This window comes from Homo sapiens, chromosome 11 (genome assembly GCF_000001405.40).
Source record: "Homo sapiens chromosome 11, GRCh38.p14 Primary Assembly".
NCBI lineage: Eukaryota > Metazoa > Chordata > Mammalia > Primates > Hominidae > Homo > Homo sapiens.
The window spans coordinates 22,380,036-23,533,468 of record NC_000011.10 but is presented as its reverse complement, the minus strand read 5'-3'; the positions used below and the strand labels follow the sequence as shown (position 1 = coordinate 23,533,468).

General features: G+C 36.3%; 4 protein-coding genes, 4 long non-coding RNA genes, 1 other non-coding gene and 5 pseudogenes across 38 annotated transcripts, besides 25 other annotated features; 6 read left to right on the top strand and 8 right to left on the bottom strand.

The window, feature by feature from the left end:
• RPS2P38 (ribosomal protein S2 pseudogene 38) lies at positions 12,227–13,174 on the bottom strand (annotated as a pseudogene).
• On the bottom strand, positions 52,739–55,096 carry THAP12P4 (THAP domain containing 12 pseudogene 4; annotated as a pseudogene).
• On the top strand, positions 114,279–114,364 carry MIR8054 (microRNA 8054). Its single transcript, NR_107021.1, has one exon. It is a non-coding gene; the product is annotated as a microRNA 8054 (primary transcript).
• Positions 114,365–127,071: 12,707 nt separating this feature from the next.
• Positions 127,072–129,401, bottom strand: WIZP1 (WIZ pseudogene 1; annotated as a pseudogene).
• Positions 155,768–163,353, top strand: LOC100131557 (programmed cell death 2 like pseudogene; annotated as a pseudogene).
• Positions 172,967–174,166: an enhancer, noted in NCBI's record as "MED14-independent group 3 enhancer chr11:23380849-23382048 (GRCh37/hg19 assembly coordinates)". NCBI's record gives its function as "activates an origin of replication core promoter dependent on BRD2, BRD4, P300/CBP and CDK7 cofactors, and independent of MED14, by STARR-seq in HCT116 cells {active_cell/tissue: HCT116}" and the evidence as "EXISTENCE:reporter gene assay evidence [ECO:0000049][PMID:35650434]".
• Positions 174,618–174,787: an enhancer, noted in NCBI's record as "experimental_20960 CRE fragment used in MPRA reporter constructs". NCBI's record gives its function as "activates a minimal promoter by MPRAs in K562 erythroleukemia cells, with activity observed for the non-introgressed 11:23380313 variant allele {active_cell/tissue: K562}" and the evidence as "EXISTENCE:reporter gene assay evidence [ECO:0000049][PMID:34662402]".
• Positions 228,484–229,683: an enhancer, noted in NCBI's record as "CDK7 strongly-dependent group 2 enhancer chr11:23325332-23326531 (GRCh37/hg19 assembly coordinates)". NCBI's record gives its function as "activates an origin of replication core promoter dependent on BRD2, BRD4, P300/CBP, MED14 and CDK7 cofactors, with strong dependence on CDK7, by STARR-seq in HCT116 cells {active_cell/tissue: HCT116}" and the evidence as "EXISTENCE:reporter gene assay evidence [ECO:0000049][PMID:35650434]".
• Positions 228,917–229,513: an enhancer, noted in NCBI's record as "H3K27ac-H3K4me1 hESC enhancer chr11:23325502-23326098 (GRCh37/hg19 assembly coordinates)". NCBI's record gives its function as "activates a minimal SCP1, AML or CMV promoter by ChIP-STARR-seq in naive H9 embryonic stem cells {active_cell/tissue: H9 hESC(naive)}" and the evidence as "EXISTENCE:reporter gene assay evidence [ECO:0000049][PMID:30033119]".
• On the bottom strand, positions 327,672–704,055 carry LINC02718 (long intergenic non-protein coding RNA 2718). 6 transcript variants are annotated; one of them, NR_187208.1, is made up of 15 exons: positions 703,858–704,055; positions 698,405–698,562; positions 695,105–695,240; positions 612,820–612,951; positions 378,676–378,879; positions 378,066–378,258; positions 373,586–373,811; positions 369,867–369,973; positions 368,136–368,279; positions 366,856–366,976; positions 366,677–366,733; positions 349,995–350,069; positions 341,385–341,456; positions 341,066–341,123; positions 327,672–328,953 (listed from the first exon to the last, which is right to left on the bottom strand). It is a non-coding gene; the product is annotated as a long intergenic non-protein coding RNA 2718 (long non-coding RNA). The 6 variants fall into 6 exon arrangements; NR_187205.1 differs by lacking the exon at positions 373,586–373,811 and having other exon boundaries at positions 327,672–330,471; NR_187209.1 differs by lacking the exons at positions 349,995–350,069; positions 373,586–373,811 and having other exon boundaries at positions 327,672–330,471; positions 341,071–341,123.
• Positions 343,621–344,157: an enhancer, noted in NCBI's record as "OCT4-NANOG hESC enhancer chr11:23210858-23211394 (GRCh37/hg19 assembly coordinates)". NCBI's record gives its function as "activates a minimal SCP1, AML or CMV promoter by ChIP-STARR-seq in naive and primed H9 embryonic stem cells {active_cell/tissue: H9 hESC(naive and primed)}" and the evidence as "EXISTENCE:reporter gene assay evidence [ECO:0000049][PMID:30033119]".
• LOC124902646 (uncharacterized) lies at positions 425,272–612,632 on the bottom strand. The gene is made up of 2 exons (XR_007062623.1): positions 612,216–612,632; positions 425,272–430,114 (listed from the first exon to the last, which is right to left on the bottom strand). It is a non-coding gene; the product is annotated as an uncharacterized LOC124902646 (long non-coding RNA).
• Positions 499,192–499,692: an enhancer, noted in NCBI's record as "H3K4me1 hESC enhancer chr11:23055323-23055823 (GRCh37/hg19 assembly coordinates)". NCBI's record gives its function as "activates a minimal SCP1, AML or CMV promoter by ChIP-STARR-seq in primed H9 embryonic stem cells {active_cell/tissue: H9 hESC(primed)}" and the evidence as "EXISTENCE:reporter gene assay evidence [ECO:0000049][PMID:30033119]".
• Positions 499,693–500,193: an enhancer, noted in NCBI's record as "H3K4me1 hESC enhancer chr11:23054822-23055322 (GRCh37/hg19 assembly coordinates)". NCBI's record gives its function as "activates a minimal SCP1, AML or CMV promoter by ChIP-STARR-seq in primed H9 embryonic stem cells {active_cell/tissue: H9 hESC(primed)}" and the evidence as "EXISTENCE:reporter gene assay evidence [ECO:0000049][PMID:30033119]".
• Positions 610,306–610,817: an enhancer, noted in NCBI's record as "NANOG hESC enhancer chr11:22944198-22944709 (GRCh37/hg19 assembly coordinates)". NCBI's record gives its function as "activates a minimal SCP1, AML or CMV promoter by ChIP-STARR-seq in primed H9 embryonic stem cells {active_cell/tissue: H9 hESC(primed)}" and the evidence as "EXISTENCE:reporter gene assay evidence [ECO:0000049][PMID:30033119]".
• Positions 653,572–653,866: a silencer, noted in NCBI's record as "tiled region #14851; HepG2 Repressive non-DNase unmatched - State 24:Quies, and K562 Repressive non-DNase unmatched - State 24:Quies". NCBI's record gives its function as "represses a minimal TATA promoter and a strong SV40 promoter by Sharpr-MPRA in HepG2 cells, with weak repression in K562 cells {active_cell/tissue: HepG2 | K562}" and the evidence as "EXISTENCE:reporter gene assay evidence [ECO:0000049][PMID:27701403]".
• CCDC179 (coiled-coil domain containing 179) lies at positions 672,995–686,547 on the top strand. 3 transcript variants are annotated; one of them, XM_011519802.3, is made up of 5 exons: positions 672,995–673,092; positions 673,973–674,017; positions 675,443–675,547; positions 683,992–684,092; positions 685,948–686,547. In XM_011519802.3, exons 1-5 carry the CDS (start codon positions 673,048–673,050, stop codon positions 686,015–686,017), a joined length of 366 nt encoding a protein of 121 aa, XP_011518104.1. In that variant the 5' UTR covers positions 672,995–673,047; the 3' UTR covers positions 686,018–686,547. The 3 variants fall into 3 exon arrangements, with proteins under 3 accessions (XP_011518104.1, NP_001182566.1, XP_011518105.1); NM_001195637.2 differs by lacking the exon at positions 683,992–684,092; XM_011519803.3 differs by lacking the exons at positions 683,992–684,092; positions 685,948–686,547 and adding an exon at positions 676,817–676,854.
• Positions 703,544–703,613: a silencer, noted in NCBI's record as "silent region_3207". NCBI's record gives its function as "represses an Ori minimal core promoter by ATAC-STARR-seq in GM12878 lymphoblastoid cells {active_cell/tissue: GM12878}" and the evidence as "EXISTENCE:reporter gene assay evidence [ECO:0000049][PMID:35858748]".
• SVIP (small VCP interacting protein) lies at positions 703,668–714,542 on the top strand. Of its 5 annotated transcripts, none has more exons than NM_148893.3 (4): positions 703,668–703,774; positions 705,595–705,645; positions 706,149–706,262; positions 710,336–714,542. In NM_148893.3, exons 1-4 carry the CDS (start codon positions 703,721–703,723, stop codon positions 710,348–710,350), a joined length of 234 nt encoding a protein of 77 aa, NP_683691.1. In that variant the 5' UTR covers positions 703,668–703,720; the 3' UTR covers positions 710,351–714,542. The 5 variants fall into 5 exon arrangements, 4 of the variants coding, with proteins under 4 accessions (NP_683691.1, NP_001307270.1, NP_001307271.1 ...); NM_001320341.3 differs by having other exon boundaries at positions 713,133–713,171; NM_001320342.3 differs by having other exon boundaries at positions 710,343–713,171.
• Positions 703,764–704,073: an enhancer, noted in NCBI's record as "active region_4539". NCBI's record gives its function as "activates an Ori minimal core promoter by ATAC-STARR-seq in GM12878 lymphoblastoid cells {active_cell/tissue: GM12878}" and the evidence as "EXISTENCE:reporter gene assay evidence [ECO:0000049][PMID:35858748]".
• A 5,871-nt stretch (positions 714,543–720,413) lies between the features above and the next one.
• GAS2 (growth arrest specific 2) lies at positions 720,414–907,467 on the bottom strand. 19 transcript variants are annotated; one of them, NR_147085.2, is made up of 11 exons: positions 866,275–866,858; positions 858,455–858,619; positions 847,680–847,801; positions 807,036–807,177; positions 795,701–795,764; positions 784,208–784,349; positions 777,516–777,623; positions 771,655–771,702; positions 771,041–771,072; positions 767,001–767,028; positions 720,414–721,671 (listed from the first exon to the last, which is right to left on the bottom strand). NR_147085.2 is itself a non-coding variant. In XM_047426745.1 (10 exons), the coding sequence occupies exons 3-10, from the start codon at positions 858,597–858,599 to the stop codon at positions 721,453–721,455; spliced, it is 996 nt and encodes a 331-aa protein (XP_047282701.1). In that variant the 5' UTR covers positions 858,600–858,619; positions 866,862–872,892; positions 905,076–907,467; the 3' UTR covers positions 720,414–721,452. The 19 variants fall into 19 exon arrangements, 18 of the variants coding, with proteins under 18 accessions (XP_047282701.1, XP_011518274.1, XP_047282700.1 ...); XM_047426745.1 differs by lacking the exons at positions 767,001–767,028; positions 771,041–771,072; positions 771,655–771,702; positions 866,275–866,858 and adding exons at positions 762,487–762,540; positions 866,862–872,892; positions 905,076–907,467; XM_011519972.4 differs by lacking the exons at positions 767,001–767,028; positions 771,041–771,072; positions 771,655–771,702; positions 866,275–866,858 and adding exons at positions 762,487–762,540; positions 905,076–907,467.
• Positions 740,175–741,374: an enhancer, noted in NCBI's record as "CDK7 strongly-dependent group 2 enhancer chr11:22813641-22814840 (GRCh37/hg19 assembly coordinates)". NCBI's record gives its function as "activates an origin of replication core promoter dependent on BRD2, BRD4, P300/CBP, MED14 and CDK7 cofactors, with strong dependence on CDK7, by STARR-seq in HCT116 cells {active_cell/tissue: HCT116}" and the evidence as "EXISTENCE:reporter gene assay evidence [ECO:0000049][PMID:35650434]".
• Positions 745,572–745,866: a silencer, noted in NCBI's record as "tiled region #5411; HepG2 Repressive non-DNase unmatched - State 13:Ctcf". NCBI's record gives its function as "represses a minimal TATA promoter and a strong SV40 promoter by Sharpr-MPRA in HepG2 cells {active_cell/tissue: HepG2}" and the evidence as "EXISTENCE:reporter gene assay evidence [ECO:0000049][PMID:27701403]".
• Positions 752,118–752,167: an enhancer, noted in NCBI's record as "active region_4538". NCBI's record gives its function as "activates an Ori minimal core promoter by ATAC-STARR-seq in GM12878 lymphoblastoid cells {active_cell/tissue: GM12878}" and the evidence as "EXISTENCE:reporter gene assay evidence [ECO:0000049][PMID:35858748]".
• Positions 752,198–752,247: an enhancer, noted in NCBI's record as "active region_4537". NCBI's record gives its function as "activates an Ori minimal core promoter by ATAC-STARR-seq in GM12878 lymphoblastoid cells {active_cell/tissue: GM12878}" and the evidence as "EXISTENCE:reporter gene assay evidence [ECO:0000049][PMID:35858748]".
• RNA5SP338 (RNA, 5S ribosomal pseudogene 338) lies at positions 845,034–845,118 on the bottom strand (annotated as a pseudogene).
• Positions 866,619–866,778: a silencer, noted in NCBI's record as "silent region_3206". NCBI's record gives its function as "represses an Ori minimal core promoter by ATAC-STARR-seq in GM12878 lymphoblastoid cells {active_cell/tissue: GM12878}" and the evidence as "EXISTENCE:reporter gene assay evidence [ECO:0000049][PMID:35858748]".
• Positions 897,681–898,445: an enhancer, noted in NCBI's record as "NANOG-H3K27ac hESC enhancer chr11:22656570-22657334 (GRCh37/hg19 assembly coordinates)". NCBI's record gives its function as "activates a minimal SCP1, AML or CMV promoter by ChIP-STARR-seq in naive H9 embryonic stem cells {active_cell/tissue: H9 hESC(naive)}" and the evidence as "EXISTENCE:reporter gene assay evidence [ECO:0000049][PMID:30033119]".
• Positions 907,183–908,082: an enhancer, noted in NCBI's record as "NANOG-H3K27ac hESC enhancer chr11:22646933-22647832 (GRCh37/hg19 assembly coordinates)". NCBI's record gives its function as "activates a minimal SCP1, AML or CMV promoter by ChIP-STARR-seq in primed H9 embryonic stem cells {active_cell/tissue: H9 hESC(primed)}" and the evidence as "EXISTENCE:reporter gene assay evidence [ECO:0000049][PMID:30033119]".
• Positions 907,183–908,156: a biological region, named in NCBI's record as "NANOG-H3K27ac hESC enhancer GRCh37_chr11:22646933-22647832".
• On the top strand, positions 907,646–910,936 carry FANCF (FA complementation group F). Its single transcript, NM_022725.4, has one exon. It carries the CDS (start codon positions 907,659–907,661, stop codon positions 908,781–908,783), a length of 1,125 nt encoding a protein of 374 aa, NP_073562.1. The 5' UTR covers positions 907,646–907,658; the 3' UTR covers positions 908,784–910,936.
• Positions 907,667–907,856: an enhancer, noted in NCBI's record as "active region_4536". NCBI's record gives its function as "activates an Ori minimal core promoter by ATAC-STARR-seq in GM12878 lymphoblastoid cells {active_cell/tissue: GM12878}" and the evidence as "EXISTENCE:reporter gene assay evidence [ECO:0000049][PMID:35858748]".
• Positions 907,947–908,156: an enhancer, noted in NCBI's record as "active region_4535". NCBI's record gives its function as "activates an Ori minimal core promoter by ATAC-STARR-seq in GM12878 lymphoblastoid cells {active_cell/tissue: GM12878}" and the evidence as "EXISTENCE:reporter gene assay evidence [ECO:0000049][PMID:35858748]".
• Positions 908,537–908,586: an enhancer, noted in NCBI's record as "active region_4534". NCBI's record gives its function as "activates an Ori minimal core promoter by ATAC-STARR-seq in GM12878 lymphoblastoid cells {active_cell/tissue: GM12878}" and the evidence as "EXISTENCE:reporter gene assay evidence [ECO:0000049][PMID:35858748]".
• Positions 908,597–908,756: an enhancer, noted in NCBI's record as "active region_4533". NCBI's record gives its function as "activates an Ori minimal core promoter by ATAC-STARR-seq in GM12878 lymphoblastoid cells {active_cell/tissue: GM12878}" and the evidence as "EXISTENCE:reporter gene assay evidence [ECO:0000049][PMID:35858748]".
• Positions 1,023,069–1,041,382, bottom strand: LOC105376588 (uncharacterized). Its single transcript, XR_931118.3, has 3 exons — positions 1,041,265–1,041,382; positions 1,024,587–1,024,633; positions 1,023,069–1,023,353 (listed from the first exon to the last, which is right to left on the bottom strand). It is a non-coding gene; the product is annotated as an uncharacterized LOC105376588 (long non-coding RNA).
• Positions 1,041,383–1,041,449: 67 nt separating this feature from the next.
• On the top strand, positions 1,041,450–1,087,797 carry LINC01495 (long intergenic non-protein coding RNA 1495). The gene is made up of 4 exons (NR_120583.1): positions 1,041,450–1,041,554; positions 1,053,260–1,053,396; positions 1,065,524–1,065,622; positions 1,087,702–1,087,797. It is a non-coding gene; the product is annotated as a long intergenic non-protein coding RNA 1495 (long non-coding RNA).
• Positions 1,129,880–1,130,049: an enhancer, noted in NCBI's record as "experimental_20847 CRE fragment used in MPRA reporter constructs". NCBI's record gives its function as "activates a minimal promoter by MPRAs in K562 erythroleukemia cells, with activity observed for both the introgressed and non-introgressed 11:22425051 variant alleles {active_cell/tissue: K562}" and the evidence as "EXISTENCE:reporter gene assay evidence [ECO:0000049][PMID:34662402]".
• Positions 1,142,507–1,142,676: an enhancer, noted in NCBI's record as "experimental_20815 CRE fragment used in MPRA reporter constructs". NCBI's record gives its function as "activates a minimal promoter by MPRAs in K562 erythroleukemia cells, with activity observed for both the introgressed and non-introgressed 11:22412424 variant alleles {active_cell/tissue: K562}" and the evidence as "EXISTENCE:reporter gene assay evidence [ECO:0000049][PMID:34662402]".

Genomic DNA, 1,153,433 nt, shown 5'->3' with positions numbered 1-1,153,433 from the left:
TGCAATATTTCACACCGTCTTTTTAATTACTCTGCTGCTTCTAACAACAACAACAGAAAAACATTGTTCACTTTATTTGTTTTCTCATTATAATAGCCTATAAACTCAGATGTGAAAATGGAATTGCACTGATAGCACATCCATATTTCCACATTTATGGCTACTAACTTGAATTCAAGACACAGACTAGTCCCAGCCTTGATCCTGGGACTGAGACCTAAAGAAATGGAGTCTCTCATATAGGAAGTCAGATGGGCACTGTACAACTGGAGACCTTGCTTTTTATTGCAATGCCTCTGAAAGGATTAATGTATTTTGTAGAAATAAGAATTGCAAATAAATATTGAAAACAGTGTTAATTTCTTATAGATATATTACATGCTTTTACTAGCATTTATATGTAATTATGGAATATACATTTACTAGTTTTTTTTAAGAAAAAGTCTGATATTTTATGGCTTGATGAAAACTAACGAACTTTCCACTGAGCTAGTGAAACAAATAAATTGCATAATACAACATGCTAATAGGGAGTAATAGGGAGTTGATCTAGGAAAAGTCAATGCTATAAAGTGGAGTAGCAATAATCCCATTTTATAATTTTTCAAAATGATTTTTTTAAAAAACTGGTATTTGTTTCTAATTTCTAAAACTATATATATTTTCTATATATTTATAAAAATATATATAGGAAACATAACAGTATATACCAAAGGACTTCTAATTTTTTTAAGAAATTACTTGACTTTGGCTGGCGATTTATCACTGCCTACAGGGAAAAACATAGTACAATATAGTACGTTTCTATAGTATAATATAGAATTCTATATTATATTCTATAGTATAATATAGAATTCTATATTATATTCTATAGTATAATATAGAATTCTATATTATATTCTATAGTATAATACAGAAGAGGACAATAAAGAATGGCTGAGAAAATGAGGAAAAATTCTGGGAACATAATAGTATGAGGACAAAAGAGATAAAGTAGTCTACCTAAGAACTTAAATTTGTGGCATCAAAAATAATAACAGGATGTCATAGAGTGCTGATGGTACCTAGTATACTCTAGGTACCTGGAGACCAGTGGGATGAGGGACTGTGGATTGGGTTAGCAATCACCATAGCCCCATCCTCTGGCTCAGCGCAGAGTTAGCAGATTAAAAAAAAATAAAAATCTATGAATGAATGCTAAAAAGCAATTTGAAAGAAAATGAAAGACAAAACTCACTGATAAAAGTAAATATATAGCCAAATACAGAACAATGTAACACGGTAACAGCGATGGATAAATCACTTTTATTTCTAGGACAAAAGTGAAAAGAAAAAAATATTTAAAAAGCTGTAAATTTAAAATATGTCAATGGTTACACAAGATAGAAAATATAAATTGTGACAACAATTACAAAGTATGTAGTCAGACAAGTAAAAGTGTAACATCTTGGAATGCAATTGAAGTTATCAGCTTAAAATAGAATATTATAATTGTAAGATATTTTATGTAAGCTCCACGGTAACCACAAAGAAAATACCTATAGGAAACATACAAAAGAAGAAGAAAGTAATTAAAACATAGCAATATGAAAAAAATTAATCATACATAAAGGAAGACAGAGAGGAAAAATGGACAAAAATAACCACAAAACAAATAGGAAACAATTAACAAAATGGCAATAGTATGTTATTCAGTATCAATAATTACTTTAAGAGAAAGTAGATTAAACTCCCTAACCAAACTATAGAGATAAATGAATAAATAAAAAACAAGACATAATACACTGTCTACAAGCCATTCACATTAGATTTAAGGATTCAAGTAAGTTGAAAGTGAAAGGATGGGAAAAGGTATTTCATCCAAATGATAAACAGAGGAGAACAAGAGTCATTATACTTATATCAGACAAAATAGACTTTAAGTCAAAAACTGTTATAAGAGTGCATTTATAAAAATAAATGGACAATCTACCAGAAAATATAATAATTATAAATATAACAAATATAAATACAAGATATCACCTTAAGATCGGGTACAAAACAGGGATGACCATTCTTGCCAATTCTATTCAACACAGAACTGGAAGTCCTAGCCAGAGTAATTAGGCAAGAAAGAAAACCTACATGCTTACCTCATGTAAGCTGCTATGGAAAACATGGAGGTTCTTTTAAAAATTAAAAATAGAACTACCGTATGATCTAGCAATCACACTTCTGGGTATATACGCAAAAGAATTGAAAATAGAATTTCAAAAAGATGTCTATACTTTTATGTTGATTGTGGCATTGTTCATAATAGTCAAGATATGGAAACAACCTTAAATGTCCATGGGCAAATTAATAAAGAAAAAGTGGTATATACATGCAAGACAATATTATTCATCCTTAAAAAAACAGGAAAATTTGCAATATTTGACAATATGGCTGACATTTGAGGACATTATGCTAAGTGAAAGGAGCAATTCAGGAGACAAACACTGCATTATTCCACTTGCATGAGGTAGCTAAAATAGTCAAATAATGGAAATAAAAAATAAAATTGTCATTGCCAAGGACAGGGGAGAGGGGAAAATGGGAGTTTTTAGTCAACTGGTATGAAATTTCTATTTTACAAGGATAAGTTCCAGAGATCTGTTATACAACATCGTGCCTATAGATAACAATAGTCTATTGTATGCTTAAAAATCTGTTAAAAAGATAGAACCCATGTTAAGTGTTTCATAACAATGAAAAAAGGAAAAGAATATGGTGATTTACATTTGAAGAAACATGTCTTAAATGTTCTTACAATAAAAAAAAATCAGGATGCATTACAAGGATATGGGGAAATAAATTACATTTAATACCTGCTTTTTAACTACCTGGAGAAGTAGTTTATAATGATGTAGATTTATATTCCTAAACTTCAGTCTTCTCTTAAGGAAAGTGGTATCTGTAATTCTAAAATAAGTCAGTATTCTGCTGTCATTTTGCTATTCTTGACCCAAAATCACAAAATATAGTTTGAGGTTCAGGTTATTTGATAAAGAAATAATATATTTGTGTGTGTGCATATATATGTGTGTATGTGTATACATATATAAAAATTTATGAATTTGTAATATATATAAAAAAATATTTTTCTTTTAGAATGGAACAAATTTAATGTCCCCAATAATGGTATAGATCTAGAATGGAAGAGCATGTTTATGGCTCACTCATTTAATCAGATTTTTTTTTAATTTGTACTCCAGTTGAACCAGTGATTGAATATAGGAAGCATAAACTGGATGTTGATGGGTAACTGCTATGAACTAAATTCTGTCCCCCTCCCATTCATATGTTTTTGTTTTTGTTTTTGAGATGCAGTTTTGTTCTTGTTGCCCAGGCTGGAGTGCAATGGCGCCATCTCAGCTCACTGTAACCTCCACCTAACAGGTTCAAGTGATTCTCCTGTCTCAGCCTCCTGAGTAGCTGGGTTTACAGGCACTGGCCACCATGTCTGGCTAATTTTTATATTTTTAGTAGAGACAGGGTTTCACCATGGTGGCCAGACTGGTCTTGAACTCCTGACCTCATGATCCGCCTGCCTAGGCCTCCCAAAGTGCTGGATTACAGGCATAAGCCACAGTTCCAGGTCCCATTCATATGTTTATGTTTTAAGCCCCAATGTGACTGTATTTGGAGATAGGACCTATAAAGAAGTAATGATGTTAAGTGAGGTCATAAAGGCAAGGCCTTAATCCGATTGGATTAGTGTTCCTATAAGAAGAGGAAGAGAGACCAAAATACTCTTTACCAACTGAGGACACAGAAGGCAGCTGTTTGTAAGCCAGGAAGAGACCCCTAACCAGAATCTGAACCTTGACAGAACTTTGCCCAGCTCTATAAGGCTCATTTATGGCTTTGCTCCTAAATAAGAGCAAGTATGTGCTTGACTAGCCTCCATCCATCATTTTATTGTAATTCCAAACAACCACTCCGAACTTTGGGCAGTAGTTTGCAGGCTGGCAACAGTCTTAAGGCAAAAATGACTTCAGCTGATGTGGGTCAGAATGATTGTCAGGAAGGTGAGCTCCTGCTTATCTTTAATTTCTAATCACAACAAAAGGAGAATTTGAGAACTTTGTCATAAGCATATTTGAAAAGATGAGTTGATTACCTAGCCTTGAAGAGCACAGAGTCAAAGAGAAGTCAAAAACAAGATACAGAGTTAAATAAAGTCAACCGATCAACAGTAAACACACTTATCTTTATTCCATGCAAACTCTGGGGTGGCAAATCAGATGGTATTTTAAGTTGCTTTTGTAAACTAGAATAACATTTTAAGCTGATGAGGTAATTATATAATACGTACAGCATATTAGTTAGAATGTTTTCAGTTGCAAGTAACCTGAAGACCAAGTTCAAATTCGCTTAAACAATAAAGTAAATTTGCTGGTTCATGTAGCTGGAAATTACAGAGTTAAGGTAAGCTTAATTGTCATTTTGATCCAATTATGTCATGCCAATTTTTTTATTTTCCTCTGTTCTACTTTATTAGTGGCATCATATTTTGGGGCTTGCTCTTCATTTGGTTCCACATGGATGCTATCAGTTTTGCTGTCCTAATATAGAGAGCAAGCTTCTGTTTTCCACTTTACAAACTTCAACTGCATGTTTTTTCCTACTCTTTATTGTCTATTATTGTTTGCCCATTTCCTATTTTTTATTTATCCATTGGAGTGAATTGAAAGGACATACTTATTTTAAATCCATTTAAAAGACCCCAAAGTATTAGTGAAAATTTAGTAAAATAAAATTTAACATCAGTAAAATAAAGCATAATGTCTAAATCAGTTTCAGAAGGACGCCTTCTTCCCACATATTGTGTATATCACAACTTCAAGAAAATATATCTTACTGGTAAAAGTAACACTTTTCAACTTGGTTAAATATGGGTAATTCTAGAGAAAAAAATAAAATTATATGGGTAGTTGCTTTAGAAAAAATATATAATAGTCTTTGTATGTTGCTCCAATTATTTTGATTCCTGTATTTTTTCAAGTTTCCATTAGCTCTCTTAGCTTTGTAGATTGACTAGATTGACTTTTCTTTAACTTATTGATTTCTGGATTCTTTAAAATAAAAAAATAAGAAAAATTAAAAACAATATTCTGGAATAAAAAAGTCTCAGAGGATAGGAGGATAACCCAATTATAATTATCTTTGGCAATTTTTATGAAAAACTATTTTAAATAAATTTTAAGCTCAAAGTTAGTACCAAAAGTGCTAGAGGAGAGAAGCAGGAAGACTGAATTCTACATATATATTTATCTTTTGTTAACAAATATTAAATGTGCATTACTTTGAAGTAAATATGCAGTTTAATTTTAGGAAATAACTAGTTCTTTTCCTAACCCTTTTACAAATATGCTCTCATTATCTGCATTTTTAGAATTTCAATTTTTATTGCATGTGAATCATTTCATCTCATAACAAACAGATCAATTTTCCTGGAGCAATGAATTATAACCTGTATTGAGTAAATATGGTTAAAAGCATGCTCACTTTTTTTTTATTATTGTATTTCTGACTTCAAATTTTATAGTAGCTATGATTATATACGTCTTTGGAAATGAACTTAGTGAGAACAGGCCATTCTAAAGAGAAAAATACTTTCAGAAATTTTGGAGAACTTGGAAGAGTTCTTACCTTTTGTCTGAAGTGTTTCACATTCATATGGAGAAATTCTATTATGTTCTCAAATGCCTGCAGTGAAATGGCAAATGCTCTCCAGCTCACAATTTGGGGAGCTAATAATATGCCTCATTAGAACTAAAAGTGCTGCAAAAGAGCTAACTTAGATAAGAAAGGATAATAATATTTCATAGATCCCAGATTCTTTTTGGCATGCTGATTAGGTATAGAGTATCCAAATCATAAGGAAAATATTTGAATCCTAGCAGACAGAATCCTAGTTATCTTTTATTAGCCATGAGAAACTGGTAATTTACTCAGCATACCAAATAAAGATGGCATTATTTACCTCATAAAGTTGTGATTAGGTTTAAGCACATTTAATCTCTCTATCTAAATATGTCTTCCCTGTTATATTTTAAGGGTGCCTCAAATGAAATAAAAGATAGTTATTGTTTATTTTGCTTTGTGTGACAAAAAATATAAGCATTAGAAAAGCATTCTCTAAGACATAGGAAATAAGACAACGTGACCATACCATGAGGAGTACCTACATTCCAGTTAACTAATTTCCATGGCACCTGAAAAATCAACTCAGTTTTATATGATTGAGCTCTAATTATTCAATGGGCATAGGTGAAGCTATGAGATATTTGAAAATGTTAAGAAAATCTTCTTTCTCTTAAGGAGCCAAGATTATGTTCTAGAAGCTCTATGTATGTCTACATAAATACTCAAATACCATGCTATAATAAATGCAAAGTGTTGGAAAAATTCAGCAATCTCAGCCCTACAGCTACAGGATATAAGGGTCTTTTTTAGGGTATACACAGAAGCTATCAGATCATTTATAGAGCGATTGAGCTGGTTATTAGAATTGCTGAACTCATTCTTTTCTGTCACCACTTTGACCAGCAACATTAGGACCAACCAACCAACTTCATTATATTCATTAGATTTCCAAAATTGTTCTTAAATATCATATACATGGTTACTCAGCTCTTTGCTTCCTATAAGTGGTTTATTAGGAGAATCCAATAGAACTATTTGTGTTTATCTATTTTTGAGTCACGCCATAGACTATTATTGTTCCTTTTACTACTGGAAATAGAGTCATTAGGGTCTTTAAGTCTAATCAGATTAGAAAGACAATCCCAGAACCAATTTAGAAAACACATTCTTAAAATTTTGTTCCTTTAGAATCAATCTTGGTACTGAAATCTATGTTAGTTAGTTTCTCCAGAGAAAAAGAAGCAATAGGAAATATATATATTAAGGAATTGACTCGCATATTATGGAGGCTGAGAAATCCAGACTCAGGAGGGTCAAAAATATATTTCCAGTCCAAGTTCAAAGACCTAAGAAGCAGGAGAGCCAATAGTGGAATTTGGATCCAAGTCTGAATCTGAAGACAGAAGAAGACTAATGTTGCAGCTTGAAGATCATCATGCAGAGAACGATACAATTCTTTTTTATTCAGCTTTATTCTCTTGGGACTTTCAAACTATTGAATGTGGCCTGCCTGTATTAGGGAGGGCCTAATTCAAATACTAATCTCATTCAAAAAAAAAAAAACACACACTGCAGACACACCCAGAAATAATGTCTAATAAATATCTGATTATCCTGTGGTCCAGTAACATTGACACATAAAATTAATCACCACAAGAAAGATAAATTCTGACTGAATGATTTTTTACTAAAAATTTTTAACAACACAAATAAGCAATTAATATATTTCTTTCCTTGAAACACGTAAGCATTAAAGATGTTTTGGTTTAATTTACAAGAGTATCAATATAGAAATGTCAGTGTGTACCTTGTTTTTGTGTTTGTTTGTTTTTTTAATCTTGTTCCTAGGGTGGAGTGTACCTTTTTGATAGCTGTAAAAGCTTCAATGTAACTTATTCTTTCAGGAGGGTTTTTTATGCTCTGTTTGATTGCATTGCTTTTCAAAAAACAAAAAGGAAGATATTTTAAACAGATTTTAAATTGAGCTATTTTTATTTGTGCATTTTTGAATATGTAATTATTCCCAAATACAAATTTTTAAAGCCAAGTCCCCATGTTGAAAGCAACCAATAGGAAGATAAAAGGAAATTAAAAATGTATTTTTAAGGACTCATCTAGACAACTTATTTAAAAGGCTTTTTTTTCAAAACACAAAGGACAGACGTGTTTCAGAGGATCCTCAATTTTTGTTTCATTAATATTATAACAAATTATTAGCTAAATTGTGTTTTGAAGATATTTCAGGCTAAAGTTGAAGCTCTCAGCCTAACACGAATGAAAAACTAATGCTTTATATTCAGAGAAGTTAAAACACTTCATTTTCCCTCAGAAATTCTAAGCAAGCTTCTCTTTGGAAACCAAAGTTGATCATTTTACATTTGTCTGTAACTTTAGTCTTCTTTTTTTTTTTTTTTTTTTTTTTTTTGAGATGGAGTCTCACTCTGTCGCCCAGGCTGGAGTGCAGTGGCGTGATCTCGGCTCACTGCCTCCTGGGTTCACGCCATTCTCCTGCCTCAGCCTCCCAAGTAACTGGGACTACAGGCGCCCGCCACCATGCCTGGCTAATTTTTTGTATTTTTAGTAGAGACGGGGTTTCACCGTGTTAGCCAGGATGGTCTTGATCTCCTGACCTCGTGATCCGCCCGCCTCGGCCCCCCAAAGTGCTGGGATTACAGGTGTGAGCCACCACGCCTGGCCTTTTTTTTTAACTTTAGTTACAGACATCAAAAATCTAATCAATAAAGGTGCCATTTTGCAACAAAATGTATACTCTTTCTATCTCTACATAGAAGTTCTAAAAAGTTAATTTTGAAGTTTTTTGCAAGATTAATAATTCATAAAGCTTGGAGTCATTTATGCAACAATAACAGAGAAAAAAACATCTTTCCCTTTCTTTAAGCTTCATCAAGATTACTCCTTACTTCAAGACCACCCCAACAAAGTAAGAATGCACCAAATGTGATCTAACTTGTGATATGAATAACTATACTTCATAAGAATAATTCTAGTGTGACATTATATTTGCAGAAATGTAATCATTTAATTAATATTTAATGTGTCATGATTTTTATTTCATTTTAATGCTGAAATTATTTTTTGAAAGAATATGTATTCAGTAAGAGATAAAAAGCAAACACTGCCATTCCTTTTGAATTTGAATAGACTTGATTTGCAGTTAGATGTTGAATTAGTAATGCGGCAACACCAGACAACATTAACAAATGCCTTTCCAGTAAGCAAGTATAAGAAAGTAAGTAACATTAATGCCAATGAAACTCACATAGCTGAATTAATTTTCTATTCTGATGGTTAAAATATTGGGCAGCCAAAAGTTGCCTTTGTGAAGATGTTCTATCTGCCTTGTTTTGCCATGACCAATTACAAGTGTTGTTTGCAGCTTCAATTTAAGGAACAGGTACCTATGGGAATTAATACACAAATTGGTTAATCCAACCCATGTTTATCAAATTGCAATAAAATTATGGTGGCATACACAACAGAATACTCCTAATGCAAATATGGCCTTCTCTATTTCTCCACAGAAATGACATAATTATTATATCAGTAAGTGAAAACTAGCATAATAATTTTATCTCAATTTTTTGTAGATCGAATATTTTATTCTGCAGTTTCAAACAGGAAATTACATATTGTGCTCCAACTCCAACACCAAAGAATACCACTTCAAACAATAAAATATGCAATACCATAATGATAGAGAAGTGCTTGGACTATTCAGATCCACCAAGCCATGAAGCCAGTTGAGACTACTTTGCTATTAAATGACAGAATATCTTTTGTTGTTGTCTTTCTCCATGAGATAAGAGATTTGCCTTCCCTCAGTTCTAGGCTCTCATCCTTAAAGTCTCATGATCAGAAAATAAAGAGGGTTTTCTTTTTTTTTTTTTCAACTCAACAAAAAATAATCCTAGGGAAGAATTCCGATTGGAATGAGTTGGAAGAGGTTTTGCTATTTCTTTGTGTAGAACTGCTCTCAGAGAAAAACAATAGCCAACTTAAAAGTTCTTCATACAATGCATGCTATATATTAAGTCAGTAAGTGCTTAACGCATGTCGGAAAATGTAATTACTGATTCTCAGTTAAGGACAGGAGGAGTATAACCATATGTAGACCTGGCAATCTGACATTTTAGGTTTTAATTCCAATTATTTTGGAGATATGAACTTGGGTAAATTGCTTTGCAATTCAGAGCCTCAAATTTTGGTGGTAAAATCACCTTGATAGAGAACTCCTAACTCACTGTTTTGCTTTTCATTTGTTTGTCTTTTCAATGAGACAAAAATTGCCTTTTGTGCATAGTATGAGGCCTGTCCATACTAGTCAGTAAATGCCTGTTCAATCCCCTTTTCCAATTATGAGTTTTGGGATATTAACAGAATCCTTACCTTAGGAAAACATCAAAACTCTCTGTCTCACTTTCTTCACCATTGATATCCCTTCCTGACTGGACTGTGATTTAGATAAAATGAAATTGTGCATGTAATGGAACTTCAAGTAGTTAAAGGCCTTTTTCAGTTGCAAAGGCTTATTATAGTAGATATGGTTCCAATTTTACTTTGTCACTGCAGACCTTTTAAAAAGCTAACAATAAGTCAATCAGCAATTGAGAACCAGAAACTAAAAAAAAGCATTCCAGTATCATATAACTTGACACTATCCTAGTGCTTTCTGAGATTAATAGCAGATTTCAATGTCATTATATAAATTATGAATGTTGTATAAGTAGGTGGTTAATGTGATTGAGCCTATTTGTTATGGAATAAAAATGACTAGAAATAAGTATGATCATAGCAGAAGACTGCAGATGCTACTTCTGCTGGAGTCTGAGAAAGCTTTCTCCAAAAATGAAGTATGTTAAAAGGTTTTCAAGTGCAGCTGAGCTCTTTACCGATTTCATAGTTCTATTCACATGATAAATTCTTAATATCTTTTTTCATTTTATATATATGTAAAACCAGGAGGAACTATTCTTCACAAATAATACTAATAAAGCCCTCTCCTCCTCGATTTTTTTAAAGGGCCTAGCTAGTATAAGGAAGATTCTAGAAATGAGTTATTTAACTAGGACCATGGGAGCACATAAGAATTTTATTAGCAGTAGGATTTAATTATAACCACAAGGACTTATGTCTTTAAGGCCTTCAAGAAAGAAACAAGACTGCAATTAACGTAAAATAGTCAAAGCCATGCATTGGAATAAACTGTTTTTGAGCAAATCTATCTTTCGTTCAAAGAATTCTCTATAAGAGGAAAAAAGGAAGTACAGTGATTGAAAACAGTAAATAATTTATTACATAAATGGAGATATTATAGAGGAAAAGTGATACTTGGCAGTGGAATTTTATGGACAGCCTAGTAAGTCATGGAAGAAAAACAAGCTGGCTTCTCTTTTTTGGAGTGATTAAAGTTTTGTAAAACATTTTTTTTTTCAGGTTTGTATCTCTGTCACTGATTTGCTACCCAGATTTCACATATCATGGACTGCCCTTCTTTTATGTATTTGTTAATTTGGCTATTTTATTTTATTTTATTATTATTTATACTTTAAGTTCTGAGAAACATGTGCAGAATGTGCAGGTTTGTTACAAAGGTATACATGTACCGTGGTGGTTTGCTGCACCCATCAACCCGTCATCTACATTAGGTGTTTCTCCTAATGCTATTCCTCCCCTTGCTCCCCACCCCACAACAGGCCCCAGTGTGTGACGTTCCCCTCCCTGTGCCCATATGTTCTCTTTGTTCAACTCCCACTTATGAGGGAGAACATGCGGTGTTTGGTTTTCTATTCTTGTGTTAGTTTGCTGAGAATGATGGTTTCCAGCTTCATCCATGTCCCCGCAAAAGACATGAACTCATTAAAAAGTCAGGAAACAACAAATGCTGGAGAGGATGTGGAGAAATAGGAACACTTTTACACTGTTGGTGGGAGCGTAAGTTAGTTCAACCATTGTGGAAGACAGTGTGGTGATTCCTCAAGGATCCAAAGCTAGAAATACCATTTGACCCAGCAATCCCATTACTGGGTATATACCCAAAGGATTATAAATCATTCTACTATAAAGACACTTGCACACGTGTGTTTATTGCAGCACTATTCATAATAGCAAAGACTTGGAACCAACCCAAATTCCCATCAATGATAGACTGGATAAAGAAAATGTGGTACATATAGGCCGGGCATTGTGGCTCACAGCTGTAATCCCAGCACTTTGGGAGGCCAAGGTGGGTGGATCACGAGGTCAGGAGATCAAGACCATCCTGGCTAACATGGTGAAACCCCATCTCTACTAAAAATACAAAAAATTAGCCAGGCATGGCGGCGTGCGCCTGTAGTCGCAGCTACTCAGGAGGCTGAGGCAGGAAAATGGTGTGAACCCGGGAGGCTGAGCTTTCAGTGAGCCAAGATTGCACCACTGCGCTCCAGCCTGGGAGACAGAGCAAGACCCAGTCTCAAAAAAAAAAAAAAAGAAAGAAAGAAAGAAAATGTGGCACATATATACCATGGAATACTATGCAGAGATTTTATTATTTTTTTAACATGCTTAATTCACTTTATTTTTCTTGTAAAAAAATCCTATGTTGTAGCCACAGCTGGAGCCTGAGTCCTCTCCACAGAGACTCTGGCATAGGTCTTGACAAGATGGTCAATGAATTCCTGATAGGGAGACTTGATGAATACATTCTCCTTCCAGAGGCCAGGGTCAGGTAGCTGTAAGTCTTGGAGATGGAATAAAAGGTGAAATTGGTGAAGTTGCCAAGGGTGGCAGTGCAACCCCTGGCTGAGCTGTGTCAGTCATCAATACTGGCCATCAGCAGCAGCTTCTTGGGCAAAGTGGCTGAGACAATGCCAGTGCTGCTGGGTGCAGGGATGAGGCACACCAGCACAGAGCTGCAGTGGCCTGTCACCTTGCAAATGAGAGTGTGGGTTTTGCCAATCCTGTTCCTCCAGTAGCCTGTGTGCATGGGGACGGTGGAGAGCTTGGCCAGGATGTTGGCCCATCGGATGGCAGTGGCAACCTCCTTGGGGCATTTAACATCCAGACGGACATGGCCAGTGTAGTCCCTGATGGCAGTAAACACCTTCAACCTGGTGCACCGGCCAGCGCAGGTCTGCTTCTGCACCAGCATAATCTTCAAAACTTCATCTTTGAGAGAGGCCCCCAGGAAAAGGTCAATGATCTCAGACTCCTTGATGGGCAGAGAGAAGAGGCAGATCTCCTCCAGGGATCTGATCTGCATGTCTTTGACCAGGTGGCCCAGCTTGACGACCAGCATCAACTCCTTATCCTCAGCCTGGCCTCCTTGAACTCCGCAGTTTTAGCCCCCGCCTCAGCCCCGACCACTGAGGCGACCCCAGCCCCAGATGCCACTGACAAAGCCTCAGGAGAAGCCACCACACTTCCCCATCCCAGGGCCCCTGGGGCCTCCAGGCTCTCCCATTGCACCAGTGTCATCCCGGCATTTGGTGTTTTCTCAGAGAAGCAATTTGGTTATTTTAAATGTCATATATTATACTTCAGCTTTTCTTTTTTGAAATTGACCTATACTTAACATTTGTTTGAGAGTCTTTAGCCTTTATGCCAAATCTGGTACTTTAAAAGTTATTTAAAATTATAGTTCTTTTTTTTGTTTGTTTGTTTGTTTTGAGATGGAGTCTTGCTCTGTCACCCAGGCTGGAGTGCAATGATGAGATCTCAGCTCACTGCAAGCTCTGCCTCCCAGGTTCACACCATTCTCCTGCCTCAGCCTCCTGAATAGCTGGGACTACAGGCACCCACAACCACGCCCGGCTAATTTTTTGTATTTTTAGTAGAGATGGGGTTTCACCGTGTTAGCCAGGATGGTCTCAATCTCCTGACCTCGTGATCTGCCCACCTTGGCCTCCTAAAGTGCTGGGATTACAGGCGTGAGCCACTGCGCCCGGCCTACAGTTACAGTATTTATATGATCTAAGATCATATATACAATGTATATAATCTAATAGGTATATATCTCTATATATCTACATATAATCTATATGTATATAATCTCTGGCTTTTTTGAGAGCTGAGATGGCATTTTATAACTTGTGGTTACATTACAGCATCTATCTTAATGACTATAGTGGAGATACTACTGGTAATGAAATGGCCTTGTTGTCTGGGGTGCCACCCAAAGTTCTTTGTCTCACTGCCAAAGAAATCAAGGACACAGACAAATCAAGGGTAAGATTAGAGCAGAAATTTAAGAAGTGAAAGGAAGACAGAAAGCTCTCTGCTGCAGAGAGGCATCCCAAAAAAGGGTTGTCATTTTACAGTGAAGGACAAGGGTTTTTACAAAGGAGTTAGTAGGGAGTGGTGCTCCATTTACATAGGGTATGAAAAACCGGTCAGGACTAGGTGTGTCATTTGCATAAGGTGCAAATCCCTTGCAGTCCCTACCATATCCATCTAGTGAGCATGCGGGCCCTTAGCCTAAGTTACTCCATGTTGCTTATCTCTTCCTGCTGTGCATGAGTTATGGGTGAATCCCTTCAAAGTGGACATGCCTGGCCCAGGGTATCTCTTCTTATCAGTGCTGCTGCAGGCAGCCCCCTGTGCAAGCTTTCTTATCTGAGTATATCTAAAAAATGAGAAGGAATATGCTCACTAAGCCCCTCCCCAACCCTGCCATCCATATGTGAAACTTTATTGATTACTTGTGATGTGTTTTGTGTCAGACCTGGCTTCCTTTTCCGTGTTTGCAGCTTGATCCTCTCAGGCTGCTCTTTTGTTAGAAGAGGAATTCTGCTGAGGACTCAGCGCTAACTATCTACGTAGATAGTTTCTTCCTTTCTCCTTCTCTCTCAGCAGGTCTTTCTTCCTTGTATTTCATCTTCTGTCAATCTCCAGCGTGAGACCATGGACTTAGATCCATGAGGAGAATTTAGCCAATGTATGCTTCTGAGCTGTAGGATATATTTTCCTCCTTGTAGATTTAGAAGGAGAGATATGTGACCCAATTCCCAAAGAGAAATGGGGCAAAATAAATCAAGAAAAGGTGCTGCTTGGTCGACCTTCTACATTCTAGACACCTATTCCAGGTTCTTCCTGAATCCAGAGATTTACATGCCCTTTGGTCTCATAAAGTTTACTCCATTTTCCATACATCATAGTTAAATTTGATGTCTTTTATTTGTAATTAAAGATTCCTAACTAATATAATGGTTTGTATATTTAACTAAGCACTTATTAGAACTGTATGGTACCTCATTCCACATCTTCTCTTTTTTTCATCTTGATTTTCTTTCATTTCTGTTTTTCTTGCATCTGTGTCTGCATGTTGTTTTGGGGGGAAATAGGAGAGTATCTGAGTTGTTTGGAACAAAAGAAGGAGGTACTTTTGGATTATTTTCCCCATCTTTCTAATCTGAAGTATTTTTAGTATGTATAAATTAAGAGAATCCATTACATAAAAGCAGGTACAAATTAACATCTAATCACCATAAAATAAATTTTTGACAAGAGACTTTAGGTTACAAAAGAATGAAAAGGTTGGTAAATCCTTTTCATAAAAAAAAATAGTAAACTTGGCAAAGTTATCAAAACAATGATTCTAGGACTTTGGGAAATGTACAGAGAAAAGCAATAAATTGAAAAATGTTAATTTATGAGAGTCCCTGGGACCTGTGGCTGATCCTACCTTCCTCCTCCTCTGCTGGGGTAGTTCTACCAGGGTGTTCCTGGCTCTGTAAACCACCAGGTAGCCCAGGTAGCTCACCTAATTTGGAGAAGAGGGCAGAAAACTCAAGGTCACATACATTATTAATAAAATAGCAAATTCTGTAGGAAACACACCAGGAAAACCTGCAGCTCTTCCAGCTTGAGATAGCTATTCCCGTAGGGGAAAGCAACTGATAGATGGACTAGCTAGAAATTTAAAAGTGGGATTCTGGATATGAAAGACAATTAGGTGAGGAGTGAAGTAGGGTTTGATAAGTTTATCACTTCACCCTGACTAATTGGGAGGTTGCGGGCTCATGCAGGAGAGACCAGAGGGGACCTGATAGAAAGTAAAAACTGGGATAGTTCCAAAACCTGCCTGAATTTTGAAGTGCACCCCAACATACATATGGCTGCACTGGTAGAGAATAGAATTCTTGCTGGGTTATGGTGTTTGAGTGCATTTTCTAATCAGTCATTGGCTTACAATGACACAATAGAGATAATGGATTAACCCCTTAAAAAAAGAACAAAAAAACAGAAAACCCAGTGACAGCATGATGCAGGGAGCCAGATTTCATATGTTAAGTCCAGGCCAGATGGGTTACTAATAAAGAACAAAAAGAAAAAAGAAAAGAAACAAAACAATTGCAATGTAATGAACAAAAAGCAAACAAAAAATCTACATTTGTTACAATATGTAAAATGATAACTTTTCAACAAAACCTATGTGACATGCAAAAAAAGAGGAAAGTGTGATCCATAATGAGGGGAAGGGTGGATAGCAGTCAAAATAGTCACTGTGTCCACATATTTCATTAACTGACAAAAATTTACAGTCACTCACAAATATGCTCAAACAATATAACAGAGCAATTATGAAAAAGACTCAACAAATAGAGAACATCAATATAAAAGCTATTAAAAAGAAACAAAGGAGATTCTAGAATTGAAAAGTAAAATAGCTGAAGTAACAAAATTCATTCAATAGGAACAACAGTAGATTTAAGAGGGCAGAAGAAAGAATCAATAAACTTGAAGATAGATAAATAGAAGTATGAGAAACAAAGAGAAAATGGTTGAAGAGAAATAACAAAGCCTTAGAGATGTGAGTATATGGAACTATATTGGAGCATAGTTCTTGTATTTTATATGAATTGTCAACATTAATCTGGAGTAAATTATGGTAAGTTAAGATGCAAATTTTGATCACTAAAGCAACCATTTGAAAAATAACTAAAAATACATTTTAAAAATTCATCAGAGGAACTGAAATGATAGACTAAAGTATATTTGTTTCACAGAAGAAGCAGGATGGAAGACACAGTAACAAAAAATGTGAGATATATAGAAAACAAATTACAAATGACAAACTTAAGTCTAATCACAACATCTAAAAGTAGATATTAATTGTATTAAATTAATATCATTAAATTCCACATGAATGGCTCAAACACTCCTATCAAAAGAGAGAAATAAACAAACTGGATTTTAAAAGTTTCCAGATGTATGCTTTCTATAAAAAACATAATTTAGATTCATAAACACAAATAGATTGAAAGTAACAGGATAGAAGAAGTTGTCATAATAAGAACTGGCATGACTAAATTAATGTCTAATAAAATAGACTCTACAATAAGAAATAATTCTAGAGACAAAGAAGAAACTTTATAATCATGAAAGTGTCAATCAGAAAAATATAATAATTATAAAAGTATGTGCAACTACCAACACTGCTCCAGAAACATAATGCAAAAACTGACACTATTGAAAGAAGAAATAGACAATTTAATACCAATTTTTGAGGATTTTGGTATCTCATTGTAAATATTTGACAGGATTACTACAGAGAAATTTAGCAAGAATAGACCTGGCGTAGTGGCTCACGCCTATAATCCCAGCACTTCAGGAGGCTGAGGCGGGTGAATCATCTGAAGTTAGAAGTTCCAGACTAGCCTGGCCAACATAGTGAAACCCTGTCTCTACCAAAAATACAAAAATTAGCCAGGCATGGTGGCAGGCACCTGTAATCCCAGCTACTCAGGAGGCGAGGCAGGAGAATCGCTTGAACCCAAGAGGCACAGGTTGCAGTGAGCCGAGATTACACCATTGCACTCCAGCCTGGGCAACAAGAGCAAAACTCCACCTCAAAAAAAAAAAAAAAAAAAGAAATTCAGCAAGAATATAGAACACTTGAGTGACACCCTCAACTAAGTTGACCTAACTGCTATCTACAGAACACACTACCCAACAAGAGTAAAATACGTATTATTTTAGCCACAACAGGAATATTTTCCAGGAGATACCATACACTTGGCAATAAAGCAAACCTGAATACATTTAAAAGTATTGAAATCGTCCAAAGCATATTCTTCAATCCCAATGGAAATGAATTAGAAATTAAAAATAATCTGGAGAATTATCTAAGTATGTGGGTATTAAAGAACATAATGCTAAATAACATGTCAAAGGAGAAATAAAGATATAAATTAAAAACTATTCTGAACTGAATGGAAATTGCATGACAACATATCAATTTATGAAACGCAGCTGAAACAATGCTTAGAAAAAATCTTATAGCTTTAAACCCCAACATAGAAAAAAAAGTCTTAAATAAAAAAGTCTACTTTAAGAAACTTGTAACTTCTACTTTAAGAAACTTGTAAAGGAATTGCAAATTAAACCTAAAGAAAGAAGAAGGAAGGAAATAATAAAGATAAGATTGGAAACTAAGGAAACAGAAAACAGAAAAACAATAGAAAGCAATGAAAACAAAAATAGTAAGAAAGACTAGAATACTAGAATCTGACAGAAATCAACACCATTCATGATCCAAGGCTGTGCTTGAAGCCAGGTTGTCTTATGGTGCCTGCCTGCACTCACAGGAGTTTGCTGGTGTATTATACCTCTCTATAGTAACATGATACAGCCACTCTGTCACTACATGCCTTAGTGCATAATTTTATTCATGATCCAACTGTTAACTAATGATCCTCTCTCCATACCGATAGTTTGAAGTATGTAAAAAAAGAAATCTGGATGACCCCATTTGGCCTTCATCATCTCATAGGCCACTACTCAGAAATAAACTGGGATCATTTCTGGCCATGAGCAAGAAACAACACAAAATACTGGTCTAAACAAAATAGAAGTTTACTTTTCCCACATTAGAGTTTACTAGAACTGGTTTCCACGATCTAATTGTGTACATCTCTTCCCAGCTCTACATTCAGTGATATATGCCATATGATAGGAATATTTACTCCTCATAAATCAAAAAGCACTATAAATAAGGTCATTATACCTAAGGAACTGGTGGTTAAGCATTTACCAGCACACTGTTGTGGGTAGAGTTCCAGATCTACTGTGTCGGTTGCACATAAAAGAGCCAGTATTGTTATTTTCTTGTTGCTCTTCCAAGGTCACATCATGGTGCCAGATGGTTCATAAGGTTGCATCACTATATTTTTGTTCCACAAAGCAATAAAAAGGAAAAACATAAGTTGAAGGATATCTCTTTTAATCAAACCCAACAACAACTCCACACAACACTGATCCTTCTATCACATTGTCCAAAAACCAGGCGATAGACACAGGAAGATATAAAGAGGCCTGCAACTTGTAGCAATGTTCACCCCTAAAAATGATGGCTTTTTGGTTAAATCAGAATGTAGATAATAGATATTTGAAGACTATTAGAACTGCTTGAACCAATCATCATTTAAATTGATCGTCTTGCTGTCACATGTTCACTCTACACCAAGCAGCTGCAGTGAAGAGATCATGGCCAGCAAGAGAAGCACATGGACTGCTCCCTTTGCAGAGGATGTGATTAGGCAATTTATCTCAGAAGCAGGTTATGGGTAGAGCTGCCACTATGACTGGCCTGCCCAAAACAGAGATGTTGGCAAAATAAATTGGAAGTGAGGTAGGGAGTGACAGAAAGCTGATGATATACCTTTTGCCCTTATTAAGTTTGCACAGATGATACAGCACAAAAATCTGGTTCTTCAGGACAAATACAATTATTACAACCCAAGCTACAGTAGACATTTAAGTAGTGTGGCAGGCAGAATAATGGCCTCACAAAGAAGCCCATCTTGTAATTCCCTGGTAATATGATATGTTCCATAACAAAGGAGAATTAAAGGTGCAGATAGAATTAAAGTTGCTAATCAACTGATTTTAAAATAGGAAAATGATATGGTTTGGCTGTGACCCCACTCAAATCTCATTTTGAATTACCACATGTTGTGGGAGGGACCTAGTTGGAGGTAACTGAATCGTGGGGGCAGGTCTTTCCAGTGCTGTTTTTATGCTAGTGAATAAGTGTCACGAGATATGATGTTTTTAAAAAGGGGAGTTTCGCTGCATAAGCTCTCTTTTTGCCTGCTGCCATCCTCGTAAGATGTGACTTACTCCTTCTTGCCTTCCACCATAATTATGAGGCCTCTCCAGTCATGTGGAACTATAAGCCCATTAAACCTTTTGTAAATTGCCCAGTCTCGGGTATTTTATCAGCAGTGTGAAAATGGACTAATACAGAAGATTAGTCTGGATTGTACAGGTGGATCCAATATAATCACAAAGATTCAGATCATAGTAATGTGACAGGAAAAGAACTCTGTTTGCTCCGCATCCTCACCCAATGCATCTCTTCATTTTTCTTTGATTTTATGGTTGTCCTGATTTGTATCCTTGATAAGAAAATATAATCATTAATTATAGCACTTTCTGAAGTTCTTTGGGTCATTACAGAAAACTATCAAACCTGGAGGGTATTATGGGAACCTCTGAATTTGTAGGCAGTCTGTCACTAGTGCAGGTGGCCTGTGGACCCAACTTGCAGCTGGGATTTGAAGTGAGGGTGGTCCTGCAGAGGAAAGAGTCCTTGTGAAGTCTGTGCTAAGTCTGGATGGTCAGTGTACAAGTTGGATTTCAGTACACACTGGCATTTGAAACAGGACACTATCAAATAAAATTTGAAAAGGGTAGTATTAAGATAAAAATATCATTTTATAAACATCCATGTAACATTTTTACAAGCTGTATTAGTTAGAAATGGAAAATGAAAACCAAGGCCTAAAACAGGAAAAAATACTTCAAACATGAATATGAAATGATAAAGGCTTGCATCTCATACTTCTAAGATACCAATTTAGATCCTGTAGGATACATTTTTCTTTAAGGCTGTTAGCTGTTAGTATTCCTATGGACCCCTGGGAACTGATGCTGAATATTATGTAACATTGAAAGCTGGTTGTTAAATCACTAGTAGCTTGAATATGGCTTTTGTAGAAGTTCCACCACATAATCAAGGTAATTGCAACCAAAGCCATAATTCAGTGTGCTTTTTTCCTTTCTTTCCTCTTATTCCTTTTCTTTCCTTCTCTTTCTCTCTTCTTACTCTTTTTTCTCTTTCTCCCTCCTTTCCCTCATCCCTTCCTTTCTTCACTCCTTTCTTTTTTCTCCTTTGCTTTGGCAAGCCTGTTCAGCAGCCCACCATTTCTCCTACCTCTCACCTCATGTCTTGCTCCTTTGCCCCCATGCTGCTGAGAAACACAAAAATCTGTGGTCCAGCTCTGTGGATGAACAATTTGAAAAAACAGAAATAAACATTTCACCAATGCGAAACAAAATCAAGTGGTGCATTATTTTATTTACTTGGATAGACTGTCTTGAGATGCAGTCCACATATCTCCTGCTTAAAAAACATAATTTGATCCTGAAAACAAATGCAGTAAGTACAAATCTTTCAAACAGAAACTTGTTTTATTAATTGTAACTGAAAAACTACTGATGTATTTCAGCTCAACCCAAGTTACCATTATTTTCTCTGCATTGTTCACTTTACCAAATTCTAAACATATTGAAGCTCCCAGTCTGCACTCAAACTGCACCTAATAAATAAACCTACTACAGACCACTACTTTTAGGGCAAAATAAAGATGATTATATGTGTAAATAGTGAAAGTATATGACATAACGAACAGATCTAGAAGAGGCTACCTCTTTATTTGATTTGATTGGCATTTGTATATGAAGAAAAATATTTCAAGCTTACTTAAACACAAAACAAAATTTACATTTGTCTTATAATGGCATTCTCAGACTAGAAACTGCAATATCAAGTACATTTGTGAGTACATTACTGCCTGAAACCATAATGTCAAAATCTTAATTTGCTTGGGGGTTTTACGTTAAAGATTATTAAATTTGAAAAATAAAACACATACAAATAGTAGTATACTTGTCAAGAGCTGTCATGGAGAACATTAGTTGAACATTAACTGAACAGTTTTTGTACAAGGTAAGTGTGTAGTTCGTTGGGATTCTCTAAAGCCAGTCCTATGTAGTTTAGCCATTACTGGTATTTGAGCCAAGTAGTATCTGGGCTCCCTAGAGTTTTCTCTCCCTCACTTCTTGCCTCAGTTTTCTTTTCCCTCATTTCTGCATTCTTGAAATTATACTCTCCAGTAATGTATTAGCATGTAAACTTTGTTCCTGATCAGTTTTCTGAGAACCCAGCAAGATGTCTTGACCAAATAAAATTGAGACATTATTTTTTAATGTTTTATTTGAAGCCAGATAGCTAAATAAATTATTCTTTCATGGTCAATTTTGAAATAAATGTTTAAAGATTTTTTTAAGAAAAATAAGAAAAGCTGACTCTTTCACACTATTAAAAGCAAGTGGGCTATATCTATTTCTGTATCTATATATCTGTATGTTACTGCCTGAAATTAGAATGTATGTGTGTGTCTATCTATCTGTATATACACACACATGTAGGTACATGCATATGCATAGACACACACACATTATATAGACATATATAGATGCATATATATATACACACACACACACACAACACGTGTGTGTGTGTGTGAAAGAGAGAGAGACAACATATACAAAAGTAGCTTACTTTTAGACCTAAGCAAGAATGGTTAAAACTGGAAGGCAATCAAAAACTGAGCAAGAAAAAAAAAGGCATTTTCCGATAGCTTTCTCTGGGAGCTGGTTTGACACTCAAGCTAGATCATGGTGTTCTCCTATAGAACAAAAACAACCTCAGAGATCAATAACATACAAAAATGCCACTCTGTGATCATGATAGAAAAAATACATACAAGCTCACTTTCTCAACGACACCCACTTCATGTCAGAGTGTAAACAAACTGACAAAGCTCACAGATGTATTATTCACATATTTCTGCTTTATGAATAGTAAGTGCCTAGTAAAATGCCACTTTTATTCCTGTACTTTTTTTTTTTTTTTTGGTGAGATGGAGTTTCGCTCTTGTCACCCAGGCTGGAGTGGGGTGGCGCAACCTCAGCTCACCGCAACCTCTGCCTCCCAGGTTCAAGCAGTCCTCCTGCCTCAGCCTCCCAAGTAGCTGGGATTACAGGCATGTGCCACCACGCCCAGTTAATTTTGTATTTTTAGTAGAGATGGGGTTTCTCCATGTTGGTCAGTTTGGTCTTGAACTCCCGACCTCATGTGATCTGCCTGCCTCAGCCTCCCAAAGTGCTGGGATTACAGGTGTGAGCCACCACGCCCGGCCTATTCCTGTACCTTTAAAAACTGTGAACATCACTCATCACTTGCCAAAAATTTCCGTGATCCTTGATGGTGGCTCCTAGCAGAGCAGCAACTGGAATAAAGCTGTCCTAGTTTTCAGCTGAGTCTCCAGGTTTTGAGGCTTGTGCATGTGTGTGTACCCATTTGAAAATGATCAAAGTTGAAATACTTAACTCCCCAGGTACAATTTAGCTCCAGGAAACAGCATTTACCAAATGTATACTTTTTCAGAAATGAAGCTAGAACAATTAAAAAAGTAAGTCAGCACTGAACTCAAATACAAAACGAGGACTATTATTGTAACCTATTAGATAAATTTCTACCAGATTTGTGAAGTCCTGTAGCAGCTTGCTCAGGCCTTCTTTGTCTCTGACTTTAGCTAAGTAAAGGGAGAGAAAAGGAAATATAATGAGATTTTTTCTTCTTCATTTTCTGTGATAAAAGTTTAATCCTCTTAACACATAAATACTCATCAGCTGTGCTGGATTAACATGTTTTTCTAAATGTATGTGGATGGAAGAGAAAAAAGCTGACTTACCCAGAGTCATGCAAAGTGTCAAAAATAAAATTAATAGCTCTTCTCTAAGAGAAATAAAGCGTTACTTTGTAGGACTCTATTCACGTGTTCTGACCAGCACAAATGATCTCCTTCCTTAGAGGATACATTTTCACTATTGAGGAATTGAATTATTTCCTCTAAAACAATTCTAACAAGTGACAGTACATTGCAATCATACTAGGAGCTAAGATTATAGAGATGTTCTTAAGGACCTTCTCATTTAGCAGAGGAAGGGGAAGAAAAAAAATCAATGGTGGTTAGTTATAAAGTACAATATTCAAATGATCTGAATGGGGACAATACAAATAACTGGTAGTGTCATCAGTGAATGGGTGTGTTTGGAGGTGACAGGGTGGTGTGCCATAGGATCCAGTTAAGAGCTCAGATCCCAGATTTCAACTGTCTAACTTACAATCTTGGTCTCTCCTGGTGTTTGCGTAAACTTGGGCCAGCTACCTGCTTTTGTGGAGCTTATATTCTAACCAGAAATAGAAAAAAAGATAATAAGTAACAAGTAAGTAAATAATAAAGATTTTAAAAAGGAAGATCAGAATAAAGGTTGAGAATTTCAAGGTTGAGAGGCTGCTTACAACAATAAGAAGTATAGTCATTAGTCATGGAGAGGGTACTCATAGAGAAGTGAGTGTGAAAGTGATTAAGGTGGCAGAATCATGTAATGTGTTTAAGGAGCAAACCACAAGAAGTTTACTGTGACTAAACCTTAGTGAGTGAGTGGAGATTGGTAAGATTTGAAGTCAAGGAGACATGAGTCTTATATGACTGTTTCAGAAGTTGTAAGAACAGGAGCAGTCATTTCAGGACTTTGGCCAAGAAGTCCTGGCATTCTTTTAACAAATATAAGAGAAACATTCTTAAGTCATTGACCTATAGATAACCTAAAGAATTCTGATCATAGATCACTTTGTGATTTTCAGCATGTAATTTTAAAAGGGTTTGGAGCAATAAATGTTATTGCTATAAAAATACACCTTTTAACACCATCTAGGTCAACATATGAATATCATTTTATTACATGCATCTACAAAGATGTAAAATGTCTTATATTATCATTGAAATCTGTCTTCTTTGAAAAATAATCAAAAATGATCCACAGGCTAATTAATTACACAATTAATCAATAAAAATACCTGTGTCAACATCTTAGGGGATGCGTTTCCAATAACATTGTTCCCATGTTTAGTGAAATGATAACTAAATTCAGATCTTAAAGTCACAATAAAAAATGACACTTAAGTATATATATATATATTGTTGTTATGGAGGAATTACATAAGGTGATTAAAAATATTTTTTCAAGCATAAAAAATACATGTATATTACATTAACATAAGATTTGGTAGCAGAAACAGAATAGAAATATAATTCAAAGTTAAAAAATGGGAAATTTTGAACTATTATATAGATTTCAAATGGATGACAGCACATATCAAATTTCTATGGCATTTATATTTCAATGAATAAATTTTAAAGAATATTGTCAGTTTCATTTTATAACATAAGCGTTTGGAATAAAACAGAAAAAATATATTATTTACAACTATTTAAATTTATAATGAAAATTGTTTGTGTTAACAAACTGTTGTATATTAAAAAAAAGTTTTACAAACTTAATTAAGAGTGAAAGGGGAGAGTTCCAGACTAGGTGCAGTGGCTCATGCCTGTAATTCCAGCACTTTGGGAGGCCGAGGTGGATGGATCGCTTGAGGTAAGGAGTTCAAGACCTGCCTGGCCAACATGGTGAAAACTCATTTCTACTAAAATATAGAAGTTAGCCACTCAGGAGGCTGAGGCAGGAGAATCGCTTTAACCCGGGAGGTGGCGATTGCAGTGAGCAGAGATCGTGCCACTGCACTCCAGCCTGGGTGACAGAGCGAGACTCTGTCTCAAAAAAAAAAGAAAGAAAGAGGAGAGTTCCCTGATTCACCTCACAGGACATGTGACAGTGATGTGGCTCATCTGTTTGGTCACTGCCACTGTTCAAACCCCTTACGGGATGGGGAGCAGGCAGAGAGACAGGTGCAGGAGCTCAAGTGGGTGTGTGCTACAGTGCACTCTTTTAGCCTTGCTGTCCATGGACAGCTTAAGTGTTAACCAGCTCAGTGGAGCCTTTGCCTTTCTGCAAGGGCAGAGGGCCAGTGTGACAGCTTTCTGTCCCGAGCTCTTGCTCAGGGTCCTGGAAGAATTGGGTCACACACAGGCTTGAGGAATGGTGAATGCGAGGTTTTACTGGGTGGTGGAGTTGGCTGTCAGTGGGATGGATGAGGAGCTGGACAGGAGATGAAGTGGGAAGCTGATTATCCCCTGGAGTTTGGCTATCCAGGGACCAATTCTCCAACTATCCCCAGCCAAACTCTTGTCAACATTCAGATGCTCCTTCTCTTCTCTCTTTCTCTGCCATACTGTTCATCTGCTCATCTTGTCTCCTGCTTCTGGAGCCTGGGGATCAGGGTTTATATGTGTACAGGATAGGGGTGTGGCGGGCCAAAAAGTGACTTTTTGGGTGCAAAAACAGGAATGCCTGTTCTCACTTAGAGCCACAGGTATCTAGGCTTGAAGGAGAGGACTTTGCCAGGAAACCGCCCTCTTCTGCCAGTGTTTACTTGTCTCCTCTCTGTATCAGGGACACTCATATAAAGTGTTGAAGCCCCCCACGAATTAATAAATGGCAATAAGAATCACCACTGTCTTGTTTCTAGTCTTTAAAATTGCATTAACAATTTCTCTATTAAATATACTTGCTTTAGATTTTGAATATAATGTGTTAACTTTCATTTTTTAATCTTTACCTTGTTTAATTTTGTTCTTGTATATTGTCTGACCTTCCCACTAAGTTATTTGGATCTAAAAATTAACATTCATGTTCTATTCCTGAAACCTGAAATAGTCTGGAACATTTTACATCCTAAATAAAAATTCATTAAATAAAATAATAGAATTAATATTTAAATAAATATTTAAATGATTCTTTTAAATGTAATTATTGATTCACAAGTGTTTGTCTTCATAATTATTCATGAAAAAGTCTAGACTACCAGAATTTGTACTAATAACATTGATAAAAGAAGAGTAATAATGCTAATGTGAAATAAAATTGATTAATTAATTAATAAGAACAATAAGAAAAAAACAAAGTTATCATTTCATTTGTGTTCCACATTTACTGGCATTATAAGTTACAGGACAATTTTGGAGGCAACGATATGGGGAAAAATTAAACCAGAAAAAAAGCAATAATATGTTTGTGTTATACCTGTGGCTTTTGAGATAAATGTAACCTAAAATCATTTAGGTATGTGTTGAGCATTTGCACATATTGAATAGAGGCTAATCACAGAAAGAGTGCCCCATTGTCTTTCTAAAGTTCACATTACTTGGTGAATATAGTTCTTTGCCCACCAGCCTACATTCATGGGTACCTACAAACCTATTTGATTCAGACGTCAGGTAGATATTTGATATGAACAGATGTTTGAGACACAGAAATCAAAGACAACATTCCTTTACGCAAAGAGCTCAGAGTCCAGAGGAGTCAGACATGTAAACCAGCAATGACTACCTAGGCTAACGGAAGTAAAGAGGAAAATAAGAGATAGAGAAACAGAGAGAAAGAGAGTTGGTATTCAGAAATGATACAGTTGCTTCGGTGATGCCTCAGCTTGTTCTTAAAAGACATATAAAACATATTTAAAACTAAAGTGTAGAAATGGAGTTCTAGTTCTATGTTTGTGAAGCAAGCTTCAAGAGGGATCATGGAGTGTTGGAGTGTTTGGTGAACACCAAGAGGTCTGGTTGGTCTTTAGAATAGAGGTATACTTTACTTTATACTCCTTATTGTGTAGGCCATGTCCTATTGTGTAGGACAGACTAGATCTTGGAGAGTCTTGTATACCAGGCTAAATTTGTATTTTATTATTCATGCTAACAGACATGTACGATAGTAGCATAATCAAATCTGTAGTTTATAAAGATCATTCTTTCCTAAGGAGAATGGAGGACAGAATGAAAAAAAGTGGGAGTTAGTGACAAAAGCAACAAAGATTATTCAAAAACTAATGCCAGACTTCTTCTTCTGATAGAATATCAGAGACTGATATTACACCCTCAAATGACACAACTAAACAGGAAAAAAAAAAACGTAAGTATATGGAACAACAATTTTCATACATTCATTAACAGGCAGTGTAGAACAATGGTCCTTGGGAGAAGGGTAATAAACGGAAACCAGGAGTTGGACCAAAGAAGAATAATACTAACAGCAAATTTAGGAAAATAAAAAAATAATTATTTAAGAAAATAATCTGGATTTTAGGGTTTTTAACATAAGTCAAAGTACAATGTACGAAACAATATCATAAAACTTGGTAAAAGAGAAGTATATTGTTGTGAGGTTCTTAAACTACATGAAAAGTAGTTAATACTGCCTGAAAATACATTATAAAATACTTTAAATAAAAACCTTCTATTGCCTTATAAAATCTAAAATATTTTCTATAATTACCCTTTACAAGAAAAAAAAGTTGCTGAGTCCTGCTGTAAACCCTAAAGTGACTACCAAAATCTGGGAGAAGGGATAAGGCAATATATAAGATAAAATGAAGTCATAATATATATTCAATTAATTCAGATGAAGGTAGAAATAGAAAGAAAAGGGAATGACGAACAGATAAAATAAATTTGAAAGTACTTAAAATCTGAAAAAAATGTAACAACGATAAATTTTTTAAAATAGAAATCAAAAGAGAAAAAAAATCAATGAAGCCAGTGGCTTAAGGTTTGAGATGATCAATAAAACTGATAAACACCAGATAGATTAACTGGTTGAAAAAAATGCAAACTATATATACTAAGATTGAGGATATCACTTTAAATCCCCATGAAAATTAGGACAATAAAAAGAGAACATTATGAATATCATTGAGCCAATAATTTTGACAAAGACAAAATATTTGAAAGAGACAAATTAACAAGTCTCACTCAAAAAAAAAAATAGACCATTCTGTTTAATTTCTAGTAAAAAGTCTTCCACAAAACAAACTTCACCCTGAAAAGGAAATTTGGGTGGAGACAGAATGTAAAAACAGACCTAAAATTTAAAGCATATATAATTAAAGAAAAAAAATAAATGCAATGTGTATAACAGTCTAAAACATATATAATTAAAGAAAAAAAATAAATGAAATGTGCATAACAGTCAAGAATTTAATCTAGAATTTGGATAACCAAAACCAAGAACAGAGTTGAGAAAATGTAAAAGTTTAAAACCTAAAACTTGAACACTTAGTAAGAACCATTCACAAATCCCAAACAAGTTGTAGACATCATCCCCAAATACAAGAAATGACTAATTTCAGCTGGTTTATTTAAGCAAGTTCAATGAAAGATTTATTTTTGTAAGTTTGAATGGGAGTTAGAGAAAATAAGGCAATGATACTGGCTAGTCACAGTGATAAGCAGTTGATCTCATCCCAGGTCTCAAAAAGCAAGGGTAGAAGCAGTTACCCTAAAGAGAGCTGTATAAAAAGAATTCCCATGTATGCAGAAGGGTCAGTGAATAGATCCCAAGGTGAAATAAAAGTGTCTGTCAATCCAAGATACGCCTCTGCCTCTTCATCTAATTGTATTATTTAAATTTCAATCTCATGTTCCTTCTTTGACTACAGCTTTCAGAATTCACTTGACCAGCTTCCTGATGTCCTGTAGAGAGGCCAGGTTTTCTGTCCAGACATTGTGCCTGTGACTCTCCCACAGCACTGTGCATGTATTTCCTTCACATAGGGTGTTATTTGTAGCAAAGCCCTATTTAATCTCTATCAGACTTAAGATGCGGTAAGGTTACATTTCATGGCAATAATTACAGCCTACATTATGGGACCGGCAGTTTGTATTCCAAGCAAATTATATTACTCATTTTATTTTTCACAACAGTCCTATTATTATGTCCATGATTCAGAGGAGGAAACTCAGCTGTGGAAAGGAGGTTGAGCAGTAGCCCAGTACTGCAGTTAAAAAGTCATACCTATAGCCAAGATTTGTACTCAGGCAGTCAGGCTCCAGAGTTGCAGGATTAAAGTCAACATTATGCTTACTAACTCCATGGTTTTATGGGAATTTTCTTCAGGTTTTGAAATAAATACATTGATATTTTTCCATTGTTGATTGTTGTGAGAAACGATTTTTGCTCACTTTCTGTAACAAAATAACAGTGAGATAATAGATATTGCCCGTGAGCTACTTTTCACCTAAGACCTCAAATAGCTCTATAAATATTATTTTATTAGCTGTCTTATCATCTCTTTATCACAAAATCTGTCACTTAAGTAGGTATATAATTAGAACCAGATGAATTAAATGACTTCTCCAAGGTCAAGACGCAAATTTGGAAGACGATGGAGAAAAAAATAAAGTTCAATAAATGTCTACATCCTTGCCACTGTTACTAGATATCAGCCAAACTTATTTCTAAGATACTGTTCTTGTCATTAAGTTTCTGAATGGAGAGTTGGATCCTAGGACAGCATGTATTTCCTTCCTATTGCAATAATACAAACAGCCCTTTCATTTGTGTGATGCTTTATAATTTTGTGTCATACATTGCTTATATGTGATTTCACATCAGTATTTTGACTCTCACCTTACAAGCTGGGGGACTGTGGCTAATAATAATGAGAACTGCAATTTAGAGAACATTAACTATAGGCTCAATATTTTGTATATTTTATCTATTTGTATAACAAGCAGACGCCATGCCATCTATACTAGTATTATTTGCATTTTATAGTTAAGTAATTGTCACTCAAAGAAGTTAAGGAGCCTATCTAAGACAAGACTTCCAATAAGTGGCAAAGCTGGGATGTTTAACTCTGCCTGTCTAATGCCAAAACTATGCATAGAACAACACAGAATCAGGTCACATATCTAGTGAGTGGCAAAACCAAACACAAATCCAGGCATTGAGTGAGAGAGTGTGAATATAGCAAGTCTGGGTCTAGATATGATCTCCAATGCTACCACTGCCCCACTGTTGGCAACAGCACCATTATCAGTAGTACTTATTGAGAATGTGTTATGTGCTTGGCACTTTGATAAGAACTTTGCACACACCAACTCATTTAATCTTTACTACAATCCTGTGAGGTAAGTGCTCTTATGAGTTTTATTTTATTAATAATAAAGCTAGCTAAATCAAGGCAACATGGCTACTAAGTGATATCTCCTGCCCCAAATCACTTTTGTTGACTATACTCAAATCCCAAAACTGAAAAGCAGCTAATTTCTCTTTTAATTTTAATTCCTCTTTCAATTTTAAAAAATTAAAATATGTAAAATATTTAAATTAAATTAAATTTAAATATTTAATTTAAATATTAAAAGTATTTAAATTACCTGATTCTGTCTGAACGGTACCTTTTGAAAAGAAACAGCAGTCAATGATATCTAAAAGTTGTGCTAGCATTCAGAACAAGACAGGCTGTAGTATTGTACGTTTGAACACAGTCTCGCAAAACACCATCATCTGACAAGGTCACTCTGAGATGGTGATGAAGTAAGACAGAGACAAAATAAAACAAAGCAAAAAACAAGCCCACTTCATGATATTGTCTGAACACTGACAGAAAAGAAGGTCCCTGCAAACATGTCCTCCCCCAACCATTGTGGGTGATGAATACAAAATTACCAACCATAGTTTTAGCCTAACTCTATTCTTTCTTCCTGCTAGGTAAAATGCATAGAGATTCTCATTCATAGAACTGCTCTAAGCCAGAGCAAAGCACCACTTTCTTGAACTCTCGCCAGAACTACCTAATAGAAGCTCAGTCCTATAATAAATTTTCCTCATAATAAAACAATCTTATTGAGATGTCTCTTGATATCCCATGATGTGCATTTCTCCTAGATGCCAGAAGTAATAAACTCAAATTTGTTCAATTACAGGTATATTTCTGGAGGTCTTTCATTGAAGGGCATTGACTATGTGAACCAAATTTTTTAGCTACTTCCTCTTCTGTGTATAGTAAAACTTTCATAATCTGTTGGAAAAGAAGTATATCAAACTTAAGCTTCTGAAAATAAGTTGCAAAAAGCCCTGTGAACTTTTTAAAACAGAATTTGGAAACAAGGAGTAGCAAGAAGCCTAAATTATGTAGTTTTATTTTTAGGTTTTTATATTCTGCTCAGTCCATGCTCAAATAAAAATATGAAGAAATTCTGGGTCCTACAAGGGCATAAATGCTACATCTTATTAATCCTTATTTTCTCCCCATTAACTAATACATTTCCTATTATAAACCTGGTTCTTATATTTAACTTAAAAATTGATACTGAGAAATTATGGAATTACCATGTGCAGTAAATTGGAATTCCTTGTCTGTGTCAGAATTTCAGCTTCTGGATCATATTTCATGGTGGCTTTAGGGATGTCGCTTAGCCTCAGTGTGTTTCTTTTCCATCCATTATAACAGCTTTACTTCCTCTGCATACTTCAAAAGTATCAGAGTGCTAACCAAGTCAAGTTATGTTATTGGAACAAAAAAAAGTCTGTGTAATCAATTTCTTTCAAAGATGTATAACCTATTTTCATCTGATTGCTTTTTTGCTGAATAGCTGAGGTCTAACATAAACCCTAGTTATTGTTTAGTGAGTAAGATTATTGCTTTAGACAGCGTAGAAAGAGAGTATAATGAATTACAATTAAAAATAGAATATCAAATGGACAAAAAAGTGACAATAAATACTTCCTTATTTGGGAGTTGAAGTGCTGAAGTATCCCTGTGATAAATCCCACAAGGCAATAAATGGAAAGAATAGAAATCTCAATATTTGTAGTCTGGAATGCAGCTCAAAAGCACAGCAGCTAAAATTCAAGGCAACACAAACCATGGGAATGAAACTTTGGGACCTATTTCAAGTGAATGAAACTAAAGTCTGTCATGGAACAAACTCACACCTAGTTGCTACTAGTGGAGGGAAAATGAAATGATGACACCTTCCATTACTTTCAAATTTCATGAAAGCAACAGAAATAGAGTGAAGTAGAATTTCAAATGTGATCTGAAAAAACTTCAAATGGCATATTTGATGTAGTCTGCTTTATTATGGGTTAGCATGTATGATTTCTTTCAGTTCTCACAATAGCCCATCCCTGGACCTGGCTTTGGGTTAGGAAATAAAATCACTGACTGGTCAGAGTTGAAGCACATACCTACTACCCATGAAGCTTGGCAGTGGGTCCTACCCTACTTAAACCCCAAGAACTGGAAAAGAAGAATTTTTTTTCTTTCCCAAGAACAATCACGTTTATTTTCAAAAGGGGTATAATGAAGACAGGGTAGACAGATGAAAAACATTAAGCCTCCGCTACATATGATCAAGAATCTATGATTTTAAAAATTGACACATATATATATGTATATATGTATTTATATATCTTGATCACATATCTTTTTTTGGATATTTCTTTTATTTTAGATATATATATATATTACTTTTTTTAAAATTTTACTTTAGGTTCTGGGATACATGTGCAGAACGTGCAGGTTTGTTACATAGTATACGTGGATCACATATCATATTATCTATGTATAATTCTGAATTATATATAAAAATATATATTTTTATTAACATGTAGATATTTGGTCGTTATATGTTTTATGTTATATATACACATGTTATGTAAAAGCGTGTGTGTCTATAACATTAATTCATTTTTCTTACCAAAAAAATACTCATTCAGTATTTGATGGGTGATTATTGGCTTAGTTTTACTTTATTTCAGTATCACGTATAGATGCAAGTGTGGAAGATCTGATTTCAGGAAACATATGGCTTTGTCAATCGCATTATAACCTCTTAGTTTTTTTTGTCTGAGCCTTTGGAGTAAACGCACAATCAATAATTGCATGTATGCTTTTATTTCTGGGTTTCATGGAAGAATAACAGAAAACCCCGAGGCAAGTGCATGACTGCCCCCAACCAATGAAGAAATAAAATAGCCTGTGTCAATATTCTCTTCAGTGGAAGTACAACAATGTAGGTTTTTCTATAAGAAACTACATTTAAATAAAACCAAGATAGTACACTAAAAATAAAAGTGAAAAATAGGCAATATAACTACCAGGAAATTGGTAAAATAGTGCTTCAAAATTTTGTAATGCAAAAATTTAGATTTGAACCTTAGACAAGTTGGAGAGTGCCTTGATTGTATGGTCTGGTTACTCACAGCAGTTACAGCTCCAATACTTGGCACACATCACATTTGATAAATATTAGTCTAATTAAAAATTGTCAGGAGATTAGTTTTGATCTCTAAATGTTTACTTGGATTAGATAGGGCTGTATCTTAAATCATGTGTACAAAGTAAGATGTTAATTTATTGCTGGGGACAGTGTGATATACAGAAAAACAAAAGGAAGAAGAATTATAAGGGACTAGACAGGAAATCAAGACATGAAATGGAATATTCTCCTACCACTGTTGACCTTGAGCCAATTACTGGATCTCAATTTTCTCATTTTTAATGTTAATTTGAGTTCAAGTTGTCTCAGCTACTCACTAGCACATTTCCTTGGGCAACTTGTGTAACATTCAAGAGCCTTATTTGTTTTTACCTGTAAAACTGAGATAAATATTCCTACTCCACAAAAAGTAGTGGTGAAGACTAAATTAGACTTTATATGTGAAAAGCATTAGGTAACCAATAAAATAAAATATGGAAATCTGTTTTTCTTGTTAGATAATATAATCAAATGTTTCTTCTTCAGAGAGGTCTTCTCTGACTTTGAGGCTTTTTAAACTCTGTGCATTCCCACATTACCCTCTGCTTACTCCTGCTGAGGGAGATAGGAAGCACATATTTGGAATCCATTAGACTAGATCCTAAAGAACAATTACACAGGGCATAACATGCCTGAATAGTAAAAGCCCCATGTGTTACATATAATGACAGAATTCTGTTACAGTAACTCAAGTTCCATTTCTTCACCTTTACAATCAATTTATGTCTAGTTTTATGCTGAATATATGTTTTAAAAGCATAAATATCTATATGTGTAAGTATAACATGGAAGAGAATAATAGAAAGAGAGGAGACATTGTAAAGATAAGTAGGGCCCTCAGTCCAGGACTTTTAAACTAATAAGGAGAATTTTTGTTTACATAAATTACTGTGGGGCATGTATTTAATAAAAATCCACCATAGGGAAAGGAGTTCAGTTTATAGACAATGGTAATGAGTTATTATTCTAGGGTTCTGATAAGGATGGAGGTGGGACTGGGAGGTTGGATTAAATAAATATATATAAGGGAAAATCAACAGGTCTTGATGACATGAGAAAAGAGGAAGAAACAGTAATAAGGGACGAATGACTCTCAGGTTTAAAAATCAGATGTCTTAGGAGTTGGGGATTCCAGGAAATACAGAAAGATGATCAGAGAGAAATAGGAAATCGTTGATTTGAGTTCAAGCCCTATCTCGGCTACCTACTACTAGCTGTATGTCCTCAGGCAACTTACATAATATTCTTGAGCTTCAGTGCGATCCAGTTTGCCTTGTAGATACTCAAAAGAATGCTTGGAAAGGGACACATGTATGGGAGTTATCTTATAATGGTAGAGGTCAAGCCATAAAAATGATAATAAGCTCACTTTGGTTAAAAAAAAAAAAAAAAAGACTGAACCTCAGGGAACACAAGTTTAAAAGAGAAGAGAAGAAAGGAAATCCAGGAAGAAAACAAACCTGAACTGTGAGAGAGAGTGTAGTGAAATTGTTTGTTCTTATCAAAGACTACCGTGGTTTGGAGTCCGTGTGAATTGCCCTGTGCTAAGTGTGCCTACTATTTGCACTGCTGGATCTTTAAAAATTATATATTGACTCTCCAAAACCCAAGAAATCAACTTCTGGATTTGAATTTCACCGTGACAAAGAAGAGAGGATGTTTTGGGGAATTAAGGCCAATAATTCCCCAAGAAGAAAAGATGTCTGGGCCTGGCACTGTGGCTCATGCCTGTAATCCCAGCACTTTGTGAGGCCAAAGCAGGCGGATCACCTGAGGTCAGGAGTTCAAGGCCAGGCTGGCCAACATGGCGAAACCCCATCTCTATTAAAATTACAAAAATTAGCTGGGCATGGTTGTGCACACCTGCTATCCCAGCTACTTGCGAGGGTAAGGGACAAGAATCGCTTGAACCTGGGAGACAGAGGTTGCAGTGAGCAGAGATCCTGTCACTGCACTCCAACCTGGGCAACAGAGTGAGACTGTCTCAAAAAAAAAAAAAAGATTTTTGATAAGAGGATGAAACATAGCATCATTCAAGATGTAGTTCTTAAATGCTACATATGTCTCCAAAACTATAAGGTTTATTTCTCAAGATATAGTTTGCTAATACATCTATCCCTTCTAAGATAGATAACTTTTTTCCACTTAAAGACAATGAACAGGTAAATTAAACTTGAGATTATGTTTGTATATAAAATACAAATACATACACGGGACTGATTTCACTTGAATATGTCTAAACAAAGATTATTTTGACTGTTTTTCTAAATTGATAAGGATGAAGAAGATTTTTTTACTTTACACTGATATGTCTAGAAGACAGTAATGAAATTTGAATTAAGACAAAGATTTTCTCTTTCCGTGGTTTGAAAAGAGGAAGTTTTATCACAATGGGTTTTGGAGTGATGCAAACCAACTTTGAACACCCATCTCCATTTTATTAGTAACTAAGTGACTCAGCAAATTAACCTCTTTGTGACCATTTATTCCTCTGGAAAAAAAAAAAATAATGATAGAAATGCTTGGTGTTCTCAACTTCTGTGATGGGCACATGAGATCATGAATGTAAACATGTTGTGCCAACAAAAGGTATTTACAAATTAGAATGGCATATAATATGTATGTGTAAATATACCTATTAGAAAATAGTCATATGGCATTGTAGAGAATGCATCTTAAATGATTAATTTTTAACTGAGCTGAAAAGCTTTCATTAGAAAAGTCTAGCAAGAGCAAAATGAAATGCTATTTTGTAAAATGAAATGCTATTTTGTAAGTTGAGAGTCAGACTACTCTTTCATTCTTCATTTTCTCTTACCAAATTACATGCAGTTTATATGAGTTGACTATGCCTACTTAAATTTGTGTCACTTTTACCATCAACTAAGAGAGTGCTGTCCAGTTTGCAAATATTACTGCTTGGCTGGTTAGATGTCATGATGTTTAAAATACACCATTTCTATTATGTATACATATCGATTACTTCAACCCCATTAAAATCAGTAAATGAAGGATTAGCAGATATGTTTCCTCTTCATAATAAAGCTTTGCAAGAGGGTGGAGTTACATCTGTATATGTATGTGTATATGTATGTGCATGTATGTGTATGCATATGTGTATGCATATGCGTATGTGTATGTGTGGTCTGGACTCGCCTCGCTTCTCCATATATTTCCTGCTCCCAACCTTCAGTAGACATCCCTTAGTTAACTGGACACTGAGAAGTGAAAGGGCCAGGAAGAGGCTGGAGAGCCAGAGAGGGATGGAAGGAGGCCCCCGGCAGGCAACACATGAGATTCAGCCCAGCGTGCTACCTGCTGCCTCTCCTGCAGGCACTGGTGCCCAGCACCAGGTGAGTCCTGGAGGTCCAGTGACCTAAGCCAAGGACTGCTGCCCTGCGAGTTTGGTTGTACTGCAGGCCACCAATGGGGGCCAATACACTTCAGCTGCTTGCAGCTCTCACTTAAGTTAGAGGGTCCCTCTATGATTCAGAATTTGAAATAATTGTTGGAAAACATGGCACTTTTCTGATTATCCTAGCCCCTAGGAGAAAGTGTCCTGACAACTCCCAGTGCAGGGATCAATGACTTTTCTTTCCAAAGATGTTTCCCTCCAGATAACAGAGAGACTAAAAATAATGGAAGAGAATCCAGATATAAAAGGAGAAATTAGCACCAAGTAAAGTTCTTACACTGAGGCAGTCTCATTCTTAGTGGGCTTTACCCCTTGATAAGTTATTGATAGTAGGTGCAGGAAGCCAGAGAGAGTCTCTTCCAGTTGGTCATTGGAAATATGGAGGCAATTAGTAAAAGTTCTTGCCCCTCCTTTGCAAAATAACCTGTTTTAACAGGTTAGTTGATGAGGGAATGCTTTAACAGGTTAGTTGGTGAGGGAATGCATTAACAGATTAGTTGGTGAGGAAATGCATTAACAGGTTCGTTGGTAAGGGAATGTTTGAAGTTTCATTTGGGTAACCTGCAGATGTAGGATAATATATGTAATTAAAAGTTAGAAGCCTCCGTCTGAATGCTGGTGAAGAAACCTATAGTCATAATATATTGCGTTTTATTTCTCATTGGCTTATCTCCTTTTTCTCTCCCATGTTTTCTTCTTCCCTTTCTTTCTTATTTCCTTTCTTTCCTTCTTTATTTTCTTCCATCTTTCTTTATTTTACTTTTAACATTTTAAAATGACATTTCTTAACATCATTTCTGCCTTTACTCCCTTGTATTCCACATGCCATATTCTTAGGCTGCTTTCTTCTTCCTCCTCTCCTTCCCTCCACCTTCCTCCTTCTCTTCTTTCTTCTCCTCCAGCTCTCCTCCTTCATCTTCTTATTCTCAGTAGTTGACTGTGTTTCTAGGTATCTTATTTTTTCATTTGTTTATCCAAGTTGGGTTTTGCTGAGCTTGTTGGATCTGTAAGTTGCGTTTTATCAATTTTGGCAAGTATCTCAGCAAATATTTTCCTACCTCATGCTCTCTCTTGTCCTTCTGAGTCTCCAATTACACGGATGCTAAAACCTTTGTTATTTACCTAGAAATCACAAATGCTATTTTCACTCTATTTACCTTTGTATTTTAGTTTGTGTATGTTTTACTGACTCAGCTTTAAGTTACTAGATTATTTTCTCTGTTGTATATAAATACACTATTTTATTTCAAATATCACATTTAATTTTTTAAAATTTCAGCTTCCTTGGTTTCATTTATTTCCCTTCCACCTCTTTGATGATTCTTCCTATCTTGCGTGCATGCTGCATGTGTTCCTGAAGATTCTTTAAAAATTTGTAATAATTATATCTGATTATTCCAACATTTGGGATAACTTTGAGTTTGTTTCTATTGATTATTTTGCCTCTCAAACACTGCACATTATTTGCTTATTCTTTGTCTTGTAATGTTTGATTCTATGAAGGACCTTGGTACAAGAAAACAGTAGAGTTCTAACTAGAAATATATATCTTCTAAAAAATATGTGCCTCTTATTTTATAACAACACTGGAGTTGGGCACTAAATCAATCTGATTTGTAGTTGACCTGGATCTGGGCATTGTTACAGCTTTGAAAGTAGGGTAGGATCTTTTCTTCAGGAAGGTTTATAAGCCAAACCTTAAATTTCTTTCAAAATATACCATAAAACAGAAATAAGGACCGAGTCCCATGCGGGTTCTGGTTTAGGTTTAAGGTGCTCTGCATAGTGAAGAATGATATTCCTGTGTTGGTTCCAGGCATCAAAGGGTGATATAGAAAATTTTGAGGAAGTCACTCCAAAGCACTGGCTTTCTCAAAACTGGGCAAGTTTTCATAGGTCTAAGGGAAATACTTGTTATGGTAAACTACTTTTGGATGCATTATTTATAAAACATTCAGAATCAATTGGTGATCACTTTTGTATCATTAACTTATCACAAGTGTGACATGAATTTGTGACACAAAAAATATTTTTGCAATACACTATCACAAAGACATGTGGGATTAGAAAATAATAAAGTTGTGCTGAGTAGGTCAGAGAACAGTTTATGTTGTGCTGCTAAAAGAAAGGAGGAACTATGGCAATGTCTCAAATCTACATCAAAGAAAGAGAAGATATTTACTTAAAAACTTAAGAACATTTTGAAATGAATATATGAGAGATTGAGGAATTTAGAGTAAACAATTTTAGTCAAACAATAGCTGAAAGTCAACCAAGTGAATAGTATGTACACAGTGAATGCTTTTACTGATGTTGTGAGACATCATTATACCATTAGGTAATGATTATATTGCAATTTTTCTGACTTGTTTGCTGCTGCTTTTCAAATGTTTTAATATTTCAAGTGTGATGTTTAAAATTTGATATTGGAAAGCATGTGGATATAGTAGTATACAAACTGATTGCAAGCTGTTTTACATATAAACTTATTAATATATGTTTGTGTTAAATATTTTGTCTTGTATTTTAGAACTTTTAAAGGGTTAGGAGTGGAGATCTTCTCAATTCACTCATGTTCCATTAAAACAATTACCAGGGCATTTTTGAAAATAATAACCTTCTATAGGTGTTGGAGAAAATGAAACTACTCTAATTGCAACAGTAATATTGCTTGAATGGCATACATCCAGGAAAGCCAAACTCCCAAATCCAAGTATTAGAAGAGACAGGCTCAAGTTATTTAGGTAGAACCTAAGGGCAATGTGTGAAAATGACCTTGAGAAAGGTGTTCTAGGGAAAAGAGAGTAATAGTACTTTCATTTGTAATGCTCAAGGCCATGCTGAGCAATCACAACTATTAAAATTATCTGCTGATAAGAGTATCACTGGGACTTGAAAGTAAAATGTGCTAATGTGGGGCCATTTGTTCTTGGAACCCTAAAGGTTCACTAAGAATCACTGACATGAGGCAGATTGAGTAATAGGAGAAGAGGTATACAAATTTATTTAAGGTGCATACACAGGAGCTTTAGAACGAAGACCCAACTTCCCAATGAGTTACAGAAATGTATATACCATTTTTAGGTTATAGAAAGAATGGGGGCTTAGATGCTGGTAAAACAAGTTATTTGAAGCGAGAGAAAAGGATTGCTAGCAAAGGTGGCCTTGCTATGTAGATGAAAACTTCCTCAGAGAGAACATATGATAAATATTTCTTTTCAGACTTTTAAAGGTTTCAGACTCTCAATTTCTGCTGGATCTGGGAAAAGGAACAGAAAGGGAAGGGGGCATGGCTGGATTAATGGAGATTCTCTAGAGATGCAAATTTTCCCCACTTAAGACAGCTTTGTGAGGCCATTTCTACCTACTGGCCAAGAAGCAGCCATTTCAAAATATATCAAAGAAATATATTTGGGGGGTAAAATGTTTTAATTTCTTCACTAGGCTGTCCCTCATTGCCATTTCTCAGACTTTGAAAAGACTAGAGTCAAGGTTCTAATTAATACCTCTGAAATTTCTAAAAACTTCTGTTGCAGAACTTTATTATTCATCTGCTTCCCCCCAACCTCCCGGAGCAGATTCTAGAATTACTTTCTAGGCTCAATATGTGGGACTTTTTCTCTCCCTCACTACTGGAGGTCTTAGCCAGTGTCAATAGGCAAGGAAGTAAAAACAGCATCTAGAAACAAAAGGAAAAAAAAAAACCCTCTCTTTATTTAAAACAGCACATTGGCTTTATGCAAAACAACACAAGGCAAGTAGAAAATTTTACCATATCCAAAAAGCTTTGTCAATGAAAAAGAGTCAAAGTCTGTAAAACGTTCGAAGAGATTTATTCTGAGGCAAATGTGAAGACCATGACCTGTGACAGAGCCCAAGGAGGTCCTGAGAACATGTGCCTAAGGTGATTGCATTACAGCTTGATTTTATACATTTTAGGGAGACAGAAGTTTCAGGCAGATATCAATCAATATATACAAGGTATGTATTGTTTCTGTCTGGAAAGACAGGACAACTAGAAGGGCAGGGGCCACTTTTTGGTGGATTCAAAGATTTTGCAACTGCACAACAAGTTCTCCTTGCCCACTCTCCTGATAGAGCTGATTTATCAAGACAGCAAATTGCAATAAAGAAAGTTTAATTCACACAGAGCCGGCTGTACAAGAGACCAGAATTTTATTATTACTCAAATCAGTCACCATGAAAATTCAGGGATCAGGGTTGTATTCATGTGTTTTTGCATTGCTATAAAGAAATACCTGAGAATGGGTAATTTATTTTTTTAAAAAAGGTCTAATTGGATCATCGTTCTGTAGGCTGAACAGGAAGCGTGGCAGCGTCAGCTTTTGGGGAGGTCTCAAGGAACTTACAATCAAGGCAGAAGGCAAAGGGGGACTGAGGCATCTCACATGTTGGGAGCAACAGGAAGAGGGAGAGCGAGGAGGTGCCACACACTGTGAAATGACCAGATCTCAAAAGAACTCACTCATCATCAACAGAACAGCACCTATGGGGACATCTGTCCCTGTGATTCAATCACCTCCTGCCAGGCCACAGCTTCAGCATTGGGGATTACAATTTAACATGAGATTTGGGGGAGGACACAGATCCAAACCAAATCAGGGGTTTTTAGGGATAATTTGGCAGGTAGGAATCTGGGGAGTGGGGAGTGTTGATTGGTCAGGTTGGAGATAGAATCATAGGGAGTCAAAACAACAGTGATGTTATACCTAGGAGCAATTGGGGAGGTTTAGAATCTTGTAGTCTCCAGCTGCATGACTCCTAAACCATAATCTCTAACCTTGTGGCTAATTTGTTAGTCCTGCAAAGACAGTCTAATCCTCTGGCAAAAAGGGGGTTTGTTTTGAGAAAGGGCTGTTATCAGCTTTGTTTTAAGGTTAAACTATAAACTAAGTTTCTCCCAATGTTAGCTCAGCCTATGCCCAAGAATGAAGGACAGCTTGGAGGTTGAAGCAAGGTGGAGTCAGTTAGGTTATATCTCTTTCATTGTAATAATTTTCTCAGTTATATTTTTTGTAAAGGTGGTTTTAACTTTCTGATTGGCAATTGTTTGAAAGAGTTAAGTTATTATCCAAAGACCTGGAACCAATAGAAAGGAGTATCTGGGTTAAGATAAGGGATTGTGGAGACAAAGGTTCTTATTATGCAGATGAAGCTTCCACGTAGCAGGCTTCAGAGAGAATACATGGTAAATATCTCTGATCAGATCTAAAAAGGTGCCAGACCATTAGCTAATCTCTCCTGGATCAGGAAAACACTTGAAAAGTGAAGAGAATTCTCTACAGAGTGTATATTTTCTTCACAAGACAGCTTTGCAGGGCAATTTCAAAATGTGTCAATTTGTGGGTAAATACTTCAATTTCTTTCCAGACCTGCTATCTGTCTTGTGATGGCATATGAGAATTAGGCTGTAGTTTGGTGTCTTATTGCCACAAAGAGTCTTTCACTTGTAAGATCTCTATTTTGATGTTAATGATGGTCAGTTGTGCCTGAATTACAAAGAGAACAGATTATAACGTGGCATATCCTTCCCAAGATGGCCAGAACTAGTTTTTCAGGTTTACTTTGGAATGCCCTTCGCCAAGAGGAGGGATCCATTTAATTATTTGGGAGACTTACAATTTTATTTTTGGTTTACAGCAAGTGGCACAATGCTTTAATGATAGATGTTAAGACTTGTTCTATTACTTATGGGCTGCTATTTTTATACACACTATTGCTTCAATTAAGATAACTCACTTTCCTATATTCCAATAAAAATAAATAGCTTTAAATAGTAATATAATAGTTGATCTACAAATGACATTCATAAAGAGTATGTTGAAGATAATATAAGCAAATCAGAAAAAAATAGAATGTATATTCTTTAAATATATAAAGAAGGTTATAGATATGTTTATACTCAAATTCTACATTTTTTCTTTGGCATAATAATTAAATGCTTAAACAAAAATAAAAAGAAGTTGAACCAAATAAAAATGTTGATGAAATGTAGTACTACTAAAAATGCAGCAAGAGCATTGTATCAACGAAAAATTGTTTTTTTTTTTTAAATTATACTTTAAGTTCTGGGATACATGTTCAGAACATGAAGGTTTGTTACATAGGTATACCTGTGCCATCGTGGTTTGCTGCACCCATCAACCCATCATCTACATTAGGTATTTCTCCTAATGCTATTCCTCCCCTTGACCCCACCCCCCAACAGGCCCTGGTGTGTGATGTTCCCCTCCCTGTGCCTATATATTCTCATTGTTCAACTCCCACTTATGAGTGAGAACATGTAGTGTTTGGTTTTCTGTTCCTGTGTTAGTTTGCTGAGAATGATGGTTTCCAGCTTCATCCATGTCCCTGCAAAGGACATGAACTCATTCTGTTTTATGGCAGCAAAATATTATACCATGTTGTATACATGCTACTTCTTCTTAATCCAGTCCAATACTGATGGGCATTTGGGTTGGTTCCAAGTCTTTGCTATTGTGAATAGTGCTGCAACAAACATACCATGTGCATGTGTCTGTATAGTAGAATGATTTATATTCCTTTGGGTATATACCCAGTAATGGGATTGCTGGGTCAAATGGTATTTCTGCTTCTAAATCCTTGAGGAATCGCCACACTGTCTTCCACCATGGTTGAACTAATTTACACTTCCACCAACAGTGTAAAAGCATTTATATTTCTCCACATCCTCTCCAGCATCTGTTGTTTCCTGACATTTAATGATCGACATTCCAATTGGCATGAGATGGTATCTCATTATGGTTTTGATTTGCATTTCTCTAATGACCACTGATGATGACCATTTTTCATGTTTGTTGGCCACATAAATGTCTTCTTTTGAAAATTGTCTGTTCATATCCTTCGCCCACTTTTGATGGGGTTGTTTTTTTCTTGTAAATTGGTAAAGTTTCTTGTAGATTCTGGATATTAGCCCATTGTCAGATGGATAGATTGCAAAAATTTTCTCCTATTTTGTAGGTTGCCTGTTCACTCAGATGATAGTTTCTTTTGTTGTAGAGAAGATATTTAGTTGAATTAGATCCCATTTGTCAACTTTGGCTTTTGTTGCAATTTCTTTTGGTGTTTTAGTCATGAAGTCTTTGCCCATGCCTATTTCCTGAAGGGTATTGCCTAGGTTTTCTTCCAGGGTTTTCATGGTTTTATGTCTTGCATTTAAATCTTTAATCCATCCTGAGTTAATCTGTGTATAAGGTATAAGGAAGGGCTCCAGTTTCAGTTTTCTGCATATGGCTAGCCAGTTTTCCCAACACCATTTATTAAACAGGGAATCCTTTCCCCATTGCTTGTTTGTGTCAGGTTTGCTGAAAATCAAACAGTTGTAGAAGTGTGGTGTTATTTATGAGGCCTCTGTTCTGTTCCATTGGTCTATATATCTGTTTTGGTCCCAGTACCATGCTGTTTTGGTTAATGTAGTCTTGTAGTATACTTTGAAGTCAGGTAGTATGATGCCTCCATCTTTGTTCTTTTTGCTTAAGATTGTCTTGGCTATACGGGCTCTTTTTTGGTTCCATATGAAATTTAATGTAGTTTTTTTCTAATTCTATGAAGAAAGTAATGGTATCTTGACGGAAATAGCATTGACTATATAAATTACTTTGGCCAGTATGGTCATTTTCATGATATTGAATCTTCGTATCCATGAGCATGGAATGTTTTTCCATTTGTTTGTGTCCTCTCTTATTTCCTTGAGCAATGGTTTGTAGTTCTCCCTGAAGAGGTCTTTCACATCCCTTGTAAGTTGTATTCCTAGCTATTTTATTCTCTTTTTAGCAATTTTGAATGAAAGTTAGCTCATGATTTGGCTGTCTGGTTGTCTATTATTGGTGCATACTAATGCTTGTTGTTATTGCACATTGATTTTGTATCCTGAGATTTTGTTGAAATTTCTTATCAGCTTAAGGAGTTTTTGGGCTGAGACTATGGGGTTTTCTAAATATTAAATAATGTCATCTGCAAACATACATAATTTGACTTCCTCTTTTCCTATGTGAATACGCTTTATTTCTTTTTCTTGCCTGATTCCCCTAGCGAGAACTTCCAATATTATGTTGAATAGGAATGGTAAGAGACAGCATCCTTGTCTTGTGCCGGTTTTCAAATGGAATGCTTCTAGCTTTTGCCCATTCAGTATGATATTGGCTGTGGGTTTGTCATAAATAGCTCTTATGATTTTGAGATATGTTCCATCAATACTTAGTTTATTGAGTGTTTTTAGCATAAAGGGGTGTTGAATTTTATCAAAGGCCTTTTCTGCATCTATTGAGATAATCATGTGGTTTTTGTCATTGGTTCTGTTTATGTGATGGATTACATTTATTGATTTGCATATGTTGAACTAGCCTTGCATCCCAAGGATGAAGCTGACTTGATAGTGACAGATAAGCTTTTTAATGTCCTGCTGGATTCAGTTTGCCAGTATTTTACTGAAGATTTTCACATTGATGTTTATCAGGGATATTACAGTGAAATTTTCTTTTTTTGTTATGTCTCTGCCAGGTTTGGGTATCATGATGATGCTGGCCTCATAAAATGAGTTAGGGAAGATTCCCTGTTTTTCTATTGTTTGGAATAGTTTAGAAGGAATGGTACCAGCTCCTCTTTGTACCTCTGGTAGAATTCAGCTGTGAACCTGTCTGGTCCTAGGCGTTTTTTTGGTTGGTAGACTATTAATTACTGCCTCAATTTCAGAACTTGTTATTGGTCTATTCAGGGATTTGACTTCTTCCTGGTTTAGCCTTGGGAGGGTGTATGTGTCCAGGAATTTATCTATTTCTTCTAGATTTTCTAGTTTATTTGCATAGAGTTGTTTATAGTATTCTCTGATGGTAGTTTGTATTTCTGTGGGATCAGTGGTGATCTCCCCTTTATCATTTTTTATTGTGTCTATTTGATTCTTCTCTCTTTTCTTATTTATTAGTCTGGCTAGTGGTCTATCTATTTTGTTAATCTTTTAAAAACCAGCTCCAGCTTACATTAATTTTGTGAAGGGTTTTGCATGTCTCTCTCTCCTTCAGTTCTGCTCTGATCTTAGTTATTTTTTGTCGTCTGCCAGCTTTTGAATGTGTTTGCTCTTGCTTCTGTAGTTCTTTTAATTGTGATGTTAGGGAGTCGATTTTAGATCTTTCCTGCTTTCTCCTGTGGGCATTTAGTGCTATAAATTTCCCTCTAAATACTGCTTTAGCTATGTCCCAGAGATTCTGGTACATTGTGTCCTTGTTCTCATTGGTTTCAAATAACTTATTTCTGCGTTCATTTCGTTATTTACCCAGTAGTCATTCAGGAGCAGGTTGTTCAGTTTCCAAGTAGTGCAGCTTTGAATGAGTTACTTAATTCTGAGTAGTTCTAATTTGATTGCACTGTGGTCTGAGAGACTGTTTGCTATGATTTCCATTCTCTTGCATTTGCTAAGGAGTGTTTTACTTCCAATTATGTGGATAATTTTAGAATAAGTGCTATGTGGTGCTGAGAAGAATGTATATTCTGTTGATTTGGGGTGGGGAATTCTGTAGATGTCTATTAGGTCCACTTGGTCCAGAGCTGCGTTCATGTCCTGAATATCCTTGTTAATTTTCTGTCTCGTTGATCTGTCTAATATTGACAGTGGGTTGTTAAAGTCTCCCACTATTATTGTGTGGGAGTCTAAGTCTCTTTGTAGGTCTCTAAGAACTTGCTTTATGAATCTGGGTGCTCCTGTATTGGGTGCATATATATTTAGGATAGTTAGCTCTTCTTGGTGCATTGATCCCTTTATCATTATGTCATAACCTTCTTTGTCTTTTTTGATCTTTGTTGGTTTAAAGTCTGTTTTATCTGATACTAGGATTGCAACCACTGCTTTTTTTTTTTTTTTTTTTTTTTTTTTTTGCTTTCCATTTGCTTGGTACATCTTCCTCCATTCCTTTGAGTCTATGTATGTCTTTGCATGTGAAATGGGTCTCCTGAATACAGCACACCGAAGGGTCTTGACTCTTTATCCAATTTGCTTGTCTGTGCCTTTTAATTGGGGAATTTAGCCCATTTACATTTAAGGTTAATATTGTTATGTGTGAATTTGATCCTGTCATTATGATGATAGCTGGTTATTTTGCCCAATAGTTGATGCAGTTTCTTCATAGTGCTGATGGTCTTTAAATTTTGGTATGTTTTTGCAGTGACTGATACCAGTTTTTACTTTCCATATTTCATGCTTCCTTCAGGAGCTCTTGTAAGGCAGGCCTGGTGGTGACAAAAATCCCTCAGCATTTGCTTGTTTGGAAAGGATTTTATTTCTCCTTCACTCATGAATCTTAGGTTGGCTGGATATGAAATTCTGGGTTGAAAATTCTTTTCTTTAAGAATGTTGAATATTGGTCCCACTCTCTTCTTGTTTGTAGAGTTTCTGCAGAGAGATCTGCTATTAGTCTGATGGGCTTCCCTTTGTGGGTAACCAGACTTTCACTCTGGCTGCCCTTAATATTTTTTTCCTTCATTCCAACCTTGGTGAATCTGACAATTATGTCTCTTGGGGTTGCACTTCTCGAGGAGTATCTTTGTGGTGTTCTCTGTATTTCCTGAATTTGAATGTTGGTCTGTCTTGCTAGGTTGGGGAAGTTCTGGATAATATCCTGAAGTGTGTTTTCCAACTTGGTTCCATTCTCCCCATCACTTTTAGGTATACCAATCAAACATAGCTTTGGTCTTTTCACATAGTCCCATATTTCTTGGAGGCTTTGTTCCTTTTCATTCTTTTTTCTTTAATCTTATCTTCACACTTTATTAAGTTTTCAATCTCTGATACCCTTTCTTCTGCTTGATTGATTTGGCTATCAACACTTGTGTATGCTTCATGAAGTTCTCGTGATGTGTTTTTCAGCTCCATCAGGTCATTTATGATCTTCTCTATACTGGCTATTCTAGTTAGCAATTCCTCTAACCTTTTATCAAGGTTCTTAGCTGCTTTGCATTTGGTTAGAATATTCTCCTTTGGCTCAGTGGAGTTTGTCAATACCCACCTTCTGAAGACTACTACTGTCAATTTGTCAAACTCATTCTCTGTCCAGTTTTGTTCCCTTGCTGGTGAGTAGTTGTGATCCTTTGGAGAAGAGGCATTCTATTTTGTTTTGTTTTTTTTTGAATTTTCAGCCTTTTTGTGCTGTTTTTTCCTATCTTCGTGGATTTATCTACCTTTGGTCTTTGCCATTGGTGACCTTTGAGTGGAGTTTTTGTGTGGTCATCCTTTTTGTTGATGTTGATGCTATTGCTTTCTGTTTGTTAGTTTTCCTTCTAACAGTCAGGCCCCTCTTCTGCAGGTCTGCTGGAGTTTGCTGGGGCTCCACTCCAGACCATTTGCCTGGATATCACCAGTGGAGGCTGCAGAACAGCAAAGGTTGCTGCCTGCTCCTTCCTCTGGAAGCTTTGTCCCAGGGGGGCACCCGCCAGATGCCAGCTGGAGCTCTCATGTATGAAGTGTCTGTCGAACCCTGCTAGGAGATGTCTCCCTGTCAGAAGGCACAGGTGTCAGTGACCCACTTGAGGAGGAAGTCTGTCCCTTAAAAGAGGTCGAATGCTGTGCTGGGAGATCCACTGCTCTCTTCAGTGCCAACAGACAAGAACGTTTAAGTCTGCTGAAGCTGTGCCCACAGCCACCTCTTCCCCCTGGTCCTCTGTCCCAGGGAGATGGGAGTTTTACCTATAAGCCTCTGACTGGGGCTGCTGCCTTTCTTTCAGAGATGCCCTGCCCAGAGGGGAGAAATCTAGAGAGGCAGTCTGGCTACAGTGGCTTTGTGGCACTGCAGTGGGCTCTGCCCAGTCCAAACTTTCTGGCAGCTTTGTTTACACTGTGAGGGGAAAACCGCCTACTCAAGCCTCAGTAATGACGGATGCCCCTCCCCCCACCAAGCTCGAATGTCCTGGTCAACTTCAGAGTGCTGTGATGGCAGTGAGAATTTCAAGTCAGTGGATCTCAGCTTGCTGGGCTCCATGGGGGTGGGATCTGCTTAGCAAGACCACTTGGCTCCCTGGTTTCAGTCCCCTTTCCAGGGGAGTGAATGGTTCTGTCTCACTGGAATTCCAGGCACCACTGTGGTACAAAAAAAAAAAAAAAAAAACTCCTTTGGCTAGCTTGGTGTCTGCCTAAATGGCCACCCAGTTTTGTGCTTGAAACCCAGGGCCCTTGTGGTATAGGCACCCTAGGGAATTGCCTGGTCTGTGGGTTGCAAACACAGTGGGGAAAACGTAGTATCTGGGCCAGAGTGCACCGTTCCTCATGGCACAGTCCCTCAAGGCTTCCCTTGGCTAGGGAAGGGAGTTTCCCAACCCTTTGGGCTTTCCAGGTGAGGCAACACCCCACCCGTCTCCTGCTTGACCTCCGTGGGCTATACCCATTGTCTAGCCAGTCCCAATGAGATGAACCAGTACCTCCATTGGAAATGCAGAAATCACCTGCCTTCTGCGTTGGTCTTGCTGGGAGCTGCAGACTGGAACTGTTCCTATTTGCCCATCTTGCCCAGTTTTTTTGTTTTGTTTTTTTTTTTTTTTTTTTTTTTTTGTTGTTGTTTTTTGGCAGAGTCTCACTCTGTTTCCTAGGCTGGAGTGCAGTGGCATAATCTCGGCTCACTGAAACTTCCTGCCTGCCAGGTTCAAGCGATTCTCATGCCTTAGCCTCCATAGTAGCTGGGATTACAGGCACCCACCACCACACCCAGGGAATTTTTGTATTTTTATTAGAGATGAGGTTTCACCATGCTGGTCAGGCTGGTCTCAAACTCCTGACCTCAAGTGATCTGCCCACCTGGGCCTCCCAAAGTGCTGGGATTGCAGCATGAGCCACCGTGCCTGGCCCTAACTTGGATATTTTACCATTGATTGAGATTGAAGTTTATTAGTAAAAATAATGAAATAAGTTTCACTCTATCCCTTTAAAAGTTTCTTAAGACAAATCTTTTTCAGTGTTTTGAAAGTGTCACATAATTTTTATAGTGAAAATTTCTAAAGAATATTAAAATTATAATTGCCATTCCAATAGGTACAACTATATCCTTTGTAATGATAATGAGCAGAAGTAGGAGTGCTTTACATCCAAATAAATCATTTTTAAAATCATTTCTATATGTATAAGACATTATATTACGAAAACAAATCAAGGTGGTCACCCACTCTATACTTTGCTTACTGAAATATAGGCCAGAAAATCTGGATAGTCTCTATTTTGCATCAATTAAGGACAATGGAAGATAGAAAATCATGTGAACTGCTTCTTCTGTGCTGCTTGTTTTTAGAATTTTTCAGATATCTGAAAATAAAGAGTTTTATAAATAGGAAAGTGATGTTATATTTTTATTCATGATGATTTACATAGTCAAATCTTCAGTGTTTGTCTGAATTATGTTTGAGTAAACCATTTCTCATTGACTTATTTTTCTATTAAAAGGCAGCAAAGCAACCATTTTTGCATATCATAAATTCAATTTTGAAGTTGGCTATTTTTTAAATGGAGCATTTTAAGATAGATCCTTCAGTGTGACACATTGGGGTTTATCCAGAAAAGTGCCCCAGATGCTGAATAGAGTCAGGGTCACCTATAAAGACTGCCTAAGGAAAAGAAGCTAATTCACCTTAATAAAATATACAAATATTTTAAATTAGATGGAAATTTCATAATTCAATGCTTTGGTATTTTTTACTATTTCTATCATGAAGCCCTTGACGTCCCCTGAGGTACTGGAGGATTTCTATGAAGACTGAAAGGGAAGCCAAGTAGTTGGGCTCTCAGATTTTCATTCTGTCTCTAATCACAGCATATCCTTGGTCTGTAGTTTATTTATGAGGATATAATGCTGGTATTTTGTTTTATATAACTAATTCCACTGCAAAAAAATACCCTGCAAATAACTAAATATACAATCTATAATAAAACTTTCCATTTACAGATGAGTAAATAAATTGTTAAGTTGCAGACAGAGAAGAATTTGGGTTGAGTGAAACATAAAATAAGTAAGGAAACCAACCACTTGTGTTTAAATATCTGGTATCTGGATGGACTATGCCTAAGTTAGGAAGCCAAAGGGTTTTTTAAATATTCATTTTTATTTTTGTTTTATTTTTTGATACAGGGTTTCAGTCTCTCACCTAGGCTGGAGTACAGTTGTGGCATCATATCGCACTGCAGCCTGTACCTCCTGGGCTCAGGTAATCCTCCTGCCTCAGCCTCCCAAGTAGCTGACCCTACAGGTGCATGCCACCATGCCCAGCTAATTTTTTTTGATTTTTAGTAGAGATGAGGTCTGGCTATGCTTCCCAGGCTGGTTTCAAACCCTTGAGCTCAAGGGATCCTCCTGCCTCAACCTCTCAAAGTACTGAAATTAAAGCTGTGAGCCACTGTGCCCAGCTGTTTTTGTTTTAGTTTTAAATCATAATTTAAGTTGTCCCCAAATGAAAGTGGGCTGCTTTAGGAAGCTGCAACTTCCCAAGGTTGTGCAGATCCCAGTGCAGAACCTGAATATTCACTTCTAAGAGTGAGCGAGAGGAGACTTATGTACCAGGTTGAGGGCAGAGGAGGTGGCCTTCAGATCTGAGAATCTTTGATTTATCATATACAGCAAAGTGAACCCTGAGGCTACGGAAGATCTGATAAAAATACATTTGCATGTCTTGGTAAGTACTGCTATCTTTGTTCTCCTGTCATACAGTCATTTCAAATTTGTGTTTGGTGGATTCCTGTTTCCCCCACAGACCACTGTAAAATAATAAGCACATATTATAAATAATGTTTCCTTACGTTTCTTTTTGTCCAAATATTATGTTAATATAGTGCACAAGTGTCAACTCAAATGCCATCTCTAAATGTTTATTGCTGCCTGCCTAAAGAGTTGACTTTTTAAAAAATAAAATTCACATTTAATTTAGATTGAAATAACCTATGCAAATTGATTTTCTTCACCAAAAATAATAATAAAATTTTCCATATTATTTCTAGATAAACAACAAAGCACTTGTTTTTGTAAGTTTCCCAGGTTTTGCTTGTAAACAAAGACGAGACAGTAGATATAATCATGGAAAAATAGAGAAAAAAACAGACAAGTCAGTTGTCAGTACCCCAGCCTCTGGTTCTGCCTTAACCATGAAACAGAAGTCTTCAACATATACCTGCTACAAAGCTTAGGAAGATGTAAGCTCCACAAAAAAATGTAAACAGCAACAACCAGATGTTGAACAACAATGGCAGGCTCTTCCATTCTAATTTTAACTGTAATTCATTCCTTTAAGTTCATTTGAGAGAGACAAAATCTACAGTGAAATTCTCTTTTGGCAAGCTCACAAGCTTCTTTCTGGTAACTGTCCAGTGCAGATGTTTAACAACATACTAAAATCTCCTATTAGTCAAAGATCAATTGTGGGCTTCACTGTAACATTTTATAAAATGTACTCCTTTCTCCCACACCTCCTCAGAATATATTTCTTCAAACAATTGTCAACACCCAAGAACTAGAGATCCACTGTAATAATAAGTGTCATGTCTAAAATCACTTCACTAAAACAATTCCAGAGTGCCACTAGAAGAGATCACACAGAACTCAAACATGGCACTTTCAATGTTATTTTCTGGAAGAACAGATAGGTCTTCAAAGCATGAGAGTTTAAATAGGGATCATTTAAATAGGTAGATTATCAATGGCTAATATAGTCAATGGAGGCCTACAGGCAAAGATATTTCGTTATTAAGTGGCCTTCATACACCTTAAGGCTTTTCTTCCAAGTATCAAATGTGAGAAAGCCTATTTTTAAAAGTCCCCTAGGTATTTTCAATGGTTTTTGAATTATCTGTAGGAAGTTCTGACATAGTTGTATGGAGTTTAATATATGTGTCCACCATTACATTCAGATCATGTTTCATATCAAAATTTATGTTATGCAAAGCATGGTTACTCTTAAGTTTGGTTGGTCAAAGTGTTCCTCAAGTATGCTTTCATACCACTCATTCTCAACCTTCGTCACAGGAAGAATACACAGGTCATACAGCAATGCATACACACTAGGAAAAAACTTGATGTCAGGCAGATAGAGGACTTCATAAATGGTGAATGGAAGCTTTATATCTTCCCTTATGTGTTTCCACTTGATTCTCCAACAATGAAGCTCGGCTGAGAGCTTGCCAGGACTAAGTAAGTTACTTCTGTACATGTTGGCATGGTGTTCCTCTGATGTATGAAATTTGAGTTATCTCGTGACTGAGGATCCCAGAGCTAAGCATTTAAGGGCTCTGAGATGCTGTTCTGGGAATATATCGTTAAGTACCTGAATAATGTGCTCCACTGTTGGAACACTTAGGGTTTCTTTACAGTAACTCAGAGGTTAGTTGAGATTCCCAGTTACCTTGCTGAGCTCTGTGGAATTTCCCAGGGAGATTCATCTGCATATCAAGTTTGGCTACCAAATTCATGGCTTCCTCAAACCAAAACTCCTCATAAACTTTAATGTTTTCCTTCACTTCATTGAGTGAATGCAATACAGCAGTCAAACTACTGGCTGCAAAGAAGACATCAGAGGTTTGCCCCTGAAGATTGTTTTCCCAAGGCTCTTGTAAAAGTTAAGACATTTTAAATAACAGCAATAGTAACCATGAAATCAAAATCTGTTACTACACTGCAGAGTACAAATGCTTGGCCATCTATACTGTTATACCATCTAATATTTGTGTCACTACTTATACCATCTAAACATAAAACAAGTGCTTACAGGAGGTCCACTAAAATTTCAGAATCATCATCCCTGACTGTTCACTGAGAATGGCAAATTCCCTTCAGTTTGTTTACCCCTTTCTTCATTGTTCTGAAAAAGAATAGAAATTACATTGTAAAGTTCTACAAGCAGTTGTGGTGATCTATGGTAAAAAGAATAAACTTCCTCAATTGTTCCTAATGCAACAGATACTCAAATAACAGGCACTGATTTAGCCCAACACATATTTAAGGCACAATAAGGTCAGAGAGTGTAGATAGCTTGCGGAGTGTTGCTTCTAGCATTCTCTAAAACTCTACAAGTGACAACTTTCATTTTGGAAGAAAATCCACTGGAAACAATGTAAGCCAGGCTATGACAATACTCCATATTTAGTCCCTGCTTCTCAGTTGTCACAGTGTAAAATCTCACAGCCAAAATTTCTGCATCAGCTTCATAAGCCAGGAAGTCTACAAGTTCCTCTCAGTTTATGAGATTCATCAACCTCACCAACACAGGTTAGATGCTCTCTCCTGCTATGTCCACTACATTGTCAGTGATGATAGAAAAGAAGTGTGAGTCTCTCACTTCTCTGAGAGTTTCTCCCTGAATACAGCCCTCACAGATCTCTAGCATCTGTTTCTGCTGTGTTTTCGAACATAACAATGTGTTAACTGCTGTTGTCTCAAAGTGCTTTCTCAGGACCTCCGCACCAGAATTTATCAGGCACTCTAGCATTGCTTGAAAGTTATCTTGAGTAAAGAGACCTCCTGTGATTTCATTAGCCTCATGTCCATTCAGCGACACATTTTGCTATCCCATAACAATCAAGACTTCAAATAGAGATTTTAGGCATTCTTTGTTTTCCTTGTCCTCAAGGGTCACAGGTAAGATGTCCTCATCTTGCTCTTCATCCCCTTCTTCTGCAGTGGGGTTCTGAGCATTGCTGTTGTTAGTTTATGTTTTTGTTCCTGTTCAGAGTTTCATAAATTTTTCTCTGTTTCACTGTCTTGATTTCATCTTCATTCAATTCTTTTATTCATTTTGTGTGTCTATTATTTGAATTGTTTAAATGATTGGTAAGAACAAATATTGTTGGTATTGCATTGTATTGAAGAACAGTCCTATAAGGACTCTCCCAATTACTTCACAAATATCTGCTTCAATTAATTTTGAGAAATAAAATAACCCAATCATTCTGAATTTTTCTGATGTTTCTGCAAAATTTACATTTCTACCGATCACAGAGGTCTCAAAGTATTTGGCACATGATCAATAAGGTTTATTTAGTTGGTCAGGCATTTTATCTTCTAAGTCTGCTCTCCAACAATTCTTCACTCACTTCTGGGCTCTGGCCCGATACTGCAGGAACTTGAAGAAGGCCAGGTCCAACCACATGCTCCTCCGCTTGCAGTTGGGGGCTGCACAGAAGTTCAGCATCATGCCCTCCCCTCCCAGCCTCCTCAGGGCAGTTTCCCACCCATCAGGACCTGGGAGGACAGCCAGGGTGGCTTCGCAGGGTCAGTGGTCTAGCTGATTTTGAAAAGGATGCTGAAGTAGAGTTTTAGGTTGGAGAGGAAGTGGTAGCATTTAATCTAGGTGTATGCTATTCCTGGTATAGAACAATAAGCAATGAATGGGCAATTTGATATCAGTGTTATAAATAAAGCACCATATACAGATGACATAGAAAAAATGTAAAATTGTTTTTATCACACCTTTAACTATTTGGCTAAAGGTTTTGAAGTCCAAAAGTACCTATTTCAAATTTCTTAAGAAAGAGCAACTACAGAATGTCTATGTAAATTCCACTTAAATGATTTCACCAGATTATGAGAACCATTTCCATCAATGAGCCACAGAAATCCCCACGTTGTTATTGTTAGGATACTGCTTAACCCCAGGTTTTCTTTTCAGAATAATGGCTTTTGTGCCTCTGCTTCTGAAGTATTTCTTTTTTCTTTCTTTTTTTTTTTTTTTTTTTTGAGATCGAGTCTTGCTCTGTCGCCAGGCTGGCATGCAGTGGCACAATCTTGGCCCACTGCAACCTCTACCTCCTGGGTTCAAGAGATTCTCCTGCCTCAGCCTCCCGAGTAGCTGGGATTACAGGCATGTGCCACCATGCCCAGCTAAATTTTGTATTTTTAGTAGAGACGGGGTTTCACCATGTTGGCCAGGATGGTCTCAATCTCTTGACCTTGTGATCTGCCTGCCTCGGCTTCCCAAAGTGCTGGGATTACAGGCATGAGCCACCGCACCTGGCCTGAAGTATTTCTAAGAAGCCATTTTCAGAAGGACTATTTCCACTGAGGATGCCTGATACATAAGCCAAATCACCTATTTTGGGGAAAAGAACTAAACATTGAGTTGTGATACTCTTTCTAAACTGTCTTTTGTGAATTATTGTAACATGACCTTTTATTAGTAGGTTAAGTAGTAAATGGAACAACACATATGAATGTACACTGTTGTATAGTGGACATTATGTTCATCAGCAACATAAAATTGCCATGAGATGAAAGAGGATAACCATCATTAAGACTGATGGCACCTATGAGTAAAATGAGACATGAAAATTCGGTAGTATCATTTCATAATGATCTCTCTCTCTCTGCTTCCAGCAATTTTTTTCTACTCCAAAAATATATCATGTAATTACTTAAATATTGTTTTATTGTTAGAAAAGTAATATCTCAACATGCAGAGACTACTGAACCTGTCAAGGTTCAACCACAGAGAGCAGACGCAATTTCCTATATTGATGAGTTATTAAGCCAAAGAGAAACACTGCTTTATTATCTGGTTGACTTTCAACTGGCTTGTAACTAGAACACATTACCATGTCATAAAGGGTGGGCAAAAATGAAATAATAAATATATACAGTAAATCCATAATATTTTCAAATGTGTCATTTCAGCAGGAAATGTCTAAGAAATAAGCATGACTACTTTAAATGAATAAAAAAGATTACACCAGTTAACCTTGGAATCCCTGTTACTTATTGGAAATAACCATTCTTCTACATTCCTCAAGCCCATGACAGTCCCATATTTTTTGATTCTTACAGTACTGCAAATCCTAACTCATGCTAAAAAGGATGAATAAGAGCTAGGGGTTTGAAGTCATATCTGCTTGGGTTTAGAGCCCAGATTTCAAATTTACTAGTGTATGTTCTTTCCCAATTCTGATCATAAAAGATGCCAAATGGCAATAAAAATAGTGAAAATATGTAAGTTTCTCCAAGGAGTAAATTTTAATAAAATGTACATAAAGGGTCTACAACATTGTTTGGCAAGTGTGAATGCTTGATGAATGTCAACTATTCTTATTAACTGGAAGGTACATTTCATCATACTAAATAAGAACTCAATTTCTACCCTGAGTTACTATACTCTGTGACTCTATGTAGTGATCATGCAACTAGTTTGTTTGCTTAGGGTTAGTAAATTAAAGGTGATTAATATTTTTCATTAAATTATACAGCACAAAAGGAAAGATTCCTTGGTCCACTTTGCCACCTTTCAGGAGTAATAAGTGTAAAACATCTAGGAAAAATAGCTGTTTTGCTTATCATGGATAGATACTATAAAATTCCTCCAAGCCATGTCTTCCAATATTTTATTACACATGTAACAGACTCAAAATCACAACTCATTTTAAGAATCTTGATATTCTAACAAGAATCTCTATTCTTAAGATCTTATTTTTCTTTTCTGCTGTACTTCTTCTCTTTTTCTTTTTTTTTCATCTTTCTTTTACTGCCTTATTTTCGACTTGGAAAACAAACTCTCTGACCAAGATAACCTTAACAGTTCTCTCACCTGACTAAATTATAGACGAGCTCATTCTTGATTCTAGGTCCTGACCTCCCTTTTCTTAGAGCATTTTCTTTATATAACTTGCAATTGTAAATTCTTTCTCTGCTCACTTGAGATGCAAATTTTTGTTTGTTTGTTGTTTGTTGTTGTTGTTTGTTTTGAGACAGAGTCTCAATCTGTCACCAGGCTGGAGTACAGTGGCGTGATCTCGGCCCACTGCAACCTCCGCCTCCCAGGTTCAAGTGATTCTCCTGCTTCAGCCTCCCAAGTAGCTGGAATTACAGGTGCGCAGTGGCAAATCATTTTAAAAGCCTCTTGCCAGTTTTGCAACCCAGGAATCTCTTAAGGACCTGAGGGCCATTTCTTTGACGTGCAATCACTACAAAAGATAATGACCCTATCTTCCTAGGAGGTTAGGAGGTTATCTTCCATGGGCATCAGTTATGAAACACAGATGGTTTAATCACAGAGAGAAATATTTGCACTCAGGAATTGACTCAATATGCTTCACAAATCCCATTGATCACTAATGCCGTCCAGTATTTTTCCACTAGCTTACCATAGTGCTTAACTCTCCATCCCCTTGTAGGAGAAGAGAAAAACCAAAGCATTTTCTCTACTCACACTCAATACACCACCGCAACACAAAACACTTCACTTCTGGTCACCGAAATGTGTGTGAGTTCTTCCTCACACAACAGGCAATTCTCCAGTGGATACCAACTGGCTATCCTATCTTTGAATTTACTTCTGATGCCATCTACCTGGAATTAGACTCAGGTTCCACAGGTTAAGGGCTCAGTCCCAAAAGAGTGCACCCTACTTTAGATGCCAATTACAAGACCCAGGCTGTGAACTGTACTTCTGCCCAACCAACTATAAATTGGGGTTCTCATGACCCACTCTTCAGGTTCTATTCATTTGCTAGGGTGGTTCACAGAACCCACGGAAACAACTTGATTAAATTTATTGTTTCATTATATCAATAAAGGATATTACAAAGAATACAGATGTACAGTCATGTAGAAGGGATGCCTGGGGCAAAGTATGTGGGAAGTGGGATGAAGCGTCCATGCCCTCTCCGAGTGTGCCACCCTCCAGGGATCACCACATGTTCAGCAATCTGGAAGCTCTCTGAAGGCTGTCCTTTTGGGTTTTTATAGAGGCTTCATTACATAGGCATGATGACAACATCAGTTGAACATTGGTGACCAACTCAATGTTCAGCCTCTGTCCTCTGCTAAAGGTCAGGCTGTGGGACTGAAAGTGCCAACCCTCTAATCACATGGTTGATTTTACTCCCGACCTGTTTCCATCCAGGAGCCCACTATGAAGCATGTCTTTAGAACAAAAGATACTCAACTAACCCAGGAAATTTCAAGAGATTCAGGAGTTCTATGTCAATCCCTCCTATCATTCAGGATATTACAAATGTCTCAGGAGCTCTGTGTTGGTAACTATGGCCAAAAGCTCAAATGTTAAAACAAAACATTCCCCCAACACCCTTACCTACAAGGGTTTTAGGAACACTCTCAGAAACTGGGAAGAGAGAACAAATATATATTTCTTATTATTTCACATCACACCCCCCACCCCCAACTCACCCTTTATTTTAGCACAGAGTTCTGGCCTCTCATCTCTATTACAGTGGTTTTGCATAGTCTTTCTTTCCTGTCAAACTTTGGTGAAATATTTGCTTTGGCAACTCACTTGACTGTTGAGAAAAACACATAGCATTACTAATCATATCACTTCACAGTGTATTTGCCAAGTCAAAGAGCTTAAAATATTTGTTTTTTCCTCATATGGGTTTGATTCTATATCACATATTCTCAGACATTTCTCAGGGTTAGCTTATGCTTTAAAATTCAGGTAACTGAGGCAGGACCCAGGGTTCTTAAGAGGAATTGTTCAATGCACAATGAAAAGAAAGGCTGACTTACAAATTGCTAACTATTCAAATTTAACATTTTATTGTAATTATACTTAGCTTGCCTACTGTGGCCTACTTTATTCATTTATTATTTATTTTTCTTTTTAAAAATTTCTTTAGCCAGTTCTTTCTTATTCCGTATTTGTACTGTTTCTAACTCTGTTATTTGCCTCTGTAATATGGGGATTTTACATTGTGAACTCAATCCACTCCTTTGTCAGATAAGTTTGGCTTGATCTTGATTCCTTCATTCAAGTTATCAACAAGGATTTACAAAAAAATCTGCTTCAAGATTGACTACTCCTATGATATATTTTGCCAGATATACTAATTATCATTTTTGTTTCTTTTATGCCAGATACTTTATAGAGATTATCTCATTTAATTTTCATGAGGATGTTAAGAAGTGAATAGTATTATCCCCATTATTCGGAAGAGAAAAATGAGGCCAGAAACATGCTTAAGTATGAGAGCCAGTAGGCTTATTTTCTGCCACAGGCCATGCTTCTAATCAACCTGCGATTGAACACTCCTTTTCTTTACTCCTTTTCTTGATCCCCTTCTCTTTCTTCTCATTTCTCAGTCTGTTTCCTTTTTCTTTTTCTTACATGATGTTGGAGACTAGGGAAACAACAATGAATTGGGCAGAGATCCTCATTTCAAGTTATTCACATGCTTATCCTTTATTTAATTATGGTGCTATGTATGCATTTAACATTCATTAAATATTTTAACCAAAACAACAAATAAATTATGTAAACCTATATTTAACCTAAGGGGAGGATATATTTCCTCATCCCATTTTTCGAGTTACAATAAACACACCTTTGAATCTTTTTTATATAATACTTGCATTTTAGAGCTCTAACAACATCCCTCATTTAGGACTGCTTTATTGTTTCTTAATGTATTTATTATATATTATAAATATTATGACATATTTTATATTTTAAGCAATGAATTGCAGATTGCAGAATTTTTAGAGGGCTTTGATGAGGAGAATATGCATTTAAACAATTTATGCCTGGGGGACAATTTTAAAAATTACTTTTTGGAAATAATTGACAGCAGGAAAATGAGAACTGCAAAGTTTACACCTGATAACAAGTCAACTAAATAAACCAAGAAAAGTATTTCCTTTTCCAATGAATCATAGAGAACTTCTTGAGTGAATCTAAAAAAAAAATGGTATTGGTGAAAGAGAAAAAGAATGTGATAAATTGAGCTAATCAAGCAGTTAATTTAGTTATGTGCACAGAGGGATTTTTTTGTTTTGAAGTCTTCAGTATTAGCATTCTAATGAACTTTTCATTTTGAAGTTCCATGATATACTTGAAATATAAATGAAGTGAATATAATTATGTAAAATAAATTTAATTCTATTTTAAATCAGAAGAAATTAATATCTCTGTTGAGGAAAAATCTCCTAAAACAATAAATGAATAAATAATACATAATCTTAAAAAAGAACTAAAATTTCATCCCTTGTGTTTATATTTCCTTAGTCAGATGAATTTTGCTTAAAAGAGCCTTTTATAATTATAGCAGATTGGCCAGAGTAATTGCTTTTAAGTCATTGTTTATCTGAAACAATTCAGCTGTGTAAATTAGCATCACTTCTGCCTTTTTAGAGCTTTGTAAAAATTAACCAAACTAACTATATTCATTTATAAGTTACGCAATATCTGATTGTACCCTTTCTTAAAATTTTGACTTCGTTAAAGCTTTCATATATCCAAATTTAACAGAAATAAGAAATGTTTCTCTCTGTATTTTGATTGTTCCATGAGAGACTTTTCAAGGGCATATATTCAGAGTAATTTAACAAAACTATGTCTTATAATTTCTTTTTTTTTTTTTTTGAGATGGGGTCTCACTCTCTTGCCCAAGCTATAGTGCAGTGGTATGATCTCAGCTCACTGCAACCTCCACTTCCCGGGTTCAATCGATCTTCCTGCCTCAATCGATCTTCCTGCCTCAGCCTCCTGAATAGCTAGGATTACAGGCGCCCACCACCACACCCAGATAATTTTTGTATTTTTAGTAGAGGTGGGGTTTCACCATGTTAGTCAGGCTGGTCTCAAACTCCTGACCTCAGGTGATCCACCCACCTTGGCCTCCTAAAGTGCCAGGATTATAGGCATGAGTCACCGCGCCTGGCCATGTCTTATAATTTCTATATTGCAGATTAGTTGCACTTACAAAGAGACACTTATTTATCTCTATCTTAAAATAACATACTTAATTATTAAAAATTTTCCTCAAATATAACATAAAAATTAGAGAGCAGGAAGTCTTTTCTCTCAAATGGTACATAACTTCAATAATTACAGATTCTTTGTCAAGCATCATGTTGAACACTTTATACATATTTTCTATTTAATCGTTCCATTATTCTCATTAAGACAATTAATTTTATTACACTTATTTTATGAATGAATAAAAATAAATGTTCACAATGGGGTAGTATCTACTAATGGTGACATAATTAGCTTATCAGTAATTACATTTAACTGCAAATAACAAATCTGGAAACAGTGGCTAAGGTGAAATGAGTATTTTATTTTTCTCACACAGAATTTGGGAAGTAGGTAAACTAGGATACTAATTCCTTGATGCCATCAGAATTCTGAAATTTTATATTTTATATGTTCAGTAACCTTTAGCATGTGCTCTTTGGTTCATAATGGAAAGACACATGTTCCAATTCTAGCATCTAGTGTTCTTTGCAGTGAAGAAGGAAAACAACAAATGTAAAAATATTCTAACTAGTCTTTTCTCCCATTTTAAGAAGAGATTCCCAGGAGCCTCATCCAAAAATTCTCACCTCTCATTATTATAAGCATATGTCATATGCTCACCCTTATATGGAAAGGAGGCTGGGATGAGAAATGCAATTTACACAGTAAAATTGAGAACTTTGCTAACAACAAAGTAAGAATGCCGTAAGGAAGATATTAAAGGAACATCAGAGAGTAAGGAAAAAAGGGGAGTCAGGAAGAAAGGAAGGAGAAAAGGTTTTTGTTGTTGTTAATTTTGTGTGTGTGTTTGTGTGTGTGTGTGTGTGTGTGTGTGTGTGTGTGTTCAAACCAGAAATGTTAGCTCTAAATTCTGAAGGGACTGAGCTAGGTCTTGAAGCCAAGGTTTTCTAATTCTAAACCTAAGACTACTAGTTAGTAAATTAAAGAATGTCACATGGATTTCCTGAGATTTAGACACATTAGAGCTTAAATATAATATAAATAACAGTAAACACTGAATGTACAATTGTGTAAGTCTTACCAAAAAAACCATAGTGGATTATAAAGGATACATGGAGTTCCTTGTATATTTTTTTCTTAAAATTGTAATGATAACTATAAAGCATTATATGATAACTGTTAGAAATCATGTGGCAGTGAGTTTGCTATTTCTCAAAATACAACAGATAAATACAGAAAGAAGAAAAAACGTTGCATTTTTTGTTTGTTTGTTTGTTTGACAGAGTCTCACTCTGTCACCCAGGCTGGAGTGCAATGGTGCGATCTTGGCTCACTGCAACCTCTGCCCCCTGGGTTCAAGCGATTCTCCTGCCTCAGCCTCCCGAGTAGCTGGGATTACAGGCACCCGTCACCACATCTGGCTAATTTTTGTATTTTTCGTAGAGATGGGGTTTCACCATCTTGGCCAGGCTGGGCTTGACCTCTTGACCTTGTGACCCACCTGCCTCAGCCTCCCAAAGTGCTGAGATTACAGGCGTGAGCCACCAAGCCCGGCCAAATCACTGTTTTTTTTTTTTTTTTTTAGGAAAATGGCAATTTAGAAAATCCACGGTGGCATTATTATCAGATAAAAAAAGTATTATCAGATGAATGAATATTAATGAATATGATGCGTTCACAACCTATATATTTTTTTAAAATGTCAAATTAGTATCTTATTAATTTGTTAAATTAATAAAGGTTTTAATAGATTTGTAAATTCAAAATTAAGTTTATTTTGTTTTCTATTTAGTATGCAAGTATTTAGAAAGCTTATATTCTTGTCCATGGAAGAGTGTTGCATCCTAATAGACACAGATTCTAAGATCTGTTACATGTTCTTACTTGCTCTAACCACATATAAAATAATCAGATATTGCCTATAAAGTAGATGGCAAGTGACTTAATATAAGAGATATACCTCATTCCTCATAGCTATTTGCAGCATTTAATATAGTTGCTGGCATATAATATGAACTTAAGAAATAGATGAATAAATGCATTAATAATTTATAAATGAATGCTTTAGTAATGTATACATTTGAAAATAAATTGGTAACAAATTATTTAAATAGCCAGATTGTATTATATTTAACAGAAGCAAAGGATAGCCTAGTTGATATAATATTATTTCTATTTAGTACAATTTAAGCTTTACTGAGTTTACTACTACTTAATTATGTTTAAATATATGTATATTTATGTACTTATTTTGCTCATTCCTTCCCCTCTCCCCTTTTCTTTCATTTATGTGAGGCCCATCCACTTACTGAGAATAAATTTACTTTAGGTTTTATTATCTTCTGATTAACATTGTTTAAACCCCTCCCATTTGCTTCAAAATTTATAGATCAGGCAATTAAAATAAAAACATCTATCTCTCTGTTGTCTACAATCTTGGAATGATTCATTTTATTCTTCATTCCCTGCTCTATCAAATAAATAAACCGAGTGTTTATGATAAATGTTCTTTTTTCAAATGTGATAATGAAGTCCCTTCATGTGAGCACTGGCTATAATCTTAGCTAAAGCACTTTCTGCTAATTTAGGTAACAAAGGCTCCATATTAATAAAATTGCAATTCAGCTTCTCAAATCTCACAGTTGGGAAAGTGTAATCCTTTTGCAAAATTCAAACAGAAACAAAAAACAACAACAGTAATGTGGTAGGGTAAGTGTGATAAATAGCTGATGAATTATTCAACTCCTGGCATTGCTGGCAGATCTATAGCTTTTAATGAGTTCATCTAATTTGATTTTCATATCAAATTGTATTTTATCCTATGCTTTTATTGAAGAGTGATTGTCAGCAAAATGCTGCATTTTGAAAAATGTATACAACTGTAAAACTACTTATATAATGAAGATGTAGAACAGTTCTAATATTTTCCTTATCACTTAGGAATGAGTCCTCTGATAAAATAGTCAAATTGGGTAACTTCTCAATGCCAAGGGTGGAGAAAAGAATGCATAAGAGTAGGCTGGGTAGAATTATACTGGGATGGGGTCGGAAGGTAAGAACATCTGTGAAGGCTAACTATATGTGTGCATTCTTCAGATTTGACCTAGTGGAGAAAGGGAAAATAATAATTGGCATGAAGACTAACTATTTTCGTGAAACCTTCTACGGCTAACTCCCAGCCATTCTCCTTCCTTGATAACTGGGCTTCCTTTGTTTCTGACATAATAAGGTCAAACTATGAATTGAACTCATTAAGAGGAAACTATGCCTAGACTATCCATACCAGGACAGTCCCATTACTAACATATTTTAAAATTGAAACAAATAATCAAATAAAAAGTGATCTATTAGCCAATTGTCAAGAACAATCTTAATCCGTTTCTTCATTCTTCACTCTGCTCACAGACTTCATTCCTACAACGTTCAGAGTGCCTATTTTAAGAGAGGCAGAATATCAAGGTATTTACAAGAGAGGACACTTAAACAAGATTTCTCGGCACAAATCTTTGCTCTGATTTCTACCATGTTACATTAGCAAAGTTATTTAACCTATTAATGGCATTGTTTTCTCATCTCTCAAATAGGAATGGTGATAATAGGTACCTCTTATGGGAAATGATGTAAAACATACTGCATTTAAAATAGTACTTTATGCATAGAATTTCACATCAGTTCTTTGGTATTCTTGTTAAAACGTCTTTGTTAAAGGATGACTACTGATCACCCTTAAACATTATTCCTATTGCTGATGTATCATATCATGTTGTCTAATCTGTTAAGTAAACTAGGATCCATTTTTATCTCAATTAGACAAGTCTAGAAGGATCTGAACAATCATAAGAATAGAAAGTGAGTTTTTGGGTGGCAGGATGTTAGGCAATATGTTTTGCTCTACTCCATAACAGTCAGCTAACAATTGATTCAGAGAGATGCATGAAGCTAAAATTAAATACATACACATATATGTAAATGTGTGTGTGTGTGTGTGTGTGTGTGTGTGTGTGTGTGTATATATATATAAAATAACCTCTTCAGTTTCTAAGCATCATTAATATCAACTATTTGAATGGACAGCAGCAGGGTGTGGAGAGGTTATATGAGAAAGCAGCATTGCAAGAGACAATCACATTTTTGTCTTAAAATCTCATTTTACCCTTTAATATTCCAAGTAATCAAGAAAGTAGCTATTCAGCACCACATATTAAGCTTTTCTGAATCCTAAATTTTAGAAAAAAGAATTCTGCTGTATTTTTCAACTTCAGCCTTATTTAGAAAGAGCCTAACAGAGGCATTCTGACTCAATTACCTATGAATAAGGTACAAAGGAAAGCTGTCATTCATAAATTATTTTAGTCTTAAAAATGGAGGCCCTTAAGATACCAATAACAAAATCCACAAAAAAGTCAGTGTTTAATTTTATTAAAATAAAAGTTTGTTTTGTATGATACATTTTTAAGAGAATCAGAAGGCAAGTCACAAACAAGGATAAAATGTTTGCAAAACACATATCTAATAAATGACTTGTATCCAAAATTAAAACTAACTATTAAAACTCACCAGTAAGAAACCAGATATTTCAATTAAACTGCTTATAGACTCTTCACAAAGATGTATACATGAAAAATAAGTACATGAAAAGATACTCAAGATCATGTCTTAACGACTTGCGAATTAAAACTGAAAAACCAATGTATACCAATTGGAATGGCTAAGCTGAAAAACTAACAATACCAACTGTTGGTTAAGAATCCATAGCCACAGGAACTTGGCTGAGATTTGTTTTATAATCCTGTATATGGCCCATATTCATATACACTTTGTGGACATCGGAAAAATATGTGCATTTTGCAGATGTTGGGTGGTATGGCATGTACGTAAAAAAAAAAAAATCCTGCTGGTTGATTGCGTTGTTCAGATTTTCCATGTTATTGCTGAATTTCTGTCTAGTAGTTCTACCAGTTGCTGATAGGACAGTGCTGAATTCAATATGTATAATTATTTGTTTATTAATCCTTTCAGGCTTATCGATTTTTCTTTTCTGTATTTTAAAGTTGTTTGTTGCTACCCATTTGGAATTGTATCTTCCTGGTAGATTGATCTTTTTATCATTACATGCATCCTGTTTTGTAAGTAATTTTCTTTGCTCTGAAATCTACTTTATTATTTATTGATTGATTGGATTATTTATTTATTTACTTATTATTTTTGAGAGAGAGTCTTGCTCTGTCGCCCAGGCTAGAGTACAGTGGCACGATCTTGGTTCACTGCAAACTCTGCCTCCAGGTTAAAACCAAGATTCTTGTGCTTCAGCCCCCTGAGTAGCTGAGATTACAGTCTTGAGCCACCACACCTGGCTAATTTTTGTATTTTTTAGTAGAGATGGGTTTTCACCATGCTGGCCGGGCTGGTCTCAATCTCCTGGCCTCAAGTGATCTGCCCACCTCGACCCCGCACAGTGCTGGGATTACAGGTGTAAGCCATCATGCCTTGCCTACTGTATTTGCTATTCATATAGTTACTGCTGCTTTTACCCTCTTTTTGCATTTAACTTACCCATATTATTGAATTTGAAGTGAATTTGAGGCAAAGTTGTTTTTTTTTAATTTAATAGGCTTCATTTTTTAGAGCAAATTTGGATTCACAGCAAAATTCATTGGAAGGTTTCCATTATTCCCTAGCCTTACTATAGCCTTCCCATTACCTATCCATTACCAGAGAGAAACATTTATTAAAATTTGTGAAACTACACTGACACATGATTTTCACCAAAAAATCCATAAATTATATCAGAGTTCAGTCTTGGTGCCATTTGGACAAATTTGCAATGACATATATCCATTATAATCTCATGTGGAATAGTTTCACTCTTGTAAAATTCTTAAAATTTTCTATGCTGTGCCTGTTCATCATTCCTCCTAACCCCCTGAAACCACTGATCATCTTATTGTCTCCATAGTTTTGTCACTTTCAGAATGTCACATAGTTATAATAGTATATGGCCTTTTAAAATTGGCTCATTTCACTTAACAATATGCATGTAAGACCCTTCTACGTCTTTTCATGGCTTGATAGCTAATTTCCTTTTAGCAATGAATAAATATTCCGTTGTCTGGAAGTACCACTACTTATTTATCCACTCACCTACTGAAGAGCATCTTGATTGTTTTGGTTGTTTCCAACCTTTGACAATTATAAATGAAGCTTACATAAATATATGTGTGCAGATTTTAATTTTAACTCATTTGTATAAATAGCTAGGAATATGATTGCTGGATCTTTTGGTAAGACCATGTTTAGCTATGTAAGAAACTGCCAAACTATTTTCCAAAGTAGCTGTACAATGTGCATTTAAATCAGAACCAAATGAGAGTTTTTGTTGCTCCACATCCCTGCTAACATTTAGTGTTGTCAGTGTCCTGAATTTTAGCCATTCTAATAGGTGTGTAATGGTACCCATTGTTGCTTTAATTTCTGCTACCTGGATAATATATGATATTGAGCATTTTTTCATATGCTTGAGATGTGTATGTCTTTTTTGGTGAAGTGCCTGTTAAAAGTTTTAGTAATACTTTAATTATTTTTTTCTTATTGTTGAGTTTTACAAGTCCTTCATATACATTGGATAACTAATTTATCAGATTTTTAAATTTTTTTTCTAGTTTTTATTTTAATATGAGGTCTCATTCTGTCACCCAGGCTGGAGTACAATAGCACCATCATGGCTCACTGCAGCCTCGACCTCCCAGGCTCAAGAGATCTTTCCATCTCAGCCTCCAGAGTACCTGGGACTAAAGGCAAGCACCATCATGCCTGGCTAATGTTTTAAAAATTTTTTTGTAGAGAAAGAGTTTTGCTATTTTGCTTAGGCTGGTCTCGAACTCCTGGATTCAACCAATCCTGCCTCTGTCTCCCAAACTGCTAGACTACAAGGATGAGTTACTGTGCCCCATATATGCATCAAAACATCACTATATACAGCATAAATGTGTACAATTATTATGTGTCCATTTAAATATTTTATGAAAAATTTAAAAGTTTTAAATTTTGTATTATGTGTCGATTTATGCCACATAAAGTTATGGGGTAGTGTTGTTTTGATACATATAATTACAGCAATCAGATCAGGGTAATTTGCATATCTGTAATCTCAAATATTTATAATTTCTTTGTGTTAGGAACATTAAATAGTCTCCTTGTAATTATCAGAAACTGTATTTTAATAATTGAATTGTGTGTAAGTAATTGAACACTAGAACTAGTAATAGAACATTAGAACTTATTCTTTTATCTAGCTGTAATTTTTATTTTTTCTACCAGGCTGTGGCTCATCTTCTTTCTCTTGACATTGTTTTTCACAGAGCAAAAATTTTTAATTTTTAGTTTTAATGTAGTCCTGTTTATCAATTCTTTTTTTCATGGATCATATCTTTGGTGTTATGTCTAAAAAGCCATTGCCTAACTCGCAGTCAACTAGATGTTCTTTTGTATTATTCTCTAGAAGGGGTGTCTGGTTTTTGGTCTTCATTCACTCTGCCAATCTCCGCCTTTCAGTTGATCTACTTACAGCATTTGTAATTAAGGTAAATATTGATATGTTAGAGACTATGTCTGCCATTTTCTTCTCTGTTTTCTGTCTTTTCGTCTGTTTCTTCTCTATTTGTCTTCTGTTTTCTCGCCTTCTTGTGGGTTATGTGAACAATTTTAGGATTCCTTCTTGGTTTATTTACAGGGTTTGAGGGTGTACGACTTTGTTTATTTTCCTTAGTGACTGTTCTGGGCACTATCGTATACATATTTGACTTTTCAGAATCTGCTATCAGCAACACTTTATTACTTTGAGTGAAGGTTGAAACCTACTTTCATTAGGACACTTTATGGTCCCTGGTTTTAATCATCAGTGTTTTAAGTGTCAGATGGTGTTATAATTTTACAACTTCAGCCTTGTTTAGAAAGAGCCTAACAGAGGCATTCTGACTCAATTACCTATGAGCAAGGTACCAAGGAAAGCCATCATTCAGAAATTATTTTAGTGTTAAAAATGGAGGTCCTTAAAATACCAATAACACAACTTCTCCATATTATTCAGGCAACTCAGGAAGAGAAGAATATTCTATGGCATTTATCCATATTTCTTCTCTTGTTGTTCTTCCTTCCTAATGTTTCAAGACTTCTTCTTTTATTGTTTATTTTATATTTGAAGAAATGTCTTTAGCCTGCCAGTACAAATTTCCTTTTGTCTCTCTTTTCGTGAAAATTCTTTCCCCATCTTCATTCTTAAAGGATATTTTCTCAAGATATAGAATTTATGATTCAGATTTCCTCTCTGTTAACACTTGAAAAATATATTTGTGTATAGATATATATGTATATTTACATATAAAAAAATGAATTCACATGTAAATATGAATATAAATATATTTATATTTATAAAATATTTATAAATGTGTGTATACATATAATACACACACAAACACACGCACAAAAAATAGAATATTATTCAGCCATAGAAAAGAATGAAAACCTGCCATTTGCAACAACGTGAATAAGCCTGGAGTACGTTGTGTTAAGTGAAAAACGTCAGGCACAGAGAGACAAATAATATGTCTTACTCACATATGGAAACTAAAAATGTGAATTTAATAGAAGTGGGGAGTGGAATAGTGGTTACAAGAAGCTGGGAAGGGTAGCAGAAAGGGAGGATGAAGAGAGGTTGGTAAATGGGTACAAACATACAGTTAGATAGAATAAGTTCCAGTGTTCAATAGCAAAGTTAGGTGACTCTAGTTAATAACTTTTGCATATTTCAAATCAGGTAGAAGAGAAGATTTGGCATGTTCCCAGTATGATGAAATGATACATATTTGTAGTAATAGATAACTCAATTAACCTGACTGGACCATTACACATTGTATGCATGTATAAAAATGTCACACGTACCCCCCATAAATATAACAATTATTATTTATCAATAAAAAATGGATAAAGGATTGTAACAGAAACTTAGCAACAACAAAAGACATACAAATGGCCTATGAGTAAAAAGAGAAAGTGCTGAGCATGATTACTTTTAAGAAAGTGCAAATTTAAGCAACTATGAGATACTATCATATACACAAGAATGACTAAACTTAAAACAAAATGAAGCAAAACAGAAGACTGAAGACATCAAATGTTGGTGAAAATATGGAATAAGGGGTATTCATTAATATATTCCTGGTTTGAATGCTTCCTGTAAAACATAAACAGCTCTATGAGCAAATATTTTCATTTATAGATATTCTACTCAATAACAATTTAAATACATGTCAAAAAAAATCATGTACCTGTATGTTCACAGCAGCTGTATTTATAACAAACAAAAACTTCAAACATACTAAATGTCTACCAAAACGCTAATGGATAAACAAATTGATCATACTTATATAATGGGATATTACTCAGGAATAATAAGGGAAAAATCTACTGATTCATGTAATCACATGGATAGATCACAAGATATACTAAGTGGAAGAAACTAAAACAAACAAGTACATATTGTATTATTTCACTTATTTGGAATTATAGACAGCCAACACTAATTTATTGGAGGTTTACCATGAGTTTTCTGGTAAGAGGAGACAAAGAGCCTCCAAAAACACACTACATGTGGCAAGACCAGGAGTGCTATATATGTGTATATATATATGTGTGTGCGTGTGTGTGTGTGTATGTATACATATATATTCACACCATATATATGCACAAGTAAATATGTATAGATGTATACACATGTATATGAATACATGTATATATGTACATATATATACATTACACACATACATATATGTACATGCATGTGTACATGTAATACATATATGCATATACATATATATTTACACATGTATATGCATATGTACATACATATACACTCATATATACATATGTGTATAGATGCATATATACAATATATACATATATTTATATATGCACATATATAATATTCATATATACACATACACATATACATATATGTGTATATATATGTATATGTAATATACATATATACGGTTATACATATATACATATGTGTATATATGTGTGTGTGTATAGATATATACACCACAGATATTGTGTTATTGGGTGGTATCTTTGTTGTACATTGAGTGACTCACCTGCCGTGGATGTTTAGGTATCCTAGAATGTGGAGCATTAAAGTAGTTACACTAGAACACCCCATATGTTAATTAAATTAGCAACTTTACCCCAAGTAGTGGTAGACTTTTTATAAAATTGAAGTTATAAACGTTATGATGGATACTTGTGGTCTCATTTAAATACCCCTTTGAGACTAACAAAATAACTGTTTTTTTCTTTTTTAATTTGAAAACAGTTTGCAAAGCCATAATGGCTTATGAAAGGGAAAAAAATGACTTGGAAGGAAGGAATCTGTCTTTCCATTTTGTCTACAGTAACTTTAGATCACACACTGAAGCTATGAAGAATATATTTCAGCCCATTTCCCACCAGCTAACTCCATGTTCAGATGCTGTCATGTTGTTTATAGGCCTGACTCACTTGCAGAAATCTTCCAGACAAGAAGGGTATATTTTAAATGATAATCAGGGTGATAAAAATAAGAACTTATTATTTATCTCAGAGCTATTATTTTGTTCAAATAAGCATTAGAACATGAATTATCACATTAAGTTTTAATCTCCCTCAAGGCAGAACTCTGAGAATACTGAACAACAGAGATATAACTTTCTCCAAGTCCAAAGCCAAAAGAAAGAGGTAGAGCCTGCCCTCCTACACACGTTTGTCTTGCTTTCCACTTACTGGGCTTCTCCTAGAGCTACAGTAACAAACAGTTCCATCTTTTAGGGTTTTATTCTTACTGGTGGGAAAAATGCTCTGTTCTGCTTCCTCAATACCTGAGACTGACTTGGACAGAGTATTAGCTTAACCAGTAGCCGACCCATTCCATTCTACTCTCCATTCCTGAGTAGCTAAATACCAGCTCCTGAAATTTAGGAGCCCACAGTGACACAGCTATTGTACATCCTATCTTTAGTCTCCTTCTGGGATTGTCTTATAGGTTTTTGCTTATTCCTCTTCCCTATTCATCACTACAGATGTCCCTGAATTTTTCTGTGCCTGCCTTCAAGGACCCAGTATCCTTAACAGTCCCCCATATCTCTTGTTGCCACTAGTGACCAGTGAGAGATAGTATTTTTCCCTTCATTTGTAAAATTGCATTGCTACTATCTACACCCCTCCCTCACAAAGCTGCTATGAAAATGATTGAGATGATATAGGTGAAAATGCTTTGAAATTTTAACACCTTTAACTTCCTCATCTCTCAAGTAAAGAGGACTTGATAATCTCTAAGGTTCTCATTGCTCAGTAATTCTATTATCTATAATTTATGAGCTTGCTATTCAAATTTCTGATTTGGACTCCAAATGTCTTACTTTATGCCGAGGCAGACTTCAGTAAGCATTACATAAACAAATAAATGCTTAGAATAAACTCAAAGGAATTAAGAAAACTCTTTAATTTCCCAAGTTGTTGCTTAGTTTAAAGGTCTTCTGATTTTCTTCAAATTGGTCTAAGTAGATAACTGTAGCTTACTTTAAAATACATTGAACCCCTGAAAAATATTAAATAATATAAACTTTTTCTCTTTTTTGCTCAGTCTGAGGTGGACCTATTTTTTAAAAAATTCAGTTTGGATTAAAATTGGATATTATCAAAAGGTCTTTTCAGTTCGTCTGATTCCAAGCTGAAAATTTTAACTCAAAGACTAAATTTTGGGAATTAAATGATAGCCATAATATTCATGGCTCAACTAGTTAGTGTTAAATAAATTAAATATTGTCTCCTCTCCTAACATTTTGGAATTTAGGCCATGCTTTTAATCTGTATGATAAGGTTTGGCTCCATGTCCCTACCCAAATCTCATCATGTAGCTCCCATAATTCCCACATGCTGTGGGAGTGACCTGGTAGGAGATGATTGAATCATAGGGGTGGGTCTTTCCTGTGCTATTCTCTTGATAGTGAATGGGTCTCACGAGAGCTGATGGTTTTAAAAACAAGAGTTTCTCTGCACAAACTCTCTCCTCTCTTCGCCTGCCGCCTCCCACATCAGATGATACTTGCTCCTCATTGCCTTCTGCCATGATTGTGAGGCTTCCCAGCCATGTGGAACTGTAAGTCCAATTAAACCTCTTTCTTTTGTAAATTGCCTAATCACAGGTATGTCTTTATCAGCAGCGTGAAAATGGACTAAGACACTGTAGGATATTAAATTTTTATTTTTTTGCAAATGAAATTGTTCTGTGGCCTCCTTTCTCCAAGTATAAAAACTTACCTTCCAATTCAATATATATAAATCTCTTATGAAATATACAAATTTTTATAAATAATTTTTTCAGTTGAATCATCTTATCACTTTCAAATAAATCAGTTAAGGTGTGTAAAGCTAATAGGATATATGATCCCTGGATTTCAAAGGTCTTTATACACTGCCTCACATTCTTAACTAAGGGAAAAGTAATGACCTTCTTACAAATGTAGTTATTACAAATATATGTATATATAAATATATATCTCTTCACCAAATGTCAGTTTTGAGTTACTTATTTTCAACTAAGTAAAAGGTAATTATTATTAACATTTTTAATGGAACTTTGATTTCTAATGGCTGACTCTCTTATTTCTTTTACCTTGTGATAGATACAATTTAGTGACTGCTGATTGTTTTCAATTTAGAAAGATTCTCATTGGTTTTGGTTCTCATAATAAACTGCCATTGAAAAGATATTCAATTGAATATTTAAATCTTATAGGTATAATTTACTTCAGAATCTATATTTCATTAATATAAGATTGCAAAGACACAGGGAATTAGTTATAGAACACACATTAACAATACAGATATGTTCTGAAATCAATCACACGATATATATTTTCCCAAGAATATGTTAGATTCTCCATGATTTTGTTTCAACATAAATTGGAGATTTAAGAATTGTGACAGTCCTTCTTTGACCTGTGAATAGGTCTGAAATACATAAATAATAATAGTTAATATTTATTGAATACATGTATACTAAAAACTAAGATTATCTTTAATTATTGCATCAATTATTCGAAACAGGTGGACTTTTATCTATTCTCAGATGGAGAAAGTAAGTTGGATAAAATTGTTTGATCAATATTTTACACTTTGGAGTAGAGGCACACTTCAGATCCAGCCAGATCAGTCCAAATTCAAAACTCATGCTCATTTCATTTCTGGCCACTGCTGGTTAAGGATTATCAATTGATAATTTTGGACGCTGGATTCAAATAGAGGTTGAGTATTCCTTATCTGAAAATTTGAAATTCAAAATGGTCTAAAATTTAAAACATTTTCAGTACTGACATGGCACTCAGAGAAAATGCTCATTAAAGTATTTCAGATGTGGGCTTTTCTAATTAGGCATGCTGAACCAGTAAGTAAAATGCAAATATTACAAAAACTCCAAAAAATCCAAAAGTTGAAACACTTCTAGTCCCAAGAATTTTGGATAAGGGCTATTCAACCTGTATCTCTATTTTTCTAAAGATACAAAGTCCAGATGTCTAAGCAACAGTTACTGTTGTTATGCAGTCCCTCCGACAGATAAAGACAAATAAATATTGCATGTAATAAAAAATAAAATATCTTTATTTTTTTCATATTATTTCATTCCACTTATTTTTTTCCTGTAACTTTTTAATTTTAATTTAATTTATTTTATTATACCTTAAGTTCTGGAATACATGTGCAGAACATGCAGCTTTGTTACACAGGTATGCACGTGCCATGGTGGTTTGCTGCACCCATCAACCTGTCATCTACATTAGGTGTATCTCCTAATGCTATCCCTCCCCTAGCCAACTCCCAAGAGGCCAAGGTGTGTGATGTTCCTGTTCCTGTGTCCATGTGTTCTCACTGTTCAACCCCCACGTATGAGTGAGAACATGTGGTGTTTGGTTTTCTGATCCTGTGTCAGTTTGCTGAGAATGATGGTTTCCAACTTCATCCACGTCCCTGCAAAGGACACGAACGCATCCTTTTTTATGGCTGCATAGGATTCCATGGTGTATATGTGCCACATTTTCTTTATCCAGACTATCATTGATGGGCATTTGGGTTGGTTCCAAGTTTTTGCTATTGTGAATAGTGTTGTAATAAACATATGTGTGCATGTGTCTTAATAATAGAATGATTTATAATCCTTTGGGTATATACTCAGTAATGAGACAGCAATCCCATTACTGGGTAAAAACCTACCTTTAAAATGCAGTGGGAATAGTTTTAGGAGTAAGCTTGGTTAAAATACTGGCTGTGCCTTTTAATTTGCTTCAAGATCATGTGCAAGATTTGGAAGCTCAACGTCATAGTTTTTTCCATTACACAGACCTGGCAAATTAGCCTACAAAAATTGAGATTATGGTATATAATTAAAAACTATACCCCTCTCCTTCTGTAACTGCCTCATACAATCCTCTTCTTATTTAAATATATTGGTAACCTAATAGGTCCAAAACAGAACTGCAGCTTCAGTTCTGTTTTGTAATACCGAGGAAGTCACAAACTACCAGCATTTCTGTTTTGTCATCTGTAAAACCAGGATAGTAATAGTTGACAACTGTTTACCATGCAGTAACGACAAATGCAGTAACATCCACAAAGCAGGCTCTACTCAAGAGAAGATGGAAGCCACACGCAGTTAAAAAAAAATAGCACTTACAAAATTTACTTCCAATATGTTCACTAAAGAGAATTGGATATCTGTTGTCCAGGACACATTACCCTTCAATGAAAAACACCTGCCAATATTCATTAAAGTATAAGTATGCAAATTATGACTTTTGTTTGTTTGTTTTGTTTTTGTTTGTTTTTGAGACGGAGTCTCGCTCTATCACCCAGGCTGGAGTGCACTGGCATGATCTCGGCTCACTGCAAACTCCGCCTCCCAGGTTCAAGCCATTCTCCTGCCTCAGCCTCCCGAGTAGCTGGGACTACAAGCACCTGCCACCATGCCCAGCTTTTTTTTATTTTTAGTAGAGACAGGGTTTCACCTTGTTAACCAGGATGGTCTCGATCTCCCCACCTTCTGATCCACTTGCCTCGGCCTCCCGAAGTGCTGGGATTACAGGCGTGAGCCACCGCGCCCCGCCCGACTGTATTTTAATAAACCTATTGCATTCTTTGTAGATTAACAATGAGCCATTGGAAGAGTTAATTGTGTAGTAATAGGGTGGCCAGGAAGTGAAAGAAGCAAAACAAACAATAACAAAAACAACAACAATAAAAATACCAAGGCCCATTCTATGCAGTTACCTCTCAGCTGAAAGCAACTTTTTATTGTGAGTTTTATTGACTTAACCAAAAGTACACATTAATACCTTTAAAATTGGGTGACTATGTCAGGATCTTTAGATGTCACTCTCTCTGACAACATATGTTTCTAATGTACCAACCCATAAGTTCCTTTATGTTACATTTAATCATATCTACTGTACATAAAACTTGGTAATTAGAAATTATGCATCATTTTATACTTTATTTGAAATTTAGATTTTTCAACAGACTCCCAAAGCAATATTGTCAGGAGTGCAATGCTTTTAAATGAAATTGTTTATTTAAAATAGTGCATACAAAACAGTATAGGGATCAAGGACATTGGTTTTAAGATTTTTCTTTAGTTCCCAAAATGCATCCACTCTCTTTGCTCAGTGTGGCTATCTACATTATAAATGAGCATAAATATATCAAGAAGCTTTTCTCCTTGCCTTACAGGTTCTCTGGATGCAGATCTGTTCCAGGAAACACATTCGTAGCATTGCCTGTGTAATCCAACGGGAGCAACGGGAGTATGCTGGGAGAAGACCTTTGTGTGATTGTCACTTCCTAGATTGAAAGAAGGCATAATAGAAATGACCTTCTAACTAAGCTGCTCCTGAAAGGATTACCTAGTGTGAGGAGAGGTAGTAAAACAGTTTTTTTTTTTTTTTAAGTTGGAGCCACATAATAACAGATGTAGGAAAAAGAAACTAAAATTAGACAGAAAAAAAGAAGCTAGTCTTTCAGGAGAATGCTTTGTTCCTCTTAGAATAGGAGCTTTTACAAACACACATCAGTCATCCACTGAAGTCAAACAATGCCCATTTTTCAATGTCTTACAGCATCAATGGACTTTTATTATTTTTCTCCTGTAAGACTTGACATTGATTTCAAATATAATGATCTGTCTTTAGAGTCTGCCTTCTTTGTTTAAGCAAAAGTTAATGAAAAGTGAAAATGAGACAATAGGGTAACGGCAAAAGAGCTAGGATCCTTTTTAGGAGGCTTGGCATGTTCAGAGTTAAAACAGATATTTCATTCCCAATAAGGTTTGGGGGACAGTGAGGATACTTTCCCAGTGAGACTCTTGGCTTCTCTCATGCCTCCCACTTATCCTTCTGAGAACTGTGAGGATTATCTTCCTGAAACATGTTTGACTTCCAATTATTTTCCAAATAAGTATATATAAGGCCTTCCCTGATCCAACCCCAAAATATTTTATAGCCTCATCTCACCACTCACTGTAGCTTGCCTAATTTCCAGCCTAAATGACTAATTATTCCATGCAGTTGCTAAAGTCTATCCTATTTATTTTACTTTACATTGTATCTGTACTTCTTTGCCTTCTTTTCCCCACCTCCAGGTGTTTCTCCAAGTGTCTAAACTTTATCTTTTGTCCTACTTCCCCCACTTCTGCCCATTAAGTTATAATTAATTATATTCTGTTCAGAATTCTGATAGCGATGTCTTTAGATTCTTTATATATCATTCAATTACATGCTTTACTTCACATACTAATAATCTATGTAAATAATTCATATCCTCCAGTAGGTGTGATATTTTGTACCACAGATTATGTTTCCCCAAAGTTAGAATTTAATTTGTGTTGTATCCACTATGTATATACACTTTCCAGAGTACATTGCATTTAGTGGGTACCAGATAACTTTTGAATAAATGAAAAAGAAATGTCTTTATTCTGATTTCATTAATTCTTCTTTCATTGGTAAAAATTTTACATTTCATTTTGTTCATAAATTCTTCACGTGTTTGGCAGCAAATGGAAAAGTTGTATTGTGGCCTAGAAACAGAAGTCCAGGGAGAAAATGTCATATAGAAAGTTGAGGTTTTTTGTGGTGAGATGGTTGCTGAAACTGAAGGGGGACTATTGAAGTTCGGAAGTACAGTTTCTCTCACTAATTCAGCCTCTGTTAATTTTGGTGAGGGGGATGGTTGCTGTTTGAGTTGGCAATAAACATCATTAAGTTAGGTTTTTTTTAAGTTAGGTTTTCTCAGCTGTCAATTGGTAGAACTCTTTTCAAGTCACAACATTTTTCTGCATCACCAAAGCACTGAGTTTGCTCAGTCAATCTCTAGGTTTTGAGACAGACAGAGAACAAAAAGTCATTAAATACAGATTCCAAAGGAAAACGATCTTTGTAAAGTTTAAGCAGAAAGATGATTTACCACAGTTATAAATTCTCAGCTATGAAGGATCATCACTCCAACTCTCAGTTAATAAGTGAATACCCACCAAACTACTCCTGCCAGGTGGTAATCTTACCTCTCTTGACAGTTCATCCACCTCATATAAGGAACCTCATCTCATCTTTAGGCCAACTTAATTGTTAGGAAACCCTTCATTATTATTTGTGCAATTGTCATCTGTTGAACCTGTCTTTGATAGTACCACCCATTTCCTAGTCCTTATTTTGCCTTCCTACCCAGACAATTTGCAAAAACAGCTGGCACACCTCATTAGTCATCTCCAGTGCAGACTAAGTAGCAACCAGTTCTTCTGTTTATCATATGTCGTTTTATTTACGGGCTTTCCCTCTTCAGTTTGAATGTGCTTCTTCTATGTGCTTCTAAAATACAGAATATATGAAAGTCTTATTATAGCTTAAGATGTTATGGAATACTTGTGGAGAGTTTCCTTGGTCTTTTATTTGACATTATTATAATGAGGACATGAAAATTTCTTTTATTTGGATTGGTCTCATGTAGTTGAATCTCCCATTACTCCAAATTCTCTCCCACTCTGAAAATATTGGCCTCCATTTGCTGAAACAGAAAATAAATATTAATATAATCTTTCTTTTTTCTTGACACTTTTAGGGTTCACAAACTGGAAAGCATTTTCCAAAAGTTTGGAAATTAATAAAGTAGAACCCTAACACCCAGTCCTCAGAAAGCCCTACGTGTGTATATTAATTCTGAAGGTTGTAACTGTCCAATATTCAGCTGGTCCCTTTTCTAAATTTTCAGGCTTCTGTTAAGTGAAGATAGTATCCCACTTCTTGGAGTTGTAGAATTAAATGAGATCATGTATGTTAAATACACAGAATAGTTCCCTCACCCATAGGAGTTCTCTAAGAATGCTAGTAAAGAAACAGATATACATTAATAGACTCTCACAGGGCAAATTCAACAACAAAGTAGTTTTTTATACTTGAGAAATAAGGCCCTGAAATATAATATGAACTCTATTATGTATTATTCAACATTAGAGAGCCATTTTAAACAACAATAAAAGGAAATCTATGATTTGTTTTTATGGATTACTTCCTACACTATTAGCATCCATTCCAGATTAAATCCATGTTTGGCTTTTTTTTTTTTTTTTTTTTTTTTTTTAGAGACGAAGTCTTGCTGTGTCATCAAGCTGGAGTGCAGCGGAATGATCTTGACTCACCGCAACCTCTGCCTCCTGGGTTCAAGCGATTCTCCTGCCTCAGTCTCCCGAGTAGCTGGGACTACAGGTGCGTGCCACCGTGCCCAGCTAATTTTTGTATTTTTTGATAGAGACGAGGTTTCACCATGTTGGCCAGGATGGTCTCAATCTCTTGATCTAGTGATCTGCCTGCCTCGGTCTCCCAAAGTCCTGGGATTACAGGCGTGAGCCACTGCGCCCAACTGTTTTTTGTTTTGTTTTGTTTTGTTTTGTTTTGAATTTTTATTTTAAGTTCAGGGGTATATGTGCAGGTTTGTTATACAGGTAAACTCATGTCATGGGGGTTTTTTGTACAGACTATTTTGTCACCCACTTACTAATCCTAATATCTAATCATTATTTTTTTCTGCTCCTCTCCCTCCACCCTCAAGTATGCCCCAGTATTTGTTGTTCCCCTCTTTGTGTCCATGAGTTATCATCATTTAGTTCCCACTTACAAGTGAGAAAATGAGGTATTTGGTTTTCTGTTCCTGCATTAGTTTGCTAAGATAATGTCCTCCAGCTTTATCCGTGTTCCTGCAAAAGACATGATCTCATTCTTTTTTATGGCTGCATAGTATTTCATGGTGCATACGTACCACATTTTCTTTATCTAATCTGTCATTGATGGACATTTAGGTTAATTCCATGTCTTTGCTATTGTAAATAGTGTTGCAATGAACATACACATGCATGTATCTCTATGGTAGAATGATTTATATTCCTTAGAGAATATACCCAGTAATGGGATTGCTGGGTTAAATTGTAGTTCTGATTTTAGTTTTTTGAGGAATTGTCACACAATGCTTTCTACAATGGTTAAATTAATTTACACTCCCACCAACAGTGTATAAGTATTTGCTTTTCTCTGCAACCTCACCAGCATCTGGTATTTTTTTGACTTTTGAATAATAGCCATTCTGTCTGGTGTAAGATGGTATCTCATTGTGGTTTCGATTTGCTTTTCTCTAATGACAGCGATGTTGATCTTTTCTTCATATACTTGTTGACTGCATGTATGTCATATTTTGTAAAGTATCTGTTTATGTCCTTTGCCCACTTTATAATTGGGTTGTTTCTTCTTGTAAATTTATTTAAGTTTCTTATACATGCTGGATACTAGACTTTTTCAGATGCATAGTTTGCAAATATTTTCTCCCATTCTGTAGGTTGTCTGCTTATTCTGTTGATAGTTTCTTTTGTTGTACAGAAGCTCTTAAGTTTAATCATATCCCATTTTTCCATGTTTGCTTTTTTTTGCAATTGCCTTTGGTATCTTTGTCATGAAATCTTTGCTTGTTCCTGTGTCCAGAATGGTGTTGCCTAGGTTGTGTTTCTGGGTTTTTATAGTTTGGCATTTCACATTTAAATTTTTTTTTTTCTTTTTTTGACACAAGGTCTCGCTTTTTCACCCAGGCTGGAGTGCAGTGGTACAATCTCGGATCACTGCAGCCGTCTTTCGGGGTGTTTATAGTTTGGCATTTTACATTTAAATTTTTTTTCTTTTTTTTTTTTTTTGACACAGGGTTTTGTTTTTTCACCCAGGCTGGAGAGCAGTGGTACAGTCTCAGCTCACTGCAGCCTCAACCTCCCAGGTTCAAACGATCCTCCCACCACAGCTCCCCATGTAGCTGGGAATACAGGCACGTGCCACCACGTTAGGCTAATTTTTGTATTTTTCATAGAGACGTTTCACCATGTTGCCCAGATTGGTCTCCAACTCCTGAGCTCAAGCGATCCATCTGTCTCAGCCACCCAAAGAGCTAGGATTATAGGTGTGAGACACCACACCCGGTCTTACGTTTAAGTCTTTAATCCATGTGGAGTGGATGTTTGTATATGGTGTAAGAAAGGGGTCCAGTTTCAATCTTCTGCATATGGCTAGCTAGTTAACCCAGCACCATTTATTGAATAGGGAGTCCTTTCCCCATTGTTTGTTATTGTCAGTGTTGTCGAAGGTCAGATGGCTGTAGGTATGTGGCCTTATTTCTGGGCTCTATTCTGTTCCATTAGTCTATATGTCTGTTTTGTGTCAGTACCATGCTGTTTTGGTTAATGTAGCCCTGTAGTATAGTTTGAAGTCTAGTAACATGATGCCTCCAGCACTGTTCTTTTTATTTAAGGTTGCCTTGGCTATTCAGGCTCCTTTTTGGTTCCATATGAATTTTAAAATCATTTTTTCTAGTTCTATGAAGAATGTCATTAATTGTTTGATAGGAATAGCACTGAATCTGTGTATTGCTTTGGGCAGTATGGCCATTTTAACAATATCTATTCTTGCTATCCCTGAGCATGGAATGTTTTTTCATTGGTTTGTGTCATCTCTGATTTATTTGAGCAGTGTTTTGTAATTCTTATTGTAGAGATCTTTCACCTCCCTGGTTAGCTGTATTCCTAGGTATTTTATTTTATTTTATTTTTATTTTTGGCAATTGTGGATTGGGATTGTGTTCCTGATTGGGCTCTTGGATTGGCTGTTGTTGATGTATAGAAATGATAGTGATTTTTATACATTGATTTTGTATCATGAAACTTTGCTCAAATTGTTTATCAGCTGGATGAGGTTTTGGGTCGAGACTATGGGGCTTTCTAGATATAGAATCAAGTCATTTTTCCCTTTATTTCTCTTGACTGATTGCCCTGACCAGGACTTCCAATGCCATGTTGAATAAGAGCGGTGAGAGCAGGCATCCTTGTCTTGTGCCATGTTTGGCATGTTCTAAGCAGACATATTTCTTAGAAAATAAGTATTGAATATGAGGATAGATTCATTATCTTATATGTCTTCATTGATTTATGCCAAATTTCACCACTCAATAAAAATCTAAAATACCACTTTTTAAAACTATAGTATTTTAAAGCTTAGCACTGAGTTAAGATAGAGCTGTATACACTTCTAATAACTACCAAAAGTAAACATATAGTAACAGAAGTCTATAAATTAACTGCTCTGTGTCTTAGCCAAATATGTCAGTATTTAATCAGAACAATAATTCTATAATGTGCATCATATCATTCCTTTCTTTTCTGAAATTCTCCAAGGGCTTTTCATGACTTGTAATATAAAATTTAAATACCTTTTCAGTCCAACAAGACACTAATTGACATGACTATTGTCTATCAATTAGACTTCATCGCCCATCACTTTCTACCCATCTTGTTTCACTCCAATCACATGGCCCTTCTTTCTGAGTCGCAAACACTATGCTTTTTTTTTCTAGCCTAAGTCTCTGCACTGTCATATCTCTTAACTAAAAACACTCTTTCCTTAGAGTTTCATGTCACAAGTTCCATTTATTTCAAAGAGGCTTTTACTGACCACCATTCTAGTCTTCCTTCTCATAATGCTTCTCTCATTACTGATAGTCATATCATCACTCTGTTTAATTATTTTTCTTTTTTCAGATAGAAAATGAGTTTGCATTTGCCATATTTTTTCTTCACTATTTTATTCCTCAAATAGTGTATAAGCTCTGAGAGAGCAAGACCTTTTCTGAACTGGGTACACTTCCATCGTGAGGAAACAGAACAATGCACAGGGCATAATAATCCTCAATGATTAAATGAATGAATGAAATAATAAAAGAACCTGCCCTCTTCCAGCTTTAAGAGTCAAAATTACAACACCTCATTAAGAAAAGATCATTTAAAATAATCTTTGAGTCACAATTAATGTAAGCAATGACTTACTGAGATTACTTTGAATAAGGATGCAACCTTCCATTCTTCAAGGTGCCAACTCCTCTAATGAAACACATCCTGATCTCTCAGAAAAAAAAAATGTCTTTACTTCCCTGAAATTTCTTATTTTTGATTTCTTTAGTTAGCCTTTTTCCTGATTTTAATCACTTAGTAATTTGAAACAAAATTCTTTTATATGTATAGGCCACGTTTCCTTCCTGAGACTGCCAGCTCCTGAGAACATAAAGCACGACATGCATATTCTCAGGGCACCTCACTGAGCACCTTGCACATAATTTTTTTTCTAAATAAATGAGACATTTGTGCTTGCTCACAATTCATCATATTTTGTGAAATGTGGAATCCCTGTACTATAACAAGAATATTATAATTGGGTATAAAACAAATGAGTCTATCATATAAGTTGTAAGTAACAAAAACTGTGAGTAGATTATAAAGCAATTTAGGCTAAAAAGTAAACTTTAGTATTTCATTATTATTATTTTTTTTGTTTGGCAAACATGTCATTGCCTCCTCTCTGGCCAAAATACTTGGTAAATTTTAGTTTAACTAAATAGACACATTTCAATTAGTGAGTCCAAAATCAAATTTTAACCTTTCACAATCTCAAATAGCCTACTGAAATAAAGTATTTAGAATAAGAAGCTAGCTCCGTCATTTCAGTGTTTAGAAGATTTGTAAGGCGGTGATTTCTAGTATTCTTAATCCGTTTTATTCAATTTGTGAAAGGCCTAATAATAAAATTCTTTCTCTTGCATTTTTTTAATTTCAGGAATAACACATATTATATTCATGTTATCAAGGTATTAATACATTTTGTCACTAAGTTTCAGTTTCCTTATTTTCCAAATATAGATCACGGTTTTACCTGGCTGTTTGGCTCCTAGAGATATTGCAGGTAGTGCAAGTTGACTTTCAGAACATTTGTAAATGACTGATTCTCTGTTCCTTGTACCTCACTGTGTTGTTCTGAGTACTGATAATAGGAAAATGCTTTGAAACTGGAAACATTTTATACTAATGATATTATCTCTGAATTGTGAATCCCGTTAAATTGATGACAGAATTATCAAACTCTTAATCAGTTAATTTCATGAAATTAGATAACATGGTTTGTTTCAACATTTAACCCAATCGTTGATAGTGGGATAGTGGAGCCATAGGTGTTCTGGAGCACATGTGCTTTTGCACATCGCACACACACACACACACACACACACACACACGATGGAGGGAGATGTTAACCTACTACAAAATAAGTTCAAGGTAAAAATCAACTTAAATGGTGACAATTTTATTTACCCTAATCCAGGGCCAAGGTTCAGATGGTGCACATGGCATGAGGAGGTCAGTTATTAAATATGTTGTTTTCATTTGAATTGAAAATAGCCACTAGTCCAACTTACTCTCTACTCACTAACCCTAGGACTCCACTCCATTACCAACTCAGCTACTGCTCTGATTGTTTGGTGTCTTCACAAAACTTTTCAGTCATTATTTTTCCTAACTCTGTATGTAGAAAAAGGATGAAACCGTAAATGAGATGTGGACTGCTCCCCCTCCCTTTTTTTCTTGATCTTTACAAAGGAGAAATGGAAACAATACAAACTTTTTTTCTTTTCTCCCTAGACTCCACATTTCTAATTCTCCAGTTCTCATCTCTAGAGATAGGTTCTACTGGACTGTTGCAGTATGCCTTAACTCTAGGGAATTAGGCTGCAATACTTTTCTGACTTCTCACACAAATTACTATTATTCATCTTTGGCCTCTATGGTGAGACACTGCCTTTCCTAGATGCCTTTATTTGCACCCCAGGCAGTGCTGGGTGACTCTCCTGTGTGTTCTCATAGTACCATATTTTTATTCCATTAAAGCATTTATCACTGTGCAACGTAATGCACTGCTACATTACTTGTTTGCTATTCAAGACTGATTATTCCTTAGGACAGGGACTGTATTCCCCAGTACTCAGGATATGGATCACAAATGAATGAATAAATCAGCATAATATGTTGAGACTTAGTATATAATAGATCATGTGCTGAACACTTTTTAAATTTGATCATTAAATATAAGAACATTGAGATTCAGGGAGAGGCACTGATCTGCTTAAGATCATACAGAACAGCTGTCTGTATTTGACTGGAGTTTGTCCACCTCCAAAATCTTCATTCATGCAGTGACTTCAGACCGCATTTGTTGTAAAGAATAAGTCTGCCTCTTTCTATTGAGCCTGTGTAGCTCAAGAGCATTTGCAGTTTACTGAGCAGACTCATTATTCTCTGACTTGATTTTTCTCTCTTTTTTTTTTTTTTCCTTGAGACAGAGTTTCGCTCTTGTTGCCCAGGCCGGAGTGCAATGGTGTGATCTCGGCTCACCGCAACCTCCTCCTCCCAGGTTCAAGCGATTCTTCTGCCTCAGCCTCCCAATTAGCTGGGATTACACGCATGCACCACCATGCCCTGTTAATTTTGTATTTTTTTAAATATACTTTAAGTTCTAGGGTACATGTGCACAACGTGCATGTTTGTTATATATGTATATATGTGCCATGTTGGTGTGCTGCACCCATTAATTCCTCATTTACGTTAGGTATTTCTCCTAATGCTATCCCTCCCCCCTCCCTCCACCCCATGACAGGCCCCAGTGTATGATGTTCCCCACCCTGTGTCCAAGTGTTCTTATTGTTCAATTCCCACCTATGAGTGAGAACATGCGGTGTTTGGTTTTCTGTCCTTGCAATAGTTTGCTCAGAATGATGGTTTCCAGCTTCATCCATGTCCCTGCAAAGGACATGAACTCATCCTTTTTATGGCTGAATAGTATTCCATGGTGTATATGTGCCACATTTTCTTAATCCAGTCTATCACTGATGGAGATTTCGGTTGGTTCCAAGTCTTTGCTATTGTGAGTAGTGCCACGAGAAACATATGTGTGCATGTGTCCTTATAGTAGCATGATTTATAATCCTTTGGCTATATACCCAGGAATGGGATTGCTAGGTCAAATGGTATTTCTGGTTCTAGATCCTTGAGGAATTGCCACACTGTCTTCCACAATGATTGAACTAGTTTACAGTCCCACCAACAGTGTAAAAGTGTTCCTATTTCTCCACATCCTCTCCAGCACCTGTTGTTTCCTGACTTTTTAATGATTGCCATTCTAACTGGTGTGACATGGTATCTCATTGTGGTTTTGATTTGCATTTCTCTGATGGCCAGTGATGGTGAGCATTTTTTCAAGTGTCTGTTGGCTGCATAAATGTCTTCTTTTGAGAAGTGTCTGTTCATATCCTTCATCCACTTTTTGATGGGGTTGTTTGATTTTTTTCTTGTAAATTTTTTTAAGTTCTTTGTAGATTCTGGACATTAGCCCTTCTTCAGATGGGTAGATTGTAAAAATTTTCTCCTATTCTGTAGGTTGCCTGTTCACTCTGATGGTAGTTTCTTTTGCTGTGCAGAAGCTCTTTAGTTTAACTAGATCCCATTTGTCAATTTTGGCTTTTGTTGCCATTGCTTTTGGTGTTTTAGTCATGAAGTCCTTGCGCATGCTCATCTCCTGAATGGTATTGCCTAGGTTTTCTTCTAGGGTTTTGTGGTTTTAGGTCTAACATTTAAGTCTTTAATCCATCTTGAATTAATTTTTGTATAAGGTGTAAGGAAGGGATCCAGCTTCAGCTTTCTACATATGGCTAGCCAGTTTTCCCAGCACCATTTATTAAATAGGGAATCCTTTCCCCATTTCTTGTTTTTGTCAGGTTTGTCAAAGATCAGATGGTTGTAGATGGTACATGGTACTGGTACCAAAACAGAGATATAGACCAATGGAACAGAACAGAGCCCTCTGACTTGATTTTTCTACTGAGATTTGAGAAATTTTTTAACCATTTCTAAAGAAGTCTATCCCATATTAGTCCTTGTAACACAGATTTGGTTCTGTACACAGCCATTTCATTAAAAATCCACTGAAGTTTAGAATTTCAAGACCCATTTAAAATATTCTTATTCTTGAATACTTATGTACCGGTATTCTCTTTCTTTAGCTCTTTTCTAGGTCTATGACTTTTTAAAATGTTTTACTCTTTGAGAACATTTTGCAAATCCTATTATTTGCTCATGTATATTACATAATAGAGTGGTGTGGTATCTGTTTCCACAACACTTCTGCTTATCTGGTCTTAATCTTCCTCAAATTGTCATCTAGGAAGTTTTTTTTTAAAGTAACTTGAGCTTGCTGTGTCTTGTATTTTTTTTTCCTTAAATTGGTGTTTCTTCTGCTCTTTCTAAGTAGCTAAGCTTTTTTGTCAATGCCTAGGGAAAGCCACACAAGCCACACACACTTCAGGTGGAGGGTGTAGCTGCCCAGTGTGTGAGCAGCAGGAACTAGAACCAATGGCTGCTTTCTTCAGATCCCAGCCTACTGATTACTAGTAGCATATCTTGGGTAAGTTACTTAAATTTTTTGAGCATCAGTTTACTCACATGTTAAGAAGAAATAGAAATAATAATAACCACTTTTTTGGGTTTGTGATAGACGTAGATGTAACTTACCTGACCTAGTAATAAAGGAATTTTAACTTGTTTTCATATTTCTCAAACATATGTAAGTGTTCTAGAATAAATAGGTTTTAACTTAGAAATAAAAAATAGATATGTTACAAAAATATCTACTGTGTTAGTAAATCATATTTTTATTATTTTACATTTTATCACAGTGTATTGTGGTAAAGAATTCCCAGGCTCCTCACTATTAACATGTAAAAAAAAAAGAGGAAAGCAGCAAAGCTCCCCCTAGGTCCCACTACAGAATAAAATTATAGAAGCTAAGTGAAGAAAATGTTTGCAGTAATTCAAGAGGATTACTAAAGAGTAACTGAGTCAAGGTAGCCAATAAAATCAGGGCTTTAGGAATAAGGTAATACTGTTATTCTTAATAAATAAAATTTAGTTCAATTTCATTGTCTATATTTTTATCACATGGTGTAGAATGGCATAGCACAGATTCATAAAGAAACACAGGAAGATATTTGATAGTTTTTAATGAAAAGGAGCACAATAGGGTAATACTGTTGTGGGCAGAATAATGATGTTCCAAAGATTTCAATATTCTGATCCCTGAAATCTGTGAACATGTTGCCTTCCATAGAAAGGGGGAATTAAGTTTGTATATGGAATTAAGGTTGGATACCAATCAGCTGACTCCAAAATAGGTAAATTATCTTGGATTACCTAGGTGAGTCCAATATAATCACAAGTGTTTTTAAAAGTGAAAGAAGGAGACAAGAGAGTCAGTGTCAAAACCAGAGAACATCAGTGTGAGAAGGATTCAACCCAACTTTACTGTTTGGACGATGAAGGAAGAGGCCATGAGCCAAGGAATGCAAGTGGCTTATGGGAACTGGAAAGGCAAGGACACAGATTCCCCTCTAGAGTCTCCAAAAAGGAGGCTGTCAACACCCTAATTTTAACCAGTGAGGTATATTGAACTTTTGATCTAAAGAATGTGTAAGATAATCAAGTTTGGTTACATTAAGCATGGTAATTTGCCACAACACAAATGACTAATACACCTAACTTGTTCTCTCTCTCCCCTCCCTTTCTCACTCTGTGTGTGTGTACGTTCACGTGTGTGTACACATTTAGTTTTATTGTAACAAAGCAACTTGTTCACTTTTAATGTTTAAACTGAGCAGCATCTTTCAAGTGAAACAAAAGGAAAATTTTTAGATAAACAGGAACAAAATTATAATAGCAAATATCAATTCTAAATAAGAACCTGCAGGTTCTGCTGATTCTCCCATGGAGTGGCAGGGCTCAAGTTATCATTAGGAGAGAATTTATTTCATTTAACAGTGTCGTCATCTTAAACTACAAGGATGTTCATTCAACATCACAATTAAACCTGCCAAAGGAGAACCCATGTTACCAAAATGACTACTTAACTGACCCAAACGTCTCAAGCCCACCCTTTGCTGACCTTCGATAATCCCATTTTTAAAGTTCTTTTTTTCTTTTTTTAAACAAGAGAAAGTAGACAGATACATGTTGCCAAATGCAACTGTCTATATTTGCATAGAGACATAGTGTACTCTGAACCCAATACACAAAGAAAGGAGGAGAAAACCTAAAATGCTATGCATTACCACACAGGGATCCAGCACCCTCCAGCTTCCAGCAAAACAAAAAAAGCAGGTTTTTCTATTTTTTCCACAGAGCTCAGTGGTGTTGATTCCATATAATTTTTGTTGAGACAGGAAGGGATAAAAATGAATTCGGCACAGAAAGGGTTGAGACTCTTATACTATTGTGTTCTGCTCAAAGTATTTTCCCCCCAAATAAGCTGAGAACTATGGTGCAGAAAAAAGAGACCCCAAGAATAGAGCAACTGAGCACAAGAGCAAAAAAATAAAAACCAAAAAAGACTGCAACTTGCTCCCAGGGACTGTAGGTAGACCAAAAAGTATGCTTTATGTGAGCAAGGATTGATCTCGTGGTCGCTGCTATATCTTCATTACCAAGAGTAATGTTTGGTACATAATAATATATAAATACTCAATAAGTATTTGGTCAATTTAGTTAATTTGTCAGTGCCCCTACATAATGATTATCAAAAGAAAAATGTTCAAATAATAACTGCAACATTTTGTAATTCATAAAGCATTCTATATCCATTATTTGACTTTATCTTAGCATAAACTGTGAAGTACACAGGATGGATAGTAGTAATTTTAGTTTACAGGTAGGGAAACTGAAGATCAGTGATGGGCAATAAATGTCACTGCATCACACAGGTGGTAAAGGGGCAATCCTGCATTTCTAGTAGGATGCAATTCTGGTATTTGAATCTCAAATCCTTGTGAGATTTTAGTCTGTAATTCATCCATTTACATTCAATGATATTTGAGTATTCAAGAAGTGTACACAGTACTAGGGAACTAAAATAAAATAGATTAACGGATTCTACTCTCAATAATCAGAATCTAGTGTCAAATGGAGTGCAAAAAATAACTCAGTGTGATAAAACTCTTAGCTAATGAAGGCAGATTCAACACACTTTTAAATATCTCTCCAAATACTGTATTAATGTGATAGTATGGAAATAAAATATATATAAAATAGTAATTGCAAAGCAAATGTGAGAAGATTTATTGACATACAAGATTCTTCCAATTCATGTTTTCAGATAGAAAGTAGATGGGCCATTGTGACTTCTGTGTCTCAGGAGAGTCAGTCAAAACTCCAAGTGCTCACAAAGATGGAACCAGAAACTAGGAAACTGGGTTGACAAGCAAACCCCCAAAAAGCTCCCAAGATGGTGGCGGGCCACTTTCAAAATGGCAGCAGACCACTTCCAAGATGGTAGCAAGTCTCCTGTTCTCTGACTTGGGGTTCTTGGCCTCATGGATTCCAAGGAATGGAATCTTGGGCCATGCAGTGAGTGTTATAGCTCTATTAGAAGCCGTGGGTCATAGAAGAGAACCATGGAAGCCAGTGACTAGTGTTCAGCTCAATTAGGATGAACCTGGGCACTTAGCCATGCAGGAACAATGGCAAGCCTTTAGCCCGATCAGGAGGGGAAATGGGTGCCTCGCTGGATCAGAAGCACAGCAGACACCCTTGCGGATCTGGAGGGATGGAAGTCAGCAGCGGGTCTGTGACTGTGGCAAATAGTGGTGGATGGCAAACAAAAGCTCCTCTCAAGCCGTAACAAACACGGACCAGAAAAGAGTACGGTAGCAAGATTTAATAGAGTGAAAACAGAGCTCCCATACAAAGGGAGGGGACCCAACGAGGGTAGCCGTTGCCGACTCGAATGCCTGGGTTTATATCCCAATCATTGTCCCTCCTGCTGTGCTCTCAGGCAATAGATGGATGATTGGCTATTTCATTACCTCTTGTTTTTGCCTAATTAGCTTTTTCGTGAGCTCTCTTTACTACATGATTGGTGGGGTGTGAGCGAAGTTGCAAGCCCCGTGTTTAAAGGTGGATGTGGTCACCTTCCCAGCTAGGCTTAGGGATTTTCTTAGTCAGCCTAGGAAATCCAGCTAGTCCTATCTCTCAGTTGTATGTGATGCATGTAAAAGCTGAAGATATCATGATGAAAATAAAATAAATGGAAAGGCCAGGCAGGGTGGCTCACGCCTGTAATTCCAGCACCTTGGGAGGCTGAGGCGGGAGGATCACCTGAGGTCAGGAGTTCAAGGCCAGCTTGGAAAAAACATGGGGAAATCCCATCTCTAATAAAAATACCAAAATTAGTCGGGCATGGTGATGCATGCCTGTATTCCCAGATAATCAGGAGGCTGAGGCAGGAGACTGGCTGGAATCCGGGAGGCAGAGGTTGCAGTGAGCTGAGATCACACCACTGCACTCCAGCCTGGGTGACAGAGGGAAACTCTGTCTCAAACAAGAAAAAAAAAAAGCTGAAGACATATATAAAGAAAAAAATTTAAATGCAGTTTGTAGCTTACTTGAATATCCGTTAACTCATTGTAAAACCAGTGGCAATAAACCATGGAAAAGAAAATTTTGTTGTTAGACTGTATTTCAACTTCACAGTGGTATAATTAAGTTATTGATCTGTTTTGCAAAACAGGCCTTTCTGAGATGGTAAAACAAAGACAGGTCTTTATAAATATATGCAAGTAGTTAGAATTGTAACTATGCATGATTTCAGTTATTTTAAGTACTTGAACAAACTGAAAAGGGACTTGAGAAACAGCTTTTTTTGTTTTAGAGTTTTCTTAATAATTAGAGGTAAAGTAACTATTTTGGATTACGATCTGGGGAATAACTTTGGGGCATAGTGATTATAATTTCTTTAAATCAGGGTGTTTAAGACGCTATTATAAAAGCTCATGGCATAAAAATAGGTAAAGTAGAAGTTAAAATATTGCACTCTCAGAGACATCAATCATGAGAAAACTTATGCCAAATAAAGTGATACATTGCTGAATTTGTATGTCATATGAGGAATTTCAAGAGGAAACATTTGCATATTCTGAATTGCTGGAGTGTAGTTTCAGTGTTTAGGATATAGTGTTTAGTGCCTATTAACTGGAGTTGGCTGCATCTAAAAAATTATTTCACTTGTGACATTTTAAAGTGATTTTCATGTTTTTTTTCCTACAAATCTCTGAGGCATAGATAGGAAAATAGCATTTTTTAATGTCCCCTTTACCTTTGCACATGATATCAATTGTAATGTGTTAACTCTTGCTTTAGTTTGAATGGATTCTCATCTCATGAATGAGGAAACTGAAAACTCTGGAAAAGTAAATGATTTTACCTGCTGCACACACTTAATCATCAGTGCTGATATTTGAACTCAGTAGCAGAGCTGATATTTGAACAAAAGTTTGTTGAAAACTAAATCCATGCTCATGTTTTAAAGTGTGAAGCTATGTATCCAAGAAGTTGTTTTAATTTGTGTTATGGTTTTTTTCAGTCTCACATGGAAAAAAACTACAACTTGAACATAGTATTTTATAAATGTTTCTAGATTTTATAGGGCATTGACATTTAAACCTCTAATTAGATATATGCATATCTCAAAATATAGTCCACTACTGGCATCAAAAAAAATTAAAATAAAATAAAATCGAAGTCTTGGAATTATTGTTGCTTTGCTTTCTTCTTTAGTCATATTATAAGCAAGTACCCCCATTTTTCTAAGAGATAGTTTAATTTTTCTCTCTCTTCTTTTCTTGTTCCCCTAGTTTCCCACTTTCAACTTAGTGGTAGTTTAATTGTTTTTCTCTCTCTTTTTCTCAATCCCCCAATTCCTCACTTCCTACTTATCCCTTGAGAAATGAAAATATAGCCACTTACCTCTCCCTAACCAGACACTCCCTACAAGTTAAGTTCATCTAACTACGTACCTAGGAGCTTCAGAAAGGAATTCACCCACCATGAGGTTGCCTTGAGAGATTACAGCTGATTTCTAGGCATCTGTCTCCCATCAGATTCCCTCCCTGAAGAGTTTTCAGTGTAGTCCTGCCCATGACACTCCTAGCAGTCACCAGCTCAACTGCCCAGTAGAAAAGATACCACAGCTAGCATGGGGACCCTCCCTTGCTCACTTCCTCCCCTGCCATTTAAAAGTGCCTATTTTCTGCTCAAGCAGCACACTTCCGGATAGATGGCAGTGATTCTTCCACTAAGCTAGCTTTGGAATAAATCATTTTCTTTATACCAGACTTTTCTCTGTTAATTGGACTCCGCAAGTGGTGAGTGACTAACCTGCACTTCAGTTAAAATTTCTCCCTGGAGTCACAGCTCCAGACATGCTGAATTACTTCTAGTCACCTAAACATGCCTGGATCTCACCAACATATCTTTGCCCTAGACCTGAAACACTACCCTGTCTTCAATGTCAAGCATGTTCCTCTACCAACTGCTACTCACTCTTTATTTTACCTTTCTACACAAAACCTTCTGTGACATAAGTTGAGAGTAGTCTTCTTGTTTTTGAATCTATAACATTCTAGATTCACCTTTTTGTACCATTTAATACTCTGTATTTTAATTGTCCACTTTCCTTTTGGTCTTTCAGTCTTTCTCACTAGACTTCAAAGACATTGAAGGGTGGAATGCCTCTTAGTTCTGATTCCAGTCAACTTTGTTGAGGCCATACTATATAACAGAGATCACACACACAAACACACCCACACACACACACACCCATATTCACATTCACATATATGAATAATTCAAACATATTTACCTGTAAAAATAAAAATAAATAATTCTCTCTGTTAATAGTTGCATGTTAACATATAAAGGACTCCAAATTATCTGGCAGCAGACTTTTCAATGGAAACAATACAGACCAGAATAGAATGGCAGAGCATATTCAAAATGCTGGGAAGAAAAAAAAAACTGTGAATTGAGAATATTGTACCCCAAAATGCGATCCATATAACATATACAAGAAGAGATTATGCCGTAGACAAACAGTAGCTGAGGGAATTAAACACTACCAGACTAATCTTACAAAAAATGCTAGAGGGAATTCTTCAATCTGATGGAACAGTACACTGGCAGGGTACCGTGGCTCCTGTCTATAATCCCAGTGCTTTTGGAGGCCGAAACAGGAGGGTTGCTTGAGCCTAGGAGTTTGAGACCAGCCTGAGCAATATAGGGAGACCCCCTCTACAATATAGGGAGAACTCATCTACAAAAAAATTAAAATTAGAAATTAGCCAGACATAGTGAAGTACACCTGTAGTCCCAGCTACTTGAGAAGGTCACTAGAGTCCAGGAGATTGAGGCTGCAGTGAGCTATGATTGTGCCACTGCACTCCTTCCTGGGCAAAAGACAACTTATCTGTAAAAAACAACAAAAAAACACAAAAAACACACAAAAAACAGGACACTAACATTCAAAAAGAAAACATTAAAAGGTATAAAACCCAATAGCTAAAGTAAGTACACAAACTCATGATACTCTAATACTGTAATTGTCATGTTAAATCCATCCACTCAAATCACCAGTATGAAGTCTACAAGACTAATCTATTAAAAATAATAACTTCTATAACTTATTACCAGATTGGCAACATAAAAAGTCATTAATTGAGACAACCAAAAGTCAAAATGTGTGGGGCTGGGGAGTTAAATTGTATAGTTTTTAGTTTTTCTCTTTTTGTATGTTTCTATTACCTTCTTTGTGACCAAAGAATAGTTGTCAGCTCTTTAAAATAATTTGTCATACCTATAAGATGATTTTTGAAAGCCTCGTGATAACCAAAAGCAAAAACATACTACTATGTTTTATTTTTACTCACTAAAATTGGAAAGAAACAAACTAAAACATATTACAAAGAAATTAACCACAAACGAAGACAGTAAGAAGGGATAAAAGGAAGAAATAAGTTACAAAACAACTAGAGAACATGTATTAAGATGGCAGCAGTAAGTCCTTATCTATCAATAATAACAATGAATGTAAACAGATTAAGTTCTATGATTTAAAGACACAGATTTGCTGAATGGATTAAAAGCAACCACAAAGACTCAACTATATGCTGCTTACAAGAAACCAGCTTAACCTATAAAGACACACATAGACTGCAAGTGAAGGGATGAAAAAAAGTATATTCCATGCATCTGGAAACCAAAAGAGAGAAGAAATAGCTATGAAACATTCTCCAGAATAGTGCATATACTCATGTTAGGCCACTAAACAAGTCTCAGAAATTCAAAAATTTGGAGGAGGAGGAGAAAAAATCATATCAATATATTTTTTAATCAAAATGGAATAAAACCAGAATTCAATATCAAGAGAAATTATTTAAACACTACAAACACATGGAAATTAAGCAACATTCTCCTGATCAATGTGTCAATAAAAAATAAAGAAATTTTCAATAAATTATTGAAATAAGTAAAAATGGAAACACAACATATGAAAATCTATGGGATATAGCAAAAGCAGTTCTAAGAGGGAATTTTACAGTGACAAACACCTACATTGAAAAAGTAGACAGATATAAAAAAAAAAATAATTCACCTCAAGGAACTGGAAAAGGAATAACAAACCAAACCCAAAATTAGTAGAAAGAAAGAAATAATAAACATTAGAACAGAAATGGATGAAATTGAGACTAAAAAATACAAAAAATTAATAAAATGAAAAGTTGTTTTATTAAATAAATAATTAAAACAGATAAACTTGTAGCTAAACTAACTGGCAAAAAAATAACAGCTACAATAATTTTTAAGGAATATGCAAAATAAAAAGCTGTAAGTAGTAAAATAAAAAATTCAAAATCAGGGGATGAGTGGAGTAAAATGTAGAACTGTGTTTTTTTGAGAAGAAAAAATCAAAGTTAAGCTGTTATTAGCTTAAACTAACCTATTATTTTGATCAACCTCGTGTTAATCACGAAACAAAACTTTATAATAAATACACAAAAAATAAGAGGCAAATAATCACAACATGCCACTAGAGAAAAATCAGCCACAAAGGCAGCAAAAGAAGAAAAAAAAGAAAGAGTAGAGAACTGATAAAATAACTACAAAACAGTTTACAAAATTACAGTAGTAAATTATTATCTATCTATATTTACCTTGAATTCAAATGGATTAGATTTGTCCAATCCAAAGATGTACAGTGACTGAAAGGATAAAGGAAGACCCAACTACAAGTTGCCTACAAGAAACTCACTTCACCTGTAAGGATACACATAGCCTAGAAGTCAAAGGATAAACTAAGATATTGCATGGAAATGGAAACCAGAACAAAGAAACAGTAGCTAAACTTATATCAGCTAAAACAGACTTCAAGTCAAAAACTGTAAAATGAGACAAAGAAGGTCATTATATACAGGTAAAATAGGTCAATTTAGCAAGAAGATATAACAATTGCAAATATATATGCACCCAACATCAGGGCACCTAAATAGATAAAGCAAATAAAATAGATATGAAGAGAGAGATAGGCTGCATTACAATAGAAGTAGCAGGATTTCAACACCTCACTTTCAGCAATAAACAGATCATTTAGAGAGAAAATCAATAAAGAAACATTAGACTTAAACTACACACTAGACCAAATAGACGTAACAGACATATAAGCAACATCACATCCAACAGCTTTAGAATACACATTCTTCTCAGCGCCTCATGAAAGTTTCTCCAGCATAGGTACTAAGGCCACAAAAACAAGTCTTAAAAAATTTAAGATATACAATCATGTCATCTGCAAACAGGGACAATTTGACTTCCTCTTTTCCTAATCGAATACCCTTTATTTCCTTCTCCTGCCTAATTGATCTGGCCACAACTTCCAACACTATGTTGAATAGGAGTGGTGAGAGAGGGCATCCCTGTCTTGTGCCAGTTTTCAAAGGGAATGCTTCCAGTTTTTGCCCATTCAGTATGATATTGGCTGTGGGTTTGTCATAGATAGCTCTTATTATTTTGAGATACATCCCATCAATACCTAATTTATTGAGAGTTTTTAGCATGAAGCCTTGTTGAATTTTGTCAAAGGCCTTTTCTGCATCTATTGAGATAATCATGTGGTTTTTGTCTTTGGTTCTGTTTATATGCTGGATTACATTTATTGATTTGCATATATTGAACCAGCCTTGCATCCCAGGGATGAAGCCCACTTGATCATGGTGGATAAGCTTTTTGATGTGCTGCTGGATTCGGTTTGCCAGTATTTTATTGAGGATTTTTGCATCAATGTTCATCAAGGATATTGGTCTAAAATTCACTTTTTTGCTTGTGTCTCTGCCAGGCTTTGGTATCAGGATGATGCTGGCCTCATAAAATGAGTTAGGGAGGATTCCCTCTTTTTCTATTGATTGGAATAGTTTCAGAAGGAATGGTACCAATTCCTCCTTGTACCTCTGGTAGAATTCGGCTGTGAATCCATCTGGTCCTGGACTCTTTTTGGTTGGTAAGCTATTGATTATTGCCACAATTTCAGAGCCTGTTATTGGTCTATTCAGAGATTCAACTTCTTCCTGGTTTAGTCTTGGGTGGGTGTATGTGTCGAGGAATTTATCCATTTCTTCTAGATTTTCAAGTTTATTTGCGTAGAGGTGTTTGTAGTATTCTCTGATGCTAGTTTGTATTTCTGTGGGATCGGTGGTGACATCCCCTTTATCATTTTTTATTGCGTCTATTTGATTCTTTTCTCTTTTCTTCTTTATTATCTTGCTAGAGGTCTATCAATTTTGTTGATCCTTTCAAAAAACCAGCTCCTGGATTCATTAATTTTCTGAAGGGTTTTTTGTGTCTCTATTTCCTTCATTTCTGCTCTGATTATAGTTATTTCTTGCCTTCTGCTAGCTTTTGAATGTGTTTGCTCTTGCTTTTCTAGTTCTTTTAATTGTGATGTTAGGGTGTCAATTTTGGATCTTTCCTGCTTTCTCTTGTGGGCATTTAGTGCTATAAATTTCCCTCTACACACTGCTTTGAATGCGTCCCAGAGATTCTGGTATGTTGTGTCTTTGTTCTCGTTGGTTTCAAAGAACATCTTTATTTCTGCCTTCATTTTGTTATGTACCCAGTAGTCATTCAGGAGCAGGTTGTTCAGTTTCCATGTAGTTGAGCGGTTTTGAGTGAGTTTCTTAATCCTGAGTTCTAGTTTGATTTCACTGTGGTCTGAGAGATAGTTTGTTATAATTTCTGTTCTTTTACATTTGCTGAGGAGAGCTTTACTTCCAACTATGTGGTCAATTTTGGAATAGGTGTGGTGTGGTGCTGAAAAAAATGTATATTCTGTTGATTTGGGGTGGAGAGTTCTGTAGATGTCTATTAGGTCCGCTTGGTGCAGAGCTGAGTTCAATTCCTGGGTATCCTTGTTAACTGATTGTCTGATTGTATATCTAGAAAACCCCATTGTCTCAGCCCAAAATCTCCTTAAGCTGATAAGCAACTTCAGCAAAGTCTCAGGATACAAAATCAATGTACTAAAATCACAAGCATTCTTATACACCAACAACAGACAAACAGAGAGCCAAATCATGAGTGAACTCCCATTCACAATTGCTTCAAAGAGAATAAAATACCTAGGAATCCACCTTACAAGGGACATGAAGGGCCTCTTCAAGGAGAACTACAAACCACTGCTCAAGGAAATAAAAGAGGATACAAACAAATGGAAGAACATTCCATGCTCATGGGTAGGAAGAATCAATATCGTGAAAATGGCCATACTGCCCAAGGTAATTTATAGATTCAATGCCATCCCCATCAAGCTACCAATGACTTTCTTCACAGAATTGGAAAAAACTACTTTAAAGTTCATATGGAACCAAAAAAGGGCCCACATCGCCAAATCAATCCTAAGCCAAAAGAACAAAGCTGGAGGCATCACGCTACCTGACTTCAAACTATACTACAAGGCTACAGTAACCAAAACAGCATGATACTGGTACCACAACAGAGATATAGATCAATGGAACAGAACAGAGCCCTCAGAAATAAAGCCGCATATCTACAACTATCTGATCTTTGACAAACCTGAGAAAAACAAGCAATGGGGAAAGGATTCCCTATTTAATAAATGATGCTGGGAAAACTGGCTAGCCATATGTAGAAAGCTTAAACTGGATCCCTTCCTTACACCTTATACAAAATTAATTCAAGATGGGTTAAAGACTTAAACATTGGACCTATAACCATAAAAACCCTAGAAGAAAACCATTCAGGACATAGGCATGGGCAAGGACTTCATGTCTAAAACACCAAGAGCAATGGCAACAAAAGCCAAAATTGACAAATGGGATCTAATTAAACTAAAGAGCTTCTGCACAGCAAAAGAAACTACCATCAGAGTGAACAGGTAACCTACAAAATGGGAGAAAATTTTAGCAACCTACTCATCTGACAAAGGGCTAATATCCAGATTCTACAATGAACTCAAACAAATTTACAAGAAAAAAACAAACAACCCCATCAAAAAGTGGGCAAAGGACATGAACAGACACTTCTCAAAATAAGACATTTATGCAGCCAAAAAACACATGAAAAAATGCAGAGAAATGCAAATCAAAACCACAGTGAGATACCATCTCACACCAGTTAGAATGGCAATCATTAAAAAGTCAGGAAACAACAGGTGCTGGAGAGGATGTGGAGAAATAGGAACACTTTTACACTGTTGGTGGGACTGTAAACTAGTTCAACCATTGTGGAAGTCAGTGTGGCAATTCCTCAGGGATCTAGAACTAGAAATACCATTTGACCCGGCATCCCACCACTGGGTATATACCCAAAGGACTATAAATCATGCTGCTATAAAGACACATGCACACGTATGTTTATTGTGGCACTATTCACAATAGCAAAGACTTGGAACCAACCCAAATGTCCAACAATGATAGACTGGATTAAAAAAATGTGGCACAGATACACCATGGAATACTATGCAGCCATAAAAATGATGAGTTCATGTCCTTTGTAGGGACATGGATGAAATTGGAAATCATCATTCTCAGTAAACTATCTCAAGAACAAAAAACCAAACACCACATATTCTCACTCATAGGTGGGAATTGAACAATGAGAACACATGGACACAGGAAGGGGCACATCACACTCTGGGGACTGTTGTGGGGTGGGGGGAGGGGGGAGGGATAGCTTTAGGAGATATACCTAATGCTAAATGACGAGTTAATGGGTGTAGCACACCAGCATGGCACATGTATACATATGTAACTAACCTGCACATTGTACACATGTACTCTAAAACTTAAAGTATAATAATAATAAAATAAAATAAAATAAAATAAAATAAAAAAGAATGTTCATCTCTACATGAAAGAGGTACAGGGACATCATTTTTAAACCAGAATTTACCAGGATTACTTTCAGCAAATTTACTTTTCCCAAATGTAAACACAGCACCCGAATCTGCAAATATAAGATGGTCTTTATTAAAAAAAAAAAAATACTACAGGTATTTTGTAGATACTCTTGGTCAGGTTGAGGAAGTTTCCTTCTAGTCCTAATTTGCTGTGACTTTTTATCAAGAATAGATGTTAGAATTGTTCAGATGCTTTTCTGCATCTGTTGGGATGATAGTATGTTTTTTCTTTTTTGGTCTGTAAATATGGTAATTTCCACTGATTGGCTTTCAAATGTTAAACCAACCCTGCATTCCTGGGCTAAACTTCACTTGGTCATGATATATCCTTTTTATATCACACAATTTTCTAAACTTTGTTAAAAATTTTTGCATCTACATTCATGAGAAATACTGAGCTGTGTTTTATTTTCTTTTAGTGTCTCTGTCTAGTTTTGGTATTAAAGTAATGCTGAATTCATAGAATGAGTTGACAATTATTCCCTCTTGTTAGATTTTCTGGTTGAGATTGAGTAGAATTGGTTTTATTTCTTCATTAAATTTCTGTAGAATTCAACAGAAAAGCCACCTGGGCCTAGCAGTTTCTTTATGTAAAGTTTTTAAACTACAAATTTAATTTTTTTGATATAAACTGTTCAGGTTCTCAATTTTTCCTGAGTGAGCTTTGTGATTTTCAAGGAATTTGTCCATTTGATCTAGGTAATTGCATTTATAAGCATGAAGTTGTTAATATTTCTTTATTATCTTTGTAATATCTGTTGAATATGTAGTAATATAACCTCACTCATTTCTGATATCTTCTCCTCATGACTTCAGTCCCTCTAATTTATTGTGATGTGTTTTTATGGCCCATAATATGGTCTATCTCAATAAATGTTCTCTGTGCACCTGAAAATAATATGCGGTCTGCTATTGTTGGATGATGTGGTCTACAAATGCCAATCAGATTAAATTAATATTGTTCAACTCTAAAAAAAGAAATTTTAAAAGATTGAAATTTAATCAAGTATTTTTTCTGACAACAAAGGTATAAAACTAGAAATCAGTAACAGAAGGGACTTTGAAAAATTCACAAATACAGAAAAATTAAACAACATTTTCCGAACAACCAATGGGTTAATAAAAACATTTAAATGGAAATTTAGAAATTCCTTAGGACAAACAAAATTGGAAACACAGCATACTAACACTTATGGGATTCAGTAAAAGCAATAGTAAGATGGAAATTTATGGCAATCAACAGCTACAGCAGAAAAGAAGAAGTTATCAAATCAAGAACCTAATGTTGCACCTCAAGAAATCAGAAAAATAGGAACAAAGTCCCAAATTGGTAGAAGGATGGAAGTAATAAAGATCTGAGCAGAAGGAAATGGAGACCAGAAAGATAATATCAATGAAACTGAGCTGGTTTTTGAAAGATAGACAAAATTGACAAACCTTTAGCTAAACTGAGGAAAAAAGCCAGAAGGCCCAAGTAAATAAAATCGGAAACAACAACAACAAAAAATGAGACATTACAATTCATATCACAGAAACACAAGAGATTACAAGAGGCAATTATATGCCAATAAATTGGACAACCTAGAAGTGGATAAATTATTTGACACCTACAACCTATCAATACTGAATTATGAGGAAATAGAAAATTTAACAGACCAATGTGTGTAATGAGATTGAATAATAATAAAAAATCTTCAATTAAATAAAAAGCTTAGAACCTGATGACCTCACTGCTGAATTGTACCAAACATTTAAGGAAGAACTAGTACCAATTATTTTCAAACTTTTCCAAAAATTGAAAATTGGGGAATAATTCCAAGCTCATTTTGCAAGACCGGTATCACCCTGATTCCAAAGCCAGACAAGAACACTACAAAAAAAGAAAACTGCAGGCCAATCTCTCTGACAAACATAAATGCAAAAATCCTCAAAAAATATTAGCAAACCAAATTCAACAGCACATTAAAAGGATCATTCACCATGATCAAGGGGAATTCATCACAGAGATTCACAGATGTTTCAACATATGTAAATGAGTAAACAGGATATATTACATTAAAAGAATGAAAGATAATATGATAATTTTAATAGACGCAGAAAATACATTTGACAAAATTCAACATCGTTTATGATAAAAAACATTCAACAAATTAGGTACAGAAATAACTTAACACAACAAAGGCCATATATGACAAACCCACAGCTAAAATCGTTCAGAGTAGGGAAAAGTTGAAAACTTCTAGTTTAAAACTGCAGCAAGACAAAGATGTCTAGTCTGGTCATTTCTATTTTATATAGCACTGGAGATCCTGGCCAGAATGATTAGGAAAGAGAAAGAAATAAAAGGCATCCAAATTGAAAAGGAAGCAGTTAAACTCTCCTGGTTGGCAGACAACATTTTCTTATATATAAAAAACTGTAGAGGCTTCACCAAAAACTGTTAGAACTAATAAATAAATTCAGTAAAGTTGCAGGATTCAAAATCACCATAAAAAATCAGCAACACTTCTATAAACTAACAGCAAACTCTCTGAAAAAGCAAATGAGGAAAACAAATTTTATTTACAACAGCAACAAGTATTTAGTAATAAATTTAGCAAAGGAGGTGAAAGATCTCTATACTGAAAACTATAAAACATTGATGAAAAATATTGAAGACAAAAATAAATCAAAAGATAATCCATGCTAATGGATTGGATAATTAATATTGCTAAAATTTTCATTGTACCCAATGTGATCTACAGATTCAACACAATCTGTATCAAAATACCAATAGCATTCTTCACAGAAATAGAAAAAAAACTTAAAATTTGTACAGAACCATAAAAGACCCCAAATAGAGCAATCTTGAGCAAAAAGAACAAAGCTAGAGGCATTGTACTACCTGACTTTAACAAACCACAAAGCTATGGTAACGACAGCATGATACTGGCATAAAAACAGGCCATAGGCCAATGGAACAGAATAGAGAAGATTGAAATAAATCCATGCACTTACAAATGGCTTTCAACAAAAAAAATCCATGAGCACACAATTGAAAAAAAAAAAAAAAAGACAGTTCCTCAATAAATCATGTTGGGAAAATTGGATATCCTTATACAGAAGAATGAAATTAGACCGTTTTCTTATAACATATAAATACTCAACTCAAAATAGATTAAAAAGTTAAATGTAAGACCCAGAACTATGAAACTATTAGAAAAAAAATAAGGAAAACCTATATGACATTGGTTGGGGCAATTATATTTTGGATATGTTTCTAAAAACACAGGCAACAAAAGCAAAAATAGACAAATGGCATTATGTCAAATGTCAAAGCAAAGAAAACAACCAAGAGTGAAAACATTACCTACAGAATGGGAAAAAATATGTGTAAGCTATACATCTGATAAGAGATTAATATCCAAAATACCTCAGAAACTAAAAAAACTAAATAGCAAGTTAAAAAAAACCCAGTTTGAAAATGAACAAAGGACCTGAATAGTTGTTTCTCAAAAGAAGATATAGAAATGATCAAAATATAAGCAAGTTCAACATCAGTAATAATCATGCAAATGCAAATGAAAGACACAATGAGATATCAACCTCACAACTATTAGAATGGCTATGACAAAAAAGATGAAAAGTAAGTATTGGCAAGGATGTGAAGAAAAGGTAACTGCCACACACTGTTGGAATGTAAATTAGTACAAACGGTATGGAAACAATGTGGAGTTTCACCAAAAAAAATAAAAATAGAACCCTCGTATGATCCAGGAATGCCAATATTGGACAAAAATCTAAAGAAAATGAAATTAGTATGTCAAAGAAATAGCTACACTAGCATGTTTATTTCAGCATTACTCACAATAGCCACAATATGAAATCATCCTAAGTGTTCATCAACAAATTAATGGATAAAGAAAATATGGCACAACAAAATACTGTTCATCCATGACAAAGAAAGTCCTGGCCGGGCACAAGGGCTCACACCTGCAATACCAGGACATTGGGAGGCTGAGGTGGGAAGATCTTTTGAACCCATGAGTTCAAGGCCAGCCTGGGCAATATATGGAGATTTTATATCTACAAAACATTTAAAATCAGCCAAGCACAGTGTTGCATGCCTGTAATCCCAGCAACTTGGGAGGCTGATGTGAGAGGATTGCTTGAGCCCAGGAGGCTGAGGCTGCAGTGAGCCAAGATTACAACACTTCACTCTAGCCTGGGCAGCAGAGTGAGACCCTGTGTATTAGTCCGTTCTCATGCCGCTATTAAGAAATACCCAAGACTGGGCAATTTATAAAGAAAAGTGGTTTAATTTACTCACAGTTCCACATGGCTGGGGAGGCCTCAGGAGACTTACAATTATGGCAGAAGGCACCTCTTCACAGGGTGGCGGGAGAGAGAATGAGGGCCAAGCGAAGGGGGAAGCCTCTTATAAAACCATCAGATCTCATGAGAACTCACTCACTATCGGGAGAACAGCATGGCAGAAACCACCCCCATGATTCAATTACCTCCACCTGGTCCTGCCTTTCACATGTGGGGATTATTACAATTCAAGGTGAGATTTAGGTGGGGATACAAACACAGAGCCAAATCATATCACTCCGTCTCCAAAAAAAAAAAAAAAAAAAAAAACCAGAAGGAGGTGGAGGAGGAGGAGAAATTCCTGTCATGACAACATGGATGAACCTGGGAGGAAATCATGTTAAGTGAAATAAGCCAGGCACAGAATGACAAATACTGCATAATTTGACTCATGTGAAATCTATCATAGTTATCTTACGGAGGTAGAGGGTAGAATGGTGGTTACCAGGGACTGGGTTGGTTGAGAGCAGAGAAGGTGTTGGTCAAATGATACAAAATTTCAATGAGATAGGAGGAATAAGCTTAAGAGTTCTATTGTACAACCTTGTGACTATAGTTTCAAAATATTGTAATTTTGTAAAATGCTAAGATAGTGGAAATAAAGTTCTCACTAAAAAAAATCATAATTATGTGAGATAATGAATATTGCTACTAAGTAGATTTAGTCATTCCACAGTGTACATATACCTCAAAATAATAAGTTGTGCATGGTAAATATGTAAAATTTATGTCAATTTAAAAATATATAAAGATTCTAAAATTCTCAAACATTTCCAACAGGAAATATATTTCTGTCAAGAAACCAAGGGTGGAAGCTGGAGTCATCTCACTTACCATCATTTCTGGAGGCCCAGTGGGGGATTTTGTGCTTTTTGTCTCCACAACTCTTGACTCTGTCAGTTCAAAAATCCTGATCTCCAAAAGGAAACTACTTTCATCAATAATTACACGACTCAGCTACCATGTGGACACAAAAGACATCTTAGATGAAAAAAAGTCATCTATGTATAAGAAACAGAATCACTCCCTAGTTAGCAGTAATAAACCCCGATAGGAGGATGTAGAGATACTGTTACACATTTGGGTGCAGAAAGGAATGACAGTTCCACTGCCCAGTCTCTTTGGTCAATGATTCTTACTATTTTATTTTTCAGTAATGATAGGCTAGGTGTTTCTGATCATGACTTAGCTCATCTCTCTCAGCTTGATCCCTTGCCTAATGAAAAAAATAAAATCTTCTTGCTCTCCTTTTTCAGTTGCTTACTCTGTAATTCATCATAGGTTCCAAGTAAATAAAATGAACCCAGTTGTTACACTTGGGTATTTCTTGAAACACTCGTGGCCAATTATCACCATAAATACATAGCAATAACAACTATGTTCTGAGAACAGCTGAGTAACTAGGACTCAGACTTCTCTGTGAAAGGGTTTAGGTAATCTCACCATGCAAGTTACTAAGGCCAAAATGTTAGGTAGCTGAGGGTGTTTGAAATATAGATTGGACAGAGGAGGAAGGAGATAATTAGTATCATTTTTAGCCCTGAGACAAGCTGTAATTTGTCTAATTTTTATCTTGTATGTGTACTCCTAGAAAGAAGGTGACTCGATAGCTTGAATTAAGGTTCCATCTCTGACACTTAACTTGTCCTGTGTTTTTTAACGGAATAGTCTTTCTGGGCTGCTCCCTGAATTAATATGGAAAAGTGGATCCAAATGCTACAATTGTAGATTCACCATTCATATCTTTTTTCAAAAACACATTTGCTGCACAGCTGCAATTAATTTAGTCAACAGACAGTCTCCATCTGCCAGCTATTTAAGGATATGCAGAAAGCTGCCTTGCCTTGGGGAAGCCACATCCAGTGACTGAGGGAGTCTGGGGTATATATAAACTGAACATTTTCAGTTTTCTGGAGGACACACTGGTAAGCTACACTAACTGCAATGTACCCCATCAAACTGGTCATGTAATTGACTGTTCTACTGCCCAGTCTCTTTGGCCAATGGTTCTTACTATTTCATTTTTCAGCAATGATAGGCTAGGTGTTTTTGATCCTGACTTAACTCATCTCTATCAGCTTGATCCCTTGCCTAATGAAAAAAATAAAATCTTCTTGCTCTCCTTTTTCAGTTGCTTACTCTGTAATTAGTCATAGGTTCCCAGTAAATATAATAAATTCTAAGTGATTCTATTTAAGCTAAGTCTTTATCTGCTTTTTCACAGGCTGTCATAACTACATACCACCTAATTGGTATATTCTTATTTAAGTATATTAGATTTCCTGGCATTTCCCATTCATTATCACTCATCCATATTGAAGTGCTAAAATCATCAGTTTTATTGATTAGAAAAATATTATTCAAGATCAAATAAATCTATTCTAACATAGAGAATATATTACTTATAAGTGTAATTGATATTTATACACACACACAATATTGGGGTAAATCTGGCAAATATACATATAAGTTACTTGCGTCATGATATGAGGGAAGCTATGTATAGCATATATCCTACTTAATTTCACAGCATAATATCAAACCTCCATTATATTTTGTTCACCTATCACAAATCTTATTTTTATAAATGCACTTAGAATAAACAAAGGTATAAATCATTTGTTCTTTTTTACCTGCACAACTTCTATTTTTTCTCTATATTTATATAGAAGACTCATCTTTGACTTCATTTTTTTAAAGTCCTTAGGCAATGCTTAATATATCACATAGTTCTTAAGCTTTGTCTTTTTTATTTATCTTTCATGCCCCAAAATTGCCAAGTAACCTCGATGCTGAATGGGATATGCATAGAAAACCAGTCAATAAGGCACCCACTGTCCAGGAGTGCATGATTCAAATAAAAAGGGTTAACTTAGATCCTAGTTTGATTTGACTTTGACTCAGATTTTTATCCAAAAATGATCTTATTAAGAAATACTGAAAGTTGCTTTGAATAGGTGATTTATATTTTCACATTTTCATTTGTTTATCTTTCTTTTGTTTATTTTATCTAAAAAGAACTAACCAGTTAGTCTTTATTAGAAAGGAAGAAAAGATTCATGAATCACCATTTTAGTCTCCCCAAATTGGAGTCATAGCATTTAAGGACCTGTTAACTAATTGAAAATGGAATTTATATCTCAAAGACCTCTTTTCTCTGTGATCCAAGTTCCAAAGAGCAAAGAAGAAGTGAGCAGGTAGTTTAATATTGTCAGTGTGACTTTTCATGTCAATCTCTCTTTTTCAAGCAAATAAATAGAGTTTTTTTGTTTGTTTGTTTTTGAGACTGAGTCTTGCTCTGTAGCCCAGGCTGGAGTGCAGTGGTGGGATCTCAGCTCACTGCAACCTTCACCTCCCTGGTTCAAGCAATTCCCCTGCCTCAGCCTCTGGAGTAGCTGGATTACGGGGGCATGCCACCATGCCTGGCTAATTTTTGTGTAATTTTGGTAGAGACAGGATTTCACCATGTTGGCCATACTGGTCTCGAATTCCTGACCTCAGGCAATCTGCCCTCCTCGGCCTCCCAAAGTGCTGGGATTACAGGCATAAGCCACCATGCCCAGCCTAATAAGAGCTTTTCTTGGCTGCTGATGCCTTGAGTGCTTTGAAATGGAACCTGCTTATTCTTATATACCCAGTCTTTGTTTCCTTATCCTGCCTCATCTCTTGTACATAGAAAATTTTATTTAGCCATCAAAATCTATCACTCTGCTCCCTTGTCAAGGACATGAAGCTTCATATGAGGCTAATAGTATAATAAAGACAACTGCTACTGTCATAAAATTTATTTTACTTAATTTTGGTCTTGGGGTTTTTATGGGAAGTAGTGGTCCCCTGATAATTATGCTGATCAAATGTCAAGTTTTTTATTGGTTAGTAAATAAAAGTTCAAAAGCCTTACCAGACAGCCTGGCTCTGTTAGCCTTGCCAGATCCCCTTTATTATCCTACAGAGAGTAGGACAAGAAGGCATCATTAAATTTAGATCCAGCAGAAGGCAAATGATGCGGGTAGATGCTTGCATTCCAATTGACCTTCTCATATGGAGATAAAAATTCTGATCCAAACAGCTGCACATATTGAGTTTGTTTTTACAATAGTAATTGAATGTGCATAGAATTATTCTCTTATTTCAGTTGACTGTGTTACTGCCCAATAGTGTACGTGTTCAGAATGGCTGGAATTGAGCCCGTGAAAATGGAGTGAAGAGGAACAACCAGCTTTAATGAAATGCAAACCTCCAGGATCAGATCCTTTGTTCTCTACTCGCTTTAGCTAATTAGCCACAAATATTTTGAAATACATCATTTTGCAATGAAGCAGGCACTTTAGCAGTATAAAATGATTATAAACAACTTAGAACACCAAATTTACAACAATAAAGTATGTTATCCTATTGTTAGATTAATTTTGTTTAATTTCTTAATCTACAAACTAGAAATTTTATTCTTTGTTCTACCTTTCTGAGAAATCTTTCAAGAATCAAAAGGATGGAGATCCAAGCACCCTTTGACCTACAGAAATGTCTGATATCATATTATTAATAAGATGGGATAACAAAAAGTGTCTTTGATACAAATCTAGTGTTAGCTTAGAAGCAGTTTCATAATATCCCAGAATTTTAAAATTCAAATGAACTTTTTGAGAATATTTGTCATTGATAATTTTCTCAGTTTTTGTCATTGAAGATTTTGGGCAGTGTGAGGGTAACTATTGCTCAAATTCATGTACAAAATAAACCTAGAATTTAGTTCTTCAAACACCTAGCCCTGTTCTCTCTCGATTATTCCTATTTTGTTCACAAAAGCCTACACATATTGCATCTGGACCATTATCTTGTGACCACACACACACACGTGCGCACACACACACACATATCTTGGTGACAAAAACAAGCTTTTTACAAAAACAGTGATGCTATTTCCTACTAATTATCATTATCTTCTGCTACATAAAACTTGTCTCTAATCTGCAGAGTGATTTTTTAAAGTTTTCTTTTTTTCTCAATTATTGGTGTTTTGTTCTCTTATTATCTTGGGAAAAATTGGTATAAGATCAGCAATATTGTGTTTACTTTTATACTTATAAATATCACCAATTATTCACCAATTCTAGCTGACATATACAGCGTAAAAATAATATTGATATAAATAAAAATAACTAGAGTAATAAGTTATGACTATGGAGTCTTTACATCTTTTTTTCATGTATAACTCTCATTACAATTGTTTGTGGAAAAATGTATTGCTCACAGTGAATAATCAAAAAAGTAAAGCTTGGAGAATTTGTGACTTAGCACAGTTCTTAGACTTAGATAGCGGAAACAACCAGAAATCAATACTTGAGAAAGTAAAGTCTGATCACTTTCCACACCTCCCAATTGCTTTTTTTTTTTCAGGATCTTAGTATGTTTACACCCCTCTCCTCTGAAAATGCAGTTTTCTTATGTAATTTGGACTTAAATGCTTGAATTTAGCTAGTGAAAACATAGAAAAATGCAGAATACCAAACTGTATTGCGATAACATAATCAATTCTCTTCTCCAAATAATTTTAAAATTAAATACCCCATAATTTATATCCTGTTATTCCCAACATGATTTTGTTGCTATAGACAGCTTTGAAATATAGTGACTACAACCTTATTTTATTAACTGTGAACAGTTAATGATCCAAGCCCCTTACTTTACTGACATAATGGTCCTTCAGAAATCCATTTCCTTCCATCAACCCTGGCCTTGTCTTCAGACATTGAAACAAATTATTTTGTATTTTCTCTAATGTACCATAACTTTGGCTGTGACTACAAGTTTTAATTTTCAATACAGCCAGATTTCATTTGGGGTTCAGTCTAGTGAAGAAAGTTGATTAGCAAGCATGACCATAGTTTCTAAGAATAAGATATCTCTAGTAGATACTCTTAAGACCTTAGACAAACACCAAATTTGAGCTAAGTTACACTCTTGCAAGGTTAATTGCATTTGTCCTTTTAAATAACCTGACACAAATGTACTACTTTAGTGATGTTCTCTACCACTCAGAAACATTTTGTCTCTTTGTTTGATGTTATTAGACTACTACCCTCTAACATTTTGTAATTCACTTTTTCTTTTCATATATATATATTTTTTTTATTATACTTTAAGTTCTAGGGTACATGTGCACAACATGCAGGTTTGTTACACATGTATACATGTGCCATGTTGGTGTGCTGCACCCATTAACTCGTCATTTACATTAGGTATATCTCCTAATGCTGTCCCTCCCCCCTCCCCCCACCCCACAACAGGCCCCGGTGTGTGATGTTCCCCTTCCTGTGTCCATGTGTTCTCGTTGTTCAATTCCCACCTATGAGTGAGAACATGCGGTGTTTGGCTTTTTTTCCTTGCGATAGTTTTCTGAGAATGATGGTTTCCAGCTTCATCCATGTTCCTACAAAGGACATGAACTCATCATTTTTTATGGCTGCATAGTGTTCCATGGTGTATATGTGCCACATTTTCTTAATCCAGTCTATCATTGTTGGACATTTGGGTTGGTTCCAAGTCTTTGCTATTGTGAGTAGTGCTTCAATAAACATACGTGTGCATGTGTCTTTATAGTAGCATGATTTATATTCCTTTGGGTATACACCCAGTAATGGGATGTCTGGGTCAAATGGTATTTCTAGTTCTAGATCCCTGAAGAATCGCCACACTGTCTTCCACAATGGTTGAACTAGTTTACAGTCCCACCAACAGTGTAAAAGTGTTCCTATTTCTCCACATCCTGTCTAGCACCTGTTGTTTCCTGACTTTTTAATGATTGCCATTCTAACTGGTGTGAGATGATATCTCATTGTGATTTTGATTTGCATTTCTCTGATGGCCAATGATGATGAGCATTTTTTCATGTGTCTGTTGGCTGCATAAATGTCTTCTTTTGAGAAGTGTCTGTTATAAAATAGCACATATATTACTATTATAGGTTAATTTTGAAATAAGCAAAACTTTGTGGGGGGGTGTGTGTGTGTATGAGAGAAACAGAGAGAGAGACAGGGAGAGAGGGAGAGAGAGAGAGAGAGAAAGGAAAGAGTTGAAAAGAGAGATAGTGAAGGGAAACTCAGGTTAATCCTAACTAGCACGCTTGGCTTGGAATCAGGGCTTGATTAATTCTGATGGGTTAGATTTGCTTGTGTTAAAATTTAGCTTAACTTCTGTGAGTTACAAATGACTGAGGAACTATAGTTTTCTATAACTGCTTTTGCAATGGCCTGCTTTTCATTCATACCATACTTAAGTTGCTAACCTCAAATGCATCCTCCTCCCAGTAAGCCTGTTCCATACAGTGAAAATGTTCCTGTCTATTCTAGCTTATTTCAGTTCTGATCATCTAGTATCTTAATTATGCTTAGTTTCTAAATTACATGTTGCCAGCATAAAAAATAATCTTCTAAAATTCATTCCATAAAATCTACAAAAAGAACCTGAAATAGCTTAGGAACTCTGTTTACCAATTCCTCTTAAACATTTGCTAGTAAATCAGTAATGATAGTTTTGGTAAAATTTGAGAACATGCTATTGAATTGCACTTTTTCTCCATTTATTAATGTTAAGTGTTTTAATGCTATCCTTTGTGGAGACAAACCCTGTCTCTACCCGATATTAAGTCAAACACAATATAAAGAGGGTGTCTGAAAACAGAACAAATTTTCTAAAATTGAGTATCTTTGTTTTTAAGAAGATATTTTTCTTGGCACTGATAACCACTGAAACAGAAAGGTGCTTTAAAAATTTCTGAAAAATTGTGGGTTTTAGCTAGGTTCTATGTTTAAAGCCAGGGTTTCTTTAATTACTTTGAATAACTTGGCAGACAATTTAGACTAAGTGTGGTATAAGGAGTACTTTAACCTCCCATCCATATTAAAGGTGAGTATAAAAACAGAATGCATGAGGGAGAATGAATTTGGAGGCTTTGGATAGAATGAACATACCTTTCCTCTGAAAGTCATGCTAACAAGCTATGGGATCCTGGGTATATTCCTTCAGTTGGCTATTGGATGCCCAGTCCCTAAACTCCATTAGAAAATAAGACATAAAGTTTCCTAGAGTACAATCAATAATCTGTATTTCCAGTTTCAGCAGGTGACATCATATGCATTTTCCTGCAAGAATTATCCTAAGAATTGTAGTCAAGGGTGGTCAAAGTAGTAACAGCAATGCAGAAAGTACAGATCGGATGGGTTCAATAGATTGCTTTAGCTGAAGCAAGCCTTCCCATTGTACATATCTCATTGTCTTTCAGAAAAACATGTTTTCACAAATAGAAAGAAGCATCACCCACTGTGTATAAAGCTGTTTTCTCACCAGAGGCAATATGAATCTTTGCTATTATCTTCAGTCATCACCATCCTCCTCCTCCTCATCATCATCTTCAAGACTAACATTTACTAGATGGTGCTACATTCTGAGTAATGTACTTCTGAGTACATTACTTGCATTTATTCATTTGGTTGTCACAACATTTCTTTTAGGTACAAAATATTTTATATTCATATTACAGAAGGCAATGCTGAAACAAACTAACACGCAAACATTTTTACACTAATTACTGTATTCAAAATTCAAAAATATTCCATCTGACTCAAGGCTCTTCATAATGAAACTCTTTTCTCCCACTAGTAGTTTTCAAATTAGACAGAAATAGGCTAAAATAATAAAACTTCCATTCATTAATCTGGGGACTATAGTCAAGGAAGAGACATACTAAGTCTCAGTTTCCTCATTTATAAAATTAACTATATAATGTTACCTATGTATGTGATAAAGTTGTGACTTTTAAAGAAAAAGAGTACACAAAGATGCTTCATATAATGTCTGAGAGTGAGAATTAACCTTAAGATACCAAAGTAACGATATTTGTAATTAGTACGTGTGTGTGTGTGTGTGTGTGTGCATGTGAATGTGTCCTGGGCTTGTGTGTATGTGAATGGGCCAAGTAACAGCATTAATCGAATTTGATGTTTCCTTAGAGATTAATTTAAGCACTCTGAAAATCATGTTGATTGATCAGCAGTCAGGAGACTTTTAATTGAAGTGCTTAATTCATTTAGCTAATGTGATAAACAATGCCAGAAGAAACAAGAAATGAAGCTGTCAGGGGTCCAGATATTTCATGACCTTAATTTTGTTTCAGAAAACCACAACTATTTTTTCAACCTTTTTGGTCTTACTTCCCATTCTTATTTGTCCCCACCTCATTTTATTTCCTTTCATTATAAGGAAGAATTGTCAGGAATGAAATCTGAGAAGCAGTGAACAGATCAAGGCATTTCCTCTACCCCCTTTTAATATAAATACTTGATATCCTGAAAGTAAGAATCCCACGATCCCCACCCCTCCAGCCTCTCATTGCAGGTTTTCTCACAAGTGTTTGTTGGGATATGACTGTAAAGGAGTTTTGAGGCATCCTCCCACCTAATACAGCATACAGCACATACATCATTGACTCTGTATTACATTGTATTATTCTGCAATGTTTGCACACTATTAATTTGACAAAGATTACAAAGCCAATCACATCTGTGACATTATGTTAAAATCAAAAACTGCTGAATGGCTCTGTCTCGGGACAAGTTCAGGCAGAGGTTACTGAATACACTATATCAGCATGAATGAAGGAGTGGGTATATATTTTACTTTCTTATTTTGCATTAAACTCATCAGTGACTGGAAGTTTAGCATGTAGTTTGTTTTACTGATTGTATTCTCAAACAGCTGAAAATACCTTGATCCTGGTGTGAGACTGAACAATGACTAAAAAGATTGTCCTACTTTACTTTAAAAAGGCTTTGAAAATACTATGAATTACTCTAAGGGTCCAGGTAGGATGGTCCCAAAGTATAGGAGAAATAAGAAATAAATTGGTTTCTCGAAATAATTTTTTCATCAGAAAATTTCCATTTTTATCTTTGTTGTCCCTGAAATGCCTCCCTCTAAGTTATATCTACTTTTAGAGTAGAGCTGTTTGCCTCCAAAGACCTTCTATTCTGTGCTCCTGAAACCTCCTTGACATATAACTTATGGGTATCTTTTATTCGGAATTTCCAATTATTGTATGTTTGTGAATAATAATAGATGCTAGATATTGGTTTCTTATTATGATCCGGAAACTAAGTGTTATGGTCTAAATTATGTCTCCACAAAATTCATTGGTTGAAGCCTTAACCCTTAATGTGAATATACTTGGATATAGGACCTTTAATGAGGTAATTACAATTAAATGAGGTTATAAGATGGAGCCATTATCCAGTAGAATTGGTGTGCATATAAGAAGAAGCGACACCAAGAGTGCCTTCATGCAGAGGAAAAGTCATGAAGACACAGCAGTCAGAAAGTAGCTATTTGCAAGTCAGGAAGAAAGGTCTATCAGAATCCAATCTTGGGGGCACCTTGATCTTGGATATCCAGCCCCCAAAACTGTGATAAAACAAATTTCTTTCTTTAGGGGTTAAATACCACACAATGGCTTTTGTTTAGTTCCTCAATACTTACTATTTTGTTGTGGCATTCCTAGAAAGCTAATATGATATGCCAAAAACTTCTCATACATTATTTCTTTTGATCATTACAATCATACGAAAGAAAATGTAGATTAATATCAGTATTTTGCCAATGAGGCTTAGAGATGTTTAATGTCCTAGGGTCATACATTTAATAGGGGAACAAATCTGAACAACTCTTACACTACCTTTGACCACTTCATAAGGGAAAAGTAGGAAAGCATATCTTTGGATGTTCATTCCTAGGAATTGGCCAAGAGTGCCTTAACACTCCCCTCAATTTGACTAAACTTTAGACAGGTTTGTTCCTGACTATAGGCTCATGACCTCTCTTTTTCTTAGAGTATTTGCTTTAAGAAAAACTTGCAATTGTACGTTTTTTCACTACCCCTTTAAAATGTATATAAATTGTCTCCAAGTCTCTTGGCAATTTTACAACCAAATAAATGTCTTTTTCAATTACCTGGGAACTATCTCTTTGAAATGTAAACATTGAAAGAAATAGTGCCCTATGTCCCAGTCATTGTAAGAGGGTAGGAACCTAACCTGACTGGCACCAATTAGCAAACATGGATGGCCAGATCACAGAAAAAAAACAATTACAGACTCAGTAATAACCAAATGTGATCTCCACATCTCATTGACCAACCTCTCCTCTCCAGTAGTTTCACGCATTCACCTAAACATTCCACATTTTGTTTCAGCGGGATTGAATTCAGTCTTTCTTCCCAGTTGCAGTAGTCTGGAAAAAAGTTTTCCTTGCTTGTTTAATTTGCCCAGTAAAATTACTGTGACAGAATTTAAAGGACCCAGCACTTAAAGGACCCAGCACTTACAATGCCTAAGAGGGAATGTCAGCAAACTTTAACCTTTTACAAAATACAAACAGAATAGCAATACAATGGAAAGAGCTCAGGTTGCATAAACCTGGAAATTTGTATTCAGTGGCTTTCAGAAGTAATTGTTCAGATATTTGGGTCATTGAAAAGGACAGCAGGAAGCATTTGGTTTCCTATATATGTGTCTCAGTTTGCATTCTGCAGAGGTATGCCCAAGAGCAAGAATTCAAGTGCAAGTAGCTTGTTTGGGATATAAAAGAAACACCAGTGGTAGAGGAGTGAGACTAGAAGAAAGGCAGCCAAGATAAATTATCTTTTTAACCAACCTACCACTGTGGGTGCCGGAGGTTAATACCTCATGGAAAACTGTGGAAGCCAATGGAAAACACACCACACAAGCTGGGAGAGACCTAGGGTATTTGTGCACTATCTCATCTTAGATGCTGTTTGGAAGTTGAGAGTATTAATTCCCAGCACTTCTTTCTGCAAGGTAGGCAGATAAAGCCATCTTGAGGAAAGGCTTGGCAAAGGAACATGTAGGGGAGGTAAAGAAAATCCACAAGAAAAATGATTCAGATGCTGGCCCTTGGAGAAGCTGACAGTAAAACTGCAAGAGTGATAGGGTATGGGTCAGACACATACATGGTCAACTACACTGTGTTAATACATGTTACTTCTAGAAAAGAATACCATGGTCAAAACATTTTGGAGAAAATTTGGGTTAATCAAACATTAATTCGTTTATTTATTTTATGACTTCTCAGATATTTTAGGATATGAATTTGAATGTATCTTGCATAGCTTTAAGATAAGAATATCATGTTAAAATTTCTAAACTGTTTTGGTGGGTGCCTCTAGTTGGATTAGTGCATGTAGTACTCTTAACATACTTTGAGAATCACCAATCTAATTTATTTGCCAAATATTACTAATGAGGAAAATTAGATCCATATTAGTGACATTTAAACATGAAGCAGTGTTAACAGAGATTGGTATAACTGCCAAGGGTTAAGGTAATAGGAAGCCAGAATGTGTGATAGAAGATTCTAGTGATACATAATATTGTTGATACCTTCTTAATTCTCATTATATCTATCCTTCTAATTACATTACTATAGTGTCTGTATTTTCTGAAACCAGAATTTAAAGTATAGACATATAATTTCAGAGTTAATAATTCCTTGCAACTTTCTTTTTATTTAAAATGATTTTGCATGTTTAATTTTCAAAACAAGTGATGTGAAAATCCTACCTCACCTCAAAAGAAAACTTGTAACTATTTTTCATCCACTATCCCTATGGGGACATTAAGCATACATTACTCCTTAAATTTTACCAGGTGAGTGAACTGAAGCCTCACATGTTTGGCTTACTCTGAGTGATAGAAAGAGGCAGATTCACAACTCAGATTGTGTCAGGATTCATATTCTGAACTTTTGAGCCCGGGTCTGGCACTGATCCTTACAATCTTCTTGCCATCTCAAAATTTGTCAGGTAATGTTTTGGTCTATTTTGATTGGGGTTATGGCTATTGAGCCTCAAGAATGAGTTTCTTTTTTTTTTTTTTATTTTTAAGTGAACTTTTTTTTATTTTTTATTATTATTATACTTTAAGTTTTAGGGTACATGTGCACAACATGCAAGTTTGTTACATATGTATACATGTGCCATGTTGATGTGCTGCACCCATTAACTCGTCATTTAGCACTAGGTATATCTCCTAATGCTGTCCCTCCCCACTCCCCCTACCCGACAACAGTCCCCAGTGTGTGATGTTCCCCTTCCTGTGTCCATGTGTTCTCATTGTTCAGTTCCCACCTATGAGTGAGAACATGCGGTGTTTGGTTTTTTGTCCTTGCGACAGTTTGCTGAGAATGATGGTTTCCAGTTTCATCCATGTCCCTACAAAGGACATGAACTCATCATTTTTTATGGCTGCATAGTATTCCATGGTGTATATGTGCCACATTTTCTTAATCCAGTCTATCATTGTTGGACATTTGGGTTGGTTCCAAGTCTTTGCTATTGTGAGTAGTGCCTCTATAAACATACGTGTGCATGTGTCTTTATAGCAGCATGATTTATAATCCTTTGGGTATATACCCAGTAATGGGAAGAATGAGTTTCTTGGTTAGATGAAGTGGCTCACACCTGTAACCCCAGTACTTTGGGAGGCTGAGGCAGTCGGATCAACTGAGGTCAGGAGTTCGAGACCAGTGTGGTAAACATGGTGAAATCCTGTCTCTACTAAAAAATACAAAAATTACCTAAGCATGGTAGTGCATGCCTGCAATTCCATCTACTCAGGGGGCTGAGGCATGAGAATGGCTTCAACTGAGGAGGTGGAGGTTGCAGTGAGATGAGATCACGCCACTGCACTCCAGCCTGGGCAACAGAACACGACTCTGTCTCAAAGAAAAAAAAAAAAGAATAGCTTAACTAATGAAAATGTTGCAATGAAAATAAAAATAAAAAGCCTCAACATGCAATTTGTCAACATGATAAAATGTACTCCCTTCTGTAACTTTAAATTCATTTTTGGATTATGTTATTAGTACTGTTACGTGGTTAGAGAAGCTTGAGCTTAAGATTTTTCCAAGGCTGGAATTCAGTGCTCTTTAATTAAAAAAAAATACTACTGGAAAATTTCAATCAAAAAGATTCATGTGTGTGGAAGCTTCTGGAACAGAACTCATGCTAAAGTAAACAGGAACCTTTTCAGACAGGATTTACCTAGTTAAGAGCCTTAGTCATCTGTTCATAGGGGCCATTTTAGAATACCCTGTGGATTGTTTACTGGCAGTGACTCCCTGTAAATCTCTCTTTGGGATTATATATAACTTATACAGGGAATAAAAAAGGCTTGGCAAGAAAAACCACAAGAACAAAAATAGAAATACCCATTTTACCTGAGACCTAATTCAATATATGAGGAAACAAACAGTACTCTTTAATGGTCCTGAGAAGGAATTTAGGACAGAAAATGGATAAAGGTGGTTTGGACTTCTCATAATAGTGTTTCCTTTGGTTAGGAACTTTTGAAATATTCATTATATTAACACAGTGGTTACACTACAAAAACAAAACAAAACAAAACAAAAAAAGCCGAGGTTAGAAGAGAAATAAAATGACCATCATCAAATGACATCTAAATTGGACAGGGGTGGTGGCTCATACCTGTAATTCCAGCAATTTAAGAGGCTGAGATGGGCGGATCACTTGAGGCCAGGAGTTTGAGATCAGCCTGGCCAACATGGCAAACTCCCATCTCTACCAAAAATGCAAAAAGTAGCTGTGTGGTGGTACGCATCTGTAATCCCAGCTACTTGGGAGGCTGAGGGATGAGAATAGCTCGAACCCTGTAGGTGGAGGTTGCAGGGAGCCAAGGTCATGCCATTGCACTCCAGCCTGGGTAAAACAGTGAGACTCTGCCTCAAAAAAAAAAAAAAAAAAAAGACATCTAAATTATTCCAGAAATACTTCAGGAGGAGATTTTATGAAAAACTCAGTACCCAATTTTCACATTGGCCATGAAACACAAGTTATAATAATAACTGTAATGAAAATATTGATGCATATTTAGACAACTTGCAGTTTATATAATGGGTTATGTTCATCTTTAACTTCAAGTTAGTTAGGCTGCCTTTGGAGGGCAACTTATAATTACTTTGGTACTGTTGTCACATCTCTGAACCCAATTATCTCAAATTATTTTATTATTTTCAGATATAGAGGAAATGAATTTCAAGTAAAAGCTTATCTCATAACCACTTGCAAATCACTAAAATATTACCATATGTTATTATAATGCTTCTGATTGGATATTTAAGGTTCTTGATGTTGGCAAACCCAACATTCACAAAACATGACTGATATATGGTATTACCTCTTATTTTATAAAACTGAGGCAAAAATATTTAAGAGCTTTTTTGTTTGGTTTCATTTTTGTTTTTTCAAGAATAGCCACTATACAAAGGAAAGAATGAAAACTCCAACTCCCACCAGGCCAGTCTTGCAAGAGCTCCTGAGGAAGCACTAAATATGGAAAGGGAAAACTGGTACCAGCCACTGCAAAAACACACCAAAAATATAAAGATCAATGACACTATGAAGAAACTGCATCAACTAGTGTGCAAAACAACCAGCTAGCATCACGATGACAGGAACAAATTCACATATAACAATATTAACCTTAAATGTAAATGGGCAAAATTCCCCAGTGAAAAGACACAGACTGGCAAATTGGATAAAGAGTGAAGACCCATTGGTGTGCTGTATTCAGAAGACCCATCTCACATGCAAAGACACAAATGAAGGAATATTTATCAAGCAAATGGAAAGCAAAAAAAAAAAAAAAAGCAGAGGTGGCAATCCTAATCTCTGATAAACGGACTTTAAACCAACAAACATCAAAAAAGACAAAGAAGGGCATTACATAATGGTAAAGGGATCAATACAACAAGAAGAGCTAACTATCCTAAATATATATGCACCCAATACAGGAGCACCCAGATTCATAAAACAAGTTCTTAGAGACTTAACTCCCACACAATAATAGATTTGTCTAATGTCAATATTAAGACAGATTAAAGAGACAGAAAATTAACAAGGATATTCAAGACTTCAACTCAGCTCTGGATCAAGTGGACCTAATAGACATCTACAGAACTCTCCACCCCAAATCAACAGAATACACATTCTTCTTAGCAGCCCAAAGCACTTATTCTAAAAGCGACCACATAATTGGAAGTAAAACACTCCTCAGTAAATGCAAAAGAATGGAAATCAAAACAGTCTCTCAGACCACAGTGCAATCAAGTTAGAATTCAGGATTAAGAAACCCACTTAAAACCACACAACTACATGGAAATTGAACAACCTGCTCCTGAATGACTCCTGGGTAAATAACGAAATTAAGGCAGAAATCAAGAAGTTCTTTGAAACCAATGAGAACAAAGACACAACATACCAGAATCTCTGGGACACAGCCAAAGCAGTGTTTAGAGGGAAATTTATAGCACTAATTGTGCACATCAGAAAGCTGGAACAATCTCAAACACCCTAACATCACAATTAAAAGAACTAGAGAAGCAAGAGCAAACAAATCCAAAAGCTAGCAGAAGACAAGAAATAACTAAGATATGAGCAGAACTGAAGGACATAGAGACATGAAAAACCCTTCAAAAAATCAATGAACCCAGGAGGTGGCTTTTTGAAAAGATTAACAGCATAGACTACTAGGCAGACTAATAAAGAAGAAAAGACAGAAGAATCAAATAGATACAATAAAAAATGACAAAGGGGATATCACCACTGACCCCACAGAAATACAAACTACCATCAGAGAATACTATAAACACCTCTACACAAATAAACTAGAAAATCTAGAAGACATGGATAAATTCCTTGACACATACGCCCTCCAAAGACTAAACCTGGAAGAAGTCGAATCCCTGAATAGACTAATAACAAGTTCTGAAATTGGGGCAGTAATTAATACTTACCAACCAACCAAAGCCCAGGACCAGATGGATTCATAGCCAAATTCTACCAGAGGTACAAAGAGAAATTGGTACCATTCTCTCTGAAACTGTTGCAAACAATTGAAAAGGAGGGACTCCAACCTAACTCATTTTATGAAGCCAGCATCATCCTGATACCAAAATATGGCACACACACACACACACACACACACACACACACACACACATACCTTCAGGCCAGTATCCCCAAAGAACATTGATATGAAAATCCTCAATAAAATATTGGCAAACTGAATCCAGCAGCACATCAATAAGCTTATCCTCCACTCTCAAGTCAACTTCATCCCTGGGATGCAAGGTTGATTCAACATACGCAAATCAATAAACGTAATCCATCACATAAACAGAACCAATGACAAAAACCACATAATTATCTCAATAGATGCAGAAAAGGCCTTGAATAAAGTGCAACATCCCTTCATGTTAAAAACTCTCAATAAGCTAGGTGTTAATGGAAGCTATTTATGACAAACCCATAATAAAAGCTATTTATGACAAACCCATAGCCCATATCATACTGAATGGGAAAAAGCTGGAAGCATTCCTTTTGAAAAGCAGCACGAGACAAGGATGCTCTCTCTCACCACTCCTATTCAACATAGTATTGGAAGTTCTGGCCAGGGCAATCAGGCAAGAGAAAGAAATAAAATATACTCAAACAGGAAGAGAGGAAGTCAAGTTGTCTCTGTTTGCAGACGACATGAGTCTTCATTTAGAAAACCCCATCACCTCAGTCCAAAAGTTCCTTAAGCTGATAAACAACTTCAGCAAAGTCTCAGGATACAAAATCAATGTACAAAAATCACAAGCATTCCTATACACAAACAATAGACAAGCAGAGAGCCAAATCATGAATGAACTCCCATTCACAATTGCTACAAAGGGAATAAAATACCTAGGAATACAGCTAACAAGGGATGTGAAGGACCTATCCAAGGAGAACTACAAATCACTGCTCAACGAAATAAGAGAGGACAAACAAATGGAAAACCATTTCATCCTTATGGATAGGAAAAATCAATATCATTAAAATGGCCATATTGCCCCAAGCAATTTACAGATTCAATGCTATTCCCATCAAACTGCCATTGACATTCTTCACAGAATTAGAAACAACTATTTTACTTTTCATATGGAATCACAGAAGAGCCCATATAGCCAAGACAATCCTAAGCAAAGAGAACAAAGCTGGAGTCATCATGCTATCCAACTTCAAACTATACTACAAGGCTACAGTAATCAAAACAGCATGGTACTTGTACCAAAACAGACATGTAGACCAATGGAACAGAACAGAGACCTCAGAAATAACACCACACATCTACAACCATCTGATATTTGACAAACCTGACAAAAACAAGCAATGGGGAAAGGATTCCCTATTTAATAAATGGTGCTGAGAAAACCAGCTAGCCATATGCAGAAAACTGAAACTGGACCCCTACCTTACACCTTATACAAAAATTAACTCAAGATGGATTAAAGACTTAAATGTAAAACTCCAAACCATAAAAACCATAGAAGAAAACCTAGGCAATACAATTCAGGACATAGGCACAAGCAGAGATTTCACAACAAAAATGCCAAAAGCAACTGCAACAAAAATGAAAATTAAAAACTGTGATCTAATTAAATTAAAAAGCTTCTACACAGCAAAAGAAACTAACATCAGAGTGAACAGGCAACCTACAGAATGGGAGAAAATTTTTGCAATCTACCCATCTGATAGAGGTTTAATTTCCAGAATCTACAAAAAAATTACACAAATTTACAAGATAAAAACAAACAACCCCATCAAAAAATGGGCAAAGGATATAAACAGATGCTTCTCAAAATAAAACATTTATGCAGCCAACAAACACATGAAAAAAAGCTCAATATCACTGATCAGTAGAGAAATGCAAATCAAAGCCATAATGAGATATCATCTCACGCCAGTCAGAAGGGCTATTATTAAAAAGTCAAGAAACAATAGATGCAGGCGAGGTTATAGAGAAATAGGAACACTTTTACACTGTTGATAGGAATGTAAATTAGTTCAACCATTGTGGAAGACACTGTGGTGATTCCTCAAGGATCTAGAAGAAGAAATACCATTTGACCCAGCAATTGCATTACTGGTTATATACCCAAAGGAATATAAATCATTCTACTATAAAGACACATATGTTTACTCCAGCACTATTTATAGTAGCAAAGACATGGAACCAATCCAAATGCCCATCCATGATGGACTTGGTAAAGAAAATGTGGTACATATACATCATAGAATACTATGCAGCCATAAAAAGAATGACATCATGTCCTTTCCAGGGACATGGATGAAACTGGAAGCCATCATCCTCAGCAAACTAACACAGGAACAGAAAGCCAAATACTGCATGTTCTCACTCAAAAGTGGAAGTTGAACAGTGAGAATTCATGGACACAGGGAGGGGAACAACACACACCAGGGCCTGTAGGGGGATAGGGGGAAAAAGCAGGGAGAGCATTATGACAAATACCTAATGCATGTGGGGCTTAAAACCTAGATGACAGGTTGATAGGTGCATCAAACCACCATGGCACATGTATACCTATATAACAAAACTGCACGTTCTGCACATGTATCCCAGAACTTAAAGTAAAACAAATAAAAATTAAAAAAAAAAAAGAAAATTCAAACTCAAGTTCAGACTCCTAATTCTAATATTAAAATCTCCTTTGTGGGTGGTAAGACTAACAATGTAAAATATACACTATAGAAACCTTGGATAATATGGAGTTCTTCAACAGAATTACTGCCTAATGGACATTTCAGGAATTGTTCTGCTTGGTCCATGCATTGGTTTAACATGTAATGGTATTTAACACATGAGTTGGTTTCATGATTTTAAGCAGTCAGTAGAAAGTGAATTTCTTCACTGCTTTGTTGGGCATCCAGTCACACATCTATGTTGTCAACACTAAGTATCAATTTCACTTCTTTTGCTTACTATCTTAAAGATGTTAAAACTAACTTAAATCATTTTTGTCACGAGGGAAGATTTTATAAATATAACATATATATGTATGCACACATATGTATATATGTATTTATTCATGTAATATATACATAGGTGTATGTCCATATTTGTGTGTGTGTGTACACAAATATATAAACATATATAAAATATTCATTTTCTTGCATGAGCAACTTAGGTTATTTATCTGTAAAATGGGAATAAGATAATCTTATCCTACAAGAGTGTTGTTTTGGAAAAGAATTAATAAAATTTTGACCACATCCAAGTTGTCATTTCAGCTTCCCATTCCTGTCACAGCATTCCTGGCTCCCCAGATTCCTTGGCCATTTTTTCCTCCTTCCTATACCTCATTGATTACTTCAAGTGGGAGTCCTCTCTTCCTTCTTTTTTCTTCCCCCCGGGGCTTTTCCAGAAGAGAAATTTAATCTAATTTACATACTTCTAGGTACATCGATAATCAAAATGCGGCCACTGAAAAAAGCTAAAAGGTCAATCAGCTCCTGGCTTCTAGCTGGCCCAGGATTGCAAAATAAAAAGATCCACGTTCTTTATTTTATACACAAAACGCGTTTTTAAAAAAGTGAAAAATGTAGGGAGCCATACATAGAAAGCAACAGTGAAAAGGGGGAGGGGGAGGGGCAGGGGTGGGGGAGGAGAGTCCCACCCCGCTCTTTGGGAGTCTTGACATGGCAGGAGCCAGCTGTCAGCTCTAGGCTCTTCCCAGTTGGGAAGGCCCCTCTGGGGGGCAGCCAACAAGGATTTCCGTGGCATTGTGGGGTCAGTGGGGGGCTCCCAGGCTCCAGCGGGCCCCACAGAGGGAGCGTGGCTTCCCCTGAGCAAGCACTGTGGCATGATGTGGTCGTTCAACCCTGGAACTGGGGGTCCGGGGCAGATCCCAGGTCTCACGAGGTGCGTGTGTGTTCGCATGTAGACGCGTTTGAGAGGATATTCATGGGGGCGAGAGGAAACCAGAACAGGGGTCTTTGGGGTCTTTGCAAATGGCCACCGATGGCAGACATCGCCCTGCCTGGCTGCTAGACGGGGGAATGCTGTCCTCCCCTGTGACCAGATCGGCTGCCACCCGAGACCTGGCTGCTGCCCCTGCTGGACCAGGTGGGCATAGGCTGAAGGAAGACACCCTGTGGTCCCAGAGTCTTTGGGCTGGGGGAAGGGCGGCTAGCTGGCTCCCGGCGCCCTGGCTGTAGTGTGCCCAGCCCCCAAGGGGGCGCTGGTTTGAGGTTTTGGCTTACTCCTATGGAAATGGAAAGAAAGAGGAAGAGGGACGAGGACACAGAGGAAGAAGAGGAGACATAGGTGGCACGAGAGGGGATCTGGAATGCTTTTGTGTTAGGAAGCCTCTGCCGCCACTGTCTGTGCCTGCGGGACCTGGGACTCCTTAGGCTGGGGGTCCGCTTTGGAGAAGTTCATCTCCAGGATGTGCCGCTGTAAGTGCCGCACCTACTCTTCCTGGATAGAGAGGGGGCCCTGGAATTCCACCTCGCAGAACCTGCATTTGAGGACACGTGTAGATGTTGCCCACGAACTTGACAAGTGATGTCAAGGTCACCAGGGAGGGGACTGGCCGGACTCGGGTTGGAGGTTGCCTCACCTCCTCCAGCTTCTGCTGTAGGTCATTGGTCTCCTCACCTCCCCGGGCTGCGGAGGCATCTGCAGGGCGAGCTTGTCGGCGTTCGAATTTGTTGATGTTCTGCGGCTGGTGCTCCTCAGCCTTCACGGTGCCTGGCGGGCTGGCTGCCAGAGGCCTCTTACCACTGTCGACTGCCGCGCCAGCCTCAGGCCCTGCCCCCAGCGCTGCGTCCTACCATGGCCAGGCTCCCAGGTGCCAGCCCCAGGGACGGCCGCTTGTCACTGTCACGGCCATGGATGGCACTGGGGAACTTCTTGGTGAAGGGGCAGCCGCCCTGGATGTAGTTGTGGTAGGTGCCCACCTTCTGGGGCTGGTGCTTGATCTACTCGCTCAGTGTCTCGATGGGCGAACCACTGACGCACCACTCGGTCACGTCGAACTGCCTCAGGTGTTCCCGTGCGTGGCTGGCCAGAGCCTTGCGGTTTTCAAAGTAAAGCCCACACAACTCGCAGCAGGTCTCGGTGGAGGAATGGGAGGTCTTCTCGTGAAGGGTCTTTGCCTTGAAGGGCGGTTCAGTCTGGATGTAGGTCTTGGCCTTGACCTCTGCTGGGAGGAGGCAGTCCTCCTGCAGAGGCCACTTGGCTGCCACTGAGCCCAGGTAGCCAGTGGGTGAGGGCTTGGCCCCAGTGATGGGCTTCAGGCTGAGCTCGCGAGGAAACCTGGGCCGGCCCTGAGCCTGGTTTGCCTGGCCGGCCAGAAGATACCGGCAACGGGCCCAGGGACCACAGTGGGAGGCCCATCCTCAGCCAAGGCCGGGGCCAGGTCTGCAGCCAGTGGCTCCTCCTTGATGAGGCACAGCTTGGACTTCTTGAGGATCTCTCGCAGTGTCAATGGGCGAACCATGGACGGACCACCCGGTCACACCCATCTGCAGCAAGTGGGAGCGTGCGTGACTACACAGGCCCTTGCGGTTCTCAAAGAACCCGCTGCAGAACTCACAGGGGATATTGCGCACCGGCTCTGCCCGGGAAGACAGGTTCAGGGGTATCATGTCTTCCCGTGGTGCCTCCCAGGGACTCTCAGATGGGTGCAGCTCCCCACGAAGGGCCCCCGGCAGCATCTCCCGCTTGATCTCCACCCGTATTTGTTCAGGCTTCAGCTTCTTGGGCAGGGAGTGTGCAGCCAGACCTGGGAACATCTTCCGGGCACGGGAGGAGGAAAGGCAGTTGGTGAGTGGCCCAGGGGTCTGCCTGGTGGCGGCGGCAACTTCTTGGCCAAGGGTGAGATGTGAAGGTCAGAGGGGCTGCGGGTTTCCAGTGAGCTGCCAGGACCTGTGCCGTCCATCATCTTGGCCAGGGCTTTTGGACTTGGCCCTGGCGGGTTGGGAGGTCTGCCAGAGCGAAACTGGGTCCGTCTCTTCAGGATCTCCCACAGTCTGTCGATGGGCGAGCCATTGACGTACCCCCCGGTCACGCCTATTTGCTGCAGGTGGGAGCCCGTGTGGCTCGAGTGGCCCTTGCGGTTCTAGAAGAACTCACCAGAGAACTCACAGCAACAGATTTCTTGTGCTGGCTCTAGGCCTGAGGTGAGGTTCAAGGGCCTGACTGAGGCCACTGTGCCTTTTGGGAGGCCGGCCATGGGCTCGGGGATAGCTCGGGGCTCTTGTCCTCAGGATTCTTAGGAGTAGGGGAGCCCTCCAGGGCCAGTGGTGTCTTTTCAAGGAGCGGAGAGCTGGGAGTTGGCCCAGGCCCTTGGTCGAGAAGCCGAGAGGCAACTTGATGGTTTTGTTGACAGCAGGGGCATCCAAGGATTTGGCCAGGGTAAGCAAGCCGGGCCGGGGTCCCGGGCGACCACCTCCTTCAGCCAGCTGGACTTCTTAGCCAGGCCCGGGGGCAGCCCAAGGTGGGCGTCGGGCATGCTCTTCTGCTTCACAAGCTCCTAGAGGAGGTTGATGGGTACGCCGCTCGTCTCTGACTCTGCCACTCCCAGCTGCCGCAGGTGGGAGCGTGTGTGGATGGACAGGCCCTTTCCGGTCCCAAAGCAGGCGCCACAGACCTTGCAGGTGGCAGGCTCTGGGATCTGAGGTCCTGCAGCTCCTGTTTGCTGCCATGAGGAACCTCTGGAGCCACTTTGCTGCTCAGCCAACTGGCCACCTGCTCCAGGGCCCCAGGGACAGGCAGGCTTTTCTTAGGGAGTGAAGAGAGCCCAGGTCCATGGCCACCATTGCCTTTTCCTCAGAACCCAGGCCTGGCGCTGACTCGGGCTCGGGCCCCGGCTTCCGCCCGGCCTTGGGCCAGTCCCTGGGCCCGTCCCGCGGCGGCGGCGGCGGCGCGGGGGGTGCCGCAGGGCCCGGGCTCGGGAGCCTGGGCTGGGGTGGCCAGGCGGGCGCGCGCTCCCGTCGCGCCCAGCGCGCGGCCCCGCCGCCGCCTTGCTCTCCGCTTCTGTCACGAAACTGGGCGGTGGAGGCGGCCATCTTGGCTCCCTCTTCCTTTTCTTTGAGCATCCTTGAGAGTGTTTTTTGTTTGTTTCATTTTTGTTTTTGTAGAAATAGGTAATATGAGGCCAGCCAATTATTAAGGTAGAAGAAAAATAAATAATAGAGGGGAGTTGGGTGTTCTTCGTAGCTAATTAGAAGATTTTGTTTTAAAATGTCAAACTCGCTGCTAATTATTGTTTACACTAGAACAGAGACATTAATACAATCTATTTTTCTTCTTTTCTTTTTAATTTTTAATTTTTTTTGAAAAGAGACAAACTTTAGAGTTTTGTTCATTGTTAGCTTTGCTCAGGGGAAGGCCACTTTAAAAGGAATTACAATGATGAAAGGGGAAAACCGAGAACTTGACCCAGTATTTCAAAATCTTCAGCAGAGAGGTGCAATTGATCCCAAAGTAATTAATGTCTGGGTAATTGACAGTTTTTTTTTCTTTAATTAAAGTAACCAGTAACCATTTTCTTTTTAGATTTAAGAATTTGGAAATTATATCAGGAAGTCAAAGGAGAAAGGCAATCAGCATTGAGAACAAAAATAAGTTACCAATTTTCTTTTAAAAAATTGATAAACACAAGTATTACATATTGGAATTTTTATGAGGCTCTACCTAATAGATGAGATAGGCATAGATTTTTTTATAAGGCTATGCTATGACAGCAAACATTCTTCCATGATCGGGTTTCTTAAAATCTGATTAGTACATGTTGCAAAATTCTAAGTCCTTCTATTAAGGGTAAAATGTATAGCCCTTCATTAATTCAATAAATTATTATTTAGTAGTTACTATGTACCAAATCATTAACAAAACAGACAATATGCCTATTCTCATGGTACTTAAATTATAGTGTGCAATAAAATTTTTAAAAATACATGTTAATATCATAAGCAGTAATAAGAGCTAACGGGAAAAATAGAGCAGGGAAGAGGGGTGAGGTGCGTTGCAGTAAGACTTCTAAGTTTAAGCAGGTAATTGGGAAGGCCACAAGTAAGTAGTAAGGACCTGAAGGATGTGAGAGATGAAGTTATGTAAGCATCTGTAAGATATTATTCTCGGCAGATTGAACCCTTCAAGGCAAAGACCCCGAAGCAGGAGTTTGTCTGATGATGTATAAAGGATTCAAGTGTCAGCAGAAAGGAATGAGTTAAAGGGAATTGCAGGAGGAGAAAATTCAGAGGAATAGTAATGAAGCCAGATCAGTGAGTCTTGTAAATCATGTAATGATTTTAACTTGAACTTTAAAGGAGGAGGAAGGCACTGAAAGGTTTAAGTGAAGTGATAATATGCTGTCACATTTTAACAGAATGACTTGGCTACTATGTAGTGAATAGGTTTTGGAGGCAAAATTGAACCAGGAAACCCAGTTAGGAGGCTATTATAATTTCTAAGGCAAGAATCTTGGTGGTTTGATCTAATGAGGCATTGGAGATGGTGAAAGTGGTTGAAATACACATAGATTTTAAAGGTAGAGGTGGTAGAATTTAGTCAAAGACACAATTTTAGGTCTGTGTAAAAGAGAAGTATTAAGAATGACTCCAAGATTTTGACCTGAGCAACAGAAAGAACACAATTGCAATTAACTACATGAAGAAGTCATATAGTCATGTAGGAGAAGCAAAACTAGGATGGAAGAAATGTCAGTAACTGAGTTTTGAATATGCTAGTTTTGAGAGACCTAATAGTCATCCAAAAAGTGCATAAGCAGTTCTACATGTGGGTCTGGGATTCAGGAAAAAGAACTGATCTTGAGATATATATTCATCAGTAGATATTATATGAGATGACCTATAAACAAAATGACAAAAATATGAGACAAGGTAGGATACCAGATAATATATGATGCAAAAGCACTTTTACATGGTAAACATTTCTGCCAAACATATTATGGATATTTCTTTGATGTTGAACATCACCTTGAGATTATTTATAAAAAAAAGCACAAATCAGAAGAAAAGATTACAAAGAAATAAAAATAAACTGCATACATTGCCAGTCTCTTTAATTCTCCCTTTCATTTCTAAGCTCATTGTTTATGAGTAAACTAAGACTCTAATAAGTCAAGTTACATCAAGTATCAATAAACTTCAATTTGCACTCACCATGAAGCCATTTGGTGGTTGCTCTTACGTGCACCAAGCTGACTCCAGCAACTAAGCTTGTTTCCAGTTCTATAATCAGATACTTAACCCTTTTTTTGCCTTTTAAAAATAGAGATAATTTGTTTCTTGGCACATCTCATGGAGCTGGTGTTACTGTCTGCGAGATCATGACTAAAAAGCAATTTGAATGTGTCTCTCTCACACACAAAATGTGGTATGTTTTCAAAACAAGTTGCTAAATTTTATGGCCCAGAGTCTAAAGAGAAATCATGACAGTTGGAGAAAAGGGAAAATGTTTTCTTACCTAGAAAAGGGAGTCAAATAAACTATGGTTGCATAATGGTTGAACATTATGAACCATTTTACACACCAAATTGGATAACCTATTAGAAATTGATAGATTTCTAGACACATGCAACCTACCCAATTGAACTATGAAGAAATGAAAAACCTAAACAAACCAATAAACAAGCTTGAATCAGTAATAAAAATTCTGGTTGCACAAAGAGAGCTCTAGCCTTCTCTTAGAGAATTCTTTATGATAGGCAATGATTTCTTAAGTATTTACTAGGCACATGCATTTCTTAATAATGCAGACAAAATACTTAAGGACATAAAGGAACTGGTTCTGGGAAAGGAGCTCTCTCCTTTGTGCCCTAGTTCATGGTACTAATATATATCTAGTTGCTCAGTTTATAAACCTGGGAGTCATTCTAGTCTTCTTCACCACATCAGATACATCACCAAATCCTATTGTGTCCAGAATTGGTGGGTTCTTGGTCTCACTGACTTCAAGAATGAAGCCACCTACCCGGCGGGGCAGGGCGGGGGGCTGCGGGGGTGAGGGGAGGGGAGAGGCTCAGGCATGGCGGGCCGCAGGTCCGGAGCCCTGCCCCACAAGGGAGGCAGCTAAGGCTGGGTGAGAAATCGAGCGCCAGCACTCCTGGGGGACGCAGGCACCCTCCGCAGCTGCTGGCTGGGTACTAAGCCCCTCACCAGGGCCCGCCGAGCCCACATCCACCCGGAACTCGCGCTAGCCCGCAAGTGCCGTGCGCAGCCCGGGTTCCCTCCCGTACTTCTCCCTCCACACCTCCCTGCATGCTGAGGGAGCCGACTCCGGCCTCGGCCAGCCCAGAAAGGGGCTCCCACAATGCAGCGGTGGGCTGAAGGGCTCCTCAAGCGTGGCCAGAGTGGGCCCCGAGGCCGAGGAGGCGCTGAGAGCGAGCGAGGGCTGCCAGCATGCTGTCACCTCTCACTATCAACTCTTCTTTCTTACAATTTGTCTATCCAATTCTTGTCTCTTTCTTTACTGCTTCTCCTTTCTTCATTTCTTTCACCTTGACTATTGTGAACCTCTTACCTAATCTCTGTGCCTTCAGTTTTATAGTTCTCCATTCCTTACTCCATAATCAAAGCATACATGGTTCCACTTGGTCTGGCCTCTAATTCTCCATCCAACCCTGTACCTGTTCACTCTTTCAAGTACAGCCTTTGCTTCAAATATACGAATTATTTTTAGTGCTGAAAAAGTTTAATTCTATTTCACATGTTTGAATTCTGCAAATGTGACTTCTACCCAAAGGGCATTCCTTCTTTTTATATGAGAGGCAGCAATGGCTTTAGAAAAAGAAAAAAATGCTTGTGCTGCAATCCTAGCTCTACCCCTTCCTACGTGGCATGAGCCTCAGTTCTTCATTAGTAAAACAGAGATAACATTATCTATCTTATAGAATAGTTATAAGGACCAAATGAAATAATTAATGCACTTATCATATATTAAGGAATCAATAGTATTAGCCTGTATTATTATGTGTTAGCCAAAATATAACAAGCCTCAAACTGTTTATTTTCTTTTTGTGAAAACTTTCATACCATTCTCACTCTGCCACCACTGTAATTTATCACTCCTTCTTTATACTTCTACATTATGTAGATAATAGTTTAACTTTATACACATTTGAAATTATTGTTTATACATGTGTTTTGTGACAGAACTGTGAGAACTACTTCAGTGTAGTTCTAGGCCTTCAGTATTGCAGTATTCCTATTTCCATGACAAATTTGGCCAAAGAATAAGTACATAACAAATATGTATTGATAGAATATAAGCTTTTTTTCCTCACAACTGTGCATGTTTTCATTCTTCACACTCTAAAATTATTTTTCCATGGAGAACAGTCTTTTGTGTTTAAATTTTAATGTTGGAGCAACTCCTTTCGCACTTATAACAGACTTCTTTATTGACCCATGAAAATAATGTGATTTGTTTAGCTGAAAGTTTCAAAACCTCATGATAGTTACAGCTGAGCATGCTTGAGAGGAGCAACTTATATAAAAATAGGTTAGGAGATTGTGGTTTGCAAAATCTGCTTGGTAACTAAACTGTTTGAGAGCAACATTGATTATTATTTAGTTGTTCCCTGTACAGCTAATTTCATAACTTAAGAGTAAAAAACAATATTTTTTTATTTTAAAATGTGGGTATATATTTACATTAGAAATATACTGAAGTCTTCATACTTGGACCCAGCACATATTTGTCTAAAAAATTACGTTAGTGGATCTCTGTCATTATAATTTAATTACAAAACAATAACAGTATTGCATCTTTGGGTAAATGAACTGTTAAAAGCTCATCAATTTTTAGTTCTTATGGTCAATGCTTTCATTATTGTTTTTGAAATCAGCTTCTCTATAGACTTTTCTGCTAGTTGAAAGAAAAGCTAGTTTTAAATGCATCTTAGGGAGCAGTGATGTCACCAAGATAGTGGAGTAAAAAGTCCTTCCCTTCAGGGTGGCAAGATCCCCTGGTCCTGGGCAGGTCCAGAGATGCTGTCTGGGAGTCAGTGCCTGCAGTCTACCTTAGGAGTCTACCTGGTGCTCTATTCCACTACCGCTGAGCTGACAACTAAGTCACAACACAAAGTCCTTTCCTTTCTTTCCTCCTCTTTCCACAAGCAGAGGAGTAGCTCCCTGTAGCCAAAACAGCCCCAGGACTGTGACAAGTACTGCCTCAGCAAGTATTAGGTCAAGTACCTATGTTTATTCAAGGTCTAAGGGCTCTTCAGTCACCTTGTGGTGAATATTGATTCTTTCCACACACCATGAGCACACCATGAGGCCTTTGCGGGGATGAGGGTGGGGGGCTGAGGGGAAAAGGAGAGATGTGCCATTAGCAACTCATGACTGTCTTTTCTACTCTCTTCAGTGCCTGTTTCAGTGATCACACACCTGATTTTTGGTTCTTATGAAGGTGCTGTGGGGAGGATGATTGGTGAGGGCTTTAATTTGGCAATCGTGCTCTGCCTCCTCTAGTGCTCTCTTCTTTTTTATTTAGCATTTTTAGAAACATCTTTTATTTTTTAACAGCTTATTGAAATATAATGGATATATAAAGAATTTCACATATTTAATTTGATGAGTGTGGACATATGCAAACACCTGTGATACCATCACCACAATCAAGGTCATAGATATATCTAACACCTCCCAAAGTTTCCTCGTGTCCCATTGTTATTTGCTTTTTGTTTGTTTTGTGGTGAGAACACATAAGATGAGATCTACCCTCAAAAAATTCTGAAGTGCAAAATGTATTCTTGTAAACTGCAGGCACTATGTTGTATTCAAATCTCTAGAATTATTCATCTAGCGTTAACTGGAACTTTGTACTGGTTGAACAACTGTAATTCCTTCCCCAGCCCCTGGCAATGACTATTGTATTTCTGCTTTTGTGAGTTTGACTATTTTAGATCTCTCACATAAGTATAATCATGTAGTATTTGGTCTTCTGTGACTGGCTTATTTCACTTACTGTGGCATAATGTTCTTCAAGTTCCTGGTTTGCAGAGGGTTGTTTTCTGGTGGGGGGTGGCGGGGGGGGTGGAGAGAGAAAGAGAGAGAGAGGAAGAAAGAATATGTGTGTGCAAGTGCTGTTATGTTTGTTCTTATAAGGGTACTAATCTCATTCATGAGGGCTTTGCCCTTATTAACTAATTATCTCCTGAAGGCCCTCCTTTCTAATACTATCACACAGGGGATTAGGATTTCAACATATGAATTTGAGGAGTGGCACAGACCTTCATACCATAGCATTCATTCCTTGTTCCACAACCATGAGATATGCCAATGTAAAGTCCCAGGTTTTGGGCTATGCACTGTGTAAAAGTGCCCACTTATAGCTGTTGCACCTTGAGTTGTTCTTTGAAAAAGTTTCAGGAAGAAGCTCAGCCCTGGAGAAACAAAAATTTGTTGGATCCAGAGATACCTGAGTTGGAGATGAACTTTGGCAAACTCTCCTCATTTCTGTACTAAAATTCCCACTGAGGGAGGAACTTATTTACCATTTTCTGTACATGCAATGTATGTGGAAGCATGATTGGCAATGGTGGCTGCACTGCCTTTACTCCACCTCCACATACAATGTCTCAGCTAACCAGCCCAATAAAACCCCTGTTTCACCGATGCTTGGGACGCACTGATTTGGGGAATTATCCCCAGTGTCCTCCTTACTTGCTGCAAGTAATAAAAATGCCCTTTGTTAAAACCTTGCTGGTTGCGGTCATTGGACTGCCACTCACCAAGAGGTTGAACCCGCCTGTTATGTGGGTAATAGCATCCAAAATAGTCAAACTCAGGAAATGAGAGGATAGAATGGTAGTTGCCAGAAATTGGGAGAAAGGAAAAATAGAGAGTTGCTAATCAACAGGTACAAAATTTCAGTTATGGAAGAGAAATAAATTCTGCTGTATAGCATTGCACTTACAATTAACAACACTATATTATATACTTAAAACTTTGTTAAGAGGGTAGAGCTCATGTTTGGTGTTCTTAACACAATAAAACAAATAGGACAGGGAGGTTTAGAATGGTCTATAGTAATCCCCCTCCCCACCATCCCCAACCCTAGTCCTCAACACATTGAAAGAACAACTTTCAACTCATTTAGTTCCTTTTTCCTTGCTAGTTACTTCCATATTTCTAAATAATATGCATATTACCATTACTCATTTTTAAAATATAGACATTATGCATTCACTTCCTAGTGTGTTAAATGAATATTTACCTTTCTTATATACCCTTCCTCATGACCATCCTAAACCCCCTGAACATTTTTCTCTCTCTTTTCTGGTATACCAATTTCATAATTTTTTCATCATTATTTAATGTTTCCATTACTGTAGAGATGTATATGTTATTACATGTATATGCTATTACAGCTGAGCTACATAGAAAACTTTGATTATATTTCCTTTTCTGTTTAACTTTTGTATTACATGGAATTATTTATTGTTCTTCTTTTGATATTTAAAGTTTTCCTTAGTTTGTATGTACCTATGTCTAATGCTTTTTAAAATTTTTAAATTGTTTTTAAAATTTTATGTGGGTACATAGTAGGTGTATATACTTATGAGGTACATGAGATGTTTTGATACAGCCATACGGTGTGAAATAAGCACATCATGGAGAATAGTGTATCCATCCCTTCAAGCATTTATCCTTTGAGTTTGAACAACCCAATTATACTCTTCAAGTTATTTCAAAATAGACAAAATACATTCCAAAGTGTCTGAAACATAGTGTCTGCTTGTAACGAAATAAGATTTTTGAATCTCACTTTATCACCTGTAAAGAATTTTATGCATGTTATCACATTTGTGGTTCACAACAGAGACACAATTTGGTAGAGCCAATTTATTTTATAGATAAGGTAACTAAACTGTAGATGGATTAAGGCAAATTGTCCAAGGTCTGCAATGAGCAAGTGACAGAAGCAGTTCTGACACTAGACTTCCTGAGGACAATTTCTTTCTCATATCCACTGTAACAAAGCAGATTCTCAGCATGGTATTTTCCCTCTTCTGTAAGATTTTCTCATTAGCTACAAGTGTCTGCAGTGGTCTCTAAGGCATCTTATCATTTGCACTTAATACATTGGGGAATTCATGTTATGCATCAAATAATTTTCTGTGTATGATTCTGTGGGCAGCATAAGAGGATCAGTGAATAGCTCTACTTTGATGACTGAACATACACCTTACACCCTGGAAATTGCAATGGACAACTTGATTGGAATGGTGTTGAACTGTAATGAGTCTCACTAAATAAAATGTCTTCCCTGGGAATAAAAAGATTACTCATGAAGAGCAAGAGCTCTAGTGACTTTACACTGTTCCATGAAATACTCAGAGAGCCGAATACAATTGGAAATAGTGAATAAAAAGAATTAAAGAAGCTACTGATAACAAGTCTTTTTCTCCTTTAGAATTTGCATACCTTAGCTTAGTGGGGAGGGCAGAATTTTGCCTCTGTCAAAGAGAAAAACAGGTATGCTGGAATTAGCATGTTCAGCTCTGAATAGTCTTGCTGTCACCATGGCATGAATGTGTTCCCCAAATGAGCTTCTTCACATCTGTTTAAATCTAGTCTATCCATCAAGAACCAGTGCTTGTTCCCAATCCACTCTGTAGACTTAGTCAACCACAAACAATAAAGGCTATGAAACTTAATAGATTAAGCCATATTAAACTACTCATAGTCAATTTTCTTTAGCCTCAAACCCAGAAATTTCATATGTTTTAAATAAATATGTTTCTCTGAATTCAAAATCAATTATTCTTTCTAAACTTTTGGGATCTGGGAGATTGGAGAATATTTTGGAAATCAATTGAATAACCATCCTCTAATCTCTAAAGTATAACACATGCATAAAATGAACTACAAATATGTGTATGTATGCACACATACATATATGTTTGTCTATATAAACATACATTATAAATATGTATATATAGATATATATATGCATATACACATTCTCTGGAGTCTGTGAAATATTATAAATTAATGGGAATCATTGCACTTATTTACCAAGCCCCCTCTTAAGGGCTCCATATATTCTTTCATTTCAGCCCCACAGCCTTGAGAGTTAGGCATCATTGCATCTATTATAGAGAAAAAACAGAAGTTCAGAAAAGCCAAAAAAACTTGATCAAATGAATGTAAATAATACACAGTTTAGCTAGGTCTTAGCTCTTGGTTTATCTGTCTCCAAAAATTCCTGCTATATTTTTATTCCTGACCACTACTTAATTTACACTTCTTAAATTTGTTTTCACATATAAACTCAATAGTTATTCAGGACAGATAATTTATCACATACTATTTCACAGGACAGGTAATTTTTCATGCACTTATTTGCGTTTCTTACATGGAAAAGAATTTGTGTATATAGTTAGGTCAAAACAACACAGTTCCCCATACCTAGCATCAACATGAAACCTGTGAGATTAGCTATGCTATGCAAACTGTGAAACACAAGTCAGAGTTCTGTTTATTTTATGAATTTGTGAACCCCATAATATCTGGCGTAAATAAAACTGAAAACAAGATATAATTTTTATCTAATGTTAAGGTCCCCAATAATTATTCCAGATTATGTCATTCCAATGATAATGCCTCTGCCTATGATGTACAGGTGTCTGTGTCCATGTGGCTGGGGATGTTTATATTGCAAGGGAGTAACCTCATGGCTTTCCGCAGATAGGATCTTTCTGGCTGGCAGCTGTTCAAAGAAAATTTATAATTTTAATCTTTAGTCTTTTCTACATTTCAGAATTATTGCTCTAAATTTTTAATTCAAGTATGAAGAAATGTAGATTAAGTACTTTAGACCTGCAAGAAACCAGAGAAGCAACCACCTAGCCCATTATAGATGATGCTAAGTTGTAGTTCAGAGACTGGAGGCTTCTAGTAAATCCAGTAACTGCATCTTGGGGCTTCTTGATTATGCTAATCTTAATAGTTAGTGTTACTATAGCTGTGGAAGAGGGGATTTCAGAGTTACGAAGGGCTGTTGATGCTCCCAGGACCCTAATACTATATGCCCTGCTGCTCAAATTGAATTGGCTTGGTTGTAAACAGGGCTCTGACAACAATAATGAAAATAATAACTGCTACAATGTATTAAGTCCTCACTCTATAGTTTATGTGCAATATGTCTTTTCTTCTCAGCACAATAGTGAAATACAAAAGATATTATTGTTATCTCTAATTTTTAAATAAGGAAACTGAGACCTAGTGTACTTAAGTAACCTGCCTAAGATCACAATAAGTTACCAGTAACAGAGCCAGAGTTCATATCTGTATCTGTTGACGTCAGTGACTTGGCCATTAATCACTATATTATCTGACCTCTTAAAGTATTTGGAGAAATCAACAATTTGTAAGTATAAAATTTTAACATGATACTTTATTTAAATGTATGTACACAAAAACTTTAACATGTCATCAAAATTATGGAAAATGATGAGAAATAAAAAGAAGAAAATAAGAAATACTGTCAAATCCCACCCACCAAAAGACAACTACTTCTAATACCTTTATACATACCCCTTTAGGTTTTTTTTATATACCTGGAAGCACACCTGGGGAGACAAACAATTGGTCTACAAATGTTCATTATATTTCCCAAACTTTTTAGGGAAAATTAGTATCAGCAATGTAGCCTGTCTGGCTTAATTCATAGGAGGCCAACATCTAACTTTTCTCCTTTATTTTTATTTAATATCTTTTTTTGTTTCTTTCACCTTTAAAACTTAGCTCATGAATTACTAGTAGGGCTATAAGACTCAACTAATTAAATAGTATAGTATTATAATTGAAACAAAAATCATTTATTAATTAAACAACTTGCTGTAAGTATGCTAATATTCTACAATGAAACTATTTGAGACTAGAATGTTGTATTAAATATTTAAACTAGCCATAGGCTACATTCGATGCCTTGGTATAGCTGTGGTTAAACTTTAGGGATGAACTAAACAGAGAAATCTAGTCCAGACAAGATGATGTAGACTCATCTCTCCATATTACCCCCTCACAAAGCACAACTCTTAATGTGAGAAATCAAGTAAGAAATCAACAAAAGGCAATTCCAAGAAGAGAAGAAAAAAAAGTAACTCCGGGAGTAGAGAAACACTATAGCACTATGGCATCCTATAATGCCCCATCTAAAATAGAAAAGCAATCCAGACCCAGTAATTCCTGATGTTTACATTGACATTAAAAGGCCACCTAGGCAGGTTCTTTCTCCCCTGGGGTTGAACAAGAGTCCACCCGAAAACACTAGGTTGAATCAGCAAGAGAGATGGACATATATTAAATCTCAGCAATGAAATAAAATTATTAAAAAATGAACCAGTAACTTTCAGCTTCTGGTTCTGCATGTAAGAAGCTTAGAAGTTGCCACTTTATCTTAACAACAAGTATAAAGCTAAAGAAAATGAAAAATTAACAATTCCTCTTGGATCCCTAAGAGAGGTGAGGATATAGGGCAAACCATTGCACCCAGGACTGGAGAGAAAAAAATGGTGAATACAGGGAGTAACAGCTTATCACAGCAGAAAAGCAGAGACTAACAAGTAAAAACCAACCTGGGAACTAGTGCTTGAGTAGGAAAATCTGAATTCTAGTTGATGAATTGCCTGAGGCTCAGTGTGGACAGGATTGAAAGTTAAAAACTCCAGAAGTACTCAGCCATGGGTGGGGAGAAAATGTGAAATTTATCTCCAGGTTCTCATAGTAAATATCAGAGTAAAATCCCCTCCTCCTTCTGGCAGGGAGAGGGAAAAAGGAACCATTTTGAAATATGCCAGAGTAATCAGTTCATAACAAGGCCTGCCCTCAAGAAACTAGTTAACAAGAACTTAACCTTCTGGGATATTATCAGAACCTAACTGACTGGGAGAAGAAAAACACCTGACTCCAGCTAGCTCCAGCCTTCCATGTGCGAGAAAAGAAATGCCAAACTCTAGCCCACTCTAGTCTTCCAGTCAAACCTAAGGCGGGAGAAAGCTACTGAGAAACAATTGTGAACTTCACATCCCAGAGTATGTGTAGCCTCACTAAAAGACTGAGGCCTCACTGTAGGACTGGAGAATTCATCTCCTCCCCTAACACCTTACCACTATTACTAGAGTCCTATTGACAGCAGTTTGTTTTACCTGTGCATCATATCTGGCTATCGACAAATGAATTACAAGGCATATTCAAAGCCAAAACACACAATTTGAAAAGACAGAGCAAATATGAGAACCAGACATAGAAAGGATGTTGGAATTAAAAGACCAGAAAGTGCAAACAACTACAATTCATATGCTTTAAAAATCTCTTTAATGAAGTAGATAGCATGCGAAAACAGATGGGTAGTCAGATATAAATACCAAAAATAAATGCTAGAGATAAAAAACACTGTAATAGAAATACAGAGTGCCTTTGATGAGATTATTAGTAGAATACACAGAGCTGAGGAAAGAACCTCTGAGTTTGAGAACATATACATAAAAACTTCAAAAACTGAAAAGTGAAAAAAACAAAGACTGAAACAACAACTACAACAACAAACAGAACAGAATATCCAAGGACTGGAGAACTACAAAAGGTGGAATATAGACACACTGAGAATACCAGAGGGAATAAAATCTCTTCTCACCACATCTCAATATCATACTGGAAGTCCTAACTATTGCAATAAGACAATGAAGAAAAGAAAAGTCATTATAATGGGGAAGAAAGAAATAAAGCTGTGTTTGTTCACAGGTGACAAAATCTATCTATGTAGAATATCTGAAAGAATCAACAAATGTCTCCAGGAACTAATCAGAACTTATTGCAAGGTTACAGTATACAAAGCTAATATACAAAAGTAAATTGCTTTCCTATATATCAACAATGAACAAGTGAAATCTGAAATTTAAAAAAAGTACCATTTACATTAGCACCCCCTAAAATGAAATATTTAGGTATAAATCTAACAAAGTAAGTACGATATATATATGCAGAAACTCTGATGAAAAAACTCAAAGAAGAATGAAATAAATGAAAAAATATTCCTTGTTAATGGAAAGACTAAATATTATCAAGGTGTCGGTTTTCCAGTTGTTCTATAGATTCAATGTAACCCCAGTCAAATTTTTAGCAGATTACTTTGTGGATATCAATAAAACTGAATCAAAAGTTTAATATAAAGAGGCAAAATAACCAAAATACCCAAAAAATATTGAAGGAAAAGATCAAAGTTATAACACTGTCACCACCTGACTTCAAGACTTATTGCAAAGCTACAGCAATCAAGACAGTATGGCACTGGCTAAAGAATAGCCATATAGAAAAACTGAATAGAATAGACAACCCAGAAGTAAACCCAATAAATATAATCAACTGATATTTGAAAAAGGAGTAAAGATAGTGCAACTGAGCAAATATGAACTTTTCAACCAATGGTACTGGCACCATTGGACATCCACAGGCAAAATAATAATAATAATAATAATAATAATAATAATAATAATAATAATAATAATAAATCTAGACAAAGGCCTTAGACCCTTCAAAAATTAACTCAAAGTATATCAGAGATTGCAATGTAAAACACAAAACTATAAAACTCCTAGAAGCTAACATAGGAGAAAACCTAGATGACCTTTGGTGTGGCAATGACTTTTAGATACAATAGCAAAGGCATGATCTATAAAAAAAAAAATTGATTACATTGATTAGCTGGACTTCATTAAAATTAAAAACTTCTGCTTTGCAAAATGCAGTGTCAAGAGAAAGAGAAGACAAGCTGCAGACTGGGAAAACATTTTTAAAAACATATTTGATAAAAAGCTGTTACCCAATATTTGAAAAAAATAAAAAGCCCTTCAAAATCAACAATAAAACTAACAACCTGATTTTAAAATGGGCCAAAGAACTTAACAGACATTTCACAAAAGAAGATATATAGATGGCAAATAAGCATGAGAAAAGATGCTACACATATATCATCAGAAAAAATATAAATTAAAGCAATATGATCCAGTATGCACCTATTAGAATGGTCAAAATACAGAACACTGACAACACCAAATGCAGTGAAAATGTGGAGCAATAGGAACTCTCATCTTAGAAATGCACAGTGGTACAGCCACCACATTAGTTTTCTTACAAAACTAAATATATTCTTTTCACGTGATCAAGTATCATAGTCCTCGGTACTTACCAGAAGAAGCTGAAAACTTATGTCCACACAAAAACCTGCACAGAAATGTTTATAAAAGTTTTGTTCAAACTGCCAAAATTTGGAAGCAACCAAGATGTTCTTAAGTAGGTGAATAAATAAATAAATTGTATTATGCCCAGACAATAAAATAGCATTCAGTGCTTAAAAGGAATGAGCTACTGAACCAAGAAATTCATGAAGAAAACTTAAACGTATATTTCTAAGTGAAGTTAGTCATACATATATTCCTTCCTACAGTCTCTAGCCAATCTTTGAAAAGGCTACATACTCTGATTACAACTATATGACATTCTAGAAATGTACAATTATGGAAACACCAAAAAGATCACTGGCTGCCAGAATTTTGTGGAGAAGTAGGGTTGAATAGGTTGAAGCACAGAAAATATTTGTCTATAAATCTATAATCTATGATATTATAAAGGTGAATACATGTCATTATACCTTTATCCAAACCCATAGGATGTGCAACACCAAAAGTAAACCCTAATGTAAACTATTGACTTGAGTGATGATGATGTGTCAATTTGGTTCAGCAATTGTAACAAATGTACCACTCTTGTGGGAAATGTTGACAATGGGAGAAGCCATGCACGTTTGGAGGCAGGGTGTATATATAGAAGAACTTTGTATATTACTTTTAATTTTGCTATGAACATAAAACTGTTCCAAAAAGAATTTCAAATATAAATAAAATAAAATTCTAGGTCGGGCATGGTGGCTCATGCCTGTAATCCCAGCACTTTGGGAGCCCAAGGTGGGTGGGTCACTTGAGGTCAGGAGTTTGAGAACAACCTGGTTGCACCACATGGTGAAACCCCATTTCTACTAAAAATACAAAAATTAGCTGGGAGTGGTGGTGGGTGCCTATAATTGCAGCTACTAGGGAGGGTGAGGCAGGAGAATCCCTTAAGCCCAGGAGGCAGCCAAAATCGCACCACTGCACTCCATCCTGGGTGACAGAGTAAGACTCCGTCTCTAAGATAAGATAAGATAAGATAAGATAAGATAAGATAAGATAAGATAAAATAAAATAAAATAAAATAAAATAAAATAAAATAAAATAAAAAAAAAAAATGTTGTGTAGAAAGAAAATAGAAATAATCAAAGGCAAAAAAAAACCCCACACAAATAAGATTATAGAATGAAAAATACAATAGCAGAAATAAAAACCTTGACCTCAGTAGTAGAGTGAATATGACAGAATGTAGAATCAGTGAACGTGAGAGCAGAGCAATACAATTTACTCAATCTGACCAACAGAGAGAAAAGAGACTGAAAAACAAAATGAATTGAGCCTCAGGGACCTATAGGACATAAAAAAAAATCCAGTATGTGTGTATTTCCAGTCCCAGAAAAAAAGGAGCGTGTTGGAATGAAATTTAAAATAAATAATAGTTGAAAATTCCCAAATTTGATGAAAGACCTAAACCTACAAATTCAAAAGCTAAGTGAACTTAAGTAGGATAAACCTAAATAAATCCATATCAAATGCACTATAATTAAACTTCAAAGAATTAAGACAGAAAAAAGTGAAAGTATGTATTTTTCTATATTCTCTATTCCCCTTCATTAATGTGTCTTTCCCTACACAAATACCACAGCCTTGATTTCTGTAGCTATAAAATGCATCTCGAAATTATAGACTGATTTCTTTTTTTATATATATATTTAGGATTATTTTAGATATTCTAGGGTTGTGCCTTTCCATAGGAAATACACCCATAATATATAATTTGGCAAAAATGCAACAGCAATTCAATGGAAGAAGGATGCTCTTTTCAACAAATGTTGCAGAGCAGTTGGGCAACCTCAAGGGAGGGTAGAGAAGGGAAGATTAAACCTTGGCAACTTAAACCTCATATCATACACAATAATTTCTAAAAGCATTTATACTATATTCTTTTATATTTACATATATTCAATGTTTTATGCTCACATTAAGTTTTACAGCCATATTTAGAATAATTACTTGAAAGTATATTCTATTTCTTAAAAGCTTTGTTTTATATTCCAGAATGTTTTATACAATATTTTACTTTTATAGTCTTGATATTTTTATTTTGTTAAACCCTGTCTAATTGAAGTATATCTTGAGCAATTATTTCAAAAAGGTAAATTGTTTTCTAAAATACGTGTCAGAAAATGACTTATTAACTAAAAATAGATTACAAATTTAAATGCATAATGTAAAGTATAAATAGTTAGAAAAATTCATAGGAGTAGGTTTTCTGGATCTAGAATTAGGATAAAAGTTATTAAAATTGACACCAAAAGCACAACTCATGAAATAAACATTGATAAGTTTAAACTTATCTATTAAACTTTTGTTCAAATAAAACCCATGTGAGTAGTATGAAAAGACAAACTGTCAACTGGGAGAAAATATTTGCAAACCATGTTTTGGACAAAGAGTTTTTATCTAGAAAATATAAAGGACTCTCAGACTCATCAATAAGAAACAATCTAATTAAAAATGGATGAGAAAATATTTGAACAGATAATTCCTCAAAGAGGATATACAGAGGACAAATAAGCACACAAAAAAGTTGTTCAATATAATTAGTTATTTGACCATTAGGGAAATGCAAATTGAAACCACAAAAAGCTATTACTGCATACCTATAAGAAGGGCTAAAATATAAAATAATGACAATGCCAAATGCTAGAGAGAATATGGAAAACCAGATCATGCATATATTGTTAGTGAGAATGTAAAATCATCATCTCTCTGGAAAGCAGTTTGGCATTAAAAAAAATAACACTAAACATAAAACAACATACATCCCTGATATTGAACTCTCAGACATTTACTCAGGGAAATAAAACCATATCTTTTATTTCCACATGTTCACAATATGGGAATGTTCATATGAGAATGTTCATAGCAGCTTTATTTGTGATAGCCCCAAATAGAATCATCCCAGAGAAGGCGAATGGTTCAACAAGCTGGGATAGACCTTTACCATGGAATGCCATTAAGCAACTAAAAGAAACGAACTATTGATACATTCAACAACTTGCATGAATCTCCAAGAAATGTTGCTGAGCAAAAAAAGTCAATCCCAAAAGGTTATATACCATGTGATCTATTTTCGTAACATTCTTGTAATGACAAAATCATAGAAATGGAGAACAGATTAATGGTCATCAGGAATGGGAGATGGAAGTGGGCATGTTTATGAAAGAGGAAATTTATGGTGTTGGGAATGTTCCATATCCATATTGCTTGTACCAATGTCCATACACTGGTTCTGATAGAGTACTGTAGTTCTGCAAAGTGGGAAAACCTTGTAAAGGGTACAAGGAATCTATCTGCATTATGTCTTACAAATATGCATAAATGTACATTTCTCTCAACGATTTTATAAAACTAATTTAAGTTAAACATTTACATGTTCTGGTAACAGTGACACAAACACTCGGCAATTTAATATTGTTTTTATTTTAATGCAGTTTTAATATTGCTATTACCCATAACCTGGAGTGGTGTCTTAGAATGAGCTAACTGTAGAAATACTGCATTGTGATTCATTTGGCTTAAATGATAGGGAAAACTAATCGTATCACTTCAGAAGTTTCTAGAAAGGAGAATTCCAGGGTTGTTTAATCCAATGGCCCATAAATGTCATCAAGGACCCAGGGCTTTTTCATCTTTCTTTTCTCCCATCTTCACTTTGTTAGCTTGCTTCTCCTCTTGGTCACAAGATGTTTGTAATATACTAGACATCACAAGCATAGACAACTTCTCAGTAAAATAAATTTGCTTCTTTCATTGTTTCTCTTTAATTGGTGAGGACACAGCCCAAGAGTCTCTTCTAAAAACGTTTCTGCCACATCTCAGGAAAAAAGGATTACATATTTTTTGAACTAATCGGTATTTCCCTGCATCTCGTTAGACAGGAGAGATACAAACAATATACAGCAGTGTCTGCTACAGGTGAATAAAACTAACAGCAGGAGTTGTGAGTTCTGGTACAGGATCAATAACAAAATCTCTGCATGTCTTTGGCTATATCCTGTACCTACTCTGCCCTTCAGTCTTATCACAATTAAAATGAAGAAACTGGATGTATCACCTCTCCAGCTGTAATTTATTCTGTGCTAGTGCTGCAGTTTTGCACACCATACGGGACCCAGTTGGAATTCATCATGTAATGTTATGACCCCACTGACCAGTGCAAAGTTAACATCCTCTCAGTGCTGTCTTAAGCCTCTATTGTGCGACTTATCATACTGGAGTGTGAATTAAATAATGTACATTTTTGTCTTCCTGTAATAGGGAATTCTTATAAGAAAAGACCACATCTTATTCATTATTATACTCTCAGTGCCCAGACTTTTGGGTGGTAGAGATTAGGCAGCCAACCAAGCATGGTAATTTTGGTTATCTTCTAGTGCACTGTCATCAGACTACTTGCTCTGATCCTGTTAATAACATTACTACTAATAAATAGTTCTGAGATTTGAACATGAGTCATTAGGAAAATAATAAATGCTCCATAAAAATTAGATACTTTGTGAAATGTTTTCTCAAGGCATAGTGGTAAATATCATAGAATCTTAAATCTCCAAAACCAACTTTATTCTTTAGCTTTGGACCAACTGTTAATATAGGAAGATCTATCTACTAAACACAACTTTTGCACATATCTGGAAACCATATTACAGCTACTGAGAAATATGTCATATATTGAGCTGAATTAAATTTTGCTTATAAACAAAATTAAAAAGAAGGACAAGAGTGCATAAAAAATTTGCCATCTACATCAATTCCTACTTTAACATTATTGTATCAGTCCATTTTCACACTGCTATAAAGACATACCTGAGACTGGGTAATTTATAAAGAAAACAGGTTTAATTGACTCACAGTTCTGCACCGCAGGAGAGGCTTCGAGAAACAATCATGGCAGAAGAGGAAGAGGCACATCTTACATGGTGACAGATGAGAGAGAGTTAGCAAAAGCAGGGAAAACTGCCTTATAAAACCATCGGACATCATGAGAACTCATTCACTATCACGAGAACAGCATGGGGAAAAACGACCCTGTGATTCAATTACTTCCCACCTGGTGCCTCCCTCAACACGTGGGGATTATGGGGATTACAATTTGAGATGAGATTTGGGTAGGGACATAGAGCCAAACCATATCAATTTTCATTACTGACTGTCCAAGTGAATTGCTGCCCAATAAATCACCAAAAACACACTACCATTTTTTTCCCCTTTTGTAGCTAGTGTAAATGGGATTGCTGTCCTGATTTCTTTTTTAGCTAGTTCATTAATGGTGTATAAAAATGCTACTAAGTTTTGTATGTTGATTTTGCATCCTACAACTTTATCGAATATGTTTGTCAGTTCTAAGAGGTTTTTTTAAGGTGTCTTTATGTTTTTCTACATATAAGATCATGTCATCTGCAAAGAGGGATAATTTGACTTTCTCTTTTCCAATTTGGGTACCTATTATTTCTTTCTGTTGTCTGATTGGCTAGGACCTTCAGTACTATGTTGAAGAAGAGTGGTGAATATACGCATCCTTGTCTTGTTCCAGTTCTTAGGAAAGACCTTAGGTTTTCAAAATTTCATATGATATTAGCTGTGAGTTTGTCATATAGAGCCTTTATTATGTTGTGGTATATTCCCTCTATGCCTAATTTCTTGAGAGTTTTTATCATAAAGGGATGTTGAATTTTATCAAATGCTTGTTCTGTGTCTATTAAGATGATTATATGCTTTTGCCCATCATGCTGTTAATGTGATGTATCACATTTATTGATTTGCCTACGCTGAACCACCCTTGCATCTCTCAGGTAAATCCAACTTGATCATGGTGTATTATCTTTTTGATGTACTTTGGATTCAGTTTGTTGAGGATTTTTGCATCTGTGTTCATCAGGGATATTGGCATGTAAATTTATTTTTTTATTATTGTGTCCTTGTCTGGTTTGGGTACCAGGGTAATGCTGGCCTCATAGAATGAGGTAGGAAGAATTCAATCCAAAAAGAATTTTTTGAAACAGTTTGAAAAGAATTGTTAGTTCTATACAAATTGGTAGAATTAAGCAGCAAAGCCATCGAGTTTGGGCCTTTCTTTGTTGGGAGACATTTTATTACCGACTCAATCTCTCTATTTCTTATTGGCCTGTTCAGGTTTTCTATTTCTTCCTGGTTCGATCTTGGTATGTTGTGTGTGTCCAAGCATTTTCCTCTAGGTTTTCTAATTTGTTAGTATATACTTGTTCATCATAGTCTCTAATGATCCTTTGTATTTTTTTCTAATGTCTTTTTTGGAATTCTGATTTTATTTGAGTCTGTTTTTTCCCTTGGATAGTCTAGCTAATGGTTTATTGAGTTTATCTTTTTAAAAAATATTGTTTTGTTGTTCCCCTTTTTAAATATTTTTTTATTTTATTTGAAGTTCTGGAATACATGTGCAGGATGTGCCGGTTTGTTACATAGGTAAACATGTGCCATGGTGGTTTGCTGCAGCTGTCAATCCATCACTTAGGTATTAAGCCCAGCATGAATTAACTATTTTTCCTGATGATCTCCCTCCCCTTCCCCCACCCCTGACAGGCCGTGGTATATGTTGTACCCCTCCCTGTGTCCATGTGTTCTCATTGTTCAGCTCCCACTTATAAGTGAGAACATGCGGTATTTGGTTTTCTGTTCCTGTGTTGGTTTGCTGAGGATGATGGCTTTCAGCTCCATCCAAGTCCCTGCAAAGAATATGATCTCATTCCTTTTTATGGCTGCATAGTATTCCATGGTGTATATGTACCACATTTTCTTTGTTCAGTCTATCATTGATGGGCATTTGGGTTGATTTCATGTCTTTACTATTGTGAATAGTGCTGCAGTGAACATACACGTGCATGTATCTTTATAATAGAATGATTTATATTCCTTAGGTATATACCCAGTAATGGGATTGCTCAGTCAAATGGCATTTCTGGTTCTAGGTCTTTGAGGAATTGCCACACTGTCTTCCACAATGGTTGAACCAATTTACATTCCCACCAACAGTGTAAAAGCGTTCCTATTTCTCCACAGCCTTGCCAGCATCTGTTGATTCTTGACTTTTTAATAATCATCATTCGAACTAGTGTGAGATGGTATCTCATTGTGGTTCTGATTTGCATTTCTGCAATGACCAGTGATGTTGAGCATTTTTCATATGTTTGTTGGCTGCATAAATGTCTTCTCTTGAGAAATGTGTGTTCATGTACTTTGCCCACTTTTTAATGGGGTTGTTTGTTTTTCTCTTGTAAATTTGCTTCAGTTCCTTGTAGATCATGGGTATTAGACCTTTGTCAGATGGGTAGATTGCAAAATTTTTCTCCTATTCTGTAGGTTGTCTGTTCACTCTGATGATAGTTTCTTTTGCTGTGCAGAAGCTCTTTAGTTTAATTAGATTCCATTTGTCAATTTTTCCTTTTGTTGCAATTGTTTTTGGTGTTTTTGTCATGAAATCTTTGCCTGAGCATATGTCCTGAATGATATTGCTTAAATTTTCTTCTAGGGTTCTTATAGTTTGGAGTTTTACATTTAAGTCTTTAATCCATCTTGAGTTAACTTTTGTATGAGGACACTGCCAATTTTTAATGACTATTTCTAGATTTTATTGCTTACAACAAGGTGAACAATCACCAAAAAATGTAGTAAACATTAATTCTGAATCTATCTTTTTCCATATTTCTAAACTGAAGACTACTGTGTCTCAGCATTTAATCTCATGACATTTAATGTTATTATGTCTGTAAATCTAATAATTGCTTTTTTGAAAGCAATTTATTTGGAATGGAGTAACATGATAATTAAAGAAAAAATCCAAATAAAATGTGAACTGCATTTTTATATTTTGTGTTTGTCTTTGATGATAGTTTATTTTAATATAAAATAAAGTTACACAGTAGAAAACTACCATAGAATTATAGTATATATATATGATATATGTTTTAAAACAAGCTACCAGTTCTCTAATAAATCACACCTTATAATAAACATATCTTCTAACTTTGTTCACTTTATCAAGTGAATACATATATAAATATTCAATCTCAGAACCTGGCTTCCACTATCTTGAAATAGCATTTGTAATATTGCAGTAAATTATTACATTCAAGGAAAACTTATTTTGTTTAAGGAACTGTGCTGGTTTCTGGATTTTTATTAGTTAAAAGGAGGAAACTTTGAGATTCGGGTGGGGACACAGAGCCAAACAATATCAATTTTTATTACTAATTGTCCAAGTGAATTGGACAAGAACTGCTGCTTTTCACACATACACTCAGAAACATAACTTACATTTCAGTGGGAAATATTGTATATTAAATTAATTATTTAATCTAAATTAGAATAATCTGTAAAATTTAAAATATGTATACGCACATACAATATACCAGGTGCTATTCAAAGCACTTGGGATGCATCAGTGATCAAAACCCTGAAAGATTTCTGCTGTCATTAGATTACATTCTAGAGGAGAAAGACAAATTATAAGTACATCTGAAGGGAGAGGGAAATGAACAAAATAATTATTTTGGAGAGAGTAGCAAAATTAACTTAATGGGCTATCATGTAGGACTGTTGGGCAATATTGAGTATCTATTTTAGAGGAATGGTCATGAATGTAAAGTGAAGCCAGTCTGTAAGCTTGGAGGTTTGTCTAGAGAAAATCTCCAAAGAGAAACCTCTAAAGAAAAAACGCTGTTTATCTTCTCAGTGCAACATAGGCATAGTGGGGTGTGATGGTTAATACGGATTGTCAACTTGACTGTATTGAAGGATGCAAAGTATTGATTCTGGGTATGTCTGTGAGAGTGTTGCCAAAAGAGATTTAACATTTGAGTTAGTGGCCTGTGAAACACAGAACCACCCTTAATCTGGGTGGGAATCATCTATTCAGCTGCCAGTGTGGGTAGAATATAAAGCAGGCAGAAAAACATGAGAAGATTAGACTGGCTTAGCCTCCTTGCCTACATCTTTCTCCTGTGCTGGATGTTTCCTGCCCTTAAACAGCAGACTCCAAGTTCTTCAGTTTTGGGACTCGGACAGGCTCTCCTTGCTCCTCAGGTTGCAGACGGCCTACTGTGGGACCTTGTGATCATGTGAGTTAATACTTACTAAACTCCCCTTTATATACATAACTATTCTATTAGTTCTGTCCCTCTAGAGAACCATAATACATGGGGTAATTAGATTTTATTAATATGGCAGGTAGACTTATTCCAAACACGTTTTCATGCTCAAGTCAAAGAACTATAAATCCACACTTTTTAATAACCTCATTGTAGAAATAATTTGCTTATTCATCTTTTGAGACTTTGGGCTGGCCATGTGACTTTGTGCAATGGGATAGCATATATGATGTGATCAAAATTATATTGTGTTTTCATGATTACTCTTGCTCTTTTGTTCTTCTGCCTTTTCTCATAGAATGAATACAATTTGGTTAACTGCTGGTTCAAGGAGGGTTAGAGGTGCATAGAGCAAATGTGGGCAGAATCTATGATTGAAAATCAAATCTAAATTCACCTGGTCTATATCCATGAAATGACTATGGAGAGACAATTATAAAGGTAGACCAGGAAATTTACACTAAGAAAAAAATGTATGGATATTAGTTGGTATAAGTTAAGTCATTCAACAAATAATTTTTAATACTGCAATCCCAATGGACATTGACAATTATTTTTAGAAGCCTTATATTTAACACATTCTTCCTCTTCTCAAAGTGTTGTTAAAGAGAAATATATATATGTATGTATATACATATATGTGTATGTACATATATGTGTGTATATATGTATGTACTTATATGTGTGTATATATGTATATACATACATGTGTGTATATACATATATGTATGTATTAAAATATCCAAAAAAGTCTTTCTAGGTAAGTATCAAATGAAAAACAAAATATTATAAGCACAAAGAGAAAGATACCATTGAGATACAGAATGATTAGCAGTAGCTTTCCATAGGAAGGAGTCTTGATCTAGGCAGAATTCAGGAAGCACATGCTCTCTGTCCCCTTCCTGGTTTGTTCAGTGCACTAATCAACATTTCTGATGGCTGAAATCAAAGTCATTTCCTCTTCTTTGCCCTCATTTCAAAAAAGAGTAGTATTTGAACCTATTTTGAAGTCCTTGAGGGCATTGAGTGTCCTCAATTCCTAACACAGTTCTTAGCATGTAACTGCAATTTAGTATCTTTTATTAATCAATAATTAATAAATGAGAAAAAATAAAAGCTCTGCTACATTTATAATTCAATTGTATTTCTGAAAGCATGTTTTAGTTTAATTTAAAATAATTCAATTTTAAATAATGTATATGCCTTGATAATGATCACAGATGTATTGTGAAATAATTTTTTAAACCAAAAAATAGTTCAAAAAATAAAAACAGAGAAATAAATAGATTTCTCCTGCTGACATGCTGAAGTAAAAAGAAATTTTACTAAGGTACCTATACAAAATATTTTACTAAGGTACCTATACAAAATATTTTACTAAGGTACCTATACAAAATATTTAAATAGTCAGAAATTGTTTTTCTCTCTGCTTAATCATTCTATGTTATAAATATAATATTAACTAACTTCTGTGTTACCAGAATAATTTGCAAACTTAACAGCAATAAAATGTTGAAGAACTGCCAGCCATCCAGTTCTGTTTAAACCATAAAATAATCCATCAACTGTCAATGACATCCATCCTCCATGTGAAAAATTGGGACAAGGTCACAATAATTAGTTTCTCAAGTTGTGTCAGAATGTAGTATTAAAACTGGCTCTTTACAGCTTGATGAGAAAGAATGTTTCCAAGCTGACGAAAGCAGTTTCTTTTCAATGACAAAAAAGCTTAGGAGTTGTGGAAAATGAGACATAAAGAGAGACAGGGATAAGAAGCATTTAAAAACCACTTACTGAAAAAAAGTTCTAAAATTTGAAGTTGTACAGTTAATTAAGTAGATTATTTGGGGAGATATCATTTAGCTACTTTGATTTTCATTATCTTTACACTGTAAGAAACAGGGTTTGGAGAGATGATTCCCAATGTCCTTTGAAGTTCTAAGATTACACAATTCTCTGATCAATTTCCAGAATTGTAACTAAGTAAAGGCAGTGACAAGTTCCTGCTGTCAAGGTCAAGCTAGGCAAAGTAAATGGTTCTAATTTAAAGGCAGTTGTCTTTTAAAACATTAAAGAAGCCAGGGAATATCCAGAGAGTTTGATTTTTAATGAAGATCACATTGTGATTTATATATGAAAGAGCCATAGAAAGTCCTTATTGCAATGGTATCATTTGCACTAAAAAGAAACAAATCTTTTGGTGAAAGTCACCTTTGATCACAAAAGCAAAATGTTTATACTTTAAAAATGTCTCTTTAATAAAAATAATATAATTTAATGAAGACAGAAAAAGAAAAGAATATGTCTCTGTAACAGGGCATTCGAAGTCATTGTGCCTTATGATCTCCCCAAGCTTTGAATGAGGAAATTTGGCAGATTTCAGAGAGAAAAGAAGTGCAGGACATTCAGAAACAAATATTGCCATGAGTTGAGGACTGGCGCGAAGGTGCAGATAGGAAAAGTGACTGTGAGGAGGCACCTTCACCACAGCTTACTGTGGATTTTGCAAATAATTCCAACAGTGCCAAAGACATAGACAGGACCACCCAGCTCCAAGACCTCAGCCTGCAGGACACTGCCCTGGGTGCTGCTCATCCTACACCTCCAGGGCACAGTCCACTGTGGTGTTGCAGCTCCCACCCTGCTGCATCTGTGTTATAGATAAGGATGACTGCAGTAAATTTGTAAGTCTACATCATGCCCACAGCCTTAAGAGGAAGTGTCAACAGGAACAAGAGATTGGTTTGAAGCAGTTACTTTTTCGAAGTTTGTCTAGTGAAGGTGATACAAAATATGAGACCATAATTAAAAGTGAAGATAAGATGTTTTAAAAATTCACAAGAGAACTGCTGCTTTTCATGAGTAGATTTTGAGGTATTTCTGGAGTGTAGAGACACTCTTAACTTTTCAATTTTTGTAGATACATAGTAAGTTTACATGTTTATGGTATACATGAGATATTTTGGTACAGGCATGCAACATGTAATAGTCACGTTAGTGTAAATGGAGTATCATCACCTCAAGCATTTATCCTTTCTTTTTGTTACAAACAATCCAATTATACTCTTTCAGTTATTTTTAAATGTAAAATTAATTATTGACAATAGTCACCCTGTTTGCTCTCAAATACTTGATCTTATTCATTCCAACTATTTTTTTTACTTTTTTTTTTTTTTTTTTTTTTGAGACGGAGTCTTGCTCTGTCACCCAGGCTGGAGTGCAGTGGCATGATGTCGGCTCACTGCAACCTCCGCCTCCCAGGTTCAAGCGATTCTCCTGCCTCAGCCTCCTGAGCAGCTGGGACTACAGGCGCATGCCACTATGCCCAGCTAATTTTTTGTATTTATAGTAGAGATGGGGTTTCCCCATGTTAGCCAGGATGGTCTCGATCTCCTGACCTCCTGATCCGCCTGCCTTGGCCTCCCGAAGCGCTGGGATTACAGGCGTGAGCCACCGCACCTTGTCCTTTTTTACTTGTTAATCATCCTTATTTCCACCCTCCACACCCCACTACACTTCCCAGTCTCTACTAACCATGCTTCTACTCTCTATCTCCATGAGTTCAATTGCTTTAATTTTTAGCTACTACAAATAATGAGAACGTGTGAAATTTCACTTTATGTGTCTGACTTATTTCATTTAACATAAATGACTCTAGTTTTATCCATGTTGTTGCAAATTACAGGATCTCATTCTTTTTTATGTCTGAATAGTACTTTATTGTATGTGTGTGTGTGTGTGTGTGTGTGTGTGTGTGTATATATATATTATATATATAACATTTTCTTTATCCATTCATCTGTTGATGGACACTTAGGTTGCTTCCAAATCTTGGCTATTGTAGACAGTCTTTCAACAAAGATGTGAGTGCAGATACCTCTTCCATAGACTGGTTTTCTTCCTTTTGGGTATATACCTAGCAGTGAGATTGCTGGATCTTTTGGTTGCTCTATTTTTAGTTTTTTCAGGAACCTCCAAGCTGTTATCCATGGTGGCTGTACTAATTTACATTCCCACCAAGAGTGTTCAAGGGTTTCCTTTTCTCTGCATCTTCTCCAGCTTTTGTTATTGCCTGTCTTTTGGATAAAAGCCATTTTAACTAGGTTGAGATGATATCTCATTGTCATTTAGATTTGCATTTTTCTGATAATCAATAATATTGAGTGCCTTTTCACATACCTGTTTGCTATTTGTATGACTTCTTTTGCGAAATATCTATTCAGATATTTGGCCCATTTTTAATTGGATTATTTGATTTTTTTGGTAGAGTTATTTAAGCTCCTTGTATATTCTGGTCATTAATCCATTGTTAGATGGATAGTTTGCAAAAATTTTCTCCCATTTTGTGGGTTGTTTCTTAGTTGATTGTTTCCTTTGCTATGGAAAAGCTTTTTAACTTAATGTGATCCCATTTGTCCATTTTTGCTTTGGTTGCCTGTGGGGTATTACTCAGGAAATTTTTGCTTAGTTCAGTGTCCTGGAGAGTCTCCCCAGTGTTTAATTTTAGTAGTGTCATAGTTTAAGTTTTAGTTTTAAGTATCTAATTCATGTTGTATTTCATTTTTTTGTATATGGTGAGACATAAAGATCTAGTTTCATTCTTTTACATGTAGATATCCAGTTTTCCAAGCACCATTTATTGAAGATACTGTTCTTTCCCCAAAATATGTTCCTGGCATCTTTTTGAAAATGAGTTCACTGTAGATGTTTGAATTTGTCCCTGGGGTTTTATTCTGTTCCCTTGGTCTATGTGTCTGTTTTTATGCCAGTACCATGTTGTTTTGGTTACTATTGTGATTCCTCCAGTACTGTTCTTTTTGCTCAGGATAGCTTTAGCTATTCTGGGTCTTTTATGATTCCATATAAATTTTGGATTTTTTTTTTCTATTTCTGTGAGAAGGTCATTGGTAATTTGATAGGAACTGCATTGAATTTGTAGACTGCTTTGGGTAGTATGAACATTTTAACAATACTGATTCTTCCAACGAATGATCTTATTAATGTGTTGTTGAACTTATCTTTTTAATGTGTCTTTGCCTGGTTTTGGTATCAAGGTAATACTGGCCTTGCAGAATGAGTTTGGATGTATTCCTTCCTCCTTTATTTTTTGGAATAGTTTGAGTAGGATTGGTATTAGTTCTTCTTTAAATGTTTGGTAGAATTCAGCAGTGAAGCACCAGGTCCCAAGTTTTTCTTTGCTGGGAGACTTGATTATGGCTTTGATCTTGTTACTTATTATTTGTCTCTTCAGGTTTTGAATTTCTTCATGGTTCAATCTTGGTAGATTGTATGTGTCTAGGAATTTGTCCGTTTCTTCTAGATTTTTCAATTTATTTGCATATAGTTGCTCATAGTTGCCACTAATGATCCTTTGAATTTCTGTGGTATTCATTCTAATATCTCTTTTTTCATCTCTGATTTTATTTATTTGAGACTTCTTTCGTTTTTCAGTGAGTCTGGCTAAAGACTTGTGACTTTTGTTTGTATTTTCAAGAAACCAACTTTTTATTTTGTTGATCTTTACAATGTTTTCTTCATTTCATTTATTTATGTTTAATTTTTATTATTTCTTTTTTCCTATTGATTTTGAGTTTGGTTTACTCGTGGTATTCCAGTTCTTTAAGATACATCGTTAGACTAGTTATTTGAAATATTTCTTCTTTTTTGATGTAGGCACTTATAGCTGTAAATCTCCCTCTTAGCACTGGTTTCATTTTATCTCCTATGTTTCAGCATATTGTAATTCCATTACTATTTGTTTCAAGGACATTTATAATTTTCATCTTAATTTCTTCATTGATCCGTTGGTCATCAGGAGCATATTGTTCAATTTCCATGTGTTTGTATAGTTTCAAAAATTCCTCTTATTATTGATTTCTACTTTTATTCCATTGTGGACAGAGAAACTGCTTGATAAAATTTCAATTGTTTTGAATATTTTAAGACTTGTTTTGTGGCCTAATATATGGCCTATTCTTGAGAGTGATCCATGCACAGAGGAAACAAATGTGTATTTCACGCTCTTGGATAAAATGTTCTATAAACATCAATTGGGTCCATTTGGTCTATAGTGCAGATTAAGTCTCATGTTTCTTTGTTGATTTTCTCTTTGGATGATCTGTCTAATGCTGAAAGTGGGGTGTTGAAGTCTCCAGCTGTTATTGTCTGGGGGCTTTTCTCTTTTTTTTTTAGCTCTAATAATATTTGCTTTATATATCTGTGTGCGCCAGTGTTGGGTTTATATTTATTTAAAATTGTTGTATCTTCTTGCTGAATTGACTTATTTATCATTATATAGTGACCTTCTTTGCCTCTTCTTACATTTTTTTTATCCTGAAATCTATTTTGTCTGATTTAACTGTAGCTACCTCTGATCAATTTTAGTTTCCCTTGACATGGAATATTTTTTACCATCCCTTTATTGTCAGTCTATATGTGACCTTATAGGTGAAGTGTGTTTCTTTTGTTGTTGTTGTTGTTGTTCTTTTTCCTTCCTTCCTTCCCTTTTTTTTTTTTTTTTTTTTTTTTGTCTTGCTCTGTTGCCAGGCTGGAGTGCAGTGGTATGATATTTCAGCTCATTACAACTTCTGCCTCCCAGATTCAAGTTATTCTCCTGCCTCATCCTCCAAAGTATTTGAGACTACAGGTGTGCACCACCATGCCCAGCTAATTTTTTTGTATTTTTACTAGAGACAGGGTTTCACTATGTTGACTAGGATGGTCCTCAATCTCCTGACCTCGTGATCCACCTGCCTTGGCCTCCCAAAGTGCTGGGGTTATAGGCATGAGCCACTGCACCTGGCCAATTTTTCTTTCTTTCTTTAATTTTTAATTTTTATTTTTTTTTTTGAGACAGAGTCGTGCTCTATCACCCAGGATGGAGTGCAGTGGCACAATCTCAGCTCACTGCAACCTCTGCCTCCCAGATTCAAAGGAGTATTGTGCCTCAGCCTCCTGAGTAGCTGGGACTACAGGTGTGTGCCACCACGGCCGGCTATTTTTTTGTGTATTTTTAGTAGAAGCTGTGTTTCTCCATGTTGCCCAGGCTGGTCTCGAACTCCTGAGCTCAGACAATCCACCCGCATTGGCCTCCTAAAGTGCTGGGATTACAGGAATGACCCACCATCCCAGGCCCATTCTATGTCTTTCTATTGAAGAGTTTAGTCTGTTTATGTTCAATGTTATTATTGGTAAGTAAGAACTTACTCCTGCCATTTTGTTATTGGTTTTCTTGTTGTTTTTTCCCCTTCTCTTTCTTCTTCTCATTCTTCTTCTCTTCTATTTAATGAAGGTGATTTTCTTTGATGGTATAATTTAATTCATTGCTTTTTATTTTTTGTGTATCTGTTGTATATTTTTTTATTTGAGGTTACCATGATGTTTGCAAATGCTATCTTATAACCCATTATTTTAAACGAATGACAATTTAACATCTATTGACTAAACAAATAAACAAAAAAAACTAATAAAATCTCTACACTTTAACCTCATCCCCCTGCTTTTAAAATTTTTGTTGTTCCTATTTATATCTTATTGTACTGTCTATATCTTGAAAAGTTGTTGTAGTTATCATTTTTATTGGTTCATATTTTATTCTTTCTACTTGAGTAAACACCACAATTTCAGTGTTACAATGTTCTGTGTTTTTCTGTATACTTACTATTACCAGTGAGTTTTGTACCTTTACATGACTACTCATTGCTCATTAACATCCTTTTCTTCTGATTGAAGAGGTTTCTTTAGTATTGCTTATAGTACAGGTCTGGTGTTGATGAAATCCCTCAGGTTTTGTTGGTCTGGGAAATTCTTTATTCCTCCTTCATGTCTGAAGAATATTTCACTGTAAATTCTATTCTAGGGTGAAAGTTTTTTCTCCTTCAGCACTTTAAAAATGTCATGCTACTCTCTCCTAGCCTCTATGGTTTCCACTGAGAAGTCTGCTGCCAGATGTATTGGAGCTCAATTTTATGTTATTTGTTTCTTTACACTTGCTCCTTTTAGAATTTTTTCTTCAACCTTGACCTTTGGGAGTTTGATTATTAAAGGCCTTAAGGTAGTCTTCTTTGGGTTAAATCTGCTCGGTGTTCTATAACTATCTTATACTTGAATATTGATATTTTTCTATAGGTTTGGGAAGTTCTTTGTTATTATTCTTTGAAATAAACTTTCTACACTCACTTCTCTCTCTACCTCCTTCTTAAAGACAATAAATCTTAGATTTGCCTGTTTATGGATATGTTCTAGATCTTATAGGAGTGCTTCATTGTTTTTTGTTCTTTTTACTTTTGTCTCCTCTGACTGTGTATTTACAAATAGCCCATCTTCAAGTTCATTAATTCTTTCTTCTGCTTGATCAATTCTCTTATTAAGAGTCTCTGTTGTATTTTTCAGTATGTCAATTGCATTTTTCAGCTCCAAATTTTCTGCTTTATTCTTTTTAATTTTTTAAATCTCTTTGTTAAATTTATCTGATAGAATTATTAATTCCTTCTCTGCATTACCTTGAATTTTTTTGAGAGTTTCCTCAAAACAACTGTTTTGAATTCTCTTTCTGAAAAGTCACATATTTCTGTTTCTTAAGCATTCATTCCTGGTGCCTTATTTTGTTTATTGAGTGATGTTATGTTTTCCTGTATGGTCTTGATGATTGTGGCCGTTTGTCAGTATCTGTCAGTATAGAAGAGTTCATTATTTATTGTAGTCTTTGCAGTCTGGGCTTTTTTGTATCCGTCATTCTTGGGAAGGCCTTCTAGGTATTCTAAAACTTGTATTTTGTGATCTAAACTGTATCTGCATTAGAAGGCACTCCCAGACCCGTAATGCTGTGGTTCTTGCAGAATCATAGGTACTACCTTGGTGTTCTTAGGTAAGATCCAGAAGAATTCTCTGGATTATCAGGTAGAGACTCTTGTTCTCTTCCTTTACTTTCTCAGAAACAGTGTCTCTCTGTCTATCTCTGTGCTGAGTCACCTGGAACTAGTTGTGTGGTGATGCAAGCACCCCAGTGGTCACCACCACTGGGATTGCGCTGGGTCAGACATGAAGCCAGCACAGCATTGAGTCTTGCCCAAGGCTTGTGGAACCACCCCTTGATTACTACCTATGTTTACTCAAGGTCCTGAGGCTGTACAATAAGCAGGTATTGGAGCCAGTCAGGCTGTATTCTTCTCTTCAGTGTGGCAAGTTCCCCTATTCCCCAGATAGGTCCTGAGATGCCATCTGGAGTCAGACACTGGAGTCAAAAGCCTTAGAAATCTTCCTGGTGCTCTATTGTGCTATGGCTAAGCTGTTATTCAAATGAGGAGACAAAGTCCTCCTCACTCTTCCCTTCCCTTTCCACAGACAGATGAGCCTCCCTCCGTGGCCACTACAGCCCATGGGAAATACTTCCAGGCTGCTGCTGATGTTACCTTAAGTCCCAAGGGCTCTTCAGTTGGCTTGTGATGAATGCTGCCAGGCCTGAGACTCACCCCTCAGGAGAGTGGGCTCCCATCTGACCTAGGGCTAATCCAGAAATGCCATCCAAGAGCCATGGCATTGAACTGGGGACCCCAAAAGCCCTCTTACTGCTCTATCTCATTGTGGCTGAGCTGGTACCTGATTTTTGGTTCTTATGAAGGTGCTTTTTTGGTGTATATAGTTGTAAATTTGATGTTTCTGTTGGGAGGATGATCAGTTTAGGCTTCAATTCAGCCATCTTGCTCCATGCCAGCCATCAGAGACACTAGTTTTTCCTGCCCCTAATCAGAAGTCACTGAGCTTTCAACCTGCATCAGCTGCAGAGGCTGAAGAACATTTGTGTTTCAGTTTATGACAGCTCTGGTCAGCATGCTCACAAGTGCTGATTTAGATCTTTTTAAGGAATTTAAAAAATTCTGGTTCACACATGTGAGAAGAGATGCTGGCCTCAAAATCATCATTTAGTTACACAATAAGATCCAGATGAATTATTATTTAAGAAGAGCATTTTCTTTTATTTCTATAAATTCAAATAAATTTTAACATACAAAACATTTTTGCATGTTTTGATTTTATTTCCAATTTGATTTTAAAGTGATACCTCCTATGAATATTTAGTAGTATATTTCTACAGCAATATTTAGGAAAGACCAAACAAAAGGAAGAGAGTGTCTGTTAATTGAGTGCCACTATGTTGCAGGTGAACCTGGATCATTTAATTTTTACAAAAGCCTTCCCAACATGCTATTATTATTTTTATTTTACAAACAGAAATATGAAAGTCAGGGAAGTTAAATGACTTTTTCAAACTTATTTAGAAGTAAATTGAGAATACTGAACTCAAACCCTGGACTTTCTAATTCTCATTTAATGTGCATTATAGAGCATGATTTTTTCATTAAGGCTGAGACAAAAGGTGCAATATGTTCTTCATGACCTTGGCATAGATAAGCTATATGGAAAGGATTATAAAACATTTATTGAGAGCTTTATTGTCTTGGGTCCTTTACTAAAGCATTTTTAAATTATCTCAATTAATATTCACTGCAATCTTATAAGATTTGTGCTATCATCACGTCCATTTTGCACATGAGGAAACTGAGACTTAGAAAACTGAAGTGACTACCTCAAGATCATAGGAGAGTTCTTTTATGATTATATGTGATACTTAGTTTTGTATTTTATATATGTACACATACACATAAATTTATCGTATCAATGCACTCACTGTAGCTCTGCAAGAAAGAATCATTACATAGCCTGAAAGACGCTTGTACAAGTGAATATCAGAGTTCTGAAATATTATATTTGAAAGGGTTATGAAAGATGATCTATTTCAATTCTCTCCAATTGAGCACAAGAAAAAGGAGGCTGAGTGTGGAGATATGTCCAAAGTGAAACAGCCAGAAAAAAGTCAATTAAAAAACTGAATGTTCTCCTCCTAAGATCAAGAAAAAGGCAAGAATGTCCACTATCACCACTTGTGTGTAGCACTGTATTGACTGTCTTAGCCAGAACAATAAGACAAGAGAAATAACTAAAAGGGGTTACAGTTGGAAAGAAAGAAGACAAGTGTCCCGATTCACAAACAACTACATTGTGTATCTGAACAGTGACAAAAATTTCCAAGGAATCCACACAATAAATAATAAAATTAATAAAAGAATTCATCAAGCTATCAGGACATGTCACCATATACACACCAGTTGCATTTCTATTTATCAACAAAAACAAATTGAAATATATATATATTTGAAAAATACCACATATTTTAAAACATAAAATAACAGGGAAAATTACCTTTTTTTTTTTTTTTTTTTTGAGACAGACTCTCACTCCATCGCCCAGGCTGGAGTGCAGTGGTGCCATCTTGGCTCACTCCAAACTGTCTCCTGGGTTCAAGCCATTCTCCTGCCTCAGACTGCCGAATAGCAGGGATTACAGGAGCACACCACCACACCCAGCTAATTTTTGTATTTTTAGTAGAGATGGGGTCTCACCATGTTGGCCAGGCTGGACTGGAACTCCTGACCTCAAATGATCCACCCGCCTCAGCCTCCTAAAGTGCTGGGATTACAAGCTTGAGCCACTGCGCCTGGCAGATCTGTAAAGCTTTTATACTGAAAGATACAGAACACTGCAGACAGAATTTAAAGACTTATAGAAATGAGAGATATATTGTTCATGAATCAGAAGAATCAATATTATTAAGATATCATTCTCCAAGATTGATCTACGGATTACTGCCATACCACTCAAAATCTAGGAAGAGGTTTTGGAGAAACTGACAATTCTAAAGCTAATAGGAAAAGAAAAGGACCTGGTATACCCAAAGCAACATTGAAAAAGAAGAATAAAGTTGGAGGATTTACACTTCCTCATTATAAACTTATTATAAACCTATAATGATCTAGCTACTGTGGAACTGGCATAAAGAAAAACAAATAGATCAGTAGAACGGAATAAAAGAATTCAGAAAGAAATTCATGCAATGTATACTCAGTTGATTCTCTTTTCTTTTTTTTTTAATTTTTATTTTACTTTAAGTTCCAAGATACATGTGCAGAATGTGCAGGTTTGTTAACATAGGTATACATGTGCCATGGTGGTTTGCTGCACCGATCATCCCATCATCCAGGTTTTAAGCCCTGCATGCATTAGGTATTTGTCCTAATGTTCTCTCTCACCTTGCCCCCCACCCCTCAACAGGCCCCAGTGTGTGATGTTCCACTCCCTGTGTCCATATGTTCTCACTGTTCAACTCCCACTTATGAGTGAGAACATGCAGTGTTTGATTTTCTGTTCCTGTGTTAGTTTGCTGAGAATGATAGTTTCCAGCTTCATCCATGTCCTTGCAAACGACATGAACTCATTCTTTTTTATGGCTGCATAGTATTCCATGGTGTATCTGTGCCACATTTTCTTTATCCAGTCTATCATTGATGGGCATTTGGGTTAGTTTCACGTCTTTGCTATTGTAAATATTGCTGCAATAAACATACGTATGCATGTGTCTTCACAGTAGAATAATTTATAATCAGAGAGAATATTCCATGGAGGTTCAGTATTTCTTCTTTTCAGCATTTTCTGAAGTATCTCCAAAGCAGAAGTGTAGTCTTTTGCTGCATAAATAGTGGGGAATAAGATTGGCAACCTTCCTGAGACTAATTCATTGCCTCCGCATGATCTTTTTGTGGGTAGCCCTAAAATAATGTACTGTTTGTTTTTGTTTTTGAGACGGAATCTAGCTCTGTCGCCAGGCTGGAGGGCAGTGGAATCATCTCGGCTTACTGCAACGTCTGCCTCCCAGGTTCAAGCGATTCTTCTTTCTTCTGCCTCAGCTTCCCTAGTAGCTGGGACTACAGGCACACGCCACCATGATCATAGGAGAGTTTTGAAAAGAGGATTCAAACCCAGGCAGTCTCACTTGAGAGCAAAAGTTTTATTACTATGCTATACTGCATCCCTGATCTGAAAGAAGATAAACAAGGGAACTTATGGCTTTGTTGATAATTACAGGAAGTTATTTCATTATACACAGTTGTAATCCTTTGTTAAAAAAATAATGCTCTTCTAAAAAACATAAGCCAAGAATTTATCAGACAATTGCCTTTCTTATCTACTCAATTAATTCTATTAATATAATCAACACTCAGCTTGCTAAGTGAGAGATGTTAAAAGTGCTAGTTTAGAACATAAGGATTTTCTTTCTTTTTTATTCTTCTCTTATAGGAAAACCCTGATTACATCTTGCTTCACACATCATAAGGTCACTGCTGGGTAATGCTGTATTTAAAATTATGTAATTGCAAATCTTCCTACTATAATAAAGAATTTAGAGCAGGCAAATGCAATCAGTTATGTCAGATTTGAATCAAATTATTTAAGTATTATTTAATTAAGCACACAGATTCTCTAAAGCAGTGCTTCTCAAGCTTTTTGTAACTCTTCATTTTTCACTCAAAACATTTCTCTGAGCAAGGTATTCAGATTTTTCTTTCTTTATGTTTCTCATATATAAAAATATATTATAATCTCAAACGTGTTTTCAAATTCGTCCATATCTCCACTTCTGAATTCCTGTTAGTCTTCCATATATCATTTTTATCCCCTACTCCTCAATTTGATAATCCCTGCTATAACACCTGGGCAGTTTTTGTTTGTTTGTTTGTTTGTTTTTTTGAGACAAGGTCATACTCCCATCTCCCAGGTTGGAGTGCCATCACAGCTCACTGCAGCCTCCACTTATGGGGCTCAGGTTATCCTCCCACCTCAGTCTCTCGAGCAGCTGGAACTACAAGTATGAGCCATCATGCCAAGCTAATTTTTTGTATTTTTAGTAGAGACAGTGTTTCACCATGTTGCCCAGGCTTGTCTCAAAGTCCTGGGATCAAGTGACCACCCCACTTGGTCTCCCAAAGTGCTAGGATTATAGGCATGAGCCACTGTGCCTGGCCGCAATTCTTTCAATAGTCTTACTGCTCCCTGACTCCTCTCCATATCACCTTTATTCTTCTCTGCTGTCTCTCAGCTATGCCCACTATACCTCCTCATCAAGATATAAGGATATTTTAGAATCTGCCAGAATTTGAGCAAATATTGCCTCAATTTTATTCTGTCCTTTAACGGATGAAATAGTTAATATTTAGTATTTGTTAAAGGATAAATAAAGATACAAACAAGAACAGCAAAGCTCAAATATTAAAACCCCACAAACCCGATTTTCTTTGCTATTCTTTTGCAAAGGAAATTGGCAACATTCCTGCTGAGGCTTGTTAATTCTGAACAGACTCAAGTGCACCTCAACAGGTTGTAACAAAAAAAAAAAAAAGGAAAAACAATACTGTAAAAGAAACTCAATACCTTTGTACCTTTGTTTGCCTTTACAGAAAATAGACTCTTCAGTTTTTCATGCATTGTTTTTGTGCAAACAATAAATAAGCTTGTAGAATATCTTCTTATGGGTGCTGGGATAAACATTTGTAAAGCAGGCCAAAGGGTCCTAGGTGTAAATTTCATGGCTGAGATATATGAGAAAGACCCAGAATGTGATGAAGTCACATTCTCTTAGGAGATAGAAGAAAATAACAATAAGAAGGTAACCTGTGGAGTGGAGTGGGAAATTCTGCCACAGTGAAAAGGGCAAATGATCAGTATGAAGAGAAAAGGCCTCAGCAGAGGTCTGGAAGTGATAGCCCATCTGGGTGGGGAAATACTTTTTAGAATGAAAGGGTTGGAAATGGGGACCACTAGAGAAAGGAAATAAATCCTACTGCTTCTGCTAAGAAAATCTGTCTGCTCACACTGCCATGTGAATCCTGGGACTTCAGAATAAGCTGGAAGTTGGTCATATTATATGATTAAAAAGCAGTTTTTGCTTGGAGTTCAAGCACAACTCTGTTCACTTACTGGTTGTGTGTTTCAGTTTAGGTTGTTCTTTTATCCTCTCTAATTCAGGTTTATTTGTTTTTATCTGTTCTACCTAATTTACAGGATTGATATAAGGATTAAAATAAGTCATATGTAGATATTTCATAGCACTGAAACTAGTACATGGATATTGATCATTAAGTAATGCTCTTTAAATTATTAAACAAAAATTTTACCTAAAGAAGGTGACTACAACTGCTATTGTTTGAATGTGTGTCCCTCTAAAATTCATGGAACTAACCCCTATTGTGATGGTATTAAAAAGTGGGCATTTTTAGAGGTGATTAAGTCATGGGAACTCCATCTTCATGAATCAGATAAGTGCCCTTAAAATATAAGTTGAAGGGAGCTGTCTTGGCCCTTCTGCCAAGTAAGGACACAGAAGGAACCATCTATGAGGAATAGACCCCTCACCAGACATTGAATCTACTGGCACCTTGATCTTGAACTCCCAAGCCTACAGGAATGTGACCAATAAATTTCTGTTGTTTATAAATTACCCAGTCTATAATATTTTAATATGAGAGCACAAATGCTCTAAGTCATTAATATAACTGTCATGGCCATGACACCTAAAAGTCTAGAAAACAAAGAATCTGGGTATTAGACCTAAGAAAATGAAAAAAACTAATATTGAATATTTGACTTTGCTTGTATTCATCATATATTAAAGCACATACACTCATGAGATAAAACATTGACTTATAGTGGCAATTAATCACTGCTAACATTTTAGAGGTATATGCCATGTGACAGACACTGCTCTCAATAGTTTTAGGCTTAGACACATTTTACCATATTATATGGTTTGGCTCTGTATCCTGGCCCAAATCTCATCTTGAATTCTACTCTCATAATTTCCCTGTGTTGTGGGAAGGAACTGGTGAGAGATCCTGAATCATGGGGGCGGTTTCCTCCATACTGTTCTCATGACAGTGAATAAGTCTCACAAGAGCTGATGGTTTGATCAGAGGTTTCTGCTTCTGTGTCTTCTTCATTCTCTCTTTGCCTGCTGCCATCCACGAAAGGCGGGACTTACTCCTCCTTGCCTTCCATCATGATTGTGAGGCTTCCCCAGCCACATGAACTAAACCTCCTTCTTTCATAAATTGCTCAGTCTCGGGTATGTCTTTATCAGCAGCATGAAAACGGACTAATACAGTAAATTGGTACAGGTAGAGAGGACTGTTGCTGAAAAGGTATGACTTTTCAGTGGAACTGACTTTGGAACTGGGTAGCAAGCAAAGGTTGAAACAGTTTGGAGGGCTCAGAAGAAGACAGGAAAATGTGGGGAAGTTTGGAACTCCCTGGAGACTTGTTGAATGGCTTTGGCCAAAATGCTGATAGTGATATGGACAGTAAGGCTGAGGTGGTCTTGGATGGAGATGAGGAACTTGTTGGGAATTGGAGCAAAAGTGACTCCTGTTATGTTTTAGCAAAGAAACTGGTGGCATTTTGCCTGTGCCTTAGAGACGTGTGGAACTTTGAATTTGAGAAAAATGATTTAGGGTATCTGGTGGAAGAAATTTCTATGCAGCAAAGCATTCAAGAGGTGGCTTGGGTACTGTTAAAAACATTCATTTTAAAAGGGAAACAGAGCATAAAAGTTTGAAAAATTTGCAGCCTGACAATGTGAGGTAGAAAAGAAAATCCCATTTTCTGAGGAGAAATTCAAGCCTCCTGCAGAAATTTGCATAAATAATGAGGAGCCGAATGTTATCCCCAAGGCGATGGGGAAAATGTCTTCAGGGCATGTCAGAGGTTTTCAGGGCAGCCTCTCCCATCACAGGCCCAGAGGCCAGGAGGAAAAAGTGTTTTTGTGGGCCAGGCCCAGGGTCCTAGTGCTGTGTGCAGTCTAGGGACTTGGTTCCCTGTGTCCCAGCTGTTCCAACTGTGGCTTAAAGGGACCAATGTAGAGCTCCAGCTGTGGCGTCAGATGGTGTAAGCCCCAAGCCTTGGCAGCTTCCATGTGGTGTTGAGCCTGTGGGTACACTGAAGTCAATAATTGAGGTTTGGAAACCTCCGCCTAGATTTCAGAAGATGTAAGGAAATGCCTGGATGCACAGGCAGAAGTTTGCTACAGAGGTGGGGCTCTCAAGGAGAACCTCTGCTAGGGCAGTGTGGAAGGGAAATGTGGGGTCAGAGGCCCCACACAGAGTCCCTACTGGAGTACCACCTAGTGGAGCTGTGAGAAGGGGACCGCCATCCTCCAGATCCCAGAATGATAGATCCACTGAAAGCTTGCACTTAGTGCCTGAAAAAGCCACAGACACTCAATGCCAGCCCATGAAAGCAGCCAGGAAGGAGATTGTACCCTGAAAAGCCACAGGGGCAGAGCTGCCCAAAACCATGGGAACTCACCACTTGCCTCAGCATAACCTGGATGTGAGACATAGAGTCAAAGGAGATAATTTTGGAGCTATAAGATTTGATGGCCCTGCTGGATTTTGGACTTGCATAGGCCCTGTAGCCTTTTTGTTTTGGCCAATTTCTGCCATTTGAAACGGTTATATTTATCCAATGTCCATGGACCCCCATTGTATCTAGGAAACAACTAGCTTGGTTTTGATTTTACAGGCTCATAGGTGGAAAGGACTTGCCTTGTGTCAGGTGAGACTTTGGACTGTGGACTTTTGAGTTAATGCTGAAATGAGTTAAGACTTTTGGGGACTGTTGGGAAGGCATGACTGGTTTTGAAATGTGAGGACATTAGATTTGGCAGGAGCCAGGTGCGGAATGATATGGTTTGGCTCTGTGTCCCCACCCAAATCTCATCTTGAATTCTACTCTCATAATTCTCACATGTTGGGGGAGGGACCTGGTGGGAGATAACTGAATCATGGGGGTGGTTTCTCCCATACTGTTCTCATGGTAGTGAATAAGTCTCACAAAATCTGATGGTTTGATCAGGGGTTTCTGCTTTTGCATCTTCCTCATTCTCTCTTTGCCTGCTGCCATCCATGTAAGATGGGACTTGCTCCTCCTTGCCTTTCATCATGACTGTGAGGCTTCCCCAGCCACATGGAACTGTAAGTCCAATTAAACCTCTTTCTTATGTAAATTGCCCAGTCTTGGGTATGTCTTTATCAGCAACGTGAAAAAGAAGTAATATACCATAACATGAGAGGTAGATTCTATAACTATTTTGATTTTACAGAAGAAAAATCTAAGGTTTGAACTCTAATGTCCTAATTTACTAGCTGCATACCCATGGGTTATTCATGAAATATCTCTAATCCTCTGCTTTTTGTGTATATAAAGTGAAAATAATTCTATCATTTGGCCTTCTCACAGAAGAAATTAAAAGATGGCCAAACTAACTCATAGCCTTTTCTGGAGCCACTTAGAAGATACAGATGGAAATATAATTTGTTTATTCAATACGTATTATAGAGCTCCTATTATGTTCTAAACATGGTCTAGTTACTTGGATTACTTCAATGAATAAAATATTCCAAATTTTATGGATCGTATAGTCTAGTTGAAGTATAGATAATATAATACTTTTCAGAAAGTAAATTATATCCTATATTGGATGGCAAAGAATATAATGGCAAAGAAAAACAAAAAACATAGAAGAGGGTAAAGGATAGTGGAGTTGCTCCAAGGGAACACCTCTTATAATAATAAATATAGTAGTTATCATGAATAGCATTTGAATCAGATGAAGCAGGTAGCACAGATATTTGAAAGCAGGGGTGTTAGAAATAACTAGAGCAAAAGCCCTAAAGTGAAGTATTAATAACACGCAATTTTCAACCGTGATATTTTAGACTTAAGTGATGGTATTTGTCTTCAGATATTTTGTGAAAATAGGCTGAAAATTTTGTGGAACAAAAATTACCAGGATGTAGTCTATGGCAGACCTGCTAATAGGTTTATATATCTATATATATCTGTTATTTTCCAGCAATTAAGTACAATAATTTTCCTGTTTTTACAGTAGAGTTACTAAAGGTGAAAATAAAGATTTTTATTTTAATAGCTTCACAACAAATGGAAACACAGTTTCCCAAAGGCCTTTAAGACTACTATGAAAGTATAAATTGTCATTTGATCAGGTAGGAAATTGTTACCTGTCTTCACATAATTTAGAGCAAAGAACAATAAATATCACATATAAAGAACCCCTACCTGGGTTATGTAGTAGAAGAACATTTGTGCTAGATTTGCTCCTGCATGGAATTAATGTGGGGAATAGACTGACAAATACAAGTTGGGAGGAACCGTGTGGCCAGTGAGAAGTAGGATTACCAGGTTTCTCTGTCTAAAGTATCTTTATGTATCAATTACAACATGACAAAGTTGGATGGGACATTACTTTGATAACCAACTCTTCACCCAATTAGGGAGAAAGGAATTCCCATAGGGTAATGGAAGTTCCCTAGCTTGGACAGATGAAATTGATAGCACTTTTATTAGCCACACGTACTCATAGCTTAGAAGAGGAGGGCATCGCATAACATGCAGGGCCATAGCATGGTTGTTCTTGGAAGAAAATAAGAGTAATAAGCCGGGAATGTGGTAGGTAGCTTTGTGGCACCAAGAGAGTGAAGTGACACCTCATTCTCACATGAGGGTGAGACTGGCTTGTTTGAATAATTTTGCAGTTGGCTGAGACTGAAACCCATTACTCAGGAATAAGTATAAACTGCTCTTGGTTCCCTTGGTTAAGATAATTGTTTTGCTAAGGGACCTTATCTGTGGGAACAGAGTGTAGAGGGAAACTTGTAATGAGGCCATTCAAGGAACTCCCAGGTTTTGCAGATATCACGGCAGCACATAATATTGGGCCTTAACATTAGACCTTATAGGGTGGGCACGGTGGCTCACACCTGTAATCCCAGCACTTTGGGAGACCAAGGCAGGCGGATCACTTGAGGTCAGGAGTTCGAGACCAGCCTGGTCGAAACGGTGAAACCCCATCTCTACTAAAAACTCAGAAATTACCCAGGCATTGTGGCAGGCGCCTGTAATCTCAGCTACTCCAGAGGCTGAGGCAGGAGAATCACCTGAACCCAGGAGGTAGAGTCTGCAGTGAGCCGAGATCATGCATTGCACTCCAGCCTGGGCGACAGAGTGAGACTCCAGCTCAAAACAAACAAACAAACAAAAAATTAGACCTTATACCATGGAGCTGAGGAAGTTGGAGCCCAGGGAGATTGAATAATAAACTAATGTTACAAAGCAAGTAAGTGGCAAAGCTGTGTTATGAGGCATCTGATTTCCAGGCCTATCTGTGTATTCATTTGTAATATATATATTACTTGCTTTCTAAAAGGACTTATAGTGACATACCATAAAATGTGCATGGGAAATAAGAGGATCAAAACAGAAATTGAGTGCTGGCATTCAAGAAATTACATGGTATGGATTTTCTTCATACATTATTCATTGCTCAAGGTAATATTCTGCTTTCAGATTTCTCAGGCTTCTAGAGTGAAGCTTCAGAGCTTATCTTCCAAAATGTTGGATAGCTGAAATGTCTCTGTAAAATCACACACACACACACATATTTACTGTTTTGCTTTTGGTTAGACCAAGTTAAATTGAATTAAAAAAATAGTACAAATGAAAGATAGAATTGAAACCATGAAAGTCTGAGTCACTGCAAATTACATCAGGGAACTAGGGAGATTATGACCCAGGGACTTCTTTCATTTGTTTATGATACTCCTGTGAATATGAATTCAGCAAGCACTGTTCATATGAGTCATACTGCAGCTGTGCTCCACTCAGACCTTGGACCTCACTTGTCTCTTTGATCTGTAATACTTGTGTGATCTATATTTTATGCACATTCTTCTTTGACATTAGGAGAAATGTATCCTTTGCTCTGACTTCTCCTCATCCCATTTGCTTCTCTTAATAATTTAAATATAATAAAATATTGAATTTTTAGCTCTATAAGGATCTGAAGTGAATACATTGCATTTATTATCCAGTTGATCTCCTTTAAAGACAGACGACTGCTTTCAACCCATTCTAGCTCGCCTTTCATTAGTGTCGTTTGCTTTCCTTTCTGTCTTAACCTGCTCTAAATCACTTAGCTTACCTTTAACTACAATCCCTCTCTCTCCTCCCTATTTGACCTGTAGCCTTCTTTTATCATCTTGCAGATTCTCTCAAAGTAAAATATCACATGTACTTCAACCCAAGACTTAAAAGGTTCACAAGGTAAAAAGAAGAATAGCCACATTTTTCATTAACTACCAAATGCATCTTCTTCAAAATTACCATTGAGATCGTCCCAAGTAAGTGAATACTCTTCTATAAAAGAATGAACAAAAAGTCAGAATGAGCACCCAAGTTAATTTTTTAGGAGTCTAAGTGGAGACATTTATAATACGATGTGAAACATAAAGAATATGTGACCATTCCACCTGTAATTTCTCCTTATATATTAAATTACAGATGGAATGTTCACATATTCTTATGTTTCACAGGTGATTGTAATCATCAGGAGAAACGATAATAGACCTTAGTTCTTAGTTCAAACTTTAGCTTCAGCATTCATCTACTGAGATTTTGAGCAAGTTATTTAAATGCTCTATGCCTTAATATTTTTCACTGTAAAATGTGATAACATTACTTATTTAAGTTTGTTGGAAGCCTTAAAAATATACTTAAATAATTTCTAAGAGTATCAGGTGGCTGAGAAAGAAGAATGAAAGAAAAGTAACCTATTTTGATTGCTTTTAAGCAAGTTTTTCTTCTTTCTTATAATCTTAACTCTCCATTATTAGTCTTCTTAAAATAATTCATACCTCATTCTAAATTTATATTCTTAATCAGGCATTTTCTTCAGTAGGAAACTAAATTTTACTTCATCGTTTCTTCATAGGAGTAGTAGCAATGGTCAGAAATGCCAAAGAATATCTTTAGGACAACTTATGTTCTCTAAAATCATGTAGCTGCATATGCTATTTTAGAAAAGTGTAACTGTTGATGAATAGGTGAATTACTTGAATTTGATAACCAGGAACTCATTAAAATTAAAATAAAGATAGATATAGTTCATTCATGTATTCAGTCATGCCAAAGACTCTTTGGAAGGCCTATTCTAAACTACACTTAAAGTAGGCATCTAGGACAGCAACAAGCATAAATCCCTGATCTAATGAAGCTTATGCTCAAAGCCCAACCTGATTTCAAATATATGCTCCAGAAGTATAGGTCAGGAGGAGGTATTGCATACGGAAGCATTTTCATTATAAAACTAAGGGCTATAGTTTGAATGTTTGTCTCCTCCAACTTGTATTAACAATTCCCAGTGTGGCAGCATTGAGATTTGGGACCTTTATAAGGTGCCCTCATAAATGGATTAATCCATTTATGGATTCATGGATGAATGGGTTAATGGTTTAAAAGGTTATCATGGTAGTCATACTGGTTGCTTCTTCAGAAGAGGAAGAGAGACCTGAACTAGCACACTCAGCCCCCTCACCTAGATGATGCCCTCTTCCACCTCAGGACTTTGCAGAGTTCCCACCAGCAAGAAGGCCCTCACCAAATGCAGCCCTCATCCTTGGACTTCTCAGCCTCCATAACTGTAAGAAAAAAAATCATTTTTCTGTATAAATTACCCACTTGCAGGTATTCTATTATAAGCAACAGAAAATAAGCTAGGATAGTAATGAAGCAAAGTTCCAGAGACCCTCACTTACACAGAACTTTCCTAAGGTCCTAAAATGTGCTCTAAAGAAAATGTGCTCACATGGTCACATATTTTTTTTAAATTTGAAAAAAAAAACATTTTAACTAAAATTAGTTATGACTACTTTCTATTTCCACTCCAACTTCCCTTATGCCACCCGATTTGTAGTTACTGTGGGCAATTTTGAAACTCAGCCAAGGGAAGACTGAATCTGGAGATACATTTTCTTCAGATTTAGTAGGTATTCTGTACCTGTAGTCATATTCATGTATAATCATATTAGCTATCCCGGTATAAAAATGGCTCCTAGGACTCTTCTTACTGCTTACTGTGCCAATAAATCTTGCAAAGTACATCAAGGTGAAGAGTTTAAAGTTGCATTGCAATATGAATATGCTCCATAGTGTGTGACATGTGGAAACACAGTAGACGCAGGGTTTGAAATATGCAGAGCCAGAACTTCAAAAAAGGAAACAAACAAAAATACCTGTATCCATTTCTCAAAATCCTCATGTAATAATTATAGTTTGTCTGTATGTTACATACTCAGAAAATATTTTTTAACATTAAAATGCCAGGATATAAGATCAATTATATTATATGCAATTCCCTCTGAATCAGAGTTCTTCCATGACTCCAGATTGGCTACTAAATTAAGTGCAAACTTCTCACCTTAAAGGTGAAGCCTCTGAACCAGTCTGTCCCTGCTTTGCCTCTCATGCCTTATTTCTCACTCCTCCTTCTCATGCAAACTACACGTCAGCCAAATGTTTCTAAACAAATGTAAAGTGTCCCACATTTCTACATTTGTTTTTATTGGTTCCACTTTCTGGAATTACCTTCCATCTTTCCACAAGCCTTCTCTTAACACCAGTTTGTTCAGGTTAAATTCTATTCCATCCTTAAAAAAGTAACAAAACTATGTCTCTCCTGAAATTGTTCTTAACTGAACCCTTAATCTGCATATAAACACAACCTCCTTTATATTATATGGGTTTTATTCCATTTTTTATACATAAAACATATATTCATACTAATATGTACTTAAACTAGATATAATTATATTCAAAATATTTTTTAAAATTTGGAAAGTTTATCTGCTAGAGTGGGTTAAGTTATACTCCAGAAACGTCCTGTATGTCAGTAAGTGACTAATTAAAAAATATGTATTTATTTCTTATGTTACAAGAGAGAAAGAGAAATCATAGTAGTGAAAAGACTAAGGCATTTGAAGCTCAAACTCTGCCTGTGCTACTTAATAACTTGACTTTGCATTTGCATTATTGGGCCATTTTTGGACCCAGCTTTAGTGTCTATAAAATGCAGATTGTAAATCTTCATTTTATTGATTGCTGTGAGGGTTTAAACTAATCAGTAAAAAGAACCTAATACTTTTGCCAGGCATATCTGTTAAATGACTAGAAAATGGTATTATTGTTTTTAATCATTCTTACCAGTTTCTTCATCTTAATTTCTTCATGGAATCATTTCAAATGCACACAAGTTTTTAACATTTTAGATATGTCTTATAGGCATGTTTCTCATATATTTTGTAAAACAAATTTATATGATCAAAATAAATTCAACCTATATATCACTTTATAACACACAAAAAAGCTTCCATATATATTTGTAAAATTTATTAAGCCTTAAAACCAACATGTTCAAACATATTATTAAAATCTTTTCTAGAGAAAAAGAAAGTAGGGCATTGTGGTAGGCAGAATATTTGTCTCTCAAAGATGTCTGTGTTCTAATTTATGGAATCTGTGAATATGTCAGGTTACATGGCAAAGAAAAATAGAGATTGTACAATGAAGTAAGGTTGATAATAAGCTGGTCTTAAAGTAGATTGGAAAACTCTGCAGCTCATGCTTGTAATCCCAGCACTTTGGGATGCCGAGGCCGACAGATCGCTTGAGCCTAGGAGTTCGAGACCAGCTTGGCAAACATAGCAAAACCCTCTCTCTACAAAAAATACAAAATATTAGCTGGGTGTAGTGGCAAGCTCTAGTAGTCCTAGCTACTTGGGAGGCTGAGGTGGGAGAAATGTTTGCATCCAGGAGGTCGAGACTGCAGTAAATGGTGATCCAGTCATTTGTACTCCAGCCTGGATGACAGGGTGAGACCCTATATGAAGAGAGAAAGAGAGAGAGAGAGAGAGAGAGAGAGAGAGAGATTATCCTAGATTATTCAGGTGTGCCTGTTATAGTCTGAATGTTCATGTCCCACAAAATTAATACCTTGCATCCTAATCACCAAAATGATCACATTAGAAGGTAGAACCTTTGAGAGGTGATCACATTATGAGGGCTCCATCTTCATGAATGAGATTAGTGCCTTTATAAAAGAGGCCCCAGAGAGCTGCCTTACCGCTTCCACCATGTGAGGACACAATAATAAATATAAACAGAAGAGGGTCCTCATAGAACCTGACCATGCTGGCACCCTCATCCTGGACTTCCAAGCCTCTAGAACTATAAGAAATAAATTTCTGTTGCTTAAAAACTATGAAGTCTAAGGTATTTTGTTATTGCAAGTTGGGCCAACTAAGATAGTGCCCAAAGTCATTACAAGAATTCTTAAAAATGGGAGAAGTAGTCAAAAAATAGAACCAGAGATGGCAGGAGTCAGCCCAATATTTCTGGCTTTGAAGATGGAGGAAGGAGCCCAGGAGCCAAGGAAAGTGGGTGGAATCTAGAAGCTGGAAGAGGGAAGGCTCTTTTTAGAGCCTCCAAAAGCCCTATTTACAACTTGAGTTTAGTGTAATCCATGTGAGATTTCTGATCTTTGAAATTATAAAATAATAAATATATATGCTTTAAGTCATGAAGTGATAATATGTTATAGCAGAAATAGGAAAGTAATGTAGGTTTTGTTACCTGGAAGTGATGTGATTCTATCACAAATATCTAAAAATGCAGAAGTGGCTTTGTGTTTGAGCAGTGAACAGAGGCTGGAAGAACTTCAAAAACATCATAGAAAAATCCTAGGTTGCCTTTCATGTACTATTAGTAGGAACATGGATATACATAATTCTTCTATTGAGGGCTCAGGAGAAAATGAGGGGCATGGGAGAGAAAAATATATATAATCTTAGAGAATGACTTAATTGTCACTAAAAGAATGTCAGTAAAAATATGCACATTTGCTAGGCATGCTGGCTCATGCCTCTAATCTCAGCACATTTAGAGGCTGAGTTGGGAAGATCACTTGAGCCCAGGAGTTTGAGACCAAACTGGGCAAAATGTTGAGACCCTGTCTGTAAAATTTTTTTTTAAAAATTAGCCAGGTGTGGTGAGATACACCTGTAGTTCCAGCTACTTGGGAGGCTGAGGTTGGAGGATCACTTGAGCCTGAGAGGTCAAGGCTGCAATGAGTCATGATCATGCAATTGCACTCCAGCCTATGTGATAAAAAGAGACCCTGTCTCAAAAAAAAAAAATAAAAATTAAAATTAAAGGTATTGTTGGTAATTCCTTAGATGAAAAGAGAAATATGTTTTTGAAAACTGAAGGAAAGGAACTCTTATGCATAGCTGCAAAAAGCATAGATGAAATGTTTTCTATACTTATGTGAAAAGCAAAACATAAATGAAGAATTTTAATACTTAGCTGAGGAGATTTCCAAGCAATGTTTTAAATATGTAGCTTAATTTCTTCTTGCTGCTTACAGCAAAATGCAAGAGGAAAATAAACAATTGGGGAAAGAACTATTAAGCAATAAAGGAATCAGGATTTGATGACTTTGAAAATTCTCAGCTTACTTGGATTGCAAAAGATGCTAAAATTACAAATTTACTGTCAGAAAAGCCTTATTTAGAGAAAAAAAATACCCTGAAAGTATGGCTGGACAATCTTTTTTTCATATCTCAGAAATAGGACGTGGTTTCGTTCACTATCTCAGTAAAAGCTAAAAGTAAAGATGAGATTATCTAAGAAAAATCTGTTGAGGAGCCTCTTGTCTAATACACAAGATATTCTTAAGGTTCTTGAAAATGTTATATCAGCAGAAACATCACTAGATGGACTGAAGAGAGAAGAAAACTATGTTAAAGAAGATTGACAGACCCCCAAAATTCAACAAGCAAGAAATGTGCCAATCAAACTACTCAACTACAACCAGGTTCTACTGTTGATGAAGTTACGATTATTTAACAGTGGAGCCACACTCCCCAAAAATGGGGCCAAGTCTAAAAAGAACTTTTCCCAGGTTCTGAAAGACAATGAAGGGTTTGGGCTAGATTATTCAAGTAGGCCACGTGTAATAAAAATAATCATTAAAGTAGAAAGGGGAGGCAGAAAAAGGGGATCAAAGAAATGAATGTGAGAAAACGAAGACTGGCCAAAGAGATGCTATGTTACTGACTTAGAAAATAGAAGGTATCCATTAGTTAATAAAAGTTGGTGGCTTACAAAGCTGAAATAGGCAAGATTCTTTCTCAAGTATATTAGTTTTACTTATGCTGCCATAGCAAAATACCTTAGACTGAATAATTTTTAAAGAACAGAAATTTTTTTCTTACAATTCTGGAGGCTGGGAAGTTCAAGACCAAGGCACTGGCAAGTTTGTTTTCTGGTGAGACAGCTCTCTGTTTTCAAGATGGTGCCTCGTTGCTACATCTTCCAGAGGGGACAGATGCTGTATTCTCACAAAGCAGAAGGGATGAATGGGTAAATTCAATCCCTCAAGCACTACTCTATTCATGAGTACAAAGACCTCATGACCTAATCACCTTTAAAAGGCCCCATTGCTTAACACTATTGCACTGGGGATTAAGTTTCAATGTAACTTTTTGAGGAAACTCAAATATTCATGTTTTTCTTGCATTGAAGATATATTCATATTTTAATAAATATCCCCAAAGTTTTAAATTGCTCCAAAATCAACTCAAACGTTTAAAGTCCCGAATCTTATCTAAATATCATCTAAATCTGATGGTGACACTTAAGGTACAATTAATCCTATGGCAAATTTCTCTCTAGTTGTGAGCATGTGAGATCAAATAAGTTATGTGCTTCCAAAACACAAATGTAGGACAGACAAAAGACAGATATTTCCATTCCAAAAAGGAAGGAATAGGAAGAAAGAGGTAATAGGTCTCAAGTAAGTCTAAAACTCAACAAAGCAAACATTAAATTTTGAGGCTGAAAATAATTATCAAGGAATAATCCTTCCTTGACTCTATACCCTTCCTTCAGAACACACTGAGAAAAGGGTTTGGCCCCTAAGGCGCTAGGCTGCCCAACCCTCACAGCTTTGCTGAGCACAGCCCACACTGTTCCTTTAATGGATTTGTATCTTGTACCTGTGGCTTTCCCAGGCTGGCATTGCACACTGGTGTCTTTACAGATTTGGAGTACCCTAGAGGCCCTGATCCAATGGTTCCAATATGTTTTGTCATATTGGAGGCTTTCTTCCTGGCCCCATTCCACAGCTATGCTGGGCATTGCCCTAGTGGAGTTCTCTCCGACCCACCTGCCCCCATGGCTCCACTAAACATTGACCTAATGGGGACTCTCTGCAGTGGCTTCAACCCCATCGCTTCAGTAGGCATTGCCCTAGTGGGAATTTTCGGTGGTAGTCCTCCTCCTGTAGAGTTCTTTGCCTGGGCCCCAAAGCTCTCTAATGTACCATTTGAAATCTAGGTGTTGGTTTTGAAATCTAGGAGTTGATAGCTATGCCTCCACAAATCCTGCACTCTGTGCACCTTGAGAGTTGACACCATGTGCATTTTGCCAAAGTTTACAGCTTGTGACTCCAAGCAGCAGTTTGAGCCACAGCTAGGACTGCTTGAGCCACAGCTGGGTCAGCTAAGGAGAGCTGCACTGTGATTTTAGAGCAGAGATTTTAGGAAGCTCTGAGTAGCAAGCCCTAAGTTTCCTTAGGTACCCTTGTTTTCTTCTTTTAAATTGTCCTTTCCACAAGGCCCTGGCACTTTGGGCCTGTGATAGGAGTGGCAGGACCAATAATTTCTGAAATGCTTTAAGGGTCTTTCTTCTATTGTCTTGATGGATAGCATCTGACTTCCTTCTATTCATACTAATGTTCTTATCAAAACGTCACTTGGCTACACCCTTGGTATTCTTTCCCAAACACAGCTTTTGATTCTTTAAAATCTGGTCAGGCTGATAATTTTCCTAATCTTGAAGCTCTGCTTCTCTTTTAATTAAAAATTATGTCTTTAACTCACTCTCCATTCTCAACTTTTACTATAAGTTGCCAAGAGAAACCATGCAGCACTTTGAACACATTGCTTAGAGATGTCTTCTGCCAAATATACTAGTTTGTTGCTCTTAAATTCTGCTTTCCAAAAAGCAATAAAATATGGACATAATCTAGCCAAGTTATTTGCCACTTCATAAGAAATGTTGCCTTTTGTCTAGTTTCCAATAACATATTTCACATTTCCATCTAAGACTTCATCAGAATGGCCATGGCTGTCCATATTTCTAGCAGAATTCAGATTAAAATCACTTAAGTAATCTCTAAGAATATTTAGGCTCTCCCTACAACTCTCCTCTTCTGAGCTCTCACCAGGATAGTCCTTTACTGTCAGCTTTCTCTTTTTCCCAGTTGCAAAACTGTACGAACATTTTTAGGTATTAATTAGAGGAACACTCCATTTCTCCATACTAATATTTGTCTTAGTGTCATTTCATTGCTATAACAAAGTACCTTAGGCTGTGTAATTTATAAAGAGCAAAAATTTATTTTTGGAAGTCCAAGATCAAGGCATCAACAGGTTTGATGTTTGATGAGGGCTACTCTCTGCTTCCAAAATGGTGCCTTGTTGCTGAAAACTCTTCAAGGAGATTAATACTGTATCCTCACATGACAGGAGGAATGAAGGGGTAAACTTATTCCCCTCAAGTCACTTTATAAAGCATTAAGCCATCATGAACACAGAGCCCTCCTGGCCCAATTGGCTCCTAATGACCCCATTTCTCAATATTTTGCATTAGGAATTAGGTTTCAACATGAATTTTGGAGGGTCACAATATTTACACAATATAGAACCTCCAGACAAAAACAAAAAGCAAAAAACAAAAAAACGGTTTTTTCTAGCACCTTAATTCTATCCCTAATTTTAGCACCTTAATTTTAGTTTCATGTCAGACTTCCAGTCTTCAGAGCTGAAAGATAATAAGTTTGTATTATTTAAACATGTAAGTTTATTAATTTATTACAATAGCAAGAAAAATCAACAAGAAACAGTGACTAAGAAATGTACGCCGAAAGGCAGAACTAAATCTAAATCTAAGATTTTCCACATTAATCAAAGACGCCTTCCATTTTACCAGTATTAACACTTTATAAATGTATATTTGTATTGTTTTTACAATTGTCGTCTTTTAAACAAGATAGTGAGTTGAATTAAAACTTTTTCTATTGGAGTAATGGTATCCATTATGGTTGTTTTTAAGACAATGTAATAAACCCTAAAGTTTCTAAGGAACATTTGTGAGATCCATCAGGTTTGGTACTTGAAGTGGTCATAGATGAGAATAAATACAAGCTGTTATTTCTTTACCATCGCCATGTTTTATCTTCCAATTACCTTAATAGCCACTCTACATTTATGGATTTTATTTGCTTGAACTTCCAGGTTATGTTTCTTTTAAATATGAAGTTATTTATATAAAGATAAGAGTTAGGGCCGGGTGCGGTGGCTCCCACCTGTAATCCTGGCACTTTGGGAGGCCAAGGTGGGTGGTTCACCTGAGTTCAGGAGTTCGAGACCACCCAGGGCAACATGGTGAAACCCCATGTATTTTGTAAAAATACAAAAAATTAGCTGGGTGTGGTGGTGCGTGCCTGTAGTCCCAGCTACTTTAGAGGCTAAGGCAGGAGAATCGCTTGAGCCCCAGAGGTGGAGGTTGCAGTGAGCCAAGATCACACCACTGCACTCCAGCTTGGGCTACAGGGTGAGGCTCCAACTCAAAAAAAAAAAAGAGTTAGGAAAATATTGAATTATTGAACTAAGCTATTGTTCTGTCTCTTTTCAACATTGTTATAAATGGTCTGCTGTCTACTGGTAATTATTTGTTGTCAGATACCTGCCTCCACCAGATTTTTTCTAGTCATACTTTTCCTACCTTCGATTTTTGAGGTGGTATGGGCAAGGAAATGACATGACTACACACAATGCCTGTGAGTCAAAGTTCAACTGAGAGTCCACAGAAAGAAGAGATGCCAAAAAAATCTCTGAACATATTATTGAACTGAGCATATAAAAAAGAGGTATGCTCAGTTCAATGATATATTCAGAGATTTTTTTCATGCACACAGGTCAAAAAAATTCAATAATTATTTTTGTAATTATTTATTTAGTGCATCTGTACCATGGAAGTAGAGAAGGTATAGGCCTTATTTGGTATTGTAGATCCTTTGCCTGGCACAGACAGAATAAATAAACATTTTGTTGGCTTAGAGTTTTCAGAAGGTTGTTATAGCTAAAATAGCAATTGTGAAATTTATTCTTGATGTACTTGTATTAGCTTCTGTGTGTATCTATATATAATCCACATGAGTAATATAACCTTCAAAAGTGTTTTTCTTACTCTAATAATGCTGTTTTTGCTCACATTTTAGGACATTTCTTTTGGGTTTGCTTTTGAAGTTGAAGCATGTTCTTAAGATTTTCCCCAACTGTGACATATCTTTGTTTTCTGAGTATAGATGCAATATTAGGATTAAGTGATTAGGATGGCAGTGCATTAAAAATGAGCAAGAAATATGGTAAGAAAAAATATTTTTTTCTGGTTCTCTATAACTTTGTATTTGAACCATTCCTGTAGCAAGAAATAAGTGAAAAATAAGCATATGACCTTCCAATGTGGACTACTGGGTGTAGGCAGTATTTATGAAGATGTTAGTTACATAATCTTTGCTAATAAAATCTAATTTAGAGGTCTCCACGCATAATCTGAATTTGTGTGGCATCCATAGATTTGAAGTCCCTAGTTGCCAATGTTGAATATTTTAGACTACGTTTCTTCTAAATATGGAAAATTCTCCTTCAATAGTATATCAAGCATACAGTCAAAAGGGATTTGAAAATTTCTTTATTTTGACAAGATGATATATTTTAGGGAAGGCTGAATTACTTATACACATTAAAAAGATATTATCAATTCAGTGGCAGGAAGATAATGCATAGAGTGTAATAAGTTATACAACTTCGGCATTTCATTACGGTATTTATAAACATGGTAAAATTATCTTTTAATGTAAAACTTCTTTGGAGTGCTTTAGGTACACTTTGGATAAAATACTAGATAAAGCACTCTTTAGGCTCAACTTTTTTCTTCTCAAGGTCAAGGATTTGTTTTTCATAATCTACTAAATATATGTAGTCATGGTTAAAATGCAGAGTAAGCTCTCAAATACAAGGGAGAAAAAGATATCATGTGAGGAGGATGAGAAATGCCTACTCCTAATGTTAGTCTCTCTCATGTCATGGAATTTCCAATATTCGATGAAGTTGTTATTGATTCTAAAACCCTACAGTTAATATATTACTCAACACAAATATTTATACAGTGCCAACCCTGATATATATTCAAGATACATGTATCTCTTGAATGTTGCTCTCTCTCTCACCTGAGACAACTTTCTACCATTACCTTGGCTAGAGTTCTTTGCTCTTTAATTCATTACTCACATATAAAACAGTATTTACTGCCTGATTTCATAAGAAGCTCTAAAATAGGCAAGTCTAATCTATGATGACAGACATCCAAACAAATCTTACCTGAGAAGGTTGGTGAGGATTTACTGGGAGGGGACTCAGTGAAAGTTTCTGGAGTGAAGGAGATGTCCTATAACTATAGGAATGTAGGGTTGCATAGAAAAATATGTCTAGAGCTGTATGATAGAGGTTGGGAGAGTCATCTAACCTTCAGTCTCAATTTTCTCACCTGGATATTTAATAACAGTAATGCTACCAATGTTTATTAAATTAAACTAAACAAAGGGCATGGTGGCTTGAATGTACCTACCACAAGCACGAGATCCGTGTGTGTGTGTGTGTGTGTGTGTGTGTGTGTGTGTATGTGTATGTTTGAAGACTAAAGGATTTGGGGAGAATTTGGAGGTGAAAGTAGAATAGGCAGTAAACAAAGTAAACATTAATGAGAAACAAATACAATAAAATATTGTAAAATAAAAAGAAACAAATACAATAAAATATTGGTAAGTAAAATTTGGTATTTCATTGTGTTGCTATTCCTATTATTCCCAACAGTTATCCAAATGAAATCTTTATTTCTGGCCGAAATAGAATATAAGATCCAATTCTGGGGGTTTTTTTACTTAATAAAAAGGGAAGGGGTCATGTTAGGATCTTTCTGAAGTGCCAAATGAACATAACACATTTTCCTTCCTTTTATTTTCCAAATGGACAAGCAGATTATGCTAAACCTTGAGCACATGGACTCTAGAAGGGATCTCTGCTGACAATCTTCTCATAAAATAGTACCTTCATTGTGTTCAAATCTTTTACAAGAATCAGAAATTTATATTTTATTATTTCCTTTATTGTTTCTTGTATTATTAGAATCAAAAGTGTGTATTTTATTTCCTATATTTCCTATAGTCCTATAATATGTAGTAAACATATTATTTCCTATATATCTTTTTCCCTTTTAGTGCAATTTGTTGTCCCTATTCTCTAGAGGGAAGTCTAACTTTTTTGCATACTGAACACAAACTTTTGCCTAAGCATGCTTTTAATTAAATAATTTTCATGGTTAAAACACTGTACTGATTTTATATTAAATATAAATATTTTCCATTAATGGAACTCTGTGATAAAACTAATAAAAGTTATTTTTAAAAAGTTTGTTATGACCATATATATGATTGTTAGTCCATAGTTTAGTTTTGGTTCAGAATTAGCTACTCCTGCAATGAATCAATTACTTTATTCAAGATTTCTTACTGAATTTGTTCTTAAAAATTCAATTCCCACTTTTTATGTAGAACTAACAGAATGAACTAACATGTATGAATGCCTGCTAGAATACAGATATTATCACAGGCGCTTTAGCGAATCCATTTCATGTAGTTTTTATGTTCCTTTTGCTTTTTTCCTTTCCATAATACATGCCTGAGGACAGTAATTGTCACAAAAATCTTCTTTAAGAGTGAAAATACTAATTTTTTATTTGTTATTCACTTTTTAGGAATGCTTAAAAGCTACTTTTCCACATTATAAAGTTAATTTTATTATCATTAGTTTGGCTCAAATTTGTAGTATCTATCATGAGACTCTATGCTTATAAAGCAAACAACTCTAAAATCACAGAGGACTGACATAAAAAAAATTTACTTCTTAAAGACTATGTTGTCTAATATTAATGTGGACACTTCCATGTTATTTAGTGAATAATTTGCATGATGTATATTTTTCTTTTTTTTTTTCTTTTTTTGAGAAGGAGTTTTGCTCTTGTCTCCCAGGCTGGATTGCAATGGCACGATCTCTGTTCACTGCAACGTCTGCCTCTCCAGTTTAAATGATTCTCCTGCTGAGCTTTCCGAGTAGCTGGGATTACAGGCATCCACTGCCACGTCCAGCTAATTTTTGTATTTTTAGTAGAGACAGGTTTCTGCATGTTGGCCAGGCTAGTCTCGAGCTCCTGACCTCAAGTGATCCACCCGCCTCGGCCACCCAAAGTGCTGAGATTAATGGCGTGAGCCACCACACCCAGCTGATGTATATTTTTTATACTTGGTTTGTTTCTTTGTCTTTTAACAACTTTATTTATTTAGTTAGTTAGTTATTTTTATCGATCTATTTTTTTAGATGGAGTTTCCCTCTTGTTGCCCAGGCTGGAGTGCAATGGCACGATCTTGGCTCACTGCAACCTCCGCCTCCCGGGTTCAAGCGATTCTCCTGCCTCAGCCTCCCGAGTAGCTGGGATTACAGGCATGCGACCCCATGCCCAGCTAATTTTGTATTTGTAGTAGAGACGGGGTTTCTCCATGTTGGTCAGGCTGGTCTCAAACTCCCGACCTCAGGTGATCTACCTGCCTCAGCCTCCCAAAGTGCTGGGATTACAGGCATGAGCCACCGTGTCCACTCAACAACTTTATTTTTAAAGAGCGTGTTTAGGTTCACAGCAAATTGAGAAGAAATTATAAAGACATCCTTGTATCCAATGCTCTCAAACATACAAAACCGACTCCATTATTAACATCCCGTATCAGAATGGTGTGTTTATTACAATCAATGAACTTACACTGGCATACCATTATGACCCAAAGTTCATAGGTTACATTAGGGTTCACTCTTCATGTTGTCTGGATGAATGTATAATGACGTGTATTCATCATTGTAGTAGCATACAGAATAGTTTCACCGTCTTAACAATCCTCTGTACTATATCTATTCCTTTCTTTCTCACCCCTAACTCCTGGCAACCACTGATCATTGTACTGTTTCCCTAGTTTTGCCACTTCCAGGATGTCATACAGTTGAAATCATACAGTATGTATCTTTTTTTAGATTGTCTTCTTTTATTTAGTAATATGCATTTAAGTTTCTTCCCTGTCTTTGCATAGCTTGATAGCTCAATTCTTTTTAGCACTGAATAATATGCCTTTGGATATACCACAGTTGATTTATTCATTCACCAACTGAAGTCCATCTTGGCTGCTTCCAACTGTAGGGAATTATGAACAAAGCTGCTATACATATCTATGTGCAGATTTTTGTGTGGACATAAGTTTTCAACTTCTTTTAGTATACAGCAACGAGTGTGATTGCTGGGTTGTATGTAAGAGTATGCTTACTTTTATAGAAAACCAGGAGTTTGCAAAATGACTATAATGCTTTGATTCCCACCAATGATAAATGAGAATTCCACTTGTTCTACATCCATGTCAGCATTTGGTGTTGTCAGTGTTCTGGAATTTGGCCATTCTAGATGTCTGGTGGTATCTCCTTCTTTTACTCTGCATTTTCCTGATGCCATCTGATGTGGAGCATCTTTTCATGTGCTTATTTTATATTCATATGTATATCTTCTTTGGTGAGATATCTGTTCAGGTCATTTGCCCATTTATAATTCAGTTGTTCACTTTGTTATTGTTGAGTTTTAAGAACTCTTTGTACATTTCAAAAATTAGTCTTTTATCAGATATGTCCTTTGCAAATATTTTCCCCTAGTCTGTGGCTTGTCTTCTCATTCTTTTGATGATGTCTTTCACACACAATATCTTGACAATATGTCACAGACTAGACCAGAAGTTTCTAAGTTTAAGAAAGTTCAGCTATTATTTCTTTCATAAATCATGTTTTTTATTTTATATACGAAAAACTATCACTATACCCAAAGTCATCTAGGTTTTCACCTATGTTATCTACTAGAAGTTTTTATAGTTTTGCATTCTAAATTTAGGTCAATGATCTATTATGAGTTAATTTCAATTATGGTCTGTGCCTAGACTCATTATTTTGTATGTGAATGTCCAGTTGTTACAGAATCATTTGTTGAAAAGACTCTTTTTGCTCCAGGGTATTGGTTTTACTCCTTTGTCAAGGAACAGTTAAACATATTTATGTGGATCTATATATAGGTTCTCTATTCTTTCTGTTGTTCCATCTGCCTATTGTTTCAACAATACTGTCTTGCTTACTGTACAATAAGTCTTGAAATTAGATTTTGTCCATCTTCCTATTTTTTCTTCTTTAGTATTGTGTCGGCTATTCTGGACCTTTTCCCTTTTCTTTTAAACTTTAGAATCAGTTTGTCAATAGCCACAAAATAGCTTGCTGGAATTTTGATTGGTGTTGCATTTAATCTATAGATCAAATTGGAAAGAACTGACACCTTGGCACTATTGAGTCTTTCTATCCACTAATGTGCAATAGCTCTTAATTTGTTTCATTCTTCTTTGATTTTTTTAATGGTATTTTGGTTTTCTTCTCAGATATCTAATATATACTTTGTTAGATTTATAGCTAATTATTTTATATTTTGGTAAATGTGTTTTCAATTTCAATTTCCATATACAGCTAGTATATAGGAAAGTAATTGATTTTTGTATATTTAACCTTGTATCTTGCAACATTTTGCCTTTTTGTTTTTTGCTTTTTGTTAATTCTTTTTAGATTTTCTTTATAGGTTATCATGTCTTATGCAAAGACAATATTACTTGTTCTTTCCCAAAAGTATATCACCTATTGTCTTTTTTATTGCATTAGATAGAACTTCAAATGATATTCAAAAGGAATGATGAGAAAGAACATCTTTGCTTTCTTCCTAATTTTATCAGGAAAGCTTCTGATTTATGAGAAAGTTTTAGCTATTTTATTAATTGTAGGTGTTTTTGTTGATTTTTATCAAGTTGAGGAAATTTCTGTCTATTCCTAGTTTGGCGAATTTTTGTTTTTCAAAAAATCTGTATTGATATTCTCTCTTCATGAGACATAAATTTTATAATTACTTGTAATCTGTAGTCAGATTATCTTTAACTTTTAGCATGTTTATAACAGTAATTTAGAGCATTTTTCTAGTAATCCCAACACCTATGCTTTCTCAGTGACAGCTTCTATTGACTGCTTTTTACTCTGTGTATGGGTCATAGTTTTCTATTTTCTTTGCATATCTTGTATTTTTTTTGTCAAAAACTGAACATTTTTAGCCTAAGCAATATAGTGAGAGAGTGTTTCTACAAATTACTTTTTAATTAGCTGGGCATGCTGGCATATGCCTGTAGTCCCAGCTACTTAGGAGCCTGAGGTAGGAGGATCACCTGAACCGAGGAGCTTGAAACTGCAGTGAGCTATTATTGTGTCACTGCACTCCACCTGGGTGACAGAGTGAGACCTTGTCTCAAAAAAAAAAAAAAAAAAAAGAAAGAAAAAAGAAAAAAAGATTTTAGATAATAATGTGGCAACTATGCAATCGTGTCATTACTCCATGATTTGTTGTTTTTGTTTTCCTTACTGTGTTTTTAATAATTTTATATAACTAACTTTGTAGTATTTTCTGTAGGGTATGGCTGCTGAGGCCTCTCCTCACTTAGCTCAGTGGTCAGCTAATAACGTTTCGGCAATTTATTTAAATGCTTTAAACCACTAAGTATTCCACCCTTTGCTGAGGGCTTCTGAATGTCCATTGGTAAAGGCATTTAATACTCGAGCAGTTTTCCTACCTGACTTAATCTCTAGTTCCTCCTTGCAAAAGGCATCAAAGTCAACCATAAATGACAGATTAGAAAACTCTCAAGTATTCCTTGGCCTGTGGATAGCCCTGCATTTGAAGGTAGTCTTTTACATCTCATTAATATGTCAAAGCTTTCCAGAACACTCTATGGCCATATCATATTATAATTTTTAAAAGTTTGTCTGGGATTTTGTTTCCTCCAACTGGTATTTTAGCCTTACACAGCTATACTGCAAACAAAAGCAGCTGATTGGAGCCTTGGGGATAAATTTTTTTCTGGAGAAAGAGTTTTGAATCAGGTTCAATAATAATAATACTCTGTAAATAGGGTTTTTTGTGGGCACTGCATAACATGCCAAATAGTGACAATTCTTTGGGGATGAGACTTTTGAGGATTTTCATATGCAGTGTGCCCACTTGTAGTGACTGCAAAACTGTTGGTTTTATCAGCTGGTATGGCCCTGAATCTGCTGAATTTCAAGACTATGGTGAAGCTGGAGAGAGAGAGGAAAGGTTTTAAGCCAAGTTAAAACACCACACAAAATTGTTTTCACTGGGGTTCATTCATTTTTTTTTTTTTGGAATAATTGATCCTCAGCATGTTACAAGGCATTAGTAATTTTCAGAATTCTGAAATAGAATATTATATTTATCTTTTCAATATTGCCATTGCTTTTATGGGGAAATGGATGTAGGAATATCCTTATTCTACCATTTTGGAAGTCCTACCAAAATGTCATTTCTTGCTCATGCTACATAAGCACCAAGGATTGGCAGAACGTGGGCTGAGAGAAGTTCATCTCAATCTGCACTTCCAAAATCACCTAACAAGGGAAAAAATGTAGCAAGGACTCTTAAAGCTCCTGCCCTGAAAGTGACACACATCAATTATTCCAATATTTCCATATGTTATTGCCCTAGGAAAATAAAACAGCTTTGCTTAACTTCAAAGAAGGACAAGAAACACAAGCCTACCCATCCTCTGTAAGGTAAAAGTTAGAAAATACATGGTGAGTAGCAATATTAACTACCATATTTATTAGCTTATTTTATCAATAATTATAGCCTAAATTGTTTTCAGATTTCTAAATTTAGCTGCTTAAAATTGCATTAGTTTCCTCCAGCAGCTGTAACAAGTTACCACAAACTTAGTTGTATGAAACAATGCAAAATTATAATCTTACAGTTCTGGAGATTAGAAGTGTAAAATGATTTTTGTTGCACTAACATCAAGGTGTCAGCAGAACTGTGTTTCTTAAGGAGGTTCCATTCTTTGCCTTTTTTAGCCTGTAGTTTGCATTGAGTCCACACAGATAATTCAAAACAATTTCTCCATGTGAACATCCTTACCTTAATCCATCTGAAAAGTTTATTTTGTCATGTGAGGTAACATATTCAGAAGTTTTGTAAGTTAGGAAGTGGATATCTTTGGGGGGCTACTTTTCTAATGATCAAAACAATCATATCAAAGGTAACATTATCTCCTCAAATGATCCAAAACTTTGTATCTACATTTATTTTGTAAAGAATTATATGATAGATGAAGAACACCACCCCAAAAAATTAGATGTTGGACTGAAGTCTCAATATTTCCATTTTTTCATTATCCAAGTTCATATTATTAGACATGGATCAGATCCTATTAAAAATTTAATAACACTAACTTCTATTTCTCAATATGTGCTTATTATTGAATTTTATTGGTAATACTATTCTCTCAAGCCATAAATATTTCATCAAATGCTAAACCATTAAAATTAGTTTAATATTTACAAGTATGTCTGGAGTTGATGGTTGGAGGTAGAAAGAAACCTGAAATTGAATGAATAATGGGAAAATGTACTGAAGCATGAAAGCACAGCTATTTCCATGAAGTGGCTTGTGGTCAATAGTGTCCAGGGAATAGGGTACATGGGAGTTCAAAAACTAGAGTAACATTGACTCCTCTTTTGCTTTCCCTCTCTAAATTTGGAACTAACTTTTTGTTTTATTTTGTTCCTTTTCATTTTGTTTTCTTGTATCTTGAGGTTAAAGTTGTATGAACTGTTATTTGTAAGTTATAGTTTTTTATCTCACTAGGCTTGGAGACTTCTATTCCTCTTTGATACAAACTTTCTTTGATTTAAGTCACCTTGTTTAATGCACTCTTTAAACATGTAAAAGGCAAAGCAAGTGCCTAGCCATGGCTCTGTGGGAAACTGAGAAGCATGATGTTGCTTCCTGTTTACATGGTATTCTTCTTTATCTAAATATTCTTGGCTTTATATGACTTCAAAAGACATTGGACGTAAACAACTTCCTGTGAAGCCCAGAGAGAAAGTTGAAGAGTCAGATATCAAGACAGACTTTCACTATAGAGAGAACTCTGGTCACCCTGTTTCAAGAGAGAGAGGAAGGCAAAGATGATGAACTTAAAGTTTTTATTCTTGATTCATTTCCAATTTAGTTTGTATAATTGTCCTATGTATAAGTATTAATATTGTATCACAGCAAAGTTGTTGAAAAGTTTCAGGGTGTGGCAATGGAGGCTAAATTCTGAATTTAAAGAAACTAAAAAGAATTAAAGTGGAAAGAGGCAACTTTTGTGTTTTGAATAATGACAAGAATCATTGAGTGTTAGAAAACTTATGGGTCAGCTTCATGAACAGCAAGTCACGCTTATGATATCAATGTGATGATGACAAAAGTCTGGGTGTAAATAAAAACTAAGATTTCATTGTCGAAGTGGTTTGTTGATGTGGGTGATGACAAAAGATTTATAAATAAACAAGGCCAAGAGAGGTAGATAGTGGTAAAAGCAGAGGGCAAAAGGTTTCTATTTGTTTTTGTTTTGATTTTGCGTATTTTGAAAAATTAGTATACCACAATAGCCAGAAAGAAGTGAACAGCAACTGGATAATTATAGTTTATGCCTCTAGATTTTTAAATGTGTGCATTATGGGAGAGGAAACTGCTTTTACTTATGGAGGCACTTGAAGAGTGATGTCCCCAGAGACAATCCAGGTTGCAGTGGAAACAGGCAAATAGAGATTGCATTGTACTGAGAAATGAAAATGTAAAATGCTTTATTTAAAAAGTTAAAATGTACTGAGATTTTTCAGAGTATGTGGTGGGAAGTATTGAGTTAGAGATTGCAATAAAAGAAAAAAATAGATGATAGTGGGGATAAGATCACATAAGAATTGGCCAGAGGGGACTGCATTTGTTTGGTGACCAAGAATGTCGGAGATGATTCACTGGAATGGGACTCCCTTAAAGGTTATAGATTTGATTAAATACTGTAGATTTAGGGCCTAGGTAGAATCAGTTACCTGGGGAAGTTAGCAGACTGTGGCCTTTGCTTAATGGCCTAGGTGAATGCTGCTGCACTGTCCCAGCATCTCTTAAAATAACATCTTTTCATAAATTGTTAGCAGTGATTATTAGTTGACTTCTTGAATTCTCAACTCGTTATTGCGATTGTCTATGGAGTCCAGGAGGCCCAAGACTTCCTGTGGTGAAACTTGGAGGCCTCAAATATAATCCCCAAAGTCATGGGTTTTAGATCAGTCAAATCTGGCATTTTCAGGTCTATATTCAGAAAAGTTCATCCTTACTCATCTATCCAATAATTTAATGAGAATTTAATCAGTATCTTCTATGCTTGAATATTAAAGTAGTTTTTGGAGATTCAAAAGACACAATCTCTCCCAGCATGAGCTTGCAGTCAATTAATTGTTTTATTTATTAATTAATGTCACGATAAATGCTACCAAGGAAAATTTACAAATCGTATTGTAAATAATAGAAAAAGTTGCCCTATGCAGAGTAAAGGTAGTGATTATCTTGTTAAAGGGTGGAGAATGGCAGAAATAATTTTTATCATCTACAATAAAATAAAGGTTCAGATGAGAATTGAAGATGACTGTAGGAGAATAAGAGAGGGAAAGAGAATAAAGAAAGTGCTTTCTAGGTAAAGGAAATCATGTATAATAAAAGGCTCTTTGGTGAAGAACTGGTGGAAAGAGTGCCTAGAATGTAGTGAACTAGCATGACACTAATGTAACAAGTTTCTAAGGCAGTGCCCTTCTCTTTCCCAAAATGCAAATTCATGTGCTCTCTAAAGGGAAGTTCAAATTATCTTCTTAACAATTATATGTTCTATAAACTTTCTAATCTAACAATTTTCTGTCCTTTGAATTTTTCTCAGCATCATTCATTTTTCAACACTCATAAAAACAGACTTGTATTTTCACTAACCAGATGATCTTAACTATATCTCTTTTCCCACTTAGCCCCAGATATTTCAGATTATGTCTTACATTTTAATCAATTGATTTGATATCTGGCATGCACTGTGATTTGAAAACACTGAGTTTTCAACTAATACTGACCACATTTGCAGATTGTCATAAAGAAATGAGCACTGAGGATACAGATAATCCTTTCTTTCAATAAATATTTGTTGAGCACTCACTCTGTGTTAGGTACTATGCTAAGCACTGGGGACGCATTAATGAATTCTGTAGTCATCAAGCAAATATTCAGCACTATGATTACAAATGATCAATGAAAAGAATTATAAATATGTTTTCCTGACTGTAAAGGAAAAGCAGATAGAGGAGGAAGCAATGACAGACTACAAATGGCTGAGCTGGTTTTAAGTTGGACAAATGCATTCTCATTTCTCATGGACGCACACCTGATTTCAGTGATCAGTATGGGTAAGGCCTACACAGAGTAAGGAACCAGCAGGCAGAAGGAGCAAAGTAACAGTTGGGCTCACTGCTTTTTCCCTCATCTGTTAGAGGGGCTACAGCAACATAATTCTTTATCTTTCAGCATGTGCACATTTTGTGCCAGATACTATCTGAAGAAATGAGGATGAAATAGGAAACAAAAAAGATGAAAATTCCTCCCACAATGAGCTTCCACTATAGTGGTGGAGACAATTGTTAGTGTGCCAGTGTTATGTAGGTTTGTATCTTATTAATTATTGTGTCATTAAGGCTGTTGCTGGTGTCTAATAAATCCTGAGGAATGTATTGACTATCCCTAATGATTTTTCAAGAAGCAGGATTCAACACAGTGTGTCCTTCTCAACAACACAAAATACAGTCCTGTAGATCACATCCTCCCTCAGGAAAGCAGAGGATAGAAAGGAAGACATGACTTTAAATGTTCTCATGTATCAACCTCAAAATGTCACAGTGCCTAGACTGGAATGCAAACTCATCCTTTGAGGTTTCTCTTCGTGATCAGTCATGACTGCAGTTGTATGTCTCTCAAGAAAAGGTTTTCTGTCCTCTTAAAGAGGATTGTGATTTACAGACTTTTTACGATATTTCTAAACAGAAATTTCAAAAAGGTTATGGTGGCAAATTGCTAGTCTTTTGTTCTGTGAAAAAAGTATTTTCTTACATTTTGTTTCTTTCTTTAATGTTGACACAATTTTATTTGCAAAACATGACCTCCCTCCTCAGTGTAAAAAAAAAGTATTCCTCATTCTAAAAACTATATTCCAATTCATTCCAATCTGCGATAATTATAGAACCTTTTTAAGAAAACTGTGTTCTAGATATCAAAAACTAAACATGTGAAGAAAACTATACAAATAGAATCATAAACTCTGGTATATGTGCTGTATTCCTATTTGGTTTTATATTCTTTATCTGAATTTTGCTTTTGTCTTTCTTCAACACTGTTACCCTTACAAGTGTTCACATTATTACTTAGGACAACCCATAACACATTTTATAATTAATAAGAAAGCATTTTTTAAAATATTGTCATGATGAGCTTGCAACTTCTCAGTTCTTCAATTTTACCACTGAAGTATTACATTTTGGCTAACAGATGCCAAAGTAGGAAAAGGCATTTAAAAAATAATTGAGGAATATATGAAAATGTGGAATTATTTTTTAGTAAAACAAGATAGGAATCATAATGTTCCTACTTGTAATTATGGTCAAAATGCTTATTTTGAAACATATCTTAATATATTACTTTTAACATGAATATTGATTTGTTATTTACAAAAATCTTCATGTAGTTGGTATGTTTAGATATCATTTATTTTCTTTTACTAAGAATTTAAATATTCTATTTGTAATTCAACTGCTACACTTCTATATAGAAATACACATATGACTCACACAAAAAACAGCACATGCAGAGTATTGACCATTACTATTACTGGGGAGATACTGTCAGAGAAAGAGTAATATTTATTTATTTATTTATTTATTTATTTATTTATTTATTTATTTATTTTGAGATGGAGTTTCGCTCTTGTCACCCAGCCCAGAGTGCAATGGCGCAATCTCCGCTCACCACAATCTCTGCCTCCCGGGTTCAAGCAATTCTCCTGCCTCAGCCTCCTGAGTAGCTGGGATTACAGGCATGCGCCACCAAGCCTGGCTGATTTTATATTTTTAGTAGAGATGGGGTTTCACCATGTTGGTCAGGCTGGGCTCAAACTCCTGACCTCAGGTGATCCACCCGTCTCAGCCTCCCAAAGCGCTGGGATTACAGGCATGAGCCACCGTGCCCGGCCAGAAAGAGGAACTTAAGAAGATGTGGTTCTGTGGTTTGATCATACAGAACGTTTCACTATGTCTAAGACAATACAGAATTTCCTCTGTGAGGCATTTTAGGTGATATTCCTAAACAGTGGAACTTAATGGAACAGATTTGTCTGACATAAAGATAATACACTAAATTTAAAACATGCAGTGCCCAAATTAATCCAAATGTCTTTACCAAGGCTAGTTGTAGATTATCACACCTGCACTATGAAAAATACTCTAGTTTATATTCAGAGTGCTATATTAGTTAACTTATCAGTTTATGCCATTAATCAAGACGCTTGGTTAAATTTAACCAACTGGAATTTTCCATGATCTCAAAAGCAAATTTTGAATATCCAAAGTATTGTCTAATATAAATCTATGTGATTATGATGAAATCTGGAAATTATTCTAAGTTTTTTTTTCTCATCTAAAATAACTATCTCTACCTCATAGGTATTTTCTGAGGTTTAACAAAGTTAGTATATATGAAACACTCTGCTATATTTATAGAAGGTTATAAATAACGTGTTTTCTATTGTTATAGTTGACATATTTCAAAGGCATTCTACATTTTTAAATAAGCATCCTATTAGGTATGACTGACACCTATTCAAAATAAATCCTTCTTTCTCATATGTTTGGTTTCCCTTGTGTGTACTCAAACCAACTAAAATGCTGTAACTTTCTTACTTTTAATAATGTATCAATTTTCCCATTTTAGCAACTTCTGATATATTTGAGTTGTTAAATAATGCAAAGCTTTCCAACCACATTACTATAATTTTATTTTTTAATAAAAATTTATATCATTTTAATAATCTTTCAAAGTTTTACAACAGTTGAAGTAATATTTGAACACTGACAACCTCTGTAAACTTCAATTAATTAATACTTACATTGTATGTATTTAACAATATTTATTTATATAAAATGTTGGGCATATCACTAGCTGGTCAAAAGTGTCTGAAGAGGCTAGACATCATACCTCTCTCTCACCTTCCTCATGAATCATACAGGGTGTATGATTACCACAGCAGTAATCATCAAGATAGCTACAGGAAAGTGTTTTCCTTTGATTGAATCTGAAACATGATAATCTTTTTAAACTTTAAGTGTTATTTTTCTACTTTATTTATACTAGGGTAGAATATGTGTATGCTATTTACCTTTATCAATATTATTATATTATCGCTCATGGCTGACCTAAAAAAACTAGTACTGGCTGGGTGTGGTAGCTCATGCCTGTAATCACAACACTTTGGGAGGCTGAGGCTGGTGGATCACAAGGTCAGGAGTTCGAAACCAGCCTGGCCAATATGATGAAACCCCGTCTCTACTAAAAACACAAACATTAGCCAGGCATGGTGGCGCGTACCTATAGTCCCAGATACTTGGAAGGCTGAGGCAGAAGAATTGTTTGAACCTGGGAGGCGGAGGTTGCAGTGAGCCGAGATCATGCCACTGTACTCCAGCCTGGGCGACATAGCGAGACTCCGAAAAAAAAAAAAAGTAGTAATAGTAATGGTATTATTTGGTATTAGATGTTCTTTAATAGAATATAACTGAATATGCTATTACTTATTGATGTGATACATCTTTCAGGGTTTTTTAGTCAAATTATTATTTAGAGAGAAAATTTGTAAGGAATTATTTTTAATATGAAGCAATGATATTTCTAAAAATTAAAGGACAATTGAACATCAGCTAAGATAATCAACTTACAAAAGACTCTATAGGCATGAACCATTTAGAAAATTGCTTGTTCGAAATGTCTTTTTCTAAGCATAAAGAAAAGCAATTTTAACTAATTATAGTAATAAACAGAAATAACTCATCTTATAGAAAGTTTTTGGAGTTAATAAACTGATCTTTCCCACTTATTTTAGTTGATATAAGGATACAAATAATTTTAAAATAGTATTGACTATAAAATAAGCAAGTATTCCAAAATGTAGCTGTTTAGCTAGCTGCTATTTACATTGTCATTTCTTTAATAAATATTCAACACTTCTCTCTTAGTAATTGCTAGAATTATAAATACAATTATAACATTCTGATAAAGTCCCTTTTATAGCAATACTATTAGACATAATAATGAAACAAAAGCAGAAAGCAAATAAAATATTTTAGAAAATGATTCTTTTATTGAACTGTGAAAACTCAATTATATATATTTTTAATTGCTATTTTCTTATATGCTCTGCCTGATTTCAATTTCTTGCCCCTTAATTTAAGCTTGGATAAGATCTATATGTTACCAGTCCTAATAATTAAAACATTCAGTCTGATTTTTTTCCCCTTATTTACTCTAACTTTTTATTTTGAGGAATCTCAAACATACAAAAGTTTGAAAGAATATTACAAGGACCACTCTTATACTCTAAATTCATCAGTTCCTAAAATGTTTCTATATTTGCTTGTTTTCTTTTTCTCAAATGCAGGTAAATATCCTTCTCTTTGTCTCTGTCACTTTCTCTCTATCTCTCTGTATGTTTATGTGTGTGTGTGTATATATATGTATCTACATACACATGCATATAAATTTTTATATGACATACTTTTTCTAGAATCATTTAAAGGCTGCAGTAAAACTTATCATCCTTAATAGTTTATATCTTCTTAAAACGAGAACATCCTCCTATATAACATAATAAAATTTCACAACCAAGGAACCTACCGTTATCCATAATATAGTTTATAATATTATCCAAGTTATATTTTATTTTTAAATTTTCCAAATTCTTCCAAAGAAAATCTTTTATAGAGTTCTAAAAATATCTGGGACCCAGTTGACTAATTCAAGATGGCTGACTCATGGCATTTCATACTCACTTCCTCCCCTAGAAGAACCAAAATAGCAAGTAGATAATCGCATTTCAACTAAATCATTCAAGAAGGAATACTGGAATTCAACAGAGAGTGACAGGCAATACCTAAAGCAAGAAAGGAGTAGGAATTGAGCCAGATCATTTGGCCAGAATCGGCTTGGAGCTGAGACTACCCTCCCAATATGGGGAAAAGGTAAGTGAGAGACTCTCAGTGATTTACATACTCACCATAGAGTCCTGCAATTCTAGCTACAGGAGAGCCCCTGGATCATTGCAGGACCTGAAACTAACATAATGACCTTCCAGAAGGTTGTGTGATAGCACTGCCCCAGAGAAGCTCATGCTGGGTCCCATACATTTCCTGAGTCCTTAGTAGCTACAGGAAGGTGGCATTTTAGAACTCCCACAATAGACTGCCCACTGTCCAAGAGCCTAGCATTGCCGGGAATGAGGTGTAAAAGAAGCATGGACTGCTGCCCCAGGGCTTAGGCATGAACAACCATGGGCTACCACACCCAAGGCCAAGACACAATCCAGCAGTGGACTGCCACTTTTCAGACTGAGGCAAGAGAGAGGCACCATTCTAGAACCCGGCCCCCAACAGAGTGTGCACTATCCTGGAGCCCATCCATGCAAGAGAAGTTACAACTACTGACCCCAGAACTTAGGCATGAGAGACTGTGGGCTACAGGCCTAGGGCTGAGGAATGAGTGGCACATTTGCTTCTTACCTGCAGGCCTAGGATGCAGAGACTGAAAGTGGCACCCTCCTCCCCCAGGGGCAAGGTGGGCCACTGCTGCTCTCTATTCAAGCATTCCACCAGTGGCCTAGGGATTACCCAACATATGACTACCATGACTATTGCCTATACACATAATCAGGGGGCCTGAGGACTAGCCAGCCTGGCTTGGCTTTGTTTGTCTCCACCCCATGCCAGAGCACACCACCCACAGGTCAGCGAATTGCTCAACTTTGCCCATTATCATTCGCAGCACTCCTCCTAGGGACCTGAGATTGGGCCTACTCACCTGGCTACTACCACCATAGCTAGCACATACCTGTACATGCCAACTGTGGGCCTGGTGACTGGTCTGTCCAGCCCATTGCAGCTATTGCCAATGCCAGTAAACACTTCTTGGGACTCAGAGGATCATCCCACCACTGCCACTGCAAATGCCTATTCTACACTGGCTGGCCAGGGCTCTGAGAATCCACCTACCTGCCAGTCCCACTGGTGATACTACTGGATTACAAGTAAGCCATGTGGAGGCCCAAGAATCAGCCCTCCTGGATTGACTAACACTGGTGTAGTGTATGCCCACCCTGCCCCAAGAATAGGCATGCTTAGCTCATTGCTGCTACCACTTGGGACTGAGTACTGCCATACCTGGTGTCCCAGTCCCCAGCAAAACTGCACCACAGACTCCACTAATAACTACGCCCCAAGCTACTGAAGAAATCTCACATACCACTAACACTGTTTATGTCCATAGAAAACATAGAGACTACACTACTGCATGCACTCAGAATCAAAGCCAAAGTGCCATCCCTACCTAACATCATCGATTCGTCCTCAGGAAAAAAGTCCTCTCTACAAAAGCAAATTAAAAAAAAAAAAAAAAAGGAAGAAGCAACTGATACACTAGATACACAGATATCAACATAAGAACACAAGAAACAAAAAAAGCAAAGAGATAAAATACCTCCAAAGGAACACAATAATTCTCTGGAAAGAGATCCCAATCAAAAAGAAATCCATGAAATGCCAAAAATAAAATTCAAATTATTGATTTTAAAGAAGCTTGAAGAGATATAAGAGACTATTGAAAAACAATACAAAAAAAAGCAGTAAAACAATTCAGGGCATTAATGAAAAATGTACAAAAGAGATAGGTATTATAAAAAAGAACCAAACAGAAATTCTAGAACTGACGAACTCATTGATTAAAATACACAATATATTTGAAAGCTTCAATAATAGACCAGAACGAGCAAAAGAGAAAATTTCAGAAGTTGAAGACAGGTCTTTTGAAATAATCCAGTCAGATAAAAGGAAAAAAGTAAGGAAAAAAGAATTAAAGAATGTACAAAGCCTTTGTGATACATGTGACACCATAAAGTGACCAAATATATATGTTATCGATATCTTAGAAGGTGACAAGAGAATAAAAAGTTTCAAAAACCTATTTAATGAAATAATAGATGAAAACTTCTCACCTCTAGCAATACACATCCAGAGACAGGAAGCCCAGCAATCCCTAAAACAATACAATGCAAAGAGATCTTCTCCATGCTCCGTTATAGTCAAAATGTTCCAAGTGAAGGACAAAAAGAAAATTCTGAAAACAGCAAAATAAAATTATCTAGTCATCTGTAAAGAAAATTCCAACAGACTAACAGTGAATATTTCAGCAGAAACCTTATAGGCCAAAAGAGAATTGGATGATATATTCAAATTGCATAAAGAAAAAGAAAATATCAATGAAGGATACTATATACCACAAAACTATCCTTTATAAATGAAGGAGAAATAAAATCTTTCCTAGACAAGCAACAGCTGAAAGAATTTGTGACCGCTAGACCACATGACCTTTCACTTCCAGGTTTAGGACCCCCTTGAGCATTTCCCACAAGAAAATCCTCTGATTTTCATTTTTTTTTTTTTTTTGTCATTTACTTGAGACATTTAAGCTAAACCTGGAAGTGGAAGGATGCCAATTACCATAATTAAAACAATGAAAAAATACAAAACTCATTAGTAAATCCAATACTCAAATGAAGAAAAGGCTTAAATGGTACTACGAAAGAAAATCAGCAAGCTACAAGGAGGACACAATCCTGAAAGTCATATAGAACCAAGGAACCAGAATAGCCAAAAAAAATTCTTATCAAAAAGAACAAAACTGGAGGCATTACACTACATAATTTCCAAATATAAGTCTGTAGTAACCAAAACAGCATGATATTGCTATAAAATAGAAACATAGATACATGGAACAGAATAAAGAATTCATAAGTATATTCACTTATTTATAGTCGATGAATTTTCAGCAAAGTCTCCAAGAACATGTACTTGAAAATGGACACTTTCTTCAGTAAATACTGCTGGGGAAATCGGATATCCATATGCAGAAGAAATAAACTGAATCCCTATATCTCATCATACACAAAAATCAACTCAAGATGGATTACAGACTTAAACATAAGACCAAAAACTATAAAAATACTAGAGGAAAACATAGGGCAAACACTTTAGGACATTAGTCTAGGCAAATATTTTATGGCTAAGACCTTAAAAGCACAGACAGCTGAAACAAAAACAGACAAATGAAACTATAATAAAAGAAAAAAAAATCTGCTTCCAAAGGAAACAAGAGTGAAGAGACAAACTGTTGAATGGGAAGAAATATTTAAAAAACTATATATCTGACACAGGACTAGTATTCAGAATATATGAGGAACTCAACACAACAGTAAAGAGTAATTTCATTAAAAAGCAGGCAAAGGACATGACTACACAAAGAAGGCATGAAAATGGCCAACAGGTATATGAAAAAATGCTCAACGTCACTAATTATTAGTGAAATGCATATCAAAACAATGAGATGATACAGTATTCCAGTTAGGATGGCAAACATTATAAAAACAAAACATAGCCATTGCCAGAAAGGATGTGGAGAAACAGAAACTCTTATACACTGTGGGTGGGAATGTAAATTAGTACAACCGCTATGGAAAACAGAATGGTGATTTCTCAAAAAACTAAAAATAGAACTACAAGTGTTCCAGCAATCACACTCAATGTCTATCTAAAATATAGGAAATATGCCACAATGTTTATCACAGAACTATTCACATAAGAAAAATAAGGAAACTAAGGGTCTATCAACAGATGATTAAGTCCAGAAATCTTATATATACACAATGAAATACTATTTGCCCATTTAAAAAAATGAATTCATGTCATCTGCAGCAACATAAATGGAACTGGAAGTCATTGTGTTAAGTAAAGTAACCTAGGCACAGAAAGACAAATACTGCATGTTTCCACTCATATGTTGGAGCTAAAAAAAATTGATCTCATAAAGGTAGAGAGTAGAATGATGAGTAATAGAGGCTGGGAAGTGTAGGTGAGTGGGAGAAGAGGGATAAGTAGAGGAAGGTTAATGGGTAAAAACATACAGCACAACAAAAGGTGTACGTTTTATCATTTGACAGCAGAGTAGAGTGTCTATATTTAACAGCAACCTATTGTATATTTCAAAGCAGCTAAAAGATGGGCACAGCGGCTCACGCCTGTAATTCCAGCACTTTGGGAGGTTATTGTGGGCGAATTGCTTGAGCTCAGGAGTTCGAGACCAGCGTACAAAACAAGGTGAAACCCCGTCTCTACTAAAACAAAAAACAAACCAACAAACAAAAAGTAAATAAAAGAGAGGACTTGCATAATATCCAATATATAGAATCAAAAATTAATTCAAGTAATCTTCACCTCAAATATCCTGAGTTGATCATTAAATATTCTATGCATGTAACAGAATAACACACGTGCCCCATAAATATGTAAAATATTGTGTTTAATTTAAAAAATAAAAAATTCAGAATTCAAATAAATATATATGTTGATCAATATTTTAAAAATTAAAATAAAATAATTACTTATAACTCCAAGCTCTAATTTTTAAATAATGGGGATGGAATGTAACATGAGCAGATCCAAGTCTAGGATCTGTGGCTGTAACTCTGATGCTATGCATAATATATCTGAAATCCATGTCCTAATTAATTCATAAAGCTGTTAGTACATTTTATTTACAAGAATATGCAGAATCTCAAGCAGGTTTATCATGTTCCTAGGACAGAAAAAGAAGCTCTGTTTAAAAGGACATATAACCCTGTTTAATAAACATCAATCTGGAACCACAAATCAAGAAAGAATTCTTTATACGTAAATAAAAAAAGTTTATTAACGTTTCGGGTTTGGAAGAAAAACTATATATATACTAAATATAGATTGAAAGGTTTTTTGTTCGTTTGTTTTTTGGTTGGGTACAGCGGCTGATGCCTATAATCCACGTCTTTCAGGACGAGTCAGGAGGATTGCTTGAGGCCGAGAGTTTGAGACTAGTCAGGGCAACAGAATAAGACCTTGTCTCTACAACATAGTTTTTAAAATTAGCTGGATGTGGTAGTATTCACCTGTAGCCCTAGCTACTCAGGAGACTGAGACAGCAGGAAAGCTTCAGCCCAGGAATTCGAGGCTGCAGTGAGCTCTGAATGAGCCACCGCCCTCCACCCCGTCTGAGTGACAGAGTGAGACCTTGCCTCTAAAAAAACTAAGTTTTTAACATTTTTATTTTGAAATAATTATAGATTCACAGAAAGCTGTAGAAATAGTACAAAGAAATCCTGTGTACCTTTCACCCAAGTTGCTTCATTATTTATATCTTATGTAAATATAGTCCTACATCAAATCCAGGGAATTAACGTTGGTATAAACTATGTGTATGGTTCTGTGTCACTGTTCTCATATGTGGAGATTTATATAACCACAACTGTATTCAAGATAAACAACTATTCCATCACCACAAAGATCTCTCTTGTGCTACCTACTTCTTTACAGTGACTCCACCTCTTCCCCACCATTTTAAACTTTATTTTGCACTGTACACAAATATAAAATATATTTTATAATTTTTATTCTCTTTAATCATCTAACAATGAAAACTAGCAATTTCTATTTTCTTACAGCATGCTCAGTTAAAAAAATAAAGTTCAATATGAACTGCTTTAAAATAATCTTAGGACTGCAGATATATTCAAACGTTATATTGACTAATTGATTTTTTTATTATACTTTAAGTTCTAGGGTACATGTGCACAACGTGCCGGTTTGTTACATATGTATACATGGGACATGTTGGTGTGCTGCACCCACTAACTCATCATTTGCATTAGGTATATCTCCTAATGCTATCCTTCCCCCCTCCCTCTCCCCCCTCCACCCACCCCACGACAGTCCCGGTGTGTGATGTTCCCCATGTTGTGTCGAAGTGTTCTCATTGTTCAATTCCCAACTATGAGTGAGAACATGTTGTGTTTGGTTTTCTGTCCTTGCGATAGTTTGCTCAGAATGATGGTTTCCAACTTCATCCATGTCCCTACAAAGGACATGAACTCATCCTTTTTTATGGCTGCATAGTATTCCATGGTGTATATGTGCCACATTTTCGTAAATGTGTCTAACATTGATGGACATTTGGGTTGGTTCCAAGTCTTTGCTATTGCAAATAGTGCCACAATAAACATACATGTGCATGTGTCCTTATAGTAGCATGATTTATAATCCTTTGGGTATATACCCAGTAATGGGATGGCTGGGTCAAATTGTATTTCTAGTTCTAGACCCTTGAGGAATGGCCACACTGTCTTCCACAACGGTTGAACTAGTTTACACTCCCACCAACTGTGTAAAAGTGTTCTTATTTCTCCACATCCTCTCCAGCACCTGTTGTTTCCTAAGTTTTTAATGATCACCATTATAACTGGTGTGAGATGGTATCTCATTGTGGTTTTGATTTGCATTTCTCTGATGGCCAGTGATGATGAGCATTTTTTCATGTGTCTATTGGCTGCATAAATGTCTTCTTTTGAGAAGTGTCTATTCACATCCTTCACCCACTTTTTGATGGGATTGTTTGATTTTTTTCTTGTAAATTTGTTTAAGTTCTTTGTAGATTCGGGATATTAGCTCTTTGTTGGATGGGTAGATTGCAAAAATTTTCTCCCATTCTGTAGATTGCCTGTTCACTCTGATGGCAGTTTCTTTTGCTGTGCAGAAGCTCTTTAGTTTAATTAGACCCCATTTGTCAATTTTGGCTTTTGTTGCCATTGCTTTTGGTGTTTTAGTCATGAAGTCCTTGCCCATGCCTATGTCCTGAATGGTATAGCCTAGGCTTTCTTCTAGGGTTTTTATGGTTTTAGGTCTAACATTTAAGTCTTTAATCCATCTTGCATTAGTTTTTGTATAAGGTGTAAGGAAGGGGTCCAGTTTCAGCTTTCTACATATGACTAGTTGGTTTACCCAGCACCATTTATTAAATAGGGAATCCTTTTGCCATTTCTTATGTTCATCAGCTTTGTCAAAGATCAGATGGTTGTAGATATGTGGTGTTATTTCTGAGGGCTCTGTTCTGTTCCATTGGTCTATATCTCTGTTTTGGTACCAGTACCATGCTGTTTTGGTTACGGTAGCCTTGTAGTATATTTTGAAGTCAGGTAGCATGATGCCTCCAGCTTTGTTCTTTTGGCTTAGGATTGTCTTGGCAATGCGGGCTCTTTTTTGGTTCCATATGAACTTTAAAGTGGTTTTTTCCAATTCTGTGAAGAAAGTCATTGGTAGCTTGATGGGGATGGCATTGAATCTATACATTACATGGGGCAGTATGGCCATTTTGACAATATTGATTCTTCCTGTCCATCAGCATGGAATGTTCTTCCATTTGTTTGTGTCCTTTTTTATTTCACTGAGCAGTGGTTTGTAGTTCTCCTTGAAGAGGTCCTTCCCATCCCTTGTAGGTTGGATTCCTAGGTATTTTATTCTCTTTGAAGCAATTGTGAATGGGAGTTCACTCATGATTTGGCTGTTTGTCTGTTCTTGGTGTATAGGAATGCTTGTGATTTTTGCACACTGATTTTGTATCCTGAGACTTTGCTGAAGTTGCTTATCAGCTTAAGGAGATTTTGGGCTGAGACAATGGGGTTTTCTAAATATACAATCTTGTCATCTGCAAACAGGGACAATTGGACTTCCCCTTTTCCTAATTGAATACCCTTTATTTCTTTCTCTTGCCTGATTGCCCTGGCCAGAACTTCCAAGACTATGTTGAATAGGAGTGGTGAGAGAGGGCATCCCTGTCTTGTGCCAGCTTTCAAAGGGAAAGCTTCCAGTTTTTGCCCATTCAGTATGATATTGGCTGTGGGTTTGTCATAAATTCCTCTTATTATTTTGAGATACGTCCCATCAATACCTAGTTTATTGAGAGTTTTTAGCATGAAGCATTGTTGAATTTTGTCAAAGGCCTTTTCTGCATCTATTGAAATAATCATGTGGTTTTTGTCTTTGGTTCTGTTTATATGATGGATTATGTTTATTGATTTGCGTATATTGAACCAGCCTTGCATTCTAGGAATGAAGCCAACTTGATCATTGTGGATAAGCTTTTTGATGTGCTGCTGGATTCGGTTTGCCAGTATTTTATTGAGGATATTTGCATCAATGTTCATCAGGGATATTGGTCTAAAATTCTCTTTTTTTTGTTGTGTCACTGCCAGGTTTTGGTATCAGGATGATGCTGGCCTCATAAAATGAGTTAGGGAGGATTCTCTCTTTTTCTATTGATTGGAATAGTTTCAGAAGGAATGGTACCAGCTCCTCTTTGTATCTCTGTAGAATTCGGCTGTGAGTCCATCTCGTCCTGGACTTTCTTAGGTTGGTAGGTTATTAATTATTGCCTCAATTTCAGAGCCTGTTATTGGTCTATTCTGGGATTCAACTTCTTCCTGGTTTATTCTTGGGAGGGTGTATGTGTCCAGGAATTTATGCATTTCTTCTAGATTTTCTAGTTTATTTGCACAGAGGTGTTTATAGTATTCTCTGATGGTAGTTTGTATTTCTGTGGGATTGGTGGTGATATCCCCTTTATCATTTTTTATTGCATCTATTTGATTCTTCTCTCTTTTCTTCTTTATTAGTCTTGCTAGCAGTCTATCAATTTTGTTGATCTTTTCAAAAAACCAGCTCCTGGATTCATTGATTTTTTTTGAAGGGTTTTTTGTGTCTCTATTTCCTTCAGTTCTGCTCTGATCATAGTTATTTCTTGCCTTCTGCTAGCTTTTGGATGTGTTTGCTCTTGCTTTTCTAGTTCTTTTAATTGTGATGTTAGGGTGTCAATTTTAGATCTTTCCTGCTTTCTCTTATGGGCATTTAGTGCTATACATTTCCCTCTACACACTCCTATAAATGTGTCCCAGAGATTCTGGTATGTTGTGTGTTTGTTCTCATTGGTTTCAAAGAACATCTTTATTTCTGCCTTCATTTTGTTACGTACCTAGTAGTCATTCAGGAGCAGGTTGTTCAGTTTCCATGTAGTTGAGCAGTTTTGAGTGAGTTTCTTAATCCTGAGTTCTAGTTTGATGGCACTGTGGTCTGAGAGACAGTTTGTTATAATTTCTGTTCTTTTACATTTGCTGAGGAGTGCTTTACTTCCAACTATGTGGTCAATTTTGGGATAAGTGAGATGTGGTGCTGAGAATATCTATTCTGTTGATTTGGGGTGGAGAGTTCTGTAGATGTCTATTAGGTCCTCTTGGTGCAGAGCTGAGTTTAATTCCTGGATATCCTTGTTAACTTTCTGTCTCATTGATCTGTCTAATGTTGACAGTGCGGTGTTAAAGTCTCCCATTATTATTGTTTGGGAGTCTAAGTCTCTTTGTAGGTCTCTAAGGGCTTGCTTTATGAATCTGGGTGCTCCTGTATTGGGTGCATATATATTTAGGATAGTTAGTTATTCTTGTTGAATTGATCCCTTTACCATCATGTAATGGCCTTCTTTGTCTCTTTTGATCTTTGTTGGTTTAAAGTCTGTTTTATCAGAGACTGGGATTGCAATCCCTGCTTTTTTTTGTTTTCCATTTGCTTGGTAGATCTTCCTCCATCCCTTTATTTTGAGCCTATTTGTGTCTCTGCATGTGAGATGGGTCTCCTGAATACAGCACACTGATGGATCTTGACTCTTTATCCAACTCGCCAGTCTGTGTCTTTTAATTGGAGCATTTAGCCCATTTACATTTAAGGTTAATATTGTTATGTGTGAATTTGATCCTGTTATTATGATGTTAGCTGGTTATTTTTTTCTCATTAGTTGATGCAGTTTCTTCCTAGCATCGATGGTCTTTACAATTTGGCATGTTTTCGCAGTGGCTGGTATCTGTTGTTCCTTTCCATGTTTAGTGCTTCCTTCAGGAGCTCTTGTAAGGCAGGCCTGGTGGTGACAAAAATCTCTCAGCATTTGTTTGTCTGTAAAGGATTTTATTTCTCCTTTACTTATGAAACTTAGTTTGGCTGGATATGAAATTCTGGGTTGAAAATTCTTTTCTTTAAAAATGTTGAATATTGGCCCCCACTCTCTTCTGGCTTGTAGAGTTTCTGCTGAGAAATCTGCTGTTAGTCTGATGGGCTTCCCTTTGTGGGTAACCCGACCGTTCTCTCTGGCTGCCCTTAACATTTTTTCCTTCATTTCAACTTTGGTGAATCTGACAATTATGTGTCTTGGAGTTGCTCTTCTCGAGGAGTATCTTTGTGGCGTTCTCTGTATTTCCTGAATTTGAATGTTGGCCTGCCTTGCTAGGTTGGGGAAGCTTTCCTGGATAATATCCTGAAGAGTGTTTTCCACTTGCTTCCATTCTCCCCATCACTTTCAGGTACACCAATCAGACGTAGATTTGGTCTTTTCACATAGTCCCATGTTTCTTGGAGTCTTTATTCATTGCTTTTCACTCTTTTTTGTCTAAACTTCTCTTCTCACTTCATTTCATTCATTTGATCTTCAATAACTGACACCCTTTCTTCCACTTGATCAAATCGGCTACTGAAGCTTATGCATTTGTCACGTAGTTCTCATGCCATGGTTTTCAGCTCCATCAGGTCATTTAAGGTCTTCTCTACACTGTTTATTCTAGTTAGCCATTCATCTAATCTTTTCTCAAGGTTTTTAGCTTCTTTGTGATGGGTTCGAACATCCTCCTTTAGCTCGGAAAAGTTTGTTATTACTGATGGTCTGAACCCTTCTTCTCTCAACTCATCAAAATCATTCTCCATCCAGCTTTGTTCTGTTGCTGGCGAGGAGCTTCATTCCTTTGGAGGAGAAGAGGCACTCTGATTTTAGAATTTTCAGCTTTTCTGCTCTGTTTTTTCCCCATCTTTGTGGTTTTATCTACCTTTGGTCTTTGATGATGGTGACATACGGATGGGGTTTTGGTGTGGATGTCCTTTCTGTTTGTTAGTTTTCCTTCTAACAGTCAGGACCCTCAGCTGCAGGTTTGTTGGAGTTTGCTGGAGGTCCACTCTAGACCCTGTTTGCTTGGGTATCACCAGCGGAGGCTGCAGAACAGCAAATATTGCAGAACGGCAAATGTTGCTGCCAGGTCCTTCCTCTGGAAGCTTTGTATCAGAGGGGCACCTGGCTGTATGTGGTGTCGGTCATTCCCTACTGGGAGGTGCTCCCAGTTAGGCTACTTGAGGGTCAGGGACCCACTTGAGGAGATAGTCCGTCCGTTTTCAGATCTCAAACTCTGTGCTGGGAGAACTACTACTCTCCTCAAAGCTATCAGACAGAGATGTTTAAGTCTGCAGAAGTTTCTGCTGCCTTTTGCTCAGCTATGCCCTGCCCCAGAGGTGGAGTCTACAGAGGCAGGCAGGACTCCTTGAGCTGCGGTGGGCTCCACCCAGTTGTAGCTTCCCTGGCCACTTTGTTTACCTACTCAAGCCTCAGCAATGGTGGATGCCCCTCCCCCAGCCTCGCTGCCATCTTGCAGTTCAATCTCAGACTGCTGTGCTACCAGTGAGCCAGGCTCCGTGGGCATGGAACCTTCCAAGCCATGTGCGGGATATAATCTCCTGGTGTGCCATTTGCTAAGACCGTTGGAAAAGTGCTGTATTAGGGTGGGAGTGTCCTGATTTTCCAGGTACCATCTGTCACGTCTTCCCTTGGCTAGGAAAGGGAATTCCCCGACCCCTTGTGCTTCCTGGGTGAGGCGATGCCCTGCCCTGCTTCTGCTCACGCTCCATGGGTTGCACCCACTGTCTGCCAAGCCCCATTGAGATGAACCCAGTAACTCAGTTGGAAATGCAGAAATCACCCATCTTCTGCATCGCTCATGCTGGGAGCTGTAGACTGAAGCTGTTCCTATTCGGCCATCTTGGAACCCATAGACAAATTGATTTTATAAAGCCATAAAGGCCTAAATTCTCTTAAGCCATTTTCATGTAAATAGATGTTTTTCTACTACAGTGAATAACTTTCTAATTAAGGCAATAAAGTCATCAGGATTACAAGATGCAAGAGTTATAAAACAGTTTTGTACATCACTAATTGGGTAATATAAATAAGGTTTATATAAATTTTAATATATATGACTCAGCACTTCTCTTTCTTAGCTTCTCAGTCTTATTTACACGTAAATGCTATCAAATAAGCAATGATGCTATGGAAATCAAACCAGCACCTGCCCAAAAAGCATCTCTCTTTTACACACATACAAACACAGTTTAACTCATTTAAGGTCATGTAAGCATAGAATACAAAAACAAAATTATCCTATGAAACTGTTAGTGGCAGCAAATCCATTTGGGTCTTTAGCAACGTCAGTTCTTGCCTCCTCAGAAGAAAGAATTCTATGAGGGGCATAAGGCAGAAGGAGAGGTGAGGCAAGTTTTAGAGAAGACATGAAAGTTTATTAAAAAGCTTTAGAGCAGGTTGAAAGGAAGTAAAGTACACTTGGAAGAGGGTCAAGCAGTCAACTTGAGAGATGAAGAGCATGGTTTGACCTTTTTGACTTGGGGTTTTATATGTTGGCATGCTTCCAAGGTCCTGCAATCCTTCTCCCCTGAATCATCCCTTGGGGTGGACTGTCCACATATGCAGTGGCCTGCTAGCTCTTGGGAGTGGAGCCTATACAGTGTGTTTACTGGAGTTATATGCATGCTAATTTGAGGTGTTCTTCCTCTACCAATCAAATGTCCCTAGAAGGTCATATACCAGTTAAACTCCACCATTTTGCCTCGTAATGTGCATGCTTGAACCCACTGGCCCAACTCCTGAAATCTTATCAGGAGGCTGCTGATCATTTCAGATGTTTCTGTTTATTGGGAGACTGCCTTCCCTGGTGCTGGCTTTGACCAATTATTACTTTAGAGAGACAGTTAACAACCACCTGACCATCACCTGATGGTTACCTGACATTCTGGTGTGTGTTGGAGTGAGGGCATGGGGGTAGAATCCTCTACTGCTGTCCTCATGTCTGACTAGCTACCTACTGTAACAAAATCAGTTACAAAATTTGCAGTTGAAGCTCCAGAAGATATCTGCAAAATATTATAATTAACAGCAAAGACTCAAATGTGTCATACAATTGCAAAATTTTTCATTTCCACAATATCATACATAAAATATTTGTTTCACAGTAATGCAGCCCACAAAGAGAAAACTGTAAGCCACAAGAATTTAAACCCCTTCAGCTGACATAAAAATAACACAAATCCAGGTAACTATTAGATTTAAATTTGGGTTGCATATTAAGATATCTATACTAATTGAGTATTAGTTAAACTCCCTGAAAAGAAACACTTGAAATAATTTATGTCTTCTAAAAAACAAACCGCAAAACAACATAACAATTAGTAATAAAATATTCCAAGTGATAGGTGGCAAGAGATTAATTAGAAACAAGTAAAATATAATTGGAATCTTCATAAGTATGCAGTTTTTGTAATTAACAGCTAAACCCACAATGTGTATTGATAGAGTTCCTGAAATAACAAAAATGTGTCTTTTCATTTTCATTCTGAAATCCTGTAGCTTGTTTACAGATAGTTGTTCATATATAAAATTTGTCCTGTAAATGTGAACTATACATGAAATGATCGTAGTAGGCAGAATTTCAACGTGGCCTTCAATGAGGCACACTCATATAATCTCCTCCTCTTGACTGTGCATGAAACCTATAAAGATGAATGCCATGATAATTATTTCATGCTCTATGACAGAAGGGATTTTGCAGATGTAATTAGGTCCAAAGCAATTGATTTGTAGTATTATTTATTTATTTTTTAGATATGGGGTCTTACTATATTGCCCAGACTGGTCTCAGACTCCTGAGCTCAAGCCATTCTCCCTCATCAGCCTTCTGGGTAGCTGAGACTATAGTTGCATGCCACCACACCTGGCTCAGTTGACTTTAAAGTAAGATCAGCTGGTATGGGCCACACCTAATCACACAAATCCTTTAAATTTAAGTCTAGAGGTTAGAGACAGAGGAAGTGAGACATTCAAAATGCATTTATTTGCACTTGACAAGGATTTGGCATGTCATTGCTTGTTTGACAATGGAGAGGACCATGCAACACAGAATGGAGGATTCCTCTAGGAAATGAGTAGCCTCCAGCTGACAGTCAGCAAAGAAGCAGGGACCTCCGCCCTATAATCTGAAGAAACTAACTTCTGTCAGTAAGAATGATCCAAAGTGAATTTTTCTCTGGAGTTTCTGGAGTTTCTCTGGAGATTGTGAGTAATGCAAAACTGATGTCTACCTTGACAGTGTAGATAATGTGTCATTTTAAAGAAAGCTTTCAATGCCTTGTTTGTATTGGTATTTAAATTTTAAAACTAAAAGTAAAATTAAAGCTGAGTGTATTAGTCAAAGTATCTCTAGGTAAGAATCTTTGATGACTTAAGAGAAATCTTTGATAACTCCAGAGAAAAAATCAGCTTGGATGACACCTTGAATTCAGTCTTGTGATACTTGGAGGAGAGAACTCTCCTATACTATGCCAACAAACTTCCTTAATTTATTCTATTGAAATAAATTTCATTGCATTAACAGGAGGTATGCATGCAAAATATACACAAGCAAACTGGAACATTTCACAAACAACAGATTAAAGAGACAGACTGTACGTTGGAGCTTCACCTCTGGCAATTTTATTTTGAATTGTAAAGTAAAATGAACAATCACATATTTGTCAAAATTTTCTTCATGTTTATTATTCATGTTTTATATTTTTATATTCACTGAAGATAAAAAGTGGCACCCATGAAGAGATTCATACTTTACCTCCTCCTGACGCAGTCACTGGGTTGGCAATAATTTGAGTTAGTAACACTCTTCACATGATTTAAATGTGCTGCCAGTAAAATATTTCTTTCAATGGGAATTAAATCTGAGTTTAAAAATCAAGCCAAATGTGAAGTAACATGTGTGTTTAATAATCCTGAGCACACAATTTTCAAAACTCATATTTCACATAATTTGTATACTGTATTTCTTCCCAGCCCAACATCTACATGTAAAAATAACCCTAACAGAAACTAGACATAAACTAGAAGAAGTAGGGTACCATACAGAAAATGGTACGTAGCAAGAAATAAGAGTAGGTGGAAAAGGAAATCAATATAAGACATACATTAAAACAATTGGTAGGTGAAGATTATGAGTAATGCAAAACTGATGTCTACATTGACAGTGTAGATAATGTGTCATTTTAAAGAAAACTTTCAGTGCCTCAATTGTTTGTAGACCAATATCCTTGATGAATATTGATGCAAAAATCCTCAATAAAATACTGGCAAACTGAATCCAGCAGCACATCAAAAAGCTTATCCACCATGATCAAGTGGGCTTCATCCCTGGGATGCAAGGCTGGTTCAATATACGCAAATCAATAAATGTAATCCAGCATATAAACAGAGCCAAAGACAAAAACCACATGATTATCTCAATAGATGCAGAAAAAGCCTTTGACAAAATTCAACAACCCTTCATGCTAAAAACTCTCAATAAATTAGGTATTGATGGGACGTATTTCAAAATAATAAGAGCTATCTATGACAAACCCACAACCAATATCATACTGAATGGGCAAAAACTGGAAGCATTCCCTTTGAAAACTGGCACAAGACAGGGATGCCCTCTCTCACCCCTCCTATTCAACATAGTGTTGGAAGTTCTGGCCAGGGCAATTAGGCAGGAGAAGGAAATAAAGGGTATTCAATTAGGAAAGAGGAAGTCAAATTGTCCCTGTTTGCAGACGACATGATTGTTTATCTAGAAAACCCCATTGTCTCAGCCCAAAATCTCCTTAAGCTGATAAGCAACTTCAGCAAAGTCTCAGGATACAAAATCAATGTGCAAAAATCACAAGCATTCTTATACACCAACAACAGACAAACAGAGAGCCAAATCATGAGTGAACTCCCATTCACAATTGCTTCAAAGAGAATAAAATACCTAGGAATCCAACTTACAAGGGATGTGAAGGACCTCTTCAAGGAGAACTACAAACCACTGCTCAATGAAATAAAAGAGGATACAAACAAATGGAAGAACATTCCATGCTCATGGGTAGGAAGAATCAATATCGTGAAAATGGCCATACTGCCCAAGGTAATTTACAGATTCAATGCCATCCCCATCAAGCTACCAATGACTTTCTTCACAGAATTGGAAAAAACCACTTTAAAGTTCATATGGAACCAAAAAAGAGCCCGCATTGCCAAGACAATCCTAAGCCAAAAGAACAAAGCTGGAGGCATCACACTACCTGACTTCAAACTATACTACAAGGCTACAGTAACCAAAACAGCATGGTACTGGTACCAAAACAGAGATATAGATCAATGGAACAGAACAGAGCCCTCAGAAATAACGCCGCATACCTACAACTATCTGATCTTTGACAAACCTGAGAAAAACAAGCAATGGCGAAAGGATTCCCTATTTAATAAATGGTGCTGGGAAAACTGGCTAGCCATATGTAGAAAGCTGAAACTGGATCCCTTCCTTACACCTTATAGTATTTAAATTTTAAAAGTAAAAGTAAAATTAAAATTGAGTGTATTAGTCGAAGTATCTCTAGGTAAGAATCTTTGATAACTTAAGAGGAATTTATATGATTATTCAAACTATATTAAGAAATTAATTCTGATGTCTGTCTGCACAAAAATATTATTGCTTACACTTACCCACTGGTGACATCATTGTAAAATGGCTAAATGAATTTTTACCCATCTGAATTTGTTTAGGATGGCCTGGTTTAAAAGATAGCCTGGTGGAATACCAGGAAATTAACTGAGGTAAAACAGGGAGGGAGCTTTCTTGTGGCCACTTGAGAGGGATTTTCTGCAGCACTAACAAGTCTTTGCCGTAACTCTGGGACTTAGGAACATCTTAGGAACCTTTAAGATGTTCCAACATCAGTCTAAGTGACCACGAATAAGGTACAAAAAAGAAGAGATCCATGAGATCGCTGATTAGAGATGTGTCATTGAATTGATATGCCATGTGTAAATAACCATCCAAGTGGGAAAGGGGACAACCTGGGCCTCTGGCCTACGATGCACTCAAGTGTAACAATCGCTTTTGCTTAGAGTGCAGACTGAGTATTTAATCCATTCCATCCAGGCATTTGCATCTTGAGATCCTGGCTCAATTGCTAAAGTAAGCTTTAAGTCTTTTTACTTGTACAATGGACACTTTGGTTTTGTTATTGGATAAACAGTGGATCTCAATATACACGCAAGATGTTTTGTCACAAAGTAGATGCCTAGAATCACAGACATCCATTTGCAATCAAATGCTGAAGTGCGTGGTATAAAGGTGGTGAAAGAGCCTCCCCAGGAATTCCAAAATATCCACCCAGTTGGTCCAGAAAGCTCCATCAGAGAGTCAGCTGCTTCTCATTATGTGTGACGACATGACCTTTTCTGGAAACTCTAACAATAAAATATTCAGACTCTGGCAGACCCTGTTTTATGTTATAATTTATTTATTTTGCTTTCAAAATGTATTGTTCCTTGAAAAGTAAATAAAATATATTAATTTTATTTTTTTCTTTTTATGTTTTTAATGTGATTCCTAAAAAATTTTTAATTACATATATGGCTTGCATAGTATTTTTAATAGGTGGTACTGCTTTTCAACCAGCATAGTTTTATTTTTTCTTATTAGAAAGTCCAAAATTTTGCTCACATTTAAGGGCTTATTAAGTACTGTTCTATTAATAATTGTGCATAAGTATATGTATGAATTTGTGTGCTTTCATACTAGTTTATTAAAAAGTATTCTGTTTATCCAACTTTCCAAGTACAGATAGAATACAAGGCAATACTGCATCCAACATGATATTTTCACCTGTCTATTTACTGCCTTCTTAATTACATTTAAAACATAATAGTAGCCTTTGAAATTCTTTTTAGCTAGTGGAACAAATAATAATGCAATCTGTGTAAGAATTTATGCCCCTCATATTTATGATTTGTCTTCAGGGGTCCATGATGGGACATAAAGGATGGAAAGGAAGGGTGACAATAACCATTGTCAAATATTTCCCATCTGCCTTGGTTACGTAGACACATTTCCTGAATAGATCAGTCTGCCAAGGAAAATATATATTCAGACATACTCTGGCATGATTTAAATTGTCAATTTCTTTCTAAAGTCCTTCTAACCATTTAATTATAAACAAAGGGCTTGAATTTTTATGAAATTTATAAATGAAACAAAACTAATTCAGAAGAAAGTTTACCTGCAGATGGAAATCTATGAGAGCCCGATAAAATATGTACTCTAATATATTCAGTTATCTCTCACAAATGCCTCTGCAGAAATCTCTGAGACATGATTGTTTGTACTGTTTCTTATTTTTCTATTATTGTCATGTTTTCTTATTCATCGACTCTTCTGGTCTCAGGAAATGCAAACTAACCAACAGGATTGCTCCAACAATATTCTCGTGACCCTTGAAAACAGCCTACGTTTAATAGACCAATTCCTATTTCTGAACCAACTTTTCCCTCATGTGTTGAGATAACATCAGAGAAGTAGGAAATGAACAATGGCAAAAAAAAAAAAAAGTGCTCTTGTATTCCCTAGAGGAAATATTACTCTAATTTACAAGCTTGAAGTCAAGATTTGGCTGTTAATCTGGTATAAAAATTTACTACCTGCATCAACCAAAAGTAATGGAAAATTTTCAGCCTTCATTTCTTCCCTGGGCCTGGATCACAATCAAAATTAATCTAATAAGCATAGCCATAAAATTGAATCATCTAATACTAGATGCTCCCCATAATATTCTTCAATATTTATTACACATTCATTTCTCCAGAAATAATGCTCTGATAAGTATGATTTGATTTACAGAAAATAGCTCTAACTGTAATATTTTAAAATAAATCACATTTAGTGATTATTAAAATATGATTGTAAAATAATTGATAGTCAGTAGAACTTAGAAATGAATTAACTATTTGTGTTATTATCTCCGCCCAGAATTTGAGAGTGTAATAGAACACTGATTATATACTTAAAATACATCTGTCATAGGTAAAATTTTAAGGTGATCACCAATAATCTACACCATTAAATAAGCTCCTTTCCTTGAGTGTGGGTGAGACCTGTGAACACAATAAGGTTATTTTACGTTATATGACTAAAATGAAGGAATTTTTCAGATATAATTAAGGTCCCCAATCAGTTAAATTTAGTTCATCAAAGGGATGTTATAAGTTGGTTAATGGGTAAAAACTACAGTTAGAAGTCATAAGTTCTAGTGTTCTACAGCACAGTAGAGTGACTATGGTTAACAACAATGTATTGCATGTTTCAAAATAGCCAGAAAAGATTTGAAATGATCCCAACACAAAGAAATAATAAATGTTTGAAGTAGTGGATATTCTAATTAACCTAATTTGATCATCGCACATTGTAGGCATATATCAAAACATCACACGTACTTCATAAATATGTACAATTATGACATATCAATTAAAAAGGGAAGATTGCCTTGTATGAGCCTGACCTAATTGGGCTCTTTGAAAAAGGGCTTTGGACTTTTCTGAGCTCAGAGTTTGGAAGCAACAGAAACTCTCTCTTTTTCTCTTGCTAGCTTTAAAGAAATAAACCACGAAGAGGTCAGTTGCTGCAAGGAAATGAATTCTGCAAACAACCACAAGAACCTGGAAGAAGATCTTAGGCCTTAAATGAGACCACAACCCCAGCAGACACCTTGATTACAGCATTAGGAAACCCTGAGCAGAGACCCAGCAACACCATACCTAGACTTCTAATCTATAGAAACTGTGAGATAATACATTTATATTTTTAAACCATTAGTTTTGTCATGATTGTTATGTAGCAGTAGGAAACCAAAACAGGATCAAAAGACTTTTTCTTTTAAAGCAACCTCCTTAAACCTGGAAAAAAAACACAAATATTCCACCTAATTTTTTCCTGAAAATCCTTTCTAAATATGTTGTATGTTTGTTCCAAATCTCTGGATTTTCTGAGACTTAAAGACACAGGAGTTAGAAGTAGCTTTTTCCTTAGATTCTCCACAAGCAAGACTCTCAAAGGTAAAGATCTCAATAACCCGTCTGATACTAGTGAGGTTGCCTAGCAACCATCTCACTCCACCACCCTGGAGCTGCTGAGCGCATCAGTTTCAAGGGCAACTAAATCTCAGATCAATAATTAAGACAGAAAATGAAGATAAAAGGAGAAAATTTTAGTGGAGTACGCCATGGGTAAATAGGATTCAGATATTAAAAGACAAAATTACTGCATAGGGCCTCTTATTTATTTTCTTTACTGAAACACATGTATGCAAAAAAACTTCAAAGAAAAAAATTCATCATTACCAACCTCACAAATATTTTTGAGCTAACCATGAAAAATGGTCACCCAGGAGAAGCTATGTGTTGATACAGGACTGAAAATAGCTTAAAAAATCATCTAGCTCATTCCATGCCCATTTTTAATGTAGGAAAATAAGAAAAATAAATAAAGCAAAGGCAAGAAGCAAATAAAAAAGTTTAGAAAACATAAAACCAAAAATAGTAAATGACTTATTCAAGATGCAACAAGGGTTAGGAACTTAGTTGTTACTAGAACCCACAACTTCAGATGACAGCCTTATACTCAAGTATTATGCTATGGTTGAAAAACCACGGGATTGGGAGAGGATAAACTGAGTGGGCCTTCCAGCCCTACCACTTCCTGATGATATCATCTGGAAAAAATTTCCTGTTGATTTTAAAGTTTAATTTACTCATCAATAAAAATCTGGATAATCTCTTAAGCAATTATAGTTATCGTTAGCCAATTTGTACAAATAAAATGAACTCCTGAAACATGTTAAATACTTACTATTTTCGTCTTTTTTAACCTTGAGAATTGAGATGATGTTCTTTAGACAGTTTTTTGCTTTGTTTGCTTTTTTTTTTTTTTCAGCTGTCGAAGTCACTTGAGCAGAGTGAATTCTAGGTAAGTACTTCTTAGGGTTGTATAAATAGTCAGTGAAAGAATAATCATGTATCGAGTGCCATTTACCATTCAGGGAATTTTTGCTTAATCCATAAAAGAATTTGAGCATCTCAAAATAATATAATATAAAATGTTAAACTGAATGAGACCATGTAATTTTCCTCAGAAATAAAGTTTTAAAAATTTTATTAAAAATAGTATCACAGGGCCAAGTATGGTGGCTCATGCCTGTAATCTCAATACTTTGAGAGGCCAAGGCACAAGAGTCACTTGAACTCAAGAGTTCAAGACCAGCCTGAGCAACATGGTGAAACATCGTCTTTATCAAGAATACAAAAGATTAGCTGGGCATGGCGGCATGTGCCTGTGGCCCCAGCTACTTGGGAGGCTGAGGTTGGAAGATCGCTTGAGCCAAGGAGGCATAGGTGGCAGTGAGCCTGAGTTTGCACCACTGCCCTCCACCTGGGCAACATAGTGAGATCCCATCTCAAAAATAAAAAAATTAAAAAATTAAAAAATCACAGGCAGTTTGCAGTCACTCATGTCTGTTAGGTCCCAGCGCTTTGGGAGGCTGAGGCAGGCAGATCATTTGAGCCTAGGAGGCAGAGGTTTCAGTGAGCCAAAATTGCGCCATTACACTCCATCCTGGGCAACAGATTGCAAATCTGTCTTAAATAATAATAGTAATAATATCACCGACTTCATTTACTACTTAATTTAAATGCTCATCAAATATATTTAAATAATGTATTTTACCTAGCAATGACACATTAGAAAGAAATCTTTAGAGGCATAATTAGCAATACTATTTTAATGAGAAAACCATATAACATCTTACAAATTTATATTGTCAAGTAAACCAAAACCCTTCATTTGCATATGGGATGTAAACATACTTTGAATCTTAGCTCAAATTTGCATACTGTTTGCAAAAGAAACAATTTAGATAGATTGATAACCAACATCAATTTAAAACCCAACCATTCACATCTTCACTCTTTATGAGATGCAAACTCCTCCCAAAATAAGCACATCATATTTGCCAAGAATAAAAATTGAAATTAACATAAATAGCATTATGAATACCTCATTAAATTAATGAAATTAAAAGGACAACATTCATGTCATATAAAACAGAAGAGCTTTTCATATAAGGGCGTGGTAAAAATCAAAGTTTAATTAATTAATTTCTAGCTTGATCCATTAAATAAAATTACTTAAAAGTGTTTACTGTACAATTTGTTATAGTCTTACCTGATATCCTATTTTAATACTTTTTTATTGTTCTTTTTCTTTCACTGGATCTTTCCCTTCAATATTTCGAATACTTTTGTCTCCACCATATTAAATACCACAAACATGCACACACAACATTCCTCTCTCTTGACCCTATGTTCTTTGGCTGCAGCTTTATCTCTGCTCCATTGAAGAGCTAGAAAAAATTGTCTACAGTTACTCATTTTCACTTCCTAACCCCCTTATTGGTGCCTCAACATGTTTCAATCTGCTTTATGTCAGTCAATTCAGTGTATTTACCCCAATCATCTTTCATTACTGCATAGTATTATTGATACTATTGGAAGATTTTTTTGGGGAGGCCGAGGTGGGTGGATCATGAGGTCAGCAGATCGAGACCATCCTGGCTAACATGGTGAAACCCCGTCTCTACTAAAAATACAAAAAAAATTAGCCGGGCATGGTGGCGGGCGCCTGTAGTCCCAGCTACTCGGGAGGCTGAGGCAGGAGAATGGTGTGAACCCGGAAGGCGGAACTTGCAGTGCGCGGAGATCGGGCCACTGCACTCCAGCCTGGGCGACAGAGTGAGACTCCGTCTCAAAAAAAAAAAAAAAGAGAAGATTTTTTTTTGAAACACTTTCTTATTGTGGACCCTTTAGCTCAATACACTGTTGTGTTCTCTCTATTTTAGTTATGTTTTTCTTTTGCATCTTTGTCTTTCTCTGTTGTGAAAAGATGTTACCCAAAGATTATTCATAGACTTTCTTTTTTCTCCTTTTTATATTATCTCTTCCTAGGTAATCTCATTCTAGTTCATAACTTTGATTACCATGCATACACAGATTACACATACGTTTCTATTTTGAGGCCTAAAATCTGAGTTCTAGACTCAATCATTCAACATTCTATTTGATATCTCCACCTGGGTGCTGCAAAGTAGCATAGGTAAATTATGTATTAAACCAAATCCCTACCTGCCAAACCTGGGTCGTTCATTATTCCCTACTGCACCGATGGCACTGCACAAATCAGGAATATAGCAGTCAACTTTGAAACTTCCCATATCTAATCATTATCTAGTCTTACTGATTTTAACTCCTAATCTGAGCACACATCACTTATCTGCTAGAACTCTGTAATAGCCTAGTAACTTATATATTGAAACCTATTTGAATGTTTTTCACACTGCTGTCAGGGTGATCATTTATATCATTTTACTAAATAAATTATTAAATTATTTATTGAATAAACATGTCTAATTTTACTTTCATGCATAAATATGGTTTCATATATGTTTTTGCCTTGTACTAATTTGCTTTTCTTTTCCTTCTTTCCTAATCTCATCTGCATACATATCTCATTTGGTCTCTACCCCAAGTAACGCATGTATTTTTCTATGATCCATATATATATATATATATATATATATATGCATACTTATATACACACACATATGTAGAGGTAGTCATTGTTTTAAGGAAACATTATATTTTTTAAGTTTTTATGTCACTTTCTCCCTAAAAAAAAAAATTGTTAAGTATTCCTACAAATCTGTTTTTAAAACTTTGTTATTTTCAGTGGCTTCATAATATTGTTTGGTTTGGATGTACAATAATTTATTCAGTTTCTTCATTTATAGACAGATTTTTTTAAATTTACTTTTCCAATAGAGTGATCTTATCATGCCTTATCATGTCTACACACACATTACAGCACAAGAAAAACTTTAAAGTTCTTAAAGCCTTGTATTTTGTCCTTTACCTATGTCTAACCTCATTGACTACCATTCCCTTTTATTTTTTTTGAGTTCTAGCCACAGTCCTTCTTACAGTTTCTTGAAAGCACACTCTCCTTACCATTACAGGGTCTTGATACATGCTGTATTCAACGCCTAGAATGTTTCATGCATATGCACACACACACACACACACGTATTATATTACACACATGCACACTCATAGGCATACACATAGACAAACTCACAAATATACCCTTATACAAATATACATACAGAAACATACACATAAATAGACACACACACACACATACACACATGCACACACTCCTCTGTGTTTAGAATGGAGTTTGGTTATTTTTTTAAGTATTCCTTCCTTAACTTCTCTGAAGAGATATTCCCAGAGAAAGATGCATGTATCATTTGCATTTATTGTTATTGTAGTCAGAGATTTGCAGAACCATCCTCAAGCTCAATTATTTAATAAAAGTACTCACAGAACCCAGAAAAGCTGTTACACTCAAAGATACTGTTTATTTCAATGAAAGAACAGATATTAAAATCAGGAATGAGAAAAGGTTCATAAAGCAGAGCCTAAAATAGTTTAGTGACCAGCTTTTAGTTGTCTTTTGCCACTAGAGTCATACTGACAATGCTGTATTCTCCTAGCAATGATGTGTGACAACAAACACAAAATATTGCACAGAGTTTTAAAAGACTTCTTACTAGTCAATAAGGCTGAAAAACAAGACGCAAGGGACAATGTATTCTGAATAAGAATGAAAAGGTAGGGAAAAAACAAGATGTGGAGGGCATTAAATGACAGGCTGAAGATTTAAAGTTGACGTTTTTGCCCAGAGCCAGCCCTGGGCTTACATATTTAAACACAATTGAACAACATATCTAAAGAACTGGGAAGAAGTTACTTTTGACTCAGTCAGAGCTATCCAGTTCTTGTTAAATGACTGATCTGTTTTTGAACATATATTTTCATGGTCTTGCAATGTGATAACAAGAGTTTTGTACAAGCATGTTTGTGATACTGCCAAACTTAAATTCCTCCAGTGCCTTAGAAAAGTGTTATACAGAGAAAGGGTTTAAAATATTATAGAGAGAAGGAAAAAGTGTAATCTAATTCTGAAAAGAATTCTACTTTCAATTTTATAAAATGAAAATCTATCTAAACAAAATGAGGTGTGGGTGCAAACTATCTAACAAATATTTTTAGTAAAATGTATCAAACTAAATGATTCACAGTCCATTTCTTTACTGAAATGACCACAGGCTGCATCACTTTACCCTACCCCAACCCTATGAAGTCACAAACTCTCCCAAATAATGGCAGCTATGGGCATAGCACCAAATAATAATCCAGATAATAGCAGCTGTGGACATAGCAACAAACACAGAAATTTTGATAGAAACTGAGTAACCCAGTTCTATGTCTTTTTAATTGAAAAATGAAGTCAGTGATCCGAACTGAAAGCAAAGAAAGAAACCTGAAGCTTTTGACATACAACTTGTATTGTCTATCATTTATTTATGTAACAAATACATGTGTATTGCTTTTTCTATGTTGTGAACTATTCTAAATTAGATTTGTAAATATAGATAACCCCTTGAGGAAACTTATATTATTTTCCCTATTTACAAATAAGGAAATTGAAGAAAAGAAAGTTTGAGGAATGTGACCACAGTTAATGGCAAAACCAAGTTTCAACCCCTTAAGCCTGGTCTTCCATTTTCAAATTTCTAACTACTACCTTATATATTCTCCAGTGTTTCTCAGTTCTTTTTTTTTTTTTTTTTTTTTTGAGACAGAGTTTCGCTCTTGTCGCTCAGACTGGAATGCAGATCTCAGCTCACTGCAACCTCTGCCTCCCAGGTTCAAGCGATTCTCCTGCCTCAGCCTCCCAAGTAGCTGGGATTACAGGTGCCTGCCACCACGCCTGGCTAATTTTTGTATTTTCAGTAGAGATGGGGCTTCACCATGTTGGCCAGGCTGATCTCAAACTCCTGACCTCAGGTGATCTGCCCACCTTGGCCTCCCAAAGTGCTAGGATTACAGGCGTGAGTCACCACGCCCGGCCTCATCTCAGTTCTTTTTTAAAAGACATCAAATATACTTTCATTCAGTTATTCAACAAAGATTTGAATCTTTACTTTGTGTCAGTCACTGTTCCAAGTGGAGAAATATAGCCGCAAATTAAAGGCAGTAGAAAAAAATCACTGCCCTCATGGAACTCATGCTCTTGTTGGATTAAAAAAGGAATTAATAAATAAGTCAATTAATGAACCAGATCAATTTGCAGCAGCATGAGCTCCAGGAGAGACATAAAACAGGGTCAAGTATAATGGGGATGGATCTCTTCACAGCCCTTGAGCAGGAAGAGTCTCTCTAAGTAGTTGACAAATTTTGTTGAGACCAAAATAATGAGGAGAAGACCAACATTTGAAGAGTCAGTAGAAGGACCTTTAGACAGAAGGAACAGCAGATGCAAAGACATTTAGAGGGAATTAACTCGGTGCGTTCAAGTAAACTTAGAATATAGAGGTGGATGCAGATTGTAGTGAGATGAGTTTGGAGATAAAAGCAGACAACAGACCATGGTGAAGTCTGTAAGCAATGGCAAAGAGGATAGGCTCATACTGTAAAGTCACAGGCAAACCATTAGGAAGGTTTTAAGTAGGAAATCTTTCCCATGTAAATTAAGGACATTTGTTATTTTCTTGTCTATTGATGAGAGTTAAAAGTCAAGAAGTCAGCAAAGTTACTAGAATTAAAGGTATGGCATTCAAACCCCACCACTATTAACTTTTAAGATGTTATTTAAAGGATTTATAGTGTCATAATGACAGCTTAATGAAATATGGAGGAATAGTGACTACAGGAATATCTATATCAGTATCCAGTGGTGCAGTGCAAACTGTCTGATTTGTACAGTTGACAGAAATGCTGGTTCAACTTACTGAGTGCACTTCTCTGTTCAAGAGAAGTAGTATGTATGGTGAGTTGCATGTCTCTGCTTTGGGAGAGAAAAACTTAGTTCAAGCCTCAGCTCCACCATGTAGTATCTCTCTTTCCATGGGTAATTTACTTAACCTGTTTAAGCATCAGTTTCTTAATCATTTTAGAAGAATCATAGTAACACCTTTTCAGGATATTCTTATAAAGATGAAAACACATGCATGCTTAACACAATACCTGACATGTAAAAGGGCCAAATTGAAGATTATAATAAAAATGGCTTGACAACCTTCCCAGTTGTCGTAAGAAAGACAACATCTATTCAGGTCATTTTGGGAACGTTTGTAGTGATTGTGTTTCTATTTGTCTTCTATAAGACCACATTTCTGATTCTACTTTATGAATTCACTATTGAGCTATCTTGCCTTCTCAACGATACTGTTTTTGTTCATCAACTTTCTTCCACTGGATTTTCCCTTAATCTCTTCATTCTTAAAACTATTACTATAACTGTTAATTTGCAACAACAAAAATTCTGAAATCATAGTGTTATACTGGGTAGCTAGTCAGACACGAACAGGGCAGGAGAGGGTTCCCACACCCCACCAAAAAAGTCAGGCAACCATCAGATGATTGTCAGGCAGTTGTCACACTGCTTCTTAATAAAAGATCTCAACCAACTCCAGGGAAATGCAGTCTCCTTATAGATAGGCAGCAATTGAAACCGGTGATCAGCAGCTTCTGGGTAAGATTTCCGGAGCTGGGTGAGTAGACTCAAGCATGCACATCAAGAGGCCAAATGGCGGAGTTTAATGTGTGTGATCTTCCGGGGGCATTCCACTGGTAAAGGGAAGAATGCCTCAGGTGAGCATGCATACAACTCCAGTAAACATACCACACGTGCTCACATTCCAAGTGCCAGCAGGCCACCGCACATGCAGGCAGCTCACCGCAAGGTAAGAGTTAAGGGAAAAGGGACAGAAGACGCCAGAAGAATGCCAGCATATAAAACCCTAGGCCCAAGGTCAAATGGGGCACTTTAGCTCCAAGATGCCTGCTTGGCCCTCTTCCAAGTGTACTTTACTTTCTTTTTATTCCTTCTTTATAGCATTTTAATAAACTTTCACTCCTGCTCTAAATCTTGCCTTGCTCTCTTCCTCTGCCTTATGATGCTCAGTCAAATTGTTTCTTCTGAGGAGGCAAGAGTTGAGGTTGCTGCAGACTGGTAAGGATTTGCCATAGGTAACAACAGTATTTTAACAGTGTAGAGTTTTCTTTCTCATTTATGCATGGCATAATGTGGTCAGGTGGCCCTCCTCTGTCTTGCAGCAATACCATCTGGAAAATGTGGAGTCGGAAACTGCTGATACGGCAGGGAAAGAGAGATCTAGAGGTTTGTATGATGTATTGAAGGGCCAGGCCTGGAAATGGCCAGTACTTTTTTCTACATTTCCGTTTGTCAAAATCCTATCACATGGCCCATCTGCAAGCGATGGGGGAAATGAAAAGGAATACTAAGTCTCTGCAACAATCACAAACAAAAATCTGTCGGGTGTGTGTGCGTGTGTGTGTGTGTGTGTGTGTGTGTACACAGTCATGCATTGCTTAATAATTGGGATATATCCTGAGAAATCCATTATTAGGCTATTTTGTCATTGTACAAATGTCATAAATTATACTTACACAAACCTAGACGCGAAAGCCTACTGCACACTTAGGATCTATGGTCTGAGGTCAGGAGATCGGGAGGAGCCAAGATGGCCGAATAGGAACAGCTCCGGTCTACAGCTCCCAGCGTGAGCGACGCAGAAGACGGGTGATTTCTGCATTTCCATCTGAGGTACCAGGTTCATCTCACTAGGGAGTGCCAGACAGTGGGCGCAGGCCAGTGGGTGCGCGCACCGTGCGCGAGCCGAAGCAGGGCAAGGCATTGCCTCACCTGGGAAGGGCAAGGGGTCAGGGAGTTCCCTTTCCGAGTCAAAGAAAGGGGTGACGGACGCACTTGGAAAATCGGGTCACTCCCACCCGAATATTGCACTTTTCAGACCGGCTTAAAAAACGGCGCACCACGAGATTATATCCCACACCTGGCTCGGAGGGTCCTACGCCCACAGAATCTCGCTGATTGCTAGCACAGCAGTCTGAGATCAAACTGCAAGGCGGCAGCGAGGCTGGGGGAGGGGCGCCCGCCATTGCCCAGGCTTGCTTAGGTAAATAAAGCAGCCAGGAAGCTCGAACTGGGTGGAGCCCACCACAGCTCAAGGAGGCCTGCCTGCCTCTGTAGGCTCCACCTCTGGGGGCAGGGCACAGACAAACAAAAAGACAGCAGTAACCTCTGCAGACTTAAATGTCCCTGTCTGACAGCTTTGAAGAGAGCAGTGGTTTTCCCAGCATGCAGCTGGAGATCTGAGAACTGGCAGACTGCCTCCTCAAGTGGGTCCCTGACCCCTGACCCCCGAGCAGCCTAACTGGGAGGCACCCCCCAGCAGGGGCACACTGACACCTCACACGGCAGGGTATTCCAACAGACCTGAAGCTGAGGGTCCTGTCTGTTAGAAGGAAAAATAACAAACAGAAAGGACATCCACACCGAAAACCCATCTGTACATCACCATCATCAAAGACCAAAAGTAGATAAAACCACAAAGATGGGGAAAAAACAGAACAGAAAAACTGGAAACTCTAAAACGCAGAGCGCCTCTCCTCCTCCAAAGGAACGCAGTTCCTCACCAGCAACGGAACAAAGCTGGATGGAGAATGATTTTGACGAGCTGAGAGAAGAAGGCTTCAGATGATCAAATTACTCTGAGCTACGGGAGGACATTCAAACCAAAGGCAAAGAAGTTGAAAACTTTGAAAAAAATTTAGAAGAATGTATAACTAGAATAACCAATACAGAGAAGTGCTTAAAGGAGCTGATGGAGCTGAAAACCAAGGCTCGAGAACTACATGAAGAATGCAGAAGCCTCAGGAGCCGATGCGATCAACTGGAAGAAAGGGTATCAGCAATGGAAGATGAAATGAATGAAATGAAGCGAGAAGGGAAGTTTAGAGAAAAAAGAATAAAAAGAAATGAGCAAAGCCTCCAAGAAATATGGGACTATGTGAAAAGACCAAATTTACGTCTGATTGGTGTAGCTGAAAGTGATGCGGAGAATGGAACCAAGTTGGAAAACACTCTGCAGGATATTATCCAGGAGAACTTCCCCAACCTAGCAAGGCAGGCCAACGTTCAGATTCAGGAAATACAGAGAACACCACAAAGATACTCCTCGAGAAGAGCAACTCCAAGACACATAATTGTCAGATTCACCAAAGTTGAAATGAAGGAAAAAATGTTAAGGGCAGCCAGAGAGAAAGGTCGGGTTACCCTCAAAGGAAAGCCCATCAGACTAACAGCAGATCTCTCGGCAGAAACCCTACAAGCCAGAAGAGAGTGGGGGCCAATATTCAACATTCTTAAAGAAAAGAATTTTCAACCCAGAATTTCATATCCAGCCAAACTAAGCTTCATAAGTGAAGGAGAAATAAAATACTTTACAGACAAGCAAATGCTGAGAGATTTTGTCACCACCAGGCCTACCCTAAAAGAAATCCTGAAGGAAGCGCTAAACATGGAAAGGAACAACTGGTACCAGCCGCTGCAAAATCATGCCAAAATGTAAAGACAATCGAGACTAGAAAGAAACTGCATCAACTAACGAGCAAAATAACCAGCTAACATCATAATGACAGGATCAAATTCACACATAACAATATTAACTTTAAATGTAAATGGACTAAATTCTCCAATTAAAAGACACAGACTGGCAAGTTGGATAAAGAGTCAAGACCCATCAGTGTGCTGTATTCAGGAAACCCATCTCACGTGCAGAGACATACATAGGCTCAAAATAAAAGGATGGAGGAAGATCTACCAAGCAAATGGAAAACAAAAAAAGGCAGGGGTTGCAATCCTAGTCTCTGATAAAACAGACTTTAAACCAATAAAGATCAAAAGAGACAAAGAAGGCCATTACATAATGGTAAAGGGATCAATTCAACAAGAGGAGCTAACTATACTAAATATATATGCACCCAATACAGGAGCACCCAGATTCATAAAGCAAGTCCTGAGTGACCTACAAAGAGACTTAGACTCCCACACATTAATAATGGGAGACTTTAACACCCCACTGTCAACATTAGACAGATCAACGAGACAGAAAGTCAACAAGGATACCCAGGAATTGAACTCAGCTCTGCACCAAGCGGACCTAATAGACATCTACAGAACTCTCCACCCCAAATCAACAGAATATACATTTTTTTCAGCACCACACCACACCTATTCCAAAATTGACCACATAGTTGGAAGTAAAGCTCTCCTCAGCAAATGTAAAAGAACAGAAATTATAACAAACTATCTCTCAGACCACAGTGCAATCAAATTAGAACTCAGGATTAAGAATCTCACTCAAAGCTGCTCAACTACATGGAAACTGAACAACCTGCTCCTAAATGACTACTGGGTACATAACAAAATGAAGGCAGAAATAAAGATGTTCTTTGAAACCAACGAGAACAAAGACACAACATACCAGAATCTCTGGGACACATTCAAAGCAGTGTGTAGAGGGAAATTTATAGCACTAAATGCCCACAAGAGAAAGCAGGAAAGATCCAAAATTGACACCCTAACATCACAATTAAAAGAACTAGAAAAGCAAGAGCAAACACATTCAAAAGCTAGCAGAAGGCAAGAAATAACTAAAATCAGAGCAGAACTGAAGGAAATAGAGACACAAAAAACCCTTCAAAAAATCAATGAATCCAGGAGCTGGTTTTTGAAAGGATCAACAAAATTGATAGACCGCTAGCAAGACTAATAAAGAAAAAAAGAGAGAAGAATCAAATAGACACAATAAAAAATGATAAAGGGGATATCACCACCGATCCCACAGAAATACAAACTACCATCAGAGAATACTACAAACACCTCTACGCAAATAAACTAGAAAATCTAGAAGAAATGGATACATTCCTCGACACATATACTCTCCCAAAACTAAACCAGGAAGAAGTTGAATCTCTGAATAGACCAATAACAGGAGCTGAAATTGTGGCAATAATCAATAGTTTACCAACCAAAAAGAGTCCAGGACCAGATGGATTCACAGCCGAATTCTAACAGAGGTACAAGGAGGAACTGGTACCATTCCTTCTGAAACTATTCCAATCAATAGAAAAAGAGGGAATCCTCCCTAACTCATTTTATGAGGCCAGCATCATTCTGATACTAAAGCCAGGCAGAGACACAATAAAAAAAGAGAATTTTAGACCAATATCCTTGATGAACATTGATGCAAAAATCCTCCATAAAATACTGGCAAACCGAATCCAGCAGCACATCAAAAAGCTTATCCACCATGATCAAGTGGGCTTCATCCCTGGGATGCAAGGCTGGTTCAATATACACAAATCAATAAATGTAATCCAGCATATAAACAGAGCCAAAGACAAAAACCACATGATCATCTCAATAGATGCAGAAAAAGCCTTTGACAAAATTCAACAACCTTCATGCTAAAAACTCTCAATAAATTAGGTATTGATGGGACGTATTTCAAAATAATAAGAGCTATCTATGACAAACCCACAGCCAATATCATACTGAATGGGCAAAAACTGGAAGCATTCCCTTTGAAAACGGGCACAAGACAGGGATGCCCTCTCTCACCGCTCCTATTCAACATAGTGTTGGAAGTTCTGGCCAGGGCAATCAGGCAGGAGAAGGAAATAAAGGGTATTCAATTAGGAAAAGAGGAAGTCAAATTGTCCCTCTTTGCAGACGACATGATTGTTTATCTAGAAAACCCCATTGTCTCAGCCCAAAATCTCCTTAAGCTGATAAGCAACTTCAGCAAAGTCTCAGGATACAAAATCAATGTACAAAAATCACAAGCATTCTTATACACCAACAACAGACAAACAGAGAGCCAAATCATGAGTGAACTCCCATTCACAATTGCTTCAAAGAGAATAAAATACCTAGGAATCCGACTTACAAGGGATGTGAAGGACCTCTTCAAGGAGAACTACAAACCACTGCTCAAGGAAATAAAAGAGGATACAAACAAATGGAAGAACATTCCATGCTCATGGGTAGGAAGAATCAATATCGTGAAAATGGCCATACTGCCCAAGGTGATTTATAGATTCAATGCCATCCCCATCAAGCTACCAATGACTTTCTTCACAGAATTGGAAAAAACTACTTTAAAGTTCATATGGAACCAAAAAAGAGCCTGCATCACCAAGTCAATCCTAAGCCAAAAGAACAAAGCTGGAGGCATCACACTACCTGACTTCAAACTATACTACAAGGCTACAGTAACCAAAACAGCATGGTACTGGTACCAAAACAGAGATATAGATCAATGGAACAGAACAGAGCCCTCAGAAATAACGCCGCATACCTACTACTATCTGATCTTTGACAAACCTGAGAAAAACAAGCAATGGGGAAAGGATTCCCTATTTAATAAATGGTGCTGGGAAAACTGGCTAGCCATATGTAGAAAGCTGAAACTGGATCCCTTCCTTACACCTTATACAAAAATCAATTCAAGATGGATTAAAGATTTAAACGTTAGACCTAAAACCATAAAAACCCTAGAAGAAAACTTAGGCATTACCATTCAGGACATAGGCATGGGCAAGGACTTCATGTCCAAAACACCAAAAGCAATGGCAACAAAAGCCAAAATTGACAAATGGGATCTAATTAAACTCAAGAGCTTCTGTACAGCAAAAGAAACTACCATCAGAGTGAACAGGCAATCTACAACATGGGAGAAAATTTTCGCAACCTACTCATCTGACAAAGGGCTAATATCCAGAATCTACAATGAACTCAAACAAATTTACAAGAAAAAAACAAACAACCCCATCAAAAAGTGGGCAAAGGACATGAACAGACACTTCTCAAAAGAAGACATTTATGCAGCCAAAAAACACATGAAAAAATGCTCATCATCACTGGCCATCAGAGAAATGCAAATCAAAACCACTATGAGATATCATCTCACACCAGTTAGAATGGCAATCATTAAAAAGTCAGGAAACAACAGGTGCTGGAGAGGATGTGGAGAAATAGGAACACTTTTACACTGTTGGTGGGACTGTCAACTAGTTCAACCATTGTGGAAGTCAGTGTGGCGATTCCTCAGGGATCTAGAACTAGAAATACCATTTGACCCAGCCATCCCATTACTGGGTATATACCCAAAGGACTATAAATCATGCTGCTATAAAGACACATGCACACGTATGTTTATTGCGGCATTATTCACAATAGCAAAGACTTGGAACCAACCCAAATGTCCAACAATGATAGACTGGATTAAGAAAATGTGGCACATATATACCATGGAATACTATGCAGCCATAAAAAATGATGAGTTCATGTCCTTTGTAGGGACATGGATGAAATTGGAAACCATCATTCTCAGTAAACTATCACAAGAACAAAAAACCAAACACCGCATATTCTCACTCATAGGTGGGAATTGAACAATGAGATCACATGGACACAGGAAGGGGAATATCACACTCTGGGGACTGTGGTGGGGTGGGGGGAGGGGGGAGGGGGGAGGGATAGCATTGGGAGATATACCTAATGCTAGATGACGAGTTAGTGGGTGCAGCGCACCAGCATGGCACATGTATACATATGTAACTAACCTGCACAATGTGCACATGTACCCTAAAACTTAAAGTATAATAAAAAAAAAAAAAAAAAAAAAAAAAAAAGAAAAGGTCAGGAGATCAAGACCATCCTGGCTAACACAGTGAAAAAAAAAAAAAAAAAAGGATCTATGGTCTGACTTTCTGACTTATTGATCCAAGGCTACAAGCCTGTACAGCATGTTACTATATTGAATACTGTAGGCAACTGTAACACAATGGTAAGTATTTGAATATTTAAACGTATCTAAACATAAAAAGGTATTGTAAAAATATGACATGAAAGATAAAAAACGGTACACCTATGTGGGACACTTACCATGAATGGAGCTTGCAGGACTGGAAGTTGCTGTGGGTGAGTTAGTGAGTGAGTGGGGAGTAAATACGAAGGTCTGAGACATTACTGTACACTTCTGTAAACTTTATACACACTGTAAACTTAGGCAACACAAAATTTATTCATTTTTTTTCTTTCTTCAATATTAAATTAACCTTACCTTACTATAGTGTTTTTACTTTATCAACTTGTTATTAAATTTATAAAACTTTTTGGCTCTTTCATAATAAAATTTAGCATAAAACACAAATACACTATACAGCTGTACCAAAAATATTTCCTATCTTTATGTCCTTATTCTATGAGCTTTTTTCCATTTTTCATTTATTATTTTTTACCTTTAAAATATTTTTGTTAAAATCTAAGACAAAAACACATACATTAACCTAGCCCTACATAGGGTCAGAATCATCAGTATCAGTGTTTTTTCACCTCCACATCTTGTCCCACTGGAAGGTCTTCAGGGACAAAACACATTTGAAACTGCCATCTCTTATAAGAACAATGCCTTCTGACACGCCTACTGAAGGAACTGCCTAAGGCTTACAGTTAGGTTTCTTTTTTAATAAGTAGGTGAAGTGAACTTTAAAATAATGATAAAAAGTATATTATAATAAATACTTAAGTTGGTAACATATTCATTTATCATTATTAAGCATTACGTATTATATGTAATTGTATCATCCAATACTTTTATGTGCATGAAAATACAGTAAGTTTGTTTACACTGGCATCATCACAAATAGGGGAGTCATGTGCTGCACTATCAATAGCTACATCATCACTGAGAGGTGGACAATTTTTAGCTCCACTATAATCTTATAACTGTCATTGAACAAAATGTTGTTATATGGTATAAGACCATATAAATATGTCCTTACTGGCAAAGTCTTAATGACCATTTTGCTTTTATTGAATAGTTATCTACTATTCAAAAAATATGAGCAAGTCTCCTCAAAATTAAGGTGAGATGATGCTATATTGTGCTTTACTTTTTACTCAAAGTCCTTTTATTGCTTTTGAAATACAACACTGAAATTTCAATATTTTGTTAACTTTCAACTATGTTTTCTCATGTTTTTCTAGAGCAAATAGGCAACTTACAAGATATGCTAATGCAGAATAAAAAAACATTTGGAGGTTAGTTATACTTTATTCAAGAACAGAAATATCCTACAATTTACCAACTCTAAATATAAAACAAGTAACACATCCATTAACTAACCTAATCAAGAACATGCTAAAAATAGCATAATTCTAGATGCATGCAAGTGAAGTAATTAAAATGCAAAATAAAATGAAAAGGTAATTCTGAAATTATGTTAATGTTCATATGTTTATACATTGGTTTTTGAAATCTACATATAGTATTGCTTTCCCCCTCCCTACCCATGCATTTTCCAAACCACTTTCAAAATGTAATACTTGGTGAACATAAACATATATATATATATATACACATAACAAAAGAAACAGAGAGCATAATTTTCCTTTTCAGTAAAGACTTGGTTCCTCTGCACTTGGGAACTCTCTGTAATTATATTGTAATAATTTAAGAAAGACATGGTTGAGATTGAAATGGTGACTAAACATCTAAATAAAAGGGCCAGTGGGATGACCAATTCCTATTTGAAAGAAATTCCAGGTTTGGAGAGTAAAGGAGGTCATTGAGTCAAAGTCTTATTATGTCTAACAGAACAAAATAACAATTTTAGCTTTCTACTTCATCATATCTGTGTTTTAGGGTAGAATCTCTTTCTCACTTGCCTCTTAAAAATATTTTTGACAATAAAGCTATCTTATAACATTTAAAACACCCATAACTATTTGTATTTAAAAATAGCCTATAGAATACATGTAAAGTATGAAAATAAGTAGAAAAATAATAAGTGAAAAAGATAGGTGTTAGTGTTTTCAGTTATTTAGGCATCTGGCAAAGTATCCTTTGGTGTGTATTAATTTACATGCAGAAAAAAATGGATTAATTATAAAGATACCTCAGAATGTTTTATATCTCCCTATACAGCACAGAATTTAATAGTTTAAAATAGAAATTACAGAACAAACTCTCAGATGAAGAAGATTACATATTTTTAATCTCAAATGATATAATTGAAGAAATTTTTAATTTAGAAGACAAGTATTAAATTCAAATCCATGCCCCATTACTAACCATGTTATATTTCACAATTTAGAGTTACTTGAAAGCCTCCTTCCATTACTGAAACTCTCCACCTTCAGATTCTTGACATTTTACTTGCCTTTTTATCTGGCCACTTATGACCCCCAAACAGCTCCAGATTTACAGCCTCCAACCCTACACAGATTCTCTTAATGGGGTTACAGCAATTCTTCAGTCAGTGAGTGCTCTAGGTGAGGCCTCTTTCAACTTGACACTAGTTCAGCTCCTTTTTACTGGACTTGTAAAGACCAAGGTCCACGTTTGACTGACAAGAAATGAGCTAGTGATAATGCTTATTGCCTGATGAATCTGGAGGGATGGGTAGAGGGCAGAGAAGGCAATGTCTGCAAGCCATGTTAGAATATTTTGTTTACTTTCTATGAGTAAACGTATTGGAAGTAAAGAGAATTGGATGAATTTGAAAGATAGGAGGTACAATGATCAGGAGCTGGTGATAAGTTGGATATGAATGTTGAGAGATAATCAAATGTCAGGAACTTTATCATTAATGCGTTGCTATTTATACTATAATGCTGAATTTTAATGTCAATGTCATTATACAGTTTAACATAGAAATTATCTATATCTTAAAAGATTTTATCTGTAAAATTTTAGTAGGAGTTTTTGACAAATTTTTAAGTTTCTTCCATGATTTTAATCTAATTTAATTTTCTAAACCTCACTGAGTTTTCATAGAGATTTATAGATTTCACACAGATGTGCAAATTTGTTAGCATCAAGTATTATACTTTACTACCTGATTATAATTTTTAAAAATTACTTTGTATTTGTTTCCACTTCCTATTCTTCATTACATAAAATGTGAATTAGTGGTTTCCTTTCTGCTTTTTAAACTATGCTATCTATGTCTTTTTACTGGTCTTTTCAATAATGTCATATTTGAATCTTTGTAACTTTTTATATACATTTATGGGGTATTGTGTAATTTTGTTACATGGATATATTTGCACTGTGGAAAAGTCAAGGCTTTTGATGTATCTATAACCAGAATAATGTACATTGGACCAATTAATTAATTCTTTATCTTTCAAACCCCTCTGACTTCCCACCCTTTCATGTCTCCATTGCTTATCATTCTGCACCCTATGTCCATGTGTACACATTATCTAACTCCCACTTACAAGTGAGAACATACGGTGTTGGTCTTTGTGTGTCTGAGTTGTTTCACTTAAGATAATGTCCTCCAGTTCCATTCATGTTGCTGCAAAAGACATGATTCCTTTTTTTAATGGCTGAATGGTATTCTATTGTGTATATATGCCATTTTCTCTGGCCAGTCAGCTATTGATGGACATTTAAGTCAATTCCATATCTTCATTATTGTGAATAGTGCCATAATAAACTTTTGAGTGCATGTATCCTTTTGATGTTGATTTTTACTCTTGGGGTAGATATATAGTAGATGGATTGCTGGATCAAACAAATGGTAGTTCTATGTTTAGTTATTTGAGAAATCTCCATGCTGCTTTCCATAGAAGTTGTACAAATTTACATTCCCATCAATAGTGTGTAATTGTGAGTGACATTTTCTCTGCATCCTCCCCAACATCTGTTATTTTTTGTTTTTCTTTTTAGTAACAGCCATTCTGATTGGTGTTTGATAAGGTTTGGATCTGTGTCCCCATAAAATCTCACATTGAATTGTAATCCCCAGTGTTAGAGGTGGGGCGTAGTGGGAGGTGATTAGGTCCTGGGGCAGAGTTCACATGAACGGTTTAGCACCATCCCCACTTGGTACTGTATAGTGAGTGAGTTCTCCCGAGATGTGATTGTTTAGAAGTGTGTAGCACCTCCCCACTCTGTTTCTTGCTCCTGCTCTGGCCATGTGATATGTGCGCTCCTCCGTCACCTTTCGTCATGACTGTACATTTCCTGAAGCTTCCCCAGAGGCCAAGCAGATGCCAGGATCATGCTTCCTATAGCGCGTACAGAACTATTAGCCAATTAAACATCTTTTCTTTACAAATTACCCAGTCTGAGGTATTTCTTTATACCAATGAGGGAATGAACTAATACAATGTGCAATGCTATCTCATTAAGAATTTAATTAGTATTTCTATGATGATTAGTAATGATGAGCATTTTCTCATATGCTTCTTGGCCATTTGTATGCTGTTTTTAAAAAATGTCTGTTCATATCCTTTGCCTACTTTTTAATGGGATTATGTGTGTGTGTGTGTGTGTGTGTGTGTGTGTGTGTGTGTATTTTTTGTTGTTGTTGAATGTTTGATTTCCTTGTAAATTCTGGATATTAGTTTCTATCAGATGTACAGTTTGCAAATATTTTCTCCCATTCTGCAAGTTGTCTGTTTACGCAGCCGATAGTTTCTTTTGCTGTGCAGAAGCTTTTTAGTTTAATTAAGTCCCCTTTGTCTATTTTGTTTTTGTTCCCTGTGACTTTGAGGTCTTAGTCATGAATTATTTGCCTAGGCCAATTTCTGGAAGAATTTTTCTTAGGTTTTCTTCTGGTATTGTTATAATTTTGAGTCTTCCATTTAATTATTTAATCCGTCTTGAATTGGTATTTGTATATGGTGAGAGACACGAATTCAGTTTCATTCTTTTGCCCGTGACACTCCAATTTTCCCAGCACCATTTATTAAAAAGGTGTCTTTTCACTAGTGTGTGTTCTTGTTAACTTTATCAAAGATCAGTTGGTTGCAAGTATGTGGCTCTATTTCTGGGTTGTCTCTTCTGTTCTATTGATATATGTGTCTGTTTTTTATAACAGTACCATGCTGTTTTGATTATTATATCCTTATAGTACAATTTAAAGTCAAGTAACGTGATGCCTCCAGGTTTGTTCTTTTTGATTTTGATTGCTTTGGCTATTTGGACATTTTTTGGTTCATATTAATTTTAGGTTGCTCACTTTCACCACTCCTATTCAACATTGTACCAGAAGTCCTAGCCACAGCAATCAGGCAAGAGATGGAAATAAAAGCCATCCAAATTGGAAAAGAGGAGGTCAAATTTTCCCTTTTTGCTGATGGTATGATCTTATAGCTAGAAAATTCCAAAGATTCCTTCAAAAATCTCTTAAATTTGATAAATGAATTCAGTAAAGTTTCAAGATACAAAATCAATGTACAAAAATCAGTAGCCTTTCTATACAGCAATAACTATCTGGATGAGAGCCAAATCAAGAAGGTAATCCCATTTATAATAGCTGCAAAAAACAATGAAATATCTAAGAATGTACTTAACCAAGAAGATGATCTGTACAATGTGAACTATAAAACACAGATGTAAGTAATTATAAATGACACAAACAAATTGGAAACAACACCCCATGTTCATGGATCAGAAGAATTAATATCATTAAAATGGCCATAGTACCAAAAGCAATCTACAGATTCAGTGAAATCCTATCAAAATATAATTTTTATTTAAACATTTATATGTATTAATTTTTGTATTTATAATATATGTAAGTTTTTTTCTTCTTATGGACTTCATCATTGGTTCTGGTTTGACTTTGTTTTCATTGTTTCCTCATTTTATTTTATTGGATAGAATACAGGGTTCAATAATTTTTATTTCTCAATTGTTTAGAAAAATATATTTCTTAAGAAATAATTTTACTAATTTTATTTTTTGAGACATTGCTGCCTTCTTGAAATGTTTAGAAATTTGAAATGAGATTATCTCCAATTGTTATTTAAAGTGTGTTTATTTTCTACCCAGTATATTAAAGAATTTTCATTTGAATTTCTTCTTTGAACACACTGCTTTTACCTAGCATTAACAACCTTCACTGGTGTTCTAATGCTTGTTAAATAAAAGTTGTGCCTTCAGAACTGACAATCAACCTGTAACATCCTGGAAACTTATGGTCCCAAATAATATCTGGCCAGAATATTTGGTGTCTTCTATAGGCAGTAGTTCCACATCTAGCTAAGGCCCCTAAAGGATTATGCTTTTGTTAAGACTCTGAAACTCTAAAACTTTTGCTTCTCCTAAGGCCTAATATTTGCAGCCCTGCCTCTAAAGAAACAGCCACCTACATGTAAAGTAAGGTGGTTTAAACTGCAATCTTCTTTAAAGCACATCATGTAAATTAAGATCTAAAGTACTTTTCCATGCTGCAAGTATTGAAAACCAACTAATTGCATGTGTGAAAGCATAGTTACTTTGGAAATATAGGCTTCACATTACCAATAGAAAAATCTGTGCTTAGTTAAGAACCAAAAGATTAAATCTACCTGCGCACCTATTCCAGAATACTTAACTTTTATTAGTTTGTTCTTAAATTTTCACTTATTTCTTAATTTGTTAGGTTCTTTGACTTACACTCCTCAAACTCAAAGCTCCTTCACTGCCACCACCATCCCATAGGAGCAGAAAGTTATTTAAATTGAATGACTTGCAGGAGAGCAAACTCACACCCATACTCATTTCTGGAGTCAGTCCAAAGGAAAGATAGAGGGCTGTGTGCCTCCAGTTTCTTTTTCCAAACTCACAAATCAGGTAAGTCTTTTTTGACACAGATTGTAGAGGAAAGTGAGAGAAGTAAGGGTTATTATGCTAATGGATACTCTTTAAGTAAGGAAACGTGGGAAGAAATTTCCCTCCTGAGCAAATTAAAACAACTTTGTTTAAAGAAGCTTTATTGCATCTAAAGGATGAAATATCAAAAAGGCATTAATATAATAGTAACACTTTCTAACAGTATGTAAATGTTCAATATATTAAGTGTAAAAGCAGGATCTACTCAGTCATTCTCTAACATGTATTGTTTTATTTATTTGTGGCCCTTTTCCCTAACATAGTTTCTAATAGAATGTTATTTAAGGAGGATCCATGGGCAGTATAGTTTTGAGTATGTTACTCATTTGAGAATGTCTATTTGTTGCCTCCATATGTGGTCATAAACAGAGAAAAGAGAAAACCGATGAGAAACAAATATACAAGAATTATGTTCAAGGATAATGAAGAAAATTTACTAAACAGAAGAAACACATTTTTCAGATTAAAGGGACCAACAAAGGCTGAACAGATGAATGGAAAAATTCCTCAGCATCCAGGTACAGTCCCATGATACTTCAGAATGCCAAGACCAAGAGAGATTCTAAAAGGTTTTACAGAGACCAGAACCTAAATGGTTTTAGAGAGATTCAAACTAATAAAAACTAAATTGACAAGATTTTTTACCAGCAATACCACATGCTAGACAACGAGGAAGCAATGGTTTTCAGAATTTGGTGGAATATGACTGGAACCCAGACTCAATGTCCATATGCTAATGACAACCCATATTTATTCAATGCTCACAATGGGCCAGACCTTGTTCTAAGAACTCTACATGTACTTATTTACTTGATCCTGTGTGTTAGACACAACTAAAATCCAATCACTCAGATTAGGAATTAAAAGTAGAGAGAGGATAAGTAAATTTCCCAAGGTCATAGGTCAGTGGTGATATTGGAGAATAAGACATCTGACTTCAGAGTTATTACTTCTAATAATTTTCCCATGGACTTCATAGTATCTATATCAAATGTGAGGTAAGGAGATTGCTTCACTATATAAGAACTCAAAGTTTACTTTTTATATATTCATTTTGGAAAAAAGAAAGAACAGGCCAGGCGCGGTGGCTCACACCTGTAATCCCAGCACTTTGGGAGGCTGAGGTGGGTGGATCACAAGATCAGGAGTTCGAGACCAGCTTGGCCAATATGGTGAAACCCCGTCTCCTGTCTCTACTAAAAAATACAAAAAAAAAAAAAAAAAAATTAGCCTGGCGTGGTGGCACACTCCTGTAGTCCTAGCTCCTCAGGAGCTGAGGCAGAGAATTGTTTGAAACCCAGGAGGCGGAGGTTGCAGTGAGCCAAGATGTTGCCACTGTACCCTAGCCTGGGCAACAGAGTGAGATTCCGTCCTAAAAAAAAAAAAAAAAAAAAAAAAAGAATGACCAAATACTCCAACCAACCAAGCAACCAACCAAACACACAAACGCAAAGGCAAAAAGAAATACATTATTTTCCAGAAATAATGTTTTTAATTTATAAATGTATGAAGAAACATCTCATAATTTTAGTCATGGAAATGGCCTAAAGATCAATTGGGCTAGTTGAGCTTGAAGTCAGAGAGTCCTAGGAAAAATAATTTTGAAATAAAGGAATTCTAGTATAATAATACTACATATACGACAAATAAATCTTAGATTTATGACAAAGTCATTTGCATTTTAAAAAGAAGGACAAACAGAAAGATAAGAAACTCCAGGAGAAATAAAAAAAAATCTATGTAGAAAATCAAATATTAAAAAACTAAAACATGTTATAATTTAAAATAATAATGTTTAAAATTTACAGTAATTGTTCTTAGTCTTAGATGAACCGTAGTTGTAATAACAGGACAGTAAGTGCTACTTTTTGCTTTTTCAATTTTTAGAATCATTGCATAACAAAATAAGGAAAAATGTAATTATTGTTACAAAGCAATATGAATTATGTGTCAATAATATTAAAGCAATATTATAACTGACAGAAGTTTGGAAATAAGGTGGGTAAGAGATACAGTAAATTGTAAATACAAATTTCTTCATTTTGTATTGGTTATAATAAAAATATGCCATTATATTTGATAAAGAAAAAAACTATGGTTTTAATTTTTTTAAGTTTTAAATATAACTAATAGAAAAAAAAACTATCTTTTAGGACTTGAGATAAAAAGTGAGAAAGTATGTCAATACAGTTTGAATCTGATAAACCAAGAAGTGGAAACATAATAATATTACTTAGGGTAATGAAGTTAGTTATAAGGAAAACTTAAAACCGAAAAGGATTAATATTCCATGTAGGGCTTGGGGTTTGGATAAGAGTTGCAAAAAATGATCGTTTATATTGTTAAATTATTTTTTACCATGCATACCTGCTTAATAATAAGTAATTTAAAGTTTTTGACTGAATAAATTGATTTTATTATGTTGTAAAGTCATTTACTTTCCATAAAAGTTTTCCTCCTGTTACTGACAGGAAAGTGATGTAAGATTGATTAGATTATGAAAGCAATCTTCAACTTCCTTATGTTTTTAAGAAATGTAGGCCACAGTGCATACATATTAAGATTATATCTACCTTTAAAACCAACCAACCAACCAAACAAACAATAACTCAATACATACATTAGAAATAAAATCTTCTGTGTCATACCTGCCAAAATCATTTTCCTACCACAGCCATTTCATTGAAAACAATTTTATCCACTGACTAATCAACACAATGTGTTTAAGCTCTTCAGACATCAGAAAGCACCATTAATATTTGAAACATATGCTTATTTCTTTTGTTTATTTATTTAAATTTTTTCTTGCAGTAAAGAAAGAGTTTAATTCACACAAGGCCAGTCATGTGGAAGCAGTTATTACTCAAATCAACCTCCCTGAAGGCATGGAGATTAGAATTTTTCAAGGATAGTTTGGTGAGCAGGGAATTAGGAAATGGGGAATGTTGATTTATCGGGGATGAAATCACAGGGGTGTGGAGAACCATCCTCCTGAAGAGTCAGCCTCTGAGTAGAGGTCACAAAACTGGTTCAATTATGAATCATGGGTCCAGCTGGAGTCAGCTGATGATCTCAAAGTCTGAACAAAAACATCTCTAAAGACCAATGTTAGGTTCTACAATAGTGATGTTATCTATAGGAGCAATTGAGGAAGTTATAAATATTGTGACTTCTGGAACAATGGTTGGTTATTCTCTTTCTTTTTTTGGGGGGGCCTTTGAGATTTTTTTTTAAATTTTATTTTAAGTTCAGGGGCACATGTGCAGGTTTGTTACATAGGTAAACTTGCATCACAAAACCTTGTCATACAGATTATTTTGGCACCCAGGTATTAAACCCAGTACCCAATAATTATTTTTTTCTGCTCCTCTCCCTCTTCCCACCCTCCACCCTCAAGTAGGCCCCAGTGTCTGTTTTCCCTTCTTTGTGTTCACGAGTTCTCATCATTTACCTCCCACTCACAAGTGAGAACATATGGTTCTGTTCCTGTGTTAGTTTCCTAAGGATAATGGCCTCCAGCACCATCCATGTTCTCCCAAAAGACATTAGCTCACTCTTTTTTATGGCTGCAAGGTATGCCATGATGTATATGTCCCATATTTTCTTTATCTAATCTGTCATTGATGGGCATTTAGGTTGATTTCATGTCTTTGCTATTGTGAAAAGTGCTGCAGTGAACATTCACTTGTATGTGTCTCCATGGTAGAATGATTTCTGTTCCTCTGGGTATATACCTGGTAATGGGATTGATGAATCAAATGGTAGTTCTGGTTTTAGCTCTTTGAGGATTCACTACACTGCTTTCTATAATGGTTAAGCTAATTTACACTCCTACCAACAGTGTATAAGTGTTCCCATTTCTTCACAACCATGCCAGCATCTGTTATTTTTTGACTTTTTAATAACAGCCATTCTGACTGTTGTGAGATGGAATCTCACTGTGGTTTTGATTTGCATTTCTCTAATGATTAGTGTGATACTGAGCTTTTTTCATATGCTTATTGGCCATATATATGTCTTTTTTTGAAAAGTGTCTGTTCAGGTTCTTTGCCCACTTTTTAATGGGTTTTTTTTTCTTGTAAACTTATTTAAGTTCCTAATATAATAGATGCTGGATATTAGACCTTTTCAGATGCATAGTTTGCAAATATTTTCTCTCATTTTATAGGTTATTTGTTTATTGATACTTTCTTTTGTTGTGAAGAAGCTCTTAAGTTTAATTAGATTTTGTTTGCCAATTTTTGATTTTCTTGTGATTGCTTTTGGCATCTTCATCATGAAATCTTTGCTTGTTCCTATGTCCAGAATGGTATTGCCTAAATCATCTTTCAGGGTTTTTATAGTTTTGAGTTTTACATTTAAGTCTTCAATCCATCTTGAGTTAATTTTTGTATATGTTTATCTTTATACAAAAGCTGATATAGCTGTGGCTACATCTTGGCAGAATTCAGGTACATCTCATAATCCTGGTCTTGTTGGCTTTCATTAGTTTTACAAAGCCAGTTTAGTTTTGGGAAGGGCTGTTATTATCCTTGCTTTAAGGTTAAACTATAAACTAAATTCCTCCCAAAGTAAGGTTGGCTTACTTCTAGGAATGAGCAAAGACAGCCAATCTATGAGGCTAGAAGCAAAATGGAGTCAACTATGATAGATTTCTCTTGCTATCATAATTTTGCAAAGGCAGTTCCAATCCCATCCTGGGTTGTGTGAACCTACCAAGATAGGAAAAGGCCAATGACCACTCCACCTTCTTCCTACTGACAAGGGGCATGGTTCGAGTAGGGGTTGCCCCAAGGGTAAGAGAAGTGAAACTGTTTTGCAGTTGTCTGTATGTATTCACAAGTGGTGCCTGGTTGCAATCCCAGGGTCTACATGATAAAGACATTAGAACTCTTATCCACCGCTTTAGTACAGCACTTAAGTGAACAAGGGACTATAAGATAAATAATGAGCCCTAACATAAGAAATGAAAGTCATAGATTCAGGAGTCCCTGTAGAATTGTATGTCTTCTTTTTAGGCAATGGATATTATTTGGTCCACACACCCACTAGCATTTCCTCATCTCTAAATTTCTTATATATTTAGCATATGTTATTTTCATTTAATATGTCATCCTTCTTTCAATTCCTAAGTGATTCTTTTCTGAAAATGATTTCGTTGTGTAACTCACTGTTGACAAGATAGCGTAAGTTCTCCTGAAAACCTGAAGCTGGCATTTATCCCTCTCTGGAGTCCCAAGCTGACATGTTGATTAAAATTAGCCACATTTGATTTTGAAGTAGTTAATTACTGACAAGTCCAACTTGCTTTGTACTTTCCTAAACACTTTTTGAAATGTCAAATTATCTTTGAGGTCTTTGAAATATCCAATATGTATTTCTATTCACTATAGGTTCTTAAAAGAGAGTAAGTAGCCTATTGAAGCATTCCTACAAATAAAATTTACACATTGAAGTTTAAATATCTCTAAGAACTTTACTTTCACATTCTTTTATCAAAAAACCACATACCAAATAAGCAGCAGCTATAGATTTCACAGGTGTTGAGTGCAGATGCTGATAAATAGGTGCACTTCTGTAATGCACAGTTTGTCACCTATTATGCTGAGCTAAAATTAAGCAAAATATAAATGAACTCTACTGGTCACTGGATAGCAAAATAACATGAATTGACTATTTCAATGATGAATGGCCTCATTTAAGCATAAGGTATAAGAGTTCTAGCCACTTTTTAAATAGAAGAGATGATTTAGCAAGTGATGTGAAATTGCTACTAGGTCTCAAAGTGGAACAATGAATAGCTCCACCTAAGTGACAAATGTAAAATTAACTTAGCTTTGCAAAGAATTGTACAAAACTGTTAAGCCATTACATTTTTTTTCCAGCATGGACTTGGACTACATAGCCTTATAATTAATTTTATTGTTACTTTCTCCTCTTTCTTGTTACACTATCAATAATAACATGTACTTATAGCAAATACATGGAAAATTCATGAGAAAGCAAACAAAGGACAAAGGAAAAGAGATGCAAAGCAAGTTACATTTACTTTGCTTATTCCATTGTAATCTCATTTTGGTTACAAAACTAATTTGTTTCATATATGAAATTTAGGGAAAAAAGTTTAAGTGAACTATACTGACATCTGGGAACAACCTCCAAATAAACCATTGGTAAAGGTAGACTCACAAAATCCCCTATCAATTGCATAACAAAAATAGATTTGAAAACAACATGGTACAGTTAATCCTCAGAAATACTCAGGAAGTTGGAAACTCTGGTAATTGGATCTTTTTGGTAGGAACTTTAGCTGTAAAGCATTCTAAAATGACTTAATAGGAAAACTATGCAAATATACTTAAATCTCCCATCCAAGATTCAGAGTATTGCATTATTTGAGGCATTTTACCAAGTAGATTCCTAATCTGTTTGTCTTTTCAGATATTTACTTGCTTTGTGTCCTGAACACCATATAACTATACACATATATTTACTGAAATGATTTAACCCCATGTTTGTGTCTTCTCTAAGACTAGAAGGTTCTTCAACAATAGTAATAACGTCCTTATTACTAATAATCATAACATCTACCATTGAGTAGCTGGTAAACCTATTTGCACCATGTCATTTTACCTATGGCTTGTTTGTAAGCTCTCTCATGGACCTTTGTCTATATATATTCTCTAATATTTGTAATAACCCAGAGAAGGAGCTAATATACCATTCTTATTTTCTGGACAAGGTAACCAAGAATAAAGAAGTTTTACTATTTCCTATTTAGGGCCCTATGAAGCAGAGATTTTGAACAGTCTTTCCGACTGCAATGTTCTTGTGATTTATCTTAAAGGACAGCATTTGCATTACAAGTTGTCACAAATTTTGCAGTTTAAAACAAAACCCATTTATTTTTATGTAATTCAGAATTCTGAAACAGAATGGATAGGCTTCCTGATCAGGGTAATACAAAACTGAAATCAGTGTCTGCCAGACTGAGTTCTCATTTGGAGGCTTTGAAGAAAAATCCACTTCTGAGCTTTTTCTTGTTATTAGAATTCAGTTGTAGGACTGAAGTATCAATATCTTCACTGGCTGTCATTTATGGTCCTCTTTCAGTTCCTAGAGGCCACCAGAATTCCTTACCACATGTCTCTTCCAACTTCAAGCCAGCATTCATTTCTGCTTGAAATTTGTGAAATCCCTCTCTCTGACTTTTAAACCAAGATTTAAAAGGCTTATGTGATTAAGTCAGACTCACCAAGATAATCTTCTGACATTAAAGCCAACAGACTTGAACCATAATTACATCCACAAAATTCCTTCACAGAAACATGTATGTTAGAATTTTGATTGAATAACTGGGAGAAAGTGTGCAGGGCCAGACACCTCTGGGGCCATCTTAAAATTCCGCCTGCAAATTTCCCTGCTTTTGCATTCTTGGCACATTGTAGCACAATGCCTAATGTACTATGCATTCAAAAATTTTATATTACAAAAATCCTATGCTATGTATGTGTAGGATGACAATAACTATTATTATCCGAGACCTTCCAATAATCGTCATGGGAAAAGATAGAAATAATAAATTCAAAGCAGTTTATAGCTTATAGTATCATAGCAAGATTCTCTCCAAGGAAGAGCAATGTTAGATTCTAACATTTTCTCACAGGAGTGCCTTTTGGGCCAAATATTCCAGATAGCTTGATTACTAATAATCTGCTTAATGGGAGATTTAAGGTGTCTGGCCCTGCACACTTTCTCCCAGTTATTCAATCAAAATTCTAATTACTAATAATCAAGCTATCTAGAATATAAAGTTGAAGAGAGTGTTTAATTATGATTATCTCAGAATTCTGGGAGCTCAAACAAGAAATTAACTTTAGAAAAATCACAGACTTTCTTTTACTTTGTACTTGATTTATCATTATATTGTATAGTATAATGGAGAATGGGGGGACAGTCCTCTTTCATAGTACTGTTAAGAAGATTGAATTCTTTACCTAGGCAACTCATAACAGGGTAACTTGTAACAGGGCATCTCACATAATGTGTTATGTTTTAGCTGACTTTATATGCTTCGTGAAGATTTCTTCTTTTAAACTTAAATCATAACAGCCTCTTAAGTATTTTCTCCAGTAAAAAGCTCAGAGTTATCAAGAAATAGAACTCAAATGTGCTGATCTTAAGACATCAACTGGAAGAATATTTTATTTGCTTTTTTTCCTGATTAAAGTTTATTATTTCATACTTTCTTCTTTCTCCTACTTGTGGAGTTTTGCTCACTCTATCACTTCCATCTCATCAATACTAACAAATAATAACTTGTTAATATAGAGTTTGATTGGGTAGGATATGTTTAATGGCACCTTTAAGGGTATTTCATCTTTATTTTGTTTTTTCCTTTTTTTCTTACTATGGTTATTTTAATTAACATTTCTAACCTTTAAAATTCTGTAATTCTTTATTTTTTAAATAAACACCCTCTCCCTGGGGAAAGAAAATTGTTCAAATGTAATTTGCTTCTTAAAATATTATTTGATCTTGTGTTTTTTTTTTAACAAAAACAGTAAGCAGTCAATAGATGAATTAAGTTGCCTGATATATTTCTCAAGGGGATTTCTTCCACTTCTGTTGTCTGTTCATTTTAGTTAATAATTAAAAATGTTATTTCCTACATAATTGTTTGCACTTTTAAAACATTACTAGTTACATTATAGTAAATTATATCTTGCTTACTCTCAATTAGATAATCCCTGAATGCACACAGTCTGTTTATGTATTATCAAAAGTGCCTAGAACAGTGCTTAGAAGAAACATGAAGATGTTTCACTTTGATTTTAATGTTTCTCTACTATGTCCTCAACTCATTCATTTTAAAAGTCTAATCCAAGTAAAATCTCTACTTTTCAAGTGAAAATCACTAGGTTGTTTTAAAACAACTACGTGTTATTGACTTATTTTTTTTTTTCTTGGCAAGAACAAATGAAAAACAGTCAAGCAGTTGTCTTCAGCTCTTCCACATAGCTTGAGTACTTGTAGAGCTGTTCCCAGAGTAGGAATGCTGATTGGATGTTTAGTTATTAATGAAGTTCAAAAGTTTTCTTTTTTGGCCGGGGGAGATGTAATCTCCTACCTCACTGCTTATTTTAAGATAAACCACAACAGTCCACTTTTCTTTTAAATTGTATTTTGCATTGTAAATGTAACCTCTATTTCTCCTGTTTTTATTTTACTGTTTAAAGCAAGCAAATTAATCTATTTAACTCTAAATGGAGATAAATAGATTTACAAAGTTCAAATTATTGTAACAAGGCTTTAGTTTCACAAAAGGAACCATCCATTTTTTTTCTTTTTTCTTTTTTCTTTTTTTTTTTTTTTTTAGATGGAGTCTTGCTCTTTCACCCAGGCTAGAGTGCAGTGGCCCAATCTTGGCTCACTGCAACCTCTGCCTCCCAGGTTCAAGCAATTCTCCTGCCTCAGCCTCCTGAGTAGCTGGGATTACAGGTGCCTGCCACCACGCTCGGCTAATTTTTCATATTTTTAGTGGAGATGGGATTTCACCATGTTGGTCAGGCTGGTCTTGAACTCCTGACCTCAAGTAATCAGCCCGCCTCAGCCTCCCAAAGTGCTGGGATTACAGGTGGGAGCCATCGCGCCCGGCTGAAATCTTAAGTAATTTATGTAAAAATTATGATCATAAAAAATGAAAGAGAAATACTCAGATAATATATGATTTGGTTTTTATCTTAGAAAGAATTAGTAAGAAAAAACCCATTACATTTATAGCTGCCACTCATTTTATATTAGAATCCTGTTACTATTCAGGTGATCACCATTTGAACAAAGATGCAATTTATAAGGGAAAGGCCTAGCTGAAACATTGAAATATATATTTAAGTGAATACTTTTAGGGAATAAAAAGAAGTTAGAATTACATGAGTGTATGTAAGGTGATAGAGAATAAAAGCAGGGTTGGTCACCTTTGCCAAACCACAAAGTCAACAAAGGTGTTAACAAAAAAAGATATACATGCGCATGCCTATTGCCATTTTGTAAACATACTCTGTGGTGCTTCACCTGGACTTATGAATCCAATGATTAAGTATTTCATAAAATTCATTGACACCAGAAGAAATGATCCACTGGAATATAGCATGAACATTTGAGAGGCAACACGGATATTAAGGGTGGGCTGTGAATATTGATTTGATTCCAGTTCTGTATTAAGTAATAAGCATGTAGACCTGTAGTTGCTTTGTTACAAGGGCACCCAGGGGAAAAGTAAGTGTTACATACTAGAATTGTAAGTATTTCCACCAATAGTTATGAAAAGAACCATAATATCCATAGGTTAATATGACTTTTATTAGAGATTTCCCAGAATGAAATAGCAATATGTCATGGTAAACCACTGACTTTAGGTAAGAATTCAGAGTTGGAAGTAGCACCAGCTTCGCCAATGACATGAGATGAAACAGGATTCAAGCCCTGTATTTGTGGCCAGGATTGGTTCCTTAGGAACTGACCTTTTGACATAAAGCATTGCAAAAAGCCAATTTATTTTCTGTGAGGTCAGGCTTTATGGAATGAGACTTTTAAAAATTTGAATTTACATCTCAACTCATGAATACTTATTGCAATGACCTTAGTAGTTCAAACACCTTTCATATGAACTTAAAATTAGTGTTTCAATTAGTATAAAACAATTATTTGGCAATTTTAGTGCAGTGGTTGCCAGATGAAGGTTGTAAGAACCATTCCTAATGATGCCAAATGAGAAATGCATGCCTGAGAACAAGCAGAGTCTTTCCATATTTGCTCCATTATCTTTGCAGCAGGCCTTTTTTATGACTAATGCTACAACCACACTGGAGACCACATTCAGATTCTGCCCTCCATCACTTACAAAGTAGTGATAGCAAGATCTACCTCTTGAGATTACTCTGAAAATTACGTCATGTATACAATGACTTACAGATCTAGCACAGTGCTCGACAGTGCCCAAGTACATATTGAGAAAGTGTTATTGCTTTCTTTGTGTTTTTTCCTCAGAAATATACAATATAAACCTAGAGGATTAATACTTTTTCTGATGAACCTAGGAATACAGTCACTCTGAAAAATCCAAAAAATTACTGAGAATTTTCAGTTTAGACGTACCAAGAATGACTTCTTTTTCTAAGTAGAATGCAACAAGTAGCAGTGTATATAGAATGTTTCTATACTATTGGAGATTTGGTTAAAATATTTCATCTGTAGCCAATTCTTTTTTTTTTTTGAGACGGAGTCTTGCTCTGTCGCCCAGGCTGGAGTGCAGTGGTGCGATCTCGGCTCACTGCAAGCTCCGCCTCCCGGGTTCACGCCATTCTCCTGCCTCAGCCTCCCGAGTAGCTGGGACTACAGGCGCCCGCCACCACGCCCGGCTAATTTTTTGTATTTTTAGTAGAGACGGGGTTTCACCGTGTTAGCCAGGATGGTCTCAATCTCCTGACCTCGTGATCCGCCTACCTCGGCCTCCCAAAGTGCTGGGATTACAGGCGTGAGCCACCACGCCCGGCCAGCCAATTCTAAACATATCAAAATAGACATATCCAAGACTGAAATTCATCTTCACTATATGTAATATTTCATACAGTATAATGTAATGTTTCATATACAATTCTCTAAATTTGAATTCTTCATGGCCAGGGTATGAATGTGTGAATGAATGTATGCCACATTCATCTTTGTTCCCTGAGTACATCTTCTAGGAGGAATAAATCATAGCACATCAAGGTTTTCATTGGAAATGGAATCCATCAATGGAAAATTGATGATCCCTACCGAGTCTCTTCTACTTAAATTTTTGAGAACCATTTGTTAAAATAAATCATTTTTTCTTCTGCATAAATAATCCCATTTCCCTTAAACTTTAGTTTTATACCACCTGATCGGTTTTGAATTTCTGAGTTGTTTGTGCCACTAATAAGTTAAAGAGCACTTAAATAGTCAAGATATTCAAGAAGGATATAAGTTGAAATTTCCTGATCATTTTCTGATATATGCATGTTAATTAATTATTATTTAATTGGGATTCTGCCAATTATTCCTCTCTTTTCCTCTCTGAATCTTAAAAAATATTTTATAACAATTGTGAAAATAATATACATTCAATCAATAATTAAAAAATTCCAAACACTGAAGTACTCTAGTTGACAATCTTTTAAAGTTTGTTTTCCCTGATAGTACTTTAAAGTAGATGCACAGAACAGGTTAGAGACACAGCTTCTGCATTTGTTCCTGGGGCATTCGTTGTCCTGATGTCATTTTGCCAGGACAACACTCATTATTAACCTCCTATACCAAAGGCTTTCTTTGAGAAAAACATAGTTCTCCAACTGTGATGAAACCAATCAGATGAACAACTGCAGAAAACCTTTAATATGAATGACAACAGTAAGAAAATTAAGTCCAGCACAAGAAAACCGGATCAGTGGCAGAACAGGAGTTGTTCACTTGGAGCAGAGCAAACCTGAGACAGCAGCAAAGAAAGTGAGGATGGTAAGGGAGTCTCAACATCTAGCAAAGAGAAGTTTCCTTCTTTGTGCATGTAATTTGCTCATTTTACAGCTTCTTCTCATAACATTGTCTTTTGCTTCAAGATCGAGACTAGATTCAGTTTTAAGATAGCATTTATCGATCATAAATCACAGCATTCTATGATCTTAATATTCTGTCTCCATCCCATCTTTTCGCCAGAGCCTCAAGCACTCACCAGTATCCTGTTTACTACTGTTACATTACATGAACTGTCCTTGCCTGAACTTACTCACATCCCTGCCTTGGTTGACTCATTCAAATATCCTTCCACATGGAAGAATCTTCCTACTTTGATCTGTGCCTGTTCAAAGGCCTTCTGAAATACTTCCCATTTATAAATAGTTGCCCAATTCACAGAGCTAGAACTAAACTTCAGCTTCATATAAAAATTCAGATATGTAAATATAATTTTATTCTTTCATTTAAAAAGCATCGGATATTCAATTTCAAAAATACATAAATACAAACAGAAAAAAATATTTTTTAGGATACCTATAGAGCAAACTATCTAGAATATGGTCATGCACTCATTTATTCCACAAACATTTACTGAGCTCTGAATATGTATCTATGACTATGCCAAGCACTTTATATACATTATCTCACTTAACGTGATAATAATCACCTTCTGAAGTGATGACTTCAGAAGCCAGGTTCTATTATCATTCCTAGAGTGCCAAAATCAGTTATTAAGAGGAAGAAGCAGGATTTAAATCTACCTAAGAATTATTTCTGAAACTCTTCTTATCCATTATGTAAATCTGCAAATCTGCATATATATGTTTGTGTACACATATATTACAAATATACATACACATATAGATGTAGATTGAAATAGATGGACAGATTTATTGATAGACATATTTTAATTTACATCATGTTACTAATGCTATAGACTATTTTCCCTTACTTTTATCCATTATTTCTGTTCTTTCTCAGAGCTATTAATTATATATCAGCTGTGGCAATTGATACATTCTTCCTTCACCTTGGGGAGGACATGTTGTAGGAAAATTGAAAGTGCAACTCTGGAGTCAGATATTGTGGCTCTAGTGTACTTACTAGCACTGAAATCATGGATTACCTACTTAAATCTCAAATTCCTCATCTATAAAATGGTGCCAATGTGCTGTGTTTATAACATTAGCACACTGTAGCCTGAAAGATGGTGATAGGAGCAGCCTGACACATTGTAAGTACACAATGTAGATTAATTTATTGCTTGGTAGATACATTATTTACAATGCATAGAAAAGGTACAGAGCTTGAGGATGAATTTATGTCTCACTGAATTTCACTGACAGCATGTAGACCTTTGTGTTGTACATACCATATTTTCAATAGATGGATAAGAAATTGAAATTATTGTTGATTCAAAAAATAACTCCTATTCTGATGGCCAGATTATGCTACTAATAAAAGAATTCAGGAAAAAAAGACCATTGTGTTGGGGAAGAGGAAAGATTCAAAGCAGACCCAGAGTTGCCTACCAAGCAAGTTGAGAGCAGCTCAAAGAAAAACCAAGAATAAACATATATGAGGTGCTTATTGTGGAAGGGACTTTGTGGTTTTGGGCAGCATATTGTCTACTGAAGAAAAATAGTATGCAAAGAGATACAATACAGTATCATGTGCTAAGTGCTATAATTGGCATATGTTAAATTGAATTTTAAAAAGAGAGTATAAGAACATAATGAAAGAATGAAAATATTTGCCTAGAATCATAATAAAGGCAGAAGAGAGGATATAAGCCCAGGATACATTGGAAAGAGTCATTAAGTCAGTCTGTTTTGCAAATGAGAAACTCAGTTTCAAAGAGTTGAAATTTGTTACAGGTTACAGAGCCCAAAAGAGAATTTATAGTGCTTTCATTTGAAGTAATACATGTAAATGTTTAGGGTAATGTGAAGCTTGTTGAAAGCAATCAATAAATATCATTTATTACCATTTTCATTCTTCTTCTTTAGGGTTACAGAGTTGATTTGCAAATCCTTGCATCAATTTCCAAGCCATTACTTAAATCAGTCTTGTTATTCTGAAATGTACTTGCTTATAAGAATTCAATGTTTTAAATATTTGATTTATATAAATGCTAACAAAATTAATCCATTTATTAAAATGTATAATTTTCTTTAAAAAACAAATATCTGACTATAAATGCTAATTTCATCCTTTGGAAAACTACTGTTGTCTACATGTCAATAAATTCAATCTAAAAACTTATCTAGGCTATCAAAAGAAAAGTATAAAAAGTTTATAATTTTATTTCTCAATCTATATTTATAATTTTATGAATTATAAAGGAGTTGTTTTCTAGGGAATAATGAACATTTTTATGTTTTGACAATTATTTTTATTAAAATAGAGTGGAGCTTGGAAAATGTTAAATGTAAGCATGCTTACATTTTAAATTTTCAGCATTTTTCCATGTAATAAACAGCCTAAATTCTTTATTTATAGAACGATTATTTTCTATTTTATAGCATGATAATCTTTCTACTAATATTTATTAAATTTCACCTTTCAAATTTATGTTAATTAAAAAATTGGGATTCTGGTCTAAAGAAAGGTGACACAACATTTGTTAGAAAAGAAAATATGGCCAAATCTATCAACAGCGGGCTCTCTCTTAGATCCCCCCACCTTAGCTGATAGAGTAAAAACTAAATCATTCATTAATTTAAACTCAGAGTATAAACCTAGAATGGCTTAGAGAAGCTATGCTTCCTCCTCCTCAATCTCTCTGCTATTGACAACATAGCTACCTTTTACGGCCCAGTTCAGTTGTTTCAGTTGAATTGTTATTAAAAATGGAAAACAAAAATAAAACCCTCATATTTAGTTGACACCTGCTCTGACAGATAATGCAAAAAAATTCTAATGTGTTCTTATTTATTCTCATAAAACCCTTTGAAATGAAATAGTTATTATTCATGTGGGGAATAATGAAGCTATGGAATGTGAAGTGTTTTTGCATATTAATAAATAGTGGAACTGAAATTCAAACTCAGTGTAACAGGTTAAATTGGGTCCCCTGGCAAAAATTCCGGTTTCAGCCCTATCATCCTCTTTCTCAGAAAGTGGTCTTATTTGGAAATAGGGTGTTTATAAATGTAATCAGTTAAGAGAAGTCATGCTGGAGTAGGGTGGGCCCTTAGTCCATTACATTTGGTATCTGAACAAAGGGGAAGTTTAGACATAGAGACAGACTGACAGGTGGATGAAATATGGTGTGAAGAGACATAAGGAGAATGCCATGTGAACGTGATGATAGGCATTGGGGTGTTGTGCCTATAGGCCAAAGAATGACAAAGATTGCCTGCAAATCACCAGAAGCCAAGAGAGATGCAGAACAGATTATCCCTACAGTCCTCACAAGAAAATAATCACGTGGACAACTTGACCTCCAACTTCCAGACTCCAGACAGTAAGAAAATAAATTTCTTCAATTTAGGCCACTCAGTTTATGGGTTTTTTGTTTGTGTGTTTTTTTATGGTAGACCAAGCAAACTAATAAACTCTGGTCTTTAAAGTTCATGGTTTTCCTCATGTTTAATTATTTGCTCTCAAAATGCTCCCTTATTAAACCTGCTTTGTACCATAGATGAAATTTTATATAGAAGTCATCCAACAGTGTAATTGTGTCTTAAACATATCTAGCTCCACAGAGAGTCAATAATTATTTATTCTTGAATGATTCTTAGAAGAGAGAAGTTTGTAGCAAAAGTGCATAAAAGTTCTTGTTCTTAATACCAAAGAAGAGAGCTGTGTCAGACTTTTCCACATTCTGGATCATTCCTATCGCTTTATGGTAGTTCCCTGTATACCAGGGACTGGAAGCCTGGGAATTAGATTGTCTAGAATTTCCCTATGCAGAATTTTAGCTTAGAGTTTACCAACAAAAGAGACACACGCAAAATTTGGATTGCTAAAGGGAAAGCAGATTTCCTGATGTGGCAATGGTAGATAGCCATAGATTTTATCAAGCCCGCATCAGCTTTTTGCATTAGCTTCTGGGTCTTCTGCATGAATCTCACCTTTCTCAGTACTATAGGTCCTTCTAAACTAGACTTCCATAATCTGGTTGGGAATAGCAACATCCCGATTCTATCACAGAGACTGACAGTGGAGCGCCTTCCTGACCACTCCACTAGCCCTTCCAATGCAATGTTTTCTTGTTTGTTTGTTTGTTTGTTTTGTTTTTGTTTTTAGACAGACTCTTGCTCTTGTCACCCAGGTTGGAGTGCAATGGCGCAATCTCGGCTCACTGAAACCTCCACCTCCCAGGTTCAAGAGATTCTCCTGCCTCAGTCTCTCCAGTAGCTGCGATTACAGGCTCGCGCCACCAAGCCCGGCTAATTTTTGTATTTTTAGTAGAGATGGGTTTTCACCATGTTGGCCAGGCTGGTCTCAAACTCCTGACCTCAGGTGATCTGCCCGCCTCAGCCTCCCAAAGTGTTGGGATTACAGGCCTGAGCCACCGCTCCTGGCCTCTTTTTATTTGAACATTATACGTGGATTTTTCTTTTCCTGACTGAATCCTGACTGTTACACGAGACGAGGGCAGAATACAATGTTTGTTTGTTTGTTTGTTTTTCTGTTTAACTTCCACTTGGAAAATCTCATCACTCCACATCAAGAAACAGTAATGTCAAGTGATAGAAATATGTTCTTTATACTCTGTGCATTTTCATTGAGCAAGATTCCACTTTAGCATACAGAAAGAAGTGAGTGAATCTCAACCTCACCTCCTGCTTGAGAGAATAAAAAAAAAATCTGATCATAGTGACTTCATGATAGTATAATGAATCCAGGCAGTACATTCTAAACTCTATGCATAAGCGCCTTATGTGTAATTCATGGCTCCATCCTCCTAGCATGGCAAATGTATTTTGCTAAAACTCATGTTACCTCTCTATAGGATGTCTTGTAAATATATATACTCATTTTTAAATATCCTTGTCCCTTTTATTTTTCCCATGCCCAGTTCCCTGTTATCAATTAATTATTTATACTTGCCAGTCAATATAATAAAACTGTGTCCAAAGGAAAATCTAGAGATCCATTAAATAACCAGTAGAAAATATCAACTTAGTTAATGTCACATTAAAATAACCAAGCACTTAAATGATTCTAAAACACGGCTTTCGATAACTTTTTAAAAATGTTTGACACAATCATTGTTGTAAGGAGGAGACTTATTATTAACCTATTTAATTAACATAACTTACTTTTAAGCTCAAAACACTTTAGTATTATGATATACTTTATTTTGTGATTTATGAAACTCTTAGTGGACCATTTTCTATTAAGCATTCCATTTAAATTCTGATGTAAATCTTTGCTCCCCTTTTCCTTCACTGACTTGAAAAAAGGGCTTTTATTTTTAAAAAAGTAAATCTAATTATCTCTATATAGCTTGGGAAAAGAGTTAGTTTGCACCAAAGGATTTTGATAAGTTTTGCTTTCTGTCCAAATAGGCTTGTACGGTTGATGAAACTAACTTAAGAGTGAACTTGATAGGATGTCCAGAAAGTTTGTAATATTTGGGTCATGGAGGTAAAACTCTAAAACTAAACTAACTTCACTAATTGGTTCCCAATCTTTCAACAGATTAGAATTTTGTAGTTAGTTTTTAAAAATTCAGAGAACTTGGCTCAACCTTATATCCATTTAGTTCAAATGTGTAGGGAGTATGATCCAGGATTACAGATTGTTAAAAATTCCCCCATGTGATTCTGATCTATCTGGTGTGTAAGCAACATTTGAGAATGACTGTTCTGTATAGGTTTTTCTTAATTATAAAATGACGTGTTGTTAAAATCAATACAGAAAATAAGTTCATTTGTTCACAATTGACTTACTATTGATGAGTGAGTGATTTTGAATATTAGCCCTTAGGGAAAACAAACTATTTGAGTTCATGCTGCAATTGCATTCTTATTGATATAGCCAGTGAAAATTTATTGAGCACCTAGTATTTCCCAGGCACTTTTTCCCTTCAATTCTCTGGCATCCTAGATTAATTGATCTTCAAATTTTTTGCTATACTCTTAGAGTCCCTAAAGTTTTTGCGCACTCAGTACATGAAAAGTAGAATACTTAAATGATTCTTCCAATCACAAATTATATTTTCAGCCATGTAATAAATATGAGCAAGGAGGACAACCTACACAAAGCTAGAAGCATTGTTTTTCTGGGTACATATCTAAGCATGACCTGCAACCTGGGCCCCACCCAGATTATCACACACTTCCTGTACTTCTAGAACCACACAGCAGACAGCAACACAGAAACAGTAGACACTCTCAGCCCTGCCTCAGTACTACATTTACTTACTTCACCTTAATGAGCCTGTGAAGATCATTTCTGGATTTTTTGCAACTAAGGATGGTTATGAGGAAAATATTGAATAGTGCCAAGCACTGATGGTGTCAAGCACTCCAAAATGCTAAATGGAGTGAAGAACATTGGCAATGGTGGTGTAGCTTTTGAGAGGAAAACATTTCAGTCTCAGAGCATGAGGTTAAATGTAATGTAACAGATCACTCAGGAAATAGAGTAAGGAACTGCTCATTCAGTCATTTATGTCTCAACTTGCTTCGTATAAATCCCTCATTAACAAGGAAATTTGCTCCAGTTGCAAAGGGCTGATCTTACGAAGCTGGTATTTATGCTGCCTTGTCTGTCTAAGTCTCATCTATTATTTACTCAACTACAAGCAAATTGAAAAAAAGGAGAATCAATAGTAAAAATGTTTTGTTACCAAATTGTTTTCCTCAACAATTTTAGGAAGAAGCACTTCGCTTTCTGAGCAGACTTTTCTAAACACCTGCAATAAGAACATACCATCGTTGGCAAACAGACTTCAGCTCACATGCCAACACTGAATAACTGGTAGCAGCAGCTTGGAGGACAATGTTGTGAAGGACTATGAGGTCCTGCAGATGTATAAGGAACAGAACAAGTTTCCAGCATGGCCACCGATGTCTGATATAGGCCAGGGAAAGGGCTGGATTTATGTTAACCCTGACTGAAGATAACATTATCATATTACATTATAATTTTTCTTTATATGTCTGTCACTCCATTAGTATAAGCTATTTCAGGGGAGGCATTGTGTTTTGTTTTTGTATCATCAATAGCCAACACATAACCACGGTATATGGTTACCCACAACTGAAATTTAATAGCAATTTGCTGATGACTGGAAGAAAGGAACCAAGTGGTTATCTGGCCAGATTTCTGTTCCCTCCCAAGGTAAGATGTAATGTCTTTATATGTAACAACAAAACTACAACTCGCTCTTTCCACTCAGTTTAAGCTTTCTGTCCCAAAGGGAACAGGAGCAATTTTGATTCTTCAGTCAATCCTATTTTTTCCTAAATAACATTTTTTGAATTTCTAATTTAAGTATTTATTATATCTTAAGTATTATTTTAATACTTTTATATATAATAACTATTATATTTTATCATTTGTCACTTCTTGCTTACTATTATCTTATAAATACTTCCTTTTTTTAATTTCAAAAGCTGTTCAACCTTCAAAGTATCAATATTTTAATGACTATATTAATTGTTTTGAAGTAAAGACACACACACACAACACATATACTTTAAAAACATATATTTTAAAGAACAAAGAATCAAGGCATCTCAGTTTTTTTAAACTATTTCCTGTATACTTAATTATATAATTCAGAAAATCAGATAATTTGGAGGTGACTGTTCTTTTAGTAAATGAACCAAATTTTTTTTTATTCACCAAATAACTGTTCACAGCTTTTTTTTTACAAATGTCTTTTTTTTTTTTTTTGGATGGAGTCTCGCTCTGTTGCCCAAGCTGGAGTGCAATGGTGTGACCTTGGTTCACTGCAACATCTGCCTCCCGGGTTCAAGCAATTCTCCTCTCTCAGCCTCTCAAGTAGCTGGGACTACAGGCATATGCCACCATGTCTGGCTTATTTTTGTATTTTTAGTAGAGATGGGGCTTTACCGTATTGGTGTGGCTTCTTCTGACCTCAGGTGATCCACCTACCTCGGCCTCCCAAAGTGTTGGGATTACAGGCGTGAGCCACAGCACCCAGCCTGGTATAACTTATTCTTTAAACATTTGTAGAATTCAATAATGAACTCATCTGGGCCTGTTGTGTTTCGTTTTAGAAGGTTATTAATCTTCCATTTCCTTAATAGATACCATCTATTTAGATTATCTATTTCTTTTTGTGTTAGTTTTTGCAAATTGCATTTTTCAAAGAATTGATACATTTTATCTAGGTTATGAAATTTGTAAGAATAGTGTTGTTTGTAGTATTCCTTTATTATTTTCATGTCCATGAAATCTGTAGTTATGCCTCCTCTATCATTTCTTACATTAGTAATTTGTGGTCCTCTTTAGTATTTTTCTCAGTTAGCCTGGCTAGAGGCGCATTGATTTTATTCATACTTTCATGAACCAATTTTGGTTTTGATTTTCTATATTTGCTTTTCAGTTTCATTGATTTTTGCTCTAATCCTCATTATTTATTTTCTTCTGCTTACTCTGCTTATATATTGGTCAACTCTTTTTTAGTTTCCTAAATTGGAAGCTTAGATGATACTTTTAGATCTTTCTTCCTTTCTAATGTAAGCATTCAATGTTACAAGTTTCTAAGTACTGTTTTTGCTGCATCCCACAAATTTCGATGCTGTGCTTCATTTTTATTTAGTTCAAAATATTTTTAAAATTCTCTCAAGATTCCTTCTTTGATGCAGGTATTACTTAATAGTATGTGGTTTAATTTTATATTTTGGTATCTTCAAGTTATCTTTCTATGTTTGATTTCTAGCTTAATTCTATTATAGTCTAAGAACAGACGTTGTATAGCTTCTATTATTTTTAATTTGTTAAAGTGTGTTTTATGGTCCAGAATGTTGTCTATCTTAGAGACTCTTCCATGTGAGCTTGAGAAGGATGTATTATGCTCTTGTTTGATGAAGTCATCTATAGATGTTGATTATAGTCAGTTGATTGATGATGTTGTTGAGTTCAACTAAATTCTTTATTTTTCTGCCCGCTAAAATTGTCCTTTTTTAGTAGAGTGGTGTTGAAGTCTCCAATTCTCATAGTAAATTTGTATCTTTCTCCTTGTAGTTCTATTAGTTTCTGTCTCGTGTATCTTGATGTGCTCTTGTTAGATGCATATATATTAAGGATATGTTATTATTTTGCTGCATCAAACACATTTTGATAATCTGTGTTTCATTTTTATTCGGTTCAAAATATTTAAAAATTCTCAATATTTCTTCTTTGATCCGTGTGTTTATAAGTGTGGTGCTTAGTCTTCTTGCATTTTGGTATCTTCCAGTTATCTTTCTATTATTAATTTCTTTTTATATGTAATAACTTTCCTATAGCTTAATTTTTCTTTTTTAATTATTAATAACATTACCAGTGTGTCATTATTGTAGTTATAATTTAATTGCTTCAATTGTGATGTGATGAAATGAACATGAATAACATAATAAAAATTATTTATAAAAGATGCCTTTCTTTTGTTTATTAACAACTTCTGGTTATTGAAATGTCTGTTTAATTTTAGTAACAGCTTTTACTTGTTTAAATTTAACTTTTCCTGCTTACAGTGAGTTGTTGAAGTCCACAATTATGTCTAATGCATTTGTGTATTAGACATCTAAAGTACCTGAAACATGAAAGTTTCCTGCAAACAGTTTACTAGAGCATGAGGTTGTTCATTGTTCACTGAGTGGCACAAGACTGCCTAAATGTAAATCCTGCTGTGCCACTTACTGGCTGTTAAACATTTACTTTTAACATCTTGGTATCTTATTTTCTAAGAGGAAGGTATTATTATAATAATATGTGCCTTTTAGGGGTCTTGTGCCCAGAGCAGAGAAAGTACTTAATAAAACTTAAAGGCAACATGAAATAAATTTGCATCATAACCCTTATTGTGTGCCCATCTCCAGCACAAATCTGACATCTAATCTTCAGTACAATGTTTACTTATTGACAAAATGAATAAGTGGAATAGAAAGAGAAATTATGTGATTGAGTCAGGAAATAATTTGTGGCACCTGAAGCTTTTAAAAATTGTGGAGCCTTCTTAGACAAAGAATACAACCTGTAAATTAAAAAAAATAAGTACACGAATGAATACTTGAATAGATACATTTTATTAATAAATAAAAAGTATAAAAATGTTTATACTTATATTTTTAAAATTTTAAATATTTCTATTATAAAATTAAATATTAAATATAAAAACATTTTATATCATGTCAGATTTTAATATTTTTTCAGCTTTTACTGATAAATTAATGATAAATAATTACTATTTATTTAAAAATAATTAATAAGTTAATAAATGCTGAGAAAATATAAAAATCACAAAAGCTAATGTAAATATTATCAAAATATGCTGACACACTTCTATAATATGTTTTTCTTTTGTTTTTTGCTGTATACTTTTTGGTCACCTGATTGCAAAACAACAATTTTATATTTTTAAAGAGAAAATAGATAATTCATCCTCCAGCATATTTTGTTGAAATATATTTTTATTATAATAATTTAGAAAATCTATTTTAGTCTCCAAAACCTCATTGATAAACCACCTATGCAACTTTCTCTGGAGTTTCTTACTTAAGTAGTGCTTCTTGCTGGAGACAAGTCCAAGGGAAATGCCAACCATCTTATCTTATCTGATGTGGCCACATTCAGCTCATCCAGGTGCTATCTGTACCCTCTGTGCACTCCATGGTTTCTGAGATATGGGAAGTGCAGAGGAAATGATCATGAACCTGCTGTCTCTATGATTCCAAAACAAGGAGTAGAGCTTTATTTTTTCTAGCTTACTCCTTGGGTTCAAAGATAGAATCCAAAATTTGATAAGATTCACCCAGGATAGGAGGTCACTTGGAGTTGGAGGGAGGCTGAGGGCTTTCGAGGTACAGGCAGCCTTAAGTTTTACCCTTAGCCATAGGATCACCACTAGAGGTAAAAGTGACCCCAGACTCTAGCCTATAACTGAAGCTGTTGCTATTCTCATGTACCTAGAATAGAATATGTAAACCCTTGGAATTAGCCCTGGTTAAAAAAAAAGGGGCTTTACAGCTAAAGCTTTGCTAACTGTATTTCTACATTCTGTAGCTTTAATTATGGAGTGCTAGTTCACATGGCTAATGCAAAGAGTAGAGTACAATGTAATTTCTATCTTGGGAAGCCAATGTTTTCATTGGCAAAATCCAACTTGTACACTTGCCACTTGCATATATAATCGCGAAATTTGATTTTGCCTAGGAAACAATTCATAAATGCTAAATAAATGTCACAAACAATCAGTGTCATTTGGGGGGAAGGAACAATCAATTCAATTCACACTGGGTAGTGAGAGAGAACTTCATGGGGGAGATGAAGCTTTAATAAGGCATTGAACCACACACAGAATTTATGTAAATGTAGACAGGTAAAAAATTATTAGAACCATAAAGAACAATGTGAGCAGCAATGTAAAAGCAGGACTCCAAATTGCAAAGTAATGTTCTAAGTAGCATGGCAGCCATTAACAAAAATGGCTAAGTGGATGTTGTCAGTGTTTGTGAAAAAATAGTCTTTTATTTATGTATGTCATACATAAAATGGAGTTTGTTAAAATTTTATTTTCAGGCCAAGTAGACACAAAAAAAGAATGATTTTCTCTCCTCAATAGTAGATCAAACAGACACTGTGATTTATAGAAGCAGAAGAAAGAAGCACAAAATCAAGCATCCCTGTAATAAATACACCCAGATATGTTGGCTATAAAAGTTGTCAGCTTTTCTGGTGGGTGGGATTTGTAGTCTCAATACCCTACAACATCCTGCAAAAGAGAGAAAATCTACATATCTCTTATGGAACCTGAAAAATAATGAAGCAGGGGAAAAAATAGGTGTACTCCCTGGATACCTAGCTGGATCGCAAAATGAAATCTTGGTACTGCATTAACCATGTTATATTCATTTTCAAGTTGTTCACAAACAGTGAGCTGACTGATTTGGATTTGCACATTTAGTGCAATCATATTGAAACAGGAATAGTTAGCTACTTAGGTAGTGACAACTTTTCCTTAAACATAATTTTACAGTAGAGAACAAGAGAATGTAAGAAGGTTTTGGAAAAGAAATAGCAGAGTTAATTCTAATATAAGCTTTGATCTCCAAACAGTACAATATTCTAGCATTTAAATTCAATCACATTATGCGCAACTTCATTAACAAGATTGATTTTCTTTCTCCATGCATAAAATTTAAATCTGTGAAATCTTATGTAGAACATGTGATTTATCTCACATAAAAATAATATTGTGTTTATCTTATTAAGCACTGTAAAAATTTTCCTGGAGAACGACTAAAACATCCAGATGGAACTGTTTCTCAGGTCAATTTAAAACATCTATGTGAATTAAATATAATGGTTACTATTTTGATCTTTTACTTCACTCCATTCATTGCAACTAGCTCAGCCTCAAAGAAGAGGTCTGCACACGTTACTAAAATGCCCCATTAAACTTTGACTTTCAAGTACAAATGAAAACCTCAGTACTTAAAATTACATATTTACTTTTTTGATGGTCATTTTCTCTAAAATACACAGGTGTACCTCTTGTATAAGCTTTCTTCTTATAAAAATTATAGCTAACTGTTTTTGAGTGTTTGTCATGTCACATACATTGTTAAGTGTTTTACGTGGCTTATCCTGTTTAGCACTCATTACAATCTTACGAGCTAGATGTTATACCTATCTGCATTTTATAGGTAAACCGAGATGCAGAGTTTTAGGGAAACAAACCCAATGCAACTACAGAAACTATGTTCTTCACCACTAAGACTGCATTTCTTAATGTGTAGAGGAAGGGCATTCATGGAATAACAAGAAATCTTAATTAAATTGAAATACTAGGGTAGCTAAGAACTCCTTTACTCAAGGGAATCTATTATTAAATGGAAAATAAGAAAAAAATATATAATTATAACCATAGCCTCCTCTCCGCAATTCACTTCTCCAAGTGAGAGACGGGCTAGCTGGATTTCCTAGGCCGACTAAAAATCCCTAAGCCTAGCTGGGAAGGTGGCCACATCCACCTTTAAATACAGGGCTTGCAACTTAGCTCACAACCGACCAATCAGGTAGTAAAGAGACTAATTAGGCAAAAGCAGAAGGTAAAGAAATAGCCAATCATCTATTGCCTGAGAGCACAGGGGAAGGGACAATGATTGGGATATAAACCCAGGCATTGGAGCCGGCAACGGGGCAACCCCCTTTGGGTCCCCTCCCATTTTATGGGAGCTCTGTTTTCACTCTGTTAAATCTTGCAACTGCACACTCTTCTGGTCGGTATTTGTTACAGCTGGAGCTGAGCTTTTGCTTGCCATCCACCACTGCTGTTTGCCACCGTTGCAGACCCGCTGCTGACTTCCACCCCTCTGGATCCGTCGGTGTCTGCTGTGCTCCTGATCCAGCAAGGCCCCATTGCCACTCCCAATCGGGCTAAAGACTCGCCATTGTTCCTGCAGGGCTAAGTGCCCGGCTTCGTCCTAATCAAGCTGAACACTAGTCGCTGGGTTCCACGGTTCTCTTCTGTGACCCACGGCTTCTAATAGAGCTATAACGCTCACCATATGGCCCAAGATTCCATTCCTTGGAATCCATGAAGCCAAGAACCCCAGGTCAGAGAACAAAAGGCTTGCCACCATCTTGAAAGCGCCCGCCACCATCTTGGGAGCTCTAAGGACAAGGACCCACCGGTAACACAAGGAACATTGAGATTAATCTATATTTACTGAATGCAGTAAATAAATGCAGATCATCTGGTGTTGGGGAATCATGGATTCCATATTTCAAGAATAAAGAGGCCAGGGATACCTAAGAGATTTTATAAGTCCTGAGAAGGACAGGATCTCCCTGAAATTATTTGCAAAATGTTGAGTGTATGTTGGATACATGTGCTTTTCGAAGTCTAAACTTCAGAGCTTTCATCACATTTTTCAATGCTCAGTGAAAACCCAAAGAGTTAATCCCCACTGTCCTTGAAGACATAAACCAAAGATGTCTGCTTTTGGACCGGGACACCCTACATACATCAAAGAGCTCATTAAAACCCAGGGTTCACATGGCAGTCAATGATTCAAATTCTGTCTTGCTGAGAACTGTAAGTTTTCTCAGAGTTCACGTTATATAAACAAGAATACCAAAACCTGGGTCCAGCCATCTCTATGACTTTTCCCCAATTCACTCCAAAGAAGGTTAACTCTCATGAAGACCCAATTAACACTAAATCCAATTCCCAGGAATATGGAATGACAGAAAAACCAATGACATCAGACATTTGCAGTGATTAATTTTCTTTTATTTTAACCTTTCTGTCAGAAATTAGTTCAGGGTCAAATTATTCCTTTCTGGGTGGTCACTAGCCTACTATGTGTGTTCTTTAAAATTAAATTTATTTTTAACCCTTAGGGACAGAGCAAGATGTGTCTAAAATTTTTCTGTATTAAGTCAACATTATTTCTTCATTCATCATTGTTCTTATATTTATTTAGCATGTTGGTAACAGTATAGGTAAATAATTTTTCAGAGAAAAATTGCTTGGGAATTAGTACATAGTTTCAACTAGTATCCTTAGCATATTGATGGGGAACAAATGGATGGTACTGTTTTAAGTCGGGGTGCCTAGATTCTACTTCCTTCTCCTGTCTCTTTATGTCAAAGTGAACAGAGAGTTTCAGGAGTAGTAGTATGAAGTTTAGTACAGAAATATTCAAATTGCTTTAGAAGTAAATCTATTATTCTCATTGTTGTGGTTTCTCAGCAGGAGGATTAAATCCAAAGCTTGGAAGCATTATGTGGAATACTTAAAAGGCATAGAAAATTACACATGACAAATGGTCATGAACAGATTTTTGGTAGCTTGCCAATTCTAATTATATCTATCATGCAACACTTTAATAAATGAAGCCTTTTGAAGAGGTTTGACAATACACAATATTGCATTTCCTTGAAAGGAGAAGAATCCCTATCTTTGTCTTTCATAATTTATAGCTATGTGAAAAAGTAAAACTGTGTATAAAACAGCTACCATATAAAAGTCTTCAATAGTTCTTGTAAATTGGCAGGAAATTGTTCAAACTCATAACTAACATATAAGGCCCTAGTTCCCATGCTTTAGAAGGTTCTATAACAACTCTACTTTGACTATATCCTTACCCAGAATGAGGACACTGTATGGTATAGGGAAGGGGGCAACTTGGCACCCTTTAGATCATGCTCAGGATCCCTGAGTTCATCTAATACCTTGACTAAATGGCCCTGAACTTGCTTAGGACCTGTTTGTGAACTCTTCCCAAGATTTCTGCTCCTAAGAGAGAAACATGTCACCAATATATGTATCTTTAGTTCCAACAAAGGTACGAGGGGTTCCAATTCATAAAGACGTGGCACAGGTATAGTCTGTGATGTCCCTATGCAAGAGCAACAGCCCCCTTTCCGGGGCTTGTTGAAGGCAGATATGGAAAGAAAAGAGGGCCAGGCACGGTGTCTCACACCTGTAATCCCAGCACTTTGGGAGGCTGAGGTGGACAGATCACAAGGTTAGGAGACTGAGACCATCCTGGCTAACACGGTGAAATCCCATCTCTACTAAAAAAATACAAAAAATTAGCCAGGCGTGGTGGTGGGCACCTGTAGTCCCAGCTACTCGGGAGGCTGAGGCAGAAGAATGGTGTGAACCTGGGAGGTAGAGCTTGCAGTGAGCTGAGATCGCACCGATGCACTCTAGCCAGGGTGACAGAGTGAGACTCTGTCTGAAAAGGAAAATAAAAATAAAAATAAAAAAAAAGAAAGAAAAGAGGATTAAACTGTGGATCAGGTCTTCTCTTGTTGAGTCATTCCAATGGAGAAGTACATAAATCCAACATTTCTAGATTAGAACTTGGCCTTCCAGGGCATTATGAAGGTACATGTGTCATATAGAAAGATATGTGTTTAATGAAGCAATTATCTTGATTTAGAACTTGTAAAATTTCAGAAGCACAATATATGAGCCTCCATGTGTGCTCTTTCTCTGGCTCCCATTTAAGAGCAGGCCTACTACCTGATTCATCACTGGCTTTCCCCTCAGAACTATTTATTTTCAACATAGTCACCTCTATTGAAAAGTGAACTTGAAACGTATTTAACTGAAGATAATTTCTCCAATACAGCATTCTGTTTTCATGCTGTTCAACCTTTTCATTGCTCTTAGTGAGTGATATTTACTGGTTTTCCCATGTCTCAAGATTCCATTCCACTTTGTCTAATAGGTAAATACTTCTTTTATCAGGCAGCTCTCACTTATGTTTTTGATTAATGCTTTGTTAATGCTCTATACCTCCTGCTTACACTATTTAAGTTGTACTTAGGTACCTCTTCCTCTCCATTGACAACTGTTCAATAGTCTCATGTGTGTGGCACAACTGCAATTAATAGATTTTGAAAATAGCAGGTTTAGACATGAAGTCCTTACCTATGCCTATGTCCTGAATGGTATTGCCTAGGTTTTCTTCTAGGGTTTTTATGGTTTTAGGTCTAACATTGAAGTCTTTAATCCATCTTGAATTAATTTTTGTATAAGGTGCAAGGAAGGGATCCAGTTTCAGCTTTCTACATATGGCTAGCCAGTTTTCCCAGCACCATTTGTTAAATAGGGAATCCTTTCCCCATTTCTTGTTTTTGTCAGGTTTGTCAAAGATCAGATGGTTGTAGATATGCGGCATTATTTCTGAGGGCTCTGTTCTGTTCCATTGGTCTATATCTCTGTTTTGGTACCAGTACCATGCTGTTTTGGTTACTGTAGCCTTGTAGTATAGCTTGAAGTCAGGTAGCGTGATGCGTCCAGCTTTGTTCTTTTAGCTTAGGATTGACTTGGCAATGCGGGCTCTTTTTTGGTTCCATATGAATTTTAAAGTAGTTTTTTCCAATTCTGCAAAGAAAGTCATTGGTAGCTTGATGGGGCTGGCATTAAATCTATAAATTACCTTAGGCAGTATGGCCATTTTCACGATATTGATTCTTCCTATCCATGAGCATAGAATGTTCTTTCATTTGTTTGTATCCTCTTTTATTTCATTGAGCAGTGGTTTGTATTTCTCCTTGAAGAGGTCCTTCCCATCCCTTGTAAGTTGGATTCCTAGGTATTTTATTCTCTTTGAAGCAATTGTGAATGGGAGTTCACTCATAATTTGGCTCTCTGTTTGTCTGTTATTGGTGTATAAGAATGCTTGTGATTTTTTCACATTGATTTTGTATCCTGAGACTTTGCTGAAGTTGCTTATCAGCTTAAGGAGATTTTGGGCTGAGATGATGGGGTTTTCTAAATATACAATCATGTCATCTGCAAACAGGGACAATTTGACTCCCTCTTTTCCTAATTGAATACCCTTTATTTATTTCTCCTGCCTGATTGCCCTGGCCAGAACTTCCAACATTATGTTGAATAGGAGTGGTGAGAGAGGGCATCCCTGTCTTGTGCCAGTTTTCATGTCTAAAACACCAAAAGCAATGGCAACAAAAGCCAAAATTGACAAATGGGATCTAATTAAACTAAAGAGCTTCTGCACAGCAAAAGAAACTACCATCAGAGTGAACAGGAAACCTACAGAATGGGAGAAAATTTTTGCAATCTACTCATCTGACAAAGGGCTAATATCCAGAATCTACAAAGAACTTAAACAAATTTACAAGAAAAAAACAAACAACCCCATCAACAAGTGGGTGAAGGATATGAACAGACACTTCTCAAAAGAAGACATTTATGCAGCCAAAAGACACATGAAAAAATGCTCATCATCACTGGCCATCAGAGAAATGCAAATCAAAACCACAATGAGATACCATCTCACACCAGTTAGAATGGAGATCATTAAAAAGTCAGGGAACAACAGGTGCTGTAGAGGATGTGGAGAAATAGGAACACTTTTACACTGTTGGTGGGACTGTAAACTAGTTCAACCATGGTGGAAGACGGTGTGGCGATTCCTCAGGGATCTGGACCTAGAAATACCATTTGACCCAGCCATCCCATTACTGGGTATATACCCAAAGGATTATAAATCATGCTGCTCTAAAGACACATGCACACATATGTTTATTGCGGCACTATTCACAATAGCAAAGACCTGGAACCAACCCAAATGTCCAACAATGCTAGACTGGATTAAGAAAATGTGGCACATATACACCATAGAATACTATGCAGCCACAAAAAATGATGAGTTCATGTCCTTTGTAGGGACATGGATGAAGCTGGAAACCATCATTCTCAGCAAACTATCGCAAGGACAAAAAAAACAAACATCACATGTTCTCACTCATAGGTGGAAATTGAACCATGAGAACACTTTGACACAGGAAGAGGGGCATCACACCGGGGCTTGTTGTGGGGTGGGGGGAGGGGAGACGGATAGCATTAGGAGATATACCTAATGTAAATGACGAGTTAATGGGTGCAGCACACCAACATGGCACATGTATACATATGTAACAAACCTGCATGTTGTGCACATGTACCCTAGAACTTAAAGTATAATAATAAAAAATAAAAATAAAAAAAGAAAACAGCTGTTTTGTTTTATTCTTTTGTTTTTACCTTTTTTATTTTTAATTTTTATGTATACATGAGAGTTGTATATATTAATGGAATACATTGGATATTCTGATTCTTTCGTAAAATGTGTAATGTTCAAATGTGGGTAATTGGGATACCCATTGCCTCAAACATTTATCATTTTTTTGAGTTGAGAACATTTCAAATCTATATTTCCAGCTATTTTTTTTACATACAAGAAATTATTGTTAACTGTAGTTGCCCTATTATGCTATTGAACACTATTTTGTGGTATTCTCCTAATATCCAATCTGTCTAAAATAAATGTTTATTGAATGAATCTATAAAAGGACTCAAAAAAAAAAATAAGAGCCATCCAAGGCTGGACATCACTGGGAATGGGGAAGCTGGAGACTTTTTGGAGGTAATACTAGTAGCCTATCAGCCTAAACTTCAGACAGTATTTCATAAGGGAGACATAAGCAAAATAAACTCTATCATAAAATATGAAACATTTGGATTCTAAATGTAATTACTCTCTTCTTTTTACACTCCTAGTTTCATGGGCACATAGACCATATTTATCAAACGTAATTCATACTCGTTAGTAATCTTAATATGTCACAGAGAAATGTATTACTATACTCAGAGTAGGAAAAAAACATAATTGAATTAAGGGAAGAGGTACTTATAAATCTATATGTCAATGTCTATCTCTGTCTTATCTACCTATCTATCTGATATCATGTTATTTCTTCTTTTCTTCTATTTTTAAAACACATGTGGATTTTTTTAAGAAAAAAATCACAAATTTTAGAAGGCTTTATTGTTGAGACTTTCACTGTTACTCTTGAGAAAATCTTTGTTGAAATGTTAACATACTTGATGGCCTTATAATGTAGAAACATATCTGTTTTGCTGCCTTTCTTTACCTTCTATCAATTTACATTTTACAAATGAGAAAATAAAGGCTTGAAGAGATTAACTAACTAGTTCACAATCCAATACCTGAAATTGACAAGCCAAGATTTGAACCCTGGCCAGTTGTCTCCAGAATGTGCACTTTGAACATCCATCATCACATGACCTTCTTTCCTGTGTCTTCCCCTATCATGTGAATGCCGGCCACTGGATTTAGACCCCACTCTGAATCCAGGATAATTTCATCTAGAGATCTTTAAGTACATATGCAAGAACCCAGTACCCAAATAAGATCACATTACAGGATTCCAAATAAATGTGACTATTTGGAGACACTGTTTGACCCACTACAGCCCCAATTTCAACCAAAGTCTTTCGGTAGAGATCAAAGTGCAGAGTCAATAAGCATTAAGTTTCACTTGATCTCTTGGTTTCCTCATCTAATAAATGGGGATTATAATAGCATACCCTTTCAGGGTTATTGTGAGGAGAAAAGGGTTAATTCCTTTTTAGTACTTTTATAGTCTATAATGCAATAAATAATAAATTACTGAAATTATTTATTAAGTGTAGAGTCTGAATTGAGATTTTCATAGGTAGCATAACATCTGAAAAAATATCAGAAGCCCTGAGTATGTGTCCATATTCTGTTTCTACTGTCTACTTTTTAGTAAGTTAAAGATTTTCTGAGCTTTAGGTTTCTTACCTGAAAAGTGGGCATAATAAAGTTTGCCTTGTCCCCCTTTTAGAATTGATATAACAGAAAATGAAATGATATATGAAATACTTATAAATGCATAATATAAATCGAAGGTGAAATTATTTTATTTTAAAACCCCTAATTAACAATAAAAATTGTATATATTCAAGATCTATAATGTGATTATTTGGTTTACATATACAGTGTATAATGATTACCATAGTCAATTAAAACATCAAGACCCATGCTATACATTAAATCCCCAGAGCTTGTTCATCTTATAAAGTATGTGCTCGTTGACCAAGACCTTTTCATTTCCTTCATCCCCCAGTTCTTGACAACCACTATCCTACTATGTGCTTCTGAGTTCAATTTATTTAAATTCTACATATAAGTGAGATAAAAATTGTGAATATATATGCACTCAACATTGGAGCACCTAAATATGCAAACTAAATATTAACAAAACTAAAGAATAAAATAGAAGGCAATATAATAATAGCAGGGGACTGTAATACCTCACTTTCAACAATGCAAAGACCATTTAGACAGAAAATCAATAAGAGTTCAGTGGACTTAAATAACACTGTGGAGCAAATGAACCTACCAGACATATACAGAATATTCCATGCAACAACAGCAGGATAAACATTCTTCTCAAGTGCACATGGTACATTCTCAAGAGAGATCATATGTTGGGTCAAAAAACAAGTTTTAAAAATATCTAAGATTAAAATCAAATCAAGTATCTTCTCTTAACACAATGGTATAAAAGTTAAAAATTAATAACAGGAGAAATTTTGAAAAATTCACAAATACGTAGAAACAAAAAAAAAGTACTCCTGAAAAATCAATAAACCAAATAAGAAATCAAAGGGAATCAACAACTATATTGAGACAAACAAAAATGGAAACATGACATATCAAAACTTAGAGAATGCAGCAAAAGCAGTGTTAATAGGAAAGTATACAGTAAGAGATGCCAATATTTTAAAAAGAGAGATTTTAAGTAATTTAACTTGACAATTCAAAAAACTAGGGAAAAAAAGCAAAGTAAGCAAAAGGTGAGCAAAAGAAAAGAAATCATAATGATTGAGTGAAAATAAATACTTGAAAATAAAGACTTGAAAGACAATAGAAAAGGTTAAAAAAAAACCCTAAGAGTTTTTAGAAAAGAGGAACAAAATTGACAAACTATTGGTTAGAATAACCAAGAAAAATAAAGACAGGACTCAAATAAATAAAGTTATAAGTGAAAGAGGGGATGTTACAACTGATACCACTAAAATATAAAGGATCAAAGAAGACTATCATGAATAATTATACATCATTCAATTGTATAACTCAGAAGTAGATAAACTCCTAGAAACATTCAGCATAGCATAACTATACTATAAATAGAAATCTGATTTCAATAATGACAGGAAAGGAGATTGAATCAGTAATCAAAAACCTCCTAACACAGAAAAGCCCAAGATTTGATTAATTTATAGTTGAATTCTACCAAGCACTTAAAGAACAAAGAATACCAATCATTGTCAAACTCTTTCAAAACATTAAGGAGGAGGGTCAAAACTCATTTTATGAAGCCAGCATTATTACTTTCTTACCCAGGCCAACTAAGAATTCTACAAGAGATGAAAATTACAGGCCAATATCCTTGAATAATGTAGATGCAAAAATCCTGAACAAAATACTAGCAAACCAAATTTAACAGCAAACTTAAGAGATCATACACCATGATCAAGTGTTTTTATCCTTGGGGTGTAAGGATGGCTTAACATACACAAATCAATAAATGTGATATCCCACATTAATAGAATGAAGGATAAAGTAGAATTTTTTGGTAATAAATATTGCAAGTGAGTCTTATTTTCTGTAGCAATGCTTTTGATAAGCTTCTTACATTTATCCATTTTTTAAAGTTCTTCCTTCGAAATTGTCTTCCGAGTAAATTAAATAGCTGTGCTTAAGATTCATTCCCACTATTTTATTTCTTTTTAAAATTGTGTTTATTTATTTATTATATTAGTACATAGTTGTATGTAATTATGAGGTACATATGATATTCTGATACTTGCCTATAATGTATAATGATCAAATCATGTTAATTGGAGTATCAATCCCTTCAAGTATTTATCATTTATTTGTGTTAGCAGCATTCCAATTTCACTCTTTTAATTTTAAATATACAATAAAGTATTGTTAACTATAGTCAACCTATTGGGATACCGAATACTGTATCATATTCATCCTTTCTAACTATATTTTTGTACCCATTAACAATTCCTATGTTATCCCCTCCTTCCTCACTACCCTTCCCAGCCTGTGGTAACCATTATTCTACTTTCCATCTCTATGAGTTCTTTTTTTTTGTTTAGCTCTCACATATGAGTCAGAGCATGTAATATTTGTATTGCTGTGCCTGGCTTATTTCACTTAACATAATGTCTTTCAGTTTCATCCATGTTGTTACAAATGACAGGATTTCATTCTTTTTATGGTTGAATAATATTCCATTGTGTATATATACCACATTATATTTACCCATTCATGTAATAATGAACACTTAGGTTGATTCCCTAACTTGGCTATTACAAATAGTGCTGCAATAAACATGAGAGTACAGATATCTCTTCAATATACTGATTTCTTTTTTGGGATATATACCAGGCAGTTGGATTTTTGAATTGTATGGAAGTTATATTTTTTGTGTTTTGTGGGACTTTAGTACTGTTCTCCATAGTAGCTGTACTAATTGACATCTCTACCAACAGTGTAGAGGGTTCTCATTTCATCACATCCTCATCAACATTTTTTATTGTCTGTCTTTTGGATAAAAGCTGTTTTAATAGGGTGAGATAATATCTCACTGTAGTTTTGATTTGCATTTCTCTGATGATCAATAATGCTGAGCATTTTTTTTTTCATACACCTTCTGGCCATGCATGTGCTGTTTTTTGAGAAATGTCTATTCAAATCTTTTGCCCACTTTTAATTTTTTAATTTTTTCAAACCAACAAAGATCAAAAAAGACAAAGAAGGGCAATACATAATGGTAAAGGTTTCAAGTCAACAAGAAGACCTAACTACCCTATATATATATGCACCCAACACAATCCCATTTATTTCTACCTATCATAAATGAGATTACTTTCTTTGTGTCTTTTTCAGATTGTTTTCTGTTGGTATATAGCAATGCTGCTGATTTCTACATGTTGATTTTGTATTCTGAAACTACTACATTTGCTTCTCAATTCTAATAGTTTTTTGGCACAGTCCTTTGAGGTCAAAATCTATGCCCATTTGTTTTGGCAGTCAACAAAATACCCTTTACAGTGTCATTATACGTAGTAAGTGCTCAATAGATATTTTAAAAATGGGCGTATTTGGTTATAGATTAAAAATACAAATAGCAGTACTCATACTCAAGTTGGAAGTCTGAAAAAAAATGCCATTGCTGAAAAATAATGTATGTGCCAGCACATTAACATTGGTTGTTATACTCTTCAGATGTCAATAGTATTTTGAAAAGAGACATGTGAGTAAAGATATTCTGGAAATTTTAAACTAGTGAAAAAAGTATTTCCTCAAATATCTTGTCTATTTTTCTAATCAAATTCTATGTGTGCAGACTTCTCTGACACCATAAAGTGGATTTAACTTATTTTGCTGTTATATTCATGTTGGTTTTTGTTATTAGAAGTGGTTATGGAGCATCTGCTCTACTTTACCTAAACAGGTCACTGCATCTGAGAACATTGTATATTATTTTAGAAGCTAGCAACAATTTTAAAAATCTGTTAGTGTAATTTCTGTTCCCAGGCCATTAATCTGGGCTGCTTGGCCCACCAGTTCATAACAGTGAGCTGTTAATGACCACAGCAACTTTTGAACTATCTCCTTACTCCAATATTATGAAGAATGTGCTTTTGTTTTACGTGCTACATTCATGACCCTGGTTCTTGTCATTTTTAAAATTTAATAACAATAAATCTTAAAATATTTGTTATAAATTCATAACTAAAGAACAAACAAAAGACAAAGAAAAGGCTGTAAAAGAATCTATAGTAGGTGTGTTTTGTTTTGTTTTTACGTTACTTTTCTGCATTTACTTGGAGTCTGGAAAACTGAGATTTAGCAGACAAAAGCATGCCTATCTGAAAAATACAGGAACTTATGTTATGTCTATTTATAAGAAAGGCTCTTCAAGGGTTGTCACACATTTTAGTTTTTCATTTAAAAGCAGAGATGATTGTTTTTATACTTTCAAATATTTTTAAATTATTTATTTTCTTTTAACCTCCATAGCAGAATTTATTTTCTTCTTCAGAATCATATGCTATTTATTTTCTTTCCAATTTTGTTTCTTTTTAAAAGGCAAATCATGTTAAATATAAACTCATCATCCTGACATGCTCAGACTTTGTTGTAAAAATTTAAAAGTACACCTTACATGGTAAAGTACAAATTATTATTGAAGCTATGCATTTTAAAATCCTCCATGATGTTAATACACATGTAAAATATAAAAGAATGAAAGTGTTATGGAAAAACTCCAGCAAAACAGTATGTCTGTGGAAAATATCATCTAGGAAAGGTTATTCTTCTTCCTTTTTTCAGTACTGAGCTTGCAGAAGTGACCTACTCATTGCTGGATTAGTATTCCCTTCTTACTTGAAGATTACGTGGAGGACACTCTCCAACATGAAAGCTTAAGTCCCAGCTCCCTTATTGATCACTAAGCCAAAAACTTGGACTAAGTTACAACCCAGCCAGGGACATACTGGACCCAATAGAGGAGCAAAGAGACTACACTCTAAAGAAGCTGCAAGATTTATCCAGTAAACACCAGCTAGAGGAGGGAGAGTATACCGAGTGTTGTACTTTATTCTCAGAGTGCATGTTCAAGATGAGAGGAATATAAAGTGGGCCAAGCGAAGTCTATTAATTTGGGGTCATTCTTCCATGATACAGAGTTTATTACCCTGGCAAGGACCAGGAAGAGTTTGTTCACTTGCTGCCAAGATAACCCCTAGAAGGAAGAAGACCTGGTGGTCTGCAATAAGAGAGGTCAAAATGTAAGAGTAGTGATGGCAGACAGTGAAAGAAGAGATTAAAATCTCAGAGAAGTTGGTATGCTAGAGTGGATCTATGATATAATTCCTATTCCATCACTAGCTCAAATGTGATTTTGGGTAATTCCCATTGTGTTCCATTAACACACATGCAACCGCCAGCATTCCACACTATCACTCACCACAGCACACTTAGATTATTGGTTTGTTTTCAGTCTTACACACTAGGTAGGTACTTCTTGTGGCTAGGAGCTCTGATTTATGGCTTTCTATCTTGAACACAGAGCAATGTTTGACACATAATAAATAGCTAGGATGAGAATTAGAATAAGAAAGGCTAATAATATTAATAGAGCATTTACTATTTACCAGTCATTGGTCGAAATGGTAGAAAATCATATCTTATTTAGTCCTTAAAGTCCTCTCTATGAGGAAGATGTTATGTTTTCTCTAGTATACAGATGAGGAAATAGAGACTTAAAAGGGAAAATCAATCTGCCCATGGTTTTACTACTACTATATTTCAGGATAGACATTTAAACTAGGCAACCTGCCTTCAAAGAGAGGTGTGTTGCCTAGCTAATTGATATTTAGTCATTCCTCACTGAATGTAACAGCTGATATGAATCATTACATATTAAATATTAAAATCACATTCCTGTGGTCAAATGAGAATCACTTTGTTTAAAAAAGACAACCATTGCCAAGCAATATATGGACACACCACTGACTTTGTAAATGAATATACTTCAATTTAAACGTGGATGATTTTTTAAATTAGATATAATGGTTAAAAATAAATACTTTTTAAATTTTTAAAACTTATTTCTAATTGATGAATAACAATTTAATATATACAGGTTTTAATATGATCTTTGGCATATGTTTACATTGTAGAATTAGTAAATCAAGGTATCAACAAATCCATCACCTCTTTAGAAATCATAAAATAAAACAAATATTTCACCTATGGTTGGGAAAATTTTGGAATTAGAAAACTTAAAAATATGCCTCAAAAACTAACATGCAGTCCACATGTTTTTATCTGGGAGCATGTATGTGCTTAAAGTTTAAGAAAAAAGCAAAGTTTTACAAATTCTCGGAGACACATTTTATGTCTTTCTATTCTTTAGACTATAACTAATGAGGTTTTGTTTTTATATTACACATGCCTTCTCGCCTTAAAATAAATTAATAAAAATTGTGCTCATCTTCTCATTCTGAAGACTGTCTTACCCCTTTCCCCTCAACTGGATAAAGCAGAGTGAAGAAATTACAATTAAAACACTGAATTTTCAAGTTAACTTATATACCTAATTTCTAAATTTCTGAGTTTATTAAAAAATAATCCTTTCAATTAAATTTAAAGAGTACAAAATTCTTTTATCAATAAAACAGATTTTCCATATTAGAATAAGTAAAAGTGCTCAAAGTCTTTAGAGACTTTTAAATCTTTAGGGATTTATTTTTTTTTTATCTAAAAAGCATACTCTAGTTCCTACATAAACTTGGCCAACTCTTCTCTGACCTCAACAGGACAATAAATGATGATCAATTCTTTCTGTTTTTTGTTTTGTTGTTTTGTCTTGTTTTGAGACAGAGTCTTGCTCTGTCACCCAGGCTGGAGTGCAGTGGCACAATCTTGGCTCACTGCAACCTCAGTTTCCTGGGTTCAAGCGATTCTCCTGCATCAACCTCCAGGGAAGCTGGGACTACTGGCATGCACCACCACACTGGCTAATTTTTGTATTTTTAGTAGAGATGGGGTTTTGCCATGTTGGCCAGGCTGGTCTCAGACTCCTGACCTCAGGTGATCAGCCTGCTTCAGCCTCTCAAAGTACTGGGATTATAGGCATGAGCCACCACACCCAGCCCAAATTATGATCAATTGTTTTTGAGGCGGATAAGAGAGTAATCTGTTGTTTTGACTGAAGGCTGTATGTTTAAGTCTCACTTAGTTCCTTGGTGACAGCAGAAATAATTCACTAATATACATAAACAAACTGTTTCTATTTGAGAAAAGATTATGTCAAGCTTTCATTTTTTCCAACTAGATGTTGAACTTCAAACAGGCCATATAATAAAATAATTAAGATTCATATTTAAACATTCAGAAAAATTTAAAAAGAAATTAAAAATGGATTTTGGCCAGAAATTTAATATAAATTTTAGGCTAGAGAAATTAAATTTCCATTGGTCCTTGTTTTCCTTCTTTAAAAATCAAAATTATATCAAGCATCTTCTGAGACTATAATGGACTAAAGCTGGAAATCAATAACAAGAAGAACTTCAGAAGCTATACAAATGCATACAAAGTAAACAACATGCTCCCGAACAACCACTGGGTCAGTGAATAAGAGGGGAAAAAATTTAAGTAAATGAAAATTTGAAACACAGTGTACCAAAACCTATGACATACAACACAAACAATGCTAAGTGTAAAGTTTATAGCAATAAATGCCTACATCAAAAAAGTAGAAATATTTAAAATAAACAACCTAATGATACACCTCAAGGAAATAAAAAAGCGTGAACAAACCAAGCACAGCATTAGTAGGAGGAAAGAAATAATAAAAATCACAGCAAAGGCCGGGTGCAGTGGCTCACGCCTGTAATCCCAGCACTTTGGGAGGCTGAGGCGGGCCTCGAGGTCAGGAAATCGAGACCATCCTGGATAACACGGTGAAACCCCGTCTCTACTAAAAATACAAAAAATTAGCAGGGCATGGTGGCGGGCGCCTGTAGTCCCAGCTACTCGGGAGGCTGAGGCAGGAGAATGGCGAGAACCTGGGAGACGGAGCTTGCAGTGAGCCAAGATCGCGCCACTGCACTCCAGCCTGGGCAACAGAGCGAGACTCCATCTCAACAAAAAAAAAAAAAAAAAAAAAAAAAAAATCACAGCAAAAATAAATGAAATTGAGGCTAAAATAATACAAAATATTGACAAAATGGAAAGTCAGTTTTCTGAAAAGATAAACAAAATCAATAAACCTCTAGCAAGACTAACCAAGAAAAAAAGAGAAGACTGAAATAAATAACATCAGTAATGAAAAAGGAGACATCAAAATTGATACCACAGAGATACAAATGACTGTTAGAAACTATTATGAACAATTATTCTCTAACAAAATGGAAAACCTAGAGAAAATTGATAAATTACTGGACACGTGGAACCTGCCAAGATTATAATAGGAAGAAATAGAAAACCCAAACAGACCAATAACTAGTAATAAGATTGATTCAGTAACAACAAATTTCCCAGGAAACAAAATTGAGGGAGTGTATGGCTTTACTCCTGTATTCCACCAAACTTATAAAGAACAACTAACACCAATTCTTCTCAAAGTATTCCAAAAAACTGAAGAGGAGGGAACTCCTCCTGACTCACTCTCCTAGACCAGCATTACTCTAATACCAACTAGACAAAGACAGAAAAAAAAAACAAAACTACAGGCCAGGATTGCTGTGGAAAATAAATACAGAATTTATCAACAAAACAGTAGCAAACTGAATCCCACAACATGTCAAAAAAATAATACACTATGATCAAGTGGGATTTATCACAGGGATGCAAGCATGTTTCAATATATGCAAGTCAATAAGTGTGATACATCACATCAAGAGAATGAGGGACAAAAGTCATATCTATTGATATGATTATCTCAATAGACTCAGAAAAAGCTTTTGATAAAATTCTACATATCTTCATAATAAAAACTCAAAAAATTAATCATAGAAGGAATGTACATGAATATAATAAAGACTATATATTACAAACTCGCAAATAACATAACATGGAATAGGGAAAAACTGAAAGCTCTTCCTCTAAGAACTGGAACCAGACAATGATGCCCACATTCATCACTGTTGTTCAATAAAGTACTGGAAATCCTAGCCAGAGGTATCAGGTAAAAATAAATAAATAGATAAATAAACAAATAAACAGCATCCAAATTGAAAAAGAAGAAGTCAAATTGTCCCTTTTTGTAGATGATGTAATCTTATATACAGTAAAAGCTACAGACTGCAGCAGAAAATTCATAGAACTGATTTTAAAATTCAGTAAAAATGCAGGTACAAAATCAACATACAAACATCAATAGTGACTCTATACACCAATTACAAACTAGCTGAAAAATAAGAAAGCAATCTTGTTTATAATAGCTGCAAAAAAAGCATACCTAGGATTCCATTTTACCAATGAGGTGAAAGACCTCAACAACACAAACTGCAAAGCACTGATAAAAGAAATAAAGAGGACATAGATAGGAAGACCTCTTATGCTAATGAATCAAAAGAATTAATATCGCTAAAATGATCATACCACCCAAAGCAATTTACAGATTCAATAGAATTTCTATCAAAATATCAATGACATTCTTCACAGAAATAAAAAAGGCAATCCTAAAATTCGTATGGAACCACAAAAGAGTTCGAGTCACCAAAGCAATTCTGAGCAAAGAAAACAAAGCTGGAGACATCATAGCTTTTGCAGTATACAAAACTATAGTAACCCAAACCAATGGTACTGGTATAAAAACAGACACATAGTCGAGTGAAACAAAATAGAGAACCCAGAAATACATTCACGTATTTACAGCAAACTGACTGATTGATTGATTTGAGAGGGAGTCTTGCTCTGTACCCCAGGCTGGAGTGGAGTGGCACAATCACAGTTCACTGCAGCCTCAAATTCCTGGGCTCAAGTAATCTTCCTACCTCAACTTTCTGAGTAGCTGGGACACATACAGCCACACCAGGCTCAAACAGATTTTTGACAAAGCCAACAGTATGTGAATATGAAATCAACCTACTATTCAGCCAAAAAAAAAAATCCTATCTGCAGCAACATGAATGAAATTGGACATCATTATGCTAAGTGAAATAAGAAAGGTACAGAAAGAAAAATACAGCATACTCTCATTCATATGTCAGATGTTTAAAAGTTGATCTCATGGTGATTTGAGAGTAAAATGATAGTTACCAAAGACTTGGAAGGGTGGGGAGTGGAGAGATAAAGAACAATTGTTTAATGGGTGGGGAGATAATGAGCAATTGGTTAATGGGTACAAACATACAGTTAAACAGAAGGAATAAGTGTTAGTATTGGATAGCACAGTAGGGTGACTATCATTAACAGTAATTCATTATATATTTTTAAATAGCTAGCAAAGATAATTTAGAATGATCCCAACACAAAGAAATGTAAATGTCTGAGGTGATGGATGTCCCAATTAACCTGATGTGATCATTAAATATTGTAAGCTTGTATTAAAATATCATATATACTCCCTAAATATTTAAAATAATTATGTATCAACAAAAATAAGGAACCAAGGGATTTGAAAATACATGATGTTAACTGAATATTTTTTACACAAATATGAACTTATATCAAATTTTGTCTTTAAATTGTAAACAAAATACTTTTTAAAAAGTCATAGATTCTTAGATTTAAATAGGATTATAAAAATAATCAAGTCCATCTTCTCATTTCAGAAGTGAAGAAATCGAACTTCAAATTACCAAAACCTTTGTTTTTCCCTGATCTGGCTCTGTGTTACCCCATCCACCTCAATTTTTTACTCACTTCTAGGACTCCAGTAGCTCATAAGTATATCTGTGCAAATTAAAAAAGGAAAAATGTCTCCTCTGATTAGGTGCATTAGAAAACCCCTACCCACGTACACCCATGCAATCACTCAGGACCAGATTGTATTTTAAGAAAATACCTCCCTTTCTCCTCGTTGACCCAGGTTTGCCCCTGGCACATGGCTTGGTCAGTAGAACATAAGCAAGATTTCACTTGCCTCTTTGTGCAAAGTGCAAGATGCCCAGCCATCCAAGATGACTGTACTCCCATTGTTGACTACTATATATGTGTCTTTCTTTAATTTTGTTTTCATTAGAGTTCAATATAATTGATCCACTTGTCTGCTTGCATTTCTGAATAATGGTGACTTTGCCCTTAGAAGAATCTTTGTTCCCCTTGTATCCATTCTCATGGCACCTAGTGGCTCTGCTACTAAACATGCACCAATCGTTTATATCATAGTGGGTATCATCTGCTATCAATATAAAATTCAATTATAATGAAAAATAAAGTTGCTTCCCTATAGTGAAACTAAATTTAGCAATCAATCACATTTTTTGACCAAATCTTTGCTATCATCATTTTCATTCATCTTAATTTAATTAACTTTTAAGTTGTCACAATTGAATCATGCACTAATATAGCTTGGATATTTCCTTGTCCCCACCCAAATCTCATTCGAAATATAATCTCCAATGTCAGAGGTAGAGCCCTGTGGGAAGTGTTTTGATTATGGGGGCAGATCCCTTATAAATGTCTTGGGCCGTCCCCTTGGTGTTAAGTGAGCTCCCAATCTGAGTTCATACAGATCTGGTTGTTTAAAAGTGTGTGGCACCTCCCTCTCACCACTCTCTCACACTTGCTCCTGCTCTGGCCATGTAATGTGCCTGCTCCCCCTTTTGTCCCCCATGATTGTAAGTTTCTGAGGCCTCAGAAGCTGAGCAAATGCCAGATCATGCTTCCTGTAAAGACTGCAGAACTGTGAGCCAATTAAACCTCTTTTCTTTATAAATTACGCAGTCTCAGATATTTATGTATAGCAATGCGAGAACAGCCTAATACAGAAAATGGGATATAACTTTCATGGTCAATTATTATTCTATTCACTTGTTTGTACTCAGGAAACCTGTCAAGCCATTTTAGAATAGCTTGTAAACTAAAGAACTGATTGTATGTAATAGGAGTTTGTAACTTTAAAATCATCTTCTAATTTCCTGTAATGTGTCTGCTCTGCTATCCTTAGAAGTAAAGGATAATAATAATATCCATCTAAAATATAACTGCATTACAATTCTTAGCATTCCTTTTACTTCGCTGGGGCCATGACTGAGTTGTAGCAAATGGAATACAAGGAGAAAGAAGTGAGCCATTTTCAGACAAAGTATATAAAAATCTTCCTCATCATTCTTGATACCCTTTCTCTCGCACTGATACCATGCAAACTCAAACTATGAATTTGGAGGCTATTTAAAAAAGGTAGAAGGCAGAAACACAAGCTGGAAGAATCCTGATGCCCTGAACAGACTCCCATTGTATAAAATCAATTCTTTATTTTACAGTCCTGGGTCACAGAATCCCACACTAATAGCCAGAAACCACTAGCCTATCAGGAACTCCTGTTTGGAATTTTATGTGAAGAAGAAAGCAACTTTAACCATGTTTGATAAACTATTTATTTTGAACTTGGTTTATTAAAGAAGCTATCATTAACTTAAGTAACACAACTTTCACTTAAACGGAGAATAGAAAATAGGTATTTTACCAGAAAATAAACTGAAACTTACTAACTATACATACAGGATTCTGTATGTCTCAAGGAGGCTTCACCTGAGAACTTTTTTTGTCATAGATATCAAATTTTTATAATTCTATAATTTAAAATGTTTTGAGAGGGAGAAAAAAGAGAGAACAAAGAGAAAGAGAAACAGAGAGAGAGGCAGACAAGTCTTCAAATACTTTAAAAAAGTAGATGTAGATTATTGCAAACAAAATAGGCAGTTGTAGAGGGAGCGCGAGGACTTGGTATGAATATTTTACTGGGCACTGTAGTAGGTTTAGGGTCTTATTTGAAACTATTACATTTCATTTAAAAATATATATTTGAGAAAATGTTTTTACTCTAAATGTGTAAATGAGAGCAGTGATGCTTAGCATATTTCTATGCTAAATAAGAATGTGTTGCCACATTTTTTCCTTAATTTTATTCAAATCAGAAATGCCATGAAACACAAATCTGACATTTGAAAACTGTCTTAAAATTTGAAAAAGCTAAAATGTTTAAGCTAAAAAGTATACATTTATACTTTTAAAAAAATTAACCAAAAAGTTGACTTTTCATAGAGTACCCGATTAAGATTCAAGTCAATACTTGGTTGTAAGAAACAGACTGTGTCTCAAGTGTATCTTTACCACCTTTAGAGAACTTCATATCTCTAAATATGATGCATTCACCATTTGATTGATGACTTTCAAAAGAATTTGGAGTTTAGTAGGAAATCTATATATATTTTATAATTTTGGCATAACAGTTTTCCTGAAAGCCATTAAACTGAATAATCTAAGAATACTTTATGTTTAAAGGCAAGCTCAAATTTTATTAATGTGCAATAAATATTAATATTTTCTCAAAACCTTAGTAATAACCTAGTGTTGAATAATTTAAACATGTTATCAACCATCATACTTCTAAGTAATTCAATTCCAAAATTAAGCTTTTAAGCAAAAAAAAAAGTGTTTGCACTACATTGTATCTCTAATGAATTGTGACTGAATTTTACTTTTAAGATGTCAGCAACCTAAAAACGGTATTCCCAAGATTTCACACAGCTTTATAGCCCATTTCCTGAAGATGCCTATTCGTTTCAGTGTAAATAGATAATGATAGAAATTTAAGGAGACAGATTTTTATTTTCCATTAATTAAATTCAAGAATGGAGTCTGCTATTTCTTGACATTGAAGAACCTTAAAAGCTACCTTTATGTTTTTATTTTTAAGCAAAAAAAGAAAAAAACTGGAGAAAAGATCATTGTCAGCTTTTACGTTCATGCCTAAGGCAATTTCCAGAAAGAACACATTGAGTATGTACTTTCGTTTACCGTTTTCACCTTTTGTACACCATTTTTGTGAAAATAAATTTAATTCATCATTATCTGTCATTCTAGGTAAAAGATTGCTTCTGAGAGAAGCAAAGTGACTTCATGCAGTTGACTGATGATATCTTATTAGCCCCTGTGTTAGTTATGAAGTTAACTGCCCAGCACTTTTATACCATTAAACCATGTAACAAAAATAGATTCATTTACAATGGCAAATGTGAGACAGGAATTTCTCATTTCTCAAATTAATGGTCATTAAAAACAATAAAATGTATTAAAAGGGTAATAGTTATTTCTTTGAACTTGCAAAACCAAGACAAGCTTGCCTATAGCATTACTGTCAAAAAAATGTACTAAAGAGAAAAATATAAAAAATCTCTAATTTTTACTTGTATTATATGTATGTCTACAGTTACACTATGCTTACTTCTTGACACTCTATTATTATTTAATAATCTGATGTACTTTCTTTGTACCACACATTGGATAGCACTTTTTAGGCATTATTTTGTGCAACCCTTCATGATGAAAATGTTATGAAAATCCCAACTTTTGCAAACAAAGAAACTATCCTACTTCTTTAACAAGCACCTATCAAGTGTTTCCTATATGCCAAGCACTTTACTATGCACTTTGTAAATATCATTTAATGCTTACTTGCTGAATTTTCCAAGTAATCAAGTTAGGTTTATTATTATCCTCACTTACAGATAAGGAAACTGAGGGAAAGAGAAATTAAATAATATTCCCAAAGTCACACAGCTACTCAGTGGTGAAACTGGCATTTGAATCCAGGCACTCTGCCTTTACACTAAAGAAAACACAACTTTTTGTTGGGACAAAAAAGATTCAAACATAAGTCGTCTATCTCCAATACCACCCTGAAAACTAGGCAAGTGTGGCCCCTGGTCTGGAGCATTCACTTCAGAGAATCAACATTCTCCTGCCAGGCACTGCTGCATGGGGCAAAGGTCCATGGGGTCAATGGATGAACATACCTAGAAACTCATCTCAGCATCCCCTCAGTTATGCACACACTCCCAGTGTGGGCAACACTAAACATAAGAAGTGGTCAAAAGCAGCTGTGCAGGGATGTGAACTGAGCATGGACGTGCAGGCTGAAATAGCCACTCAGGCCTCTCCTGGTATAGGACAGAGAAGGGAATTTGGATTGCAGCCTGGGGGCCAAGATCAAGGAGTGAGAGGCCAAGTCTCTCTATAGTGCCATATTTTTATGCAGAACTCTACGATGATCTTTTTTTTTTTTTTTTTTGAGACAGAGTCTCGCTGTGTTGCCCAGGCTGGAGTACAGTGGCACAATCATGGCTCACCGCAGCTTCTACCTCCCGGGTTCAAGTAATTCACCTACCTCAGCCTCCTAAGTAGCTGGGATTACAGGCACGCTCCACCATGCCCGGCTAAATTTTTTTGTATTTTTACCAGTGTTTCACCATGTTGGTCAGGCTGGTCTCGAACTCATGATCTGATGATCTGCCAGCCTCAGCCTCCCAAAGTGCTGGGATTACAGGCATGAGCCACCGTTCCCAGCCAATGATCAAACATTTTAAATAAGAACCTGAGTTTCTTCATAGGTCACTATGAAGGTATATTTGTCAAAATAAAAGCAAAGTAAATATTTTATCTAATAATTCATGTCTCATAACAATTTTATAGCTTATCACTTTCAAATTATAGACATATTTTATTTGTACTTCAATTGGTTCCACTTACCAAGGACTTTACAAATTTAGGGGGTAGATCTGTTTATCTATTTTCCAAGAAACGCATATTACTAATACTTATGCTATGCTACTTGTGTTTTGGGGCAGTTGTTTGTTTGTTTGTTCGAAGATGGTAGAAAAAGTGTGGATTAAAATGGAAGAGCACATAATTCTAGTATTCTTGAGGTGAAAGGAAGAAATATCTTTCCTCAACTGCATTACATATTATTTTTAATTTGGCAAGTCTTTATAAATTAGAGTTACACAATAAATGCTTATAGAATTGATGAAATGCAGGGGAATCTTTGAGGTTAAGAATGGAGATCCAACAATTGTATATAAAGAAATATTCGGCACTCATGATATCAATTAACAGACAATACATCAAAAAAGTGATACCTTACCAGAATTGCTAACCTTTCTTCTGCTACCATCATTTTTAACACTTCATTAAAAATAAATAAACTTCTTAAAACATAATAGGCACAGAATTTGCAGCTACCTCACTGGTTTTGAAGTGCTGATGGGAAATTTTGACAGTTCAATTACCCTTTCCATACATTTTTCTTTTACTAGAATCAAATGTATTATAAACTTTCCTAGATATTTCAGCATATTAACAATTCATCTCATTCAACATCTCACAGTTAAAAATTAGCCTATCATTTGATCTGAAAAATGCTTGTACTTTTCAATAAAACATAACCTTAGAAAATAATCAATATTACATTAGTTTTGAGGTTAATAGAAACACATAAAGGATAGAAGAAATGCATGTCAAGAATAGCCAGGATGAATAAGAATGAAAAAATATTACAAGGTCATTTTTTAAAATTTTTTGCCAAAGTAAAACCCAAACTAGAAATAATTAATTATTCTTTTCATTAAATGTTAATGCATTTCTGTTTTGAAAAATGAACTTGAAAGCCCTAGTCACACATGATTAAAACTATTGAACTATCATAGGTAGCCAAACAAATAAATGAAAGCCATAATATTTGTGATAGAGTTGATATAGAAAAAGTTAAGAAACTTTTAATATCTCATGAAAATTTTTTCATCTGATCATTTTAATGGCCTTTCTTTTAGAAGATTATTGTTTTATGAAGTTGAAATGAAAATCTGATCAGATCTATCTTTCCTAAAAACATTCTCATTTCTATACAGGAAGAAGCCAAATGGAATGCTTAATCAGATTTTCTGCCCTTAAAATATATATTATCAGCATGCCAATATTACATGTACAGTTCAACGGTATAGAGACCTCCGCATGTATAGGAAGAACACGTGCCTTCTTAAATTTCAGCCTTTTGTCAATTATCCTTTTGACCTATGTCAGAAGATATTTGTTTAAGAATAATTAACAATGCATATGTATTGCATGTAACACCAAAATTTAAGGGGAGAAGAAAATCAACAAAGCTGCCTACAAAAAAGTAACAACAAAAATCATCTGTTTGGGGAACGAGAAAATACAATTCATCATTTGGATGGCTTTCCATGCTATCTTCATTCTACAGTCTGAATGTCCTCTAAAATTAATGTGTTGAAAACTTAATCTTCAATGCAACGGTGTTGAGAGTTGCCACCTTTTCGGAGATGTTTAGGTCATGAAGGCTCTCCCTCATGAATGGACTAATTCTACTATAAAAAGAGCTTATAGGAGTGGGTTCACTTTCTTTTGCACTTCTGCCATGTCAGTGTACAGTGTCTATTCCTTTTTCTGCCCTTCTGCCTTTTGCTACGTAAGAACTCAGAAACCAAGCCCTTACCAAATGCCAGCACCTTGATCTTGAACTTCCCAGACTCCAGATCTGTGAAAACAAAAATTTTCTTTTTAAAAAAAATCCATTCTGTAATATTCTGTTACAGCAGCACAAAGCAGACTAAGACACACATAATCTGGATATTTAGATAACTGGTTAGATAGAATGCATTTTCAAGTGGATATTATGTAAATATGGACCAAGGCTAAAAGAAAATCCAGGTGTGTTCCTCAGTGTGAATGAAGGATAATAGATTACTAATGAGTTCTCAATTAAATTGCATGTTGTGGTTAAGTTCATCTTGATAATATTCAAAATTTTCTCAAGAGATAAAACTAGTACTCTAGATGTTATTAAATACTATAATGTGGAAAAAGACCAGTAACATCAGGACTTTACTATATGACAGAATACGACCTCAGTTTAACTGACGGGTACGCATTTAGTTAGCCAGACTTCTATAAAAATGTCTTTCTGTAAAAGTTATTTACAGCAAAATTACTAACAGATGATAGTGAATATTCAGAATAGCATAATGTATCAGAAAAACACCTTGCTGAAAACATTTTTCTATGCTTGTGATTCTGTCTGCATATAAAACAAATAAAAACAATCATTTCTAAAAATTCTTCAGAAACCTCTAAAACTTGGCTGGGGATGGTGGCACATGTCTGTAATCCCAGCACTTTGGGAAGGCAAGGTGGATAGATCACATGAGGCCAGGAGTTCGAGACCAGCCTGGCCAACATCGCAAAACCAATCTCTACTAAAAACGTAAAAATTAGCTAGCCATGTTGGCAGGCACCTGTAATTCCAGCTACTTGGGAGGCTGAGGCAAGAGAATCACTTGAACCCAGGGGATGGAGATTGCAGTGAGCTGAGATTTTGCCACTGCACTCCAGCCTGGATGACAGAGAGAGACGATGTCTCAAAAAAAATCGTTTAAAACTTGATTTCTTAATTATTGTTTTAATAATAAAATTAAATATTAAAGTAAATAAAAATTAGATAGTTAATATTCTGATTCAAAGACAAATATTTTTGGGGTTTCCACATATACTGACAGTGGACACACTTCCACATTATATTTTCAAGCAATATTTTTTGTACACTGTTGACACCTCCAAAATCATACAATTTTTAAAATGACTTTTTAAAATTTATACAACCTTTTTAGAAAAAAAATTGCCAAAATACACAGAAAGAACAACATAAGAATTTGTAATTGTCAGTCTTCTAGCTCTCCTATTAGGAATTCATCATGGAGAAATAATTGAACAGAAACTACACACACAGAAACATACATGTACAAAGTCACATAATAAGATAACCTCTAATAGTTCAAAATATAAAGAGAAATATAGATAGTAGATAGCAGATGCTATGGTCTGAGTATGTCCATCAAATTCTTATGTTGAAACTTAATTACCAATGTGATAATACTAAGAGTTAGAAACTATAAGAGATAATCAAGTAGAGGGCTCCACCCTCATAAATGGAGTTAAGGGCCTATAAAACAGGCTTCACATAGTGTTTGCCCTTTTTGCCCTTCCATCTTCCACCATGTGAGGACACACCATTCATAGTGCCATCTTGGAAACAGAGATTAGGCCCTCACCAGTCACTGAACCTGCTGGTTCTTTGATCTTGGACTTCCAAGCTTCCATCACTGTGAGCAATCAATGTATGTTCTTTATTAATTACTCAGACTGAAATATTGTGTTATAGCAATAGGAATGGACTGAAAAAGCAGATCAATAAGAAACTATACAGATTTTAAGAGGAAATAACTTAGTAAATTATGGGATATCAACCAAGAATAAGATTGGCATTCAAATTATGAAGTCTCTCAAAAGAAGGAAAAATGTTTACAATATGATTTTAAAAGTAGAAAAGCCATGTGCATAAAGAATACAACTATGTAGAATATATTCGCATGTAAATAGCTAACAGAAGTATGTATGTGATAATAAAAGTAATTTTATTTGGATGGAAAAATTTTCTCATTTTTGCCTCTAAACATCTCTCATTTATTATATCTATTTTTAATAATAAAAGAAAATGTTCCATCAAACAAATGTTAAAAATTGATGTGTCAGTTAAAGGCGCACACACACACACACACACACACACACACAGAGAGAGAGAGAGAAAGAAAGAGAAAGAAAGAATGAGTACACTATTGACCAAGTAGTACACAAGAGATTATTTCTACATTGGTGAAATTATTATTATCTTGGTAACAATTTATATTTAAATAAATCAGCAAGAATGCTTTAATAGGAGCCCAACATGTAAAGCATAAGCTTATTAACAAAATAAATAGATTGGAATGAAGCTGGGTGTGGTGGCTAACACCTGTAATTCCTTTTGGGAGGCCGAGGCAGGTGAATCGCTTGAGCCCAGGAGTTCAAGACCAGCCTGGGCAACATGGTGAAACCTCGTCTCTACAAAAAAATACAAAAATTAGCTGAGTGTGGTGGTGTGCACCTATAGTGCCAGCTACTCGGGAGGCTAAGGCAGCAGGATCACTTGAACCTGGAAGGTCAAGGCTGCGGTGAACCGTGATTGTGCCACTGCACTCCAGCCTGGGCAACAGAGGGAGGCTCTGTCTCAAAAATATATATATATAGATTGGAACAACAGGATTTATAAAAATTTAACTTAACATACAATTTTCCTACAATAGCACAGAGCCAATAGAGTGACAGCAAAATAACATATGCCATAAAATTTTAGCTAGCTAAAGACATGAAAAGCAATCCTAGCTACTTTTATCCATATTCTGTTACATCATTCCACAAACTTAGAGGAATATTAAGTAACATTCTCTGAGAGAACTTCATGAAGCAGCTCCTATGTATGCAGGAGTGGAATATACTGTTTGGTAATTACTCAAGCTTTCTGAAATGAAAAAAGATTAAAATTCAGAGAAGGAGAAAAATGCAATTAAATACTTGTACAACTGCATAAAGAAAGCATCTGAGAACTCAATAAAAGCTCAAAATCCTCTCGAAACATCTAGTTATACTCAATTATTTTCTCCCTCCTTGCCATTTCTGCAGTTGCTGAAGAAACAGCTTATCCCCATGGTTCTAGCGACTGTGTCTTAATCATTTATATTCCCTGAGGTTGCACCAATCACACAAACAAGGCAATTCTGGAGTTTTGAAAGGAATTAGGTCACAAATGTAAACAGATCTATAATCTAAATCTACTAAGCTAAAGCCCCCTATTAAATGACAAAGCTGAAGACAAAGAAAGATAAATATTGTTCTCTACATTTTTTATTCATGTCAGAATTAACCCTGTCATAAAAGACAGAAGGGAAATTATTATTAAGCATTCACTAGAATCATGACTTTCTACCTCACTGTTTTTCCATTTCATAAGCAGAAAACAGAGCTCAAATATCTAACTTGCCACGGTTGCTTTTGGTAGAATTGTACACATCTTTCCTAGTTAGGTCACTCTCCCTCTCCCATCTTTTTAATCTGTCTTTGCCTTAAATGTGCATGGATAAGAACACATAAAATCAATTAATGCAATAAGACTATCAAATAAGTCTTCTATTATTATGAAGAATTTGTGAGAAGAAAGCCAATAAAAATAAATTTCCTACAAACCTGAGTTTTTAGTGGACAAGGCCAAAATGGTAGCATCTTTTTTAATACATTGACAGCCAACTGCATACAAAGGGCATGAGACATAGAATATGTGTTGCAACATGTTCCTCATGCAGTAATTGCATAGCTTAACTGTGGAATGTAGTTATGTGTGCGGGCAGAAAGCAAACTGAAAGATAAAATATTTTTAAAATTATAGAGTATCATTTTTCTCCTTTATGTCTCGTTATTCCTAGCAGATAAATATAGCCACTGAGTTCACAAGATACTCCATCTGTGTACATTCAATAAATTCTTGGCAAAGGTAGCATAATTATTCCTTTTTAAATCACTGATCATTTAACATTTGGAAAATATGGGTGTTTCTTATTATTGTAGAAATGGGAGAAATGACATAATTAATTATGAACATTCACATTTTATCAATTAGAGTCATGATACTGGAATGACACTCAGGTCAAATAGTTTGACTCCTTTGTAAACAGAAAAGCACAAGCTCACAACATTTTGGTCACCATCTGGTCAAAAATAATTAAATATCTACATTAACTATTCCTTGAGGTTGAGACATTGAAAAGAATTGTTATAATGAGAACATTTCCTAGGATGCATAATGTGTGTCTATTAATACCTTAGCATAAAATAATCAAATGAGCTACAGTCAGGCAGAAAAACTGTAAATGGAAGGAACATGAAATATAAGCATTCTGATGAGAAAAGCAAAGAAAACATGAATATCTGGAATATGTGTTATTGACAAGAGGGTTTTCCTGAGAAGGCTATCCTCATATATATTGCTTGCTATAGCGGAAAGACTTCCAAGCTCTTAAGGAACATCACTCAGATGAAAGAATGGATAGAATGGACAGTGAAGGTACGGTTTGCAATTGCTACATGGGGATAAGAAAAATTTTGGGAAAGACAATTTCCATTTTACCAGTGTGTCTTAGACTCTTGTAAACTCTATTCTTTTCTTTGATATTTGTATGTAAAACAAAGGCTTCTAAAGACTCAGCATAAGGCCGAACCCAAAAGACATTTCCAGTGCTATGCTTGTTTGTTTGTTTGTTTGTTTTTAGTAATGGCCATCACTGAGACTGGTGAGGAACCTTGAGTCACAATTCAGCTTATGACTTCTGATACTCAAAAGATTGTGTAGAATCTACTTCTCCCTGTGTGTCATCCCTAAGCACCACTAAAAATCCTGAAAACAATGTGAGACAGAAGCAAAGGAGAGCTCAGAAGGATGATAAGAAAAAGGCAAACTGGATGGAGCTCCAGGATTTAAGAACGCAGTGGAAGAGCATCTTATGTCCCCACCTCCACAACACAGAAGCATCTCAAAGTGGGTGTTTTTCACCACCCAAATCTGGTAACAGAAAGAAAAAAAAAACAACTTACGTTTTCTTTTCTTTCCCCACCAGAGCAAATGGGAATCTCCAATAATATGGAGCCAGGGAAAGCACTCTTCTTCTCTACTAGGCCTGAGAATCCCCATGCCCCCTCTTAGGGGTACAAAAGTGAGGAGTGGAACCAGTGAAAGAAAACAAGCCACAGCAAAGAAAAACTAAAGAATTTGTCACTGGTGGACCTACTCTTAATGACTGGCTAAATTAAGCTTTTTTGAGTATGAAATGATGTTATAATTGTGTTTCAATCAGGAAATAGAGTTAGTAAAACTCATAAGGAAAAAGCATAGTGATTACCTGTACCCCCCTTTTGGCTCTGTTGTTTCTTCTTCTTTCCTAATGCTGCAATCACTATGCTTTTTCCTTATGAGTTCTATTAACCCTATTTGATATTGAAAAAAGGACATTTTAAAAGTGGAGGAGATAAAATGACCTAAATGGATATGAGATTTTTATAATTGTGAAGAAACGTTGATATAAGTACACTGTTATAAGTCACAAATACATATTTTAATACTCAGAGCAACCACTATGAAAAGTATACAAGAGATACACTCAAAAACATAATAAGCAAATAAAGATGGAATCCAGAAAAAAACCTTTCAAGTGACCTACAGAAATACAAGAAAAGAGAAGCAGAGAAACAGCAGAATGAGAAACAGAAGAAACTAAAAGAAAACAAGTTATAAAATGGCATAGTTGAGCACTAACATATCAGTAATTAACTAATATGTGAATGATTTAACAGATCAACAAGAGACAGATTGGCAGAGCGGGTAAAACACATACACACACACACACACACATGCACACACACACATGCACACACACACACACAACCTAACTATATGTTACTCACAAGAAACTAACTTGAAATTTAACAACATAGATAAGTTGAAATAAAATGTTAGAAAAAATATACCGTGCCAACATGAATCAAAAATAAAAGCAAAATATTACAGCCCATGAAGGTCAAAAAATAAAATAAAAGCAAAAGGAGTCATATGAATATCAAATAAAGGGGACTTCAGAGCAAAGAAAATTACTAGGGACAAAGAAGGACATTATATAATGATAAAATAATCAATCCGTCAGAAAGACATATGGGTCCTAAATGTGTACACACCAATGGCTGAGCCTCAAAATACATGGAGCAAAATACATGGAGGCTGGTAGTAGAATAAATAACTACCCCCCCTCCAAAAAAAATGTACACATTCTAATCACAGAACCTATGAGTATGGTACCTTGTTTAGTGAAAGAGACTTTACAAATGTGACTAAAGATCTAAAATGGGGAAATCATTATGGAATTACCCATGCAAGCCCATTGTAATGACATGTGTCCTTATTAAGAGGGAAATGGAATGGTGAAAGGCTCAATAGTTTCTAACTAAGAAATGAACAGGAAAAAAATGTCTATTGTAATCACTATAGTTCAACATAGAACTGAAAGTACTAGGCACTGCAATAAATCAAAAGAAAGATATAAGACATACAGAAGTATCCATTGTTTCTCACTATAAAAGGAAGAAAATTTTTTTCTCTATTCGCAGATGACACAATTGTCTATGTAAAACATCTCAAGGAATGCTTTAAAATTTTCCTACAATGAATAAGTGAGTTTAGCAAAGTCACAAGTGTTTCACATTTCTACTAACAATGAACATATAAAAACCGAAATTAAAAACATAGTACCATTTAAAATCATGGCAAATAAAATTAAATATTTAGGAATATAATTATCAAATTATGTACAGAATCTGTATGCTAAAAATTACAAAATGTAGTGAAAGAAATTAAAGAAGATTAAAATAAATGAAGAGACATATCATGCTCATAGATTGAAAGCTTCAACATAATAAAGTTTTAATTCTCTCTAAATTGATGTCAAGATTTATTGAAATCCTATCAAAATCCATTCAAATATTGTAGATATTGACTGGAGTATTCTAAAATTTATATTGAAAGGCACAGATCCCAATGTAGCTTAAATATCTTTATAAATAAGAATAAAGTGAGAGAAATCACTGTACCAGATATTCCAGCTTATTATATAGCTTTGGTAATCAAAACGGCCTGGTACTGGCAGAGGAATAGTCACATTATAAATAGAACACACTTTAAAACCTAGAAATATATTCATACAAATATAGTCAACTGTTTTTTGGCAAATATGGAAAAGCACTTCAATAGAGGAAGGGTAGACCTTTTAAAAAATGGCACTAAAGCAATTGAACAACCATAGACAAAATATTGAACCTCGCCAGTGTTTCACACCTTATACAAAAAAACTAAAATTAATTATGGAATTAAATGTAAAACATACAATTATAAAACTTAAAAAGGGGGCAAAATAATTGCAATTCAGGAAGATCTAAAGAAAGAGTTCTTAGACTTGAAACCAAAAATATAATTCATGAAAGAAAAAAATGGTAAATTGAACTTTAGTAAAGTTTAAACTTTTGCCCTGTGGAAGATTATGTTAAAAATATGAAGAGACAAGCTTCAGACTAGTAGAATACATTTACAAGCCATATATCTGACAAAGAACTAAAATGTCAAATATATAAATAACTCTTGAAACTGAACGATTTTTTTAAAAATTAAGAAATACGCAAAGGATATGAACAGAACTTTTGCCAAAGATGATGCACAGATGACAAATAAGCACACAAAACATGTTCAATGTCATTAGCCACTAGATAAACGCAACTTAAAACCACAGTGAGATATCACTAATATCCCATCAGAATGGCTAAAACTAAAAAAAGATGGCAAATATTGGCAAGGATATGGAGAAACAAGATTACTCATACAATGCTGGTGGGACTGTAAAAATAAAAGAGTAACCCTGGAAAACCATTTGACAGCTTATTATGAAATAAACATGCAATTCCCATATAACTCAGCAATTATATTATTGGGCATTTATCCCAGATAAATAAATACATGTACTAGAGGCCAAAAGAAAACTTCCCCATCACCCTCTGAAGGGTCACTGAAAAATTAACTTACAAAAAGCAGATTAACAGAAGAAAGACCATACAAATGTATTAATGTGCATGGGAAACTTATCAAAATAGCAAACTGTAAAGAAAAAGAAGATAGCTGACACTTTTATACTGTAAGTTCTCAGAAAATAATGCCCCAGAATGAAAGCTTCAGGAGTAACTCTCTCTGAACTCATGCCCTTTTGTCTTCAGCTTTTTGCCTCCTTGAGACTAGCCATAAGAATTAGAATCATTCTTCTCCAAGGTGGATCACAGAAACCAGAAACCCTTTCACCACAAATCAGCCATAAAACCTAAAAATATTGCTCCAATTTCAACATCACAACAACCTTTCTGTGTATTAATTGGTGAAAAATAAGTTATCTGTCCTACCTTGTTTGATTGTAGGATATAAGGACCCCATTACAGAGAGGGTCTTCTCCATACCCAGAAGAAAGGAATGCTACACAGAGAGGCCAAGAAAAATCTGAACAGACAGGCCTTGCTGGATTTTCCCACTCAGTCTATCAGTATTAGATCATACCCATTTTTTTCTAGTCATAGCTCTATACGGCTGCCCATACTTCGTTAAACCTAGCACAAAAATGGACAGTTTATCCTGTATCTTTGGGTCTTCAATGTGAAAGCTCCTGTAAAATTATCATCAAATAAATTTGTGTGGTTTTCTGCTATTAACCTGTCTTTTGTCAATGATTTTTCAACAAACCTTCAAAGGGCAGAGGGGAAGTTTTTTCTCAGCCCCTACAATACCATCTTGAGGCTACAGAAAAAAATGTAAGTTTAGATTGTGACAAAACAGGTTATGGTCGCAAAACAGGTTATGGTAACAAAATGGGTTGTGGTGTCAAGACAAGTTATGGGAAAGAGAGAAGAAGAGGCTTGGCTTCCAAAGGTGGTCTTGCTATGTACATGAAACCTTACAGGTAGCAGCCCTCAGAGAGAATAGATGGTAAATCTTTCTTTCAGACCTTTAAAGGTGTCAGACTCAGTTCATCTTTCTTAGATCTTGACAACGGGGAATGTCAGAGAAAGCCTGACTACATCAACGCAAATTTTCTCTACAAATGCAAATACCCTCCACAAAAGACAGCTTTTCAGATGTTGCTGCTTTTCTAGCCTTTCTGAATAGCCATCTTAAAATATTTTAGGGTAAAATATTTTGGTTTAATGTTCATACAAAAATCTGGTGTTTATCAAGAAACCACTAGCTGTAACTAGAGTGCTTTAAAAGCACTAACTCATTTAATCTTCACAGCAATCCTATGAGATGGGTGATCCTTTCCCTCATTGTACAAATGAGAAAAATTTGAGAAAGACTGTCTTGAGGCTCAGAAACCAATGCCTCAAAATATGGCACTATAACATACTGAACTTAAGAAGCCTCAAGGTCTCCCTGACTTCCCCTCCTTTTTTCTATCTCTCAATCTTCTGTCTATCCCAAAGCACAGGAAGAAGTTGTTCTCTGAGGTTTCCTCATCTGCCTAAAGTCTAGACCTGCAAAAGAAGACAACATGTACCTCTGATCTCTTCCCAGAGTTTTCATTAACTGAGCTCATATTGCAGGAAAAAAAGATCCTTCCATAGGGTCTGCTCTTTGAAAAGTTTGCTATTTTTTAGTTAATTCCACAATGTCTTCCTTATAATTTCATTACTTCATTGAGGGCTTATATCAATAACTTTGGAATAAAGCTCAGCAAAGACTTGAACTTGTCTCATAAGTTTGGATTAGGGTTTGTTCAAGGGCACAACACTTCTACAAAACAAGTTATAAATTTCCATCTTATCTAATTCAAGCCCACTGAATTTCCCTAAAAATTATTTACTATCCCCCTAAACTTATGCAGACTTCCCCATATCCCTTTCCCCTAAGAAGAAGGGTATATACCATCTATGCTCCATTGCGTGGTGGGGAAATCCTCTGTGAGTTTCCCTCTATGCATGCTAATACATTTGTATGACTTTTCTGCTATAAATCTGCCCTTTGAGTATTGATTTTTTATCAAACCTTCAGAAGGCAAAGGGAAGTTTTCCCTTGGCCCTATAACTGCATAACTATTAAGCCAGGATTTGAAAGTAGGCAGACAAGGCTCAGAGCTCACACACGTTGGTAATGCTTTACATTGCCTTCTTTCAATTAGTCCAAATATTGTTTTCCTCTCCCTGATGTCGTTAGCAAGCAATTCCATCATTTACTTTAGCATGCTCTAGACACGTATATGTCCTGCAAGCAAAATAACTGACAAATGAATGTCCAGGAGCAAATGGTGAGAAATTCAAAGAGCTCACATGACTATAGAGCATTCCCATTTGTAAACACGAGCACAGGCTATGGAGCCAGACACATCTGAGTTCAAATCTTCACCATTCTCGGTGACTGTATAATCTGCATTAGTAAGGACTACTTATGTTGTGTTTAGAAAGTCAACTTTTTAAATAAAGGGTTTTATTAGAAACATACTGATGCTTCACAGGACCAGGAGGCAAAGATACTAGGCCGACTCCAGCATTTCAGGGACTAGAATAGGGGATTTGATATCATTAGGATGCTCTTTTCTCTCCATCTTTTCTTTCTTTTCCTCTTTCTCTTCAAACCATCATGGGGCATGGAAAAAGCACCTAGTTGTTCTGAGGCTTAGAATTAATGGAATTGAAAAAATGGGGGAAACTTTCTTCTTACCTCCAACAAACATAGCCAGTGAAATGATTTTGAATGCCCCTCCTTTTCCATCCAAACAGTCAATTCGTGTGAGCAAAGGAGTCTACTAGCATTTTTCAAAAGGGGAAATCTATCCTCTGAAGGATGGGAATAGTGGGAATTTGCCAAGGAGATAAACACAATAGCTACCAAGATGTCTATTGTTTTAAAAATTTAAAGTCATTTAATTCTAGCTATGTCATATATTAAATTATACGTAAAGCAACTGGCACACTAAAATGCTGAACAACTACTAGATTTTCATGTCCCTTCCCCATTTCTCAGAAGTTCAAGACAACATTCAACAAAGAAGAGGAAATCACTAGGTGAGAATGGTGTAAAGAGGTGGAACTACATGCTTTTTCCTGCTCTTCCAAGGCTTGAACTAAGTATCATGCACCAAGAAACGGACCAAGAAGCCACCATTCTGTGAAGCTTTTCTTTGAGCCTTTTGTCTGAGTTTATATGTGGACAATTGGAGTTCCATCATACTAGTTACAGTTATTGATTTGCATGTCTTTCTCCCTTGATAAAAAGTGAACTTCTGAAAGGCAGGAAGCATGATTTATTCATTCTTGCATCCTTCATAGCTGTGGCTGGCACATGAGAGGTGCTCCATAAAATAAGTAAATGAATGAGTTCAGGTACCATGAATTTATGACTGTGGTTCAGTGTTTATTGAACTGAATATAGACAAGTGATATTGAGACTTTATGATTTGTCAGGCATGGTCCTAAGTGTTTTGTATCTATCATCCCATTTGATCTTTATAATACTTTGAAATATTTTTCATTCTTCTCTTCCTCTTGCCTCTGTGCTTTATAGAATAAGAAATTGAGGATCAAGTGATAGTTTCCCAAAATGATCCAATTTAAGTGAGGATTCTGGTCTCTTGTTCAGTATGTTATTTGTCTCAATGGCACCCACTTCATAGACAGAAATATATAGTATATGTGTGTGGGTGTGTGGGTGTGGAGTGGGTGGATGTATGTGTATGGCAGCACACGCAGCCACAGACTTTGTTGTTGAACACCATGTATAGTTTATTGATCTGAGAGCAGCTGTCCAGATTAGGTAATATTTTCTCTCTTTGGCAGGGGGTTGTTAGCCATCTGGGGGTTTCCAGGTAGTTGTCATGCTATTGCTATTCCTCTCACTTGTTATCTTGTGATGTTTTACTGAAATGCATGTCTGTATTAAAGGTTATCTTCTTCGTAAGAGGCATATATAAACTTGTGCCAGGTAGGATGTCTTGTAGCATTTAGCTCAGGATCCTTGCCACCCAACAGTCAGTTACCTCAGCTGTGGAGAGGGAAATGCCAACCTGAAGAGCAGAATCTGCTGGTCGCTGTGAAATAAAGTTGGAAAGAGTCTCTTCTGCTCAAAAGCTGGGATGTTCTTGTTCCCTCAGAGACCTTCTATCTCTTGGTAACAGACTTTCACAAACTAATTGCAGAAGAAAGAGACAGATAAACCTAGACTCCACATGTGTATATTTGTAATGTGAAGTATGCCTTTTAAATAATGGGGATGTTTGAGTCCCTGATCCAAGACACTCCTTTCCAGATGCTAGACACCAGGATAGGCAAATTGTCCATGAGAAGATTACTTGGTAAGCCTAGACTCAGAATGGATTAAAGGTAATATTTCCCTAAAGTCAAAGAGCACCAGTCATCCCCTACTAAACTGTCAGAGAATGTCAGTCTAGAGAATGTTCATTAATTTACTTTGTTATTGTGTTTATTTCCCAGTGTATTCTCCCCTTTGTAGTACTGGATATACTGACTAAATTTCATCTTCGCACCCTATCTTTCTAAGAAGTTAACTTCCTTTCTTTTCACTTGTTTCTTCTCAAATCAGGCAATGGCATGCTATTCTAGAGTGGAAGTCACATTAGCTTTTAAATGACACCTATATATATATATATATATATATATATATATACACACACATATATACACACACACACACACATATATGATTATATACATAAATGACTATATATATACACATACACCTAATATAAATATATATAAATACACACACATACATATATATATATATACACATTTGAAACAGGGTCTCATTTTGTCACCCAGGCTGGAGTGCAGTGGCATGATCACAGCTCACTACAGCCTGTAACTCCTGGGCTCAAGAGATCCTCCCACCTCAGCCTCCTGAGGAGTTGGGACTACAGGCTGCACTACCATGCCTGGCTATTTTTTGTTTGTTTGTTTGTTTATGTTTTGTAGAGATGGAGTCCCTCTATGTTACCGAGGCTGGTCTTGAACTCCTGGGCTCAAGTGATCCTCCTGCCTCAGACTCCCAAAGTGCTGCAATTACAAACATGAGCCATGGGCAAAATTGGCAAATATATGCTTTTCACAATATTGCAAATTCATAATTGCTAGAATCTCTCTATTTCATTTATTTCTGTTTGCCAGCAAGCTAATGTTTTCCTGAGCTCATCACTTTCTTGTAATATGTTGACATACACAAAAAACACCACCCCCATTATCTGTCTTTCAATCTATTCACTGGAGCTCCAAGTTCATCAGGCATGGGATCTAACTTCTAAGTTTTACAAAATGTGAGACTCATTCTCATTACAGCTTTGGGTTAAAATAAAATTTTAACAATGCAATATTCATGGCATATATGCAGTTAAGTACTTTAACTGTAAAACCAACAGAGCCTTTAATACTTCTCCCCTAAAATTATATTGAAATCTGCCACATAACATAGGCAGAATGACTTTGAGCTTTAAAGTCAATTAGATCAACATTTAGATTCTAGATCTGCTAAATATTAATGGTGAAACTAGTTATTTAGACTTTCTGCCTTTCAGGTTTCTTAGGCAAAACTGATATCAATCAAAAATAATCAAAATGGTCAGAATCTAATTAAAAGAGAGTTTATTCTAGTGCAAAATATAACAGTGGACCACCTGAAAGTACCAACTCCAAAGGAATAGAGCGAGCATTCCAAAGTAGGGAATTTTAAGGTTTCATTTATGTGGGCAGACAGAGAGGAGTTTTTAGCAGGATTACAACATTTTTCACATGAGACTGGTGCATATTTGATTGGTTATAAGCAGTGTTTCTTTTGGGAAGTGTACATTTAGCATTTTTTACAGAGGGTGCAGTAGTCACGGATTTTCTGTCATCTGGTCTAAGAACAGCAGGACAACAAAGGGAAAATTAATTCATAACAAGGATACTTAATTAAGGAGGCAGAAGGTTTTTGTCCCTGACATCGTCTAATTTTATCTGGTCATTGTATAGAACAAGAAAACAATTTCTCCTTTATGAGAAACAGAAATTGCAACCACATGTGACTCAAATTACAGTCATATCACTCTCAAGGCTTAAAGAGTTTGAGGGGTTCCAACAGCTTTTAAATTATACTTTTCACTCTGGTTATAATGATTTTTACTTTTCAGTGCTATGGGGAGCTTGATTGAATTAATCTATTCTAAGTTTCAACACAGAGCCTGACCAAAGTAAGTACACAGAAAATAACAGTTGTTTACATTAGCACATTATCTATCTAATGGCATTTACACTCCAAGTCTTAGTTTACAAGGCTATTTGCAGTGTGGCCTACTTCACGTTATTCATCTGTATATACTACGGTATTTCACCATAGCTTTTTCATGCAGTATAATTTCTCCCACAGTGTTCTTGCCATCCCTACCTCATGTGTATTTTATCAGTTAGTCTTACCAAGTAGCAAAGCATTCTAAAAATGTGGCTTAGAACAATAGCCATTAATTATTATAATTCAAGAGTCTGTAGATTGCCTGAGAATTGGCTGGTCTACGGATTCACTCATGTATCTGTGGTCAACTGGGAGTTGTTCTGTTCTATATTTGTCACATGGTCACCCAGTGACCAGTGAGCTAGCCTAGACGTGTTCTTATGATAATAGCAAAGGCAAGAACATAAGCAGAAACATACGTGGATTCCTGAGGCTTGAGCTCTAAGTGGAAAATGCATAATTGGACCCTAAGTAAAGAAAGGTGTTGAAATATATATTCCATTGCTTTAGTGAAGGCAACAATAGTGTTACATTGCCACTGAGATGGCCTTTATGTTTTCCTCAACTTGACTAACTCCCTTTTCCTTGAGCATTTGCTTTAGAAAACTGGTCATTTTAAACCTTTCTCTGCCTATTTGAGATGTAAATCTTTTTATAAAGCTTCTACTTATATATGAGATGTAAATCTTTTTATAAACCTTCTACTGATATTACAAACCAGGAATGTCTTTTTCAAAAACTAGTAACCACCTCTTTGAAATGTAAGGGTCTTGAGCATCTTCAGATTTTGGTATTTATAGGTGGTCCTGGAACCAGTCCCTCACAGATACTGAGGGGCAACTATATTTCTTTATCTTTCCCTGTTTTGCCCTAAAACCTAAATTCAGATGGACCTTTGATTTACTTATCTATGTATCACTACTTAGATTTGACATCTTTTCATTGGCTTGATTCTTGAAAGTCTGTGGTAGCTTAATTTTTATAATTCCAATTCTTCCTGATATTTTCAATCTGATGTGATGAATCTTGATTTTGTGATTGGTGTATTTCTCACCCCTTATGCTCCCCTCTTTGCACTGGTGTTGATATATTTAGGAGACAGCACAAAGTCATACTCTGCCTTTACCTTGGCTTCCTTTAATCGGCATGTAAGGTGAATTATGACCTCAACTGTCTACTTGATCGTTTTGTCCAGACTGGCATGGCTATTTCATGGTTTTTCTTGTAAATAGGAGCAAGTATGCATTTGACCAGCCTCAATCAATCATTTTGTCATTTATTCAAACAACCGACCTGAGCTTTGAGTGGTAATTTTAAGCTGGCAACGATCTCAAGGAGCTTGTTTTCAGCTGAGCTTAGTGACAGTGATTGGCAGGAAGTTAAGGTCCTGCATATTTCTGTTCCTTAATTAGGGCATAACGAGCATTTGGGAATTTTGTCACCATCTTCAACACCTAATTTGAATGAAAAAAGGCTGCAAGTCTTGTACTACAAAGAATAAAAATAAAAATAAATAAAAGATACACTGTTAAAGTCGATTAAACTTCAATCACCTCATCCTCTCATAACATTTGCCATCTATTGTGTCTAAGGGTAGATACCTATAAGACTTGACCTACATAATGAGAATCTTGATCTCCACAATCCCTAATCTTAACCCACACATTCCTTTCTATGGACTCCAAGTCTTTAGATAATATTAACTCTTTCAACCAATTCCCACTCAGAAAATCTTTGACTCCACCTATGACCTGTAAGCTGACTATCCTCCTCCACTTTAACTTGCCCCACCTTTCTGAACCAAACTAGTGTACACATCACATTTATTGACTGACTTCTTATGTCTTCCTAAAACATATAAAGCCAAGCTATAACCCAACCACCTTGAGCACATGTTCTCAGGACCTCTTGAGACCCTGTTTACCCTCCTCCACCCCACACCAAAAAAGAAAATATATAATAGGCCCACTATCCATGGAGTTATTTATGGGAGCTTGATACTCCAGCAAAACAGAGTTGTTAAACACAGCTAAAACAGAGTTGCTAAGCCCAGTGTAAACACAGTCTAAAAGTCAGTCTATTGATTATTTTTCTTAGTTGAAAAACTGGAAGGTTGATTGTTACTTAATGCTGGTATATCTAATAGAAATAAAACAATTTGAGTCCCTTGGGTCATGGTCCCTCATAAAGGCTCAGAATAAACTTCTTTAAATATTTTACCAAGTTTGACTTTTTTCATCCACATTGCAAACATGTTTTCTATTTTATTATGTTCTAAGACTTTGTGCTTTGTTAAAATCCTATAAAGGATGTTGATATTTTTGTTTTATCAGGTGATCGACTTGCTTGTGTTCAGGCCACAAATTCCAACCAGCATTTTGTGGTTGCCGATACAAATAGTGCCATTGGAATTTGTCTTCCATGTGTGCCAGTCTTGAGCCTGAACTGTGGTATAACCCATGGTTCTGTTCTTTATGTTATATTTTAAAGGGTTAGACTCACAGATGCACAGCTTAGAGGTGAGCATATAAATCAAGAAATCAAAATTTTCTTAAGCCGTAATGATAGAGTTAGGAGTGGTCTGTTGGAATAAATTAGTACTAACGAGAAAATATTCAGTACTTGGTAATTAACTGGATGCAGGAGGAGTGGGTGTAAATAGGAATAATTGACAACTCTCAGGTTTATAACTTAAATGAGTTGACAGAAGTGCCAGTACTTGCAGAATAAAACCAAGAAAGAAGAAAGTGATATTGAGTTTGACTGGCGGTAGTCAAAACCATAGAAATCATAAGCTCACCTGGATGGAGAAAGAAAAATCTAGACTATTAAAAGGAGTAAGCCAATGATCAAATCTCAGGCTTCACCAGAGTTTAATAGATGTAGGAAGAAGAAAAATCTTGAAAGTAGACCAGAGCATTTCATTAAAAGAGAAACAAAAACACAGCGATTTTCACTCTGGTATAACTGGTTATCCAAGTCTGACCTTCCTATTGTAACCCTAGAGGCTCAAATGCGATTGATTTTTTTCTTTGAATCAACTCCCAGTACTTAACACAATGCTTGGTACATAGTAGAAGCTTAATAAGCAATTATTACATGATTAAAAAAAACTATTGGGTAGAAATTTGATATACTCAAAATAATAGGCTTTAGATAATATCAACTAAGTTCAACTTCAATTATAAGATGGATTCAACTATGACTGAAATCAAAGTTCACAGTGTAGGTTATTTTCAGTAAATGCATCCTTATTCTATTTAGCCTGTATTGCCCCGAATCTCAGATTTGATAATGGACGGGCTTAGAAGGGACTGCCTGGATTTTTCTGATATTCTTTAGGTTGGGGTGAGGATGCAGCAAACACTTCTCCCTCAACCTACAGGGGACTCAGAATAAGACAGTACTGTAGGATAAGTGAGGCTGCTGTCTGCACTGCTTGATCACTACAATTTATGTACCCATACTCTGAAGCCACAAAAATAATTCTGCATTTAATTTTTTTTGTGACCATAAAACAGAATGTCATAGGCAATGAAGACTTACAGTCCTGCAATTTCACACGAATAAAAAAAACTTTTGAGAGGTAGGTTGGTATGGTAATTCAGGATATAATACAATCCTGCAGCTATTCAATCTGCAGTTGTTTCCAAAACTTCTCTTAGGCTCACCTTCCAGGATGGGCGTCGCTGATGCACTCAACCCATGTTAAGTTAGACATATTTTTCTGCTTGCAGAAAATATATAACAGGGCCAGGCATGGTGGCTCATGCCTGTAATCCCAGCACTTTGGGAGGCCAAAGTTGGTGGATCACTTGATTAGGAGATCAAGGCCAGCCTGGGCAATATGGCAAAACCCAGTCTCCATAAAAAAAATACAAAAATTAGTTGGGCATAATGGCACTCACCTGTAGTCCCAGCTACTCAGGAGTCTGAGGTGGGAGGATCGCTTGAGCCTGGGAGACAGAGGCTGCAGTGAGTCAAGATTGCACCACTGCACTCCAGCCTGGGTGACAGAGTGAGACCCTGTTTACCCCTCCTCCACCCCACACCAAAAAAGAAAATATGTAACAGGCCCACTATCCATGGAGTTATTTATGGGAGCTTGATATTCCAGCAAAACAGAGTTGTTAAACACAGCTAAAACAGAGTTGTTAAGCACAGTGTAAACACAGTCTAAAAGTCAGTCTATTGATTATTTTTCTTAGTTGAAAAACTGGAAGGTTGGTTGTTACTTAATGCTGGTATATCTAATAGAAATAATACAATTTGAGTTGTGAAATATCTTTCCTTACTTAGGTATTTAAAAAAAGAATAATACATTATAAGAAAAGATCTTTCCCTGTACAGTGTTCCTCAAGAAAGCATAAGTTTTAGAGTGAGACTGATGCAGACCGAATGTGAATTCCATCTCCACTGTATTAGTTACAGAGTGATCTTTAGCAAGTTACGTGGCCTCCCTGAGCCTCCCCTCAACTTCTAAGTAAGAGAATAATAAAAATAACTAGCACACTTGGCTTCTCAATGGGGATATGAGATGATAAGTACTATCTTAACATGCAAAAAAGGTGTCCCAAAAATGTGAATGTCATTTCCTAGCAATTCTTTTTCTTATAACCAAGAATCCATATGTCCTTGTTGTACTTCCATCTTAAAACATCATCTTCCAAACTAAGCAGCGTTGTTAGAAAACCCCATTAAGAGCAAACCGAAAAATACTTCCCACTCCGCTTTGGGGTGAGAGCTCTGTTTTAGCAAAGCATGATATCGTTTCTTTTTCCTCCAAACGACACACACTTCCCAAGCATGTTGACTTTTACATGCCTAGTTTTATTTGCTGTCAGTTTTACTGTTGCTGAAGGGACTGGTATCTAGGTCACACAAGCTTCTATTAATCGAATTTTAATAACATGGAGTATTAAAGCAGTATTTTTTGTCCCATACAAATGTCTGACATTTCAATTTATTAAGAACAGAAACTTTAAGGATTGGTTTTAAAATGCATATCATTTTAATAATAAAGGTCACAAATATTTTTTTCTCCTACAAATAATATTTTTTAAAAAAATTTAGACTACAAGGGACACTGTTCTTAAAATTGCTTTATCAATATCTTGCCCCTAAGATGAAGAATATAAGCTGAACTCTACAGACAGGAATTTCCAGAGATCAGCTTGTTTTTGACCTTCATTTCTTCTGTTCATTCCAAGTTTCACTGAACTGCAATTTTGAACCAAGCCCTGGACTAGATGAAACATTTTCAGCAGAAGAGCTGATGATTCAGGACAGCCAGAAATCTGTTATTTTTTTTCCTCTGCTAATCAACCACAAATATTGATGAGGCTTGGTTTTCTCATGTCTACAACAGCTAATACTATTAATCCCTAATTCACTGGGCTGAGTATTATGAGGAACCAATGATATAATGTGTGAGGACCTGGTTTACAAACATGAATTTACCCTGAATATTTTGCCAGAATCCCCAAATAGACCGCATCTTACAATTTCTGGTTTGTACATTTCAGTAGGTGAAGGTGGTTCTAGTTTCCAGAATTATGTAAAACATTGTATGAAAAAAAATGCCATTTTATGTGTATATTTTTCAAATTACAGTTGGTGGAGTTCTTCATTCCCAAGAAAAATTTAGGAAAAAAAAAAAGACAAGTAAATTCCTCCTCCTTCCAATCCCACCACTCTGAGTTAATTACTGTTATCCTGTTGAGTAATTTTTATTTAGGTCTCCCGACTGAGTGTCACCCTGAGGAAAAGGACCCTTGTAGGTGGATAAACTCCACTCTCCAACTTCAAGCCCCTGGCAGAGGCTAGTGGGAGCACAGATTGAAGTCAGAGGAAGATCAAGAATCTTCAAAATGGCAGATGTTTGTATCATTTTTAAACTTTTTTTCTAGTCCACGTTTACCGGTCAAGAAGCTTGCAATGGCATTAGAGTCTCAAGGTTCATTTCTAGATGCTGCTTACTCCTGCTGTACTTCCACTGTCATATTACGGGGATCATTATGCATTTCTAATTAGAATACTATTTTATTTATTTATTTAGTTATACTTTAAGTTCAAGGATACATGTGCACAACGTGCAGGTTTGTTACATATGTATACATATGCCATGTTGGTGTGCTGCACCCGTTAACTTGTCATTTACATTAGGTATATCTCCTAATGCTAACCGTCCCCCTCCCCGACCCCACGACAGGCCCTGGTGTGTGATGTTCCCCACCCTGTGTCCAAGCAGTCTCATTGTTCAATTCCCACCTATGAGTGAGAACATGCAGTGTTTGTTTTTCTGTCCTTGCAATAGTTTGCTCAGAATGATGGTTTCTAGCTTCATCCATGTCTCTACAAAGGACATTAACTCATCCTTTTTTATGGCTGCATAGTATTCCATGGTGTATATGTGCCACATTTTCTTAATCCAGTCTGTCACTGATGGACATTTGGGTTGGTTCCAAGTCTGCGCTATTCTGAATAGTGCCGCAATAAACTTACATGTGCATGTGTCTTTATAGCAGCATGATTCATAATCCTTTGGGGATATGCCCAGTAATGGGACGGCTGGGTCAAATGGTATTTCTAGATCCTTGAGGAATCACCACACTGTCTTCCACAATGGTTGAACTAGTTTACAGTCCCACCAACAGTGTAAAAGCATTCCTATTTCTCCACATCCTCTCCATCACCTGTTGTTTCCTGACTTTTAAATGATTGCCATTCTAACTGGTGTGACATGGTATCTCATTGTGGTTTTGATTTGCATTTCTCTGATGGCCAGTGATGAGCATTTTTTCATGTGTCTGTTGGCTGCATAAATGTCTTCTTTTGGGAAGTGTCTGTTCATATCCTTTGCCCACTTTTTGATGGAGCTGTTTGATTTTTTTCTTGTAAATTTGTTTAAGTTTTTTGTAGCTTCTGAATATTAGCCCTTTGTCAGATGGGTAGATTGTAAAAATTTTCTCCCATTCTGTAGGTTGCCTGTTCACTCTGATTGTAGTTTCTTTTGCTGTGCAGAAGCTCTTTAGTTTAATTAGATCCCATTTGTCAATTTTGGCTTTTGTTGCCATTGCTTTTGGTGTTCTAGTCAAGAAGTTCTCACCCATGCCTATGTCCTGAATGGTATTGCCTAGGTTTTCTTCTAGGGTTTTTATGGTCTTAGGTCTAACATGTAAGTCTTTAATCCATCTTGAATTAATTTTTGTATAAGGTGTAAGGAAGGGATCCAGTTTCAGCTTTCTACATATGGCTAGCCAGTTTTCCCAGCACCATTTATTAAATAGGGAATACTTTCCCCATTTCTTGTTTTTGTTAGGTTTGTCAAAGATCAGATGGTTGTAGATGTGTGGTATTATCTCCGAGGGCTCTGTTCTGTTCCATTGGTCTATATCTCTGTTTTGGTACCAGTACCATGCTGTTTTGGTTACTGTAGCCTTGTAGTATAGTTTGAAGTCAGATAGCATGATGCCTCCAGCTTTGTTCTTTTGGCTTAGGATTGTCTTGGCAATGCAGGCTCTTTTTTGGTTCCATATAAATTTTAAAGTACTTTTTTCCAATTCTGTGAAGAAAGTCATTGGTAGCTTGATGGGGATGGCACTGATTCTATAAATTACCTTGGGCTGTATGGCCATTTTCACAATATTGATTCTTCCTATCCATGAGCATGGACTGTTCTTCCATTTGTTTGTGTCCTCTTTTATTTCATTGAGCAGTGGTTTGTAGTTCTCCTTGAAGAGGTCCTTCCCATCCCTTGTAAGCTCGATTCCTAGGTGTTTTATTCTCTTTGAAGTAGTTGTGAATGGGAATTCACTGATGATTTGGCTGTCTGTTTGTCTGTTATTGGTGTATAGGAATGCTGTGATTTTTGCACATTGATTTTGTATCCTGAGACTTTGCTGAAGTTGCTTATCAGCTTAAGGAGATTTTGGGCTGAGATGATGGGGTTTTCTAACTATACAATCATGTCATCTGCAAACAGGGACAATTTGACTTCCTCTTTTCCTAATTGAATACCCTTTATTTCTTTCTCTTGCCTGATTGCCCTGGCCAGAACTTCCAACACTATGTTGAATAGGAATGGTGAGAGAGGGCATCCCTGTCTTGTGCCAGTTTTCAAAGGGAATGCTTCCAGTTTTTGCCCATTCAGTATGATATTGGCTGTAGGTTTGTCATAGATAGCTCTTATTACTTTGAGATATGTTCCATCAATACCTCATTTATTCAGAGTTTTTAGCATGAAGGGCTGTCAAATTTTGTCAAAGGCCTTTTCTGCATCTATTGAGATAATCATGTGGTTTTTGTCTTTGGTTCTGTTTATATGCTGGATTATGTTTATTGATTTGTGTATGTTCAACCAGCCTTGCATCCCAGGGATGAAGCCAACTTGATCGTGGTGTATAAGCTTTTTGATGTGCTGCTGGATTCGGTTTGCCAATATTTTATTAAGGATTTTTGCATCGATGTTCATCAGGGATATTGGTCTAAAATTCTCTTCTTTTGTTGTGTCTCTGCCAGGCTTTGGTATCAGGATGATGCTGGCCTCATAAAATGAATTAGGGAGGATTCCCTCTTTTTCTGTTGATTGGAATAGTTTCAGAAGGAATGGTACCAGCTCCTCTTTGTACCTCTGGTAGAATTCGGCTGTGAGTCTGTCTGGTCCTGGACTTTTTTTGGTTGTAGGCTATTAATTATTGCCTCAATTTCAGAGCCTGTTATTGGCCTACTCAGGGATTCAACTTCTTCCTGGTTTAGTCTTGGGAGGGTGTATGTGTCCAGGAATTTATCCATTTCTTTGAGATTTTCTAGTTTATTTGCGTAGAGGTGCTTATAGTATTCTCTGATGGTAGTTTGTATTTCTGTGGGATAGGTGGTGATATCACCTTTATCATTTTTTATTGCATCTATTTGATTCTTCTCTTTTCTTCTTTATTAGTGTTGCTAGTTGTCTATCAATTTTGTTGATCTTTTCAAAAAACCAGCTCCTGGATTCATTGATTTTTTGAAGGGTTTTTTGTGCCTCTATTTCCTTCACTTCTGCTCTGATCTTAGTTATTTCTTGCCTTCTGCTAGCTTTTGAATGTGTTTGCTCTTGCTTCTCTAGTTCTTTTAATTGTGATGTTAAGGTGTCAATTTTAGATCTTTCCTGCTTTCTCTTGTGGGCATTTAGTGCTATAAATTTCCCTCTACACACCGCTTTAAATGTTTCCCAGAGATTCTGGTACATTGTGTCTTTGTTCTCATTGGTTTCAAAGAACAACTTTTATTTCTGCCTTCCTTTTGTTATGTACCTAGTAGTCATTCAGGAGCACGTTGTTCAGTTTCCATGTGGTTGAGCGGTTTTGAGTGAGTTTCTTAATCCTGAGTTCTAGTTTGATTGCACTGTGTTCTGCGAGTTGTAGTTTGATTGCACTGTGGCAGCGAGGGAAGGAGGGACCGGCAGGCAGTGGCATGAAAGTCAGCCCTGCTGCCTCTCCTGCCTGTGCTGTTCCTCAGCACCAGGTGAGTCCAGGAGCATGAGTGACCTGAGCCCAGGAGCGCTGCCGGGGTGAGGTTGGTCCTACCGTGGGCCACCAGTGGGGACCAAGGACTAGCATTTTAACTGCACGCGTCTCCTGAGACCTGGGCCTTGGGAAAACAAGGATGGTTTTTATTTGTCCCAGCTCCTTGTGGGAAATTTCAGAACTCCCCCAGTGAGAGACCAAAACCTTTTTATTTCAAAGGTGCTTTGCCCTCCAGCCTTAGTCATAGCGAGGAGATCACAGAGGTACAAAATAAAGAGGAAATAGACAAGGAGGGAATTGTCACCAAGCATTGTCCTCATAAAAAGGTGTGTCAATCACAGCAATGTTTCACCCTCAATGTCCTCTGTCTCAAGTGTAGGATTTTAGGATACTTGGAGCCAGAGAAAACCAGTTGGCCTGGGGATGCTGACAGCATAAAAACGTCCTTGGGCTCCAGTAATCACTACTTTAAGGTTTCCAGTTGGTGAGGGAAAGTAAGCATTTCCTTCTCAGTGTCTTCTGAGCTGGGGTCATTAAACAGCACACAAAGTGATTAGAAGTTTGAAGACAATTTCACAATGCTGATGTCAATGCCTGCAGTTAGAAACAATTAAAATATTGATTTTTTTTCTTATTGGATGAGAATTTACTGAGAATTTATGTACAATAAAATGTGTAAATTTTATGTGTACTGTTAGTTGAGATTTGACAAGTGAATACACCATGTAAACATCAACTCAGTCAAAATTGACAGCATTTTCATCTTCTCCAGAAAGTTCCCTAGTAGTTCTTTTTAGTTAACTCTCCTCTTCCAAAAGAAAAACAAAATAAGTGAAAAGTTTACTCTGCATCATAGATTTGCTTTGTCTGCTCTAGAACTTCCTGTAAATTGATTTATGGAATATGTAGTTTTTTTACATCTGACATCTTTCCACAACATGTTTTTAAATTTACTCAAAATGTTGAATAAATCAGTAGTTTGTTCCAATTTATAACAGAAAAAATACTCCAATGTATTAATATACCACAATTTATTTATTTATTCACCCACTGATGAATATTTGGTTGTTTATAATTATTGCCTATTATGAATAAAGTTACTATGAACTAATTTTTAAATTTTTTTTGAGGATTCAGGTATTTAATTCCTTTATGTAAATGTGTCAGAGTGTAATTCCTGGGTTATAGGATAGGTATTTGTGAAATTTTATTAGAAACTGTCAAACTATTTTTCAGTGGTTGTACCATTTTTTACTCCAGATCAAACTGCTCCACATCCTCTACAATGCTAGACCTTTCTCCTTTATCTTGTCCCTCAAGACTCAACAATTCTATTAAGTGCAAGGTGGAATCTTCTCATTGTGACTTTGCCCGCATGACAGATGATACTGAGCACTTATTATGTGTTTACAGATTTTGCTTATATCCACCTCTTAAATTGCATATTCAAGTCTTTTCCCAATTATGTTAAATTGTTTGTCTTTTAAAATTATTGAATGGTGAGAGTTCTTTATATATTGTAGATACAAGTCATTTATCAGGTGTATGATTTCTAAATATCTTCTACTGCTTCAGCATGACTTTTATAAAGCAGAAGTTTTTAATTATTAATAAATCCAAATCTCTTTTCATGGTTAAAGCTGTTTGTTCCTTTTTTACCTTTTAAAAAACAGAATCTACTGTAAGTCACAAAGATATACTTCTATGCTTTCCTGTGAAAAATTAAGACATTTAGCCTGTAATTTCAGGTATATGATCCAACTCAAATTAATTTCTGGGAGTGATTTCATTATGGGTCCATGTTTATTTTTTTTCCTATGTGTATATCAAGTTGTTTCATCACCATTTGCTGCAAAGACTAACATTACCCCATTGATTTAATTGTACTACTTAATTGAAAATTAATTAGCATAGTGTGTGGGCATATTTCTGGAATATGGATTCTGTTCTATTGATCTATTTGTCTATCATCATGGCAAGACCATAAATTGTCATGCTTAATGAAAATTTACAATAAGTCTTGGCTGGAGTGTAGTAGCATGATCTTGGCTCACTGCAACCTCCACCTCCTGGGCTGAAGCGATCCTCCCACCTTAGCCTCCCAAGTAGCTGGGACTACAGGCATGCATCACCATGCTTGGCTAATTTTTGTATATTTTTGGCAGAGACAGGGTTTCCCCATATTGCCCAGGCTGGTCTCAAACACCTGGGCTCCAGAAATCCACCTGCCTCTGCCTCCCAAAGTGCTGAGATTAGAGATGTGAGGAACCGTGCCTGGCCAGTAAGTCATGGGATCAGAAAATGTAAATCCTTCTGCTTTGTTCTTCCTCTTTAAGATTCTTTTGGCTGGCTAAGTCTTTGGATTTCCATGTAAATCTTAGAAGCAACTTCTTAATTGCTATAAAATATTATTCTTGGATTTTTATTTGAATGGTGTTGAATATATGCATAAACATGAGGGAACTGACAACCTAACAATTTTGAACCTTCCAATCAATAGTTACTCCAGTTTTTTGTGAAGGTGTCCTGGTGGCACAGTGCCTGGAAGGTGTTATGCACTTGATACTCTCCATTAAGAAGGGCTAGTTGAACATTACGCTTACTATTTGTTTTCTACTTTTTCATTAGTTGGTAACTACTACAAGATACTGAAAGTTTAGAAAAATTAAGAAAAGACTGAAATTGAGATTTAAAAAATTCACTATGGAACAAAGTTTAAGGATACTGGTATAATAGATATGGACTCTGTGAGTCTGGAAAAGACTTTAACCTTCATAATTACTGAGCCCTCTCCACGAAAGAGAATGGAGAGGTGTCAGCAATTACTGAGGTTAAAGTCTTTTAGTACCTAAATTTATAGTACCTAAAATTTCATGACTATGGAATATTTTTTCTGTAAGATTCTCCCTTTTAATATTCTAAAATTTGCTACCGAGCTTAGAAAGTTATCATCTTAGGGAAAAGATGACAGATGAAAGAAAGCAAGACCATATATGAAAAATAGAGTTTATAAGCATCTGGGAAAAGTGAAACTTAGGAGGTGCATTTCCAGAAGTGCACTAATCTGGGAAATAAGTAAGTGACAAAGTCACATGTCATCTTCATGATTTTCTTAAGTACCAGCTTTGCATTTATGTGTTTAACACAGATATATTATACATTTATATATGCATAACCATATATAAACGCATCTAGATATGCACATATAAACATGTTTTCCTGATTACATGGAGTTCAGAATAATATAGTAATTATAAACACATGTCCCTCAAAATTCAGTCCTACTGACATCATATTTAGTAATAATCTGATTCTCTATGAACATATTGTGAAGTAGATGCCATTTGTATTTAATAATTCAACTGTTTAATAAATCCTGAAATGAATGGATAAAAGTAAAATTTCCATGTAATTGAATATTTTGTTTTTGAATTTTTAGATTGTTTTAACGAATTACTTATAAATCTGTTACAGTAAAAAAATAGAAAATTGGAGTTGTTTGTTCTGTCATTTAAAACCTTTTTGTTCCTCCACCATTGGTCATTTTAGACTGTTAATAAAACATCAAAACTATATTCAGGAAAAATAAAGACCTTGAATGCTGGCACCAAGCATCTGTATATTCTATAAAATCAGAAAGAGAAAACCTGGAATGATGGCTTCCACCTGGAGTGACCTCAGAATCACCTAGGAATCATTAAAAGTAAATACACTTTCACAGATATCAACTGTGAATTACACAAAATTAACTCATAGAGCTTAGTAACATATACATTTTTTTTTTAAGACAGGAGTCTTGCTCTGTCACTCAGGAGGCTGGAGTGCAGTGGCGAGACCTCGGCCCGCTGCAAGCTCCACCTCCCGGGTTCACGCCATTCTCCTGCCTCAGCCTCCTGAGTAGTTGGGACTATAGGCGCCCGCCACCACACCCGGCTACTTTTGTGTAGTTTTAGTAGAGACGGGGTTTCACTGTGTTAGCAAGGATGATCTCAATCTCCTGACCTCGTGATCCGCCCGCCATTTCTTAAGATTATCCTCACCAAGTGACAATTATGCTAAGTCATTTTTTGGAAAGCAACATTTTAGACATTTTTTAAAATCTCAATTGATGTGCATACTTCTGTTTCATAAATTATTTACTTCTATGTATGGAGACACACTCAAATACACATCTGCTGCAATGACAAATGTCAGGTAATAAATTTAGGGCCCAGTGGGTCATAAAGCAGGGTATAACTGCTAAGAGGAAGAGGCACAGCACCCTGTTAAGTCTGCATCAAAAAGCAAACATGTTTACTGGACCATGAAGAATATTGCTTAATGAGTATATGAGGGAGTGGGATATGGAGAGCAAAGAATTCTACACAGACACAAGCTGAAGGTCAACCCAATGAACAGTGTATTCATTGTGAATATTTTCATAGACACTAGGAGATATCATTATACTCTAAGTACTGATTGCATTGTAATTATGTCTGACTTGTTCGATGTGCTTATGAGTGCTTTATCCTCAAATGTACAGCTTAAAAGTTTTATTGGGAAGCATATTGTGAATACAAGGTGTCATTCTAGTTTTATGGGTCAGAAAATAGAGGTCCAGACTGTGTGAGATTTATCCAAGGCCATAAAGGAAAACAGAACTAATTTTTCACAATGCTCTTTATGTTCTACCATGCGATCATTCTCTATAACATTACTCTTCTGTAATCAAAAATATGTATGTAGTTGGAAACTATAATATATTTAGAATTATTCTCATCACTGTGGCATACAGTGTAATTTAGAAACAAATTATCTGACTCTACAGAATACCTAGATAAAACAAAGCTAGGAGTTAACTTTCATTTGTTGCTTTCAATTTAGTTGGTCCATGAAACCTCAGCTGGCCTAAAAATCATTACAGGTCATTTTAGAAACCCAAACTAGAGAGGCACTCATAAATTCTCACCGTTACAGCTGTTTTATTTCCAGCAGTACAGTTATAATGACCCTTGCTAACTGTTTAGTTGGAGTGCAAAATGATATTTTTGGTACATTTAAGAGCTATTTACTAAAATTATTTCTTGTGACAGTTCACAGATTTTCGCTTATATTCCTGACCTGTAAAATCCATGTTGCCACTGTGTGAGATTGCTCAACAGGCAGCCTACTTTCTGGCAAAGATGATGGTAATAAACACGCTCATGTTCAGTTTTAATAGAAGGGTTTATTGAGTTTATTTGAGTTTACATGTTTGTGCTTACTCCTCTTTAGGCGGAGAGATACTGCTGTAAGAAAAGGGTGAGGTGAAAGGATTGGATCTCTCAGCAACTTGACAAGACTGGAGGACTAGCTTGTGGTGGCATCATGGACTTTTTGACATCTACTCCTCCTCTTATGATTTCTATTCATCTCCAGGGTTGTGCTTGTGAATGTGTTACAAGACAAAAGGAACTTTATAGATGGAATTAATTTTGGTAACTCTAAATTTTAAGAAAGAGATTTTCCTAGATTAGCCAAAAAAAATCCAAGTGCAAGCATAATTCAGAGAAATGAAAAAGAAGAGAAATGAAAGAAGAGATGCTTCAGGGAGGTAAGGCAGGAGTCAGATTTGAAGTGTGTGAGGGATTTGTCTTGGTGTTGCTAGACTTGAATGGTTCCATTCTCTTCTAGGATTTGGAGAGACTTCCTGCTGACAGCCAGCAAGGAAACAGGGACCTCAATCCTACAACTATATGGAACTGAATTCTGACAAGAACTTGAATTAAGCCTGGAAACAGATTCTTCTCTCGAGCCTTCATCAACCATGCTGATGCTGAGTTCAGCCCAGTGAAACCCAGAGCAGAGAATCTCAAGTGAGCTACATGGTGCCCAGACTTGTTACCTCCAGCACTGTGAGACGATACATTTTTGTTACATTAAGTCACTCAATTTGTGGTAATTTGTCACAGCTATAGTAGAAAATTATGTGGATCTTACGCATTTCTTTTTAGAATGTGAATATTTCAGATGTTGGAGAAACTATCTCCTGTAGTCAGAAAACTACAACCTACTGACCAAATCCAACCTACTGCCTGTTTCTGTACAGCCTGAAGCTCAGAATTATTTTACATTTTACAGTGGTTCTAAAAATCAAAAGAAACAATATTCGTGAAACATAGAAATTACATGAAATACAAATGTATGAATCCACAAAGTTTTATTGGAAAACAGTCACATCCATGTATCAAGAAGTCTACAACTGCTTTTCAGATACAAATGGATGGGCTAAGTAGGTGTGACTGGGATCATATGGCCCACAAAGGTTAAAATACCACCAGAGCAGCTTTACCATGGTTCTCCCTACTCTTCCGTAAAAGTGCTTGGACATTCACAGAGGAAAGTCTGCAACAGAGTGTAATTCATCTGTATCTGCAGCCCTGAAACGCTTTCATCTTACTTAGAACTTAGACATTTGCTTAAAAAATTTTAGGTGAATTCTTGTTATCACTCTTTATGTGGCATGACAGTGTTTATCTCAGGTAAGCAAATGCTCAGGTCATGTGTCTTCTTATAGGCTCTGCCACTTCCCAGATTTTGAGTTAGAGGGTAGCCCTCTGACTTCAGCTTTATGTTGGGTTCAAGAAAATCATTCATTTACAGTTTTTAAGTATGGAAGTGATTCTCTTTCCAGCTCTCTATATCTCTGAACTGACACTAGATCCATCTTCAAGGAATGTTTATAGTTGAACCAAACTTTAGTAAGCACAGATATGAGAAGCATTTATTATTAATGTTATTTATCGTTGACAAATCATAATCATATACATTAATGGAGCAAAATATGATGTTTTGATATATGTATTTACACAATGAAATACTATTCAGCCTCAAAAAGAGAAAATTCTGTCATTTGTGACAACAAGGATGAACCTAGAGGACATTGTTCTAAGTGAAATAAGCTAAACACAGGAAAACCATATAATCTCATTGATATTTATAGAAGTATTTTCTGTCTCTCTCTAAACTCTAAATAATGATGATACAAGAACATTAATCACAATATGTATTGGGCTCATAACTGATTTAGTAAGAAAATGAATAGCCCTGTAGCTTTAAAACAAAATCCTTAAATTCTAGAATTTCTAATTTGGGTGTGAGGATTTTGACATTTTTGTGTATATTATCAGAAAGTGAGCAACTGTGAAGTACACCTGTGAAGAGTTCCACCTTACATAACAGTAATCAATTTTTAAACTCTTTAGTGAAAGAAAATGTTTGGAAACAGTGCTGCTACCAACTAGAAGGAGAATAGAATTGAGAATGAATGAAAATAATACAACTATTATTATGGTTCCGAAGCAGTCCTTGCCAAAGCATTTGAGTGGGAATTCTGTTTTCCTGTTTAAGAGAAGCACACAAATATGAAGGTTTTGAAGGTATTGAACTTGCAGGAAGAATTTCCAAGTAATGATAAATTTTCATAAGCTCATGAATAATGTCACTAGGGATTAATCTTATTACAGAAAAAGGATGAGGGATATATGGTCTTGTCTTCACGTAAGCTTTCCTGTTTGTATTGCCAATCATCTCTTTTAGAGCGGACATAATAAAAAAATGTGTTTCATCAAGTAATAAGAGTAGTGTCCCACTGTGTTTGAGAAGTGAAAATAATTTGGAGAGAGATTTAATGGATCTATCAGTTAGGAAAGAGATACATCTGCTCAAAAGAGATAACTTAAGGCCACATTTTTTTTTCGTATGAATCACAGTTTGGTGTGGACCTCAAACTTTTAGGTCCCAGAAAGTTGATATTGGTTAGAGGGCCCTGAGGTACATAAGAGTGATCAGAGAGAACTCATGAGAACTCACAATATAAATTAGAAGTAAAAGAAGTGAAATTAATCATTGATAAGAAGAGGTGGAAATATGGTATGGACTGGTCAGTGTATTACCTCACAATAGGAAAATTTTCATTGTTATTTTAGTTAGAAGATCATCATCATTATTCCTTTGATTATGTCAAAACATATTAATATTTTGTGTCTAAAGGCTCTATTATGCTCTTCACAAGTGTTATTTTAACTGTATTCCCAGAAAACTCTCATGAGGTAGATTTCATGATTTTTATTTTACAGAAGTGGAAAACAATGCTTAGCAGATAACAATTTTCAGGATGTAACACAGCTGGTTAGTGCATAGTCAGCATCATGTGTATATAGCCTGAGATCTTTACTAACTCCAGAGAGAATGTTAAATTGAAGAGAGTGGGAAGAAATCTCAGGAATTTTTCCAACACATATTGATATTTAATGATCTGTTCTCTTAAATGGGGAACATCTATGTAGTTCTTGGACAATTTATTTCAGGGGTCTCCAACCCCTTTGCCATGGAATGGCACTTGTACATGGCCTATTCAGAACTAGGCCACAAAGCAGGAGATGAGCAGCAGGCAAGCAAGCGAAGCTTCATCTGTATTTACAGCCACTCCCCATTGCTCACATTATCACCTGAGCTCTGTCTCCTGTCAGATCTGCTGTGGTGTTAGATTCTCAAGGAATGGGAACTTTATTGTGAACTGCGCATGCAAGGAACGCAGGTTGTCCACACCTTATGAGAATCTAATGCCAGATGATCTGTCACTGTTCCCATTACCCCAAGATGGGACCATCTAGTTGCAGTAAACAGCTCAGGGCTCCCACTGATTCTATGTTATAGTGAGTTGTATAATTATTTCATTATATATTACAATGTAATAATAATAGAAATGAAGTGCACAAATAAAGGTAATGCGCTTGAACCATCCTTAAACCATTCCCCCTACCGCCTAGTACAAGGAAAAATTGTCTTCCGTGTAACTGCTCCCTGGTGCCAAAAAGGTTGAGGACTGCTGATTTATACCATATCCCTGCTGTGGTAGGGAGAAAGTACTGTTCAAAGAAGTTGCATTTAAACTGGGCATTTCAAATAAATTTTTCTGAAATGAATTAAAAATATAATTGAATATGTTATTCTTAAGAACTATGAGTTCTCTAGGCCTTTAAAATGAAGGAAGTTGATGTTATAGCTAACCTGTTGCAAATTTTTTTTAACAGTTTTTTTGACAAGGCCTCTGATAAAATTGGGAGGATGTGGGACAAGCCCAGCCTAACCCATGGTTGGTGAGATGGTAGAATTTCCAAAAATAGTAAATGTAAGTATTAATCCCCTACATATGCATCTAAGTACCTAGATATATTTAATTACTAACAGTACAATTACATATCACAACTATTTTCTACAATAATTTAAGAAGACAAACTGTTCTTCAAAAATATAATTCAACTTGACAAAACCAGATGAAATGAATAGATACATATATATGTGTGTGTATAAATATTTTATATCTAAGTATATATCTATATATATTTTTTAAGAGAAACAGGGGCAAACTAGAATCCACAAAGAAACCTGATTCAAATAGCTAATCATTAAGCAAAAACCAACCAAGATTTTTCTAACAGGTTGAAAATAGCAGAACTAACCAAGATTTTAAAAAATATGTGAATAGTGGAATGTTTATAAAATTTTACTGAAAGTAAAAACACGTAAGAAAATGCCATGGGGGAAAGCCATTGAACTATTTCTATAAGATTACTTAACAGGAAAATTATCTTCACTATACACATCCTTAAATTCATAACAAATTTTATTTAAGCTTATTTAACTTATGTCAAAAGTTAAAATTTTATCATGAATAGTCATATAACTTTATAAGCTTAATTCCAAAAGCCAGCTATTTATCAGGCTGTGGTTTCAGATTGCTGAATATTTTTATATTTTTCTAAAAGAAAGAAATTCTGATTTACTTATCTAATTATGTAACGTGAAGATACAAATAAAGCTCCGGGGCATATCACTTATATGGGCAAGTTCTCAAAAAGTGAACCAGATACAAGCTCCTCAGTTAGTTTTAAAGGTCTTTCATGGCAGGGTCAGGGTCTTAGGCTTCTAAATAGTCTGTGCAGTTCATTAATAGCCTGGCACTTTTGTTGATTAGACACATGATTGTAAAAATCTGCCTGACTGTTGGCATTCCAATATTACCTCTAATCTCAATACAACTTGTAAGATGGATTCTCTTTCTTTTATATTATGAACTGTGGGCAGTTCAAATAGCAATGAAGTAATGTGAAGTAGCAATGAAGTAATAATATGAGTTAAGCAGTATGGGAGCTATGTACATAGAGCTTCATAATCATCCTTTAGACAGTAAGAAGTTCTTTGGGTTTTTTCATTGTATTTACAGACCTGATGCCACTCAGAATAATTATAATAATTTAAACAGATTTATATAGCCAAACTGTCTTAGATTTGTGACTTGGAGGAAGGAATGAAGACATTCAAAATATGATCTATGCCCATTCCCAATTATTCAAAGAATAGAGTAATTCAGTCTTCAGGAGTTACTCAGAGAATGACTCAGAATGACAAACAGATAACCTAAAGATTCAATCTAAGGAAACCTTCCATTATTTAAATTCTCCCACTCTCTCTTTCTCTTTCTGTCTCTATCTTACACACACATACACACACTCACACACACCCACATGCACACTCTTGCTTTCTAGTTTTCTTCAATCATTCAGAAATATTATTCTGAAGGATCTTCCTGACAACCCCTTTAGTTCATACTCTATACTTCAATAGTAAGTTTATTTCATTGTTTCTAAGATTTTTTTGAAAGTTATTCCAGGTTAAATTTTCCTTGATCTAAATATCTATCAGAACCTTACAGACAGTGAGAATCTCTCAAGCATGCACTTGCTTATATTTAACCAGATAATCTCTTTTCAGCTGAAGAAATACAAAGTTTTCAATATTTTATTTTTTTGTACATAACCTTACAATGTCCCATTATTTGAAAGTCAGGATATTAAAAATAGTCTTTCTTTTTAAAGTAACATATTTTGTTTGCAGAATATTATATTTATATATAGTAAATTTAGAAAATATAAAAAAGATTTTAGAAAAGAGAGCCTTTTGCAATCTCACCACTCTAAAAGCCTATTAGAAATTATTTTAAGCTATTCTCCAAAATGGGATCACTTTTAGTAACTCTTAAAATGCTTTGTGAATAAATGAATGTATGTCAATTCACTTATATATTTGTAAAATTATCAAAATAAGTCAAGTTCTGAAGGTAGATTAAATAAAGGACCATTTGATTGTGAAATGTATAATTCACATTTAACAGGCTTCCACATTGCAGAGGGTGGTAATGAGACTCAGTCTATCAGGTTAGTACATTTGGATTGACAATTTAGTTCCAAATTAGAATCCTGATTGCCAGTAATCTCAGGCAAATGAACCTTAGAGAAAACAACATTATCTTATTTGAGGTTCTACCTAATCTCTCTGGGAAATTTTTCAATGAACTTAGTTTTCAGTATATGACTACTTCATAACTTTATAATATACTAACATTGACCTTATTAAAATATTTGTAATCATAGAGCTTTGAAACAGTAGGAGATAGAGCCTGAGATCTAAGAGAAAAGGTTAGTTATATGTGTTTTTATTTAAAACATTTCTTAATGTATTCCCATTATGTGAAACTTCCCCCAAAAAGTCATAGGTTACATGAGTCATACAGTAAAGAGCTGAATTTATGTTCCTTATCATTTATTTCATGAATCAGTCAGAAATTAATTTTACCAAAAACAAGAATGTTCAACAGATGCTACTGTGTGATAAGAGTCTACTTCTCAAATTAATTATCATGAACACTGAAAGTGCTTCAGGAATACAACTGCCTAGTTCTATAATTTCCTGGCTACTGATAAAAATTTTCAATGTATTTTATTAGGAAAAGTAATACATTAATATATTTTAAAGTAAAATATGGTTTTTACTGTCTTGCATATTGCAATTCAAGTCACAACTGCTGGTTTCTCATGCAAGTCAGTCACCCAAGGTAATATAATGTGATTGATGTAATCAGAATGGTTTGCTTATAAGGATGACATGTCCTCTTGAGAATTTAAGCTTTGGTGAAATATGTTGGCAGTAAGCACTTCCCTTACAGATAAAACTTTTTCTTTAAAAACATTCTAACTGTATAAATTTCTAGTTGAAAAATAGAAAAGTTGAAAAGTTTTTCTATTTAGAAAGTTTTTTTCTTTCTAATGCCAAGTTTAAATGTATTATCTAAAGTTTTTGCAATTGTAGCTCAAATAATAAACCATTCTTTAAATTTCACTGTAAACTAAAAATATGATACTTTCATTAAGGAAAGCAACCTATCCTCAAAAAGTATGCATTCTAAATCTATTCTTATAATTTACAATACTAAAATGCAATATCTGAATGATCTGAAGTTTATAATGCTTGTGAAATAAATTGTAAGTTATGGGACAGGGAAAATTAATGAGTCCTCAATAAAACTTCAGATTTTTCCAAAAGCATGCTCTGGAAAATCCTGTATTTGCTTTTGTGACATAATTTAGTGAAGTACCAATGAAGTAATGATATGAGTTAACTAGTATCTAATACACATGGCCAGACATATTTTATCCTACAAATTTGCTTTTGCAATATTCTATAAATACCTTTTTTCTTTCTACGCATTATTGTAATGAAGCACCAAAACCAAAATTACATGCACATTTCCAAATGCTAAGGGTGAAATACAATATACAACTTTACACAATTCGTTTTAATCAGAGGATGAACACAGTTCCATGGAAAAGATCTTTCACTGTTCACATGTTCATCTGTTTCTCCTTATGCTTCATAAAGCAATCATTCTGTGAAGCACTCTTCTTTCTGCATGGTTCTAAAGCTAATAAATTAGCACAATTAATCAGTTATACAGCTCTTGACACAAAGGAGGAAAAAATACACAAGTATATATTACCTGTCTTATACTAACAAAGCATTTTAAAATGAAACCTGAATAAATTGATTCACTGCCTAGAATTCTATGGTATTTGCACAATCAAACTGTTTATCTGGAAAAATTATTATATATGACAAAAGCAAAGGAGAGTTATCAACTTTATTTATTGGATATATTTTTATCATTTCAAAAGGAAAACATACAAAACTAAAAGCAAATTTAAGACATATCAACTACATCTTTTCTTTATTTTGATGTCTATGTTTCCTCTTTTAAATATGCCCCATTTGAGCTTAATAATGATTTCATGCTTAATGCATTTTTAGTCATTCTTTCAACATAGCTAGTAATTACCAACATCTCTAACGGTTAACAACAGTAATTTTATCATTTAGGAGCTCATAATTAATCCGCACTGCAGCCTTGAACTTGTGGCCTCAGCCTTCCAAAATGCTACTAGGATTACAAGAGCATGCCACCATGCCCTAATTTCACATTCATAACCTGCCAAAATTAAAGTTATTGGGATGTATTTTTATATTTTTAATTACATGGAGATGGAAATTTCAGATCATCAAGAGAGAGAGGGTCACAGGATCCTTAGAGTGTCGCTTCACCAACTGGAAACCTCTAGAGCTGGTGGCACCTCTGCTTGAGTTTTACTCACACTGGCTGGCTTGTTCAGCCCACTCAGCCCAGCAGGCTGCACTTGGTTCATGCTTCTGGCCCGGATCCCATGCCTGCTAAAGGGCAAGCCAGGCACGGAGGGGCAAAAGGTGTGTAAGCAAGCAAGCACAGGTCTGGCCACTGTGCTCAGCCAGGAATTCTCATTTCTGTAGCGGGGGGGCAGCTTCAGGCACCAGCACAGGTGCCAGCTCTGTGCAAGGCTGTGGCTGGACCACACGTACAATAAGCAGCTTCTGCTGCGGGCACCAGCATCTTGACAAAGAGAATGCAGTGACACTCAAAAGCTTGGAGACACCAGGAACCCCAGAGCCCCAAAGAGGGTGTTACAGCATGGCACATTCCTGGCTTGGGGAGCCCTGAGTTCTGGGATCCCAGCAGGGTGACAGCTCTTCCCTCCTCAACCCTTGCAGCATGGCAAGAGTTGGGGCATGTTTCAGCCCATTTGTCTAACAGCTTTTTCAGTCCCACCACCCCACTCTGGCCCACACCTCCTGGGCTGGCCTGGCCCCACTGTTGCTTCCCATTGTGTGGGCCAGTCGCCTGGTGCCAGCAAAGAGCAAGAGGGATACAGTTTTACAGCAGCTCTGCCTGGGAAATGCTAAGGTCTGGGCCGCCAGAAGGGTTGCCACTCTTCACTCCCACAGTCTGGGAGCATGTCACCATCTGCAGTTTAGCCAGCTGGCCAGGAACATGATACAGCTCCTTTTGCTCCCATCATTCAGCGGGTCCCAAGTTCTTGTCCCATGTCCAGGAAGAATGAGGTTACACAGACAACTGGAGGATAAGCAAGGTGGAGAAGAGCTTTATTGGATGGCCAAACAGCTATCAGAGGAGAGAAGACCCAAAGTGGATAGCTCCTATCTACAGGCAGTTAATCACAAGGAGCGTAGAGGAGACCTGAAGTACACAGCTCACATCCTCAGGCAGGTAGTCCCAATGAGTGCCTGAGTTGGCTGAGTCTGGGGTTTTTATGGGCTCAGAATAGAGGAAGTACATGCTGATTGGTCCATGGGCAAGAGACAGTGCATGCTGATTGGTCCATGGGTGGCCATGGGCAGGACTAAAATAAGCACCATTTAATCAGCCAAAAGTCTTAAGGAAGTTCTCACTCCAGATTGCTGACTCCACCCAGAACTGGCAGTTCAGCCCCCAGGCTTCAGAACATCTTTGGCTTTAAGGTGGGGGTTCACCAGGGACCCACCCCTTCCCCCCCAAGGGACCTGTCTGCCTCCTGCCTGCCATCAACATACTGTCTGTGGTGCCCATGCTGTCCACACTGAGAGGTGCCTGCAGGCCTATGCTGAGCCACTCTCAGCCCCCTGGCCTCCCTTTTGGGCTCACTGGAGCCCAAAGTTTGGAGGAGACCGACGTAGCAAGGGCTGGTGTGTCAGTGCTGCCTCAAGTGCATACACACCCAGCCAGGTCACACCAGCACCCAGGCTTGGCCACAGCTTTGCTCTGCACCAGGATGGGTGCCAGGAGAGGTCAGGGAGGAGTAGGCACTTCTGAGCTTGTGGGAGCAGGGAGCTTCCTGGGCTCCTGAGAGTGCAGGGATGCCCAGGTCCAGAGCTGTGTCTGGGCAGCTGCAGCTGCACCCAGGAGCAAGGGGCTCCCACCCCACCAACTCGGTAGGGTATGGGGCTCCTACTTGAATCACCTGTTCCCAGCCCAGTTCCCAGAGCATGCAGCCCTGGCCATGCCTCCCCTGCTACTGCTGGCATCCTCACAGCAGCTGCTCCAGATGGGCTGCTACCACCATCAAGAGGACAAACAATGAAAATATTCCCCTGTCTCTTTGTCCCTCCTTAAATCCAAGTCCAAGCAATATTCAGCTATTACCTTGGTAATCCCAGCCCCCACATGGTCAACAATTTAATTGACTGTGTTTTCCCTTCCCCAGTGAACATTAAGCTCCATGAAGGCAGAGACCCTATCTGTATATAGTGCCTCTTTATACCAAGGCTAATATTAGCTTATTCAGTATTAGGAATCAGTTGGCATAGGCTTATAAAATTATACCTAATTATATAAAAATTCCAAAGCTTATTTGCTGGGGATTTATTGCTCTTTCTCACTAAGGTAGCATAATTTTCCATCAAATGAAACAAAACAAGAATAATCTGTATGAAACTGGCCTAGAATAAAAGGTTAGGTGGTCACATTTTAATATATATAGTTTGTTAAAGATTATTTATTAGTAAATAAATCCCATGTACTATTTGGACAACTTTGAAATGTATTCTGTTATCAAAATATACAATGCTTTAGTCATATTATGAACAGGATCCTTTAGCAGAGTCCTAGCAACAATCTCTACTTTGTCTTCATAATTTTAACAATCTGTTAGATATTGCTGGAAAGAAATTAAGTTTTATTTTTATCTTTCTGAGTTTAAAATAAAACATTTTCTTTAACATTACATTTTTCTTTTGCGGCTGAAGTCTTTGTATAAATGGCTTAACTGTACCTGGAATTTTTACATACATAGTAAAAATAACTTTTCTCTCTCTTCTTTAACTGCAAATTATACATTTGCTAAGGGAAAACTGCAAAGGTATTCCAATTTAGTTTCAAATATTTCAAGAAATTTATAGTATGCTCTGAAATAGTGTAGATGATACTGAATAGACATGAGTTAAAATTACACAGATTAGAATTAGCAGAAGTGGAATTCAAACCTACCTCTCTGTAATTGTGCCCCTAACCATTATATTCATCTATTGGCAGAGCTTGGGATTTCAGAAAAGTCAGAGCAGACAGTGAAAAAGTCAACCAGAATATTGAAACAATTTATAAATATGCTTCATTGGAGGAGGGGAAGGGTTATCTTTCAATGATGGCAGACAAGATGGACTGTAATGATCTAACGTTAGAAAAGTCAATGAAAAATTATCTAATCACACATTTATAGAACACCTAAAATATGTGAGTACTGCTCACATATTCTGAGGAAACAACGGTGCAGAAAAAAGATCCTTTCCTCATGGATCTTGCATGTTAATGAACTTTAATAATCTGGAAAAATTCAGTGTAAATGCATATAGTTGGTTATCAATTCATACTTTTAATAATTATTTATGGTTCTAAACATTCCATTTTGACATCATGACTTTTTGACCTTATACATATTCATCAAAGTCTTTAAAATCTAATTTCAGTTTCAAAGAAAACTTTTTTTAATTGATGCAACTTGGAAGAATATGTAGAACAATAATGAAAAACTCAAAATAACTTTAAGAGATGGAGTTTCACTACGTTGTTCTGGCTGGAGGGTAGTAGTTATTCACAGCACAATTATTGCACACTACAGCCTGGAACTTCTGACTGAAGGGATCTCCTGCCTCAGCCTCCCAAATAACTGGGACTATAGAACATGCCACTGTGCCTGGCTCTCCAGAAGAACTTTTAAGAAAGACTGTGCATTCATTAAGTATATTATCTTAAAATATAAAACATGCAGAATAAATCCTCTATAATTTGTTAAGTTATAAGATGAATAAGTTCTGAAGATCTAATGTGAAGCATGGGGACTATAGTTAATAACACTCGATTACATAATTGAAACTCACTAAAAGAATATATCTTACATGTTCTCACCACTTAAAAGAAAATGAAAAGTTTTTTAAAAGGTTAAAAATATTTTAAAAAGAAAGAAAGTTTTCATAATGAATTTAGACTTGCTTTAAATGAACACAAATGTTCCAGGTCAAGAGTTATGACACGGAAATATTAACCTAACCAGTAATGTCAATATGTGTAAGTGTAAGAATAAGTGGAAAAGGGAAATTTTTCTAGGAATCTGATATTGTTTGGCTGTGTCACCACCCAAATTTCATCTTGATTTGTAACTCCCACAATTCCCACATGTCATGAGAGGAACCTAGTGGTGTGAAAACAGACTAATACTGTAAATTGGTACCAGTAGAGTGGGGCACTGCTGAAACAATACCCAAAAATGTGGAAGCAACTTTGGAACTGGGTAACAGCAGAGGTTGGGATAGTTTGGGGGGTTCAGAAGAAGACAGGAAAATGTGGGAAAGTTTGCAACTCCCAAGAGACTTGTTGAATGACTTTGGCCAAAATGCTGATAATGATATGGATAATGAAATCCATGCTTAGGTGTCTCAGATAGAGATGGGTAACTTGTTGGGAACTGGAGCAAAGGTGACTCTTATAATGTTTTAGCAAAGAGACTGGCAGCATTTTGCCCCTGCCATAGAGATTTGTGGAACTTTGAACTTCACAGACATGATTTAGGGTTTCTGGCAGAATAAATTTCTAAGCAGCAAAGCACTCAATATGTGACTTGGGTGCTGTTAAAGGCATTCAGTTTTATAAGGAAAACAGAGCATAAAAGTTCAGAAAATTTGCAGCCTGAAAATGTGATAGAAAAGAAAATACCATTTCTGAAGAAAAATTCCAGCCAGCTGCAGAAATTTGCATAAGTAATGAGGAGCCAAATGTTAATCCCCAAGACAATGAAAAAAATGTCTTCAGGGCATGTCAGAGGTCTTCATGGCAGCCCCTCCCATCACAGCCCCAGAGGCCTAGAAGGAAAAGACGGTTTCATGGGCCAGGCCCAGGGTCCCCATGCTGTGTGTACTGCATCCCAGCCACTCCAGCTATGGCTGAGAGGTGCCAACAGGGGCCAATGTAGAGCCTGGGTTGTGGCTTCAGTTGGTGCAAGCCCCAAGCCTTGGCAGCTTCCATGTGGTGTTGAGCCTGTGAGTGCACAGAAATCAATAACTGAGGTTTAGAAACCTCTACCTAGATTTCAGAAGATGTATGGAAACACCTGGATGCCCTGGCAGAAGTTTTGCTATAGGGGTGGGGCCCTCATGGAGAACCTCTGCTAGGGCAGTGCAGAAGGGAAATGTAGGGCTGGAGCCCCCACACAGAGTACCTACTGAGGCAGTGCCTAGTGGAGCTGTGAGAAGAGGGCCAACACCATCCTCCAGACCCCAGAATGGTAGATCCACTGACAGCTTGCACCATTCAGCTTAAGAAACCTCTGACACTCAAGGCCAGCCTGTGAAAGCAGCCAAGAGGGAAGCTGTACCCTGCAAAGCCACAGGTGTGAAGCTGACCAAGACCATGGGAATCCACCTCTTGCATCAGCATGACCTGTATGTGAGACATGGAGTCAAAGATCATTTTGGAGCATTAAGATTTGACTGTCCCACTGGATTCTGGACTTGCATAGGGCCTGTAGCCCCTTTGTTTTAGCCGATTATTTCTACTTGGAATGGGTGTTCTTTCCCAATACCTGTATCCTCATTGTATCTAGGAAGTAACTGACTTGCCCTTGATTTTACAGGCTTCTAGGTGGAAGGGACTTGCCTTGTCTCAGATGAGACTTTGGACTGTGGACTTTTGAGTTAATGTTGAAATGAGTTAAGAATTTTGGGGACTGGTGACAAGGCATGATTGGTTTTGAAATGTGAGGAAATGAGATTTGGGAGTGGCCAGGGGTGGAATGATATGGTTTGTCTGTGTCCCCACCCAAATCCCTTCTTGAATTGTAACTCCCACAATTCCCATGTGTTATGGAAGGAACCCAGTGGGAGGTAACTGAATCATGGGGGCAGGTCTATCCCATGCTGTTCTCATGATAGTGAATAAGTCTCATGAGATCTGATGGTTATAAAAATGGGAGTTTCCCTACACAAGCTCTGTCTCTTTGTCTGCTGCCATCCATGTAAGATGTGACTTGCTCCTCTTTGTCTTCCACCGTGATTGTGTTGCTTGCCCAGCCACATGTAATGGTAAATCCATTAAAACTCTTTCTTTTGTAAATTGCCCAGTCTTCAATGTATCTTTTTCAGTAGTGTGAAAACAGACTAATACAGAGTCTTTAAAAGGGCAGGTCAAATAACAAAAACTTATCAAAATATCTTTCATAGTATTTTGCTATTATAACTATGGGCATACTATATGCCCATCCACCCATTCATCCATCCATCCATTAGGCAGATATTTATTAAGCATCTTCTACATGCAAAGCACTATTTTAGGACCTGAGGATATATAGGTGAGATACATAGGTCACTTTCTTTCTATTGGATCTGAATATGTAAACAAATAAACATGTAATTACAGATTATGTTAAGTGACATGAGAGAGATAAATAAGGTGATGAGATAGAGAGTAACTGGAGGAATGTATATGCAAATATTTGTTAACTAAGGGCTAAAACTGTGGAAGTTGTAGATGTTAAACTTGTATGATTCAATTTCTTCTGTCTCGTAGCAAAGATAATCCTGAAGTTTATGTTTTATTTTCTGAAACACATTAACTTATTTTTTATCTAGAAATCTTAGTCCTGTTTAGAGAAAAACATCATGTAAACCCAATTTCTCAAAATGTTGTGGAGAATAGTTTTATCTTCTTATTGGTTTCCTCATTAATTAATGAGTTGAATAAAATCTTTGACACATTTTTAAATAATTACAAGTAATACACATGATAATGAATCAACCACATAAACCAAGAACTACAACTATTTCTCCTAATGAATCATGCAGCATTACTTTTTTGAATGAATTTGACCAAAAGATAGCACAGTACAAAGAGGAAAAAGACTTGTAAATACAGTTAATCAAGAAATCAATCATGTAATTTAGCTAATTGTACAGAACAATTATTTGAGTTGTTAAATATTAGCACTTTGTAATGAATTTTGGGACTTCTGTGGTTTCTTAGATAGATAAATGAAAGAAAATAATTACTTGAACTTTCATGTAACATCAGAAGGAAAAGATGGCTTTGGTTAAATAAAACTATCCTAAGAGCAATAAATTATTGTATCTGAGAATACATAAGATTTCATGCTTTTGATTTGTATTTCTTCAATTTCATAGACTATTTAAAATAACCTCTTAAAATCACTGATAAAATTACTGTGGTAATTAATTTTTAAGTCATTGTTTATTGGAGTAAATGCAATTGCTATTTAAATTGGCATCACTCCTGCAGTTACAGAACTTTGTTTAAAAGCAAAATATTATAACATTATTTATTAATAAGGTTAGAAGGCAGAGATTGTACTAATTAATTTATTTTTCATTTCCCCCACCATGAGTGCTTCAATACATCTATCTTTAAAACAAACATTTTTCTTTTGGCTGCATTTTGAGGTAGCCAGGTATATACACTTAAGGCCCTTCTCAATGCCATAAATTCAGAGAAAGTTTTGGGGAGAAAATGGAATCTCCTGAGATAATACACCATACATCCTTTGAAAACCTTCAGAAAAATAAACGTGCCTTATCCATTCTATAATATAGGTTTTGTTGTATTTTTTGTGTTAAAAACAACAAAAAAAGTTGTAGGGCTTCATCATTAAGCTATGTTAAAATTATATTATTATTGATGTGTTCTCTCAGAAGTAGTATACTAAGGGAAACAAATAAAACAAATATAGATAGTGTATTTTCTGACCCCAAAGCTCATATTATTTTCATTGTACATGGCAACATGCATCAACATTGTATTTCCCCCCTTACAATAAATTTTCTCATTACCTACCATCGTCAGACCTGTTATCTAAGGCTTGTCATCATTCACACTTAAGATATTGAATTAATGCAATACACCAAACAATTCTGTCTGTGATTCTGTTCTTGCTATACACAGCTAGATGATTAGCCCTATATCATGCTGGAGTATACTTTATACCTTGAAATTTATGGTAGAAAACTTGATTGAATGAGGCAATGGTCTTAATGATACTTCCTTAATGAACTGACCATTGAGCAAATACAAATATTATTTGTGAATAACAAGTGATCAGTGACTTTGCAATATTCTATTAAGTACCCAGAGACAGAGTGGATCAAAATGAATAAAAATAATGTAAGCAGCTCCTGAGAAGTATCTAGTGATTTTCTTTTTTGGAGTATGGACATATTGGCTTAGCAAAAATGGTTGACTATTCTTTCTGCCACTGGAAACACCAGGTGAGCAGTAATGGACTTCTTCCATCAGAATAGTCTTTCTGTGACCAGGGCAAGTTTGTTCCCTAGAAAGACTTCCCCACAATGAGTTTATCTAAATCTTGTTTATTATTTAAAAATCATTATATGTCCCTCCCCTAACTTTCTTTCTATCTGCAATTGCAATGTTATCTATTACTTGAACTCTATGAAATTGTTGAATATTAGACACTTTTACCTCAAAATAGCAATTTTCTATGGTTCAACCAAATATATTTCCAGTGAACTCACCAGCTGTAATCCATTACAGATAATGTTCAAGATGTCTGTTTGAGATTCATTCAAAAGATCTAAGATTATTTTGGAAAGCTATTAACCATACAACAACAAAATAAATTTCTAGTGTGTGTGTGTGTGTGTGTGTGTGTGGTGTCATTCTCACAGCATGTAAAATATTGTTAAAAGTAGGAAGAAGAAGACCACTACCATTTATAGAATATCTGTTAAGTGCCACACCCCAGGTTGGGACATTACCCAATTTCTTCTGTTTTAGCTTAATGACCAGATTTTCATATTATTGCACCTATTATAGAGGCAAAATATGCTTACAATTAGAATCACTAGATTAAGGCCACTCAGACTACAGACAGTATAGCCAGATTTCATTCTCTGGTCCATCTGTCTCCAAATCTTCTGTTATTTCTAACACACTCACTGTGTTTTGTGTCACAATTTTGATATTATTTTTATACATAAAATTTCCCAAGCTCAATTAAAAAGGGGCTTTTTTAGATACTTATTTTGCATATAGCACCAGACATGGCTGTAGCTTTGTTTAAGTGGCAACACAGCATTTTGCCTTTCCTATGCATATTATGAAATCAGTGAATCAGCTAGGGAAACTGTAAAACATGGATCATATTCCTGTATGTTTACTGTATAACCGTATAAAGTCCTGCAATATCTTTCAAAAAAGAAGCTACAACTATCTGATCTTTGACAAACCTGAGAAGAACAAGCAATGGGGAAAGGATTCCCTACTTAATAAATGGTGCTGGGAAAACTGGCTAGCCATATGTAAAAAGCTGAAACTGGATCCCTTCCTTATACCTTATACAAAAATTAATTCAAGATGGATTAAAGACTTCAACGTTAGACCTAAAACCATAAAAACCCTAGAAGAAAACCTAGGCATTACCATTCAGGACATAGGCATGGGCAAGGACTTCATGTCTAAAACACCAAAAGCAATGGCAACAAGAGCCAAAATCGACAAATAGGATCTAATTAAACTAAAGAGCTTCTGCACAGCAAAAGAAACTACCATCAGAGTGAACAGGCAACCCACAAAATGGGAGAAAATTTTCGCAACCTATTCATCTGACAAAGGGCTAATATCCAGAATCTACGATGAACTCAAACAAATTTCCAAGAAAAACACAAACAACCCCATCAAAAAGTGGGCAAAGGACATGAACAGACACTTCTCAAAAGACGACATTTATGCAGCCAAAAAACACATGAAAAAATGCTCATCATCACTGGCCATCAGAGAAATGCAAATCAAAACCACAATGAGATACCATCTCACACCAGTTAGAATGGCAATCATTAAAAAGTCAGGAAACAACAGGTGCTGGAGAGGATGTGGAGAAATAGGAACACTTTTACACTGTTGGTGGGACTGTAAACTAGTTCAACCATTGTGGAAGTCAGTGTGGCGATTCCTCAGGGATCTAGAACTAGAAATACCATTTGACCCAGCCATCCCATTACTGGGTATATACCCAAAGGACTATAAATCATGCTGCTATAAAGACACATGCACACGTATGTTTATTGCGGCACTATTCACAATAGCAAAGACTTGGAACCAAGCCAAATGTCCAACAATGATAGACTGGATTAAGAAAATGTGGCACATATACACCATGGAATACTCTGCAGCCATAAAAAATGATGAGTTCATGTCCTTTGTAGGGACATGGATGAAATTGGAAATCATCATTCTCAGTAAACTATCGCAAGAACAAAAAACCAAACACTGCATATTCTCACTCATAGGTGGGAACTGAACAATGAGAACACATGGACACAGGAAGGGGAACATCACACTCTGGGGACTGTTGTGGGGTGAGAGGAGTGGGGAGGGATAGCATTGGGAGATATACCTAATGCTAGATGACGAGTTAGTGGGTGCAGCGCACCAGCATGGCACATGTATACATATGTAACTAACCTGCACATTGTGCATATGTACCCTAAAACTTAAAGTATAATAATAAAAAAAAATAAAATAAAATATTTCTCTATAGCTAAAAAAAAAAAAAAAAAAAAAAAAAGAACCTAACGTTAAGTGTAGGTGTTATATGTGGGGAAATGTAAAGCACTTATGCTGGAATTTGCCACTTAAATCATAGTGCCTCTATGTAGAATATTTGTGTTTGATTATCCATCGTGGGCAGGGTGATGGCCGATTATACTAGTAAGGGAAAAGAAAGAATATTGTGGTGTGTATTCTTAAATCTCTTCATAGAGAGCTTTCCTGCTTGGTCACTGATGCCCAACCATTTATGCATTAATGAGTTCTCTTTAATCACTTTCTCCTTCAAGAGTTGTTGCTCTTCTTTTTTTATACAACTAGGAAAACACAGAAGCAAAGACTTCAGATTCTCAGGAGACCTAATAGAGCAATCAGCCGCTTATGACAGTTCACAAAGTACATCTCAGAACTTTTTTTGGTAGAGAGTAATGTACTTCCGAGCACATTAATGATAGGAATTAGAGTTATTACTGCCACGTGCCTAAATGCCCTCCTATTTAGTCTCCCTGTGTTTTAATCTAAACATGAGTATAATGAATAGAAGTGATACTGGTCATTCTCCTCCAACATCATTACAGGACATTAGCAACAACAAAATAACAAAATAGCAGTTACAATTTATTGAACTATTACTCTGTAGTTTATATGAATTATCTTAGTTACACTCATCACTTGTTTAGGAGAGGTATATCATTCTTACCTTCATTTTATAAATAAGAAACTGAAGAACCAGAGTGGCTAAGAAACTTGCATACGGTCACAGAGCTGATAAGTGGTAGAGCCAAGATTGACATCTGTTTATCTCCAATATCCAAGCTATTAATTACCAGATTATACTGACTACCCTGGTTATCTACTGCTGTGCAACTCAGTGAGAAAGGTTCCTCTCTGCAGCATCAAATGGGCAGCTCATCTAGGCTGAGGAATCCACTTTCAAAGTGGCTTATTCACTTGGCTGGTAAAATAGTGTGAGCGGTTTTCTTCTTCTCATTTGAGCTTCTGTGCAAGGCACATGGGATTTCTCATAACATGCTGGCTGAGTTCCAAGACTGACTTAAGAAATCCAAGAAGCTGCAATGCTTTTCGCGACTCAGTCTCATTAAACACTTACCTTACTTCTTCCATACTTCTTCTTCATCTTACTTCTTCCATACTTCTTCTTCATCTCCCTATGAAAGAATTGTCAAAGTCACTTGGTAAGAAGAGTATGTGAGTTGAGAGATCCTTATATCCATTTTTTTTGAAATAAAGTTTACCACATAGACTAATTTGCCTGTTTGAAGAATCAATAACCCACTAAGTATATGTGTACATCATAAACTTTTATTTAAATAAATTTTACTTTTGTATATTACAAAGCAATATACATTACAGAAAATACAGGTATATTAAGAAAAAGAAATTAAGAAGTAATTCCACATCTCACTCACCCAGAGACAATGAGTGTTACACATCTTTGGGCATATTCATTCAGTCCCTTCTCTGCATGCTAAGATACATGCCTAGAAGACACAGGGATATATCTATATGATACACACACATGCACACTCATACACACATACACACATGCACATGCACAGGTGTCCACGTGCACACATGAGTATCTATTTGAGTCAGGTTCATGATCTTTCATCATTCTTCCTATCTGCCATCACAGCCAAGCATATGGAATCTACTGGTGTCCAGCATATCCCCTACATTTCAGTTATAGCCATCACAATCCATAAAATTTGTAGGACTTAATTGATTGCAGAAAAAAAACTAACACTCTCCATTTACTTATTATTAATGTTCTTCTTATTTTCCTGCCTTTACTGTTAAATTTCTTAATTCACAATTAGCACACACGCTGATAGGAGAGCCTTTGGATAGTTATAACTAGCTAGTTGTTACGTATGTAATATACATATAAAACTGAAATAGGTTTAAGAGAGATTGCAGGGAGAACAACTGAACTAAAATCATAAAGACAAGTTTTTTAAAATGTGAAGAATTTTTTTAATGAGGTATTGTATTTGATTTCCAATGAGAATGACTCAATAGAGAGTGAAGAACTATGATATAGTAGTGAGATGGTAAAACTACCGGAGAAATGTTCTCAAGTAGGGAGAAAAATAGTAGAACACTACACATCTGGAGGGTTTGGCTTTGTGCAGGAGCATAAAAAGCAGAGTATGTTGATGTAGCTACCACTAAATGGCTATTCAGGCTATAGTTAGCCTACAACAGTTTTCTACTATGTGTTTGTATTTTATTAATGATAAGAAACAAGGTCAATATGCACCTATACATTTGTCATGACTTCAGGGTGACAGGTCACACCTTCTGACTCTTGAGACACAATATATGGCTATGTGAGATGCTTTGTCCAATGGCATATTAGCAGATTATAATGTGGTGAGCAGAGGTTTGAAATATGCTTGCATAGTTGGTCTTGTTCTTCTGCCTTTAATTATAAAAAGAACATACTTCAGTCAGTGTTGGCCTAAGAAGGAAGAAGTGATGTGCAGAGCAGATATAGACCTCATCTACAACTTGGAGCTGAGCACATGCAGAGCCCAGCTTCAATTAGCAGAACCAGCTGACCTACAGATGCTTTAGGAGGAATAAATTACTGAAGTTCTAAGCCACTGAGCTTTGGAGTTCCTGTGAAGAGCAAATAGTTTGCAAATATATCAGCAAGAAATGTTGAATATCTATTTTCCAACAAAATTTACATCAAAAGTAAAATTTTGCATCAACTGTCTAACAATGACAATTATTCTCAACATAAACAAATAGTAAAATACCTTTTTTTCTCTCCTAAAATTCTCCCCCATTTTTTTCAACCTTGTCCTCAACCTAAAATATCCAACTTAACACTTGATGCTTTAATTTTTTGTAGCTATCCCAGAGAGGTTTTGATACTAAGAAGAGGGGATGGCATAGTCTCAGCCCACAGTGTGTCTTGTTCTCATAATAACACATAGAGACATCTAATGTTTTGGTTATATTTACATCTCTATCTCAGTGCCTAATGCAATGTTTGGGACATGGCAGATAGTAAGTATTTGCTGAATCAATGAATAGATGAACAGATGAATATTTCATATAAACCAGGCTGTGATACATATCATAACAGTGATACAAAGAAGGAAAATAAAGATAAAGAATGGAAGAGATTCATTTCAATTCAGAATTGTGTATGTGAAAATGGAGAAATTGTTTAGGGGAAAAATAATTCTATGGCCCATAGGAAGATGATGAGTTTTTTACTTCATGTTAAAATCATCTAAGATCTTAATGAAACCCCATGAATTAGTCATCTCTAATGTACATTTTCACACCATTTTAGACTATAATTAACACCATATTTTACTTGCTTCATTTAACATAAAAACTCTAAGAATAAATCTAGCCTCGTAATAGGGTCAACTTTGAAATTCATTCCAAAAGATGATTTTAGTATTTTTAATTAAATATTTTCACCTGATAATTTGTTATCTGTCATGGTATTGGCAGTAAGCATTTCTTCTCCTATATGGATTTAATAAGAAATAATGAATTAAGCCTGGGCTTTAGTGTCAAGAGACTTTAGGTCATTTTTTCTGTTCACATTAATTCTATTACCAAAAGAATGTTATCTAATCATGCTAAATCTCCCTTTTCCCTTGTGTAAAATGAAGTTTTATTTATAATAGTTCCTGTTATTACTACCCAAGAGTTTTTTTTAAGGATTAAACTAAACTTTTAAAAAGTAACTTTTTAAGTTAAAAAAATAGAATAAATACTGTCAGGCCTCTGAGCCCAAGCCAAGACATCGCATCCCCTGTCACTTGCACGTATATATGCCCAGATGGCCTGAAGTAACTGAAGAATCACAAAAGAAGTGAATATGCCCTGCCCCACCTTAACTGATGACATTCCACCACAAAAGAAGTGTAAATGGCCAGTCCTTGCCTTAAGTGATGACATTACCTTGTGAAAGTCCTTTTCCTGGCTCATCCTGGCTCAAAAAGCACCCCCACTGAGCATCTTGCGACCCCCACTCCTGCCCGCCAGAGAACAAACCCCCTTTTGACTGTAATTTTCCTTTACCTACCCAAATCCTATAAAACGGCCCCACCCTTATCTCCCTTCGCTGACTCTTTTCGGACTCAGCCCACCTGCACCCAGGTGAAATAAACAGCCATGTTGCTCACACAAAGCCTGTTTGGTGGTCTCTTCACATGGATGCACATGAAATTTGGTGCCGTGACTCGGATTGGGGGACCTCCCTTGGGAGATCAATCCCCCATCCGCCTGCTCTTTGCTCCATGAGAAAGATCCACCTACGACCTCAGGTCCTCAGATCGACCAGCCGAAGAAACATCTCACCAATTTCAAATCTTGTAAGTGGCCTCTTTTTACTCTCTTCTTCAACCTCCCTCACTATCCCTCAACCTCTTTCTCCTTTCAATCTTGGTGCCACACTTCAATCTCTCCCTTCTCTTAATTTCAATTCCTTTCATTTTCTAGTAGAGGCAAAGGAGACACGTTTTATCTGTGGACCCAAAACTCCAGCGCCGGTCATGGACTGGGAAGGCAGCCTTCCCTTGGTGTTTAATCATTGCAGGGACACCTCTCTGATTATTCACCCACGTTTCAAGGGTGTCAGACCATGCAGGGACGCCTGCCTTGGTCCTTCACCCTTAGCGGCAAGTCCCGCTTTTCTGGGGAAGGGGCAAGTACCCCAACCCCTTCTCTCCTTGTCTCTACCCCTTCTCTGCTTTTCTGGGGAAGGGGCAAGTACCCCAACCCCTTCTCCCCTTGTCTCTACCCCTTCTCTGCTTTTCTGGGGCAGGAGCAAGTACCCCTCAACCCCTTCTCCCCTTGTCTCTACCCCTTCTCTGCTTTTCTGGGGCAGGAGCAAGTACCCCTCAACCCCTTCTCCTTCACCCTTAGCAGCAAGTCCCGCTTTCCTACAGGGCAAGAACCCCCCAATCGCTTATTTCCGCACCCCAACCTCTTATCTCTGTGCCCCAATCAATTACTTCCGTGCCTCAACCCCTTCTCTGCTTTTCTGGAGGGCAAGAACCCCCCACCCCTTCTCCGTGTCTCTACTCTTTTCTCTGGGCTTGCCTCCTTCACTATGGGTAAGCTTCCACCTTCCATTCCTCCTCCTTCTCCCTTAGCCTGTATTCTTCAGAACTTAAAACCTCTTCAACTCTCACCTGACCTAAAATCTAAACATCTTATTTTCTTCTGCAATGCCCCTTGACCCCAATACAAAGTCGACAGTAGTTTCAAATAGCCAGAAAATGGCACTTTCAATTTTTCCATCCTACAAGATCTAAATAATTCTTGTCATAAAATTGGCAAATGGTCTGAGGTGCCTGACATCCAGGCATCTTTTACACATCAGTCCCTTCCTAGTCTCTGTGCCCAATGCAACTCGTCAAAAATCTTCCTTCTTTCCCTCCCACCTGTCCCCTCGGTCCCAACCCCAAGTGTCACTGAGTCTTTCTAACCTTCCTTTTCTACAGACCCATCTGACCTCTCCCCTCCTCGCCAGGCCAAGCTAGGTCTCAATTCTTCCTCAGCCTCTGCTCCCCCACCCTATAATCTTTTTATCGCCTCCCCTGCTCACACCTGGTCCAGCTTACAGTTTCATTCTGTGACTAGCCCTCCCCCACCTGCCCAGCAATTTACTCTTAAAAAGGTGGCTGGAGCTAAAGGCATAGTCAAGGTTAATGCTCCTTTTTCTTTATCCCAAATCAGATAGCGTTTAGGCTCTTTTTCCTCAAATATAAAAATCCAGCCCAGTTCACGGCTCGTTTGGCAGCAACCCTGAGACGCTTTACAGCCCTAGACCCTAAAAGGTCAAAAGGCCGTCTTATTCTCAATATACATTTTATTACCCAATCTGCTCCCGACATTAAATAAAACTCCAAAAATTGGAATCTGGCCCTCAAACCCCACAACAGGACTTAATTAACCTCACCTTCAAGGTGTGCAATAACAGAAAAAAGTTGCAATTCCTTGCCTCCACTGTGAGACAAACCCCAGCCACATCTCCAGCACATAAGAACTTCCAAACGCCTGAACCGCAGCAGTCAGGCATTCCTCCAGAACCTCCTCCCCCAGGAGCTTGCTACACGTGCTGGAAATCTGGCCACTGGGCCAAGTAATGCCCACAGCCCGGGATTCCTCCTAAGTCAAGTCCCATCTGTGTGGGACCCCACTGAAAATCGGACTGTTCAACTCACCTGGCAGCCACTCCCAGAGCCCCTGGAACTCTGGCCCAAGGCTCTCTGACTGACTCCTTCCCAGATCTTCTCAGCCTAGCGGCTGAAGACTGACACTGCCCGATCGCCTCAGAAGCCCCCTAACCCATCACGGATGCCGAGCTTTAAGTAACTCTCACAGTGGAAGGTAAGCCCGTCCCCTTCTTAATCAATAGGGAGGTTACCACTCCACATTACCTTCTTTTCAAGGGCCTGTTTCCCTTGCCTCCATAACTGTTGTAGGTATTGATGGCCAGGCTTCTAAACCTCTTAAAACTCCCCAACTCTGGTGCCAACTTAGACAATACTCTTTTAAGCACTCCTTTTTAGTTATCCCCACCTGCCCAGTTCCCTTATTAGGGCGAGATATTTTAACCAAATTATCTGCTTCCCTGACTATTCCTGGACTACAGCTGCATCTCATTGCTGTCCTTCTTCCCAATCCAAAGCCTCCTTTGCATCCTCCCTCTTGTATCCCCCCACCTTAACCCACAAGTATAGGATACCTCTACTCCCTCCTTGGCGATCGTTCATGTACCCCGTACCATCTCATTAAAACCTAATCACCCTTACCCCAGTCAACGCCAATATCCCACCCTGCAGCACGCTTTAAAAAGATTAAAGCCTGTTATCACTCGCCTGCTACAGCGTGGCCTTTTAAAGCCTATAAACTCTCCTTACAATTCCCCCATTTTACCTGTCCTAAAACCAGACAAGCCTTACAAGTTAGTTCAGGATCTGCGCCTTATCAACCAAATTGTTTTGCCTATCCACCCCATGGTGCCAAACCCATATACTCTCCTATCCTCAATACCTGCCTCTACTACCCATTACTCTGTTCTGGATCTCAAACATGCTTTCTTTACTATTCCCTTGCACCCTTAATCCCAGCCTCTCTTCGCTTTCACTTGGACTGACCCTGACATCCATCAAGCTCAGCAAATTACCTAGGCTGTACTGCCGCAAAGCTTCCCAGACAGCCCCCATTACTTCAGTCAAGCCCAAATTTCTTCCTCATCTGTTACCTATCTCGGCATAATTCTCATAAAAACACACATGCTCTCCCTGCTGATCGTGTCCGATTAATCTCCCAAACCTCAATCCCTTACAAAACAACAACTCCTTTCCTTTCTAGGCATGGTTAGTGCAGTCAGAATTCTTACACAAGAGCCAAGACCACACCCTGTAGCCTTTCTGTCCAAACAACTTGACCTTACTGTTTTAGCCTAGCCCTCATGTCTGCGTGCAGTGGCTGCCGCTGCTTTAATACTTTTAGAGGCCCTCAAAATCACAAGCTATGTCAACTCACTCTCTACAGTTCTCATAACTTCCAAAATCTATTTTCTTCCTCATACCTGATGCATATACTTTCTGCTCCCCGGCTCCTTCAGCTGTACTCACTCTTTGTTAAGTCCCACAATTACCATTGTTCCTGGCCCGGACTTCAATCTGGCCTCCCACATTATTCCTGATACCACACCTGACCCCCATGACTGTATCTCTCTGATCCACCTGATATTCACCCCATTTCCCCATATTTCCTTCTTTCCTGTTCCTCACCCTGATCACGCTTGATTTATTGATGGCAGTTCCACCAGGCCTAATCACCACACACCAGCAAAGGCAGGCTATGCTATAGTACAAGCCACTAGCCCGCCTCTCAGAACCTCTCATTTCCTTTCCATCGTGGAAATCTATCCTCAAGGAAATAACTTCTCAGTGTTCCATCTGCTATTCTACTACTCCTCAGGGATTATTCAGGCCCCCTCCCTTCCCTACACATCAAGCTCGAGGATTTGCCCCCCACCCAGGACTGGCAAATTAGCTTTACTCAACATGCCCTGAGTCAGGAAACTAAAATACCTCTTAGTCTAAATAGACACTTTCACTGAATAAGTAAAGGCCTTTCCTACAGGGTCTGAGAAGGCCACTGCAGTCATTTCTTCCCTTCTGTCAGACATAATTCCTCAGTTTAGCCTTCCCACCTCTATACAGTTTGATAACAGATCAGCCTTTATTAGTCAAATCAGCCAAACAGTTTTTCAGGCTCTTAGTATTCAGTGAAACCTTTATATCCCTTACGGTCCTCCATCTTCAAGAAAAGTAGAACGGACTAAAGGTCTTTTAAAAACACACCTCACCAAGCTCAGCCACCAACTTAAAAAGGACTGGACAATAATTTTACCACTTTCGCTTCTCAGAATTCAGGCCTGTCCTCAGACTGCTATAAGGTACAGCCCATTTGAGCTCCTTTTTATTAGGCCCCAGTCTCATTCCAGACACCAGACCAACTTGGACTGTGCCCCAAAAAAACTCGTCATCCCTACTATTTTCTGTCTAGTCATACGCCTATTCTCCATTCTCAACTACTCATACATGCCCTGCTGTTGTTTACACTGCCGGTTTACACTGTTTCTCCAAGCCATCACAGCTGATATCTCCTCGTGCTATCCCCAAACTGCCACTCTAAACTCTTGAAGTAAATCAATAATCTTTGCTGGCAGGACTATGCTGAACCTCCTTAGGCACTCTCTAATCAGATGTACTCAGTCCTCTCAATTCTTAGACCTTTTATACCTGTTTTTCTCCTTCTCTTATTCCGTTTAGTTTTTCAGTTCATACAAAACCGTATCCAGGCCATTACCAATAATTCTACACAACAAATGTTTCTTCTAACAACCCACAATATCACCCCTTACCACAAGACCTCCCTTCAGCTTAATCTCTCCCACTCTAAGTTCCCACGCCGCCCCTAATCCCGCTTGAAGCAGCCCTGAGAAACATCGCCCATTCTCTCTCCATACCACCCCCCAAAAATTTTCGCCGCCCCAACACTTCAACACTATTTTGTTTTATTTTTCTTATTAATATAAGAAGGCAGGAATGTCAGGCCTCTGAGCCCAAGCCAAGACATCGCATCCCCTGTCACTTGCACGTATATATGCCCAGATGGCCTGAAGTAACTGAAGAATCACAAAAGAAGTGAATATGCCCTGCCCCACCTTAACTGATGACATTCCACCACAAAAGAAGTGTAAATGGCCGGTCCTTGCCTTAAGTGATGACATTACCTTGTGAAAGTCCTTTTCCTGGCTCATCCTGGCTCAAAAAGCACCCCCACTGAGCATCTTGCGACCCCCACTCCTGCCCGCCAGAGAACAAACCCCCTTTTGACTGTAATTTTGCTTTACCTACCCAAATCCTATAAAACGGCCCCACCCTTATCTCCCTTCGCTGACTCTTTTCGGACTCAGCCCACCTGCACCCAGGTAAAATAAACAGCCATGTTGCTCACACAAAGCCTGTTTGGTGGTCTCTTCACACGGACACGCATGAAAAATACTAATTATTACAAGCAATTTACATTAGCTAACAGTAATAATACTGTTTCTTATAAATGTACAAACTCCAGGCATTTGCATTCTAAGTTGTGTGAAGTGGGAGTGTTTATGTGTTCTGAGGTATTTTGGGATGCTAGCATCTCTAAGTGAATCTAGAGTAATTAGTATGCTTACCTAATTATTTCCCTTTATTTGTCAACATTTAATAAGTATTGATTCCTTACAACTTGGACATTATAAGCAGGGTTGGATTCAGGTTATGTGGGGTCTAAAGTTCATACAGCTTGGGGGCTATTTTAAAAAAGAGAATCAAAAATTATAAACAAAATTCAGCATATAAGTTAATATACATTTAGAAAGAAAAAGTAGCTTACAACACATTATAATTTTAAAAAGCAAACTAATAAGAGAAACTCAAAAAATAACATTTTTATTAATTATCTATATGTCATACCTCTATAATAGAATGTATATTATGTGTATGTTCTTTGATTGCCTTCTGATATGAGTACAAATTCTGTTTTCTTTCCTGTGGCGATAATAAAAGAAAAATTAATGTTTTATGTAGCATAGTTGGTCGAAATTGTTTTTGTATTTTGATATATATAAAAGTATGATTCATCTTCTCAAATCATTATATAACTCAAATATTTGGAGTCCCATAAAATTTTAGACATGTTGTCAAATTTGGAAAGTCTTTTATAAAAAGTGTCTTAAATATGTGAGATGTTTGCAAATCTCTGCAAAGATCTTTCGAAAAGGAACTCTTGGCTCTTTACATATCAAACCTTGTTTCTGTTCTGCTACACACATACTTCCACTGGGTAGAAAGTGATCATATCAGGCACCTTCATTTTAACCCACCAGTTGAGTTGCTCTAGAACAACAGTGTATTTCTGGACATTCTTACGCCAAAAATTCCTAAAACGTATGGCTATGATTTTGAGTTACATAATTGCATTTCACTAAACTTTATTCAAAGATATCTTTCATTCACTATCCCTTAGCCAGATCACAAAATTTCTTACAGCTGGTCCATTGGTCCTCAAGAGAAATATGTGGTAAGATGTGATTTGGAGACAGCAGTTTAAACTACTTATGGTTAAAATATTTTACAAAAATAAATGGAATACAAAATGGTACAGCCACTTTGGAAAACTGTTTAGCAGTTTTTTATAAAACTAAACGTACAATTACCATTCTACCTAATAATTTTACTACTGTCAAGATAGTGCAAGAACTCCAGAGAGATTTACCTAACTCCAGAAGTATATGTTTGCCTTTCAAAGTAAAATAAGAATCCAGAATTTGGAAACATCTCTAGATCGCAAAGCCAGGGACACCAGAGATTTTCTGCCTCTTGGAGAGATGTATTTACATTACAAAGGCTAGAGTGATAACCCAGGAAATTTTCTTAATACTTAATGTACTATTAACTCTTGGGCAAAAATAAACAGGGCATTTTACTTTGTGAGAGAATCTGGAGGATGAAACAAGAAGAAAGCAGAAGGTGGAGCAGAGAGGAGTGAAGGCTGAAGTTATACAGAAGGAGGGTAAAGCACTCAAAAGAATTGTAGGAAGAACAAGAGCAAAGGGTGATGAAAATAGGTCAAGATAAGTTTGGCAGCTGTATTATATGTTTAAAGAAAGCTACAAAAATAATATCAATTGCAATTTACTGTCATAAAATTAAGAAAGAGCTAAAAAAATGAAGCTAATGTTTTATTCCAACGGCTAGGAAAAGCAGAGGGTAAGGTAGGAACCAAAGCAAAGCACACACTTCCGAAGAGCAAATGAAAGATGTGATTAAAGAAAAGATCACACCAGCATCAGTGATCAAAGAGAAGTGAGTCCAAAGAATACCAAGGGCCTGGGCAGAGCAGATGTGCAGCATGGCTTATATGTGCATTGTTTGCTGACTTTATGCTCTTAGGGCTTTCAAAATTGGAAGAAAAATGACCTAAGTGATTATTATCGCCTCTAGTTCCCTATGGTGCTTCTAGAGAAACTGAGATCCCAAAATCAAAGGAATTTATCCAAACTCACATTTTACTTTCATCTCATAGAGCCACGACCTTTGTTTAATCAAGTTTAGAGTAAAGCTGCCTCCTTACATATTTTAAGTTCAGTCAAAAGGTTTTTCTGTACATTGTGAATTATAACAAGTGAAGCTGTAAACAGTCTGTGGCCTATACTTGTGCCAATCACTGAGTTTTGACCAATCAAATATAGCCAACTGTTCAAACCATGTTCAAATAAGGCAAATGCCGAGCTGTAACCAATCCAGTTGTTTCTGTACCTCACTTCCGTTTTCTGTATGTCATTTCCCTTTTTCTGTCCATAAATCTTCTTTCATAATATGGCTGCACTGGAGTCTCTGAGCCTCCCCTGGCTCAGAAGGCTGCCAGACTCACAAATTGTTTATTGCTCAATTAAACTTCTTTAAATTTAATTTGGCTGAAGTTTTTCTTTTATCATCTTGTATGGTTCCAGCATTATCTTTTTCAATCATGTTATAATGTTTTCTATTTTTAATTCAGATTTGAAGTAGGAATAGTTAAAACTGTATACACAGACGCTTTCTCTCTCTCTCACACACACACACACCCAGGAAAAGGAAGACAGGACATTTCATTTATAGAAAATGGCTCTTTGCAGTTTGTCATGGTAAGTTAGCATGTCACTTTAGGCAAAGATGTGAAAGGATGTGGTGAATACTGTGCATTAACCTCAAACACCCTCCACCTTCTCAGAGCTATTCAATCCTCTGGAGCAAGACCTCTATAACCTTTTACCAGCAGTCTAAGATACCCTTGGAAGTGTTAAGCTGGTGTCACATGGAATATGAAGTATCGATGGCTAAAATGTTCTAGACCATGTAGTTCCTCAAATAGAATTCCTCTATTCTATTTTAACATTTATTTTGTTCAGGGATGTTTTACTGACTGTCACTCCGTATTCTTTTATAAGGAAGTGCAACATATGTTCTCACTCATAGGTGGGAGTTGAACAACGAGAACACATGGACACAGGGCAGGGGAACATCACACACTGGGACCTGTTGGGGGTTGCGGGCTGGGGGAGGGATAGCATTAGGAGAAATACCTAATGTAAATGATGAATTGATGGGTGCAGCAAACCAACATGGCACATATAAACCTATGTAACAAACCTACACGTTGTGCACATGTACCCTAGAACTTAAAGTATAATTAAAAACTAAATAAATAAAAAGAAAGAAGTGCAATGTAATTCATGAGTGAATACACAAAAATAGCAATAGAAAGGCTTTCAGAGGAGAAGTCAGGAACTTTTACTATCACTTGCTATGTGACATTGCATTGCTTCTTAATGTCTATGGGCTCCAAGTTCAAAAAACCAGGATGGTGAAATAGATATCTAATATCTGTACCTATGTCTGTATCACATTCTGTTACCTAGATTTAAAAAAACACCTTGGTAACCTGTATATTTACAGCAAGCTTGTAGCTCCTCTCCTATAACCCTCTCTCTACCCAGGCTCTTTCTACTATCTCTTCTCTCCTTTCCTCAGACCTTCATTTCTCCACCCTCCCCAATTCCTTCAAGGTGGGGAAGGTGGGGAGCAAAGATAGCATTGACTTTCTTTTACTATATGGCCAGAAATTGGTCCTTTGTAAAGGAAACTTGTAATAATGGTTTGTATTTGGTCCTTTCTTTAATAGCTTTTTAGATCAGCGAGAAGATGGATCACAATTTTTACCTAGCCAAATAGCACTCTATGTTTTTACATCAGCAAAAGGGCTTTAGGGAAATCTCTTTCCATTTATTGAAGCTATTTGAATAAAGACCCTTTCTAACCTTTGACAACTCTGTCACAGCAACAGGAAAATATTTTGTATCTAAACCCTGGGAAATAATAGATAAAAACTTAGGGAACCATAAATGAGATTTATTGTTAGTAGTATCCAGGGCAATTTTGTCTCTCCACAAACATCAGACTATTTCATCAAAAAAAAAGAAAAACTGAAAATTAGATCTTACCACCACTGCTTGTAAGATGAAGTAGAAAGTTGCATCATTCCTTTACTACAGATTTATTGATTCAATAAAAGTTGCAGTAATAAGAAAGCCTCAGACACAGTGCTATCTGACAGAGCCTGTCTAGTAATGAAGCCAGCATGTTGCAGAACAAAGCTAAGAATGGCAAGAGACTGAGTCCTACTATGTCATTCGAAGATTCAGATAGGCTTTTCTTAAAGCCTAAAATATCCTTGGAACCTTCAGTTGTGCATATCAAACAATTCCCATTTTTGTTTGGACAACTTGAGTTATTTGTATTATTTACAATTTTTTTAAGTGCTAAAATAAATCAAGGGTGTAATGTGATCAGGTTTATATTTTATATAGAGAGCACTGTCACTCTGATGCCAGAACAGGAACAGATTGGAGAGAATAGGAGAAGGAAGATCAATTAAAAACTAGTTTACAGGAGAAATATAATGAGGGCCTAAACCAAAAGCGTCTTCGCAAGAAGGGAGGAAAGTTTAATGAAATCAGGATTTTCTTATTTTATTTCTTCTTACAGTTAGACCTTACCCCCCCAGAGCTTGGCACATAGATTACGGTAAATACATTTCTAATGAATTAATGAACACAGGGACATATTTAAAAAATAGAAGTTGATGATGGAAGAGGTAGAGATGGTGAAGGTTGGTGAGGAGTTTGTTGAGTAGAATGCTTATGAAGTACTGAGGGCAGTTGGCTGGGTGATATTGGTATCACTGAGTTTAAGAAGGAAGAATGGTTGATGGTTAGTGAATAGGGCTATATAGAAGAGCAAATAAAAAAATCAGCTTTCCACAATTTGAAGGCCTTGATTTTTTGCTTTTGATGTCTTCCATTACTCTTCTATGTCTTCAATTTAAAGCATAATAAAGTGGAATCCCGTATTCACCTATTTAAAATCTTACCTAATCTTCCAGAATTCTTACAAAATGTCCTCATGGGTGGGTAGAATTTTAACAGGTAGTTATGAAAACTTTGGCTCCTCTTGTTTGAGCAGATGCCCTCTTATCCTAATTCAAATGAAAGCTCTTTTATCTTTTTGATGGCATTTTCTAATAACCTATTTCTCACATCCCTTGAATTGCATGCCTTAGTAGCTTTTCTTCCTTGCAAAATTAGGAGCCTAGATCACTCAAGTATTCTTTTTGATGTCCTAGGACAATGCTTGGGACCTTTTGGATTTCAGCAAATATTTATAACTCATTTTATGAGGCCAGAATCATTCTGATACCAAAGCCTGGCAGAGACACAACCAAAAAAGAGAATTTTAGACCAATATCCTTGATGAACATTGATGCAAAAATCCTCAATAAAATACTGGCAAAACGAATCCAGCAGCACATCAAAAAGCTTATCCACCATGATCAAGTGGGCTTCGTCCCTCGGATGCAAGGCTAGTACAATATATGCAAATCAATAAATGTAATCCAGCATATAAACAGAGCCAAAGACAAAAACCACATGATTATCTCAATAGATGCAGAAAAGGCCTTTGACAAAATTCAACAACCCTTCATGCTAAAAACTCTCAATAAATTAGGTATTGATGGGACGTATTTCAAAATAATAAGAGCTATCTATGACAAACCCACAGCCAATAGCATACTGAATGGGCAAAAACTGGAAGCATTCCCTTTGAAAACTGGCACAAGACAGGGATGCCCTCTCTCACCACTCCTATTCAACATAGTGTTGGAAGTTCTGGCCAGGGCACTTAGGCAGGAGAAGGAAATAAAGGGTATTCAATTAGGAAAAGAGGAAGTCAAATTGTCCCTGTTTGCAGATGACATGATTGTATATCTAGAAAACCCCATTGTCTCAGCCCAAAATCTCCTTAAGCTGATAAGCAACTTCAGCAAAGTCTCAGGATACAAAATCAGTGTACAAAAATCACAAGCATTCTTATACACCAACAACAGACAAACAGAGAGCCAAATCATGAGTGAACTCCCATTCACAACTGCTTCAAAGAGAATAAAATACCTAGGAATCCAACTTACAAGGGATGGGAAGGACCTCTTCAAGGAGAACTATAAACCACTGCTCAAGGAAATAAAAGAGGATACAAACAAATGGAAGAACATTCCATGCTCATGGGTAGGAAGAATCAATATCATGAAAATGGCCATACTGCCCAAGGTAATTTACAGATTCAATGCCATCCCCATCAAGCTACCAATGACTTTCTTCACAGAATTGGAAAAAAACTACTTTAAAGTTCATATGGAACCAAAAAAGAGCCCACATCGCCAAGTCAATCCTAAGCCAAAAGAACAAAGCTGGAGGCATCACACTACCTGACTTCAAACTATACTACAAGGCTACAGTAACCAAAACAGCATGGTACTGGTACCAAAACAGAGATATAGATCAATGGAACAGAACAGAGCCCTCAGAAATAACGCTGCATATCTACAACTATCTCATCTTTGACAAACCTGAGAAGAACAAGCAATGGGGAAAGGATTCCCTACTTAATAAATGGTGCTGGGAAAACTTGCTAGCCATATGTAGAAAGCTGAAACTGGATCCCTTCCTTACACCTCATACAAAAATTAATTCAAGATGTATTAAAGACTTAAATGTTAGACCTAAAACCATAAAAACCCTACAAGAAAACCTAGGCATTACCATTCAGGACATAGGCATGGGCAAGGACTTCATGTCCAAAACACCAAAAGCAATGGCAACAAAAGACAAAATTGACAAATGGGATCTAATTAAACTAAAGAGCTTCTGTACAGCAAAGGAAACTACCATCAGAGTGAACAGGCAACCTACAAAATGGGAAAAAATTTTTGCAACCTACTCATCTGACAAAGGGCTAATATCCAGAATCTACAATGAACTCAAACAAATTTACAAGAAAAAAACAAACAACCCCATCAAAAAGTGGGCAAAGGACATGAACAGACACTTCTCAAAAGAAGACATTTATGCAGCCAAAAAACACATGAAAAAATGCTCACCATCAATGGCCATCAGAGAAATGCAAATCAAAACCACAATGAGATACCATCTCACACCAGTTAGAATGGCAATCATTAAAAAGTCAGGAAACAACAGGTGCTGGAGAGGATGTGGAGAAATAGGAACACTTTTACACTGTTGGTGGGACTGTAAACTAGTTCAACCATTGTGGAAGTCAGTGTGGTGATTCCTCAGGGATCTAGAACTAGAAGTACCATTTGATCCAGCCATCCCATTACTGGGTATATACCCAAAGGACTATAAATCATGCTGCTATAAAGACACATGCACACGTATGTTTATTGTGGCACTATTCACAATAGCAAAGACTTGGAACCAACCCAAATGTCCAACAATGATAGACTGGATTAAGAAAATGTGGCACATATACACCATGGAATATTATGCAGCCATAAAAAATGATGAGTTCATGTCCTTTGTAGGGACATGGATGAAATTGGAAATCATCATTCTCAGTAAACTATCGCAAGAACAAAAAACCAAACACCGCATATTCTCACTCATAGGTGGGAATTGAACAATGAGATCACATGGACACAGGAAGGGGAACATCACACTCTGGGGACTGTTGTGGGGTGGGGGAAAGGGGGAGGGATAGCATTGGGAGATATACCTAATGCTAGATGACAAGTTAGTGGGTGCAGTGCACCAGTGTGGCACATGTATACATATGTAACTAACCTGCACAATGTGCACATGTACCCTAAAACTTAAAGTATAATAATAAAAAAAAAAAGAAAATTAAACAGAAATTTTAAAGTTCTCCTGAATTTCCTGTTTTGGTCAAATGCACGTAGCTCGCCTTTTTTCTTCTTTTTATGAATAGACTCCAGCTTTAAAAATATATCTACAGCCAAACACCTATCAGCACTTACAGGGCTACCAACCTTGTACAAGACAACATCATCTTTTTTTGGTTTGTTGCATTAGCTCCCTAACCGTTCTCTTGTACCCTTGCCATCCTCAGTCCACAGTCAACACACTGTCCAAAGTGACCATTATAATTTTCAGTTGGCTTAACCAGAGATGTTCTCAAAACACTGCAATATCTTCCCATTAACTCAATGTAGATCCCAAGTCCTTGCAATAGATTACAAAGCACCAAGTGATCTGGGCCACAATTACCTTTCTGACCTTTACCTCCTATTAGTCTCTTTCATAGCTTCTAATACATAGCTTTTGTATCATCTTACTCCTATCTTCTGGAATATTCTTCCAACTTATATCTAGGTGGCTGACTCTCTCACCTACTTTAGTTTTGTCGTTGTGGTGGTTGTTCTCAACTGTTGTCTTCTGAGTGAGTCCCAATTTAAAATTGCAACCTTCTGTCCATTATACACACAATTCCCTATCTTCTTTCTCTCGTTTATTTTTCTCCATTGCATGTACCACCTTGTAAAACACTACAGCATCTTTTTTTTTTTTTTTTTTTTGAGATGGAGTCTCGCTCTTTCACCCATGCTGGAGTGCAGAGGCACAGTCTCAGCTCACTGCAACCTCTACCTCCTGGGTTGAAGCAATTCTCCTACCTCAGCCTCCTGAGTAGCTGAGATTATAGGTGCCCACCACCACACCCAGTTAATTTGTTGTATTTTTAGTAAAGATTGGGTTTCACCATGGTGGCCAGGCTGGTCTTGAACTCCTGTCCTCAGGTGATCCACCCACTGTGCCTCCCAAAGTGCTGGGATTACAGGCATGAGACACTGCACCCTGCAAAATACTACAACACCTTTATGTTCAACCAAAAACCCTCTCTCAAACTTCAAACTCACATATCTAACTATTTACTCTACCCATCCCCCTGGATGTCTGAAACTGAACTCTATATCTTTCCTTGAAAATGTGTACCCTATCAAAGTTATTGCAGCTGTTGCCAACATCTCTGAAAAGATGTTTGGGCCAAAGCTTGGAAGCCATTCTCGACTTCTCTCTCTTGTGAAAACCACAAATACAATTTACAATAAATATTATTGGCCCTGCCACAAATCTATTCAGAATTCTACAACTCAGCAACTCCAGTATACCCACTCTGGCCCAAGACACTATCACAACTGACTTGGATGATTTCTATCATGTCTTCTTTTTTTCTATCCTTGACATTCTATAGCCTGTGCTTAATATAGCAGTCAGAGTGTGTTGTAATTTATGTCAGATCATATCAATATCAACGAGCCCACTTCATTTAGAATAAAATCCAAAGTCTCTATAGAGGTTTACAAGGCTATGACCTGGCCTCCTAATGCCACTCTGACCTCATCTCCTAGCACTTCTCCCCTCCTAATTCCATAACACTGGTCTTTCTATTTGCTGTTCCCAGAGCCTGCCAGGCAATCTACATTATTAGGGCCTTTGTTTTATCTTCCCCCAGATAACTACTTGGCTAATTCTACTATGTTCTTCAAGTCTTTGTTCAAATATCTAACCTGACCATATATTTAATATTGTGAACTTCCCTCACTTAAGCTACACTACATATTCTTTCTTATAGAACCAATTATGTTCTAATATTAATATTTAACTGGATGGAAGCCCTGTGAACAACAGGATCTTTGTTGGTCTTGTTCATTGATATAACCCAAGTTCCTAGAGGAGTACTTCATACAAAGTATCCACATCATCATCTATTGACCATTTGCTTGTTTATTAACAAGGTTGGCACATTGTGTGACAATCAGGAGAGCTATTCAAATGTATTAGGATTGTGTCGTGAATAGCCTATTGGCCTATTTAGCCTATTGGGCTAAATGCAGAGCCCCTCACCCACCCACCCTCACTAAAATGCAGTCTTTATGAGGGTAAGAGTTTTTGTCCATTTTCTTCATTGCTATATCCTTATGTCCTGAGCAGTTTTCAACACAGAGAAGGTGATTAATAAAGTAATTGTATGGTAAATAGATAATGGAGCAAATGCTCCATTACAAATTATTAGAAGAAAAAAACTGCTCTGGGGTGATAGCATAGACTTCTTAAATATAATACTGCCAATCACTAATGTAATGAAACAGATACCACTTGTATGTCTCCCATCGCAATCAATACAGCTTTTTTAAGGAGTTTATGATTCACATTAAAGAGCGAAAATCCTAAACCATTGAGTCTTAAATTTATTTCTTCACACTCCAATTTACCTCTTATCACCATAGGAGCAGAAAAAGAAAAGGAAGATAAAAAATCAAAATGCTTACAGCTGAGCACAAATAGGAATAGGAACAAGAGATACTCTATGAATTAGGGCCAGAAAAAAAAAAAAAAAAAAAAAAACACAGGATAAAGTGGAGAGACATTGCATGCTGCTTCTTTTATATATGCTGGTGTTTGCAAAGAAGATTGTGGATTACATTGTGATTTCCTATCAAAAGTAAAACCTAAACATAGAAAACACCTAGAAATGGCAAGAAAAATCTTTTGCAAAATGAAAAAGGAATTCAGTATACAGCACACACACAGAGTTTCCTGCAACCTATTATTGTAACTGAATTTCAAAACTTTGAAAAGAAATGGGATCTGCAGGGTCTGCTGGTGCTTATTCATGAGCAGGCTTTACTCAGTGAGCAATAACAGGGGTTGCAGGTTTTTGTTTGCACCCATTGATGGGAGTCCATAAAAAAGTGTGCTTCCAGGATCCTATTCTACACCATCAGTTGTTCAGGCATGCTGCTGTTCCATACTAATCTCTACCAACATCCTGTTTTTAGAACAACTTTATTGAGGCATAAGTTACACTATATAACATGTAAATTATTATGCATATCTAATAATTTTTCCCATTTTTAGTGTACTAGTCAATGATGCTTAGTAAATTTACTGCATTGTGCAACCATCACAGCACTCCTGTTCTTCAACATTGTTATTACCCTGATAAGACCCTTCATGCCAGTTTACAGTTAATCCTCATTTCCACTCTCATCCATAGGAATTCATGATTACTTTTGTCTCTATACATTCTGTTTTCTGAACATTGAATATAAATAGAATCATACAATGTGTGGTCTTTTTTTGTCTGACTTCTTTCACTTAGCATAAGATTTTTGAAATGATCCATGTTGTAGCATGTGTTAGTATTTCATTGCTTTTTGTTGCCAGATTGTATCCCATTATATGAACAGACCATATTTTGTTCAATCACAAGTTGATCTACACCTGGGTGGTTTGCACTTTTTGGCTATTGTGATTAATGCTTCTGTGAACACTTGGATGAAGAACATGGACAAAGTTTCTGCCCAAACATGCTGGTGGTGAGGAGGAGATAGGCATTGAGATAAATAAAAGTAAAATGCGTGCTAGAAAAATCATAAGTGCTATGAGGAAAAAGAAAAAAGCAGAACAGGGTTAGAGAGGTCAATAGTTTGCAGGTGGAATGGAGAGACAGGTTGCACTAATAAATAACCTGATGTGGTAAAAACCTTGAGTAGAGGTTAAAGGCTTCAAATAAGTTTTCTGGGGAAAGAACAGAAATTGAGAATGTATATGGAATATTAAGAAAAAACAGAAGGTGAGAATATATCTGGCATAAGATCTGTATAAACTGTTAATATTTAGGTCAGTAACAGAGACTGGCTATTCTTTTTCTAATTTCAGATCTGCCTCAATTAATGTTAAGACCCTGCACATATTATTTTGTTTTTTAATATTACTATTTTCTCAACCTCACAATGAGGAATATTGACTAAGATTGTTCAGTTTCTGATATGGTTTGGCTGTGTCCCCACCTAAACCTCATCTGAAACTGTAGTTTCCATAATCCCCATGTGCTGTGGGAGGGATCAGGTGGAGATAACTGAATCATGAGGGCAGTTTTCCCCATTCTATTCTCGTGATACTGAGTTAGTTCTCAAGAGATCTGATGGTTTTATAAGGGGCTTTTCCCCCTACTTCGTTCTCACTTCTCTTTCTGCCACCATGTGAAGAAGGACGTGTTTGCTTCCCCTTCCACCATGATTTTAAGTTTCCTGAAGCCTCCCCAGCCATGCTGAACTGTGGGTCAATCAGACCTCTTTCCTTTATTATTTGCCCAGTCTCAGGTATGTCTTTATTAGCAGCCTGAGAATGGACTAATACCGTTCCCTTTCAGCTAATATAAGTATTAGTAGTAAAATATTTTTAAAATACCATTGAATATGATATTTGTCTTGAAAAATAGATATTTCTTTAAAGAATGAATGCAAGCAAATATCCAGTATCTACTTCCCCAAACAACAGGATGGAAAAAGAAAATGAGAAATCAAGAGAGCCGGAAGGAAAATTTAAGATGGTTTCTAATAATTATTAAAAAGGAATTAAATAGTAAGCAGACAAAAGGGAATCTTGTGTCTAAGAAAGAAATGTGGATTACTAGAAATAGCCTGCATTCAGGAAGGCAAGTAAAAGCAGACAATTATTGACTGCTACCTCTCAGATATAAAAATGCTTGCGATATGAACAAATGAGCTTTGGAAACTTCAGTTAATCCACATTTATTGGCATAGATATGAAGCAGTATTGTGAAATGGTTAAGATAAAGGTCCTTAAATGCAGATAAAATTATTTCAGCCTACAAGTCCATCAGGTACTAGCTGAGTGTTTGGGAGTAAATTGTAAAAGAGATTGAAGCCTCAGTTTTTGTGCCTATAAAATGAAAATGATAATATCAACTTCATAAGATTGTGAAGATTATGTTAAATCCAACATATTCAACATGCCATGCAAAGGCACTGGCAAAATCCTGGCACAGAATGCACAATAAACTGTAGAGATGTTACTGCTATTAATGAGAGAAGTACCCTTGAGAGCATGAGATGCTTCTTGATTCTTCCCCAAAACAGGATTAGTCAGCTTTAGGTTTGTCCCTATTACCTCCAAACCAAAGAAAATTAGAAGATAAAAGGACAATTTGAGCTGCTATATAATCCCCTTCGGCAAATCTCAACTCGTTAATAACAAACACATGAACAGAGTCCCAAGTCCCTCGGTGTACTTTATCTCTTCTAAGGCTATATTGAAAGAAAGAAAGGAAGGAAAGAAGGAAGGGAACAAAGCAGTCTTTGCCTGCCATCTATTCTAGTTATATATATTTTTCCTAATCCCCAATTACCTCTTTAGTCCAATTAAGTCTGTAAAGGGCATTGGAGACAGTGAAGCAAAAATAAATATTCATTTTTGAAGCAAAGCAATTTTTGTTCTCCTTTTCAAAGCACTAAAGTACCTCTCTAAATTCAAGGCTTATGCTGAGTACCTCTCACTGCTGAAGCCAAATCAAGGCATACCTACAGCTGATCCTGAGTAAATCTCTCATTTTTAAACAGATCAAACTTCAAGGAGCATGGTAGGCTTCAAACATGCAGACTAGCATTCAATTTTTCATTCTCAATGAATCCAACACCCACTTGACTGATAGTTAAATCTTTTTCCATTTCAATGTTTGTCACTCACATGAGCAATTAACGGCTTCTTACAGTTGCAACGATTTTATTGGTACATCCCTATGAGAATTCTCAGAGTAATTTTGTAATGATATTTTATTTGTTTTACTTCAAATTACATGGTTATGAGAGTTCTTTTCAAGGTAATGACATTTTGCCTGAAAAGTGAATGACAATGAAGGCAAGAATAATGCAAAGTTCAGGCTTGAAGGAGGAAATGAACTTTTTTTCAAGGAACATAAAAAAGCCAGTGTTGACAAAATGTAGGGGGCAAGAGAAAGAGAGGTAGAAGGGGGTATAGAGCGAGGTAGAGGCTAGATTATTAGTGCTGCTGTGAAGAGAATGAAGTTAGGGAGACCAGTTGGGAAGATGTTACATTTGTGAGCATGCGAGTTTGACGGTGGTTTTGTCTAAGGTGGAAGTAGTGGAGAGGGAGAAAAGTATATTGATTTGGGGTGTGATCCCAGAAAGAATTATTAGGATTATTAATGGATTAGAATAGGGAGAGTGAGATAAAATGAAAAATTAAGGATGACTCCTAGATTTGGAAGTCAGCAAATTGTTTGACAGTGATGCCATTTACTGAGATACTGAAGACTGATTTAGAAGCAGATTTAAATATTGCAGAGTGGCCATATTCATCCTGCTACCTCCCGGCATTTTAAATGATAACTGAAATGTAATTAGGCTATCCACACTATGAATTCACACATTTAACTAATGTAAAACAACATTAATTCACTGGTTTGAGTTTGTAGCTATAACATACACTTATCCCTGTATTGCCACCCTGAGAGGCATGATTTCAAGATGATTAAAATGGCCCTTGAACTAGGCTTCCTTCTTTTCCAGCTTTGCTATGCTTATTTCAGTGACCTTGAGCTAATTCTTAGTCTTTTCATTCCTCAATTTTTTCACTTATAAAATAAAAATATTAATAGACTGTGCTTCACTGGGTAAGATTAAACATGTTAGTTAATACCTGATACCTCAGAACAGTGCCTGGCCCAAAGGATATGCTTAAAAATATTTTTATTGTAAATAAGAAATCCCTCATCATGAGTATCTATTAACTGCCATATGACAGGAAATGAAATAATGTTCTTCTTGTGGATTTGTCCTCTGTTTGCTCAGGTGGTAGTACCTAAGGGCTTTACTCCCTGCTCGGTCCCTGCTCAGCCTATGACAGATATACTATGGTAACGTTTTCTAGACAACATCTTTATTTAATTATAAAAATATCTGGCACTGAATGATTAATTCCCATATGCTAGTAAGGAATGTTTATACATAATTTAATTTATCTCAAGAATTCCATGAAACAAGTTTTGTAAACCCTTTTTCACAAATAAACTGAAGCTTAGAGAGGATACAAAATTGATACAAGCAGGCACAACCAGTAACTGACTAGGTTTGGCATTATATTCAAAACTATATAAATTTGAAATTGTGCTTTATCGTTTCATGACCATCTCCAGTTAATTCTGAAATCCCAGTTCTCACATAGCGGTAGACAATTATAATGTTGTTAAAGGAGCGATAGTGTTCATTTCTTCTCTCTATTAAAGTGACCACACCCCTCTCTATGAGACATTTCCTCCCACACACCTGTCACTTCTAGACCTCTCCTGAGGTGCTTTCTCTCAGTCACCTCACTCATCACTTTCCCTATGGCAGAATTTCCCACAGTGCCTCTGATATCTCACACATTGACCTTCTTATCACTGTTTCCTTCTTCCTTGAAAGAAGCATATGGCTTCACTTCATTCTGAGTCTTTTTCATACACCCCAGCTCTAAGACTAGCATTCAAGACCCCTCGACCTGTGTTAGAGATGGTCTTCCTAGTACTCATGGGTCTACATTCCGGAAGCATCAACAGAGCCTTTTAAACCTGCAAAGTCCCAAAAGCTTATTGTTCAGAACAGCAAAACTGATGTCTAGAAAAACTATTTTCTGCAAAGGCAGACAGGGGAAACCTAGTTCTCTTCTTTTTCTTTTTTTCTTTTTTTCGGTTACCTTTTCGAAACATAGTATTCAAGTTCAGTTGATTGCATTTAGAATCGATTAGCTTAATTACTAATTTTCTCAAAGTATAGCAAAGTGGATAGAGCTTGAATGTTTATACTTTGTTGTCCTTCCTTCTCACCCCCCACACACCTCTAAAGAATAAGTAAACTTTTTCAATGTTACTTATCAGAAGACAGAATAAAATCATAGAGATATAAATCTTGATTTTTATGAGCAAAATGCTTAAATACTGCAGAACTATTTAAAAATTCATTATATAGGGAGCAGATGGAAAGGGCAGAGTTGAGGAGAGACAGAATATGGCTCTGGGAGGTAAGAATAGAATTGGAAGAATGTGTCAGTTAAAATAAATGTTTTGGTGTTACAACAGGGATTCTCAAAGAGGATAAAAAAGTAAAGGATACTGGGAATTCTGAGATGTGGTAGGATAGTGACTTATATGCATTTTTAAGATCATATGCAATATTAGAACATCATTTTGCAACTTAAAAATTATAATTCTCAAAATACAAACTACAGAATGTAGAGCTTAGAGAATTCTCGGCTGATGATGCGTGGTTTAAATAAGGATTGAGAAATATTGCCTTAGAAATTCGATGTACTCAGCTAATTAAATGAATATATAAATAAATCATTTGGTTAAAAGTTGCCATAGAGTACATTTTCCTGCTCATAATAGGAAAGATTATAAATTGCTCAGCATTATCCTTTTGAGAAATTATGATTCTTTTCTATAAGAGAAGGAATAAAGAAAAAAGGCATAAGTCTTTAAAATCCTTTTATCCTAAACTACTGCCCTATGCTGCTTACACTTAGCATGATAAATGATTGCTGATTATATGAACAAGTCAATTAAACAGAAAAGAGAGGCAATTGTGTCATACATGCTTGGAATATGTCTTATGAAACAGCTTGGTTTTCAACAATGACTGTATCTATTGAGACAATTTTCTGCGATTATCAATAGATCTGAAAGTTCAGTTCTCTTTTTCAGTTTTAAGACCCAGGGAGCTATATAGCACAATATTAGGACTTATGCTTAATACTTGACTTGAGACTCTCAGGGTGAATTCTGGTTCTTCAGCTTGCCTCGTCTGTGATCTTGGTGAAGTTACTTTAGCTTCTAACCCTGAGTTTCTCATACGCAAAATGCAGAGTAATAGCAACAACCTTACAAACTGGTAGTAAGATGAATCGAACTAATGCAAGTAAGGTATTTACCACAGTGCCTATACAGAGAAAATTCTCAAAAATGCTAACAGTTTTTACTATCTACTTGTTTTTCTCCTTCACATGTACCTGGCTTATTCCAATAACATGGAGGAAATGTCGTGGCTCATGTATTTTGTCTTCCTGTAAAAGCAGCATTATCTTGTGATAAGCCTGCCACTTGAAGTTAGAATATCTAAGGTTTAAATTCTGGGTCCACAATTTACTAATTGGATGAGAATGGGAAAGCCATTTAACTTTTGTGAGTCTTGATTTTCTCATTTGTACAGGATTTATTGAGAATTAACTGACCTGTAAATTACTGGCAAATACCAAGGAGATTTCTCTCTCCTTTTATTTAGTCTTTCTCCCCTAAATATCGTTGTTATTACAATATAAATCATTGCTCTAAAGGTTTAATATTTTAAAACTTGGAACTCACAAAATTCCAAAGGAACTAACCTTTTTTTATTCCAATGCAGAAGCTGTAACATTTTGAGTTGCTGAAACATTGAGTTGCTGCAACAAGAACACAGAATAATATGCAAGGCAACTATATTACGTAAGGATAACATCAGTGACTATACCAAATAAACCCCCCAAAGTTAGTGATTTAACATAACAGAAATGTGTTTTCTTACTCAAAATACAATTAGCATTCCCAACCAGTGGAAAGACTCTTCTAACAGGGATTTCAGGGACTTGAGCTCATTTCATCCTGGGGCCTCTGACATATTCTCACATTGCCATGCTCATCTGCATCTAGAAAAAAAAAAGAAAAGTATAAGAGAAACATGCAGAGAATATTTTTTGTGAGTCAAGCTAGAACTTAGTCATATAGTTGCAACTAAGTAGGGGGGTGCTAGAACATGCATTTCACCTGGGTTTCAGATAATACTTTTTAATATTTTATTATTGAGTTATAGGAGTCTGATGTATTCAGGATACATCCTTGGTTAAGCATATGAATTGCAAATATTTTTCCCTGTCTATGCTTTGACTTTTCTTCATCTTTATAGTGAAGTTTGACATAGGGAAGATCTTAATTTTTATGGGTTTCTATTTATCAATTTTTTTGTTTTATGCCATTTTTATGTCCAGTGTAAGAAATATTTGATTTTATAGTTATTATTCTATATTTTCTATGGGAAGTTTTATAGATTAAGCATTTATATCTTATAAATTCAAGTCTATCATATCTGTTGATATGAGGAAGGGTTTAGGGTACTTTTTTATATTTAATTTTGCACCACTGTATTTGTCCATTTTCACACTGCTGATAAAGACATACCTGAGACTGGGTAATTTATAAAGGAAAAGGACTCACAGTTTCACATGCCTAGGGAGGCCTCACAATCATAGTGGAAGATGAACAGTATGTCTTATGTGACAGCAGACAAGAGAAATGAGAGCCAAGTGAAAGGATAAACCCCTTATAAAATCATCAGATTTCGTGAAACTTATTCACTACCATGAGAATAGTATGAGGAAACTGCCCCCATAATTCAATTATCTCCCACCAGGTCCCTCCCACAACACAGGGGAATTATGGGAGCTAAGACTCAAGATGCGATTTGGGTGGGGACACAGTGAAACCATATCAATCACCATTTATTGATGGTTATTGAACCATCAATTATTGAAAAGTATCCTTTTTCTATCAAGTTAACATGAAAATTGTTGACAATCAATTAGCTCTAAATACTAGTTATCACATTACCCCAAAGTTTACCCCAAAGGTTAATGGCAGCTGTAGTCTCAATGTATCTCCAAAATTCATGTATTGAAAATTTAATCCCCAACGCAACAGTGTTGAGAGATGGGGACTTTTGGAGGCGTTTAGTCATGAGATCTCTCATGAATCAAACCCTTTTATATTACTGCCAATATAAAAGGGTTTGTAGGAGTGAGTGTCCTTTACCTGCTCCTTCCATCTTCTACTATGTGAGAACACAGTGTTCCTCCTCTCTGGAGGAAGCAGCAAAAAGGTATGCCATCTTGGAACCAGAAAGCAAACGTGCTGGCTTCTTAATCATGGACTTCATAGCCTCCAGACTGTGGTATTCTGTGATAGCACAAAACAAACCAAAGCAGTGGCTTAAAACAGCAAATATTTATAATGTCACAGTTTTTTGTGGGTCGACATCTGGGAGCAACCTACCTGGATCACTCTGCCTTGAGGTCTCCCATGAAATCGCAGTCAAACTATTGGCTAGGCTCTTCTTATGGCAAGATTTTCTGGGATTGCAGTATCTGTTTCCAAACTGAGGTGGAAATTTACATGTGTGTCTTCCTATCTCCCCTCCTCTAAGGAACGTGCATGTACCAAGTATATGTGAGTAGGCATAAATCAAAGGCTTTGATTCTTTTCAACCACATTTCCCTGTCCCTCTTCTACCTTCATAAGAGTAGCCTTAAATTTATGGGTTTCTTTTGTTTAACTTCCAGATATGGTTTCTTTTGAAAAATGAATTTCATTCATGAAGATAAAAGTTTGAAGAACAGGGACTGTTGAGCTAAGATACATGTATATGTCTGTAGACTTTTTAATTTTATTTTCTTCCTTGCTGTCAGTTATTCCTTATCACTTCTTCTATTACTAGATGTCTGCCTCTATCAGAGCTTTTCTTTCCATATTGCTTCTAGTTTGCAAATTCTGAACTGCTGTGAGACAGAAAATCATATACATGTGCTACTGATTAGAATTCAAATATCTGAGAAAGTTCCTTAAAAAGAAAAGGCAAAGATTTAAAAGCTTTTAAAAATACTCAGAAATATGCACAAATAATTACAATGATTATGATAATTTTTTGTAATTATGCCTGTACATTACGGTTTTCCTCCTAAGCATTAAGCTCAATCAGAATAGATACTATGTCTGCTATTTTTTTTAATTGTAGATCTTGTGCTTGGCACACACAAAAAATCAATAAATGTTTCTGTTAGACTGGATTCTATAGAGCTGAGATTATTTTAAAAATTCAGTAAAGGCTGTTGCCTCATTTCTGTAAGTTTTCAAAATATTGAGACACATATCAGAATAAGTAAATGTCACATTGGCAGGCTTTGCTTTTATTCCAGCGATGTTCCTATTGCTTATAACATTTTTAGAATCATTCCTCAGTTGTGGAAAATCTTTATTATATGATTGTAGATTTGCTATTAAGATTAGGCAAACATCATTCTCTACTCAATGCTAGAGACTACAGTGAATCCTAAAATTTTATAAACCATTAAAATGAGGTTTGAGGTACGACAATAAAGATTTTGATGTTTATAGGTTTCTATAACTTTACTTTGACTTAAAAATAACCCCAGATGTTACTAAACAAAAAAAGGACTGTATGAGTTTGCAAGGTGGATTAGATAAATGCATTCAAAATCTACTTGGATATATAAGTGATAGATAGAAATTGTGTTTTAAATAATCTGACTACTACGTAAATTCTCAGTTATACTCTGAAATTGTCTCTAAAGATTTAGATCACAAGTTGCCAAGGTTAAATATTTTATATTCTCTTAATTCAAAATAGAGAAAATCTCCTTGTATTACGGTTCTCTAGAGGGACAAAACTAATAGGATATATATATATATATATATATATATATATATATATATATATATATAGTTTATTGAGTAGTATTAACTCACATGATCACAAGGTCCCACAGTCGGCTGTCTGCAAGCTGAGGAGCAAGGAAGCCAGTCCGTCCCAAAGCTGAAGAATTTGGAGTCCGATGTTTGAGGACAGGAAGCATCTAGCACAGGAGAAAGATGTAGGCTGGATGCTAAGCCAGTCTAGCATTTATTTATTTATTTATTTATTTATTTATTTCTATTTTACTGTAAGTTCTGGGATACATGTGCTGAACATGCAGCTTTATTACATAGGTATACATGTGCCATTGTGGTTTGCTGTGCCTATCAACCCATATAGGTTTTAAGCCCCACATGCATTAGGTATTTGTCCTAATGCTCTCCTTCCACTTGCCCCTCAACCCCCGACAGGCCCCAGTGTGTGGTGTTCACTTCCCTGTGTCCATGTGTTCTCATTGTTCAACTCCCACTTATGAGTGAGAACATGCGGTGTTTGCTTTTCTGTTCCTGTGTTAGTTTGTTGAGGATGATGGTTTCCAGCTTCACCCATGTCCCTGCAAAGAACATGAATTCATGCCTTTTCATGCATAGTATTCCATGGTGTATACATGCCACATTTTCTTTAGTCTATCATTGATGGGCATTTGGGTTGATTCTTAGTCTTTGCTATTGTAAATAGTGCTGCAATAAACATACATGTACATGTGTCTTTATAGTAGAATGATTTATAGTCCTTTGGGTATCTACCCAGTAATGGGATTGCTGGGTCAAATGGTATTTCTGGTTCTAGATCCTTGAGGAATCACCACACTGTCTTTCACAATGATTGAACTAATTTACACTCCCGCCAACAGTGTAAAAGCATTCCTATTTCTCCCAACAGTTTAGCCTTTTCATGTTTTTCTGCCTGCTTTATATTCTACCTGCACTGGCAGCTGATTAGATGGTGCCCACCCAGATTAAGGGTGGGTCTGCCTTTCCCAACCCAATGACTCAAATGTTAATCTCCTTTGGCAACATGCTCACAGACATACCCAGAATCAATATTTCGCATCCTTGAATCCAACCAAGTTGACACTTGGTATTAACCATCACACACTTCTTCAGCAGTATGCCCAAGATATAAACAAGAAAGAGATGACAAGTTTTGTCTTTTTATTAAAATTGTATACTTGGCAAGGGCTAAACAGACTTAGGTATATTAAACAGATATTACTAATACAATAGTAGTAAGATATGATGCATAAAATGTGCTAAGTTTTGCAAGGTCGAAATACTTATGTTCTGTATATACTGTATAAGCAACTAGATGTGAAGCTAGCTCTCTTGGAGTGCTTTGGGCAGTTATTTAAAGAAAAATCAGATAAATTGCTGCCTGGGCGCAGGCTATTTTGTCTTGATGTAGGGTTGCCAGATTTATCAAATAAAAATATAAGACACCCAGTTCAATCTGAATTTGAGATAATCAATGGGTAATTATTTATAAAAGCGTGTTTATTTATAAAATATTTTATTTATAAATGTAATATAGTTTTATAATATGCAATATTTGGGATATATTTATCCTAGTTATTCACTGTGTATCTCAAAATCATATTTAACTGAGCACACTACATTTTATCTGACAATCATATTTTTTAAGTTTTACTGAAACATTCACAAACAATTCACTCATTTTTAGTATATAATTCAACGGTTTTTAGTATACTCAGAATTTTAAAACCATCACCACAATTAATTTTAGAACATCTTTGCCACTATAAAAATAACCCTATGCTCATTAGCTGTCAATCCTCATCCTCACACACGTCCCCATTAGTGGTGGCTCCAGGCAATCACAAATCTACATTCTATTTCTAGATTTGCTTATTGTGGGTATTTTAAATAAACAGAATAATAAAATATGTAATCTTTTATAACTGGATCTTTTTATTTACCGTAATGTTCTCAAGGATTTTTTTCTTTTATAACATGTAGCAGCATGTTAGTACTTTATTCATTTTATTGTTAAATAATATTCTACTGTATGGATAAACCACATTTTATCCATTAATCAGTAGATGGACATTTGAACTGTTTTCATTTTTCCTATTACAAATAATGCTGTCATAAATTTTATGTAAAATTTTTTGTTAAGAGTGGAAATTCTGGTTCATATGATAACTCTATTTTTAATTTTTTGAAGAACTGACAAAATGTTTTCCAAAGTAATGGCACCATTTTAAATCCCTACTAGTAAGCATAATGATTATAATTTCTTCATATCCTCACAAACACTATCTGTCTATCTGATTATAGCCATTCCATTGATTGTGAAGTGGTATTTTATTTCAATGTCTATTTTGTCTGATATTATGATAACTACTTTAATTTTTTTATAGTTGTTGTTTACGTGATAGTGTTTTTCCATCTTTTAACTTTCAATCTATTTATATATTTGATTGTTTTTCCTATAGACAATGTATTGTTGGATCTTGGTTTTTATGTACTCTGCTGATCTCTGCCTTGTAATGGAAATGTTTCATTCATTAATGTTATTGATATGGTTGCACTATGTCCGTAATTTTGCTTTTTGTGTATCTGTCTAATGTTTTTTATTCTCCTTTTTCTCTTTTACTATTTTCTTTTAAATTAAGTAAATAGTTCCTAACGTAGTATTTTATTTTCTTAAAATAAATCAAACTCACTTATAAAATATATTTCATATTACTTTCTTATCGATTGCTGTATGCCTTACAACATACATCTTATCAGACTCAACATTTATAGTAACATAAATCCATTGAGACATAGTAACATTAATTCTTTATAGGTCTATTTATTCTACTTATTCAATAATTGTTATATATATATTACATCTACATGTTACAAACACAAAAATATATTGTTATAATGCTTGTTTTTATGTAATTTTATGTCTTTTAAAGAACATGAGAGAAGAAAGGAAAGCAAAGTAACTATTAGCATTGTTATGTTAACATTATTCTTTACAATTTCTGGTTCTCTTCATTTTTTTCCTGTTGATTCAAGTTGTATCTTAGTGTCATTTCATTTCTTTAATACAACTTTGCTCCAATTATTTCTTTTGTGCTCTTAATGTCAAATATATTAGTTTTGTTTGCATTATAGGCTCAACACTATTATACATATATTGTTTTATGCATTTATTTTGAATTAAGAGAAAATAAAAATATGCAATTTAATGTCTTATATAACTATTCATATAATTACCTCTATGAGTGTTCCATATATATGTATACAAACATATATATAAATTCAAATTACTGTTAGGTGCCAAATGCTCCTAGCCTATTAGCCTGAAAAAAATCACTGAGTATTTCTTGTAAGGTAGGTATGATAGCAACAAACTCTTTTAGTTTGTTTTGTTTTTATTATCTGAGAATGTATTTTGCTTTTATACTTTGAAAAATATTCTGGATATAAGACTTTTGGTTGACCTTTTTTTTTTTCTTTCAGCACTTTGAACATTTCATCTCATTGCTTTCTGGTCTCCATTGTTTGTTTGTTTGTTTGTTTGTTTGTTTGGCATAGAGTCTCCCTCTGTTACCCAGGCTGGAGTACAGTGGCACAATCTCAGCTCACTGCAACCTCCACCTCCCGGGTTCAAGCGATTCCTGTGTTTCAGCCTCCTAAGTAGCTGGAACTATAGGTGTCCACCACCTTACCCAGCTAATTTTTTGTATTTTTAGTAGAGATGGGGTTTCACCACATTGGAGAGGCTGGTCTCGAATTCCTGACCTCAGGTGATCCACCTGCCTTGGCCTCCCGAAGTGCTAGGATTACAGGTGCAAGCCACCACTCCCAGCCCTGGTCTCCATTGCTTTTGACAAGAATTCAGCTGTTACTGTTGCTGGGGTTCCTCTGTATATAAAGGGATGTTTTTCTCTTGCTGTCAACATTTCATTTCATTCTTGCCTTTCCACATTTGACAAGATGTACCTGAATGTGGGTGTCTTTGTGTTGATCCTACTTGGAGTTCTGAAAAAGAATGTAAAGATTAATGTTTTCCATCAAATTTGGAAAATTTTCAGCCGTTATTCCTTTGAACATTTTTCCACTGTTTTGTCTTTTCTTATCTTCTAGTATTGCCATTATATGCTTGCTGTGTGCTAAATGGTGTCCCACATTTCTCTGAGGCACTGTACTCTTTTTATTTAGGCACTATTGTTCAGATTATATAATTTCTATAGATCTACCTTGATGTTGGTTGATTCTTTTTTCTTCCCATTGAAATCTGCAGTTGAGCCCATCTAGTGTTTTTTTTTTTTTCCTTTTAGTTACTATATACTTTAACTCCAGGATTTCCATTTAGTTCATCTTATAATCACTTTTTTTTTTTTTTTTTTTTTTTTTTTTGCGATGGAGTCTCATTTTGTCGCCCAAGCTGGAGTGCAATGGCATGACCTCGGCTCACTGCAACCTCTGCCTTCCGGGTTCAAGTGATTCTCCTGCCTCAGCCTCCCGAGTAGCTGGGATTACAGGCACACACCACCATGCCTGGCTAATTTTTCTATTTTTGTAGAGATGAGGTTTTGCCATGTTGGCCAGGCTGGTCTTGAACCCCTGACCTCAGGTGATCTGCCGGCCTTGGCCTCCTAAAGTGCTGGGATTACAGGCGTGAGCCACCATGCCGGGCCTATAATTGCTATTTCTTTATTGGTATTCTCTATTTGATGAGACCATGTCATTATATATTCCTTTACTTCTGTAAGCATGATCTACTTTAATTTTTTACCTATATCTTTAGATAGTTGCTTTTGCTAGGTCTAACAACTGTGCCCTCTTTCAAACAGATTCTGTTACCTTTTTTTCTTGGCATATAAGGAAAACTTTACTGCTTCTTTGCAGGTCTCATAATTTTTTGTGGAAAACTGGACTTCTAAGATAATATGTTCCAGCCACTCTGGATACTTATCTCCTTCTCTGAGGTTTGGTTTTGTTGTTGATTCCTTGTTTGCTTGTCTATTAGTTTAGTGACTTGACTGGACTATTTCAGTTAAGTCTATTTCATATGTAGGGTAAAGCCTCTGTTTATTCTCCTCAGAGAAGGAGTGGGTCATGCACAGCAGCATTCCATCATGAAATGGAAGTGGTATATATGTGATACATATTTGCCATATCCTACTATTTCTGTTCCTCTAAGAAAACCCTAATATTCCACTTCCCTTCCTCCCTTCTTTGATAGTCTCCCACTGTCTATTGTTTTCATCTTTATTGTCCATGTGTACCCCCAATGTGCAGCTCCCACATATAAGTGGTGGTTATTTGATTTTCTGTTTCTGCATTATTATTTTGAAAAGTCCATCAGCCTTTTCTCCTTTTAGGGGCATGACCTATAGCCATTTTAACTGTATCCTCTTTTTCTTGTTTGACTTCTGTTTTTCTTTTCTACATCACAAATTTCTATTTTTTATTCAAAGCAAGTAAAATAATTCCAACTCACCTCATATCACTCAAACTGTAATAACCAACATATTCAATGAGAAGGGTTATTGAAAAGATGACTTTCTAATAAAATTTATGTGGTTAACTCTGATAATAGCCACATTTTCTTTCTCTGTTAAATGGATACTTTCCTTGAGTACTAATAACTCTTTGACTCACTAATATAGTTCACTAGGTGAATGGGAAATTTAAAGTATATTAGAGTGAAGACAATATGGAAATAAATAAGGCATGGTCCTTACCTTCAAACAACCCACATTGTTAGGAGGAAAATAGTTACATGCACCATTAACTATTAATAAGAGAATGTATAAGAATGAGCAATGTAAGGTACTTTTAAAAAGCCTTATTCTAGAGGCTTCTGAATAAGATGTCTTTGTTACTGTGTGGCCACATTTTAAATTATATTTTTAGTTCCAATATTCAATAGATACAATTTTAATATGATGAAAAAATGCAAAATATACATCTCCAAGCCCCAAAAGCTGAAAATGTGGATGTTCTGGATTCTGGTTTTAAAGTAAACAAAGTTCCACTTTTGTAGTATGATGGAATATTGGAATATAGGTTGAATATGAAGCATATTGCTTGAAAGTAGCTACAGCATGGGTACCTTAAACCACTGAGATTAAGGCTAGCAATATTTCCTCTGTGGCTGAGGAAAGTGGTTTCAAAGCCAGGACATTAGCAATTTTGTCTTGTCTTAGTGATCGCAGAACTACATTATAAGATGTAAGATATATATTTCAAGTAGTGATCCTATCAAGTCTAGGTGGGATAATTACACATCTCTAGAGTTTTTAATAAACTTGAGAAGGAGACAGAAGAAAAAGCCACTAAAGATGGAAATGATTCCCTACACAATTCCAAAGCATTTTTTTAAAACAGAAAATTTTAAAAAATAAAAATAGACTAAGAAACATAGCTAATAAAATGTAATGGAGACTTTCACTTTCATCCAAGATACAGAAACAGGGACTCAATTTAGCCTCCTAACTGAAACAATTAAAACACTATATATATATATATATATATATATATATATATATATATATGCATGGCTTTCTAGACATTGGCTGTCAGGCATTAAAGGACAGTGATCTCTGAAAAATGGAAAATAAAGGCGGTGAGACCGAGGATTGCTCCTATCTACTTTATTTTAAAAGTTTCTAGGAAGCAGCACCAGAAAAGGGAACCCAGGTAGACCCCAGCAGACTTCTTCAGTTGAAGAGACAGTGCAGAGAATCTGAGAAGCCAATGAAACTAGCATTTGCAGAGCAGAGTACTACAGAGACACAGCTGCAAGAAGCAATATGTTCCAGAGGTCTACTAAGAGACCTCTCTTGACTATTCAGCTGAGTACTTAACAACACATGATGTGAGAAAACTGCTAGAGTTGGAGAAAAAAATGTAAAGTGATCAGAGGTTGATATGTTAAATTAGTTTTTATGACCTAAGAATCTGTTTAGACTACATTGATGCTAATTGAAATCTTTCCTTATCTGTAAAATGCAGTGAATTCCCTTATCTGGGAAATTTTGCTATGTGTTTTTATTATTAATTGTATAAATTTAAGGGATACAATTGCAGCTTTGTTGCATGAATATATTACACAGTGGTGAAGTCTAGGCTTTTAGTGTAACCATCCCTCGAATACGTCCATTATGCCCATGAAGTAATTTCTCATCCCTCATCCCCTCCCACCCTTCTGAGTTGCCAGTGTCTACTATTCCACATTCTATGTCCATGTATACATATTATTCAGCTTCTATTTATAAGTGAGAACATGCGATATTTGACTTTCTGTTTCCAAATTGTCCACTCGCCATGCATTAAATCCATGCCATGAATTTACAGAGTAAGGCCTTAATTCAAGTCAATATGTATGGTAGGCTATCTGCAGAAACAATATTGTCTGTTTCTTTCATAATTATATTTTGGATCTCTATTAACTATCTTTCATACCCTTATCCTTCTTTTAAATTACTTCAATGTTTTTTCCCCTTCTTATATTTCCTGGGTAATTTCCCCAAGTTTCTCCTTAACAACACTGACTTTATTTTTTCTGTTTATTTTTTTCTGCTACTAATGCAGTCTTAAATTTTTCTAATAAAATTGTTATGCTATTTTTAAAAATATGTTTTCTCATTTATTTTCATCCTGGTTTATAATATTTTAATTTTACTTATTGTCTCTAGTTTTATGAAGAACAGGGATTTTAAAAGAAAAAATCTTCTAGAATATAAGCAGCTTTTGGATTTCTTTTTTTTGGATGGATTTCTTTTCCCTTGGGAAAATATTGCTATAAATTTTGATCAGATTTTTCTGATACTATGTTTATTTCTTATATTTGATTGCAAAGTTCTTTGAAAGTTTTTATATGTATATTTTTTGTTTTCACAATCCCAGTTGTTCTGCTACTAACCCAATACATCTATTTACAAAAGAAGTTACATGAGTCTCTTTTTTCTCCATTTTTTTGTTTACATAGGCAAATTTCCTTACAATGTAAACTGTAATAATAGTTGAAACATGTGGTTTTATCAATTCTGTTTTACAGCAGCCTGAGAAGAGTGAAGAAGAAAGCACAGAATCCGGTCATTTATAATCAGAATTTTGATCTTCCAAATATTTCACTTATATCTTGGGTTATTTTGTTTGTTTGGTTGGTTTATAATAATGGACTAGGGCCCGGATCTATTGAATTGGACTAGTAAAGTTGGCCATTTTGAGCTGTGTATTACCTAATTTAAACTGTTGTTCTAATTCAAAATGAATTGAACTCACTGATTTTTAGAGAATCTGTGGTCCACATAAAATTTTTATCTTCATAAGACCAAGCTTCAATCAGAAGTGTTCTACTGATGCTTGTAAAGTACATTCAGGTGCACATACAGTGTATGATTCCTTTATTCAGACTTCCAACATTCAATACTTTGCTTCCAAATCCAGGGCATTTTCTCCAGGTTGGTACTTTGAACTTCAAGAAAATAAAAAGGTTATTTGTAAATTTGTGAACATGACTGTATTAGGCTGTTCTCACCCTGCTAATAAAGACATACCCAAGACTGGGTAATTTATAAAGGAAAGAAGTTTAATTGACTCACAGTTCCACATGGCCGGGGGGCGGTGGCTCACAATTATCGTGAAAGGCGAATGAGGAGCAAAGTCACATTTTACATGGTGGCAGGCAAGAGTGTGTGCAGGGGAACCCTTCTTTATAAAATCATCAGATCTCATGACAGTATCACCAGAAGAGCATGGGAAAGACCTGCTCCCATTGTTCAGTTACCTTCCACCGGGGCCCTCCCATGACATGTGGAAATTGTAGGAGGTACAGTTCAAGATGAGATTTAGGTGGGTTCACAGTAGAACCATATCAATGACTTATACTCACACAAATTGGCCTGGGATTCGATGCTTGGAGGTTAGACGCTTAATGGGAAAACTTTCCAGAAAAATAGTTTGTTTTAATACAATATAAACATGCTTCTGTGGTCAACTTTTCTGAAAATGTAAAATACAGGTTCAGAACACTGAAAGATACACTGGGAATTCATGTACTGGGTTAGTAGCTCTCCAACCTTGAGTATCTGGAATTCTGAAACATAAAACAAGGCACAAAGTATTGTCCAGAGATAATTAATTGACAGGCTCAAAAAAGAAATAGAAGATCAGAATAAAATCTATGTAGAGCATTTTAGAGACTCTTCAATGAAAAAGTTCAGATTTTATAACATAAAAACAAGAGCAGGGAGAAGGTATGGAGGGTGTTCATTAAAGACATTTATAAATTTTTTAGCTGAAAGAATACCTTAAAATAATTAAGTTGGAAATGAACCAAAAACTGATTAGAATAAATGCCACCTCTTCTATATCTGTGAATACTTTTCACACTTGGATTGTATTAGAAACATACAGGTACCTTTATATTATGAAGATTTGGTGTAGCATAACTCACAGAGGGACTTAAAAGGATGATAAGGTAAAAATATTTCAGGCATAGGAAATAAGTGTATGGATTGAGAATGATAAACAGAAAAACTAAAGAATTTATCAATGTAACCAAAAACTATATATATATATACACACACACACACTCACACACACACACATTATTAAATACACTAAGAGAAGCAGCAGCAAGAACCCAGTAGAATATCATTTGCTCATATCATACATTCCATTATTTTGACTTGAAGTACTATGGGGTAGAATTTTTATCTTTAAAGAAAACTATAATTCATCTTAGTAATCTCTGGAAGTATCTAATGTGCATATAGTACCATAACACACTATGTATGACAGAATGTGGTAGCACAGTTTAATGATTTTATCACTAGGTATTTTTATCTCTTAATGAGACAACTTGTTTGCAAAACATGAAAAGATAGCATGGAGACTGGGGAATGTAGAAGAGTGGAGACATAATTTGCTATTTTATTGAAACTGAGTTTGGCTGAATTTTGTGCCTTCATTTCTGGCTGGAGGTGTAGAGGCTTGTTTTCCATTCTGTCTGAAGCAGTTACTTAGGAGATAGAAATACATCAATTACCTAGTCTATCCTCAAGGAGCTCATGTTTGTTCAAATAAAGACAGACATGTAGCTACACAAACATAAAAAGACAGCATAAGATCAAAAAATTATGTGGGACAGATCACTTCCAGAAAGCACTGGGAAGTAATTATGGAGCCCTCATTAAGGAGTTGATGTTTGAACCAAGGCTTGATGAGTTTTTGACAGACATGGGGAGATACAGGGCAGAATATCTCAGAGAAAGGAGAGTGCATTAAAGCACATGGACAAGAAAGCCCAGAATGGATGAGGACAGGATGAAGAACACTAGGTCCAAGTAAATTAGGTCGGCTAGAATTGAGGGTCAGTCTAGTGCCCTTAGAATAATCACAATGTTATTTTCAAAATTTTCTATTCACATAATTTTGTGGTGTTAAGTATAAACCTCTACAATGCAAAATCTCTATTTTCTCTGCAGTAAAATAAATTTGGTCATCACTCTATTTTTTTGTAGTTAGTATTGTTTCAAGCTATATTTAAGTTGAAAATGCTACAGTCACATAATTAAAAATTCTATAATTAAAACATACATACTCACATTTTATCATAACTTCATACATGAAAATTTTGTTAAAGTAGTCCTCAAACATAAAATCAATAAGTTCCTAAATGAGCCAAATGCTGCTAGAAAAAGTATATACTGAAATTATTTATTGACTGTACTTTATTAATAAATTTAATTTTCTTGTTACAAATAATTGGGTGATTTGGCCTCACTTTTCAAAGAAGCAATCTACAGATTAATATTTCTCATAAAGCAGGGAAAATATAAATCTATGTAGACAACAATTTAAAAAAAACACTTAAGAACCAATTACATTGAATTAAATTATGTTGAAAAATTATTAAACGCAAGAAACCTGTGGAAAGGAGAAAGTGAGTTTTGGGTACAATTAATAAAAGAAATACACATTACACCAAGCACATATGCTACAAATTCTAGTTTATATTGCATTAAATATACTGAGCAAATAAAAAATAAATTATTAAAGTGAGAATTACCAGCTGGCTTCTTTCAAGAATCAAAAGTAACTCAGGGCAATAAGTTTGAGTACGGGGTTTTTTTTGTTTTTTTCCTTGGGTTTTTTTTTTTTTTTTTATAAGTTATTAACCAAATGCAACAAATTTGGATTCTTGACAAGGAGAACAGGTTGCAGCATATATTAAAATGGGGCAATGTCAACAAAGTAAATGTAACTAACTTGCTCATTAAACTGGAGTCATTTTTACTGTATTCTAAAAACCATATTAAACCACTAGAGATGCAAAAATGAAAGAAAGCCTATAGTCAGAAATGTAAGGTGTGGAATTTTTTCCTATGCATCTTGCAGTTAAAAGCGTACATGGGACTGTTTAACAAAGCTTTGTTGAGTGTCTACTTTGTTCCAGGTACTGTGCTGGGCAAAATGAACTTATAAAAACAAAAGAGAATGAGAAAGAAGAGCAGAAGTAGGAGGAAGAAGAAAATCTCCTGCCCTCAAAAAGCCCCGAATCTATGAGTTCAGGATTTAATAACTTAAATATTTTTAGGACACGCCTACAAATTGTTATGTTCCTGCTTCTTTCCAGGGCCCAGTCCAGCCTTGAGCAGACACATCAATATATGAATGAATCATAGCCTGGATTCTTAGCCTTGCACAGTCCTCTGTGAAGTTTCTGTTGTAAAGTTGGGTACTATATTAACTCTATTCAAAACAACTACAATTTTTTTAAACTTTCTAAAATAGTTTTAACTGTAAAAGTGTCTCCATGGGTATATTTTCCTGTAGAGGCTGTAAAGCCAAGGAGCACTTCTGGGGTACTTCAACCACCCCTCCTACAAAACTCTATACCCTTGTCATATTAAAATTGTATGTTATGCCAGGCTTCCCTAATACAACAAAATCTCTGAATAAAACCTATTAAATATACAATTTCTATCAACATGCCTGCCACACATGCTTAATAATTGCTTAGTGAATACAAGATTAATGCATGAGTGCCTAAGTTACTTCATCTAGTATAACAAATGACAATATCTCATTTGTTTCCCGAAGTATCCTTATTCCATTCAAGCTCTGAAGAAAGTATTAATGATATTTGTCCTTAAGTAATTTTTTCTGCATTCAAATCTCACCATTCAAATGATTTTCCAACAGTAGTTTCCCCAAAAGCAGTTTACACAGTTACATTTGTTATAATTTTTGAAAGAAAAGTTGGGAAAATTTTATTAAGACTCTGAATGTAGCTTACTGCCAATTCATGAAGAAAGCAATGTAATACGTAGATACTTCATTCCACCTTTCCCTCCATCATAGTTTATAACTAATTAGGAAATGTTAAAGAGCAGAGCTCCTTACATTATTACTGAAGTCAGCATTTTATACTTTTTTTTCTAAGAGCTAGTGCCTTTAATTCATCATATAAAGCAGCTAACTTACTCTACTATCAAGTTATATTTTCTTGCAAATATGGTGATATGTCACATGTGTCATTCTTCTAAAAAATTCTCCTAATATATCCTCCATTTAATCAGATACAGGACCCTGTGGGTTCCACTAACCATAGAAATAAAAGTAACAACTTATAATTATGTTTTAAAACATTTTATTAAAAATTCTGAGTGTTCTGACATATGTAAGAAATGAAAATATATGCAATTTAAAACTTTTTATTTTCTGACTTTTTGAGGAAGGCAGATATTAAACTGTATCATATCTCTGAAATAATTATATTTTTTGCTAAGAAGCTCAGTAATTTCTCAGTTAATATTTTTCATATACAAATATGCATACCTGTAACATAAATTTCCAGATTATGTACTTAACACTGAAAGTAGTTCTCTTTGTTGCAAATCATCTCCTCCCAAATGGCAGCTGAAACATCAGGGAAAGTACGATTTTGAAAGGCCAGTGAACTCTGGCAACGCTGTTTCTTACACAAGGGCATCTCTTAAAGATCCTTCTTGTTATTTCCTTCAGTCTTTAGACACACAGAAACCAAACAATGACAAAAAAAAATCTGCTTAATGAATTCTCCTATTTGCTCTTTGGTATATGAAATTATTCTCTAAAGCTGATACAAGTACTTTTTTATACCAAAGAGTCCAGAAGGGAAGCAGAACCAAGTACTGCTGGGAGAGGGAATGGGTGATATCTGCACAATTCAGTAGCTGCAAATTAGAGCTTAGTAACGCTGAATATTCAATATGTGTAGCTTTTCCTCTTGATGCACTTTTGCTTTTATGAACCACTTTGAAGGTGAACCTGAATTTTTAGGCAAGTAATTAGTAGCATCTGCTTTTTTATTCATTAAAAAATGGTACTACCTACCATCTTACACATTGCACTGGGGGATATTGGTAAGGTAACATTGCTAGGGTTGTCAATTATTGCTTCAAGTAGGCTTAGAGTCCCATCTAATAATGAGTTTATTTGTGCAATTTTAAAAAAATAAAACAGAAAGCTTAGTTGGATCGTATCATTGAATATCTAAACGACAACAGTGCTTTCTTTAGCTATCATTAGCGTATGTATTCTGTGGCCTATGACTGAAAAAGACCTCTGCATTGCAAGAGTGATGGAAAAAACGTGTTCTTGGATTGGTAGTTCCAAGAACTCTTATGCAGAGGTCACACACTCAGAAAGTGAAGGGAGATTGTGTTATCTGTGGGCAACCAGAAATATCTGTGGGTCTCACAAATATACAGCGATTCTGTATCTGGTTCTAAAGGGACTTGGGTTACACAGCAGAAAGGGGAAGAAAAGCAAATCAAAGCATGGTAAAAGGCTAACTGTTATCACTTATGAAAGTCTCAGAACTTGAGGGTAAATTGGCTGAATGTAAACGAACATACAAACAGTGACAGAAAAAAGGGGGTTCAGCAGGGAAATTGGTGTAAGTAGTGTTGCAGTTTGAATTGTGTCAATGAATAAGATACATTGAAGTCCCAATTCCCCATACCTGTGAATGTGACCTTATTTGGAAATAGGATCTTTGCAGATGTAATCAAGTTGAATTAAGATTATGGGGAGGAGGAGGCCCTAATCTATTATTACTGGTGTCCTTTTAAAAAGAGGAAAATATCATGTGAAGACAAGATATGCAGGGAGAATGTCAGGTGATGACAGAGGCAGAGATTACAGTGATGCAGCTGTAAGCCAAGAAACAGTAAGTACTGACAACCACCACCAGAAGCTAGGAAGAGGCAAAGAAGGAGTCTTCTCTGCAGGTTTCAGGGGGAGCAGGCAGGGGATGTGTGTAGCCCTGCTGACACCTTGATTTTGAACTTCTAGCCTCCAGAACTGCTAGACAATAATTTTTTCGTTGTTTTAAGCCTCCCAGTTTGTGCTACTTTGTGTAATAGCCCTAGGACACTAATACAAGTAGCAATAACAAAAAGGAAACAAATGGAAGAGACAATGACACTTCTTAGACTGCCTAAGCAAACTTAGTCATAATTTTGAACTACCCTGAGTTCTTGTCAGAAGGGTGTTACTGGGCTCCAAATGAAATAATTACTTGTACTTTCCGGTTGATCCAGACTACACTGCAATCTTTGAAATTAGGAAGGAAGCAAATCGTGTTTTCATGTGCTTTAAATTGTGTTTCTCCATTTATTAACATATATTTTTGAAAGCCTGAAAACATGCTGATCTCTAGAGTTTAAAGATTAAGCCCAGCACTGTCTCTCAGGAGAGAGCATGTGCATGACCGTAATGAATTTTATTAATTGATATATGAAAAAGCACACTCAGGATAGATGGTGGAGGCAGACAGAAAGCAGGACAGAGTGTTTATTTTGGAATTGCACAGACCTTGGCTCCAATTCATGCTCATCAAATTACTAGTTCTATATCGTGGCATGAATAATTTAGTTTTTTAATTATCTATGTCTTCACTTATAAAATAGTTATAGTAATATATGCCTTGTAAAATTAAGGATGCATTAAATGAGGATATATGTAATGTTTTAGAGCAGAGACTGCCATAGACTAAATGTTCAATAAAAAGAAGCTTTTATTAATGATACTCATAATATAAAACAAAGCAGAAAAATGTAGGAAAAGGAGCAGCTATAACTGTCTGAAGACATCTGAGAAGGCTTCAGGGGAAAAGTAGTTTTCAAATCTCAGCAAAACAGCTAAGTAGAAATTCTGTAGGAAAGCAAGAAGGCTAGGTATTTCAGGAAGAAGAAACTTGATGTGCAAAGACGTGGAGACAGTTTTGTCTCCTGATGCCTGTCCCCACCTGTGTGATGGGCATAGCATAAGCAGTAAGCATTCACCTAATCGTCTATGTGCTGTCCCAGCTTTCCTTGCAATTAAGTTAGGTAGAATGACATTGAGTGCTGACCAATGAATTAGGCAGAGGTGATATAGGCTACTCCAAGTCCTGTCCCTTGGAAACATTCCCTGTGAAACCTCAGATTGCTTTTCCCTTGTCAGGTTGATCTAGGAGTCTATATTCCCAGATAATTGAGTTACAAGTTGGAGAGAGCCTATATTCTTGTGTTCCAAAATGGAGAAGACTGTTCACTGACTTGCATTAGGCCCTGCATCAACAATAATTTTGTTGGTGTGTGTGTCACATCACTGAGATTTCAGGGTATATTGCAGCAGCTAACATGAATTACCCTGACAATGACCATAGCCTCTTTATAATCCCTACTCTTTACCCTCAATGTTCAACATGTAACTTTCCTATCCAACAGCTGCAAAGCTACAAAACTATCTTCAATTTGATAGTAATTGCAACCCAGCCAGCAAACTGTATGGTAAGGTGGAAGTAAATGGGTACCTGTATAAATATTTCCATTATGTCTTTTCACTAGTAGAAAATAATCTAGTCGTTCAATGGCCAACATCAGAAGCTATTTTATCCAACAGTTCATTAATTCCCAAGTCTTAGTTGCAAGATTTTAACAACACAGATAGATCATAAATAGTAAATAGGCACAAAACACAATATATAAATGAGAAATTATTATAGCTTTTGAGAACATTGAAGCTATTAAAATATAATTTTTTAGAAATGAGAATGAAACAGGAATATGATTTCACAAGCATAATTCAAAATAGTCTAAATACTTGTCTAATACTAAATATGTGCAATTACTTGTAAATACAAATGAGAGGGAGACATGGGAGGGCTAAAGTATAGTAAAATTAGACTTATGAAGCTTTTCCTAGTGCATAAAAACGCCTAGTCACTTAGTTCATTACAATTTTTATAAATCTAGGCTAAACAGGAAAATGACATCCACCAGAAATAATTCAGAAGGTAAAACCCAATTAAAAGCTTATGCTAATGATACTTAACAAGGAGATTAAATCTTTGTATAAAAGAAGATCCAGCCAAGAAAAGAGAAATTCATACAGAAATTATTTAATACTGGTATCAGAGAATCTGCAGATCAATCAGCAGTTGACCAATGTGAAACTGTTGAGGGGGATGAGACTCAATTTTATTGACTACTGACACTTTGTCAATGCTTTTTTTAGATTTCCAGCAATTCTATGAATTATATATTATTTTAACATCTTTCTGGTGAAACAACTGTGAATCAAATAAGTAACTGATATGCTCAATTCACCAGCTAGTAAGTGAGAAAAATGGAGTTTAAATTGTCTAACTCCTTATAGTATCCCATCTATTGTACCACATGGCATAGGTAAGGGGGAAGACTTTCCCTACCTCTTGCTTTTCATGATAATATGAACAATTACTTTCATAGCATAATCAATTAGTAGCACTCTCCCAGGCAATAATAGTGTATCCTTACAAACACAAAGTTCATAAGAAATAAGTTTTTTTGTATATAAGAAAAGGAAACTCCCAAATTTTGTTTTTCGTGGCCACATCTGTACTATCAATCTTAGAAATTACAAAATTCTGTTTTCCCTACTGACCTTTTCAACTTTTATATTTTACTGGTCTTTTTTCACAACTTGAAGTTGCTAATATCTTTTAAAGGAATAACTGGAGAAATTATATTAATTGTCTGAAGTTAAATTTGTTCTTAAGGCATTTTTAAGAAAGATTATTTATTCAGCATCCTGACAAGAGAAGATGCTTTGTCAAAGAGATCAATGAATTTGGAAACTGGAGGCTTATCTACAGGGCATTAAATTAATACCAGGCTTCACCAATAACCTGGTAAGTCCACAGAAATCCTAAGGGCTTTTATGATGAGCTGTCAACCTTTAGGCAAAATCTCTATTCTTTCCAGAAATTTTCTGCCAACCACAGAGTGTATAAGACTACTCTTTCTTTTGAGCTATTTTGTGGCACGTTTCCCTGCACAAGAAGAAAGTTGGGAAAGCTTCACAGTTCTATAAATCTCTTAGTCAATTCCCTTTTCTCTTTCTTCAATTGCTACTGATATCACTTGACTGAAGCTTTCAGGAATCACATTTCCATATGTATTTAAATTATTGGAAAACAATAAAGCCATTGATATGAAAGGAACCACCTTCTTCATTTCATTTCATATGGAAATGAAAGATGTGTAACAATAATCACATTTAGTTTTATAAAATACCTGGCTATTTAGGGATATGTTCCCAACACCTACTCTAAAGTACTCTTTTAACTATGCCACAATTCCACATTAAGAATTTTGGTCAAACAACTCTAATTAAATGTAACATTAAAAAAAACAAATTTTGTTGTCATTGCTGTTGTTGCCAGACGAATCTCTCTGTTGCTCTATTATCATTCTTTGACCTAAGTTTTTCATTGAATTTTATTGTAATGACTCTGCAGTTTGGGTTTCCTTTTTTTTTTTTTTTTTCATTTTTACTGTCCTCTTTTACCCTTTTCTAATCTCTTTGGCTCTCTTACGATTACTTATACTTTTTTAAATTTGAATTGTTTTCAAAGGTTTTGAAACATTGTTTATGAGTACAATACAAAACAACATATTGAATTAATTCATAACGCATGCTTCTATTTATCCAGTAGATTTAATCTTTGGTATAAGCAAACATCTTTTTAGGTGTTATAGTATTTTTTGGGGGGAAGCATGGGGAAGAATGATAGCAAAAAAAGAAAAAAAGGTTTTTATTTCTTAATACATGTCTCACTTTAAAAAGTTTAAAGTTTAAAGCAGCAACATTGAAATATATTTGCAAAAGCTATAAAAATACATACCAGAACTATAACTCACATCTTTTCAAAATAAGTAACTTTTATTCTAACAAGCAGATCTGAAACCTGTGATTCAAAAGTAGTGTGGGTATGTTTTATTCATTTTCCAAATGGCTGTTTTGATGAATTATAGATGTCAGTTCCCTCAAATGCACTAAAGAAACTTCTTACAAGAGTCTTTCAGCTGAGACATACACACACACACACTCCCTCAATAGTTGCTGGTGGATTTGCATACAAATATAATGGAATGGTGCTTTTGCCCTACGCCTTTGCAGTCAACTCCACCTGGCCAGAATAAATTGTCAATATTACAGCCTTGAATCTCAAAGGCATGGAAAATCACAAATTGGATCATTTACAAGTTTGATCTCTCAATAAAATGTGTTTTGATACAACCATACTGTAAAGGGCTCAAATTATGTTTCTCCCCATTTTTTAATTAAGTAATTCCTGAATAAGTGAAACTCCTAGAACACAGACATGTATAAGAGTCCACCCTATTTTTAGGACCCCTATCCAATGAAACAGAAGAATGCTCCTTCTCGAATTTTTCAGCACTCCTTGTTTTCATAAACTATTAGTGCAATGTTGTAAAACATTAGTGCAGGTTTAATGACCAGGCAAGAACATCTACAACTATTATTTCTGTTACTTGCTTAAGATGACTAAAAAAGTTCCATAGCAATCAAATTTCTTCCCTGAGTCTGAGAAATGCTCATGAATGCAGAGCCAACAACTTTAGGGTAACTACTCACAAGAACTTGAACTGAACTTGAATATTTATGGGTCTAGGCTGGAATAAATGGAGTAGTTACCACTGGCAGCCAAACTGCTATAGGCTCAGGGAGAATCTGATTATGATTGAAGTAGAAAGGGAAAAGTCTAAGTTACAGATGGAGAGCTGAGTATCAAATATGAATGATGAATACAACAATAAATAGCAAGAGTAGCCAAGAAGGTCACAAGCAAAGAAGTTAAAGAACTGGTTAGGGACTGAATAAAAGTTGTATGTGGCACAAACCTGTAGGCCACATATATGTAATTTTGTGGTATAAGAGTGAGTCTGCATGCCTAAAGAGTTCGGGACCAAGGCAGATGGACCCTCACAATCATTAAAATAGCCCAAGGATTCTTCCCATTGACAAGCACATGGGACCCTGGCACAACTTTTCTTAGTGTCTTCTCTCCTTGTTGCTACCAAATGTTTAGTCATTGTATATGCAACTAATGATGCTAGAAATGTTCTACGAAAACTAAGGAGAAAAGAACAATATCCCACTTGTAGAATGTTCCACTATTTCTATCACTCATTCTATTTCTATCTCTCATTAGTTTTCAGAACTAGCAAGTTCTGGAAACCCATTTATCCAGATGAAACTTCTACATCATTATCTAGCTGCTTCATAATCCCCCTGAGTCATGCTCTATCTCACTGAGTCTCCTCAACTGAAAAATAGGAATTATACCATCTACTACAAAGAAAAGAGCTCATTTGAGGGGCTGGTATGTGACAAAATCTCAAAAACATGAATTATTTTGTCCTCTTTTATATGGTAATTAATAGGAAACATAAAATTATAGAGTTAAAAAAATTGGTAGGGAGATACAGAAAAAGTCAAGAATATTGAAAATGCCAGATAATAAGGATGCATGTGTTAAAAGAAATAGAATTAAAGAAAAAAGGAATTAAAATTATTACAAAGAAAATATAGAAACTAAAGAGAAATACATAGGAAAACAGATTGGTAAGGAAATCAGTAAATGGAAGAAGGAGAGACAAAAAAAAGCAAAGTAAGAGAAATGCAAAACAAAATGCTCTGTTTTATATAAGGGGGCCTTTGCAGAACAGATTTGATCTACTGTATAGATCTCTACTAGTTAGATCAAATACATCTACAAATACATTCTTTTATGCCACAGAAATAAGGTATCTGACAAATCTGTGGAATTAGAAGGGACAAAGGAAAAGAAAACAGAACAAAAATGGGGGAAAGGGGTATTTAGAAATGAACTTTATGATGAAAGTAAATACTGAAGTTCATGAGCATCAGTGCTTCTAGGAAGTTCAAGGAGATGCTTTGTAGATTTGTTTAAGGTATAAAATCTTGGCAACAATTCTCAAATGGTTGTAAGTATCCAGAGGGAAGATTTACCAGAGTTTTCAGATGTTCAGTTGTATGGTCTAGTTTCAGAAGTATGTGCTCCATTCTATTCCATCCTTAATTAAAAATAAACAACCCAACACTGTGTCAACATATCTCTGGCACTGACTGCTTCCATTTTCTTTCAGCAGTGCATGAATAATGGACTTCAACTAAGTATTGCTTTCTATAACACAGCTCAGCAACATGCAAACTTCTGGAGTATTTTAAAAGGATTAAACAGCTTTCCCTAAGCCCCGAGAAGCAAAACTAATCGGTATTAGTTTAATACTTTTTATTTTAAATAAATATGATAAGAAGGATATGGTGAATATAAAGGAAAAAGGACTTATTCAGGACACTTAATAATAGTTGTCATTAACTAAGCTCTTATGTGCCATGCATCTCTAAAAGTGCTTTATATTCATCACATAATTTAATACAATAAACCCACAAGAAAATACTATTAATATTTCCTTTTTTTTTTTTTTTTTGGATGGAGTTTTGCTCTTATTGCCCAGGCTGGAGTGCAATGGCACAATCTGGGCTCACCGCAACATCTGCCTCCCAGGTTCAAGTGATTCTCCTGCCTCAGCCTCCCGAGTAGCTGAGATTACAGGCATGCACCACCACCCCTGGCTAATTTTGTATTTTTAGTAGGGATGGGGCTTCTCCATGTTGGTCAGGCTGGTCTCCAACTCCCGACCTCAGGTAATCCACCCACCTCGACCTCCCAAAGTGCTGAGATTACAGGCATGAGCCACTGCCCGGTCAATATTTCCATTTGATAGTGATAACTTGCTCAGTCACTTGGTTTGTCTGTGATTGAGTTGAGGTTTTGACCAAGGCTTGTCCGACTCTGTCAAAGACTATAATTGGAACCACTATTCTTACAGAAAGAGAAGAACTCCTCTAAAAATATTCACCTCAGAGTCCTAGAAGAGTGGAGCTTTAACAGTTTCCCAGGAAATTTGATTCTCTGGTGTAAATTTTTGCTCTGATTAGTGCAAATCTCCAATCTAAACTGAGGACTGATATTCAGCTACTTTGACCAAAATACTGCCATTTTTTAATCATATTTATTGGTCAAGGGAAATTTTGTACAAATGGAAACTGCAAGTTACCTGCATAATGACTTTGACTGGCAGGAGCCCTGCAGGCAGATAATGAAGACTGAGAAAGTGATCATATGGGGTGGACTCTGCCTGTAGTTGCTGAGCACAGTGAGGCAGCCATGACGACCTTGGAGTGAGAAGAAATATGTAGTAAAATAATTTGCCCTTTGGTTCTCATATTTTCAAGATTAATAAGCAAACCTCATAATTACAATATGCATGCTCTAAAAATTGTGTCTTCCATGGGTGCCACATAAATTTTAGCTATTTTAAATGTTGGTTATAACAGCTCAAACTCACTAAAATAATTTCCCAGGCTCAGGGTGGTGGTGGGGGTGGGGGGCAAGCAAGAGAGAAAGAGAGAGAAAAACTCCAATCATTCTTTACATGAATAGAGAATTACAAATAGCTCTCTAATTTCAAATTGTGCCTTGTCAACAGATGCTTCTTCTTTCTTGTTCTGAGTTTAGTCCCAACCTTAAATCTTCTTTTTTATTTTGTTTTAACTTTTATTTTAAGTTCAGGGGTACGTGTACAGGTTTGCTACATAGGTTATATGTGTCACAGGGGCTTGTTGTACAGATTATTTCATCACCCAGGGGTTAAACCTAGTAGCCATTAGTTATTTTTCCTGATCCTCTATCTCCTCCCACCGTCCATCCTCAAGTAGGCTCCAGTGTGTTTTATTCCCCTCTGTGTCCATGTGTTCTCATCATTTAGCTCCCACTTATAAGGAGACCATGCAGTATTTGGTTTTCTGTTCCTGTATTAGTTTGCTAAGGATAATGGCCTCCAGCTCCATTGACGTCTCTGCAAAGGACATTATCTCATTCTTTTTTATGGCTGCATAGTATTCCATGATGTGTATGTACTGCATTTTCTTTATCCAGTCTATCATTGACGGGCATTTAGGTTAATTTGGCATCTTTGATATTGGGAATAGTGCTACAGTGAATATACACATGCATGTATCTTTATAATAGAACAATTTATATTCCTTTGGGTATATTCTCAGTAATGGGATTGCTAGGTGGAATAGTATTTCTATCTTTAAGTCTTTGAGGAATCACCACACCGTCTTCCACAATGGTTGAACTAATTTACACAATGGTTGAACTAATTTATATAATGCTAGTGGCATTATATAGCCACTAGCATTATATAAACATTCCTTTTTCTCCACAACCTCGCCTGCATCTGTTACTTTTTGACTTTCTAATAATAGCCTTTCTGACTGGTGTGAGATGGTATCTCATTGTGGTTTTGATTTGCATTTCTCTTATGATCGATGATGTTGAGCTTTTTTTCATATTCTTTTTGGCCACATGTGTGTCTTCTTTTGACAAGTGTCTGTTCATGCCCTTTGCCCACTATTTAATGGGATTGTTTGTTTCATTTCTTGTAAATTTCCAACCTTACATCTTAATGAGAGACTCCTCAGGCCTTACAGGACAGGGAACTAAGTGATCAAAATGAGTGGAAAACACTGCAAATAGCAAAAGAAAGAAAAACAATAGAAGATGATTGATTAAATGAACAGCTGTGAGTTCTGAGGAAATCTGTTAAAACCTGGGCAGATGTGGAAGTACCCAATTCACCTAGGTCTGTTGATCATACCCAGAACACCGACTGCTTAGGCAGCTGCATAGGGTGTCACTAAACAGCAGCTACATTAAGTGACTTTAGATTTTGGCTAAAGGAAGGGCAGTAGTAGAATTAGCAAAGACTGATAATTCCACCTGAACTAGCGGTTCCAACAGAATATAGAACTACAGGAGACATTAGAGGTAATGCATTCCAATTTCTCACTGGAGGCAGGAAACTGTATCAAACACATCTGAGATAAGTCATTCAGGTTTTGCTTGAACATCTTCCAAAATTAAATGTTTCCTCCTTTATAAAGAGATATACTCCTTTCTACTGCTAGATGACTTCATGTTCAAAGATAATCCTCATGTTAAAGTAAAATATACCCCTCTGTACATTCTCCCAGTTTTTCCTTTTGATCTACCTCCTAGAACCTCAGTGCATTCCTCTTCCCAAGCTGCTGGTTGAGTATCATCCACAGTCTTCTCTGCAACTTGTATTCCTAAAATGAACATCTCCAAGTTCTTTAACCATACCTGGTTTGCCAATTTCCTGAACTTCATTCTCCTGGTTAGCTCCCCCTGAAATTGCTCATTGAGGGCAAACTTATTTTCTTGTTCATTTTCACTCCTATTATCACTTGCATAAAGCGAGAATTTAGTAAATGACTTCTGACATGCAAGACGTGTTTAAAATGTGGCATCCAAAATACATTGTAATGTTCAGCTTCCTACAAGTAACAGAATACTATATAAAACAGCAATACGTTTTTGTAAATAGCCCTTTCCAGCAAATTCTTTCTTATTTCTGTCCTGAAATCTCTTCTCCTTTATCCACCCCTCCCCCCATTTTAAATACTATGCTCTGTTATCCTTCTCTAGTATATAGACTTATCCTCAGAGTCGAGAATATCCATTCACATGAATATGTAGAATCTAATGATCTTTTAACTATTTAGTGTGCTTTTGCATTATGTCAGAATCTTAATGAATCAAATGCAAAACAACAGAAAACCAATGAATAGGCTTATTATTAAAATATAGGAGAATAGAGATCCTGATAAATTTGTGAATTCATTCACAATGTTTTTATTGACACTTACGAAGTGCTAGCTCCTTTACTGGGAACTGTTGATGAGATAGATATAAGGTCCATAACATGTGTTTAAAAGGTGCTGTGGGAGTATTTGTCAGAAATAATTATTTTCACTACTAATACTGGATTATTTCTACAGAAGTCTGAAAACGAGTTTTCTAGGCATTTAAATGTTATGCAGTGAAGAAGTATTCTTAACAAAAAAGTAACAGTATGAACAAGGATGAATTAAATCACTGAGGAATTAAAAATAAAAAGCAAACTATTATGGCTAGAAAAAATGCTTCAAAAATGGAGTGAGAGATGATATTAGTTTGATATATTGTAAGCAACCTTGAATGCCATGTAGACTAGTTTTAGCTTAGCTGCTAAAAAAAATTAGGCCCAATATTTAATATTTTCATAAAACATAAATTGATTTTTTACTTGCATAGCAGTTCTGAGCAGGTATGATTTTGATTAGCAAGGTCATTCTTCATTTGGTTATTCAGAAACGCATGACTCCATGAAAACACAGAGCCTTATCACTCCTACACACATTCTATCAGTCAGAAGTGAGACAGATGGCCCTGCCTAATTAAAAGAAAGAGTTGGAAATGTAGTCTAGCTGTGTACCAGAGTGCAGAAGAGAATGGATTTGTTATGTTAAAGTGCACATAAGCAATTCAATAAGCATTGTGGAGCCACTGGAGTTAGTTTTCAAGCTGAGAGTGACAGGAAGAAAGTAGGTTCAGAGGGGATGTATATATTCTGTACAATGAACTGAAAGAGCTGACAGTCCTTTAAAAAATCTTTTTCTTGGTTGATCAGAGTGTAGAAAATTATTGCCAGATGCCAATTGGGTTCTCACTTCTGCCCCTGAACCAATAACATATTGTGACCATAATACAACCAGCATAACATAACTAGATATTTTACTAAACATCTTTTGACAGTGTTCTCAAGAGGCTAATTTTGGGAACTTTTTCAATACACGCACAACTGATCTGCTTTTATTTTAGCTTCTAAGTTTCATGTTTAAATGAAAAACAGGAATTAGGTCTCCTATGTGACACACCACAGTATATGAGCAGAGAGAAACTTAATCTTACTGAGCAGTTGACTGTTTTTTTTTTTTAACCTGTACAATACTTTGACAATTGCTTCTCTTCTGTAACTGCTGAAAAAGAGGTTAATCTTGCAATATTTTTCAGGATGCTATGTACCTATCTGTAAATGTTTGGATACACCTCCATGCAGACTCTTCGAAAGCCTTTGCTATTCTTCAAAGATAATTCAATGGAATTTATTTATCCAGAATAATATGGAGAAATTGTAGTGGATCATAAAATAATAAAAGCTCAGTATAGAATGAACTTTGAAAATAACCTCATCCAGCTATCCCCTTAATGTAAAATGAGTTCTGTTGGCCCCGTTGCTGACAAGTAGATCACATTCACAATGTCAGAAAACTCAACGTGAGGGAGCCCGTGAACTTTAAGGATTCTAAATGTTATAGTGGTTAGGTTACAATACTATTCACAATATAAGATATAATACTAAAGCAGCAGTAGCAGTGAAAAAGGAACAGGTGTACTTTAAATATTTACATCCCCTTCTCCATTCGCTGATAGAGTGAGCATCAAGACTGGATGATTCAAATAATCATAAAACCCCTTAATTGCCTCCTTTGTTTTAAATAGTTGACAGTGTATCTATTACATATGCCCTTAGATTTTAGTGGACCCTACTTATTCTGTCCTGGTTGGTCGCTCTCCCAATTAAGGGTCCAAAATGAATGGATTGGCAACTTTACTAATTCATTCACTCAAGGCTGATACTAATTTAACTTTTAAGAGAAAAAGTAACTATGAGGTTAGTTATGATTGTTGGTTTGTTTATGTGTTAAAAGTGGTTCAAAAATTCACAACCATGAAGCATAATAATATGGATAGCTTAGGTTATTTTGTAGTAATTCAAGAACCTCCAGTTCTTATTTCTTACTCAGGCTATGTGTCCATCTCAAGTCAGTTTTGTGTTATGGTTACTCAGGAATCCAGGCTGATGGAACCTCTACAAAGGAACAATGATTGTTATTCTACCATGAAAAAAGGTGAGATCTAGAAACATCACTGAACACTATAAACAACCACCAGATATATGAAAAAAAATAAACATATTGAACTGTGCTTCTAAGTAATCATTTCATTATGTAGAAACTTGTTCATATCAAACCATTTATAAATAGAAGCCACGAAAATAATCAAGCAAGAAAAGAATTTCTGTCTCTGGTATTTGGATATTTACAATAAAATTGAGATTTAGCTTCTAATAAGACATTTTTCCTCTGTAGAAAAATTAAAAATGAATTTGTCTTCTATAATTTCCCAGAGTACTTATGAAGGTACATTTTTAGCTATGTAAAGTATATGGTTCAATAAATACTTATAAATTATTTATGAAAGAGATAAATATGAAAATATTTATATATAAAAGTACTTCTATATTATTAAGTATTATTATGATAAAATAATTACTAAGATTAATATTAAACATTATTAAGAAAGTTATATCATGAAAAATTAAAAGAGGAGTTGGCAAGCTTTTTCTCTAAAGACCAAAATGTTTTAGGCTTTGCAGACCAAGATGCAAAATACAGAATTTTACATACGTAAGCACTTACATAACAAGAGATAACACTATACACACAAAATCTAATTGATGAAATGTAAAATATTATAACACTGAGTACAATTTTTAATACAGTACTACCATTAAGAATAATATAGGGTGAGTGGCCAAGATGGCTGACTAGAAGCAGCTAGTGTTCATGACTCTCACAGAGAGGAAATGGAAGGGATGAGTAAATGCAGCACCTTCAAAGGAAACAATCAGATACTCACACTGGAACTAATCAAGGAAACAATTCGACCCACAGAGAACTGGGAAAAGCAAGGCAGGACGATGGCCCACCTCGGAACAACACAGAGCCAAGGAAACCTTGCCTGCTCACGGAGGCAGTGAGTGAATGTGCAATCCCGGGAACCCATGCTTCTCTCACAGATCTTTGCAACCCTCAGGTCAGGAGATACCCTCATGAACCCACTTTACCAGCGCCTTCAGTCTGACACACTGAGCTATGTGGGATTTCAGCATAGCAGCCGCTCAAGCATGTGTGGAGACCTGGAAGCTTTTGATACTCTGGCTTTCCAGTCCTCCCAGCAAAAGTAACTGCAACTCTGGCAAAGTGGGAGGTTAGACACCCATACATATTCCGAGGAGAGGAGCTGAATCCAGGGTGCCAAGTAGTGAGTGTCTGCAGACCCCCCTCCCACGGCACCTCACAAGAAAGGACCCACTGGCTTGGAATTCTAGCCAGCAAATGGTAGCAATATTGCACCTACCTGGGACAGATCTGGGTGGAGTGGCCAGCTGCCATCTCTGCTATTTGGGTGACTTAGTCAATCCAGCCTTTGGGCTTTGGAGAGTCCAAACTGACCAGGGGCAGAAGGGATCCCCAGCACAATACAGCTGCTGTATCAAAACACGGCCACACTGCTTCTTTAAGCAGGTCCCCAATCCCATTCCTCCCCACTGGGTGGGACTTCCCAACTGGGGCCTCCAGCCACCCGTGCCAGTGTTGTCTGGCCAAAAGAGATTTGAATACTCCCTGGGACAGAGCTCCCAGAGGGAGGAGCAGGCTGCCATCTTTGCTGTTTGGGCAACTTGGCCATTCCAGTCTTTGGGCTTCAGAGTGTTCAAGGGAATTAGGGGCTGAAGCAGACCCCCAGCACATCACAGCTGCTCTAGAAAAATGTGGCCAGGCTACTTTTATAAGCATGACACCAATTTTGTTGCTGCTGACTTGGCAAAACCCCCCAACCGAAGTCTTCAGTCACCTCCTACAGGTGCATTCAGGCCATCAACAGGCCCATACCTCCCTGGGATGCAGCTCCCAGAGAGAGAGGCAGGCTGCTATCTTTGCTGTTTCGCTGCCTTCACTGGTGATACCTCCAGGGACTGGGAAAAACGAGGTGACTAGGGACTGGAGAAGACCCCCAGCATACAACAGCAGCCATAAAGAAAAGCAGTCAGATTGTTATGTGGGTGTCCATCCCCAAACCTTTTACTGGACAGGTCCTCCAGGCTTATGCCTCTAGCCACCCCCAGCCAGAGCTCTCAAGCCAATAGCAACTTGGCAATTCCCTGAACAGAGCCTCTAGAGGCTACTGAAAGCCTCTCTGCCACTGCCTCCCTGCAGTGGAACTATCCTTACTCTCCTCAAACTAATAAAGGAGCAAAGAGACCTTAAGTGCCTTATCCACACCTCCAACAAGCTGCAGTCAGCCCAAGAAGAGAAGACCAGTTCATCTCCCTTGGGTCCCACATACCCACTGACTGCTTGTCACCAGACAGGGAACCCCTGGCTTGGGCCCACAGTACAGACCCTCCATCCTGGGCTGATTGTACTGAGCAATTGCTGACCTGCATCTCTCCAGGGCGAAGTCCCCAGGACACAAGCAAAGTAGTGGAGTGACAAGCCAGCTGATGTGGAGCCCAGAGGGTTTGATGCAGAAGCACCTGTGGTGAAGTGTGGCCAGGTACAGCCATCCCTCTAGGCTTGACTTGCCCCTATAAGAAACTTTAGCCCCAGAGGAACTGTTGGGCATGATATCTGCAAGGTGGTCTTGCACACCAGATGGGGCTGGTCCAACCTGAGCACTTCTTGGTCTGCTGACCTCTCCCAGGGCCCCGGCCAGGCCATGCACGCTTCCAGCACAGTCTTGGGTGCACTACGGGCCCACACCATAGCTTCTGAGCCAGCCTAACAGGTGGAGAGCTCCAGAGAGGCAGCTGCTACAGACACACACTAGCCCACACATTCCCTCCCCATACAGCAGCTTCCCCTGAGCCCATGGCAACTCATCACATCACTTTGCTGGTGTGTGCCTGCATGGGCAGGTTTTGCCTTGCTTGCCCTACCAGCATGTGGGAGTGCAGTACACCCCAAGATCCCTACTGACTACCATTGCAGACACAGCCTTGGCAGGCACAGGACTGGGAAGCCTCACCCCTGCCAGCACCCAGTGCTTGTGCTAACACATAGAGAATAAGGGATTCTTGCACACCTTGAGCAATTACTCCTGTTTGTGGGGCACGGAGAAGGCACCCAGACTTGCCCTGGCCAGCAACCTGCCCCAAACCAACACCACTTCCAGTGCAACAGTGCACACAGTATCCAGAAAGGGCCGCCAACTCCCTCTTTCCAGCTGCCTTGCTTCCACCCTTATAGTGAATGCCCACAGAAAGGCAGGCACCCCTGTATCTGCTAGCACTCTGCTGCAGCTACCACAACTTGGTCCTCCCACTTCAGGAGACTTCAAACATCAAGAAGCCAGAGAACAAATTCAGGGATCAATACAAGTTCCCTAGAGTTAGACCATGCAATCCAGGAGTTGGGGGCTGAACACTGGGCCCCTAAAATCTTCCAGAAATTAAGCCAGTTGTCTGAATCCACTTTATACTACAATCAAACCCTCAAGGTCATCAAATAAGATAAAATAAAAGAAAAAAAAATCCAAAGGTCAGCAACCTCAAAGATTAAAGACAGATAAGCCCACAAAGATGAGGAAGAATCAGCAAAAGAATGCTGAAAGCTCAAAAAGCCAGAGTGCCCTATTTTCTCCAAATGACTGCATTACCTCTCCAGCAAGCATTTGGAACCAGGCTGAAGCTGAGGTGGCTGAAATGACAGAAGTAGAATTCAGAATATGGATAGGAACAAAGTTTACTGAACTGAACGAGTATGTTGTAACCCAATGCAAGGTAATTAAAAAGCATGATAAAATACTGTAGAAGCTGACTGAAAAATAGCCAGTGCAGGGAAAAGTGTAACAGATCTGATAGAGCTGTAAAACAAACTATAATAATTTCATAATGCATTCACAAGTATTAATAGCAGAATAGACCAAGCAGAGGAAAGAATCTCAGAGTTGGAAGACTGTCTTTCTGAAGACAAGAACAAAGAAAAAAGAATGAGAAGGAATGAATAAAATATCTGAGAAATATGGAATTATGTAAAGAGACCAAATCTATGAGTGATTGGTGTACGTGAAAGAGATGGGGAGAATGAAACCAACTTGGAAATCATATTTCAGGATATCATCCATCAGAAATTCCTCAATCCAGCTAGAAAGGCAAACATTCAAATTCAGGAAATGCAGAGAACCCCAGCAAAATACTCCATGAAAAGATCATCCCCAAGATACATAATCATCAGATTCTCCAAGGTCAAAATAAAAAAAAGTCACAGACAGCTCAAGAGAAAGGCCAAGTCACCTACACAGGGAAGCCCATCAGACTAACAGTGGGCCTCTCAGTTGAAACCTTACAAGACACAAAAGATTGGGGGCCAATATTTAACATTCCTAAAGAAAAGAAATTCTAACATAGAATTTCATATCTGGCCAAACTAAGCTTCATAAGCAAAGAAAAAATAAGATAATTTTTAGACAAGCAAATTCTGAGCGAATTTGTTACCATCTGACCCGCCTTACAAGAATTCCTGAAAGAAGCACTAAATATGGAAAGTAAAACCATTACCAGCCACTACAAAAACACACTGAACTACACAAATCAGTGACACTATAAAGCAACCACATAAACAAGTCTGCAAAATAACCAGCTAACACCATGATGATAGAATGAAATCCACACATATCAATACTGACCTTAAATATAAATGGGCTAAATGGCCCAATTAAAAGACACAGAATGGAAAGCTGGATAAATAACGAAGACCCATTGGTATGCTGCCTCTGAGAGACCAATCTCACATGCAATGACACACGTAGGCTCAAAATAAAGTAAGGAAGAAAAATCTACCAAGCAAATGGAAACAGAAAGAAGTAGAGGTTGCAATCCTAGTTTCTGACAGAAGAGACTTTAAGCCAACAAAGATAAAAAAAAAGACAAAGAAGGGTATTGCATAGTGGTAAAGGGTTCAATTCAACAAGAAAATCTAACTCTTCTAAATATATATGCACCTAACACAGTAGCACCCGGATTCAGAAAGCAAGTTCTCAGAGACCTCCAAAGAGACTTAGATTCCCACACAAAATAGCAGGAGACTGTATCACCCCACTGATAATATTAGACAGATTATCTAGACAGAAAATTAACAAAGATATTCAGGACCCTTAATTCAGCACTGGATCAAATGGACCTGATAACTATAAAACTCTCCACCCAAAAATGACAGAATATATATTCTTCTTATCACCGCATGGCACATGCCCTAAAATCAATCACATAATTGGAGTAAACACTCCTCAGCAAATGCAAAAGAACTAAAATTATCACAAAGTATCTCAGACCACAGCACAATCAAATTAGAAATGAAAAAACAGAAATTAACTAAAAACCATAACACTACATAGAAACTGAATAATCTGCCCCAGAAGGACTTTTGGATAAATAATGAAACTAAGGAAGAAATCAAGAAGTTCTTTGAAACTAATGAGAACAAAGATACAGCATACCAGAATCTCTGGCACATAGCTGAGGCAGTGTTAATGGAGAAATTTATAGCACTAATTACCCACATCAAAAAGGTAGAAAGATCTCAAGTTAACAACCTAGCATCACAAATTAAAGAACTAGAGAAACAAGAGCAAACAAATTCCAAAGCTAACAGGAGACAAGAAATAACCAAAATCAGAGCTGAACTGAAAGAGATAGAGACATGAAAAACCATTCAAAAGATCAGTGAATTCAGGATCTGGTTTTCAGAAAAAAATTAATAAAATAAATAGATCGCTAGCTAGTCTAATAAAGAAGAAACAATTCAAATAAACACAATCAGAAACAACAAGGATGATATTATGACTGACCCCACAAATATACAAACAAATATCTGAGAATGTTATGGACACCTTTATGCACATAAACTAGAGTATCTAGAAGAAATGGATAAATTCCTGGACACATACACCCTCCCCAGACTGAACCAGGAGGAAATTGAATCTCTGAACAGACCAATAATGAGCTCTAAAACTGAGGCAGTAATAAATAGCCTACCAACCAAAAAAAGGCCATGACTAGACAGGTTCATAGATGAATTCTGTCAGATGTACAAGAGAGCTGGTACCATTCCTACTAAAACTATTCCAAAAATTTGAGGAGGAAGGACTCCTCTGTAATTCATTCTATGAGGCCAGCATCATCCTCATACCAAAACCTGGCAGAGATACAACCAAAAAAGGAAACTTCAGGCCAGTATCCTTTATGCCCATCAATGTTGATCAACAAAATACCAGCAAACAGAATCAATCAGCACATCAAAAACCTTATCCCCCACGATCAAGCAGGCTGTATCCCCAGGATGCAAGGTTGGTTCAACATATGCAACTAATAAATGTGTTTCATTACATTAACAGAACCAAAGACAAAAACTACACGATTATCTCAACAGATGCAGAAAAGGTTTTCCATAAAATTCAACACTCATTTATGTTAAAAATTCTCAGTAAAGTACATACTGAAGGAACATACCTCAAAATAATAAGAGCTATTATGACAGACCCACAGTCAACAACATACTGAATAGGCAAAAGCTGGAAGCATTCCTCTCAAAAACCAGCACCAGACAATAATGCCTTCTCTCACCACTTCTGTTCAACATAGTATTGGAAGTCCTGGCCAGGGAAATCAGGCAAGAGAAATAAGTAAAGGGCATCCAAATAGAGAAGAAGTCAAAGTATCCCTGTTTGCAAATGACATAATCCTTTATCTAGAAATCCCATAGCCTCAGCCCAAAAGCTTCTTAACCTGGTAAAAAAAATTTCAGCAGTCTCAGGATACAAAATCAATGTGCAGAAATCACTAGCATTTTCATATCCTAACAATCAAGCTGACATCCAAATCAGGAACAAACTCCCATTCGCCACTGCCACAAAAAGCACAAAATACCTAGGAATACAGCTAACTAGGGAGGTCAAAGATCTCTATAAGGAGGACTATAAACCACTGCCCAAAGAAATCAGAAATGACAAAAACAATTGGAAAACGATTTCATGCTCATGGATAGGAAGAATCAATATTCATAAAATGGCCATACTCCCCAAAGCAATTCATAGATTAAATGCTATTCCTATTAAACTTCCATTGGCATTCTTCACAGAAAATGTTATTTTTCTAGTTTTGTATGGAACTGAAAAAGAGCTTGAATAGCCACGGCAATCCTAAATAAAAATAATAAAGCTGAAGGCATCACACTACCTAACTTCAAATTATACTACAAGGCTACAGTAACCAAAACAACATGGTACTGGTATAAAAACAGACATGTAGACCAATGGAACAGAATAGAAAACCTAGAAAGAATATAGCATACCTACAACTATCTGATCTTCAACAAACCTGACAGAAATAAGCAATAGGGAAATAACTCCTTAATAAATGGTGCTGGGATAACTGGCAAGCCATATGCAGAAGATTAAAACTGGACAACTTTCTTATACTATATGCAAAAACGAATTCAAGATGGATTAATAACTTAAATGTAACACCCAAAACTACAAAAACCCTAGAAGAAAATCTAAGCAATACCATTCAGGACATAGACACAGGCAAAGATGTCATGATGATGATGCCAAAAGCAATTACAATGTAAGCAAAAATTGACAAATGACATTTAATTAAACTAAAGAGTGTGTGCATAAACAAAAGAAACTATCACAAATGAACAACCTAAAGAATAGAAGAATATATTTGCAAACTGTGCATCTAACAAAGATCTAATATCCAGCATCTATAAGGAAATTAAACAAATTTACAAGATAAAAACAAACAACCTCATTAAAAAGTTGGCAAAGGACATGAACAGACACTTTTCATAAGAAGGCATACATACAGCCAACAAGCATATGAGAAAAGCTCAACATCATTGATCATTAGAGAAATGCAAATCAAAACCACAAGGAGATACCATCTCACACAAGTCAAAATGGCTATTATTGAAGAATCAAAAAATAACAGATGCTGTTGAGGTTGTGGAAAGAAACGGATGCTTATACACTGTTGACTGGAGTGTAAATTAGTTTAACCATTGTGGAAGATGGTGTGATGATTCCTCATAGACCTAAAGACAAAAACACCATTCAACTCAGCAATCCCATTACTGGGCATATACCCAAAGTAATGTAAATTATTGTATTATAAAGATACATGCATAAGTATCTTAATTACAACATTATTCACAGTAGCAAAGACATCACATCAACCTAAATGCCCATCAATGATAGACTGGGTAAAGAAAACATGATACATAATATACACCATGGAATACTACACAGCCTTAAAAAAGAAGATCATGTCTTCTGCAGGAACATGGATGAAACTGGAAGCCATTATCCTTAGCAAACTAATGCAGGAAGAGAAAATGAAATACTGTGTGTTCTCACTTATAAGTGGGAACTAAATGATGAGAACACATGTACACACAGAGGGAAACAACACACATTGGGACCTATAGGAGGGTGAAGGGTGGGAGGAGAGAAAGGATCAGAAAAAATAACTAGTAGGTACTATGCTTAATACCTGGATGATGAAATAATTTGTACAACAAACTCCCACAACCAAGTTTACCTATGTAAAAAACCTGTGCATGTACCCCTGAACTTAAAAGTTAAAAAAGAATAATATAATTCCTTTGGGGAGGGATAAGATTTTGCTTAATTGGGATCCAAAGTCAGTATTCCCTTTTATCAAAATCAGTTACATATGTTCATCTGTTAATGGTGATTTTTAATAACATTGTGTAATACCTCATATTTAAAAGTGTGTTTTCAGCCAGGCACAGTGGCTCACACCTGTAATCCCAGCTCTTTGGGAGGCCAAGGTGGGCAGATCATGAGGTCAGGAGATCGAGACCATCCTGGCTAACATGGTGAAACCCCATCTCTACTAAAAATACAAAAAAATTAGGCGGGCGTGGTCGTGGGCACCTGTAGTCCCAGCTACTCCGGAGGCTGAGGCAGAAGAATGGCGTGGAGGTGGAGCTTGCAGTGAGCCGAGATCGCGGCACTGCACTCCAGCCTGGGCAACAGACCAAGACTCCGTCTCAAAAAAAAAAAAAAAAAAGTGTGTTTTCACACATATAGGTACTATTATGTCAATCCACAAGCATATGATTTTAATTGAGCACATTCATTAATTTGAAGACATTTATGTGCTTCTTATGGATTAATATTTAACTCATTGCTTGTCATTTCTTTGAGATAATTACTTCTAATTGAAGATTTGGTAGAAATATCCAAATTTTTCTGTTAAATAGATTTTGAAAAACAAAAATTTCCCTGGCAGTTGATTCGAAATCCAAGTAATGCTGCTGGAACTCTAATTTGGGCTCAGAAAATTTTCTGCTGCAAGTCTGTGTGAGAATGAAGGTGTCTCTACTTGATTTAACTTTTGACATCCTGGCAGTTATACAAGACAAATTAACATTTCTTGTAATTCAAATATCGATTGTTGGTATTTCACATTAAGCACATACACACATTATATATATAATGATTTCACAATGAGTGAGAACGTGAGAGAATATACAAGAGCAAATAAAGTGTACTACTGTCACTATTAGTTCAATAACACATGGTGGAGTCATAGTTTTCCACAAAGTACTTCATGGAGGTGAATTCTCAGTGACTTATTGTTGACTCTCTGAATAAACAATAACCTAGTAATATCAGTCCTTTCAAAAGACAAGGGAAGCCATAAAAATCATTTGAGTTTTAAAAAATTCACTATGAATGTCAATTACATTATTTTATATGCTCCTCTCAGCAAAAGGCCAACCTTTTTAAAAGTGTATTTCTTTGTTCACATTTCTTCAGCAGCTGCTACCAAACACAATTTATTACCTCACTATCAGCAAATGATTTTCTTTGCTCAACTAACAACTGAGCTACACAAAAGATTACTTTACTAGCAGGCACATTTTGACTTTTTAATTTTTAAGAAGAAATTCTTCTCTGATAAAAACATTTTAAGTTTTCTAATGTTTCTGACCATCGTTTTCTTGGGAGTTGGGAATATCCGACAAGTGCTTTGTCAGGTAGTATTCATGTATGATGCATTATTTTAGCATGCCTTTAGTGTTACCCCATAACAATGTCCATGCTGTGCTATCAAATTCAGTAACAAAACAAGCTATAGTGTACTGTGGCTAATGATCACATTATTCAAAGTCCACTTTTCTAATCTTATTTTGTCATGATTGGTATGCACGTGCAAAATAAGATAAGAAACGCTAAACAAACATAACTAAAATGCTGTGGCAAGACAATACTGGAAATGCTATTCAATTATTACTGTAGTATTGTGATTGTAGTCTGCTACTACTTTGCCATATATCATCTCTGTTGCAATTACTCTTTCATTGCGTTGCAAAAGCAGTTATAGGCAATACATTAATGAATAAACATATCATTTTCCAATAATACATTATGCATACTGAAATTGAATTTTAATATAATATTTATGTGTCATAAAATATTATTCTTCTTTTGATATTTTCAGCTATTTAAATTGTCATTAGTATGTCAAAACTACTAGGTCACAGGTCATTATTAAACTAGGCAAAGAGCTAGATTTGTCCTGCAGGCTTTATTTTGCCAACCCTGGATTAAAAAACATATTTATGCTCAAAAAATTAAAAGAATTTGGAATATAAAAGTGTTTTTACTTTTTCTACTTTACAAGACTAGCAGAAAATACATTCTGATATTCTAAGAAACCAAACTACTTCAAACTCCAAAAATTAGAAAAGAGAAGTCCAAAGCAATTTTGCTTCTTGACACCTTAGTATGTGGCCTTTTTGCTCCCATCCTCTGAAAGGCGTTAGGTTTTTCACATTATTCTCAGTGTTAGGAACATCCACAATGGTATGTTTGCTTTAGTATGATTTTATGTTTTCATATTTTTTCATCGTTTTGTGAGCCCTTTCAATCTAGAAAGTCATGTTCTTAAGTCCTAAAATGTTTCTTAAATTATTTTGTTAGTAATTTTTGCTGATTTGTTTCTGCAATGTATATTTTCCATCTTATTTTTTACATCTTTGTCCTCCACAATTTTGTTTCTATTTCATTTTTTGCATAAACTTCTAGTGAATGCATGACATTTCAAATATATTGCTTCACTGTAAACTACTGGGCACGAAGAAACATGTAAGAGTTGGAAGAATTCTTAGAATTCAAGAATTTCAACTTTTTAAAAATGTTTGCTAGTTTCTCTCATGCCCTTGTAAATGGTTACCCAGCCACTTAAAGCATGCCCTTAAATCTACAAATTATGGACTGTTATAATTGTTACACCAAACGTAACTCCCAGGACATTTACTATTTGATTGATTTACTTATGCTGATTGATTGTGAAAGCCTTTTGAGTATTTAAAGATAGATAGGTTCTCCCATGTTTTTCCAGATAAAACCTAAATATCCACATTTTTTTTTTTTTTTTTTTTTTACTATTTTAAAAGGATATGTCATGGATTCCAGGGCCTTCGCTATCCCCCAAAGGAGTCCCTGACTGGTAATATTCACTTATTATCTGCTGGCAAGTGTCAGTATCAGTCCTCCAGAAATGGGCTGATCTTGGGGTAGAGCACAGGATTATTTGCTTTGCATTGGACATAATACTTAAAAGTATCCAACCCAAGTAACATTAAATTGTATAGGAATTCATTGTATTGTTGACTTATTTTGAAAGTTATTTTATTTTTTCATATATGCACCTACCATCCCCCCAACAGTTCTAAAAAATGATATGCTCCCACTTTACAGATGAGAAAACTGACAATCGATGCTGTTATTAAACATTTTCCACATGTGCCATAACTACTAAGACAGAAGATGTGAAATCTGGTTTGTCTATATCTTTGCGGTAGAAACTGTCTTACAATTCTTCTTTTCTCTCTTCTTCTCTCCCATTTCTTTTTTTATTCATTTATTTAGGACAACTATGGGACATAAATCAGATAATAACTAGTGGTCAGTCAAGTAAAATATGAAGTAACTTTCCAAATTTATAATCTGACAAAGAGGCCCACCATGGCTGATGTCTGTAGCCACAAAATAAACTCTCACAGCATTTCATTCTTGATCTATATGTAGGCTCACAAATGAGTGTGATGTTCAGGGACTGATTATTCTTATTTAGCAGTGATATTGCTCTTTTCAGTCAACATTCTGTACTATGCCACTTATCTATATGACCTTGGCTGGCCATCTGGGTACTCTTGCATAATCCAGTAAATAAATAAGCTTGGGAAAGTCATACATAATTTAACATTATGAAGTACAGTTGTGTGTCTTCTTGGCAGCAAATTAGCACAATTGGGTTCTTTGTTGACATTTCTTGGCTGTTACTGAATTTCTTTACGTATCACTACTCCAACTTCCTGCTTGTTTTTTGTTTTTCCTAAAGTGCTCTTTTCTGTTGAGACTCCTCTACTACATAGGATAACAATGAACAAGGAAGATTTACTGGTCTTTCAATGTTACCTTTATGTTTGATTACCCTTGAAAATACCTCTGGACATGGTTGAACTTTCCCTATCCTGTGAGCAGTGACCATGTGAAGCTACAAAGCATGAGTAAAATGGCCACATATTTTATCTTCCACACCAGGATACTTTGAAGAGTAATAGGGTATTATATTTCCATAAAATAGGGCAATAAATGTAAACTGAAAACTGGGGTTTATGGTAACACAACGTGAAGAAAAGAGGTTACACGTTGGTTTCAGACATGGATTTGAATCCTAGGTTTTTCATTTATCAGCTGTGGTACTTTATGAACATTACTTGAATTCTCTAGGACTCAGATTCGTTACCCAAGATTAGAATAACAACCAGGCTCATCATAAATACAAGAATCAAATGAGATAAAATGCTTCAAATAATTTATAGAACAGAAAAAAAGAGAGTTATTAAATGTAGTTATTTTGGTTACTGTTATTTGTATCCTGAGTACTTAGAACAGTGTCTGACACATGGTAGGTTTTCAATTAAGATATATTACATAAATTAATGAAAGAATAAATGAATGAACAAATACATCAAACTGAATTACTGTTGGAATTAAATAAAAGCATGGCTATCTTTTATGACAATTCTATTAGTCATAGAGGGGCTGGTACAAATTTAGAATGTACTAGGAAATAAGCCAGACATAAAGAAAGTGCAAAAGAAATCCAAATTAATATTTTTCAGCAGAAAATTAATTCATTTTAAAATATATTTTTAAATTAATCTACTTTATTTCTAAATGGATTTAAAACCTCAGGACAATTATAATTGTGATTTCTATTTATTTAAGCATGTAAAAGAATTTTTCTTCATTTGATTATTGAATATTTTTGCTTTATTACTTTTATCATTTAAAAGATGTGCTAATCAGGATAAGCTAACTTATCTTGCTTTAACAAATAAACACATAAATCATTATGTTAACACAACAAAGGTTTATTTATCACGCATGTCTAGTGCACAGTGGCCTGGATGACTCAGCAGGGCAATCGTCCTCTGTAAAGTAACTATGTGACCCAAGATGCTTACATCCTGTGGCTCCCCTGTCTCCACATGAAAATTACTCTCTGATCACTGTGCAAAGGGAAGAAAGAGAGCTGGAAATGTTCACCCCAGGAAACAAATGCTTCAGCATGAAAATGTCCTATGTCGCTTCTATCACAGGCCATTGGACAAAACCAGTCAAATGATCTCACCTGGCTGCAAAAGGACTGAGAAGCACAAACCTCTCAAATGTCCATAGGCTCAGACAGACCATCAAAATGTTTGAGCACTGGAAGTCTTTACCACAGATGTCTTATCACGGATGTTAAAGAAAAATATAAAGAAAACACTTAATTCTAATACCACACCAAGGTGTTTGTGAATTAATTTCTTTCTTCATTCAGGTGCTCATGGTGCACCATGCATAACTAGTGTTGTCACAATCTGCTTTTTTATTTCTTTAATATTACACCATAATATGCATATAACCCCTACATTCTTGAGAATTATAATTCTAAGAGTTGTATAATATTACATCCTGTTAAAGAACTAAAGTTTATTAAATATAAATAATAAGCTTGTTTTTAGTTTTAAGCTATTATAGTTTTGGAAAAATATTTGAAATACTTAAGAAAAAATAGAAAATGATTAGAACTGTGTGATTGTGAGAGTGGGGTGAAAGAAAAAAAAACCCAGAAAACTCAAACCAGTGATGAGGCACTTCAATAATCTAAGCAAGCAGCAATGAGATACAGAACTATAATCATGCTGAAATAAATTGGTCACTGAAGCAGTAGACTTTATTGAACTTAGCAAATGTTTAAATATGGAGAGTCAAAAGCAGAAATAAGCTGAAGACACTTTGGTAGTGCTAGGCCTTCATGTCGAGTGATAACATTATTACAGTGAAAGATGTTGTGAGAAAGAGCCAACTGACATTTGATTGTGAACCTACAGGGTTTAGCCTTTCTAATTGACATTGTGTGTGTGTGTGTGTGTGTGTGTGTGTGTGTGTGTGTGTTTTGGCCACTCACTGGGTGAATATCTATTCACATGGTTTTCTTTCAGGAACACATTTCTATATTTCTTCCCCACTCTTAGTGATTAGTTTCTAGTGAGAATGATGCCATACACAGCTCTAAAATGAAGGCTCATTTGAGGGAATTAGTACTTTCCATCCTCTTGCCACAGGGATGAGAGGCCAAGTGGAGTCCATTGAGAAGCAGATTCACTTTTCCCACTAGATTTTAGACTTTAAGAAGGCAGGTCACAGCGATTCTAGACCCAGCTTTATGAATTTCATATTTTCATAAATTAAATTACAGGAAAAATGTGTTTCTATTTACTTTCTAAGATCCATTTTAGACACACCTACAAAATAAGCAACTGAAATTCAGACACAGTTTTCTTTTGAGAGGACAAACTGATTTCTCTCTCTCTCTCATGAGTACACACAAATTTCATTATTTTTATTATCTTTAAAATATAACGTACATAATTTTAAGAAGTATTTAAATAAATAACACGTTTTATTTTAAAACTTAAAGTCCTGTACCTCTCTCCATTCCCATTTTCTCACTTATTTCCATCTCTCCCGATGCAACATTTTCAGCTTTCTTCTCTGAATTTTGGTTTACAATTTAATTTCATGTCTCTAAATAATTACATTGTATTGTTACTTCTTGATTTTACACCAATAAGTAATGGCTATTGATTTATTACTATAATTAAGTAACTATTTTGCTATTTTTCCTGTTTCCATTGCTACAAAAAGCACTTTCTTTCCCATCTTTTATATCCTAATCTCAGTTAAATAAATGTGCAACTTTTAGATTATTTTTGAATATGTGTGTTGGCTCAGACTGCCTTAAGAAAGAGCGACAGAGAGCGAGTGAGTCTGGTGTCTTGTCCTCTCTTTATAAGGGCACTATCCTTATTAGATTAGAGTCTGTGTTAATCTGTTTTGTGTTGCTATAAAGGAATATCAGAGGCTGGGTAATTCATAAAGAAAAGAGGTTTATTTGGCTCACTGTTCTGCAGGCTGCACAAGAAGCACAGTGTCAGCATCTGCTTCTGCTGAGAACCTCAGGAAGCTTTCAATCATGGCAGAAGGAATACAGGGAGCAGACGTGTCTTATGGTGAGAGGGGGAGCAAGAGAGAATGAAGGGACGGGTGCCACCTCTTTTAAGCATCCAACTTTTGTATGAATTAATAGAGTGAGAGCTAACTCATTACCACAGAGAGAGCACAAAGCCATTCCTGAGGGATCCACCCCCATGACCCAAAAACCTTTCACTAGGCCCCACCTCCAACATTGGGGATCACATTTCAACATGAGAGTTTGGGGTGACAAATATCCAAACTAAATCAGAGCACCACCCTTATGGTCTTATTTAAACTTAATTCTCTCCTAAAGGCTCCATCTCCAAATACAGTCATACTGGAGGTTAGAGCTTCAATATATGCATTTGGAGGGGCTGGAGGGGTGGTATTCAGTCCTTAGTTATATGTAAACAGTGCTCACAAATAGTCATGTAGTAAACTATGATTACTTTTCTCATGAGTGTTTCCTTCGCCTTGGATTTTTTGTTTATTTGTTCCCTGGTTCATTTTCCTCTGAACTATACTTCAGCTGCAAATGCTTTGCCACTGTTTAAATCACCTCTAAAGACACAGGCATTGTATCTATTTCATCATTCCTAAGACTTCAGGACATGGATCACCACCTAGATTTAAGACATGTTTCTGGCAGAGACATCTGAAGGCCAGGTGGTTCTCCATGAAGAAGAATTTCTTCTTTCTTGTGCCAGGTATTTTCTTTACCATTCTTTGGCACTGGAGCCCTTGTTTCCTAAATCCCATGTCTTCCCTTCCTCTTTTTTTTTTTTTTTTTCTTTTGCTTTCTACTTCACTTTAGTGAAATATTTTCCAGAAAGAGGGAGCAGGGCAGATACAATTTGTAAAATACAGCCTGTTGATCCTATTTCAATCCAATACATCATTGATGGTTTCTTCATATATCAGATTCTATTTTGGAAATTACATTAAATGGGAATTTCGGAATTTTGAACACACAGCACATTTTTTTTTGCTTTCCATTGCTTGAGATGAGAAGTTTGAAGCCAATCTGACTTCTCATCTTTAGTGTGTTGCCTATCCCCAACAAATCATTTTTTCATCTCTTTAAGCATCTAGGATTTTCCTCTGGTTTTCAGATTGTGAAAATTTAAGTTTATTTTCTTTTTTTTTTTCTTTCTATCTTTTTTTTTTTAGAGATGAAGTCTTTCTCTGTCACCCAGGCTGGAGTGCCAGTGACACAATCTCGGCTCACTGCAGCCTCCACCTCCAGGGTTCCAGTGATTCTCCTGCCTCACCCTCCCGGGTAGCTGAAATTACAGGCACACACCACCATGCCCGGCTAATTTTTATATTTTTAGTAGAGACAGGGTTTTACCCTGTTGGCCAGGCTGGCCTTGAACTCCTGACCTCAGGTAATCCACCAGCCTCGGCCTCCCAAAGTGCTAGGATTACAGGTGTGAGCCACCATGCCCAGCCAACTTTATTTTCATAGTAGATCCTTTTCACTTAGAAATTCAGAATGTTCATTTCTCATAAATTTATCCTGGCTCACTGAGAATATTTATTATAATTTTCTGAAAGTTTCTTAGAACCAGGTAGTCTCTCTTTCTTTCAAGTGTTTTGTGTGTTTGTCTTGATTTTTATCTTTTTAAAAATCATAGGCTGGGCGCGGTGGCTCACGCCTGTAATCCAGCACTTTGGGAGGCCGAGGTGGGTGCATCACGAGGAGATTGAGACCATCCTGGCTAACATGATGAAACCCCGTCTCTATTAAAAATACAAAAAATTAGCCGGGTGTGGTGGTGGGCACCTGTAGTCCCAGCTACTCAGGAGGCTGAGGCAGGAGAATGGTGTGAACCCGGGAGGCGGAGCTTGCAGTGAGCCGAGATCACGCCACTGCACTCCAGCCTGGGCGACAGAGCAAGACTCCGTCTCAAAAAAAAAAAAAAAAAAAAAAAAAAAAAAAAAATCATAGGCACTTTTCAGGTATCTAACAGTCATTGATTATATAGCCTTTTCAGTGGTTAGAAACAAAATGAGATGAAAAGCTTTGAGTACAGGAATGTGCCTATTCTTAACTGTGTCTGATGTCTTCAGGTTCAAAATTCTCATATTTAACCCTGCCCAGATAGTGAACCTACAGAATTTCTGCTAGGGTGGAGAAAGAGCAGTTAATTTCCTCCCTGCCCACATGAAAGAGGAGTTTGAGGCTAAAATAGGCTTTCAACTAGTACTCCTTTCCTATTATCCCTACCTCTAAATGAACTTGAGGTCACATGCTTCTAACGTTCTTGGACATGCTATGGAACCAATGTGTATGATATTCAGTTTTCCCATCTGCTGACTGGGCTTTATTTTTCTCAAGTTTGTTATCTCATTACCATTCTTCTTTTCAGCTTCCAAAATTTTGCTTCTATTTTCTCCTCTCTTTCTTCCTGTTCTTTATAGGTTTATGTCTTAAAAATTACTTAGCTGCCATCTTAGTTAGTTTATTGAGAGAGACCAAAAGTAGATATAGATATTTATTTGATGTTTATGTTTTTTAAAGACAGAGTCTTGCTCTGACACCAAGGCTAGAGTGCATTGGCACAAACATGGCTCACTGCAGCGTCAAACTCAGGGCTCAAGTGATTCTCCCACTTAGGCCTCCCAAAGCACTGGGATTACAAGTGTGAGCCACCACACCCAGTCCTGATGTAAATATTTAATTTCCATCTTAACTCACGTCTGTTCTTTGTAACAACTCTTTCACCTGGACAACAACTTCTTTCCTGAATTGAAAAATTCTGTTGTTTATTATTCTAAATGGTCAATCATTTGATCAGTTGCCTAACCAGAAAATAGTTATTTTTAACTGAATATTATATTATGAGAAGTACAAAATTTCTACTAACTATATATATATACACACACACACACACACATACATCTCTCTCTCCATATATATGTATATATTATATTATATATGTATATATATTATATGCATGTATATACATATATAATATATACATATATATTATATATATAAAATACACATGTATTAACTTAGAGGTTGGAAATGTAGCCAACATGAGGGAAAAAAGAAAAATAACAAACTAACCTATAGTTACTCTTTAGAGGAAAAGTAATACTAATTTAATTCAAACAGAAATGAAAAACATACTTTAAAATATATATTGTTTATTTCTATGAAGTCATTTTTCACTGAAACAGGAAATAAAAGGCAAGTAGAAATGACATTTCTTTCTCATGTTTTGTTTCAATAGAGATCTAAGGTTTTGAAAATTCCCTTAGTCTTACCTTTCAATTTAAAAATTTGTTTGCATATTAACATTTTATTGGGCTGTAAGAATATCACAAGAATTAATACTTAGAACAATAATATTTATTTTTTAATATTTGGAAACAAATTATTCAATAAGCACTTCGTATATGAGAGAGAACTTAATCTTTTGAACTTCAGGTGCATAGAATTGGATTGTTATCCTTGATTTTTTGGTTCTTGCATGACTGTGTCTTATTTTGTTTAATAAATAAACACAACTTGATACTACATCATTCCCAATTATTTAAATCGACCTTTTCTTCCTCTTCTCATCCCTCTGCCTTACCTACAAAGTAACTGCATGTGTTTATCACTCCCTTGCTTTGTTATTCATCAGTTTTGTTACTTATATATTTAATCCGAAACAATTTTTCTGGCTTAGTGTTTTATTATTGGGTATTGCACTGCATGAAGTAATCTAAGATTTGCTTTTTTCACTCAATATTATGTTACTGAGATTTATCCACAGTGTTTCCTATACTATAGGCCATTGATTTTGCTGGTTTTTAACATTCCATTGCATGGCTCTAAGATTATTCATCTATTCCCTGCTGATGAGGATTTTGTTCTGGGTCTCTGCAGCTCTGACACTGTATTGCACTAATCCTGACTCCTCAGTTTTGTGAACTTGTATCTGGACTGCCCAGGCCCATCTTTGAGTGTCCCCACTTCCAGCCACTGAGCAATTCTTCCCTCGCTCTTGAGCATCTGTCCTGGGAAATCAGAGATCCCGAACAGAGGGACCGGCTGGAGCTGCAGCAGAGGAACATAAATTGTGAAGATTTCATGGGCATTTATCAGTTCTCAAAATTAATACTTTTATAATTTCTTACGCATGTCTTTACTGCAATCTTTGAACATAAATTGTGAAGATTTCATTTTAATATGGACATTATCACTTCCCTAATAATACCCTTATAATTTCTTAAGCCTGTCTTACTTTAATCTCTTAATCCTGTTATCTTTGTAAGCTGAGAATGTGCATCACCTCAGGACCACTGTTGTACAAATTGACTGTAAAACACGTGTATTTGAACAATATGAAATCAGTGCACCTTGAAAACGAACAGAATAACAGCAATCTTAGGGAACAAGGGAAGACAACCATAAGGTCTGACTGCCTGCAGGGTCGGGCAGAATAGTGCTATATTTTTCTTCTTGCAGAGAGTCTATAAACAGATGTGCAAGTAGGAGAGATATTGCTAAATTCTTCTCCTAGCAAGGAATATTAAATATTAAGACCCTAGGAAAAGAATTGCATTCCTGGAGGGAGGTCTATAAACGGCCGCTCTGGGAGTGTCTATCTTACGCAGTTGAGATAACAACTGAAATACACCCTGGTCTCCTGCAGTACCCTCAGGCTTATTAGGGCGGGGAAAAGATCCCACCCTGGAAAATTTGAGGTGAGACCAGTTCTCTGCTCTCGAACTCTATTTTCTGTTAAGATGTTTATTAAGACAATATGTGCACAGAGGAACATAGACCCTCATCAGTAATGGTAATTTTGCCCTTGCCTTGTGATCTTGCTTTGCCCTTTGAAGCATGTGATCTTTGTGACCTACTCCCTGTTCATACACCCCCTCCCCTTTTGAAATCCCTAATAAAAACTTGCTGATTTTGTGGCTCAGGGGACATCACAGACCTACCAATATGTGATGTCGCCCCCAGAGGCCCAGCTGTAAAATTCCTCTCTTTGTACTCTTTCTCTTTACTTCTCAGACCGGCTGACACTTAGGGAAAATAGAAAGAACCTACCTTGAAATATTGGGGGCTGGTTCCCCTGATAAGCATCTAAGCCCAGACTCTTGGATGTCCTGCCCAGCCTCATAATGCTTGTTTGTTTCTTTCCTGGGAGACAGAGGTAAAATCTCTGGAGAGCTTTCTTACATTGTGGGATAATAAAATCCCTCAAAGACTATATCTTCCTCAGGGTCTAATCAAGACAGAACAGCCAGTGCTCTCAGTCATCTTAATTAGCCATGATACACAGGCTGGAGTGGCCATTTTGTCTAGTAAATATTGCCAGTGAAAATGGCCTTTGGAGTGGTCTAACAATATTACTTACTGCTAACTGTACATAACCTGTAAGAGAGACTATGTGTTCTCCAGAGATTTGTCAGAGAATATAAAGAACATAATATTGATATTACCATTTCCTAGCATTATCACAGCTAGGTGCAGGATATAATCATTTGAACTCAGAAGCTGAAATATGTGTACAACAACTCACAGATATTTCTCAGTGGATCGTCTGGAGACTCCTAGGGGTTTCTGCAATATTTTCTGCAGACTCATAATGCCAAAAGCATTTTCAAAGTAATGCTAATATATTATTTGTCCTTTTCTGCTCTCATAGTCTTTCAAGTGTATGGTGGCATTTTTCAGAAGCTATGGAAAGGGTATGTAATATTGAAAAGATGGATGCAGGAAAAGGTATGAGAATCCAGCCTATAAAATCAGACACTGAAAGTATTTGCAAAACTGTAAAACATTGTCACTCTTCTCATTAATGTTTTCTTTGGTTTTGGAAATTTTAGTAATTTTCATAAAAATATGTTGCTTATGTTAATAGGTACTTGGTTTACTATTCTTTTCAAATGAATTAGCAAATACACATTTTAATATTTAACAGTTTTTATTTCTAATGTAGTAAATATAGATAGAAATAACCCATATAAATAAATGAAGGCTTACCAAAACTCTTAATCCTTTGTAAGAATTTTAAAAGATCCTTGAAAACAAAAAAAATGAGTGTTGTTAGTCTAAAATAGTTTTTTTTTTGTTTCTCCTCTCTTTCTAAGCTTATTTGGCTCTTTCATTCATAAATACTTGCTACACATAAAATTATTTTATTATTATTATTATTTAACATTTCTGCTTTTTTTGTTTTATTATTAGTTTTCTAAATTTATTACTTTAAATAATAGCATATGAAATTACTTGTCTGCAGATTTAATTTGGGCATATTGAATTATCTTTGTTAGAAACTGTAACAGGCTTTACTCTCTGTGGTTCTTAAACATAGCTATACATTATACTCACCTGGATAGCTTTAGAATATATATCTATGCCTGGACCACACCCCCATATTTTATCATGTAACCTACCAAATACATCAAAGAGTGCCCAATTAAATGCTTATACCTACATTTTTATTAATAGGAAACTTTGATATCAGTGTAGTAGACATTAGTAATCATCAATACTTTTCTTCTCTTTTTCCTGGAAGCACAGACTATTACTTTTCCCAATCCTATTCACAGTTGAATAGCTCGAAATGACTAGATCTGGCAGAAGGGCACAAGGTGAACATGTATAGCTTTTAGATGAACTGCATTAAAATATACGATTCTTACCTAACATACTGTTTGTACTTCTGAGCTAAAATAGAGACACTGTAGTTGGAAAACTTCTCCTAGCAGTAGCCTAAAAGGGTCATCCAACAGAGACTTCTAGTTTGGGCTTGGAAACTACCCAATTAGGACCAAATTTGATTTTTTTCTTTAAACAGACTGGGCATATACTCTGTCCTCCAGACTGGAATGCAGTGGCATGATCATAGCTCACTATAACCTCTAACTCTTGAGCTCAATGATTCTCCCACTTCAGCCTCCAGGGTAGCTGGGACCACAGGTGCACACTAACATGCCCTGCTAATTTTTGTTATTTTTTGCAGAGAGGGATCTTGCTATGTTGCTCAGGCTGCTCTCAAACTCCTGACCTTAAGCAATTCTCCTGCCTCAGCCTCCTAAAGTGCTGAGATACCTGACATCAGCCACTGCACTTGGCCTGATTTCTTCATTTGCATAAACTGACCTGTTTGAGGGTTGGGTCATGAACTTCCTTTATTTAAGTCAGACCTGCTCTTTTTCTCCAGAACATGCTTTCCCTTTACATTGGAGGCTACACATCTCCCTGATCTGTAGACTGTTATTTTTTAGAAAATAAAGTGCCCTTTTGTTTTTCTTCCACAGACCTTAAGATCTTGTGTTAACCCTCAATATATGAAGGACATAGTCTCAACATAACATTTATGGCCAGCATGGTAGCTCATACCTATAATCCCAGAAATTTGGGAGGCTGAAGTGGATGGATCACTTGAGCCCAGGAGCTTGAGACTAGCCTGATTAACGTGAAAAAACGCTGTCTCTACAAAAAATACAAAAATCATTTGTGCATGGTGGTGTGCACCTGTATTACCAGCTACTCAGGAGGCTGAGGTTGGATAATCACCTGAGCTAGGAAGGTCGAGGCTACAGTGAGTCGTGTTCTCGCCACTGCACTCCAGCCTGGGCAACAACAGAGTGAGACCCTATCACAAAAAAATAAATAAATAAAATAAAATAAAATAATTATGAATCATACTACTATTAATTACTACATAAAATTGATACTTCTTTTTAGTTGTTTTGTTTTTGTGCTTTTAATGCTGTTAAGTAAGGATGTACAGTAAGAAGTCTATTCTGTGAAGTCCCATTCCTTGTGTAGTTACTTTACAAATTGATGTATGATTGGGTTTACTTTGTTTCCCTTTGTATTTAATTTCAAGAAATGTTGGTTTTATGCATAATACACTTATGGGATCTTTGGGTCAAAATGATATAGACAGGCATACGAAGATGTTTCATTTCTTTGTTTTCATCCCTGCCCTCTCCACTCTGCCTCTACTTCCATTCCTTATTAGTAAATTTCTCCTGGACCAGCTATCTCACCTGGCAGGTGAGAAGTGACAGCTACCAGCACAGGAGAGGAAGAGTTTACAGAAGCTGTCTGGGTTTCTCAGCTCAAGGGCTCCCTCTTCTGTTATGTCTCCGGCAGTTTATTTAATTAAAGTTAGTGCTTTAGTCCAAATTTCCCTGTCATTTCCTTTTGCTTTCCCAGTTCTCCTGTCCTGATCATTTCATTCTCAAACTTCGCCATAGCAGTTTTCCACTCGTGGTTGTTAGGTCCAGGTCCACGATTATGCCAAATGCCACACCCAGGGTTAGGGTCTAGCCCTAGCTGAGGTCCAAGGGGAGTGGATGGATAGCTGAAAGAACGCTCCAGGGGGGCCGTTTCTCATCAGCGGCTTACTCACACTGGCCCTCTAACACTGTCCACCTTTATCTGGGCTGTCTGCTGCAGCTCTGTGGCTCCTGCCACCCCACACCTGCAGCTGCACATTTGGCTCTCCCTTGCCTTCAGGGTCAGCAGCTTAATTATTTCCCTTTCTGGGCACCAGCACGAGCCATGCTGTGGCTCCCCTATATATCCTTCTGCAAGACAGACAGCTCTGGTTCTCTCTCTCTCTCTTTCTCTGGGTGCCAGCACCATGTCAAGCCATACCTAACAGCCCGTAGTGTCAGCAGGGCAGTTACACCTTCTGCAGACAATAGTGGCTCAGAGCCAAGTTTGAGCTTACACAAACAGGTTATATAACAAGTGGAGTATGCACCTGCACCCTAACCCCGCTGAGTCACACAGGCCTGGATGTCTGCCTAGGCCTAATTCTTGACCAAAGCACATCCATGTCCCTTACAATGGTGCTCTCCCCTCTTGCAGTGCATTCTATTTGCTTGGGTTTCTGAGTTCTGTCACTGCTCATGCTGTGTCTGTATTTCTTTCACTTCTCGGTACGGCAGTCCTTCTGATCCGCTACTGATCTGCTCCACAGTTGTGACTTCCACTCTAATGCTGGGGCTGTGAAGGATCTCCTACCCCTACCTCCCACTTAGGCACTTTTTTTGTTTTTTAATTGGGAATAGGGTGAATTTGTGGGTTTTCTCTGCCTGAAGGTATAGATTGTTTTATTATTTGTATTAGTCCTGTAGAAATATTTAAAACATCTTTTGTTGTGTTTTGTAGAATTTTCAAAGAGAAATGTGAGGAAACTGGAGTAAAAGCTGGACCATGCTCCTCTGGGAACACAGAACGCTCAAGAATTTCTCAGGCATTTGCTATTAGAGTCCTTTCTCTTCTACTCCTTCTGTGTAAATGAAGCAGGGGAAATGGAGAAGCCCAAAAGGAGGCATTGAGAATCAACAGCTAGTGAAAAACCATACATGCTGCTGTGGCAGAGTCAAGCTGAGAAGCCGAAAACACTCTGATTTTTGTTCAAGTGGTTTCTCCTGAGGGACCCAACTAAAGCAAAGTACCCTCAACTCTGTTAAAGTACGGTAAATATCTGCAAAGCAGGAACAAACACGCTGGGCACCTAGATGCTTTTAGGGAGTGATGTGTATTTCTAACATCTGAAACAATGTTTTAAACTCAGCCCTTAATTCAGTGATCTAAATGAACTCACGCAGTTCTCAGGGAATATTTTTATATTTTTTAGAAATATGTACATGCCAAGGTTTCCAATATGTATGTTTTCTCCGTATATATGGGAAGCCATGTGATATTGAAATGGATCCATCACAACTTTAAAAAAGAATTACAGTTCTTACATACACTTTTTAAGGTGTTTGTTGGTTTCTGATATTGGTTTCCCCAATCAGTAAAAAGAAGTACTAGTTCAGCTCTAGCCCAGAAAAGCAGAACATACTGATATGTGTAGTACATCAAAGGAATTATTGTACCAAGTTTTATTTTTGAGGTTTTCAAACACTAAGGTGATTTTACCTCACAATTTATTACAAGAAGAAAAAGCAAGATGAAACTTTTCCAGAAATATTACCAAAGACAAGGTTGAAAGATATTTTTAAAGCAATTTTAGAATCTGTTGTTATTCTGGGTCCTCTGAGAGGCAGATACCAGGACATCATTACACGTGCAAGAGATTTATTAGGGCACTGCCTGTGAGTGTAAATGAGAAGGGAGCCACAGGAAGCAATCAATGCATATTTGATCCATGTGGGAGAGAGAGGGAGGGAAGGGAGGTTGTGTAGAAACATCTTACCCTGCAGTGCGGTTCTAAGAAATTTCATCAAGTATATCACTGAGTCCTTCAGTGAAAATAACCCCCCAGAAACAGTCCTGCTGCAGTCTCCTGCCTACACTCAGCCACTGCCTGGGAGCAGCCTGTTGGAAGTATGATCTTGACATGAACTGGGTGTTGGTGGATTCAGAGTACAGCCTCTGGGACCCTAAGTCAATTACTCTCCCAGCAGTTAGACAGCTCATTTTCACAGCTGCCACTTATTCAAAGTCAAGAAAGCATACTAAGTTACCTATCTCAAAGTTACAGCATATCGTCCTTCTTTTATGCAAAAATCCAAAATTAAATGCAAAAAACACCTACTTAGAGTATGCTTATGTCTACAACAAGACTGAGAGCCACTCCATTCTTCTGTATATTAAAAATGTGCCTTTGGTCTAAGAAGCTAGATATATTGAACTATGCCTAGGAATCAAGTTGGCTATGAAAATCACTAACTTTAGAAAAGGGAAAAGAATGTGAATAAATAATCTGATGACAAAAATTTCATTTTTAAGTGGTATAGTGACTGCCCTGGCTATATAAGAAAAGGGCTTTGAAGGATTGCAGCATTCATGATTTATAGAATTCTTTTTCAGTACTGACCTAATTGACTTGTGCTTTCAGAAAATTCATTAATTAATGATTAATAAAATAACACCTTGAACCACGTGGCAGTCTCAGGGCAAACGGCCTGAGTTTCAGAGTCTCAAGGCAGAAAACTGATGCCATTTCAATATTTCCCACCCTAGGTCAGTGTTCTGTTGTTGTTTCAACCGTGGTGGTCTTGTCCACCACTTAGGTGTCCTTTCAGCCCTGAACTTTAAATATACCTCACCAATCCAGCTCTGGATGACTTGCCTTCCTGCTGCCTATGGCTGCATCTTACGGTGGCTTCTGGTCTCTAACAATACTTTTCTTTGAACATTTTACAGTTTTTCTGTACATTCACAACTATCTGATCTTGTGTTCCACGCTGGCATTCACCAGAACTTACTCCTTTTTGTGTATGTGCAGATGCTGTTATTTAGAGTGGGATTCATCTATTTATAACAACCTCATGTGATGCCCATTTGAAATTTTACTGATTTTACTGAGCTTTACTGAGCTTTACATTATGGGATGATTCTGAGCTCCATTCAATCAAGATAAAGAAAGCATCATGCCAGATGAGAAGGGAAACTCATCTCTTCTTTTTCCAATGCTGAAAGAGTAAGTGTAAGATGGAAGCTCTGTTTCTTGAAAGTTTGTTAAAAATTCATCCCTTAAAATTGTGACTGGGTGAAATGTCATATCTGATTAACTTGGAATTCAGTAGGAAAAATAAGAGCAAAGTAAAAAAATTAATCAAACAAATGGTAAGAAGTGAGAAAGGAAAACAACAAAAAGAATAATAAAGAAATCAGAAAATAAAAGGCAATTAATAAATCAGTCAGTTAATTAGACAACTTAGTAGCTACTATCAGGTCAAAACATAACATAACAACGTAACAAATTACCAAGCACTGATAAAAGCTATGAGAAAATTAAGTAGGTAATGAACTAAGACTGGGCAACTTATTTCCTTAGGATGGTCAAGAAAGTCTCAAAGGAAATAATGCTTAATTTGAAATCTGGATTATCGGAAGGAAAGTGTTCTGGGCTGGCAGGTCTTCATCTAATATTTCAGTGTCTCAGGACATTACAATTTGGTTCCACTTTTATTCCACTTATTTGATTCTAGAGCTATTTTTTTTTTGTCGTGTATTTCCCAGAAACAAAATAGGGTAAGTTGTCCACATTATTTTCTTACAATTAGTCTTCTTGGTATCTGTACTTATTCCATACTTTTATTTCTAACATTGTTTATTTGTTCCATATCTCTTTTTTGTCATAACAGAAAGTTTATTTATTATTATTTTATTATTGTTAAGGTTTCTTCTTTTGTTAACTCTATTCTTTCATTTTTATTACATTAGTTTCTACTTTTTCTCTATTAATCCCTTCTTATACCTCGAATAGGTTTATTTCCTAACTTGACAGCATAGTTTACTGATTTTTTAATCTTTTTTTATTAACAAATGAATTTAAGACTATAAATATTTTCCCTACCTGTTTGCATTACTTCTGCCTGAAGATGTCGTCTCATTGCCGTCTTCCTCCAGTACCCTATTTTTATGTTTTCCTAGAAAATTCTTTGATTTTGTTTTTATTTTTGGTACAGTTAGTGTTTGCCACTACACCTAAATTTTCTAGATTGTTTTTATTTTTGGTAAAATTACTCTTTGCCACTGTATCTAAATTTCCTAGTTTGTCTTTTAGTATATCTTCCCTAAGGAAGAGTGGATTATTTTCATTAAAAAAATTCATTCTTCACTTCTAGATTACTCATTGTATTGACCATTTATATGTCACATATGCTCCTCTGAATCTCCTCCTAGTTTGATGTTGGAACTATTGGATGCATCCTCATTGGTTCACAAACTTCCATCTCCAACCTCCTTCTCTATCTTTGGTGCCTTCTGGTTTCACTCTTTAACAAGATCTTCTAAGACCAAATCTACATTTCCTCACAGTCCATTCTGTCCTTTTATTTTTAATTTGAACAACAGTTTTTATTTCTGAGATACCTCCCTTTTTTTCTCCACTTCTCCAGTTCTCCAGTTCTTGTATTATAATGGTGGCTTATGCCTTTATATAACCCAATCAAGGGTAGAATACAAAGACTTAAAAAGGTTCTATCCACAAAGATAATCAATGTTAGCTACTATGATTAATATTCTTATTTGAAAGTCTAAATCTGCCCCATCAGTTAACACTTTGCTGATGTTTAGATTCTTCCATATTCTTTGCTGTTATGTTTCCATTTAGACTATTTTCTGTTTCTGTTTATACAGACTGCTTAGAGAGAGTGAGTAAAATATGTCTTGAATCCTGGCCTAGCTTCAGAGAAAGTAAGAAGGTAGTAGCTTGATCGTATGTTCAGTGCTATACTTTTATATATGGGTCCTCCTTATACCACCCAACTTCTGCCATCAACAACACTGCACTCTCTTCTGCCTGAGTTCACTCACCCATTGCTCCTGTTTGGAAACAAACACTGGAAATGCACTTTCTTAGCTACTCCTGTTTCGGTCTCTCTGGTTCTATCAGCTCCTACTACCCACCATCTCCATGTAAAAAACAGTCTTGGTGCTGTTTTTGCCTGTTTGCCTTTGCCCTATATTTGGTGATTTTCCTGTATTATCTCATACTGCTCATCTTTTAGATATTTATCACTCTTTCATGGTATTAGAATTGTGGGAGTGTTCTCTTTCTGCCTATCTTTTAGTTTTCTATTTTTTCTCATAATTGTTACAAATATGGAGAAGACGAAGAGGATTGCAGCCTCTTCTCAGGCTGCCATCTTAAAAAGGAATTTAGTACAGAAAGTTGTAAAGTGAAGTTCCCAGCAACCTTTGGAAAGCTAATAACTATAACATTACAATTATTCAGGCTATACAATATTACAAAATTATTTTCACCATATTTAATACCACAAACCTAATTTAGCTTATTACTATAATATAGAATCCCAGTGAAAATACAATCATGTAAATCCAGCTTTTAATCATTTTAAAATGATTAAATCTCAAAAGAATAGCACACTATAACTAAGTAGTATTTATTCCAAGAATATTGTTATAATTAAGGAATTGTAGCAGCATAACCCACTCAATCAATACATTAAAAAGGGGAAAATATATAATTATATAAACAGATGAAAATAGATAAAATCTACTATGGAGTTTAATAAAAATATAAATAAAATAGGAATGTTTGGAAGCAAATGATTTAGTAACTGTGTCATACAACAACAACAAAAAAAGCTATTTCTTTCTCATTACCTTTACTCAGGACATAGCTTTGGCTTTGCTTGTCCCTGCTCAATTTTGTTTTACATATCCTCTTCTTTTGTAGATCCAGGCTAATGGACTAATCTTTATCTATAACTTGTTATTATGGCAAATGGAAAAGAAGAATCTTTGTAAAACTATGAGATAGTTCATAAAGCTTCTGTTGGACATTCCATTGAGTGATGGATGCTTACATTCCCTTTACCAAAGAAACTCCTGTGTCAAGCCTGGTTTCAAAGGAACGGAAAGTACATCCCTTCTACTAAGAGGTACTGGAAATCAAAGTGCCATGGAAGGGCTTATAAATTTAGTAAAAATAATACTATTGAATCCATCTCTCTTAACTGCAGTGTCTTTCATGTACAACACATGGTTGAGATTTTTTGATATGCATGTGAGGAAACTATCATACACAGTTACTAGTTCAAGAAACTAATAAGGATAATTTATTTTAAAATAATTTCAACTATAAGGGGCTACAAATTACATTGTTATTCATTTCCTAAACATTCTAGGCATTCTTCTAAATTCTGTAGTCTGTATGTATTCTAAAGCAGCAGTTCCCAACCATTTTGGCACCAGAGACTGGTTTCATGAAAGATATTTTTTCCACAGATTATGGTAGAGGCTGGTTTCAGGATGAAACTATTCCACCTCAGATCATGAGGCATTAATTAGATTCCCATAAGAAGCATGCAACTGATCCCTCGCATGCGGAGTTCACAATAATGCTGCTACTGGTCTGACAGGAGGCAGAGCTCAGGTGGTAATGTTTGCTTGCCTCCCCCTCACTTCCTGCTGTGCAGCCCAGTTCCTAACAGGCCATGAACAGGTACTAGTCCATGGCCTGGGGTTTGGGGACCCATTTTCTAAAGGATAATTTTAGAAAAATAAATCCAATGATTGCATTTAGTATGTGATGTAATTGAGTCAATACATAATACATGGCACAGAATACTTTGCACTTGGATCTAAACGTGATATATTTCCAAGTGTAATTAATTGCAGAATGGTTGTCAATTTGAAGATTATTTTAATGTCTTTTAAGATGTTATATAGCTCTAATAAAGAATCACTTGATGACTGTATTCTCATCGCTTCACCACATACTTTTGCCAACTGAAAGAGAAATCGAACATAATTTTCAATAAATGAATGTACTAACACAGATTAGAATCTTAAGTTCAAGTCTTATTTTCTCAAATTTTTAATTTGCTATGTATAATTACAACTTGTATTGTTACCTGCTAAAGCAAGTGGCAAAATATAATTTTAAAAAGATATAAAGGCATGTTCCCCAAAGTAAAATTTCATTTGATATTTAAAGATGGTTTTTAAATATTGTGACAATAAGTCACAATGTCTTATTTGACTGTTTCATCAAACAACTTATTTTTTGTTTTCTGATTTTAAAAAGTGTGTCACTATAATTGTCTTCCAGGCTTTTCTCTGTGTTATACCATCTTTGTCTTATCTGAATTGTATAGCTTCCATATAATGATAACATTATTGACAAGTGAACAGATTTCAGCTGTTGCCCAAGAATGTCAAATTTAAATTTATGGGATCATTGTGCTTTCTAAGATTATAAATACAATAACAAACCATTTATTGGCTGACTGTCCATTTGTTCACACTATAATGCAAATTTAGAAGGGAATATAATTTTGAACTGGAAAAGATAACTGCTATCAGGTGCCAAGTCCATACTTTTATGCCTTAATCTGGACATTAATAGCATTTTTATCCAGGGTGACATACTTAGAGAGGAAAAAATAAATCAAAATGTTGAAAAAATTTTGTTGTTTGAATGGCCAGTGTAAGGATAGAATTCTTTAAAACATATTAGTTTTTCCAAAGTAGGATGCAAAAACTAATAATGATAATGGAAATAGGGCTTAAAATTTAAGAAATACTTAAACACTAAACTAACTTTCTAAATTACAAACTACTTTAAAATGGTAGGATTGATGATTCATAGAATATTTATAAAATGATCATTCTTGCATTTTTTTAAATGGTAAGAAAAGGTATATGGTTTTTTAATGAAATGAAGTAATTGGCTTTTGTCAGTTCCCACTAAAATGTGTTTTCTACAGCTGTACAGGCATCATATTTGGTTTAATAATGACAAAATTCACAGTATTTTGTTTTCTTAAAATTGATGAAATATCATTTCTTTGAATTGTACAGTGTATGAGAATAATAATCTGATACGCATATTTAACTTCAGATTTCCAGGTTTTTACAAAAGAACACAAAAACTTCCTCATGCCTGGTGACCTCATTTGGCCTCTTGAATGTAAAAAGACAACTGTTATTTCACTACTAGCCTCTAATATTTACCAAAAACATCTGGTTCACACTAAACCAGAATGATAAAGGGAAGGGATTTCTGGGAAATGTACTTCTATCTTTGTTAAACTGGCACAATACAATCCCACTATAATTCTCCCTGTCAATGTCATATTTATGTACAACTCTGTTAACTGCACTTAACATAACTTCTACCTTAAGACAATAGCAAAGTCATGCTTCCCTATAACATAATGAAATTGTCCTTTGTACAACTTTCTCCTCAAATAAGACACAAAATCTACTTATTCATTCTAGACTTTTTTTTTTTGAGACGGAGTCTTGCTTTGTGGCCCAGGCTGGAGTGCAGTGGCGCGATCTTGGCTCCCTGCAAGCTATGCCTCCTGGGTTCACACCATTCTCCTGCCTCAGTCTCCCGAGTAGCTGGGACTACAGGCGCCTGCCATGACGCCCAGCTTTTTTGTATTTTTAGTAGAGACGGGGTTTCACCGTGTTAGCCAGGATGGTTTCTGTCTCCTGACCTCGTGATCCACCCGCCTCACCAGCCTTGACCAAAGTGGTGGGATTACAGGTGTGAGCCACCACGCCAGGCCTCTTGAGTGACTTTTATTACCCTTCTACCTGAGTCACATTCCTTCTTTGATATCTTACAAATTAAACGCTATCATACAAGATTAATTACTTTTAATACTTTTTATGTTAGATGTTAGGCAAATGTAAAAGGAAAAGAGAAAAAAAAATTAATATACACACAAGTATTTGCATATTAAAATAAGGAAAACATTCATAAGTATTACAGTGCTCATTTCTGCCACTGGTCATATGGTCATGCATAGTATTTATAATTACCTTTTTCTACTACTCTTTGTCTTAAGCTTGTTATAATTTGGTGTAGGCCGGGGTCCTCAACCCCTGGTCCATGGCCTGTTAGGAACTGGGACACACAGCACGAGGTGAGTGGCAGGCAAGCACTACCGCTTGAGCTTTGCCTCCTGTCAGATCGGTGGCGGCATTAGATTCTCATAGGATTGCAAACCCTATTGTGAACTGCACATGTGAGGGATCCAGGTTGCATACTCCTTGTGACACTCTAATGCCTGATGATATGAGGTGGAACAGTTTCATCCCAAAACCATCTCCCACCCCATAAGTCCACTGAAACAGTATCTTCCACAAATCTGGTCCCTGGTGCCAAAAAGGTTGGGGGCCACAGGTCTAAGCCATGAGAGTCCCCCATGTATTAGATTGTTTTCATTTTCCAGTGGCTTTACTCACTGGGAATGGGAATATTAAGAGGTAACCCAGAGGACCACCTGCTTTCCGGACATACTTTTCTTTATTCCCATTGTGTGTTAGCAGCCCGATTTATTCTAGATAATCAGAATCCATCACCTCAGGCCAAACACCAGTGCTCTTTTTGTCTGTTGAATATGAGGAGCCCAAAGACGCCAGCTAAGAGTCTTGGCTTTGGGTTTAATGAAACTATTGCTATAGACCTTTGTAGAAACATTTATCCCTTGAAAACTAAGACTTCTAGGCCAGCAGAGTCCAAAGGTGTTGAGAATGGGCAGTAATAGCATGTAACTATATCTTTAGGAGTAACAGTAAGAAGAGTCACTCCTGTTTATCCTTTGTTTTCTGGATTTATGAATCTCGACTATGAGAGAAACAGGGTCATAGATTGGTTGCTGATGGAGGCCATATGCCACATTGTGGAGAATGTTATCCTAGCTTCACAAAATTTAGTCACTCAGTTGACGCTTCAAAAGCTCATTTCACCTTTGTTTCAGGCCAGTTGCTTTAGAGTGATGAAGATCATGATAAGAGCAATACATTTCATGAGTATCTCTGCACTTTATGTTTGGTAAAATGAATTCCTTGGTCAGGAGTATGTAATAACATGATCATGAGTAAGGCATTCCTCAAGTTCACAGATGGTGGGTTTGGCAGAAGCATTTCAGGCAAGGAAGGCAAATATATTTTTGGAGTAAATGTCTACTCCTTTGCGAACAAGCAGTGTTTGTTTCAACCTTGATGGAAAAATGCAGGTAGGTGTCCTGGATGAGCCTTGCTAGAGAGGATTTCTCTGTAGATGTACTTCACAGGCACCATCCTGTATCCATTGGTCTATTGTCCTCATTCTTCCTGCAAATAAATTTGCATTAAAATAGTCATCTAATGTATTGTTCATGCCATGTATCTGCTGCAGGCATTGATACCTTTCTAAAAACAGAAACTTTGTTTTAAAATTTAATTTAAGTTCCGGGATACATGTGCAGGATGTGTAGGTTTGTTACATAGGTAAACATGTGCCATGGTGGTTTGCTACACCTGTCAACCCATCTCTTAGGTATTAAGCCTCATGTGCATTAGCTACTTATCCTGATGCTCTCCCTTCCTCCAAACTAGTGACAGACACTATTGTGTGTTGTTCCTCTCCCTGTGTCCATGTGTTCTACCTGTTCAGCTCCTGCTTACAAGTGAGACACATGGTGTTTGGTTTTGTTCCTGCGTTAGTTTGCTAAGGATAATGGCTTCCAGATCCATCCATGTCCCTGCAAAAGATATGATCTCATTCCTTTTTATGACTGCATAGTATTCCATGGTGTATATGTACCACATTTTCTTTATCCAGTCTATCGTTGATGGACATTTGGATTGATTCCATGTCTTTGCTATTGTGAACAGTGCTTCAGTGAACATACACGTATGTATATCTTTATAATAGAATGATTTATATTTCTTTGGGCATATACCCAGTATGGAGATTGCTGGGTCAAATGGTATTTCTGCTTCTAGGTCTTTGAGGAATCACAACATTGTCTTCCACAATGGTTGAATGAATTTACATTCTCACCAACAGTGTAAAAGCATTCCTATTTCTCCACAGCCTCACAAACATCTTTCATTTTTTGACTTTATAATAATGGCCCATCTGACCAGTGTTAGATGATATCTCATTGTGGTTTTAATTTGCATTTTTCTAATGATAAGTGATGTTGAGCTTTATTTCATGTTTGTTGGCTGCATAAATGTCTTCTTTGAGAAGTGTCTGTTCATGTCCTTTGCCCACTTTTAAAAGGGTTTTTTTCCTGTAAATTTTTTTAAGTATTGTCAATTCTGAATATTAGACCTTTGTCAGATGAATAGATCGCAAAAATTTTCTCCTATTCTGTAGAAAAACCTAAACTTTTTGTTCATGACATATCCATTGGGGTTGTGGAAATAATTATGACATATTAAAGCAGGCAGCCAACACAGTAATAGAGCTGTAAAAATTTTATATTATTATATAAATATCTTCATCAGCACAGAATTGTATATATAATTTTTTCTTTAAAAAAAATCTCTACTTTCAAGTTTAACTTGAGAATATGAGACACTTGCTCCCTTTAAATGGACCATATCTTATATTCTACTTGTTGCAGGATAAACTGTGTTTCCCCAGAATTCATATATTGAAGTCCTAACCTCTAGTACATCAGAATGTAATCATATTTGGAAACAGTTATTTAAATATATAACTAAGTAAAAATGAGATATTTTGGGTGAGACCGAATTCAGTATGACTGTTGTCCTTATAATAAGAAGACTTTTGGATATACACAGAGATAAGAGACTAATGTATAATGCATGGGTTCAACCATGTGAGGACTCAGCAAGAAGGTGGCAATCTGCAAGACGAGGTGAGATGCCTCATAAGAAACTGAACCTGCCCACACTTTGCTCTTATACTTGTAGCCTCTAGAACTGTGAGAAAGTAGATTTATGTTGTTTAAGCCACCCAGCCTGTTTTGTTATGGCAGCCCTTGTAGACTAATACACTACATAACTGGTATTGAAGTTGTTTATGTGCATGTTTTTTTTTCCTCCTCTCAAGGCCATAAACTATTTGGAAATAGTGACTATGTCTCGTCATTGTGGCAGCATGTGGGGACACACTAGTTCCTCAATAAACATATGTTAAGTTGATGGTAAAAGGAAAAGAACATTTAGATTGTAATGCAATAAATACTTTAAGTGACAAATATATTAAATATTAGTTTGGGAATAGTGTAGCCATTAAAATTTGAAAGTTATTATATGTTTTGGAGTATGCTTATTTTATTTTTTTAATTGACAAAAACAAATGTTGCATGCAAATTAAAAAAAACAGTACTGTAAAACCTCTTACATGCAAACATTTGGGAAAATTATTTATTGCTGAGAATCAAGTAAACGGTTCTTCTTTACATGTTTCTGCTGGAATCATGAAGCAGTTACATGCCATTCTTTCTTCACTCTTCATTCAACTTTCTATCTTCCTTTCAGTCATTCATTCACTTAAGCATCTATTAAGTGATAACTGTGTGCTAGTTACTAGAACTAGAAAAATAAAAGGATGGCTTTTTTCCCAAGAAATAAATTTTTTGACTAAAAATAATTTGTTGAGTTTGCTTACATACAAAAAAGGTCTATTGAAACTATTTCAAGGCAAAACCTTACACATAGTAATGGCATCTTAATTGTGCCCCAAATTTGTAATCAAAGACAGCTGAGTGCACTGGAAAGCATTAGCGTCAGACTGAATTTTCCTCACCTCTTCCTCCAAAAAGATAGGATCCATGTGTTGGAGAATGGTTGGCTAGTGGTGGAGGACAATTACTACAGTATTTCCTTTTGAACTGTGCTGCTCCAGCACTATCAAACAACGGTTTGCACGATATTTGACCAAAATTCACAGTTAACATTGCTTTGTACAGTACAACATGCCATCATACTGCATTAGAAAAAGTACATTAAAAATAATGTCTAAGTCCCTATTTTCTTCAGAGCCTACGATTCCCAACTTTAAAGCATCTTTCTAATTAATTTGCTCTTTTTTAAATAAAAATTTCACTCCGATTTGGTTGTTTAAATTCCAGAGCTTCATATATGAAGTTCATCATTCATACCACCAACTGGCTATCTCTCCAAAACACAAATAGGATCACCTCATTTTTCTGCTTAAGTTCTTCCAAATCTTCTCTGCAATTCTTCTGCAGGAGGTGGCCCAAACCCCTTGGCAAAGTAAACCAGGCCCTCTGCAAGCTAGAGTTTCAGTTTCTTTCTTAAATCTCTGTCCTTCTACAGCCTTGTTCTAAACTTTCTGCATCCACATTGGATTGATTGCCATTGCTAGAAACTGCTGTGCTGTCTTGCATTCCTTTTCCTGTGCATACATTCCTCCCTTGACTGGAACTCCCTATGCCGTATCTCATCTGCCTTGGAAACATTTCCTCAACTCAACTTCATTCTGTGAACATTTATTAAACACCAACTATGTCTTAATTACTGTGCTATAAATGATACAAAGGAGATTAGATATTTCCTATATTCAAGGGTAGCACTAGGGAAAATAGTCAAATAAATAATCATAACTTTGTGGAAAACATTAATATAACAAATAAGATGAAATGATATATGAGAAGAAAAAGAATAATGGAAAGTTCAGAGGAAACCAACTTTGAGCCAAAATTTAACATATTAGGTTGGTGCAAAAGTAATTGCCATCTTCGCCATTACTGTTAATGGCAAAAAAACAGCAATTACTTTTGCACCAACCTAATAATATAAGAGGCATGACCAGGTGCGGTGGCTCACGCCTGTAATCCCAGCACTTTGGGAGGCCGAGGCAGGTGGATCACGAGGTCAACAGATCAAGACCACCTGGCCAACATGGTGAAACCCTGTCTCTACTAAAAATACAAAAATTAGCTGGGTGTGGTGGCACACGCCTGTAGTCCCAGCTTGTCGGGAGGCTGAGGCAGGAGAATCACTTGAACCCAGGAGGCAGAGTTTGCACTGAGCCGAGTTAGCACCACTACACTCCAACCTGGCAACAGAGCCTCTGTCCCCCCACCCCAAAAAAAAGAGACACTGTGAGGAAAAGTGGAGCTTGGAAAAGGCACTCTAGGCAGAGGAAACTATGTGTGCACAAGCATGGAGGTGAAGGACAGCAGGAAATGGGGGAATCTGGCAAGTCTACACTAAAAGATGAATGTGCAGAAACAGAGGCAGAGTGAATGGTATGCAGATTCAGCTCTGCATTCCAAGTGTGTCAAGATGTAGTTTAAAAAGCACATTCTTGCGAGTACTTCATCAGTCTTTCTTCTCTTTTAGCCCATAGCAGTCTTTAGACACATCTGTTAGAGTACTTGTCCTTGTCATTGCATTTCTTTAAATTTCTGCCTTTTCCACTAGGATGATGAAGTCCTAGAAAAGAGAGATCTTGGCTTATTTCAGTTTTTATGTCCAATATTAATGCCATATCTGGCTGAGAGTAAAACTTCAATAAAAATTCAATAGAAACGGGTTGAATGAATAGTGCATGAATAAAAATGAAGTTATATGTCAGAGTTGTGCCATCTTATCAAGGCAGTAGTTATCTTTCATCTCTGTTATTTCAACTGTCATTTACAACATGTATAATACCGAAATTTTTATCTTTATAGATTGTTTTAAAATACTATTGAGACATGAACCCCCAAAAATCTTCAAAAAATAGCTGGTGCAAAAAATTATAAATATTTCAGCACATCTCTAATTGTTTTTCTGCCTGACCACGTCTACTTGCAAGAGTTTAAAAAAAAAAAACAGAAATAGTGTATAATGGCTGATTTGAATTGCTAACTATAAACTATTTTATTCCCAGGAGGGCTGACTTTTAAGGGAATTTTATAAAGGCCAACAAGAAAATAGCTCCACTTATTAATTAGAGTTCTTCTGAAATTTGTCCAAAAAAATGATGCAATTTTGGAGGGACAAAATGAGCGTTCTGTATGAAGGAATTATAACTATGGCTTAACAGTTGATAGGTCATAAAATAATATATTCATTATCTAAAGTTGCAATAAAATTTCAATTTCAGATCCAGCAATCTGTCTTTGTGTGGAATATATTTGATTTTTTACCGAGTGTTCTTGTTAGATGATAAAATGCCATTTTTTAAATTTATTAATTAATATTGGTGAAGGCTTTCCACTGAAACTTCTAAATCCACAAATCTGATATGCAAATTCCTTATAGCTACTGGATAGAAATAGTAGAAGTCTTTCAGATCAGATTCCTCATTTTTCTCACACTTTTGAAAGAACACCTGAAAAACTATTTTTAAAAACAAGAACTGAAATTAAACCCAAGAATTAATGGAAAAATGCAATTGTGTGGAAATCAGAAATTGAGGTGTGATTCTTACCTGACTCCATTTAAAACTGATAATTAACTTTCCTTTTGTGTGTGTACGTGTTTTAATCTTCAGTGAATGAGCTGATCACTGACTATTTCTCCAGACACATATAGGTCTACTTCCCTTTTCACTGAACATGCACTAGCTACACTGACCTTCCTTTAACACTTTAAGTTCACTGACATTTCTGGTACTTTCTCAACCTGTCTCCTCTGCTCAGCACATTGTTCCTCTTCTTCCCCCTTCTACTAAGTCACCACTACACAGCTCACCCACCGCAACCTCAGCATTCCTCCCTGACTGACACCTTATCTGGATGAATCTCCTCATTATATTTCTTTCAGCACTAAATAGTTTGTCCTGCACTTTTTCACGTGCTGACGGCATGGCAGAGAGGTTCAGAGTGTAGTTTCTAAAGCTGAAACACAGTTTGAGTTTCAGCGTGTTTACTTATAAGTTATGAAAAGGTGACAGGAACAATTAATTGAGAAGGTAAGTAGCATAGTATTTAGGAGAAAGCTTCTAGAGTTAATATAGTTAGGATCGAGGCCTCAAAATTCCACTAACAGGCTCTGTAAGATCTTAAGTTACCAATATCTATGGGCCTTGGTTTCAGCAATTGTAAAACAGAGATATTAATAGCACTGAAATTATAGTTTCCTTTGTGTATCAAAACAGCACCTGACACATAAATGTTCACTATTGTATTATAGGTAAGAATGTAGCTCAGTACCTGGTACACATTAAGTGGTCAATAACAGATAGATAGATTAGATAGATAGATAGATAGATAGATAGATAGATAGATAGATAGATAGATAGTTGTATTTGTGCTAATGTAGTTACTACATTGTAAACTTAGCATCAGTTGTCCAGTGTTTATCCTGCACTATACAGAAAGATTCATCCTTGTTGGTCACTGTATCCTCAAGACCTAACCCCATGTCTGGCATATAGAAGATGCTCAGTAAATAAATATATTATCCAATGAATGAATCAATCTTTCACTTCAAGTAAAAGTGTAGGAAACTTTTGGAACTTTTGTGGGATTTCAATTAAATAAAATGTATTACAAACGTCTGGCACACTGACAGAAATATTGTGAGTGTTCAGTTAATGCCAATTGTTTTTTTCTACTCAACTCTGTAAGAAAATCCACTTATCTCTTCAATGAATCACATTTGTGATCTGTGTCTCAATATGTGTCTTTTCTCTGTCCTTGGGACAACTTCCAGAGACATAGAATGGTTGTTCCTTAATAATTTTCACCAGTTATTCTAGTTTCACTGGGGAGATAGTTTATGAAATGCCTCGTGTCACAATTCCAAAAGTCTATCTTAAATTTATTTTTAAACTTTGTTCTTCCTATAGCTTTTTGTGCAACTATTGGAAAGTCACATTGAACAGTGGAGTTAGACCAGGTGATCTCTAAATGATCAGACACTGCATGTTGCTAGTGTTCCCCATTGGGAGGACAGTGAATCCTTAGCAGCCATAAGGAGAACACAGATTCACTCCCTGAGGGATGCACAGGCAAGCACGAAAACATACATATGCACCCAGCTCTAACTGAACTGACAGGTATGTATTTCTTTACTATGAAAACAATAAGAAGGTAATTTAAAATCTTTTGTTGTTGAGATGGAGTCTCGCTCTGTCCCCCAAGCTGGAGTGCAGTAGCATGATCTCAGCTCACTGCAACCTCCACCTCCCAGGTCCAAGCAATTCTCCTGCCTCAGCCTCCTGAGTAGCTGGGACTAAAGCACGTGCCACCACACCTGGTTAATTTTTGTATTTTTAGTAGAGACAGGTTTTCCCCATGTTGGCCAGGCTGGTCTTGGACTCCTGACCTCAAGTAATCCACTGGATTCGGCCTTCCAAAGTGCTGGGATTACAGGCTTGAGCTACTGCACCTTCTATCTCCCATTTCACAGAAATTTTACACTAGTTGATGCTCTAACCAAGACTTCAAAAACTTTCCTTTTCAGGGTATTTATTTTTCATTTTACTTTTTTGGATGGAAGAGAATATGACATTTTATACTTATAAAAGGATTGACAAGAAGGATCTGTAATATTACAGGTTTTTTTTCAAAACCATTTTAAGTCATAAGCCACTGCATGTGGACAGCTGCACTTGTCTCTTTTTACATTTGACATTCAAAGACCACAGAGCTTTGCTAATAAAAAGCATAGAGGAATTGTTTTTTTCTAGCATGTTTAAGTCACAGGTCAGAAAGGAACTTGTTCCACCCAGAACCCATGGGAGGCCCTGAGAGGCTGCCTCATCCATGACCTTTGCTAATGGAATGATTCTTGGTAGTGAGCATTAGCTTGCCCCTTCCTCTGTGGGTATGCTGTCAATTTAGCTAGCTTCTTAGATTTGCTGACTTACTGACTCTTATGGATCCACTTTTCAGTGATTGTTAAAATCAAGCTGGTTAACACATCCATCACCTCAAATGTGTAACCTTTTTTGTGGTGAGAACATTTGATATTCACTCTCGTAGCAATTTCTAAATGTACGACACTCTACTATTAACTATATTCACCATGCTGTGCAACAGAATGAAAAAAAAAAACTTGACTTGCTGTTTAGATGTTTCCTGAACACTCTTTGAGGTAGGTCAACAATTTGCTCATATTTAATAACTGTGGCAGTCAGAGGTTCAGATAACTGCAGACATTTCATAGAATTTCTCTCTGTCACTTTTAATTTACTAGAATGAGATGTGGCTGAAGTTTATTAAACAAGGTTTAATAGGAACTAGATGTTATATTGAGTTACTTGTATTGATGGTGTTTAATTATCATAACCTTGAGCCATTAGAATTATGATTAAATAAAGGAATTGGTGATCATTACAAAACCCTGTGAATATAATAAAAATCATTGTTGTGCAATTTATTTGAATGAATTGTATGTATGTAAATTATATCTCAATAAAACTGTTATAAAATCAGTCTGACTTATTCTTCCTTTTCTACCTCTGCAGGACAGAGAATCCATAAATATTCTAGTGCAATGTTATTCTCGCTGGGTCTTCATACCACACCCCCAAACCCTTCACCCCCCCCACTTAAAACAAATAGACACTTTCCCCCACACCTGCCCCATCTGTTTGTGGCTTCTGAGATTGTTTTATCGATTTCTTTCCCTAAATAAAATGTCCTTCTTACACTTATTTACATGCCTAAATTATTTAGTCATGGCATAAAAATTGAGAATCTACTATGTGCCCAGCACTGAACAAGACATCGAAGACATTTTTTAAAATAACAGATGAGTAACAGAATTTTTAAAATTTATTTTCACATGACTAGAAATTCTTTTAAAATTCTATAGCACTTTATCAGAGCATGTCTTATAGCCTTTATTATCTTCTACTGTGCCTTATAATTGTTAGTGTCTTTTATGAACCTTTCTAGCTATTCTATGGACTTCTAGTACAGAGACGCACATATGGTATAGAAATTTATCCATTTTAAGGCCAGGCCCGGTGGCTCACGCCTGTAATCCCAGCACTTTGGGAGTCCGAGGCAGGTGGGTCAAGAGGTCAGGAGTTCGAGACCAGCCTGGCCAACATGGGGAAACCCTGTCTCTACTAAAAATACAAAAATTAGCTGGGTGTGGTAGTACGCACCCATAATCCCAGTTACTGGGGAGGCTGAGGCAGGAGAATGGCTTGAACCCAGGAGGCAGAGGTTGTAGTGAGCTGAGATCATGCCACTGCACTCCAGCCTGGTTAACAGAACAAGACTCTGTCTCAAAAAAATATATATATATCCATTCTATAAATTAGTGTATGTTTCTATGCTTTATTATCCTTAATTCAGAAAAAAAAAATTATTCAAAACCTAGAATCTTAGTGGTCAAATTTCATTAACTTTTGGCATATTCATTCATTCACTTTTTTTTTTTTTTTTGTGGGGGGTGGGATGGAGTTTCGTTCTTGTTGCCCAGGCTGGAGTGCAATGGCACAATCTCAGCTCACAGCAACCTCCACCTCCTGGATTCAAGTGATTCTCCTGTCTTAGCCTCCCGTGTAGCTGGGATTATAGGCATGAGCCACCACCCCTGGCTAATTTTTTTATTTTTAGTAGACACAGGTTTTTTCCATGTTAGCCAGGCTGGTCTCTAACTCCTGACCTCAGGTGATCCTCCCACCTTGGCCTCCCAAAGTGCTGGGATTACAGGCATGAGTCATTGCACCTGGCCTCATTCATATTTTTTTATTCATATGATGAATAACTTTTGAATACAAACCATGTGATTGGCATTGAATTAAACAATGGCAATATAAAGATGAATAAGACCTAATCTTTTACTTAATATCAGTTAGCATAAATTGATATAGAAACAAACAAATCTATATCAAGTAAAAATATTGCTAAAAATTATGTAAAAGGCAAAATGGCTTATAAAGGAGATATTGATTTTATTTGTGAGAAAAACTTTGATGAAGAAGGTGACATTGGCAGGGTTAGATGGGGGAGACATTATAGTCAGATGGAAGGAACAGATTCAGAATCAAGGAGAGAACCTGGTATAATTGGCAATTTTCAGATATGTTGTGATATTGAAACACAACTGCAAATGATGTTTAAGGAAATGGTGGGTGGAGAAGACAGAGAGGCAGTGTCTATGTCATGAAAATCCTAGTATGTCACACTAAAGATATTTCAACCTGGGAAGTCAGAGAACTCTTCAGTCCTCCAAATCTCATAATGTTTTATATTGATCAATATTAAGGGATCTAGAACTAGAAATACCATTTGACCCAGCAATCCCATTACTGGGTATATACCCAAAGTATTATAAATCATGCTGCTATAGACACAGCATGATTTATAATAAATAAATAAAGACACAAATAAATACATTTGTAGCTTTGCCCCAGCCACTTTGCCCCAGCCACTTTGACCCCACCTGGAGCTCACAAAAATATGTGTTGTATGAAATCAAGGTTTAAGGGATCTAGGGCTGTGCAGGACATGCCTTGTTAACAAAATGTTTACAAGTAGCATACTTGGTAAAAGTCATTGCCATTCTCTAGTCTCAATAAACCAGGGGCACAATGCACTGCGGAAAGCTGCAGGGACCTCTGCCCTTGAAAGCTGGGTATTGTCTAAGGTTTCTCCGCATGTGATAGTCTGAAATATGGCCTCGTGGGATGAGAAAGACCTGACCGTCCCCCAGCCCGACACCCGTAAAGGGTCTGTGCTGAGGTGGATTAGTAAAAGAGGAAAGCCTCTTGCAGTTGAGATAGAGGAAGGCCACTGTCTCCTGCCTGCCCCTGGGAACTGAACGTCTCGGTATAGAACCCGACTGTACATTTGTTCAATTCTGAGATAAGAGAAAAACCGCCCTATGGTGGGAGGCGAGACATGTTTGCAGCAATGCTGCCTTGTTATTCTTTACTCCACTAAGATGTTTGGGTGGAGAGAAACATAAATCTGGCTTACGTGCACATCCAGTCGTAGTACCTTCCCTTGAACTTAATTATGACATAGATTCTGTTGCTCACATGTTTGTTGCTGACCTTCTCCTTATTATCACCCTGCCCTCCTACTACATTCCTGTTTGCTGAAATAATGAAGATAATAATCAATAAAAACTGAGGGAACTCAGAGACCAGTGCCGGTGCAGGTCCTTGGTATGCTGAGCGCCGGTCCCCTGGGCTCACTGTTGTTTCTCTATACTTTGTCTCTGTGTCTTATTTCTTTTCTCAGTCTCTCATCCCACCTGACAAGAAATACCCACAGGTATGGAGGGGCCGGCCACCCCTTCAGGAATCATGCTGCACAGTAAGAGGTGAGTGGCCGGCAGGCAAGCAAGCAAAGTTTCATCTGTATTTACAGCCACTCTCCATCTGTCTCATTACCGCCTGAGTTCAGCCTCCTGTCAGATCAGCGGTGAGACTTTAGGTTCTCATAGGAGCACACATCCTATTGTGAACTGCGCATGCAAGGGATCTGGGTTTTGGCTCCTTATGAGATTCTAATGCCTGATGATCTGTCACTATCTCTCGTTACCCAGATGGGACTGTGTAGTTGCAGGAAAGCAAGCTCAGGAATCCCACTGATTCTACATTATGATGAGATGTGTAATTACTTCATTGTGTATTACAATGTAATAATAATAGAAATAAAGTACACAATAAATGTAAATAAATAAATAAGTAAATAAAAGTGTTTATAATACTTTGAAAGCATTCTGGTGGACATTACTAATTTTATACTGTATTCAAGTTTTCATAAACATTATATTGATTTTTTATATTGTATTGACTTCAAAGCTAAGGGGCCAGGCTTGAATCTCAGCTCCTCTATTTACTAGGTGGGTGACCTTGGGCAAGTTATCTAAATTATCTGTGTTTCGATTTTGACATCTGTAAACTGGCAGTGACTATGCAATGAACGTTTTCCTGGGGAGGAAATTGGTAAATATATGTGTGTGTGTGTGTGTATATATATATATAATATATGTGTGTGTGTATGTATATATATACACGTGTATATATATATGTGTGTATATATAATATATATAATATATATTATATATACACACACATATATATACACATATATATAGCATATTGAACAGTGCTAAACATGTTGTAAGCGCGATACAATTTCAACATTTCCTGACCATAACGAAAGTGACTCTTTACCTTCTAACATGTTGCTGTAAGGATAACACACAGTTTTTTTATTAGCTTGCTATATATAGCAATACATCATTTAAGCAGGATTATATGTGATTGTTGTCACCTTGGTTTATTGGCTGAAATATGTTTTGGAAAGCTTAAAACTTTTCACAGCACATATGTCTCATTTATTATTGATTTAAGTAGATACATATAATCATGGGAGAGGATTATACCCTTGTCAAGACTGTACTATATCACTTTCTATTTGAAATCTGTTTGGATTAACATCATTTTGATTTACAACCCCTATTTCTAAAACTAGTACCTACTTAGTTAAGAGAACACTTAGTGAAGAGAATAATCTGTTCTCTTAACTGATTTCTCTCTGCTTATTATTATGAATTCCTAATAGAGCCAACTTGAATTCCTCTTGAGTCTTTATATACAGTGTGCCTACTCTCATCTATAATAAAATAGTAAAAAAATAAAGTAACCTGAATTTAGAACATTTATTGAAGGATAACCATGTGCCAGATACTGTGCAAATTACTGTATATTCTTATCAAGTTTAACCCTGTAACATTTTTATTGACAAACTAGTTATAATTTCAATATTATGAAAAAAAAACTAAAGTAAAGTAAATAACTTTCTCAAACCTACAATATTGTTTTACTTTGTAAGATCTTTCATCTTCCATAATTTTCCTGTGCACACACAAGCTTATGTAGTCAGGATGTTCTTTCAAGGAGAAGATAGGACATAAGTGGGTGCCCAAAAGAGTTTCAGTTATTAATAGTTACAAAGGCAAAGTGGGTACTAACTTTAGAAGTAACGGCCTAAGTAAAAGTTATGTCAGTCTAAGTGTCGATACATACTATAAAATTATTTTAAAATTAGACTGACAAAGAAGAGAGACCAGACATAGTCACATAAACACATATTGGTTTCTGACAACAAAGATGTTGCAGCAATGCAGAAGGGAAAAGATGGATTTTCAGTAAGTAATGCTGAGCAATTGGATATTGTTATATCTTGACCTCTATCTTGTACTATACACAAAAGTATTATCTGAAGTATTTTTAATTTAAATATGAAAGATTAAAAAATTAAAGCTTTATAATAAAATTCAGGAAACACAAAATAATTTCCTATATTATATGTAATGTAATTACAGCTGAAGTTGGGTTCATAATTACCATCTTTTTGCTTGTTTTACACCAGCAAACCTGCTTTATGTTAATTTTCCCTTTTTGCCTTCTTTTGAATAATCAAATGTTTTCACTTCTATTAATTTCTTAAGTATAAAATCAGTTTCTATTTTTATTAGTAGCCTTAAAGATTATAACATAAATCTTTGACTTATAAAACCAGTAACAACTCTTACTTTCTCTAGCTAATGCTAAAAAATTATAACCCTTTAATTTCATTTATTTCTCCTGCACTTTAATTATTGTTGCCAAACATAATAACTGTACATAAATTTTAAACCACACAACACACAAGATATTGCTATCATTTTTATACCTTCAATATCTGATTTAGGTATTTATTTTATTTTTGCCCACATGTTTGTTTGCACTACCCTATTCCTACTTTTTTCCTTCAATCTGTGTTTCTCCTTGGGGATCATAGTCTTTCGGTCTCAAGAGCTCCCTTTAATATGTCTTTCAGTGTTTGTTTCCTAGCAATAAATTATCAGTTTTTGGGCCAGGTGTGGTGGCTCCCGCCTGTAATCCCAGCACTTTGGGAGGCTGAGGCAGGTGGATCACCTGAGGTCAGGAGTTAGAGACCAGCCTAACCAACATGATGAAACCCCATCTCTACTAAAAAATACAAAAATTAGCTGGACATGGTGGCTGTAATCCCACCTATTCAGGAGGCTGAGGCAGGAGAATCGTTTGAACCTGGGAGGCGGATGTTGCAGTGAGACGAGATCACACCATTGCACTCCAGCCTGGGCAACAAGACAGAGCAAGACTCCATCTCAAAAAAAAAAAAAATCAGTTTTTGTACATCTGAAACAATTATTTTGCCTTTATTTTTAAAGATTATATTTTCTTGGTATGAAATTTACATTGACAGTTATTTTCTTTTAAAACTTTCCATATGTAATCCACCTGTCTTCCTGTTCCCATAATTTCTATTGGTGGAATCAGCGGTAGCTCTCATTGCCGTTCCTTAAACATGGTGTGTTCCCCCACCCCCAGATCATTTAAGATTGTGTGTGTCTTTGTTTCTCAACAGTCTTCTATGATGCACCGATGTGTTATATTATTTGTATTTGTTAAGTTTGAGTTTTAAAAAGAGGGAAAAAATGTTTGGTTATTATCCCTTCAAATATTATTTCTGCTCACTTTCTCTCTTATGAGGGAACTCCATTTAGACATTTGTTAGACTTTTACACTTTTACCTACATATCTCTCAAACTTATTTTTATATTTTCTTTTTCACCTCCATGCTTCAGTATAATATTCTATATTAATGTATTTTAATTATTCTGTTTTCTGCTGCATTTGATCTCCTGTCAGATCCAAAATATAACTTCTCTTCATTTCAGATAATATGTCTTTTAATTTTAGAATTTTCATTTTATTTCTTGTTTGACATTCCAATTCTTCATCTTTTATTGTTTACTTCTATTTGTTCCTATGGTCAAGTATATTTCAAATTCATTGCCATCTGCTAATAAAATTACATCATTTCATTTGTTGTTTTTGTCTGTTTTTAATATTAGTTTTTATTTAAGTATTCATATTTTGTTACGTACTGTAATTCTTAATTGGCAGAAATTCTTGATTGTATATAAAACAATTACAAGGGCTCCAGATGTTATATGCTTTCAGAGAGGGTTTACTCTTTCCTCTGCTAGGCTAACAGAGTGGAAAAATTTTGTCACAGTCAGTTTGGGAATGTGATAAGTCAAGGACTGTTCATAGCACTGTAAGGTTTAGTTATTGCTTATTTATTCCTAGCCATTTGTAATATTAAGTGATAGTTCAGTGTCCTCTCTACAGGGCTTCTCCCTATGATAGATCCCAACCTGTAATTGTTGTCTCTTAAGATTATTAACATTTCATTCTATATATTAGTAGAATGATGTTTAATTTTTAGACTCCACAGAAAAGCCCCAGATTTCAACAAATGTCCTGAGGGTTAATTCAGGCATGTTTTTAAGACAAGGCGTATATCTTCAAAATTCTGTTTTCTGTTGCAGGTGTTTTTTTTTATTATTTTTTGTATTTGTTTGTATCCTATTCAACAGCCCTATAAAATTGCGAACCCTGGATCTCAGCCCTTGCGTGCTGGCAGAATTGGCATATTCACCCTAAGGGGAAAATAAATGGCTACTGAATTAAGCATACCTCCCTGAGATTCTTGCCACTTCCATGAATTGTTCCTTAAGTTTTTATTTCATCAGCACCTAACCACTGCATTCATATAAATAATTCTCTATTTTTTCCATTTTTTTTCCTGCTGTTTTTGGTGGGAATAATAGTCTGACACTATTTGGTCCATCCTACTCTCTAAAAAAATTGTGAATTGAAAATTTTTATTTCTAATGAATTATTCTATTCTCTTTTGAAGAAAACTAAATTACATAGTATGAAATATGCCAAAGAGAACACTGGAAATGTGTCCATCTATATAAAAAGACTACAACAAAATTAAATAGATACAGTAGTCAGCCCTTATCCTCAAGGGATACATTCTAAGACCCTTAATAAATGTCTGAAACTATATACTAAGCATGAATCTCTTTCTTCCTTCACAATTTCATAAATAGCAGATTTATTCTTACCATAGATCTTAGTAACTTCAGCTTATGACTTTTTCCCTTCCCTTACATTGAGAGCTTTCACCTTTTTACTTTCACCTTTTTACTTAAAGAAAGCACTTTACCACTTCTCTTTGTAATATCCAAATTGCCAGCATCACTCCGATTGTGCTTTGGAGCCATTATTAAGTAAAATAAGGATTCCTTGAATACACGCACTGTAAAACCATGTCAATCTGATAACTGAAACGGCTACTAAGTGACTAATGGGCAGGTAGCATATACAGTGTGGCTATGCCGGGTCAAAAGGTGGTTCATGTCCCAGGCAGGAGAGAGAGAGATGGCAGAAGATTTCATCATGTTACTCAGAACAACACACAGTTTAAAATTTATGAATTATTTGTTTCTGAAACTTTCCCTTTAGTATGTTCAGACCCTGGTTAACCAGGGATAATTGAACCCACAGAAAGCAAAACTGCAAATGAGGGTACTACTGTATTTATATAATTCTTATTGTCAAATCGTATTACTCTGCCAAACTGAAGCATCTATAGGGAAAATACCAATTCGTAACTTTTAAGAATGCAAAGGTTCAGAAATTATAATTCCAAAATAATATTTATTTCTACAATACTAAAGTACACTAGCACATTTCCATTTCAAAACAATTCAGGAGCTTTGAGTTAATTTGAAAATCTATCTCCATAATCATGTAGAAAACATTTTTGAATTTGTGTGAAAATAAAGTCCCAAAAGCAGCTTCCTGTATCTGCGTAAGTTAGAAGTAAAACACAAAATGCAAACTTTGCACAAAAATCTAGCTTTATAAATATTTGATACCTTTTTCAAATAAATAAAATAAGAATCCTCTATCAATGAATTATTTTATGTTTATGCACTATTTTATGCTCCTAAGATGTAGATTTATAGAGAACATAATTCAGAAACAAACTTTTTATGTGACCATCATTTTATAAAAACTCCATTGCTATTAAAGAATTGAACAGTACAATTAATATTTCACAAGTACAGGTAATGTTTTTAAACAAAAGGAGAAAATAAATAATTAGCATCTTATTTTATTGTTTTTGAAGGTGTTTTTATTTTTTAAATTTATTTTATTTTTAATTGACTTAATAATTGTACATATTTATGGGGTACGTAGTGATGGTTTGATAGATATAATGCATAGTGATCAGATCACTATGAAATATGCTAAAGAGAACTCTGAAAATGTACCCATCTATATAAAAAGGTAACAACAAAATTAAATAGATACAGTAGTCTGCCCTTATACTCAAGGGATACATTCTATAGATATAGATATAGATATAGATATAATGAGCATATCCATCATCTCGATCACACATAATTTCTTTGTATTGGGAACATTCAATATCTTCCTTCTAGCTGTTGGAACTACATGCTATTGTTAACTATAGTCATCCAACAATGGTAAAGAACACTAGAACTTATTTCTTCTATCTAGCTCTAATATATTTAGAATTTTAGTATGAGGATTCTGTGTTTTGCCTGCAGTTCTTCCTCTTTTTTTTTTTAAGGCAGTTGTAAGTTCTGATACTGAATTCATTTCGGAAAAAAAAAACAATAAAAAACATAACTTCTGTATAAAACAAACAAAAATTGAATTTTGTAACTTAAGAAAGTCTAACTTAAGACATATGAATACAAAAACGAGGCAAGGAAGAAAGTTATTCGATTTCTCAGCAGATAGTCAATAGTTGCAAAACTTTTCTTCACTGTCATACTCATGGCTAATTAAACCTCAGTTTTCTCTTTTACAAAATAGGGATAATTATAGATTATATTTAATTCAATTAATGAGGTAATTTACACAAATATAAAGAAGTAGCACATAGCTTGACTCACAATAAATAATTATTATAATTCCTGTTACTATTACTTTTGTTATTACTGTTACTTATCTATTTCAAATTTGGCACAGCGGTTAATTAAAATCTCATTAAAGTATGTAAAACTAAAACTGACACAATTTATATAAAAAAAAGTAAGAGAAAGTATACTAGGGCAACTAGTCAAGTCACAGAAATCAGAGATTTTTATATTTTATCTGCATCTATTGCTACCTCTACAAGTTGCCTTCTATTTTTGAAGAGTTTCCATAAAGTGCCATAGTTTTCATTTTTTACAACAGTTCAAAAATAAGCAATGATAAGTATAGAAAAAAGGTATTGATATGCTGGAGGATAAATAATTATGACACCATATGAAATTTATGAAGCATTATCAGATATTATTACATGAATCCCTACAACACCATGGCGTACTAATTTTATTATTATTATAGATAAGGAAATAACTACAGAGAGGTTTACTAACTTGCCCAAATTTATATAGCTAGTAAATGTAAAGCCTGGATTTTTCTTAGCCCAAGCAATTGTGTTTGCTGCACTTTTTTATTTTTATTAGTTTTTATTTTATTTATTTTTGAGACAGGGTCTCACTCCATTGCCTAGGCTGGTGTGCAATTGCACAATCATGGCTCACTGCAGCCTTGACCTCCTGGGCTCAAGTGATCCTCCCACCTCAGTCTCCTGAGTACCTGGGACTACAGGCATGTGCCACCTCTCCTGGCTAATTTTTTTATTTTTTTGTAGTGGTGGGATCTAGCTATGCTGCTCAGGCTGGTCTTGAACTCCTGGGCTCAAGTAAGCAATCCTCCATCCTTGGCCTCCCAAAGTGCTGGGATTATAGATGTGAGCCACTGTGCCTGGCCTGCTGCACTCTTAATTACCAACTCTCTTCCATTCCCAATACAACTCACTTCTTTGGCTTAGCAACTTTTACATATGTGTTTCACAGTGCATGCAGTTCAAAACCATAGACGAAAATAATAATAGATTCAATTATTGACCTTCAAAAGCTTAATATTTCATATCATTTAATTAAGAATTCAGTCAGACACACCAGTGAGTGCTATTTGAAGAAAATAATTTCATAAACTCATACAAGAAAAGGCTTGGGTACTTTTTTGTTTGCTTTTAATGTTCTTTTCTTTTTCTTTCTTTCTTTTTTTGAGACAAGGTTGTTGCCAAGGCTGGAGTACAGTGGCACGATTACAGTTCACTGAAGCATTGACTTCTGAGCATAAGCAAATCTCTGGCCTCAGCCTCCCAAGTAGCTGTGACTACAGGTGCACAACACCACATCTGGCTATTTATTTATTTATTATTATTATTATTTAATTTTTCATTTTTGTAGAGATGGGGTCTCACTATGTTGCCTACATGGGTCTCAAACTCCTGGGCTCAAATGATCCTCTCACCTCAAGCTCCCAAAGGGCTGGTATTACAGACGTGAGCCAACATGCCCAGCCTAATTAAAAAAAAAAATCTGGAAGAACCACTGCTTTCTTCAAAGCTGTCAGACAGGGACATTTAAGTCTGCAGAGGTTACTGCTGTCTTTTTGTTTGTCTGTGCCCTGCCCCCAGAGGTGGAGCCTACAGAGGCAGGCAGGCCTCCTTGAGCTGTGGTGGGCTCCACACAGTTCAATCTTCCCGACTGCTTTGTTTACCTAAGCGAGCCTGGGCAATGGCGGGCGCCCCTCCCCCAGCCTCACTGCCACCTTGCAGTTTGATCTCAGACTGCTGTGCTAGCAATCAGTGAGACTCCATGGGCATAGGACCCCTTCAAGGAGAACTACAAACCACTGCTCAAGGAAATAAAAGAGGATACAAACAAATGGAAGAACATTCCATGCTCATGGGTAGGATGAATCAATATCATGAAAATGGCCATACTGCGCAAGGTAATTCATCGATTCAATGCCATCCCCATCAAGCTACCAATGACTTCCTTCATAGAATGGGAAAAAACTACTTTAAAGTTCATATGGAACCAAAAAAGAGCCCGCATCGCCAAGTCAATCCTAAGCCAAAAGAACAAAGCCGGAGGCATCACGCTACCTGACTTCAAACTATACTACAAGGCTACAGTAACCAAAACAGCATGGTACTGGTACCAAAACAGAGATATAGATCAATGGAACAGAACAGAGTCCTCAGAAATAACACCGCATATCTACAACTATCTCATCTTTGACAAACCTGAGAAGAACAAGCAATGGGGAAAGGATTCCCTATTTAATAAATGGTGCTGGGAAAACTGGCTAGCCATATGTAGAAAGCTGAAACTGGATCCCTTCCTTACACCTTATACAAAAATCAATTCAAGATGGATTAAAGACTTAAACGTTAGACCTAAAACCATAAAAACCCTAGAAGAAAACCTAGGCAATACCATTCAGGACATAGGCATGGGCAAGGACTTCACGTCTAAAACACCAAAAGCAATGGCAACAGAAGCCAAAATTGACAAATGGGATCTAATTAAACTAAAGAGCTTCTGCACAGCAAAAGAAACTACCATCAGAGTGAACAGGCAACCTACAGAATGGGAGAAAATTTTCGCAACCTACTCATCTGACAAAGGGCTAATATCCAGAATCTACAATGAACTCAAACAAATTTACAAGAAAAAAACAAACAACCCCATCAAAAAGTGGGCAAAGGACATGAACAGACACTTCTCAAAAGAAGACATTCATGCAGCCAAAAGACACATGAAAAAATGCTCATCATCTCTGGCCATTAGAGAAATGTAAATCAAAACCACAATGAGATACCATCTCACACCAGTTAGAATGGCAATCATTAAAAAGTCAGGAAACAACAGGTGCTGGAGAGGATGTGGAGAAATAGGAACACTTTTACACTGTTGGTGGGACTGTAAACTAGTTCAACCATTGTGGAAGTCAGTGTGGCGATTTCTCAGGGATCTAGAACTAGAAGTACCATTTGACCCAGCCATCCCATTACTGGGTATATACCCAAAGGACTATAAATCATGCTGCTATAAAGACACATGCACACATATGTTTATTGTGGCACTATTCACAATAGCAAAGACTTGGAACCAACCCAAATGTCCAACAATGATAGACTGGATTAAGAAAATGTGGCACATATACACCATGGAATACTATGCAGCCATAAAAAATGATGAGTTCATGTCCTTTGTAGGGACATGGATGAAATTGGAAATCATCATTCTCAGTAAACTATCACAAGGACAAAAAACCAAACACCGCATGTTCTCACCCATAGATGGGAATTGAACAATGAGAACACATGGACACAGGAAGGGGAACATCACACTCTGGGGACTGTTGTGGGGTGGGGTGAGGGGGGAGGGATAGCATTAGGAGATATACCTAATGCTAAATGACGAGTTAATGGGTGCAGCACACCGGCATGGCACACGTATACATATGTAACTAACCTGCACATTGTGCACATGTACCCTAAAACTTAAAGTATAATAATAATTTTAAAAAAATCTGTAGAGACAGGGTCTCACTATGTTGTCCAAGATGGTCTTGAACTCCTGGGCTCAAACAATCCTTCTACCTATGCCTCTCAAAGTGCTGGTATTATAGGCATGAGCCAGCATTCCTGGCCTGATTATTTTTTAATGTCTCTATATAACAACAATCTTTCTGGAACACCATAGGAAAGCATAACATATGACAAACTTGATTAATCTATTTAATCTTGAAACAATTGAAAGTGTATGACTTTTTCAATTTGCCATATTCAGATTTCATTCAGCATTAAAATACTCCCAATTTGAAAGAAAAACACAAAAGACAATCATAATACTCAAGTTAAAATAATGAAAAAATTTGTAAGAGCCTTATATATAGTTTATTGTTTTTTATTATTTTTCTTGGAAATACTGGAAGTATTTATTAACCCCTCATAAAAAACTTAGGAAATGTAAAATACGTTATCATCTTCAGAGGACAAAGCCAGATAGAAAGTAAAATGCATTAAGAAACAAGGAGACACTGAGAAAGAAACTCTCTCTCTATTTTGCCCTTTCTTATTAGCCCAAAGTAAAGTTATTTTGAATAGATAGATTTGGTAATATTTTGAAATTGAAATATGTCATGTTAGAATGTTAGCCCTTAATGGCACTGTTAACTGTTGCTTTACTAACTGAGGCTTTTTTTTTTTTTTCTGAGACAGAGTTTCGTTCTTGTTGCCCAGGCTGGAGTACAGTGGCGTGATCTCGGCTTACGGCAACCTCTGCCTCCCGGGTTCAAGCAATTCTCCTGCCTCAGCCTCCTGAGTAGCTGGGATTACAGGTGTCCTTCACCACACCAGGCTAATTTTTTGTATTTTTAGTAGAGATGTAGTTTCTTCCTGTTGGCCAGACTGGTCTCCAACTCCTGACTGATGCATATTAAGCAAATGGTAAAATCTGAATATATTTTAGCAACTATCATTAGCCATTATATAATGCTATAAAGTGATTTACTAAGGTAAATAATCTTAAGAATTTATAGCAGAAATTTTCTCTACAAATTGAACAGGAGGAAAAATATGCACAATTCAAAAATTATATAAAAAGTATGTCATTTAGTTAACCAGTAATTAATTCATTGAAAATAAGATTCATACTTCAATTATAGAAAATCATTTGATTTTTAGAGTATACCCAGCCATAAAAAAAATTGCAGCGGTTGGGGCAATAATTTGTTGCTATAAAAGACATCCAAACTGACGGATTTTGAAAGCCGACTCTTCCAATTTTATTTGTGCAGTGGAACTAAAATAAATCTCATTTAAAAAATACAAAACATAAAACTGTATTTCCAATAAATACCTTTGTAATAGTAAAATTCAAAAGATTCTATTTGTGCCAGCACCTCTTTTACAAGAAATTGATTTTCTCTTCAAAAGGTAAATCTAATGAAAAGTGTGGATTTGAGGTTTTTATGTCACTGCTAGCAACAATGCTAAATGGATTTGACACTTTTTGTAATTTAGTTCATGAGAAAGCTCAGCCCATTCTTTCTTTACTTAATTATTTCTGTAAAGAAAAATTATTGGCAGGAGAAGGAGCGTGACTTAAAGTCAGCAAACCTTGGTTCTAGCCTTCATTTATGCCAGGAATTACCATGTGTTTGACTTTGTATCCATCACAGATTACAAGTTTTAGTATTACTGTGGTTTGAACGTCTCCTTCAAATTTCATGTATTGAAAACACAGTCCCAAAATCCATACACTGATTGAAGATGGGGCTTTGGGGAGGTAATTAAGATTAGATGAGATCATCAGGATGAGGCCTTCATGATGGGACTGGTGGTTCTATAAGAAGAGAAAGAGGGGCCTGAGCTGACATAAACACTCTTGCCTTTTTGCCATGTGATGCCCTTTTGCCCTCTGCCATGTACTAGTACAGAAAGAAGGCCCTCATGAGATGCCAGCACCATGCTCTTGGACCTCTCAGCTGCCAAAACCATGAGCTAAATACATTTCTGTTCATTACAAATTATTCAGTCTATGGTATTCTGATATAGCAACAGGAAATGGACTAGGACAAGTATCCCCTCAGTATAACAGAACAAGGACTTCTGTATCAGAAAAGCTTGAGTTCTAATGTAGGCTCTGTCCCACCCTTCTGTGACACTTGGGAAGTAATCTAATAGTGCTAAATGTCAGGTAATTCATCTGTAACTCTATGTAGTAGGGTTCCTGTGAGCATGAAATAAGATAGATTTCCTGACTCTACTTTTCCATAGCATCCTTTGCTTCCCTTTAGGAATACTAACCACAATTGCAGTTAAATGTTTCATGTATCTGAATCTCTGGTCCTCAGAATAGTATCTGAAAAATTAGACATGTAATAAAGCAATTATATGCTTTGTTCTATTGATTATATGTGAAGTACTTAACATAGTTTCTGGCATGTAATAAAAGTTAATTAAATTCAGTTATTATTATTTATTTTTCCACCATAAGTTAGTGTGGTTAGGCAAATTATTCTTCCAGAAATAAAGAATGGTAATTGAAAATTGTTATTCCAAAAAAGATATTTATTCAAAATTATTTATTTAGCATCTCCTTTGTATGGAACATTGTCCTTGGGATGGAATTTAAAACTACTAATAATAAATGTTGTGTGTATATTTTTCATTCAATGCAGAAACCATTACCCCTTTTCTGAGAATTACTTGCGCTATAAAGACACAGATGAGCCTTTAAGCAGTCAGATTCTTATCACATGACTCTACCTCTAATTGTCACAGGAGATTAACAGGGTGGACATCTGATCCTACTAACAAAGAAATGCCTCTCTCAAGAGATGATTATTTAGTCTCAGTAGGAAAAATAGATGAATCTTTTGAGCCATGTCTGAGATATTTTCTGGCTCTCACTGAAAATAAAACAGTTTATAGAAATGGAGAAATGCAAACAGACAATGCAGAATGAAAAGAGACATGCAAAAGCAAGAGGAGACTAAATAAATGACCGAAATACTTTCAGGTCTGCTTTCAACTCTTTTGTGGGACTGACTCATTTCTTACTCTTGGACTTTCTGAAATACGTTGTATACTTAAAACCTTGCAATAAATTCCTATGCCAGTTGCTTAGGATTTGTTGTTTCTAATCAAAAGAGTTACACTTCCAAGCTCATTTATTCATCTTCAAAAACATAATGATCCCATTATAGAAGTGTGAATGTCACGGTCCCTTTTCTCTGGCACCTAACAATTTTAAAAAATCTAATTTACCATCTGCTATCATTGTTCTTGTTAGTATGTGTGTCCTTAAAATGATAGATAATATTTTTGCTGCTATGATTTCCTTCTGAAATATTAATCATAGATATCATTGGCTTTATTGTAATACAATCAGTATGATTTACTAGGTATCATTGGAAAATTCTGAATAATGTTAGTCTTGTTAACTTTCTAATTCATTTGGACAAATTGTCCAAATTTGTCAGTTGAGTGAGAGTCAGTTGAGAGTCAGTTGAGTGAGAGTCAGTTGAGAGTCAGCTGAGTGTCAAATGGAAGCATTTTAATCCAACTTATTCTAAATATCAAGAAACGAAGGCTTGAAGAAGTGCAATAATTTCAGCCTATTCAATACTCTTTGCACCTCACCACATTCACATTTCCCTTGCATCGTAAGTATTTTTAGACATCTGTTAATCATTACAATAGGGTGAGTCATATACTCTAAATGTATGTATTTTTTAATCTGCTGGGGTTAGTCATTTACACAGAGGTTTCTACGTTTCAGTGAAAAAAATTAGAATGTGGAAACCTTGTGATATTGCATTGGATGTGAATAAAGTTCTTAAACTGCTTTTCTTTCTAATTAGAACCAACTCAGGGGATCAGAAGGAAAAAGAATATTATGCACCATAAAATTCTACTAAAGTAGAACAGTATTTTAATTGTATTCATGAATTATTAAATATTTTTCAGATAGAAAGTCTACATGGTGTAGTCAGTGGAAAATTCACAGGAATGGAGCTGTGGGCGCGGTGTTTGTCTACCTTTGCCATTAAGTTGCTAGGTGCTGGGAGGAACTGACACTGTGAGAAAAGAATACATGATTTCAAAAGTCACTTCCAACTCTGAAAGTTCTTTTTATGATAAAATAAAGTTCTAAGATATTTGCACAAACAAATTTTGTGTTTATTCATCTCTTTAAAGCACTGTAATTTTACTATTTCATTTGCCTTTCTCCATTTTTACTTTCAATAACTGTATATTCACTGAAGCAACTTTAGATTAGACCAAATGGTTTTTAAATGACTGATAACCAAATAATCAATTACAGATGGGGTTCCTTTGTATTGGGATTCATTTGCATGATGAATCCGCTATTTATTGTTAATATAATAAGAAACTACCAAATAAGCATTGAGATTTGCAAGAATCATTGAATACTATTTAATTTACTCATCGTTCATAGCTGTCACACCTGTACTTATAGCTAGTATTAGTTTATTTCAGCAGCATTCTCACCACAGAATGTTCTAAATTTCAATTAAGTTTGATATCCCCAGAAGAAGCTGAAGTATATAATGTTAATTTGTTTGTGTTTATATAGTTCAGTTTTTCTTTAATTAATGAGCTCAGGCAATTTCTAAAGGAATCTATACAAAATAAGCATGTTTCTTGAGATTTCCTTTGCATAATTAGACATAGTTGCTGCAGAGAATTATTTTAGTTCATAAGTTAACAATTACATCTTGGATTATTATTTTCATTGAATTAAAGTCACATAAGATTTACATTTTAGTGAATTCTCAGTATTGAAAAAAAAGAATCATAAAATAAAACTTTGTTAGAAGTTCTTTAACTTCTCAGAAAATAAAAAAAATGGTTTCCTTATTTAATTGCAAAATAGCTCAGCTCTTTTTTTAAAAAATGGAGTAATGATATACTGGAATAATTTGACAGAAATAATATTTAGCAGTTTAATTTTGTGGAACTTGAATAGTATACAAGGTCATTTTAAATGAAAGATGTTTAGCATAATGGCTACATGAGAATCCAGGGGAAGAGACTCTTATATCAACATTTTGAGGAAATTAAAACTCTTTTAAATCACTTCCCTCCTGTGCCTTCACATACTTAGCAGAATATAATGAATGGCCTAATAAACCAATACTCATGTTTATAGGTATTCTGTGTTTATGTGAAGATTGTGGCATATCTCTGTCCTCAATCTTTTTGTTTATTCTTATCCTGAAACTATTCACTAAATAGGCCATCAGTCCTGTCCAAAAAAATAGGCTAAGTCTGGGTGGAATTTTAACATTTAGAGAATAAGGGTTATTACTAAAAATCCCATTTTCTTTTTTTTTTCTCCAAGGCATAACTCTCCATTTATTTAGGTGATCTTTAATTTCACTCAGCAATGTTTTATAGTATTCAGTGTACAGATGTTTCATATCTTGTTTTATACTATTCAGTGTACAGATGTTTCATATCTATGTCAAAATTTTTTCTACAACTGGTATTTTAGGTTCAGAGGTACATCTGTAAGTTTGTTATGTAGGCAAAGTCTGTCACAGAGGATTGGTGTACAAATTGTCACCCAGGTAATAAGCATATTATCTGATAGGTAGTTTTTCAATCTTCACTCTCCTTCTATCCTCCACCCTCAAGTAGACCCCAGTGCCTATTGTTTCATCTTTGTGTCCATATGTACTCAATATTTAGCTCTCACTAAAAAGTGAGAACATGCAGCATTTGGTTTTCTGTTCCTGCATTAGTTCACTTAGGATACGCCCCATCTTTGTTGCTGCAGAGAACATGATCTCATTGTTTTTTTTATGGCTGCATGGTATTCAACGATGTATATGCACCACATTTTCCTTCTGCAGTCTACTGTTGATGGGCATTTAGGCTGAAGAATTCCTTTTTCCTGATATTGACATACATTCTCAGAGCCAAAATGATCCTGAGATGTTTTCAGCTTTTTTTTTTTTTAATAGGTAAAAATGCATGGGGAACAGCTAAGTATTTTGGCCAACTTGACCCTCTGAAATTCATCATTGTAATATTTTATATTTTAAAATATCTTCCATTTATATTGCAATTGGCTCATTACAACAAAGCATTGCATTTAAATATGTAGAGATTTTATTTTTGCTTTTACTTTTATATTTTAAGCTTTATTAATCGAACATTTTGTCATCACTTAAATGAGCTAATTTTCAACATCATTTAACAAAACCTCTTATTTTTTCCTTTATGCAAAGGAAAACATGTGAACCATGTGAAAATATTTTAGTTTTTAATGTTCAACAGAAAACCCAAATGACTTTAATTATAGAGTCATACAGGAATCTTCCTCCTGACCAGTCAAGTATATTCAAATGTTTAGTAACATATTCTAGCAATATTAAATACATAATTATGAATTTTTAAAAATTGATTCCATGTATTCTTGAAGGTTGATCACTCAGCTATTTAAGAGTAAAATTCAACAGCATATTTTTATTTATATTCCTTTAGTTTCTCCAAAATAATGTACTTTTGGATGGCCAAGCACAAAGGTGTCTAAATTTAATGCATTCTATTAGTCAGAGTTCCTTTAGAGGGGCAGAACGAGTAGGATATATATATGTATAGGTATATAGTGTATATATCTGTATATATACATATTTTATATATATATATACACACAACACACACACACATATATATATAAAGGGGAGTTTATTAAGTATTAACTTACATGATCACAAGGCGCCACAATAGGCTGCAAGCTGAGGAGCAAGGAGAAACAGTCCGAGTCCCGCAACAGAAGAACTTAGAGTCTGATGTTTGAGGGCAGGAAGCATCCCGCACAGGAGAAAGAGGTAGGCTCAGAGGCTAGGCCCGTCTCTCCTTTTCACATTTTTCTGCCTGCTTTATATTTGCTGGCAGCTGATTAGATTGTACCCACCAGATTAAAGGCATATCTGCCTTCCTCAGCCCACAGACTCAAATGTTAATCTCTTTTGGTAATACCCACACAAACACACTCAGGATTAATACTTTGGATCCCTCAATCCAATCAAGTTGACACTCAGTATTAATCATCACATGCATATTGAGAAATATACTTAATTATGTTCCTCTTCATAAAAAGTCTTTCTCATTACTAACATTTCCTGAAATTTGTACCATTCAGAAATATCAAATAATTTATTCCATAAAACTTCCCATTGGTACATTTAGAAAACCATGGTAATAGTAGAGGGAAAAGTAGTGTTTCTTAAAAGCAACTACCCATTCATGTGAGGTCTCTATCTCCTCCTTAAATGCTTGGCCTTAAGCATCTTTAAGGCCAAATTCTTTGCAACTTAGTAAAAATATTGGAAAGACCATTAGCTGTCCAACAGCCCCAGAGCTGTTGTCTGTTAAACACTTTTTCATCTATATTTAAACGCATAAATATAATCTCAGTAAGGCTGCTTAGCTTCATAATTATACAGAAAATATTATGCCATTGAAAGATAAAAGTGAAAGAGCCCCATGGTATATTATGTGATATTTTCCACATGATACACATATATTATACACTGTACAGACAGAATGCTCATGAGAACTGAGAAGAAGCAAAGAAGACCAGACATGAAAATGCGGCACTGGAATGATGTTGATGAAAACATAGTGGCATTGCTGAGAATGGTTTAGCAAAGCAAACTTGAACTTTTTATGCAGTTCAATATAAAATAATAAATTTGAAAATGAAAGTTACATGTGTTGGTCACATCTTATCTGGAAGGCACTAGGCTAAGCATTTTATCTGCATTATTTTTAGTTTTTTATTTAATAAAATCAACAGCTATTATAGATACAGCAAACAGTGTACATTATAGAGACACAAACATTGATCTCTTTTTACTGATCAGAATCTTGAGAAAAGAGAAAGTAAGTAAATAGCCCAGGATCATATGATTAGCAAATGTGAGAACCCTATTCAGTCTACTTCCAAATCCCATAAATACCATCAGGATGTACTATTTTTCAAAAAGTTTTTCTAGATAAATATCCAAAATCATAAACCCATATAATCTCACGTTTAATAAAGTTTTAATGGTTATCGAATACAACCCTCCATTCAGTTGATTGAATTCTATTCTAACACAGCCACATCCATCACTTCTTGTGTTGCTTATTATTTGTCGTTTTATCCTTAGGCAGTTTTTCTCTGGCCTGCAATGTTATTGAATACTACTCAACAATGTGCCAGATATTCATCCAAGTCCTAAACATTTAATAATAAGACAATAGATATGGTTACTGTTCCAGTGGAACTTAACTTTCTAATAAAAGAGACAAAGGCAACAAGGTTTTTTGACAGAGATTGGGAGCTATTTTAGATTGGAGGCCAGAGGTCTCTTTAAGGCCATATACATTGAAACAGTTATGTCAAGAAAAAGCCAACCACATGAAGATAAGGGTAAAAAAACACTCAACAACCCCCTAAATGTTCTAAGGCATACAATTAAATTGACATGTTTTAGGAAAAGAAATATGCCTGCATGTCTGGAGCAACGTGATGAATGGGAAATCATCAAGAAATTTTGGAGATGCAAACAAGGAAGAGAAACATATGACCTGACAGAGTCAATTAAAATTTTACACTGTATCCTAAAAAGAAGTATGATGTTTTTAATAGAATCTGTTGTACAAGGACCATAATAGAAATAGGAAAACCAGTTAGACCCAGTGAGAAATGGTGGTGGCTTAGACTAGGGTCATGCCAGTGGGGATTAAAAACAAGTTGATGGATGCATTTGTAGGTTAACTCTGAAAGACGCAGCTGTAGATGAGGTATTCAGAGGGAAGGAAGAAAAGCAATCAAGAAGTAATTTTAGGATTTCATTTGATCAAAGTGTGAAGCCATTTACTGACTGGGATGACTTGGGAGGAATAGATTAGATTGAGGAGGGAATCAAGGGTTATATTTGGGTAGAATAAGCCCGGGAGACTTAGCAGATGAAATCTATCTCTGCCATTTTTACTTAATTGATTCTTGTTCTGCCCTTTACTGTAATATTATAGTAAAAAGAAAAAAAAAACTATTTCCTCCACATGGCATTTTTTCAAATAATATTATAAGTCTCTTCCAGTGCTCTTTATAATATACATTTTCATCATCATTTCATTTATTGCCCTTCAGATATGTTGTATTTGCCTACAAATGATCAAAAAGAGGGAATGGGATGTAAACATAATTGGAGCAAATATAAATGTAAATGTATATGTAATGAGAGCATGTGTGGAAATGTAAATACAATGGGAGCAAATTAAAAATATTTTAAGGAAATATTATTGGTGCTGCTCATTTTTCACCATGTATATGCCTTCTCACTTTAACAAGTAACATATAAGTATATTCTACTGTACACAATTTTATCTTCTCCAACAGAGTTTGCCCAGATAAATCTTAATGATTTACTGGAGTGTGTGAGTTGCAGGAAAGTAGAGAGAGGAGTAATGCTCAAGGAGGATATCACAGGATATGAACTAAAAAGACAGACCTAGAGTACTGAAGGATGGGTATAGTTTTAGGGCTGGGGAGAAACGGACATTAACAGTGTGGCAAAAAAAAAAAAAAAAAGAGAAATGATGTTGTGCCTCAGAAGAGCCAGGTTTATCTAGTGTGAAATAAAGCGGGCCAATATATGGAGTTGCTACAAAAACAAGATTGAGGGAGTAAACGTGAATATGAGTATCCCATTTAGAATTTCATTTTACTCTTTAAGCTAGAAATTATTTCAACCTTTAGTTGAGAAATTAAAAATGCTTTCTTTTAACATTTCTCTTCTTTCAGAAAAAGGTGTGCTTTTCCTTTTTAGTGACTCTCATAGACTTTTTAACTTAGAAATCTCCTTAATGATCATTCTATACATTCTGTCCGCAAAAAAAGAGACCTTTGAGTGGAAATGATTGTTGTCTTCCAAAACTGGAAAACATGCCCAGTGGAAAAGAAATGAGACTTGTGTTAAATAGAACCAGAGGGCAGTGCTAAGACCAACATGGGAGCTACAAGAAAACTGACTTTGTGTTTAATATAGGAAGTGGTTTAGTAATTACAGCTATCCAGTCAGTTAATGTGCTATACTGCATGAATGGGAAGGTCATCTGTGCAGAAGTTTAACTAAATTAGACAGCCACTTTGGAGAAACGGACACAAGAGAAAGCAAATAGTGAATAGACATTTGGACTAGATGACCTTTAAAGTTTATTTTTCTAATGTGGAAATGTAACATTTCTAAAAAATAACGATTCTATAAGCTGAATGAGGACTAAGTTTAAGTTGATAACTTGGCTTGGTGTTGAAACAGATTTGTTTGGATCCTAATCAGTGCATATTTAATACATCAGTGATGTATTCAGGCAGTAGAAATTTAAGGCCCTGACTTCAAATGGAAGATATTATTAACCCACATCTAAAATCTTTCCTGAAATTAATAAAACATGTTTATATGTAAGGAGTTTCATGGTAGCCATCGAGTCTCCTCCATTGATATATTTTATTATTTTTTATTATATTTTTATTTATTTTGGAATATTTTTATATTTATAGAAATGTTGCAAAGATATGCAGACAGTTTACATATTTCCCTCACCTACTTTCATTTCCTCCTGTTAACACCTTACATTAGTATGATATATGTGTCAACACTAGGAAACCAACATGGGTACATTCTTATAAACTAAACTGCAGACTTTACTTGGATTTCACCAGCTTTTTGTTGATACCCTATTTCTGTACTAAGATTCAATTAAAGATATCATAAAGCATTTACTCATGTCTCCTTAGCCTTCTCTAGTCTGTGACTGTTTCTTAGTGTTTCCTTGTTTTTCATGACCTTGACAGTTTTGAGGAAGACTAGTCAAGAATTTTGCAAAATGTCCTTCAAATTTGAATTGTCTGATGTTTAAAAAATAATGATTACACAAGGATTATTTGTTTTTGGAAAGATTATCAGAAGTGAACTTCTCTTCTTGTAACATCCTGTCAGAGGTTACATGACTTCCACATGATAACACTGGTGATATTAACCACAATCATTGGATTAAATAGTGTTTATCAGGTTTCTCCACTATAAAGTTAATCTATTTCCCTATTTATTATATTCTATTTTGAGGTGTCAGCTACTAAGTCTAACCCATATAAAAACAGGGATGGGGACTAAGTTACATCTTGGTTGTATCTACGTATATTATTTAGATACATTAGCTTTTAAAGACTTCATTTTCATTATTTAGTATTGTTTAAGAAAGGCAATATTTCCCAAAATAGAATTAAGTATTTTTCTCATTTTCTCTAACATTTAAAACATTAGCTCAAAGGTTAAACAATATTAAATATTATCATGAAATTGCAAAAAGGCATGAACTCTAAATACATTTTGTGTTTATGAAAACCAGGGGACAAGCTATTAATATTAGAAGTTCAACTTGTTTATCTTTATGCAAAAATAGCAGTTTCAGAATATCAAATCCTTTTATGTTAAGCAAAAATGCATTCCCGTGTAATGAAAGAAGTTGACTGTGAGAACAATTTTACACTGGAAATTGAAACCCAATTTATCCCCAATGTGATATATACACACACGTACCCACACAACCTTTCCATTTCATATCCAATCATGGTCAAGGAACTAATTTGGTCAAGTAAATATGAGCAAAATTTAGTGTTTAGTTTATCCTTTAAAACATTTTCTGTTTTTGTGCTGCAAAATAATTTTTTTCAGTCATGGAAATCCACTAAAGCTGTATTTATTCTTTTTGTTATTTCCTGAGTAAGGCTGTAAGTATGTAAAGTTGAGGAAAAATTACTTATAGACCTTTCCTTAAGTCTTCTAAAATATGAAAAGTGAATACCAGAATGATATAATCAAACTAAAATGCTTTAAAAGAACATAGCAGAAATGTTGTTGATAGTAAAATCGTTATAGAGGTGGAAGTAAAATAGAACAGGATTATCTAATTAAATGAAAGAGGAAGAACTGTTGTCCTCCCTGGGTATTTATTGTGAACAGCTTATTTACTGAGTCACCAGGGGAAGGCAAAACAATACACAAAGCAATGAGAACAAAATCATTTTACATATTTGCTAACCAGATAAGTTATAATAATTCTAAATGAGAAAGATGTTCACCAAAACAATAGACTTTGTTAGAGTTCATTTCAAAATGGTTAATTTTGAATTCAAATCTCACCTTGAATTGTTATAATCCTCATGTGTCAAGCGCAGGGCCAGGTGGAGATAATTGAATCATGGAGGCGGTTTTCCCCATACTGTTCTTGTGGTAGTGAGTAAGTCTCATCAGATCTGATGGTTTTATAAAGGATTGCATTTAACACATTTTGGATGTTCTTCAGTTTTAGTTTGCTGATTTTTTTGTCATGTTAGATTATGATTATGAGTGGCATTTTTTTTTTTTTTTTTAGGAAATTGAGGTCAATTTTTCCCAATTTTGGTCAGGTTAACTTTCATCACATCAATAAAGTAGGATTCTACAGGTTTATTCACTAAAATTTTCCTTATATAATTAATCAATGATATGTGGGGAGATATATTAGGAATATTAAAACACCTATTTCTTATTAAAATTTTACTAACTGGTTGTAGGAAACATTGAACCTTCTTACCTAAATCAATTACTACTATAATGGCTGCAAGTGCTAATTTTCTAGTTCTACCATGTCTTTATATTTTATTTGGTATTCCCTTATAAGGAGAGCATTTTCCTCTCCTCTAGATTTTATTCATCTTGAATTTTGTATCATTAGAAGATAATAGAGTATTTTATTCAGTGAGTGATAATTCACTCCTTTTGCTACTTATTTTATGCTCAAAGTGCCCCATATTTTGATTAAATTTGAAGGATAATTCTTTAAAACTTGTTCTTGTGTTATTTGATGTATCTTATCTTTTTGAGCTTTCTTACATTCTACTACAACAATGTGTTCTTGGCTCTTCTAGTATAAGGCTGCCGCTCGCAATTTAGTATTTCTCCCAGGAACCCCTGGTCTTCTTAGTGGAGAAGGGGAATTAGAAACTAAGACCTTGATTATAGACTCACTGTTACTAGTGTGTTATTGCTTTTTCTAGGTCCACTCTGGACAGAAGAAATCAGAATAGATGATTAGATATATATATATATATGACAGCCAATCATAATCCCAAAAGACATAATCTCAAACACCATAATCCTGAATGTTGAAATCCCAAAAGAACAAAACCTCAGAAGTCTAAAACTCTAAAAATTGTAATCCCAAAAGATCAAAATCCCAAAAATATAACTCTAAAAAACTTTTCCAGTTCTCTAAAATATACTTATTTATAATTTTAAAAGATTTATTTGAGGAACATATAAATATGACAGAATATTTCATAGGCAACTTTACACAATAAAATAAGCAATAACAACATACGTATTTTTGCAAGCATAAACACTCAAATATACTAATGACAGTTAAATATACATATAACAGTTATGACCAGATTAACCACGTTCATAACGAAATAGTATAAAAAGGAAATATATAAATGAATACCTCTGTGGTTGGTAATTGTGTGCACTCAGTTTTATACTGTAGTTGCCTGAAATACCATGAAAAACAATCTAAGTCTTTTGAAGAGATCGATCAAAAGCTGTGATAGGCCACCATAGCATATACATTCATCCAAAGAGCCAAGATCTTGAGAAATTGTATCTTTCACAATTGCAGATGTACAAAAGGATATCTCTTCACTTATTGAGGAAGTGCCAGCATTTTTACATACATGTGCAATGCTTACACACAAAGTCAGCTTTGTGATAATGCACTTTGGTGGAGTTAAATTTCTGATATTCAAGGCAGTAAAACAAAGTCTGTATTTGCTCTCAGAGAGAGTCTAGTTTGCCTTCTGCATATGTTCTCTCCAGGAGAGAACCCTGGATGACTGGATGTGGAGGCCAACATTGAGGGATCATCTTCCCCACCTAGTCCACGTGGGTCCACACACTAATCACTCTGAAAACAATCTCACAGACACATGAAAAAAATAATGTTTCCAAGGTTTCTAGATCATTCTTAATCCAGTCAAGCTGACACCTAAAATTGAGTCAAGTTCATCTTTGGTCAGCTCGGCATCCATACACATCTCCTTAAACCTGACTTAATTTCAAAATAATAAAAATAACAAGATGATAGTTCTACCAAACACAATAAAACAAACAAGATGCCACTATTCTACATACAACCAAAACCACGCTAATTCCTTTCTCAGAATTTGCTTTCAGGATTTCAACATTCAAAATTTTAATCTTTGGGGATTGTGATTTTTGGGATTTTTGTTGTTATGTATTTTAGACTTCAGTCATTTAGACTTTACGGGTATTGATCCTTAGAGATTTTGATCATTTGGGATTTAAATATTCAGGTTTATAGTGTGCAGAAATGTGTTTTACAAGATTATGATACAAACCCAATATAGATACAGATAGATAAACATAGATATATATGTAGATATAGATACAGAGATTTGAATAAAAATACAAATACATATATGAGTTATCTACACATTCTACAAAATAAAGCTTACATAATATATACTCATGAGTTGTAAAACATGAAAAGCAAGATGCATGAAAGGAAAAACTGACTAATTTGGACTTTTCAAAAATTAAAACTTTTTGGTTTTTTTGCAAAATACACTGCAAAAAGAATGAAATAGCAAACCACAGACTGGAGTAAACTATTTGAAAATTACATATCCAGAAAAAACATGGGTGTATGCCCATAGAATACTATGCAGGCATTAAAAAAGGATGAGTTCATGTCCTTTGCAGGGAGATGGATTAAGCTGGAAACCACCATTCTCAGTAAACTATCACAAGGACAGAAAACCAAACACCGCATGTTCTCACTCATAGGTGGGAATTGAACAATGAGAACACTTGGACACAGGAAGGTGAACATCACATACTGGGGGCTGTCGGCAGGTGGGGGACTGGGGGAGGGATAGCATTAGGAGAAATACCTAATGTAAATGACGAGTTGATGGGTGCAGCAAACCAACATGGCACATGTATACCTATGTAACAAACCTGCACGTTGTGCACATGTACCCTATAACTTAAAGTATAATAATAAAAAAAGAAATACATAATATATGTTATCCCACATTAAAAAATATGGGTATATGCAGAATATATAAATACTTTTTTAACACAAAATACAACAATAAGAAACTTAACAACCCAGTTTAAGAAGATCACACTCTGAATAGGCACTTCATGTTTTCGTTTCCTAAAATTATGTACCTTTTGAATAAAACAGACAGAGGAAAACTTAAGCAAAGCCGTAATCTTGCTATGTTAAAAGTGATAACTATTTGTAGAATTATAAATGAGTGAAACATAGTGATGCAAGTCTGGTTCAACATTTGTATATCAAAGTAATCCACAATATTAGAAGACTAAAGAAGAAAAATTACATGATCATATCAACTGATATAGAAGGAGCATTTGACAAAATTTAACACCCATTCATAATAAAAACTCTCATATAAATAGAAGTAGATGAGAAACTTTCTAAACTTGATAAAGAACATCTGCAAGACAATCCTACCACTAACTTTATACCTAATGGTGAAAGGCTAAATGTATTTCCCCAAGATTGAGAACAACATGAGGATGTCTTCTCTCATCACTCTTATTCAATATATTGACTCTTATTCTAGCCAATATAATAGCAATAAAAGGAAATTTAAAAACACCAAAGGGAGAAGTAAAACTGTCCCCATTTGATGATGATGATGTGAAATCTACACAGAAAATTCCCAGAAAACTAAAAAACAAACTCAAAACTTATTGAATTAATATTAGTTCAGCATATTTACATGATACAAAATAGTATACAAAATTAAGCATAGGGCTAATACAAGAGTAATAAATATAAACACTAATGTGAAAAGCACAATGTCACTTATAATTGTTCAAAAAATGAAATCTTAATTGTAAATCTAACAAAACATGTACATGACTTGTATACTAAAAACTTTAAAACATTGATGAAAGAAATGAAGCTAAATAAATCATAAGCCACATTGTTTTCATGGATTTGAAGACACACATTGTAAAGTTGTTAATTCTCCCCAAAGTGATATACAAGTTTAATTCATATAAAAATAACAGAAAAATGTTTTATATATTTAGACAAGATTCTGATATGCTTTGGCTGTGTCCCCACCCAAATCTCACCTTGAATTGTTATAATCCCCATGTGTCAAGTGCAGTGCCAGGTGGAGATAATTGAATCATGGAGGTGGTTTTCCCCATACTGTTCTCATGGTAATGAGTAAGTCTCATGAGATCTGATGGTTTTATAAAGGAGAGTTCTTCTGCACACTCACTCTCTTGCCTGCCACCATGTAAGACATCCCTGTCCTCTTCCCTCCTCTTCCACCATGATTGTGAGGCCTGCCCAGCCATGTGGAACTGTGAACCAATTAAACTTCTTTCCTTTATAAATTACCCAGTCTCAGGTATGTCTTTATTAGCAGCATGAGAATAGGCTAATACAGATTCTCTTAAAATTTATATGAAAAGACAAAGAATGAGAATAACTGAAACAATTTTTAAATGAAGAATAAAGTAGGCAGAGTTAATTTACCTAATTTCAGGACTCATTATATAGAAGCAGTAATAAAATGGAGCTACAAACCCATAGGTAACAGAATGAAATAGAGAACCCAGAAATAGATCCATGCAAATATGCTCAAGTGATTTTTGACAAAGGTGAAAAGCAATTCAATAGATGAAAGATAGCCTATTCAACAAATGATACTGAAGAAATCAACCATCTATAGGCCAAAAAGAACCCTAACCTTATCCTCATATACAACATATAATAATTAAATCAAAACATTTCATAGACCTAAATGTAACACAATAAAACTCTCAGAAGAAAAAAAGACAAAACTCTTCTGGATCCAAGGCAAGACTAAGAGTTACTGGGGTTGACAACAAAAGCCCAACCCATAAAAGGAAAAATCGATAAACTGGACTTCGTCAAATTAAAAACCTTTACTCTGTCAATGACCCTGTTAAGATGAAAAGACAAGCTGTAGACTGGGAGAAGATACATGCAAACCATAGATGCATCTGGCAGAGGTTTTATATAAAGACTGTATAAAGAATCACCGAAACTCGTCATTTAAAAAAAATCCATTTGGAGACTGCACTTTCGTGGAGTTAAATTTCTGATGTCCAAGGCAATAGCAGAATGGCTCAGCTCTCAAAGACAGTCAGTTTGCCTTCTGTATATGTTCTCTCTAGGAGACAACCCTGGCTGATTGGATGTGGAGGACAACATTGAGGGATGATCTTCCCCATCTAGTCCACATTGGTTCACACAATAATCACCTCTGAAAACAACCTCACAGACACATGCAAAAATAATGCTTTCTTTCATTCTTAATCCAGTCCAGTTTGATGAAGTCCAGTTTATCGATTTTTCCTTTCATGGATTGTGCTTTTGTTTGCTTTCAAACACGCATTTCACCAAAAGATATATATGGAGATGGCAAGAAAGCACATGAAAAGAAGTTCAAAATCAGCCATTAGGAAAATAAAAATTAAAACCACAAAGAGATCACTACACACTCATCAGAGTGGCTAAAATGAAAATAGTGACAACACCAACTGCAGGTGAAGACGTATAGGAACTAGAGCAATCATGCGTTGTTGGTGAGAAGGTAAAATGGTATAGCCACTATGGAAAAGTTTGGCAATTTCTTAAAAATAGAGCATGTAACTACCATACAAATAGATAATGTTCACACCTGGACATTTATTCCAGAAAAATGAAAACTTATATTCACACAAACCTTATAAACATATACATATATATACAGCAATTTTATTGGCAATAGCCCCAACTGGAAATAATACAGTTATCTCTCAATAGCTGAATAATTAAACAAACTGTGACACATTCATACCATGGAGCACTACTCAGCAATAAAAAGAATCTACTATAGATAATGAAACAACCCGAATAAATATCCAGAAAATTATGCTGAATGTTATTCATTTTAGAGAAAGAGTCTCACTTTGTTGCCCAGGCTGATTTCGAACTCCTGGCTTCAACGAATCTTTCCACCTCAGCCTCCCAAAGTGCTGAGATTACAGGTGTAAAATTACTAAATTATAGAGATGGCCAAACAATTAATGGTTACTAGGGATTAAGGAAAGGGTAGGAGTAGAGTGGGAGGGAAGCAGGTGTGGCTTTAGAAGTACAACATGAAGGATCCTTGTAGTGACAGACATATTCTGGATCTTGAATGTATTTGAGTCAATATCCTGATTGCAACATTGTATTATCCTTTTGTAAAATGTCACCTTAGAAGCGACTGAGGAGATCTCTTTGAATATTTCTTAAAACTGCATTTAAATTATAATTATCTCAAAATTAAAAGTTTAATTTTAAACAAGTGATCTAAAAAATGAGTGAAATGGTTAACACAGATGGCATTACTCAAAGACAATCTTTAATAGATTGTAACAGTCACAATGGAGATAGAGGAATACCACGGAGACATGAAATTCATCTCAGTCATTACATGAATGTTCAAAGTAAAAGGCCTCTTTCTTTCACAGACAGATAAATATCAAGGCTTATACTATATCAGATAGGAAGTCACTGAAAGCCTACTCTATCTCTCCAGGCTAGCTGGGGGTAGGAGGAAGTGAGGCAGGGATTTAAATTCAGTTCTATTTCTCCTTGCCTGGACCAGTCTTCAATTGTTGAACTTTAAAATAAAATTTCCTTGCTTGATAAAATAATCCTTGAGAAGCCTCTTCATGCCCAAAACAAATCTACATTCTCCCTTATGTAACATTATTTAAATGTTTCCAAATTATTTATATGTGTAATTTTATTTTATATTAGAAAGCATGTATGATTTGCCCATATTGTAAACATTCCCTTGACTTGGCTGAGGATCTTATTAAAGTGTGCACTACTGATTTCTTGCCAAGAAATTTTAGAGACACTACAAATATAGTATAGTTCTTGTAGGCTTTTTATTAAGGAAGTCATGTGCAGTGTTTATAAGATCACTAGGAAAACATCAAAGTACTGATACAATTTTTCTACATGAGACTTTATAGTGAAGGAAAACTTGTTTATGGGATCTTTGGCTAAAATTGAACAATATTGACTAAATCAATAATGAATTTATAATATACAACATATATGATTCATGGTATACAATCATATACATTATGGCAAATAAATAAAATAAATATAAATTTTAAATAAACTTTAAAAATAAATTAGAAGATGGATATTCTTGTGTCAATGAAAGGTTGGTAAACTACATTCAGCAAAATATTGTTATCTTTTAGAGTACATGTAAATATATCTAATTTGATAACACACATAAACTCAACCTATCAAGTCCATTTCTAAGAGATCATTCTATAGATATGATATACTTTGGCTATTTGTCCCCCTCCAAATCTCATGTTGAAATGTGATTACCCCAGTGTTAAAGGAAGGGCCTAGTGGGAAGTGTCTGGGTCAGGGGGTGAATACCTCATGAATGGCTTGGTACGCTCACGGTGGAAATTAGTGAGTTCTCATTCTATTACTTCGCTTGAGAGCTGATTGTTTAAAGAGCCTGGGCACCTACTCACCTCATTCATGCTGTCTCCTTCTCTTGCTTCTTCTCTCATTATGTGACATGCCAGCTCCCCCTTTGCCTTCTGCCATGACTGTAAGCTTCCTGAGCCCTCACCAGAAGCAGATGCTGTCACCTTGCTTCTTGTGCAGTCTACAGAACCATAAGCCAAAGTGAACTTCTTTTCTTTATAAATTACCCAGCCTCAGGTATTTCTTCACAGCAATGCAAAGCAGACCAATACAGGATAAATGTGTCAAATTGTAGGTAAAATGTATTAATTACAATTTTCCTTAGTTATAAAACTGGTTCAATAATGTATATTAATACAATGAAATAATATGAAGCAGCCAAAAAGAATAACTTAGACCTATTTGTGCTAGTAGAAATGGATGTCTATGATATACTGCTATATGGGTAGAAATGGCAAGGTGTATAATGCTTTGATTATTAATAATAAGTTTATAAAAGGAGGTACTATGTAGAGCTTGAGGTCAAGGGTTAAGATTTTTATTTCATTTTATAGCTTTATACTATTTGACATTTTTTTCATGGCAGATATATTATTTTAAAAATGGCATAGCATGACGAAACATAAAATAGAGTCAAATGTTATGCCAGTAATATACTAAACTCATATGATATTTTATGGCAACAAGTTAAAAAACAAATAATCAGTGAATGATTCTCTTTATTACAGACTGAGTATAAAGTAACAATATGCTATGTTTGCAAGGGTGTTACAAGAAAATAAATGTGATCTTTCTGGAAATCACAGTTTTTTATCATTATTGATAACATAATTACCTTGCTTTATTTGCTTTTAATATTTTCTAAGATTTGTAACTAAACTTGCTGAAATAGCATATTACTGTACAAAAAAATCAGACTACATAAATTATATATTTAAAAAACCTCCAGATATTGCCTTAAACAGCAGCCAATGACAGGAACTATGGTAGAATGGTTTATATACAAAACCAATAAATTAATAACTTACTATTCAATGTATGGATTTGAAAATCAAGTTTTTTGAGAGACTATGTTAAAGTCTAGAAAGTTGGTATATTTCTGTGTATTCTGATTTTAAAGCAAAATACTGCAAGAGTAGATTAATCATAAATATTTGCAAAGGAACTGCATAATGGCTTTTATATAATTGAGTCTGCTATTTCTAATGCAGCTGACTTCTGTTAAGGAAAACATATCATTATTAACTTATAATTTCTAATGTGCCTAGGCCAATGAGTAACTGCTCAAAAATTATTTACTGATGACATGAAATGCTCTTAGCATTTAATTATCTCCTCAAAGCCTAGTTCAATCTCATAATACACAGGCTATAGAAAGTGGAGATCTACTATAGCGTATTATGTATGTTTCTACTGATAGTTTTATATTAAAAATATTCATTATATGAATAACACCGTCAGAGCAGAAAGAAAAAGAAAAAATTCAGACTAATTTCATATTTTGAACAATTAACTTTCACTTTTCTTTGTTCTATTGCAGATTTATTGGTACGCATCTAGAATTTTTCTAGCAGTGATAGGGTATTGGTTACAATTTTGTATTCTATATGAAATAATAACAAAACAGACCAAAACTGCACACACACATAAACAATATGATTCTATATCTAGAAAATCCCACAGTCTCTTCCAAAAGTCTCCTTAATCTGATAAACAACTACAGCAAAGTTTTAGAATAGAAAATCAATGTGCAAAAAACAGTAGCATTCCTATACACCAACAACATCCAAGCTGAGAGCCAAATCAAGAATGCAATCCCATTCACAACTGCCACAAAAAGAATAAAATACCTAGAAATACAGCTATCCAGGGAGGTGAAAGATCTCTAGAATGAGAATTAAAAAGCACTGCTCGAAGAAAGCAGAGATGACACAAACAAATGGAAATCATTCCATGCTCGTGGATAGGAATAATCAGTATTGTTAAAATGGCCATATTACCCAAAGCAATTTACAAATTCAGTGCTATTCCTGCCAAAGTGCCAATGACATCCTCCACAGAATTAGAGAAAACTATTTTAAAATTCATATGGAACCAAAACAGAGCCCAAACAGCCAAGGATGATAATGATGGGAATGGAACCTTATAATGAGGGTATTGCATCTTCCATTGTGGGCATTTAGTACATAAGTCTTCCGTGGCACAGATTTGTCATTTTTACTTCTTAAAACAGTCATAGTCTTTGGCCTACCAAAGAATGCCCTAGAAGGACAAGAAAATTGAAAAAAGTGTAGATAGGTACCTAATTGATTATCCGTTAACAATAACTTATTGATACTTTTAACAGCCATTCACCTTGCATTTTCAAATTTTTAATTCCCTATCCATATGCTTTATCCTCTGAAGAGCTTGGATGAAGAAATATTTTAAAAAGTCTAATCAGTAATTTAAATACCATGTCTAATTATTACTTATTTAGAGTAGTAAATGACTAAAATATTAAAGTCAAGATGACAGACAGGATAAATGGATTTCATGATGAGAGTGAGAGAGTAAGAGACAGAGAGAGAAAGAGAAAGAGAAGAGAGAGAGAGAATGAGGATGAAGAGGTCAAATTAGAAGTTTGAGACCAGCTGGCCAACATGGTGAAATCTTGTCTCTGCTAAAAATACAAAAATTAGCCAGGTGTGGTGGTGCATGCCTGTAGTCCCAGCTACTCAGGAGGTCGAGGCAGAAAAATCACTTGAACCTGGGAGGTGGAGGCTGTGGTGAGCCGAGATCGTGCCATTGCACTCCAGCCTGGGTGACAGAGTGAGACTTCATCTCAAAAAAAAAAAAAAAATTAAAATCAATAAATAAAAAATAGATTTTAAAACTCAGGTCATTCAGTTCTTAGTCAGTAGTACTTTTACTATGAATATGCATAATCTTTTCTTCTCATACCATAGGTTTGCTGTGAGTTTCTACTTTGAAATCAGAAGATCAGATGTTAGATGGTGATCACTTGTCATAATATTGGGTTCTGTCACAATAATAGGATATATGATGCCTCCAGTCTGGAAGTCATCTATAAGGGGAACTTTTCTCTCAGAAAAAAGTGCAATATTTAGGCTTAGTAGTGCCTACATAGAATGATATGAATGTGTATGATGGATGGATAAATAAGATAAATAGATGATAGGTAGATAGTCGATGGATATATACATAGATTACAGATAGCGATGCAATAGTAGTAATGTTAGGAATATATATATATATATATATATATATATATATATATATATATATATTATAAACACATATATACCAGCCTAAACTAATGTCATATAGAATGTAAAAGCTCTGACACAGCAAAATCAATACAATACTTGGGGTGTAAAGGATAAGGTGTAAATCCAAGATTTGTGGCTTGTTGGGTAGATAAACTTCTTTCATCAATTAAGCTCAGAGCCTCAATTTCTTCAAGTCAAAAATAGGTGGAATTCTATATGCCACCTGGATTATTGTGTGGATCAATAGGACTAACATATTTTCGATGTATGCCTTATATTTCCCGTAAAATGAATTGAAAGTACCAATAACTCACATTTATTATATTTCTAAAAAGAAAACATACAAAAATATGTCAAATACTGGAAATTATAAACCTGATACCAGAAAAGATACTACGCAGATTTAGTGTTGCTCCAAAAAATTATAATTCAATTTGCTGCAATCTTAATTAACACATATCTTAATAAGTATGTGCACCAAGATCACCAAAGCTAATAAATACATTTTAATTGCTGAAGATAGTTTTATACATTCTTCTGACAGTAATCTGTATTTATGCCAGAAAATTTCCTGTAGCATTAAAGATTGTCATTTCACTATTAATTAATGTTCTTTGCTTTTCAAAAACCATCTGTGTAAAGGAGACACAGGCTAATAAATTTTTAGAGCCACAGATGAGGAAAGATCTCTACAGATGTTTAATTGCCAAAAACATCTTGTTATCTTTGACATCACATTGGTCTCCATCCATATAATAGCATGTACAATGCATTCTTTCTATTAGTAATCTAATACATGGAAGTTTTCCTAGAAGAAAGCAAATGCTTTACTTCTAAATTCTGCTTAAATAGTATTAATTATTTTCTGCATACTCTAACAATGTATAAAGAAATTCTTAGCTTTGATACAGGTGAATCCTAAAAATGGGGCTCATCCCAAAAGGGTTCTTGGCTTCACTCAGGAAAGAATTCAAGAAAAAGCAGACAGTGCAAGAAAGCAATTTTGTTGGAGCAACTTTGTACAGCACAATGGTTGCTCTGTAGACCGAACAGGCCCATCCTATAGAGCAGCACTAGTGGATTTATATGGACTACTCCTTACATGTTAATTAAGGGGCAGGTTATTCATGAACTTTGGAAAAGGAGCAGGAATTGTTGAAACCATAGAAGGCAACTTTCGGGTTGTTTGTCATGGCATTTGTAAACTGCCATGGTGCTGGTGGGAGGGTCTTAAGCAAATGCATTATAATTCCTAGTCCAAGCTGGTTTGGGCCAGTTTTTTTTTTTTTTTTTTTTTGCCATATACCGTTCTCATCAGCAGGGTCGTGACCAAGCTCAGAAAACAAGTCCTATTGATCTCCTACCTCGGTTTCTTATAGGAAGTTTAGGTTGTTGGATTTGATACTAGTTTAATTAATCACTTCATTTTTTATAATTGGGGTTTACCACTCCTTATGTCACAACATATTTAATATTAGTAAAAACAAATTATCTAAGGACAGATATCTTAACTTCTTGGTTTTCCAGAGTTATTTATCCTACATGCAATTATTAGGCTCCTAAAATTTACCAAGTATGGTGTTTAATTTCATATAGTAGCAAGGAAAATTGTACTTAAAACCCAAATACAGTATAAGGTGATAAGAGCCCCAAATGTCATACAGACAAGATGCAGTGGCAACTTAGAAGCAGGAAATGCTATTTGGAATTAGAAAGGTAGAAAAATGCTGGTTTGAATGAAAAAAAAATAGTATCTAGATATGCTTTCATGAAGAAATTGGCATTGGAATTAAAGAATGTAAAGAAGAATGCTATGGGATTTGACAAGAAAGAGTGGAAAAGCATGCCAATTGAAAACAAGAGCAGGAACACCAGCATTGATTTTCATCACCTCGGACACTTATGATTTCTCTGTGGTAAGAACATTACAATTCTTTCTTTTACTTGTTTTGAAATATACAATGTATTATTGTTAACTCTAGACATCTTACTGTGCAAGTGAACACTACAACTTATTTCCCCTATGTAACTGTAACTTTGTACTAACTGACAAATGTCTCCTCCTCGCCTCCCTACTCCCTACTCTTCCCAGCCTCTAGTAACTACTATCCTGTTCTCTACTTGTATGAGATCAAATTTTTTAGATATTCACATATAAGTGAAATTATGCAGTATTTGTCATTCTGTGCCTGGTTTATTTTACTTAATTTCCTCCAATCTCATCCATGTCATAGCAAATGACAGTATTTCATTCTTTTAATGCTAATTACACTAATTTGATTATTACACATTGCATATATATGTATCAAAACATCACTGTACCTTACAAATATGTATGGTTATTACGTGTCAAAAATAAATTTAAAGTAATATAAAAAATTAAAGCATTGATTTATTTGGGAAATGTCTAGAATCATTTGAAAGGGAAGTTAAAAATATCAGCAAGGAATGGGGAGCTGGAAGTAGAATGCATCATCTATTCTGCATTCAGGCTCTGATCACATTTCTAACACCAATAGATCATTTTAATTTGTGAGTATACAGATATTTTTCAATAAACTATGAGCTCCTTGAAGGATAGAAACTGTGATTTATTATTCTTTTTTAAACTTGGCATCTGATTGAGTGTCTATCAGATAATCATATATCATAAATCCCTGTTGAATGAATAAATGAATAAAAAACATTTAATGATGAACAGATGCTCTTGAATACCAGGCTTAAGGCAAGACATTGTACTTTTTTATTGTACCTACTCTTCTTTTCCCACATGAGTCAGGTTAACAGTGAAAAAAGACCATCAAATAACAGTTACTGCAAAACGAATCTTCTATAATTATCTGCATTTCTAATTATAGACTCAAAGAGGAATGATTCACTTTAATTCTGTTTTTCATAATGCTTATTGAATTGCTAGGAAGAACTAAATTCAATAATTTTTTAAGTCAGGGAAATACACTTAAGAATAAAAATGGCACACTTCCTTCTATGGTTATACTTTAAAAATTGTAACCTCAGCTACCATTCCATTTAAAATGCAATAATATTTTCTAATCTTAATTTATTAAATAGAACAAAATAAAATTTTCCACAGCTCCCATCCTCTGAGTAAACCACAGTTTATAGTTGGAGGAAGTTTTTTAATACTTCATTTCTAATTTCTTAATCTATAAATCACAAACTTAATTTCTTTAGTATTTTTCATTATGCTTGCAAAAGAGGGAATGATACCACATTATATTTTAATATGAATTATATTTTGAAAAATATCTCAATAGTAAATATTACATTTTCCTAAGGAGCTAGTATGATTTCAGTTTCTCTTAAAAATACCAGGCAATGTACTATTTTTCTTTTTTCCCTGGCTGTTAGAAAATTCATATATACATCTGACACCCTAACCATACAGACTATCCCTTTCTGTTAATTCAGATTTTTCTTTCATTAATTTTTAAAAATCCTTATTTAAAAAAAAAAGATAGAGAAAAAGGGGACATTCCTCAAATAACACTGTGAAAGTATCTATTCAGTTCTAAATTTAGAAGTGAAAACAGAAACTTCAAATAAGTATTTACAATGTCTAGAATGTTCAGCTATTTTATTTGATGTAGCCCTAACATGATTAATGAAACTCCTCTGCATATAACACAATATTTCAGTTGAAAAGTATTAGTCTCAAATTTTCATCTTTTGAGATGCTTACACTAACAGAGCATAGATAGCAAATATTGGATATTTTGTGCCTCTGTATGGACTTAGCTGGGTGTTAATGTTTATGAAATTGCTGAGTTTACCATCCATGCAATATAGTTTAAAGTGAAGATTTCAAGAAGCTCTTGGCTTTTTGTGGATAGTCAGTTTGAAGAAAACATAATGAACACAACTATGGAGTCCAATTTCCTAATAGACCATAAAAAGGGTACCAGGCATTTGTATCTATTAAAGCAATTCTGTTAGCTTCAGTCACAAAGCTCAAAGATCAGTGCAATAATTGCAATAAAGGAGAATCAATATCTCAGATATTACTTCAAAATTAAAACGAGGCCAGAAATATATTAACAGTAATGATGTATTAATTACGTGAATAAGGAAACTCTTCAAAGTGAAGGTAACGTCTGATTTAGTTTTTAGATGAGGAGAATAAACCACTTAAAAGACCGGAGAGGACATTCCAGGCAGATTAGACACAGTAAGAAAATGCATCATTTGGAACATTTAATTACAGAATAAGCAAAAGCTGTTCTGAACACTTTTCAAAAGCTTTTTGTTCCCTGAAGTAATTTATATTTCATGCTTTTTCTTACTTCTTTAAAGACGAACAAAATATTTAAGTTTAATGCATCCATAAAAAAAGAACAAGATCATGTCCTTTACAGGGACATGGATGGAGCGGGAGATCATTACCCTTAGCAAACTAACACAGAAACAGAAAACTAAATACTGCATGTTCTCACTGGTAACTAGGAGCTAAATGACGATAACACATGGACATATAGAGGGGAACAGCACACACTGGGGCCTACTGGATGGTGAAGAGTGGGAGGAAGGAAAGGATCAGGAAAAATAACTAACGCGTACTAGGCTTACTACCTCGGTGATGAAATAATCTGCACAATGAACCCCCATGACCACATTTACCTATATAACACCTGCACATGTACCCCTTAACTTGAAATAAAGTTTAAAAAATGTTTTAAGTTAAAATTTCTAGTAGTGTGGTTCCACACAAAGTAAGAGTACTTAAACTGGAATTAGCAGCTGGGAGTTCTAATTCCAGCTCTGCCCCTAATCACATGACCTTCAGCAAATCACTCATCACCCCTGCTCCTTTATTTTTCATCTACAAAATTTGAGGCAGTTACATTTCTAAAGTTTTTCCTAACAATTAACTAATAAAAATATTCTATGGTCATTTAAATATTGGATAAAGATATATTAACATTTTACTGTACAGATCAGATTTAATTTCAGGATAAAAAGTACTCCAGGTAGTTAAAGATAGAAAACTATCACAAATATTACCAGAAATCAGCATTATCTTATGTTGGAATTGTATTATCTGGGAGCATGTGAGCAAAAACGTGACTGCAAAATTTGTTATATGAATGATTAAACTCACCTCCAAATGTCCGCTCTTTGGACAGATTAATTTGTCCCATCTTTGGATAGAACTAAAATGAGGACTCTATTTTTCTTGCTGGTCTCACTTATACAGCCCTAAAGAAGCAGCCCAAAAAGAACAGTTTATGCCTCTTTTCTTTATCACAAGTGTAATTCAAGTCTTTGAGGGTCTTTAGATTCAGTTGAGCCCAATTCATATGGCCTTTGTCCCCAAAAGTGATTTCTCTATATTTTATGCATAAATCAGAAATGCACACTTTATTTCCTATGATTTCACCTGAATGAAAGACTTTCATTTTCTATTCAGTGCAGTTTGTTGTGCCTAATCTCTTTAATGTTATGTCCAATTTCTTGCCTAGTGAACATGAACTTCATTTTACAAGCTCACATTTTAATTAAAATCTCAAGTTCTCATAGTTGAGATTGTTTTATCCATTATGTTAAATCATGAGTATCATCCATAAAATGGAAATCCATCCCAGAAGTTAACGCCATCTACATAAGGGGAGTTGATGAAGCTAATGAAATTATTGGAAACCCATATATGATGTCTACATTTCTGCTTGTTGGCCCATATTTCAGGTTTCTTCGTCATTATTCATTAATGGTTGAACACACTTGAACTATTTAATACTTGATATAGTGTTTTCTGTCCTTAAACATATATATTCCTTGTTCACCTACTTTGCAGCTCTCTCTTAAACATCAGAGTATAATTTCAAAAGAAAATAATTTAAAATTTTCAAGAAAACACTATTTGGTAAATACCATTATTAATACAAAAGAGAATCTATGAACTACATTTATTGAATAGCTCTCAAAACCTATCTCATTCTACTTTAAGGGGCTCTTATAGTATCAGAGAAAGATGATGGATTTGATGTTTTCATTCTCAGTTCATTTTTAATCATAGTTTTTAGGTGCATAAATAAATAGCTGTAGTGTGTGGTAAAGAGAGATGAATACTGAAGAGGAACAAAAGTGGTATTGTCAGCTTGAAAGATGATAGTGATCACCAAGACTTTAGTTTATAGATAACATACAGCCACACACAAAATCCATGTGAAATTTCAGTTATACAAAGAGTTTATGATTCAACTGCCAAAATCTTGAGGACACAGAGGACCTAGTAGAACATGTTGTGAAGAAGGTTGAGATAAATAAATATTTTTTAAAATAAAGTTAACAAAATTGGGCTATTTGAGCAGCAGCAATGCATATTTGAGGGAAGTTCTCATCAACACTTTAAATAATTTGTATATCAGAAAGTCCAATTTGATTTATATACCAAATACAATTTGATTTGTGTACCAAAAAGTCCAATTTGATTAGTTTATAAAACAATTTCAAAATATTTGTCATTATTTATTTATTTATATTTATTTATTTATTTATTTTGAGACAGAGTCTGGCTCTGTCACCCAGGCTGGAGTGTAGTGGCGCGATCTTGGCTCACTGCAAGCTCCACCTCCTGGGTTCATGCCATTCTCCTGCCTCAGCCTCCCCAGTAGCTGGGACTACAGGAGCCCGCCACCACGCCTGGCGAATTTTTCTATTTTTAGTAGAGACAGGGTTTCACCGTGTTAGCCAGGACGGTCTCGATCTCCTGACCTTGTGATCTGCCCGCCTCGGCCTCCCAAAGTGCTGGGATTACAGGTGTGAGCCACCATGCCCAGCCTTATTTATTTATTGTTATTTTTATTTTTATTTTTTGAGACGGAGTCTCACTCCGTCGCCCAGGCTGGAGTGCAGTGGTGCAATCTTGGCTCACTGCAACCTCCGCCTCCTGGGTTCAAGCTATTCTCCTGCCTTAGCCTCCCGAGTAGCTGGGATTACAGGCACCCGCCACCAAGCCCAGCTTATCTGTGGATTTTTAGTAGAGACAGAGTTTCTACTGGTTTCGAACTCTACCGGACTGGTTTCGAACTCCTGACCTCAAGTAATCCACCCACCTTGGCCTCCCAAAGTGCTAGAATTACAGGCGTGATCCACCACGCCCAGACCATTTCTTAATTTTTATGGGTATATAATAGTTGTACATATTTATGAGATACATGTGGTATTTTGATACAAGAATACAATGTATAATGATCAAAACAGGGTAATTGGAATATCCATTAACTTGAATACATATCATTTCTTTTTGTTGGGAACATTCCAAATTCGCTCCACTAGTTATTTTGAAATGCACAATAATTTATTGTTAACTATAATCACCCTATTGTGCTACAGAACACTAGACCTTATAATTTCTATTTAATTGTAATTTTGTATTCACTAACCAACACTTCTTTATCCCCCATTCTCCACTACCCCATCATGCTACTCTCTAATTCTTTGAGGTCATTTTTTTAGCTCCCACAAATGAGTGAGAACATGTGATATTTGTCTTTCTGTGCCTGGCTTGTTTAACTTGACATAATGTCCTCCAGCTGTATCCATGTTGTAACAAATGACAGTATTTCATACTTTTTATAGCTGAATAATATTTCATTGAATATCTGCACCACATTTATTTTACCAATTCATCTGTTGATAGACACTTAAGTTGATGAATATCTAGACACTAATGTAAGCTATTGTAAATAGTACTGCAATACACATGGTAGTACAAATATATCTTCAATGTACTAATTTCCTTTTTCATGGTTATATGCCCAGCAGTGGGATTGCTGGATCATATGGTAGTTCTATATCTAGTTTTTGTTGTTGTTGGAACCTTCACACTGTTTTCCATAGAGGCCATACCACTTTACGTTCCCACCAACAGTGTATGAGTGTTCCCCCTTCTCCAGATCCTCACTAGCATCTGTTATTTTTTTTATAAGAGCCATTTAGCTGAATAGAGATGACATCTCATAGTGATTTTGATTTGCATTTCTTGATGATTAGTGACGTTGAACATTCTTTCATATACTTGGTCATTTGTGTGTCTTCATTTGAGGGATGTCAATTCAGACCTCTTGCCCATTTTTCAAATTAAATCATTTGCGATTTTTACTATTGATTTGGTTGAGTTCCTTATATATTCTGGTTATTAATCACTGATCAGTTGAATAGTTTGAAAATATTTTCTTTCATTATGCAGGTTGTCTCTTCACTTCATTATTTTCTTTTCTGTGCAGGAGCTTTTAAGTTTGATGTGTTTTCATTTATCCATTTTTGCTTTGGTTGCCTGTGCTTTAAGGTCTTATTCAAGAAATCTTTGCCCAAGCCAATGTCTTGAAGCATTTCACCTGTTTTCTTTTAATGGTTTCAAAATTTCAGATTTTACATTTAAGTATTTAATTCAGTTTGATTTGGTTATTGTATATGGTAAAAAATAGGGGTCTATTTTCATTCTTCTGCATATAAATATCTATCATTCCCCACAGCATTTGTTGAAAAGGGTGTCTTTTCCCCATTGTATGTTCTTGGCACCTTTTTTGAAATGAGTTGGCTGTAAATGGATGAATTTATTTCTGGGTTCTTTATTCCGTTCCATTGGTCTATGTGTCTACTTTTATGCCAGTACCACAATGTTTTGGTTACTATAGCTTTGCAGTATAATTTGAAGTCAGGTGATGTAATGCCTCTAGATTTGTTCTTTTTGCTCAGGATGGCTTTGGCTATTCGGGGTCTTTAGTGTTTCATAGAAATTTTAAGACTTTTATTTTTCTATTTCTATGAAGAATGTCATTGATACTTTTATAGTAATGCATTGAATCAGTATATCGCTCTGGGTAGTATGGATATTTCAACAATATTGATTCTTCCAATATATGCACATGGGATATCTTTCCATTTTTTAAATCCTCTCCAATTTCTTTCATTATTTTTTTATAGTTTTCACTGTAGATTCTTTTACTTCTTTGGTTAAGCTTATTCCTAGCCTTCACAGCCAAATTCTACCAAATCTTTAAAGAACTAATACAAATCTTACTAAAAATTTTCCAAAAAGTCAAGGAGGAGATAACTCTTCCAAACTCATTTTTTGAGGCCGGCATTACACTGACACCAAAAACAAAGACATAGCATGTGAAGAAAACACAGGCCAACATCTCTGATGAACATAGATGCAAAAAAGAACTCAACAAAATACTAGGAAACTGAATTCCACAACACATTAAAAAGATTGTTTATCACGATCCAGTAGAATTCATTCTCCAGATGCTAATATGGTTCAACATACACAAATCAATAAATGTGATACATCACATCAACAGAATGAATAATAAATGTTATATGATCATTTTGATAGATGCCAAAAAGCACTTGATAAAATTCAACATCCCTTAATAATAATTTTTAAAAACTCTCAACAAACTGGGTACAGAAGAAACATTCCTCAACATAATAAAGACTATATACAATGAACCCACAGCTAGTAGCATACTGAACAGGGAAAAACTGAAAGCCTTTCCTCTAAGATCTGGGACAAGGCAAGAATACCCACTTTTACCACTTTTATTCAACATAGTATTGCAAGTCCTATCCAGAGCTCTAGGTAAGGAAATGAAATCAATGGCATCCATATTGAAAAGAAAGAAGTCAAATTATTCTCATTTGCAGATGTTTGCAGATTATATTCAGAAAAAAACTAAAGACTCAACCAAAAGTATTACAACTGATAAATTCAGTAAGGTTGCAGGATACAAATTAATGTACAATAATCAGTAGCATTTCCATATGTCAATAGCAAACAACCTGAGAAAGAAACCAAGAAAGTAATCCTATTTACAATAGCTATAAAAGCCATAGCAAAATACTATTTTAAAGAGTTGGACAAAATAAATCATTGAAGAAACAATAGTGAAACCAAGACTGAGTTTCTTCTGAATCAAATCAATGCCCTTGTATTTGAAAAATTATATTGATAAATAGGTCCTAAGGATTATTTAATAGAGTCTGATATGTTGGACTTTGAGATCTGAATAGATTAAAAATGCCCTTCATTTAAGCTCAAGAGATATACCACTAAGTTTCACCTAAATAGCCATGAATGTCTTTACCATGTAATTCATTGTCCAAATAGAGACACTTCTGTGGGAGAAAAGTGGCATCAATAATGCAAGGATAACAGGTATAAAACAATAATGTTCTTAGTAGACTGGGGAATATGGTCATTCTGGCATGAATCATAATAATATAAAGGCTATACTGTCCTTGAGCTTACCAGCACTGCTGTGGAGCACAACTTCAAGAAACAGCATGCCCGTATCACACTGTGCTCCAGCCAGCACCAGTCACATAGAAATGATTATGAATGACGCCCCTGGAATTGTTCAAACTGGTGATCCTGGTCCTTACTACGAGTTAGGCATTTTTCTAAAGGCTTAATTTCTAGTAACTAACTTACTATTCAGAAACTCTGAAATGCTTATTATTGCCATTTTACAGATGAAGAAACAGAGATATATTGACTGTACAACCTGCCCACAGTTACACCTCTAAAACTGGTGGAACAAGGATTTGAACCTAGAGAGTCTTGCATTCTAATCCTTGTTTTAATTGCCCACTGTCTTCCACTGTTTTATTTCATTTGTTCCATATACATTTTTTTTAATAATCAGGACAACACTTTAAGAGTATATAACTTTTAGGATGCATAATATTCCCAGAATTAATTCTATTCAAATAATTTCTGGTGCATTAATACGGAATATGCATGCAAAATGGTTACCAGTGACTTCGAAACATTTTACAAAGCATATGTTAAGTGACAGACTGTGTAAGTTAGACAGAGTTTTACCTCAGCAGTTTTATTCTGAATTAAAAATAAAATGAAGAAACCACATCTTTTTAGAATTGTGTTCAAGTATTTGAAATGAAAAGGAGGACTCGTGAAAAAAATTCATACCTTTTTCATTTCTGACATAGACACACAGCTGACAATGCTTTGAACTAGTATTCCTTTCCATATAATATAAATCTTCTCCCAGTAAAATACTTCTCTAAAGGAGAAATTCTAAATAGTCTCAGTTTTAAAAATCAGATCAAATGTGACTTAAATGTACACACAGTATTTCTGAGCCAACAACGATTGTATACCATGCTTAGTCTCAAACCAAAACTTAATTATGCAAATCATCCCCAGACAAAGCAGGTGCATAATAGGAGGACAACTATACTTGGGTGTGTGTAAGGATGAGGGAAGGGTGTTCAAAAACAGCAAGAGGAGAAAGGAAGCCAATGAATGTATGAAAGTTAAAATATTTAGCATGGGGACGGCTCTTTCATCTTTATTTAGCTGCTAGTTTTTCTACCTTGTCAGTCTAAATGTGAAATTGGTATTATAATTTGAATACTGAATATTGAAAATGTGTTTTATTATTTTTTATAAAAATAGACTTTAGAAAATCATTATACTATTATTTAGACACAAAGCATAAAAGTAAATTAAAATATCTTTGAATAAAATGTTTTATATAAGAGAACTTTGTGTGACAACTCAAGTTATTTAAGTAAAGTTTCTGTCCATCTCTATAATTAATGTTTCAATTTCTTCATTAAGACAGCAAGTGAATAGGGCTAAGTAGATTTTCTTCAAATCTGAGTATGTTGATAATGGTCTGGTTTAAGATATGGACTTAATGAAAGAGCAGAAAATCACTTAGACTCTGGGGGAGAATTTCCACACGGCCTCCACAGGAATTGGTAGCAGAGCTACTGGTTCTTAGAGCAGCCCCAGGGCTTTAGGAGCATCTCAAAGAAATGCACTGCAATCATTCTGAGTGAATCTGAGGGAAGTATGAAAAGAGAGGCCCATGAGATTACTGATTGGGCAATATATAAATCTTTATACCATGGATACAGTAAGAAGCAGTGGTGCCAAATATGAGCCCCAAATGGATTGGCCCAAGAGCCAATCAACACTTGGAACTAGCATAGTAGTTTGAAAATAAACTACTTCTTACTTGGGCATCACTGTGCAATGAGCTCTGAGTTGAACATCATAAAGATGGTTAAAATACTTCCCTAGGAATGCCAACAAAGCCACCTAGACTGCCCATAAATCTCTGCTGGAGAGCAGAGCTGCTTTCCATGTATACCAGGAGTATGAAGAAAATACGCCACTGATATGTGAAGGATATGAAACCTAGAAGCCCTTGTTCTATGTTATAGTAATATTTTCCTGATGTAATAATGTTGTGAAAAGTAAAATGTCTATTAGAGAAGTTTTCAAATGACAATGTACACACATACATAAGTATGTATGTACGTATGTGTGTGTGTATGCACATATACATGTGTAGAATGTGTGTGCGTTTGTATCTGAAAATAGAATGCTCGGAAGCATATTTCACCTAAACAGCCACTCAATTCAGTAACAGCTCTTTCTGACAAAATTGGAGTAATGTAACCACCATTAATATTTTTCAGTATTTTTAATGTGTTCTTTCATTGTTTGCAAAGCTTTCTGTGGCTTTTTGTGAAACCATAGGTAGAACTGTAAAAGGTAAAATTAAGTATTAGCATTCATGAAGGACTGTTCTTAGTGTTTATTAACCTATATGTTCTATGCAAAAAGACTACATATTGCATGATTCATTTACATGGCATGCCCATAACAGGCAAACCTTTTAGTGATAAACTAACTAAAATCACAAAATTTGTGATTCACTTTAAGTGTAAAAATTTTTATCCAGGTTGAGCAAACTTCTTTGTGAAATGAAGTTTTACTAAGCTAAATGTGAAATAATGACATTTAGAATAACTCTAATCTCACTAAGGAATTTAGCTTAGTTTTTTTCTTTAGACCTTTCTGTTTGACAATTCCATCTGAAGAAGAATAGGAAAAACATATTTTTAAAAAAGTTTTACATTGTTTCATCTCGTAGGTCATGTATGAATAGGATGAATCTCACTTCCAATTAACACAGTTAACTCAGTATTCATTAATAATATGAAATATATTTATACATGCATGTTCTATATACATCTATATTTATATATGCGTGTTTTGTATATATAGCTATAATGACTATGGCTATGTAATACTATAGCAATAGAACATGTAGCTACATGCTACTACCATCCTCGATGGTGTTTCTAAGAGACCTCTGTGGAAGGATGAAAGGTAATCACAGGCCAGGCGCGATGGCTCACGCCTGTAATCCCAGCACATTGGGAGGGCGAGGCGGGCAGATCACAAGGTCAGGAGACAGAGACCATCCTGCCTAACACGGTGAAACCTTGTCTCTACTAAAAATACAAAAAATTAGCCCGGGCTTGGTGGTGGGCGCCTGTAGTCCCAGTTACTCCTGAAGGTGAGGCAGGCAAATGGCGTGAACCCGGGAGGCGGAGCTTGCAGTGCGCCGAGATCATGCCACTGCACTCCAGCCTGGGCGACAGAGCGAGACCGCGTCTCAAAAAAAAAAAAAAAAAAAAGATAATCACAGGCTAATTAAGATGCAAAGACTAAAGATTATTCAAATGATAAATTTAAATTTTCTTCTTAAACATGACTATTCATACATATTTACAAAAAATGCTTTTTGAATGTATAATTATGTATGTGTACACACACATTTATTTATCTTTTTAACAGCTTTATTGACATATAATTCACCTACCATACACGTCTCACATTTAAGTGTGTAATTCAAAAGTATTTAGTATGTTCACATAGTTGTGAAATCACAATTAATTTTATAATATTTTTATTATCTAACCAAAAGCCCTATATTCATGATCATGTCCCCATCCCCAAACCACTTATACCCTCTTCAGCCCTAAGAAACTGCTAATTTACTTTCTGTCTCTATAAGATTTGTCTATCATAAAAATTTCATAGAAATGAAACACACAATATGTATTTTTTGTGACTTGATTCTGTAACTTGCATAGTATTTTCAAGTTTCCTCAATATTGATACCTGTATCAGTTCTTCATTCTGTTTTACTGCCAAATAACATTCCATTGTATGCATATACTACAATGTATTTATGCATTTATCAATGGATGAACATTTTGTTTGTTTCTGCTTTGGGGCTATTATGAATAATGCTGCTATGGACATTGAGGTACAATTTTTGTGTTGTATGTTTTCATTTATTTGGGGTATATACCTAGATGTGGAATTGTTGAGTCATATGGTAACTCTATGTTAAATATTTATGAGAGAAAGAGAGTAAGTGAATGTGTGTGTGTGTGTGTGTGTGTGTAAACAAGAGGAGCTATATATATATATATATATATATATATATATATATCCTGTTCAGATAGTTTATTTCGATTTTCAATGGGAGAGCAATAAAAAGAACTTTAAAAATAAATAAAACCATAACACCAGTGTTTAAAATTGGAAGCTAAAACTTCAATTTCAATACTCAGCCTAAGCTAAGATATACAATATATCTTATGTTCTCTCTAATTTCTGGGAGATATATAAATGATTGGGAGATACATAAATACATATTATTTTATATTATCTCCTCTCTAATTTCCAAATGTGTATATTTTGTTTTAATATATCTTAATGTGTTTCATCTTACATGCTAGATGCTAAACAATAATTTTATATAGAAGCTGCTCTTCATCTATCTTAGTATCACCAGCAATATTAATATGCCAGCTTTAAAGAACATCAGTATCACCTACTTGCCATGTTAATCACACAATACACACACATGCACACACAAATAAAATCATAAAAACCAAAAAATGCATTATTGGGTCACTCTATAGAAATTCTGATTCTGTAGGTCTGGAAAAGGGTCTAGGAATCTGTATTTGAATTATATTCCCCAAGTTATGCTGGCATGGTCAGTTTGTGTACTTCTTTTACATCATAAAGTGCGTTTTTTTTTTTCAGAATAAGCTTGTAGAAACAGTCAACAGCATTTCCAGTAGTCACTCGCATTTATATTCATTTTAGATACTATTTTTTTTTCACTTGATTCTTGGTTGAGTGAAAAGAAAACCAGGCTAGCTTGGGTGGTTGGTTATACTTTATATCACATCTTTGTAACTTTGGGGGTGACAAAGAAGTTTCACACTTTTCAGTACAGCTTTTCTTTATTTCAGGAACCTTGAGCTTTTGAAGAGCATAGTTAACCTCTTTCCTCATTAACGAATGGTTTTAAACAATCCTTATCTCTCCAGAAAGACTTGATTTACTCATTAACAGATGAGTGGATAAAGATAATGTGGTACATATACCCAATGGAGTAATATTCAGCCATAAAAAAGAATGAGATCCACACATTTGCAACAACATGGATGGAACTGTTTGTTTTTGAGACAGGGTCTCATTCTGTTGCTCTGGCTGGAGTGTAGTAGGACGATCCTGGCTCACTGCAGCCTGGACCTCTTGGAGTGAAGCGATCCTTCCACCTCAGTCACCCAAGTAGCTCGCACTATAGAAACATGCCACCATGCTCAGCTGATTTTTTTTAGTCGAGACAGGGTCTCACTATGTTGCCCAGGCTGTCTTGAACTTCTGAGCTCCAGCAGTCCTCCTGCCTCAGCCTCCCAGTGTTGAGATTACAGGCATGAGACACCGTGCCTTGCCAGCTATTGTATTTGGTACAATATATACTGTCTACATTTGTAGTCTAGGAGCAATAGGCTATACCATACTGCATAAGGGTATAGTAGGCTATACTATCTAGGTTTGTGTAAGTGCATTCTATGATGTTTGCAGAATTAAAAGTTGCCTAAGGACCCATTTCTTAGATGGTATCCACATCATTAAGCAATGCATGGCTAAAGTTGAAAACTGCTAAGAGCGTAGATTTTAAGTGTTTTCAGAACAAAAAAAAATTATGAGTGTGTGAGGTAATGCATATTTTCTTTACCTTATTTAGCCATTCCACAATATGTACGTATTTCAAAACATCATGTTGTACTTAAAATATATACAAGTTTTACTGTTCGATTAAAAAATACAATATATCTAGAAAACAAAAACAGCAACACTGCTTTTAAAACGATATGTAATGATCTCTTTGCATAAAGGAACATTTTAGGCTAAAATAAAATGCATGCTATACCATTTGCTATAAATAAAGCAATAGAATAAAATTTGTGTAAATACCTCTGTCTCAGAGAAAATATTTTATCAGTTTCTTCTGACTGCAGAATATATTATAAAAACATTTTCAGTAAATATTTTCCACAGAAGAATATGAGCAAATTTTGGGGGAATGAAAAAAAAAAAACATGATATTTAATTCTGAAAAATATGTTTCTTTTGCCTTTTACTCTCATTTTTAGGGGGTCACGTTAGTTCTAACTCAATAGCAGGCATCATTTATAAAAATGAGTTAACCAAATCCAGGTCTTCTTTCTCACCCACAAAACACATGACTTAAAAAAAATCAGGCTGGGCTGGAGGCGGTGTCTCACACTGGTAATCTTGGCACTTTGGGAGGCGAGGTGAGCGGATTTCCTGAGGTCAGGGGTTCAAGACTAGCCTGGCCAACATGGTGAAACCCCGTCTCTGCTAAAAATACAAAAATTTGCCAGCGTGGTGGTGTAATCCCAGCTACTCAGGAGGCTCAGGCAAGAGAATCGCTTAAACCTAGGAGGCAGAGGTTTCAGTGAGCTGAGATTGCGCCACTGCACTCCAGCCTGGGCTTCAGGAGCAAAGACTGTCTCAAAAACGACAACAACAAAAAGAAATCAGGCAGATTTTCTTCTGTGATTTAATTCTGTAACATCTCTAAGATATCCCATCATTTTGTATAAGATTTATAAGCCTAAGTTTTTGCAGGTTATCAAAGAACATTCAATGGCTTTGCAAAACAATGTATTTCACTAGGAATTTCCCATAATTATAGTTGGCACCTTCCTGTGTTGTGACAAATATCTTAGATAATATAATAGACAAAATTCCGGGATAATGTTGTCTCAGACAACACAGACCAATGTAGTTTAATATTGCCTGACAATATAATTTTCTCACTTGATTGACATTTCTTCTCCAGGAGTATTTTATGTCTTGATTCATTCTATGTACCCCTACCAAACCTTTGTAGCAGTATCATGTGATGCAAAGTGATAGTTTAAATTCTCTTTGATCTAAGTATGAATTAATGAATTTAGTTAGATTTTGCTTTTATTAATTTACCTCTTGAATTCAATCAGTCTCTAATGACCTGTCCCCTTGAGCACAAAACACTTGATAATTGCTTCCATATCTGATTTTTGATCCAGTTTTTAACAATTCCAAAATGAAAACAATGAAAAGCTTGTTTATCCTCTTTTCTCTCAATGATATAGTGGAGTCAAAGGGAAGAATACATGGGCTGAAGTAAGCTTTTTCATAACAAAATCTCCTGCATAGCAAATTCTTTGATGGTTCGGCGAGTGTTACTTTAGGAAAACATATAAATGCTGCTAGAGGCCACTGCTTTAACAGCACTTGGCTGGTCCTAAAGTAAACCCCTGGGGCTCCTTTATTGCTATGCCTTATTGCCTCAGCAAAATAATCTTAACTTCATTCTGCAAATAGCCTGTTTATTGAGACAATACATTGAATATTCATAAACTACATAGGAACCAAGCTATGACAATGGAAGTATGAGGATATTAAAAAGGGAGAATTGGCCTGGCGCGATAGCTCATGCCTGTAATCCCAGCACTTTGGGAGACCAAGACAGATGGATCGCTTGAGGTCAGCAGTTCAAGACCAGCCTGGCCGACATGGCAAAACACTGTCTCTACAAAAATTAGCTGGGTGTAGTGGCACACATCTGTAATCCCAGGTACTTGGGACGCTGAGGCAGGAGAATCGCTTGAACCCAGGAGGTGGAGGTTGCAGTGAGCCAAGATTGCACGATTGCACTCCAGCCTGAGTGACAGAGCCAGACTCCACCTCAAAAAAAAAAAAAAAAGGAGAATTTATTTAATTTGTAAATTTGTAATATCTACTGAAAATGCAGATCCTGAATCCCAATGCATGCCTTCCACAGCAGGAGAAATCAACTGACTCACAGATTAGATCCTATTGAATCATGAACACTCATATTCTTTCTAGATATTTGCTTATATGTAATTGAGATTTGGGCAATGATTACAGGGAGATATTGAAATAATAGCACATTGTACATGAAAATATAGTTGTACTTAGATGTTAAGCAGGATGATTTGTGAGCAAGCTACGGCAACGAGTAGAAAAGAACTGGCACCTAGAATGAGGATGAGGAAGTGGGGCTTGGAGGCAGGTCTGGACAGGAGCCTAGTAGTTTATAGCATCTGAGGATCATGACCAAGTTCCCTCAAAGTGAGTTTATAGCAGGGCAATATGAGATTTATGGCTTCCAAGAAAAAATGGAGTAGTGAAAAATCATATAAGAGCTCCGTCTGTGAAACACCACAAGTACTCAGTGGGATTCAGCAGAGCTCAATGCCTTTGATCTCTATGAAAACTAAGAGCACTTGAAAGAAAACAGGCCTAGCATGTAGCACTGGAATCTTCTCTTGATCATTCTCCCCCTACATGACTCTGACTTTCTCAAATATGTTTTCCATATTGTTTTCATTGGGACCTTTCCTTTTCTCTTTCCTTTAACCTTACCTTCTTTCCGCAAGTTAACATAGAATGTTACTTGGATGCATAAATGTGAAGACATAGATTCTTTAATTTTTAGTTCAAAAAAGAGTAATTATTTATATTTCTTGCTTTACTCTTCTCTTTTTTTTTCCTACAACCTCCTTATATATCATGAAAGCTCCATTTGGTATCTCAAAAGAATAATAAATTAGACATTATTTAGATTGAATCTCCACCCCCCAAACCTAGTTCTTTCCAGTATACTCTCTATTACTGAAGGAATAAGATTTGATACAGCCTATTTCCTATCTATTACAGTCACATTGGTTTTATGACGTAAACACCAATCCAGCCGGTCCACTTCTCTCCAGCTGAACCATCATGACTACCCCTACCATGGACCATTATAATTACCTATTAAATATGACTCTAATATTCTCCAATATGTTTTCACCATTTCCAGAGTTACCCTTTCTTCTTTCTTACCTTAAATCATTACTGGTCTCTTTATACATGTGCACATATATGCAATTTTACTTAAATGCATAAATATAGTATTAAAGGTGCTTTTGTTTTGTAGTGGAACCTTTATTTTCCTTTGCTGGTTTTGCTCAATTTTTCTTTTTCAGTCTTATCCCCTCTCCATATATATATCAAGCACTTATGTCCCCAGATAGCCCATGTTAGCAAACTGGTATGCATCACTTCATATTAGTCTCTAGATTCATATGACCATATATACAAACATGTACAGACACATATTATATATACACATAGGCATATGTAAGTTTTGTTGTCATTGTTTTCTAAGTTATGATCCTCTTATAAATATTTTTCTCACTAAAAACTTGTGTACATTTCTCTTTGGCATACTTTTGGATATACATTGGTAATGTTTGATGTTACATACTAGTTTTCTATTGCCGTATAACAAATCACCACAAACTTGGCAACTTAAAACAACATCCATGTATTAGCTTATAGTCTTATAGGTCAGAGGTCTGCACAGGCTTGACTCTTAAGGTCTCACAGGGTCAAAGTCAAGGGGTCAACTTTTAGCTGGAGGCTCTGTGAAAGTTTCCTAGCTCATTCAGTTGCTGGCTGAATGTATTTCCTTGTAGGACAGAGTTCTTCATTTTCTTGCTAGCTGTGGGCTGAGAACTAGTCTCTGTCCGCAGGGTAATTCTGTGTTCCTTCTCACATGGCCACCTCCATCTTCAAACCAGCTATAGCACGTGAAGTCCTTCTTGTGCTTAGAACCTCTCTGACTTCCTCTTTTGCCATCAGCCAGAAAAAGCTCCCTATTTTTTACAAATCATAGATTACATGAGACCTACCCAGATAATCACCCTAATTTTTTTCTTCCAAAAGGGATCACTTTTGTAAAAAGTAATTTCAACTTGTATTTTAGATTCAAAGATTCAGGGGTTACATGTTCAGGTTTCTTACATGGGCATATTGATGATGATGCTGAGGTTTGGGACATGATTGATCCCTTCACTCAGTACTGAGCATAGTACCAAATAGGTAATATTTCAACTCTTGCCCCACTCCCTCCATCTTCTAGTAGCCCCCAGTGTCTATTGTTGTCATGTTTATGTCCATGAGTACCCATTGTTTAGCTCCCACTTATAAGTAAGAAAATGTGATAGGAGGTTTTCTGTTCCTGCATTAATTCGCTTAGCATAATTGCCTCCCACTGCATTCATGCCACTTTGACAGACACGATTTTGTCCTTTTTCATAGCTATGTAGTATTCCATGGTGTATATGGACCACATTTTCTTTATCCAATTCACCATTGTTATGCAGCTAGGCTGATTCCACGTCTTTGCTATTGTGAATAGTGCTGTGATGAACATATGAGTGTATGTGTCTTTTGGGTAGAGTGATTTATTTTCTTTTGGATCTATACCCTGTAATGAAATTGCTGGGTCATATGGTAGTTCTGTTTTAAGTTCTTTGAGAAATGTCTAAGCTGCTTTCCACAATGGCTGAACTAATTTACATTCCCACCAATTGTGTGTAAGTGTTCCCTTACACAGGTGCAGCCTTGCCAACATCTATTGTGTTATGACTTTTTAATGATAGCCATTCTGACTGATGTGAGATGCTATCTCATTGTGGTTTTGATTTGCATTTCTCTGGCGATTCATGATTTTGAACATTTTATCATATGGTTATTGGCCACTTGGATGTCTTCTTTTGAGAAGTGTCTGTTTATATCTTTTGGCCATTTCTTAATGGGGTTATTTGGTTTGTTTGTTCAATTATTTAAGTTCTTTATATTAGACATTTTTCTGATGTGTAGTTTGCAAATATTTTCTCTTATTTTGTAAGTTGTCTGTTTACTCTGTCGATAGCTTCCATTCTATAGCCTGTCTTTTCACTCTGTTGATAGTGTCTTTTGCTGTGCAGAAGCTCTTTAGTTTAATTATGTCCTACTTGTCAATTTTTGTTTTTGTTGCAATTGCTTTTGATGACTTAGTCATAAATTCTTTTCCACAGCCAATGCCCAGAATGGTGTAGCCTAGGTTTTCTTCTAGGACTCTTATTGCTTGAGGTCTTCCATTTAAATCTTTAATTTAAATTAAAGTTAATTTTTGTATATGATAAAAAATAGAGGTCCAGTTTCATTCTTCTGTATATGCCTAGCCAGCTATCCCAGCACCATTTATTGAACAGGGAGTCCTTTCCCCATTGCTTATTTTTGTAAACTTTGTCAAAGGTCCTATGAATGTAGGTGTTCAGCTTTATTTCTGGACTCTCTATTCTGTTCCATTTGTCTATGTTTCTGTTTGTGTACCAGTAGATGCTGTCTTGGTTACTGTGGCTTTATAGTACAGTTTGAAACTGAATAATGTGATGCCTCCAGTTTTGTGATTTTTGCTTAGGATTGCTTTGGCTATGGGCTCTTTTTTGATTCCATATGAGTTTTAGAATAGTTTTTTCTAATTATGTGAAAAATGGCATTGGCAGCTTGATAGGAATAATAAATCTGTAAGTTGCTTTGGGCAGTATAGCCATTTTAACAGTATTGATTCCTCGAATCCATGAGCATGGAATGTTTTTTCATTGGGTTGTGTTATTTCTGATTTCTCTCAGTGGTGTTTTGGGGGTTTTTTTGTAGAGATCTTTCATCTCCTTTGTTGGGTGTATTCCTAGATATTTTATTTGTGTGTGTGTGTGTGTGTGTGTGGCTACTGTGAATGGAATTGCATTTTTGATTTGACTCTCAGCTTGAATATTATTGGTTTATAGAAATGCTACTGATTTTTATACATTGATTTTTATATCCTGAAACTTTTACCAGTTTATTTATCATTCATCATTTATCAGTTCCAGGAGCTTTTTGGTGGAATCTATAGGTTTTTCTAGGTATAGAATCATATTGTCAGTGAAGAGAGAGAGTTTGGCTTCCCCCTTTTCTATCTGGATTCATTTTGTTTCTTTCTGTTGCCTCATTGCTCTGGCAAGGACTTCCAGAACTATGTTGAATAGAAGTGGTGAAGGCAAACTTCCTTGTCTTGTTCTAGTACTCAAGGGGAATGCTTCCAGCTTTTGCTCATTATAATGATATTGGCTGTGGGTTTGTCATATATGACTCTTATTATTTTGAGATATGCTCCTTTACTGCCTAGTTTGTTGAGGGCTTTTATCATGAAGGGATACTGGATTTTATAGAGAGCTTTTCCCACATCTATTGAGATTATCATATCGTTTTTGTTTTTAATTATGTTTATATGGAATCACCCCATTTTAAGGTCAACAGAGCTATATAAAAAATGTAATCATGGGAGTAATATTTTATCATATTCACAGAGCAATTTTTAGAATTTTGTCTACCAAAGGGTATCACTATTTCTTTATGTTTTGTGGATGTGTAATATTTAATTGGAAGTGCCATAATATATCCAATCATTCCTCTATTGATGGATTTTCATTCCTTTCCCTCATTTAATCATGACAACACTTATACCCATCTTCCACCAAAACACTTTAGTAGCCACAAGGCCCTGTGTCCTCCTGCCCCTACCTCCCTCTCCATTCCCCTTGACTGTCAGTCGCATTCCTTTTTATTGTGTGCTTTCAGTCACAGTCCATCTTGTAGTCTTGTGAACTACACCATTCCCTTCTCACCACCAGAACTAGGTAAATGTTTTTCCAATGCCTGAAATGCATCATGCATATATACACACACGACACTCAAATTTGTTTTTATTAACCTTATGTCTTCTATCAGATCTAACTAAGATATCAATTCCCTAGATACATTTTCCTTGGATTTTCTAAGTAGGTCATTTATTCAGCAAAAAGCTCCCATACTTTCATGCATCCACCCCTTATAGTTATTAAATTTTCAAATTCATTTGTGTGGTTAAATGTTAATAACAGTCCCTTTAACTAGACCACAATTTCAATTGATGCAGGGCTCTTTTTTCCCTAGCTTTTTTGTTTTACATTTCTTACTACTATTTGAACCCCTGACATCTACCAGAGTATAAGTATATAAATGTATTCAACATATATTTGGTGAAAAAATAAAGAGATAAATTGATATAAATTACAATAAACATAGTAAAAAGACTAAAATATAAATAAGATATCAAATAAAATTATTTTAAAAGTAAATTAAAATTTGTAATAGGGCTGTAAGAATAAAATTAAAATATGTAGGCTTAAGATTCAACACTTTGCTACAGCTAAATGTGAATTTTATTTTGACACTTACTGATGGCAAAGAAAAAAAAAGGGAAACATGGAAGAAAACACAGGCATTCTTCAGAGAAAGCAACACTGTCTTTCCTTGCACTTAAATCTAAAAGACTGTATTCACCTGGGGCTTTGTATAGGATCATAATTTTCCTGAAACTTTTCTCAGCTCTCTTGAATTTTGGGACTAGCTTAATTTGAGTATAATAATAGTTGTTATCATTATAATTATTATAGTGAAACTTGTATAGCACTGAAACAGGAGAGTTCCCTGACCACCCCTTGCAGGATGAGTGACAGGGGTGTGGCTTGTCTGTTAGGCCATCATCTTGTAAGCTCAAACCCCTTACAGGAGGGGTAGCATGCAGATGGGCAGGTGCAGAAGCCAGAGCAAGTGCTTTCTGGGGGCTCTGGCCCCACGGTAGCATCTAAGGGTGGATGCCTCCGTCTCCTGAAGCCCAAGTGGGCGTGTGTTACAGTGCACTCTTTTAGCTTTGCCGTCCATGAATGGCTTAAGTATTAAACAGCTCAGTGGACCCTCTGCTTTTTCACAAGGGCAGAGGGCCAGCATGACAGCTTTCTGTATCCTGAGCTCTTGTCCAACATTCAAGAAAAATCAGTTCACACACGGACTTGAAGGATAGTGAACGTGGGGGTTTTACTGGGTGATGGAGGTGGCTCTCAGCAGGACGGAAGGGGAGGTGGAAAGAGGATGGAGTGTGAAGATGATCTTCCCCTAGAGTTTTGCCATCCAGTGGCCAATCTCCTCTCCAATCATCCCCAACTGAACCCCTCTCAACGTTCAGGTGCTCTTTCTCTTCCTTCCTTCTCTGCCACACCATTCTGCCACTCTTTTGCTCTCCTGTTCCTTTGCTTATCTGCTCGTGGAGCCTTGGGTTTGGGGTTTATATGATTACAGGATAGGGGAGTGTGGCAGGCAAAAAGGCAATATTTGCAAAAACAGAAATGCCTGTTCCCATTTAGTGCCACAGGTTTCCAGGCTTAAGGTGGGGCCCTGGCCAGTCCACCACCCTCTTCTACCCAGTATTTCCCCGTCTCCTGTCCATTTCAGCACCTACTGTATGCCAGGTACTTTTCAAATACTCCATTATTTCATTATTCTTCAAAACAAAGGTCTGTCAGGTAGGTGCAATTATTACCCCTTATTTTAACAAGGACTAAATTGAAGCATAGAGAGTTTAAGTAACTTGCCAACCAAGAGCGTACAGCTAAAAAGTGGCAGTGTGGTAACTATTTTTCTTGTCATGTAATGGAATCAAAACAATCATTGGTATTAGTAAAGAAAACAGTTATTACAGTTGAAAAATTCTTCAAAGGTTTAATAATCTATTTCCAAACTCCTCACTGCCCAAATATATTATACTAAATTATGTAACAAGCAGTTGAAGAGACTGGTCTACATTTTATTATTTTCTTTCATTTTTGTTCATCTACTCATTTCTTTTTGGAACAAAACAGTAAAAGAAAAAATGCAATAATGTACCAATGTTTATGTATTCTTAAGAGTCTTCTCTGAAAATCACAACCCATCTCTTTATAATCCAGACTAACAAAAAAGCACATCTGTAGCTATCACCAGCAGATACCTGTGGTCTGCTGTTCTGATCACCATCATGTGTAGCTATCACCCAACTCCCCTAATCATTACAATGGTGTTACATATTGATTAAAATAAGCAAATATGTTTGGTAGTATCATTGAATTTCTAAATTTTATATAAAACATTTAAATTAGAAATGAAGACATGTATTACCAAATTAAGAAATACACAAAGCAATTTACTCAATGGAAAATAAGAAACTCAATATGAAAGGAAGAAAAAGTTCAGCACGGCAAATGCTGCCCAGAAGACATCAGAAAGGAGACAAAATACCTAGGAAAATGTAGAAGATAAATTACAGCAATCAGATTAAATACCACTTTCGCAATATTATTTCATTTAATCCCCAGAACAGTTTTATAAGTAGCTGGTTTTATTCTCACTTTACAGATGAATATAATGAACACTAGAGGTTAGTTTACCAATGATAGGAGTATAGGCAATATCTGAACTCAGCTTCAATGCAGACTGATTCCATGGTCAATGCAGAATGATTATATTTAGGACAGAGGAGCCAAGATGGCCGAATAGGAACAGCTCCGGTCTACAGCTCCCAGCGTGAGCGACGCAGAAGACGGGTGATTTCTGCATTTCCATCTGTGGTACTGGATTCATCTCAGTAGGGAGTGCCAGACAGTGGGCGCAGGTCAGTGGGTGCATGCACTGTGCGCGAGCCGAAGCAGGGTGAGGCATTGCCTCACTCGGGAAGCGCAAGGGGTCAGGGAGCTCCCTTTCCTAGTCAAAGAAAGTGACAGACGGCACGTGGAAAATTGGGTCACTCCCACCCGAATACTGCGCTTCTCTGACAGGCTTAAAAAACGGCGCACCAGGAGATTTTATCCCGCACATGGCTCAGAGGGTCCTATGCCCACGGAGTCTCGCTGATTGCTAGCACAGCAGTCTGAGATCAAACTGCAAGGCGGCAGCGAGGCTGGGGGAGGGGCGCCCACCATCACTCAGGCTTGCTTAGGTAAACAAAGCAGCCAGGAAGCTCGAACTGGATGGAGCCCACCACAGCTCAAGGAGGCCTGCCTGCCTCTGTAGGCTCCACCTCTGGGGGCAGAGCACAGACAAACAAAAAGACAGCAGTAACCTCTGCAGACTTAAATGTCCCTGTCTGACAGCTTTGAAGAGAGCAGTGGTTCTCCCAGCACGCAGCTGGAGACCTGAGAATGGGCAGACAGCCTCCTCAAGTGGGTCCCTGACCCCTCACCCCCGAGCAGCCTAACTGGGAGGCACCCCCCAGCAGGAGCAGACTGACACCTCACATGGCCGGGTACTCCAACAGACCTGCAGCTGAGGGTCCTGTCTGTTAGAAGGAAAACTAACAAACAGAAAGGACATCCACACCAAAAACCCATCTGTACATCACCATCATCAAAGACCAAAAGTAGATAAAACCACAAAGATGGGGAAAAAACAGAGCAGAAAAACTGGAAACTCTAAAAAGCAGAGCGCCTCTCCTCCTCCAAAGGAACACAGTTCCTCACCAGCAATGGAACAAAGCTGGATGGAGAATGACTTTGATGAGCTGAGAGAAGAAGGCTTCAGATGATCAAATTACTCCGAGCTACGGGAGGACATTCAAACCAAAGGCAAAGAAGTTGATAACTTTGAAAAAAATTTAGAAGAATGTAAAACTAGAATAACCAATATAGAGAAGTGCTTAAAGGAGCTGATGGAGCTGAAAACCAAGGCTCGAGAACTACATGAAGAATGCAGAAGCCTCAGGAGCCAATGTGATCAACTGGAAGAAAGGGTATTAGCGATGGAAGATGAAATGAATGAAATGAAGTGAGAAGTGAAGTTTAGAGAAAAAAGAATAAAAAGAAATCAGCAAAGCCTCCAAGAAATATGGGACTATGTGAAAAGACCAAATCTACGTCTGATTGGTGTACCTGAAAGTGACGGGGAGAATGGAACCAAGTTGGAAAACACTCTGCAGGATATTATCCAGGAGAACTTCCCCAATCTAGCAAGACAGGCCAACATTAAGATTCAGGAAATACAGAGAACGACACAAAGATACCCCTCGAGAAGAGCAACACCAAGACACATAATTGTCAGATTCACCAAAGTTGAAATGAAGGAAAAAATGTTAAGGGCAGCCAGAGAGAAAGGTCGGGTTACCCTCCAAGGGAAGCCCATCAGACTAACAGCGGATCTCTCGGCAGAAACTCTACAAGCCAGAAGAGAGTGGGGGCCAATATTCAACATTCTTAAAGAAAGGAATTTTCAACCCAGAATTTCATATCCAGCCAAACTAAGCTTCATAAGTGAAGGAGAAATAAAATTCCTTTACAGACAAGCAAATGCTGAGAGATTTTGTCTCCACCAGGCCTGCCCTAAAAGAGCTCCTGAAGGAAGTGCTAACCATGGAAAGGAACAACCAGTACCAGCCGCTGCAAAATCATGCCAAAATGTAGAGACCATTGAGACTAGGAAGAAACTGCATCAACTAACGAGCAAAATAACCAGCTAACATCATAATGACAGGATCAAATTCACACATAACAATATTAACTTTAAATGTAAATGGACTAAATGCTCCAATTAAAAGACACAGACTGGCAAATTGGATAAAGAGTCAAGACCCATCAGTGTGCTGTATTCAGGAAACCCATCTCACGGGCAGAGACACACATAGGCTCAAAATAAAAGGATGGAGGAAGATCTACCAAGCAAATGGAAAACAAAAAAAGGCAGGGGTTGCAATCCTAGTCTCTGATAAAACAGACTTTAAACCAACAAATATAAAAAGAGACAAAGAAGGCCATTACTTAATGGTAAAGGGATCAATTCAACAAGAAGAGCTAACTATCCTAAATATATATGCACCCAATACAGGAGCAACCAGATTCATAAAGCAAGTCCTGAGTGACTTACCAAGAGACTTAGACTCCCACACATTAATAATGGGAGACTTTAACACCCCACTGTCAACATTAGACAGATCAACGAGACAGAAAGTCAACAAGGATACCCAGGAATTGAACTCAGCTCTGCACTAAGCAGACCTAATAGACATCTACAGAACTCTCCACCCCAAATCAACAGAATATACATTTTTTTCAGCACCACACCACACCTATTCCAAAATTGACCACATACTTGGAAGTAAAGCTCTCCTCAGCAAATGTAAAAGAACAAAAATTATAACAAACTATCTCTCAGACCACAGTGCAATCAAATTAGAACTCAGGATTAAGAATATCACTCAAAACCACTCAACTACATGGAAACTGAACAACCTGCTCCTGAATGACTACTGGGTACATAACAAAATGAAGGCAGAAATAAAGATGTTATTTGAAACCAAAGAGAACAAAGACACAACATACCAGAATCTCTGGGACCCATTCAAAGCAGTGTGTACAGGGAAATTTATAGCACTAAATGCCCACAAGAGAAAGCAGGAAAGATCCAAAATTGACACCCTAACATCACAATTAAAAGAACTAGAAAAGCAAGAGCAAACACATCCAAAAGCTAGCAGAAGGCAAGAAGTAACTAAAATCAGAGCAGAACTGAAGGAAATAGAGACAGAAAAAACACTTCAAAAAATTAACGAATCCAGGAGCTGGTTTTTTGAAAGGATCAACAAAATTGATAGACCTCTAGCAAGACTAATAAAGAAAAAAAGAGAAGAATCAAATAGACACAATAAAAAATGATAAAGGGGATATCACCACCAATCCCACAGAAATACAAACTACCATCAGAGAATACTACAAACACCTCTACGCAAATAAACTTGAAAATCTAGAAGAAATGGATAAATTCCTCAACACATACACTCTCCCAAGACTAAACCAGGAAGAACTTGAATCTCTGAATAGACCAATAAGAGGCTCTGAAATTGTGGCAATAATCAATAGCTTACCAACCAAAAAGAGTCCAGGACCAGATGCATTCACAGCCGAATTCTACCAGAGGTACAAGGAGGAACTGGTACCATTCCTTCTGAAACTATTCCAATCAATAGAAAAAGACGGAATCCTCCCTAACTCATTTTATGAGGACAGCATCATCCTGATACCAAAGCCAGGCAGAGACACAACCAAAAAAGAGAATTTTAGAACAATATCCTTGATGAACATTGATGCAAAAATCCTTAATAAAATACTGGCAAACTGAATCCAGCAGCACATCAAAAAGCTTATCCACCATGATCAAGTGGGCTTCATCCCTGGGATGCACAGCTGGTTCAATATGTGCAAATCAATAAATGTAATCCAGCATATAAACAGAGCCAAAGACAAAAACCACGATTATCTCAATAGATGCAGAAAAGGCCTTTGACAAATTTCAACAACCCCTCATGCTAAAAACTCTCAATAAATTAGGTATTGATGGGACGTATCTCAAAATAATAAGAGCTATCTATCTATGACAAACTCACAGCCAATATCATATGGAATGGGCAAAAACTGGAAGCATTCCCTTTGAAAACTGGCACAAGACAGGGATGCCCTCTCCCACCACTCCTATTCAACATAGTGTTGGAAGTTCTGGCCAGGGCAATTAGGCAGGAGAAGGAAATAAAAGGTATTCAATTCGGAAAAGAGGAAGTCAAATTGTCCCTGTTTGCAGATGACATGTTTGTATCTCTAGAAAACCCCACTGTCTCAGCCCAAAATCTCCTTAAGCTGATAAGCAACTTCAGCAAAGTCTCAGGATACGAAAACAATGTACAAAAATCACAAGCATTCTTATACACCAACAACAGACAAACAGAGAGCCAAATCATGAGTGAACTCCCATTCACAATTGCTTCAAAGAGAATAAAATACCTAGGAATCCAACTTACAAGGGATGTGAAGGACCTCTTCAAGGAGAACTACAAACCACTGCTCAAGGAATTAAAAGAGGATATAAACAAATGGAAGAACATTCCATGCTCATGGGTAGGAAGAGTCAATATCATGAAAATGGCCATACTGCCCAAGGTAATTTATAGATTCAATGCCATCCCCATCAAGCTACCAATGACTTTCTTCACAGTATTGGAAAAAACTACTTTAAAGTTCATATGGAACCAAAAAAGAGCCCGCATCACCAAGTCAATCCTGAGCCAAAAGAACAAAGCTGGAGGCATCAAACTACCTGACTTCAAACTATACTACAAGGCTACAGTAACCAAAACAGCATGGTACTGGTACCAAAACAGAGATATAGATCAAGGGAATAGAACAGAGCCCTCAGAAATAATGCCGCATATCTACAACTATCTGATCTTTAACAAACCTGAGAAAAACAAGAAATTACGAAACGATTCCCTATTTAATAAATGGTGCTAGGAAAACTGGCTAGCCATATGTAGAAAGCTGAAACTGGATCCCTTCCTTATATCTTATACAAAAATTAATTCAAGATGGATTAAAGACTTAAACTTTAGACCTAAAACCATAAAAACCCTAGAAGAAAACCTAGGCATTACCATTCAGGACATAGGCATGGGCAAGGACTTCACGTCTAAAACACCAAAAGCAATGGCAACAAAAGACAAAATTGACAAATGGGATCTAATTAAACTAAAGAGCTTCTGCACAGCAAAAGAAACTACCATCAGAGTGAACAGGCAGCCTACAAAATGGGAGAAAATTTTCGCAACCTACTCATCTGACAAAGGGCTAATATCCAGAATCTACAATGAACTCAAACAAATTTACAAGAAAAAAACAAACAACCCCATGAAAAAGTGGGCAAAGGATATGAACAGACACTTCTCAAAAGAAGACATTTATGCAGCCAAAAAACACATGAAAAAATGCTCACCATCACTGGCCATCAGAGAAATGCAAATCAAAACCGCAATGAGATACCATTTCACACCAGTTAGAATGGCAATCATTAAAAAATCAGGAAAGAACAGGTGCTGGAGAGGATGTGGAGACATAGGGACACTTTTACACTGTTGGTGGGACTGTAAACTAATTCAACCATTGTGGAAGTCAGTGTGGCGATTCCTCAGGGATCTAGAACTAGAAATACTATTTGACCCAGCCATCCCATTACTGGGTATATACCCAAAGGACTATAAATCATGCTGTTATAAAGACACATGCACACATATGTTTATTGCGGCATTATTCACAATAGCAAAGACTTGGAACCAACTCAAATGTCCAACAATGATAGACTGGATTAAGAAAATGTGGCACATATACACCATGGAATACTATGCAGCCATAAAAATGATGAGTTCATGTCCTTTGTAGGGACATGGATGAAACTGGAGATCATCATTCTCAGTAAACTATCGCAAGAACAAAAAACCAAACACCGCATATTCTCACTCATAGGTGGAAATTGAACAACGAGAACACATGGACACAGGAAGGGGAACATCACACTCTGGGGACTGTTGTGGGGTGGGGGGAGGGGGGAGGGATAGCATTGGGAGATATACCTAATGCTAGATGACGAGTTAGTGGGTGCAGCACACCAGCATGGCACATGTATACATATGTAACTAACCTAGACATTGTGCACATGTACCCTAAAACTTAAAGTATAATAATAATAATAATAAAAGAATGATTATGTTTAGCAGGCATGTATGTATCAAAAACTCACCTTGGGAACACATTCTACAGCAGCCTGTAGTCCAGAATAACTAAAAAAATAAATTGAGGCCAGGAGCACTCAATTAAATAAATAATCACAGAGAAATAAATGGAGAAATTTTGGTTTAAGGCAAATGGTGAAAACTTGATAGAGTTACAAACATGATATAGAGAAGAAAGAGAGGCATATAAAATTCTTGGTTGTATCTCGGCAGGCATCTTGGAGAGTGTGAAATTTGAGTGGGATTCAGAAATATTTGTATTGGGTTTATATGGGGGAAAAGAACATTCTAGGCAGAGGAAACAGCTTGAGCAAAAAGCCAGAGGCAAGAAAAAAAAAATCAGTATTGTAAAAAAAAAAAGCTTGGTAAGTCAATAAAACTGAAAAAAAAAAAACCAGTTGCATGAAAAATGTAATCAAGATGATTTTTAAAAGATAGAGAAGGGACAAAATTTGAAGAATTTTAAAAGGGAGGCTGAGGTTTTGAACTTAACTCTTTTGCCCAGAGCCCGCTCTAGGCTACTTTTTTTTAAACCTAGAAGAGATAATGTAACTATGGAAAAACAGGAGGAAGTTGTTTTGAATCACTTAAGGATGTCAACATCTTCTCAAATGTTTGATATGTTTTTGAACACTGCTTTCCAAGACCTGAAATGTCATGAAAAAGGATTTGACAAGGATATTCACAATAGTACAAAATCTAAGTTCCTCCAGTGCAAAATTCTTTAGAAAAATGTCATGTGCAGAGAAAGAATTTAAGCTACTCTTCAGAGAATGACAAGATGTAATAAAATCCTGAAAATAAAACTTCCCTCAGTTAAAATAAATAAATAAATAAGTAAAATACTCCATCTACAAAATATTAAATGTGAGTTCTAGCTACCTAAGGAATGTTGGCTGATTAATAAACATTATAAATAATTGAAACCATACATATCTTACAAAATGAAGGATGCATTCCTCTCTCTCCAGACACTGCACCTAAAAATTGCCTTGAGTAATGACAGGTGTGAGCATAAAGAAACAGGAAATTTAAAATAAAAGAAATTGACTAAGTACTTTTACCCAACTGTATACTTCATTGAAAGAACTTGTCAAGTAGGGAAGAACTGAAACTGGAAAGGAAAGATACATAAAACATTGAAATATAATTTGAGTTTTCCACTCTGTTGTTATTTATCCAACAAACACATATAGTACTTACTAGATAAAAAGAACTTTCCTAGGCACTTAAAAACTGCAACTTTTAATTCTCATAACAATCTTATGAGGTGAGTATAATTATTATCCTTATTGTATGAATGAGAAAACTAAGGTACAGAGATGTTAAGTATCTTGCAGAAAGTCACATGTATTGTCAGGGGCAGAGCCAGGTCCATGTGCATAACAACCAAACTACGTTCTTGCTCTCTTCTTTTTCTTTGAAGATTGTTTTCCAAGAGGCAATAAAAATGCCATCATTAGATTATACTTAAAAAGGTTTATTGAGACTTTATTTTAATATCAGGCATTTTTATCTGCTTGGTTTGTAATAGTGAACTAAACACAAGTAATGACTCTGACTTTCTAGACCTCACTTTCTAGTTAGATGAAGCAGGAAGAACATTATCAAACCATTAAATAAGCAAGATTATTTCAAAGAGGATGAAAAAGATAAAAGACTATTTGGTAATAGGAGGATCAGTATGTAGAAATTTATACAAAACTGATTTGGAGCATGAGAGACTCAATTGTCTTTCCATCTGACAAAATTAATTTGCATATCTCTAGACAAGAATTATTTTTATTGCTATTAGTTATCTATTACATTCGTAGTTGTAAAGTAGCTCAAAGACATTGAAAGGCACAAATCCCATAGCATCAAATAACCCAGAAAGATGTCTGACACTATATGAGTTTCTTAGATCATTGGTGTTATATGTTATGTGCTAATAACTTAGAAATGTATAACCAAGTCAAACATTTTCTCTGTAGTTTGAATCATCTACTATTTACTTGACATCTCCACTTGGCTGTCTAAAAACCATCTTGAATGTAACATTAAAAAGAATTGACTTTTTCTCACCGAATCTATTCCTCTTCCACTTTTCATTAATACAGTAAATGATATCACTATTCATCCAACGATTCAAATCCAGAAATTTAAGGAGTCATACTTGATTCTCCTTATTCCATCAGTCCCCACATGAAATCCCCTAGCAAATCCTGTTAGCAGCTTTACCTCCAAAATGCATTTTGATTTGTTCATTCTTATCCCTCTCTACTGTCACCACTCTGGCTTGTACCATTCTCATATCTCAATCAACAATTTCAATAATGTTCAGCTTCCCTTTTTCTATTCTTGTTTCTCTTCCTTCAATTCTCCCCATAGCAAGCAGTCAGAATATGCTTCACAAATATAAACCAGATTTCTTTATCGTGATGCTTAAAACCCTTTGTTCCATCCCAACAAAATAAACAAAACATTCACTGTGGGGCTGTAAGGCTCTGCATGGCCTGTACCCTGTCTCTCTCTTTAACAGCTAATACTCCAATGTCGCTCTCCTCAGAGAGCGCTTTCCCTTCTCAATATTTGTTGATATATTTCCCTGTTAAATTTCTTCAGAGCACCTACATCAAACTTAATTCTTTCACCTAATAATTTATTTATTCTCTGTCTCCCCGCTCCCCTAAAAAAAGTTTAGAAAGGCAGAGGCCATGATTCTCTCATTCTTGCACATACTGATGCTCAATAAACATGTTATCTAACTGAATAAAAATCGTTACTTAGAGAAGTATTTCCCAAAGCATATTTCATGAAATAGTCGAATGTTAATGATACACAGAAATGATGTGATGAGCTCATTGAAATCAGCCAATACTCAGTAAATATTTTACAATATTTACAGAGATTTTTTTAGTAGATTTAATGTACCAGTGTGTACTGTGAATTTTCAAGAGAGGGACATAGTGTGCTGTATTGTTATTTTTGTTATTTTGGATTACAGACATGTATAAACTGATCCTACAGTAAGGCAATTTGGGAGTTTGTATATGTTTAATGTGGCTACATTGTAAAATGAAAGAACGTGTGTAGGAAATGTAGGTTGTAATTTATTATCTAGTCTATCTAGTTATTTTACCATATTTTTGTGACTATTTCTCGGTTTTGTATAGTTTCTTAGTATTTGCTGACTTTTTTTCAGTAAATAGACAATCATTAAACCCTTAACTTGAGCACCTACATCAAACTTAATTCTCTCACTCAATTATTTTCTCAAAGAATTAGATTAGGACTTAATAATTTTTATTAAAAAATAGTGCTTTATAAAAATTGCTCTTTTTTTAAACAGATTGAATGAGAAGATAAAATTAGCCAGTAGTGAAATGTGGTTTGTCAGGTCATAAATTTGCATGCTGGTTAATTAGCAAAGAGCATCTTCCAAGGTTTGTTTAAATTGCAGTAATATTAGGTTGGTGCAAAAGCAATTGCAGCTTTTGCCATTAAAAGTAATTATTTTTAATTCAGCCACTCAGATGTTCCTTTCTCCTAAATTTTTCAGTAAAAGCCTAGTCAATATATGTTTGTGTAGTATTGAAAATTTAATAAATTAGGGCAGATTATGGCTGAAAGTTTGAAACATCTTCCTGTTTCCCCTCTCATGGACATCAGCCCATTATAAATGTGCAAATTTAGAGGCAAATTTATGCCTCCCAAATATGCAAAGTACATTAAAAGTAATTACTTTTAATGGTGAAAACTGAAATTACTTTTGCAGCAACCCAATAATTCAAAGCCTCAAGTTATCATTCAGCTGACATATATATCTATGCATAGATAGGTAGATAAACTTATTTTTAGTAATAAGTATTTTCATTTTAATATTTCATTCTAATGACTTTATAAAGAGATTACATGAACAAATGTATACTTTTTTATTCTTTCTATAACATAACCAATCCTCCTGGATGTGTCAATTGGTCTTTTTACTTCAGGTCATGGAAAGAATTGATATGTCTTTGCCTCCGAATTTGCACATGTATAATGGGCCGGTTGCCAATGAGAGAGGAAACAGGAAGAGGTTTCAAACTTTCAACCATAATCTGCCCTAATTTATTAAATTTCAAATAGTACACAAACATATATTGACTAGGCTCTTACTGAAAAATTTAGGATAAAGGAACATGTGAGTGGCTGAATTCCACAGCAATCTGTGGATGCATCATTTGGATCAGAGTGATTTATTATTCTGTTGGTGTTGCTTTTACTGGACACATCCTCCCAAGTACCAGGGGTTTGTAACCCAGGGTCTCCAGATTTTTGGGTATGCACTGTGAAAAGGGACCCACTTATAACTATTGTACCTTGAGCTCTTATTTCAAAAAAGTTCCGGGAAGAAGCTCTGCCCCAGAAAAACAAAAACTGTTTGGATCCAGAGATGCCTGAGTTGGAGGTGAATTTTGCTGAACTCCCCTCATTACCATACTAAAATCCCCACCCCAGGAGGAGCTTATTTGTCATTTTCTATACATGCTTCTGCATGATCAGCGACTGAGACTGCACTGTCTTTACTCCCTCTCTACATAAAATGACTCAGCTAAACAACTCAATAAAAGCTGTTTTCAATGATGTTTTGGAGCCACTGCCTTGGGAACTATCCTCAGTGTTCTCTTTACTTGTTGCAAGTAATAAAATCCCCTAGCTAAATCCACCTTGGTCATTGGACTGTCAACCCTCAAGTGATAAAGCCCACCTATTGTGTGAGTAACAATCCTGGTGACTCAGATGGGCTCAAGACCCTGGTTCTGATCCTAACTCCTCAAAGCCTCCCAATAGGTGAAGCAGTGGGTAGCGGCAGCTCACCCAGGCTAACTCGCTCACATTGCCTGAAAGGGGTGGGTATGATACAGGAGGATCTTTCACATGGTGACAAGCCCACCAGGCTGTCACTTGGGCCTACCCCAAAAGAGTACAAGTGGCTGCCTGAACCTTTTTGTTCTGTGATCCTTCAGGGCAGTAAGTGGACTTTACACCATGGGCTGACTAAAAGAGTGAATTCTTTGGATCTAGCAACGGGATCTCTAGAGTAAGGGCAGTGTACCTCTGTTTGACTTTCTTTCTTTTTCTGGTTTGTGCCCTGGGGGATTGAAAGAAACTCCCATCACAGTAAACAGCAATCTAGACCTGGCTAGCCAACAGTGAAATGAACTGTGAGATCAATTTTTCCAGAGATAGGTTTAAGGTCATCAGAGGGGATGCATCTTCCAAAGTAGAAAGGGACCTGTGGAGGCTGGAAGCCCTCGACTTTGACAGCTAGACTGGGAAAACTTCAGCTTAGGAGAAGGGGCTCACACTGATACATTCCTGATTCACCTGGGTATGTTCTCTTCAGGTATCAGCTTTTAAAAGAAGGGGAAGCTACTATGCCTGATGCCCAGGAGGGTCACTGGGCAGCATGGTGGGATTTTGCAGGAAGCACACGGGGCTGTGCTTGGGATCTGCCAGGTCACCCTCACACATTGACTTACTTTTATTATGTGTGTTAGAGGGGCCTGTTACATTTTGAGAGGAAAAATCAGTCATTGCACATCTGTATAACTGTTAACCTGCTATGTAAACTTTGAGAAGCTAGAATCGAACCCTAAATAAGAACTTTAGGGTATGGGGAACCTGACCTCCGTATCAGAGCAAAGCCCATTAGGGTTTATCCTCTAAACACTAGAAGATTTTGGGGTATTCAGATAAAGCCTTTTAGGGTGCATTATCCAACACTAGAAGATTTTTGGGTATTCTCCAATAACTAAAAAGAAGATGATTTTCTTTTGTAACACAGCCTGGCCACAATGTGTCCTAGGTAGCCAGGAACAATGGCAGAGGGACAGGTCACTTAATTACCATAGCATTCTTCAGCTGGATATTTTCCATAAGAGGCAAGAGAAATGGGATGAGATACCCTGTGTCCAATGTTTTATGGCCCTTTACCAGAACAGGGACCTATAGATAAAGTGCGGACTTTGTACTCTCAAGGTTGGACCACCTGGATCTCCAGCTAAGCCACTGGAGAAGCTGCTACCAATCCTAGAGAGCCCTGTGGATGAGAAAACCTCCCTCCACCCCATGAAAGCCAGGAAAGAAGAGAACAGAGAGAAGGAGGTTGTCATTCCAACAGATTATCGGGGATGTCTCCTCCCACGTAACCACCTGACTTGGCAGATAAACTCCAACTAAAATATCAGGGGCCTCCCCAACTAATGTGTCAGGGGCTCCTCTTCCAGATAGCACAATCCCGGAGTGGGAGCTTTTACAAACTGGGAGGTGGGATGTTTCCCCTCAGGCAGGTTTTGGATGGGGATGTGCATTTAATCCAAGTACATGTGCCTTTTACCACCTCTGAGAACTGTAATTGTGAAATACGTATGAAAGGCTTTCAGGCTAACCTGAGGAATTTATTTCCCTTATAGGAGGCATCTTTTCCACTCACAACCTGACCTGGGCTGATGCTCAGACCTTGGTGACCACCTTTTTAACTACTGAGGAAATATCCACAGTTTTAGCTGAGGCTGGGGCAAAAGCTGGCAGGCAGCCTAATAACCAGCCCAATAGCCCCATCTAGTGACCAGAAGAGCAATTGGTTCCGAATGGAGAACCACATTGGGACCCCAGTACCAGAATAGGGAGGGAGAACTTGGAAAATGACCTGAACATATTATTGAAAGGAATGAAAGAAGTTAGCGAACCTCCTGTTAATTGGAGTAAGCTTAGGGATGTTCATCAGGGACCTAGAACCCCTCAGCATTTCTAGAATGGCTGGGAGAGTGCCTGCAGGACTATATCTCCTGGGACCCTGAGGCACAGGGAAGTCAGGTGGTCCTTAGCACCTGTTTATATCTCAGATTGCTCCAGATACCCACAGAAAGATTCAGAAATTGGCCATAGGCCCTGACATTATCCCCTCCCCAGTTAGTAGAGATGACCTTCAAGGTTTCAATAACAGAGATGTGGTTGGAGAAGGCAGAAAAGAAGACGAAGAAAGAAGCAGCTTTCTGGTAGTTGCACCTCAGTCCATTCCAGACAACCCAGAAGGAAGAAGGGAGCCAGCTTGGGTGACTGATCCCAGGCCATAACGTGGGATCAGTCTTGGGCCACCAAGAAACTAGGACCTGATCAGTGTGCCTATTTCAAATTAGTGGGACACTGGGAGAAGGACCCAGCTGTCTCCAAAGAGAGAAGGCTAGGGACAAGCTCTCAACAACAAAAGAAGACTGGCAGGACCCAGGACCTCCCCAACTGGCTCCTCAATATAAGATCTCTATCTCCTTAGAAGTAGGGGGACAGCCGATTTGAGATTCTGCTCAATACGTGAGCCACATTCTCTACACTGGCTAGCAGAAAGGGTACTCAGAGTGTGTAATATTAAGGGGATGTCAGGAAAGGGAGACAGTGAGCAGTTTCTGGAGGCTCTGACTGTGATTCAAAGACCCTGACCCCTCTTCCCTGTATGCCCCTCAGTGGCTCATCCCCTAGGGAAGGACATACTGACAAAACTTGAAGCCATTGTCTGCCTCAACCAAGTCCAGTTAGAAGTAGAGGTGCCAAGAGCTCAAAGAGCTGCCTTCCTGGCCCTTCTTCATGAAGATCTTGATCCTCCAGGAGAAACCCTAGGTGATATTCTAGCACAAGTCAACCCTGAAGTATGGTCACAGGGCCAAATAAGGACTGTCACAGTAGAACTTATAAGGATACAGTTAAAACCAAACAGCCCGACACCAAGAGTAGGAAAATATCCTCTAAAACCTGAAGCACTGCAGGGAATACAGCCTGTGTTAGAGAGTCTCTTACTCCAAGGGCTTATCAGGCCTGGTCACTTCCCATGTAATACCCCACTGTTAAGAACCCAGAAAAAAGAGAGATGGTTAACAGTGCTGCTCAGGACATTTACCCCATAGAGCCTAACACTTATATATTGCTAGCCAGTCTCTCAGGGGACAGCAAATACTTTAGTGTGCTAGCTCTGAAAGATGCCTTCTTTTATGTGCCTCTAAGCCATGACTCTCAGGAATTATTTGCCTTTGAATGAGAGGATCCTAAAATGTTTCAGAGAAGTAATGCTGGATGGTACTTCTCCAGACTTCAGGAACTCCCCAAACATTTTGGGGGGCCCTAAGCTGAGCTCTATGAGACTTGAAGACATAGTGGGGCATCGTCTTGCAATATGTGGATGATATCCTCATAGCCAGCCCCATTAAAGAAGATTCTGGTAAAACTATCCATCCAGTCCTGAACTTTCTAGCAGAAAGGGACTGTAAAGTGTCAGAAGAAAAGTCCAGATTTCAAAGGAGACTGTCCAGTATTTAGAGTATGTTATCCCTCAGGGCCAGTGCAAACTTCCCTATGACCAGAAAATGCTGTTTACCACCTGGTCCTTCCTAGGAACCATATAGAATTGCATGGATTCTTGGGTACAGTGGAATTCTGTCACATCTGGACCCCAAATTTTTGGCTTACAGCAAAGCTACTTTATGACAAGGGCCAACAACTACCTCTTTTTTTTTTTTTTTTTTTTTTTTTGAGACAGTCTCGCTCTGTCACCCAGGCTGGAGTACAGTGGCATAATCTCACTGCAACCTCTATCTCCTGGGTTCAAGAGATTCTCCTGCCTCAGCCTCCAAGTAACTGGGATTGCAGGCATGTGCCACCATGCCTGGTTAATTTTTGTAATTTTAGTAGAGACGGTTACACTGCATTGCCCAAGCTGGTCTCAAACTCCTGGTCTCAGGCAACCTGCCCACCTCAGCCTCCCAAAGTGCTGGGATTACAGACGTGAGCCACTGCGCCTGGCCACACCCACCTTTTTGAATGGGATGGGAAATTTGATCAGGCTTTCCAGAAGCTTCAAAAGCTGTTACTGGAGACTCTGGCCCTACAGCTCCCCAACATAACTGAGCCTTTTGACATCTACATCCATGAACGACAGAGAATAGCTCTTGGAATGCTGACCCAGATGCTAGGACCCATGAAAAGGGTGCTGCACAACTTACTAAATAATGTGATAGTGTGGCAAGAGGTTGTCTCCCCTTGCATGGGGCAGTGGCTGCCATTTGTATGCTTATCCAGGAAGCTGAGAAGATTACAGAATCAAGAATTGACTATTCAGATCCCCCACCACATGACAAGTGTACTGGAGTCTAAGAGAGTTATTGGTTAACAAGCTGCAGAATGCTGCAATATATCAGGCCTTGTTGGTAGACACCTCCAACAACTGCATGTGTACATGCCAATCCTTATCTGTGCCATCCCAATGCCCATTATCCAGGATTCCCAAATCCATTACTGCTCTACCACCATAGAAGAACTATACTCTGGAAGAAACGATTTGTAGAGTGAACCTCTTCCAAATTTGGAAAATGTATGTTTGTAGATGGCAGTGGCTTCATGGAAAGAGGCAAAAGAAAGGCAGGTTACGTGGTTGTCTCCCCATGGGAAACCATCAAAGACTACAGCCTCCCCATAGGAACCTCCACCAAAAAGGCTGAGATAATAGCATTAACCTGAGCCTTAATGTTAGGAAAGACCGAGGCATTGACACTTTACAGATACGTGAGCTATGTGTTCTCTGTTCTCCATGCCTGTGGAGCAACCTGGAAGGAAAAGGGACTTCTTCTAAATGCCAAAAACAAGGAAATCCAATATGGAACAGAAATATTGGCACTGCTTTGGGCCGTGGAAATGCCCAGAATGATTGCTGTAGTCCTTTGCCAAGGTGACCAGGAGGGTCTATGAAATAATACAGGAGAACAACCTGGCAGATACCACGGCCAAAAGGGCTGTGCTGGTGGGGAGGGGAAGTCTGCCAAATGTTCTTGCTTCCTTTGGTACCTTTTTATGAATATAAGCCAAGGTGCTCCCCTGGGGAATTATAGGAAACCAAGCAAGAGGGATAACAGAGTTCCCTCTCAGTGGGGTGGGCTCAAATTTAAAGAGGTAAGATATGGGTGCCCAAAAATCTAAGTTGAGCTATTGTAAAGCATACCCATATTTCCTCACACTATAGCAAGGAGGCTATGCACACCTGGCTCTTTAGGATAATAAGGACTTCAAGGGTAAAGAAAATTATAAAGTGGCTGACCAGTGTGTCTTTTTTCAGAAAAACATGCTCAAACCAGACCTCCCATATCCACTTTGGCCAAGATGGTACAATTCAGTGGAACCATGCCAGGGGAAGACTGGCCAATTGAGTTCATTGTTATGCCTATGGCTCCTGGAGGATTTAAACACTTCCTGGTACTTATAGATATCTTTATCTGTTGGACAGAGGTTTTTCCATGCTGGACTATGAAGGCAGGAGAAGTCATAAAGGCTTGATTAAATGAAATTATCCCTTGATTCAGTTTCCCTGTTCAGTCCAGACTGATAATGCACTTGCATTTGTTTTTAACATAGTGACAAAAACTTCCCATGCCTTGGGCATACAGCGGAAGTTCCATGCAGCCTGGGACCACAGTCTTCAGGGAAAACTGCAAAAGCCAATAGAACTCTCAAGGGTATCCTAGGCAATTTATGCCAGGAGGCCCAAGAGAATTGGTTAAAGATATTTACCATAGCCCTGGCCCACATATGGGCAGTACTCGGAGGTAAAATGGGGTTTAGCCCCTTTGAAATATTATATGGAAGGCCTTATCCAGGCAAGGCAAGCCCCCTTTTTTGCCCAGATACAGAGATAGAAAGGACAATAAAGCATATCACTTATCTAGAGTCAGCAGTACCCTCTATAAATCATTATGGCAATCACAGCCTCCCAGTCCCCCCTGGGGTAAACCTTCACCCATACAACCCAGGAGACAGGGTATACCTTAAGATATACAAGACCAAGCCCCACCAGGACCAGCTTTACCCTGTATGGACAGGGACCTACCTAAAGCTTCTAAGCACTCATTCTCCCCTTAAACTCCAGGGAGTAACCTGTTGGGTCCATCATGATTCAAGAGTGAAGAAAGTCAAGAAGCCCCCAGGTTACCCTCCCTCCAATATACTTGTGAAGCTCTCATGGACCTCAAATTGGTTTTCAGAAGAAAAGGTCCAGATAAGTAAAAATGAACTCTCTTTCCTTTATGCTATTTAGCCCTTTTAGTTCCCATGGCCAGTGGTCTCTGGGAGGCCAAGGCAATAGTAAACTTCCAGTGGGAACAATCTGTCCAAATGCTGGATATGCCACAGGTATCCCTAGACCTGGAGACGGTGGCTGCTGCCTTTCCTTTGTGGGGAGACATTAACATCACAGTGGTGGGATGGAGATCCAAAATCTCACCCAAGCCTATAGCTGTCCAAATGGGCCCTTCATGTTCTATGGTTTGTGTGGACCTCACCCATAAGAGCAGTGTCACCAAGAGAATCAGCCTCATTTGTTTAAATTGCCCAGAAGAATAGAAAAAGTGTCAAGCATGTTCAGATCAAGAAGATAACGAACGCAAGTCTGATATCTACCTCTTTAGCTTTAACCTCACTCACCCAGGGGACCCAAAAACTTACTTAAACTCAGCCAGAGAGTTTACTCCTCTAAATTTAAGGGAATCGATGCCCCTGGTCAGCATGAAGTAGACACAGAAGAATGACCTCTGTCAGTAACCCCTCAAGAATGAGGAGTGGAATGTCTCAGGGGTGATTTGTAAGCCAGAATCCCCGAGTTTTGGGATACACACTGTGAAAATAACCACTTGTAACTGCTGTACCTTGGGGTTCTTGTTCCCAAAAACTTTCAGGAAGAAGCTCAGCCCCAGAAAATAAAAAACTGGTTGGATCCAGAGATGCCTGAGTTGGAGATGAACTTTGCCAAACTCCCCTCATTACCATCCTAAAATCTTCACCCACAGAGGAACTTATTCACCATTTTTCTATACATGCCACATGTGTAGAAGCATGATTAGCAACTTTAGGGTAAATGTACCTGATGGCAATAACTGAAGCATACCCTTAGAATGTCCCTGTATGGCAGATGCACCTGCATGTGTGTTTTGAGCTAGAAAACCCAGGAGTGGAGACCCTGGAAATGTGTTCCTTGTCTGTGAGGAACATCTGAGCTCCTGGCCCATCCCATGGAACATGGGCCATGCAGGGGATTGAGGCCCTGAGTTTGGGATTAAATAAAGGTTGCCAGGTGAAGATTGCTAAGGGGAGGGTATTATGTAAAAGAGGTATATAAACTGCATGATATTTGCAAGCAGTTATAGTTCTCCTGCCCAGCCCGCCACCACTGGACTTTCTACCCTGTATATAAGCCCCTAATGAAACCCTATGTCTTGTTTGCTGGCTCCGGGTCTGTGCTTTGGCCCCTTGAACATGGTGCCTTCCCTACTGAGGTTAATGATGAGGGTTCAGCACAACAGCTGCACCTGTGCTGCCTTTACTCCACCTCTACGTGCAATGACTCAGTTAAGCAGCCCAATAAAAGCACTGCTTTCAGCACTGTTCATGGAGGCACTGCTTGGGGAACTTTCGCTGCTGTCCTCCTTGCTTGTTGCAAATAATAAAGTCCCCTTGTTAAATCCTCCTTGGTTGTGGTCATTGGACTGTCACCTGTCAAGGGATGGAACCCACCTGTTGTGTGGGTAACAGATTCAGTAGGGAAAAATATAAGACTTTGCCTCACTTGGAAATCATAATCTAGTGAGAATTACAGCTATTAATTCATAATCAAGCAAGTAAGTACATAATTACTATCAGTATGGGCCTTTAAGGCTCATGTGTGGTTATTTCTATCAAAAAAAAAAAACAGTACAGGTGACTTTGAAAAGGTACAATAGGGAGCACCAAGTTTAGACGTGAGGGATCTGCTTAGGATTTACCTAGGAAGAAACATTTAAAAGCTTCAAGGAATCTCATTATTGAGCCTCATAACATTAAGTAATTTCTTTCTCTGTAAAAGATTTGCCATTATTATTTATAAATATGTTATAAGAGATATGTACATTTACATATAGATATATAAATTTATCATGTTTATCATATATGACATATAAGTGATATATACATTAATATATCATACATGTATAATATATAAATAGATATATAGGTGTATTTGCTCCTGAATTTCTCCTTAAAGTTGTTATTCAAAAGAACTGACAAAGAGAAGTGAGAATAATCTCTACTGAATGATAGCCCATAAAATATTTTCCACTACCAAGTTATTTATCTTTTATAAAGAGTAGAAGTCAGAGAGATGTTTAAGGAGCATAAATTTATTATTGATTTTGGTATTTACCATGTAGGTTTGTTTCAGTTCTTGGTATCAGATCTTAATAAGATTTTAAACTTTGCATATAAGATAAGAATATGTAAGTAGGCTGATAGTTTATAGTACCATGTTTAGCCTTTATCTATTAAAAAATAAAATTTAGAAAGAAAACTAGTAATTCTTTGCTTCTAGAGAAGAAAAAGTTTGTTTTGAAGGCTCAAAGACATTTTTCAGGAGCTTAAAAAGCATCATAATCACTTCCACATTTAAAAACCTTTTGAAAATATATAACAAATTTTTAACAACTTTTTAGAGAAGTGTTTATGTAAGCTTTTGAAAATTTTAGACAGTTGTGTTTTGGCAGCCTAATCTTGGTTTTCAATATTCAGTAAAAACAGAAAAGTCTCCTTACTGTAAAAATTATTAATAACAAAGAGTACAATTTTAGTTGCTTTCTGCTTAGTTTTTGACTTATACGAGTAATTCCAAAAATGGGAATTATTATAATTCAATTAAAACATGAATTGGCAAATCTGATTGTAGTACATATACCCAAGAACTTTTAAATAGTGATATGTTTAACATCTTGGTTGACAGACAAAAAATTATGCAATAAAACTAATGAATGTATTGCTGATTTAAGTTTCCAGATTTAATTTAATTATGTTAAGGAGTGTTTACTATATGTGTGGCACAGTGAGGGCCACAAGCAGGAAACTGCACAGTTACTGGCTTTGGTGGTTAGTGAAAAATTACAACCATTTTGAAAGTATCCATTGAGCACCAACTACATGCAGTGACTCTATGAAAAGCACAGGCTGAATGTCAAAGTGAAAACTGCATGGGTATTGGCACCAAAGAGATTAAGATACGAAAAGATACATAAAGGAGAGATGACTCATTAATTTGTAGAGCAAACTGAAAATAACTTCTTCTTTCTTATTTATATTCTACGACTTGATGACTTGAAGTATAATGTGTATGATACAACATGACTCAAAAGAAAATAAAGGAATTTTTATTGTAGAAAAGATGAGGAACACAAAGGGCTTTCAGGGTAGTAAAACTACTCTGTGCGATACAATAATGGCGGATATATGTCATCGCACATTTGTCCAAATCCACAGAAAGTACAGCACTAAAAGCGACCCCTATTGGAAACTATGGACTTTGGGTGATAATAATGTGTCATTGTAGGTTCACTGACTGTAACAAATACACCACTCTGGTGCAGTATCTTGATAGTGGAGAGGCTGCGCCTATGGGAGACCAGGAGACAAGGCAGATCTCTCTACCTTTTGCTCAGTTTTGCTGCAAAAGTAAAACTGCTGTAAAATATGAAGTCTATTTAAATTTTTTTACAGATAAACTAAATAATATTTCAAGTACAGGCATGCCTCATTTTATTGTTCTTCACTTCATCACCCTTTGTAGATATTGCATGTATTTTTTACAGATTGAAAGTTTGTGGCAACTCTGCATTGACCAAGTCTATTGGTGGTATTTTTCCAACAGCATGTGCTCATTTTACCTGCATTTTTAAAAACAAGGAACTTTTTAATTAAATTATGTACTTTTGTTGACAAAATGCTATTGCACACTTAATAGACTAAAATATAGTATCAACACAACTTTCCTATGCTCTAGTAAACCAACAAGTTTGTGTGACTCATTTCATAGCTATATTTGCTTTATTTCAATACTTAATTTACTGTGGTGGTTGGGTATGGAACTGGCAATATCTCCAAGATATGCCTGTACACTCATTAAATACATCCTGGAAACCGCAGTTTCTAGGCGTAGACTAAGAATGTGGCTTTTGACAATTGCAGGGGAATAAATATCAATACCTCAGTATTTAATAAGATCAGGGCAAGTTTTCCAAATAACAAGGCCTGAGAAAGATTTCCCTTTTGCTCTGAATAAAAGAAGGCATACATTTTATACTGGACTACAATAAAACAAATACATTGATGATATTCCCATAGCTATATCTTTCTTTTGGAAGCACAATTCCACTAATGCAGTTTTAGGAAGTATCTGAATGCTTCATAGATAAAATGTAGACTATCTAAAGGACGTGTTCTCAAATTGTATAAAGAACACACCCAAATGTATGTGGAAGTGTGCAGGGACATCAAAGTCATATTTTACTCAAAGTTGAATCATTTTAAAGATTAATTTTAATTTAAAAGAAACACACCTTTCATGGGGTAGTATGCACAATTAGCATCATTTCACCCTTAAAAAAGGAAGGAAAAGGGAAAAAGCATGAAACTTCTAAGAAATTTCACTCTCTGTTTGCAGCAAGCCATTTGGCTTTGCTCTTAGTTGCTCATGAGTACTAATTTCCTCTTCTGTCATTATGGTGACTTCAGTGAATATATTTGAAATTGTGATTTCAGAGGAAGAGTATAAGATTATACATGACAATATTTGTGATGTGCTTCACGGGGCTACATACTTCTGCCTTCATTTTCCCTCTGAAGTGCATCATCCCCAACGGCAGCAAAATTTCCTGTGAAGTTAAAGATGAAAAGACTAAGGATAGGTAAATTGGAAATAGAAGAAAAAGTTCCAAGAGGCAAAATGTGTAGCCGGTTGATTATGGTCTTTGGAGCCAGAAGAACCTTGTTTGAAGTCCTGGTGATGCCATGTATTTGTGCACGACTACAATAAAGTTACTTTACCTCTGTAAGCCTTACTATCTTCATTTGCAAATAGGAATAACAATAATATCTACCTCATAAATTATCGTAAGGATTACAAGATATAATAGGGCTTCACTGTCCGATATGGTAGCCACTAGCCACTTTGAAACATTCGAAACGTAGCCCACCTGAATTCAGGTGTGGTGTAATTATAAATACATACTGGATTTTGAAGACTTGGTATGAAACAAAGGAATGTCAAATATTCCATTAGCGCTGGGTGCAGTGGCTCACACCTGTAATCCCAGCACTTTGGGAGGCCGAGGCGGGCAGATCACAAGGTCAGGAGATCGAGACCATCCTGCCTAACACGGTGAAACCCCGTCTCCACTAAAAATAAAAAAATTAGCCAGGCGTGGTGGCGGGCACCTGTAGTCCCAGCTACTCAGGAGGCTGAGGCAGCAGAATAGTGTGAACCTGGGAGGTGGAGCATGCAGTGAGCTGAGATCGCGCAACTGCACTCCAGCCTGGGAGACAAAGCGAGACTCCATCTCAAAAAAAAAAAAAAAAAATTCATTAATACTTTTCTACATAGTTTACATTATTTTTACCTTATAATGATATGATTTGAATAAAGTATATTACAAAAATTAACATCACATATCTCTTTTTATCTTTTTAGTATCCTTATTTGTTCTTTATTTACACAAAATTCCACAAGTAGGGATGGAACTTAGAAACAAAGTCAAGTTTTCTGTGTTGTTTTCTCACTTTACTGCCTCTAAAAATCAGCATCAGCACATAATATTAGAAATAATAATTACAACTGCAACATTTTCATTTACTAAGTGCCCTTCATGAGGCTGTCGCTATTGTAAGGACTTTAAATTCATTAAACTAGTTTTATACTCACACCCACTCTTGAAGTAGATGCAGTTACAATCTCTGTTTCACACATGGGAAAAGTTAGGTGCAAAGTGTGCAAGGCAAGCTCTGGTGTGTTTTCACTTCTTGTGCTTTGATCTTTCTCCAAGACTTTGACTTAAATAGGAATCAAACTTAAGGATCCTGAAACTTGTTTAATCTTCAACCTTAGAGTGAGACATCAATGCATGTGCTGAAGTTTACTTTATAATATTGGATAGTTAACCATTAGTATTGAGCAGCTTTATCATATTATCAGTGACTTTAATTATTAACTCTGCAGTGTGTGTATTTCTCACCAGTTCACAGTGCAAGGCCTGGAGCCAGCCTGCTAGGTTCAAATCATGGATATGACACTTCCTAGCTGTGAATTTGGGCAAGTTCCAAATCTCAAATCACAGATTTTTTTTTTCAATCTATAAAACAGAATAATAGAAATTAAAGGAAGGCAGCAAAACAGTCTTTCAGCTATTTCAAAAATTGCCATGTATGCATCCCAAAGTTTCACCAAAGGATGATTTTTCAAAGACGCCAGTGAAACTATTTTTAGAAAGCCTTTTCAAATTCATAATTTCAATTTTTTTTTACTTTACATTTTGTATGGTGAAATAAAAATAGGAATCATTAAAAGGATACCATTGTGATATTAGTATCCGCAGATAGCTGATAAATCAACAGATCAATCAATAGATACATAGAAAAGGGGTGTCTGTGCTTAGTGATTGTTACTGTGTTGCACTATTTCTTAATTTAAAGATAATTGAGAAGAACTTTATATAATTTGTGATTTAGAGGACATTAAATTATATGTGGATGCAATCTTTGGCATTTTACTCATATTAGTTTTTTTTGTCTAAGAAACAGATTGACAGCCTTTTTCTTTATTTTATTTTATTATTATTATGCTTTAAGTTTTAGGGTACATGTGCACAACATTCAGGTTTGTTACATATGTATACATGTGCCATGCTGGCGTGCTGCACCCATTAACTCGTCATTTAGCATTAGGTATATCTCCCAATGCTATCCCTACCCCCTCACCCCAACCCACAACAGTCCCCAGAGTGTGATGTTCCCCTTCCTGTGTCCATGTGTTCTCTTTGTTCAATTCCCACCTATGAGTGAGAATATGTGGTGTTTGGTTTTTTGTTCTTGCGATAGTTTACTGAGAATGATCATTTCCAATTTCATCCATGTCCCTACAAAAGACATGAACTCATCATTTTTTATGGCTGCATAGTATTCCATGGTGTACATGTGCCACATTTTCTTAATCCAGTCTATCATTGTTGGACATTTGGGTTGGTTCCAAGTCTTTGCTACTGTGAATAATGCCACAATAAACATACGTGTGCATGTGTCTTTATAGCAGCATGATTTATAGTCCTTTGGGTATATACCCAGTAATGGGATGGCTGGGTCAAATGGTATTTCTAGTTCTAGATCCCTGAGGAATCGCCACACTGAATTCCACGATGGTTGAACTAGTTTACAGTCCCACCAACAGTGTAAAAGTGTTCCTATTTCTCCACATCCTCTCCAGCACCTGTTGTTTCCTGACTTTTTAATGATCGCCATTCTAACTGGTGTGAGATGGTATCTCATTGTGGTTTTGATTTGCATTTCTCTGATGGCCAGTGATGGTGAGCATTTTTTCATGTGTTTTTTGGCTGCATAAATGTCTTCTTTTGAGAAGTGTCTGTTCATGTCCTTCACCCACTTTTTGATGGGGTTGTTTGTTTTTTCTTGTAAATTTGTTTGAGTTCATTGTAGATTCTGGATATTAGCCCTTTGTCAGATGAGTAGGTTGCAAAAATTTTCTCCCATTTTGTAGGTTGCCTGTTCACTCTGATGGTAGTTTCTTTTGCTGTGCAGAAGCTCTTTAGTTTAATTAGATCCCATTTGTCAATTTTGGCTTTTGTTGCCATTGCTTTTGGTGTTTTAGACATGTAGTACTTTCCCATGCCTATGTCCTGAATGGTAATGCCTTGGTTTTCTTCTAGGGTTTTTATGGTTTTAGGTCTAACATTTAAGTCTTTAATCCATCTTGAAGTAATTTTTGTATAAGGTGTAAGGAAGGGATCCAGTTTCAGCTTTCTACATATGGCTAGCCAGTTTTCCCAGCACCATTTATTAAATAGGGAATCCTTTCCCCATTGCTTTTCTCAGGTTTGTCAAAGATGAGATAGTTGTAGATATGCGGCGTTATTTCTGAGGGCTCTGTTCTGTTCCCTTGATCTATATCTCTGTTTTGGTACCAATACTATGCTGTTTTGGTTACTGTAGCCTTGTAGTATAGTTTGAAGTCAGGTAGCATGATGCCTCCAGCTTTGTTCTTTTGGCTTAGGATTGATTTGGTGATGCAGGCTCTTTTTTGATGCCATATGAACTTTAAAGTAGTTTTTTCCAATTCTGTGAAGAAAGTCATTGGTAGCTTGATGGGGATGGCATTGAATCTATAAATTACCTTGGGCAATATGGCCATTTTCACGATATTGATTCTTCCTACCCATGAGAACGGAATGTTCTTCCATTTGTTTGTATCCTCTTTTATTTCATTGAGCAGTGTTTTGCAAAGAAACTCACTCAAAACTGCTCAACTACATGGAAACTGAACAACCTGCTCCTGAATGACTACTGGGTACATAACGAAATGAAGGCAGAAATAAAGATGTTCTTTGAAACCAACGAGAACAAAGACACAACATTACCAGAATCTCTGGGACACACTGAAAGCAATATGTAGAGGGAAATTTATAGCACTAAATGCCCACAAGAGAAAGCAGGAAAGATCTAAAATTGACACCCTAAAATCACAATTAAAAGAACTAGAAAAGCAAGAGCAAACACATTCAAAAGCTAGCAGAAGGAAAGAAATAACTAAAATCAGAGCAGAACTGAAGGAAATAGAGACACAAAAAACCCTTCAAAAAATTAATGAATCCAGGAGCTGGTTTTTTGAAAGGATCAACAAAATTGATAGACCGCTAGCAAGACTAATAAAGAAGAAAAGAGAGAAGAATCAAATAGACGCAATAAAAAATGATAAAGGGGATATCACCACCAATCCCACAGAAATACAAACTACCATCAGAGAATACTACGAACACCTCCAGGCAAATAAACTAGAAAATCTAGAAGAAATGGATAAATTCCTCAACACATACACTCTCCCAAGACTAAACCAGGAAGAACTTGAATCTCTGAATAGACCAATAACAGGCTCTGAAATTATGGCAATAATCAATAGCTTACCAACCAAAAAGAGTCCAGGACAAGATGGATTCACAGCCAAATTCTACCAGAGGTACAAGGAGGAACTCCTTGTACCATTCCTTCTGAAACTATTCCAATCAATTGAAAAAGAAGGAATCTTCCCTAACTCATTTTATGAGGCCAGCATCATCCTGATACCAAAGTCGGGCAGAGACACAACCAAAAAAGAGAATTTTAGAACAATATCCTTGATGAACATTAATGCAAAAATCCTTAATAAAATACTGGCAAACTGAATCCAGCAGCACATCAAAAAGCTTATCCACCATGATCAAGTGGGCTTCATCCCTGGGATGCATGGCTGGTTCAATATATGCAAATCAATAAATGTAATCCAACATATAAACAGAACCAAAGACAAAAACCACATGATTATCTCAATAGATGCAGAAAAGGCCTTTGACAAAGTTCAACAAGCCTTCATGCTAAAAACTCTCAATAAATTAGGTATTGACGGGATGTATCTCAAAATAATAAGAGCTATTTATGACAGACCCACAGCCAATATCATACTGAATGGGCAAAAACTGGAAGCATTCCCTTTGAAAACTGGCACAAGACAGGGATGCCCTCTCTCACCACTCCTATTCAACATAGTGTTGGAAGTTCTGGCCAGGGAAATTAGGCAGGAGAAGGAAATAAAGGGTATTCAATTAGGAAAAGAGGAAGTCAAATTGTCCCTGTTTGCAGATGACATGATTGTATCTCTAGAAAACCCCATTGTCTCAGCCCAAAATCTCCTTAAGCTGATAAGCAACTTCAGCAAAGTCTCAGGATACAAAATCAATGTACAAAAATCACAAGCATTCTTATACACCAATAACAGACAAACAGAGAGCCAAATCATGAGTGAACTCCCATTCACAATTGCTTCAAAGAGAATAAAATACCTAGGAATCCAACTTACAAGGGACGTGAAGGACCTCTTCAAGGAGAATGACACCCGTTTTTATTGCAGCATATTTTTCAGGAATGTAAAATATCTAAGCATGTAAATTGTCTCTATTAATGGAGCTCTGTGTATTTACTTTGTGCTAGCTAAATCTAAGGAGATAACTTGCAATTTCTCTAAGGAAATGATATAAGGTTGTAGAATAAATGTGGACAACACTCTCTAAATTTACGTAGTTTTAAGCATTATCTTTGGCAGCCATGAAATAAACACTACTCAATTCCATTTGGATTGTTTATCCACAACCTCCATTTTTCAACGTTCTCTCAGTACTTTATCTTTCAAACTATCATAAAAGGAATGAAGAATGTATATTTTTAACTTCATCAATAATCCTGAAGTAAATTTTAAAAATAAAAATAGCTCTTAGTCACTGGGCTCTGTTTACAGAATGAATTAATACAAAGCTTTCCTTTGATTCATTGCTATATATTTTCTCTCTCTGGATTTTGTAATTTTATTTTCTATGTCTCCACAGTTACTGATGCGTAAGAGTTATATATATAAAATCTAAATATTTCTCAACCTGGGAATATTAAAACAAGAGAGAGACTACATTTAACATTCAAATACATATGATAATATTTATTTGGTTCATTTTTCTAATTCCAAAAGTGCTAACATCACATTAATGAATAGTTTATAGATTTGTTTGATCAAATGTTTTTAAATTATTTACTCATCATAAGATACTATGACAGACTCTGTTATTAGATGCCTAAAAAATAGTAACTGTCCTCAAGTGACTAACAACTGGAATATAGTTTAATTGATGCCAATATTTCTAATTGAGAATAGAGAGGAATAAGTAAATAAGGGCATCTGGGTGACTGGGAGGCAGAGGATAGGGACATAAAGGAAAGAGTCACCAAGGAGGAAATGTTGAAACTGCCTCTTTAATGCAGACCTGGAGGACAAGGCAAAAGGGTTTGAGGCATGGGACAGTCAGTCTATAGAGAAATAAATCACTCTCACTGGCAGCTATAAACATAGAAAGATTAAAAACACAATGATGTATTTAAGAAATTGTTAGTAGTTAAATATGTTCCTAGTGCACACTGCAAGAAAAGAGACAGGGTTTAAAAAAGATAGTTTTGAGGAGAAAATTAGGGGCCAGCTCATGAAGTAGGCCTGCTTTAAATGTTCATGAAGCATGAGGGAAGAGTAAAAATAAAATGTAAATACCGTGCATCAAAAATTTCAGAACTTATAAATGAAGTTTAAATAAGTTCTATCTTTTTACTGTGACTTACAAACCTTGTATAACTTAGAAGGCCAGTTTTTAATTTAAAATTCTAGGACATCTTAGGAATCTATATCAGAATGTGACAGTAAGAGAGAAAGCTGTTTCTGATCCTCTGGCCTGCAGTCTGCAATGCCTCTTTTCCTGCCCGTCTGCACCCCTTACCTTTCCTTTTAGAGTCCCCAGTGTTTATTATTGCCATCTATACATCCATGTGTACCTATTATTTCACTTTCACTTGTAAGTGACAACACGCAGCATTTGATTTTCTGCTTCTGCGTTATTTCACTTTAGATAATGGCCTACAGCTGTATCCATATTCCTGCAAAGGACAAAATTTTATTCTTTTTATGACTGTGTAGTATTCCATGATGTATATGTACCACATTTGCTTTATCCAATCCACCACTGATGAATACTTAGGCTGATTTCATAATTTTGCTATTGTGAATAGTGCTGCGATAAGCATACCAGCGTAGGTGTCTTTTTGATAAAATGACTACCTTTCAGTAGATAACCAGCAGAAAGATTGCTGGGTCAAAATAGAGTTGTATTTTTAGTTCTTTAGTTCTTTGAGAAATCTCCATACTGTTTTTTATAGGGGTTGAACTAATTTACGTTCCCACCAATAGTGTATAAGTATTCCCTTTCTATGTGTTCCATTGCCAACAATTTTTCTTTTTCTTTTTTGAGACGAAGCCTCGCTCAGTAGCCCAGGCTGGAGTGCAGTGGCACGATCTCGGCTCACTGCAAGCTCCACCTCCCAGGATCACGTCATTCTCCTGCCTCAGCCTCCCGAGTAGCTGGGACTACAGGTGCCTGCCACCACACCCGGCTAATTTTTTGTATTTTTAGTAGAGACGGGGTTTCACCATGTTAGGCAGGATGGTCTCAATCTCCTGACCTCGTGATCCACCCGCCTCGGCGTCCCAAAGTGCTGGGATTACAGGCATGAGCTACCATGCCTGGCCCAACATCTGTTATTTTTCAACTTTTTAATAATAGCCATTCTGGCTGGTTTGAGATGGTAGCTCATTGTGGCTTTTATTTGCATTTTTTTGATGATTAGTAATATTGAACATTTTTTATCTGTTTTTTGGCCATGTGTATGTCTTATTTTAAGAAGTGTCTGTTTATGATGTCCTTTGCCTACTTTTTAATGAAGTTATTTGTTTATTCTTGTTGATTTGTTTAAATTCCTTATAGATTTTGGATATTATTCCTTTGTAGGATGAATAATTTGCAAATATTTTATCATATTCTCTAGGTTGTCTGTTTACTCTGCTCGTTGTTTCTTTTCTATGCAGCAACTCTTTAATTTAATCAAGTCCTATTTGTCCATCTTTGTTTTTGTTGCATTTGCTTTTGAGGTGTTAGTAATTAACTTTTTGCCTAAGTCAATGCCAAAAAGAGTTTTCCCTAGGTTTTATTCGAGGATTTTTATAATTTCAGGTCTTACATTAAAGTTTTTAATCCATCTTGGATTAATTTTTGTCATGGTAAGAGCCAGAGGCTGAGTTTAATTCTTATGCATATGGCTAGCCAGTTATCCCAGCACTATTTATTGTTAATCCCCAAGACTATGAGGAAAATGTCTCCAGAGCATATCAGAGGTCTTCACAGCAGCCCCTCCCATCACAGGCCCAGAAGCCTAGGAGAAAATGGCTCTGTGGACCAGGCCCCGGGTCCCCGTGCTGTTTGCAGCCTAGGGACTTGGTGCCCTGTATCCCAGCTGCTCTGGCTGTGGCTTAAAGGAGCCAATGTAGAGTTCAGGCCATGGCTTGAGAGGGTGCAAGCCACAAGCCTTGGCAGCTTCCACATGGCATTGAGCCTGCAAGTGCACAGAAGTCAAGAATTGGGGTTTGGAAACCTTTGCCTAAATTTCAGAAGATGTATGGAAATGCCTGGATGCCCAGGCAGAAGTTTGCTGTAGAGGCAAGGCACTTATAGAGAACTTCTGCTAGGGCAGTGAGGAAGGAAAATGTGGGGAAGGAGGCCCCGCACAGAATCCCCGCTGGAGCTGTGAGAAGAGGGCAACCATCCTCCAGACCCCAGAATGGTAGATCTACTGATAGCTTGTACAGTTCACCTGGAAAAACTACAGACACTCAATGCCTGCCCATGAAAACAGCTGGGAGGGAGTCTGTACCCTGCAAAGCCAGAGAGACAGAGCTGCCCAAGACCATGGGAACCCATCTCTTTCATCAGCATGACCTGGAGTGAGACCTGGAGTCAGAGGAGATCATTTTGGAGCTTTAAAATTTGACTGTCCCACTGGATTTTGGACATGCCTGGGCCCTGTAACCCCCGCTTTTTTGTGCCAATTCCTCCCATTTGGAATGGCTGTATTTACCAAATATCTGTACCCCCATTGTATCTAGGCAGTAACTAACTTGCTTCTGATTTTATAGGCTCATAAGCAGAAGGGACTTGCCTTGTCTAAGATGAGACTTTGGACTGTGGACTTTTGGGTTAATGCTGAAATGAGTTAAGACTCTGGGGGACTGTTGGGAAGGCATGACTGCTTTTGAAATATGAAGACATGAGATTTGGAGGCGCCAGGGGTGGAATGATATGGTTTGGCTGTATCCCCACCCAAATCCCATTTTGAATTTTTCTCCTATAATTCCCACATTTTGTGGGAAGAACCTGGTGGGAGATAATTTAAATGATGGGGCAGTTTCCCCCATACTGTTCTTGTGGTAGTGAATAAGTCTCACAAGATCTGATGATTTCATCAGAAGTTTCTGCTTTTGCATCTTCCTCATTTTCTCTTGACATTGCCATGTAAGGAGTGCCTTTCACCTCCTGCCGTCATTCTGAGGCCTTCCCACCCATGTGTAACTGTAAGTCCAATTAAACTTCTTTCTTTTGTAAATTGTTCAGTCTCAGGTATGTCTTTATCAGCAGTGTGAAGATGGACTAATACACCACTCTATGTCTTTTAATTGCAACATTTAGGCTATTTACATTCAAAGTTAATAGTAACACATGATCTACCCTTTACCTTGAGAGCTTCACCCTTGTAACTCCTCAGTGGGTGTTTCTTGCCTGCTGCCCAGATACAGCCAATTTACCAAGACAGAAGAATTGTTATAGAGAAAGGGTCTTATACTCATAGAGGTGGCTAAAGGGAAGACTAGAGTTTTATTACTATTCAAAACAGCCTTCTTGAGAATTTGGAGGTGAGGGTTTTACAGAGATAGTTTGGGTGAAGGGAGTGGTTAGGCAATGAGTGCTGCTGATTGGTCAGGGGTGTAATTATAGGGATGTGGAAAATGGTCCTTCTGCGCATTGAGTCACTTCTAGTTGGGGCCACAGGACCAGTTGTGTGTCCAGGTGGAGCCATCACTCATCAGAAATGCAACAAAACCCTGAAAAGACATCTCAAAAGACTAATGTTTCTATAATAATGATGTTATCTGCAGGAATAATTGGGGAAGTTGCAAATCTTCTGACCTGTGGAATAATGACTGATAATCATTTCATCTATACCTTAGCAGAATTTGGGCTCCTCATCCTCCTAACCTGATGGTCTCTCATTAGCTTTAAAATGGTACTTGAGTTTGGAGGAAGGGTTATTACCATTTAAACTATAAACTAAATTTTTCCCAAAGTTAGGTTGGCCCAAACACAGGAATCACTAAAAGCAGTTTGGAGGTTAAAGGAAAGATGGGGGTTATTTAGATCAGATCACTGTCACTCATAATTTTCTCACTTTTATAATTTTCACAAAGGCAGTTTCACACTCACAAAGGTAAAGAAACCCCAGCATAAACATCCAAGCTCTACCCTCATCTTCTCCAAATGGCTCATCTTTCACCATTCAAAGGGTGCAGGGGTGACACACAGAGAATTATAGAGTCCCAGCTCTGCAGAGTATGGTCAGAACCAGCTGCCCCTTGGCCACTCATGAGGTCTGCGGGTACATTCCCCTTGGTGCTGTCTACTATTAAGAATTGATGATAGATCAGAAAGCTGAGCTTTGTAAAAAAGGAAAACTAAAATTAAAAATTTTAAAAAAAAGAACTGATAAGATTAGGCCTGCTTATGTCCTGGAAACAGACCACCATTGGACAAAAAATCTAGAGCACAGTCTGAAAGTTGTGGGGTGCAAAAGCACAGATTCCAGATAGGCATATTCCCTTGACCCCATAGACTGCCTTCTTGTGGAAAGGGGTGAGTGTAACCAGAACAGGGCCACAAGATGTTCTCTAAAGCACAGCAACATGGGCAGGGAGCCCCTTGCCTGCATCTAAGACTGACAGATTTATAAGCTAAGCATGAAAGTTTGGAATATTTTTTCAGCCTAAAGTTTTCATAGAAAACTTTCCAGTAGTAAACATCTCAGATAACATTCTTGTTTAATACTTATAAATTAGTGAAGAACACAGGTAGGAACATTTCCTTTTCAAGGTAAAATAACACTGTATACATATTGTAACCTCCTTTGAAAGGCCTCACTTATTAATGTGTTGCACATATTTCTATCACAAGTAAAAATATAAATTAAAACATGCCATCATAAGGACTAATTCCTGTGATACCAGTGGTGGGGAGGTAATGGTAAAGTGATCATTGAAATGAGTGACTGAGGAAAAAAATCTCAAACATCAGTTGAGGTTTATTAAGAAAGCCTTAGGGCATGTCCAGGAAAAACATGAGCCACAGATGTTTTTCAAAAAGATTTTCAGAAGGTTTAGTATTTATGTCTTTCCTTAAAGTGGGATAAGGCATGTAGGAAGACAGGCAGGTAGCCCTTAAGGCAAATAGTTACATTCTTGTGAGATTTTAGTTAGTGTTCAGTAAATCAACATTTTACATGAGGTGAAGATAAAAAGGGAATAAAGAATCAACTATGCAGACATCTGTGGGTAGGTGGAGGAATGACGGATCTCTTTGTCTTGTTCTTGCTCTGCACCTAGGAACATAAGTTTGTAATTGACATGATCACTGGGAAATCAGACTTTAGTTTTACTAGCTAAATGTAGATTGTAGACCTAACATTACAATTGCAATGTCCTTGTTTAGGGGAGGCCAGCAAATAATTTATTTATAAATGATCTGTGCGGCAGTCTTTCATATGTGCCTGATGTCAGATATGATAAATCCCTCTTCAAAAAGGTTTGGTTCCCTGTTCTTTGTTTCTTAAGACCAACTTCCTCGTACTTCCTTTTCTCCTAGCTACCTGTTTCTGTAAACAACCTTCCCATCTTTGCCGTGCCCAGACAAGTCCAGATATGCCTTCCCACCTAGTAATGGACAGTCCCTCTTCCTCCCGCCTAATAGACCCAATTCAATTTTAAACCTTAGCCAATTGAGTTAGCTTAGATTGTGTGGTCCAACCCCAGTCAATGGGGAACAGACCCAGAAGTGCTAGGAACCGCATTAGGGATAAAAACCCCTGCCCTATCTCACTCAGTGTGCTCTTGTGATCGTAAGTGGTGCAAGCTGCATCCTTCTGCAGAAGTAAATTTGCCTTGCTGAGAAATCTTTTGTTTGAGTGCTCATTTTCTTTATGACTCTGAGCTATTATTTCTAACAATTTGGGGGCCCACCTGGGATTCCCATTCTCCTCCGGGGAGGGGTCTCTGATCATCTCTCATGAGGAGACACATTTTGCTGCCTCATTGCGGTGGCCTCAGGGCTAAGGGATTGAGACCCACCCAGGGTGACGAATAAACCCAGACTCTCAGTAACATGGAAAGAAAAGGCCTACAGATACCACAGTGACCAGGTTACTCTGTGCACAGACCAAGGTAAGAAAAACCATGGGTGCAGTGAAGTACTTCCCTGGTGGTCGGGACATCTTGGAGGTTGAAAGTGTGTGAGTGAGATGGACAATTGAGTGTGGAGCGAGTGCAGAGCCCAGATGTGGTTCTGCGGTCACCTCATATGGCTTAGAGGCAGCTTGCCTGTCGTGCAGTTTATACCTATTTGCCTATGCTAAGAGGGACCTGAAAATTCCCATAAGGGAAGCAGACAGAGAAGGATGAAGCGAAAGCTGAAGAATGCAAGAAACCTCCAGTAGGAGGGGTGAGCCTCTAGGGTGCAAGAAATCTCTAGTAGGAGAAATTGAGCCCCACATACTCGCTAGGGTGCAAGAAATCTCTAGTAGGAGAGGCTGAGCCCCACAGACTCGCTAGTGTGCAAGAAATCTCTAGTAAGACAGATTGAGACCCGTAGACTCAGGGAAAAACACTTTCTCCAGGATAGGAAATACAGCAAGTAAGACAAAAGATAGGAAAGGTCATGATCATGATAATATCCCCTGTGATATTCCCCTAGGCCTAATGTTAGAATATTGGAGGGATAATGGAAGGACCAAACACAAGAAAAAGCAGCAAATAATAAAATGCTGATGTTTTATTTGAACTAAATAACCTATACTCAAACCCTCAGTTTTCTGGCCAAAATTTGGATCAAATGAGGATTGGATCTGTCAAATCTGTCAACTCTTAATAGAATATGTTAATGATAAAAGTCCTGTCTCACAGGAGGAAATAGAATATGCCTTTTTCTGTCAGAAAGGTCCTGTCCTCCTACACCCCTCAAAGCTACAGGAGGTAAGCCAAAAACTGCCTCCCCCAAAGAGATTAAACCCAAACAGTCTGCTAACACATGGGACCCTTTAGACCACCTTCCCCTGTTGAACACACCAACCTTCCTCTCCCACAAGCAGCTGCCAACCCAGACCCTTTCCCTACTCATGTTATTCCTCCCCTCTATAAACCTGAATGTCACCCCTCAAGAGGACTTCGACGTGAGATAGAGCAATGTAAGAAAGATATCCAAAATTTCCCTTTCCCCAGTACCTCCAAAGTGTCTGCTCCAACTCTCTTTCCCCAGAAAAGTGCATCTTGTAGGAGGGGACATTGGCTTTGTGAATGCTCCCTTAACCAGCTCAGAAGTCCAAAACCTAAAAAATGAGCTTAAACCACTCTTGGATGACCATTATGGAGTGGCAGATCAAATTGATCAGTTTTAGAGCCCCAGCTATATACTTGGCTTATATAAGTTATATACTTATATACCTGGGCTGAGTTAATGTATATCTTAGGCATCTTATTCTCAGAAGAAGAAAGAAGCATGATACACACGGCCACTATGACCATTTGGGAACGTGAATACCCTACTGGTCAGAACATTCCAGTGGCTGAACAAAATTCCCAGCCCAGGATCCTCAATGGGATAACAACAATATAGGCCATCAAGGAAATATGAAAGACCTTAGGGAGATGATAATAAAAGGAATTTCAGAATCAGTGCCCTGCACTCAAAATCTTACCAAGGCCTTTTAGAAAGGCTTAAAGAGCAAATGAGAAAATATGCTGACCTAGAATCAGAAAACTCCCTTGGACAAGGAAGGTTAAAGCTCCACTTTGTCACCAACAGCTGGCCAGACATTACTAAGAAATTACAGAACAAATGTTTCAAATGTGGAAAAATAGGTCACTTTAAAAGGCAATGTCTCGAATAGGAAAAGTAAGAAGAAGTCATCCGATTTATGGCTTTTAAAGAAGACTAGGGAAGTCAGAGGCTCTATCTTTTTATCTTGAGTCCAACCAAGAGCCCTGGATAAATTTAGAAGTGGGACCTAAACCTGAGCTTATTACCTTTTTAATCAATTCAGGAGCAGCTCGCTCCCCAGTTTGTTATCTTCCATCTAGTGTAACTTGTTCACAAGAACTTTTTATCTCCAGGGTAAAAGGAGTAGGGTTTAGAGCAAAAATCTTAGAGGAGACAGAAGTAAAATGTAAAAACCAATAAGCTGGTATCACATTTTTGTTAATTCCAGAAGCAGGCACAAATCTATGAGAAGGAAATTTAATTCTAAAATTAGGCTTAAGCCTCCAAATCAATCATGGAAAATTCCTCCTCTCCCTGAACTTGCTCACCACCACAGACAAAGAACACATTCATCCTGAGGTATGGTCCAAAGATGGGAATTAAGGAAAGGTACAGATTCCTCCAATTCATGTCAAATTAAAAACTCCTGGGAAGGTATTAAAGCAAAAGCAATATCCTATTCCTTTAGAAGCCAGGGTAAATTTAAAACCTATAATTGAAGTCTTCTTTGTGATGGGCTTCTTGAACCCTGTATGTCTCCCTATAACACTCCAATACTGCCTGTAAAGAAGCCAGATGGGTCATACCAGTTAGTGCAATACCTTAGAGCTATTAATCAGATAGTCCAAACTACAAGCCCTGTTGTTCCCAATCCTTATACTATTATCAGTAGGGTCCTATACAGCCAACAGTGGTTTACAGTAATAAATTTAGAAGATGCCTTCTAGCCTTTTCCATTAGCAGAGGGTAGCTGGGACCCATTTTCCTTTGAGTGGGAAGACCCTTACTCTGGTTGAAAACAGCATTAACAATGGACAGTCTTATCCCAAGTGTTTACGGAGTCTCCAAATGTATTTAGCCAAATATTAGAAAAAGTCCTAGAAAAACTTTCCCTGCCCTTGCACATATGCCTTCTCCAGTACATGGATAATCTTCTAATTTCAGGAGGTGATAGAGAAGGAGTAGCAGTCTTCTCAACCCATGTCTTACATTTTCTATGGGATAAAAGGCTAGGGGTCTTGAAAAACAAACTCCAATTTGTAGAACCTGAAGTAAAGTATTTAGGCCATTTAATTAGCAAAGGTAAACAGAAAATTGGGCTTGAATGGATTGAAGGTATCATATCCTTGCCTCTACTAGAGACTAAACAAGAACTTAGAAAATTTTAGGATTAGTCAGATACTTTCATCTATGGATAGACTCTTATGCCCTAGAAATAAAACCCTTATACAAAAAGCTCATCCAAGACGAGCCAGACCCCCTCATTTGGCAATTACCAGAAATCCAACAGGTGGAAAAGTTAAAACATCTATTAGTAACTGCACCTGTCCTAGCTTTACCCTCCTTATAGAAACCATTCCATCTTTTTTCAGTGCAACCAAGGGCATAGCCTTAGGAGTACTTACCCAAAAGGACAAAGGCCACCAGCAACCCACAGCCTTCCTATCAACAATCCTTGACCCAGTAACCTGTGGATGGCCCAAATGCAATCTGTAGTGGCAACTGCTTTGCTAACAGAAGAAAGTAGAAAAATAACTTTTGGAGGAAACCTCATTGTGACCACACCTCACCAGGTCAGAACTATCCTATGTCAGAAAGCAGAAAGGTGGCTTACTGACTCAAGAATTTTAAAATACAAGGCTATCTTGTTAGAAAAAGGTGATTTAACCCTAACCACTGATGATTCACTTAACCCTGCTGCCTTCTTAACAGAAAATTCAAACCCAGAAAACAAAATAAAACAAACAAACAACAACAACAACAAAACACCCATGCCCCAGACCAGAAGAACTTGGGCATAGATGTTTAGATAACATTGCCTATCAGACAAAAGTTAGACCAGACTTAAACAAAATTCCCTTTCAAACCAGAAGACACCTTTTTGTAGATGGTTCTTCTCAAGTAATAAAAGGGAAAAGGCATAACAGGCACTCAGTAGTAGACGGAGACACTCTCACAGAAATAGAACCAGGAAGATTTCCTAATGACTGGTCTGTAGAACCATGTGAGTTATTAGTACTAAATCAAGGCTTAAAATTTCCGCAAAACCAGGAAGAAACTATTTATACTGACTCTAAGTATGCCTCTGGAGTAGTCCACACCTTTGGGAAAATTTGGGCAGAGTGAGGCCTCATTAACAGTAAAGGCCAAAACTTGATGCATAGAGACTTAAGCCAAATACTAAAGAACTTACAGCTGCCAGAAGAGATAGCAGTTGTTCATATTCCAGGTCACTAGAAGAATCTTTCCTTTGAGAACCGAGAGAAAAATCTAGCTGACCAGGTAGCCAAACAAGCTGCCTCTTCTCAAGCAGCACCCATTTTCCACCTAACCCCTTTTCTTCCCCCTCCAGCTGCAGCCCCTATCTTCTCTCCCAGAGAGCAATGAAAGCTAAAAGAAATAGGAGCCAAAGAAAGCCTCAAGGGAAAACGGGTACTACCAGACAAGAGAGAAATGCTGCCTAAGCCCCTCATGTGAGAGATACTGTCAAAGCTACATCAAGGAATTCACTAGAGCCCCCAAGTTATGTGTGATGCAGTCCTTAAAGTTTGTGGATGCATAGGAATTTATACCCTTGCTAGACAAGTTGCAGATAGTTGCATAGTGTGCAGAAAAACAACAAAAAAACCCTAAAGAAAATGGGAATACCACACACCATGGCATCCTCCCACATCAGTGAAAGTAGAAAGGCCTATTGCCTGTTGAGTGGCTGAACTGCTCCCTGAAAAGACATAGGCCTATTCCCTTATGAGATGCTTTATGGATCGCCTTATCTACATTCTACTACTGATCTTCCTACATTTGAAACAAAAGATCAGTTTCTTAGAAACTATGTATTAGGTCTATCTTCTACCCATTCCTCCCTCAGGACTCAAGGCCTCCTAGCACAAACTCCACACCTTGAATTCCTAGTTCATCAACATCAGCATGGAGATGACATCCTTATCAGAAGTTGGAAAGAGGGAAATACACTTGGGAAGGGCCTTACCTAGTGCTCCTTATAACTGAGACAGCAATCCAGACCACTGAGAGAGGATGGACCATCATACCCAAGTCAAAAAGGCTTTACACTCTCCAAAGTCATGAACTGTCATTCCAGGACTTACCCCACCAAAGTAAGGTTAAAGAGAAAAGCTTGATCTTCCTCTTCCTCCTTTTCCTCTTTTCCCCAGCTACCCACATCTTATTATTAATGTTACTAAGTCTAGCTCACCTCGAACTATCACTTGTGATGCTTGTCTTGTTACACTCTGTGGAGATCTGTAAGGTCAAAGACAACTCTCTACTTCAGAAAAGTATCTTTGTCTTTCCTGGTTCTCTTCAGACTGGAAATCCATTACTGGGATCAATTAGTCTGGGAAGATTTTAACAGAGATTCCATTAATTGGGAACCTTGTCCTGCTAAAGCAGAGCATCAGCATCTCTGCTGTAGATGGTCTAATGTTCTATGGACCACCAAAAACCAAGGATGGACTGCCCAAATGAGTAGTTGTATATTCCTAAAACCATACATTTATTTTACTAAAGGGAGTACTCCTCCCAATTGCCAATATAACCAGGGTAATCCTGTACAAATTTCCATTACCATCCCGGCTTCCCAAGGTTCTTATCCTTCCTTGAGCCATTTTTAAGGTACCGAAGCAGAAGTCTCAGGGACAGACCCTATAGCCTATTTCAAAAGAGCCTATCACTTCATCACTCCTCCACCTCCTTCACTCACTTCTCCCTCTCCTAAACCCTCCTCTAACCAAACCTTTTCTCGCTTCATAAACAATGATAAAACTAAAGTAGCCATTGTAGAAGTTAAAGATTTAAAGCAAACTCTAGCTACTAAAATAGGATATCGAGCTGCAAATGCCTGGTTGGAATGGATTAAATATTCTGTCTGTCCACTAAGTAAAAGCGACTGTGGCACTTGTGCAACAGATAGGCCAGAAACTCAAATTGTGCCCTTCCCACTTGGATGGTCAGCTGACCAACGAGGCATGAGCTGTATGGTAGCTCTCTTCCAGAACCCCACAGCCTGGGGTAATGAGTCATGCAAGACACTTTCACTGCTGTTCTCTGAAGTCAAAAGCCCTGTGGGTCAAACCCCAACAGCTATCCAGCCTCCAGTCCCTGATGTTAACTTCACCTTGTGCCTTTCATGGCAGGGGGAAAAGTTAGCAGTCCTTGGAGACCTAACAGGGTGCAGTGAAACCAAGCCTTTTCAAGAGCTTACCAATAAGTCTGCCCTTGTTCATTCCCAAGCAGGTGTGTGGTGGTATTGTGGGGGACTATTGATGGGTACTCTGCCAAGTAACCAGAGTGGCAATTGTGCTCTAATTCAATTAGCTATCCCATTGACCTTGGCATTTCGTCAACCAAGAAAGTTGAAGACAGAATATCGTAAAAAGAGAGATGTCCCTCATTGATCCTTTGATCCTCATGTTTATATGGATGCTACTGGAGTACCACGAGGGGTACCAGATGAATTCAAACCCCAAAATCAAATAGCTGTAGGATTCAAGTCTATATTGTTCTGGTGGTCAACTATAAACAAGAATGCAGCTTAGATCAATTATATCTATTATAATCAACAATGCTTTGTTAATTTTACTAGAGATGCAATTAAAGGAATAGCTGAACAATTAGGCCCTACCAGCCAAATGGCCTGGGAAAATAGAATAGCCCTTGACATAAAATTAGCTGAAAAAGGCGGGGTTTGTGTCATAATTTGAGGCCAGTATTGTACTTTTATTCCTAATAACATAACCCCTGACGGAACAATAACAAAAGCCTTACAAGGCTTTACTTCCTTATCAAATGAGCTAGCTAAAACTTCTGGAACAGATGACCCCTTTACAAGCCTCATGTAGAAATGGTTCAGGAAATGGAATGGAATTATCACCTCAATATTCACCTCCCTTATAATAGTTATAGCTGTGCTCATTCTTATAGGATGCTGTATCATACCCTGTGTTCGTGGTTTAGTGCAAAGACTTATAGAAACAGCTCTCACCAAAACCTCCCTTAGTTCTTCCCTGCCTTACTCAGATAAACTCTTCCTTCTTGACACCCAAGAAGAACAACAGAGCCTATATATGTTAAGGCATTTTGAAGAGGAAAAACTATAAAATCAAGAGGGGGAAATTGTCAGAGATGATAAATATCTCTCAAAAAGCTTTAGTTCCCTGTTCTTTGTTTCTTAAGACCAACTTCCTTGGACTTCCTTGTCTTCTGGCTACCTGCACTGTAAACAACCTTCTCACCTTTGCCCCGCCCAGACAAGTCCAGATATGCCTTCCCACCTAGTAACAGACAGTCCCTCCTCCTCCCGCCTAATAGACCCTATTCAATTTTAAACCTTAGCCAATCAAGTTAGCTTAGATTGTGAGGTTCAACCCCAACCAATGGGGAAAGGACACAGAAGTGCTAGGAACTGTGTTAGGGATAAAATCCCCTGCCCTAACCCACTAGGTGTGCTCTTGCATTCGTGACTGGCACAAGATGCACCCTTCTGCAGAAGTAAATTTGCCTTGCTGAGAAATCTTTTGTTCAAGTGCTCATTTTCTTCATGACTTTAAGCTCTTATTTCTAACACTGTGTCCTTTTACCTTCCCATGGGGATCTGGCTAATCCACGATGCTAGTAACAACATTCATTTGGAAGAGGGCATTGCATGACTCAGCTTCCAGGCTTAACCTTCCCTTCTGCAAAAGAAATTTGGTAGTCGTGAGGTTTTTTTTTTTTTTAATTTTCTTTTACAAAGCAATACAATAGATAGAATTAGCAAACTACATAATTAAGGTATATGTTACTATTTGTCAAGTGTAATGCTTTATTATTTCAAAATTCCTTAATAACCACACAAGCTGTAGATTTAATCCTGATAATGTTCACTTGATCACTGAGAATGACAGATTTTCTTCAATGGAGATTTGTAAATGTCTAGGCTGAGCCTCACAGACTCCCTGAGAAGGGACAGGCAAAGGGAAAGAGACATAATTTTTAAAAATGGAGACTTAGGAATTGAATCTAGGCCACCTGCTTTTCTAATAGCCCAATCATATTGTTCTACATGTATTCCTTAAGTACACAGATTGAGACTATCTACAAATCCTCCAATAATTCTCTTATTAAACATGATTTACCCACATGAATCATACAATATATAAATATAAGAATGATACTGACATATAGTAGAATTTAAATCTCAGAAAATGTCACACACCATAGTGCATGTTGTGGTATGCCAATCCCCACCATCTTTGGAACAAAAGCACTCATTTCCTCAAATGCTTGGTGACTACGTTCCTCTTTAGGAATTGCCCATTTCTGAAGAGAACCACTTCTTCCAAGGTTATACCTCCTTCCCTCCTTATAAAGATCCAGCCACTTTGCCTCCATGTATGCAGGGGGCCTTCTCTGCAACAAAGCTGATGACCCTCTCCCTTGTGAATCCTGCTTCCATTACTCTCCCTGAAGTATTGATCATAAGGATTCCCCATTAAACTCCTTTACATAAATTTCTGAGTATACTTTTTGGACAACAGGACCAGAAACATATATTGAACTCATTATCCCTTAAATTTGTCATCTCAAGGGATGGGAAAAAATATTATAGTTCATATGTGAAGCTACTACCCTCATATTTTCCTTAATATTATAATTCTTGAAGGATTTATTTTACTCTTGTAAGTGTAAATTAAATTTTTTAAAGAATTTTCCCTGATGCCCAAAGTCAAAAAAACTCTTTTCTTCTTCCTTTCTTAGAGTATTTTCTTGAGCTATTAAATGCCTACAAAACCTCTGTATCCCTAGGATATGTATGTAAATCTTTTTAAAGGATGAATAAGCTAGTGTTACAACTCAGGAATGTTTCTCTTAAGAGCCTAGGAGCTATCTCTTTGAAATGTAAATGTCATGGATGCTAGAGTCCCTATCTACCTATCCTCAGAATTTTAGCCTAAAGGCCTTCTCCAAGCTGTAACCATCTGCTTGTCAGAAATATACAGAAGTTTTCCTATTTCTTCAGAGAAAAGCAATTAACTAGCCTAGCTGGCTACTCCATTACCAGGCAAATTTGGGATGAACTATGAAAAAATGTATAACAAGCGGTGTTGTAATGTCCTCTTCCAAGAAGACAAATTATCATTAATCTTGAGAACCTGTACATAATGGATTATACATTGTTGGTAGTATAAAAAGGATGAGATTTCTTTCTGTCTTTATCATCTTATTAGTAGATTACCTGTGATGTATATCTCAGTCTAATTTAATGTTTATTCAATAATTAAATAAGTTTTCCTACATTTGTGGAAAGGATTTTCTGAGTTCACAGGGAATTTTATTTTTAATTTTTCCACAATATCTTGAACAAATTTCTATTGCAAGTACAAATATACAATAAAAAATGCTATTATCAATACTAACTCTGCTGACACCACTGGTTCTCCTATCAATTTATCATTCCTGGGGATGTAGCTGTAAAGCTAGATGAAGCTTCATAGTGGAAAGAGTTGGAGAGGTGCTTGCATTCAGTCTTTGGAATCCTCATTTGTGCAAGGGGACTCTGGACAAAGTCACACTTCACAACACTATAGAGTTTGAGTCTCCTACCACAGATTGAACTCTGGATATGAATAAGCTGGATCTGGGCATGTGTTTTCAGAGGACTCTTCTAATCTAGAACTAAGTGACCTTGTCCAAAACCAGCCTTTCTTGTCTTTTGTATCCAGGACAGTAGTTATTAATTTTGGGGAGGATGTCATTCATTCTTGGACACTCTAATGCCAGCCTTGAAAAGCACTCAGAAAAGTACACATATCCACTTAAGGTCAAATTTTTGCATGAAAATAAGGAAAGTTCTGAGACAACTCAGCCTCTTTTTTTTTTCAGTTATCATAAGAATTAAACATTCCTTAATAGTGTATGGTTTGCATCCAGTAGGTATTCAGTGAATATTGGTTAGATAAATCCTGGTGGTGTTACTCAGAGAAGTGAATGATGCCTGTGATTTAAATTACAAACTAAGTATTTTTTTTCTTGTTTACCTATAAAGAACTAAGTTTCCAGAAGAAAAGGGTCCTTAGTCATCTTAGAATTTCAATTCAACTTTACTGTGCTTTTACTAAGAGCTCTGTCTGTGCATACTACCATAATATATGGGTGAGGGTAATGTAGTATTTAAGAACACAAGCTCTGGAGTCAGATTGCCTGGGCTTCAAATAACAAATCTCTCTATTCCTCAGTTCCTTATAAAAAGCAGATAATAGCAGTATCTAGCTCATTTGTTTTTTGTGGATTTTTTTGTGAGAATTAACAAAATAATCTATGAATTATATTTAGTAAATATTTGACATAGCAAAGGCCCAATAAGTGATCATAGATGAAATTTTATATTCAAGAAATACTATTTAAGCATTCTTCTGGCAAAAAGCAACCATTAGAAAAGTTAACATATAAAATACTGATATTTATATTGTAACAGTATTGACTCTGTTAGAGAAAAGCTTATTTGCTTGGATATAATTATTACTTTGATTAAGTTTGTAAATTATTCATTAAAAACAGCCTCAGGAAGACAGGACCTTCAACAGAGATAAAAGAAAATATGCTAGCCAGCAACTCTGAGAATGAGCTGACTGGCCTGATAAAGAATAGCCTGATGGTGATTGCAGAAGGCCACAAAACAATAACCAAGAAAGCAATGATTAACTGCCAACTTGAGACAGTGCACGTTTCACAAGAATGCTTTGATCATCATTTGTACTCTCCTAGTTTTCCTTAAAAACTCCTTACCCAGAGACACAATTTGGAGATGCAATCTCTGAACAGAGATTCCTAGCCCTTCCCTGGGTTGCTGGTTTGCCAAAAAATACTGATATGATTTGGCTGTGTCCCCCCCAAATCTTATCTTGAATTGTAACTCCTATAATCCCCACATCATGGGATGAACTTGGTGGGAGGTAATAGAATTAAGGGGGCAGGTTTTCCTGTGCTGTTCTCATGATAGTGAAGAAGTCTCATAAGATCCTGATGGTTTTATAAAGGGAAGTTTCCCTGCACACGCTCTCCTGCCTGCTGCCAAGTAAGACATGACTTTGATCCTCCTTTGCCTTCTGCCATGATTGTGAGGCCTCCTCAGCCATGTGAAACTGAATCCATTAAACCCCTTTTTCTTTATAAATTACCCAGCCTCAGGTATTTCTTTATAGCAGTATGAAAATAAACTAATACAGTAAATTGGTACTGGTAGAGTTGGGTACTCCTATTAAGGATACCTGAAAATGTGGAGTCAACTTTGGAACTGGATAACAGGTAGAGGTTGAAAGAGTTTGAAGGGCTCAGAAAAAGACAGAAAAATGTGGGAAAGTTTGAAACTTCCTAGAGGCTTGCTGAATGGATTTGCCCAAAATGCTGATAGTGATATGGACAATAAAGTCCAGGCTGAGGTAGTGTCAGATGGAGATGAGGAACTTGTTGGGAATTTGAGTAAAGGTCACTCTTGCTATGCAAAGAGACTGGTGGCATTTTGCTGCTGCCCTAGGGATTTGTGAAACTTTGAACTTGAGAGAGATGATTTCGGGTATCTGGTGAAAGAAATTTCTAAGCAGCAAAGTGTTCAAGAGGAAGTAGAGCATAAATGTTTGAAAAATGTGCAGCCTGACCATGCAGTAGCAAAGAAAAATCCATTATCGGGGAAGAAATTCAAGCCAGCTGCAGCAATTTGCATAAGTAATGAGGAGCCAAACGTTAATCATCAGGACAATGGGGAAAAGGTCTCCAGGGGTTGTCAGAGACCTTTGTGGCAGCCCCCACCATCACAGGCCTGGAGACTTAGGAAGAAAAAATGGTTTTAGGATTGGAACAGGGTCTCCCTGCTGTGTGCAGCCCACAGATTTGGCTCCCTGTGTCCCAGCTGCTCCATACTTGGTTAAAAGGGGCCAAGGTACACTTTGGGCCCTTTAGAGGATGGCTTCAGAGGATGCAAGCCCCCACCCTTGGCAGTTTCCATGGGGTGTTGAGCCTGCAGATGAACAGAAGCCAAGAATTGAAGTTTGGAAACCTCTACTTAGATTTCAGAGAATATATGGAAATGCCTGGATGTCCAGGCAGAAGTTTTCTACAGGGGCAGGGCCCTCATGGAAACCTCTGCTAGTGCAGTGTGGGAGGGAAATGTGGGGTGGGAGCCCCACACACACTCCCCACTGAGGCACTGCCTAGTGGAGCCATGAGGAGAGGGCTACTGTCCTCCAGAACCCAGAATGGTAGATCCACCCACAGCTTGTACTGTGTGCCTGGAAATGTTGCAGACACCCAACACCAGACCTTGAAAGCAGCTGAGAGGGAGGCTGTACCCTGCAAACCATGGGGGTGGAACTGTCCAAGACCATGAGAACCCGCCTCTTGCATCAGCATGACCTGGATGTGAGACATGGAGTCAAAGGAGATCACTTTGGCTTTAAGATTTGACTGTCCCACTGGATTTTGGACTTGCATGGGGCCTGTAGCCCCTTCATTTTGGCCAATTTCTCCTATTTGGAATGGGTATATGATATAGTTTGGCTGTGTTCCTACCCAAATCTCATATTGAATTCCCACGTGTTGTGGGAGGGTCCTGGTGGGGGTAATTAAATCATGGGGGCAGGCCTTTCTTTTCTGTGCTGTACTTGTGATGGTGAATAAGTCTTATGAGATCTGATGGTTTTAAAAATGGGAGTCTCCCTGCACAAGCTTTCTTCTCTTGTCTGCTGCCATATTAGACATGAGTTTCACCTTCTGCCATGATTTTGAGGCCTCCTCAGCCATATGGAACTGTCCAAAAAACTTCTTTCTTTCATTAAAAACAAAAACAAACAAACAAAAAAAAACAGAAAACAAACCCCACAACCTGTGGAGGTTCTTGCTGAAGGCAAAGGGAATACAGAATGGGTAGTAGAAAACGGTAGTCATCTCTACTAGCTACGACCATGTGACCAGTTGCAGAAACAAGGACTGTAATTGTCATGAGTATTTCCTCCTTCTTTTGCTAAAAATATGTTTGTGCATGTATACACTTGTACTAAGAAAATATGTTCATTTCATTTCCTTTTTTTACCATGTGACATAAGATTTATTGACTTCATATCAGCAGTTATATATTGTTTATGTGATAGCATTTTGGTTGGGATTGGTGCATTTCCGGTTGTACAAAGGATAGTTGTATCATCTTAGGCATAAATATGACATTATTTGAAGGTGTTTATTTGAAGATTATGTATGATCTCAGGAGATGTGTATGGGTTCAAGTTGACAAGGGGTGGACTTGTGATGGTTGATGCTGACAAGGGGTGGACTTGTGATGGTTGATGCTGAGTGCCAAATTGATTGGATCAAAGGATGCAAAGTATTGATCCTGGGTGTGCCTGTGAGGGTGTTGACAAAGGTGATTAACATTTGAGTCAGTGGGTTGGGAAAGGTAGACCCACCCCTAATCTTGGTGGGCACCATCTAATCAGCTGCCAGCTCAGCCAGAATATAAAGCAGACAGAAAAATGTTAGAAGACTAGACTGGCTTAGCCTCCAGCCTACATCTTTCTCCCATGCTGGATGCTTCCTGCCCTCAAACATTGGACTCCAAATTCTTCAGCTTTGGAATTCGGACTGGCTTCTGTGCTCCTTAGCTTGCAGATGGCCTATTGTGGGAACTTGTGATTGTGTGAGTTGATACTCCTTAATAAACTCCTATATATATATTCGAATATATATATATGCTATATATATATATTTGAATATATATATATGCTATATATATATATTCGAATATATATATGTGCTATATATATATTTGAATATATATATGTGCTATATATATATTTGAATATATATATGCTATATATATATTCGAATATATATGCTATATATATATTCGAATATATATATATGCTATATATATATTCGAATATATATATGCTATATATATATTCGAATATATATATGCTATATATATATTCGAATATATATATGCTATATATATATTCGAATATATATGCTATATATTTAGAAGATATGTATTCTAATATATATATTCTATTATGTATATTCATATATATATATATATACACACACACACACACACACACACATATATATATGAGAGAGCATTTTGGTTGGGATTGGTGTGTTTCCAGTTGTACAAAAGATAGTTGTATTATGTTAGGTGTAATTATGGTCTTATTATAATAGGATAATAATAGGACATATATATGTATGTATGTATGCTATGTATGTATGTATATAAATATATATGTGTGTGTGTATATATTATATATATCTTATTATTTCTGTCCCTCTACAGAATCCTGAATAATACAGTGTATTTACCCAATGCTTGTACCCCCATTGTATCTAGAAAGTAGCTACCCTGCTTTTGATTTCACAGGCTTCTAGGCAGAAGGGACTTGCCTTGTCTCAGATAAGACTGTGGACTGTGGACTATGGACATTTGGGTTAATGCTGAAATGAGTTAAGACTTCAGGGGACTGTTAGGAAGGCATGATTGATTTTGAAATGTGAGGACTTGAGATTTGGGAGGGGCCAGGGGTCAAATGATATGGTTTGGCTCTGTCCCCACCCAAATCTTACCTTGAATTATAGCTCCCATAATCTCCATGTGTCATGGGAGAGACCTTGTGGGAGGTAACTGAATCATGGGGGTGGGTTTTTTCTGTGCTGTTCTTGTGATAGTAAATAAGTCTCATGAGATCTAATGGTTTTATAATGGGCAGTTTCCCTGCACATGTTCTCTTGTCTGCCACCACGTGAGACGTGGCTTTCTTCCTCCTTTGCCTTCTGCCATGATTGTGAGGCCTCCCTAGCCATATGAAAGAGTAAATCCATTAAACCTCTTTTTCTTTATTTATTACCCAGTCTTGGGTATTTCTTCACAGCAGTATGAAAATGGACTAATACCAGTACTAACTTTCCTTTTCACCAAAGCTTTTCTCTTGTGTTTTGGCTTTCCAGTGACTAGTGTCCCAGACCTGAGTTTGGTTACAATATTTGTACTTGAAAAGTAAAATTGTTACTGAAGTATATAAGAAACATGTACAGACCTGTTTTCTTTTAGGCAAGGTATAAGAATAGGAAATACAAAAGAAAAGAAAAAAAGTAATAGTAGTCTGATTCTCATAGGTGAGTAAAATTAAGCTGAGAAACAAACCATATTTGCAATTTTCACACAGGGAAAAAAAGCTTTAGAAGTTTTAATAGGGCACAGATAGGTTTCTTTCCCTTTGAAATAGATTAAGTTTCTACTTAAACATTCATAGAGTTCAAGCTGATGAGTGGGGAATGAAAAGTGAAGTTTGTTTTTTTTTTTTTTTTGGACAGAGTTTCACTGTCGCTACCCAGGCTGGAGTGTAGTGGCACTAATCTTGGCTCACTGCAACCTCCACCTCCTGGGTTCAAGTGCTTCTCCTGCTTCAGCTTCCCAAGTAGCTGGGATTACAGGACCACGCCACCATGCCCAGCTAATTTTTTGTATTTTTAGTAGAGACGGGATTTCATCATGTTGGCCAGGCTGGTCTCAAACTCCTGACCTCAGGTGATCCACCCGCCTCGGGCCACCAAAGTGCTGGGATTACATGTGTGAGCCACCACACCTGACCGAAAAGTGAGTCTTGATGGTAAGGTTGTAAATCATTTAATAGAATTTGAATAATTTGGAAGAGATTGGGAAACAGAGCTATACTGACACTTTCTATGCTCTTTCTAGCCCCTTGCCCAAAAAATTATTTAGGTTTTTAGTTTTCTGGTGGAAAATTATGTTTTGCGAAAACATAGCATTATACACTTTAATAGCTATTATTCCCTTTTTAGTATAATTGTACTAAATGTGAAAATTCATATCATTATGCCCACTATTTGTGAATTGCACATAAGGAGTTAATATTCCAGTTTTTATTTTGCAATTTAGCTAGGCAGCCAGAAAGCGAAAGCATTTTTTTTTCTACTTCATTTCCATTGCAGGCCCCAAAAGGGATGTGCCTTTCGTTTGTATAATGTCTTGGGGATAACAGCTACAAATCCTATCCTCCACAAACAGTAATAACTTTTCACAGCCAAAATAGTCAAGGTAGATTTATTACAGAGGAGCTCCATGTTGTTCTGTTTTTCTTCTGCTTCTATAATTTCAGTCTGTTGGATTGACCCTCTGGAAGAGGGAGTCATTCTCTTTGTGTTTTTATTTGACCTGAAGATGAAAGTTTAATGACCTCTATTTCACATATGATGGTAGGATAGTAGACTGCTTCTTCATAAATATTGGCAACACCCACAAAGCCAGTATTTTGTGTTGCTTTTATAACTTCCAGAAATTAGTTGTCGTTATTTAAAATTAATGATATCTTACTCTGGATTCCTACTTTCATTGTTTTTGCTCATTGTTTATTACACTTGGAATACTTTTCCCCTACATAAATTTACATAAATTCTATTTGTGGATCTAGACTTTATTAAAGTTCCAAAACTTTTGGGCCCACCCAAATTTGAAATGATGTCTTCTTTCTTTCTATAGCATTGATTACAGTCAATATTTATTACTTCTTGCCTGGACAAAATCGTAATGGGGTATTTTGTGTGTAAATAGACATGTAAATGAATTCTCTGAATAAGATAGTCAATTCTTCCAAGGCAGAATAATTGGGTGTATCACAGGAAATAAGTACTTTATTTTCTATGTTTCAGAACCCACAGGAATATTTACTATGTAGCTAAAGATGCTTAAGGTGCAGAATAGCTCAGTCACAAATGCCTCCTTCTCAAGCTCTGAGTGTTCTCTGGGACAAAAAATAAGAGAGAAGAGGATCCCATCATGGGTAGAGAGTGAGAGAGATACCCCAGCCTGGGAAAATTTTCTTTGTTTTGGTAGTAATCCTGGAGCTGCAGATGAAGACGATGGTTGGCAGAATGACTTCCTCGCCCACCCCTCCCCACACAGCAACATGTTCTCATGACGTCCTGGTGCATCTGGACCCCATTTTTGTCTCCAGAAAGGATTGAATGAGCTATTTCTCCGTTCCTTGCTTTGGCAGCACTAAAACCCAGGCTTCAGGAACACTTTGCTCACCATAAAAAAATGTGGTTGGAGTACAGTGATAGTGGGGTGGAGACAGAAACAATGTTGAGGAAATGTCTGGGCAGACTAGGGTCTATGCCAAGGCCAGTGTTCCCAACTGATACGGTTTGGCTGTGTCCCTACTGAAATCTCATCTTGAATTGTAGCTCCCATAATTCCCACATGTTGTGGGAGGGACCCAGTGAGTGGAAGATAATTGAATCATGGGCGCAGTTTCTCCCTTACTGTTGTCATGGTAGTGAATAACTCTCATGAGATCTGATGGTTTCATAATAGGAAACCCTTTTACTTAGCCCTCATTCTCTCTCTTGCCTGCTGCCATGTAAGACATGTCTTTCACCTTCTGCCATGATTGTGAGGCTTCTTCAGCCACATGGAATTGTGAGTCCATTAAACATCTTTTTCTTTGTAAATTACCCAGTCTTGGGTAAGTCTTTATCAGCAATGTAAGAACAGACTAATACACCAACCAAGAAGCAGTGCCTGTGTGTAAACACCCAAAGAGAAAATTAAAGACATGACATTATCAGTAAGGGCATGTAAAGGTGGAAGTAGCTTTTCTAACCTAACCTAACCTATTATTTTAAAAAATCAACTATGATGGAAGCAAGATGGATTTACCTTTCCTTTTCTCTATAGAAAATGATATTACAAAATGTTTATCTTATGAAGTGGCAAGCAAGGAACACGAAGTAAAAAAAAAAAAAAGAAAAAAATTACAGATCTATGGCTGGTAGATAATAAAAAAAAAAAGCAAAATTGATACTATTTTTCCAGAATAATTTGTATTGTTTTTGAACTTTTTAAAAATGTGCATTTTGTTGTGATATTTTTTTCTAAGAAAAATAAAATAAGTCTTTCCTTTCATTGCTAATTTTGTGTTCCTTTTTAAAAAGACGATGCCTAAGATTTAAGATTTGAGTCCCAACCTGGATATGACCTACCAGAACCTCATGCTGTCTCAAACCCTCCATCTTCATTTCTCAGATTCATCTCAGACTCAATATGAACTAATCAGCTTTCTCAGCCATAAATCTTTGTCTCATTCTGTGTTTGTTATCTAATTACATGACTTCACCATCACCACCTTCACCCATAGGATGCAGATTGGAAGAAAATTCCTCCAAGGAGAGTCTCATTCTGTGTTTGTTATCTAATTACATGACTTCACCATCACCACCTTCACCCATAGGATGCAGATTGGAAGAAAATTCCTCCAAGGAGAATTCTCAGACTATCTCACTCAAAAGCTGAGTTATTTCATTTCTGGTGAAGTAGCCCCTGGTGTCTTCGTCTAAAAGAGCACTCTTCACTCTTTACCCTGAATGTAACACTTTGGCTTCTAACTATTTATTCAGTGTCTCTCTAAATGGTATATATATATACACACACACAATAGAGTCTATTAAGTCTTCTCTGTTTAGCACCTTATTATTTAGCACAGGGTTTAACTTCATAGTTGGTAGGAACAGACTAATTATCAAATGGCTAAATAAAATCTTCCTGAACTTCCTATAAACTTTATTCCTTATTTAATCAAGTCATTGGTACATTTATTTGATAAACAAACTTTGATTAGATATAAGGCACAGGGTATTCTGTTACTGAGGACACATAGTGTTGCATTAAGGATCAGAACCTAGTTTCAGGTTACTTTCAAGTTTAGGAGAAAGAAATGTTAAGTTGACACTTAAAAAAAGTTTGATGTTGCCTGGATAGAGAAAAGAACAAAAGATATTGGAAGCACAACAAAGGAGCAGCTATCACAGTTTGGAATTCTCGGAAAACACTTCCCTAAGACATAAAACCAAAACCAAGTCTCAAAGAATTAATAAAAGTTGAAGCAAGTGAAGAAAGTATAAGGAAATAGATCTTCCAAGAAGAAAGAGCAGCTTTTACAAAGGCATGGAGTTGCAACAGCATTACTTGTTAATGTCACTGTAATTATTTTAGTATGAATTGTACATTTAAAGCCTGGAACAGAGTGAAAGAGGTACAGTTGCGGAGGCTGGTGTTGTTACTAAATGCCAGGAATTTGATCTAGTCCTGTTGTTCACTGCACAGAAAGCCAATTACTGAGACAAAAAGTATCGCAAGGAAAGAAGGCTTTATTATGGGTGATGTCAGCTGTAGAAACAAGAGACAAGCCTCAAATCTGTTCACCTTCCTCTGTGCCCAACTAAAGTTAGGGGTTTTTAAAACAGGGAAGGAAAACAGGAAGTGCAAGAAAAAGGCAGCAGGTATGTCTTATTGTATAAGTTTCTCAAGCTTCAATTCTGTGGACATCCAGCTTGCTGGAAAATTGGGTGGGTTTCAGGTGGGCCCACAGTTTATGATTGCCTCCTCTTAACTCTACCAGTGGCATGCTTTTGTTACCAAACTATATTTGTCATACAGCCAGTCAATTACTAATCTATTTTTATCTTGATGTTATGACTATATCTTAATCACATTACTTTTTGTAGTTCTTAAAGTCTGTTGCTAAAATTATCCCTATAAACTTTATAAAATTAAGAAGGGAAAGATGGGAAAGGGAGAAAAAAATAAACCAAACTGGCAGCATATTCAGCATTAATCATTAGGTCAGTTGCTCTCTGACCTGCTTCTCAAGTTTGCTGCCTATCATGTAGACTCTGTCACAGGATTATAGCACCCCCCGCCCCATCTGCTCTATAGATAACAACTTGAATGTTTTGAAACATTGAGTTTTCTATTTGAGACATTCTTCTAGGTCCTGCATATCGATGAAACTACTGACAGCAGCTGTCTGAAAGACCCCACAAGAAGCTGTCTTACCAAATAATTCAGTTTCCACATCCTGGTGATCTAATACTCCTTACTATGACGAATCAATGATGCTAATTTTCTAGCCCCTTATCCTCCACAATCCCCTTTAAAACCCTAGCTCAGAACTCTTCGGGGAGATGGATTTGAGGGTCTCCTCCTAACTCTTCACTTGGTGTCCTGTAATCATCAAACTCTTTCTCTGCTGCAAACACAACTGTCTAAGTGTATTGGTATGTTACTGAGCAATGGGCATTCATATCTGTTGGTCCTATCAAAGTGCTGTTTGCAAAAAAGCTAATGTGCTTTGCACATTTAAGATGCTCAAAAAATGCTTCATTATACATGCATAAAATTGATTTAGCATTTGTTTAAAATCAATATTTGAACCAAAATCTCTAGTCTAAAATGATGAATTAATGTAATGAAATGACACAAGGAACATAGCATTAGTGCATTTCATTGAAAATAATTGAAGAATTTCGTATGCCTTTTTAGCATCCATGCTTTATACTGATTTCTACCTTTATATGCAGCAAGTTTAAAAAGTGTTGAAAGTGGGGATAATATTCTAGATTTGGGAAAGAGGGAGAGAATATTTATTTGGATACTCTTTCCTTCTAATTCTTCCTGTTTTAAAACCAGCACCTCAACGTCAAGAATGTCTGCTGTCATACATACATCCACTATGAATCTACTGGCCTTTAAAGAAGACCAAAAGATTGCTACAGTTTTTGCTATGGCAACTGAAATTTACCAATCTAAAATAATATAGCTTCAAATAGAACACAGCTGTGTTTTTAAAGTAAGAATCAGAACAGAGATCATGACTTATTTATCCAAGTATGTCACAAAAGACTAAGTTCACTTCTTTGTGAATAAATGTTTATTGAGACAAATTAAGTTGTAAGTCAGATTATTTGGGGTTTTGAAGATCAGCAGTTCTTTATGTCAGCAATTCCAATATTTCAAAGCACATGAGAGGAATAATTAAAGTGAGTTTTGTGGCAAATCTAAAATTAAGATGTTCAGCTTGTTAGAGCCCACATAATATTTTTAGTTTGAAAATTAATTCTGGTGGGCACGGTGGCTCACGCCTGTCATCCCAGCACTTCGGGAGGCCGAAGCAGGCAGATTGCCTGAGCTCAGGAGTTCATGACCAGCATGGGCAACACAGTGAAATCCATCTCTACTAAAATACAAAAAATTAGCTGGGCGTGGCAGCATGCACCTGTAGTCCCAGCTACCTGGGAGGCTGAGGCAGGAGAATTGCTTGAACCCAGGAGGCGGAGGTTGCAGTGAGCTGAGATTGTGCCACTGCACTCCAGCCTGAGTGACAGAGTGAGACTCCATCTCAAAAAAAAAAAAAAAAAAAAAAAAAAAAGAAAAGAAAAGGAAAAAAAAAGAAAATTAATTCCAGGAGCTGATTTTAGGTGATATCATAAAATGGGTCAGTTTTGATTTTGATTCCCTTTTATTTGTTTTCCAATTACTAAATCTATTTGGTGGATTCTCCCAGTAGCTTTGTTTCCAGTGCCCTCCAGAACCCAACACCTTCACTGTGATATTCACTTAAAGGCTCCCAGTGAAGGCTCTCAGGTGTGAAAATTGCACTCCCTTTCCTGTCATTACAATTTCTCATGTTATATAGCATTTCCCCACAACTTGGATGCACAAAGTATTCTCAGGTGAGGATCGTTCTAGTGAAATACTTTATTATCATGAAAAATTAGTATGGAAATTTTAGGAAACCAGGAAGACAAATAGAATATTTGTGAGAAGGAGACTTTTAAAGGGATTAAAGAGCTTTCATTCCTCCATTACTTGTAGCAAGCATTTATTGGACACTTTCAATGTTCCAGCACTGTTCGGTATACTTCACATATACCAGCACATGTAATTTTTACAATAGTCCTGTGAGGTGGATATTGTTATACACGTTTCATATATGAGAATCTCAAGGCAGAAAGAGATAAATAAACTTGCACCAAAGTTACAGTTTGTAACTGGCAGAGCTGAATTAAATTCAGGTAGTCCAGATTCAAAGTTCATGCTCTTAACCCCTTCACTTTCTGGTAAAATGCTATTCAGTAACTTTTGGTTTTGGGGGCATGTCAGGTAACAGGAATACTGACATGAATTTGACATTGCTCTTGCTCTCAAGGAGCTCATAGTAGGGTGGTAAAAACTGGTATTTAAACCAATAATAGTAAAAATGAATACCTTATGTAAAGGACTTTCATTATTTTATATTACTCACATATTTTTATTTTGAAATAAACAAAGCAAAATATTTGCTATTAGAATATCATAAAATACAAATTAAAATGATATTTCTCAAGCCCACCATGGAAAAAAAATCACATTTCTTTTTTTCCCATGTTTTCCTACTAGACCTTTTCAAGTGCTTAGAAATTATTCCATATTTAGCTTTTTGCTACTTACTTACCTAATATGTCACTGTATATAATGTACGGAATTTGACTTTCATAAAAAGAGCTCTGTCTGCACTTTGCCCTGGCTTCTGGGAGGTAATCTATGTCACATATAATAGGAGTGTCTTTGCTTCAGGTGGGGCTAACCCTATACCTATTATAATAGGGTGAGTATTGCTCACATCTCAAAAAATCAACCATGTGATTTAGGGTTTGGGCTTTGGGTCATGCTGTATTAGTCAACCTGAAGGCTGAATACTGATGTTCAGGTGGGATTCCCTGGGTGACAATCCTCAATGCCTATTGTCACAGATCAATAACAGGAGAGTAACACACTTTGAGGACAACAAAAGCTTCATGTTTGTAACCTTCACAGACCTTATCCTATGCATCTCTTCCTTTGGCTCATTTCGATCTGTAAACTTTCTTTGTAATAAACTGCAATCATGATTATAACAGCTTTCAGTAAGTTCTGTGATTCAGTGTAATGAATTATGAAAACCAAGGGTAATTTTGAGAATTTCCTGAACTTTCAATTTGTGTCAGAAGTGGAGATATTCTTGGAGAATCAACCCTCAAACCTCACTATTTAGCTAACTCGGGAAGTCATTCAGAGTAAACCACATACTTATTTAATTTTTCTGTTTGGGACATTTAGGTTGTTTCTAATTTTTCACTCTTAGGAGTAATTCTGCAATGAAGATTTCAGTCCATACACATTTGACTCTTAGATATAAATATGTATCTCTTTTATTTCCCAGGAAATTAATTCTCAAATAAATATTTCTAATTGTAATATCAGGTTTTTGCATAAACTAGAAGTTGTTTTCCTTAGCTTCAGTTGTTATATCAGTCAGTTTTCAAGCTTATGATAAAGATATGCCTGAGACTGGGTAAATTACAAAGAAAAAGAGGTTTAACTGGACTCACAATTCCATGTGGCTGGGGAGGCCTCACAGTCATGGCAGAAGGCAAGCAGGAGCAAGTTACATCTTATGTAAATGGCAGCAGGCAAAAAGAGACAGCTTCTGCAGGAAAACTGATTTTAAAGTCATCAAATTTCATGACACTTATTCACTATCCTGACAACAATGCAGGAAAGATCTGCCCCCATAATTCAATCACTTCCCACTGAGTTCCTCCCATGATACATGGGAATTGTGAGAATTACAATTCAAGATGAGATTTGGATGGGGACACAGCCAAACCACATCATTCTGTCCCTGGCCCCTCCCAAATCTAGCATCCTTTTTACATTTCAAAACCAATCATGCCTTCCTAACAGTATCCCAAATTCTTAACTCATTTCAGAATTAACTCAAAAGTCCATAGTCCAACATCTCATGTGAGACAAGGCAAGTCTTTCCAGCCCATGAGCCTATAAATCAACAGCAAGTTAGTTACTTCCTAGATACAATAAGAGTACAAGCACTGGGTCAATACGGCCATTCCAAATGTGAGAAATGGGCCAAAAACAAAGGGGCTACAGGACTCATGCAAGTCTGAAATCCTGCAAGGCAGTCAAGTCTTAAAGCCAAAGTGATCTCCTTTGACACCATGACTCACAATCAGATCATGCTGATGCAAGAGGTAGTTTCCCACGGTCTTGGGCAACTCTGCCCCTGTGGCTCTGCAGAGTACAGCCTCTCTCTCGGCTACTTTCACAGGCTGGTGTTGAGTGTCTGTGGCTTTTCCAGGCACACAGTGCAAGCTGTGGGTGGATCTAACATTCTGGGGTCTGGAGGATGGTGGCTCTCTTCTTAATGTTCCACTAGACAGTGCCCCTGTAGAGACTCTGTGTGGGGGTTCCAACCCTACATTTCCCTTCCATACTACCCCAGCAGAGGTTCTCCATGAGAGCCCCACCCCTGCAGTAAGCTTCTACCTGGACATCCAGGCATTTGCATACATCCTCTGAAATCTAGGCAGAGGTTCCTAAACCTTAATTCTTGACTTCTGTGCACTCGCAGGCTCAACACCACATGGAAGCTGCCAAGGCTTGAGTCTTGCATCCTCTGAAGTCACGGCCCAAACTCTACCTTGGCCACTTTAAGCCATGGCTGGAGTGACTGTGACACAGGGCACCAAGTCCCTAGGCTGCACACAGCATGGGGACTCTGGGCTTGGCCCACGAAACCACTTTTTCCTCCTAGGCCTGTGATGGGAGGGGCTGCTGCAAATATCTTTGACAGGCCCTGGAGACATTTTCCCCATTGTCTTAGGGAATAACATTTGCCTCTTCGTTACCTATGCAAATGTCTATAGCCAGCTTGAATTTCTCTTCAGGAAACAGGATTTTCTTTTCTATCACATTGTCAGGCTGCAAATTTTCTGAATTTTTATGCTCTGCTTCCATTGTAAAACTGCATGCCTTTAACAGGACACCCAAGTCACCTTATGAATACTTTGCTGCTTAGAAATTTCTTCTGCTAGATACCCTAACTCATCTTCCCAAATCTCTAGGGCAGGGGCAAAATGTCACCAGTCTCTTTGCTAAAACATAACAAGAGTCACATATGCTCCAGTACCCAACAATTTCCTCATCTCCATCTGAGACCACTTCAGCCTGGAACTTAATGTTCCTATCACTGTTGGCATTTTTGTCAAAGCCATTCAACAAGTCTTTAGGAAGTTCCAAACTTTGCTACATTTTTCTGTCTTCTGAGTTCTCCAAACTGTTCCAACCTCTGCCTCTTACGCAGTTCCAAAGTCACTTTCACATTTTCAGGTATCTCTTAAGCAATGCCCCACTCTACTAGTACCAATTTACTGTATTAGTTTACTGTACTTCTTTTCACACTGTTGATAAAGACATACCCAAGACTGGGCAATTTACAAAAGAAAGAGAGGTTTAATGAACTTACAGTTCCATGTGGCTGGGGAGGTCTCACAGTCATGGTGGAAGGCAAGGAGGAGCAATCACATCTTACATGGATGGCAGCAGGCAAAGAGAAAGAGCTTTTGCAGGGAAACTCCCCTTTTAAACCCTCAGATCTTGTGAGACTCATTCACTATCACAAGAATAGTGCATAACAATTCCAGCCCCATAATTCAGTCACCTCTCACTGGGTTCCTTCCACAATACATGGTAATTGTGGGAGTTACAATTCAAGATGAGATTAGGGTGGGGACACAGCCAAACCATATCAGCTGTCATGTGTAGTTATTTATTTAATTTTTATCTGAATCAGTTATGTTTTTGGCTAATAGCTTTATTAAAGTATAAGTTAGAGGTTGTGGCCAAGATGGCCTCTTAGAAGCAGCTTCGATCTGCAACTCTTGCAAAGAGCAATAAAAACAGCAAGTGAATCCTGCACCTTCAACTGAGGTACCCAGGTTCTCACACTGGGGCTGACTAGGCAGATGGCTTTACCCAGAGAGAGTGAGGAAAAACAGGGTAGGGCACTGGCTCACTGGGGAGTGTCACAGAGTCAGGGGAGCCCCCACCTTCAACCAAGGAAGGCAACGAGTGATTGTGCAACCCTTCCCGGGAAAGCACGATTTTCCTATGGATCTTTGCAACCCACATATCAGAAGATCCCCTTGTGAGCCCATGCCATCATGGCCTTGGGTCCAAAGCACAGAAATGTGTAAGTCTTGGTAGAAACACTCACTAGCTCACTCAGGCATACAGGAAGACCCAGGAGTTTTGCATACTCCAGCCCCAGGAAGTCCAGCAAGGCAGGATATCTATCTATGCATTCCCCTAGGAAGAGGGCTGAATCAAGAAAGCCAAGTGATGTTATTCTGAGGCCCCACTCCCATGGCACCTCACAAGGTAAGACCCACTGGCTTGGAATTGCAGCTGGCCAGTGGCAGCAGGCTACAGAGAGCCTGAAATGGACAGAGTTCCCAGGGAGAGGGGCAGCCACCATCTCTACTGTTCCAGTTGGTGGCTCTAGCCTGCCTGCACCACGGACTGGGAGCAGTTCCCCTCAGTGCAGCACAGCTACTGTGCTTGGTTGTGGCCAAACTCCTTTGTTTAATGGGACCCCGATCCATCCCTCCTCACTAGGTAGGGCCTCCCTGTGAGGAATTTCAGCAACTCCAGCCAGGGTTATACAGAGCTCCTGAGGAGAGGGGCAGCCACTGTCTTGGTGGTTCAGTTGACTTAGTCTTTCCAGCCTGATGGCTCTGAAGAATCCAGGCAGTTAGCACAGCGCACCTGCTTCTGTGGGCAGCCAGGCTGCTTCTTTAAGTGGGTCCCTGATCCCATTCCTCCTGACTGGGTGACACCTCCCAAAAGGGGTCTCCAAACACCTCCTACAAGACCATTCCGGTCAGCATCAGATTGGTGGCTCCCTGGGACAGAGCTCCCAGAGGAAGGAACAGACTGCCATCTTTGCTGTTTTGCATCCTTCACTGGTGATATCTCCAGGTATGGGAGGAACTAAGGCATCTAAGGTCTGGAATAGACCCCAGCAAACCAGCAGCACTACAGAAGAATGACCCTACAGTTAAAAGAAAATCAAACAAACAGAAAGCGACAACAAAAACAACATCAACAGAAAAGACCCCACAAAAATCCTATTCAAAGGTCAGCGACCTCAAAAATCAAAGGTACATAAGCCCAGAAAGATGAGAAAGAATCAATGCAAAGATGCTGAAAATTCAAAAACCCAGAGTGCCTCTTCTTCTCCAAGTGACTGCAACACCTCCACAGCAAGGGTACAGAACTGAGCTGAGGCTGAGATGGCTGAATTGACAGAAGTAGGCTTCAGAAGGTGGTTAATAATGAACTTTGCTGAGAAAATGGAGCATGCGAAGAAGCTGAGAATCATCATAAAACAATACAGGAGCTGATAACCAGAATAGCCAGTTTTGAGAGGAACATAACCGACCTGATGGAGCTGAAAAACATAGCACAAGAACTTCACAATGCAATCACAAGTATTAATAGCTGAATAGACCAAACAGAAAAAAGAATAAGAGCTTGAAGACTATCTTTCTGAAATGAAGCAGGCATACATATAGAATAGAGAAAAAAGAATAAAAAGCAACAGCAAAATGTCTGAGAACTATGAAATTATGTAAAAAGACTAAACCTATCACTGACTGGGGTACCTGAAAAAGATGGGGAGAACTGAATCAAGTTGGAAAACATACTTTAGGATATCAGCCAGGAGAACTTCCCAAACCTAGAAAAACAGGCCAACATTCAAATTCAGGAAATCCAGAGAACCCCAGTAAGATATTCCACCAGAAGATTACCCCGAGACACATAATCATCAAATTCTCCAAGGTTAAAATGAAAGGAAAAATATGAAGATTGGCCAGAGAGGAAGGCCACATCACCTATAAAGGGAAGCCCATAAGACTAACAGCAGACCTCTCAGTGGAAACCCTACAAGCCAGAAGAGATTGCAGGCCAATATTCAACATTCTTCTAAAAAAGAATTTCCAACCCGGAATTTCATATCCACCCAAACCAAGCTTCATAAGCAAATAAGAAATATGATTGCTTTCAGACAAGCAAATGCTGAGGGAATTTGTCACCACAAGACTTGCCTTGCAAGAGCTCCTGAAAGAAGCACTAAATATTGAAATGAAAAATCATTACCAGCCACTACAAAAGCACACTAAAGTCCACAAACCAGTGACACTATGAAGCAACCACATAAAGAAGTCTGCAAAATAACCAGCTACCATCATGATGACAGGATCAAATTCACACATAACAATATTCACCTTAAATGTAAATGGGCTAAATGCCCCAATTAAAAGACACAGAGTGGCGAGCTAGATGGAGTCAAGCCCCATTGAATAGCTGTCTTCAAGAGACCCATCTCACATGCAAAGACACATATAGGCTCAAAACAAAGGGTTGGAGGAAAATTTACCAAGCAAATGGAAAACAGAAGAAAGCAGGGGGTCACAATTTTAGCTTCTGACAAAACTGACTTTAAACCAACAAAATAAAAAAAGACAAAGAAGGGCATTACATAATGGTAAAGGGTTCAATCCAACAAGAAGAGCTAACTATCCTAAATATATATGCACCTAATACAGGAGCACCCAGATTCGTGAAGCAAGTTCTTAGAGACTTTCAAAGAGACTTAGACTCCCACACAATAATATTGCGAGGCTTTAACACCCCACTGACAATATTAGATCATTGAGACAGAAAATTAACAAAGATATTAAAGACTTGAACTCAGCTCTGGATCAAGTAGACCTGATAGATATCTACAGAACTCTCCACCCCCCAAAAAACAGAATGTACATTCTTCTCATTGCCACAAAGGTCTAACATCCAGATTCTACAAAGAACTTAAACTTCAGACACCTACTCTAAAACTGACCACATAATCAGAAGTAAAACACTCCTCAGCAAATGGAAAATAACTGAAATCATAACAAACAGTCTCTCAGACTACAGTGCAATCAGATTAGAACTCAAAATTTAAAAACTAACTTAAAACCACACAACTACATGGAAATTAAACAACATGCTCCTGAATGACTACTGGGTAAATAATGAAATTAAGACAGAAATCGAAAAATTCTTTGAAACTAACAAGAAAAAAAGAGACAATGTACCAGAATCTCTGGGATGTAGCTAAAGCAGTGTAAGAGAAAAATTTATAGTGCTAAATGCCCACATCAAAAAGCTAGAAAGATCTCAAATAAACAACCTAACATCACAAGTAAAATAACCAGAGAACCAAGGGCAAAAAAACCTCAAAGCTAGCAGAAAACAAGAAACAAAACCAAGATCAGGGCCGAACTGAAGTAGATAGAGTCACGAAAAACCCTTCAAAAAATTAACATAACCAGGAGCTGGTTTTTGGAAAAAAATAATAAAATAGACCACTAGTTAGACCAATAAAGAACTAAAAAGAGAAGAACCAAATAGACACAATCAGAAATGATAAGGAGGATATCACCACTTACCCTCTATGAGAGATATAAACAACTATGAGAGAATACTGTAAACACCTCCATGAACATACACTAGAAAATCTAGAAGAAATGAACAAATTCCTGGACACATACACTCTCCCAAGACTGAACCAGGAGGAAATTGAATCCCTGAATAGACCAATACAAGTTCTGAAATTGAGGCAGTAATAAATAGCCCAGGACCAGGTGGATTTACAGGTGAATTCTACCAGAGGTACAAAGAGGAGCTGGTACCATTTCTTCTGAAACTATTTCAAACCATTGAAAAGGAAGGACTCCTCCCTAACTCATTTTATGAGGCTAGCATCATCCTGATACCAAAACCTGGCAGGGACACAACAACAACAACAAAAAGAAAACTTCAGGCCAATATCCCTGATCAACTTCGATGCAAAAATCCTCAATAAAACACTGGCAAACTGAATCCAGCAGCACATCAAAAAACTTATCCACCACAATCAAGTTGGCTTCATCCCAGGAGGGATGCAAAGTTGGTTCAACATACACAAATCAATAAATTTAATTCATCACGTAAACAAAACTAAAGACAAAAACCACATGATTATTTAATAGATGCAGAAAAGGCCTTTGACAAAATTCAGCATCCCTTTATGATAAAAACTCTCAGTAAGCTAGGTACTGAAGAAATATACCTCAAAATAATAAGAGCTATCTATAATAAACACATAGCCAATATCGTACCAAATGGGCAAAAGCTGGAAGCATTCCCCTTGAAAACTGGCACAAAACAAGGATGCCCTCTCTCACCACTTCTATTCAATATAGTATAGGAAATTCTGGTGGTGGCAATCAGGCAAGAGAAATAAATAAAATGTATTGAAATAGGGAGAGAAGAAGTCAAATTATCTTTGTTTGCAGATGACATGATCCTATATGTAGAAAACCCCATCATCTCAGCCCAAAGCTTCTTAGCTGATAAGCAAACTTAGCAAAGTCTCAGGATACAAAATCAATGTGAAAAAATTGCTAGCATTTCTATACACCAACAAAAGGCAAGCAGAGAGCCAAATCATGAATGAACTCCAATTTACTATTGCTACAAAAATAATAGCATACCTACAAATACAGTTAACAAAGAAAGTGAAGGATCTCTTCATGATGAACTACAAACCACTGCCCAAGGAAATCATAGAGGACATAAACAAATGGAAAAACATTCCATGCTCATGGATAGGAAGAATCAATAACATGAAAATGGCCACACTGCCCAAAGTAATTTATAGATTAAATGCTATTAAATCACTATTGACATTCTTCACAGAATTAGAAGAAACTACTTTAAAATTCATATGGAACCAAAAGAGAGCCCAAATATCTAGGACAATCCTAAGCAAAAAGAACAAAGCTGTAGGCATCACACTACCTGACTTCGAACTATACTACAAGGCTACAGTAACCAAAACAGCATGGTACTGGTACAAAAACAGACACATAGACCAATGGAACAGAATAGAGAACTCAGAAATAAGACCACACACCTACAACCATCGGATCTTCGACAAACTTGACAAAAACAAACAATGGGGAAAGTACTAAATGGTGGTGGGAGAACTGGCTAGCCATATGAAGAAAATTAAAACCGGACCCCATCCTTACACCTTATATACATAAAGTAACACAAGATGGATTAAAGACTTAAATGAAAAACCCAAAAATATAAAAACCCTAGAAGAAAATCTAGGCAATACCTTTCAGGACATAGGCACAGGCAAAGATTTCATGACAAAAATGCCAAAAGCAATTGCAGCAAAAGCAAAAATTGACAAAAGGTATCTAAAAAAGAGCTCCTGCACAGCAAAATAAATTATCATCAGACTGAATAGACAATCTATAGAATGAAATAAAATGTTTGCAGTCTACCCATCTGAAAAAGGACTACCGCCCAGAGTCAACTAGGGACTTAAACAAATTTACAAGAAAAAAACCAAACCACCCTATTAAAAAGTAGGCAAAGGACAGGAACACACACTTTTCAAAGGAAGACACATATGCAGCCAACAAACTTATAAAAAAATGCTCAACATCACTGATTAGAGAAATGCAAATCAAAACCACAATGAGATACAATCTCTTGCCAGTCAGAATGTCAATTATTAAAAAGTCAAGAAACAAAAGATGCTGGTGAGGTTGCTAAGAAAAAGGAACACTTTTACACTGTTGGTGGGAATGTAAATTAGTTCAACCACTGTGGAAGACAGTATAGTGATTTCTCAAAGATCTAGAAGCAGAAATACCATTTGACCCAACAGTCCCATTACTGGTTATATACCCAAAATAATATAAATCATTCTATTATAAAAATATATGCACATGTATGTTCATTGAAGCGCTGTTCACAATAGCAAAGACATGGAATCAATCCAAGTATTCATCAACAATAGACTGGCTAAAGAAAATCTGGTACATACACACCATGGAATACTATGCAGCCATAAAAATGAACAAGATCATGTCCTTTGCAGGGACATGGACGAAACAGGAGCCGTTATCCTCAGCAAACTAAAGCAGGAACAGAAAAACCAAACAATGCATGCTCTCACTTATAAGTAGGAGCCAATGAGGAGAACATATGGACACATGATGAGGAACAACACATACTGGCACCTATAACTGGGGGGGCTGGAGAAGGGAAAGCATCAGGAAGAATAGCTAATGGATGCTGGGCTTAATACCTGGTGATGGTTTGATCTCTGCAGAAAACCAATATGGCACATGTTTAACTATGTACAAACCTTCATATCCTGCACATGTACCCCAGATCTTAAAATAAAAGTTGAAAAACAAACAAACAAATAAACAAAAATAAAGTATCAGTTACATACCATGAAGTTCATGCATTTAAAATGTGCACTTCAGTTGGGCATGGTGGCTAATGCTTACAATCTCAGAACTTTGGGTGGTCAAGGCAGGAGGATTGTTTGAGGCCGGGGGTTTGAGATAAGCCTGAGCAAAATGGTGAGACCCCTATCTCTACAAAAAATTTTTAATATTAGCTGGGCATTGTAGTGTGCACCTGCAGTTCTAACTACTTGGGAGGCTGAGGCAGGAGGATGACTTGAGTCCAGGAATTTGAGAATGCAGTCAGCTATGATCACTTTACTGCACTCAGGTCTGGGCAAGTGCATTTCAATGTTTTTTGAAATATATATTTACAGAGTTTTTCTTTTATAGCAAAAAATTTCCAGTAATATAAAATAGAAATACAATTTTATCCTTTCCTCTTAACAATTATTAGACAGAAAAAATGGTAAATTAAAGCATTCACTCTACTCTAGCCATGCAACATTATGTAAGAAACTTATTCTTTTTTTTCTGGCATTTTGATGATATTGATAACTATATCTCCTCTTTCCAGAATTTTTTGTTCCTAAAGTATTATTACAGTTGTCAAATTGTATCAACTCATTCTTAGTTTTTTGTTTGTTTGTTTTTCATTCTTATTGAGACCATCTATAGCCTACCAGTTACCACTCTGGCCTTTAAAGGCTGCTGGAACTCAAGAGATGATTGCTGACTTACAAATAATTATTAAGATGTGTAAAACAATGAATCAGATTAGGTTTTGTTAACATTTTATTTAACATGATTTTTAAGCCTTGTAACAACTTCCTCATAGCTGTGTCCTACACTGTACTAGTTCTTCAGGAATACCTATGGAGAATCTTGCCAAAGAGTCATTCCTCCCAATTCTCAAACTTACATTCCCTTATAGTTTGCTGTGAGGCTTGTTCTCAGCTGATGAAATAGGAAACACCAAACCTTTAAGGTTTTTGCCTGCAGTTAATTTGATGGATTACTCCAGGAGATAGAAGAGCTACAACACCGTCAGAAATTGTCTTGCCATTGTAGCACATTTCCTAAACTAGAATAACAACACCATCAATTTTTTGAAATACCTTTGAGTTTGTATTTGACTTATGTTTTCCATAAGGTGATTCCTCTCTTTAAAAAATATTTTCTTTCTCTACAGTGGAAAAAAACACAGTAGTTTCTCATAAATATACCACAAGCTGCAATATAATTTATGACAGAAGTTATTCCTTCCTTTAATTTCCACTGGTTCTATCCTAACCTGGACACTATTTAATACAATGTACTTGGTCATTGCATTAGTCTTTTAACTCCCTGATTTTAATATCTCTGTTCAAAATCATGACACTGATTTACCATATGAAAAAATTCTAAAATACAGCTGTTTCCATGTTTTCTCTGGCTCAAAAATCTTTACTAGCTCCCCAGTTGTTCATAATAGAAGTATCTTAGGCATTATTTAATAGGAGAGTAAGTTGTACAGACAAGAGTTTAAATTCCTACTTTGTTACTTAGCAATTTTGTAATTGGAAGATTATTGTGTATCTATGCAAGTCACTTTATTTTTTTGATTAAAAATGCTTAGAAATTGGCCAGGCGTGGTGGCTCACACCTGTAATCCCAGCACTTTGGGAGGCCAAGGTGGGTGGATCACAAGGTCAGGAGATCGAGACCATCCTGGCTAACACAGTGAAACCTCGTTTCTACTAAAAATACAAAAAAAAATAGCTGGGCATGGTCACAGGCACCTGTAGTCCCAGCTATTTGGGAGGCTGAGGCAGGAGAATGGCGTGAACTTGGGAGGCGGAGCTTGCAGTGAGCCAAGATCCTGCCACTGCACTCCAGCCTGGGTGACAAAGCAAGACTCCGTCTCAAAAAAAAAATTCTTAGAAATTATTCCAATTTAACTTTTTAAACATGAACTTTTAATTTTGACTCTCCTTTCAAAGATACTGAGAAAGTTAATTAAGTTAATGAGTGCACAGTTTCTGAGAAACTATACGTGTAAAATCTATATTTCCTGCATTTTCTTAGCCTCATATTCAAGTTTTTCCATGATCTTGACTCAACTTTCTTTTTAAAAATAAATATTTCCTGAACACCTACTATGCTGTATATATAGTACAAATTTCAGTGAGGGACAAAAGAAAGAGACAGCATGATGGCCAAATAGGAACAGCTCCAGTCTGCAGCTCCCAGCGTGATCGACGCAGCAGACAGGTGATTTCTGCATTTCCAACTGAGATACCTATTCATTTCATTGGGACTGGTTAGACAGTAGGTGCAACCCGTGGAGGGTGAGCCAAAGTAGGGTGGGGTGTCACCTACCTGGGAAGCACAAGGCGTTGGGGGATTTCCCTTTCTTAGCCAAGGGAAGCCATGACAGACTGTACCTGAAAAATGAGACACTTCTGCCCAAGTATTGCACTTTTCCTATGGTCTTAGCAAGAGGCAGGCCAGGAGATTCTCTCCTGTGCCTGGCTTGGTGGGTCCCACACCCATGGAGCCTTGCTCACTGCTAGCAGAGCAGTCTGAGATCAACCTGTGAGGCTGCAGCCTGGCAGGGGGAGGGGTGTCCGCCATTGCTGAGGCTTGAGTAGGTAAACGAAGCAGCCAGGAAGCTTGAACTGGGCACAGCCCACCACAGCTCAGCAAGGACTACTGCATCTATAGACTCCACCTCTGTGGGCAGGGCATAGCTGAACAAAAGGCAGCAGAAACTTCTGCAGACTTACACGTCCCTGTCTGATAGCTCTGAAGACAGCAGTGGTTCTCCCAGCACGGTGTTTGAGCTCTGAGAATGGACAGACTGCCTCCTCAAGTGGGTCCCTGACCCCCGTGAAGTCTAACTGGGAGACACCTCCAAGTAGGGGCCGACAGACACCTCATACAGGCAGGTGCCCCTCTGGGACAAAGCTTCAAGAGGAAGAATCAGGCAGCAGTATTTGCTGTTCTGCAGCCTCTGCTGGTGATAGCCAGGCAAACAGGGTCTGGAGTGGACCTCCAGCAAACGCCAACAGACCTGCAGCTGAGGGACCTGACTGTTAGAATAATTTAACAAACAGAAAGGAATAGCATCAACATCAACAAAAAGGACATCTACACCAAAACCCCACCTGTAGGACACTAATATCAATAACCAAAGATAGACAAAACCACAAAGATGGGAAGAAATCAGAGCAGAAAAGCTGAAAATTCTAAAAACCAAAGTACCTCTTCTCCTCCAAAGGATCACAGCTCCTCGCCAGCAACGGAACAAAGCTGGACAAAGAATGACTTTGACGAGTTGACAGAAATAGGCTTCAGAACGTTGAAAATAACAAACTTCTCCAAGCTAAAGGAGCATGTTTTCACCCATCACAAGGAAGCTAAAAACCTTGAAAAAATGTTAGATGAATGGCTAACTAGAATAAACAGTGTACAGAAGACCTTAAATTGCCTGATGGAGCTGAAAATCATGGTACGAAAACTTCATGACACATGCAAAAGAATCAATAGTTGATTCGATCAAGTGGAAGACAGGGTATCAGTGACTGAAGATTAAATTAATGAAATACAGCAAGAAGACAAGTTTAGAGAAAAAACAGTAAAAAGAAATGAACGAAGCCTCCAATAAATATGGGACTATGTGAAAAGACCAAATCTACGTTTGATTGGTGTACCTGAAAGTGATGGGGAGAATGGAAGCAAGTTGGAAAACGCACTTCAGAATATTATCCAGAACTTCCTCAACCTAGCAAGGCAGGCCAATATTCAAATTCAGGAAATGCAGAGAACACCACAAAGATACTCCTTGAGAAGAGCAACCCCAAGACACATAATTGTCAGATTCACCAAGGTTGAAATGAAGGAAAAAATGTTAAGGGCAGCCAGACAGAAAGGTCAGGTTACTCCCAAAAGGAAGCCCATCAGACTAACAGTGGATCTCCTGGCAGAAACCTTACAAGCCAGAAGAGAGTGGGGCCCATATTGAACATTCTTAAAGAAAAGAATTTCAACCCAGAATTTCATATCCAGCCAAACTAAACTTCATAAGTGAAGGAGAAATAAAATCCTTTACAGACAAGCAAATGCTGAGAGATTTTGTCACCACCAGGTCTGCCTTACAAGACCTCCTGAAGGAAGCACTATAAATGGAAAGGAACAACCAGTACTAGCCACTGCAATAACATGCCAAATGGTAAAGACCATCAATGCTATGAATAAACTGCATCAATTAATGGGCAAAAAAACCAGCTAACATCATAATGACAGGATCAAATTCACACATAACAATATTAACCTTAAATGTAAATGGGCTAAATGCCCCAATTAAAAGATACAGACTGGCAAATTGGATACAGTGTCAAGACCCATCAGTGTGCTGTATTCAGGAGACTCATCTCACAGGTAGACACACACATAGGCTCAAAATAAAATGATGGAGGAAGATCTACCAAGCAAATGGAAAACAAAAAAAAAGCAGGGGTTGTAATCCTAGTCTCTGATAAAACAGACTTTAAACAAACAAAGAACAAAAGAGACTAAGAAGGCCATTGTATAATGGTAAAGGGATCAATTCAACAAGAAGAGCTAACTATCCTAAATATATATGCACCCAATACAGGAGCATCCAGATTCATAAAGCAAGTGCTTAGAGACCTACAAAGAGACTTAGACTTCCATACAATAATAATGGGAGACTTTAACACCCCACTGTCAATATTAGACAGATCAATGAGACAGAAGGTTAACAAGGATATCGAGGACTTGAACTCAGCTCTGCACTAAGCCGACCTAATAGACATCTACAGAACTCTCCACCCCAAATCAACAGAATATACATTCTTCTCAGCACCACATTGCACTTATTCTAAAATTGACCACATAATTAGAAGTAAAGCACTCATCATCAAATGTAAAAGAACAGAAATCACAACAAAGTGTCTCTCAGAACCACACTGCAATCAAATTAGAACTCAGGATTAAGAAACTCACTCAAACCGGCACAACTACGTGGAAACTGAACAACCTGCTCCTCAATGACTACTGGGTAAATAATTAAATGAAGGCAGAAATAAAGATGTTCTTTGAAACCAATGAGAACAAAGACACAAGGTACCAGAATCTCTGGGATACATTTAAAGCAGTGTGTAGACAAAAATCACATGGTTATCTCAATAGATGCAGAAAAGGCCTTTGACAAAATTTAACAACTCTTCATGCTAAAAACTCTCAATAAATTAGGTATTGATGGGACGCATCTCAAAATAATAAGAGTTATTTATGACAAACCCACAGCCAATATCATACTGAATGGGCAAAAACTGGAAGCATTCCCTCTGAAAAGCAGCACAAGACAGGGATGCCCTCTCTCACCACTTCTATTCAACATAGTGTTGGAAGTTCTGGCCAGGGCAATTAGGCAAGAGAAAGAAATAAAGGGTATTCAATTCAGAAAAGAGGAAGTCAAATTGTCCCTGTTTGGAGATGACATGATTGTATATTTAGAAACACCATTGTCTCAGCCCAAAATCTCCTTAAGCTGGTAAGCAACTTCAGCAAAGTCTCAGGATACAAAATCAGTGTACAAAAATCACAAGCATTCTTATACACCAACAACAGACAAACAGAGAGCCAAATCATGAGTGAACTCCCATTCACAATTGCTTCAAAGAGAATAAAATACCTAGGAATCCAACTTACAAGGGATGGGAAGGACCTCTTCAAGGAGAACTACAAACCACTGCTCAATGAAATAAAAGAAGACACAAACAAATGGAAGAACATTCCATCCTCATGGATAGGAAGAATCAATATCGTGAAAATGGCCATACTGCCCAAGGTAATTTATAGATTCAATGCCATCCCCATCAAGCTACCAAAGACTTTCTTCACAGAATTGGAAAAAACTACTTTAAAGTTCATATGGAACCAAAACAGAGGCCCCATTTCCAAGACAATCCTAAGCCAAAAGAACAAAGCTGGAGGCATCATGCTACCTGACTTCAAACTATACTACAAGGCTACAGTAACTAAAACAGCATGGTACTGGTACCAAAACAGATATAGACCAATGGAACTGAACAGAGGCCTCAGAAATAACACCACACATCTACAATCATCTGATCTTTGACAAACCTGACAAAAACAAGAAATTGGGAAAGGATTCCCTATTTAATAAATGGTGCTGGCTAGCCATATGTAGAAAGCTGAAACTGGATCCCTTCCTTACACCTTATACAAAAATTAATTCAAGATGGATTAAAGACTTAAATATTAGACCTAAAACCATAAAAACCCTGCAAGAAAACCTAGGCAATACCTTTCAGGACATAGGCATGGGCAAGGACTTCATGACTAAAACACTAAAAGCAATGATAACAAAAGCCAGAGTAGACAAATGGGATCTAATTAAACTGAAGAGCTTCTGCATGGTAAAAGAAACTATCATCAGAGTGAACGGCAACCTACAGAATGGGAGAAAATGTTTGCAATCTACCCATCTGAAGAAGAGCTAATATCCAGAATCTACAAAGAACTGAAACAAATTTACAAGAAAAAAACAAACCCATCAAAAAGTTGGCAAAGGATATGAACAGACACTTCTCAAAATTAGACATTTATGCAGCCAACAGACGTAAGAAAAAATGCTCATCATCACTGATCATCAGAGAAATGCAAATCAAAACCACAATGAGATACCATCTCACACCAGTTAGAATGGCCATCATTAAAAAGTCAGGAAACAATAGATGCTGGAGAGGATGTGGAGAAATAGGAATGCTTTTACATTGTTGGTGGGAGTGTAAATTAGTTCAACCATTGTGGAAGACAGTATGCCATTTCTTCAAGGATCTAGAACTAGAAATACCATTCGACCCAGCCATCCCATTACTGGGTATATACCCAAAGGATTATAAATCATGCTACTATAAAGACACATGCACACGTATGTTTATTGTGGCACTATACACAATAGCAAAGACTTGGACCCAACCCAAATGTCCATCAACGATAGACTGGATTAAGAAAATGTGGCACATATACACCATGGAATATTATGCTGCCATAAAAAAGGAAGAGTTCATGTCCTTTGCAATGACATGGATGAAGCTGGAGACCATCATTCTCAGCAAACTATCGCAAGGACAGAAAACCAAACATCGCATGTTCTCACTCATAGGTGGGAATTGAACAATGAGAACACTTGGACACAGGGCGGGGAACATCACACACTGGAAACTATCAGGGTGTTGCCAGCTGGGGGATGGATAGCATTAGGAGAAATGCCTAATGTAAATGACAAGTTGATGGGTGCAGCAAACCAACATGGCACATGTATACCTATGTAACAAACCTGCACATGATGCACATGTACCCTAAACGTTAAAGTATAATTTTAAAAAAAGAAAAAATAAATAAATAAAGAGACAGCATCCTCAAAACTTTTAGTTCGAAGAACAGAAGGACATGGTATTGGACACTTGCATGAAGAGAAATGGATGGGCGGTTGAGTTGACAAAACTTACCAATTGAGTGAATAGAGGTAAGTAAAGGAGAGGACAGTATAAAGGAAGACCCCAAAGTTTATGGATCAAGCCAGTTGTTAGATGGCAGCTCTAATTTTACAGTATTTTATTTTCCAATTTTCTCTTTTTCTGTGAATGCCCGCTTCCCTCAAATGAATTGGACATCTCTTAAGCTCATATACTATGGTATAGAATTATTTACATATACCAAACAACTCTGTATATAAAATAGGCACTCAATAAATATTTGATGAAAGAGTAAATGCTTGTAGGGAAGAAGAAATTTGGAGGCAAGTGAGGCGTGCCAGGGATGAGAGACTTTACTTGCTAAGAGCTGATTAGTTCAATCTCATTAAGCAATACCAAGACTTTACTGACCCCCATAGTGAATAAAATTACTTTAACAAAACTCCAAAGATGAAAACAACTCTATTTTAGTCATTTTAATCCCATCTCTTAAAGTTCTTAAAAAGCCAAAAATAACTGACCTATGTTTTACTTTTGTTTCTTTTTTTTTTTTTTTTTCTTTTTTTTTTTGACACGGAGTCTCGCTCTGTGGCCCAGGCTGGAGTGCAGTGGCGCGATCTCGACTCACTGCAAGCTCCGCCTCCCAGGTTCACGCCATTCTCCTGCCTCAGCCTCCCGTGTAGCTGGGACTACAGGCGCGCGCCACCATGCCTGGCTAATTTTTGTATTTTTAGTAGAGACGGGGTTTCACCGTGTTAGCCAGGATGGTCTCGATCTCCTGACCTCGTGATCCGCCCGTCTCGGCCTCCCAAAGTGCTGGGATTACAGGCGTGAGCCACCGCGCCCGGCCTTTTGTTTCTTTTTTAACTTAATAGTGGCAAAAGCAAACTGGGAAAGAAAAGCTCAAAATGTATGTAGATATTGGAAGAAGGAGAAAAACCAAGAAATAGTTTATATAAAGAAAAACTATATATTTTCACTAACATTTTATGATAAATAAACTACAAATAGCTGTTTACCAAGGTGTTCTAATTCATATACACAAATGTATACATGTATAGATATAAAATACACAAGTACATATACCCATGTATATATTTAAACTACTGATTAAATTGCAAAATTATTTAAAACATTTAAGTCTTGGAGAAGAAAATATTTTTTAAAATGAAGTAACCAAAGTTATTTTCTATAGTACTTCAAAATAAGCTAAAAGAATGTAAATATAGTATATCCACTTATTCTTTCTTTTTTTTTTTTTTTTTTTTTTTTGAGATGGAGTTTCGCGCTTGTAGCCCAGGCTGGAGTGCAATGGCGGAATCTCAGCTCACTGCAACCTCTGCCTCCTGGGTTCAAGCGATTCTCCTGCCTCAGCCTCCCTAGTAGCTGGGATTACAGGCATGCGCTACCACGCCCGGCTAATTTTGTATTTTTAGTAGAGACAGGGTTTCACCATATTGGCCAGGCTGGTTTCGAACTCCTGACCTCAGGTGATATGCCTGCCTCAGCCTCCCAAAGTGCTGGGATTACAGGCGTGAGCCACCATGCCTGGACAGTATATCCATTCTTAGTAGGAATTTATAACTGGTCATTCAGAAAAATAGGAGGTTGAAGGGGAAACTGAAATAGCTCTTGGTTTTCATTCAGAAGCAGAATGTTGGATGCAGTTGAACATGGCAGTGGCTGGGAGTGGAGTTTTAGTTATCACAATAGATCTCACCTTCTGAAGGAACAGAAATACATTCTCATTACCACTTGTAGTTGTTACTATATGATGCAGTCCATCAAGAAGTAAGAACAGTTATTCCCCAAATATAAACTAACTACTGGGGGACAGGCTTATTTGTAAATGATGATACTGACATGAAGAAATTATCTCTGTTACAGAAGCTTATGCTTGTGGAGTGTTAGGCAGGTAAATAGATAATTATAATGAAATATGACAAGGATGACCCCAGGCCCACAAATGATATCTCTAATCTTGCATGGAGCTCTTTTCCACTGAATCACGACTGAGCCTCTCACTCTTTCTCAACATGGAGATCCAAGGTGCTTGTCTGGGTCATTTGGAGTTGGCTAGTGCACTGAGGTTATATGTAATTCACAAGAGCTTCTTCCTTATAATATGAAGAGAGTTGGGGAAGCATAGATCCTGTCTCTGATCTTATCAAGGCAACCTACTTCAAACCGAGTGATTTTGATCTTGCTGACTGAACAAACAATTGGGTTCCTAAAAAACACAGCAGCAGTATGAATGGCAAGCACCTTGAGGCCACTCATTAATGGAGTAAATCCTTTTAGGAAAGATAGTTTCCTACTAAGCAAGTTAAAGTACAGATGGCTCAATGAGAAGTTGCTTGGTATATTTAGAGGGGCATATGTTATGTCACATTACCCACATCCTCAGATTTTTTTTTTTAATTTTTCCTCTCAGGAGCTGTATCCAGCAATTGGCAATGCTCTGTACCTCATTTAGCATCTCTGTAAGGCTGGCATGCTTCTGAATTTTCCTCACAATTTTAACAGTAAAATATCTGGAAATAATTTTCACAGCTACATTAAAGAAAGGTGGATGCTGTGAGTCACGGCTGAAAGCACCTGCAGTCTCCATGCCACTGTCTGCTGTGTGGTAACTCACACAGAGCCCAAGTCACATGTCAGGCTCAGAGATGTCCTTAAAGAGCCAAGGCTCCTGCCCATATTTAGGTTGTCTCACTCATGCATATTTTTCTTGTCATGGGAAATTGAGTTTTTGAGTCAAAAGAGTTTTTGAAGTACTCTACTTCCTCCTAGGCTGAGTGCCAGGGAAAGACAAGAGTTTAAGAGATTCTAAAAGTAAGAGGCAGAATTTATAGAGCAATGACTAGGATGTCAGGAAGCTGAAGAAAATAGTGCCTAGCTTTTAGTGGGCTCTCCATAATTCTTACTGTATGTGGGAATGAAAACAGTTGCAACCTGAGCTCAAATAAAAGGCTTGTCTTCCCTAAAAGCTGGAATTCAAATGGAATTCAAATCTCCTCTTTGGTCAAGAGGATATAAGGTTGGCATAGAGAACCTATATTTTGGTGTTAATCTTAATAATAGAGAATTCTGTAAATACATGATATAACTAAAATTTGTCTTATTTTTTAGTTTTTTTAATAATGTTGAGACTTTTTTGTATTTCTAATTTTTTAAAAAAGGAAAAATTATGTAATTTAGGTGTTCTTCAATATGCTTTATAGATTAGTATCTTTGACATTACCTGGAAAGATTTTTAATGTTCCTAATCTTGGATCCCATCCCCTAAACATTCAGATTACACATTAGGAGGCTGAACTAAAGTAGGTACATCAAATTGACCTGGTGAGCATTTAAAGAATACAGATGACTTGGCCCCAGGTAAAAACTAATGAATCTGAATGTCTTGGAGAGGTCACTTGCCACCACATTTTTGGTTCCTATGGCAGGGGACTCACTATTCTTCAAAGTAATGCACTTTTTACTAGTTACAGTTGCAGTCGCTGTAAGCATTTCTTTTACTAATTACAGTCGCTGTATATGCAAGCTGGAAGAGATCAATTATACCTGTGTGTTAAACTCTTCCAAACACAATACATAATATTAACCATGTTTGAAACATCACCTTCAGCAAGATTAAGGAGAATGTAGACTCAACCATTTGACAGGTGTTTCTGTTCATTTATTGAGCACACTTATGTACCAAATATGAGACTTGAATCTTTACATTTATTCTCTGACTGGAGCTGTGGAAATAAATGAAAACCACCCAAATGAGAACAAACAAAGGATATTTATTTAGTTTGCTATGTAGAAAGCCACTATCACCAACATTTGGCAGAGACTTAAAGGCAGGCAGAGGCATGGGAAAGATTTACAGTGAAAAAATAAAAAGGGAGAAGGCTTCAGGCATACTGTTTGCAAGTTTTTAGAATGGGGAGTCTGGAGGCATGCTAACTACAAGTGGAGGGTCTTATGTGACTAGTTTAGGGGAATATTTGGCTTTCTATCATTGGTCCTGAGTTGGAAATAGGACAACTGAAAAAAAGAAAAAAAGAGAAAGAGATTGGTGATCATGAACTAAGTCCTGTTCATCCTGGGCCGATTGCTACAGAAGTTGTGGCTTGGCTCCCAGGGATGGTTGCTACAGAGGTTGTAAGTCAGTTTACTGTAATATATGGTCTGGCCACTTTCTGTTTGTGTATGTGTCTCTCAATCTTTACAACCAACAGTCTGGTATGCTTTATTACATCTTTTTTTCATGACAAAGAAATCAAAGAACAGAGAAATTGAATAACTTTCCCAAGATCATAAATGTAAGTCAATGTAGTAGCTGGGATTTAAAATAAAGTCCAACTGATTGGAAGTTCTTACTCTTTCTCAACCACTACTTTACCTGTTTCACAATTAGAAATGATGTTTAAAAAATAACAGTCACTGTATCTATATTATCCATTCAAGGTTTTGCACTCTTCTTTTCCCATTTAACAGCTCTGGATTTATTCCAATGTGGATTATGGCTCATGCAAAATCAAAAGGTCTCAAGTAAAAAACAGTATTAATTTGGTCGAGTGCAGTGGCTCACACCTATAATCAGCGCACTCTGGGAGGCTGAGGTGGGCAGATCACCTGAGGTCAGGAGTTCGAGAGCAACCTGGTCAACAGGGCAAAACCCCAACTCTACTAAAAAATACAAAATTAGCTGGGCATGATGGCATGTGCCTGTAATCCCAGCTACTTGAGAGGCTGAGGCTGGAGAAGCTCTTGAACCCGAAAGGCAGAGGTTGCAGTGAGCTGAGATTACGCCACTGACTGCACTCCAGCCTGGGCCACAGACGGAGACTCTGTCTCAAAAACAAAAAAAAAATATATATATATATAATATATATATATATATTATATATATATATGTAAATTCAAGACAGGAAATTATAACTATCATCAAAATAAAAAATAGTTTTACTTTGCATTGTTTCTAAAAATTAGTATTTTCAGAAATAAATGTTTATTTTAAAAATTTCTTCATCATATGTTATTGGGGTGGGGGATTAGGTTTGCCTAATTATAGATAATTTTGCCATGTTTGGGATAGACAGACCATTTTCTCTTTGGAATATTATCAGGCACACAGAGAAAAGTAGCCTAGTGGTAAAACCATAAAAAGTTTAGTGAGAAAAGAACCTTCTCTATACTGCTGCATATTTTCAGCATGACCTTAGAAAACTCTCCCTTTTTGCTTTTTTTATAAACAGAAAATTTTCAAAATCATATTTTTACATGTTCCTATTTCCTCACAGGATGTAATAGGTAGTTCTTGAAAGTGATCCGAAAGGATTTTTTAGAACTACCTGAATTCCTTCTATATTTTTAAATGTGAATTCTGTGGGCAAGGTAGAAATGAAGAGAAAAGAAAGAAATTCTGGTTTGATATATATGTTCTTATTGAAATTGACAATTCAAAAATAAAGAATAGTCTGGTGATGACTGAAAATTTTCAGTCATTTAAAAATATTTATCTTTTTAATAATATGAACAAAGAGTTTGCAAGCAGATAATGTATTTGGTAAATGAATATTGTTTTAAATAATGTATATTCAACTTATTTCCTTTTACTTGGATTGGTATCTTCTTCTTAGGCTTATGAGATAAAATGGATCTTGATACCTAAGAACTTTGATATAGAAAGGGATTTCAATGACAATTTTTTTTTGTAATTTTGCATATATTTCTATGCTCTAGTGAAGAAATGTAAGATACAAGAGAAATGATACTTTAAAAATAACATTTCCTTATTAAATTTTTATCAGTTTAGAGTAATTTTAATTCTAAGTATATACTTTAATATGAGAGAAATATTCATTTCTCTCATCTGATCATTATTAAGTTCATTTTATTAGCCATCATGGAGATTATTTTGCTTCAGAGAACAACTTTCATCGGCTATTAAGTAGCAAAGGTACTTTTTGCATTGAAGTATATAAAAGTGGCTAAGTGTCTTGTCTTTCCAGGTTTAATCTCTTTCTCTTTTAAAAAGAAAGTGAAGGGACAAAGTTCTTCAATATTAAATTGAACTAAAAGAAATTACATGAAAGAGAAGCATAACCTACTTAATCAGATTTTCATAGGATGTAAAATACATTATATGACAAAAGTTTTTGAGCTTAAAAATGATTCATAGTAACTTTTATACAGATGCTCCTTGACTTACAATGGGGTTGCAGTCCAATAAACCCATCAGAAAATGAAAATTTTTAAGTCGAAAATGCATTCAATACACCCAACCTACTGATCATCATAGCTTAACCTAGCCTACCTCAAATGTGTTCAGAACACTTACAGTAACCTACAATGGGGCATAAACCTCTGACACAAAGCCTGTTTTATAATGAAGTCTTGGATATCTCATGTAATTTATTGATTACTGTACTGGATGCGTATTAAGTTTGCATCATTGTAAAGTTAAAAATAGTAAATCAATCCATCACATGTTGAGGACCATCTGTAATTTAATAGATTAAAAATGTCAATTCTTTATAATGATAATAACTACTATAGTAAATAATAATAATAGATGATAAGTCATATTTCTTTCTTTTAAAATATTACTTAAAAGCTGGGGTTAGCAATAAGAACTATCCCAGGTCTATTTGTATTTAAAAGTAAACCTAAAAAAATATGATTTATTAAGAAGAATAGCATGTATATTTCAGTAAACTTGTTTTAATATGTGAGACAAAGGTGGGTTTCTTCACATATTAATTTTAGCATAAAGATTTAAAAACTATTTGATGAATGTTTTCATTGTCTGCATATGACACCAAGTTTTCAATTGGGCAATTTATTAGATTTTTATTTTCCCCTTAGGACCTGTATTCTATTATATGAGCTGGATAGGTGTTGAGAGTGAGAAGTGTTGACACTGGAGTCTGGGATGAAAAAGTGAGAAAGGAAAGGAGTGACATAGCACGAGTATATATATATATTTGAAATATACCTCCAAAAAGTTAGAATAAATTCAAGAAAATAAATTTGCACTGGGGTGGAAAGGAATAATACTTATATAAGAGAAGTTGGTGGGGAAGGTCAAGAGTGAACTTTTATTGTTTTCAGTGTTGTTATGGAGTCATCATGGGTTGAGTTAGGCTTATGCCATTTTGTCCAGTAGCGGGAAAGTTTGAGATCCATAAAGAACATCATTCTCTATCAAAATACTTTCTAAAGATAACTTAGCAATATATTCTGTCCTTAAAAAGTCATTCAAATGTGGTATTTATTATGAAGATAGCACATAGAGGACATTGAGAAGTATGTAGTGGAAATAAATATTATCAGGGCCCAGTCACTGCCCTGTGTTGAGCACTATTATAAGCAAATTATTGGCCATGATATAAAGCAGGTTTAAACAAAGAAGCGTGGATATAATTTTGAAAGGAGATGATATTGAAAGAAGAAGAACTTTTTTTTGAGACACTTTAGGTTTATAATCTGAGTTTAAATTAATACACAATTTAGTTTCAGTTATTCTGGCTGACATTTAATTATCTAAGAAAAAAACTGCTCAAAGTTTGACAAGGTTGAATAAATTATTTTACCTTATTTTCCATCACAGTCACCTTTCTCTGGACCAGGATCCCAATTTTCTAGTATCACAAATTTAAAGATGAATGTCAGAAAGTGTGATAGTACTTGTACTATTTTGTACAATAGAAAGAATATTATGGAAATTAAAAATCTATGATTTTTTTCTCTCAGAACTTCTGTGTATGAAAATAAAAATAAAAATCTGTGAATATGATTTAATATATAAATTTTGATCATTTCTACTGTTGGGTATTTAAATTTAACTTTAGCTCACTATTAACAGGTTAAATTGAAAACAACCTTGTCAAAGCATGATAATTTTTTTTTACTTTTGAAAATATATACTTTGCATTTAAGTAATAAATGCATAAGAAAAGCAAAATTATGTCTTTTGGGGATATTTCTGATAGCTTTGATAATTGTTACATTTTATGGAATTTACAGAAATGCAGATGCCATTCTTCAAAGGATGAATTGAGTTTATGACAGAAAGAGAGAAAAACATTTTAATAAAATGATCTTTAAAGCAACTCACATAGTAATTGATAACATACAATAAATTATGTAAGTAATTTTTCAGAAACAACTATTAAAAACACCGAATTTTTATACTTTGGTCCAGTCTAAGTATTGGACATGTTGGAAATAGTGTAGGCTTGTTTTGCAAAGTGTTACCATTGGGAGAAATCAAGTAAAGGATGCATGGGATTTCTCTGTGTTATTTCTTAAAAGTGTTTGTGAATCTACACGATTCTCAAAAGGAGTTTAATTTTAATTTTCAAATTTTTTTTGTATGGCAGGGTCTCACGATGTTGCCCAGGCTAGTCTTCAACTACTGGGTTCAAGCAATTCTCCTGCCTTGACCTCTCAAAGTGCTGGGATTACAGGCCTGAGCTACAGTGTCCAGCCAATTCTTTATATTTTTAATGTGTACTCTGCAGAAACTGTGAAGACAATCATTATGGTAATTCTGAAATATAAACATGAGGAAGGAATTAGTATTTTCTTAGTATCTACTATTGGCCAGGCAGTGCAGTAGGAAAAGTCCATATAGTATTAATCTCATATAATTCTCAGGTAAATCCCAAGGAATACATAGTATGATCTCCATTTTGTATGCTAGGAAATTATGCTATAAAAGAGTGAATGGATTTGTGCAAGGTAACATAGCAAACAGATTTCAAAGTTTCAATCTAGCTCTGTCCCGAAGTTCACGTCTACCAAATTTTTGTGCAGACATAGCCCTGCATATCCGTGGATGAATTATGTTGTTTTAGGACATGTGAAGAACTTACAGAAGGAACCAAGCTGTAAGGAAGCAAGTTATCTAAAAGCTGTAGTAGAGAAAACACCTGAGAAAGAAGAAAGAAGATGGTCCCAATAAGAGAAAGGAAATAAGGCCCCCAACTTTCCTAGTAGGCATATTTGTAAAATCTGTCTATATTATTTATGCTATTGAGAGTTATGGGGAGAATAAAGGAAAGTGAAAAAAAAGTCAATTACAGTCAAGAAGGGGAGGGAATAATAAACATGATTTTGACCCTGTATGTGGTTGGAACACTAATTATAAGGAGGGACTGTCCCCAAAGACAAAGAAATAAAAATGGAGAGTCATCTTCAAGAATAGCAAGGAAGGTAACTAATACGCAAGGTGATAATTTGCTAACCTATGGAAGGAGTCTTTCTGGTTTCATCTAGAAATCATTAAATCAATGTTGCTAAATATTGTTTATGTTAATAAAATCTTAAATCTATGTTATGTGCCTCAAAAATGTCATAAAGAAATTTATCTCCTTTAACAAATTCACAGGAGAGGTAAGTTTAATTTATTGAGACTGATTCCCTGAAATCTGGCCTCCCAGAAACAGAAGTTACATTCTGCTGAGCTCTGCGGGAATAGATAGTGCTTAGCAGTTGCAATCTTGATCAACTTATAAGGCTTGAACCTCAGCCTCCCTGCTCTCATTCCAAAGGAAACACCAGTGCTAAAATCAACTACAAATGTGAGCTTATAATGTAAACTGAAGTCAATGTGAGACTGGCGGGTAGGCTGGACTCCTGTTTTAATGTGGTATAGAGAAAAAGAACAAAAGCCCCTTACTCAAGCTGCAGCTTACTTAACTTCTAGCCAGTCAGCAACAAAAGACCCAAGAAGCTATGAACCACTAGTTCCTGTCTTAGAGAGGGGCTGGAGACTTCCCTGCGACCCTGCATGTGCAATTAGAAGTAAACTTCGCCTTATACTGGCCTCTTCCTCATTTTAATGCTGAAAATCACACCCAGGTGTGGAAATTTAAACTGCTAATGTTACGTGCAATGTATGAAAAAGCATGAGGGCAGGGCGCGGTGGCTCACGCCTGTAATCCCAGCACTTTGGGAGGCCGAGGTGGGCGGATCACGAGGTCAGAAGATCGAGACCATCCTGGCTAACATGGTGAAACCCCGTCTCTACTAAAAAACATACAAGAAAATTAGCCGGGTGTGGTGGTGGGTGCTTGTAGTCCCAGCTACTTGGGAGGCTGAGGCAGGAGAATGGCGTGAACCTGGGAGGCAGAGCTTGCAGTGAGCCAAGATCGGGCCACTGCACTCCAGCCTGGGCAGCAGAGCAAGACTCCGCTCAAAAAAAAAGAAAAAAAAAAAAAGAGAAAGCATGGGAAGCCATTGTGCAAGCACTAGAGAAACCCCTCTTAAACATGCCCTGGCGAAATGCTCCCATACAGAAAGGCCCACCTACTACCCTCAGGGAGCAGCCAGTCCTTCTTCCGTGGTGCTGGCTCCTGTGTGCACAAGCTCCATAAACTTTCACTTTCTCTTTGCTGTGTCTGGTCATCTCTCTTGAATTCTATTCTGGGAGAGTACAAGAAGCCAGGGCAAGCCACTGGTAACAAATGTTCTGCCAGTAAATATGGCTATTTAATCTGGCTCTGCTTCCACCAGGGAAGAGTGTGGACCTTGCCTAATCATATAGTTTAAAAGCCACGGAGCTCAAGGATTTAGGGTTACATTCTAGCTTATGACATCTTGACCTGCTGGATATCTGAGAACTACCCTAAAATAAAAGGGTGATGCAGACCCTCAATACACACACACACTACTGATGATGTCAATATGAGTTTTCACCAATGAACATAGCTCCATTAGGCTTTATGTGTCTATCCTTTGGCCATGTGCCCTTGCTTGCATTCTGCAAGGGTAACACATATCAAACAAAGATATTAATACTCTTACAACTCTTAATCTCAATTGGCAAGCAGTATTTAAGATGACAGTAATATTTTTGTTACCCAAATAACAGGAAACATCACGAGTTAAGTGTCAAAGCTTCATAATCTTGAGTTGAATGTTTATTTTAAGATTCCTGGGACTCTTAGGACAAGAAAGCTTTACCATCTTTTGCTTCCACTATTCAATCAGAAACCTTCCTAATATCGCCCCTCCACCCCTTCTCTGTCCTCTTTCTCTCTCCTTCATTGATGTATGCATTTCATTTACATACATTGTAGTTATTATTATGTAATCTGGAACCCTTTATATATTTAAGGCTTGTGTTTCCTAGAGTGAATTGTTGCTAATCATGTTGTTTTGATAAGCATATTTCTATGGCAAATCGTGAAACAATGCACATTATTCAGGGGAGTGATCTATGTTTTCATAGGAAGAATGTTTGTCTCTTTAAGAGGTAATTCTCTTTTGGGAAAACAATTTCTACACTGTTTTGCACATTCTATGTCCTTTTTGGACAGTGCATATACACAACATTTTTGAGTCTTTCCTTTTATATTGATGAGCAGTCGAGGAAGACTGACAAATCAAGAATGTGTCATGAGACCTACGTTCTAGAGTGGTGAGAGAATTTAACATCAACCGCTTTTTACCCTCTGGCTCAATAATTGTATAATAATCCACAGGTGTATTGTTACTCCACCCCACTGTTGTTTCAGTGTTAGCCACTAAAATTGGCAGGCCATACTCCTCAGTGTTGTTTTCTCAAGATGCTGTTTACAGCTATTCTGAGGCAACAAATAATTAGAAACATGAGTCCAGATAAGTTAATAACAATACATGTTTATGAAGAGGCAGTAAGCGTTTGCTTTTTCAACACATATTTGTCATTATTTTTGTGAGTTTTTGTCTAGGGGGTAATCACAGGCTCTGATTCTCTTCTCCCTCTCCTTACACTGACACATCTAATTCTATCAGTCTCTACTGACTGTGAGGATTTTAAAGATATATTACCATGTTTTGAGCTAGATGGATCTCCGTGGATTACGAGCAAGGACATTCTGCTACTTTGTTCTGTTTGTGTTTATCTTGATATTTACAGATTTCTTCATTCCAAAATAACAGTAGCTGTAAATGTAATGCGTCTTCTTGTTCTTTCTTCCATGGAAACATTAGATGTCAGATAGGCTTGAATATTTAATCACCACCTATTTGTGCAAACTCTTCTAATTTCATTTTTCATATCAGAGCCTTTGGGGATTTTGATGATTTTCTTATGGCACTAAAGCTTTTCTAGAAAGAGACACAGCTTCTGATGAAAAAAAAAAAAATCACTACTAGAGATTAACATAAAATCCTGTTTTGTAAATCAAGAAATCCCCACTTACACTAAATAAATAAATGCGTTTGCTTTCAGTATCCAAATAAATATGGATAGAATACAGGTTACATTAGCAATGCTGTAATAAGTAACTTAAAAGAAACACAATAAAGCATAAACAAGGCATTAATAAATAAAGCATAAATATTGATGGGTTTTTTAAATGAAATAATGTGTTAGGAATATAACATCTCTCCATAAAAGAAAGGACTATAGAATGTGACTAGCAATGTTACTTTCTTTTGGCATTTTTTACTTTAGGAAATTGTTTTCTAATTAATCTAGATGATATAAAAGAGGTGAAGATCTCTGATATGCTGCTTTGGATTTGTTCTATGTCAAGAGAAAAATCTCATTAATACCTACTTACTGTGAAATAATATAATGATTTTCACTGTAAAACAAATGTTTTACCTCGATTTGAGCTTCAAAAAGTAAATAAATTGAGAACAGATTGGAAAACATTTAAATCTAATCTCCCCAACTCCCACCATCAAGTCTCTTTAAGTAAATTCCAATTACTTGGTTTTTTACTCTCTGTAATAGAAAAATATAGAAGACCGTGTAACCACAGCCATTCTCTGTATCCATGGGTTTCACAACCATGGCTCAAAATTGTTTAAAATCAATTTAATAAATAGAGTAAAAAATAAAAATACAATGCAATACAAATAAAAAAGCAATTCAATATAACAACTATTTACATAGCATTTACATTGTATTATGTAATATTATTATAAGTCATCTAAAGATGATTTGAGGTATATAAGAGGATGTATGTTACATGCAAATATTACACAATTTCATGTAAAGGACTTGAGCATCCGTGGATTTTGAGCATCCTACCTGAGTAGGGAGTGGGAATGGGGAGACATCCTAGAACCAATCTCCCCAGATACCAAGGGATGATTATATTTTCAAAAAACATACTTGACTGGGGGAACCCAGGACGTAAATGTATTAAACTTTAAATAGTAATTAACAATGAATGCAATCAACATAGAAGAAAGCATCTGTATAAGTACAAAATAAAACGAATGGTGGAGACAATAAAAATTATGACCTCAGAGAGGGAGACACACTCATGAGGTTATGGGGCAAACAGCCACCCTATATATGGAGAGGCAGTTTCATCTGCAAGGAGACAACCAAAACCTACTTACATGGAGCAGAAGCGACTGCAACCATAAACTAAAAGGAACACTTAAATGATGAACTTCTGGAAGCTGAGTGCGAACTGGCATTAATGTAATAATCTCCTGGGGAGCACAGACCTTTACCTCCTATATCTGCACCCAGTTCTTATAGTGCAGACCTGAAGAAAGATCCTTTATGAGTTCTGGAAGGGGAGGGGAAGAATGACTTTAATGAAATATGCCCAGAGTCTTTTATAATGCAAAAGCTTAAGTTCTAAGGGAAATGACTTTGCAAAGCCCTTAGCCCATTGGAAAAGTGTCATGTGATCCATATCAAATGATGCAGAAAAACACTTAATAAAATGCAACATATATTCAAAATAAAAACTATCAGAAAGCCAAGAGAGGAACTTTCTCAACTGGATAAAGAACATCTATAAAAGCCTATAATTAATATTATACTTCATGGTAAGGAACTGGACACTTTCTCCTTAAGATTAGAAACAAGGAAAGGATGCTTTTTCTTACCACTCACACTTATTTAATTTAGTACTTAAAGTCCTGCCTAGTTAAATAAAACCAACAATGCAATAAAATACATACATATTGGAAACAAATAAAACTGTCTTGTTTGCAGATAACATGATTATCGAGGTAGAAAATCACCAAAAAAACTATAAAAATCCTCTTGGAAATAATAATGGAATATATCAAGGTCACAGGATTCAAGGTCAACATACAAAAGTCAATTGCTTTGCTATGTGATAGCATATTAGTCAGGGTTCTCCAGAGAAACATAATCAACTGGAGACATAGATAGATAAAAGTAAATTTATTATGGGAATTGGCTTAGGCAATTATGGATGCTCAGAAGTTCTACTGTATGCTGTCTACAAGTTGGAAAACCATGAAGGACAGAGAAACAGGGCTGGCGGTGGGGGATTCTGGAGTAAGTCCCAGAGTCTGAAGGGCTGAGAACCATAAACTGTGACATACAAGGGCAAGAGAAAATGAACTGCCCAGCCCAAAAGGGGGAATTCTAAAATATACCTGGCCAGTACCCAAAACTATCAAGGGCATCAAAAACAAGAAAATTTTGAAAAATTGTCACAGCCAAGACGAGCCTAAGGAGACAAGAGGACAAAATGTAATCAGGAAAATTGGATGAAATCTTGAGATTAAAAAAAGGAAAAAAAGCTCATTAGTCAAAAACTAAAGAAATATGAATCAAATGGATTATAGTTAATAATTTATTGATAACATGATTAATATTGTCTTATTAATCATGATTAATATTATGGTATATGACAAATATACCATACTAAGACAATGTGTAAATGATGAGAGAAACTGGGTATGGTATATACAAGAACTTTCCGTATTATCTTTGCAATTTTTCTCTAAAGCTAAAACTATTAAAAAACAAAAAAAAATGAAGAGGTACTTGAATCTGTATTTCTGAATAAAAGCAATGACTAATTTTGTTAACATTAACATGTCTAAAGATAAAAGACATATTTATCAGAGGTTTGATTTAAAGCAGCAATGGCAGTTACTAGCTAATTCCTTATTCAGAACATTCCACCAAATGTTTTTCTATATATTACTGATTTCCAAATTGACTGGATATTGTTTTGCGTCAAGCTAAACATAACCAGAGCATAATATTTGCTGAGAGCTTAAAGTTTACAATAATTGGCTATTTTCCGCTGATAAATTTGCTTTTATTACTTTTGGCAAAATTCATAGTTCATTGAGTGAATGTGGAAGAAATGTCTTATTTTTCTTCCTGAAAGGTTATAAATATTCTGGAACACTTTTTAAAGTAAGCTGGGTCAAAATGGCAAGTCAATATCAAAGTGGACTCCAAAAGAAATCTATATTGAAATCTGTTCACAGTGTAGATGTTTTGAAAGTCTTTATTTTGTATCTGCCTACAACTGATCGTCTCTGAAGAAATACTAACAAATTGCTAATTATAAGATAATTTAATGCTGAAAGATATAAATCCATGTCTTCAAATCCATGTATTTAAAAATATTGCCCTTAGTCTCAGTTCTTCCCTAAAGCCTCTGTTGCACATTATTGTAACCACATTTTCTCTAAATTGTTAATAAGCAACTTTTTGAAATACATAATTTAAAAATTATAATTTATATTGAAACTTAGGTCTTACACAGATGCTATGAAATGATTACTAAAGAATGTTTTGTTTCCAAAGAATCTTTGGATAGATTAGACTCAGAATGTATAGGTGAATTAAATGCTTTGCATTTTCTGCATTCAGTATCCTAAAGCTGTTCTCTTTTCCTTGAGGAAAACATCACAGTAGATAAGACATGCAAATGTAATTATTCCTGGCTGCCATTGTACTCTGATCCTAGGATTGAGAGAAAATTTGGAGTCTTTAACTGTGAAATGTAGGGAACACATGTGCAAGAGTCTTCAGCAGATCCATCCCCCATTTCAGCAAATAGGCTACAGCAGCAGGGCAATCCAAGAGATGAATTGGAAGCACTTTATCTTCCTAATGCATGCTAGCAAGATCAAGACTTCCAGCCCTTAGGGAAGATAGAGTTCAGTAAAATGAAACATATTTAGCAACTTTTTCTAAATTTGGTGCATTCACTGGTGCATACAGAATTGGTAATTGTACATGTAAGTAGCTATTTTGTTCTAGTGAACATCTGTTTACAGATCCAATGTGCTGGTTAATGGAAAGGGAGATATTGGAGAAATGTTAACACCTGTCTTTAGAAGATTTACCTTTTTATACTTAATACACATGCTCTAAAAGTCTCCTGTTTTTAAAAAATGAGAAAAAATATAATCATGTGCATTCATAAGCAGCTATTATATTCTCATCCTTCGGGAAAGTGTCTATGAATAATATAAAAATATGAGACATGATCCCTGACATTGGCAGGCTTATAATATATTTAGAATGATAAAGCTAAATAGCTAAATCAAAAAATGAACAACTCAAAACAGTCATTTGCAAAGGACTCTGAGAACAATAGACAACTTTGAATTAGGACAGCTGGGTTGAAATACCTGATGGAAGTGACAGAATGAACTTGGGCTAATCAACCTCTCTGAATAGTTTCCTATTTGATACAAAGGAGATACAGTTACTATTATTTAACTTATTGGACTCTATTTTGAAATACCCACCGAGCATCCATGTGCAGGTAGTAAGACAGTGAATTTGTTTGACCCCCTCTTAAGACTTTCAGGTAACACAAAGGTGATTGCATCAACAGGGACCTATTGTATTCTTTGACCAAATAAGAAGTGTTGCTATTATGAAGATGAGCAATCCAGCAAGAGTCACAGGTGGTTGTTGACTCATGCCACCCTCAATCTCCAAAGGGCAGACGTCTTTGTTCATCTTCTTAACTGAAAAATCCAAAAAAGCCTGAAAAGCATAGATAATCAATAAATATTCTTAAAGAGCAAATTAAAATGTGACCAGAAGTTCAATATAGTTTCCTAGTTACTGACATGGTTTGGCTGTGTCCCCACCCAAATCTCATCTTGAATTCCTATGTGTTGTGGGAGAGACCCAGAGGGAAGTAATTGAATCATAGGGGCAAGTCTTTCCTGTGCTGTTCTCATGACAATGAGTAAGTCTCACAAGATCTGATGGTTTTGTAAAGATGAGTTCCCCGCACAAGTTCTCTTTCTCTTTGCCTGCTGCCCTCCATGTAAGATGTAAGATGCAACTTGCTCCTCCTTGCCTTCCACTATCATTGTGAGGCCTCCCCAGCCACATGGAACTGTAAGTCCATTAAAACTCTTTTATTTTTTTGTAATCTTCCCAGTCTTGGGTATGTCTTTATCAGCAGTATGAAAACAGACAAATACAGTAAATTGGTACCAGTAGAGTGGGGAGCTGCTGTACATACCTGAAAATGTGGAAGAGACTTTGGAACCGGGTAACAGGAAGGGATTGGAACAGTTTGGAGGGATTAGAAGAAAACAAAAAAAAGTGAGAAAGTTTGGAGCTTCCTAGAGACTTGTTGAATGGCTTTGCCCAAAATGCTGATAGCGATATGGACAACGAATTTCAGGTTGAGGTGGTCTCAGATGGAGATGAGGAACTTGTTGGGAACTGGAGTAAAGTTGACTCTTGTTATGTTTTAGCAAAGAGACTGGTAGCATTTTGCCCCTGACCTAGAGATTTGTGGAACTTTGAACTTGAGAGAGATGATTTAGGGTAACTGGCAGAAGAAATTTCTAAGCAGCAAAGCATTCAAGATGTGACTTGGGTGCTGTTAAAGGCATTCAGTTTTATAAGGGAAACAGAGCATAAAAGTTCAGAAAACTTGCAGCCTGACAATGCGATAGAAAATAAAATCCCATTTTCTGAGGAGAAATTCAAGCCAGCTGCAGATATTTGCATAAGCAACGAGGAGCCAAATGTTAATCACCAAGACAATGGGGAAAATGTCTCCAGGGCATATCAGAGACCTTTGCAGCAGCCCTTCCCATCACAGGCCCAGAGACCTAGGAGGAAAAAAATGGTTTCATGGGCCAGGCACGGGGTACCTCTGCTGTATGCAGTCTAGGGACTTGGTGCCTCATGCCCCAGCCACTCCAGCCCTGACTAAAAGGGGCCAAGGTACAGCTCAGGCCGTGGCTTCAGAGGGTGCAAGCCTCAAGCCTTGGCAGCTTCCATGTGGTATTGAGCCTATAGGGGCACAGAAGTCAAGAATTGAGGTTTGGGAACCTCTGCCTAGGCATCAGATGATGTACATAAACGCCTGGAGGTCCAGGCAGAATTTTGATGCAGAGGCAGGGCGCTCATGGAGAACTTCTACTAGGACAGTGTGGAAGGGAAATGTGGGGTGGAAGCCCCCACACAGAGTCCCCACTGGGGCACTGCCTAGTGGAGATATGAGAAGAGAGCCACAATCGTCCAGACCCCAGATTGGTAGATCCACCCACAGCTTTCACCGTGTGCCTGGAAAAGCCTCAGACACCAAGGCCTGGAAAGCAGCCCAGAGGGAGGCTGTACCCTGAAAAGCCACAGGGGTGGAACTGGCCAAGACCATGGGAACCCATCTCTTGCATCAGCATGACCCAGATATGAGACATGGAGTCAAAGGAGATGATTTTGTAACATTAAGATTTGACTGCCCTGCTGAATTTTTGACTTGTATGGGGCATGTATCCCCTTTGTTTTGGCCAATTTCTTCCATCTGGAATGGCTGTATTTACCCAATGCCTGTACCCCCATTGTATCTAGGAAGTAACTAACTTGCTTTTGATTTTACAGGCTCATAGGGAGAAGAGACTTGCCTTGTCTCAGATGAGACTGCCTTGTCTCAGATGGGACTTTGGACTGTGGACTTTTGAGTTAATGATAAAGTGAGTTAAGAATCTGGGGGACACTGAAAAAGCATGATTGGTTTTTAAATATGAGGACATGAGATTTGGGGGGGGGCAGGGGCAGAATAATATAGACTGGCTGTGTCCCCACCCAAATCTCATCTTGATTTCCTACGTGTTGTGGGACGGACCCAGTAGGAGGTAATTAAATCATGGGGGCAAGTCTTTCCCATGCTGTTCTCATGACAGTGAATAAGTCTCACAAGATCTGATGGTTTTATAAGAGGAGTTCCCCTGCACAAGTTCTCTCTCTCTTTGCCTGCTGCCATCCATGTAAGACGTGACTTGCTCCTCCCTGCCATCTGCCATGATTGTGAGGCCTCCCTAGCCATGTGGAACTGTAAGTCCATTAAACCTCTTTCTTTGGTAAGTTGTCCAGTCTTGGGTATGTCATTATCAGCAGCATGAAAATATACTAATACAGTTGCTATCTCAGTCAGATTTTTAAACAATGCATCATGAATCACAGTGCAACTCTATATTGTGAAAGTCATATAATTGTAGTATGTTTCTTTAAATTTTATAGAGTGATTTTATACAAACTGAAAATAAAAGGGTCAGTCTGTTTGTTTGGGGGCAGCAGGAAAAGTGATAAGAGCTAGAACTAAGGAGGAAGGAAACTATCAAGGGATTGAGTAGATGAAAACAGCAGAGAGGGAAGTATCTAACAACATTGTTCAATGCTGGGTTGAGTGGTACAGACTGAAAGCTTTTTAAGAATTTATTGATAAAAAGGCGTCCTACAAAAGGTAAAATGAAATGTTGAACTTTAAGACAATATTGGTAGAATCTCCAAAGTGAGGAAAGTGTTTGCAGAAGAAATGAACAAAAGCCTAAGTGAAATACAAAAAGATAAGTCTACTAATTTGTAATAAATAGACTATAAAAGAGCAAAAACAAATTCTTTTATCTTCTTTCCTAGACTCCTACCGTTGTTCATTAATGTTGTTCAGCATATGCTCCAACACCTCAAGCAATCCTTCAGTTAGGGGTTCCTGAGCCATAATACCTGCCTTACAGAAAGGACTGAATTGAAGATAGAATCAATATTGCAGGAAATAAGAGAATAATGTGTGTTCTAGAGCACTAGAAATAGTATTGGCCAAGTATTAAAAAGTAAAACATTGTTTGGAAGATGCTATGCTTTGTTAGTGATGCTAAGAAAGAAATAGAACACTATTGACAATCATAAGTTAAGGAAACAAAATGGTAAGTGTAAGATTTAAGGAAGGGATAACTACAATGGGTTAACAATATCCTTGAAAAAAAAAGCGGGGGGATTGGTAAAGGCATAGAGGTAGGAAGGGAAGCCAATCTAAACAAAAACAACTTATTAATGATTAGACCAATCAGAAAAGAAAGGAAGGTAGTAATGAAGTGATATACTTTAAATAAAGTAAACACATGTGATACTTTCAAAATAACAGAAAGATTAAAGAAGATGCCATGATATGGATTCTCAGTAACATAGGTACATAAATTATAAAGTTCAGAGGAAAAAAAAACAGTACTTTTCTTATTTTAGAGACATGTTATAAACCTTGTTTTTTACTTTGCTCATGTTGTGTGGCCTCTGAATATCTGCCCACTTATTAAATAATCTTACAAAAAAGTGATCTTTTTTTTCTTAATATTCTCCCTTGAGCATTGTGATAAAGGGGAAGTAAATACCGATTATTGTCTTAATTTGTATACTTAAATTTTAAATATCTGAGTCCACTAAAAGAGATTGGTCATTCTTTCATTTCAAAATCATAAGTTTAGTTTTTACTAGTGTTGTCAGATTTAGCAAATAAAATTAAAGGGTATCCAGTTAAATTTGAGTTTAAGATAAACAGCAAAGCCAATTGTTATAAGTATGTCCCAATTTTTTTTCAAAAATTTGTAATCTTTTTAATCTGGCAGCCAATTTTCAATGAATAATGTTTTCAGCTCAAGAACAGCAGACAAAATTATTAAATATCTCTTATGTTAGTGTTTTTCATAACTGAAAAATGGACATATGGGACACTGAGTCTAGCTGTGATGTTCTTGTCCCTGAAGTTATGACAATGAATAATAGTAGATTCATTCAGGTTAAAAAATACTCGAGATCTCTGGACTTGAACAAAGATTATATAATTAAACCACTCATATTTTTTGACTGTAGAAGGACCTAACTAATGCATGTATTAACCCAGTATTTTCAAGTTTTCAAAGAATACAATAAATCTATAATAACATTTCTAATATTTCAAACTTTAAATAAGTCATATTAAATAAAATACATAAATCAGTCTCCTAACCTTTTAGAAAAATCAAACGAGAAACAAAAAATATCCCTCTGGGCAGCATAATTAAATTTTCTTTGGTTCTGAATTGCTACTTTTAAAAATTAAATATGATACGTTAGAAAATAAATAACTCCATAAATTAACCAAATACTTTAATCTTAAACATTAACTCACATCAAATGTTGACCCCAGATTGAGAAAATACGTAATATATTTTACTAAATTTAAGGATTATAAAATTATCTTGTCCACTGTCATTTTACAAGTGAGAAAACTAGAGAGCACAAATATTTAAAACTGTTGAGATTCCCTGAGCTTCCTCTAAAGTATCACAACCACGTGGAAGTTCAAAAGGCCACTCTCTTCCGTCTTACCCACTCCAATCCAGGGCCTTCAATAGCCCATATGAACTTTTATGTAGAATGGAAAAATGTCCCCGCTTCTTAAATGGATGAATAAGAAGAATATCTGCCACATCTATCAACTTAGTTGTTCAGGAGATGACAGGGAAGCCTCTGTAAGGAGAATATTCCCATCTCCTTTCTGGCCCATACTTGTTCTGAGCAAAAAGTTAAGCCAGAAGAGCACAGGCAAAATTTCAGTTCCTGTTTGTCCTTTGAGAAGATGCTTTTATGCTATGCACAAGATGCACCCCTATCCAAGGTGACTGTGTACTCATTGTTGGTTCCTTTGTTAAGATTCTCAAGTTCATACTGTTTTCCCAAGATTTTGTACAACCAACCTATTGGTTTACTTGTTTTTCTGTCCATGGTAGATTTGTCTTCAGTGGAATGTCAGGAATTCTTTTCTAACCACCATAGTGGTTCTTCCCCTCTATTCCTACTGAATGCCCCTCCCTCGGCATCTACTGACTATACCCTAATTATACATGGTCACATGCTGGCCCTTTTGATGTTACAGTGCCTCATTCCTATTCTTAAAAAAAAAATGAAACTGTAAGATATGCAGCATAACAGGTCTACTTCCCTTTAATTATACTAATAGTTATCAAGGAATTTTTCTGACCTAAATCTGTGCTTTCCTATGTTTTCTTTCACTTAATCAAATTATTATAGCATCATATTAATACATGGACATGACTTCCATGATTAATTATGTGTTAATCACATAATTAATGTTGAATATGTGTTATATTAAAACAACTATTAGCTTATATGAAATAGTTTCCAAATTATAACACATTATTTTAATTTAAAAGTTTAACTGTTATTTTTAGAACATTCTATAGCTTTCTGGAGGTGTCAGTTTCATCTAATACAAAATGAAACACATTTTCTCTCCTTCTGGGCATCCAGCTATATTACATTTCTTACTTTCCCTTGCAATTAGTTGTGGTAATGTGACAGAGTTCTAGCCATAGGATTTGAAGGAAGAGATGGAAGCCATTTCTAGGCCTGGTCTATAACACACTCCCAATCCAGAAAACTTGATATTCTTTTCCCTTTTGTTAGATTGACACAGACTAGCACTGTGATCATGGAGACCACTTTTCAATTACAGACCCATGTGTTAGAAGGATGCTAATTCCCCAAATCACAAATTGGAGAATAGCTACCTACCTATCAGAAAAACCTCTTTTAGACTTTATTTGAACATGAAATAAGCATCAATTATGTTTGGGCTATTATCATTTTTGGATTTGCCAGTTACAGAAACTAACATTAGTTTAACTAAAACATGGTCTTCATCATAAAATTAGACTATAAGACAGGAATCTTAAGCAGTGATGGGCATAGGATTACGTGTACCTCAAAAATTGTTATATTTAATCCTCATTTTATGGGAAACATTTTCTGGGGAACACAGCATTAAAATAGAGAGTAACAATTTTTTTTACTAGGGTAATGCCAGACTTTATTGATTGCATTTTAGGCAGAAATGCTATGCAACACAAATCTGGAATTTGGGAACTGGTTTAAGCCTCAAGCTGGTCAAAAAGTTATCACTGAGAAAATATGTTCAAATGTTTTATGAATCTTTGAAAGATTAACTTTTCATATACTCTAGGATTCAGTTTCCTGTTGACCCCTGGTGTGAGAAGTATATGCTTTGTCTCAAATGCATCTGTCTCAATTTTATAGGCCTTTATATCTCGGTGTGCTGCACATGTGCCCTTTCACTGATGACACATAATAGAACCTGGAGTTCAGTTTGAAATATATAGAGATTTTCTGTTTTGAGGACAAAGAGGTGATTGTATTCAGAAAATAGTTGCCAATAAGACTATTAAATTCAGAAGAGTTAGAAAACTTAAGTGCTTAAAGATGGATATAGATACAGATGATACAGATATATCTCCAATGAATAATTCAAAATAACCTTACTTATAACTTACAAGGCTGAAGGCGTGAATAAAAATACTACAGCGTATAATTCATTTCCATAGTTAGGCTTTTCCCCAAAAAATAGCTTTTAAAAGATTGGACAATATTTTTAACTTCATCTAATAAATTTTGGATGATATTCTAATCTAAAATTTTCAACAATATACGAACAGTATTCTTAAGACTGAATATTTACAAATTATTGTATGCCTGCACCCAAGTTAAGCATAAGGACAATGCTGGAAACTTTAGGAAGACAGATTGACATTTTCTAATATCGAAAATCAGAAATTACATCTGCTATTATCTGTCATTTCTGGACATTGAGTCAATGTTAAATTCTTCTTCTTCATTTTTAAGAAAAATAAATGGAGAGAAGAAAAGACTGCTTTGGAGAGAAAAAGCTTGAGCTCATGTATTTGGCTAATGATAACTTACAAGCCCACTGTATTTCACCATGAAACAAAATGTCTGGCACTTTTGCAGCATACTGGACATACAATAAGTGTCCATGGACTAAGTAAATGGATTAGTTCCCAATAACAAAAATAAAATAAGGCTTTACAATTATTTGAATTATTCATGGAAAACCACATAAATCCTGAAAAGGAGAATACTCATATTTTTGAACTTTTAAGCAAAACCAGACAAATTTGCTAGAAGTACTGTTGATCCTCAAAGAAAAGGCAATATATACACATATAATACATAACAGTGAAAATTTAAAAATAATTTTCAATTTTAAAAATATATTTCTGGAGTTATATTCTCATTACTTTTTTATAAGTAATACTTTGGTACACTTCCTATTATCAGGTAACAATACTACATAAGTAGTTTGTAATTATTACCTTATTTAATGGTTGCAACAACTCTATGAGGTACACAGTTTTCCTCATTTTTACAAATTAAGACTATTTATTTTACTTTTCTAAACAAACATATTGTGCTTATTAGTGCTGGAAAGCATGCTAAACATTTTAGAAGTATGAACTTGCTTAACCATCATAATAACCCTCGGAGGTAAGGACCATGATTATCTACAATTTTCAGATGAGGAAACTGAGGGGCAGAAAGATGAACTACTTTGCACAAGGTCTTACTGCTACTTGGTGGAACAGGAATTCAAACTGGGACATTCTGGCGCCAGACCAACCCTTCGAGTGGTAAAGTTAATTGTCTGAGAAAACACAGCTCTTAATTGATGAGTAAGATTTAAACTAAGGTCTACCTGCAGCATCACCATCAGACTCAAGGAAAAGGGTCCCCTGCCCTGGCCCTGTTTTTAGAGGGTCTCTCTCTAGTCCTCCTCTCACCAAGCTTCTTTCTATGCACTTGGACCTGATGCCTTCCTTTTGGAACCATACTGCTAGCAACTAGCACCCAGAATTGCCCCTGCCAGCTGAAGCATGCCTGCCCCTACTTTGAGGTTTACTGATGTCTCCAAAGAACTGACTGCACCATCAGATATGACCCCCAGGTATGACAAAGCTTGGACATGTATGCTAAGGGCTTCTGTACATATGTATAAAAAAAACTCTGATGGTTCAAGACACATCCAGAGTCGGGGAGGAATGGAGGTGGGTCATAGTCCAGAGGCCAGCAGCCATATCTCTTCATGCTTCCATGTTTCAGTGCAGAACTCCAAAGAGTTTGAGCATTCTAAAGGTAAATATGAACATCCAGGTATTGTGAAGAATATTTATCAAGTGAAAAGATAAGATGTAATTTATTAGTTTCTTTCCTTCTTCTTCTTCTTATTTTATTTTTTTTTTTTTTGAGACGGAGTCTTGCTCTGTCACCCAAGCTGGAGTGCAGTGGCACAATCTTGGCTCACTGCAACCTCCGCCTCCTGGGTTCAAGTGATCTCCTGCCTCAGCCTTCCAAGCACTTGGGACTACAGGCACGTGCCACCACACCTGGCTAACTTTTATTTTTAGTAGAGACAGGGTTTTACCATATTGGCCAGGCTGGTCTTGAACTCCTGACCTCGTGATCCACCCACTTTAGCCTCCCAAAGTGCTGGGATTATAGGTGTGAACCACTGCGCGCAGCCTCTTTTTTTTTTTTTTAACAGAGAGTCTTAATCTATTGCTCAGGCTGGAGTGCAATGGCGTGATCTCAGTTCACTGCAACTGCCACTTTCTGGGTTCTGGTGATTCTCGTGTCTCAGCCTCTCAAGTAGTTGGGGTTACAGGTGTGCACCACCATGCCCAGCTAATTTTTTTGCAGGGGCTATTTTTAGTAGAGATGGAGTTTCACCACATTGGCCAGGCCGGTCTCAAACTCCTGGCCTCAAGTGATCCACCTGCCTTGGCCTCCCAAAGTGCTGGGATCACAGGCTTGAGCCATCATGCCTCGCCTGTATTTTATTAGTTTCTTAGCTTGCAACACTTCCCCATTTAGATATATGGCATGTGACCTCAATTTGAACTTTGGCTAGGCCCTACAATTGTTAGGATTGGATTAATCTATTCTAGAAAACACTCATTACTAAACCTTATGCTATTTTGCATCTTTGTATGTGGATATAAAATGTGAAGATAAAAATGATTGAGTACAGGATTCTCGCATTTCCATGGAAAGATGAAAATTTTCTTCCCTGAAATGTATCCTATCTTTTATTGAAACTTTATTATTTAGACGTACAGAAGAGTCAATAATGAGGTGCTGAGAAATTTTGAAAATGGTGATCCGAGAACAGCCATAGCAGGATTGGGACTAGGGTAAAGCCTGAGGGGCAACTAAGGTCTGGAGTTTGATAAGACACTTCCTCAAATGTTGTGCCCTAGGCATCTCACCCTCAACCTGGCTCTGAAAATTGGCCCTGGATTCCACCTTAGGGATTTCTAGATTTATTGCCCTTTGGTTGCTATCTTAGTCCATTTGTGCTGCTATAACAAAATACCTGAGACTGAGTAATTTATAAAGAACAAAAATTTATTTCTCACAGTTACGGAGGCTAAGAAGTCAAAAACCAAGCATCTGCAGGCCCAGTGTCTGGAGAGGACTTGGTCTCTTCTTTCAGGATGACACCTTGTTACATCCTCACATGGCAGAAGGCAGAAGGGCAAATGGGGTCTAGCTAATTCCCTTCAGCTTCCTTACAAGGTTGCTAATATCATTCATGAGGGTTCCATCTTCATGACTTAAAGACCTCCTAAAGGCCTCACCTTTGAATACTATCATATTGGGTCTTAAGTTCCAATATATGAATATTGGGGAACACATACATTCAAGCCATAGCAGAAGCTACCACCCCTTTTCTAACCATTTATTTAGGCTGAGAAAATAGAGTAAGTTGAAGTTTCTACACTGCTTCACAAAGTATTATTTGTGCAGTCTGACAACTAAAATACCCTTCTTGCAAATTTCTGTGATCCTGTTTTTGTGGATGGCACCAGAACTTTTGATAGATATTCCACCATGTTAGCGATCCATCTTCTTTAAAAATTTTAGCAACAGTAAAGAAACAGTATATCATTTGATGTGAAAAATGCTTCCAATTTACAATAACATATAACTTCAGAAGAAATCAATGTTATATTAGCTAAGAGTTTAGCAAGAATATATGAAAAATAACAGTCAACCACACTAAGACTAGCCATAAAGAAAAAAGAAGAGGCCGGGCGCGGTGGCTCACGCCTGTAATCCCAGCACTTTGGGAGGCCGAGGCGGGTGGATCATGAGGTCAGGAGATCGAGACCATCCTGGCTAACAAGGTGAAACCCCGTCTCTACTAAAAATACAAAAAATTAGCCGGGCGCGGTGGCGGGCGCCTGTAGTCCCAGCTACTCGGGAGGCTGAGGCAGGAGAATGGCGTGAACCCGGGAAGCGGAGCTTGCTGTGAGCCAAGATTGCGCCACTGCAGTCCGCAGTCCAGCCTGGGCGACAGAGCGAGACTCCGTCTCAAAAAAAAAAAAAAAAAAAAGAAAAAAGAAGAAAAGACAATTACACAAGGCCAACCTCGCTTCTTAAAAATAGAATTTCCAGGAAAAAAATCTTTTTTATTATGTTATTATACATCCATTTTGAAAAATGGGCTTTGAAAAGCCTAGTCACACATGAGTAAAAAATGATGCTTATAGCGAACCCAGTAGTAGATTAAAGCCATACACTTTGTGAAAGGAAAAAACTATTATTGAAAAAGTTCAGAAACTTTTTGTATTCCATTAAAAAAGTTTTCTATCTGACCATTTTTAATAACTTTTCTATTGGAAGATTTTTATATTATGAAGGTAAAATGGAAGTGTGGTCATATCTAGTTCTTTAAAAATGCTCCAAATTATATAGGGAGAGCTCAAACAAGAAACCTAAATCAGATTTCAGCTTTTTCTCTCCTTGTAGTCTTTTTTCTGGACACTCTGCTATTACATGGTCCACTTCACCTGTCTCGTTAGAGACGGTTGCACTGATGTTGAACGACACCTGTCTTCCTAAGTCTTGGTCTTTGCAATAAGGACTCATCACTCATCTTTTAGCAGTGGGTCACATAATATTTATTTTATGATGCATCCTTTAGAAACAACTCTCTCTTTAAAAAAAAAAAAGCTGATCATGAACATAAACAACAGTTGATAATGAGGGAAAAAAAAGAAAGGAAGGAAGAAAGGAAAGAAGGTAGGAAGGAGGGAAGAAAGGAAGGAAGGGGGAATAGGAAGGAAGGAAGGAAGGCAGGGAAAGAGAGGGAGGAAGGGTGAGAACATAATCAACAAAGTTGCCTCTTCCTCAACACAAAATATGTATATAGGAGAGTGCAATCAGTCATTTTGATATCTTATCTATACAATCCCCAGAATCTGCATCTTTGTATAAGTTAGATTTTACACATTTTTTTTTGAGATGTAGTCTTGTTCTGCCACCCCAGGCTGGAGTGCAGTGGCACGATCTCGGATCACTGCAACCTCCGCCTCCCAGGTTCAAGCGATTCTCCTGCCTCAGCCTCCTGAGTAGCACGGATCACAGGCATGCACAACCACGCCCAGCTAATTTTTGTATTTTTAGTTGAGATGGGGTTTCAACATGTTGGTCAGGCTGGTGTTGAACTCCTGGCCTCGTGATCCTCCTGCCTCGGCCTCCCAAAGTGCTGGGATTACAGGCGTGAGCTACTGCGCCCAGCTGATTTTATATATCTTTTAGTAAACAATGACCAAGGCCAAAGAAAATGATATGTGGTATAAACAGAAAATTACATTCTGACACCCATAGAAACACATGGAAATGAAAACAAGTTTAGCACATTTTCTCCAAAATCCTTATTTCTATTGTATTATGACCTACTATTCAAAAAATGAAAAATTCTAAAAAGCTGTTGCTTTTTTAGATATAATTCTAAAGAGTTTGACTAACTGTATTTTCTTACCAAATCAACCAAGTTGGGCACTAGTTAGTATTGCTGATTACAACTTCAAAGTGTTAGTGGATATATGCTAATTGAGGAAACATTGGAAAAGTCTGTGTTCCAGTGTGAGATTTGACAGGTTAGGATGACAAAAGCACTTTTGAATGGCAATAGTTAAAATGCATTTGGGAAGTATTGGGGAGAAAAGAGTAGTTGAAAAATGTCATGTATTTTGTTTTTCTTTCATTTTCCTTTGTTAAAGTATCATATAAGCAAACTTTTGAGCATATAGAGGAATTTTCTGAGTCAGACTCTTAAGGAGGAAATGAAATAATAATAAATTCATATGTGCTTTAAAAAGATATGTAGTAGCTAAACAATTTATTTTTGGAAATAAATGTGTCCAACAACACAATTCAAGACATTTTGAATTTTCCCCCTTAACTGTGGCCAATTGACTTCTCTTTGGGATCAAGTTAATTCATCAAGTTAATTCACACTGATGATGGTACATATGTGCAGTGAATTTCAATAATTTTATGTTGCCTTCACATCTATTTTGAATAGAGGTTTCACTTTCTCATACCAGAAGCAGAGTTTAGTCATCCTTGACACAGTTTCAAGTGCCCTGCCTCACCCCAGGTCCTCAATGTGGCTGATCGGATATCTGCCTTATACAATCAACTCCTGGTGACCACCTTCCTCTGAAACATTTAGATATAATGTACTTGACTTGCTCACTGACCCCCACACTTGACATGAACTGTGCAGATATACTGTAGTGACAACCTCTCAAGTGTGACTCAATGGATCACGTCCTGTATTAGTCTGTTTTCATATTGCTATAAAGAACTACCTGAGACTGGGTAATTTATAAAGAAAAGAGGTTGAATTGACTCAAAGTTCCATATGGCTGGGAAGGCCTTAGGAAACTTACAATCATGGCAGAAGGCAAAGGAGAAGCAAGCACCTACCTCACAAGGCGGCGAGAGAGAAAGAGAGAGCAAGAGTGAGTAGGAAACCACCATACACTTTAAAACTGTCAGATCTCATGAGAACTCACTATCACGAGAAGAGCATGGGGAGAACTGCTATACTGCCCAAAACAATTTACATATTCAACATAATCCATATCAAAACATCAATGAAATTCTTCACAGGTATTTTTTAAAAATCCTAAAATTTATGCAGAATCACCAAGGACCCCAAACAGCCAAAGCAATCCTGAGCAAAAAGAATAAAGCTGGAGGCATCATACTACCTGACTTCTAAATATACTACAAATCTATAGTAACCAAATCATTATGGTCTTAGCATAAAAACTGATACATAAACCAATGGAACAGAATATAGAACCCAGATAAAAATCCACACATTAACAGTTAACTCATTTTTTGACAAAGGTGCCAAGAACCTGCAATGGGGAAAGACAGTCAGACAGTCTGTGTAGTAAATGGTGCTGGAAAAACTGGATGACCATATGCAGAAGAATGAAGACAGATCCTTATTTCTTACCAAATACAAATATCAAAATCAAAATGACTTAAAGATTTAAATGTAAGACCTGAAACTATGAAACTAATATAAGGATACTGGGGACATGTTACAGGACATTGCTCTGGGCAGAGATGTTTTGCATGGGCAACAAAAACAAAAATGGACAAATGCAAATATATGAAATGAAAAGGCTTCTGCACAGCAAAGGAAATAATCAACAAACTGAAGAGATAACCCACAGAATGAAGAAATATTTGCAAACTATTCATCTGACAACCAAAATATAAAAGAAGCACAAACAACTCAGTAGCAAAAAAATTTAAATAATTTGATTAAAAAATAGGCAAACGATCTGGATAGACATTTCTCAAAAGAGGACATAAAAATGGACAACAGTTATATGAAAAAATGCTCAACATTACTAATCATCAGAGAAATGCAAATAAAAACCACAGTGAGATATAATCTCACCCCATTTAAAATGGCTTTTATCCAAAAGATGGAATAATGAATGCTGGTGAGAATTTAGAGAAAGTGGAATCCTAGTACATTTTGGGAATGTAAATTAGTACAGCTGCTGTGGGAAACTATATGGAGGTTCCTCAAAAAACTAAAAATAGAACTACTCTATAATCCAGCAATTCTCCTACTAGATAGATATAGATATAGATGTATATATATACACACATATACTATATATATGCACATACTATATATATAGTATATATAAATACATATAGAGTATATATATAAAATAAATCAATACATCAAATAAATATCTGCATCCCCACGTTTATTGCAGCACTATTCACAACAGCCAAAATATGGAATTAACCTAAGTACCCAATATGAATGAAGGCATAAAGAAAATGTGGTATATATATATACAATAATATATTTTTCAATGATGAAATGAACAAAATCATGTTATTTGCAGCAACATGGATAGAACTGGTGGACATTATGTTAAGCGAGGAAAGCCAGGCACAAAAAGATAAATATAGCATGTTCTCACTCATATGTGGGACCTAAAAAAGTGATTCTCATAAAGATGCAGACCAGATTGGTAGTTACCAGGGGCCAGCAAGGGAAGTGGTGGATAAAGAGTGGTTGATTAATTGGTACAAATACACAGTTCAATAGAAGAAATAAGACCTACTGTTTGATACATCAGTAGGTTGAATATGGTTTATAATAATCTATTTTATATTTCAAAATAGTTGGAAGGGAATAATCCAGTGTTTCTAACATAAATAAAAGACAAACATTAATGCTGATAGATATTCCAACTATATTGATTGGACATTTGCAATTTATATGAATGCATTAAATTATCACATGTATCCCCAACATATATACATCTATTTTTATTCATTTAAAACTTTTTGAAAAATATGAATTTTAATAATAATATATTAATGAACTACTGGTGAATTAAAAAACCACCTTGGATTGAGCTTGTCACAAAGATCACAGAAATAGAAGGTTTTGTTAACACTTTTTTTTTTTCATTTCAATCCCTGACCCCTACTGGCATCCTCAACTCCAATTCCCTGATTCTCGTATCAAAATTTGGGTGCTATAATATTTCTTAATATCCCAAATCACTAAATTTACTACTAATAATAATAGCTAACACTTACATAAAGCTTACTATGTGCCAGGTACTACTCAAACATTTTAAATAATTTAAATATGGTAAGAGCTCTATGAGATAAATAGTATTCTTCATTTAAAAAAGTAAGCTCTTTGTTCTTTTCTCCAGTTATCAGTATCCCCATATTTAATTCAGTTATGTATTCATTCAACAAATGCTTTTGGTCCCTGCTCAGTAGAGGGCACTATACTGGGCACTGAGAGAACAATAGCAAATACACATTCTCTTTCTTCACAGACAGTATGATGATCTAGTAGGGGAGAAAGGCGAATAAACCAACAGCCACAGGATGAGTTCGAATAGATGTGTGCAAAGAATGCCTTAGAACCACAAATTGGGCATCTGAACCAGACCAGGAAGATCTTGAAAGACTTTTGGTATAAAGAACACCTCAGCTGAATTCAGAAAGATCAAGTAAAAGTTAGAGAAATAAGTTTGTGTGAGCAACAGTATGTGTGTGTGACAGTGTGTGTGCAACTGTGTGTGTGTGTGTGTGCGCGCTCATGTGCACTCACAGGCATGCACATGTGCATATGTAGCAGAATAGCATTCCAGCCAGGGAAAATAAGATGTGTAGCAGCATTTTTGATTATTTATAAGCAACATTTTGACCTGTAAAAAAATGTAATTTTGATGAGACGGAACTTTTAATCAAAAAGCTGCTGGGAGGGGGTAGTTACTTAGCTAGCAGAAGAGCCTAGCTTACTGCTCAGCAGCCATATACGAAAGATGTTATTTTTTGTCCATGCTTATCTAGTTCATCATAAATCTTATTGTGAGATAAAAACATACTTTATGGGTTTATGAAATGTATAATTCTAAGACCGAGTACCTAGCTAGCTGACTGTAAAACACACAGCACTTCAGAGAGACAGGAAATCTCAGGGCCATGTAAACAGAAAATGAAGTCATTCTCCAATAGTAAACAGCTATTTGCACATGGGAAGGAACTTAAGCCTCATTATCAATACAACTGATAAAGATTGTTTCTCTTCCTAAAGGGAATCTTAAGCAAGTACACAGAAGGCCATAGGATTAAAATAACAAGGGACATGGAGAAGATGATAAGAACATCTAGAAAACTGATAGAGAAATCATTTCCTTAACCAGTTTTGTGAATGGATTTCATCAGTTTCTCAGGAAAGAAGAGTGATTGAAAATTAAAGTAATTAACCTATTTTGTGTAATAGTTTTGTATGTATGAATATTTCTAAGTTAACTCTGTTGTAACCAGCATAGTGTCTTCATTCTACCTTGTGAGTTGAGCCAATCATTAGTAAAGCCTGAGTTGAAAAAAATGTTGTATTTACTTGGATCATATAGAATTCTTCTAAATTCTGCTGCTAAACCTGTAATGCCAGAGTAGACAGATTTGGTAAGGAGAATTTTAAAATGAGTGCTGCCTACCGTCCTTCCAGATTTTCTGTATGTACCTGGCTCGTATTTCATAAGTATAAAATGTAACATAATATGTACAGTTGAATTAATTAACAATAGCATGATTTTTATCTGGCCCAATTCCAAATGAGCTTGATGCTCAAAATAAAAGCACAATTACAATAGACCTAAATAATAGACATAACAAAATAAGGTGTATAAAACTTGAGCTGACAAGATGTGAAGAAAATCAATATTAATTTATTCTCTTTGAGAAAATATAAAGTGCAAAACTTAGCCATGAGCTTCCAAGAAGGGATGACAACAATAAAAAGAAATCAATGTAAGTATGCTTTAAGTGGAAAAAGTTCGGATTCATTGATAGGATTGGAAAGCTTCTCTTATTTAAAAATTAATGAGTTGTTTTTATATAAAATTATTTTTGGCATACATTTTGCCTCCATCCTTTGAAATATCCATGAGCCAATAGATATGTTTGTGGATGTCCATGTGGGTTTGCAGCATTTCCATTTTTTTCCAAAGCACCTTAGAAGTTAGTTTTTAAAAATAAATGTGGGTTGCAGACAGTTGAGATCACTAGTTTAGATAGAATATGAACTAATATGGTTAAATTTTTGTCATAATGGATAAAATTCTATAAGGTAAGGTCATTTATATTTTTCTGCAGTGAAAATGTACTGTTAATTTTTATCAAAATTTTGTGTAATATGAATTATAAAAATCACTGAAGAAAAATTACTTTCTGTGCTACCTTTACATCAAATTATTATCATTATTATTATTGAGAGATATAGTCCCTCTCTGTCACTCAGGCTGCAGTTCAGTGACATTATCATAGCTCACTATAACCTTGAACTCCTGGGCTTAATTATCCTCCCACCTCAGCCTCCCAAGTAGCTGGGACAACAGGTGTGCACCACCATACCCAGCTTGCTTATTTATTTATTTATTTATTTATTTATTTATTTATTTATTTATTTATTTTTGTAGAGACAGGGGTCTCCATATGTTGCCCAAGCTGGTCTCAACCACCTGGGCTTGAGCAATCATCTCTTCTCAATCTTGCAAAGTGCTGGGATTACAGGTATGAGTCATTGCATCTGGCCCACAATTTTTAATAAAAGAAAAATTATAGTCTGGGGTACTTTTACATCAAAATGACTTTAATAAAAGTATCTTTTTCAATATGTTTAATAAAGAAAGAAAAGGTAAATTCAAATTTATTTATATTATTGAATAGCCTTCATATTACCAGGTATCCAATGGCTGAGTTTCTCAAGCTAGTGCAAAAAATACACTATGCATGAGTCAACAGAATAACTATGGAACATACCTGAAGTATAATATTTTTCTGGAAGATTTCAGAGCAATTAACCTTCTAGGAAAACAAGGTGTGTGTTAGAGTAGATTAAAACATCTGCATGATCTATTCAGTCAGCATTCTAGACTTCAAGGCCTATGGTGCCATTGATGAGGCAAGTCAGATCACATTTGCAGAAAATGGTGGGCTTGAGGAATGCCTAAGCAGGATGTGGGATCTTCTTATAATGTCCTTTCTCCACCACCCCCAGCCAGAGAAAATGAAAATAATCAATGCTGCTCTTTAAGAGATATCATAGACGAAAGATAACTGGAAAACTCTTATTTATTTTTTATAACATACAATCTAAGGAAAAAAAAAATCTTCTTGCCTCTTTCTCCAACCATACTGTTTCCCTAAGCCTCCCTAAACCACCAGCTCCCAGAACTCTTGTGTGTGCATATTTACTTTTCTCTACAGAAAAAAAAATAGGAAGAAAAAATTTAAGATACATGATCTTAGACTATATGACCTTCAAAAGCAAGAAATTGATCTGATTCCTCTGTGTGTTCCCATGACCAATGGGGTGTCTGAACTCAATAAATGTTTATTATAGTGGACTTTCCTCAATTCTCTTACCTTAAACGTCCCAAACCCCCAAAGAATACATAAACCCATTTCTAAACTTTTCACAAAACAAAAGCTCACAAAGAAATCTTAAATGTAAATGTTTTCCTTTCTTATCGGCTATTTCAAATGAGAATTTTACTGGCAATTTGTCACTTTGCGAAGCAACTACAGGAACTCAGAATAGTTCAGGGTCTATTCAGAAGTTCTTTGTTAGAGAGGCTTTCGGGTGTCAATCTAGTTGGAGGTGGGAGATGGGGAAACAGGAGAAGTTGCATGATCACAACTAGCACGTTGTTCTTGCTTAGAATCCCTGTTTATTTGGGAGGACCCACCACAAATATAAATTAGTAGTACATTACATACAATAATAATAATAATGTTTTTATAAGTTACTTGAAAAGCCAGTAATTTAGAAGAAAATCACAAAGACAGAAGCCTAAATGGAATAAAAATTTATTTTTTCTAAAATGTTTTAACTATCAAAATTAGAAAACTATACCATTTATAATTACTAGAATCTAAATTTTACACAAAAATTATCTGAGTAAAGGTGAATTTTTTTAATTTAAACTATGTCTTACAAAAGATTGTTTAAAAATAAAACCATTCACAGTTCTATTCATTTTCTTGTTGCCAGTGTAAATAATACATGCACTACTGCATAAGCATTGTTTGTATACCTACATATATACAAATTTAAGAGCAATCTGAATTCTTTAATGTTATAAAATGTCCCATAGTTTCCATGTACAATGGATGTAAATAGTGTGCTAGATTGTGAGTAATTATAATTACTTTGGAACACAAAGACAAGCAAAAAAGTAATGAACACAGCATTATTGTGAAGACATAATTATGTATGTAAGAATCATTTGCATTCAGACTGTCTTAGAGAACTAATTTGACAGTTTAATTAATCTGTCTTTTCTCTTAAGCAAGCATTTCTGCCTCTCAAATCATCTTTGCCCTCTAAAACAATGTGTTATTAACATTAGCAGTGGCAAAAGCCATGTATCTTCACTGTACATGTGCCATCATCTTTTATTCCAAGAGCATACACAGAAAAGTATTTCCCTGGGACCTGGACAGGATTATTTACAACAGTTCTGACACATAAACACCTCTTGCCCTAATCTAAGAATATCTGTATATTATAACTTTGTATTAGAATTCTGCCAAAATAATATTCTCTTTTGTTTGTGTCTGTCTCTCACACTGCTGGCCTTCTAGAATTCCTAAACCCTAACTACATAATGCCTGTGGCACTTTCAATCATTTAGGCAAATGTTCTCACAGATTTTCTAAATACAGTCAGGAGGTTATAAAATTCTCATTGGAAAATACTACCTAAAGTTAATCATTAGAATAAGAACTGTAATAATTTAGACACTAATGTTAATGTGGCTTCATTTGAACAAAAGCTGGTGAGACTTAAATTTGGGTTAAAGCTTTAAGAAGGATGGAGTCAGTTATCAAGACTTTTGTAAAACAAAGAAACTGTTGCTAATCAGTGTTATGACATGGTTTCTGTGTTAACCAAGCAAAACTTTATCTTCAGTGGGATTACAAAGTACCAGTAACTCATTAATTATTGCTTACCAGCTTACTTTTACTACTCTGAAAACATGTAGCTCTAAGTAGTCAGGTACACAGAATGTACATGTCTCTCCTTTTTGCATGGAAGATGCGTCACACTAATCAAACATGGAAGATGTGTCACACTATTCAATCCAGGCACACCTTCCTGATAAACATTATGGATCCTCTGTATTCTTCCCAGACCCACATTCTAGGTACCCAAAACTAGATGACCTTGGAAGAACTTGAGATGAAATTTGTTTGCCATTGATTTTGAGATAAAGATGAACAAGCTGTTAATGAGGTAGTAGTGTAAATAAAGGAGATTTTTAAGTTCATTTGTTACATCTCAAAAATCTCTGTAAAAAAATGGTAGTACAGGTCTAGGTATTCTGAAGTCACCACAATAAAAATAAAGGACAACAATAAAGCACCAAGGGCTTTACTCTCTGGCAGGAGATTACAGTTTATCTGGGAGGTATGTATTCAGTTAACAAGCCTATTCTAAAACTCCTTTTCAGAAAGTTTGCTTACATCAAAATTACTGAGATAACATATGCTCCTGTTTCAAGTAAGATGGAGTAAATGCATCCCACTCTATCTTTCCTACTTATTGCAACTATAAAATGTGCACAGAATGCATTATGCAGCCATTTGACAACAGTGAAAAGCAAACAATAGTTGGCAGACTCAGGAAGAAGATGAGTATTTGAAGTACTGCCATATCATAGGTGAGTTTACTTGAGTGTTGGGGGGGTGGGTGGCGGTGTGTGTGTTTCTATTTGGTATACCACCCAATCCCCCCAGGCTTGGAATCCCAGCCTGGATTCAATGTAACCTTAAACTTGGAACTGCATAGTGATGTGGATAGAGAGAGCTCCACAAGGATCCTTCTGATTCTGGCTCTAGTAGCTGCAAATGGGTTTCATAATGCAATGCTGAGGGGTGGAGGATAGGGAATCCCTTGTGTATTTGTTTGTTTTTCTGTTGTCTCCTGTATCAGTCCTCAGGCAATCCTGAAACAATGGGGCTCACAGGACTAAATCTCTGAGAAAAGATAAACTCTTCGGAATAGAGGAGCAGTGGTCCCAAGAGGGTGAGACAAGCTCCTATTTCCTTTTGTTCTCTGTCTTCCTGTTGCTTGGTCTTGAATGAGGGCATACTCATGGGAAGTGTGAAGCTAAAGGAAGATAAATAAAACCTGGCTTTCTGGCCAGAGGACAGATAAGAGAAACCTAAGGGAACCAGAAAGGGCTGGAGAGATCATAGAGAGGAAAGAGCTCAGGAAAGCAACCTCATAAAGTAGTAAGCTGTGCATGTATAGATCTGACACTAAATAGCATATCAAAGACATTAAGATCTAAACTAAAGAATAGATAAGTGCCAAAGTCCCATCTAGCCATTTACTGGTGCACACATGGAACACATAGGAGTAGCACTACAAATGCTTTGAAAACATAACTGACACTGAAACCAAAACTCACAAAAAGCAGGTTAAAATGTATGACCTGAATACAACTGGGTAAATTGTATACTAAAACAAAAATACCAAGCTAAGCACAGTGGCTCATGCATATAATACTAGCACTTTGAGAGGCTGCAAAAGGAGGATCCCTTGAGCCCAGGGGCTTGAGGGCAGCCTGGGCAACAAAGGGAGATCCCATTTCTATGAAAAAATTGAAAAAAAAAAATACATACAAATCACAAAAAAAACAAGTTTCATATCATGTTTAAAATTTCCAAGAAACAAGCCAAGATCACTTAGCATACCCACAGCCAGGAAAATCACGACTCGCATGAAAAAGGCAATTAACAGAAACCAATGTCTAGGTGACAAAATGTTAGAATTATCAGGAAAAAGACTTCAAATTTGCTTTAGAAAAATGCTCTAAGAATGAAGGACTTCAAGGGCCAGGAGCAGTGGCTCATGCCCATAATTCCAGCACTTTGGGAGGCTGAGGGAGGCATATCACTTGAGGTGAGGAGTTTGAGACCAGCCTGGTCAACATAGTGAAACCCCATCTCTACTTAAAAAACAAAAATGAGCCAGGCCTGGTGGTGCATGCCTGTAGTCCCAGCTACTCGGGAGGCTGAGACAGAAGAATCACTTGAACCCAGGAGGTGGAGGTTGCGATGAGCCGAGATCGCACCACTGCACTCCAGCCTGGGGGACAGAGCGATATTCCATCTCTAAATAAATAAATAAATAAATGGAATTAAGGATTTCAAACCCTTGAAATAAATGGATACATTAAAAATATCAGTAATAAATTTTAGATATAAAGAACTAAATGAAAATTTTAAAACAGTAAATACAATAACTGAAATGTAAAAACTCACTGAATGGCCTTGAAGGCAGAATGCAGATTTCAGAGCAAAAAACCTATGAGCTTGAAGACAGATGAATAGAAATTATCCAATCTGAACAACAGAAAAAAAAAAAAGTGAGAATAAAAAGAGATTCAGGAACTTGCAAGATAGTAACAAAACTTTTAACACGCATTGAGGTCTCAGAATGAGAAAAGAAAATACGATGTGCAAAAAATTTTTCTTTTAAATAATGTGCGAATATTTTCTAAGTTTGACAGGAAACAAGAAAAATTTTAAAAAGCTCAGTAACCCCAAACAAGAGAAACCAAAATAATCTATATACAGACACATCACAATCAAACTGCTAAAAACTAAAAAGAAAAAATAATGTTTAAAGTAGCCAAAGAAAATGGACACATTACCTCTGTAGCAGTGATTCTCAACGGGTCTGATTTTGTCTTCTGAAACAACCCAGGGACATCTAGCAAAGTCTAGAGACATGTTTTATTGTGATGGCCGGGGATAGGTGCTACTGACATCTAGTGGGCAGAAGCAATGAATGCCTCTAAGTTTCCTGCATTGTACAAGAAAGCCTCCCACAAGAATTTCTGGCCCCAAATATCAGTGCTGCTAAGGCTGAAAAACCCTGCTTGTAGGAAAACAACTATTCAAATGACTGAGAATTTCTCATCAGAGATTGTAGAAACCAGAGTGAAGTGGAAAAACATTTTTAAAGCACTGAAATAAAAAAGCTATCAGTCCAGAATTCTTTATCCAGTGAAAATATCCATCAAGAATGAAGATGAAATAAAAACATTGCTAAATGAAAGAAAATGAAGAAGTTGTTGCCAACAGACATGCCATAAAATTATATAAAAATATATGTCAAAAGTAGTAATAATAAATTAAATGAAATATTAAAGGTGTTCAAATAACCCAAAGGAAAATAGAAAGGGGAAACAGACAAATGATGAGCAGACAAAACTAAAAAAAAAAACGTAATAGAGTAAAAGAAGCCAGCCTTACCTGGGCACGCCTGTAGTCCTATACTGAGGAGGCTGAGGCAGGAGGATCGCTTGAACCCAGGAGTTCAAGGTTACGATTAGTTAGGATTGTGCTACTGCATTCCATTCTGGGCAACAGAGCAAGACTCTGTCTCTAAAATAAAATAAAAAGAAAGCAAAGTGAAGTAAAATATTGTTTAAGAAAAGAAGCCGGTCTTAAAGATTACATAATAGATGGTTTCATTTATATAATTTTTTTTGGCAATAACAAAACTATAGTGCTAGAGAACCCCTCAGTCATTATCAGAAGTTAAAATTGGAAGGAGGGTGTACTTGGAAAGGTATTGCAAAAGGGAATTTGGAGAGGTGATGAAATTTTTCTCTATTTCAATCGTGGTGTTGGCTACTCAGATCTATATATGTGTTGAAAGCCATAGAACTGAGAGGAGGTACCAGCTGGGCCTCCTGGGTCCTGCAGGGGCTCAGAAAGCTGTGAAACGCACTCATTTCCTACTTCAGGACTTACTTCAGTCCTGGATGAATAATATTGAAGATATATGCTTAAAATATTCCTAACACCAGGATTTGTGCATGTGTTTTCTTCCCCAAGAAAGCTATAAACAGCGAAAATTTTACTGTAAGTTTCCCTGTGTCCTCTCTCCCTCTCTCCCTTTCCCCTCACCGAAACTAAAGTAAAAGAAATGTTAACTACCCGTTTTTCTGTAACCAGCAGACCTTATCTATACTCCCAATTCCAATTCCTTGTAAACATACTTTGTAAGGTCCTGTAAGATCCTGTCTCCTTTGCCATGCCGCTGCAAGGTCAGAAAGTAGATAAAACCTAAGTTGCAATTCCGGTTTTCCTCAAAATCTAAGACATGTCACAAAATAATTTACTGCCTTTGTTTCTCGCTCTGGTAACATCTTCCTGCCACACGTATTTCCTGCCTTAAAGAGTTTAAAAGGCAATCACCCAAAACCAACAGTGGCTACCCATTCAGGACCCCTTCCATGCTGTGGAAGCTTTGTACTTTCACTCTGCTCAATAAAGCCTACAACTTTTTCTTGCACTCTGTCCATGTCTCTATCACTCATCGTGATCAGCTGCCACACCAATTCTTTGGCATGGCCAGGCAAGAATCTTAGGCATTACAGAACTATACACAAAAAAGAGTCAATTTCATTATAACATAGTCTATAAAAATAAAGATCTTTGAAGAGAATATAGTCTTTGTAGGTAGTAGAGTATTGAAAGCACAATTTTAGACTAAGGATTTTTTTTCCAAATCGGTAAATCAGTTCACAAAAAATAAAAGATAACCATTGCAAATGGCTCCAGGGCTTAAATATTTTTCCAGCTGTTAATATAAACAATAATATAATACCAAATGATAATGCAAAAATTGAAATAATATTCAGATACAAAGGCAAGCATTTTTGTACCTTTCTCATACATTTACATGTGGGTTGGATTTACACATTATATAAAAAATTCAAGAGTATTTTTGTATATTTATTGGCCTCTTCAAATTCAAAACTTTTTAAAGCACTATTGTCAAGTGAGAGAACAATATGGCAGAATAAAGAAACCATCATGTGGGCATTCAAACTCTTTCTTCCCAGCTTTATTGAGGTGTAACTGGCAAAATAAATGTATTTATGTAAGGTGTATAAGGTATATTATGTGATTATTAGAAATACATATATATGTGTATGTGTATACATACATATATATATATATATATAGTGAAATGATTACCACAGTAAAGCTAATTAGCACATCCCTCATCTTTCACAGTTACATTTATTTATTTATTTGGTGGTAAAAATACTTCAGATCTAATCTCTTAGCAAACTCTTTGAAGCTGTAATTCCACTCTCAAGAATACTTCATATGGGAATAATTTACAGAAGTATAACAAAAAAGTAAAAGTATTTCATTTGCAAATCACTTATAATAGTAGAACTGTAAATACATAAAAGGAAGGAAGGAGAAAAAGAAGGAAGAAAGAAAAAAACAGAAAAGAAAGAATGAATGAAGAAAATTAGGTGAGGCATGGTGGCTCACACCTGTAATCCCAGCACTTTGGGAGGCCAAGGTGGGCAGATCATGATGTCAAGAGATCGAGACCATCCTGGCCAACATGGTGAAACCCCGTCTCTACTAAAAATACAAAATTAGCCAGGCATGGTGGCGGGCGCCTGTAGTCCAAGCTACTCAGGAGGCTGAGGCAGGAGAATTACTTGAACCAGGGAGACAGAGGTTGCAGTGAGCCGAGATCGCGCCACTGCACTCCAGCCTGGTGACAGAGCAAGACTCCGTCTTAAAAAAGAAAGAAAATTAGACAGTCAAATATATGCTCAGTAAAAAACATTTGCTAAACTATATCAAAAAATACGACATAAGCATGAATAATTATGTACTCTTTCAAGATATAGTAGAGCTGCTTATAATATGGCTTCAAAATTAGAAATATGATTTCAAAATCAGAAATGGTGTGGAAATAATGACTACAACTATCAAATGCATAGGCATGTGGATTAGAAATCAACTTTCATCTGTGAGTGAAAATTAATGTCATCAGGATAGCAAAGTTATGAAAGGGTTTCTCTCTGTTTTGCAGTAGTCTTCAATTTGCTATATTTCTTTCCTCAATCATAAAAGAAAGTGCTTCCATTTAGAATATATATAGGTGAATAATTTATAAACCTGCACACAGGAGGTTATTCTCTACTAAGATAATTATGATCACTATAGCAGTTTACCTTTAAATAAATCTTTAACAAAGAGTGTCTTAGGAGACCCACAGACAAGACAGAAATTTTTAGTAAAAAAGTAAATAGATTTAAATAATGCAATTTATTATATACAAAATTGACTTAAAGAAATATTTGCCCATGATAATATATATGCGATAGCACATCTGACAGCAAAATAAAGCCATGAAACACTAAGTAGCCTAAATGAATGAATGGATAAAACACAATTTTAGCTACTTTTATTCGAGCTCTATCTCAACATACTATAAATTAAGAGAAAGAATGAAGAAAATTCATTCCCAGAGGTTTGTGAAGAGTGTCTTATACATGTGAAAGTGATAACTGATATACAAAGATTAGTCAAACTTTGTGAAATAAAAAGACTAAAATCCAGAACAGAAGACTGCAATTAAATATATGCATACATTCATGAATAAAGACTCTGATAACCCAGTATTCTGTCTGAATGTCCATTGTCTAAATGTCCAGTTACACTCAGTTATTATGTTTTTTCTCTCTCTCTCTCTATTAGTCCTGTAGCTGATAAAATAGTTTATCTTTATGACTCTAGTTATTATGCTTTAGTAATTTATATTCCCAGAGCTTGTACTTGTTAGGCAAATCAAGAAATCATAAAGCTTTAAGAGCCATTTTAGGTCTAAAATGGAAGCAGCCCTAGTCCAGCATGTGATTCTATACTACCTGGTGAGACGTCTGAGCTTGGGTTACTTTAGGTCACTGGTCTAGAGACCCATTAGGTCAGAAGCTAAAGCTAAATGGGGCTAAGTATTGTCCAGTTGTGTTAGTGATGACCCCTCACAAAAGAAAGGAAATGAATAATTATCGAGCTTCCATTGTGACCTTTCCATTCTTCATATCAATTTTCCTGAACAACCACTGTCTGAGGTAGGTATTATATTCTTTATTTTATTTTATTTTATTTGGAAAAGGAAACTGACGATCAGTTTCTTACATTTTCCAGGTTCACTTGCTCCTAAGGGAATAAAACTGGCTCTCTCCCTCCTAATTGTTTCACTTTTATCTCATTCTCTCTAAATATTTTTGGTTTTTGTTCTCCTGATTTATAACACTCGCAGATATCAACAACTAAAACCATTTTTTAAAATACAATAAAAGAAAACTTATGAATACCAGAATGTCATATCAGAGTTTCTAACTGGACAAAACCAAAAAGGCAGCCTCACATGAACGCTTTTGGTAGAGAAGGATAAAGTACAGATGGCAGGAGCCATAGGATAGAGGTTTCAACATATTCTTTCTGTAGAAAAACCATATTCCAGCTGTGAAACATACTCGTGTTTGGAGATAGAAGGCAAAATGAAAGGCATAAACCATACTTAGAGTCAAAGAGAATCATTTCTGTCCCTATATGTCCTTTTATTCTTGGCAGTTGCATAGAGCAGCTGAATGAACAATATGTTCCAGCTGCACACAATGGAGACATCCGTGGCAGGTGCAGCACAGGTATGTCATGTCTTATTTGTTAATTATTAAACAAAAATATAAAGAAAGATTGCAGCAGTAGACTGAAATAAACTGATGATCAAAATATTTTAATAATTTATTTTCTTCCTAATTTACTCTTTGGTAAATAGTGCTTTTGATATTAGTGCAGGTCAGCAAAATAGCATAACTAAATTATGCTCTTTTATATCTGATTAATTAAAATCATAACAATCAAATGACTCTTCAGTCCACCCAGCTTAATTCTCCCACTTTATAGCTGGCAAAAACTGAGACCTAGCAGGGTGGATTTGAGAAGGAAGTTACGGAGTAAAACCCTTGCCAAGGTCTAACCAAAGGCAAAGAGTACTTGCATGATTAGTAGCTTTGGACTTGGCCAATGCCTTGGGTTGGTCAGTGCAAAGAGGCAGATATAACAATGTGCTAGTTCTGAATGTAGGCGTTGAAAACCCTTGAATGTTTCCACCTGCAGTCTTATACTTCCGCAATTACCATGATAATAACCTTCCCCACTGGCCACTGGTGCAAAAGAGTATTAGAGACATAAGAGGACCACCTTCAGGTCAGATGCTTGAAGCAAAGCCTCCCAGCTGAAACTAACGCAGATCAGAAAGCCATTCACTTCACCCCACCATCCCACCCCTGCACCAGCTGACCTGCAGAAACCATGAGTGAGCTCCTCTGAGCTGAACAGAGCTGCCCCAACTGACCTGCATGCTTATAAAGATAAATCAATTTTGTTTTAAACCAATGTGTCTTGTGGTGGTTTGTTAGCAACACCATTTTAGCAATAGCTAACTGAGACACATGAGTATTGCTTGCCCTAACAGGAAAATCACATGTGCACACACACACATACACACACACAAAATAAAAACACATATCATAATGAGGGGAGTGCTAAATGAGAGAGGAGATCAGTAAAACTAAACCTAACAATTGTCACACGGTAGTGTGAAAGCTGTCAGAATAAAAATGGAGTCACTTATGCAAAATCCTAGCAAAAGTAATCAGGACCAGAAAAGAGGGACTGTCATGCACCTTTGATAAATGCAATTACAAAGACTCACTGTAAACCACAACCTTGCAGAAGGACCACCTGAACTTTAAACAAAGAACACTTCTAGGAGGACTTCTGCCCAACAACTTCCTATTCAACCTTGGACCAATGCCATCCTTGTTATTTATCCTTGCAGCTATGAATAATTATTTCAAAACAACCCTTATTTTGTATAGCTTTCCTTATTTTGCCTTTAAAAACCCTAACTTTACTTTTCTGGGTATACTCATACCCCTCCATGGGCTGCCATGGCACACATATTCTCTGATTACAATCCGTGATTCATTCCCAAACAAACTCCATTTTTTAATAAAGCAATTTTCTCCATTGTTATTCAGGTTGACAGGGGCAAGGGTAAAGAATCCCAAACACTTTAATCACAAAGTTTTGGAGAGATTAAAACTTATCTACTAGCACTGCCCTTGTCGCTATGTTTAGACCTCTGTGTACTCTACTCTTCTCTGGGATTTTAGAACTCAGCATGAGTCTATATGTAAAAAGGAATCTTTCCAGTGGTTTTAAGATAATTGATATCTCTCTAAAACCTGGTAAAAGACATTGAGTCAAAATTCAACTTATCATACATCACAATGACCAGCTGCAATGAAATATGATACATGGGTACCCAAAGAGGCACCCCTCAAATCCATTATTAATATTAATTTTTGTTTTTAGATTTACTCTCTCAATCTCTATAGTCCCTAGGGATTATGGCTCTACTCCCTCATTAAGGATCCTGTGGACTCCTTGGATATTTTTTTACTCTGGGTAAATCTCACAGTTATATTTATTACCATCTTATTAATTCATCAGTGGAATATATCAATTGAATTGTCAAAATATTCCTGTACAAAGATTTTATTATAGTCATCTTTTATCAGTTGGGGGAAGTTCAGATAGACCTCAACACCAAACAAAAATTTAATAAAAATTGTCAATTATATTGATATTTATCAATGACATATTTCTTGCCATTAGTAGAAATAAGCATTTTGGATGCACAATTGTCCTCATATAATTTTTAAAATTTTAATTAACCAATTTGTTTAACATATTTTTGAAGTTTTTCATTCCAGTATAAATGTTTGAGTAATACATAGATGAATAAATAAAATAAAACAATAAGTATCAATAAAAATATCAGATTGTCAAAGAATTTAAGAAAATGGAGGTAGGCACAGTGAGACTATAGGCAATGTACTTATAAATATTGCAAAAAGTATTTGTGAAAATAAAATTTTCTTTGGTCCTCTACTGAAACTGTTATGAAAATAGTCTGTGTTATTATTTTGATTTTGACTAGAAATACCTAACTTTAAACATATTTATCAGGCTATGGTAAACACAAACTATCTGTAGAAGAAAGAAGGTATACATTTTGGTAAATAGGTATCTACAAATAATACTTTGTTTGAAAAAATTAACATTTGGAAAATTAGAATTTTCTACCCCTAAGATATTTATTGTAAAATGTCTATACCTTCAATTCTTACACACCATAAATTAAATTCATTGCTTTTTACAACACTAAGATGAACTTCACTTTTTCTGTCTTGTCTCAATAAATGTCATTCGAAGGTTTCTCTTACACAATAGGATATCCATCCAATTTTAAGAAAATAACTATTCTTTTTTGGTACTTCAGAAAAACATTTTCAGAGAATTTTCTCTCAATTTTTAAATATTTCTCATGTCATTTCTTACTTATAAACTATGTTTGGAATCACATTTGTAGACTATCCAAAATAAACTAAAATAAAAGCTGCTAAAACTAATAAATGAGTTTAGCAAGACACAATGCCCCTAGGTACAATAATAACTGTTTAAATTGTATATTATATGGTAGCAATGAACAATTGAAAATTGACATTTTAAGAAACCTACATTTTACATTAGCATCAAAAGTGTAAAATGCTTAAAATAAGTTTAACTAAATATGTTTAAGACCTGTACTTTGAAACAATAAATCACCGTAGAATGAAAGAACAAAATAAATGGAGAGATAAACCATTTCATCTATAGGAAGGAAGACTCCATATAATTAAGCAGTTAATATTTTCAAAGTCTGTCTGTGAATTTAGTGGAGTCCCATTCACAAGGCCTTCTTTTGGTGGAAATTAAAAAGCTGATGTAAAATTTATATGAAAATGCAAGGATCGAGGTCAGCCAAAATAATTTTGAAAAAGAACAGAGTCAAAAGACTTGCATTATCTGATTTTTAAATTAATTATAAAACTAAAATGGTTAAGTGTGGTATTTGTGTAAGAATAGACATATCCAGTAGAACAGAATATAGGGTCTAGAAATATACAAACATATATATGGTAAATTGATACTTAACATAGGTGTAATGATTAATTTTATGTATTGACTTGACTGAACCATGGGGTGCCTAGACTTTTGGTCATGCAAAACATATCCATGTAAAGAATTGTTCTCAAATGTTCATATGAGATTTATTTAGTAAAATCTGGTGAATGAAAACACAAAGTGTTCTTTATTCACCCAATTTAACATCATAAAATGATTTAAACAAGGAACGAACTGTTGGTATGAGATTAATGGATTAATTATGGTAAAATTATAGAGGCAGAAAGAAGATTGGTGGCTACTAGACTGAGGAATGTGGAAGGGGATCGGTTGCAAAGGGGTGATTTCAAGTGATGGAAATGTTATATATCTTGATTGTGGTAGTGGTTGTATAACTATGAATATTTGTCAAAACTCATTGAATTAATTGTACACTTAAAACTTCTGAATTTGACTACATTATATTTTAACAATGCTCTTACAATTATATACCATTAATTGTAAAATTTTTTATTTATATAACTTTCTGATGAATTAAGTACAAAATAATTTAGAGACAATAGTTAGCAGTCTTTGCTGCTGTATAGCATCTTTAGGTATGCTACAATTATTGTCATAATATTTCACAAAATAAATGTCTTTCTAATATATTAATTACTATTATATTTTCTATCTGTTTTTTCTTTACCTGTCTTAGAGCAAGTTAAAGGTTTGTTACGAATCCTGCATTCATCCTTTTTGATTTGTTGGTAAAATTTACCTTTTATATCTTGGTTTGGAGTATATAATTAGCCTTGCAAGTTTTCATTCTACTACTCTTTTGAGCATCTTAGTGAGATGTTGCCATGCGACATATTGCAAATGCAATTTTTCTTTGAGTGTTAGTTAATAATGACATAATGATGCTTTTTAAGGATATTTTTATTAAAATCGTATGTGTTTTTTTCTGATTCTAAAATAATTATGCATTTATTAGAGAATACAATAAGAAAAATAAAATAATTTGTTATTCTAGCCAGTCATGACTGCACTTGAAATTTTATAAATATTCATACATTCATCATGTATATAATTTCATGTACAAAATTGGGGACAATGACATCTTTATAACTTCGGTAATTACTTCAAAAATAGAAAATGACGTTCCCATCAAGTTTTTATAAATTTTTCATGGTATTTAAAGTGACTAAAAATTGCTTATTCCACAATATACATTTTATTAGTCATATGTATATCCACAAAGAAAAAAAATTTTTTTAAAGTCTTCTTTATTGAGTGATAATTTGCTCAGTAAAAAATACTGATCATAAACTCAATTGAGAATTTTTTTTTAATTTTATTATTATTATACTTTAAGTTTTAGGGTACATGTGCACAATGTGCAGGTTAGTTACATATGTATACACGTGCCATGCTGGTGTGCTGCACCCATCAACTCGTCATTTAGCATTAGGTATATCTCCCAATGCCATCCCTCCCACCTCCCCTCACCCCACAACAGTCCCCAGAATGTGATGTTCCCCTTCCTGTGTCCATGTGTTCTCATTGTTCAATTCCCACATGAGTGAGAACATGCTGTGTTTGGTTTTTTGTTCTTGCGATAGTTTACTGAGAACGATGATTTCCAATATCATCCATGTCCCTACAAAGGACATGAACTCATCATTTTTTATGGCTGCATAGTATTCCATGGTGTATATGTGCCACATTTTCCTAATCCAGTCTATCATTGTTGGACATTTGGGTTGGTTCCAAGTCTTTGCTATTGTGAATAGTGCCGCAATAAACATACGTGTGCATGTGTCTTTATAGCAGCATGATTTATAGTCCTTTGTGTATATACCCAGTAATGGGATGGCTGGATCAAATGGTATTTCTAGTTCTAGATCCCTGAGGAATCGCCACACTGACTTCCACAGTGGTTGAACTAGTTTACAGTCCCACCAACAGTGTAAAAGTGTTCCTATTTCTCCACATCCTCTCCAGCACCTGTTGTTTCCTGACTTTTTAATGATTGCCATTCTAACTGGTGTGAGATGGTATCTCATTGTGGTTTTGATTTGCATTTCTCTGATGGCCAGTGATGGTGAGCATTTTTTCATGTGTTTTTTGGCTGCATAAATGTCTTCTTTTGAGAAGTGTCTGTTCATGTCCTTCACCCACTTTTTGATGGGGTTGTTTGTTTTTTTCTTGTAAATTTGTTTGAGTTCATTGTAGATTCTGGATATTAGCCCTTTGTCAGATGAGTAGGTTGCGAAAATTTTCTCCCATTTTGTAGGTTGCCTGTTCACTCTGATGGTAGTTTCTTTTGCTGTGCAGAAGCTCTTGAGTTTAATTAGATCCCATTTGTCAATTTTGGCTTTTGTTGCCATTGCTTTTGGTGTTTTAGACATGTAGTCCTTGCCCATGCCTATGTCCTGAATGGTAATGCCTAGGTTTTCTTCTAGGGTTTTTATGGTTTTAGGTCTAACGTTTAAGTCTTTAATCCATCTCGAATTAATTTTTGTATAAGGTGTAAGGAAGGGATCCAGTTTCAGCTTTCTACATATGGCTAGCCAGTTTTCCCAGCACCATTTATTAAATAGGGAATCCTTTCCCCATTGCTTGTTTTTCTCAGGTTTGTCAAAGATGAGATAGTTGTAGATATGCAGCGTTATTTCTGAGGGCTCTGTTCTGTTCCATTGATCTATATCTCTGTTTTGGTACCAGTACCATGCTGTTTTGGTTACTGTAGCCTTGTAGTATAGTTTGAAGTCAGGTAGCGTGATGCCTCCAGCTTTGTTCTTTTGGCTTAGGATTGACTTGGCGATGAGGGCTCTTTTTTGGTTCCATATGAACTTTAAAGTAGTTTTTTCCAATTCTGTGAAGAAAGTCATTGGTAGCTTGATGGGGATGGCATTGAATCTATAAATTACCTTGGGCAGTATGGCCATTTTCACGATATTGATTCTTCCTACCCATGAGCATGGAATGTTCTTCCATTTGTTTGTATCCTCTTTTATTTCATTGAGCAGTGGTTCAAGGACCTCTCCTTGAAGAGGTCCTTCACATCCCTTGTAAGTTGGATTCCTAGGTATTTTATTCCCTTTGAAGCAATTGTGAATGGGAGTTCACTCATGATTTGGCTGTCTGTTTGTCTGTTATTGGTGTATAAGAATGCTTGTGATTTTTGTATATTGATTTTGTATCCTGAGACTTTGCTGAAGTTGCTTATCAGCTTAATGAGATTTTGGGCTGAGACAATGGGGTTTTCTAGATATACAATCATGTCATCTGCAAACAGGGACAATTTGACTTCCTCTTTTCCTAATTGAATACCCTTTATTTCCTTCTCCTGCCTAATTGCCCTGGCCAGAACTTCCAACACTATGTTGAATAGGAGTGGTGAGAGAGGGCATCCCTGTCTTGTGCTGGTTTTCAAAGGGGATGCTTCCAGATTTTGCTCATTCAGTATGATATTGGCTGTGGGTTTGTCATAGATAGCTCTTATTATTTTGAGATATGTCCCATCAATACCTAATTTATTGAGAGTTTTTAGCATGAAGGGTTGTTGAATTTTGTCAAAGGCCTTTTCTGCATCTATTGAGATAATCATGTGGTTTTTGTCTTTGGTTCTGCTTATATGCTGGATTACATTTATTGATTTGCGTATATTGAACCAGCCTTGCATCCCAGGGATGAAGCCCACTTGATCATGGTGGATAAGCTTTTTGATGTGTTGCTGGATTCGGTTTGCCAGTATTTTATTGAGGATTTTTGCATCAATGTTCATCAAAGATATTGGTCTAAAATTCTCATTTTTGGTTGTGTCTCTGCCCGGCTTTGGTATCAGGATGATGCTGGCCTCATAAAATGAGTTAGGGAGGATTCCCTCTTTTTCTATTGATTGGAATAGTTTCAGAAGGAATGGTACCAGTTCCTCCTTGTACCTCTGGTAGAATTTGGCTGTGAATCCATCTGGTCCTGGACTCTTTTTGGTTGGTAAGCTATTGATTATTGCCATAATTTCAGAGCCTGTTATTGGTCTATTCAGAGATTCAACTTCTTCCTGGTTTAGTCTTGGGAGGGTGTATGTGTCGAGGAATTTATCCATTTCTTCTAGATTTTCTAGTTTATTTGTGTAGAGGTGTTTGTAGTATTCTCTGATGGTACTTTGTATTTCTGTGGGATTACTGGTGATATCCCCTTTATCATTTTTTATTGTGTCTATTCGATTCTTCTCTCTTTTCTTCTTTATTAGTCTTGCTAGCGGTGTATCAATTTTGTTGATCCTTGAAAAATTTTTTAACCGGAATTTAAGAGTCATACACTTATTGAAATCTACAAACATGTGCAGAGTGGGAAGAATGAAGAATTGGTTATTAGTGAAAAGAAATACTAGAAAGTCTCAAAATAGACATCATTTATCATTAAATTTTATAGTTAGAAGGAATATTGGTGATTATATAACCCAATAATATGCTTTATAAAGGCTAAGGTTGTGACTAACAAAGTGATTTATCCAAAGTCAATAAGAAATGTAGTTAGTGTTGAAAAAGTACTCAAATGGCCCACCTTAGTGGTCTTTCTTCTTTTTATTTATTTTTATTTTTTTGAGATGGAGTCTTCCTCTGACACCCAGACTGGAGTGCAGTGGCGTGATCTTTGCTCACTGCAAGCTCCACCTCCTGGGTTCACGCCATTCTCCTGCCTCAGCCTCCCAAGTAGCTGGGACTACAGGCACCCGCCAGCATGCCCGACTAATTTTTTTGTATTTTTAGTACAGACGGGGGTTTCACCATGTTAGCCAGGATTGTCTCTATCTCCTGACCTTGTGATCTGCCTGCCTTGGCCTCCCAAAGTGCTGGGATTACAGGCGTGAGCCACCGTGCATGGCCAGGGGTCATTCTTCTTGTCAAGTGTCTAGTCTGCTTTCTGCTGCTATAAAAGAATACTACGGACTGGGTAACTGACAAAGAAAAGAAATTTATTCCACAGGTCTGGAGGCTGGGAAGCCTGAGAGCATGGCACCAGCATCTGGTGAAGGCCTTCTTGCTGCATTATCCCATGGCAGAAGGACAAGGGAGCATGCAATAATGGCATTATTTTACTCACGAGAGGGTAGCTTTCATTACCTAATCATTTCTTACAGGGTCCTTCTCTTAATACTGTTACGTTGGCAATTAAATTTCAACATGAGCTTTGAAGGAGACATTCAAATCACAGCAACAAGCTATCTCTTTTTCTTTCTGTCATAAATAAAGATAGAAGCACCACAGTCATACGTGGAGCTTCCAGGGCTGTCATGTTCAGCCACATAGTGTATTGTACGGCTACAGACAACTTTATTTAAAAAGAAGTCAGTGTGATGACATGCCCTAGAGTTGCAAGCCATGCAAACTATACAGCTTTTTGAAGTGTGGTCTCTATTTTTTGTCTTTTGTCCTCCATGGAAGCTTAATAAATATACACATTAGAGGATATGTTTTTAAAGTTTCAACAGATTAAAAGAATAAAATATTAAATAAATTTGTATTAATAATCCCAGTTTTGGTTCCTGTAAGCCAATATTCAGACAGTTGTCAATATCTGATCATTTCACTCTTCTATTTAAAATTTCTTCATTGTTAATGAAACAAACCAAAGGTAAAATGCCGATTTCCAGATTGACCTCATCTTGCTCCACCCAATCAGTAAATGCTAAAGAAAACTGGATCAATCATCTTATTAGATCATGTTAGATGTCATTTAATCTTTCTGAGGATCCTACACTAGATTTTCAGCAGAGAAACAAAAAAGAGAAAAATCCCCCTAAAAACTGAGGCTACAACTGATTAAGGCCATAATGATCAACAAAATACTACGAAATATGTTTTCCATAATTTATGTATGAGTTTTGAATCACTGCTATAACAAATCATCACAAATTTAGTAGTTTAAATGATACAAATTTATTATCTTTCAGTTCTGTAGGTCAGAATATTAGTAGATCTCACTTGTCTAAAATCAAGATTCAGCAAGACTGTTCCTTTCTGAAGCCTTTAAAAGAAAATCATTTCATTTCCTGCTCACTTAGAATTTGATTCTGTGCAGTTGTAGGACTGAGGTCCCATTTCCTAGAACCAGGTGATGGCTGTTCCCAGTTGCTACAGGCAGCCCACATCCTTTGGCTTATGACCCCACCTTCCCATTTGGCCAGCAACAATGGGCCAAATTCTTCTTGTGATTTGAAACACTTCTCATTCTTCTATCTCATCTCTCTCTACCTATTCTGTGTTCTACTTCCTGTTTTAAGGACCATGTTTATGATGGGTCCACCCAAATAATCCAGGATAATCTCACTATGTTAAAATCTGCTGATTAGTAAATGTAATTCTATCTGCCACCTTAATCCCCCTTAACCATGTAATGTAACATGTCCACTGGTGTAACACAATGGGGTGAAGATCATGGCTGCCAAAATCCTGCCTATAACCATTTCTGAATACGTTATTCTGATTGTCATCCCAGCAGGCATATGAATCACTAAAAATTGTAGTTTAATAAGCAGATTCCTGTACCACATTTCAAGAAATTCAAAATTACATAGGTCTTGAGTATGGGCCATCAATCTTTATTTTACACACACCCCAGGTGATTCTAACACAGGTTGATAATGAATCACACTTCCTACTTTGTAGAGCATTAGTGTTGAGGTCAGGCCGATTAGAATGCCATGACAGTTTGTAAATTAACTCATCAAATACAAATGAGCACCTGCCATGATCAGGCACTGTTAGAAATGCTTCTGGAAATAAACACTGAACAAAACACAAAATCTGTACAAACATGGGGCCTACATCGCAGTGCATGGAGATATTTGTTAAGTAGATAAGTAGCTAACATTTATAGTATGTCAGATGATGATGAATTATAGGAAGAAAAACATGGAAAGAGAAGAATAAGCAGTGCCAGTGTTGGGCATGAAAGAAAATGCATTTTTTTTTAACTAACTAAAAGTCAGGGAAGACTTTGCCAAGGTAGGCAAAAACCTAAAAGAAAATAGAAAGTAAGCCAGCTGTATCTCTGGGGCAAGAGAATTGTGGAAATGTTAAACAGTTGAGGCAAAGTCTTTGAGAGTAACTGGCATGTTCAAGGGTAAACAGTAAACAGCCTTGTGTTGATGTTGCCAATAAGGCTACAGAGGTATGTAAGTGGTGGTACTTTTTGAAGTAATTACCATGGAGGTAGCAGGATGAATAAACTATAGACAGTCAAGGCAAAAACAGTGAGATAAGCTAGGAGGCAATGGTAATTGTCCACTCAAGAGGTGGCGACTAGACTGCTGATGGAGAAGTGGTGGATTGAATCCTAAGTTCACGCAAGTACATTCAGGGAAGAACTATTATGTCTTATAAATGGAGTGAAAATTAGATAAACAACAACAAAAAAAAGAGTCAAGGATGCATCTTATTAGTTCAGGAACTAGCAAGAAGGGATCACCATTCACTGAGATGGAGAAAAATATGGGAGGGGCAGGAGAAAGAGATGCTTATTAGACACAAGCTGTATTTGTCAAATAGCCAGTTGCCTATTTCAGCTTAAGTTTCAGGGAGAGTTTAGAATAGAGATATAAATTGGTGAATAATCAACTTATACATGGCCTTTAAAACAAGAAGATGGAAGGAGGACATCCCCAGGAGTGGGAGAGTAAAATAAAGAAAAGGTCCAAGGACCAAGCTTTGGGTCAATTTCACTATTTTGAAGTTATAAAAATAACAAGAAACCAAAAAAAAGAGACTAAAAAATGCAACAAATGAGAAAAGAGAAAAATCAATTAAGTGTGATGGAAAGTCAAGGTAGGTGGAGTGATCCAGCTGTGGGAAATATCACTGCCAGGCCAAAAAGAGTCTTGAGAACTGAGCACTAGGCTTAGTGATATGCTGATCACTGGTGACTTTGATGACAACAGTTTCAGTGGGTTGTTGGGGACAAAAGATGTATTAGGTGGTGCAAAAGTAATTGCAGTTTTTGTAATCACTTTTAATGAAAAGTAATTTTTAATTAAAAATAACTGCAAAAACCACAATTATAGTAGGGTGAATTCAGTTAGACCTACCACTTATAAATTACATCATCTTGTACTAGTTTTCTAACCTATCAGTTTTTATCTCTGAGAAACAAGATAATTATGCTTCCATTACAGAGTTAGTTGTTGAGAAGAGTAAATGAAACATGGCGTATAAAACATCTCTTAAAACTTAAGGCACATAGTGCTAAAAATATTAGTTCTCTTTTCCTGCTATTCCTCTACACTATTCCAGTGAAGTAAATGATCGTTTCTTATTTGGTCCCAAAAAACTGAAATAAACAGAAAAATTGTGCAACGCAGATGGTAGCTGGTATTACTCTGCATCCTAAGGTACACTTCAGATTTTACCTTTAGCCCCATTTTTGACTTAAAAATGTACAATAACCTGCTAGACCAAGGTTCTGAGTAAACAGTCTTTCAAAGAAATGCAAACAAATGACCAACATATATGTGAAAAAAAGCTTAACATGACTAATTATCAGAGAAATGCAAATTTAAATCATAATGAGATATCACCTCACAACTATTAGAATGGCCATTATAAAAAAGATGAAAGATAACAAGGATTCATGAGGATGCAAAGAAAAGGGAACCCTTGTACACTTTGGTGGGAATGTAAATTAGTACAGCCAGAATGGAAAACAGTACAGAGGTTTCTCAAAAAATTAAAAATATAAATACCAGAAGCCACAGCAATCCCGCCACTGGCTATATATTCAAAGGATATGAAGTCAGTGTATCTAAGAGATCTCTGCACTCTCATGTTCCTGGTAGCATTATTCACAATAGTCAAGATATGAAATCAACCTAAGTGTCCATCAGTGAATTAATGGGTAAAGAAAATGTGGTATGTATACACAATGGGATTTTATTCAGCCTTAAAAAAAAAGAAAATCCTGTCATTTGTGACAACATAGATGAACTTGGAGGACATCATGTTAAATGAAATAAGCCAGACATAGAAAGATGAACACTGCTTGCTCTGACTTATATGTGGAATCTAAAAATGTTGAACTCATAGAAACTGAGAATGGAATGGTGGTTACTAGGGCCTGTGCAGGTAGGGGGAGGGTGAGAAAATGTTGGTCAAAGGATACGAAATTTTAATTAGATGAAGGAATAAATTCAAGTAATGCATTTCACAGCATGATGACTATGGTTAATAACAACACATTTTATACTTGCAAATTACTAAGAAGGTAGATTTTGTGTTCTTACCATGAAAATTAAGTATTTGAAGTAATGCATTTGTTAATTAGCTTGATTTAGCCATTCCACAGTATATACATATATCAAAACTTTATGTGGTACACCATAAATACATACAATTTTTATTTGTCAACTTACAAATAAATAAAATGCAGTGACCTCCAAAAAATTTATGCCAATTCTGAAAATCCACATTCTCGGAGTTAAGGCTGGCTCATATTTTAAAAGTTCACTGATGAATGATCTTACTCTCTATCTCAGTTAATAATTTATTTAGCTGTTAGCAAGTAAAACCTCAACAAATAATGGTTTCACATAATCTGTGTTTGTTTATCCCAATTCATAAGAAGTCCAAAAATCAGAAGTTCAGGGTTGGTGTGGCACCTCCATGATTCCCTAGAGGCCTTATGTTCTTCCTACATTTATACTGTCAGCCTTAGCATGCAGGCCTTGTCCCTGTGCCTGTATAATGTGTGAAGGTAACATGAAAAGGCATTGTGAATAAGTGGGGAGTAACAAATCTATTGTGTGGGCCACCATAATCCATATATAGATCCCAACCTTTGCCTTGATTGGCATATGTGTGCATAAACACACACATACATACATACATACACACACACCACTCACACCAGGCATTTTATTGCATAGAATTTACTAATAGGTTGGGAAAGAAGCTGTAAGGTTTCCATGCAGAAATCTACACTCTTTAAAATTAATTATTATACATTTATTTTCATAAAAGTTCATTAGCAATTCTACTGTGTTCTCAGCTATTTCTTCTATTTCTTCTCTTTCGTGTGCTTTCTTTATCTGCCAAGAAAATTATGAAGAAATTGCCTCACATCACAATTTATAACCAAGAATCCATTTTTATTTGCTTTCATACCACTTCCAGAAAATATTTTCTTTATTTGCATTTGTTTTCAATATTCTCAGCAACAAATGCCAGTGCTCAAATAATAAATTTACTGATTGTTAGGAATTATTTGTTCAGTGGGGCATATGGGCTTCTTACAGAAATGAACATCAAATAATTTAAAAAATTAAGTTCCATGTCTTTAAATAATCTGGAAGGTAGAAAAATGGGTCCTCTTATTTTTAGTGAGTCTTTCCTAAAAGTTGTTAACTAGGTGGGTATGAGTAACCAGTGTTTCCTAAAGTATGGCATGTATAAAACTAGTGGCACATGAAAATACATTTTTATTTTAATAATGATGTATTAATTTTAATATGTATGAGTAGAATCATAGCTAGCAAATCAAAACTATTAAATTATGAATAAGCATATTTGAAACAAAAACAGTAAATTTAAAGAAAAATGTTAACTAAATAATAGTACTAGTGGAATCCCAACATAATAAAACCATACAAGTATATTGGGAACTGTAGAGGGGAAAGTCTAAGAGGCATTAGATTATGCCATCTAAGATTCTCCCCCTGAGTCACTAGGGTGTAATTCAGAGGTGCCCAGGTCATCACCAAGTCACAAAGTAGAGATTAGATTCACAGCAGGGTCTCATAGAAGGATAATCACAGAGATGCAGAATCCAAAGCACTGACATAGGAAGTCGCTGAATAAATTTAGTAAGGAGAACGTTACTTTTAAGAGCATGGAAGCTGGCCATTTATTCGCAACAGCCAGGAGAGAGTTCAAACAGCAGCTTCTCTCCAAAAGCCTTTGCTGCCTCTTGTCTGCACTTCTCTTATACATCAGTCCCTTTGAGGTCAAAGGATTTTTCTCCCTGCCTCTGACCACGTATAGTCCTGTTGATTTCAATAAGCAGGCTTACGTCCCGAAAAGATTGAAATCAGGAGAGATTCCCATATTACTTGGGAGCTGGGGGTCTGGGCTGGGAGGCAGAGCTGAAGAGTTTTTTTCCCTTTCGTGGTCTCCCTCCAAGAGCAGCCTAGGGCATGTTTTCAGGGATGCTGATACCCTACGTATTACAACTACTTCAAAAAAACAAGCTTCCAAGTTGTCTCTGACACCCTCAAACAGAGGAGGAATGTCAGCTATTTCATTTCTTACATAATTCATTTGGCAAGTTATTTGCATATCTGTTCATGACAATTTTCAAAGCTCTAAAATGTTAAAAGTTCCAGTTACAGTGAAGTCAAATTCAGTCTATGCGATTTTGAAACTTAGTCTCCTTTAGGAAAAACATTGAAATACCTTCTCTAATGCAAACCTGCAGCTGTATCTATATGATATCTAGAAAGGGACACATTTCTCCTAGACTTGGGAATTACAAATTCCCTTGGAAGCATATGCATTATAAATTAGCTGGACTAATTCTCATGATTAGTATTCAGTTGCTCAGTATACAGTGAGGCCCACTAAAGATCCCTGAAGTTAACAGGTGGAAGAGAAATGGATCCAGTCTATGAAAAAGGTGCAGGTTTCTCTGAAAATCATCCATGACTGAAGGACTAGAGGAATTTTGTATTTCTGATTATTTGACCCAGTACCTCAACCCCTATGACTGCCAGTGCTAATTGTGTCATTACAGAAATTGTATCCTGGAAAGCCACTGGGATTTTTGTTCTGTGATCTCATCTGATGCAATTACTTACCAGCTTCTAGGAGTAAATTAGCTTAGTTTTCTGTTTTTCTACTTGGCTGATTTACAGCTATAACTAATTGCTATAATGAATCTAAAGTATTAATAATACAAAAGAAACCCTTCCACTCAGGTCAGCTCCACTGATAATAGAAAATTCCTTTATTGCAGGCAAGGAGTGAAGTTTGCTCTAATGACTGGCAAGGAGTGGATTTTAATTAAGTATATGTGTGTCTCTGTGTACATATACTTTAGTTAAGTATATGTGAACACACACACACCATCTACACTAGGTAGCCTTCATTTCTTCATCCACTCTACTATCCACCTATCTCCTTCTTACTCTCTGCTTTCAGAGCCTGACTTGTACAGACTACATCAACCAGCTTTAACACTCTCTGGCTTCCATTTAGATTTACCCAATAAGCAGCCCCAGCAGTTGCTCAAAAGAAGCAGGAGAGTAAAATAATGGTATTTAATCCACTAGATGTCTCATTTTAAGTAATTTGGTCTCTTGATCAGAAATCTTTTCTCTTATCAAGATTAGCATCTTAGTTGATTCTGCCCATGGTCCTGTAAAATTTCCTCCAATTATGCTTCTAGACCTGGTTCAGGGAGATGGGAGACAGTCATAGAGGTTGTGATCTTTAAGATGCACTCAAAGTCTATAAGTTTCTTTCAGACTAAGTAGCAGTGAAAAGGAAGAAAAAAAGAAGACAGTGCCTACTTTCTGAGACATTTCCAAATATCAGTGTGAAAAAGACTACCAGAGGTCAGCAGAACAGAAGAGTTTCTTCCTGCTGAAGGATTCATTATAGAAGAGAATAAATGATTATCAAGAGGACTGAAAGCAAACTGTCTATTCTACTGGTTGCCGAGTATCAAATATCATGGATGGTCTGGCTTTTGGGAAGGTAGAAATCTTTCCACAAAGGAGTTTCCAATAGCTTTCTGTGCTTATTACGATGCTAAACATTGACCCAAAGAAAATAAGCACTCACTAAAATTTTACTCTTTTAAAGTAATCTAAGCATTTTGTTGCTTCTTGTTAATTAAATGTCTTATATCCATGCATTGTGTTTGCTTGTTTTCTATAGCCTACTATTTATACATTTATACTCATTCCAATGGACCCAGCTTCTTTGGATTCACATTTTACACAGTTTGATACCGTAGGGATTCCCAAACTCACATAAAACATGTGTTCTACAAATTGATTCCCGGGAAAAGTCCAGAAGCAAAGCCAGTTTGTCATCATTTCAAGATACAAGAATGACCCCATTCATCTAAAATGGTAATAGTTAAATGAGGTACTTAAGATACCTGAGGGCAGGCAATGTAATAAGATGGTTAGGCTTTGGGTTAGGGCCATTAGACAGAACTGAGCTCCAGGCTTAACTTTGCCGGTTACTGGCTGTGTGATTCTAGGCAAGTTACTGACCCTAAAAAAGCCTCAGTGTCTTGATCTGTAAAATAAAGAAACCCGTATATGAATATAATAATACCTACCCCGAAAGATCATTGCACTGATAACATTTTTAAAAATACAGGTAAACTGAGCACAGTAGAGGTAGTACAGTGTAAAAGTTCAATAAATTTTCCTATTATCTATTAGAGATGCCTTAAAAGGGGAATTGACACTAAATGAGTGAGATCCCGGAACCCCATTCTATCTTCCAAAGCAGCTTTGCCATTATCTAGTTTCCATTTTGAGTTTTCAGGTAAGATTTTATTTAAAGAAGGTTTTCACTATATATATATATATATATATATATATATATATATAGTGAAATATATATATGTGATATATATATCACAACCACAACTTAAAAAATAAAAATAACCAACATTCTTTGAATATTCATTATATTTTAGACAACTTTCTAAGTGCTTCCTGTGCATTAATTTAATTTTCACAGCAAATCCTGTGGTAGGTACAATTATGTACACTTTGTAGAAGAATGAAATGACGCACACAGAAGCTGGGTAATTTGATGTAGTTTACCCAGCTAATAAGATGAAGGGCCAGGATTTGAACCCAGGAATACTGGTGCCTGAGCCCATATATTTAGCCTCTCTTCTCTACTGACTTTTCGAATATTTAAAAAAAAAAACAAAACTATAGATTTCAAATGCCACTTTTTCCCTAATATTTTGAAGGGAACAATTGCATCATTTACTTCCACATTATCTAAAACAGGATATGGACTGAAAAGAGAGCTACACACGAACAAACAATGGTGGCTAAAAATAATTCCAGGGCCTACATACATTAACATACTATGAATTAGTTCAGTGAAAAGTCCTAAACTGTTAAGTCACACAGACCTAGTTCAAATTCAAGGTCTGTCCACAGTAGCTGCATATTCTATATTAGGATTTTAAGGTGGCAATTGACAAAAACTGAACTTTATACTGACATAGAGATTACAGGATTGATTGAAAAGATACTGGGTGCTTCAGAAAACCTAAGGGTCAACCCAAGGGACCTCAAGAATTAGAGCAGAGGACTCAGTACCAACAGAACTTTCTTTTTATCTCCTCCTTACATTATTTCCTTGCATTCTCTCACCTGTTCCTGCAGCATCAACAAGACTGCCCTCAACTGTGGGATTACATACATAGCACTGGTGGTCAAAAATAAAGAAGTTTTCACTGCCAGCTCCAGCACAAAATCCAAGGTAGTGACTCCAATTGCCCTAGCTGGACCATCTCCTGTTTCCAGACAGATGAGATCTGTCATCAGAAGAATGATGACAATGAGAATGTCACCAAGTAACAAAACCATAGTTGCCACAGAAACTCAAGCCGTTATCTAAAAAGTGAGGTAATTCCATTCCCCATTGGCTTATAATAACGGTGAGTTGAGTAATGTACGTAAAGCAACTGGCACACGATAGATGCTAAATAACTGTGAGGCTCTTCAAGTTCTACAGCCCTTCCTCCAAGTTTTGGGAAGCTGCTGACAAAGAACAGGAAGACCGGATAAAAAGGTGTGTGTGTGCAGTCATGTGCTCACATGTGCCTGTGTGTGTTTTGTAGGGGAAATGAGCTTGCCTCTCTTGCTCTGTGCCTCTCTTGACTCATGTCCTAAATATTATGCAACCCAAGGTGAAAGTAGAAATAGAAAAAGTTGCCTCTTCTTTCTGGAATTTTACTGTATGCCTCCTAAAAAGTAAAATTCTGTAATTGCTCTATTATAGTTTCTGTCATATTAATTACAGTTATTAATTTGCATGCCTTTCTCCTCTGATGAAATGCAAGCTCTTCAAATGCAGAAAGCATGTTGTATTCATCTCTGCATTTTTAGAATCCAGAATTTTCACAAGGTATGTGTCTAATAAAATTACTGAATGAATGAGTTGAGAGGGTGTGGAGTTTATGGCTGTGGTTAGGTTTTCATTGCATTGTTTACAAGGTATACATAATCATAATCAAAATAATTGCATGTATCCTTCATTAATAAGTTACTAATAAAGACATAATATCTAAATACTTTGCGTGTACCACCTCATTTAATTCTTCCAATATTTTCTGCATTTTATAGTATTTCTTCACTTTTCCCTTCTCTCCTGCTATTGCTTTTTTAGATAGAGGAAATAAGAGTTAAAGATAGGAAGTAAATGAAAGTTAAAGAGGTCAAGTAATATTTCCCAGTTACTTACCCAACTAGTGTCAGAATCATCAGTATTTTACTGTTTATAATGTAGCTTTTCTGAATGTTTTATAGTCGCTTACAGAAATGTATACAGGAAGCAGTGTATAATTTTGGCAACTTCATTGTTGAACATCATCTGCAGGTATTGATCTGACAGTGTATGTCAGGATCAGGTGGGTTTACTCTGCCCTGACTTGGGGCTGCTAGATATCCAAGTACTACAAATTGCTTGTTGTGCTATTGCTACACCTCACATTTATTATTCTGTATTTCGTACAGAAATGCACATTTTATGGAAGCATTTTTTCTCCTGCTCTGTTAGCTTCTTCCTAGGAAATGCTACTAAACTTGTGTCACGTACCCTGTCTTGCAGCGTTTAGTTCAGGAGCCTTACAACCCGGCGCAGCTAGCTAATGAGGCTGAGGAAGAAGGTGAAGCCCGCTTCTGGAGCAAAATCTCTGCTGATCACTGCGAAATCAGTGCTGAAAGAGCCCCTCTTTCACTTAGAGGCTATAATGTTCTTCTTCTCCCCCAAATAACATTTTCTTCTGATAGCCAATTTTCACAAACAAAGGTCAAATGAGAGACAAAGATAAACCTGGATTCCACACTTTTCCATTTGTTATTAAGTATTTCCATTTCCATTAAGTATTCTTAATGATAAGAAGGTCTGAGTCTGTGAACCAAGGTGCTTCTTCTGAGTAGAAAGTTACCCAGAAAGGCAGATCTTTTCTCAGCAGGTTATATGAAATGTGCAGAATTAGAATGAATGTGAGGGAATATTTGCCTCGTGTCAGAGATCACCAATAAGCTACTGATGGCTCTGAACCAAAGAATGAATGTGTGTGTGTGTGTTTGTGTGGTCTTTTATTTTTCTAAACTAATGTATTTTTGCAGTATTAGACTTCATGACAAAGTTCCTTCTCTGTACCCTATTTTTCTTTTTTTTTTTTTTGAGATCGAGTCTCACTCTGTCGCCCAGGCTGGAGTGCAGCGGTGCAATCTCAGCTTACTGCAAGCTCCACCTCCCGGACTCATGCCATTCTCCTGCCTCAGCCTGGGCAGCTGGGACTGTCAGCGCCTGCCACCATGCCCGGCTAATTTTTTTGTATTTTTTAGTAGAGATGGGGTTTCACCATGTTAGCCAGGATGGTCTCGATCTCCTGACCTCATGATCTGCCCGCCTCGGCCTCCCAAAGTGCTGGGATTACAGGCGTGAGCCACCGCGCCCAGCCTCTGTACCCTATTTTTCTAAGATGACCATTCTTCTATTCCTTGCCCTCCTCAGCTCAGGCAAGATTATGGTGAATTGCGGTGTTCTACAGTGGGTCTCACAATACTTTACCAGTGGCTATTTTACATTTAGATGCATCCACATTATACAGAGCTGAAATGGAAAAACTTTCACATCATACTACCGTTACTGGATGTGACATGCTCTCACATCTATGTTTTAGTCAATCCTTTTTAAATTGTAGTTAAGGCAGGTCGTGATTGAAATAGTTTGGCTGTGTTCCCACCCAAATCTCACCTTGAATTGTAATAATTCCCCACATGTCAAGAGCAGGGCCAGGTGGAGATAATTGAATCATGGGGGCAGTTTCCTCCATGCTGTTCTCATGGTAGTAAATAAGTCTCACAAGATCTGATGGTTATATAAATGGGAGTTCCCCTGCACAAGCTCTCTTGTCTGCTGCCATGTAAGATGTGACTTTGCTCCTCATTCTCCTTCTACCATGATTGTGAAGCCTCCCCAGGCATGTGGAACTGTGAGTCAATTAAACCTCTTTCCTTTATAAATTACCCAGTCTCGGGTATGTCTTCATTAGCAACCTGAGAACAGACTAATACAATTGGCCCATTAAATTGATTTCAAGATCCATTTAAAGGTCATGATTACCACTTTAAAATACTAAGACCCCGGAACATGAGGGGACATCTTGGATGGAACAGTCAGGTGAGTGCAGCCCTATGCATAAATTGGCCTTCACGGTATGCAGCAAAAGGGTCCAGCTGAGCCCATTGGACCCACAGGATAATAAGAAACAATAAATTATTTTTCTTTTAAGCTTACAAAAAAACCCCCCAGAAACAACAAAACATTAGTTTTGGTGACAGTGAGGAAGGTCAAGGGGTGAGGAGGCTGGGTTTTCTTTCTTTGTATGAACTGTATTAAGTTTTCTCTCAGAGTTTTAAGGATGCCTCTTGTGGTTGTCCAAGGGAGAAATTGTGAAGCTAGTGCTATGAATCCCTTCTGAAATGCATACGTGGAATGACTAAGGGTGGAAAGACAATGAGCAACTTGATGATACCCTCAACCAGAATAAGAAAAACACGGGCTGATTAGTAACATAAAATGTTATGTTTAAGAAGAGCCCAGGACTTGAGTTTACATGGTTCTGAGTATAAATCTACTACTTAGTTTGTAATAATTACTTAACATCTCCAGTCCTTAGCCTTGTCTTCTGGACAATGGAGATGGAAGTAGTGTAGTATCTTCTCATCAGATTTTTAGATAATTAAATGCATCAACATATGAGAACTGAAATAACCTACTATATAACTTAGGATATAAATAATAGTCTGCAATACATTTCCTGAAACACAACCTTTGCATTCATACATTCTCAGCTTATCAGAGGATCCGGTGTTTCTAATCCACTGCAGCCTTCCCCATATATGAAGTCTTACTCTTGTCTAAAATGTATGTTTTCTCTCTCCTTGTCTCTGAATCAGTGCTCAGATATACCCCCTGGAGGCTGGGAGATTTTAAAATTGCTTCTGCCACCCAAACTTGGTTGCTACAGACCAATACCCTATACTACGTATACACCATGGCTAGTGTCAAAGCCAAAGGCTGAATGACACCATGACACTGACACATTTCAAAACGATCCTAGGCTTGCTGCTGTGGGCATGTCTAAAATGTGTCATTATAAATGAATTCCCTGTTCTGGACCTTGCAACTGTTGACATATAGGAGCTTTCTCTAAGTCGCAGAGAATCTTTCAGGCAGGAGGAAGAACATTCTTTACCTCTCTACCCCCAGTGATGTGTCCAGCAGAAAACAGTGCTGCCTTGGGGCCCAGTAGATAGTGGATACAGCATAATAGTGAGTGAAAGGAGAATAGAGGAAATAGTAGCCCTACAGCACCATTAAGGAATGCTACTGCAGCCTTAGCATCCTCCTCTTTTACATACCAGGACGGAAGAGACAGTAAGATGTTATTCAGTGAATTCAACATATTTCACTCTTGGTTCCACGTAAGACACTGGCCTCAGTTCTCCTGGAAGGGGGTTAAGAGATTCCTAATTCATCTGGAGGAGTGAGATGCAGGTTGACTATACTATCTATTCAGCTGGTTTCAGGATGATCGATGAAAATATAATTGTGGACTCATTCCTCATTTCTTGTGTGCTACATCTAGACTTTCTAAAAAGATCCTAACAACAATGTTGTAAACATATTTTCTGTGGTTCCAGAGAGCTACAGAAGAACAACATGGCAGAGTGGAAACAGTATGAGTCTTGAGGTAGGTTGTGGGTTTTTAGTAATGATTCTGTTATTTATTATTTTTGTTTCTTAAGCAAACTATTGACTTCTGTGAACAAATTTCCTTGTTGATAGTTGATATGGTTTGGATACATGCTTCCTCCAAATCTCATGTTGAAATGTGGCTCCCAGTGTTAGAGGTTGGGCCTGGGGGAAGGTCTTTGGGTGATGGGGGCAGATTCCTCATGAATTGCTTGATGTCCTCCTAGTGGTAATGAGTGAGTTCTCACATTGAATTTACATGAGATAAGGTTGTTAAAAAGAGTCCAGGACCTCCCCTACCACTCCCTCTTGCTACCTCTCTCTCACGATGTGATGCACCTGCCCCCTTTTGCCTTCCACCATGATTGGAAGCTTCCTGAAGCCTCACCAGAAGCTGAGCAAATGCTGCTGTCATGCATGTACAACCTGCAGAACCATGATCCATAATAAACCTCTTTTCTTTATAAATTACCCAGCCTCAGGTTTTCCTTTATAGAAATGCAAAAGTGGATCTATTACATCTTCTTTTTGTACGTCTTTTCTCACAAAAGATAGAGAAATAGAATCACAACAAAGGATGGAAACTGAAAAGACAAACCAAATAAAGAAGAAAAATTTGGCCACTGTTTCAATATTTGTGATTGGCCACATGTATCTGGGGCTCTATCTATCCTTTTAAGAGCAGAGTTTCCCAGCAGAGGCACTACTGATATTTCAGACCAGATAATCCTTTGTTGTCATGTATATTATAGGATGTTGAGCAGCATCCTTGGCCTCTACCTACTAGATGTCAGTAGCAAGCCCCTTGATCCCCCATTGCCTGCCAAGGCATAGCAATTAAAAAAAAAGACATGTCTACAGCCAATGCCAAATGCTCCCTAAGCCACCAGTTTGAGAAATCTCGATATAATGAGATATCTTATTTCCTACTAAAGAAAGAAAAATTCCAGATTCTCACTTTTCTGGCCTTTCTTGCAATTGAGGCTCAGGGACATTATTCATTCTCCTCCAATTGCATACATCCATTTGGGATTTTGAGTCATATGTTAGTAATGCAAAAACTAGAGAAGGAATGAGTCTGTTCTGTAAAGAGTGTCATTTATAGTAAGACTACACAAGTGATAAGCTACATCACAATTTCAAAAGTAGTGTTATGGACCAGTGCTGATGATATCTGCAGAGTATACTGTGGTGACTATGACCAAGCGAGTACAGTGGTGTCTAGACTAGACCAGTTCTTCAGTGTGATTTGGGGTATTATTATGGGCTACCTAGTTTTTAACATTTATACCCTTCTCAGAGATTCTAAGAGCTACTCAATCTTTCAATAAATTTTCTTCTCAAATTAGCTAAAGTGATTACTGTCGCATGCACTTAAAAACCCTGCCTGATACAGTAGCTAAGGCATAAAATCAGATCTTTCAGGAGGCTTTAGAAAATGATTTGGATAGATATTTTTAATTTTTTTTTCTAAGTCAATCTTCTTGTCTTTGTCTTTAGAAAGGCTGGCCAGCCCCTTTTTGATGTCTACCCATTGTAAGAGAAACTGGATAGATAGTTCATGATATATTAGAGCAACAGGTGCCAAATCTGATAAATAAAAATTGCTTCTAGAGAGAAAAGCTAGCTTGATAGAAAGACAGTGTGCCTTTGTGATTTTCTGTGTAAATTTTATAAGGTCCTTATACAATATGACACTGTTATTTCTGAACAATGGTAACTGGACCAGTACCAGGCTCATAAAAGGGTCTCAGGGAAGGCTTCTTAACTTGGCTACTTGCAGCACAACATATAAACATTTCCTAACCATATTTTTCCATTTTCTAAACAGAATGTTGCTTTGGCTGGTGATTTCAGAATAGGAGCTACTCTGTAGAAAATCACATAGCAGAACTTTTCATTCACATACCCACAAACCCGCTTCTTCTTCTTCTTTTTTTTTTTTTTTTTTTATTGAGGCAGAGTCTCACCCTGTTGCCCAGGCTGGAGTGCAGTGGTGCAATCTTGGCTCACCACAACCTCTGCCTCCTGGGTTCAAGTGATTCTCCTGCCTCAGCCTCCCAAGTAGCTGGGATTACAGGCGTGTGCCACCATGCCCAGCTAATTTTTGTATTTTTAGTAGAGATGGGGTTTCACAATGTTGGCCAGGATAGTCTCGAACTCCTGACCTTGTGATCCACCTGCCTCGGCCTCCCAAAGTGTTGGGATTACAGGCAAAAGCCACCACACCCAGTCCAAATCCACTTCTTAACACGAGAGGCCTTCTGTAGTGCAGAGCTCAGGGAATTAAGAGTTTAAAAGATGCTGAAATGTTAGAAAAAAAAAATGGACTCATTTATCTCTCTGAAGTTGTGCTTTTAAGCCAAGATCAAACATTCATTAGGGGGTAGGAAAGCATCCAATAACTACCAGCCTTGGGCACCCTATCCTTTTCAAGAAAATACACTTCATTATCACACTTGACTCATACACTTGCTCTGCTCTCCCATCTGGGGACTTCTGATCTTTGCGTTTTACCATTCAGACTCAGCCTTAGGTATACTTGGATGGTATGGTTTCCTTTGACTTTGAATCTCTGAGCTTCCTGGAGATTATCTTACACTCACCTGCAGACTTTTTACCCATCTGAATGCTTCAGAATATCCATACCCTCCTGACTCAGTTCTATCTTGCTGCATTCCAACATAAGTCTACTGAAATGAAACCTCAGTCTTCTCCAAAAACCAAAGATGGTACCAAATACCACATCTATCAGTGAGAAGACCTGCCACTGGAAGAACAAAATCTCTAACTAAAACCAGTTTAAGCAACACTAGCACTTACTATCTCACCTAATCAGGAGTCTAGAGGTAAGAAGTGCTGGTGTTGGTGCAGCCGTTAAGCATTTTTATCAAAGATCCAGACTTCTCCCATCTTTTCTCTCAGCCATCCTCAGATTGCTGGCAATGAATCCCAGCATGGCTGCAAGATGGCTGCCACACAAGGCATAAAGAAAGGGCCTGGGCAAAATGGGTTTCTTCTTACATGGCTCTCTGACAAGGAAGGGAAACCTTTTCCAGATACTCCCATCAGACTCTCCATATATCTAATTTCCCCTCAGTCTCAGAATGATCACTAGTAAATAACCTGAGGTTGTGCACCATATCTCCCAAACAGTTTGGAATTCTATTATCCAGAAAAGAAGAGATGGTTTTGGATGTGCAACCAGAAATGCCCACCAATCTCTACTGAGCAGGAATAAAGAAAAACATGGCAGTGTATGTGCTATCCTTGTTCTGTCTACCTTTTTCTCAAAAAATAACCAAGCCTCCAAAGTCAGAAGCTTGGAAACAATCTAAATTTTATTCAAAAGGGCATATTTATTGTTATTAATACTACCTATTTAATACTAGTATGCAGCCTAAAATTGGAACCTCCTGTTTGCAGAAGGACCCTTTTGGTAGCTGTCCCATGAGAACTCATCTTAGACACTACCATCAACAACTCCTGTTTCCCTTCATCATATTTGTGCTGCAATAAGGTGGAAGTGGCGGCAGTAGCAGCAGAGCTAGGACATCCACATGATGGAGATGAGTCACATCACTGCTTTCTTCTGCAGGATCCCAGAGCACAGCACAGCACATTATGGGGTAAATCATGCATGTGGAGAAAAATGAGCCAAAGGCAGATGTAAACCGTTTTTTGTATGGGTGGTGTAACCCTGAGATGCCTTATGGAGATGTAGCCCCTGATGATAAATGCTAAAGAAGAAAAGAGAGATTCAACTGAAAACTATTCTGACTGCACCACAGAAAATGCTGCTGACTTGCTGGCATATCTGCTAAAACAGAAGGTTTTAAGATAGACATTTAAAACCAAATTTTTCACAGTGCAGAAAGTCTTCAATCAATAGTCATGCCTATATAACACATTCTGCAATTGCCTTTGCAAATGGAATAGGTTGAACTGAAATAATCCCCACAGGATAGAAACTTCTTCGGGAACTTTTCATTTCTTGGCATTACTTCTTCCAGAAAATAATCTTTAACCTGAGTCACTAGGCTTATTTCATCTCAAATAAGTACATTTGATAAACCCCTATGTAAAGAATGACCACAGCACTATTAATAGCAATTGATTTTTAAAGATAGACAATGATGGAGGTAGTAATAATGTGCAGGAAAAACAGTCATTAATGTGTTATTCATCAGATTGAGTAAAATGACTGATAATTTTTACTATTTGTCCTTTGAATGTTAATCTCCTCTATGCCAAACACCTTGCTTTCTATTAAATATCTCTAACAGTTATGAAAATTCTATCTTATGAATAACTAAACTGTGGCTAAAAGTAATTTCTCAGGACTGGTCAGAGATAGAGTTGGTCTTCAAATGCAGGTTTATCTAACTCTAAAGACTTTGTGTTTGATACCTTGTATATGCTGTTTGCTATATACTAGTGTAGGCCGTAAAACCAATTATACTTCCGGTCATCTGAGAATGCCTAACATCAGGTATAAGAGAAGAAAAAAAGGACTATAGAAAGAGATGAATTCCATTGGGTACAGTGTACACCACTCAGGTGATGGATGCACCAGAATCTCAGAAATCGCCAATAACAAACTTATTCATGTAACCAAACACTACCTGTTCCCCAAAAATCCTATTGAAAATAAATAAATAAATAAACAGAAAAAAAAGACATGAATTCCATCTTGTACTGTTAGGAGCACACAAAGGACTGACTAAAAGACTGATAAAAAGATGTCTTTATAACAAGGCAACTAACAGTTGAGAAATGTTGTTCTAAGTAGCAGAAAAAGTAAGAGAATTTAAACAGCACCTATTTTTTTTATGCTGAATCTTCACATTGGCAACAATCATAAAGCATTTCTCATCATTCCATGGAATAGTCTAGTTTTTTTTCAGTCCAATTATCACAAAGAATTATTCACTTAAATATTTATTACTATGTAACCTATGCCAGGCAATTTGCTAAGCCTGAGCTTATGAAGACAAAAATATTTAGTCCCTGTTCTGAAATGTCTTACAGTTTAATGAGTGGAGCAGGGAAAACAGAATGGCTATATAAAGAAATACATGTGATAAAGTCTCATATTTAGAGAGAGGGGACAATGTATAAATGAAAAAAATGATTATAGCTTCCTTTATACTGTTAGCTCTAATGTCAGGCTAGGAACTATTAAATTTATTACCCCTTTGTTTAGTCTTTATTGTTTCTATGGTCAATGATAAAGAGAAGCTATATATATATCAAAAAAGAATTTGTACTCAACATTGCTGTTTGCAGCAGAACAAATATGTCCATTCACAGATAATTTCCTAGCCAAATAAAAATATTTACAAAACTTTTCTGAAGAGTAATGCTGGAATGCAGTGCACATGCATAAAGAATAAAGGGGGAAACTGCCATAATATTCAGTAAAAATACTTCTAGTCATTATGTATTTGCAGAAAACATTTTTTACCTGAATTACACATACGTACTAAACAAAAATATAAACAGGCTCTTTCCCAGCGGATTCAATATGAAGTCAGTTCTGCTATGTTGCCTGCTGTGTGATGTTAAGAAAGGTAACCCAGTCTGTAATTGGTATTTTATCCTCTTAACCAGGTCTTTCACAAAGCAAAAGTTTTTAATTTTGATTAAGTTCAGTTTATCCATTTTTACTTTAATGGTTAATGGTTTTTGCATCAAATCTAAGAACTCTTTGTCTACCATTAGACCCCTAAAACTTTCTCAGATATTTTGTTGAAAAAGATTTATAGTTTTGCACTTTACATTTAAAGTCCATGGTCCATTTTGAGTTAATTTTTGTATATGGTATAAAATTTAAGTAGAGGTTGATTTTATGGTGTATGGATATCCATGCTCCAGGACCATATTGCCAACACTATCTTTTCTCCATTAAATGGTTTTTGTACCTTTATCAAAAATCAATATGACATGTTTATGTAGGTCTGTTTTTAGTTCTTTGTTTTGTTCCATTGATCTATGTGTTTATTCTCCCACCAATACCACGTAGCTTTGTATATAATAAGTCTTGAAATTGGATAAAATGATTCCTCCCACATTATTCTTTCTTTTCAAAATGGGTTTGGCTATCCTGGTGCCTTTGCATTCCCATATGAATTTTAGAATATCTTTATCTACAAAAATCTTGCTGGGATGTTATAGTAATTGTACTAAATATGTGTATCAATTTAAGAATTACAGACATCCATCAACATAGTATAAATCACTATATAGATATTATTTAATTTCTTTCATCAGTATTTTGAGGCTTTCAGAAAACAAATCCTGTACATATTTTGTTAGATTTACAACTATAATTTTATTTTTGTAGATAGTATGATATTTTTAATTGCAGGTGTTCATTGCCAGAATATAAAAATAGAACTGATTTTTGTATTTTTATCTGTATCCTATAAACTTGCTGAATTCACTTATTATTTCTAGAAGTTTTTGTTTTTTAGATGCCTTACAGGTCAGTTTTATTTACTCCTTTTCAATATGTATTTTTTGAATTTCCTTTGCTTGTTTTATTGCACTGGCTAGAACTCCTAGCATTATGTTGAATACCAGTGATGAGAGTACACATCCTTGCCTTGTTTCTATTCTGAAAGGAAAAGTATTTACACTTTTCCCATTAACTATAATGGTAGCTGTAAGTATTTTGTGTTAAGAAAGTTCACCTCTATTTCTATATTTCTTAGAGTATTGACTTTGTCCAACTTTTTTGCATTGATTGGTATGATCATGTAATTTTCATCCATAGCCTCTTAATAAAGTACATTGATTCTTGAATATTGAACTAGGTTTGCCTCCTGTGATGAATCATACTTTGTCATTACACACATTGTCATAGTGTATAGTTATACATATTGCTGCATTGCATGCTAATATAATGTTAACCATTTTTTAATATGTATTCTTGAGGGACATTGGTCTAGTTTTCTTTTATGTGCTGTCTGTGTCTGGTTTTAATATAAGGGTAATACTAACTTTATAAAATAAATTAGGAAGCATTCCTTCCTTTTCTATTCTCTAGGAGAGATTGTGTAGTTTTAGTGCCAATCTTTCCTTAAACATTTGCTAGATTTTCCAGCAAAATTATAGGGTCCTGGAGATTTTTTTGGAAATTTTTAGTTTATGAATTCAATTTTATTCACAGTTGTAGAATTATTCAATTTATCTATTTCATATTGGATGAGTTTTGGTAGTTTATGTTTCTCAAGTAACTAGCAGTCCACTCTATCTTGTCAATTTTTATATAAGTTGTTCATCTTATTCCCCAGCATCCTTTAATTGTCTGAAGTTTATGAATTCAATTTTATTCACAGTTGTAGAACTATTCAATTTATCTATTTCATATTGGATAAGTTTTGGTAGTTTGTGTTTCTCAAGTAACTAGCAGTCCACTCTATCCTAATTGTCAATTTTTATATAAGTTGTTCATCTGATACCCCATCATCCTTTGTCTGAAGGATCTATAGTAATATGCCCTATTTCATGTATTATATTTGTAATATGTGTCTTTATTTTTTGCCAGTGTTGTTAAAAGTTTATCAATTTTATCTTTTTGAGTAAACTACACTTTGTTTTACTGATTTCCTCTACGTTTTATATTTTCAATTTAACTGATCTTTGCTCTTTTTTATTTTAATTTTATCTGCTTGCTTTGGGCTTACGTTGTCCTGATTTTTTTTTTTTTTTTTTTTAGTTTCTTGAGGTGAGAGTTTAGATGATGAATTTGAGACTTTTCTTCTTTTCTAATGTATGCATTTGGTGCTATAAATTTTCTTCTCAGCATTGCTTTAGCTATTTTTCATAAATGTTAATGTGTTGTATTTTCACTTTCATTCAGTGCAATGTATTATCTTTTTCCCTGAGACTTTCTCTTTGATCTATAGGTTATTTACACACATGTGTTGCCTAGTTTTCAAGTGTCTAGAGATTTTTCTTTTATATTTTTGCAATGGACTGAATTATCATAACCCCCTCCCCACCATTCATATGTTGAAATCCTAACTTCCAAGGTGATGGAATTAGGTGGGGGGGGGGGGGGTTGGAAGGCAATTAGGTCATGAAGGTAGAGCCATTATGAATCTGATTAGTACTCTTATAAGAGAAGCCTTGGAAAGACCTCTTACCCTTCCACTATGTGGAGACACAACAAGAAAGCACTATCTACAGGCCAAGAAATCGATCTTCTCCAGACACCAAATCTACTGAAGCCTTGACCTCGGACTTTCCAGCTCAAACTGTGAGAAATAAATAACTGTTGTTTACAGATTACTCTGTTTATAGTATTTTGTTATAGCAGGCAGAATGGTTAAAGTCACTTTCTGTTAAAAGTTTCTAGTTTGATTTTATTGTGATCAAAGAACACACTTTGTATGTTTTTAATTATTTTACATTTGTTGAGGTTAATTAGCTTTATGACCCAAGTTGTACTCTATCTTGGTATATGGTCTGTTAGTACCTGAAATGATATGTATTCTCCTGTTCTGGGGTGTAGTACTCTAAAAAAGTTTTCAGATCTTGTTTCTTGTTGGTTAATAGCACTGTTGAATTCTGTATGCTTGTTGATTTTTTATCTAGCTTTTCTATCCATTGTTGTGAGAAGGTTGTTGAAGTATCAAACTATAAGTGCTGATTTGTTGACTTCTTCTTTCACTTCTGTCAGTTTTTGATTCTCATTTTTTTGCAGCATCATTGTTTGGCGCATGCACGTTTAGGAATGTTCTCTCTTTGTTGGATTGACACTTTTATTATCATGTAATATCCTTCTCTGTTTTTGGTAATTTTCTTTTCCATTGCTTACAAGTTTGTTTCATGCTAGGCTGCTCCTTTCTTGATTCTTTGGCTAGAAACAGCAAACTTTTGTTTCAGGGCTTTTTTTGTCTGGTTGTCTTGGTGTTTCCAGGTTGTGGACTTCTTCAGCTACAAGTTTGGGATATATGAAGGAAACAAAAACCAAAAGAGAACAGAGAAGTTACCACTGTGTCATTATTTGGGTCTAAAGGGTTCCTAGCACGTCTGCCTTCTTCTCTTCATCTTTCAGAGTCTTCTTATGTTTCATACATAATTTCCAGGTTTTTAAGTTGTACTTAGCTGGAGGAATAGGAAAAACTGTATCTATTCCCTCTTCTCCAAAGCGGAAGTCTCCAGAGTTGTTCCGCAATTAAATGTGATCATGTATGTAAAAGTGTCCACAGGATCGATAGTAAACATTTAAAGTAAACAAAAATAACAAAGGCCTACTTTTGTTATTTACTTACACAAGGGAAGAGCATGATACCTTAAAGCTAGAAAAGAATTCTTCTTGTATTTTGCATCTATTTATTTCTTTTCTTTGACACACAAATTGTTTACACAATATGAAAATAATATCGCATCTAGCCAACTTCTCTTTAACACCCCCATTATATACAGACACGACTTCTGATGAAATATGACATGAAATTATGTGTTCTGAAATTAAATATTGCAAAGTTACCTAGGCATTCCTCTAGTGGTTTCTTGCCCTCACTAAGCAGACATGTCTAAGAATCCAAAAGGCAAAGCAGACTTTAAGTACATTCTTTTTTTGGAAAAATAACTACAAGACTCTTGGGAAATATTATTCTTTGAAAATATTTGCTTAACAAAGTAAAGAGACTAAACACAAATATGAGCCAGATGTTTGACATTTTTTCATCATTTGCTGTGTACAACATTTGTCCAGCTAACACACTTTAGAAAGACAGTCTTATCAATAAGAGATATGTTTATGTAACACTGTGTCCTCAGAAGATGACCAGTGATAACATTTTTTCTATATTCTTTCAATTTTTATAGAAAATAAGCTCCAAATTTTTATAACTACTCTATAAAACACCATGTCAGAATGAAAAGGTTGGGAAGACAGAAATAGAGAGAGAATGTAAAATTGTACTTGGAAATATTTCAACATGTAATATCAAGAAATTTAGCAATAGCTCTCTATATCCAGTCCAGTCTTCTTACTTTATGAAAACTGAATTTCAGAGAACTTAAGTGAACTAAGAGTAAATGCTGGCAGAATTGAAGATAAAATTCGCATCTCCTATTTTTAAGTCCAATGGGCTTTTTAAATTTTCTCATCTGTTATTAATGTTAAAAAAAAGACTTTTTTTTCAAGAAAAAGGTGAAGATAAAGTGTTAGTAATAATAGAAATAAATTACAAGAGTATTGTAATCCCAGCACTTTGGGAGGCCAAGTCAGGTGGATCACTTGAGGTCAGGAGTTTGAGACCAACCTGGCCAACATGGTGAAACCCCGTGTCTACTAAAAATACAAAAATTAGCCAGGCATGGTAGCTCACGCCTGTAGTCCCAGCTACTCAGGAGGCTGAGGCAGGAGAATCACTTGAACCCATGAGACTGAGGTTGCAGTGAGCTGAGATCGTGCCACTGCACTTCAGCCTGGGCAATAGAACAAGACTCAATCACACACACAAAAAAATTACAATAGTGTAAAAATAAAGCATACATTTTCCTAAATAGGGATGTTTTCCTTTTTATACGATTTCTTGCCAGACTCCAAAAAAAAAAACTTTTTTTTTTTTTTTTTTTTTTTTTTTTTTTTTTTTTTTTTTTTGTGATGGAGTCTCACTCTTGCCCAGGCTGGAGTGCAGTGGCAATCTCAGCTTACTGTAACCTCTGCCTCCGGGTTCAAGCAATTCTTGTGCCTCAGCCTCCTGAGCAGCTGAGACTACAGGCATGCACCACAACACCTGACTAATTTATTTATTTATTTATTTATTTGTATTTTTAGTAGAGATGGGGTTTCATTATATTGACCAAGCTGGTCTCCAACTCCTGACCTCAGGTGATCTGCTCACCTCGGCCTCCCAAAGTGCTGGGATTACAGACGTTAGCCACCATGCCTGACCAAAAACCTCTTCTATATTTAGAATTTGAGCATCAATTTAAGACTAAGACCAATAAAATACTGCTAACATGAATAAGAGATTAAATTAGATTTAATTTATTTAGATACATGACTGTGACCATTCTAAACAAAAATATACATCATTAAAGAGTTCTCTCAATAACACTAATATGAATAAATGGTTTGATCATATGTATATATGTTAATTTTATATACTTTTTTACTTTTTACTATGAATGTTTGCTATATGCTGTTTTATATATATATAATATATATAACATATGTAATTTAATTTACACATAGATTAGGAAGTATAATGATGAAATGAACACTTGTGGGCTTACCAAATAAATTAGCATGTAGACTATTATCTACACCCATGAACTTCCTATTGCTCTTTTCCTCCCTCTCATCTCATCTCCCCACTTCTCCCACACTCATGAGGAAACTATATTCTGAATGTGGGCTCCTTATCACTCTTTTGCCTTTCTGTATAGGTAATAGCTATGTGTCTATATATACTTATATATACTAAGGAATTCCAAAGACTTAGAAGTCAAAACAAAATTGCATGTTTGTATGTATGCACCCTAGAGAAGAGGAAGGAAGGAGTCTTCAGACAGAGGATTTTAAAGATGTTGTCCAAGTATGGACATTTTAAAGTTACTTCCACAGTATTTGTCTAGATGATTTTATTTCTTCCAAGATTTAGAAAAATGTTTATTTTATCATATGCATGACTGTGTATACATACAAATAAAAGAAACAATTGAAGCTATTTTCAATAGATTCAAACCAAATAAGGATTTCCTCAAGAATCTAAATATTTCAAAGGAAACTTTTTGCATTACTAATCAGGAAAACCTTTTCTTTTTTATCTTTCTGTGATAATATGCTCTTTAAATTCCCATTCTCTTCCCCTTCTAACTACTCCACAACACTCTCGATACTGTCAGAGTCTTCTACATGTGGGGCACTGTTTCAGGACTGAGGGTGAACAGTCAAGAACAGGATAGAGATAATCCCTAACCTTGTGTGACTGATTTACATTTCAGTGTGGCAAAATCTAAGGGACTGTTGTCCTATCTGGGTTTCCTTGGGCCTAGAAGTCTTCATTCTTTGTTCTCCCAAAACTTACAGATGGAATTCTCAAGGATTATGGTTTCAGACCAGAACTGTACTAATGCTATGCACTTTTGGGATGCTGAAATATCAACATGACAGGCAAACTAATTTGTCCTACCAATGAGTTATGAGATTTTGGCATTTAAATTCCTCTTCCATTTATTTATTCTGCTCCAAAATCATGTGTTCTTGTACTGCTAAACTCATACCTGAATTACTGCTAACGTGTTCCCAGTGTATCTTCTGAATCCTAGTCTTCAGTTGACCTTGCATAATTTCCAACAAATCAATTGTCCCTTTATACTTACTTCATTTTTTCATTCTCTTCTGCCATCTTCCACATTTTTAATTTAAATTAGTCAAAACTGAATATTTCTGTCTGGCTTCTCAAGGACCACCAAGGCCCACTATAATGTGGTTCCTTTATTTGCTAGGAGTAGAGGTTGTTTTCTTAGTCTAAACTTCTTTCTTTTTTTTTTTTTTTTTTTTTTTTTTGAGACAGAGTCTCACTCTGTTGCCCAGGCTAGAGTGCAGTGGCATGATCTCGGCTCACTGCAACCTCCACCTCCCACGTACAAGCGATTCTCCTGCCTCAGCCTCCTGAGTAGCTGGGATTACAGGCACCTGCCACCACACCCAGGTAATTTTTGTATTTTTAGTAGAGACAGGGTTTCACCATATCAGACAGGCTGGTCTCGAACTCCTGACCTTGTGATCCATCTACCTCGGCCTCCCAAAGTGCTGGGATTACAGGCGTGAGCCACCACACCCAGCCTAAACTTCCTTTCTTCTAGCAAAAATCCCCTTCCTTTTGACAAAAGCAGTTGATCTATGAATGAAGATGACTTCTTCATTGGAGCTTTCAACTAGAACTGCCAGAAGAATGTTTCTTTCTATTGCCTGACAAAATAAGACTCCAGAGCTGGGATGACCAAAGTTCCAGTTTTCTTGGGATAAGAGGAGTTCCCAGGATCTGGGACTTTCAGTCTTAAAACTTGGATAGTCCCAGGAAGATCAGGACAAGTTGGTCACTCCAGCTTCTCCATGTGGACAATAAAGAAAATTCAAATGACATCAAGTTTCATGTTCTAATCCTGGTAGTTCTTGATGGGGGTCTAAATTCTGTATTTTTTCTTCATACTTTGTGAGAAATCCTAATATCTTTCCAAAACCCCTTTTTGTTCAAGCAGTTCAAGTTTGGCTTCTGTCACTTGCAACCAAAAGTAGTCCAAATTTACACACCCATTTCAACTTCAATGTGATGAAAGTAAAAAAGTTAGAAACAAATTATGAATTGAACAAATTATGGTAAATCCAAACATTGTAATGTTTTGTAGCCATTAATAATTATGGCAGATATTTAACTTATTACCTGGAAAAAATTTTGATATATTTATCCATGAAAAAAGCAGGCTGCAAAGCATTTCCTAGTCTATAAGTCACCTTTAATATACACATATATATGTTAGGATTTCTCAGATGACACTGTCAGAAACTATAGTCAAACATGATTAGGGCCAAAAAAAGGAAATTTTTGGCTCATATAATGTATAATTAGGATTTGAGGATAATGGGATTGAAGGGGATAAGTTTTGTTGGTCAGGAAAACATAGATATGGATTGAGGTAGTTTCCAAATGAAAAAGGGATCCTGTTTTTATCCAAAGAATGGTAGGAAGGGCTACTAAACTAGAAAAACAATTACTTCAAATTGAATAGATTAGATAGATAGATAGATAGATAGATAGATAGATAGATAGATAGACAGATAGATAGATGGATGATAGGTAGACAGACATGGAAAGAAAAATATAATAGATGTGTGACCATGTTAACAGATATTTTATCTGGATGGTCATGTTATGAGCGATTATTTTTTCCTACCTGGAGCTTCTCTGTTTATGAGATATACTCTGACTCTCAGTCTCTTTTCCACTCTTTGATTTGGAGAGTTTGGAAAGCTACAATCTAAACTCCCCCTAATATTCTTGAAGCTAACATTCTGGATGCAAATTATCTATTTCCAGTACTTGAGAGAAATTGAGAAAATTGAGAAAGTCTGCAAGGCAGAATGAAGAAAAGACGATAGCATGTTCCTGCAACTCTTGGCTCTTGCTGCTGGCATTTTAGAAATGTGAGACTTTCCTGTAGCTGCATTCCAGATCTGTGCACCATTTTTCCGGGTATGAAACTGCAGAATGACATCCTACTCTGGCTTCCTAAAATCAGTCACTGTGAGAGGCAGCTGTGGCAGCAGTACTAGCAGCTGCTTCAGGGATAGTAGTAGCTCCTCTGTGGATCAGCTTGGTATTCTTTTGGACATCAGTCCAGAAAGTCTGGAACAGAACCTGTTCTTTCAGCCCTTCCAACAATAAGCAATAATAGTTGCTAAGTTGTAAGGAACTAATATCTTGTATTAAATTCCTTTCTACTTAAAATACTTGCACCAATTTCTGTTTCCTGCATTCAACATTACTGATTTGCCTATATTTTACTATATTGTGATTGTACATATATATATATATATCTTGTGTAATAAAACATACTTAAAAAGTCATTTTATTCCTCTCCAACACAAATTCCTTATTTAAATTAAACTGGTCGTAATGTATGCATTTATATTGTCTATGTCTCCCTCCTATCTACTCAGACTTAACTGGGAGAAACCACAGCACATAGTGCAGTAGCAGAGAATTCTGACTGTCCCCACCATGTGCACTGTGCTCAAAAAAGCAACAGCAGTTTGCGCAGGAAAACTGTTGGGTCCAATATGGCAGGACAAAAAGTTAGTGAAGTGGAGATATGAAGAATCTTCTAAACCCATGAAAAATCAGGGGTAGAAAGAAGTTTTGCAGAAGTCTAGAATTTCTCTTTGGGATGGTAAGAGCAAGAGCAAGAATGATTTAAAATTGTACATTTATATCATCTAATCTTTATGTATGCTTTCATTATCATTTTTTGCCCACAAGAACTCTGAATTTTGATAGTGTCCATTGGACTTTAAAATCATCTACCTCTTTGCTTGGCTGTGATTAATTTCCTCTTCTTTACTCCTATAGAAGAAAGTTGACATTAGATTGTATTATTTTGTGTCTTTATTAGTTTTTTTTAAGGAAATGCATATGGGAATTGACTCATATTAGACTCTATCAAATGTGTCAGAAGGGAGTTTCCAATCCTCATCCCTGTAGACATCAAGTAAAGAATTCTATTGCTCAGAGAAAACCAGTGACACCAGTTTGGATAAAGACTTTCTGACATTTTTTGATGCATTTGCATCACCTTACTTTCTTTTTAAAATGGAAACACACTGTACATACTGTTTACTACTCAATACTTTCTCTCAGCAATATATCATGAAAATATTTCCATGTCAATATACAGTTGAATCTATCTTTTTTTTAATGGCTGCACTGTGGCCCACTTTATGTATGTAGCTTATTTAACATGTATTCTGTTGATCAACTTAGCAATCATTTCCTGATTTGGGCTCTTAAAAACAGTGAGGCAATCTATAGCTTTGTTTACATGTGAATTAACTTGATTTGAAAAAACTCTTCAAGTGCAGGTTTCATCTGCCACCTAGCAAACAATGTTAAGAACTGGCCAGGTACAGTGGTTCACACCTGTAATCCTAGCAATTTGGGAGGCCAAGGCAGGACTGCTTGAGCCCAGGAGTTGGAGGGTGCAGTGAGCCACACAATTATACCACTACACTTCAGCCTGTGCAACAGTGAGACCATGTCTCAAAAAAGAACTATGTAGTTTATACAGTATGAAGCCTGAGAATGAATTTATGTTTTTATTATAGTTATAAAATCTGGGTTGAGGTGTAAAAGTCAGGAGCTATTAGTATATTGAGTGTAAACTTCTTCACCCTTTCTCCTGCAGCAGACCAAAAATAGATTCATGAAACAAAGAGGTTATTAGCCACTGTGGTATATGGATACACTTGAGAAGATTTATATATTTGAAATAGAGAATTTAGTCCACCACCAAAAGCAAATTAAACATGTTTTATTGTTCTAAAATACAAATGTATTATCAAAAATATATCAGTGTTATCAGTGATTCAGTAAAAGTTACAGCAGCAAAAAAAAAAATAAAGTAGATAATTTCAGTTAACTGAGAAAATAACTCATCTGAAAAAAAGAATCTATTTTATTTCAAGTGTATCCCAAGAAAAGGCTGGCAATGTGAGCTAAAGCTGAAATTAGTGTTATAGATGGTGTTAGGAAATCATATTTCCTTTAAAGTCCTAAACTCAATAAAACTTAATTCCAAGAACTCTAAGGAGGAACCTCCATGCACTCAGCATTGGCTTCATAATGCATTCAGCATGGCAAATACAGAGACAATCTTCTTAACAAAGCATACCTCCATAGAATCTCAAAGCTCAAAGGGAGTTTGAAGTTCATCTAATTGTTCTACCAGACTACTAGTTTATACAAATGAAACAGTAACTTATGTTTGAATATCTCTAGTTACAGGCAACACTACCTACCATAGAAATTTGTTCTATTTTTAGATACTCAGGTTTTTTGGTTTGTTTTTAGTTTTTTTTTTTTAATTCTTCCTGTAAGCTTTTGCTCTTAGAGCAGCCTTGCAGATACCAAAGTTATCATCTGCATCCTGAACATTCTCTTAAGGGGGAATAGCTTGCCATTGAAAAATATTCTGAATTCTTTAATTTAATTTTATTTTCCAGAGGCCTCTGATTTTTTATTTGTTCATTCATTCTGTCATGATATGATATGGTACACTCACTCACTGCAAATACAGCAGTGAGAAAGGTGATGAACATGCTTCTGTCCTCATGAACTTACACTAGGGGTAGGTAGGGCCAGATTTAGATGGAGGGAGCGTAGTGTGATAAAGTTTGTATAGAAAGAAAACGCTATAGAAAATGATTGGAAAGAATAGTATGAGACAGACCTGAAGAGGTGCCTTTTGGGCACGTTGAGGTTTGACTGCTTAGAGAAGTAAAAAGTTATTGAAGGTTTTTATAAAAATAGGAATGAAATGATCAAATTTGCATTTATAAAACATTGCTCTTGATCTCATGAAAGAAAACAGATTAGAGGGGGCAAGAGGAAGGTAAGTCAACTTCTAGTAGGCTATTGGATTGCCCCACTAGCTGAAGGTAGGAGATAGAAGGAAGTAATGTGGTATGTGAGAAATTGATTCATTTCACAGACATTTAATAGGCAAGTATTTAGAATTCAATGATCTGGCAACAATTTTTAGAAAATAGAGTTTCTGCTAATATGAAAGCTTAAAGTTATGAAGCTGTTTAATTTTTACTTCCTATTGTTTAAAGTGATTAAAGACTTAAACATTGGCAACAGAATAAACAAATACATTAAAATTGAACAGTATTTTAGAAAAATTCATGAAGTATTATAGAAGAAAGATTTCAAACCCTTTTTTTCCTGATTTGAACATGTCAGAAAGTGTGTCTGCAGTTTCCCAGATCTCCTAATTCAGTGTTTCATCTTCCTAAGAAAATCACAGTGGAGAAATAGAAAAGAGCAGAGGATTTATGGTATATGATAAGTACATACTTTATAAAAATGTATAATCTTCAAACATATAGAGAAACAGTACAATAACAATATTTAAATATGCTCTCTTTTTTGCAAAGACTATGAATAATAAAAATTAGAATATAAAAGTATTTCTTGCTTTCATGAGCTGGACCAGAATTCTTTAATTGTAAAAATAATACACTTAAAGTTGAAATTTGAAGGTATGGAAGGTAGAGGATTCAGACAATGCTCTTCACAATACTCAGATTATAAATCCTGTGATTCAGTAAAATTGAAGTTGTCTATTTCAAATGCAGACACTGATTTTAAAGACTGGTCACCTAGCTCCACCTTCTGGCTAAACAATAACTTTTGTTTCCTTACCCACTCCTGGCATAGTTTCATGAAGGTTAAATATTATGATGTTGGCGCCACCTGCTGGAATGTTTTTCTAAAAACAAACATACCCTAGAGATGGGAAATTAGATGGCTATACCGCAGAAATATGACTTCTAATTTCTCTGGAAAAAAAATATATATAATATTTGAAAAATAGCTAGATTATGCTAAAGAATTATTATGAATTATATTTATTCTTATGAAAAAAGTTATATATCCCTTTAGCAACTCACTTTCTATTTCCTCTTTTGCTGTCCCAATGCAAACCTTAGCCACAAAAGAAACTATCCCGAAATAGTTTAAGAGGAAAATTAATATTTGAGCACACTGAAATAGATTATTCCTTAAATTGTATAATTGTAAGAAGTAGATAGTATTAGTCCCCCATTTACTCACTAGAAAATTGAGATTTATTCAGTTTAGCTGCATCTAAATTATCTTATACCAAAATAAAATACAGTAAAATTTGAATTAAGGTATTTTTACACTGAATTTTTTGGTTTTTCTGCTCTACCTGTTTTCATTGCTAATTAAGGGGGGTTGAGAAAATGTGGATTGTAATTAAATATGATTTTTTAAGCGTCTGAAAAGATTTGCTAATCTCTGTTAATAGTAGGTCTTTGTCAGAAGTAAACAACTACTCTTAGCCAAGATCAATTTATTTCCTTTATTAGTTTTCCACAGGCTTCATGCCACACTTTCTGTTTGTCACCTGGGGTTTTTTTCTGCCTAGCTATCTCTAAAACCAATCATGATATTCAATATTCAAATCACCCTTATTGACATTTGGACAGAAAGGTACAAAAGAAGGAATAATAACTTGTTAATTATTCTAAGATCTTGATTAGATTCTACATAAACATTAGACATGCTAAAATTTCCATCAACTTAAAAATAGATGTTTCATTAATTCACTAATACTAATCTTATTTGATCTAAACTTTTTAAAGGATTTCCTTTTTGTGTTTTCATTGTTATATTATAGCTGTGCATAATTTGGAGTTACCTGTGATATTTTGATATAGTTATACGATGTGTAATTATCAAGTCAGGGTAACTGGGATATCTATCACATCAAACATTTATCTTTGTGTTGGCAACATCACAATTCTTCTCTTCTAACTATTTTGAATTATACAATAAATAATTGTTAAGTGTAATTTATTTACAGTACTATTGAATACTGGAACTTAATATGAGCCTTTTAAATGCATTTTCAATAATATTTTAGCTACTAATAAATGCCAGTCAGGATGCTCCATTGCAGCTGGCAAGGAGGACTCTCTTTAGGTTAAGTTGTGAAGAAGGATGGCAGCCTAGCAGAATGAAGGTGGATATGAGAAGCCTCCCTCATCTGCAGAGAAAACTATTAGTAGTAGGACAAAATAAGGCCAGCATACAGAGGGAATAAAGCTAATACTAAGATGAATAGTTATTATTTGAACAAAATTTCCTTCTGTTTTTAACCCATTATCAAAACAAAATAATAGTCTTTCCAGTTTGTTGCTTTCATAAGTGTTTCTGCTCTTGCAACTAAGGGAGTGCTAACATAGCTCTGCAAAATTACTTACTGATTAATATAGTACTAATACCTATAGTACTTATTGACTAATACAGTACTCCAAAAATATTTATTGAATTAATATATGTTGAATGGAATGACCTTATTCTCCTAAGTTCTCTGAGCTTTATTTCTTTACTCAATTATAAAAGTTAAGGTAATCGTACACACATTACCTTTTCTCAAATTTAATATGGTTTATAAATGTGCTATACAAATATCAAAGATCACGACATTTAACCTGCCATATTGTTCAACAAATGAATCCATGCACCCAGAAAGTGTTCCTTAAATATGTTATATGTTCAATAAAGGTAAACGTGTTTGCCAGAGTAATCTGTTTCCATGTGTCCGTTCTAACACGCAAAACCAGGTAGGGAGAGTTTTCCAAGGATTTTATAATTTCATACAGAACTGTAACTCACTGTTATGACAAAGCAAGTTAAGTTAAAGTATCAGTATAATGATTGCTAACATCCATATTTGTCATATAATAGGTGCTTGAAAGAAAATCCTTTGTATGAAATAATATTCCACTTACATTTTTTCTCTTTGTAAGAAAAAGGAAGTCATTCTGTCAATATAAGAGGAAATAATTTCTCACACAAGTTTTTCAGTTCTTGCTATCTGAAAAATATCTTATTTAGGATGCTAATCCAACTGTTAGTGTTCCTGTGATTGTATAAGTATCAGAAGAGCAATTTGTATTTATTTCTGTGATATTAAGTATGTAATGCAGTTTTCAAAGATGACTTAATTAAATACCTAGAATAAGACAAAATCAAATGTCTTTAAAAATGTCTTCAGTAAAAATAAGCATATCTTAATAAGGTTACTTTTTTTCTTAATAAATATTTATGTATGTTCTTTGGATAAATTTCCAATCTTCCATTCTATATCATCTATTTTCACTTTTGTCCTCAAAATAGCAACTTACTGTAGAAAATTATACAACAATCAAAACTAGAGAATACATAAAGGAAGAGATTTGTTATCTCTGTGAACTTGAATACAATTATTTGCTATTATACACAACGACAGTTTTAGTACACTCACCCTGTTATCATCCCAGCTTTCCCTTGATTTGAGATTTTAAGAATTATAAGTACTGCAAGAGGAGCTCTCTTCATTACTAAAACTTAGCTGAAAATTAATTTTTGTTCTAAAAATACATTGCATTGTGGTTTTTTTCTAATAAGTATAATCTAATTAGCTAAATAAACTGAAGACCGCAAAATAAGAAGTGGCTTCAAATGAGTCCCTTTATTCTCCTGTAAACTCATACACATACAGTATAAACCTAGAGGAAAATGGAGAGTAACAGGAAGCTATGACTTGCCATACAGACTCTAAGTCTTGAGTACTACTGATCCTAACATCAAGGTACTTTCAATATACAATTTCTAAAAATGCATGCTATCTAATAAAGATGCATCCAATAATGATCCTTTTAGCCACACCTTATCTAGATTAAAAGTTAAGTACTCAACAATTATAAAGTGCGACTATTAATCACTCATTTCACCTTTGCTCTGATGGTTGTCCAAAAATTAGTATTAGGTACTAAAATTCAGGATTATTTTTCTCAGTAGGGAGTTAATTGTCACTCCAGCTAAATAATCACCAGTATTTCCTCTTTAGATTTATATCATTTCCAGGAGCAAATATGACATTATCATCACTTTTGAAAGATTTCTTCAGATCAAAATTAGGCAAGAAGAAATTTTTCTATCGCTCTGAAGATCACTCTTCATGGGGAGAGAATCATTTGTTTTGCTATGAAAGTTAATCACCATTAGCAAAAAAAAAAAAAAATGTATTTTTTTGTTGATACTTTTATGTGTGAGGATCTGCCTTTCAGTATGAAGCAGGACCAAACGATTCTGTAACCTTGACTTCCATAAATCAGAACACAAATGAGAAACCAGGAAGAGCAGGCTCCAATATGTTTCTCTAGGCTGATTGCATGCAGGAGAAGGTGAGTTAGGGCAGAGATTGGAAAGCGTGAGAAAATGTTTTATATTAGCCTTTGGATTCTTGTACGTGTTTGATGAGTGATAGTACACTTGGGTCCTTTCTAGAAAGAAACTGTGCTTTCAGTCTTTCCCAAAAATTTTTATTTACTTTGATACAGGGTGACAGAAAGTTAAAACATTCCAACTATGAGAAAAATAAACTATTTGGGGTGCAAATATCACAAAAATTTGTTGTCAGTTTGACTCTTTAAACTTTCAGAGATGTAGCTAAAATAGCTAAGTTTCTACTTGTAATAATTTATTAATTTATTACACATCTATGTTTAAACCCATGTTTTATAAATAGTATTTATAAATGTCCTACATAAGTTTAGAAATATTACTTATTTTCATGCCCACATTTCTTTAAACAGTTGTGTTCAACTTCTTCATATGTGTGTTTAACATTACTGTCATAATTGTCGCTGGAGGCTGGGCATGGTGGCTCACACCTGTAATCCCAGCACTTTGGGAGGCTGAGGCAGGCAGACCACTTGAGGCCAGGAGTTCAAGACCAGCCTGGCCAAAATGGCGAAACTCCATCTGTACTAAAAATACAAAAATTAGCCAGGCCTGGTGGCACACAGCTGTAATCCCAATTACAAGAATCCCTTGAACCCAGGAGGCAGAGGTGGCAGTGAGCCGAGATGTTGCCACACACTACAGCCTGGGCCACAGAGTGAAACTCTGTCTCAAATAATAATAATAATAATAATAATAATAATAATAATAATAATAATCGCTACAACAAGTTTTTGCATCATATAGTGATTTTCAAAGCCTTATCCTTTCACTCCCATCTCAGTGTCTTCAAATACAGCACTTTTTAAGTTCTAGTTTGATGCCGTTACGTGTTACAGGGAATTTATCCAAAGCCTTGACATTCTTTCACATTACATTAGAATAGTTGTTCATTTTTATCTGTCCTTTAGGTGTGTATTTAGGATCTCCAAAGCGTAGCCATTTATTTATTCTATTAGCTTTGAAAGTGATCTTTAAAAGACTTGCTTATAATTACTTTCAGAACTCTAAAAGGTAAAGTTTTATCCCAAGAGATAATTAGTAACTTTTTCTTGACTTGTGTTTTTATTGATTCAGCTAGGTGACACTAATAAATATTAAAAGCTAGCATTCATTACTTCCATTTCCAACTAATGTGTTTTCCTAAACAAAAAAAAAAAACACAAAACTTTATTTTCCAAAATAAAATAATTGAGGAAGAGCCCTGAAATAGAGACTTCATAAGGGACCTGACATGAAGCAACTCTCTTCTGTGAAATAACTTAGAGTAATAACTCAACCTTATCTTGGGTCAGACATGGAGTCAGCAAAGGTAACGAAGCTGAAAATGTAGATCAAGTTCAAAATAACAGGAGAAAATTTAAATGGGTGGGCATAATAGTTCCTTAAACTCACGAAGTTGGAGAGATGGGTAGAGGAAGGAAAGGAGAGAGGCAGTGAGAAAAACAGCAATCACCACAGGTTTGGGATCTCTCAGCTATTTATTTCCCTTTTCTAATCTCAACTCTTAGCTCCGTTTTTAATCATTTAAACTTTTCTTCTTCAACTGCTAGATTTCACCCATCAGTCTCTCATGACTGAAGGCTAATGCAAAGATGGCCCGTAAATGGTCCCTCCTGGCCTATAAAACCATTTCTTGTGAACTCTCTCTGATTTCCCTTTTATCCCTCCTCTCATACATTCATAACTCATACATTAATATAATGCTAATATAAGAAAAGGGAAATACCCACTTCTAATTTCCTGGACTTTGTGGAATCTCTCTAGTCCAGGCCCCTTACTGTCTCTACTGAACATACTTGTTCTGTCTTATCCTTTCTGGCAGCCGACTTAGGACTTCTGGCCTTAGTTTCTGTTCATCTACCAAGACCCATAATTTATGAGGCACCATCATCCGCCAGCATCTCACCTCTGCCAGCTTGTGCCTATACCCAGCCTCTACATATCCATTAGTCTAAAAGGAATTCAGAGACCAGAAACGTTGACATATAACAGTCATACCAAAAAGGATATGTGATTAAAAGTGCATTAAAAAATTGTCAAAGACAAATTCCCAAATTCCCATATGGCATTTAACAGCAAAAGAGGCCATTTGTTGCTTTTTTTTTTTTTTTTTTTTTGAGACAGAAGTTCTCTCTGTTACCCAGGCTGGAGTTCAGTGGCATGATCACAGCTCACTGCAACCTCAACTTTCCTGGGGGTCCAGTGATCCTCCCAGTTCTGTCTCCCAAGTAGTGGACTACTGGTCCACGCCACAATGCCTGGTTAATTTTTTGCTGAGATGAGAGGGTCTTACTTTGTTGCCCAGGCCGATCTCGAACTCCTGGATCACTTGAGTCCAGGAGTTCGAGATCAGCCTCGACAACAATTGCTATTTTTAACATTCAAACTGCAGCTCCTGGTTAACTGTTTTCCTTGCAATGGCCCAATGACCTAGTGACACATTAAGCATGGCCCTAACTTTGTGCCAAAGCTGTAAGAAGGTATAGCTCCAGGCAGCAGAAAGAATAAGTAGGTCTTTTTGGGGCAAAAGGGAAGCAGGTGAAATTAGCCCCTATCCTGGAACAGGTTAAGACAAATCATAGCCCTAAAGATGGAAAATGTGATATGCTTTCTGCATAGAATTCAAAACTAAAATGCAATGCTAAATCTGATATGCTGATAATGGCTCCAAATGTGTGTCCACCTCCTATCTCTAATCCCTGGAACCTATGAAAGTTACCTAATTTGGAAAATGGGTATTTGCAGATGTGATTAAGGGTTTTGAGATGAGGAGACTATCCTGGATTATCTGGGTGGGCCCTAAATGCTATCATAACTGTCTCTATAAGAAGGAAGCAAAGAGGGAGATTAGATACACACAGAGGAAGGGTACATGTGAAGATAGAAACAGCAACTGGAGTGACATAGCCTCAAGACAAGACAGCCACCAGAAACTGGACGAGTCAAAAAACCCCTAGAGTCTGTAGGGAGCAAAGCCATGCTGGTATATTAATCTCAGACTTTCAACCTCCAGAACTGTGAGATGATACATTTCTGTTGTTTTTAGTAACCAAGTGTGGTGACTTGTTACAGTGGCAATAGGAAACGAATACACTAACCCATAACATAAATTTAGGGAAGTCCGACAAAAATGCTGTCCCTCTACCCTGGTGTGACTCCTTCATTGGTTTTCATTGATTTCTCTTTTTTATTTTCTTTTGAGACAGAGTCCACTCTGTCACCCAGGCTAGGGTGCAGTGGCATGATCCGCTCACTGCAACCTCCACCTCCTGGGTTCAAGCGATTCTCTTGCCTCAGCCTCCCAGGTAGCTGGGATTTAAGGTGCATGTCACCATGCCTGGCTAATTTTTTTTTTTTTGAAAAATAGGGTTCCATCATGTTGGCCAGGCTGGTCTTGAACTCATGACCTCAAGTGATCTGCCCGCCTCAGCCTCCCAAAGTGCTGGGATTACAGGCATGAGCCATCACACCTGGCCTCCTTCATTGATTTCTTTGTTCAATATTAAGTCTGTAGAATTTCACCTAAATTGTTTTCAGAGTTAGGGAGAAATTACTGAACAATCTTCAACAGGGACTAGTAGCCAAATTGTGTCTATATTTTAGCAATACATTTGAAAAAGTATTTTATGATACAGATTCAAATGAAATTGATGTAGTAAGAACTAGTTAATTGCAAATTTGGGTGAATGGGAACTAAGTAAACAATTCTATCAAAAGGTATTGGCAAATCAATAATGATCAACATGAAAGGAAGCTTTCTGTGCTGTGCTACAGAGCATGCTTCTCAGTGCTGTTCTATGCAAGGTTTGCATCACAAATCTGGATGATGACATGCTGAACTAGTTCACTGATATGGAGGCATTTTGTTGCAGAGATTAATAAAAATGACTCTTGACAACATAGAGTGATAAGTTATATCTAAAAAGATGCAACTTAATACAGACAAATTAAAAATCCTATAACCAAGATTTCACAAGTTAACTGTACAGGTATGGAAAAGGAAAAAATCCACCATATATTCCTTACAATGGCAACAATAGTAAAAAAGAACATTAAATGTTACAATGTGCCAGGTGATAAAGAGATGATGGAGATAGATAGGTAGATAGAAGATAGATAGATAGATAGGTAGATAGACAGACAGACAGATAGATGATAGATTTTTCACAAACTTTGTGGTGTAGATTTAAGACCACCTACATAATTTGCAGGTTCTAGCACCAAATAAAAATGCAGAACCACTTGTTCAAAAATTAAGAATTTTATCAAAAGGCTGCAGGAAAATCATATTAACTCTTCTTTGTACAAAGCCTTGTGTGACTGCACAGGCCATATGCCATGGAGCCAGCCCTGTACTGGTATTATTTTACATGAGACCCATTCATATAGCAATCATAAGCAACCATATCTGCCTTGTTCAGTACTAAAACTCAAGCACAAAATACAGAGCTTGGAATAATAGGACGCTCAGTAGATATTACAGAATGAAAGGATGGCCAAAAAGAAAGAGTCATGTATCTCTCAACATCCCATTTACTAAGAGGAAAAATAACATTTTGTAGGGAAAGATAATAGACTTTAATTATAAGAAAAATTTCCAGTGTTTAGAGAATCATAGGACCATAAAAAAATTAAACCCCCTCAAACTTTGTTTTCAAGAAGAAAGTCACAGGACAATACTACAGATCTGAATTACTCACAATTCTCTCATTTACTTTGAAAAACAGCTGTAGATTGTAGGATAAACAGTTATATTGAAATCAAACTAAATAAGTGAAATTCTATTAATATTCCTAAATGGATTCCATGGCCCACTGGAAACCCAGAAAACAAACTAATAAAACATAAAATCAGTGAATGGTACAAGATAGATCAGTGTTGATATTCCATTTGTATTTCTGCTCAAGTGGTTTCATTTATGTGAAAAGCCTTACAAATTACTTTTTAAGAACTTACACTGTATTTGTATAAACTTACAAATGTACAATCTAATTATGGAAGCATCAAACAAACATGACAAACTTTTTTTTCTTAAAATGTAAATAAGACATTTGATGTTTCTATAAATTTGGTTGCCAAATAACCAAGTTTTAAAATATTGGGAGTGAAAGAAAAGAAAAATGAAGAGACACACACTTCAAATTATTTTATCTACAAAAAAAGTTAAGAAATTAATATTAAGTTAATATTTAAACTAACAAAAATTGTGTGGAGACTCGGCTAATTCTTGTTTTACAGGATATAGATATAGCATTTATTAGTGCAATGCTACTTTAACTAATTTCATCAGTATATATGTATCAAGCACCCAGAGAAAAATAATAAAAACAGCAGCTGAAGTACAGCAACATCTTAATAAACTAATCTTACTTGAATTATGAAATAGCACTTAAGATATAAAATAAAAATTAGCATATATTGCTTAGACAGAAAATGAGAAAAATAATCAGATGTGAGAAAATCAGATTTAAATATTAATATTCCAAATTCTTGGTGTAGTTAATGACATAAAAGACAATATTTAAAGTAATATAAAATTCCATGTAATTTTCAGACATAACTGATGCAGGATTTTTCTGAGTCACTTTGCCAGACTCGCAGAAGGGGCACCCTGTCTACTCGGCCTGCCATGCTCAACCCCCTGCAGGAGGGAGCTCATGAGCAAGTGAGTGGGATCTGACCGGCTCAAGGCACCAACACAGGAGCAAGCTCCGTGCGAGGCCCATGGCCAGATCAAGAATGTTGCCATGAGGGGAATGCAGTGGTGCCCAGGTGAAGGTGCTTGTGACCCTGAAATTCCAGAGAGGGTGGTACAGCACTCCTTTAGTTCTGCTGTCCGCAGATGGCTGTGTGTTAGCAACTCAGTTGGCCCCTTGCCTTTTTGCATGGGGTGGCTGCCCTCCGCTAGTGAGGGCAAAGGGCCAGTGTGATAGCCTTTCTGGTTTTCCACACTCAGTGGGTCCCAGGCTCTTGCCCAGTATCCAAGAAGAATGAGGTCACATGGATGGTTGAAGGATGGTGATGGTGGAGAATTTTACTGACAGATGAAAAAAGCTCTCAGCAGTGAGGGGAGCTGGAGAGGGAATAGGAAGGGCAGGTCATCTTCCCCAAAGTCAGGTTGTCTCTTCCCCTAAGTCATGCCATCTCTTTTCCCCAAAGTCAGGCCATCTCTTCCCTGAAGTCAGGCTGTGTCCTTCTCTTGACTGAGTCTGGAGTCTTTATAGGCACAGGATGGGGAGTGCCTGCTGATTGGTTTGTGAGTATGCAAAAAGGTTAAAGCAAAGACACCACTCAAAGGTGAGCATGACAGTGAAGAAAACCAATTAGGAAAGGGTAGGTATATGTAAAATAGGTGAAGGGTAGGGATTAATTGAGGAAAGCACTCCAAACTTAAAGACAAGTTCTCAATCTAGTCCAAGAACTTAACTTGTAGGTTGGCTTTTGGGCTTCAAACTGTCTTTGGCTTGGAGGTGCTTCACCAGATACCCACCACTCTCTGCCTAGGCATTTGGCTGCCTCCTGTCACTATCATAACTGCCATCTTTAATATAGAATCCTCCACATATAAGTTAGAGATTATATGAGGCATACTGCCAGGGAGTCACACAAGCAAGTAAATTGAGGAAACACTGTATAATATATACCCTTCTGAAAATTCATAACCACTTTAACATACTATAAGTTCTGAAAAGTTCTACACAAAAATATTTGTTTAATTTTGTTTGACCTAGAATTTCCCAAACTTATTTAAACTCGATACCTAATTAACGTAGGGAAATAGGTGGCTTGTTTACCTGTTTATTTTTACATAAAATTATAAGCATTTTGAGATGGTGGTTTTTCTGGAGTTTACTTTGAATCACAACTCTATATCAAACATGCACAAACAAGAATTCTGCCTTTGCTTACATTTAATAGTCACAACTTTTCACAATTCATTTTACAGTTTAACTGTACTCATTTTTTGAAAATGTAATGTTTATGCAAATAAACTGTATGGAATCAGGGAGTTAAAATACTCTTTCCCCTTACAGTTTTTACTTTGTGTATTAGTCAGAGTTGTCTACAGAAATAGAACCAATAGGATATATTCTACTAAAAGATATATATGTATCCTGTTTTATATATAAAGGGATTTATTACCTAAGGGATTTGTTTATGTCTCTAATCAGAGACAGAGGTAAGTCCAAAAGAGCCTATGCTCCAGTTTGAATCTGAAAGCAGGCAGGCTGCTTTACAATCAGAAAGAGCTTGTGTTCCAGTTCAAAAGTCATCAAGCAGGAGAATTATCTCTTAATTGGAAGAGGGCCACCCTTTCTTTCTATTCAGGACTTCAGCTGATTGGATAAAACTCCCCCATAATATGGAGGACATTCTGCTTTAACCTACAGATTCAAATATCAATCACATTTTAAAGCATCCTCACAGCCACACTCCAAATAATGTTTGACCAACTATCTGGGCACTCTGTGGCCCAGGCAAGTTGACTCATAAAGTTAACTATCACACTTGGCCTGATCAAAATTTTGAGATTTCTGTCCTGTGTGGGACACTGGCTGACTATAGTATAATAAAGGTTATCAATGGAAGGTGGGGAGAATAGAAACCATTCTAAGAATGTTTTAATCCATTTTGCAATACTATAGAGGAATACCTGAGGCTGAGTAATATATAAAGAAAAAAGGTTTATTTAGGTTACAGTTCTACAGGATATTCAAGAAGCAATGTGCCAGCTTCTGGCAAGGGCCTCAGCTTAAAATCATGGCATAAAACAAAAGGGGGGCCAGGCGTAGTGGTTCACGCCTGTAATCCCAGCATTTTGGGAGGCCAAGGCAGGCGGATCACGAGGTCAAGAGACCGAGAACATCCCGGCCAACATGGTGAAACCCTGTCTCTACTAAAAATACAAAGAATTAGCCTGGTGTGGTGGTGGGCACCTGTGTCCCAGCTACTCGGGAGGCTGAGGCAGGAGAATCACTTGAACCCAGGAGATGGAGTTTGCAGTGAGCCAAGATTGCACCACTGCACTCCAGCCTTGGCAACAGAGTGAGACTCCGTCTCAAAAAAAAAAAAAAAAAAAAAGGGGGGGGGACAGAGGAGCAGCTGTGTCACATGGAAGAGGAAGCAAGAGGAGGAGGATGTGCCGGGCTCTTTTTAACCATCAGATCTTGCCGTAACTAATAGAATGAGAATTCACTCATTACCACAAGGAGGGCACCAAACCATTCCTGAGGAATTCACTCCCATGGCTCAAAAACACCTCACTAGGCCCCACCTCCAACACTGAGGGTCACATTTCAACACTAGATTTGGAGAAGACAAATATTCAAACTATATCACACAGGTATCATTGAAGGAATGCTTGTGGTTTAGGACCTGATGGTTGGTGCCACTTACTAAGCTGTTGTCTTTCAAATGTAAATCCATTCTTTCATATTCTACTTTGTGAAGGCAGGGTTGGAACTGTTCATATTTTATTTCTCTTTAGAGATAAAGAGCTGAAAATTTAGCCAACTGGAGTCCTGGAAGGTGTATCCAATAAGTGGCACTGGAAGGAGACTGGAAGGCAAGTGGAGGGGTTAGGATCTTGTTTGTTTGTTTATTTGTTTGTTTGTTTATTATGTTGCCATCCTAGCAATAAAACTTGACTTTGCAGTAGCAAATGTTTCTAGCAGCAGTTCTTCCCAGTTTCCAAGATCTTTCCACATTCCCAGAATTGGTTTTATCATTCTTCCTTATCATACCAACACCTGCCAGATACTGCCTGCTTCTAAGAAATCTCTATTCCCCAGCTCTGAAGGACCACCCCCCACCTCCCTCCGCCACTACCCTCCGCCACCTCCCTCCGCCACTACCCTCCATCCACTAGCTCAGATTGGCAGTGTTCCCCTCCTCAGAGGTCTGGTTCCTAGTTTATGGGGCTGCTCCTCCAAACTTTCAAACTCTGACTATCCCAGCCTCTTCCCCAGCCCTGTCATCAGGTAGAAAAGAATGAATTTATTGAGTGAGGACTTTGAGAATATAACTAGGATAATAGAGTAACATATTTCAAATCAATGTAGGTGAGAAAGTTTCAATAATTAGAGGTGTCAAAAAATTGAATGGGTTGGATTGAATTTTCCATCATTGATTTAATCAAAACAAGCTGAATTGCCATTAAATGAAGATATTGCCAAGGGAAGGCAGTGTCTTCATTTAGCGGTAACCCCCTTGGCAATATCATCATTTAGTGGCAATTCAGTGGGAGACTGGGCTGAATGATATCTAAGGTTCTTTTCATTTGGAGAATCTTACAATGTAATCCATAGTAAAATATAATCATAACTACCATGATCGATGACCACTACCTAACAGATACTGGATCCAATTCCTTATTTATATTATTTATAATGATTATAACAACCCTATATTGTTGGATATTATCATTCTCATTTTATAGATACAGAGAAAGTAATTGAGGATCACGCATGATAATTAATTGGCCAGGGTCACAAGAGTTTTCAAGTAGTTACAATAGGATTTGGGCTCTTATGGGTTGCACTACCAACTTCCTAATAAGTCTCAGACATGTGACTCTGGAATATTCTTTTATGCAGCCTTATGGTGCCTGATTCCTGCTAACCCTTTTGACTTTTTTCCATACAAAATATGGTAGGAGGAAAAGCAAAGAGATGTGATGAGTAAAACGTGATGACAACAGTTACACATTCATCAAACCCATGTTACTTATCTGTACACACTGCCATTTGGACATGCTGCACCTCTGTCATAAATGCACTCTCTTTAGCTACCTGGTAAACTCTGGCTACTCCACTCCACTGAGAAGGCTATTTGGGCCTGTCTTCAGAGAGCATTAGGGGCTCCCAAATGTCTGTACAACACAACATGTATTATTATTGAAGCTCACTATACATTTTCTACCTTTTTGTTTTTGCTAATCTATCTGACTGCCTTTGAGGGCAATAATTTATTCATTTTGTATGCATAGGACTTGGCATGATATGTGACAGTAGCATTCAAAACATTTTCTATAGTGTGTCAAGTCAATTCCTGGTTTGTGATAATGGGGAAGTTTATATGATTTTTCTACAACTTATTGCTCCCAGAGGGGAGTTTCAAGAAGAGCATGGATAATGATTTTGAACATTACAGTTGGGCAAAACTGTTTACTTTTTCTAAGCCTAACTCATCAGAAAGACTTTTCAGCAGTTTCTAACGTGATACAAAAATCATATGATAGAAACTGTCCATTGAATTCAGGAGAAAGATCATTTGATTAACCATTTTGAGAAAAGCACCAGTGGAACAGTGGGAGTTGAAACAGGTTTCAGTAAGCCAAATCTTACACTGAACATAAAGAAGAGGCAGAGGTACAGACCACTCTCATGAATATTTACTTTATATAGAGGGGATGGGCAATAGATACAATTGGTTGTTGTTCTAAGGAGTTTCCTTTATTAGTTTGGAGAGGGGGAGATTTGAACTTACAGTAATGAAATGTTTAAAGGAAAGAGGCAATATAGAGAAGTTAACAAGGAGAGGAACAATCTGTAGAGCTAGATCTGAGGAGGCTCCTAGGAGGGAAATGGCATGCAAATGCAAATGGATAGATTTATTTGAGGCAACAGAAGGGATACCAATTTTTTTTTCCATTTCGACAGGGTTACAGGGAAAAGGATAATGTGGATATTGACAAGGTTATAGGATTTTAGGTGGTATTGAGGTAGCCCCAGTGAGGGCTTCAAAAGCAATGGTAGCATAGCACATAATTAGGAGCACATGATCTAAGGGCCAACCCTGGATTTAAATTCCAGCTCACCCTCTTACTAATAGCGTAACTTCAAGAAAGCAATTTAACATGCTAGCGCCTTGTTTCCCAGTGATTATAATCATGCCCTTACCCACCTTGAGTGGTCTAAAGACTTGATCAGTTAACACATATAAATTCATGTAACAGTGCTGAGCATAGTAAGCTCTATACATGTTCACCAGCATCAGAGTGTGAAGCACGGATTGTCCCACTTCTACTGGAAGTGCCTGAGTGTTGGTGGATTCAGAGATTTTAATAGAAGACAATTTGAAGGGAATACTGCAGAGCACAAAAAAAGCTGGTGCAACATAAAAGTCTTAAGCAGCTTTGAGGACCCAGTTTAAATTGGGGGTCACGGCCGGGCCTGGTGGCTCACGCCTGTAATTTCAGCACTTTGGGAGGGCAAGACGGGTGGATCACCTGAGGTCAGGAGTTTGAGAACAGCCTCCAATATGGTAAAACCCTGTCTCTACTAAAACTACAAAATCATTAGCCAGGCATTGTGGCATGCGCCTGCAGTCCCAGCTACTCGGGAGGCTGAGATGGGAGAATTGCTTGAACCCTCGAGGTGTAGGTAGCAGTGAGGTGGAGGTAGCAGTGAGCTAAGATTGTAGCACTGCACTCCAGCCTGGGCGACAGAGAGACTTGGCCAAAAAAAAAAAGAAAAAAGAAAATAAATAAATAAATAGATCTGGGGTCACAAATATGTATTCCAGCCATCTTCAAGCTTCTCCTCACTTCATCTGGTATAGATAGATGGGAAGAAGGCAGACAGTTGGGTCAGCCCAACTAGAAGCTGTGAAGGAACAACAATGAGGTGGTGGAATTGAGAACCCTAACAATAGATAGACAGTCTGAAGTAAGAGAACATGGAGACTAAGCTAGATATGTTAACAAATGAAAGGGGCTTTATAAAGAGAGAGACTAGAGAGATGAAGGGTAGAAAAGGTGGGAAATTGGTATTCTGCAATTTTCTGAGGAAGAAGGATAGGATATAAGGAATTATGGTAAACTGACTTCCATAACTCAAAGACACTGCAGACAACTTGAGGCCTTGCCTTCCCTGCACTGGACTGGAATACAACTGGGGAAAGGGTGGGGCCCATAGCAGGGAGAAGAATAAAGAGAATAGTGATGGAACTGGGTGGGGCAGGGCTTGAAGGCTGTGGGTGTGGGGCCCCATAATCATTTGGTCCAGGACAGGCAGTAGGCGTCAGGGGGCGCCCTAAGGCTCCACGGCATGTGCCTGTATTGCTGGGACATCGAGCCTTCCCAAGTCAACCCTGTGAGTCTGCTGGGGCCTACAACCTCAACTCTGCCACTCTGTCCTGTGCCTTGAGCTCCAGGCCACTGTGGCCTTGGCCATGGTGCTTCTAACTCTTGTAAATGTGGTTTGGTGCTGGGGGTTGGGAAATTCCAGGTGATGTAGACAGACTACATCCTGACTGCTGGACCCCTCTGAAACAAGAAAAAGCTCCACCCACTGTGTGCTTAGGGGTCAGGTACATCACCTGTATGTTGACTGCCCCATTGGCCTGCCCTAGGAGGTGGAGTGGAAATTACAGAAGTAGGGAGCAGGATAAAGTTCTCAATTGCCAGATGTGGAACAGATTGCTCTTGGGTCTTCTGGTTAAAAGATTGGATCAAAACGAGTGAAGGAGGAGTTATTTAAGGTACAATCAAGAAATAGAGGAAGTGGTGAGAATCTCGAAAACTAACAGCCAAGCTCCCTGTGCTTCAGAAAACCATACGATCTCAATCACATCACCAATTACTCCTAGGCTTTGAAACCAGATTGAAGACTAGATTGCTCAATAGCACCACTGAAGTCCTGTAGAAGCAGAAACATGCATTTTTCGATTTCTCGTACATTCTTTCCCTCCCGAATATATCTCTATACTCTGCCTTTTATCTGTAAGGTGGTTCACAGCTGGTTCTTTTTTATCATAATATCGTCTCCATCTTCCACCACAATTTTTATCTTAGATGTTTTTATTCTGAACTTGACTTTTTTCTTTTTGTTTTTTTAACCTGCTTCTTATAGTTGAAATGATTCATATAATACATAAATTTAAAAGTAGCATAGGCTTCCTATTATAATAATTAATTTACTGTTTTTAATGACTTTTTTGTGTGAATGTGTTTTAATTTTGTTTATTATATAGGAAGGACCAAGACAACATCATCCTTCAGAGGTCACTGAGCGGCAGGTAATGTTTAAATAAAGAACTAGGTTCTGGTTGTTTAAACATTGTGCTTGTAACTTGTTCCTTTATGTAGTGGTCCCTAACATAATAGAACTTGTATTAAGTAGACACTTCAGTATATTTCTTGGGACTCTGGGATCTAATGACTACTATTGGAATGGGTCTTAACTAGGGTAAACTAAATGGCTTATGTTATTTTTTAATGTAACATTTGACACATATACAAAAATAGATGTGGCAGATATAATTTATAAATTACAATATGCCTCCCATTTAAGGATTAAAATATTAGGTATTTCTGAATCCAGCTAGGGAATGCTTTTCTATTCTACCTCCTAAGGTCTCTCCCAGAGGTGACCTCCATCTTGAATTTTAGCTACATCAATCTCTTCCTCTTCTTTAATAGTTTGTTACATAGGTGTCTCTATAAGTGCACTATTTGCTTTTGCTTGGTTTTGAACTTTATAAACATAGGATCACACAAAATTTAGTGTATGATTTACTCTTTTTTCTCAATATTATTTCCTAAGATTTATCTACATTGCTGTATATAGTTTCTTTATTTTCACTGCTGTTCAATATTTTGTCATGGAACATATCACAGTTCATTAATCCTTTCTCTTGTTTATGGACATTGTGTTATTTTTACATTTTCCTAAAATGAATAGTACTATTGCAAACATTCTAGTACACATCTTCTTGCCCCATGCACAAGAATGCCATTTGATTATTTAGGCAGGAGTGTAATGGTTGAATCATAGGAAAAGCAAATTTTTTATTGTTAGAAAGTAGTGCCACACTGTTTTCAAAGCAATTGTTCAAGTTTATATTCTGTTATCAGTGGATTTTTTAAAAAGTTGGTTTTCAAAGCAATTGTACCAATTGATACTTCACTGGAAGTGGATAAAAAAGTTATTGTTATTCATATCCTTTCTATTCTATTACTGTATTTCATTATCTTAAAAGCATTCTAGTTTGATCTCCTAGGTATCTGCTACTTGTAGACGCCACACAATGGTGGCATAAAAAGCTATGTGTGTCATGCAACATTTCAAAGGAGTGAATAATTGTTTTCATATTTCTATAGAGAAAATTCCCTAGGTGTCCTTAATGAACATTATTTTTAAAGCAAAAGTAAGCACACTAATCCATGAGTCTGGATCTACTTAAGTGTATGCAGTGGTAAGATGAGAATCAAGAATAGTCTTATTTGAAAACCCTACTGATGCTCCAATGTGGTTTTCTTCACCTATGAACCATACATTTGAATGAAAGAGATTTTTCGCCCTATTTCTATGTAGTTATGTGAACCGTTTGCAGTGGTGGTGTTTACCTTTTTTATTGACACAAACCAAAAATGTAATCAGAATGTTACCTTTATATGTTACAAAAAAGTATGATTTTTCTTTCATTTTAATTTTTCTAAAGCTTGCAAATAAACGTATTCAGAATATGCAACACCTAAAGAAAGAGAAGAGGAGACTGAATAAAAGGTTTTCAAGGCCTTCTCCTATTCCAGAACCAGGACTCCTAGTAAGTATAGAGGTTTCACTGAAATTAACAGATCATTAAATGCAACTGATATCATCATTTTAATTCATGTAATATTCACTATAAATTTTCTTTTTCCCTTTCTCTTTGAGAAATTTCTAATTTCAGTCTTAAAAGTCTTATCTCATCTATTATTTAAATATCCTCTGCTGTCATCTCCTGGAGGTGATATGGTTTAATGAAAAGAGGATTATCTTTGAAACCAGGTTGTTCTGGACTCCACTTCTTGTTTTGCCATATGTTAGATGACTACATAAGGTTAATCACTTAAATCTTTTGGCTATATATCTGAAAATTTATTGCCAAATTTAAGGTCACATTAGTTCTCTTATGTATTATCTCCTAGAAGTTTTGCAGTTGTGTATGTTACATTTAGGTTTATGATCCATAGCGAGTTAATGTTACTGAAAGGTGTCAGTGTCCAGATTATTATCATTATCATTTTCATGTAGATGTCAAGTTCTAGTACCATTTGTTGAAAAGACTATCTTTTCTCTATTGTATTGCCTTTGCTTCCTTATCAAAGATTTATTGACTATATATTTGTGTGGGTTTATTTCCGAGCTCGCTATTCTGTCTCGTTGAATCCTGTTTTTCATCAATACCATACTGTCTCGAAAACTATAGATTTACAATAAGTCTAGAAATCAGGTAGTGTCAGTCCTCTTCTGTTCTTTTCCCTCAATGTTGTGTTGGCTTTTCTGGAACTTTTCCCTTTCAATATAAAATTTAGAATCAGTTTGTTGAAATCTACAAAGTAACTTGCTAGAATTTTTATTGGGATTGTGCTGGATCCAAAGGATCAGTTTGGAAATAACTGATATCTTAACAATATTGAGTCTTCCTATAAATTAACATAGAATTTCTCCTATTTATTTAGATCATCTTTTTTACCTGAGTTTTATAATTTTCCTCATCCAGATTTTATACATATTTTCTTGGATTTATGCCTAAGTATTTTATTTTTTGTTGCTAATATAAATGGGAGGCTGTTTTTCACTTTGCATTCAAATTGTTCATTGCTGGCATAAAGGAAATCAATTGAATTTTCTGTATTAAACTTACATCCTCTAATCTTACTATAATTGTTTATTACTTCCAAGAGTTTTTTGTTTGTTTTTTATTGTTATTGTTGATTCTTTGAGATTTTCTACTTAGTCAGGTCGTCTGTGAACGAAGACACAGAACAATTTATTTCTTTCTTCTCAAACTGTATAACATTTATTTCCTTTTTTTGTCTTACTGCATTAGCTATGTCTTCCATTATGATGTTGAACAGAAGTGAGAAGGTACATTTTTGCCTTTTTCCTAATATTAACTGAAAAAAATCTGGTTTCTTGACAGTGACTATAATGTGAGGTTTAGGTATTTTAGAGATGTTCCTTATGAAGTGAAAGACATCCCTCTCTACACCTAGTACTGAGAGCTTTTATCATAAATGGGTACTGGATTTTGTCAAATTCTTATTATACATTGTTGATATGATCATATGATTTTTCTCCTTTAGCCTTTTGACGTGATGAATTTCATTAAATAATTTTAAGATGTTGAAACAGCCTTACATTCTTGGGATAAGTCTCAGATTGTGTATAATTATTTTTACACATGTTTGGATCAATTTGCTAATATTTTGTTGAGAATTTTTACATCTATGTTCATGAGAGGTATTGGTCTGTCATTTTCCTGTCTTTTAATATCTTTTTCTGGTTTTGGTATTAGGGTAATGCTCACCTTACAGAATGAGTCAAGAAGTATTCCCTCTGCTTCTATTTTCTGCAAGATATTGTAAAGAATTAGTAGTTTCTTTTTTAAATGTTTGGTAATCAGTGAAACCATCTGGGTTTAGTATTTTCTATTTTGAAAGATTGGTAATTATTAATTAATTTTTTAAATAGATAATAACCTTATTTAGATTATCTATGTCTTGTGTGAATTTTAGTAGATTGAATCCTTTTTAGATTTAGTCAGTTTTATCTAAGTTTTCAAGTTTATGAGCATAGAGCTATTGGTTATGTTCTTTTATTATTCTTTTAATGTTCATGGGATTGGCAGTTATGGTCTCTTATTTATGATGTTAGTAATTTGTGTCTTTTTTGGTTAGTCTGGCAAAAGTTTATCAATTTTACTAATATTTTCAAAGAATTATATTTTGGTTTCATTAATTTTCTCTATTGCATTCTGTTTTCAATTTCACAGATTTCTGCTCTAGTTTTTATGTCTTTTCTACTGCTTACTTTGGGTTTAATTTGCTCTTCTTTTTCTGGTTTCCTAAGGTGAAATCTTAGACTATTGAGTAAAGAGCTACTTCTTTTCTAATATATTAATTTAATGCTATAAAATTTCTCTAAGCATCACTTTCACTATATCCCATAAATTTTAATAAATCATATTTTCGTTTTCATTTTGTTCAGAATATTCTAAATTTCTTTTGAAACCTCTTCATCGATCTATGTGCTAGTTGTAAGTATGTTCTTAATTTCCAAATATTTGAGGAATTTCCAGTTATCTTTCTTGTTATTGGTTTCCAGTTTAACTCCACTGTGGTCTGAGAACACACTTTGTATGATTTCTATCCTTTTAAATTTGTTAAAGTATATTTTAATGACATTGAATGTGATCTGTCTTGGTGAATGTTCCATGTGTCTTGAGAAAACTGTATTCTGCTGTTATTAAAGTAACTATTAATGTCAATTAAATCCAACTGACTGATGGTGCTGTTCAGTTCAAATACATTCTTACAGATTTTCTGCCTGCTAGATCTGTCAATTACTGTTAGAAAGAATTGACATTTCCAGCTATGATAGCAGATTTGTCTATTTCTTCTTGCACTTTTATCAGTTTTTGCCTCACATATTTTGACGTTCTGTTGTTAGGAACAAACACATTAAGGATTACTATGTAATTTTACCCCATTATTATTATGTAATGTCCCTCTTTATCATTGATACTTTTTCTTGTTCTAAAGTCTTGTTTGTCTGAAATTAATAATGCAACTTCAGCTTTCTGTTGATTACTGTTAGCAATGTATATCTTTCTCCATCCCTTTGACACCATCTGCCCTTATAAAGTGAGTTTCTTGTAAACAACATACAGTTGTGTATTGTATTTGTATTAACTCTGACAGTCTTTGTCTTTAAGATCATTGACATCTGAAGTGATTATTGATATAGTCGAATTAGTATGTGCCTTATCTGTTACTGTCTTTTAGTTGTGGACTTGTTTTTACTTGCATTTATGCCATTTACTTTTCCATTCTTCTTCTGCATTCTCTAGTTTTGAGCAATTCATATTATTTAATATTCTCTCCTGTCTTAGCATGTCAATTATACTTGCTTTATTTTATTTTTTAACTTTTTCAGTGGTTTCCTTTGCATTTGAACTATACATTTATAATTTGTTCAAGTTCACTTTCAAATAACACTATACTACTTTATGGGTAATGCAGTTACCTTTTGACATAGTATTCCCATTCCCCTTTTCTTATTCTTCATAACATTATTGTCATTCACTTGTCCATAAAATATAAACAACACATACATTGTTGCAATTATTATTTTGAACAAATTATTATTTCTTAGATCAGTTAAGAATAAGACAGATAAAATATTTTATTTTACCTTCTTTTTTTTCATTTCTAATGCTCTTCCTTTAAGTACGTCCAAGTTTCTGACTTACAACATTTTCCTTTTCTCTGAAAACTTCTTAACTATTGCTGTGTGGGCAAGCCTACTAGTAACAAATATTCCTTCTGTTTTTGTTTGTCTGAAGAAGTCTTTTGTTCTCTTTCACTTTGGAAGGATACTTGCACATGATACAGAATCCTAGGTTTCTGCTCTTTTTCTTTGAACACTTTAAATATTTTACTCCATTCTCTTATTGCTTGCATGATTTCTGTAAAGAAATCCTATGTAATTGTTGTTATTCATGTTCCTATTTAAGTAAGCTATCCTACCACTTTCCCCCAGCTTCTTTCAAGATTTCATTTTTGTCTGATTCTTTTGCAGTTTAAATTTCATAAGTCTAGATGTAGACATTTATCTGGTGTTTATCCTGCTTTGTGTCTTATGAATTTTCTGAATCTGTGGTTTGTTGTCTATCATTAACTTTAGAAGGTTCACATCTATTATTATGTCAATATTTATTCTGTTTCTCCTCCTTCTCTTCCTTCCTTTCTTCTTCCTTCTTCTTTCTTCTTCTTCCTCTTCCTCTTCATCCTTTTCCTCTTCCTCTCCTCCTTCCTTCTTTTTTTTTCCAATTGTACATATTTATACTTTTTGTAATTGTTGCTCAGTTCTTGAATAATGTATTCTATATTTTTATACTTTTTTCTCCTTACCGTTAGTTTGGAAAGTTTCTATTTACATATCTTTAAGCTAATTAGTTTTTTTCCTCTGAGTTCAGTGTATTAATGAGCCCATCAATGTCATGCTTCATTTCCATTAAAATATTTTAGACTTTTAGTGTTAGTTTGATTTCTTCTTAGATTTTCCATTTTGCCTTGTATTACCCATCTTGTCTTGCATCATGTCCACTTCTTCTATTAGAACTTAGCATATTTGTCATAATTATTGTAAGTTCCAAGTCTGATAATTCTAAAATATCTGCTATTATCTGAGTCTGGATCTGATTGGTGCTTACTTTTTCACTTCAGATTGTTTCTGCCCTTTAGTGTGTCTTGTAGTTCTTTATTGAAAGCTGGATATGATGTATTGGGTAACAGAAACTAAGGAAGACAAGCTTTTAGTGTAGGTTTTATGTTTATCTGACTAAGATTTAGGCTGCATTTTCTGTTTATTTGTAACTGTGATATCAGAGGGTAAAATTTCCCCTGATTCAGTTTTGTCTTCCTCCTTATTTTTGGTCTTGCTAGGGACTCTTTCTTAAATAATATCTGAAGCTTGCAATTTTTTAAAGCTGGAATCCTCTGATATATACAGGAGACTAATTGATGTGTTGGTAAGTTGTAGGGGAAGAAGGGTTCCATAGCCTATGATTAGGATTCAGTCTTTAAGTGAGTCTGTATCTATAACTGCCCAGTGGGTTCATTTTGCACACTACCCAGATAGAGCCAATTTATCAAGACAGGGGAATTGCAATAGAGAAAGAGTTTAATACACATAGAGCCAGCTAAACAGGACACTGGAGCTTTATTATTACTCCAATCAGCCTCTCTGAAAATTTGGAGGCTAAGCTTTTTCAAGGATAGTTTTGTGGGCAGGGGCCTATGGGAATGGGCTGCTGGTTGGTTGGGAATGAAATCACAGGGGTATGGAAAATGCCTCCTCATGAGGTGAGTCCACTTCTGGGTGGGGACCACAGGACTAGTTGAGCTAAGAGTCTTGGGTCCATGTGGGGCTGCCTGGTCATCAGAAATGCAAAAGCCTGAAAAGATATGTGAAAAGGTCAATCCTAGTTTCTACAATAGTGAATAGGGGAAGTTGCAAATCTTGTGACCTCCAGAATAATGGCTGGTAATCACTTGACTATGCCTGCATCTTAGCAGAATTCAGGCCACTCTCATCCTCCTAACCTTGTGGCCTTTCATTAGTTTTACAAAGGTGGTTTAATTTTGGGGAAGGGCTATTATTAAACTATAAACTAAATTTCTCCTATAGTTAGCTTTGTCCATGCCCTGGAATAACCAAGGGCAGCTGGGAGGTGAAAGGCAAGATGGAGTTGGTTAGAACAGAAGTCTTTACTGTCATAATTTTTCACTGCAAGAGCAGTTTCCTATCCCTGGGATGTAAATTTCACAACTTCTTCTTTGCTATCATCCCTGTTAGGTGAGATAGGAAAGCTATAGGGAACAGGAGTTGTGTATTTCCTTTCCCCTAAGTCACTTAGAATTTGGTAAAACCCAATTTATTTAGGCTCTGCTAAAATAGTTTCTCTTGAGAGCATGCTCTGGTAAAGAGAACGGAGAGCTCTGACATATTTTTAAATGATTACTTCTCCCCTTTCACTACTAGAAGCAAAAAAAAAGATTGTTCTCTGATCCTTACAGTGAGATCTAGTGAGGCTCCTGGAGGTAAAATTTAGGAAACTATGGGAGCTTCCCTAAGACTGTCCTCTCTACACCCAGAGTTTTTAATTAAAGCTCATGCATACTGAGCCTCCAGCCATTCATCAGATAAAGTTGACATGTTCCCACTGGTACTGGCCTTAGCAGAAGGATTTTGTTCCTGGCAAGCTCTGATTCTCCACATCCACTTGTCTGTCTCTCTGGTTTTCAGGGCAGCAGCTTGCCCTGTGCCCTCACTTCTCTGATGAATGTAACAAGATTAATTGCTTTTCAGATTGTTCTGCTTTTTTCTTATTGTAAGGAAGGAAGGAACAATTTGCAAGCTCTTTATATGTCAGGCTGGAAAGCTCCACTTAAATTTCTTTGATCAAAATTGTTTAACTGGCCACCCCTAGCTGCAAATAAATTTAGAGATGTGAAAAATTAAACTGACTTCCTTGCTGCCCTGAAGAGAATAGAGGTACCATTAGCATGGAAGAAAGTACTTTCCTTCCTTTTTCAGACTGTGAGGATTATCTTTCTGTAACTTCCTCCTTTCTGAGATTTTGGAGTAAATTTATATTATGAGTAAAAGTTCAACCCATTGGCTTTGTTTACCATTTGTTTTTGCATAATGAAGGGAACTTACACATTGCCATACAGAAACCCAGGACCATCAACTATACACAGTTATTGTTTTGCCTTAACTATCAACAAAGCTCCTCCCTTGCTGATATACCAGTGTTTATAACCCCAACCCCATAATCTTTGTCTCTCTTTTAAGCATTAAAATATGCCTATGCACAGGAGAATGGCGTGAACCTGGGAGGTGGAGCTTGCAGTGAGCCAAGATAGCACCACTGCACTCCAGCCTGGGTGACAGAGCAAGACTCCATCTCAGCAAAAAAAAAAAAAAAAAAAAAAAATATATATATATATATATATATATATATATATATATAGCCTATGCAACATATATTTTCCCCTTCCAAGTTATCTCTTAGTATAACGTATCATAATTTGAGATATAGGAAAGAAAAGAGAATTATTCCTGGGTCTACCTTTCTATAGTGTAAGACAATTGCCACCATTTCTGAACCCTGTACCTCTTGATTCATTTACACACAGTTATTTTGGTTACTCTTTCTATCCCTTTGTCATTTCAATATCTAGTACCATCAATCTTGTTTTCTTCCATGACTTGGCCCTTAACAAACCATCTAAGGTTTTTAATTTCAAAAGCTCCCCTTTTTAACTAAAATTAGAACTACCATTTGATCCAGCAATCCCACTACTGGGTATCTACCCAGAGGGAAATAAGTTGTTATATTAAAAAGACACTTACACATGCATGTTTATAGAAGTGCAGTTTGCAATTGCAAAAATGTGGAATGAGGCTAAATGCACATCAAACAACCAGTGGATAAAGAAAATCTGGTATATGGATAAAATAGAACAGCCATAAAATGGAACAAAATAATGGCATTCGCAGCAACCTGGATGAAGTTGGAGACCATTATTCTAAGTGAAGAAACTCAGGAATGGAAAATAAAATATCATGTGTTCTTGATACAGGAGTTAAGAAGAAATTACTTAGGCAGATAGTAAGGGTATGGAAGTCCTTGTTAAGGTTTTCCCTTTAATGAAAAGCAGCTCCAAATCATTTTCCTCCTAACAAAGGGCAGCCTATAAAATCGAGCTGCAGACATAGATGCTGGCCATTGTACCAATCATGTTCAAAATGACAGCTCCATCTTCCCTTCTCTGCCAGCCACGTGTATAGTAAGAAGCAGAGAAGATGGCAATGGCCAAGGGGTAAGTTCATCTGCATAAGAAGATTAGAGTGAGGTGGCCAGCCTTCCCTGCATGCTATGTAAACATCATACCTGAGTGAACCAATCTGTGAGCCCTATGTAAATCAGACGCCTCCTCAAGCCTGACTATAAAATCTGTCGCCTCCACCACCGGCCCGTCTTTCCTCTCAGGAATCTCCTCTCTCTCACTAGAGAGAGAGCTGTTTTCCAGTCTCTTTCTTCCTCCTATTAAACCTCCACTCCTAAATTCCTCATGTGTGTCCGTGTCCTAAATTTTCTTGGTACGGGACAACGAACCCTGGGTATCTACCCCAGACAATGTAGCTGCCTCCTTCTCACCTACAAGTGGGAGCTAAGCCATGAGGTTGCAAAGGCATAAGAATGATATAATGGACTTTCGAGACACATGGGGAAGGAAGGGAGGAAAGTGAGGGCTAAAAGACTATACGTTGGGTATAGTGTATATTGGTCTGTTGATGGGTACAGAAAAATCTCGGAAATCACCACTAAAAAACTTATGAATATAACCAAAACCACCTGTTCCCCCAAAAACAATTGAAATAAAATAAGTTGCTATAAACTGAAAAAAGCTCCCCCTTTTTTTCTTGAAGTCCCAGATGTTTTTTAAAGAAATGTCTACAAACTGTTCTATACCATTCATCCCACCAACTGGTTTGAGGTTGCAGAGACAACTGAAATGTTTCACAAATAAGTAAGAATATGCAAAATAAGATATATTAAATATGAAAATCCTAAGTTCATTCTGGTACTTATGTTTTCTTTTGCATTGATACAAAAATTCTGGAATTGTCTTCAGAACATCCAGATACTTTTTACTAATGGTATTAGGCAATTATAAAGGCTCTGATAACTCATAAAAGAGAAAGTATACCTTTCTTCCAAGAAAGCACATTGAGGAGCTCAAAGTTCGAAAAAACTATACTAAAAGGTTTCTCTTCACTTTTCAAAGAATAGCAATAACAAAGAGTTACTGTGACAACCGTATTCTAGTTTTTCTTCTATATATTGACCAAGATGTATAGTATCTCCCATTTAAGCTCAGGCACTCAGTCCTTCTCAAATATGGTCAAAAACAGTTACTTTAATTTTGTTTTGTTTCATTTCATTTTAATTTTCAAATCATTGTGGATTGATAATTTTTAACATAGACAATTGCTCATAATGTCATCACAGTATCAAACTGTTACAAATGAATACAAATGTTTACTCTCAATTTCTCTATTAATCTTGTCTCAAAGTGATAATGAATATGACACACCAGAAACCATACCACAGAGTAACACTGCTTTAATCTTTGTTAATTCTTCTCATTTTACCTTTTCATCTCTTATACATTTTGCAATTTGCTTTGTTATAAGCAGTATCCCTACTAATGCCCTCTTCTCATTTTTTTCTGCTTAAATCAATCTTTAAGAAAAAAATGCAATAACAGTTTTTGTACAATTTAAATGTTTTGGGACAAAATAAAAGCCTGAATTCCTACAAATAAGTACTTTATTTGACAAATAACTTTTGCCCAGTACAACAGAGGACGTGCGATGAAGTTAGAACACAGTTGTTAAAAGAAGTTTGAAAAAATATTTTTGTTTTTATTTTTGTCTGTAAACTTTTTTTTTTTTCTTTTGAGACACAGTCTCCCTCTGTCGGCCAGGCTGGGGTGCAGTGGCACAATCTCTGCTCACTGCAACCTCCGCCTCCCGGGCTCAAGCAATTCTCCTGCCTCGGCCTTCCAAGTAGCTGGGATTACAGGCATGTGCCACCACGCCTAGCTAATTTTTGTATTTTTAGTAGAGATGGGGTTTCACCATGTTGGCCAGGCTGGTTTCAAATTCCTGGCCTCAGGTAATCCTCCTGTCTCCGCCTCCCAAAATGTGGGGATTACAGGCGTAAGCCACCATGCTTGGCCAACTTTTATATAATAAAACCTTTTAAAAATTATATCGTTAAGTGTATGTATTTATGAATGTTAAAATTATCCTTAAATATTATTTTAAGGTTAAATTTCTGCCAATACTGATGTAGGCAATTTTTTCATTTTTCTTGTCTTTTATTTGTCCCTGTTGCTCACTTTATTCTGGGTCATTTTCAGACATAAACACACTCAACAGATGCCTAAAATATGCTGTGTTAGTCACTCACAGAGCATAAGACTTGGAAAATAAAAGCCTTATTTAACATCTCTATCACATCTATTATGTATAGAAATGACTTTGACCTTTCTCAAAACTGATATCCAGGGTTTCTACAAATTCTTTCTGCTTGCGGTATTTGTTGTATGACTTATAGAGAATTGTTTTATATCATATCCATCTTCAGATATGATTTATTTGATGATAATTATTTTTGTATCTGGCTTCTATCTGAATGTGACCTTACTTTAGTTTAAAATAGCATTCCTAGCTATTAATGATTATTTTTTATAATACTTCTTGTATGAAATAGGTTTTCCATGAGACCATTTCCAAATAATTTATAGTATATCTAATCTTTCCTTATATAAATTTTAATTAAATTTCTTATTCTTTGTGTATTTTAATCTTGTCTAGTGGTCATCTTGATAAAGCAGGAGTCTATTTGAAGGAAACCATGCTCCAGACAGAAATATGTGGATTGTGAACATCAAGTGACATATCATGAATTGATCATCCACAAAATAAATGCAATACTCCACCATTTCGGAAAAATAAACACAGTGCAAGTATTTAATATCCAAGCTACAGGCTCTAGAATTTTATTAAATGCCATCTCTCACTACCATATTTTTCTTTCCTGTGGTAAACTTGAAATTTGCTGCTTTTCAACAAATAATAATGAATATGTATAGGTAGACTTTTGAAAAATATTATTCTCATTTAAATTTTTGCAAATGTTTTATGACATATTTAGATGTTTAGAAGTATGTTATAATAATAGAACACCAGATTTCCTCTGCTGTATATTTATAATGACTTCCATTTAAACAAAATGTTTAAATACTTTAAACAGTCCTAGGAGACTGTTATTATAACTAACTCCTGTATTTTGTGTTGCTATTGCAGATAAGCCATAGTGTAATTAAAATTTCCATTTAAGGTAAAATTTGAATATTGAATTAAAATTTTACTTTTAGGTATGAAATAAATTATAATTATTGCTGACTCTCTAAAATCTTTCTTAACTATAATACTTAAGTAATTTCTAATATATAGATTGAATTATCACAATTATTTTATAAATTAAAAGATTACAAACTATTGGATTCACATGAACATTATATTTGGTAACCGATTTGCAATCTCTAATATGCAATTTAAAGTGAGGTACAGGGAATTCTACTATTGGAAATGATGGAAGCACTATAATTATGCTTCCACAATAAGCAATTAGAAGATAGGACAAAATATTGAAAACATGGTTTCCCAGAAATGGAACAAAAGTGAGAAGGACTGTGACTTCTGAGACAAGATAAATAAATGAGAGTAATCCTATAATTATCCATTTACTGCCTGGAGGAGCATTCCAGATCATCATCCAGGGAAAAGGATTATAAGTAGAGCACAGCAGTTATCCTGAGTTGAAGGTGAGTTGATGAACAGAAATAAAAATTCAGGGAGTCTGGGGAAGCTGGAAGTTGTAGGGAAGGGTTCCACAGTAAGAACTATGCAAAGAACTTTGTAGGTGTGCATATTGCTCATGTTGAGTCTGCTCATTGATAAGCTGCATGTGCACAGAATGAAACTGAAAAAGGTCACATCTTTTTATTCTTTCTTTTCTCCACAATGCTAGGTAGTGAAGAACTGGTTAGCGATAAACTAAACAATCCTCAGCATTCACACCTCCAGAGGTAGATGCTTGAATTTTGGCCAGAGGCATGGAGAGTCCTTGTTGTTCAAACAGGGCATTTAGTAGAGAGACCATAAGAGTCATGTCTTAGTAGTAGTGGTAAATTACCTGTAGCATAAAGATGACTCTAGGCCTAGCCTAAGGATGCTTAAAAACTAGTTTGAAAAAATCAGACTTATCTGCAAGTAACTGCCCACCAGAACAAAGACTACAAAATCCAGGTATTTAACATACACGATGTCTAGTATCCAATAATAAATTTCTAGGCATGCCAAAAAGCAGGAAAACAAAATACATGATTGGGAGAAGATAAAAATCAATAGAAACAGACACAGAAATGAAAAAAAATAGAATTAGGAAAAATTAACTTAAACATATATTACGAATATGTTAACTATGCTCAGTAATTAAAAAAAAACATGAACACAAAGAGAGGAATGAAAGATATTAAAAAGAAGTAAATGGAACTTTTAAAAATACCAAAAATTCAAAAATTCACTAAATTAAATTAACAGTATATTAAATACAAATAAAGAAGTCACTAAAATTGAAGATATAATAAATATAGCTGGAAAAATCCAAGCTGAAGCAAAGATAAAAGAGTGGGAAAATGATTAGTGCTTCACTGACTTGTGAGACCATATCAACTGGTCTAACATATGAATAACTGGGTATGTCAGAATGAGTTGGGATGAGAATTTTAAAAACATTTTGTATTAGTCTGTTCACTGCCAATAAAGATATAGCTGAGTTTGGGTAATTTATAAAGAAAAGAGCTTTAATGGACTCACTGTTCCACATGGCTGGGGAGGCCTCACAGTCATGGCAGAAGATGAGGAAAGAGTAAAGGGACTTCTTATGTGGTGGCGGGTAAGGGAGAGCTTGTGCAGAGGAACTCCCATTTATAAAACCATCAGGACTCATAAGACTTATTCACCACACTGAGAACAGCACAGGAAAGACTCCCCTCTATGGTTCAATTATCTCCCACTGGGGCCCTCCCATAATATGTGGGAATTACGGCAGCTACGATTCAAGATGAGATTGGGGTGGGGTCACAAACTATATCATTCTGCCCCTGGTCCCTCCCAAATCTTATGTCCTCACATTTCAAAACCAATTACACCTTCCTAACAGTCCCCAAAAGTCTTAACTCATTTCACTATTAACCCAAAAGTCCACAGTCCAAAGTTCCATCTTAGACAAGGCAAATCCCTTCTGCCTAGGAGCCTGTAAAATCAAAAGTAATTTAGTTAGTTACTTTCTAGATACAATGAGGGTATAGGCATTGGGAAAGTACACCCATTCCAAATAGAAGAAATCGGACAAAACAAAGGGGCTAAACGTTCAATGCAAGTCTGAAATCCAGAGCGGAAGTCAAATCTTAAAGCTCCAAAATGATCTTCATTGACTCCATGTCTCACATCCAGGTCACGCTGATGCAAGAGGTGGGTTCCGATGGTCTTAGGCAGCTCCTCCCCTGTGGCTTTGCAGGGTACAGCCCCCTCCTGGCTGCTTTCACGAGGGGGCATTGTCTGCAGCTTTTTCAGCTGCATGGTGAAAGCTGTCAATGGATCTACCATTCTGGGGCCTGCAGGATGGTAGCCCTCTTCTAACAGCTCCACTAGGTAGTACCCCAGTGGGAACTCTGTGGGTGCTTGTACCCCACATTTCCCTTCCTCACTGCCCTAGCAGAGGTTCTCCATGAGGGCTCCATCCCTGCAGCACCCCTCTGTCTGGACCTCCAGGTATTTCCATACATTTTTTGAAATCTAGGCAGAGGTTTGCAAACCTGAATTCTTGACTTCTGTGCACCCTCAGGCCCAATACCACATGTAACCCACCAAGGCTTGGGGCTTGCACTCTCTGAAGCAATGACCTGAGCTCTATGTTGGCCCCTTTAAGCCACATCTGGAACACAGAGCACCAAATCTTGAGACTGCATGAAGCAGCAAGGCCCTGGACCTGGCCCACAAAACCATTTTTTCCTCCTAGGTCTCCTGGCTTGTGATAGATAGGGCTGCTGTGAAGACCTCTAACATATCCTGGAGACATGTTTCCCATTGTCTTGGCAATTAACATTTGGCTCCTCATTACTTATGTAAATTTCTCCAGCTGACTTGAATTTCCCCTCAGAAAATGGTATTTTCTTTTCTATCTCATTGTCAGGCTGCAAATTTTCCAAACTCTTATGCTCTGCTTCTTCTTGAACGCTTTGCCACTAAGAAATTTCTTCTACTCAATGCTCTAAATCATCTCTCTCAAATTCAAATGTCCACAGATCTCTAGGGCAGGGGCACAATGTCACAAGTCTCTTTGCATAGCAAGAGTGAGCTTTACTCTAGATCTCAACAAGTTCCTCATTTCCATCTGAGACCACCTCAGCCTAGACCTTATTGTCCATATCAACATCAGCATTTTGGTCAAAGCCATTCCACAAGTCTCTAGGAAGTTCCAAACTTTCCACATCTTCCTGTCTTCTTCTGAGCCCTCCAAACTGTTCCAACTTCTGCCTGTTATCCAGTTCCAAAGTCGCTTTTACATTTTCAGGTACCTATACAGTAGTACTCCACTCAACCAGTACCAATTTACTGTATTAGTCTGTTCTCACATTGCTAATAAAGACATACCTGAGACTGGGTAATTTATAGAGAAAAGAGGTTTAATGGACTCACAGTTTCACATGGCCGGAAAGGCCTCACAATCACGGCAGAGATGAAGGAAGAGAAAAGGTACTTCTTTTTTTCTTTTTTGAGATGGAGTCTCACTGCATTGCCCAGGTTGGAGTACAATAGCACCATCTCAGCTAACTGCAATCTGCCTTCTGGGTTCAAGTAATTCTCGTGCCTCAGCCTTCCAAGTAGCTGCGACTATGGGCATGTGCCACCACGCCTGTCTAATTTTTGTATTTTTTTTTTTAGTAGAGATGGGGTTTCACCATGTTGGCCAGGCTGGTCTCGAACACCTGACCTCAAGTAATCCGCCCACCTTGGCCTCCCAAGTGGTTACAAGTGTAAGCCACCTCCCATGGTGGTTACAAGTGTAAGCCACCATGCCTGGCCCAACAAAGGGACTTCTTACATGGTGGCAGGCAAAAGATAGCCTGTGCAGGGGAACTCCCATTTGTAAAACCGTCAGATCTCCTGAGACTTATTCACTACCACGAGAATAGCATGGGAAAGACCCGCCCCCATGACTCAATTACCTCCCACCAGCTTCCATCCACGACACGTGGGAATTATAAGAGCTACAATTCAAGATGAGATTTGGGTGGAGTCACAGACAAAACATATCACATTTCTAAAACATTTCCAAATTTGATGAAAATGAAACCCACAGATCCAAAATGCTGTAAAGAACACTAAGCAAAACAAAGAATAAACCTGCTCAAATTACCTTGTCATAAAATTTCTCAAAAACACTGAAAAGAGAAAAGAAAGCAGCAGGGGAGGGGCCACCTTAAATGCTAAGAAACAAAGTGGTAAGATATGAATCCCTCTCTGGCTGCCCATGAATCATGGCTGATGTCTTTTGCACTGACATCCTCAGAGGAAGTGTCCTTCCAGATTGGGGAGCTTGTCCATGGAAATTGACTGGACTCCATGATGTGCCCTGCAGACACTGATGTAGCTCTGTCCATTACTGTCTCATAGATCTCAGCCTTACAGGTGGACAGAACATGAGTTACCATACCAGCAGCTGCAAATACTTGAGTCTTATTGGAGGTGAGGAAGCTGAAGTATGGGTAGGGCCAGTATTTTTTTGTTTTTTCCTTTTATTTCCAGCTGACACATAATTGTACATATTTATAGAATACAGAGTGGTATTTTGATACATGTACAAAATATGTATTTTCCATGTTCTTGATTCTGTGGCACCTAGGACTTTGTAGAGCCAGGGAGGGACTGCTTTTTACAGGGTTACTTCTTAGAGACAGTAAACAATTTGCTTGTGAGCAATCTGTGACACTGTCCCTCCGGTTTAGTCACCCCAGGATCAGGGCCTAACAACTAGGGACCAACCTATAGCTGAGACCTCACTGAATTATACAAGTTATTCAAACTATTTAATATTCAACTTGTTTAACTTGCTTACTTTTCTTCTCCCATTTTTTTCCCAGGAAAACCACAATAGTCACCCTCCAGTCCTCTTTCTGTCTGCCATTCTGTCTCTGTGCTTCCCTGAGTGGCCCTTAACAGCACGACATGCCTATTAGTTATTCACGACTGTGATGTGACTACCATAAAAGCATCTTCCTTCATGACCAACATTTTCATGTCTGTATGTCTTACCATACCTGATTAAACAAAATCCCAGGTATATCTTAAAACTGCTTCATAAGATGAATTGGGGCATATTCCTTCTGCCTCTGTTTTCTGAAAATATTTGTATGAGATGGGTGTAATTTCTTAAATGTTTGGTAGAAAACACCAGTGTACCCATCTGGGACTGGAGAATTGCTTATAGAAAGATTTTTAATTACAAATTCATTTATATATATAAATAATATATATATTTCAAATTATATATGTAAATATATATTTCAATTATATATATTTCAAATTATATATGTAAATATATATATTTCAATTATACATATATTTCAAATATATATTTGTTCAGATTTTCAATTTTGATCACTTCCAACATTTCTGCTAATGGTTATCTGTGTCTTTTCTTTTTGATCACTCCATCTAGAGTTTATTAATTGTATTGATCTTTAAAAATATAATTTAAAGCTGGGCACGGTGGCTCATGCCTGTAATCCCAGCACTTTGGGAGGCCGAGGCAGGAACATCACGAGGTGAGGAGATCAAGACCATCCTGGCCAACATGGTGAAACCTTATCTCTACTAAAAATACAAAAATTAGCTGGGCATGGTGGCACATGCCTGTAATCCCAGCTACTCGGGAGGCTGAGGCAGAAAAATCGCTTGAACCAGGGAGTCAGAGGTTGCAGCGAGTAGAGATTGTGCCACTGCACTCTAGCCTGGCGACGGAGTGAAACTCCATCAAAAAAAAAAAAAAAAAAAAAAAAAAAATATATATATATATATATATATATATATGTATATAATTTAGAGTTTCATTTATTTCTTCTGTTGTTTCTAGTTCATTATTTCTAGTCACATTTTCATAGTTCCTTCCTTCTACTTAATTTGGCTTAATTTACTCTTCTTTTCCTATTTTCATAACATACAACACAAGTTCAATTTTATATCTTTTTTTCTCATTGAGAAGAGCTATACCTGTTCTTTTAAGCACATTTTAGCTGTATTCACAAATATAAAGTGCATTTTATACTGAATTTTTATTCATTACAAAGTATTTTCTAACTTCCATTGTGAGTTCTTCTTTGACCCATGCATTATTCACATCCTTGTTTAATTTCCAAATGTTAGCAACTTTCCAGATGTATCTGTGCGATTGATTTTTTCATTAATTTCATTTTGGCCAAAGAACATATTCTGTATAACTTTAATCCTGTGAAATTTACTAAAACTTACTTTATGACTCAGTAGAAGGTCTTGTTTTTGTGTTGCAAGGTGCACTTGAGACAGTATGTGTTCTGTTGACATTGAGTGAAATATTTTATAAATGTCAATCAGGTCAAATTGTATAATAATGTTAAGTCTTCTGTATTTTTACTTATTTTCTTTTTGTTGCGTCAGCTTACGAGAGAGGAATGTTTATTTTCCAAGTATAATGTAAATTTGTCTATTTGCTCTTTGAGTTCTGGAAGATTTTGCTGGATATATTTTGCTTTGTTGTTGGGTGTATATATTTATGATTATTATGCCTTTGTGATAAACTGACCTTTTTATTATACGTGTTCATCTGTATACCTGATAATATGATTTATTCTGGACTATTATATGTTCTAGTAATATACTCATTTCACATTTTTTAAGATTCATGTTTGCACACTATTATTCAATCCTTTTATTTTTAACCTATAATTGTTCATATAGGCATACCTCATTTATTGTGCTTCACTTTATTGTGCCTAGCAGATATTGTTTTTGTTACAAATTGAAGGTCTGTGGGAACCTTGCATCAAGTAAGTCTATCAACACCATTTTCCCAAGAGCATGTGCTCACCTCTTGTCTCTGTGTCACATTCTGATAATTCTCACAATATTTCAAACTTCTTCATTATATTAGTTATGGTGACCTGCAATCAATGATCTTTCATAATACTGTTATAAATGTTTTCAGGTGCCATGAACCATACCCACTTAAGATGATGAATTTAATCAATAAATGTATGTGTTGACTGCCCTACTGACCAGCCATTCCTCAATCTCACTCCCTCTTTTCACAACCTTCCTATTAACTGAGAGAAAACAATATTGAAATTAGACCAATTAATATCCCTACAATGGTTTCTAAGTATTCACATGAAATAAAAAGCTAATGACTCACTTTAAATCAAAAATAAAAAAAATTATTAATCTTAGTGAGGAAGGCATTGTGAAAGATTACAAAGGTCAAAAGCTATGCCTCTTGCACCAAAGAATAAGCCAAGTTGTGAATGCAAAGGTTTTAAAGGAAATTAAAAGTGCTACTTCGGTGAAGACACAAATGATAAGAAAGTGAACCAGTCTTATTGCTGATACAGAAAAGGTTTTAGTGGTCTGGATAGAAGACCAAACAAGCAACAATATTCCTTTACACCAAAGCCTATCCAGAGCAAGGTCCTAACTCATCAATTCTAAGAAAGCTAAGAGAGGTGAGGTAGCTGCAAAAGAAAAGTTAAAAGGTAGTAGAGGATGATTCATGAGGTTTAAGGAAAGGAGCTGCCTTCATAACATAAAATATCATAAAGATAGTGAAAGTAGGCATCCAAACATGTTATAGGTAGAGTCAGAGGACAGTAAACAACCTAAGCAGCCAAAAACGTCACTACATGCACCATCATATGCTTTGATCAGACTCACAATGTGTTTACCCTCCTTATCCAGGGTCATTTGAACCTTATGATAAATCTTATTTGAAGATTTTAATAAATAGTCTCTCTTCTGGCCAATTTATCTCCATAGGTATAACATCCTGAGAAGGGTATAAATCAAATGCAAGGAATGCCTGGTCCTCAGTGTCTAAATTGTTATAAACTTGTTAACAGTAGACAAATCTATTTTTCCTACCATTTTTGTATTGCACCATATACTGACTGGTATTTGGGAGAGAAGAGGAAGTTTTGTCACAGGAGAAGTCAAATAATTCTACAGTGGTTTTTTGTGTTTTTGTTGTTGTTGTTGTTGTTGTTGTTTTTGTCCCTTGGCAGGACTCCCTATGGCCAAGGGCCTTAAGAGACAAAGGACATATAGCCAATTAATTGTTCTAAGCCATATAGGAATGGATGTGGACAGGCACTTGTTACTTCGTAAAATTATTATTTTAAGTAAAAAAGCCAACAACAAAACAAAACAAAACAAAAGTTAAAAGACGGACTTATTTTTAACTTCTATGTGTTGAGCTACTGTGAGCTTGGTTTTTGTTACAGACTTGTAACAGTTAGCCTTATATACCAAACATAAGCATTCTTCTGAAAAATATAGTTACATAGATAGATAGATAGATAGATAGATAGATAGATCGATCGATCTTCACAACTCATGATTGGTAGTATTATACCCAGGAGGCTTTGTTACAAAATATTTTTATCCTGTTAGTAAAGAATTTCCTTTAATTCTATAGTAAGCAGAAAATTTTTATGGTTGGGGTGGATGCAAAAGTGACACATAATAGCTTAGAAGGCAACTAAACTTGTTTTACCTGCTGTTTAGGCATTTTTGTACCCCCTTTCTTGATTTGGAGGGTTTGACCTTAAGCTAATTTTTTCCCTGAAAGCCGGTCCTTACAATCTTATGCACCCACCTCTTCTGCAATAGTCCAGGCAGCTTGTATAGTTTTGGCAGCAGAACATTAGCAGTGAAACAGGTCCAGGCCCAGTGGGATGCCAAACGAGGGAGATTCATACCTCTGGTTTTCAAAATACCATGATTTTGGTTTCCTTGGATGTAAAACAAGGAGAGATAATTAACATTTATAGTTTGACAATTATAGGAGTAATTCATAGATCAGAATAGAAAAAGGAACCTATTACATTAGGGTACCAACTAAAAATATGAAGAAAAATTATAACTTGGTGCTTTCTAGAGGATTCTTGTAGCCAAGAAATAATGATTTAATCTGTACTCAAAAAGTTAGGGCTGAAATCTAGTATTAAGTGTTACGCTTTACCCTTGAAACATTTTTTCTAGCTGCCCTTTTTATTAAACAAAAAGTTATAGCAAGGCCAATTTGCGTGCAAGGTAAGTTTTAGGCTTATTATGCTTGCCTGAATAGCTGCATAAAATGCAGCAAGAATTGATTGGCCATATAGACTCCTTTCGAGTTGGTTTTGCTGAAAGTTTACCTAAAAATAGAATATTTTAGTTTCAGTCTTGGTAAAATAACCAGTGTCTCCAATTGTTTGAAGAAAAAAAAAACTATAATTGAACTTAGGCAGACAACTATATTGTCATAAAATTCAATCTGAATTTTGGAGGACTCAGAAAGGTAAGTTTGCTTACAAAAATGTACTTTATCCAAATAACTTAAAAGATTTTTTTTTTTTTGACCCTTCTTTAACCAGAGCCGCAGCTTTTAAAACAAGTGTTTGTTTACCTGGGAAATGCCATTTACAAACCAAACAGCTAATGAGAACTATTAGGCACTGTAGAATTTAGCAGCTCCTCACAATTAGTCCTAGAAAAGAGGCTCTCTGCTTATTAAGTAGCAAGATTTTGTGTAAGCCATTTTTATTTTATCATAGGACTCTTTTGGGAAACATAATTTCCATTAGCATAGGGGTAGCTTCAGTTAATATCTCATAGCAAGGCAGTAAATGCCCTATCAAGTAGAAATTCTCTAGTTCGGTCATTGTCATTGAAAGGTACTCACAGTTTTTTCCATCAGCCCCGATAAAAGCTCCACATAAAGGGCTATGCAGCAAAGGAAAGCTTTACCCTATATTTTGTGGGCTTTTACTAGTTCCTATTTAGTGTGTTTAAATAACATTTTTAAATAAATAAATTTAATAAATGTTTAAATAACATTTCCTAAAGAGCCGATTTATATGTCTTCAGTTTTTATAGTACTAGAAAAGAGAAAAACAACCCCCAGTTAGATACAGTACCCATTTTCATAAGACTTTTTGGTAAAAGGGGGTTACAACTACCTTACATAAAGCTTGTTTAAACATCTTAAATTTTATAATTCTATTAAACTGTATGTTTTTATGTTCAGGTCTCAGGAACCCTTTTTTACCCCCAGACCATTTTACCTTTTCTGGTGAAAAGGATTTGGTTTCCCAGCAGGGAGTTACATCTATAAGACCTATGAGGGACCGCAGATTTGATAAGTCTACTTAAATAGTCCTGTCATTCTGTCAGAGGAGCACCCACGTAAAGGGGGTCCCCTAACCCCCAAATTTACCATGACCTAGGTAATATGCATATTTGGCAGGAGGATATCCCAGTTATAAAGCTAGTCCAACATGGCTTGCATATGAAACATATTAACTGCTTCATCTGGTGTACTTCACTTGGTATTTTATAGGAAGAGTGGGGCAGTCAACCCTTCTCAGGGCAAAGAGAACTTACAATGGCATTATCTGGCCCACTAGGCAGGAATAAACATGAAACTACTTGATCAATAAATGCAAACAAAATGCTAACATTGTTGATATTATTTTACCAATAGTTTTAAAGCCATCTTATTTATTAAAGATTTTACTTAAGTCATGTGAACCTGAAAAAATATTTGACTAGTCTTTTCTTTTTTAAGTCTCTGATTTAAGCACTTTTACCTATTTTTTTAGCCAATTAATTGGAACTCTTTACATATATATATTTTAGCAGTGAAACACTGCATAACATAAATACATGGACATATCTAGGCATGCCGATAGAGGTACATTTTATAGATTCATAAAGACTTCCTTTTCCTTTTTTTTTTTTTCAATTTTAGATTTTCAAATTCTCGATAACATGTTGCACCACCCTAAGCAGTTTTCAGCTAAATAGACATAAATTTGCATATTAAAGGAAACAACCCAGGTGACAATCAGATAGCAAAATTTACGTAATAAGGTACAAAAAGAAAAAGTTTGGTACGCTAAAGGAAAATTAAAATGAATGTAACTTCCAATTAAACATAAAATTATAGAATTTATGAAGGCCTTCAAATACATACACACATATATACATACATATACGTACACACACAAAGATCCTATAGATTTACTTTAGTACTTTGGCCATGAGATGAATATAAATTTGCCGGTTTGCAAAAAAACGGTTAGATCCAAACAGTGGTTTTTTATCTCAGTATGAAAGTAACACCAGATTTAAAGCAGGCAGAAAATAGAGAAAGAGAACTTAGGAACTCTATAGTTTGCAGGTCGACCTTAGGCACCTTTTTCCTTAAAGTAAAATGTACACAAAGACTATATTACTTCCATTTTCCATAAACTCTGGAAAGTAGAGGTGCCACAAAACCTACGGTGTGCTCAAAAGGGGGTCATTCTCCTTGTTTTTTTTTCCATATTCTTAGTTAATTTCTTTCCTACTTTTTTTTTTTTTTTGAGACGGAGTCTTGCTCTGTCGCCCAGGCTGGAGCACAGTGGCGCGATCTCGGCTCACTGCAAGCTCCGCCTCCCGGGTTCACGCCATTCTCCCGCCTCAGCCTCGCAACTAGCTGGGACTACAGGCACCCGCCATGACGCCCGGCTAATTTTTTGTATTTTTAGTAGAGACGGGGTTTCACCGTGTTAGCCAGGATGGTCTCGATCTCCTGACCTCGTGATCCACAAGCCTCGGCCTCCCAAAGAGCTGGGATTACAGGCGTGAGCCACCGCGCCCGGCCCCTACTTTTTTTTTTTTTTTTTTTTTTAAAGGAGGAACTGATGAGTCGTGGATGAAAATGACAGTTCAGTTCCTCACTCAAATATGCACAAACAAGCCAAATTGAGATTAATTCTGAGAGAAAAGCAATTGAGGAGACCCTTTAGAAATGCATCTTTGAACTCGAATTGGGATCCTAAAGCAACAAATTCCTAGGAGAATAAAACAGCTCAGAATACATCAAGGACTATCAACCAAAACAGGAGGTCCGAGGCTCAGGAGGACTTACCAGTTCCACAGGAGGAGAAGCCCAAACTCGGTGAGGCTTCAGTGGGCTCCAGCTGGTACCTTAGCTCTGGTTTTGGGATACTCCTTCCGGATCCAGAGTCTTCTCTGAGGCCCCACGTGTTTGGGCGCCATATTATTGTCGACAAAAAGAGTGGAACTCTGTAAAATATTTGAAGAGATTTATTCTGAGCCAAATATGAGTGACCATGGCCCGTGACACAGCCCTCAGCAAGTCCTGAGAACCCGAGGTGGTTCAGCGCAGCTTGGTTTTATGCATTTTAGAGAGCATGAGACATCAATCAAATACATTTAAGAAGTACATTGGTTTGGTCCAGAAAGGCAGAACAACTCAAAGCAGGAGCTTCCAGGCTATAGGTAAATTTAAACATTTTTCTGGTTGACAATTGGTTGAGTTTGTCTGAAGACCTGGGATAGATAGAAAGGGAATGTTCAGGTTCAGATAAAGATTGTGGAGACCAAAGTTCTTTTGAAGTCTTATAGTGGCTGCCCTTAGAGGCAACAGGTGCCCAATGTTTCCTATTCAGCTCTTAGTTAATCTCTTTAGGATTGGGAGGGTCTGGAAGAAAAAAATCTAGGTATGTTAATAGAGATTCTTTACAGCTGCACATTTTCCCCCACAAAGAAACGCTTTGGAGGGTCATTTCAAAATATGGCAAAGAAACATGTTTTTGGGTAACATATTTTAATTTTCTTCTTTGTCTTGTAATGTTATGCCAGAGTTAGGTTGGAAAGTAAATCATGATATACGGGGTTAAATAAAATCCATCTGATGAGAATTTATGATTTGTAGGGCATGACTCCCCAGACCCCTTAGATAGGGATTTGGGCAAGATAAAAAAATTAAGAGTTCAGTCCTCATTTCCATACATGTAAAATATAAATAAGTTATTCCATTTTTAGGTAGTCAAGACAAAAAAAACTTCACACAAATAACTGCACACAAATATTCACGGAGCTTTGTTCATAATGGCCTGAAAAGACTCAAAGGAGCCCATACATCCATGAATAGGTAAATTGACATTTTGGGGGTTTTGGGGGGTTGTTGTTATTGTTTGTTTGTTTTGAGATGGGGTCTCACTCCATTGCCCGGGCTGGAGTGCAGTGGTGCAATCATGGTTCACTCCAGCCTCGACTTCCTTGGGCTCATGTGTTTCTCCACCCTCAGCCTCCCCAGTCACTGGGACTACAGGCACACACCACCGTGCTCAGCTATTTTTTGTATTTTTTGTAGAGATGAGGTCTCTCCATTCGACTTCCTTGGGCTCATGTGTTTCTCCACCCTCAGCCTCCCCAGTCACTGAGACTACAGGCACACACCACTGTGCTCAGCTATTTTTTGTTATGTTTTGTAGAGATGGGGTCTCCCCATGTTGCCCAGGCTGGTCTCAACCTCCTGGGCTTGAGTGATCCTACGTCTTCAGCCTCCTGAATAGCTGATACTACAGGCAAGAGCCACTGTGCCCCCTGGTAAATTAACTTTTTAAATGTAGCATACTTATAACAATGTAATATTAAGAAGCAGACACAGTAACACTGATGAATTTCAGAAACTTTATGTAGAAGGAGCAGAGCCAGACAAAAGAAGCACTTACGATATATTTCCATTTCTATGAAATTTTAGAAAGTGTGTAGTTAATTAATAGAGACAGAAAGCAAATCAATATTTGTCGTGGGCTAGAGGTCAATGGGGGATTGTTTGGAAAGTGGCACAAGGAAAACTTTTAGAGTAATGGAAATGTTGTATACCTTCTTATGGTGTTTACAAGAGCACATATAATTGTCAAAAACTCAACTAATATCCAAGACAATTTGCACCTGACAGAGTTAAACAGCAACAAAAGACTTTATTTAAGACCACTGTAATAAGGCACAGAAAGAGGGCTCAATGCCACTGAAAAAAAAAGCAGGAGAGATTTTAAGCACAGAAGTCCCTAAGTGGAAAAGTACTGTATGTTGGTCAATAGGGTTAGACCATCTGTGTTTGCTGATTGGTGCTTAGGGAAGTCAGGCTCCTACTCTCCCACAGAGATTAGGAGATAAAAAAAGGTTCTACCTTTCTTAATTATTGAATTTCAAAGAGATGACACCCAGGTTTTTGAGAAAGATGGTTCTGCATTGTAGAACTGATAAGAGGCCAGAAGATTTACATCTTAAAGGAGCAGAGAAAATGTACACTTTGCAAGTTTTTTTTAAAGTGAATGGTCTAAAAATAGGGAGGTCAGAGGCCAACAATCAGGAAGAACCCTGTCTAAAGGTTAGTCAGGCAGCAGGAAACATTAGGCCATCTTGGTCAGTGACTGTATCTGCACTGTTTTTTTCTATACGTAATACCCATGATAAAGTTTAATTTATAAATTAGGTGCAGTAACAGATTAACAACTAATAATAAAACAATTATAACAATATGCCATTATCACTAATTTTGCACTTTGGGTCATTAATATGTAAAATAAGGGTTATTTGAACACCAGCACTGTAATACCAACAGTTAATGTGACAACTGAGATAGCTACTAAGTGACTAATGGGCGGGGTGGCTTAGACACTGTGGATACGCTGTACAAAGGGATGATTCACATCATTCACATCCTGTGTGTGATGGATTAGGACAGCCTAAGATTTGATCAGATACTTAGAAGGCAAGCAATTTATAATTTACAAATTATTTCTGGAATTTTCCATTTAATATTTTTGGACCTCAGTTGACCATGCAGTTGACAATACATGTGCAAAACATATATTGTATATTTCATTTATGTAAAACTTACAGATTATAGTGATATTAATGTTGAATAAATAAACTGAAACTTTATCAAAACCAGGAATGGAAGGCACTACTGTACACCTAAAGTAGATGTGTTAATTGTATTTTATATCTCAATAATGTTTATTAAAAATAAAAATCAATAAACCATGGAAAGTGTTGGGGAAATAATTATGTCATGGAAAGTGTTTTGATAATAATTAAAAACAAAATCTGCCAATGCAGGAAACTCTCCACAAATGCAGAAAAGAAACAGTTTTATCATTGAATAAGCATTAAATCGATTGTGATTTCTATCAGAAGCAATCTACTAAAGAGTTTGCAATGAAAACATTCTTCACCATTTTTATATAGCCTGTCAGATACAGTCCACTACACACATGTTAATTGTTTTTATCTAAAAGAAATCTAAAGGAAAGAATAACACTTGTATCTCTTGACAAGCAGAAAGCTCCATCTTGAAGCCAAGTGCCTAGACAGTAAACTACCATGAAGACGGGGAGACAGGTGCCACTCTGGGATGTTTTCATTTCTAAGAGAAAGCCAATAGGCCTCCAAAGATATTCTGAGGATACAAAACTGGCAAGAGGCTTATTTAGGTTCTTTCTTTCTGATGCAAAACTGGCAAGAGGCTTATTTAGCCTCCCCTGCCCTCCCCTCCCCTCCCCTCCCCTCCTCTCTTTCTTTTCTTTCGACGCAATCTCTCTCTGTTGTGCAGGCTGGAGTGCAGTGGCGCGAGCTCGGCTCACTGCAACCTCCGCCTCCCGGGTTCAAACGATTCTCCCTGCTCAGCCTCCGGAGTAGCTGGGATTACAGGCGCCCACCACCATGCCTGGCGAAGTTTTGTATTTTTAATAGAGAAAGGGTTTCCCCACGTTGGTCAGGCTGGTCTTAAACTCCTGACCTCAGGTGATCCACCCACCTTGGCCTCCAAAAGTACAGGAGTAAGCCACCATGCCTGGCCTTTTTTTTTTTTTCATACATTTCAGTGAGACAGAGATAGCGCTTACAATTTCACGTTTTCTAAACACAATGCTAAAGAGGAGGTGGGTAGTTATCTTTCTCTTTTTGCAACAGAGAACCTTCACTTTTTCTTTATATATTTTTATTTACCCTTAGAAACGGCCCATGCAATCGAATAATAGTATTAAAAAAGCATCATCCCCTATTATTTAAGGAATAAACTACTGTTTCATTCAATAACATGGAAGAATTTAGAAAATATTATGGCTTTTGCAAAACATATTGTATATTTCATTTATGTAAAACTTAAAGACTATAGTGATATTAACATTTATGCAAAACTTAAAGACTAAAGTGATATTAAACAAATTAATAGTTTCCTGGATCTAGGTATAGGATAAAGTATTGAATGGGATTGGGTACAATAGAAGGTTTTTGGGTGATGGAAAACTTACATATCTTGAATGTGGTGATCACATGTTTGTTAAAACTCAGTGAACTCTACAATCAAAATAAGTGCATAATATTATATGTAAATTATACATCTATAAAAAATTAACCAGCAAGTATATCAAAAAGCCGACAATGGTTTCTGAGACGCTGTCACTATACATCCTACCTTTTTGTAATGTTTGAAAATTTTTACATAAGCAGAAATAACTAATAGAATGCAAAAATAAAATAAAATAAAATAAAAGCATTTGTGTGGAGACGAGATCAGTAACTTTAGTATCACCTGTGGGTTTACTGGAAATGAATCTCAGGTCCCACCTTATACTTACTAAATCAGCAAGTAAATTTTAACTAGTTGCCCAGCTGATTCTCATACTTATTAAAATTTGAGGAGAATCATTAAAACATTTCTCAGTAGATGAAACTTTATTATTTCTCTCGGAAGGATAAATGACTTCTAAATACCAGAAACTAGTGGAAATGTCAACTAATGCCACATTTATGACGCTAGATTCATCGTCATAATAATGGATTTTATATTCTGCCCTCTGTTCTGGAATAGCACTGTCACTAAGAAGGGAGAAAAGGGTGCTGATGTTTACTTGGAATTTTGGCTTTAATTTCTAGGACACCAGAGTCCCATCTCATAAAAAAAGGTAGCATGAACTACCCAGAGCTGTACCACTCATTCATTTATAAATGGTAAGGCAAGGTTAGCAGGAAGAGCTTTGGAACCGTAGCGAAGCTTTTCCATCCCTTCCCTGCATTGCTACCCACAGCAGGTGTTTCCTGGAACCTAGGCTTTGGCCACAAGCCCAGCGGTCGCGGGGCGGGGGTAGGCGGAGCTGTGGGTGAGGAAGGGGCAATGCCTTAAGGGGGCGCAGCTGAGCTGTGGGACTGGTTGGTGTCGCGAGAAGAGGGGGGCGTTGCCGCAGAGAGGCGAGGCGGGGCAGAGCTGCGGGGTGGGGGCGGGGCGTTGCCGCTGGGGCGGAGCCGAGCCAGTGGAGGGCGGTGGGGGCGGGGCAAGCGCGGAGGACCAGGGACCGGCTCCGGACCGCGCAGTTAGCGCCGCCTGGCCTGGGCCGGACCCGGTCAGGGTTCTCAAGCTGTCGTCCCTATGGGGCTGTGTTTTCCTTGTCCCGGGGAGTCCGCGCCTCCCACGCCGGACCTGGTGAGTAGAGCAGGTCCCTGCGTCCGCCGGGCCGCGCCTTGAGCACCTGTCCTCGGGTTGCGGGGCGGGCCGAGCCATTGTACCTGGTGGCGCAGGTCGAGAGCCCGCTGGGGGACCCTGCTAGCGAGGACGGGTGGACGCGTCAGGAGGGTCGTTGGGTCCTGTCAGAGCGACCTAGGCCGTCGCCTCCGTGTAGATCTCCACTTTTGTAACAAAAAGTTGTCGAAAGGCGGCTGTGGCGTCTTTCTACCTTCCACTGACTTTAGCTGCGCCGGATCTTCATAGGGCGCCGGCGCACGCAGAGGGCGTTACGCGTGGGACATTCCGGGGGATGTGGTAGATGGAATTCGGCGCGAAAAGACATTGCTTTCTCCGGGAGCTCTTTAGTCGTCTAGGAGATGTGCGTTTTCAACTGTGTCTACCATCTTTTAAAAGAAGGTGCTCGGAAAGTCGCTTATACGCCTGAGCTTTATCGGATATGTTTTTTTAATGATTTCTTTTTAGTATTTATCTCATTCTTTTACGTTCTCCCTTTAAAAGAATATGTAGTACAGAGTGTCCAATTTATAATGTCGTATTTAATAAAAATACTGGACACCCAGTTACATTCGAATTTCAGATATACAAGGAATACGTTTATAATATCGTTTTGTGCCATGCAATATTAGGGATCTAGTTCTACAAAAACATTACTCATTGCTTATCTGAAATTCAAATGTAGCTAGTGGGTGTGTGGTACAATACATGTACACTTTTTGTAGCTTTCTGTTAACAGTATCTTTACATTAGTACTCCTTACAGGGAGTTAACATAAACCTGTTTCTCTTCTCTAGCTAAAAATTAGTTGAAGAAAATGAAGTATTTTTGGGAAGTACATTAACTCTTCAGCTACTATAGATACTAAAAATTTAGTACTTATAAATTTGATGTGGGAAAGTTCAGCTTCTCTTTGTTGCTGCTGTTGTTTTAAATTAAGTTGATTTTGTTGTTCTGGCTGTCGATAAAATATAACATGTCAGATTTGTTAAGCCCTCCCCCCCATCCTCATACTATACCCTCTTCCCTTGATAACCACACGGCTCACTGCTTGGATGTCACTTTACCAGTGAAGCTTTTGCTGACCACGTTAAACAAAATATATTCCCCACAATACCACCCACCCATTCTCCCATTACTTATCTGCCATGCCATCTGACAGACGTTTACTTACTTCATTATATTTGTCTGTGCGCCCGCAATTGGAATTTGTTTCATTTGGGAGGAGACATTTATCTATGTTTTTACACTGTTGTATCCCAGCACCTAGAAAAAGGGCTTTATAATAAGTAGTACATGGTCTAGAAAAATAGCATTCACTGTTTTCTGATATGGAACAATACCTCTCATGAAATTACTCCAGTCCTTCCCTCCTACACACTGAGATTAGCCCACTTCATTTATTAACCTTTCCTAAAAACACCAGGTTACTTCAGACTCCATTTTAACCGGCAGTAACAAACCATGTATTTTCCTTTTTGTATTTGTAAACATTATTTGTTTTGTTATTGCCCTGACTAGCTTGTAGGCCTTTTTATTAAAAAAGAGAGTAAATAAATGATTATATAGGTAAACCTTGTATCTGTTTTAGCATGTGCTGATTTGAAGGCATATTGATTAGGAGAATGAAATTCAAAAAGTTGAGTAGTGGCATTCTTTGTGGGACATTTAGGGCCAGTACCGAATATTTTTGTAAATTGTTATAGTGCCTATGAAATAAATGTGAATAATTTATTAATAATAATGTTTGTTATTTTAATACATATTTTTACACATTTATTTAGGAAGAGAAAAGAGCAAAGCTTGCAGAGGCTGCAGAGAGAAGACAAAAAGAGGTAAGATTAAAGATCAAGTTTTGCCTACTTAGATAATTGAGTTTGGACTTTATTCTTCATAGATGTCCATAGCTAGATTTTCTAACGCAAATGGCCTTTGATATCCCAAAAATTTACATTTAAATGTAATTATTTTCAAAATGATTTCCTTATTTATATGAATTGCATTAATATATTTATATTAATATATGAAAACTATCATATCTTCTCTAAATTCAGATACTCTTTTAGTAACATCCTTCCTTTTAAAATGGCTGTGCATTGTAAAATACTTACAGATGTGAAGCAAGTTTAGGGGAAAATTTGTATAGTTACAAAATACCCAGTGAAGAAATGATGTTTTATGTAAGGCTGTTGTAGAAACACTCCTTCTATGTTACCAAAAATAAACCAACTCCCTACCCCCAAAGAAAAACCTAGAAAGCAAAGATAGACAAAAAAATGTTTTGCACACTGGACAGATTTTTGTTGTCTTTCTGTTTTTCTTATCAAATTTCTTCAAGGCTGCATCTCGGGGAATTTTAGATGTTCAATCTGTGCAAGAAAAGAGAAAGAAAAAGGAAAAAATAGAAAAACAAATTGCTACATCCGGGCCCCCACCAGAAGGTGGACTTAGGGTAAGTATTAAAATTTTCTTAGTGATTAACTTAACTGGCATTTTAAAAAAACTTAAGTAGCAATCCATTCATAATTTTCTCCTGAAATGTATTATCAGAAAATTTTGAAATAGTTTAAAAGCATGAGTAGTAAATATTGGAAGTAATACCAATTTATTTTAACATTTATTGGAATCAATTAGCTTTTTTCCCCAAAATGAAATAATAGATTTATTATTTTAACACTATATATATTTTAATACTCTTATGCTTACTACTAATCTTAAATAATTCAAAAATTCAAGCAATATGGAGAAGTATAAAGAAGTGTAAAAGTCATCCAAACTAAGTACCATTTTGACAGACATAATTTCTAACCTTCATTTATATATCTTATTAAATTGGATTACGCTATAAGTTCTGTTTTATGGCCTGAGCTCTTTTACGCATTGATTTGGAATCTTTGATCTTTCCATTGCCCCTGTTTATTATAGTTATGTAAATGTTAATTTGGATTACAGAATGTATACAGGTGTGGGTATCATACACATACCTCCCTAGATATGGATCCCAGAGCTAGACACTGGGAATATAATGGTGGACAAGTTAAGCAGAGTCTCTGAATGCTGGAGTCTTTACACTCTAGCAGGACTTTAAAGGATTTATTTTTAAAATCCCTTAAAGCTCAGGAAAATAATGGCTCAGATATTAAGAATTTATTCTTGGTCCATTTTTAAAGTAAATAGTAGTATATTTGTGAAAAGGACAATGTCTTTAATTTCAGTCATTTATATTTAACTTGTCAATGATTTATGAGTACCTTTCAACAGATTTATTGGTTTTTTTTCTCTCAAAACTACACACACACACACATGCACATACATATACATGGACATATACACATACACTTGCCTACATGTAGATACTCTCGTAACTTGTGGGGCAGGCAGTTTATGAACACCCTGAGCAGTTGATTCTGGCTCAAGAATATCACAGAAATAAGAATGTGTGTCTGTGTATTTTACTATTGTACGTTACTTCATCTTATATCATTTAACGAATGAAAATTTATGAAGTTTTTTTATGGTGAACTTTTAGCAATATATAATTAGTTTCAATATAAGGTAAATAAGTCTGACCATTTTGCTTATGTTTTTTATAATTCCATAATAGAACAGAATAGGTCTAGTGTAAAGTAAAACAGTTGGGTGATAACGAGGTCAATTCTTTATCATATCTCAATATTCTGTTGAGATAAAGTGCTGTTTCACTAGGTTTACTTCATATAGGGTTGTCAAAAACAAACACAAAATTACAAAAGTTAAATTGTAGGACTGGAAATAATGAGATCCACTATTTCACAGTAGAAGTGGTGAAGGTATTAAGTTAAAGTCATACGTAATGTTATAGGAAAAGGATAATTTAATCAACACTTAATCATAATTAAGAAGACACTTCACAAGTTCTAACCTAATGAAATTAACATCAGCTTTTAAAGTATAATAAAGAAAGAGGCTTTCTTAAACTTGAAGCTTCCACACTCTGAAGTCTATAGATTAAAAAAAAAATTTAGGCCTTATATTACTTACAATCCATTCAAAAGTGCTCAAAATGTAAAACATACCCAAAGTTAAATTTAGTTTCTGTTTTTCTTTGTGTACTGTTCTTGTAAGAAATCTCTCAAACTCACTTAGTAAAAATGACCTTCAGGACCTTGAAACTATATAGTGGCAGGAGGATTTTCTCCAGTGGCTCACTGTCATTAGCCACTGCTGTTGTCCACTGTGAGTAATTTTTCCTTGGAATATTCCTCATCACCTACCACTACCACACTAGCTTCAAGTGGCATGCTCCATTCTGCTTGACACATGCACAACATGTCAAGAGCATGAAGTGAAAAAATTCTGGAAGGCTCAGGGATAACAGAAGGGAAAAATACAAGGCAGAAGTACTTAACCCTCAAAACGCTTGGCCTATGGTCCTTTAATGGCTGCTGTCTGGCTTGTTTCATGGGCTGGCCTGAAGTATTGGTAGAGTCTTCCTAAGGTAGGAAGGTTAGGAAGACTCTTCCCTAGGTAGAGTCTTTCTGACCTGACTCTACCTAGAGTATGAGTCTAGTTTGCATTCCCTGTCTTCATGCCTTTCACCTATTCATCTCCTGACCAGTGCTGCATCTTTCCAGGGTAATTAGCATGGGTAATGCTGTCTTCTGACTTCTTACCTGAAGAAGTCAATGTGATGATGGCATCAGGATGCAAAGTACTATCAGTACAGGATATAGCAGCACGGGAGTAAGGGTAGACCTCTAGTACAATGGCTTTCCACCTTAGCTGCATGTTGGAGTTTCATAGGCAGCTTTCAAAAAGGATTGTTCATTGGGCTCCACCTCACACCAGTCAGTCTCTGAGAGTAGGGTTTAGCCATCAGGACTGTTTTAAGCTTCCCAAGGTAATCTAATGTGAACCCAGATTGAGAATCACTATCCTAGCGTTTATAACACTTGTCCTAAGAGAGATGTTTTGGAAGATAGAGTCCCATGGGAATAAATGTTTAAAAATGCTAAATTGTATATTGTAGACTATATCCCCTTCTTAGAGACTAAAAAAGGCACAGAATTATGGCCTCTAAGAAATTGTACAATGAAGAAAAGCAAGTTTACTTGGATTAATCTTTAATGTTGAAAATTTATTTAAACATAGATTTTATATATATATGTGTGTATATATATACGTATATATATACATATATATATACGTATATATATGTGTATATATATATATATGTGTGTGTGTATATATATATATAAAACACCCAATAATATTCCTTGGATGTACTTGGAAAACACTATCAAGAGATTGCCAAATATCTCTGGTTCTATCCTAATGGCTCTTCAGGACCTATCACAGATTTAATAGACTTCATTAAACAAAGGGGCAAATGGAATATTTTCTTAACTCAAGAAGGAAAAGACCTTGCCAAACCATTTTTTAATGGTTTCTGCCATTTCTTGACTCCCTGGCTCAAACAAGAATTTTTAAATTTTTGTTTTGTTGTGTTTTATTTTGTGTTCCTTTACTGATTATTGGATATTTAGGCTCTTGCTACTGAATAGCAGGTTCACTGTGCAGTGGTTACCAACTTCAGAGTCCAGTGGACAGAATACTCATGCATGTAACATTTGCATGAAGAGGCTGAGCACAGTCACTCACACGTGTAATCTCAGCTGTGAGAGGAAGGCTTTGGGAGGCTGAGAAGATGGGATGATCACTTGAGGTCAGGAGTTAAGAGACCAGCCTGGGCAACATAGCGAGACCCTGTCTCTACAAAAATAAAAAATAAATTAGGTGTGGTGGCATGTGCCTGTGGTCCTAGCTTTTCGGGAGGCTGAGGTGGGAGAATGACTTGAGCCTGCGAGGTTAAGGCTGCAGTGAGCCATTCCCACCTCACCCCAGCCTGGGCGATAGAGTGAGACCCTGTCTCAAGAAAATCCCAAAACAAAACCAAAAACATTTAACGTGGAGTGAGTTTATTACTTACAGATTGGCAACAAGGGACAACAGAAGCCTAGGATTCATTATAAGCTTGTCTCCCAAGGAAAACTGCCTGGGGTTGATGACATCTGTGTGTGCCCCACTTGAACCTCAGATGAGTGCCCTGGGTTTTATGACCTGGGGGTTAGAAGGGGAGGTACTACATGACTCCTTGGGCTAAAGCATTGAAGGACGTCCTGTCTTTAGGGAGGGACTGGAACAGAACTTGAGCTGTCCTTGGCCATTCATTTGCTATCCCAGGATGTTACATTCCCAGCACATTCTACAGTTACTCTTGAAAACTACAGGCAAGACAGTGAGACAGAGCTATCCTGCAACTACCCACCAATCTGACCAGATATTTTGTCTTCTTTATGCTTTTAAACTATCATCTTATTTCAGGCTTTGGACTATAATGTAAAATTTTATGAATAGCTGCTATTCAGAAAAATCATTTTGTATTTCTATGTCCCATATTCCTCTTTTTACCTGTTTGTTCACTGAAGTACTGTTATATAACTTCAAGTAAAATTTACTTTTCTGTCTCTTTTTTATCTTTTCTAGTGGACAGTTTCATAAAGCATAACATGAGTAGAAGAATCTACTGCCAATAACTGTTTATTATCTGCAATCAAGTGGGCTTCATCAATTTAATTTCTTCTCTTTGAGTAAATGAAGATTCAGACTTTGTAATATTATTGCCCTTAAGTGCAATGCTAAAAAAACGTTGATTTTCAAGCTTAGAGAATGGCTAGACTTTTCATTAAATACTGATTTTCCTACATTTGCTCTTCTGCAGTTAGTGGGTGATTTGCTATTTTTCTTAGTAGTTAAAAAATGGAACTAAATAGTGAATATACATACACTGCATGTAAACATTCTGCATATACCTCTAAGATTAAAATTCGCAGTTGTCTTTTCATCCTTTATAAAATGATCTAACTACTTATATTTGTGCTGCATCGCGTTACATCTGTTTTTATTTCACTATGAAGATGTTTGATTAAACTTATGGACTTAGTGCCTTTAAACTGATCATCAGGGAGAATCTTGAAAAAATCATTTGAAGGGCTGATGTGAAGGAGCACTGTAAATTTTTATAACTTAGTAATGAGTATTCTTAGGCAGATGTAAAATTTTTTCCAATTTATTTTTATTTATGTAGCTTATAAAATTAACATACCCTGTTTTACTTTATGATAAAGGATTTTTTGTTTGCTGAATTTAAAATTATATATTAGTGATACCATCAGAGGGCAGTGATGTTCTATTGTATATTAAATTCAGCTCTGTAAGGATCTTTGTAGTAATTGAATGAGTTAAACTAATAATCTGGATGGGTTATAATGAGTAGTAATATATTTGTCCATATTTCATAAGTAGTGTTAATCTTGTGTACTTATTAGAGAACGATCATAAGATTTATACAGATGTGAAACTGCGAAGGCAAGTATGAATGTATGAAAAAAACATGTAGGTACTGTACTTACAAAAGGTCTACTTCAGATATAAAAATATTAGGTAATTCTATACAATGCATAGTCATAAACCTTAACATTTTTGTTCATTAGAAACATGAATTTTATAGCATTTTTTGTTTCTCCTATATAATACACTGAAATAAAAGAATTTGTGTTAGCTATTAAGGCTGATAGCTCTTTTAAATGGCAAGGCCACATGTTGAGCCCTAAATTAAAATTTGCAGATATTAAGTGCTAATAGAAATTTTAAGTTAAATCGACCAAGTTCACTTGCTTTACACAAAGGAAACTGAGCCACTATCTTCATCTACCCCTCCAACAAAAATTATGTTATACTGCAGTGTATTGTACATGTTAATTTTTAAAAGTTTGAACTATTATATAATACAGGTCTCTTGACTTCTCATGGAAAAATTATTTTTTCTATTATGGTGTGAAATATTGTGTGAATATCTAGGCAAAACATAACAATTTGGCTCAATTTTCTTCTTTAGAGGATTCGTGCTGTTTTTGTTCATAAAGGGTAGTGAAATCATTGAACTATATTTTAGAATGAAAATTTTTGATTTTATTAAAATGATTTTTTCAAGGCAGAAAGTAAAAGGAATGATTGATAGCGGAGTGCATATAGAGCTAGAGCATATCATCCTTGAACTCTGCAAATCCTTTCTTCCATTTTAATATAGCAAGAACAATTTTGTCTTTACTACATCTTAAAGAATTAGAACTTGGGTTGGTGTAAGTGACTTACTTCCAGGGAATCATGCCCTATTTCTACCAGCAGGTCATACCCAAATGTCACACTATCTATTGTTAACCATGAATGATATTCAGATCTATTACTTTTCGTGAAAAGTGGAACATGTTACTTCCAACCATGGCCTGTCACCGTGAGTGTGATCAGCTTTCTCCAAAACCACATGGGTCGCAGGAGCTAAGGGGTGGTACCCAAATGTTAGGAACAGTGTTAGGAAAGGGCAAGGGAAAAGAAGTGACTGGATGTCTTATGAGAAACCGGTAAATGACTAAAAAAAAAAGCAAATGACTAAAAACATGACTAAAAAATTATATATATATATAATATATATATTATATATGTGTGTATATATATACACATAATATCTGCAAATTCTAATTTATATATGTGTGTGTATATACACACACACACATGCACATACACACATACGTCCAGACATCTCCCTCATAAAATAACCATCAGTTTCTATGAAAACCTTAAGTGGAAGCCAATTTCCCATAGTAAATAATTTAGGAGAAAATTATAATGCTTAAAATGTTGCTCAAACCCCTGACCTATTACTAAACTATAATTGGAACAGTAAAATGCATATATGTAACTATCATATCATGATTTAAAATTGCTTAAACCATTGCTGCTTAATACTAATCAAACTTAACGGCTGCTAACAAAAGTTGTGAATTATTACACGGCCTCTTTGTAACGTGCTGCATGTTTTTTAAAACATCTCTGTGTTTCTGTTTGTTCCACTGCTGGTATTTGGAATGTAATTTAACAGTTCTCACACATGGTTTGGTTATAAATTCTGTATTGCCTTTTAGGGATATAAATATACATTTTTTTCTATGTAAAAATTAGCTTTAGCTGTCTCTTTAACAAAATTTTATCTTTACTACATCCTAAATACTTAGAACCTGAGTTGGTGGTTAGGGAAACCTCAGGAACATTTTAATCACATTGGGATTCAGAAGAGCAACAGAACCAAAGGTTGTTTGGTGTGTTCATACAATCCCTGGATTTATAGGTGGATTTTCTATAAAGGAAAAATGATGTAATTAGTATCCTGTTTTTTCCTAAAGAAATAATACTATCATAAAAATTCTGTCTATCCTTTGTACCCCAGGAAAATGGACATGAACTTTGAATTTTCCCTTTCTCCAAATGTTTGACTTTTTATTTTCACTGATAAGCATTATGCTATGTTCTTAGAAGACAAAAGCAGCTCTTGCCAGTTTTGAATAATTTCTGCATGAATAGACCAGTAAGAGGTAAGTAGCCATGACTGCCTATATGTGTTGAGACATAAGGTATATTTCTTTAACATCTCCAAGCAAGCATTTCAAATTCTCTTAACTACTAAACATGCTCTAAGCTAATTCAAATATAGTATTGTGGCTTTTTTCTTCAATTTTCTCAAAAGCTACAGACACAAGGCATTTGTATGTATAACAGACTTTGATGAAGTTTTGGTTCCAGTAACTCAAAACACTAAGTTTCCCATTTGATATGGCTTTTTATTGTTCTAGTCTCCCTCTTCTAGTTATGCTTCATCTTGCAAATATTGACTTTGAATGTGATAACTATTGCCTACAAATTAAGTATTCATACATTACTCCTGTGGATATCATACTTTTTTGTTATTATATCCTGAATTGCATTGGCTTTTTTTGGTTTTGTTTTGTTTTTTGAGATGGAGTTTCACTCTTGTTGCCCAGGTTGGAGTGCAATGGCACAATCTCAGCTCACCGCAACCTCTGCCTCCCAGGTTCAAGTGATTCTCCTGCCTCAGCCTCCCTAGTAGCTGGGATTGCAGGCATGTGCCACCACGCCTGACTAATTTTGTGTTTTTAGTAGAGACAGGGTTTCTCCACGTTGGTCAGGCTGGTCTCGAACTCCTGACCTCAGGTGATCCCTGCCGCCTTGGCCTCCCAAAGTGCTGGGATTACAGGCATGAGCCACCGCGCCCGGCCTGCATTGGCTATATTTATAATACCAAATTTGTGTTGAGTTTTGAGTTAATGTCTTCTAGTTATCAAAACAGGTTTGATCCATTCTTTGCAAGTACCTCTAACTTATCTCAAGTGGAACTAATTAGTTTTGCACACAGATTGGTGCTCTCTAGGCTATTTCCCTGAAATTTATCTTGTTACATAAGTCAGATATCAAGGAGTTATGCTAAACTCCTTTTCCTATCAAACTCCTAAAATGCCCTTTTCTCTGTCTATATTTCTTAGACATAGTTACATTATAAATGTAACAGATATATTTAAAGTAGGTTAATACCAAGTGTCTCAGGTAGAAAATTCTCAGAGGTTCCACAAAAACTTCTGGAACTAATAAATGACTTTAGTAATCTTGCAGAATGAAAAGTATATGAAAGTCAATTCTATGTTTATATGCAAGCAATGAAAAATCTGTAATTGAAAGTGGGAAAATTTAAATTACAATATCAACAAATAAAATATTTAGGAAAAATAAAACTGTAGACATTAAAAATGACAAAACATTGCCAATAAATTAAGATCTAAATGAAGAAACATTGTATGTTTTTGGATTGGAAGATGGTAATTCTCAAATGGGCCAGTAAATTCAGTGCAAAATCCCAGCAAACTTTTCTAGAGAACTTAATAAGATGATCCTTGAATTTATATGGAAATGCAAGACTTAGAAAAGCCAAAACAGTTTTGAAAAAACAAAGTAGGGAAGTACTAGCCAGAGCAGTCAGGCAAGAGAAAAAAAATACAAAGCATCCATATAGAAAAAAGTTGTCAAACTCTCTCTCTTCGCTGACAACATGATACTATACCTAGACAACCCTAATGACTCTGCCAAAAGGCTTTAAAATGGATAAACAACTTCAGTAAAGTTTCAGGATACAAAGTAAATGTGCAAAAATCAGTAGCGTTTCTATACATCAATAATATTCAAGTTGAGAGCCAAATCAAGAATGCAATCCAATTTACAATAGCCACACACACAGTAACTACCTAGGAATGCATGTAACCAAAGAGGTGAAATATCTCTAAACGGTGAATTACAATACACACTGAAAGAAACCAATGGAAAAATGTTCCATGCTTATGGATTGGAAGAATCAATATCATTAAAATGGACATACTGCCCAAAGCAATCTATAAATTCACTGCTGTTCCTATCAAGCTACCAATGTCATTTTTTCACAGAATGGAACAGAATAGAGAATTCAGAAATAAAGCTGCACAACTAGAGCCATCTGGTCTTTGACAAAGTTGATGAAAATTGCAATGGAGAAAACACTCACTAGTCAATAAGTGGTACTGGAATAACTGGCTAGCTGTAAGCAGAAGAATGAAACTCAAGATGGATTAAAGAAAGATTTAATTGTAAGATCTCAGATTATAAGGATCCTAGAAGAAAACCTAGAATACACTATTCTGGATATCAGCCTTGGGAAAACATTTATGCCTAAGTCCTCAAAAGCAATTGCAACAAAAATAAAAATTGACAAGTGAGACAAACAGTTTCTGCAAGCAAAACTATCAACAGAGTAAACAGACAATCCACAGAATGGGAGAAAATAATCACAAACTATGCACCTGACAAAGGTCTAATATGCAGAATCTATAAGGAACTTAGTTCAACAAGTCAAAAATAACCCCATTGAAAAATGGGTAAAATACATGAACAGACGTCTCAAAAGAAGACATACAAGTGGCCAAGAAATGTGAAAACATGCTCATCATCACTAATCAGATAACCAAATCAAAACCACAGTCAGATATATTTCACGCCAGTCAGAATGGCTAGTATTAAAAACTTAAGAAAACAACAGATGCTGCTGAGGCTGTGGTGAAAAGGGAATGCTAATACACTATTGGTGGGAATGTAAGTCATTCAGTTCAGCCACTGTGGAAAGCAGTTTGGAGACTTCTCAAAGAACTTAGAACTGGTATTGGACCTGGCAATCCCATTACAGGGTATATATCCAAAAGAAAATGAATCATTCTACCAAAAAAGCCATGCATTCATGTATGTTCATTGCAGCACTATTCACAATAGCAAAGACATGGAATCAACCTAGGTGTCCATCAATGGTAAACTAGATAAAGAAAATATGATACATATATGCCATGGAATATTACACACAGCCATAACAACAACATAATTATGTCCTTTGCAGCAATATGGATGCAGCTGAAGGCCATTATTCTAAATGAATTTATGCAGAAACCAAACCAAATACCACATGTTCTCACTTATAAGTGAGAAGTAAGCATTAGATGCTCATGGATGTAAAGATGGCAACAATAGATACTGGGCACTACTCTAGAGTGGGGAGAGAGGGAGGAGGGCAATGTTTGAAAAACTGACTATTGGATACTATAGTCACCTGGGTGATGAGATCAATTTCACCCCAAAGCTCAGCATTATGCAATGTATCCATGTAACCTTCATGCGTACCCACTGAATGTAAAATAAAAGTCAAAATTGTCTTTTAAAATTGCAATTGCTGAGAAAAGTAGGAAAATTTATACAGCCTGATATCAAAATGTACTATAACGTCACAATAGTCAAGATAGTGTGGTATTGGCCTAAGGATAGCTGCTAGATCAGTGAAATAGAATAGAAGGTTTAGAAATAAACTTACATTTTTTACAGGGCACTTCAATGGAGAAATGGGGAAATAACATTTTCAACAAATGGTGCTGGGAAAACTGAATCCATATGCCAATAAAATTAACTCAAGCCTTTACTTCACACCATACACAAAAATTAAAATGTGTCATAGAGCTGAATGCAGTAACTAAAACCATGGAACTTCTAGATGAAAACATGCGAAAAAATCCTTATGACCTTGAGTTAGGCAAAGATTTCTTGGATATGACACCAAAAGCATTATTAATTTAAAAAATAAATTGAACTTCATAAAATTTTAATTTCAAAAGCACTATTAAATTTCAAAGGCAGCTGGGCGCAGTGGCTCACGCCTGCAATCCCAGCACTTTGGGAGGCCAAGGCGGGTGGATCGCTGGAATTCATGAGTTTGAGACCAGCCTGGCCAACATTGTGAAACCCTGTCTCTACTAAAAATACAAAAATTAGCCAGGCATGGTGGTGCGTGCCTGTAGTCCCAGCTACTCAGGAGGCTGAGGCACGAGAATTGTTTGAACCTAGGAGGTGGAGGTTGCAGTGAGCCGAGATTCGTAGTACTGCACTCCAGCCTGGATGATATTCCGTCTCAAAAGAAGAGAGGGGAGAGAGAGGAGAGAAAAGTGGGGGCAGGGAGATGGGGGAGGGGGAGGTGGGCGGGGAGGAGGAGGGGAGAGAGAGAGACAGGAGAGGAACAGAAGAAAAGAAAAAGGGCAAACTGTAGACTGTAAATAAGTAGCTTATATCCAGAATTCATAGAACTCTTACATCTCAATAAAATAATCCAATTAAAAACGTACAAAAGATTTGAATAGCATTTCACCAAAGAAACTGTAAAACAAGCATTACCACGTAGATGTTCAGCTTCATTAGTCATTAGGAAAAAGGAAATTAAAGTAAAAAACACGCCCTCCCTTTTTTCCTCCAATGGCTATGATTGGTAAAAGTGGAAATACCAATTGTTGGCAAGGATATGGAAAAACAAACTATCGTACGTTGCTGGTGTAAAGAGGAATTGGTACACCCATTTTGGAAAACAGTTGTATATTTCTCAAAATGGTAAAAATAAATTTCCCACAGGGCCCCCAAAATAATATGAATTACTTTTATAGGAGATAAACACATGATATAGCAATGTGAACAGCAGTTATCAGTCAGGCCATTAGTCTTCAATACTTAAAGACTCCTTCCAACTCTCAGCTACTAAGATCCTTTTATGCACAAAGATTTTGACACTAGAGATCATAGAAATAACATTTAATTGTGCATCTAAAGGCATGAGTTTCAGACGCATGTTTAACTTTGGGGAAATTTAGCTAGAAAATTTCCTCAACTTTAAAATCAGAGGACTTGAGATAATTTTTAATCTTTCCACTTTTGAGTTTCTATGAATTGGGATTGAGATTTGACCCGTTTTACCCCAATCTGATTAAGATTCATGAAATAGAATTTTAAGAAAAGAAAAGCATTGGAATTAGAGCCATTACCTGTTTTACCTTAGGCAAATTATTTAAACTTTCTGATGCCTTATGGCCCTTAAAATGCAAAATGAGAGGATTATAAGATTTCATAACTTCATGGTTAATCTGAAGATATTTTACACATTAGAGATGTAGTTGGTTGGTTTCCTTCTTCATATGTCTAGAAAAACTCATTTCATGCTCTTTTCTGAGAGATAGTCAATGGTCTTCAGAAACCCTAAGGACAAAGATAGCCCCAACATGACCCAGAGAGAGGAATCTGAGAAAAAATTTAATTAATCACAAACAAGTTTAAATTTAGTTTACTCACCCAGTGTTCTTAAATGTTCTTTTGGTAACATCTTTGAGGAAGTCAACTCTAGTCGATATTGTCTTTTCAGTGACAAAGTGTCAAGTACCTTATAAGGTGGGCATTGTGTCTTGGATCATTTTTGTAACAAAGTTCCTCTTTCCTTTGAGCTACATTTGGTGATCCAGAGTTTTCTACTCTTTCTCCCTGCTTCTATTCTTTTTGCTAGTACAAAACAATCTGTAGACAAGACAGCTAACAGTTCCTCCAAGTAATTTCTTAACAATAAAAAATGAACACCTCCCAGCGTTCCTGAAATCATTCCTTATATGTCTCTGATTCAAGCACTTTTACCAGGTATCCTGTAGGTACTATTCTGTCCCCACCCACATCAGGAGACACTGAATATGATAGCATTGAGTCACCTAATTTCAGAATCAGCCTAGTCTGCTCAGTGTGTTGATATTATTTCTCACTGTGGCCTTTTTACTATTTACTTGAACTTCTGGTTTGAGATGTTTCCACTCTGTTTGCAACCAGATTTCTAGACTATTTAGACTTTTTAATCCTTTATTCATTGGCTATTGGACCCATCTCTCCATTGTCCTTCTTTGGATCTTACATCTAGCTGAGAATAAGGTGACATTAACCTACTTGGTCTATGTCCTGGCCAGTCTTCAATAAGGAGTTGAGGAGTAAGAGGCTGAATATAGTCTCAGTTTTTTTCACATCCCTGGTTGGTGCCGATTGACTAGCAGCTAGACTCCAGTGCCAGTTGTGACCATGTTTTCAGTGACACTTAAAAGACCATCTTAGATGTGGTATGGGTATCATAATCCTTCCCTCCCTGCCAAACATGTTCATGTCCTAATCCCTGGAAGCTGTGAATATGTTGTTACATGGCAAAGTCGATTCTTTAGATGTGCTCAAGTTAGTGACCTTAAAATAGATTATCCAGGTAGATCCAAGCTAATCATGTGATTGTTAAAAGCAGAAAACCTTTCCAACCTATGAGAGAAAGAGATGTGAAGAAAGAAGACGGGTCATAGAGATGCTACATTGCTGATTTTGAAGATGGAGGAAGGAAATCATGGAGCTTAGGAATGCAGGTGGCCTCTAGAAGATGGAAAAGGAAAGGAAATGGATGCTCCCCTAGACTCTTCAGGAAGGAAAACAGCCTTGGTGACACTCTGATTTTAGCCTATTGAAACCATGTTGAATGACTGCAGAAATGTGAGATAATAAACATGCTTATTCAGCTACCAAGTTTGTGGCAATTTAATGCAGCAATAGATAACTACTAATGCAAAAGATAAAGAGGTTAATATTACTTTTGTTAAGCTACACTTCTTTAATGAAGTTGACTATTATCTTTAATTTTTGTTTTAGAGACAGGCAGTGGAATTATATTATTAAGGATATAAATACGCTTATGGAACAAATTTAGGCACAGGAGAAAATGTTGATGGAAATATTGTCATTAACTATACAAAGAAACTCAGTGTCAGTATTAGGTAATTTAAAGATCTTAATCTTTATCACTCAACATTATATTTTAAAATATATTAGAATTATTCACTGCACCAAGGTGACTATCTCATACAACATCTCAGGGTTTTTTTTTTAATCGATTTATTTTTTTTAGGTTTCACTGACTTTCTCTCCCCCAAATGATTATCATCACTTCCAGCACTACAAAATTATGCCATGCATGTTATTTAAGAACTTCTCAATTAACACATTATGTATATTTTGACTAAATTTGTCATGTGACAAATATTCTTCCTTCCTGACTTTTTGGAGCAAGAAAGGTGGATTCTTTTGTTGATGTTGAAAAATGAATACATGAAAAATTAATTTTCTATCCTTTTTATACTGAGAGCAGCACTTATAATAAAACCTGAACTCTCTGCTAAGGAAAACTAACACCACCATCACTCATCTCCCAAAGTGAAGAAGTGCCAGGGAGCCCTAATTTGATTCTTCTTATAACTGTTGGAGAAAGTTGCCATTTGAAAATTAACTTGATTTCAGAATGAGGCATTGATTTAGAGACAGATAACATTTTTAAAATTTATCCTTTTAATTCTTGAATGAGTAAGGACAATATTTTGCTGTTTATTGGTATAAAACAGCCCTGTCCCAGGTATACAAGGGTATACGTAAGTCTGTAACATCATTAGCTACAGTGAATTTACTTTACTAGAAAGCATAGCAAAATAGGATTAACTAAAGATATATTTTTAATAAGAAAATGCTTTGAAATAACATGAAATCAATGAACATTTGACTGTACAATTTACTCGTCAAAGTATCAACGTATGTCAGCTCATGTATGAATTACACTAGATCATTCTAAACACAGCCATGTGCTCAGGAATGTGTGAAATAACTCATAAGCTATTCTCTAAGGGGGTGTACTGAAAACTTCTAAAAGTACCCCAGATATTTGGTCATAGATAAGAGATATACTTTAAGGCAGCCTTCCAAGTGAATGTAAACTTTTCGGAAGTGGCCTTTCCAGTAACATATTACTATTGTGAATACTCTGTACTTATGTGTAGTGCTGTTGGATATTTTTTGCAGCACATTATCACACTAATCATCATTTTGTAAAAAAAAAAAAAAAAAAGCATAAAAATCTTGCAATTATAAAAATGTCTGGAGTGCTTTTACTCATGAGTGTAAAGCAGGCACTTTCTGTTGACTTATCTGCAAATCCTAAATGTTTTCTCCTTATTTATCTTTAGTTAGAATTGTGTTTCTAATATTGTGTTCTAAATACTGTGTTCGCATATTGAGAAATAATAATTTGCCTAAAATTTGGATAATTTAAATTTGAGTTTAGATTTTCTTTTAATAGGTCATATTCTACAGAAGCATTAAAAATAAATAGTGCTACTCTTTGAACATTTTTCAATATGATGACATTTTTCTGTCTATCTTTCTCCAAAACAGTTTTCAGAACATATGAACTAAACTGACTATACTGGAGAAGTGGATACAGGCCATTATGAGGGTCCCCTTGTCATGACCAATTTGTTTCACTTAATTTCCTTCTTAGCCTTATAACTGGCAGAGACCACCAAGTAGTTATCTGGATTCATGTCCTTTAGAGTTGGAGATTTGCTTTGGATAGGGGATGTTTTGCCATCCACACGGGAGATCTGCAGCATTCGGCAGGGGTCGTGTTTCAACAAATACCCTGCAAAAGTTTCCCAGCCTCCTCCCACACGGACCATGACATGTTTGTTGTGCAGCATCTGAAATGAAAAAATATCAAAAGTGTTAAATTCCGAGAATTCTTACAGTACCTTGAATCAACCCCTGGTTCTAGTGAAATTAGTGTTTTGGTTTGTATTTCATGACCCATTGTTTTTCTACTTGGTGCAAAATGTCTGAGTTAGCATATAGTCTATGAAAGAAGTCCTGTTTTTTTTCTGTGGAAGTGATAAGAATAAACATCTCCAGAACCCAGCTTTGCTGTGCTATGGGAACCAGCACCTACGTATAATTCTTTGGTTTAATGTGTCTGGAGGCTTCTCTCTGACATCTGATCTTCTATTACAGTTCTTATTACTGCCTCTGGTTCCTGCCTACTGACTCAGCTTAGTGCTCCATTTTTCCCAGTGGGTTATTCCCCTCTGAATCAGGATTTTAAGGACCATGGAAATGTCTGCTACTGAATTACAATGCTAAGAGTCAGACAAATACTCAATACAAAATAACATTGAAAGTGCACTAAAAAAATTATTGGAGTTTTCCCCAGTCATTGTCTGAGCCCTTGAAGGCAAGGTGTTTTTGAATAGGCAAACATTTATGTTTTTCTTTATTCTTTTTCTTCCTAATTATCGTAGAATATGTCTTTTAAAACAAACAACTTACCCCTAGGCCCAGGAGCCATCTAGAGCTCCAACTTAACAAGGTTATTGATTTAAATGTGAAGAATGCATGATTCTTTGTATCTAGTAAAATATATCATGGAGGTTTGACATGGAAAACCAAATAATTTGTCATCGGCTTCTTGCAAATATCAGAAAATTTAATATTAAGAGGTAATGTTGCATGATCATCAAAGACCCTGCTGACTCCCTCTCCTGCCCAAAATGTTATGGATACATACGGGCACTGTAATGTTGGGAAGAGGATGTGATTGTGAGAGAAAGTCTGGGAAGTCACATCATAGAGCCTATAAAATCTGTTTCAATTCTTCTTACTTGGCGTCAGCTTGAGATCTAGACTTTTTTTTTTGACTCCCAGCCAGTGGGAGATGACTTGTATTCTTACCACTTGTTCTTACCACTTTCATGTAGGTTTTGATAAAGGTTTTGGACCTGCTTTCTATATGCCTGTATCTAAAATTTCTCCATGTGTATTTGGGGGTTTCACAGAACTTCATTTATGTGGTTGACATGAAGCAGTTTTCAAAATCAAATATTGTACCAACTAATAAAAATTTAATGAAAAATAGTAATTAAAGCTATTTGATTTATAAGAATTAAATGTATTTCTACTGGTTATTCTCATTTAGAGTATGAGAAATTTAGAACAGAAAGTGAAACCAGCACTACTGTCCCATAGAAATGATGTTTGTGGTTTCTTTTGAATAAATATAGAAATTGACCCTCCCAGTCTTAAAATTTGGGAAAATTACAGTTGTCTTATTTGAGTTCCCTTCTCAGGAAACCAACCATCAGGCCTCCCAGATAGTATCAAGGAGCTGAAACTTACCAGAACACCGCATCTGGACAATGAGACATGAGACCCCTCATCTGTTGTGATCGCCTAATAGACCATGTGCTTCCTGTTGACCAATTCCTCTTCCTTACCCTTCCCTAATTCCTGTTTTCATGGCTACATTTCTTCCCTGCTATATAAACCCTTAATTTTAATCTATTAGGTAGATGGATTTGAGACTGATCACCTAGCTCCTTGGCTGCAGCACCCGAATAAAGCTTTTTCCCCTGGAAATACTCAATGTTTCAGTGACTGGCGTTCTATGCAGTGAGCAGCAGGACCTAGACAGAACCTCTGACATTTCAGTAACAAAAGGACCTTAGAACACATCTTCCAGCTGGAAGTCTTCAAACTTATTTTAGCATCAGAACATACTCATTAAACAAAATCTCAATGAGAACCCCTGAAATATAAAGCAGATAAAAAGAGGATTTAGCTTGTAACTACTTTGCCTTTCCTGGCCCTCCCAGTAGTACTGAAATTGGCTCAAGTGTCGCATAGAACTAATATTTACTTTTAAAAATAAATATGGTCGGGCGTGGTGGCTCATGCCTGTAATCTCAACACTTTGGGAGGCCGAGGTGGGTGGATCACCTGAGGTCAGGAGTTTGAGACCATCCTGACCAATATGGTGAAACCCCATCTCTACTGAAAAAAAAAAAAAAAAAATTAGCTGGGCATGGTGGCAGGCGCCTGTAGTCTCAGCTACTCGGGAGGCTGAGACAGGAGAATTGCTTGAACCTGGGAGGCAGAGGTGGCAGTGAGCTGAGATCGTGCCACTGCACTCCAGCCTGGGTGACAGAGTGAGACTCCATCTCAAATAATAATGATAATAATAATAATAAATAAATATGGAAATTGACCCTCCCTTGTCTTAAACTTGAAACTTAAATTGGTCTTATCTGAGTTTCTTCCTCAGCAAACTGACCTTTAGGCAAGGAACAGATGACACCAGACAATTAAATGCCAGACTCCTTGCCCCTCCCTAAAATTCCTGTTTTCCTACATGTAGCTACATTCCTTCCCCATTATAGAAACCCTGAATTTTAATTGATTGGTGAAATGAATTCGAGACTGATTTGTTCTTCTTGGTTGCAGCACCCAAATAAAGCCTCCTTCCCTGGCAATACTCATTGTCTTAGTGATTAGCTTTCTATGTAGCAAGCAAGAGGATCTAACCCATGGTGTTTCGGTCACAGTACCATGTTGTTTTACATATGTAGACACTGAGAACCAGATTTTAGGACCCAAGCAAATCAAATCAAAGATCTGGTTCTCAGTGTACGCCTCTGTAAAACAAGAACCTGACTGGAGTCAGGTTGGACTGGAGCCAGATTCTTAGCACCTGACTCCAGTCTAGTCCTTTACTCATGACAGCTTTCACTAAAGAAATAAAATCACTAGGGCTTTTATAATTTCATCCACATATTCATATTCCCACAAGTTTCTGCATGTGTCTTACTGCCAGCTTCCAAAATTTGAAGTCACTGGGACAAAAACTGCCAAGGCCAGTGTCAGAATAACACTTTGATTCTTTCTACCACTGTTCGAGAGAGCAACTTTGCCTATTTTGAAGTTCTGGCACCTCCTAGCTCTGCAAATTACATTTAAGACTTGCCTCCAAACATTCTTGGTATCAATGCCCCTGGCAAAATGCCCAAGTCTAATTCAGTGTTTGTGAGCAGGCCATTTCAACCAGAAAGAACCACCAGTCACAACAGTTTTTAAACAATTCTAGGAAGCAGTGACAGAAACACTTTTCAGCCTGGAGTATGCTGGCCATTTAGGCACATATTCAGTTTGCTAATTTCTTAATGAATCCATAGTACTTTGCAAAGTGGATACAGCATGAAACAGAGTCCCATACTGAATATGAATAATACAGGAATTAAATTTCTGCTCACTTCCTCTTCCACATCCTTTCTACTGCAGATGTTGGTTTCAGTCCAATATTCTTACCACAGTCAATAGGGGAGGATTAGCAGGAAATACTTTTACAATGTATCTAGGTTTACTTTCCTGCCTTTGTAAGAGGAGTCTAATGGACATAATTGTATTTTTGTGAATAACATCTATCTCCAAAGTCTAGCTTTATCATGTGAAGGTTCCTTTGATAAGAGCTATAGTTGGAGGAGGCATACATCTTTGTTGATTGATTTTGTGTCATTGTGAGGCGGAGGGATATATTTGCTGTTTTCTCATTTTGAAACCCGAATCTAGGTTTTTCATGAGATTATCTCATCCTTTTGAAACTTGCCCAAGTGTCCCATAGAACTGATGTTTATGATTTCTTTTGAATAAACATAGACATTGACCCTCCCAGTCTTAAAATTTGAGAAAGTTAAAACTGTCTTATCTGAGTTCTTTTCTCAGAAAATCAATCATCAGGACTCCCAGACAGTGTCAAGCAACTGAAACTTACCAGATCATCACATCTGCACCATGGGAGCCAGACCCCTCACCCATCATGATTGCCTAAGGGACCACCTGCTTCTTGTAACCAACTTCTCCTCCTTGCCCATCCCTAATTCCTGTTTTCCTACACATAGTTATATTTCTTCTCTGCTATATAAACCCCTAATTTTAGTCAGTTGAGATGGATTTGGGACTGATCTCCTATTACAGGCTGCAGCACCTGAAAAAGCCTTCTTTCCTGGCAACACTCATTGCCTAGTGATTGACTTTCCACGCAGAGAGCAATAGGACAAAGACCAAACTGCTGGTGTATTGGTAACAATTTCCCTTTGACTGTTGTTCTGTAGGCAGTAACTGGAGAGGTGTTTTTCTCCAAAGGCGTGAGCTGACCTCCTTCCACTCCCAGGCTTTTAAAGGAAATAATGAACAGACAATTTATAGCTACATTTTAAAAACATGTTCCACAAAATTAGAGAATTGTTTTCCTTTTAGAAACAGATGCAACTTCCTTTAAAACATCTTACGTGAGACACTGCCTTATACGGACACCTTAAGAATGGGACATTACTAATAGTAAAATCAGATATCAGAGGTTTCTTTCTCTTGGAAGATTTCTCCTAGGTATCAGCCTTAGTAGTTTGTTTGGATTTTCCAATTATTGCAAAGACAGTTTTATATTTTTCCTGATCTTCTCTATGGACCTAGTCAGTGCTCTGCAGCTTGGGTCCTTATAAATTTATCAGAACTGTAAAATGCTTCTCTCTTGCTTTGAAGGAGTCGTTTTTTCTTTTTTCTTTGCTTTTCTGTTTCTAAGCTACACTGAAAAAAATGAAAACATACATAAATACACTATTGCCTTTCACTGAATGCTTCCTTGATGCTGTATTTGACAAGGGTGTAAGCATCCATGATTCATGTACTTACCCATAATACTTAAAACAGAAAGGACTTTCTACATCTTCAAAGAAGAATATTGATTTCATATTGATGAGGAGTAATTGTGGAATCCATTACCTTTCCTCATGCCTCATTTTGGCTACTCTTGGGAGATGGAAGGGTTTTAGGTCAATATTATGAGGTTTCCACAGCAAACCTTACAACCTCTCTCCATGAAATAGGTGGCCCTGTCTGGGGATATACTCTAGTAAACAGATTTTCAATTCTGAGTTATTCTTGCTGACGTCTCAGTTAGACCTTGCTAATTAGTAACCTATAATTTGCTAAGAAAGCCAGTGGCTAAGCTGTTTGAAGGTTTCAAGCTTGGGATTAAGATATTAGGGTCATACAAAAGATAACAAGTGTTGGCAAGAATGTGGAGAAAAGGGAACCTTTACACATTATTGGTGGAAATGCAAGTTAGTATAGCCATTATGGAAAACAGCATAAAGATTCCTCAAAATATTAAAAATAAAGGTACCATGTGATCCAGCAATTCCACCACTAGGTATATATACAAGCGAAATGAAATCAGTATATCAAAGTGCAGATATCTGCACTCCCAGGTTTACTGCAGCACTATTCACAATAGCCAAGATATGGCGTCAACCTACATGTCCGTTAATGGATGAATGGGCAGAGAAAATGTGGTTTATATACATAATGGAATACTACTCAGCCATAATACAGAAGAAAATCCTGTTGTTTGCAACAACGAGAATGAACCCAGAGGACATTGTGGTACATGAAAGAAGCCAGGCACAGAAAGATAAAAATACCATATGATTTTGTCGGAGGCATGTGAATGAGAGCAACTCCATCTTGAATAGGGGCTTGGTAAAATGAGGCTGAGACCTACTGGGCTGCATTCCCAGATGGTTAAGGCATTCTAAGTCATAGAATGAGATATTTCACAGGATAAGTCATAGGATCAGATATAGGATAAGGTCAGCACAAGACACAGCTCATAAAAACCTTGCTGATACAACAGGTTGCAGTAAAGAAGCCAGCCAAAACCCATCAAAACCAAGCTGGCGATGAGAGTGACCTCTGGTCATCCTCACTGGACACTCCCACCAGTGCCATGACATTTTACAGATGCCATGGCAACATCAGGAAGTTACCCTATATGGTCCAAAAGGGAGAGGCATGAATAGTCTACCCCTTGTTTAGCATTTCATCAAGAAATAATCAGAATATGGGCAACCAACAGCACTCAGGGATGTTTTGTTTATGGAGTAGCCATTCTTTTATTTCTTTACTTTCTTAACATACTTGCTTTCACTTTACTCTGTGGACTTATCCAAGAATCCACTCTTGGTGTCTGGATCCAGACCCCTTTTCTGCAACAATTTCACTCATATGTGGAATCTAAAGATGTTGATCTCATAGAAGTAGAGAAAAGAATGGTGGTTACTAGAAGCAGAAGTGGTTGGTGGGTGAGGGTGATAGGAAGGTGTTAGTCAAAGGATATATAATTACAGAAAGATAGGAGGAATAAGTTCAAAAGATTTGTTGTACTGCATGATGACTATAGTTAAGAATGATATATTGTATTCTTCCTTAATTAAAAAAATGCAAAAAGAGTGGATGTTAAGAGTTCTTGCCACAAAAATGATAACTATGTAGGTAATACATTTGTTAATCAGCTCTATTTAGTGATTCCACAATGCATATGTACTTTAAAACTTTACGTTATACATGATGAATACATATAATTTTATCTGTCAATTTAAACAAATACATATGTAAATAGAAGAGGACCCATATATAAATTCTTTTTTAAAAAAGATATTACTGTCATAGAGATTTATAGCTCTGATTATAGAGATTAAAATTCCATGCTTTTCTGGTATGTGACCGATCTAAAAAAAAAAAATTGAACACTCACCTCCATCTCCATAAACCAAACTCCCACTGTTTAACCTAAAAGCAAATCAGCCTGCTATTATTATTTAAACTCTTCCCTCCCTTTCCCTAGAATGCTTGCACTACAATGAGCTTTTCCAGCACAGATGCTGAGCTGGTTTAGAAGGAAGATTATATACTTCATCCAAGAACTCTTCCATCTCACAGATTAGTGACATCAGGCCAATTGCAATTAAGTGATCCTTTTAGTTTTGGTCAGCTCCATTTCCCATTTTTATCTATTATTCTCAAACACACTACTTGTCCCCACCCTCCATCAGCCTACCAATGACTTCACCTTTATCAAGCATGCATCCTCTCTTGACACCTCTACTGGCCAATATACCTGAATCTACACTTATCATTTACTCCACCTTTCTTATCTCAGAAGTTCTCCTGTCCAAGTTCAATTCCTCCCACTATGTTCTAACTCTCATTAATTTCCACTCTTACTTTCATACTTTCTCCTTACATCTGACCTTCTTGATAGTTACATTCACACTTGGTGTCTTCACTTGCTCATCACGGTACAACCTACAGTACACTTTGCTTCTGCCCTCTACCTCTTAACTGACTGCACAGAGAAAGGAAGCCAGACGGCTTCTAATGTATCAAATACAATATATGGTCCTTAAACTTTATTTTTCATGATAACTTTGTCAAGCAAGGTATCTAATGATATTGCCCACTCCTTCCTTGAAACTCCCCACTTCTTGACTACCTGTGACAAGTCTGTCTCCTGAATTGCCTGCTACCTATCTCATTGTTCTTTCTCTGCCTCCTTGATAGGTTACATTTCTTCTACATTGTTAAGTTTTGCCATTCTAACATATTCTGTCCTTTGTCTACTGCTTTTCTGACTCTAACCATTCTCTGTTTGTAACCTCATGGTTTTCACTACCACCTACTTTTGTTTCCCAAATTATAACTCTAGCCCTTGCTTCTTCCCTGATGTTCAAAACATCACCCCCAACTGGAAAATCTTCCATGGTCATCTCCTTCCCCAGATAAGTGAATCCTTCCTTTCTGTGTACTGTTTAGTTTCCAGGTGATTTCACTGTTACATGCATCTCACAATATTGCAATTGCTGATTTACCTGTATGTCCCTTTTCAGAATATGGAAAATCTTCCATGTTCATCTCCTTCCCCAGATAAGTGAACCCTTCCTTGCTGTGTACTGTTTAGTTTATACATGATTTCACAGTTACATGAATCCCACAATATTGCAATTGCTGATTTACCTGTATGTCCCTTTTCAGAATATGTGAGCTCTCTGAAGAGAGGGATGATGTAGTCTTCATTTTTGGAATCTCATATATGCAAACTCAGAACAGGGTCAATACTGTTATCATATAATACTTCTTTTCATTTGATACTTCCACAGGTTGTACCTACTTTATCTAATCTATAATGTCATTATCAGTATTACTCCTTTTATAGATAGGAATACTGATGCTCTGAGAAGTTAAGCAACTTAGGCAGGATCACACAACAAATCAGTAGCAGAACTGGGACAAGAATCCTTTATTCCATTAAAACATACCCACATATTCTGCAAAGTGCTAGATTTTGGTTTTCACCCATGCTTGGTTACTTATCTGTGATAATTCAGCACAGGCAAGATATCACTAATATCAGAAGTAGTAAGTAGTGTAAGCAGATTAACTGTGCTCATTTAAAATGATTCATAGGCTTATGTCCTAACAAATCTTAAATAAACATTAAATTTAATTTCAGAAGATTATCCTCAAGTAGCCCTAATTATTTCAGAAGAAAACGTGTCTAGTGAGGTAACACGACGGAATACACTAGTTATCTGTTGGCATAAGTAAGAAGGGGCTTTGATTTCTGTCCAGTGTATATCTCACTGGTTTTTTATTTTAATGCTTCACAGAGTTGAACTTTGTGTTCTTCATTCTAAAAGGTAGCGGCTCTTGACCAGTAGCATCAATGCATATGTCAATTGAGGAATGGTTGTGCAACACGTAACAATGAGAACACATTCTGAGAATGTGTGTTAGGCAATTTCACCACTGTGTGAACATCATAGAGTGTACTTACACAAAACGAGATGGCACAGCCTTCTACACACCTAAGCTACATAAGATAGCCTGTTGCTTCCAGGCTACAAACCCGTACAGCAAATTACTGTACTGAATACATAGGCAATTATAACACATGGTAAGTATTTGTGTATCTGAAGATATCCAAACATAGAAAAAGTACAGTAAAAATCTGTATTAAAATCTTACAGAACCATTCTTATTGACTGAAACATTGTTATAGAGTACATGACTATATTGAATATCGAGTATTTAGTCCTATGTTGGTGTTTGTTATTTTTCTTTATTTTTGTTGTTGATAAGAAATAAAAGAGTTGCTACAAATAGCCTCCAACACTATAAGTTGCAAAGCAGTAGTTTTTGCATGTTAGGTTTTATTATGGCTGTCATCATTTTTAACAATTGGCTTCATTCCTTACTGTGCCTCTGATCATAGCAAAGTCAAGGCGATCCATTACTGACTTAAGCAACATTTCTCAATTCTGAAGGGGGAAAAAAAAGACCGTGACCAAAATCTTAGCTCAGCTTGGGTTTTTTTTTTTTTTAATACTTTAAGTTCTAGGGTACATGTGCACAACCTGCAGGGTTGTTACATATGTATACATGTGCCATGTTGGTGTGCTGCACCCATTAACTCCCCATTTACATTAGGTATATCTCCTAATGCTATCCCTCCCTCCTCCCTCCACCCCACAACAGGCCCCCATGTGTGATGTTCCCCACCCTGTGTCCAAGCGTTCTCATTGTTCAATTCCCACCTGTGAGTGAGAACATGCAGTGTTTGGTTTTCTGTCCTTGTGATAGTTTGCTCAGAATGATGGTTGGAAATTATCTCAGCTTTTATCCCAGTGTCCCTAATGAAGCTCTATAAGCATACTCAGGCTGTTGCAAACACTGTAAATCATTTCTTTGTTTCTATTAATGATACACATTCCTTGTCAAGAGGAAAGAATCAATATGTCTCAAAGTTGTCTTTTTGCTTTTTTTTTTATATTTTCTCTCAGTAATGAGAAGAAACACTCCCATTCTTAATCAAGAGCATTTTGTTTCATGACTTTGTCTTACTGTGATGCTTAATTATGTGTTTTAATTAGAAAACCTCTTCATATGTGACAGTAAGAGGGAAAGTGTTTCCTTGAATGACATAGAGTCATACAATAGTAGAGTGCTTACTATGTGCCAAGTAATCTACGAATATGCCCTGTTGAAATTAAGAGGATTAAAAAGAAACATCGAGGTCACTGGCAATGTTGCACAGATGCACAGTCTGAGAGGTCACATAGGTGGTTCACCAGAGCCAGGCTAGAAACCACATCTTTATTCCCCATCTAGCATATGACCTTAGAATTAAGGAGCTGTGTTATTTCAAAAATTATTTTCCTAATAATGAATGCAATATTTAATGGTCCGTGTATCATTTAATATATTGATACAGCAGTGATTTATTACATCATGTCACGTAAGTCACTATCTATGTTTTACTGAATTGAATACACATTTTTGAGACCTTTTAATTTTATTTTCCTAACATTAAATAATAAAAAAAAAAACTATCCCATGCCCCCACCCCAATCAAGTTTCTTAGCTCATCCAGATACTTAATCCAAAGGGGAAAAATAAGTTGAAATGAAATAAGTTAACTTTCCCATGTTAACTTAGAACATAATGAAAATTTCGTAAGTTGTAGAAATGATCAGTCAGCAGCTTCCTGTGGGTCTTGGGGAGGTCACTGCAGTATCAAGGGGTCTAGTGCTCTGGCTTCTATGATATGTGATAACAGGATTTCAGAAAGGAGTTTTTTTTCCCCTGTCTCTTAGTTATGTAGTTTAGCAAGACAGGCTGGAATCACATTATATGGAGGTAAGAACTTAAAGCAATAAAAAAAGAAGAATGTCTTTTCCTTTTTCTTGGGAACATTTGTGTTTAGAAACAAATATATCAACTCGCTTTTCATTGAAAAGGTAAAGTCTACATTCATGTAGATCACAGAAAATCATATGTTTTACTAAATGAAAAAGTAATGGCCACATAGGAGAGCCAGAAAAAAATATGCATTTATTGGTAATGTACTTGTTTTTTAAGATAACCAAGCTGTATATATCCTAGCTATATTACATAAACAACAAACAAGCAAAACCACTAACAAAAATAAAAACTACCCAACAGGAAATGTCTTTTCAATGAGAATTTTAAATTAAAAGTTCATGTTTATATTTTATAGCTTTATTTAATTCCCCAGCATAGATCTGCTTGAATGTCCCTGTCTGTTTGAAATCGTAATTCGTATGAAATGTGTCAGGTGTCATCGCCCTCTCAGGATGACAGTGACAAATCTGTTTCATTCTGTCTCTAATATTGTGCTGGTGGCCCTGAAAACTGAGGGCAGCAGGAGTATCTGTCAAGTGCTCTGAACACAGATGTCATTAGACCTTGAGGACATGAACGCTTTTCAGCAGGATGTCTCCTCATCTCTCACTCTTCACTAGTCCACCGTCTACTCCAGAGCCACAGTAATCTTCCTCAAAGGAAAATCTGAACATGCTACCGCCTTCTTAAAAACCTGTGAGGGCTCTCCATTGTCTAGTGTTTCTCAGACATTCTTAGCTACAGCTCACCTGAGAAATATGACTTACAGTAAATTGGCAATGTGGCGAAGATCCTGGGAAAGTAGTAGGGGTAAGGGGAGGACATCAGCATCCCCATGGTGGTCAGAAGCATACATAATGTGGAAAATTTGACAGCAATTCTGATACCTTCTCTTTTACTTCTACCCTCATCCCTCCATAAGAACAAGTAACCTGGCTCGCAAAGCACTTTATAGCCCAGCTACTATTTTCTTTTCCCACATTCTTTCTTACTATGCCAGAGTTATCATGTATGACTGTTCAGGATGTGCACTGCACAACTGTACTATACTGCATGTAGTCCTACCTTCTGAGCCCAGGCCCACTCAACAAATTACTCACTCCATAGATATTGTGAACTCCTTAAAATCCCAAGAAAGTTTCCTGCCTTTATACATGCAGAGAATTGTTCCCCATTCACTAGGTGAATTAAAGTGAATCCCTTCCTTTGATCATTCAACAAATATTTGTTGAGTGGCAGGCAAGGTTATTCCTTGCTAAATTTCATACCCTGGGTGCCTAGCACAGTGCCGGGCACACAATGTTTATTAGATGAATATTAAATGAATAAATGCATGTTAAACGACTGGATGAACAAAACTAATACTTACTAATGCCCCATTCCAAGCAACACTACCTTTATAAATTATATCTGCATTGCTTATTTAGGAAAAGATAGGAGAAAGAGAAAGGTAAAATGGTTTATGCCCTTATTTAGAAAGAGGAGTCTGAAAAAAATCTGTGTGAATGATAATTCAGACCAATTTTTGCTTAGAGAATTTCTTTGAGAGAAAGATAGACGTGGGTCAAAAATTGAAGCTATAACAGGAATTGCATAAGAAAGTGGGAGATTGTATTGAGAATCAAGAGAGAAACAGAAGAAGAAGAAATGGGGAAAAGGGAAGCAAAAAGAGAAGAAACAAATATCATGACAGAATCCATAGTGAATTAAGTACATTATTCTCTTCATGATCTTCATTCACAAGTTCTTATTATACCTGGAATGCATTTTTTAAAATACATGGTTTACAGCAGTAATAAATTGCTTCATAAAATTTTCACCCCTTCCTTTTCTGTCTTTTAATGCTTAAGTGCCATGGTTCCCTCAGTGCAACTCTGGGTCTCATTAAATGATTCCCCACTTAATGGACCACAGAGGCTTATGTTTCTGCACAATCTGTTAACTGCTCTTCACTGAAGTCATCCTTTTAAGAGGCAATGGTATCTGACACCAACTGCCTAGTAGAGACAACCCACCTAAATTTAGATCTGTTCAGCCCCCTGGGATATCATATGCTTCCCAACACCTTCCTGTCAACTCCATTCACTGTGTGTTTTTACAAGCCATCATAACTCGAGAGAAAATATTGTTTTTAGAATGCAGTCATCTGCTCTCCAGAGGAAAAGTGTTAAATTAATTTATAGGACAACAGACTCTGTCATTGTCTAATATTATTCTGAAATGGCATATGCTCAAAATTGGGTGATTGGGAATTCAGCTATCTCCCTGAGGTACCTTGACACATGGAGGAGTGAGACAGCAGGTGTTCCATGGATAGTTTGCCATGTTGAAAGCTTGATTCTAGCATTTTCAAGATAACTGATAAGATCACCTGTTAGCAGGGCAAACTGAGGCACTACTAATAACAAATGACACTTAAAGACGTCCTTGCCAAAGGTGGGGAATTCATTTCAACTTCTCTAGTTACGTGCGATTACAAATTGTTAATCACAGCCCAAATAAACAAGCTTCTGGAATTACCGTTTTACTCTTTACAAGCATTTTTTTCTTATTTATTATCTTATTTACTATCTCATTTTAACTTCCCAATAGTCCTTTAGCTTATTATACCCTTTTCTTAGATAAAACTTCAGAGAGATAAATAACAGTAAACAGAGCAGAAGCTCCTATTTGTTTTTCCTTTATCAGGCTGCCAACTTGCTGTATGACCAGAATAAATTTCTTTAATCTGTGTCTCAGTTTCTCATCTGCAAAATAATGACTATAGTAATTCCTTCCTCCCATAGTTGTTCAAACACAGATATTAATATGTGTAAGCATGTAGAAACAGTGCCTGGAACATGGTGTAGACTCAATAATAAATAGCCTGCTATTGTTATTTTTAAATAATAATGTTGTGCTGCTGCTGCTGCCACTGATAATGATAAGGTTCTTACAGGTTTTATTTCATTTAATCCTTGGAGCAACTCTAAGTGGTTTGCATTATGTTCATATTTAAAAATGAGAAAACAGTGGCTCGACAAGGTTAAGTGAATTGCCCAAGGTCACCTAGCTAAGAAGCAACGAAGTTCAGATTTGAAAATCTCTTAGGATTCAGATAATACTCATTACCACTCAACTATACATCCTAAAGTGACTTTGCCAAGGGTACAGTCACCTGAGTTTTTAAAGGTCTTTCCACAGGCAACACCTCTTTTCTTTAGGGATACATATTGCCATTTTATGAAGTCCTTGCTGATGATCATATTGCCCAACTGGGAATGAACCCCAAAACCACAATAAAGAAGGTGCTTTACATGCTTGGAACAATTTATGAATCTGAGCCTCATTGTTTTAGCCATACAAAAATGCTGAAAGTTAGCAGCAGCCAGCGTGCTTAGCCCTTGAGCTCACATTCAAAAATGAAATCTTATTAAAATCCTGATAGTACTTCCTCCTATTTAATTTTGTTATCATAACTACCCAGTGGCTCAGTAGGCAAGTATTAATGTTACCATTATCTGGATAGAGAAATAGTGGTTAAGTGGGTAGCTCAAGGACACACAGTGCACTAGTCTTCTGATGCCCAGTTGTGAGACATTGTCTCCAGTGATAAATCATACATACATAAAGATGTAATCCTCAAATCTTTATTTGAAGGGTGAACTACTATAGTGCCCTAGATGTTGAGAACCAATCTCCCAACATGGACAGGGCCTTGGGTCAGAAATATTCTGACTATTGGAACTGAACAGAAAAAAGTTCCTGGCCTGCTGTAATTGTTTCCCTCTGGTGGGGGAGGGAATTCAGCTTCATAAAGTAGGCTCATTGTAGAGACAAATGACTGTCAAGTAGCCTCTTTCTGGAAGCAAACATGGGAAAAGCAGCAAGCAAGTGACATATGATGATGGACTGGTGAAAAGTTCCATTTGCATCTGCTTGGAAATATGTGTAGGAGCACTTAACGCCAACTGCCGGTCAGTCCTCATCTCGTTGTTATGTAAGGGCTCCATTTTCCCAGCCCTGCACCAAATGAAATTAAGAAGGCTTAGTCTCCATCTAATTACCAGTGTATGGCACCATTTCAGACAGAGAAGACAAAGTCATAATAAATATTTTACAGAACAGTCAGCATAGTGAAAGCAATGAGATAGAAAATGTTGGTGTCAGAGGAAGGATTTGTAGCTGGTCTATACCAGAGTGAAATTAGAATTTATCCACTCCACAGATATAATAACCTATTTAGGAAGGGAAGCTGGGCTCCATGGAGCAAAGAAAAACCATTCCCTCTACTAAGCAGACAGGGCCACATTTGCCTGATTCAATCTGAATTCCATTATCTCTTCTAAACACTAATACCAAAATCCAACAAACAGGCTAGAATAAGTAAGCACTGGGAGAGCCAAAGTTTAACACTCCATGATGATGATACACAACAATGGTTTCCAAACTGATGTCCCCTTGAGTCTTAAAAGGCAACAAAATAGTAACCTAGATACTCTGAAAAACTATTACTTTGCTACTGGTTTTAATGTATCTTTAGTATATTGACATTAAAATGGAAAAATAAGTATTACTAAATACATTCAGTTCTTTCTATTGGTAAAATATTTGAAAATATGGGCCTCCTTCCTTTTAAAACCCTACTCAAATGAAAGGGAAAGAAAAATGTTACAAAGTCAAAGGATAAGGGAAGTTGAGAGGATAAAATGATAGAGAAGAAAGAGCAATACATTTTTAGAAGTTGGAAAACAAATGAGTTGTAACTAAGAGTGACAGAGGTGGAACTAAAGCTTGAAATGGCAGCTGTCAAAAAGAAGCAAGCCAAACAATGCCTGGAAACTATAGAAAATGTGGGCTTTAGAATCACCAGGTACCTCCATCAGGTGAGGAGAAAAATGCAGTTTAATAAAGGAGAATGGGTTGAAAATTGGTATAAGGATTGGTTAGCACCCAGAATTACTATGTCCCCACCCCAGATTTCCAATGCCAGTGACTGTGTCATCACAGCAGGAGACTGAAGGTTTATCTCTGCAGAAACAGAAATGTCTGACTGGCAGATGACTCAGCCAGAGGATGGAGAGAAGGAAAAATATATGATAAAGCAAATACAGCGAAAATTTCATTGCAGAATCTATTTGGGAGTTACATGGGTATTACCATCTCTATGTGTATGAAAATTTTCACAGTAAAATATTGGAGGAAAAATACATCTAAAATGCAATCTGTTCTCACCATCTTCACTACTAGCTCCTTAGTCCAAAATTTTTTGATCTCACCCAGATTATTTTAACAGTTTTCAAATTGGTCTTTGAGCTTTCACTTTTGCCACCCAGTGTTTTCTCAATGGAGCAACTAGAGAGATCTTGTTAAAATAGAAGTCACCTCATGCCATAACTCTTCAAAACCCTGCATGGCTCCCCATTTCCCTGGGTGTAAACTACAGAGCTATCCCAATAGCCTAAGTTTCCTAGAAGATCTGGACTCCTGTTACTTCTCTAACTTCATCTCCTACCACTGCATCCTTCAAATGCTCTGTGACAGCCACACTGGTGTCCCTATTTCCCAAACACTCAGATCCACTCTAGATATTCTTCACTTGGTGTTCTTTCTGTCTAGAATCTTTCCTCCCAGATAACCTCAGAGTAAACACCTCACCTCCTTCATGCCCTTGCTAATATCTCATCTTCTCAATGAGGCTTATCCTAATCACCCTGTAAAAATTGCTATCCCTCCTCCTGGTACTCCCAATCTGCCTTACCCTGTTCTGCTTCTCTTTCCCCATTGCAGCATGGCATTTACCACTCTCTACCATGCTATTTATTTACCTAGGTTTTCTGGTACAGTCTAATCCCTCCCAGCTAGGGTTGTCATATTTAGCATATAAAAATACCAGGACACACAGTCAAATTGGAATCCAGATAAACAATGAACATTTTCTTAGTATAAGTATATCCTTTACAATATTTAGAAAATATTCCTACTGAAAAGTATTCATTGTCTGAAGTTCAAATGGAATAGAGCACTCTGTATTGTATATGGCTAGGCTACACACTACACACATAAATATGAAGTCCTTTAGAGAGTCATGGATCTCCTGTTTTGTTCCCTGATACATCCTTATTTCCTAGAACCCTTTTTGTTTCATAATAGATGTTGAATAAATATATGTTGGATGAATGAATTACTGATTTTCTCAGGATGAGCTCTGGAAATTGAGGGAGTAATCTACACAAGACTCTGATCCAGTAAATAGTGGATCCAACAGAACAAGGTAGAGAAGTTTCAGGGTGACACTGTGAGACAGACCTGGCTAGGGAAATGTAGGGGGCCAGAAATCAAACGGATAAATTCACTGGCATGTTTGCCTGTGACATTATTGTGAGGGTTTTACCCTTCTCTAAGGGGACCTGGTAAGGGCCTTTTCATCATACTTAGGACAACACAATGAAGCATTACTGACTTCCAGAAAAATTGAAATTATTGCAAAAAGGAAAAGTAATCATGGTGCACTATAATATTTACATGATCATTATAAAATAAATGCTGAATAATGATTTGACCAGTGTTATGGCATGGCTAATGATGTTGAGCAAATAGAAAGAAAGGAAGTGTAATATGTGTGGTGAGTGGGGGAAGGGGAGAGAAAAGATGGCTAGATCGTCATCTTCCTACTCCTGCTACACTGAATTCATGAATATGCCACAGAAAATATCTAAAATTTAAAACTAAGATAAAGCAGCATAATTAAATAATTTAGAAGCTTGGAGATAAATACAAGAAGAAACAGTGATAACAGCTGCCTCTGGGGAGAACTAGGGAGGGAAAATAAGAGTGGAAAGGGGTAAGAAAGGAGGAGCAGGTTTGCTGTTTTGAGGGCATAAGTCTTACAGCACCATTTTATTAACAATGTATATGTATTTCTTCATAAAAATAAAATTAGGTTTAAAATGCCCAGCTCAGCTGCTTAAAAAAAAGCAAGAAGACAGAAATATTTCCAAAATATCTACATAAGAAAATGTTTTCTTCACTAAAAAAAAAAAAATTGTTTTATTACTGTGAAGATCTTATTCTTGTTTTGTAGACTAGCTGGCATGCTGTCATACAATTCACTATATAAAGATGTAATTTTATCTGAAATCGTTACAAAAGTAAGGATGAATAATGATCTTATTCCCCTCCCCCACCATACTTCAGGAGTAGCAGATAATGGAACAGTCTTCTGACCTTAGGCACAATCTAGCCACTGAATTTCAAATCCATTTCCTAACATTTTAATTGTACTTTATGGTTACAAAATCCTCTCTTGTACCATTTCACTTTATCCTTTAATGTTACTTTTTAAACTATTTTCATATTACACATTATTTGAACTCCTCTGATCACAAAACACAACCATCATAATATCCTCAGACAAGGCCATGACTGAATTAGGACTCAAAGCTTTGCTATTTATATTGCTTTTCCTTTGTTTTATCTTCCCCTTTCTATAACATACTTCTGAATAATTATAAGCCTTCATATTTCTCTCTCAGAAACTTTCTCCCCAAGATCATCATTCCCTGTTCTTCCTATTTCTCTTCACACTTTCCATAGCTTCATCATTGTGTTCTCTATAAATCTAATAGGCTCCAAACATTTTCTCTGGGGCACAAAGTCTTCTTCTTTCTCTAACTCTGTGTTTCTCAATCATTTTTTGCCCAGACTATACTAGTTGACTTCTTTCAAAGCTTTAATGTTCATAAAGTTTTCCTACTATCTGAACAGTTAATGAACATAGAAGAAAATTATAAACCAATTTCATTATCTATACATAAAACTCACTTTTGTAATTATGTTCTTTTTAAAATTTTTTTAATTTTTAATTTATTTATTTTTTTTGAGATGGAGTTTCACTCTTGTCATCCAGGCTGGAGTGCAGTGGCACGATCTCAGTTCACTGCAATCTCTGCCTCCTGGGTTCAAGCAATTCTCCCGCCTCAGGCTCTCTAGTAGCTGGGATTACAGGTGTGTGGCACCACACCTGACTAACTTTTATATTTTTAGTAGAGATGGGGTTTCACCATGTTGGTCAGGCTGGTGTTGAACTCCTGACCTCAGGTGATCCACCCACCTTGGCCTCTCAAAGTGCTGGGATTACAGGCTGAGCCACCATGCTCAGCCATGGCCTCTTTGTAATCCCTGTTTTTGTCTTCCATACATATCATCTTTGTTATGTCTTTTAAATTGTTTGACCTATTCTGAATTCCAAAGTCTTCCTTTACTGAATATTCTGATCCCATCACTCATTTTCCAATATGAGTAGGTGAAGCTTGGGGCTCACTTCCAAATTTTTCAGTCTTCTTAAAGATGAAGTCCAGAAGAATTAAACAATTCATCACTGACTATGTCTATCCACCCTTGCTTCAGAGCTGGTCACATGCTGACTCATAAATGAGCCTATTGTTCCATGGGGCCACCCAGAGGTCTCCGTAGGGAGGATGACACAAACGCTGTTTATAAAAGCCATACATAACGAATGCCCTAGGAACTTATCACTACAAACTGCCTGCTGAAATTCAGCCAGTTTTTAGACATAAACTCCCAAAGCTCCCATGTTGACTCTTTGCTCTTAAATTTACTTTTGCCTCTAGAAATTCTAGTAACTTTATTCCTTTCAAAGTTTACACTAAAAATTGTCACCAGTTCAACTTCTATTTTTATATTTCCACAATTTTATATTTCTATTCTCTCATTTCTATAATTTTTCTCATGATTTCCTAAAGTCTTTCATATGTGTGTGCACAGGTCTGTTAGATGCACACAGGTAGTAGAGAAAAATGTGTATAAATTATTCCCATCTGATATAAAAAATATATATCCATCCCATTCCCATGTCTTTTTTCCTTCAACTGTTGTTAGAGGGATGTTGTTTATCTAATTAGGGCCCAGCTGGCATACTAGAACTACTTTCTATTTGTTTAGTCCACCTCTCTCAAATGATATGTGTTTTCTTATGACAAACTATGGCACAAATCTTCAGCTATGTGGATCCCTCAGCCACTTCCTTTTCTTTCTCCAGTAACCCACTGTGTGCAATGATATGTTCCTGCTTGCACAAATATCTTTAGTATTTCAGAATCTTACCTGCATATCCATATCACTTCATGTCAGTGAGAAACTATGAGTTTTCTGATAAACACCTTCCTGTGCCTTTTGTATTTTAAGCTAAAAAATGATGTTAAAGGAACACCAATATTCACTCCTCATTGATAAGTCTAACTTATATTTCCTAATTGTTTTCAATTCAGCTCAGCCTCCAGTGATGTGCTTGTTTGTAGAAGGGCCTCATATACAGAACCATTCCTAAGTTGCCAACACTTTGGTTTCATGAAGTCATCGCCTTATCTATAGTATATGTGTAGGGAGGCAAAGCTGGCAATAGTGTAACTCATTCTGATTCTGTTCATTCCTTCATTTGTCTTAAAAGCCCTCTTTTCTTGGTTCCAATATCTTTTAAGTTCACCCATATCTCTTTTCTGCCACTTTGTGATTCATTCTCCCTAGTATCTAGCCAGTTTATTATAGTGAGATCAGAAAAAGAAAATTAATTAATGTTAAAGTCACATTAGTGGCCTCCAGATTTTAAGATCTTTCCTCTTTCTTTTCCTGTATATTATGATTAACACATACACTTTAATGGAAATGGATATTCCATCTTTGGCCCATTAACTTCTAAAAGTAGTTGCGAAAAGCATGTCTGTCAGATCTTGAAGACCTCAGCACTGAGACCTGCAAACTGAGATGTGCTATCCATCTACACCATGGACCTGGTGGTAATCTCTGATGTCTGATGTCAGCACCTAAAAGGCTTGCCTCTCCCTTTATATTTTATTTTTGTCTATTTCTCCATTTAGAGACACCCCCATCCCCTCTACACCTTTTCTAGATCTTTAACTCAGTTTCACAAGAAATTCCATTATCCAGTCACTCAGTATCTTCACCATAAATTCATTCTCAAATCTCAAATTTACCATTTTTTTCTTCTCTGTCTATCCATTACCCAAACAGGTCTTCAGGAAGGGGATTTAATCTTGCCTAATCTATTCTTTTTCATTTTGAGTATTTGATCTCTGATAGCAGCTATTTTTGCTAGAATTTCTTCACCTTTGTGGTTTTGTTATCTATGCTCTCAGTGTTATTTTTATTTCTCCTCTGATGTCCATTTATATAGCTGTTTTATTTCCCAATTATCTTTGACACTCTGAAGCAAAAAACAGGTCTTCTCTGCATATGCTACATTTCAAATTTCTTATTACAATGCAATTTTAATAATCTATATTATCTATCTATATTTAATAATATATCTTTGTTAAGCTTATTCTAATAAAGGATGCTAAGAAAACATACTGAAAGCTGGGTGTGGTGGCTCACGCCTGTAATCCCAGCACTTTGGGAGGCCAAGATGGGCGGATCACTTGAGGGCAGGACTTCGAGACCAGCCTGGCCAACATGGTGAAACCCTGTCTCTACCAAAAATAACCTGGTGACTGAGCGAGACTCTGTCAAAAAAAAAAAAAAAAAAATAGAGAAGAAGAAAACATTGAGGATACTTTCAGCCGAGTCTTTGAGGGCAATAGGTTTTGTGAAAGTGTCCTCATTGGAGGAAATGATATGAGCATCAAAGAAAAGTAGGACATTGTTGGATGAAAAAGTATAAAAATGCTTTCCATCTGAGGGAAATCAGGTGCAGAGGGACAGAAATGTAAAGCAGCATGGCTCTGTACACAGCACTGAGTAGTTCACTATTTTTTTTATTATACTTTAAGTTTTAGGGTACATGTGCACAACGTGCAGGTTTGTTATACACAAATGCGAGAGGGATAGGAGAGGCCCGTCTGAACGCTATTGCAGTGGTCCAGGCTAAAGAGGGTTGACTGCACCAGGGGTGGTGTGGATGTTAGAATCCTTCTCTCAGTGTTCCAATTACCTCACTCTCATCCAATTTCCCACCAGATTTTTGCTCTCTTTTTTCCGGGATGCACTGCTGATTCACAGATGGAGATCATGCCATTGGCTGTAACATGTGTTAGGTAGGTAGAGTAGGTAGGGGTACACATAACCCATTTAACAGAGGAGAAAAGGGAGACAGAAGGAAAATGTGCTTACCAAATATGTTGTCTCTTTCTAATGACTTCCAGAACAGACCCGGAGAGCCATGTTTATGTATCATACCATGTTAGAAAAATAAACATACTTTCTCATAGCTAATGTGTTATAAGGAACCATTTACTTGTTTTATAACTCGGTCAGCATTCTGAAGTAAAATATATATCCGTATATCTCTCTATATAGAGAGATATATATTTCTTTTCTGCTAGTTTCAAAGACTACATTAAAAATACATATCATGGCCGGGCGCGGTGGCTCACGCCTCTAATCCCGGGACTTTGGGAGGCCAAGGCGGGCGGATCATGAGGTCAGGAGATCGCGACCATTCTGGTTAACGCGGTGAAACCCCGTCTCTACTAAAAAAAATACAAAAAAACTAGCCGGGTATGGTGGCGGGCGCCTGTAGTCCCAGCTACTCGGGAGGCTGAGGCAGGAGAATGGCGTGAACCCGGTAGGTGGAGCTTGCAGTGAGCCGAGATCACGCCACTGCACTTCAGCCTGGGCGACAGAGCAAGACTCTGCCTCAAAAAAAAAAAAAAAAAAAAAAGAATATATATATATATATATATATATATATATCTCATATGAGATACACACACATACACACACACACATATATATGTACATATATATGTGTATATGTGTATGTATGCCTATGTGTGTGTGTGTGTTTGTGTGTGTGTGTGTGTGTGTGTGTGTGTATATATATATATATATATATATGAAATCTAGGCATACTGCCCCAGGAAATTGAACTTTTTCTACTTCAGCCAATTAACTACTGACTAGCAATTGATTCCCAAAAGTATCTCCATCAAATTAGTGTCAATCCTGATAACAATGACATGGCATAGGATCTTGTACTTCTTCTCTATTACAGTAATGATCAAGATAATTATATATATAATTATATTTGAATTCTTTTCCCACTACATTGATCTACTTTGGGAAATTATAGGTAAATCATCAGTATTTCCCTAGTGATTGCCACAATTCCTGGCACATAGAGGGATTTAAAATATCTATTAAATGATAATTAATAATTACTGAGTAATTACCTAATTGGTAGACACTGTGATATGGACTTTAAATGCAATATCTCATTTAATTTTTATACTTATTTTGTGAAGGAAATACAATAATTATCTCCAGTTTATGGTTGAAGAAAATGGAATTTTAGATTTTAGTATTAATAGAGATAGTAAATTATTTAATCACAAAATTTAGTAAGTGGCAGAATTGAGATTCAAACTTATACTACTGACTATTATACGATGTTGTCTCTCTCAAATATATAAATGAGGGAATAAGTAATTAAATAGCTTGAATTTGCTGGCAATTCATGAAGCATCACATAAGCTCTGTCCCCAATTAGTACAAACCCTAGATTAATTAAAAATATAAAAATCACTTTTGATCTGTAATTACTATAGTGTGCTTTTTCTATCAGTGGTTCTCAACCCATGAGACATTTGACAATTTCTGCAGACCTTTTTGGTTCTCACAAGTAGGGGCAGGGATACAAGTGCTTACACTGGCATCTAATGGGTAAAGGCCAGCAACCCAGTGAAATCTCCTACAATACACAGGATAGCCCCAGGCCCCAAACAAGGAATCATCTCATTCAAAATATCAAGAGCCTGAGTTTGAAAAATCCTATTCTATATCATATGATTGTTCATATGAAGAAGTCAAATCATACTGAAACTTTTCCTGTCAAAGGAAGAAAAACATATTTTCTTCATATTCTAAATCTCAGTGATAATTTCTTGTTTCTCATGTCTCTTGGCCTCTCCTTTTGGTGTCACTTTTACTACCATGAGCTTAATTAACATGCAAGACTCACAATATAACATTTTACTATAACATAATAACAGTGCAAATAGAGCAGACGTAGTGCTACATTCCTTTTACTTGCAGAGCAGCATATCTTGCTTAAATACAAACTTAAGGAAACGCACACCATTTCATGTTGCAGAGGCACTCCGACACCTTTCAAAAAGATGAGCTACATGACAAGCAAGAAGCCAATAAACCATTCCACTTAAGCCAGCAGCTATTCAAAATTACATACTTTAAAAAGAAATGCGAACCAATAAACTAACACAAACATATCTCAACCATATTTAAGATCTCTTTCAAAAGAACTAACAAGATACCAAGCTGTTTTCCAACCCTGAATACCTGACATTGAAAGAAACTCCTAGCAAAATAGTAGTTATTGAATCTAAGCACTAGGTGGCAGCAGCACATTAAATGCGTGGGTTTGTCCCCGAATAAAAATGCAGTGCTGCATTGTTTAAATTCTATCAGAACTAAAGAAGCAAACGTGTTTTTCCCCCAACGCTTCTCACCAGTGACTCCAATGTATTTTACTGGGCTAAAAACTATTTAGCTGATCTTTTTTCTTTTTCTTTTTTCTTTTTTTTTCGGAATAAATCTACTTGTCACTCCAGCACATATGTTTCTCTGTGTGAAAGTAACAAATATTTAATGTGTATGTGTGTATGTATACACACATACACACAACAATTATGTATACATAACTATGTATATGTACATGCACTGCATATATCGCATATAATTGTATGTTATGCACATTAAATTGATAATAAATACTGAATAATAGGAACAACATTACTTTCTACTGAGCACTTTATCTCATTTAATGCTTCTAGTAACCTTATGAAGAAAAATATTTGCTTTCTCCCTTTGCAGTTTAATTGCCAAGGATCAGAGAGATTGAGCAACCTGTCCAGGGTCACACAGCATAAATAGCTACAGAGCCTGGATTTACGTCATACATTTCAGAAAACTCCAAGTCTGGGAGCTTTTTGAGAGCAGGAATCTTGTTTCATTAGTATCTATTCTCTCTCACCAAATATAGACAAATGCTCAAAAATGTATTATATCAGTTTTAAGAACAATTGTGTATTTTCATGGTGGTGAAGAAAAAGAATTCATGTGGGGAAATGAAAGTGATTATTGGGATGCATGTTAAGATGTGGATTATCAGGCCTCACTTCAGACAAATGAAATCAGAATTTCTTATGGAGGTAGTTTTCTAGAAGTTATCCATGTGATTCTAATATGCATTGTTCAGAATCTATAGGGTAGTGACTATGAGAATGAGATTTTAAGAAGTAGTAGAAGCCTTTCTCACTTCTTTCTGAAAAGTCCTCAAAAATAAAACTGAAAATACCTAACAGTGTGATATTTAGCACTGAAGGAGATACAAGTTTGCACTCACCAACACTGACAATGTCCTACCCATTTGCATCTACTTTTGTGGTCAATTTTGTAACTTCATTGTCAGAGACAGGTATCTATTTTTGTCTATTTCCACACAAGGCCAACATTCATAGAAGTAAACGGTAGATACAATTACAATCATTTCTGTACTACATTGCCGATTATCTTCTAGAAATTCAGCAAATTGTTCAAGACACGTCTTGAGATATGACTTATTACTAATACTATCCTATATTACTATTACTGAAAACCAGTCCTTGCATAGTGGACAGTGATAAGTTCTTTCTGCATGAATAAGTGGATAAACGCTTATCTATCCATACATAAGTAGATTAATGGACATAGGAGGACTTGTTAGGTAATGAGATATGCAGCTGATCTTATTGGTTAATCTTCAAAAACCCACTTCAAGACATTCTCAGTAATTTTTACCAGTATTTCTATCTGGCCAATTGTTTTCAAAAATAATAAAGATTGATGGTGACAGCTCGGATGAAGTTCATTTTCACAATTTTTTTTTATCCAACTCATGTAAATGTAAATCTATTTTCAAAAATAAAAGCCTGGTAAGCTTTGTGATTGTTTTAACAGAACTAAGGGACATAATTAAGAACATTTTAAGCTATTCTGAGGTGGATACCGCAGAAGCAGAATCTGTTTGTGGACAGATAGAACAATAAAAGGGTAGTTCTCTGCTTGGTTTGCTTTGGATTTTAACCAAAACTCCCCTTAGAAAACTAAGTCCTTTAGAAGGATTTATCCAAGAAGTATGCCTTGAATTTATTATATCCTTTCATGTTCAGAAACTGTTTCAGATAACTACATATTACTCACAGTCCATAGCATCATGAAGGTAATTTCTGAATGTGCCAATATGTTGACATCTTCCAGAATTATAATGCCAGTTCCCCGAAAAAAGTACAGCTATCTATGTTTACAGTTTTTGTCCTATACTCCCTTATAGACTTATAATCCTGAAGAGAGCGACAAGGAAGAGGACACTAGAAAACAATCTTTTCAACGAAAGTAGCATATATCTAGGACTTTGAATGGCAAGCAGCTTAGAGCAAAAAACCAAGTGCTGAAGATATAGTTTAAAAAAAAGGTAGAAACATGCTTAGCAAAGAGTCCCCCACAAAACTTGTAATCTGCATAAATTGTCAAGGCACAGCTGTGGAGGTGACAAGGGCATTTCCTGATTCCCAAGACATCAGCAAAGTCCTTTAATCAACACATACATTATTCTGTTCTGTATGTAATATTGTTCTTGAATATTAAGCAGCCAGTGATTCAGTACCATCTGGCACTTCCTGGTTAAGCACAGCTCTGATACAGTAAGAATGTGTCAAGAGTCCAGGAAAGCAGTTTCCAATGAGGACAATGCAACAGAGTGAATCAGACAGGCTAGGTAGGAGTGGGAGAAAAGACACACTCTTCCTTCACCCAGGATGAATGGAAAAAAGAGGAGGTGGTAGGGCATCAAATGCTTTGTGCCACTGACCTTCTTTTTCCATGCGGACTATAAAGATGCACTTTCTGAGTGCTATGGGGGGATTTTTGTTTTTGTTTTTTATCCCTCAGTAATGATGCAAAGTGTGGGAGAGTACATCGGGCTTAGATGACAAAACATCCACGACTCACACAGACCAAGCAAGCTGTTCTTGGCATTCAGAATCTCTACATTTGGAATATGTCTAGTGTGATGGAGGAACACTGGAATTTTTGCTATCCCTTTTCCTCTTTTTGTCCTCTAAGACTGAAGGTGTCCTTGCAATTTAACCACAGGATTGCCTGTGTCAGGTTTACTGGAACCTTCTGTAGCCATGCCAGAAGACGCAAAGTGGTCTTCAAATGAATCTAAACCATGACCTCAGATCTTATAGTTAAAAGCAACAATGAGTTGGGGAAACCAGGTAGAAAGAGAGACAGGAGAAATGTCTCAGAAATGAAAGTGAATGCCTCTACATAGGAATAGAAGAGGGAAGATACACAGAGGATTTAGGCTACTTATGAGAACATATTTGTAGGACTGGGTTTGATTCTGAGGCTCATATTGGAGGAACGACATAGTCATCTTGGAGCATATACAATAAATGTGCATAGGATGGTAAAAAACCTATGAAACCTTGCTTGTGGGGAAAGGCTGAGTGAGCAGCTACCATTTACATTGTGAGCAATGACTATTATATGCCAGGCTCTTAACGTATAATCACCTGGAAGGCAGTTATTTCTATATCCATTCTACAGATAATGAAATTTAGAGTCACAGAAGATTCATGCCTTGCCAACCAATACTATGTGTAGCAGACCTGGGGAGGTTGGTATATGGTAAGGAATATGAACTATCTGACCTAGAAAGTACCTTGAACTTTAGTTAACTTTACTAGTAACTTACTATCATCAATCCAAAGCTTTCCTTCTCATAGTTGAAGACACAGAACCCTTAAATGATATCATTACTTTCCCAAGATAGTTTATAACAGAAAATACAAACACAGAATCAGTTGAGTCTTGACTTCATTCAGCACTGCTTCCCATTTACAGATTCAACACTATTCCTATCAAACTACCAATCATTTTTCACACACATAGAAAAAGCTGAAATTCATATGAAACCAAAATGAGTCCAAATAGCCAAAGCAATCCTAAGCAAAAAGAACAATGCCAGAGGAACCATATTACCCAACTTCAAACTATACTACAAGGCTACAGTAACCAAAACAGCATGGTCCTGGTACAGAAACAGAACTATAGACCAATGGAACAGAACAGAGAACACAGAAATAAAGCCACACACGCACAATCAACTGATCTTTGACAAACTTGCCAAAAGTAAGCAATGGGGAAAAGACGCTAATTCAATAAACGCTGCTTGGATGGCTGGCTAAGCATACACAGAAGAACGAAACTGGACTCCTTCCTTACACATATACAAAAAAACACCCAAGGTGGATTAAAGACTTAAATATGTCTCAAACTGTAAAAATCCTACAAGAAAACCTAGGAAATATCCTTCTTGACATGGGGATTGGAGTAAAAACTCACAAATGGCAAAGGAAGAATTTCCCCTCCTCCCAAAGGGGTGCTAACTCAAAAAAAGTAAGTAAGTGGGATCCTTAAAGGGCCAGAGTGAGGCCCTATGCAGTTGTACAAACTACTTCAAAAGTCACTGGAAAACTTGGCCTGGGGAGTGGGGTAACAGGAACGAAAAGCATATGGCAAGTCATAAGGAGCCTTTGCAAAGAAATTATGGCTAAGTCCTCAAGAGCATTGCAATAAAAGCGAAAATTGATAAGTGGAACCAAATTAAACTAAAGAGCTTCTACGAAAGAAGAGAAACTATCAAGGAAGTAAACAGACATGCTACAGAATGGGAGAAAACATTCACAAGTTATGCCTCTGATAAAAGTGTGATATCCAGAATCTATAAAGAACTTAAAGAATTCAACAGGCAAAAAACAAATAGCCCCATTAAAAAGTGAACAAAAGACATGAATAGACACCTCTCAAAAGAAGACAAACAATGGCTAACAAACATGAAAAAATGCTCATCATCACTAATCATCAGAGAAATACAAATCAAAGCCACAATGAGATGCTATCTTGTACCAGTCAGAATGGCTTTGTTATGTCAAAAAGAAAAGGACGTTGGCAAGCCTGCAGAGAAAAGGGGACATTTACACACTGTTGGTGAGGTATGTAAATTAGTCCAGCCTCTGTAAAGACCAGTTTGGAGATTTCTCAATGAACTAAGAATTGAACCACTATTTGACCCAGCAATCCCAAGACTGGGTATGTACCTAAAGGAAAATAAATCATTCTACCAAAGGAACACATGCATGTGTATGTTCATTGCAGCACTATTCACAAGAGCAAAGACGTGGAATCAACCTAGGTGGCCATCAGTTGTAGATTGGATAAAGAAAATATGGTACATATATACCATGGTACGTAGACACTATACGGCCAAAAAAAAAAAAAAAAAAGAACAAAATCACATTATTATTATTATTTTTTTTTTTTTTGCAGCAACATGGATGCAGCTGGAGGCCATTACCCTAACCTAACTAACACAGGAATAGAAAACAACGTACTGTATTTTCTCACTTATAAGGGAGAGCTAAATTCTGGGTACATGTGGACATAAAGATGAGAACAATAGACACTGGGGACTACTAGAGGGGAAAAGGATGTGGGGGCAAGAGCTGAAAAACTCCCTGTTGGATACTATGCTTACTACCTGGATGATGGGTTCAAGTCATACCCCAACCTCAGCACTGGGCAATATAGCTTTGTAACAAACCTACACATATACTCTCTGATTCTAAAATAAAAGTTGAAAAAGAAAGAAAAAACACAGTACTTTCCAATTGGTTCACAACTAAGGAACCCCTTAACTTTATTTTTCTTTTAAACTTCTGGTTTCGAAAGAAAAATAATGATAATGATGCTACTACTGCTTCTGTTGCTGATGATAACTCTCCATCATTAAGAGGCTGTCCTCTCTAGCTCTCACAACAAATCTGTCTAATTAATACTATTAATCCCCTTTATATAGATGAGGGAATTCATTCCCACAATAGTTGCATAACTTACTCAAAGTGACAAAACAGTCAGTACCAGGGTTCCATCTTACAATTCCTTCCAATATTTGCATTATTTTTCACACACACAGTGCTGAAAGACTTTATCAGCAAATGTTATTCATTAGTAAATAACTTGGTCCCCATTTTAACTAATAAAAAACATATACATGAAATGCAGACCATCAACTGATTAGTATAAAGAAACAATTTTTATATTAATTTGGCCGAAAGCATGGTATCTGGTGAGTCCATGCAACATAGCCATTGGTAAAGGTTCAAGTTCCATTGTCTTTCTAAAACACTGAAATTAGCCTATGAATCCCAATTTTTATAAGCACAAGACCCAGGGATCTAGACAGTCCTAGAGGGGAACTGCTTTGTTACATTACAGTATCATAAAAAACAATTCCAAAAAATATAATATTTTTTGGACCTTATAATGTGTTACACCGAGTACCATAATAAACCTCAGGGAGTTTACCCACATTATCTTTAGCTCCAAACACAGACTAACAATTATGATTTTCTTTCAATCAAGGTTCCCAGTGAAAATCTATAAGTTGTTAAAGAGGTTACTAATCTCTTCCTATAGAAAGAAAGGCACCATAACCATGCAAGAGATCATGAGCACTGAACTTGTTTCTCTCAGAGAGAAAAATTACAAAAGAGAAATGATAGATGGTGCTTGCTAGAAATTTTAATTAAACCTGTGAATGAAAAGTCTGAATCAGGCTGAGTGGCAGCTGCACTCATACATGACCTGCTTCAGTAGCAGAGGCGGGAACATGTCAGGAAATAGATATTCTGTGAGAAAAGCCATAATACCCTTGAGTTTCATTTAATCTAACTCTCCACGTGGCCTAGTTCTGAAGGGCCTTCTAGGAGACCCCCCATCCCCACCTCAGTGAATAGCTCAGAATACAAAGAAATCTCCTCTTGGTTGCTAAGTGACCATAGAGTGTGGACCACAGGATGTCTGTAGTGTGTGTGGGCTGTCCCTTGTTTGCCAAAGGACAGCAGACTCTGCCACTCTGCAACTTCCGGTTTTGCTGCAGTAATTAAGCAAATTGTCTGCCTCTACTCTGATCTGCTTTTTTTCTCAGGTTCTCACCTCTTAATCTATCTAGTCTGGGGGGATGTTATGAGGTCAAATGCCCTAATTCAGAATGCTTTGCTTTGTAAATGGTCAAGATGCTGTGATTATCTTTTTAAAATTTATGAACCACATTTACTTTATCATACTTTTTGAAATTTACAGACATAGAAGGCTGATTGAATTTAATCCTGAATCTAGGATTAAGCTGTTTCCAAATCAATACATTTCATCAGAAAAACATTCTATTCCTTATAAAAGCCATCTTTTTCTCCATTTTTTTGCCTGAGACACAGAACCACCTTGGACCATATGTGTCTGAGACCTACCACCAGTGATGGCAAAGTATTGAGCTGGAGTAACTGAGTCTGTGGGGACTTCAAGGAGCAGAGTCATCAAACCACTCTGGAATTTTATGATGAAGAAGCAATCTTTTACCTTCTTTAAGTAACTACTGCTTGATTGGTTTCTGCTACTAATAGAAAAATCTTACAATCTTTTTTTTTTTTTTTTTTTGAGACAGAGTCTTGCTCTGTTGCCCAGAAAGAGAGACAGTGGTAGGTCTCAGACACATATGGTCCAAGGTGGTTCTGCTCTGTTGCCCAGGCTGGAGTGCAGTGGCACGATTTCGGCTCACTGCAGCCTCTGCCTCCCAGGTTCAAGCAATTCTCCTGCCTCTGGCTTCTGAGTAGCTGGGACTACAAGTGCATGCCGCCACGTCTGGCTGATTTTTGTATTTTTAGTAGAGACGGGGTTTCTCCATGTTGGCCAGGATGGTCTCGATCTCCTGACCTCGTGATCCACCTGCCTCAGCCTTCCAAAGTGCTTGGATTACAGGCATGAGCCACGTCCAGCCCTCATAGCTAATCTCAACCCTAGCTAGTGAAATTACTTTTCTATTTTTCAGAGTTCCCCAACTTCCCAAAATCCTGTATTATGTCTAAACAGTACCTGTTTGTTTTAGCTCAATTCATTTGATAAATAAATATTAAGCAACTCGTATATACTACGCAATGTACTAGAGAGTACACCACACTGGGAAGAGAGCAACAATCAACTCCGAGTCAACTCTTAAGGTCAAAAGCGTAAAGAATGGAAGAAAACACAGCAAAGATTATGACATCATGAATGTCATGAAAGAAAATTACAGGGTGCTTGGGATCAGTATCCCTTAAAAGGGAGACCTAATCTAACAGTGGCCTAATTTGGGGAGGAAGGTTGGTTGGTTGTAGGACAGGACATTGGGAGTAACCACTAAAAAAAATTAAAATGAGATGTTAGAAAATGGATAGAGAAAGGAGGTACATTCCAGAAAGAGTTACTGTAATGCTTTCTTTTTGTTTGTTTGGTTTTTTTTTTTGTTTTTTGTTTTTTGACACGGAGTTTCACTCTTTGTTGCCCAGGCTGGACTGCAGTGGCACGATCTTGGCTTACAGCAACCTCCACCTCCCAGGTTCAAGCAATTTTCCTGTCTCAGCCTCCCAAGTAGCTGGGATTACAGGTGCATGCCACCACACCTGACTAATTTTTATATTTTTAGTAGAGATGGGGTTTCACCATGTTGGCCAGACTGGTCTGGATCTCCTGACCTCAAGTGATGTGCCTGCCTTGGCCTCCCAAAGTGCTGGGATTACAGGCGTGAGCCACCACGCCCAGCTGAGGCATTGTATTTCAAAAGGCCCTTGAACAAGAAACAACACACTGTGTTGAAAGAAGGGAAGACCAATATGGCTACAGAACAAACAAGAACTCAGACATAGGTGTGGAGGTGGGCACCATCCCCACATTTTCACTCTATTCTCTATTGTCTCTCCATCATCTCCAAAACTAGGGAGATGGGCACAAAATGAGGGCGATGACTAGGACTCATGAAGAAAAAAATTCCAAGACCCATTTTTCAGAATTTTTTTGTGGGTGGAGAGATAGAATTTCAACCCACACAACAGAATCAAAGTATTCCCTGATTCTATTTTTTTTCCTTTATTTTAAACCCAAAAAAGAAAAACACTGAAGAGAAAAAAAAAAAAACAAAAAACTTAATGGGATCATTGTTTTGCCCTAGTTTATGTAAGAATGAACAGACCAAACTAAAATATGCAAGTCATCCCTTTCAACAGAACACTTCTTGTTCCCCTCTGTTTCCATTCCTTCTCATTTACAAAAATAAATAAATATATCCCCCTTCAACAGAAGCTGCCTTCTCAGAATTCTGTTTCCTACATAAAGAAATATTAATGCATTTCACAGAACAAATGCACACATACACAGTTTCAACATTCTTCATGGCACTTGGAAAAGCCTATTAACAGGATTAAATAAGGCATAGAGGACACTAGAGGGCATGTGACCCTTTTAAATCTGCTATGATTTCTACCTACAGACTGACAATTAAGTATTACATTTGTAGGTGTGCATTTCCTAAAAAATCTGCTATACTGCTCCTCAAATAAGCCAACTTTTGCACTTGCTCTTCCTGTTACCTCTAAACTGCTTTTCCCGCTCTTCGCAAGCCTGGCTCCTTCTCATCATTTACATCTCACTTCAAATATCACTTCCTTGGAGAGGCCATCTCTTCAAGCTTTACCCAAAGTAACCCCTCCTGAACCCTATTATTCTACATTGAATCAAATGTTTCCTTCTAACATTTATTAGAACTCAAAATTACCTGTATATTTGCTTACTGAGAAAGAATCTGTCTCCATCAGAAAATATACTCCTTAACAGCAGGGACCTTGTCTCATTCACCACCCTATTCCCAGGAGCTAGACAATAATTTATGGAATATCGGCTGAATGAATAATCAGCCCTCTAAAACTGAGTAGCATTATAATTCACATTATAGATGAGTCACAGAGATTTTAAATAACTTGATCAAGGTTATATAGCAAGTGGACAGCAGAATCATTTGACCTGAGAAAACTCTTTTAAGCTGGAAAGATTACTTTTCAACTAAATTTTTTTCTAGGGGAGGAGTAATTTGTTTTAAGAAATCATTATTTTCAAAATTCTAGTTTCTTCTTCGCCTCTTCCCTCTATTCCATTAATAGCCAATTAAGTCTACCCCCAAAATACCACTAACATTGTTCATCATTTTCCCATTCTCTCTACCATTTTTGTGAATGCACATAGCATATGAACAACTGAAATAGCCTCCTAATTGGCAGAATTGCCTTTGGTTTCTTTCTGCTCCACCTACAATTGTATATACAAACCTCTGCCAGATTAATTGGCTTAAACTTCAATGTACCATGCTATTGCTCAGTATCTCCAATTGCCGTGTAATGCCTTCAGGTTAAAATGCCAAAGTTTTTGGATTTATCAAGGCCCTCCAACAATTGCCCCCAACCTACCTTTCTTACATTATTCCTGCTGGAATTCTCTACATAATCTCCAATCAAACTAACTGTATTCATTGTTTGAAGAGCCCTTGAGTTCTTCCTATTCCTCTGCCATGCTTACCCTTTAAAATGGTGCTCTCAAATTAAAATCCCACATACTTCTCAGGACACTGGTGAATTTCTACCTTCTCTTTGAAAGCTTTCCAGATAAATCTATATCATATTGATCCTACTTGTCACAATTCATCAGTGTCTAGAAAAATACCCAGCTCATTATAAGTACTCAGCAAAATTTTGTTGAATGAATATGTACTCTAAATAATGCTGCTTCATGGAACTTTTCATTTTGTCTTATTTTATTTGTGTAATTAACTCTTGAGTCTTTCTTAAACTGATCGTTGAGGTCTGAAGCCATGGCTTCTATCCAGTTCCTTATATACAAGAGGTAATGCCTATTGTCTGACAGATTATTCCACATGCATCAACCAAGGGAGCCAAATGGCACAGAGTATTGTTGATAAACTTGTACTCTTTAATTTGTTGTATGGCTTAGGATTTAACAACAACTACAGTACACATAAAACAACTCGTCTTACAAATCTTAGAGAGATCACTTGAGATTCACAAGTACGCCTCTCCTTTTCCTTCAGCTAATGTTTTCCATATAGGAAGTTTTTATGCATTGTGAAAGCAAATTATCAATCTGAGCCACCTCCTGTTGGACTCCTAGCTGCACTCTCTTTTAACTTTCCTGATCCTCATAAAATGGTAATTCAATAGTTATGACATGCCAGCTACAGAAGAATGCCAAGCTGAGAGGCCAGTTTAGAAACTAACATATAACACTGTCCACACACTTCAGGTCAGCATACAAAAAACATACACTAACCAATGTTACATTTTCTCAAGGCTAAGTGAATCTCATCATTTAATAAATGCCATAGAAATTCAGAGGAAAGTATGAATTAAAGAAGGCTGGAACTTTTGAGAAAGATATTTTCTGAAACTCTCTTCAACTACAGGGCAACAATTGTTGAGTCCAGGTACATGTCAGCATGTTCTATATGGTTCCTACCTCCTATAAATGTATAATATGTAACTTAATTTTCTTAGCTTTATATAAAATTTTAACAGAAAGGTAAATAGATGATAAATAGATGATATTGACAACTTGCTCTTTAATCACTCGGACACTGATTTAACTCAATCACAAAAAACTCTTGCCCAATCACTCTGGCCGAAGCTGCCACAACTACTGCCTTCCATATTATCCTGTTCTATTTTCTTTCTTATTAGTAGATAAGATGAACTTCCTTATTTAGTGATCAATGTCAGGGGTCAGCAAACTATATGGTTTATAGAACAAATCTGGCCCATACCTATTTTTGTAAGTACAGTGTTATTGGAACACAGCCACCACGCAAATTCATTGCTAAAACAATAGAAGTGAGTAGTTGTAACAGAAACCATACACCCCACAAAGCCTAAAACAGTTATATCTGGCCCCCTTGGTCTTTATATTTATTCCTGTCTTCCCACTCCCAGAACATAAAAACCTGACTATTTTGTTCACTGCTCAATTCATGACACCAGTTCCAGGCACATAGTAGGTACTTACTCTCTGCTACTGAAAATCAACAGGCACAATACAAGGTAAATAAATTGTGTTAACGCGTACCCAAAACTCTTAACTCAGCCGTACATCTGGAATCAATGCTTTCTGGGTATATTTGTAATGAACTCATGTAAAGAAATTTGTAAATGGCCAAAGAATGCTCTGGAAGGATCTTGGCCCAAGGAACAGTTTTAATATAATGTCTTAGTCTCTATGAAAGGCTTATTGTGGGCAGAGCTCTATATTTTTTACAGTTCTTCTATGCTAAACAAGCCATGTACTAAATTACTAGGCAGACCTGGAACTGAGAATCTGAATAACATCTGGAGAATAAGAGCTTAGGGTAACAAATTTCTAAAAACTTGTTGATAGGAGCACTAGTCTGTGCTTTTTATTAATTTATTTGACTCTTGTCAATTGATATTACCCGGAGGTTTTTTTTTTAAATAACAAACAAACAAACAAAAACTCATTACAGTGGTAAAATGTTAAAAGACTATTTCCCATCATTCTCTTTTAGTTTCTGTGAGTAGCCCACAATTTTATTCTACATAAAATTCTCACCAAAGAAACCACTCATTAACAAGCAGAAATTCTGACATTTTGAAACCCGACCAATTCCTCCATGCCAGGCAGATGTATCAGAATAAGCCAAAATCAACATGTTGCTTTTCTGTTATCGTTTGCAGGACAAAGATAAACTTAACGGTGTTTCAATTTTAAATAACCAAGACACAAGATAGCCTCACACAGTAGATAATAATATATATACCTGGAATTTCAAGAGGTAGGTCCCCAGAATGAGCTGCCACCCTCTTGACCTCCACACTCTCCAAGCCAAAACGGTGGAATGCTCGTCCTCCAACTTTATACCTTTTCAATTCATTATCTGCACTACAGCCTGAATGATTTAAAATGCAATCTACTCATGTTTCTCCTCGTCTAAAAATTATTTAGAATCTTCTTATTGCCTTCAGGAGAAAGCCAAAGCTCTCATCATACAGGTAGCTCTCCATGAGCTGGCTCTGTGTGTCTGCCTGGCATCATGTCTCCCTTGCTACACCAGCCTCTCGTTGCCCACTCCTCCTTTTGTCCTCAACTCTCAAGGCTGCACTTCTACAGTTCTGATGAGGTCTCTCTCTCTCTCTCTCTTCCCCTCATCTCCTCCTCTGTTACTTCTGGGCCTTTTTGTATGCTGTCTCCTTTCTTTCTGATTCTGGTTGAAACACTTTCACTTCTACTTTGTTTAGCCAACATGTGCTTATTCTTTGAGTCTCATCTCAGACATGACTTTCTGCAGATACCCTTTCTTGACTCTTGAAATCCAGATTAACAGAAAAAAAAAAAATCACGATAGGTAAACTCTACTGGCAACTTCAACCCCAAATTTAACCAGAAGAAATGTACTGCATGAAAGATTCATGAAAGGAAAATATCTACCTTAACTCTGCTGTTAAGTTGATATCTCCTCAAACATAATCTCAGTTCTTAAAGTCAACATACCAAATACTGCCTTTAGTACTTGCCCAGGCAATTCAGTTTTGGTCTCCCAATCTTCAAGCACTTTGCTACCAAAAAAATCTAGGAGTTGTTACTTTAAGAAAATGCCTTGTTTAAAATGTCATACTAACCACATTTTCATGAAACATAGGTCTTGTTTAGAAAGCCCTTCACTTTAAGAAAATCAGAAAGAGATCATGTTTGAAGATAAGTCATTTGTAGTAGCTCTAACACCTAGTAAGTTGAGAGAGCTCTGGGTTATTTTAGAGAAATACTTGTAACAGAATAAATAAATTTGGAGATCACTGAACATAAAATTGCACAAAAGGCCAGGCGCAGTGGCTCATGCCTGTAATCCCAGGACTTTGGGAGGCTGAGGCGGGCCGATCACCTGAGGTCAGGAGTTCGAGACCAGCCTGACCAACATGGTGAAACCCCATCTCCACTAAAAATACAAAAATTAGCCGGGTGTGGTGGCATGCTCCTGTAATCTCAGCTACTTGGGAGGCTGAGACAGGGGAATTGCTTGAACCCGGGAGGCGGAGGTTGCAGTGAGCCGAGATTGTGCCATTGTACTCCAGCCTGGGCAACAAGAGCGAAACTCTGTTTCAAAATAAAATAAAATTGCACATAAAATTAAAACGGAGCTCTGATGTATTTAACTGGGAATGTCTAGGAAGTGCATGCCAGGTGGGAAGCACATTACATATATCGATGCCTCCCTCACTAGCCTCTGGCTATGTGAAAATTGCTGGAATCTAAATGCTTAAAATGGTGTTTGTCACCTTTTTTATAACCTGCTGTGGAAGCGAGGTCAGGAAGGAGATCATGTTGAAATGATGATCAAGTGAAAGAAACTGATCTGAGAAATGCAAACAAAAACAAGTAGAAAGGGCCATCTTGCTTCAGAGAGAAAACATTTCATAGCAAATAAGCCCCAAGGAGAGTGCCAATTCCAGCCCTGCAAAGATCTTGGAAGACTTGACGGTGTTCTAAAGAGGAGAGATTAAGACTGAGGTGTGACACGGTGAAACCCCGTCTCTACTAAAAATACAAAATATTAGCCGGGCATGGTGGCGGGCGCCTGCAGTCCCACCTACTCGGGAGGCTGAGGCAGGAGAATGGCGTGAATCCGGGAGGCGGAGCTTGCAGTGAGCCGAGATCACACCACTGCACTCAAGACTGGGCAACAGAGCGAGACTCTGTCTCAAAAAAAAAAAAAAAAAAAAAAAAAGATTGAGGTGTGACATTGGACATAAAGAGCAAAGATGACTGGAGCATAAGTCCCATCCTTGGAAAAGTGCTTGAAATTAGGCAGGGAAAACCGGGCCCAGATGTAGGTAATGAGATTCAGGAATGAAGACAGCTTGGCAAGCCTCCTTACCAAAAGTCAGAAGAGCCAGAGGACTGAAGTTACTCTGGGGAATACTGGGAAAATGAACCGCGACCACAGACAGAAGACTGCAGCCTCTAGGAGGAGAAAGAATTATGAGATTGGCACTATGTAGCCTCTGCTGGTCTCCAGGTGTTTCAGCCCTAGGTGCCAAGGTATGATAAAGCCTGAACCTCTTAGCACTCTACTGGAACTTCCTGAGTTCAAGAGTGGAAGGAGAGATGACCCTAGAAAGGGCTATATCCACTAAAGGCCCCTCTCTTTATTCTAGGACTGAAAAAGAGCCCACTGGTGTAGCTCAGCTCCAGATTATTTCTTTGGGCATTGCAGGGTGTGAGAAATGCAGGAAGCATGCTTTGCTCTTGATTTTACTGCATTTAAACTTTAAGTAGGATAATGCCAATGCTGTCATTCTATATATGCATTTAGAAAGAAAAACAAATCAAAATGGGGATACCACTGCCAAAACTTAGCAAATTATCCTCCCTCCTTCTACTCATCTCTGGGAAAAGACGGAAGGCAGAGAAAAGGAAAGAAGAGAACTCTGCATGATTTTTAGCCCCTCCAAATGGAGACCTGAACTGCCTTCAAAAAACTATCACACAAACTCCATTACAAACCTCCAACATAAAATCCATGATGCCTATGGAAATCATACTAACTTCAGCGATTTTTAAAAAAAATTTATTCCAAAATAAGAATTATTCCTAGGGTTTTTAGAAAATGCCACACCATCTCTCTAGTCCAATACACACACCCCTTTAAAAGATACTGATGAAAAGTAAAACAAAAAACAAAAACCAAAAAACAATACTTTTATAAGATGCAAGGAGAATTGTGGCAATTTAAGTAGTGAAAATAACAGAGGTACTCATATTATTTGAAGAAAACCTGTCCGCCAACATCTTCCTCTTGAACCAAGTGACACCTGGATAGTGAAAGGGGAAACTTAACACCAGCCAGGAAGAGGGGTTCAATCGACTTTGGTGATAAATGGGGGTCAGGGCTGTCATGGTCAGATTAGCTCCACAGACTTAGGTTTCATGTTCATTTACAAGTAACTTGCTTCATAAGTCTATACAATGCCTTTCAACAGCTCCAAGAAAAGTTATGTCTGGTGTTTCTGCCACACAACTGAGTTATACTTGTATCTTGTATGACACATTTGCACGTCTGTTGAAGGAATTTTAGAAGTAGATTTTCAGAAACTCACATCCTGTCTCTGTCAATTATTAATGGGGATAATAAATTAAATTATATTGAACTGTCAGAATAATTAATAGTATATGACCAATATTTACATTATTAAGCATTATCTTTACCAGGAAACAGAAGCTACAAAGAAATTAAATCCTCAAGCTTTCTAACAGTTCTTTCAAATAGCACACCCTCTTGTATGTAGTGAATGAATGATAGAATAAATGATGGTTAAGGAAATACATTTAACTGTGCTCTTTTAGAAATCTAAAAATTCTCATAATGTAGTTTCAAGATATGTTCATCTAGTTTTAAGTAGAATTTATAATATGGGGTTTCTCTTATAATTATTTTGCATTTATGTATAACAGACAAGACTTAAGTAAGCTGTGCTTTCTAGATATAATTATTAATATTTAAAAACTAAAAATGAGCCAGTTTTCCTATGTGCAATGCAACCTCAGTACCTCAAAATCAAGTCCCATTCCATTTCCATCCTCTCTAACTTTCATCATACTGAAGTGTTAAAACATGACTGATACATCTGGAAGTTTGGTATGGTGTCAGGAGCAAAAAATGTGGTGGAGGTCCATGAGGTTCCTTTTGCATTAAACTACAAATGGGAGTAGAATTGAGACATTCTGAAATTATATGGTGTTTCATTTTTTATTCTATAAATGTATTGTTCCAAATATTTGAAAGCAAAGGCCAAGATGATATTGCATACAGAAGCTAAAACCCAGGTTCATACAAGCAATTTTTAACAATAAGCTCAACATTCCTGGAGCACAAGAATTACACTAACAAAATAACAAATATTGTATTACTAGGTTACTGTCTTCTAGCCACCCACAATAGATCTGAGATTGCCATTTTTCAAAAGTATCATGGGAAAAACAAAAGAAGAAACAGTGTTTTAGTACCTCATGAAAAAAAAAAAAGTAAAATATTAACTTCTGAGTGCCCAACTTCCCTCAACTGATTGAAGGCCAAGGCACCACAGTGAAAGCAAAGTGGAGATTTGCCCACTAATTATCTAAGTAATTACCTTAAATGTCTGCTTTGCTTTGGCTGTGGAGATATAGTCACAACCATGAAGACCCTACTGAAACAAGAAGATATGAAGTTCATAAAATGCTCTCCGTCTTCAATGAAGAAAGGTACATGAACGCCACCTAAAAATGCAAACTGTGATCCTTTGTGACAAGACTAAAGAAAAGCTTTTTGAACGACAATGAGAATAACTATTTCCATATTTTCATATAGTGAAGTTTCATTGCATAGTAATCCACATTAAATGATATTTGAGACATATATACTTTGAGAATCACAGGCTACGTTGGCTGTTGGCAGTTTAAAATATGTATGTTAGAATTATCTCTCTTCTGGGGTTTTAGTCTCCTGTTCCAGAATAAAAAATACCTGTAAGGAAATATTTTTTGCTGAAGATGACAGATATCAAGTCTGTGTCTCAATTCTACAAGAGAAACATATCAGACTCCAGAGAATGTGTAATAAAGTCCTAGAGAAAATTGTTAAGTAAGTGAAACGTTTAATTTCAGTGTAAAACTTTCTACTTTGGGGGAATATCCTACTATATTGTTCTGAGTTCCCTCTCAACTCACGTGTGTTGGCCCCTTGCTTCCTGTCTAGGCCCTACCACTGTATTATGAAAGTAATGGCCCTACCATTGCTATTTATTTATTTGTTTATTTAAACTTTATGTAAGTTCCAGGGTAGCTGTGCAGAAAGTGCAGGTTTGTTACATAGGTATACGTGTGCCATGGTATTTTGCTGCACCTATCAAGCTGTCACCTAGGTTTTAAACCCTGCATGCATTAGCTATCTGTTCTGATGCTCTTCCTCACCTCACCTCCCCTACTCCCACAGGCCCCAGTGTGTGTTGTTCCCCTGCCCTTGTCCATATGTTTTCATTGTTCAACTCCTACTTATGAGTGAGAACATGCGGTGTTTGGTTTTCTGTTCCTGTGTTAGTTTGCTGAGGATGATGGCTTCCAGTTTCATCCATGTCCCTGCAAAGGATATGACCACATTCCTTTTATCTGGCTGCATAATATTCCATGCCTACCATTCGTTTCCATGGCAAAAACCGCAATTACTTTTGCACCAACCTAATATTTACCCTCAGAAAGTTACATGACACAGGAGACACTCTTTTCTACTCTACCACTTTCTTTGGTTGTAATTAAAAAATGTAATTTATGTAGCATCTTAAGCTCACAATTAGAGAGGTTAACTCAAAATTAGAGATTCCAAACTCACAAGGAGACAGTTTATCTGAAAGGTAATTTGTTGAAAGGCTTTCAATAGGAATCAAAGGATATGTTTCAGATTCTCTGACTAAGCATCAGGATGACAAAGTCAAGTCATCTTTGGGAAAACTGTTTCCCCTCCCATGATTAGATAGTATTATAGCTGTAATTTTTAAAATTTATTTAAGGCTACTTTCTCTTTTATCTTTAGAATATTTCATCTTCACTTTTCCTCTAGTTGATATATGTATACATGTTATCTATCAGATCTATGAGTGCTGTACATGAGGGAAAAGCCTGTTCATGTCACTGGTGCCAAGATGTCAATTAACATTCAGGTTCACCTGGAATTCTTTCAGTACTTATTGGTGGATTTATTTTTGTTACAAGATGTTGGGGAAATACAGGAGATAAATAAATTCTTCAAGGTTGGACATGTTATTCCTTGCTCTGCTCCTTGGAATGCATGCCCCTACCTGCCTGTCATGTTGGCTATAGGTTGTTAGAGGAATAGTAGGAGGTATAAGGTGTTTTGTAAATATCACCCTGGGAGGGGAGTTTTGTGACACATATCCTGTGGTTCAAAGTGCCTCCTTGGGCAACGCTAAAGACCACCTTAGGTTAAGTCCTACCAGGTGGACAGGCAATGTGATGTGAATAAAACTGTCTGCCATATGAGTTTCCATACTTTTTCTATTAACCCTGGACCTCATTAGGAACATAAGGAGTTCCTTAAGATCTTAGCATGATTATCAAAATAGAGTCCAGGACTGAGTAACATTAGCATGAATGTTATCATTGGTAGATGATGACAAATTAATGTGTTACTTTGTCTGCATGTCATGGTTCTGGAATGAAATTCTTAGAGACCTTATGCCTAATACAAAAGCTAGAAGACAAATTTGAAATCAGGCCTGCCTTTTATCTGCCTTTAAATGAGATCTTAGAAAGACTATTCATTTTCTCTGCATTCCCCCATAGTCTATGAAGCCAGACTTTAGGAAAAATATGACAAATGAACTATGTTGGGAGTGAAAGTTAGAGACTGTGAACCAAGGTATGAGTTTCTGAGAAAAGGAAATAATAAAACATTGGATAGTTTGGTTTAGCAACAACAACAAAAGGTCAGAAAGCCCATTACAAGGTGATGTCTCAAATAATTTGTTCCCACGGAGTTTGTGGTCCCATAAAACTTGCCTATAACATAAACTAGATCATCAAGTACTCTGGCCTAGAGAGAAGGCAGTTTTCCATAATTGGCAAGAGTGTTTGAAGGGCAAGCTGTGAGTGTAGTGCTGGGAGATTAGAAGTTGGCATGAAAAGCTGGTGTGTAAAAGAGATAGTGATGTAAAAGAAAGCTACAATTGGGAGATGAATAACACCTTGATGTAGTGATTTCTTATTGCTGGTGTTTGTTTAAAGAAATAGACAAAATGCCATTAAATACCTTGCCAGGGCTTTTGTTGTCATTTTGCTTTGTTGTTGTTGTTTTAGTAACATCTGGAATTTCTTTATAAAGAAAATTGAATGATATATTCCTAGGACAACATGTAAACCCAAATTTTCACACACTGTTCCTCCCAAAACCTACATAAAGAGCTCCTTAAGATCTTATTCTGCTTCTAACAAGATGGCAGACTATATCATGAAACACTGTACACCCAGCCTTCAAATGAAAATGTTAATACACCATTTCAGTGAACTAAAAGTTGATGTGAATCAGTAAACCTCTTGCAATGGAAGGACTGGCCGTTTAGATGAAGGAGGTGCCTGCTGGGTCCAGGACCAAGATTATGCGTTTTTACTGAGGTGGTGAAATTCAAAATGTCAAGTATTAAAGGGAAATGCAAGACAAGCTCTAAAATGACCAGTCATGTAGAAACTTAACTCACTAAGTTTATGAAAAAGATAGCACTAAATAAATGAATCCTAATTTATCATAGTGAATCTTGTAACAGCAGCATTTCCACCATGCTTGACTATGTTCAATACAAACTCAAAATGGCCACACTTGCAAAGCATATTTCTTACTGAATCCAGCTACATCCTATTTATGCAACTTGAACCCATGGGAGAACTATAGACAATTTATATGACAGTTATTTCACAGGTTTTTTTCTTTGGCAGCTAGAAGACTCATCAGTTATTCAAGAACACAACACATTATGCATAATTATTTCATTTCTTTCCCCTTTGCAAAAAAAATCATTCACATATCAGTATAGAACATATAAACAAAGAAATATCCTTGTCAGGATGTCTACAGAAAGTTAAAAGAAAAATCTTACAAACATTGCGAGTAGACATTACTATGTATTGTTTGCTTTGTAATTTAAGGAAAACAATGCCAAAATCAAAAACACAGTGAAGAACTATTTTCATTTATACAAAGTTTTTTAAAAAAAAACTTCAAAAGGAAATTTTGCTGTGTGAAGTTTAAATCATATAAAATTTAGATATAAATTTTCATAATATAATTTAACCTGGATCAATCACTAACAGGATTACTTTAGGAAAATTACTAAATTTCTATTAGCTGCAGTTTCTTCATCGATAAGTTTTATAAATTAACAATCACACTCATTTTTGTCATACAGTAATAATTAAGCTAAAATGAGATAATGTATAAAATGAAAGTACTTTACAAACAATATAAAAGAAAGATATCCGTACTGCTATCAAGAAACAAGACAAAAACAGTTAAGAAAAAATGTTATGTAAAAATTACTTGACAATTTTAGGAAACTTGCTTTCAAAGCATTAGTTGCTATGCCAACGTTTTCAGTTTGCACTTGGTCATATGTTTAGTTTAGACCCTTTAATAAAAGTAAAAAATGATACAAAATGCAAATTCATCTCTCTGCCATACCATAGCATGCTCAGAAAATCCTTCCATACCTATTGAAATTAAGAGGATTTAATCTTAACTGACCAAAGGCCATAAATATAAGTTTATAATTGTAGTAAATTGTAAATGTTCCTTAGTTTCTTCATTCCTAGAATAAATTTTTGTTTCTGGAAGACTTTTCAAGCAAAGAAAAGAAAATAAATAACTATACTGAACTATTTTTGTTGGGTTTTCTAGTTTATGTTGTTGTTGTTATTGAGGCTGTTTTGTAAGATTCTGTTTCCTGGGTGCTTTTTTGTTTTTTGACTCTAGAATAGGAATTGGCTGTTAAATTCCTTGTTTTGCCAAAGCACATAGGCAAAGGAATAAGCAAACTAGGAGCTATGCATTGAGTATAGGTAAATTACTAATGGATTTTAAAAGTTGAACAGTAATACTTACAAAATGACATGCCAAATGTCTATATGGTCTGAAATGGAATGAATAGCATATAATTAAAACCGTGGGCTCTGAAATCAGATACATTAAATTCAAATAAAGGCTTTGACACTTACTGTGTAATCTCTGACAAGCAATTTGCTCTCTAACACTTAATTTCCTTATTGTTACTATGAGGATAACAACAGTGCCTACCTCAAAGAGTTGTGAGGGTTGAAAAAAAAAAAAAGAATCCGAGGAAAGCACTTAGACAACAGATACACAGAAAGCATTTGGTGAGTATTAAATAGTATATGATACAGTTTAGATATTTGTCTCCTACCCATGTCTCATGTTGAAATGTAATCCGCAATGTTGAAGGTGGGGCATGGTGGGAGGTGTTTGGATGATGAGGGCAGATACCTCATGAATGGCTTGGGCCATCCCTTTGGTGATAAGTGAGCTCTCGCACTGAGTGAGTTCACAGATTTGGTCATTTTAAAGTGTGTGGCACCTCCCCTCCCACTCTCTCTTGTTCCTACTTTCACCGTGTGAAGTACCTGCTCCCTCTTTTTCTTCCACCGTGTATAGAAACTTCCTGAGGCCTCCTGAGAAGCAGATGCTGCTTTCTGTACAGCCTGCAGAACCAGGAGCCAATTAAACCTATATTCTTTATAATTACTCAATCTCAGGTCTGTCTTTTCTTTTTTTTTTTTGACAGAGTCTCACTCTATCACCCAGGCTGGAGTGCAGTGGCACGATCTCGGCACACTGCAAGCTCTGCCTCCTGGGTTCACGCCATTCTCCTGTCTCAGCCTCCCAAGTAGCTGGGACTACAGGTGCCTGCCACCACGCCAGGCTAATTTTTTGTAATTTTAGTAGAGACAGGGTTTCACAGTGTTAGCCAGGATGGTCTCAATCTCCTGATCTCATGAGCCGCCCGCCTTGGCCTCCCAAAGTGCTGGGATTACAGGCATGAGCCACTGCCCCCGGCCAATCTCAGGTATTTCTTTATAGCAATGCAGTAATGGCCTAATGCAGTATATGTATATAGAAATATAGGATAAAAAGGTGTATTTTTCCACAAAATTTTTGACTTGGGATTTCAATTTCAGTTGTAGAAAAATCAACCTGAGATCCCTGTTAAAATCAGTTAAAATGTCAAATCAGTGGACCGGTTCAACTCTCTACTATATTGTTGCTTTTCACTATACACACATATATTTCTGTATATATTTTTTGTACGTGTATGGAGGTGTGTGTCTATCTGTATAATATACACATACACTATATATACATACATATATACACACACACAACATCACTAGATATAAAATACACATATATGGAACAAATTTATCTTAATGGCAGGAAGGTCATAGCAATGCAGAAATCGGGAATGCAGATTATAGAAGCTGTGCAGTTTTTCAATGACGTCATTTGACTTTTCAATGCTTCCTTAATATGATTTGTGGCCAATGAAAAAGCAATTGTACATTGATTCTAGATACAGCATAATGGCAAAAGAAAATTATTCAAACTGAAGTAAGGTAGCATGTGTATTGCACAATTTAAAGCCATGGTAAACCTTGCTAACTGAGTTGGAGATGAGTAAGAATGCTTATCAGGTCAAGTGAAGGTAGACACTATTGAAAAATCTACTCATTGCTAAATGGCCAATAGTGGTAAGTTTTTAATGAAGAATAATTTTTGGTTTTGAGCTTCTATTTATTTATTGTTTTTCACATTTAATGTCAGTGGAAGAAGAAATGAGCTCTCTAACTTAAATTAGAATATAGAAAACTGCCCAGATGTATTATTCGGTTGGTGCAAAAGTATTTGCGGATTTTGTCTTTACTTTTAATTATTGTAATAAATACCAAATTTCATTGTCTTTCTTGCTTTTTTGTTCTTTTTTTTTTTTTTTTTTTGAGACGGAGTCTTGCTCTGTCATCCAGGCTGGAGTGCAGCGGCGAGATCTCCCCACTCACTGCAAGCTCCGCCTCCCGGGCTCACGCCATTCTCCTGACTCAGCCTCCGGAGTAGCGGGGACTACAGTCGCCTGCCACCACGCTCGGCTAATTTTTTGTATTTTTAGTAGAGACGGGGTTTCACCATGTTAGCCAGGATGGTCTCGATCTCCTGACCTCGTGATCCGCCCGCCTCGGCCTCCCAAAGTGCTGGGATTACAGGCATGATCCGCCGTGCCCGGCCGTCTTTCTTGCTTTTTTAAAAAAAGTGGTGTCAAATGGATGTAGTTTCAGGGTGCAATTCTTGACAGTTTGTTTTGAATTTTTAAAATTTTTTTAAAAAATCTTAAAAAAAGGATAACTCTCAGAAAAAAACACATTAGCTGAATTATTTACAGCAATGGTTAGTTATTACTTATATTGCATTTATCTAAAACATATGCCTATCTTAGAGACTATAGGTTAAGAGTATTTATCAATATCTGCAAAGTCCTTTGAGATATGTTTTACCAAAGTGTAAATTACATCAATGGATGACAAAACAAATGAGAGTGTCTTTAGTGAAGCAAAAACATAAAAGAATTAAAAGCTAAAAGCATTTGAACACATTTTAAATGTTATTGCTTGCATTTCCTGAATTAGTGTTTAGTTTTGAGGCAGTTGGGAGAACTGAGTTTGGAAATATTCATGTATTGATAGCACTCATATTTCTCTTACTATGGCTTAGAGCACTATAAATGTCTGAGATTTTATATACATCAGAAGCAAACACGGCCATATTTTCCCCCTAGAAACAAATCTAGGCATTAATATAATTTTAAAATGGCATCCACTATTCTCATACATTGCTAAATTAGATGACGTGTGTGTGTGTGTGTGTGTGTGTGTGTGTGTGTGTGTGTGTGTATGTGTATTTTTTTAAATGAATTGTTGACTTTCAGCTGCTGAGTAATGGCTGCTTCTGCAGCATTTCCACTAAGGATAAATGGAGGTTTTAACTTCTTTGCTAGTTGTTTAAAACTCCTTTACATTTTCACACAACAGCCCATTTTTCATCACTAGGAAAAATATGAAATTTGAACCATGCTACTTTTTACTCACAGTAAATCAGTATGTGCCATAAGAGCAAAAAAGAACGTAATATCACCCACTATCATGGACCTTTCCTTAGAGCAAGTCCCAGAAGACATTGCCAAGTTCAGTTGCTATAGCAACAGAGCTTTGGTGCCTCTCTTGCTTGGTTTGTTTCAGAGAGTTGATTTTTACCACACAGGCATAATCCTGAAGAATTTTTATGCTAAGGAAGAAATTACACAGAGTCAATAACAATGTGTGTGACCTTTCTATTGATCTGTGATGATTTAATTTAAAAGTAGTACAAAGGAGGTAACGCCATAACATTTCAAATCCCTTTGCTGACTTCCAATTAAATTATTCATTGTCTTTTCTTTAGGCCCCTCAAGTACTCATATTTCTTAAACTAGAAAAATACCCTTAAGCCACTGGAGCATCAGTATGGAATTTCATATTATTTTATCCAACTGTGAAGTTCTGCTATGAAAATGTCTTGACGTAATACCAGTCTACTTAAAAAATAACTACAATTAGCAAGAGAAGACTCAACAAGACTATACTGGCAATATGGGAGAATTATCTTCTGATTTCTATTGAAAAGATATCAGGACAGATAGCAATATGTCTTATTATAGAATTCTAGTTAATTTTGCCTATTAAGGAGATAGACCACATAAAGAATTTTATACAGTGTCCATCATACAGTAACAAAAATATTATCATACTTTTTATCCTGTCATAATATAGTCAGGCAAATATATATCTTTATATTAGGCACTATTGATTATGCAATTGAATGCCCTTTGTATTCTGAATACTTTTAAAGTAAAAATTGTGTAAAAATACTTTACTGTGGTTGAGCATGAAATATATTATAAAAGGTATGGATTATTTATAGAGGAATAGCCTTTTGAATAAGATATTTGCATTTAATGGACATGCACAGGTGGCAGCTTGGAGTGGAATGTGTTATAGGTTTGGCAAGTCACGGCTTTGACTTTTACTTATTTTACTACTTACTTAAGAACTTCTCTAAGACTTTATTTTTTCACCTGTAATAAAAAGATAAAAACAATTTCCAAGTTGTATGGTTTAGAAAGAATCCTGTGATATAAATATAAACATAAAGCAGCTGGTAAAATGCCTGGAACAAACGATCCTTATTAAATTGTAGCTGTCTTTTCTTTAAAGGTTTTCCAGTCATGTCCTTGAAAATCATTTCCAAATGGAATTTGAAGGTAAAAATGAAAACAAATTAAATATTCCTTAATACCTTAAAAATATATGAGATTTAATTGTGGCAAGATGTGGACAACTTTCAATATAAATTCTACGTTACAAATTATTCCATTTGCTTCAATTGACAATGTCTTTCTCAAACTATGTTTCTATGACCTCCTAGCACAGGAAGATGCTCTGGGGGATAAAAAGGTGGGAGGGAGACTATTTCTATGGTTAAATACATTTGGAAAATGCTGAACAATATATTTCCCTCTAGGAGCTTGCAGATCACATTAGTATATTGAATCATCCAAGAAATTCCAGGTAAAGTGATCAATACTGCTTAGTGGTAAAAAGTGTAAATTTAGGAGTTAAGCTGCCAGGGTTTAGTGCCCACTTCCAATGCTTATTACCTTAGAACTTTGAGAAGTTACTCAACCTCAGTGTCTCAGTTTCCCCATCTGTAAAATGGAAATGGCAACAACATTTTCCACACGAGTTTGGGAGGTTATAATGAGATATATCAAGTGTTCTGATACAGGCTAACAAAGGCAATTATCAGTAAATAAGAGCAATTAAAGAAACCTGTTTCAACTCTTAACCATGTTAACTTTTCTTTACAAATAATATTTTTGAACATCTTCTGGAACTATTATTCTTGGGAACACACTTTGAACAACCCTAAGGTACAATATTAGGGTAGTGATAAATTGCAATTAAGTAAAAAAGTATTCATTACATTAGTGAGCAAACCAAGTAGCACAAAATGTTATCTACCTCACAACATGTGACCCCACTGGCTGCTACTTTGTCAGAAATTTTTATTATCAGAACATTAGAGCAGCTTAGTTAAGTGTAAAGACCTTATCACATAGATGTTCTATTCACTGGGGCTGTCTGCATCCATTTCATAAATTAGCACAGATAAGTTTATCATATTAGGTTATTTTCCTCTCACTAAAAACTGAGCCCTAAAGGAATGGAACACCAAATGGTTAAAATTGTAATGATTAGTAGAGAAAAAACTGAGTACGTAGATCACTGATAGGGTCTGCAAAGATAAGGAAAGACAAGGCATATTATCCAGACAGTAGATAAACATTTAAATATTTCCAGGTGCTAATCCTAAACAATATCAATTTCCAAAATGGAGAGAGAAAATAGTAAAGGAAGACAGCTTCATCTAACGAAAAATATGCTATAAGTTCACAACAATATGCAAAAATTCTCTGTAGTCTAAATAATACCATGACTCCAAAAAACCTCCCCACCATTTTCCGGAAGATAGGAAGCTCAGCAAAAGGGCGATTCAAATGAGCAGTCTGCTAATTAACCTGACAACTTTCAGAGGGCTTTTAATTTATTCTCAAATTTTTAACTGTATCTGTTTGCTGGTTTACCTTAAAGAGTTCATATTTTTAAAATGATCATCAGAAATTTGAAGAACAGAAAAAAAATCACACACTCATAATTCTGTGTCCTTGACAAATAAAAACTATTTTCTATTATTCCCATTTTCTTTGTCTTTATCCTAATCATTTCTACACAGAGCTATTTTATATGTAAATATAATTTAAAAGCCTCTTTTTTTCACTTACAATGACGTCTTAAGCATTTCCTTCCAACAATACACAGAAGTCTTCAAAATGATCATTTTTAGCACCTGACTGCTAATATGCTTTCATGATCAGACATGCAAATGATTTTGAATTGCGTTGTTGGTACACTGAATCCCTTCCTATATATTGTTTTAAAGTGATTTTCAAACTTCAGGACATGTATGAAACACCTGGAGGACTTATTAAAACACAGGAGGCTGGGCCCTACCCTCAGAGTTTCTGATTTAGTAAGTCTTGGGGAAGCCCCAAGAATTTGCATTTCTAACAAGTTTCCAAATGATGCTGATGCTGCTAATCTTTGGCCATTTTAAAAATTACTGTTGGAAGACACTGTGTGCGGTGGCTCATGCCTGTAATCCCAGCACTTTGGGAGGCCAAGGCAGGCGGATCACCTGAGGCCAAGAGTTTGAAGCCAGCCTGGCCAATATGATGAATTCCTGTCTCTACTTAAAATACAAAAAAAAAAAAAAATTAAAAATTAAAAATTAGTTGGGTGTGATGGTACACACTGTAATCCCAGTTACTTGGGAGGCTGTGTCACAAGAATCGCTTGAACCTGGGAGATGGAGGTTGCAGTGAGCCGCAGCACTGCACTCCAACTTGGAGTACTTAGGTAGAACATAGCCATCAAATTGGAATTGATAAGTCAAATACCACAGACATTATTATTGCATCTAAGACATATTTCTGAAGTCCCTTTTTACAGGCTCATTCGGATTTCAATTGCCAAGTGACTTCTTGATACTTGAAGCCTATGTAGATACCAACTGACTGAATAAACAAATGAACAAGAGAAAATTCTCTCCTCCCTGAAATCAAGACATTAGTCCTGAGATCCACCTATTTACATTTCAAAGATACGTATTATGGTTGAATGGGAATAATCCAAATCTCTGTTAATCCAAATCTCTGTTACTGCAGAAATCAGAAGGTTTTATCATCGCTGTCCAAATTCAAAGTCACTGAAAAATAACTGAAATATTTATATCTTGGAGGAGAGTACATTTGCATCTGCACAATATAGATAAAAATTAGCTGCATTTGATAGTTCAAAAAAACAATGTTGCTCTTTGGAAAGTACCAGGCAAAAATTTGGCTTTGACAAATTATTTTTCATAAGCTAGAAACAAAAAAAATTCCCATTTGGCAATGGATTATTAGGATGTTTTCCTAAATCCTCAGAGGTTTTTCTCTGTACTAAAGGATTCTTAACATTTAGGCATGGATTAATCCTCACCTGTAAATGGAGAAATATGAACATAAACAAGCCTGTCTACAAAAGTACATAGATGCCTCTATTAATACATAAGTACACATTAGATAGCCATGTATGGGAAGTATCTATTCATACATTGGTTTCCAGAAACCCACAGACAAGACATATGCTTAGTAAAGATATTCTCTGCAGAAAATATCTTCCCGGTCTTCCTTTGAAATTTGCAGGCATTCTTATTTTTTCATTCATAGTTGTTGTTACTGTATCTGTTTGAATGTATAGGGAAGATATGTTCATATACATACATAATCATAAGTCGACACATAAAGTGATTAGGTGTGGTCAACAAACCTTGTAAGGTGGTTAGCAATGGAATTGTTAACCCTGGCTTAGTTAAGCATCAGTCAAGAGTTAACAGTGTTAGGCACAGGCTTATCAAAAGAATCTTGTATCTATGACTTTCTCTTTTTTTTTTTTTTGAGACGGAGTTTTGCTCTTGTTGTCCAGGCTGGAGTGCGATGGCATGATCTTGGCTCACCACAACCTCCGCCTCCTGGGTTCAAGCAATTCTCCTGCCTCAGCCTTGCAAGTAGCTGGAAATACAGGCATGCGCCACCAAGCCCAGCTAATTTTGTATTTTTAATAGAGGTGGGGTTTCTCCATGTTGGTCAGGCTGGTCTCGAACTCCCAACCTCAGGTGATCTGCCCGCCTCGGCCTCCCAAAGTGCTGGGATTACAGGCGTAAACCACTGTGCCTGGCGTATCTATGACTTCCTAAGGAACAATTCTTACTGAGTTAGTGTTCTGGTAATTGTTTTATCTTTAAGTAAAGGTAAACAGTCTCATTAGCCTTAAGTGACCCTGAATTGTTCTTTGCATTGGACAGGTTCATTATGACCATATGAATACACTGCTGCTCTCAGGGTGAACAACTAACTAGGGGACAAATGTTAAGACACAATGTATGTGTCATTGTATGTATACTTTATAGAATAATATACATAAATACTGTCAGTAAATATGACCGTATTAGGCAGCCTCAAAAAAGATATGACAAAGTTTAAAATACGCCCATGTGAAAGATGCAAATTTAAGAAATGCAAGAACTGCAATGAAGACACTATGAGGCAGTTGTTCACCTAGTATGTGTGAGAATTTGACTACAGGCACTTACTACTTAATCCAGGTGTTCAAGGAAATATAGTTAAAACATTAGCAGTGACAACCATATGATCATTTGAAAACCAATTCAATACCTATGAGATTTTTTGAGTAGTAACTGCCAGTTCCTTACATTAGTAAGGAGCAGAATGGCAATCAATTAAATATAGTCCCTACCACAAACTGAAAGTACTAGCATAATCATATGCACATCAAGGAGACATGTTTAGTTTTTCTAGTTAACACAGAGGAGGAAATAGGGAAAAATATACAATTCAAGGCACATGTGACCTGCCTATGAAATTTTAATTTTTAAGCCTCCACGGATAACCAGACACATAGACAGGAGCCTTTTTTAGAATCATATTACTCCTTCAGGGTGGAAATGAACTTATGACAAGCCAAAGGATAGGTATTTCAATCAATATATGTTCAAGAATGTTTTCCTTTTTTGACAAATAGTTTCGGTTTGTAATTTAGGCAGTGACAGAAATTTATCTTTGCTAAAAATTAAGTTTTTAAAAAACGTTTCATTTTAAAGGGAAATGTTATAAAAATAGTAAAATTGTATGTGGATAGTATAAAAATCAAGAGAATAAATGATTAACGTTCGTTAAGACACTATTCTAAAACATGTCATAATAGCATGATGCCATTACTTGCTGGACTAATCAGTGAATAACCACATCACAGTTAACTCTCTTATTGCAGGTTCACCTGGAACATTAGAAGTAAGAAACTGAGTGTGCACAATATGTTCTTATGTATTAGTTGATATTAAATTAATATCCCTAAGAAATTTGATACAATTTTTTCAGTACAGCAAATCTCAATTTCTCTATAAATAATGCATGAATAGATTTAATCAAAAGATAACTATTTCTTGAAAAGAAAAATGGAATATCAAAAAACCTGCCTTATATAGTAAGGACTATAAAAACATGTTATTCACAAATGTGGACATTAAAATCCTTGACAAATGACTAAATTTGCATCTGAAATCACAGATGCAAATAAACATATGTAATATATATTTTTGACTGAAGATATTAGGTTACATTGCAGGGAGAAGTATATAATTTATTAATCATGTGCTTTATTAACACTTTTATTACAAAAAGGAATAACTGTTTAAACAAATGACTCTCTCTGTTTTGATTCTAAGCTCTGGAGCCTAATATTCTAAAGGAGACTGATTATCAATTGAGAAAGGTCAACCCGGTAAAATTTAAACACATCTGTGGAGATTCTAGATCACTATTATTTAATGTACTAACATGACAGCAGGCAGTTTGACTTAACAAAATATGTATGCTATCCTTGCAATAAAGAACAAAAGAACAATAAGCAACTCAGACAACTGCCTTTCCTAGTGAGGCCATCTACGCAGATCTGTCTCATACTCCAATAATAACACATTGTTATATCCTTTTGCTGCTATTCCAAAGCAGAATAGCAATTATTTCCTGGAAATTTAAGAAATATATTAGTAAATGCTAATCTAAAATTAGATTAAAATTCAAAACCATTAACATTATATTTTAAGGCTAAAATTATGATTAAACTTTCTTTTTGCAACTACATGTTGCAGGGCCTTTAAAAAGACCTGTTATACCAATAAGTTTTGGTCAAAAGTAGAAATTAAGAAAACTTTACAAGGGCAAAATTTCAACAGAGTCATTGCAGATTTGAGTATTGTGAGACTACACATTGCTGGTACTAGATGTACGTATTCAAATCATTCTATTCTACAAAACAGCAGGATATTTTTTAACTTTTTCAACTGAGGAAAGAATATAGCTTTTTTAAAAAACATCACAACCTCTGTTCCTTTAGAAATGACTAAACCATAAAGCAGCAAATTACTTTTATTTACAACTGCAGATTTCTAGGAATGTATCTCTATTTTTCATTTTCTTTTCTTTTCTTTTTTTTAAAAAAAGAATTATTGGTCTTAGTAAAAGCCACAAACTTACTTTGAGAGATTAAATTATCTTGATTCTTAGCAAAACATAACACAAGTGGAAAGCCTTCTTCATCTATTTGATCTCCATGGTGTCTTTGGTGTATATGCGTTTTGGTATATGTACAAAGAGAAAACAGTTGTATTTAGCCTTCAGTAGTACATTATAATGTATGTTACTTTAAAAAAATTCATACCATGTATCTTTAAACGTAAGCACCATATGGAAGTTCCTGCTCTTATCTGTCATATTTCCCCTAACTCAAATTCTGAATCTTCCCATAAAAACAAGATAAGTGAAAAGTAAAACTTTACCCTAATGAAGAGGATCTTTTCTCCCACTCGGTATCTTCCTTGGGAGAGCCGCTCCACACAGAACTTGTTTGGGCATTTGCAAGGAGGATCTTCAGAAATTCGTTTCACCTGAAATAGAAGAGCAGGCACATTCATTTGTCTTAATTAGGCTGCATTTATGTTAATTTGCTCCAAGGACTCCACGGCCCCTGAACCCTTAATGACTTTAAACTTGTTATTTATCTATGGACATCATGTGAGCATAGGAATATCACATTAAATCATAACCATGTAAAGTTCAGGCCCCAAAGACATCTGAAGGCAAATGACTGCACTAAGGCATAAGTTAGCTAATGACAGTGATGATGCTGGAGGATAATGAGCAGGAAACCAACTGAAATTATAGACTATACATAATCAGCTGGGTTCCTACTTTTGGAGGACTAAAAAGACCATGCACATTTGGGTTGTCAAGGTCAACCTATTGAAAACCAGAATAGAAAGTATGTTAACATAGAGTTTATGTTACTTCAGTATAATTTTAATCATATTAATTTTACCCAGTTTCAAAATAAATGAGAGTGAGTTTAACAAGTTGTTTTTTTAAGGAGACTATTGTTTCATCTTATTTTGAACTCTAAGATTTTCTCTAAGAATTAATCTCTCATATACTCAGATTTACCCTGCAACTCACTCCATCTCAGTAATTCCTACCTATCAAACCCTACTTCTTTGACCATGTTTTATAGCTTATGTGTGTTCTATGTAATTGATGCCTGAATATCAGATTTTTATCCCTGTTATATCTATTCTCCCACTCTTCTAAAAATACATAATCTAAATGATATGTGCATAAAGCTTATGAATAGTTGTGATTACTAGATGATAATATAATAGTCCACGATTTTAGGAACAATTTTATGTTTATGTTTTCCCTGATGGGGAACCACCCACTCTGTCTGCTCTTCAACTAACCAACCAACCAAACAACCCAAAACAATAATCTCCTGTGTTTTGAGGAAAAGTTTCCATGGAAGAAACAGAAAGCCGTAAATGATGTGCAGTCTGAATTTAGAAGCTAGATAGAACAAATTTAGAAATTGGCCTGGATTTTCCTCACCCGAATTCTTCCACAAAGATGTCATGGGGTCTACCCCATTTATGTCATGAAAGAAATGCAATCATTCCTTCAAATAATTCGATTTTTGACTTTAATCAGCCTTCTAAGCAAAAACTGTGCAGAGAGTAAAACATGAACTCAATTGAATGTTAATGTAAAGGAATTAAACAACTTGTTTTTCCTAGAATAAGAAATGTTCCAGAAAGTTTGAAAGCATAAGACAATAGAAGAATAACCAAAAAAAAAGGAAAAAAACCCTGAAATTAAATTTATCTCATAAATTTATCGCATGTACAATTATGACTCAGTGAGGATGTATACAAAGAGAACCAACACTATTTTGGGGGGAAAAGAACAAAAGAACCAACTTTAATATATACATTGCCATTAGTCCTTTTTGCCATCCTTAATTTTGCTGACATATAAACCTATGGCTTTTGGCACTTATTTTTATCATAGCATATTGTATCTCATTTAGTGGTTAACCTTAATGTCTTCTTGCTAGACTGAGTTCCTTTGGAGTTAAGATGGTATTTCATTATATTTTAAAATCATTGATGTAAAGCACATCTTAATGGCAAATAAATATTCATTAAATACACATTGACTAAATAGATATATAAGAACATGAATCTATACAGGTCACAGGGGGAAATTAGAGGAACAAAATAATCATGGATTCAAAGAACCTTAAAAATAGCTTTCATCAAAAAATGAGAAAACTACTTAACATTAAGTTAGTGATTAGGGCAATTACTTTGTGTTCTGAGTTTGTTCTGTCATATTATACTTGGTCTATAGATACATTCACCCCAACACTAATAGATTTCTGTTCTAAGAGATTTTTTGAAAGGTTATTTCTGAATGGGACGATGATAATAAAACAAGATATATAAAAGTTGAATAAAGAGCACATCATTTCCTTCCAATAATGCAGAACCACATTCTAGGACTGAGGGTAGGGTCACAGGACCAATGAATGTTGTCTATAGTTCCTGTTTTCAGTATTTTTCTATGTGTATCTCTTTCTATATGTGTTTATAAAATATGTTTAAATATAAATGTGTGTATATACATGTAAAATATGTTTATGCCATTGCTAGAAGTGGTACTGTTTTCCTTATCACCACAAATAAGGGCTTCCATGAGGAAAGCAAGGATGAAGAAAGGGAGGGGCATTGGGAGAAGGGGTCGATCATCCAGAAGAAAATCAGACTGACAGCATCAAGAAAGCACATGGCCTGAGGCCTGAACTTTAGGAGGATCATGCTTGGCACAATTTTGCTGCCATGTGGTAATTAACCAAAGAGTAAATTGATGTTCAACTGGTTCCTCCACTAAAAAATGACAATCACAAGTCTGTATGGAAAGTAATTCCATTTTGCAGTCTTCTTAGACAAAAGACAGAAACTCTTGGTATCAAATGAAATAAAATACAAGAAACATTTTCTCAAGTGGCCTGCCCTTCTCAAATGCCTTTCTAGCTTTGAAAATGGAGTTCATTTTAAAAGTCAAGGGCTGTTTTTGTAGTTGTATGAGAGGTGGAAGCAGAAATGGAAGAAACAAGGCCAGACTGTGGCCAGTGGAAATATATTGTTAAGTAAACAGTGACTGATGACATCTGTGCTTCTTACATTACCTAGGGAAAAGTCAGTCTGGCAGGTGTTCTTTTTTGGCTAGGAACCCAGCCAGTTTTCTGCTGAAATGGGATTTCAAGAGGAGCCTGATTACTCAGAATTATACTATCTCTCATCCCCAGACTGAGGAAGTTGATGGAGAAGAGGAAGAAAGTAAGAATGATTTCTGAGAACTGTATTCAACTCATTGTGTGAGAACTAGCTCGCGAAGAGGAGAACTAAACCTGACTCCACCGTTTTATCACAGCTGAATCACTCTATCAGGACATCTGGAGAATAAATTAATCTGAATGGAAACCACTGTGTTTCTTTCATGATATCTTGATTAAAGAAGGTGATGTATTTTCCACATAAAGGGTCACCTATTTTTTCCCACTATTCCCCTAAGTATCAAACAAAGAAATGTGAAGAAACATTGAAGGTTTCAAAACTGGCAGTTATTGCTGAAACTGTTCACTGGACTATAATATCTTAACACAGATCTGCTTCTTTTGCTTTCTCTCTTTTTTCTTCTTCTTGTTTTTTTTTCCCTTCTTTTACTCCTCCTCTTTCTCTTTTTCCTCCTCCTTTTCTTTTTTGGGGTGGCAGATAATAGCTTTCCCAGAGTAAAATTAGCCAATATTATTAACTAAACGCAGAAACTCTGCAAGCAATCTCTATTTTATATTTCTATTCTAAAACCCATGTTGGAGTACATCATTTTCAACCCCGAACTGCTATATGTGCCTCACATGCAGTGAAGCAGTTACTATAGGAACAATTTCCTTTTATATTAGATGTATTAATTTCTGATTTAAAACATTAGTGAAGCTCAGATTACTTTTCTCTCTGCTCCACTGTTCCTGAAATAAAACACTTCAGTAAAAAAAAACCTATCAAACAGAATGCAAATAGTTCAATGCAGTTTTCCCCAGTGTAAAATGAAGGAATAAGAGACTTCTGTGGTCAAATAAGTTTAGAAGATTCCAGGTTAAACAAGATCTTATTATGGAACTCACTAGAGCCTTTGATATGCCAAAGTTTATCACCAGACTCTGCATGAGGACTACAGTCCTAATCTATATATAGTAAGTTGTATTTTTCAAACTAATTTAACCGTGGTGTGTTTGATCAAACATTGATTGAAAAATGCCATTTTAAAGACTTGTGAAACATAATATTCTAGCTGACAAAGTTACAGAAATATCCACATTGTATATTTCCTACATTTGATTAAAACTTTGAGCAGATGTTTATATTCTAAATTCTGGTAAACTTTAAAGAAGGCTTAAAGCTCCTGAGAAATCCATTCCATTGTTCTCAACTGAGAGCATACAATTTGGGAGTAGGGGAGAACCACCATGTATTGACTGACTGGCTTACTATTGTATGGAAAATCTTTATTTCACTCTCTTTTTCTGAACTGGAGTATTGGTAAACTCTGAAGTCCTTTTCATAGTTTTCCTATCACCTTCTTGCCCTCTCTTCTTTTTCTCCCCATCTCAAGGATTGCCAGATAGGGGACAAGCTAGTGAAGAAAGAAAATCATCCTAGCTACTTCTAGGTTCACAGAAATAGCTTCAAGTGGCAGCATCTCCACCCTCTAAAAAGCTACAGTAGAAATGAAAGGTGCATGCATTTCCAGAGCATGTGGCCAACATGGATAAACAGAATAAGGGAGAAGTTTCAACCTTAATTAGCTACATTGATAATATATCCAAAAAACACAGTACTGGATGTAGATCGATAAAATATGGTCTTTGTCTTTGAGTACAAAGTCTGCACCTTGAGATGAAAGGACATTTATACCCAAAAAGGTAAATGCTTCATTAAATAGATACAAATACTTGGCAGCACCAAGGAATGATTTGCCAGTTATACCTGGGATGAGAGATACCAGAAAAATCTTTATATAGGGGGTAGCGCAACCTGAATTTTAAAAGATGGAAAGGTGTTTAAAAGTAGTGTAACAGGTGAGTAGGCAGAAGTATAGTGAGAAAGCAACAATGGCTACATCAAAATTCAGGGACTAATGCAGCAGACAAAATAGCCAGAAAACACACAGTAGGCCAGAACATGGAGGGCTATGGACTATATGACATATGAATGAGCTTGGATTTCACCCAAATGTTATAGAGCACCCTATATAATTTTAATCAAGTCCAAAGTGCATTTAGTTTTATCCTTCTGGTAGCAGAAATGTTGTAGAGATGCATTTCAAGAATGGAGTGGTCAACAGTGTCAAATACCAGGAAGCAATCTCATAATTTCCGGACTAAAAAAATTCATTTGATCCAGTAATTCATTCAATAGGAGGATAAGAGGGACATTAGCCAGATACTCTTTAGTGGTCTGGAACCCTGACTATAAGGCATTTAAAAAAAAATGAATGAAGGTGATAGCTGAAAGGAAATAGACTATAAGGAAGTATATTTGCCCCAGGGAAATATATTTATAACATAAAGACTAGAGGTACATCTTACCCTAAAGTAAGTCTAATAAAAAAAGTATAATTGACACAGAAGAAAAAATGTTCTCATCAATATATAAACAATAGATCATTATCTACTAATAATATAATGTTACTCAATTTCCTTACAAAATAAAAAGTGAAATCCTATGAAAAGCAAGGTATATGACCAATTCTTCAAAAAAGTTATGTGATTTTAAAATCCTTTTCAGTAGCTTTAAATCAAAATGTCTTTCCTGTTCTTCTTTAGTTCCTGAGTGATTGAACAGTTACCCAGAAGAAACCAAATTAAACTAGCTAAGATACCTTTAAGAGCTAATATGCTTGCTGCCCTTAACAGAAATGAGGGTTCTTAATCTATCAGACAAACTGTTATATTTCGGCTCATCTAAATCTGCAATATAGTTGATCGTGTCACATGGAGAAAAGCAAAAGTCAGAGAAATCTCTTTTTCTGCATCCTGTAGTGTCCAACCATTTTCCCAGCTCTTTTCTGCTCATATCCTGGAGGAAGAAACTCACAGCTATGGACCACCAGTCCTTTTCAGTTCTGCCTATTTTCACAGCTGGCATTGTGGTTGGTGCTAGTTTCTAAGGACTCTCCCCATGTATGTGAGACATACGTCACTCTAATGCCTCTGGCATTGCCATTTTCTATAAAATTAATAAGCAACTACAACTCCCACAATACAAACTTTGCATAAACAACATCCCAGTCACTCATGATTTATCTCCTTTATTAATTTTTTTTATATTTGCACTTAAAATATATGTGGAGGGCATATGCACACACATACTCAAGCACACTACTTTTCATAACCAATAACTACTTAACAGACAACCAAGGTCACTTGAGAGTTTTAATTCACCATGTTTGCTGTTATACCTAAAAACGGTTTACTGTGATTCTGTTAAAACATTTCCTAACTACCAAAAATTGTGACTCAAGGGCTCTGCTAAGTAGAGCGACCTTGAAGAGTTAGACAAAACTTTTGTTGGAATCTAAGCTCCTCTCCTCCCCTCAGCAGGTTACTCAATTTCTATGTTTCCATTTCTCAAGAGGGAACCTGCCTTTCATATATGAGAGCACTTGAAAAACAATGGTAGTCCATAAAAGGCACTTAACTTCTCTATCATACATTTACTTTCCCTTCTTTAACAATCCTCAAGATCTTGTTTTCAGACTTCTCATCTGTGAAAGGGGGAATGGTGATCCAGTGACAAAGAGACTTTCATGTTTTCAAATACAATTTTCAGGGAGTTGACTTATTATTCTAAAGTTTTAGATATTGGTCTGCAGCATTAAATGACACTTTATTTTGAACAACTAGTTCAGTTTTGAATCTCAAAATGAATTGTAGGACTACAAAGTTTTTCATATGGGCTTAAAATACATTTCAAGAAAATTGATATAGGTAAAGATTAGACTGATACGAGATTGCACAGAATATGTTTTGTAGTGCAAGAAAGACTAACCGTTGGTAAGAAGTCTGACTGATTTTACTTACTGCATCATCCAGTAAGTTTCCTGTACTCTTTTTTCCAGAAGACTTTGATGAAGGAGAAGGTGAAGGAGAAGGGGCAGAAAGTGTTTCTTCTTGTTCAATCTCTTTTTCCAGCTTTATCAAACCAGGAGGCTCCACACCATACCTTTAAAAAGACCCTGGATCATTACATATGCATAACTTATAATGATACAATTACCATATATTACATGTGATGATGAGCACCATGGGAGTAAATCACTGACTTTTAAAAATAACATTCACTTTTTTTCTGGCATTGAAATTGTAAGCTCTTGAATTAGCATCCTTCTAAGCAGAGGCAAAACATGTATACCTGCTGTGTATGCATACGTGTACATATATGGACACACATAGTATACTAAAAATAAATAAAAACACTCAATGCAATATATTAATGAAACAGCAACATGAATAACCATGTAAATTTGGTCTTCAGCATTCACATTTACCAGGTTTACTGATACTAGTGCTGTAATGAAACTATTTTGAACCTAAGTTTGTTAAAAATAGAAATACAACCAGAGGGTCAGACTCAAGTTTGCAAACAGCAATCCCCAGAAATAAACATCTTTAAATGATTTAGCAGAAAAGAATTAACTTTGAATATATTTCCTATGGGTCCAGAACATTGTACTATGGGTTATACAATGTCATAGGTTATGATCCTAGGAATAGCATAATGAAAGCATATATATTGTTTTGGGAAACAACTGAGCATAGAGGAAACAGAGACATAATTTAGAGTAACAATGTATAAAACATGTGTTTTGCAAATTATAAATGCCAGAAAAGTTCAAAGGGAGAGACATAGTTACTATCTCCTGTAATCATATATTTCTTTAGCTAAATATAAAATTAGATTTGGTTTCCTAGGTACATATCAACTGTACCTAGGTGGGGGAGGCCAATAATAATTCTAGAATTTGAGAGTTGTGAAGGGTTTTGGGGATCATCAATTTACACCCTCTCACTTTTACAGATAATAGAGATCTAGAGAAAATATATAACTAGCAAGGAGCAGGATAAAGACTTAAATGCAGTTTCTCTGACTTTAATCAGGTGACTGGGTGTTAAAAAGGAGGGGAAAAGTCACTTGGAGATTTAAAAACATGTTTTTTTTAATCTACTATTATCTACTTTTTTATCTATTTTTAAAAAATATACAAAGTAAATAATCTATAGATAGAGAATATGTTGACAATGTTTTAGTACTTCTTATTGAACAGTATATGAAAACATCATTAGATTTAACCTTAAGTAATTGTCCTATTCTAACTGCTTATTATTTTAACTGATACCATTACACATATGTTCAGTACATACTCCGAGGGGAAAGCGATTTCCCTATTCTTGATGTTTTGTTTTTGCAGTGGATGCTCAAGTAGTTTTATTCCTGGCTTTTCTGCTTCATTACCCATCCACTACAAGATAAAGGGATTTATAAAATTAGTAAATTTATGAATAAACTGAGCATGCTTTACTTAGTTTACCCTACTTCTGGGGAAGAAGCTGTCCACCGGGAGCCCTCCACATGGACCCCCCACTTTGCTTGTGACTAGATAGTTAGTTGGCCTAATTCTGGAGCTCTGTTAAAGACACCAAGCATGTCTATTGGCTTGGATCTTTTTAGCTGTAAAGGTGACATGCAAGTCTTTTATTTTCTATTTTTTTCAGAATTCAGATAGTAAAGAGGGGTGCTATGTGTTAGGAGCCCTTTGAGAGATGGAAAATTTAAACAAAACAGTCTAGTGAGCCCAATTCTACTGAACAATTACTGCTTTTAGAACAGACTCTAGTTCACAGATTAATGTTTACTTACATAGATATCACTTGCTAAAAGACTGTAGGCACCATTGAACATATTTCTAATCTGTTGTACATAGGTACCAGTTTATGGGACAGGACAATGGTGGAAACTGCTAGACTGCAAACATAGTGGTAGAGATCACTGTCTGTCTCCTTCCAAGAATCACAAGCATCTTACATAAGATCTTGGCACAGGGCAATAACCTAACAGCTACCATTTGAATGTAAAAAAATTCTCTATTCTCATATAAAAATAAGGTTCTTAATATAAATTCAGTCTTATGGTTTTGAATCCCTAACTGCATATAAGGCTTTAATAAAGCATGTAAGTATTAAATGTACAAAAATGCTTGACCAAGTTAATCTAGAAGACTTCAACCTTGTCCAAAACTAGAACACATTTTTTTTAGTTTTCTAGTAATCATTGATTATGCTGAATTCTAGACAGCATCTGGTTACCTTGCTCTTGACAAGTACCAACAATACTCACATTAAGATTTGTTTCTCATTCTTCTCTGAGTTATTTTGAACTAACTGTTCCATTGACCTACTTAATTTTTTTATTTTTTAAATAATTTCAACTTGTATTTTAGATTCAGGGGTACATGTGCAGAATTGTTACATGGGTATATTGCATAATGTTGAGGTTTGGGGTACAAATGATCCCATTACCCAGGTAGTGATCATAGTACCAAATTAGTTTTTGTTTAGCCTTTCCTCCCTCCCTTGCTCTCCACTCTAGAGTTCCCAGTGTCTTTTGTTCCCATCTTTATGTCCATGAGTACCCAGTGTTTAGCTCTCATGTATAAGTGAGAACATGCAGTATTGGGTTTTCTGTTTCTGTGTTAATTTGCTTAAGATAATGGCCTTCAGCTGCCTCTATGGTGCTGCAAATGACATGATTTCATTCTTTTCTATGACTGCATAGTATTCTATGTCTTACATTTTCTTTATCCAATCCACCATTGATGGGCAATTAGATTGATTCCACATCTTTGCTATTGTGAACGGTGCTGCTATGAACACATGAGTGCCTGTGTCTTTTTGGTAGAATGATTTATTTTCCTTTGGGTATATACCTAGTAACGCGATTGATGGGTTGAATAGTGGTTCTCAGCTCTTCACAAAATCTCCAAACTGCTTTCCTCAGTGGCTGAACTAATTCACATTCCCACCAACAGTGTATAAGTCTTCCCTTGTCTCAGCAGCTTCACCAGTAACTGATGGGTTTTTTGTTTGTTTGTTTGTTTGTTTTTGAGACATGATCTTGCTCTGTCACCTAGGCTGATGTGCAGTGGTGTGATCATGGCTCACTGCAGCCTTGACCTCCTGGGCTCAAGTGATCCTCCAACCTCAGCCCTCTGAGTAGCTGGGACTACAGGCAGATGCCACCATGCCTGGCTAAATTTTTTGTGTGTATTTTTTTGTAAAGGTGGAGTTTTTGTAATTTTTTATAGAGGTGGAGCTCGTCTCAAACTGGGGTCCAGTGATCTGTCTGCCTTGGCCTCCCAAAGTGCTGGCATTACAGGTGTCAGCCATTGTGCCTGGCTTCATTGTGGTTTTGATTCACATTTCTCTGATGATTAGTGATACTGAGAATATTTTTGTATGTTTTGGGGCCACTTGTATGTTTTTTTAAGTGTCTGTTCATGTCTTTTGCCCAAATTTTAATGATGTTATTTGGCTTTGCTTATTGAATTGTTTAAGTTTCTTATGGATTCTGGATATTAGACCTTTGTCAGGTGTGTAGTTTGTGAATATTTTCTCCCATTCTGTAGGTTGCTTCTTACTCCATTGAATTTATTTTGTTGTGCAGAAGCTCTTTAGTTTAATTAGGTCCCACTTGTCAATTTTTGTTTTCGTTGCAATTGCTTTTGCAGATTTACTCTAGTATTTAGGAATCCTAGTATTTCCTAGGATTTTTTCTAGAATTCTTATAGCTTGAAGTCTTACGTTTAAATCTTTAATGTATCTTGAGCTAATTTTTGTATATAGTGATTGGTATGGATCCAGTTTCATTCTTCTGCTTATGGATACTCATTATCCCAGCACCATTTATTGAATAAGAGAGTCCTTTCTCCATTGCTTATTTTTGGTAATGTTGTCAAAGATCAGATGGCTGTAGGTAGGCAGCTTTGGTTCTGGATTCTATATTCTGTTTCATTGTTCTGTCTGTTTTTGTACCAGTACCACACTGTTTTGGTTACTGTAGCCTTAGGGTATAGCTTGAAGTCAGGTAATGTGATGTTTCTGGCTTGTTCTTTTTGCTTAGAATTGCTTTTGCTATTTGGGCTTTTTTCTTTCTTTTTTTTTTTTTTTGGTTCCAAATGAATTTTAGAATACTTTTTTCTACTTCCATAACAGATGACAGCTGCAGTTTGATAGAAATGGTGTGGAATTTATAGATTGCTTTGGGCAGTATGGCCGTTTTAATGATATTGGTTCTTCCTTTGTTTGTGTCATCTATTATTTCTTTCAGCAGTGTTTTGTGGTTCTTCTTGTAGAGATCTTTCACTTCTCTAGTTAGATGTATTCCTAGGTGTTTTATTTTACTTTTTTGTAGGGAGATAATTTGACTTCTTCTTTTCCTATTTGGATGCATTTTATGTCTTTCTTTTGCCTGATCGCTCTGGCTAGAATTTCCAGTACCACGTTGAATAGGAGTGAAGAGAGTAGGCATCCTTGTCTCATTCCCCTTCTTAAGGGAAATGCTTCCAGTTTTTGCCCAGCTTTTGCTTCAATATGATGTTGGCTGTGGTTTTGTCATAGATGGTTCTTATTCTTTTGAGGTAGGTTCCTTTAATGTCTAGTTAGTTGAGGGTTTTTTTTATCATGAAGGGATGTTGCATTTTATCCAAAGTTTTTTCAATATCTATCAGATGATCATATGGCTTTTGTTTTTAATTCTGTTTATGTGGTAAATTACATTTATTGATTTGCATATGTTGAACCAATCTTGTATTCTAGGAATAAAACCTACTGGATCATGGGGAATTAACTTTTCGATGTGCTGTTAAATTCAGTTTGCTAGTATTTTGTTAAGAATTTTTGCACCTGTGTTCAGCAGAAATATTGGCCTGTAGTTTTCTTTTTTCATTGTGTCTTTGCCAGATTTTGGAATCAGGGTGATGCTGGTTTTACAGAATGAACTTGGGAGGTGTCCCTATTCCTTAAATTTTGGAATAGTTTCAGTAGAATAGGTACCAGCTCTTCTTTGTATGTCTGGTAGAATTTAGCTGTGAACTCATCTGGCCCAGGGCTTTTTTGTTGTTGGTGGTGGTGGTAGGCTTTTTACTACCGATTCAATTTCAGAATTCAATATTGGTCTGTTCAGGGTTTCAACTTTTTCCTGATCCAATCTTTTGAGGTTGTATGTTTCCAGGATTTTATCCATTCCTCTAGAGTTTCTAGTTTGTGTACCTAGGGTGTTCATAATAGTCTCTGAGGATCTTTTGTATTTCTTCGGGATCAATCACAGTGTCATCCTTGTCATTCCTGACTGAGCTTCTTTGGATCTTCTCTTTTTCTTTGTTAGTCTAACTAGTGGTGCATCAATCTTGGTATCCTTTCAAAGAACCAACTTTGGGTTTCATTGATTCCTTGTATGGATTTTGGGGTCTCAATTTTCTTCAGTTATGCTCTGATTTTAGTTATTTCTTTTCTTCTGCTAGCTTTGGGTTAGTTTGTTCTTATTCTTCTATTTCCTTTATAACCTACTTCTAAAATTTCACAAATCACTTAACTTCGATGAGTCTATTTTCCATCAGAAAAGTAGAAATGAAAATGGCCTGTTCTCAAGGTCTGTTGTAGCAGTGGAGGGAGGGAGGCAAGAGGAAGAATCTTAGAAAAGCAACTGCTACTGAGCATCTTCAATGCATCTGACATTGCTGGATATCTTGACATATATTATTTCTGAAACTCAGTTTTATTTAAATATAAAATGGAAATTCTAATTTCTATGTTTTAGTATTATTAGAAGGAATTAAATAGTGTACTTCATGTGCCCAGTATAGTCTCTGACACATGGCACAACATCTGAGATTGTTGATAAGTTAATTGACAAATTAAGTGTTGTACAATCTGGAAACTGCAGCACTAAGGTTCTGTTGCTAAAATTCTTGGTTTTTAGAATATATTATACCACTGAATGACATCATGTTAACTTCAAAATTAAGGTGTTAAAATACAAAGTAATATTATTATATTCTTTACCAAAAAATTTACTGTAGTCATTCTTTAAATAAATTTCCCTAGAATTGTGAAATGTCAGAACTATCTCAGTACTGGAGTTTAGCAGATCAAGTTATAAATTCAGCTTTGCTACTAACTCACTGGGTAAAATTTGTCAAGCAACCCCTTTTAAACTCTGTAAACTTTTCTGCCATCTTAGTTCCAGGAAGCTATAAAATTTGGTTATGTTTAATGGTCTTAAAAGAATAGCATAAACTTGGTAGTGAGGCTAGAGTAACTTAAGACGTGAGAAGTCACAGCCAATTAAAAGTCATCCATAAGTGAAAAATATCATATTTGAAACTTAAATTAGGTGAATTGGAAAATATGATTTCATTTGTAATTGTAGGTGGATTCATGCCACCTTTCAGGAATAGATTGCATAATTTTTAAATTTTTTTACAAAGTGAAATAATAATACTTATGTTCGAGTAACAACAGACTTGGCTCTATGTCCAATATAAACAAAGTAGACTAGGTTTGAATAAAATTGGTAACAAAGTCACACATGGAAAACCTTTCTCTGGAGATTTTTCTTTATCTGGGAATGCTGAAAATTAGTTATGCCGCTGAACATAAAAAATCAACACTAAGTCCCAAATCTCTGCTTATATTGGCTTTTGAATACTTCAAACTGCCTAAGGTACAGTCAGCCAGTCCTGAAATGCATACTTAAATACGATTCACTGGCTTCCTGTCTGTCTGGAGATGTCAACAGATTGTAAATCACAAAATTCCCTTTGGGTTGGGGGCTTGCACCTGCAAGTCAACTTAGTCATCAAATAGATCTTTTTTCTGTTCTCCAAAAGGCTGCTTCATTCTGGTTTCCATGAACTCTATACCACTCCACATTTTTATTTTGTCAATGAGGTTTTCACACATTTATAGTATTTTCCACTCCCTTCCAACCACAAGATTTCAGAGTTTTAGAATGGGGTAGCTGTTGTTCTCAAACTAATTAAGGGTCACACTAAAGAGACCAAGAAGGTAGAATCCACTAAAATCATATCCTCATACCTTTATACCCCAGTGATAATGAAAGTAGGGCGAATACTCAAAGGGCAACATATTTTTGTCTCATTTTTTTTTAAAGTGATAGGGAACAGGTCTTATGGTTAATGACTTTATGATGAGGTTTTAGGAATGGATTTCTCATTTTTCTGGCACTTGACACAGTTTTTGAGCTCTAGGTAAAATTACTAAGACCCCAAACTGAGGCCTAAACTAGAAAATTTACTCAAACTATTTAGTAGTCTAGAGTTTTCAAACAAAAGACATCTGGATCCTATTTTACTAGGGTTAGAGGGACAAATTTTACAGCCTAGTGCGAGAAACTGTCCTTTTTAAGGCATATAACAGACAGTTTATAGATTCCTGCAAGATAATTTTTTCCTCATTTATCTTCTGTTTTAAAGCAATTTAAAGATTGATTTAGATTTGGAAGGAAATTTCAACCATGTGAAAGTATATGATGTTCTCAGCAGTTAGTTCAAGTGCTTTAAATAGGATGGGTCAGTTAATCATCTTTGTATAAGAATATTTTTTTCTTTTAAGTAACATTTCCTTTTAAAAGGTAATGAATAAAAATCACAGATTAAAGAAAATGTTCCGAAAGTATTTTTCTTTTAAATGATCATAAATTTTGCTCCAAATCAAAGAAATACTAAAAAATAAAATTCATAAAAAACTCCACTATACCACTGATTATTGATTATGACCCTAAACGAAAATATCAAAAGTTTTTTTTTTACTTCTATTATAAGGATCATCTTAATTCTACAGTCAAAAAATGCTGAATTTATACTAACTTTGTTTTCAGCAATGAATATCAAAACACTGTCAGTAAAAATATCTTTGAGGTTTTATTAACTTGCTTTTACACAGTTTTACTTTTCACAAGTCAAACACATATTTTATATTCAGAAACTGATATTTTTCTGAAATATTAGCAGAGGGATTTCACTCTTCAGTGATGATAGCTCTATTTAGTTGAAAATAAAAGTAAGTTTTACCCATGAGAACAAAAATAAGTGGTCTCATTCAGCCATCTCAGAACTCAGAGAAGCCCACAGCTCGCAAAGGAGCTTCCTAAGTGTCCCGAGAGGAAAACATGGCAGAGAATCAGAAACTCACTGGGAATCATTTCCAAAGTGATGTTTATGGTTTTAAAATTATGTTTATGTAATCTGGAAAAGTGTTTAGAATCAAATATAAGAATACATCGTCTATCAATGATGAAAAACACAAAACTCACAAGATTGTACTGGAGACTTCATTAAGGTCTAAACTCATCTGCTCTGTGTGCAAATTACTGTTGTGATTATTGAGAGCTCTCCCAAAATCACTTCTAGTTCTGCTTAAAACTGTTTTAAGTCATTAATTTGTATAATCCTCTATGGGTCTGTGAGAAGCACAAATTTAAGCATTTAGATATATGTCTAATGTATGTAAGGCAAAATTTAGGAGTAAAATTAGATTAAGAGAAATTTCCCTTTTTTCTTTCAACTAATTATGCTTCAACACAGGGGTAAAACAGTAAGATCTGAGTTTATTGGGTTGCCATTTGTAAAACACGTTTGAATTTGCAACAAAATCAAAAAAACTTTAAATGTATCCAGAGAGAAACTTAAGACATTCTTACTTAAATGTTCAATCTATCCTACTGGTATTCAACTATTTACCATCATGTCACACACTAGAATAATAGTAGCACCATGAATAATTTATTAGGATTTTTTTTATTGCTGAAGGTACACAATAGTTCACACCATCCAAGTTGAGTCAAGAAGATAAAAGGCCAAATTTACAAATTAAATATTTTAATGTAAGGGTTATCTTAATCCTTATGGAACTTCTTTTGTAAAATCCATAATATAGTTTTTGGTAATGTGAATAATCACTGCTTTTATCAGGTTGCGTGGAAATGAATCATGGTCAGAAATGGAACAAACCCAAATCACAATTTTAAAATATTTGGGTGGGAGGAACTATTCACATAATGTATTACCTTGAAAATGACAAGGCCATTATAATTCACTTTCATTAACCAAGATTTTAATTTGTTTTACATCCTGTAACAAGGGGCAATTTATGCCAGACTCGGAGCTGGAGGAAAGGTGATTCTTAAAGGCATTTTCTAATTGGGCAGCTTGTCTTCTTCTTTGATGACTTGGCTATAATTAAAATGTTTATTCAGCGGGCTCCCTAATCACCGTGCTCATTTAATATAATATATAATAACAATATATAAAATAAAATCCAGAAATAAGGCAAATGCTATAAACTTAAATGGGAGGAAAATTTATAAATCCCACCTAATTCTAGAGACAGTATAACCCCGTCTCTTTACTTCTGTATCACAACTTTCAGAAGCAAGAGGCTTATCTGATGAAATATTTAGAATATTTAAGTAACAAGATTATATCTGGCATTTTAGAGTATTCTAATGTGATAGTCAACTAAAAAAAAGTTTTTTGTCTGTTCTCTCTTTAAGTAGGAACTCTAGACAATCCATATTTCTTTTACTTGAACATTTCCTTGGCAGCAGTTCATTTATTGAAATTTTATTTAGTTTGATTTCCTACCCCTTGTATTTTTAACTTCCCCTTTCTTTTTTTTTTTTTTTTTTTTTTTTTGAGAGCGAATCTTGCTCTGTCGCCCAGGCTGGGGTGCAGTGGTGCAATCTAGGCTCACTGCAAGCTCCGCCTCCCAGGTTCACGCCATTTTCCTGCCTCAGCCTCCCGATAGCTGGGACAACAGGCGCCCACCACCACACCCGGCTAATTTTTTGTATTTTTAGTATAGACAGGGTTTCATTCTGTTAGTCAGGATGGTCTCGATCTCCTGACCTCGTGATCCACCCGCCTCGGCCTCCCAAAGTGCTGGGATTACAGGCATGAGCCACAGCGCCCGGCCAACTTCCCCTTTCTTAAGCAATAGATGCCGAGTCCTTGGTTTTCACTTGACTTAAGGCCATTTGTCTTCCAGGCCAGAAGCCCCAAGGTTGGTGGGGGAGTAGGTGTGGCCGGGTGCTAGAAGCAAGAGGTATATCTTTATCCTGCTCCTTCACAGAACCCAAGTATGTGGCAGCAATGATAGAGAACGAAGTCCTAAGAAACAGCCAGATGCCACAAGTTTGAACTATGCCTGAGCAGTAGACATCTGAAAGGACCAAGACTAGAGAGTTCTCCCCCAGAGGCCTTCCCACAATTAACTGGGAAGAGTGTGGGGTAAATAGAAAAACCTTCACATGTCTCAAATTGTTTTTTTACTCCATGTTGAGGTAAGGCTCAAAAATATTTAATTTGAATTGAAAAACATTAAAGCAATCTTTTGCACACCCAATTATTGTGGCAAAATGAAATTTATACCCGATGCACAATTCATGAAGATTATATTGATATGATGATTTAAAGAACTTGAGGTTACATATTCTGATTACAGGTTAATTTTCTATTGGATCAAAGAAAGGTCTATTAATTGGCAGCAAGTTTTCTAGCCAAGTTGTAAATTGCTGGTGTGTTCACCTATTTTTTTTCTTGATTTTATTAATAAATTCTTTGAGAATGTTCATTCAGTGTTAGTTCTCACTTTATCTTACTTATTCATCTGATCTCAACCCTAAAAGTATACCCAGATGTGGATAAGAAACCATTTTCTAATTAATCTTGAATTTTTAATTTGCATCAAGACTTCTTCAAACATTTGTATCTTCATTTCTTGTTCTTTGGGCTTCATGGGCTGGCCAGAAGCCCTGTCTGATGGTATGCAAGATAATAAATGGGAAAACAGGTAACCAAAGCAAGTTGCTTTAGCTAACAGAGTTCCTTCCTCTGCTTATTTAGCTATGATTTCTGAAATTAATTCTTGTTTTTCCTTCCTACAGAAAAAAAACAGGTTTCAAAGATGCTTCTACATAAGGATAACATTCTATGTCTTTCCCTAATAAAAATGTAGATAATTTTAAAACTATCATCCTAGTCAGAAGTGGAAACTAAAAGAGCAAAGTGTTGAATGAGGGTAATGAAGAAAAGGAATAAAAGGGGAGGCTGAAAATTATTAAAAAGTAAAAAGGAAGCAAGGAGGTGAAGGAGGAGGAAGATAGAATATGGGAATAGACTTTCCACTAAGGAGAACTGTCATATAAAACTGCATGTACAATGTCCTCCCCTCCCCAGGAAAGTTTTGGAGGGAAAATGTATTTTATTAGCAAATGCTTAGACATAGTGGCTTTGACAACAAGATCTTGAGGTTAGGAATATTGGTGGCACACTTTTAATTTGGTTAACTGCTGCCCTCAAGAAGTTCATATTATCATCGTGAATGAGTAGCTTCTCAACATCCAGGTTAAACATTAGCAATGAAAAGCCAGCAAGCTTCTGTGTTGCTTGGATGCTGAAATCGTCAATGTCTTGACATAGTTGCAGTGGTTTGACCTACCTGGCTGCAATCCGGCCAAGCTCTAGCAGACAGAGACACACTTCTCTGGGTTGCTTGTGGAGGACTGAAAGACAAGACAGAGGCGAACACCTTTACAATAGAAGGAATAAGCAGCTCAACAGCACAGGCTTGCCAATGACCCTCATTCCTCGTGCTCCCAGGAAAGGATCTAGTCTTCATTCTGACAGTCATAGAACCCATCCCATACCTCAATACATCTAGCTCTACTAAAGGCTTAAATTAGTTCTCAAAACTCTGCCTATGCTTCCTCTTGAAAGCTATTCGTCTCAGGAACTCTCACCCCGGAAATCTCAGGAAACCCTCAGGAAATCTCACCCTAAAAATGTTTTATTCAATTAATTAATACTGGTACATCAATATTGGATGCCTATGTAGCTGTAATTATGATACCTGTCAATAATTGATATTTAAAAACACAAATCACAACTATGGAGCAAGGGCTAGCCATTTTAATATCATGGGCCTACCTCCAACAGTGATTTTAGCAGGAAAAAAAATGAAATAAGGATAAACATTTTATACTACATTCCTTTGTTATCCTCCAAAGATGAATGTCAAAGTGAGACCCTGTCACTTCATGTGCCCTTCTAATCAAATCTGATTAAATAATATTTTAGAAAGAAACAATTTCAAATGACTGAATTTTGGAAATATGTACCAATGCACCATTAGCAAGTTTTGCCCATCACAGAAGCAAATTAGAAGGCTATACTTTGAATTGATATTTCTATTATAATATAATGTGATTAATTAGTGCATTTGCTTTACTGATAGACATTCAGTAATGTGACAAATCATACTTGCTTTTGTCAAGCCTACAAGAAGAGCATGTAAAAGAGCATACTATTCTCTTTTTTAAGCAAAATGTGGGGATTTTTACAATGTTCTTTTATTCAGCACTGAATAAAGATAAGAGAGATTGGAAAAAATTTGCACTGAGAACAGTCTTACACTGACACATAGTATTCTAAAAAAGGAAAATATTAGCTTATTGATTGTTTATTGATAGATTTTAAGAAAAAGAGCAATATTGCTTTTATTCTTAAACACAGAATTCCGTAATAATTTAACTTTCCAGTATTATTCTATTCACTTAAATATTCTAGTTTCTTCTTTCTACAGATTATGATAGTGGCAATATTTGATCCACTGACAGCACAGTGGAATTTGCTGGGTGTGTGTAGTAAATAGAATAAACACTTTTACCTGATTGTAAAAGTGTGTGATTTCATTTGGTTTTAAGGAGACATCCAAATGTATTATTATTTGGTTATAAAGTGGCATTTTAAAGCTTTTAAAATAAATTTGAATCCTACCAGAATTCTAATCCCACCATTAAATTTTAAATCCCATAGCCGATTATGGAAAATCTGAATTGCAGGATATTTCTATTACTGATAACACAAATTTTAGATTCAGATGACCATCAGTAAATTGTCACAAAGTCCTAGTTAGGGAATTTTTAATTGCTTTTAATTAAAAGGGCTTAAAATGAAGATATTTACTACCTCCAGTTTCAAATCTACTACAAGTTGACTGTGGCTAGAATGATATCAACTTCATAAGGTTTAGTATATTAAATAAATTCCAGCACAAAGTAACATAAGGGCTGTAATGCCACACAGGCATCAATTTCATACAGAGAACAATAACACATATTACGAAACAGAAATAAACAAGTGAAAATGGATCTTCCTGTATAGATCATCAATTTTTTTCTGATTCAGACTTTTTTTTTTTTTTAACATATCCATGGTACAAAATAACAAAAAGGAGTTTTGAGTGGGAGAAAGAAGTATGTAAAAACTGAGGAGAGGAGGACTTTTAAAGCTAATGCCCTCATCCTAAGTAAAAGCTGTGTGAAGCAGTGGCTATAGCATCAAGAGCTTTTGATACAATGTCATGCATTTCTTGATGACAAGAGTGTCAAAATATAAAAACTATTAGTTAACTGACTAAATTGTGTCAATGTGCAGCTAATAACCAACTATAAAAGATAATACCTGATAATAATGGTTCTTTAACCAACTTACTGTACATATTCTGAGTACTAATTTGGAAAATCAAATTCATTCTGAAGAAAAATAATAATGTGAGTGCTGTAAGAAAGACAATTTCACATGTAGGATGCATCAATATTGTGTATTTCTTTGCTTCTTCATTTGCCAATTTAAAACAGCTTTTGCATGCCAAAACTCAATATCAACTCTATCACAGACTCATTAGAAAAGCAATTTGGCAAACTGAGAAGAAACTGCATGATTCTTCATTTTATTTCATTAACAGAATCAGCCCGTTAAAATTTAAGACAGATAAACCTCTTCCCCAGCATCATTTCTTAGGAAAATGCTAACAGAAAAATGGTGTTTTACTTTCACTTCTTTGTGTAAATATTGCCTTTTTATAAAGCAATAAAATTGCTTTTAAAGCACATCTGTAATATTACCTCATATGTTAATAGTTTTTCAAATACGAATATACCAAGCCTGGCCACTAATGGACCAAAAAAAAAAAAAAAAAAAAGAATGATTGGTGACCAGCAAGCAATGACTAAGATAAATCTGTAGAGTTGCATAACTTAATGCAATACTTAGAACAGAGAAAGGACTTAGTGACTACAATGCCTTGTAAGACAAGGAAGATGATAGTTATGTGGTTATGTGGTGGTGGTGATAGGGGTTGTGATGATGAACAAACTGAATAAAGGCTAAAGTTTTACCTAGCATCTTTAGAAAAGGCAAGAATTTAAATCATGCAAATGTTTAATTGCAAAAGCAAGCACTCTTACCTTATTGCTATAAAATGTAAATTCAAATGTCTGTATGTAGTATCTATATTATACTAAAAAGGTGACTTTGGTAGTGGCACTAGAGCAAGGTCTAAACTAAAGTTAATAGATGAAAAGAGTATAATGGTTGCGTAATTCAAGCCACAAAGATCTGGGTGTGAGTATGAGCACTAATACTTGCTGGTCATATTATTTTGGGAGGTTATTCTACAAAATCACATTTTTCTGCAGGAAAACAATAGTGCCCACCTCATAATATTTTTGTGATGATTAAACAAAATAATATTTACTGTTATGCTTAGCATAGTACTTGGCACATAGAAAATAACAGCCCAATGATAGTTTTATATTTTTTTCTTTTCATTATTATTTTATTTGGTTTAGTCGATTAATATTAATTCACTTTTTTCCCTGCAAGCACTTTTTGTGCATCATAATGTGTCAGTTACTAGACAGTGAGAGAAACTCTGGAATGAAGAGAAGATTACTGTTAGGAGATATAATTTAGATTGGTTCTATTATAATGAGTATATTTTAAATGTTTATCTTTTATATTATATCAGATATAGTTAATTCTAAATTTAATCAAACTTCAGGTTAAATGAGTCAATTTGGCCAACATGTAAAGATATAAAGTAGATATCCTTCAGCAATTACAAGTTGATGCTAAGTACAAAGTTCAAGTAACAATTGCATTAGGACATATGTCAGTTTTTGAAACACCAAATACCTTGCCTTTAATTTTCTTTTGTGATTAAAATAATTTAGTAGAGTTCACTTTTAATAATTATTTATGTAATCATGTATTGTCTATTTTAGAAGATAAAATAACTGAATGTATACCTTTGTCAAGATAATTAGACAGGCAACTATCATTGTACTGTGTTTGTACTAAAGCCCTAGCATGCAGTCATATGTACTACTCATTTTAAGCACATGTCATCATTTATCTTTTTCAAAAGAACATCTAGTTACATTAAAACTTACAGTAGGAGACATTTTCCCCACTTGATCATTGTAACATTAACAAGGTCTTTTGCTTTGAGTTGGGGTAGAAGAGAGGATTGCTGTAGCTTTCTTCTGAACAAATTCTCTTCAAAACAAATAAAGAGCTCTCTAGTCAATGGTGATTATTACACAAATGGTTTTATCATTGGCGGCTTCTTTTTAAATAATCAAAAGCATTTCAAGAAAAGCATAATGTAAAACACCTCTGGGAAAAGTAACACAGGTTTCCATTCAAAAATATGTGGCAAGAGACTCACTCTCATAACCTAGATTCTATTAAAAAAAATCTCATGGGCATCAAATGTCAAATGGAATGCTGTTAGCTCCAGGAATAGAAAATGAGGCTTTCCACTAAAGCAAGAGGGTAGAATTTCAATGTCACAGAATCTGCAAGGATAAAATGCATTAGACCATGAATGTATAGTTTAGTTAAATATATTAAGTTTTAACAGATGGGCAAAGAAATGAAAGCATGAAAAATTATGTTGTCCATTTGGTTTCTATATAACTAGAGGTTACAACATTAATGGTAATGTCGAAGAAAATAGCTTTTTAGCCTTTTATTTAGTAAGGGAACTTGAAAAAATATACTTTAGGATAAATGTTGTTCACTTATAAAAATATTATAAATTAATGGCTGCCTACTTTCCCAGAGTAGAGAATTGGTTCTAATATGCCAAGGAGAGTGGTATAGTAGAAGAAATAGTAAACTAGAAGTCAGAAGAATTGGATTCTACTTAAGGCTAATTTCTTCAACTCTAAAACAAGTGCCATGTCTTCTACTTGCACTCCTTTATGAGGTAACCATATGGTTAAGAACACATGGTACCCGGTAAACAATAAATGTTACTCTCTTGCACCAAAATGTGACCCAGAGACCAGCAGTATAGGCATGGCATGGGAGTTTATTAAAAATGCAAATTTGGGGACCTATCCAGCTCTAATAATCAGAAACTACATTTAAAAAAATTTTCCAGGTGATGTGTATATACACTAAAGTTTGATAAGTACTGTATTAATCAATGTTATAATAATAAATAGTAGTTATAATTCCTACATATGTTTTGCTGAAAATATTTAAGTGTGCTTTGATATATGTAACATGCTCCACAAATGTGAAGGATAGCAATGGTGGTGGTGATGATGATGATGATGATGATGATGATGATGATGATGATGATAAATGGAGGGGAAATAATGCGAATGTTGGATTAGCCCTTAATAAATATTATAGGCATTTCTCTCCTGCCGGAATCTATAAGATACATAAAAACTTTCATGCTTCCCAAGAAAGTGAAGACAGTCACAGACTACTCTCTGTGTCATGTCACTCTGAGTAAGACCCACACAAAAATCTGTGAGGTTAAATGTAGGTGATAAATAGGGATAGCAATTTAGGGGCTATAAAACTGATCTGAGGCTGCTGAGAAGAAGGAAAAAGCAAACAAAGAAGAATCTCACAAGCTCAATAATGATGTGTGTGAGTATCCACATTTCTCAGAATCACCAGTAAGAATGATTTAAAATAGAATATGGCATCCATATAAATCATTTGAACAAGGAGTGTCCATTCATAATCTCATCAGTAATGGAAGCCCTACAGAATTGAATGAATTTCATTGCCTTTGCCCCAGAGTTGAGAAATATCCTGGAAAAAAGAGCGCTCTTTTTTCCTCTAGCACCCAGCACCCAGGTTAAAATAATGGATTAAGCCACTATCACTCAGAATAGCAATCAGAGGTGAGTCTTTTCTAAGTTGGTATATATTTTTTCCTTTTGCTTGAAATAATTCTAATAACATCTAAAATGAACGCAGACAAAGTACATCTTTCTATAACAGATGGGGCATGATTTCTGAAGGTGAATGGAGCTGAATTCAAACTGTAGCTGGGCCATTTAAAAGTTGTGTAACATTGCGTAAGGGATTTAACTGCTCCCTCCTGCATCTTCCCTGACATAGGGGAGAGGGCCAGATTTGAAAAGGGTTTTCTGAGTTCCAGAGTAAAAGTGAATTGAAATACTAATGAAGTATGTACTTCATAAAACAAAAATGTGTTAAAAAATAAAAAGTCTAAAATAAAATGATCCTGGGAAAGAAATTAATATAAATAATCCAGGGCTGAATGAGTATCCTGAAATTATTATCATAAATTAATACTCATAAAAGTAATATAGCTTTTTTCCCACAAAAATACTCTTATAGTCTTCAATATAGACAAAAACAAGAATAAGGAATGATTTATCAAACACTTAAAGGCAGGCATAGATTCTTTTTCTGATGCAACACGTGACTTTAAGAAATGAAATGGAAAATGCTAATATTTAAAAATCCACACACAAACCTTTTTACTTCAGGTAGACAATGTTTGCCCCTGAAGCAAAATGCTCACCAATGTTCAACAAAACAAAAAAAAATTTGTAGAATTCCTCATCAGGATGATGCATCAAAAGAAGACAGTACCACACAGCAAACACAAACACAGAAAATAAATTTTTTTAAAAGTTATACTCAAACAAATCACACACATTTGCATGCTACACCGCAGATAGCAAACCCTTTTCTTGTTGAGTAGATTCTTTCTCAGAGAAATAGATGAAGCATAGTCACTGGCCTCCAAATCCTATAATTATCCAATAACATAATGATATTGACACAATTATAGCAAGCAAAAAAAGTGTGTATTTTTAAAATACTTCCCCATCCCTTTTTTCGCCATCTCCCAGCTCACCAGAATGTGTATAAATAAAACAAAATAAACAAATTTCTAGGAAAAAAAGTTAACTTGACAATTTCTAAATTGATAGGCCAATGCAAATTACAAATAATAAACTGTACAGCAAGACTAGCAGTAATTTAAGAAAATGGTTAGTTACTTAAAATATCTTAGTAAAAAATGACATAAAAGCATCAATTTCATGATTCATAATTGAAAACTCTTTTTAAGCTTGAAAACAAAGTATAGATTTCTGATCTTAATTTAAATTGTAAAACTTAGCCCCATAAAAACACTCAACATCATTTTAGAAAACGTGGTTAAATTATTTATTTAAATGAACATTTGAAAAATTACTAAATTTACTGTTAGGAAGATTATTGATTAATACAGTCCAATAACTTTTACATTTCGGTGAAACTGAAAATATAAATACTTTCACACCTAGAGCCTTCTATAGCTATATATATTTTTAACTCTACAACTAAAAGTTAATTTCTTATAAAATAATTATTGGGGTCTATTTTGTTTATAGACTGATCAACTACATACTTTTGAATTCAAGAAAATACTTAAGTTCATCTTTTTAACTTAAAGCACAATCCTAAATATTTTAAAGGAATCTAATGAAAATGTTATTGATCTTAATATATCAGAGTAATGAAAAGAAATGTTTCTCTTGTCACTTATACGTCAACATGGTTTGAACAGCAGGGGTCAGAGTGAGTATTATATGTAGACCTTTATGGTTACAACATGCTCTGCAGACCACACAAAAACCTTTGTTATGATACAACATAGAATTCTGTAATCACTTAAAGTATCAGTTTAACTTCAACAATGTGAAAAATCCTTTTAATATACTGATGTATAAAATTTTATGTCAATAAATATCTAGGCTAATTGGTCCAATTGCATCATAATATAAATCAATTGTTCATGTTTCAGATTACATGCCATAATTCTTCACTATCTTAAGTTTGTTAATAGATAATTGAAGAAAATGATATAATTTACAACCTAATTACTATCTATTTTTCCTTCAAATTCTGAATGTGAAATTTTATTGTTAAATATAGATACAAACGGGTGACCTCATGTTAATCATATATCATATTTTCCCATATCCTTAAATAGTTTCAAGAATATTGTCTTTGGATGGCATCTATGGATGACTACAATTTGTTTAAGCTGCTACCAAATATCATAGGTTCCAGCTATTTTTTTAATGTTTCAGTAGACATTCTGGTTCCTATCTCTACTAATTGCCTTTTAATACATTTTTGGAAGCAGAACAACTTAATCAAAGTGTATAAATACTTCTGAGGTCTTTGATATAAAATTGCCTTCCAAAGAAAGCATGCCAATTTCCAATTTTCTTCAGCAATGTATGGAAGATTCTGATACAATATATACTTACCAATACTAACTATATAATTTTCTTAATTTAGCTATTTTTTCATAGCTAAAATCTACCTTTAGTAATAAGGTAGATTTTATTCACATCTAGTAATAAGGTAGATGTGAATAAAATCTACCTTATTACTAAGGGGTCCAACATTTTAACATCTTAATTGGATTTTTATAAGTCTTTTGCAAATAGGTTCTTCATCTCCACTTTTCTATGGTTTTATTTCTGAAAGATTTCAGGATGTAGCGAACACATGATCTAAGAACTGACATTTTACAGAGGAAAAATTATCTCTAAAGAATGTCATAGAGTATAAATAATAGGTTAAACCCTGTATATGGCATAGGAAGTTATCTGCCAAGCATAAAAAAGACAAGAAGCATGACATAAACATATGGAATTAGTTGCTCTCCCTTCTCCCCAGTTCATCGCTTGCACACCTTCCCTCACCCACTGAGGTTTCTTGCCATTAGCTGTTGTGAAAAGAGAACAGTGAGTTGTGAATCAAGATCCTCTGACAAATAATTGTACAAAAAAGCACTGCAACAGAGGGTAGCATATCAGTTGCCACAAGGATAAGGATGCTTTATGCAGGCAAAGACCTTTGAACAGCTAAACACAGAAGCCTCTTCATACACACTCAGTACAGTGATCTACTTTATCATTCAAACACATTTTTCCCGTTCATCAGAGCATCTTTTCATTTTATTTGCTGTTCAAAACACTAGGACACAAAGGATGTGCTTCATCTTCTGTGCCACTGAAATGAAATCTTGAGGTTAAAAAAAAAAAGCCTTGCCCCAAATTTCCTTTCAAAAGTGAAGTGTGAAAAGACATCAAGCAGAGGACACAGTGTTATTGTTGCAAGAAAGTCAATTCTGCAAGTAGAGTCCAAAGCCATCAGCAGCGGCTCAATCTCTTCCTCACCCACAATGAATAATTAAAAAAAAAAAAAAGGAGAAACGGTTCCACTTGTGGAAATGGAACTTCTTATTGTCCTTCCTCCTGATTATCATGAACATTTATGAGCACAGCTGTTTCCTTTCTCTGACTAATCCTAAAGTCAATGCCATAATATTGACCCCCTTCTATTACATCCCTAGAGCCTATTACATATCACTTTGGGTTCTATTCTGAGCAGGAGAAATTGCAAATTTATCTTTTCATTAAGCAGCAACTGGAAAACCTAACTAATTAATTTAACTTGGTACTGAGAAGTTTACAAAAGATTTTTAAATTTTTATAGACTTAAAAATTTGTACAAAAATATTTTTACAATTATATATATAATATATATAACTTATGGGCTTTTTATAATGTCAGAATATATTTTTTCAAACAGGCTGAAGAAGTAGGCCATCTAAAAGTTCTTCCTGACATAATTTTATTTGTTATAGAGTATGCATTTATATACCAGGGTCATTATATAAGTTGCTTTAAACTTTGTAATTTTAGGGTAAAATGTAGTATTATTTGGATGGGGCTTTTAAAAGCCATCAAAGTAAATACACATTAGAACCTTCACCTATAGTGCTATTTCTAGCAGAGAGGATTTAATATTAGATGGACTCTTCTTGGTGTCCACAGGAAAATTTCATTAGTTCAAACAACAAAAGAAGTCATGGACAATGAGAAAATGAGACAAGACAATATTTACATTCATAGCTTTTATTAACCAATTTATCCTATAGTAATCACTGAGAAAATGCTTCTTTAATGAAAAATTGTACAATGAACAAACTAGCAAATTAACGATAGTTTCCCCATGTGATTGTTCTTTGGCAATTCAGAGGCACTGTAGAATTTTAAATCGTGATGTTAATCGTCCACACATGCAGAGTGTACTCCTTGTTACTAAGACTTGATTTTATGGCTATATATTTTTACACGATCTTAACATTTACCAGATCTTGTAAGCAATTTTATTTAATTGTTTGTGCAAATAATTCTTTTACACCCCCTTCCTATAATCCTCCACTCGCATGGTTTCCTACAAACCTGAAAGTTAAAATTGATCTGTAAATTAACCACAGGACTGAAAAACAGGTATTATCTATGTACGCACACATCTTCCACCAAATTTTTTTACTTTGATATGAGGAAATGGTAATAATAATCAAAAGCTGATTTATTTACTGAGCATTTCATGAGCACACTATTGTGTAAAGCAGACTACTGTGAGATCATTCTGTTTCCTTTTTTTTATTCAGGTCTAGCATATTCCCCCAGGCTAAATTTATGCTGTTCCCATCTTTGCTAAGAGAATTTTCAAAAATTTGATGGTATTTCTTTGCCATATCACGCCAACTCCTCTGAGAACAAATACAGATTTCCTTAAGCACATAAAATTAGTAAGATTTCAGCTGTTTCCATAAATTTCCTAGGTTACGCATGGGAATGGGGCCTAGGGGCAATAGGCATTTTGGCTGTTTGGAAGGTAATTTGTATACTTGTTCTCTCTGAAGGATGCTCACCTTACTTTGATATTAATATTTGTTATTATATGACCTATTAAATTGATTTTTAAGGCTTCAGGCAAAAAGAAAGCGAAGTTTTTTTCTCTAGATGTCTCCTTTCTCAATTTGGTTGCATTTTGCAAAAATGAGCCTTTAGTTCTAATATTTTACATATTTGAGTTGTACTGTGGTGGAGCCTACATGGAAAGTTTGAACATGTTATCCTAGTGTATGGAGTGGTATTGAAACACTGAATGCTCCAATGTATGTTTTCTTCCAAAGAAATAAGCTCATTCTATGATTTGGAAGTGACTTTGCCTAAATTCAATCAGAAACAACTACAGAAATCTACGCAGTTATCTCAGTAGGTGTAGGCACTAAGGTATCTGTCTTTTAATTCAACATCTTTGATGATATTAATCTCTTGTTATCTTGCCTGATTTTTAACTCACTAAAAAATAAATAAATGAATGAGTAATCTGTACGTTCAATAAAGGTAGAGCTTATGGTCAATAGTGTTTCCATACTGTTGTAGAGGTGAAAAGACAAGAGTGCTCTCTATGGCTAGAACATGCACAGCTACCCTTTAATCCAGATCAAAGCCTGGGGGTAAAATTTGGTCCTCTGTTTTCCAAATATCCACAATTTTGCACCAATTTTGCCCTAATGGCCCTTATATTTAGCTTGGAAAGAATTCTGCTACTTCTGTTTCTATTCTTGTATCCATGAGGTAACCAATAGTAAGAGGGCATATTCATTTTTCTATTTTCAAAGTATCAAGTTAGCAGCAAACCTGCAAGATTTCAACAAACTCAGACTTTTTAAGCTAATAATCTGCAAAATGACATCATACAAAAAACTTTTTGATGGCTATACTGACAAAGACAAAAGATAATTTGCGTATCTTATCAACTAAAATTCTGAAGTTAATACATACCCAAACCTTCCGATTCAAATAGACACGTTTCATCCACCCCTAAATCTCGGCACCAGGATAAGAAATTTGCTGTATTGTCTCTGGCAAAAAAGGAGCCCGAGGGTGCACTGGTTTTGCATGGGATCTTCTTCAACGGTAGATTCTGAAAAATAAAGAAATTCGTTCTAGGAGAAATCTGTCAAAGTTAGCACAATGATGTTTTAAAAACATGTTTTCAACAAAATGCTTCGGAATTACCTCATGCCAATAAGTAGGTTTGCAAAGAACCCTAGAAAGGAAATATAATGCTATGCAATTAACCTGGCAGTAAGGGACTGAAAATCTGTTCCTGCAAGCACATATCCTTTTCTTTTTAGTACCTAGGGGTTAAGATAGTTAAGTACTTTTCTTGGCTCAGGCTGCTGCTTCTCTTTCTCTTCTATAATTTTTATGGCCTTCCCTTTCATCTAAGCATTCTATCAGTATTTTTCACAAAGTACTTATAAATGTATTTCTCATTGGTGAAAGAGGAATGGGAGAAATACAAATATATGAATATGATATACATATAACATATATACACCTGCATTCTTAGAGGTATAAACACATACTGTAAAAATTACACAAGAATTATAAAGTCAAAAGAGAGCAGCAGAATTATTTAACATCACAAGTCTCAGTCATCAATACCAAGAAAGGGAAATGTTAAAAAATAATGTCATGATAACATTTGCTGTGTGTGGTGGCTCATGCCTGTAATCCCAGCACTCTGGGAGGCCGAGGCAGGAGGATTGGAGTCCAGGAGTTCGTGACTAACCTGGGCAACATAATGGTATCCTATCTCTACAAATAAAAGTAAAAATTAGCCAGGTATTGTGTACATCTATGGTCCCAGCTACTTGGGGAGCTGAGGCAAGAGGATTGCCTGAGCCCAGGAAGTTGAGGCTGCAGTGAACCTTGATCATGCCACCGCACTTCAACTCAGGTGACAGAGTGAGATATTCTATCAAAAATATAACATTCTACAGACTTTTTTCCAGACTATTTTCTTTTAAACCACAGGATATAGCGATAGCATATAATACAAACATAATTCTGGTCTGAACTCTGCTATCTGACCTTGAAATGCATGGTTTACATTCTGCATCATTTCTATTCTGGGATAAGAATGTGCTTAAGATAAGGGTGGGGGTGAACCTGGATAGACTTTTCTGTTAACCATCTCGTAAAATTTTAAGCAGGAAATCTCCCTTGGAACCATACCAAGTGTTATCTTTTTTCTTTAATAGAAATAAATTATTTCCATGACATTCCATGAAGCTAAAGAATGTAATTCTTTGTGATGTGAAAGAATGAGCATGACTTCGGGTGAACTGGGCTACATAGGACTTTGCCTCAACAAGCAAAAAAATCAAGGGAGAAGCACTTTGTGATTTAAATTTATAAAATCTTTCTTATATTCACAGTGAACCCTTAAATACAACCAAAATATTGTTGATTGTTGAACTCATTTACAAGGATGGTTATAAAAAAAAAATAGTGGCTTAGGTGGATTGGTGAAGTCCTGCCAACATGCAACTCTTACTAGAGTTCTTACTAGAGTTCCAGGGATTTTGTGGTTATACATAATAACTTAAAACATTCAGTTACCACATCACTTAAAATGGGTGTCTGTCTAATCTCAAAGATCCATCTCTTTGTTGCAACTCGAATTTGATTTAGGATAGATATAATCAAAGTTTCTGCATAAATGCACAGATATATACTTCAGGCACTATAGCTATATAAACCATATATAGGGTTACTCTATACAGAAATATTTCCTTAAATGATTTTGTCCAGATATCAAGTAATGGTTTTCAAAAGAATGCTTTCCTAGATGACTTACAAAAACAATCAGAAATAGTGTAGTATAATGTTTCCCTTGTAAAGTATTATAAACATTAATTAGTATGTATTAAAATTAAAATATAAATTCCTTAAATCTAGCAATTCACTTCTAAGAATATATTCTACACATAAAATAGCATTCATGATTAAAATATATGTACAAGTATATTTGTTGCAACACTGATTGAATAGCAAAAAACAAAAATACATCAAGAGAGCTGGTAGAATGACATATAATACATAAATACAATGAAACTCTATACAATCATAAAAAATACAACACATGTACATGTATTGAACCAGAAATATGTTCAGAATATACTCTTAAGCAGAAACAAATTTGCAAACAGATATTTTTCCTATGATGGATCATTTTATGATGTATGTACATGTGTACACATTAGTGTGTGTATACACATGCAACACAGATGGCCATAAAGTTAAATTGCAGGTAAATATGTTGTGATACATATATAAATATTTACATGATTATAGTATGTAAATTTAGAAATAATTCAAGAAGGACATGCATAAATTGATAGTAATTGCCCTTGAGGAAGGGAATTGATTGATGTATCAAGGAACATTTACTTATTTTATATAATTCCAAAACAAGTAATAGGATTTTTAGTGACTTTTATATTTTATCAATACTACCAAATTTAAAAAAAAATCAAAGTAGTAGGCAAGTTATGTCAGCCAAAACATATTATAAAAATAATATGCTGAATAAAATCTCCAAGAGATGATGGTAAAACTTTTTTATGACATGAATAAGGTAAAAGCTATGTTTAGGAAAAGAACAAAATTAAATCCAAACAATGAGCCACTTTAAGATCTACCACCTATATCCCTGGCGGGCAGAAAAAACTACCACTTCAAATCAATATACGAGTTTGCATGTAAAAACTATAATCTAGGAACTATAAAATAATTCACATAGCTACAGCCTTGCTAAATGACATGAGGTACATGATCTATGTGGCAAAAAGGAACAAAATATCCATTTTGCACTGAAGAAGCAAGAGATTGATTTGACACTTAATCCACTAAGGGATACATTTTGAAAGAATATGCACAAGTGACAAGCCCTCAAATATCATTCAGCCCACTCTTGAAGAAATTACAAGGACAACCACTGAGCGTATAAATGAAAATAGCATTTATTTTCCCTTTACAAAGTCACGTACCTATCATATGCCAGCATCTCAGAATTTACTTAAAATTCAGTGCAATCATATTGGAAGACAGGTAAGTCATTTTAAGACAAATAAAATGAAAGCTGGCTATTGATACTCCAAAACTTGAGAATCCCCAGTGTAGAAGAATTTAGCAGTAACACTGATCTAACTACTTGGCATTTAGGTAATTTATGGGCTATTTGCTTCCGTTAAATTGAGTGTTCCCATGCCAGCTGAAGACTGGGAAATAGTAAACAGTGTGAATAGAAGCTTCCAATTTTCATCCAGATAAAATATTTTATTTGAGGATTTTTTTAAGTCACACTCATTAGTCCTATCAAGTCTATCACACGTAACTAGAAATAAGGATCTCTGCTTATCAAGAATTTAAAAGAGAACCTTCAATAGCTCACCTGATATGTTTATGGAAATGATATGTTAATGGAAACTAATATGGATTAGTTTTCCATTAACTAACTGCTTAATTCTCCAAAGAATTACAGCATTTAAATTGTATATTATCTTTGTTTACTCATGAAAGCTTTTTTAGACAATATTATGTCCTCAAAAACTAATAGATGAATGAATGAATGAATTGTTAGACTGCCTCCTCAAACTAGATCATAATCGGCTTGAGAACAGGACCAAATACTCTGTATTAGAATTTTTACATCCCCAAGGGACATGTTCCCAGGGCCTTCAAAATTCACTAAGTTAATGGCATAACTATGCATAAAATGCCTTCAATAAATTCAGGAAAGCATAACTGAAAAATTTAATACCTTCAAACCTTTTCTGAAACTTACTGAATATGAATAATGAATAGAAAACAGTCAAGCTGAACCTAAATTGGATAGAAATTTAGGCTCACTCACTCACTAGCAAGAGTCATGCTATATTGTACAACAGTGTCCATAGTGTAGGATTCAATATTTTGTGTTAGCAAAATGAGAAGTTACTACCAATAAGCTATTGGGATTGTGTGCAAGCAGTCAACAGGATAAATAGTAAAATTTATAATATCAAGACTACTGATTTTATCTCTCAGCAAGATTAATCCAACATACATACTTATAGCTTCTAAAATACTTATACATTGGTTGATTGACCCTATAAGAGAACAGTTATGCATTCCAAAAGTGCCCTTCCAATTCCCATCAGGAAACAACCAAGATTGGTGGCAATAAACAGAAAAAAATTAAATTTTCCTCTAAAGGCTGTTATTACTAATTCAACCCACTGCCTTTCAGATTAGTTTCTAGGTAGGGCTCTGGAGTCCAATTACTTGAGTTCAAATTCAGCTATATTTCCCTTCATGCTATGATTAGGAAATGTACTTAAAATCTGTATTTCAGTGTCCTCTGCTATACGATGTTCATAAAACAAGATGTACACCCCATTGACTATGTGTATGGGGGTGCAAATTAATTAAAGTGTATTAGTAAGCATTCAAAAAAGGTCATAAATGCAAGTAAAAAATACTGAATATCTATGATTTCCTTCTCTCATATTTTCTTGCCAACATTGCATTATTTCCGTTATGGGTACAAGAATTCAGAAATAGACTGCCAAATAATTTACTTCTTCCTATCTTTACCCTAAATTTGAACCTTAGCTTCTGAATAGTTTTCTAATATAACTTTCTACATTGATAAAAATGTCCTATATCTGTGCTAACCAATATGGTAGCTAGCCATTAGCCACATGTGGCTATTGAATAGTTGAACTTTTAAGCATTTATTTCATTTATCAACTTAAATTTAAATAGCCACATGTGGATAGTGGCTATCATATTAGATAGTACATTCATAGTGGGAGAAGTGAATTTATAATTTGGAGTTTTATAAAGTGTGGTGTTTGACTACATGACTAGCTTCCCTCCTAAATCATCTCCATGTCTCTCAACTCCCATCAAATCCAGTAGTTACCCTGGGTGTAGTTACTAAGACATACAAACATGAAAGTCATTTTCAAAAATTGTACATATATGCTGCAGTATGTCCTAGTTATGGTGTCATGAAGCGCATTCATAACTAATTCTATTTATAGTGTTGTAATAATCTGCATCTGGAGAACCGGATCTTATTTAGCATTATACTGCCACAGTGCCAAATATGGTGCTTTACACGCAGGAGGTACTGACTTACTGTTTTCTGAAAGTTATGGTGAGGTTGGGGAGGAGGGTACTCATGTTGTAAGTGCCTTCAGTGCTCTAGGTACACAACGTTCACTTTCATATGGATTGTCCCATTTAATTCTCAAAAAAACAGCACCAAATGAATTGGGTAGGTAAAAGAAGACTCATTTTCCAGAGAAGAAACTGAGCTTATGCACAGTTCAAACCAAATCATTTGGTCTCTTGTGCTCCTACACTTTCAACTGTTCCATGATAGCCCACCAATGCCTTGAAGGTAATATATTTCACATTTGATTTATTTCCCAAATGTTTGTCCAGGCAGCATTAAAACAAATAATCAAATATTCTCTTTCACCTACTCAAGTGAAGAGAAAAAAAGAGACTGAGAGAATGGTATCTTTAGTTCCCTTGCATTGTGCGAACTGAAAATTTAATACTGGTAGTTTAAATAATTCATTCTTCACAAAAGTTTGAGTCATACTACTCCCCTTGATTACATCAAGTAGACATTTGAGATATAAAACAGAAGAGATACATAAATGAAGACATGAGGCTTGCCAAGAACTAATATTTTTTCTTTTCCAAAGGGTATATAGAGTGTACGGTTCAAATAGGCAGGCAATAAACTCACTCTTTCCATGATGGAATTAATGTTTCCGCCTGTATCCCCTTGCTACTTTTAGTTTCACTGTATATTTAATAGAAAAAATAATCTCTTTCAATAAAATTATTTCCTTGAACATTCATAGTATCAAGGTATCTAACTATAACAACCAAGTGGCTTGAAAAATGATGAAAATATAGTCTTTAAGATAAAAATTATAGAAATGTTTAAAAAGGGAAAAAAAACTTTGTGGTATCTTAACCCTCTCCTGGGGACTCTGCAGTAAGACCCTGTGCCTCAAGCAGTGAGCTATGATTTAGGACAGTTGAACACACTAAGCTTGAATCCAAAATTGACCCTTTCTGCTTTCTCCCTCTCCAAGATAAATTCCACTTTATATAGAACAGATCTTAGATCAAAATTTTAGTGCAATATTCATGCTGTAATGCCATAGGAATATTCACATACACAAAAAGGAAATATAAAACAAGTTTCTCAGAGCAGAGTTTTAGTACACCTTTCTTCCTCTAAAATCATGAAATTAATCACTTAACTAACAAAGTTGGCAAATAAGTACAGCACTTTGAATTATCTGAAATCATCTCTGGAGTAATATAAACTAATGTTTGAAATGAAGGTCAAACCTAGTCCTCAAACCTCAGGCTTACAAGATGGACAATAAAAGTTACTATGTAAATAAGTTGAAAACATATCTACTAAAAACCTGCCCATGGATGCTTATAGCAGTTCTGTTCGTTGGAAACAACCAAGATGTCCTTTAGTAGATGAATAATAAAGAAACGATTGTAAAGTCAGACAATGGATTATTCGGTGCTAAAAATAAAGAGCTATCAAGTCATGAAAACACAAGGTGGAAGTTTAAATGCATATTACTAAGTGAAAGAAGCCAATCTAAAAAAATACTACAGGCTGTATGATTCCAACTACATGACAATCTGGAAAAGGCAAACCATGAAGACAGTAAAAAGATCAGGGTTTAGCAGGGAGGGATGGATGAAAAGGTAGAGCACACAGAATTGTTAGGTCAGTGAAACTATTCTGTATGTAATTATATTGGTGGATACACGTCATCTGTAAAAACCCAGACTGTTTAACACTAAGAGTGAACCCTAAAAACTATGGACTTTGGGTGACAATGTGTTAATGTAGGTTCAATGACTGTTAACAAATATACCACTCTGGTGTACTTTCCACTCAATTTTGCTGTGAACTGAAAGCTTCTCTAATAGGTGAAATCTAAAAATGTTGAACTCATAAAGTCAGGGACTAGAACGGTGATTGCCAGGGGTAGGAGAAAGGGGTTGAGGGCTTGGGAGATGTTAGTCAAGGGTACAGTTTCAGTTAGCCAGCATGAGTAAGTGCTGGAGATCTATTGTACAACCTGGTGACTATTATTAATAACAATGTATCACATAATAATTGCTAAGAGAGAAGATTTTAAACGTTCTCGTCAGAAAAAAATAAGTGGAGTGATGAATATTTTAATTACCTTGATTTAATCATTTCATAACGTATGCATATATGAAAACATCACAAATACACCATAAATATATGTAATTTTTGTTACATGTTAATTATACCTTAACAAAGCTTTAAAAAAATGTCTACAAAAAGATTACTATGTCATTGATAGTTTGAGAAGTATCAAATGCTTCGCAAAGGGGAAAGTATAGGAAGTTTGACAACAAATGCATTCCTTCCATTTTTATATACTGTGTGCCTAATTTATATATACATCCACATGGGAATCATCATCAACTACGAACAGCTTCTTTTCTCCCAACTAATCGTTTGCATATGAACAGACTGAGATTAATTTCTTAAAACCTCCAAAAATCTAGTTCTACACTTTAAAATTAAGTCAATTGGTGAGCCTATCTAAAAAATTTAAATAGAAATCTCAGTGTTCATAATGAGGAGTAATAGAAAGATTTTAATATTTATTATTATTATTATTATTTCAATAGTTTTGGGGAAACAGGTGGTGTTCCATTACATGGCTAAGTTCTTTAGGTATAATTTCTGAGATTTCGGTGCACCCATCACTTGAGCAGTGTACAATGTACCCATTGTGCTGTCTTTTATCCCTCAACCCCCTCCCACCCTTCCCCCAAAGTCCCCATAGTCCATTATATTATTCTTATGCCTTTTCATCTTCATAGCTTAGCTCCCACTTATAACTGAGAACACACAATGTTTGGTTGTCCATTCCTGAGTTACTTCACTTAGAATAATGGTCTCGAACTCTATTCAGGTTGCTGTGAATGCCATTATTTCATTCCATTTTATGACTGAGTAGTATTCCATGATACATATATACACACAAACATACACATACACACACACACCATATATATATATATGACACATTTTCTTTATCTACTTATTAGTTGATGGATATTTAGGCTGGTTCCATATTTTCGCAATTGCAAATTGTGCTGCTATAAACATGCGTGTGTAAGTGTCTTTCATATAATGACTTATTTTCTTCTGGGTAGATACTCAGTAGTGGGATTGCTGGATCAAATAGTATTTGCACTTTTAGTTCTTTAAGGAATCTCCATACTGTTTTCCATGGTGGTTGTATTAGTTTAATTTCCCACCAGCAGTAAAAAAAAGTGTTCCTTTTTTTACCATAGCCATGCCAACATCTATTATTTTTTGATTTTTAAATTAAGGCCATTCTTGCAGAAGGTGGTATCACATTGTGGTTTTGATTTGCATTTCCCTGATAATTAGTGATGTTGAGCATTTTTCAGATGTTTGTTGGCCATTTGTATATTTTCTTTTGAGAATTGTCTATTCATGTCCTTTGCCCACTGTTTGATGGGATATTCTTTTTTTTTCTTGCTGATTTGTTTGAGTTCCTTGTAGATTCTGGATATTAGTCCTTTGTCAAATGCATAGTTTGTGAATATTTCTCTCATACTGTGGGTTGTCTGTTTACTCTGGTGATTGCTTATTTTGCTGTGAAGGAGCTTTTTAGTTAAGTCCCATCTATTTATCTTTGTTTTGTTGCATTTGCTCTTGGGTTCTTGGTCATCAACTCTTTGTCTAGGATAATGTCTAGAAGAGTTTTTCCTGATGTTTTCTTCCAGAATTTTTACAGTTTCAGGTCGTCTTAGAGTTGATTTTTATGTAAGGTGAGAGACAGAGATCCAGTTTCATTCTTCTACATGTGGTTTGCCAGTCTTCCCAGCACTATTTATGAAATAGGGTGTCCATTCTCCAATTTATGTTTTTGTATGCTTTGTTGAAGATCAGCTGGCTGTAAGTATTTGGCTTTATTTATGGGTTATATATTTTGTTCCATTGGTCTATGTGCCTATTTTTATATCATACCATACTGTTTTGGTAACTATATCCTTACAGAATATTTGAAATCGGGTAATGTGATGCCATCGGATTTGTTCTTTTTGCTTAGTCTTGCTTTGGCTATGTAGGCTCTTTTTTGGTCCCATATGAATTTTAGGATTTTTTTTTCCTAGTTATGTGAAGAATGATGATTGTATTTTGATGGGAATTACATTGAATTTGTAGATTGCTTTTGGAAGTATGGTCATCTTCACAATGTTAATTCTACCCATCCATGAGCATGGGATGTGTTTCCATTTGCTTGCATTGTCTATGATTTCTTTCCGTAGTGTTTTGCAGTTTTCCTTGTAGAAGTCTTTCACTTCTTTGGATAGGTATATTGCTAAGTATTTTATTATTTTTTGCAGCTACTGTAAAAGGGGTTGAGTTCTTGATTTGATTCTCAGCTTGGTCGTTGTTGGTATATGGCAGTGCTACTGATTTGTGTACCTTGATTTTGTATGCTAAAACTTTACTGAATTCATTAATCAGATCTAGGAGTTTTTTAAGGAGTCTTTAGGGTTTTCTAGGTATATCATCATATCATCAGTAAACAGCAACAGTTTGACTTCCTCTTTACTAATTTGAATGTCCTTTATTTCTTTTTTTCTTTTTTTTTTTTTTGAGACAGAGACTTACTGTGTGTGTTACCCAGGCTGGAGTGCAGTGGCGTGAGCTTGGCTCACTGCAACCTCCTCCTCCCAGGTTCAAGCTAGTCTCGTGCATCAGCCTCCCTTGTAGGTGCGATTATAGGTGTGTGTCATGGTGCCTGACTAAATTTTGAATTTTTAGTTGAGACAATGTTTCACCATGTTGGCCAGGCAGGTCTCAAACTCCTGGCCTCAAATGATCTGCCTGTCTCAGCCTTCCAAAGTGGTGGGATTATGGTCATGAGCCCCCGGCCTGAATACCCTTTCTTTCTTTCTCTTGTCTGATTGCTTTGGCTAGGACTTCCAGTACTATGTTGAATATAAGAGGTAAAAGTGGGCATCCTTGTCTTGTTCCAGTTCTCAGAGGAAATGTTTTAAATTTTTCCCTGATCAGTATGTTTGTCATAGATGGCTTTTATTAACTTAAGGTATGTCCCTTCTATGTCAATTTTGCTGACTGGTTTAATCATAAAGGGATGCTGGATTATTGCCAAATGCTTTTTCTGCATCTACTGAGATGATCGTATGTTTTTTGTTTTTACTTCTGTTTATGTGGTGTGTCACATTTATTGATTTCTTAAACCACCCCTGCATCCCTAGTATGAAACCCACTTGATCATGGCGGATTATGTTTTGGATATGCTGTCAAATTCAGTTAGCTAGTACTTTGTTAAGGATTTTTTCATCTATGGTCATCAGGGATATTGGTTTGTAGTTTTCTTTTTTTTTGTTATGTTCTTTCCTGGTTTTGGTATTAGGGTAATACTTGATTAATAGAATGATTTAGGGAAGATTAGCTCTTTATCTTTTGGAATAGTTTCAGCAGGATTGGTACCAATTCTTCTTTGAATGTCTGATAAAATTCAGCTACAAATCTTCCTGGTCCTGAACTTTTTTTGTTGGCATTTTTAAAAATTACTATTTCAATCTTGCTACTTGTTATTGGTCTCTTCAGAGTTTCTATTTCTTCCTGGTTTAATCTACAAGGGTTGTATATTTCCAGGAATTTATCCGTCTCCTGTAGGTTTTCTAGTTTGTGTGCATAAACTTGTTCATAGTAGCCTTAAATGGTCTTTCGTATTTCTGTGTTATCGAATGTAATATCTCTTGTTTTGTTTCTTTTCTTTTCTTTTCTTTTTTTTTTTTTTTTTTTTTTTGAGACAGAGTCTTGCTCTGTCACCCAGACTGGAGTGCAATGGCGTGATCTCAGCTCACTGCAACCTCCGCCTCCCGGGTTCAAGTGATTCTCCTGCCTCGGCCTTCTGAGTAGCTGGGACTACAGGCACGTGCCACCACACTTGGCTAATTTTTGTATTTTTTAGTAGAGACAGGGTTTCAAAATGTTGTTCATGGTGGTCTTGAACTCCTCACCTGGTGATCCGCCTGCCTTGGCCTCCCAAAGTGCTGGATTACAGGTGTAAGCCACCACACCTGTGGCACCTGGCCTGTTTCTAATTAAGCTTATTTGGAACGTATCTCTTCTTTTCTTGGTTAATCTCATTAACAGTCTATCAATTTTGTTTATCCTTTCAAAGAACAAGCTTTTTGTTTCATTTATATTTTGTATTTTTTGTCATTGTTTCAATTTCATTTAGTTCTGCTCTGATCTTTGTCATTTCTTTTGTTCTCCTGGGTTTGAGTTTGGTTTATTCTTGTTTCTCTAGTTCCTTGAGGTGTGAGCATAGATTGTCTATTTGTGTTCTTTCAGACTTTTTGATGTAGGCATTTAATGCTATGAACTTTCCTCTTAGCACTGCTTTTGCTGAATCCTAGAGGTTTTAATTGGTTGCATCATTATTATCATTCAGTTCAAAGAATTTAATTTTCATCTTGATTTCATTGTGGACCCAAGTATCATTCAGAAGCAGATTATTTAATTTCCATGTATTTGTATAGCTTTAAGGGTTCTATTTGGAGTTATTTTCCAATTTTATTCCACTGTGGGCTGAGAGAGTACTTGATATAATTTCAATTTTTCTTAAATTTATTGAGACTTGTTTTGTAGCCTATCTTAGAGAATGTTCCAGGTGTTGAAGAAAAGAATCTTTATTCTGCAGTTGTTGGATAGAATATTCTGTAAATATCTGTGAAGTCCATTTGTTCTAGGGTATAGTTTAAGTCCACTGTTTCTTTGTTGACTTTCTGTCTTGATGATCTATCTAGTGCTGTCAGTGGAGTATTGGGTTTCCTCACTATTACTATGCTGTCACCTATCTCATTTCCTATGTGTAGCGGTAATTGTTTTATAAATTTGGGAGCTCCCATGTTAGGTGCATATGTATTTAGAATTGTGATATTTTCCTGTTGGACTAATCCTTCTAACATTATATAATGTCCCTCTTTATCTTTTTTAACTGTTTTTCCTTTAAAGTCTGTTTTGTCTGATATAAGAATAGCTACCCCTGCTCACTTTTGGTTTCCATTTGCATGGAATATCTTTTTCTACTCTTTTACCTTAAGTTTAGGTGAGTACTTATTTGTTAGATGAGTCTCTTGAAGATGGCAGACACTTGGTTTTGGGATTTTGATCCATTCTGAGATTCTGTACCTTTTAAGTGTAGCCATTTACATTCAATGTTAGTATTCAGATGTGACATAGTAGTGTTCTATTCATCATGCTAGTTGTTACCTGAATACCCTGTTTTTTTTCTCATTGTGTTATTGTTTCTCATTGTTTTCTCATTGTGTTATTGGTCCTGAGAGATTTATGCTTCAAGGACATTCTATTTTTGTGTATTTCAAGGTTTTGTTTCAAGATTTAGGACTCCTTTTAGCATTTCTTATATGCTGGCTTGGTAGTGGTGAATAATTCTCTTAGCATTTATTTGTCTGAAAAAGACTTTATCTCTCATGTATGAAGCTTAGTTTGCTGTGTACAAGATTCTTTGCTGATAATTATTTTAAGGAGGCTATAGATAGGACCCCAATCCCTTCTGGTTTACAGGGTTTCTGCTGAGAAATCTCCTGTTAATCTGATAGGTTTTATTTTACAGGCTACCTGATGCTTTTGCCTCTCATCTCTTAAGATTCTTTCCTTCATCTTGACTTTAGATAACTTGATGACTATGTAAGTTCCTAGGTGATGATGTGTTCGTGATTAGTTTACCAGGTATTCTTTAGAGCTTCTTGTATTTGGATATCTAGATCTCTAGCAAGACCAGGGAAGTTTTCATTGATTCCCTCAAATAAATTTTCCAAACTTTTAGATTTCTCTTCATCCTTGGGAACACCAATTATTCTTATGTTTGGTCATTTAACATAATCCCAAATTTCTTGGATTCTTTGCTCATTTTTTAAATTATTTTTATTTGTCTTCATTATATAGGGTTAATTCAGAAGTCTTCTTTGAGCTCTGAATTTTTTCTTCTACTTGTTTGATTCTATTGTTGAAACTTTCCAGTGTATTTTGCATTTCTCTAAGTGTGACACTCATTTCCAGAAGTTGTGATTGTCCTTTATTATATCTATTTCCCTGGAGACTTTTTCATCTGTATCCTATATGTTTTTTGTATTTCTTTTTTCCTTTCTTTTCTTTTCTTTTTTTTTTTTTTTTGACACAGTCTCACCCTGCTGATCAGGCTGGCATGCAGTGGCACAATCTTGGCTCTGTCTCCGGGGTTCAAGCAATTCTTATGCCTCAGCCTCCCAAGTAGCTGGGACCACAGGTTTGAGCCACCATGCCTGGCTACTTTTTTGTATTTTTAGTAGATATGGGTTTTCATCATGTTGGCCAGTCTGGTCTTGAACTCCTGACTTCAAGTGATCCACCTGCCTTGGCCTCCTAAAGTGCTGGAATTACAGGCATGAGCCACTGCCCCCGGCCTTTAATTTATTTAAGTTAGTTTTCATCCTTCTCTGGTGCCACCTTGAGAAGCTTAATAATCAACTTTCTGAATTCTTTTTCTGGCATTTCAGAAATTTCTTGGTTTAGACCATTGCTGGACAGCTAGTATGATCTTTTGTGGGTGTCATAGAATGTTGTTTTGTCATATTACCAGAATTACTTTTCTAGTTTCTTCTCATTTAGGTAGAATGTTTCATTGGAAATATCTGGAACTCAAGCGCTGCTGTTCAGATTGTTTTGTCCCACAGGGTAATCCTTTGATGTGGTGCTCTCCCCTTTCTTCTAGGAATAGGGCTTCCTGAGAGCCAGACTCCTGTGACTGTTATTACCCTTCTGGATCTAGCCACCCAGTGGGGCAACTGGGCTCTAGGCTGGTGCTAAGGAATGTCTGCAAAGTGTCCTGTGATGCAGTCTATCTTCAGGTCTCCCAGCTGTGGATGCCGGAACCTGCTCTGGCGGAGATGGCAGGGGAGTAAAGTGGACTCTGTGGGAGTCCTTGGTTGTAGTTTTGTTTAGTGCACTGGTTTTCTTGAATGTTGGTTATGCTAGCAGTGAAGTTGTCATGTGGACAGATTCAGGACCTCTGGCTAGCCAGGGTGTGTCAGGTGGTAGAATTAGCTGTTGTTTTTTCCTTCTTCGAAGCAGGGTTGTTCTGTTATGAGTTGCTGTAATGACTTGAGTTGGTTGGCCTCCAGCCAGGAGGTGGTGCTTTAAAGAGAGTGAAAGGAGGATAGCAGTAGAAGAGGGATATAATTTTGCCCTACACTGGCCAGATGAGTGCTTAGGTTTCTCAGGTGATGGACAGGGTCACACAGCTCCCAAGAGATTATGTCTTTTGTCTTTGGTTACCAAGGTGGGCAAAGAAAAACCATCAGGTAGGGGCAGGGTTAGGTGGGTTTGAGCTGAGACTCTCCTTGGGCAGGGCTTGCTGCAGCCACTGTGGGGGTTTTTGGGGTGGCTTTCAGGCCAATGAAGTTATGTTCCCAGGGAGATTATGGCTGCCTCTGCTGCATTGTACAGGTCACCAGGGAAGTGGGGGAAAGCTGGCAGTGACAGGGCTCACCCAGATGCCACATAGCCAGCAAGGCCAATCTCACTCCCACCATGCTTCCAGAACTGCACTGAGTTTATATCCAGGCAGCTTGTGAGCATGGCTGAAATCTTGCCCCAGGCTATAAGCGTCCCAATTGAGAAAGCAAGCAGGGCTCTCAGGCCTGGGCCTGCCTACCCACACCATCTGTGGCTTCTGCACTTGTATCTGCACTACCTGTTTTCCCCGTCTCCCCCTGATTCTGCTCAGGAAAGTTTGTGCTCAGTCGAAATTATTACAAAGTTCACCTAGGAGCTTACCTCACCCTGTGCACCTCCCAAATTCCACCAGCTGCTTTCCTTTCCCCAAGGACCTCTGTGAGATAAGGCCAGAAATGGCTTCCCTGGACTTCACTTGAAGACTGGAAGTGCCTATGGGACTCTTCTGGCTGCTGCTTCTACTTGTATCTTTCATTTGGCTTCCTAAATCTGTTTTGGCTCTAAGTAAAGTTAAATCCTTCTCCCATGATCAGGATTTTTCAGTTCACAGTGGGGATATGTGTTTAGAGGGTGACTTTTCCCCCCTCACACTTTGGGAACTCATAGTTTTTTCAGCTGTCTAATGGCATTTGCAGAAGCAAGCTGCTTGTTTCAAAGGGTCTGTGAATTATTTCTGTTTTCCTGATTTGTTCCTGTGATGTTCTTGGAGCAAAAGTTCACAATGTGAGTCTCCAGACACTGTTCTGTCCATCTAAGTGGGAGCTGCTTGTTAGTCCTGTCTCTTATCTGCCACTTTTCCTACTTGAATTGTAGATTTTAACATTTTAAACTAAGAATTAACATAGACTTTGGGAAAAATAATTATGACATTGCTGTCAAGGATGGACTAAAGGAAAAAAAATTAATGATACTTCTGCAGAAGGAAAAACAGTGATTTCTTTTTCTCCTGACACTTCCATCTTGGAAACCCTTAAGTCACAGCTGAGTGATAAGACAGAAAAAGTGACATACAAAATGGAATATGCAAGACTTCTCAGAAAGAGGAAGGAGCTTGAGATAGCAGGTGTGACAACCCTCAGATTCTCCAAAAAATTAATAGAAATTATTATTAATTATAGATAATCAAATTGATGATAGTTATATTTTCGAGAATGTGCATCAGTTTTTCTGTCTCTTCCACAGTTGAGGAACTTCCTTAGGAGTAAGAAACATATATATATATATACACACAGACACACACAGACACACACACACACATATATCTACACACATATATATATATCTTGAATTTTTCATTTCCAACAAATATTCTGCATGTTCCATGACATCATAATTTATCATTGTTGGCAGCAAATTGTGAATTCAGAGTCTCTGGCTTTAATATTTTAGTCAAAACTATTTTGGGGTACTCATCTGTAAATTATGTATGAGATAAGTATTTTCAAAAGTTCAAAGATTTTTTAATAGATGGATTCCAAGAAAGGAATTTATTTTAGTGGCTCACAGATTACTAAACAATTTTAGGGGAAAAAAAGTTGTTTTTGTTTGTTTGTTTGTTTGTTTTTTCCTTTTTTAAATTATTATTATACTTTAAGTTTTAGGGTACATGTGCACAATGTGCATGTTAGTTACATATGTATACATGTGCCATGCTGGTGTGCTGCACCCATTAACTCATCATTTAGCATTAGGTATATCTCCTAATGCTATCCCTCCCCCCTCCCCCTACCCCACAACAGTCCCCAGAGTGCGATGTTCCCCTTCCTGTGTCTATGTGTTCTCATTGTTCAATTCCCACGTGTGAGTGAGAACATGCGGTGTTTGGTTTTTTTGTCCTTGCAATAGTTTACTGAGAATGATGATTTCCAATTTCATCCATGTCCCTACAAAGGACATGAACTCATCATTTTTTACCGCTGCATAGTATTCCATGGTGTATATGTGCCACATTTTCTTAATCCAGTCTATCGTTGTTGGACATTTGGATTGGTTCCAAGTCTTTGCTATTGTGAATAGTGCCACGATAAACATACGTGTGCATGTGTCTTTATAGCAGCATGATTTATAGTCCTTTGGGTATATACCCAGTAATGGGATGGCTGGGTCAAATGGTATTTCTAGTTCTAGATCCCTGAGGAATCGCCACACTGACTTCCACAATGGTTGAACTTTGCTGCTAACTTCACTGCACTAATAATGACCAAGAACAGTAATTTAATCTAATTAACCTTTCGAACTGAAGGCCTAACATTTGTAACATGTTTTGAGAATTAAATAAGATGTCCTAGAAAGCACCTAATACCAATCCTAGATAATAGCTTATCTTCAATTAATTTAATTTTTTTTCAAATACATGTCTACTTTCAATTACATTTACAAAGAATGCCCTGAGGAGAGTTGACTATTAGTTGTATCACCACATCTGTAATTACTGTAGTAAGCCAACATATACACAGGAAAAAATAAACATTTAAGACAAATGCTTTACCTTTCTATGGTGATTTAATTACAATGTCTTCTGTGGTTTTTTTTTTTCATTACCATGCTGTGCATTCACCTCTGAGTTCTACAGTCTAATCAAATTAGGGTTTTCAAATGGAAAATTTGATTGAGTTTTTCTCTGCTTAAAAATCTTCAATGACTTCCCAGTGCTTTTAGGATAAAGAAAGCTCCCTATGATGTGGCTTCCATGGTTTGTATTAGCCTGCACACTGTCTACTCTACTACCATGGGCCCTCTGTCTCCTGTAGCCATGCTAGCATTTGTTCCAATGCCTGCATGTTCTCCATCCTGCCTCCCACCACAGGCTTCTTGCACATTAAGTGTCCTCTCTGCTCTTCCCATATTTCTTTGCCCAAATAATTGCAAGTCCCACCCCTTACACTTCAGTTTACCTGGGTAAAATCCACACTGTTTAAGTGCTCCTGCTATCAAGTTCCTTCATATGATTAACTGATTAACAACTATCTTTCCTTTTAGGCTGTAGGCTTTATGAGGAATGGAACAGTGACTGGTTTTGTTCACCACCTTATTCCTAGCACCTAGTGTAATACCTATCAAATATTACTTATGAAACATTTATTGAATAAATACAAATATGATTGTAGCCGAGGCATATATTCCATATATAGTCACGGGCAGCAGAATGGAGTGGTCATAAGTACATTTGGAACCAGACTGCCTGAGTTTGAATGCTGGATTTTTAGTTACTAGTTGTGTTGACATGAGGCATATTAACTTCATCTGTGAAATGGCATAATAATAGCAACTACATCATGACGTTGCTATGAGGGTTATATAAGATTAAACAGAAGTTCTTGAAATAATGACTGGCATATGGTAAAATTTAAGTGCATGTTTGTTAGAAAACTGAAGAAAAGGACATTTAAACTAATTTAAATAAAATTTAGTCCGGGGTGCCAATGAAAATTTGGGGATTTTAATAATCACTAAAAAACATAAACACAATCTCAAAAATATCCATAATATCCACCTACATATCTTGCTATTCAGTACATCTATCAAGTCATTATATGTCTCCCACAAAAACAGAATTTCCTTCTTTTGTTCTGTCCCCTAATCATCATATTGTCTCAAATTGTAAAAATTATGGTAGCTTTGATTCTTCCTTCATCCCTTCTTTTTGTGCCCAGTAAATCATCAATCTAGCTCATTGTTGTTTTCCAATGAATATCTCTTCAATTACCCTGAACCTTTTAATAAAATATTGACACACTCACCTCAGACCCTTTAACATCTCAGATCTAAACAAATGTAGAAACTTTACCCAACGATCTTCCTGTTTCCTGTCTCAAATTTCTCCAACTTAATATGCATACACATCAACCTCAGATTAATCTTCCTAAATTTAATGTTCTCATTCTCCAGCTCAATGTTTACAAAACAAAGTTCAAATACTTAAGTCTTGTGGTTATGAGATGTGAGCTTCACCAGTCCATGTGCCAAACGTTCTCTCCATATATGATCCACATCAACCATGTTTTTCTATTCACTATTCCTGGTACATGCTTGCATTTTTCCAGCATTAATATTTGGTTCACTCACCACATATTTATATTGCATTTGCCACCAATTTCTCTGTACATTTTTTTGCACCATGTTTGGACAATTTAAATTCCACTGCTGACATGCAAACTTCCCCGAGCACTTAGACAAACTGTTTCCTGAACCCTTACAAGAACCTACTAAGTATATCAGCAGAGGTCTGTCTAAACAATGGTATGTCTAGATCAGCTGAGAGTCAAGTCTATAAACATTTGTGACTTTTAAAAGTATGGATCTTAACAGCTTACAACTGAAATATTTTTTAAGGACTAGGTCAAAGAAAATTCAAGGTTATCTCTAAAGCACTTCCTTACTCATTTGTTTATGTTTCCTTGAGCAGAAATGAAAGGTGTGGCATGACAGGGAGCCAACAAGGCTCATAACCCTCAGGTACTCATGAAGGTACAATGCACATGTGTGTAAGAAACAATGATGTTTCCCCAATCCTACTCTTCCGTGGCCTTTCCACTTGCAAAACAAAGCACTACTATCCATCTGTGTCCTCAAGTAGGAAACTCCAGACCAATCTCCCTTACCCATTCTATACAATTTATCACCAAGCTCTGCCAAGTCCACCTGGTCTCAATATATCTCAAAACCATCAGAGAAATGCAAATCAAAACCACAATGAGATACCATCTCACACCAGTTAGAATGGCAATCATTAAAAAGTCAGGAAACAACAGGTGCTGGAGAGAATGTGGAGAAATAGGAACACTTTTACACTGTTGGTGGGACTGTAAACTAGTTCAACCATTGTGGAAGTCAGTGTGGCGATTCCTCAGGGATCTAGAACTAGAAATACCATTTGACCCAGCCATCCTATTACTGGGTATATACCCAAAGGATTATAAATCATGCTGCTATAAAGACACATGCACACATATGTTTATTGCAGCACTATTCACAATAGCAAAGACTTGGAACCAACCCAAATGTCCAACAGTGATAGACTGGATTAAGAAAATGTGGCACATATGCACCATGGAATACTATGCAGCCATAAAAAATGATGAGTTCATGTCCTTTGTAGGGACATGGATGAAATTGGAAACCATCATTCTCAGTAAACTATCGCAAGGACAAAAAACCAAACACCGCATATTCTCACTCATAGGTGGGAATTGAACAATGAGATCACATGGACACAGGAAGGGGAACATCACACTCCGGGGACTGTTGTGGGGTGGGGGGAGCGGGGAGGGATAGCATTGGGAGATATACCTAATGCTAGATGACGAGTTAGTGGGTGCAGTGCACCAGCGTGGCACATGTATACATATGTAACTAACCTGCACAATGTGCACATGTACCCTAAAACTTAAAGTATAATAATAAAAGAAAAAAAAAAACCGTCTACTTCTTTCCCATTCCACTGCCACTACCCTAGGATAAGTGGTCATTATCTGTCACCTGAGCTAGGCAATAGCCTCCTGACTTGGGTGGTTATTTCCACCTTCACTTCTCCTTTCCAATCCATTCTCTACACTGCTAATGTTGTCATTTTAAAGGAGTCTATCATGCTTCTGTTTAAAATGTTAATAGTTCAATGGCATATTGTTATACTTAAGATAAATGCCAGCATCCAACAAGACTTAGCTTTGGTCTCATCTCTTGATTCTCTTGAGTTATGTGCTAGTCTCCAGACATACTTGCTTTCCTTTACTTCCTCAAAGTCATCATGCACCTTTACATCTGAGGGCTTTCACGTGTGCAATTTACTGTATTTGGCACACTCTATATTCCCTCTCTGCCTTGCTTATTCCCATTCTGCTTCAGAATAATCTAAAATATCCTTTGTACATGACTAATTTAGGTCCTCCTCTTAAAGGAGGTCATGTATGTACACTTTCTTGTATTTATACACAGCAGTTGAAATTCACTGTTTGCATACTTTTTAATTACCAGCTTAATGTTATTATCCCTTGCTAATCCACAAAGGCATGAAGCATGTGAGCATCCAATATTTTGCCCTGTATATGTTAGGTGTTCAGTATACATGTGTTGAATAATCAATTGAATGTTTTCATTGTAATGTATGTTATGGTTAAACGAAAGTTGAGAACCACTGGTGGGTATCACTTATTTAGCACTTCCATTGATATCTATATTATTATATGTTCATATTTTATGTACCTAACTAGACTGCAAGTTCTTGGGGAGGACCCAATAATGCTTTAGTCTTCTTTTATTTATCAGATCTTGTACACAGTTAGCATTCAATAAATGTTTAGCAGTTGAAAAGTCTGGAAAAGCATTCTTGAAAGGCACTTTATATAGGTTGGTCAGGGAAGGCCTCAGATAAAACATGACATTTGAGCAGGGACATGAAGAGAGTGAGAAGCAAATCATACACACCCCTGGGAAAATAATACTCTAAGAAGCTAGAAGAACAATTGTGAAGGCCCTGTGGTGGATGGGACCTACTCGTCAGGTTCAAAGAATTGCAAGGAGTCCAGTGTGGCTGCAACAAAGTCGGGTAAGGGAAAAGTTACAATAAATGAGATCAGAAAGGTCACCAAGGAACAGTGCATATAGAGCCTTGTAGGCTGTCATATAGATTTTGGCTTTTTCTCCAAGAAAGTTGAGGTGCCATTTGAAAAAATTTGAGCTAAGAAGTGGCATAATCTACTTTGAGTTTTAAATTATTTGATGATTTAATACATGTAAAAAGCTTACTCTGAATGACACGAAGTAAATACTTAGTAAATGTTTGCTTTATTATCATATCACATGGCATTAATTAAGTCTGTGGAAATAAAGGATCATGTATCTACTTTTCAATCTTTGAACAATTTTAAATGTAGCAAATATAACAACATAGAACAACATATGGTTTAGTTCTACACATATATATTTGCATACACATTCATTAGATAAGTAAAGATTAATCTCTCCTGTGTTAATCTGCCCACTGCATTTTGTTTATTCTGTAAAAATCCATTTATTCTGAGTTTTGTTTGTTTATTAGAATATTCCTTACTACAATCTACAATATTCCTTACTACAAGAAAGGGTTCTTTTCTGGGAGAATCATGAATTTGAGATGAGCAAAATATATATATATATATATATATATATATATATATATGTTTATTTTCACTGGCTTCTAATTGAAGTTTAATATCCCTTCAATTATAAATGTAGACAAAAATACCACAGTAGCTTTCTCATTGGTAAAAATTGTAGAAGCTTTTATTTCATATTACAATCGATCCTGGTATCTGGAAACACTGGGTTTACTCTCTTCTCTACTTTATAACTATAGGATTTATTAGAAGCAATGCCAGATTAACCTTTTTAAAATACAAGCACATTATTTTAAATTTGTGTTTCAATGTTGATTTTTAATATTGAAATAACTGTATTTTAATAAAATTGGTTCCCTTTATTTTGTATTTATTTCATTTATTTAAAAATAGCATGAGGAGAAATGATCCACAGGCTTCACCCAAGTGCCTAAAAGAACATGGCACAAAAGCACTTAAGTGATCCTGATCTAGAAGAAAGAATCCATGACTTATTTGCTTCACATCCTCCATAACACCTACAAAACAGAGTCTCAAAAGACTTTCTGAATTTATTGAGTTGTTTCACCTTCATTGTAGGGTTCTTTTCTTCCTTGTCACTTCCAAGATTTAATTCTTTTTTAACAATTTTTGATTGAGCTGGGATTTTTGTTTGCTTCTTTTGGCTTCAAGATATGCAAATTACCACATTTTTTATTTCTTATATGAAACAGCAATGCTAGCGAGGCATCTGTTAGACAAGCAGCCTACACTGGTGTGAAATTAGACATGACTAGCACAGTAATATAAACACAAAACACATACTAGAAGGCTTCAGGCTTCATGCATGATATGTAATGTGTTTTCAAACTGCTAAGTCAAACAATAGAAGCCATTCATGTCGTCAGCCCCTAAGAGCTTAAGATACAGTTGAAGAGCTCTATATATTGTAAACTCAGTTACCTCATCTAAAAAGCATTATTCCATTACTCTGTAATGTACCAGTACCACATACCTTGGACCACACACACATAAATATGGTGAGTGCTTACATTTTAAATTACCTAGCAATTCTCAGACATTTTTAAATGAAAAAGCAACTCTTTCCCCCAAATTTCAGCCTTTTAGAAAAGGTTCTTAATATAAAATCTATGAATGTTTCCCTTTAAGAAATAGCATACATATTCATTATTGATTTGTTCCAACGACTTGAGTTTCTCCAACACATTTAGTAACAGCTCATTTTAAAATAATTAATTCTCCATTTTCCATAGGGTGAGAGTGACTTTTTCTGACAAAATATTCTACATCCACAGTGCTTTGAAAGCATTGACCGCAATTAGTGCTATCAAATATCATGAAAACAGTTCCCCAGTTAGACTCCTTTTACAATCTTGTCTTGCTGATGTGCCTGCATGTTGTTAAATGCAGGATGTGAGACTGTAAGTAGAAGGGATGATGTCATCATGGAAAAATTCAGTCAGGTTTACTTTCATGCTCAAGGGACAACACTGCGCTGGTGCTAGGAAATCACGTAGATGAAAAATGTGTATGTGTGCATGTGTGTGTGAACCTCCCTTTTTCTATCCAGAATTTGCTCTTCTTCTTTTTATACTTTTTGGAGTTTCAATTTAACATATTTATTTTCAGTCACATGTTTCATATGCCTTTAATGCAACTGTTATTTACACTACCAAACAATATATTATGGTTTGAGCTCACAGACAAAAAGAACAATTTTGAAGGGGCTCTTTATAAGCAGATTCAAATAAATGTAGTAGCCTCTGGAATCTAGACAAATTTCTAGGTTAGAATCTGCCACCTGGTCTTTCCCTATCTCTTCTCCTTGCTCTGAAATATGTAGATTCTCAGCAGAGTACAGAATAGGGCTAGACATACTCTTCCCCACATCTCAGCACAAAGTCCTTATTAGGAGCATACCCCAATATGTAGAGAACATTAAGATTGGGGAAATGGCTTTTTGCTCATATGAGAAGGCTAGCAGCTACTGGCCTACAACAAATAAGAAAGGAGACAAACATGAAAATGATAGATTTTATTTTACCCTCTTATAATTTAAGGGGAATTCTAAAATAATTTTTACTTTTGCCATTTGCTTATTAGGGCATAAAAAGTAAGCTATCTCAAACATGAGTGCTTTTTACAAAGGTTTTCCATGCTTTGCATATGGTCATTTTCCATTTTGCTAGGGCCTATACTCTTGTCCAAAGATTTTTAAATACATAAGGCCATAAAGTAATTTTGTTCAATTTGCAATTCCATCTACAGACAGTTCAACAAACTTCATCCTCTGTTAAGTATTATTCCTAAAGAATCTCAGCACAATATCTTAGACACTGGCTTCTTCTGCCACCCACCTCAAGAGTTATATATCAAAAGTGTGAGAGACAATTCCTTCTATGACTCACTGAAACAAGGAAATGAGAATAATTTGGATTTTGACCTGTGATAATAAAAAGAGCAAAGAAAATGATAATGTATGGGTAGTCAGAATGGTCAAACTAATCAGTTTACACCCACTTAAAAAGCATTGTAATAGGTCCATACATAAGCACTTTAGACATTGCAATGCATGTGTAGCTCCTGTATTTATATTATATGGCAGGTATTTTTATTATTAATTAGTATCATTTTTGATTTAAGAAGATAGGACACATTTAAAATAATCTTAAAAGTGTGAAAACATTTCAGTATATACTGTTATATCTTTTAACTTCTATTTTAACTTCAGCCCCATAATAAAATAATGCCTTTTTCTTACTTAAGACCTGTGACTTCTTGCAACTAATTTTTTTCCCCAACTTTTATTTGTTTGTTTGTTTGAGACAGAGTCTCACTCCATTGTCCAGGCTGGAGTGCAGTGGTGTGATCTCGGCTCACTGCAACCTCCACCTTCCAGGTTCAAGTGATTTTCCTCCCTCAGCGTCCAGAGTAGCTGGGACTACAGGCACCTGCCACCACACCCGGCTAATTTTTGTATTTTTAGTAGAGACGGGGTTTCACTATATTGGCCAGGGTGGTCTTGAACTCCTGAACTCAGGTGGTCCACCTGCCTTGGCCTCCCAAAGTGCTGGGATTACAGGCGTGAGCCACCGCGCCCAGCCCTTTCCGAACTATTTTTTTTTTAAGCTTGATCTCACAAGCTATATATTACCACATACAACACATTTCTTCCTAATAGAGAGTAAACTCCTTGAGAGTATTCTATCTTCATTTAAATCACACCCTTTAAATCACAACTATCTTTCTCACCATGAAGACAAATGCACATTAACACCCACAGCCAATAACATCATCTCTTGTTGCTAACATATACTCAAACTATCCAATTTTAAAGTAACATATATAAGTAGGACTCAATTATTATAAAATATTTGTTGTTGGTAATATTCAATATTATAAAAGATTGATAAAATGAACTTGCTATACTCCATGATCATATTTAACTCCTTTTGAGTTACCTATTGTTTAATAACACATTTTCAGAAAGTCGATAGCAGTATTTACTGTGCAGTTTTCCTAAGTACTAGAATTCTGATTCTCTCCTGCAGTTTTATAGAAATTGTATTTTTACATTGGTTGTTAAATAGTGCTTTGGCAGACAGCAATTAGCTGCTCTGATAGAAAATAAAGGTTCTAATATTCTCATTTCCCTCACCAACTATTTTATTGAGCAAAAGAGGCAGTTATTGGGAAAAAGATGCAAAAGAAAAAAAATGATTTCATCTTTATGTCTCCTCTAGTAATCGAAAGACACAGCACTTCGTTTCAGGTCAAAAACATCTTTTGAGAACCTGTTACCTAAAAGCCCTACAATTTAATTTTTCTTCCTAATTTTCAATGGTGAGCAAATTCATGAAACCATTAGCTATCGCTCATCTGATGCTTATTTTATACTGCAAGCAGTATAATCAGGCCTTGAAAAGAAATCCTCAAACTGAATGAACCATTGGATATAAATATGCTCATTTTTATCATAATTTTTACCTTTATATAATGCTCTGAACTCAAATAATACATCATGTCACTATATAATAACATTTACAATTAACTAAATGATTATCCTCCTCCAAGATCCACTTTTTCTTAACTAGTTTAAATCCCCATGGTCTGTTACTTCAGCCAATCTCTTGTCAGTGCTTTTAACGTCCTCAGATCCTTATTGTTTCCCTAGACCATTCTAAAATTCTCAAATCTTCCGTCTTTACGACTGGAAAAGTCAGATTTGCTCCTCATGCTTTGTCACATCAAAGGCTTTTGAGCTAAGCAAACAGGCAGAGGGGGGAATTTCAAACTTAATGAGAATAAAGTCTTCAGGATTAAAAAGCAAAGATGGCTAAAACCCACGGATAACAGTATTCTGGATCTAAAGGTAAATATCCATCTTGGGGCATTTATTTATTCATTCATCCAACACCATGTCTACTGAGCATCTATATGCTAGGTATTATGTTAGACTCACAGATGAATAGAACATAAACTATGTACTCAAGGATCTTAGAGTCTAGCAAAGGGATAAAGACTAGGAAACAACTAAGTACAACAGTATGGTACAAGAAAGAGGGGTTAACATGCAGATGGACAAACCGTAAGAAAGAGGCCAGATCTACAGATACAGAGTGTAGAGACTGCAAGGGCATCTCTACACTTCCAGTATCCTTTTCCCTTCTTAGGTAAGAGCATATTAATTTTCCATAGGGACACTATGGTTCTTTCATTTTATTCAGACTGAGCAATCAAGGTATGAAGCCATGATCTAGTCAGAAAGTTGGCTGTCCATCAGGCTCTTTCTTGCTGAAATGTTAATCTTGAGAGGAATGATACAATAAAGTTAACAGCTAAATGTTAATGAGCACCCATATGTACTAGGTACCACTCAGTGCTTGTGTATACTAACTTACTTAGTCCCCATAATAACCAAATGAGGTAGCTACAATTATTACTACATTTTACAAATGAGAAAACTAACGCACAGAGGAGGAGTTATGATTTCAACCCAGGTAGTATGACTACTGAGTATACACTATTAACCATTTCTGTTCAGCTGCCCTCTCTAAAAATGTCTGAAATTATTCACCCTAACAGTGGTACTGTGAAATGACTGTGTATCTATGCTGCATAATCCTTGCAAATAGTCTAATTCTTAAGCCCTCCAAATCCAGTTTCACTTTCCTTCACATGTCTTTTTTCTCTAAGCAGTACCCCCATATCTTTCCAATACATTCTTTTGGCAGTAAATTCATCTTTTCCAATAATTTCAGATTTAAAAAATCTACCTGTCACCTGATTCCCCACAAGGCATTTCTCTTCCCTGAATGCATAGTAAAGAGTTTGGGTCCCTTTGTAGATTTGAAGGAAGGGGTACAGTAAAGACTTGAGATCATTACTCCCCTCATTTAGAATTCTCCCTTCATTCTGTACATTTATCTCAATAAATTCATCTTTTCCAAAAATTTCTTTGGTACCAGAGTATGGAGTTAAGTTGTCAGGACTCAGAAAAATATGTTATATTTGGAATTGGTGTTGAGACCGATAATGGAACACAACTGTGGAATAGAAAACTAGCAGCCTATGCTATTTACACAGGGGCTAGAAAAGAAACAGATTTTGTGGGGGCTTGAGCTTATTTTATTTGGGTGCTTTCCTTATAGAAAACAACAGAATTATAAACACAAAATAAGATATGGAATTAAACATTTTAGCCTAATAAAATAAAGCACAAGAAATTAATAACTTTTAAAAGATGGTAAACACTAGAACCATCACAAAGCACAGAAAAACAACATAATATTTCTTATTAATTAACTGCATGAATGAATGCTACTTCACATTTTCTTAAATATTCTTGTTTTATACTGTTTGGTCACCTCTTCTTAAAACAATGTTTTATCTTTGGTTCTGTTTATATGCTGGATTACATTTATTGATTTGCATATATTGAACCAGCCTTGCATCCCAGGGATGAAGCCCACTTGATCATGGTGGATAAGCTTTTGGATGTGCTGCTGGATTCGGTTTGCCAGTATTTTATTGAGGATTTTTGCATCAATATTCATCAAGGATATTGGTCTAAAATTCTCTTTTTTGGTTGTGTCTCTGCCTGGCTTTGGTGTCAGGATGATGCTGGCCTCATAAAATGAGTTAGGGAGGATTCCCTCTTTTTCTATTGATTGGAATAGTTTCAGAAGGAAAGGTACCAGTTCCTCCTTGTACCTCTGGTAGAATTCGGCTGTGAATCCATCTGGTCCTGGACTCTTTTTGGTTGGTAAGCTATTGATTATTGCCACAATTTCAGAGCCTGTTATTGGTCTATTCAGAGATTCAACTTCTTCCTGGTTTAGTCTTGGGAGGGTGACTGTGTTGAGGAATTTATCCATTTCTTCAAGATTTTCTAGTTTATTTGCATAGAGGTGTTTGTAGTATTCTCTGATGGTAGTTTGTATTTCTGTGGGATGGGTGGTGATATCCCCTTTATCATTTTTTATTGCATCTATTTGATTCTTCTCTCTTTTCTTCTTTATTAGTCTTGCTAGCGGTCTATCAATTTTGCTGATCCTTTCAAAAACCCAGCTCCATAGCCAATATCATACTGAATGGGCAAAAACTGGAAGCATTCCCTTTGAAAACTGGCACAAGACAGGGATGCCCTCTCTCACCACTCCTATTCAACACAGTGTTGGAAGTTCTGGCCAGGGCAATTACGCAGCAGAAGGAAATAAAGGGTATTCAATTAGGAAAAGAGGAAGTCAAATTGTCCCTGTTTGCAGATGACATGATTGTATATCTAGAAAACCCCATTGTCTCAGCCCAAAATCTCCTTAAGCTGATAAACAACTTCAGCAAAGTCTCAGGATACAAAATCAATGTACAAAAATCACAAGCATTCTTATACACCAACAACAGACAAACAGAGAGCCAAATCATCAGTGAATTCCCATTCACAATTGCTTCAAAGAGAATAAAATACCTAGGAATCCAAATTACAAGGGACGTGAAGGACCTCTTCAAGGAGAACTACAAACCACTGCTCAATGAAATAAAAGAGGATACAAACAAATGGAAGAACATTCCATGCTCATGGGTAGGAACAATCAGTATCGTGAAAATGGTCATACTGCCCAAGGTAATTTATAGATTCAATGCCATCCCCATCAAGCTACCAATGACTTTCTTCACAGAATTGGAAAAAACTACTTTAAAGTTCATATGCAACCAAAAAAGAGCCCGCATCGCCAAGTCAATCCTAAGCCAAAATAACAAAGCTGGAGGAATCATGCTACCTGACTTCAAATTATACTACAAGGCTACAGTAACCAAAACAGCATGGTACTGGTACCAAAACAGAGATATAGACCAATGGAACAGAACAGAGCCCTCAGAAATAACGCCACTTATCTACAACTATCTGATCTTTGACAAACCTGAGAAAAACAAGCAATGGGGAAAGGATTCCCTATTTAATAAATGGTGCTGGGAAAACTGGCTAGCCATATGTAGAAAGCTAAAATTGGATTCCTTCCTTACACCTTACACAAAAATTATTTCAAGATGGATTAAAGACTTAAACCTTAGACCTAAAACCATAAAAACCCTAGAAGAAAACCTAGGCATTACCATTCAGGACATAGGCATGGGCAAGGACTTCATGTCTAAAACACCAAAAGCAATGGCAACAAAAGCCAAAATTGACAAATGGGATCTAATTAAACTAAAGAGCTTCTGCACAGCAAAAGAAACTACCATCAGAGTGAACAGGCAACCTACAAAATGGGAGAAAATTTTCGCAACCTACTCATCTGACAAAGGGCTAATATCCAGAATCTACAATGAACTCAAACAAATTTACAAGAAAAAAACAAACAACTCCATCAAAAAGTGGGTGAAGGACATGAACAGACACTTCTCAAAAGAAGACATTTATGCAGCCAAAAAACACATGAAAAAATGCTCATCATCACTGGCCATCAGAGAAATGCAAATCAAAACCACAATGAGATACCATCTCACACCAGTTAGAATGGCAATCATTAAAAAGTCAGGAAACAACAGGTGCTGGAGAGGATATGGAGAAGTAGGAACACTTTTACACTGTTGGTGGGACTGTAAACTAGTTCAACCATTGTGGAAGTCAGTGTGGCGATTCCTCAGGGATCTAGAACTAGAAATACCATTTGACCCAGCCATCTCATTACTGGGTATATACCCAAAGGACTATAAATCATGCTGCTATAAAGACACATGCACACGTATGTTTATCGTGGCACTATTCACAATAGCAAAGACTTGGAACTAATCCAAATGTCCAACAATGATAGACTGGATTAAGAAAATGTGGCACATATACACCATGGAATACTATGCAGCCATAAAAAATGATGAGTTCATGTCCTTTGTAGCGACATGGATGAAATTGGAAATCATCATTCTCAGTAAACTATCGCAAGGACAAAAAACCAAACACCGCATGTTCTCACTCATAGGTGGGAACTGAACAATGAGAACACATGGACACAGGAAGGGGAACATCACACTCTGGGGACTGTTGTGGAGTGGGGGGAGGGGGGAGGGATAGCATTAGGAGATATACCTAATGCTACATGACGAGTTAATGGGTGCAGCACACCAGCATTGTACATGTATATATATGTAACTAACCTGCACAATGTGCACATGTACCCTAAAACTTAAAGTATAATAATAATAAAATTTAAAAAAACAACGTTTTAGAAATATTTGCATAGGAAGAATAGAAACGTATTGGAATCTTTCTTTTAGCATGATTAATCAGGACACAATTTCTAATAATTCAGGAAAATCACTTTCAACCTCACAGCTCATTATTGGTGAATATTACAAATTTTGAAATTTTTTCTTTATTTCAAATTTGTTTGACAAATATTCTGTTGTCAAATTTAGAGAAATCTACCAACTTTCTTTCATTTGTGAGCTGTTGAATATGGAAGAATTTTCCACTGAATAGCTGTGATATATGGAATTTACAGAATAATATGACTTGCATTTGCTATTGGCTCCTGTCCTTTGCTAAAATCCTGTCCCCTTGCCAGATCCTGGTCTCAGATGAGAAGGGATTAACATTCTTATCTTGGGAAGAGAGGCAGAGACATGAAAAGAATGAGCAGGTTGGGTAAGAAAATAGCAAGCATACCCTCCCAGGAAACAGGGAGGGTACATGGTGGATTCCTCTACACCCGGTATGCTCCTGGACCAGGTTAAGAAAAGTATATCAATTAATTTGGACAGTTCTGAAACAATGGCTCTGTCCTTAAATCTCAGCTAGCCACAGAATAAAGAGTCTTTTTTTTTTCTTTTTGAGAAGGAGTCTCACTCTGTCACCCAGGCTGGAGTGCAGTGGCGTGATCTTGGCTAACTGCAACCTCCGCCTCCCAGGTTCAAGTGATTCTCCTGCCTCAGCCTCCCAAGTGCTGGGATTACAGGTGCATGCCACCACACCCAGCTAATTTTTTTTATTTTTGGTAGAGACAGCGTTTTACCATGTTGGCCAGGCTGGTCTCAAACTCCTGACCTCAAGTGATCCACCCGCCTCAGCCTCCCGAAGTATTGGGAATACAGGGGTGAGCCACCGCACCCAGCCGAACCCACACTTTTTTAAGCCATTGCTGACAACCTCTACCAGGCGTCAAAATACTGCAGCCTGGCTGAGGATGAATTTAGATACATCCCATAGTAAGGCTCAGGAATTCCTGGCTAACTAGTTACAAAGCCTCAATATACATTTAAAATGTTGAGTGCCACTAAATATATTATGGCAGAAGTTTTTTGTTTGTTTGTTTGTTGCTGTCTTTGCAATAGATTTTGAGGGTATTAGTCTGAGGAGAGCAGGATGTAATTTTAGATTCAGCAAAATTAATTTACTTGTACTGGACTAATAAGATGTCCCAAATTCAATGGGCTAGCATAAAATGACCCTATTAAAGTTTGCTAGATTTGCTAACACAAAGATATATTCAACAATAGCTCACACTAAATGGCACAAAAAGCCAGGAATCACTTGGTATGATATAGATAAAGGAATTAGAACTTCAAGAAAAAATTCCACATTCTATTCGACCTGTAATTAATTCCTCACATAAGCATACTTTTCACTATGTCACTCAGTGGGACCCAAGTGGCTCTATTTTTCACTAAAGGGTGAAGAATAAGTTGATGAAGAAAGCTCCAAAAATTTTTAAGGTGACATTATTCTTCAGAAAGTCTCAGGAGCTGTTATTGAAATGAGCTTCCTCATTTTAGTGTGAATGGAAATTCTCCGGGTGGCAGGAACACACGTTGGCACTTAATTTCCAGAGGCAAAGTGGATATGGCGGACAGAATACAATCTGGAGAGGCCAATCAGATCTCCTAGAATGACCTAAAGCACAGGAAATCTGATTATGGTTTATTAATCATGGGGCCTTGGGAAGTAAATTGAAAGTCAATTCCCTAAATTCTTATTTTTTTAACTTTTATTTTAAGTTCAGGGGTACAAGTGCAGGTTTGTTATATAGGTAAACTTGTGTCAGAGGGTTTGTTGTGCAGATTATTTAATCACCCAGGTATTAAGCCTAGTACCCATTAGTTATTTTTCCTGATCCTCTCCCTCCTCCTTCCCGCTACCCTCTGAAAGACACCAGTGTGTGTTGTTCCCCTGTATGTGTCCATGGGTTCTCATCATTTAGATACCACTTATAAGTGAGAACATGCAGTATTTGGGTTTCTTTGTATAACAAAAAGAGCAACAAATTTTCTGATTGCCCAATTCCCAGACTAGAGCCAAATTATAGACCCAGAGCTCACTGAATGAAGGCAGTAATGATCTCAAGTCTTTATATAAAGCTTCCTTCCAATCTCCAAAGGGACCTGATCTGTTTACTATGCATTCAGAAAAGGGAAATGCTTTGTGAGGAATCAGGTGACAGTTAGATTTTTTACCTAAACCTACTTTACACTATAACTAGTACACTTTTGCAAACATTAGATGTTATTTTTATAGTTTTACCTGAATGTGCAATTTGCATGGATATTCTCAAAAAATGTCATAATTTTTATCCTTGACACATGGAATAAGTTCTTTTGTGGTAAAAGTACCAAATAAAAAAAGCACACCTATTTAAAAAGTCAGAGATTCATGCTGTTATTAATGACCTGAACATTGCAAAAAATAAAAGTGACTTCTACCACATCTCAATGAAAATCAGTAAAAAAAGATTGACATGACTTGGAAACAGTGGGAAGATTACAATGAAGTAACATATTTAATCAGAATCGATGTTACAGATGTGGTCTTTTCAATGAAGTGTTATCACTCAATATCCTGGTACTTAACATTCATCTCTTGGTTTGGAGAATGGAATTTTCTTTATTCTTATAAGTAGAAAATTCCAGAATCAGTTTGCATATGTTTGACAGTAACAACAGAATTCTTACTATCCTATACACCATCTCCAGCCCTGTGACATAACCTACAGGGACCATGGATATTTCAACATCACAGGTCATCAAGCTCCTCTTCTATTTTACAATATTTGATATTGGAGATTTGATACTGCAAAGCAGGAATAGTAGGGAAACCAGACGGTTTCATAAAATACACACATTCTGGAGGGTAGAGAATAAATCTCATGAAAATGCAGAAAGGGGTTCTGCCAACTAAACAAAGTTTCAGCATCTAGTAGTAGGGGTCAGGTAGGAACATTGCCCTTTTAGGAAAGGACACGACACAAATGTTCCTCGCTTGTTCTTGTTGTCTGATGGAGACTGAATTTCTACCATGGGAACCAGTAATCATGAAACATTAAATGTTTATCATGAACTTAGTGCCATATGATCCACTGGGCCATATTTTTTATTGTGCCCAGCACTACTTTACCATTGAGTATGTGAAAGGAAAATATCTTGGGTCCCCAAAAATCACTAGGCTAAAAGGAAAACTCAAGCTGGAAAGTGCTGAGGACAAATGTGCCTCCCATTCTATTCAAAGTTATACCTCTGATGGCTGAGATAAATGCATTTCTGACTGCTTCCTTTGGAAAGGCTAATCAGAAACTCAAAAGAATGCGACTATTTCTCTCTCATCTGTCAGTGACCTGGAAGCATCCTCCCTACTTCGTGTCTTCCTGCCTTTGCCTCAAGTTGTCCTGCCTTTCCAGACCAAACCAATGTACTTCTTACATATATTGATGGATGTCTCATGTCTCCATAAAATGTATAAAACTAAGCTGTGCCCCTACCACCTTGGGCACATGTCATCAGGACTGCCTGAGGCTGTATCATGGGCGCACGTCCTCAGTCTTGGCAAAATAAACTTTCTAAATTAACTGAGACTTGTCTCCGATTTTCTGGGTTTACAAGTACAAGTGCCATGTATGGGATGGGCTCAATTAGACATGAAGATCTAGATAAGTTCCATAGGCACATCACTCACTCCCTATCTTGCCCAATTTTTCACATTGCTGCTTTCCGCTCCCCCACCCCCATCTGCAAATGTAGCCCATATCAAGTCTCCTGTGATGAGTTTTATTTGAAAAATAAAAGTCAAGCTCCTTTACATACCATTCTTTTTATTCTATATGATTTACCAACATGTATTGCTATGGCATTGAAGCCCGATTTAGGCATATCTCTGGAAGATAGTATAGAACAGAAACTCTCAGTGGAAAAAAAAACAAAAAACATTAAGCAAGACATTTCATTGTCTCTGATTTGGAGGTGAATAATTTGGCTATTTGGTCAGAGACTTAAAAAATAGTGACAGGGGGATTTAATTTTATACTGAGAAATAATTCAACCTCAGGAAGCAATTACAAAGTAAATAAAAAAATTAGTGTATTTAAAGCTTAAATATATTTTACCTATATTTTACAAATCCTGAGGAAGTGGACTTTACCACTAACTTTTCTTTTTCCTTTAGTCTCAGGCAGCAACATACCTATAAAAAAATTATTTCTTTCTACATCATGCCACTTATATTCTTCCCATCTCATCATAATATATTCTCTGTTTAATTCTAGCATTATGTTTGCAATTTAGAACAATAAATTTTAAGGGATATAAAATCATTTAGCTGTATAGCCAGCAATGAATGACTCCAGATTAATCACAGCTGAGATTTTATTTTCTTTTTCATACAAAACCTTTTATTGCATCTACCATACTTTCTTGTTCTGGCAGAGAGATCAGCAATAAACACAAATATCTGGATTTCTCAGAATTAAATCTTGATGAGATGTTCTCTAAACAAAAAGTGCTATTGATTTTTCTGAGAAGAAAATTTCTAATCTTTATGTCTTATTTAATTCCCAGATGGCACAAAACAACATCCTGAGGTATTGTTATCTTGCAGCTCAAGGAACCAAGTACTCCTGATGGGCAAATGTATTGTAGGCATTCTATCTGCAGGATGTTCTTTCTCCTGAACAAGGACTGGATTCTACATTTAGACGGTTAATATTCAGTTCCTTCCTTGGAGCATAATGCAGCATTCTACTAGGTAACAGAACTTCTTTTCCCCCCGCCCCCTCCTTCATCTGCTTCAAACTTGATCTAACCACCCAGGGCTCTTTGAAGTCAGAGGAAGCTCTAAACCCAGAGAAACTCTGATGTCTGAAGAAGAGACTCAAAATAAATGAGACAAATGCAAAGGAAAGTTAGTAGAAAAAGAGAGGTTAAACCTTTTGAATGTCTTGCCCCACGCTGATGCCCCGTGGTTGAGAGAGTCTTTTGCACAAATCAGCAAACTTGTGATTGGTGGGGGTGGGGGAAAGAGAGCAAATATACAATAGGAAGGGGTTTGTACTGTGGAACACTATTTGGACCGGGAAAAGAAAGTTCACGCATAAATGTAACAATTCCCCTGTCTTGATTAGAGATGCCAATTCCGATCGGGTAGCTGAGAGTCAAAAGACATAAAACCTAACCTTAAACCTGTCATTTGGTTTGGTTTTCTCATCCTAAAACAATATTGAAAGATTCATTTCATTTATATTTTTGCCTTTAAACATCCTCAACTCCAGAAATATTAAGATTTGTAATTACAGTGAATTCATAATATTATAGTATGTATAAATGAATTAAATAAAATTACACATTAAATGGCTGCACACTGGTCTCAAATGCTTCCACCCATCTACTGCCCTAGTCTGTGAAGTCTCTGCATTGCTCCCATGCAGAGTTAGAAAATGGCCCACTACACAAAGGCTAAGGTTAACTACTTAGAGCTCACACACGTAAAGAAGCTATTTTTAAATTGACCTATTGATGTCTGGGAAGAAAGAATCATAGGACAGAATTATTTCCATTCAGAGTATTTTATCAAACCAAAGCTGGATATAAAAGAGTCATGGATTTATATCTAAATATTAAATTTAGAAATATCTAAATATCTAAAATATTAAATATGCGAACTAACATTTATTAAAGATTTAAGAGCATTTAAATCATCCTTAATACAGACATACTTCACACATACCAGGCATAACTTACTCGTTCAAATTTGTTTACACAGCTGTAAAATCTCCAAATTAACTATCAACCAAGAATAGTAAAAAATATTGCTATGAAAATGAGGAGATAAGATTAAAGCTGCTAGAAAAAAATTACAGAGAGCTTCCTGTGGCATGGCTTTGGATGGGATCAAGTTTGTCAATTTTTTAAAAGTAATTCTGTTTCAACATCTCCCTATGCACAGTTTCATTAATTCAAAGAATGTATTGACTAATTCATCCATTTTCGCCACCATTTTTTCTGAACTCCAAAATGCCAAAATGAGAAATAGTTCTCTACAAACACATACATGAACACATGAGTGTACACACGTGTAAAATCAGACTTAATATTGTAACCTCCAGACTATTTATACTCAATTTGAAAGCCTCATTTTTTCCCATGGGAAATATTCACTGTAATCCTAATTACCTGGGTTGTAGTGAATCCATTATTGTTTAAATTTGTATTTAGATTTAACAACATCAACATGCTTACAATCTCATAAGTCTTTTTTGTTTCTAGACCAACAATGGACTGAAAAATCTTGAGTTTAACAGAAGTATATTTATGAACAATAGTAGCCATGAAGATATACATACTAACCCTCTGGCCTTTCATCTTTTAAAATTTTACTATAAAAGGCAAAAAATAAAATGTAGTCATCTTTGCACTTTTCATACAGTAAGGCACAAGTTATTATTGATTTAAGCTGCATATTACTGGCAGTCAGTCGTGAATATATAAATGCTGCCAAGAACAGAGAAGGCAATTCAGTCAAGAGCAACTGTGTCAACTTTTACCTCAGATCAAATTTGATGTATTGAGCAGTGAAAGTGAGGTCATAATCGGTATTTTTTTTTAACTTTTATTTTAGGTTCGGAGGGGACATGTGCAGGATTGTTACATGGGTAAATTGCACCTTGTTGAGGTTGGGTATATAAATGGTTTCATCACCCAGATAGTGAGCATAGAACCCAATAGGTAGTTTTTTGACCTTCACCCTCTTGCCGCCCTTCCTGCTCAAGTAGGCCCCAGTGTCTTTTGTTCTCCTGTTTGTGTCCATGTGTACTCAGTGTTTAGCTCCCACTTATATGTGAGACCATTTGGTTCTGTTCCTGCATTAACTTGCTTAAGATAATGGCCTTCAGCTGCCCCCATGTTTCTGCAAAGGACATGATTTTGGTTTCTTATGGCTGCAAGGTATTCCATGGTATATAGGGACCATATTTTCTTAGCCAGTCCACCGTTGATGAGTATCTAGGTTGATTTCATGTCTTTGCAGTAGTGAATAGTGCTGCTATGAACATACAGGTGCATGTGACTTTTTGGTGAGATGATAATAAGTATTTTTAAACCTCCACTTGTTCAAGTAACACATTTAAGGTTTTATACTAAAACCTTTATCACAATCAGAAAAAAATTTAGCTTTATATTCAGTTAAAAATTTGCTCAGGTTCACGGAACTATTTCAAGTTTAATAACTTGCTGCAGTTTTACTAACTGAAAAAAATTCTTTTCTTTTTGTTTTATAGTTTTATTATAAAAATTATAATATTGAAATGGCTGTTTAAAAGGAAAGTACTTACATAACTTTTGATCAATAAATATTCTCAATATTCCATATTATCATGGAGATTGGGGCAAATGTATACATATTTGCACATAGCAGCTCTCATGCTAAATACAAACATTTATAAAGCATTTATTTTCTCCCTTCCAAGGCCTAACCAGGCCCGACCCCGCTTAGCTTCCGAGATCAGACGAGACTGGGCATGTTCAGGGTGGTATGGCCGTAGACTATAAAGTATTTATTTTCTTATAGTTAATCGAAAATACTTACAAGGGTCTCTTATCTTTCACGTAAGGAAAAGAGATTTTATCAAAAAGAGATTTTATCAAGAGCCCTATTTTGTGCAATGCTCTATGGAAGCTATACATATGTAATTATTAATCCTATTTCACAGATAAGGAAAGTACGGCTCAGACACGTCCAATTAATAAATAAAACTAGAACCCAAGCAAAATGCACTTAATGTCAAAGCCTTTGACCTATAGGCTAATGCTTTAGGGTTATCTTACATTGAGTCTTACAATTACAAATCTATTTGGGAATCTTTGCTTCTGTTTTAAAAAAGCAAAGGCTTATAAACAAAGCAAAACCAGAACTGCACAACAGCCTTAATAGAGTTGGTTAATCTTTACTACTCTGGAGGATTCAAGGATTCTTTACACTGAGGCATTCGGCTCTCCATCCTCAACAATAAGCAATACAAGTTTCAGGAACTTCGTAATGTGAAGGTAATGCTTTCAAGAGTCTGGGCACCACAGCTTATTTCCCTCTGTTCATTGCTTTACTGTAAACCTTCTATACAAGTTGTCCTCTTATCGGCATTATATTTTTTCATCAGTAGCTGATGTAGAGGCCAGTTACATCACGATGGAAATGAGAGCAGAAGAAAAATTGGTGCCCTAACATTAAGCTTGACACAAAGCATTTTCATAAACAGTCTCCTCACACCTGGGCTACACATAATGACATAATGAACAAAAATGAGAGAGCATTAAACTTGCAAAGTTGTCTGTGTCAAATTCTTGCTTGGTCACTTACTAGCCAATCTTGTACAAATTACTTACAGTCTTCAACCATCCAATTAAGGAGAAAATTAAAAGAAATTAATGGTTACCAAACTTTGCTGCACATTAGAATCACCTGGGGAGCTTTTTAAAAATTCTAGTACCCAGGTTTCACCCTATGGGATTAAATCAGAATGTTCAGGCATGGGATCGAGGTCTCAGTATTATTTTATTTTATTATTACTTTTGAGAAATGGTCTCATTCCGTCTTCTAGGCTGGAGTGCAGTGTTGTGATCTTGGCTCACTGCAACCTCAACCTCCTGGGCTCAATTGAACCTGCCGCCTCAGTTTCCCAAATACCTGGGGCTACAGGAACACACCACCATTCCCTGCTAACTTTTTTGTGTTTTTCTTACAGATGGTGCTTTGTCATGTTGCCCAGGTTGATCTCGACTCCCGAGCTCAAGCAATCTGCCTGCCTTGACCCCCGCAAAGTGCTGAGATTACAGTCACGAGCCACCACATCCAGCCCAGCTCTCAGCATTTTTTTAAAAGATGCTCAGGTAATTCCAATGTGCAGCAAAGTTTGGGAGCCACTGAATTAATTAATACCTTCACAGAGCTGCTTTTAAGAAATAAAAAAATAGAGGGAGGTTTTGTATATTATACAATACTTTACGGAGTAATATAAAATATTTAAAAAATAAATTCAGTGGTAATACACACATACACCCCTTTTATTTTTTCTGTCAGAGTTGCAGAAAAGGCTTAACAGTTGCTTTTTGTCTTAAATTGTCTTCAACATTTTTATTTTATTATTTTTTTAGATAGAGTCCTACTCTGTCACCCAGGCTGGAGTGCAATGGCGTGATCTCTGCTCACCGCAACCTTTACTTCCTGGGTTCAAGCGATTCTCCCGCCTCAGCCTCCTGAGTAGCTGGGATTATAGACATGTGTCATGATGCCAGGCTATTTTTTTTTTTTTTTTTTTTTTTTTTTTTTTTTTTTTTTTTTTTTTTTAGTAGAGACGGGTTTTGGCCATGTTGGCCAGACTAGTCTCAAACTCCTGACCTCAAGTGATCTGCCCGCCTCAGCCTCCCAAAGTACTGGGATTACAGGCATGAGCCACCATGCCTGGCCAACATTATTTTAATATTTTTTATATCTCTTTTCATTCTCTATTAAAAATTAAGTACAATCTCTCTTGTTTTCTTCAAAAAAAGTCAAACACTATACTTTCATCAAGTGTTTATAATCACTAGAAAAGAATATTAGAATTAATGTGGAGAAAAGAAATCTGAGCAGTTAGAAATAAAATAATTTGTCCAAATTTACTTAGTTCAATGGTACTACTTATTTAGAATAAACCAAAAATTACAGTCCAGAAATTTTGTTCTAGTATTCTGCCATAATATTTTTGAAAACAAAGATCTATTCAGTAAATCTTTCTTGGCTAGATCTGTGCATTGCCTAATGACACAATTATTTCTCTGCTAAGTTTTTAATCAATATTTCAGATTCATTGAGTTTATACACAATACTCTTTTAATACCATCATTTCTCATAAGCTTTTATTTAATTAGATTCACCAAAAGGATTATGCAATTTATGTAATTAGAGTGCAAATAACATGTTACCTAATTAAAAAGAACTCTCTGTACTTTGTTGTTAGTATAGACCTTGATGCATCCGTTCACAATAAATTTTTTAATTACACACAATTTATAAGCAATTATAAATGTAATCTACCACCTAAGAGTGATTTTTGCATTGGGATCTTTTACCTTTGTGGGCTTGTTAGCATCCATGCTCTCCTTGAATTTCTCCTGCATAGTTTCTGCAAGTTGACAGAGCAAGGCACCATTGTCCAACTTCTCCATAAAAGTTTCTGCTGTAATCTCCTTCCCTGAAATAACAAAAAGAAGCATTATAAAAGGAAAATCAAATGTCAGATTCACACTAAATAAAATATTTGACACAGTTTTATCACTAAAATTGCTATTCTAGCTGAGTTACATAACTGGGATAGGAGCTTACCAGAAATAGTCATTTCTTTGGAATTTTCTATCTTCCTTTGGTTGCAAGAATCTCAACATTTAATATTTTCATAACATAGTGCTAACTGCATAACAGTTTTATTTCAAATAAAAGGTGGCAAAATGATATCCTGGGTGAAAGAGTTCCATCATTTAGTAATCAAGGGGAATGAAAACTAACCAACAAAACTCAAAGAACCAGCTTTACCAGTGATTTCACAATTTGGCCTCCATTAATCATTCCATTCTCATCCCCAGTGGCCCATTCAATTACTTTGACCCACAAGGCAGGACATAATGCAGGACAAGTATTTTTTGTTAGGTGTATGTCTGACTACAAGAACGCCGTAGGTCTCTCGCTCTCTCTCTCTCTCTACAGGATTGTACTCTGTCACGCAATCTGGAGTGCAGTGGCAGGATCATAGCTCACTGCAGTTTTGAGCTCCTTGGGCTCAAGCAATCCTCCAGCCTCGGCCTCCAAAAGTACTGGGATTACAGTCATGTAATCTAGGGTGCACCCAGCCAGATCAATTTTCTTTAATTTAAAATAGAACCATGTATGTATTTTTTAAAAACCACCATTGGGAACTTGAATAACATGGCCAATGTATAAAACCATATCTCTAGATTCTATTGAAATGGTTTTCCTGATTAAAATAATACAGGTAGGCGGGGCACAGTAGCTCAGGCCTGTAATCCCAGAATTTTGGAAGCCGGAGGTAGGTGGATTGCTTGAGCTCGTGAGTTAGAGACCAGCCATGGGGCAACATGGTGAAACCCCATTTCTACAAAAACACAAAAATTAGCCAGGCATGGTGGTGCATGCCTGCATGCAGTCCCAGCTACTCGGGAGGCTGAGGTGAGAGGATGGCTTGGGCCTGGGAGGCAGAGGCTGCAGTGAGCTGAGATCGTGCCACTGCACTGCTTTCTTATATACTCTTTCTAAACGTATCTTTCTCAAAGCCCCTTCCTTTTTTTGTTTCCTATTAATCCAAGTTTCAGAAGATTCCATTTTCCTGCCTTAATTTTTTGTGTAAATTATTAGTCAGAAGTCCTACAGATTCAAGCTTCCTTCTATTTCTCATGCCATAACCTTAATAAAAATCTTCATAAGGTGATACTTAAACCTCTAGCAACAAGAACAATGGCTATTCTTTGTGTCCTCAACTTCTCTCTCCAATACATACCATGCTCACTGCTAAAATTAAGATGGCTAAACACCGTCCTCACTGAGGCATTCTCCAGACACCTTTATTGCACAATCCCTAATTTTCTCCTTTACCTGGAATATGAAAACTAAGCACTTTAACCCAATATCCAAAGGTCTCCCTGTATTCCTCTAACCCATCTTTCCCATCTAACATCCCTACACCCTACTCCGTGATCTATCTATAGGCTGCCTTCACAGATTCCCCTTGCAGACCTTTCTATTTCTGCTGCTATGCTTTTGTTCCTGGTATGGCCCCCAACTTCAATGCCCTACCTTCTACCTCCTTGGACAAGTTCTATCTTTAATCAGAGTTCCAGAGGGAGATTCATCCAGTACACATTGATCTGTTTTCCGTATGTCATACTCATGAATATCACTTACTCTGGCACTGATCAAACATATTCTATTGTTAGTAGTATGTTTTGTATGCAGTGTTTGTCTTCTTTAGTATGTTACAAACCTTGAGGTATATCTTTTTTATTATTATTTTTTGTATCTCCTACAGAGGTAAGCATAATGTTATTCACATACTAGGCACCTAGTAAATGTGCTCAGTGAGCATGTGAATGAACAAATGAAGAAATAAGCTGCTAGAAAACTTTGAGAAAACATTAATATTATTTTTGTGAAACACAGTTAAGTCAAAAGCAAAAAAAAAAAAAGAAATTATTTTAAAGTTTTATACCAAGATGCTCAAGGCTTATCTTTTATCTTAAGAAACAGGCATGTAGTTCAATTCCATGAACCTTAAAATAAATATAATCTGGCCGGGTGCAGTGGCTCACTGTAATCCCAGCACTTTGGGAGGCCAAGACAGGCAGATCACCTGAGATCAGGAGTTCAAGACCAACTTGGCTAACTTGGTGAAACCCTGCCTCTACTAAAAATACAAAAATTAGCCAGGTATTGTGGCACATGCCTGTAATTCCAGCTACTTGGGAGGATAAGGCAGGAGAGTGGCTTGAACCTGGGAGGCGGAGGTTGCAGTGAGCAGATATCACACCACTGCACTGCAGCCTGGGTGACAGAGTGACACTCTGTCTCATAAATAAATAAATAAATAAAATCCGACTGGAACAACAGATGAACCATTTAAGTTAAACTCAGAATATCTAATATATTTGGATTTCAAGAAACATCTGCTTAAAATGACTTTTTTTTTCCATTTTTGGGAGCAGTCTTAAGGAAAACAAATTACTTTTTAAGTAGTTCATATTTTAGCCCCCAATTAAAATAATGACTTCTGCAGGTGGAAAAACATCAGTAGCTTTAAATACTCACCACACAGGTAGCCTGTGCAGAACTTTTATTTCAAAATTGTGTGCAGCTCAGTTCAGAAATGAAAGTAGCATGCCCAAAATACAAAAAAGCCAGTGTAACAGAATTTGTATTGTGTATTCATCATATTGGCCTGCATTTTCTCTTTTTTTTTTTTTTTTCCTTTTTTTTTTTTTTTTTAGCAGAAAGTGACTAACCACAGGCTGGAGTGCAGTGGTGCGATCTCGTCAGGCTGGAGTGCAGTGGCACGATCTTGGCTCACTGCAACCTCTGCCTCCCAAGTAGCTGGGACTACAGGCATGCACTACCATGCCCACCTAATTTTGGTATTTTTAGTAGAGACAGGGTTTCACCATGTTGGCCTGGATGGTCTCGATCTGTTGACCTAGTGATCTGCCCGCCTCAGCCTCCCAAAGTGCTGGGATTACAGGCATAAGGCACCACGCCAGGCCACATTTTCTAATAAGAAAATTATTTCACAAAATTACAGAAAGTAAATATTAGAAATAATTCTCTTAATTATAATGTTATTCAAATAAGTTTAAATTTTAAGATAAAGAAGATAAACTTTACTCTAAATTGTTGAATTATTTCTTTACAAATTATTTGCAAGATTTTCTACGTTTGTAATAGATCTTTATGTATTCTTATTTCATTAAGTTCTATGGCAATTTGAAGATTCCATTCATAATTTTAAGTTATAAGATAGTTACAATATACTTAAAACAACACATAAATCATAAAAAGAAAAAAATGGCTTTCATTAAAAAGCCATTAACAATTTACCAAAAAGTATGATTTTTACTTTTTATACATTATATCTTTTTAGTTATCCTGTTTTTCATGAATACTTGTAAAAAGAATTTTACATTGAACATCTGTATCTAATGAAAAATATATTAGGTGTCAGCTTTCAATTCTGTATATTTTATAGCTCTGAAAGGTGAGTTTTTTTTGGCAAAAACAGACTATTACATACTTTATAGTTGAAATGTACTACCTCAAATGAAGAAAAAACACAAGTCTGAGACTTTTTAAAATAACTTCATGTGTAACATATTTTCCTTCCAATGATTAAAAATTATTAAATATATACTTTATGATTACAATCAATGTATGATTGTAAGAAATCAGTTATAATCTTTATATGGGGATGATATATTATCTCATTATTACATTAATATTAATATTATCAACAGTATTTTTTTCAAAAAAATATAATATAAAAGTAGCTGAATTTATCCATGGCAAATTCTTAAGAACAGGCTGTGTAGAAATAATTACACTTTCTCAAGTAAAAGTCATACAAAGGTAAATATCTCTGTTACACAGAATCAAATCTTCTTTAGTTTAAATTGTGCACCTGGTTTAACACATCAGACTACATGTACTGGAAGCAGTGTGATTTTAGCACCAGAGAATCATTTCTTCCCTAACCTCAGCATTTCATTGTGGTTGGTGTTTGTAGGGAAAGAAAGAACAATAAATGAATACAATTAAATCATGTTAAAGTCCTGACCGGTGCTGGTCCGTAAAGACATTGGTTTGAACATTAATCTAGAGTGTCCTAGTTTAGAAGTAATAGTTTCACTTCCTAAATTTATAATTGCGATATTTGATCTTCGCATGATTAATTTAGTCAAGAATGACAACTTGCCAGTAGATCAAAATCAGGAAATTTGATTAAATATTGTGGCTAGTTGCTTTATGTTAAAACATTATAGCTCAATGGTGGGATTTCAGTTGCCTGAAATCTTTTGCCAGGCAACTATAATCAACATGCATACACATACACATCAGTGTATTCCTCCCAGAAATATGTTTGCCATAACTTTTATAAAGATTTACATATCAGCCTATAAGTGTTTTAGACTGGGGCCACCTGGAAAAAATAATCCTTTTAATCTTCCAAGTTGCTGAGAAAGAATGTTTTCTTCCCAATAAATTAGCAGTATTAAATTTCTAAAGAATTCTAATAATCATATTTAACAGTTGAGTTCTTATTATATGTCAAGTACTGTTCTAAGCATTTTACATGTATTCATGTATTGAGTCTTCTCAAGAAAACTGTGAAGTGGGTGCTATTATTATATCCATTTTACAGATAATGAAACAGATGTGTAGATTAAGTAACTTGCCTCAGGTCACCCAATTCGAGGGTAGAGGAACTTGGCTCTTTGGCAATTTAGGTTCAGAGTCCATGCTTTTAGCCACTATGCTTGACTACTTAAATGTTTGCTGAATACACAAATGACTATTTTCCATGACAGTGCATTCTCCCTCATGCCGCTGTCTTTTTCTATGTAGAAACACTACAGAAACCTCTTTGGTGGAAAAAAAAAGCTTGGGATTGAAGATTGTGGTGCTGAAAAATGAATAGCAATCCACCTTGTAGACTGGAGAATGGCTAACAATATCATTCAGGCAAGTTCTGGTATTTGGCATGATTCACTGAAGAAGAAAGTTGGTATATTTTTAATCCCTAAAGATGATCCAGATACTATCAAATTCTATTTTCATCCCCACTGTACCTCTCAGTACAAATATATTTTTCTAACTGGAGAATTCAAAGTGGTTCATATGCTCTCTTTAACCAAAATTATTCAGTATTTTGAGACAAAAGTTTCAAGTTTGTGAGGTAGGAAACAGTTCATTATATGCAAAATCCCTAGACCAGCACCTGCTTCACACTGATTTTCAAGTGTCTACCCTGCATTTATATCAAAAAAGATCAAGCTGGTTCTGCTGCACAAGTCACATACAAAATTAGGATAACTGCTCTGAAAGGCGTCAACTTGTGAACATGAAGGTGATTCTGTAAACTTTTGAACTAACGGAAGATACCATCTGTCCTAAGGAATTTTTATTGGCCATACCAAGAATGTGAGAACCCTGCAGAATAAGTATCTGGTAAAAGGGCCACAAGAAAAAAGAAAAGCAAGCTGTTCCAAACTCATTAGATAGTAGCTGTATTTGACAGCAGCAACCCTAATAAATAGGTGCTTAAATTTTTAATGCTGAAAATGTTATTTTTCAAGAATAACTAAAAAAAATGAAATGTTACATATTGCTCATATTAAGTGGAAAATAACTGCATTTTCTTTTATATGCATGTACAAAGCTCAAAGAAAGGGAAAATTACCATGACATCAACTGTCAATGCATTTTCTAAATATAAGTAAAATCAATTCAGCACAACTTGATTTTTAATATATCTGATGATTTATTCAAAGTCCCTGCATTATCCAAACACATATGCCTATATCCTAAAGATCTATAAGCTTTAAGAACAATTTTATTTCATGTTTAACAACTATAATCCTTTCTTTAAAATATGCTCTCATGTAATTTATATAGCATTAGACAAATATTAATTGAAAATAAAGGTAAGCCATCATTTTAAATTAAAAATACATGTGAAATAGACAATTTGAGAACGCTTATTTTAGTATATAATCAAATCCAAGCCAATAATATTCTTAAAAAGTCCATCAATAATTATAAAAGTAGTAGAATATGCCTAATGTATTTGAATAATGGGTGGCTGCCATAATCCAGGACTGTTAATGTAATAACATGCTGTTTGCTCATAATGACAATTAAAAATTTCCCCAAGATTTATTTATATATGCATTTCATGTTCTAATATACCCTAAGGGCATAGTTAAATAACAAATTGGCAATATTTGGTTCATGAGCAAAAATAACAAAAGATCTAAAATAAAAATGAAATGTGTATATTTAATGTACAATAGGCAACAATGGCTAAATAAACTTTTTGTAAAGAAAGACGATAAGATCTTCATGACTGTTTTGCTGTCTTTTTTGAATGTTGGTCACAAAACTGCTCCATGGTGCCAGCCATTATTCAAAAACCTAATAGGACTGCAAAGAGTATTTTCTATAAGATCAGTAGATATATCCAAGGATATGTAAATAGTCAGTGAATATTACATGATAATGTTCTCATTAATCAGTGTGTGCTACCCCCTAGAGAAATCCCAGCTACTATTAACCACTTATTCATTTTAACTAGTTAACATTACAAGATAGCTGGTATTTTATATTCTAATATATAAATTTCAGCTAGCATAAAAGTTTGCAGTTGATGCTTTAATCCTATGCCTAGGAATTTAAAATGATATTTATTATTATTAATGATTAAGTAAGTATATTTCCTGGAAATGACAGTATAATACATACAAATGTTATATGAATATGAACACTGGTTTATGAACTAACAAAATCACTTTCTTCTCTATCGAATCATTTTTATCCATCAAAATATCAGAATATAAATGGAGTATTATTTAAGGAACCATATTTTTAATAGACAGTTTATATGTAGGATCAGAAATATCTGAATTTAGAATATCATTAAAACTCCTTTTGAAAAACATAAAAGGAAAAAAATTACATTTTAGACAAGCATACTAGAAATAAGCAGCAAATTTGCACAACAGCAAATCCTAATTAAAAGCTTTAATTTAATATGTAATTTCTACCTCACCTAGGAATTCAGAGGAGATATATCAATTCCAAAGCTACTTTCAAGACTTATCATCTTTTTATGTTTTTTACGTTTTATCTCTTTCAAGTAGATAAAAAGCAAGACTTGAAAAAGAGCTGCATAATAAAAATCTACAAATATTTCTGAAGTGACAAAACAGCCAATAATAAATTATTTTAAAATTCACTTTAATTCCTCTATTTCCAAAGTATGTGAATACTAAATGTATCTAAGTGTAAGAAAAATATCTTCTAACATAACTATAAATTTATTCTTACCCTCCTTATTATCACCATTCTAGCACACAATGCATTTTTCTACCTCCAAATGTTTTACCACTTTTTAATAATCTCAAGTTATTAGTAGACTTCTCAAGTTGCCATGAGAGTAACGACTTAAAGTCTATTATCTATCTACTTTGTATGAACTGAAGTCAATTCAAAGGTCAAACTTTACTGTATCTTGAGATTCTTTTAGGATTCCTTTTCTGAGAAAATTTCATAAACCATCAATTGCATTTGTGTTATAACTACGACCATTAAAAAAGTCTTAATTTGAAAAAAAAAGTCATTCATTTATGTAAATCTTCTCCTTATTTATATATATTAATGTCTGTCTCAACTACCCCAAACTGGGTTTCAAGAGATGGATTTCCTAAAACTCAGACTTTTGGATCTGGAAAAGACATTAGAGATCATCTACTTCAACCCCTTCATTTTATGGTTGAGGACACTGAGCCCAGAAAAGATAGCTGAGTGACTTTGGGCAAGTTTCCTACCAAGTAGCAGAGCCAGAACCAGAGGCCAGGTCTCCTGACGCCCAGTTAGGAGCCAGGTCTCCTGATTTTTAATCCAAGGATCTTTCCATTACACACACTGACTCTCTATTCTTTGAGGCTGTCTTGGGCTGCTCACACTGATCAAGCTGCCTTGTAAATGACCACACTCACTAAATAAAATGCCCTTGATGACAAGTCATAGGACATTATAGCATACCTGTATAAGCAGACTATACTCTAATTAATCATACTCTTCCTCTGTTTAGAACATTTCAATGGCTTCTCATAGATCATACTGTAAATTATAAGCTCCTTAATATGATTTTCAAAGTAATACATGATCTAGCCCGAACATGTCTCATGAAACTCTCTTCCTCTTTCTTTTCTGTTGAAACTAGACTTGCTTCATTTCTTGCAATGTACCAAGCTCCTTCCTACCTCAACACATGCCCTTCCCTCCTCGCAAAGGCTCTTACCCCATGTTTGGTCTGGCTAGCTATTAATCTTCAGTTCTCAGTTTAAATATACGTTCCCATAAAGAAGATTTCCCAAGCCCTCTGATCCTTTGCCCTACTCCCACCTCAGTTTACATTTTAATTGCAACTTGTATCTTTTAGTGTTTATAACAAGTAATAGATTATATATTCAATTGCTTATTTACTGTGTTTTTTTGCTAATCTAAGCTTTGCAAGAATAGGTACTATGTTTATTCTTAATCACTATCCTCTAGTACCTAGATGACTGTCTGGAACACAATAATGACAATAGTTATTATTTACTGCTTGATTATGTGCCATACCTTCTTCTAAAGGCAATTATCTCATTCAAACCCCCAACAATTCCATAAGGTTGGTTTTATTATGGTATTTATTTTACAGATTATATAACCAAGACACAGTGCAATAAGACACTTGCCCAGTATCACATAATAAGTGGTAAAACCAAGATTTGAATTGAAAGCATTCTTATTCCAGAGTCCACTTTTTTTTACCAATGCTTATGCTGCTTCACACTCAAATGTTTGTTGAAAAAAAGAATAAATTTATGCACAAAATCAAATTAAGTTTCACTGAACTATATAAGTAGAATAATAATAACAACAATATAGTGTTTACTAGGGCCAGATACTGTTCAAAGTACTATACATATTTTAATCATTCACTGCCACAGCAGCCCTAAAAAGTAGTTACTACTATTATTACCACTGTACAGATGAGGAAAATGAGGGACAAGAGAGGTAAGTAATTTGCCCAAGATCATACTGCTAGCAAGTGGCAGAGGTAGGGTTCAAACACAGGCAGTCTATTTCCAGCGCCTGTGCTCTTAACTTTTATTTTCCACTACCATACTTGTGATTGCCTATATCTGAAAACTGATAGCTCAAATTTAATAATTAATTACTAATATGACAATCATTAGTGAACCCCAAAAAGACAGAAGAGAGAGAAAAATCCATCTGTTTAGGCTTAAATAACTCCCTTTCCTTGATGGAGATAAAAGGCACTCTGAATGAATCAATTACTGAAAGGTGTAGCCCCTTCCTTCTGGGGGAGACACTTCCATAGCACTGTGAAGGGTCTTTCTAGGGAGTGTCTTCTTCTTTTTCTGACCTATCTGTTGGTGAAGGGTACAATTTACATACCCATATTCAGTAGCCTTGGTTAGACTACAGAGTTGCCAAAATTGTGTGCACACCATGAAGAAAAAAGAAATATAGGATAAAGAAATCCTAGGATAAGGACTAAAAAATAAATAAATACAAAAGCCATGCAAAAATCCAGAGCCATGGAGAGCAAGCAAAACCCTGATAAAATGTGCTAAACTTCTGCCAAACCTTGCTAAAATTTCAGATGGACAGGGTGCACCTTACTAAGCTCTTAGTTTCATTAGCTAGAAAATGAGGATAACAACTCTTACCTTGACAGATGATTTAAATAATAAAATAGTGTTGATGAAATCTCCCCTGCAAATGATATGCTCAAATCTTATATCTTATAAAGTCTACAGGGATCTTTTTTCTCACATTTAAATTAAATTTATTCTCTATAAAAAACTTAGTGGAAATAGTGCTGCTATATATGATGATCCTTTAAACATGTGATTCTATTTTTCACATAGTTGAAATTTTATCCTGGGAATATGAAAGCACAACAGCAACAAAAGGAGAGGAATCTTTACCAGGAGGTAGCATGAGGTCAGCAAAAGTACTGTTAGACTAGACCTTAAAAACAAAAGCAAATGGAAAAGAAAAATTTTAGTTCAGGGTGGGATGACTCTAGTCAGCTCATTTGGAAAAAGAATACATGATTTTGTTCCTGAGTTTGGGTATTCAGCAGTTTTAGAAGGTGTGCTGTAAAAGTAGGGCAAAGAAATCCAGATTTAGAAGCCAGATTTTACAGACACTGTGGCCTGTGTACAATGTCAAAAGAGTAGGTCAAATTGGTCAGCTGCATGAAAGAAAAGCCAAAAATAAATCAGACCAGCATATAGATAAAATAAGCAATCTGACTGCATATTTCCACATTTGAGTGCATCATATTGGAATTACTAAGCACAGTTAATATGACAGACATTGGGAAATTCACTTAAATTTTCCACCTGCTTCAGGTTTCCCAGATGCAAATGTCAAATAATAAAAGTCTTTCTTTCCAAGGTGCTATCACATGCTTAGGTGAAGGACACTACAGGAGGAAAAATAAAACAAAAACTGTTGTCTTTGCTCACAAAATGAGATCTTATAACCTTACCTAATAGATTGGTTAACCACAAGGCCAGATCTTCTTTCATTGGTAGCAAATTAGCTTCATGTCTGCTGGCTAGCCATTGGCTATACTGATGCATATCAGAGAGGCCAGGTCCACTGCGTACCTTTGGGCTCAGAGCAGTGCACATTATTTATCCACTTGTAATACCTGTTTTGGAAACAAAAGAGCAATTGCTTTTTATACAGACTTCTCTCACAAAATGTTGTCATCATGACATTATAATGAACTGGATCCGCGGGTTTTCTGATGACAGTTCAGTTTATTAATTATTAACCCCATGAAACACTATTTGCTTTATCTGTACTGGCCCTCTCACTTTTGGCCAAACACTTAGTAGGAAAACAGCAGCAATCAAAGGTCAAATAGAAAATCAAACAAGAAACTCCAAGTTTGTATGAAACAATATACTTGGAAAGAGCCAGCTTCTAAGCAAGAAATTCCACATATTGAAACACGAGAAAAAGTTAAAATGTTAGTGCCCAATTTGTTAACTCCCATTGTTTGGGCTATTTAAAACCATAGATTTTCACCAAATTTTATGACTGAACACTGGCAATGACAGCATTTTTACAACTCACTGTAAACACATGATCATTACCCTTAAAAATATAGCCTAAAAGGTTAAGCAAAGTACTTCTTTTTTGGAGACGGCCAAGCAATCATGGACTCACAATTTAGAGAACTGGGTGAGAAGCAGGGGAAGAGGTACACCCAAAGACTCTCTACCACACTTCTCTCTTGCAGTCAAAGAAACCAAAAAAAGAAAAATAAAAAAAAAAAATAAAAAAATAGAGGATAAGTGACTTCACCAAGATCATACAGCTAGGTCATGACAGAACTAGGCTTGAACCTGAGTCTTCATATTCCCAAGACCACTACTCTTTCTGTAATGACACATTTTTACAAAATGGAATAGCCAAGAACCCATATTGATGATAACCCAAGCACTGCATCATAGTTCTAACAAATGCTGCCAGAGGTGTTTGTTTGTCCTCTGCTATTGCTACAACAATCTCTTTCTCTTTCTTGTTTTTTATCTTTCCACTTTATTTGTTTTACATGCTGCGTTTTGTTTGAAAGTATCTTTAGAGTAGAAGTACTTAAATATCTTACATCTATAAAAACAAGGATGCTTTCATTAACCTGATCATATTGTGAGCAGTGCAATCCCCTACTTGGGTTGTAGAAAAGGTATTTGAATATATATTTGGCCTTGAATATGGCATTTTTGTTTGTTTGTTTTGTATTTTTTAGTAGAGATGGGGTTTCGCCATGTTGGCCAGGCTGGTCTTTAACTCCTGACCTCAAGTGATCCACCTGCCTCGGCCTCCCAAAATGCTGGGATTACAGGCGTTGAGCCACCATGCCCGGACAGAATATAGCACTTTTGTATGCATTATTTATAGGATGTAAGACTACGGAAGAACTAATGAAGCAGTTAATGTAATAGTCATGTTTAATAACATGCAGGATTCTACGCTGTATATAAATATGCTTATGAAATAACCAGATGCATTATGACTGTATGACAATGAAAATGAAAATACTTGCAATAGGCAAGAGGTAATGTTTATATGATATCATGAGGTTTTCAGTGATATTGCAGTATTTATGGCATTTTAAAGTTACCAATAAGTAATATATTCTCCTTTTGGTTTTATTATTTGAAACTCTACACAGTATTCCTTTCCAGTTAACCTCAAACTCTAATTCACTTAACATAAGTTAATTTATTTTAAATATTGCTTTTGAAGAACAAATAAGACACTGGTGTTTAGAAAAATGCAAAGTGGGAGCATCTCTCAAATATTTTGCTGTAGTAATAGAAAAGACTGTTGGGAGTATGAGTAAGTACCTAAAAGGTATCATAAATATAGTATTTAAAAGCACAATTTCATTTCTAATTAAATTACTGTCGAGTAATTTTTGAAAAAAATACCATAAATTTTCTCTGAAAACATCTTATATATATCTATCTAAAGTCAACCATTGAAAATGTGAACTGCTTTCAATACACCTTGTCATACATTATTAGATTGTCATTATGGGAATCAGAACACCACTTTTTATTATTTCATAGTTAATAATGATGTTATCCATATAAAGTCCTAAAGTTTTCTCCAAATTCTGTGATTAAACATGAAAAACCCAAAGCATTTTCTGCCCCAGTTAAAAAAAAAATATGTCTAGTCCTAGAAAAACAAAACTTCTCCCTGTAGCTGGTTAAGATTCCTATATGCCTGCTGGCCTCAGAAACATTTAAGTAATACATATAAGCACATGATTCATATACTTAAATAACTAATTGAAATCTTAAAAGGGTTACCTCTAAAATGCCTGTCTTCTCAAGACACAATCTCTTCCACTACTTTCCTGAAAGTGAGATGTGGCTGTTCAGTAACTTTACCTACACCCTATTATGTGCTCTGTGACTTCCATTTAAGCATCAGAGTCCTATTTTGCTCTATAAAAGCAAGAAGACACCTCAGATTCTTAAGCTCATTGTCCAGCAAATAATTTATCAAGGGATAGTTTACAGTAAGCCTAATGGCATGTAACAATTTCAATGAGCCAGAAGGACACAATCCTTTCCCTCAAAACCTCTAAACAGTGAAGTTTTTATTTTCTTTGACAGTGGCACATTTATTTCTCATGTACTCTGTCCTGTGTTTTGCCAGAAAAGTAACTCAAACTACCTTCTAATAATTAGAGATGAACATTAAGTAAAAACAATAAGAATAATTAAGCAATTTTTATTTTGTTACTTTGTATACAGTCAAAATTTTAGTGGTGAGAAAAAAGCAAAAACACAGTTACATTTCCCCAGGAGACAGAGGTGAGAGAAAGAAGGCTTAGTGAGTAATTAACATGCAATAGAAGTTACACAATTAGACATATGTCAAATATGTAGAAACCTAAAGTCACTGTCATAGATAAGGACTCTTCTGTTTAAGCCCCTTCTTAAAAGAATTCAGATTCTCAATCCAATTTCTCATGATCCTTTTTTTCACATTTCAAATCACTGCCAAACTTAAATGACTCAACGGTTTGGCTGAAAGTCAATACCTGCAGGTCTTGGATTTAGATTTGGCTAATCCATGAATACGAAACATGAAAAATGGATTCAGCTAGCATGATCAAAATTTGGAGTATGGAGAATTTACCCCATGGTGAAGTAGTTTCCAACTAAAATGATTATATTGTGGTGAAGAAAGATCAAATTAATTTATCTTATTCCCATAAAAAGATCACTATGGAATTTTACCCTCCTTGTAACTTTTTAAAGAAGTGTTTAGTCAATATGGATCAGATGAATTACATCGTAAAGAACAAGCTACACAAAAAGATCATTTCAGTTCTCTTGAATTCATTCAAAAGTGTTCAAAACCACAAGAGATGCCAAGGGGTAACTTTTTAAAAAGGTGGGAAATAAAGTGACTGATGATCCACTAGACTTGAAGAAAGCAGTAGGTTAGGGAGAAAGAAAAACTTTTTTGTATAATGTGCCTAAACACTGAATGATGTTTCCAATAAAGTGTATATAGTCCAAGTATTTTAAAAGCTTGATAAGTAACTTTAGTAACTATTAAACAAAGCCAATCACTTTTAAAAGGGGAGTAAGTACTCAAATACTTCTATGGCTCCTCCAAGCTTTCTCGGTCTACCTAAAATGGATAACCAACCCTTAGGTCTAGGAATCCAGAAAAATAAAACTTCAAGAGAAAAACATGCAGAAACTTAATACTAAATCCTTCAAAGACTGTGTGTGTATATATTTTTTCTTTCTTTCCATAGTAGAAGTGATTCTGGAATAACAATTATGAATATGATGAGACTTGAAATAGCCCAGGAGAAAAAGAAAAAAATAATGACTTTGTAAGTAAAATATCACATGTTTAAAGACTCTGTCTAGTTTGTTGTCCCAGAATCCCAGCTGAAGACATCATAGTTTTGACTCTGAAGAAAAAGTATTCTTCCATGCCACCTAGAGGTGTTCTTTGACTATGACCAAGATGATTTCTGGCTTATCTCTAGGCTTTGCTGACATGTTAGAGAAAATGCATTGCAACATTACATAGAAAAGCAACTGGAAAGACAAAAAACATGAAATGATATACACTTCTGTCGGCTATGAGATTTCACTTAGAAGCCTGAATAATGGATAGAATATTGGAACTGGAATCAGAAGTCCAGGGTCAAATAATAGGTCCACTACCTAACCATTTAGTAGCTACTCTATTCTAGTCATATGAATTTTCCTCTTTGTACCTGTGTTTTCTACTATATACAACGGAGGCTGAAAACTTAAAGATAATTGTGAGGATTAAATATTTGTGCCAATGCTTGGCATATATTTAATATTCGATATGTTTTTTATTAGCAAAATAGAAATGATCACCATCAGAAATGTGCCAAAATAAAACTTCTATTGACCTATCCCAAAACGGAAAGCAATTCTGTGACAAAATAGGAATATTTTATAGAACTCTAAATAATTAAGAAAAGACAAAGGACAACGGGGAGAACAAATAAATGTATTAATGATACAGTAGATAATGGATTATTCCAAGTTTTCTTCATATGGAGAAGAATGCTGCCCCTAAGATGATGATTAATCAGTTAATAGGGAAATGCTATATACCTCTCAAAGTAAGTGTGAGAGGACATCACTACCACCACCCCATCTACACACACAGACTCAACTGTGAACATTGAAAACAATGAATCCTAATCAACCCACAGTCAAAGGTCTCCTCCCTAAAGGTAATCTTTGCTGTCATCTGCAGCATTGTTCCCCACATCTATTCAGTTTCATGTGTTACAGGTGTCAAACACTGAGGAAATAGTTTATTGGTCAATCACGTTACCTTTTAAAATTAAAAATAAACAGTGCTCCAAATCGAATACCCTTCCAAAATCTGGAAAGAGAAAATGCCATTTTCCTAGCTGAACTCAAAGAATAAACCACCCAGGAAAGTTCTAGATATCTCTTTCATCATTGTGAGTTCTTCACTCTTTTGTGATTCATTTTGGCTAATTAATAGTATCTCACAAAATATACATTTTCAACCAATGTCATGGATACAAAATCTTACTCTAAAGGTCTAATCAGAAAATAAAGTCCACAATTTCAACAGAAAGGCAATTTCAGACCTCGTAATGGGACCTCCACCTTGGGTTCAGTAGAGCAACTTATCCACAAATTGAAAAGCACCAAACATAAAGCAAAATGACACTTAATGGTAGTTTATCTAATTCCATAATAAAAATCTTTAAATTGAAAGGAACCTTACAATAACGATATATTCAAACTCCTCGTAATTAATAAGGGGTTGGTAGCCTAAGAGGATATTTTGCCCACAGTAACAAGACTGTTTAGTCATAATTATTAAAAGTATCCTACTCAGCTCTTGTGATCCTTAATTTAGTGTAGTGCTGACTCTCTTTTAGAGATCTCTTTCTTATCCCACAGTCCCATCTTGATTTGTCTTGGGTGAAATGATGGTGTAGTTACAAATAACAATTTCTTCTCAAATCATGATTTAAAAAAACCTGAATGGGAATTGATTTTCTATATTTTCATGTTGTTAGGGATATTTTAAAGTTTTAAAGAAATCATACTAAAACATCCTTCCAAACAATTTAGCATAGGTTTTTTTAACCCCTACCAGATTAGCTTGGAACATAATTAAAATAGAAAACCATCTGACAGTCTAATGACAGTCTAATGACTATTGTTAACAATATTAACAACTAGAATATTTAAGGATTTACATCAAAATTTTATCTAAGTTGAGAAAATTCTTTTCTGTTGTTTTAATATAAAGATTTCTGTTTTAGTTAACTATAATGTAGTTAAGAACCAGCAGGGTTCTACATTCTGTGGAAATATATACACATATGTGACATGGTCTCACATAAAGGAGTAAAATTAGCAAAGTTTTAATTGTATTGATGCTGAAAACATTTAATACAGAAACTTACATAAGCCTCTTACTTAATTTTGACAGCAGATTATTTTCTACTGTTACTCCAGTTCATTTCTCTAGTCAAAAAACATTGAGTGGAAACCTTCCTAGTTGCTCAGGTTTAAAGAAACAGTTGGATCCTGTTTGGACCTTAATATCAAAACCACAAAGATACCAAACCAACCTTACAACATGCCCTGCAGTTTTAAACAAAAGTCTCTCTGTAAACAGTTACAGCCTCATCATGCCTTCTCAACCAAGGTAACTTAGTTTTCCAAAGTTTCCCTGAGTCTTCAATGCAGACTTCCAGTCTTGAAGTAAGATTTCTAAGTAACACACAACATACTTAGGGTTAATATAAGACCAGGTATTTCACCATACTCGAAAGTTTGAGGTTTAACTGAAGTTTCTAACCAAGATGCTAAAAAATTCCAGGGCAATCACATGACCTTTTGCACCTGGTGAAATATTTTTTTGCCATGTGAACTTATTTCCCAGTAAAGCACAGTCCATAACACCACAGCATAGTGTTTAGCAATAAAGTAATGAAATAAACCCAAACTTCAGTAGCATTCAGGCTGAAATCCAAGCTACCTTTTCCATGTAAGGGACCATTCAGGCAGCCCTGTGCAAAGTCTCCAATGTGCTTTGCAAAGGCACACTGTCCCATGCCTCATCCATCTGTCCCTTACCTTCTCTTAGGCAGTCAAAACCCAGACACCCATGTTGGAGAGAACCACCAGAGCCACCACCTTCACCGCAGTTAGAGGAAAGCATTCCTTGAGAAGGAGTTCATTGATCAATATCAAAGACAGGCTGGGCAAATCAGACCCCAGCTGCAGTTAATCAGTGTCCACACTGCTAAGAGTTTGGAGTAAAGAAGCACAGGTCTTGTTCTCTGCCTTGCCTCTGTGAATCTCAGGGGATACGTGGGGAGGAAAAGTGGACTTCCTCTGCCAGGCTGGTACATCCAAACTGTCTAAGCCTTTATTTTAATACTAGGATGTCAAATGGGTGTTCCTGTGCACAAGCAGATCTTATTTCCTTGGCATAAGATCTCTCATACACAACTGATCTAACCTTGTTGGAGAGGGTTGGAGGAGATAATTTTATAAGAATAAAGTTTTGCAAACTCTTCACTGTAAGAAGATCACGGAGGTGAGAGGATGAAGATGAAGAAGATGGAGAGGGTAAAGACTGTGATTTCAAAAAGGTTAACTGGGAAAAGAATTAACAACCCTCCCCCAACCTCAATTGTTTTTAGAATGTAGAAACAGAATCTGTTAACCCTCGCTTTTGCTCCCTCTTCATTCAAGACAATGGAAACTTCTTCGGATACCTGGGCTAAGTTAATGGTAATTTACCATACTGAGTTGACAGAATTTAATTTTGCCAGTATAAATAATGTCTCCAAAGCAAAATTGCCTCCTTTGTTCCCCAAACAATTTCAGATTCCAGTCTCAACTTTGGACTGAACAAAAAGAACGATACCACGCAAAATCTCCCCAAAGTGTGTTGATATATATCGGCTAGCGTTTGTTTATTCACATAAAACTCAATTTCATCAAACTCATCAGACACAGTGAGTATCACCCCAGATCACACATGTGGCGCTCTTTCCTCCCATCCTGGCCTCAACGACTCAAGTAAAACATTCAGGATCAGCCCTTTAAGACCATTCTGGCTCTATCCCACCCCACCATAACAGACAATGCTGAGCATGCATTACAGATACTCTTGTGCACGAATGCATATGTGTGCATTTATAATCGATGTGTTCATTAAAAATCCTCACTCTGTCCCTGGTTGGCAGAGCCACCCCAGCGGGCTTACGTGCTGCGGTTGTCCGGGGTGTTCCGCAATAGGGATAAGGAACACATGGTTGTTTCCAGAGAATCAGAAAGTCACCCCCTGCAGTGAATACCCACTCTTAGAGAAAGAGCCTGTCCAACTGTCCGCGGCTCTTCACTCTTCCCCGCCTCGTTCCTGAGGTTATTTTTTAATGACCTCTCCCCTCCCCCGCCGCCCCGGGTGCAGTAGACAGGCAGGGGCTCCCGTGAGCCCCGGCTGCGGTGCGCGCACGCTGCGGCGGCGTTGGCGCAGAACTGGGCCAGCCAGTCGTGCTCACCCCCGCGTCCCGAGCTGGGCTGCTGGCGGCTCTCAGAGGCGCTTGGGCTCCGGGCTGGGCTCCTGCAGCTTCTCGGGGCCGGCCCCCTCCAGGCACAGGTCCTGCAGCAGCCGCTCCCCGCACCCCACCAGCCTGGCGGCAGCGGCAGCAGCTACAGCCGCACTACCCCTCTTCATACTTCTCTGATGGCTCCTTTTAGTGCTGTTTGGGAAAACGATTTTTTCTCCCTGCCAGAAACAGATTTCCTACATTTCATCAGTCCTCATAGACCGAGCGGAAGTAAAATGCTTACTTTTTTTGGTGGACGCAAATGCAGTTGACACTGATTTACCCTTCAAACGGGGAGAGATTGTATTACAAGCCCTTGGCAGCAATTCCGAGGTTGGGGCCAAGCTCCAGCCCCCTCCTTGTCCCCCAGACACTAACCTAAGAGAGAAAAGGTGGGGGCTGGGGAGGGGATCATATTTAACTCTAGAGGTTTAACAGAGTCAATAGCTTTAGCACAATATTAAAATTGGGTGTTGGAAAAGTTTTTGCTTTCCTGGCCAGTGATTTTGCAGACGGAGGCACGAGCTTTCCAGTAACTTCGGCCACTCTTCATTCCAAATTGAACATTTTGATGTCTTACAATTCTCTTTAAATATCAGATTTTTAGAAGAGGCTGTACTCACGGCTGTTTTTGCTTTACCAAAGGAAATACAATTCCACCCTTCCTTCTTTCAGCCTCAGCTCAGCATTATGTTGAATGTCAGAGACAATTGTCTCCAACTGTTGTTTATTAGTACGTGTATTCTGAGATGAAACGTCTTCCATGAAGTGGACAGATGTTCAAGTGTCTGATTCACCTCTAATGCGCGGGGACCGCTTGCTGAGTGTGCTGATCCCCACAGGTTACCACCTCCCATGGAGCATAAATAAAATGTATTACACTTTTTATTTTGTTTTGTTCTCATGTTCATCAGTTTCATGTATATTGCCATCCAATGTTTACAATGGCAGTGGTACAGGTATTGTGATCCTTGCTTGGATACCATTTTTATAATGATGAGTTACCTAGCCCCACTCCCAAATAGAAACTACCTGTACATCCACAAGCTAAATGATGTGGATGATTTTAGATATAATTTAAAAAATATTCACATTTCACCTTTATTATTGCCATTATCTGGCAGAAACTGCATCAGTTATTTGCTTCTAGTGGCAATACATTTAATAAAGAAGAAGAGAAAACCGATTGAAAAGTTTGGAGTCCTTGAACTCCGAACTTTTTATTTTAGTTCAATTTGCTTTTGCAGCTATCAGGTCCACATTTCCTCCTTAGCTTTCTAAAAGAAGGGAAAAATAGTTATTCTTAATTTTAAGGAGAAACAGCATTTTTAAAAGGTCAACATAACAGCTTGGATAAACATAAATAACAACAAAACATACAGAACTCATTACTGATGAGTTTTAGTAAACGAATCTGAATGATAAAATTTCTTAAAATGTGATCAGATCTGAGTATTCCTAGAGCCCCAACAAAGAATTTTGAGTGTCTGAACACATACAATTTAGTAAAAAATCAAATGTTCTTGATAATTTTTCCTGATCAAAACATCATCAGCCAATAAATGCTAATTTAAGAATTATCCAAATATGTAATGAGTTCAAAAAATTTAGCACCTTGAACTTTCAAAATCTTACATCCTATTTCTCCCCAGATATGAATATTCTTGTCACATTGTTCATTATTGGTGTTATAAAAAGCTAAGAGTAAGGCAATGTTTTTGTTGATTCAGGAACAATGCTAAATACAGTTTGGGGAAAAAAAGGAGGCTTACAGAGGAATTGGGAAAGCATAATCATTCAAAATTACTCCCTCTCCATGCTCATTTCTTCCAGGTATTTTTTTTTTTGTCTTAAATTTTGCATTATGTCAGATCCTCTGTCTCTCAGAAAGAGCGAAAAGAAAAATACGAGAAGAAATAAATAATGTGTTTTTTCTTTCATTAACATCTAAGAGTTGTACTGAATATTTTTTTTGGTGACAAAAGAGAAGTAATACAAAAGATTTCTGAAGAGACACGGATACAGTGTTTTTATTTTAATTTTTTTAGCATATGTAAAAATTCCCATTTGATTTTTATCTTGTTTTTCAAAATCAATATTTCTATTTATATATTCTGATCACTCACTGATATATTTGTCAAAGATAATCTTTTGTCTAAGTATTTTCTTAGTTTAGTGTGGACTCAACCCAAACTGTTCACCTTAGGAAAATGTAGTCCAACTGAAGCAACTATAGCTTCTCTAATGTGAATGCAAAGGAAGCAAATACTTCAATAAGATGAAAAATGTTTAAATACATCCTTGAAACTTAACACCATTAAAAAGAAGTCAAGCCAGATTTAAACAGTTTAGTTTTTATTTTCAAGTGATCACAGTTAGAGGACTTTAACACGGGAAATTTCTGCATTACTATGTGTGTCCCACATTCTAAACTTTCAACATTGTCTCAAACATGAATTTTCTCATTTCTCTAATAAATACTTTTTTGAGTTTAAAAATGATCAATAAAACACGTTATTTTTCCCTCCTATGTAGATAACTCTCCTTTTCTCTCTTAGTCCTTCTCCCAAATGAAAATAATATATGTAGTACTCACTCTGAAAAGTGAAGCAAACCTTCAATAAATGATTGAGGTTAGAGGACACTTTGAGAAAAAATTAAATAACACGGAAACAGCCACTGGGTTAAATTTGGTAAAATAAATTTCCAGAAGTGACCAAGAAAGACTTATATTCCTAAACAGCTTCAAAGGAGCAGTTAAAAATGACAAAAGACAGCTTGGGAAGCAAGTGAGAATAATGATACAGAAAGCAGTATGAAGACATGCAATGGTATTAAAAAATACATGAAGACATATATTTAATAATAACTTAAATCATTTACTTACATTTTGTTGACATACTTCCTCAGTGAGGTCAAATATGTTTATTTTTCCCAACCTAGCATCTTAGTCTATAATATAAGGCCTTCAATTGACATATTTTGAATTATAGTTTTTTAATGTCATAAGGCAAAGAGAATAAATTTTATAAATCCTAGCATAGTCATTACAAATAGTGTTACGAATAAAAACAGACTGTTTCTGAAATTTTAAACGATAAATGCTATTACTTTTCACCACCATTCATATATAAAACTACAAGGATAAATCAAAGAAATTTCATATGTAAAGTTCAAGGTTTACTCTCCATCTAATATGCAATTTAAAAAATCTATTACTTTACTCTCAGTGGAGAACTTTAAACTTTTTAAGTACAACACAACAGTAGCATAAATATTAATTCCCTCCTGTGCAAGACTCATTTTTTTCTGGCAAATTGTGTTAGGTATAAGCATATGTTTTCTAATTTTTACATAAGAAATAGATTAAAAATCATTTTGTGAAATATGCCATTTGTCTTATCTACTTTTATTCATTTATTTTTTATTTTTTTATTTTTTTTTTTGAGAAGGGCTATTGCAGTGGCGTTGCCATGGCTTACTGCAGCCTTGACCTTCAGGCTCTAGCTATCCTCCCATCTCAGTGTCACGGTAGGTGGGACCACAAGTGAGCACCACTGATATGGTTTGGCTCTATGTCCCCATTCAAATTTCATCTAGAATTGTAATCCCCAAATGTTGAGAGAGGGACCTGGTGGGAGGTGACTGGATCATGGGGTCCGTTTCCCGCATGCTGTTCTCATGATAGTGAGGGAGTTCTCACAAGACCTAATGGTTTTAAAAGGGTGGCACTTCCCCTCTCTCTTTCTCTCTCTCCTGCTGCCATGTAAGACATGCCGTGCTGCCCCTTTGCCTTTCCCCATGATTGTAAGTTTCCTGAGGCCTCCCCAGCCATGCAGAACTGTGAGTCAATTAAACCTCTTTTCTTTATAAATGACCCAGTCTCAGGTAGTTCTTTATAGCACAGTGAAAACAGACTAACACAGCCACCAACTGTGGCTAATTTTTTATTTTTATTTTTTTTTTTTTTGCAGAGACACGGTCCCACTATGTTGCCCAGGGACACAGTCCCACTATGTTGCCCAGGCTAGTCTCAAACTCCTGGCCTCACATGATGCCCTACCCCAACCCTCCAAAGTTTCTGGGTTAGAGGCATGAGCCACCACACCCTGCCTCATCTAGTTTTAAATATCCTATGCAGTACCTTCTGTGGTGTGACGTCTGTTGTCTAAGTTGAAGGTGTTTTTTTTTTAAGTTTTCTTTCTTTCTTTATCTTGTAGTTTGCTTCTAAATCTTAAAAAAGTCTATGTCATGTTACTTTAATCACAAGTACCTCAAGTATAATATAAATGTTTAATGTAAAATATGTTTATTTCAACAACCTTTCTTGTCTTTTCCACCACTACATCTCTGGCATGTAGAATATCATTAGACATATAGTAGACACTCAATAATTGTTGAAAGAAATGAATGATTATTTTAGAAGCTGGTGTCTTAGAAAATATACAACTAATTGGTTATATCTTTATATATTGTCTCTAATTTAATAGTTTAGAATCCAGAATAGAAAAGCAATGTTAAAATAACATTACAAATGATAGTTTCACTCCCAAGCTAGCAGCATTTCATCTGGTAAAATGTAACTAGAGTTCACTAAAACAGATGCTTGCCTGTGTGCCAGGCTTATAAATGAGGTCAGTCTGTGTCACTTGTCACTTCATTAAAAACCTAGGTTCATTTGGACTCAAGGTTTAATCATAGCCAATATAACAAGAGTGCAATGAAAAGCAATAGAAAATATTACTACTGCAGTGGCTTTCAAATTTTTATTGTGACCCACAATATGAAATACATTATGGAACAGACACATAGAACACTTAGACACAAATAAACTAAGTATGTTTCACAAAAACATTACGTACTTTACTATTATATTGCACTCTGATATTTTTCTACTTGACATTATTATAGTCTCTTCTATGCTATTCAATTTTAAAGAAATGCTATTAGAGAGCTGCTAAATTTGTTTTATGACCTACAGTTTTAAAAAAATCTGACTGTAAAGAAACTAAACTAAGGGGAAAATCAATAAAAAGTGAGGTAAGGTCTCAATTAACAGATGGTTTCATTACAAAGTATGAAACAGATATGTTTATATATTGTTATTGGTAGACTTGATGCAATGTAATGTCACAACATCCCAAACATCTTATACCGTTACACCTCCATGCCTTTCCTCATGCTAACCAAAATGATCTTTTACCTTCACTGTCTCCCTCTGAAGAAATCTGATTCACTCTTCTAGGGAAAGCTTAATTGTCACCTTCTTTGTGGTTCTCTTGATCTCTCTGGTAGAGATATTTTTTGTGACTCTATGTCCAGTGCTCTGAGCACTTTGCTATTTCTTTTATTTCTCACTTATAATGTAGTATCACAGTTATTTGTTTATGCATCTATCTCACTTACCAAATTGTGAGTCCTAGAGAGTAGGGACTAGACTATTCATCCTTATATTTCAAATCTTTATCACAATACCAAGCCTAAGGTTGCCAAATAATTGAGTAAATAAATAAATAAATAAATAAATCATAAAACCACTGCATATCCAAGGGAGGAAAAAGTGGGTGCCATTGGGTGATAGACGGGATTCAGCAAGAACTGTGCTCATCAAAGGAAAATTAAATGGAGATCCCTCTGTAAAGACAATACCAGTTATTAATTTTGCATCTTTATTACTAGCACAATTTACTTATAAGTGAGATTTTAGTATCACATTTCTTGGGATTCTCTTGCAGTTAGATATTGCTCCAGTTATTCATTGATTTTTAAGTACACTAATAATTTCAAATTTAGGATTACTTTGTTGAAGAATGAGAGGTTTGCTGAAACTTCCATTATTGTAACTATAACACAGTTCACAAATACGGAATATTTTCCAACTGTTGATTTATACAAAGCACTTAAAGATATGACACTTAAAATGATCTCATTAAAGCATTTTGGTAGTTCCAAATAATGGATCAGGAAGCATCCTATAAAAGGGCAGTACTCCAAGCCCAAAGTGAGAGAACTGCCTGGGAATAGGGTCAGTGTCAGTGGGGCTTTTCTTAGCATAAAGGAATATTGCCATTCTGCTATGATCACAGTAGTCACTTAGTCTCTAGAGTCATTTGCAAAGAAGTTTCGCCAGCCATCATCCCCACAGAGGCTGTCAAGGAATAGGCATAGTAAATTTGTAATATCGTAGTCACTACATTTAGCAGAGTAATCTGGAGTCCAGATTTGGTCACAGACGAAATCAGGCAGGGTCCACTTCCAGCTTCTTTGCTTGTTTGCTAAAAGTTACAGGCAAATTATTTTACCTTTCAACTATCAGTTTTCACATCTGTAAAGTGGGATTAACAAATACCACTCTCTCATAGGCATGTCTTGAGAGTTATATAAGTTAATACATGTAAAATAGTTTACTGTTTGGCATATAGCAAGTTTTAAATGAATGTTAGGTATGTTATTGTTAAGTGAGTACCTAAATATTCTTATTGACTCATTACAACAATTCCCTAAGATAAAGATATTAGCAGCATTAAAAATACAAACGTTCAGAGAATCTTATACATCCCTTCTCTGAGTCTTCCCCTCCTCGCTTCCTAACATTCCATTTTACTCTCTTTAGACATCCAGTGGCTTCATGGTTTGTTGGGTCACTCATTCATTTATTCTCCAACCTCTTCTGTGTTAGGCACTTGTATCAAAATGAAGTCACATTCCCTGCTTTCCGGGAGCTCATTCCAATAGCAAAAATGGTTTTTAAAAAGCTTACCTAATGACACACATCTATTAAGCAGCATAGGTAAGATTTAAACTCATGCCTGAGTCTGACTGATTTGAACATATGCTCATTTCCCAACACAAATGGGAAGCAACTTCAAGCAACTTATTTGAAGCAACAGAGCTTTCCTTTCCTTCCCTTCCCTCCTTCTTCCCTCCCTCCCTCCCTTCCTCCCTCCCTTCCTCCCTCCCTTCCTTCCTTCCTCCCTCCATTTTTTCCTTTCTCTCTTCTCTCTTTTCCTTCCTTTCTTCCTTCTATCCTTGCTTTTTTCTTTCTTTATAAGGAGGTGTCAGGAGTCTATATATCATTTTTAAAAATGTCTTAGATAAAAACTAGAAAGATTTTATATTTAAAAGTTAAAATGTGATAATAAAATTATTTGAGAAAAAAAATCATTTTTGAAAAGAAATAAGTTTCTGTCAGGTATCCTAATTCCAAGCCAGATGAGCTGCCCCATGTGGTGAAGATTCCACATCACAGAGAATTAAGTCAAATACCTCACAGAAGTATGAGAAGGAACTCATGAAAAGAATACCGAAGAAGGCTTTTGAGGAAAAACTTTTAACCAGGAAAAGTCAAGAGAAGGTTTCAAATCCTACACAGAAATAATCTCTTTTCTTTTGGATCTGGTATCAGTCGAGGATAGATGGGGGTCAGGGAAGATGTCTTTTTAACTAGCTCCCAAGCCTAAGCGGGCTGAATAGCCAGGAGACTGAAAGTGCCTCTTAAAGGGGAGGGGTTGCATTTTTATTTTTAATAATAAGCTGACTAGGAATTGAGTCAAACAAATTTGACTTCAAAATAAAATGCAGAATAAGAACATACCAATCAAGATTCAGAGTTGGATTAGATTATCAGAGCTAATAGTAAAAGATCTTCCCTACCTATACCACCTAGTTTCACACATTAATCGCCTCTGGAAACACCATCATGGACATACCCAAAATAAAACTTGAACAGGTTTCTAAGTATTCCTTAATCCAGTCACATTGACACATGTAAAACTAAGTTCACACATCTACTCCTTGTCAATTTAGCAACCATATGCATCTCCTTAAAACTATACTTAATTTCCAAAAAGAGGCAATAACAAAATCATACTTATGCCTAACATGATACTACTAACATGATGCAACTATGCTGCATACAACCAAAAACACACTAATCTCATCCCCACAATTGGGCTTTCGTAATTTCAACATTCAGATTTATGGCATTTAGAATTGCATCTTTCAGGATTATGATCCAAACTCCTATGGCAGAATCAATAAATGAGAGGAGAGGAGATAAAAGTCAGGGAGATCTTTCGAGTGGTTATTCTTTTCTCTTTTCTTCACACTCTTTCTTCTCAGTATGCCCATGTTCTAAAAAAGCAGGTGAATTATGTGAGCATTCAATCCTACTCTACAAAACTACATCATTCGTGTTCATTATTTAAAATTATGATTTAGATTTTATTATGACTTGCTGATAGATGGATATGTGGTGTGAGAAACAGACAAGGAAACCCCCTAGATTTTTTTTGGATAAGCAGTTACAAAAATTATGCTGCCATTTAATGAAGTGGGAAAGATGGGAAGAAGTTGTTTTGCTTTGTTTTGTTTTGTCTCATGTTCAGTGGAATGAAAATCAGGGTTTTAGTCCTAGACAAGTTAATTTTGAGATACCTATCTGATATCTAGAGGGATCTATTGTGTGGTCAGTGGGCACAGGAAGAGGGTAAATCCAAGTTAATTGAGTCTTTTAAAAGCAAAGGCCAGGCACAGTGGCTCACACCTGTAATCCCAACACTTTGGGAAGCTGAGGCGGGCAGATCATCTGAGGTCAGGAATTCGAGACCAGCCTGGCCAACATGGTGAAACACCACCTCTACTAAAAATATTTTAAAAATTAGCTGAGCATGGTGGTGGGCACCTGTAATCCCAGCTACTTGAGAGGCTGAGGCAGGAGAATCACTTGAACCTGGGAGGTGGAGGTTGCAGTGAGCTGAGATCGTGTCACTGCACTCCAGGCTGGGTGACAGAGTGAGCTCCATCTCAAAAAAGAAAAAAAAAAAAAAAGCAAATTGTGTTCAGTTGCCTACATTCCACCAATACATCTGGATCGTTTTAAATTTCTAACACCAAATGTTGGTGAATTCCTAAACAAAAGTAGAAATTATAAATAGTTCTAATTGTTTACCAGTTGTTGCATAACTGTGTGGGAGACTCAGTTCATTACTAAATTGTGAAGTAAATTTAAATTCTAATAAAATGCATTAAAAGTAATATATGATTGTGGGCCAAGATTTGATGCTCACATAAGTGAGCTGCCCCTTTTGACAACAAAAGACCTGGAGAGGAGTGTGAGGAAGTACGGTAGTCATGACCCTGCAGGTTAAAAGAAGAAAATAATCTTGTAAACAATCTTCTGTTCAGGAGCAAACATGTTATTTTTTTCTTCCCTATTACTTTCTCTGTTTTCCTTGCCTTGTTTGTATTTAGAGTTTATTCAGCTCTTTTTTACTTCCTGTGTGTGTGCATGTGAGTGTGTGTGAGGGGGTGGTGCACACACACACACGCAGGAACAACCAATGAAGCCCACACTCCAACCACTTCCCTTAGTAAGTTCTCACTCTCTGAGCTACTATGCACTCACCTTAATCTCCTCTGGGGCCAAACATTAAACAACTAGGGAGAGACCCTCTGCTCTAGAGTCTTCAGAATTATTCAAATTAGCAAATCCACAGGGAGGAGAAAACCAGCTAACCCCACCTTGTTTGCCATACATAGCTGCTCTCTACAGCTCCAGCTTGCTGTTACCCTGTCCCAGGGCCCAACCCCTGTGTGGCTCTGACAGCCCTCTCACTTGGAGAGGTAACAAAGAGTCCTACCTTTTAACTATCAGGTGTCAATATGTTGTACCCCACCATCAACAGAATCTTTTAAGTTTTACAAATCAGTAAGAGATGAAGAAGTCTGTTTTTAGACTGACCACTTAGCTTTCTTCATCTTATTCACACTTCCAGAATTCCTCCTCTTATTTGAATACTAGATTCTTTCTACTTCACTGTCTTTCTCTTTTTACAATGCTCTTTCACTCCCACTGTCTTCTCTCTATGGAAATATAGTGATCATACTCACTGGGATCAGAAATTTCTGTATGTTATCTCAAAATACATCATAAAAGTTAAAGCTAAAGAAATGACGTGTAAAATATATGAAGTTTAATAGAGTAAAAATGAAAATATTCAGCATAGAGTATGAAAGCATGTAAGTGCTATAAGTACGCCTCCTCGACACACACACACACACACATCATGACAAACACTATCACTGAGAAAGTAATAAGCAATATCTCTGTGTGATGTGCACTGTAATATGACCTGCCTTTGACTATTTCCACTCTTAGCAGTCTTCTCCAGCTCATACATCTTATAGTTTATTAATAAAGTATGGGGATGATTTTTATATGTTAATGCTGCTTTACCTTTTGATTGTGGACTCGTGAAAGCAAACTGTTTACTTCTAGATGCTTTTAAGTTTTTCTTAAGCTCCAGTAATTCTTTATAGTTTACTTGGATTATGCATTGTACTTTGTTTTCCTCAATATATGAACATTCTTTTTATAGTCATTCAGTTTATCCTTCACACAATTTGGTACTATTTTTTCTTTTCTTACATCAACCCTCTTTCATTCAACAGATATCTTTTTCAACATTCTGTGCCTTAGGCAGATCTCTCTAATTGGTGTTGGTGTCTGTCATGTGTTGATTTAAGAACAATAGCAAAGGAAGTTACCCAATTCCCTTCATTAATGACATATGTTGCTGCAACTCAGAAGGAGATGATGAAAAGTTTCAGGTTTCAGAAAACATAGCCAAGTTTAAACCCCCAAAATATAAGCCAAGAATTAAAAGAGACATCAGCAACTAGTATATGCTGTGGTTTTAAGATTTGTAGAAATTATAGATATGACTGAAATTTAAAAATCCAATTTGTTTTAAAACATTTTAGTCCTTTGTTCATGAATAAATTTGGTCCACAGTTTTACTCAGACAACATGACACCACCTATAAAGATATTTTTATTTTTTAGTAAATGAGAATATTTCTATGAAACAGTGGAAGAACGTATGACCCACTAAGAACAGGAAGTATAAAAACATACTATAGACAAAATGTTTGCTTAACATTCTTCCTCAGAACTATTTAATAATTGATAAAATCTCATGTACTAATCCTTAAATATTGTGCTAATTTTCAGGCCCATCTAGACACATAGAAAGTAAAGAAATAAAGGTAGGCTCTGTATGAAGGAAGAATATTATTTACATCTTATGGTTTGGTTTGTTTGCTGAATGAGGAGACAAGACATTTGTGAGCCCTGCCAAATCATACATTAATTTTTTTCATTGAGGCAGATTTTATAAGTGAAACCAAATTATGTGTAGGAACTATACAGATGTCTTCATGAATACAGACACTAATTTTTCCCAAAGAAAATTGGTAATTTCCACAATATGAAGTTTATGACTTCAACAAAGTGCAGTGATGTTTGTTTTTGTTCTGTTTTTCAAATACTTGGATCAAATTTTTGAATCAGTGAAGAGTAGATGGAGATTCTGATAATGTTTTTGGAATGCTTCCTTTTTTTTATACTGTTTTTAAACATTTATGAACTCTTTATTGAGTACCTAAAATGGGCATTGTGGGAATACAAGATGAGTTAGACAGAATACTGTCCTTGAAGAATTTTCTATTGGCGAAGGAAACAAACATCTGAAGAACTAACCTAATGCAGAATCAAATAATTGCTACATATAAATAGAGATGACATTCCATGGGAGAGCAAAGACAGGCAAGTTAGGTATGCCTCTGGGAATCAGCGTAGGCGGCAAGGTTCAGTGGCCCTGTCAGGATAAGGTAAGTGATTGAGCCCTAGCCCAGAGGCCTGAAAATGTACAGTCTTCAGAAAAGGACAGACAGTCTGAAGAGCTTAGGAGTTCAGAACATGAAGGGCAGTAGGGAGAGAGAGAGGAGGCTCTGATCAGGTTTAAGGTGGTTTTGAACAACATTTTAAGACGTTTGGACTTAAGGTGGAAACTAAGGTTGCCATTCAATTTTCTGACAGATTTGGTTATTAATTCAGGTTTAAGCATCGCACACTACATATTTTTTTCTTTGATGAAAATTTTCATTTTCTAATCATGAAGACTAGTATGTAGCTCCAAGTTAACCATAACTCTTTATGCTCTTTTAGTTTTATAATAAAATTTCAGGGAGATACTACCTGGGCAAGGAATATATCCTTTATCAGATAAATAATAAGTAACTTTTATATTATTCATTATTCATTGTCATTTGGACCTATGAGTTCTTGCATGTCATTTCATTCTTACTTAAAACAGTTCAAGCATGATGGCTTACATTTGTAATTCTATCACTTTGGGAGGCCAAAGTGGGAGGATTACTTTAGCCTGGGAGTTCAAGATCAGCCCGGGCAAAATAGCAAGACCCTGTGTCTCTAAAACTTTAAAAAGTTAGCCAGGCATTGTTGCACATGCCTGTAGTCCCAAACTCTCAGGAGGCTAAGGTGGGAGGATTGCTTGAGCCAAGGAGGTCAAGGCTGCAGTGAGCCATGATTGCACCACTGCAGTCCAGCCTAGGTGATGGAGCAAAACAAAAAAAAGAAAAAGAAAAAAGAAGGAAAGAAGGAAGAGAGGGAGGGAGGGAAGGAGGGAGGGAGGAAAGGAAGGAAGGAAAAAATTATTTAAATAATTTCAACTAGAGGGGTTTAAAAATATCCCTGTACCATTAAGTGATAATGACCTCACAGTCTTTAGCCTAGTTTTGAATTAAGCACTCCTATTCAAGCATCACCTAATGCTCCAGTTACTATTGTTGTAAAATAAACCATCCCAGAATTAACGATGTAAAACAACAACAAAGTTATTTTGCTCATGGATTCTATCAGATGAATCAGACAAAGCACTGTATTGTGGGTTTAGTTTATATCTAGTCCACAGTGCCTGGGGCATCAGGTGGGAAAACCTGAACATTCAAGAATCAAAATAATTTGGGGGCTTTGTCATTCACATATCTGGTGCCTGGTGTGGGATGACTGAGCCTTCTCCATGTGACTTGATTTTCTTACATTATAGAGGCTGGGTTCCCAGAGAAAGCATCGTTAAAGGAGGGCCCTAAGAGTGAGTAGAATAGGGTGGAAGCTTCATGGCCTTTTGGGATTTTTGCCTCAGAAGCCACAACACATGTCTTTTATTATGCTCTATTGATCAAATCAGTCACGAGTCCATTCTCTCCAGACAAGGAGTGTCAAATAATTCTGAAGCCACGTTTAAAACTGCCACACCTATTGTCTCAATCCTAACTGTGACTGTTCACTATTTGAAGCTTCTTTTCTCTTAGACTAGGTCTTGCTAATGCAGACTCTATTTTATTCATTATTATATCACTAGAGTAGAGTATAGCCTATAGTACAGGTTTAAAAGTATTGATTGAAAGAATAAATGGATTATTTCCCAAATGGATCCTGCTCACATTATATTTTCATCTTCCAGTCTTCATATAGATCTGGAAGTGATTAAAAACAAGAAAGTTTCTTGATACCTTTTTCAACATATTTGCTATTTTCACTATTTTGATACTTGCTAATGTTAACTGTACATAGAAAATGTACTAGTCACTGCGCTAGGTGCCTGGCAAACATTTCATTGAGTCCTCACAATGAAATGTAATTATCTAATAAAAAGTTAAGTAACTTGCCTGAGGCACAGTTCTTGTTTAAATTCTTCCTATACACTAAATGATAACAGCTCTCTTTTTTTCTGAGTACTTATATGTGAGAATATTTGTATTCTGCAATGTCGATGAGTCTTATTCTGACTATATATAGAAGCAAATGAGTGTACGTAAGGGGAAGAAAAAGCAGGAGGAGAGGAGAGGAGACGAGGCAAGAAAGGAGGGAGGAAGGAAGGGAGGAAAGAAGGAAGGAAGGAAGGAGAGAGAGAGAAAGCAAAAAAGAAAGAAAGCAAAGAAAGAAAGAAAGAGAAAGAAAGAAAGAAAGAAAGAAAGAAAGAAAGAAAGAAAGACAAAGAAAGAAAGACAAAGAAAGAAAGACAAAGAAAGAAAGAGGTTGTGGAGGAGCCAAGATGGCCGAATAGGAACCGCTCCGGTCTACAGCTCCCAGCGTGAGCGACGCAGAAGACGGGTGATTTTTGCATTTCCATCTGAGGTACCGGATTCATCTCACTAGGGAGTGCCAGACAGTGGGTGCAGGTCAGTGGGTGCGCGCACCGTGTGCGAGCCGAAGCAGGGCGAGGCATTGCCTCACTGGGGAAGCGCAAGGGGTCAGGGAGTTCCCTTTCCTAGTCAAAGAAAGGGGTGACAGACGGCACCTGGAAAATCGGGTCACTCCCACCCGAATACTGCGCTTTTCCCACGGGCTTAAAACACAGCACACCGGGAGATTATATCCCCCACCTGGCTCGGAGGGTCCTACGCCCACGGAGTCTCGCTGATTGCTAGTACAGCAGTCTGAGATCAAACTGCAAGGCGGCAGCCAGGCTGGGGAAGGGGCGCCCGCCATTGCCCAGGCTTGCTTAGGTAAACAAAGCAGCCGGGAAGCTCTAACTGGATGGAGCCCACCACAGCTCAAGGAGGCCTGCCTGCCTCTGTAGGCTCCACCTCTGGGGGCAGGGCAGAGATAAACAAAAAGACAGCAGTAATCTCTGCAGACTTAAATGGCCCTGTCTGACAGCTTTGAAGAGAGCAGTGGTTTTCCCAGCACACAGCTGGAGATCTGAGAACGGGCAGACTGCCTCCTCAAGTGGGTCCCTGACCCCCTGACCCCCGAGCAGCCTAAATGGGAGGCACCCCCAGCAGGGGCACACTGACACCTCACACGGCCGGGTACTCCAACAGACCTGTCTATCTGAGGGTCCTGTCTCTTAGAAGGAAAACTAACAAACAGAAAGGACATCCACACCAAAAACCCATCTGTACATCACCATCATCAAAGACTAAAAGTAGATAAAACCACAAAGATGGGGAAAAAACAGAGCAGAAAAACTGGAAACTCTAAAAAGCAGAGCACCTCTCCTCCTCCAAAGGAACACAGTTCCTCACCAGCAACAGAACAAAGCTGGATGGAGAATGACTTTGACGAGCTGAGAGAAGAAGGCTTCAGATGATCAAATTACTCCGAGCTGTGGGAGGAAATTCAAACCAAAGGCAAAGAAGTTGAAAACTTTGAAAAAAGTTTAGAAGAATGTATAACTAGAATAACCAATACAGAGAAGTGCTTAAAGGAGCTGATGGAGCTGAAAACCAAGGCTCGAGAACTACATGAAGAATGCAGAAGCCTCAGGAGCTGATGCCATCAACTGGAAGAAAGGGTATCAGCGATGTAAGATGAAGTGAATGAAATGAAGTAAGAAGGGAAGTTTAGAGAAAAAAGAATAAAAAGAAATGAGCACAGCCTCCAAGAAATATGGGACTATGTGGAAAGACCAAATCTATGTCTGATTGGTGTACCTGAAAGTGACGAGGAGAATGGAACCAAGTTGGAAAACACTCTGCAGGATATTATCCAGGAGAATTTCCCCAATCTAGCAAGGCAGGCCAACGTTCAGATTCAGGAAATACAGAGAACGCCACAAAGATACTCCTCGAGAAGAGCAACTCCAAGACACATAATTGTCAGATTCACCAAACTTGAAATGAAGGAAAAAATGTTAAGGGCAGTCTGAGCGAAAGTTCGGGTTACCCACAAAGGGAAGCCCATCAGACTAACAGCGGATCTCTCAGCAGAAACTCTACAAGCCAGAAGACAGTGGGGGCCAATATTCAACATTCTTAAAGAAAAGAATTTTCAACCCAGAATTTCATATCCAGCCAAACTAAGCTTCATAAGTGAAGGAGAAATAAAATACTTTACAGATAAGCAAATGCTGAGAGATTTTGTCACCAGCAGGCCTGCCCTAAAAGAGCTCCTGAAGGAAGTGCTAAACATGGAAAGGAACAACCGATACCAGCTGCTGCAAAATCATGCCAAAATGTAAAGACCAACAAGACTAGGAAGAAACTGCATCAACTAATGAGCAAAATAACCAGCTAACATCATAATGACAGGATCAAATTCACACATAACAATATTAACTTTAAATGTAAATGGACTAAATGCTCCAATTAAAAGACACAGACTGGCAAATTGGATAAAGAGTCAAGATCCATCAGTGTGCTGTATTCAGGAAACCCATCTCACGGGCAGAGACACACATAGGCTCAAAATAAAAGGATGGAGGAAGATCTACCAAGCAAATGGAAAACAGAAAAAGGCAGGGGTTGCAATTCTAGTCTCTGACAAAACAGACTTTAAACCAACAAAGATCAAAAGAGACAAAGAAGGCCATTACATAATGGTAAAGGGATCAATTCAACAAGAAGAGCTAACTATCCTAAATATATATGCACCCAATACAGGAGCACCCAGATTCATAAAGCAAGTCCTGAGTGACCTACAAAGAGACTTAGACTCCCACACATTAATAATGGGAGACTTTAACACCCCACTGTCAACATTAGACAGATCAACGAGACAGAAAGTCAACAAGGATACACAGGAATTGAACTCAGCTCTGCACCAAACGGACCTAATAGACATCTACAGAACTCTCCACCCCAAATCAACAGAATATACATTTTTTTCAGCACCACACCACACCTATTCCAAAATTGACCACATACTTGGAAGTAAAGCTCTCCTCACCAAATGTAAAAGAACAGAAATTATAACAAACTATCTCTCAGACCACAGTGCAATCAAACTAGAACTCAGGATTAAGAATCTCACTCAAAACCGCTCAACTACATGGAAACTGAACAACCTGCTCCTGAATGACTACTGGGTACATAACGAAATGAAGGCAGAAATAAAGATGTTCTTTGAAACCAACGAGAAAAAAGACACAACATACCAGAATCTCTGGGACCCATTCAAAGCAGTGTGTAGAGGGAAATTTATAGCACTAAATGCCCACAAGAGAAAGCAGGAAAGATCCAAAATTGACACCCTAACATCACAATTAAAAGAACTAGAAAAGCAAGAGCAAACACATTCAAAAGCCAGCAGAAGACAAGAAATAACTAAAATCAGAGCAGAACTGAAGGAAATAGAGACACAAAAAACCCTTCAAAAAATTAATGAATCCAGGAGCTGGTTTTTTGAAAGGATCAACAAAATTGATAGACCACTAGCAAGACTAATAAAGAAAAAAAGAGAGAAGAATCAAATAGACGCAATAAAAAATGATAAAGGGGATATCACCACCGATCCCACAGAAATACAAACTACCGTCAGAGAATACTACAAACACCTCTATGCAAATAAACTAGAAAATCTAGAAGAAATGGATACATTCCTCGACACATACGCTCTCCCAAGACTAAACCAGGAAGAAGTTGAATCTCTGAATAGATCAATAACAGGAGCAGAAATTGTGGCAATAATCAATAGCTTACCAACCAAAAAGAGTCCAGGACCAGATGGATTCACAGCCGAATTCTACCAGAGGTACAAGGAGGAACTGGTACCATTCCTTCTGAAACTATTCCAATCAATAGAAAAAGACGGAATCCTCCCTAACTCATTTTATGAGGCCAGCATCATCCTGATACCAAAGCCGGGCAGAGACACAACCAAAAAAGAGAATTTTAGACCAATATCCTTGATGAACATTGATGCAAAAATCCTCAATAAAATACTGGCAAACCGAATCCAGCAGCACATCAAAAAGCTTATCCACCATGATCAAGTGGGTTTCATCTCTGGGATGCAAGGCTGGTTCAATATACGCAAATCAATAAATGTAATCCAGCATATAAACAGAGCCAAAGACAAAAACCACATGATTATCTCAATAGATGCAGAAAAGGCCTTTGACAAAATTCAACAACCCTTCATGCTAAAAACTCTCAATAAATTAGGTATTGATGGGACGTATTTCAAAATAATAGGAGCTATCTGTGACAAACCCACAGCCAATATCATACTGAATGGGCAAAAACTGGAAGCATTCCCTTTGACAACTGGCACAAGACAGGGATGCCCTCTCTCACCACTCCTATTCAACATAGTGTTGGAAGTTCTGGCCAGGGCAATTAGGCAGGAGAAGGAAATAAAGGGTATTCAATTAGGAAAAGATGAAGTCAAATTGTCCCTGTTTGTAGACGACATGATTGTATATCTAGAAAACCCCATTATCTCAGCTCCTTAAGCTGATAAGCAACTTCAGCAAAGTCTCAGGATACAAAATCAATGTACAAAAATCACAAGCATTCTTATACACAAATAACAGACAAACAGAGAGCCAAATCATGAGTGAAATCCCATTCACAATTGCTTCAAAGAGAATAAAATACCTAGGAATCCAACCTACAAAGGATGTGAAGGACCTCTTCAAGGAGAACTACAAACCACTGCTCAATGAAATAAAAGAGGATACAAACAAATGGAAGAACATTCCATGCTCATGGGTAGGAAGAATCAATATTGTGAAAATGGCCATACTGCGCAAGGTAATTTACAGATTCAATGCCATCCCCATCAAGCTACCAATGACTTTCTTCACAGAATTGGAAAAAACTACTTTAAAGTTCATATGGAACCAAAAAAGAGCCCGCATCACCAAGTCAATCCTAAGCCAAAATAACAAAGCTAGAGGCATCACACTACCTGACTTCAAACTATACTACAAGGCTACAATAACCAAAACAGCATGGTATTGGTACCAAAACAGAGATATAGATCAATGGAACAGAACAGAGCCCTCAGAAATAACGCCGCATATCTACAACTATCTGATCTTTGACAAACCTGAGAAAAACAAGCAATGGGGAAAGGATTCCCTATTTAATAAATGGTGCTGGGAAAACTGGCTAGCCATATGCAGAAAGCTGAAACTGGATTCCTTCCTTACACCTTATACAAAAATCAATTCAAGATGGATTGAAGACTTAAACGTTAGACCTAAAACCATAAAAACCCTAGAAGAAAACCTAGGCATTACCATTCAGGACATAGGTATGGGCAAGGACTTCATGTCTAAAACACCAAAAGCAATGGCAACAAAAGCCAAAATTGACAAATGGGATCTAATTAAACTCAAGAGCTTCTGCACAGCAAAAGAAACTACCATCAGAGTGAACAGGCAACCCACAAAATGGGAGAAAATTTTTGCAACCTACTCATCTGACAAAAGGCTAATATCCAGAATCTACAATGAACTCAAACAAATTTACAAGAAAAAAACAAACAACCCCATCAAAAAGTGGGCGAAGGACATGAACAGACACTTCTCAAAAGAAGACATTTATGCAGCCAAGAAACACATGAAAAAATGCTCATCATCACTGGCCATCAGAGAAATGCAAATCAAAACCACAATGAGATACCGTCTCACACCAGTTAGAATGGCAATCATTAAAAAGTCAGGAAACAATAGGTGCTGGAGAGGATGCGGAGAAATAGGAACACTTTTACACTGTTGGTGGGACTGTAAACTAGTTCAACCATTGTGGAAGTCAGTGTGGCGATTCCTCAGGGATCTAGAACTAGAAATACCATTTGATCCAGCCATCCCATTACTGGGTATATACCCAAAGGATTATAAATCATGCTGCTATAAAGACACATGCACACGTATGTTTATTGCGGCATTATTCACAATAGCAAAGACTTAGAACCAACCCAAGTGTCCAACAATGATAGACTGGATTAAGAAAATGTGGCACATATACACCATGGAATACTATGCAGCCATAAAAAATGATGAGTTCATGTCCTTTGTAGGGACATGGATGAAATTGGAAATCATCATTCTCAGTAAACTATCGCAAGAACAAACAACCAAACACTGCATATTCTCACTCATAGGTGGGAATTGAACAATGAGAACACATGGACACAGGAAGGGGAACATCACACTCTGGGGACTGTTGTGGGGTGGGGGGAGGGGGGAAGGATAGCATTGGGAGATATACCTAATGCTAGATGACGAGTTAGTGGGTGCAGTGCACCAGCATGGCACATGTATACATATGTAACTAACCTGCACATTGTGCACATGTACCCTAAAACTTAAAGTATAATAATAATAAATTTAAAAAAAAAGAAAGAAAGAAGGAAAGAAAGAAAAAGAAAGAAAGAGAAAGCAAGCAAGCACAAATGAGAAGAAAAGAAAGAAGGAAGGAAGATGGAGGGAGGGAGGGAGAGAAGTTTATAAGAATGACAAAGCAAGCTGTGTGTCAATACCACTTAACTAGGCCATTTACCGTGGATGGTGTATGAAGTAGGTTTTTGCTTTCTGGATTAAGTTTTAAAAGAAATGCCATAAAAATACAATTTAACAGAGGCAAATGTCATATGGCTCTCTGTTTCTAAAATACCGTGCCTTTCTCAAAATAGATTTTTGTTTTAAAAGTTTCAGTTGCATATTTCCTTTAATGCTGTCAGAAGTCCTTACAACTCCCTGTCATCTGGGTATCACAGTTTATGTTCCTTGATTATATACCAAATGAGATTACAAAATTCGAAAACACATAGGTAGATTTAAAGTTGAAAATATTTGGAATGGTAGAACTCAAGTGCTAGATTTGGTGTACTCTAAATTGTAGAGCATAAAAAGGGAAAATTTGGCAGTCAGTATAGGCAATAAAAGGTAAATTGATCCTAAAGCACACTGTAAAGACATCAAGTCATTTTGCTAAAATTAAATTAACCTCCTTTTTTTAACTATAATCTGTAAACAAACTAATTGAAATTATCACATCAGAGAGCTAGAGAAGAACTTAGCATTTCCCTTAATAATTTCTCATTATACAGAATTACAGATATTACATGATATTCTCCTGGTTGAGCAGAAGACAGGAAAACCAAATTGTTTTTTCTCAGTAAATAATGACGCCTGTAATCTCAGCACTTCAGGAGGCCGAGACAGTTGGATTACCTGAGGTCAGGAGTTCGAGACCAGCCTGACCAACATGGAGAAACCCCGTGTCTACTAAAAATACAAAATTAGCCGGGAGTGGTGGTGCATGCCTGTAATCCCAGCTACTCGGGAGGCTGAGGCAGGAGAATGGCTTGAACTTGGGAGGCGGAGGTTGCAGTGAGCCGAGATCATGCCATTGCACTCCAGCCTGGGCAAGAAGAGCAAAACTCCGTCTCAAAAAAAAAAAAAAAGAAAAGAAAAGAAAAAGAAAAGAAAACAAATACTGCTTTTTGCAACAAAGAACACCAAGTCAGAAAACTTTATCTGAACTAGAAAAAATGTATAATGGCACAATTCAAAATTTACAATTTTGACTAACAAAAATTTTCACTATAAAATTTGACATTCTTTATTTATTTGGAATTATATCATTGACTGTGATCCCTAATTTTGTAATATTTTAATAAGAATATTATTTAGAACAACAGCTCTCTGAAAATTTTCTCAATATTTCCCACTAAAGAAACAAATTTAGCCTGATATAAATATATTTTATATGTATGTGTGTGTGTGTGTATATATATATATATTTTTAAGACAGTCACTCTGTCACCCGGGCTGGAGTGCAGTGGCATGATTTCAGCTCACTGCAGCCTCTGCCTCCCGGGTTCAAGCGATTCTAGTGCCTCAGCCTCCTGAGTAGCTGGGCTACAGGCGCATGCTACCACACCTGGCTAATTTTTGTATTTTTAGTAGAGACAGGGTTTCACCATGTTGACCAGGATGGTCTTAATCTCCTTACCTCGTGATCTGCCCATCTCGGCCTCCCAAAGTGCTGGGATTACAGGAGTGAGCCACCCCACCCGGCCATATATACATATTTTTAATCTTGCCTTTATTAGTATCACTGCTTTCCGTCTTCTACCCTACAATTCTCTCAGTAATTTAGACTTGTTCTAAACTCTTGGCATTTTATGATATGTAGAATTGGCTATGGAATACAAAACATCTTTGAATGGATCCAGGTACAACCATCATCCTGGTAACAATGATATTGCTCCGTTGTGTACTTCTCCTCCTCTATGTACAGCATCAATAAGATAGAAAATTCTAGTTATGTCAACAAGAGGGAAGGTGAAGACACATTTCATTCTAAGATAACAAGAAATAGGCGGCCGGTAGTGGTGGCTCATGCCTGTAATCCCAGCACTTTGGGAGGCTTAGGCAGGCAGATCACTTTGAGTCCAGGGGTTCAAGAGTAGCCTGGCCAGTGTGGCAAAACCCTATCTCTACTGAAAATACAAAAATTTATCCAGGTGTGGTGGTGCATGCCTATAGTCCCAGATACTTGGCAGGATGAAGCATGAGAATCATTTGAACCCGGGAGGTGGAGGGTTGCAGTTAGCTGAGATCATGCCACTGCACTGCAGCCTGGGTGACAAAGCAAGACTCTATCTCAAAAATGAAAAACAAACAAAATCAACGAGTAGGAGCTTTCACTCAACGTATCTGTTTAAATAATATATGCAAATTCAGAAATTATAGCATTAATCTGTTCAAAAGAATAAAGGGAACAGAAATGTAAGCTATAGTAGTTTTGACTTCAAATATCTCTCTATTCCCTTAGAGTGGTTCCCTCAAATCTGATAGAATATTCTCTGTAAAGCCTCCCTTTATACTTGGTAATTAACTGATAAAAACAATACTGGAAAGAATTTTTACATTCTAACAAAATGCCTCTGTGATATTGCAATGAAAAAAAATCACTTATTTGGCTTATTTCAGCCAGTTTATTTTGAATGCTAGGGAGCTCTGGGGAAAATGCTCCTTGACATTAATGATATTAACAGACTAACCCAATCTAAGAACTCAGATTACGTCTGGAAGTAATTTTAAAAAAAAGAAATTTCCTGATACCTTTTACATCATAATTGCTACTTAGTGAAAGAGTAATAAGAAAAATTAGATTCATCTATTATCCTTTAAAGGAAATTAAAAATGAGTTTACATATCTACATGCAGGTAATGTACATGCATATTTTTCTTTGCTTTCCATTTTCTTAGCTTTTTTATATTAATTCTCTTAAGACATTTTGGGTTGTATGTCTGGAAACTTCAGCCATCCAGAAAAAAAGGAGGTTGAGAAATAATGAAAAAAATATGCTAAAAGAATTCACATAAAAGTTTTGGAGATTTGAAAATGGGAACAACAGACACTTAAACAGTTATTGAAGCAGGAAAAAAAATGTCCTTCCTGGCAGGTATTTATATAGCAATATACTGATAACTGTTGGATAAAAATAAAGGGATCCAGACATTATTATAGAACTCTTCTATATGAAATACAACTTCTTATTCAAAGGTAAAAACAGAACCCGGTCCGTATTTTTTTTTTCTTTGTGGTTTGAACATTAGAAAAAAATCATCAATTGTAAAGAAAAATGAACTGTTAAAAATAAATTTAGTTTATTTAGTTCAAATATCTGCTTAGTAAGTTCTTTCCATTTATTACTACACAAATACACACATACTACAGAAGATATGTGGGTGATCTGTGTATTAATAGGTAGTTTCAAAATAATTTCTGTTAATATGATTGCCATTGTTGTCCCTTCTATATCGTTTTTTTTTTTTTTTTCAAAACAGATGTCCAAGCAGTGGCAAACATGTAAAAATGGTAAAAGTCATAGAAGCCCCTTCCAGTGGGACTAACTCAAGTACTTAAGTAGTTTCTGAATATTAGCAATCCAAGAGGTTTCAAATTAAATGCTCAGATTCTGGGCATTGAACTGACGATTATTTAAGGAAGAGGATAATTTCTTGCTTAAATTCTTCCTTTTTTATATTTTAATCCATGTCTTTAATAACTCATCTCTCATGAATTCAAGATGTTGTCTGGTAGACTTTGAACCAAGTCTATCTGCCTTTAAAGCTCATGAATTAATAAAACCAGCCAACCCAAAGCTGGAGGCTTTTTATACTTTTCCCATTATTCATTTATTTGAACTTTATTATATAAAGTTATTTAGAAAAAAAAAGTTAGAAAGCAAAACCAAAGAGATAAAATGGAGCCAAAATATAAAAATAGAAACATACATAGGACCTTAGACTCTATGCACTGAGCAATAAGAAGTCGTGAAAGTCTCTCAAACTCAAGAGTAAGAGAACAAAATGCTACGCAGATGTTGGTCTTGCCGCTGTTTTAACATCCTTTTCCTTCCTGAGTTTGAACCCAACTACAGAGCAGGCAATGGGTCTAGAATAATTTATAGATAAGGTTCCACATTATCATATACCTATAAAACATACTGATAATTTAGCCAGAACATAAAATCATTTTTTTTAGTGGATAGAACTATCTTGTTCTTTACATTCCGTGTAAATTCTCAGATACGTCATTTTTAACATAATTACAAGATACTGACAAAATAAAATAAGCTTTCAGCTGGTATCGATTGCTGATTTAAAATAATCCAGATGTCTTCTGGACAGTTTGTGCATACCTTATTATCCACTAATTATCTATTACATTCTATAATTTTCTTATCCAGGGGCCCTTAAAGAGTGTGAGGAATGACAGTAGTCTGTGATGAAAAAACAAGTTTATAAGAATTTCTACTGAGTCAATGTTCTGCTATGAATTTTGTTTTCTTTTTCCTAATTACTGGCATCAGTCTAAATTAATACTAATTCATTTCCAGAGGTAAAGAGGCTTCACCCAATCACGTAAATGAGAAAATGTAGAATAGTCTTTCTCATTCTTCTCTCCATTAAAATTTGTTGATTCTTCATCAAAATTTTCAAATCTGAACATCATCCTGTCAAGACTTCCTAATATTTCCTCTGCCACTGTTGTAGAGAGCCATCATTTTGCTCATGAGGACCACTGCAATATTTTTCCAGTGATCCTCTATCTGTATTCAGTTGTTCCAGCTAGTGGTAATCAATTCTCTACATTGCTTTATAACAGATATACTCTTATCATTCTTGTGCTTCAAAATTCTCAATAAAATTGGAATCTCAATTGAACACACACTCTCTCCCTTAGCAAGGTATTCTAATGTCTTCACAATCTTAGTCCATCTACAAATATTTCCACCATTTCCCACACTGTAAGAAATGCTTTTCCCTTTCAATTTAATTACTTTTATGAAAACACTTCACATTGTTCTGTCATATATTTTTCATTTATTACTGTAACAATGATGACTTTGTCATAGATCTGCAACAGTATATGGCAATGACAGGTATTTGGGAATCACTGTATTAGACTGCTCATCATTTTTTGAAAACACACTGATTGATAATATTATGACTCACTAACATATTAATTATAAGAATGGCTGATAGTTCAGGCAACTGTGTCAGTCAAACTCCTGGCAGGAATCAAAAGCACATTCAGCAGGGATTTGGAAGACAATTTAATAGCCTAATATTTACAGAAGTATGGGTAGGGTTAAGGGAATCAAAAAGGTGTGTTACAGCAGCTAGGAATTAGCAACATCAGGAGGCCCCTACAGTTGCAAGGAATAATATGTGTTACCTCAATCTGGGGGACATCTTACAGGACTTCTAGAAGGGCCTGTCGTGGGGTGTGTGGGGGGGAGGGATAGCATTAGGAGATGTACCTAATGTAAATGACAAGTTAATGGGTGCAGCACACCAACATGGCACATGTATATGTATGTAACAAACCTGCACATTGTGCACATGTACCCTAGAACTTAAAGTATAATAAAATATATATAAAGACATATATAAATATATATATAAAGATATATAAATATATATAAAGATATATATATAAAGATATAGATATATATAAAGATATATATATAAAGATATATATATATACACATATATATATACACACACACATATATATATATATATATAAAGAAAGAACCAGAATCCTGGAACCTTAGCAGAGACCAGGGGAATAAAAATCCTTAACCTCCCTCCTCCAGTCCTTCCGACTGCTTGCTAATGCCTCCCCTTGGTCAATTCAAAAAAAAGCCAGAGTGCAAGGGAACAAGGCCTCAAACAGTCAGTAAAGCTCAGTTCACTCCTCTGCGCAGAGGAGGGGGAAAAATGGAAGAAACAGATGAAGTTAAGAGGGAAAAACAAATGGAGATTAACTAACTTACTTTCTCCCAGTCCTATTTACACAAATTTAGGACACACTAATTTGAATTACAATGCCCTTTCTTTTGCCCCCTTTTCTTAGCTAATAGTGTTAGAATGCCTGTGTTAGAGCAGTAATTCACAAACTTTTTCAGACCAAAGCATAGGCAGTCAACCAAAGAGCATTTAAAAGGCATATATACATACGTGGTGAAAAAATTTCTTTTGCACTTGCTTTGTATGATAATATGAATACAGGTGATTAAACATTCAATTTATATAAAAATTCCTAACATTTAAAATTCTCATTTTTTAAGAGAGAAATTAAGCTTGCTTCATGAATGTAATTTTTTTACATTGGCTTTTATGTTTGAAATGGTCAGTTGCAATTCCTGATCAAGACTTTTAAATAAGTTCTCTTTATATGCTTGAGAATCTCCATTGACTCTCATGGAGAAATGTTGTTGATAAAATAGGTAAAATTATTTTGTGAATGTCAATAAAGCCATTCAAAGTTTATAAGAAATGAAATTATATTTAAATAAAAGCTCTTTTCTATCCTTAAGGCAATAAAATGTTAAACATTACTATGATTATGCAAATAAATTTTAAATTCAAACAACATTTTCCATATCACAAATTTCAAAGTGTTGATGAAGCTCTAATTTGTAGAATATACATACATTGTTACATCTATTATTACATGTTACGGTCTTTCTGCTGCTGGCTTTAAGGCCACTTAAAGCCACACCCACTGCAACTAAAAAGACACATCTCAAATTTGTGAAAACAGATTTGTGGGCAACATTTAGATCTGTGCCCGCAAGGAAACTCTATCTTTTAATTCCTCCTCCACTACCTTCCTCTGAATTCATTAGGTTCTGTTATGTCCTTCTTGGACATCTGAAATTCTTCCACTAACTTCATGGGCCCTTTGTCTATGATGGATTACAATGTATGCCCATTCTAGCTAGTGTATAGATGTCCAGGTGGTAATGAATATCTAAAGAAGACCACAGGATGGATTATCAGACCTCTTTCCATCTCAGTAATGACACTCACTTCCCAGACCTCATTCATATGCCCCAAAGGCAAAGGAGATCGGTATCTCAGGCATACACTTGTAACCCTTTCTGCTGTACACTAAGTAGAATGCTCAGGACCCAGAAAAAATTTTATCTAGTTACAGTCTATTATGGCCTACTGAAAATAATTCTAATGGTAGGAAAGGTAAACCTAGTGTGTTTTCCCCATTAAAACATAAATTTAATATTTTTTAAGATTTAGTATGGCGTTTATAGTTTGATCAGGGAACAGTTATAATATCATAGGATGCACGACTGAAAACCTAATCATCAGATTTTACATGCATAAAGTCTTCTATCCATTACAATTCATTTGACGATTTTCCCCTTTTGTAAGGGAAACCAATGAAATGAAGAAATCGTGATTTTACAAGTAAATACCACTAAGATCTATGTTTCAGTCCATTTTCTGCTGCTATAACAGAATACCACAGACTGGTAATTTAGAAAGAAAGGATATTTATTTGGCTCATGGAGGCTGGGGAGTCCAAGGTGAGGACCTTCTTGCTGCTTCAAAACATGGCAGAAGGCAACACATGGTGAAAGACAGCAAGAGAGAGAGGAAATCAATCTATGCTTATTTTTATCTGAAACCTACTCCTGGGCTAACTAACCATTTACTCAATATCATATGAGGACAAAGCCTGTGTGACTTAATAACCTGTTAACAGCCTTCCCTTCCAATACTATTATATTGGCAATTAAATTTCACATGAGTTTTGGAGAGGATATTCAAACTATAGCAATATGGAACCCTTTTTTCCAGAAAGACAGTTTGCAATACCACAAACATGGCAAACATGTTTGCAAAGTTTCTACTAGAAATCTCTATAAAACAATTGTTCCAGCTTGCTCTTTATAGTTGCCACTAAAGTATATAAAAAGACCTACCCTTATCCCTGACTTGAGTGAGGTAGTGGAGTGGAGTTGGGATCAGTATAATCACTACCCATAATATTTGCCCTCAGAGTGATTGCCAATAGATCAAAAAATTTCCCAAAAAGTAGATTTCTGGATGAGGAAAAAACCCTCTATGACTGCCTTGTCTGAAGATGTGGAGTCCAATTCTACTTGTTCATATAAAGAAATATTATTTCATCAAGCAGAGAGCTGTAATTGGTGTGCATGTCCTTGAATATAATATTGTTCAGAGTAAAAATAAAACATCAGAATAACTTGTTTTCATTGGTCCATCAGTTGCATAGTGTCCTATAATTTCTTGCATATCTTAAAATAATAGCAAGCTGCGTGCAACGGCTCATGCCTGTAATCCCAGCACTTTGAGAGGCTGAGGCAGGAGGATCATTTGAGGTCAGTAGTTCCAGACCAACCTGGCCAACATGGTAAAACCCTGTCTCCACTAAAAATACAAAAATTAGCTGGGTGTGGTGCCAAGTGCCTGTAATCCTAGCTACTTCGGAGGCTGAGGCAGGAGAATCGCTTGAACCTGGGAGACAAAGGCTGCAGTGAGCCGAGATCACGCCACTGCACTCCAGCCTGGGCAACACAGTGAGAGTCTGTCTCAAAAAAAAAAAAAAAATTGTAATAATAACAACAAAACTTAGATCCAATGTAGAGAATGAAATCAACTTAAGTTTTCAATTCTTAATATTCCATTGGACAAGATTTTATTAGGAACCTCTCAGGACCAAGAGTACATGTTGCAGCAGCAAGTTGTGTCTTTTATAACATTTCCTCCACCACAGCCCATAAAGATGTTAGTGGTTGCCGTTTTATATTTGGAAGTGGTGGAATAGGGAGAAGACATGGGAAGATGTATAATTTGGAGGCTTATATAATATTAATAACAATAGCCAATGTTCATTGAGTATTTGCACCACACAGTATTCCAAAGGGCTTATATTAGTTGGGTGCATTTAGATGAAAGCAACAGAAAGTAAAACTGAAACTGGAAAAAGAAAAAGTGGGAATATATGTAAGGTTACATAATTCTAAACAGGTTTTGTTTAAGGTCTGTCTTAATCCAATTTTTATTTGTGATTCTGAGATTTTCTTGGTTTGGGGAAGGAGATATCTGTGGCAGCTTTGGGCTTCAAATATATATAAAATATATACAATTTATACATAAATATATAGTTTACATATATGAATAATATATAAATATAAATTAATTTACATTTAAATATAAATAATTATTATTACTATAAATACATGATTATATATTTATATTATATTATTATTGATATAATATAAATATTTATTTTATATTATATCAATAATATATAAATATTTATATTAAATATTAATATAATTAATATTATATTAAGTATACTATTAATATAATTAATATTATATTAAGTATACTATTAATATAATTAATATTATATTAAGTATACTATTAATATAATTAATATTATATTAAGTATACTATTAATATAATTAATATTATATTAAGTATACTATTAATATAATTAATATTATATTAAGTATACTATTAATATAATTAATATTATATTAAGTATACTATTAATATAATTAATATTATATTAGTATACTATTAATATAATTAATATTATATTAGTATACTATTAATATAATTAATATTATATTAGTATACTATTAATATAATTAATATTATATTAGTATACTATTAATATAATTAATATATTAGTATACTATTAATATAATTAATATTATATTAGTATACTATTAACATAAGTAATATATTAATATAATATTAACATAAGTAATATATTAATATAATATTAACATAAGTAATATATTGATATAATATTAATATAAGTAATATTATATTAATATAATGTAATACAATATTACTTATTATATTAATATAATATTAATATAATAATATTATATCAATTATAATAGATAACCAGAATATATAATATATAATAATATAAATATTTATATTATAGTTAAATGTACTATTGATATAAATATCATTAATAGTAACAATTTATTATTATTTATATTATTAATATAAATATTTTATATTATATTTAAATAATATAAATAGGTAATATAAATTTTCATTTAAAATAATGTTATATATTTGTATATACTTACTAGACATATATATACCTATATCTTTATATAAAGAGGAAGAGAGAAAGTAGTATGTTTGATATTAAGCCTGTACACTCTAACGTTCTCTTATGGCTAACTTAAAATTAATTAATGTTCATCTATTGACACTAAAGTAAGAAAGTCATAAAAGTTTTCACTAGATCCTCTAGGCCTAATTGATTAACATTAATTCATATGGATATTTCTGAACAAATTTCTGTCATTAGAGAATGTTATACATTGATAGGCTTAAGGCTGGGTTCCTAAATTAATTACTGAATTAGAAGGGGATTGAATTAACATGATTGGCTCAAAATGATCAAATCCATCAGTTGAGCTGAGCTGTGATCAGTATCCCAAATTGCATGGCTGTTATGCAATGTGGGAGGGTAAGTGGTAGAATTCATATTAAAAGACAGCCACAATTTTATATCTGTGGCATTTTATATTTGTTACCCCATTTAATCCTTACCAGGGCCCGTGAGGTAGGTTGTTTGTGAAAGCGTCTTTTCCTGATCCTTAGTTGTTTGTGTTGCCTAACTCCCATGGTTTGAATGACATCTTAATTTAATACAACCTCCTGTTTTTGCAGAATGGTGGATTGGAGGCATTGTTAGCATGTCTCTCCCACTTAGAAAGACAAAATACTGTGTAGAGATTCATGCTGTGAACTTTTCTCCAAGAAGCAACACAGGAATTTAACAGGAAAACTGAAAAAAACAAAAAACAAACAAACAAAAACATAGACCCTTTGAAAGAAGCAGTGGGCAGCAACCTACACCCTAAGCCAGGTGGAAAACTGAGTCCCCAGAGTGTGAGTGGGGAGAGATTGCCTCCATGGTATATCCATAAGCCAGGCAGAAAACTGTGAGTCCCCAGAGTGTGAGTGGTGAGAGACTGCCTCCATGATATATACTCCCATTGGGGAACCTGCCCCAGGCCATGGAGGAAGGTCTTAACCCTATCTAGCACTGGAGCTGATTTAGTGAGTGGTAAAGAGTATATGAGAAGGAGCAGCATCAGCACATGCTTTGCATGCACTCCCAGACTCCACCGGGGACAGAGGAAAGCCATTCCAAATCCTACCTCACAGAAGTCAGTCAGTTAACTTAGGCAGCAGTCACAGGTTGAAAGAAGCTCCCAGTGGAGATTCACAATATAATCTTGAACAGGGATGAACCACTTTGGTGAGAACTGAGACAAGTGGGAAGTACTATAAGCCACAGGTGCAGGACCTGGGCACTCCAGGTCTGCAGGCCGACAGGGAGGGGTGTGGCTTGAAAGCCACCTTTACTGTCTTGGTAGGGAAGGCTTATGGCCTGGGGCAGTTTTGAGTGCTGAGCACAGGCTATCTGGAACCCACTTAGCTGCTGCAAGTGGAACACTGCAGGTGTGAGATGTGCCTTAACAAGTGTGTAGGGGCCAGGTGAGGCCTACTGCTATGTACTACCCCTGCTCACCATATGGATTCTTCTGCACAACAAAGGCAGCTGTGCTCCTCCCTGGAATGTTCCCTCAGAAGCCACAGAACTGCCCTTTGATCTCCACTAGAGCTGCTGCTTATGCTGGCATGTGGGAGGCCATAGTGTGGGACTTGATTGATCCAGCCACCACCTGGCTTTGCACCTCCATCTACCCTAGTATCTTAACACAAAGGGCAGGGACTTTGGGAAGTCCTATGACTCTGCCCATTGCCTGAGACACCAGAGTACCTACCCTGGGTAACATAAGAGGAGCACAAATCCCATCACTATCACTGCAGCTGACACTCTTTTGCAAGCACCGCCTCCTGGCTGGAGGCCAACTGACACAGTCCATTACAGCATCTGTTGGCACAAAAACACAGCTCCCCTGAAGGAGAAAACTTTTGGATGACCTCAGTTAGCACCATTGTGGGCATCACTCTGGCTAACCAGGAGGTCTTGAGTCTATTCACGTGACCAGCATATTACTACTACAGCTGGCATTTGAGAATAGCAACACATTAAGGCCATTTATAACCAAGAAAATCTCACAACCAAGAAAATCTCACAGAGTCTACATCACTCCCCTGCCACCCCCATCAGAACTTCTGCTGGTACCCACTACTGTGAGATTAGAGAACAGGTCCTATCACTGGATCCCTTCCAGACATTCCCCAGCACCATCCTGGAGAATGGCAGCCCCACTGGGTGGCTAGAATCAGAAGAGCAGCAGCAGGATTCACAGTAGTTTGGCCCTCAGGGATCCCTCCTCCTAGGGGAAGTGGGAATATACCACATCAAGGGAGCACCCCGTGAGACCAAAGAATCCAGACTGCAGGCCTTGAGTCCCAAAACTGTCTATTTGTGGGGAGTTTATTTCAGCAAAGGCACAACAGGTGCAGTGTGGGGCTCAGTGGAGAAAGTTTGTGCCTCTACTCCAACTGTCAGCTAGCCCTGGTGCTCATGAAGGAACCTGGGGAAGAAGACTTTTTCTTCCTGATATGGTTTGGTTGTGTCCCCACCCAAATCTTATCTTGAATTGTAGCTCCCATAATTCCCACATGTTGTGGGAGGAACCCAGTGGGAGATAACTGAATCATGGGAGCAGTTTCCCCCATTATGTTCTCATGGTAGTGACTAAGTATCACAAGATCTGATGGTTTTATAAGCGGAAACCCCTTTCACTTGGCTCTCATTCTCTCTTTGCTGGCCACTGTGTAAGACATCCCTTTGCTCTTCCTTCATGTTCCGCCATGAATGTGAGGCCTCCCCAGCCACGTGGAACTGTGAATCAACTAAACCTCTTTTCTTTATAAATTGCCCAGTCTTGGGTATGTCTTCCTCAGCAGTTTGAAAACAGACTAATACACTTCCTCTTGCCCATCACTGCAAACATAGCTGTGGCTTCTCCCACAAGAGCTTGGCATGGGTACACATGTAGAGAGGCTTCCTGGAACACTTTCGGGTGACTGCATCCCCACAGGAGGAGTGCCCTCCAGGTGCAGACTTACATGAGGGATAGAGTCATAGTCCTTTTCTACATGTAACATCACCATTCCTACAGAAGAAAAGGGATGCCTGTCTCATCTGAATAGCTAGAACACTGGGTCAGGAGTGTGACTGGGAGTTGGATCACTTTCCTGCTGGCCTGGTTGGGGAACTACAGTGGCTCCTCCCTTCACCCTGAAAAGACCTTAGTGCATTTCACTGAAAGCTTCTCCAGCTGCCTCTGTCAAGGTTAGGACCTCTGCCCATCACTGGATATTGCATTCCACACCTGCTTTAGCTGCAGCCTGTTTTTACCCATGAACACCTCCTACTGGCCTGAAGCCTGAACTGTTCAACCCAGTGAATAAAATACTGGGAAAATAAATAAATTAATTAATGAATTAATGTACACCACTGGGGAACAAAATAAGCTTTGTGACATCTTTGTCATTCTGGCCCCATAGGAGACAGTAAACCTGCTCACACACTGAGCACATTGCTACTATAACCAGCATCTGAGAAGGCCATCACACCAAGGAGTTCATACAGATGTTTCACACAGATTCTTCATCACTGAAAACACCAAGAGCTGAAATAGGCTAAAATAAACTATAAACATTACAGTCATATCCTCAAGAGGGAAAAACAGAAATTGAAAAACCACATTTGAATAAAAAATAAATTCAAGAAGTAATTAGAAGAAATGGTCTACCCAAATGAGAAGAAATCAGAAAAACAACTCTAGCAATATGTAAAAACATGATTCTATAACACCACAAAGATTCCACTGACTCTCCAGCGATGGATCCAAACTAAGATGAAATCTTTAAAATACCAGATAAAGAGTTCAAGAGGTTGATTATTAAGTTCCTCAAGGAAATACAAGAAAAAGGTGAAAAACAACACAATAAAATGTAAAAGAAAATCAGGTTATGAATGAAAGATTTCCTAAACAGATTGATATTTTAAAGAAAAAAAAAATCAGAACTCTGGAAACAAAAGACACATTTAGGGAATTACGAAATGCAGGGAAAAGTTTTAACATTAGACTAGACCATGTGGAATAAAGAATTCCAGAACTTGAAAACAAGGTTTTTGAATTAACCCAATCACACAAAAATAAAAAAAAAAAGAATGAAAAGAAACGAATAAAATCTCTAAGAAACATGGGATTATGTAAAAGGGCCAACCTAAGAATTATTGATGCTCCTGAGTGGGAAGAAAAAGCAAAAAGTTTTGAAAACTTATTTATTTGAGGGAATAATTAAGGAAAACTTCCCTGGCTTTGCCAGCAATTTAGATATTCAAATACAAAAACCTCAAACAACTCCTGGGAAATGCATTGCAAAAAGGCCAACACCAAGAGCTAAAGTCATCAGGCTATCTAAAATCAATGTGAAGAAAAGAATTCCAAGAGCAGTGTGAAAAAAGCATCAGGTAACCTACAAGGTAAAACCTTTTAGACTAACAGCAGACTTCTCAGCAGAAGCCTTATAAGCCAGAAAGGGCTATGGTCCTATTTTAGCCTCCTTAAACAGAATAACTATCAGCCAACAATTTTGTATCCAGTAAAGCTAAGTTTCATAAATGAAGGAAAAATAAACTGTTTCTCAGACAAGCAAATGCTAAGGGAATATGTCACTGTTTGACTATTAGCTAGTTTAACCAAGAAAAGAAGAGAGAAGATCCAAATAAGCTAAATTAGAAATGAAAATGGAGATGTTACAACCAACCCCAAAGAAATAAAAAATATCCTTCAAGACTACGAAGAACACCTCTTTGCAAACAAACTAGAAAATCTAGAGAAAATGAATACATTTCTTGAAACACACAACCCTCCTAGATTGAATCATGAAGACATAAAAATCCTGAATAAGCCAATCATAAGCAGTGAGATTGAATCAGTAATACAAAATTTGTCAAAAAAAAAAAAAAAAAAAAAGTCCAGGGCCAGATGGATTCACAGCCAAATTTTACGAGACATTCAGAGAACTGGTAACAATCCTACTGAAACTATTGCAAAAGATTGAGAAAGAGGGAATCCTCCCTATATCATATGAAGACAGTATCACCCTGAAACCAAAGCCAGGAAAAGACATAACAAAAAGGAAAATTACAGACCAATATCTCTGATGAACAGATAAAAAAAAAATTCAACAAAATACTAGCAAACTGAATCCAACAGCACATCAAAAAGATAATTCATCATGATCAAGTGGTATTCATCCCAGGGATGAATCAATGGCTCAACATATGCAAGTCAAAAAATGTGGTTCATCACACAAACAGAATTAAAGCAATAGCCATATGATTATCTCAATAGATGCAGATAAAGCAATCAATAAAATCCAGCATCCCTTTATGACATAAACCTCAACAAACTAAGCACAGAGGAAACATACCTCAAAATAATAAAAGCCATATATAACAAACCCAAAGCCAACATTCATGTTGAAGCATTCCCCCTAAGAATTGGAACGAGACAAAGATGTCCACTTTCATCACTTCTATTCAACACAGCATCGGAAGTCCTAGCCAGAGCACTCAAGCAAGAGAAATAATAAATAAATAAAGGGTACCCAAATTGGAAAAAAAGGAGTCAAACTATCTCTGTTTGCTGATGATGCGATAATATACCTAGGAAACCCCAAAGACTTCTCCAAAAGACTCCTAGATTTGATAAATGAATTTAGTAAAGTCTCAAGTTCCAAACACAATGTACACTGCTTTACACCAATAGTGTCCAAGCTGAGAATAAAATCAAGAACTCAATCCCTTTTACAGTAGCTGCAGAAAAATAAATCACCTAGGAATTTACTTAACAAAGAAGAGGAAAGATCTCTACAAGGAGAACTACAAAACACTGCTGAAAGATATCATAGATGACACAAACAAATGGAAATACACCTCATGCTCATGGCCTGGAAGAATCAATATTATGATAATGACCATACTGCCCAAAGCAATACACAGATTCAATGCAGTTCCTATTAAAATACTAACATTATCTTTCACAGAATTAGAACAAGCAATCATAAAATTCATATGGAACCAAAAAAACAGCCAAAGCAATCCTAAGCAAAAAGAACAAATCTAGAGGCATCACATTACTCAACATCAAATTCTACAAGGTTATAGTAAGCAAAGCAGCATGACACTGGTATAAAAGTAGATATATAGACCAATGGAAGAGAATAGAGAACTCAGAAATAAAGCCAAATACTTACAATCAACTGATCTTTGACAAAGCATACAAAAACATAAATTGGCAAAAGGACACCTTATTTAATGGTGTGGGGAGTTCTTTGTAGATTCTGGATATTAGCCCTTTGTCAGATGAGTAGACTGCAAAAATTTTCTCCCCTTCTACAGGTTGCCTGTTCACTCTGGATGGTAGTTTCTTTTGCTGTGCAGAAGCTCCTTAGTTTAAGTAGATCCCATTTGTCAATTTTGGCTTTTGTTGCCATTGTTTTTGGTGTTTTAGACATGAAGTTCTTGCCCATGCCTATGTCCTGAATGGTATTTGTAGGGACACGGATGAAGCTGGAAACCATCATTCTCAGCAAACTAGCGCAAGAACAAAAAACCAAACATCACATGTTCTCACTCATAGGTGGGAACTGAACAATGAGAACACTTGGACACAGGAAGGGGAACATCACACACCAGGGCCTGTTGTGGGGTGGGGGAAGGGTCAAGGGAAAGCATTAGGAGATATACCTAATGTAAATGATGAGTTAATGGGTGCAGCACACCAACATGGCACATGTATACATATGTAACAAACCTGCACATTGTGCACATGTACCCTAGAGCTTACAGTATAATAAAAAAAAATGGTGTGAGGAAAACTGGATAGCCCTATGTAGAAGAATGAAACTGGATCCCTATCTCTCATCATTTAAGAAAAATCAACTCAAGATGTATTAAAGACATAAATTTAAGACCTGAAACCATAAAAATTCTAGACGAAAACTTAGGAAAAACTCTTCTGGACACTGACCGAGGCAAAGATTCATGACTAAGACCCCAAAAGCAAATGCAACAAAAACAAAAATAAATAAGTGAGACTTAATTAAACTAAAAAGCTTCTGCATAGCAAATGAAATATTCATCAGAGCAAACAGACAACTCACAGAATGGGAGAAAATATTTGCAAAATATACATCAGATAAAGGACAAATATCTAGAATCTACAAGGAACTCACAGAAACCAGCAAGAAAAAAAAACCAATAATCCCATTAAGAAGTGAGCAAATGACATGAATACACATTTCTCAAGAGAAGATACAGAAATGGCCAACAAATGTATGAAAAAATACTCAACATCCCTAATTATCAGGGAAATGCAAATTAAAACCACAATGGGATACCACCTTACCCCAGCCAGAATGGTCATTATTAAAAAGTCAAAGAACAATAGATGTTGGCATGGATGTAGTGAAAAGGGAATGCTTATACACTGTTGGTGGGAATCCAAACCAGTACAGCCTCTATGGAAAAGGATACTACCTTACCCTGGCCAGAATGGTCATTATTAAAAAGTCAAAAAACAATAGATGCTGGCACGGATGTGGTGAAAAGGCAATGCTTATACACTGTTGGTGGGAATGCAAACCAGTATAACCTCTATGGAAAACAGTATGGAGACGTCTCAAAGAACTAAATGTAGAGCTACATTTGATCCAGCAATCCCACTACTGAGTATCTACCCCAAAGAAAAGAAGTCATTATATCAGAAAGACACTTGCATGTATATGTTTATCACAGCATAATTCACAATTGCAAAGATACGGAACCAACATAAGGGCCCATCAATTGAAAAGTGGATAAAAAAGTTATATATATATATACACACATGCATACATACATACACACACACACACACATACCATGGAATACTACTCAGCCATAAAAAGAATGAAATAATATATTTTGCAGCCACTTGGGTGGAACTGGAGGCCATTATTCTAAGTGAAGTAACTCAGGAATGGAAAACCTAACACTGCATGTTCTCACTTGGAAGTGGGAGCTAAGCTATGGGTATGCAAAGGCAGACAGAGTGGTATAATGGACACTGGAAACTTGGAAGCAGGGGAGGTGGGATGGGGTGAGGGATAAAAATCTACATGTTGGGTACAACGTACACTACTCAGTTAGAGGGTGAACTAAAATCTCAGGCTTCACCACACTGAAATTCATCCAAGTAACCAAAATCCACTTGTACCCTTAAAGCTATTGAAATAAAAAAAAAATTCTGTTAAAGCAATGAAAAGACGACAAGAAAGTTTTATGAGCTACAATATTTGAAAACTTCACCAAAGAACAGAAAAAAATCAAAATAAATAAATAAAAATAAAATCTGCTGAAATTTGGCCTTTTTCTTTCCCAATTTACTGTATCCCAGGAATTTGGGGATCAAAACCAAGAGGAGGGAGATTGTTCCTGGTATTCATGGCACACAGTACACACATTTGTGTTCTCATATATTTTACCTTATATTATTTCTCTCACTTGGATTTTCTTCTGTCCCATGATTGTTCAAACACTTTGAGGCCTAAATCAAGTATCAGTCCTCTGTAGTCTTCCCAGAACTCTCCTGTCAGTTTCTATCTAGTCTCTCATAGCAAAATTCTTAAAATTTTCAAAATATATAAAATCTGCTTTGCATTATAATTAAGTTTTTGTATCCCTCCCCACCCTGCCTCAAGAATATAGGTTGAAATGCTAGGCTTTTCTTTCTTTAGAGGGGGAAACTTCATAGACATTTTATTTAATGAAAATAGACTAATCTGAAATATGTAGGAGTTTATACGTTACTATGCTCAAGGAAGAATTTAAAATCAAGATTTAAACAGATAAGTAGAAAGGTATGAAGCTAAAGTTAATCTGCATAATTCTTGCCATACACTGTCATCCCCATTCTGAATCAAAGCTTTTTTGGATTTTTTCCACCTCCTTAAATAGGCCTGGTTCTTTCAACTCAGATACCTGCAAAAAAAATTAAGGATTCCTGTAGCCTTGAAGGCTCCTCTGAACACTCAGCTTTGAACTTTCAACTGAAAAGTTGGTTTCTTTTCCTTTTTTTTTCCATTTTCCTTTTTTTTTTTTTTTGAGATGGAGTCTTGCTGTGTCACCCAGGCAGGAGTGCAGTGGCCCGATCTCAGCTCACTGTAACCTTCACCTCCCGGGTTCAAGCTATTCTCCTGCCTTAACCTCCCGATTAGCTAGGATCACAGGTGTGCACCGCCATGCCCAGCTAATTTTTTTGTTTGTTTGTTTAGTAGAGACAGAGTTTTGCCATATTGGCCAGGCTGGTCTGGAACTCCTGACCCCAGGTAATCCACCCGCCTGGCCTCAGCCCCACAAAGTGCTGGGATTACAGGCATAAGCCACTGCCTCCGGCCTGAAAAGTCAGTAATTAAAGAGACCTTCCTATCCCCTAAGACTTGGTGACCCCACTCAATTTCATCCTACTATCACATTTGAGGTTATTCATTTAATGTCTCTCTTAAATGGTACAAGATGAACTTCTCCACTCATGCTAGGACTGCATTTATTTTACTACTAAATCTGTAGCACCTCATACTATGTATCATAATAGGTGTTAAATATAAGAATAAATAAATGAATTAGTGATGCCTGTACATTTGCTAAAGGCAGGCTGCACACTTGGTTCTAAGTTTGTAGTAGCCAAGAAAAAGAATTTTAAGATTCATAGTATCCTTAGGATAAAATAAAATAACGATTTCAGGACCAAGTAAGAGTTTGAGATAACTAATAAAAATCAAATAATAGCCGGGCGCGGTGGCACACGCCTCTAATCCCAGCACTTTGGGAGGCCGAGGCGGGAGGATCACTTGAGGTCAGAAGTTCGAGACCAGCCTGACCAATAAGGTGAAATCCCATCTCTACTAAAAATACAAAAATTGGCCGCGCCTGGGCGACAGAATGAGACTCCGTTTCAAAATAAATAAATAAATGCATAAATCTGAATTAACAGCATGCACATCACTGCTTTACTTTCTAAAAGGTGTAGGAATGCTTATTTTAATAAATGAAAAATGACTCTTCCCCTCTTTTAAATTTGTTTCTCTTCCCCTTTTTGTTAAAGTACAAAACAAAACACCTTCCCCCACTTTTCGAATAGTTTTGGCTGTGTCTTTAGGACTGGAAGGAAATTCAGCTCAAATGAATTACTATATTATGAACTTAAGTAAGAATTGTTGTGCATTTTGTACAGAATGCAACTCCTAGGAGTTGACAAATGTTTGTTAAGTGCATCAGTGAGCGACATAGGACCTTCTCCTCCCTACTCTCTTGTCACGGTTTTTATTTAATCAAACATTTATTATTGTTCGATGCTCTTAAATGCCATTTCCTTCAGCTGATTATTTGTATGACAGAAGAGTCAATTAAGCTATTTTGTCCTAAAAATTACGAAAACGAAATGTACAATTGTGAAGTAAAATTTTGTTCCTTTGCAAATTTTAATAAATTATTGAAGTTTATTTTTTGTTTCAAATAATCTGGGCTTCAGTTCTAATAATGGAAGGACAATGTGAAGGCCCAGAATTCAGCATAGCGCCTGGCATTAATAGGAGGTCAGTACATTTTTAGTACATGTTTCTCAAATAGATCTTAAAATTTCATTTAAGAGCGTTTCCTCACGTCACAGTATGTCTCTGGCGTTACTTAATTTTGAAAAACCTCAACACAGATTCTAGTTTTAGGCAAAGCTCAGAAAATTTCTACTTAAGGATATTTCCAAAGCGAAAGGAAGCGCGGAGACGTTCATGACTGGCATCATCTCGCACGTGGTTCCGGAAATTCTCGGTAGGATGCCCTACATCTGCTCTCCCTCCACTAAGAAGAACCTCTTTGTGTGGCGAAAGTAAAAGTATTAGGGCTTTTAAGTTGCCCAGAGTCAAGGAACACGGATAAAGACGCTGGGAGATTGACATGCATTTCGACCAATAGCATTGCAGAGAGGCGTATCATTTCGCGGATGTTCCAATCAGTACGCAGAGAGTCGCCGTCTCCAAGGTGAAAGCGGAAGTAGGGCCTTCGCGCACCTCATGGAATCCCTTCTGCAGCACCTGGATCGCTTTTCCGAGCTTCTGGCGGTCTCAAGCACTACCTACGTCAGCACCTGGGACCCCGCCACCGTGCGCCGGGCCTTGCAGTGGGCGCGCTACCTGCGCCACATCCATCGGCGCTTTGGTCGGCATGGCCCCATTCGCACGGCTCTGGAGCGGCGGCTGCACAACCAGTGGAGGCAAGAGGGCGGCTTTGGGCGGGGTCCAGTTCCGGGATTAGCGAACTTCCAGGCCCTCGGTCACTGTGACGTCCTGCTCTCTCTGCGCCTGCTGGAGAACCGGGCCCTCGGGGATGCAGCTCGTTACCACCTGGTGCAGCAACTCTTTCCCGGCCCGGGCGTCCGGGACGCCGATGAGGAGACACTCCAAGAGAGCCTGGCCCGCCTTGCCCGCCGGCGGTCTGCGGTGCACATGCTGCGCTTCAATGGCTATAGAGAGAACCCAAATCTCCAGGAGGACTCTCTGATGAAGACCCAGGCGGAGCTGCTGCTGGAGCGTCTGCAGGAGGTGGGGAAGGCCGAAGCGGAGCGTCCCGCCAGGTTTCTCAGCAGCCTGTGGGAGCGCTTGCCTCAGAACAACTTCCTGAAGGTGATAGCGGTGGCGCTGTTGCAGCCGCCTTTGTCTCGTCGGCCCCAAGAAGAGTTGGAACCCGGCATCCACAAATCACCTGGAGAGGGGAGCCAAGTGCTAGTCCACTGGCTTCTGGGGAATTCGGAAGTCTTTGCTGCCTTTTGTCGCGCCCTCCCAGCCGGGCTTTTGACTTTAGTGACTAGCCGCCACCCAGCGCTGTCTCCTGTCTATCTGGGTCTGCTAACAGACTGGGGTCAACGTTTGCACTATGACCTTCAGAAAGGCATTTGGGTTGGAACTGAGTCCCAAGATGTGCCCTGGGAGGAGTTGCACAATAGGTTTCAAAGCCTCTGTCAGGCCCCTCCACCTCTGAAAGATAAAGTTCTAACTGCCCTGGAGACCTGTAAAGCGCAGGATGGAGATTTTGAAGTACCTGGTCTTAGCATCTGGACAGACCTCTTATTAGCTCTTCGTAGTGGTGCATTTAGGAAAAGACAAGTTTTGGGTCTCAGCGCAGGCCTCAGTTCTGTATAGGCAATGCTGTGTTATTACTTGAATATAGAATATATAGTTTACAAAATGAAAATTACAATGTTCTCACCAAATATATGCCTTCGTGTGTCCAAAGTATAATTATTTTAGATGCTAATTTTGAATAGTTTATTAAACAGTTATAAATATGCAAAGTAGCTGGCATGTAGTGTCACGGATTTTCTGGATAGAGGAAGTGATTGGAAGTACTCCACTTAAAGCCATGGAATTAGCAATAGTTTGCTTTTTAATAGAAGGCCCATTTGTAAGAATGTTGAAAATATGTGTACCGTTTAAAGAAAAAGCAGCTTTAAAGTGACAAACAAAATACCCTTTTTCTTTTAGTATGGTTTATTTTTCTAGGTTTTCTGTCCCTCCCTCAGTAGTGAAGAGTTTTCTTTATTCCTGGCAGTGTCAGGAATATTGGTTTGAAAAGCTGTTGGCCTATCTGGAGTTTGGCCTTGTTAACCTAGTATTCTAACCAGTTAACCAGCCTTAGTATGCATTAAAATTGTATTGTTCAGAAAGTTTGTTTCTCATTTTCTGCAAATTCTTACTTTGAAAATGAATCACCACATAGTATGTCCCTTTAAAGCATTGACGCACAGACAAATGTTTAAAGCACAGTAAATACGAATATATGCCTTTGGATATTAAATTAATGCTTGATGATAAAAGAATCAAACTTTTTTTTTTTTGAGATGGAGTCTCGCTCTGTCACCCAGACTGGAGTGCAGTGGTGTGATCACTGCTCAGTGCAACCTCTGCCTCCCAGGATCAAGCAATTCTGACTCAGCCTCCCAAGTAGCTGGGATTACAGGCGCAGGCCACCATGCCCGGCTAATTTTTTGTATTTTTAGTAGAGACGGGGTTTCACCATGCTGGCCAGGCTGGTCTCAAACACCTGACCTTGTGATCCGTCCGCCTTGGCCTCCCAAAGTGCTGGGATTACAGGCGTGAGCCACCGCGCCTGGCCAAAACAACATTTTAAGTAGAAGATCCAGGTTTTAGTGCAGCTTCTGCCGTTAACTAGGTTAATAAATCACAACCTTGGGGCCACAGTTGCCTTATATGTAAATGAAGTGTTTAGAATAAAATAGTTAAATTTCCTTATTTTTCCCTTGGTGGCTGCCCTGTGGAAACAGTTTAGAATATTTGTTTTGTGTGTAGGAACCTAGTTGTGTTAGTTTACCTGGGTGTTCCACAGCTGATAGTGATTGCCTTGAATAAATTCAAGGGCAATTTATTCATTTTTACTAGGGAGATAGACCTTTACAGCAATCAAGATATTTTTGTCCATATCCAGGTTAGCTGGTAAGAGGATTTTTTTGGAGAAAAAAATGATATTTAGAAAGTTAATTTCTAATTCCGGAATGGAATAAAAACAATATGAGTAGTGTAATCTTGTAGAAAAAGAGTTGTATAATCTTGTAGAATTTCTCATTCTGTGGTACAACCCAGGGGTAAACTATTATTCCAGTAGTCAGTACACTTTTCTAGATAAATCTTGAGTGAAAACCAGCAATTTCTTTTTCCTTGTGGTCTGATTCCTTTTTCTAATCCATGAAGGCCATCTTGTAGATTACATTTATCATTAATGCAAGAATAAAGACAATTCCTCCTGTCAGTTGCGTGAATTTTTTTTAAGAAACAACCCAGTGAAGAGTTCTACCATAGCAAGGCCTAATGTTAGCTTTAGCTTTAGAAAATAACAGTTTGTGAACTTACTTCCCTATATTTGCAGCTGTATCTCACACTATGATTTACAATAAAATTGTAAAGATTGACAATAGACTTAAGAAATAACATTTTAAAATCTATTTTATACTTACCATTTATTATTCTGTTATTTTAGTCTCCATATGTTCATTACATACATAATCTTATTTAATCTTCACACCAAAACTGTATTCTTATGAATATACGCTAAAAGATTAAGTAAAATGCCCAAGGGTATAAACAAAAGCAACATGAAAGTGGAAGCCGTATCTGTCATTTATTTTATTTCCAGAAGCCTAGCACAGTGTCCAGCATATGGTAGATACTTGTAGTGTTTGAATAAATGAAACCAGCATTAGAGCTTTATATACTTTCTCTTAAGGACTTGAAAAGATTAGGAATCTACGCATACACTGAGAGAGAAAAAAGTGAGAGGAAGACTATAAAAATAGAATATTTGATAACTTCTTTATAAAATCTAGAGATATTTATTTTGTGTTTTTTCCCTATGTCCTATCAAATGAGGGAGCACTATTGAAATCTCCCATTGTAACATTGTTTCAGGAAATTTTATCAATTATCATCTTATGTATTTTGAGCAATTTTATGACATGCAAACAAATATAGAATCGTTATATCATCTTAATGAATTGAACCTTTTGTTTGTAGTGACTGCTTTTCTGCTTTAAAGTCTATTTTTTTCTATTATCATTGTCATATATTAACACTGTATGATTGGACTTTTTCCTGCTATCCTATTTTGTGCTTTCCACTTCCTTTGATTTCTCTATGTTTCACTTCTCAGTTCTTTAATTGACTAAATATTTGTTTGTCTTCTTATTTCATGATATTTTCCCCTCTACCAGTTAGGATGTTAATTCTATACCCATGCTTTTACTCTCAAAACTTACCATATTTAACTTAAAAATATCTAATATTAGTATCTTAACCCTCCTTCTTAATGATACTATGGACCTTAGGAAACTTTAACCCTGATCTCTTATCTATAAACTCTCAAGTTATTATCCAGTGTTTTGGTTTAACAATTTTGTTTCCCATGATTGTACCTCAAATTCCCTTGGAGAAGGTCTCTTGGTGGTAAACTCAGTTTTTATTTACTAAGATCGTTCCTTGTTGTTGTTGGAAGGTAGTTTTGCTGTGTTCCTGATTTCAGGTTAACATGTTAAAGATATTAACTCTTTTCTGGTTTTCATTGTTGATAAGAAAGCTATTCGTCTACTTGTGGTTATTTTGTAGAGTGATTTCTTCTTTCTGTTTATTTTAAGGTGGTCCCGATTTCAGTATCTATAGTCACTTCAGAATATCTAATTGTAAATTTCTGTTTTTCTTGCTTGTTTTATGTTGTGTTTCATTTATGTGTGGATATGTGTTTTTCTTCATTCTGAAAAATTTCCAGCCATTTTTCCCCAATATTTCCTTTCTTCCACTTTTTAAAAATCATTCCTGTCACTTTGATCGGGCCTATATTAGATCTTAGATCTTCTCACACTACTCATATCATGTAACCGCTCTGTCCCAGTTTCTATCTCCATATCATTCTATTTTGCTTTGGAAATTGCTGTTATATCCCAAGATCAATATTCCCCATCTTCATTTTAGCCTACCACCAGGTTTTAGCTGAAAATGGCCACCCAGATAGAGAGTAAATTTCCCAATTTCTCCTACAGTTACATGTGGCGATAATGCTAGGTTTTGGTTACTTTTATATAAGCAGAAGTGATATGTACAACTTAATATTCATTCCCTAGAAATCTGAAGTTATTTGCCCTTAATACTCTGCTTCTCCCTTTTAATGGGCTAGAAAGTTAATTTGCTGCTAGTTTGCTGCTACCTTGAATCATATGGCTGAAGATGACTGGGACAATTGCTGTAGACCCAAAGATGAAGTCACATGTACAGAATGGCAAAACAGAGCCCACCTACCTAGCTTGTCCTGTTAATATAGGAGAGGAATACACCTTTCTCTTATGAACACTGCTCGGGATGTCTTATGTCATCAACATTGCCTATAACCCTAAGTAGTATTGGTATAGTCTTGATAATTCTGTCTGATCTGAGGTTTAAGCTATCAATTGGTTTTAAATTTCAGTGATTTTTAAAAAGTCTTATTTGGCTTTTTTTCTCCTAATATGCCTGTTTACCTTTTAGTAATCTCATATGGCATGCTTTTTGTGATTCTGTTTTCATTTTTTATCATTGTTATTTTATCATCTATTAATTATTTCACAACCTGAAGTATTGAGGATCTAAACCTATTCTGTTGATTCTCACTCATGACGGCTTATTTCTTTACATCTTTTGTAATTTCCTATTGTGTGTTCACATGTGTTTGGTTATACTCTATGTAAACCTAGGAGTCTAAATAGGGTATTCTTTGCCCAATGAGGGCATTTTTAAATGCTTCTGCTGGAGAAATAGAGAACCCCCCCTAACCTAGGACTACTTTGGTTTATTGTAAGAGTTTTGGCTTGAGTTTTTCTACCTTATGTCTTGCTCAAAGCATATTTTCTGAATCTTACTTGCTTACTACTCAGATCTCCCTGTTTTGGAGAAACAGATATGAAGGGGTGGCTTGGAAATTTCCTTTATTTTCTGAAATCCCAACAAAACATTCAAAGAATGTTATATTGAGAATCTATTTGTTTTGTAGCAGCTGGGCCCTGTGGAATATCTAGTTATTGATTTGCTAAAAGTGGAAGTCCTCTTTCCCTTTAACCCACACCAACCTAACTTCTGCCATCAACACTTCTCTGAAATAAGTCTTGTCAAGCTCACCAATCACCTGCATGATGCTAAATTCAAAGGACACTGTATTAGTCCATTTTTACACTGCTATAAAGAACTTCCCAAGACAGGGTAATTTGTAAAGGAAAGAGGTTTAATTGACTTACAGTTCCACATGGCCTGGCAGGCCTCAGGAAATTTACAATCATGGCGGAAGGTGAAGAAGAAGCAAGTACCTTCCTTACAAGGCTGTAGGAGAGAGAGAGAGAGAGAGAGAGAGAGAAGGAGGAAGTGGCACACTTTTAACTCATCAGGTCTCACGAGAACTCACTATCATGAGAACTCCCTACCACAAGAACAGCATGGGGAAAACTGTCCCCACAATCTGATCACCTCCCACCAGGTCCCTCCCTCAACACGTGGGGATTACAATTCAAGATGAGATTTGGGTGGGGACACAGAGCCAAACCATATCAGACACTTTTCTGGTATTCAGTTACTTGACTCTCAGCAGCATTAAATACCATGGCCTATCCCCTCTTTTTTGAAACTGGGCTTGGAATTCTATTCTTATAACTTATATGATACCACTCTATTCTAGTTTCCTCTTACCTCTCCAGCAATGTTTTCAGAGTCTATTTTTCTGGCTCCTCTTCTCCTAATCATCCTTTAAATATTCACGATTTCTCAGTGTTTAATAACTCTGCTGCCTCTTTTGTGTAGTGCTCTCACCCCGTGTGATCTCATCCATTTCTGTGGCGTTAAATACTACCTATATGCTATGAATTTCACAATTTATATCTTTAGTCTGGAGGTCTCATCATAGCTTCAGGACCAATATCCCCACTTGAATGTCTCACAAGCCTCTCAAACCAAACATCCAAACCAACTCTAAATATCAGGAAGAGGGTGGAGCAAGATGGCCGAACAGAAACCAATCATTCCCTTGCCTCCCCAGCAAGGACACTGAGTTAACATATGTACACAGAAAAAACATCTTCATAGCAACCAAAAATCAGGTGAGAACTCATAGTATCTGGTATTAACTACATATTGCCAAAAGAGGTACTGAAGTGATTAAAAAACAGTCCTGAATCACAAATGCCACCCCTTCCTCACCCCAGGCAGCAGCAGCCTCTGAGCACTGGGGGAGGGAGAACACAGCAATTGTAAAGCAGTGAACTCAGTGCTGTCCTGTTACAGCAGAAAGGAAAACTGGACCACACTCATCCTTCCCACAGAGGGAGAATTTAAACCAGCCCTAGTGGGAACCTGAATTCCTGCAACTCTCACCACCATGGGCTAGAGGCTACGGCACTCTGTGTCTCCAAGTAAACTTGAAAGGCAATCTAGGCCATAAACTCTTAGGCAAGTCCTTGTGTTGAGTTAGGCCCATAGACAATGGACTGGAAGGGCACACGGCATACAGATAAACCAGCTGGGGCAGCCAAGGGAGTTCTGTCGTCACTCCTCCCCTAACCTCAGGTGGCACAGCTCATGACTCCAAAAGAGACCCTTCCCTTTCACTTGAGGAGAAGAGAGGGAAGAGTGGGGAGGACTTTGTTTTGCCTGTAGGATCCCAGCCCAGCCACAACAGAATAAGGGACTGGTCAGAGTAGTGAGGCCCCTGTTCCAGACACTACCTCCCAGGTGACATTTCTAGATACACTCTGGGCCAGAAGGGAATGGAACCTGCTGCCTTGAAGGAAAGGACCCACTACTGGCAGCATTTATCACCTGCTAACTGAAGAGCCCTTGGGCCCTGAATAACCAACAGTGATACCCAGGCACTATATCAAGGGCCTTGGTGAGCCTCTGAGATTTGCTGGCTTCAGGTGAGACTCTGTACATAACCAGCAATGGTGGCTAGGGGGCAAAAATCTTCTACTTAAGAAAAGCTGAGGGAAAAGTAAAGGGGACCTTTTTTCCCACATGTTGGGTACCAGCAAGGGGAGGAAGGGACTAAGTGTGATCCTGAGGTCTTTGATTCTAGGACTTGACTCTTGGATGAATTTTTGGACCTGCCCTGGGCCAGAGGGAAGCTCACTGCTCTGAAGGACGAGTCCCAGGCCAGGCAGTATTCACAACACACTTAAGAGACTTTGGGCCTTAAGGGAATATCGAGAGTAGTCTGCCAGTACTCCTCATGGCCTGGGGTGGCAGTGGCTGTGGGATGAGGCTTCTCTGCCCTTAGAAAGGGGAGGGGAGAGTGGTAAGGACTGCCTTGTGTGGCTTGAATGCCAGCTCAGCTGCAATACTTTAGAACACTAAATAGGCTCCTAAAGTTTTTGATTTTCGTCCCCGACTCCCAAATGGCACTTCTGGACCCACCCAGCGCTTGGGACACCTTGCTGCACTGAAGGGACGGACACAGGCCTGGCTGGCTTTACCATCTGCTGAATGTAGTACCCCAGGGCATTGAGCAAACACAGGCAGTAGACAGGGAGTGGTTTTAGCAGGCCTTGGGTGAGACCTAGTGCTGTGCTGGCTTCAGGTCTAACCTTCTGCAGTCATGGTGGTGGACACAGAGGTGTTTGTGTCACTCTATCCCCAGGTTTAGGTGGCTCAGAAAAGAGAGAGAGAAAGAGAGACCCTGTATATTTAGGAGAAAGTAAGGGAAGGAAACAAGAGCCTTTGCCTGGTAATCCAGATAACTCTCCTGGATCTCATCCAAAACCATCAAGGCAGCACCTGTATGAGTCTACAAGAATCACAACATTGCTGGGATTGAGGTGCCCACTAACGCAGATATAGTTTAGATCACAAACCCAAGTCCTTTTAAATATCTGAATAGCCTTCCCAAGAAGGACAGCTAAAAATAAGCCCAGACAGTGAAGACTACAATAAATACCTAACTCATCAATGCCCGGACACCAAAGAACATCGGCTAGCCTCAACAGCATGTAGGAAAACATGATCTTACTAAATGAACTAAATAAGGCACCAAGGATCAATTCTGGAGAAATAGAGATATGTGACCTTTCAGACAGAGAATTCAAAATAGCTGTGTTGAGGAAACTCAAAGAAATTCAAGATAACACAGAGAAGGAATTCGGAATTCCAGCAGATAAATTTAACAAAGAGATTGAAATAATTAAAAAGAATCAGGCAGAAATTCTAGTGCTGAAAAATGCAATTAGTGTACTAAAGAATGTGTCAGAGTCCTTTAATAGCAGAATGATTCAAGCACAGAAAAGAATTGGTGAGCTTGAAGACAGGTTAATTGAAAATACACAGTCAGAGGAGACAAAAGAAAAAAGAATAAAAAGTAATGAAGCATGCTTACAGAATCTAGAAAATAGCCTCAAGGGGCAAATCTAAGAGTTATTGGCCTTAAAAAGGAGGTAGAGAAAGAGATGGGAGGAGAAAGTTTATTCAAAGGGATAAGAACAAAAAACTTCCCAAACCTAGAGAAAGATATCAATATCCAGCTATAAGAAGGTTATAGAACACCAAGTAGATTTAACCGAAAGAAGACTCAAGGCATTTAATGATAAAACTCTCAAAGGTCAAAGATAAAGCGTTCTAAAAGCAGCAAAATAAAAACAAATAATATACAACGGAGCTCCAATATGTCTGGCAGAAGACTTTTCATTAGAAACTTTACAAGCCAAAAGAGAGTGCCATGAAATATTTAAAGTGCTGAAGAAAAAAAAAAAAGGCTTTTACCCTGGAATAGTAAATCTGGTGAATATAGCTTTCAAATACGAAGATAAAATAAGACTTTCCCAGACAGACAAAAATGAGGGATTTCATCAATACCAGACCTGTCCTACGAGAAATGCTAAAGTACTTCAATCAGAAAGAAAATGATACTAATAAGCTGTAAATAATCTCCTGAAGGTAAAAACTCACTGGTACGAGTAAGTACACAGAAAAACACAGAATATTATAACATAGTAACTGTGGTGTGTAAATTACTATTGTCCTAAGTGGAAAGACTAACTGATGAACTAATCAAAAATAATAACTACAACAACTTTTCAGGACATAATCAATACAATAAGATATAAATAGAAACAATAAAAAGTTAAAAAAGGGGGGATAAAGTTGAAGCATAGGACTTTGATTAGTTTTCTTTTTGCTTGTTTGTTTATGCAAATAGTGTTAAGTTATTATCAGGTTAAAATAATGACTTATATGATAGTATATGTAAGCCTCATGGTAACCTCAAACAAACAAACAAACAAAAAAAACATACAATGGATACACAAAAAATAAAAAGCAAGAAACTAAATCATATAACCAGAGAAAATCACCTTCACTAGTTGAAGACAGGAAGAAAACAAAGAAGGAAGAGATTACAAAGCAACCAGAATGTCAGGTGTAAATCCTCACTTAATAATAACCTTGAATGTAAATGAGCAAAACTCTCCAATCAAAAGACATAGACTGGCTGAATTGATGAAAAAACAAGACCCATTGATTTGTCCCCTACAAGAAACACGCTTCACCTATAAAAATACACATAGACTGAAAATAAGAGTGCCAACAGAAACTAAAACAGAGCAGCAGTTGCAATCCTTTTATCAGACAAAATAGATTCCAAGACAAAAACTGTAAGGAGAGACAAAGAAGGTCATTCTAAAATGATAAAGGGGTCAATTCAGCAAGAGTATATAACAGTTTTAAATATATATGCACCCAACCCTGGAGCATCCAGATATAAAAAGGAAATATTAGAGCCAATGAGAGACATAGGCCACAGTACAATAGCTGGAGATTTTAATGCCCCACTTTCAGCATTGGACAGATCTTCCAGACAAAACGTCAGTAAAGATACATCAAACTTATTCTGCACTATAGACCAAATGAATCTAACAGACCTTTATAGATTCTTTAGATTTCTATAAATTCTTTTCCTTAGCACATGAATCATTCTCAAGGATGGACTATATGTTAATCACAAAACAAGTCTTAAAATATTAAAAAAAAAAACTGAAGTAACATCAAGCATCTTCTCTGACCACAGTGGAATAAAACTAGAAATTAATAATGAAAGGAATTTTGGAAACTATACAAATACATGAAAATTAATAATATGCTCCTGAATGAACAGTGGGTCAATGAAGAAACAGAGAAGGAAATTGAAAAAAAATTCAAAAAAAAAATAATGGAAATACGACATACAAAAACCTATGGGACACAGCAAAAGCAGTACCCAGTGGGATGTTTATAAGTGCCTACATCAGAAGAAAAATTTCAAATAAACAATATTGCAATACATCTTAAAGAACTAGAAAAGCAAGAGCAACTCAAACCCAAAATTAGTAGAAGTAAAGAAATAATAAAGATCAGAACAAAAATAAATGAAATTGAAATTAAAAATATATATATCAATGAAACAAAAAGTTGTTTTTTTGAAAAGTTAAATAAAATTAACAAACCTTTAGCCAGACTAAGAGAAAAAGAGATCCAAATAAATAAAACCAGAAATGTAAAAGGAGACATTAAAACTGATACTGCAGAAATTCAAAGAATCATTAGTGTCTACTATGAGCAACTATTTTCCAATAAATTGGAAGATCTAGAAAAAATGGGAAAATTCCTAGATACATACACGCTGCCAAGATTGAATCAGGAAGAAATCCAAAACCTGAATAGACCAATAAAAAGTAATGAGATTGAAACTGCAGTAAAAACTCTCCCAGTAAAGAAAAGCCTGGGACCCAATGAATTCTTTGCTGAATTCTAACAAACATTTAAAGAACTAACAATCCTACTCAAATATCCTGAAAAATAGAGGAACAGAGAATACTTCCAAACTCATTCTACAAGACCAGTATTACCCAGGTACCAAAACCAGACAGACATATCAAAAAAAAAAAAAAGAAAAAAAAAGAAAAAGAAAAAAGAAACTACAGGCCAATATCTCTGATGAATATTAATCCTCAACAAAATGCTAGCAAACCAAATTAAACAATACATTAGAAAAAGCATTCCTCATGACCAAGTAGGATTTATTCCTGTGATGCAAGGATGGTTCAATATATACAAATCAATCAATGTGATGCATCGTATCAAGAGAATGATAAAAACCGCAGGATCATTTCAATTGATGCTGAAAAAGCATTTGATAAAATTCAGTATCCGTTCATGATAAAAACCTTCAAAAAACGGGATACAGAAGGAACATACCTCAACATAGTAAAAGTCATATATGACAGACCCACATCTAGTATAATACTGAATGGGGGAAAACTGAAAGCCTTTCCTCTAAGACCTGGAACATGACAAAGATGCCCACCATCACCACTGTTATTTAACATAATACTGAATGTCCTAGCTAGAGCAATCAGATAAGAGAATGATATAAAGTGTATCCAGGTTGTAAAGGAAAAAGTCAAATTATCCTTGTTTGCTGATGATATGATCTTATATTTTAAAAAGCCTAAAGACTTCATGAAAAAACTATTAAAACTAATTCAGTAAAGTTGCAGGATACAAAAATCAACATGCAAAAATTAGTAGCATTTTTATATTCCAACAGTAAACAATATAAAAAAGAAATAAAAAAGTATTCCCTTTACAATAGCCACAAATAAAATTAAATATCTAGGAATTAACCAAATAAATGAAAGATCTCTGTAATGAAAAATATAGAACACTGATAAAAGAAATTGAAAAGGACACCAAAAAATGGAAAACTATTCCATGTTCATGGAGTGGAAGAATCAATATTTTTAAAATGTCTCTATTACCCATAGCAATCTACAGATTCAATGAAATTCCTATCAATATGCCAATGACATTCTTCACAGAAATAGAAAAAAAATCCTAAAATTTATATGGAACCACAAAAGACCCAGAATATCAAAAACTATCTTAAGTTAAAAGAAAAAAACTTGAGTAATCCCATTACCTGACTTCAAATTATATTACAGAGCTATAGTAACCAAAACAAACAGCATGGTACTGGTGTAAAAACAGACATAGAGACAAATGGAACAGAACAGAGAACCCATAAAAAAATCCACACACCTACAGCAGACTTATTTTTGACAAGCATGCCAAGAACATATACTGGATAAAAGACAGTGTCTTCAATAAATAAATGGTGCTGGGAAAACTGGATACCTATATGTAAAAGAAGGAAACTAGACCCCTATCTCTCACGATATATAAAAAGCAAATCAAAATGAATTAAAGGCCTAAATCTAATATCTTAAACTAATAAACTACTACAAAAAAATTGGGGAACACCTCCAGTACATTGGCCTTGGAAAAGACTTCTTGAGCAATACCTCATAAGCATAGGCAACCAATGCAAATATTGGCAAATGGGGTCACATCAAGTAAAAAAGCTTCTGCACAATAAAGGATACAATCAATAAAGTGAAGAGACAACCCACAGAATGGGAAAAAATATTTGCGAATTACCACTCTGACAAGGGATTAACAATGAGAATATATAAGGAGCTCAAATAACTCTATAGCAGGGGTCCCAAACCCACCAGCCCTTCCCCCACCCCTGGTCCATGGCCTGTTAGGAATCAAACCACACAGCACGAGTTGAGCCATGGGTGAGCAAGCATTACTGCCTGAGCTCTGCCTCTTGTCAGATTAGCAGCAGCATTAGATTCTCATAGGAGCACAAATCCTATTGTGAACTGTAGATGTTAGGGATCTATGTTGTACTCTCCTTATGAGAATCTAATGCCTGTTGACCGAGAAACCATACCCCCACCACCCACCCCATCCATAGAAAAATTATCTTCTATTCACTGCTCTATAGAAAAAAAACTAATAATCCAATCAAAAATGGGCAAAATATTTGAATAGACATTTCTTAAAATACAGATGACAAACAGGCACATGAAAAGGTTCTCAACATTGTTGCTCATCAGAGAAATGCACATCAAAATTACAATGAGATATTATCTGAACCTAGTTAAAACACTTATATCAAAAAGACAGGCAACAACAAGTGTTAGTGAGGATGTAGAGAAAAGGGAACCCTTGTACACTGTTGGTGGGAATGTAAATTAGTATACCCACTCCGGAGGTTTGAAGATTCCTCAAAAAAAAAACACAAAAATTGAGCTACTATATAACCCAGCAATTCAACTGCTGAGTACTGATATGGTTTGGCTGTGTCCCCATGCAAATCTCATTTTGAATAATTCCCATGTGTTGTGGGAGGGATCTGGTGGGAGATAATTGAATCTTGGGGGGCAGTTTCCCCCATACTCTTCTCATGGAAGTGAATAAGTCTCACCAATTCTGATGGTTTTATAAGGGTAAACTCCTTTTATTTGGATTCTCTGATTTATCCAAGATAAATCTCTTGGATTTATCTGATTCTCTCTTGCCACCACCATGTAAGAAGTACCTTTTACCTTCCACCATGATTGTGAGGCCTCCCCAGCCATGCGGATCTGAGTCCATTAAACATCCTTTTCTTTATAAAATACCTGGTCTTGGGTATGTCTTTATCAGCAGTGTGAAAATAGGCTAATACAGTAAATTGGTACTGGTAGAGTGAAGCGCTGCTGTAAAGATACCTGAAAATGTGGAAGTGACTTTGGAACTGGATAACAGGCAGAGGTTGGAACACTTTGGAGCACTCAGAAGAAGACAGGAAAATGTGAGAAAGTTTGGGACTTCCTAGAGACTTATTGAATGGCTTTGACCAAAATGCTGATAATGATATGGACAATGAAATCCAGGCTGAGGTGGGCTCAGATGGAAATGAGGAACTTGTTGGGAACTGGAGTAAAGGTGATTCTTGCTATGTTTTAGGAAAGAAACTGGCGGCATTTTGCCTCTGCCCTAGTGATATGTGGAACTTTGAACTTAAGAGAAATGATTTAGAGTATCTGGCAGAAGAAATTTCTAAGCAATGAAGCATACAATAAGTGATTTGGGTGGTGTTAAAAGCATTCTGTTTTAAAAGGAAAACAGCATAGAAATCTGAAACATTTGTAGCCCGATGATGCAATAGAAAAGAAAAACCCATTTTCTGAGGAGAAATTCAAGCAGGCTGCAGAAATTTGCACAAGTAATGAGAAGCCAAGTGTTAATTGTCAAGACAATAAAGAAAATATCTCCAGGGCATGTAAGAGACCTTTGTGGCAGCCCCTCCCATCACAGGCCCAGATGCCTAGGAGGAAAAATGGTTTTGCAGGCTGGGCCCTCATATATTTGTTGCAGCATTATTTACAGTAACTATAAAATTTGGAAGCAACCTAAGTGTCAATTAGCAGGTGAATGGATAAAAAAAAGTGGTATATGTACACAATGGAGCAATATTCAGCCATAAAAAGGGTGAGATACAGTTATTTGCAACAATGTGGTTGGAACTGGAAATCATCATGTTAAGTGAAATAAGCTAGGCACCAAAAGACAAACATCACATGTTCTCACTTATTTGTGGACTCTAAAAATCAAATCAATTGAACTCATGCATATAGAGAGCATAAGGATAGTTACCAGAGGCTGGGAAGGGAAGTGGGAGGTTGGGAGTGGAAAGTGTGGATGGTTAATTGGTAAAAAAAAAAAAAAAAAAAAAAAAAAAATCTAGAAAGAATGAATGAGACCTACAATTTGATAGCATAATAGGGTGACTATAGTCAATAATAATTTAATTGTATATTTTAAAATAACTTAAAGAATGTAATTCAATTGTTTATAACTCAAATGATAAATGTTTGAGGGGATGGTTAATCCATTCTCCGTGATGTGCTTATTTCACATTGCATGCCTATAGAAAAACATTTCATGGTACCCCATAAATATATATACCTACAATGCACCCACAAAAATTAAAAACAGAAAACAAAAAAAAACCAAAACAACTCTACATATATCCATAAAAGCCTGCTTATCCTCATGTATTTCTCAGTAAATATGCAGAAACTTGGGAATTATCCTTAAATTATTTTTTTCTCCTAAGCACCATATCCATTACATCAATATATTTCACCTTTTCTTTGTTTCTACTCATCACCTTAATATTGGATACATTAACCATGCATTTTTGTTTGCTCAGGAAAGATTTGGGTTATGTCTATTGTCCCAGCATAATTATTACAAGTGTCCCTTTTATTCTCTAAGGTGTCATGATTTCACTGATAATTTATATGATCACTTTGGTCCCAGTCATCATATCTCTGCCAGATTATTGCAACTGTGTCTTGGCTGTTTTCCTGCTTTTTTTTTATTACACAAATACAATCCATAATCCACATTACTGCCCACGTAGTGATCTTTTAGTGACATTCATTGAGAAATCTGTAGCAACTGGAAGAGAACTTAGTCTTTCACCACAATATCTATTTATAGTAACATCTATGCCCATATGCTTTATCTTCTGCTTGTTTTCAGTGATACGTTATTCTATATTAAGCCAATTTTTTCTACTTCCACACTAGATTTCATATCTCTTCACGCACTCAAGATCAGGGATCCAGAAATTCTTTCTTTCTTACCTCTCCAGCCTACATATATGCCACTATTTTATTATTATTATTGTTATTGTTATTATTATTATTATTATACTTTAAGTTTTAGGGTACATGTGCACAATGTGCAGGTTTGTTACATATGTACACATGTGCCATGTTGGTGTGCTGCACCCATTAATTCGTCATTTAGCATTAGGTATATCTCCTAATGCTATCCCTCCCCTCTCCCCCTACCCCACAACAGTCCGCAGTGTGTGATGTTCCCCTTCCTGTGTCCATGTGTTCTCATTGTTCAATTCCCACCTATGAGTGAGAACATGCAGTGTTTGGTTTTTTGTCCTTGTGATAGTTTGCTGAGAATGATGGTTTCCAGCTTCATCCATGTCCCTACAAAGGACATGAACTCATCATTTTTTATGGCTGCATAGTATTCCATGGTGTATATGTGCCACATTTTCTTAATCCAGTCTATCATTTTTGGACATTTAGGTTGGTTCCAAGTCTTTGCTATTGTGAATAGCACTGCAATAAACATACGTGCGCATGTGTCTTTACAGCAGCATGATTTATAATCCTTTGGGTATATACCCAGTAATGAGATGGCTGGGTCAAATGGCATTTCTAGTTCTAGATCCCTGAGGAATCGCCACACTGACTTCCACAATGGTTGAACTAGTTGACAGTCCCACCAACAGTGTAAAAGTGTTCCTATTTCTCCACATCCTCTCCAGCACCTGTTGTTTCCTGACTTTTTAATGATTGCCATTCTAACTGGTGTGAGATGGTATCTCATTGTGGTTTTGATTTGCATTTCTCCAATGGCCAGTGATGATGAACATTTTTTCATGGTCTTTTGGCTGCATAAATGTCTTCTTTTGAGAAGTGTCTGTTCATATCCTTTGCCCACTTGTTGATGGGACTGTTTGTTTTTTTCTTGTAAATTTGTTTGAGTTCATTGTAGATTCTGGATATTAGCCCTTTGTCAGATGAGTAGGTTGCGAAAATTTTCTCCCATTCTGTAGTTTGCTTGTTCACTCTGATGGTGGTTTCTTCTGCTGTGCAGAAGCTCTTTAGTTTAATTAGATCCCATTTGTCAATTTTGGCTTTTGTTGCCATTGCTTTTGGTGTTTTAGACATGAAGTCCATTCCCATGCCTATGTCCTGAATGGTAATGCCTAGGTTTTCTTCTAGGGTTTTTATGGTTTTAGGTCTAACATTTAAGTCTTTAATCCATCTTGAAATAGTTTTTGTAAAAGGTGTAAGGAAGGAATCCAGTTTCAGCTTTCTACATATGGCTAGCCAGTTTTCCCAGCACCATTTACTAAATAGGGAATCCTTACCACATTGCTTGTTTTTGTCAGGTTTGTCAAAGATCAGATAGCTGTAGATATGCAGCGTTATTTCTGAGGGCTCTGTTCTGTTCCATTGGTCTATATCTCTGTTTTGGTGCCAGTACCATGCTGTTTTGGTTACTGTAGCCTTGTAGTATAGTTTGAAGTCAGGTAGCATGATGCCTCCAGCTTTGTTCTTTTGGCTTAGGATTGACTTGGCAATGCAGGCTCTTTTTTAGTTCCATATGAACTTTAAAGTAGTTTTTTCCAATTCTGTGAAGAAAGTCATTGGTAGCTTGATGAGGATGGCATTAAATCTATAAATTACCTTGGGCAGTATGGCCATTTTCATGATACTGAGTTTCCTATCCATGAGCATGGAATGTTCTTCCATTTGTTTTTGTCCTCTTTTATTTCATTGAGCAGTGGTTTGTAGTTCTCCTTGAAGAGGTCCTTCACATCCCTTGTAAGTTGGATTCCTAGGTATTTTATTCTCTTTGAAGCTATTGTGAATGGGAGTTCACTCATGATTTGGCTCCCTGTTTGTCTGTTATTGGTGTATAAGAATGCTTGTGATTTTTGCACATTTATTTTGTATCCTGAGATTTTGCTGAAGTTGCTTATCAGCTTAAATAGATTTTGGGCTGAGACAATGGGGTTTTCTAGATATACAATCATGTCATCTGCAAACAGGGACAATTTGACTTCCTCTTTTCCTAATTGAATGCCCTTTATTTCCTTCTCCTGCCTGATTGCCCTGGCCAGAACTTCCAACACTATGTTGAATAGGAGTGGAAGCACACAAAACATCTTTTCCCATTTTACATACCAAATACCTGCTTCATTTATTTGCTCTCCATTGCAGCAGGTTTCTTGATAGCCTCTATTTTCTCTTAAGACTTTTCCAATCTGGATTCTCCCACTGACCTTGCCATTCCATCAAACATGCCCTTTCAAGAACACCTAGTTTCCTCTACCTTGCTAAATCCATTGGTAACTTCTCAGACTTCATCTTGTTTAGTTGATCAGGAAAAGTTTACATCATTGATGCTTCTGTTCTTATTACAATTTCTCCATTTGGCTTCCAGAATAATATAGTCCCTTGATATTCCTCTACCTTTATTATAACTCCTTTTCAATAGTCTTTCTCCTTTCTATAAACTGTTAATATTGGAGTGTCCCAAAGTTGACTCCTTCATCCTCTTCTCTGTATACAATAATCTTGTCCTTTCCATGGCTTTAACATCATCCATGTGTAAGTGACTCAGATTTTTCTCCAGCCCAGACTTCTTCCTCAAATTCCAGATTTCTATATTCAACTTCATGCTAAATACCTCCTCTTGGATACCTCAAACTAAACATGTGCCAAACCTACTTGATCTGCAGCCTTCCCCATCCTTGTTATTGGTAGTTCCATCTTTCCAGTTTTCTCAGGACAAAAACCTTGGAGTTGCTCTTGTTTCCTCTCTTTATCATCCTCTCTATGTCCAAACTGCCAGAATTATTAGTTCAAATATATTCAGAATGTGTCTGCATCATCTCTGTTGCTAAACCCCTTGTCTGAGCCACCATCATCTTTTACCTGGATTCCTGCAATAGCTTTTTTCTTTCTTTAATAGGCTTTATTTTTTAAGAAGTTTTAGATTCACAGCAAAACTGAGCATATGGTGTAGAGATTCCCTCAACCCTTCTCCCCATACATGCATAGACTCCTCCATTACCAACATTCCCACCAAAATTGTATGTTTATTAAAATTAATGAACCTATAGTGACATGTCACTGAAAGACCATAGTTTACATTGGGGTTCACTCTTGGTGTTACACATTCTATGGGTTTAGACTAATATATAATATTATATATCCACCATTATAGTAGCATAGAGACTAGTTTCACTGTGCTAAAAATTATTTGTGCTCTGCCTATTCATTCCTTCCTCCCCATTTACCATTGAAACCACTGTCTGCCCATTCATTCCTCTCTCCCTATTTATCATTGAAACCACTGATCTTTTTACTGTCTCTGTAGTTTTCCCTTTTCCAGATTGTCATATAGTTGGAATCCTACAGTATGTATCCTTTTCAAATTGGCCTTGTTGACTTAGTAATATATATGTAAGGGTCCTCCATGTCTTTTCATGGCTTTATAGCTCATTTCTTTTTAGTGCTAAATAATATTCCATTGTCTGGATGTGCCATAGTTTATCCATGCACCTGCTGAGGGACATCTTGGTTGCTCCTAAGTTTTGTCAGTCATAAATAAAGTTTTCATAAACCTCTATGTGTGAGTGTTTGTGTGAATACATGTTTTCAACTCCTTTCGGTAAATACCAAGGAAAGTGATGCTGGATTCTGCTGTGAGAGTGTGTTTAGTTTTGTAAGACACTGCTAAACTGTCTTCCAAAGTGGCTGTACCATTTTGCATTCCTACCAGCAATGAATGCGAGTTTCTGTTGCTTCACATCCTTTCCAGCATTTGGTGTTGTCAGTGTTCTGAACTTCAGCCATTCTAATAGGTATATAATAGTATCTCATTGTTTTAATTTGTGGTAGGTAGTAGCTTTTTAATCAGGTCTTCCTGACTGCATTGGGGTCTGTCTACCATCCATTCTGAACAATGCAGTTAGAGTAGTTTAAAATATAAGACAGATCATGTTATTCCTCTTCTTAAAATACTGCATTGACATCTCCTTTTATCAAGTCCTTCTAATGGCCTACAAGGCTTTATATAATCAGCATTTTCTCTCTTACCCCTCTGCCTTTTCTCTTACTCTTCCCCCAACTCCCTCTGCCCTAGCTACACTGCCCTCCTTGCTGCTCTTAGAAAACACCAGATATGGCCCTGCCTCATTGCTGTTCTCTCTGCCTGTGAAACTTTTTACCATTACCTGTTTAGCTAACTTTCTTACGTACTTCAAATCTTTGCTCAACTTTCACCTCGTTGAGTCTTATTCTGACTACTCTGTTTAATACAGCAACTTTCCCCACTACCAGAGACCCTGCCCACTTTTGCCCCATCCCCATTAATGATCCTCCTTGTACTGTTCCATTCTTTCTTGTTTCCATAGAAATGTTCATCATTACGTACAAATTTACTATTTCCTTGTTTATTTATTTATTTTTTACTGCCTTCTCTCTATAGAATATAAACTCCTCAAAAAGAGGGTACTTAGTCTGTTTTGTTTGGTCTTATATCCAAAGAGTAGAGAACAGTTTTTAGCACAAAGTGAAAGCTCAGAAAGTATTTGTTAAATAGATATATGAAAGAATGAAGTAGTTTTTATAGAGTCACTTTTATGATTTCAGTCACTTACTCAAAACCCTTTAGTGGCTTCTCATTCCACTTTAAATAAAGGCAATTTTCCTTTCTTTCCTTGCCTTACAAGATTAAAAGTATACTCTGCTTCTCTATACACGTTTATTTGCTCATCTCTTGTCATTCTCCTTTCCATATACTCCAAAAACATGGAAATTCTTTCAGTTTTTGAAATAAACAGTTTTTTTTCTGTTCTAGCACTTGTGCTTACATTATTCCTTCAGTCAATAATGTTCTCATTCAGGTCTTTCACCTCTCAGCTTAATTTTATCTTCTCACCATAACATCTCTGTCTAAATATATTTCATCCCGATATTTTTCTTCAGGCAGCCCATTCTCTATTAATTACAGTTTTCCTGTTCATTTGTGTCTGCCTTTTTCACTGGGCTATAAGCTGAGGGAGGGCAAGTATGCCTCTCTTTTGCTAACTATTGAACATCTAAGACCCTCATACTATGACTGACATACATTAAGTAGCTTATGTATAGTAATGAAGTAGAAATTTGATGACAGCATCATCCTCTGTGTCATATCGCTAAGAAACATAAGTCATTTTGGTAGTGGCTACAAAGAGTGTAAACTCACACAAGAAGAGTGGGGGTCCCAATATAGGGTAACGTATTCATGCTACCACCCAACAATCTGAAAAATCTTCCAAAGCTTCTTTGTTGCATTTGAGTTGGATCAACAGGATTTATCGATGTCATGATTTAGTTGCTGTGGTTAAATTTCCATTTTTTTCTTGATCTTTGTAGCTCTTTTATACATATTTAAAGCTCTGAAACAATATACCAAAGCTCTGAAGTAGAAACCAATTATAAATAGAATGGCCCATCTTCCCTAGGAAATTGTGAATATAGGGTATTCATTATTAAAATAAATTAATTAATGTAAATGCCCCAGGAAGGAACCATTGATTTCTCTCAGGAATAAATTGGAAATGATCAATCACTATATTAGAAGTGTGGCAGTAGTGTCATTTATCAGATGCTAATTGTCATAGTGGGCTAAGAATGCCCTTTTGGCTTAGAAATATGGTGTCCCTAGGGAAAAGTAGCTTGAATCATTACAATAATTAACGTGTATACAACTGTCTCTTGGAGCTTCATTACTCTTAATATTGGGGTTAAGATTTGAGTTCAGAATACCTTACAGTGTTCTAAAGCACCATTGTGGTTTTATTCTTTTAACTCATGAATGATCAGGACTTAAATCTTAAAAATTTTTTATATGCAATGATTTCAAAGTATAAGTGCAGGGATATAATGTGAATAATCAAATTATATTTTATATTTATATGTAATATAAATAGTATCAATCTCTAAATGAGGTATATGATAATCCCAGAATGTTGGGCATTTATTTAAAATTCAGATTTATACTTCAATCTTTAATTTATTCTAAAGGCAAATTTATTTGTTTATCACTACAAACAAAGCTTTCTCACTTTATACATAATCTTTAAATTTTATATTAATGTCACAAGTTTTTACTCATTCATTTATTCAATAAGAATTTGGTAACCAACTATATATCAGGGTGTGGTTTAATGCATTAAAATGATTACACACCAATTTCTATAGTTTATATATTTTAATTTTCTTAACCAAATTTCTCATTTTTTTAAATGAAAATCTATCTGGGAAGCGGTATGTAAAGGACACATATATGTACAGATCAATATTGGATTTTTACCCTCCACAATTTTTCAAAGCTTTATGGAATAGCTGTTAAAATATCCATTATTATACCAAGCATCTGACATAATATCAATACTCTTTTTTTAAGATATTCTGTGTGAGGTTATGCATATATTTATAAGCACTGACAATAGGCCAAGATGGAATAAGAAAATAGCATGCCATTAGCTTTCATTGTATATACATGCACCAATGGAAAAGAATGGATAGAAGTTATTTGCTAATCTCAGGCACATTAGGCACCTTCAAAATGTTAACTGAATTTAAATGCACAATTGAATTTCAAATAATCTTTCATGAACAAATTGGCTATCAAAATCAGAATAGTAAAATCAATGCAGATTATAAATCATTTCATAATCTGCTCTAGAGATAAAGGGATTTATTAATTTTATAATAAATACTCTTGGTAGAAAGGGTGTTTTTTCTATTTTGTATTTTTTAATAGAGAAACATAAAACCGTGTTCGTATTTTTTGATGATTTACAAAAATATCCAGTAGTTCACATAAACCTTAATATCCAAGAGTGGGGGTGAGATTGAAGGTGCACATTCTCTCATCTGTTTTTCCAATAATTGTAAAAACATGTGTTTCTGACACTGCCAGTTTGAAATTGTTGTTGAAAACATAAAACAAATTACAAGTGACTAATGAGCAATTTACAGAAGATACATGATACAGTTCAAAAGTCAGCAGACATAGGTTATATATGGAATTGCTATAGTAACCAAAACTAATCAAGAGCAGGCACCATTTTCTAATTATAGCTGGAAAGCACTGGACCTTGTGCAGTGCACCAGCAAATTGGTCCCTGTAGATTAGAAATAATTTCACTGCTTGTCATTATAAGTATTATCCAGGGCAGGATATTGGTAGAATATAGTTTCTGCAATTTGTTAAAGGTATTATAATCACATTTATAGTCTAATTCTATAAATGGAATATTCTACTTACTGTTACAAAATTATAATTAAAAGACATAATTTGATTTAAGAGTAAAATAAAATTTAAAAAACAATATTTTTTATGGTGTGGGAACTGAAGAGTAAGGAGACAAAAGGGGGAATAAATGTAAAACCTTGTTAAATGGGCTTTTTGATGACATTTTTATAATGTGACATTATCTCTGAAAATCTTGGATAAACTCTTCATTAAGTTTTCGTGTTCTCATTTATACTATTTAGATAGGAATAATAACTATATCTTCTCTTAATAAAACATGAATATTTTGTTTAAAAATTCTTTGAGTCTTTTTTTTTTAGAGTAGGTCTGTTGGTGACAAGTTGTCTTAGCTTTCTTTCATCTGAGAATGTCTTTTTTTAAATTTATTTATTTATTATGTATTTATTTATTTATTTATTTATTTATTTATTTGAGATGGAGTTTCACTCTTGTTGCCGGGCTGGAGTGCAATGGTGCTATCTCGTCTCGCTGCAACCTCCGCCTCCCGGGTTCAAGGGATTCTCCTGGCTCAGCCTCCTGAGCAGCTGGGATTACAGGCACCTGCCACCACGCCCAGCTATTTTTTTTTTTTTTTTTTTTTTGTATTTTTAATAGAGACGGGGTTTCGCCATGTTGGTTAGGCTGTTCTCAAACTCCTGACCTCAAGTGATCCGCCCGCCTCGGCCTCCCAAGGTTCTGGGATTACAGGCGTGAGCCACTGCGCCCGGCCAAATGTCTTGATTTTTGAAGGATAATTTAACCATATATAGAACTGGAGGCTGACATTTCTTTTCTTTCAGCATTTGAAAATGTTGTACCATTTCCTTCTGTCATCCATAATTTCTGTTGACAAATTTGTCATTTAAATTATTTTTGCCCTATTGGTAAAATGTCGTTTTTCTCTCACTACTTTAAGAGTTTTTCTTCACAGTATCAGAAGTGTAATTTTTATGTATTTTGGTTTGGATTTCTATCCATTTTTTCTCTGTTTAGAGTTGGCTTATCGTTTTGAATCTGTAGGCATATGTCTTTTGCCAAATTTTGGAAAATATCAGCAATTATTTCTTAGAATATTTTTTGGCTCCACTCTCTTTCTTTTCTCCTTTCTAGTTTCCAATGACATGAGGTTAAATCTTTCGTTTTAGTTCCACAGGTCCTTTAGTTTCTGTTCATGAATTCCAACCCTTCTCCCAGTCTATTTTTTCTCTTTTGTTCAAGTTGGGTAATTTTTACTGTTCTAGCTTCAAGTTCACTGTTTCCTCTGTCCTCTTCATTTTGTTGTTAAGCTCCTCCGTTGAGTTTTTTTGTTTTTGTATTTACCTCAGTTCTAAAATTTTCATTTGATTCTTCTTTATACTTTTTTTTTGCTAAGACTTTTTTTCATTTGTTTCAAGAGTGTTTTTTAATTGCTTATTGAATCATTTTTATAATTATTGCCTTAAAGTCCTTGTCAGATAATTGCAACATCTTTGTCATTTTGGTGTTAGTGGCTGTTGGTTGTCTTTTCTCATTGTCCAAGAAAATATTTTGATGACACAAGTTTATTTATTCTATCAAAAATAAAAAAATATATAGCTCCTTGAAGGTTAAATGCCCTAGTAGATGTTATTTGCAATGTTGAAACCACGGGCTTTCCACCTGGGACCCAATTATTTTTAGAGGCTCAGTGATTTTTAGAGGCTCAAAAAAGAACCTGTGTTACTGTTGAACTCCTTAAATTACCTGCAAAATTTGGTGTCTGTGTGTTCTCTTTTATAGGGGGCAGTCCTCAGCTTTCAGCAGATTTTCAAATGGGCAAATTATACAAAAAGTCGTGTTGATTCATGCTACCCTATGCAGTACCTGGATGTATAAAGCAAGATTATACATCGAAATCAACATGATGTTAGTTATAATCAGTAATTATAACAAAATAGCTGATATTTATTTAGTCATCTCTGTTGCATATACTAATATACTGAATTATAACAACTCTCTGAGATGGGCTACAATTATTTTTCCATTTTTCAAGTAAGAGCTTATTTGGGAATTATAAGTCTTTTCCTTTTTGAGTAAATGCCTTATTTTCATAGCCATTTTAAAATTTCAGATTATATTATCACATGTGTAGAGTTCTAATTTTATTTTCCTACTGATCTTGGGTCTCAAACTCTGACTGCTATTTATTGCAGAAAACATTATTTTGCCAAATTAAGGTAAGAAAATTCCTGGTGGTTTAATCACAGTCTTTTTGAGTGAAGACTCCTCATTCTATCCCCATATTCCATAGGAAGTTTCAGCTCAAGAGCCCCGTGGCACTCTTCTATTGGTGTCACTTATCTGTGTTTTTGGCATGGGCAGTGTATTAGTCCGTTTTCATGCTGCTGATAAAGACATACCTGAAACTGGGGAGAAAAAGAGGTTTAATCGGACTTATAGTTCCGTATGGCTGGGGAGACCTCAGAATCATGGCGGGAGGTGAAAGACACTTCTTACATGGTGGCGGCAATAGAAAACGTGGAAGATACAAAAGTGAAAACCCCTGATAAAACCATCAGATCTTGTGAGACTTGTTTACTACCATGAGAACAGTATGGGGGAAACCACCCCCATGATTCTAATTATCTCCCATAGAGTCCCTCCCACAATACGTGGGAATTATGGGAGTACAATTCAAGATGACTTTTGGGTGGGGACACAGAGCCAAACCATATCAGCCAGTGTGTGGAGATCTTGATGGTCACTCCTTAAAGAATATGCCCACATCTTAGCGCCAGTGACAGTACTGATACCCTAAGTAGCCACGTCCTTCATCCAGACTGCACTTTAGGCTGTGTAACGTCCGGCTGATGCTAGTGGTTCCCCACATACACCCTCTTTCCTCCACACTTCATTAGGCATATAGGCCTTCAGTTCTCAAGTATGCAAAACACATGTCACATTTGGACAATGCTCTGTGGAAGTGAAGTAAAACTGAAAAGGGAAAGAGATGAAAAAATCTGAAGCACTTAATCTCAGACTTGCCTTGCCTACGTAATAGCATGAACTATTGTTCATAACTATCTCCTCTCAAAGTTCCAGATGGAAAGTGACATAAAAGTTCTCAAGTTCCTTCTGCTTTTGGAAGGTCTAACCTATTGAGCATGTCCTACAATCTTTTTACGATTTTGACTCTAAGGAAAAGTAAAACTAGAAACAGACTTCCTTATCCATATTTAAGTTGTCTTGCCCTCTCTTTCAAATCTTCTCCCAATTCCTATTTCCATTCCAGAAAATGATTTAAATCTGTTTTCTAAGGAAAGACTGGTCTAATGTTGTTATATAACCTTTCTTAGTTATGTGATTTATTGTATAATTTTATGTTCTCAGTCCTCCAGACTTGCACTCTTAACATGCAGAGCCAGGTTTTGCAAATCCAAAAACAGACAAACAACCACAATAGATGTTTAGAAAATGTGTTTAGGATACTATTTTATATCCTTGTTCTAAGTGATATGTTCTCTTTCCCCAAAGAAATAAGTTGTTCTTACTTAGTGGAAAATGTAAGAAATTATATTACAGGAATGTTGGCTGTCAAAATATTATAATGTCATAGTAGAATAGAAATAGATCCAAAAAGTCAACAAATAAAAAGATTTTGGCGTGTATCTTTCAGGAACAATGGAAAAACTAGTATAAATTTACCTTTAATTTTAGGTAAATTTATACTTTTTTACCCTTCATCTTTAATTTTTTCATTTTAATTTTGGGCAAATTTATACTTTTTTTAAAATACTGGGAAAGGGAAAGAGAAGAAACCACAGTTATTCTTGGAGCTAAGATTAAAAATGATAATACAACTTCTTCGGCCTCATATAATCACTAGTCACTTTTTTCTTAACATACTGATGATACTTCTAATGGAACCAACTAGTTTCTATTAAAATGAACAAAACATCAGGGTCACAGGTAGTCCTGGGGCCCAAAGGGAGAGAGTTTAATATTTATTGAGCATCTACTGTTTGCTTTGTTAGGTTTTTTCCTTTATTATTTTATTAACTCACCACAATAACCTGGTAACATAAATTGCATTGTCTCCATGTTGTAAAGGAGAAACAGAAGTTTATAAAGGTTAAATGACTTGTCCAAGGTCATTCAGTTAGTAAGTGAAGGAGAGAGGATTATAACTCTATTATTTCCAAAATTTCATCCTTTCCTCTACTTGAATCATTTGCTACATGTAGGCCATTGACACAGGGTTCATGGGAAAACATTTTAAAAGTTTTTGAATTCACATTTGCTTATGTGCATTCTTTTACTTATATATTTATTTTTTTGACAGGGTCTCGCTCTGTCACCCAGGCTGGAGTGCAGTGGTGCAATCTTGGCTCACTGCAACCTCTGCCTCCTGGGTTCAAGCAATTCTCCTGCCTCAGCCTCCTGAGTAGCTGGGACTACAGGCACATGCCACCACACCTGGCTAATGTTTTAAATATTTTTTGTAGATACAGGGTTTCACCGTGTTAGACAGGATGGTCTTGATCTCCTGACCTCGTGATCTGCCCACCTCGGCCTCCCAAAGTGCTAGGATTACAGGTGTGAGCCACTGCGCCTGGCCGCTTATGTATATTCTTATTTCACAGATACCAACAATAAGGCTACTCAATAAGAGTAAGTAGAATGTTTGGACAGAAAAGAAGTGATGAGGAAAACATGCAAGCACACCACCACCACAAAAAAAAAAAAAAAAGAAAGAAAAGAAATAAAGAAAAAAAGAGAAAAAGAAAGGAAGAAAGAAAGAAAGAGAAAGGAAAAAAGAAAGTTTAGTGTGTCATAAACAAAAAGGAAACTATTCTTGAAGAAAACATAACTTAAGGAAAAGGATAAAATTCCCCAGTGATTCTTCATACTATAAAAAACATAAGTTAATGAATTCAATGAAATATGAACTCAATGACAACATAACAGTGAAGAGAGGTTGCAAAACTAAAACAAATGGTGAATAATTTCTGAATATATGATAAATAGATTTTAATGTGCTGACTTAGAGAAAGGTTTGAGATAATCACAGTAATTTTTAAATGGTAGATGTGAGATTAAAGTATTAATGAAATTAGGGAGATTAAAATGTGATGGATAAAGATAGTTAAAAACAAGGGTATTTGATGTCCTTGAAGAAGACAACCAACCCCTGCCAAAATGGAACAAATAAAACTATTCAAAGATATGGTAGAAAAAACGAAAAGAAGAAGAAAACTGAAACTAAGGAATGAAAAGGCATACCACATTCTTGGAAACAAAATGTTTAAAAATATCAAGCAACATATGCTGATTAAATCATTGCACTTCAATGATCAAAGAAAAAGTTTTGGAGAACCAGGTGGAAAAAAGTGAGTCACATACGAAGAAAAAGATCAACTTGGCCTAAAATTTCCCCTCAGCAAGATTGAATGCCACAAGAAAATAAGTAAAATAAATATTCTCTGATGGTAGGTGCTGGTGGGGTGTGTGTTGCAGGAATATTGTATTAGCCTTGATTACTTTTTCAAGAACAAGATAAGGGGCACATATTAATCATGAGAGAACTTAGAAAATTTAGAAATAAATTTAAAATAACCTACTTATATAGGCAATCTAGCCAAAAAGCCAACTAAAAGATAAATGGAGGAGGCTTTGTCCTCTTACTGAGCAATGGGCACTATTCTGGGGAAATAAAATTGAGCCATGAATTTTATACCCAGCCGTACTTCCTTTCAAGTATAGTGGCAACAGTCATTTTCAAGGAGGCAAGATCTCAAGCAGGACCTCAAAAAACCTTATCTGTAAGTAAAATTCCTTTTTTTTTTTTTTTTTTTTTTTGAGATAGAGTCTCACTCTGTCGCCCAGGCTGGAGTGCAGTGGCGCAATCTCGGCTCACTGCAACCTCTGCCTCCCGGGTTCATGCCATTCTCCTGCCTTAGCCTCCCGAGTAGCTGGGACTACAGGCGCCCTCCACAATGCCTGCCCAATTTTTTTTGTACTTTTTAGTAGAGACGGGGTTCCACCGTGTTAGTCAGGGTGGTCTCAATCTCCTGACCTCGTGATCTGCCCTCCTCAGCTGCCCAAAGTGCTAGGATTACAGGCGTGAGCCACCGCGCCCAGCCATCTGTAAGTAAAATTTCTAAAGAAATACTTAAAATTCATCCAACTATGAGAATTACCACATTAAAGAGCACAAATACATAGGAAGCCTAGTGTTAAGTATTGAACCTATTAAAACGTGTGTGTGTGTGTGTGTGTGTGTGTGTGTGTGTAAGGCATAATGTGTATTATAAATTATGGCCCAGTAGTCAACATATAACTGATAAAAATAAACAAAACATGAGATAGAGGGAAACGAAGAGGGAGAAAATGGAAGTGATAATTGACTGACAAAAAGTCAGTCAATACTGTCTAAAGTTGAAATATGGAATTAACAAAAGTCACCAACACTTCTTATTGTCATAATCTTTTAAATTTATTTATCTAGTAATTTGGTTGTTGGCTTCCAGGTCTATTTTTCACCCCTGCCATTGGTCTGCTCCGTATGTCGGAGCTAATTTCTATAAGCTATATTTCTTAGGCTTCTTTACCCAGGACTGTCGGTTAAGTTTGGCCAGTGGGAATCAGTGGTGGCAGATTGATGGGCGGGGAAAAGCCAAGATATTCCTTTCTTTCTCTGCTTTGGGTGACATCTCTGGCAGTAACTGTATTTATGTGATCCCAGCTCCCAAAGAACTGCCTCCATAGTGCCTGCTTCCTCCATCCAAGCAGCCCTGGCTCCCATGCTTTGAAAAACCACTTCCTTCTTTGTCCCTGAATGGTGGTGGCTTCTTGACCTTTGTAATAATTAAATTGTGCCACTTTTTGTGATTATTGTAACTAACTCCTCACATTAAATTTCCCTTATTTAACCATCTAATGGGCCACTTGGAATAGATTTTGTTTTCTTGACTATACCTTGACAGTTATATATCATCCGTAAGGAGAACTTTAAGTCATTAATATCTCTTACAGCAAACAGATAGGTGTTATCAATTTTTAAAGTTGTATTTTGGTATTTTTCTTAAATTCAATTTTTATAATGCTATCTTTAACTATCTACTTACTTATTATCTAACTCCCTATCTACACATCTATATAGATGTGGCTATAGATCTATGTATCTTAGAGATATCAAGATCTATAGCCACTTCTATAGATATACATATAACTATGCATAGAGAAGTATCTGCTAGCTTAGCTTAACTTAATGATCATTATTTTTAGATAGTAGGATATGATCTTGTTTTCACTTTCTTTTTTGAACTTTTGTTGTATTAAAGAAGTAAATGTATATATATAATTTTCTATATATAATAAAATACCATACATTTGTCTTAAAAATAAGCTTTTTGAATGCAATTAAGAAAATATATCAATTTCAGCCACCATCAAATTAATTTAATAACCATTGCCAAGGTGACCAGACACATTAATTTCATACTTACTAGCAGGGCATTGATTTGGTGATTTTTAAATGTAAGCCTGCAGATGTTATGAAACTGATTTATGCCTTGTATGAGAGCAATTGTGCAGTTACCAGATAATTTTTCTCTATGGACCACTATTATACATCATAACAAGAGAAGACAGAAAGATGAGAGAAGCTAGAGAAAAAAGGCAATTAGCTAAAACATAACAAACTATTTGTGTATGTGTGTATGTTACTATATATAATTATATATAATTAACAATCAAACTTTTTGAACATGTAATTTATTTATGTAGCCGGAAGTTGTTTTCCTTTTTAAAAATTTAGGAAAATAACATACTTTGTCTAATTAGATGTGCGAATTGAAAATAAGTTGTCTGTAACTTTGACATACAAATACCAAACCAGATTCCTTTTAAACGTTCTTTTGAGTCAGGAAAGATTGATAGAAAGGTAGAAATAATTGTGACCTTTCTGCAACAAGAAATTAAGAACTACTGTCATGTCTTAAAATGTAACATGTCAGTTAACATTGCCTATTGTTATCAAATAAATCTCTACCTTTTTGATGTCCTAGTTATGGAAAAATACATAAAAATGCACCAGTGCTGTGTTTAAAAGAAAGAAATAAGAGTATAATCATTATTCAAGTATCCTATTTTACGCTAAACTGGGTAAATATACCTCTGTTTGCTCTGCTTTAAATATTCTATGCAGAAACTCTGGTGTGAGTGAAAATAACTGTTTTACAATGGCTTCTCGGAGATATAATTACATATAATAAATAATTTAAACAACAACACGATTATAGAATTTTTTTTTTTTTTTTTTTTTTTTTTTTTTTTTTTTTTTTAGGTGGAGTCTCACTCTTGTTGCCCAGGCTGGAGTTCAATGGCTTGATCTTGGCTCACTGCAGCTTCCGCCTCCTGGGTTCAAGAGATTCTCCTGTCTCAGCTTCCTGTGTAGCTGGAATTACAGGCGCCTGCCACCACACCTGTCTAATTTTTGTATTTTTAGTAGAGACAAACTTTCACCATATTGGCCAGGCTGGTCTCGAACTCCTGACCTCAGGTGATCCGCCAGCCTTGGCCTCCCAAAGTGCTGGAATTACAGGCGAGAGCCACCTTGCCCAGTCCTAATAACTTCCAATAAATGGGAATTTATAATGTTTCGAAGCTAGGATAATATTTGAGAGTTTGTCTTCATAATCTTGTCTTCAGACTATTTCAAAGGAGAGATGTTGCTAAGTTTTAACTGAGTCCAGAAATTGCTAAGGGGAAGATTTTTTTTAGAAATCACTGACAATACTGTCATTCACTGGGTTTACAGCCAGTCATTTTTTTTCTCTTTTGGGCTTGTTTTTTTCAAATTCTGAACACATACCATGTCAGAAAGAAAAGGACAACTTAAAATGTGTGACTTGGACAAAGTCCAAAGATTCACCTTTTGACCAAATTTTAGTAAGGCTTCTCTGAGCCTTCTTTCGGCTTGGACAACTCCCACCTCCACCTGTTTTTGGCCTACTCAGCCCAGTCTGAGCAAATAATCCTGCTAAGTCAACCCCTACTCATGATATCAGATGAAGTTCATTATCATTCACCTTTGATGTCTTGACCTGCCTTTAGCAAGATTCCTGTTAGGCAGTTTAGCAAGAATTCCTATCCTTGATGTCTCCTGTTAGTAATTTTCCACCCACTGAGATTCTTACTATGGTTATGGCTATTGCGATACCACTATTGCAGTCTTGAATAAAGTCTGCCACTACTCATAGACGGGGCCTCACATGGTAAGAGGCCAGGCACATGGGAACTAATTCCATTAGTGAAGGCTGCACCCTCATGACCTCCTAATACCATCACCTTATGGGTTAGGATTTCCACATATGAATTTTAGGGGAACACAAACACTCAGACCATAGCAAACAACTTTGCTGTTAACTACTGTGCCCAACACAGTATTTAGAATCAGACAAAAGCAAACTGGAAACCTGTTGAGCAATAGATTAATTTTCATTTGACAAAAAATGAGAATCATAATACTACCAACCTACTCAGAGTCCCAGTGAGGATAAACAGTATATGTAAAATATTTAGGACAGTATTTGCATATGATAAATGTTCAATGAATAATATATATTATATATTATTATGGAACCGTGATACTACTACTACTGCTAATAATAATGAGAAAAGAAGAGGAAGAAGAAGAAGAAGGAGGAGGAGGAGGAAGGAAGAGAGCAAGTGATATATTTTCGGGGGTGTGTGTGTGTGCACGTGTGTATTTAAAATGATTTTGTGCACGTTTGAAAGGGAAGTATAGTGGAAATTTTTAGCTTATGTCTTCCAGCATGCAGTTCCTCTCCAGGTAACAAAACCCTACTTTTACTTCAGGAAAAGTATATTTTTTATTTGTATACAGTTGGAGCTCTGCTTAAGGTGCTCTGTTCTCCCTGTTCACCCTGATCTTGGTGTTCTGACAGGCTTGAGCTGATTGTCTGGATCCTTAGATGTTTCCTGTATCTTCGGCCCTTTTCTATTTTTATTTTTACTTTTTCCAGCTACTCTTATAAGTCTGTGAAGAATACATATCCCTTTAATAAGTTATCTTTTATATAGATTGACCAGGGATAATCTCTGTTGTTTGCAACCATATAATTCTACCTGTGTGTAGAATAAGAGTGAATAGAATTAAAAAAACAAGGAGTGGGGCAGTCTTTCTAGAGCAGAAGGTAGGCTTTCCTTCAATTCATCTAGGATTACAACAGCAGGGAGGGGAGAGAACAGAATTATAAACAAGAATGTGTGGAAGCAAATGGTATTATAAAAGATTTCTATGTGAAAGCACAGGTAGATAATCTTGATCTCAGTAGACAAATATTACACAATCATCCATTCATTCTAAGTGAGAATAAAAGGGAGTAAGTGGGATCTTAAAGAAAAAGAGGGTACAAAATAACCACCATGAAGGGTCATCTGAAAAAAGAGAACTCATAAAGCTAAGCGTTTTTTAGACATTGGCAAGAAAACCTCATATTAAATTTAAGAGAGAGAGCACTGAGTATTCTAATATTTTTTCTCATGATAAAACCACTCAATATCAGTAAGTTTTGCCTAATCCAGGTTCTTGTTCTCTGGCAGCAAGTCATAATGATAAGTAATTTAGTTTATACAATGCAAGTTGAAATACTGGATTTTCAACCAGAGTAAAATATTTGAGACTCAAAGAGCGATAAAATCTTGGGAATTAATGGCATAGTACCACAGTGGATTCAAAGCACAACATGCCTCAAAGAAACATAGAAAAATAGGTCACATCCCTGTCACATCTGTCAGAAAGATGCACAAAACAATATTTAGTACCTAATGGCTGCCTCTGTCATTGAAATATTGAGAAGACTAAAAGGAAAACTCTGAATTATTTATATGCAACACTGTGACTTCAGAAAAAAATATAACTTCTAGTTCCTGCAGCTAGTTTTACCTCAACTCTCTACACCATAACTGACCAACAGAACTTGGGTGATGATGAAATGTTTTATGACAAAGATAATTTGACACATATAATCTGCACTGTCACATGTGCCCAGAGGCTAGGCTACTCTATTGAATAGCACAGCTCTGCACCATATATATCTTATTAATCTAGTGGTATTCGAAAATTGTATATGCAATATCCAAGAATAGCCCAAATGGAAAGCATAGATAATAATCTAAGAACTGATAAAATAGCTAGAATTTTATTATGGTTTCAATTTGTTTGTAAAAAGTATGCTAATTTTTATTACATATGCTAGTGTTCTCATATATTTTCAGCTTAATTTTAAAAGAAAATAAAGTATGTTTGTGGTGGTTAATATTGAGTGTCAACTTGATTGGATTGAAGGATGCAAAGTATTGTTCCTGGGTGTGTCTCTGAGGGTATTGCCAAAAGAGACAAATATTTGAGTCAGTGGACTGGGAGAGGCAGACCCACCCGCATCTGGGTGGTCACCATCTAATCAGCTGCCAGCGTGGCTAGAATAAAGCAGGCAGAAGAAAGTGGAATGAAGAGACTTGTTGCGTCTTCCGACCTTCATCTTTCTCCCGTGTTGGATGCTTCCTGCCCTAGAACATCAGACTCCAAGTTCTTTAGCTTTTGGACTCTTGGAATTACACCAGCGATGTGCCAGGGGCTCTTGGGCCTTTAGCCAAAGACTGAAGGCTGCATTGTCAGCTTTCCTACTTTTGAGGTTTGAGGACTCAGACTGGCTTCCTGCTCTTCAGTTTGTAGATGGCCTATTGTGAGACTTCACGTGTGATCGTATGAGTTAATACTCCTAATAAACTCCTTTTCATATATACCTATATCTTATTAGTCCTGTCCCTTTAGAGAACCCTGACTAACACAATGTCTAAATTCCAAATTAATATTTTTTCACACAAGTGGGAAAGAATATGAGATTATTTTTAAAGATAAAAAGAATTACCTTAAATTACATTTTACTTAATTTACACCTAATTATTTTTTAGGAAATGGCTCATTTCTATTTTTGGACGATTTACTGATTAGAGTGACATATCCACTGAATAAATTTTGATGAAACATTGGAACATATTTTGCTTTATCACTAAGAATTTTGCTCCTCGAGTTTATAGCTTAATTTACAAATAAACTATTATCAAAACTGTTATAAAAATCAAGTAACATCTTTTTTTTTTAAGTGTGCAGTACATGTCAATGTTTAAGAAATAATGCCAGTGTAAAATTTTAGGGAACTGGGGACAGTGGGGAATAGGAAAGAAAAATTATTCAGATATTTCTATCTTGGTCCATATAGGTAGCAATGCAAGTGCTACCTTTGAGATTTTCTTGCTGCCAGAAAGGTCCAATCAAATGAGGAAGATATCATAAGTAATTTTAGGTAGAGTAGTAAAGAACACATGTGAAAATGCAGAGGAAAAGTGATTAATTCAAATTGAGATGTTCTGATGAAATTCTAGGAGGTGGACAGAAAGATATGTTTCTGACCATGTAGATATTAAATGAATTATCATGCTAAGTTTTAAAATGTAGGAATATAAAAATTAGTATCCATTAAGAGCTCTGTGTATAAAAACTACATAAGAAGTGGTTGTCCATTAACTTACCTTTTCTAGGAATTATACAAAAAGAAAAGAATAAAAGATGTAATTTCTTATGAGAGACTTCACAACGCAGAGGGAAGTAGATTATGTTTATTAAGATATAGGAAACATGTTTTCTGCATATATAATATTTTTTACACAAGTGGGGGACACTACGAGATTATTTCTTAAAGATATAATTACCTTAAATTAAATTTTACTTCATTTACACTTAATGGTTTTTTAGGAAATGATTTATTCCTATTTTTCGATTTGACTGACATATCCACTGAATTCCTATTTACTGATTTGACTGACATATCCACTGAATAAATTTTGATGAAGTGTTGAAACAATATTTTGCTTTATTACTAAGTATTTTGCTACTGGAGTTTATACCCTAAATTACAAATAAGTATATCTATTACTGTTGGTAAGTTTAGCTACAATAACAACAGAAAAATATATAAAAGGCACGTGCACATATGGGAAAATGGTATGCAAATACACACACACACACACACACACACACACACACACAATATCTAGTGGATTTATCTCAAAGTCTACAAGATTGAACCCAGGGATGCATCTCCATAAAAATAAAATTGTACATTTTAGTGAATTATATGGATGTGTTATCTTCAAACAAGAAAAGTATTACCATATGTATATATCAGTTATCATGTAGGAACTACTAATATCATGAGAAAGTATAGTACTTAACGTGACTTATGTGGTAGAATTTAGATGTACTTTAGATTAACATATGCATGGGAAAAGATACAAGTTAAGATAGTATAAAGGCAGTATTTTGCTTATATATAGCTAGCAATATGTGTATGAGATTCAAAGAACTAAAAATTAAGTTGTACCCATAGAATATAATAACCATATTCAGACAGCTTGCTTAATGCCAAAGTAGATTACAGAATAAATTCTGCCTTAAACACATATTTTGATTTGGATAATTGTCCTCATAGCCATTTTTTCTTCTCTTACCTTTACATTTAATACTGACTACATTAATTGCCAGACTTGAAAGCCTGCAATTAGTTTAACATTTTAATTTCCCCAAATGAATCATGTGAACACTAATTTCAAAGGATGTTCGACAACTTGCAAAATGGGCATTTAAAAATTAAATAGCTTTTTTTTTTTACTGACGAACTAGTTAGAACTTTTAATGTGTTAGTATACTCCATTTATTTCTATTTGGGAAATATTTTAATGGTATTTTAAAAGATACTATTGAGGGCTTATTGTTTTTTGGGATGAATAAAATAAATAGGGACCTAAGTATCATGGATTTATAGACTAATGGGGAAGACAGATATGAAATAAACACACAAACTATATGTACAAGTAGACAAACATGTGTAGAAGTAAAAGACACATAGAGAGAAGATAAGATATTTCTCACCAATAAGGCTACATCACTATTTTTTTCACAGCATCTCAGGGCACTGGTATTATTAGGGCCAGATTTGGGAAAATTTTGATTATGAATTTCCTAACCTTGTCATTTGTCTTTATGTGATATATTTGCTTTTGCAACTAATAAGTAACACCTTCTTAAATGTTTCCTTTTGCTTGAGGCAGTAATTTCTGTGTTCTGATTACTCTCATATTCTATAGTTCCCATTAAATAATTGTAACAATAAACCTAAGAACTTCGAAATGAAAAGTATTTTTACTTTTTGGCTTCTAGTCATCATACAATGGCATGTTACTAAATTTATGATGACCTCCAACAATAAATATAATGCATTTGTGTAATTTTGTTAGAATATGTTAATTCAATAATAAATGATAACTAAATTATATTAAATCATATTTTCCTGGGGCCATTTGCAAGAGTTGAAATTACTGACTCTCTAGTTTGTTAGTGAATATATACGTTTATTAATTAAAATGAAGTTGTTATGTTTCAGCTTATTTTAATATCATAAATAGCCTAGTTTACATATAAAACACATTTTTGTGCATTGGGGTATTTTTCAAATTTAGACTTTTATAAAGGTTTTTAGTTAAATTAATGGCGGTGAATTTTCACTGCATTGGCTTAATTGTACTCCTAATGTGTCTGTCAGTCCGGAAGAAATTACCAAGCCAGTTCAGCAATATAAATAATAACATTTAAAGTGAAATATGAATGTCTATTAAAATATATCTAACAAAATAAATTATTTGGACTTTGTGTCCTAATTTATTTTTCTATATCATAAATCTTCAAGCAATAGTGTTCTAATTTAAAAAAAGTATAGTTAATTTTCCTATGGTACATATATTTTGCTTTTGAGTCATTATCTTATCATTATGTATATTATTCCGGGAAACCAAAATGATTATGTGAGAAATAATATACTTCTACTGAGTATGTGTGACTAATACAGAGTGCAGAATGCAAGTAAACTTTTTGGTCCCAAATTTCCAATTATGTATGTTACTTGTCAAATCTCTTCATATTTTAATTGGTGAAGTAGTTTTTGGTGAAGCCATGAAGACAATTCACCATTGTGATTCAGTGTTGAGTGTGAGTGAGTGTTGTCTACATACAGTTCTAGCTACATCTTTATGTTCCTAGAATAAAGACCTAGCTAAAGAGGACTATTTAAACTACTGTAAATCAGAGACAAGTTCTACCCTACTCTCTTTCAGGACTACATGAAACCACTTATTTAAAGGTTCACTACCACATTAAACATGGCAAATATGTAAATTTAAATCGAGGAAATATAGTTAGCATTTTCTAGAATTTGTTTATAATTAACTTTATTAGTCTTACTTCACTAATAAAAAAAGATTCTCTAAACTGCTGGGAGACTATGTGGGCAATAGAGAATGAAAAAACAGGCAAGACACCATTATAAATGTGCATAATAAATACAATAAATTGTATATATCAATGTATAATGTGTTATTCTTACTCATCCTTTCAATTAAAGACTGCAAATGTCTACCTCAATACATATGATCTATTCATCAAATGAATTATGTTTTTCTTAATCATTTTGTCATTCATGCATTTAATTCTTCACTCAATTGGTGACTTACTGTAACTTCTACAGTGTAAGACTGATCACAATAAGAAATTAACAAATGCGTAAGATAAACACTTTTATTATAGGATTTGTTCTCTTGCAAAAACTGTTAACAAATTATTCCAGGTTCCAACAATGGAATACAAAATTATAAAATTTTAGTTGTTTGTTTCGTAAAGCTATAAAAAGCAATTTTGTCCGTCATAACTATGAGGCGTAAAACTAAGTGGATTAGCAGAATTTAATAAATAATCAGTTTTGACAATGGAAATGTAACCAGCACCTTAAGTTATACATTTTCTAAGTGCTTATTTTTATATCAAGTAACATTATACTTATTTGATTTATTACATTTCACAAAATTCTGCTTATTAACTTGTTATTGCATAAATAAACAATATACTAAATTATTTATCAAGTTCTCTTTTTCTATCTATAGGTATTAAAATAAAGGGAAAGCAAGTACAAATGCTGTGATAATAATTTAAAGGCTGCCACTAAAATGATAAAAGCCAGAAGAGATGAAAACCTCATATTAAACTGCTTTTTTTTTCTGAGGTATTTGAAAATGATGTTTATCTGTCAAGAACCTTGGAAAGTACAAAATCTTACATGTCAAATATTCAGTTATTCTTAGTTATTATACAGTGAGAAAAAGACTAATAATTCTATCTTTGAAAGTATAAATCAAAACTATTTTTTAAAAGAAAATTTTAAAAAGTTTATTTTTCCAGTAGAGACGTCTAAAACAATACTGGGTTACACATTGAATTCTTAACATTCTGTTGAACTCATAATACAGTAAGTATAATGCCATAATCATGTGAGAATTAAAATGAAAATACTCTTCTATTGAATTGAATTCTCTTATTACTCTCATGCACTATCAAAATTAAACTATCAAGATTGTTAAAACTATAAAATTATCAAGATCAATAGCAATTCCAAATTTCTTGATCTACAAAAAGTGTTGTAATAGAGATAAATATTCAAATGGTAAATGGAATTTCTTTACTTTCCCCTAGATTGGCAAGAATTCTATTTGATTGATAGTGACTACCTGACTTGTTGAATTGAGAAAGATACTGAGACCATGTTGGAACTCAGCGATTGCTGATTAGTTTCTGCCAGCTCCACTGGGATGAAAGATTAGGGACATGTACAGCATATATTTACCATAGGCTGCCTCTAACTTTTCATTAGGAATATTTATTTCTCTGTGTAGATTGTCAGTTGGTCAAACCAGTAATAGAAAATGTCTCTACTTAGCTGTCTTTATGATTTACATCATAAGTAAAGACTATTCTACACCATTATGTTAGTTGATGGTATGGTTCTGCTACAGTTCTGTTACTGGGCAGGGACAGGGTTTCAGAATAACATAGGGGGATGTGATTATTTTAATTTTTAGCTGGCATATGGTTCTTTTATTGAAGAAAGAAATCCCTCCTGCTGATTCGGTTATTTTTCATGTTTATAAGGTATAAGTATAGGCTCATATGGTAGATCCATATGAAGCAGTCAATTGAAAATAACTTATAAAACATGATTTATTTATATTAGTTCCATATTTTCCTTTTTATATAAAATGTGTTCTATATATTATGCCAGAGTGATCACATTTTATCATGTACATTTTGCAAAGATTATGGTTATCCTTTCTTCTTTGCTTTTTAGTTTAAAATGAAATTTATTACTTTTGGCTGAAAAAGCACTTATAATGGGAATGCCATATGTGCCAGCAAAGATAGCTTACATTTTTGCTTGTGCTGGCCTTGGCTGACTGTCATCTCTGTAGACTCACTTTCTCACTCTTGCTGAATTTTGTAGTCTCCAACTCGGGATCTTAGAGTGTGGCCATGCGAGGAATTTCAGAGGCTGGCACCTTTCATCATGACTTCATGTATGTCTCTGCCTTTCACAACTCAGGGGGTGTTCTTAATATATTTTTTTTTAATTTCAAAACTAATTTAAACCCATATAGAGAGCAAAAATAGTGGAGTTCCTCTTCATACTGCCGCTATCACCTATAACCAGCTTCTTTTCATTTTTCAGGGGTAGTTACTTATAACAATTAGGTATGTATCCTTTTAAGAAGAAAAGATTGTTTAAAAACTCTCAGTTATATTATACATATTGTTCAGTAATTTGTTTACTCATCTAATTACATATCTTGAAAATATTTCAATCTTTGATCATCTATATCTAACTTTGTCTTTCTAATAGCTGTATATTATTCTGTTATGTGGATAGATCATTATATATACTATATATGTTATTACACAAATCATAATATATATATTTAGAATATATATAGATCATGCTCATTTTAAGAGCATTTAGGTTTCTGTTTATTTATATTAAAATGCTGCTATATGCATTCTTTTTCAGACATCATTTTATTATTTTTATTTGACAACTAAAAATCATATATATTGATAGTATACGTGTTCATCCATTTGTATTGCTATAAAGGAATACCCGAGGGTTTGTAATTTATAAAGAAAAGAGGTTTATTTTGCTCAGAGTTCTGTGTGTTATACACAAAGCATAGTGTTGGCATCTGCTTCTGGTGAGGGCCTAAGGAAGCTTACAATCGTGATGGACGGCGAAGGGAAGCCAGCAGGTCACGTGGTGAGAGAGGGAGCAAGAGAAAGAGGCAGGAGTTGCCAGGCTCTTGTAAACAACCAGAACTCGTGTGAACTCAGAGCAAGAACTCACTCATTACTGCAAGGACTGCACCAAGCCATTCATAAGGGATCTGCCCCCGTGACCCGGACACCTCCCTCTAGGCCCCACCTCCACCACAAGGTCACATTTCTACATGAGATTTGGCGGGGTGGGGGGGACGTGGATCAAAACATTCTAACTATATCACTGTACAACGGGATGTTTTGACACAGGTATACATTGTGGAATGGCTAAATCAAGCTACTTAATATATGCATTACTTCACATACTTATCATTGTTTTGTGGTGGGAACACTCACAATCTACTTGCTTAGCAATTGTCAAATATACAATGTATCGTTTTTTACTATAGTTAGCATAATGTACAACAGATATCTTGAACTTATTTGTCCTAACTGAAATTTTGTGTTTGTTGACCAACATTTCCTTAATCCCCCATGCCCCAGCCATTTTACTATCTGTTTCTACTATTTCAACTTTTTCACATACCATATATAAGGGAGGTCATGCAGTGTTTGTCTTTCTGTTCCTGGGTTATTTCACTTAACACAATGTCCTCCAAGTTCATCCATGTCATAGCAAATAATGAAATTGCCCTGATTTTAAAGGCTGAATAGTATTCCTTGGTGAATACATACCACATTTTCTTTATCCACTCATCTTATATTTAATTTATATTTAATTTATTTAAGTTTATCTTCAATCCACCTGGGATTTATTTTTGGCTGTAGTGGGTACAAATGGAGATATTAAATAGTTTTCCACTGGATTGCAAAGCTAACTTCTTTTTTTAACATTTTAGCTTTTATTTTAGGTTGAGGGGTACATGTACAAGTTTGTTATATAGGTAAATTTGTGACTCAGGGATTTGGTGTACAGATTATTTTGTCACCCAGGTACTAAGCATATTACCTAACTATTTGGTTCTTTTTTTTTGATTCTCTCCTTCCTCATTGCCTCCTCCCTCAAGTAGGCCCCAGTTTTTGTTGTTCCCCTCTTTCTCTCCATGGGTTCACATTATTTAGTTTCCACTTATAAGTGAGAACATACGGTATTTGGTCTTCTGTTCCTGGGTTGTTTGCTAAGGACTAACTTTTTAAATACTAAAATTCACATCCAAATGTTTCTAGACTCTTCCTTCTGTTTGACTATTTCTTCACTAAAACCATTCTGTTTTCATTTTTGTATGCTTATAATGTGACTTGATACCTAGTAAGAAAATATTCCTTGCACTATTTTTTACCAGACACTTTTTAGTTACTCTATCTATTTTTCGACTCCAGGTGGACTTTAGAATTTGCATATGAAATTCCATCTAAAATTGTAATGGCTTTCTCATTGGATGTTGTTGAATTTTTATCTTAGTTTGTGGCATTTTTAAAATTTGTAAGTCTTCCCATCTAGGAAAATTTTCTCTCTCTCCTTTTATTCAGAGATTTTTATCTTCTTTGTGTTGTGTATTTATTTTGTCCTTTATGTTATGTTATTTATTCTTTATAGTTTCTGAACATTTCTTGTTAAATTTTTTCCCAGCTATTTTAAGATTTTGGTGCTATTTTGAAGTACCTTTTGTTTCTAAAGTACTTAAAGAGCTCTAAAAAAGAGTCAGTTACTTCTGCCAGTCATTATTTATAATTAATTATTTTGCCCTACTCTATATAAAGTATTTTATTTGAGAAAACTAATTATACACATATATTTTGGTGCTGGTTTATTAAGCTTCAGCTATTTAAGGGTTAATTTAAATCTTGCCTCATATAACTAAACTTCTAACATTTCAGAATAAAATGTTCTATATTTCTCATTCCTGGAAAAGGCAATCCCCCCTTTCTTCCAATTTCAGTATTTTTAGTAACAAGCACAGAAAATATATTCAAGTATTTTTAGTTTTTCTCTTTAGATTCAATTTGTGTGCAATGTGAAATATGGAACTAGATTTGAGTTCTTGAATTAACAGAACATTTTAGTTTATTTTTACCCTAAGACACTTCTTCCCATGTTCAGCCTCTAAATTTCTGGCAGTCAAGTTATGAAACACAAATTTGCATAGCTATTTTGGACATCATTACTTATAGTATTGATTTAGTTCTACATCTTTCATGATGGCTTATTCATTTCAGAAAGTGGGAATGCAAACAAAAGGGCAAACAATTTTTTAAAGTCATATGGGTTAACCATATTTTTAGTATAATACTTTGTTTATTGTGGCATATGGTTTTTGGACGTTCTTCTCTCTCATCTACAACACTAAGTTATAAGCAACTTGGTTATATCTGGCCTTCATTCCAATTTCTATTTATGCTGGTAGTGCTTACTAACACTTCCGTCATCTTGCTTGCTTTCCCTGGCTCTGCTGCTGAAGAGTAAGTTAAAAAAAAAATCAGAAATAAAATCAAAGAAAGAGCTCATGTTGAAAAATAAGCCTGACTTGCCAGAAACATCAACATTTCCATGCAGTATCTCACAATAAGAAGCTGTAGGCATGGAAAGAGTCACAGACAAATAATTACTTTCTTTGTTAACAGTTGTCCTGGGAAATGTAAACAATAAATTTTCTCTTGTAATGTGATATTTAGTAATCTAGAATCTTTCATTTTTATGTCATTAAGTCTCCTTTCTTTCTGTAGGGTTTGGTTTAAACCTTGAAGACCTGTGACTCTTTTTGCGAGATTGCTTTCAGGTACTGAGAACTGCTTTGCCAGCACCTGTGAAGAACTAGAAGTGTGTAGGGTTTTCAATTTATGTCTTCCCCAATTCTCTGGGGTGCTTGTAACCAGTGAAGAAAACTTCAGCTCCCTTTCCTCAAATCAGGACAAATTGAAGGAAAACTTACACTCCAGGGATTCCCTGAATGTTCTGTTAAAGTTTCCCTCTGTGATACTTTGCTGGAAAGCTCACCCTGGCTGGGATTTCTCCCTTTCTCTACTCAGCTGCTCACATGCTCTTGCTGGTTTCCTCAAGAGAAGTTCCTTATTAAACCACTTATTATTAAACCGCTTCCTTATTAAACCACTATGCATCTCTGTCTCAAGGCCTGTCTTCTAGGCAAGGTGACCTAAGACATGGCAACCAAAAGCATTTTGAATATCATTTTATATTTTCTGCAGGTTTTCAAGTTTCCCCATCAAATACATTGGCTCTTTATGTGCTTTTCTTTAGCCCTTTTTAAGTTCTTTATCTTACTGTAAAAATTGCCTTTTTCAATAATAACCCCCACATTCCTATCTGGTGTCTCTCCTTGTTTTTCATTAGTTTTGCTTTCTCAGTCCTACCTTACAACTCTTGGCTTCCTGCATTTGCCATCAATTTCTGAAGGGGCATGAGAGAATTCAACATGGCAAGATTCAACTTGAGGTTTAAACTCACTTAGCCTACAAAGAGTTATTTGAAAGTATAATCTCAGGCATTGGAAGAAGAAAAAATAGGAGAATACATAGCTACCATTTACTGAGTGCTTGCCATATACAAGGCACTCTGCCAGTATTTTTCTATAATACTTCATTTAAATATCATGACACCTATATGAAATATGCTACTGTTGTCAGCATTTTATATGTAAAGAAATTAAAGCACAGAAAGATTATTTTTTCTTGTGTTTACTCAACTAACAAATATAGGAGATAGAATTTGAGCTAATGTTTCTCTGACCCTAATTCATCTAATTCATTGTCTTAACCACTATGTGGCATTGGCTCACAGAAATAAGACTCTTAGGAGCAAGTGAGACTTTTGTTTCTGAAAATATGGTCCCAGTGTTAGTAGCATTTAAATCTTCTGGGAATTGATTAGAATTGCAGAATTTTGGACTTCACTCTAGATCTCCTGAATTAGAATCTGAATTTTAACAAACTCCTCAGGCAATCATATTTACATTAGTTTGAGAGGCACTAGGTCAATTAAGCCATTGACCTAGATAGAAATTAAGTTGACAGTTCATTCCACAAAATTTTACTGAAATTTACTCTGGGCAAACTTTGAATTAAGTATGAGGAATAAAATTGATACCCACTTTTAAAGTGTTTATAGCTGAGTTAGAATCCAAATGAGTCAACCAAATGAAATAGGCCGAAATTCTCAATTGTCATTGTACAAACTATTGTAAAGTATGCAATCAGTCACATAGTCGATGAAGAGGTCTCCTATCTAGGAAAGTTGAATCTTGTTGTGCATGTGTGTATATATATATGTGTATTTATAACATATTTTAAAACAGCATCTGACCTTGGATTGTAGACCAAAATTACTCATGTTTTTAAGAAGAATTTAGCATTTTAGCATTTGTTTACAATGTGAGACAGAAGAGCATTCTGTTTTATTTTGTTTATAATTGATAAAAATGTACTTGGCTGACCAGGTATGCACCATAGTTTATTAAGCAGTGGGGAAGCTTGTTTTCACCTTGATATACCAGCTTAAAATGAAAACTCAATATCCATTTCAAATGGAAAATAGTATTAAAAATAATAGGAACTCAATAGAACATTTCTTTTTTTTAAGAAGTGATGGAGTCTTAGTTATTTCTGTACTTGTTTTGCTAACTCCCTTGTGATTTAAATAGAATACCTGACACTTCTAAAACTATCTTTAACCAACTAGGTCAAGGATTCATGCAAATATTATCATGTTAAGCAGGAATATATATATCTTGGCACAGCAAGACCATTACTTTCCATTTTGTAGTCCAAGTTTTGAGCTGCCAGATATCCATATAACTTCCAGATTACTAATGGAGCGATGAAAAAAACCTCTATTCCCCACTCCTCAGTCTAGGACCCAAGGTTAAGTGTTTGGTGATATGATCATCAGGAACTCAAGAACAACTAAATATTTCCTTGTCTATGTTCCAAGAAGTTCCACAGAAAACTGCACATTCAAACAATAGCAATATAGGTATTGTTTTAATTAGCTTGTCCAGTGCCTGGTATAATTGTGGTATTCTGATAAAGCTCTGTTGGGAACTCAGCTTAGATTTGAGATCTATATAAAGTCCCCATCTTTCATTTTAGCTCACATTGAACACTTACCAGTACCACAGCATGCAGGGAAGAAATGAGAAGCAAAGAATGAGATGGTTGGGTCTGCTCTAAAGAAAGACTTAGTTTATCCATACAGTAGTATAGCATGCACATGGGTGCCAGTAAGTAGTAAATAAGGCCCAACTTGTGTCTGTAGTCTAGATATTCAAATATCTGTGTGTATATATTTCCCTTTGGAAAGACAAATTTTTTCTGATATGAGAGGAGAGCTGAGAGCGCCTTCCTTACACAAAGTCTACAACACATTTTTTCAAGTAGAATTTTTGACATGTCAGTCTGAAATTTGAACAACTCCACCAAAATTTAGGACTGAGTTGAAGATATTGAATAGGAATTTAACTGAGAGACTTATAAAGTGATCTTTCTCACAATTTAATAGCAGAAAAGGAAAAAATAATTTAATGAAAATATTTTTTCTACACTTAAAATAATAAACATCTACCAGTTTGGGCATTTAATCTCTGCTTTCATCCGTAAAAAGTTCAGGAATATTGAATTTTGTTGGAAGTAACAAGTTAAATTAGCACTTCCATCTTTCATCTTAGCCCAAATTAGAAACTTAACTCTAGCTGGTCTTTGAACAGAAAGAGATTTGATACAGCCTGTTGGGTACTTGTAAAATCACTAGAAAGGCTGGAGGAGCCAAGCTTCAGCCTTGGTGCTCTAGGAAAGACTCCAAGAATAAACTGGAAAACTAGCTTATGAAGTGGTGGCTGTCTTCTACAATCAGGAAGCTGAGGAACCAGAACATGACATACTAATTACTGGCTCTAGTATTATATTATCTTATTCATAATCCAATCGGAAAGCTGTTATGAGTACCACATCATTGTCTCTAGGAAATTTATTGCTTATCAGTATTATGGAAGTCAAGAAGAACCTGCAAGAAATGTTGGCTTCAGATCCATAATCCACTGGCTGGGTCTTCAACAGTAAAATGAATGCCTCAGGTCTTTACTATCTTTCAGGGTTCACTTGACTGGCAGAACTAATATTACATCTAGAACTCTGGCTGTAAGGAAGTCTGAGAAATTTCATTTTTACCTTTGCAAACTCTGTCTACTGAAAGCACTATAAAAGAAAGCTGAAAAAGATGTGGAATGAGTGAATATAGAGAATAGGACACACTCCACTCTAGTTTCAAAGAACCCTGCTACAAAACCAAGAATGGCTTAATGATTACAAAATTTCATGTTTCTTATTTTCTTATTTATTATAAACGAAGTTAGGATGTCAAATTACTAAGCTCAATTTCATACACCTGGCAAATAAGTAGGAGGAGAACTTTCAGTACAAAAATGAAAGCTGCAGAAAAAGTCGATGACAAAGTCATAGAAACTAAGAATAGAAAATATTTCAATTTCTAAGTATACTGCTTCCTTAGTCATTATGGAAAAACTTATGAATAATTAATAAAAGTACCTTCTATTCATTATACTTTCCATGATAAGTTCTGGGAATTTTAGAACATCCTAATTTTTCTTGATTTAATTATTTCTCTAATAACTATTTGGGCAGGAATTTCAATTTTACTAATGACTGGCAAGGTTGGATAATTCAGAGAAATATTTTGAAACACAAATCTGAACCATGCATCTGTTTTGTCAGCTAAGAAGATACAATATTAGGCTGATCAAAACCTTACTTTACAATTCAGAAATATATAATGTAGCTCTGAATAACAAAATCAAATGCATTAATAAAAGTATTAATATTCTCATTTTTTCCCATTAAGATTTAATTTTTCTTCTGATTAAAAATTTTTTGTACCATACACAGGCTATTTAAGGAAGTAAAACAATGGATTTACAACTCATTTGGTTCCCCTTGGATAAAATGACATTAATTTTCTGTTTGAAAAATTAAAGTGCTCTTATAGCTATACAAGTCAATCTGTCATTCCTCAACCTCTTAGAGAACCTATTCCATATTTTCTATAACTTTATATTCATTATACGCTTAATACAATGCTAAGCCAAGGCATCTTACTTCCAAAATAATGTAACTTAAATATTATCAACTCACACAGTCAGGTAGTTACCCATGGATTGTGTATGAGGTTTCAAGATTCAGACCTAGGGAATCAGACTGGTTACATGGAAAAAAAGTACGTAAAAGGCGAACACAAAACCATGGGTGGATCAAAAGGAAGTAAGCATACTTTATGCAGCCAGCTTTTGGCATGGCCAGCTCTTTCTTTTCTACTTTCAAAATATTTTTTAATAACTTGTAACTTTTAATATTTATGGGTACATAGTAGGTGTATATGTTTATGGGGTTCATAAGATATTTTGTTACAGGCATACAATGTGTAATTATCATATCAGGGTAAATGGAATATCTATCAACTCAAGCATTTATCCTTTATGTTACAAACAATTCAATTATAGTTTTAGTTATTTTAAAGTGCGCAATAATTAATGTTGACTATAGTCACACTGTTGTGCCTTCCAATACTAGATGTTATTAATTCTATGTAACTACATTTTTGTACCCATTGTCTGGCTCTTTCTTGACATTTGGTCTCAGCCCTGTCTTCACCTTAACTGGCGTTTCTGGAAATCAGATACCCATAGCCCTTGAGCAGTTCCTTTCTATCACATTATTCTGTTTTGTTTTGTTTTTCACTTAACACATAAGCAATTATTCATTTATTGCTTTAGTTGAATGTCTCCTAACTCCTTCCACTAGGATGTTATCTCCCCAAGAACAGAGACAGCTTGTCTTTCTTATTCTCCATTTGTCTCTCCAGGGCTTAAAACTAGTAATTCAATAAATATTCCTTAACTGAATGAATAAATAAATCCTTAGCCAAATGCTCTCTCTTTCTCTCTCAAAACATATACATATGCCCCAATACATGAATTATAATATGTAGTTCCTGGGATTATCTTCAGTTAGGCCTCAGTGGAAAATTCCATCAGGGTGTTTCAATACCACCATATATCCTTCAGCTTATTGAATCTACTTAAACTAGTCTATAAAATCTCAAAACTAATAACTTGACACTTCTAGTTAGAGCCAATGTTACAAGTAAAATGTGATTCATGATTAGATGCTCTGCGAGAGTTCATGTCACAGCTGTTATTTATTGGATATAGCTAATGAATCGGGTCTTCATATCAAATCACCCTAGGTCCATTTTACAGAACATATATTTATATAGAAAATAATAGCAACATTATAGACCTTGGCATAAGCCCTTGGAAAATTCTCTCCCAGGGTTATGCTTTTCTCATAACAGTCATTATTTTTCCTGCCAATATTTCTGGCCAAGGCAATGAACATTCCACCATACCCAGTGTTGACTTTCCATTGTTGAGTTTGGGTTCCAGATCCATGACTTTGCTCTCTATCCATCTCCAGGGTTTGCCGTTATTTTTGTAATCCTCTTATTAAGTGCCCAATAATGTATTTGCATTTTTCAGGTTATGAGGTATTTTTATTAGATTTTTTTTTTCTGATTGGAGGTTGATTTGGTAAGTGTGGTGGTGTCATTGAATCTTTGATGATAGCAATTTTGTATTGCCGAGGGTCATCAATTTGAACATTGACTTCCATTTAAAGTATCATAGGTGCAGAAGGAAATGTTTTGTAGACTTCCATGAAAGTAATTTTTTATTATACCTCAGAAAAAGAGCAACTGATAGGCTGTTCAGCTAATTTCTTAGAAAAACAGAAAGCAGGAGAAAAATCTGATCAATAAAAAGTCTGTAACTATGTATTCAAAACAATTGACATTTTATATGTTACCGAATTATTTCAAAGATCTGGATTCACTTATAAATAAAAAAAATCTATTCTTAGTGTTTATTCACTCAAAATCACTCACATTATTAAAACATTTTATGTAATTCAAAAACATCCTTAAAAATCTACTTATAAAACAGGCCATCATTCTCCTTATATTGTGAGACTATAAGAATCATGACATGTCTGAGTCCTCTATCTAAAAATTACATATTTCCTGTGCAGGTTTGGATTAGAAAGTAGGAAAGATATCTACTAGGAGTTGAGAGTTGGGATCTTTTTTTTTTTTTTTTTTTTTACAGCTTCAATTCTGTACTTGGCTAAATCTGGCTTTAAATTTCAGTACTGATAACCACATTTTGGCCAAGTTATTTAACTCAGTTTCCTCATCTGAAAGTGCCAAAAACTATATTACCTACTTCGTAAGATTAAATGAGGGACTACTAGCATGGTAACTGAAACAAAGCAAATTATTTCTAATATTAGATGTTGCTGTTGGTTTTATAATTCTTTGTATCCAGAGAAAGTTGTTCCTAAATTATCCTCTTTTGTGAAAATGCAAAAATGAAAATCTTTATGATGTACTAGAAGATCTTTGAATTGGGGCTAAATATTTGAACCATGGACTAACATTAGCAGCTTAAGGTTTATCTGTTAGTTCAAACTAGTGACCTGTGAACCATCTCTCCCTATAGATTTGTTTTGTTTGTCTTAGACCTATTTTGAGTCACTCATTTTTATTAATTACCAGTTTCCTTCAGGCATTTGAGTTTTGAGTTTTGATCCCCTGGTATATGCTATTTAAAAGAACAAACACCTTTCTACTCAAAATTACCCTCTTATCTACTATGACAAATAAATTTTCTTTTATTTCTTCATTCAGAAAACATTCAATGAGCATGTGATATGTTCAATACAGCATATTGTAAACTGGATGTTCAATGATGTCAAGCATAATTTCTCTCTTCATGAAGCTCATAATCTGCAATGCATGTGAAAACCCACTAGGATACCCTAGACTAAGTTGTGCAGCCGACTCAAAGAATTTTGAGCTATACTATGATTGTTTTTTGTTGTGTTGTGTTTTTGTTTTTGTTTGAGGCAGAGTCTCCCTCTGTTGCCCAGGCTGGGGTGCAGATCTTGGCTCACTGCAAACTCTGCCTCCTGGGTTTAAGTGATTGTCCTGTCTCAGTCACCCAAGTAGCTGAGAGTACAGGCATGCACGAACACCCCTGGCTAATTTTTGTATTTTCAGTAGAGACAGGGTTTCACTATGTTAGTCAGACTGGTCTCGAACTCCTGGCCTCAAGTGATCCGCCTGCCTTGTCCTCCCAAAGTACTAGGATTACAGGTATCCCAGTATTGAGCTATCATGCCCAGCCCAATGGTTGTTGTTTAATGCCATAGTTTAAAGTAGCTTTCTGCATAATAGAGATAAATCATACAGAAATGGAAACTAGAAATGAAGTGTTGCCATAAGAAAAGTTAAAACATACTGCATTGACTTTTTGATTGGGTGGATGGGTAGAGACTGGAAATGCAGTGTAGTGACACAGCAAAGTATGGAAAAATAGTGATCAGACTATCCCAGAGGCTGTACATGTGTGAGGAAATCGTTACTGTGGTCTTTTATAACAAACTGAAAGAACGTTGATTTGAAAGGTAGAAAATGTACTTAATAAAAGTTTAGACTTTGCAAAGGCAAAAATTTAAAAGTGTCATTGCTTCTTTTCATTGCTTATGATCAAGTACAAGAATAGGGAGCTGAACTAAAGAAGAAACTGCTTAGTTTGTAGTCAGAATTTATTACAGGAAATAGAGAACAGGACTTGCTGGATTGGAAAAAAATGTTTATTTTCACCAATCATTTAGTTACAAAAAGATTCTCTAAATGAAATGAGGCCTGGCAACAAAGATCAAATAAGATGTGGCTATAAAGTCATTTATTATTATCTTTGAGATATTTAAGATTATGTTCAAAAGACCTTCTCAGCCAGATGAGAAGACTTCTAAGAATATGAAGGGTATTGTCTTGCAGCCTCCTGAAATGCCAAAAGCACAAAGAGCATGTCACAAAAAGAAGGACAGATGTGGCTTTGGGACATAGAGCAGATGTAGAAAACATAGGAAGTTCACAACGTTTTAAAGAGAGGTGTATCAGCACCATATTGAATTAAAAGTAACTGAGATTGCTTAAATTGCAAAAGGCCTTCAGACCTTCAAATTTTAATTGTAAGGAAACAGGATAAGAAAGTAACACAGATGCAAATGGTATCTATTTTTTATGGAGAAGAAAGGACTTCTCAGAGGACAAAAAGCCCACAGTTCAGAGTCAAGAGATGTGGAGAAGAATGGACTAGAGAAACATTCAGAGGAAGTGGTAAGAGGCAATGTACTGAGGAGCCACTCAGTAGGAACCAAGTGACTCCTAGTCAAAGAATATTTCCAGGCCTGCGTGTAGGGCAACCTGTCAACTTATGCTCTACAAGACTTCAGAATGATAATGAAGCAGTAATACTATGTGCCTCCCACTGGAATAGGAATACTGATTTCCATTTTCTACCATTGTAACTTAGGTTTGTGCGGATCAGACAAATTGTAATTTTTAGTTCATATACATCAAGAGGATCCACTCCTAAGGAATTACACCACACATTGTATAGGTTAGGAGACTTTGAACTTCAAGGTTGATGCCACAATAGGATGGCATTTTGGGGATTCTAGAATGGGATTGACATATTTTATGTAGAATAAAAGAATATAGAATGTTTGTGGCCAGACCGTATCATGTGATAGATTGGGAAAACAACCATACATTCTTTTCCTCCTTGAATTTATGCCCCCCTGCCATGTAACTTTGAGGGTCCTCTCTCTGACTCTGGGCTTAGCCATGTGACTTGCTTCAGCTGATAGTAAATTAGCCACTATAATGCAAGAAGAGTGGAATTTGGGAACTCTGTGACCACCACTACATAAGTAACTCACTGCACATGGTTAGAGAACAATATGGAAAGAAGGTCCACTTGTGCCAGCTGTCCCAACCAAGGTCTGGGTCATATAAATAAGGCCATTTCAATCTTCTATCCACCAGCTGACCTCCAGCTGACTACGGTAAAAGAGCCTAGACCTGCCTAGACCAAAGGGACCACCCAGCTGATACCAGCCCAGATTGCTGAATAACAGAATCATGTAATAAATGGTTTTGTTTTAAGCCAGTAAACTTTGGGTACTTGTTAATATTGCCAATGTATCCAGCCACATTATCAACCAAATTTAATGGTGTGATGAAGATATTCCAAACGAGTGAGGATAGAAGACAATTTTTTGTCCTTCTTAGGATGCTACTGGAAGATGTACTTCAGAAGAATAAGGAAATACACCAAGAGTTAGTTAAGTGTTAAGAAATTATTGGGAACATGGCCGGGTGCAGTAGCTCACGCCTGTAATCCCAGCACTTTGGGAGGCCAAGGCGGGCAGATCACGAGGTCAGGAGATCGAGACCATCCCAGCTAACATGGTAAAGCCCTATCTCTACTAAAAATACAAAAAAAAAAAAAAAATTAGCCAGGCATGGTGGTGGGCGCCTGTAGTCCCAGCTATGCAGGAGGCTGAGGCAGGAGAATGAAGTGAACCTGGGAGGTGGAGCTTGCAGTGAGCCGAGATCTCACCACTGCACTCCAGCCTGTGCAACAGAGCAAGACTCCGTCTCAGGAAAAGAAAAAAAAAAAAAAAAGAAAAAAAGAAATTATTGGGAACACATTGTTTTTAACTTAAAATAATAAAACCACATGGTTCCTACATGGAACGTGTTAAATATATCTTGATATAGCCCTAAAATAGAATAAAACAGAGTAGGGAGTACAAAACCTTAACAAAGAATGAGGTCAACCTGTTTGTGCTGATATAGGTGATCTCTCTCATAACTTACTAGTAAAAGAAAGCATGACTTAACATTCTATATGATTCTTTCCAACTAAAGGCATCTATGTATATGCTAAAATATGCATTTTTTGGAAAGATATGTAAGAAGCTATTAGTATGAACAATGTTACTTTCAGGAAAAGGTACTTGGTTTTGGGAGATAGAAGCTTTAAGATGTATATGTATTTTACAGTTCATAGATTAGAAAATACTATTTCAAAGCAGTTCCATCCAAAGTGCCTATGTTAAATGAGTGGGGACTGGGGTGAGTCCTTGAGTGTTTAGCCCTAACCTATCCTGTTCCTCTCTCCTGATCCCACATATAAGTCCTAGTCATAAATTATAGAATGAAAAGCATGAAAACATTTGTGTCCTATTATCTCAACTTCTTCATTAATTTAACAAAGTTCTGCTTATGACATTGAAGATAAGCAATGCTAATTATATAATGAAATATACGCTCATGATAACCATAACTGATTGTTTATTTGCTATGGATTTGAGGACACAGTCTAGTTACAGTTTTGCATGAGCGAGAACTGACTAATATAATAAATAGCATTCCACAAAGAACACTTCTAACTTACCCATGGAGGCTTTGTGTTGCATTGATTGAACATGCCAGGGTATTTCTGATGAAGTCTTGCTCAGTAATGGTGGTTGATTCTTAAGAAGACACCCAGGGACTCAGCCCAGTCCCCATTCATTTGACATAGGAGCTTTGGAGAGAAATGCTTTGAAATATATTTCCTAACATGTAAACTGTAATAAATCAATTCCAGAGACCATCTGGAACAAACTTCCAAAGCACGATGTCATCGAAGGTGAAGAAATATGTCATTTTAAGGCATGTGAAGGGAACATATTTACAATAGAGAAGAAACTTGAATTATGTCTAATTAACTATATAGTTTTAGCTTCTTCCAGAAGAATAGTCAGATGGAGTGAGACAGATTTGTTTTGTTTGAGATACCTTTCAATATGGGCTACAAGTAGAATCAATATCGTTTTCTAAATTATACCATAAATATACTTCAAAATCCCATGATGCTCAGGGATCTACTTGGGAGTTACTCATCTAACGAAAAGGGAAAAGGGGAAATGTGGGCTGTTTACTTATGAAAAAGCGAGCCAGGTAAACTGTTAATGGGATACAAAGAGCCCTGTGTCCTCAGCAGCAATGTATGTCTTTGAGCATCAATGGTTAGCATTTACTGAGTTTTTCTTTGTGCCAGGAAATGTACTGAGTATCAGTATGTGTTATTATATTTAATTACCTTAAAAATCCTGTGAAGTAGGAACTATTATCTCTATTTCACACACACACACACACACACACACACACACACACACACACAGAGGAAGAGAGAGAGAGAGAAAGAAAGTTAGTTGAGGCTCAGAGAGATTAAGTAACTTAGCATGAAGATTGTACATAGACAAGGTTTGAAATTTAAACTAGGAGGTCAAATTCCAAACCTCATGCTGTTAATGAAAAAGCAATGATGATTTTAACAAATTAGATCATTTAGCTGAAGGATATATTATATATTACACAATTTTTGGAATCCTTTGAGATGTGTGATAATCCATAATAACGTTTGTATAACCTGTAAATAACATTTAGTGACTTGTGCTGACCTCAAATTAGGACTACTGCAGTTGTCTTACCTGGGATCCCCAATCTTAAAACTGAAACTATATTCTTGATATTTCCTAAAAGACATGTGGTCACTCTAAAAAGAATAAAAGGTAGAACAGTTGCATGTGGATGAGAAATTAAGGGGAAAATGTCCGCTACCTTGTGTCATGAGAAAAGGCCTTTTTGCTACCATCTTGGTGTACCTGAGACTAACTCTAGGTTTTGTCCTCATGGCAAACTTGCATGGTAGGTATTATTGATAATATTTTTACTCATGAGGAATTGAAGATGAAAGAGGTTAAACAACTCTCACAATTTCACACAAAACTGTGATGATTTGTCTCTTATGTTTTTCCTCTGAATCATACTGATATTTTATGATCAACTTGGTGAAATTTAGTAAAGAACTCCTAGGGCATCTTATTTGAACTTTCCAGGCACCTTCAGCCTTCAGTATCCCTGCTGTTCAGAAAGCATGTTAAAAACTTCTGTATAATCTATCCTAAATAGATTATTAATATGATAAAGCAAAGAATTAAAAAGTGAGACTAATAAATATCCACAGTTTTGTTTAGCTCATGCTTAAGAACTCATGACCCTAAGGAACAGAAGAATAATCATGAGGGTGAACAAATAAAACATCTCGAGTTACTTTTGTATATGGTCAAAGCTAAGAGTCCATTTTCATTCCTTTGCATATGGCTAACCAGTTATGCCAGCACCATTCATTGAATAGGGAGTCTTTTCCCCATTGTTCTTTTTTTGGGCAACTTTGTCAAAGGTCAGATGGTTGTATATTTGTGGTTTTATTTCAAGTCCTCAAAAACAATTGCAACAAAAACAAAAGTTAACAAGTGGAACCTAATTAAACTAAAAAACTTCTACACAGCAAAAGCAACTATCAGCAGAGTAAACCGACAACCTGCGGAATGGGAGAAAATACTCAAAACTATGAACCTGACAATTGCTTAAGGGACTTGAAGAATTCAATAAACTAAAAACAAGTAACTCCATTAGAAAATGGGCTCAGGACATGAATAGACACTTCTCAAAAGAAGACATACAAGTGCCCAACAAACATATAAAACATGCTCAACATCACTAATCATTAGAGAAATGCAAATCAAAACCTCAGTTCGATACCATCTAATACCAGTCAGAATTGCTATTATTAAAAAGTCAAAAAATAAAAGATGTTGGTGAGGTTGCAGAGAAAAGGGAATGCTTATACACCGTTGGTTGGAATGCAAATGAGTTCAGGCACTGTGGAAAGCAATTTAGAGATTCCTCAAATAACTTAGAACTAGCATTTGATCTAGAAATCCCATTACTGGGTATATACCCAAAAGAAAAAAAAATCACTCCATCAAAAAGACACATGCACTCGTATGTTAATCACAACACTATTCATGATTCCAGTATCATGGAATCAACCTAGATGACCGTCAATGGTAGATTGTATAAGGAAAATGTTGTTTGTGCCAGCCAGATGGCTAAATAGAAGCAGCTAGTGTATGCCGCTGTCACTGAGAGAGAAGAAAAGTGTTGAGTAAACATTAGCTCTTCAACTGGAATATCCAGGTGGACACAATAGGATTCATCAAGGAAGCAACATGACCCATGGAGAACGGAGAAGAGTGAGATAGGACAACTGCCCATCTGGGAGTGGCACAGAGCCAGGGGAGGCCCCCCACTATGGGAAAATGGTGAGTGAGTGAGAGCCCTTGGGTACTCACACTTCTGCCATGGATATTTGCAACCCTGGGCTCAGGAGATCCCCCATGAGTCCCCAAACTGGGGCCTCCAGACTGACACAGGGAGCTATGTGGAGTCTGGGCAAAGCTGCTGCTCAGGCACATGCAGAGTCCTGGGGTCCTTGGATCTCCCAGCAGCCCAGCACCAGTGGCTGCAGCTCCAGCCTTGGGGGAGACTAGGCTCCCTTGCTTGCCCCAGGAAAGGGGCTCAATCCACAGGGCTGAGCAGCTATGCACTGCAGGCCTTATTTCCACTGCACTTCACAGGGTAAGGTCTACTAGCCAGGGACCCTAGCAAGGCCACCCCAGCCCCTCCTGAGGTCTTGGGCTAGGAGCAGCTCTGCATTACCCTGGGACAGAGCTTCCGGAAGGAGAGGCAAGCTGCCATTTTTGCTGCTCTGCAGCCATCACTCCTATTGCCCTCAGGCTTGGGAGGGTGCACAGTGATTAGGAACTAATGTGGATCCCCCAGCACAGAGCAGCCACCTTACAGAAAAATGGCCAGACCACTTTGCAAGCAAGTCCCCATCCCCACTACTTCTCACTGGGCAGGGCCACCCAACCTGGGACTCTAGCCATCCCCCACATGGGCTCTTGGGCTGATGACAGCTCTGGACTTCCTGGGACGGAGCTCCCAGAGGTAGCAGGCTGCCATTTTGACTGTTCTACAGCCATCATTCCTGTTGCCCTCAGCCTCAACCGAAGGTGCAGTGGTTGGGAACTGACATGGGCCCTCAGCACTGCACAACTGCCTTATGGAGAAGCTGCCAGACTGTTTCTCACGGGGTCCCCACCCCCACTACTCTTCACTGGGCAGTGCCTGTCAACCTGGGCCCCCAGCACAACCACCCTGCCCCTGCCTGAACACTTCAGTCAGTGGTGGCTCTGCATTTCTCTGAGAAGGAAATTCCCAAGACAACCCACAAACCCTTTGCCATTGCAGCTGCAGTGTTACCAACCTTACTACCCTCAGCTGTGGAAAGAACAAAGGACCTGGACACTATACTGGCACCTGCAGAATACTGTAGCTGACATACAGAGAGGAGCCCCATCTCTCTTCTCTGTGAACCCCCACTACCCACTCTTCACTAGGCAGTGCCCTGGCTAGGGACCACAGAACAGCTGTCCCACCCCTGGTTGAGCATAGCCACTGGCAGTGGCTCTGTGATTTCTTAGGGAGGGTTTCCCAGAAGTAATGGACAACCCTTCTGCCACTGCCATGGCAGCAGTTCCACCCCTGCTGCCCTCAGTCAGGGGAAGAAACAAAGAGCCTGAGGACTTTTCTTCCCATGCATGTCTCGGTTACCATAAGATTAGCCCAGTCTCTCATTCTTGTGAACCCTTGACCCCACCCCTCGTCACCAAGCAGGGCCAGCAGTGCAGCTTCCTCAACTCCTATCTTAACATTCCCAGTAGCAGCCATTCTGTGTTTCTCTGAGGTGGAGCTTCCAGAAACAACTAAAAGCCCCTCCACCACTACTGTAGGGTACTGCCCTTGCTGCCCTTAGACTGGAAAAGGAGCAAAGACCCTGAGTTCTTTAATCACACCTCCAGCAAGCTGTAACTGCCCTAAGAAGCAGAAACCAGTTGATCACCCCTGTGAGGCCCCTGCCACCTTTCCTTGTCACCAGGCAACCTCCCCCCACGCCCCACGCCAATCACACTGATGGATAGCTGCTTCACATCTCTTTGGGGTGGAGCCTCAAGAGACAAGGTAACAGCCCTTTGCCACAACCACTGCCAAAGTCCCTTCCCCTGCTGCCTCCCAGCTGTGGAGGGAATATAAAGCCTCAACACTTGACCAAATTAACCTAAAAGACATCTGTAGAACTCTCCACCCCAAACCAACAGAACATACATTCTTCTCATCTGCATATGGTACATACTGTAAAACGGACCACACAATTGGCCATAAAAAATTCTCAGCAAATTAAAAAGAAAACAAAATTATACCAACCACACTCTTAGACAACAGCACAATAAAATTAGAAATCAGTACTAAGAAAATTGCTCAAAAGCATACATTTACATGGAAATTAACCTGCTCCTAAATGACTATTGAGTAATCAATGAAATTAAGACAGAAATCAAGGAGTTCTTTGAAACTAATGAGAAAAAAAAATCCAACATATCAGAACCTCTGGGACACAGGTAAAGTAATGTTAAAAGGGAACTTTATAGTGTTAAATGCCCACATCGAAAATTCGAAAGATTTCAAATTAACAACCTACATTACACTTAGAGGAATTAGAGAAACAATAGCAAACCCATCCCAAAGCTAGCAGAAGACAAGAAATAATCAAAATCAGAGTTGAACTGAAAGAAATTGAGATGTGAAAAACCATACAAAAGATCAATGAATTCAGAAGTTAATTTTTTGAATGAATAAAAAAATAGATAAAGTGCTAGCTAAAGTAATAAATAAAGGAAAAGATCCTAATAAACACAATCAGAAATGACAAAGGGGACATTACTACTGACCCCAAGGGGAAAAACAACAACAACCCTCAGAGACTACTATGAAAACCTCTATGCACACAAGCTAGAAACCCTAGAAAAATAGATAAATACCTAGAAACATTCAACCTATCAAGATTGAGCTAAGAGGGAATTGAATCCCAAAACAGTCCAATAATGAGTTCAAAAGCAAATCAGTAATAAAATGTTACTAACCAAAGAAAGCTCAGGACCAAAAGGATTCACAGCCGAATTCTACCAGATGTATAAAGAAGAGCTGGTTCCTAGTGAAACTATTCCAAAAAAAAACTGATGAGAATCTTTCAATAACTCATTCTAGCATCCTCCTGATACCAAAACCTGGCAGAGACAAAATAAAAAAGGAAACTTGAGGCCAATATCATTGATGAATATAGATGCAAACATTCTCAACAAAATACTAGCAAACTGAATCCAGCAGCACATCAAAAAGCTAATCAAACACAATTAAGTGGGGTTCATCCCTGGCATGCAAATCTGGTTCAACATACACTAATTAATAAATGTGATCCGTTACATAAACAGAACTAAAAACAAAACCCACAGGATCATCCAATAGATACAGACAAGCCTTTTAATAAAATTCAATATTGCTTCATGTTAAAAATCCTCAACAAAATAGGCATTGAAAGAATATATTTCAAAATAGTAAAAGCCATCTATGTCAAAGCCACAGCCAACAACACACTGAATGGGCAAAAGCGGGAAGCACTCCCCTGGACAATAAGAACAAGACGAGAATGTCCACACTTACCACTCCCATTCAACATAATACTGGAAGTCCCACCTGGAGTAATCAGGCAAGAGAAAGAAAAAAAAAAGGCAACCAAACAGGAAGAGAGGAAGTCAAAATATCCTTGTTTGCAGATTATATTATGCTATACCCAGAAAAATCCAAAGTCTCTGGCTGAAAGCTCCTTGATCTGGTAAACAACTCCAGCAAAGTTTCAGGATAGAAAGTTGATGTACAAAAATCAGTAGCATTCCTATACACCGATGACACCCAAGCCCAAAGCAAAACCAAAAACTCAATGCACTTCACAATAGCCACAAAATAAATAAAATATTTAGGAATACAGCTAACCAGAGAAGTGAAAGATCTCTACAATGAAAATTACAAAACCCTGCTCAAGAAATCAGAGATGACACAAACAAATGAAGAAATATTCCATCCTCATGGATAGGATGAATTAATATTGTTAAAATGGCCATACTGGCCAAACAATTTACAGACTCAATGCTATTCCTAGCAAACTAAGAATGACATTATTCACAGAATTAGAAAAAAATCTTAAAAATTATATGGAACCAAAAAAGAGCATGAATGGTCAAGGCAATCCTAAGCAAATGAACAAAGCTGGAGGCATCATGTTATCTGACTTGAAACTATACTACAAGCCTACAGTAACCAAAACAGCATGGTACTGGTGGAAAACACACACATAAACTGATGAAATAGAATAGAGAGCCCAGAAATAAAGCCACACATGTACAACCATCTGATATTTGACAAAGTCAACAACAACAAAAAAGCATCGGGGAAAGGACTCCCTATGCAACAAATGGTGCTGGGATAATTGGCTAGCCATATGCAGAAGATTGAAGCTGGACCCCTTCCTTACACCATATACAAAAACCAACTCAGAATGGATTAAAGACTTAAGTGTAAGACCTATAATTATAAAAACTCTGGAAGATAATCACGGAAATACCTTTCTGGACATAGGAATGGACAAAGGCTTCATGATGAAAATGTCAAAAGCAATTGCCAAAGAAACAAAAGTTGGCAAGTAGGACCTAATTAAATTAAAGAGCTTCTGTACAGCAAAATAAACTATAATCAGAGTAAACAGACACTTCTCAAAAAAAGACATACATGTGGCCAACAAGTATACGAAAAAAATGCTTAATATCACCAATCATTAGAGAAACACAAATCAAAATCACAGTGAAATACCATCTCACACCAATCTGAATGGCTATTATTAAAAAGTCAAAAAATAATAGGTGCTGGCAAGGTTTCAGAGAAAAGAGAATGTTTATGCACTGCTGATGGGAATGTAAATTTGTTCAGTTATTGTGGAAAGCAATGTGGCTATTTCCTAAATAATTGAAAACAGAATTAACGTTTGATCCAGCAATCTCATTATTGGAAATACATTCAAAGGAATATAAATCATTCTTCCATAAAGACACATGCACATGTATGCTTATAGCAGCATTATTCACAATAGCAAAGACATGGAATCAACCTAAATGCCCATGAACTGTAGACTGGATAAAGAAAATATGGTACATTTCCATGATGAAATACCATGCAGCCCTAAAAAAGAACGAGATTATGTTCTTTGCAGAAATGTAGATGCAGCTGGAGGCCTTTATCCTAATTGAATTTATATGAGAACAGAAAACCAAATACTTCATGTTCTCACCTGCAAGTGGGAGCTAAATATTGAGAACACATGGACACAAAGAAGACAGCAACAGACACCGGGGTCTAGTTGAAGTTGGAGAGTGGGAGGAAGGAGATGATCAGAAAACTACCTATAGATATTATGCTTATTGCCTGGGTGATGAAATAATCTGTACAACAAATCCCCATGACATGCAAGTTACCTATATAACCAACCTGCACATGTATCCTTGAACCTAAAATAAATGTCAAAAAGAAAAAGAAAGAAAATGTTGTACATAGACACCATGGAATGATATGCAGCCATAAAAGGAATGAAATTCTGTCCTTTGAAGCAACATGGATGCAGCTAAAATCCATTATCCTAAGCAAATTAATGCAGGAACAGAAAACCAAATACCACATTTTCTCACTTATAAGGGGAAGCTAAGCACTGAGTACATGTGAACATAAAGATGGGAGCAATAGACACTGGCAACTATCAGGGGTGAAGAGAGAGGGAAGGTGAGGGTTGAAAAACTACCTGTTGGGTACTATACTCATGATCTGGGTGATGGGATTATTTGTACCCCAAACCTCAGTGTCACACAATATACTCATGTAACTAACCTGCGCATGTACCCCCGAACCTAAAATAAAAATTGAAATAAAAAATTATAAAAAATAAAATGGGGATGATTATGACAATTAATATCCATCTCATCTGGTATAAAGATTAAAGAAAAATGCCAAAGTTAATGCACCGAGGAGATTGCTTGGCACATGGAAGGCCAAGAAGAACAAAATTCACTGTGTTCAAGACACTGTACCAAGTGCTATGTACACATTATTTTATTTAATCATCATTAGAAGCTTGGATGCTCCACTTTCTAACATAATACCCCAAAGGACATACGGGGAGGTGCCTCTATAATTCCAGAACTATTTAAAACTGTGCTTATCCCAAATGGTAACAGAAAATTACCATTTTCCACAAAGAGTTCTTCGTTATAAAAGTGAATATAAGTATTTAAAAAATTAAAGTCCCAAAATTACATCCTTTATTTTTCTGTAATTCTAACATTATAGCACTTAATTTGCTTTTTTATGAATATTTAATTAATCCACAACCACCTCATCTGTCTCATTGGATCATAACCTCTGTGAGGGCAGAACATGTCTCTTTCTGATTCATTCATATATCCTCAGCCCTTAGCACAGTACCTGGCACAGAGTGAGGCTTCAATAAATGTTTACTAATTAAATAACTTATTGTAAAGGGTTCTGGTGAAAAATTGATGGGGACTAGCTTTGTAACGGTAAAACAACACACATCCATAAGGTTTTATTATAATTAATAATTTGCATTACTATATTTGTGTATTCCTTCAGATTTAATGCAAGCCTATAAACAGGATTTGGGCTCTTTCCCAGAGGAACATTAGGATGGAGTCCAAAGATAAATATATATTTCATGAATAAAACCAGTTATGTTTCACCTGTCAGAGCGATGCTGTTATATTCAGTATGTAAAGAGTAAATATGAAAAAATTATCTATAAACCTGATATATTTTAAGCAGATACTAGAGCTGTGTGCTGAACATGTTCTAATCCTTGAGTTCCTCTATAACCTAGAAAAGGCAGTGGACTCTGGTTCTTGTTTGACTCTCAATAAAACCAACTTTTTTAGGCACTGTGACTGGGCATTGTATTAAACCAAGAGACATAAAGATAAATACACGTAGGTCTGGCCTGCGCTTCAGGCACTTTAACTCTAGTAAGAGAGAAAACATTACTGTAAATCAGATTGAATTAAGATAAGCAATACATTTAAATACTATGGGGCCCAAAAGAGAAAGCACATTTTGATATAAAAATATTGAGAGATGCCTAGAAGGTAACTAGGATTTTGAATGTCAGAAAAGAGACAAGAAAGGAACATGTATTTTTGTACTTACTTTTTGTCTTATGTTATTTTTAATATAGTAATCTTGATGCTGAGCAATTTACACAGAAAGTAGACATGGAGAGGGCTACCTTCCAGGCTCTTAGCGTTAAGAGGCCAGGCATGTCTTGACACCCCTTGGATGGGATGTGTTATTGCATCTTACTGGAATAGCATGTTTGAAATTAATGTTAGAATGTTTATTTTGTGTACAGAAAAATCAGTTGGGCATATATACCCAGTTTGGTTGCAAGCTCCTAAAAACCTTAAAATTTGTTCTTCAAGATTCACAATGTGGGCTGGGTGCAGTGGCTCATGCCTGTAATCCCAGTACTTTAGGAGGCCGAGGCGGGTGAATCACGAGGTCAAGAGATCGAGACCATCCTAGCTAACATGGTGAAACTCCGTCTCTACTAAAAATCCAAAAAAAAAAAAAAAAAAAAAAAAAATTAGCCGGGTGTGGTGGCAGGTGCCTGTAGTCCCAGCTGCCCGGGAGGCTGAGGCAGGAGAATGGCATGAACCCGGGAGGCGTAGCTTGCAGTGAGGTGAGATCACGCCACTGCACTCCAGCCTGGGTGACAGAGAGAGACTCTGTCTCACAAAAAAAAAAAAAAAAAAGATTCACAATGTGAATGAATGATTTAAAAAAAATTTGTATTTCTGACTACAAAAGCAGTGCATGCATTTATTGAACACTCATTTTCTGAAGACTTACTGTATAGCTTGCACCAGAATCAGCAATGTTCACACAACAATCTAGAGAGGTTACAGAAGAGAGAAGCGATATCAACAGAGTGGGTATCTAGTTCATCAAAGTAGTAAGAGTGGCATCAGGAGGTGGGGTACAAGTGTAATCATGGGTGTCCTGGGTAATGTAGGAGTGTGGAAGAGACAACCTGGGTATCATTGAAAAGGGAAGAATAGGAGGAAAAAGGTGAATGGTAGGGTTTCAAAAAATTTTACTTATCAGAGAATGAGCTTCAGTATTTTTCGTTTCCACCATCGGGACTCACATTTTTCAGCTGCAAACTTATTCTGATATGGGCAGAATAAAGTGTCTTTCAACTTGCTCCAATTGTTTCACCGTGCTTATATAGTTCTTTACAACTCTGGCTGCTAATGTCGTAACATGTGCAAAAAGTCATTGAACATCTTCCATGCATACGTATCATGGGAATTACAGTGGTAAACAAGAAAAAGCTCTTCCTTCATGGTATTTACAGTCTTATTGAATTTACAAGTAAGCATATATTTTCATTTTGTGACTTTTTTGACATTAGAGTTTCAAAAGAAAAAATATGCATTTTTTGGTCTTTCTAGAAATGGTGATGAATGCAGCTATTTAATGTATTTAATTCAATTAGTCTGTAGAACTAAACAGATATTATGACTGCTTTTATAAAGATGATTTTCCCCCATTGCAACCCTTGTAAATTACTTGTCACATAATATAGTTAAGTAAAATGATATTTTTCAAAATTTTTTTTCTATCTTCTTTCCTCTGACAAATGTACATTTAAGGTGAGATTTAAATGTAAACTTCCAAACCACTACTCAGCATGAAAGTGTCTCCAAAGTACTTGCATTTATACAGGGCTATAGAAAAGTAAGGCATGGAGAGTTATTATAATAAAATGATTTGGTGATGAGAAGAAAATGAAACAGCTGGGACAAGATGAAGCCACGGACTCATGAGAAAATTAAATTCATGTCCACACTAATGCTCTTACTAGCTGACTCGTTGGAAAACAAATACAATTTATTAGATAATTTTGCTGTAGTGAATGCTTTTTGCAGAATCACTCATTCACTGCTGCTGAATATTACAATAGTGGAATAATAAAGATTTTTAATCAAAATGATTACTGATTTTTTTCCATTTACTTTAAAAGCTGTGTTAAAAAAAAACACAGTTGCTTGCTGTTTCACTTGGCTTGATGAAAAAGTGAAACCCAATATATAAAGAATTATGAGTTCATTTTCTTTCTTTTTTGGTGTAGATTTTCAGCACATAATAATTTATACTGCATTTCCTTCTAATTAGACTGAACAGAAATTTCAGCTAAAGCAGGCATGAGCCCCCTATTGTTTTATTTGAATAATGAATGATCGGCAACCTGGCATTTAATCTAATGCAGAATGGGGAGCAGGTCTAGAAGGTTACCATTGAGAGGGGGAATGGCTGTTTTTATTTAAATGGAAACTTCGTATTTGGTGACCTTGATGTATAATGTTTTATTTTTATGTGTGTGTGCAATTTTTATTTTTTCACAGGGAGGTAAGACCGTGTGCTGTGGAGTTTTCTCTGGAGGCCTGTTCTCCTGGCTGGATGTATATGACAGGTTTAGGCATTAAATGGCTTTAAGCTTGTCAAAGAAAGGTTATTAAAAATGTCCCTGCCTTTCAGGCTCCATGCTCAGTAGGAGCCCAGATGCAGTCCTCTGAGGCTGTCTTTCTATTTAGTCATGTCATTTGGCTCTTTGCCTATAGCAAAAAATGAGACACCATCTGTTATTTTTCACTAATGGCTGTCGGTCCCAAGCTTGCCTGGGTTGCTGTGCTTACCCTTTTCCCACCAGCCGCTGGACACAGGTTCACTAACATGATTCTCTATAGAGAAGTGTGTTTCATTATCAACGGGCTAAGAAATGTGGAAGTGCTTAATTACTTGAAAACACTATTCGAGTCTAAGCTATTGTCCTTATTTCACTACCACATTGAAATGTACATATTTTTGTATTGGATTGATCTACATTTTATGGGAGAACTAGCGTTTTTGCTTATGATACAAATAGCTTATATTAATTTGAGGCATACAAGAGTTATCCTTTTAATTCTCACAAATCCTCTGTACTGGGCATTATTACCTCCATCTTACAGATGAGAAAATAAGCACAAGTTTTCATTACTTGCTGAGTTCCATATCAATTAAGAGCACGATTAGGATTCATCCAGATCACACTTTCCTCCAGAGCTGTGCTCTCAACCACAACACTGTTGCTTTTCGACATAATGTACTGAGTTACTTGAGGTAATAATGTGAAACCTGAAGCCTAAAAAACACTATATGCTGGGAGCAAATTACTTTCTCTGGGGTAATTTTTGGTGTCTGCATTTATTTACGAGTGAAGAAACACCTTCTCTTTTGCTTCAGGAACCATCTTGGATTTCCAGCTTTGCAGTTGGCCTTGCTAAAAATTCTCCTCGGCTTACACATGGAGTCTCGGAATCCCAAAAAGACCCTCGATGTCAACCTGTTGTCAGACTCTTGCAAACAGCACTCACTTGAAAAACGGTGGCTGAAATGTCACTTATCATCAAGGCCGTGATGTCTTTTCCATTTCAAAACCTCAACATGAGACAGTGCTTTGGGGATGAACCTTTGTTATATAGCAATAGATAATTGTTGTATTAGACTAAATCTTGGTAAATTTTATAGCTAGTATATATTTTGTAGCTGAAGTTACAACATTGTTACATAGTTTAAAAACTCTGACTGTGTATTAGTTATAATGATGGAATTGAAAATACTGAAAAACCTAAAAGAATAAAAATCAGTTTGGTTTTCTTTGTCACTTCAAATTAAAATTGTTTCTGAAAAACTTCATTATGATTTATGTGAAGCTAAAAAATAGGTTAACTGCATTTTTAGAGTGTCATTATTGGCAATTTTGCTGGACATTTAGTGATGAGTTGGGCAAACTAAATTGTTACAAATTAAATTACTATGCAGAAAGCTAGATTTACAGTATGTTAACAGAGGTTGCCAAAAAGGAAGATTCCATTGTCAAATACATTTGTGAAACATTACCTTGAAAATATATGGTTCTTTCTACTAGAGAAAACAAAACAATCAAAACCCCTTTGATCTTTAATACATTGGTGTGCATTGTAAATTTTTTCTAGGGCATAATGTTCACACTATTTCCTAAGCCTTTTTAATCATGGAAACTTATTTTTTTGAAGTTTTTACATGTCTAGTTTTCAGTGAATATGCTTTGGAAAATACTTAACAAGTATGCTACCTGCACATTCCAAAGACACCTTAAACTCGTATTTGTACTTTCTCATCTCGCAATTAAAGCCTCTACTAACTCACTTCCTTAGTTGTCCAAAGCAACAGCTCATAAGCTTCACTCACGTATTATTTTCTTTCATTTCCCACATCAAATTAATTGCCGATTTTTATACATTTTACCTCCAAACAACTTCTTGGAAACAACCTCTTCTTTTCATTCCCACTGTTTATGCCCCAGATCACATCATTATGATTTTCTGTCTCTGTACTGGCGTTATAGCTTCCCAATTGATCTCTGTGCTTTCTATCTCCACATATGACCAGAATGATCTTTATAAAATATAAATTGGGTTTTGTAAATCAGGTCCTTGCATAACTTCACAGGGTCTCCACAATGAACAATAAAAGTCACAGTCCTCCCTGTGGCTTTTAAAGTCTTCTGTGATCTGATCCACACTCATATCTTTTCTTCTCCCTATACTTTAATCATTTGGGCTGCTTGTTGTTTCCCAAATACAGGGCGACTTTTTTCATGTGTTTGTGCTTTTCCTGTTTCACCTTCTTAGAGTGTCCACCTGCCTGCTCTACCCACTGATTAATCTCTTGCAAAAGCTTTCTAGCTACTCCATGCACTGTCATTTATTTTGACCTCTTTTCTTACAGGGTTTCTTAACCCAGGGTCTGTGAGGCATTCTTCTGGGAAGAGGTCCAGGAGAATGTGGTAGTCAACCCTAAAGATGTTCTCTGATAATATCTGCCTCCTGGTATTTATATTCTTTTGTAGTCTTCCACATTTTGTAGGGTCACATGGAATACTGTATAAAGGGTAGTATGTCACTTCTAATGCTAGGTCATAAAAAGCATTTTGGCTTTCTTCTTTATCTACTTCACGGATCACTTGCTCTGAGGAGAGCCAACTGTCCTATCATGATCAGTTCTATGAAGAAGCCATGTGTTTAAAAAATTAATTTTTCTGAGATAGCCTGTAGAGAACCCCCTGAGGCCTCCTTCCAATAGCCATGTGAAGTGAGCCATCTTGAAAACATGTTCTCCAGCCCCAGTCAAGCTTTCAGCTCATAGTAGCCCCAATTGACCTCTTTACTACAACCTCATGAGAGACCCTGAGCCAGAACATCCAGCTAAGCCACTTTCAAATTCTTGACCTCCAGTAATTCTAAGAGATAATAAATATTCATTGTTTTGAGCTGCTAAGCAATCAGGCAAATATTTGTCACATAGCAACAGCTAAACAATTTAGACCATCATTTTCTCAAAAGGGTCCATGACCCAAAAAGGATTAAGAATCTCTGGCATGCATATTATTCATACTGTACTTCCATTAGTATTTGCCACTGTGTGTCATTTAACTATCGTGTGTTTGCCATTCTTTCCTTACAGGAAGCTGCCCCAAAACAGCAAAATTACACTTATCTTTGCATCCTCAGTACTACCTCTGAGCTAGAAATTTAAGACAATATTTTAAGAGATTTTCTGATTAAATAAAACTTTACATTTTATATGGAGCTTGATGTGGATATAGGCTTACAGGAAACGTTATAAGAAAGGCAATGAAGGTCATCTTAAGGTGCTTTGATTCATTAGCTTACTTACTGAGAACTTCTAGAGAATTTCAAGGTATCTGAGACTTTTAAAGAAGCTCTCTCAGTAAAAGAGATACAGGGAAAACAAAATGTATAGAAGCAAAACATTTGCATGGAAAATACTTGATTTTTCCTCTCTTTCAACAGAATCTAAACCTGTGTCTCCTATGATGTAAGAGCCAGGGAAAAAAATATCTCAGCCATTTTCAGGTGATTGGGCCCTCAATGAATAAGGATGATATAAACTAGGTATGGCCTCAGACTAGTCCGTGTGTGTGTGTTTGTGTGTGTGTATTTCACACGTGTGTGGCTAGGAGGCATTTAAAACGTGTCATGTTTCTGTAAAAACCAAAGTCTGGTTTGCAGAAATGTTTATGGGAATCTATAAAAGGCACACAGGGCTTTTGCATGGAGTTAGCGGAAACACATTTGCATACAAAGAGAAGTTCTTTAAAATTGGCTGTAACAACTGGTTAAGATGTATTTTATATCAATTCTATTTTATTATAAGGCAGTGTTGTGCTTTATAATAAAAATATTACTTTTTTGTTTTCCTTGCGTTTTTTTTTTTTCCAAGAGAAAGAGCTCCCTGATACGGCAATAACTGAATGGGCGGTCCAGCAAGTCTGGCTCTGTACACTTATCATTCACAATCAAAGAAAATTCTAGAAATCCCAGATCATTTAAAAATACCAAACAAAAAGCATGTGAATTAGAAAGAAAGAATAGGCTTATCAAAACAGATCTACTTGCAAAGTCCTTATGGCAATCTATAATTTTAAGTTTGATAACATGGGTATTCAACAGTTGAATAAACGCTTACAATTTTGTAGGGACAGATTGATGCTATGCGCTCATACTCTTGTTTCCTCATCACACTTGAGATGCATGCATGTTGTTGACACCAATCACAGACAATCAGCAAGATTTTCCATGTTTTGACATCTCTTTTAGAGGGAAACAGCAATGAAAAAGAGATAGATATACCTCAGAGATATCATGGGTTTGGTTCCAGATTACTGCAATAAAATGAATATCACAACAAGGCAAATCTTGAAATAAAGTGAGTCACGAATTTTTTGGTTTCCCAGTATGTATGAAAGTTATGTTTAAGTTATACTATAGTATATTAAGTGTACAATAGCATTATGTCTAAAAAGACAATGCATATATTTTCATTAAAAATTACTTTACTGCTAAAAAGTGCTAACAATTGTCTGAGCTGTCACTGAGTCATCTTTGTGCTGGTGAAGAGTTTCACTTCCATGTTGATGGCTGCTTTGAAGCCAGGCATTGATTTCTTCTCTCTAGCTATGCATGTCTTAGGTGACATTTCCTTTCAATAGAAAGCTGCTTCATCTGCATTAAAAATCTGTGGTTTAATGTAGCCACATTTGTAAATGATCTTAACTACATCTTCTGGATAATTTGCTGCAACTTCTCCATCAGCATTTGCTGCCTCATCTTGCACTTTTGTGTTATGGAGATGTCTTTCTTCTTTAAATCTCATGAACCAACCTCTGATAGCTTCAGACTTGTCTTCTACTATTTCCTCACCTCTCTCAACTTTCATAGAATTAAAGACAGCAAGGGCCTTGATCTAGATTAGGCTTTGGTTTAAGGGAATATTGTAGCTGGTTTGATCTTCTATCCAGATCACTAAAACTTTCTCCATATCAGCAATATGGCTGTTTCACTTTCTTACAATTTCTGTGTTCTCTGGAATAGCCTTTTTAATTTCTTCATCAACTTTTCCTTTTCATTTACAACTTGACTAATTATTTGGTGCAGGCCTAGCTTTCCACTTATCTCAGCTTTCAACATACTTTTCTTATTAAGCTTAATAATTTCTAGCTTTTGGTTTAAAGTGAGAGATGTGCAACTCTTCATCTCACTTGAACATTTAGAGGTCATTATAGGTTTATTAATTGGGCTAGTTTTAATATTGTTGTATCTCAGGAAATAAGGACACCCAAGGAAAGGGAGAGAGATGGGGGAATAGCCAGCCCACAGAGCAGTCAGAACACACACAACACTTAGGGATTAAGTTCCCCAACATCTCATTGTGTCTTACATGGGCATGGTTTGCAGTGTCCCCAAACAAGTAACAACAGTAACACCAAAAATCACTGATCAGAGATCATCATAATAGATATAATGAGAAAATTTGAAATATTGTAAGAATTACCAAAATGTGACACAGAGACACACAGTGAGCACATGCTATTGGAAAAATGGTGCAGATAGACATGCTCAAAGCAAGATGGCCTCAAACCTTCAATTTTTTTAAAAAAGCAATATCTGCAAATCACAGTAAAGTGAAGCACAATACAATTAAATGTCCTGGTGGCTTTTTAAAAATGTAAATGCTGTATTTTCAGGACTCTATAAGTATAGCAGGACTGATGTTTCTTAAAAGCTTGCAATTGTCTTATTGGAAAAGAATTTCCAAGATTCTCTTGTCTTTGGGGAATTTTTAATAGTATGTACCTTCATCAGATATTTACCCCTGAGGACTAGCTTTTTCTTTTTAACTGAAAGTAAGTGATTCACAAAATCTCCTAAATGAGATGGACTTAAATATTCAGCATTTCCAACACTCTGAATCATCTCTACAAAATTCTAACCAAGTTGTGATACAGCCTCCATGCAAATGGATCTAGAGACAGACGCTTACTGCCTTCAAAACACTGACTCAAGAAGCAGGACGTTTTCCATATTTTAAATTAAAATATCATTCTATAGCTTTCACACAATGGAACTGTCTCAGTCTAGTCCCTCTTCCATAGGACAAGTTATCTGGAACTCTCACCTTGCTCAACTTCACCCCATTCCCATCCCACCACCATACCCCACTCTTCTCTAGACTACATATTCAAATTCCTTGGCTTAGCTTTTCTTTCAGTCAGCTGATGGGTTTCTCCCTCTTGGTTTAAGACCTCAGTGCATTCACTTTCCCCATCCTGAAAGGCTACCTCATCCTTTACTTGGTTAACTGTTACCAGTCCCTCAGGGCTCAGTTTGTCATATCGTCAGAGAAGCAGTCTCATGTACTGCCCAAGGGGCCCCCAATATACTCTATTAAAAGCACAGTGTACATTTTTTATTATTCCTGTGGTCTGTAATTCTATATCTGTGTGACTGCTAGATGAATGCTTGTGTCCACGTATTTGTCAAATTGAGCTGCTATAACAAAAAACCATAACTGGGTAGCTAGAACAACAGATATTTATTTGTCACAGTTCTGGAGGTTGGGAGGCCAAGATCAAAGTCAGGAAAATTCACTATTTGGTGAGAGTCCACTTCCTAGCTTGCAGAAAGCCACCATCTCATTGTGTCCTCACATGGCAAAGAGAGAAATATCTGGGGTATTTTTTTCCTTCTTATAATAAGGGAACTCATGAAAGCTAATAATAAGGCCTCTTTATGGGAGCTCCATCTTCATGAGCTCAATTAAACCTAATTAATTATCAAAAAGCCCACCTCCTAATACCATCACATTGAATGTTAGGGCTTCCAAGTATGAATTTGGGAAGGTAAACAAAACATTCAGCCCATGACAGTCCCCTGCTAGACTCTTCTCTACAGAACAGAGAACTCTGTATCTCCAGCACTGGCACAGTGCTTAGTACATAATAGACACTCAATAGTTGTTGAATGAATGAAAGAATTCCTTATATGTTGTTTGATCATCTTAATATCCTAAGGGTCCCTTCTCCTTAAAAGAGAATTTCCTAGGATATTTTTGATCAGTAGCATTAGAATGAGCCTGTCACATCCTGTATTTAGATATAATGATTGCATAGTAGCCCAAGATCTCATTAGCATTTTGGTGTTTACAACCCCTTGTATCACCCTGCTGACATACAGAGGGACTTTTCTTCCAGTGGTAGTATAGGATCTTCACCTTTACACCTGCAACTAAAAGCAGAAGGGTCAGACTGCAACTAAAAGCAGGAGGGTCTTGTGCATATGAAAAATGTTGCCCAAATTTTTCCAGGGCAATAGGGAATTAATTTTAGTCCCTTGTCAAGGTTTTGGTCCAGATCTTTAGTAAGATTACTTGAACTCCAACAGGGTAAAACAGGTTCCTAGTTTTACAGAAGGTTTGACTACCAGATAGGATAACTAACAGAAACTGTTGTGGTACAAACTAGCCAATGCTCAGGTTTAAAAGTTAGCTCAATCCAGGATGAGTAAAAACCATAATTTAGTGTCTACACGAACATCTAGGTGCCATCCTGTTTTGTGTGAGACCTACCGTCTGGCTGGAAGCAAATAAGACTCTAGGTAGGAGGTAAAAAGAGGTTCAAGGACGTGAAGACCCAGAAGCATTGCTGGTGCCACCGTACTCCAGTTCAAGTAAGGATAATTAGGTGAACTTATAACTCACATTAGAGAGTAAAAGGATGGGTTATTAATAATTAACATAATAATTAATGTCAAATGTAACCTGGAACTGTCTTTGGAAAACCAGGCTCTATGGTTGTCCTAGTGATGGCATAATTCTTAGTCCCATTAGTCTCTGACACTGTTTAACTGTTTCCTGTGTTCTTTTTTTATCATCTGTAAAAAGTGAGCTGATACTGTTTATCTTATGAATAATGCCTAACAAACTACCTGACACACTGTTAATGCTCAAAGTTAATCATAGTAGTTACCTTCCTTCATTCTCCTCTAACATCCCCAGTACTGGCTCAGAAATTGAAAGATTGCTCCTGAATAATGGAGGGTAGAGGAGGCATCAGCAGACCCAGAACAGTGTTGGTAGAGACGGAGGAAACTGGGTCTTCCAGCTTGGAGCCATATTTTTTAGCTTAGGTGTGTGTGGGTTGTGATGTTGGCTTTCTAACCTTCATAAAACCATAGAAGGTAAGAAACTGCCATTCACCTACTCATGTACCAGTACCAACCAGAAAGGGTTAGTGTTGCAGTAATTTTTAGCAGGAGATATTTTTGACAATTAACACCAAAGGTCAAAAATAATTAATGTTATAGCAATTTGATTTATGGGTCAAATATTTAGGGAAACCTGTTAAGGAAAAAGAGAAAAAAAGAAGACATGATCAGTCAGCCCTTAGATGTAGAAGCCCAGGACCCATTAAAATGAAACATTGCAAAGCCATAGCACTCAGTCCTCCCAAACCCACACTTTATTTTCTTGGTTTATATATTCAGAATGTTTATGATTTTTTATTCTCTGATCACCTTTTTTTTCCAAACATTTGGGTCTCAAAAGTAAGTTTCCAGGGAAGGAAAACAACACACAAAATGGATAGTGGCTGTTTTTTTTTTCCTTTGAAAGCTTTCACATAGATTACCATCTCAAAAACAGTGACATGCTAAGAATGCAGAAATCAGATGAAAAATGAGCCAATGGGCAACAAAAAGTAGCTGTGAGAAATGAGGTTTATTAGCATCTTCCCGGGGGATGTCAGAGAATAAGGGAAGCTTTCAGGACTTTCTTCCAACTCTTCCTTACTATTGTTCATGAGATGGAGCTGATAGTAAGGCCCTGTGGGGATCAAGAATGTTAGTGATCAGAAAACTAAATTCACTGTTTCACTGCTCTAAATAAAAGTGGATGGACTTCTGCCTCAGCTCAGCTTCGAGAAGGTGGAAGAGGAGCGGGAACACTGGAAAACTGTTTCTCCTTTTTCTCTCCTCCGGCCCTCATGGTGAGAGGTGAGATATCTTGATGAAAAAGAGGATCCAGGTTTGCTGGGCTTCATCTCGGCTCTGCCAGTTACTAGTTATGTGACCTTGGGGATATTATTTCACCTCTCTAAATCTCATTTTTCTTATCTATATAGTGGGGGCAATTCAAATGCATGAGATTTTTGAGAACTTTAGATTTAATGTACTTACATTTTATAGAACAATGTTGGGCACAGAGTAAGTATTCTGTGAGTGTGGTCTTTTATTTTCCTTTATTGTCAGTAAAATACTCTCTTATCCTCACTTTAGATGCATCAAGAACCCCATATACTTTCTCATACGATTCAATGAGTCCTATAATTGATTAGTCAGTAAGGTGAGGCTTAGTTAACCTATCAGGTGGTCCTGAAAAACTTGAGCTAAAATAACATTCATGGACCGTTTCCTGCCCTTCACCCAATCCTCCCAGAATCAGATGTGCTTTATCTGATTGCTAGAAGGGGTAATGAAACCAAGCATGCTCAGTTCTTTCTCTGCTCATTCTGCAATCTGTCTGTGCAGATAGATGGCATTCTAGTCTGCTTTCTAATATCCAGTAAGGTTACTAGACAGGGTCTGTCTTTAGCAAGTAAGGAGATGAGATACAGGTATCCAGTTGAGTCACAGTGGGTGGGGTAATCTATTTACTAATGCATCAGTGAAATATCAGCAACTCATTTAGCCACATATCTAAGCAATATTCTCCACATGTCTTATACTTCTTTCTGAACTTGAAGGTAAAGAAGGGGAAATTAATTGGCTTTGTATCCTCCAAAAATTATCTGGCTGGATACATCAAGTGAAAGCTCCCTCAAAATAGGCAGTTGCTTTTTTTTTGAGATGGAGTCTCACTCTATTGCCCAGGCTGGAGTGTGATTCTCCTGCCTCAGCCTTCCAAGTAGCCGGGACTATAGGTGCCGATCACCATGCCCGGCTCATTTTTGTATTTTCAGTAGAGACAGGGGTTTCACCATGTTGGCCAGGCTGGTCTCGAACTCCTGACCTCAGGTGATCCGCCTGCCTCGGCCTCCCAAAGTGCTGGGATTACAGGCGTGAGCCAGTGCACCCGGCTGGCATCTCTTTTATTAGTTTTGAAAATTAGATTTTAGAGGATCGATATTACATATACTTGGTCTTCTTTGTTTTAACATTTCTTTTCTTTTCTTTTTCTTTTTTTTTTTTTTTTTACTTCGGTGCCAACTGCTGTACTTTAAGTGTGATTGTCTATTGCAACCTGTCTAATGAAGATAGACAAATGGTAGTCATGCACTCTCTGCCTTTCCCTGACCCAGATTTTGATAGTTTTCTTACCCAAAAACCTCTCAGGTTTCACTTACTGCTGTGATTCATTGCTCTGGTTTGCTCATTTATCATTTTCTCCATCACTGCTACTATCTAGCCTCTATTCTTACCCCAAAGCTTATGGCAAACTCTATAAAATGAAGCACATTGTATATGGAGAGGGAACTTTAAAGGTATTCCTTAACAGTGTCATTTTCCCTGGTATTTTGAGGGTATTTGATTAATTCCATTGTTGTTCCAATATTTTTATTTTATCCAGTCTTTGCAACTTTTTTCATTTGTGTACCTTTTGCAGTGCCTGCATTGCAAACTATTGATATCACAGTCCTGTCATAAACATTTCTGTATTACCTGCATGGCTTAGACTAGTGCCTAGCAAATTATAGTTATTTAATATGACTGTCTTTGACCAACACGTAATTCTAGAAGAACCCTTCCAGGTTTTCCTGGTATCAGTTTCCATCATTCTGACTCTGTTGGCTCTGTTTGTCTACCAATGCCTTTGGATTCCTGAGAGGTAGAACAGACAGAAAATCCAAACCAGAGGCATGTTCTTCTGATGACAAGAGTACTACCATAAATCTTATGTTCAACGCTGGTGAGATAAATGAATTATTGGTGGAAACTCAACCATCTCTGTTTAAGAAATTCTCAGTCCCTGGGAGATGGTGTCAAAATTATCTTGGAAGTGGGGTGGGTGGGAGTCATTAGTTTTCTAAAATCATGAACTTGAGTGTTAATTAAACAGTTGGTAAAATCGAAGTTAAGTAGTCAGTGTCACTTCTTCCCACAACCCCATCTACTCCATGTTAGAGAGTTGGAATTACTGAGGGAGGGGATGTATACCTCAGGCATGAGCAAGTAGGCAAAAAGACCCTTCCCAAGTAAACGATGCATTTATGGCATCTCACTCCTTTTCAAAAGAACAGGGAAGAGAGAAAATGCTTCAATCCAATATTTATTTTTCATCTCTTCACTTCGGGCCACTACATACGGTCTTGTGGGTTATTCCCAGAGTGGCAAGTTTGGGTTCCACTCTCCAAGTCATTTGTCCATAGTATAGCAACTCCACATCATGAAAGATGGTACTTTTCACAAATTTGAATACAAGTATTCTATGTGTAGCTGTATTACTACCCTCACCCTTCCAACCAAAGATTTTATCCATAAACCTAGAAAGTAGGACATTTGGAGACCTGCATGATAAAATTATTACACCAGAGCCCTTCCCAAGGTTAGGCTTGATGGGTCAATGTTGAGGGGATGGGTAGACAAAGGGGAAGGTGATCAATTGCAGTTAAAGAAGATTTTGGCTGGAAAATCTAGTCTGGATTACACAAAGATGGGGAAACTCATTAATTGGTGGAACATGTCAGAATAAGTTATTCATCCATACAATCCAAACAGACTTTTCATCTGTAATTCATGATTTTGGCTTTAATTTGATGCTCCATTTTGGAGGATTTGCTCAAATCAGCAGTTAATTGAATTGATTCACAAGTGAAAAGCTTGCATGACTAGCTCTTGTTTATGTTTCATTACAAGCATTCACCAACACTCCCATAACAATCAAAAAAGACCCCTTCCCACAAACTAAAAATCTCTTATTTCTCAGATTGCTTTTGTGTTGTTGCTTTGGTTTTTATTTTAGGCTGCTTGAGATTTTTTTTTAATTTGGACACAGTATTAATAGAATTCATCATTTTTGTCTGCTAACTTAACTCTACCAGGAGGCATCATCTGGCAATTGTCCCTTGTGCATCTAATTGCTTAATTAACATTCAAATACAAGGATTTAGGAAAGGGTTGGTATTATTTTAACTTCTGAGTTAGTTAATTGCCACCATAACACCTTTAAAGCTGTCACACAGCATCTATAAAGAGATTCTTGGGAGACGGATCTAGCTTGAGGTAAAATAAAAAATCACAGATTTAAAAATATATGTGAATACTAACTCAGAAATGAGTACTTTTCTTCTAGAAAAATGATATTTAGGCATGAAATTTATAAATCAGTACTCTTTATTCAATCCAATTGATGAATAGTTCTTAAAAAGTATCTATGTATTCTAAAATGATTTTATGTTGTTTCAATCAGTATTTACAAAAGAAGATGGTTAAGTGCCAGTATACTTAATTCATTTATAAATTGCAGAGGACCCATTAATAATGAGTTGATTTGACAAAAAGATGGCACAAGCAGATTCAGTGATACGTATTTGGAATATATACTCCATAAACAAGTGTAACTTCTTTGATCCATGTAAAACATATTGCCTGAAAAATACTGTTTCCTAAAAATAAATACAGTAGGCACTATAGAAATAATTATTCACAATGTAACATTTTACATTTTGCAAAATGGAAAGCAGAGATGATAGGGTATGGAATTTCTTAAACAAATTCAAATCTGAGAAAAATGAGTTGTTGGAAAAAAAGCTCAAGATTACAATGGATAGATAGATTAAAAGTACAAATACAAGACTCATGAAGGCAGAAATATTAAAAAGGAATGTGTAAATAACATTAACAAATAAATAACAAAGAAATACAGATGGAAACACAGAGCAATGTTCTTTACATCTACATCCATCAATTTACCAATTAAAAATAGTAATATTTAATGCCACAAAATTGTGGAAAAATTTGTACATCCACCACTTGTCACAGAATAAATTGATATAACACATTAAAAAATAATTTGGTGATCAATATCTATCAAAACCATAAAATATATAAAGAAAGAAACTGTAAGACACATTAACATCTAAAAATAGGGAAGCTACTCAATGATTTCCATTTGTCAGCCAATACATATAGAGTAACAATATTAATAATATTTCTGATATTAGTTGAACTATGGAATATGAAATTATATTTGTGCCAACTATAAGGAAAATATGCACATGACAAAAGAGCATAGAAATATAAAAATTATTGCTGTCTTGGGGTGGTAGAATTACAGGTGGCAGCTTACTAGTAGAGGAGAAGGAAACAGATGTAGGCTGAAGTGATGGTTTTTGTTAGCTGTGTTACTGTATAAAATTATATAGCCTCTCTGAATCTCAATCTGGTTTTTTTTGCAAAATGATACTAAACCTACCTTATAACTTTGTTTCGGTGTTATATGACATAATGCAGGTACAGTGTTTAAAGGAGTCTCAGAAAACAAAAACCTATAATACTATGTCATTCTTGGCAGTCTTGGTATCAAGCAATATATGAAAGAAGTTGAATAATAACATTCTTATACCAGGATAAGAATCACAGGTAGAGTGATGACAGGGGCTGAGTGATAATGTAGATAGCTTGCCTATCCCAGGAAGGGCCTCTGATAAGATAGCAGAATTTTAGTAAAATATTGAAGAAGGCAAGAGAGAGCTCTGTAGATATCAAGGAAAACATTTTCCAGGTAAAAGAAAGAGCAAATACAAGTACTTTGAAGTTGAAATTTGCTTGCCTTTTGTTGACAATCACCTATATGACATAATAGCATCAATTTCTGTTTAATATTTTTCGTTACCATCTCCTGGGTGCCAGGTACTGGTTGAGTATAGACATAAAATACCCTTCCCCTTAATGGGCTCAAATTATAGAACTGAAAATATGTAAATTTTAATCAATGCATTACAAATGCCACAAATGTCAATGGCTAAAACTGATATTTAGCTACCATTATAGTTCATGCATCAGTGAGTCCACTGAGAGTTGGCTGGTCACTTGGCTGATCTTGGCTGACTTGTTCATGCTTCTGCCAATTAGCTGGGGGCATTCTATCGGTTGGGCATAACTTAGTAAGGCAGCTGTGCTCCACATTTCTCTCATATTTTTCCTGGGACCAGTTGGTATGCTCTTGTCATAGCCTTGAAATAAATGAAAGAAGACTAACAGTTTTTTTTAAGTCTCCAGGGTCTGAGAAGAACCCTGAAAATGAGTCCTCCCTTATAGTTTTCACCCTAGGTACTTCACTTGATGCTCTATAGTCCTGGCCTGCAATTCTTCACTTACACCAAGTCTGCCAACATCCCACTAGCCAAAGCAAGTCACATGGCCAAGCCTGAGGGTAGGAGTTAGGGAAAGAGCACTACAAAGTCACATGGCAAAGAGTATGAATAGAGGGAGAGACTAAGAAATGAGACTATTTAAAGCAATCTAGAAACAATTCATCATAATTTATTTCATCATAGCAAATATATAATCGAATGCTTTCCAAAGCATGGTATTCTTTACACTAGTGGTATGAGAAATGATTTTTGATAGTATTTCAAATAATAAACATTATTTATAATTTACAGTCATAAACAGTATATATTTATGTTCATTTGTTGAATAATACAATAAGTGGCCTGAGCTTATAATTTTATGAGTATTACTCCATAAGATGAAGTCGAATTAAGTAAAACAGAAAGTTGATTTATTGAAAAATACGTAGTTAATAGTGGTAAAAGTGTATGAGCGTATAGGGAAAAAACTCAATAGACACATAGAAGAATGAAGTGTAGAAGACATTGCTGGTTGGTATATGAACCAACCAAGAGCTTAGCAATGAGGAATATGGAGAAAAGGGAAGATTACGGGGGTGGGGGGTGACATTAGAGCAACATCTTGAACAAGTTGAGGTTTATAAACCAGGGACGGGGAGGAAGTATCTTCCAGATTGAGAAAGCAGCATGTTCAAAGTCCAAAGATATAGAAGTACATGGCACATAATATAATAATAGATCCCATTGATCAGATGCTTATTGCACCAGGCATTAGGCTAGAATCCTTCTGCACAGTATCTCACCCCTGGGTGATTAGAGAGCCTCAACTCTTTCCCTTATTTAATAGGCAGGGTTTTGTATGCAACAGGTCCACAGCAAATATCTGTTGGCTGAAAAAATTACTCATGAACTATTTGGGAAATTTATATAATATCTTAATCCAAAGCCCAAGACTCTCAAAATCAATTCTCATTTTCAATATTCCTACTCCTTGGAAGGAGCAATTTTATGTTTTTTGGGTTGCCTCAATTTGTTTTTCAGAGTGAACTCTTTGATTCCCAAATGGCTGACGTCACCCAGGGCTATCAGAGTTGAATGCACACAGACAAAACAAGAGCACATTCACAAACTGAGAGAAATATTTATAAACGAAAAGACTAGAAACCATCTTCAGAGAAATAAATGAAAACCCTTCCTCTCTTTAAGCCTGAGCCTGAGGAACAGCTACCATCTGCCTCTCTTGGCCCGGGAGCCTGTGTTTGAATTATGCTGCTGAGTTCCCTCACAGAAACAAGTCAAAACAAGGTTTTCAAGGCAATTGCTCTTTTAAGTATAGTTTTATTTAGTTTGGCTGTGCTATATGTATTTTACGCATTATTTGGAGTTCCAAGACTGCTCCCTCTTCAGTGTTTTCCATAGATATAAATAGCATCACCAGTTATCCAATTCCTCAGGACATAAACCTTGGAGTCACTCTTGACTTCTCCTGCTTTTATGGTCTACATCCAATATAGCTGTAAGCTCATCCTACAAGTTATACCCCCAAATTCTCCTCACTTCTGCTGCTGCAGCTTTCTCCAAGCCATTATCACTTTCTTAGGGTTCCTTGCTTCTACTCTTGCCATCTTGCAATGTGGTTTATTCTCTACATTGCAGCTACAAGAATTCTTATAAAATATAAATGGGATCATGTTACTACTTTTCCCAAAACTCTCCAATGGCTTCCACTGTGGTTAGAATAGCATCAATGTCTCTCCATGACTCAAAAAACAAAATGATATAGCTATGCCAAAGCGAGCCAAGGACAAAAGCTCCCAATGGGTAAAGCTGGAGCAAAGTGACCACCACCATAAGTAATGTAGTATTGTATTATATCCCAAAAGATAAAGTCAATATCCACGAGTCCATGATGATATAAATACACAACTGAACAAACATATAAATGGAAGATAATAGGCAAAACTTTCATGTGGAACAATTCCAAATAGGTTTTATTAGATACCCTTCCTTCAAGGAGATGAAACACAACACCCTGCCCCTTGAATGTGGGATGCTGATAGTAATGCCCTTGTAAACAGTATGGTATGAAAATGAGGAAAAATTACTTTACAGTCATTTGACAACAACTGTCTCAGTCAGGTGACCAAGGATAGACGTCAGTGATCAGGCATGTTAATAACAGGTATTCCCAATACAATGTGATGAGAAGAGCACTTTACCTCTGTAGTCTTCCTGTCAAGAACGCGCAAACCATTCTGAACACGCACAAATTGAGGGACAATTTATCAAATATCTGACCAGTACTTTTCAAAACTCTTAAAAATTATCAGAAACAGGGAAAGGCTAAGAAACTGTCAACACCAAGAGAAGCCCAAGGAGATATGATGACTAAATGTAGTGTGGCTTCTTGAATAAAATCCAGGGACAGAAAAATGATTGTTATGTAAAAGCTAAGAAAATATGAATACAATATGGACTATAGTTAGTTATAATGTATTAACATTGGTACCCTGGTTGTGACAAATGTACCAGACCAGTATAAGATTAATAATAAGAGAAACTGGGCCTGGGGTATGGGAAAATTATCTGTATTATCTTTGCAACTTTTCTGTAACTCTAAAGTTATTTTAAAAAATTTAATTGAAAAAAATCACTTCCTGGCCCACAAGGCATTGCATGATCTGTACCCTGGCTTCATCTCTATATTTTACCTCCTTACTCGCTTCAGCTACAGTGACATTCTTGTTATTCCTTGGGCCCATCCAAGCATTCTTCTACTCAGGGCCTTGGCTCTATCTGTTTCCTTTGCCTGGGATGCCCTTTCCCCCAGATATTCACACAGCTCTCTCACTTTATTCAGGTCTTGGCTTAAATGTCACTGCTTCAGAGAGCACTTACATGGCCATCTGATAAAAAATTGCATCATCTGTCATTCTCTATCCTGCTTTTTCTTCACCACAATGAATTTGGTATATTCATATATTTCATATTCATTTTTTACTCATTTTTTCTTTCACTGTAATATAAATTTCAGTAAGATGGAAGCTTATTTGTTTTGTTCATGATTGTATTTTCTGTTCCTGAGAGAATGCCAGGCATATAATACATGCTCAATAAAATATTTGTTAAATAAGTGACTGCATGAATTTAAAGATTTCCAACAAAGTTGCATCATGACACTTCCAAAAGCCAGATGCTTTTAAATTTAAAAAAGCTTCAACCCTTGGAAGTCCATTATATCTGTCAAGAATGTCACATCCATTGTTTTATTTGATTCTATGCATGATGGTTCTGTTTGATAAATAGGGCAAGTGGGAATAGGGATGTTCCATTACTTGCTTCAGACCATGTGGTGAGTTTGTTACAGAGTGTTCATCTCAGTTCTCAGATTCTTAAATCTGGGGTCTTTCTACTGGAACGCATATTGGTAGTGTTTTTCTCCTTCTCCCTTTTTACATACACACGCACATTTTAATTTATGAAACAATTTGGACACTGAAGTGTCTGAGTAAATTTTTACTTCTCCCTTGGTGTAGCACAAGTGAGAAGATCATTCTGGTCCCTGCTTAGAAGGAAGAAAATAAGTGTGAAATCAGCTCTTGTTGGTGTGACACCTGGTTTCCAAGGAGAAAAAGGCTCTGAAGAGCTCTAAACTCCTTCCTAACTAGCTTTTGGGACTTAACTGGAGCCTTCAGTGGGATTTGGACCAGTGGATATAATCCATCATTATCATGAGTCTCTAACGTCACAGGTCAGGTTTTTCATGAATTTGTTCACTTGCCGCGTATTTCCAAATGCCCATTAGGCACCAGGTGCTGTGCTGGGTGATGTGGAAGTGACAGAGATGACCGGGGCACAGCTGGGTCTCCCAGAAATATACAATCCAAACAATCTATTGAGATACAAATTACAAGAAAAAAGATTAACAGTGACAAGAAAATAGAAGAACAGACACCAAAAGGAAGATTTTGTGAGCCAGGGAATGAATGATCAGAGCCCTGGGAGTTAGCTGTGGAATTAACTAACAGAGAGGAAAAGCCAAAGCTATGATAACGAGGCAGAATGCAATTTTAAAAACACCTAAAACTGACATTGATCAATGTGTGTGCAAATATGTAATTTGCATTTATAAACTTCTTTTGTCTTATTCACATGCATGTACTATATATAGAACATGAGAGTTCTGTTGAAAATTATTTCTTACCATCATTATGGGAAGACAACAATGAACTCTGCTCCTGTGAAAAGTAAAATGACCATAAAATATAGGTAGCTTTCAGCTATACACACTGTATTTCTTTTTAAATTGAGGTGTTCTACCTATTAAAGGAATACAGTCATTCTCTTCCAGACATTTTCTGGGTAGAGAGGAACAAGGGGACAAGATCATCTGTGAATTCTACCATTTACCTGAAATATCCCACAGGTAATTTTTTAAATCCACAATTGGTGGTATATTGTCCAGAATAAGAATCACTACTGCTAATTCCAGTGCACCTCCCTGTCTTCCAGCCTATCTCCTTCTACCACTAGAGTGCACCAGAATATTTATTACCAGCATTGAGAGCCCAGTGACTGAGCTTCAACTATAGAGTCTCATCTTTTCTATTTGATAATTCTATCACATCAACATTCTCATGTCTGTGAGAGATTAGGCACAGTCCAGGACCCCTAGTTTATAGAAAAAAAATCCAGTTGGAATCAGACAAGGATGATGACTTCATTCAGTGGCCAAAATTGTAACTAGTCATTCTTTTTGGTGTGTATTTTGAGTTAAAAATTTGTACTGGATGTGGAGGAGAGAGTCTGCTTGGCAAGTGTAATAGAACAGCTTGAAATACACAAAATCCTGGAATGAAATTTGGCAAAACATCCTTTTAACACATCAGTGAACTAGTGATATACTTTACAAATTCCTGGAAAACTCTAGGGAATATGCAGCTTAAAAAATCCAAACTATTATAAATATATTTTAGTATTATGCAGTCTGCAAACATCATCTTAACACCTACTATATTCTTGGCACTGATGGGCTAGGTTTTAGGGTGGATTTGGCATTCTTGTTGAAGACTACAAAATACCCTGCTTCCAATAATATTTCTCCTATAGCAAATCCTCCCAAAATGCTTACCTTCTCCTTCAATTTTGTCATTTGAGCATCATTATCTTTGAGTTAAGTAATATTTCCAGGACACTTTTATTAAAAAGAAAGTTTTTAAGCAAGAAAGGTTACCCATAGAGTTATTAATGATGATGGTGATCTTGGCAGCTAATATTTATTTACGCTTAACACAAGTAAAAACTTTTTAAGTGCTTTGCTGTTTAGCTTATTTACATAAGGTCATTGCTATCATCATTATTATCACTTTACAGATGACAAGTCTGTAATTCAGATAGGTTAAATAACTTGCCCAAAATTACACAGCTAGTAAATTGCAAAACCAGATTAAAACTCAGAAAGTCTATATTTAAAACCATACTTTTAACCACTGTTCTATATAATAACAATTCCCAAACTTATACTTCCAGTATATACATTTTCTGTAAGTTGTAGACTTATGACTGTCAACTTGACATTTCCAGTTGGATGTCTCAAAGGCATCTCAATGATAATGTGTCAAAAATTGTTCCCTTTATTTCCACCACCATTTCCCAGAAGTTACACATGAGTACACCCCAAGACAAATATTCTCTCTCTCTCTCTCACACACACACACATACACACACCGTCATTTCAATTAAAGTTACCACAATCTACCCAGTATTAAAGTCAGAACCATGAGAAGCATGCCTGCTTCTGAATGGTCTCTTATTCTCATATCCAAAACACCTGCAGATTCTATTGGTTTTACATCCAAAATGTATACCAAATATGCCCACTATCTCCAACTTGATCCAAGCCACCAGCATCACCACTGAATTAGCATCCTATCTGGTCTCTGTGTTTTCTTTCCCTATCTCTCCATCACTACTAAATCCCTTTTTCTATTGAAATTATTGTGAACTTTCAGAAACCTGAGTCGGAAATGACACATTGTTAAAAAAAAACCTTCAAGAGTTTGTACTTAAATAAAAATTCTTTATTATGACTCAAATATTCTATGTCTTTTCTCCCTTCTCTCTCTCTGTCTCTCTCTCTCTCTCTCTCTCTCTGTCTCTCTCTAATATCCTCTTAGGACCCACCAATCCCTTACTTACAATGTTCAAATGGGGGGTGATGATCTGCTTGTTCGTAGGGCATGCCAAGTTCATGATGGCACAGGGTGTCTATGTGCACTTATCCCTCTGGTTATGTTTGATTTTCCTACCTTTTCACATGATTGACTTTTTGTCCTTCAGGTTTTAGCTTAAACATTGGCTCCTCTTGGTCATCTTCCCTAACCACCCCATCTTAGATAGTCTATACTCATTATCCTTTATCCTAACACTTTGTTTCTGTATTTCATAGTACTGATCACAATCCATAACCATTTAGTTACTTGTTGTGTACTTATGTATTTATTTCTCTCATGTCAATGTACATTCCAGAGTATCAGGAACCTAATGTCTCTTCTTCATTGCATTCCTAGTGCCTAACCAAGAATATGGCTTCCAGGGGACATTCAACAAATAGCTACTGAATAGTCTATCTACAAGAAAAACATGTAAAAATGAAGGACATGAAAAAGCTAAAATGTAAAGGATAGTAAAAGATGTACCAGGCAAAGACAAATCAAAAGAGCTGAAGTTACTTTTATCAGCAGGCAACGAAACCAAAAACAAAACACACTCATCTTTAAGAGAAAAAAATATATAAAATGCACTATATTAACTGGTTAAAAATATATACTCTACTACATAAACTGATTCAACCTACACCTTACTTAAAAGATAAAACATGATCATTTCAAAAGATGAAGTAAAAGCATTTGAAAAAATTCAAAGCTCATTTATGATAAACACAGCAAACTAGGAATAGAAGGCAGTGTTCTTTATTTTTTTTTTAATTTTATTATTATTATACTTTAAGTTTTAGGGTACATGTGCACAACGTGAAGGTTTGTTACATATGTATACATGTGCCATGTTGGTGTGCTGCACCCATTAACTCGTCATTTAGCATTAGGTTTATCTCCTAATGCTATCCCTCCCCCATCATCCCACCCCACGACAGGCCCCAGTGTGTGATGTTCCCCTTCCTGTGTCCATGTGTTCTCATTGTTCAATTCCCACCTATGAGTGAGAACTTGCGGCGTTTCGTTTTTTGTCCTTGTGATAGTTTGCTGAGAATGATGGTTTCCAGTGTTCTTTATTTGATGAAAGGTAGCTTCAATATGTTTTCAACAAGCCTCATGTTTAATAACGTAATGTTATAAGCTTTCTTTTAAAATTAATATACAAACAAGTTTAACCACCATCACTCTATTCAAATAACAATAATTTAAAAAATAGATATATTAATATTTGGAAATAAAAAAGCATGTCATTGGTGACAAATATACATGTTTACATAAGTAAAAAGATTTTCCATTGGAACATTAGAATTTATAAATTTAGGAAGCTGTGTGCTTATTAAATTAATACATAAAAATAAGCTGCATTTCTTTACAAAGGATGGGTACAGTTCTTTAGAGCTTTTAAAATGTGAGCTAATCTATTAAAATGCTATTCTTTTCCCTTTTTACACAACTAACTAAAAATCAGAGGGCCACTACAGTCCTCGAGTTGTCCTCATCTAAGTCAAAGGGAAAGTTTTGGATTACAGGGTCATTAATTTCTGTTAAGGAAAGAACTAATGTAAAGAAGAACAATTATATTTCCTAGAGATGGATGTGTTCTGCAGAAGGAAAATGAGAACCTAATGACATTACATTTAATTTCTCTGCCTTTTCTTACTCTACAAATAACCAAGATTTGAAATATTAATACTTTCCCTGATTATAAGACTCACATAAGACTTTATGAAGGCAGGAAAACTAAATAAAAGTAATGCACAGAATAAGTCCCTGAAAAGCAAAGGTAACATTTGTTTTGAAATTTTCCAACACAAATCTTTCACCCAGATTTTCAACCTGAAATAATTTTGGAAATAATTTGGAAACATTTTGGATTACATTCAAAATACAATCATTCCCTCCCAGAATGGATTTTTAAGGTATGTAAGAATCCCCAATGAAATATTTATCAACATTCCTTTGGTATAACAGCATTTTGTAATGGGGTTTAACCACAACAAATTCCATATATTATTTGTTGTCTGTTTCATTTTAAATTATTTTCTATCAAATAAATTTTCCTAATTACAACTATGGATAACAGTGTTTTCTTCACCACTTATTCATCCAGTAAGCTTTCCTTGAATCCCTGGTATGTGCCAAGTACCTATATTGGTAACAAGACCCAATTTCTACTTTCAAAGTCTTGACAGTCTAACGGATGATCAGACAAATAAACAGATTATTGTAATATGTAATGGTTAATTCTATGAAGGGCTAAGACCAGAAAAGCCAGAAAAATGTATGAGTCACTTCCCCACAATAGAGAAGTAGTCAAGGAAGGCTTTCTAGAAGAGGTAAGGATTGAATTTAAGCTGAAAGATTAGCTGAGCTACCTAGGCAGAGAGAAGGCAGCAACTGTGATAGAACACTGTTGAGGAGGTGTTTTTAGTGCCATAATGAAGACAGGGAGTAGAAGAAGAGTGATAGCAAAAGACAAAGATAAAGATGTAGACAGAGTAAAGATTACAGAGGGTTTGTATGCCATAATTCATCCAGAGTAAAACATTTTTGTGGATCCACTGAAAGATTTTAAGTTGGAAGGATCATCCCCTAGAGGCTTTAGAAAGAGCACGGCCAAGCCAACACTTTGATTTTATACTTCTAGCATTCAGAACTGTGACACAATGAATTTCTGTTGTTCTAAGCCACCAGGTTTGTGATTATTTTTTATGGCTGCCCTAGGAAACCAGTATGGAAGCTATCACAGTGCTACAGACTGAATTGTGCCTCTGTTCCCTGTCAGATTGATATGTTGAAGTCCTAGCCTACAATACCTCAGAATATGACTATATTAGAAGGTAGAGTCTTTAAAGGGGTTGAAATGAGGCTGTTAGGGTGAGCCCCAACCTAATCTGACGTATATAAGAAGAGGAAACTAGGACACAAGAGGAGACATCAGGACCGTGCGTGCATGGAAGAAAGACCAGGTGAGGATGTGGCACGATGGCAGCCATTTGCAAGCCAAAGAGGGAAACCTCAGAAGAAACCAAACCTCGCTGACACCTTGGTCTTGGACTTCCAGTCTCCAAAACTGTGAAAAAAGATGCATTTCCATTGTTTAAGCCACCCAGTCTCTGGTATTTTTTTACAGCACCGTTAGCAAGCTAACACATACAGTAATACAAATACAAAGAACTAAAGCCTTGAAATAAGTTTGTGACTATGGGGATGGGGAGAAGTGCACAGGCTGGAGTTTAGTAACAAGAAGAATTGACATATTCTGTGTGATGAGTAGGAGAGTGAGGAAAAGGACCCTGATCTGGACACTGAGAGAGAAGAAGGAGCTGTAAGGAGGAAAGAGGAAGACATGGGTTTCACTATTAGACAGGCTGGGAGTGTGACGTGCTGTGGATGGGTGAAAATGGAGATGGAGGTTTGGACGTCAAGAGTGATCAGGTCTAAATTTATAGCTCTTAGAGTCATCATTATACAGTAAGTCTATGGAGTCACAGGAGATGATAGGATCACTTAGGAGAGCCCAGAGAGAAAGGAAAGAGAACTGAAGATCTAAGGAACACCAACATTAAGGGACAGGCCAAGGAGGAGGAAGCCACAGCAGTGGCAGTAGAGTGTTAAGGCAATTATGTGTCTTCCATGGGTAGAGAGGATCCATCAGATCTGGCAGTCAAGAGTCCACTGGCATCCTCTGCCAGAATATTTTTATTTGAGTGGTAGTGGCAAAAGGTAGACTTCAAAGATAGGTTGTGGGGCACATGAAACAAAAGGAGTAATATGTGTAGGTGACTCAGGATGGGAAACAGCATAAATGTTATGGTATCTTAGAATGTTCCCGCATCAAGGGATAATTTACTTTTTTAAGGTTGGAGACAATTAAGTTTGTTCAAATCTTGATAGAAAGGAGCCAGTAGAGATGAGGAAGAAAAGGAAGTATTTAGTATGTCTGAGCAAATGGAAAAGCATAGACATCAAGAACAGAATTGAAGAAATCAGTATTACATAGGAGGAGCAAAAACTAGTCCATTTGGGAGAACAATAATGGAAGTAAGATGGAGTGAGGAGAAGTAATTTGAGGGTAATATGAATAAACTGATGGATGAGGTTGCAGGAAATAGAGTTCCTAATTTTGTCGTGAAATAGAAGGGCATAGGTCATGGATAGAGTGAGGTGGAAGGTAGAGAAGCAAGACATTTGTGGAAAGCTGAAGGGTTTAAGTGGCTACTGTGATGAAAAAGATAAAGTACTGCCTAGGGGCAGATAGAAAGCTAACAGGGCAGTGTGGGGGACTGCTTATTTTCTGGGCTCAGACTCGTCCCCTGTGTAACAGATTCACCAGCAAGTCTCAATGGCTCGGGACTGGAAGCTGAGAAGACATCCTGTGCTGGGGAGTTACTCAATTCAAGTTAATAATTCAAGTATTTATTAAGCACGCAGATAATGACAGAGTATTAGGGCCTGATGATACTATACAAAGAAGAATACAGTATGGTCTTAGTCCTTAAAATTTTATTATCCCTGAAATATTTACTGGATAAACAGGGGGATTAAGTCAAGCACACATGTAACTTCAGAAAGTATAAAATACAAGGGTGCAACAAAGAAACCACACAGGACTATGAGGGTTAAAAAAAGGAGTTTGAAGATGTATTGAGAGCCCACTATATGACAAGCTCTAAGCCAGAAGTTTTGTATACAGAATGTAGTCCTTAGCACAATTCTGTGTGTTTGGTATGACTATCCCAATTTCACTGATGAAGAAACAGGCTCAGAAAGAAGCATAATTTAGAAGGAGAAGGAAATTATTCATAGGGTAATTGGTATGTAGAGAAGGCTTTAGAAGGTAAGAGAGGTTTGGCCAGATAAAGACGAAGGACTGACCTTATCAATTCCTGCATGCATTTGTGAAATGGCTTGATTTAATTCTGCTTGATTTAATTATCGGAATGAAGGATCAAGTTATTTTGCATTTGGGCCTTAAATACTAGCCTAAGGAATATGGTCTTTTATTTTTTAGGCACTGAGAAAGGATGCAAAGCCTTTTAAACAGACTGACTTCGTCAAAGTTAAGTGGCTTTGGATAACATGGATTGAAAAACACAAGAAATTGGACATGGTGGGACCACTTGAGAAGTCAATTTTGCTATCTAAGGGAGACAGGCCAAGAGAAATGAGACCAGGGTACAGTTCTCAGATTCCCATCTATCTAATTCTGCACTTTGGACACATCCCTTATCCTCTTTTAGTCCCAATTTTTTATTATAAAATTGAAGAGATTGGAAGAAATAACTTCTAAGGGCCCTTTCGAGGAATATAGTTTTATGATTCTGAGGTTCTGAACAAGAATGGTGGCAGTGGGAAGGGAAATTATAGGGAAGAATGGAACAAAATCTTTAGAGCTTTTGAAACCTTAAACACAATGTGAATACAAATAAAGTATCTTCCGCTTTAACTCCATACGCAACCTCCACCCCACTTAGGTCTGTTGATGTCTCCTCTTGCATCACAAACACACATGTATACACACACACACACATAGCCTCTTCTATTCAGAAAATGAGATGAAAATTTGCTATTCATTATTCATCTGGTTGACTGGTCTAGCTTTTTTTTTTTCTTTCTTTCTTTTTTTTTTTTTTTTTGAATCAGGGTCTCACTCTGTCACCCAGGTTGGAGTACAGTTGTGTGATCATAGGTCAATACAACCTCAAACTTGAGCTCAAGCAATCCTCCCACTTCAGCATAGAACCTGCCACTGCACCCGGCTATATATATTTTGTTGTTGTTTTTGTAGAGATTTGGTCTCACTTTGTTGCCCAGGCTGGTCTCGAACTCCTGCCTTCAAGCAAGCCTCCCACCTTGGTCTTCCAAAGTGCTGAGATTACAGGCATGAGCCATTGCACCTGGCAAGTTAAGCATGTAGTTCATACTTATTCTTTTACCTCAGATTCATCCATCCTCTTTTAGAAAGTTTTCTCACACTCAAGATATCCAAAGATGAATTTATAATTTCATCACCTTTGCCTTCTTTTAGCTGGTTTTCTCTTCTTCCAGGATTCCCCCTCTCTGTACAGACTACCATTCACCAAATGTTCAAGTCATTATGATTGCCTCCTTCTCCCTCATCCTCTCATCTGCCAATCACTTCTCCTTCATCCAATCCATCGCTAATCTCATAGAGTCTATCTCCTTGCATATTTCTTCCTCGGTCTTTCCCTCTTACTCCTCCCGGCAGAAGTACTCAACAGCTTACAGTGGGATCATTCCTGTTGTCAACTAATTCATTTTACTTATTCCATTGTAACTCATTATCTTCACTTTATTGCTGAAAATTTTCTTTTCTTTTGTTTTCTTCTTTCTTTTCCTTTTCTTCCTTTTCTTATTTTCTTTACTATTCTTTTTTTATTTCCTTTTTTTATTTCCTTTACTCTTTCTCTTTTTCTTTCCTTCTTTTAACTTTTCCCAGCTTTATTGAGGTATAATTTACAAATAAAATTATATATATTTAAGGTGTACAACATAATGTTTTGATGTACATATGCATTATAAAATGATTACCACAAATCAAGCTAATTAACATTTTCATCATCTCACTTAGCTACCTTTTTTGTGTGTGGCGTGAACACTTAAAATCTATTTGCTTGGCAAATTTCAAGTATACAATACAATATTATTAACCATAGTCACTCTGCTGTACATTTGATCTCCAAAATTTATTTATCCTGCTTAACTGAAACTTTGTACCCTTTGACCAAATGAAAATTTACTTCTGATAATCTTACTTTTCTACTTAAAACAGTTTAGATACTTGACTTAGAAGTTCATGCTCTTTCCACAATATATTTTGTAGGTTTTCATTTATATCCACTTCCTTCTTCATTTTTTCAAAAAAATATATTTAAGCAGGCTTTATTTTCTAGACAGAATATCTATCTGTCTGTCTATTATCTATCTATCTATCTATCTCTCAACTATATATATGTATGTCCCACAGAAAGACACATGTAAGAGTATCTGTAGAGGTATTATTTTAATATTCCAAACTGGATATATCCAAAATATCAATCAACCATAGACTGATTAAATAATTATTAAATAAACTGTGGTGTATTTTGATGGTGGAATACTGTAGATCAATGAAAATATTCGTACTACAGCTATATAAAGGTATAATACTTTGAAAAATTATTTTGATTTTAGAAACTTGTGGCATTATTACGGAAAATAGATGACTCTCACAAACATGTATTATTGAAGGGGAACACAGTAGACCCAAAATAGTATATATTATGATTTTATTTATATAGAGTCAAAATGTGGCAAAACTAGGAAAGTGGGATTGGGCTTTGGAGAAGGCACAAGTGATGATTTCTGGTGCTGGAAATGTATTTTTTCATCTAAGTGGTGGAAACACAGGTGTTAACACTTAGTGAAAAGTCATCAAGGCATACCCTTTTTAGTGTGTATGGTTATTTAATAAAAATTTGCAATTATGTAAAATATACAATAAAAAAGGAAAGGTTGAGAGCCAGGAGAAGTGACACATGCCTATAGCTCTAGCTACTTGAGAGCCTGAGGAGGAAGGATCACTTCAGGCCAGGAGTAGTTCAAGTCCTGCCTGGGCAACATAGAGAGACCCCATCTCTAACACAAATAAATAAATAAATAAATAAATGTTGACGAAATCGGGGGGTGGTAAGATAATGAAAGTAGAAAAGTAGAGAAAATGTCAGCATACAATGTGTATATGGTGAGATCTGCATCAGTGTCTGTACCTGACTCACAAGTTCATTCTGGGCTTCCTAGCACATCTTTCCTTACTTTCCCAAACTGCTCTAACCAACAATGTCCTCAATAACATCCCTTTGATACAGGATGTATCTACTATAATGTTCTACAGTGAAGGCTGTTGCCATCACAACCAGTGGCAGTGTAGTAAAAATAATTCAACGAGATGCTAAAACATGCTGTTTGGTCTTTTAGAATATTCAGAGTAATATAGATTACACGTCTTTCAGATAATCTTCTATGGATGTTAACTACTTTGATTGGACTTTCTCTAACAAATGAATGGCAACAGTTTGAGGTCACACTTTCCAGTAAAAGCCTATAGTGCAGATAATCTATGTTTCCAATTAAGAGCAAGTCTATAGATTTCCAATCATTCTAAAACAGGGTAAGGTTTACCCATAATAAGGAAAATGAAGGCACTTACCTGGCACATTTGGCTGACAAGTTGGCCACAGTGATTCTGAACAGAGGTTGCTCAAAGGAACCCATTGGGGCTTAGGTCCACATTTTGCTTAGGAAACAGATTTGGCTCTACTATAACATGGAAATAAATGGGTAGCCAAGGCTCAATGTTCTACTCTATTAAGAATCACTGGAAAATTTTTAAAGCAGATATTAGTAATCACTCACCAGAGCCATAAAGAACTCATCACAGGGCAACTTCCTGGTGATCTCACTGAGGTAAATTAATTGCAAAATATACTTCATTGATAGCTGCAAGATTTGACCTGATGAATAAAATGGTCGAAGGTGAGTCAAGTAAACAGTGGGAGACTTCTGCCATGAAAAATTATTTTGGTTTCAGAAACTTGTGATGTTATTACAGAAAATAGAGTATGTGATCAATGCCTTATCTGGCAGGCCTTAGTATGCCACTGCATAATCATGCCTTTATCAAAGAGAAAAATATTTATCATTATATTCTCAGTGGCAGAAAGGTATATGTCTATTTAATCAAGAAATATCAAGTCATTAATGTACAATTTCCAAAGGAGGAAAGTTAAAAATGAAACGTATTTCTAGTTTTTATGCTGCTTAAATTGTCATCAAAGTACTGTTACTCTCTGCGGCATTAGGATGCATTTTTAGATTAGGATTAAAAGTGAGTTTATACTGCTAATTCCATGTCCAAAGTCTCAATGGGCTTTTGTTCATATTTACCTATGAACTAATACAACAAACAAACAAACAAAAAAGCCAAGATCCAATAAAAGCAACTAGGTTGTATCTTTAAACAATTTTTACTCAGGTATTTAGTGTATGATATAGATAGAGTATAAATGTAATGGTTGACTTGATCATATCTTGAGAAATGCACTAAGTTAAACATTTGTCTTGGGTGATATAAATTCAGTTCAGTAACCCATATCAACCTGGTTATGCAAGGTTAAATCTTTAAATAATATTTAGCTCTCCCTCTCACCTTATTTTTCCTAAAATGCCTTTGCCTTGGGGTAGCATAGCATGGTGATTAAGAGTATGCTTTTTGACTCGGAGGAGCCAGGATGGCCGAATGGGAACAGCTCCGGTCTACAGCTCCCAGCGTGAGCGACGCAGAAGACGGGTGATTTCTGCATTTCCATCTGAGGTACCGGGTTCATCTCACTAGGGAGTGCCAGAGAGTGGGCGCAGGTCAGTGGGTGCGCGCACCCTGCGCGAGCCAAAGCAGGGGGAGCCATTGCCTCTCTCGGGAAGCGCAAGGGGTCAGGGAGTTCCCTTTCCTAATCAAAGAAAGGGGTGACTGAAGGCACCTGGAAAATCGGGTCACTCCCACCCGAATACTGCGCTTTTCCGATGGGCTTAAAAAACGGCGCACCACGAGATTATATCCCACACCTGGCTCGGAGGCTCTTACCCCACGGAGTCTCGCTGATTGCTGGCACAGCAGTCTGAGATCAAACTGCAAGGCGGCAGCGAGGCTGGGGGAGGGGCGCCCACCATTGCCCAGGCTTGCTTAGTTAAACAAAGCAGCCAGGAACCTGGAGCTGGGTGGAGCCCACCACAGCTCAAGGAGGCCTGCCTGCCTCTGTAGGCTCCACCTCTGGGGGCAGGGCAGAGACAAACAAAAAGACAGCAGTAACCTCTGCAGACTTAGATGTCCCTGTCTGACAGCTTTGAAGAGAGCAGTGGTTCTCCCAGTACACAGCTGGAGATCTGAGAACAGGCAGACTGCCTCCTCAAGTGGGTCCCTGACCCCTGACCCCCGAGCAGCCTAACTGGGAGGCACCCTCCAGCAGGGGCACACTGACACCTCACACTGCAGGGTACTCCAACAGACCTGCAGCTGAGGGTCCTGTCTGTTAGAAGGAAAACTAACAAACAGAAAGGACATCCACACCAAAAACCCATCTGTACATCACCATCATCAAAGACCAAAAGTAGATAAAACCACAAAGATGGGGAAAAAACAGAACAGAAAAACTGGAAACTCTAAAAATCAGAGCGCCTCTCCTCCTCCAAAGGAACGCAGCTCCTCACCAGCAACGGAACAAAGCTGGACGGAGAATGACTTTGACGAGCTGAGAGAAGAAGGCTTCAGACGATCAAATTATTCCGAGCTACGGGAGGACATTCAAACCAAAGGCAAAGAAGTTGAAAACTTTGAAAAAAATTTAGAAGAATGTATAACTAGAATAACCAATACAGAGAAGTGCTTAAAGGAGCTGATGGAGCTGAAAACCAAGGCTCGAGAACTACATGAAGAATGCAGAAGCCTCAGGAGCCGATGCGATCAACTGGAAGAAAGGGTATCAGCAATGGAAGATGAAATGAATGAAATGAAGTGAGAAGGAAAGTTTAGAGAAAAAAGAATAAAAAGACACGAGCAAAGCCTCCAAGAAATATGGGACTATGTGAAAAGACCAAATCTACGTCTGATTGGTGTACCTGAAAGTGATGGGGAGAATGGAACCAAGTTGGAAAACACTCTGCAGGATATTATCCAGGAGAATTTCCCCAATCTAGCAAGGCAGGCCAACGTTCAGATTCAGGAAATACAGAGAACGACACAAAGATACTCCTCGAGAAGAGCAACTCCAAGACACATAATTGTCAGATTCACCAAAGTTGAAATGAAGGAAAAAATGTTAAGGGCAGCCAGAGAGAAAGGTCGGGTTACCCTCAAAGGGAAGCCCATCAGACTAACAGCAGATCTCTCGGCAGAAACCCTACAAGCCAGAAGAGAGTGGGGGCCAATATTCAACATTCGTAAAGAAAAGAATTTTCAACCCAGAATTTCATATCCAGCCAAACTAAGCTTCATAAGTGAAGGAGAAATAAAATACTTTACAGACAAGCAAATGCTGAGAGATTTTGTCACCACCAGGCCTGCCCTAAAAGAGCTCCTGAAGAAAGCGCTAAACATGGAAAGGAACAACTTGTACCAGCCGCTGCAAAATCATGCCAAAGTGTAAAGACCATTGAGACTAGGAAGAAACTGCATCAACTAACCAGCAAAAGAACCAGCTAACATCATAATGACAGGATCAAATTCACACATAACACTATTAACTTTAAATGTAAATGGACTAAATGCTCCAATTAAAAGACACAGACTGGCAAATTGGATAAAGAGTCAAGACCCATCAGTGTGCTGTATTCAGGAAACCCATCTCACGTGCAGAGACACACATAGGCTCACAATAAAAGGATGGAGGAAGATCTACCAAGCAAATGGAAAACAAAAAAAGGCAGGGGTTGCAATCCTAGTCTCTGATAAAACAGACTTTAAACCAACAAAGATCAAAAGAGACAAGGCCATTACATAATGGTAAAGGGATCAATTCAACAAGAAGAGCTAACTATCCTAAATATACATGCACCCAATACAGGAGCACCCAGATTCATAAAGCAAGTCCTGAACGACCTACAAAGAGACTTAGACTCCCACACATTAATAATGGGAGACTTTAACACCCCACTGTCAACATTAGACAGATCAACAAGACAGAAAGTCAACAAGGATGCCCAGGAATTGAACTCATCTCTGCACCAAGCGGACCTAATAGACATCTACAGAACTCTCCACCCCAAATCAACAGAATATACATTTTTTTCAGCACCACACCACACCTATTCCAAAATTGACCACATACTTGGAAGTAAAGCTCTCCTCAGCAAATGTAAAAGAACAGAAATTATAACAAACTATCTCTCAGACCACAGTGCAATCAAACTAGAACTCAGGATTAAGAATCTCACTCGAAACCGCTCAACTACATGGAAACTGAACAACCTGCTCCTGAATGACTACTGGATACATAAAGAAATGAAGGCAGAAATAAAGATGTTCTTTGAAACCAACGAGAACAAAGACACAACATACCAGAATCTCTGGGACGCATTCAAAGCAGTGTGTAGAGGGAAACTTATAGCACTAAATGCCCACAAGAGAAAGCAGGAAAGATCCAAAATTGACACCCTGACATCACAATTAAAAGAACTAGAAAAGCAAGAGCAAACACATTCAAAAGCTAGCAGAAGACAAGAAATAACTAAAATCAGAGCAGAACTGAAGGAAATAGAGACACAAAAAACCCTTCAAAAAATTAATGAATCCAGGAGCTGGTTTTTTGAAAGGATCAACAAAATTGATAGACCGCTAGCAAGACTAATAAAGAAAAAAAGAATAATCAAATAGATGCAATAAAAAATGATAAAGGGGATATCACCACCCATCCCACAGAAATACAAACTACCATCAGAGAATACTACAAACACCTCTACGCAAATAAACTAGAATATCTAGAAGAAATAGATAAATTCCTTGACACATACACTCTCCCAAGACTAAACCAGGAAGAAGTTGAATCTCTGAATAGACCAATAACAGGCTCTGAAATTGTGGCAATAATCAATAGCTTACCAACCAAAAAGAGTCCAGGACCAGATGGATTCACAGCCGAATTCTACCAGAGGTACAAGGAGGAACTGGTACCTTTCCTTCTGAAACTATTCCAATCAATAGAAAAAGAGGGAATTCTCCCTAACTCATTTTATGAGGCCAGCATCATTCTGATACCACAACCGGGCAGAGACACAACCAAAAAAGAGAATTTTAGACCAATATCCTTGATGAACATTGATGCAAAAATCCTCAATAAAATACTGGCAAACCGAATCCAGCAGCACATCAAAAAGCTTATCCACCATGATCAAGTGGGCTTCATCCCTGAGATGCAAGGCTGGTTCAATATACACAAATCAATAAATGTAATCCAGCATATAAACAGAGCCAAAGACAAAAACCACATGATTATCTTAATAGATGCAGAAAACACCTTTGACAAAATTCAACAACCCTTCATGCTAAAAACTCTCAATAAATTAGGTATTGATGGGACATATTTCAAAATAATAAGAGCTATCTATGACAAACCCACAGCCAATATCATACTGAATGGGCAAAAACTGGAAGCATTCCCTTTGACAACTGGCACAAGACAGGGATGCCCTCTCTCACCACTCCTATTCAACATAGTGTTGGAAGTTCTGGCCAGGGCAATTAGGCAGGAGAAGGAAATAAAGGGTATTCAATTAGGAAAAGAGGAAGTCAAATTGTCCCTATTTGCAGATGACATGATTGTATATCTAGAAAACCCCATTGTCTCAGCCCAAAATCTCCTTAAGCTGATAAGCAACTTCAGCAAAGTCTCAGGATACAAAATCAATGTGAAAAAATCACAAGCATTCCTATACACCAACAACAGACAAACAGAGAGCCAAATCATGAGTGAACTCCCATTCACAATTGCTTCAAAGAGAATAAAATACCTAGGAATCCAACTTACATGGGATGTGAAGGACCTCTTCAAGGAGAACTACAAACCACTGCTCAATGAAATAAAAGAGGATACAAACAAATGGAAGAACATTCCATGCTCATGGGTAGGAAGAATCAATATCATGAAAATGGCCATACTGCCCAAGGTAATTGACAGATTCAATGCCATCCCCATCAAGCTACCAATGACTTTCTTCACAGAATTGGAAAAAACTACTTTAATGTTCATATGGAACCAAAAAAGAGCCTGCATCGCCAAGTCAATCCTAAGCCAAAAGAACAAAGCTGGAGGCATCACACTACCTGACTTGAAACTATACTACAAGGCTACAGTAACCAAAACAGCATGGTACTGGTACCAAAACAGAGATATAGATCAATGGAACAGAACAGAGCCCTCAGAAATAACGCCACATATCTACAACTATCTGATCTCTGACAAACCTGAGAAAAACAAGCAATGGGGAAAGGATTCCCTGTTTAATAAATGGTGCTGGGAAAACTGGCTAGCCATATGTAGAAAGCTGAAACTGGATCCCTTCCTTACACCTTATACAAAAATCAATTCAAGATGGACTAAAAACTTAAACGTTAGACCTAAAACCATAAAAACCCTAGAAGAAAACCTAGGCATTACCATTCAGGACATAGGCATGGGCAAGGACTTCATGTCTAAAACACCAAAAGCAATGGCAACAAAAGCCAAAATTGACAAATGGGATCTAATTAAACTAAAGAGTTTCTGCACAGCAAAAGAAACTACCATCAGAGTGAACAGGCAACCCACAAAATGAGAGAAAATTTTCGCAACCTACTCATCTGACAAAGGGCTAATATCCAGAATCTACAATGAACTCAAACAAATTTACAAGAAAAAAACAAACAACCCCATCAAAAGGTGGGCGAAGGACATGAACAGACACTTCTCAAAAGAAGACATTTATGCAGCCAAAAAACACATGAAAAAATGCTCACCATCACTGGCCATCAGGGAAATGCAAATCAAAATCACAATGAGTTATCATCTCACACCAGTTAGAATGGCAATCATTAAAAAGTCAGGAAACAACAGGTGCTGGAGAGGATTTGGAGAAATAGGAACACTTTTACACTGTTGGTGGGACTGTAAACTAGTTCAACCATTGTGGAAGTCAGTGTGGCGATTCCTCAGGGATCTAGAACTAGAAATACCATTTGACCCAGCCATCCCATTACTGGGTATATACCCAAAGGACTATAAATCATGCTGCTATAAAGACACATGCACACATATGTTTATTGCGGCATTATTCTCAATAGCAAAGACTTGGAACCAACCCAAATGTCCAACAATGATAGACTGGATTAAGAAAATGTGGCACATATACACCATGGAATACTATGCAGCCATAAAAAATGATGAGTTCATGTCCTTTGTAGGGACATGGATGAAATTGGAAACCATCATTCTCAGTAAACTATCACAAGAACAAAAAACCAAACACCGCATATTCTCACTCATAGGTGGGAATTGAACAATGAGATCACATGGACACAGGAAGGGGAACATCACACTCTGGGGACTGTTGTGGGGTGGGGGGAGGGGGGAGGGATAGCATTGGGAGATATACCTAATGCTAGATGACGAGTTAGTGGGTGCAGCACACCAGCATGGCACATGTATACGTATGTAACTAACCTGCACAATGTGCACATGTACCCTAAAACTTAAAGTATAATAATAAATAAATAAATAAATAAATAAAACATAAACCATTTCTCAGTCATATAAAATTTTAAATAAATATTTTTGGAATTTATTAATGTGGCTCTTGCCTTTCATCACCACTACTTCCTATTATTTCTTAGTTGTATATTTAACATGTATCATATCTCTACTGTTTGTCAGATACTATGTTCACTAAGTTTATAATGTGATGACTTTTATGTTACTATATTAAGTAAAATGAAACCTCCCAGGTCCTATTAAAAAATAAAAAGAGTATGATTTTGAAAAAATATGATCTCAGTTTTGGCCTTGGATCTGCCACTTTCCAACTGTGATCATAAGCAGAGTACTTAAACTCACTCAATTTAATTTCATATTTCATAAAAGTTAAAATTATCATAATACCTACTTCCTGAATTTATTAGGAAGATTCAGTAAGATAATACATGTAAAACATTTAGTGTAGAGCCTGGCACAGAATAAATGCTTGACACATAGGGGCTGAATGAATGAGTAAATGAATGAGCGATTGAGAAAAGTCAACACATTCCATTTTCTTCTCTGTCTTTGGCATCTGTGATCTGCACCAGCACTTATTAAAATAACAAAAGAAAGAAAAATTATAAAAATTATAATGAACTATGTGTCCTTGTGCATTATGATAGAAAGTTACCAAGGACAAATTGTGCATAAAGAACTCACTAGTTCTCCTTCCACAAACGGACACATTTAATGGATAAAAGTTCTATAGTTAATATAATTTTCCTTTTCTTCAAAGATATGCTGACCGTAGCAGTTAACTTTAAATGTCAGTAAGTTAATGCATAACTTTAAATGCTACTTTAAACAAAGGTTTTATAAAGACATGCTTAATAGTCCTTAAGACAAACTGAAGTCCACAAAAAACAAATTTGAAAAGTTTAGGGCTTGAAACATTAATTTTGTAAGCTTAATGATTGCTTTCAAATGACAGTGATGATACAATTCACTCCATAAATATTTATTGACTATTATATTACCATTAATGATAAATGTTTTTTATTATCTATTTTATGCTCTATATTATTTATTTTTATTGAATCTTCAGAATAGCCCTTCAGGAAGAGTATTATAATCCTTTAACAGTTGAAGAACTTATGACTGGTGTACATGGGACCAGAAATTTGATTGCAATGCCTTGATCACTCCTCTACCCCTCAGTCCATAATGCTGCAGTTCCTATTATTATTATTAGACATTTGATACTGTGTAGATGATTATTAAATAGGTTCCTCCTTTAAAAGCCTTTCAGAGTTTACAAAGTAATCTTATATATTATCGACTTTAATCTTTACCATAATTGAATAAGAAATTATTCTTTCCATTATATAGAAAGTAAACACAGGCTGGAGATATTAGCTAATTTACTCAAGGACTCACATCCATTAAATGTAAAACTAAATTTAAGCAGGATCCTTCTTTATTAATTATCAACTAAATGTAACTTTTAGAAATAAAACATTATTTTTTCCTGTCAAATTGGCAAGTATAAGAACATGGTAATATGCAGTGTTTGCAAAGCATGTGGAAATCACCACTTTCATGTATTCTGGTGGAAACATAAACCAGTGAAACCATTCTAGAGGGCCATTTGACAAGGTATATCTCTCTATGAGATGCTTATACTCTCCTGCCTCCTTGCAGTCAGACTTGACCACATGACTTGATTTGGCCAATTAATTTCAAGAGTCGTCATGTGCTTCACTACTCTCACCTCACTGCCTTGATAACTGGCAGTGTACAAGAGAATGACTGCTCTGACAGCTTAGTTCCAGAGTACACAATACGAAGCAGAACCCAGGCAACCCTGATGACTCATATCACAAACCACTGTCTTAGGTCTCCAAGATTTTGAGTTGTTGTCATGCCAATACAACCTAACATAGCAGAAATTTTTCCACAGAGAATTTATCCTAAAGGAATAGTTAGGTATATCCACAAAATGTATCTTAGTGTATCTTCATGACAGTAAACTTAGAGATAAACTATATAAATCAGGGTACTTTTAAGTATGTCTAAAACATGGAACATCTGCTATAACACTAAAAGAAATTTGAGATGATAATAAATGAAAAAGAAGATCAGACTTAAGTATTACATAATCGTAATTTTCTTTTTTTAATTCAGAAACAGTATACACCAGGGTGTTTACAGGATTATTTCTAAGTGTGTTTCATTCAGTTTTAAATATTTTTTCTTATTTGCATTTTCTAATTTCTCAATAAACTCTTTAAAAATAACAAGAAGAATAGCACTAATAACAAGAGAAAAACATTTTATACATTTTTATCTTAAGTCCTATTCTCATTAAGTTATAGTATGCTATGTCTTTAGTGAAAACTATATATTTCCATAATGAATAAAAGAGACTCCAGGAAGGCTTGACTTTGGACACTGGAACTCTTATTTTTCTTTTAGAGGCAATGATTGGACACTGCTTGGAAGGAGTCCAATCATCATAACAGCAGTTTACTGGAGTACCCCTGCAAAGCTGGAATATGATGCTCTGGCAAGTTAAACAAGTATTTTGCCCTTCTGTTTTTGCTTATTGACTGAAATAAGAAATGTGATGTACTCAGAGTAGGGGTGAACTGTTAAAACACTGTACCCTTCAGTATTCCTCAAACTGAGACAATCATGAAAATGAAGGAAAGACTGTGAAATTTCCCTAGTTTAGAGGAGACTCAGCCCAGAAGACATGACAACTAAATAAAATGTGGTATTGTGGATTGGTCTTGGAATATAAAAAGAACATCATGGAAAAACTGTGAAATCCAGATAAAGTCTGAAGTTTAGTAAATAGTAATGTACCAATGTCAGTTTCTTAGTTTTGCCAAACGTACAAGGGTAAAGTAAAATAGTAACAATGAGGGAATTTAGATAAGGGGTGTGATAGGCAGAATAATGGCCTCCAAAGAATGTCCATGCCCTAAACTCTGAGACAGATGAGTATGTTAAATTATCTGGCAAAGGAGAATCAAGGTAGCTGATGGAATTAAGGTTGTTAATCAGTTGATCTTATGATAGGGAGATAATCATGAGTTTGTCCAGGTAGACACAAGATAATAGTAAGAGTCCTTAAATGAGGAAGAGGGAGAAATAAGAATCAGTGTCAGAGTGACGCAATAGAAGAAAATCTTGACTGGCTATTGCTGGCTTTGAAGATGGAAGGCAGCCACACACCAAGCAATGCAGAAAGCCTCTGAAAGCTGGAAAAAGCGTGGATATAGGCTTTCCTCTTGAGCCTCCAGAAGTAACGGAGCCTTGGCAACACCTTAATTTTACCCAATAAGCGCTATTTCAGACTCCTGACTTCCACAATTGTACAGTGATAAATTCATGTAATTTTAAACCACCAAGTTTGTTACAAAAGCCATAGAAAACTCATAATTTGTTATAAAAGCCATAGAAAACTCATAATTTGTTATAAAAGCCATAGAAAACTCATACAAGAGGTACACAGGAACTCTCTGTACTATGGTTGCAATTATTCTAAAATCATTACAAAATCAAAAGTTATTAAAAAGAAACTTCAAGAAAAGTCACTGTGAGTTTATGGGGCTCAGTCATTCAGGGGACTGCTCAACCTAACAGAACACTCAACTCTTAAATATATTTGGGTTTCCTGATTGTAGGCCCTGGTTTCTTGGTGCTACATCCTCTTCAGTCTTTGCCAGGCCTGCCACCTTAGTCAGATGCCAAGTCTAGGTGACTAGGATTTGACATCCTTCCCACCTGTCACGGATCTCTAACCTCTCTGTCTTTCCTAGTTGTGGCTTTGCCACTACTGTTTAGGTACTGACAACTCAAAGTTGTCACCATCTCCTACAAAGTTGGGTAAAACAACCATTTTTATGTAACAAACTTTAGAAAAGAGCTGAGCTGTATTACCATAGCAACAAGCTAGAAATGGAAAATGCAGTCAACTCTTTTGTTTGGGCTACAGAGTATCGAGAAATGATGCGATCATCAGATCATCAAACCAGTTTGAAAGGTCCTTTTCCCTAGATCCCAGTCACTATCACTATTCTTTTATTTATTTATTTATTTTTTCGAAATGGAGTCTTGCTCTGTCACCCAGGCTGGAGCGCAATGGTGCGATCTCGCCTCACTGCAACCTCTGCCTCCTGGGTTCAAGCAATTCTCTGCCTCAGCCTCCTGAGTAGCTGGGATTACAGGCACCCACCACCACGCAAGGCTAATTTTTGTATTTTTAGTAGAGATGGGGTTTCATCATCTTGGCCAGGCTGGTCTTGAACTCTTGACCTTATGATCCACCTGCCTCAGCCTCCCAAAGTACTGGGATTACAGGTGTGAGCCATTGCACCCAGCCCCAGTCATTATTCTGATTTTGTACCATGCTGTCAGTGTGAGACTTTTTTTCAGGTGAAAGGCAGTGTTACCCTTAGAGATACAAAGAGTAATTATACTGCAGGAGTAAAAGAATGACCTTTCAGGAAAGGGACATCCTCAACCAAAGAATTTCTTTAATTTTTGTTGGTGTTCATGTGATTTTAGGTGCTTTTTTTGTACTTATTTTCTCAAATATGGTTATTTTATGTGCCTTTAAAAATTGTCTGTCAACGGGTTCTGGGAAGTCTTCTCTGTCTTGAGTCATTGTTCCTCTTCCATGTGTAGGCAGCTGAAATGCCATCATTAGTGAGTCATCACTTATTATTGTTATACTTTAAGTTTTAGGGTACATGTGCACAATGTGCAGGTTAGTTACATATGTATACATGTGCCAAGCTGGTGTGCTGCACCCATTAACTCGTCATTTAGCATTAGGTGTATCTCCTAATGCTATCCCTCCCCACCCACCCCCACCCCACAACAGTCCCCAGAGTGTGATGTTCCCCTTCCTGTGTCCATGTGTTCTCATTGTTCAATTCCCACCTATGAGTGAGAATATGCGGTGTTTGGTTTTTTGTTCTTGCGATAGTTTACTGAGAATGATGATTTCCAATTTCATCCATGTAATAAAAAAAAAAAAGAATTGTGTTTGGGTCTCAGTTCTACTGAGGTATATAGTAGACCTTGCCACCTAAGGTTAGTAAACCATGCAGAGTACTCTACCTCTATTTTGTTGTGAAATGTCAATGCCACATAACAGGTGCTTAGTTATGGTTAACTCTCTTTTTCTTCTCCTTTTCCTTATCTTGGGTTTTATGGTCTTACATGTACCTGTAAAAATGCAGGAGAGATAACCTGGAAAGACAACTAAGATTATGAGTTTTTCTGAATTCTAAACACTCGTAAAGATACTTTACAACAAACCCCCATGACACTCGTTTACCTATATAACAAATCTGCACATGTACCCCTGAACCTAAAACAGAAGTTAAAAGCAAAGATACTTCAGTTCAATTCTTCATCATGCAGACATGGAAACTGAACCCTGGGAGCTCTTCCCCAAATTGGAAGTTTAATTACTGGAAGACCCAGGACCGAAAGCTAGGTCTTCCAAAATTTTATTTTCTTTCTCGTAGCAGAGAAGGTCCTAGCAAACACTCTCAGTATGGGGCATGTGGGGGTAATTCGTTGATAAATTCCCATGAGTTTACAGAAAAGACATAATCCAAATGACTGGTTGGATCCTAAAGAATAATTTAGAAGACAGTAAATATCAAGTTTTCTTCAAAGACCTGTTTATGTACCTATGGAGAGTTTCTCTGTTGCATTTGTAGTTTACTCATCACAGTAAATAATTTCCATGCATCTAATTGTCTGGTTCACTCACAACTTTTTATGTACCCTGGGGAGAGAAAACATGCTAACCTTAATTATTTTAGCAATGTCAATATCTAGTATAATGCCTATCTTATATGAAAGGCAAATATTTTATTTGATATTTTTCTGTTAATTTAGATGCTTCTGTAGTGAAAAACCTCTCTGCAAAAAGAATGCAACTAATTACTATAACTTCACATCTGTTAGTTATTTACAGATAGCTAATAGTCATTCAGTCAATCATTAATCACACATTTATGACTCTCTAATATGGAAATTAGATAAGGTCTGAAATTGTATAAGGTGTGTATAAGTATGTGTGTAGCCAGGAAAATACCATGAGTACTTTTAATAAAATAAATCTAGAAGCAAGACATTGTGGATTGCTTTGTAGTTTTCCATCGTAATTTGTCTTGTTTTCCATGATATTATAAGATGTTTTGTCAATTAAGACAAGAATTTTTTGAAATAAACTTGTGGAAGAACAAAATAATTCCTATCTGGCATGGTCTGGAATTTGTAGCTCCTTCAACTTTACCTTTTCTGGGTCAGCACAGATGGAAAAACAAAACCCACAAAAAGCATTCATTTTATCCTATTATTAATGGAGAAAAATTAGAATATACAAAACAAAGTGTTCACTGAAAATAGACATCTTTCCTGGATGCATTTTTTACGAGGATAGGCTGTGTATGACAATGAGTTTAGCTTTCTTCTCATTTCTAGAAAATCAACAGCATTCTTTAATAAGATTTTATTTGTATTGTAAAAAAGGAAAATCAAGGTATGGAGATATATTTTTTTTTTACCCTAAAATATTTCTTGAGGTGTGGGGGATGAGGAAGAAGAATAAATAGATTTGCACAGCCCCACTTAAATTAGTTTAAATCTTAAAATAATATGTCCTTTGGCAATCACTTAATCTTACTATTGGTTCAAAGCAATAAATCTTCCAAGGCATTGAAAAAAAAAAAAAAAAAAAGGAACACCATTGTACTAATGAGATTACCCTGAAAATAAAGCGGTGGATTAGCAAAATCTAATTTGGAAGTGATGAAGTACATGTGATGTCCAAGTAATTATTCCTGCACAGTCCCCATCCGTGGGGAGCTTGTAGTTATTGGACACTGCACTATGTTAATGATGCCACTGCCTGACATTTGAGTGAATGTGCTGACCGTCTGCTGTGTCCCATCTCCTATTGTCGATACTCACTACTGGGTCCAGCAGCTGCATTCATAATGCTACCACAGATACAGCCAGAGCTGAATGTGTGCATGCATGTGTGTGTGTCCCGTTTCTTAGGCCAGTGTTTTTACCATTTTGAAATCTGGGCTGAGACAAAAGAGCTATCCGGAATACTGCTTTGTAGAATCCAAAATCCAAATTAATTTCTCTGAGTTTTATTTAAGCACCGAAACCAAGCACACAATTTGAGTCCTCTTTGTATTCCCTTGTCTTTCAAAAGCATATACCTAGACCCACAACTGGCCAAAAGCAGGCTGTCAGGTAACATTAGGTCGTGTGGGAGTGAAAATATTTCTAATAAAATGTTTTACTCCTCTGTACCTTGATAATGAAAAATCTCTATGATTAGGCACCTAATGAAGTACTTTTTGTGATACAGAATTTTGTGCTTTAATACATAACTAATCTGACTTCAAGTTAAATGTATAAAAATTACTGAGGGAAGTTGAACGATCACAGTCAAAGTAAAAAAAATAGAAAATACAAAAAGCCTTTTTATATTTAATCCATCAAGAACTTAATCAAACTGCTCATTTAAGAGGCATTCCAAAAGGCTAACATTAGGTATGGTCAGGGAGGGCTTTTCGGAGAAGGAGAGATATTTGTGGATGGATTATAAAACGTAAAGTGGAGTAGGAAGGGAGGCAGTCTCAGGAGAATGACTTCAGCAAAGGCTCAAAGGTGCACTTTATTTGGCATACTTAGAGTTAGTTCTTTTATTTCAAAAACTAAAATTTAACTAGAACTATCTTTAAGTAAAAATAGGCTATTATAAATATATTGTAATATCCCATGAGAGTCCCTTTTTTATGTCTATTCATTCTTCTCTTTCTCTAAAGATTGGCTGCTGCTTCTTTTTTGTACATAGTAAAAAAACTTATCTAGTATAAATCCTCAGCATTATTTCTTAGACTTTAAACTCTATGTCCAAATGTCCTAGAGAAGGGGTTCATTGGCCCAGCTTGGGTTAGATTTCTTTCCCTAGGTCAATCTGTAATGCCAAGGGTCAGAAAAAAATTAAAACATAGCTGCTGGCCAGGAATGGCGGCTCACGCCTGTAATCCCAGCACTTTGGGAGGCCGAGATGGGCAGATTACTTAAGGTCAAGAGTTCGAGGCCATCTTGGCCAACATAATGAAACCCTGTTTCTACTAAAAATACAAAAAATAGCCAGACATGGTGGCAGACACCTGTAATCCCAGCTACCCAGGAGGTTGAGGCAGGAGAATCACTTGAACTCAGAAGACGGAGGTTGCCCTACTGCATTCCAGCCTAGGCAACAGAGCAGGATTCTGTCTTAAAAAAACAAACAAACAAACAAAAAACACAACACAGAAAAAAAAAAGGAAAAAAAAAAGAAACAAGAAACAAGAAAAAAATCCCAGCTGCTTCCACTGCAAACATAAGTTTGGGTGGAACAGTGATTCCTGGAAATGGAGTATTGAGCAGAAAATACCATATATGTCTACTACACACAATGTTTCTTTAACTGCTTTATTTCTAACAATTTTAAGGCCACAAAAACCCTATAAAAAGCCACTGCTTTCTTCAGAAAGGAATTGTCCTAGGTTACACCTCCCACTCTCCGAAGCAAACCCTTACTGTCCGTTCTTACTGGATCTCCATAGAACCTGCAATGCTCTGTTTCATGTCCTGATTCTTTCTGAGTCCATCCTCTTTGGAGTGCTGACTGATTTAGAAGGTCCCACCTAGCGCCTTATTCCACTTCTGAAGCACAGCCCCTCTGGTTACTCTAGCTTCGTGCTTTACTCCAGCCCCAGATACAGCAACTTGGTTCCATCTATCTTGAGAGATAGTCCACTAATCCATGAGTACATCAAGTCCAAATAAAAGATATCCAGTCAAAAAGATATCCAAGATTGCCAGAGGGCTGGAAATATATTCAGTGCTAAAGAATAACACAAGAATTAAATGCTAGAAAAAGTGAAAAATTGGTAACCAGGGCAGTCAAGAAAATGAAGTGAAAAGTATAGCATGGAACAGTCGAGTTAGAGGTTCAAGAAATCAGATGTCCAGAGTGCTATAAATGCAGTAGGGAATCCTTTTCCCACTGAGCAGGATCTGTGCTGCAGGGAGTGGGACACTTAAAAGGCACTCATACTCTGGCATGGACACAGCTCATTTTCTTTCCACCGCAGTAAAATATATGATTATCAAATGGATATTATGGATTGAGAAGACGAGAAGGGAATTCCCTTCCTCTAGGGGCAGAGAACAAGTGCTATATCCTGAAAAAAAAGAAAAAGAACATTACGGAAAAAATGGTTGGTGGTGGGGTGGTTGAGCGGTTGTGATGATCAATATGGTAAAATTTTTGAGGAATCTATTAGAAATACCCATTGTAGAGAAGCGATCAACATTTGCTGATTTAGACACTGCTCTAGTTGCATTATACTCTTTATATCATTTAGTCAGCAAGTGAAATCTGCAAGGTAGATATAATTCCTGTTTTATAGAGAAGCAAAATGGAGGCTACATGAGATTAAAGAATGGACAGTGGTTAGATATGCCAGGACCAGAATTTTTTTTTTTTTTTCTTTTTTTTGAGGTGGAGTCTCGCTCTGTTGCCCAGGCTGGAGTACAGTGGCGTGATGTCCGCTCACTGCAGGCTCCGCCCCCCGGGTTCATGCCATTCACGTGCCTCAGCCTCCCGAGTAGTTGGGACTACAGGCGCCCGCCACCACAGCTGGCTAATTTTTTTTTTTTTGTATTTTTAGTAGAGACGGGGTTTCACAGTGTTCGCCAGGATGGTCTCCATCTCCTGACCTCTTGATCCGCCCGCCTCGGCCTCCCAAAGTGCTAGGATTACAGGCGTGAGCCACCGCGCCCGGCCCAGAACTAGAATTTTATACTGGTTATATCTGATTCTTAATTCTGTATACTTTCAACAATGTAATACTGAAGGCTAATTAAATTCTTATTATATCTGGGACATAGTGTGGAATGTGTATCCTAATTAATCCATAGCAATCCAGTGTGTGTGCACGTGTGCGTGTGTGTACGAGTGCATATCTATCTATCTCACCATTTAGGGAGAATCCTTGAAACACTTGTGTTTAAATAATAGAAGGGCATCTTTACTGACTTTGCTGTCTTTCCAAACAAGTGGCTCAGGGTGGGTTATGTGTTGGTGGGGGATGGGTGGGAGGCAGAGGGAGGGACTGAAAAAATAACGGCCTTGGTATTCATGAAGCAAGAGGAAAAAATAAACAAATCCTTTGTTCCAGCCCACTTCCTTTCTCCCACTTCTCAGGTCTCCAAAGTGTAAATTCAGGCAATAGATTTTCGGTTTTTCTTCTTTCTTTATAGGTTCCTTAAAAGGCACAAATAGTTGGTGCAAAGTACCTCACTGCATAGCCATCCTGGACCATGGAACCCCCAGCCTACCTCAAAGCCTGACTGATTTGCACATCCCAGCCAACTTTTGAGCCCTGGGCTGGTCATATAAACCCATGCTGACTGATGACTGGCAGTCAGCCTCACTTGGCAACTCCACATGAGTGAGTAAAAAAAAAAAAAAATTCCCCTCCTCAGACTGAGACGAGAACTCCCCCTACACACACAAACATGCATTCAACTATGAGATCAATCTTTATTTTTAACAAGTTGTGCTGATCCTGAGGCTGTGGTGAGGCACTCTTCATGCATTACCTTAGTTAAATCTCAGAACAAGACAGGAAGGAGAAATTCTGACCTCCATTTCACTGACAAGGAATCTAAAGTTCAACAATATTAAGTAATTTACTGAAAATCACAGAGATACTATAGTGATGTGGTTATGTCCTAAATGACCTGGAATGCAAATCCAGGTGCCTCTTACTAGCTGTCTTACATTGGATGAGTTGCTTAACCTTGCTAAGTCTCAGGCTACTCACCAGTGAAATGAAAAATACTCGTTAACAAAGCAATACTATGCTTCTATGAGGTTGTTCTAAGAATGAGATAAAACTCTACACACACACACACAAACACACACACACACAGTGCTTATCACCTTATTAAAGTTTCAAAAATAGTAGGTATTAATTTGAGGCAGAGTCAAGATTTGAATCCAAAGCACTGTTTTATTCCTCCTACCCTACTGACTCCCTCTAAATGTTAACCACTTCAGGAAGATTTTAAAGCACTGGCGTAGTTCTGCAGAAAGAGGTAGTGGCTGCTCTGCTCTTATAGGCCAGCGTTAGGTTTCATCATCCTCAGGGGCCATTGTTTCTATCTTGTCCGGCCATAGATACCCTGAACTCCCAGCATACCTCTTGCAGTCAGAATAGACAACATTATAGAAGTCACTCAGCTGCTTCTGCTAAACATCTTATTCATCTTCCCACCCTTATCTCATTTAATCCTTATTATACACCTATGCCCACTTCATGATTGAAGCCTCTGAGAGGTTAAAAACACCTACGAGATGGCATGCTGAGATTAAGCTCTTCCTCCTTCTCTTATGTCACACAGCACACTGCAAGATTTTCAACGAAGATCCTCATTACAAAAATCTGGAAGAATTTATAGTTATTAATCCATGATCTACTTGCGAAATATTCCAACTAATTTTACTGATGATTGTGTAGTTAGAGTGTGGGGAATAAATAAGTCATCTTTTACAATCTTACGGTGTTAGATATTCCTGTAACACTTCCAAGCCAGTAATTCCAGTGTTTAGCAGTTAATTCTGAAGAATGCACCTTAATTAAATCAGATTCCTTGTAAATATTTCTTCCTAATACGTTGAGATATTTGGCCAAACCAATTTTCCAAACAGGGACGTGTTCCAAAAATTATCTTAGTTAGAATCTCTAAAAGCATTCGATTCCATAAATGTCTCTCAGAGCCTCTGCTTTCAAAAGTAATGGGAATTTTGGGCCGGGTGCAGTGGCTCATGCCTGTAATCACAGGAGTTTGGGATGCTGAGGTGGGTGGATTGCTTGAGGTCAGGAGTTAGAGACCAGCTTCACTGACATGGTTAAACCCTGTCTCTACTAGAAATACAAAAATTAGCTGGGCATGGTGGCATGCGCCTGTAATCCCAGCTACTTGGGAGGCTGAGGCAAGGAGAATCGCTTAAACCTGGAAGGCAGAGGTTGAAGCAAGCTGAGATCATGCCACTGCACACCTTGAGAGGTGAGTAATAAATGATTAATGTTTTTATAAGTTACTTTCCAATATAGGAGATCCACATGCCAACAAATAATTAGAATAGAGTGACTCATGCTGTATAGAAGTTGGTGCAATACACTGTGAGTAAAGATGTAAGTGAGCAATCCTGATGGGTGGGGAGAGACAACTAAGGAGAAGTTAAGTTTTCAGAGCTGGCTCAGGAAGGCTCTGTGAGAGTTTGCCAGAAAAATTAGAAAGAAAGGGCAGACGAAAGGGTATAAACAAATACTCTGAGGCATGATAAGCATGACATATTTTAAGAAACTGAAGTATTCAGGGTCTTGCTTGGGGTCAGGGATATGGCAGGAATTGATTGGAGAATGGAAGACGAAAGCACGTCCTACCTGAAGGAATGGCAGGACCATTTAAAGAGTCTGGACTTTCCTATAAATAGCAGGGCCTTTAAAACCAAAGTTCTTAATCTGGATATCAGGGGTTATATAAACACTCCAAAATTGCACAAAACAATGTGTAGGGGTGTTTGGAGTGCTGAGCGGAGAGGGAAGAGGGCTCAGAGCTTTTCTCAAGTTCTCAAAATCACCATTATTTAAGAAAAATACTCACATATTCCACTTTATAATTTCTTGGCAAGAATGGATTCAGAAAGAATTGGAGTTGAGTGCATTGTTTGAATCTCTTTAATCATGCTAGAGTGTTCCAGGTTTATGACAGAAAGCAGAAGGGATGTAGTAGTAGTGCTCTGCCAGTCTCATCCCTGACTGGCTCAGGGGCAAGGGGGTGAGGGAAGAAAGAGCATACTTTAGGGCCTTCAGAAATATTATAATTCAGCAGCCGTTGTTTGAGCCCTGTCATATTTCCTCTACCTCTTCTGTAACTTGGCTCTTCACAGCTTGAGCAACACACAGGCTCATTCCCGCTCCACTCAGCCTGTTGTAATTTCAGATCTGGAAGCAATAAATGAAGACCAAAATCAACAACACATTTCTCAATATCTTTAAATATTAGCTCTGCTCTCTTTCAGTTAATTATCAAAACATATCTGCACTCAGTTTGTGCTGGAGAATATAAACTATAATTCTTTATTTACCGGTTATAATCAAGTCTGTTTGTAGGAATTAATATTTCCAGGTTAGCTTTTTCATATTCCCTTCATTTTTTCTCTCTGCATCATTCACATTTTGTTCTTAAATGAACAAAAATATATCGGAGAGATGAATACCTGTACTACATTGTTTTGACCCATCTTAATAAAATTGCTTTTACTAAATTGTAATTGATATGGAAGAGATTAAACTTCATTCAGGAATATTAAAAATCAGTTTTAATATTGATTATAGGATCATGACTGAAGATGTTGATCACTGTAATCTCACAGAGAACTCCGTTACAGAGACCCCCTCAATGTGCTGTTCCAGGAGAAATTTATATCAAATCTCATTATTGTGTAAAATATACTGCCAAGAAACTAGAAAGTTTATACCATATGTCTATAGTAAACTTTGAAATTTGCTTTAAGTTTTTGCTTTGGCTGCTAGAAAATTTAGAGTCACATAGATGACTTATCTCTAGCGATGATGTAGGATTGCATGGTATAGATTTTGGGAACAATGCTTTTTTAATTCCTTACTTTAGTTTCATTGTTACCTCTATTATTATTATTATTTTTTTTTTTTTGCCTCATATCTGTGTTACCCAGTGGCATTACATGCATTTGTGTAAACTGGTATTTTGGATCAGGTTGAGTGTTATCAATGTATACAAGAAATACATAATTTTTAGAAGCATATATTGCTTTAAATTTATGAACTGAATATGAACTAAATAAAACCCTAGGTGTCAGACCTGTGTATTGTGTTTCATCTTTAAATTTGAAATATCTTTCCTCTGTACTCACTCCACAGAGGTGTCTGTCACAGTTCAGTGAAGCACCCAGAGGTCACTACAAGTGACCTGTGAATTTACATCCCCATAAATAATCATTCGCAAGCAGGCTATGGCCCCAGTGTTCACCCCAAGCACAGAGGAACCTTGCATGGGTTAAATTAACCAGCCAGGAGAACATGTGAGCTGAACATATGGTGAAGTGTTTAGAGGTTTAGAAAAGCAAGTTTCTAGTGCAAACAGAGTCTGGCCTCTGAGACCCCACTGTCAGCATGAAAAAAGATCTCCTTACTTACCAGAGTGAAAAGAAAGGGGCGCTTTCAATTACTTCACCTTCTTAGCTCTACACAATGAAACAGGAGGAGAAATTGCACATTAATGGAGAGGAAAACAAGTGTAAGTTCCTCAGGGAAGTCATACAAGGCTGCAGAAGGTGCATAAAAAGTAGTTTGCAGCTCTGATTGGAAGTGAAAAGAGAAGAAATCGGAAGTGAAATCCCACAAATTAAAATTAAAACTGCAATTCCCTTGAGCGCTCTGATCCACACATCCCCCAGACCATCCCCCACACTGCTCTAATTGTACCACTTCAAACCTAATGAGTTGGGTTTGGAAGTACCAAGGTCTCTAAATGAAACCATTTATCATTGTAACGCTCTTATTAGATATTTGATTGAGCACTTGTTTTTAAGGCTTAGAAATACAACATAGAAATCAGTCATTGGAGGCATCTTCACTTGTGTTTAGAAAAAAATGAAAAAAATATGCTTAGACTAAGAAACAGTGAGTTGTTAAAGATATTATTTGGCTGACTCCTTAATTTACTCTTAGGAAGATTTGAAGCTGGAATTTTAATTCCTATTCTACTCATTGAGATTGGCATTTTAAAACAGTTGTTGGTTGATTTCAACATGTGAGAAATAAGAGGAGTCTCCTCTTGCAGCTGAGTAGTTAGTAAAATATCTTATTTTCTCTATTTATCTCTGAAATTATATGTAAAATGAAGATTATAACATTACCTATGTCATAGAATTATTACAATTAAATGTTATAATATGACAAAAGTGCTTAGGGCAGTGTCTAGCACATGGTAAATGCTTCACAAGTAGTAGCTGTTATTATTCTTGCACTTGTGCCCAACCTTCTGGAGTTAGAATAGCAAATCAACATTTGTTTGATAGCATAACATTATTCCCCATCATTCTCAAATACATAATTAAAGAAACACAAAATTAAAAAAATACAATGCCTATAATCTTGGCAAAGATTTAAACATTTGCTAATTCTCAGTATTAGTGAAAGTAAAGATACTTTCAATAATTATAGGTAGAAATGCTTTTTGAGCCTTTTTTTTTTTGAAGTGAAATTTGGCAATATCTGTCAAACTATTAAATGCTGATACACCTGAATGCAGGAATTCCACTTCTAGGAGTATTAATCACAGCAATTTTTATAGTTGCAAAAAAATTTGGAAATGACTTAAATGTTTATAAATGTGCTAACAGTTAATTAAATTGTGGTACATCCATACAATGGGATTTTAGCTAGTTATTAAAAAGCAGGGTAGATCTTTATAATATTTTGATTATGAAAAAATAACCAAGATAAAGAATTACGTGTCAACAGAAGGTTATAAAACAAAATGTATAAATGTATAAATGCATGAATTATATTAAAAATTCCTGTAATGTATGCATATGTAAATTAAACCATCGTGTTAACAGGTTAAAAAGTAAAAACTGTATGATAGTCTTAATAGATTCAGAAAAAGCATTTAACAAAACTCAATACCCATTGATAACTAAAAAATAACCTCTCAGAAAGCTAGGAATAGGCCAGGAGTGGTGACTCACTCTTGTAATCCCAACACTTTGGGAGGCTAAGGTGGGCAGATTGCTTGAGGCCAGGGGTTCAAGACCATCCTGGCCAACATTGCGAAACCTTGTCTTCACTAAAACTACAAAAAAAAAAAAAAAACCCAGCAGGCTGTGGTGTTGCACACCTGTAATCCCAGCTACTTGAAAGTCTGAAGCAGGAGAATCACTTGAGTCCGAAAGGCAGAGGTTGTAGTGAGCCCAGATTGCACCTGGGCAATGGAGCAAGACTGTCTCAAAAACAAACAAACAAAGCTAGGAATAAAAATAATAATTTCTCAATCAGATAATGAATATCTATGAAAAACCTGTAATTAGTATCATAATTAATGGTAAAAGACTAAGTGTTTTCTTCTTAAGATTACAAACAATACGGGGCCGGGCACGGTGGCTCACGCCTGTAATCCCAGCACTTTGGGAGGCTGAGGCGGGTGGATCACGAGATCAGGAGATCGAGACCATCCTGGCTAACACGGTGAAACCCCGTCTCTACTAAAAATACAGAAAATTAGCCAGGCGCGTGGTGGCGGGCGCCTATATTCCCAGCTACCTGGGAGGCTGAGGCAGGAGAATGGCGTGAACCCAGGGAGGCGGGGGGGTTGGGGGTGGTGGGGTGGTGTGGAGCTTGCAGTGAGCTGAGATCGCGCCACCGCTCTCAAGCCTGGGAGACACAGCAAGACTCCCTCTCAAAAAAAAAAAAAAAAAAAAAGATTGGAAACAATACAAGGATGTCCTCTCTCTACACTTTTACTAAAGACCATATTGGAAGTCTTAGGACAAGAGGAAGACATACGATTGTATTATATCCAGTTAATATTGATGTTTATACAGAAAACTCTATTTGACTTATAAAAATAAGTTACTAGAATTAATAAGTACATTAACGTTACTGAATATAAAGTATGCATAATAAATGGATTGTACGTCTATTAGCAAGAAGTAGAAATTGACCTTTAAAAATAATAGCATTTACAGCAGCATCAAAATTATTAATATTCAGGAATAAAGTTAACAAAATATGTGCAAAAGCTGTGCACTGAAAATTACAAAATATTGCTGAGAGAAATTGAAGAAAACCTAAATAAATAGAGAGACTGGAAGAGTTAACATCAAAATGTTAGTTTTCTACAAGTTAATCCACAATTCACAGTAAAATCTCAGTAAGGTTTTTTTTTACGTGGTAGAATTGATGAGCTAAATGTAAAGTTTATTTTTAAAATGTGAAGGACCCAGAATAACAAAATGGGTTAGAAAAAAATTAAAGTTTAAGGACTTTTACTACTAAATTTACACACTTAATATAAAACTCCGATAATTAAAACAGTATGGTACAAATGTAAAAATATATCTAAGTGGAAGAGAATAGAGATCCCAGAAATAGGTTCCTTCTTATCAATTGATGTTCAACGAAGTCACCGAAGCAACCTAAAATATAATCTTTCAAACAAATTATGCTGGACTGATTAGATAACCATACACAAAAAATTAGCCTACACCCTTGCCACATACTACACACAAATTTAATTTGAAATGAATAAAAAAACTAAAGGTAATAGTCACACATATAAAACTTCCAGGAAAACAAAGGTAGAAGAAAATCAATGTGACCCTGGGTTGAGGAAAGTTAGCTAGGACACAAAAAGCAATAGATGATAAAGAAAACATGATAGATCTCATTAAAAGACATTGTAATGAGAATCAAAAGGCAAGCCACAGCATGAGAGTAATATTTGCCAAACATATATCTGATAAAGAACTTTGTTTCTGAACCAAACAACACAGGTTCTCAGTTATAACTGGGAGCGGGACAATGAGAACACTTGGATACAGGGAGGGAAACAACACATACTGGAGCCTGTATGGCGAGGGCGGGGGCTGGGGAGAGCATCAGGAAAAATAGCTAATGCATGCCAGGCTTAATACTTAGGTAATGCGTTGATAGGTGCAGCAAACCACCATGACACATGTTTACCAATGTAACAAACCTGCACATCCTGCATATGTACCCCAGAACTTAAAATAAAATTTAAAAAAAGAATTTGTTTCCAGAATATATAGAAAGAACACTTTATTAATCAATAACAAGAGTAAAAATAGCCCAATCAAAAATGGAAAAAATTTTGAAGAAATATTTTACCAAGAAGATATAAGAATAGCAAATATGCATATAAAAAGATGCTCAAAAACTTTAGTTGTTAGAGAAATGCAAATTAAAATCACCACAATGGCATACAACTACATAGCCACTAAAATAGCTAAAATTACAAAGATTAACAATAGCAGGTGTGGCAAGGACATATACACTAGCAGTGTATGAGACTGTAGCCTTCATACACTGCTAGTAGAATGTGGTTTGGTGAAAATAAGTTTGGCAGTTTCTCAATGACATACACTTACCACATAAACCAGCAATTCCACATCTAGGTGTTTACCAGGAGAAATGAAAACACATATTTACACAAAGATTTGTGCTTGAGTGTTCATAGTAGATTTATTTAAATAGCCAAAAATTGAGCACCATGCAAATGTCCATCACCTGGTGAGTAGATAAATAAATCATGGTATATAGAGATAACAGAATAATATTTGGCAATGAAAAGAAATGAACTATTAATACATGTAACAATTGGATAAACCACAATGGCATTTTGGTAGGTGAAAAAAAAAAAAGCCAGCCACAGAAGATCACACGCTGCATGGTTTCACTTATTTGAATTGTTAGAAAAGGTAAAACCAATAGAGATAGCACATCAGTGGCAGGAGGTCTAAGAAGGAGCTTCATTGTAAAGAAATTTAAAGGAAACTTTTAGAGTAATGTAAATATGACTGTGTCGGTGACTATGTTAATACACACATCAAAACTCAATAAAATGTACACTTAAAATTGGTGAATTTTCCTCTATGTAGATTATACTTCAATAAAGTTAAAAGAAAATTGATGTTTTAATGGTGAAAAGATAATCAAAATATAGAATTTAGTGTCAAGATCATTATGAACTATTACGTATAAAATGATCAATTTATTTTAAAAAAATCTATATGCATATGTGTGTACCTTTCTAGAATATAAACAAACAACAAGTAGTTACTTCTGGGGCAAAGTAGAAGAGTTTGAGGGTGGAGAAAGGGACCTTTAAAGTTTAATTATCTCATTCTCTTCTGTACTCTTAATTCCTTTTTACCATGAATGTGCCTTCTTTATTTATAAAAAATTAAATGAGTAAAAAATGAAAAATAAAGCACCGGTTTGAATACTAAGACCATACTTTCTTAAATAAAAAATCAGGGCATAGGGATTCAGTAGAGGATGTGAAGTAGATATTGTCTCCACAGAAATTCTGGTAATCATAAGAATAAATTATATTTATTTTCATAAAAATGGATTCTGATTTCTATAATTTAGAAACTCTTGGCACAGCTGGAAAAATTCTTGGGTGCTATAAATCGATAATGGTGATCATTGATTTATGACAAATCAAGCATTTACTATAATGATGCCTATTAATTTTTGGCTTAATATACCAGTAACTCATCATTTGTATATAGAGGCTAGTTCAGAAATAAGAGGAAGAATATTCGTAAGATTATTTTAGTTCAAAATGAAAAAAATATTTTATTAGATACTATGGGGAAAATTGATTTTTTCACAACTCTCTATAATATATTAATGACATTATGAAAATTGACACCATTTTTAGCCTCTAAAATGCTAAAGCCTGGTTATATTTCAAGTGGTAATATATAGGCCGCTAATATCCTGAAATTAGTTAGACACAGATATGGCAAAGCCAGGCAGGCCACTAATAACCAGGCAGGGAATGTGAGGTGCTCATCATGTGTTCTCTAGGAAGGCAGAGATTTTTGTTCCGTTCAGTACTGTATCCCCATAGACTAGTACAATGCCTGACACATACAGACCAATTCATTAAATATTTTTTGAATGCCTGAAGTACCTAAAAATATGGTTTGTGTAATTGATGACTGAATAAGGTCAATAAATAAATTTTTTCAGGTTATTTGATTCAACAAGTTATGATTACATTCTTCTTAAGGATAACACTGTGCAATGAGCACCATGGTGGGTAGAAGCTTCTTTAAAGCTTTTGGCTTTAAAAAAGGTTTGGCACAACTAATGTTTGTTAAATATATATTATGTGTCAAGTGTCACAGTGGACACATTATTAGCAATCCTTACAAGCCTCCTGGAAAATCAATGAGACTCAGATAATTCAAATGATTTGATAACGTTCACATTGTTGGAAAGTAGTTGAATCCCTGTTCAACTTCCAGTTGGCTTGGACATTACTATGTGCTTTCTATTATCCCAAGTTTTTTATATCTGGTCAAGGATATAATAAAGCAACTAATATGTGTAAAAAACAATATACGACCAAGGATAAAATGCGTAACTTATGGAGGAATCAAAAATAGTATGTGAGATCATTGCAGGCTGGAAAAGTTGAAGGTTATTTTTTATTTATCTATTTTTTAAGAAGACAGAATTTAGCTACACCCCCAAAAAACATGATAATGTATTAATGCAGACTCTTCTGGAAGCCATGAGAAAACAAATGAAGATTTCTGACTTGATGTGTGGCATGACGATGGTGATGTTTTGGGAGGTTCATTTTGGATCAACAAGGCAAGCTGTAAGAAAAAAGGAAGCCCTTTGGATTCCCAAGATCTAAGGAGTATTTCATTTCAGTCACTGATGTGTAGTAAGTTGGAATATCAATGAGTACAAGTTTTATTGTGGATTGCTACTGTATTCTGCAATAACTAAAACATAGATAATCAAAACAATCAGAAAAGAGTATCTAATCACCACCTATGGCATAGAAGTCTGATATATAAAAGTGATTTTTTTTTTTTTGGAAAAAGGAAGAGCTGTCCTCATATTCTCTTGGAATTAGAACCCCAAAAACATACTTGTCTCTCTGAACATTCCTATGGAGCATACTTTAAAAAACGTTTGATATGCACTAAAATATCATTTGGCTCCTCAAGAGTCTAAGATAAAGTTTGAATCCCTAGGTCTTTGGTTTTCAAGTTCTTTGGCTTCACTTTAATAATAATTTGTACTATAATTCTGATTATAACTGATAACACTGTTGTGAGATGTTCTAATCATCTCATTTAAAATGTGACCTCCAAATCAGAATTTCCAAGAGAATATTGCATGACTAAATAAATATTAAAAACACAAAAACCAAAATTGAGTAAGAGATGTTAAAGGCCTTAACAGGGCAATAGTCAGTGACAATTTCCCAAAAAGTATGTATATTATAGAGTTTCCAACTTTTTTGATCATTGAAACTTTCATTGGCTACTAAGTTGAAGTACTAGAATTTTTCAAAATGTATTTTAGTAAATACTGCTCTGAATGTAGGTTTTAAACATTGGAGAAATTAAAAAGTAGAAAACAATTAGTTATTGATATTCTCCAGGTAATAAATTATACTCTTCTCTGCCCTTTGTTGTCGTAGCCCTTATTCCTTTGTAAGCAAGATACGGTGGGAAGAGTATGGGTTTTGTTATCAAATAAATCTGGGTCTTATTCTTGTTTTATAGTGTGTGTGTGTGTGTGTGTGTTAGTGTGTGTGTGTATGTATGCATGTAAAAACATTTAAAATTTTTCAGTTTGTTTGATGTTGTTTTGCTTATTTTCTCTGAGACTTAATAAATTTAAAATCTTTTATGAATGATTGGTCCATAGTAGAACCAAAGTCCCTACCCTGGTTATATAATGTTAAAATTAAACTTACTGTGCTTTCTCCCTTGATGGCTGGCATTTTTGGCACAGATTCAATGCCAACAGTATGCCTAAAAAACAGGGATCTAGTTAAAATGAGAAGACCTGAATTCCGTTCTTTTGAAACTCTGGACTTCCCGTCCCCCCGCTTTTTTTAACCAAAGGAATAATTTCCACAGACCTCAAAGAGAGGAGAAATCCAAATAATTCAAATAAAAATTCATCTCCCAGATCTCTTTTCTGATGGTCATGTCTCTAGATAATTAGTAACTCAATGGGAAATTCATTAGTTTGGGCACAAGGCCCAATTTCAGAAACATTTTATTTTCACCTTCACACCTTTGAGGAAATTCTTCTTTTAGGTGTCTGGGTTTGGGATCTGAGTGAAACTGTCATATCTTAATTATATTCAAAGCTACTCTCTTGACTTCTATTTCAGCTGTGACATTAGCCTTCACACTTGGATTGGCTTGAATTCTCTCTGGCTTGAGAGTGAGAATTTCATATGTTTTCTTTTCATCTGCAGACATCTGTATTCTTTTTAACTCAGGACTGTAATACCTACGGAGCAGGAAGGGCTTGAGCACATTGTGATCACTGTGGGACTTGATCCTTTCAGGCCAAAAGCTACAAAAATCCTTTTACCAGCACTCCAAAGAAATTTTTTCACACCAAAGACCAAGGATAGAGAACATCAAATTATTATAATTATGATTTTAGAAAACACGATTTTTCTTTAACTGTAGTTTACCCGTCATTACTCACTTTGTCCACACCAGCTGTATTAAATGAATTATTAGAAGAAAATCTATTTTTAATTTAGAGAAGTAGCTAACCTCCCTTGGTGCTGTGGAGACACAAACGTGTTATTAATTTATATGTTAGATGTACTTACTAAGTGCATTCTTGTGAATGAGGAAGAGTCATGGTCCCATAATCTGTACAGAGTTTTATAATTGTTAGGGTATATTTTTATTCATTACATCATTTGATTTTTTTTGCAATTCTATGAGGAATGGAATGGGTATTATTGGTGGAAAATATGAAACCCAGAGATTTAAAGACTTGCTAAGGTTACGTATAAGTGGGTGAATTAAGACTATAACACAAGTTGTTTTTTTTTTTTTGCATTTTCTTAGCTCTTTGTATTTGTAGGTCTACAGCTTTATGTTGCCTCTTAAAAATGTGGCCACTAACTTTGAGGAAATAATTTAACTGAAGAGAAATGATAAATAAAATAAAACATAATGAAAATTTAAGAGATATCATAAAATTTCATTTTAGTTAAATTAATGTGTGTTTTCAGTTCATTACTGGACTTGTATTTCCAATTTCTGCCCAAGAATTTTGTCATTAGATTGGGCATTTGACATCTTCACTAATCCATTCCCTAAAGAAACAGTTAGAGATTTTTTAGACTGGATTAATAAATAATAATAATGTTCTAACATAAGCAGGAATTACTGATGTTTTTCAAGCTGATCACATTTCAACTGGAGCCATTTGTTGAATTCATTTGATAAACTAATCAGCGACCTGGAATGGCCATACAGAAATATCATGTTTTTCAACAAACAACAGAAGAATCTAGGGAAAAACCAGCTGTGTGTCTACCTTGGAAAAGAAAGACTCTAGAGAACATAAGTATCACCTAAATTTTTGAATGAGCCTCATGTTTAAGAAGGCATAGATTTAGTCACATATTTTTTCATGTTTGCATAACAGGGATAAATAACACTTTGAGTATTGTCAGAAAAGAAAGGAAATACAATATTTGTATATGCTAATATCCATGTAATTTATCAAAATTATTCTTTACAGAAAATCTTATATTTTGTGATGCTCTTGTATTGTTCAATATTCATCACAACTTTGGGGCTTTGATTAATGATTTGAAATTTTACTTTATTTTTCAACCATTAAGTTTCATTTTCATGAAAATATACTACCAGAAATGCAAAGTTCATTTTTCTATAAATAACTTGGAGTCCAAAAGAAGATAGTCATAATTTCAGTTTGGAATAACAGAATTGGGACTTCTTAGCAAGTGGTTCGTGTGTAATGAAATATTAAATATTCTGTGTTGTTTTGGTATTTTCTGATGAGTCAATAGTGCTCCTAACAATGGATTCTGAAAGTCTAGTGGACTCTTGCAATCTTAAAAGTGACTTATTTTCTACAGTAAATTTCCTTGCTAAAGGGAACTGGCTGGTAACTCCTGAAATTGAGAGCCTGAGCATTTCTGGATTTCCAGTGGAGATAAAACAACTCAGGGGACAATATGCATGATGGATTTTGTGCCTGTATCTAAGAAATGTAAAAGTAATTAGGTGAAAGTGATCAGGAAAAGAATAAGATAGAGATGAAGGACATGATAGAGATGTGATGACATCCAGGGATTTTGACAGTATTGCTCTTGGTCCTTCACAGGACCAAGATACATAATGAGTGAATGAATACACAAATGAGTGAATGAATAAAGTTATGCCTTCTCAAGTATTCATTTTAAGGAAACTTTAAAGAAAAGGGAAAGAGAGACTTTGTGACCAGTTAAGTGTAACATTATTTGTCCACTTTAAGGGTTTTACAGCTTTAGGAAGCACGTACAGACTTCCAGTTAAGACAGCACTATTCTAGGCCAAATGTGGCAATGATGGATCTTGCAGGGCACCGTCTGTAGGCAGGGAGTGACCAACAGACATAACAGATCAAAAAATGAATGTGGTTGGAAAGTGAACAAAACTAGAAGACATGAATAAGTGTCAGAATTATTTATCCATCATGAACAATTTCTTTCTCTACTTAGAGTCCATCCAAGTCTTCTTTCAACCTTCCTTTTAAGCTTCAGGTCCTACAGCTTTCTCTTGCTGCATTCTATTTATCCTAGATTGTTTACTCTTTCCCAAAATGGCTTATAAACATAAATGCTATTCCTTCTGCCTGAAATGTACTTTTTTCTGGTTTTTTTTTTTTTTTTTTTTTTTTTTTTGAGACAGAATCTCACTTTGTTGCCCAGGCTGGAGTGCACTGGCATGATCTTGGCTCACTGCAACCTCCACTGCCTGGGTCAAGCAATTTTCCCGCCTCAGCCTCCAGAATAGCTGGGATTACAGACGCCCGCCACCACACCCGGCTAATTTTTGTGTTTTTAGTAGATATGGAGTTTCATCATATTGGTCAGGCTGGTTTTGAACTCCTAACCTCAGGTGATCCACCTGCCTCAGCCTCCTAAAGTGCTGGGATTACAGGTGTGAGCCACTGTGCTAGGCCAAAATGTACTTCTTATCCTCCTCTTCTCACTTGTAAAACTACTCATTCCTTACGATTCAATTCAAACGTATCGTTCAATGAGAATCCTTGTTTCATTTCTGTTCCCCAAACTCCAGCAGAAATAATTTTGTTTTCCTTCAATAGAGTTCCCACTATAATGTTACTACACTAACCATATTATTTCATAATTAGATATTCACATCCTTTCCTACTAGATTAACAATTATTTGAGAGACTTTGTATCACATTAATGTTGAAATTTCTAGCACCTACCATAGTCCTTAGCATATAACAAATCTGGTAAATAAATGAATAGATGATGTGAAAACTAGATGGTGAATATGCACCTTTGAATGACATTTATGCATCCCCTAGCCATTTATTTATTCATGCAACCATGCATGCATTTATATGGCCAAAAATAAAAAAATATATTGAATAACTCCTATGCTATTATTTAGAAATATTATTTCCATCATGGGGCTGAAAGGATTGACTTTTGCCCAGTTTTACCCACCCCCAAACCATCCCTGACATTGTGAGCTGTTCAGTCTCGCAGTCCATAATAACTAATAGCTTGCTCCCATGCTTTCTTTACCCCAGTGACTTGCTGCTGCATAGCTGGTAGCTGAGTTCTCTAGGGAACCTCTTTCCAGATTTGATTTATGCCTGAACAAAACCCCGGTAGCCATTTGGAGGTAAGGTCAATACTTCTGCAAGGGTTTCTGCTCTTTGATACCGTGCAGTGCCAGCCTGTGAGTAATGTGGCAAACTGGATCTAATAGCAGTTAATGAAGCCAGTCCACATTTCCTTGGCAGGCACCTTAGTCCCTGTTCTCCATATACTTGAACTAAGATGCCTCTTGCTAGCTTAGCGTGGTGCAGAGGGGAGGGCATGGCCTGCCAGATGTGAAATTACGGGGGCAGAGTAAATTGGTACAAAGCACCCTGTGAGTGCACTACTTAATAATGGAAACGTGTTTCAATGAGTCACCACAATAACCCTCTGCAATAGGGATTATGATCTTCCTTTTACAGAAAGAGAAAATGAGGTACTGAGATACTGAGTAACTTAAGTAACTTAAGTTAGAGCCACAGCTAGCAAATGATAGAGTCAGGATTGAAGGCCAGACCCAGTTGATTTCAATGTTCAAGGGTACATTGTTTTTCTGTACAATCAGGTACCATCCCAGGAAGGTTAATTTCAACTCAATACGAAACAAGACTTTCTAAAAAATAGAGCTATCAAAAGAATAAATGTCTTCAAAACTCAGTGAACTCATTAAGCAGAATTCAGTAAGAGGTCAGAAGAACATGACAGAATAAAACTGTCAAAGAAGCTGGAAAATGAATTACTCTATTTGTTGGAATGTTGGTTTATATATTCCCCTTTTTGTCTAAGATTCTGTGATTGCATAGCAATTATAGACAGACACACACACACACACACACACACACACACACACATAGAAAGCCCTCACGTTAATGCGTAAAAGATTAACATATGTAAAACTGTGTGTGTCCCAAATGTAAGTGCAGACAAAATTAATAATAGTAGTTAGTATTAATTGAACCTCTACACTACACTCTCCTTTATACTAGAAGATATGCCTAACACATTTCATGCATTATCTCAATTAAGGGACACAACAATAGTAGCTACCATACAGGAATTTTATACAGATTAAATTAATACATGTAAATTGCTTAGAACAATGCCTGACATATAGTAAGTGTTAAATGTTAAATGTTATCATTATTACTATTAAATATTAAATTACTACCAAATGTTTATTACTATTACTAATACCTAATAAATGTTTAACTATTACTATTACTATTAATGTTATTAATAGTTATTACTATTACTATTAATTGTTATTACTATTAAATGTTAAATTACTATTAAGTGTTAAATGTTACCATTATTACTATTATTCCTTGTAGCAAGGAATAATAATAGAACATCAGTAAGTCACATATTTTGGTAGACTGCAAATTCAGTAAGGAAAGAGGGAAAGAAAATGAGAGGAGAAAGGAGCAAGTAAGTTGTCTTACTATTTACTATGATGTGGGTAAAGGCAAGTTGGTATTTTAACCCAGAGTAAATATTTAGGCAAGTGTCTTAATCTTGCAAAGCCTTAATTTCCTTACCCCTAAAAAGGGAATGATTATAGCACCTACTTCATAGGGTTGTTTTGAAGATCGTATAATATCATGCAACCAAAGTACAAAATTTGGTGCTTTGAAAATACATGTCTTTAGAAAAATCTCCAAACACTTAAAATCATGTAAATTCACAAGTTGGCATAAAATAGCTCCAGATATTTTTTCTTTCTGTTCTCACTGTTTTCTCTCCCCTAGATAATTCTATTGAATCTAATAGGGCTTATCAATGCCCAGTGCGGTGGCTCAAGCCTGTTAAGCCTAACACTTTAAGAGTCCGACACGGGAGGATCGCTTGAACCCAGGAGTTCAAGACGGCCTGAGTGACACAGGGAGACCCCCATCTCTACAAGTAGTAATAATAAAATTAGCCAGGTGTGGAGGTGCATGCTTGTAGTCCCAGCTACTCGAGAGGCTGAGCAATCAGAAAGATTGCTTGAACCCATCAGGTGGAGGCTGCAGTGAGTGATGATCACGCCACTGCACCCGAGCCTGACTGACAGAGCAAGACCCTGTATCAAAAAAGAAAGAAAGAAAGAAAGAAAGAAAGAAAGAAAGAAAGAAAGAAAGAAAGAGAGAGAGAGAGAGAGAGAGAGAGGGAGGGAGGGAGGGAGGGAGGGAGGGAGGAAGGGAGGAAAGGAAGGAAGGAAATTAGCCACTCATGGTGGTGCACATCTGTAGTCCCAGCTACAAGGGAGGCTGAGGTAAGAGGATTGCTTGAGCCTGGGAGGTTGAGGCTGCATGAGCTGTGACCTTGCCACTGCACTCCAACCTGGATAACAGAATGAGATCTTGCCTCAAAAAAAAAAAAAAAAAAAAAAAAAAGGCTAGTAGGATTTATTAGAAAACAGAAAAGAACAAAGAAACAAAGATTTATATGGCTCCAAAACGAATTTCATGATTTTACTAAAAATATGATTCAATAAAAATTTATTAAGAATTTATTATGTTACCAGAGCAATTGTATTTTTCTCAGTAATGTGAAGGAAACATGAGTATATGAAAATGCATAACATGGAAAAGGCATGCCTTTAGTAGCCAGAGAGCCTGACTTGAAGTCCCACATATACATTGAACAATATTTTGGGCCAGTGTTTTAACAACTCTTGGCCTCAGTTTCTCCATTCATAAAATGGGAATGATAACAGTATCACATAGACAGTTGTGAGGATTAGTTAAAATAATCATGGCAAATGCTGGTGCATAACAGCCATTCCATGTGTGTTAGCCATTAATTGCATATAAAGCAACAACAATTTCCAAATAAATATCGCTATACAATGACAATTTTCATGTACATTCATAGTAACAAAACAGAATATTTAAAAACTAAAATTGGCATGAAATTTTGTGATTTAGGATCATTCCCACACACACAATGCAACCTCCAAAAATTTATAATTTTGATGAGAATAGAATACTTGCACATAAGTAACAACCAAGAATAAGAAGCACATGTAAATAATGATATATTAGGCCGGGCGCAGTGGCTCAAGCCTATAATCCCTGCACTTTGGGAGGCCAAGGTGGGCGGATCATGAGGTCAGGAGATCGAGACCATCCTGGCTAACATGGTGAAACCCCGTCTCTACTAAAAATACAAAAAATTTAGCCGGGCATGGTGGCGGGCGCCTGTAGTCGCAGCTACTCGGGAGGCTGAAGTAGGAGAATGGCGTGAACCCGAGAGGCGGAGCTTGCAGTGAGGCGAGATCCGAGATCACGCCACTGCACTCCAGCCTGGGCGATAGAGCAAGACTCCGTCTCAAAAAAAAAAAAAAAAAGAAAGAAAGAAAAGAAAAAAAATATAAAGAAATGTGAAAGATCTCAACTACAGAAAAAAAGTAAGTATAAAATGGCAAGTACAATGGATGCACCCTGCACTAATGATGAGCTCTATAAGGACCAAGACCACACTTCTTTCACTGTTCATTGTTCATGTGAGGCCCCCTCACATGGGGCCTATCACAATGTCTTTTTTCAATACTGTACTTATTGTATAAATTTTAAAAGTGCAAAAAGTGATGGTTATAAAGTCCACTGTAGAACCACTAGAAATGTTAATTTATTGTATCCTAGAGAAAAGCACAATATAATATTCTAATTATATATTACTAAATACATTTATTTACCCGTATAAACCTTAAATAAAAGGATTTTTTAAAAAAATCTTGCTGATATGTTAATACCTTAACATGTTTTATTTCAACCCACAAAGTTTGAAGGCATCTTAAAGAAATACTGATTCAATCTGCTGAGGTTACAGACAAGGAAACAGAAGCCTAGAAAGGAGAAGTGATTTACCCAAGTTTGTTCAGGATCGAGTATCAAAGGCCAGATTTCTCAGTCCCCTGTTTCTTTCTACTGGACCACACTGCTTCATTCCTACTCCACCAACACACACACACGTGCGCACACACACATGCACACACAGAGTTAAGCACTTGCTTTAAGTAAATTTTATCTATTTATCCAGTATTTCTCCATGAAGTTTAGGAAAATAATTCGTCTATATTACCCATTATAATATAGGGCACGCAGAATGTGTTCAGTAAATGTTTGTTTAAATATTGATTCCCTCCAACGGAATTAATATAGAGTTTCAAAAGATAAGATTTTTCAGATCTGGAAAAGGGGCAAGATTAGAGCCCATTTCAGTAGATAAGAATTTGACAATATTCTCTCAACAAATATTCATAACATACTTACATATTAGGCTCTAGGAATAGAGTGAAAAACAAAAACTTGTACTGTTCCTGTTCTCACAGTTGTCCCTGCATTGTCAGGGAGGTAACATCAATTAGTTAAATAGCTGTACAAGCAATGTATAATTACGAACTGAGAAAAATCTATGGAAGTAATTTAACATGATTTTGTGAAAGCTTATAACGAAGTAATCTTCCACTAGAAAGTGATACATGAGTTTGAATATCTGCTGAAGGATCAGTAGAAGTTACGGAATGACACCAGTATAACATGAAGAATCTGAGGCTCTATGAGGAGACTGTCTGATCAGAGTGATGAACACACGGTGATGAGAAATGAGATATGGGAAGGATTATTAGAAATAAGAATGGACAGATGGATGGAATCAAGGCAAGATTATAAAAAACTTTGAAGATATAATAAAAAGATTAACAAAAAAGGAGACATTAAATAATAGTAAGCAATAATAGAAGATATAAATAATAGAAGATACATATACAAATATAAGTAAGAAATAATAGAAGAAATAATAGTAAGAAACAATAGAAGATACTTATATTTATATGTACAAATATAAGATGACCCTGATTAAGTGCTTTACAGACATTATCTCCTTTGACCTAATTACTTCCATATTTACTGATGAGGAAACTGAGGCTCAGAGATACCAGACAATTTACTGAAATATGTCAATCAGTAAGTGCTCACTTCAAGCCATGACTGCCTGCATTTGAGTAGAAGTTTTCCAGAAGAGGACTGAAGTAACGACAATTGATCATGCCTTATACGATAGATTGGAGAAGCTATAAGACAATTGAGTATGGCTTCTAGAAGGGATTGGAGGAACTAGGATCAGGGGGCTGTTTCAGCATCCAAATGGGAAGAAATCTGGGCCTTACACCAGAGTATTGCTCATGAGAGAGGATAAATCCAGCCAAATTGACAGAATAAAATGTCTTTAAAAGGAAATTTTAATAAGAAACTGGTGTTCAAGGAGGCGGGTGTTAAATTAGGAGGGGGAGAAGTCTATTTAAATTTTATACATGGAGTGCACTAGTAAAAATATAAAACATTTTTAAAAAGTTAGTAATTCAAGGTTCAAGGTTCAAGCTTGTCTGAAATGGGCTTTCAAATATTCTTCAGAATTTATGACTCAATGCCAAATGTATTCAACTAATACATATGTTAAAATGCACACTACACGTCTTACTTTTGACTAATGAGATTTCAAATCCACCCCGATTCACTCCCGTTTACAGAAGGAAATTAAAAAATTGATTGGTTACTTCCTTCGCTGCATACGAACACCTTGATTGGCCAGCTGCCGTGGCTAGGCAACCAGGCGGAGAATCTTTGGAACAAGTAGCAGACTTCATCACAGCAGGAGCCGTGAGGCAAGAAGCTCTGGGATCAATTAAAATGCCAGGCTTTTCCAGGCTGGTTTCCAGCGCATCTGTGCATGATTCCACATAAATTTAGGGAATTAGAGATCAGACAAAGGTAAACATTTCTGTGCTTTGCTTAGCATTGATTTAGAATGCGAAGATGAAATATACCACAGTCACCCAGCGTGGAGGGGGTATACACCTTCGGCTGATTTTTTTCCCTCTTCAATTGCTTTATTATTTTAGGTATGTTGTAATCGAAGGCTGCTTAAATCATCTGTGTGTTCCTCTGGGGAGGGGAGGAGAAAAAGAAACAAAAGAAAAACCAGTTCCTACTTTCATAGACTAAACAGTAGAATGACTCATTCTTTAATTTTATAATCACACCTCTTAAAAGAAGAAATTATTAATGATCTTCATTTTCCAGCTATTCGGTTTCCTGAGCTTCCGTTAGATAAAAAGCTCACTTGCGTCCTCCTAGAAAATGAAAGACCGTTTCTCCCATAAATCTGGAAAGTCTAACCTTTTGTGGAGTCTTCTCTTCCTCTGTTTTTTTTTTTTTGTTGTTGTTGTTGTTTGTTTGTTGTTTTCTGTTGGTTTTGTTTGTGTCCCTAGTACAGAAGGTCTTTTACTGCCTGTGTGTTGGGGAGAGGTTTAACTTCCGCACTTCCTTTGTACCTGGGGTGAGGTGAGGGTTAGAGGTTTATCTTTGAAGTACCAAGCAGCATGACAAGGACAGTACAGAGATAGGAAAAGTACAGACAAGTGGCTGGAGATAATGACAAGGCAAACAAATATAATGAACAGCAAATTATAGATTTTAAAATCCTCCAGAAAAAGACAATTCCTTGATATCACAGAGGTAGCACAGACTTACCCTTTTATTAAACAACAAGAAGAAAAGCAGAAAGCCATCAGTCTTTAGCTGAATATTAGGAAGGAATAAGAAGTGGGGCTTTAAGCCATCTTCTATATGAACATGACCAACTCAATATCTCCTACCCTATTTCCACACCAGTAATAAGTGTTACAAAGATGTCCAAAGTTCTTTTCAGCTTTATAGTTGTAAAATTCTGTGAATTAATGCAAAATTTTAGAAAAGCTGAGGAGAAAATTAACATTTATTGAGCTCTTAGGGCTGGCCTCAATGCTCAATACATTTACTCTATTTTTTAATTCTGATGACAATCCTGTGAGGGAGACAGTATCTCAATTCTACAGGTGAGGAATCTGACGTTTTCATACAATGACAAACGACAAAGCTCTTGTCTTTCTGAATATCAATCAAGCTCATGTGATTTCTACTCCCTCTACCCTCTGAATTATGTCATCCTCAAGAATTCTTATACAATGAGGACTACCCACCTAAAGTTTGACTTAGGTGAAACAAATCATTCGTTCTATATGTTTTATACCGTAAGTGCAGTATGATATAAATCTATAATGACCACTTCCAGGAGAACGTAAAAGCTTAAGAAAATATCAGTTTAACCATCTCTTGCCATTTGGTGAGCAGACTGTGTGAGAAATGGAAACCTCCCAACAGAACACAATATATGAGAGGGTTGAGAGTCGGACTCTCAAGTCTGATATTCCAACTCTAGATACCTTCAGAGTAAGGTGATACAGATCTTGCCAAAGTACATGGTGAAATATTTTAATGCAAAAGTGAATGTAGGTTAAAACTCTAGCAGCTTGGAGTTTTAATATTCTGTCATCTACGAGTGCCTGTAATTAATGCTGCTTACATTCAGTTGGCATATTTATGACTTCAGTTTCCTCCTTATATCCATTCTTCAGTTTTTCCCTACCTATTAGCAGTGCTCAGAGACCAGGGAGTAATTGACTGCAATTCAGTGGAAGCAGAAAAAATTGCCTAAGAAGACATCAATAGAAGAGTGATTTCCATAAAGGAACAATTACTTTTGCTACATTCTTTGAGCTGATATAAATCTAATTTTAAAAGTTTTTCATTAGTTTAGAAAAATTCTGCTTCTTCTCAAAGGGAGTTTTGCTTTGCTTTTGCTTCTTTAGAAAGAGGAGTTCCTCAGTAATACAATGCTAGATGGTAAATTGGTATCTTAGTTCCCTACCAGAAAAGGATCATACCCCTGAAGCTTCAGAAATCCCTGCCCCCACTGGGCCAGGCTTCTGTTGGAGCTCTGCTCTGTCAAAACTTGATGCTCTCTGAATTGCCTTTGGGCAATTCTTTTTCTTCTTCTTTTTATTTATTTTTTTGAAGAATAGTACAAATTTACAGCTGAATAGTTTTATCATTCTGTCCTGTAGAAGCAAAGAAATTTGAAAGTCTTCCTTTATTTCCATTTATTCCACTCTCTCTGTCCCTTTTAATTCAAATTGGCTGTGATTCCACTCTCTCTGTCCCTTCAAATTGGCTGTATCTTTGCTGTATAAACCCATCTCTATTCCTGGCCTCTGCTGAGATAGCTGATTAGGTTCATGGTTCATACCATCACTTATCAACTTATCAAAATGTTGGTCAGTTACCCCCTTAGTGTTCTCTTGTGGACATACCTTCTCATTTTTACAACATAGATAGGCTGAGAATTTTCAACATCTTTAAGTTCTGGTTCCTTTTTGCTTAACAATCTCATCTGCGATTCATTTCCCTCTCCTCTCATTTCACTATAAGGAGTCAAGAGGAACCAAGATACTCCTTGAACACTTTGTTTAGAAATCTCTCTAGCTAAATATCCAATTCTATCACTCACAGGTTCTGCTCTCCACAAAACGCTAGAATACAAACACATTTCAGCTGAGTTCTTTGAAACTTTATAACAAAGAACAACTGTCATTCATTGTCCAATAATATGTTTCTCATTTTCATCTAAGACTTCTCTAGAATGGCCTTTATCATCCATATTTCTACCAACTTTCTGTACGTCATTATTTGCGTATTCTTCAAGATGTGCCCTTTCTCTATAGTTATTTTCCTTTCTTTCTGAGGACTTAACAGATTCATCTTTAATATTCCCTTCATCCCAATATTGGCTTTTTCTAGCACGCACCTCAATCTCTTCCAGCATCTACCCATTACCCAGTTCCAAAACTGCTTCCACAATTTTATGTATTTGTTATAGTGGCACCCTGTTTCTTGGTAATAATTTCTGTCTCAGTTTAGGTAGCAATAACAGAATATCATAGACTAGGTGACTTAAAAATATTAATTGATTTCTTACAGTTCTGGAGGCTGGGAAGTCTAAGATCAGGGTAACAAAATGGTTAGGTTCTAATAAACCTCAGTAGCCCTCTTCCTAGTTTGCATGTGGCCTTCTTGCTGAGTCCTCGCATGGCAGGAGGAGAGGAAGAGAAAGATAGAGACGGAAAAAGAGAGAGACACAGACACAAAGAAAGAAGATCCCCTCATGTCTCTTCTTATGAGGGTACTAATTTGATTATGAGAGCTTTACTGCGATGTCCTAATTACCTTCCAAAGGCTCCATCTCCAATACCACATCACAGTGAGAATTAGGATTTCAACATATGAATTTTAGGGGAGCATAAATGTTCAGTTCATGGAAATTATTACAGGTTTTGAATTTAATGAAATAAACAAGCTGATTATAATAGGATTAGACATTGAATTTTCAACAATGATCCAGGGAAGGTGCATTGCACTTATTGCTAATTTTGCACAAAATGTATATTCACAAATATGTAAGAAGAGACTTCTGATTTTGGCAACATGAATAACATATCCAACACAGACTCCTCACCCCCTCAAAAACCCACTATAGTAGAAGTTAACAATAGCAACAACAAATGCACACAAATGAATAGGTGTACTCAGGAAAAGAAGTAATAATCCCAAATTTTAGAAAAAAAAAAAGAGAGAACTCAAAAGAAAAAGGTAAGCAATTTTATTAACCGTGTAACATCATAGGAAGGAGAAAACCCTGATATAGGCCCTATAATCTAGTACTTAGGGTATATTTCTTAGGGATAGAAAAACAGTGGTTTAAAGCTGAAACTTGGGGCCCTGAGTAAAGCTAGAAGAGCATTAGAGTAGCCTCCTTCATGTAAGTGAGACTAAAAACAACTAATCCATAAAAAAGCAAGAAAACTTGACTCTGATTGGGTCTTAGGGTATGAAAAAGTCTCCAATTAGCAACCCAAACTCAGCCTATTCCACATGCAGGTGTGGAGTCTAATTTTAGCTATCTTCTATTAATCTATATATTTGTCAGCTTGAACTACCACAGCAAGACACCTTAGCCTGCTTAAGCAACAGAAATTTATTTTCCCATGGTTCTGAAGGCTGGAAGGCCAAGATCAAGGTTCTGGTCAATTTGGTTTTGATGAGGGCTTTCTTCCTGGCTTGCAGTTGGTTGCCTTTCACCACGTCCTCATGTGGTTTTTCCTTGGTGCATGCAGGTGGGGAGGCAAACAAAGAATGAGAGATGATCCATATAACTAGGAAATGCAAATTAAAACTACAAAGCCATACCATTTCACATTCACTAGAATGTCTATAATATAAAAAAGACAGTATTATTAATGGTGAGAATGTGTAGAAAATGGAACTCCCACATATTGGTGGAAATGTAAAACTGGCACAGCCAGTTTGGAAAAGTTTAGTGGTTTCTTAAAAAGTTAATCATAAACTTACTGAATTAGTTTCCTACAGCCATCATAACAATACCACAGACAAAGAGATTTAAATAATGGAAATTAATTTTCTGACAGTAATGGAGGTTGAAAGTCCAAGATCAAGGTGTTGGCAGTTTTGGCTTCTCTTGATGCCTTTTTGATTGTAGACATTGGGCTTCTCATTGTGCTCTCACATGGCCTTTCTTCTGTGCACATCCCTTCCTAGTGTCTGTTCCTCTTTTTATAAAGATACCAGTCATATTGGGTTAGGGTCCCACTCTTATGACCTTGTGTCACCTTAATTAACTCTTTAAAGATGCTATCTCCAAATGTAGTCACATATACATTTTGGCAGAACACAATTTAGTCCATTACAAATACAATCCAGAAACTCCACCCCTACTTATCTACCAAAAGGAAATGAAATATATGTTTACACATATATTTTACACATATAAAGACATTTATGTGCGTGTCACAACAACATTATTCTCAGTGGCTATAAACTTGAAATAATTTTAATGTTTGTGAACTGGTGAATACATAAACAAAATGTGGTCTATCTATCCAATGGAATAATAGCCATAAAAAACTACTGGTCTATGCCACAACATGGAAGAATCTCAAAGCCATGGTAAGTTAAAGCAGCCCCTCACAAAAAAACTACATATTGTATGATTACATTTGTATGAAATATCCAGAAAAGACAAGTCTATAGAGACAGAAAATAGATCAGTGTTTGCCTGAAGCTAGTTGTGGTACTAGGAATTAATCACAAAGGTGCACAAAGGAACTTTTGGGAAGGATATAAATGTTTTAATATCAGATTTTGGTGATGGCTGCTCAACTCTATAAATGTCCTAAAAGTCGTTGAATTGTATATTTAAAAATGAGTGAATTTTATGTTATAAATTATACCTTAAGCCGGGTGCAGCGGCTCATGCCTGTAATCCCAGCACTTTGGGAGGCCGAGGTGGGCAGATCACCTGAGGTCGGGAGTTCAAGATCAGCCTGACCAACATGGAGAAACCCTATCTCTACTAAAAATACAAAATTAGCCGAGTGTGGTGGTGCATGCCTGTAATTCCAGCTACTTGGGAGGCTGAGGCAGAAGAATTGCTTGAACCCAGGAGGCAGAGGATGCGGTGAGCCGAGATTGTGCCATTGCACTGCAGCCTGGGCAATAAGAGTGAAACTCTGTCTCAAAAAAAAAAAAAAAATTATACCTTAAAAAAGCTGTGAGGAAAAAGAAGCATATAAGGAAGGAAATAGTGTAGGTGTTCATAATCCTTGCACTTTCTCCTTCTCCTTCTCCATATGCCACATTCCTTTATGAAAATGACCTGCTTATTTTCCAAGTATTTCTGGTCATTTTTTAAAAAAGCAACTTTGAAATGAGCTATTGATCATGAGCCCTTGGTCTCAAGAGAAATTACACAGTCAGTGGTGACTTTCTCTTATGGAAGCATTCATTATATGGCATCTTTTTTTTTTTTTTAGCACTGTTTTGTTTTGATTCAAAACTATACAGTTAATTTCTTTCAAATGTTAAATTAAAAATATGTTTAAGCATTACTCTTTTCTGGTGGCCAATTAGAAGTCAAATACAATATACAGTTCTAATTAACGACCAAGGACACACTAGATATCATAATATAGGTAACATGTAAATTTGTTTTCTTAATAAATTGCATGTTGACAATTACATTAATTTATAAATTTTCCTTCCAGACTTTTTCCCTTAAAGGAAAAATCATAGACCATGAGATGTTCTTTCACATTCATATTTCAATTAGAAAATTTTAAGCGACTGTGGAAAGGTTAATGCCACTATGGTGCTTTCTCAAATCCCAAAAGTCTTCACAATCCCTTTGGACCTGGCCCCATTTCCCAGAGCCAAACATCATTTCCATCTGCATTCTGAGAGTTTCATTGAGCTTTTAGATTTGTATTGTGCTACTTAAAATTTCATACAATTTGGATACACTTTTGCATCTAGAGGCAGTTTATGTCTTAGGCCAAACCCTGAACTTAATTAACTTACCATAAACCTTTTTACCTTATAGCTATATCAGACCATAACACCAGTGCCCAGTTTGTGAAATAGAAGTAACGCATGCAGTAGGAATATCTTTCTGTGTCAGCTAATGAGGCATTCTTTTCAAACGTCAAAACCTTCTAGCAGGCCGGGCGCGGTGGCTCACGCTTGTAATCCCAGCACTTTGGGAGGCCGAGGCGGGCGGATCACGAGGTCAGGAGATCGAGACCATCCCGGCTAAAACGGTGAAACCCCGTCTCTACTAAAAATACAAAAAATTAGCCGGGCGTAGTGGCGGGCGCCTGTAGTCCCAGCTACTCGGGAGGCTGAGGCAGGAGAATGGCGTGAACCCGGGAGGCGGAGCTTGCAGTGAGCCGAGATCCCGCCACTGCACTCCAGCCTGGGCGACAGAGCGAGACTCCGTCTCAAAAAAAAAAAAAAAAAAAAAAACCTTCTAGCAAATAGGCATTTTTAATCATTCTATTTTGATAGTACAGGGGTCAAATTTCAAATTATAATTGCTGTAGGACAACAGTAAGAAGCAGATCTTTTCCTAACTTCCTTGAATTGCAAGTTAAAAAAGTCAGATATTAAGTGATAAAAACAAAAACTGAAAAACTAGATTTGAAGTATGATATGATTAAAAGTGACCAAACTTCGATTCAGGTGGATCTGAATTTAGTTTCAGTATTGCTTCTCATTAGCTATGTGAACTTGGGCAAGTAATTATTTTACTTCTTTAATCTTTTATTTTTTTAATTGATAGAAGGGTATAAGAATATTTATTTCTAAGACTTATTCTGAGGAATAAGTGGGAGTTCTTAAACTGAGATATTTGAACTACTTTCAGGGTTATTGTGAAGCACTGAAACTGCAAGAAAACATTTGTAGGTTGTTTGAGTGTTCATAGCTTTCATCAGTTCTCAAAGGAATTTCTGTGTTCATGAATCACTAAGAAGGGATACATAAGTGTTTGTAAATACAACTTTGTCAACACTTGAGAATGTGTCAGTAATGTCAATAATCTATTTCCTTCTCCTTTCTGAAACAAATGATTAGATTAAAATTACAAACAATATAAGATTTCATATTAAATACTCTTTTATACCACATGTATAGATGTTTTCAACAGACAATGAGAAACAACACTCATTTTTGTTCTATACAGGCCTTCAACCGATTGAGCAAAGCCCATCTACTTTGGGGAGAGCAATCTGCTTTACTCAGTCTACTGATTCAAATGTTATTCTCATCCAGAAACACTCTCCCAGATACACCCAGAGAAATACTTAGCCAAATATTGAGTTCTCATGGTTCAGTCAAATTAACACATAGAATTAATAGTAGCACAATAGATTATGAAATAGCTGTCCCTAGAGGTAAAATACATATTCTTAATATAACTTAGCAGTTATTCATGCAATAGTTTACTTCCAGTATTTAGCCTTATAGAAATCACAATTGAAACACGTATTTCCTACGTTAAATGCTTCCATGTTGACTACAGTTTGCTGACATCTAGAACTTTTATTTGTTTATAATCTGCTTTCTCCTGTTTTAATTTCCAGTTATTATCCTTGCAGAGTTTCATTTTGTCTAATAGGTTATTTGTTCTGCCCTGTAAAGTTGCACTATTTTTTTTTGTAGTTTCTCAGAGTTTTGCAAACCATTCAGCCATTTTCTTCAAACTTTTAAACTACTAATAAAGAAAACCTTGAAAAAGTATGCGATGCTTACATTTTTATGCATTGAAACAAGTTCAAAGTTACTGACACAGAATTTGTAAACTTATTTTCAATGAAATTAAGTAAATAAATACTCAGAAACACACATAATTCTTAACAGCAGTAACTGCATGTCAGTTAACATTTCTAGGTTGAGCATTCCAATTCTGAAAACTCCAAATCTGAAATGCTTCAAAATCCAAAACTTTTTGAGCACTGATATGACAATAAAGGAAATGCTCATCATAGCATTTGGGATTTGGGATTTTCAACCAGTAAGTAAAATGTAAATATTCCAAGTCCAGTATGAAATTTCCAAGATTTGACTGGTTTGGTGTACAACTTTAGCAGTTTCACCTAGTATACACTTTAGATTTAAGACTTATTTTTCAGGGTCTTTTCACTTAAAGAGACACATTCTCTCTTTTTTTATGAAATATTATTTTTCAGGTTCTTTTTATGATGATTCTTTTATCCTTTGAGTTTTTAGGTAAAACTTCATTTTTCTAAATGAGGTCTTTCTTGACCATAAAATGTAAAAGCACCAAATCTCACCCCCAGTGAAATTAATACTTTTTACTTCTTTAGACTCACCAGTATCTGAAGTGCTCCCTTGTTGGCTTACTAAAACTTACCCTGTCTCAAATGAAAGCACTTAGTACTTTCTATACAGAGATTGAGTATCCCTTATCCAAAGTGCTTGAGACCATAAGTGTTTCAGATTTCAGGTTTTTTTCAATTTTGGAATGTTTACGTTGTACTTACTGATTGAGCATCCCAAATCCAAAATATTCCAGTAAACATTTTCTTTAACCATCATGTACTCAAAAGGTTTTTGATTTTGGAGCATTTCAGACTTTGGATTTTTAGACTTGCGATGCTCAACCTGTAGAAATTACACAATAAACACTGAATAAATAAATGAGCTAATGAATGAATGCTTATGCTTCTGTTGCTGTGTTAGTCCATTTATGTTGCTGTAAAGGAATACCTGAGACTGGGTAATTTACAAAGAAAAGAGGTTTATTTGGAGTCACAGTTCAGCAGGCTGCACAGGAAGCATGGCACCAGCATCTGCTCAGCTTCTGGAGAGGGCCTCAGGGAACTTAGAATTACAGCAGAAGGTATATTATATATATATATATTGCCTAAAATGAGTTTCAAAAACTTTTCTCTGATGATAAGAAGACGTAAAAAGATGAAAGCCCCCAGGCACCTATAAATTAAGGGGAACAAAGATGGAACTGTGCTGAGAAGTGTGTGAGACAGAAGACTCTGGAAGAATCAGAAAATGAGGATTCAAAAAGTAAATGCTTTGGGGACATTGTTATCCATGGATCTTTCTCATTTTTATACTGTTTGCAAACAAAGGCACTGGCTGCCATTGTTCCCCATTATATTTTCAAGGCTGCTTGTATAGCAAATGGCCTTGGTAGATATAGATATAATCCCCCCAGCTCCCAGAGCAAAGGGTAGCTTTGATCATGTCTGGTGTACTAAAGATAATGTCTCTTCCTCGGGCAAAGGTCACAGGAAATGTGAATGCTTAGAATCAGACTATCTGGATATGAAATCTGGTTCTGACACTTATTGATAAGGTATTTTACCCATTTTGGGTATCAGATTTCTAATTTTGTGTGGCAGTTTTAAGAAAATATGCCTCAAGAACTGTTTAAATAAATAAATAAGATGACATGATGACTTGCACCATGTGTCTTAGTCTGTTTTGTGTGCTGCTATAACGGGATACCACAAACTGAGTAATTTATGATAAACAGAAATGTTTTGGTTCACAGTTCTGGAGTCTGCAAAGTTCAATATCAAGGTGCTGGTATCTGGCACATGGTTTCTTGGTGTGCTATCCTATGTTGGATAGGGCTATCCTATGTTGGGAAGGTGGTAGGGTAAAACAGAGAGAGAGATGGAGAAAGAGCCCACACCTGAAAGCCCTTTTATGAAGGCATTCAACCTTCAATAATTCCCCATGGCCTAGTTATCTCTTAAGTCTGTACAATGGCAATTAAATTTTAACATGACTTTGGGAGGGAACAATCATTCAAATCATAACAGCATGATAAGCATATCTTTCCTGCACAATTGCTTACTGTTTCTATCTTTGTTTCACCTTCCTTTTTCTCTGCCTTTCATCCTACCTTCTTTGAACTGTCTTTAGAAAATCAAAATGCCCCCATTTCCTTAGAAGGTCACAACCCACCTCAGACTGATAAAGAAACTGATATTTATAGAACACATCCAAATATAATCAGCCTAAAATTTTTTGGACAAAACAAACTAACAAACATAAGTACAAAGCAGAGATTATAGAGGCTTAGACAATTAGTCAAACTCCTCTATCACGAAGTATGTCCTTCACCCAGTTATGTTTCCCTGACATACTAACCATCTATTGAGCACTCACCAAGCAGGTGTATTGAGAGAGAAGAGGGGATGTAGTAGTATGAAATGAATTCAGCTCCAGATAATAGGAAACCCAACCAACAGTGGCTTGAACAAGTAAAGGATTTATTTGACTCATGCAAAAATAAGCCCAAGGTCATTTTGTTTAAGTGTAACAGTGCCATCAAAGACCCCCTCAACATGCAGTTCTTCAGCTTCTAATATGTCATCCTCAACATGAAGGTCTTCAGCTTCAAGCTTGTCTTTTCTTGGTAACATCAGATGAACTGTGTGAATTACATCCATTTAACTCTGGTACCTCTTGAACTCTCCCTTCAAAGTTCTGTCAAAATTCCCTAATAGTATTTATTGACCAGAGATCTCAAATCCTACTGGTATTTAGCCTCAGAGACATTTTACCCAATGGAGAATGGGGCTGTATTCCATTACCAGAATGCTGAAGGCTGCCACCAGCCTTATACAGCTTTCTTTCCATCAGAAGATCCATGGAATTTTCTGTACCCCAATATGGAGCAAGGATCAGGCACCAAGCTCTTTCATGTTCTCTTGCCCTCTCAAGTAAAATTCTCTCTCTCTCTCTCTCTCTCATTTTTTACCCTGACTAATATCTTTATTATGTTGAAATTAAACAGATTGTTGCAAGTGATCATATCTCAGGTTACATTCCTTTTCTTTCTCTGAGAACATCAAGAAAATCCATCATAATCAAGAATGGCAGTTGCAATGGAAGGAATGAGCCCTCTCGATCCCTCGGCACAGGCACAACTAGGTGGAAACCTGTCAACTCCTAAGTTGAGGCCACAAGAAGGGCGTGGGTAACAGGAAAAAGCACAGTGAGAGTATTTCTAACAGGCTCAGAATTAGGCAACTGTGTACACATACAAATATATATATATTTTTTTTTTAGGAAACAAAAAATTCTGTGCCTGAGTAGTTACATGTAGCTACAGCAGCTTCACAATGAATCCAGAATCTAGACCTCTCCATCTTTCTGTGTGGCTAACCATAACTAATGTTTCTTGCTCATAGTTATAAGACAGCTGTTGATGTCCCACTCACCAGTTAGGAGGATTGAGAAGAAGCTGCTTTCCAGGAAATCCCAGTCGACTTCCAGATAGATCTCTTTGGTCAAAAATGTGTCACAGCTCCAACTCTTTTTTTGTAAGGTAATATGGGGAATAAAATATTTTAGTAGCAAAACTGGGTCTCTGCCAATAAGAAAGAAGGAGAGGTTAGATATTGGGTAGATAACTAGCAGCATCCTCCATGTGATAAACTGGAATGGGAGACTATGCTAGCTTTGATAAATTATATCTGGCCTACATTTGTTAGCTCTTGCCACTTGTTAAACTATTTTCTATTGAATCCAAGGAATGCACTTAAATTACATTCGAATTTTCAGTTTGAAATGAAAGTACCACATTTGTTCCACTCTACTTTTATTATTTCCACCAAATCCTGAACTTCTCCATTCCTTACCACTATGTTCCATGGTATTACATTCAAAGCCTCAGTCACAGCCCACTGAAATCCATAGCGGTCAAATGGTTAAAAACCAGAGTTCCTAGAAAATCCACCTGAGATGATTAGTTAAAGCAATCTGAAAAAGCAAGATATTTCACTGCCTGCCACATAATGTTTCTCCAGCCCCAGCCCCTGTAAAAATAAAATATCTTTAATGGAAGCCAACTCATTACCCCATAAAATTACTACAACACATGTGCTTGAAAATTTAAGACAGATATTGTGAACTTGGCATGCCACAGGGAACCACAGAAATGTTCTCCAAGAAATGATTTCATTTTGTTGGTTTTATATTTAAAGTCACATTTTTGGCAGGCAATCCCAAAGACAAAGTTCCAAGAGTAAACTGGCCTATGGGATAGAACTCAGATTCTGGTCACTTGCCCACATGTGTTTAAATCGCTTACCTGTCCTTGTATACCTGACATAATGATCTGGGAGCCTGGCTCTGTTCCTTCTAGTTGTAGACTTCTTTTTGCCATCTTTCCTTCTACCCTCCATACTGAGTGTAGTTTATTACTTTAGCACACATATGCGGGGTTATAAAACAGTCTAGATTTGAAGTGCTACTCTGGCACTTAATAGTAGTGTAACTTAGACAAATTACATAACCACACTTTGCTTCAGTTTACTCATCTATAAAATAAGCATCACAATAATGTCTGCATCATAAAGCTGTTATGAAGATTGAATCAGTTAATGTATTAAAGTTCTTAAAATAGTGCCCAGCATGTAGTGTGATATAGGTGGTAGCTGTTATTATTATCACCCAGCTGGATAATAGGACATGGCCTAAATTAGCCAGCAAAATGACTCCCCGAAGTAAGTCAGCCAAAACCAGAATAAAAGAATTGTGTGGAAATGTGTGTGGAAGCTGACAGATATTCCCCCAAATACTGCAAATATAAGGGACTCAGCTGAGTGATCAGGGAAAGTTACCTGGGATTCAAATTCACTATTTCCTCTGCATGCTTAAGGACTGTGAAATTTTAGTGAACAGAAGAATCTCAGGGTTTATCTCATATAGTCCCTTCATTTTATAAAGAAAAACCGAATCTATGAGTAAATACAAGGTTACATAAGTAATTAGTGGACAGTTTCCTGGGCCCTGATGCAGTGACTTTTTTTCTTATATTAAGGTAAGATAATTTCTTTATTCCCTCTCAAGTGAAGATGGGAAGAGAAAGACAAGAATCTCAAACAGGCTATAGATCTCCATAATCTCTGCTTACAAAGAGGTCCATTCCAACTCAGAAATATTTACTTAACACAGAATCTTGAAATTGTAGAAGTCTTTGGGCTTGGAGCTTTATAACTATTTACTCAGCTGATTATCTCCATTTCTTACAGTGAAATGTGAAACTTGTTTCTTAAGAGTGTATGTGCAGCTTGAAATCTTCCAGATAGGCAAAAAAAAAAAAAAAAAAAAAAAAAAAGTGAGTTAGTTTTTCCCATTTGGGCGCCAAACTTACAATCTTAACCTTTTCCTCTTCTCATCTTTGCTTCTATTATTCTGATTTCAGAATAATGTCCAGCCCCATTATATACATTTCTGTAGCATTTTCATTTTCCCAAGGGTCTTCCTCATTTGACTTATATCTCTCAACAATTGTCATCAGCTTTATCATCCTCACTTGACCAATGAGGAAATCAAACTTTGAAAGGATTCAGCGACACTCTTCTATGATCACATGAGTAAAGGGGAAGCCTGATTAAAAACCAACAACAACAACAAACAAAACAAAACAAAACAAAAAACAAAGAGACAGGTTTTCTGAGTCATTCTGTCTTTCATTTATTCAGTATTATCTTACTAATATGACCGTGTGTTTCCCATGTGAATTGAGGATAAGTGGTTTTAAAAACAAAGTCACTCAAGATCCTTTCTTAAAGCTTAGCTTATATCCAGGTCAGTTATGTTTTATTCTAACACACAGTAAAACTATTGAGTGTTATTAATGAGTTTACAAACAAGTCAAAAGGTAAACTATACCTGAGATATCAAGTATACATAAATAAGAGGTTTTTAAGGTGACTTAATATAAAACAAAGTATAAATGTGCTGAGGTCAATAAACCAGTGACCAGAAAATTAGAGCCAATCAGAACCATAGACATGACTGAGAAAGACTATCTGTAGGTCAGCTTCACTGCTTCCCTCCCAGCCTTACTGCCCCAGTCACTCTACAGCTCCCAGATTTAGTCACACCAGACTGGTTTCATTTCTTAGCACACCTCATGCAATTTCATCATGTGTTCCTACAATTTGTATTTCCTTTTCATCTTCTCTTGTGCTTCTATTTTTAAACAATGACTTATTTTATTTATCCTTCAAAGCCTACTTCAGAAGTGTCCAAGACTGATAAAATTACTGTTGTTTAGGAACCCTCCACCAGTAACTGGGGCCTCCTAGGAATGTAAGAGACTCTAGGAGATAAGAAGGAAAAGTCAGTTAATAATAACTTCTCAAAGTTTCTCATCCTTGTGAAGTCAGGAGACTATTAGAGACTAAGAAAGTCATGATGTGATGTTTCCAGTTCATCCTCTAATTCAGCAATTTTATTGAGCATCATTTTATTTTTCTAAGTAAAAATGCATCATTAAATAAGACAAAAATTATCCTCTTATGATGTTTTTATTATGATAGCAAGGCAGACAATTATATATATACATATATATACAAAACAACACATATAAATATATAACTTAAAATTGTGATGAGTGTAAAAACTCGAAAAGACAATAATATTATATTTGAGGGAAATGTAGACATTTTGGTTGAATCTCCAGCACTTACTTCATCATCTCTTGATGAATAACAACAATACATGATTTGGAGAAGGACTTCAGTTCAATTGGTGATGACTCCTATCTCATATTTATAAATTATTCCCATCTACTTTATCAATGATTGGTTCAAGCATAATCACGTGACCCAGTTCCAGTCAATAAAATGTAAAACCAGTTTACTGCAGGCATCTGAGAAAGTTTAAAAAAATTATTTTTTATGAAAGAGCCATAACAAATTAATAGTTTTATAGTATTAACAAGGAGCCTTGTGGCCCAGATTTTCCCTGAAATCATTTTTACCACCACGAAGGGGGAACCAGCTTTAGGAGGAAGATGATGATATGGAAGCTGGAGTTAAAAAAGGAACAAACTTGTTAGGGTACTAAGCCAATCACCTGAAACTCACCTGACCTCAGGATCTCCTCTTGTAGGATCTCATATTTCCTGCTCTTAACATAAACTTGAACCACATTTTCTTTTACCTGTTCCTGAAAACAAATGACACAAAAGGCTAGATGGTCAGGCAAGATCTCTCTAAAAGGTGACGTTTAGAGTGAAACCTAAATGATGAGAAGTAGCTAACTGGCCAAAGATCTGGAGGAGTTGGAGACAGTCAGGATAAAGAGTCTAAGGAGTAAAGAAAGAACGATCTGCTTTTTGAGGGACAGAAGGAAAGCCAATGTGGCTGGTGAAGTGTGAACCAAAGAGAGAATGGGATAAGAACCAACTGAAACATACACAAGAGTCAGAGTTTTAACTGAGGTTTTAATAGATTCACAACATCTCTTCTTTGAAAGGTTTAGCAGAAATTGAAGTTTTTGTTATTCTTTCTGAAGTAATATATTTTTCATGACATCCAATACAAAGAACATCTTAAATGCTCTCTAGCCCTTCAGCTAAGATCCACGTCTCAAATTTGAAGATCATAAATTAGGTGATTCTTATAGAACGCTGACTAATTTACATCCTTTTGTTGGGTTATAAAAATCCAAGAACATAGGCAGAAAAGTTTTGATGGTAAAAAATGTATTGTAAGACAAACGGGAAGAGGAAAGAGACAGTCAATATTCTGACTTCCGGGCATACAAACAATTCTGCTTTAAAGTGATTTTAAATATCCAGAACCAAATGGAGAATTAGAGACAGTGTTAAACTATCACTGTTTATCTTCATAGTTTGTTTTATTATTGCTTCTAAATCCTTAACATATTGTAAAACTAAATGTTCCATACTTTACTGATCTGTATAACACTTGTACGTATTCTATTTTAAACCTAATTGCTTAGTTATGTGCATATGTATCTATGTCTTTCCCAGTAGATTGTAAGTTCCTAGAGAAGACACAACTTTGAAATCTCTTTTATATTCCCTCATCCTCTGACAGCTCTATCAATTTAATAGAAACTCAGTACATTTTTGATGAAATAAATGCTCCTTTGTTGCCATTTAACACTGGCAGACAGGTACTAAGATTCCATTTCTCAATAATTATAATATATAGAATGCATACTAGGTAAGCTCATTCCAATAGTTTGTGACAAAATTTTATATAAAAGAAGGATTCTATTTCAGTTTATGAATAATTGCAGGTTTTTTTGGTCTATCTTAGAAATTTGACTGATGACTGGTGAAAGAGTTACAGTGCAAATTCTAAAGTTTTGAAAGACGGGGGACATTGTAGGGGGAAGCAATTTACACCACCAGGAAAACTCTTCTATTTCCCTACCATTTGGAATTCTAATGGAGTGTGCACTCTCTTACTAACACCTGTTTATTTTTAACCAGAAAACAAATGGTTGGATTTTTCTGTACAAACAGAGCAAAAGTTTTTCTGCACCTTAAAATTTGTATTTAGTTTTTGTTTCACTTATTTGCATAATTAAACTAGTTACATATTAAGAGGGGAAAAAAAGAAATTTGACTGATGTCTGAGTTTCTGAAACCAACTATTCCTTCATTTGTTTCATAGAAACAACTGCTCTAAATTGCGAACAACTGTCTAAAAACGTACCCTCATTCATAGGGTACGTTCACCTCATTCTTCAAATACTGGTTTCCTTAAGTAATCAGTTTCTGGCACCCAACATTTGGTTTTGATATCCTTCCTATGTGTTCTCAGAGAAACCTGGTTTGTATGACTCAACCTATGTAGTTCAGTCTTACTCTGATAGATACACAATACATGTTTGGTTGATTAATTAAGAAAAAGTCTGTGACATCCAACTTCCTTCCCATCCACAAGCTCTTACTGGGGAGATAGCCAACGTAATAATGTCTGCCATGTGACAGATACAATAAATAAATAAATAAATATTAATGCTGTTGACATTTGCAAAGTAGCATATATTATGCTAAGAGCATTCACACACATTATTTTGTTTCATCCTCAAGACTTCTTCTAAAGCCGGTGATCCTTCTTCTGTTCTTCTCCACTTCCATCTTCAGGCTAAGGCAATGGAAATTGAAACTCAAAATGATTTTTTTTTTTCTGAAACTGAATATAAGTCTGAAGGATTCTAGAAATATATATATATATATTCTCTTGTGTTCAATGTACTCTATTCATTGAGTCTAAGAATTCCTTGAGAGCCAGGGGGTTATTTATTTATGGTATTCTTTTCAGCCTCCTACTGTAATGTCCAGCATGTGTTATGTGCCCATTAAAGGCCAATTGAATTTAAACAAGGAGCACCATTTCTTAAAATTCTCAACAGTAAGGCTACAAGTACAAGAAAAATATACTTTATTTTCTAGCCATATCAAAGCTTTGCTTACTCAGATTTTTTTTTCCATTATTTTGCATAACCAAGATTTTACTGAAGTAAAATAACCCATTAAATAAAATCAGTTTCTCTTGCAAGCTAACATTTTTCATTTTGCTTCACATTTTCATTAGTAGCCTTAAAGTATGCTATTTTAAATATATTATTGATATAAACTTATATATTTAAAACTGAATATATTACCATGTTTATCTTGCTATTTGCTGGACATCTTAACAAGTAAACTTGATTCATTTTCAAGCTTTTGAGTGAAAATGTTCTTGCAACTGCTAGTTGATCTTGGGTGAATCAGGACTAGCTCCCACAATTAACTTCTCAGGTTTTAAATCTGTCAAAGAGAAACTGCAAATGATTTAATGTCTGGAAGAATGTCAGTGTCCACTGTATCATGATCTGCTAGTAAGCAACCTCAGTTCCTGTTCCTGGTTCCAGTTGAGGTTAAAATGAAACTTTCTGGATCTGCTTCTAAATGTTCTCTATTTTCAGAGAGAAGAACTACTAAATGATTGACATCTCAGTTGGCTCCGTAACTGATATATTTCAAACTGTGTGTTGAATTTAACTTATTGCTTTACCTTTACAAATTTAATAAAATTTAAAAATCCCTTGAAAAGTAAGTTTAGATTTTCTCATTATTGGGTTACTTGACATAGAATAAGGAAAATAAAATATTTTTATCTGTTTCAAACAAATGAAGATATAAAAGATGCTGCCATATTTTCCCTGGCTTATCATGTAGTTGCTGTTATACAAAGAGGAATGAATTCATCATCAAACATCTGTACTTCAATGTCAACATGTGGTTCAATAGCAAACAAGTGATTCCATGATTTAAATGAAGAGCTAGCGGGTTTGAATTTTATGTTGAATCAGTTTCTAGAATTTCTTCTAAAATTTGAGCCAACAATTCTGGGAAAATCATCTGCGATAAGTGATAAAGATAATATTTCATTGTTGTTGTTTGTTTGGTTTATTTGTTTGTTTGAAAGACATCCTGGGATTCCTGAGGAACATAAAGCAGCCAGAGTCACTATCACATCAGGCTGGGATTCTTTAGCTCTAATGCCAGTCCAGATCACTGTTGAAGCATTCTCACCACAGGTTCCTCTCTTGTTAAAGTGGCAATTTGAATATTGCCTCCAAACCTTTTGTTTTAATTATTAAATAAAATTGCCCAGAGAGATTTTTTGTTGTTGCTGTCAGACTTTATATCAGGTAGGCTGTATTCTCTGCATTCCCTGAAACATTTCGATATCTCAACAATCAGCTACTTGGTTGCCTGTCAGTTTCTTAAGAAGGACAGTCACATGTCACAAGAGAATTCAGCCAGGTATAAACAGACAATGAAATCAAAGCTGTACCAACCATTCCACTGTAGAATCAAGGACTTTAAGAAGTTTCAGGGACCGTCTAGTCCAATATTTCATTTTACAGATGAAAAATTCCGAAGGTCACGTTGGCTCAAGACTTTTTAAAGATCATAGCGTTTACTAGCAGGTACATCTTCTGGCTCCTAGATTTGTTCATCCTAAATCTCGTAGTTTAGTCCTCAGATCTTCTCGTCGCCATTCTTGTATCCTCCTGTGAAGGACTAGCAACTTCCAGACTTCTTTTTCATATGGCTCCTGCTGGTTTAGGCCACTGGGAGGCACTGGTGGAGGACTAGAGGACTAGAGGAAGAAAGAAGCAAACAGTGTCTTAACAATGTCTGTACATGATAATGACATAATATTGTATTTTTCATCTATGAGTATGATTCGAAAATCAAGATTTAATCTTTTCATCACAGATGGAAAATTTCAATGTTTCAAGGGGCTGGTTAGGTCACATAGATGAATAAAGCAGGCACAGTAGACACCATGGAGAATGCTCAGCCTATCTAGAGAAGATGAACTAACACACAGCTCCAGAAAACTACTGCCCTGTGAAAAGCTGGCCTATGCTGCTGACTTCTCTGAATTTTTCATTGAAAGGAAACACCTAGAACTGCATGTGAAATTTTCTTTTTTCTAAGTGATAGAAAGCATTTCAATTTTTAAAAACCACTATATGGCCCAAATGCAATTTAACTGTGAGAGAAATCTGGCAGGCAGTTTATGATTCTGGCTTTGGAACAACAGCTCACCTCTAGGGAGGAAAAGTACATTTAAATATTCACCATGAAGTGCAGGGTTAAAGCACTCACCAGAGTACTTCCTTTCCCCCACTGCCCTGCACATCTAATATGTGGTTATTTCAAATAATCATTCTATCTTGCTACAACATCTTAACATAGCTGCTTAAATATTGTACTTTACTTAGTGTATTTAAACACAGACTAAGCATGAGCATACAGAGTTTCGGGGAGTTAAAAGGGCAACACTTGATAAAGACCATTAAACTGAGTTGCCAAAAAAACCAAACAAATGCGTTGTAAGTACATGGCATACCTTCCGTTATTATCTACAAATAAACCCTGGTAATGAGGTTTGGGATTCCTCTCAGCTGCATGTTGATGATAGATTCTCTGTGGAACTGACTCTAACCCATTAAGCAAGCTTGTTCCTGCCACCATGGCTGTTAATTTGACAAGACACTGTCACATTAAGTAGAACAAACATGTTTTTGCCCAGTCAGCCATCCAGAACCAACATGGCTGTTACTCTAACAACTGGATATTGATTGGAATCACTCACCCCTTCTGACCCTCCACTGGGAGGTGGAGACCAGGCTCAAGCTGACTGAAGATTTGCCTCATTGGCACACATGGGTAGCATATTAAGGATAGCCACAAATTTTAAACCATTTAGCTCCTTGTCATGTTCAACCTTCAGGCACTGTCTGGTTCTCAGTTTCTTCAGTGGAGCGATAGGCTCCCAATAAATCATTGTTTATTAATTTTATAGATCTACACATCCATTGGTGAGGATGAATTTGTGCTGTTTTAGCATTTACAACTTCATTAATGCAAAACATCATAAGGCACAAAAAGAAATTTTACAAGAAGTCCAAAAGATAAAAAATTAAAAATTTTTGAATTCTAAAAGGTAGGATGGAGTCTTCCCTCTCTTTTTAATCTATGTGATTGAGAGACAGCCACTTAGTTTTTGAATGACCAATCCATTTAACCCAGATATAATCGTAAAAGACTGTAAATCAAGCTTACTGAAAATAGAAATGATATTTACCTGATGTTAACTGTTTTTAATCTGGCTATTTTTAACCTGCTTATTAATATGGGTACCTAACATTTAGCAGAGATTGCTTTTCACTCAGTCATTCATTTACCACAGATAAATTTTAACATGTGAAATTGCTGGGGTATCATTTACCTGTGTCTGTGTGTCAATCTCGGCATATGTTAGGCCCTGCTCTGTTCACTAAACTTCATATTCGTGAGAGAATCCCATGGTTGAAAAGGACCTTAAAGGACATTTAATCAAATTGTTCACCAGACTCCCTTGCCTGCTCTGGAACAGTCTCAAGAAGTGGGCATCCAATGTTTGCTTGAACACCTCCAGTATCGGTAAACTCATTAAACTCATAACTACCTGGAGAATTCTATTAAAATATTAGACATAAATCCTCCGTTTTTCTAGTGTAGGTCAAATCCTTCTTCTGCAGGAAAGTCATTCAAATATCCAAAAATAGTAACGGTGGTCTCTTTCTGTCTTCTTCAAGAGATATGGTTTGGATTTATGTCCTCACCCAAGTCTCATGTCAAATTGTAATCCCCAGTGTTGGAGATGGGGCCTGGTAGGAGGTGATTGGATCATGGGGGCAGATTTCCTGCTTTGATGCTGTAGAGTTCTCATGAGATCCGGGTTTTTAAAAGCGTGTGGCACCTCCTCACATCTCTCTTCTGCTCCAGCCATGTGAAGTGCATGGCTCCTTCCCTGCCTTCCGCCATGATTGTAAGTTCCCTGAGACCTTCCCAGAAGCTGATGCTGCTATGCTTCCTGCACAGCCTGCAGCACCATGAGCCAATTAAACCTATTTTCTTTGTAAGTTACACAGTTTCAAGTATTTCTTTATAGCAATGTGAGAATGAACTAATACACCCAGCTAAACACCTCAGTTCTTTGAACTATTTATCTTATAGCAGCTGTCTGCAAACTGTGATCCAAGAGCTGTATCCAGCCTTTCACCTGTTTTTGTAAATAAAGTTTTATTAGAACATGTCCATTCAATTACATATTTTCTAAGCTGCTTTTATACTAGAATGGCAGAATTGACTAGCTGTGAGAGAGAGTGTACAGCCCCAAAATATTGAATAACCTGGCCCTTTAAAAAATAGTTTGTTGGCCACTGTCTCATACCATAGTGTGTCAAGAACCCTTGTCATCTGTATTCTGGATGTCTTTCAGTTTTTCACTACTGCTGTAAGACTGTGACCTGCAAAACTTGAGAAGCTTGTATCAATTGTTCTGGATATGTTTTCTATTAATGCAGAGAAAAGTCCTTTGGCTTACAAAAATTCTCCATCCTAAAGCACAAAGAAATCCTCAGTTAAACCATTGAGATTAGCCTCATTTATAACAGAAAATATAAATTTTTGCTGTTTTTCTCCAAGTGTATTCTTATTTTATTGTTCCATCATTGCTTTAAAATATACTTTTGAGTACCTGTTATTGCAGAGCATTGTTCTAGACACTACATAAAATACTAAATAAGACAGAGTCCTTCCCAAAAGAGTTTGCATCTGGTTGTATGGAGGAAAAATTTATAAAATAACTGATATATTTGGGGTTTTAAAAATCTCCCTTCACTAGCTTATCAGCTCCATAAGGTCAGGCTGCTTTGTCTGCTTGGCTCTATAATGTCTCGCCAGTGCCTAGAATGGTGCTTGGCACATGGTAAATTATCAGTAAATATTTGTGGGATGAGGGAAATGATTAGAAGAGGGAGACAAAATATAATAAAATATTAAATTATGTGATAAAGACTATACAAAAAACAGGAACCCTGGGAAGAAATAGATCAGCATGGTCTGGACATAGAGCTGGATGGAAACTTCATCATGGAATCTAACTTCTCCTTTAAAAATAATTATCTCTTTTACAATCTGCAGATTGTTACTCCTAACCTGCATCAGAATCCTCTAGTTCGCTTATTAAAAGGAGAGATTCTTGATGCTTATGAGGACCTCCTGAGCCAGAATCTGGCTGCCATGCCAGAAATTATTCTTATGAATTCTAAAATTTGAAAACTACCCCTCTCGACAGAAAGTGACATGGTCTCTGTGTGAATACCTCTAGTGATGAAGAACTGACACTACCACAAGCTTCTGCATTTGTTAGCTTTAGTTGTTGAAAAATAATTTTTTACTGAGTTGCAATCTGCCTCCTATCATTTCCAATGATTGGTCTCAGTTGCATTCATTAGAATCACAAGGGACAAATTTATTTTTTCTCTTTCATATGACAACTCTTCAAATGTGGACAGTTCTATTAAATGTCTTCTCCTAAATCAACATGATGTAGATGCTCTTATCTTTGTAGTTGTTGTTCACTAGCAGAACTTCCCAAGATCTATCAGTTACCCCAACATTCTGCTGAGGTGCCAGAGGAACCTGGCACTCAGAGCCAAGTAAGTGGTTTGGGAATCTGCAGATGAATCTCTTTTCCTTCTATACCAAGTGAAACAGTCTGCCATAACCCTTTCATCATTCACACCTGAAGCCAGAGTTTGTACCTCCCCCTCTAGCCCTTTATGTTCAGTCTCAGCCGACTCATTGGAAGGGGTTGAGGAGAGACGTGCTCATAGATTGTGGATTCCCATCTCCACACCGTTCTTAACACTCCTGTCAAGTTCTATATTTCCCAACATCCATCTTAAAATGTGTCTCCCAGAACAGACTCATGTAGAGGTCAAAGTCTAAGTCGGAGTTGGACTTCACCACTAGTTAGCTGTGCAACATTGGGTGATTATTGTTTAAATTCTTTTAGCCTCCATTTGCTTAATCTATAAAATATAAATAATAGCACTTCCTCATATGGTTGTAAGAATTTAATGTGGTAAAGAAATTAACATAGTACCTGGTGGTATACAGTGAGAAATAAAGGTAAAGCAATTAACATAGTGCCTGGTGGTATACAGTGAGTTTTCAATAAATGTCAGCCATTATTACTACCTTCTTGGTAGAATGAGACTATTACGTCCCAGCAATCCTGGGAGTGTTGTAATATTTTTATTTACATTCCTGTCTCCTTGTGCAGATGGTGAACACAGGCAGGGGCCACATCTGACTTACCTCTAGCTCCAGGTACTAAAGAGCCACTGGGGAGAGCTCAGTCATGTAATCCAATACTATCTAAGTAAGTTTTCAACCTCTCTAGTATTTTGCATATTACCAACCCTCTACTTTGTGCTTCTAAACTGGGCCAACCTAATACATGCAACTCTGCGGGTAACCAATTTTAGAAAGCCACCATCACAACAGCCTCTTCTTCATAACTGTCTGAAATCCAGCTTCCCTGCCCCTGCCCTTGCACCTATGCTGAGTCCATCTCCCTGTCTTACACCTGATCCCTTGGCTTGGTCATACATTTTTAGTTCTGTGCTCACTTATGGACATATGGACTAGATTTGAGCTTGCTCTCTGACTTGCCCATATTCTGACCCTTATGAGTAGCCATGCTGGTTTCCTGAGTTGCAAAATCCTAGAGCCTAGAGCAGTACCCTGTGTTGGACATCTGGCCAGCACTCCAGCCATCCCTGCCCTATCATCCCAGAGAAAAGCAGTCAGGGAATAAGAAAGATGCCACGATACAGGGTTGGCTACACATCAGACTGATCTGGCTCACCATGTTATTTTAGTTTCAACCCTTTTGCTTTGCAGACAAAGGGTAAGAGCAACACGTCATTAATATGTTATTGCATTATCAGTGATGAAGTGCTAATAAAGTTAGTTCAACAAGACATGGGTTACATATAGGTAGGTGTCAGAAAATTGTATCAGCATCAGTTCTGGAAGTCAGGATGATGATGACATCAGGTCTTAAAATCAAACTGCAGGGGCTGAATCTGACCTCCTTTGTCTTTGTGGCGGTGGCTCAACACCCAATCAATCTTACAACAGGAGTGTGATGCTTTGCGCAAAAGGCTGGCGCAATTCAGCTGAGTGGGCGGGTTGATGGAAAGTGACTCTGGCATTACTGAGTTCAAAAGGAATTAAGGATTCATGAGAACGCTGCACAGGCAGGCAAGCATAGATCCCCGGATGAATGCCGAATGAGTCACAAGGGAGACCTGGCTGGGCTTCGAATCCCACATAAGCAAGGAATTGCTTTTTGATGATGCCGAACTATAAATATCATCACCTCAGAAAACCAGGTTCTCCTTTTACAGTGTCAGGAATCAGCAATGAGGACTATAAGACCAAATGTGTACGTTTTTGACAAACATAACGCTTTACATGAAGAACACTGCCACTCTAAAACCAGTTACAAGGCAATTTTGAATTTTTCTTAATATTTTAATTGTATTTTAATCATAGTAAAAAAATCATGGGTGGAATTCAAAAAATTTCCATTTTTTGGGCCACTTTACTGGCAATATAATTACCAGCATTTTCTCTGGTCTTACTCTGGGTCTGGTTATGAAATTGCTAATGTCTAAGTATCACATGTCATAAAAATGAGTGTGTTTCAGGTTTGCCTGCCACTTTTTCACTCCAACTCCTTAGACTTTTTTGAATTTCTTTCTTTCAACCATGGATGGAAAACAAAGAAACAAAAACTGTATTTTTTGCAAAAATTTTCCAAAAGGCATTGAAAACAATGTGTCCAAAATCCTTGGGTTTTAAATATTTGTCTCTGTTGTGCTTGTCATGAGCAGCTCTTGTGGAATCCCTCACTGCAGGACTTGATGAATTAGTGCAGACCTTGCTCACAACCAGGACAGGTGTTAAGTGCTGTATCCTTGTGACTTATTCAATTCTGCAAGGGTGGATGGGCCTTATTTTCAGCAAAGCTGGGCCTACATAATTGCCAAAATAGAAGAAGTTGATATCCTGCTTAACATCCAATATTTTTCTGTAGTCATCAAATGCCTGGGATAGAGTGATATGCATCAACACTGGAGCTCTATGTATAAATTTTTAAAGTATATACAGAGACACATACATACATAAACCTGATACGGTACCATATTCTCACCATTGCACTTTCAATATAATGTGTCAAACAATGGGAACTTAACAAGACCTAATTTAGGGGAAATAAATTATGTATGTAGAGACCTGGATCAACATGGCTATACTCAACTGTAATGTTCAGCAAGCTGATTAAACCAAGGCAGGTCTGAGCTCTAGACTATGTGAACAGAATTCCATTAACAGGGCCCCTGCATCATCTGGGAAGAATTCATCTATTTTCCCTGCTCTCTTCCAGTTTCTGACCGTTCTCTCTGTAGTTATTTGTCAATTAAAAGGAAGGAGACAGTGCTGCTGCTACACTGTGTTCCTATCTTCACTAACATCTACTAAGAAAATTTCAGCACCTTGCCTGACAAATGCAAATAAATATTGTATCATTTTGATTAATCACAGTAATATACACAGACCACTCATCTTTTATTAAAAAGAATCACTGGCTTTTCAGAACTTTCTGGCAGTTTTTATTGTTTTCATCCATTTTATGGTAATGTAAAGGAGAGTCATGCTACAAAAATCGAATATTTATCTTTTCCTTGAATGCAATTTACACCAGGTAAACTCCTCTTTGATACTTTAAAATTACTCTGTTGGCTCCTCACCTGGGATTTTTATAATATAAATAAAATATTCTCTGCATTAAGACTTAGGTATATAAATAAATAAATTTATACATTCTTTTCCCTGAAAAGAGTTACAGATCAGAATGTACAATACAAGATATATTTTTTTCTTTCAATCTTCTCTCACAGCATGCCTATACATTGTACATTAGAACCAAGTTTGGGCCCTGCTAAACTACATCTGTGCATGTGACATATATTAATGAAAAAATCTTATTATTTTCCTCATAATAGAAGCACATGAAAATTTGCTTAGAATCTCTAGAAGCAAATAATAGAAAAATTGATATCTAAGAAAGTTGGTGGAATATCAGAATAGCATTGAAGGCCTTTTTGAGTTTTAGCAAAAATGAAAGAAAGAAAGAGAGAAAGAGGAGAGAGAGAGAAAGAGAGACCCTCCTTCAGCAAGGTGTTTAGAGGTTTAAGCTTTAAGATACCATTCACCATGCGCCGTCTGGCCTCAGTCCATCTTCCCAGTCCTCCCTCTCCTCCTTACCCCTTCCACTAACCTACCTCTCCTGTCCTATTGGCTAATGTTTAGTCCCTGAATATATGCACTATCATACCACTATGACTTTGCCCATGCTGCTCACTATCTTTCCACCTCCTCACTTCTTCTCTACCTACTGGGGTCCACTTATTTTCTGAGACTTAATTCAGATCTCGCCTTTTCTGTGAAATCCTCCTCAAGTATACCTTGTTCCACATCTCCTACTCACCCAGCTGAAAAGAATGTCAGCCCCTGGCACAGCAAGTACAATTTGTCTGTGTCCTTCAGCCCCTAGTACAGGAACTGGCATAAGCAGTGGATTATGAACAAATTAACCAATTGACAATGAACAAACCTTTCTTCAGTCTTTATGACCTCTTCTTTTTGAACCACATTTTACATTTTATTATTTTTGTTTTTTTAACTTTTATTTTAAGTTCAGGGGTACATGTGCAGGTTTGTTATATATATAAACTCGTGTAACAGGGGTTCATTTACAGAATATTTCATCACCCAGGTACTAAGCCTAGTACTGAATAACTATTTTTTCTGCTCCTCTCCCTCCTCTTACCCTCCACCCTCAACTAGGCCCCAATGTATGTTGTTCCTTTTTTTGTGTCCATGAGTTCTCATCACTTAACTCCCACTTACAAGTGAGAACACGTGATATTTGGTTTTCTGTTTCTGCATTAGGTTTCTAAGGATAATGACCTGTAGCTCCATTTATATTCTCACAAAAGACAAGATCTTGCTATATAGTATTCCATGGTGTGTATGTCTCACGTTTTCTTTATCCAGTCTGTGACTGATGAATATTTAGGTTGATTCCATGTCTTTGCCATTGTGAATAGTGCTGCAATGAACATTCGCATGCATGTGTCTTTATGGTAGAATGCTTTATATTCCTCTGGGTATATCCACGGTATTGGGATTGCTGGGTTGAATGGTAGTTCTGTTTTTAGCTCTTTGAGGAATCACCACACTACTTTCCATAATGGTTGAACTAATTTACACTCCCATCAATGGTGCATAATTGTTCTCTTTTCTCTACAACGTTGCCAGCATCTGTTATTTTTTTCCTGCCCTAATTTCCCAGTGAACTCTGCTGCTTATTGCTGTTTTAAGTGTCCTTGTCAAGCCCTGGACTTGTCCCTGTTGCTATAATATCCACATTATCCCCAGTATTAGGCCCTCTACAATTTCTTTTGGAGGTTTCTGACATGTCTTAAGACTATAGAACACCATACTGAGTAAGAGTTAAGAAACTGACAGTCTGGACCTTAATATTTTACTTATTTACTCCAAGGCCTAAGACAACCACTATTTATTTCTGAGTATCTGAATACTCATAAAATTAGGAGGATATACTGAGTGTCTAAGGTCCTTTGCAATGCAAGAAAATCTGTGGCTGGTAAGTTTTTCAAGAGTAGTGCCTCTGGTAGGAATAACTTCAGCTTGATAAAGATTCAATTTATTCATTTATTCATTCAACAAATATTCAGTAAGTACCTTTTTCTTGTCAAGCATTTTTTCTAAGATCTGGGAATACAGCAATAAGCAAAATGTAAATGTAAATACCATCTATGTAGCTTACATTCTGATAGAAGTAGAGAAAATAAATTATAACTCATCTATGTATATGAATGTGTGAATGAATATTTATTCTATCTTTCTATAAAATCAGGCAGTTTTAAATGCTGTAGAAGGAAAAAGTTTAAGCGCAGATTAACGTGGAGAGAGAGGGACTATTGTTCAGGGCAAAGGTAGAAAGATAGATGGATCTATGATTTCATTCAGTGTACCCAGTGAGAGAGAGAAAGAGAAAGTGTGTGTGTGTGTGTGTGTGTTTGTGTGTGTGTGTGTGTGTGTGTGTGTCCCAGGCAGATGGGACAGCAAGTACAAAGGGCCTGTGTGGTCGGAGTACGACCACTTGCTCAAAGAAGATAAAGAGGTTAAAATGCAACAGAATTAAAGAGTGAATGAGAAATGAAGTTAAAGAGGTTGAGGTAGAAGAAATAGGTCACTAGGGCCCTGTGGGCCATTGTAAATGCTTGGCTTTGAGTGCTGAGAGACTGTTGGAGGAATTAAAATAAATAAAATAAAATAAATAAAATAAAAATACGGTAGAATGCTTTATATTCCTCTGGGTATATCCCAGAGGAATAAAGGAGTGACAAGCTCAGATTCAACCCCTTGGAAAGATCACTGTAGATGTTGACTTGAAAACAGACAAGAGATGGTCAGTGAAACAGGTAAAGATAATTAAGAGGCTATTATAATAATCCACATATAAAACTACAGATAACTTGGACTTGGGAAGAAACCATGGAAACGGTGAGACACTGTTGGATTCTATTCATATTTTGAAGACAGAGCTGACAGAATTTCCTTAGATTATTTATGTGCAGTGTAAAGCAGAAAAGGAGTTAAACATTGCAGTAGTTGTGGCCTTAAAAGGTAAGGAGAGAGTTGGCACTCAGTGAAATAGGGAAGAGTGCAAGAGGAGCAGGGAAGGAATTCAGGAGTTTAGTTTGGGACAAGGTAAGTTTGCAATGCCCCTCGAATATCCAAGTGGATGTTTCAAGTAGGCTGCTGGGTAAGAGTCTGGAATTCAGGAACAAGTTCTGTGCTAGAGATACAAATTTTAAAATGATTAGGATAGAGATGGCTTTAAGAGGTCTCAGAATGGATGATATTACTCAGGGAGTGACTATAGATAGAGAAGAGAATAAATGCCCTAAATACCAAATACAGTCCCAGACACTCTCAGAATAAGAGATTAAGATGATGAGGAGAAATGGGAAGGAGTGATGAGTGAGGTAGCAAGGGAGCCAAGCCAACATGTTCCAGAAGCCAAGTGAAAAGTGTTTCAGGAAGCAGGTGGTGTACCATGTCCAATGCAACTGAGAAGTAAAATGTGATAAAACTTGAGTCAACTCTCAATTCCCATTGAATTACTGGAGTCTTTCTGACTGTGGTTGTTTTAGATCCTGAGCAGATATACATGGCAGCCTAGGCCAGATATAAAGAGCCAACAGAACCTCGCCTCAAGGCCTCTTAAATTAGCATGAGGTAGGGAACTAGATAATAGCCAGCGTATAAGCATTCCTTTCCACCATCATCACCATGACCATTACAACATACACACACACAAAGCTGTCATATGTAATTCTAAATGCAAAAAGCAAATGAACTTTGTAACAACAAAGTGTAACTTTGGTGTGAGTTATAGCACATCAAATGTTTGATGAATTACAAAGTATAACTTTGTAGCACTAATTGTTAATGCTGCTATTATGTTATTACTATTAACTGCTTACATTGACTGAGTGATTAGTAATTATCCGGCACTATATTAATCATTTTACATATATAATTTTGTTAAATCGTAACGATGCCCTCTGAGATTGTTATTAGTATCACTCTGATTTTCAAATGAGTGTATGAAGCCTTAGAGAGGGGAAGTGGCTTGTCTAAGGTCACATAGCAAGTAACTGGCAGATTCTGTTTCAAAACCAAAAGTCAGCTTCTAAGTCTCTCAGCCAAGAAATAAGAATGGGAATGTTCAGTTCTCCTAAATGACCTGTCCTTTGGATGATACATGTACTTTCAACTGTCTATTACCAGATTTTCTTTTCTGTGATTCCCAGTAGGGATGGGTAATCTGGAACTAACTCCAGAAGTTTCCTGATGTTTAAAATACAGGCAATAGCTAGCTTTGCCATTCTTTCTTAGACAGTTAGTCATTGCTGAAACAAAGTATTCCATGGTTAGACTGACCCATGAGTGGCCAAGAGCCATTTGAGTGGTAGCCTTCCATTCCCTCAGGACTGTAAAGCTGACCCAAATAAAGTTATTAGCTAGCATTTCTAGAATTACATCACCATGTGTTTACCAGCCTCTGAGTTTACTTTTAAGAAATCATACTCCAGAGGTTAGATACCAGACCTCTAATGACTGGGCAGTAGTTGGAACTTTACTATTACCAAGTATTGATTTGGTAAGATATGATAGAATTCTTTTTTTTAAGTGACTAGTGGTTGAGATGCCTATTTGAAAAAAAAAAAAAATCCATACAGTAGAAATGCCAAGCCATTTGTTAGAGAGGGAAAGGAATCACTCAAATCCCTTAATAGACAGAAAGAACTTTAAAGTGTCTACACTATTAAAAAACTGATTTAGAGCACCTTTCCCCCAAAAAGAGACATACATATAAGTTCAGGCTATCAGTTTACCACTTTGTTTGCTATATAAAATGTTCTTGGAAAAATCTTATTTCATGGAGAATATAGTGAAATGACACTAAACTCCATGTTTGATGAATATCAAAATACCTTTCTTGGACTGTTTTCATTATTCTTTATGCTCTTCCATTTCCTATGACAACCTTGACCTGTTCAGGTGAACCTTTGACGTGTCAGAGAAGAGAAAGAACAACTGACTCATTCTCAGCAAGGCAAATATGGCTTGAAATTGAATTTCCTAACCAATGTGACAGGTTGTACTGAGTCATCCATAGGCTCATCTGGTGTCCTCTATTCTTCACCGAGACTTTCCACATACCATTGGTAAAAGTCTCACTGGGATCAAGCATGTGATGTCTAGCTGTGATTGTGTGTGTGTGTGTGTGTGTGCATGCGCAGGGATGTGCAGAACCATTGGCCTTCACTAGGAACAAGACTAGGGGTCCTAATTCATTAACAGAACAGTCTACCTATGAGAGAGAGAGTTGCCTGATACAATTTAAATCTGGGCTCTGATCCCATCTTTCCTTCCTCAGAGGCATAAGGTAACCAGAACACCAGATTTGAAGCCAGATACAACCAGGTCCAAATCCTCATTCTGCAGTCTTATTCCTGTAGCATCTTAGAAACTCATTTACATTCTCTTAGCTTTGGGGCTCTCATTTGATCAAGGGGAATAAGTAGACTCGTGGCATGTGAAGTGTACTTATATATAGCAAGTGAACACATGCTCACCCCTTTATTTTGGACATCAATGAAACTTGAGCAGTAGTATCTTTTGTCACTTTTTTAAAGATTATCATCCTGCTCTAGAAAATAAAGTTATCAAGCTGTTCTTTATAAAGTGAGAGCATTTAACTCATAGCTAGTTCTAAATTTAGAAACCACCTCAAAATCAGGTCAAAGCACTAACGCAAAGGGGTTTGTCCAGCTTTAACCAACTGGAGCTTTATGGGATTCGAATTAAAAGGTGGGTGTGCTCAGGTGCCTCAAAACAGCTACTGAGAGTGAATGAATAATAATAATGGCTAACAAATATTAAGTGCTTATTACATTAATCATCATCTGCTGCTGCATAACAAACAATGCCCAAATGTAAAGCAACAAATACTTATTATCTCTCACAGTTTTTGAGGGTTATGAGTCCAGAAGTGGCTAGCTGGGTAGTTCTAGCTCGGGGTCTCTCATGAGGTTGCCATCAAGATGATGACAGTTTAGTCATGTGAAATCTGTAGGATCTGCTCATAAACTCGTTCACATGGTTGTTGGCAGGATTCAATTCCTTGCTGGTTATCTCTGAAGGCCTTAGTTCCTCACCACGTGCGCCTCTCAATTCATCAGCTAAGTGTCCTAGTTACATGCAATTGGTTTCTCCCTGGAGCAAATGACCCAAGAGAGCAACCAGGACACAGGAAATGACTAGCACAGGAAATGATATGTCATGAAAACTTCCATAGCCTATTCATTGGAAGTAAATCACTAAGTGTAGCAGCTGTCAATGGAATGTGAACTAAGCTCCACATCTTAAAGAGAAAAGTATTGAGGAATGTGTGGACATATTTGAAATCCACCACACCTATCATATGTTCTGAAGCTATTCCAAGTATGTGATATAAATTATTTCTATTTAGTTTGTACCATAATTCCATGAGGTTAGAAATTATCATATTCCCCATTTTGTAGATGAGATACATGAAACTTAGAAAGTTTGACATTCACTCAAAGATGCAATAGTGTTGGGCTTCTAAACCAACTAATCTGAATCTAGAGATAAAACATTTTGAATCATCAAAAAAATTAGTTTACTTCAGTAAAAATTCTAATATTTTTCTTTGAAATTGATAATTCATATCTAGATTATTTAGCATGCTTCAGTAAATAGAATTTTGGATTAAGCAGAATATATCATTTTCTGACAATGCTAAGTAATTATTTACTGTTTATGAATTAGGATGTATTGTGACAGTTAAATCTGAGTCTACAACATTTTTCTGTATGGCTTATACTTCATTCTCAAACAACATCTATCCCAGAAGACTATTATTTAAAATATAAGCAGTAGTGAAGGAATTAAGCCATGTATTAAGGTACAGAAGTTAAAAGTTCTAAGAGATTCTAATGGAGTCTGGTGTAAAATTATCTTAGTATCTTTTCACTCCTTTTTTTTTTAATGCTCACAGATTTATTTCCAATTATCTCATAAACGTGAGGGGAGAAAAGAGCCCCAGTGAGAAATAACTTACACTGTCATTTAAGAGCTGCTTTTCTGCCAGCAATTGCTTGAGTTTAATTTACCAGGAGACAAAATTGCAGTTGTTGAGACAGTCAAAGCAGAAGGGGGAAGAGTCAATGATCCAGATCAAGGCTTCAGTAGCGGGCAAGAAAAATGTCAGAAAGATGTTAATAGGATAAGTAGAAGAAGTGGGAGGGGAGAGGGAGGGAAAGGAAGGGAGTAAAGAACGGAAGGGCAGAAAGAAGTGAAGGAAGGAGGACAATGAACAAATGAATGTATGTATAAGAGAACAGATAAAGGAAGAAATCGGTGCCTGCTATGATCTGATTTGTCCCCCAAAATTCATGTGATGAAATTTAATGGCCAATGTGATAGTATTAAGAGGAGAGGCCTTTAAGAAATGATTAAGTCATGAGGGGGAAACCCTCATGGATGGAACTAGGTTCCTTACAAAAGCTTTGAGAGAGTGGGTTCAGCTTTTCTTTGCCATGTAAAGACACAGTGTTTTATCTCCAGAAGATGCAGCAACAAAGTGACATCTTAGAAGCAGAGAAACTTGGCTCTATTAGAAACTCAACTTGCCAGCATTTTGATTATAGACTTCCCCATCTCCAGAAGTGTAAGAAATAAATTTCTGTTGTTTGTATATTACCCCATGTCAGGTATTTTGTTACAGCAGAAATAATGAATGAAAGGAGGGCCTGAAAGTAAAATAATGGTGTAGGAGAATGCCCTGTGGTGTCAGGGAGAACGCACAACTTTTGTGCAAAAGCTTTCAATGGACCTCCATTGTCTAGAGCAAGTATGAATGAGCAAACTACTGCCTACTGCCTACTGCCTGCTGCCTGTCCCCAAGAGGGCTAACAGCTGAATGGTGACAGCCAGAGCTTGCCAGCAGCCTGGGGAGTAAGTTATTTATTTCTAAAGTGGGATCTTGTAACTGCCCAATAGGTTCTTCCTGCCTGCTGCACAAGTAAAGACCACAGTATTTCAGTAAAGAAAGAGTTTAACTGATATAAGGCTGGCCACACCATGTGGGAGATGGAGTTATTACTCAAATCAATCTCCCTGAAAATTTGGGGATGGAGTTATTAAGTACAATTTGGTGGGTAGAGGGTTGGAAAGTGGGGAGTTAGGTCAGAGATAAAATCATAGGGAGTGGAAGCTGTCCTCTTGCACTGAGTCAGTTCCTAGGTGGGGGCAGCAAAACCAGAAGAACCAGTTTATGGATATGGTTGGTGCCAGCTGATCCACTAAGTGCAGGGTGTGCAAAATATCTCAAGCACTGATCTTAGGTTTTACAATAGTGATGTAATCCTGAGGAACAATTTGAGGAGGCTCAGAATCTTGCAGCCTCCAGCTGCATGGCTCCTAAACCATAATTTCTAATCTTGTAGCTATTCTGTTAGTCCTACAAAGGCAGTCTAGTCCCTAGGTAGGCAGGGGGTTTGTTTTGGCAAAGGGCAGTTATCATCTTTGTTTCAAAGTTAAACTGTAAACTAAGTTCCTTCCAAAGTCAATTTGGCCCATATGCAGGAATGAATGAGGATAGCATGGAGGTTAGAAGGAAGATGGAGTCAGTTAGGTCAGATTTCTTTCACTGCAATAATTTTCTCCGTTATAATTTTTGCAATGAGAGTTTCAATCCTGAGGGCACAGCATAGAATCCTTCCCCATCCAATTACCCTTTTCTGCTTTAGACAGTACCATTTTTATGTTGCTTTATCAATAAAGGGAAATATTTTAATTCAGAAAAGATACAAGACTAAAATCTCAGTTGTTTATCGAAAGCTGAAGATAATACATGTATTCATCAAAACTAGTATAATGAAGATTCATTGAGATAAAACAAGTAAAGTATTTACCACAGTATCAATGTCAGCTGCAATTATTATTATTACTGTCTATATTGCAGGCTTTTGAAATACATTTCTCTAGAAAATGCTCCAAAGTTAAAGATGAATATATAGTTCACAAGATATCCAAATGCTCAGTTTATGGCTATTAACATCTTTAAGCCTGCTCAATAAATGGCACTTCTGTAATTTCCCCAGGATCTGAATAAATTAAAAAAATAAGACCAAGGAGTGACAGGTGGTTGCCCATATATCTCATTTTGACAGATGAAAGTTGAGCAGGGCCAGTTGATGTGTGTATCTGGGAATTAGGCAGACTTACCAACCTAATGTCAGCCTCAGTGAACTGTGACAAGCCCCCTTTCCTGTCCCTCACAGGTGAAGAGCCTAGCCTTGGAGGAGCAGAGCAGGAAGACTATTTCAAAAAGTAGATGAAAGTAGGAGAGCTGAGTATGCGTAAGCCCTGTTCACTCTTTTCAAATGTACTAAGCAGATAAGTCACCTCTCCTCCTTCTCTAGATTGGAGTAACCCAACATGCAAGAAAAATGTCAGAAAGATGTTAATAGAATAAATAGATGAAGTGGGATGGGAGAGGGAAGGAAGGGAATAAAGAAAGAATGGGAAGGAAGAAGGGAGGGAAGGAGGACAATGAATGAATGAATGTATTAAAAGAATGGATGAAGGAAGTAATGGGGGCCTGCTATAGTCTGATGTGTCCCCCAAGAGATAGACTAAGGTCTGCAGATTCACTGAGTTCCCTTCACATGGAAGCAAACAACTAGCATGCTAGATGAGTGTTCCCCAAAACAGATTTTTACAGAGAAATTCTGAATGTTCCCACCCCTGGGTTAGGCCTCAACTGGCCAGAACATTGTACCTTGGAACAAAGACACCAAAAGGAAATTCAAAAGTTCTTAAATTCTCTAGATTTAATACAGTGTGTACTCTATAACAAACTTTTTAAATTTTAGTAATATGCTTTCTTTTTTGCAACATACTTTTATTGGAGAGTTCATTACTAGTTTTAAAACCTGAGGAATCACTTTATTAAAAAAATCTAAAATATATAACCAAGGAAATAATTGCATTAACAATTACCACAATCAGGGAGAGCCCTAAACTAGTAACGTGAATATCTGATTTTCTATCCCAGTTCCACCATTTCTTAGCTAAATATCCTTGACTAGTCATTTAAACTCTAAATCTCTGTTATCACATCTTTAAAATGCAAAGAATACTAGGATGCGTAAGATTTTTCACATGCTGCTGAACAGATCACTAAAGGATATATGAGAAAGCACTTTAAAGGTGTTGTGAATGTAAATACGGCATCTTCAAGAATGCCAAATGTATTTTAATATAATAGAAAAAAAATTTTTAATCCTGTATATTGGAAACATAGACAAAAAAAAAGCATCAGTGCTTTAACAGTATGTAACAACAAAATACAAAGAGAAAAGAAAAAAAAAGATTCCATTTCCTCCCACTCATAAATCCATTAATTTTTCATGATGGGCTCAGCCCTGGAGAGATTTTATATAGAAGAGGAGTTTTTCATTATGCTGTCCAAGGACCAAATATTTGGGAGTCCACAAATAGCCAAACAATTGGATATTTCATATAAATGTAAAACCACTATATTTATCCTTTTTTAAAAAAAAGTCATACTGAATCTACCACAAGCTTCTTCTTTCAAATGCTTTTCATTCAAAAATGAAACAAAAGACGTGCTGCTGCTAAGAGCTTCAAGGTCTAGAATGCCTGTGTGCTCCTTATTATAATTCCTTTCTTCAAAATAGGCATTTTGTTTCCCATAAGGACAAGCCTTGTATTCACTCAGCTCTAGGAATTGATTAATGTCTCGGGATGTGATGTATATTTAAGCCAAACTCGTGGCCTATTAGCAATTCACAAACCATGACTTGCACAGTGCTGTGCTCAAATCTATTTTGCATTACAAAATGTTTATAAATCAGCCTCTATTCCCAGAATGTTATATAAACACGTCAACAAATCACATGTGTATTAAGGGGAGAGAGGTAGAAGGTTGGGAATTCATCATAGCCTCAGGCTGTTCTGGGACAGATTAAATACTACCCTGGCCACTGAGGTCCCCACTAGGTAGTCGTTCAGAATGAACTGTAGATAAATTGAACTTCTCTTATTGGAGACAAGCCAGCAGCTCACCCAAACATGAAAAATTGTATCCCCACACTAAAAAAATTAAACCACGCTAAACACAAGCTTTTCATTTCTGCAAGACTGCAGTTTTCCTATTTCTTTAGAAAATGAAGGTATTTTATGGCTCAAAAATAAAAGTCACAGGAAGTAGGTGAATAACAGGGAGAAAGGTTGGTGAGGACATTACCTATTTGTATTCCCAGCACCCGAGACATTTTTTGTGGGGAGAGCTGGGAAGGGGGCTTCAGATTAATTGAATATATATAGTCAATTACATATATTCAATTTTATATATATATATATATATGCATACACATACACACATATATGTAATCACATATTTTAAATGTAGAGGATGCCAGTTTGCCTAATACATATATATAACGTTTTTAGCTGGTGAATCATTTTTCCTATTATATTTGGAAACTTAATTTAAAACCATTTCCTCTTATATTTCCTCTTATATTTGGAAACTTAACTTAAAATCATTTTCCTCTTATATTTGGAAACTTAACAGACAACAGAAAGTGGATAGAAGAAAGACCCCTAAGCAAAGGGCTCACAAATTGTCCCTGAACCCACCCAAGAAATAACTGCATAGATTATGGTCTTCAATGGGATTTAGTCTCATACAACCTTCATTTTTCTCTGTTAATCTAAAAGTATGCAATTGGACATAAAATGTAAGTGGTTTCTGTGCAGTGGCTTGTGTGAAGATATGCTTTGATATGAATCAGCTCTCCTAAAAGGTATTTTAGTCGATTCAAAGGTTCATCTGATGTAAAACTTTAGCTTATAAAATAAGGTGTGTTCTTTTATGTTATACATATTTTACCACAATTTTTTAAAAAAAGAAAAACTGGTTTCTCCTGGAGAAGTATACACACTAACTTATAAAGGGGGAAATGTTTTTTGTAATTGGATCATAGAATTGCAGACTTTCAGAGCTGAAGGGGCTGGAAACTCATCTGCTGCAGTTTTCCAGAATGCAATTCTACAAGCCAGTTATAGTTTTTACAATAATAAAGAGTTCCGCAGTTGTAGTCATTAGTCCTGCTCATCGCCATCCAATTTTTCTGTCCTCTAGGCTCTTCCTATCTTTCTCCCTCTTAGTAGACCATGGTCATGTGACTACTTCTGACCAGTGAGTTGTATGTAGAAATGAGATGCATCATATTTGGGAGGTAACCTTTAAAGACTGCTTTGAGACTCTCCTAAACTTCTTTTCTTACTAGCAAAGTGACCTGCAAGTTTCATTATGGCGTCTACTCTACTAGCTGGTATCCCTAAGTAGCCATGAAAAATAGAGCTTTTGTCCAGGGTAGTTAAACCATGTTAGACATATCATGGGTAGGGGGAATATTTCTTTTTTTAATCCAATGAGATTTTCATGTATTTTTTTATTTCAGCATAGCCTAGTCTATACTGACTTATATAATGGTCAGTTAAGTTTGAAGAATACAGATTTACACAGGTTTCTTTACTACGTAAATCTACAAGGCTTCAAAATGCTAATAGGAAACATAAGTCATCAAGAGAGGAATATATTAGGAAGCATTTATCACACCTGTTTGACTATGATAATTTTTGTTTTGCTTTATTTTAGAATTTGTGTGTTGTGCAGAACACGTGTTAGGATGTCAAAGATCACAGTGTTCCACAGAGCAATTAGGGAATCACTTTTGGTCCAATTTCAGCACTTTACAAAATAGTTTAACAAAGTTCTAAGGAATGAAGGTCTTCTCCAAGGCCATCCTCAGCGAGGTAATCAGTGAGTGGCAGACATGGGAGCTGATGCCTCTTGGTCATGCCCTGGACCTAGTAAAGTGGAGTAGCTTTACAGGTATACCAGGTGTTTGCTAATGATCACTTCTTTTTTTTTTTTAAGACTGAGTTTTGCTCTTGTTGCCCAGGCTGGAGTGCAATGGTGTGTTCTCAGCTCACTGCAAACTCCGTCTTCTGGGTTCAAGTGATTCTCCTGCCTCAGCCTCCCAAGTAGCTGGGATTACATGCACCGCCATACCCGGCAATTTTTTTGTATTTATCAGAGATGGAGTTTCACCATGTTGGTCAGGCTGGTCTCGAACTCCTGACCTCAGGTGATCCACCCGCCTCGGCCCCCCAAAGTGCTGGGATTACAGGCATGTGCCACCACATCCAGCCAATGATCAAACGTTTTACAGAAGTTTTTAAAGAGCCACACCAGTGGAAACATTCATAACACCTTACCACCCAAATTAACATCAACTCAAAGTTATGTTTGGCCCACAGAGAATTAATACAAAGAAATATCTATAAGAAAACCTCAAAAATTTCACATCTAAGGCAAAAGCCAGAGATTACAGAGTTAACATTTTTGGAGCTGAGGGGGAAAAGTCTCTCAGCTTAGATCTTCTGAACCAGAGCTCTACAGCTTTCTGCAAAAGATCATTTCCCCTGCTAAAAACCTGGCCATAAGAACCTCCTTTTTTTGGCGGGGGGTATTATTTGGCCAAAAGTGAGATTTCAGCCAGAAACAAGGGGAAACTGAACTTGTTGTTAAGCCACTGAAGACACCTCTTTCCTTTGAAATAACTTATTTTGACTGATGCTAGAGGCGCTGGTAGAATTTCCTTCCCTTCATAAAATCACTGTAGTTGCAATGATAGCTCTGAAGTTGTGGGAGTAAAGATCTGCTAAAACATCATTTGGATTTAATCACAATACCAGAGGAAAAGAATAAAAGCTGTGTTTTTTTTTTTCAACAACAGCAAACTGCTGGATGGATATTGCCAGAAATTAATTCATCAAGAAAAGCTCCTAGAAATCTTTTTTTTTTCCAAAACGTACCTTTTGTGACAGCTTCAAACTTGATCTCTGAGCTCCAGTGAAGCACAAATTACTGTGTGGCATTTTATCTCACAGATTAGAGAAGGTCCTAAATAGCATGCTGTGCCTTTCTTAAAATGCTGTCCCCAATACAGGTTTTTTTTTTTAATCTTCTTTGAAATTTCTCATATTGCATTGGGTTCTTCACCCAAGGGAAATGACATTTTTAGTTAAAAAGTAATAAAGTATAATTAAAACATAAATAATTTAAAAAGATTTTGATATAAGCCTGAAAATGGGCATGTGAATAAATTTGCACCATGTCCCAGGAAGTATATTGGTAGACATATTTGGGAAGGAGGAATTCACTGCCTGGAGGGGTCCAGACGTAAGGGCTAGTACCCCAAGTTCTCCAAGTACTCCCTTGAGGTTTCCAGATAAACTGCTTTTTTAGTCAAAGAGCCTCTACAGAAAGCCTGCTGCTGCATTGCCTCATGGAGAAGAGAGAGCCCCACCACTTCTAGTCAGCTGCAAAAGCCAGGAGTCCCACCACTTCTAGTCAGCTGCAGAAGCCAGAAGTCCCACCACTTTTAGTCAGCTGCAGAAGCACTCTCTCTGCCTCAGCAAACACAAGTAACTGCAGTATCTAACCAGAGAGGACCTTCCTACAAAACAGGAGGTGGAATTAGGATAAACAGGACTTGGGAAAATAATTGATTTTACAGAATGTGGCTGCTGTCATAAATGGCTTCCTTGGAGGACCTAAAATACAGAGGGAAGCCGCAACTAGAAAACGGACAGAAGCAGTAGACCTGAACCTGGAAGCCTACAAACCCTTTTTCTGGTAACATTTCATTCACATATCCACCTCCCTTCCTCTCCCAGCAATAGGATACACACAAAGGGGCTACTTGTCAAACAGCAACAATTATACAATGACTAAGCATCGTTGTCTGCCTTCCACATTAAAATGTGATTTAAAAATAAAATCTAATTGGAGGCCCTTTTCTTTCTCCTGAGTTGTGTCTAAACCTTGCAAAGAGGTTCATTTCAAAGCTCATTTTGCCTTCTTTTGTTCCTTGTGACCCAGTTCTTTCATTTTCTCTTTGTCTCTGATTTGATAAATGTATTCTCAGGAAAATATCCTGGATTTAACAGTTATTCTTTCTAGACCTGTGGCTTCTAAAGAGATAATTCGTCCACAATAATATGAAGTAATGAATCTCTAATGGTGAGCTTTTTAGATTCACCGTCATTGATTGATAGGGAGAGAAGGTAGACCTATCTGCTAACCAAGCCATGAGTATTAGGTATTCACCAGTTTGATTCAGTCTCTCACTCACTCATTTATTTAACAAACATGTTATGAACTCCAGTAAACCAATCACTGCACTCATTATTGATACAGAGATTCTTAAAAAGACACAGATCTTGATTTAAAGAACTTTAGAGTAAAAAAGACGGATATCTAAACAAATATCTATAACACAAAGCAAAAAGACATACGACATATGATAGAGGTAGCTGCAACATACTATTAAAGACAGAGTGAAGAATAATTCTGATTAGGATGATTCAGGCCTCAACAGAGCCTTGAAGTAGAAGTTGCAGCTTCATACATGGAGTAGAAGGGTGGTGCAGATGCACAGAACTGAGAAAACAGCATAAGTGATGAACAAGAAGCCTAAACATAATCTGGTCAAAGCACAAAAGGTCAGATCATGGGAGTCGCTGTGTGCTGTGCTAAGTACTTTGGGAAAGTCTATTAGTAACTGTATTAGTTTCCCACTCATGCTGTAACAAATTACTACAGACTGGTTGACTACAAGCAACAGGAATTTTTCTTCTGCTTTTCAGAAGACCATAATTCCAAAAGCAAGGTGTTGGCAGGGCCATATCTCTGAAGTTTCTAGAAAAGCATTCTTTCTTTCCTCTTTCTAGCTTGCAATTCTTAGCATTCCTTGGCATGTAGTTGAATTGCTCAAATTCCTGCCTTCTTCTTCACATGGCTATCTTCCTTCTGTGCCTGTCTCTGTATCTCTGTTTTCTCTTATCAGGACACTGGTCATTGGATTAGGGCTTACCTTATTTCAGTATGGATTCATCTTAACTAATTCCATTTGCAAAGACCCAATTTGCAAATAGGATCACATTCTCAGTTCTGAATTTCCAAGTGGACACAAGTTTTAGGGAGACACTAATTAACTCAGTACAGTAATCAATGTCCTTTACCATATTTGAGGCCAGTGGTCAAATAACCTAACTGTTACAACTTCAAGCAGGCAAAGTTTGTGTCTAATATCTCTAATAAATTTTCTCAGTAAAGACAAGAATACTGGCTACTTCAAAAGGAGCACAGACTGAATAGTCAGTAAGACATGGAAGGATGAAGCTGAAGGGAAGTGTCAAGGATAACGAAGGTTTCAGTTGGAAGTGATAGGATGATGATGATGACGATGATGCTGATGATGAAACATAACATTTGTTGAGAGTTTCTTATATGCTGGGCATTTTTCCAATTGCTAGTACTTTATTTATGCTCATAACAATGCCAGTAAGAAAGATTTTATCATTTTGCAGGTGGTAAAGTGTTAACAATTTTTCAAGTGATAAAATTGAGGCACAGAGCAGTTACAGTCTGCCCAAGGTCACATAATAATCAATGTGAGTGCTGGAAATTGAAGCCAGGTGATCTAATTCCAGATCCTGTGACATTAACCACTACAGTAGAACTGCTTCCCTAAGAAACACGGTGATATTATATTGAACTAAGAGAACTCAGGAGACGTCCTATTAGGGCAGAAGATTAAAAGGGGGGAGAAATACATGAATTGGAAGAAGATTCAAAGAAATGTGTTTCCTAGCATTTACTTCACAATTGCAATTACATTTGATGCATTAGGATGAGCATTATCTCCCTAACAAAAATGTAACTTGGGTAAAAGATCCAAATGTTCAGAATGAACACTGTGTTACAACACAGCAACATATCAGGAAATTTTAGCATATTATCAGAAGCAGAAATAAAATTATAGAAAACATTTTTCTGAGATTCCCTTTGGACTTCCTTTTCAAATCTTTATCTCCACATTATGGCATAGATTCCATGTTTTGCTCTTCTGCAACTTGCATAGGTGACAGTGGAGGCCTTGGCCACTAGGATGAAGGATTGCAGTATCACATTCCACATGGCTTTATTTTCTTCTTTGTTAATTATCCTACAGAGTCACCTTATCATCAGAAAGGGTTTTGTATGTTGCATCTCTCTTTCTTTTTAAAGTCTTTTTTAAGCACAGATCACCTCTATTTAGCACACACTCTTCTTTCATCACAACAGGACTCTTTTTAAAAAGTCGCCTGTTCTCACTATTTTTACTCCTTAACTTCACTCTTCTATCTACAGTAATCTGCCTTCCACTCCCCTAGAGTAAGGCAATTGCCCTGCCTAGATTACGAATGATACTCTCAAGGGTGGCTTCTGATATTTCTATAGTATTTGACATTATTTCCCAAAACTTTAGTGGTTTTTGGAAGCCCCTTCTGGCTTCTCTCTTACCTCTGTAGTTTCTTATGTCCCAGTTTCCATTTTGAGCTCTGATTTCTCTGCCCATGATTTAAATCAGTGGTTTTCAAACAGGTTATTATGGTGTCCTAAGAAAAGGACGCCATGGAATAAAGATTTTGATAGGAGGCCTTAAAGACGAATCTCACTGATCTCTAATTTATAGTATTCATGTCCTTGAGTAATCTCCTCTTCCTGAGGGTCAACTGGACTTGCTGACTCTGATATAGTTTGGTTCTGTGTCCCCACCCAAATCTCCTCTTGAGTTGTACTTCCATAATTCCCACATGTTGTGGGAGGAATCTGCTGGGGATAATTTGAACAATGAGGGCGGTTTTCCCCCAGACTGTTCTTGTGGTAGTGAACAAGTCCCATGAGATCTGATGGTTTTATCAGGGGCTTCCACTTTTGCATCTTTCTCATTTTCTCTTGCCACCACCATGTAAGATGTGCCTTTCACCTCCTGCCATGATTCTGAGGCCTCCCCAGTCATGTGGAACTTTAAGTTCAATTAAACCTCTTTTTTCTTCCTAGTCTCAGGTATATCTTTATCAGCAGCATGAAAACAGACTAATACAAACTCCCTTCTAATGATTGGAATACCACAGATGTGATATGATGTCACTTCTGAGATTAGCCTATGAAAGGACTGTGTCTTCTATCTCTTGGATTGCTCACTCTGGAGAAGCCAGCCATCATGCTGAAGGTCCATGTGACAAGGGACAGAGGCCTGACAAAATCCATGTGAGTGAGCCTGCAAGAGGGTCCTCTGCAAGATAATCCTTCAGATGACACCACAGACGTAGTTGACAACTGGACTGCAATCTAATAAAACACCTTGAGACAGAGGCACTCAGCTAAACCTAACCCTGATTCCTGACACATGGAAGCTGCAAAGTAATGACTATTTGTTGTTTTAAGCTGCTAAATTTGGGATTGATTTGTTATGCAACAATAGACAGTAATACGGGACCCTACGTGTTAGGTTTCATCATTCAGGTCATCTTTAATATCTTACTTTCACCCCCCACTGTTCTTCCAATAGTCATTTTAAATTCCCTAAAATTTACTTTCTTAATATACCTTGGATTTATATCCCTTATCTCTACTATCACTCTGTTAGTTCGGGCCACCATGACTTCTGCCTTGATTATTTTAACACACCCATAAATAGTCTACCCACATCTATACAATACAGAGGTGAAGAGCTCAGGTTCTTATTTCAGACTGCCAAGTTTGAATTTAACCTCTGCTACTTACTATCTAGGTAATATTAGACAAATCATTTAACCTCTCTCCTTAGTTATATCATCTATACAATGGGAATATTAATATTAATAGTACTTACTTCATGGAGTGGTTCTAGCATATTAGCTTTTGCTTGTAACATGCTTAGAACACTGCCTGGTATACTGAAAGCTCTTAATAAATGCTGTAGTTATTGAAAGGCAGTCTAACATAGTGGTAAGAACATGGACGGCCAGCCTGTTGGATATGAGTTGTTATTCTGCCATTCATTATTTGAGTAAAGCTGGAAAAATTGCTTTACAGTTCTGTGTCTCCATTTCTTTATCTGTAATATTGAGATAACAATAGTACTCAAGAATAAAATTGTCATGAGGATTACATGAGTTAGTGCCTAAAAAGTAGGCTGAAAAAGACTGGCATTGAACATTACCAAGTGTTTTCAATTATTATTATTGCTGACCATTCTGCTGCTTTTTGATTCATTCATTACCTCGCAAAAGTGATATTTCTTAACATCAGATCTGATTATGGCATTCTCCTGTTTAAACCTCTTTGATGGTCCACCCATTACCCACTACTTTGCCTAACAAAACCTTCATAATCTGGCAAAGCTCTCAAACCTCAAGTGTCTCCACTCTTCCCCACTAAACCTTAAACTCCAATCAGACTAAGCTGCTTGACCTTCCTCAGATGAGCCATGTTCTTCTATATTTGTCTGTCGTTGCAAATGCTCTTTTCTAGCATAAATACCCTTCCTACTCTACTGCCCTGGCTAACTGCCACTCATCCTTTCAAAATTCCATTAATAGTATTATATTTCACAGGAATCTTCTCTACCATCACTGACATTCTGTGCAATACACACGTATACACACACTAACACACACACGTAGGTGGATCCTCCCGTAAGCACCCATAGTTCTCTGTGCACACCTCAATATCTAATATCTAAGAGATTGTAACTAACTATGCACATTTCTATTTCTCTCCACTAGACATGAACTACGGAGTCCCCATCCAAGGCACTGAATGAGAACATCTGGAACACTCAATAAATATTTCATCAACAAATAAATGAGGGCTTTAATTTACCATTTCCTTTTTTCTTTGAGAAGCCATATGAACTTCCTTTATTTTGTTCCTACAGTTGACTTTTGTGGCACTACTTTGATATGCGGGTGGCAAAAACCCCATATCAAAAGGGTTCTTTGTAAAGATCAAATAAGAACATGCTTTCTAGACAACTAAGAACCCCAAGAGGCTCCAGAGACTTTGTACCCATGTGTTCAACCCAACTCAGGGGAATGAAGTCATAACAATCTCTTTAAGCCCGTATGTTCCATAGCTCTGAGTAGGTGCATACCTGGCTAGAGTCTCTTATTTTAATTCCCCATTCCCACAATATACTATAAGAATTTGGGGCAAGGTGCGGTGGCTCACGCCTGTAGTCCCAGCACTTCGGGAGACTGAGACAGGCGGATCATGAGGTCAAGAGATCAAGACCATCCTGGCCAACATGGTGAAACCCTATCTCTACTAAAAATATATAAAAATTAGCTGGGCATGGTGGCACGTGCCTGTAGTTCCAGCTACTCAGGAGGCTGAGGCAGGAGAATCACTTGAACCCAGGAGGCAGAGGTTGCAGTGAGCTGAGACCACACCACTGCACTCAAGCCTAGTGACAGAGCAAGACTCTGTCTCAAAAAAAAAAAAAAAAAAGAATTTGTATGAAATTGAAAGTTGTTGAGTGCTTCAAACAAAAGCCTCAGACCAAAAACTCCAATGTGGTAGGTTTTGCATCTCATCTTTCAACAACTCTCTAAGTAGGCAGGTGGTCTTGTATTGGTACTCCATTAGCCAGGCAATGTATTGATTTCCAAATGTGGGGAGGGTCAAGGTCTGAATCACTTCAAAAGTACCAAGAAAAACAAGTAAAGAGACCAAAGAGTTTCTTGTCTTTTTAGATTTGATCAAGGAACGGCTAAGTCCCTGGTTCTTAAGAACTTATAACAATGAGGAAGTTATGCTTTTTTCTCTCCCAATACCACTTGCTCTTTTTATATATCCTGAAAAAGGAAAATAACTGATGAGAAATGACATGTGCTGCTGGTAGAAATGGGAAAAACTGTCGAGATCTCACCAAAAAAATGAGCAGTGTCAGTGTTACTAATAAGATCTCCCACTGAATTCCCTCATTTCATAAAGGTTCTATCTATGTGAGATGAGCAAAGATTTTTCTTTTCAAACAGAGCCTATGTTCTATAACTAGGATAGAGAAGTGAAGGGAAAATATACCTATAAAACTGACTTAAAAATAAAGGAAAAGCTCTCCCTAAATTTGTAATACAGAGAAATTGAATCTTTTTTAAGAATGTATTTTCATTACTAGAGTAAGTAGATCAGGGTAAGAGTGAAAGACAGTATTTGCATTTCTTGCAGTATATACATAGTGAGATCTTTGGCACTTCCTTCGACACAAATAATTTTCCAACAGATGTTGGCTTGAAATTTCTATGCTACTGAAGAAATGGAAAATAGAAGTAATAAACAAGTGACTGGAATGTTTTATGTAAGAAAATACAACTCATAAAAAGTGATGGCAAATAGCAGACTAAAGTGTTGATCAGACTAAGAAACAATATGTCAATTTCAGTTAAAAACGAAGAAATGTGTCCAATAAAGTATATACAGAGCTACACAGTGTAATTCAACTCACTCTGTACCATAAAACCATTCTAGAATATAGAGGGAAAGGAGTTAATGCTTTTCAAAATATGCTTTGCAGTCTTACCTTCAAATCTGTGACATATCCTTGTTAAATGATCTCCCTGTAGAAGATACTGACTTTATTAGCTCTCAAATGATATATTAATGAAAGCCAGTCTTGCCTGGAGAGGAGAGTCTCAAGATATTTATTTGTCCAGAGGATGACATCACAGATGATAGAAAGGACAGTGGAGGAATAGACAAGGGTACTAAACAGATATGTGACAGAAAAGGATATATAAGTGGCCACTTGGCACATGAAGAAGCTGTTCATCAGGGGCATGCAACTTAATAAACAATGCCATGCCACTATGCACCCACAAGAATAGCAAAATTTTAAAGGACTGACCATAACAAGTGCTGGTGAGAATATGGAGCAATTAGTACTCCCATATATGATGGTGAGAATATTAAATTGTACACTTTGAACAAAAGTTCTGAGAGTTTCTTATAAAATTGAATATACATTTTATGATTCTTCACACCAAGATAATTACCCAAGATAAATAAAAACATATGTTTACAAAATGACTTACTAAAAATTGCTTATAGCAGCTTCATTTATAATTAGCCAAAACCTGGACAGAGCCAGAATCAATAGGGTATTTTAGGAAATTGGTTCACATGATTGGGGGGCTGGCAAGGCCAAAGTCTGTAGGGCAGACCAGCAGGCTGGAAATCCAGGCACGAGTTGATGCTGCAGTCATGCTAGATTTCTTCTTCAGCAAGCTCAGTTTTTACTCCTCAGAACTTCAACTGATTGGATGAGGCCCAATGACATTATTCAGAATAGTATGTTTTACTTAGAGTCAATTGACTGTAGGTGATAAACATATACACAAAATACCTTCACAGCAACATCCATATTGGTGTTTGAGTGAACAACTGTGTACTATGACCTAGCCAAGTTGACTCATACAACTAACTATACAGAGGCCTTGCATAAGATACTATACTGTCTGATTTTATTTATTTAAAATTCTAGAACAAGGAAAACTAATCTAGAGAAGCATAAAATTAGAAGAAAGTTTGCCTCTTGGGGTTGAGGGTGGCGTGATGAGAAAAGAGCATGAGAAAACTTTCTATGGTGATGGTAAGTTTCTATGTATTGACGTGAGTTTGAGTTACACAAGTATGTGCATGTGTTAAGCGTCAGTGAATGTACACTTGAGATTTGTTCATTTTATTTTGTAAATTTTATAAGAAAAGAAAAAATCTATAAACAACATTCAAATCTATTTAATAATACATGTGATGGTGTATTTAGGGAGAAAAGTACTGATATAAAATGAGACTGATGGATGGATGTAGCATTGAAGAGAGAGATATGTAATAAGGTAAGTATAGTAGAATGTTTATGGCAGAGTATAGGTCAGGAGTACATAGAGGTTCGCTGTAAAATGCTTTTGGTTTTGCTGGCTGTCTAAAATTATCACAAAAAAATGTTGGGACAACAAACCAATCTCTCAAAATAAGTTATACATATATTTTCTTCAACCAACTGGAAAGCAGTGTTTTATGAGTGGTGAAGACCATCTAATTTGCGGTTAAGTGACCAGGTTTCAAATCCCAGCTCTGCAGTTATGCTGATTATACAGCCTCGACTATGCTATTTAATATCTCTAAGACCTAGTTTAATCATTCATAAAATGTGAATAGCAAATGGGATTTGCTCATGTGGGTGCACGTGTGTGACCAAAGTATTTAGTGTGGTATATATTAAGTGATCAATGTGGCATGGTTATATTATTTTGCCTGAAATGACTTTTCTGCATACTTTTCTGGTGACCAAAATGGCCTACTGGTCTCTTCTGCTTGACTAACCTTTAGACAGGTTCCTTCCTGACTTTAGGTCCCTGACTTCTATTTTATTAGAGGGTTTGCTTTAGAAAGCTTGTAACTGTAAATCCTTCCTCTGCCTTTTAGAAATGTAAATCTTCTCCCAGTCTCTTGCCAGTTTTACAAACCAGGAATGTCTTTCTTCAGGATCTGAGAGCCATGTATTTGAAATGCAATCATCAAGGAAGATAGTGCCCCTATCTCCCCTATTTCATAGTCTGTCTTGGGAGAGCAGGAGCCTAACTTTAGTGAGCAGCTTGTTCCATGTAGTACAACGATGTCCTGTCATATACATATGGGAAGTTTGTTTTTTCCTTTGGACAAAGCCAATTAGCAAATATCAGTGGGCTATGACTTATCTCTAATGTCCCACAGTACTTTTCCACTAGCTCATCGCAGAACTTAAAACCCCTCCCTCCTTTTGTTTCAGTGGAATTGAGTTCAGACTGAGTTCTTTCCTCTTTCGCCTATTTAAATAGCTTGAATCAAGCCATCTTTGCCTGTTTAACTTTCTCCAGCACAATTTTTTCTTTGACATAGGGTAATTGTTACTTATCCTTTTAAGGGTCAGCTTATATGTCACCATTTTAAGGAAGCTTTAGCATCCTCCACATTACCTTCCTCACAAAGATTTGATTGCCTTCTTAACTCTCACAATACTTGGTATTTGCTTCAAATAAGATATATTTGTTTTTGCTTATCTGCTTCATCTCCCACACTGGGAATTCCTTGAGATGCAAGTACTTCTTGCATTTCTGTATCTCAGCTTCCAGAACAACCATTAATCTATAATAAACATCAATTAATGGTGGCTGAATGAATAAATAATCAAATGAACAAAGATATCAGGCCCAGTTCTTGCCATAACATGATGCTAAGCAAAGGATGACCAGAAGGCTAGCAACTGCTTATTTAATGTCTGATGAATCTGAGGCAATCACGAATAACATAGTATCTGATAAATGTAAATCACAAACAATCTGTACTCAGCTAGTGGGAAAAGAATATCCGTCCTTCTCTTGGAATGCATCTCATTTTATGCTGTCTACTAGTTTCTAGCATTTTTGGATTTTAAACATCTCCCTATCCACTAAGCTGCACTTTTGGTTTAACAAACTTATACATATATGGGTTAAACCATTTTTATTTTCTTTTAGATAAGGAATAGCATTACATCTTAGCTCAATTGCTTAAGCTATAAGTGTGCTGAGCTCAATGTTAGAGCATTGTGAGTTACATGTTTGCCTTGACAGTGTTTTTCTAAAAAGGAACACAATAATCTCAGTCTTTTATGCCTCAAAGCTTGTGCATACCAGGAAAAGACAGATTTCAAAGCTGATAGAACACATAGTTTCACCACATACACAAGTAACACAGGCTACATTTATTGGGTGCTAGGTAGCAGGAAAAGTATTGAGCTAAGCACTTTATAAGCATTATTTTATTTAAACACCAATTCTGTGATTCAGATATTATATTATTTTTACTGACCAAGCTCATCTTGAAATCTTCCTTTGCTCACTTTGTCCTATCCATGTGACCTTCTTTCTATTCCTGAACTTCCCACCTCTGAGCTTTGTATTAGCTGTTTTCTCCATCAGAATTCTTTCTTCCTGCAAGTCTTCATTTGGCTGGCTCCCTCTCGTCTCAGCTTAAATCTTGTCTTCTTAGAGAGGCTTTTCCTGACCACCCAAGCTAGAGTTGCTGCCTACCCTCCCCAAGTCAATTGATGGACCTTCCCCTTGAATTATCTTTGTTATATCAGTGGTTCTCAAAGTGTGGTCTACAGCCCTGTGGGAATCTCAGGCTCTTTAAGGGCATGCATGAGGACAACCGTATTCTCATAATAATACTGATATCTTATCTGCCTTTTTTGCTGTATCTACATTTGTACTAATGGTGTAAAAGCAATAAGAAAATAAGTAAATAAGACTCTTGGTGCCTTGGCGTGAATCAAGGCATTGGCCCCAAGCTGTCCTAGTGGTCATTGTGTGTTTCACCACCATGCAGTTCTAGATACAAAACAAGCAATCCCATTACTGGGTATGTACCCAAAGGATTATAAATCATTCTGCTCTAAAGACACATGCACACATATGTTTATTGTGGCACTATTCACAATAGCAAAGACTTGGAACCAACCCAAATGCCCACCAATGATAGACTGGATAAAGAAAATGTGGCACATATACACCATAGAATACTATGCAGCCATAAAAAAGGATGAGTTCATGTCCTTTGCAGGGACATGGATGAGGCTGGAAACCATCATTCTCAGCAAAGTAACACAGGAACAGTAAACCAAACACCACATATTCTCACTCGTAAGTGGGAGCTGAGCAATGGGAACACATGGACACAGGGATGGAAACATCACACACTGGGGCCTGTCAGGGAGTGGAGGGCTAGGGGAGGGATAGCATTAGGAGAAATACCTAATGTAGATGATGGGTTGATGGGTGCAGCAAACCACCATGACACATGTATACCTATGTAACAAACCTGCACGTTCTGCACATGTATCCCAGAACTTAAAGAATAGTAATAGTAAAAAAAGAATGAAAAACAAAAAGCGTCACTAAAGAATATCCTTGACAAAATAGCAAAATCTATTACTTTTATTGAACCTCCACTCTTAAATACACATCTTTTCAATATTCTATGTGATGAAATGGGAAGTACACATAAAGCGCTTTTGCTGTACAATGATTATCTCAAAGTAAAACACTTATGTAATTGAGTTGAGAACTGAATTAACCATTTTTCATGGAGCAGCATTTTATTCAAAAGAACAACTGAAAAACTTGAGTATTTGGCAGACATTTTCTAAAAAATAAACAAAGCGAGTCTGTCGTTTCAAGAAAAACAACTGACAGTATTTGTTGCCAGTGACAAAATTTGAGTTTTCCAACAAAAATTAGAATTTTGGAAAATCTGTATATACCATCATGAGCTTGAAAGCTTCCCAGTGCTTAAGACTTATCTGATGATAATATTGATCATATTAACAAATGCTTTCTGATATTTTAAAATGAAATATGTCAAAATTTGGAATATGTGCATAATTCAGTAAAGTAATACTTTCCAAATGGCCAATACTTGATGGTACAAAATCATAAATGGATAAAAGATTTACTCAGAGTGCAAGGCTGACTGATGGTTTCTAATGTAACCAAGTATGGAAAGTTCATTGATATGATTTTAGATTTTACATTGTAATTAACATTAAGGAAACAACCACTTGTCAAGTTTTGATGTAGCATTACAGAACAGCCACAATTACCTGAAAATACTATTACAGTAGTCTTCCCTTTTCCAACTACTTATCTGTGTGAGGCTGGATATTCTTTTTTTTATATATTTATTTTTTAGACCCAGGGTCTTTCTCTGTTGCCCTAGCTGGAGTGCAATGGTGCAATTATGGCTCAGTGGAGACTCCAGCTCCTGGGCTCAAGCCATCCTCCCATCTCAGCCTCCTGAGTAACTGGACTACAGGCACATGCCACGATGCTTGTTGTTTTTTTTTTTTAATTTTATATTGACAGAGTTTCACTATGTTGATCAGGCTGATCTCGAACTCCTAGATTCAGGTGATCTTCCTGCCTTGGCCTCCCAAAGTGCTAGAATTACAAGTATGAGCCACCATGTTGTATTCTGTTATGCATATATTAAAGAGATTTGCAAAAATGTGGAAAATGACACTCTTCCCACAATTTGTTTTTAATTTGTAAACTATAGTCATTTTCAATGAAAAATGTTTTTATGTTAACATATGATGGGGTAATTCTTATTATTTCTAGATAAACTAATAATTTAAAAATTTTGTTTTAGTTTTTAATATGACAAATATCAATAGATATAACCTATACAAACAAAATTTCTTTGGGTGTTTTGTAATTTAAGATTTTCAAAGTCCCAAGACAAAAAAAATTAAGGATCAATCCCTTATAGCAGATATCACCAGTTTACATTCTATTCTATATTTTTACTTATTGTGTATTGTCTATCTCCATCTATCAGATTATTAGCCATGAGAAGAGGGCTAGATCTGTCTTGTTTGTTAATATCTTCTGTGCCTACAAGAGTGACTTGCATATAATAGGTGCTTCATAAAAAATATTTGTTGACATGAATGAATCTTAACTCTAAGGATGAAGAAATGGCATCTGAAAGAGGTTTTAAGTTATGTACCCAAGGTCACATCTCTAGTAAGTGGCTGAGGAAGCATTCAAATACAGCTTTGTCTAATTTCAAAGCTCATGCACTTAATTAAATTATTCAATGAAATTGCCTCTGCAGTGAGGATTTGGAGGTGGTCTTATCACAGCAATATTTAGCTTTAATGTCAAAAGACTTACAGTCTTTATGAACTTCTATAGTATTTTGTCTTAGACATGAAATTATTGTAAAACTACAAAGAACTTTAGAGGGTATTTATTTCAACTTCTCATAGAGTTGGGTCATAGAGTTAATTATTTATAAAACTTAAGGACTAAGCCCCAGAGCTTCCATCCATACCCATTAGGGCAATATGTTGTGGAAGCAAAGTCATGAGAATCACATGAAGTCACTTTCATTTCTTCTGCCTCATCCCAGATTTCTTTTCTAAAACCCCAGATGATAAGGAACGGCATGGAAGAAATGGAGCCTGGCATGCTAAGTTGAGAACTTTGATTTTCTGACCACAGCAAATCTATTTTTCCATCGCTGACAATTAGGCCACACATCCTTTAGAGGTGTGCCTTGATCAATGACACCCAGCTACACAAAGCAGGCCCTGCCCTCTGAGCGATCACTTCATCTAAAATGGATGCACATTCTAGCTTTCCTGCACTAGGCCACTAGGCCGAGGTGCAGCGTATAGGTCTTTACCAACAGTCCTTTGGTAAGGCCCTTACCAAGTCTCTCTTGTAATTGAATTGCTTTTCCTTTATATTTGATACTTAAACCAACAAATAAAAATGTTTTATTTCCAAATCATTTCAAATGTTGCAAGGCAGCAACCAGAGCAAATGTGACTCAAATCATCACTAAAGAATATGTTCATGGGAGTGTGCACATGAAACATTGCTGAGTAGTTGTAGAATATAATAAAAAAGGGCACTGTGCCTCCTACACTTTGCCATCACAGTGCTCAGGGCAATACCTATTTCACACCAATTCCAATGCCCAGGGAAACACCCATGATCAGTGTTGGCTTTAAGCACTGAGTAGCTACTTAGGGTGGTAAGCTCCCCAGCTTCTAGCATATAGCAGAGGATCAATAAATAATCATTGAATGACTAATTTTCCACAATGTCAGTACATATTTCAAGCATTCACCATGAGTATGGCCCCTCTAATCTGGAAACAATATGCTTGTGCTGAAGACCAAACAAATCCTGCGGTCTGTAGCACAGAAGCTTAAATTCGTAAATCCTGGAGGTTTACGTACTTCTGTTTGTAAAGATGATAATATTTTACCTTTAGAGAGATGTTACATCCAGATCACTGCTGTCAGATGAAAATATTGGCTTAGCCTACAGCCCTACTACAAAATATAAAATGGTAACGTCTAGAGAAAACAAACACATTATCATTTGGAGGGAGGGGTGTGCTTAGGAAAGCAATAAAGAAGCCGGATAACTAACTTAAACTGAGTTAATAATGGAAGGTTTAAAGTATCCTAATTGCTACTGTCTGAATGTGTTCCCCCAAAATTCATGTGTTCAAACCTAATCACCAATGTGATAGTATTAGGAAGTAGGACCTTGGGAGGTGATTAGGTCATGAGGGAAAAACCTTCATGATGGGATTAATGCCCTTGTAAAAGAGGCCTCAGATGAAGGTTGGGGTGAAATCATAGCATATAGCAGATGCTACAAGATGGTACCACTGCACTCCAGAGCAAGACTCTGTCTCAAAAAAAAAGAGGTCTCCGAAAGCTGTCTTGCACCTTCCACCATGTGAAGGACACAGCAAACAGTTGCCACCTATGAGCCAGAAAAGGGGCCCTCACCGGACACTGCATCTGCTGGTGCTTTGATCCTGGACTTCCCAGCCTCCAAAACTGTGAGAAATGGATGTTTGTTTATAAGCCACCCCATTTATGGTATTTTCTTATAACAGCCTGAATGGACTAAGCACAAATTATTGCATTTTGTAGTTATTTTTCCCCACCCTTGATATTACTCTTTTATTTCTGTATTTCAATACATGTATTATCCACACATTAGCACAAACTAAGTGCTTAATAATTTTTGTTGAATTAACTTCATACACTGGTTGTCCCATTATGGTTTGAGGATCCCTGGAGGTAGTGGTGTGCTGGAGCAGCTTCTGACATCTCTTGAGGACCCACTGTCAAATTTTATTTATTATTATTATTTTTTTATTTTATTTTATTTTATTTTATTTTATTTTATTTTATTTTATTTTATTTTATTTTATTTTATTTTATTTTATTTTATTTTTTTGAGACAGAGTCTCATTCTGCCGCCCAGGCTGGAGTGCAGTGGCGCAATCTAGGCTCACTGCAAGCTCCGCGTCCCGAGTTCACGCCATTCTCCTGCCTCAGCCTACCGAGTAGCTGGAACTACAGGTACCCGCCACCACACCAGGCTAATTTTATTTTTTTTGTGTATTTTTAGTAGAGATGGGGTTTCACCCTGTTAGCCAGGATGGTCTCAATCTCCTGACCTCATGATCTGCCCACCTTGGCCTCCCAAAGTGTGTATTTTATTTTATTTTAAGTTCTGAGATGTATGTGCAGGATGTGCATGTCTGTTACATAGGTAAACATGTGCCATGGTGGTTTGCTGTACCTATCAACCCATCACCTCGATATTAAGCCCCACATGCATTAGCTATTTATCCTGATGCTCTCCCTCCCCCAACCCCCAGCAGGCACCAGTGTGTGTTGTTCCCCTTCCTGTGTCCATGTGTTCTCATTGTTCAGCTCCCACTTATGAGTGAGAACATGTGGTGTTTGGTTTTCTGTTCCTGTGTTAGTTTGCTGAGGATAATGGCTTCCAGCTCCATCCATGTCCCAGCAAAAGACATGATCTTGTTGCTTTTTATGGCTGCATAGTATTCCATCATAAACATGTACCACATTTTCTTTATCCAGTCTATCATTGATGGGCAATTAGGTTGATTCCATGTCTTTGCTATTGTGAATAGTGCTACAATGAACATACACATGCATGTACCTTTATAATAGAATAATTTTTATTCTAATATCCAGAATCTACAAGGAACTTAAACAAATTTACAAGAAAAAAAAACAAACCTTTCAAAAAGTGGGCAAAGGACATGAACAGACATTTCTCAAAAGAAGACATGTATATGGCCAACAAACATGAAAAAATACTCAACTTCACTGATCATTAAGGAAATGCAAATGAAAACCACAATGAGATACCACTTCACACAAATCAGAATGGCGATTATTTAAAAATATAGAAACAACAGATACTGGCGAGGCTGTGAAGAAAGAGGAATGCTTTTACACTGTTGGTGGGAATGTAAATTAATTCAACCATTGTGGAAGACAGTGTGGCGATTCCTGAAGGATCTAGAACCAGAAATACCATTTGACTCAGCAGTCCTCACTGTCAAATTTTAAAGAATTTTGTGAGTCAGTCCTTAAACATAATCATTATTAAAAAGTATATTATAAAAACGTCAATTAAACAAATTATATTAACGTAAAGATAATAAATATTCACAACCCATCATTTCCTAATCATTTTACTACATTTTATTACAATCTTGTTAGGCTCTTGTGGTTATTTCTAGCTGTTGTATTTGTATGGTAGAAATACTATAGAATAATGTGCTACTGCCTGTCTTTTCCCAACTTTGCATTACCAGCCATGTTGGGAGTATTTACACCAGAGAAATTGGCAGTGCTACAAAGTGGGCTTTCTCTTCAATGATGAACTGGTTATTAAAACACTCTCCACAAGTGGAGCAGCACACCTCTTATTGAGAGTTCTCAAGACTCTTTCTGGTACCAGGTCCTCTCTTTTGGTATGAGTGGCTAGATTTCTTCATGTATGTTAATCAAAGCAACACATTAAAACAGATTGAATGCAGAAGCAGAGATGAGACTCGAACTATAAGCTCCACACTAATTTTCAAAAAATGGAAATCTATGTATCCCTTCTCATTAATTTTCTTCTTCATAAAAATGAGTTATTTGGGTTATCATCTAATGTTTTATTGCTATTTTAAAATGAATTAATAAGTATTTTTATTCCAAATTTTGCATTTTAGCATGATAAACAGTGATAGATACAGTTCACAAAAACGAAAGCCCTTAGGGTCCTCAATAATTGAGAGTGTGAAGGAGGCTGAGATAAAAAGTTTGAGAATCATTCATTTTTCAATGCAGTTAATTCCATATCTCGCTTTTTTTGACTTAGCGTAGTTAAACCAGAAAAGCAGGTCTGTATTCCTACGGCTTTGTGACCTTGGTAAGTTAATTCTTTACCTCTTCAAATCTTTATTTCTCCAACTGTGAAAAGGCAATGTTAGAAAAGATTTTGTCTCACGGAACCATTTTTTAGCTTTTAGTTTCTGTAACTATGAGAATTATAAATGAACTTTGCTCCTAGCTTGAGGGCAGTGAAGTTATTTCTGCTTTGTCATCCTTTTTATACCTCCAAATCCCATCATCACTGCCTTTAACAATCTTTTCTGCCTAAGTTCTTCCCCCCACCCAAAAGATTTTTCATTGGATTACATCACTGTACAGTAATTACAGAAGTTACTATTTCCAGTTGTCAAAAAAACCAGTTCTGCACTAAACTGCATGCCATGTAGCACATACAAAACACAGTGCAGACAAAGAAAATGCCACAGTTTAGTGTCACCCCATCCATCAGGTGGAAAAATGAAATGCCTAAAGCAGGCAATGCGACCGAATTTAATCAAGCATACTATTACTCAGGCCCTGCCTTGCATCTCCCCACTGCAGCGGAGTGAAATAGAAAGACATGTGCTGCCTGTGCATTTTCTCTTTTCTGTGAAAACACCACGGATTAGTATCTGCTTGGCGTCCTTAACCAATGTGTGAATACGTGTCTTAATTCCAGGCTAGTGCGCGTCTGCTTTGCCTCCGAAATCACTGCGGCAGAATACAAATAATGTATGAAATAAAAAGCCTTTGCCAAGTGCGCCAAGACTACAGCCTTCACTTACGAATCACATCTGCGTCTCCGTTTTCTTTACGCACCCGCAGTAGGATCAAGATGTGAGATCGCAACCCAGTCTGCCGGGAATTTAATTTCCATTTCCCCTCCCAACATCAAACCACCACGAAAACCAACCCTTCCCGGCGCGAAGCTGCAAGTAAGATGGGGAAGGCCAAGGGACCGCGTGGCGAGCCCGCACTGTGGGGCGCGCCCGCCTCCCGCCGCAGACCCTGGAGTGAACTGGGCTTCACTGAGGCCTGAGCCGGGAAGAAGCCAAAGAATAAGAGATGCGATAAAATGGCTGCCAGGAGGGGGTTTCTGTATGCTAAGGGCAGCCTGCCTTCCCCAAGGGATCCAGTGTGCTTCCAGCCCGGCTCCAGGCAGCGGCCGAGACGCCTCAAATTTGGGCCGCATCCCAAGGCCAAGGAGAGGCGACTTCCACAGCTTCATTTAGCTCTGCAGAAAGTCACCTCCGCCCCCACCCCCATGCGGCACGTGCGGCAAGCCATCACCATGGCAACCTTCCTTTCTGCCCCTCTCTTGTTATTGAACAGCTGAGACACCCAGCGTCCCTGAACTTGTTACTGCACAAGTTAATGCGGTCCTCTGAGGGCTTGGTTTCCTAACTATTGTTCTTTGGGCAACTGACTGCTTCCTGAAACAAAAAACAAAACAAAACAAAACCCTATGCGTGTGTCTCAGACGTTCTCCCCACCACTCCTGGCCCCAAATGTCAGCGAATCTGGTCATTCTCCTCCTAGGAGGCGCAACAGAATAAACTGGAAGGAAGCAAGGATTCATGTCCAACCCTTATTTACTGACACTAATGTTGGAACCATTTTGACGTTTGCAGCCTTCAGTTTCACTAGATATAAACCATTAATAGTTATATGACTACCTCTTATATATGGTTGGTGAGTGAGCAAATTGATGCAGTCTTCCTGTGGGCAACTTTTTCAAGAAATAAATAGAGGTTTGAACAAAATATAGCTACAAAGATACTCATAGGAGCAAATGGTTATAATAGTTGTTTTTAAATCAAGCTAAATGTAAGAAAACGGTTGAAGAAATGAATACAATGAGATAACCACTGGGTGATGCAATTACAGGTGACTTTTTCCTTATACTTTCTTTGACAATTATAAAAATTATATAAGAACAAAAACATGTTTTGTTTTATTGTTTCAACATGTCTGATGTGGTTTATAAACATATAAATGAATCTTTACTTATAGATTATACATAAAAGTATTTTCCTCAAAGGAAAGTGTGAAGATTAAAATGGAAGAGCTCTGGATCACTTGGATCATTTGTTATTGTTTTTGTTTCTTTCCCCTCAGATATCTAAGTATTTGCATTTGGTTTGGGAAAAATTATTTTTAATTATTTATGTTCTACCAAAGAAAACAAAATGATTTTCCATTGAACACATAATAATATTAAGAAATACTCAAAATCACCTTATTGTCATAAACCTTCATTAAGGATAAAGGCTTTCATTTTGTTCTTATTCTCTGGCTATAGAATTTCAATTCAAAGAGCAGTTGTTGTTTTAAAATGGAAATTCATGAGTGCTGAGAGGCCTGGCTGCAGAGCCAGATTGTGCTCAAAGTGGAATCCTTCAAAACCGCCTTCTCTGAGGTCCCTGCACCCCAGCCCTGGAACGGCAGGGAGTAGCTTGCCATATCATTTACACAGAACTGCGTGATCCTTCAGGGAAACCACTCTCTTCCCATTGTGGGTAAGAGTGAACCTGGCTGTTGTCAAGTAGCCTGTAAGAAGCCCTGCAGTATCACACTCAAGGCACCTCATCTCTGAGGAGGGCTCAGGGAGCACCCAGGCCTGACCAACAGCTGCAATTAAATCAGGGCCTTTTAAGACTTGAGAAATGCTCACTTTGAATTATTCTGAAAGAAAAAAAAATCATAGACCCGGGCAAAAATTTAGCTACGCGAATTTAGTTTTTATACTATTTTATAACAGTAAAATTTTAGAATCCACATAAATGTCGAAGAATTTAAAAAAAAATCTGTGTTACAGCTGGATGATAAAACTATATGCAGCCATTAAAATTGAACATATAGGAGAATATGCAGTCATGTGGAAAAGTGCTCACTGTGCAGTGTTAAGTGAAAAGAAAGGCATGTTAAAAATAGAATGTACTTCATGACCCAATTTTTATAAAATATTTTGTAATGCACACAAGATTTAATGTGTTACAAACATTACTTGAAATTTAAGCTCCAAAATTGAGGGTTGCCAGTTGTATTTTTTCTTTTGCCTTCTCTAATAAGTCAATTAATAATAAGGTATTGATGGCTGAAGTGATTATTAATAGGGCATTAATGAGAGAGAGTGTATTTTATTAGTACCCAGGAAATGGTACTACACACTCTGATGACTTTTCTGGAATGCATTTTGCAGACACTTCAAAACATTTCCAAAGCATACATTTTATAAGCTTAGTAATTAGAGGATGATAGATTGCCTGAGTCACTTTACCCACTTCACATATCCATTCATCTGGACTAAAGCGTTTGCGCCTTGTGTTTCTTTCCAACCTAAGTTTTGGAGCACATATAACACAATTTTCCTGAAGACATCTGTTTACAACATTGAAAAGATTAAATCAAGCTAAGGATTGTCCAGGCACCTAGTAAGCACATTCTAGTATCCTCAGAGTGCACGTGTGCTCTGGATTCAGATCTGATTTTCCATGAACCCCTCATTTATAATTGGAGAAGCAGTTGCCCACATGACTCTATAATGGAAAATCCACAAAGGCTATCCCCTCAGGGTGGATGGCCAAGCTTTGCAGCCCAGCCCAGCAGGCCCTTTATTTCCTGGTTCCTGCTAACCTCTTCATGTCTCAACCCTGCCTTTCCCACCTTCTGTGCTCAGCCACAGTGAGACTATCACAGTGAACACAAAAGGAATCTTCCTATGGGCTGAACATTTTTATGGTTAGCCAAACAAATCTATGGGGTAGATATTACTCTACTAATATTCCTCCCATTTTACATATGGAGACACTGAGGGACGGACAAATCAAACAATCTCATCATCCACAGTTCCTATCATTTACAATTAATAAGTATTAGGATGTGAACCCAGGAAGCCTGGCTCTTGATCTTAACTGTTATATCTCCACCGAGGTAGCATGTAGATTCCCAAATTAATTTTTAACTTCAGTGATTTTCTGCTTCAACCCTTCTGCGTAGGCTTCTTCTGTGTAGAAGTTCTTTCCACTTAGCCAAACTCTCATTCTTCTTTCAAAACACAGATATAATATATCTCCTCTGGAGAGTCTTCCTCAGTGCTCCCATATGTGCCTCTGTCGTGGTTCTTATCACTTTGCTGTAAAGCATGATTTACCTCCTGCCTCCACCATGTGTCTTCAAAGACAAGTTTCAAATTTCTATTAATTTTTATACCTCCAGTGCCCAGCACAGTGTCTGACACATAGGAGGTACTTAATCACTTATGCATGTATGAATGATTACGAACAGCACCATAGAGTTCTGCTTGCCGAAAACTATCATCTTTAATGTCCCACCATAACAGCCACTGTAACACCATTGGAGTTGGTGTTATGCAAACAAACACTGGACAGGTATCCAGAAGAACAGTGCAGTGCCAGCTCCTAAAGAACAGGCTTTTCCTTGGTGGGCTCTAGTTAAATGTGGACATATCCTTCGGGAGGGGAGAGAGAGTGTTAAGAAGAACTATTAAGATATTATCAGGCATTATTTTTGACAATTTGTCAGGGCCCCAAAACGGTGGGACAGAGGATGAGTAAATCTGATATCGGGCTTAGGGCTTGGCCAAGAAAACACACCTGTTTAATGGGGCACTGTACTCTGCAACCAACACAAAGAACCAGAGATGTCTACCTAGGACAGTTGACACTTCCCCTGTCTCACAAGTTTCATCAAGACAGTCTTGAAATTCATGGCATATTCATGTCAATGTTCTTAAATAGTAAACAATTACTTTTGCTCATTTTAGCCAGGGCAATAGTAGGACAGACTGAAACAGTAGAAAACAACTGATATTTATGCATTAAAAGCAATACTTAATGAATATTCAACATAAAAGCATGTTTCTGCTTGCATCATTCTTACTATTTGCATCATTTTCCTATTAAAGTCTGTATCTTTTTTTGCCAAATAGTTTATTATTATTATTATGCTTTAAGTTCTGGGATACATGTGCAGAACGTGCAGGTTCCTTACATAGGTATACATGTGCCACGGTGGTTTGCTGCACCCATCAACCCGTCATCTACATTAGATATTTCTCCTAATTCTATCCCTCCCCTGCCTCCCACCCCTTGACAGGCCCCAGTGTGTGATGTTTCCCTCCCTGTGCCCATATGTTCTTATTGTTCAACTCCCACTTATAAGCGAGAGCATGCGGTCTTTGGTTTTCTGTTTCTGTGTTAGTTGGCTGAGAATGATGGTTTCCAGCTTCATCCATGTCCCTGCAAAGGACATGAACTCATCCTTTTTTATGGCTGCATAGTATTCCATGATGTATATGTGCCACATTTTCTTCATCCAGTCTATCATTGATGGACATTTGGGTTGGTTCCGAGTCTTTGCCATTGTGAATAGTGCTACCATAAAGCTATGTGTGCATGTGTCTTTATAGTAGAATGATTTATAATCCTTTGGGTATATTCCCAGTAATGGGATTGCTGGGTCAATTTCCCCTATTTAATAAATGGTGTTGGGAAAACTGACTAGGCATATGCAGAAAACTGAAACTGGACCCCTTCCTTACGCCTTATACAAAAATTAACTCAAGATGGATTAAAGACTTAAACCTAAGACCTAAAACCATAAAAACCCTAGAAAGAAAACCTAGGCAATACCATTCAGGACATAGGCATGGACAAAGACTTCATGACTAAAACATCAAAAGCAATTGCAACAAAAGCCAAAATTGACAAATGGGATCTAATTAAACTACAGAGCTTCTGCACAGCAAAAGAAACTATCTTCAGAGTGAACAGGCAACCTACAGAATGGGAGAACATTTTTGCAATCTATCCATCTGACAAAGGGCTAATATACAGAATCTACAAGGAACTTGAACAAATTTACAAGAGAAAAACAACCCCATCAAAGGTGGGCGAAGGATATGAACAGACACTTCTCAAAAGAAGACATTTACGCGGCCAACAAATGTATGAAAAAAAGCTCATCATCACCGGTCATTAGAGAAATGCAAAACAAAGCCACCGTGAGATATTATCTCACGCCAGTTAGAATGGTAATCATTGAAAAGTCAAGAAACAACAGATGCTGGAGAGGATGTGGAGAAATAGGAACACTTTTACACTGTTGGTGGGAGTGTAAATTAGTTCAACCATTGTGGGAGACAGTGTGGCGATTCCTCAAGGATCTAGAACCAGAAGTGTCTGTATTTTTATTAAAATAAAGACATTATCTCAAATGTCTTTTGAATAAACCTGGGAATAAATAATTATATAAGATGAAAATAAACATCCTGTTGTTTCATTTTGAGGGACTGGTTTAAACTTTGCTTTGAGTGTTTAGGTTTATTTGTGATCACGTTTATAAGGGAATCTAGTATATCTTCACAGATGTCAAAACAAATGCTTTGAAAGAAAGTGTCAAAATCCTAGGAGACTCATGTCTACTGATTTGGAAGAAAACAAAAAAGATTTTCATCCAAACATATTTCCTGCACTTTAATTATAGAAATTTAAATATGGGATTTAAAGTTTCATTTGACCATTGTTGAAAATTTTATTTTGTGTTGTAGTGCTATTTGCACATTTAAAAAGTTATTTTTTGAAGTTTTGCAAAGTTCTCATAGATATCTAGTGACTCCTTGTGGAGTTTCCCTGCACACATAATAATTCACTAAAAAGGTTAAGAAATCACAGAGTCTCAGAGTTGAAGGGACCGTAGAAGTACTTAATGCCAACTTCCACCCAGTTGGGTGTCTATTTTGCAATAACCATGAAAGATGGTCAAAAATGTCTGATGACAAGAAGGAGTCTTTTGGATTGCTGCCTACTTTCTGCTCTTCTAATGGTGACAAAGAGTTACAAATTGTGCTGCAGTTTTCCTGGGATTTTGTCTCAGAGGTAATCATTTCAACAAGGCTCAGAATCAAAGTAAAAAGAAGAAAATTTCACATTGGCCAAAATCTATGATGCCCATTGTGATTCTATGGAGAATTAGATCCTCATGGAAGACTTGATTTCACTTAGAATCCAAGAAATTCACGTTCCAAGTACAAAGAGGTGTGTCTAACCCCCTGAGCCCCAAGAAACAATATCCCTTTTACTCTCAAATTGTACCATTACTTTATGGGGTTTTTTTGCCTTTCATTAATATCCAATAATCTTGGTAATAGATACCTGTCATTTGGGTCTCTCAGTACCTAATCTCTTGCCCTGATAGTACCCTAATCACCTTTTGCGGAACAACTTTCTCCTATGTTGTGTGTAGTCTACATGGCACAGTAAAACTGATTGCCCACTTTACACACCTGAAGCTTCAGTATAGCCATTATAGTCATGAGATAATAAAGACATTATCTCAAATGTCTCACAGTGGGTGACCTGAAGCTTCGGTATAGTCGGGTGGTTATAAAAGCCAATGAGACAGCTTCTCCCAGATCACTGAATCTTAGGCAAGAAATAAAAACCATAAGAAGCCATTTAAAACTGTCATTGCACCAGTGTTGCCCAGTCAGACTCTTCCAGCTTTGAGGCCATCTCTTCACTTTACGGAGGCACCTTGGATCTTGCCTGGTTTCAAGCCTGGTTCTTTGGGCTTTCGGTCCTTTCTTGACATTCCTGAATCCTTCCAACATATTCCCCCTTTTAAAAAAGTTAACCACATTCTAAAATTGATCATGGTTATGTTTGCACCTCTGTGAAGGTACAAAAAAATGCAAAATTGCACACTTTAAACAGATGAATTATTTGGTACAGGAGTTATATCTCAATAAAGTTCTCTGTCTCACACACACAAAATCAGCTAGAGTTGGTTTCCATTGTTTAAAACATAATAAGATCTAATTGATATTCGACTCCTGTCAAAATGCAAATATCTGAGCTGTAAAGGATTTCATATCTCATGTCTTTTTAACAGTGGGTTTACCAGGAAAAAGTATCAGGGCACTAGTTTTGATGTATGTTGAACAAATTTAGCAAATATAATGTCATTCCAAGAGATCAGGCAACAAGGAGGCACCTCATGGGAGGTGACTTTAGACATTTAGACTAGCATGAGGACATTGAATGGTGGGGATGTTGGAGAGAGTGGTGTGGAAGTATGTTGTGGTAGTCCAAAAGGAAAGGTACATTTTTTGGTCACTAGTCCCAAATCCAAATTAATCTTAAGTCATAAATCTAGTGCCAACTGCATTATTCCCCCGCTGCAAATCATTTAGTATCTACTCTATTATTTCTATAAAAAGTGTAGGGTTTGAAGATAAAGGATACACATGTGAAAATGCATAACTAATAATAAAACACATTGCAAACCCCGAGGTAAAAGCTTTCTATGTTTTATTTTTTTACAACTCACAAAACCTATGTACTTCTACTTAGAATATTTAGTGGTTTTCTCAAGTTTACAGAGCCAAGGTAAAGGAGATGAAACTCAAACTGGTATACCTCTGATTCCAAAGGTCATTTTTTCTCTTAATGCCTCCCATTATGCTTGCTCTTTCAAGGTTCTAAAATAAAATTTTCATTCATAACTGAGGGCAAGAAGAACTAGATAATGACATATATAAATCCCTACTAATGAAATATTAATTTTTCAATTAAACCAACAGGGTGATAAACGTTTTTTACTTTTTGACACATATACACATACCAAAAAATACACATTTTCTGGGAATATGAGAATATTTTGTCCCTAGCTTACCTCTTAGCTTCATCTCTACTTACCTGCACCCTATATATTCCGTACACCATGAGTTATTTGCATTGAGTTTGTATATACTTTTTTCTCTGCTCAAAATACCCATCAGACGCCCCCAGTTTTGTTTAATCGTTTCAAGAAAAATGTGTTCAGTTTAACCTTCTTTTAACTAGACTCTCACAGTGGGTGACCCTAATACTGTCTACTCTTTTACAGACTTTTAACATATTCTGTGCCCACCTCCAGCATGGAATATTTTAGTCTGTATTGTATTAGCGGCTTGCCTTTGTCTGCCACTAAAAGGCAAATTACTTAAGCCTACAAGCTGCATCTATTTGTCTTTAAACTTCAGCTTCTATCTGGTTGGTGCCTGGGACATATTAAAGCACCTAATAAATATCTGTTAATAAATTGAATAATTAATCATTCAGTGATTTGGAAAATGAAAACTTTTTTCCCCAAAGTCTAATAAACTCAGTTTGGTTTATGATAGGATGTTTTGGTTAAACAAATAACCTGTCTAAAATATTATGTATAATATAAATGTTATAATATCATAAGAAACATAAAAATCTTACAAAACATAACTTCATTTCTCCTTAATAAAATAATTTTGGGTAGTATGATGGTTGAAAACATCATAGGTCCTCATTGGTTGTCATCAGTAAGGATGTTTCAGCATCATTTAATAAAAAGGTCTTAGCAGGGTGTCAAATTCCAGGAAACTTATATAGTGGCATCATGTCAATTATTCCAAAAGTTGATATTCATAAACCTAGAAAAAAAAGTTTATTTTGGGAGAGCCTGTAGAGTTTCAGTAATTTTCTGAGTATCTGTATCTTCTGATACTGTCATCCTGTTAAACTGAACTTAAGTATGTCACCAGTATTAAGGTTGTTCAAGGCAAAAACTCATATTTGGAGACTACACCAAGGATCTCTTGTCTACGTATTTCCAATTTACTTGTTCTGTCTTTATTTTCCAAGTCCCAACTCGGGGTTTGATATCCTGACTTGAAACCACATTTTCCCGCCTCATATTTTAACACCTTTCATTCTGTCCCTGGCACTTAAGACTTCAGTGATCAGGAAAGGTTTTGGTTTTAGTTCCTCCTTAACTTTTGGCTTTCCATATTGCCTTTACTGGGAATTCTATTCCAGATTCCACTGGACTTTCCCTTTGCCTGAATCATTGTTTAACTTACTCCAGGGAGAGTGAGAGGGTAGAAGAATTAGACAGGCAAAGCTTTGTTAAGTGTTATTCCTCTTTGCCATCACAAATATGCAATAGAAACACAGTGACTCTTAACCAATTTTGAATAACAAGCAATTAACAGTGAACTTTGCATGGGGAAAAGCTGTGCTCTCAGCATTTACAGAATTCTAACCCTGACTTTGAATATTTGTGTTTGTGCACAAGCATGACAGTTACCTTTAGTGTCTTAAAAATCCTCTGTAAAATTTATTGTGAGAATAAAGCGATTTCTTGAAAAAGCAGTTATCTAGATTTTCATTTGTGGATAATTATAATGAAATTTTAAAGGCTTCTATAGGCTGATTTTTTTTTTCCATTTTATTTGGGGGAATACCAGAAAGTCTTGATGAAACTTTTAGTGCTTTTGTGTGTGTATAATGCCATAAAATATTTATATATTGAATTATGTCATATAAACTAGACACATTTTAGCAGAAATTATGACTGTTATATGTCTGCCATAAAATCACAACCATGGGTGCCAGGGTGTTGAGGGTTTGGGGAGTCAAGCAGTCAAAGCAAGCATGAATTTCCATTTCTCAGTTTTCCCACACGCTTGTTCCTCAATCATTTCTTTCCTTTTTGTTTTTTAAGAGATGCCATAGAAAGTATCAACTATCAAGAAATATATATGGAATAAATTTCAAGAGTGAGCCATTACTGCACTCAAAAATCATTTCTCACTTTTGGAAGCAGAATGCTGCAGCCTGGTTTAAAAAGATCACAATATCCACACAAGCATAGTTTCAGAATCATGGTGCTCACATCCCATGTTGAGCCTCTAAAACAAATACTATCATTTTTTCCTTAACATGAGCAACAAGTTAAAATTAGATAGTTTTACTCAGGTAGGAATTGAGATACTAATATTTCCGAAGAGAATGAACATAGAGTTTAGCACAATACATAATAAATACAGTTCTCATTCTTAATAGTCTTTTAAATGTTGACATAGAGCATTCACACTATACTCATTCATGGAATTGATGCCTAATTTGAAACATATTTTCTATTACCAAGATGATTGTATATGGAAAAGGAAATAACTCCCTTAGTCCCACTGTGTATATCAAAAGAGAAATCTGGAGCCATTATATAGTTTATGCTTAAGATTTTGATTAAAAGATATCATGAAAATCCCATGAGAGCTCAGTCCAAGGTAGAGGATTTGAACTGAACATATTGAAAAAAGATTGGGTGCCCAAATACCAATTTTAAGTATCTTTTCTTACTGAATTGTATATTAAACAATCCACGTGAATGTAAAAACCAGCCACTTCCTGAATAATGGCCACATCTGTTTTCAAGTCAAACTTAAATCCCCTATCTCTAAATTTGGTGAATGATTCAATTTTAGAGCTAGAGGGGAATTTTGTCCAATTCCCTCAAATTACAGATGAGGAAATTGAGGCACAGGGAAATTCCTTTTTAATAACCCATAATAATCCTTCCAATCTTATCCTGAGTCACTCCATGGGGAGGTCTTTTCTGCTTCCTGTCACCACCAAAAAATGAGCCTCCCCTAACATACACTCACAAATTCCTCCACATTTTTGCTTCATAGTACTTAATATAACTTCTGATTATGCAAGCGAAAGTCGTGATTTTTGGCTTAACATCTGTTGCCACAAATAAATGCTCCATTAGCTTCATAATCTGGGTTCTCGCTGCCTAGAACATTCAAACGCATAGAGGGTAACCAATAAACATCTAATGTTTGAGCAGCATGCAATGACACAAACACATATTATTTCATTTATTAAATGAGCAGTTAGACTGGATTATCTTTAAAGAATATTCCAATTCAAAAGGAATGTATGAATGTTTGGTGAATCTGATGTTCTTTGCACTATGCCACAAATGTCAGAAAAGACACATTTTGTTGCTATCATAGTTTCTCCATTTTCTATTTGTATGACTTAATCATGTCCCATTCAAATAGTGGAATGTACATTGGGAGGGGAGACTTAGCCCAGATGTGTGTGGAGAGTTTGCCTTAGTCTCAGTCACTAGTAAGACTTCACACTCCAGAGACCTTAGGTTAAGCCAGTGTCTTATCTGTGTAAATTACAAGTCAGATATACAAAGCACTCAAAGAGGGGTGCAAGAAGTCTTGTCTGATAGTGTTGAAGGAACAAATGTAATTGACATTTTGATAGGAATACATGTGTTCCCAGAAAGAACCATTTTGAAGCAAGCTACTGAATAGAGATTGAACTGAGATGCAAATAAATACCACTTTCCTCTTCGACCTCTGGAGAAGCTTGATTTATTAAAATCACAGGAAAACAGAATGATGTGACTCCTGGTGTTAGCATAGACATTGCAGTAGGATCATGGAAGGATAAGAAAGTGGGTTTGTTTTAATACATATTGCCTTATCCCTCTGCAGGCAAGCCTGTAGGTTGCCCATGCATAACAAAGAAATGTTTATTGTATATTAGAACATAATTCTTCCTGCCACCTCCCACACTGTAAATTTCTCATGAAGGATGAACACCTTTTGAATTAAGAGATAGGCAAGAGTGAGAGAAAGGTAGAAATGGCACTGACTTCTTTGAACATGGAAAACAGCAAGAAAGATAAAAATAAGGATAGGTGACTAAATGTTGGCCTTATGTTATAGACAGTCTAGATTAGAATGAATATATTTGTTATGATCTTTAAGATAAATCCATCCTTCATTTTAATAACAATCAAGGAATATTAATTAACAAGGTATAATGTTGAATATCTTATTTCTGCCCTGAGTAAGAAAAATATTTATACAGCAATTATAGTATTAATCTCTCATTCTTCAGACATCAAACTTTACTTCATAACCCTGTGTTAAGACCACAACTTGTGGACCAGGACAAAAATACAAGAAACACACTAGACTCCACTTGTCCTTGGCTGATGTGCCATCAGGCCCATCTCATTAGACTTAACTATATTAGCCATTGTGTGAGATCCATGTATCAGTTGTTTACTAGTAATTATATAATTATATTTTATTTATTAAATAATTCACTCTCACGTACCTTAACACACTCATTTTATTAAAAGCTTATTTTCAAGAACCTTTCTAATTACAGGTGACCTTTCTGGAAACTGGGGCTACAACAAGGCAAAGAAAAGTAGAACAATTAGTTAGGTCTTCGCGTAGTACTCAGCTTTGCTTTGCTGAGCACTTAGTGTGGTGTCTAGTTTCATGTCAACTGACCAAAGCTCTGGTTCTCAGTTGATTAGTCAAGAATTAGTCTGGATGTTGTTGTGAAGGTATTTTGTAGATGTGATTAAATATGTACAATCAGTTGACTTTAAATAAATGAAATTATCAATTATGTGAATATGTCTCATCCACTCAGTTGAATGCCTTTAAGAGCAAAAGCTGAAGTTTATTGGGAAAAAAGAAATTCTGCCCCAAGACTGTAATATGGAGGTCCTACCTGAGTTCCCGGCCTGCCAACCTGATCTATAGATTTCACACTCAAGACTGCAACATCTCACATACCTGTTGGTCATCTTTAAGTCTTCTTTGAAAAAAGGATGGATTGTTTATTTATTTATTTTTGCTATTGTGTTGTGTGAGTTCCTTATATATTTTGGATATTAACCACTTATTTAGGTATAGGATTTGTAAATATTTTCTACACATCTACAGGCTGTATTTTCATTTGCTGTACAGAACCTTTTTAGCTTGATGAAGTTCCACTTTATTTTTGCTTTTGTTGGTGTGATATCAAAAATATCATTGCTGAGGTCAATGTGAAGGAGATTTTCCCCTGTGTTTTCTCATAGGAGTTTTATAGTTGAAGGTCTTAACATTTATGTCTTCAATTCATTTTAAGTCAATTTTGTGTATGGTGTAAGAAAAAGATCCAATTTTGCTCTTTTGCCTGTGGATATCCAGTTCTCCCAACACCATTTATTGAAGAATCCTATCCTCATTGTTATTCTTGGTGTTTTGGCCTAAGATTAGTTAATTGTACCTACTCGGGTTTATTTCTGGGCTCTCTATTCTGTCACAATGGTCTACATATCTGTTTTTATATCAGTATTATATTGTTTTGATTACTATAGTTTTATAACAAAATTTTAAATTAGGAAGTGTGGTGCCTCCACCTTTGTCCTTTTTTCTCAAGAATTGCTTTGGCTATTCAGAGTCTTTTTTGATTCCATGAGATGAAAAGGTACTCAGTATCACTAATCAGAGAAATGAAAATCAAAACTGTAGTAAAATATCACCTTACGTTTTTTACGATGGCCCTTATCGAGAGGGAGAGAGAGAGGGAGAGAGAGAGACACACACACAGAGAGAGAGAGATAACAAGTGTTGGAGAGGGAATGGTAAAAAGGGAACTCTTTACGCTGTTGGTGGGACTCTAAGTTGACACATCCATTATGAAAAACACAATTGAGTTTCCTCAAAAAAATTAAAAATAGAGCAACCGTATAACCCAGCAGTGCTTCTTCTGGGTATATACCATAAGAAAATGAAATAAACACTTCTTAGAGATATCTGCATTTCCATGTTCATTACAGTATTATTCACAATAGCCAAGACAAGTAAATATGTATCTATTGATGGGTGACTGGATAAAGAAATTATGAGATAGACAGATAAAATGATAGATAGATAGATAGATAGATAGATAGATAGATAGATAGATAGATAGATATTATTCAGCCTTTAGAAGGGAGATCCTGCCATTTGCAAAAATGCTGGAGATCCTGGAGGAGGACATTATGCTAAGTGAAATAAGCCAGGCAAAGAAAAATATTGTATGAGTTCACATATGTGTACAATCTTTAAAAGTGTTGAATATCTAGAATCAGAGAGTAGAACTCTGGTTAACCAGGGGTTGGAGAGGGGAAATGGGACAACATAGGTCAAAGGGCACACAGTTGCAGTTATGTAGGATAAATGAATCCAGAGGCCTAATATACAGCATGATGACTATAGTTATTGTTGTATAGTATATTGGAAATTTGCCAAGAGATTAGATTTCAGGTGCTCTGACTACACAAATACATCCCTCTACACATAGGAAATGTAGCTACGTAAGGAGATGGATATGTTAATTTACTTGACTGAACAATTTTTTTATGTATGTGTTTATAAAAACATTGTGTTTTATGCCTTAAATATATATAATAAAAATAAAGACTGCAGCGTCAATTCTTGCCTGAGTTTACAGCCTGCTGGCTTACCCTACAAATTTCAAATTTTCCAGCCTCCATAATCATCTAAGCCAATTCTCTAAATCCTCTCTCTCCTCTCTCTCTCTCTCTTTGGGTGTGTGTGTGTGTATGTGTGTGTGTGTGTGTATGTGTGTGTGTGTGTGTGTGTGTGTTTGTGCATGTGTCTTCCAAATTTCTAGTTACTATCTTTCTGTAAGTAGAAGATCCAGATATACGAGACTTGAAGCTAGTTAATTAGGAAGGCCCTTTTGAAGAAAAAGAAACACAACATTACAAATACAAAATTAGGTACTGACTTTGGAGAAAATCTGCACAAATGAAACATCAAACATTAACCTTTATTGGTGTCATGGTAGGTACCTCTTTTTATAACAACCTTTGAGATAAGTACTATTATTTTTGTTTTTCCCAACTTACATATAAGGGTGATGAGATTTAGAAGATTGACTTGCCTGTTCCATGTTTTAGAGCTCATCATGAGTCAATGTAAAATCCTAAGATACATTATATGTCATGCTTGAGGCTTGCAGCTCTTTGTGGTAAGTATGCTAGGTAACATTTCAAGCAATAAGTTTTTCTATTTGTTTAAAAAGAGGCAATTCTAAGAGATCTGTGTCTTCCAATTTGATGTGGCTTTTAAATTTCCAGTTCTAGAGTATACCACCTCCACCCCTGACCAAGCAGAGAACATAATAAAACAACATGTCATATAACTAAAGGCTTGAAACCCTCATGGTGCTGACACATTAAGATTTATGGGCACAAAACAGTTATGATGCATTTTAAAAAATGAAACCAAAATGAAGTGGTTTTAGTACTTTTAAGTATGGAAGCAGAATTTCTTTTCCTTTCTTTATTCCCAAACAAATGCTATATATTAAACTCAAGATACTTGGCTTTAAAACAAACACCCTTGGCTGGGTGCCATGGCTCACGCCTGTAATCCCAGCACTTTGGGAGGCTGAGGTGGGTGGATCACAAGGTCAGGAGATCAAGATAATCCTGGCTAACACAGTGAAACCCTGTCTCTACTAAAAATACAAAAATTAGCCTGGCGTGGTAGTGGACGCCTGTAGTCCCAGCTACTCAGGAGACTGAGGCAGGAGAATGGCATGAACTCAGGAGGTGGAGCTTGCAGTGAGCCGAGATTACGCCACTGCAGTCCAGCCTGGGCGACAAAGCAAGACTCTGTCTCAGAAAAAAAGAAAGAAAGAAAGAAAGAAAGAAAGAAAGAAAGAAAGAAAGAAAGAAAGAAAGAAAGAAAGAAAGAACAAAAAACCATGTGTATATATATGTGTGTATATATATATATATGTGTATATATATATATATGTGTATATATATATATGTGTATGTGTATATATATATATATATGGAGAGAGAGAGAGAGAGAGAGTGCCTCGCTTTGTCACTCAGGCTGGACTGCAGTGGCATGATACTACAGCCTCAACACCCCAGGCTAAAGCAATTTGCTCACCTCAGTGACCCCAAGTAGCTAGGACTACAGGTGTGCACCACCAATTTCGGCTAATTTTTTTTGTTTTTTGAATTATAAGTAGAGGTGAGGTCTCACTATGTTGTCCAGGCTGATCTGAAACTCCTGAGTTAAAGTGATGCTCCTTCCTCTGCCTCCCAAAATGTTGGGATTACAGATGTGAGCCACCACGTCCAGCCCTACAATAAGCCCTAAACAAATCTTGATATTTTGCCATACTTGTTTCAGAATTTTAAAATAAAATGTTAAACACAAAAATTAAGCCAACATTTTATCTCCTTCTCAATCACATTTCTTTCCACTTCATTATTTTCTGAATAAATGAGTGAACTAATGCATGAATAAATATACTTGCAGTAATACACAGTCATATATCTCCCCTTTTCCTTCTCAGCAAAGCTCTAAGTGCTTCCATCCTCCACTCTACTAAAACACTAACAAACAAAAACGTCCTGCAGATTTGATGATGAAACTTGGCATGGGTATTCTGATTCATTCAAAATGTCGAAAAACATCATTTGGCAATATCATCAGTTATTGTGAAACCCTAATTGGAAAATTTTGAATCAACTCAGGCTTTGTCCATTCCTTAATCCGTGATCAATTTACTGGCACTGTATGCATCCTTTAAAAGACTGCTACCAGTTTACCCACGTCCATTTTTAGAATCTCTTTCATTTCTAGTGAGATCTATAGGGTTACGTGAGGACTAACACCAACAAAGATTATTAAAAATCAGCATCTATATGTGAAAGTAACTTTTTAGCATTAAAACCTGTGATATTTTGTACTCTGTTAGAAAGAGGAGTATAATATAGACATAGGAAACAGAATTACATCAAAAGTTGTGTGACCTATAACATCTAAAGAATTCCTGTCTTTGAGTTCAGCTTTGGCTTTTGGTTCAAGAAAGGATTGCTTGCAATCTCTGGCTGGCCTAAACACTGGAAGAAGAGAAGAATAAGCTATTCCCCCACCTCTACAAGGTACAGACTTCTTCCTCTAAGTGAAGGCAAGTAGAATTCTGGTCTGTGGCTGAAGGGGACTTAATTAAATTAAATGTCCATAATAACCAACAGCTCAAACTCTGAGCCAGGCAATCCTGGTTTGGTATTATGGCTTCTCACCTAACTGCATGAAACTTGAGCAAGTGACCCTTTCTCCAGAGTTTAGTTTCGACATCTTTGACAAAGAGATAATAAGAGTAATGACCTCCCTAGGTTAACATTTATTAGGTAATGAATCTAAAACTTTTACATGGTGCATGATATATAGTAGATATGTACCACAGATAAGAAATTTTAATTAATATTATTAAGAACCAGGAACCGGGCTGCCTCTCCAGCTCTTTTCCCCTTCTGGAAACTACCTCCCGCATCAAAGTCATTCCAGGAACCACCATGAGAGTACATTATGACCTCACTCTCTGGCCACAGTTGATGCTATGGAATAGGAATCTGACCAGTTGTTTCCTGAGACTTTTGGAACTATAACTGAGAAAAACAAACTGTATTTGAGTAAGATTTGGCCAAAGATATAAAACTCAGAAGCCAACTTCTTGGGAGGCCACGTTCATCTACTATGAGTAGAAAGCTCGTGTCTACTGGGAGGAAACAGTAACATCTACATACAAATGAAAATAGATATGAGAAACAGTAGTGTCCTAGTGGCATTTGAATCTCTGATTGCAGTTGGTCTTGAGACATGGCCATATCCCTCCGTTCCATAAAGTCTATGGCATATCCCAATAACCTTGCAAATCATTGCCTTTTACACGTAAACTGGCTGACGCTGGATTTCTATCACTTGGTAACAATCAAGCTCTTTACATATATTATCTCATTTACTTTTCAGTGATGCTGAATAATAAGTATTATTGTCCACATTTTCCAGATAAGTAAACTGAGGTTCAAAGAAGACAATTGCTTGCCCAAGGTCAAACTACCGATATGGTAGAGCCACTATGGAATGTCATTCCTCTGATTCCAAGCTCTCCCTTCTGCCTGTCACGTTCTTGCCTTTTCTTTCTTTTCTCCTTTCTCCCTTCAACTAACAAACTTCTATAAGCCTTTCAGTGGTCAGCCTATCATCGCTCCTTCCAGAAGCTTTCCTTGATTCCAAGGACCAGGTAAATGTTTCCGTTCTATGCTCCACAGTTTTTACGTTTCTCCTTATTATAACATTTATCACTTTGTATCCTAAATGTCTCTTTTCTGTAGGCTCCACTATACTGTAAACCATCTAAAGGTAAGATGCATCTCTTTCCTCTTTGTATCTCATACCTTGTACAGCCCCTGAAAAATGTAGGCCCTTTATACAAGTATTTTTAACTGAATGAATAAGGGTATGTTTAGAGCAGGGGGGAGAGTTCACCATGTCTCCAAAATCACACAGCTGTGGGAACCACACACATTCTCATGCAGCAGATTAGCCCAGCACACAGAGCCTTCTTTTTCTGGGCTTGATGATCCAGTCCCATAAAACAACATAATTCAAGTCATCCCTTTCCTTAGCAACCTCCAATTTCCCTCTCAATTCCCTGCAGCTTGGCAGTTCTGCTCTAATTGGGAGGTGAGAGTGAAAATAACACATAAACCAAAGACAGTTTAAACACTCTGAGCCATCTCATGGCAGGTCAATAGCATGGAAAAATGCGTCTTGGGCTAATAATATATTCATAAAATGTTTGTCTTCCAATTTGGTCATTCTGTTCTTGTACCCTCCAGGAATAGAAGCCATTGTATTTTTCAGTATTACCTCAGAACATAGCAAATTGTCGGGTTTTTATATTTTTTTCTTGATACCTAGGGTAATATATGCAAAAGCACAGTATACAAAAGAGAATAAATATTTTCAACAAAATAATCAAGATATAAAATAACAAAAATATTATTAAAATTTCCTCAAAATTAAATGAATCATAAGAAAGAAAATTTAAAGGATAATATTTAAGAATATAGTTTTTTAATTAATTTTTTAAATTGACAAATTAAAAGTGTATATATATTTATCAGGTACAACATGATGTTTTGAAATATGCACACATTTTGGAATGGTTCAGTTGAGCTAATAAACATATACATTGCTTCATATCCTCATTTCTTGTGGTGAGAACACTTAAAATCTGCTCTCCTAGTGATTTTCAAAATAACAATTTGTGATTAGCATAATCATTAATTGTGCAGAAGATCTCTTGAACTTATTCCCCCTGTCTAACTGAAATTTAGCATCCTTTCTCCCCAGCCCTCATCACCCTTTAGGCTCTGGTAACCATCATTCTATTCTCTGTTTCTATGAATTCAACTATTTAGATTTCACATACAAGTGAAATCATGAGGTGTTTGTCTTTCTATGTCTGGGTTATTTCACTTAACATAATGTCTTCCAAATTCATCCATGTTGTTGCAAATGACAAGATTGCCTTCTTTTTGAAGACTGAAGAGTATTCCATTGTGTATATATACCACATTTTCTTTACCCATTCTTCTACTGATGGACACTTAGATTGATTACGTCTTGGATGTTGTGAATAATACTGCAATGAACATAGGAATGTAAATAGCTCCTTGAAATACTGATTTCATTTCCATTTGATATATATACCCAGTAGTGGGCTTACTGAATCATCTGGTAGTTCTATTTTTAATTATTTTTTTAGGAATCGTCATACTATTTTCCATAATGGCCATACTAGTTTACATCCCCACCAACCATGAGCAAGAGTTCTCTTTTCTCCAGATCCTTTCCAACACCAGGTATTTATTATCTTTTTTAAAAATAGTCATCCTAAAAAGTGTGAGGTGACAAATCATTGTGGTTTTAATTTGCATTTTCTTGATAATTAGGGATATTAAACATTTTTTCATATAACTGTTGCCCATTTGTATGTCTTATTTTGACACATGTATTCAGGTTCTTTGACCATTTTTTATTTTTTTCTTGCTATTCAGTTGTTTTAGACCTTATAAATTCCTTATAAATTTTGGATATTAACTCCTTGTAAGACTAATGATTTGCTGATATTTTTTTCTTATTCTGTAGGTTGTCTCTTCACTCTGTTGATTGTACCCTTTACTGTGCAGAAGCTTTTCAGTATGATGTGATCTTATTTGTCTATTTTTGCTTTTGTTGCATAGGCTTTTGGGGCTATATCCAAAAAATTACTGCCCAGGTTAATGCCATTGAGCTTTTTCCCTTTGTTTCCTTCCCATTGTTTTACAGTTTCAGATCTTATGTTTATGTCTTTAATCCATTTTGTCTTCTTTTTTTTTTTTTTTTTTTTTTTTTTTTTTTTGAGACGGAGTTTGGCTCTGTTGCCCAGGCTAGAGTGCAGTGGCGCGATCTGGGCTCACTGCAAGCTCCGCCTCCCGGGTTAACGCCATTCTCCTGTCCCAGCCTCCGGAGTAGCTGGGACTACAGGCGCCCGCCACCAAGCCTGGCTAATTTTTTTGTTTTTTTTTTTGTATTTTTAGTAGAGACAGGGTTTCACCGTGTTAGCCAGGATGGTCTCGATCTCCTGACCTCGTGATCCACCCGCCTCGGCCTCCCAAAGTGCTGGGATTACAGGCGTGAGCCACTGCGCCCGGCCTTGTCTTGATTTTTTTTGTATATAGTGTGAGATAAAGGTCTAATTTTATTCTTCTGCCTGCGGCTATACAGTTTTCCCAACACCATTTATTGAAGAGACTGTCCTTTCCCCATTTTGTGTTCTTGGCACCCTTACAAAAAATCAACTAACTATAAATATGTGGATTTATTTCTAGGCTTTCTATTCTGTTTCATTGATCTATGTGTCTGTTTTTTGCCAGTACCATGTTGCTTGATTACCATAGTTTTGTAATGTATTTTGAAGTACTGTATGATACTTCCAGCTTTGTTCTTTTTGCTCAAGATTGCTTTGGCTATTTGAAATCTTTTGTCGTTTCCCATAAATTTGAAAATTGTCTCTTCTATTCCTCTAAAAAAATTATTGAAATTTTCATAGGTATTGTATTGAATCTGTAGATCACTTAGGGTAGTATGGATATTTTAACAATATTAATTCTTCCAATTTATGAATGTGAGTGATATTTCCATTTATTTCTCTCTTCTTTTATTTCTTTTATAAACGCTTTATAGTTTTCAGTGTATAGATCATTCTCTGTGGCTAAATTTATTCTTAAATTTTTTTGTAGCTATTGTAAATAGGATTGTTTTCTTTATTTGTTTTTCAGATAGCTTGTTGTGCCAGGCACTGTGGCTCACACCTGTAGTCCCAGCACTTTGGGAGGTCGAAGTGGGAAGATTGCTTGAGGCCAGGAGTTTGAAACCAGCCTGGTCAGCAAGACCCCATCTTTACAAAATAAAAATAAAGAAAATATCCAGGCATAGTGGTGTATGTCTGTAATCCCAGCTCCCCAAGAGGCTGAGGAAGAGGACTGCTTGAGTTCAGGAGTTTGGAGCTGCAGTGAACTGTTATTGCACCACTGCACTCCAGCCTGGACAGCTGAATGACGAGATCCTAACTCAAAAAATAAAAAATAAAAAACAACAACAGATAGCTTGTTATTAGTATATAGAGATAACTACTGATTTGTGTATGCTGATTCAGTATCCTGCAACTTTACCGAATTCATTTATTAGTTTTAACAGGTTTTTGTAATTTTTTTTTTTTTACAGTTTTCTGTACATAAGATTATCTTGTCTGCAAACAAACACCATTTAATTTCTTCCTTTCTGCTTTGGATGACTTTTATTTGTTTCTCTTGCCTAATCGGTCTGGCTACAACTTCCAGTACTATGTCAAATAGAAGTGGCACAAGTGGTCATCCTTGCCTTGTTCCTAATCTTAGAGGAAAAGCTTTCAAGATTTTACCATTGAGTATGATGTTAACTGTGGGCTTTTGTTATATGTCCTATATTGTATTGAGATGCATTCTTTGTATACTTAATTAGTTGAGTTTCTGATGAAAAATGTTGAATTTTGTCTAAAGCCTTTTCTACATTTATTGAGATCATATTTGTCCTTCATTCTGTTAATGTTGTGTGTCGCATTTATAGATTTGCATATGTTGCACAAAACTAACCTCTGTGAGATAAGTGCCACTTTACCTGGGTGAAAGATCGTTTTAATGAGCTGTTGAATTTGTTTTGCTAGCATTTCGTTGAGGATTTTTGCATCTATGTTCATCAGGAATACTGCCCTGTAATTTTCTTTTTTTGTAGTGTCCTTGTCTGGCTTTGATATCAGAGTAATCCTGGCCTTGTAAGATAACTCTCAAAGTACTACCTCTCTTTTAATTTTTTGGAAGAGTTTAAGAAAGATTGGTACTAGTTCTTCCTTAAATGTTTGGTAGAATTCAGCAAGATGCCATCAGGTCCTAGGCTATTCTTTGGCAGGAAAGTATTTGTTACGGACTTGATCTCCTTACTCCCTATTGGCGTGTTCAGATTTTTCTGTTTCATCATTATTCAGTCTTTGTGGGTTGTATACGTATAGGAATTTATTCACTTATACTAAGTTATCCAAATTTTTGGTGTATAATTACTCATAATTATCTCTCAAGATCCTTTGCATTTCTGTTGTATTTATTATATTGTCTCCTCTCTCATTTCTGATTTTATTTCTGTCTTCCCTCTTTTTTTTTCTCAGTAAGACTATCTAAACTTTTAAAATTGTGTTTATCCTTTTTAAAAAATTAACACTTAGTTTATTTGACATTTTCTATTGTTTTTCTGGTCTCTATTTCATTTATTTATGTTCTGATTCTTATTATCTCCTTCCTTCTACTACTCTTGGGCTTAGTTTGTTCTTGTTTTTCTAGTTTTTTAGGTGTAATGTGAGGTTAATTGTTTGAAATCTTTCTCCCTTTTTGATGTAGGCATTTATTGCTAGTAAACTTTCCTCATAGAGCTGCTTTTGCTGCATCCCTATAAGTTTTAGTGAGCTGTGTCTCTGTTTTTGTTTCTCTCAAGATATCTTAAAATTTGGCTTTTAATTTCTTCTTTGGCCCACTGGTTGCTCACAAGCATGTTGTTTAATTTCTGCGCATTTGTAAATTTTTACCAAATCCTTTCTGTTATTGACTTCTAGTTTTATACCATTGTGGTCAGAAAAGATACTTGATATGATCTTAATCTTCTTAAATTTCTTAGTACTTGTTCCTGAAGAATGTTCTATGTGTGCTTGAGAAGAATGCATCTTCTGCTGTTGTTGAATGAAAGGTTCTATATATGTCTGTTAGATCCATTGGTCTAAAGTATTGTTTAAGCCCAGTGTTGCCTGATTGATTTTCTTTTTAGATGATCTTTCCATTGCTCAAAGTGGGGTATTGAAGTCCTCTACTATTATTGCATTACAGTCCATCTCCCCTTTCAGATCCATTAATAATTTCTTTATATATTTAGGTGCTCTGATATTAGGTGCATATACAGTTTTACATTGTTTAAGGATGGGAATATATTCTAAGAAATTAGTGTTAGGTAATTTCACTGTTGTGTGAACATTATATTGTGTATTTACACAAACCTGGATGGTTTGTGCTTTCTGAGTACATATACAAGCTATATGGTATAGCTTATTGCTCCTAGGCTACAAATCAGTGCAGCATATTACTGTACTGAATACTACAGGCAATTATAACATGATGATAAGTATTTGTGTCTAAATATATCTAAACTTAGAAAAGGTACAGTAAAAATGCAGTATTTTAATCTTATGGGACTACCATTGTATATGTGATCCACTTGATTGAAACATCATTAAGGGGTGCATAACTGTATATTTACCACTGTTATATCCTTGATAAATTGACATTTTTATTACTATATAATGATGCTCTTTGTCTCATTTTACACTTTTGATTTACAGTCTATTTTATCTGATATAGCTACCCCTGCTCTTTCTTGTTTTCCACTTACATGGAATATCTTTTTCCATCTTTTCTATTTTAATCTATGTCTGTCCTTAAAGATGAAGTGAGTCTCTGTGGGCAGCACATAATTGGGTATTGCTTTTTTTATTTATCTATTCGACTTCTCTGTGTCTTTTGATCAGGAAATTTAACCCGTTTACATCCAAGGTAGTTTATTGATAGGTAAGGACTTACTATTGCCATTTTGTTGTGTTCTGGTTATTTTGTAAATCCTTTGTTCCTTTCTTTCTCTCTTCTTGTCTTTCTTTGTGATTAATTTTCCCTAATTTGATTCATTACTTTTTTATATCTTATATATCTACTATAGGTTTTTTGCTTTTTGTTAGCAAGAGCCTTACATAAAACATCTTTGAGTTATATCAGGCTATTTTAACCTAATAACTTAATTGATCATGTACACACACTCTAGACTTCTACTCCACCCCTTCCCCACATTTTATGTTTTAATGTCCAAATTTGTATTAGTATATTGTATATCACCTAACAAATTATAGCAGCTATTATTATTTTTAATAGTTTTATTTTTTAACCTTTGTACTAAAGATATGAGTGATTTACATACTATCATTATAGTATTAAATATTCTGAATTTGGCTGCACACTTATTTTTACCAGTGAGTTTTATACTTTAAGAAGATAAAATTTTAATGATTACTGTCCTCATCTAATTAAATTTTTCTCCCAGAAAACTTCTCAGTTAAAAGAAGAGTCATTGGAATGGATGCTAAAATGAGCTATCAGACATAGAGTTTTTATATGTGTATGTGTTTAAGTTGGTGAGCCTCATTTCTCAGCTTGATAGAGAAGAAAGCCTGTCTTTTTGTAGGAAGAACATATGAAATGGTTTTGAATTATTAGGACTTCTGGTAAAAATGTGCTATTTTAGATAGGTGAACTGTTCTGAAGCTGTGAGTCTGTCATCACCCTTATTAAATAAAATCCTGAAATTTCAAATCCTCATGCAGGTTGGAGCCAGATTTCAAACAGCTACTGAGCAGTGAGGGGCCTACTTTGTGCCCAGTAGCTATCCTAGATGTTCTTTGAAAGCATTGTCTCCTAAGCAAATGGAAGGAAGGCGCAAGAGCTCTTCAGCGGACATAGCAAACAAAAAAGCTGTGTAGCTTGAGTGCTTTCAGAGTACTGCAGCTTAGCTCTGCAGCACTGAGATGTCACTTTTCTTCTTGTGGGCATGGGGGATGGGGGAATGGGGGAAGTCACAAAAGTACAGAGGGTTAATGTAATTAAACCAAATCTCTCAAAATCCAGAAAATCTAGTTTGAGTGAAGGAACATATTCCTCAATCACCATCAACAATATTTTCCACAGGACACTTCCTGTTTTTTAAGCTGCAAGATTTATTGTATTGAAAACCTTCTATACTCTATGTTCACTTTCTTTAATTTTTTTTTTTTTTTTTTTTTACTGAAAGTTGCTATTTCAAAATTTTGGTGTGTTAGAAGAATTTGCTCAACTCTAGTTCTTCATTTGCTGATTATAATGAGAGAATGATTAGTTTTACAAATACAATTTGTCATAAAAGGTGCTAACTCAAAGAGATAAATTAAACTGATGTTTGTATTTATTGCCATGAAGATGAAAAGAGTTACTTGGAAATAAGCTGCAAAACTACTTCAATCAGAATCCAAGTGGAAATCAATAATTCATCCTCATACATCTTCTTACACTTTGCTGGCAATTGCAGACAAAATTAACAGCAACTCTGACAGCCAAAAGGAATGACTCTAGTGTGTTTCCCCAGGAGGGTAGAACCATTTCAGTTCCAAGGATATAGTCTCTACATTTTTCATACTCCTTGCCCTAGAAATGTATGAGTTAGATATTCTCTAACTTTGCTTTATCTACAGCTTGAGCAAATACTTTTTTCTTCTTTCTTTTAATTATTATTTGTATATAACCAAAAAGAATAAGTAGATTCTGTTTACGATGAACTGTTATTCTTTGAGTATATCAGAAATTCAATAACATCAAATCAGTAAAGGCCACTTATGAGCTGTGGAAGAGGCATTAATATTTTACAAGGTCTGCGGGCCATGATAAAAAAGGAGTCATCATGTGTCATAATCAGGGATCATTTGATTGCCAAGAACAGAAACACAGAAACCCTTTAATTCTAATATAGATAAAATAGCATTTATGATAAGGAATAACAAGCAATTGCACATGCATCTTAGGTCAAGAAATAAAGCAGATTTATGCCCTAGGGTGACTAAAATGTTATGTGAAACTCTCTCTGTCTCTCTCTTTTTCTCTTTCTGTTGGGTTTACCTCACTGAAGAATGGACCCTCTATCAAAAATTTAGTTCAGATGTTGAGACTAATAATGCCACACACACATAGCAGGAGGTTATGCAAAGGTTCATTATTCACTTAATAAGGCTTTCTGGGGAGAGCAGGGCAGGCTCTCAAGCCATTCCAAAAATGACTTGAGGAAGTAGGAGCAATTGGCTTTAAAGTTTATTGTGGTTTGTGTGGGGCTGGGGTATGGGTTCTTAGGCAGGGACTTTCATGGTTGAACTTTCCACTAATGTGAAGGGAGGGAGCACCAGGGCTTTATCAGTTTGCCAAGGTGTGACATAGAAGAGAAAGAGGGAGGAGGGTGAGACTTGAAAGCTGTAAGCAATCAATCATCAAAAATGTGGCCAGACTCATCATTATGCTCTCTTTCTTCCATTGAGTACAAATACTTTGAGATTTGATATTCTCTCTACACGTCTTTTCTTTCTTTTTTTTTAATTTAAAATTTTATTTTAAGTTCTGGGGTACATGTGCAGGATGTCCAGGTTTGTTACATACGTAAACATGTGCCATGATGGTTTGCTGCACCTATCAACCCATCGCCTAGGTACTGACCTTGTAAAATATTAAAGCCTCTCCCACAGCTCATAAGTGGTCTTTACTGATTTGATTTTATTGAATTTCTGATACATGGAAAGAATAACAGTTCATTGCAAACTGAGACTACTTATTATTTTTGGTTATATAAAAATAATTAAAATACCATCACCTAGGTATTAACCCATCACCTAGGTGTTAGTTATTTTTCCTAATGCTCTCCCTCCCACTACCCCACCCACTGACAGGCCCCAGTGTGTGTTATTCCCTTCCCTGTGTTCATGTGTTCTCATTGCTCAGTTCCCATTTATAAGTGAGAACATGCAGTGTTTGGTTTTCTGTTCCTGCATTAGTTTGCTGAGAATAATGGCTTCCAATTCCATCCATGTCCCTGCAAAGGACATGATCTCTTTCCTTTTTATGGCTTCATAGTATTCTATGGTATATATGTACCATATTTTATTTATCCAGTCTATCATTAATGGGCATTTGGGTTGATTCCATGTCTTTGCTACTGTGAATAGTGCTGCAGTGAACATACACATGCATGTATCTTTGTAATAGAATGATTTATATTCCTTTGGGTATATACCCAGCAATGGGATTGCTGGGTCAAATGGTATTTCTGGTTCTAGATATTTGAGGAATCTCCACATCATCTCCCACAGTGGTTGAATTAATTTGCATTCCCTCCAACAGTGTAGAAGCGTTTTTATTTCTCCACAGTCTCCTCAGCATCTGTTGTTTTTTGACTTGTTAATAATCGCCATTCTGACTGGGATGAGATAGTACCTCATTGTGGTTTTAATTTGCATTTCTCTAATGATCAATGAGGTTGAGGGTTTTTTCATGTTTGTTGGCCACATGAATGTCTTCTTTTGAGAAGCGTCTGTTAATATCCTTTGCTCACTTTTTAACAGGGTCATTTGTCTTTTTTCTTCTAAATTTGTTTAAGTTACCTGTAGATTCTGGATATTAGACCTTTGTCAGATGGGTAGATTTCAGAACTTTTCTCCCACTCTGTAGGTTTCCTTTTCACTCTGATTATTGTTTCTTCTGTTGTGCAGAAGCTCTTTAGTTTAATTAGATCCCATTTGTCAATTTTTGTTTTTGTTGCAATTGCTTTTGGAGATTTTGTCATGAAATCTTTGCCTGTGCCTATGTCTTGAATGGCATTGACTAGATTTTCTTCCAGAGTTTTTATAGTTTTGGGTTTTACATTTAAGTCTTTAATCCATCTTAAGTTTATTTTTGTATAAGATGTAAGGAAGTGGCCCAGTTTCCATTTTCTGCATACGGCTAGCTAGTTTTCCCAGTACCATTTATTAAGTAGGCAATTCTTTACCCATTGCTTGTTTTCATCAGGTTTGTTGAAGATCAGATGGTTGTAGATGTCTGCACATCTTTCCTATTAACTTTTTGGAGCATGTGCTTCTTCTCTAAGTATCATTCTGGAGCTCTGTTAATGATGGCAAAAACTAGTGATAACTCTCAGTGGCCTTATATAAATAACTAAACCTCTTTATTTAAATTCAATAATGAGAAACAGAGCGTCAGAGAGACAAAGGAGAAAAAATGAATCCTATGCATAGGTACTCCTGGGCAACATCTACACTCTGGCCCATTCAATTCTAAGGAGATAAGGTCATGTGGTCAAAATATGGATACTCTGGTATCCTCTCTCTAAAGGTCCTGTGGTGGGGGTAAATTTCAATACAGGAAATGCCAACAGGGAGGCTATTATAGTGTATCATTAATACACAAATGAGTTTTAATGCTAATACTAATACAGTAATACACCAACTCAGTGACGAGAACTGCAATGCCAGATCAAAGGAGGATCACTACAAACATTGATCAGAGAAGGTGAAAGGACAGAAAGAGATGTGGTCAGCCAAGGACATGGTAACTCATAGATAGCACAATGTGCTGTATAAATTGGGCAGACAGGTAACCTTGGTTATTGATTGAATGAGGTCAGAAATAAGCAAAAGGTTAGACTTATTAGTAAAGAGAGACAAACTGATCCATTACTCAATAAATGCTTACTGAGCACCAGCTACATTTTAGTTATTGTTCTGAGTGGTATTGATATATCAGCAAACTAAACAGAAATATCCTGTCCATAGAGCTGTAGTTAGGAAAGAGAGACATGTAATAAACAAAGAAATAATTAATTTATAATATGATGTTTTGTGGTGATAAGAATATGCTTATACAACACAGACAACAGAATTCTATGCAAGCTAACACATTTGTTCAAGTCAGTAGCCTTCAAAGCCAGATGATATAATCCAGATTGTGAACCAAACTCTGTGTCACCCAGAACCACCTTTTTTTGCACTCACTTTTGAGGAAGATCCATAACTTCATTGTACCTAAATGAAAAACTTATAAGTAGATTTGAAGGCAATGAACCATCGTTAAGCCTGCCAAATCTTGTTGGGATTTTGAATGGAACCGATCCATTACCATTTTGCTTCTTATATAGAACTCTAAACAAAATTGTGGAGTTTGCCATCACATAGATGCTCCACTAACATTCAGGACTTCCTTGACTGCCCCCATGGAAATCTTCTCCCATAATTGATTTTATTTAAACTAACTCCTTACTTTCTGAGCTGACAATATTTTAAGAGATGAGGCCAGAGATTTCTTCCATTTCTGTTTTTGTCCTAGGAAGAACTACATAAAATACAACGACATATTTGTTTGAAGGCAAGAGTGAGCTGCTGAGGCAGCCAGAAATTGAGGTGCCAAACCCTCAGATGTGAAGTTCATTGAGGTGAGTCCAATATTATTTTTTTTTCAGGTAAAATATGAGTCATAGTCCTTTTTAAAGTTAGGCCTATAACTCACATTATGAAAGAGGGACTATTATCGAGATAAAAGACAAATGGGTGTTCACGTTTGTCTTTAGGGATTTCATCTGGTAACTTTGGTTTCTTTGCCTGATCTCTATATATGCCATGATATTCAGGCTCAGGCAATCACTTGGAGTCTTTCATTTGGACTAGGGCGCCTGTGATGTTTTGGCCCCAGGGATACTGCTCAGAGTTATAGGTATACTCTACAGTGTCTACCTGAAATGCCTAAAGTTTCAAAGAGGAAACAGAAAGGAATAGTTTTTAAATCCCTATGCTATATATTTGATGATAATCTAATTGGAACAGAGACTAAAACAGGGAACACAAGATATCAGAAGGCAACACTATTCTTCCCATCAAATGTGCTTTTTTCTGGTGTTCCCACCTCAGTTAGTGAGCCCTCTATCCAACGACATATTTTCTTATGCCAGAAACTTGGAAATAATCTTCAAATAAAATTTAGCAGTTTTACTGACATATCATTGACATATAAAAATCATATATGTTTCAGGTGTGCAACTTGATATTTTGATGTAGCACATATATTGTAAAACTATGTTGCAGCTAGTGAACTTATGTGTCACCTCTACATAATTACTCTGCGTGTGTGTGTGTGTGTGTGTGTGTGGTGAAATTTAAGATCTATTCTCTTAGCATATTTCAAGCATAACATACAGTATTTTTAACTATCTTCCCTATGTTGTACATTAGATCTCTAAAACATGTTCATTTTTCATAATTGAAACTTCTAACACTCAACTCTAACATCACAAATTCCTGTCAATTCTTCAATAAAAATATATCCAATTTTAATAAAGTTTATTTATAAATATTTTTTATGATGAGTGTTTCTTGTATCCTGTTTAAGGTGTATTTGCTTCATTCTTTTTTCTCTGGAAACTTTATTGTTTAAACGTTGACATTTTCTATTAGGATACCAACTTGTTGTATTTTGCTTATTGAAATGACAATTTTTTCTATACTTAATTGAAAGTGGAAAATTTGTAATAAACCAGATGACTGTAAATGTACATGTATGTGACCAGGCAATCTGCTCTGGATTGACCAATTTGTCTATTTTTGTGTCGTACTGCATTGTCTTAATTGCTGTAGCTTTATAATGAAATCTTGGTATCTGTTTGTATAAGTTCTTACTTTCTTCTCAGTGTGTCTTAGATATTCTAAATCCTTTGCATTTCTTTTTTTTTTTTCTTTTTTTGAGATGGAGTCTCGCTCTGTCGCCCAGGCTGGAGTGCAGTGGCACAATCTCAGCTCACTGCAAGCTCTTCCTCCTGGGTTCACGCCATTCTCCTGCCTCAGCCTCCCCAGCTGCTGGGACTACAGGCGCCCGCCACTACGCCCGCCTAACTTTTGTATTTTTAGTAGAGACGGGGTTTCACTGTGTTAGCCAGGATGGTCTCGATCTCCTGACCTTGTGATCCACCCGCCTCGGCCTCCCAAAGTGCTGGGATTACAGGTGTGAGCCACCGCGCCCGGCCTGCATTTCTAAATAGAACATCTTGTCAATTTCCATGAAAATATTAAATAGTAACTTGGATTATATAAAATCTATACATATGTTTGAGGAGAATTGACAAAGAATATCAAGTCTTCCAATACATGAGTAGAGAATAAACTTTCATTTCTTTAGGTCTTTCTTAGTTTATCAAAAGACAAATTTAAGGATTTAAATTAAAGCTATAATGGGGAAAAGATTTTTAATACTTATACCTGACAAAGGATTGTATCCATAATAGGTAGATAACTCCTCAAATCAATAAAATCAATTTAAGTGGGCAAAAAGATTCAAAGCTAATAGAATGAATAAATCTGGTATACTGATACCAGATTATGCTGCATAATGATATATTATACAGCACTGCAAAAGGATGAACTACTGGTAAAAGAAAAAATGTGGATGACTCTCACATACATAGCAGTGAGAATTAAGCTATATACAAGAGAAAATAGGCTTATGAATTCATTTATATGAAGCTCAAAGACACAAAAAACTAACATATGGCAACAGCTATTAGCTTGTGGGATTACTGAATGGTAGGGAGCATGAAGATGTGTCCTGTAGTGCAGAAAATGTTCTATGTCTCTATTTGGCTTGTAGAAACATTGCTTAACTGTACTTCACATTTGGAAAATTATTGTGCTGTACACTTGTTTTGTTCTCTTTTCAAAATGCTCATTATATTTCATAAAATAACATATGTAGCATATATGTGTGTATGTATATACACACAGTATCCACTCTTTACCATCCGCAATGCCACTTTAATACCAAAAGTCTGCTATAATAGTCTATTTCTTCCCTCCCCCATTCCAGTAGCCAAGGTAATCATTTTAAAGTGTAAATTGGTTACTTTACTATTTGCTTAAAGTCTCTCAATCGTTCCCATTGAACTTAAAATAAAATCCAACATTTTAACTTGGCCTACAAAGCTTCACCTACTTTGCCACCTGGCCCATGGTAGCTGTAAAAATTCCTTATAGGAAGGCCTTTGGTGTACGATTCGTGATCTGTTTTCATTTTCTTGTATAAAACTCGTGAAAAGTATAAGGTGTGGTAGATTGAATTATAAATTGTGATTCTTTACCCTTCGCTGTATCCATGCCCTTTGTCATGAGATTTTAGAGTTCCTTCCACAAAGGTATGAATGTCCCCTCCTTATCTTTGGCTTCAGATATGTGAATCACTTTATCTGATGAGATATTAGCAGATGTGATGGGGTTCAGAATATGCATGATCAGTGGGGTTTCCCCTCTTGCACTTCTGCCATCACCATCAGCTTGTTAGTCCCAGAAGAAAGATCAGAGTTATCTGGAGCAGGTCCTTAGCGTAAAGCACAGCTGCCTCAGTTCATTAATAGATTGTAAGCCAGAAATAAGTGCTTATTGTTGTATGCCACTAAGACTTTACAGATGTTTCTCAAGAAGAATTATTGTAGCATTGACATAAGAGCTGAACTTCACCCAAACTACTTTTATTGCAATTGTCCTTGCTTACCTAGTTATTCTCATTTCAGATTGGTCTTTCCTTGGATCTATGGCCTTCCTTTGGCTCATAAAATTTGCAAAGTTCTATTTAGCCCAAAGTCCTCCAAATATGCTATGCCTCTTTTTGAATTGTTTAAGGCCAAATATTGATAGAGCAATACAATTTAAATATTGTTAAATTTTTACAATATCTACTAAAAATAGAGATAAAGCATATGAAGAAACATTCCTCGAAACAATAATTAATTATAAGAAAGGTGAGGAATAAAAGATACAATGTAAAAATAAATACTATGAAAGCATGAGTGGAAAACAAAAATGCAATAATAGTGTATCAAAAATACCAGGAATGAGAGTAAATTTGAATGAGTTATAATCTCCCAATCAAACTCAAATTCTCAAATCTTGTCCTTAAAATAGTCAGGAATATATCTAGGAAAGGCAATAAAACAAAATAAGACAAAGTTTGGAAATAAATAATGGAACAATGATATAAGTAAATGCTAACAAAGAAAAAATGGAACTGGCAATATTAATGTCTCAAAAATATAATCCAACAGGGAAAAATAGATTGAATAAACCAATTATTTTCTAAAGGTACAAGTGAACAAGAAGATACTACTTCCTTGAATTGCATCATTGTTGTCTTCTGACCTTTGCCTTCCAGTTGGATTTGGCCAAAGGAAGATAGAGCAGTGGATAGAGAATAGCTGGGTAATAAGCAAGGTATTATACTCCTCAGTTTCCCTCTGCAGGGTCATAATGGATTTGCTGTTCCCTCTACAGAAGCCATAGGTGCAGTCAGGCCCTTTTTGCTGAGTCTTCTCCTATGGCTACAGCTACAATTACAGCTATCATCTCCAGTTCACTGAAGTGCTCCTTCACCTTGCTTCTTTGTGTCTAAGGGCAGTAATAACTCCCTGGATTTCTGTGGTTACTAACTCCGAAGTACTTCACTATCTCTTGGTGGTTTCCTTTAACCAAGCCCACACCTGGTAAACAGACCCAGTATCAAACTATTTTCCTTTACTGTGTTTGAGTGTGAGGTTTCCTGATGAGAACCTGGCTCTGTACACACACATATAAACGTGCATTTCAAATATATACACATATATTTGCTTAATATAAGCAAATGTTACTTTGACTTTCCACATTGTGTGAGATAAGCTTAAATTTATAAATTGGTTATTCAACTGTCTATAAATACTTTTTATTTTTAACAAAGTCAAATAGTAAACTAGTCTGTGGTTAGCCCTCACATCTTAAGAGATTAAACCTTAGAATACCAAGTGGACATCATTGTGTCAACCAGAAACATTCTCCTGAACATTAAAAATGCTCAGGTGCTTAAATACATATTTTATCTTACCATATCATCATGTGCAGAATATAATTCTGATTTATAGAATTTTTATTTTTTATCACTTCTTTTTCCATAAATTCAAAGAATAGATATATTGCTGAATTGTATTATCGCTGAGAATGTCTGCAGACCTAAAACCTAATGAATAACAGGAAGGAAATGACAAGAAAGTGAAGTAAATAGTTGTCACGTCCAGGTTCAGGTTTGACCCTCAGAAACGTTGTTATTTTGACAAGGTCTTCTCAGCTCAGACTTAACCCCTCCCAATCGCGTACCTAACAGGTTTTCTCTATTTTTTATCAAAACCTGTCTTCAGGCATTTCATTTTCACTCAGATTTTATTAATTGATAAAGTTAGAAATTCCAACTTAATTTATTTCAATACTCTCCTCTAATGTCTTTGAATCCCTTTTTTTGCTGGCTCGTCAAAGACTTTCAAAGCCAAAAATGTTGTCAATTATCACTGAATCTCCAAAACATAGTACTGTTTTACGCGAATAACCTTTATTTATTGAGTACCTACTAAATGACAGTCCCTGCCCTAAATTCTTTAAGCATGCTGTCACATTTAATCCTCACAATCTCTATGATGTAGGTACTCTTATTTAACATGAAAGATTGTACACTTAAGTTCTCGGTTGTCTTGTGGTCATTAGAAGGTGTACAATGCATGTTTGTTTAATACATAAATTGGAATATCAATTACCAGTTCATCCTAATGAGAATTCAGTGGACCTGTTTAGCTATAGAATACTCTGTGTTCCAATGGGCCTGGGTGTCTCTTTGTCATTCCAGTTGTCTTTGTAAAGAAGCGCCAAAACACCTTGTAAGCCAAAGAACAAATTGTGAAAGTTTTCTTGATCACAATTTTAGTGGGAATACAATTCACATCAAGTAGGTTTGAAAAATGGAAGTGGCTGAATTTTAAATTGTCTGTCTTAATCAAACCTTTCTTTTAAGTATACACTCTTCTCTTGTATTTAAAGAGCACATATTGCTGCGGTTCTTAAGCTTATCCAAAGGTCAGGCTAAGATAAATTATAAGTGGAAAAGGGGAGAAATTGCATGGGAGTGGAGTGAAGATTTGTAGCAGAAGGAAATAGCAGGCCCAGTAGGAAGATACTTGGATCAGTGGGGGACAGTCAAGGTTGATGAATATGAGGAAGAAAGTCAGTCTAATTCCAATAAATGCCCATATGTGTAGGAGTGAGAAAAGCAGATCCAAAGCCCAGTCCTACCAAAGAAGCCATGCTTAGAGTGGAGGAAAAGAGCCTAAGAACAGTCTGGATCCTCCTCACAAGTCCTATCTCCCACACAGCTGACAAGGTCTTATCTGGAGGGAGTTGTATCTTTCCAGGGTGAGAGGGTTTGAATTAAGACCACTGAGGCTGGGAAGCTGCAGTCTTGGTGTCAGATTCTTTTCCTTATTTTACCTTTCTTGGCTATCTTTTCTTTTATTTATTTGTTTCTCGGAATCTCCTAGCTCAGAGATTTTGACCACAACACTGTCAGCTCCTGTACCTGCCTAAAACTCTGTTTCCTTAATGAGTAGCAGGACTAGAACTCATGAGAGTCAATGTAGTTCAGTTGATCCTCTTTATCAATGTACAGCAAAAACCTGAAGATTTCTTTCACTCACTCAGGAGTTTAAATTATTAATGTACCCTGTGAACCTTTTTCTTTTTAACAAAGAGGGTAATTTTAACACAATTATATACAATAAACTACTAGTAATAAACAGTGCAGATTGAATTTCAATTTTTCTTTCTTCACCAATACTGTTAATTCTGGGCCCATCTAATTCTTTCCAATTTTTCCTCTGTTCTAATTGCCCAGGATTCTTCTCTGTATGTTGTGCAATGCTAGTTAACACCCAATACTCACTCTTACTTTCTTTTTTTAAACAAGAGAACTTTCATAGTATTTATGGTCACTAGGTAAAGATTATTCAGGCTCCCTTGAAGATATGTACAGTTTGTTTAAGTTTGGGCCAATGCAATCTGAGCAGAGCAATGTGTTTAATTTCTAGATTATGCCTCTTCTCATAGACTGGAATATGGAAGTGGAGGAGAGCCATCTGCAAACATGCAGATAAGGCAATACGCTCAAGATGGGAGAGCAACCAAATGAGCAAGCTTCCATCTTCAGTACTGTCAAATAATTCTACCAGCCTTGGACTCCCTTCTAGGAGATGAATAAGGCAAACTTTGATCCTGTTTAAGTCAAGCAAGCCAATATGTTTGGAGGCCTTATTCTTATAACAAGCAAGCCTGCATCCTAAGTACTGTATTGTATTCTTGTCCACACCATTTTTTCACTGGACTGGTCACTCCACGTGCCAGGGTTCTTTACTACTAATCAGGTTCTTGATTTGAAAGTGCCCAAAGTTTGTGTTTTAGAGTTGCCGTTAACCATATTTAAACAAGATTTTCTTCATTCCAATGCACCTAATGAAATCTCTTTTATATGTTGGGAGTAATCTTTGTTGTTCTAGATCTACCGGGAGAGTAGCTTGCAGATATAAAAGTTCCCTGAATGTTCAAATGGAGATTCTTTAGGAAGTATTTGTCTGTGCAATCTCTTTAAAACTTAATCACTCAGCTTATGCTCTGTGCTCCAGATCACACTCCAAAAATCAAACCAATACGGAACACAACATTCAAACATCTCTCAACACCTTTCCCATTTAGCTTTTCTTAAAATTTTGTTTGCAGCATATAATGTTTATTTTACTTTTAAAAATTGCTTTAAATCCCAGACAAAATCATTTTAAATTGCAAGTAAGCCCAGCACCTGGAGTTAACCATTCTTACTGTTTTTATTTGTTTTCTTCTTTTATTTTTTAAAATAAATGTTATAATACATACTTTTCACATTTAAAAAATGACTCAACTCTATATTATGTAAAATAGTAAAGAATGCCAAATGCTACAACAAACAACTCCACCTACAGTGCTTTACATAACTAAGATGTATTTCTCACTGAAACCATAGTTGAGAATAGTTTAATAGGTATATTTTTTGCACTCAGTCATTCGGAGACCCTGGAACCTTCCACCTAGTGGCTATGCCCTCTTCTGGTGCTTCAAAGCCATATAATGGATTCTCTGGATCTGGCTAACAGGTAAGACAAGGTTTAGTATGGAGGCATGAAGGATCTCATGGGAGATTTCAGAAGTCATCCTTGAAAATGATACCTATGACCTCTGCTTTCACACTATTGACCAACATTCAGTCATATGAGAACACCTAAATGCAAGAGGCTGAGAAGTGCAATTTAGCTGTGTGCTCAAGAAGTTGAAATGTGACAGTTTTGGTGAGTATTTTATCTCTACATGTTCTCATGTCAATACATATCTCTGAAAATGTAATTATATAGATGATTTTTGCCTACTATAATATTCATATCCCTGGCTCTGATTCCTGACTGTATACCCCAGTATCCATTTCTGTTTTTAGATGGATCTCATTAAATTTCCATTTGTTTTTCTACCCATTTCTTGTTTCTGTTCTCTCTCGTTGCTTCAGCATCTCACCATAAACTTAGCGAGGAGTTTTTCACTTTAAACCTCAGTCTTAAAAAACCTAATTATTTCCCAAAAGTTGATATGTATGTGGAATAATAGGTGGCAAAATGGACATTTGGAAACTGCCAATCATTCATTTTTACTTGTCTGTTAATAGCTCCCAGTTCTGGAGAGGGAGGGGAATTTATCTCCTCCACTGCTCTCAGATCATGAACTTCAATTGGAACTGACTCCACCCTTAATTCCAGGGATAGGAATCAAACCTACGTCCAATTGATTAAAATATCAAATTTCCTTTCCAAAGTTGTTATTTCAAGGAAAGTAGAGTCTCCTTGAGAGTGGCTAAACCTTAGAAGAAAGCAAAGTCGATACATACCTAATTTCCACATTTGAGAGATTAAATAAATATTTTCCTCAAATCTGTACACAAATTGATGCTTTTTTTCAGTTTTATATGAACTATTACATTCTAATTTGGGTTAGACTTCTTTCTCTTTCACCAAATAGTTCTAACTAATCATAAGCCTGAAAACATGGGGAGTGATTCAGGTTTTTCAGTTCATTGAAATGTCACTCCAGGAGGAAAAAAAAAAGTGATATCCAGGAAGCAACAGAACATATTTAAAATAAGAAAAAGATTCTTAATGAATAAATCAGTAAAGTAGAAAAGTACGCAAAAGAGGAATAAAATAATGATCAGAGTATCAAAATAAGTCCAATGTAGAAAAGATAAAGTTCGAAAGCTGGTTCAGTAATTAATTCCAGGAATATTGAGTGTCATGGTGTAATGGTATCCTTTTTCACATTGCTAGGAAAGCTTCACCAATAAAAACAGGAGCATATCCTAAAGTTTCAAGTTAACATAGCCCATTTTTGACAGGATTAAATTTCATATCTCAAGTTACCAAAAAAAAAAAAAGTTTAACAGAGTGTTTTAGCTCAACCTGAGTAGAGAGTGGGTGTAGACTTGGCAAAAAGGTCAGCTAACAAATACCCAGGGAAAAGGCAGTGATTCTCCAGAGAAAGATTTGGAAAAGCAAAATGGATTCTCCATTGCTATAATCTCAGAGCTTAGATGCATTTCTGTATCATGGGCCTGAGCACAGATTTCTGGATGAATACGTGGTAGCTTACACCTAAAATCTGACCAGTACTACCTCTTAGAGCATTTAAATCTTAATGGCACTGTTAAAATCTTGAGAAATTATTATGACAATTAATGGCTTCTCGGACTTTTGGCTAAGATCAAGTGAGAAATTATTATGACAATTAAATAAACCTTTGTGGCAGATCATTCTTGTTTCTTGGAAAATCACACAAATCAGACATTTTTGTACAACTGTTTTATGGAGATGACTATTAGAAATTGAAGTGTCTCAGAAGTTGCAGAATTCAGGTGCTAAACTGCTTGATGTGCTAGTCTGAGTGTTTGTTGATGTTGGGCAGAGTTGCATATCTGCACACTGTGTTACCTTCAGAGAAGGTCTAATTTCCAAGTATGGATTTAGAGTGATATGCATTCAAAATACCTAGTATCTTGTAAAATTATGTGTGCTTCCTTTGAACTACTTTGCCACAGGAGAAATGCCATTTATCAATGTCATCGACAGTATCTATGTTGTAAAATTCGAGCACTAATTTCTTTCCTCCTTTAAATTAATCTCAGCAGCATTTGACACTGTGGTCACCCTTTTCTTCCTGAGATACTCTTTTCTTCTAAATTTTGCATCCATGGGAGGGCCCTGGATTGCAAGTTACTGAACTCTAGAAAATCTGGCTTAAAAAATAAAGGGGTTTTATCAGGTCATTGACAAAATACAAATATGAAAAGATCAGGAGTAAAATGGGATGCCTTCAAATAGAGTTTGGTCTGGCCTCTAGCTCCATTTATATACAGTCCTTTGAGTTCTGCCCTTCCTCCAAGAGTCAATTTCATCCATGAGTGTGTTCTTTATAATTTCAAGACAGCTTACAGCCAAATCTAGGGCAAATTGCTTTCTCACCTACACCTGGAAGAAAAGATAGTTTTTCTTTATTTGTGGAAAAATAAAACCCTGAGTTTTATATTTATTAAAACAGCCTGGAATAGAATTATATAGTCAAGATAATGACTTGCATTATTTGAATTAAGCCAGTACTACCAAAACCAACTCCTGAGTCAAGGGGGATAATATTATCCTGACAGATTTGCACTAATTGGGAACTTTTTTGGAGATAGGATAGGATCAATCCCATCTAAATTCCACAGCTACCACACCAGGAAGAAGGAATGAATTAGAAGAGAGTTAGTGAAATAGAAGGTCTATTTCAACTTTGATGAAACCACACATCTCTCTCTTAGTGCTCATGACTGGCTCTCCTCCGTTGAAGCTGTACATACTGGATGTTTCAGAGCTTGATCCTGGGCCCTCTTCTCTATACTTTTTCTCTTGGTTGGTATCACCTTTTTGATGACTTTAAATATTATCAATTGGTAAATGACTCTCAAATTTATGACTGTAGCCCTGACCTCACTCTTGAGCGTTAAACTTATTTGTCCAACTTTTTACATAACAACTATACTAGAATTCTAATAAGCATCTCAAATGTAGCATGTCCAAAAGGTATTCATTTCCCTGCATTGTTTTCTCTTTCCCTTGTTTATTAACCCAAGTTAGCCAATAACACTGTCAACTAACAAATGCCAAAAATTCTGAAGATTATCCCTGATTCATTTTTCCCCTTACCTCAGAATTCAATTCATCAGGAAATCCTGTCTGCTTTTTGTTCAAAACATTTTGCAACTCTGATAGATTCTTATCTTTTCTATGGTTACTTTCCTAGTCCAGTCTCTATTGTCTGTCAACTGAACACTGCAGTAACCCAGCTGGTCTCCTGTCTCTATTCTTACTTCCCCTGAGAGCATACCTTCAACAATCACTCATAGGAATCCCCATCTTGGGCTCTGCTTCTCAGAAACTCTACTCAAGATTCCTCCTGTGTTAGTCAGGGTTCTCTAGAGAGATAGAAGTAATAGGATATATGTATATATGAAGAGGAGCTCATTAGACATATTGACTCACATGGTCACAAAGTGAAGTCCCACCATAGGCTGTTTGCAAGCTGAGGAGCACGGAAGCCAGTCTGAATCCCAAAAACTCAAAAGTAAGAAAGCCGACAGTGCAGCCTTCAGTCTATTGCTGAAGGCCTGACAGCCTCTGGCAAATCACTGGTGTAAGTCCAGGAATCCAAAAGCTGAAGAACTTGGAGTCTGACATTTGAGAGTAGGAAGCATCCAGCACAGGAGGAAGATGAAGACTGTAAGACAGCAAGTCTGCTCCTTCCAGGTTCTTCTGCCTGCTTTTTCTAGCCATGCTGGCAGCTGAGGGGATGGTGCCTAACCAGGTTAAGGGTGGGTATACCTCTCCCAGCCCACTGACTCAAATGTTTATCTCCTTTGGCAACACCCTCAGAGACATACCTGGGAACAATATTTTTCATCCTTCAATCCGGTCAAGTTGACATTCAATATTAACCATCCAGCCAGGCACAGTGGCTCACGCCTGTAATCCCAACACTTTGGGAGATTGAGGAGGGTGGATCACCTGAGGTTGGGAGTTCGAGACCAGACTGACCAACATGGAGAAATCCTGTCTCTACTAAAAATACAAAATTAGCCAGGCATGGTGGCACATGCCTGTAATCCCAGCTACTTGGGAAGCTGAGTCAGGAGAATCAGTTGAACCTGGAAGGCAGAGGTTGGGGTGAGCCCAGATCGTGTCGTTGCACTCCAATCTGGGCAACAAGAGCGAAACTCCATCTCAAAATAATAAAAAAAAAAAATATATATATATATATATATATGTATATATATATGTATGTATATATATGTATATATATGTGTATATATATGTATATATATGTGTATATATATGTGTATATATATGTGTATGTGTGTATATATATATATGTATATTAACCAGCCACCTCCTTAGAGAGGCTTTCTTGACAACCCAATCTAACCTCAACCCACCACTATCCTCTCTATCTCATTATCCTCTTTTATTTTTGCCCAAATATATACAATTTTGGGACTTTTTCTTATTTATTTACTTTTAAAAATATGCCTCCAGGACATGTAATAAACTTTGCATGTCTTGACATACATACATATGTGACATACATACATATGTCATGACGTACATACATATGTTTGGAACAGTGCCTGTTTATGTGTGGTCACACAGTCAATGTCTATTGAATGGAAGAAATGCAGGCTTTAAATACATATGAAGAGGGAAAGGCTTTCTCTCCCTGGACTTCAATCCCTTGATCCTGGTCTCTGAGGTAGGTAGATGTTTTTAATATAGCTGCAGGTAAAGAAGAAAAAGGTGATCTCTACCTCAGGGACATAGACCGAGAAGAAGGCATGACATTAGCCCTGAGCCTTGCCAGGAAATCAGCCTGGAGTATTCTGTAAGAGATGCCTGAGGAAGGCCCAAATCATGCACCAGCCCAGAGATTTCTGAGTCCAAATCTGAGGGCCAAATTGGCCTGGAGGCATTTAAATAAATGCCAACATTGTGAACCCAGGAAGCGGAGCTTGCAGTGAGCCGAGATCGCACCACTGCACTCCAGCCTGGGCGACAGAACAAGACTCTGTTTTAAAAAAAAAAAGAAAAAAAAAGCCAACACTTAAATAAATGTGAAACGTCATACAAACATCTAGATTTTTAGCCTCTCTTGAAAATAAGTGATATCATTCCCACATGGCCGCAATCTGCTGGGACTGAGGTGTTGCTACCCCTGTTCTGCCGGGTGTGTTTTCAATGTTACCATATCCCCACTAGCCATTCTTCTTTTATTGCATAATATATGTGGTCCCTATATGCCTTCGAGTTTGTAATCCTCACAGTGACAGTTAAAAATCACTGTATTTAGAACTTTTTCTATAATCCCATATTCTTTTGGGAAATAACCTATGTTTAAAGTTTAAACTGTACTGTGAGTAACTAAAGGGAAAATTTGACTGGTAAACAGGAGATTATAGAAGAACCCCATAACTTGGTGTAAGGTGTACCCTGCACAAAGGGACTAGGAGAAGAGATCTGCTGAGAGTGTAAACTCAGCCGGAATTCCACATGCCAAGCAATGTACCCAAGCATGAGACAGCCTCAACCGGAAGAAGGGGTGTCGTTTTCAAAAATCATCTGCCTCTTTGTAATTCATTGGCCAATCGTGGGTCCTATGTAGCGGGTAAGGGCCAATGACCCCTTAGGACAGCATGAGAGTAGCAAAAGGAGTCCTTGCTGAAACTCTTAGTAGTTGTACAAAAAGTGGCCTGTGGCTGGGGATCAGTTCTCAAGCACTTAATGCAGCAAAGGCCCAGGTAGTGGCTCAGATAGACATGAGAGCCCACGGGAAGCTCCCCAAAAGGAAAACTGGACATTGAGACAGGAGTAGACTTCAGGTTCAACTGTTAAGTAACCACATTAGAACCTAGAAGCAGAATGACTCATGGGGATTCTGGTTTTGCTTTTCAGGCAACTTTTCAGTCTCATATATTCTGCAGATCTCACATTGAGATATACACAGTTGGTGGTTCTCAAATAAATACATTACCCCAAGTAATAGCTCTGCCTTCTGCATGACTGATGTTGCTGTTACACTGAATACTTTCCCTGAATTTTCTGAGTGAAGTTAAATGTAGACTATGATACAAACTGCCAAGTGGAAGAAATCGGACTCTTGAGTCATTTGAGATGCCAGTCACACAGCCGAGTACACTTGTTTTATGCCCTTGTCTCCAGTGCTCATTTTATTTATTGCCCTTTGACATAGGACTTCTGCCATCTGATCCTTAGGGAACCGACAACATGTCTTGTCAGACAGACTTCTTGTCAGAAGAGTGGCAGTGTAGCGTCAATATGATGTCTTCCTCACCATCAAGAATTCATGTTCGCTTTTCCATTGCTGACTAGCATTTCACATTCTGCATTTCAGATGGTATTATGGTAAAATCAGATGTTCACATTCCTGCACATCTTGGAGACAATGCTAGAAAATCAATGCCCATACTAAGCCAAGTATAATGGTATTGGTCAAGAATCTTATTACCCATAGTAGAGGAGAGAGAAATGGAGAGATTATAAAGAGTAGCTGTTTGTGGTCACTAATTGAACAAGATCTTAAAAACTAAGACCATGATAGATTCTCCTAAGAGCAGGAGGAGGCTGCTATGCATTGAATTATGTCCCTAAAACCTCATATATTGAAGTCCTTACTCCTACTGCCTCAGAATGTTACCTTATCTGGTAATAGGGTCACTGCAGATGTAATTAGTTAAGATGTGGTCGTACTGAAGTACAGTAGTAACTAATTCAATATGATTGGTATCTTTATAAAAAGAAGTGCATGTGAAGAGACAGACATACACACAGGCAGAACACCATGTCAAGATTAGAGTTATGCTGCCATAAGCCAAGGGACTAACAGAAGCTAGGAGAGAAGCCTGGAGCAGTTCCTTCCATAGCACCTTCAGCAGGAGCACAACCCTGTTGGCATCTTGATTCCAGACTTCTGGCCTCCAGAGCTTTAAGACAGTAAATTTCTGTTGTTGTAGGACATTAACTCTGTGATATTTTGTTAAGACATCCCTATGAAACTAATATAGAGGTGTTGTGAGTTTGCAGATTTTGGATTGGACACTATTCTCTTTTGTGCAATTGTGTATTAGTTAGATAGGAGTTACAGTTTTGGGAACCATGGGAAAATATAAGAGACCTAAGAGATGGTTCTTACCTTCAGTGAGTTTGCTGGGGAGCAAAATAATAAGGCAATAATAAATAATATATAATAAATAAAATATTAATAATAAAATAATAATAACTTGCTGTCAGTGAACAGAAAAAAGCATGATAGACAAGCCCTCTAGACCCATTCCCTTCCTTCTTAGTGCTACCTTTCTCACCACCCTACACAGGGTTTCCATGCAGTCATGTGACTGCTCCTGCCCTCCACAAAGGGTGTTCCTAGGACACCCTTTTTCTAAGTAGGTTCCTAAGACCTATTTTTTCTGGAAAGCAGCTCTTTCCAATTACCACTGCTCCTGGGATTCATTTCACTTGGCTCTATCCCAAGAATGAGTACTGTGTTGTATCTGAATTAGCACTAGTCTTGTGTTCTAGTCCGAAATTGGACAAATCATAGAAAATCCCTGAATCTTGATTATTTTTCATTTGGAAAAGGGGGAATAATGACTCTTCTCCATTATATGTCAAATCATTGGAACAAGGATCAAATAAAGGAAAATGTTCGAAGGTATTCTGAAAATCTGCCATATATGATAAAATATTCATAGTTGCAGTTAGCTTAATATGTTTACATGCAATTAAATATTTATCTCTTACTAGAAGTCTCTGGGAGACCTACCACCTTCAACCAGATGGAAGAATTTGAAAATTTTGCATTTGTTTGGTACCTTAAAAAGATTTACAAAGCTTGAAAATCAAATAATCTTATTTAATTTTTACCACAATTCAGTGAGTTATGCATTGTTATGCCTGTTTTGCAGATGAATGTACTGGATCTTGGAGATATTAGGTAGTTTGTTCATACATGACTAGAGGTTGTGATGTGAAGTCAAGTCCAATGCTTCTCATATTGCATTTGTAACCCCTAGTGAGAGGGTAGTTTGTATTACCCCAGCCTTTCTATGGTTTTTAGAATAAATCCTTAATAAAGGCAAAACTAATGTTCATTAATACAGATGAAGAATGAGATTTTGACTTTGAAAGCCTTCCAATGACACATCAAGTTTTCATACATGTTTTTAGGCACATTATAAAGAACTATGCTGTCAGAAGAAAAGAAAGAAAGAAAATCTTTTTAAAGGCACAAAAAATGATGGGGATATGGTCAGAAGCTTAAGTTAAATCTACCGTTACCGTTAAGATGAGTCTATTGTTCCCAGGATTGAGAGCACTGATTTGTTTGTTTGTTTGTTTTGTTTTGTTTATTTTTTGTTTTTGGAAAGAGACTAAACTGGAGATATCTCTAGCATAAATATGTCTCTAGGTATGAGACAGAAAACAAAAATAATATTGATACACTTTCTCTTCTCCTTGTGTATAATCTTAATGTTTGAGACTGGATTTCAGAAAAGAAGAAAGAGAAAGAGAGAAGTGTTCTCATAATAAATATTGTGTGTGGTTCTTTTTGTCCAGAGTTATGGAAGTCAGGGACAAGTGGATCACTGTGCCTTTGAATCATTATGCAAGATGCAGAAAGCATGAATTATGTCTTTGTCAGTCTATTTTGAATATCTACATTCTGCTCTGGAGTTTGAGTTGTAAGTGGGTGAATAAGGAAGGAATAAATATGTCAAGTTTTGGCTTGACATCTGGAAACACGCCACCATTCCCAGGATATACCATCTTCCCCCTCCATGTCTTCCTTGGCACTGTAATACAGAAGCCACCTTCAGTCTCTCTCCACTTCCATGTAATGTCCTAGACATATCTGATCATCTTAATCCCCACCTAAAATCCCTTCAATTATAAGATAAAATTTGAACAATTTAGTCTGGCATCTAAAGCATTGCACAACCAGCTTAATAGTCCTACCAGCCTTGTTTCTGCTCCTAAACATACTTGATCTTCCAATCACACTATCTTTTCACTTATCTCCAAACAGTATGGTTGACACGCCTCCACAATTTGTTAATGATGTAGTCTCTACCTCTATGCCTTTCCTCCACCTATAAAATGGACAAACACCTATTTCACTTTCAAACTCCAGTTCAATGTCTTCTCTTTTTCCCTTTTCAGACCTTTCTTCTTTCAGAAAGGTTAATTTAATGAGGAGGATAATATCATTCTCCCTATCTCTATAATTTGCTGGCCAAATCAAATATAACCACATTTTCTTTCATCCATAAAGTTTTTATTGAGCTCCTAATCTATGTTATGCCCTGTATGCAGCATTTAGAACAAAAGATCTGCCATATGAGTTTTACGTGTTAGTAGGAGAAATACTTTAAATTCCTAAAAAGAAACAAATACCTCATTGCAAATTATGATAAACACTGTGTTAAAATGCTCTGAAAACTGTAAAGTGGTATAATCATGTAAGAAATTATTTACCTGTTGATATGTGGAATTTGCTGCCCAATTAGGATATGTATAAAAAAGTCTCTTACATTTGTGTGGATGACATTCTCTTCCTACCTCTGTTTACATTCTTCTCCACTAAACCATGAGCTTTTCAAGAGCAAAAACCATGTTTCATTCATTTTTGTATCCCCATAGTGCAGTAACAGGCCAGCACATAGCTCAATAGATGTTGAATGAAGTAATGAATAGGCAGAGTGTAGCTCTTAAAATAATGTTTTAGTATTGTACGTTTAAGTTCAGTTGTTTAGCATTTCTGTCTATTAAATAAATGCCACTTGCTCTATATGCATACTCACTGTCATCTGGGTAGTGCTAACACTAAAATACCAAATACATATCTAACTCTTTTCACCTTAGGGTGTTTTTCACATGCCATTTCTTGTTTCTGAAACTTTCTACCTGTCATGCTATGCCAGGCTAACTCATATTTATCTCTGAGGTCTCATGGTATATGTCACATCCATGAGCAAATTTTTCCCAGCTTATAGACTGGGTCACGTGCCCTGTTTAACCTTCTTAAAACACCTAACTTCTCTTTTATAGCATCTACCAGAATTATAATAGATTTTTCTGGTTATTTCTTTATTATCTGTAACTCACACTGCATTGAGAGTTCTGAGGAGGCAGGGTCCACTTAGTCTTTTCCCTCCACAATATTCCTGGTACCTGTCACATAATACATTCTCAACAAATATTTGCTGTTTGGCAAATTAATGGACTTACTGAATAAAACAGTGGTTTTCAGTTATGACAGAAACACTGTTGTGAATCCCACAATGTACGTTTGAGTTACCTTCTGTCACTAACTAGCTGGGTGACATGAACTGTCACTTCACCTTTCTGACTTCAGCCTTTCCATTTATAAAGTAGGCCGGGTGCAGTGGCTCACACCTGTAATCCCAGCACTTTGGGAGGCCAAGGTGGGCAGATCATGAGGTCAGGAGTTTGAGACCAGCCTGGCCAACATGGTGAAACCCCAGTCTCCACTAAAAATACAAAATTTACCTGGGCGTGATGGCACACGCCAGTAGTCCCAGCTACTCGGGAGGCTGAGGCGGGAGAATCACTTGAATCAGGGAGGCGGAGGTTGCAGTGTGCCAAGACCACGCCGTTGCACTCCAGCCTGGGTGACTCCATTTCAAAAAGAAAAAAAGGTAAAGAATTTTCATATTATTTTCATTCTTTCCAGCATGCTAGTGTACTATAATATATTCCATTAAACTAGTAAAAGTTGAGTGTGACCAGTTATTAGAACTCAGACTCATTTTTTTTTATACAAGTATTCCAACTCACAGGAAAAGATTTAGGTAGTAAAGAGTTTACTGAAATTCTAAAATTCAAAATTCTGTAAAAATATACAAGATATTCCTAGACAAGTCAGGGAGTAGGGAGTATCATACAAACAAGCCTATCAGGTTGAAAGAAGCCCCTCTCTCCCATAATGTCTATCCTATTAGTTATCAAAATGAGTGGCTAATAAAGTCAGTAGAAATATAGGCAGAAAGTAAACATGTAGTCTCATATTTGATTGAATTCTGAGAACAATTTACTATATTTCTTCAAGTTGACCTGAGGAACTCAGTAATTTGTCAGAGAGATTAAAGCCAGAAAATTTTGGAACTGAGATTTTATGAACCATTGAAGCAGACCAATTCCTTATTTTCCAGATGGGGAAGCTGAGGCTCAGAGATCTGGTATGACATGCCTTGTATTTACCAAAGGGAAGTGGCAGGTTCAGGGCTCAAACCCAAGCAGTTCTGTTTCTTCTGCTATCCCCATTGCAACTGAAATTGAGACAATTAATGTGCCTTTAGCCTAATGGTGACATACTAATTTCCACCTTCCATTTATGGAGACAGACAGCCCGCCCCGACAATGCCCCCCTTTTTTAAAATCCTCAAGAAGCAGTCCAATAGACTCTGATGAGATCTGTGGGAAAGATGGCTTTTATCTGTGACATTTATTCTTATGCACACTTTTGTTGGCTTTGTGCAAAAGAACTTCATTTGGATTCATAAACCTGTTCAAAAATGTGTATAACTCCTTTTTTTACCTTTTTTTATAAAATGAAAACATTCTGCCAATGCTTTAAAATTTATGGCTCCAGAAAACTGTCAAATATTCTTGAAGATCATGGCAATGTCTTAATTGGCAGCACAGAGATTAAAAATAAAAGACTGGAGAGCAATAAGACTATATCTGGTTTGCTGGGTTTTGTATTTTGAAACACAGAAAAGTAGCATAAAATATAATAAAAATAGATATGTGGATTCCCAGAATATAGAAATATTGATATTTTATTCTTTGCTTCAGATATTCTTTCAAATTGAAAAAAGGCCAAATTTGAACTTTCTTTCACGCTTTCTGGCTTCAGCAAAAAAAAAAAAAAAATCAGTGTTGTGGTTTATAGTGCCTATTGTTCTGTAGTTGTTTCATGTCACATAAAATTTATAAAATATAAATAGAAAAGTAATTTAGGTAACCAATCTGAGTTACTTAGTAGTGTTAAAAATAAAAATACCTCAAGAGAGTTTCCAAAATGGTCCATTGTGATGGATCTGACATTGTAATCATACTTGAAGAGTTCATACCTTATATTTACTTAGCATCATAAGGAAAGGGTGCAGAGAAATGACATTTGTTAAACACTTACATGTTTACATACATTAAGCATTTATTACACTGTTAACACACAGGGTGCTGTGTTAAGCATTTCATACTATTTGATTTAGTCAAAAACTAACCACTAATTGGGTATTAAAGTACCATATTATGGATGAAAAAGCAAGGCTCGGATAAATTAAGGAACTTCTTTTTTTTTGAGACGGAGTCTCACTCTGTCGCCGAGGCTGGAGTGCAGTGGCGCTATCTCGGCTCACTGCAAGCTCTGCCTCCCGGGTTCACGCCATTCTCCTGCCTCAGCCTCCCGAGTAGCTGGGACTACAGGCGCCCGTCACCGCGCCCGGCTAACAGGGTTTCACAGTGTTAGCCAGGATGGTCTCGATCTCCTGACCTCGTGATCCACCCGCCTCAGCCTCCCAAAGTGCAGGGATTACAGGCGTGAGCCACCGCGCCCGGCCAAATTAAGGAACTTCTAAAAGTCACACAACTAATCAGATACAATGGACTGTAGTGATAAAGAGTTTAGGATATGAAGCCAGATGGCTTGCGTTCACATTCAAACTTTACATTTTAGCTCTGTGACCTTGGACAAGTACCTTAACTTCTCTGTGCCTGAGTTCCTTTATTTATAAAATGAAGTTTACAATAGTACCTACCCCAAAGGGTTTTTGTAAAGATTAAGCAAGTATATATATATACATATATGTTTTTGTATATATATACAAAAAAAGCAAGTATATATATATATACACACACACACATATACACACATATATACATATACATATGTGTGTGTGTATATGTGTGTGTGTGTAACTGAGAACTGTGGCTAGCATTTCAAAAGCCCTATAAAATTATTTCTATTATTATTATAATCATTCTTGAATACCTCATTCACATGGTCTTTTTAAAATTAAATCAAAGGTAAATACCACCTAAACAAGGAAACAGTAAAAGACAGAAACCAAATGTAAATGAGGAAGGAAGGTAACAAATAACAACCGAGTCAAAAAGTGTATCTTGGAGCTCCCTAGAAGAAACAAAGAAGGAAACATGACCGGCTTCATGTCTTTCATGTCTAATTGTTGACAGCACACGAGTGCAACACAAAAAGCATTCCTCAAACTATTAGAAAGGCAAGGATCTTTATCTAATGCACATTGGGCAAAGTGATAAAACACGTCCTCAAATGTAGTTTAACAAGACTGAAGAGATTTCTTCATTTTGCTTGCTCTTGGTGAAAGCTAAGGGTTTCATTCAATCAATGATGCTGAATATGGGCAGGGGTCAGGATTAAACATCCAGATAATGCAATTTTTGGATGCCTGGCTGCATTTAGGGAAAACCTTGGCGAAGCTTGAACACTTTAAGGGACTGAACAGTGTTAGACAAACCTTTACAAATAAGGTGTTTTTGACAGTAGCTGAATGAAAATTCAGGTCTGAGTTCTTGAATGAAGATAGAAAGAAAAAAAATTAAAGTCCCTGCTAATTATATCACTACCAAAAGAATTAAATCTTAGTAGTCTCTATTTGTGGTTAAAACTGAGAGTAGATGAAGGAAGAAATGGAAAGGGAAAATTTACAGCTCATGAGAAGCCCAGAAAAGGAACACAACAAAAAGAAATTTGAAGAACTGGAAAACACACTTAAAAGTTTAGACCATCTCTTCTTCTACAGAGATTCAGGTATTGGAGACACTAGATGCTGATATCTCCCATGACCTAGACTTCCTGCAGCATGAGGCTTTCTGAGGCTGAGAGAAGCTTCCTTACCTGAAACTATGATCAATCAATCAATCAATTTGATATGGGGAGCAACTTGAAGGCAATTCATCTTCAGGAGTATGGAAGTTTAAGAAAATTCCTTTTTCAGAGTTATTACTTAGGGCCCTGTGTCCAGAAGCTTCTCTCAGTCACATTTGTGTGGTCTTGCTGGGCAACTAGGGGCCACGTAAATAAATGCCTCAGAGACTGGGTCATCTTCTCACCCGTGAATCCTCAGTGCCTCACATAGCATGAGTGATTAAAAAACATTTATTGAGTTGAACAAATCAATTAGTAAGTGAACCCCAGAAAATAACAATTTGCCAGTAGTATTTCCTGTAGATAAATACAGAAATAATAAACCACTGATGTTAACTTGATTATCCATCATGGTTATAGAGGTTGAAGATGTGTATATGTCACTTTGCATTTCCCAAAAGGGTTCATACATTATAAAGGTAAAAGGGTGCAAAGATGATAACACAAAGATATTCATAACACCACTGATTATAGCAGCCAATATTGGAAATAACTAAAATGTTCATAAATGAGGTATGGGATAGATAGATGAAATATAGTTCTTATTAAATAATCGAATATTAGATTATAGAACTTTATTATTCAAATAAGAAAATGAACAGGCTCTACTGTTAAATGAACATTAGGTAACAATAGTAAATCAAGTATAATTTTGAACTTGCAAACTAAATAATATGTAATAGTATTTAATTAATAGAATGTAAGTTTTATGTGTGTTTTTCACAGAAAGGATTCTCCAAATGTTAACAGTGCGTATCCCTGGGTAGAATAATTATTGATTACTTTATTTTCATTGATTTTAATGCTGTCCTACACCTAATGAAGCTCCCCGACTCTCCAAATACTACATTTATATTCAAAAAAGTAATAAAATGACTTAAAAGTAAAAAGAAAATGCTCTCTTGCTGTGGCCAGATAGTCGATATTCTAGTTCTATCTTTGCTGGGGAATCTTTAGGAAGTTTACTACACTCTTTTAGACCTGCCCTCCTTACCTGGAAAATAGAAATACCAATAATGATACTTGGCCTTTTAATTTTAAAAGGCAGATTGAAGACAAAATGTGGCAATTCATAGGAAAGCATTTTGCAAACTGCAAAAAAAAGACACATATGATAATGAGAGGAAATTGAGAAAAAAAGGCAGAGGAAGAGGAGAAGGGGACAATGAATTTTTAGGGTTGAGAGATGAGAAAATGAATGTGGCTGGTGGTAATATTTGGAGACATCATTAGAACAATTTTTTTTAGAGATGGGTGTCATTCTGTTGCCCAGGCTGGAGTGCAGTGACTATTCACAGACACAAACATAGTGTGTTACAGCCTCCACTTCCTGGGCTCCAGTGATCTTTCTATCTCAGCCTCAGGAGTAGCTGGGACTACAGGCATGCTCCATCTCTCCCAGGTAAGAACAATTTTCTTATGAGAAATGTAAACTTTTTGTTATGGAATTGGAGAAATTATATAGTGTTAAATTCAAGTCATTTTTATTCCTATTACCAAGTTCTGCAGAGAATGGCCTGTGAGCCTCCTTAAGAACTAGGCTGGGTCTCTGGCCATCGTTTCTTTATGCAGAAGATTAGAAGATGTGAGTGGTGGACATGGGAGTAGTGGTAGAAGCAATAAATGGTCATTTAATTAACTCAAATGGAAACCTTCTTTAAAGAGAAAATAAAAATAAATGCACAGCTAATCATCAAAATTTCTTTCCAATTCCATAACAATCTCTGTGTCCCTTGATCAAGTCTGTTCCTTTTATTGGCCTTCAGTGTTCTCATTCATTCAACAACAGATATCAACTAAATCATCTCCTAAATCCTCTGGGCAGTAAAGTTCTATGAGTCTTAGATTTTATAGATTCTATACATAGATTCTATACATATTTACCCCTATTGTCTTTTACATATCTATAAGATAGGGAATCTGAGCTAAATTATTTCCATTCCAGTGACAAAGACATTCTTTTGGCTGCCTTGATAAAGCCTGC

Bases quoted from the DNA above. Each gene is read 5' to 3' on its own strand.
- CCDC179 (XM_011519802.3), top strand. From the start codon at position 673,048: ATGTGCCTGTATTGCTGGGACATCGAGCCTTCCCAAGTCAACCCT. The intron at 674,018-675,442 runs GTAATGTTTAAA...ATTTTTCTAAAG, and splicing joins CAGAGGTCACTGAGCGGCAG to CTTGCAAATAAACGTATTCA. The intron at 684,093-685,947 runs GTAAGAATATGC...AATCTTGTCTAG, and splicing joins CTGAAATGTTTCACAAATAA to TGGTCATCTTGATAAAGCAG.
- SVIP (NM_001320340.1), top strand. From the start codon at position 704,115: ATGGAATTCGGCGCGAAAAGACATTGCTTTCTCCGGGAGCTCTTTAGT. The intron at 704,175-705,594 runs GTGCGTTTTCAA...ACATTTATTTAG, and splicing joins TCTTTAGTCGTCTAGGAGAT to GAAGAGAAAAGAGCAAAGCT. The intron at 705,646-706,148 runs GTAAGATTAAAG...AATTTCTTCAAG, and splicing joins CAGAGAGAAGACAAAAAGAG to GCTGCATCTCGGGGAATTTT.
- GAS2 (XM_047426745.1), bottom strand. From the start codon at position 858,599: ATGTGCACTGCTCTGAGCCCAAAGGTACGCAGTGGACCTGGCCTCTCT. The intron at 784,350-795,700 runs GTAGGTCAAACC...GTCTTTTTAAAG, and splicing joins CTTGGCCGGATTGCAGCCAG to GTATGGTGTGGAGCCTCCTG. The intron at 762,541-777,515 runs GTAAAGTTTTAC...TTGTTTCAGTAG, and splicing joins AAAAGATCCTCTTCATTAGG to GGTCTTCATGGTTGTGACTA.
- FANCF (NM_022725.4), top strand. From the start codon at position 907,659: ATGGAATCCCTTCTGCAGCACCTGGATCGCTTTTCCGAGCTTCTGGCG.